At 40.8% G+C, this 1,153,433-nt stretch overlaps 3 protein-coding genes across 10 annotated transcripts; all 3 read right to left on the bottom strand.

Annotated features, from left to right (window-relative positions):
- Positions 1 to 7,143: 7,143 nt before the first annotated feature.
- Positions 7,144 to 55,837, bottom strand: sh2d5 (SH2 domain containing 5). Of its 2 annotated transcripts, XM_039755698.1 has the most exons (9): positions 55,160 to 55,833; positions 34,613 to 34,693; positions 31,584 to 31,658; positions 30,228 to 30,374; positions 28,940 to 29,152; positions 26,531 to 26,681; positions 24,217 to 24,325; positions 16,224 to 16,383; positions 7,144 to 7,681 (listed from the first exon to the last, which is right to left on the bottom strand). In XM_039755698.1, the coding sequence occupies exons 1-9, from the start codon at positions 55,202 to 55,204 to the stop codon at positions 7,388 to 7,390; spliced, it is 1,275 nt and encodes a 424-aa protein (XP_039611632.1). In that variant the 5' UTR covers positions 55,205 to 55,833; the 3' UTR covers positions 7,144 to 7,387. The 2 variants fall into 2 exon arrangements, with proteins under 2 accessions (XP_039611632.1, XP_039611633.1); XM_039755699.1 differs by lacking the exon at positions 30,228 to 30,374 and having other exon boundaries at positions 55,160 to 55,837.
- A 29,896-nt stretch (positions 55,838 to 85,733) lies between these two features.
- Positions 85,734 to 235,355, bottom strand: LOC120530910 (leucine-rich repeat-containing protein 38-like). 3 transcript variants are annotated; one of them, XM_039755702.1, is made up of 2 exons: positions 234,477 to 235,355; positions 85,734 to 86,165 (listed from the first exon to the last, which is right to left on the bottom strand). In XM_039755702.1, the coding sequence occupies exons 1-2, from the start codon at positions 235,114 to 235,116 to the stop codon at positions 86,074 to 86,076; spliced, it is 732 nt and encodes a 243-aa protein (XP_039611636.1). In that variant the 5' UTR covers positions 235,117 to 235,355; the 3' UTR covers positions 85,734 to 86,073. The 3 variants fall into 3 exon arrangements, with proteins under 3 accessions (XP_039611636.1, XP_039611634.1, XP_039611635.1); XM_039755700.1 differs by lacking the exon at positions 85,734 to 86,165 and adding an exon at positions 149,029 to 149,419; XM_039755701.1 differs by lacking the exon at positions 85,734 to 86,165 and adding an exon at positions 229,577 to 229,799.
- Positions 235,356 to 435,177: 199,822 nt separating this feature from the next.
- Positions 435,178 to 913,757, bottom strand: LOC120530911 (ephrin type-B receptor 2). 5 transcript variants are annotated; one of them, XM_039755704.1, is made up of 16 exons: positions 913,588 to 913,757; positions 682,549 to 682,613; positions 653,555 to 654,239; positions 563,232 to 563,387; positions 559,011 to 559,346; positions 482,856 to 482,980; positions 481,568 to 481,730; positions 466,619 to 466,727; positions 465,927 to 465,991; positions 456,318 to 456,440; positions 455,936 to 456,183; positions 452,084 to 452,299; positions 451,378 to 451,527; positions 436,411 to 436,604; positions 436,029 to 436,184; positions 435,178 to 435,500 (listed from the first exon to the last, which is right to left on the bottom strand). In XM_039755704.1, exons 1-16 carry the CDS (start codon positions 913,637 to 913,639, stop codon positions 435,392 to 435,394), a joined length of 2,952 nt encoding a protein of 983 aa, XP_039611638.1. In that variant the 5' UTR covers positions 913,640 to 913,757; the 3' UTR covers positions 435,178 to 435,391. The 5 variants fall into 5 exon arrangements, with proteins under 5 accessions (XP_039611638.1, XP_039611639.1, XP_039611637.1 ...); XM_039755705.1 differs by having other exon boundaries at positions 456,318 to 456,431; positions 465,927 to 465,994; XM_039755703.1 differs by having other exon boundaries at positions 465,927 to 465,994.
- Positions 913,758 to 1,153,433: the final 239,676 nt, after the last annotated feature.

Consider the following 1,153,433-nt stretch of genomic DNA (forward strand, 5'->3'; position numbering starts at 1 on the left):
ATAGATAGATAGATAGAACGAACTTGATTTCTCCTCAGAGGGGGATGTGGCTTTTTACAGAAGATAAATATATACAAAAATCTATAAATAAACACTAAAATGATTAAAAAGAAAGAAAACATCTGATTGGACTGTCCCAGTCCTGGTGAGGTTTTATGAGCCCCCTTTAGCGATTCTTGACACACTTCTGCTGAAAAATTCCTTGGCTTCAAGTCCTCAGTGTTGGTGTATCAGAGAGAGGATGTGCAGCGTTGTTCATAATGGCACTCAGTTTTGTTTTAATTCTCTCCTTTGCTAGGACCTCAAGGGGGTCCAGAGTGTATCCTATTACTGAGCCTGCTCTTTTAAACTGCTTGTTAATTTGGTGGGCTTCTCTTGAAGTGATGTTATCAGCCCAGCACACCACAGTGCAGAAAATCCCACCGGCCAACACAGAGTTGTAGAAGTTGTGACGGATGTCATTTCCCACATTAAAGGAACGCAGTCTCCTAAGGAAGAACATCCTGCTCTGCCCTTTCTTATAGTTCCTCTTCGTTCCTGGTCTCTTTGAGACCAGTCCAATCTGTCATTAATGTGGACCTCCAAGTACATGTAGGAGTGGACCACCTCTACATCTACTCCTTGAACATGACTGGATGTAGAGACTCTTTGGTGTAGAATAACCAGTTCCTTGGTCTTTCTGAAGTTAACTTGCAGACAATTCTCTTCTCTTCTCCACCTGACTCCTCTCCTATGTCTCACCCCCTTTATCAATGCATCCCATTAGTGCAACAACAAAAACATTTATTTCTATAGCACATTTTCATACAAATAATGCAGCTCAAAGTGCTTTACAAGATGAAGGAAGAGAAAAAAGACAAAATAAATAAGAATTACAGTGCAGAATCATCTGAGAATTTTTGCAAGTGACATGACCTGGTGTTAAGTTTGTAGTCTGAGGTGTAACAACCTGAAGAGAAAAGCAGATGGGCCTGTCCTTGTGGTGCTCCATTGTTGCTCACACTGTCCTTGAGCCTCACCAACAGTGGTCTGCCTAACAGGTGGTCCGTTATCCAGGACACCATCAGCTCATCCACCTGCATATCTCTGAGTTTACCCCTTAACAGGGATGGCTGGATGGTATTGAAGGTGCTGGAGACATCAAAAAACATGGTCCTCACAGTGGTGCCAGCTTTGTCCAGGTGAGAATAAGCCTTGTGGAGCAGAGAAATAATTGCATCCTCCACTCCAAACTTTGATCAACAGGCAAACTGCAGTGAATGCAAGTGGTCTACCACAAGAGGACCCATATAGTCCATGACCAGCCCCTCAAAGGTCTTCTTGATATGAGGCGTAGGTGCCACTGGTCTGTAGTCAGGAGGTAAAGGGGCACCTGCTTTCTATGAAACTGAAGCCTTAGGGGCAGACTGAACAGGTGACAGAGGACACCACAAAGTTGGTCAGCAGAGGTCTTAAGAACTTGAGGACAGACTTCCTCTGGTCTAGCAGTTGTTCCTGTGTAAAGCTTCCTCAGTTGTCTCCTCACTTGGTCTTTAGTTATGGACAGACACTAATGGTCAGAAGTGGACTTGTCTCTGGCCATTCCAGTTGAAACGGTAGGAGTTGTTGATGTAGTAGGGATGGTATTGAAAGACTGGTCATTGGGAGAAGGTAGCAGTGGGACAGAACATTTATGAAAAAAATGGTTCAGGGCATTAGCTTTGTCCATATCCCCTTCTAGCCCTGGATTGCTTAAATCCCATCATTACACCCAGTCCACTCCAGACATCCTTCATATTGTCCTGAGTGAGTTGGTTTTCTATCTAAGCTTTGTAAGTTTTTTTCTTCGCTCAGCTTTTTCTTCACCACCATTGTGTGTTCTTCAGAGCCTCTTTGCCACCGGCTCTCCTCTTCTCATTTTGGAGATTTTAGCTCCTTAGTAATTCAAGGTTTGATGTTTGGAAAGCAACACACTGTCTTGGAGGGAACCACAGTGTCAACACAGAAGTTCATACAGTACAATCTGTAACACAGTGACCGAACGTCCTCCACGTCATTTTCAGTTTGGAAGCAGTCATTCAGAGCCATGTCAGCCTTCAGGCTCTACTTCCTCACTATCCCGGTGGTAACAGGTGACCGTCTAATAGCAGCCTTATAGAGGAGAGTAAAATGAATGAGACTGTGGTGACATCTGCCCAAAGGTGCCAGAGGCTTACACTTAAAATGCCTCTTTAACATTTGAAAAGAGCAGATCAGGCTTGGTGTTTCCTCTAGTGGAACATGACACAAACACATTGAAGTTTGTCATTGTTCCTACCAAAGTCACCACATATTATCACATTTACATTTATGAATAAAAAATGTCCCTAAAATAAGCAGGGCACTCAACAAACACTGAATCGTCTCATCTTCCATCAGAATCCCAAAGCTCAATATCATTTCTGGTAAATTAGGAAAGAGTGGCAATTCGAGGATGTAACCAATCAAACAAATCATTTCTGAAATGTATCACTATAAGGTGTCAAGCATGAGTACTGTACTTAGGAGTCATCGTCAAGGCTCTGAGATGATAAGCAGTTCCATCTTGAGCCAAGAGGGTGGCACCGACATTAATGAATTGTTCTTCTTTGTCCACCAAGAATGGCGTTTGTGGGTGGCAAGTGGGGCGACCACTCCAGGCTCCGCGGCTAAGGGGGCTCCGCTTTTGAGGTCCGAGTGTCCCATTCCAGCAGATTTGTCAAGTTATATTCTCCAGTATATATATATATATATATATATATATATATATATATATATATATGGTGGCACGGTGGCATAGAGGGTAGCACTGCTGTCTTGCAGTTGGGAGACCTGGGTTTGCTTCCTGGGTCCTCCCTGCGTGGAGTTTGCATGTTCTCCCCGTGTCTGCGTTGGTTTCCTCCCACAGTCCAAAGACATGCAGGTTAGGTGCATTGGCGATTCTAAAAATTGTCCTTAGTGTGTGCTTGGTGTGTGTGTGTGTGCGCCCTGCCCGGGGTTTGTTTCCTGCCTTGTGCCCTGTGTTGGCTGGGATTGGCTCCAGCAGACCCCTGTGACCCTGTAGTTGGAATATAGCAGGTTAGATATTGGATGGATGAATGGATATATATATATATATATATATATATATATATATATATATATATATATATATATATATATATATATATATATATTGTAGAAAAGGCGCTATATAGGCACCTGACCCGACACTGAAAGACACAGAGGCACGTATAAAAAGTACAATTACTTTTATTTTTTCTTCAGCTGTGTGACACGTCTTCCCCGTGCCACATAGCCCAAACACAGTCCCAAAGCACAAAACTCACAACAAACCACAATTCTCCACCTCGCTCCACCACTGCTCCCAGACAAGCTTCGTCTCCTTCCTCCCAACTCTGGCTTCCCGAGTGGTGGTGGCTGGGTCCTTTTATAGCCCACCCGGAAGCGTTCCAGGTGATTAGCCACCTGGCCCTAATTGCACTTCTGGGTGGGGCTGCAGGCTTGTCCAGCCGGGCTGTGGGAAGTAGGCAGCTCCCCTAGCGGCCACGCCGGGCCCTAACTAAGCTGTGGAGGACTCCATCTCCCATGGAGCCCTGTGGGTGGTTGGGAAAACACCGTCGGCCAGGGAGGCTGCCACCAAGCGTCCCGGGGGAGGTACTGGACTGTCCATGGTGGCTCCCCCGGAACATAAGCAGCAGGGGTGTCCCTGCCGGGCATGGGACCCGGCTGTCCCTCACAATATATATATATATATTTGAGATGCTTCTAAGAGGAACACTTTTAAAATCCCCCTTCAAGGTTAAATTCAATACATGTAGGTCTTTGAAAACATTCCATAGTCCGAATATTAATGCGCAAAAACATGTATCGCTAATGATAACCGGCTGACATGACATCAACGCGAGTTATGACTGCGACATCCTTCATATATGCTTGCACTCTGGGTACGTTTTCTAGAAGAGGCCCTGCTAATTTCCGCATGACACCGCATCGCATTTCGCACTGTCGTGGTATTGTCATGAATTATGATTTGCACCTTTTTAATAGATTATATCGTTATATTTTGTGTTATCTTGCAAAAGTTTAGCTGAATACTGTAATGAGAAAATCCGGTGTATGTTAACATTATTTTTATTAAATTTGCACACAGAAGTTTGTACAGCCCACACATACCGGTAACGGCGTTTGATGTAACCGGCCCAGCGTGGGGTTGGTCAGCTCTAGGTCCAGCTGTCCACACTTCTATTTCCTCCTCCTGTCCGACCCCTTCAGCACTCCGACAACCAGCAGAAGGCGTTCATTATGAAGCAGCTCCAAGAAACAGGACACAAAGCCTGGCCAGCTCCTCCTGATCTCGATGGAGTGGGCATGAGGTCTTTTTTTTAACCGGTCCACCACAATCTTCTCTCCTTTTGTATTGTGGACTTATAATGTTATTCCCCATCATATCTTGTGGTTGGTGCTCCAAGAGTATGGACAGTGCTCTTCTTGTGAGAAGTTTGATTCTGAAGACACTAGTCAAGCTTAGCATGGCCGTCTAGCTCAAAGTAGCACTGGTAGCAATTTCAGGGCACATAAAGCTGGTACTTCATTGGGAGTGTAAAGAGAAGTCCTTGTATTTGTGTAGAGAACCCTGATGGTTCATTGGAGGGATTTGATTCTGCTGAAGATCTCCTCTCTTGTTCAAGATTTTTGTGGAATAGCTGAGCTTTGGAGAGTATCTAAGAATTACGTGTCTGCTGTCATCTTTGCCTCATCAGATGTTAATCTAAATGTGCCTATCAGAACAGGTCACTTCCTAGTGTGATGCATTTGAGGTGAAAATTAGCCCCTCAAAATCTGACATCCTAGTCCTCTCTTGGAAAATAATGACTTGCTCGTTGAAGTTAAGGGGTTAGCAGTCATTCCAGATGGAGCAATTCAGACGCCTTGTAGCGTAGGGTCAAAGTGACTATGAGCTTGACCAATAAATCAGCACAGTCTTATGGACATGGTACTGGACTATGGTGATGGTCAAGTCAGGTCAGGTTAGGAAGCATGCACTGGTACAGCACATTGCTGCATCCACAACACGACAAAACAACTCAGGATCCTGGGACTGCTGTGTGTAGGTGGTTTGATGTCCCAGCACCACACCAGTTCTGATCCCCAACAGGCCTGATCCTATTGGCTTTTTCGGGGATGGGGCACCCAAGGGCTTTCCCCTATCCCCTTCATAATGCGAGCAGAGCTACTCCTGCGGAGAGCAGAAAGGAGTCCTGTCTGTCATCTCAGAGCTGCGTGAAGTTTTTTCCACGGTGGCCAGAGTGCCAGTCCTGCCACCAACCTGCATGACTTCCATGCAATTTGGAGGACTGCTTGCAGGGCCAGATGCGGTTTAACATCAACTAAATCTGTGGATGAGGCAGTCAGCTTACCCATCAGTGTACACTGTGAGAATAAGCTGGCAAAATTAGGTTCAAGCAAAAGGCAAGCACAGGGTGAGGAGTTTGGAAATGCAGGAGGACCACATAGTACAACTGCTTCTTCTCTTCATTAATAAGGTTAGTTGATGAAGTTAGGATGTCCCTACAGAAGTTCTACCAGTTATGGCCTACTGGGGAAGACCAAAGGTAGACCAAGGACAGGGATAACATCTCTCGACTCTCCTGGGATCATCTTGATGTTCTTCATAGGCCGCTGAAAGAAGTTTCTGGGGATACTGAGGCCTGGTCAGCACAGCTTAGTATGTCGTTACTGCCAACCTGTCCAAGAAAGGTGAAGCAAGAATGATGATGATGATGATGAAATCAGTAGATCTTTATATAACACCCTTGAAGAGTGAAGGGAATGCTGTAAGTACAGCAGGCAGATGAAGAGGTTCTCGCCACACTCATTTGAGAGGTGTAGTGCTAAAGAGAAGGAGCATCGTGGAGATCAGAGTCCTTAACCACAGGACTAAACTACGTGCCAAACACACATTCCATGGCTTTCTCTTTTCCTGGATTTTAAAATTCTACATATTTAGAAGTGAAAGATTCATGGATCTTGACTTTGCTGACAATGCTGTGATCTTTGCATAGTCAATGGATGGTCTGGTGTGGGCACTCGAGAGACTCAGTAAGGAGTCTGAGTATCTGGGCTTGCGAGTGTCCTGATAAAAACCAGAGCAAGGCCTTTAATGACCTCTTGGGCACAGCCATCAGCAGTGTGTCTGTTTGTGGAGAGAGTCGACCTTCTCGAGAGGTTTACTTACCTCGGCAGTGACATTCATGTCTCTGGTGACTCTTCCTATGATGTCAGTAGACAGATTGGGAGAGCATGGTCATGAGGTCGCCCGAAAGGAGTGTGTGGCGCTCCTGATATCCATGCAAAAGGACGAAGGTCCAAGTCTTTAGAGTCCTGGTGTTTCCTGTCTTGCTCTATAGTTGCGTGACATGGACGCTATCCAGTGACCTGAGACGAAGACTGGACTCCTTTGGTACTGTCTCTCCCCGGAAAATGCTTGGGTATCGCCGGTTTGACTTTCTACTGAATGAGCGGCTGCTCATGGAGTCCCAAATGAGGCAGAGTTCCTGCATTGTGAAGGAGCATCAGTTATGGCACTATGGCCTTGTGGCGCCTTTCCCAGAGTGTGATCCGGCTCGTAAGATCCTCATTGTTGAGGTCCTGAACAGCTGGACCAGGCCAAGAGGACGCCGACGTAACACCTGGCTGTGGCAGATAGAGGGTCATTTCTGGAGGGTGGGACTGGACCGTGTGTCCGCCTGGGGGGCTGCCGACCAGGATCCCAAGCTGTTTTGTCAGTCATGTGGTGGATGTGGCAACATGCTGTACCAGTGCATGCTCCCCAACCTGACCTGACCAAAGGCTATGGCCGAACAACAAGAATTCGGCATCGCCGTCCATTAGGTATCATACCAAAATGTCAGCACAGTTGTTCATACTGCTATAGTACCCTCACTCGTGTGCCACGTAAGAATTGCTATGTCATTGAACCGTCAAAAAGTGCAAGTAGACTCAATGAGCTAATGGAGCTCAGAATAAAGAACAACATTCATTCAGTGTATTCATAAGGAGCAGGTCAGATGGGTGCACAGCCGCCATTTCGACGTCTTCCCCCACAGACTTATAAAGCACAATAAATCAAGTGGGCACCCTCCATACCACTGATACCCTTTATTACAGCTAATGAGAATATGACCATTTCCAGTACCAGTCTGCTAGTGTTATCAAAAAGCTTCTCTTCCATTCATATAGCGTCACTTCAGTTACAAGAATTTGATGAAAAAGTGAGGAGCGGTGGACATCTTAACGCAGGAGCGGTAAACTCTCTGGGTGAGGGAAGTTTTTAACACAGAGGTGACATTTAAGACCACAAGTTGTTACTGCCACGGTGAAATGCCACTTAGTCTATTAAACCCGAGCCCGTGCAGGGTGTGCAGCCTGGCAGCGCTCGCTCCCATTCTTTGTCCATATCCTGTGTTGAACCATCTGGAGCTGTTAAGGTTTCCTCCGATTCTCCACACTGGTCACTCTCTTCTGTGCTCAGTTGGCTGCGAGACCCCGACACGTAAATAAACTCCTCCGTCTGAAAGCAGTGATTGAGGCGGCAGGAACTGAGGGAGCACAGCAAGTCTCCTTGGGAATCCATGTAGTACAGAATGAGCTCCTCCATACTTGTGAATTCATCCTGGATGTGCTATCATTCATTAGAGAAAGAGAAGAGAAGAGAAAACAAATTAGGAGGTTCAGTTACAGTCTGACAGCATACAATACGTAAAAACCGATTCTGAAGACACCAGTCAAGCTCAGCATGGCCGTCCAGCTCAAAGAAGCACTGGTAGAGATTTCAGGGCACATAAAGCTGGCACTTCATTGGGCGTGTAAAGAGATAGTGGGGAAGAATCGGATATGGTACAATGTTTTTCATATTCCTAGCCAAGTTCCATGAAAAGGAATCCAATAATCCTGTTTGAACTTGTCATTTTTTACTTGCGGCTAGTCTGATTTTGCTCCTGAAAAATGTCTGGATGATTACATAGAATGGACTAAAATAATAAAGCAGCTGGCTGAAATCATCTCTGGGGAATTTCCAATGGAGCCCCATGAAGTCACATCCAGTAGTTAGTTTAATGGCTGCTGCTCACAGAGTAAAGTGGAGAATACAGACACGGAATCAGTCCTGACATCTGCAGGGACATGGGACAAGAGGCTAACATGTCCATTTCTCAGTGTCGTGTGTCATGCTTGTCACGTCACAGTGCTCTCCCACCCCATGGTAGCTGAAATGTAGCTAAATAATTTATCTTATTTTGAAATGTGACATCACCTACAGTATATGTGTACATAAATATAGAAAATCCAACGTCTTTCTGTCTGTCTGCTCTTCACAAGAGAACTACTTAACGGATTTAGAGCAGGTGTTTTTCTATAATTTGCTTGAACATTACAGTTCATTTTGTGACTTCTCTCATTGCGCTAAGTATCATAGTTCACTTGTGGCACCGATTTATTCATGTGAATCAAAGAGAGAGGCCGCAGGCCGAGGGGAGAGGGAGGCGGGACCTCAGGAGTAGGGAGCCAGGCGGGGCGATCCTCGCTCACATGCCAGCCTCCGTTCGAGTCGTTCTACCTCTCGCCACATGTAGGAGCGCACCATACCTCCACTTAGTTAGCGATACCTGTTTGTTCAGCAGACATTATCATCTAGAGATTGTTAAAGAGTAACGTTTGACGTTTTTATGAGAGAGATCACAGCTATGTGTGTTTTAGAGGGTACCTGCTCATTGGCAGAGATATCATAGCCATGTACTCTTTTTCCCCTCATGGGGGACACTCTCCCATCAGGGCTGAACACGATTAGATACAATGGCAATGTCTGATGTTGGAGCGTACCTACCTTCCGCTTGGCGTGAGATACCTTGCCAACTTTTTACATTTTTGGCAAGGAGATTACAGCTACATTCTCACCCCTGATAGCAAAACCAAAAATATTGCATATCAAGACCCCCTTAGATACAACAGCTATCAATATAAATTCTTCTCAGTACAAATTACATTTTTAACATTTTTTTTATTGATTTTTAAAGTTTGTCCTGTTTCACTACTACTTGGGCAGAGCCGCAGGGGACAGCTAATATATATATATATATATATATATATATATTGTAACAAAGGCGCTATATCGGCGTCTGACCCAACACAGATGGACATGGAGGCACTTCTAAAAAGCACAAAGACTTTATTAGTTTTCTTCAGCTGTGGGACACGTCTTCCCCGTGCCACACAGCCCAAACACAGTCCCAAAAGCACTTAACACCAGACACAAACAATTCTCCACCTCGCTCCACCACTCCTCCCAGACAAGCTTCGTCTCCTTCCTCCCAACTCTGGCTCCTCGAGTGGTGGTGGCTGGGCCCTTTTATAGCCCACCCGGAAGCGTTCCAGGCGATTAACAACCTGGCCCTAATTGCACTTCCAGGTGGTTCTGAAGACTCGTCCAGCCGCGCTGTGGGAAGCAGACAGCCCCTCCTAGTGGCCACCCCGGGCCCCAACCAAGCTGTGGAGGACTCCATCTCCCATGGAGCCCTGTGGGCGGTTGGGGAATCACCATCGGCCAGGGAGGCTGCCACCAAGCGTCCCGGGGGAGGTATTGGACTGTCCATGGCGGCTCCCCTGGAACATAAGCAGCAGGGGCGTTCCTGCCGGGCATGGGACCCAGCTGTCCTTCACAATATATATATATATATATATATATATATATATACACACACACAGTGGAACCTCGGTTCACAAAAATCTCGGTTCATGTACAAATCGGTTTACAACCAAAATGTTTGCCAAACTTTTGCCTCTGTTCATGACCACACACTCGGTATACAAGCAAGCCAGTTTCCCTTTCGGTTTGTTCGTGTTCAGTCCCTCCCTGTGCATTTCCTGTGCAGCGAGAGAGACACACACACACTCACAGGCGTGCGAGAGAGACACAGACACAGACAGGCACACGAGAGAAAGACAGAGAGAGAGCTGGAGGCTTAAGGTAGAGAAGGCAGTTAAAGAATGCACTGGGCTTGATTTTGTTTTCAGTTCTGTTTCCAGCGATCTGTTCGTAGTGTGCATTGTTGCAATGTTACTTTTCTTGGTGGTTTATTAAATTACGGATTTTTCAAATGTTCATTTTTTTCCCTGTGCTTAAAACTCATTAAAAAAAGTGTTTTTAGCGAGCGGTTCTTAGCACTATAGTGCAAACTATTGCAGTGTTAGTTTTCTCCGTCGTTCAAGGTTTTCTCAGTGTTATTCAATGTTTTTACATTTAGTTTACTATTACGCTGTGCATTCTATGGTATTATTTATACTAATAAAAGGCAAATCTATCACTCACTCACTCACTCACTCACTTACTCACTCATCACTAATTCTCCAACTTCCCGTGTAGGTAGAAGGCTGAAATTTGGCAGGCTCATTCCTTACAGGTTACTTACAAAAGATGGGCAGGTTTCATTTCGAAATTCTACATGTAATGGTCATAACTGGAAGGTATTTTTCCGTCCATATACTATAATAGACTTCTGCTCGATGCCCGTGGGAGGCGTAATTTAGTGCCTGCCCATATAAGGCCGTCCGTCAGCGGCAATCCAATAGAAACACTGCCGCTAAATATTCACGGGTGAAGGACTGTGCTTATGCAGACGAAGATGAGATGGTCAGGGTGGTGTTTGGCACAAACTCAGCGAAACTGCGAGAGAAACTTTTAAGTGCCGGGTCTTAGCTAACATTACATACAGCCGTGGACATCGCACGAGATGGCACCAGCACAGCTGGGAACCTTCGATGCAAGAACACCAAGTGGCTCACGTGAACTGGCGCGTGCGCAGACAAAAAGCAACAGTTCCAAAGAGTGCTGAACAAAAACCGAATTACACAATTGAGAAGGCAGCAAAAAAATATGAAGCACACGGTGGAAAAAGTCAATGTCCCGCTAAAGGAAGACAGTGTAAAAGCTGCGATCTACATATTCTCAAATAGACAAACCACACGCCGTGGTGCAATGGAAGAGACTTTGCCTCTAGCGCCGACGTCCGAGGTTCGATTCTCGAGAGGGGGTGCACTGAGTATGTACGCCTGATCACCCCAAAATTAGGGCGAAACACGTGTTGTGTACTCTTTGCATTATTTCACAGTGAAACTATTTCAATATATATATACATACATATATATATATACACACATACATATATATCAGCGCTTCCCGATTCATTTTACCCTCGCATCCCCTTGGTTTGAGACGTATGAAAAAATATGCGGTTAACGCAGAAAGACAGATCACCAATTGAAGCTTTATGAATAATGGATACTTTATTCGCCATCAATGATTGTTTTGGTAAAGCCATACTCAGTGTATTCATTAGATGAACGGTAAAAAAGTAAGAGCGAGGGAGGGTAACTTATTGAGGCACGCAGGCGAAACCACAATAGCACGCGGGCTCGATGTGATGTGCACGTCAACTCGATCTAAATTGCGCGATCACATTCGAAAAAATATATCTTTTCAAGTTCTATTTAGTCGACACAAATATCTTTGGTTGGAATGTAAGGCGAATTTACTCTTTACATTTCTATGGCGAAGAAAAATTTATGCAGTGATGCCTACATTTAACTTCCATTCCTACCAAAGACATTTCTGTCGACTAAATAAAAATTCCTTCTATTTAAAATTTAAATAGAACTTGAAAAGATACGATAGTTCACAATATCCACGCAGACTTGCACGTAAGAGCGAGAGTCATCCGTTTTAACAAACAGCGTATTGCACTGATACGAAATAGCCTGCCCATTTAATTATTTAGGAATAGATAAATAAATTAAGATTTTGTACAAATAATGTTTTTCATTTTTCTTCCTTGATGGATTCTGGCACCACCAGCAACAGTTGCTCATGTAGCAATGTGTAAAATGTTATCTATAATTTTTTTGTTATGAACTTCCCTAAAAATGTTGATCCCTGTAAATAGTTTATAGTATAACAACAATATAATCTGTTGTAGCACGAGCGTTAATTAGCGTCACCCCTCACAACCTGCGTGCACCACGTTTTTGGCTCTAACGCCAGAGGCGCGGTGGATGCTGTAGTTTCTGTGCTGTGCTGTGGTTTCAGTTTCTTTCCCGATATATATATATTTTTTTTTCATTTACTTTGTGTTAATAATTTATAATCGATTTAATTTATTATTTAATAGGCAGAGGGAAGAAGACGTGTATGTGACGCTCTATTTCTTTCTTTTTGTTTTGCAAAGGTATGTGCTATGTAAATATATATATATATATTTTTATTTTCATTTGTTAAGAATATATAATTATAAAATTAGGATTTTTTTTGTATAAAGCTATGTGTATTGTAAATAGTTTTCTTTGGAAAATTGGAGTAATTTTTTTGTAAATAGTTTTATATGTAATGTGTTTGTATAAATAACGCGAGAAGCGCGGTGGACGCTGTAGGGGCAGAGGGAAGAAGACGTGTATGTGACGCTCTGTCTATTTCTTTCCTTTTGTTTTGCAAAGGGGTTTACTGGAAGAGGAAAATAAAATCTAACCCAATGTGCCTAAGTGATAATTATTTACACAACGCAGGAAAAAGCAGAGTCAAGTCGGTTACACTCGCACCGCAAAGAGTGTGTATGCATATATATATATATATATATATATATATATATATATATATATATACAGGAGTGCAGAATTATTAGGCAAGTTGTATTTTTGAGGATTAATTTTAATATGGAACAAACACAGTGCTATCAGTCAATCCAAAATGTTAATAAACCTGAAACCTGAATGTTTCACAACGGAAATGTGAGTGTGAACATCATCAGGGGAATACATATGTGCGCACAATTATTAGGCAACTATTAGTGTGCAGATTTATTATGCAACTAAAGGAAAAATGAAAATTTTCCCATCTCACTTGTTTATTTTCATCTGTTATAGTGAGAATAATAAATAAACATCTCTGACATTTCAAAAAAAATCAATCAATCAATCAATGACCAATATAGCCACCCTTCTTTCCAATAACAGTCATAAGCCTTTCCATTCATGGAGTCTGTCAGTTTCTTGATCTGTTGACGATCAGCTTTTGTGGAGCAGTGACTACAGCCTCCCAGACACTCTTCAGAGAGGTGGATTGTTTTTCTCCCCCGTAAATCTAGCGTTTAAGAAGTGCCCACAAGTTCTCGATAGGGTTTAGGTCAGATGAGGAAGGGGCCATGTCATTATTCCTTCATCTTTAAGGCCTTTACTGGCTGGCCACGCAGTGGAGAACTTCGATGCAAGTGATGGAGCATTGGCCTGCATAAAAATCATGGTCTTCTTCCTGTATCACTGTTTGAAGAAAGTGTCTTCGAAAAACTGGCAGTAGGTTTGGGAGTTGATTTTGAGTTCATCTTCAATGCAAAAAGGTCCAACTAGCTCATCTTTAAAAATACCAGCTCATACCAGTACCCCACCTCCACGTTGGAGTGGAGCTCTATGCCATTACTGATCCACAGGTCCATCCATCTGGTCCATCAAGAGTCACTCTCATCTCATCGGTCCATAAAACCTTTGAAAAAAATCTGTCTTCAGATATTTCTTGGCCCAGTTTTGACGTTTCAACTTATGTTTCTTGTTCAGTGGTGGTTGGGTTTCAGCCCTCCTTACCTTGGCCATGTCTTTGAGCACTGAACACCTTGTACTTCTGGGCACTCCAGGTAGGTTGCAGCTCTGGAATATGAAAGTACTGGAGGATAATGGGTTCCTGGTAGCTTCACGTTTGATTCTTCTCAAATCTTTGGCAGCTAATTTGCGTCTTTTGTTCTCAACACGTTTCTTGCGACCCTGTTGACTATTTGCAACAAAATGTTTGATGGTTCTGTGATCACACACCAATATCTTAGCAATTCCAAAAGTGCTGCATCCCTCTGAAAGACTTTTACAATTTTTGACTTTTCAGAGTCAGTTAAATCTCTTTTTGGCCCATTTTGCCTGAGGAAAACTAGCTGCCTAATAATTCTGCACACCTTGATATAGGGTGTTGATCTCCTTAGGCCACACCCTCCCTCATTACACAAATACACATCACCTGACGTGCTTAAATCCAATAAGCATTCAAGTTAATACAGCTTGGAGTTGGAATATACGCATTAAAAATGATGATATGGTCAAAATACACACTTGCCTAATAATTGTGCACACAGTGTATGTGTTTATATATGTGTGTGTATGTATGTATGTATGTATGTGTGTATATGTAGATATGTATATATGTATGTATATATGTGTGTGTGTATATATATATATATATATGTATATATGTGTGTGTGTGTATATATATATATATATATATATATATATATATATATATATGACAGCACACTCATCACACAAAACAATTACATTGACAATCATGTTACGTTATTTTCAAAATGTTTCCTTTTCTTTTTCATTACTTCTTTAACACACTACTTCTCCGCTGCGAAGCGCAGGTATTTTGCTAGTTAACTAACATTTGTGCTTAAAAACTAAAAATATATATATATTTACATACAGTTTGTACAGTCTGGAACGGATTAATTGTATTTACATACAATCCTATGGGGGAATTTGATTCGGGTCACGACCAAATCGGTTTACGACCAGAGTTTTGGAACGAATTATGGTTGTGAACCGAGGTTCCACTGTATACTGTATATATAATAGAATGTCTATCTTTCTGTATGTTCCCTATGTACCGTTTGACCGTTCTGGATCAAATTTTGCATAGTTGCTCTCTATAACCATACAGACAACATAGACAACTTGACCCTGGGGGTCCCAGTGTTTTTTTTTCCCCCTTTGTGCTACAGTGCAGTTTGCACACCAGTGCCACCTGCTGGCTCAGAGCAATTGAATCCAATAATCTCCAACTGCAGAGCCACAGCGCCATACGTGAGCACAGGTCTACCCCAGCAGTTGGTAAGGTTGGGGTTAGGGTGGTTAGCATGTAATTTTAATGGGGAGATCCTCCCTCTAGTGGGTACTTTCAGAACGTTTTAGTGCTTTGAACTTGAACATTTCCTCATTGTAGCCTAGAGTTGGTGTCAGTCTGGGCCCTTCTTTTTATCCATGGCTCTTTTTAAGAGAACCAACTGGAATTCAGTTGCAGGTATTACCAAAATATTCTGGGTTGAATAAAATACAGTCACACAGTCTCTTTTTGCTTTCACATTACAAAAATTATGGATAGTGTTTGTTTGTTTGCGTCCATATTTTTAAAATTGTGTTTCTTTTAGTTTTGCAATCTAGGGCTTACAATGCAGCTAATAAATCATACAAATGGACTTGACATCATTGTTATTCACTTTCATTTAAATAAGTCCAAAAAGACCTGGAAAAAAAACGGCAGTGCTGTAAAAACAAGTGGCACTGTTTCCTACCAGTCAAATTAGTTCAATTTACAATTTTTTAGAGATATTTAGAGTTCCCCAAACTGAAGTGCAGTTCATCAGCTACACTAAACTTGGTTTGGTCAGGAATGAAAGTTTAAAGGCCCCAGGAAGACAGTTAGAAGCCGCAGGTGTTGAGCTTTTAAAGAAGTATGAATGAAATGCCAGAGGAGATGCCTCCTGGCTTTGTCGACGACTTGACGACTTCGTTATTCTTTTGGCTAGACATAATTGAAGTGTAGCTATTGAAAATATTTTCTAATTTGTGTTTTAGTTTAAGCGAGCAGCTTACCTGTCATTTAGTCTTCTTTCACGTGAGCGACTTAGCATTTCACTGAGGGGTATTGTGGTTACACGGAGCGTGTAGACAACAGAACTAGTCTGACCTGTAGATCTGCGGAATTCAGCTTTTCTTGGTAAGCCACTAACCCGCCAACCTCCTTTCTTTTGTTTTCTATGACTCTTAGTGCTATAGACACAAATCACCTTGTTGCCTTGCCGCAGAATTCTCCTAACATTTATTCCACCCAAGCGAACATGAGAAAGAAATTCAGCCAGCCAGTCGGATTACTGCATGAGCTGATAGTTACAGACGCATTACCCTCATACCACTGCGTCTTGCACACCAAGATGTGTTTCTTAACACCTGGAACTCCAACATGAAGAGTCTTTGGGTCACAAAAATGTCTGTCCTCCTGGTTTACTTCATTTGCACATAGAAGCGTACAGAATGTGGGTCAGTAAATGAGCCCTTAGTGTTGGGTATATGAAAACTGATCCTACCTTCAGCATGTATTTATTCCTGTTGTTCTTCATTATCTCATAAGCCATGAGGCCAAAGGGGGTTCGGACGGAAAGGCCCCACAGCTCTGGGATGCTGCTCTTCGTCCACAGGAAAAAGGAGCCCAAAGCGTCCTTGTGGAGGAGTGAAGTACTGTGCTCCCTGTAATACAAACAAACATGAACACAAGACCCCACAAGTCATAATGAAGCCTGGGCAGATTTACTGTACATGACAGATGATCCTCTTCTGTACACAGCAGCATAGCAGAGGAGGCAGAACTGCTTTTAATTATTAAACACTTATTACTACCATCTGGAATATACAAACAAAGACAAGAAGAACTGCATCCCCCTTGTTGTCACCTTTAGCTCACATCTTGAAGCACTATATTCCTGTAAAATATGTTCTTATAAAAGAACTTCAGCCGATACTAAATAATGATGACACCAGAGAGATGTATTCCCAGAACATCCCCTCGTAGCATACAGACAACCACCAAACCTGCAGCAACTAATCGCCCAAAGTTCCCTGAGTGAACCAACAGATAATGGTAGACCTCCCTGTCTACAGAAAAGATGTAAAACCTGTGCTCACATTTATAATACGGATTGTGTAGTTCTACATGCCAGGAAAGAGCACCACAGATGCGATGTTTGCTCTGAGGATGTTGATAGAGAAGTTTAGAGAAGGAGTTGCATTGCGTCTTTGTGGACCTGGAGAAAGCATATGACAGGGTGCCTCATGAGGAGCTGTGGTATTGTATGAGCAGTGGCAGAGAAGTACGTAGGAGTTGTATAGGATATGCACGAGGGAAGTGTGACCGTGATGAGGTCTGCGGTAGGAGTGACGGATACATTCAAGTTGGAGGTGGGATTACATCAGGGATCGGCTCTGAGCCTTTTCTTAATTGCAATGGTGATATACAGGCTGACAGACAAGATTAGACAGGAGTCCCCGTGGACTATGATGTTTGCTGATGACATTGTGATCTGTAGCGATAGTAGGGAGCAGGTCGAGGAGACCCAGGAGAGGTGGAGATATGCTCTAGAGAGGAGAGGAATGAAGGTCAGCAGGAATAAGACAGAATACATGTGTGTAAATGAGAGGGAGGTCAGAGGAATGGTGTGGATGTGTAGAGTTGACGAAGGTGGATGAGTTTAAATACTTGGGATCAACAGTACAGAGTAATGGCGATTGTGGAAGAGAGGTGACGAAGAGAGTGCAGGCAGAGTGGAGTGGGTGGAGAAGAGTGTCAGGAGTGATTTGTGACAGACGGGTATCAGCAAGAGTGAAAGGGAAGGTCTACAGGACGGTAGTGAGACCAGCTATGTTATATGGGTTGGAGACGGTGGCACTGACCAGAAAGCAGGAGACAGAGCTGGAGGTGGCAGAGTTAAAGATGCTAAGATTTGCATTTGGTGTGACGAGGATGGACAGGATTAGAAATGAGGACATTAGAGGGTCAGCTCAAGTTGGATGGTTGGGAGACAAAGTCAGAGAGGTGAGATTGTGTTGGTTTGGACATGTGAAGAGGAGAGATGTTGGGTACACAGTATTGGGAGAAGAATGCTAAGGATAGAGCTGCCAGGGAAGAAGAAAAGAGGAAGGCCTAAGCGAAGGTTTATGGATGTGGTGAGAGAGGACATGCAGGTGACAGAAAGATATGGAAGAAGATGACCTGCTGTGGCAACCCCTAACAGGAGCAGCCGAAAGAAGTAGCTCTACCACACTGCCGATAAGAACATCACATACAGGGATCATTTTCCTGCAGATCATCTGATGTAGTCTACCTCATTCTCTGTATGAAATGTCCCATCGCTGCACACTATGTGGGAGAAGCTGGACAAAAACTTTCCAAAGAATGAATTTACACAGGTTTCTCATTAAGCATGATGATAGGGGTGTTCCTGTAGGAGCTCACTTTGCCAGTGATGGACATTGTGAAAAGGACTTTAAAGTCACAGTGCTTATGGGTAACTTCAAAACACAGCAGGACAGAAAAGAATGGGAAGTTAAACTGAAGGGCGGCACGGTGGCGCAGTGGTAGCGCTGCTGCCTCGCAGTTAGGAGACCCGGGTTCGCTTTGCATGTTCTCCCCGTGTCTGCGTGGGTTTCCTCCGGGCGCTCCGGTTTCCTCCCACAGTCCAAAGACATGCCAGTTAGGTGGATTGGCTATTCTAAATGGCCCTAGTGTGTGCTTGGCGTGTGGGTGTGTTTGTGTGTGTCCTGCAGTGGGTTGGCGCCCTGCCCAGGATTGGTTCCTGCCTTGTGCCCTGTGTTGGCTGAGTTTGGCTCCAGCAGACCCCCGTGACCCTGTGTTTGGATTCAGCAGGTTGGAAAATGGATGGATGGAAGTTAAACTGATGCTAACATTTAACACAACACAACATGGTTGAAATAGAGACAAGAGTCTTATAACAAGATATGAGGACTGTTTACATCTCTCTGACTGACCCACACAACCGGACTACAGATCTACTTACCGTATATACTCGTGTTTAAGTTCTCCCGCAGATAAGTCGGGACTTGATTTTACCGTATAATTTCCGGTATTTAATAATGTCGTTGTATAAGTCGAATGCGCTATTGGTCCAAGAGATTATGACATGCTAATGCCCACCTGAGAGAGAATCATGGAGCACACAGCCTTTCTTTTCTATGTATTGTGCCTACGTGACCGCATGGTAATACCCGAACAATTCCGAAGTGACGTTTGCACTGTTTAGTGTTATTTGTATCTTACACCCTTATACACCTTTATCGTAAGATCATCCCTTATCTACAATGGAGTGTTCAACCAGAAGAAAATATGAAGCTGGTTTTAAATTAAACATTGCTGAAGTAGCGAAAGAAATTGGTAACTGTGCTGCTGTAACAAAATTCGATGTGTCTGAGAAACTGATGCGAGATTGGATGAGAAAAGAAGATGTAAAAAAAAATGTAAGTGTCGCATTTTTGAACGGGCGTATAAGTTGGGGTCTGATTTTATGATCGATTTTTCGGGTTTCAAGACCCGACTTATATGCAAGTATATACGATAAATGAAACACTCATCAAAACCTTCAAAGGACTTTGTTGGACTGCTATCTTATCCAAACATTTTGACCAATCATTGTTCTCTTCTCTTGCAAAATGAATCTTAGCCTGAAAAGGTTTTCCAATGCTGTATCTGTCCTAGTCGCCATATAAACACAGGGAACTCCACTCTCTGCATTACAACTTGCCTGAAGAAGGGGCCGGAGTTGCCTTGAAAGCCTGCATATTGTAATCTGTGTCGTAATTTTGAACGGGCGTATAAGTCAAGGTCTGATTTTATGATCGATTTTTTGGGGTTTTTTATGCCAGTATATACGGTACATGCTTCTGTTACACAAAATAACATTTTTTCTCACTGAAAAAAAAAACCTCTACATTCTTAGCTTGTTTTTATAGGAGTAAACATAACGGCCTGTGTTACTGTGTGATTTGTTTCTTAATGAAAGTGTTCCATTGACGTCTGGGAGGAATTGTGTTTGCATTCCATTGCTGACTGATGTTATCTTCTCCGGTTTAAGAGGCAGGCCTGTTTGGGGATGGAGTGGTGGCTCCGAGGCGAAGGATCTGGACTGGTATCTGGAAGGTTACCGGTTCAAATCCTGTTACTGCTAGAAAGGATCCTACTCTGCTGGGCCCTTCAACGAGCCCCTTTAACCTGAAAAATGGTCCAGGGGTGCTGTACAATGGCTGACTCTGCACTCTGACCCCCAGACGTCACATGAAAAGACAATTTACCCCTACAGTGTACCAAGAAAATAGTTGTAGTGATGTGTATGGATTGTTACTGAGTAAAGGAAGAGGAATAAATGTGTTTTGGTTGATGAATCAGTGGGTCTGTTTGTCACCAAACTTTTCTTCCATTACTGACAGCCACATACACAGGATTTGGACATGAGATAAGTGGTAGACATATTTGCTAAACCTACTGTGTGGATGGAAATCCAGAATGTCAGTAGTACTGATTCACAAAAGACTAAACTAAATTTAAAAAGTCAAAAAACAAGCAAACGTTCAGCTCCTTGAGTAGACTGCAGAGTTTTCCGTCACAAATCCAAAAGCTTGGACCCTGTTGATAGCACATCACCATCTCCATATCATCGACACGACTACTTCGACTGAGTAAAGGATCTGAATACTTGTGTCAATTTCAGTTTTTTTAGTTTGTAAAAAATTAGTAAAAATTCCTTAAGTCCTGTTCTCACTTTGTCCTTGTGGGATATTCAGTGTTGTTTGATGAGGGAAAAAAAAATGAATGAAAAGATTTTAGCACAAAACTGCAACCCCCCACTAAAGCAGCAGTGGTGTTTGGCGCCCTCTCCAGATTACTAGTGGAATAAGAGATTGAAAGGAATGCTCCACTCACAAATGAGATGTATTTTAAATGTTTCAGCACACTGGTAGCACTGCTGACCCACAGTAAGGAGACCAGGGATCACATCCCGGGTCCTCCCCACGCAGAGTTTGCATATTCTACCCGTGTCTGTGTGGGTTTCCCCCTGGAGCTCCAGTTTCCTTCCGCAGTCCAAACACGTGCAGGTTAGGTGGATTGTAGTGGTGGGTTTGTGTATGTTATAATGTGTTACTAACCCCCACCTATTCTGTTTCTCTTCTCGGTACTCAAATATGGCACTTGGTGCCACGGCCCACCTGCCAAGTTGTTTTGCCTGCCTAAGGTAAAGTCATTCCCGATGGAGAATCGCAGGAATCGTCGGGTAGAGGAGTCCTTTCATCGGATTGGCTGGCCCAGCTCTGACTCAGCTATGGAATGGCCAATAAGGGGAGGCAGCTTGATGGCCGAGGTCTCCAGGACTCTAAATAAATCCAAATTCTATCATGGGATATCATTTACTGTTGAATTCTGCTCTATACTTGTAAGATTTCTATTGCACTGTTATATTGTACTAGCTGACGGCCGCCGTAGCATACGGTGGTGTAAGAATAGGAACAGAAAATGGTGAGAAAGGAATTCAGAAATCAAGAAAAAATAAATACTTTTTGAAGGACGCAGTTGTGAATAGGTGTTTTGCTGGAGACGACAGGTAATGAGTCGAAAGATCTAATCTCGGAAAGAGCTTGAATTTCACCTTCACCACCATAAACTCCAGATGTTGCCATGTATTGATAGTACTCCTGACTTGTTGTGATAACTCGACTTGCGATGGAAAGAACAACAGGAAGAATGTCTCCAAATCTGTCCCAATGTGATGCAACAACATCTACTGCCCTATGTCGTAGTGAGAGTGCATTACCTACTGATAGGAACAGGCAGTTGCTGGATCCCGGAATACAGATGACGTTGTACAAAAACAGAGAAGATACTGTCGTTCATTTTATAACAAAGGCTTAGGAAACAACCGTCGCAGTATAATGAAAATAGCAAGGTGTATGGGAGGCCGCAGACAGCGTGGGGAAGGGTTTGGAAGAGGACGAATAGGAAGCGAGAAATGCCGTGTCGGCTGCATGTGGGGGGGAGGTCCGGTTTTGAAGTGGAAGCAGGATGAACCAGAAGAGAAATATATACTGTATAAGAGATTGTTCTGTGTATTGTATTGTATTGTATTGTATTGTATTGACTCCCTTCTTTTTGACACCCACTGCACACCCAACCTATGTGGAAAGGGGTCTTTCTTTGAACTGCCTTTCCCAAGGTTTCTACCATTTTTTTCCCTTAAAGGATTTTTTGGGATTTTTTCCTTGTCTTCTCAGAGAGTCAAGGCTGGGGGGCTGTCAAGAGGCAGGGCCTGTTAAAGCCCATTGCAGCATTCCTTGTGTGATTTTGGGCTCTACAAAAATAAATTGAATTGTATGGTATGTGTGTTTGTGTGTGTTCACGCTGCGATGGACTGGTGCCCTGTCCAGGGTTTGTTTCTGCTTTGCGCCCTATTCTAGCTGGGACAGGTTCCAGCAAACCCACACATGACCCTGATCTGAATTGTGTGGGTTTGACAATAATAATAATAATAATAATAATAATAATCCATCCTGCTATATCCTAACTACAGGGTCACAGGGGTCTGCTGGAGCCAATCCCAGCCAACACAGGGCACAAGGCAGGAAACAAACCCCGGGCATGGCGCCAACCCACCGCAGGGCACACACACACACACACTTACACACCAGGGACAATTTAGGATCGCCAATGCACCTAACTTACATGTCTTTGGACTGTGGGAGGGAACCCACGCAGACACGGAGAGAACATGCAAACTCCACGCAGGGAGGACCTGGGAAGCGAACCCAGGTCTCCTAACTGTGAGGCAGTAGCACTACCCACTGCGCCACCATGCCATCCTAATAATAATAATAATAATTCTTTACATGTACAGTATGTAGTGCTTTTCTCACTACTCTGCTTTTCATAGAAAGTGGGGAGCCACTTCAACCACCACCAATTTGCAACATCGACCTGGAAGATGTGACGGCAGCAGTACTCTCACCACACATTAGCTATTAGGTGGTGACGTGGTGAGAGAGAGCCAATAAGAGACAGGGGATGCTGATGACATAATTCATTCAAATTCAGTAGTTCCTCATTAAACATTAACAAGAAAGATGTCATTCCCACAATGCTGTGTGTTTAAATTAATGACAGGTTTCTTCACCAACAAATGAGGAGTGGAGGCGGGTCTTTAATTCTAATGCACAGCATTGTGGGAATGGCATCTTCCTTGTTGACTTTTAATGCGGAGCTTTCAGGAAGTAACTGTTAATAACCTTTTAGCAGAAAATGCACACATTATGACCATACAAGTAGTTATTGGATATGTGGATTATGCAACACGAGTTACATGAGATTTGTTTTTTCACATCGTTTGACACTGTTTGCTGTTGATCTCCTATCAATACCTCCGAGTTGAGAGATTCAAACTACATGGGGTAAGTAGCATTTGAAACAAATAGCATTTTTGGGTGAAGTATTTGTTTAAGTCAGGGGTCCTTAATCACGGTCCTGGAGGGCCGCAGTGGCTATGGGTTTTCATTCCAGCCAGTTTCCCAATTAGACCTCAGTCCTTGCTGATAATGAAACTTGGTGTTTAACTCTATGACTTGTTAGAACTTTCATTCATCAAAGACACATTTAATTACATTGTAGATCAGGGGTCCTCAATTACAGTTCTGGAGGGCCACATTGGCTGCAGGTTTCCACTTCAACAAATTTTTTAATTACAGCCCATTTATTTACTACTAAAGCAATACATTTTGGGGCTTAATTTTAGTTCTCTTGCCTGTTACCATTCAGAACCCTTAATTGCTGGTTTTAGTTTAAGCAGCTGCATTTAAATTTGAACTGTTGCCTGTTTTGTTAATCAGATCTTTAGTTAATAATAAAATGCAGATAACCAAAAAAAACAGCAGCTCTCCAGCCAATGTGCTTCCTTTTCAAGTATTAAAAGTGTCTGTGTTAAAAAAAAAAATGTTTAAGATAAATGAGAGGGGAATTGGAAGGAACGTTCTGTTCTGGTCAGGGCTGGATTTAAACTTGATAAGGCCCTAAGCTATTTGATACATGGGCCCTTTATAAGTCCAGATATTCTATGTAAGTGCCAAATATGATTTGTTTTGGGGGCCCCCAAGAAGGCGAGGGCCCTAAGCTATAGTTTGTGTAGCTTATACGTAAATCCTGCACTGGTTCTGGTCCACAAAACACCTGGATAACGTTCTCAGGTAAAGAAACTCTACAGCACAATTCCAGTTTCTCTTGGGTGAATGAAAGCGCTAACAGGGCATACAGTTAAATCCTAAGTTTCATTATTAACAAGGACTGAGTTCTAGTTAGAAAACCAGGGGGAAGGAAAACCTGCAGCCACTGCGGCCCTCCAGGATGGTGATTGAGGACCCCTGAGTGAGTGAGGGCAGACCCAGGTAAAATCGCACGACCATTTGCTTCCACAAACATCACACTCTAGCAAGCAACCTAACCAGCAAGTTTAAAACCCATAAGTCATCAGTGCGTACCTGGTGAGGCCTTTGAAAGACCATGTGCACCGGGCCAGGTTGCCTTCTGCCTCCAAGGCGTGTAGCGGTTTCTCGTTCTGCGAATCCATACTCTTCCAACTTCGACAAACTGAAGTAAATAGAAATTAAGTTTCAGGGCACCTGCAGCATACTGAAGACCAACTTGTCTGAATTTGACCCATACTCATCCATTGGGCTATGCTGGTGATACGGCCACTTGGTGGTCCACTACAGTGAGTACTTTTCAAAACAAATGTAGCATAGGCATTGTAAACCAATTCATGGTCACGGTGGGCTGGAGCCAGTCCTCAAGGCTGCACCAACCCTCGACACCAGGGGTTCCCAAACTCGGTCTTGGGGACCCACTGTGGCTGCAGGATTTTATCCCAACCAGACTTACAATTGGTGATAATAATTGATAACAACTGATCTTGTTTAATTAGCTGGTCTTTTATACTCTTCTCTTATTCTGCATTCAGAAAAATACATTTTTTACATTTATAAGACACTAGCCGTCTCCCTCAGCTTCGCCCGCATATTAGTGAAACAGGACAGCGAGGAGGGTCCTGCCTGGCTGCCCACTCCTGACGTCACTCCTCCACCTCAGATTAGTGTGAATATATCACTCCTGCAAGTGAACTATGATTCTTAGCGCAATGAGAGAAGTCGCAAAATCAACAGCAATGTCCAAGCAAATTATAGGAAAAAACCCGATCTAAATCCGTTAAGTAGTTCTGTTGTGTTTGCTAACTTAGCGGAGTTAAGGTTACGCCCCGAGGCAGACACGTGAGTGAGGAGGGCCCTGCAGCCCGATGAGTCTCTCTCGGATTCGCACTAATAATTCGGTACCGCAAGCAAACTCTTGATACTTAGCGTGATGAGAAAAAATCTCAAAAATCAACTGGAATGTTCAAGCAAATTATAGAAAAAAGCCCGATCTAAATTCGTTAAGTCGTTCTCTCGTGAAAAGCGGACAGACATACAAACGGGTCTGTGAATTAGAGGTTATATAGCGCCTGACCCAGCACAGATTCACACTGAGGCACATGTTAAAAAGACACAGGCTTTATTTTTCTTCAGCTGGAGGGTACATCTTCCCTGTAATCCCTCCAGCCACAACACAGTCCCAAGCACTAAACACTGACCAACAAACGCTCTTCCTCTGGTACCACCACTCCTCCTCCCAGGCAACCTCGTCCTCTTCCTCCCGATTCTGGCCTTGAGTGGTGGATGCCCACCCGGAAGTGCCCCAGGTGCTTGATCACCTGTTGCTAATTGGACTTCCGGGCTGGGGCTGTAGAGGTGTCCATGGTGGCTCCGGGATCCCTGCAGCAACCCCTGGCAGCCAACCCAGATCCCCACAGGGTTGTGGAGAACTCCATCTCCCATGGAACCCTGCAGGAAACTGAGGCACCATCGTCAACCAGGGAGGCTGCCACCAAGCGTCCCAGGGGAGATACTGAGAAGCCCATGGCTGTTCCCCAAGAACATAAGTAGAAGGGAGTCCCGGGCGGGCATGGGACCCGGCCGCCCGCCACAGGGTCTAAAAAACTATAAAACATTTCACACTTGGACCACAAAAGTTTTAAAATTGTTTCTTAGCGAGCACCTATGGTCCAAGGGTAGCCTACATTCCAAATTTCAAGTCTCAAGTCCTCATGGTTCGGGAGATTACGCTGAGTGAGTCAGTGGTGTTTGGCTTTTGTTTATATAGATTTCAAAATATTTCTATTTTTTTCTAAACCTATCGATGCTTAACTCTCCTTTGTTGTCTTCCTATTATTTTCCCCTTTTCCTGTGTAGTTTGCTCCCTTCATTTAACCCGAATAATGACAATTAACAACCAGCATAGCCGACACCCAGGATGATAAAGCAGCAGCGACTTCAGCGTCAGACCCGCTAGTTAGTAAATAATCAATTAAATAACCCGAACACCCGGAAAAGAAGAATGAAAATCAGGTTGAAAATGCTGTTTAATAACTTGAATAAAATGATATATTCCCCATGTAACTGCTTATTACATGTTAATAAAAATCTACCAAACTCAGTTTTTCTATTCAATTATATTCAATTTTCACATTGAGTCCAAAACACAGAAAGTGGGAAATAATGATTCACTTAATTAGGCTAGGAGTCCAATGAAAAACAGAAGTTGGTTGAAACAAAAACCTGCAGCCACAGGTGGTCCCCAGGATCGAGTCTGGGAACCACTGCTCCAAAGGAATGGTGCGCCTTCCAGCCTCGGCACCTAACGTGCAGGCCAAGAGAATGGCACGGTCAACCATTGTAATCATAATTAAATAAGAATACTGACCCTTCTCCTGCAAGGAGCGGTGTGTTTGAGAGTCGTAGGTGAAAGACCGGTAAGCGCCAGAGCGGAGCACCTTACTTCTTATCGCTTTCTTCCTCATAAAATTTGAGCAGCCGATGGCGTTGTCTTCAATGTCATTCGCCTGATCATCTTTCTACAATTTAAAAATGAGAGAAGTCAATGTGTGCCAAACAGTCTACAAGCAAAAGAAAAAAGATATTTCCAGGGAAACTGCGGTCAAGAGCGTACACTGGTGTGCGGACCACTCGAAAATTCAAGGGTTTTACTGAACGTCATGGACGTAATAGATTTATCATTCAATAAGGACCTGAACAGGAAGTAACCGTACGTCATTCAAATCTGCGTGCTTGGTCAAAATGTACCTTCACTCCAGTAAAGTGAGCTCCGTTCCTGCACACTGCCCTCTTCTGGTCATCACTGCCGTTTCCCCGATTAACTCAAATCGATTGTCTTTTTGTTTCTTTCAGTTCACACAGCGAAAAGGGAAAGGGAACCCATGATGGTGTTCTGTCCTTGAAGTGCTCTACTCATCGCCTGACACTACTAGTGACTATGAAGAGGTTGTTATGGACATCTTTCTGTTATTAATTATGCTATGATGAATATTGTTTTGCTTATTTTTTTTCATTATTTTGTGTGATTACCGTATAAGTTCACGTATAAGTTGGGTTTTGAAACCCAAAAAATCGATCATAAAATCAGACCCCGACTTATACGCCTGTTCGAAAATACGACACAACGCTTTCTCCAATTTCGCACCAGTTTCTCAGACACATCGAATTTTGATGCAGCAGCGCAGTTACCAATTTCTTTCACCACTTCAACGACTTTTAATTTAAAACCAGCTTCATATTTTCTTCTGATCAAACGCTCCATCGTAGATAAGGGATGCTCTTACGATAAAGGTGTATGAGGGTGTGAGATACAAAAAACACAAAACAGTGCAAATGTCGCTTTGGAATAGTTCGGGTATTACCGTGTGGTCATGTAGGCACAATACATAGAAAAAAAGGCCGTGTACTCCGTGGTTACTCTCTCAGGTGGGCGTTAGCATATCATAATGTCTTGGACCAATAGCATGAGTTTTCCGCATTCGACTTATATGACCGGCATTATAAAATACCGGGAAATTATACGGTAAAATCAAGCCCGACTTATCCGTGGGAGAACTTAAACGTGAGTATATACAGTATTGTGTATTCTTTCTGTTAAGCTAAGGGGGGTGGCGCCACTTGAAACTGCTTGCTATTTGAGAGCAAGTAATCCCTGCAATGGCTACTTTGGAATTATATTCATTTCCTTTTTTGGCTTTCTTTTTCACATTCTGTGATTAGGTTCTCCAGTTATTTATTGACTTCTGGCTTTCATATGATAAAAGTGCTGTTTTCTGGATTTCATTTTAAATTTGAATGAAAGGCAAACCTTTTCGGTTACCTGTATTCTAATTCATGTACATTTTGAATTCTCAGTAATTTTTTAAATATTAAAGAAACTTTGTTTTGTTTTTGTGGACCTGAGGTTTTTACAGATTTTTCTGAACTCCCATGGGGTCTCATTAACTATCAGCCCTTTGCCTTACTATTAGACCTAAGCCTGCAACTTGAGTTTGGGGCTAGGCTGCTTAGGGAGAGCCTTACATGTTTTCCTCAAACCCATGTTTCACTGCAGATCTGACTTTTTTTCTTGAGGCCTTTCACCATTTTTGAGCCGGCCAAATCATTCCACTAACTCCTTAAATAAGCAGGGCTCACACAGAGATGGAAACAACAGCAATTTATTTTTTGAATAGCCAAAAATCACACAAGGAGGGCCACAATGGGCTTCAAGGCCTTATTTTTTGACAGCATTGCCTCCCTAAGAAGACAAGAAAAAACTCATGGGAAAAAAACCTATAGGGAAAAAAATGGAAAAAATCTTGGGAAAAGCAATTCAGAGAGAGACCCCCTTTCCACGTAAGTTGGGCAGGCAATGGGCGTCATGGTAGTTAGCATCTATCCTAAAAGCATTGGGCGCGAGACAGAAACCATCCCAGGATGGAATATATGGTAGGAGAAAAACAGGGAGAATGTGCAATCTCCACGGAGACCGTGACGGGACCCGGGATCTTCTGAGGCTGTTAAGCAGCAGCACTAACCAATGTGTCATCACGCCGCCATTTTATAAATATGAGGAGCACTGTGAGCCTAGTAGCACAAAGTGTTTCAGTAATATACTGAGATGAATATGTAAAACTAAAGTGTTTAAGGCTCATTGACTTCTGCTGTATGAACACATTAAAAAAGCATCTTCGTAATTAACACAATCCAAGACAATCTTCGATTTTCCAAATAATTGATATTTTTATTCTATCTTATGTTTAATGTTACTGCTTTCCAATGTGAACCAACATACCATTTGTTCATGGAAAAGCTCTCCTTGGGTGGGTGCCCTTCGGAAGGACACTAAGGCGTTGACATTAAGGGAGACCCCCTCACTGAGGAGTGTTGAAGATGGAGGAAATCTCACGACAGCTGACGCATTTCCTGGCTGCTCAATGTGTTCAGGGTGGCTGTCTATGTAGGCCAGTTGGAACATGCGGCTCAGCAGCAGATTTAAAATAGTGGCCTGTAGGGAGACAGACAGCAGATTGAAATCCTGCTACTCAACCGGTACTGGCCATCATAAAGATAAAATCATCCTGCCACACCCAGAACAGCCAAAAGTGTGAAGTTCATGGGATCAGTGGTTAACAACCTGACACTGGTGAGCCTTTTTGAAAGACCCATGAGGACAGATAGATAGATAAAATAGTCAGGGTGAAAGGTGCTATATCATAGATAGATAGATGTGAAAGGCACTATATTAAAGATAGATAGATAGATAGATAGATAGATAGATAGATAGATAGATAGATAGATAGATGTGAAAGGCACTATATTATAGATAGATAGATGTGAAAGGCACTATATGATAGATAGATAGATAGATAGATAGATAGATAGATGTGAAAGGCACTATATGATAGATAGATCGATAGATAGATAGATAGATGTGAAAGGCACTATATGATAGATAGATAGATAGATAGATAGATAGATAGATAGATAGATAGATAGATAGAGTGACAGGTGGTCATGGCTATTACCCAGGTGGGATACCAGCTGGATGGAAGGACCGGAGAAGAGATCATCTATAAGGCACAACTTTCCCTGTGCAGCTGTGACACCATGGATTCTTGCAGGGCATGCTGGGAGTTTGAGTTTGGCTCAGCCCAGCTGGGTATCCGAGGCACCATTGCAACCCTTTAAGGAGGTGTCCAGGCTGGGTAAAGACTCCGGCCATCCCTCACATTAGATAGATAGATAGATAGATAGACATTTGCCTATGGCACATAACACTAATAGTACATTCATTTTCACAGCTTACCATGATACAGTATATTGTACTACTACATTTTTTGTTACTAAAACTGTACCGTATTATTACAGGCCCATGGCTCACTTATTCAGTCCCGCTAATAAAGTATCTATCTATCTATCTATCTAATACATGGACTCTTGCTTACTAAGAGACTTTCAGATCGGAGAATGGAGAGTTCAGATTTACAAGTTGAACTCCAAAAGGACCACCACTATTAGATGAAGGAACAGTTGTGACATGTTGCCTGCAGCAAAAAGACAAGCGACCATGTTTGTTGTACCTCTGACGGCTGGCCGCTCACAAACAGGTGACAGTAGAGCTCATTGCGCGGACAGCCTGGATTGTAGGCGACAAAGGCAAACTGACGGTCCGATGAACGGCAGGTAGTAAAGGAAATTCTCCTGAGACAATGGGCCATCAGCAAGGTCTGCAACAAGATGGTGAGAGATGACTATCAAACATTTTCAGTTTAGGGACACACTCCCACCTTAAATTTACTCCATATGTCTGTGACACTATTGATAAAAATATATTTTTTTTTTCCGTAAAGAGAACATGAATCTAACATGTGTGACACCAGTAGCGTTGATGCAGCAAAACAGACAGGCAGGCCATTTTTGCCTCCTCCTGAAAAGCCTATTTGGTCTCTTCAATGGCTGAGGTCTACCAGGTGTCCTGAAGTCAGATTTATGTTAAGGGTTTGGACTCCTTTTCATGGAGAAGGACTGACTCCGGTGGACTTTCCTCATCTTTTCTCTAATTTCTGTTGCCTATGCATACAACCTCTTTTTAATATAATGTGTGTCATGCATGTGCATAGGAGGATCACCTTCTGAGTTCATCAGAGGTATGTTAAACCACTCCTGGACAAGAGGGGGCACTGTGGCTAGCAGTATTGACCCTTTTCACATCCATAGCACTAAGAAGATGCCCAATAAGTTTCATTGACAAAGCCCCTTCCAGTCGAGGTCCTAAAAAAATAAGAGGTCCCCAGAAGGGGGAAAATGACAATAATGGAGACTGCTATCAGTTAGCATATGCATGTCTTACCAAGACAGATTGTGACATACGCTGATAAGAAGGCTGCAAGCCAAAGCACAGGCTACAGGCAGATCAGCCACTCCTCACGCGACATACATACTCAGATGGTGTGTTCAACACTATAATTAATATTTCATCATGCGGGTTGAGCTTATCGCACGCTGTGATCCAATTTGCCATCTTGCCACGGACCACCGCTGCAGTTCCAGTTAGTGAAGAGCACAAAAGGGAGAAAGCACGCCATTTCAAGCTTGAAGCAGTACTCCCCCATAACGTGAACACTGTCAGTTTCATCTAACCCTTCAGGGGAAGCAGTCCACTGATACTGATCATCGTTCTCTTAACGTTTTCTCTCCAGGCTTATCAAAGGATTCCTGCTGCCACTCAGGTTGTTAAGTGATTGCAGACCACCGCCTTCCCACCCAACTTCTGAAGTCCTGACACAATAACATTCTGGCTTTCAGTGGGAGTTCAAAGAGTTGCTTGCTGGACCCCCAAGGTGTTGCACTGCTTTACCCATCCATTTCATTTAAAATCCCACCCTATTGTCACATGTGCCACCTTGTAGGCCTACGTCTTAACCTTATACTCTCACCTGTTTGTCTTTGTCATAAATCTTCACTCCTTTGGCAGACAACATCAGAATCACAGGAGTTTTTATCTCACAGTCCTGAAAGAAACACAAGAATTGACTCAACAGAAGAAGTTCAGCTCATTGGGACTCGTCATTCTCTTTTGGATTCTCGACCGAATTCCTCCGACACGGACAATACAGAAGCCTTTGAAAGACGATGATTTGTAATTATTCTGTTCCTTGGTGAACTCAAACTACTCTCATTGTGATCCTGCTATGTCACCAAAGAAAAGAAAAGCATGGGATGAACAGCCATCTGCTCTGTGGTGGAGCTCAGCTGAATGCATATCAATGATTTATGCAACAGGTGGGCTCCATTATTCAATAGTGGACTAGCCAAGTACCCAAAAGTGAGAAATGAAAAGGCTAGAAGACGCACTGAGCGGCACGGTGGCGCAGTGGGTAGCGCTGCTGCCTCGCAGTAAGGAGACCTGGGCTCGCTTTCCAGGTCCTCCCTGCGTGGAGTTTGCATGTTCTCTGCGTGGGTTTCTTCCGGGTGCTCAGGTCTCCTCCCACAGTCCAAAGACATGCAGGTTAGGTGCATTGGCGATTCTAAATTGTCACCAGTGTGTGCCCGGCGGTGGGCTGGCGCTCTGCCAGAGGTTTGTTTACTGCCTTGCGCCCTGTGTTGGCTCCAGCAGACCCCCGTGACCCTGTAGTTAGGATATAATGGATGGATGGATGGATGGATAAAAGATGCACTTTGAAGCACAAATTAATGAGTCATGACAAACAAATGAGATCCCCATTATGTTTGATATTATAAAGGTTTCAGCTTGCAGGATAACAACTTAAAATGTATAGTTAAGCGTGAAAATTACAAGCAGCCTTTGACTGTGGGCCATGCAGGATTTTCAGACGTGAATAGTCTGGCACCCTTACTGCTTCATCATCTTCTGACGCTCCTGTCTCATCCCCTGCAGTAGTACAGTTGCACATCTCCCCAGCTATGGAGGAATTGCTTGGACAAAATCAAATAAACAAATGCACAAAGAAATAAATGCATTGGGAAATGTGCAAATAAATAAATAAATAAATAAATGATATGTGAGAATCAATAATTAAATGTATCATGAAATATGTTTTTGGTTGCTTTTTTACTTATGTATTTGCTATCCGTGCTACTTGTCTAAGTAATCTGTGCAGACCTCATTGTTAACGTTTGCACGGCACCATTCGACACACATGTCTCTGTTATATGCCATTTGGTATGGGATTCTTAAAAACAGTGTTAATGTTAGTGATGTGCCATCTGTTGGAATGATAAATGCTTTGCATATGTCTCGGTTATATGCTATTTGGTAAGAGATTTGTAAATGTTGTAGTTAATGTTTGTGTTGTGCCATCAGTTGGAATGAAAAATGCTTTGCATATGTCTCTGTTATATGCTATTTGGTATGGGATTTGTAAAAACAATAATAATGTTTGTAATGCACCATCTGTTGTAATGACAAATGCAATACATTTTATTAATACATACATTTGTGTTTTGCTGTTTTTTTCATGGAAAATTAATTTTGCAGTAATTACATTTTTTTAACATTAGTTCTACAGGAAATTGGCTAAGACCAAAATTAAAATTAGGGCTAATTAAATCGTTGATGTTGTTTAAATAATGAATGCTGTTAATAATTACACACACAGGGGAGACACGGTGGCAGAGCGGTAGTACTCCTGTCTCGCAGGGAGTCGCATCTCTTGTGTTCCCTGCCTGGAGTTTTCCTGCTGGGTTTCCACAGTGGACTCCGGTTTCCTTCCAAAGACATGAAGGTTTGGGGATTTGATGATGATAAAATGACACTAGTGTGTGTGTGTGTGTGTGTGTGTGTGTGTGTGTGCTTGTGTTCACCTTGTGATGAGCGGATGCCCCATCCAGGGATTGTTTCTATCTCATGCCCGATGCTTGCTGCAATGGGCCCATCCCTGGAATGATGGATGTAATCATTAAACATCCTCTTCAGAGATATTGTGGCAAGGTGCCCTCGGAATTTAATGGGTGTTTCAGGCAATTCACAACACAGCGAAGCCGGACATGTTCTCACTGGGATGATATCTCGCACTGCCACCTGGGGGAATCTTCCAGATTTACGTAATGCATGTGCAAGTATAAACAGTACAACGCTTGCATAGCAGTAGAGCACGTGTCATATCGCGTTAAGTATAAACCTGGCCTTACATGAACCTCTGTTAGAGCAGCTCATGTCTCCTGCTCCTTAACATCAAAGCCAGTAAGTGACACGATGTTCATGTCTGGAGAACCACAGCCACTTGGTAGACAGTAGGGCTTTAGGGACCTTCAGAACTCGACTTGATGTTATTTTAGAAGAATTAAGTGGACAGGACTGGCGAGCTTTGTTGGGCTGAATGGCCTGTTCTCGCCTAGATTGTCCTAATGTTTAATGTTCTGAAAAAGTTATTTCAAAAGTTTTTTTTTTAACTTTGTGACTAAAAAAAACATATTTTCCACATACTTTTAATAAAAAGGTAGCACTTTCCACACCAGGCGGCACGATGGCGCAGTGGGTAGAGCTGCTGCCTCGCAGTAAGGAGACCCGGATTCGTTTCCCGGGTCCTCCCTGCGTGGAGTTTGCATGTTCTCCCCGTGTTTGTGTGGGATTCCTCCCACAGTCCAAAGACATGCAGGTTAGGTGGACTGACGATTCTAAATTGTGTGGGTGTGTGTTGCTTCCTGCCTTGCGCCCTGTGTTGGTTGGGATTGGCTCCAGCAGACCCCCGTGACCCTGTAGTTAGGATATAGCAGGGTTGGATAATGGATGGATGGACCTTGGGGCTATGCAGGCCCCTGATGCCATAAAAGCTCACTGTCATATTCCCATGTTAAGTTCTTATGTATAAATATCTCCCTCAATACACCAAAATCATGCATGGTTCATAAAAAGCTTTACCTTCAATCTTTAGTAACCGATTGCCCACTTATGCGTCACAAAACTTTCACACACTGAGTTACTGTAGGCGGCACATCTCCTTACCGTCAGTGATTTCATCTGCTCATGGACCAGCCACGTCTTCTCATCCAAGCTGCAGTCTTCCACTTCAAAGGAGCCAACGTACTGCAATGGAGACATGACAGCACAAGAACATTACTGCAGTCGACTGCTCCATGAAAAGCACTTCAAAGACTTTCTCACATTGACGTGATCTGCCCAGCCAGGACTACTTCTGATTCAATGGTGCCGTCACCCTACCTCCATGTCTGCTGGTTTCCTTTTAACGCATATCGAGTGACCTTCTCCTGTAATTCATCTTGTTTCTTTGGCTAATGCTTATAAACGTTTTGTTGTGTTGTTCTTGCAAAGGGCCTCACATAAAACAAAAATGGATTCTATACAGTAATTGACATGGACATGACTGGCCTGAATTAACGCAGAACTGCTGAAGAGGACACACACTGAGTGGCCTGTTTATTAGGTACACCTATCTAGTAGCGTGTTGCACTTTATTGGACCTTCATCTGGACATGCATTCTGCAAGTCCTGGGGCCTCATGCATAAGGCCGTGCGTAGAATTCGCACTATAACATGACGTACGCACAAAAAAATCCAGATGCATAAATCTGTGCGTTCGCCAACTTCCACGTTCTTCCGCTACATAAATCACGGTCAGCGTGGAAATTAACGCACTTGCATGTGCCTGCTGTCAGAATTACGTCTCTTTGAATATGCAAATCAATATAAATAGCCCTTAAGCTCAGCATTCTGTGAAAAGGCAATGGCAAAACCTTGAGGAAAAATAGGACAATTTCAGCGAATACCAAGTGGAGGCAAAGAAAAACGTACTATTTGTTGGTTTAAACAGTGGTATGAACAAGAAAAGGAAGTTGATCGAGTGACATAGCGTGTCGGAGAAACTCGAAAGCTCAAGTTCACAAAGTCACACAGTGCCGGAATAAAAAAGATGTTGTCAGATATCAAAGACGCCGTGAAAAGGCGAATCGCAGTCCACTGTCTGAGTGTCATATGAAAGCTTATTAGGGTACAGAGAAAAAAAAATGGCACACAGTGGGAAAAAAGCACGAAATGTCAACTTTAATCTCAAAATTTCCATTTTAATCAATTAGTTTATTTTGTCATTAAAGTAGAACATCATAAACTTCATCTTAAAATTGTTTAATTTACTAGTTTCTCAAATCCCATTGTAACTAAAGTAGAACATTAAATGCTTTGTTTTGTATTTGATCTTCTATGTGCTGTATGTGTGTGAATCACTACTTGCTTCCGTGCTTTGTCTTCCTCCGTCAGGACACAGAATCCGTTACATTCGTGATATTACAGCTTTCTGAATAATTAAAATACTGAGATGTATACGTGATATCATTTTTATGATGATAGGAGTTAAAGCACGTTATTAAACTTGGGAACACGGTGGCGCAGTGATTGTGCGCAACCTTCGATGAAATAATTTATTGTAGCAGTACTGTCTCTTTCAAACGTACTAACCTCCAATTCCTGTCCTTCCTTTTCTTTCTCCAAATAGACAATCGCCACACAATCAGCTCTGTAATAGACGTTACGCCATCTGTAAGCTTAGAACGCCGATTCTTCAAAACCTTTAAGGTACATTGAAATATCTTTGTAGTATATGTTTAATTATTCTGTCCTTCACGCCAGTCCCAGTGAAGCATACAGTGCAAGGCAGGAAAAATCTGTGAATGGAGCGCCAGATCCCTGCTAGCATTGTGACACCGTGTCCTTTAATTATTAACAATATAGATTATTTAAATGAAGTTAAAGTTTTATCTGTATAATATAATAAACATATTTTGCTGCATTTGATCTTAAAAATTATATCGTGATTATATGTAAATACAGTGGGATGCAAAAGTTTAGGCAACCTTGTTAATAGTCATTATTTTCCTGTATAAATCGTTGGTTGTTACGATAAAAAACGTCAGTTAAATATATCGTATAGGAGACACACACAGTGATATCTGAGAAGTGAAATGAAGTTTATTGGATTTACAAAAAGTGTGCAGTAATTGTTCAAACAAAATCAGGCAGGTGCATAAATTTGGGCACCACAAAAAAGAAATGAAATCAATATTTAGTAGATCCGCCTTTTGCAGAAATTACAGCCTCTAAACGCTTCCTGTAGGTTCCAATGAGAGTCTGGATTGTGGTTGAAGGTATTTTGGACCATTCCTCTTTACAAAACATCTCTAGTTCATTCAGGTTTGATGGCTTCCGAGCATGGACAGCTCTCTTTAACTCACACCACAGATTTTCAATTCTATTCAGGTCTGGGGACTGAGATGGCCATTCCAGAACGTTGTACTTGTTCCTCTGCATGAATGCCTTAGTGGATTTTGAGCAGTGTTTGGGTCGTTGTCTTGTTGAAAGATCCAGCCCCAGCGCAGCTTCAGCTTTGTCACTGATTCCTGGACATTGGTCTCCAGAATCTGCTGATACTGAGTGGAATCCATGCGTCCCTCAACTTTGACAAGATTCCCAGTCCCTGCACTGGCCACACAGCATGATGGAACCACCACCATATTTTACTGTAGGTAGCAGGTGTTTTTCTTGGAATGCTGTGTTCTTTTTCCTCCATGCATAACGCCCTTGTTATGCCCAAATAACTCAATTTTAGTTTCATCAGTCCACAGCACCTTATTCCAAAATGAAGCTGGCTTGTCCAAATGTGCTTGAGCAGACCTCAAGCGGCTCTGTTTGTGCTGTGGGCGGAGAAAAGGCTTCCTCTGCATCACTCTCGCATACAGCATCTCCTTGTGTAAAGTCGGCCGAATGGTTGAACGATGCACAGTGACTCCATCTGCTGCAAGATGATGTTGTAGGTCTTTGGTGCTGGTCTGTGGGTTGACTCTGACTGTTCTCACCATTCATCGCTTCTGTCTATCCGAAATCTTTCTTGGTCTGCCACTTCAAGCCTTAACTTGAACTGAGCCTGTGGTCTTCCATTTCCTCAATATGTTCCTAACTGTGGAAACAGACAGCTTAAATCTCTGGGACAGCTTTCTGTATCCTTCCCCTAAACCATGATGGTGAACAATCTTCATCTTCAGGTCATTTGAGAGTTGTTTTGTGACCCCCATGTTGCTACTCTTCAGAGAAAATTAAAGGAGGAGGGAAACTTACAATTGACCCCCTTAAATACTCTTTCTCATTATAGGATTCACCTGTGTATGTAGGTCAGGGGTCACTGAGCTTACCAAGCCAATTTGAATTCCAATAATTAGTTCTAAAAGTTTTGGAATCAATAAAATGACAACGGTGCCCAAATTTATGCACCTGCCTGATTTTGTTTGAACAATTATTGCACACTTTCTGTAAATCCAATAAACTTCATTTCACTTCTCAAATATCACTGTGTGTGTCTCCTATATGATATATTTAACTGACATTTTTTATCGTAACAACCAACGATTTATACAGGAAAATAATGACTATTAACAAGGTTGCCCAAACTTTTGCATCCCACTGTACGTGCTTTATAAAGTGGCGCAGGTTATGCAATATTATAACTGTAGTGCAAGTTTACAAGTGAGTTGATTGTACTTATAAGTACAAGTAGTTCTACAAGGAGCACTTGATGGACTGATTCGAGTGTGTTTAGAGCTCTTGGGGTGAAACTGTTTCTGAACCGCGAGGTCCGTACAGGACAGGTTTTGAAGCGTTTGCCATGTGAGAAGCAGTTCAAATAGGAAGCATGGCTGAGGCAGCGTGTGCTTGATGCTCTCTTTCGGATCAGCTGCTGTACAGCTGTGATTCACACTCAGATACAGTGCTATAAATACTCCGAGTGGTGCAGTGAGAGTAACAACGCTGAAGCAGCTATGGTATTTAGAATAGTTTATCCATTCTGTGGACCATTATATTGTTACAGGTTAATTACAACCAGAAGCATCAAACTAATAAACAATATGCAGTTAATATCAGTGTATTTATAAAGCCGCGTCAGGGATGTGGATCTGAAAAAGAAAGATAAACCACTCAGGAACAGTAGCACTGCTTTGACGCTGGGTGCCACCAGTCTGTATAACAGAGCGCAGAACTTGCGTACGCCAGGGTATGAGCTACCGTGGAAAAGTGCGTGGCTTTACACCAAGTGTAGGTTTTATACATCGCGATTTGAACGTGGAAAAGTTCTTACGCAACATTTGTGCGTACGCACCATTTATACACGAGGCCCCTGGTCTTCAGGAATTTGACTTTGCCAAGCAGCCCTTGCAAACCGTACAGCTGCACACTCCCGCTCTGATCAGCATTTCCCACCCCGTCCTAAAGTTGTGATCCCCAGGACTATGCAGGCCCCTGAGGCATTGAAAACGTTCAGTATATTCCTATTTCCAGAACCCTTCTGTGACAATGCTTGCCTTGTGACGAACTGGAATTGTCTACATGAGTTTGGGTAATCTGTAGCCATGAAAGGACTGAAGGATGTTCAGCTACGTCTTGCCAAGCCGACATTCTTCCTTGGGCATTATTGACCCTAATATGTGCCAGGAAAACATACCTCACACCAACACACTGGCACACTAAACTAGGTGGCTCCATGGACTCATGATGTTCAAACCAAATTCTTAGCCTTCCATCAGCATAATGCCAAAGGAACCTGATTCATCTGATCAAGAAACTTTTTTCCAATCATCGTGGTCCAGTTTTAATGCTTTTGTGCCCACTTAAGACACTGTTTCTTGCTTTTCACTGTCAACATTAGTATGTTTTTTTGCTGTTGTCAAGTCAAAAACCAATAAGTACTGCAAGCTGAGATGACATCACACCACAGCACTACAAAAGTTTGTGATGCGCCATCTGTTGGACTGACAAATGCAATGCCATTTAGCATATCTCTATATTATATAAAAAAAATCTTGGGTTGAGATGTGATTTTCTCGGAGACACTTTAATGTCCCACGAGACAAGGAGGACAGCTGCTGTACAGGCACACACTAAGGACAATTTGGGATCGCCAATGCACCTAACCTGCATGCCTTTGGACTGTGGGAGGAAACCCACAAAGACACGGGGAGAACATGCAAACTCCACGCAGGGAGGACCCGGGAAGCGAACCCTGGTTTTCTAAACTGCGAGGCAGCAGCACTACCAATGTGCCACCCCTTTACGCTTGTTCTTGCTCCATATCATCGCTTTTGCCATTATCGCGCGAGTTCACATTTCGGTATATTTTTAGTAACACACAAATGTCCTGCACTTGGTACACCCGGTGTAACTTTCAGTCTCCTGCAGCCCAGTGATGGTTTAGAAAATTAATACATCAATGGATAAACATGAAAGCATGGTGATACTAGATATGTTGAATTCACTTTTAACACCTGACCGGAACATAAAAAATTGTTTTATTTTGCGTGAAGCACAATGTTGTGTCCCTTATCTGATAGAATGATGTCTGAATAACACTTCCTCCAGCTACAAAGACACGCTCTCTGGTGCCTCACACCTTCTCAGATGCTTGAGCCTTCTCCCTTTGAGATGGCACAATATGACATCATTGTCCGTCTCTGGTGTAGATAGCACAAATACAGTAGATGTTATCATTCTATTATGCTGTACAGTGCTTTGTATTCTTAGCATCAGCTCAGATATGGAGTGTACAGCTAGAGATGAGGTCAAAGTAACACAAGCACTACAAATACGTGTGCATAACTCCAAACTGGATGTCCACCTCTGTTTCATGCTGCTAGTAGAGCACTAGTCCAGAGCTGGGGAGAACTCTGCGTAGTTAGTCATTGTTCTGAATCTGGCCATGCAAAAACAGCTAAAAGGAGTGCAGGCTTCAGAATTAAACACAAATAGTCAGAGCAGATCTCTAAAGAGGTCTGGGCAACCACGTCACAAACTAAAATGGCAAGATAGTGGTCAGGCTTTTAAATATCAAAAGCTCACAACATGTAAAAAAAAAACCAAAAAAACATAGTAAACAATATTGAAAAAGATTTATTTTAAAGAATTCAAAAAGGAATCACAAAATGCAAGGAAGGAAAAGCAGCAAAAATAAGTCTTTTTAAAAATTCAAATATAAGAGCAAACAAATCCACAATCAGCAAACCAAAACCAGGGGTTCAAAAGCCAGGAAATCCACACAACAAAATAATCATGTGAGACACGGGCATCTAATAAAGAAAGCAGCCATGTCACCTGTCTTTCAGAACGGATAATCCACGGGAAGCTAAGCATGTTTGGGTCCGGCCACTACTTGGATGACACACCATCTTGTAAAAGCTTTGTGTGCAGATAGAAGAGGTGCTGGTGAGGCCAGCAGGGACGGGAGTGGGGCGGTGGGCTTACCCTGTGGTCTGAGTGCAGATCTCAATGCCCCAGTGCAGTGACAGGGACACTCTGCTGTAAAAATGGCGCCGTCCTTCAGATGAGACCTAAAACTGAGGTCTTGACTCTCTGTGGCCTTAAAAGATCTCCGAGCATCTTTCAAAAAGGTAGGTTGCTTCCCATTGGCTAACTTTCCCTCTCACACACACCTTCATCACCAATAGCTAATGTGTGGTGAGTGTACTGGTGCAACAATGGCTGCTGTTGCATCATCCCGGGGGGATGCTGCACATCAGTGGTGGTTGAAGTGGTTCTCCACTGTCTATGTAATGCAGTTTGAGTGTCTAGAAAAGTGATATATAAATGCAGCTATCTATCTATCTATCTAATCTATCTTACAGTGCCTTTCAAATCTATTTATCTATCTATCTATTATATAGTATATCTATTGTGAGGGATTGCCGGCCGTGTATCCCGGCCAACACCCCCAAACCGCTAGCTGGAGCCATCCCTGCAAAATGGAAGGGCCCTGAATTCCAGCAGGGCATCATGGAAATTGGAGTCTTTCGTCACAGCCTTGTTGGATACCATGGGGGCCACCGGAGGACGCTGCAGGGAGGGACTTATACTTTCCTTATAGCCCAGAAGTATTTCACAATTACAGAAATGGAAGAAATGATATACTTCCAGGCTGAAGAAAAGAGGGAGTTTTGATCTGACCCGAAAGTGCTAGGAATCACATGGACTGGGGAGATCAGAAGCACTTCCGGGTCAAAGACTTTAAAAGGACTCTGGGAAACCTCAGCAGTGAGCTGAGTTGGGAGGCAGGGTGGCTAAGCGTCTGGGAGTGGAGGATTGGTTAATGTTTATTTGTATTGTGGAGTAGAGGGTGCTTGGTGCACATTATTATTATAATAAATAGTCATCTTTGGACTTTTACCTGGTGTCTGACCTGGTGCCTGAGGGTTCAAGGGAGCGAGAGAGGACCTCAATCTGTCACAATATGTATCTATCTATCTATCTGTTATACAGTGCCTTTAATATCTATCTATCTATCTATCTATTATATACTGCCTTTCATACCTATCTATCTATCTATCTGTATGGATACTCTTCGTGTTTCAGTTTCCTTCTATACAACAACACCATGGTGTCACAGCACGGCAAGAAAGTGAGTACTAGTTTGTCATACAATGGCATTTTGTGGGACAGTCCCAGTTTAACACTAGAATCCCTGAAGCCTATGAAAAAACTTGTAATCCTGGGTCACCTTAAATTCCTTCGCAATTCGTCATCGGCTCCTTTGTTTTCCAAATGTGTCAACCAGCACAGGCAACAAGCAGCCTGCTATCCCATCCCTCCCACTGACGCAGCTCAAGTCGCACAGAAGATTCTAAGAGCTCAAGTCTGTTTATCTGGGTGTGAAGTGCCTGGAGTTGTAGAGGGTAAATAATATATCGTTATTTGGAATACATGAATTTCATGTGTGTCTACAACGATCTACTGTATGTAAATGTAGGAGGACAGGAAATGCAAAGCAAGAATTGTTGAACACATAACTAAAACAGAAACATTCTCATGTTTTAGTAATGTCTCTATTTGAAAACAGCAGTGTCAGATCGGTCAGAGTGTGAATATGAATGAGAGAATAAAACTGAATAAAAAAAAAAAACGCTATCTTTTACTAGTACCATAAATTTACACTGGTTGATACGGACTCACATAAATTGGACTGGACTGCCAATACTGATGCTCTGTGCAAGAGAGGACAGAGCCGACTATACTTCCTTAGAAGGCTGGCGTCCTCAACATCTGCAATAAGATGCTGCAGATATTCTATCAGACGGTTGTGGCGAGTGCCCTCTTCTACACGGTGGTGTGCTGAGGAGGCAGCATAAAGAAGAGGGACGCCTCACGCCTGGACAAACTGGTGAGGAAGGCAGGCTCTATTGTAGGCATGGAGCTGGACAGTTTGACATCTGTGGCAGAGCGACGGGCGCTGAGCAGGCTTCTATCAATCATGAAGAATCCAATGCATCCACTGAACAGGATCATCTCCAGACAGAGGAGCAGCTTCAGCAACAGACTGCTGTCACCAACCTGCTCCACTGACAGACTGAGGAGATCGTTCCTCCACCACACTATGCGACGCTTCAATTCCACCTGGGCGGTAAACGTTAACATTATACAAAATTATTGTCTGTTATACCTGCATTGTTATCACTCTTTAATTTAATTTATTTTTTTATCAGTATGCTGCTGCTGGAGTATGTGAATTTCCCCTTGGGATTAATAAAGTATGAATTTCCCCTTGTGTTTATTTATGTATCTATCTATCTATCTTGTCCTGTTCAGTGTTAACATTTGCAGTGAGTGCACCATCCATTGGAATGCAGTTTGTAATTCAAGTAGTAATATAATGCATTGCAGATGTCACTCCAGTAGATAGAGCATCTCAGATATTAGTATTGCTGCTAAGACTCCTAAAGCAAACACCACATAACATCCCGAGCTGATTCACACTTGGCTGCAAAATGCTCCAGCGTGTGTCTAAGTTCACAGGTCTAGTGAAGCCAGCAGGACCACACCATCTGTAAAAAGTTGAGATGTCATCACGAGGTCACCAAACTGGACACCCTCCACCCCTTGGCTTCCCCTAGAAATTGTTCCCATAAACATTATCAACAGAATTGATGACAAAGGGCATCCCTGGTGGACTTCCACACCCACCAAGAATGAGTCTGAATTACTGACGACAGTCTAAACCAAGCTTTTACTCCAACTGTACAAAAATCCCCTCAAATGTATTCATAATGATTGTTGCCCATCTATGATATAGCGCCTTCGCTATGTATCTGTCTATCTATCTATCTATCTAAAACAATGCCAAAGCTACTATATCATCAGCAGCCTCCTTGGGCTCCACATAAAACAGACAGGGCAGATAACAAAAACACTGTAAATGATCTAATACATAAGAGCAACATAATTAAAGACAAAACAAAAACATAATTAATAACTTATATGATTTTTTGGAAAACTACTCAAAGAACAAATAAACAAAGAACAACCCGAGGTGAAACGTAGCAGCTGTCAGCTCAGCCGTCATCCTCATCATAAAGTAAAGGCATTACATTTCAATAAGCTTACCTCCTTCCCAGGTTTTCAGTGCGCCATCGACAGGTATTGTGTGTTATCTGACTAATTTACAAGAAGCAGACACACAAAGTAACCTAAAGAATTAGACAGGAGACCAGACAGTCATAAGTATGATCTGCACATGGAGGATCATCAAGCCAAAGCACCAAAACTAAAATACACAATCGACCATAGCATGGACAGAACTTGTAGACGACACACCCTGCACGACTCAAGCGTAAGACTTGGGAGGCTGTCCAGTGGCAACAGTAATTACTTTCTGGCCTGGTCCTTGTTCTTCCAGTTTGAGTTTTTTCCTAGTCAAGGCTTACACGTCTCTACATAGATGTTTCTTTCCACACCACAGCTCTGCAGCACACTGCCAGCTTCTTTTCCACAAAATGGCAGGAGCCTACATAGGGCTTCCTTGGTGTTGTTTACATGCAAAGTGCTCAAGGATTTTTGTGAGAACAGGAAAACTGGGAGATGATTAGGAAGTACAATGATGAGGTCAGGACTAACAGGGGTCAGAATACCTGGAGAGCCAAACATAAATAAGAAATGAAAACCAAAATGGAAAATCAAATTCAGAAGAATCCGACCACAAGGGTCTACTTGGAATAACACTAACCACCACTAATAAGAAGAAGAGCATCTGCATTCACTGATGGATAAAGGCAGAGTGAACTCACAACCACAGTTATACTGTCACTCCTTGTGACACGATTAGCAAGATGGTCGCAGACTTGTAACCAGCTTTTTAATTTGAACACCAATCGTGAATCTAACTCCAAAAATGGATTTCTTAGGTACTAAAACCCCAGAACACATTTAAACAAACAGCTCCATTCATTCTGTTCAGTGTAATGTCTTGTGCTTGAAGCATTCCAGATATTAATCTGCTGTCTTTCTTTCACATTACTGTGGTCACCTTTAAGAGTCGAAATGCACCTGGACGTTTCACACGTCTTCAATGGTTTGTGCTGGAATTTTTCAACTGGAATTGAAAAAATAAAACAGATAAAGTCAGTCTTCACTTAAAGGGCAAGAATTAGGGGGCTTTAAGCCTTCAAGTCCCAGCAATAAACTAGAAAGATCAGGATGCACATACGCACACACGCCAAGGACCCTGAGAACACTGCAGGGCCAACAGAGCTGGCACCATGAGCCAAAAACAAGCTGCAGCACTCGCCATGAAGGCAATTTCATCTACTTAAAATTGGGAGTGGTCGCCCCTAGACTTTCTCGTATACTCAGCTATGGGGATAGATATTTGAGGAATAAACCGCAAGACAATAATTGTATTTTTATATACCATCAACAACAAATCAAATCAAATTAATAATGTATTGAACAATTATTATAAAAGTAAAGTTGAATAAATCGGACTCTGCAGCTGCATGAATAAAAGGTAAAGTACCACTTCCGGTTAACGGAAATAGCCGAAAAATTGAAGGAAAGAAAGAGTCTGGTGCTGTGTTAGTGCTGTGAACTGTGCAGTGCTGGTGGGAAACGGCAGAAGGTGCTTCTCATGTGGTTATAGAAAAAAAAATAAAAGTGTGTGTGCTGAACTTGTGTCCTGCGTCTATCTGTGCCGGGTTTGGGTGGCAGAAGCACCACCACAGGGTGAACACGGCACAAATGTTATCAGGTGTTACTTCACAGAGATGAGTTCAGGCACATGGAATAAGTTGCCAAGTATCACATCACATCACATTTCAGGGAACTCCAGATTACATCATTAGAAGAAAAGGAGATGATGAGCAGTTCTGAGATCAGACTGTCCCTCCTATTCCAATTCCTATCGGATGTTATCAATATCTGCGGTGGGCTGGCGCCTGGAGACCCCCATGACCCTGTAGTTAGGATATAGCGGGTTGGGTAATGGATGGATGGATGTTACCAATATGTTGGACATTATTCCATACAGAGCTACTTCAGTGCTAGAACACAAGACGTTTCACAAACAAGAGGAGACCTTTCAGTCCATCAGGCTCGTTTGTCTAGCTAATAGCTACAGCATCCCAAGATTTCATCCGGACAGTTCTTACAGGCTCTCAGGGTTTCGGCTATACGCACGATTCCCAAAGCTCTCCGGGTAAACACAAGCTTTCTGGTTTCAGTCTTCATGCCCCTGAGGGCTTTCTGTAGGTCAATGTAGGCATCTGCTACAGCATCTCAATGTGTTTTAGGACCGCATGCCACCCATTGCATTATGAAGATGTTTCTTCTCTTTTAGACATTATCTTGTATATTTCTTGAGTATTTTGAATTACCGTCTCGCTGCATGGTGTAGTTGTGGTTTTGTTTTAGCATTTGTGGAATGTTGTTGGCATGTTTAGCAAATGTGGTATATACAGGTAGTTGTTGGATTTCTTATCACACTTACTGCTAGCAAGGCTTCCATATTCTTAGGCAGCAAAGCAGGCCTCACCCATTGCTTACACTTCCCCTCCACAGCCGTACTTGAAGGCTGGTGTGAAGCTCTTATAGATAAGATTTTCAATTTTCACCTCACAGCTTCATCTTTGATTCGTCTATTTGGAGTACTATATATTTTTCAGACATTTTGAGTATCTTTCTTTAAAAAAGGAATGGAGTTTCATACTTGCTCTCCTTTCATTAAAGCTGTTCTTATCCTATATTTACTTGAACTCTGACATATACCACTTTGTGAAGAGGCCGCTAAATCTCCTGATGTAAAATCGAGTCTTTTTAAGACTTAAATGTGTTTAGTTAGACATTCATGAGACAACGTGGCTAGGACAGCTAAAGCCACATTAATTGGTCTTCAGTTTTCTTCATTTGTAGATCATTTTTCATATTATACAAAAATGGACTTAATATTTTTGGAACAGGTGTGGTAACCACTTGCAGACTGAAAAGCAGATGCATTATGTTAAGACTCCCACACCCTTAAAAGTAAAGGTGAGCAATGCCACAGAGCACGGGTGTCAAACTGCAGGCCTGGAGGGCCGCAGTGACTGCAGGTTTTCATTCTTAGGACTCGTTCACACTTCACGCTCAGAACGCGTACACACACACACGCATCATGGCTGCCATGCGTTCCCAGCATTCATTTGACGCGTTCCCTGAGCAGGTCCTCAGAAAGTAACGTTACACGTGCGCGAGTTGCAATACCAGCAAAAAGTCGGGGGGCGCAGTGTGATAAAGTCGGAATGTGACGTCAGGGTCTCTTTTTACTATCTACATGTGACAGAAAGCCACTTAGGGGATCCTCCGGAATTGATGTCCCTAATTTGATGTTTGATGAATGGCTCAATGTGGTGAAGCAAAATGCCGACATACAAGTGTATTCTGGTACTTTTATATTCAAGCGTCGCATATTCCCCAAAGTAATGACATGATACATTTTAAAAGTCTCACATGCAATCTACTGTGCCATCTTTTTTTTTGTGCACCTTCACAACAGCATCAGAAGGTACAGCAGCATATTTGAGCCACTGAGAAAAAAATTGAAGGACACAGTGAAAAGGTCTGTTTTGTGATTAAAGTGGACATTTCAGCTTTAATCTCGAAATGTCCACTTTAATCTCGTATTTTATCATTGAAGTTAGACGGTCGTAAATGTCACCTTGAAACTGACGCAGTTGTTAATCGCTACCTGCTTCTGGGGCTTTCTCCTGACCTGGCAGCAGCAATCGCCACACAGAACACGCCACATTTATGATATTCCAGCTCTCTGCACATTTACAATCCTTAGATTTCTACTTGACAACATTTTCATGATGAAATGCATTAAAGTATGTATGTTACATTTTATAGAAAAGTCGTTAACTTCATTTAAATAATGAATACTGATAAGAATTACACACAACGGGGGTGACACGGTGGTAGAGCCGCGTCCCTTGTGTTCCCTACCTGGACTTTTCCTGCTGGGTTTCCACAGTGGGCTCCGGTTTCCTTCCAAAGACATGAAGGTTTGGGGATTTGGTGACACTAAAATGACACTAGTGTGTGTGTGTGTATGTGTGTGTTTGTGTTCACCTTGTGATGAGCTGATGCCCCGTCCAGGGATTTAGTTTCTGTCTTGCGCCCGATGCTTGCTGGAATGGGCCCATCCCTGGATTGATGGATGTAATCATTAAACATCCTTTTCAGAGAAATTGTGGCAAGGTGCCCTCGGAGTTTAATGGATATTTCAGGCAGTTCACAACACAGCGAAGCCGAACCTGTTCTCACCGTGATGATATCTCGCCAATTCCCCACATTCCCAACTCCCCACAATTACAATTCCCCACATCACAATTCCCCACATTGCAATTCCCCACTTCCACAACTCCCCACATTGGGATAATATTTATTATAACCATAGACTAATGTACTATATAAGACAGTCCATATAATGATACAAAAGCGTGCCCTCCGTTTCCCCACATCGAGCATTATTTTATTTAAAAACGCTACTTGTTAATAAATATGTAAAAATACATTATCAAGCATGCATTTTATATACAATTTGCCTTTAAAAATTTGAAACAGGTAAGTTGAATTCTATTATTTTTGAATCTTTCTTAAAACATGCTAAAGCGTAACATTTTTGATTTTTATCTTTTTAAATTACCAAAATTAAAGTTCTCAAAATAATAGACTTTACTTATGGTGTAAAAATAAAACACGAAATAAATCAAATAAAATTCTTCTCGCACTTAGCGTATCTCGTGCTCCACGTCGTACGCAGACCACAGCCAAAAGGAAGAAGTATTGAGGCTGTCCAAGGGTATGCCAATCAACAGGATAAGATTAAGTATTTGAGAAAATTGGCCAACATGCAGTTTCCAAAGTAACCTTTGTGTTTAGTAGTTTCTGTGTACTTTAGTCATTCTTGTCAATTATTAATAGTTTTTGTACTGTACATTTAGTTTAATGATTTTTCTTTTATTAGATAAACCTGTACAGTGGAATTATTAGCAAATGGAATAGGACCTTATCTAATTCATTATTTTGTACCAAGCATATTTTGTATTAAACTCATTTGTTCATTTGTGTATATCAGTTACTTGTATTTTGTAATCAGTAATGCATTTCAATAAATTGTCATGAAATAAAACTTTTGGAGATTAATTACTACTATTTGCATTTTAGAATTCCTTCATTATATTATTAATTCAGTGCACTCCATATTATCCCAATGTGGGGAGTTGTGGAAGTGGGGAATTGCAATGTGGGGAATTGCAATGTGGGGAATGTGATGTGGGAATTGCGCACTGCCACCTGGTGGAATCTTCCAGATTCACATAAAGTACACGCGCAAGTATAAACAGTACAACGATTGTGTAACAGTAGCGGCCACAGGCGCACACGTCGTGTCACGTTAAGTATAAACCCGGCCTAACCCTTTTCCTATCAGTGAGCAGTTTTCATTGCTAATTAACTCCTTTTCCCTTCATTTTAATAGCTCTGTTTTTAAGGATTCAGTCCTATGAATTGATTCTTCTCTTCGTTAAATGAGACGTGAAATGAGACGTGAAATGAGCTGACAGATGAGCAGCTAATTTGGGGCTTCAAACTCCAACCAGTTTCTTAATGAGAAGCCGATTCTTGCTGTTAATTAAACCCGTTATTTAACTCCACAGCTTGTTGCTGCTCTCATTCTGCCACAGACAGACTTTTCCAGAACTGTTCATTTTCTGTTTTTTTTTTCTAAGAACTCCGTCAAAATGTTTGGGTGACCTGAGAGATCAACCTTACTGAGACCTTCTCCTTTCTATATTTTCAGATACTGTGATTAGCTGCTCATGTGGTGGCTCGTTTTGTGTCTCGTTATTGTTTGGCTGCTAATTAAGGAAAAAAGAAACCACCAAGGGGTCTAAGTGAAGTTAATTAAAACTAAATCAAAAGAAGTTAATTAGCAGCCAAAACTGATCACTAATTAAGAAGAAGGATAGAATGAAAACCAGCAGTCACTGCGGCCCTCCAGGACCAGAGTTTGACACCCCTGCCATAGAAAGAACCTTTTATCTGTCACGGGTTCCATAAATAACCATAAAGAGATGATATCAGATTTGTGAAGCATCGGTGGGTTCCTGATTTTCAAAGGACTCTTACTGTGTAGAACAACACATGATGTGTTCAGGTTTTCTTGATCTGCTGGTTCACCAACTGTATAATAAAGATTCAATAATAATATAAATAATAATTCTTTACACTTATATAGTGCTTTTTTCACTGTTCTAAGTACTGTACAATGATTTGGGAGCCACTTGAACAATCACTAATGTGCAGCACCCACCTGGATGATGCGACGGCAGCCATTTTTGTGACAGTACGTTCACCACACATTAGCTGTTAGGTGGTGAAGTGGTGAGAGAGATAGCCAATTAGAGAGTGGAGATGATTAGGGGGCCAGAATGACAAGGCCTTGGTGGGCAATTTAGCCAGGACATTGGGATTCACCCTACTCTTTACACAGGATGCCCAGGGATCTTTTCTTATCACAGCAAGTCAGGGCCTCAGTTTTACATCTCATCCAAAGGACGGCACCATATTTACAACACAGTGTCCACATCACTGCACTGGGGCATTGGGCTCCACATTTAAACCTCAGAGTAGGTGCCCCCTGCTGACCTCGCCAACACCTCTTTCTGAAACAACCCAAGCTCTTCCTGATTGATCGCCCATCCAAGTACTGGCCAGGCCTGAACATGCTTAGCTTCAGGTGGATGACCTCTTCTGATGGCTGCTCATTTCAGGGACCTTTTCAAAGCTGAAAGAACCAAATTCATATGCAAAGAACCCTCCCCAGAATGAAACAGTTCTTTGTCAAGCAATGGTTCAACCATACGGCCCAGTCAAGAGCCATTTTGGAACCATCATGTTTAAGAGTGTGCAGATTTCTTTTGATCTGGGTATGAAGTGCAATCATAAATACAAATATTTAAGTTCAAAGTCACAAATGTCCTAGTCACGTTGTCTCGTGAATGTCTGTTTGCCTAATCACACCATCATATTTTAGTGGATCCAATTTGAAATTTTCGTTTAAATAAGATTTTACCACTAAGGGCGAATGTACATTTTTACAAATAAATGCTGTGCTTATATTTTGTAGAATGCAAAAAGAGATAAAGCATATTTTTATATGCTGCCAAGTGTGACCTGTTTCCTCTATTATTAGGTCTTGTTATACAGTACAGGCCAAACGTTTGGACACAGCTCCTCATTCAATGTGTTTTCTTTATTTTCATGACCATTTACATTGGTAGATTCTCACTGAAGGCATCAAAACTATGAATGAACACATGTGAAGTTATGTACTTAACAAAAAAAGATGAAATAACTGAAAACATGTTTTATATTCTAGTTTCTTCAAAATAGCCACCCTTTGTTCTGATTACTGCTTTGCACACTCTTGGCATTCTCTCGATGAGCTTCAACAGGTAGTCACCTGAAATGGTTTTCACTTCAATGGTGTGCCTTATCAGGGTTATTTAGTGGAATTTCTTGCTTTATCAATGGGGTTGGGACCAGCAGTTGTGTTGTGCAGAAGTCAGGTTAGTTGGACGATCATTTATTTTTCAACAGGACAATGACCCCAAACACACCTCCAGGCTGTGTAAGGGCTATTTGACCAAGAAGGAGAGTGATGGAGTGCTGAATGAGGAGGTGTGTCCTCAACTTTTGGCCTGTACTGTAGATTAGTTAAAGGTCAGTATGTCTAAACTGTACAGTCATAAAGGGGTCTCCACTTTTATCTCCTCTTAACTCAGAGCAGTGCCATAGGACGACTGTATTTGGTCCCCCAAAGACCCATCCAAATGAAGGTTCCAGAAAGAACCCTTGATTTATTTAGATCAGTAACAGGCTCCATAAATAAGCATTAATGGATGATGGCAGGTTTGTGAAATGGATTGAAGACTTTAAAAGGACTCTTGCTGCCTACAATAACACAGTCGAAGTTCTGCTTTTCTTGGTCTGCCATATCCTGTGCAGTAGCCTACTATACATTAAAGATTTTAGTTTTTTCCACATATTAGGAATCATTTCAAAGCTCAAAGAGCCAATTTCAAATGCAAATAAAGTCCTTCCCGGATGTTTCCTTTAGGAGCAAAAGCACCCTTGTTGGAATAAGTTCTTTTAAATTGTGGCATGTTAAGTAACCGAAAAGATAGAGATATGATATTAAAAGGTGATATCCCTCCCATAGTGATTACGGCGGTACAACAAAGAATCACGAGAGAATTAAACTTAGCTTTCTTACATGGTATAACAGACGAAAGGAAGCCATAGCAAGACAATATCAAGGTATGATCTTGATCTATGGAGTCTGCCATTTTCGTCACTGCACTGAAAGGTTTTTCCGGACAGATGACATCATCCATCCTATAGGCTTCAAAGTGTATTGGTAGTAGGTCCATCCTTACAGTATATACTGGTTGCTCCATGTGTAGGCTCTTTCTCTGGTCTCCAAACAAGGACAGGAAAGGAAGCAACTCCACCTCCAAAAAATACAGTAATAGCACAATGCCTACATGCAGTTCTCATTCTCCCAACAAGGAAAGAAGATTTTGTGCTGACAGAAGACAGAAGTATACTATTCTGTCTTTTAGGATGACTATACAATCCTTCAGTTGTCTTTGGCTATCTAGTCCTATGCTTGGCTGGCAATTCTAAATGCTGAGCCCCTGTGTACCATACTTGGTCTGCCTGTATGAATGAATCCATAACAGTGACATTAAACTTCATATTATAAAACCGGAATAAAATGGTTCTTTGTCAAGCAATGATTCTACCACACAACTCACTAAAGGGCCATTTTAGGGCCATCATGTTTATAGACTCACTGAGCTAATTGTTAGCTGCTTATCCATACAATTATCTAAACAGCCAATCACGTGGAAGCAGCGCAGTGCACAAAATCAAGGAGATACATGTCAGGAGCTTCAGTTAATGTTTGCATCAAACACAAGAATGGAGGAAAAATGTAATCTCAGAGATTTTGACTGTGACATGATTACTGGTACCAGACAGGCCGGTTTGATTATTACTGCAGCTGCTGATTTCCTGCGGACAACAGTCTCTCGAATTGACTCAGGATGGCTTGAAAAACAAGAAACATCCAGTGAGTGGCTTGTGGATGAGAGACGTCACAAGAGAATGGCCAGACAGGCTACATTAACTCAGAATACCACCCTGTACAAATGTGGTGAGCAGAAAAGCTTCTCAGATTGCACAACTCGTTGAACCTTGAAGCAGAAGACCACATCAGATTCCATGCCTGTTAGACAAGAACAGAAATCTGAGGCTGCAGTGGGGCACAGGCTCACCAAAACTGGACAGCTGAAGACTGGAAAACCGTAGCCTGGTCTGATGAATCTCGATTTCTGCTGAAGCTAAGGTCAGAATTTGGTGCCAACAGCATAAGTCCCTGCACCCAACCTGCCTTATGCTGTAATGGTGTGCAGAATGTTTCCTTGGCACATTTTGGGCCTGTTAATACCAACCATCATCTCTTGACTGCCACAGCCTAATTGAGCTTTGTTGCTGACCATGTTCATTCAAAGCAGAAGAGTGTTGTACTGTGTTAGCCATAGATTGATACAGCAGGAAGTAGGGTAAAACGACACCTTTTATTGGCTAACTAAATACTGTAGATTACAAATGCAAGCTTTCGAGGCAGCTAATTCTCCTTCTTGCCTGATGAAGGGGCCTCAGCCACCCTTGAAAGCTAGCATTTGTAATCTATTTAGTTAGCCAATAAAAGGTGTCGTTTTACCCTACTTTCTCATGTTCATTCAATGAAGTGGAGCTGTACATGCATTTGTTTGAAGTGCATGAAAGTTTGCTAAGAAATGGTGCTGCTATTCAGAGTGTGTACTGACCCACTTTAAGCACCGTGTGAATCCATTCATGGTCACCATTGACTCTTTTTCTAATGGCTACTTCCAGCTTGATAATGCACCATGTCACAAAGCTAAAGTCGTCTCAAACTGGATTCCCAGTCATTGGATCTGAATTCAGTAGAACACTTTGTGGCAGAATGGGAGATTCACAACATGAACTTGTAGCTGACAAATCTGCAGAAATAGCGTGGTACCATCATATCAGCTTGAACAAGAATGTCAAAGGAAAGTTTCCAACATCTTGTGGATTCCATGCCAGGCCTTATCCAGTATTAGTATAGCCTTCCTAATAATTTGTTACATATATTACACCACTTTTAGTATTTTGGTGCCCATTTTAGTCTGAGCTGCTGTATTTGTATGGTCCCACAAATCACACTGACAAATTATTTTAAATACGGTAATAGCTATTAATCTGCGGTGGGCTGGCACCCTGCCCAGGATTGGTTCCTGCCTTGTGCCCTGTGTTGGCTGGGATTGGCTCCAGCAGACCCCCGAGACCCTGTGTTTGGATTCAGCGGGTTGGAAAATGGATGGATGGATGGATGGATAGCAATTAATCAAAATGTGCAGCCATTGTGAGTCTCGGGAGGAAGGATAAAGTAAAATGAATAAACAGAAATTTTCTGAATGAATAGTAATGTGAAAGATAACATTTTAAGAAAATAATAAAGATGATAGATACTGTACAATTTTTACATTTAGAAGTCACTTTTCGTGAACAAAGATGGGGGATTCCGAGGCCTGTGCAACCCTGAAGGAAGTGCCAACTTATCAAAGGGCACATGTTTAACATTTCTTAAAAATACCAAACTACAGAGAGTCGAGGCTTATCCAGAAACAAATCAGAGAAAGTGAAACTCACCTCTGGACCAAACCTGAGGTCATCGCTGAACACATTCATGCCCACATCTTAAACAGTAGCCTACTATCCATCCACCCATCCATTATCCAACCCGCTATATCCTAACTACGGAGTCACGGGGGTCTGCTGGAGCCAATCCCAGCCAACACAGGGCGCAAGCCAGGAAACAAACCCCAGGCAGGGCGCCAGCCCACCGCAGTAAACAGTACTAAAGAGTACAATTTACTAAATCAAACATGTTGTCAATGCAGCGAATGTACTAAAGTAACCAGGATACGAGGACCGTTAAAAGAATTTAAAAGGCTGTAAGAAACTTCCGTAAAGTTCCCAGAATAAAAGTCAATACACTCAAGAGACAATCAGAGGTGACGGTCGGAGTGGCCCCCGGTCGATGTTCTCCCTCGTGCAACTCACCTGGGCACTCCTGACCCGCGCCGCCGCGCCCCTCCACAAGCTCATCTCCACGGCGCCGCGGCCGCGCACGACCACTGGCGCTCCGCTCGTCCGCTCAAGTGGCTCGGTGTGTGCGCGCGTGCGTGCGTGCGTCGTCTGGGATGCCTTCGGATGTCGCTATCTGCGCTTTGTCACTTCAAAATAAACCAAACAGCGTGGGAGTGCGGCAGCGGCTAAAGTTTCTCAGATGGCTATTTTTTAACTTACAGCCAGACCACAATCAGTTCGCTATAGCGTAGCTGTCTCGCAGCGGGCTTGACAGTTTTCGTTTCGTTAAGCACGACGAGCGGTGGCGGCTGCGGCAGCGGCGATTGCTGAGGCTTGCACGCCTTTCTTGTCTTTGCCAGGGGAGCCGCTCGTGCCTGTCCAATCCAGACTCCTCCTTAGTTTACACGAAATGAAAGCAATGAGTGCACAGGAGATGAGTGCAAGTTGACACACGCAAGGAAGACGAGCACATCTGCAAACTTCCGCGGTAACAACAGCCCTGCAACAAACCAAGAGCATCCTGCGCGGGGGCTCGTCGATGTGCAGTCCATCCTCCCCGCAGGTACCTGTCGACTTTTACAGACCGGAATGTGTGACCAGACTGACGTTAAGGATAGAGCCTTACAACTGGGAGATGGCAAAGCAGCAGAAAGTCATGGTGTCACAAGGACAGAGTGAGCCTTACAGGTCGTTAAGGACTACGCTGGATTTGTAGTCGAAGGTTCAAATTCAAGCATGCTGAGATGAAGCTGACTGGAAAAATTAAACCTTAACTGAGGAGAAATCAAACACATGAAAGCTTACAGTTTTGACTTCAAGGTCAATAAGGGGTACGCCTGAATGACCTTAGAAGGACCAGTAAACCCATTACAAGGAAAGCTTTGACCCTCTACACTGGAAGCCAAAGGGGAAATTAAAAGAGTAGAGCTGTCCAGTTATCAAGGGGTAACCCCATCAGCTCTTTTTAGATGTGAGCTGCAACCCAACAACAGTGCAGTGCAGTAAGAAATGGAACCATATCTCATATCTGTAGCCCTTTGACACTGTGACCTGCATCCCTAAAAGAATATCCCTTCGTGCCAGTGTCTGCAGGAGAACAAGAGTTAAATTCTACATTGGTGATCTGCAACTCTGCTTCCTAGTATGATCCTAAGAAGCAAAATGTTTCCTTTCTAAATAATCACAGGCCAGTGGCGCTGACCTCTTTAACAGTGAAGACATTTGAACTTCTGATTGGCAGACCTGTCACAAATTCTCTCCTTGATGCACTAAAGTTGAGGATGCACTGAACATGGCTGTCCTCCAGCAAAAACACGCAGTGGCGCTAGGTGGGCAGACGACAGGCAGTGTGAGTTTGGGAAAGTCCAATTAAATACCCCACTGGCCCAATGTGTGTGTGTGTGTGTTTGTGTGTGTGTGTGTGTTTGGGGGGCCTGCTACAAGGGCCTCTTAACAAGGTTCCCTTCTGGCCCAAAATGGGTTAATGGCAGGCAGGACAAGTTCAGTAGATCCCTAATTGGCACAATGCCACCCTTTCCCCTTACTTTGTATTGCTGAGTGAGCAAAGCAGAGAATTTGCATTTTCAATGGCTTAGTGGGAGTACAAATTACAATTTGAACAACCTTAAAAAGTACACAATTGCACATTGTTTATGTTTTATTGGTAATGTTCTTCATGTTTAAGGTTGGACTAGTACTAATAAATGCAAAGGCATAGTACTCCATTGTAAATCTCCATAATTATACATAATTTAATTAATACATAAACAACTACATTTTCAAGGAAAGGGCTAGTAAAGGGTGGTCCAGTGGTAGCCCTGCTGCCTCACAGCAAGGAGACCAGGGTTCACATCCTGGGTCCTCCTTGTGTGGAGTTTGCATGTTCTCCAGTGTTCTTGATGCTTTTCCTCCCAAAGTTCAAAATCATGCAGGTTAAGGGACTGGTGGTGCTAAATTGGCCCAATACCATGTATGAGTGTGTTCACCCTGTTGTGGGCTGGTGCCCTTTCTAGGGAAGAGTCTCTGCACATTGCTGCTGGGATAGGCTCTATCTGCCCAGCAACCACACTCTGGATAAGTGGGTATACAAAATGGAAGGATAGACTGGTAAGGCAGAAACTGTTTTCAGGTTACAAATTTGGCTCCCTGTCTGTTTGCCCAGACTGGGCCAGTATTTTGGAGTCAATGTTGCCCTGATATGCTTATCCCATTGCCTACCTACATAAGGCCAATATGTTTGCCCACACTGGGCCCTGACTGGCCCATTGTCACTTTGTTTGCTGGCCCACTACATCTCACAGCATTTCAACACCTCAGCTTCTTATGCCAGAATCTTTGTGAATTTCAGTTCTGCGTTTAACACAATCATACCAGAGCTTCTCCATAGCAAACGTCTCAGTCTGAATGTGGGCTATGCCACATGTCTCTGGATCTGTGCCTTTCTGAAGAGCAGTTGTCAGACAGTGAAGATGGGTGAATACCAGTCGGAGACACTGACCTATGGCACGGCAGCCCCTCAGGGCTGTGTTCTGTCTCATCTCCTTTTCTCTCTGTACCCTTCTTGTGACCCATCTGTTAAACTTCTGAAGTCTGCTGATGACACCACCTTGATTGGCCTGATCACAGACAGGGATGAGGTGCCATATTGAAGGGAGGTGGATTAGCCGACTAGACGGTGCACCCTCAACAATCTTAACACGGATTCCTTGAAATCACTAGAAATGATTGTGTATCTTGAGAGACTCTCCTCACCTCCTACACCCCTACTTATAAATGGCGTCACTGCAGAAAGGCTGAAATCATTGCAGTATCTGGGCAGAGCACTCACTCACATTCGGAACTGGGATGAAAATAGAACTGCTCATATTCAAAAAATGCTAAGGTGCAGATGCTTTTTCTAAGAATGTAACCCGTTCCAATCAGTGCTGGTCCAGTTTTCTAAAGCTTTCTTTAAACACATCCTCACTTTCTCCATAACAGTCTGGTATGGCGATGCATCGGCTCACCCAAATGCAGCATGTTATTTGGACAGCAGACTGAAACTGGAGTCCATTGAGGTCCTGTATACATCATGGGCCAGGGAATATAAGCAAAAACTACACTCAGCTGGGCAGCCATCATTTTTAGTTATTATCATCGAGGAAATGTTACTCAGGACGAGAACCGCTGGACACAGAAACAGTTTCTATCGTACTGCAGTCACTGCCTAAACACAGTCTCTGATCCATTTCACACTTTTCCTGCTTTCTGAACTTCTCCATCCAGTCTAAATTATGTTTTATTTGTTTATTTTAGAAAGACTTACCTGATGTGTTATCTCATAGGATCATAAACTTCGGGTTGCCTGTTGTCTGATTTTGCATCATGCCAAGTGGTCATTCACAATTGTAATCTTTGGGAAAGCTTGAGGAGTGTCTGGCGATGGGTCTCTGCAGGTACAGTAGCTCTGCTATGATCTTCGTTGGCGATTCTACAAGGGGGACCCCCATTATTGCTGTTGGTGGTGATTTCTCATTAGAACACTCTAGATGAGAACAGGCCATTCAGCTCAACAAAGCTCGCCAGTGCTATCCACTTATTTTTTCCAAGAAAACATCAAGTCGAGTTTTGAAAGTCCCTAACGTCTTACTGTCTACCACACTACTTGGTCACTTATTCCAAGTGTCTATCGTACTTTGTGTAAAGAAAAGCTTCCTAATGTTTGTGCAAAATTTACTCTTAACAAGTTTCCAACTGTGTCCCCGTGTTCTTGATGAACTCATTTTAAAATACAAGTCTCGATCCACTGTATTAATTCCCTTCATAATTTTAAACACTTCAATCATGTCACCTCTTAATCTTCTTTTACTTAAACTGTTGTGGAGCTAACCTGGACACAGACAGGCGGACATGTTGTAATTCACCATCACACGTTTATTTACACAATTATTTACACAATTATTTACACAATTATGCAGCATTAGTGCACAAAACCCCAAACTCTCTCAGTCCTGGCCACAAATGCCTTTCTTCGGGCCGCCTCCACACCTCCTCTGTGCTTCATCCTTCCTCCTCCCGATTCCAGCCCTGAATGAATGGAGACAGCCCCTTTTATATGGTTCCCGGATGAGCCCCAGGTGTTTCCGGCATTCCTCCTCTGGCCACGCCCCAGTGTGGCGGAAGTGCCGGCAGTCCTCCCGGCAGCTCTCCGGGCGCCGTCCTAAATCTTCCCCCCAGCACTTCCTGGTGTGGCGGAAGTGCTGGGGTAACAGGTCCCCAAGGCATTGGGGCGCCCCCTGGCGGTGACCACGGGCCCCTACAGGGTGGAGCTTCCATGCCCTGTACTCGTGGCCCCCAAAGCAACCAGGAAGGCAGCCCCCACGTGGTCCCAGATTGGCGCACGCCCACTTCCGGTCTTCCAAGGCATCCCGGCCGGGTCATCGCCCCTGGCATCCACGACACTGTAAAGGCTCAGCTCTTTCAATCTTTCCTCATAATTCATCCCCCGTAGTCCTGGAATCAGCCTAGTCGCTCTTCTCTGGACCTTTTCTAGTGCTGCTGTGTCCTTTTTGTAGCCTGGAGACCAAAACTGCACCCAGTACTCAAGATGATGCCTCACCAGTGCATTATACATCACCCCCCTCAATTTGCTGCAATTATGCGTCTTAAAATCACAAGTAAGACAAAATTACATTACGAAAAACGGAAGTTTAAGGATCACTGCATCAGTGGGCAGGAGTGTATTTGGGATTTGTGCAGTATATTATTCACAGCATTTGTATTGTGATGGCGTCATGTATTGTATGTTGTGTTAATTAGTTGTATTTACTTTGTTATGTGTATGGATGGAACACCAAGGCGATAAAGTTCAAGTTCAAAAAAGTTTGAAAAAGTTACACTGACGCCATGGTCTGCAACCTAAAATGAGTCCTCTTTAAAGCTGTGATCTGCAGGTTCATCAAGAAGCAACCTTGGTTGATATACTGTAGAAGTGTCACAGCTGGGGTCTCAGGCCCACACCTCTCACACACAGCCCACCGCTGTGATCAGACAAGGAGCCAAGCACCTTTGATTTATTGCATCCTTAGAAGATGTGGCCGCTCTGCTATTGCGATCAGCAAGTATGCATGAAGTATTCTTGATGGTTCTAACTTTGCAATGCAAGGCAAGGAAGTCCTGAAAGTGTGATCTCCTGCAGCCCGATGACAAGAAGCCCTGGTACTTTGATCTGCAATGCAAGGGAAACTGTAAACTTTGATGTGCTATATTTAGAAAGGCCAGCAGCTCCTGTGACATACAATTCATGTTAATGTTCCTGGATGCACACTGATTAGTCCATGTAATGGCAACGTAGATCTTCCTTACTAATTGAGAATTTAGTAGGAGAACAAGACATTTTTTTATAAAATCATGGCATGACATTTCTGGTATCCTTTTTCTACTCTGAAACAGTCAGCACAGCAGAATTAACGTACCCAGGTGACTTAGATCAGCAGGAACATTTGAGCACAGTAGCTCGGTTTTAGTGTGTGCAGTACTGGTAGACGGGCAAGTGGGCGAATAAAAGGAAAGTGGCAAAGAAGAAGAACCTGGCCTCATCTCTTAAGAAGATCAAAAGACTGTCAGTTGGCATCAGAGTCACAGGCAAAAAGAGTTAAATTAAATATAGAATAAGAAAAGATGTGAATTGCAAGAGAAAAATGAACATGATTTTCAGTATGACCGAAAGAGAGTAATAAGCAGACATGGCGATGGAGTTTAGAGTGATGAGTGAGTGCATGCTGAATGTTCAGAAATGTGGCTCTGGGACATTGGGGGGGGGCTGACATAAAGGCAGCGTCCTACAGGCGGTGCAAAGGAAAAAGAAATGGCTGCATAGGACTAAGGCTTAAATACAGTAGCTCCTGAGTTAACCGTATGTTTATAAAGGTGATGGTTAAAAAGGTTCTTCCAGTATTTTAGAAGTAAAAGAACAGTCAAGGAATATGTGGAGTGTATCAGGAACATTAAGAGCAAACTAAAATGTCCTGAAAGTGAATAACCTTTTACTGAAGGTTGTATGTGCAGACGTGAAGTTGATAACCTCCAGGCAGTCACTGGGTCTGCTGAGGAGGTACTTAGAGATTTGCAACTTGTAGAAAGAGCAGTGCTCCTTGGATGAAAAAGGCTAAAATAAAACAAAGAGATAACATTTATTATTCTAGGGAGTATATTCAGTATACATATATGTATATATACTGTATATATATATATATATATATATATACTGTATATATATATATATATATATATATATATATATATATATATATATATGTCCCAGATATCCAGGGACACTGCCCGGCCGGGACGCCTGGATAGTCCCCAACTTGGACAATACTTCTCCTTGGCCACGAGAGGGCAGCCGCCCGGGTCTATTTGGGGGCCACAAGGATGGAGCTGGGACACTCGTGAGAGGACGTGGCCACCGCCAGGGGGCGCCCGGACAGTGAGGGAATCCTGGATGGCAGCACTTCCTCCACACCAGGAAGTGCTGCCGGAAATAATTCCAAGAAGACCCGGAGTGCTTCCAGGTGCTTTCCTGACTCTTCCGCCACACCAGGAAGTGACGTCAGGGAGAACACCTGGGGCTCATCCGGGTCATAATAAAGGGCCCTCCTTCCAGTAGACGAGCCAGAGTTGGGAGGAAGGAGACGAATCTTGTGAGGAGGAGGAAGGAGGTCAAGACAGAGAGAAACAAGGAAGAAGAAGAAGAAAAGAAAGGAGAGGGTTGGTTATTGAACGCGCCCTGAAGGTAGCGACGCCTCTACCCGGCATTGACGTTGTGGATGCACGGGGCGGCGGAAGAGGCCGCCCAGCAACAGCTTTTCAAGAAGACGGAATTCGGGAGGTAAGTCCCGCGTGTGATGGTGATACGCTTGGCGGGGCTTACCCTGCTGTCCCCTGGTCTTGTTTTTTAGTAGGGGACTGCCCGAATCCGATTCTATGGCTGAAACACGCCGACCCGTGGAGTGATAACGAGACGGCGACGGGAGATGAAGAGGAGCTGCCGCTGAACGCAGAATGGCTGCGGGGCGGAAGCTGCCCGGAAGACACTTCCCCAACTGAGTCCGCTCATAGGGTGGAGGGAGCGTCAGGAGACCGGAAGTTTCTCCCAAAAACAAGCACAGGATTGGATAGAGTGTGTTGTGTACCCGCCGATGAGTACTTGAAGGCGGGACCTACGAACGTCAATCCTGGGACGCTCAAAGACCCAATGGAGCATGCGCAGGAGCTCCATGGCTCCCAGCCGGCAGGTGAGTTTGAAAAAAGTATGACTTCACCGCCGGCTGGCTTAAGTGACTTCTTGTTGGTTGTACAGGAATTAGAGAAAGTCTTTCGTCCTGTACAGCCTCTCTTACAGGTACTCAGTGATTTGAAGGGTGTAATCAAGACGCTGGAGGAGACTGCGGACGCGCCCCTGAGAGCCATACTGGGGTGGTTAACGCAGCTCGACATGGGATTCTCCAGCCAGTCCGATGCTTCGGTACAGGTAAGTGATACCGTTACCGAATATAATTAACGAATCCCTAGCGAAAAGAACCCGGATGTAACGGAAGGGATCCAAGTAGCAGGGGTTCCGACAGTAGATCGGGGGACGAGTACTGAGCCCGCAGTACAAGCGGAGACGGGGGGACGGTGCCGGCTTGTATGTGTCGGCACCCAGACCGCCCCGCGCCAGGAAACTGTGGCGCTCGTAACCCGTTCGAGAGGTGGGCAAACAGCACAGGGTCCCTCTTTAATCCATAAGGGGATCCAAGCTGTTACAGCGCCCCAGAGTAACAGGAGGCCCCGGAGAAAAAAGGAGGGGTCTCCCGACAGGAGGGAAACAGTTTACGAGAGCTCGCGTGCGGTGAGAGAGGTCTCTCCGTGGCAATAGAGAGCTGCCCCAAGCCAAGCTGAACAGATACAGGCACGGGCGTTCCCGTCCTGTTTTCAGGCCCGGAGAGCACCAGAAAGGCAAGGGGTGCGCCGGTGTTACAGGTGCCATGGAGTTGGGCATTTGTGGAGACGTTGTCCATATGCCCTGAGCAAAGATGCCATTAGGCGGCGTCGGGACGACGTCTCTGCACCTGTCTCTTGTTTTGCAGGTCCAGACCATGGAAGAAAGACCCCGCCTTAGGAAACTGCTAACCCTCGCGGGACAGGCCGCTTTGCCGGGTGGGCTTCAGCTGGTGAGGGGACAGTGTCACAGATATCCGGGGACACTGCCTGGCCGGGATGCCTGGATAGTCCTCAACTTGGGCAATACTTCTCCTCGGCCATGAGAGGGCAACCACCCGGGTCTATTTGGAGGCCACAAGGACGGAGCTGGGACGCTCGTGAGAGGACATGGCCACCGCCAGAGGGTGCCCGGACAGTGAGGGAATCCAGGATGGCAGCACTTCCTCCACACCAGGAAGTGATGCCGGAAATAATTCCAAGAAGACCCGGAGTGCTTCCAGGTGCTTTCCTGACACTTCCGCCACACCAGGAAGTGACGTCAGGGAGAACACCTGGGGCTCATCCGGGTCATAATAAAAGGGGCCGCCTCCTTCCAGTAGACGAGCCAGAGTTGGGAGGAAGGAGACGAAGCTTGTGAGGAGGAGGAAGGAGGTTAAGAAAGAGAGAAAGAAGGAAGAAGGAGAAGAAAAGAAAGAAGAGGGTTGGTTATTGAAGGCATTGTGGTACAGAGAGAAAAGAAAATAAAGAAGTGTGTTTTGGACATCCTGGTGTCGGTCTGTCTGTGTCTGGGGGTACGCTTTCCACAATATGTATACTGTATATATGTACACTTTTTAATCCGAGTATAGCATCAAGTCAATGACACTTCTGGGCTATTGATCTGGTCAGCTAAGTAGCAGAGGGGCTTGTTAATCAGTTTCAGCTGCTGTGGTGTTAATGAAATTATCAACAGGTGCACTAGAGGGGCAACAATGAGATTACCCCCAAAACAGGAATGAATGGTTTAACAGGTGGAGGCCACTGACATTTTTCCCTCCTCATCTGTTTTCTTACTCGTTTTGCATTTGGCTGCGGTCAGTGTCACTACTGGTAGCATGAGGCGTTTCCTTGACCCTACAGAGGTGGCACAGGTAGTCGAACTTCTACAGGATGGCACATCAATATGTGCCATTGCCAGAAGGTTTGCTGTGTCACCCAACACAGTCTCAAGGGCACGGAGAAGATTCCAGGAGACAGGCAGTTACTCTAGCAGAGCTGGACGGGGCCGTAGAAGGTCTTTAACCCATCAGCAGGACCAGTATCTGCTCCTTTGGGCAAGGAGGAACAGGATGAACACTGCCAGAGCCTACAAAATGACCTCCAGCAGCCCACTGGTGTGAATGTCTCTGACCAAACAATCAGAAACAGACTTCATAAGGGTGACCTGAGGGCCCGACGTCCTCTAGTGGTCTCTGTGCTCACTGTCTGGCACCATGGAGCGTGATTGGCATTTGCCATAGAATACCAGAATTGGCAGGTTCACCACTGGCGCCCTGTGCTTTTCACAGATGAGAGCAGGTTCACCCTGAGCATATGTGACAGAAGTGAAAGGGTCTGGAGAAGCCGTGGAGAACATTATGCTGCCTATAACATCGTTCAGCATGACTGGTTTGGTGGTGGATCAGTGATGGTCTGGGGAGGCATATCCAAGAAGGGACGCACAGACCTCTACAGGCTAGACAATGGCACCTTGACTGTCATTAGGTATCGAGATGAAATCCTTGGACCCATTGTCAGACCCTTTGCTGGTGCAGTGGGTCCTGGATTCCTACTGGTGCATGACAATGTCCGGCCTCATGTGGCGAGAGTATGCAGGCAGTCCCTGGAGGATGAAGGAATTGATACCATTGACTGGCCTCCACGCTCACTCACCTGACCTCAATCCAATAGAACACCTCTGGGTGGGACATTATGTTTCAGTCCATAAGACACCACCAGGTTGCACCTCAGACTGTCCAGGAGCTCAGTGATGGCCTGGTCCAGATATGGGAGGAGATACCCTAGGACACCATCTATTGTCTCATTTGAGCATGCCCGTCCCGACGTTGTCAGGCATGTATACAAACATGTGGGGGCCACACAAACTACTAAGTACGATTTGGAGTTGCTGCAATGAAATTTTGGCAAAATGGACTCACCTGCCTGCTGCATCATTTTTTCACTTTGATTTTCACGGTGTCTTTGAATTCAGCTCCCTGTAGGCTGATAATTTTCATTTCCATCAAACGATGTGGCATTCTTTCGTTCCTAACACATTATATCAGCAGGTCATCTTGACAATGTCTACAGGCCTAAATGCATTGAGTTGCTGCTATATGATTGGCTGATTAGATATTGGCATTAATGAACAGTTCAACAGGCCATAAACATATTGGCAATAAAGCGGCCAGTCAGTGTGTATATACAGTATATATACAGTATATATATATATACTGCTCAAAAGAATTAAAGGCACACTTTTTAATCAGAGTATAGCATAAAGTCAATGAAACTTATGGGATATAATCTGGTCAGTTAAGTAGCAGAGGGGGTTGTTAATCAGTTTCAGCTGCTGTGGTGTTAATGAAATTAACAACAGATGCACCTGAGGGGCAACAATGAGATGACCCCCAAAACAGGAATGGTTTAACAGGTGGAGGCCACTGACATTTTTCCCTCCTCATCTTTTCTGACTGTTTCTTCACTAGTTTTGCATTTGGCTACAGTCAGTGTCACTACTGGTAGCATGAGGCGATACCTGGACCCTACAGAGGTTGCACAGGTAGTCCAACTTCTCCAGGATGGCACATCAATACGTGTCATTGCCAAACGGTTTGCTGTGTCTCCCTGCACAGTCTCAAGGGCATGGAGGAGATTCTAGGAGACAAGCAGTTACTCTAGGAGAGCTGGAGAGGGCCATAGAAGGTCCATAACCCATCAGCAGGACCAGTATCTGCTCCTTTGGGCAAGGAGGAACAGGATGAGCACTGCCAGAGCCCTACAAAATGACCTCCAGCAGGCCACTGGTGTAAATGTCTCTGACCAAACAATCAGAAACAGACTTCATGAGGGTGGCCTGTGGGCCCAAATGTCTACTGCGCCCTGTGCTCACTGCACAGCACCGGGGAGCTCAATTGGCATTTGCCATAGAATTCCAGAATTGGCAGGTCCACCACTGGCGTCCTGTGCTTTTCACAGATGAGAGCAGGTTCACCCTGAGTATATGTGAAAGATGTGCAAGGGTCAGGAGCAGCCGTGGAGAATATTATGCTGCCTGTAACATCGTTTAGCATGACTGGTTTGGTGGTGGGTCAGTGATGATCTTGGAGGCATATCCATGGAGCGACTCACAGACCTCTACAGGCTAGACAAAGACATCTTGACTGCCATTAGGTATCAGGATGAAATCCTTGGACCCATTGTCAGACCCTACGCTGGTGCAGTAGGTCCTGGTTTCCTCCTAATGCACGACAATGCCCGGCCTCATGTGGCAAGAGTATGCAGGCAGTCCCTGGAGGATGAAGGAATTGATACCATTGACTGGCCTCCACGCTCACTCACCTGACCTCAATCCAATAGAACACCTCTGGGTGGGACATTATGTTTCAGTCCATAAGACACCACCAGGTTGCACCTCAGACTGTCCAGGAGCTCAGTGATGGCCTGGTCCAGATATGGGAGGAGATACCCTAGGACACCATCTATTGTCTCATTTGAGCATGCCCCGTCCCGACGTTGTCAGGCATGTATACAAACATGTGGGGGCCACACAAACTACTAAGTACGATTTGGAGTTGCTGCAATGAAATTTTGGCAAAATGGACTCACCTGCCTGCTGCATCATTTTTTCACTTTGATTTTCACGGTGTCTTTGAATTCAGCTCCCTGTAGGCTGATAATTTTCATTTCCATCAAACGATGTGGCATTCTTTCGTTCCTAACACATTATATCAGCAGGTCATCTTGACAATGTCTACAGGCCTAAATGCATTGAGTTGCTGCTATATGATTGGCTGATTAGATATTGGCATTAATGAACAGTTCAACAGGCCATAAACATATTGGCAATAAAGCGGCCAGTCAGTGTGTATATACAGTATATATACAGTATATATATATATACTGCTCAAAAGAATTAAAGGCACACTTTTTAATCAGAGTATAGCATAAAGTCAATGAAACTTATGGGATATAATCTGGTCAGTTAAGTAGCAGAGGGGGTTGTTAATCAGTTTCAGCTGCTGTGGTGTTAATGAAATTAACAACAGATGCACCTGAGGGGCAACAATGAGATGACCCCCAAAACAGGAATGGTTTAACAGGTGGAGGCCACTGACATTTTTCCCTCCTCATCTTTTCTGACTGTTTCTTCACTAGTTTTGCATTTGGCTACAGTCAGTGTCACTACTGGTAGCATGAGGCGATACCTGGACCCTACAGAGGTTGCACAGGTAGTCCAACTTCTCCAGGATGGCACATCAATACGTGTCATTGCCAAACGGTTTGCTGTGTCTCCCTGCACAGTCTCAAGGGCATGGAGGAGATTCTAGGAGACAAGCAGTTACTCTAGGAGAGCTGGAGAGGGCCATAGAAGGTCCATAACCCATCAGCAGGACCAGTATCTGCTCCTTTGGGCAAGGAGGAACAGGATGAGCACTGCCAGAGCCCTACAAAATGACCTCCAGCAGGCCACTGGTGTAAATGTCTCTGACCAAACAATCAGAAACAGACTTCATGAGGGTGGCCTGTGGGCCCAAATGTCTACTGCGCCCTGTGCTCACTGCACAGCACCGGGGAGCTCAATTGGCATTTGCCATAGAATTCCAGAATTGGCAGGTCCACCACTGGCGTCCTGTGCTTTTCACAGATGAGAGCAGGTTCACCCTGAGTATATGTGAAAGATGTGCAAGGGTCAGGAGCAGCCGTGGAGAATATTATGCTGCCTGTAACATCGTTTAGCATGACTGGTTTGGTGGTGGGTCAGTGATGATCTTGGAGGCATATCCATGGAGCGACTCACAGACCTCTACAGGCTAGACAAAGACATCTTGACTGCCATTAGGTATCAGGATGAAATCCTTGGACCCATTGTCAGACCCTACGCTGGTGCAGTAGGTCCTGGTTTCCTCCTAATGCACGACAATGCCCGGCCTCATGTGGCAAGAGTATGCAGGCAGTACCTGGAGGATGAAGGAATTGAAACAATTGAATGGCCTTCACGATCCCCTGACTTAAACCCAATAGAACATCTGTGGGACATTATGTTTCGGTCCATTAGGCGTGGCCAGGTTGCTCCTCAGACTGTACAACAGCTCAGGGATGCCCTCATACAGATTTGGGAGGAAATGCCACAAGACACCATCCGTCGTCTCATTAGAAGCATGCCCCGACGTTGTCAAGCATGCATACAAGCTCGTGGGGGCCACACAAGATACTGAAAAGCATTTTGAGTAGCAGAAATTAAGTTTTTGAAAAAATGGACTAGCCTGCCACATCTTCATTTCATTCTGATTTTAGGGTGTCTACACAATTGAGCCCTCTGTAGGCAGAAAACTTTTATTTCCATTAAAAGACTTGGCATCCTTTTGTTCCTAAGACATTGCCCTGTTGTTATTTGTATAGATATCCAACTTCATATTGAGATCTGATGTATCTAATGTGTTTCTTTAAAGTGTTCCTTTAATTTTTGTGAGCAGTGTATATGTAAATACACACTGACTAGCCGCTTTATTAGGTACACCCGTTGAACTGTTCATTAATGCAAATATCTAATCAGCCAATCATATGGCAGCAACTCAATGCATTTAGGCTGGGGAGGCGGGGGAAGAAGAAGGAGACACTGGGCTGGAAGAAATGGAATAAACCATGATATGTACATGGGTTTAAACTGGCCTTTTTATCTTATTTATTAGATCAGACAACTGTTTTTATTGTGGATTATTTCCTTATTTATGATGAAGAGTTGCACTGTACTTTAATTATGGATGGACACTGCTGTTGTGAAAAGATAAGAGAGAGAAAAAGGTTTGGGGGTAGCTGCTCCATATATTTGAAACACATGCAAAAAAAATCAGCAATCCAAAGGTCAAGACAGAACGGGATTAATAGGAACAAGATGGTGTTTTTATAGGTGTTTCAGAGGAAGTGATGTCATTGGGGCCGTAAGTGATGTTGACAGGCGGGTTGTCTGCAGGAAAAAGAGACAAACGGTTAGTACACACTGCCATCCACTGGTTCGGCATGATATTACCATCTTTTGATCTTCTGACTTGCAGGTGTGTGGCAAACATCGGTGTGTTTTACACCTCACTTTTGCTGTTAGTGACACTTCCAGATGTCAGAGAGTGACAAGGATGCTGTCAGCTAATCTGGACTGTCATGCATGTCATACTAGGGAGAAGGTGTGCTGTCTGATCATTTGTTATCTCCACTCCCAGGAACTTTGTGCTCCTCACTCTTTTGAGTTCTGCCCCCAATAGGCGTTGGATTGGCTTACAAATGCGACTGTCAGTGAACCGTCTAATTGTTTTCACACTCTTTTAAGAAAAATTTCACCTATGATTGCCTCCAGGTGTATGTATTATAGAAGTATATCCTGCTCTGTGGGATTAGTGTTAATGTGCTGATGGACACCAGTATCAGCGACTGGTGTTAAGTGGTGCATTAGTGTTAACTCCAGTGTCAGCTAATGTTGTAAGACATATTGCTAAGTCATTTACAGTAGCCATGGTCCTCAGCAGAAGAAAAGTGGACTGTCCTCTGCAAGTGGGAGGTACGTTACTGCCTCAAGTGAAGGAGTTTAAGTACCTTGTGGTCTTGTTCACAAGAGCGGAAAAAAGTGATGCTGGGATCGACAGACGGATTGGGGCAGCAAGCACAGTTATACCGAGCCTTAGTGGTGCAGAAGGCTGAGCCTGAAGGCAAAGCTGTCGATTTACCAGTCGGTGTACGTCCCACCCTCACCTGTGGTCATGAGCTTTGGATAATTCTTGAAAGAACAAGATTGTAAGTACAAGCAACTAAAATGGACTCTCCCTTAGAGATAGGGTGCAAAGCACAGACATCTGGGAGAAGTTCAGAGTACCCTCGGCATCAAGAGGAGCCAGTTAGGTTGGTTAGGGCATCTAATATGGATGCCTTCCTGTGGAGATTTTATGGGCACCAATAGAGGCGCCCTTAAGGGTGTGCAGGGCCTAGGGCTGACCAACCCCACGCAGGGCCGGTTACGTCAATGCTGTTACTGGTATGTGTGGATTGTATAAACTTGCGTGCGAATTTAACACAAATAATGTTAACATACACCGAATTTTCTGATTACAGTATTCAGCTACATTTTTGCAAGATAACATGCCGGCTTTATCAAAATACTGTGTAAAGATATAATTTATTAAAAAAGTGTGCTACGATCTCTTCCACTCACTGCGTTGACAGCGATATGGCTAAACCAGTAATAAAACGTTGCTGCACGTTCCACTACCAAACACTTCAACTAGGCCTACTGTAGCAAACTAAACCAAAGACTCGACTAAGAAACGATGGTAGGCTCACCGGACACGAATGAGTCATAAGCAGCAAGCCATCAGTTGTTCCCAAGTCAAAGCAGAAGCCAACCCAGGGACTAATGGGCTATACCTATTTTAGGAAGGGATTATATTGGCAGGGCGGCACAGTGGCGCAGTGGTAGCGCTGCTGCCTCGCAGTTAGGAGACACGGGTTCGCTTTTGTGAGGGATGAGACAAAGAGCGGTTCAACAAACCTCCGATGAAGAGCAAAAACTTTGGACAACGTTTTCCCTTGCCCGGACGCGGGTCACCGGGCCCCCCTCTGGAGCCAGGCCTGGAGGTGGGGCTCGATGGCGCGCCTGGTGGCGGGCCTGCACCCATGGGGCTCGGCCGGGCACAGCCCAAGAGGTAACGTGGGTCCTCCTCCCCATGGGCTCACCACCTATGGGAGGGGCCAAGGAGGTTGGGTGCAGTGTGAGTTGGGTGGTGGCGGGCGGGACCTTGGCGGTCTGATCCTCGGCTACAGAAACTGGCTCTTGGGACGTGGAATGTCACCTCTCTGAAGGGGAAGGAGCCTGAGCTAGTGCGCGAGGTCGAGAGGTTCCGGCTAGATATAGTCGTACTCACCTCGGACACACAGCTTGGACTCTGGAACCAATCTCCTTGAGAGGGGCTGGACTCTCTACCACTCTGGAGTTGCCCCGGTGAGAGGCGCCGAGCAGGTGTGGGCATACTTATTGCCCCGACTTGGAGCCTGTGCATTGGGGTTTACCCCGTGGGCAGAGGGTGGCCTCCCTCCGCCGGGTGGGGAAGGGTCCTGACTGTTGTTTGTGCATATGCGCCGAACAGCAGTTTGGAGTATCCACCCTTTTTGGAGTCTCTGGAGGGGTTGCTAGAGGGCATACCTTCTGGGGATTCCCTCGTTTTGCTGGGAGACTTCAATGCTCACGTGGGCAATGACAGTGAGACCTGGAAGGGCGTGATTGGGAGGAATGGCCCCGATCTGAACCCGGCGGTGTTTTGTTATTGGACTTCTGTGCTCGTCATGGATTGTCCATAACGAACACCATGTTCAAGCATAAGGGTGTTCATATGTGCACTTGGCACCAGGACACCCTAGGCCTCAGGTCGATGATCGACTTTGTGGTGTGTCGTGGACTTGCGGCCATATGTCTTGGACACTCGGGTGAAGAGAGGGGCGAGCTGTCAACTGATCACCACCTGGTGGTGAGTTGGCTTCATGGTGGGGAAGATGCGGTCAGACCTGGTAGGCCCAAGCGTGTTGTGAGGGTCTGCTGGGAGCGGCTGGCAGAGTCCCCTGTCAGAAGTAGCTTCAACTCCCACCTCCGGCAGAACTTCAACCACGTCCCGAGGGAGGTGGGGACATTGAGTCGAATGGGCCATGTTCCGTGCCTCTATTGTTGAGGCGGCTGACGGGCTGTGGCCGCAAGGTGGTGGTGCCTGTCGTGGCGGCAATCCCGAACCCGTTGGTGGACACCGGCGTGAGGGATGCCGTCAAGCTGAAGAAGGAGTCCTATAGGACTTTTTGTCCTGTGGGTCTCTGGAGGCAGCTGATAGGTACCGGCAGGCCAAGCGGGACGCGGCCGGTTGTTGCTGAGGCAAAACTTCGGGCATGGGAGGAGTTTGGAGAGCCATGGAGAGCGACTTTGGACGGCTTCGAGGAGATTCTGGTCCACCGTCCGGCGTCTCAGGAGGGAAGCAGTGCAGTGTCAACACCGTATATGGTGGGGATGGTGCGCTGCTGACCTCACTTCGGGCGTTATGGGTCGGTGGGAGGAGTACTTGAAGACCTCCTCAATCCCACTAACATGCCTTCCAATGAGGAAGCAGAGCCTGGGGACTCTGAGGTGGGCTCTCCCATCTCTGGGACTGAAGTCACCGAGGTGGTCAAAAACTCCTTGGTGGCAGGGCCCGGGGTGGATGAGATACGCCGGAGTTCCTTAAGGCTCTGGATGTTGTAGGACTGTCTTGGTTGACACGTCTCTGCAACATCGCATGGACATCGGGACAGTGCCTCTGGATTGGCAGACCGGGGTGGTGGTCCCCTCTTTAAAAGGGGACGGAGGGTGTGTTCCAACTATAGAGGGATCACACTCCTCAGCCTCCCTGGAAAAGTCTATTCGGGGTTCTGGAGAGGAGGGTCCGTCGGATAGTGAACCTCGGATTCAGGAGGAACAGTGTGGTTTTAGTCCTGGTCGCGAACAGTGGACCAGCTCTTCACCCTTAGCAGAGTCCTGGAGGGTGCATGGGAGTTTGCCCGACCGGTCTACATGTGTTTTGTGGACTTGGAAAAGGCATTCGACCGTGTCCCTCGGGAATCCTGTGGGGGTGCTCGGGAGTATGGGGTACGGACCCCTGATAAGAGCTGTTCGGTCTCTGTACAACCGGTGTCAGAGCTTGGTCCGCATTGCCGCAGTAAGTCGAGCCCGTTTCCAGTGAGAGTTGGACTCCGCCAGGGCTGCCCTTTGTCACCGATTCTGTTCATAACTTTTATGGACAGAATTTCTAGGCGCAACCAGGGTGTTGAAGGGGTCGGTTTGGTGGACTCAGGATTGGGTCACTGCTTTTGCAGATGATGTTGTCCTGTTTGCTTCATCAGGCCGTGATCTTCAGCTCTCTCTGGATCGGTTCGCAGCTGAGTGTGAAGCGGCTGGGATGAGAATCAGCACCTCCAAATCCGAGCATGGTCCTCAGCCGGAAAAGGGTGGAGTGCCCTCTCAGGGTTGGGGGAGAGATCCTGCCCCAAGTGGAGGAGTTCAAGTATCTCGGGGTCTTGTTCACGAGTGAGGGAAGAATGGAGCGTGAGATCGACAGGCGGATCGGTGCGGCATCCGCAGTGATGCAGGCTCTGCATCGGTCTGTCGTGGTGAAAAAGGAGCTGAGCCGTAAGGCAAAGCTCTCAATTTACCAGTCGATCTACGCTCCTACCCTCATGGTCATGAGCTATGGGTAGTGACCAAAAGAACGAGATCGCGAATACAAGCGGCTGAAATGAGTTTCCTCCGCAGGGTGTCTGGGCTTTCCCTTAAAGATAGGGTGAGAAGCTCAGTCATCCGGGAGGGGCTCAGAGTAGAGCCGCTGCTCCTCCGCATCGAGAGGAGTCAGATGAGGTGGCTCGGGCATCTGATCAGGATGCCTCCTGGACGCCTCCCTGGTGAGGTGTTCGGGCACGTCCAACCGGGAGGAGGCCCCGGGGAAGACCCAGGACACGCTGGAGGGACTATGTCTCCCGGCTGGCCTGGGAACGCCTTTGGGATTCTCCCGAAGAGCTGGAAGAAGTGGCGGGAGAGGGAAGTCTGGGCCTCTCTGCTTAAGCTGCTGCCCCCGCGACCCGACCTCGGATAAGCGGAAGAGGATGGATGGATGGATGGATGGGTTCGCTTCCCGGGTCCTCCCTGCGTGGAGTTTGCATGTTCTCCCTGTGTCTGCGTGGGTTTCCTCCCACAGTCCAAAGACATGCAGTTTAGGTGGATTGGCGATTCTAAATTGACCCTAGTGTGTGCTTGGTGTTTGTGTGTGCCCTGTGGTGGGTTGGCACCCTGCCCAGGATTGGTTCCTGCCTTGTTGGCTGGGATTGGCTCCAGCAGACCCCTGTGTTTGGATTCAGCGGGTTGGAAGATGGATGGATTATAATGGCGACCCTTTTCGGGCGATGAAGGTAGACTGTTGAATGTTTTCAAAGACGTACATGTACGGAATTTGACCTTGAAGAGGGATTTTAAAAGAGCTCCTCCTAGAGGCATCTCAAATATATATACTGGAGAATATAACTTGACAAATCCGCTCGAACGGGACACACAGACCTCAAAAGCGGGGCCCCCTTAGGGAGCAGTCACCCCACTTGCCATTCCCAAACTCTGCTCTTGGGCACCACCAACTGGGAGGATTACATCTCCTGGATGGCCTTAGGATCCCACTGTATGAGCTGGCAAGTGTGGTTGGGCAAATCGACGTATGCGCCTCACAGCTATGACTGTTGCCCCCGCGTCGCGGCTGCAGATAAGCTTTTAAAAATGAATGCTTTGAACTGAAGACAGATCAATGATCCCATCAAGATGAGTCTGTCATAATATTTACAGTTCGGTAGAAGTTTACAAGTAGAGAACGTCTCAAAAGACCTCTTTGAAATTGTGAAAAGGATTACATTAAAATGAAAAGTAAAATCCACCCTCCAACCCATTCTCTAAGCTGCTTTGTTTAACTCAGTGTCAGGGTGAGCCGCAGCTTTTTCCGGTAACATTGGGTACAAGCCAAAAGCCAGCCCTGGATGGAAAAAATGACAGCATTTCACGATTTCTTTTTCACTCAGTGCCAGTTTGTGTGGGATAAAACTGTTTGTTAGATAAATGAAGTTCACTTTTCAAAAACATCTGCAGTAAAAGCACTGGGCCTGTCATTTCACTCCATCATTTTATCTGCTGGTTTATTCTTCATGAAGGTTCTCATATAGCCAGGTAGGGAGTGAGTGCTGAGTTTCATGGATTGTCCTCAGGACATCCATCCATTATCCAACCCACTAGATCCTAACTACAGGACCCTAGCAACTACTGCTGGAGCCAATCCCAGCCAACACAGGGCACAAGGCAGGAAAGAAACCCTGGGCAGGGCGCCAGTCCACCGCAGGGCACACACACACACACCAAGCACACACTAGGGACAATTTAGAACCACCAATGCTCCTAACGTGCATGTCTTTGGACTGTGGGAGGAAACCACACAGACATGGGGAGAACATGCAAACTCCACGCAGGGAGGACCCGGGTCTCCTAACTGCGAGGCAGCAGCGCCACTGTGCCGCCCCCTGAGGGCATATTATTTTTTATTGGATTGCAATTTTTTCTTTAAATACAATACAATAAGTATACACTCAGTTTGAGGTCACCCAGAAATGTTAATGTTTTTGATAGAAATAGATACCTCTTGTTATCAAGATACCCAACACAGCCAAGGCATTAGTAGTGTGTATGATGGCTATCACTGCTTTTTACATTTATTATTCAAATATGGCTGTAAAAGCCCATTGTCAGCAGCAATTCCTTTAGTGTCCTTTGGGGTAAGGTGACATTGGAGAATGGAGACTTGGTGCATGTTGATTGCCACGTGAAAGTGAGAATTTCACTGCATGTGACATACAGATCCTGTAAATCTTGTGAACCACAAGGGGGTGCCAGAGAGCCCCAAACCCGAGACACAACCACACAGACACAAGCAAGTTCTGTCTAAACAAGAATGGTTTATTTTCACAAGTACCTTCCACAAAGGTTCCAGTAGTGCAATAAACACAAATCTCTTCCCATTGTCTCTTTTCTTTTCTCCTCCACACCTCCTGGCAAGCTTTGTCTTTCTTAATCCCGGCTCTGACTTGCCTGGATGAGGTCAAGCAGTCGCTTTTATCTTGTACCCAGGACTACTTCCGGTGCTAAGGCATAGCCTGATGGAAGTACTGTAAGGTCAAACGGAAGTCCCATAAAGCAGGGATGAGGAATCCCTGCAGAACCCCCTGGTGGTCCCCATGGAACCTGACAAGGCTGTTCTACAGGACTACAATATCCAGAGTGCCTTGTGGGTATCCGCACAGATAATATCGCCCAAGGAAGCTGCTGCCTATTGTCTTGGGGGAGCCAGTAGTCCTTCTGGGTCCTTCCATTATACTGGCCTTCCAGCTGGGTATTGTTCCTGGGTCTAACTCAGCAGGGATGCCAGTGTACCCACTGTCACGTTGGCATGCTGTCTTCTCCCTTTTTCATGTGGCATCATAGGGCTGGCCTCCCATCCAGTTAAGGAGCCATGTTCCATCATTGCTGGGGTGCCCGCCTATATGAGCCATCCATCACAACCTATAAATCTTTCTCTCTGCACTGTATATATAGTCTGTGGTGGGCTGGCGCCCTGCCCAGGGTTTGTTCCTGCCTTGTGCCCTGTGTTGGCTGGGATTGGCTCCAGCAGACCCCCATGACCCTGTGTTAGGATATAGTGAGCTGGATAATGGATGGATGTGTAGCTAGTGAACTTTTCACATGCAATAACCCAACTGAACACTAGATGGGACTGTTCCCAAAGGAATATAAACCAGAAACAATGTCAGAATTCCCTGTCCTGGCCCGGCCCAGGAGGGCAGTAGGGGGACTGAAGGCTTTTGCTGCTTTTTTCTTAATTTGAAGTCAATAACCAGCTATTAAATTAACTTTTTAGATACTCTGACAACTAGCCCCATTTTCAGAACCTACAGATAAAATGCCACTTGTACTTTGAAACTCAGAAAGATGCAAACTGCTGCCTGATTCCTGAAGAAGTATCTTCAGTTTCCTTAATATCTTAATAAATGTATTTATTACATTAAAAAAAATGTAATAGTGATCATCAAGTGCTAGCTTCACTGGACAGGTTAGTGTCTTTACAGTTTCCCCAGTAAACTTTGCGTCCATTCATTGATTACTATTGTGTATTTTATTAAGTTAGCATCACTTACATGATGCCCTTAAACCTTTGCTACTTCCCCAACTTCAAAAAGTTATTGGATATGTCGTCCAATCAGTGTTTAATTAGAGCCTTAAAATAGCAGAAGATCTCTGGGTGTGATGCTGTAGGTTCCTAAGGCAATGCATTGGCATCAAAGTGAATGAAGTGGCACTGAAAAGAGCAACAGGACACAAGCCATCCATCCATCCATCCACCCATTATCCAACCTGCTATATCCTAACTATATAGTCACGAGGGTCTGCTGGAGCCAATCCCAGCCAACACCGGGTGCAAGGCAGGAAACAAACCCTGGGCAGGATGCACACACAAACCCACACACCAAGCACACACACTAGGGACAATTTAGGATCTCCAATGCACCTAACCTACATGTCTTTGGACTGTGGGAGGAAACTCACGCAGCCATATGGTCATCATATTTGTTTCTGTTTTTAACCAGCAGGCAATGAACATAACATGATATTCTTAAACCTCACAGAGAGGGCAAAACGTCCATCATGGAGTTCTGTCATACACACACTCACAAGCAGACAGTTTATATCAGGGGTCCCCAACTCCGGTCCTGGAGGGCCCCGGTAGCTGCAGGTTTTCATTCTAATCCTTTTCTTAATTAGTGACCTGTTTTTTACTGCTAATTAACTTCTCTTTATCCTTAATTATCAGTAAAACAAAATGACTGACTGGCAATAATAAGATACAAAATGAGCCAAAACGTGACCAGCAAACTGTGACTGTCATACAATATCTGAAAATTAAGAAAGATGAAGCTCTCAGGAATGTTGATCTGCTCAGGTCTACAAAACATTTGACCAGTGCTCTTAATAAAGAGAAAATGAACAATTTCAGAAATGTCTGCTCTTGCATAATACGAGGAGCAACAAGTCATGGAGTTAAAGAATAATTCTTAATTAACATCAAGAATCAGCGCATAATTAAGCAACTGGTTGGAGTGAAATTAGTTGGAGTTTGAGGCCCTGACTTAGTTGGTGTTCTGTTGGCTCCCTCACTTCACATTTCATTTCTCTGTGGGTGCCGTTTAAGGAAAGAAATGAAGCAATTCAGGGGAAGGATGAAGAAATTCAGGGGAACAAATCTTAAAAAAACAAATCAATTAAAATTAATTCAAAATAAGTTAATTAGCAGCAAAAACAAGTCTCTTTTTGTGCATACGCAGGATTTATAAATGAGGCCCCTGAAGTGCTACTGTGGCTGCAGGTTTTCATTCCATCCATTTTCTTACTTAGTGACCAGCTTTTGCTGTTAATTAACTTCTTTTGCCTTCATTTTAATTGGCTTGTTCTTTGACACGCAGTCCTCTGGGTTGCTTCATTTTTTCTTTAAAGGGCACCGAAACAGAAATGTCATATAAGCCAACAAATAGCCAGCTATGATGGGGTTTCAAACTCCAACCAATTTCCATCCAACAAGTTTCTTAATTAGAATCCAATCCTTATTGTTCTTAATTAAACCTCTGACTTACATAATTACATGACCTGTTGCTGCTCTCATTCTTCCACAGCAGAAATTCCAAACCTCTCTCTTTCTTTCTTTCTTTCTTTCTTTCTTTCTAAGAGCACAGTCCAAATGTTTTGTGGACCTGAGCAGAGTGACATTCTCGAGATCTTCACCCTTCTCTATTTCAGATGCTGTAGTATGGACACAGGTTAGTTGGTCATGCGTCCACTCATTATTGTTTGGCTGCTAATTAAGGAAAAGCAAACAATTTCTTAATTGAGTCCGAGTCTTAAAAAGACAAGTCAATCAAAATGATGTCAAAAGAAAGTAACTAGCAACAAAAACTGCTCAGTAATTTAGAAAAGGGTTACAATGAAAACCATCAGCCACAGTAGCTCTCCGGGAATGGAGACCCCTGGCCAAGGAAGATAATTTACATCATCATGTTTAAATATTTATTATACTTTGTTGCTAACACTTTAATGATGAATCATTCTGACCCCTGAATGGTAATGACTTCAAGCAGGAGAACATCAGAAGGAACAAACGTCTATCAACTCTTACTAAAATGGTAATGCACTTCCGTATAAACCTGTAGTACCACTGAGCAGACCTGAGCACACGTCTACATGTTATCGACAGCAGCAGCAGCTCACTTATTATCCAACCAGAAGTTGTGGTATGTGTTTGGAGGTTATTGTTTATTATAATACTTACATTTTTCTTGTGCTTCTGTAACTAAGCATTTCATTACAATTTGCATTGTGTGTATAATTGTATGTGACATATAACATTTGGACTTGAATTTGAATTAGAAGAAGATTGAAGATGACATGAGATCCTAAGGGTAAGTCAAGAATTATGCATAATTTTGTATTTGTATTTGTTTTTTGGTTTGGCTTTAAAGCTTTCCCCTGATATATGTTGTGACCACTAAGGGTCATTGCTGCACCCCAAACCTCACACACAGTCTCAACAGACACAAGTTCTGATATTAATAAAAGGTTTATTAATAGTAATGCCTTAGTAGAAAGGCTCCAAAAGTGGCTTAAAACAAAAACAACTTTGCTTCACCTCCACACCTGCCAGGCGAGCTTCTTCCATCCTCCACACCCAACTCCAACTTCTCTGGATGAGGCTGAGTGGCTCCTTTTATCTTGGACCTGAGAGTACTTCCGGTGCCAGGGCAGAGCCTGATGGAAGTACTTCCGAGGTCAATGGGAAGTCTCATAACTCCCTGAAGCACCCAGTGGTGGCACCCACAGATCCCAGCAAGGCTGCTCCACTGCACTACAGCGCCCAGCATTCCCTGCGGGTGTCTCAATGGGTCCTGAAGCTCAGGGATGCTGCTGCCATCTAGTGGACTGGGGAAGCATATAGCTTTGAAATGGAACCTTCTCCGATCTCTTTGTCATATGAGACCTATCCCAGCCAGGACGCCAGCCATATGTGCCGTTCTTCACAGTCAAAGTGTTAATGTCTCAGGCTGGACCAATCAGTTTCTAGGGGTAAAAATGGCTGTTCTGCTCTCTGTTTGGCCCCAAAGAAGAGCAGCAAACAGTGATCAACTTTTTATGGGCTGAAGGTGTACCAGTGGCTGAAATCCTTGTCAGTTCTTCAAAATCGTGGTATGGACCTTCTCAATGCTGTCACTGGTCGTGGAAATGGACAGGCATCCCATTCATTATTTCATGCTTAAGACTTATCTGTCCATTTTTGAACTCCACAATCCATTCATAAAGACTCTGCCATCGTAAAACATTGTCTTCTTATTGTGCAGAAAACTTTCTATGGGTTTTGGCTCCTGGCACACCTTCAGCCCATAAAGGGTGGATCATTATTCACCACTTTTATTTGCTGGAGATGGAGAGCGGAGTGGACGTGTTTACTCCTGGAGAGAAACTGACTGAGGTTGATACTGTGGCCACTGTGACCACACACATAACATATTTAGATGTGTGTGCGGAAAGCTGAGCAAAATCATCACAAAAGTGCCGTTGACGTATCCTTGTAAATGTGCCGTGTTGTTTGTGACATAACACATTTTGTATTACAAAGCCAACCTGTAAGTTTTGTTGTCAGTTTATCCATCCATTATCCAACCCGCTATATCCTAACTACAGGGTCACGGGGGTCTGCTGGAGCCAATCCCAGCCAACACACAGGGTGCAAGGCAGGAAACAAACCCTGGGCAGGGCGCCAGCCCACCACAGGCACACACACACACCCCAAGCACAATTTAGACTCGCCAATGCACCTAACCTGCATGTCTTTGGACTGTGGGAGGAAACCCACGCAGACATGAGGAGAACATGCAAACTCCACGCAGGGAGGACCCGGAAAGCGAACCCGGGTCTCCTAACTGCGAGGCAGCAGCGCTACCCACTGCGCCACCGTGCTGCCCTTTGTTGTCAGTTTAATTTTGCATTAATCATTTCACTTGTCACTTTTGGCAGTAAAACTGTAGGAAGACCAAGCAATAGTAGAACAGTGTAATAATCACAAAGAGGAGGAATGAAAGAGATACAATAAAATAAATAGATTAGAATATAAATTCTAAACTGTCATATGCAGTCGAACAAAACAAAATACCCATTAGAAGTGGAGTGTCCACTAACAGATTTGTGCAGCGTCACACATGTGCGCCTGAGGATCGCCATCCAAGCTCTCCCCATGTATGTGATACCACCCTGGGCCGAGAGGGGGCGCTGCCACTAACTGTCTTGTTGTTTATTTCCTACACCATTCTGAGAAACTTCCCACTGAGGGCAACTGACTTTGCCCCCTTCCAGTCCCCCGGCTGCAAAAGGATGACCACTCACAAGGATGTGTCATTTAATAGGAAGGTGACCCCAAGGAAGGAGCTCTGTATCTGTCAACTCCATGGCAGATCCAGATTGATAAGCAGCCTTCATCTTTACGCGGTGATTAATTTTTGTTTGATTCTTTACGCCATCTAGCATTGTTTTTGCTTTTAACTGCAAGTAAACGGGGAAGGCCGTGTTGGTACCCTAAAATTCTCCTGTTGTCATGATCTGCACAGCAGCTATTTGTCTTTTCCTGAAGTTCTAATTGCCCAGAGGAGCGCTGCTCCCCTTCATCACCGACACCCACAGTCAAGCCAAGGGGGCCAGCCATGCAGCGTCAGCACAGTCTAGGACTGAACCTCTGTTAGTCACATGCAGAAGGTGAACACTACCAATTTAGGCAGCCATAATTGGTGAGAGATTAGGAGCAGCGCTACAGAAGAACGGGCCCACGGTTTAGAGATGAGGCAAGCTGCGAAATGAATAAACACATACAATAATGAGCGATTAAAATAGTGCGACTTAGGGACAAAGACTCCGGTGCGGCCAGTCGTTTCATGCTAAGCGGTGGGCCTCAGAACCTCCCAGCTTAATTATAAAGAGAAGCCTCTTCAGCGCGAGTGTCAATAGGTTCATCTTGTTAAATCAAGACTGCACTCCCCAAACAGCCTGTCCCTTGTGTGGAATATTCACACATAAAACGTTTTACTGGTGACTCCAGCATGTTGGGAGGAATGTAGAAATTTGTAAAAAGGCAGGGATTTGAAGGCTTGCATCTCATCGGCTGTGGATCTGAATGGAAATCAGAACTGTCTTTGTTAGAGACAGCACTCCTGTTAGGTGGGCAGTTAGGTGAGGTGGGTGTCTGTTTCTGCTAATAGACAAATCTCACTTTTTGTAAACATTTCTCTTTCTCTCTCTGATGTTTCTGTAAGGATTAAAAGAATCTGTATCATCTATCAATTTGGAGATCAGCTCCTAAATCCTCAACAGTAAATGTGCTGGCATGTCTGATCCTTTTATCTCAAGAGCTCCAGATTACACTCCAGATGGCCATCCTTGTAGACTAATTGTCGTTTCCTTACTTTTTTTTTGCACCACCTTTTAGAATAGTTAGACATCCATTTGTCAAACTCTTTGTGAGATTATGTAAACTGGGGTTTCATTTTCATTCAATTTGTAATGGGGACTCGGTTGTGTATCGGAGACAGACTTGCAGGGGCAGCAGGTTCCCCTAGAAGAAGCTCTTCCCTGGTGCCTCTCACATACATTGGGTATAGAAAAGAATCCCCCCTTTGAAATATTCCCATTTTTTTGCTTTACAGCTTTAAATGAAAACACGCACAAAAAATATTTCTTCCCAGCTTTACTTACTCAACGCAACCTATAACATCCAAGTGAAAGATATCACAGCTACAGTTCAGAAAAACTATAAAAAATCAAAAACAAGACATACTGAGATTAATAAAGGATAAAATGTCATTGTCATTTGGTTGAACCACTTTTTGCTTTAGTGATAGCCTTGTCAGTTGGGATACTTCTCTATTCGATTTGCATATCTAGACTGAGCTATTAATATTTGCCCCCCACTCTTCTTTACAGAACTGTTCAAGTTCGGTCAGATTGGATGGTGAGTGATGTTGGACTGCTGTCTTCAGATCTTTCCACAGATTTTCAATGGGTTTTGGGTCTGGGCTCTGACTGGGCCACATGAAGACATTCACTTTTTTCTCCTTCAGCCGCCACTGTGTGCTTAAGGTCATTGTTGTGTTGAAAGGTGAACATTCTGCCTATCTTCAACTTTCTGGCAGAGGGTAGCAGGTTTTCCTCAAGAATTTGAAGGTATTTTGCCCCATCCGTTTCTCCTTCTACCCTAACGGGAGCCCCAGGCCCAGCGGCAGAGAAACATCCCCACAACAGGATGCTGCCACCTCCATGCTTTACTGTAAGTATGGTGTGTTGTGGATGGTGAGCTGCAATGGATTTCTGCCAGGTGTACCGTTTAGTATTGAGGCCAAATAGTTTGATTTTGGTCTCACCTGACCATAAGACCTTTTTCTACTTGGCATCATAATGTTCAACGTGTATTCTGACAAAGCTCAAATGAGCCATAATGTGGCATTTTATGAGAAGTGGCTTTTTCCTTGCGACCCTTCTGAACAAGGGGTCCACAATTGTGGAGCACTTGTGAAATTGTTGTCACATGCACACAATGACCACTCTTTGCCATCAGATCCTGTAACTCCTTCAAAATGGCCATTGGCCTCTTGGTAGCCTCTCTTACCAGTTTCCTCCTTGCTCTTCCATTCAGTTTGGAGGGACAGCCGGATCCAGGGAGGGTCCTAGTAGTACCAAACACTTGCCGCTTCTTTATTATGGTCTTTACTGTGCTCCTTGGGATTGACAAAGCCTGCCTTATGTCTGTCCACAACTCTATCCCTGAGGTCTTTTGAAAGTGGCTTGCCACCCAGAGTCAGTTGTTTGCTGTCAGTTGCTCTACCAAGCAAGGGAACGAATGCTCCAGGATCAGCTGTTTTTATGCTTCACTAATCACACGGATTACAATTGATCACAGGTGGAAGGCCGCCAGTAACCATGGCCTGCAATGGAAATGGTGGGCACTTACACCTGGTTGAGTTTACAAATATTATTTAGGAGGAAGGTGATCCTTTATTAATCTCAGTATTTCTTGTTTTTTTATTTTTTTTAGCTGTGATATCTTTCATTTGGATGTTATAGATTGCATTGAGTAAGTAAAGCTGGAAAAAATATTGGTTTGTGTGTTTTCATTTAAGGGTGTAAAGCAAAAGAAATGGAATACAGTGGTACCTCGGTATACGTCCTTAATCCATTCCAGATCCTTTGACATACCAAACAGGACGTATACCAAAAGAATTTTTTCCATAAGAAATAAAGGGAAAATGATTACTCCGTTCCCATGAAAAAAATCCTATTGTTATTGGCATATTATACATTGATGGGGTTGTATAAAAAAATTTAAACACTGCTTAATACTAAAATACATAAATACAAAAGCAATTAAATGAAATAAATGAAAATTTAACCTCAATTTACTTTTTAATAACGTCTTTGTTTTTCATAATCGTAGATACCGTCGTTCTTGGCATACGGTATGCAGCAGCCAAGTCCCAGATATTGAATCCATCTTCATACTTTTCAACAATCAATTGAAATTTACGTGAAAAAACACAGAATCATGTGAAAATTCACAGAGAGTAATAGCGCAGGTTGTTCACTGAATGCTAGCAACTGGCGTTTTGACGCTCGTGGGCAGTCGTGGCTTTGTCTCGAGAGAGTTACACAAGGGTAGTGAAGTGTTCTCAAGACTGAAGTAGTGACACACTCAGAATAACGTTTCAAATGCTGTTTATCTTGAATCATGTTTAACCAACGCTCCATACAGCGTGCCGTCTAAACCACACCCCTCCCTCCGGCAGTCATACGTCTCAAAAGACGCAGACCATAGCAATCAACACCTGAACATAAAGCAATCGACAAAAGCATCATTGAACAATCATATACATCAGGTAGCACGCGGGTTGTTCACTGAATGCTAGCAACTGGCGTACTGACGCTCATATGCAGTCGTGCTTTGTCTCGAGATAGAGGTAAACAAGGGTAGCACGCGAGTTGTATTCCAAACAAAGGTCGTATACCAAACAAAATTTTTCATGTCCAAACAGGACATATACCAAGTTGGACTTATTCAAAAGCAGACGTATACCAAGGTATCACTGTATTTCGAAGGGGGATTCTTTACTATACCCACTGTATTAGCGTTGACTATAAGTGACCCCAGAAGTGTTGCAATTCTTGCCACAAGCTCAAATAAATGGGTATCAAATAAACAGACACACCATTTCACAAGACTGAACTCCCTGAATAGGCGTCTCCCCGGGCAGTCTAACCCCAACTCAAAAGGCAGGCTTTTAGACTGCGCAGGCCGAATAAATGGGGCTCAAGCTTTTAAGTAACAAATGTTCAAAATTTACACGATAAGGATGTAAGGAAACCTTTGGCCACAAAGGACACCAAGAGAGAAGTTTCTTCATATTTAAACATTTATTTAAAGAAAAAAAAAAAAAACAAAAGGGCAAGGCTGGGTAGAAAAGGCTTTATGTACTGTAAAAAGTCAAATGTAGCAGCAAGCAAATTTAAATACTTACATGCCAGAAACCTTAATACAAATGCCAAAGGTCATCCAAGCCAGAAAATCTAAATGAAGCAAAGAATCACGAAAAAAACAAGAACCCAGACCACAAATGCAAAGCAGGGGTTTTAATAAATCTGAAGCTTCTGTTTAAATAATAGCTGGTCAAAACTCCAGCAGCATGATCAAGTGACCCCATCGCCTTTGGTTCTACATTAAGGAGACAGGGCAGTCAACTAAATAAGCTACATAAATCATTAACAGTGGATTCGGAAAGTATTCAGACTCACTTTCTGCACACTTTATTGTGTTGTAGATTTAATTTTAAATAGATTGTGATAACAGGCCAAGGTTAGAGGTCTGGGACATCTTGTGTCCAATCCTGTATAATTCTAAGTAATAAATTGAAAGAAAATGCTTGTTATGACACAAAAAAGTGAATCGTCCCGACTTCCGTCTTAGGTAGGCTGACTAAGATGGTGGCTCCTTTGAATTTAAGGCATTCTGGGAGGATGTAGCAACTCCAGAGATAACGTCAGATGGAACAGTGTCAATCATCTTTTCTGCAGAAGGAGAAGAAGAAAGGTCATTAGTACACAGTGCCACATCCTGCCCGGACAGAGAATTACCATTGCAAAAGCCTTCAAGCTGTTTCCCATGCACACAAGCATGACAAGATAAATTTGCAATTTTTTCCATCAATACACACTTAATAACTCAAAACGACACTGTGAAAACATGGTTTCAGAAAGGTTTGCAAATTTATGAAAAATCGGGAAACTGATTTCTCATTCATCTTAGTTTTCAGAACATTAATGCAGTTCTTTGTAGAAGATTGGAGTCAACTTGGGGGTGAGTATCTACAAAACTCACACCCTGGCAGCAAATGGAACAGGAGTCAACTCTGTTGAAGATTTTGTGGCCACGTATTGTACTATTAGATGAGTTTTGATCTCTAACTAACTTGAACTCTTCAGGGTATATAAGGATAAGTTTCAAATGTGGATGGGGAAGATTAGGATCTCTGTTTTCCGTAATGCACATTAGGCATTTCTAGTGTTGCTTATTTTGCGTTTCTACATATTTATTCCATTTTGGCTTTGCGCCTTCCCCCACCATAACCTATTGTCTATGGGGGAGGAGTAAAAGCTTTATATTCATCAAAAATTTTGATATTCGGTTTTTGATGGATCTCAACATTTTAGGGTCCTCTGATACCAAAAACATTGATATCTCAATGATGGATGTGTGTCTGTCTGTGTATGTGTCTGTGTGTCACAGTTTCTTAAGGGCAGTCGAGAGGTAAAATGGCTGGACGGAAAAATACCAAACTCGAAACTTAAGCCTGTTATGAGATGACGATGTGCTGTTTAGTTTTTGAGCCAAATCGTACAAGAGAAAGAGGCACTTTAGAGGAACCCTCAAATACCGTAATTCTGCAGTTCATTATGAATTCTTTTCATCAATTGCTATCGTAATGACCTATTTTATTATCAGAAAGATCAGCATTACAGTAGAGTGATAAATAATTACTGAAATGTTATGGAATAGTACAGGTAAGTTGGTTCCTATGGTATAAAGCCTACTGTCGCTCTCATTCAAATTTTTGTTATTGTTTTTGTTCTATATAATTTTGAGTTTTCTATTAATAAATTGTAAATTGTTGTACCTGGTTATCTGTCCACTATCATTAGAGTTAATATTGAAAAGTGTAGCCTTGTTCACTATTGACACACACTGGAACTCTGCCTCTGAGCTTCACAGTCTGAATATTCTTTTGGGTTAGGGTTAGGGTTTGGTGAGTATTCTTAATAAATGGGCTTTGAATTAAATGTAACACACGTTAAATTAATCTACTTAGCCTCAGAGGTTTAATTCTAAAACTCACTCTAAGGAATACCTCTGAGACTGTATACAAAATATTATTTATGTAACGCGCTAGTTACTTAGGTTTATTTATCTATCTATCTATCTATCTATCTATCTATCTATCTATCTATCTATCTATCTATCTATCTATCCTGCTTAAGCCTGTTATGAGATGACGATGTGCTGATTAGATTTTGAGCCAAATCGAACAAGAGAAAGAGGCACTCTAGAGGAACCCTCAAATACCGTAATTCTGCAATGAATTATGAATTCTTCTCATCAATTGCTATCATAATGACCTATTTTATGATCAGAAAGATCTGCATCAGAGCAGTAAATAATTACTGAAATGTTATCAAATAGTCAGGTATCTTGGTTCCTAGTGTGCAAAGCCTACTGACGCTCATGTCTGAATTGTTTCATCTTTTTTTGCTGTTAATGTGGACAACGTTCTAGAAGTCTTGCAGCTGGAAGTATCTGAACCCTGTAGAAATAGTGAACTTAAAAAGTAACCTAAAAATTAGTTGACTAAACTTCCTTTACTTGATTTCTGCAATCTGCACATTACTCAGGATTATTTTCCAAGGCTTTGCAAGCCCTGCTTTGCAGGTGGCATCATTATTTTTTAGCACATACAGCTGCAAACAGGCCTTCTCATAAATGAATATTTTTGGAAGCGAGTTAGAAGAGGACAAACAGCTGCAGATCTTTGAAATGAATGACTTAATTGTGATACCCAGCATTTCACTGGATACTAGCAGTGTGTGTAGATGCAAGCAGTTTTACCTTCTAGACTGAAACAATTGAGTTCGCTGTACTTTAAAGTGACACTCTTTATTGGTGTCTGAGCATTACTTATGATAGCTTTTAATAAAAGTTTAATAATCAAATCATTTCTGGGAGCAAGAATTTCTAAAGTCAATGTCTGTCAGCACATGTACTAGATTATCTCAGTTCACAGGCACACCTAAACTTTAAGCAGCACACTGTATGAGTCATTACTGACAATTTGGCCCACCACTAAAAACACATATGATTGGCATATTAGTTTCTTCCCAGTATTGGATTGGTTTAAAACATTGAACAACACTGCCTTCTTGTGACAGAATCACACCCTTCATAAAGGACGTCACCTTCTTGAATGTGATCATTGTGCCAACTTCAGCCCCATGGCCAGATAACCCCTGCCAAACTTCTCACCCCACTATGCAAACAAGTGGCTCTCCTTTGTTAGATTTTAAATTTCCATTTTCTATGTGCATGGTGTGAACTGCAGGGGGCACTCCTCAACAACCTTCAATGCAGAATGATACTGAGACCCTCCAAAGTTCAAACAAAAAATTTGAGTGTATATAACAAAATAGTATAACAGAACAAAAAGATATAGGGTGATATAAAAAAAAACAAAAAATCATTAAAAGTATGCCCAAAGTCCTTATTATACACAAACTCATCTCCTCGTTCCTTCACCTCACTCCAGACTGCTCCCTCTTCCCCGACTCCAAGCTCACCTAACTGAGTGATTGGAGGTCCCTCTAAATTGACCCTGGAAGATCTCCTGGATCCAATTGGATTGTACATCTGGTTTCATGAATATTTCTTAGGAGTCATGCAGCTGTCTCTTTGATTGGCCAGGTGTCCATAGCTGAGGATGGAGTAGAGCAACAGACACTGACAGGCATGGAAAACTAAGACTTGACACTGTGATCCATTGTAGAAGCCTTCAGTGTCCTGTCCAGGGTAAAGCCTCACCAACCCATACACCATCTGGTCATGGCTCAAGACCAACTCTAGGTCAGCTCCTCGTGTTTAGAACATCATAATATTAGAAAGATTTAGATGAGAGCAGGCCATTCTGCCCAACAAAGCTCACCTGTCAAAACTTCCCATCCAGGCAGAGGTCCACTCCAACCCCCAGATGGCACACAATACCCTTATGGAGCGCCTAACTGCTCTGCTGTCGTTAACAATGGATTCACTCATAACTACTCAGGTAAAGTGCCACACTGGAATATACACTCACCGACCACTTTATTAGGTACACCTGTTTGCCTGTTAGTGCAAATATCTAATGAGACAATCACATGGCATCAATTCAATGCATTTAAGCCTGTAGACATTGTCGAGACAACCTGCTGAAGTTCAAACCGAGTATCTGAAAGGGGAAGAAAAGTGATTGAAGAGACTGTGAACATGCCATGGATGTTGGTGCCAGACAGGCTGGTCTGATTGTTTCAGAATCTGCTGATCTGCTGGGATTTTCACACACAACCATCTTTAGAGTTTACAGGGAATGGTCCAGAAAGGGAAAATATCCAGTGAGCGGCAGTTCTCTGGGTAAAAATGCCTTGTTGATGCCAGAGGTCAGAGGAGAATAGCCAGACTGGTTCAAGCTGATAGCAAGGCAGTAACTCAAATAACCATTCGTTACAACCGAGGTATGCAGAAGAGCATCTCTGAACACACAACATGTTAAACCTTGAAGCAGATGGGCTACAGCAGCAGGAGACCACACCAGGTGCCACTTCGTCAACTAAGAACTGGCAACTGAGGCTATGATGCACAAGGAATCACCAAACTTGGACAATTTAAGGTTGGAAAAATATTTCCTGGTCCGATGAGTCTCGATTTCTGGTGCAACATTCATACTGTATGGTAGGGTCAGAATTTGATGTCAACCACATGAAAGCATGGATCCATCCCACCTTGTACCAACAGTTCAGGCTGCTGATGGTGGTGTAATGGCGTTGGGAGCGTTTTCTTGACACACTTTGGGCCCCTTAGTACCAGTTGAGCATTGTTTAAGTACCACAGCCTACCTGAGTATTGTTGCTGAACACATACATCCTTTTAAGACCGTAGTGTACCCATCTTCTGATGGCTACTTCCAGCAGGACAACACAACATATCACAAAGCTCAAATCATCTCAAACTGGCTTCTTGAACGTGACAATGAGTTCAGTGTACTCAAATGGCCTCCACAGTCACCAGATCTCAATCCAATAGAGCACCTTTGGGGTGTGGTGGAATGAGATATTCACATCATGGATGTGCAGAGGATAAATCTGCAGCAATTGCATGAAATGTTTCCACCTTGTTGAATCCACGAAACACTGGGGATGACCAATTTGGTTTCGTTTTGATGCCAGTCATGCCTGTATTAAAGGCAAAATGGGTTTCCATGCAGAACTAGCAAGGAGTACCTAATAAAGTGGCCAGTGAGTGTAAATTTCCAAAGGTATTCACAAAGCTTGAAGGCTTTTAGCATCTCCATCCATCCATCCATTATCCAACCCCCTATATCCCAACTACAGGGTCATGGGGGTCTGCTGGAGCTGGAGCCAATCCCAGCCAACACAGGGCGCAAGGCAGGAAACAAACCCTGGGCAGGGCACCAGCCCACCACAGGGCACACACACACTAGGGACAATTTAGGATTGCCAATCCATCTAACATGCATGTCTTTGGACTGTGGGACAGACATGGGGAAAACATGCAAACTCTACGCAGGGAGGACCCAGGAAGCGAACCCGGTCTCCTAACTGCGAGGCAGCAGCGCTACCCACTATGCCACCATCTCTATTTTTAAAAATGATATACAAATTTAAGTAACTAGATTAATTAAAAACAAATGCTTCTCCTCATGCCAGCCAGTGACTCGGCCTACTCACTATGTGCATTCCTTGCTGTTGATTTCTTAGTTGACCCCTATAGTGACATAATGTTTAATGTTACCTAGACCTCTTGTCTTCTTTTCTGTTTTATACATCTTTCACAAACATGTATTGTTTCATTTTCCTAATAGAATTATGATTCACCACATGGACAATATGCTTTAATAATAGTTCTCCTCTGACTAATTAATTTTCCAAGTCTCAGAATTAAGACTTATCTAAAGTTGTTACCCAGGCCCACACACATTGCATTTTATGGCCTTGTCCCTGGTGTGGTCTTATAAAAGGCAGATATTGAGTGGTCCTCCAAGAAGACAGCCTGCTCCTGAAGTGCCACGAAAGACACACTGCTGGTGAGTGCCGGCTGGAAATTGAGCGTATGAAAGAGGAATGAGAGGTGCTTTGTGATCTGAAATCCTGGAGATTCTTTTAGATGTACTGGAGCCGATCAAAATGAAGTTTTAATAGACAAGAGAGCTACGCTGTGGTCTTAGGACCTTAGGAGAGTTCCACAATCAGCCGTGACTGGCACTGTGTGTTACAGAGGCCATCATGGAGAATGTACCGTGAGGGAAATAAGCATTTGATCCCCTGCTGAATTTGTAAGTTTTCTCACTTACAAAGAAATGAACAGTCTGTATTTTTTTTGGTAGTTTCATTTTAATGGAGAGAGATGGAAGATCAACCAAAAATCCAGAAAAAACACATTACATAAAAGTTATAAATTGATTTGCATGTCATTGAGTGAAATGCGTATTTGATCCCATACAACCCAGCCAGAATTCTGGCACCAAGCTGGAGGCCAAGCTGCAAAAGCCTGGACAATTAAAATATCTAGCCTTAGAACTGCAGAACATAGAGAGCTACATGACTGGTAATGTTAGAGATCGAGCGGCAAGGCCCACACAGCTAATATGTGCTCAGAAATAATACAAAAGTGCAACCTGGATCATCATTGGATGGAACAACACTGTGAAACGTAATGTTGGAAATGGAGCTGTGGAGATCACAAGGTGTGGGCTGCAAGGATACAAACTCTGCACATCAGTCATCTCCATGATGCAGAAAGGTTGGAGGAAAGTATGAGGTTGTAACAAGGACTCTTCCAAGCTCTGTTCCTGTGGCCCTGATGCAAGCCAGGGAGGCTCAGCTCTCGTGTCCTGGAGATATTGTTTCTCTCCCGATCCTTCCACTCTCCAGGCGTCACGGTTCAGCAAGGGTCCCAGCCGTTTGTTACAATATATATATTGTGCATCGGGAAAGTATTCACAGCGCATCACTTTTTCCACCTTTTGCTATGTTACAGACTTATTCCAAAATGGATTAAATTCATTTTTTTCCTCAGAATTCTACGCACAACACCCCATAATGACAATGTGAAAAAGTTTACTTGAGGTTTTTGCAAATTTATTAAAAATAAAAAAACTGAGAAATCACATGTACATAAGTATTCACAGCCTTTGCTCAATACTTTGTTGATGCATCTTTAGCAGCAATTACAGCCTCAAGTCTTTTTGAATACGATGCCATAAGCTTGGCACACCTATCCTTGGCCAGTTTCGCCCATTCCTCTTTGCAGCACCTCTCAAGCTCCATCAGGTTGGATGGGAAGTGTCGTTGCACAGCCATTTTAAGATCTCTCCAGAGATGTTCAATTGGATTCAAGTCTGGGCTCTGGCTGGGCCACTCAAGGACGTTCACAGAGTTGTCCTGAAGCCACTCCTTTGATATCTTGACTGTGTGCTTAGGGTCGCTGTCCTGCTGAAAGATGAACCGTCGCCCCAGTCTGAGGTCAAGAGCGCTCTGGAGCAGGTTTTCATCCAGGATGTCTCTGTACATTGCTGCAGTCATCTTTCCTTTATCCTGACTAGTCTCCCAGTTACTGCCACTGAAAAACATCCCACAGCATGATGCTGCCACCACCATGCTTCACTGTAGGGATGGTATTGGCCTGGTGATGAGCGGTGCCTGGTTTCCTCCAAACGTGACGCCTGGCATTCACACCAAAGAGTTCAATCTTTGTCTCTTCAGACCAGAGAATTTTGTTTCTCATGGTCAGAGAGTCCTTCAGGTGCCTTTTGGCAAACTCCAGGCGGGCTGCCATGTGCCTTTTACTAAGGAGTGGCTTCTGTCTGGCCACTCTACCATACAGGCCTGATTGGTGGATTTCTGCAGAGATGGTTGTCCTGCTGGAAGGTTCTCCTCTCTCCACAGAGGACCTCTGGAGCTCTGACAGAGTGACCATCGGGTTCTTGGTCACCTCCCTGACTAAGGCCCTTCTCCCCAGATCGCTCAGTTTAGATGGCCGGCCAGCTCTAGGAAGAGTCCTGGTGATTTCGAACTTCTTCCACTTACGGATGATGGAGGCCACTGTGCTCATTGGGACCTTCAAAGCAGCAGAAAGTTTTCTGTAACCTTCCCCAGATTTGTGCCTCGAGACAATCCTGTCTCGGAGGTCTACAGACAATTCCTTTGACTTCATGCTTGGTTTGTGCTCTGACATGAACTGTCAACTGTGGGACCTTCTATAGACAGCTGTGTGCCTTTCCAAATCATGTCCAATCAACTGAATTTACCTCAGGTGGACTCCAGTTGAGCTGCAGAAACATCTCAAGGATGATCAGGGGAAACAGGATGCACCTGAGCTCAATTTGGAGCTTCATGGCAAAGGCTGTGAATACTTATGGACATGTGCTTTCTCAATTATTTTAGAGAAAGTAAACTTTTTTCACGTTGTCATTATGGGGTGTTGTGTGTAGAATTATGAGGAAAAAAATGAATTTAATCCATTTTGGAATAAGGCTGTAACATAACAAAATGTGGAAAAAGTGATGTGCTGTGAATACTTTCCGGATGGACTGTATATATATGATTGTTCAGGCCTATTCTTAAGCATCTGAGTTTGAAGCAGCATGATATCTTTGCACTAAAGAATCTTTTGTAATATTTAATTTATACCATTAACAAGAAAGTGATAACAAAGTACTTTGTATAAAATTTAAAGGCATTTTTAAAGAAGAAGTTAACAAATTCTTTTCAAGCCACTTTCATTCAATGCCTGAATAGAACCATTGCCTTGGGTGTTTGTTGAAGGAGTGTTTAGCTCACTACGTACTGCGTGGTGAGGACAGATGAGACGCTGTGGGCCTCAGTGTGTTGTCCTCAGATCTGAATCACTAACTTCTTTATAAATCTTGCACCAACTGGAATGAGGGCTTTTCCTGCGGGTTCCATGCTGGTGTCACCTTTATTTCTATTTCCCGTGAAAAATAATATTTTAGTCAAATGTGTCCCAGCAATTACCAGTCTTTCGGGTTGCAGACTCATCTAGCCATCGTCATAGACAGCAAGGACTGGCCAGATATTTCATACAGAAATCTGGAGCATTCTGGAGTGGGAACTGTATCATGAACTCTGGATAGCCACTTACTTAGAAAATACTCATTTAACAGGTGTTCCCATCTTTTTGGCCACAACTGGCACTTGCCAGCACCTTCAAACTTGTTATAATTACTCGAAGCACCTTACAGTCCCTGCCATCCTCCACCATTAGCGATGATACATGTGTGCCTTCTTCCAGGGGCTGATGATTTATTGTGAATACCAGCACTTAAAGAACAGAGCAAGTAAGCAGTGAAACAGATCACGAGCACAACAGCGAGGCAAGTCACCTCATAATGGGGCTGCTGAACAAATAACAATGCCCTGCTTCCGCCAGGGTTAGTCATGCAGAAGAAGAACTGATATCAGGGATTACTGATCACTCCGTGTACTGCGATGCAATTTGTAGACTGAGAGGTTTAAAAATAGTTGATAACGAGTGCACAGAAGGTTTTGGACGCAAAATGCCCCGCAGCGCTCACATGAGTCAGTCAGCTGGGCCGCTTGCACGCTGTACAGAGGACCCTTTGTAAAATTACTCTTTTTAATAAGTGTCCTTACAGAGGTCAATCTGTCTATATACAGTACAAGGGCAGACCTAAATACTGCAGATGTGCATTCTGAAGACACTTATTTTTTTTTTTATTATTTTATTATAAACTATTCAATATAATATAATGTACCATCTAAATATTGTATCATTACAGTACATATAACAAAACTGAAGACACTTAGTGACAAGTTTATAGGATCATTAGAGTACTGGGACTTTCTTAATTGTGTGTACTCATCATCATGCAAAACTTTGCCACTCTCCAGTGCCATGATAAATTAATAGAAACACCTTACCTAAGACTTCTGTGTTTCGTCCCTAATACTACCTAGGGGCACAAAAAGGGGTATGCAGAATTTGTGTTATATAGGGGTCCCAGATCACAAGGGGTTAGGCTTAGGATTAGGGTTAGGGCCTCCAAAAACGTCTGTTTTCATCAGATAGAAGTGTCCTTATAGACCAACAAGAGTTCCAGCGACATGCTGACTTCAAATTGTGTTCTGTAAGTGGATGTCTGCTCTTAGGTGCTCAAAGTTTTGTGATTTGCCTGGCTAAACGTGTTGCAATTAAAAAAGTTTGTGTTGCCACCTATGCAGGGTATATGATCTCAGTCCAGATTCTTTTGAGGTGTAGCTCCTAGCTGGGAGAATGAGCTGCCCACCTCCATTAAGCTTTCTGTCTCCCTTGTTTAAGTAGCTTTTGAAGATTCTCTTGGTTAGTGTATTTATGTCTAAGTGATATTTAATCGAGGGATTGTAACTAGCTGGTGTTTTGTTCTGAAATCTTCACTTATGATGATCAATTTTGTAACCTTGATCTGTAACACTTCTTTTTCAAACAGTTTCCCAAACTGATAGATAGATAGATAGATAGATAGATAGATAGATAGATAGATAGATAGATAGATAGATAGATAGATAGATATGTAATGGTTGTCACATATTATGTTTTGTGTACTTTTTAACTGTATCCGCCTCTTGCTTCTTTCAGAGGGGTCCTAGAGAATAACTTACTGGGATATCTCTTTAAGGGAGGTTGGGGACCAAACTACACCTGTGGGTCCTTACCATACAGTACGCTGGTGTGACGTAAAGGTTAACTGACTTTAAAAAGGCAAGGAGGCACGTATAAAAAAAAAGAAAAGAGAAGGAGTAGAAGGTGAATAAGAGAAAAGGAGCTGGGAAGGCGTATAACAAGGAGCTGCAAGCAGTAAAGAAATCAAGTAAGACTCTGAAATAAGGACTGTTGGGTGCATGGATAGGATTTCCTTTCAACCTAAAAGGACCTTTGGAGTTCACGTCTTGTCTTGACTGTAATGAAGCAGGCGTCGGCCATGGACAAAAGCTAGAGCGGAGACTCCCGGGTGTGACGGATTTTCATCCCTTGTGAACGCTGGCCCCGGCACAGACAGACGGACATCATATTTTCAATTCACACACTGTTTATTATGTACACTATTTACAAGTCCGTGCTCACGTGCACCCCCAGTGCCTTCTCGCACCGATTTCCCCAAAGTCCAGGCCCACAGTCTCTTGTGCCTTCCTGGCCGCCTCCAGTCCTTCCTCTTGCTCAGTCCTCTTCCTCCCAACTTCCACCCATCACTGGAGGGAGGCGGCCCCTTATATAATGCCCCCGGATGAGCCCCAGGTGTTTCCGGCATCTGCTCCTTAGCCACGCCCCAGCGTGGCGGAAGTGTCGGCTGTCTTCCTGGCAGCTCTCCGGCGCCACATAAAGTCTTCCCCCCGGCACTTCCTGGTGTGGCGGAAGTGCCGGGCTCCCGGGATAATTAGGCACTGGGGCGCCGCCTGGCGGTGGCCACGGGTCCCTACAGGCTGGGCTTCCATGCCCTGTACCCGAGGCCCCCTGCCTAACCAGGACGGACGCCCCCACTCTGTCTGGAGGAGGCACTCGCCTTCCTCTGGCCCTCCAAGGCGTCCCGGCCGGGCTCCAGCCCCAGCCGAGGACCGTACGGGATAGACCGGCATCGGGGCGCCGCCTGGCGGTGACCACGGGCCCCTACAGGGCTGGGCTTCCAAGCCCTCCACCCGTGGTCCCCAACAGAACCAGGACGGACGCCTCGCGGTCTGGAGGAGGCACAAGCCCTCCTCTCGTCCTCCTGGGCGTCCCGGCCGGGGGACCACACCCTCCTCAAAAGAACTGACACTAAGCCAGTGAGATCTCTTCTTGTTATCCATAAGTTCAGTAAAAGTCTCAGTGGCATCACCTCAGGATTGGTTGCTAGTGCTACTGCAGTTTTCCCTGGCCGAGTGAAGATACACTTTTAAACAAAGTTAATATAAAAGGGACTGGGGTACATTGCAGGGATTGTATGTATGCATCCGCTGGTTATTTATATATAAGTGTAATATAGATCTATGTAATTGTGAAGATATGTGGGTTGTTTAGAAATAGGAAGTTTCTTTTTGCAGTTTTTTTTTCTTTCTTTCCTTCTGGCCTTTTTGGTTTCTTTGCTGCTGCGCCGAATTCTGGGTAATATATTAGAGTGTTCAAGGGTTTGTATAGGTATAGTGTTTATAGGAATTGTTTAAAGGGGGTTTATTGTTGTATAAGATATAATATACAGTATATTGTTTTTGTGATTGATGAAAAGATTGATAGGGTGATTATTTCTCTAGCATAAATTCACAGGAGTACATTTCATCTGGGAACTCTAAATTGATGCTTAGGTTCTGTTGTTTGCCGATCCTAATAGAATTATTTTTTTCCTAAGAGTAGGAGATATTTTGTGTGTGTGTAGGGCTCTTCATCCAACAAAAAGGGGAGTTTGCTACAGATAGATATAAAAGGCACTATATAATAGATAGATAGATAGATAGATATGTGAGGCGTTATATAATAGATAAATATGTGAGGCATTATATGATAGATAGATAGATAGATAGATAGATAGATAGATAGATAGATAGATAGATAGATAGACAGATAGATAGATAGATATGAAAGAAACTATATAATAGATAGATAGATAGATAGATAGATAGATAGATAGATAGATAGATAGATAGGTTATATTTTATTTGTCCCCAAGAGGAAATTTAAATTTTTCAAATCTGTAAATAGAAACCTGAGAACAAAAGAGAGGCCCCCTTACTAGTAGGAACAAGATGTGGTGGGGCTTAATGCAGATAGCAGTTTGACAATATCAGAGGAGAGCATTTGATATGTCAATGTTTGACTACAAGACTGTAAGAGGTGTGTCGTTTCAGAAAACACCTGGCAATTGGGTTATATTGGCAAACTTTAATTTTTCTTCTTTTTTATTTTACTATAAAAGCATCAAATCTGTGTAGCATGAGTAAAAATAAGTTTTTTCCACCCAAAAGCATTAAAGGTGGCCTACAGTGATGGTGACAGCATAACTATAATCTTATCATGCAGCCCCATCAATCATAAAGATAGAAATTAGATTAAGGTTTCTGAAATAAACTGAGAGTCCTAATACGCTCACAACATTAAATGATTTCAGTTTTTGATTTTTAATAAATTTGCAAACCTTACTGAAGACATGTTATCCCTTTGTCATTATGGGTTATTGAGTGTAAATTAATGGACAAAAATGGCAAATGTATCCATTTAAAATTAAATCCACAACACAAATTGGGTAGAAAGTGAAAGGGTCCACATAGTTTCTGTATCTACTGTATTGAATGTACAGTTTTGGACTCCATGAATATTTTGCATTATGTAGACCGTGAAACATGTATGATGGTAAATCAACCAGTAAAGGTAATGTAAAAATGATGCAGTAACTGCAACAGACAGAAGCTGATGCAATGCAACATGTTTGCCATGGCTTATGGGTAGTTGAAGATGCACAGCACTCTGCCATTTGTCTAGCTGAAACCCAAAATCAAATGAACATAGATGCTCCACTGCAGGACTACACCCTTGTTGAACAACACACCGTAGTGAGATTTCTTTGGGCAGCAGAAGGGAAGTCTTCTGAAATTCACTGCAGGATGCTGATTTGTGCAGATCAGTAAGCTGCTCGACTATCCATCTTCCTCAGACTTTACAACACCCTAATCATGCACTCTGGCATGTGCGAATACATACAGTAGCTGATGTCCAAATGTGTAGCAACAGCGGACAATACAACCCGTCGGTCTTCTCAGATGAACTCATTCACCATGTTGATGTGGGCTTGTGAGCGCTGATGTTGATGGTTGACCAGATCATCTTCATCGGTTACACTTTAAACCTTTTTACCCTTTCATAAACGTTTTGTTGATTCATGTGGGTTTACATGTAACAGTAAACCTCACCTTTACCTTTACCTTCATCTTTAAATTAATTTAAACCCGATGTGAGGAGTAGAAATGTAGGCAGACATCGAGCAGCTTCATATATATTGTCCCATACGTGCAAATAGGAGGCAGCTGAGGTGACAGAAAGAAGGTAATTCCATGCCAGGCCAGGGGGTGGCAGGGTGCGTTAAACTCTCCTCTGTTTCCTCTGCAGACCAGATATGGGAAATCCTGCCTGATTTCTCTGCAACAACGTCAGTTCCGGTCCCGGCGCCACAAAAGACATCACTTCCAGTCCCGGCAACATCATGAAACATCACTTCCGGTTCTGGCCTCCAAGATGACATCATTTCCAGGACCTGGTCTATAAAGACGCCATTTTGACTTAAGGAGTCAGTTCAACTTGAGAACTCAACCGGCCCACTTAAGTGCTTATTTAAACCATTGCAGCCAGGTATAATATATGGGTGGCTGCCCCAAACCTTTCTTTGTCTCCAAGGCAGATTTATTTCACAATATAATGACCATATTTTTCTTTAACATCAAGGGCAGTTATTTGTGGTATAGCGGGTCCACAGCTCCCGTTAAAAGGGCCATTTTTAAAATAAATAATCACCGTACTTGCAGCTTAGCGAGGGGGCGTGGTGGTGTGTGGCTGAAGCGGTTCTTGAGGAGTTTGTGATGTGAGCATTTGTCACCGAATGGTCCGCATCTGTAATTGTTCCCAAGAGCTGCTGATTGTCACATCTGCCATGTCCTCTTCAAAAATAGAAGCACGAGGCAGCTAAAAAAAAGAAAAAATGAAAGAAAGAAACAGAGGTTGCAGGAATGTGGAGAGAAAAAGAAGATAGAAAAAAAAGATGGAGGCAGCAGCAAGCAGCAAGCAGCAAGCAGCGTGAAGAGAGAGATCGCCGGTGCAAGCGAGCAAGCGAGCGAAGGCTCACAGTCAGGCAGCTGGAAGGTGAGCCCCGAGAAGGGTGTTTGGCCAACAGTCGGTGGGGCAGAAGGAAGCGGTCGTGATCATTGACTGACCAGAGAAGAAGGGCGGCTGACCGTGTAAGGCCAAGAAGGCAGAGGAGTCGAGAGGCTTGGGTGCAGAAACCCCAACGTGAGCGTCCTGGCCGTTGGGTTTAATGCCAAGTCTCGATCAGGAGAGCAGAACCGAAGCCAGGGATTGGGGAGCCTCCAGATCAGTCATATGGAGAGAAGGCCAGCTGTAGTAGGGCGACTTTCCTGTTGCGTGGCCCAGATGGGAGAAGCAGAGGAGCTGCCAGGTAAAAAGAAGCACCAGGATTTGTGTTTTTTTTAAGAGACTGCTTCCAGCATTGTTTTAACCTCATTTTAAAGGATTATTTTTTTTCTATTTATTGGATTTTTAACCTCCACGATTTCACTCATTTTAATGGATTATTTATTTATTAATGACTTTGGAAAGCACTGCACTATTTATTTGAACACTGTTTCTTTTTGTTGTTGTTTTTTAATAAAAGCACTTGACACTTTTGGGCACCATCTCCTTGCTCCATTATTGTGCCTCACTGCAAGCTCATCGGTGACATTACCAACGGTGTTGGGTTCAAGAGCTCCCGGACAGAAGATGGGAGTATGCAGCGAACTCGCATCGTCACATTATTGCCTCTGCCTCATAAGAATGCTGTTCCAGGGCTCATGAGACTTTGTGTGTGTGTGTGTGTGTGTGTGTGTGTGTGTGTGGTTTGGGGAATTGGTGGTTGAGAAAATGTGTTTTATTCACTGTAAAACTGAAAATACCAATCCATCCATCTGTTCAGTTCAGGGTCAAGAAGAGCTTGAGGGAACTGCAATGTCAAAAGGCTTGAGTAACAAAGAGTTGCCACATTTTAAAACATGAAAAAGAAGAAATGAGGATGCAATAATGTATGTTCAACCAGCAGGTGAGCATCCGTTTTTTTTATTAAAAGCAGTTTTCTTCATTTTATTAGAGCAATGTTGCTTAACATGTAAAACCAAGAGACAGTGCAGTGCAAAGAGTGTAGGGACCTTTAAATAACACACATCTTAGGGTTAGAAGCATTGGAAAAAGGCTGCAGGTTGAATAGTTTGTCTTTTCCTTACAAGAATAACCCTTTGTTTTTGCACTGTGGAGTCCATCAATCAGTTTGTAATTCATTAAATGTCTATTACAGTGAGCGGCCTTTCAAAGGATTTGGGAAAATGAATCAGGCAGAATGCTTATTTTATGTCATACCAGCCATTGGGGATGTTATTTCAAAGTGCAATTGATAAGCTCGACAGCTCCTCACTTTTGGCAGCATTGCGTAATGAGAAGCATCACATAATGTTGCATTCGTATGCATTTCACATTAAGACATATAACCTAATGGTTTATTAAAGCACATTTCAAACAGAGACGTCTGACATTTCATTTGGAGAGAAGTGCGGTGCAGTATTTTATCATCATTAGATGATTCACATTATCCCAACCAAAAGCATTATTGTATCTATTGTAACAACAAACTATGGGTCAACAAATCCATATTGTTATTTTATTCTTATATAAAAAGAAAATGGCTTTGAGATAAAGTGATGCAAATGAGGCTGCACCAAGGGATTTAAATCTTGGAATTATAAAAAAGCGAAACTTGTGTCTAGGGATAAAATTACACAGAAATTGTCCACACATAATATGAGCTCTGCTTGGTCAGGCATTAAAACCTTAGCTGGCCAGCATCAGTCAAAAAATAAAAACCATAAGTGGGGTTCTGGTTTTAACACCAACTGATTCACATTGTCTGTAAAAAGTATTCACCCCCTTGGAAGGTTTCACATTTTATTATTCTTTAATTTAATTTGGCTTTTTTGACAGCGATCAACAGAAAAAGACTCTTTAATGTCAAAGTGAACACAGACCTCAGTAAACTGCTCTGAATTAAATCTATCTATATATACAGTATATAAAAGCCAAATACCACTGACTCACTCATCACAAAATCTCCTGAACCATGAGGACTTGGGGCTTGAAATTTAGAATGTCGGTTACCCTTGGCCCATAGGTGCTCACTAAGAAGCGGTTTTAAAAATTTCGTGCTCCAAGTGCAAAATTTCTTATACTTTTTTAGACCTGTTTGTATGTCTGTCCGCTTTTCACGAGAGAACTACTTAACAGATTGATTTTGCGACTTTCTTATCATGCTAAGTATCAGAGTTCACTTGCAGGACCGATTTATTACTGCGAATCCGAGAGAGACTCATCGGGCTGTGGGGCCCTCCTCACTCATGCCTCTGCCTCGGGGCGTAACCTTAACTCCACTCCGTTAGCGAATGAGAGAACTACTTAATGGATTTAGATCTTTTTTTTCTATAATTTGCTTGAACATTCCGGTTGATTTTGCAACTTCTCTCATCACGCTAAGAATCATAGTTTGCTTGCAGGAGCTATATATTCACGCTAATCCGAGGCAGAGGCTGCGGGCCGAGTAACGTCAGGAGTGGAGAGCTCACTGTCCTGTTTCACTAATACGTGGGCGAAGCCACGGGGCATGGCTAGTACAAATATAAAGCATAAAATAATCGATCTCTTAAGTATTCATCTCTAAATCGTCACTAACGTATTTTATAATAGAGTGGCCATGAAAAGTACTCACCCTTTAAGAAACTTTCACATTTTCTTGTTATACTACATGGACTCCCAATGGATTTAAGTGGGCTTTGTTGACTCTAAACAACAGAAAAGGAGCATTTAATATCAAAGTGAAATCAGTTTCTTGAATAGTGGTATAAACTGCTAATTATAAATATAAAACATAAAAATAATTGATCCCATAAGTATTCAACCCCTGCGGTGGGCTGGTGCCCTGCCCTGGGTTTGTTTCCTGCCTTGCACTCTGTGTTGGCTGGGATTGGCTCCAGCAGACCCCCGTGACCCTTAGGATTTAGCGGGTTGGATAATGGATGGATGAAAGTATTCACCCCTTTAGTATGACACCTCTAAATCCTCACAGGTGCCATCTTTTGGTTTTCACAGTCACAGAATTAGTTCAATGGAAGTCACCTGTCTGGGGTTTTCATTCAATTGCAGTATAAATGCTCCACATCTGGAAGGGCCAACTTGTGCTGAGTCAGTATGGTGGCCTGAACTACACAATGAAGACAAACAAACACTCCAAGTAACTCCATGAAAAGCACAAGTCAGAGGATGGAGAAACAAAAGTATCCCAAGTCACCTAGTATCCCTTGGATGATTTGCCTCTTTAACAAGAAGGGAAATGTCAATCCATCACTTCTGAACTTTCATTTCCTTTCTGATCTCCTGTTTAAAACCTTAGCTCTGTCAACCTTCAGAAAGCAGAATGCTGACGCTGGGTCTCATGTTTTTGATTTTAGTGCTGCCTTAGATGCAGTTGACCACAAAACTCTTTTAGACTGCATGAAGAGTTCCCACTGGACTGGACATTTGAGTATTAGAAAAAATGTGATGAGAACAGGCCTTTCAGCTTAGCAAGCTTATTTGTCCTATTCATCTAAACCAAGAGTTCCCAAAGTGGTCGATATCGATTCCCTGGGGTTGATTTGAGCTTTCTAGGGGTCCGTAGTTTCAATTAAAAACTTTCGGGGTCTACAACAGCAAAAATAGACCCCCTTACTACTGCTATTTTTTTGATACTTCAAAATATCTATGATTCCAATAGGTACCTAATTAAGAAGTAAAATAATTCAAAAAAACACTTTTTTGATAAAAACACATTACATACCAAAATTGTGAATGAAAAGGTAAAATGTGTCATTAAATACCTCTACACTCCTTCCTTTCTCAGGCTGTAAACTAATTCTGTATTTCCTAGACCTACAGTATCCCTCCATTTCCAGGATTTAAATGAATTAAAACAGGCTCTGTATCGCGTGTACATATTTCCCATTGCCAGGTCATAAACTAATTAGAAAAGAAACTGACTGGAATAAATACATAAATTACAAGTACAATATAAAAGGATGCTGGAAATGCCTGTAATTAAAGTCCTATAAATTCGGCTCATCCCAGTGCATTTGAGCAAAACAATTAAAATTTAATGGAAAACAGTCTGCAGTTCAAAAATTGAATATTTTCCATACCAGAACACATCCTTAACTACAATGTGACTGCAATATAAATTTTAAGCCATATATGCTGGTTGTATCCAACTTCATTCTGCTATGTACAGCACCAGAGTTACCGTTCCTTCCTCTCCTTGCCTGGTGCAGAAGTCTGACTCCGTCACCTCTTATCCTCTCAACTCTCTTCAGTGGTCTTCTCTCACCAAATATCAATAGACAGGCTCAAAGTGCACTGATTTAGAGTCCTGACTTAATCCCCAGCTCTCCGGAGTTCACTAAAAAATGTCCTTCTTTCCCCATAAAGCTTTGCCAACACTTCATTGAAAAAAATGGCTTCCCAGAAAGCCACAAATCTGAAATTGAACAGGCTTATTGAGGGTCTCTAAATCCTAACTGAATACCCACACCTGCCCACTTTGCTCCCGGCCTTCTCATTTCTGTAAAGACCAAGTCGCATTATAAGTCTTTCCAGTGATTTTCAGTCTTAGCCTTCATTTACACTAACCGGCCACTTTATTAGGTACATCTTGCCAGTGCTGGGTTGGACCCTCTTTTGCCTTCAGAACTGCCATAATTCTTCATGGTGTAGATTCGACAAGGTGCTGGAAACATTTCTCAGGGGATGTTGTCCCATATTAACATAATAGCATCACACAGTTACTGCAGATTTGTTGGCTAAATATCCATGATGCAAATCTCCTGTTACACCACATCCCAAAGGTGCTCTATTGGATTGAGATCTGGTGACTGTGGAGACCCTTTGAGTACACTGAACTCATTGTTATGTTCAAGAAACCACTTTGAGATGATCTGAGCTTTGTGACATGGCATATTATCGTGCTGGAAGGAGCCATCAGAAGATGGGTACACTGTGATCATAAAGGGATGGGCATGATCATCAACAACACTCAGGTAGGCTGTGGCATATAAACGATGCTCAACTGGTACTAAGAAGCCCAAAGTGTACCAAGAAAATATCCTCACACCATTACACCACCACCAGCAGCCGGAATTGTTGATAGAAGGCAGAATGGATCCATGCTTTCATGTTGTTGACACCAAATTCTGACCCTACCTTCATAATGTCACAGCAGAAATTGAGACTCATCAGACCAGGCAATGTTTTTCCAATCATCTATTGTCCAATTTTGGTGATTCCTTATCATAGCCTCAGTTGCCTGTTCTTAGCTGACAGGAGTGGCACCCAGTATGGTCTCCTGTTGCTGTAGTCCATCTGCTTCGAGGTTTGACGTGTTGCGCATTCAGAGATGCTCTTCTTCATACCTCAGTTGTAGCAAGTTCTTATCTGAGTTTCTGTTGCCTTTCTTAAGCTTTAACCAGTCAGGTCATTCTCTTCTGAAACAAGGCATTTTTGCAGAGAGAACTGCTGCTTATATTTTCTCTTTTTCATACCTTTCTCTGTAAACCCCAGAGATGGCTGTGAGTTTAAATCCCAGTACGTCAGCAGTTTCTGAAATCCTCAGACCATCCCATCTGGCACCAACAACCATGCCATGTTCACAGTCACTTAAATCACATTTCTTTCCCATTTTGATGCTCGGTTTGAACTTCAGCAGGTCATCTACAGGCCTAAATGCATTAAGTTGCTGCCATATTAGAGACTTGCTTTAACAAGCAGTTGAACCGGTGTACCTAATAAAGTGGCCGGTGAGTGTATGTAATCTTAGTGTGTTGGAGGCAGTTGGCAGTGCACTCCCGTGAAGGCGAGTTGTCTTAGTCTGATATATCCAACAACTAACTCCAACTTGTCTGCAACTCTCTCTGACATAATCAGACTGGTTTGATTTTGTCTGTAGTCGTAGGGGTGGGCTCTGTGGGTGTGTGCGTGTGTGTAAGCTGACAACCAACTAGTGCTTCTCTGGAAGATAAGAAATAAGGACCTCACAAACACACGAGACACTTGTCTGTTTGACTTCTTGTGTTTCATTACCAAGACGTGGCGGACTGGTGGCTCTGAGGCTAGGGATCTGCACTGGCAATCGGAAGGTTGCTGGTTTGAATCCCATAAATGCCAAAAGGGACTCTGCTCTGTTGGGCCCTTGAGCAAGGCCCTTAACCTGCAATTGCTGAGTGCTTTGAGTAGTGAGAAAAACGCTATATAAATGCAAAGAATTATTACTATTATTAAGACAAAATGGCAAATAGAATAAAATTGCAGCTGAATGCATCGTAATTGTTAACCTTACATATGGCACTGACTGGGTCAGACAACACATTATTGTCCGTCACAAAAATGGACGCGCTTGACTGTGCTGGAATGTCAACACGCAGTCACTAAATGTAACACTTGGTCTGGCGACAAGATCAGCATCTGCACTCACCAAATGATATCGGCTTAAATTTTACAAAGGGTTTACAAAACAGCTAAATATTGGTTCACCCCAGAGGTTAAAAGTCACTAACATACCCCACCTCCTGGCTAGGCCTTCCTAAATGAAAAGCTTTGACTGTACTGCAGTGCCATTCCAGGGTCACAGTGAGATTGAAGTGAGTTAATATTCCACAAACTCAGAAAGGCTCACTTGTATTTGTGAGTGCAGCCGCATACTGAAAGGGTCTCTGCGTCACTGCTGATGGATTAGGCACAAAGGAGACAGCGCTCAGCCTGGGGCAGGGTGGTGGAGGCCACTCTCCTGTGATTTACAGGCAGAGATAACAGTCATTAAAAGATCAAGCATCCTGCGTCCCTTCTGAGAGGGACATGCTGGATCAATGAATGCAAACAGAACCCCCCCCCCACCGACTTCCTCCATGACAGCTCAGCACGTGCCTTGCAAGGACAGATCCCTCTGCTTGTCGCTTGAGATTTCTGCTTCACACTTCAATGCCACCCTCAAGCCTCTCTAATGCGGCGTGGGATGGAAATGCTACATTGAACATGGCCGTGGAAAAACGAAAAAGTCAGAACATAAGAGGGCAACATGACTGGTGAATTTAGGTGAAGATCCTCTGACTAATTAACAAAGAAGCTTCTTTTATTTAATTTAGTATCGTTTTGTATTGCATGCATCCTGAGCACAGAGATATGCAGTCGTGGCCAAAGGTTTTGAGAATGGCACAGGTATTGGTTTTCACAAATGTTTGCTGCTTCAGTATTTTTAGATGTTTTTGTGAGATGTTTCTATGGTATGCTGAAGTATAATTACAAGTATTTCGTAAGTTTCAAAGGCTTTTATTGACAATTACATTAAGTTTATTCAAAGAGTCAATATTTGCAGTGCTGGTCCTTCTTGTTCAAGACCTTTACAATTTGCCCTGGCATGTTGTCAGTCAACTTCTGGGCCAAATCCTGACTGATGGCCAACCATTCATATATAATCAATGCTTAGAGTTTGTCAGAATTTGTGGGTTTTTTGTTTGTCCACCCACCTCTTGAGGATTGACCACAAGGTCTCAATGGGATTAAAGTCTGGGGAGTTTCCTGGCCATGGGTCCAAAACTGCGATGTTTGATTCCTTGAGCCACTTAATTATCATTTTTGCCTTATGGCCCGGTGCTCCATCATTGTGGGTCACCAAACTGTTCTTGGATGGTTGGGAGAAGTTGCTTCCAGAGGAGGTTTTGGTCCCATTCTTTATTCAAGCAGCAAACTTTGTGAAAACTAATGCTTGTGTCATTCTCAAAACTATTGGCCACGACTGTAGAACCGTCAAGTGACTTCTTCAGAGGTACACAACATGTCAGATGAGAAGATTGAACTCTGATCTGTGCCTGATCGATTTGATCAAGTGCCTCTCCTCATATAATACGTTGCTTTGTTTAAAATATTCATTTTTAAAATTCACAATTTTCTTGAGGGACATGTGAGTCTGTAATATAAAGCGATAAACAGAGTCAGGTGAAGAAGAGTAAATGGTGAGATTTAAAGGTAGGACTGTGTTGTAACAGGGTCTTCTGTGCTGCCTGCCTGGAAAATGTTAGTGTTAGTTTCACACCTAAGTTTATTTTTTAAAGTCTTTTCCACTATAGAAAAAAAAATTAAATAGTTCTGATGGTATTGAGCATTTTTGGACACCATACCAAGACCCTCACATGTTTTGTATTTGAGCTCTTCAGCCTCTAAATCCATTTTTTACTTGAGGTACTGTAGAAGATTTGTGAGTGATTGAATCTTTTACATTGAATTCTTCTGAAGTGGGCCATACCCAGGAACCATGGTGAGGGGGGCACACACATACATTTCTAGCTCTCTAGAGGAGAGTAATAAAAGTCCCTCCTTGTGTTTTTATTTATCCCTTGTCTGCTTGTGATTTATTTTACAGCATTAGCGTAGGGTGGTAGGCTATTATGGTTATTCTGTCCTTGATCTTTAATGCGCGGGGAGTGGGGGCTACAGAATCTTTACGACAATTGTATCTTTACAATATTAATTGTTTTATAATGTTAAAATAATGTTTAATCATACAGAGATTGAAAATTAATTGAAGGAATAACTGTGAGATACCCTGATGGAGGGCAGCTGCATGCTGTCTTCTTGTCTGGCTGCTCAAGGATGGATCCACAGACAAATGGCTTTTCGCTGACCTTGCAAGCTGCCACCCTCGTGTAATAAAACACTCCGCCTCACTTGGGATGTCTCTGTGTCCTTGGTGGTGGCAAATTATCTAACAAATTGATTGCTGGATGTCCTGTGAGATTGGTCACTGTGAATAATTTAAGGTGTTGAATCAATCTCTTCTTGAAAAGCAGTCCTCTTCACCCTTGGGTGGCAGGTACATTTGTGCATTGCTGATGCCTTGACACTGCTGATTGTGGCAGAAGGGACAAACACAGAAGTCAATCAGTCAAGGCGAGAGTTTAAACTGAGGATGGCGGTGAGGAGGCACAAAGCACTAAGAATGCAGGGTGCTGTCCATTGAACACAGAAAGGCTGGTATTTGAGAGAATCTTCAAATTCCAAATGAAATAAATATCTCGCAGTTAAGAGACCCGGGTTCGCTTCCTGGGTCCTCCCCGTGTGGAGTTTGCATGTTCTCCCTGTGACTGTGTGGGTTTTCTCTGGGTGCTCCGGTTTCCTCTCACAGTCCAAGGACATGCAGCTTAGGTGCATTGGCGATCCTAAATTGTCCCTAGTGTGTGCTTGGTGTGTGTTTGTGTGTGTGCACGCCCTGCAGTGGGCTGGCGCCCTGCCTGGGATTTGTTTCTACCTTGTGCCCTGTGTTGTCTGGGATTGGCTCCAGCAGAGCCCTGTGACCCTGTGTTAGGATATAGCAGGTTGGACGATGACTGACTGACTGATTTTTGAACAGTCATAGATGGTGAAGTGGCTATATAATTACGTGTGTGCAGGCTGCAAGGCCGTCTGGCTAAGGAGTCTCACTCATTGTGTAACTGTGAGAAAATCATTTAGCTCATCTGGGCCCCAAACGTGTTATCAGCTTTTCCAGTTAAGAGTTGTAGGGGTTTTACCTGCTGTATCGAACTTTTGTCTTCTGTGTGATTTTTCTTTTCCTCTTTGTGACCTTGGGTTTGTGAAAGGCGCTCTATAAATGCAACTTATTATTATTATTATTATTATTATTATTATTATTATCCTAGTGTCATTAGGAATTAGGAAAATTTATTAGGAATGACCCACTACCAGGCAATCTCACAAATGCCTAGCCAACTTAGAGATACCAAAACTAATCAGACATGCAGAGAATATTAAAGCTTGCTTCTATGCTGTGTGGAAAGCGTACCCCCAGACACAGACAGACCGACACCAGGATGTCCAACACACACTTCTTTTTATTTAAATCTTTCTGCACCACAATGTCCTCAAGCAACAACTCTTCTTCTTTTTCTTCTTCTTTCTCTTTCCTTGACCTCCTGTCCTCCTCACAAGCTTTGTCTCCTTCCTCCCAACTCTGGCTCGCTTACCGGAGGGAGGCTTCCCCTTTTATTATGACCCAAATGAGCCCCAGGTGCTCCCCTTGACGTCACTTCCTGGTGTGGCGGAAGTGTCAGGAAAGCACCTGGAAGCACTCCAGGTGTCCTCGGAATTACTTCTGGCAGTACTTCCTGGTGTGGTGGAAGTGCTGCCATCCAGGGTTCTCTAACTGTCCGGGCGCCCCCTGGCGGTGACCACATCCTCTCATAAAGAGCGTCCCAGCTCCGTCCCTGTGGCCCCCAAATAGCCCCGGGCGGCTGCCCTCTCGTGGTCGAGGAGTAGCATTGTCCAAGTCGGGGACTATCCAGGCGTCCCGGCTGGGCAGTGTCCCCGGTCATCTGTGACAGCTGAAAAGGAAAGAAGGCTAAAGACACCACATTTCAGCTCTATAGCCTTCCTCAGGTGTCCAACTGAAAAGGTAGAAGCAGGTTAGAAATATAGGAGAGAGAAGGAGGGAACAAAGCCAAGGGAAGAGGAAAGGAGGAAAGGGGAGAGTAGAAGTACAGCAAAGAGGCAATAGAGGAAAAGAGACTGACATACAGTGCATCCGGAAAGTATTCACAGCGCATCACTTTATCCACATTTTGTTATGTTACAGCCTTATTCCAAAATGGATTAATTTCTTTTTTTTCCTCAGAATTCTACACACAACACCCCATAATGACAATGTGAAAAAAGTTTACTTGAGGTTTTTGTAAATTTATTAAAAATAAAAACTGAGAAATCACATGTACATAAGTATTCACAGCCTTTGCTCAATACTTTGTTGATGCACCTTTGGCAGTAATTACAGCCTCAAGTCTTTTTGAATATGATGCCACAAGCTTGGCACACCTATCCTTGGCCAGTTTTGCCCATTCCTCTTTGCAGCACCTCTCAAGCTCCATCAGATTGGATGGGAAGTGTCATTGCACAGCCATTTTAAGATCTCTCCAGAGATGTTCAATCAGATTCAAGTCTGGGCTCTGGCTGGGCCACTCAAGGACATTCACAGAGTTGTCCTAAAGCCACTCCTTTGATATCTTGGCTGTGTGCTTAGGGTTGTTGTCCTGGTGAAAGGTGAACCGTCGCCCCAGTCTGAGGTCAAGAGCGCTCTGGAGCAGGTTTTCATCCAGGATGTCTCTGTACATTGCTGCAGTCATCTTTTCCTTTATCCTGACTAGTCTCCCAGTTCCTGCCACTGAAAAACATCCCCACAGCATGATGCTGCCACCACCATGCTTCACTGTAGGGATGGTATTGGCCTGGTGATGAGCGGTGCCTGGTTTCCTCCAAACATGACGCCTGGCATTCACACCAAAGTGTTCAATCTTTGTCTCTTCAGACCAGAGAATTTTGTTTTTCATGGTCTGAGAGTCCTTCAGGTGCCTTTTGGCAAACTCCAGGCGGGCTGCCATGTGCCTTTTACTAAGGAGTGGCTTCTGTCTGGCCACTCTACCATACAGGCCTGATTGGTGGATTGCTGCAGAGATGGTTGTCCTTCTGGAAGGTTCTCCTCTCTCCACAGAGGACCACCTGGAGCTCTGACAGAGCGACCATCGAGTTCTTGGTCACCTCCCTGACTAAGGCCCTTCTCCCCCGATCGCTCAGTTTAGATGGCCGGCCAGCTCTAGGAAGAATCCTGGTTGTTTCGAACTTCTTCCACTTACGGATGATGGAGGCCACTGTGCTCATTGGGACCTTCAAAGCAGCAGAAATTTTTCTGTAACCTTCCCCAGATTTGTGCCTCGAGACAATCCTGTCTCGGAGGTCTACAGACAATTCCTTTGACTTCTTGCTTGGTTTGTGCTCTGACATGAACTGTCAACTGTGGGACCTTCTATAGACAGGAGTGTGCCTTTCCAAATCATGTCCAATCAACTAAATGTACCACAGGTGGACTCCAATTGAGCTGCAGAAACATCTCAAGGATGATCAGGGGAAACAGGATGCACCTGAGCTCGATTTGGAGCTTCATGGCAAAGGCTGTGAATACTTATGGACATGTGCTTTCTCAATTTTTTTATTTTTAATAAATTTGCAAAAACCTCAAGTAAACTTTTTTCACATTATCATTATGGGATGTTGTGTGTAGAATTCTGAGGAAAAAATGAATTTAATCCATTTTGGAATAAGGCTGTAACATAACAAAATGTGGAAAAAGTGATGTGCTGTGATTACTTTCCGGATGCACTGTAGTGTCTTACAAATGGTTACGTTACCTAGTTAGCTAGTTTCTTTATCAGTTGCACATCTCAGGTTATAGATAGATAGATAGATAGATAGATAGATAGATAGATAGATAGATAGATAGATAGATAGATAGATAGATAGAACTTTTTTTGTCCTCTCATAGCCCTGGCACCCTACATTTATATCCCACCCTGGCAACTGTTTGGGCAGTGCACATGCCTTCTCTTATTCCCTACTATTCAAGTTTCCTCCTACTTTCCAAACATGCACATGTTAAGTTTACTGGTGACACTAATTTTGCCCTGAAATCAATAAGAGTGCCCTGTAATGAACTGCTGGGTCTCTTATTTTAACTCACATTTAAGGGGCACTTTCTCCATTATAATGCCACGAGGAATAGTGGCCAATTCTGGCAGCGTCAGACTGAAGGTCTACACCTGAGATCTCAAACTCCGGTCCTGGAAGGCCCCAACAGCTGCAGGTTTTCATTCTAACCCTTTTCTTAACTAGTGACCAGTTTTTGCTGCTAATTAGCTTATTATTATTAGTGCCAGCCACTACACTACTGTGCTGACAAACTCCAAATGCTGTTCTTATAACAAATAATGGCAGTAATAGTGAACTAATGAGGTCTTCGACAAGTCCCAGTTTGATTTTGCGTGATTTTAGAGGCTTGTCTTCTTATTGTTTCTCTGTTTCACAACCACACATCCTTTTATTTCAAAGACAGGTACTGTAATAGAATAATTTGAAAACATTTGCTATCAGTTGCTCAACATGTACATTTAGTGCCTTTTCTTGGTATCCACGTCTGAACCTCTCTTGACTGGTGGTCTCTGTCTCGAGTATGTTCCCATTAGGCCTTCTTCTCAGACTGTCATTATTTTTTAGGCACCTTGCTTGCCTACTGTCCACTTTTATATTTCCCATCTTTTTATTCAACTCTATCAGCGTGCCTCCTATGGCTTTTCTCCTCCTCATGTGTCTCACACTCGCATTTCCTCTTTCAATTGTGCCTCCAAAGTCAAACTGACCAATCACACCAAAGCCAGTCTGACCAATCAGATTGCACTGAGGGGCAAGACACACACCCACAGAGCTTAGTGTTTTATTATATGGTTAGCATTCCATAGACTAATGCTCAATTAATGTTGCATAGCAACAAGCACTAATCAGACAGGGCGGGAAAAATACAGGAAAAGGAGGAGCTAGGGGCGGAGCCCAATAGCGCTGCTGATACATGTAAATATCCCCACTGCGACCATCACTTTGCCTTGGCAGGCTTCTTTTGCTCTGAAGCGGTCAATCAGCCTTCCAAACAATCCATCATGCTCCTGACGCAGGCAGCCTACAGCACTATCAGTTCTCAGGAAACCCTTTACACATTATGTCATCCCCACCAGCCCCCTCTTTTATCACCTCTACTGTCTCATTCTGATGTTTGCTTTCAAAGATCATGTTCTTACATAACCATTTCTCGTGCTGAGTGCACCCCAGTGGCCCGCATGCATTACTCTATTGAGAGATTCAATACATAACTTGATTGCTTTCCAGTTGGCGTGGGCTGCAACTATCACCCAAGTCACTGGTGCTCAGATTACACAGAAACCTGACCCTCCCCTTCCAATCGTTTGAAATAATTAATTTGGGCTGCTCAGTTAAGGTGTAGCATTACTTTCCTTACACCATGTTAATGTGGGCACTTTGAACGACTGGCTTCCTGTGGAAGTTTATATAGTAAAGAAACGAAGTGGTGGAGTGGTGCAATCAGAATGGAGTATAAAGAAAAGGGACACAACTGTGAGAAGTAGAAATCAAACATCTGAATTAAAGAAAGAAAGTTTGAGAAAACCTCAGAGTCAGTAATCAGGCAAGAGGTGAGGTTGTCCATTTGCATCATTTATTACTCAGCTAATGCTTGAACAGGGAGCGTTCTTCTACAGCAGGGGTGTCAAACTCCAGGCTTTGAGGGCCGCAGTGGCTGCAGGTTTTCATTCTGACCCTTTTTCTAATCATTGACCAGTTTTCACTGCTAATTAACTCCTTTTTCCTTCATTTTAATAGCCTTGTTTTTAAGGATTCAGTACTCTGATTTGATTTGCTTCTTCATGAAATGGCAGCCAAACAGAAATGAGACGTGAAACGAGCCAACAGACGACCAGCTAAACTGGGATTTCAAACTCCAACCAATTTCACTCCAACCAATCTCTTAATGAGAAGCTGATTCTTGCTGTTAATTAATTAAACGTTATTTAATTTTGTGGTCTGTTGCTGCTCTCATTCTGCCACAGCAGACATTTCCAAAACTGTTCATTTTCTGTTCGTCAAACTGTTTTGGTGACCTGAGAGATCAACCTTACTGAGACCTTCACTTTTCTTTATTTTCAGATATTGTGTAACGGGCACAGGTGAGCTGGTCATGTGGCGGCTCGTTTTGTGTCACATTATTGTTTGGCTGCTAATTAAAAAAAGAGACAACTAAGGGGCCTGAGTCAAGTTGATTCAAACTAAAGCAAAAGAAGTTAATTAGCAGCAAAAACTGGTCACTAATGAAGAAGATGGTTAGAATGAAACCCTGCAGCCGCTGCGGCCCTTCAGGACCGGAGTTTGATACCTGTGTTCTACAGCATGATCAGAATGGTCAAATATTCTTTTTCTTCTGGGTTTTTATGGTGATTGGCAGACCAACGTAAAAGGTGCATTACTGCCACCTACTGAGCTGGAGTGTGGAGCAGAGACTCAGGAAGCACACCCTACTGCAGGTAGCATCAATACGTCCAATATTTTTTAAAAATCCAAAAAAACATTTTCAAATACTAAACTACCAATATACTCTCGATTGTAAAAACCTCCTGTCCCAAAGATTTAAGTTTTTCAAAAAGATGTGTTCTTTGCTCCCTTTATGCAGTGCACTCCAGTAATACATGCTTTACTGTTTCAGGAAAAAAACATCTCCTGTGTAACCCGGTGCCATGTCTGTTTATCCGTACATTGAGTAGTTTTAACCCTGCGTGCCCGAGACATAAGCTTCTGATTGCGACTTCCTCCCTCCTATTATCTTATTTCCTCCTTCTATTTCCTATCTCTTCTTCCTCCCAGGTTAAGAGCTTAGGTGTTATTCTCGATAGTACCTTAAAATTCGAGGCACATAATGATAATAATAATGTTACTCGGTCTGTATATTTCCATCTACATAATATGGTGGTGCAGTGGTAGCACTGCTGCCTCGCAGTTAGGAGACCTGGGTTCGCTTCCTGGGTCCTCCCTGCGTGGAGTTTGCATGTTCTCCCCATGTCTGTGTGGGTTTTCCTCTGGGTACTCCGGTTTCCTCCCACAGTCCAGAGACATGCAGGTTAGGTGCATTGGCGATTCTAAATTGGCCTTGGTGTGTGTGGCTGTGTCTGTCCTGTGGTGGGTTGGTGCCCTGCCCAGGATTGGTTCCTGCCTTGCGCCCTGTGTTCGCTGGGATTGGCTCCAGCAGACCCCTGTGACCCTTTGTTCGGATTCAACGGGTTGGAAAATGGATGGATGGATAATATCAGCCGTTTACGTTCAGCTACCAGCACTGCTATTCTTGTTCATGCTCTGGTTACATCTTGCTTTGATTATTGTAATTCTATCCTTTCTGGTCTTCCTCACAAACTGCTTTACAAACTCCAGTAGGTTCAGAATGCTGCAGCCTGTATTATTACTCAAATCCCTTCCACAGAACACATTACTCCTGTCCTGCAACAGCTTCACTGACTCCCTATTAAATATCACATTGATTTTAAGATTCTGCTTATTACTTACAAGACCCTTCATAATCTGGCACCTCCTTATCTTTCTGATCTTCTTCACATCTCCATTCCTTCTCGTATCCTTAGATCTTCTTCCTCTATCAATCTTATTATCCCTCCTGCTCGCTTGACTTCCATGGGTTCAGAGCTTTCAGTCGAGTGGCCCTTCGCCTCTGGAACTCTCTCCCACAAGACATTTGTAATAGCAACTCTCTTCCTTCCTTTAAATCTCATCTTAAAACACATCTTTTTGAGCTGGCTTATTTTGTTTGATAATTTTAGCTGATAAATTAAAATTGAATTGTATTATTGTATTTATTCTGGTTTTATTGTATTGTAATATTTTATTAATTTTGGGGTGGCACGGTGGTGCAGTGGGTAGCGCTGCTGCCTTGCAGTTAGGAGACCCAGGTTCGCTTTCCCGGTCCTCCCAGCATGGAGTTTGCATGTTCTCTCTGTGTCTGCGTGGGTTTCCACAGTCCAAAGACATGCAGGTTAGGTGCATTGGCGATCCTAAATTGTCCCTAGTGTGTGTGTGTGTGTGCCCTGCAGTGGGGTGGCGCCCTGTCTGGGGTTTGTTTCCTGCCTTGCGCCCTGTGTTGGCTGGGATTGCCTCCTGTAGTTAGGATATAGCGGGTTGGATAATATATGGATGGATGGGATATTTTATTAATTTTATGTTGTGACTGTTGTTATTAATGTGCTCTGTAAGGTGTCCTTGTGTGCCTTGAAAGGCACCTATAAATAAAATACAGTAAATTATTATCTCTCTATTATATAAAAAAAATCTTGGGACAAGACGAGAAATTTTCAGAGAGACACTTTCAGGTCCAGGAAGATGATAATTTGTGCCAAGAGATTTACCATGCCTGGGGCCAGAAATAAAAGACAAAGATTAAATAACAAAGCAGAATGTCATAAAGAATTCAAAAACGTTGACGCGATACACAAGTCTCAAAAAAGTGATAGTAAAGATCGCATTAGCGCAAACATTTGGAAATTATTACTGTTGAAATAACAGAACAGCAAAAAGAGATTGAATATATTGTTCGGATTCAAACTTCAAAGTCAGAGACTTGTAGATCGTCTAATTCGTGTTGCCATCAGGGACTAGTAGTGTTTCTTCCCAGTGAAGAGGCGTATCCACGAGAATGGAAAGATTTGTTGTTTGGTGAAAGTGAAATCCACATACGCTGTCACGCTTGGGTCACAGAGTTGCACAGATACACAGGAGATTATTCAGACACTTCAAACAAACATAAGTCTCTTTCAGGAGTGAATCGACCTCCGTGTGTTGTTAGATGGGACAGTTCCATCTCTCAGTTTAAAGAATAGAAAATCTTCCTCTTCACGGGGCGCGCCTCGAGAGTGGAACCCCCAACAGGAGCCGAGGATGTGTGGAGGAGAAGAAAGACACGGCAATGAGACAAAAGGACAGGTGCTTTACAGGCTTTTAAATGTCTGAAGCGCCGTGCAAGATGTGGATCACGCGGCACGGCAACAACGGCAAGGCAGCAGCTGATTGAGCAAAGAGGAGGTAAAAAAATAAAACTGTATTTGCTTCCCAGAGGAGTTTCAGAGGAGCAACCACGTCTCCTTGGGGAGAGACAGAGACACAAAGTGGCTGGCGCGGTTTGGCGAGCGAAGCAGTTATCATTATTTCTACCTCCTACTTTGCTTTTTCCCACCACCTTCTGAATTTCACGTAAAAAGCCGTCCTTTCTTATCTTTATCCCAGCTCCGTTGTCATATTGACTTCATGGACTTTTTTTATTAAGGCTTTTAATTCCCGTTTAGGCAGTGGCGCTGTTACATTTATACTTTTAATAATAAGTGACTGCTCAGCCAAGTTATCAGCTACCAAATTTCCCAGAACGCCTACATGCGCAGGAATCCATTGGAAATAAACAGCTATGGCCAGAATCTTCAGTTTCCACAACTGTTGCTGTATTTCTACTAATATATTCAAGCTGTAGGTCTATTTTATAAGCAACTGCATTTGCATAACAGTGTCAATCAATGCGTACATTTCACACTCTGATTGGTTAAAAGCAACCAGCCTAAATAAACGTCTTTCTCCGTTATTTCCTAGTTTAGATATTACCCTTGAAATCTCCATATATGTGACGACTTTCCAGTTTTATTGTGTACAGGACATCTGCTGATCTCTTAGCCAAACATTTGGTGTGTTACATCAACCTACTCCTGGTACATTCCTGTTCTTTGTTGTCCACTTGACCTTCATCTGGTTACCTAATATGCTTGAACTGATGCAACCAATGGGGTCTGCCATCTAGTACGCAGGGGGAGACAGTGCCCGACTGAGGGTGTCCCAGCTAGTCCAGGAGCCTTCCCATTCCTTACTGCAGTGGTTCTCAAACTGTGGGGCAGACCCCCCTAGGGGGGCACGAAGTAACAAAAAGAAGGGCGAGAAGATGTGAAAAAAAGAAAACAACAATCCAAAATATGAAAAATACATCTATTGAAACCAAAATAAATGAACTTAAACTACATTCTGATACTAGAAAAATAAATATAGAGTTAGATAAATGTCGATAAAAGTTCAGTAGGTATAATAAAATATGCATCTATGATATATCATTAATTAAAAAAGAACAAATTGGTATTAGTGAGCTCCTTTCAAAAAAATGTTAAGGGGGCGCAATTAAAACTGTTATGAAAACTCGGGTCGCAAATACGTAAAGGTTGAGAAACGCTGCCTTACTGTATCTAATTTGTATATTTTGTATTTTTTAATAATATGTAAAGGGTATTTTACAGACACGATGTGTTTATTGTGTTTTATTTTTTTAGGGTCGGTCAAACGACTTATCTGAACACCCCCCTGGCTACATCCCTGATAAAGGAAGTCCTCTATGAAAATGTCACAGTTGTTGTCCACTTTCTAAGCTTTTATTGTGTAGTGCTTTTTACCAGTATTTCTTATAATGCAAACGTCGATTATTGGAAGTAAAAGTGCAGAAGTGGAATAAATGCACTCCTTTGTTGGCAGACTAACAGGAAGTCATCGACTTACGGTCACGTTAGGTTCCAACAGATCGGTCGTAAGTCGATTTGGATGTAAGGTGGACTGATATATGTATTCAAACCTGACGGTATGTGTAGTACTCTATAACACAATGCGATGACTTCAAGTCACATTCGATCTCATTCGCTTTCTTTCCTCCCTCATTCTGCTTGATCCCCTTCACATTTTTTGTCAGGATCAATTGCCTTTTTTCCTGTTATTTTAAGACAAATGTAACTGAATGTAATTGAAACCGCTACGGGTAATAAACTGAGATTGTGATGAATGAGTACCAGCATATGGAGCTGGCATGGTGAAAACTGTCGTTTGCCCGTAAGTCGAAATGTTGTAAGTTGCACAGGCTGTAAGTCGACGACTACCTGTAGATTTACCTGTCATTGCTTCACTTCCAAACTTTGTCTGGCTCATCCAGCAGTGACACGCACAGACCTTTTGGTGGGCAAAAAAGGGAGAAGCGGCACTTTATAAGACAGCATTTGTTACACTTTAATTCCCAGTGACAAATTAATGCCTACTTTATTTCTGTGTGTTTAATTTCTCTACAAATATGCATGTAACATTAGGAACACCATACTATTCTTTTTTGTATTTAAAATATCTTGAGATGCGCCTCTGAAAATAATGGTGATGCAAAAGAGGATGACTCTGTTTAATGGTGAAGTAAGTGAAGCAACCGTCAGTTTTATCTGCTGTTAGTTAGCTGTAGATATTTACAGCGGCAGGATTCTCACAACCTCCAGTCAGTTTTCAAATTGCAAAATCTATAATTTTGTAAATTACAAATAACAGCATTACATGAATCTTACTTGAATTATTTCAACTGATGTCTTCCTTACACAATATGAATACACTAAGCTTAGGGGTTCAAAAAGCAAACAGAAAGCAGATCAATGAATAACTCACAATAACAGCCAATCGGGCACATTTAGTATGAACTATTGGTAGTTTCCATCCTTGATGTGTATATGAAGGTGTGTCGATCAATGAATGTTCATAATTTTGTTGGATTACTTAAAGTGGGAATGATTTTCCCCATAGAATTTCATTAAAGCTGGGGGGTCAGGCTTCAGTGAGTACGTCTACAGCCAATAAGCAAGCTAAAGTTTGTGGAAAAACAATAAGACTTAGGGATCATATAGTCATTTAGGGGTAATATATTACTGCACATAAAGTGTTTTGGCATGCTTTCCACATAAAAATATAGCATCTATCTTAAAAGTAGTATAAAAGGGTTAATAAATGTCAGAAACCTGTTCAAGCATATCAGGAAACCAGATAAAGGTCAAGTGGACAACAAGAAGTGACCCCAGTAAGACCTGACAGATGTCACCTACACAGGAACTCAAGAAGTATTGAAAAAAATTGCAAGGACTAAGAATGTAGTAGAAATAAGACTTTTATTTTGGGGTATGTAAGCTGGTTATACTCTCTACTAAAACACCTCATGTCTTTTGGCCAATCAGAGTGAATGCAAGCTAATGAACCAATCAGAGTAAGCATAAATTCAGCACTGTTATGTAAATTTAGTTATCAATAAATATAACTCTCGCTCTTGTGACCATTCATAGAGTGTATATCTCTTCATGAAGAGAAATAAACGACACAACGGACAAGCTTCCTCCTCTCTGGTTCTTTGTGTTGATTATTAATATCTATATATATAAAATCCAATACCTGTTCGTATGTCTGTCCGCTTTTCACGAGAGAACTACTTAACGAATTTAGATCGGGTTTTTTCTATAATTTGCTTGAACATTCCAGTTGATTTTGCGACTTCTCTCGATTTATTTGTGCGAACCCGAGAGACACAGAGGGCCGAGGGGTGGGGGTTGGTGGCCTTCCTCACTCACGTGTCAGCCTCAGGGCGTATTTTACATTCTCTTAGCTAACGAATGAGAGAACTACTTAATGGATTTAGATTGGGTTATTTTCTAGAATTTGCTTGAACATTCAGGTTGATTTTCCAACTTCTCTCATCGTGCTAAGAATCATAGTTCACTTACAGGAGCGATATATTCACACTAATCTGAGACAGGCTGTGGGCCGAGGGGAGGTTAAGCGTGATATCAGGAGTGGGGAGTTGCTCCATCTCTGCGTTTTGAAGCGTAACTTGCCTCTGCTTAGCTAGTGATACCTTTTTGTTTATTGATTTTTAAAGTTTGTCCTGTCTCACTACTACGTTGGTGAAGTTATGGGGGACGGCTAGTATAGATATATATTTAAGGTAACAATGTCTTCCACAAGCTTCGTTTCAGTCACTGTATTGTGCTTCTAAAAAAATACACGCCCCATTGTAGTGACACCCCCCTTAAAGAGCACATGTTATGTTGATGGATAGCAAAGAGTAGCCTACCTAGCTTTAACAAGGCACTTTACATATCGCTGAGGCACATTTTCCTAATGGGAGGAGATGGTCAGGGGCTTGAACCTACTTACTTGAGCTACTTTTTTGTGCACAGCCCTATCATACATTCACTTTCTATACCCATTTAAAATATTACAGGGCTGTAAAGAAACTGGGGGCTTTCTTTATAGCATCGGGCCTCAAAGCAGACCACCTGAAGGCACACTCACCCACACCAGGTCAGTTTAGAGTCCGGTTGATCTATCTTTTCAAACTGAGTGTCAACTCTTAGGAACACAAAGACAGGGACCAAGATGGAAATTGAACACAAGTCTGTTGGGTGAAGAGGTGGAGGGTCTCAATTTGTTTCTTGCATGCCCATCCATGTAACCACACCAGTACTACTGGTTGCCCAACAGCTCATCACATTCAACACTTTGGCAGCTGGGTCACTTGGGGTTTAGGAAATCTATCTGCTGTTAATGTAAATCATGGTGACACTGCATAAGTGAGCGTGTATACCTGAGAAAGCACTGTCAAATAAGAAAAGACACAACGATACTAGAATTGGGGCAGCTTAAGTGAGTGTGGCCATCTGCCTGAGTGTAATCAATTAGCCTAACACATCATGACTCTAAGTTGGCACTTTGTTAGTGAGTGTGAGCGTGGCCCTTAATTTCATGAATGAACCAAATGAACTGCGACTTGGCCCTGGACTTGTGTGTGTTAATTTGTGTCTGAGTCGGTGGTGGCGAGTGCCCTCTTCTGCGCGGTGGTGTGCTGGGGAGGCAGCATAAAGAAGAAGGACACCTCACACCTGGACAAACTGGTGAGGAAGGCAGGCTCTATTGTAGGCACGAAGCTGGACAGTTTGACATCTGTGGCAGAGTGACGGGCGCTGAGCAGGCTCCTGTCAATCATGAAGATTCCACTGCATCCACTGAACAGGATCATCTCCAGACAGAGGAGCAGCTTCAGCGACTGACTGCTGTCACCGTCCTGCTCCACTGACAGACTGAGGAGATCGGTCCTCCTCCACACTATGCGACTCTTCAATTCCACCCTGGGGGGGTAAACGTTAACATTATACAAAATAATTGTCTGTCTGTACACCTGAATTGTTATCACTCTTTAACTTAATATTGTTCTTTATCAGTATGCTGCTGCTGGAGTATGTGAATTTCCCCTTGGGATTAATAAAGTATCTATCTATCTATCTATCTATCTATCTATCTATCTATCTATCTATCTATCTATCTATCTATCTATCTAATAAATTATCCAAACACATGGTGACTGTAATTGGCCATTGTATTAGTAAATTTGAGTGTGGGCATGAATTTCATCAATAATTTTAACACATAGTGCCATTTGCCTGAATTTTAGAATGTAGGAGTGTATCCAAGTATAATCCATTAACTCCACACAAAGATCATAACTGTATGAATGTCTTTAGGTGGCACTAATAGTCCTAATACCAGTATTTGGTGACTCTGCAGTGTCCAAGTGAGTGTGATCAATCAGCCCTAACACATAGTAACCCTAAATTGACTCAGTATGTGTTAATATGAGTGTTTCCTTGAGTGCCATCAATGCTAATCCTAAAACACAATGCGTCTGAAGCCAATGTCACATTATACAGCATCTGGTCACTTAGTATGGCAGACTTGTTGACTGCAGATGTCAATTTACACAAATGAAAATCACTGGGAATGTCTGATTTACCTTCCAACAGTCGTGTTCGCACGTGTTTGTGACAGCCAATAGCACACTGCCTAACAAAAGGTTAATAGGCACGGCAAGCTCAGCCCCATCTCACCCCCTTTTCCTTTTTCCATTCTGTCATGGCATGTAAAACACGAGACATCAGACAGATGAGCTTCTCAAAATACCCTCATTCCTCATTCCTCATTGCTGCATTATACACATTGTGCTTCTGGATGAGTTTTCATTGGCTGCGAGCTGTCACGCAAACACAGAGTCCACCACTATGACTAAAGACAAAATCAAAAAATGTTTTATGACAACTTCTTTGATTTTGTCAGAGCAGGTCACTGACTAGTTGGATAGCGTCGCTGGAAATGTCTCACTAGGTGACTGTGTTCATGGGAGCACGCCGCTGACTGACTCTGACTGGCTACGAATATGTAAATGAGAGCTATGACTAATCTAATCTAATCTGACATGGCCTTATCACATGGTGACTCTTCTCAGAGTGTTATGAATTAAACTATGATGGCTCTGTGATGAATTTATCAGTTTATTGCACATTCACTTTAAATTGAGGCTGTATAGTGTGTGTGAATGTGTCCCCAGGTGTCAACAATATTCCTAACACACGGTGACTGTGCCCAGTACTAATGGGTGTAATTGTGCACCGAAGTGTGATCAGTTAGCCCTAACACATGGTGACTCCATATTGCCCCAGTATGAGTTAGTGGGTGTGTGGCCTAACACTCTGTGAGTTTAAACATATCCAAATCATATTATGTGATATCATCTACTGTTAAATTCTGCTACATACTTCTAAAATTTTTATTTTTATACTGTATTGAGGATTTGTTCTGTTCTGTGTATTGTATTGTATTGTATTGTATTGACCCCCTTCTTTTTGACACCCACTGCACGCCCAACCTACCTGGAAAGGGGTTTCTCTTTGAACTGCCTTTCCCGAGGTTTCTTCCATTTTTTCTCTATTTTTAGTTTTTCCTTCTCTTCTTAGGGAGTAAAGGCTGAGGGGCTGTCAAGAGGCCCATTGCGGCACTTCTTGTGTGATTTTGGGCGATACAAAAAATAAATTGTATTGTATTGTAAAGATCTCCAGTGTTTGTGAGTGTGTGTGTGTGTGTGTGATGGTGCGGGCCCTGCTCCATGTTCCCTCTTCTCTTCTGGGAGCCTTTTGAACCCAACACCATCAGTAACATAACTGAATGAGCTGGCAGATGAGGACAAATCATACTTGGAGCAATGGGAAGGTGTAAAGTGTACAAGGGTTTTTATTAAAAACAATCATCAAAACTAAACAGTGTCCAAATAAAGTGCAGTGTTCAAAGTTAATAACCCATAAAAGCAGGTGCAATAAGTGGATGTTAAAATCTCAATAAATAATTTCATTTAAGAAAAAATGAGGTTAAAATACTGGCTGAAAGCTGTCCTTTATAAAAACCTGGTGCCTTCTCCCTTTTAACTGGCTGCTCCCCAGCTTCTCCCATACAGGCCTTGCCACAGGGGAGTCGCCCTCTCTGCAGGAGCAGCTGACTCTCTCTTGGTCCGGTTGCCATACATCCACCGACTACGTACAGCGCTTTCACCGAGACTCCAACGGCCAGGGCGCTCATGCTGAGGCTCACCCTCAAGCCTCCTCAACTCCTGCTGCCTTCTCGGCCTTATGCGGCAAGCTATACTTAACTCCCTGTCACTCCAACTCCTCGGAGCCACTCACCTGGAGCGACTACTTCCTGCTGCCTCCACCAAGTGTCGGCCAAATGCTCCTTTCTGGAGTTTTCCTCCCAGCTGCCTGCCTTCTATCCGGTGAGCCTGCTCTCGCTTGCTCCTGCACCGGCTTTTACGGCTTCTTGCCTTCTACTTTCCTTAACCTCCGTCCATTTCTTTTTCTCTTTTCTTTATTTCTCCCCTCTGCACTTGCCTTCTCCTTTTCATAATGGGGACGTGGCACAGGTGTGGCGATTAGCAGCTCCTAGCATCAATTACGGACACAGGCGATCCCGCACCTGTACACTTCAGTGCACAAACACCCGTGCCCACATCGCACCCAGGAACTGCTCCCACCACACTATCACACCCTCTCTGAGGGCGGCGATTATTTATTTAAAAACTGGCCATCCATTTAGAGCTGTGGACCCTCTAGATCATGTTGCACAAATGGCATGAATAATGTCATTAATATTGCCAATGTACCGTGTCTCTGTCCAATATTAATGTGTAGAAGTGCGCGTCTGAATGTATTCAGTTAAAATGGTTACTCTACATCTGCCCAGAATATGTCAGTGTGAGTGCGGGTGTGAGTTTCGTAATTTAAATTTAAATTTAACACATGGTGACTATAAATTGTGACAGTATACTGTAGGTGACTCTGCCCACAATTAGTGAGTGCACAAGTGTACTCAAGTGTGACATCAAAATTCCTAACATACAGTGACACTGCAGTGTACTAGTGAGTGTACATTTCTGCTCTAGTGTGATCAATATAAGTGGGTGTATCAATAATCTTAATATACTGCAGATTCAGAAACTAATCAGACCCCTTCACTTTCTGCACAATGTGTTGTATTGTACATTTAATTTTAAATGGATAAATTTGCCATTTTTTACCTTCAAACTGTGTTCAATAACCCATAATGACAAAGTGAAAACATGTTTTCAGAAAGGTGTGCAAATTCATAAAAAATCAAAAACTGAAATCTCTCATTCATGGAACTATTCAGGGCCTTAATAAGGGTTCTTTGTAGAAGTCCCTTTTGCAGATATTAGAGCTTTATGTCTTCTTGGGTAGGTCTCTATGAACTTGGTATACCAGCATTTGGTCAGTTTCTTGAATTCTCCCTTAAAGAGCAAGGTGGGCTCCAACACGTGTTGAGAGTTAGAGCAACTCAAATGGAGACTGGCACGTGAGTGAGGAGGGCCCTGTTTGCCAGGGTCGTCTTGATGCATGGGCACACTGAACAGTTGTCCGGGAGCCCCATGCTAATCTATGTATGTTGAGACTTGCTGAGTGGTTATGTAAGTAGGGGCCCCAGTGCACTGCTTTTCCTGGGGGCCTATAATGCTGTTAAGACAGCCCTGCTGTCCGCTTCTCCCTCCCCTCGGCCTGTAGCCTCTCTCTCGATTCAATTGAACTATGATACTTAGTGTGATGATAGAAGTCGCAAAATCAACTGGAATGTTCAAGAAAATTATAGAAAAAAACCTGATGTAAATATGTTAAGACATACTACTACAAGCAGACAGACAGACAGATGTTAGATTATATATATATATATTGTCACAGACGACTGGGGTTCTGACCCGGCAGGGACGCCTAAATGGACCGGAAGGTCATAAGAATAGCTTCCGGGCCACAAAGGGGCAACCGCCCTGGAGCAGGAGAGGACCACGGGAAAGGAGAAAAAGGGTTCTGGACTGTTTGGACCCATGGCCACCGCCAGGGGGCATCTTAAGCCTCCTAGAACCTGGGAGAACGTTACTTCCGCCACACTTGGCAAGATGGCAGAGGAACCTGCCAGGGACGCCCAGAGTGCTTCCGGGGCAAAGGGCAGCACTTCCGCCACACCAGGAAGTGCTGCCGGAAGATCATCATCAGCCACCTGGAGCTCATCCGGGCGGGAATAAAAGGAGCCGCCCCCCAGCAATCTGGGAGCTAGAGTTGGGAGTGGGAGCAGGACAAAGCTCCCAGGAGGAGATTGGCGGAGAAGGATTGAGTTCATTGTGGGTGATTATTGCTGTGTGCTTTGTGTCGTGTTTGGGACTGGGTTTATTTGATGTTAAATAAACGTGTGACGTTTATAAAGATGTGGTCTCTGACTGGTGGTGTCCGGGCAAGTCTCACAATATATATATATATATTGTGGTGGACAGCCAGGTCCCATGCCCGTCAGTACCTTTCCCCAGGACGCTTGATGGCAGACTCCCTGGCGGACGGTGATCCCCCAGCCTGTCACATGGCTCCATGGGAAATGGAGTCCTCCACAGCCTGGTTGGGGGCTCGGATGGCCGATAGGGGGAGCTGCATGGAGTCAGCAGCCTGGCTGGATGATTCTTCAGCCCCACCCGGAGGTGCAATCAGGACCAGGTAGTCAAGCACCTGGAACACTTCCGGGTGGGTTATAAAAAGGGCCAGCCACCACCATTCAAGGAGCCAGAGTTGGGAGGCAGGAGACGAAGCTTGAGGAGGAGTGGCGGTAAAGGAACAATGGTTTAACTGGGCTTTGTTGTGATTTTGGACTGTGTATTGCCTGTGGGTCACGGGGGAAGACGTGCGCCCACGGTTGAAGAAAAATAAAACCCTTTAGTTATTTCATACCTGCCTCAGTGTCCATCTGTGTCGGGTTGGGCTCAATAAAGCGCCTTTGTTACAATATATATATACTGTATAGACTCGTGTATAACCTTGAAACCCAAAAAATCAATCATAAAATCAGACCCTGATTTATACTCCCATTCAAAAACACGACACTTAATTTCATTTTTTTTATTACATCTTCTTGCCTCCTCCAATCTCGCACCAGTTTCTCAGACACGTTGAATGTTGTTGCAGCAGCGCAGTTACAAATTTCTTTCGCCACCTAAACGACTAATTTAATTTAAAACCAGCTTCATATTTTCTTCTGATCGAACGCTCCATCATGGATAAGGGATGCTCTTATGATAAAGGTGTATGAGGATGTGAGATGCAAAAAACACAAAACAGTGCAAACGTCACTTCAGAACAGTTCAGGTATTACCGTGTGGTCACGTAGGCACAATACATAGAAATAAAAGGCTGTGTGCTCCATGGTTACTCTCTCAGGTGGGCCTTAGCATATCGTAATCTCTTGGACCAATAGCGTGAGTTTTCCACATTTGACTTATATGACCGACATTATAAAATACCGGAAATTATACAGTAAAATCAAGCCACGACTTATCCGGTGGAGAACTTAAACGCGAGTATATACTGTATATTGATTAGCGACTATTCATTTAAGCGTGCGTGCAAGTGTAATCAGTTAACTTTAATTTCAAATTGGTATGTTATTAGTGAGTGTGAGTGTGAGTGTGTGTGCACAGGTGTCATCAGTAATCCTAACACATTGGTGACATTGTGAGTGTGTAAATTTCCATGCACTTTAGGACTCTCCAATGGCCTTGAGCCGTACCCCCACCCCCCAATCCAGGGCTGTTTCCTGATTTTTCTCAATTTTTCTAGGACAGGCTCTTCATTACATAGCAGAGGAAGAAACGTTTACCAAAAATGAACAGATAGCTGTATAAACAAAATGTGAATGTCATGTGATCTATAAAAGACCAGTCATCCACCTGAGTCCACTGTGGCCTTAATTCGCCCTTCTGTATACTCTTCCAGTTAAGGTCACCTTTAGATTTAACTGGATATATCCTTATGGGCGTGCGTGTTGTTGTTTTTTTAAAGAATGCTGCTTCTCAGGAGGCATTGTGCTTGAGATCACGGCGTCTGCCAGTCAACTGATGATCAAATAAAGCCTCTTTTACATGCTGCCCTGTGACTCAGGCCTCTGGCAGCGTTGCTTGATCTCCCAGTCGCCACATGCCATGCCTTATTAGTGTGCTTGTACAGTAATGTGCCAACGCTGTGCTGTCGTTTTCTGCTGCACATCTTACTTTCAACCTTTCTCACTGGGCCATGCAGAGTTTCAGCCCCGTGGACCTGTTACCATAGTAATTTAAGAGGCGGCGATGTTATAAAGGACACTTAATGTAGCTTTGCGCATTTTGCTGATTTTCTCCTTGTTTATTTTTTTTTTCCAGCTTGCCCACTGTGGATGCCCCACTAATTTCTTGACAGCACACTCTTCAGTTCATAACAAGACCCTGCAGAGCTATAGTGAAGTAACAATGTCAATTGCTTCAGGGGGATGGCATGGTGGGACTCTTGTTGTGCGGCCTGTGTAGAGCGTCATCATTGTCCCAATTCTGCGCATACTACTAGTTTTATCACACAGTCCAAAGATGTGCTGTTAATGTGATCTGTGACATTAAATTAGCTTCATATAAATGTGTGTGGAGAGTCTGCATGCCATCCAGAACGTCTGGGTCAGGCTTTGACAAGTTTCATAATGGATGGCTGCATGTGGCAAAACTAAAAAATGGAAGATTTATGCATGTGTTAGCTTTATTACATGCATCCATTTATCCAAAGGAACTTCCAGATAAAAATGTATAGTCCCAGTGCCATCCTGGTGGTTCACTTGGAAGCTTGGCAGGTCTGGTGTCCCGCTCAGGTCCTTGGAGTTGGTGGCGCTTAAATTCTAATTTGTTAGCAATTAAGCCACGTTGTTTGCAAGTTCTATTTCATATAGCGCCTTTCCATAGTACACATCATTTCAGGATTACATTATTGCTTTACTTCTCCATTTTGAGCAATACGATTATGGTGCTAAACACTGTGGGTCAGTGGTGCAAACTGAGCTGACCGGCTCCTCATCAGCTTACAATGAATAAAAATAAGATCCTTTCCAATATGTTTTAAACCACCCTAGAAAAGCAGTCTGCTAGATCTGCTCTTCTTTTAAACCATCAGTTTAATAAATTGACAGGGACAAACAAATTGTTTGAACAGATTGTTGAATTCTGGGATACAAAATTGATATGCAAACTAACTGAGAACCCTATAAAATATGCAAATGTAAAGCAAACAATATAAAGAAGTGTTATTATCTATGTTTGAGCTCACATAAACTAACCAGTGTGTATATAATTGTAAGAAGATGAGAGGTAGAGGCTTGGAACTTGGCTTAAAATAAGTTCAGCTTGCCTTTGTCTTGTGCCAAGAAGCTTTAGAAGTAAAAGGAGATGTTAGGGACCACACTGGAAAGTTGAAAACTAAACAAAGATGGCAGCTCTCCTGTTACTTTAACAAGGGCAATCACAAAGATGCCATTGCACGAGACAACTCTCAGTCAGGGCCTTCGTGGATGATCCTACGATTACCACATCCTCAGTGCCAGGAACCAGGTGGATTCTTCAAGGTATAGAAAAGCTCATTGCATGGGCAAGGATGAGCTTCAAACCCAGCAATTCTAGGTCATTGGTACTGAAGATGGGGCGTGTAGTGGACAAGTTCCGCTTTTCACTAGCTGGGGACACCATTCCATCCATTACCAATGTTACCAATGAAGAGTTTGGGGAAGGTCTTTGATGTCAGCCTCAAGGATGCCAGTTCTATCAAAAAGACCACCAAAGACCTCAAAGAGTGGCTTACAAAAGCAAAGAAGTCAGGTCTACCAGGGAGATTCAGGGCCTGGATTTACCAGCATGCCATCCTGCCCAAGAGCTGGTCTACAAAGTCCCAATGACAACGGTAGAGTCAATGGAGAATAGGAGCAGCAGCTACCTTCACAGGTGGCTTGGCCTTCCACCCATCCACAGCAGCGTGGCTCTATATGGAAGTAGTAACATCTTGCAACTCCCTTTTACCAGTTTAAAGTTCATGATGTTGAGGACAAGGGAGGCACTCAAGGACTCAAGGCATCCAAAGCTGTCAGCAGCGGGAATTGAGGTCAGGTCGGACAGGAAATGGAAAGCAAGCGAGGCACTGGAGGTGGCAGAGGCCCAATTGAGGCAGATGGAGATAGTGGAGAACATGGCTAGTGGACACAATGGTCTTGGTTACTTTCCCACAACCCAACTTCACAAAGCCACGAGTTAAAAGAGGTGTCTCCTTGTCCAGGAGGAGGTATGAACAGGCGTGGAGAAAGAAAGAGTAATCAGGACGTTGGGTCAAAGACAGCTGTGAGCATAGACAAAGTGGGAATTGGTACAGCAGCGAAGGGTCACCAAGGATAACATCCTACAAACAGATTACTATAGAGTCCCGTTTATACCAAGCTTGGCAAATCTCCACGTCTTGGGTAAGACTGAAGCACCATCTTGTGCTCTGTGCTCTGGAAGAGGATCCATTGAGCAAATCCCGAGCAGCTGTCCGAAGGCACTTGCAGACAGTTGCTACTGCTACTGGCATGACTAAGTGCTCATGACAGTCACTAAGAGAGCAGCCTTGTATTTGATTTTAACCTATATAGTATTTTAATATATTGCGGTTTGCTAAATTACTGCATTAGGCGCCCTAAGTTCAGTTACGGAGAGTGGTTATGAGTAACCAGTCTTCATGCTTTTGGTCAAATTTTCTCTTGTCCACTTATTCAGGCATAATAGTAATCTTGGTAAATAAAAAGACCTTTAAGATAGCGTTGCAGGTCCAGTGCGGTCATTTCAGGTTTAATTTTAACACACCACAGTATAGAAGTCGTGTCTTGGGTGCATTGGCAAAACAATGATGGCTACACTTACAGCATTTCAAGCAAAGCCAGAACCAACCATAACTGTTCAGTTCCTAATTACTATAACGTACACATCGCAAGAAAAGTAAAATACATGGAGAAACAACCACACAGACAAAACAAAAGGCTGCAAGGTCTGCATAGGCAGTGCCTGGACCTGAATTCAGACCCAGTAGGTTGGACGTGTATGAGAGCTGTGATTACAAAGACTAACAAAAGTGCGAGTTGAAAACAATGAAAACAGCCAGTTGTGGTGTTAATTTTGGACACCAGGGTCCAAAGCCAGTGGCCTGCTCCACATGTGTCATTATTCTGGAAGAAGTGTCAGCCCAGGTCTGTGAGCAGCTGCACTAATCAGAGGTTTACAAGATGCCTGCTTAAAGAACAAGATGTCCGGAGGCTGAGGAGTGACAGGACAGACACTGCCCCTGCCTTGTCATTACCCGAGGAGCACTCATCAGGTGCTTTTTGCGCATGCCACCCTGCCTGCTGGTTGCATTCTTGGAAATGAGCCCCCATCTGGGTCTATCTTCAAAATGTTTTCTGTGTTCTAGGGAACACAAAAATAAGTGAGCAATTCACACTCATCCACTGGAGACAACACATTGAAACTTTAGCATTGCTGGGAGTTGGAGATCCTCAACAAATTTGAGATACACGGAGTGAAGATGTCAATCTGTACTTTTTGTGTGCTTAAAATACAGATGACTTTTGTATGCAAGTATTTAAGTGCAGCAGTGAACCTCAATTTAATTTTGAATTTCTTTACCATGTGAGTTTTTCTGATTGGTGGCCAGATAATGAAAAAGTAAACCAAACTGTCCTGGTTCCAAGTGTAAGTGTTTTTTTTGAGGGCCTACATACCTTTCATAGGGATGAGAAAAAAAGGAGAATGTGTTGACAATAGAAGGGACAAGGTGTCTTTAAGGCCACCATTAACTGAAAGAAGAGCTGATTACAAGACTGAATAAAACAGTGTTTATTCAGTCTTGCTCTTTGTCACCGTGGTATTATCTGATTGTCATTCTAACTGAGCTCTCAATCATACTGTTAACCCCCTGATGATCAGTGCACTGGGCTGATAACTTGTGAGGAAGGCAGGCTCCATTGTAGGCATGGAGATGGACAGTTTGACATCTGTAGCAGAGCGATGGGTGCTGAGCAGGCTCCTGTCAATCATGGAGAATCCACTCCATCCACTGAACAGGATCATCTCCAGACAGAGGAGCAGCTCCAGCGACAGACTGCTGTCACCGTCCTGCTCCACTGACAGACTGAGGAGATCGTTAGTCGTCCCCCAGTAAATGCTAACATTATACAAGATCATTAGAATTAGAATTAGAACAATCTAGACGAGAACAGGCCATTCAGCCCAACAAAGCTCGCCAGTCCTATCCACTTGTTTCCTCCAAGAAAACATCAAGTCGAGTTTTGAAAGTCCCTAACGTCTTACTGTCTACCACACTACTTGGTAGCTTATTCCAAGTGTCTATCGTTCTTTGTGTAAAGAAAAACTTCCTAATGTTTGTGCGAAATTTACCCTTAACAAGTTTCCAACTGTGTCCCCATGTTCTTGATGAGCTCATTTTAAAATACAAGTCTCGATCCACTGTACTAATTCCCTTCATAATTTTAAACACTTCAATCATGCCACCTCTTAATCTTCTTTTGCTTAAACTGTAAAGGCTCAGCTCTTTTAATCTTTCCTCATAATTCAACCCCTGTAGACCTGGAATCAGCCTAGTCGCTCTTCTCTGGACCTTTTCTAGTGCTGCTATGTCCTTTTTGTAGCCTGGAGACCAAAACTGCACACAGTACTCAAGATGAGGCCTCACCAGTGCATTATAAAGGTTGAGCATAACCTCCTTGGACTTGTACTCCACAGATCGTGCTATATAACCTAACATTCTGTTAGCCTTCTTAATGGCTTCTGAACACTGTTGGAAGTTGATAGCTTAGAGTCCACTATGACTCCTAAATCCTTCTCATAAGGTGTACTCTCGATTTTCCGACCGCCCATTGTGTATTCAAACCTAATATTTTTACTTCCTATGTGTAATACTTTACATTTACTGACATTAAATTTCATCTGCCACAAATCTGCCCAAGCCTGTATGCTATCCAAGTCCTTCTGTAATGATATAACGGATTCCAAATTATCTGCTAATCCACCTATCTTGGTATCATCTGCAAACTTAACCAGCTTGTTACTTATATTCCTATCTAAATCATTTATATATATTAAAAATAGCAGCGGCCCTAGCACTGACCCCTGTGGAACACCACTCTTAACATCGGCCAGTTCTGATGAGGTTCCTCGCACCATCACCCTCTGCTTCCTGTGTCTGAGCCAATTCTGCACCCATCTAAAAACATCACCCTGAACTCCCACTTCTTTTAACTTGATGCCCAACCTCTCATGTGGCACCTTATCAAATGCTTTCTGAAAGTCCAGATAAATAATATCATAAGCTCCACTTTGATCGTATCCTTTTGTTGCCTCCTCATAGAATTCCAACATGTTAGTAAAACACGACCTCCCCCTTCTGAACCCATGCTGACTGTTCAGAATAACTCCTGTCCTTGTCATGTGTTGCTCAATCTTATCCTTAATAATTCCTTCCATTAATTTTCCTGTGATGCTTGTTAAGCTTACTGGCCTATAGTTGCTTGGATCTGCCCTGTCACCCTTTTTATATAATGGGATGATATTTGCCATTTTCCAGTCCTTTGGAATCTCTCCAGTGCACAGTGACTTCCTAAAAATATGTGTCAAGGGTTTATATATGTACTCACTAGCCTCCTTAAGAACACGAGGATAAATATTATCTGGGCCTGGTGATTTGTTTGATTTCATCTTATTTAATCTGAGCAGCACTTCTCCCTCTACAATTTCCAAATCCCTCAGTACCTCCTTAGTAGTTGTGTTTACCTCTGGCAGGTTATCCACTTGCTCACTTGTAAACACCTCAGAAAAATGTAAGTTTAGGGCATCTGCTATTTCATTGTCTGTATCTTTTAATTCCCCTTTACTATTCCTGATGAACTTGACCTCCTCCTTAACTGTTCTTTTACTACTAAAATACTGAAAGAATCTCTTGGGGTCTTCTTTGCCTTATCTGCTATATTCCTCTCCAACTGTCTTTTAGCCTCTCTGATATCCTTCTTAATGGTTGCCCTCATTTTCTCATACTGCTACGGTTCTCTTTGCAGTCATTAGTCTTATATGCCTTATACAGCAGTTTTTTCCTTTGCAACTTCTTTTTAAATCTTTATTAATCCATCGTGGAGTTTTTTTTAGTTTCCTATTACTTCCAAATTTAGGTATGTATCTGTCCTGCATTACATGTAAAACATTTTTAAACCTGTTCCACTGCTCCTCGACTGTCTCCACATTTAAAAGCTTATCCCAGTCTATCCTACTTAGACTTTGTCGCATCTGCTCAAAATTAGCCCTACTAAAGTTCAACTTAACAATTTTAGTCTTTGCATCTGTACTCTTACAAAATACTGAGAATTGTATTACATTATGGTCACTTGACCCTAGTGGTTCAATCACCTCTACACCCTCAATTCTATCCTGATTATTACAGAATACTAAATCCAGACAGGCTTCACCCCTTGTTGGTGCTTTAACATGCTGTGTTAAAAACAGTCGCTGATTACTTCTAAAAACTCCTGCTCTTGTGCTCCTCCATCTGTAAGGTTATCCCAGTTAATATTTGGATAATTAAAGTCCCCCATGACTATAATATCCCCTGTAAACTTGCCTTTTGATATTACTAAAAGATGTGTGTTGAAATTACTGTCTGAATTGGGTGGTCTATAACACACTCCTAAAATGAGACCTTTTTCCCTAATATTTTCCAGGCGAAGCCACATGTCCTCACTAAGATGGGGCTCATCATCCAACTGAAGATGACTTACATTTAATTCCTGTTTGGCATAAACAGCAACCCCACCTCCTTTTCTGTTCTGTCTATCCTTCCTAAAAAATGTGTATCCCTCTATGTTACACTCATCCCCATCTTTGTTATTTAGCCAGGTTTCCGTTATTGCTATAATATCATAATTATGCTCTGCTACATACAACTCCAACTCACTTACCTTATTTTTGATACTTCTAGCATTAAGGCAAGCTATTTTTAATGTGTTAATCCTTCTATCTTTACGTGTTTGCTTAAAATTTACATTACTATGCATTTTAATTTCTACACCATTGTTTGTTCTTCCATGTATAGATCTAAATCTGGCCTGTCCTAAACTCCCTGCCCCCCCATCATAGACTGTTATACCTGCCTCGCACTCTACCTTGCATTTTTTTACTTGCATTGCATTTTTATCACTCTTTAATCAATATTGTTTTTATTGTTTTTATCAGTATACTACTGCTGGAGTGTGTGAATTTCCCCTTGGGGATTAATAAATTATCTATCTATCTATCTATCTATCTATCTATCTATCTATCTATCTATCTATCTATCTATCTATCTATCTATCTATCTATCTATCTATCTATCTATCTATCTATCTAAATAACAGCGGGAATGTCACAGCTTGTGCTGAGCCCTGTTACCTGCTTAAAAAAATAAAATAGTTAGCACATCATCGCTTGCCCAAATCACCACCACTTACAATAATAATAAAAGAAGGAGCCAAACTTGCTCCATTCCTCTTCATGCCTTGAGTTGAGCACTTCTCCTTTGTTTTTCTAACATTCTGTCACTGTGGATTCTCAGGGAGTTATCTGCATTTGTATTACAAGAATTAGCACATCATGACAAATTATCTATCTGTATATCTATTCTTAGCAGACTGCATTCCTTTAATGTTGGTAGTGACATATTTTACTTGTTCCTTAACTCTAATGTTCGTGATTTTCTTCGCTGTCCTGTCCTGCTCCAATCGTTTCAAGAGAGAAACACCAAATCAACAAGCTTATTAATATGGCAGGCTCAGATATGGAACACAGTCTCGGCCTAGTCGAGGTAGTGGTGGAGTAGAAAATAATGGCCATTATGAACAATGCTGCACATCCTTACTCTAACACACTAACATTGAGGACTTTCAGCCAACAATTTATTCACCGGAAGTTAGTCAAGAAATGCTACTGGGGCTCCTTTATGCTAACAGCAATACACCTGCATAATGCCTCATTGGCACTACTCTCGTACCATTGGCAAAGATAGAAGCTTTGTCTTAATTTTTTGTTTTGCAAATCCTGTGTGTTTGAGGTTTTGTTTTTTTGCTCGTTATAGTATTTCTTAATTTCTGGAGTTAAATTTTAATGCTGTTAATCTATCATATAGAACTTTTCATAGCTGTCCATTATACAATACCTTAAATGTTTATCTGCTTGGCAGTCCATTTCTAAAGCTGATTCACATAAGGTCACGGCAAGAACACCCAAACAGACATTGCCACGTTCAGTCTTCATAGTTAATTTGACAGGAAGCACAGGGTGAAATGTTTCTTTTTTGTAATCAACATAAAAGTCAAGTCAAGTTGGGGAGCATGCACTGGTACAGTACGTTGCACGACGAAACAGCTCAGGATCCCGGTTGGCAACCCCCCAGACAGACACACAGTCCAGTCCCACCCTCTGGAAATGACCCTCTATCTGCCGCAGCCAGGTGTTACGTGGCCGACCCCTTGGCCTGGTCCAGCCACTCGGGTCCCCAACAATGAGGATGGCCATAGTGACGTTCCCTCAAAATGCAGGTAATGTACCTCATTCAGGACTCCATAAGCAACTGCTCATTCAACAAAAAGTCAAACCAATGGTACCCAAGGATTTTCTGAAGAGACACAGTACCAAAAGAGTCCAGTCTTCATCTCAGGTCACTAGATAGAGTCCATGTCTTGCAACCATATAGCAAGACAGGAAGCACCAGGATTTTAAAGACTTGGATCTTCGTCCTTTTGCACAGATATTGAAAGCGCCACACACCCCTTCCCAGCGACCTCATGACCCTCCATGCTCTCCCAATCTGTCTACTGACTTCATAGGAAGAGTCACCAGAGACATGAATGTCACTGCCAAGGTAAGTAAACCTCTCGACAAGGTCGACATTCTCTCTGCAGACAGACACACTGCTGACGCCTGTGCCCAAGAGGTCATTTAAGGCCTGGCTCTTGGTTTTTATCAGGACACTCACAAGCCCAGACACTCCTCACTCAGTCTCTCGAGAGCCCCAATCAGAGCCTCCATTGAGTCCGCAAAGATCACAGCATCAGCAGCAAAGTCAAGCATCAGTATTGGCAGTCCAGTCCAATTCATGTGAGTCTGTATCAACAAGTGTAAATTTATGGTACTAGTAAAAGATAAGGTTTTAGTTTATTCAGTTTTATTCTCTCAGTCATATTCACGCTCCCCCCGATCTGACACTGCTTTTTTCAAATAGAGACGTTACTAAAACATGAGAATGTTTCTGTTTTAGTTATGTGTTCAACAATTCCTGCTTTGCATCTCCCGTCCTCCTACATTTAAATAGATCATTGTAGACACACACGAAATGCATGTATTCCAAATAACGATATACAGTAATCCCTCGCTATATCGCGCTTTGACTTTCGTGGCTTCACTCTATCGCGGATTTTAAATGTAAGCATATCTAAATACATATCACGGACTTTTCGCTGGTTCGCGGATTTCTGCGGACAATGCGTCTTTTAATTAATGGTACATGCTTCCTCAGTTTGTTTGCCCAGTTGATTTCATACAAGGGACGCTATTGGCAGATGGCTTAGAAGCTACCCAATCAGAGCATGTATAATATATTAACTAAAACTCCACCATGCTATAAGATATGCTTCCCGTGCGGTGCTTGATTGTTTGCTTGTCTCTGCCTCTCTCTCACCCTCTCTGACATTCTCTGCGCCTGGCGGAGGGAGTGTGAGCAGAGGTGCTGTTTGCACAGAGGCTGTTTGCTTAAAAGATACTGACGCTTCTCTGAAAAATGCCACTTTATTGCGGTGCTCGGCATATTTAAAAGCACACGTATTGATTTTTTGATTGTTGCTTTAATCTCTCTCTCTGTCTCTGACGTTCTCTGCGCCTGACGGAGGAGATGTGAGCAGAGGTGCTGTTGGCACAGAGGCTGTTTGCTTAGAAGATACTGACGCTCCTCTGAAAAATGCCGCTTTATTGCGGTGCTTCGGGCAAACTTAAAAGTACACGTATTGATTTTTTGATTGTTTGCTTTTCTTTGCGAGCGCTCGCTCTCTCTCTTAAATTCTCTGCTCCTGATGCAGACACTCCTTTGAAGAAAAGATATATTTGCATTCTTTTAATTGTGAGAAAGGACTGTCATCTCTGTCTTGTCATGGAAGTTTAAACTTTTGACTAAAGGGTGTTATTTCATGTCTAGAGGGCTCTAATAATGTTAACAGTGTGGGAGAGTTTCGAAGGGCTTAAAATATCTAAAAATAACTACACAAACATATGGTTTCTACTTCGCGGATTTTCATCTATCGCGGGGGGTTCTGGAATGCAACCCCGTGATCGAGGAGGGATTACTGTATTATTTACCCTCTACAACTCCAGGCACTTCACACCCAGATAAACAGACTTGAGCTCTGAGAATCTTCTGTGCGACTTGAGCTGCGTCAGTGGGAGGGATGGGATAGCAGGCTGCTTGTTGCCTGACTTGGTTGACACATTTGGAAAACAAAGGAGCCGATGACGAGTTGCGAAGGAATTTAAGGTGACCCAGGATTACAAGTTTTTTCATTGGCTTCAGGGATTCTAGTGTTAAACCGGGACTGTCCCACAAAATGCCAACCTTGTATGACAAACTAGTACTCACTTTCTTGTGCTGTGGCACCATGGTGTTGTTGTATAGAAGGAAACTGAAACATGAAGAGTATCCATCCATGATCCAGTTCTGGGTCAGTGCTTATTCTGGCAGCGCATACTGGAAGTTGGAACCAAATCTATGCATGAGGTGCTAGTCTATTTCACCCACATTGCGCCAGTTTAGAGCTGCCAAATAACCTAAAATGCATGGGTTTTGGAAAGAAAAGTGGGTCACTCAGAGAAAAACACATAGGCACAGGGAGAACAAGCAGAAGCAGCAGTGCTGGGTGCAGTGTACCACCTATACCAGGGGAAAAGCTAGGTATTAAAAAGCTTTGGAAACCACAATAAAAACACATGGCAACAAGTGTATGTTTTTAAAAAAATTATAATTATCTTACTAAACATATACACATTGCTTTTTGCAGTTTTTTTTTTTTTTTACATCATGGCTATTGGGATTTCATCGAGTAAAAAGACTTTATCTGGTATAAACAGAAGTATAAAATAATTCTAATAATACTATTACAGTGTGATTAGGATGATATTCTTTAAAATATGCGTATGTGCCAGAAAGCCTACATCTGCTGGCTAAACGAGCTTCCCCTTGAAAATAACGCTGTTTGCTTTAAACTCTAAAAAAGAGCACAGTTAAATGTTTTAATGTGCCATCCATACAAAAAGGTGTGTGCGTTGCTGTCTCGCGGGGAGAAACAGCATCTTTAAAAAAAAAACACTAAAACAGACTTCAAATCAAATTAAAAAGGAGGTGTATGCCCCTGGGTGCAGCGGGCAGGTGATCCACGTCCAGACTTACACCTTCACACAGTGATCTCCAGCCCCTTGTCACGTAGCAAGCCAGCTCGGGCAGATGATACCATATCAGCTCTTGGGCAACCTCACTTGTTGGCTCACCAAGAGGAGGGAGGTAGGTAGGTGCCATGCAACATATCAGGACGGCTCCATTTCTCTCGTCTTAATCAACTTACAGTGATCCATCATGGTGACAATTGAAAGAGGGCTGTTGTTAGTCAGACTTCATTATTACTTGATACTGTATAGCTTGTCTGGGGGAAATCCAAGATGTGTGGAGCAGAGTGAGAAGTAGAGCAAAACAGGCTGGAGCAAGCAGATGCCAGGAAGAGGCTGGGTGTGCCGGTGGTATCATCTGGAGCAGATTTATGTGCAACCAGCTGCCACAGTGTGCATTAGCTACTATTTGAATTAACCTCTGGAGGGGCTCCAGTGGCACAACATGGTGGGCAGTTCAGTCTCATTGCCAAGTTGCATACAGGCATGTGCTAAGAGATTAGAGGCTCAGGGATTTACAGGCTTGGTGGATTGTGTATTGAATGCATGCCAGTGTATGAAATAAGTGGCAATGTAGGCATGCTGATGAATGATAAAATTATTATTTACAGCAGTGGATGCAAGGCAGAAAAAAAAATAAATAAAAATACAATGTTTGGCAGTATTTCCATTAGATGCTTGATTTGATTTTCTTTCACGTCCTTCTATTAAAATTTAAAGAGGCTGCAAATCTGCATTATTGATGTTAAAGTGCATCACCCCAAAATGTGCCATTTGAAATCCTTCTTCCACTAATTAATGTTCTCCATATCTAATAAAATGTCATGGCTTCTGTGCCTAACTTATTGAGCAAGTCGGAAACCGTTGATTAAGAGTCTCCAATTAGCACTATTTTAAGCTCCCTGTTATTAAGCGCGGTGGTGGTTTAATGCATTTTGCTCACTTAACTGCACGCAGAAGGCCATGAGAAGAAGATTCTGCTCTCTAAAACCGGCAGCCCTGAACTGATCTGGTTTATGTTGCCAGTCACAGCTGCCTAAAGAGGACGCAGGTGTTGCAGCTCCACATTTGTCATGCTTGACCACTCTGTTAGTCGCACCCTCAACTTTCAGAGTCGGCTGCTGTTGCCAGGCAATGGCAATTACTCCAAAGTTACTTGAGAAGACTTAGGGATGAGATTAATCAGAGCTAACACAGTCAGCCCTCTTTGACTCTTCACTCCTACAAGATGGCAGAGCTGTTTTGTGCATTTTTATTGCCACTATCAGATATGTTTGCATAAAATGTAAAAAGCAAGTATTGTTACTGTCATGTTTATCTTGTCTCTCTGCTTGTCTGTCCGCATAAAACAACATGGACCAGTTGTTTTAGAATTTGGTACACTTTTTCGTCAAGAAAATGTGTGAGAAAAGTTAAGTTTTCCCTGAAATATCCTAAATGGAGCACGGTGTGCAAATCTGTAAATTTTAAAAGCTTCCATTTTGCAAACATCAGCAAATTTTCTAAATTGCCTATCTTAAAACAGAAAAACATTCGGTCCAAAGTCAATTATTGATGTTTACTCTGAGAAAAGCTTGTGTATTTTTACTGACGTGTCAGGTAGCCGCTCCTGTTGGCAGTAAAGATCCCCAATATAAATATTTGAAAGTCCAACAGAGTCTCAGGCTGATGGGAGTTGCCTGCACCACCTTCTACAACCCCAACTCCATTCTCTTGCAGCTTGAAGTCATACTGGTGAGTTAAATGATCTTCATAACCATAAAAGTAAAAAAACCAAAACAAATCTACCTTGAAATTGAATATTCTGTGTGACCTAAGGATCTGTGCTGGTATCCCGAAGGTTGCCAGTTCGAATCCCTGTCACTACCAAAAGAGATCCTACTCTGCTGGGCCCTTGAGCAAGGCCCTTAACCTTCAATTGCTCCAGGGGCGCTGTACAATGGCTGATCCTGCGCTCTGATCCCAAGGGGTATGCGGAAACTAACAAATTCCTAATACAAGAAATTATATAAGGTGAAATAAAGAACAAAAAAAAAAGTGACCTCAGTTAAGCCTGTGGCACATTACATGACTTCTGCTATGTAGGGGGAAGTCAACAATGACTATTACAGTTTCTTGATCTCGTCAGCTTGAGGATGTCAGATCACACAACTTGGAACTGCAGGGGATGACAAACTACATGATTTTGTGATGACTTGACAGCACAGTTTGAAATTTCCAAAGTATTGTGAATTCACTGTTTATGTAATGTGCTGCCTGAACGTGCCAATGACAGTGCAGATGTTTTACAAGTAGGGCGAGTTCCTTTTTCCTCATGGCTGCATTCTTTGCATTGTACTTCAGGTGAGTGATCATTGGCTCTCAGTTCTCGCACCCACAAAAGATGCCCCAACAACTTAAAACAAAATCAAAAGAGTTGTAGACAAGTCTACTGGGGATGTCAAGCTACATGACTTTAGCACACCTCGACTGACCACTACTCGCTAAGATTATGTAAATGAAGTCTGATCCTGAAAATGATTGGAGAAATTGTGTTGTGTGACAGGGCCTGTAATGAATAATTTGCTCTTCAAATTTAATTTAAGAAATGTTCATTTAACTTTATTTATTTAACGTTTATTTTGCGCTTTTCACATGCCCAATACACCCTGTGATGGATTGTCAAGGCTTTGTTCCTGCCCTATGCTAGCTGGGATAGACTCCAGCAGACCCCCCAGGACTAAGTTGGTTAGAAACTGTCTGTATGAAATGTCCAATAGCCATTTCAGGTGATGTCCCTGAATGTTATGCCATGTTTGCCCCTTTTATTTCATTTTACTTATCTTTTGGTATCCTGATTGTTCCATAGTGAAGATGTCACAAGGTGTACCACGAAGCGTGTGTTGGCCTTCTGTGGGCACCATTGCTACTTATATAGGTACTAATAGGTAACAGGTAAACAAAATATTTTTATTGCAACAAAATCACAGAAATGCTCCTGCCGTTAAAGGGCTGGGTGATTTTCTATTGGCTGATTGACTGTTGGATGACTGGGAGCTCCAAACTGAGATTGGCATGCTGCTAACCTCAACCTTGGAGTATGTGAATTTCCCCTTGGGATTAATAAAGTATCTATCTATCTATCTATCTATCTATCTATCTATCTATCTATCTATCTATCTATCTATCTATCTATCTATCTATCTATCTATCTACTTATCTATTATATAGTCCATCCATCCATCCATTATCCAACTCACTATATCCTAACACAGTGTCACGGGTGTCCGCTGGAGCCAATCCCAGCCAACACAGGGCGCAAGGCAGGAAACAAACCCCGGGCAGGGCGCCAGCCCACTATTATATAGTGCCTTTCATATCTAATCTATCTATAATATAGTGCCTTTCATATCTATCTATCTATCTATCTATCTATCTATCTATCTATCTATCTATCTATCTATCTATCTATCTATCTGGTTCCTATGGCATAAAGCCTACTGTCGCTCTCACTCAAACTTTTGTTATTGTTTTTGTTCTATATAATTTTGAGTTTTCTATTAATAAATTGTAAACTGTTGTACCTGGTGTCCACTATCATTAGAGTTAGTGTTGAAAGTGTAGCCTCGTTCACTATTGACACACACTGGAACTCTGCCTCTGAGCTTCACAGTCTAAATATTCCTTTGGGTTAGGGTTAGGGTTAAGGTTTGGTGAGTATTCTTAACAAATGGGCTTTGAATTAAATCTAACACACGTTAAATTAATCTACTTAGCCTCAGGGGTTTAATTCTAAAACTCACTCTAAGGAATACCTCTGAGACTGCATACAAAATATTATTTATGTAACGCACTAGCTACTTAGGTTTATCTATCTATCTATCTATCTATCTATCTATCTATCTATCTATCTATCTATCTATCTATCTATCTATCTATCTATCTATCTATCTTGAGCTCTCTTTTGGTTTAACATCCATTGGAATTTGACCCTGATTTGTATTTTTGGCTGACAAGCTTTTTTTTTTTTTTAATAAGCAGACAATCATACTGCTGCCACACAGCAATCAAGGAACCCTCAAAGAAAAATGATTATTTTTATTTTTTCCCAGTCTGCAGGGAGTCCATCCATTTTCATAACCTGTTCATCTTGTTCAGGGTTCAGAGGCTGGAGGCTTTCTCAGAAGTATTGAGTGCAGAGTAGAGTAGGAGCTAAACCTCGATGGGGTGCCAGTCCATCGCAGGGGACACTCTCATATACCAAGCCCATTTAATTTTTGATCAGCTTAATGTCTGTTGAAACCCAAAGTACCCACAGAGTGATAAAACAAACTGGAATGTGCAGCGATTTGGGTAGGACTCTGGAGGTCTGAGGCAGAAGCACCAACTACTGCATTGCTTCAATTATAGGAAAGCTTGTTAGATGAGAGCCTAGTGATCAAACTAAAAGATGTGGGAGTTCAAACCACAGGTACTGATGGGTGCAGAGTGACTCAGACACAGAAAGGGAGTTATTGTTTGATAAGCTTTATACTAAATGGACAATGTGAATATGGGATTTCTCAGGGCTGCCACTGTTTGTAATGCACAAAAGTAATCAAGCTAAGCTGTGTGGCAGCAGCATAAAGCACTAAACTGTATATTAAATTAATTATCATTATGATTCATGATGGCTCCTAAATTTGTACTAACCCCTACTCTCTCTTCTGTTCTTTTCCCAGTTTTCTGTGGTGGCAATCTGCGCCACCACCACCTAATCAAAGCACCATGACATTCCTACATTGATGGATTAAAGGCCAGAAGTCCACATGATCATCATCATCAAGTCCTTCCGTGAGAACCCTAAATACAATGAAGACTGGTCATTTATGTTAGGTAAAAGGCCTAGGGGGGCTGGGTGGTCTCGTGGCCTCGGAACCCCTGCAGATTTTATTGTTTCTCCAGCCATCTGGAGTTTTTTTTTGTTTTTTCTGTCCTCCCTGGCCATCGGACCTTACTTTTATTCTATGTTAATGAGTTTTGTCTTATTTTTTCTTATTTATTCATTTTGTCTTTTTTCTCCTTCTTCATCATGTAAAGCATTTTGAGCTACATTATTTGTATGAAAATGTGCTATGTAAATAAATGTTGTTGTTGTACACTGCCATGCCAACTTTTGCACCATCATGTACACTTTTGGACTTTTTACCATTGTTTTTATCCCATTCACACTATGCACATCACCTGTTACTCTCTCCTAGCCATTTGTGGACAGCCATGTCCCCTTGCTTTTTTTGTGCTTTCATGCCCCTTGAGATGTCCGACACTTAGTCAGCTGCCAGTGCAGGTCTGATGTGGGGTGATGTTAGCATCCGGTGGCTTGATAGCATCAGCTGCACCTGTGCAACATGAAATAAATTTGCTAAAGGTGTCTGGCCTCGACTACAGCGCTGTAATCCACTCGTTCATCCACTATCAAATGCAGTATCATAGGGATCCAGAGACTATCCAAACAACAAGGTAGGAAAAAATCCAACATGGAATACCAATCAATCACAGGACACATCTCACCATTAACCTAACCTGCATTGGAGAGGAAATTGAAAAATGTATTAGGAAAACATGCACACAGATTGAGAACTGCAGTTCTTAACGCTATGAACAGCCACTTCTAACCACTATCTAACTATGGCTGATTAGATTGACTACATCAATTTGTCTGCGAGTTGGCAGCACTGTTAAATTTAGACCCAGAACTGCCCAAATCCATTGGAGGTTTTAGTTCCAAATAGTTTCTTAATTTGAAGCCATTCTCATTGATGAAACAGGCTGCCATTATATGACAGGTTACTGCTGTTTTTATGCAGCACCACAAATAAACACTAATGTCCGTGTTAAATCCCTCTGCCAGTTCACAGCTCTGGATTCAATGGCCAGTCTAATTCTTGTTCTTTCCACACAGAATGCCTTAGTGATTTCCCCAGGTATGTTATGTATGAGAGTGTGAGTGTGATTTAAGATTCACAGGAATTCTGACTAAGACTGGGAAGGACTAGGCTTAGGAAACAGATGGATAAAATTGAGGTGTCCATGGCTGACTAACACAGGGCAGATCCCATCTCCATATTGTTTTACTTTACTCAGCTTGCTGTAATAATCCGCCAATTAACACTGAGGGTTAGATTGCAAAGTCCACATCACAGGGCCAACCCCCATCACCAACCCAAACACAGCGTGGTCTATGGCTGGCTTGTCATCCCGGCCAATACCCCCAGGCCACCAGATGGAGCTCTCCCTGCAGCAGGGAATCATGGACGATGGAGTTTTCCTTTACAGCCCTGCTGGATACCACAGGGGCCAACAGAGGACGCTGCATGGAGGCCCAGAGAGTCGTTTGTGCAGTATAACCCGGACGTGTGTCTTAGTCACAGCGACAGGGGAGATGACGTACTAATGGGATGAAGAAGAGGACTTTTTATCTGACCCGGAAGTGATAAGGGAGTCACATGGACTGAAGGATGGGAAACACTTCTGGGTCAGGGACTACAAAAGACTGGAAAAAACACCAGAGCGTTGAGCTGAGCTGGGTGGAAGGGTGTCAACGCGTCTGGGAGTGGGGGATTGGTGTATTGTTATTGATTATTGTGGAATTTATGAGTATTGTGGAGAGGATGGTGCTTTGTGCACTGTTTATTAATAATAAAGTCAACTATTGGACTTTTACCTGGTGTCTGACGTATTGTCCGAGGGTTCAAGAGGACACAACAGACACACACACTTCTTCATAGCTAATTTGACTTGGCAGGTCATTTCTAAAGGTAGCTTGAACAATCAACATAAACTGCATAAAATACATTAGAAGCAAAAAGGGACACATCCAAAAATCACTGGCCAGCCCAGGCACATAAAATTCACACTGCTCTGGCAGTCCAAATTTGGTTTGTATTAAATACTGCAGTTTCACTAAAATATCTCCACCTCTCCTCCTTCTGAGGTGGGCTAGGGAACTGCCCAGGGTTTGTTTCCGGCCTTGCGCCCTGTGCTGGCTGGGATTGGCTCCAACAGACCCCCGTGACCCTGTGTTAGGATAAAGTGGGTTGGATAATGACTGATGACCTCTCCTCCTTCACATCTGTTTGGTCTGCAGCTTTATAGCACCCACCATTTGGTTCTGTATACCTTGGGGCTCAGATATTGGACCACAGACACACCGGTCAACCCTGACTGAGTTGCCTAACCTGCCAGGGCCCACATTATAAAAATAAGAGTGCAACTGTTTGTTACTTGTGTTACAGTCTGGAACGGAGAGGCGCTATATAGAAGTATTGTTGTTGGACTGGGTGGCATAGATCCAGTGGCTCTGGTTCAACTCATGCACTTAATTGTGGTGTGCTTGGAGTTTGCACATTATCTGTGTTTCCATGGATTTTCCTTCATACTCCAGAAGTCTGTGTTGGGTTGACTGCAGATTCTAAACTGGTCCCACGTGAGGATAGATGAATGTGTTAGTGGACCCTGCGGTGGTGTGGCCTCTTATGTATTTTTGGCTCCTGTCTTTTAGCCAAAGCTGCCAGAATATGTTCCTACAACCATGAGCTGGATTAAGTGAGTCTGAGAATGTTTTTTTTTATGGAAGAATGGACTTTAGTAATATGTAAAGAATGTTAGTGCACTGGGTCACTGTTCTGAATCATAGATCCAGCTTATAGGTTCAAATCTGGTCCCTGTGTAAAGTGTGCACATTCTCCACATGTCTTTATGTGTCTTCCTCCCAAATCTCCAAAAGACGTGTTATTGATTGGTGTTTCCAAATTGGCCCAGTGTGCAGATGGGAGCTGTGCTATGGTCAGGAGCTTCCTGCCTTATGCTGTCATAGGCTCTTGCACCCTTGAATTGCAGTTAAGAAGATTTGACAACGTTAGGCTGTGTTAGAGACTGAGTGGCTTATTGATGTGATTGTTGGACTGTATTCTACCTAGCTGACAGTTCAATCCCCTGCCACTGATTTCCATTATTGACTTGTATAGCTGAGTCGTCTTTTCTTACGGCACTGAGTCTAATCTATTTTGATTGAAAAAGTCTAGTTTGTATGTGTAATGTGCTCACTGAAAAGTGTTGTACAAAATAAGACTGGCGTTGTGAAAGGGGGAATAGTAATGAGTGATAAATGGATAATCACTCTTCAGTCATGGGTTTTTGGGTGGGAGAATACTGCTACCTCACTCTCCCATCCCCACTGTGCATCCTGAAACCATGTTCACCATAAAGTGCTTTTGGGCAATGGATCACTAGGATTCATTTATCCACACAGAACACATTCAGGGACAAATAAAATATGAAACGTAAAAAAATAATATAATTGCTATGAAGTGGTAGGATGACACAAGCTGGTTTAGCACCTCTTTGGCGTTCATTTTTAAAGGGAAGCTAGCCCTGTGCGTAGCACATTATGGTAGGCATTCTAGAATACGGGGCTGGAACACAGTCACATCAGCAAATTTTTTTTCAAATTCCTCTAACCAAGTGATGATTACTGCAGATACACCCATAGGCGTATAAAAACTATACGCTGCCTAGGGAAGACTAATCAGGGTCTAACATGTACAAGTGAGGAATTGATCTTGCTTTTTATTTTCCCATGATTCCATTCTGTGGTCTGAAGCGCAATGGCTACTGACTGCAAAAGAGTTTCTATTTCAACTGCTATTGCTGCTAAAGCTTCCGATGAGAACTGAAATGATCAAGCCCCTTAGTCAGACCACTGGAGCCATCGGTGAGAAAAGCCCTCTTTAAAAAAATAACAAGTACAGAGTGCAGCTCCAGACAGTGCTTTTAGGAGGAAGGCGACCTCTGCTGGATTCAGTGCTGATGTGTATGGAACCCGTCTAAACGATGAGGCTCCAGAAGAAGAAGCCCTCTAGTCATCTCCGTCCTCTTCATCTGTCTTGTTGGCCTTGCTCCAGCGCTGGAAACAGTGGACGGTGGATGCCAGAAAGAAGCTGGTTAGGATGGCAGCCACTGACACAGAGATACCCGAGAAGATGATGATGAGATAATCTGTGAGGGTGAGAGTTAGCTGGCAGCCCCTGAAACTATCTTCTGAGAGTTGGTTCAGTGCCACCCTCCGGCCATCCAATGGCAAAGAGCACTCCATCCCATCGAATCCTGCAGGGTATTAAAGACAAAGAGAAAGAAGGAGAGCAGGAATGGAGTCATCAAGTAGTTGCTTTATGAAATCACTTACTACATTCAAAGTCATGCTGCCTTGGCCACATTTTTTACCATCCATCCATCCATCCATTTTCTAACCCGCTGAATCCGAATACAGGGTCACGGGGGTCTGCTGGAGCCAATCCCAGCCAACACAGGGCACAAGGCAGGAACCAATCCTGGGCAGGGTGCCAATCCACCACAGGACACACACAAACACACCCACACGCCAAGCACACACTAGGGCCAATACAGAATCGCCAATCCACCTAACCTGCATGTCTTTGGACTGTGGGAGGAAACCGGAGCCCCCGGAGGAAACCCACGCAGACACGGGGAGAACATGCAAACTCCACGCAGGGAGGACCATTTTTTACCATTTTGTTTTTATTTTGCCCAGTTAAGACAAATAAGGACACCTTTAGATTGGACTAGATTGGGGTCAGAGCACCTATCAGCTATATGCAAGGCCCAGATTGACCACTTAACCTTATCATAACTTTTTTATTAGGCAAGTAAAAGTAATGCATCAGATGATAGAATAGTGACTAGCACTGCTACTCAACACATCCAGAATCCTGGGTTCAAATCCAGGCTTGATGACTGTCCACGTGCCATTTGGGTGTTCTCCCTGTGTGTATGTTGGTTCCTCCCACATCCCTAAACCATGTAGGTTAGGTTGACTGGCAATGTTAAATTTTCTGTTTAGGTAGGAATGGAGGACTGGTATCGCATCCAAGGGTGGACCTAGTCTTATACCCAATACTGCCAAGGTGCCACATGAAAATAGTCCATTCAGCAATTAATAATTCGGTTTAAACAAACATTCAACCAAGACCTCCTATGGCCATTTTGGTGAAATGTGTTCTTGTTATGTTTGACTGGATCCAGGTGCTAGAAAAGATATGGCCAGCTGGGGGACACCAGAAAACAGGAGGTCAACACTTGCTTCCTTGGAGCCGTTATTGAGCATCTCACCTCTTGACCCCACCACCATCCTGCTGTTCTTCACAGTCAGCCTCATTGGCTCCACTTAACCTTTGATCTTTGATTAGTTGGTCCACCTTATCTTTGAATGAATTGCTGTTATCTAGTGTGGGATGTTCTGTGCTACTTCTTATTAATAACCATATGTATTTATATGAGTTTCTGCTGAGAGTTTTATGTCTAGAATGTGCAGAATGGCGACACTTCCATGTTCAGCCCCACAATGCCAGCTGGCACACTGTCCACCACTCTTGCAGTGGCCTAGTTCATTTGTCTTGGCCTGCGTTTTCTCTTATAGGACTGAGAGCGGTCTGAACGTATCCCAGCAGCATTCAGTTCTGGATGGGATCAGTCACAGGACGCACACCCACACCTAATGACCATCTTTATGGGATAAGATTGGAAACATGGTGGGGATATAGAGACTCTACACAGGCAATGAGAAGCTCCAGATTTGGAAATGTGAGGGTGCAGCATTAACCACGGTGTTGCCTTAAAAAAATGAAATGTTTTTAACTTTTCTTTGGACTGCTAAGCAATGGGCTGTTTGATGTGATTGTGGGAGACATTTTTGTAGCACCACTGATTTGGTAGCTTCAATTTTTAGACTCAAACAGACAAATAAACACATACAAACACACTGGTAGACAGACATGTAAACACCTGTGTACCAGCAGCTACACCCACACACAAATGGACAACAACAGTAAACTATGACCTCTTAACCAGAGTAGAAGAAATAGAATACACAGAAGACAGGCGGACAAACAGAAGCTCACAGACATGGAAGAAGGGAGAGACGGGCAGATAGACAGATGTGTAAATAAACTGGGAGGGACAGCGCCACCCTTGTGTCACACACACCCACAGACCCACGGGCACAAAGAGATGCACAAATGGATGTGTAAAAACACAGTCAGACACACGTACAGAAAGGTAGATGCACAATGACAGCTGTTTGTTGTTCATGCACAGAGACTTACACTTATGCACAGGCAGGGTGACACAATGAGGGTTGCATATAATACAGAAAAAGAGACACACCTTAACAGGCACTTTTATACTGTTCATGCACAAAGACGTGCACGCGCATAATGGCACACAGTTGCATACATGTACTGGCATGAAGGGACACACACAAGGAGACCCGCAAAGACAGTAATCTGCACACAATAATACACAGACAGGGAGACACACAATGACAGACACATGCATGTGAGCCCAGACTGGCAGTGAGTGTAATAAGTACATAAGTTTAATATGTCACTGTGCTCTGTACAAAAAATATTTTATAAATCCACTCACATGTATAGCTAACACAAGGCCAGATTTAGCACACAGGGGCTCATCGTGTAGAACTGCTAGGCAAGCATTAGAAGGCAAGAAAGGGACAACTACAAAAATGGGCATTGTACTATTTCTGTGTGACAGAGTCAGCATGACATTGGATCTTCTTTTCCTTGTTTGGAATGGCATGATTTACCTAAGTGTGGGGGGCCTGCACATGAAGAAAGGGTATAAAACCTTGGAACATTGCCCGGCACACCTTTGAAGCTGAGGGACGAATGGAAGATACTGTCATCCGATTTTGAAAATCCTCGAGCTCCCACTTTGGTGAAAAGTCTTGTCATTGGCTTCCTTGTCTGTTATGCCATGTAAATCAAAGTCATTAAAGAAAACTACATTATTTCTCCTATGTGATTTCTTACCGCCATATTACTAAGGGAGGGGTATCGCCTTTTAATATTATATCTAAACTAGGGGGCTCTGCCCCCTGCTCACTTCGCTCGCCCACCCCCGGGTTTGGTTTACCAGATATATAATGGGAATTGTTACATATGCATTATTTTCACTTTTACTTTAAAACTTTTGTAAAAACAATACTTGTCCTTTATTTCCGGGCCTGGGCGTGGTTAAATCTCTTTCTCGCAGGACGCATTGTGAAGTGTGCTGAACGCACGCTAAGGAGATGCAGTCGGATCATATTGTCTTGCTGCTGCTGCTGGCGAACTGCCTGTTATGATTGTCACGCTGTGCATCAATCATTTAAAAGCCTGTACAGCAGCTGTCCTTTTGCCACTTTGTGTCTCTGCTGCTCGCGTTGTGGGGGCTGAACGCACGCTAAGGAGATGCAGTCGGATCACCTGCTGGCTTCCAACTGCTGCTGCTGGCCTGCTGCGTATTCTACTTGTCGTTGTTTTAAGAGCTGGGAGCACATGATGTCTGACTACCAAAAGCATTCCAACAACTGCTTGGTTAGATGTCCGTGAACTTGTTTTAAATGTTGTCTCACTACCTTGTCTCGCGTGACGTTACAGTGTCTCTCATGGGACGTCAAATTGCAATCTCTTGGCACCAAGTCTCATGTTTAAGGTCCCCGCGAGACGCTCCGTGGCCAATCTCTTTCATCTTGCAGGTCTCTTAAGTGTCTTCCGAGAAGATCATGTCTCGTTTCCCTGGTCTCCCTTCCACCAAGATATTTTTTTATATTTGAGAGATAGTTTTGGGTTACTTAAGACGCCTCAACTACAAAACGAACAGATTTCCAGGGAATTAGCGACTTCTATAGGAAAACAGTGAGACACACAGTAGGAGATAGCTGTATACTGTAAACTCATGACACCAGATGACTGCATACATAGCCAGGTACTGTAGGCACAAATATGCATGACTGGGAACACACAATGAGAACTGCATAGTATAAGTACAAACATAGACACACATGTACATACCCCAGTAGACACAGAAGCATGCCAGACATACCGACATGAAAAAACTTCACTAAGATAGAGACATTGACAGACAGGCAAAGACAAAGGATACAAAGCAAAGCTTTGCAAAGATTTTTTTTCACACACAAACACTATGACACATTTGTGTAACATCTCCTGTTAATTAGCTTTCACCTCATAACATACACACACACACACACACACACACACTGCCAGACATACACACAGTTTTTTATTGTTTTTGCACAAACAAACAGAATCAAAATCGGATTGCAGAGATGAGCACATGCACACGCATACTGTATATACAGTAAGATGGGCCAATAAACACTCGGGGGCCAGAGACACCTTCTGGTTCAGTAAATGAGATGAGGAAGCACACACACACACACACACACACACACACACACAACTAGACACACAGATTGGGGTCACATGTGCTGGCATACAGAGCTGCTGCATTTGTGAGGATTTCCCTTGACTCCCACTTGTATTTTCACTTTAAACTGAAAACTACAATAAAACATAAACTTCATAGGAGACACGAAAAACAACATGCTTTGCCAATCTTTCATTTTTAAGGTCATTTTTTTTATGAATTATTTCTACAGTCTCCTCAGCTTGACTTTCACACCTAGACTCAGTTCAGACTTCACCTTCTGCATAGCAGACCAGGCAATAGCTGATCTGTGCCCTCTACTGTGTGGACTAGCCATTGCATCACTTTACTTTTCTCTGGCATCGCAGGATTAGAATACAGATGGTAGGATTAATTATTTTTATCATCAGGGTGAACTGGGAGGTCAAATGTGCCTCACAGCTCATTTGGTCAGTCATACATTATGTTATATTGCTTCTTAAATAGTGTGGATGCTAGGGATCGCTGTTGCTCCGTTGAACCCACCAGACAGATGTCCAGGACACATTTAAAAGCACCAAGAAGATTCTTTAATAATATTCTTCAATAAAGTGCACAAAGCACTGCACACTCCACAATTATCCTTAATAAAGCAATAGTCAATAATACAATACTCAATAACACAATCCTCCACTCTCAGCAGCTCCATCGCACTCCCTCCCAACTCTGGCTTGGCTTGCTGGCATTGCCAGAGTCCTTTTATAGTTTATGACACGGAAGTATTTCATCTCCGGGTCAAACGCCACATCCTCCTTCATCAAGTATCCCAGAAGTACTGCTGGCTTCTGTCCTCGTGACTCCGAAGTACTTCCGGGTTAGTGTAACAAGAATAGTCCCCAGGTTCTTGGTGAGCTCGCCTTGGTGGCACCCACGGCATTCAACAGGGCTGGGGAAACCGACTCCATGTCCCATGTTGCCCTGAGGGAATCCGGGGAACCATTTCCGTCCAGGGGAGCTGCCATCTAGCATCCCGGGGTATGTAGTGCCCTGAAAAGGCTGCCTTTCTTCGTTTTCTCTGTTGATGGATGTCCCGGCCAGGTTGAAATGCCTGCCATCCATCCCAATAGCTAATGCCTGGGTGGTGGCACAGTGATGGCACTGCTGCCTCAGTAAGGAGAATGGTGTCAGGTGTTCCCTGTATGGGGTTTCTGCTGGGTCCTCCAGTTTTCTGCTGCAGTCCAAAGACATGCATTTTTGGTTGTGTTGGTCTTTGTGTACTCGCCCTGCAATGGGCTGGTGCCTCATCCAAATGTTATTCCTGACTTTTGCTCTGTGATTATGAGGATACTGTGGTTGGCTGGCGCCCTGCCTGGGGTTTGTTTCCTTCCTTGCACCCTGTGTTAGCTGAGATTGGCTCCAGCAGACCGCCGTGACCCTGCAGTTAGGATATAGCGGGTTGGATAATGAATGGATGGATGGATGGATTATCAGGATATGCTTTTCCTCACAAAGCTTCCCTGGATAAGTGGTTTAGGAAGCTGGACAAATGCATAGTCATTCAGCATCACAAAATGAGCCAGTGATTGTGGGATCCAGACGTAGTTATGACTGCGATAGGATAACCTTTGATAATTAAACAAATTTTTTTTTTTATAATTAGGAACAAAAAGTCATCTTGCTTTGGCAGGTTTAAGAAAAGTTATATTGGCAGAAGAGATGACAACCAGTGGAAACTCCTTTCAGTTGCACCACAGGGTGGCAATGGCCTGTAAGAGTGGTCTTATTGAGCGAGTGCCACCAGGGGCCTTTTAGGCTCAACGATTTCATAAGTGGGTCATGCTGGGTAAAGTGTCTGGCCGTCCCTTACAAGAATCTAGGTGGCAAATTCTATTGCTTTTTTTATGCTAATTGGAATGGAATTTGGGAACACCTGTTTTGTAAAGTGCCTTAAGATGTTGTTAAAGGTGCTTTGTGAAGTAAAAATGATAGTTCGAATTATTGTTCCAGTATTATCTTTGCGAGCAAAAATAAGGAATTTCTCTTATTTATTTTAAAAGGCACTTTATGTAATCCATCGACTCTTTGCAGGGTTTAGGCCTTCCTCTCTTGCCAAGCGAAGTGTGCCATTCTCAGCATGACATGTCTTTAGCGCAGTTTGCAAAGTCAGAACAGATCAGCGTCTCCTCGAACTGGCGAGTTTTCAAATGAGAGACGACACCCTTCACATCGCGTTAATCCAGCTGCATGCGGGTGCTGGGAGTCTGATGGAATTCAGGTCCTTTGAGTGGAGCAGAGCACCAAAAAACAAAAAGGAACTGCGCCATCTCTGAATCTATGGGTGAAATGGGGCACAACCTTTGACAGCATGCTATCAATTTTTACTTGCAAATTCATTAAGTGTTATACCGACTAGTAAGCCACAACTTCATGGACTAATATAGTGCCTAAGCAGCCATTATCATCAATGGTGCCACAAGTTAGATATATAATTATAAAGTACTTCTACTGTACATTTCACACCTAGCATGATGAATTTCAAACATATCCAAATACTTTCACTGTTTATACTTTTATTCTTTATGAAGATGCCTTTATCTAAAGCAATTTACAAATCACAATGACACAACTCATATAGCCAGAGTGCTGGCGAGTTATACAATGAGTCTGTGGTCTTGGACAACCCCATAAATTGCAGTTTCACTCCATAGCCATCGTGGAGTGCAAACATTATTATAAAAAAAATTAAAGGACCAATTTGAAAACACATCAGCTCTCAATAGGAAAAAAATCCTGCTGGTTATTTCTACCGATATGGACTGATATGGTAATGTGTTAGGAACAAAAGGACGCCACATTGTTTGATGGAAATGAAAATGACCAGCCTACAGAGGGCTGAATTCAAAGACACCCCGAAAATCAAAGTGAAAAAAATGATGCGGCAGGCGAGTTCATTTTGCAGAAACTCAAAATTGTACTCAGTAGTTTGCATGGCCCCCATATGCTTCTAATGAGATGACGGATGGTGTCCCAGGGGATCTCCTCCCAGATCTGGACCAGGCCATCACTGAGCTCCTGGACAGTCTGAGGTACAACCTGGCAGCGTTGGATGGACCGAACTATAATGTCATACTCAGAGGTGTTCTATTGGACTGAGGTCAGGTGAGCGTGGGGGCCAGTCAATGGTATCAATTCCTTCATCCTCCAGGAACTGCCTGCATACTCTCGCCACATGAGGCCAGGCATTGTCGTGCACCAAGAGGAACCCAGGACCCATTGCACCAGCACATTGTCTGACAATGGCTCCAAGGATTTCCTCCCAATACCTAATGGCAGTTAAGGTGCTGTTGTCTAGCCTGTAGAGGTCTGTGCATCCCTCCATGGATATGCCTCCCCATCACTGAGCCACCACTAAACTGGTCATGCTGAATGATGTTACAGGCAGCATAATGTTCTCCACAGCTTCTCCAGACCCTTTTCACATCTGTCACATGTGCTCAGGGTGAACCTGTTCTCCTCTGTAAAAAGCACAGGGAGCCAGTGGTGGGCCTGCCAATTCTGGTATTCGATGGCAAATGCCAATCGAGCTCCACGGTGCCAGACATTGAGCACAGAGCCCACCAGAGGACGTCGGGCCCTCAGGCCCTCCTCATGAAGTCTGTTTCTGATTGTTTGGTCAGAGACACTCACACCAGTGGCCTGCTGGAGGTCATTTTGTAGACTCTGGCAGTGCTCATCCTGTTCCTCCTTGCCCAAAGGAGCAGATACCGGTGGGTCCTGCTAATGGGTTAAGGACCTTCTACAGCCCCGTCCAGCTCTGCTAGAGTAACTGCCTGTCTCCTGAAATCTCCTCCATGCCATTGAGACTGTGACACAGCAAACCTTCTGGCAATGGCACGTATTGACGTGCCATCCTGGAGAGGTTGGACTACCTGTACCACCTCTGTAGGGTCCAGGTATCACCTCGTGCTACCAGTAATGACGCTGACTGTAGCCAAATGCAAAACTAGTGAAAAAACAGATGAGGAGGGAAAAATGTCAGTGGCCTCCACCTGTTAAACCATTCATTCCTGTTTTGGGGGTCATCTCATTGTTGCCCCTCTAGTGCACCTGTTGATAATTTCATTAACACCAAAGCAGCTGAAACTGATTAACAAGCCCCTCTGCTACTTAGCTGACCAGATTAATACCCCACACGTGTCATTGACTTGATGCTGTACTTGGATTAAAAAGTGTTCCCTTCATTTTTTTGAGCAACATATATGGTGTCTTTCAATAGAAAATACCTACGCAAAATACACATACGTCAGTATTTTTTTAAGGCTCTGCCATGTGCTTGTGTTGAGATAGGCTTCGGCTCCTGCGACTCTGAATTGCATTAACTGGGTTTATGACTATTATGTTATTACAAAGTAGCATTTAAAAAGGTGACATCACCCAGAAATGTTCATGTTTTTTCTAAATTAATATCTTTTCTTATCAAGGTACCATGAATTGATTTTAAAATATAGCCAAAGACATTACTAATATTGCAAATGACTGATTTATAATTACTTTTCACATATGACTGCAAAGCCCCATTATTTCAGCAGTGATTATTCCAGGGCCTTAATGGTAAACTCTCTTAGTTCATCCTTAATTTATCATGTTTAAATGCTAACTGGTTATTAGAGAAACCTTTGTGATTGTGTTAGCTAAACTAAAATCTGTTACTCTGCTGAAAAGAAAACATTAAATTAGGCAAAAGAGCACAGACATTGGACAGGGTTTTTCTGAGTGATTCCAAACTTTTGCCCATTTTAACCAAATTCTTTTTTGCCAGTTTGATACGTTTTTTCTTTAAAACTCTGCCTCTTAGATCATTTGTCATTTTACTGTTACAGACGACACTGATATTTGTAATGCAATTAAGAAAGCAGCAGACTGAGGACCTGTAAGACATTTGTTTCTCACACTACGCACCCTGACGTACTTATCCTCTTAATATGGTTGGACATCTTGGCCTTCCCCTACTTTTCGTATCCTGGTTAGATCCTGTTTGCCTTCTTCTCTCAAGACAGGAACAGACACACTTATATGAAATCTTCAGTGTCATGGCACTCTGGGTCTTGGAATAATCTTCATATCCCAAAAAGAAACCAACAGTTGATGTGTTTCATTTTGTCCACTTTTGAACTTTATGAATGTCAGTACCTTGTAAACCAAGAAAAGTGTTGTGTTTCAGCCAGCATTTCTCTCCTGGTTGGGGTTCCAAACTTGTGTATTTTGTCAAAATCTGTACCATTTATTTGTGTTAATGTTTCTTTTGTTTATTGTGTATATGATTCTTTGTGTTTATTTGATTATGTAGCATGTGTTTTATAAGTTGGTTCCCCAAGGGGTGAGGCGACCTGCCAATCACCACCAGGAATCGCCTTCCACCCCATTTATTTGAGGGCCTTCCATAGTTCCTGGCGGTTCATTTTGAACACATTAGGCAGTGGAGTATCATTTATGTTTTTGCTGTGCTTTATTGCTTTTTGTGATCCCTGGATTTTTGAACCCGTGCCCTGTTTTTGACTTCACCTATGGATTCTGTATTGGGACTTTGTTTGCAGCGGACTGCCTTGCCTTCTCGAGCAATGCTTTTGTGCTCTTAGGAACGTCATGACTTTTGAGCCTTTGTTTAAAAGAAATCCTTTATAAAGATTATTCAAGGCCCTTTTTTGTATCTAGTTGGGATTTTGACGGTATTCCCCACCCTAGACGGCAACTTTGAATGTGTTTTTGGGACTCTTGTGCTTTAGGAACTCCCGAGTCCCGACAAAAAGGCTGTTTATTTGCTTTATTGAATAGAATAACAGGTTTTAGCAGTGCTGACACAATTGCAAAGGATCCTCCAATAATCAATTAGTATTTACAGTAAATGTGATTAATTAAGGATTAGCAGAGAGGTAATGGCTGCTGAAATGGGGCTTTTCAGTCATATGTGCATAATAAATGATACTGTCAATCAGTAATGTCATACAATAACAGGCATTTGCAACACTAGTAATGTCATCACTAGACTTTAATTCAATGCAATGGTCTCATGATAAAAAGTATCAATGGCTATCAAGGGAATTGCCTTTCTCAATGCAAGTGTTGCTTTAAGTTGTAGCCACTTTTGCATGAAATTAAAAACCTAAGAAGACCCTGGAACAAACTGTCCAAAAAGCCTATAGGAGAAGTGACACACAGGATTGTGCGGTGAAGTAGATGCCTGATCATAATGCTCCGGCGAACTGGCAAAGCTCTGATTTGGAAATGAGCCTGATGCTCTGGGGCTTTCAAATGACATTCCTGGAATGATTTAGATCTCAGGCTCCCATTTATTGTGTCTTTCCACAACCTGGCCACCTGGCCATTAATCCTGTGGTTTCATTTGTGAGTGTCAAAGGTTAACTGTGGTGTTAGTGGATTGAGATCATAAAGCAGAAGAACGTGCCAGAATGGCAGACTGGGCTCCTGGGACACAGAACTCAGTTTCCAGATGGAGTGCCGCTCTTGTAACCTTGTACACATGGACACAAAAATAGGATTATTGTTATTAGTTTTTTTTTTTTTCTCATCATGTCTTCGCTGCACAATCTACAAGAGCCTTCCACCTTGAATTCCTGTTTCTTTCTTTTAGAGGCAATAATTCTAATTGTAATGCAGAAATGTGTCGCTGTCTTCTTTTATTATGTGCCTTATATGATATAAGTAAACCCCTAGCTTTCATAAAATACATAAATCTTGGGGAAAAAACATGAATTAGTTCAAAAGATGGCAGGCTCATAATAAAAGAATGTCACGCCACAAAATCGAACAAATTCTAAGGCAGACTCGGACTCACGTTAAACACTGTCTCTTCCTCGTTCTTCCATCACTGACCTCCTGCTTCTGCCTGGTGATTACTTCACATTCTGGGGATCAACAAATGGCCTTTAAAGCTGCAGAGTGTCCTCCATTGACACCTTATTTCACATCACCCAAAGCCTTGGCTTACCTGCTTAGGCCAGTTACCCTCAACTGCTGCCAGTATTCCCACTCATCCATAAATAGTAAAGTTTGAACTCTAGCTGTCACTTGTCTGCCTGATCCTTTTGGAGGCGACCCACATCTCACACTTTGTGTAGGATCCTCTGCTTTAACTGTTCCTGTAGGCTTTGCCAAGCACCTTAACTCTTTCAAAGCTGATGTCGACTTTTGTCAAAAGGAGGAGTTGATGATGGTAATCAACTGTAAGCTGTGACAAAACCAACCCATCACATTTTAGTTGGAATCTCGTTGCTAGAAGGATTGACCGAGATTTTCAGCGCTCATGTGAGTAGCAAGGAGCAAACACTGTCAAAAATGCCACTGACATCTGTTGAGAGATCAAAGTGAATACTTAAAGCAAAATACTCTGTGTTACGTTTTACCTTTCATCTCTAAACTGGACGATGACTCTGATTTTGACACAAGTGATCGAAAACGAATGTGAGATTCCAGCTTCAGCTGATTGGTCCCCAGGTAATCGTGGTACTGACAATGCTCGCCAGGGAGGACTGTCACTATGTAGCGGGGCTACATAGTATAGTGTTTTCAATGTCTGTACTGAGTGCGTTTTGTTTCCATCGTCCCGTTTGCTGTCTATCATGTGTGTATCAGTGAATGTCATCCCCGTAAGTACGGAGGGGATGGATGATGGAGGGAGACCGTAGCCCCTAGATGGAAAGCACCTGTTCACAATTAATCAAGTACAACCAGCTCATCACTATATAACCAATCAGGAGGGAACAGAGAGAGAAGAAGGAGAAAGATGGAGATTACATTTTATTACCACGAACCACCAGTACCTGCTATTTTTTTTACATTGCGCTTTGGGATCCTGTTTGTTTTTCGTTCTGCCAGACTTACATCGATTTAATCATCGCCAGAGACACCCGGGGTTGAACTACATTGTCCACCACACGCCGAGGATTCACGGTGAGGCTGCTCCATTTTTGTTTCCGGGAAATTCAAACAAATCACTTATCTGTCGAACAGTCATCCGTATTCAGGACAGTTTTATACTTGGACTCAAATTCACAATCATTGGCATTTCCGTATCTTTTTATCTTTATTCATGTTTTATGTTTGTTATATGTTACTGGGAAAAGGGAGGGTTTTGGTTATTGTAGATATGGTGTTGTCACGTTAGTTTGGAGGGATATATATTGTGGAGGACTGCCGGCTTCCCATGCCGGTCCCCACCCCAAGGCCGCCAGGAGGAGCTCTCCCGACAGCAGGATCGTGCCCCGAGGTCCAGCAGGGCCTTATGGACTTTGTAGTGTTTATACACAGCCCTGCTGGATACCTTGGGGACCACCAGGAGTCGCAGTGGGGGGGCTTATAGGCTCTGTAATGCCGTATGACCCGGGAGTACGTCGAAATGTCGTGCTCCCGGGTTGAAGTGGTGGATTGATTGCCCTGACCCGGAAGGAATAAGGAACTGTGGACTGCTGGGACAGGAACACCTCCGGGTCAGGGGCTATAAAAGGACAGTGCCTCAGTCCAGACACTGAGCTGAGCTGGGAGGTAGAGGAGGAAGTGTCTGGGCAAGGAGGAGAGTTTGTTTAAAAGAGTTTATTATATGAGTAGTGTGGAAGGTGCTTGGTGCACTGTAAAAAATAATAAAAGAGTCTTGGACTTTTACCTGGTATCTGGAGTTGTGCCTGAGGGTTCAAGGGAGCACTAGCGCCCCCCTACTGCCACAATATATATATATATATATATATATATATATATATATATATATATATATATATATATATATATATATACTTTTTGTGTGTGTAATTTGTATTTTTTGTTATTATTTCATTTAATATAATTAGTCACTTAATTTTACTTATCTGCTTTTGTGTGCCTATGTTTAATCCGTTGATTGTGGGAAAAATTGTATTTGTTAGAGGTATGGCTTGATTTTAAAAGATTTGTCTTAGTAATTTATCCAGGCCATAGGTCTTGGAGGTGTAGCTGCCAGCTGGGTAAGGGGTCGGCCGTTACAACTTAACAGAGGTAGAAGCCATATTGTAATGCACTGCGACTATGATCGCTACATCTGTCCCAGCCACGTGAAGAGAGCCTAGCATCAAGCCTGCTGCTCATTCTTGGCAAACTGGCAGCCACAGCATGCAGCAACAGACGTTTTATGTTGATTTCTGTGAGAAAACATAACTTTTCAGAAACTATGTTTTTTGGAAAAAATATTCAGCCCTCAAAGAGTTAAAGAACAGTCAGGTCCTTCTTCAGCCTCATGCCCCTGCAGTCACGTGCCAGTCAAGCAAAGTAGGACAATTTAACAAGAAGAAAGGTAGCTCTCTCTATAAGGATGGATATTTTTTGGCCTAAACTCAGCTACATTTCATATAACTTTTGGTATTACATGGAGGCGTAGGCATTCTAAAACGTTTTCTGATATAGTGGCACAGTGCTTAACACTGCAGGCTGATAGTACCAGAGGCTGAGGTTCAACTCAAGGTCTACTAAAAAGGACTAAGGACTAAACTGAAAGTAAGCTTTGTACATTTTCATAGTATCCTCTTGTCTCTAGAGACTATCCATAGGTTACCCATGAGGACCCCAGTAAAAATATGTTTGCTGATATGTTTGGCCATGTTTGAGCAACCTAGAGAAACAAAGAAAGATGGGGACAATGGACGGCTGGCAAAAGGGCATCAGATCTTCTCTTTGGTGGCTAGCAGCAGAAGAATCTCAGAGGAAATTAAAAAAAAATAGTCAAAAAAGTCTAGAAGTGAGCAGGATGCACCTGGATTGCTACTAGGGAGATGGGCAACCTGACAGACAGGGGAACTACCTGTGTAGGAAGGCCCAAAGTGGACAGAGCATCCATTTATGTCTTTGCTTTTTGTGTTCTCCCTATTGATGTCCCTGTTGTGTGTTTTTTTTTAGTAACAAATGCAGCATTTTTGATGCCAGAGGCACTCTTGGATTTACATTTATTTACTTAGCAGATGCGTTTATCCAAAGTGACCTACAAATCAGGTAAACAATCAAGTAACATTAGGCTAGGGCCTGGATATTGTAAGGTTTTGAAGTTTAAGTCAGAGAATTTCAAAAACGTGGTTTACCTCACATGCATTTATTGGTTACTTTGCAAAAAAAAAAATGATTAACTGCTGGTGATGAAGATCGTTTTGTCTGTGCTGAAATTCCAAACAGAGAAACCTATCCTGAATTATGATACAAAGTCATTAAACACGTCTCACGGAGCTCATTTAAAAGATTCAGCATATTGGGACTCCAAAGATTCTAAATATTGTTCTTGCAGAAGTTCTGAAATAAAAGTGAAACTAATGAAATAGCAACAATTCAAAGAAAAAAAAATCTTAAAAGTGTGTATCTGGAAAACCAAAAACAGGGGATGGTGAGCGAAGCGAGCAGGGGGTGAAGCCCCCTAGTCTTAAATATATATAAAAAAAGGAAGTATTCACCTCTGCTAGTGGAGCACTCACTGTCTTTGGTGTCCATCTCATGCAACAAATAAGATTAAACCTGAATAAGCAAATTCAAAACATGGATGGATGGCTGGACAACCCTATCCACCCCAAATGTACTTCTTTCCTTTAATGAAGGGACCCACCTTGCAGTACCCTGCTTTTAATTCACAGAGATTGACAGTATTTATGATGAAAAATGATGATGGTCTTCCCAGGGTATTTTAATAAATGATAGCAATAACCAATGAAGATTAATGCCATAAAGCATTTCAGATAAGTGTCACCTCAGTCTGCTATATGTTCAGTATGTATTGTCTTATTATGTGACATGCTTATGCACTGTGAGCCATTTAATGGAAACTGAAAATGACATCCTGTTGTCCAGCAGGCACCAAAAGTGACCATCACCTTCTCAGCCAAGGTCTCTGGGTATATAAAGCAATGCAGTTAGAGCATGGAAGGCACTGGACAGTTGATGCCTTAAACCCTGGCTGGCACCACATGGATGGTCATCTTCTCTTTACCAAAATTCTCAATGTCACAGATTGCTTTCTATTCTGCACACTTTTCATAAGACTCAGTTTGCTTTTTATACCATTCTTAAAGAAGGATTTTACCGCACCTGTCAATAAAATTAAATGGATGTCCTTGTCTCCTTGTCGGCAGTGCTTTGTGATTCTAGAGCTGTCTGTCATTTGTGCCCTTTGGATTTTCTCCTTATTGTTTCACTATTTCTAATCTTCTAAATAATTCAACTCAACCTTACAGAGTATGGCAAGAATTTCTTCTAAATATCAGCTAAACCAACAAAAAAAAAGTGAATACCATCGACTGGTTGTCACCTTGTCTGAAATAAAATTGAAACAATTGGTAAAAGGCAAATGGGGGCAAACTTCAGTCTGTAAGAACACAGAGTGGGATCCTAATTGAAGTAATCAGAGGAAAGACAGCTGCCTGCAAAAAACCAAAGGGGACAGCCATGGAAAACAGAAACCTCAAAGCTAAGCCTAATTTGATGAGTTCTGTTCTTCCATTTACCTAGCCGTCCATCCATTTCCTAAACCCACTTATTAAAGTGCACAGAGCCAGCGGCTGGCCATGCTACCTATAATAAAGGCCAGATACTCTGGCTTGCACATGTATGAGATATAAAATGAACATTTTTTTGAGAATCTGAAGAAAATGTATGAAGACATGCAGAGAGCCAGAGGTCGGATTGACGTTCAAAGAGCACCAGCCTAGTGCCACTCATATTTCGAATTCCATCCATTTGATTACTTTTAGCTAATATAATGCAATATTTTCAGCAACATATTTCTTTCACTACCTTCAAATTAGAAACTTTGTTAAACAGAACCTGCCCGATTTTCCTCACCTCCTACCTCACTCTATGCTGGAAAAAATATTACTCAGTCTCGAGGACATAGGCAGCATTTCTGCAATATATAAAACCATTTTACAGTCCCTCCCTTTCAAAGATCCAAGAGGACAGTGGGAAAAGGATCTCTCACTCAATATCTCAGAAAAGGAGTGGAAGGCAGCAATGCAGAGAATTCACTCGAGCTCCATATGTGCAAAGCATACAATTATTCAACTCAAAATCTTTTATCGAGCACATCTCTCTCACTTAAAATTGTCCAAAATGTCTCCAGGGCAAGATCCAACCTGTGAACGTTGCAATCGAGCTCCAGCCTCACTGGGCCACATGTTTTGGGCCTGCACCAAATGAACATCATTCTGGACCAAAGTTTTTAAGTGCCTTTCAGGCAGCCTTGGTGTCACAATCCCTCCTAATCCACTAACAGCTGCGTTTGGTGGTCTCACAGAGGGGCTTAAAGTGGAGAAGGACAAACAAACTCGAATTGCCTTTACTACACTACTGGCACGTAGACTTATCTTGCAAACTGGAAGAGTCCTAACTCACCTCTTTTAAGTCAGCAGATAACTGATGTTTTATATCATTTGAAATTGGAAAAAATCAAATTCTCACTTAGAGGATCTGTGCAGAGCTTTTTCAAAACCTGGCAGGATCTGACAAATAACATTTTAGAATAAGCTCTTAAAGCATCGAGGAAGCAGATTCTCTCCACTTTTCTTTTTCTTCTCCATTTATCTTTATTCACTTATTAATTCTTATTAATCTATTTACTTATTTTTAGTAGCTTTAAGTTTTACTCTGCTGGCCATGCTCTCTTACTCAAGGGTGGGGGTTGATTTGTTTTCGCCTATTTTTGTAAAAAATTCTATTTGTATGGAATGTTGTGTGATTTTAATAAAATCAATTAAATAAAAAAATATATATATAACTAGACATTAAGTCCGTTACAATAACGGGCGCTAGAACAGTAGTGCATAAACATTAGTAGGAACAGGCAAGGGACCTTGACCTCGTTCTGTTTGTTGTCTTAATTTTTTTTTTGTCAATAATATTTTTGCAAGAAGCCTAAAGTAAAATAATAATAAAAATAAAATAGAAACGTATATGACAACACAGTAAGTATAATTAATATTGCCTTAGTGTAAAACTTTGTAACAATCTGTAAGACACCATATGTGAAGAAGATATTTAGGAAAAATGTTCTATTTTTTTACCTCATGAAATGTTTCTATAAAATTTCATTACAGACAACATTTCTTGTAAATATTCTGTCTGACTGCGGTGGGTTGGCGCCCTGCCTAGGATTGGTTCCTGCCTTGTGCCCTGTGTTGGCTGGGATTGGCTCCAGCAGACCCCCGTGACCCTGTGTTTGGATTCAGCGGGTTAGAAGATGGATGGATGGATATTCTGTCTGAGTTTGGCAACAGTTTGCCTTGATCAGGACCATCTACAACCTTGACAACAACATCTGGAAAACTTCTAACTCTTGATAATGCAACATAAAACTGACCGTGGCTGAATACTGGTTCTGGCAAGTAAATGTCAACTTTTTCTAAGGTTTGCTCTTCTGAGTCTTTCTCTTTTAGTGTTTTTCTGACGGTCATTTTCTTTTTCTTTAATTGATCTATTTGCTCGTATTTTTCTTTGTCTTTCAGCCTTTCTTTTGTTGATGTTTACTTGTTGAGCTGACCGTTTCTTCCAGGAGATGTTGCTTATATAGGATTTGATTGTCTGTGTCTTTTGTCCTACTTGACGTGTCCTTTTTTTTGGGTGGCATGTTGTTAGTCGATACATCCATAATATTTTCTCTTACAGTAATACTGGCCTGTATGTGGCTGTAATATGCGTCACTGTATTGTGTGTCTTTAATTTTCTCTCGCAGTAATACTGGTTTGTATTTCCATAAAATGCCTGTAATTTTCTCTGACAGTAATACTGGCTTTGTTGTCCGTAATATGACTTTAATTTTCTGTCACAACATTGGGCAATCAGCAGAGTGTCCCCAGCAACTGATTTTAATGTGTGGCGTGTAGCTGATAATCATGCCCGTGGCGTCTCCCCAGCAAGTACTGTTTAGTTCCCCAGCAAGTATTTTAATCTGTGCTGGCGTGCAGCTGATTATTTAATGTGTGGCAGATTTTATGAGCGCGGCCGCGACTACCCAATCAGCACTCTCCCCAGCAATGTTGTCCTTTATTTCTTATCATGCGGCGGCAGCGGCTTGGCCATTCACTGTGTGCCCAGCTTCCAGTGTGTGCGTCCACGGTGCCGTGCTCATGGGCGGGGCACAGTGCAATGCATGGCGCGGCCCGCGCATGCGCACTTCACCAGAAGACACACACACACGGACACCTGGATGCGCACAGGGCTTTTATTAAAGAGGATGCAATATAATATAGCATGGTATAATAGAGTTTACATACACTTATAGCACAATTTGTACAACTATATTTGTCAAGCCACAGACTTGGCATTTGCCACTTATGCACTCCTCGTCACAATTCAGGTTTTTGATATGTAATTTGCCCCCAGTGTCCATTATTGTGGTTGAGAGATTTGTCATAGTACCACTGCTTGAGAAAACAAACAAAAAAAAATACATTCCATTCTGGAAAGGGTTCTTTGCAAATGATTTCAGTTTTTTGGGATTTGAAAAGGTTCCTAATATGAAGACAAAACAGAAATCTTTAATTGATAGTAGGCTACCTGGCAGGATATTAGAAGATCAAGAAAACTGAACTTAGTTTGACGTATTGCATGGAGGAAGAGTTCTTTTAAAATGATGAATGTATTGGTATTTTGCTGGCAGAATTGGGCTACTGTTGGCCGAAGAAGGAAGGCCTAAGCGAAGGTTTATGGATGTGGTGAGAGGGGACATGCAGGTGATGGGTATAACAGAACAAGATGCAGGGGACAGAAAAATATTGAAGAAGATGATCCGCTGTGGCAACCCTAAACGGGAGCAGCCGAAAGAAGAAGAAGTTATCTTCTGTTTATGGCTATTTATGGGACTTGTTATGGATCTGTTTAGCTCTGAGCTCTTCATTTGTAATGATCCATTTTTTTAATCTTGTCCTGTAACACTTGTTCCCAAACAGTCTCCCAGACTGATGTTTACTCAATTATGTTATGTTGTTGATCTGCTAAGAAAATAAATGTCCTTTCTTTTCTTTCTGCAACTTTCATGTGGAAGGCCCTTTTGGGAACAAAAAGTGGTCCCCAATGTCATCTCTCTGAAGAGCCACTTTATATACTTGTGTTCTCAAAGCTTCTGCCCATTGCATTACACTTATGTTTTCAGTCACACATTTTCCTCACCTTTTTCTGAGTCATGACCCCATGCCATTTAAACCTATACTCTTCCCAGCTGTGGTTTTACAGCCATTGGTTACAACTGTGGCAGCTCGAGGGCTAAACGTGTGGTTACGATCTTAAGGGGATGTGATGCTAATTTCTCATTTTAATATCAAAGACATAGAAGGTCAAAACTTTATCACTACTGCAGGTTTTGCACCACTCATATATTATATACACCACCTTTTACAGCATTGATGTTATTAAAGGAGGGTGGCACGGTGGCGCAGTGGGTAGCGCTGCTGCCTCGCAGTTTTAAGGAGACTTGGGTTTGCTTCTGTGGACACTTTTTCTCTAGTGTCGTTTCTTGTGACTGAAGACAGAGAGATATAATTAAAGTTAGTAAAAAATCTTTTATTTAATACACACCAGGCAAAGGTAAGAATGACAGAGAAGCACAGTCCTAGGACACCTGCCCTTCATCTGCCCCGAGAAGTCGGTGTCCTAAATCTTTTATAGGACAAAGCTTTGTCTTCTGACTTTAGTTGCACAAGAATTTTGAGACATTACATCTTTACAACAATTTGCTTGGATCAACATTTTTAAAGTTCATCAGTTGGTTTTAAAGTTCATCAGTTGGTCACATGTGGTTTTTTGTCTGTTAGGAAAAAACAGGAAGTTGCACTTGCACTTGCACTATAGGCATTTTGCTTAGCACGCACTTCAGTTCTGATCATTAATTCCTATTTTCCAATCTCATACTTTGGTATCTGTATTTTTTTATTTCACACTTCCCAGGTCCTCCCTGTGTGGAGTTTGCATGTTCTCCCCGTGTCTGCGTGGGTTTCCTCCCACAGTCCAAAGACATGCAGGTTAGGTACATTGGTGATCCTAAATTGTCCCGTGTGTGTGCCCTGCCCAGGGATTTGTTCCTGCCTTACGCCCTATGTTGGCTGGGATTGGCTCAAGCAGACTCCCGTGACCTTGTGTTAGGGTATAGCGGAATGGATAATGGATGGATGGATGGATGGATGCTACTAAAGGGTGATGAAAAAGGCCACATGATGAAACAGATTGAAAAAGGTGGAGAGATACTGCCTTGTTAATTGAGCTCTCTATGAGCTAAGCTATAGAGTATTAAATTGACATTTTGAATTTCTTCACTAGTACAATATATTTGTTTTAATCTGAAGGTGTCACTAAAAAAACACCTTCTTGTTTATTAAAATGGTGACAAGTTGCATGTTGGTTGGCCATGCAACTAAGAGTTTCACTGTGCTCTGTACATGTCACACAACTACTAATGTTACTACAAATGAGACTCCATCCTGTGTCACGCACGAGCGCTTGGGGCGCAGCTTAAGGACCCAACGTGCAACGCGACAAGTCGTGCCAGGGGACAATGGCGGGGTACTAACCTCTCTCTTTCTATTTCCTCAGAAAAGACGAAGCAACGCCGCCATAATCTCGCCCGGACAACTCAAAGAACCACAACATTTCTGGGTCCCTTTCTACCCTCTTTTATGACATCATTTACCCATCCATCACCACGTTTTTCCCAGCATCCCATTATTTCATTTCCGGTCCGCCTCCATAAATTGTCCGTCTCCCCATTCTTGAATGTCTGACCTTTTTTTTTACGGTATACGGGGTTAAAAAACCCAAATCTTTAGAAGTATTCTGTGTTGTTATTACACCTGTCAAACTGCCCCGTCTTTTTCAAACAGCAGTAGTTCCCTGTTAACTCTGCGTCTTGCATTGATTAAGCTGCTTCTCTCTAAAATGATTTAATATAATAACTAGAAAAATCCAGGAAAAACAGCTAAAACTATACACAGTGAATAAAGCAGAGTTAGTATCGCTTTAGATGTGTTGTAGCATTTTTCAAAAAAGCTGCACATATTTTCATGTGTAACACCAGATGGCGCTATACCAGCGCTTAACCTGACACACAGACACTGACAACATGCCTTTAAAACACCAAGAAGCTGTTTAATTTCTTTTACCTTCTTGTACAGTGTCCAAAGCACCTCCACCACAATAAACAAATACACAAAATAATATTCAAATCTCTCCTCCACACCTCCCAGCAAGCTCTGTCCACTACCACCTAACTCCAGCTCGCTTGCTGGGTTCCCATCAGTTCTTTGACCAGAAGGTGCTTCTGTCTTTCTGACCATGTGACTGGCTGGCACTTCCGGGTCTAATGAAGAACTGAGATTTTCTTCAGCCCGGAAGTATTTTGGGGCTTCCGTCCTCATGACTACGTCCCCAGGTCCTTCAACAGCTCCTCCTGGTGGCACCCGCGGAACCCAACAGGGCTTAGAAATCAAACTCCAAGTTCCAGGATGTCCTGCGGGAATCTGGGGCACCTCTATGTTCCAGGGGAGCTGCCATCTAGTATTTTGGGGGAAGCAGTGTCAGCAAGTAGCTGCCTTTCCCCGTTCTTCCATTCCAGGGGCGTCCCGGCCAAGTTGAGTTTCTGGCTGTCCATCACACATGAAAACTGGAGTAGATCTCAATTCCGATATCATAGGATTTCAGCTGTCCACCATTAAGTCCCTCTGTTATGATACCAAAGGCAGACTTTAAAACTGATTGGGTGAAGTCAAGTGACAGTCTGACCAGGGTAACTTGAGGGCACAGCAGAGATGCCACGATCTTAAAGAGACAGGCTGAAGTACACGGCATCGTCTTGATGTCTGTATATACTAGATTAAGTTAAGAAAGCAGATATTTACGTGTTTTAAAATATTGACCCTTTTGTCATTGCTGCCTAAAATGCAGGTGTCCCATCCATCGTCTTCACTCTGCCTCGGCTCTTTTGGACTGCTGCATATTTCGCCCCGTCATTTACAACCACCCTTCCTGATGGAATTTCTGCAATGCCATATAGCCTATATTTTAAGATGGACCAACCGCAAACATTACACAAACTTTGTGAAAACCGGTTCTGCCGTATTTGTTCCACTAGCATACAAACAAACAGACAAAATGAATAAATAACATCCAATAAATCCAAAAAATTCAAAAGACAGACAGAGGGTTTTATCATTTGATTAATATAAAGGTGAACATCCCTGTCATCCTGTCACATTACTTCTTCCATTTCAAATGGCTGTAACTCTATATCTTGCAACCAGAAATTGTTAAGCTAAACTGCGTCTCTCATGGGCAATTGGATGTCATGTACTTGGACAGGTTTAAAGTAGAATTTTAATGCAACATTTTAAAATAATAACTAGTAACACAGGGGAACACAGTTATATAACATAATGTAATGAACTGATGCTTTTTTGTACCCTGAAATAATGTGATACAGGGTGACATGGTGGACCAGCGCCTCACTGATCCAGCAAGCTGGGTTTAAATAATTTGAAAGAATAACTGCAAAGACATGCAGATCAAGTTAGCTAGCAAATTACAAACTGGCCCTTTTTGAGTGAGGCCATGTGCACTAAGATGGACTGTCACCTGTCCAGAACTGACTAAAGCCTAAATAGGCTTTATCTTCCTGGGACCCTGGATTAGGGTAAGCATGTTTGAGAACAGTACAGTATAATATAATATTAGCTGTGCTCCCCCGTCTAAGAGAGATTGAAATCTAAGTAATCGACGTAGACCTCAGCATGGAGAGTCACAGCGCACCATCTATTGGAATGTATTTTATAACGCATGCAGTAATAAAATGCATTGCATTTGTCATTCTAACAGATGGCGCATCACAAACATTTGTAGTAATAAAATGAATTGCTACAAATATTTGTGATGCACCATCTGTTGGAATGACAGAGACATAGCCATCAGATGGACACACAGATACACAGACATATAGTCACTTGTCTTAGTAAGGTAAATAATATAACATAATATAATATATGGCGCTGCTGCCTCGCAGTTAGGAGACCTGGGTTTGCTTCCCGAGTCCTCCCTGTGTGTAGTTTGCATGTTCTCCCCGTGTCTGCGTCGGTTTCCTCCCATAGTCCAAAGACATGCAGGTTAGGTCCATCGGTGATCCTAAATTGTCCCCAGTGTGTGGGTGTGTGTGGGTGTGTGTGTGTGTGCCACAGCCAGCCTGTGGTTGGCTGGTGCCCTGCCCGGGCTTTGTTTCCTGCCTTGTGCCCTGTGTTGGCTGGGATTGGCTCCTGTATTTAGGATATAGTGCGTTGGATAATGGATGGATGGATAATATAATATATTATATAAGGGTGGCATGGTGGCACAGTGGTAGCATTGCTGCCTTGCAGTAAGGAGACCTGAATTTGCTTCCCGGGTCCTCCCTGCATGGAGTCTGCATGTTCTCTCCGTGTCTGCGTGGGTTTCCTCCCACAATCTATAGACATGCAGGTTAGGTACACTGCTGATCCTAAATTGTCCCTGTTGTGTGTTTGGTGTGTGTGTGTGTGTCCTGTGGTGGGCTGGGATTGGCTCCAGCAGACCCCCCTGACCCTGTGTTAGGATATAGTCTGTTGGAAGATGACTGACTGGTAATATAATCTTTATATATATAAAATCAAACATCTGTTTGTCTGTCTGGTTTTCATGAGAGAACTGCTTCACAGACTTAGATCAGGTTGTTTTCTATAATTTGCTTGAACATTCCAGATGATTTTGTAACTTCTCTCATTGCACTAAGTATCATAGTTTGCTTACGTACAAATTTATTTTACAGGGCAGGGCCCTCCTCACTCACGCGTCAGCCTCGGGGCATATCTTACATCTGCTTAGCTAGCGAATGAGAGAACTACTTAACAAAATTAGATCAGGTTTTATTCTGTAATTTGCTTGAACATTCCCGGTTGATTTTGCGACTAAAAATCATAGTTCCCTTGCAGGAACGATATAATTGTACTACTCCGAGACGGAGGCTGCGGGCTGAGGGGAGGGGGAAGCCAGACGAGGCCCTCCTCACTGTCCTGTTTCACTGCTACGCGGGCGGAGTTGTGGGAGACGTCTAGTATAACATAATATAGAGCAGACAAAGCGCCTGTGGCTATCACGGCTGCATTAGAAGCAAGGCATGGAGCAGTGCTAGACAGGGTTCTAGTCTACTGCAGGGCCCACTACCACACTTGTTCATACTCTGCCATGTTAGAGTTGCTATTAACCCTAAGCTGTATGCCTTAAGGGTGTGGTGGAACAGCACAGCATCTGGAGAAACCCACATTTGCACCCGGAGAAAACATACAGACTCCACACAGATAATGTCCAGAGACTCAGTGCTTGCTCTGAATTGGCTGCTTGTGTGTTTTTTTATCCTTTTGTTTCTTCATATGATTAAACAGAATTGAAGTGTCAGAGCTGACCTTTCAGTCTGTCAAGTGAACCATTTCATGGTGTCACTTGAACCAAATGGCCGTGAGAGCTATGCATTTCTTCTCTGGTTTTCAGCCTCCAGATGCTACAGTGCAGTGAGACAAACGTATAAGTGGCATTTATATGCAACCTGAATAATTGATATCAAAGGACTTATGATGGTTGCTCATTTCGTCCTAATAATGGTGTATATCCCGGGGCAGCCCTTAACTCCCCAATTGTGTGAATGCTTTATAACTAACATTCTGTCATGGTAGGGTGGCATGGTTGTGCAGTGGTTAGTGCTCCTGCCTCATAGACCCAGAGTTAGAGTCCTGCACACAAGCACTGTCAGTGAAGTTCTCATGTTCTTCCTGTGTCTGGGTGGGCTTTCTGCCCATGCCCCCAAAGACTTGCTGGTTAGGTTAATTGGCCCTGACATCCAGGGACATTTCACACCTTGCTTCCTGCGACACCAGGATATTCTTCAGCCCCTCTGACTGGATTAGGCATGTTTAGAAATGTATCATTAGTTTCGTTGCATAAACCAATAGTATTTGTTTAGGTAAAGAATATACCATTATTCAACCCGCTATATCCGAACTACAGGGTCACAGAGGTCTGCTGGAGCCAATCCCAGCCAACATGGGGCACAAGGCAGGAAACAAACCCCGGGCAGGGCGCACACACACACACAAACCCACACACAAACCACAAATTGGGGAAAATTTAGGATCGCCAATGCACCTAACCTGCATGTCTTTGGACTGTGGGAGGAAACCCATGCAGACACGGGGAGAACATGCAAAGTCCACGCAGGGAGGAGCTGGGAAGCGAACCCGGGACTCCTAACTGCGAGGCAGCAGTGCTACCCACTGCCCCACCATGCCGCCCATATCATATTGTGCTTCAGAAAAGTATCATTATATGGCCTTAAATCAGCCTCAAATTCTACGTTGTGTGTTGTTTTAAAGTTCTTCTATTGCTCACAACTAGTACTACTCCAAGTACCATGCAAACACAGTCTCAGTGATTTAAAGCAAATGTCACTGAGGCAGTGGTTTCCAAACGGGAGGTACATAAGGCTAAGCTTGGGAGCCACAGAAAACTCCATTCCAATTTTAAAGATTGTCTTTATATTGTCTCACATTGTTTTTAAATAAACAGAACTGAAAATGTTCTGCAGTTGTTGCATGAAAATAGCCCTATATCAGTTTCACTATAGACCCTTATACAGAAGAGTGTGAGAGTGGGCTTTAAAAAGGTCCATTAGTTATACAGCAGTCTAATGCTTACATCCATACCAGTCTAAATGGGCCCAATCTTGTCTGACCTCAGAAGCTTAGCAGGGTTCAGTTAGTATTTGGATGACAGCAGTTGTGGCGGTCGGCCGGGACCCAGGGCCGCCCCTTTGACACTGGATCTGGGGAAGCAGCCATGGGATGCACACTATGTTCCCCAGAACACTTGGTGACAGCCCCCCTGGGTTGCATCGGGGCCACAATTGTGGAACACCGGAGCTCATCCCTGTTGGGCTCCGTGGCCACCACCAGGGGAAGCTGCACGGCTTCCTGAGCCCATGCAGGCAGTAATGCAGCCACACCTGGAAGTGCAGCCATAATTAGGTCAGGAATCACCCGAAGCACTTCCGGGTGGGCTATAAAAGGAGCCTGCAGCCACTACTCATTAGGCTGGAGTCGGGAGGAGGAGGAGGAGGAGGAAGAGGACAACAACAACAACAACAATGCTTTCCGGGAGGAGTGGAGGAGAAAGAAGAGTGTTTTGTGGTTTTGTGTTGCTGTTTTTGTACTTGTGGGACAGTGCTGTGCCGGTGGGACACGGGGAAGACGTGCCCCACGGGTGAAGACAATAAAAGTTTTTTATATGTGCCGATAAAGCATCATATTTTGCACAGTCTAACGCAAGTCTACACACTCAGTTCCACTGCTTCATCTCTCAGAGCTCCTACAATGATTCTCCACTGTCTTGCTCACTCGACCTCATTCACCAATTCTGTATCCAATGCCTGTGCCAGATTATGCGTATTGGGTCCAAATTACAGCTCTATCTTGCTCCCCACTTCATTGAATCAATCAACACCAGAATGACGCTCTAATGTTCTGTTCTGTGTATTGTATTGTATCGACCCCCTACTTTTGACACCCACTGCACGCCCAACCAACCTGGAAAGGGGTCTCTCTTTGAACTGCCTTTCCGAGGTTTCTTCAATTTTTCCTACAAGGTTTTTATTGGGAGTTTTTCCTTGTCTTCTCAGAGAGTCAAGGCTGGGGGGCTGTCAAAAGGCAGGGCCTGTTAAAGCCCATTGCGGCACTTCCTGTGTGATTTTGGGCTATACAAAAATAAACTGTATTGTATTGTATTGTATTGTAATGGATATTTGCGATAGAGTGCATCATAGCAGGTTAGTGCTGTCCGAATCTCACCAACACAAGCATTCTGCAAAGCGTCCAATGCACCAGTGTTACAATATTTTTAGTTTTTGTAGACTTGTTTGCTGTATCATCGTTTTCAGAACAGCTTTAGAAGTTGGAAGACTAGTGCAGAAAATATACGATAAGAAAGAAAGTCAAATGTTAGCAATTATTAATAATAAAAAGCACATTTTAGTTGTATTAATGCAGTATTAACCAACAGTGGATAGCTTTTAGAGTCACTCATGTTGGGTAACTTTCATCCTTTCTAAAAAAAATAAATACAGAAACAGGCTGAAGGCAGCCAAGAAGACGTCTGGGGCTTTACGGTGATTTGGAGTTATTTGTCTATTTTTTTGATCATCAGTTTTATGTAACTTGTGAGTTACTTTTGTCCTGCTTTTGATCTGAATTCATATGGAACTGAACATTGCTTATGTAAATGGGAAGCATTCAAAAGATAAATCATGGCACTTTTTTACATCTTCTAATACACGGGTGTCAAACTCTGGTCCTGGAGGGCCACAGTGGCTGCAGGTGTTCATTCTAACCATCTTCTTCATTAGTGACCAGTTTTTGCTGCTAATTAACTTCATTTGTTTTCATTTTCGTTAACTTGACTCAGGCCCCTTAGTTGTTCCTTTTTCCTTAATTAGCAGCCAAACAATAATCCATCCATCCATCCATTTTCTAACCCGCTGAATCCGAACACAGGGTCACGGGGGTCTGCTGGAGCCAATCCCAGCCAACACAGGGCACAAGGCAGGAACCAATCCCAGGCAGGGTGCCAACCCTCCGCAGAGCCAAACAATAATGAGATACAAAACAAGCCGCCACATGGCCAGCTCACCTGTGCCCATCACACAATATCTGAAACTAAAGGCTGATCTCTCAGGTCACTAAAACATTTTGACGGTTTGACAGTTTTGGAAATGTCTGCTGTGGTAGAATGAGAGCAACAACAAGCCATGGAATTAAATAACGAGTTTAATTAACAGCAAGAATTAGTTTCTCATTAAGAGATTGACTGGAGTGAAATTGGTTGGAGTTTGAAATCCCAGTTTAGCTGGTCATCTGTTGGCTCCTTTCACATCTCATTTGAGTTTGGCTGTCATTTAATGAAGAAAAGAATCAATTCAGAGGACTGAATCCTTAAAAACAGGGCTATTAAAATGAAGGTCAAAGGAGTTAATTAGAAGTGAAAACTGATCAGGATGAGGGTTACAATGAAAACCTGCAGCCAAAGTGGCTCTCCAGGCCTGAAGTTCGACACCCCTGTTCTAATATAATACGCCATTTGTCTGTCCAGGATTTTAAATTACCTGACACTCACAGACCTTCTGACTTATTGACCTGAAATTTGGCACACATATACTACCTCTACTATCCACTTTCGGGGTGATGATTGACCTCCACGGTTATTCCTCTTTTTATTTTTATTTTATTGTTAGAGTCAACACTTGGCAGCAGGGTGGCGCATGTGTACAGGTGCCATTCTCATCCCTACCACTTTCGCCGTCGCTTCCCCTATCTCTTCATATCTTAAATCATTGTGCCAGCTTAAGTGAAAAATTAAGGAAAATATACTAAGTAATTGCAACACAAACACTGACTTAATCAGTTTTAACGCGAAAAGATGCTGACGAACGAAGAGAAGAAGTGGGCTGCTATGGTGGAGAAAAGAAGAAGAGCTGCTCAGGAAGCAGCAGGCGCATCAACCTCTGAGCAAACGAATGTTAAACGTACAGAGAAAGAGGATGAAAACTAGGAATGCTCAAGTCAAGTGTATTCACTGCACGTTATCATGCAGTGCGCTGTTACTGGTAAAAAAGAATTCATTAAAAAAACATTTGGCATATACATTGTAAATGTAAAAATCATAGACCAAATACAAAAAACGATCAATAATCCTTTGTTAAAATTCCAGATCAATATGATGTGTGTATGTGTGTGACAAAATATGTTCTTTAGTTGTGCCTAGTAACAATTCAATACTTAAAAAGTTAAGATAAAAATAACCCAGCCTAGAGAGATTTGATTACATATTTGTTAATAGTCTGCTGTCGTTATACATTTGCTTTAAATAATAGGTCAGCTGCTGTCAAAAATGCAGTTCTGGGGGTGCTGTTAGCAGGAACCAAAAACCAGGATCACGTCCAGCTTTGCAGAACTGGATTTATATTAAAGGGAGGCCTTGACCTGGTGGTACAACATTTCTGGGGGCCTTGGCTTCAAAAAGTTGGTCTTGTGTCTCAAATGTGTGGCGCTGCCATGCCAGTTCAGAGTCTCCTTTTGACCATCTAAGTGACTCTGAGTGAGTCACTGCCACAGACTGGATACCTGGCTAAAATGAAGTGAATAATACCTGAAAAGAGACCTGCTCTGGGTATCGGACAAATTATTGTTGCCTATTTACCTCCTGTATACGCAGTAAAGTAGCGGAGTCTGCTTAGACATTTCAATTCAGTTTCAGTTTCTTTTTCTATAGCTCTCTTCTCTGAGTGACAAGCTCACTGGCAGATATAAATGCCAACTTTACAAAGTCCTAATGATGTAATGAATACCCATAAAGACACAGAATTGTTTAAACTGACAGGAATCCAACACAGTTTGTTGTTTAAATAATATCTTCTTATGTGGCAGTCATCATAAACACTTAGTCTCTTATCTGCATTAAGTTCTTGACACCAAATCCAACAAAGTCTATAGAAATTAAGTACTTACTAATTATTGAACCAGCTCATCTTGTCCTAAAATTATTGCGCACACCAAGATGTGCAGTGAAGTTATCTTTACTGGGTGCCTGGGCAGACCTGTTTGGCAAGAAGGGCCAAAAGTGGTCCTTATTTCTAAGTCCAGAGGTCCACTACTTAGAAATTAAAAGTGAAATTACCCAAAGCAACATAATGCACATTAGGGTGAAACTGAGTGTTGAAAGGTGCTACAGTATATGAAGTTCATGTGTACAATACTTCGGGGTCGCTGTGGCCTGACTAACCACCTCGGCCACAGTTTTATGATAATCTCTTCTGATAAGAGTCAAAAGCAAGGCAGGCAGGCAGGCAGGCTTTTACGGTGCTTATGTGCAATATCCTGATGAAGACCACAATATAATACAGTTTGATTTGAAGTAACACACAATGAATTGTGAAGGAAATCAATCAAATCATTATGTTTTGAATGGAATAAAATACAATGAATTGACTGTTTGTATATAAAGTATAAATAAAGGGAATGAATGCAGTGAACCCATGCAAGCGTTATATGTGAAAAGGTCCAAGATGGCCTCAGGACAAAATAAAATCACTGGGCGATTACACAGACGAATACAAATAAGAATGCAGTAGTACATTTGAAAATATGAAGTTTCGAGACTAAAGAGAAAAGGGCAGTTTACTGCCGTAAGCTAAGGCCAATAGGCAGTGGGAGCCATCCATCCATCCATCCATCCATCCATTTCCTAACCCGCTGAATCCGAATACAGGGTCATGGGGGTCTGCTGGAGCCAATCCCAGCCAACACAGGGCACAAGGCAGGAACCAATCCTGGGCAGGGTGCCAACCCACCACAGGACACACACAAACACACCCACACACCAAGCACACACGAGGGCCAATGTAGAATCTTCAATCCACCTAACTTGCATGTCTTTGGATTGTGGGAGGAAACCGGAGCGCCCGGAGGAAACGCAGTGGGAGCCACACCACCGTAAAAATAAATCGAAGCTTTGGAATAAAGAGTAGTTTTAACGTCAGAGAAACCATGTAAATGAAGACTTGAGAGTGATTCATTTCATGCATGATCATCAAGAGGATTCTGGAGCACACAAGGATGTCTCTGCAGCTGAGACAGCCGAGGGCTTTTGGGATTGTTTGTTGTGACCATTCATTCATTGGGAAGTGTCACCTGTTGGTTGACAAGGGCATCAATATTATATGGACATTGTGATAAGACGTGTCTAATGCTGGACTAGGTGTTAAAGCAGAATGAGGATTAGGTTAACAGTCGTGTTTACTATATATACACGTATATTTATTTGCTTAGCTTTATCCAAAGTGATTTACAAATGAGGTCAACATAAGTGAGTAGACATCAGTCTGGGGGACTGTTTAAGAAAAATTGTTTCAAAATTGGTGGCGCAGTGGTAAGGCTGCTTCTGCCTCGCAGTTAGGAGACCCGGGTTCGCTTCCTGGGTCCTCCCTGCGTGGAGTTTGCATGTTCTCCCCGTGTCTGCGTGTTTCCTCCCACAGTCCGAAGTCATGCAGGTTAGGTGCATTGGCGATCCTAAATTGTCCCTAGTGTGTGCTTGGTGTGTGTGTGTGTCCTGTAGTGGGCTGGCACCCTGCCCAGGGTTTGTTTCCTGCCTTGCACCCTGTGTTGGCTGGGTTTGGCTCCAGCAGACCCCCCGTGACCCTGTAGTTAGGATATAGCAGGTTGGATAATGGATGGATGGATGGATAATCACAAGTGAAGAACTCGAACATAATGTGAGCATGTTACAATTCCTTGGTGAAGAAAACCTAACAAAGTCATTATCAACTACACAAAAATCATCCGAACAATATTGGTCATAACGAGTGCGAAAAACACACATACACACACACACACACACACCCCATCCCACTCTAGCATCAGACAAGATGGCTGCATCCAAATTCTGATCCTCTCATCAGCCTAAAGTTTTCTCTCTTCCTCATGGGTTCAGTTTTGATGATTCTATAAAAAAAAAAAAAACTAGAGACATACTGGAGATAAAATCTGATTATTGGTGTGTGCTGAGGTGACATTCTGAACATTATTGTAGAATCTGGACATTATTTCCCTATTGAGGCTTTTCTGTTCTGCTCATATGACTCTTGTCATTCTCCTTTGAACCCCCGATCCACAAGCTGTTTTTGTTCACAGGATCACCAACTACTGGTTGTTTTTTGCTTTTCACATCATATGCATGAAAAGGCCATGACAACCAGCACTCCATGTGCCAACTATTATGCCATGCTAAAAGTTATTAAGGCCACTCACTTTGCCAATTCAAGGGCTCAGTTTGAGCACTAACTGATGCTAGAAACACTGACCTGTCTGATTCACACCATGATAGTACACATGTCCCGTAGAAATTTGTGTGAACGTCTGGAGTGTACCTAATAAACTGGTGACTGTGTAGGAAAACAACTAGTTGCAGCACAAAACATGTTCCTAAGACTTTTGGAGATGTAACGAATGGCGCTTTTCCACTGCATAGTACGGCACGACACGGTTCAGTTCAGCTCACTTTTGGGGGGTTTTCCACTGGGAACAGTACCTGGTACCTGGTCCTTTTTAACCTCAGCCGAGGTTCCAAGCGCGCCGAACCGTTACCAAAACGTGACGTGTAAACTGCTGGTCACTGATTGGCCGGAGAAAATCGTCATTACTGCGTCACTGGCTATTCTTTTCTTTAAAGGTACACACACGCGGAAGTTTGTGTCCCGTCTCTCCATCGCTGGACGCAGTTTGTTGCATAAGTGGATGAATGTTTCTTCAGACATTCGAAAGTTCTCCAGCCACTGAGTGTTTGTAAAACCGGGAACAATCACATCCCACCACTCTGAAGCACGGTTAAATGTCCAAACAGATGGTCTGTTGCGGCGACTTTTTTGCAAAATGTGGAAGATCTGTAATATACAGAATCAGCATTTTAATGTTACACTGGCAGTTAAGTTCATTTTATGCTTTGCAACAGTGATAAAAGTTAGCTAGTGATGTGCTTTTTTTAGATCCTTACCCTTGCGCGTCATCGAGCTAAAGTGTTGTCGCTGTCTGCGTGTTGTTGTAAAAGTTCCACGGTGTCACGGCAGTAGAGGCGGCGCAACTATAACTACACGTGAATAATCCCGCCCACTCTAAAACGGTACTAAACTGCAGTCGAAACGCAAACCGAGCCGAACTGAGCCGAACCAAGGTGAGCTGTACTGAACCGTGCTGTGCCGTACTATGCAGTGGAAAAGCGCCATAAGTGTAACTGCCATACAGTCATGCCCATCATAGACAGGCATCATGTTCAGGATTGATTTCTGCCTTCTACCTGATTGCTGCTAGTGTGGTCTCTGGCTGAGAACTGAGTGAGACAGGTTTGATTAATCAGTAAGTCTCCATATTCAGTCCAGCATGGCTATTTTGACACCCTAATTGTGTTAACTGGCATGTACAGTAATCTGACATAATGTCTGTAAGGTGACTTTAGATGGCGTCCATTATGTAAGTTGTGTTATTTTAAATTATAAATGGTTCCATAGATTTGTCATGTTTCCCATTTGGCTTGGTAATATTAAGAAATGTACATATAGCCAAAAAATCTTCATACTGAGGGTGGTCCTAGCAAACCCAGCTGCCCCATACTTCTTAAAGATCCACCTCAGAATTTCCATAGCAGGACATTTGTATCAAAGATATTATGGTGGCACTCTCTGCTCCCCAACGTCATCATTAGGGTGCCCAATAATAAGTAAAATATTAATTGGACAATACAACATTTTCAAAAATATAAATGTTCAGTGATTTAAGCAAGTTCAGATGTCATGAATGTTACTTTTGGAATAAAGTGGTACAAAACTAGCGAATAAAAACTTTCTGAAAATTTTTACTAGGCCAGGTCATTCACTAGCTCTCTAAAGAAAGACCTCACCCCAGGCAGTCTGATTGCCAGCTCCACAGGCAAGCCTCAGCCAGTGGAGCCCCAGAAAAGGGTCTGGGTTTAAAAGTCCAAAAACGTCTCAAAACATACCCTCGAGAGAGGAACCATGAAATCTCTGTCTTGAGTGACATGTCCAATACAGAATCTTTATATATTAAGATGTTTATTTTTTTAATGAAAGAACAACAAATAATCTAAATGAAGCATTAAAGTTTGCCTATAAACCCAGAACAAGCAAATTTCAGTAATTAATCCAAAAATTTAAAACTAAGCACAGAAGTAGTAAATTAAACCATAGTACGAACACACAATACTAAGCACCCTTCATACGCCCACAAGTAAGTGAAAGTTTTAATTATAAAGGCTGAGGGCGGTCCTTCAGCAGGCATGTCAGGGTGGCCCCGCCTCTAGGGGATCCACCCACAAAACACATGGAATAGAACAGAGCAAAGGTATTTACATAAAATTTAAAAACTGAGCAATTAGTAACTAAAACAAAATATAAACAAAAATCATGTATCCTTTACAAAAAGACAAATCAAAATAACAAACAACATCCATCCATTATCCAACCCGCTATATCCGAACTACAGGGTCACGGGGGTCTGCCGGAGCCAATCCCAGCCAGCACTGGGCACAAGGCAGGAAACAAATCCTGGGCAGGGCACCAGCCTACTGCAGGGCACACACACCCGGTACAACTTAGGATCTCCAATGCACCTAACCTGCATGTCTTTGGACTGTGGGAGGAAACCCACACAGATATGGGGGAGAACATGCAAACTCCACGCAGGGAGGATCCGGTAAGCACACCCGGGTCTCCAAACTGCAAGGCAGCAGCGCTACCCACTGCACCACCGTGCCGTAACCAACAACATAAAAAGACAAATTATATTTGAAAAACAACAAAAACACTACAGAAACAATGAAGAAACTTGAGCCAGGGGAGTTCAACTCTGGCTGAACCATAACAGTCCTCTGTTAAACACGTGGGCTTAGCAAATGCCTTACAGGGTCCAGGAAGGAATTTAAGTGTAATCATGAACTCTGACCTACACTTTGAATCGCACAGGAACCAGATTACTAGGGCTACATTTTTCCATTTAAGAAACATTGCAAAAGTTAGACCTCTTCTAATAATTCTGGGAAACAAAATCACACTATTGTTTTTATTTGACTAGATACCATGTTTCCCGAAAATAAGATCTACTCTGAAAATAAACCCTAGCATGATTTTCAGGCTGCTCTGTAATATAAGCCCTACCCCAAAAATAAGCCCTAGTCAAGATCGTCAGCTGAAAAGTAAGGCGCCTAAGGCCAGTTTTATACTTCACGCGATGTGATGCGTGTGCCCAAAACATCCATTAAATTCCAAGGACGCCTTGCCACAAATATCTCTGAAAAGGATGTTTAATGATTACATCCATCAATTCAGGGATGTGCCCATTCCAGCAGCATTGGCGCAAGACAGGAACAAAATCACTGGATGGGGCATCAGCTCATCGCAAGGTGAACACAAACACTCACATACACTAACGTCAGTGTAGCTTCACCAAATCCTCAAGCCTTCATGTCTTTGGATGGAAAACTGAGCTCACTGTGGAAACTCACCTGGAAAAACTTGCAAACTCCAGGCAGGGAACACAAGGGACGCGACTCCCTGCGAGACAGCAGTGCTACCGCTCTGCCACTGTGCCACCCCATATGTGTAACTATTATAATAATAATAATAATTTATTACATTTATATAGCGCTTTTCAAGGCACTCAAAGCGCTTTACATACAAGGGGGGGGATCTCCTCAACCACCACCAGTGTGCAGCATCCACCTGGATGATGCGACGGCAGCCATAGTGCGCCAGAACGCCCACCACACACCAGCTTACTGGTGGAGAGGAGACAGAGTGATGAAGCCAATCAGTGTATGGGGATGATTAGGAGGCCATGACAGTCAGAGGCCAATGGGCAAATCTGGCCAGGATGCCGGGGTAACACCCCTACTCTTTCCGAAAGACATCCTGGGATTTTTAATGACCACAGAGAGTCAGGACCTCGGTTTAACGTCTCATCCGAAAGACGGTGCTTTTTACAGTATAGCGTCCCCATCACTATACTGGGGCATTAGGACCCACACAGACCACAGGGTGAGCACCCCTTGCTGGCCTCACTAACACCTCTTCCAGCAGCAACCTAGTTTTTCCCAGAAGGTCTCCCATTCAGGTACTGACCAGGCTCAACCCTGCTTAGCTTCCGTGGGCAACCAGTCTAGGGCTACAGGGTGATATGGCTGCTGGCAGTATTATCAGTATTCATTATTTAAACAAACTTAACGATTTATCTGTAAAATGTAACATACATATTTTAATGCATTTCATCATGAAAGTGATCCATCCATCCATTTGCTAACCCGCTGAATCCGAATACAGGGTCACGGGGGTCTGCTGGAGTCAATCCCAGCCAACACAGGGCACAAGGCAGGAACCAATCCTGGGCAGGGTGCCAACCCACCGCAGGACACACACAAACGGGCCAATTTAGAATCGCCAATCCACCTAACCTGCATGTCTTTGGATTGTGGGAGGAAACCCACGCAGACACTGGGAGAACATGCAAACTCCATGCAGGGAGGACCCGGGAAGCGAACCCGGGTCTCCTAACTGCGAGGCAGCAGCGCCACCGTGCCGCCCTCATGAAAGTGATATCAAGTATAAATCTAAGAATTCTAAATGTGCAGAGAGCTGGAATATCATAAATGTAATGTGTTCTGTGTGGCGATGCTGCTTGCTGTTACTGTCAGGTCAGAAAGAAGCCCCAGAAGCAGATAGAGATTTAACAACTGGGTCGGTTTTAAGAAGACGTTTACGACGGTCTGCTTTAATGACAAAGTAAACTACGGGATTAAAGAGGACATTTCGAGTTTAAAGTTGAAATATCCACTTTAATCACAAAATAAATATTTTAATTACGCCCTTAATGTCCTTAAAATGTATCGTGTCATTACTTTGGGGAATATGTGATGCTTGAATATCAAAGCACCACAAATGCATTTGTATTTTGGCATTTTGCTTCATCAAACATCTAGGCATGCACATCGATCCTGGAGGATCCTATTCCAGCCGGAATTTCTTGTTACTCCAGCTGCTTTTAGATAGATAGATAGATAGATAGATAGATAGATAGATAGATAGATAGATAGATAGATAGATAGATAGATACTTTATTTCCCCTTGGGATTAATAAGCGTGTGTTGGCCTTCTGTGGGCACCATTGCTACTTATATAGGTACTAATAGGTAACAGGTAAACAAAATATTTTTATTGCAACAAAATCACAGAAATGCTCCTGCCGTTAAAGGGCTGGGTGATTTTCTATTGGCTGATTGACTGTTGGATGACTGGGAGCTCCAAACTGAGATTGGCATGCTGCTAACCTCAACCTTGGAGTATGTGAATTTCCCCTTGGGATTAATAAAGTATCATTCTATCTATCTATCTATCTATCTATCTATCTATCTATCTATCTATCTATCTATCTATCTATCTATCTATCTATCTATCTATCTATCTATCTATCTAAAAGCAGCTGGAGTAGCAAGAAATTCAGGCTGAAATTCAGGGTTTGAATGTGTGGAGTTATGACGATGTTCCAGAAGAAGATGACATGACTGTATTTGGATAAATGTATATTATTGTACATGAATAAATATAAGATATCCCCTGAAAATAAGACCTAGTGCATCTTTTGGAGCAAAAATTAATGTAAGACCCTGTCTTATTTTTAGGGGAAACACAGTAACTGTAATGCACTCCTAACAGGACTACCTAAGAAAGACATCTATTGGTTGCTGTTAGTCCAGAAATTAGCAGAAAGAATTTTAACCAGAAAAAGAAAATCTGACCACATCTCACAAGTTTTAACGTTGTTGACTTAAAAATGCTACTGATCCTGCACTGAGCAGGCTCCTTTCAATCATGAAGAATCCACTGCATCCACTGAAAAGGATCATCTCCAGACAGAGGAGTAGCTTCAGCGACAGACTGCTGTCACCAACCTGCTCCACTCACAGACTGAGGAGATCGGTCCTCCTCCACACTATGCGACTCTTCAGTTCCACCTGGGCGGGTAAACGTTAATATTATACAGTTATTGTCTGCTTTTACATGCGTTTTTATTACTCTTTAATTTAATATTGTTTTTTGTATCAGTATACTGCTGCTGGATTATGTGAATTTCCCCTTAGGATTAATAAAGTATCTATCTATCTATCTATCTATCTATCTATCTATCTATCTATCTATCTATCTATCTATCTATCTATCTATCTATCTATCTATCTATCTATCTATCTATCTATCTATCTATCTATCTATCTATCTAACTATCTAATCCACCTAGCAATATGGTAAATGTCTGTGTGTCTGTGTATTTTTGTGCCCATCTGGTTGCTATGTCTCTGTCATTCCAACAGATGGTGCATCACAAACACTACTCTTTCAAACAACATACCATATTGCTTTTAACAGATACATATGTATTGCATTTGACATTCCAACAGATGGAGCATCACAGACATTTGTAGTAATTAATTTTAATACCATATACATTACAAAATACATTTGAATAGATGTTGCACTGCCAACTTTATCACTAAAGTTTAGACTTCAATCCATCTTAGATGTGTAGCCCAACTAGTGGTATGTAAAGCCTGAAATATTCTTGCTCTTTCCTATATTTTGGAGTGCCTGTCCTCTTACATTCCAAGTCATAACCTTAGATCTTCTAACGGTGGTCTGCTTATTATTCTAAGAGTCAAACATAAAAGAAATGGGGTGGTGGCCTTTATCTGTTAGGCACCAAAAAATATGGAATACATTACTAATAGAGGTTAACACTCTGGAAAAGAAAAAAAAAAGAAAAAACACCTAAAAGTCCACTTTTTTAATTTGGGTTTTCTCTTGCTGCATTTTAGTTCTGCTCCTAATAGACTAGACATGCATAGACTTAACATTTTCTTCATGGATTTGCAGTCATCATTAATCTGTACTTTCACTGCCTTCTGGTCAAAGTACTGTGCAGCTAACTGTGATGCACATATGAAAGCGAGTACCCCAACTATCCATGAGACCCACTGCATCGAATCCTCCAGGACAAAGCCTACAAAACGATAAAGAATGACTTAAGTACATTTATGTTGAGTAGGATGCCCAGCAGAGGCTGAGAGGTCTGTTGGCCCTGAAACCCCTGCAGATTTTTTTTCGCCAGTATCTCGCCCCTGCATTTTTTAAATTATTTTTCCCTTCCCCAGCCATCTGACCTTATCATCAGACTTCTTATTAAAGACTTGAAAACAAATCTATAAAGTATTACTCTACCTTACATCTGTGTTGTGTACAGTAAGTGTATATTGAATTATTTTTGGTATGTTAATCATTATTATTCTAATCTTATTTTTTCTTGCAATATTTTATTTTATGTCTTGCAAAGCACTTTGAGTTACATCTGTTTAATTGGGTTATAGAAATAAATGTTATTGTTGTAGTTTGCATGGACACAAGGTGTATGGAAAAAAAAGTTACACATCAGGTACACTAACATTACATTACAAGAGGATGTCCCACCCAAGGGACCCTGATGTCACTTCCGCTCCTTTCAGACTCCTCCCCTTCCAGTATAAAATACTTGGGCACAGGAAGTTCAGTGTCTTTGAACCAGAAGATACCCAAGGAAGCACTGCAGTTATTATTTCACGTTTGGCGAATGGCTTTGTCCAAGGCAACTTACAACATGTGAGATACAACTAGTTAAACTCCTTTTCGTTTTACCAATTGGAGAACAGGCAGGTGAAGTGTGGGATTTAATTTGAACCCTCAGCCTCAGGAGCACAGTAAGGAGACCAGGGTTCACGAGTATGAGATTGTATGTTCTCGCTGTATCTGCTTGGGTTTCTTCTGGTGCTCCAGTTTCCTTCCACTGTATGTTAGGTGAATTGGCAACGCTAAATTGGCGATAGTTTGTGTTCGGTGTGTTTGTGTGTGTTTGCCCTGCCATGGACTGGTACTCTTTCCTAGGTTTGTTCCTGCCTTATACTCTGCGCTGGCTGGGATAGGCTTCAGCTCAAACCTCCCAAACACAACCCTCGTCTGGATTGAACAGGTTTAGAAATTACATGACGTCAGGATTTGAAGTTCAAAACCTTAGCCACTACTCCACACTGCCTTTCCAGTTGCAACAAAATCTACTTATGGAAGACATTATCCTCCATTTTTCCCTCAGTATTTGATTTCTACAAAACCTAGAGCATTTAAACATGGAGGGTGGCACGGTGGCGCAGTGGGTAGTGCTGCTGCCTCACAGTTAGGAGACCCGGGTCCTCCCTGCGTGGAGTTTGCATGTTCTCCCCATGTCTGTGTGGGTTTCCTCCCACAGTCCAAAGACATGCAGGTTAGGTGCATTGGCGATCCTAAATTGTCCCTACTGTGTGCTTGGTGTGTGTCTGTGTGCCCTGCGGTGGGCTGGCACCCCACCCGGGGTTTGTTTACTGCCTTGCGCCCTGTGTTGGCTGGGATTGGCTCCAGCAGACCCCCGTGACCCTGTAGTTATGATATTGTGGGTTGGATAATGGATGGATGGATTTAAACATGGACTCCCAGCTGGAACCTGAAAAGTTTTTCACATCTGACATATCTGGTTGTGCATGTTATGAGTAGAGTTTCTTTTGAATATTTATCCAGGCTTTCCTGCGGCTATATTTAAATTTGGCGTTCTTTCTCAGGTTTATGCGTCCTTGACATTTTTTCAGATACCATTTTGTTTAGACTATGGTGTGGCCATTTTGTGGTTTCAGTCATCCTAAAGCAGGTCCTGGTTACTTGGTGCATCCCATGGCCTCGGGGGTCATGACGTTGGGGTAACTGGTGAAGGATTAAAAGGTTGCCTTGATGATCATTTTGTATTCAAGACTGGAACAAACCAAGTAACACACATGTTATTTTGATTACTGGTTATTGAAACAAAGCTCTGCTTTATTTTTGGTTTATGATTTGGCCCTGATGGTCTCTGTGACTTTTGGTTTTGACCCCGGCTTTGCCTTGACCGTGTTCTTTCTCCTGTGCCTCACTCCTGTTTTCTAAACTGACTGGCCTTTGTGAAGACAGTAAAGTGCAATACGGGTGAGTGTCCTTGAATTTTGTCCATATTTGCACTGATTGAATCAGTATATAAGAGACAATTGAGATAAGAAAATGAGATGAGCAGGAAGTTGTTTGGATAGACTGTAGCCTAAATAGAAAATCATCATGAACATCCTAAGTTCATTATTGTCACAAGCTCAGAGTACAGGGAAATTCTTACTAGACTGTGCTGATTAACAAGCTTTCTGTCCTCCGTCTCTGATGCGATGATCACTAAGTATTACTACAGTTTAACACTGCATGAGCTGCTAAGATGTCACCAGGTCTTCACTTGCAGCTTCATGGTTACTGTCAGGCCCAAAAGAGGATAAGATAATCAGCTCGATTAAAAGAGAAAGCGACTACTGGGGGCAAAGCAGAAATATAAGAAGGCTGTGTAGGTAAGAGACAGTGTGTGAGGCCCCTCAGAGCAGAGAGCAGAGGCTCAAACAAAGAAATGCAAAAGCAAAAGGGACTCACCTTTTATACTTATACAAGGAAGGACAAGAGGCTGTGACAAAAGTAACTCAAATTAAAAAATATATCCTGACTAGACATTCTGGTTCTTTTCTCTGTAGTAGCCAGGCTGGCATCACCCAGTTGCTCTCCATATTTTCTTCTTTCAGCTCCTTACATCCAGTTACATCATTCTCTTTTTTATTATAACTGCCAACTTGACATTCCATCCATCCATCCATTTTCTAACCCGCTGAATCCGAACACAGGGTCACGGGGGTCTGCTGGAGCCAATCCCAGCCAACACAGGGCACAAGGCAGGAACCGATCCTGGGCAGGGTGCCAACCCACCACAGGACACACACAAACACACCCACACACCAAGCACACACTAGGGCCAATTTAGAATCGCCAATCCACCTAACCTGCATGTCTTTGGATTGTGGGAGGAAACCGGAGCACCCGGAGGAAACCCACGCAGACATTCCAGTTCTTCATTTTCTTAAAATTTCTGAAAGATACTGGAACATGAAGCCTCTTGCTTAGCAATACAGTGATGTATATAGGAGGAAATGTTGGGATTTTCTGTATTAAATCATAGAGGAAGCCATACATCATGATGCTGTGACATACCGTGGATTCAGAAATTATTCACACCCCTTCCCCTTCTTCACTGTTTATTGTATTGTACATTTCTCTCCATTATAAAAGAAATTCTTGAGACGAAATGAGACTATTGACAAGAGATTTTTTCAATCTCCGCCATCCTCTAAACCATTTACGGTTAACGGCCCACCTCCACGGCCTTCTCTCTCCTCTCTTTTGTGTGAATGCTTTTGTCAGACACAGTTCCTATGCTCTCAGCTCTTTTTTACGTTTTCCTCACTTTAAGTTCCCTATAAAAGAAGACTTATTATGTCCAAATCTTATTGAAGAATTTCATCCCAAAAGGTTAACAACTATGGAGGAATATTTCGGACAAAATTAAATAAATAAATAAATAAAGGTACTGTGAAATGTAAGCATAAATAAATAAATGTGTCATGAAATGAGAGCCTAAATAAATAAATGTGTCACGAAATATGTTTTTTGTTGCTTATTTATTTATTTCATTTTGTCCGTAACATTCCTGCAAACCGTCTTGAAATACAACTTGAAATAAAACTGTCACTTTCACTCGTCAAAGTTGAGAGGGTGGGCTCTAACATGCCCCCTAGTTACTGATTGGTGAATCGCTAGCACAAGAATTAATTGGAAAAATGCTTACTACTGCTGATGAAATGGATTCTGCCGAAGATATTACGTATTTCAGAGAGAGAACTGAAGATTTATCGGAAGAAAGTTTAAAAGCACGACCGATTACAAGATCTATATGTGTGATCATAGGGCGAATGAGCCAGTTTGATATACGGCTGTATTATTTTAGGTACTTTGACATGGAATGTCCAAAGCAGCGCCAACTAATATTTTGAACTGAGTATTTGACCCTTGTTTTACGAGTATAAAGTCAGGTGCATATTTGCAGCGACTTTTTCAAACAACTTTACAACTCTGATAAGTGGCAAACATTGTAACAACATTGCAATTTCTTCCGATAAATCTTCAATTCTCTCTCTGAAATACGTAATATCTTCGGCAGAATCCATTTCATTGGCAGTAGTAAGCATTTTGCTAATTAATTCGTGTGCTATCGATTCACCAATCAGAAACTAGAGGGCGTGTTAGAGCCCACCCTCTCAACTTTGATGAGTGAAAGTGACAGTTTTATTTCAAGTCGTATTTCATGACGGTTTGCAGGAATGTTACGGACAAAATGAAATAAATAAATAAGCAACAAAAACATATTTCGTGACACATTTATTTATTTAGGCTCTCATTTCATGACATATTTATTTATTTAGGCACTCATTTCATGACAAATTTATTTATTTATGCTCTAATTTCACAGTACTTTTATTTATTTACGCATTTATTTGTTTATTTAATTTTGTCCGAAATATTCTTTCATAGACAACAGAAGAAATAAGTACACGGGCAATCCTAGCACTGACAGACATTGAAGTCAAATGAATTAACGCAACAATTGTCAATCGGCTACACGGCAAATTGGTTAAATGCGTATCAATAGACTATGCTGAAACAGCTGGTGGTGATGGTGTGGAAGATGAAAACATCAACTTACAATATCCTGTAGAATATCTACAACCGTTAACAGCATACGGTCTTCCGAATTACTGTTGAAAGAAGGGTGTATCGTAATGTTATTGCGTAATTTATGTCTGGGTGATGAGCTATGCAATAAGACAAGATTAGTTGTATTAAAAATTGGTCCAACTATTCTGAGATGTAAAATTTTAACAGGCGACAAGAAACGTAATGTAGTAAATCTTCAGGGGATAACATTAGACACCAAAGGAGATCCTCATATGCCATTCGTATTAAAATGTTAACAGTTTCCCATTAGAGTGGCTTTTGCTATGACAATTAACAAATCACTGGGACAAACATTCGAAAATGTCGCTTTATTTATATTGGAGAAAGAAATGATATTCACTCACGGGCAGTTATACGTTGCGTTGTCACGATGTAACTCCAAACACGGAATCAGAATTCAATGCGATATTGATCAAAAGCAATTCCAAATATTGTTTAATCTGAAGTTTTTAAAATAAAAGTGTAAGTTTAAAAAGTGTTTGCGTGTTAATTTCAAATCCAAACAGAATGAAAATGTATAACGCAACGAATACATCTAATGCAACATGAAACATAATTTACTTTCAATTTATTATGTTTTATTTTTTTTTACTATGGTTAATTACTTGCTGTAATGTAAAATAGTTAGTTCTAATATGCATATGTAACAATTTCCATGAAAATAAAAATCTCTTTAAATTGTAAATCCGCTTCCCCATACGCGAGCAGCAGAGCCGCGAAGTCGCTAGTGCGTAGCGTCTGCCTGGGGGTTAGCAAGCAAAGCAATTTTTACAATTTTTGCCCATCAAACTACACTCAACAGCCCATAATTACAAAGTGAAAACATGTTTTCAGAAAGTTAACAAATTTATTAAAAATCAGAAACTGAAGTCTCTCGTTTCTATATGTCTTCAGGCCATCCTTCAGGGTCTTAATATTTTCTGAATCCACTGTAAGCAGGAAGTATTCATCAGTATATTTTGATATCAGAAAAGTATTTGCTTAAAACACTGTGATGTAAAAAGAAAGTAACTCTGAGATATTACAGCTCAAATAGAAACCTTTTTTAAATGCTATTATTTTAGAAATATTTGACTTGTCATGATACTAGGGTGTTGTACCGTGTTAGCCATTATGAATGTAGAGAAAAGCCAAGCAAAATGACACCGTTTATTGGCTAACTAAAAAGATTACAATGTGCAAGCTTTCGAGGCAACTCAGGCCCTTGAAGAAGTGCTCTCTATTTTTTATTGCTGTTTCGTAACATATATGGATGATATTTTGTGATTAGTGATTGGTGAAACTGCTGAGAGGAAGGACCCACGATGACCGACGTCCCAGCAAGACTTGATCTGGGATCCTTACTTGACCGGGGCACCAATAGCTCGGAAAGAAAGGGAAAAACAGTATATGCAGGTTATTAGCTTCCCCCATACACTAGGTGGCCGCTTCTCTCAGCTTCGGTATCCATTCAGACAACCGCAGGGAATGCTGGGAAATATAGTCCAGTACCGCAACCCTGTGGGGGTCTGTGAGTGCCAGTAAGTGCTGTAGGGGGTTACACTCCCTATCCTTTGGGACTTACATATGGCCTGGAAGTGCTTCTGATGGGTGAAGCCCTGGCACTAGAAGTATTCATGGGTCTTCAATAAAAGAGACCACACTGCCTTGATCAGGCGAGTCAGAGCTGGCACTGTAGACATGCAACACTTGCCTCCGAGGAGTCTAGTGTGATGAAGAAAAGAGAAGAGAAGAGACAACTTGCATAAGTGTTTGTACAAAGTATTTTGTAATAAATCCCTTTGGTTTGAACCCGGGACTTGTTGTGTGTATTCGTAATTGAGGTTTGGGCCTCTGTGGTGTCTATTATCTTTAACACTGCAAATCAGCAAAAAAAAAAAAAAATCACAAAATAAGTTGTGTTTCTAATTCCAGTCTGGATGTATTTTTTATGTATTAATTCCAAATGTGCCATTCTGTCATTTAGTAGTAAATAAAGATGTCCAGTGAAGAAAGGAGTGGATTGTGTTGAAGTGTGGACTTTCCATGCACTGAGTCTCCCTGCAGAGGAATCACAGTAATGTGCATGACGACGCATTTTAGTATGAGTTTGGTGGAAACAATGCAGAATGTCACATTGTTAAAAACGGACTACACTACTGAACAGTGATGTCAACAAGAGGCATAAATTGAATTGATTTTACCAGTGTGACACACACTACACTATATGTTTGACACACCTGCAGAAAATAATACTGGTAAACAAGAAAGCGTGAAATGAGATATAGGGAGAAATAATCAATATTTTCCATTTACAGAAAAATAAAAAACCTTTAAAATCCCAGAATACTATTTAGTGAGTTTTACATTTTATAATTACAAAATAAATTTTAGTGTCAGTTTGTGAACTACACACAACACATCCTGACATGACTGGAAAGTCATCGTTAACTGCTGACATATTAAAGGGTAAGTTTGAAATTATTTAAATCAGTCAGTCATTTTCCAACCTGCTATATCCTAACAGAGGGTCACGGGGGTCTGCTGGAGCCAATCCCAGCCAACACAGAGCGCAAGGCAGGAAACAAACCCCGGGCAGGGTGCCAGCCCACCACAGGGCACACACACAGCACAATTTAGGATCACCAATGCACCTAACCTGCATGTCTTTGGACTGTGGGAGGAAACCCACGCAGACATGGGGAGAACATGCAGACTCCACACAGGGAGGACCCGGGAAGCAGACTTGGGTCTCCTAACTGCGAGGCAGCAGCGCTACTACTGCACCGCCCTATTATTTAAACCTGTTTTCGTTTTTTTTTTCACAGTAATGGCACATATTGTTTTGCCCTGAAAACTTTCACCGTTATGTGAAGCTGCATTTATAAATAACTAAAAAAATCCCTTGAGCAGATTAATAATTTATTAATGGCACGCTTGAGGGTATGCTGGAGAGAGAATGTACCCCAAGGGTGTCTATAATAAATGATCAGTCTGCGGTAGGGACTTTATTATTTATTTATAAATCAATGGACAGATCAGAGCAGCGTCCAGAGTCATGCAGATGTTGTACCAGTCAGTTGTGGTAAAGAAGAAGCTCTCGATTTTCAAGTTGATCTTTCTTCTTATTCTCACTGATGGTCATGAGCTTTGGGTAGTGACTGAAAGAAGTGTACTGCGTATACGAGCAGCGCAAATGAGTTTTCTTCGCAGGGTGTCTGGGCTCAGCCTTAGATATATAATGAGGATCTTAAAGCAGAGCTGCTGCTCCACCACATCAACAGGAGGCAGTTGAGGTGGTTCTGCTGTCTAATAAGGATGCCTCCAGGACGCCTTACTGGGGAGGTGTTCTGGGCTTGTCCAACTGGGAGGAAACCTTGGGGTAGACCCAGGACATGCTGGGGAGATTACATCTGACGGCTGGCCAAGGAACAGCTTGGTATCCTCCTGGAGGATTTAAGGAAGTGGCAAGGAAAAGAGATGTCTGGGCAGCATTGCTGAGACAGCTGCTCCTGTGACCCAGATCTGAATAAGTGTCATTAAATTGATGGATGGATGGATGGACACTTGGGGTAACTGAGTGAAACTGGATAACTTGTTTTCTTCCAAGAGCTGTTTAGTAAATCTGCATGAAAGCACTGCTGCTGACTATCATTTATTAGTGATCTCAGTGCTGGACTATTATTTTGGTTCGTTTAAGCCATTGAATGTACCATAATGATTTTTTCCATAAAGCTTCAATACAAAACTCATTATTTAGCATCCACTCTAGTTTTGCAAGCGACATAATAAATTGTGAAAAGCACTGTCCTCTTTTTCTTTTCATCCTTTGTCGACAAGCTTACTAAATGAATATTTAAGCCTGGACAATAAATGTTTGAGGTTTGTTGCCAAAAGCAAAACACCCAGGAAGAACATGGGCAGTGCTCTCCATAGCTAAAGTGGGCTTCCTGTGCCATACCACTGCAAAAGCTGCAACACATTCAGTTTATTAGGTCCTGGCTCAATCATCGAAGCACTACGAAGCAACTGGGGAAGAAGCATTTCACGTTTCACTGATGACATGCTGCGGAACACTACACGGTTTTACTCCAGGGTCGGAAATCCTGCACCTTTCTCGAGCCGTCCAGCCTAATTAGAGTCAGTGGGCCCTCTAACTGAGCTGGAGTCAATTCTAATTTACTTTTTCTCTGCAATTTTGTATTTTACAAAAGCCTTTGGGTGTTTCCACTTTGATCCTTAACAGAAGTGGACTTTTGGTTAAATTTTGCAATATAATAAAAAAAAAAGCATTTGATTGATGGCAAAGGCCCAAGACACACTAATTAGACACACATCTGCTGTTTCAGAGGCTGCACTGTGTAATTCATCTTATTTGTCTCAGGCATAAATATGCCTGCTTGACTGTCGTACGCCACCTCAGGGGAGATTCTCCTAGTTTGGATACTGACTGTAACTAGGTACCCCATACACAGCCAATATTCAAGGTGCAGCCCTGTCCTACCCAGATTATGATTTTATCATTTGAGTAGCACAGACCCAAATCAGCAGAATGCATTATACCTGCGGTATCCTATTAAAATAAAGAGGGAACCAACTGCACAAGCTCAGGAAGGCTTTATGACAAGAAGCAGATTATGATTTCAATTGTATTTGACAGTATAAGACGTCAGCCATGAGAACCAGAAAACAAATTTTAAACAGGATTTTTATTTAAAAATAGTAGAGCCTGTTTTCAGAGAGCAGACACAGATTATTGCACTACTCTCCTTCTAAATATGGATTATGATGATTAACGGAATGCGGGACTTATCAACTTTCCACCTAATACGGTTTGGATCAGACAGACATGTTACATAAGCAAGTTCAAAGCCACAAAGTGAGTTGTGCTGAAATGCTCAAGTTCTCTGTTAAAACAGCAGGTGGAGCAGTTTTGGGTTAATGTCTCAGTGCTCCCTGCCTCCTAATTCTGGTGGGTGGGTTACTTATCTGTTCTGATTATGACAGACTCAAATTCTACAAATTATAAAGCACTTTTTCACCTGAAAGGAAGTTTCTTTAGCACTTTTTATAATCCTGATTGGTTGTCTGTTTAACACAGTTTGGCTTTTCTCATATTCAGCACTCTTTTTACCTTTCTGCTTTGTAGTATCTAATTTATGTTTAGGCAGGGACCCTGACAAGTGAACAAAGTAAATTATTTTGTATTTGACTATAAGCTCTTATACAGTATGATGATATGGTGTTTCTGGGTACTGGACTGTCTGTTCGGTAGACTGCAGCCTGTGAGACTCAAGGACTGTGTTTTATATATACTGTATATATACACTATAAATATACACTAGGGGGCTTTGTCCCCTGCTAGCTTTGTGAGCCCCACCCCGGGGCGCGCCACGCACCAGCCACTCCACGTCTCTGCTGCTCGTGTTGTGAAGGGGGGGGCAGGGGGCTGAACACACGCTAAGGAGATGCGGACGGATCAGCTGCTGGCTTTTTGCTGCCGAGCTGCGTAATCTGTTTGTCGCGCTGTGCGTCAATCATTTAAAAGCCTGTACAGCAGCTGTCCCTTTGTCTCACTGCTTTGTCTTGCGAGAAGACGTCAAAGTGTCTCTCGTGGGACGTCCAGGCTGATTATTACTTTCCTTATTTTTCTGAATTTGCACATAGATTATTATTGTTCTCTTGTGCATCCTTTTTTCCCTTCTTCAAAGGAGATGCCTTCTTCTTCGCTTAGTCGCTCATGTGCCATGTGGAACATATAACATTTTTAAGAGCTGGGAGCACATGAAGTGTGTCTTTCAAAAGCATTCCAACAACTGCGAGGTTAGATGTCCGTTAACTTGTTTAAAATTGTTTGTAAGTAGGGCTTGACATGTAATAGTCTCTCACGGGTCTTACTTCCAAACGTTGTAATGTCTAGTCTCGCGTGACGTCAAAGTGTCTCTCCAAGATGATCACGTCTCAACCCAAGATTTATATATATATATATATATATATATAAAACCCACTGACTGCTTCATCACTAGACCGGCTAAACCCCAAGTCCTAGAATGTTGAAATTTGGCATAGTGGTTTGTTTTAGGGTCTAGGTGAGAGATAAGAATGGATTTCAGCCCAAAGGGGGTGAAACTATCCTACAAAGCAGAAAGGTAAATACAAACAGAGTGCTGAAAAATGAGAAAAGTCAAACTGTCTTAAACAAACAACCAATCAGTATTATAAGAAGTGCTAATAAATTACCTTGCAGGTGAAAAAGTGCAATAATATGCATAATTTGTACAGTTTGAGCCTGGCAATCTTTCATGATCAGAACAGATGAGTAACCCACCTCTGCACAGATCCCCCGATGTCCCAATACCACCAGAATTAGGAGGCAGGGAGCACTGAGCCATTAACCTATAACTGCTCCATCTGCTGTTTTAACAGAGAACGTGTGCAGTTCATGCACAACTCACTTTGTGGCTTTGAACTTGCTTATGTAATATTTCTGTCTGATCTCTCTGTCACTCTCTCTCTCTCTCTCTCTCTCTCTCTCTCTCTCTCTCTCTCGAGAGAGAGAGAGAGAGAGAGAGAGAGAGAGAGAGAGAGACAGAGACAGAGAGAAAGAGACAGACAGAGAGTGAAAGAATGTACCTATTTATTTAAGTATTTATTTAAAGAGCATCTGTAAAAAGCCAAATTTCCCCTGGAAACCAATAATATTATTTCTATCTATCTATCTATCTTGAAGCAAGGGGGGAAATTAAAACAAAATGGAGTGCCATTATGAACAATGCTACACATCCTCTCTCTGACACACCAACACTGAGGACTCTCAGCCAATTAATTATTCAGCAGATGTGTGTCAAGAAACACTACTGGGGCTTCTTCATAAAAACAGCAATATGGTTGCATAATGCCTCACTGACAATGTAACTGCCAAGTCAGAAGTTTTCTTTCTTTTTAAATTTTTCTTCCTTTTTAGCTGTCTATCTATCTATCTATCTATCTATCTATCTATCTATCTATCTATCTATCTATCTATCTATCTATCTATCTATCTATCTATCTATCTATCTATTATATAGTGACTTTCATATCTATCTATCTATCTATCTATCTATCTATCTATCTATCTATCTATCTATCTATCTATCTATCTATCTATCTATAACACAACTTAACATTTGAGTTGTCATGGACTCACACTATGAAGCATCTCTGTTTGCAGATTTCCACTGTGTAGAACTGCTGGTATTCAGTTTTAAACCCACAATGTTTAGCTCAGAAGTGGCCTCCTCGCAGTGTGAGCTAATTGGAGAACTCCTTTAGTCAGCCGCACAGAGACCGTCTCTGAACATTGCAAACAGAATGCTTCCTGGTGAGGGTCACTGTGTCGGCCCCTACCTTTTCTACACAACATCACCACTACAACATTGTAGCAGGATTTTGAACAGGTAAATGCATCGCAAGAATTCTCAAAATATCCTGAAAGGTAGCACAGCAATAGGGTGACATTATGTGCTGAACTTCTGGCTGTGATATGGCAGCAACTGGAAGTCATCAATAGCAATTATATGGCCATAACCATTATAAATTATACAAATGAAGGCATCCAGGATTAAAATCCACACACAATACCGTAGAGCAGTTACATTATGAAAAAGACAAACATACAAGCATGTTAGTGCAGAAATGGCTTCTTCACATTTCACTTCGATCATCACACACTAGACCTCTGTGTGCTTCTTCCAGCAAAGGCTGCTTGCCTTAAGGATTATTGTTGGAAAAGTAACTGTAGCCTCCTGATGTAATTCTACAGATCCCCTCTCTCCCTCTACCTCTGTAAGTCATCCATTTTTAAACTGCCCATTCTAGAACTTTCCATAGCAAGGGTCAATGGGTCATCCTACTGCTTTGTATAAAAATAATGAGAAATGGTGTGATAAGTTTGGTGCCTGGTGTACTCGGGTCACCACCACAACAATGCCTCTTAACTTCCATAAGGCTGTTGCTTCTTCTTCTTCTTAGGTAGGGGGGCTGTGGTACTCCATTTTGTCAGGCTGCTCAGGTCTTAGAGATTACTGCATACCTGGCTGGGTTTTTTTTGTATGGCGGTCAGGCGGGGATATTGTGATTTTACTATTATAGCAAAACTGGTACTGTGTTGGGGCGGCACGGTGGCGCAGTGGTAGCACTGCTGCTTCGCAGTAAGGAGACCTGGGTTTGCTTCCCGGGTCCTCCCTGCGTGGAGTTTGCATGTTTTCCCCCATGTCTGCGTGGGAGTTTCCTCCAGCAGGCCAAAGACATGCAGGTTAGGTGCATTGGTGATCCTAAGTTGTACCGGATGTGTGTGTCCTGCAGTGGGTTGGCACCCTACCCGGGGTTTGTTCCTGCCTTGCACCCTGTTTTGCCTGGGATTGGCTCCAGCAGACCCCCGTGACCCTGTGTTAGGATGTAGCAGGTTGGACGATGACTGACTGACTGGTACTGTGCCTGATTTCATTCCAGTTTCTGACGTTAAGTGTTTATAATAAGTGTTTTGCAATATAACATTCTCAAACCTGCCTAATTCAATTTAGGGTAGTAAGTATTATGATTCTGGAATTAATCTGCAGGTTATTTAAAGTTTTTTTTCTCATTCAATAATTTTTCTAATAGTTGGTTAATTTTTTTGCATAATTTTCACATCAACTTTATTTTAATATCATTTGGCTAATACTTTATGTATCAATAGCTACATTATCTGTTGAACCCAGGTAAAAGAACAAATTTCAAAAACTTGATATTTGAGATCTCTGGCCCTGTATGTACCCTTAGCATCCCTCCTATGCATTTCCTTTGTATCTTGGTATATCTCAGCCATTTCATCTCACAATCACTATTCCATAAAGCCTGCTTCACAGACTCTGTCATTTTGAAGTGACTTGCTTTGGACTCTTTACCAATTTTAGTCAGGCACTCATTTACCACATAACCTGCTGTGAAAACATCATATATGGAACTTTAATTAGATAGACAGAACTTTAATTTGTCCCCTGGGGCAAATTTGGCTTTTCACAAAAGCTCTTTACATAAATAAATACATAAAAAGGTTGATAAGTAAATAAATAAATATACAAACACACACACACTTTGGTCTGAACACGCACCAGAAGGACAATAAAGTAAGAAAATTTAAAGGAAGGAAAACATTGATTTGTCAGTCGCCTTCAGAGTATAAAAGACATATAAAAGAGCCCCCCTTAGCGTTTCTTGACACACGTCTGCTTAATAATTCATTGGCTGAGAGTCCTCAGTTTTGGCGTGTCAGAGAGAGGATGTGCAGCTTTGTTCATAATGGCACTCAGTTTTGTTTTAATTCTCTCCTTCGCTATGACCTCCAGGGGGTCCAGAGTGTGTCCTATAACTGTGGCTGCCCTTCTAATGAGCTTGTTAATTCTGTGGGCCTCTCTTGAAGTGATGTTCCCAGCCCAGCACAACGCAGTGTAGAAAATCGCACCGGCCATCACAGAATTAAAGAAGATGAGATCAATGTCACTTCATACATTAAAGGAACAAAGTCTCCTCAGAAAGAAGAACCTCCATGTTCTGAGACCAGTCCAACCTGTCATTAATGTGGACCTCACAGTACATGTAAGAGTGGGCCACCTCTACGTACATTCCTTGAATACTGACGGGACAAGGACGCTCTTTGGTGAGTCGAAAATCAATAACCTGGGTCATTCATATTCATCCAAATATTCACTGTCTTTGAAGGTGACTCAGGTTGTTCTCCTTAGTATTTAGCAACTTAAAGTCACTCGGTATGTTATTCTTGTTGTTGCTGTATTTTAACTCAGTTTTTGTAAAATAAAAATAAAGAAATGTCACAATCAGGAACTGAACTTCACACCCCTACTGTATTGTGTCATCACTCTTATCTTTGAGTCACCAAAGCAAAACTGACCAATCAGTTTGTTTAGAGTGACTGGACACACACACACACACACACACACACACACACACACAGAGTAGTGTTGTATTATATGGCAGATATCTGTAATATTTTATTCTTCATCATTTATTGTTCTGCCACCACCCCACCGATTACGCTGCCGGTCAAAATTCACGACATATATTTCATGTCAAATGGGGAAAAATATAAAGTGGAGTCGCGAAGTACAACGTTTTCCTAAAAGCGAAAGTGGAGCTTCACCACGTACTCATGTCAGCGGGGGTGCAGGTTAAGCACAAGCAGGCAAACACAGACAGTGTCTGTTTAATTTTACGTTATTTTTCCCCGAATACAAATTATAAAGCAAAAAATTTGTATGAAATAAATATTTGTAAAAATCCACTATCTGTGCTTATCCGAATACCGTATTCGGATTTGGCTCCACAGGATAAGGCAAAATGTTTAATCCTGACCTAAACCAGATCCAGAATGTCACCTAAAACTGGACTCGCTCACGTTCCAATTCTTCACTTGCAAATACGTTACGTTAAGTTCACCGTTCTTAGAAAAATGAGCCTGTACAATGAAGGCGCTCTTCTGAACTAGTTCATGTACAACACCGTCCATCCATCAGTTCATGCACTGTTGTTTGTCCAGTAGAAGGTATTAAACACAAAGCAAGAACAAGCCTTGGATGGCATGTCAGTCCTTCACTAAGTGCATTCACAACCATTGCAATACTCACTCAACCCTCCATTACATAAATCTGATTAAACCAATGGTAGAATCTCAGGGAGCTGCGGTTTGTTCAAGCAACACAATACGAAAGGTAGGAACAAGACCTGGACAGGATACCAGTTCATCACAAGACACACTCACTAATCCATCCTTGCAAAAATCAAACTGCATAACCCAAAGTTGACATCATCAGAAGTTGGATTCAATTCAGTTAGACATAGGATACTAACAAGGCACTGACAGGATGCCAAACCCACTCTTGCACTCATTCATCCACCTATTTAAGGAACCTGCTGTTATGGGTGACAGGGAGTCATTTCTTATCCCAGCAACAGTGGACAAAAAGCATGACCAAACCCTGGATGAGACACTAATCCATCACAAGGTACACTCACTAATCCATCTTTACAAATATCATTTTACTGAACCTGCTTAATTCAATGTTAAGGTTTTGAGACGATGGATTCACTTTCAGTAATGTTAGACATAAGGCACTAACAGGCCCTTGATAGGACACCAGTCCATCACAAGCCACACACCCATACACACTTGAATATCCTTTACCCGTGTTTATGAACCCACTTTCTCCAGTCTTAAGGTCTGGATCTGATCCCAGCAGCATAACACACAAGGTGGAAACCATTCCTGGACAGGACACTGGTCTGTCACCAGGCACACCCTCACAAATGCTTCAATACTTAGTCCTGCTAGGCCAGTTTAAAGCTCTAATTCAGTCTATAAGCAGTGGTGGGACAGTGTGGATTGTGCCACTAAGCCCCCAATCCCCAAACACATACACAACTACACAAGTCCCGGGTTCAACTAATGATTTACTTTACAAATACCTTCACAAAGGTTATATTTCTAAGCACTCGCACAAGCACAATTGCTTCTTCTTTCTCTTCCTTCCTCTGTCTCCACTCCTCCAGGTGAGTGTCGTCATTTGACTCCACAAAATGGAAGTGAAGTGATTCCTTTTATACAAGATGTGTGAGTACTTCTGATGTCAGGGTGCAGCCTCTAGAAAGCACTTCTGGGTCAGGCAGGAGATCCCCAAAATAGGGAGAACTTCTTTTGGTAGCATCAGGGACTCTGTCAAGGTTAACCTTGAAGACTATAGGTCCCATGATACCCAGCAGGTGTCCAGACTGCCACCTCCCATGTTGGGGATAAACTGTCCCAGTCCATTCACTACACCCCAACTGCCCAGACTGTCCATTCAGTATGGCATCCTGGCTGGGTAAGGCAGGGCTCACCCACTCATTCAGGAAAGCAGTCCTTCTTTGTCACAAGATGAACATTTTTTTGCCATTTTCCTCCCACATTCTCAAGATGTGTGTGCGTGTGTGTCTGTGTGTCTGTGTGTGCGTGGGGGTATGTGTGTGTTAGGCTGATTGGCAATCCTAAACTGCCCAGCATGAGTCAAAGAAGGACAGTGGTGGCCTGAGCTGCCGTCAACCCTGAACTGCATAAGCAAGTTCGGAAATGCAGCCTTTTATCAGTCCAGAGTTGGGAATCTGCTGGAGTGTGTGTAGTGTGTTCTTTATAATGCAGTAATGGTATGAACACACACTTTGCCTTTGTCGCAGTGAATGTGACTAATTGTCTTACGTCTTTCTGAAAAATTGAATTATATTTTTGTCTAGGTTAATATTATTTTAACATGTTTGCATGTGTTTTTTTTTGGTTGCTACTGCATGGCTTGACGTTGTTTATGATGCAGTCTTATCGTAACAATAAAACATGGCAGTGCTTGCATACAAGTATCCTATTCTGGGATCAAAGAAATGCTAAAAATTTGTAATCAAAGTCTTGCCAGGCAATCTCAACATCTGAAGCATGCCTGAGGTGCACTACGTGCCCAGATGGTGCCCGCATGTAATGAACTTGCATACTGTAAATGTACTCCAACTCGCACTTCACAACACTGCCCGGTCTGCTTTGTGCATGCTGTAATAATTTACAGTGAAACATGCATGGATGATGTGACTATTTGATTGGTACTCTGGATCCCCCTGTGTGTGTTAAAAAGGTCATGCAATAATTTCATTGGCTGACCATAATGAGAACATTATGAAAGCACCTTGTTGTTCTGTTTAGATTCACTGAATGTTGTGTCTTCACTACTGGATTAACCACGCTAGGCTCCTCACTATGTAGTGCAGATCGGGTAGTGACAATGACATCCCCCAAGTATATAACGCTGAATTCTTACACCACAGGATCTGTGGGTTTTAGTTAGTTGTAGAGATAGGAGCTCGGGAGATGCAGAGATAAAGGACTCAGAGTATTGTGGACTCAGGGAATAATGTCTTAGGGAGGCACAGTGGCGCAGTGGTTAGCACTGCTGCCTCACAGCTCTGGTTACATTTTGGTCACAGTAATTGGTCCAGCATAGTTGGCAGACCCTTCCCTAGCCCCCAGGCACACTTAGAAAACCATGGCACCATTATAACCAACTCAAAACTAGTTCAGTTCAGTTCAATGCTTTTCACCAAACTGACCTATAATTCCTGAACATTTACGCATTTTCACAGAACTCAAGGCAAAGAAAATTGAAAGATTCTCACGTATCACTCGTAACCTGTTACTGCAAGTAATTTATAATAATCCTTTGGCTTTAATTCTGATTGTCTTGCTTTTTTTTTGTTTTAACTGGTAGACAAACAATAAACAGATACAAGGCAAGCCAACAGATGAGTACCTCAGGGGTCCCAAACACTTTTTGAAGGCCACCATTTTAACTCCAAGCGATCCCTATTCAGTTGCTAATGAAGGCATTATTGAAATCTATGGCTTCTTAGTGTTCTCATTCTGCCACAACAGCCATTACCAAAACTGATTTTCTTTTTTTCTGAGATCATCGTCCAGCTGTTTAAGGGGCTGGAAAGTGATCCGTATTTTTTTTATCCCTGTCATTTTATTTTTTTTTCAAGTATTTTATTGATACAGATATTGAACGAGAAACACAATAAGAACAAAAGAAATTTGACAGACAAGAGGAGACCATCACAGTCCGTCAGGCTCATTTGTTTAGCTATTAGCTAACATGTCCCAGTATCTCATCCAGATTCTTCTTAAAGGTTCTCAGGGTTTCAGCTCCACGTCTCGGTAGTTTGGTCAAAATTCCCACAACTCTTTGTGTAAAGAAGTACTTCCTGACTTCAGTCCTAAATGCACTTCTCCTTAATTTCCACTGTTGTCCTTGAGTACATAATTCACCCTTAAAGCTGAAGTGCAAATGTGCAAAAGTTAACTTGGTCATCTGTTGACTTGTTTTTAGCCTCATTATTGTTTGGCTATTTCTTACACAATAAAAGGTAAAGTACCACTTCCAGTTAACGGAAATAGCCCACAAGTTGATAGAAATCTACATTTTGTACCTAATACATGTATGCAAAATATAAGGGTTAATACACTCAAGTTATCGTGTTTACATACACACACACACACACACACACAGACAGACAGACACACAGACATAATTCCAAAAATGGTATTTTCAGACTCAGGATGGTCTAAAATGTTGAGATTCATCAAAACCTCGAAATGGAGTTTTTGGGGGATTCCGATGCTTACCCAGTACTTTGCATATGAGAAGGTCAGGGAAGTCTAAAACATCGAGCTTCATCAAAATCTCAACATTGAATCTTTGAACGATTACAATACTTTCCCCTATATTTCATATATGAGAAGGTAAAAAAATGAAACAATTAAAATGCAAGTCATTTATAATCAAGGCAGCTTATTATGTTCTAACTTCATAAACAATTGATAACTAATGAAAAAGTGGCTGAAATGAAAACCTGCAGCCACTGTGGCCCTCCAGAAGTTGAGTTGGTCACCATTGGTTTAGATGTATTGTGCCTCTTCTCTGGAACCCTGTCCCTTGGTTTGTCCATAAGCTGTCAATATTCAATGCTCATGTGAAATCCTCATTTTCTCTCTTACACTTAAATCAGCACACCATGTATTTATTTTACACCAGCTAATACCTGCAGCATTGCTTGCGAAGATCTCTTTTAATATATTGGCTGATGTAAAAATATGGACACAATATTATTTCAGTTTTTGATTTGCTCTGTATACAAAAATCATACAAAAGGAGCAGATATGTTGAACAAGGAACAACAAATTCATACTAACCACCAATGTCACGTACCATCACAGTAAAGGAACGTCAGACTTTATTGGAAGGAATGTTTTGACGTGTTGATTGCTGTCTGGTGCTGTGACATCATAGTGTGAATTGAATTTTTGAAACCAGTACGTCTCAGTTTCTAACGTGTTATTGAATGTAAGAAATATTTTGCTAAAATCTTGCAAGAAAATACTGTCCGCTGACCCCTTATATAAGTCACCCGGAAGTTCTTCAGGTGCTCGTTGCCCCACTTCCAGCACCACTTCCGGGTGTGGTGAAAGAGCTGCCCACACGGGATCAGGAACAGCTGCAGCACCCCCTGGCGGCACCTCTGGATCCCAACAGGGCTGTAGACAACTCCATCTCCCATGAAGCCCTGCAGGAGTCCGAGGCACCACTGCAACCTCTGGGGGCTGCCATCTAGCATCCCAGGGGAGGTAACGCTCTGACAAAGTTAGCTCCCCGAATCCTTCCAGTGAAGAGGTGACCCGGCCGGGTAAGAATCCCGGCCATCTGTGACAATATATAGATTCTGTCTCCAGGGTTGGTTCCTGTCTTGAACCCAAAGTAACTGGGACAGGTTTGGTCACTTTTCAACTACTACAATCTGTGATAACAAAAGAATATAATTTCACTATTTGATTTAAAAACATAGATAAGGAAAAGCACTTTTCTATGAACAACCCTGTAAACAGCCTTTGAAGCTTCCTGTAGGACTGTAATGTAAATGAGACCCTTTGACGTCTGCTGGGATGTATCAGCCCTTTGACTTGTCACTCACAACTTTGGGGATGTGACAGCAGCACAATTCAAACTGTCTGATGCACAAATGTAGATGATTAACCACCTGTTGATCTCATCAAATTCCTACTTTGTTATATAAACTCTCGTTTAAGAAAAGGATTCCGGGTCAGGCTGGACAGTGCAACATTCCAGAAAATTCTGATTAAAATATAAACTAGGTCCAGATGTGTGTCGTACACTTGAAAGATCTACAAATCAGATGAAGTGGATCCCATAAATGTTTGGTTGGCCTCTTTTGTACAATTGTGTTAAAAAATTAATAAAGTGAAATATTTTTAAATAACTTTTATTTCCATATTTCAAACATAGTGGAAATATTACATGTTCAATTCCAAATCAAAGCATTAACAAACGTTATCAAATCTGTGTTCTTCTTTTACAGGAAGCAAAGAAAATGCATATTGTTTGAAAAAACAGCAGTGGTGATATTTTTCTCTTCAAACTCGAGTTCTCCTCAAGTTCTTGTGAATTTTGGGGTTTTGCTTCAGAAACTCCATTTTTAATGTCACCCTACAAGTTTTCAGTGGGGTTGAGGTCAGGGGATTGAGCTGGACACTCCATTGCCTCAATCCTTTTAGTCAGGAACCAAGACGTTGCTCGCTTCCTCATGTGTTTGGAGTCGTTGTCTTGTTGAAACACCTATTTCAGGGGCATTTCCTCTTCAGCATATAGCAACAACATCAAGTATTTTGAAGTATTCAAACTGATCCATGATCTCTGGTATACAATAATTTGGCTCAACATTGTAGTATGAAAAACTTCCCCATACCATGATTTTTGAGCCACCATGCTTTACTATCTTCACAGTATACCGTGGCTTGAATTCAGTACTCAGGGGTCGTCTGACGTACTGTCGATGACCGCTAAAAGATCAAGTTTATTCTCATCAGTCCACAGAATTTTACTCTATTTCTCTTTGGGCCAATCAATGTGTCCCTTGGCAAACTTGAACTGATTCTGCACATGCTGTTTTTTCAACGCTGGTGCATTACGGGGGCTTCTTTCTGATAGCGTAACTTCGATCAGACGCCTTCCGACTGTAACAATACTTACAGGTCATTTTAGATCATCTTTGATCTTTCTGGAGGTGACGTTCGGCTGAATCTCTGCCATTCTGATTTTTCTTTGAGATCATTTGCTGCACTTCTTCATACATTTTCCCCTCTCCAATCGACTTTTTAATCAACTTACTTTGTTTGTCCAAACAGTGTTTAGAATGACCCATGTTACTTACCAATTCAGAAGGAAATATATTTCATAATAATGTGTGAAACATTTTTTTCTCTTCTTCCTTAATACAGTAAATGACAATTGATAACACTTGTTTTTTAACAGAATGAATGAATTCTCTAATTACACTCCACACTCCTGTTATTTTGAACACACCCTTTCAATGAATGAGTCGATTATACAGAACAAGCAGCGTGCACGTCATGACAGTTGGGTCTGGAGTTTTTCTATTACACTACTACATCTACAAGTAAATTATTTGTCATGCAGAAATATCACAAGTACTGTACTAATAACAGTGGTTCAGCAGGTTACTGATGTTATGCTGCTATTTGTTTTAACACAATTATAGCTACCATACCGATAATGCTATACAGTATATCCACATCAGTTTCTGGGTTCTTCTTAGTGCTCACTTCCCTGTGACTTGTCATATCCAAACTGTTTGTGCTGAATTGTATTTGTATGTGCCTGAGATGATGTTTCCACTGAAAACGTGCTACACAAAATAAAGGCTGTTTGAATGATGGGTGGTCTGCAGTTGTTAGGTTAGTGCACTGTTGTTTTAGGCCAGTTCAGACATACTGGATATTTCACAATGACAAAAGAAAATTCTCAAAGCATTTGTATTAGTATGTACAGGGTTGTCAAAGGGCAGGATGTTCATTATCTTCGCAAAGCTTTAGGGTGGAGGGGAGGCTCTGAGGCTAAGGATCTGCACTGGTATCCTGAAGGCTGCCGGTTCGAATCCCCATCACTGCCAAAAGAGATCCTATTCTGCTGGGCCCTTGAGCAGGACCCTTAACCTTCAATTGCTCCAGGGGCTGACCCTGTGCTGACACCAAGGGGTATGCGAAAACTAACAAATTCCTAATATGAGAAATTGTACAAGGTGAAATACAGAACAACAAAAAAAGAAGATGTTACAAGACTGGGTGGACTTAACCTTTTCCCAGGGTGGATTGTCAAAGTAGTGTAAATAGTTGTGAGTGGTGGATTGCCATGCAGAGCTGAAGTGTAGTTGGGGGCTCCATGTCAGTTTAATTCTTCCAGTTTTATACAGTGATGTGCTCATCAGGAGTTATTGATTATGATGATCATCATCAGTAGAATAAGATGGATTACCCTGGAAAAGTTGCCTAACTGAGAGAGATGTTTCTGGGATCAGATCATCATCCATTATCTGCAGCTCAAATGGTAAAGTACACCCTGAAGTGTACAAGCTGTCTTTAGTAAACTGCACCCCAACTTAACAGAAGAAATGTTCATTTCTTTTTAAAATATGTATCAATTTTCAAACTCACTTGTCATCGGGAAGCTGGAGTCGATCCCAGCAAGCATTGCGCCCAAAGGAGGAGGCAGTGCATCACAGGGTGAGCACACCCAACCACAATGTCTTCAGACTGTGGGATGAAACTAGAGCACCAGAGGGAACCCACATGGACACAGGAGGAACATCCAGGAGGCACCCAGGATATAATCCCCTGTCTCCTTGCACCAAGGGAGTAATGCTACCACTGTGCCACCATACTGCCCTCCATCCATCATCAAACCTACTTAATTAAGTTCAAGGTTAGTTGGAGCCATCTCCACACTGGACACTTCTCCATCTTAGGGCACTCTTGAAGGGTCATCAAATAAAATAAACCTCACAAGGCGTGGGTGGAAAACCTACACAAACACAGAAAGCTTAACATGGGGTTCACTCTGAGGACTCCGTAGCTATGAGGCAGCGGTGTTACCAGTAACCTTGTTTTCCATTTTGCCTTTTTGCTTTCCCCCAGTGCCATAGCAGGCCTCTTTCCGGAGTTTGGTGTCCCAACCACACCTCTGCTCAGTAGGACCTTCCTTCTTAATGCAGTGACCTTTTAACTAATTAGTAACATGACTAATTCTTGCAGATTTGTATATGTGCCTATCGATTGCTTTCATAAATGCTACAGATTCATATTAATTAATAATACCTTCACAGCAGTTGCATACTATTTATCATTTAATCTGTAATTCTCTTTCAACTTTTCAATGCCTTAAACTTTCCTTCAGCTTATTTGCATTTTAAATGATGACTCTATTATTAATGTTCACAGCAGCAAGAGTAAATAAAGGTCAATAATGAAATATTCACAAATGGAATTGCTACTTAGGTGCTGTGGGCAGGATGGCATCGTGGTATACAGTGCTGATATGAAGTATTCAGACCCTTGGAAGTTTTCCCATTTTATTGTTACACAACATTGAATCCCAGTGGATTTAATTTGGCTTTTGTGGCATTGATCAAGAGAAAAAGACTTTTTAATGTCAAAGTAAAAAAATACAGATCACTGCAAAGTGGTATAAATTAATTAGAAGTTTAAAAAAATCTAATAATTTATCGCTTTACCCCTTTTAATAAGACACCCCTAAATCATTACTGGGGCAACCGATTGGTGTTAGGAGGCACAGAATTAGTTCAATGAAGATCACCTGTCTGGGGTTTCAATTCCTTATCATATAAATGCACCTCATCTGGAAGGGCCGAGTTGTGGTGAGTGAATCAGTATGGTGATCTAACCTGCACAATGAAGATGAAAGAATAATCCAAGCAATGCTATGTCAAGGGGATTGAAAAGCACAAGTCAGGGGATGGAGACAAGAAAATATCCGAGTCACTACATATCCCTTGGAGTTCAGTTACGTCAGTCTTTAAGTAATGGTAAGAGCATGGCAGAGCTGTGAATAGACCTGGAACATCCATCCATCCATTTCCTAACCCACTGAATCCGAATACAGGGTCACGGGGGTCTGCTGGAGCCAATCCCAGCCAACACAGGAAGCCAACCCACCGCAGGACACACACAAACACACCCACACACCAAGCACACACTAGGGCCAATTCAGAATCGCCAATCCACCTAACCTGCATGTCTTTGGATAGTGGGAGGAAACCCACGCAGACACGGGGAGAACATGCAAACTCCACGCAAGGAGGACCCGGGAAGCGAACCCAGGTCTCCTAACTGCGAGGCAGCAGCGCTACCACTGCGCCACCGTGCCGCCCTAGACCTGGAACAGCCCATCCAAAAATCTGAGAGACCATACAAGAAGAAGATGAGTGACGAAGGCCACCGAGAGACCTGTGAGAACTCTGAATGAGTTACAAGCTACAATGGATGAGCCTGGAGAGACTGGGCAGACAACAAGTGTTGCTTGGGTGTTTCACCAGTCACAGCTTTATGGGAGACTGGCAAAGAGAAAGCTACTGTTAATAAAATGCAAATGGCATCATGACTAGAGTTTGCCAGAAGGTATAAGGGAAACACTGAAGTCAGCAAGAGGAAGGTTCTGTGTTTTTTTTTTTTTTGGCCATCAGACTAAACACCATGTTTGAACACTGCACAATATCACAAACACACCATCCTCACAGTGAAGCATAGTGGTGGCAGCATCACCCTATGAGGATACAGACCCTGGAAAGCTGGTGAGGGCGGAGGGGAAAAATGAATGCAATAAAATACAGGAAAATCCTGGAAGAAAATCTGATGTAGTCTGCCAGAAAGTTGTGTCTTGGGAGAAGATTTATTTTCTGCATGACCCAAGTAGAAAGCAAAAGCTACAGAGATACAGGAGTAAATACAACAAGTTGCTGGCATTGAAAAAGGCTGATCACTCATGATCACCATGCAACCTGGCAGCTTGAGAAGTTCTGTAAAGAAGAACAATGGGGAAAGTTTGAAGTTTCCGGAAGTTCGACGTTGATTAAGACCTTTGTATGCAAAATGAAGTCTGTCGTGGCTACCAAAGGTACATCTACTAAATACTGACTTGAAGAGGATAAATTCCTGTGAGATCGGTTATTTTGTGTTTTATATTTGTTATATTTATTAACTCTTTCAGGGCGGTTGCCGACTTTTGTCGAATTTCGGGGGTAGAGGAAGGTAATCAGCTGAGACAAAACTCGCTGTTACGTTTTAGTTCAACTCTCTTTTCTAGAATGAAAGTTAGCTTTCGTTGATTTGACCTCGATTCCATGTGCGTGAGTGAGAAGTGAACAGCCAGTAACCTCTAAAGTGGCATCGAGATCGGGGGAGAGACCAAAACGAATGCGCAAAGCGGAATACTCTGTGGATAATGTTTTACATATTTATCGCTGAATCAGACTCGGATTTGTCAGACTCCGATTTCGCTGCAAGTGATCTGGAGATTGAAGACGAAAGTGAGGGACCGGCATCAACTGATCGAAGTGCTGAACACGCTTGTGTAGCTGATGCACCTGGGAGGACCGCCACTTACGATGACAAGAGGTACAAACCAGATTGTGTCACACTGCGACGGCCACCGCTGTGCAAAGACAGACAGCCAGTCTGGCCTGCCGCATATTCCTGCTGGCCATCAAGCTGCCCCATACAGCCGCTGCTGCTGACAGAGATGCCAAAACAAGTGCAGCAACAGACATTTTATGTGTGAAACCATTGCTTTTTGTGCTTTGCAGAAAACTGAGATTTTTGGAAAAAATATTCACCCCTCAAAGAGTTAATTTAGACCACTTTGTAGAGATCTTTTTTCATTTTGATATTAAAGAGCCTTTCTGCTGATCAGTGTCAAACAAGCTAAATTAAATCCATATTGTATAACAACAAAATGTAAAAACTTCAAAGAAGGTGAATTCTTTCCTGACATGGTAGAAATGACCCCAGTCACCATCTGTGTGAGTCAGCACTATTCTTTTAGGTTCACAAGTATTTTTTCCTAGCATTCTGATTCCCTCTCACATTCAAAGTCACCCAACTTAGTTTGATTTGCATCTTTAAACGGGCCCACTGTGAGTGTGTGAGTGAGTGTACTTTGTAATGCTATGGCATCCTACGAGGCTTCACTACTTGTCTTGATGTTGCCGGGATTGTTCCTCATGAGTCTGTATTTTAAAATGAACAAATGAGGAAATATGCATGAGTATGTGGGCTATTAAATCTGTAATGGGGTCCTGTGCTAATGCTGCTAGGATTGACCCAAGTACCGTCATTGCTGATAGATGGAAAATGTACAAATAAAATCATTTGTGAGGAAGTACTTGTGATTGTTCACTGTAACAGGCTGGTTGGTTTCTGCTACATCCTTGTGTTTGTAGATCAAATCATTACACAGAAACTTCTACAACTGCTTTATTAACTAACTTAATAAGTTAATGTTGATGTAAACAACATATCTATTCTTGTTCTCCAGGATTTAAGAACAGCACTTGATACCACAAATCACAGTACTCTCCCTCGTCAACGGGTGAGTCTGTTTTGTAAGGCCTTGAGCTGATTTCAGTCTTTTTTTTTATTTTTTTTTATTAATTTTATTGCAATCCATACAAAGCAATCAAGTTTTTACAAAAAGGAAAATTGAGTTAAGAACAGATCAATCCCCACCCCTGAGAGAGAGAGCAAGCTAAACAGCGTAAAATTTAAGGCTTGTAAACATACCTAAATTAATAAATTCTCTGTGCTTTATGAGCTTATTTTAAAATATTACTGATTAGATCCTGCCATGTTTTTAAAAATATCTGTACGGATCCTCTAACTGAGTATTTGATTTTTTCCAATTTCAAATAATATAACACATCGGTTTCCCACTCACTTAAAAGAGGAGAGTTTGGGTTCTTCCAGTTTATCAGAATAAGTCTGCGTGCCAAAAGTGTAGTGAATGCAATCACAGTTTGTTTGTCTTTCTCCACTTTAAGCCCATCTGGAAGACCACCAAACACAGCTGTTAGTGGGTTAGGAGGGATTGTGATTTCAGTCTATAGAACAGGTAGAAACTTTTTTGTAAGCTGTGGTAATCATGCATGAGAGATCCATCCATTATCCACCCGCTATATCCTAACTACAGGGTCACGGGGATCTGTTGGAGCCAATCCCAGCCAACACAGGGTTAGGGTTAGGGTTAGGGTTAGGCAGGAAACAAACAAGAAAAACCCTGGGCAGGGCGCCAGCCCACCGCTGGGCATGCATGAGAGATCCATAATATTATTCATGGCATGCTGCAGGCCCACTTTTATTCTCAATTTACATGCTCCTGTTATTTTGAAACACAAGGTGTTTTATGCAGATGACACACGGCTTTACTTATCTGTAGTACCAGATGACCCTCAGGCTCTAAGCCCTCTGATCCTGCGACTTACTAGCACAGGTGTATATTACCAATGATGAGTAGAAACGATGAGTATTCATTTACTTAAACTAAACACGGAAAGAATAACTTTTAGTTATTGGCAGGGACGTAAACGTGAAGATGTTAGATGTAAATACGATCATCTAGCTTTACAAATCAAGACAGAAGTAAAGCATTTGAATGAAAAAACCCTAACCCTTTGAGCCAATTTAGTTCCCACCTATCACCATCCATCCATCCATTATCTAACCTGCTATATCCTAACTACAGGGTCATGGGGGTCTGCTGGAGCCAATTACAGCCAACACAGGGCACAAGGCAGGAATCAAACCCCGGGCAGGGCGCCAGCCCACCGCACTCCCACCTATCACTGCACCCTAAATTCCCACTTCTTTTAGTTTAAGGTGAAAGGCGCTACATAAAGTAGAGATCGATAAGCAGACTAATTGTAATTGTTTAAGCTGTTGAAAGTTTGTAGAACTGAAAAGTGTGAACTTGTAGTGTGTTAATTGTGAGAAACTGAATTACCTGTGGGGTGGCACGGTGGTGCAGTGGGCAGCGCTGCTGCCTCGCAGTAAGGAGACACAGGTTCGCTTCCTGGGTCCTCCCTGCGTGGAGTTTGTATGTTCTTCCCGTGTCTCCGTGGGCTTCCTCCAGGTGCTCCGGTTTCCTCCCACAGTCCAAAGACATGCAGGTTAGGTGCAATGGCAATTCTAAATTGGCCCTAGTGTGTTCTTGGTTTGTGTTTGTGTGTCCTGTGGTGGGTTGGCACCCTGCCCAGGATTGGTTCCTGCCTTGTGCCCTGTGTTGGCTGGGATTGGCTCCAACAGACCCCCATGACCCTGTGTTTGGATTCAGCGGGTTGGAAAATGGATGGATGAATGAATTACCTGCTGCTGTAGAAGACATGTCTCAAACATGAGAGTGAGTGTTCAAATGCATAATTATTTCAGAAAGCTGTTTTAGGTGCTCTCTGCAATCTTTCTTTCTTTCTTTCTTTCTTTCTTTCTTTCTTTCTTTCTTTCTTTCTTTCTTTCTTTCTTTCTCTCTCCCCACAAGTCTTGCACCTCTCAGAGACGGCCGTGGTGTCTGTTACACAGGACAATGCTCTCAATATCCAGGCCTGAGCTGAGGAGAGACTCCCTTTTTGTGTTTCACTGAATTATAGATAGAATCCGCTCATCCTTAACCCTGGAGCGCAGTACACCAGTGTATCATATACAAGCCTGTGGGCTTGCTGCATCATTTAAGCTGCCAGTGTACGACAAGGCAGGTTACAGGAGCATTGGTAAGGGGATACACACTTACACCTCCGGCCAGAGCCTGGAAAGGATTCTGTTTGGTTTTGTTTACCCTCATTGGAAAGGCAAAACTGAAGAAGCTGCTGTTCTGATTAACAATGTTTGCTTTTGAATTGGATTCTGTTTTATTGAAACAAGTTAACATTGAAAGATTAAAAAAAAAGAAGTATTTTGTAGCAGCATAATGTAATATATATAAGCTGCTTAATACAATTCAGGGACATGGTGGCTTGAGTCGGTTCTAGAAGCATCAAGTGCAATGCAGGCACCAGCTATGAATGGGGTGCCAGACCATCCCTGGGCTCACTCAGCCCACACACAGTCCAGTCCAAGTACTGGAGCAGAAATATTAAAACTCACACTGGGAGAACAGCAAAACCCACATAGACAAAATGGCACAGAACGTGAACCTCAATAGCGTGTCCACAAGAATCAAAAAATCACATGTATTATATACTGTACTGTAAAAGATGCCCCAGACACAGACAAACACCGAGAGAGCCAGATGTCCAAAACACACACGCTTTCTTTTCTTCTCTGCACACACAGTACACTAACCAGCACAATAAACTCGGTCCTTATCTTTTCCTTCTCTGTCTTTTCTTCACTGCCTACATTCCTCTCCTGCAAGCTCCATCCACTTCCACACGACTCTGGCTCCCCGGGTGGAGTGGAGTGGCCTCCTTTATATTGCACCCGGAAGTCCTCCAGGTGCTTCCTAATTAACATCTGGCATCACTTCCGGGTGTGGTGGAAGTGCTTCATGTGAGTTCAGCTCCTCTTCAGGCAGCACTTCCGGGTGTGGCAGAAGTGCTGTATGCCAAGGCTCCGGAACTGTCCAGGCGCCCCCTGGTGGTGGCCATAGAACCCCGACAGGGTTGAGCTATCCATGGGTGCTGCCCTCTTTCCCCTCTCCTGGTCCTTGCCTTCTCCAGGCGTCTTGGTGGGGCAACATCCCTGGTTATCTGCCACAATACACTGTATATTATATGTATATATATTTTTAGGATGCATGGCAGTTTTGTGGTTAGCATCTTGGATTTAAATCCTGTGCCTGGTAATTACCTGTGTGGATTTTACACATTCTTCTTGTGCCCAGGTTTCGTTCCCATATACCCAGTGCTTGAAGTGGACCCAAATTACAGGCTGTACTCTGTTTATGTCTATTTGATTGAAGAGGTGCATGTGTGTGGCTGGGTGTATGGGCTGAACTGCTTAGAGCACCATGATGATACCATTACATTTGATCAAACTGCATTTCCTCCCACGAGAACTTCAAGCGCCACAATGATACAATTACATTCAACTGAAGACCAGAGGGAAATATTCCCCATGTCACACTCCAAGCCAGGGGGTGGCACTGTCACTTAATGCCTTTTCTCTTCCTCCCTCCCTCTGCAGAATGGATGATTGATGGACAAACCACCATTGACGTCACTTCCGTCTTCCGGCCTCCTGGACCCGCCCCATTAGCCTCATTTTCCTGAACACCAGCTCCACCACCACTTTGAAAGAGACTCAAGTCTGAGTAAGACAACTCTGTCTATGTGTTTTTGTTTAAACTTTGAAATTTCAATTACATGGGAATCGACTAGGTGACCCAATTTGTTATGATTTTGTTGTCTCCTTAAGTGGCACAATAATACAATAATATTCCATTGAAGCGCAGGGTTGGGGGATCCCTGTTAAATTTCAAATCAGTACTCACCAATACACTAAGAAACATTGCTGGTCCTCTAAGCAGAAATTGGGAGAGGTACCAGCCAACTATAACAAAAGAAATGCATAACAGATTACATGGTGACCAGTAACGGCGCATACAGCTGAATACACTTCACTTGAGCATTCTTAGTTTTCTTCCTCTTTCTCTGTATGTTTAGCATTGGTTTGCTCAGAGGTTGATGTGTAGGGCCCACAATTTACTGTGGCCCGCGGAATTTAATGCCACGCCACAGAATTTAGGATTTTGCAGCGGTTAAACGCCATGCTGCGGAATTAACCTAACTGCCGCAGAAAATACCAAATCTGAATGAAATCTCACTATTTGAGGCATATTGATATTAGTATGATTAGTTTTGATTACTTCTTTAAGTTCTTTCTTTAGCCTATTGCATCATCTCATTAATATCTCATTCGTTGTTACTGAAATCGAACACAGTGGAGCTACAGTCCAGTTAAAGAAGCTGTCGGCATAGTTAAACCCCTTCTTAAGAAACATAATCTTGACCCCTCGGCTCTTGAAAACTTTAGCCCCATCTCTAACCTGCCTTTCTTAAGTAAAGTTCTGGAGAAGGCAGTCATTATGCAGTTAAATGACCACCTCAATAAACCTGCTATTCTTGATAAATTTCAGTCGGGTTTTAGAACAAATCACAGCACAGAAACTGCACTCGTTAAAGTAGTAAATGACTTGCGGGTGAATGCAGACAGAGGCCATTTATCTGTTCTCATCCTCTTAGTTCTGAGTGCTGCATTTGACACCATTGATCATAATATTCTTAGAAATCGCCTTAGTCAATGGGTGGGCCTCTCTGGCAGTGTCTTAAATTGGTTTGAATCCTACCTGACAGGGAGAAAATTTTTGTTAGTTGTGGAAATCACAACTCGAAGACACATGATATCCGATATGGTGTTCCACAAGGCTCTATCCTGGGTCCGCTGCTCTTCTCAATCTACATGCTTCCGTTAGGTCAGATTATCTCAGGGCACAACGTGAGCTACCACAGCTATGCTGATGACACACAGCTGTACTTATCAATAGCACCTGATGACCCCGATTCTATTGATTCACTAACACAATGTCTGACTTGATATCTCAGAATGGATGAATAGCAACTTTCTCAAGTTAAATAAAGAGAAAACTGAAATCTTAGTGATTAGCAATAATGGATACAATGAGGCTATTAGAAATAAACTGGATACATTAGGATTAAAAGTCAAGACGGAGGTAAAAAGCTTAGGGGTGATTGTTGACTGTAATCTGAATTTTAAATCACATATTAATCAGATCATTAGGACAGCATTTTTTCACTTAAGAAACATAAGTAAAGTTAGACCTCTTATATCACTGAAAGATGCTGAGAAATTAGTTCACGCGTTTGTTTTCAGTCGACTAGATTACTGTAACGCACTCCTCTCAGGACCACCCAAAAAAGTTATAAATCATTTGCAACAAGTGCAGAATGCAGCTGCTAGAATCCTAACCAGGAAAAGAAAATCTGAGCACATCTCTCCAGTTTTAATGTCACTACACTGGTTACCTGTGTCATTCAGGATTGACTTTAAAATTCTGCTTATGGTTTATAAAGCCTTAAATAATCTCGCCCCATCTTATACATCGGAATGTCTGACACCTTATATTCCAAATCGTAACCTCAGATCCTCAAATGAGTGTCTCCTTAGAATTCCAAGAACAAAACTTAAAAGAAGTGGTGAGGCAGGCGGCCTTCTGCTGTTATGCACCTAAAATCTGGAATAGCCTGCCAATAGGAATTCGCCAGGCTGATACAGTGGAGCACTTTAAAACACTGCTGAAAACACATTACTTTAACATGGCCTTTTTATAACTTCATTTTAATCTTAATTTAACTTAATCCTGATACTCTATATGTTCAATTCATCATAATAACCATTCATGGTGGCTCTAAAATCCGTACTGACCCCAACTCTCTTTTCTGTTTCTTTTTCTGGTTTCTTTGTGGCGGTGGCCTGTAGCTCCGGGATCCCTGCAGCCCCCCCTGGTGGCCACTCCAGATCCCCACAGGGCTGGGGAGAACTTCAACTTCCATGAAACCCTGCGGGAAACTGAGGCACCATCATGAACCAGGGAGGCTGCCACCAAGCGTCCCGGGGGAGGTACTGAGGAGGCCCTGGCTGCTCCCCCGGAACATAAGTAGAAAGGGCATGGGATTCGGCCGCCCGCCACAATATATAAAGAGTAGATTTTGTCTTGTTGGGTCCTATGGCAAAGCTATTTTTCCCTTTATATTCCTTATTGTGCAAACATTGTGTATTGTGTAAAGGAAATGCAAGTCATTAAGCCATTAAACTAGCCCTCTCTGTCACAAGTGGGCAGCAATTCAGTCATAACAACCAGCATTCCTAAAATTGTGGAGGTAGAGGAAAAGAACTGGTTTGTCCATTTACCTTGCTCTTTAAACATTATAACAAGTAAAATGCTAATTCTACAAATGAAGACAAACAAAATATTAACCAACTTATATGCAACATATCACTACACCACAGCCACTATGCTGCCAAGTACAGTAAGTTTGGCCATCATACTCAACTATTTATGCTCTGTGTATGCATCTATGTAATCATGGCAGTAAACTTTAAATGTCCACGCCATTGATGTTCCTGCTCCACTTAAAAACTCTTTAACAAATGCTGTCTAACTGAAGACCTTCAAAAGTGAGTAGATGCCCCCGGTCTAGGGGGATGTCACAATTTCTCAATCGGCTGTTGGCAAACATCACTTTTGATTTCACTTTTTTACTTAATAATTTTGATGCTGCAAACATTCACCTGCTTTAAAGTGCTGACAGCAGACACCAAATGCCATGAAGTTGCAACACCTCAGCCGACTGCCGCTGAAGCTTCATAATCATTTTTGGGACCCTGCACTTACTTGGAAAACATGCATCCAAAGTTCCAGACTGTGTCCCTTCATAGCCCTGATGACCCCCCCCCATAACTTCATCTGTCCATTTTTGGGCTCCCACAATCCAGCTAAAGCCCCTCTCATCCACTGGGTTGCCTTCTCAAGTTTAATTCATTGACTCAACTTTCTCCTCTGAATGCCTCGAGCTCGGTGTTATACCTTGTATTTTGTAGTCTGGAACGCTCTGTCACAGTGAGTGCTATGAGAGACAGTGTGCAAAATGAAGGCTGACGGGTGTGTGGCCACGGTTGCTCAGCGATCTGCCATTTCGGTGATCTTAACAGGCGGCTCATGTGGTTTTGTAGCAAGCAGCAAGATTTTGTTTTCATTTTACCAGACACAACTTCATTGTCTTTAATAAACTCTTTTTAGAAATTATATTTAATATCTACACCCCGAGACAGTCTACCCAGTCTATCCAGTGTTAATTTCCTGCCTTTTGTACAGTGCTTTTGAGGAAGGCCTCTTAGACCCTGTACTGGATTAAGCGGGCCTGAAAATGGACAGCACATATCGCCTGTAGAGTGACCTCTATTACAAAACACTTTTCAGAAACATCGACCAATAAATATTTATTGTTATCCATTACATACAGTATGAGGTGGCAGCCACTTAATTCAGTTTAGTGTCATGGGGCCTGGGGCCGTGAAAACAGCACTGGGCTGGGCACCGGTCCATCACTGAGTCCGCTCACGCACACAGCCATGTACAGTCACATCCCAAAGTACACCCCATTGTGGCAGTGCTACTTTGAGTTAAAACTGCATCTCCCAGCAGTCCCTGCAGGGGCTGTTGGGGTCAAAGGTGGTCAGAGGGGTTTAAAAGGAGGGCAAAAAGTGTTTTTTGTGGTTGTATTTTGTGTTCCGTTTACCAGTCAGACTGCCTTCTGTTGATTAAGCCGTAATGAGTTTTGTGTCCTGGATTGTATTCGTTGTTGGGGTCTGGATCGTCTTCTGTCTACCTGTGTGCTGAGGACTGATTGTGGATTCATTGGCTTCCCCGCAAGAAAAGGAACCATCCATCCTTACAGTGTCTACCGGTAGGACTGTTTTTTTCCTTCCCTTTCAGCGTGCAGATCTCTGGATTTACTCTCGTCATCTTTCATTTCATCCGGTGGTGTTTCCATGGACTTTGCTGTGTGGAGTTGTTTGTGTTTATATGCTTAATGTAATATCGCCGTAGGGGTGCAAGGGTGGTATTATTGTTTTCATTTATATTATTTAATTTCTTTATATTCTTAATTGTCGTTAGTTCCCAGCGTGCTTTATTTTGTCTCGGTTTTTGAGCGTGTGCGGGTTGGGCCAAGGCTAGGGGTGTCCCTGGGATCTCCTCTAGAAAAATAAATAAATCACCGGTGTGAATCTTAGTGGCACCTGACCGCTACACCATGAAATGTTTTTTTCTCTTTTAAAGTATGTGGGCATATTAAGGTTTGATCGTCATACAGTATAGTGATATAAATGAGAAAAAAAAAAACAAAGAAAATTTGACTTTGCAAAGATTTGTTCAATGAGAATGAACAGATATGCCATTTTCATCTGTGTAAATGTAAGTACACCCTTGGCTCTAGTCGCTGGCATTGGCCCCTATGAGAACCATCTAGCGATCTCTGACATCAACTGGAAAACAGCTTGTACCACTCCTCCGGGTGGAATATTTTCAGCTGTGTGATGTTTGAGTGGCATCTTGTGTGCACTGCCCGTTTCAAATCCCCCCACAGTATCACAGTTGGATTCAGATGCAGGCTTTGAGGTACCCATCTCAGAATGCTCCATTTCTTTCTTTTCCGCTATTTTCATCAATGGGATTTACTGGTATGTGTAGGATCACTGCTATGTTATAACTGAGCTTCAGTTATCTGACAGATGGTATTCCGTTATCCTCAAGCACACTCTGGTACAAATCACTCTATCCTTACCTCGCCTGTCCAGAGCACATTGTTCCAGAAGTCCTGGGGCCTCATGTATAAACGGTGCGTACGCACAGAAATGTTACGTAAGAACTTTTCCACGTTCAAATCGCGATGTATAAAACCTACACTTGGCGTAAAGCCACGCACTTTTCCACGGTACCTCATACCTTGTCGTACGCAAGTTCTCCGCTCAGTTTTGCAGACTGGCGGCACCCAGCGTCAAAGCAATGCTACTGTTCCTGTGTGGTTACTCATTATTTTCCTGACGCGGCTTTATAAATACACCAAAACTAACTGCATATTGTTTATTAGTGTAACACATCTGATTGTAATTAACTTGTAACAATATAATGGTCCAGGGAACAGCCATAGTATTCCAAATACCATAACTGCTTTAGCGTTGTTACTCTCACTTCTTCTTCTTCTTCTTCTTTCAGCTCCTCTTGTTAGGAGTTGCCACAGCGGATCATCTTTTTCCATATTACTCTCACTGCACGACTCAGAGTATTTATATCACTGTATCTGAGTGTGAATCACAGCAGCAACTGATTGGAAAGAGAATTATCGGTATACAGCTTCAAGCACACGCTGTCTCAGCCACGGCAAAATGTTTCAAAGCCTTTTCTGTACAGACCTCGCGGTTCAAAACAGTTTAATCCCAAGAACTTTAAATGCATTCAATCATTTGCTCCTTGTAGAACTGTTTGTACTTATAAGTACAATCACCCCACTGTAAACCTGCACTATAGTTATAATATCGCATAACCTGAGCCACTTTATAAAGCGCGTATTTACATATGATGACGATATCATTTTTAAGGTGAAATGCAGCAAAATATGTTTATTAAATTATACAGATTAAACTTTAACTTCATTTAAATAATCTATATTCTTCACTAGGAGTGCCGTTAAGGATAGAATAATTAAACATGTACTACGAAGATATTTCAATGTTTCTTAAACGTTTTGAAGAATCGGTGCTCTAAGCTTACAGATGGCTTAACTTCTATTACAGAGCTGATTGTGTGGCTATCGGTTACTTGGGGAAAGAAAAGCAAGGACTGCAGTGGCGGCTACGCCAATATATATTGAATATAAAACAGAAAGATAAAATAACAACACAGCTAAAAACGCAGCGACAAATTTCGGCAAAAGTTAAATGCTTGTGTCATGAGCACGAGGCAGCTATGCAGTGTCCACAACGGACATGGCCATCCACCGTGATAAGCTACCTTACTGACATTGGCGGGCGAAGGAGCCACCGATTCTTCCTGTGCCCAGTGCCACCACAAGCCTAGAGCCGCCCCTGAGTACTGCTGCAATAAATTATTTCATCGAAGTGAAACCCATGTTTAATAACATACTTTAACTCCTATCATCATAAAAATGATATCACGTATACATCTCAGTATTTTAGTTATTCAGAGAGTTGTAATATCACGAATGTAATGGATTCTGTGTCCAGTTGGAGGAAGAGAGCTGGTTTAAGAAGCAAGTAGTGATTCACACACACAGAGCACATAGAAGATCAAATACAAAACAAAGCATTTAACGTGCTACTTTAATTACGATGTGATTTGAGAAACTGGTTAATTAAACGATTTTAAGATGAAGTTTATGATGTTCTACTTTAATGACAAAATAAACTACGTGATTAAAGTGGAAAATTCGAGATTGAAGTTGACATTTTGTGCTTTTTCCCCACTGTGTGCCTTTTTTCTCTGTACCCTAATAAGCTTTCATATGACACTCAGACAGTGGGCTTACAACTCGGCTTTTCACGGCAACTTTGATATGTGACTTCTTTTTTATTTCCGGCACTGTGTGATTTTGTGAACGTGAGCTTTCAAGTTTCTCCAACATGCTATGTCACTCGATCAACTTCCTTTTGTTGATTATACCACGGTTTATTTGAACAAATAGTATGTTTTTCCTTTGCCTCCACTTGGTATTCGCTGAAATTCTTATATTTCCCCCCGTGCTTTTCCCATTGTCTTTTCACAGAAGGCTGAGCTTAAGGGTGATTTATATTGATTTGCATATTCAAAGAGGCGTAATTCTGGGAGAAGTTGCGGTGTTTCATAAAGCGCGTGCACGAGCATTAGTTTTCACGCTGATCGGGATTTATGTAGCGGAAGAACTTGGAAGTTGGAGTACGCACAGATTCCAGCATCTGGATTTTTCTGTGCATAAGCACATTTCAGCTTTTGTGCTTACGCCATGTTATAGTGCGAGTTCTACGCACGGCGTTATACATGAGGCCCCTGGTCTTTGCCAAGGTATTCATAGGAAAATGTTAGTCTTGATCTTATGTTCTTTGTGGACAATACAGGTTTCCTCCTGGCACACCTGCCTTGTAGGCCTAACTTGTGTAGACTAATAGGAAGACTTTGTGAAGTCAACAGTAGCAAGAGCTACCAGTAGGCCCTGTAATGAAATGATAGAATTCTTCGAGACCTCTTTCAGTATTTTGTGTTCTGCTCTCAGACTGAACTTGCTGGGGTGACCTGGCCGAACACGTTCTCCTCCACTTGCAAATAATTTTCTTTACCATGGAATGGTCGATTTCAGATTGTTTGGAGATCTTTTTAAATCCCATCCCAGATTCAAAGACATTAATAACCTTCTATCTGAAAGCCACAAGGAGCTCTTTCGATCTCAACAACACATTTCAGCAACAAATCAAACTAAATGTCTGAGGTTTAAATAAGACGAGTTCAGAGCTGATCCTCTCGAATGATGTTCTAATAATTTACACCTGATTTTAACTCAAAGTATTTGAGGTGACGATAAATGCAGGGATGGGATTACTTTTTCAACATGCAAATTTTACATTTTTGTGTATTTAAATTATACAATGGACTACAAAATGGAAATGTAGCCTGATGTTTGTTATATTATATTAGCATTCTCTATAGATAACCTTTAAATCAAGATCAAATCTTGATATTGAATGCTAAAAGCGAAAAATACATTTCATGGAGCGTACTTACTTTTTTACGTGACTGCAATTCAAATTTAGAATAACCTGTCAATCTAATGTGTGTAGGCTTTGAGGAAAGGCAGAATACCGGGACAAAAAGCAGAGCGGATATGGGGAGAATATAAAAACACCACAGAAAGAGCAAGCAGGCATTCCCACCCAGGACCGGGGGGTCTGTAAGGCTGCAGAGCTAATCACAGGGCTACGAGAAACCTCTGCCATTAGCCACAGTCTTTATACTGAGCTCTGATGTAAAGTGAATTCAAACTTAATTGATTAATCAATGAGGATTATTACCCCAACAGCCTTAACTAAATCAATCTTTCTCCATGTTGACATTTTTATAAAATCTGTTAATCAGCCAACATAGTGAGCACAATTTCAGAATTCACAAAAACATTGATCACTGTGTATATGTCATTCCCAGTGAGCTTAGACCCAAAAAACAAGTTTAGTAAATGGACTGGCCAACATGATTCATAATGAATGAGCCCCATTTCAATCAATTGTCACTCAGTGCTTATAATGCCATTCTTATTAAGCCCTGAGTTACAAACTCTGACAAATATTCACTCCTTTTTCCATCTGCTTCAATAGTGAGAATTATCTAAAAGTGTTTCACAATATCAAAGAAAAAGAAAAGGTTAATAGCGACACCTTTCTCAAGGAACTTTTCTAAAGATTACTGAAACAAAATGTTTGTCTTGTATCTGTTACCATTACAGGTGTAGTTATTGAAACACAATTTTAACTTGTATTTGTATGCCGATGACCCCCAGTTGTATTTATCATTTAAACCAGGGCTTCCCAAGTTCAGTCCAGGGTACCACTGTGGCTTCAGCTAGGATTTCATTCTAACCAGTTTCACAAATCAATGGCTCAGGCTCACTTCAAATTGATTTAGTTGTTTAATTAGCTCGGCTGTTTTTCTTCTCTTACATTTTGCATTTAGAAAAAATCACTACTTACTAATTAACACACAAAATGAACATGACACTGAAGGAGCGGCTCCCTTTAGCATGATAGATAGATAGATAGATAGATAGATAGATAGATAGATAGATAGATAGATAGATAGATAGATAGACTCTATTTGTCCCAGGGGGAACTCTGGCTTTTTACAGAAATTTTTAAAAAAGATAAACACACAAATAGGTGTGTTTGAACACACACCACAGTGACTAAAAAGGAAGAAAACTTCTGACTTGACAGTTGCAGTGAGGCATTGTGCAGTTGTTATAAATGAGCCCCCATAGCGTTTCTAGACACACTTCTGCTATTCCGTCCATTATCCAACCCGCTATATCCTAACTACAGGGTCAATCCCAGCCAACACAGGGCGCAAGGCAGGAAACAAGCCCTGGGCAGGGCACCAGCCCACTGTAGGGCATACACACTAGGGACAATTCAGGATCGCCAATGTACCTAACCAGCATGTCTTTGGATTGTGGGAGGAAACCCATGCAGACACGGAGAGAACATGCAAACTCCATGCAGGGAGGACTCGGGAAGCGAACCCAGGTCTCCTAACTGCGAGGCAGCAGCTCTACCCACTGCGCCACGGTACCATCCCCTTCTGCTATTCATTGTCTGAAAATCCTCAGTGTTGGTGTGTCAAAGAAAGAGGATGTGCAGCGTTGTTCATAATCGCACTCAGTTTTGTTTTAATTCCTTCCTTTGTTGCGACCTCCAGAGGGTCCAGAGTGCGTCTCATAACTGAACCTGTATTTATAATTAGCCTGTTCATTTGGTGGGCCTCTTTTGAAGTGATGTTACAAAGCCAGCACACCACAGTGTAGAAAGTCACATTGACCATCCCAGAGTTGTAGAAGATGTGAAGGATGTCACTATTCACATTAATGCAGTCTTCTAAGAAAAAAAAAGCCTGCTGTGCCGTTTCTTCTATAGTTCCTCTTTGTTACAAGACCAGTCCAACCTGTCATTGATGTGGACCCCCAAGTACTTGTAGGAGTGGACCATATCTACATCCACTCTCTGAAAAGTGTATAGAAATAGGGTCTCATTGGTACGGCCAAAGTCATTTTCTATTGGGACAGCTTAGCTGTTAGCTAAACAAACTGGCTTGACAGACTGAATGGTCTCCTCTTGTTCGCCACTTTTCTTATATTCTTATTTTATAGCCATTTCCTTGGTTTTGTTAATAATAAAGTGCAGACAATTCTCTTTGCACCAAGAAATAAACTTCTCCACCTGACTCTTGTACTCTGTCTCATCCCACTTTATCAATGCACCCCATGAGCACAGAGTCCTCTGTGAATATCTGCAGGTGACGTGACCTGATGTTATATGTATTTGTAGTCTGAGGTGCACAGATTGTAATGGAGACAGGACTGTTCCTTGTGTTGCTCATATCTGCATCAGAAACACAGTCCTTGAGTCTCACAAACTGCAGACTGCCTGATAGATAGTTCATTATCCAGGACACCATCGGCTCATCCACCTGCATATCTCTGAGTTTACCCCTTAACTGGGATGCCTGGATGGTACTGAAGGTGCTGGAGACATCAAAAAACATCATCCTTACAGTTTCTGCCAGCTTTGCTTAGATAAGAATAAGCCTTGTGAAGCAGAGAGATAGTTGCATCCTCCACTCCAGTCTTTGTCTGATAGGCAAACTGCAGTGGGTCCAGGTGGTCTACCACAAGAGGACTCACATAGTTCAGGACCAGCCCATCAAAGGTCTTCATGATATGAGATGTATGGTTCTGCAGTCATGATGTGAAGAGGCGCCTGCCTTCTTTGGAACAGGAACAATGCAGAATGTTTTCCACAGAAGTGGCACTTAATGGTTCCTTAAAGAACAATGTCACTGGACGTCGGCGTTCACTTCTGAACTAACAACAGAACCGAATGGAGCTCTACAGCACAGAGCAATTCAAATCCCTCGCTGAGACTGAGAGGCACTGAAGGACGTTTCTGTCTTTTTCTTTCTCCACTCCTCTTTTTACTTATGTTCACATCAAACAGGGTCCCAGCTTGACCTTGACCCTTTGACGTCACCCTGTTGTCAGTTCCTTTCACAGTAAATATAACAGCACAATTTTCTAAATGCAAAATAGGGGGAAAAGAGGCATCAAATTAAACAATTTGAATTGATACTGTAAACATGGTTGTAATGAAAACCTGCAGCCACACTGGTACCTCAAGACTGAGCTTGAGAAATTCTAATTGTAGCCATAAAGTATTCTTCACTTAAATAATTCATTCACGACTTCACTGATGTACAGCAAAGGTGTTTCAGTTATCTGTCCAGGATGCTCGCTCTGTCAATTTTATGAAAATCCTCTCAACCCAAAGTTGAGCCTGTTTGCCTGAATCATACAGCAGGTGACATCGGTGACACAGGTTAGGCTTCAGTTGTCAAATTCCTGGACTTTGTAAAACATCCATTCTCCAGCTTACAAATAATGCATAACTAATCACTGAAGGATCTTGAAGAACTCGTGCCTTCATTTGTCTCAGGCATAATTGACTATTAGAATGTTTTATGGCTATTTGAATCACCCACTTTCTGCCCTACAAATTAAAACACGCAGAAATGACCATAAAAAGAAACAAGATATAGAGTCATACTGCAATTCTTAAATCAATTCATTGGCTACCAATTAACTTTAGAGCTAATTTGAAAATCCTCTCCCTCTCTCATAAAGTTGCAAATGGATTACCCCTCCACTTACCTTACTGAACCTATTAGAACTGTCACTCCAGGGTGCACAAACATTGTAATCTCAAGATTCAGGCCTCCATTATATTACAAATATAATCATACAAATGTATTAAACAGATCATTTAGCTGTACTCTAAATGATCTGACAACACATATTAGAGAAGTGCCACTGTTCTCAGCCTTTAGATCAAGCCTGAAGGCATGTTCTTCAGCATACTATGCATGTTAGAGCTGCCCCTGCTGCTGTCCACATCACTTTCTTGCTTTGCTTATTAATTAATGACAGTAATTGATTTGATTGGCCATAACAAAATCTTTTCCTTTTTCTCCCTCTTCCCGGTATTTCAGATGGTGCATGGTCTGCCCATTCTAGTGTCTGATATGAACATTAACTGAAGCTCCTGCCCTGTATCTGTGTGATTTTTATTATGCATTATGCTGCTGCCACATGATTGGTTGATTTGATAATTGCAGTTGTACAGGTGTTCCTAATAATGTGCTCAGTGGAGTATATGCCTTCATATACGGTATTCTGTATACTGTATATGTGACTGTAAAGAATAATTCTTTGGATGATTAATTTCCTCACTGCTTGTCACACACTACTTATTAAATAGCACAGTAAGTATCATACGTATACCCATGAAGTGCAGTTGTGGCCTTATAGCACTGGCATTGCAGTGTCATGCTGAAGTCTCCCAGCTCAGTGTCTGCCTCAGATTCACAGTGCGACTCTTTATTTGAACTCATTTTAGTGAGTTTGATTTAACAGTTTAAAGTTAAGCTGCCACAAATTCCAAACCTAACAATTAAATGGAAAACAGTATGAAAATTAGAAAACAAACACACCTCTGTTTTATGCACCCGTTTTTCCTATCTGAAGATCTTTTAGAGATAAAATAAAATGCCATACTTTGAGTTCAAGGCAGACACTGAGCTGAGAGACTTCAACATGACAGTGAAATGCCAGTGACACAAGGCCACATTTCATGTGTATAAGAATCACACTTACTGTGCTATTTAAACAGTAGTGCATGTGGCAAGTAGCGAGGAAATTAATCATCCAAACAATTATCATTTTACATAATGTTACAAACAGCATGCGTCAGTGCAGGGCATTTAGGAAAACAAATACACGGGTAGAATTAAAATTTAAAAGGAAGGACATGTGGAAGCAGGCTGTGATTGAGAGATGGAGGACTGGTGACTGTTATAACGGTAACAAACCACACCTTCATATTCATACATCAAGAGAATGATGGAGGGGCTGAGGAGGGAGAGGCACATTTGAAAACCACTTAATCAGATTGTCTCCTGTGTCAAAACATACAATCTAGATAGATAGATAGATAGATAGATAGGAAAGGCACTATATGATAGATAGATAGATAGATAGATAGATAGATAGATAGATAGATAGATATGAAAGTCACTATATGATAGATAGATAGATCTGTTTGTCTGTCTGTCTGTCTATCTATTTATCTATCTATCTAACCAGACAGTACCTTTTCAATCCGCAGTATGTGTGCATCTGTCTATGTGGCCATCATGTAAATCTGTCTGCCTGTTATATAGTGCTTTCTCTATCTGTCCATCCATCCATTATCCAACCCGCTATATCCTAACTACAGGGTCACAGGGGTCTGCTGGAGCCAATCCCAGCCAACACAGGGTGCAAGGCAGGAAACAAACCCCAGGCAGGACGCCAGCCCACTGCAGATAATAATAATAATCTATACAGTATATATAAAATTCTTTTCGCGTTTGAAACGGAAATTACGTATGACCACACGATATGGAAATTACATATTACGTAGTGTGCCCTGCGTCGTCCTCTCCCAGTCCTCTCTAGACTCCAGCGCTTAGAGACAGACAAAACTGCTACATTGTAAATTTTTAAAAATCAGGAACCCATTGGTATTTCACAAATCCGTTACCCCACAGTCATTTTTGAGTACTTATGACAAATATAAATGGGTCCTTTTGTTGAATTGTCTTTTTGGAACCAAAAATTCTTCCTATATGGCATCACCCTGAAGAACCGCTCTGGCACTTTTATTTTGAAGAGTGCGTGCTGAGGTTTCACGTTGTCTGTGTGCGTTTTATATCCCATTCCGAAGACATGCAGGTTTGGTGCTGCGTGTGCTTTGAGCGAGTGAGCCGCGCTGATTTGGCGTCCCATCCACAAATAGGAGGCAGCTTTCTGCTATCCGTCATTAGCGCACGCGTATTCGCAAAATGAATGAATGAATATTCCTTCGGCAAAGAAGCTCAGTTTCAATGCAAAGTACCTTTTATTACTTTTAAAAAAGAACACATAAAACACTTTTGCAAATAGAATAAATAAACAAAAATGAACCTAAATCAGTGAAATAGTTAAAACTTATATCCCTAAAGGAAGCGAGTTTTCTAGTACTTTGAACGAGAATGTCTGTACTTTTCCACCAGCTGGTCTTTCGTACAAAAGCGCAGATGCGTCCTCAGTCTTGGGCACCTCCTTTGAATTCTCCGGCCCCAGAAAGTCTGCAACGATATTTGCGACCTCACAGAAATGAGCTACGGCTGTTTTTTTATGATTCGAGACATTAGCTTGCGTATTTGTTTTTAACATCATAAGGTTTCCTTTGCACAAATTACACTTGATTTTCTTTGAAAAAGAAAAAAAAAAAAAGATAACTCTACTTTTTCTACGGGGTTCACACACGCGAATTTAGGAAACCCTCATCTGCTTTTGCTTTCTCGTTACAAAGCAAAAAAAAAAATCCATTGTGTGTAGACGATTAAACTAAGAGAGCAAGCACTGCTGCCTCAACATGATAACTCCAGCCGTGCGTTTACTAAAGCCTGGAAGAAACGTCGGTCTGTCACACAGAGTAACTGGACTTGAGACGGAAGAAGCCCAGCCGAACACAAAGCGCGCACGGAAACTGCGTCAAGAACTGAGCAAAATAATCGACCAATATATCCGGCATCCTTAATTGTTATGTTTTAATTTGACGTTTTTACTTTCGGCTAACTCATTAACCAAGTCTCATTTGCTAATTCTGTTTCATCAGTCACTTATAGCACGGTATCTATTAATTATTTAACGGTCATTAATTGTTTTCGCTATGCGCGGGTAATGCATTGTTTGATCGTGTCGGGCTTTACTTGGCAGAGCGCGTAGTGATAAAATAAGATTTACTCAATCGATATTTAACTGACCGTTCAGTCAGTCGCACTAGAATGCGTGTTACAAATGTGTAACACCTACACTATTTTATTTGTAATAATATTATTAAAACAGGCGAAAAGTTTGGTGCTACTTAAAATGAACTGATAGAAGGTTTTAATGAAATGAAAGCAGGAATTATTATAAAATGTGTGAGCATAGAGAATTATAAAATAAGCAAATCCCCACAACATGGCATTAACTAATAACTCATCGGCAGGCTCATGTGTACAGTCGAAACACGCGGCGGTACCAGAAGAAACGAACCTACTTTTTATGGCTATTTATTCATTTTTTCATTACGATTCCTACAGATGTTGAATGCTTTCTGTTTTACAACAAACAATATGAACGGTGGCATCACAAGGCAGCGGTAACTAGAAACGCCGGGAATGAAGGGAGTCTCGGTTTGCGTAAGTATCCGGCGCCTGCCTGTTAGACTGGGACAACTTCATTTCTTTTTCTAAAGGTGGTGGAGGTGATGAATTCTGCGTGCGCAGAGTTGTTAACTGTTATCCAGTTGTCAAGGGCTATGGAATCAATGAAAAGCAATGGAGTTAACCGTAATGGCCGTTAAATCATTAGCTACTCCAGTTTTGGCGACTGGAGCCCAGTCAGGTGCCTGAGCCTCCCAGTGCTGCTGACTAACAGACACAGTTCTGCAAATCAGTTTAAGGAACTTTGACATCAGAACCCCAGATGGGTTTTATTCCAACCACTTACTTAAATCGGAATGGTTTAAACATTCTTTTGAGTATGAATGGCACCTGCGTGCAGATTATTCAAGAGAAAAGAAGAAAACACACAAAAAAAAAAAAAACAAGACTGATGCGAACTTACCGCTTGGAAGCTTGTCTGAGTTTTTCGTTAGCCATGTAAACAGGTTGGAAAAGTTGCAGTTACACACCCAAGGATTCCCTTCAAGTCTTAACACTCTAAGAGAGGGCAGCTGACTCACTGCTGCCACCTGTAGGCCATACAGAGCGTTTCGTTCCAGCTCCAGCTCCCGTAGGGCCGTCAGTCCACTGAAGGCATCCTTACTCACCATGGACAGGTACGGGTTACTGCCCAGACGGAGTTTAATCAGGCTATGAGATCCCCCAAAGGTCCCTGCAGGGATTTCAGTTAAATTGTTGCAACCCAAGTCAAGGAACACCAGTCTGGAGGAAGTGACAAAAGTGCCCAACTCAATGGCTGACAGAGAGTTGTTCCTCAGGTCCAGGTACACCAGATCACTGTACAGTACCAAAAAATCCGCTGGGATTCGTTCAATCAAGTTGTCGGCAAGCAGGAGTCTCCGAACATCCAAAGGGATGGAGTCTGGCAAACTGGTGAGCCCCAGGCTGCTGCAGTCTACTGTGTGAGGGTCTGGACAGAGGCAGTTAGCTGGGCATGGCTCCCCTCCAGCCTGAAAGGCAACACAGAGCACAAGACCGGCTAGCAGTGGCAGAGGCTGGATCCAGCAGCAGCATGGCAACATTGTTGAGAGGGGGGACACTCGGAGAAAAGGGCTGGGGAGGGGAATGGGGTTATTAGGAAAAGGGGAAGGGAAGGGGGTGAGGGACAGCGATGGCAATCAAAGCTGAGATACAGACATCCTTCCCGGGGTTCGGCACCTAAAAACACTCGGCAGCAAGCAGCGAGAGAGCGGGCACGGCTTCCAAGAGATCATGTAGCTGCCGCACAGATCGGATTGCAGCCTGCTAGCTTTGAAAGAGTATGGAGGGGGAGGAGGGATGACAAAAGAGAGAGAGAGAGAGAGAGAGATGGAGAAGGAGAGGGAGGGGAGATTAGTAGCTGGAGGTAAATGGAAACCAGCGAACCAGAGATTAGAAAATGTACCAAGGGGCGGAAAGCAGAGGGGGAGGAGGGCTGCTGGGGGCGAGTCAGAAGAGGCAGTCGACTTGTTAGGTTAACCGCCAGTCTGTTTTACAGGATTAATTAAGCTCTGTGTCTGACACACAAGGATACCCAGGGAGCTTCCACAGTTCAGACCTGCGGCGCTGTCCTCTTTTAAATATGAGTAAGCCCAACTGGATGATGAGGTCCACCAGAATAATAGAGGGAAAAAAAAAATCTGTCAGATCCCGGCTGAGTAATTCCTTAACTGCACAGTGAAGGCAGTCTGGGATAAATAAACATTAAGCCATTCACCAAACAGTTCACTACAGAGTGAGGCTTATAGCCAGTCTAAAGAGACAACAGATAACGTTGCTTCCTCGGCTGGCCATTTGGGCACCTTTAATAGACTGAGAGGGAGCTGACTGAGAGAAGGTGGTGCTGAAATTATTTCAATTTGAGCAAGGAGTCTCTTTGAAAGAAAGCCTCACAAACTTTCCAGCCTTGGACTGTCCATCTGTCCAGAAACAGGCCATCATCCTCAGTCATTAGATTTGCAAGCTTAATGAACTGTTTCTTTGGCTCACGCTGTCAACAAAATTACCAAAAAAAGCCTGTTGTGTGCCACATTATACACATTATAGGCATCATTGACAAAAAGAATTCAAGAAAGGTATATTTCATTATTTTAAAAACTTACCAAGCTCTATCAAAATATTTATTAGTACCACTCTATTTGATCCAGCCAGAATCATTTCACTTTGTCCCTGTTAGGTGCTGCTGTTTGCCTTGTGCTCAAAGCAGACAGGATGGGCTTGGACTTGGTAAAAATGAATTAAATGGCTTGGATGGATAACCCCATTTTGGTTTTGAAAACAGATGGATGGATGCGTGGATCTCTCTCTCTTTATCAATTATGTTTATCTATTATCTATTAACTGGATATAACTGGTGAGCTTTGTTGGGCTGAGTAGCCTGTGCTCATCTAAATCTTAAATGTTCTAATGCTGTACTTTTCATATCTGCCATATAATATATGTTATGCCTGTAATATACTACATTATAAATCATATACATGGTGTTTCATGGTAATATATTACATTATACAAAATGGTGATTACTAGAATTGTCAATTCTCAATAATGTATTAACTAGCTATGAACATGAAGAATAGACTACTTTGAAAGAGCAATCTCATTTTTTTAAATAATCATACAAGATGCTCAGTATGCACCCCTTGTGTCACACGGCACACATCATTCCTGCAGTCTAATCCATCACAGACACTTTGTAGCACATCACTGCGGATGGCTGACATGACAAGTCACAATGCATTCCTTCATTTCCTCAAGTGCCAAAATCTGATAAATAATACACAGTAGCTCTAGAACTTGGTACATACAATGCTTTATGTTCACATGAAATAGTGAACTAGCAGGGGTACCCAGCACTGCCCGGAGGGGTGGCACCAGCTACATTTTGAAATGAAATATAGTCTATGATCTTAAATGATGTAGACTTACATGCCGGCCACAATCAACTTTATATTCAGCATGAATTGCCCACCTTTTCCCCAACAGACAGACACTCTGGACACAAGTTAAAAGCACCAAGAAGTAGTTTAATTGTCTTCTTCTTTTCTAACCATGCCTCCAAAGCACCACAGCCACAATAAACACAACATATAATCACAATAATCTCTCCTCCACACCTCCCAGCAAGCTCTGTCACACTCCTCGCAACTCCAGCTCGCTTGCTGGTTCTCCACCAGTCCTTTATATAATCCTTGACCCCAAAGTGATTCTGTTATTCCTCCCATGTGACTTGCCAGCACTTCCAGGTCAGCTGGAGAATTCAGGTTTTAATCAGCCCAGAAGTACTTTGGGTCTTCCATTGTCATAGTCCATTAGTAACTCCGGGCTAGGTGAGAATTTGTTCTCCCACAAACTTCCCACAGCATCCCCTGGTGGCTTGGGGGAGGCATTGTCCTTGATAAGCTGCCTACCCCCATCCTTCCATTACTGAGGTGTCCCTTACAATATATGTATATACAAATATATATATATCGTGGCAGGTGACCAGGGACCTTGCTCCACCGGGATGCCTGGAACAAGGAAAGACCGGGAGAGGGGCAATATATTCCCTTGGACGCAAGAGGGCAGCCCCCCTGGTTTCCATCAGGGCCACGGATACAGAGCTGGGAAGCTCATCCCTGTGAGGGTCCGTGGCCGCCACCAGGGGGCGCCTGGATGGTTCCTGAGCCATGGACTGCAGCACTTCCGCCACACCAGGAAGTGCTACCAGAACAGGAACCAGATACGCCCAGAGTGCTTTCAGGTGCAAGGGCAGCATTTCTGCCACACCAGGAAGTGCTGCCGGAAGATCATCAGGGAGCACTTGGAGCACATCTGGGTGTGCCATAAAAGGGGCCACCTCACTCCATTTTGGGAGCTGGAGTCAGGTGGAAGAGGACGGAGCTTGCGACGGGAGGAGTAGAGGCGGCAAAAGAAAAGGAGATCTAAAGTCTAAGTGTTTTGATCCCAGACATTTTCCAGCCATTAAATACTATACGTCTCTATGTCTTAAAGTGCTTCCTACATTGGTTCCATATTCTGAGAGAATGAAGGCCGATTGGTTTATTCATCTTAACAATGTTGATTCTCCCTGCTAACGTAAGGTTGAGGGTAGACCTTCTATTCATGTCTTGTTTCATTTCTTTCCTTGCAGTCAGTAGCATTTTGTTGAAAAAGAGCTTTATAGTTACTTGTCATATTTACCCCTAGACTTTAAAATAGGTCTACTAAGATAAATGGGAAGGTATTCAGTCCGATATTACGTACTAGAAAAAGCATGTTTTTATTCAAATCGATTTTAAGCCTAGATATCTTTTGAAAATCTGCTAATGCTTTCAGGACTGCTGGCACAGAATTTTGTGGGTCAGATATAAAGTGTTTCTCAACCTTTAAGTATTTGCGACCCAAGTTTTCATAACAGTTTTAATTGCACCCCCCTAAGGTTTTTTTAAAAGGAGCCCACTAATACCAATTTGTTCTTTTTTAATTAATGATATATCATAGATGCATATTTTATTATACCTACTTAACTTTTATCAACATTTATCTAACTCTATATTTATTTTTCTAGTATCAGAATGTAGTTTAAGTTAATTTGTTTTGGTTTCAATAGATGTATTTTTCATATTTTCGATTCTTGTTTTCTTTTTTTCACATCTTTGTGCCCCCCTTTTTGTTACTTTGTGCCCCAGGTACACCCTAGTTGAGAACTACTGATATATACAGTATCATGCCATCTGCATATGGTGATATTTTCTCTTCAAGTCCTTCTCGGACAATCCCCTTTATCTCTGATGCATTTCAAAATTATACAGCCAATGGTTCAATGGCAATTGCTGAAAGCAAAGGTAAGGAGCATCCTTGTCAAGTGCCAAATTCTAGTTTGAAGTTGTCTGAAATAATGTTGTTAATACAAACTGAGACTTCTGGACTAGCATAGAGTAGTATCCATGGACCTATGTTTGGGCCAAAACCCACATTTGTGCACTGTGGTGAATATGTAGCCCCATTCAACCATATCAAACGGTTTTTCTGCATCTGAAGATAGTAAGATCTCTGGGGTGTTATATATAATGGGTGAATATATTACAAACGTTAAAAGTTAAGTGTCTGCCTTTAATAAATCCAGTTTGGTCTTGTGATATTACAGAAGAAAGCACTTTCTCAGTCCTTCTGGCTAGAATTTTGGAGAGTATTTTAACATTGTTATTCAGAAGAGAGATTGGTCTTTATGATGCACATTGTAGTAGGTCTTTGTTTTTCTTAGGAAAGATGGTAATTAATGCTTGGTGAAAAGTATGATGTAGAATTTTTTGTCTTTATCTTCTATAAATGTTGCTAATAATAGTGGAGCTAACTTATTTGAAAATATTTTATAAAACTCCACTGGGTAGCCACCAGGGGCCTCATGTATAAATGGTGCATACGCACAGAAATGTTGCGTAAGAACTTTTCCACAAATCGCGATGTATAAAACCTACACTTGGCGAAAAACCACCAACTTTTCCACGGTACCTCATACCTTGTCGTACGCAAGTTCTCCGCTCGGTTTTGCAAACTGGCGGCACCCAGCGTCAAAGCAACGGTACTGTTCCTGTGTGGTTACACCTTATTTTCCTGATGCAGCTTTATAATTACCCTGAAACTAACCGCATATTGTTTATTATTGTAACGCATCTGATTGTAATTAACTTGTAACAATATAATGGTCCAGGGAACAGCCATAGTATTCCAAATACCATAACTGCTTTAGCGTTGTTACTCTCACTTCTCCTTCTTCTTCTTCTTCTTCTTTCAGCTCCTCCCGTTAGGAGTTGCCACAGCGGATCATCTTTTTCCATATTACTCTCACTGCACCACTCGGAGTATTTATATCACTGTATCTGAGTGTGAATCACAGCAGCAGCTGATCGGAAAGAGAATTATCGGTATACAGCTTCAAGGACACGCTGTCTCAGCCACTGCAAAACGTTTTAAAGCCTTTCCTGTATGGACCTCGCGGCTCAGAAACAGTTTCATCCCAAGAACTTTAAATGCATTCAATCAATTGTACCTTGTAGAACTGTTTGTACTTATAAATACAATCACCCCACTGTAAACTTGCACTACAGTTATAATATATATATATATATATATATAATTCACAACCTGAGCCACTTTATAAAGCGCGTATTTACATATGATGACGATATCATTTTTAAGGTGAAATGCAGCAAAATATGTTTATTAAATTATACAGAATAAACTTTAACTTCATGTAAATAATCTATATTCTTCACTGGGAGTGTCGTTAAGGATAGAATAATTAAACATGTACTATGACGATATTTTAATGTTCCTTAAACGTTTTGAAGAATCGGTGCTCTAAGCTTACAGATGGCTTAACTTCTATTACAGAGCTGATTGTGTGGTGATTGGGTATTTGGGGAAAGAAAAACAAGGACTGCAGTGGCAGCTACGCCAATATATATTGAATATAAAGCAGAAAGAGAAAATAACAACACAGCTAAAAATGCAGCAACACATTTCGGCAAAAGTTAAATGCTTGTGTCATGAGCACGAGCCGGCTATGCAGTGTCTGCAACGGATGTGGCCATCCACCGTGCATAAGCTACTTTACTGACATTGGCGGGCGAAGGAGCCACCGATTCTTCCTTTGCCCAGATGCCACCACAAGCCTAGAGCCGCCCCTGAGTACTGCTGCAATAAATTATTTCATCGAAGGTCACACACAATCACTGCACCGTGAAACTCATGTTTAATAACGTGCATTAACTCATATCATCCTAAAAATGATATCACGTATACATCTTAGTATTTTAGTTATTCAGAGAGCTGTTATCACGAATGTAATGGATTCTGTGTCCAGTTGGAGGAAGAGAGCCAGTTTAAAAAGCAAGTAGTGATTCACACACACAGAGCACATAGAAGATCAAATACAAAACAAAGCATTTAACGTGCTACTTTAATTACGATGTGATTTGAGAAACTGGTTAATTAAACGATTTTAAGATGAAGTTTATGATGTTCTACTTTAATGACAAAATAAACTACGTGATTAAAGTGGACATGTCGAGATTGAAGTTGACATTTCGTGCTTTTTCCCCACTGTGTGCCTTTTTTTCTCTGTACCCTAATAAGCTTTCATATGACACTCAGACAGTGGGCTTACAACTCGCCTTTTCATGGCGACTTTGATATGTGACTTCTTTTTTATTTCCGGCACTGTGCGATTTGTGAACGTGAGCTTTCAAGTTTCTCCAACACGCTATGTCACTCGATCAACTTCCTTTTGTTGATTATACCATGGTTTATTTGAACAAATAGTATGTTTTTCCATTGCCTCCACTTGCTATTCGCTGAAATTCTTATATTTTCCCGTGCTTTTCCCATTGTCTTTTCGCAGAAGGCTGAGCTTAAGGGCGATTTATATTCATTTGCATATTCAAAGAGGCGTAATTCTGGGAGGGGTTGGGGTGTTTCATAAAGCGCGTGCATGAGCGTTAGTTTTCACGCTGATCAGGATTTATGTAGTGGAAGAACATGGAAGTTGGAGTACGCACAGATTCCTGCATCTGGATTTTTCTGTGCATAAGCACATTTCGGCTTTTGTACTTACGCCATGTTATAGTGCGAGTTCTACGCACGCCGTTATACATGAGGCCCCAGGGCTGGTGCTTTTCCACTTTGAAGTGAGTTTATAGCATCTAGTAATTCTGAAAGTGTCAGAGGTGTATCCAGTTCCACTGCTCTAGAGTTCCTAGCTGTGGTATCTGTAATGAATCAAAGGACTCATTAGATTGTGTCTTATCTTCTTTAAACTGAGTAGAATATAAGGACTTATGGTACTCTCTACATGTATAAGTTATATTTTTATTGTCAATAATTTTATCTACGTCTGTGTTGTTAATTGCTGTCATTGCGGTGTGGGCTTCCTGCTTGTGGATTTGTTGGGCTAAGATCTTACTGGCCTTCTCTCCGTGTTCCTAGTAATGATGTCATGATTTAAAGATAAGCTGTTCCGTTTCTTTAATAGTCAAGAGGTTAAATTGTGATTACAAAACTAAGTATGTTTTTTTCTTTGAAACTCTAAGGCCAGAGTCATCAGTTCACTGTTTCATAGTATATATTTTATTGTGTTGCAAATTTAAATTTAAAATGAAATGTAAATTTATTTCATTTGTTTCTTTTTTTCAATTTTCGTCTCATCAAACCAGACAATCTTTTTCCTCATGTTCTCAAAATTCTTTTAAATGCCACTTGGCAAACTCCAAGCAGGCTGTCATTTGCCTGATATTCAAGAGTTGCTTCCTTCTAGCCACTCTACCAGAAATGCTTGTTTGATAGAGCACTGCTGAGATAGTTCTCCTTCTGACAGGTCCTTCCATCTCAGCTGAGGACTTCTGAAGCTCTGTTAGTGTGATCATTTGGTTCCTGGTCTCCTCCCTGGACAAGACTCTTCTTGACTGGTTACTCGGTTTGGCCAGGCAGTCAATTCTACCAAAAGTTCTAGTGGTTCCAAACTCCTTCCCTTTCACAATTATTGAGGCCACTGTGCTCTTGGGAACACTCAAAGCTTAAGAAATGTTTTAATCTCTTTGCCCTGATCTGTGCCTCACCACAATTTGATCATGGAGGTCTACAGAAACTTCCTTGGACTTCTTGGTTTTTGTTGTAACATGCAATGTAAATTATGGACCTTATATATACAGGTATGTGACTTTCTAAACTGTCCATCCCATTCAATTTGCCACAAGTGGACTCCGCTCAAGTTCTAGACACAAACTTAGAGGAGGATTATAGCAAACAGGATCCCCCTTGAGTAAAATTTGGAGTGCTACAGCAAACGGTCTGAATACTTAAAAAATAGCAGATTTCAGTGTTTAATTAAAACAAAATGCTAACCTTTCTGAAAACATGCTTTTACTTTGTCATTATGGGTTACTGAGTGTAGATTAATGGGCAAAAAATGCAAGTGTATCCATCTGAAGTGAAATCTACAACACAATGAAGTGTGCAGAGACTTTACACACTTCATTGTTGAACTTGAAAGAACAACACTGAAGTTTTTTTAAAGGCGGAACAGCAAATACTATAAACTTCATTCCAGTTATCTCTTCTAGGAAATTAAAAAAATTCAGCGGCATCTCCATTAGCGCTACCAAGCTCCAGGACAGTTCTAAAAGACAGATTTCTGCTAGCATGAGACATTGTGTGAGACTTACATCTTTGCACACCTGCCTGCAGTTGATTTTACATAGTCGAAGTGCCACCTGTCTGAAGGTATGCTATCTCTGAAATTGAATCAGCTCTAGAAAATAAAAGTGCATCCCAATCACTCAATATATACAGAAAATAAAAGTGCATCCCAATCACTCAATATATACATAAAATAAAAGCACATAGCAATCACTCAATATATACATAAAATAAAAGTGCATCCCAATCACTCAATATATACAGAAAATAAAAGCGCATACCAATCACTCAATATATACAGAAAATAAAAGCGCATAGCAATCACTCAATATATACAGAAAATAAAAGCGCATCTCAATCACTCAATATAAACATAAAATAAAAGCGCATACCAATCACTCAATCTATACTAATAAAAGGCAAAGCCCTCACTCACTCACTCACTCACTCACTCACTCACTCACTCACTCACTGACTCACTCACTGACTCATCACTAATTCTCCAACTTCCCGTGTGGGTGGAAGGCTGAAATTTGGCAGGTTCATTCCTTACAGCTTCCTTACAAAAGTTGGGCAGGTTTTATATCGAAATTCTACGCGTAATGGTCATAACTGGAAGCTGTTTTTCTCCATTTACTGTAATGGAGATGAGCTTGAACGCCGTGGGGGCGGAGTTTCGTGTGACATCATCACGCCTCCCACGTAATCACGCAGTACATAGAAAACCAGGAAGACCTCCAAAAGCGCTGAAGAAAACATGCATTATATAATTGAGAAGGCAGCGAAACAATAAGAAGCGAGCGAGTGACATATACAACCATATTGATGAGTTCTGCTACTTCGGAAACAAAGCACGATGTAAACCTACACTTTAAATTAAGTTCATAGACAGGCTGCCGCTGGCGTTTGTAATTTAGTGCCTGCCCATATAAGGCCGTCCGTCAGCGGCAATCCAATAGCAAACTCCACTAAATATTCACGGGTGAAGGACTGTGCTTATGGAGAGGAAGATGAGATGGTCAGGGTGGTGTTTGACACAAACTCAGCGAAACTGCGAGAGAAAGTTTTAAGTGCCAGGACTAAGGTAACATTAAATACAGCCATGGACATAGCACGAGATGGCACCAGCACAGCTGGGAACTTCGATGCATGTACACCGAGTGGCTCACGTGAACTGGCGCAGTGCACAGATAAAAGCAACAGTTCCAAAGAGCTGAACAAAACCGAATTACACAATTGAAAAGGCAGCAAAAATATGAAGCATCTGATAAGCATATTCATAAATCCAGCTACTGCGGAAACAAAGCACACGTGGAAAAAGTCAATGTCCCGCTAAAGGAAGACAGTGTAAAAAAACCCGTGCATGCAGTGTGTCAGGTCTCAGATAAAGAAGAAGACGAGCTGTTTATTGATGCAGTAAGAAACGAATCGATGAATGAAACCTGTCATCTTTACAACGATTGACAAACACGGAATGTAACTTGAACACAACACATCCTACAAATACGAACCTGATTGAAAGAAATAATGATAATCAAATCCTTGATGACAGCAACACTCAGTAACACTCACAAAACAAATACTGTATATTGACAGTCATGTTACGTTATTTTTAAAATGTTCCCTTTTCTTTTTCTAGCTTTTTTAACACACTACTTCTCCGCTGCGATACGGGTATATATATATGTATATATATATCCCGATCTACATACTGAATAATGGATACTTTATTCGCCATCAATGATTGTTTTGGTAAAGCCATACTCAGTGTATTCATTAGATGAACGGTAAAAAGTAAGAGCGAGGGAGGATGACTTATTGAGGCATGCAGGCTGTAGTGCGTCAACTCTATCTGAATTGCGATCACATTTGAAAAATATATCTTTTCAAGTTCTATTTAGTCCATATGTGTCAAACTCAAGGGCCAGGCCACATCCGCCCGTGTAATTATATCCGCCCGAGATCATTTTATATACTGTATTATTGTTATTAATGGCCCGGTATATGAAGCGCTGGTAACACAATAAACTACAGATCCCATAATGCAGCGCTTCAGCTGCCTTGCCGAACACTTATCGCGTTAATCAAGTCTAGCTTATGATGCTGCAAGTTATTGCGAAGCTAGCTCACATGATGCTGAAGAGAAAAGTTGATTCTGAAAATAGAGCCTTTAAAAACCGATGGGAGGCTGAGTATATGTTTACTGAACCCGTGTGTCTCATTTGTGGAGCTAATGTGGCTGTAATTACAGAATTTAATCTAAGACGGCACTATGAGACAAAACATCAGGGAGTTCTGTGTTGTGGAGATTCTCAGGATGGATTGCAGGTGCTCATCAGTGAGGCTGAAAGACCTGAATGCAATGCAGAAGATACAGAAAGCAGAAGAATTAAATAAGAATCTGACACCAGCGGACGTTTTAACCCGTGCACAATCACAAAGTGATTTCAAGTGAAGTTGCTTTTATGGGAGACACAAATGCACCAGTGCAACTTTCCCCTGTTGCCAAGTAATGTTAAACCAAGTCGTCACTACGGTGTTCCCAAATCGCACTTTGCTGATAAACTGAGCGCACTGAGTTTGCACGCGCTTTGGTGACTTTGAAGAACAAAAAGTCCGTCTACATGCGGCTCGAACCTTGTGCATGTTTGGTAGCACATATCTGTGTGAGAAGCTCTTCTCAGTGATAAAGACTAACAAAACAGCACACAGGAGTCGCCTCACTGATGAGCACCTGCAATCCATCCTGAGAATCTCCACAACACAGAACCTCACACCAAACAGAAACGAACCTGTTGCCAAAAAAGATGCCAGGCGTCCAGCTCTAAAATGACATATGAGCAAAGACAACTGAATGATTTGATTTGTTATTGCTGAAAGGAACACATTTTATTTATATTTCCAGGTTTTGTTATGCAGCATGTTCATATTTGAATTTGTATAATTTTGAAAGGATATATTTTTATGGAGAGCAAAATCTTTTGGGATATTTAAAATCTAAGTTTATTTTTTATATAAATTTACATAAGAGTAAAGAAATTTGAATGTTTGTTCTTTTAAGTTATTTAAGGTTTGAGTTGATTTATTCACGAATAATATTCCTGTCTGTTTTTACCATTCCTACCAAAGATATTTCTGTCGACTAAATAAAAATTCCTTCTATTTAAAATTTAAATAGAACTTGAACAAATACGATAGTTCATAATATCCACGCAGACTTGCACGTAAGAGCGGGAGTTATCCGTTTTAATAAGCAGCGTATTGCACTGATCTGAAATAGCTGTGTGTGTATATATGTAGATATATATATGTATGTATATATGTGTATGTGTATATATGTGTATATGTATAGATATGTATATATATATATGTTTATGTGTGTGTGTGTAAATATATATATATATATATTTATATATATATATATATGACAGCAACACTCATCACTCACAACAGTGACAAAACAATTACATTGACAATCATGTTACGTTATTTTCAAAATGTTTCCTTTTCTTTTTCATTGCTTCTTCAACACACTACTTCTCCGCTGCGAAGCGCGGGTATTTTGCTAGTATATACATAAAATAAAAGCGCATAGCAATCACTCAATATATACATAAAATAAAAGCGCATCCCAATCACTCAATATATACAGAAAATAAAAGCGCATACCAATCACTCAATATATACAGAAAATAAAAGCTCTTCCCAATCACTCAATATATACAGAAAATAAAAGCACATTCCAATCACACACATATACACTGCATATATATATACACAAACTCACAAACTCGACTCAGAGTCATAGAAAGGTTTGGGGCAGCAACCCATGTAATTGGTTTCCTGGCTGCAAAGTCGCAAAATTGTATACAGCACTGATGTGCACAAAACTGAGTCCAAAACAGAACTGAGGGAACAGAGAAAAGGTGGAGGCTTTTAAAGGGGAAGACAGGAAGTGAAGTCAAAGGGGTCGGGCTCATGAAGGTCTTCAGCCATAGGTTCGAGCCCGGACGTGGCATTACAGGGGCCGGAGCCGGCAAGGTCTTCTTCCATAGGCTCGGTCCCAGAAGTGACGTCAAGAGGACCAGGTGGAATCTCCCGTGAATGGTCTGCAGGCAAGGGAGAAAAAGAGTCAGTGCACTCTGCCACATCCCGGTATGACTCGGAACTGCCATTACTCAAGCCTTTTAGCTGCCTCCCATGTGCATGTGTGTGACTATATATATATTGTGTATATGTGTGATTGGAATGTGCTTTTATTTTCTGTGTATATAACCAAACATAAATCACATTTACAGCTACTGAAAGTATTTCTTCTAATTCAAAATGAATTACTAAGATGGTTCTGTGATGGAAGGTTGGATGGATTAATTGATTATTTTATTCTTCACTTAACTGGACCACTCAGTGTCTCTCAGGACAGTTTCACTACACAAAGAATAAAATGTCCAGGCAAGTGTCCAACACACATGAGGCGAGAGTGACACTCGAGAAACAAAAAAAAAAAGAACACATCTGTAAAACAGTCACAATGATATTGATAAACTAGAAAGACAAAAACATAATGTATCATAATAGTGCTTCATGCATCTCCTAATTAGTTATGACTTTTAAGTTTAAACCTGACCTTTTGAAGAGGAGGCAGCATGGTGGCGCAGTGGATAGTGCCGCTGCCTCGCAGTATGGAGGCCTAGGTTTACTTCCTGGGTCATCCCTGTGTGGAGTTTGCATGTTCTCCCCGTGTCTGTGTGGGTTTCCTCCGGGTGCTCCGGTTTCCTCCCACAGTCCAAAGACATGCAGGTTAGTTGCATTGGCGATCCTTAAATTGTCCCTAGTGTGTGCTTGGTGTGTGGGTGTGTGTGCCCTGCAGTGGGATGGCGCCCTGCCCGAGGTTTGTCCTGCCTTGCATCTTGTGTTGACTGGGATTGGCTCCAGCAGACCCCCGTGACCGTGTAGTTAGGATATAGTGGGTTGGATAATGGATGGATGGATGGATAATGACTGACTGACTTTTGAAGTGGCCGCTCTGCCCCCTACAGGCCCATTTTTGTCATGACATTGTGCTCCTTCAGTGCTCAGTATGTAAACCCTGAAGCTCATGGCAAAGTTGTTTTTTTTTTCTGCAGTTTTTAAAAATAAAAATATATGTTGAACAATGCCAGAAAAGTACAAAAACAGAGCAAACAACATTGTAAGCTCTGTTTAATTTTTTCTGGGACATTCAGCTGACACATCAGCAGATTAAGGGTTCTGCTGTTTTGCCAGCTAATAAATGAAAAGTTGGTTAAAGCAACAGGACTCTAACACCTTTAAACGGAGGAAATGTGCGCTTTTCATAAATGGCTGATGATCAGTGAGGAGCTCAGATCAAAGCTTGCTGAACGTCATACTTGATCGCTTTCTGTTTCTATAATTTTGTGTCACTGGCAGTGTGAAGATTAACAAAGAACAGGAGCCGTAGCATCTGAATGTTTCACTGCTCCGGTCTTCTGCTTGCCTGTGAAGTGGGTACTTTGAAAGTGTGGGTGTCCTGCTCCTTGTGACAGCCCTCCTGAATCATACGCTGGCTCCTGCAGCCTGTTAAAAATAGCATATCTGAAAATATCTACAAACATGCCTGTCTTCCTGTGATCTTAGATCGTTTTGTTTTTTGCTTTTTTTTCCCCAACAGTACCAAGATCTGCTTAACACTTGGTCCACCCACTCAGAAGTGGAAACCTACAAATTTAGAATAAATATTTACATCTTGAAGAGTAACAAGCTCCTCACAAAGAAACGATAATGCCAGCTGGCATTTACAGTGTCTGGCACAATGCACTCATTCTGGCAAAAGAAAGCATTTCTAATGTGACAATGAAATGGGCATTCTTAGTGCATGGCTAAATCATTTACTCCTGCATTCTAAAATGTGTGAACGGCAAGTTTCTATCATTTGTGGTGTATGCTAAATGTTTAGCCGTTTAACAAACATCAGTATGCAAGTGACAAACTGCTACATCAAGCATCACACTCTCATTGAATTTCTAACACAAGACAAGAACACATCCATGGATTCATCCCCACCTAGTGAACGTGTACCAGCTACAGTCCCTTTACAGTCAAGAGTGAGGCTATAGAAGTCCATCTTGGAAGACATCTCTCAAAGATGACGCAAGGTCTGGCCGGCTTTCAACCCTGACGACAAAAAAGAAGAAGCAAATGGTAATGAAGACTCAAGAGGGAGATGTTGCATGAGCAGATTCAACAAAGATTAGTTATGAGCCAGTTGAGCAAGATCAGTGCACAGACTCCTGAATCGAGGTGTTATTGCACGAGGATGAGGATGAACACCACGAATGCCCAAGTCAAGTGTATTCATGCAGTGTGCCGTTACTGGTTGTATATATGTGCTGATTTCCCCCACTCATGTACGTTGTATATATGTGCATATGTATAACGCAGGGTGCTAAATACACTATGGTTATTGACCAATTAAGTTCTTGTCTCTTTACTGTGTTAAATCATTGATAGGCACTTACAGGGACTGTGCTGACCCTGAAAAGATACTCCTATAAAATAAAGAGTAACTTCTTAACTAGCCGAAAATTTATTAGAACATGAGAACAATCAAGACGAGAATAGGCCCAACAAAGCTCGCCAGTCCTATCCACTTAATTCTTCCAAGAAAACATCAAGTCAAGTTTTAAAAGTCGCTAATGTCTTACTGTCCACCACACTACTTGGCAGCTTATTCCCACTGTCTATCGCTCTTTGTGTAACGAACAACTTCCTAATGTTTGTGCGAAATTTACCCTTAACAAGTTTCCAACTGTGTCCCCATGTTCTTGATAAACTCATTTAAAGTCACCATCTCGATCCACTGGACTAATTCCCTTCATAATTTTAACATTTCAATCATGTCACCTCTTAATCTTCTTTTGCTTAAACTGTATAGGCTCAGCTCTTTTAATCTTTCCTCATAATTCAACCCCTGTAGCCCTGGAATCAGCCTAGTCGCTCTTCTCTGGACCTTTTCTAATGCTGCTATGTCCTTTTTGTAGCCTGGAGACCAAAACTGCACACAGTACTCCAGATGAGGCCTCACCAGTGTGTTATAAAGCTTGAGCAGAACTGCCTGTGACTTGTACTCCACACATCAAGGCGCTATATAACCTAACATTCTGTTAGCCTTCTTAATGGCTTCTGAACACTGTCTGGAAGTCGACAGCTTAGAGTCCACTATGACTCCTAAATCCTTCTCATAAGGTGTACTCTCAATTTCTTGACTGCCCATTGTGTATTCAAACCTAACATTTTTACTTCCTATGTGTAATACTTTACATTTACTGACATTAAATTTCATCTGCCACAAATCTGCCCAAGCCTGTCTGCTGTCCAAGTCCTTCTGTAATGATATAACGGATTCCAAATTATCTTCTAATCCACCTATCTTGGTATCATCTGCAAACTTAACCATCTTGTTACTTATATTCCTATCTAAATCATTTATATATATATAAAAATAGCAGCGGCCCTAGCACTAACCCCTGTGGAACACCACTCTTAACATCGGCCAATTCTGATGAGGATCCTCGCACCATCACCCTCTGCTTCCTGTTTCTGAGCCAATTCTGCACCCATCTAAAAACATCACCCTGAACTCCTACTTCTTTTAATTTGATGCCCACCCTCTTATGTGGCACCTTAATAATCATGTGCTCCACTTTGTTCGTATCCTTTTGTTGCCTCCTCATAGAATTCCAGCATGTTAGTAAAACACGACCTCCCTCTTCTGGAACCAAGCTGACTGTTCAGAATAACTCCTGTCCTTGTCATGTGTTGCTCAATCTTATCCTTAATAATTCCTTCCATTAATTTTCCTGTGATGCATGTTAAGCTTACTGGCCTATAGTTGCTTGGATCTGCCCTGACACCCTTTTTATATAATGGGATGATATTTGCCATTTTCCAGTCCTTCGGAATCTCTCCAGTGCTCAGTGACTTCCTAAAAATATTTGTCAAGGGTTTATATCTGTACTCACTAACCTCCTGAAGAGCTTGAGGGTAAATATTATCTGGTCCTGGTGATTTGTTTGATTTCATCTTATTTAATCTGAGCAGCACTTCTCCCTCTACAATTTCCAAATCCCACAGTACCTCCTTAGTCGTCCCGTTTACCTCTGGGAGGTTATCCACTTGCTCACTTGTGAACACCTTAGAAAAATGTAAGTTTAGGGCATCCACTATTTCACTGTCTGTATCTTGTAATTCTTCTTTACTATTCCTGATGCACTTGACCTCCTCCTTAACTGTTTTTTTACTACTAAAATACTGAAAGAATCTCTTGGGGTCTTCTTTCTCCTTATCTGCTCTATTCCTCTCCAACTGTCTTTTAGCCTCTCTGATATCCTTCTTAATGGTTGCCCTCATGTTCTCATACGCTCTACGATTCTCTTTGCAGTCATTAGTCTTATATGCCTTATAAAGCAGTTTTTTCCTTTGCAACTTCCTTTTTAAATCTTTATTAATCCACCGTGGAGTTTTTTTTAGTTTCCTATTAATTCCAAATTTAATCCGTATCATGTAATTAACACGTACTGTAAGACACCTTGGTTTGGCACTCACTGCCAAAGGGGCTCCAGAAATTAAACAGACTTTGATTACTTGAGTGAATGCTCACCATACTGTATGTGGTGTTCACTGTAGACAAAAGATGGACTGCTTGATGTCCTCCACATTCAAATCTCTAAACACCAGTAATACTAGAGTGTTGTACCGTGTCAGCCATTATGAATGTAGAGAGACATCAAGCAAAATGACACCTTTTATTGGCTAACTAAAAACTTTACAATATGCAAGCTTTCGAGGCAACTCAGGCCCCTTCTTCAGGCAAGATGTAATCAATGTAATCTCCTGAAGAAGGAGCCTGAGTTGCCTCGAAAGCTTGCATATTGTAAAGTTTTTAGTTAACCAATAAAATGTGTCATTTTGTTTGACTTTTCACTATAAACACCAGTTACTAAGACATCTTTTAAGCAGTCAACTGGTGATTAATGGATGCCATGGTCAGCCTCCTGGTTGCACTTTATGGCCTGATCAGACTCGGTTTGTGAGATGAACTCTTTATATTGCCAATCGCCCTCCAAGTCTGTGACTAAAATTGTCATCCCTCTCCATCATGTCTCACATTTCCCAAAATACCAATAGTATAGGGTGAGTGTCAGGTGTAAAGTCACGGGCGTGTTTCCTTATCTTGTAAATTCAAAACCATAATAGAAATGATTTCAGAATACCAGAAAATTGCTGCTTGTTTGCAGTATTTAATACCAAGGAGAATTCTGGTTACATCACAGCATTTATAAGGGGATTCACTGAGAGCTCAGAATATTATATAATACATTGAAGGTCTGTTTTTATCCCTGGGAATGCAGTGACCTTTATTGAAAAGTCTTTTCCTGTATATCATCATGCAGCAGACGTCATCATTTTAGTCTGCTGTGTTACACAATTGTGATCCCGGGTAAGTCTCCTGGCCGTTAACAATTACTCTCCAAAGAAGAAGCATCCTAATATAATTTCAATCCCCTGATCATTTGTCTGTGTCATCTTGGAACAAATAAATCCGATAGGACTCTGCTAGAGTTGTCTTGGTTCCTGCAATTACATAAAATGCTTGCCTTTTCTTTTATATAATTAAAAATTGCCCTCTAATGAAGTTATTTTTAAAAAATTGTATTAGTAATAAGTCTCCATGTAGACTCGTCTCCTCTCATATATCGTATTGCACTGAGCTGCACGGTGGTGCAGTGGTTAGCATTGCTGCTTCAGGGGACTGCTTTTGAATCCTGGCCAGACAACAACAACAGCATTTATTTATATAGCACATTTTCATACAAACAGCAGTTCAAAGTGCTTTACATAATGAAGAATAGAAAAATAAAAGACACAGTAAGAGAATAAAATAAGTCAACATTAATTAACATAGAATAAGAGTAAGGTCCAATGGCCAGGGTGGACAGAAAAAACAAAAAAACTCCAGATGGCTGGAGAAAAAAATAAAATCTGCAGGGATTCCAGACCATGATACCGCCCAGTCCCCTCTGGGCAATCTACCTAACCTAACTGAAACAGTCCTCTTTGGATTTAGGGGTCTCACGGAAGGACTTGATGATGATGGTCACGTAGACTTCTGGCTTTTAATCCATCCATCATTGTTGGAGCATCATGATATTTTGAGTAGGTGCCGCCACCACAAAGAAACTGGAAAAAGAAACAGAAGAGAGAGTTGGGGTCGGTACGGATTTTAGAGCCACCATGAATAGTTATTATGATGAACTGAACATACAGAGTATCAGGATTAAGTTAAAGTGAAGTTATGAGAAGGCCATGTTAAAGTAATGTGTTTTCAGCAGTGTTTTAAAGTGCTCTACTGTATTATTATTAGACCACCCGTGGTCTTCCCAAAGAGTGGCACATTAGACCGTGTGGCAGATCCTCATTGTCTCTCTGGGTGTTTGTGTGTGATATGCCCTGTGATGTCCTCTGCAACCCAAACATGAAATAAGCAGTTTTAGAAATGAGAAGCACTGTCTCTAATTGCGATTAGTAAGTAATGATGACGGGGAGCAAATGGGACGATTTCTCCAGGGCCCTTGCGCAGTTTCATTATTCTAGTAATGATGCCATTAGTAACAATATCCCATGATTTGACAACTGTCAAATAAGGCCCCTGAAAAAGATGCACTGTGCCAGTTTTAAAAATGAGCTGACACCTCTTAAAATGGTGAATGCCACCCACGGAACGAAGCTCCAGAGAATTTACCCAGACGTGTACACTTTTTTTTTTGCACGTTATACCGTGTCCAGGGCAGAGCATTGTTTTAGTGAGCTGATATTAATTAAAAAATGACTTAACGCTTACTAAGAAGGACTGAACGATCTTGTGATCCTGGCCCACTGAATGGGAGCTTGACTGTCAGGTGAATTTTTATGGATGTTATTAATGACTTCACAGCTGTGAAGGCGCAGAGGTGGATTCTGTAGAAACGAGTGCACCAAGATAGCACCCTTTATTTATTTGATTCGTTTTACATAATGTGAGAAAAATATTCTCTTGCATTTGATGGGCAGTGTACAACATACTTGCTAGTACTGTTTCGGATTGAAATGCTACACAATGTACACTCACTGAGCAAATTATTAGAGGCACCTGCCCACCTGCTTATCCATGTTGTTATCTAATCATGTGGCAGCAGCACAATGTGTAACATCCTGCAGATTAGGTCAGGCGGTTCAGTTAATGTTCACATGAAATACCAGAATGGAGAAAAAAATGTGATCTCAGTGATTTTGACAGTGGCATGATTGTAGGCGTCAGACAGTAACTGTATTACTCCTGGGATTTTCCCACATAACAGTCTCTAGAGTTTGAAAACAAAAAAAAGCATCCAGCGAGTGGCTGTTCTGTGGTCAGACTGGTCTGAGTTGACAGAAGGACTACCTGTACAGCTGTGGTGAGTAGAAAAGCATCTCAGAATGCACAGCACATCAAACCTTTAGGCAGATGGGCTACATAACAGAAGACCACACTGCATTCCACCTGTGCCTGCCAAGAACAGAAAGGTAATGCTGCAGTGGGCACAGGCTCATCAAAACTGGACAGTTAAAGACTGGAAAAACATTGCCTGGTCTTGATTACTACTGAAGCACAAAAATGGTAGGATCAGAGGTTGGAATGAATCTATGTGCCCAACCTGCCTTGGTCAACAGTCAAGGCCGGTGGTAGTGGTGTAATGGTGTGGAGAGTGTTTTCTTGGCACACTTTATGCCTGTTAATACTAATGAATCATCACCTGAATGCCATGACCTATCTGAGTATTTTTGCTGACCATATGCCACAGTCTTCACTTCCAAGATGGCAATGCACCATGCCACAAAGCAAAAGTCATCACAGACTGGTCTCATGAGCGTGACAATCAGTTCAGTGTTCTTCAGTGGCCTTCTCAGTAACCAGATCTGAATCCAACAGAACACCTTTAGGATGTGGTAGAATGGGAGATGGACATACAGCTGACAAATGCCCACGAGCTGCGTAACCTAAACGTGGACCAGGGCCTCAAAGCCATGTTTCCAACATCTTATGGAATCCGTGCCATGCAGAAAGATGCTTTGAGATCAAGTGTTTCTAAGTATTTGCTTAATAAGTGTACATTTCTCATGTTCTGACAGTTGTGATAAATGGCCAATCTGTTGTTGTGAGGCAGAGGCTGAGGAGGGGCACATTAGGACAGGACTGCCCAGGCACTGATACGGTATATATAATTTTGGTACTGTATAACAGATCATGTAAATGAACTGCTTCCAAAAGTACACACTAGAACAAAACAAGCCAAAGTATGGTTGCTTCGTGGTGTTTGTGGTCCATCCCCATTCCCTGCTGCAGGGCGTCTTCTGTGGAAGCTTAGGCGTTCTCCTCACGTTAATAAAGATTTACATGTGAGACTCGGATTTCCCTCCTACAGTCTAAAGACATGCTGTTACATGGATTGGCATCGGAAAACTTCTCTGATGACAGAGGTTATATTTACTGTATGTGCTGCCAGCGGCAGACTTGCATGCCATCCAGGGCAGGTAGTGTTTTAGAGCAATTCCATGAAAAGAAAATTCACATAAAATTCTGTTAAACATAAAAAAGAAGCACTTAGGAATCTACATATGGTGTTGCAAAGCAGTCAGAATGAAATCACAAACCGTGAGATTCGGTAGGCTGGTGATCTGAGTTAATAGCACAGCAAGCTTGGACACCAGCTTACAGAGCAGGAGACTCACTGGGCCACGGCCGTGACGTGAATGTTAAGACTCCTGCCAGTTCACCGACATGTTTAGAAAGAGAAACTGCAAGAGTAAGAGCGAGAAAACCGAAGGAGTGTGCGCTGAAAGTCACGTGCTAGAGAACTGGGACAGCAAGAACCCCAGCTTCAGACCCTCTCAGGTGTCTCAGCCGTTGATATGAGGTATTCTGGGAGCAGCAAGTTAGAGCTTTGTGATTTATTAGTGGAGTTCTGAAGATGATTTGTTACCAGATGACAGTTGAGCAGTGATGTGCTCAGTGGCTTTGGGAATCTGGAAGCTGCATTTTGAATTGCCTGAAGCTTGAAGAGGGGGCATAATATTTGCTACTGCTGCTTTGCAATCACAGAGTCATGGGTCCCAATCACACCTGGGCCCTTCGTATATGCAGTGTTGCATATCAGGTTAACATCCGAATTAAATTTGATCAATGGCAATAAATGTGGCCTGCGGCTTACTGTCATCCGATCCAAGATCAGTGCACACCATGCTTAGGAGAATGTGATTTTATTATTTTAGAAGATACAGTATTTCTCTCTATTGTATAAAAAAATCCTGCGACAAGACAAGACTTTGGCCATGAGATGTTTTCAAGTCGCGCCCTACTCTTTACCATTTTCAACCACGCACACAGCACTCTCACCTCTAATTTGTGTAAATGCTTTTGTCAGACACAGTTCCTGCTCTCGCAGCTTTTGTAAATTTTAACGTTTTCACTTTAAGTTCCCAATTTAAGAAAGGCATATTACGTCCAAATCTTATTGAAGAATTTCATCACGAAGGGTTATCAACAGTGAAAATGAGTACACGGGCAACCCTAGCACTGAGAAACAATGAAGTCAAATGAATTAATGCCAAAAATGTTGATCAGTAACATGGCAAATTGGTTAAATGCGTATCAATAGACTATGCTGAAACCGTTGGTGGTGATCGTGCGGAAGATGAAAACATCAACTTACGATATTACGAAGAATATCTACAAGTGTTAACACCTTCTGGTCTTCCACCGGTCGAATTACTGTTGAAAGAAGGATGTACCCAAGAAAGGTAATGTAGTACATCTTCTGCGGATACCATTACACAACAAAGGAGATCTTGATATGCCATTCATATGAAAATGTTAACAGTTTCCTGTTAGAATAGCTTTTGCAAAGACAATTTACAAATCTCAGAGCTAAGCATTCGAAAAAGTCGTTTTATGTAATAGAGAGAAAGAAACGATATTCACTCATGGGCAGTTACACATTGCATTGTCACGATGAAAGTCCAAAAACAGAATCACAATTTATGCGATATTAATGAAAAATTAATTCAAAACATTGTTTTTACTGAAGTTTTACAGTAAAAGTGTAAGTTTAAAAAGTTTTTGCATGTTAATTTTAAAGCCAAACAGAACGAAATCGAATTACAAAACGAATACCTCTAACACAACATGAAACATAATTTACTTTCAAATTATTACGTTTTACTATTTTTTAATATGGTTAATTACTTGCTGTAATGTAAAACAGTTAGTAAATTGTACATCCACGCCATTCTCATCCCTACCACCTTCACCATCACTTCCCCTACCTCTTCATATCTTAAATCATTCTTGAGGCAGATTGAGGACTTAAGTGCCAGTTTAAGTAAAAAATTTAGGAAAGCGTACAAAGTAATTGCAACACAAACACTCACAAACACTGACTTGATCAGTTTTAATGGAAAAAATGTGAACGAAAGAAGAGAAGAAGCGGGCCGCTAGGGTGGAGAAAAGAACAGCTGCTCAGGAAGCAGCAGGCGCATCAACCTTTGAGCAAACGAATGCTAAACATACAGAGTAAGAGGATGAAAACTAGGAATGCTCAAGTCAAGTGTATTCACTGCACATTATCATGCAGTCTGCTATTACTAGTATATATATATATTGTGGAGGACTGCCGGCTTCTCATGCCGGTCCTCACCCCCAGGCCGCCGGGAGGAGCCCTCCCGACAGCAGGATAGTGCCCCGAGGTCCAGCAGGGCCTCATGGACTTTGTAGTATTTATACACAGCCCTGCTGGATACCTTGGGGGCCACCAGGAGTCGCTGTGGTGGGGGCTTATGGGCTCTTTTGTGCCTTATGACCCGGAGGTACGTCACGGTCATGTGACGGGAAGGAATGACGTGCTCCCGGGTTGAAGTAAAAGACTGATTGCCCTGACCCGGAAGGAATAAGGAACTGTGGACTGCTGGGACAGGAACACCTCTGGGTCAGGGGCTATAAAAGGACGATGCCTCAGTCCAGACACTGAGCTGTGCTGGGTGGGAGAGGAGCAAAGTGTCTGGGCGAGGAGGAGAGGTTATTGTGTTTAGTTAGTAGTTAAATATATGAGTAGTATGGAGGGTGCTTTGTGCACGTTGTGTGAAGAAAATAAAAGGTATTGGACTTTTACCTGGTGTCTGGAATTCTACCTCAGGGTTCAAGGGAGCACTAGCGCTCCCTACTGCCACAATATATATAGTGGAAAATGCACCCCCAAACACAGACAGACTGACACCAGGATGTCTAAAGCACACTCCTTTATTTTATTCTTTCAATGCACCACAATGCCTTCTCTCACCAACTCTCTTTTCCTTTCTTCTTCTTTCTTTCTCTTCTTTCTTTTCTCTCTCAAACTCCTTCCTCCTCCTCACAAGCTTCGTCTTCTTCCTCCCAACTCTGGCTCGTCTACTGGAAGGAGGTGGCCCCTTTTATCATGATCCGGATGACCCCCAGGTGCTCTCCTTGACGTCATTTCCTGGTGTGGCGGAAGTCTCAGGAAAGCACCTGGAAGCCCTCCGGGTGACCTTGGAATTACTTCCGACAGCACTTCCTGAAGTGCTGTCATCCAAGCTTCTCTCACTGTCCAGGCACCCCCTGGTGGTGACCACGTCCTCTCATAAAGAGGGCCCCAGCTGTGTCCCTGTGGCCCCCAAATAGCCCCGGGCGGCTGCCCTCTAGTGGCCGAGGAAACATATTGTCCAACTCGGGGACTATCCAGGCGTCCCGGCCGGGCAGTGTCCCCGGTCATCTGTGACAATATACTGTAATATGACATTGACATAGTTATTCAAACCTATTTCTATGAAATTTGAAATGTTGCTCTTGTTCATCCCATTCTATTGATCATCATTGAGATGTTTCTACAGCTTTTTTGGAGTCCACTTGTGCTCCATTAACTTGACTGAACATGATTAGGAAAGACATGTACTTTTCTATAGGAGGCCCCACAGTTGACAATGTGTATCAGAGAAAAAACAAGCCATGATGTTGAAAGAATTGCCTGCAGAGCCTAGGGACAGGATTGTATCGAGACACAGATCTGGGGAAGGCTACAGAAAAGTTCCTACAGCACCGAAACTTCCCCAAAGCAGAGCGACCTTTAATTCTTAAATAGAAGAAGTTTGGCTCCGCCACAATTCTTCCTAGAGCTGGCTGCCCAGACAACTAAGTAATCAGGGGAGAAGGGCTTTAGTAAGACAAGTAAGCAATAACTTGATGGTCATTCTGGCTGAGTTCCAGATAACCTGTGTGGAGATGGGAGAAACTTCCAGGAAGTCAACCATCTCTGCAACATTCCACTGAGTTGGGCTTTATGGCAGACACGTCAGACAGAGGCCAGTTCTTAGAAAAATATACGTGGGCCCATGCTTGAGTTTGCTGAAAGTCACCTAATGGTGAAAAACTAAACTCTCCGGTTAGTGTCATGTCTGCAGAAAACCTGCCACTGCTCATCACGTGTGCAGTACCATTGCACTGGTGAAGCATGGTGATGGCAGTATCATGCTGTGGGGATGTTTTTCAGTGGCAGGGACAGGAAGTCTAGATGGGATTGAGGGAAAGCAAAATGAAGCTTAATAAAAACCTGAGCTGAAGATTAATTGCACAACAGGAAAGTGACAACACAGGAGAGGCTTAGGGACAACTCCAGGGATGACCTTGAGTATCCCAGCCATAGCCCACATATGAACCCAATCTCTGGTGAGACCTGAAAAATAGGTATCCACCAAAACTCTCCTTCCAACCTGGAGTGGTCTTGAAGCAGGCTTATGGTTAAATGCTAAAGTACTGTACTAGCTTGCAAAGATATTGCCTGCTTGCCGCTGGTATCATCGTGCATGCCTGTGCATTTGTTATCTAGTGACAGCTAGTGAGAGATTCAGTGTAGTGCACAATCTAGAGCTGAATAGATATTAAGCTATACATATAGTTTTAATAAGGTTAAAGTCTAGTAAGTTTAGTATGGACGTTTGAGCATAGACATTGTGGTATCGCAGAGCTGTCATTCCTGCTTTGCTAGCTTCACCAGGGCCTACATAGAATTAACGTGTTCATCTTGTGTATTGGTCCTCCCTGCGTGGAGTTTGCATATTCTCCCCGTGTCTGCGCCGGTTTCCTCCCACAGTCCAAAGACATGCAGGTTAGGTGGACTGGTGATTCTAAATTGTCCCTAGTGTGTGCTTGGTGTGTGGGTGTGGGTGTGTGTGTGCCCTGCGGTGGGTTGGTGCTCTGCCCGGGATTGGTTCCTGCCTTGCGCCCTGTGTTGGCTGGGATTGGCTCCAGCAGACCCCCATGACCCTGTGTTCGGATTCAGCGGGTTGGAAAATGGATGGATGGATCTTGTGTATTTTTGTATTGACTGGTAACAGGGCCCAAAGATGTCACCTGCAAGCACCCAGTACCTTAGTGAAATAACCCAATTCTTTTGTGAAAAAAATACATTAATATATATACTTTTTTGAACGAGGGGTAATACGCAACCATAGAATGCAGTACATTAGTTTAAAATGATGAGGCTCAGAGTAAAATACAGAATATTAAAACACTTATGAAAAGATTATCTTTGAAAAGCATGCTATTACAATGTGAAATGTATGTTGTTATTTACAAACAAAAGCTTTTTCTACTAATCAAGCTTTATTTCATTTGACTAGAAAGATTTCACTACAGTGACTGATGAGCAGGGCTTGTGGCACTTTAAAGTAATAGGCAGCACAATCCGCGTCCCACTTTCCAGGAGTTGTCATTTCAAAATAAATTAGCTCTGCTCTGTTGCATAATAAAGATATTAAAGCTCTCATCCTCTCTGAATTCAGCATGTCCTGTAACCTCATGGAGCTGATCCCCTCCGCAAGTTTTATTCCCTGTTGGCATTTAGGCTTTGGTTAATTCCACTTGGTTGCAGCGGCTGTTTCATGATCTTATTTTTATTTACCTTCTAGATGCCTGACCACCACCATCTGTTTCACTTAATTATTGCAGTCATGCTTTTATTACATTTCACAGTCGCAAGAAGAAACTAAACCTAACCAAGGCACCCAAATATCACAGATCCCACTTAGTTCAGACAAAATTCGATTCACCATTTTACATAATCGGCCTTTGGACTGAAGGGATAGCCCTGGATTCATATTCCGCACAATTACATTTGCATGTATTTACTAAGCAGATGCCTTTATCCAAAGCGACTTACAAAAGAGGTCAACATAATCGAGTAGACAAGACAAGATTACAAAATTGAAACTCAGTGACTTATTCCTGGAACCTGGAACAGTGAGAAACATCACAGCTAACTCCTATTACACTGTGATATCATGGTAGTACCTCTCTATTATAATAAAAAATCTTGGGACGAAATGAGACTTTTTAGCCTAGGATGAGACATGGCTTTTTCAGAGAGATACTTTCAAGTCCTGCGAGATGAGACTTTGTGCCAAGAGATTTAACCACGCCTGAGGCTGGAAATAAAAGACAAAGAGTAGATGACAATGTAGAGGATAGTAAAGAATTCAAAAAATTTGGCGTGATACACATGCAGAGCAGGTTAGAAATAATGAAAGCACTAAAATTCGAAAGTCTCAAAAAAATGATAGTAAAGATCGCATTAGCGCAAACAAACAGAAATTATTACTCAGTGAAATAATGGAACAGCAAAAAGAGATTGAATATATTGTTCAGATTTTAACTTTAAGTCGGAAACTTGTAGATTGTCTAATTTGTGTTGCCATCAGGGTAAAGTAGTGTTTCTTCCCAATGAAGAGGCCTATCTGCAAGAATTAAAAGATATGTTGTTTGGTGAAAGTGAAATCCACATACGCTAGCGGCAGAGATGTGAAGTTGGGGGGCGGGCGAGCGAAGCGAGCAGGGGGCGAAGCCCCATGGTAATTAAATATATTTATTTAGTTTATTGCCTGATTCTCGTCCGATGAGGAGCACAATTAAATTCAGGGCTCGCAGACTCACTTCCTGGAGTGTCACAGTTGCAGTAACGTTATGTTAGAGACACTCATGGCCGCAGACAGTGTTGAACATGAGCACAAAGGAAAACAACGGAAATCCTCTGAACTCAGACTGGAAGGTTAAAGCAAAGTTTATACACCACGGTGAGGTAAACACTCAGACGGAGTTCCCCTGTTAAAAATTTTGCATTACTGCATCATTCTAAATTTATTTGGATTATTGCAGTCCAGTCATTTGTTAATGATGAAGCATTTTACATAGAGAAGCTCTTCATGATAGTGTGGCATGAATGTGCTCTGTGTGACCGCACTGCCCACATTAACACATCAGTGTTAATAACCTGATTTAAACTAAACGTATATATGTAACGTTGGCTCGTTTGATGACATTGACAGGAAGGCTGTCCTCTAGCGTCCCAGGAGAGGTAGTGCCTTTCAGATGCTCTCACCCCAAGTCATTCTATCCAGCTGGCATCCTGGCCAGGTAATGGCTGTGGCCACCCGTCACAACAGATATTCACAGAACAAATGAGACACTTCTTAAACACAGTGAGGGAGTCAGAATTTCAGGTGGGAGTGGGAAGCTCGTCCCACCAGAATTTCATATGGAGGTGGCTGGGATTGGCTCCTGCAGACCCCCGTGAGCCTGTAGTTAGGATATAGCGGGTTGGATAATGGATGGATGGATGGTGAGTAGCTTGTTCCACCAGCTAGGAGCTACACATGAAAAGAGTGTGGTTTGAGATTTGATGCTATGTAGAGGTGGCATCACCAAACACCATTCAGGAGCAGACTTTAGTGGGTGAGAAGGAGGTCCTCATGATAGGTGTTGACCCATGGACTACTCTGTAGACAAGTGTTAAGTGTGTGAACTTAATGCCTGCTGCTACAGGGAGCAAGTGAAGCCCCCTGAAATGAGAAGTGATATGTGTCTTTCTTGTCTGGGTGAATACAAGCCATGCTGCTGCATTTTAATTCATTGTGGCTCCTACATTGTGCCCAGGCAGTAGCCAACATCTGGCCTTGGGTGATCCTGAATGGGATTTGGAACATGTTAGGTTTTTTTCCACCTCAAACACTAATGAAACATGAGACGGAGTCAAAGGAGACACTCTGACACTCTCCCAAGGGCTGACTGAGCTCAAACTCAGTTCCTGGAGGGCTGCACACCCTGCAAGTTTTCCTTCCACAACTTTCTTAATTATTAGCCAATTACTGCTGCTAATAGAGCATACATTACTATGTTGTCTTCATTTTAAATGAATGTGTTTTCTTATGATTCTGGAACCTAAATTGCTTATTTTATTCTTAACCAGCTGGCAGTTAAGAATTGCTGCGGGTCAAAAAACACTTGGAAGATATTCTCAGAAAATGAAAACAAACAAGAATAGAAATGTCTTATGTGTCAGAGCGAATGCAATGCCAAGCTCTAAGGCAGGGTCTCAAGCTCAATTCGTGGATTGACACGATTGTTTCAGGTTTTCGCTGCAGTCAATTTCATAATTAGAGGCAAATTTTTGCTGTTAATGATACGTATTACTTAATTTAATTATATGGCTTGGCAGTGAAAGATATGTTCCATTAGAAGCAGTAACTGGATACGAATTAATAAGCAGCTGAATTGAAAACTTGCAGGGGTCACTACTTCAGACCAGTGGTATTCAGTGGCAGTGCTGGGGGACCTCCCATGGATTTATTCCAGCCAGTTTCTCAGTCAGTGTGTCATCCTTTCTTTTAACTTATCTCACTGTTCAGCTGTCTGGCCTGTAAATAATCCTAAGAAGTCAATAAATATTTGTATTCGTATGAATGCTTTTGTCAGACACAGTTCCTGCACTCTCAGCTCTTATAAATTTTTAGTTTTCCTCACTTTAAGTTCCCAATTAAAGAAGACTTATTATGTCCTTATTGAAGAATTTCATCCCAAAGGGTTATCAACAGAAGAAATGAGCACACGGGCAATTCTAGCACAGAGAAACTGTGAAGTAAAACGAATTAACACAAAAACTGCCATGTAAAATTTTAACAGGCGACAAGAAAGGTAATGTAGTACATCTTCCACAGATAACATTAGACACCAAAGGAGATCTTGATATGCCATTCGTATTAAAACGTTTACAGGTTCCTGTTAGAATAGCTTTTGCTATGACAATTAACAAATCACAGGACAAATATTCGAAAAAGCCAGTTTATTTATTAGAGAGAAAGAAATGATACTCACTCACGGGCAGTTATACGTTGCGTTGTCACGATGTACGTCCAAACACGGAATCAAAATTCAATGCGATATTGAAGAAAAGTTAATTCCAAATATTTTTTTTACTGAAGTTTTTAATTAAAAGTGTAAGTTTTAAAAGTATTTGCGTCTTAATTTCAAAGCCAAACAGAACACAAACGTATAATGCAACGACTACCTCTAATGCAACATGAAACATAATTTTCTTTCAATTTATTACGTTTTGCTATTTTTTACTATGGTTAATTACTCACTGTAATCTGAAATAGTTAGTTCTATTATGTATGTGTGACAATTTCCATGAAAATAACAATCTATTTAATTGTACATCTGCGAGCGGCAGATCCGCGAGGTGGCTAGGTGCCCTCTCAGGGGTTGGCGAGTGAAGCGAGTGGGGGGCAGAACCCCCTAGTACAGTAAAAAGATAGCCTTAGTTCACGTTTTCTTAATCTGTCAGTGTTCTGGTAGGATGTTGTTTTGTTTTGGTAGAGTTCTATATTACTCTACTTTCCCCTTTTGTATTATTAATGTGTATCCTTTGCCAGAAGGCCTCAAATCTCACAGACTTACCACTGTTTTGAAGGTATTATAGTAAATAACTTCTCCCCACATTCCCTTCTACAGTACATTTATAACTTCAGGCAATTAGGTGTAGTAAAAGACAAGCAGGAGATAAGTTACACTTTAAATAATGTATTATTGATAACATTCATACATAATAACAATATGCAAAGTACAAGTGAATACTGACAATCATACAACCTTATAAATGCAGATGTGTAGTTTCAGGCGGCACACAGACTTGTTAGTTACTTAAAATGTCTCTAGTTAAGTCTTCATTTTTGGTCAGCTTTCTTCAGAACAGGCCACATGCCTGTCTCAATATGGCTGCCGAGCTAAGCTCTCATTGTGTTGTTCTTTTCAATTCATGGTGTGTGAGATGCTCCTTCATCAGTTGGTAAGAGAGAGAGTTAGGGAGGGGTAAAGCAAGCAAATTTATAGATTCTCTGTCCAACCCCTACAGCCAATAGGGTGTCACGGTACTTAAAGGCTTCTGATACAAGCCACTTCCAAACAGCCATACTTCTGACTAATGGGGCACAGAATACCTTCACGCCTGCCCCCAAAACCATTTGTTGAGCTGATGTTTGCCAACTTGGCAGTCTGGCTTTCCTGTGGGGGTTGACTGAGAGAGTCCTGCAGAGAATCTCTTGCCAAACGTGTTTGAGGCACTCACACCAACACTGTTGTAAAATTACAAAGAGACTCAGCCCTAAAAGGGGGTGGGGTTACTTAACCATGCAAATAAAGACACACAGAATATTCATCAACTGTATGCAAAATTTCACACCACAATTGCCTACTATACATTAAAGATTTCATTTTTTCTACATATTAGGAACTTTTTCAAAGTGCAATGAACCAACTTTATATGCAAAGAACCCTTCCCACAATGAAATGGTGCTTGGTCAAGCAATTGGTCTGTGAGGAACCACACAACCCAGTAAAGAACCATAAAATGCCATTAAAGAACCATAATGTTTAAGAGTAAATAATACACAAATTGTGGAACTGGTATAAAAACCAGGGGATGTGAACCCCTCCTTAGACTATTGGCCTGTGCGCTGCCACCTTACACTCCTGGTGCCACTCATTCCTAGTCCTTATACACTCTTAACAATAATAGCTCCTCAATGACGCTTCACTGGGCTGTGTGGTAGAGCCATCGCTGGGCAAAGAAGATATCCTGAACTCAGCCTGTGTTTCTGTATGAAGCAAGAGTCCTTGTAAAATCAGGGGCTCACTGGGATGTCACAACTCTATTCATGGTTATTTATGGAACCTGTTACAAATCTAAATATAAGGGTTCTTTCTGCTAACCTTCATGTGAATGGTTGTTTTAGGAATCAAATATTGTTCCTATGCCTTAAAGTTTAGAACATGAAAATTGACAATATTCACTTCAAACAACTTCTAATCTTAAGGTGATGTCTGCTTTTAATTAAATAATTGAGTAATTGTTGTTTTTTACTTTCTTATATACATAGTATAGACAGAGTATAGGAATCATGAAAAAATTGGATCTTGAGATTTTGATGAATCTTGACATTTTAGACTTTCCTGTGTCCGAAAATGCCATTTTGTAGATTATGTCTGTCTGTCTGTATGTGTGTGTAAACACAATAACTCAAAAACGCTTTGTCCTCAGTCAATGAGATTTTGTACACCTACATACTTTATATCAAAAATAAGGAATCCCATCAACTTTTGGGCCATTTCCGGAAATCATACTGCAAGTCAGGAGTGCCCAAACTTTTTTGGCTTGCGAGCTACTTTTAAAATGACCAGGTCAAAATGATCTACCTACATTAAAAATGCCATATATATATATATATATATATATATATATATATATATATATATATGGTTGAAATAGTTTACTGTCAAATAATGCAAAGAGTACACAACACGTGTTTCACCCTAATTCTGGGCTCATCAGACGTACACATTCACGGCACCCCCTCTCAGGAATCAAACCTCAGACGTCAGCATCAGAGGCAAAGCCCCTTACGTTGCGCCATGGCGTGTGGTTCGTTTATTTGACAGTATGTAGATTGGGGTAATCACATTCATGGCATTCATAGTCTGAATCACAGTCTGATTGTATGGGTGGTTACCTTCCAGGTAACACTTGTGGTTGGTCAGCAAGTGGGCTAACATCCGCCAATTCCTGTCAATAAGGTTCGATTCCTGAGAGGGGGTACAGTGAGTGTGTACGCCTGATGAGCCCTGAATTAGGGCGAAACACGTGTCGCGTACTCTTTGCATTATCATCTCTCCGTCTTGGAAGGACTTCTTATGCTTAATGATCGACTGACTCACCTGGAACGATGTTTCGGTGTGTCTGCCTTTGCTTTTGAATTCAGCCAAATGAAAAATGACGGCTGTCTGATTAACTGCAATTTTAGTTCCCTCTCCTTTCTCTTTCTCAGATCGCTTTCCAGAAGGAAGTCAGTTTTGTAGTTTTTGTGAACAGTTCGAAAGTGCCTTTCCAAATTTTCCTTCTTTGGAATAGCAACGATAGATTGACAGATCAGACAAATGCACTTCCATTGTGACATTGTGAGAAAAAAAATCCTCTTCCAATTCCACATCCAGCCCATATCCAGCAATTTTTTTTTTAAATCCCTTCTTTAATTGATATAAATTGGAAGGCTAACTAGATCACTTAGCCAGAGTTTTGCAGTAGCTCGGCGTTTGATCGTGCATGTGGGATGACCAGTGTGTTAGAAGAAAAGAGATCTCAGACTGGCCGCCCTGTATGTCAATCAAGTGGCAAACGCCATAGGGAGGATATATGATAGACTAATATTTAAAAAAAAAAAATTTGAATGCAACACGACTTACCTGCACTCCCTTTCCGATCTACCAATCGACACATTGGACACCCCTGCTGTAAGTGGTATTTTAACACCCATGACATCTTGGAATTTGCCAGAAGGCACATGGGAGACTCTTGAGTCAGCTGAAAGAAGGTTCTATAGTCTAATGACACCAAAATTAAACTCTTAAAGCCATGTTTGAACTGTGCAGATTGTCAAAAACACACCAATCCATATCGTGAAGCCTGATAGCGGTAGCAATTCCCAGGCTGTGGTGATGGTTATCTGCAGCAGGCCCAGGAATGCGTGTGAGGGTAAAACGAAAGCAGCAAAATATGGGACATCCTGGAGGAAAATCTGATGTGTTCTGCAGGAAACCTTCAAGTGAGGAGATTTGTTTTCCACCAAGAAAACAACCCTAAGCATAAAGCCAAAGCTACCAGGAATGGCTTTAAAACAACAATGTAAATGTCCTGGAGTGGCCGAGTCAGAGTCCAGATCTCAATCCATTTGAGAATTTGTGGCAGGATGTGAAAAAGCCTAATTACTCACAGTCAACATGGCACCTGACAGAGCTGAGCAGCTTTACGAAGACGTATCTGTGTCCAGATGTGCAAAGCTTATAGAGACCTGTGTACACAGACTGAAGGCTATCATGGATGTCAAACATAAATCTACTAAATACTGACTGACTGAAGGGGGTGAATACTTCTCCAATTAATATAGATTTCTTTTAAATTTGCAATTAACTTAAACCACTTTGCATACATCTGGTTTTATGTGGCCATTAACAAGTCTTTTTTTGTTGATCAGTGTTACAAAAGCCACATTACTCCACTGAGATTCAGTGTGTAGGACATTAAAATGTGGGTAAAGACAGTAATTGTTATAGGCTCTGCAGTGTCCTCTATCAACCAAGACTGACTGTCTTTGGGATGTCAGAGGAAATCAGATGAGGAGATCTTGCAATTACCACACAAACAGGAGAAAATGAATGTCAGGAGGAACCCATGTTCCTTCTGTAAAGCATCCCTTATTCTCAAAAAATTCTAAAAAGTCAAAAAGCATGCCTGCATATTTCTGAATGTACAGAAAGTACCTCAAGAACTTTTGTTGAGTAAGGAAGTGACCTCTGATTAAACTGAAAACTGTGAAGTGCTGAGCTAAATTTGACCAAAGCAGATCACAGCATGACCGATGTGATCCTATCTCATTTGCCCTTGGAGAATGTTAGCCATATTAAATCACATATCTTATCACAAGTCTTTCAGAGGCACACATAGGTACGGACTGAGCCTGCTAGTACATTGTCACAGTGGAGTGCGAGCTCTTCTCATTTTCTTCCTTTGTGATATCACAAGATGAAACATGACACTCTTAACAATCTCAAATCACTTAGTGAAGGCGAGCCGTGGCGTGCCGCTTATTGCATTGCTATGATTCCCAATTGCATCTTCACGTCTTTAATGACCTCTGCTTTTTGAATCTGCCAGCACAAAGTGCACATCTGTTGGGCTTCTCTCCAAATGTATCTCCCTTTAAAACTTTGCCGCGGCCAGCTTGATAAAGGCCACATCAGTGCCACCCCTTGGCCCCGGCTTGATAAGTAGACCCAACTGGCCTGGTAAGAGTGTAAGTGTGCCCATGTAAGACTGATTCCTGCCTTGTGATGCCATGTTAAAATATAGTTTTAGCTATGGGTTGAATGGATTTGGTGAATATGAGAAGTCTTCGTGGAAAACTGGACAATAAACCACAAGGTCATGGCTTCAGGACCCAGCACAGCCTCCAAGTAGCTCTGAGAGTGTGTTTGTCTTTATGTGAGAAATATGGAAACAGCTGTACTGTCTCAGTAGGGTCATTATAAAATGCTTGTGACAGATGGCCAGGATCCTTGCCCTGTTGGGACACCTTTTTGAGGAGAGGATGTCAACAGCAGTACCACCCCTGGGACATGAGAGGGCAGCCCCCATGGGTTGCATTGGGGCCATGGGCTTGGAGCTTAGAAGCTAAACCCTGCTGGGGCCCGTGGCCACTGACAAGGGGCACCTGGACAGCTCCGGAACCTTGGCATGCCACACCCAGAAGTTAATGGGAGAATACCTGGAGTACTTCCGGGTGCATTCGGAGAGCTGGAGTTGGGAGGAAGAGGACAGGGCTTGCAGGAGAGGAGTGGAGGTGACAGAAGAAAAGGAAGAGAAAAGGAAAGAAAAGATCCTGAGTTTATTGGGGTTTGCGCACCGTGTGCAAGGGTGTGTTTTTGGGACTTGTGAGTGTGCGTGTCTGTCTGTAGCTGGGCTGATCTTCCACATGTTATGTAAATCAAATCTTTATTTAGTGATGGGACTCCTGTGAGACTGTATGCCAGGCCTATTCAAATGGCAGACAGCAGGCCACATGTGGCCAAAAAACCACCTTCGAGTGGCCCTGCCTGTGGTCCCTGCAACTAAAATGGTCTCAAATGCAACCAAAAATAGGCTTTGGCGATTGTAAATTCTACTTAGTTTGCCAGTTGCGAATGAAATCTTTGAAACTTTAAGCTAATTACATTGTAATAGATGCAAAAGGCAATTTTTTTATTGTTAAGCAGATTTGCTGTTAACATATGTGTCAGTACAGGCTCCCCTTGCATATCCCACAGCCGCATAAAGGCTGGTTTATAACACATGCTGGGTGCGAGGGAGTCACGGCAAAAATGATGTCAGACTTGGGGATGCGCGTGGGAAAATATTTCTAAGTACACGGCACTGCTGAAGGGACAGCCGTGAATTTCAATGAGAGGCTGGTTACGCTTGTGCCAGAATAATGAACGAAGGGCTGAATATGACGCAGCCGATCATCAAAACAAAAGGTAGGCATTCAAAAACATTTGAAATTCAGCGGCCCATCATATAGGTCTCCTGTTTTGAAGATAATCTGTGCCCTGTGGAACTCAGTTGTCCCTTCTGATTTGGTGCAGCACACTAAGGTGTGATTGTCATCGATCTCCTTGTGTTTGCGCATCCTTGTATGCCGCTTCTCTTTTGATTTAACGCGTACCTCATGCAAAATGACCGCCAGTCCGCCAGTAAGCTAGTACGAGCAGTTGCCTGCCGGCTGTTTCATCATACACAGCGATGTGATGAAGTTTGCGTTTTAAGGTTGAAAGTGTATTACAGTCGTTTTACCAGGGTGCTCTGTGATTGACAGCGGACATATAAACGGCACTTTGTTAGTTGTTGCTTCAGTCGTTTTGGTGTGCACACAATATGTTCTGTTACCAATAAATTCTTCAAAAGGAGCTCATCAACATAGAAGCATGGAAAATAAGACTTATTAAAAATAATTCATCCATCCATCCATTATCCAACCTGCTATATCCTAACTACAGGGTTGCGGGGGTCTGCTGGAGCCAATCCCAGCCAACACAGGGCACAAGGCAGGAAACAAACCCCCAGGCAGGGTACCAGCCCACCGCAGAGTAAAAATAATAATAGTAATAATTATAATTAATGATTCATTACTTGACACCCAAGAACTCTGCACAATGACATTTTAAAGAGAAATCATTAAAATAAATGTGCCAATCCACTTTCACGCCATATGTGGTGCCTTGCTCTTACAGTAAACATTTACTTGGGTATTTTTTTTTTCTGGGGTGTGGGGAAAGGCTTTGTTGTGGAACTCAAATTTAACCTCTGTCATATGAATGATTAAAACCTAGTCTAAGTCCTATAAAAAAAAAAAATCCCTTGCCTGTCATGACCACACATCTCTCTATTATATAAAAAAATCCTGGGACGAGATGTGGCTTTTTTAGAGAGACACTTTCATGTCACGCGAGACAGAGACTTTGTGCCAAGAGATTCAACCACGCCTGAGGCCAGAAGTAAAACACAAAGAGTAGATTACAAAGTAGAACATCGTAAAGAATTCAAAAACGTTGCCGCAATACACATGCAGAGAAGGTCAGAGATAATGGAAGTACTAAAATGACAATAAAGATTGCATTAGCGCAAACTAACAGAAATTATTGCTCTTTGAAATAATGGAACAGAATAAAAAGATCGAATATATTGTTCAGATTTAAACTTTAAGTTGGACACTTGTGGATCGTCTAATTTGTGTTGTCATCAGGGAAAAGTAGTGTTTCTTCCCAATGAAGAGAGATATCTGTGAGAATTTAAAAGATCTGTTGTTAGGTGAAAGTGAAATCCACATACACAAGCGGCTGAGACGCGAAGTGGCTGGCACGTAGTGCAGGCCGGGGAGATCAGTGAGAGAAGCCCCCTAGTTTGTCATAAAGAATGAATGAAGAATGGTACCAAAACATCCTCTGAGAGTGACTTCTTCCAACCATCCAAGAACCGTTTGCTGATGTACAATGCATTTCCAGCATGACGGAGCAACGTGCCATTAGGCAAAAGTGATAACTAAGTGGCTCAGGGAGCAAAACATGGCCAGGAAGCTCCTCAGACCTTAATCCCATTGAGAACTTGTGGTCAATCCTCAAGAGGCAGGTGGACAAACAATTTGGATTTGGCCCGGAAGTTGATTGACAGCATGCCAGGGCCAATTGCAGAGGTCTTGAAAAAGAAGGGCCAACACTGCAAATATTAGCCACGTGCATAAACTTAATGTAATTTTCAATAAAAGCCTTTGAAACTTATGAAATGCTTGTAATTCTACTTTAGTATTCCATAAAAACATCTGACAAGAACATTTAAAAACACTGAAGCAGCAAACGTTTGCGAAAACCAATACTTGTGTCATTCTCAAAACTTTTGGCCACGAATGAAGACAGGTTTAAATGGAAGCATGTTAGCTGGTGAGCTGACATTCCTATTTTTTATTATTTTTTGTTCCACTGGTATTATTATTATTCCTGTAATAAATATCATGCTGCTTTTAAGTTTCTATGCTTTGTCTTAACGTGTAGAGTGACTGAAGTAATAAGGTAGATTTCTTTGAGCGCCTGGTGCAGCCGGAGATTTGCCATTACTTCTGTGCTGCAAGGTTTATTAAGGCTGAGGGTGAGAGGTCCATCCAAAAGTAGGGAACAGTATATAAAGTAAGACATTCTTGGCTGATAAATGGCCTATAGTCAAGGATTCGGAGTGTTTAGATAGATAGATACTTTTTTAATCCCAAGGGGAAATTCACATAATCCTGCAATAGTATACTGATACAAAAAAACAATATTAGATTAAAGATTAATAAAAATGCATGTAAAAGCAGACAATAACTTTGTTTAATGTTAGCATTTACTCCCCGGGTGGAATTGAAGAGTCGCATAGTGTGGGTGAGGAACGATCTCCTCAGTCTGTCAGTAGAGCAGGACATTGACAAAAGTCTGTCACTGAAGCTACTCCTCTGCCTGGAGATGAGACTGTTCAGTGGATGCAGTGGATTCTCCATGATTGATAGAAGCCTGCTTAGTGCTCGTCGCTCTGCCACGGATGTCAAACTGTCCAGCTTTATTCCTACAATAGAGCCTGCCTTCCTAACAAGTTTGTCCAGGCGTGAGACGTCCTTCTTCTGTATGCTGTTTCCCCAGCACACCACCGCGTAGAAGAGAGCACTCGCCATAACCGTCTGGTAGAACAACTGCAGCATTGCAGATGTTGAAGGACGCCAACCTCCTAAGGAAGTATAGTCGGCTCTGACCTTTCTTACACAGAGCATCGTTATTGGCAGACCAGTCCAATATGTCATCCAGCTGCACTCCCAAGTATTTATAGGTCTGTATCCTATGCACACAGTCTCCTCTGATGATCATGGGGTCCATGAGGGGCCTGGGCTTCCTAAAATCCACCACCCCTTGGTCTTGCTGGTGTTCAGGTGTAAGTGGTTTGAGACGCACCATTTAACAAAGTCTTTGATTAGCTTCCTATACTCCTCCTCCTGCCCACTGCTGATGCAGCCCACAATAGCAGTGTCGTCAGCGAACTTTTGCATGTGGCAAGACTTCGAGTTGTACTGGAAGTCCAATGTATATAGGCTGAACAGGACTGGAGAAAGTACAGTTCCCTGCAGTGCTCCTGTGTTGCTGACAACAAAGTCAGACCTGCAGTTCCTGAGATGCACATACTGAGGTCTGTCTGTAAGATAGTCCACAATCCATGCCACCAGGTGTGAATCTACTCCCATCTCTGTCAGCTTGTCCCTAAGGAGCAGAGGTTGGATGGTGTTGAAGGCGCTAGAGAACTCCAAAAACATAATTCTTACAGCATCACTGCCACTGTCCAAGTGGGAGAGGGATCGGTGTAGCATGTAGATGATGGCATCTTCCGCTCTCACCTTCTCCTAGTATGCGAACTGCAGAGGGTCGAGGGCGTGGCGGACCTGTGGCATCAGGTGGTGAAGCAGCAGCCGCTCCATGGTCTTCATCACGTGACATCAGAGCAACAGGCCGGAAGTCATTCAGCTCACAAGGACGTGATACCTTTGGGACTGGGGTGATACAAGATGTTTTCCAAAGCCTCGGGACTCTCCTCTGTTCCAGGCTCAGGTTGAAGATACACTGTAGAGGACTCCCCAGTTCCTGCGCACAGGCCTTCAGCAGTCCATTTGGGCCCTATGTCATGTGTCATGTTTGTATGTTTAAATGTATTCTTGTAGACCAAAAGTATATTTAGGTCTGAGATACAGTGGAACCTCAGGTCACGACCATAATTTGTTCCAAAACTCTGGTCGCAACCTGATTTGGTCGTGACCTGAAGTAATTTCCCCCATAGGATTGTATGTAAATACAATTAATCCGTTCCAGACCGTACGAACTGTATGTAAATATATTTTTTTAAAGATTTTTAAGCACAAAAATAGTTAATTATACCACAGAATGCACAGTGTAATAGTAAACAAAATGTAAAAACATTGAATAACACTGAGAAAACCTTGAAGAGAGAAAACTAACATTACAAGAGTTCACGCTACAGCCTTACGAACCGCTCACTGTAAACACTTTTTTTAATGAGTTGTAAGCACAGGGAAACAAATGAACATTTGAAAAATCCATAATTTATACAAAAAGTAATCATAAACAACCAAGAAAACTAACCTTGCATGAGTTGAGTTCTGGCATGAAGGAAGTGAGGAGGAACTGGATGGAGAGGAGGTTACAGTTTTGAGGGAAAGTCCCTCTGCGCGATGCACGTGTGACCGAGAACAATGTACTGTACAGGGAGAGACTGAACATGTGCGGGAATAATCGGCACGTACAAACTGGAAGGGAAACTGGCTTGTTCATCACTCGAGTGTGTGGTCGTGAACAGATGCAAAAATTTGGCGAACCTTTTGGTCGTAACCCAATTTGTATGTGTTCAGAGACATTTGTGACCCGAGGTTTCACTGTATCTTTAAATCATCGTATGTTGTTTGTGCCGATAATAAGTAAATCTCTTGAAGTACTGAGGGAATGACAGGCTGTGTTATTCTTAAGGCACTTGTGTGGTTTAAAGTGCCAGAGGATAACCAGCTGTGTGTGTCATTCATAGGACACTGTTGAGTTTCTGTGTGTATGCGTATAGCTATGTATGCATGTGATAATCTTAAGATGCAACAGTAGACCAACCCGGTAATGAGTCTGATGGGTACACTTACCCCTAGCTAAAGGGTACGTAGAGGGAAATACCACGATAATACAATAACAGATATGTACAGGCCGTTATTCAGGCCAGCAGAGCAATGACAGTAGATAGGTGAGCCGTTATACTGGACTGCTGGGTTCATACCACTTTATGGTCTGCTGCATTCAAAGGTTAACCAGTCATCAGTTAACAATGAGGCATAGAAAACAAAAGAACCACCGCCTCTCCAGTTAACGTGTTTCCATTTAAACCTGTGTATTGTCAACGGCACCCGGGCACAGACAGGCAGACATCTTGTTTTACACAACCACCACACGTTTATTTACACTATTTACAAATCGTTTGGTCACAAAGACCCCAGTACTTTGGTCACACAGACCCACACAAGTGCACAAACCCCTATCCCAAAGTCCTGTCCTCACGATGCCTTTCTTTGGGCCGCCTTCATCCTCTCCTTCTGCCTTGTCCTGCTTCCACCCAACTCCAGCCTCGAATGTATGAAGGACGGCCCCTTTTATACAGTGCCCGGATGAGCAGCAGGTGTTCCCGGCATTCCTCCGTTGGCCACGCCCTCCTGTCAGCCCTCCGGGTAACACCCAAGGTCTTCCCCCCAGCACTTCCTGGTGTGGCGGAAGTGCTGGGGCAACAGGTCTCCAAGACATCGGGGCGCCTCCTGGCGGTGACCACGGGCCCCTACAGGGAAGAGCTTCCATGCCCTTGACCCGTGGCCCCCAAAGCAACCCGGAAGGCAAACCCCACATGATCCAGGCAGGGCTCTGACCCTCTTCCGGTCCCTCCTGGCATCCCGGCCGGGTCATGGCCCCTGGCATCCCCGACAGTATATACATCATCAATTATCTGTGTTAATAAAATGCTCTGAAATAAACGAGAGAGAAGGGAAACACCAAAATGTACAAATCTGCTTAAGACCACAAAACATATGGATAATGTTCTCAGAAAATGAAAAAAATTTTCAATGGGATAAAGATTTCTCTTGGGAGAATGAAATCACTAACCAGCCATATAATTAAATAACCAAGCAGCATGATCTGCTAGGCCTGATTTCTAATTATGAAACTGGTTGGAATGAAAACCTGCAGCCACTGTGGACCTCCAGAACCAGAATTGAGTACCCCTGCTATATACAGTACATCAGAAATCCAGCCTTTTAGTTTATAGAGCACAGTTCTTGCAGACAACACAGTGAATGTGTGAATTCATTGGATGCACTGGCATTCAAACCCTGAAGCGCTGAAGTTGAAGTACCAGCCACTGCTTTATTCTTTCATATTGTGTTATTTGGATTTTCACTAAGTTGTTTTTATGATCATGAAGATCTTTGAGACATTGTGGTTGACTCCTATTCGCGCAAGCTATTGTTAATGAGTTTATCTGTATATTGGCACTTTCCAGTGGATTACCCAGAAGAAACCCACAAAACTCAGGAAAATGAGTAAACTACACAAAAAATGGATGAAGTGGTGTCATAAAATGAATGTGTTTCCCAGGAGCTCTAATCACTGTGCCACTAATGCAACCATTGATAGCATTAAGATACGTGGCATATAAATGCAAAATGAAAGTATTCAACCAGGCAGGGCCCAATTCTAGCTCCATAACAAAGGTGTGTCAAACATGATTCTGCACAACTTGTACTTTTTAAGCTCTTTTCTTAATGGCTCCCTATGGCCTTTTATGGCTTATTAATAATTAAGTGGCCCTCAACAGTTCCTTTTCTTCTGCTTCTGTCGGAAACAGCAGCAGGCTATAGCTGGGATGGCACCAAATATCACGTGGCACATTGTCTGTCGTGCCAGAGGGCATCCGTCATGTCCTATTCAGTGCTGCTCAAATCCGGAACCCCCCACTGTCCACCCTTTGCTAGGCCTCTGAGCTCCCCACTGACACTCTAATGCAATTTTGAACAGTTAGCCTGGTGGAGTAGACTTCTGTTTTGAAACACATTAACAGACGTGGTGATCGTTTTTCACTTGTCTGTCAACACGGCCTGTCCTGCAGCCTCAGTTCACAGTGTGTCTTCTTAGGATGCCATTCAACACACAGTGCCGACCTGGCAGTATTAATATCAGGTCAACATGGTCCACTCTTCACCAAACACCCATATCAGCAGTCCATACGTGACAATCTCCATTACCCAGATCATGTAATTTCCTATTATCATGGTGCCACAATGGCACTGATTACTGTGGTGACTCCAGTTGTCTTGGGGTTTGCATGACTGCACCTTACCATTGGGCCAGCATCCTGTCCATGCACTCTGTGATTTTGGCTCCCTGTCAATCTGTAAAATGAACAGATAGTTGATGTCCACCCTGGTAATCCACAAGCTCCAGTTCTAAATACAAGAGGTGTCAACTAGTGTATAAAAGTGTGTGGCATCCTGGGACCCTGGATTAGTAAGCGCTGCTCTCAGCAGGTGAACTTGTGTGTACTTAGTGATGCCTAGATGCTTACTAATCTGGCCTTCTTTCCCAGCTAAAAAAAATGTAAGAGTCCCACAGGATGCATGCATGGCATGAAGTGAATTTAACCCTCTAGAGAAATATGCATAGCGAAACACCATCACTGAGCCGCCGGAATCTTGCTTGCTTTCCGGTTTAGATCAAGGATGCTACAATGACAAGCTGCCATTCTTCCCCAGACTGCAACTTGGCACCATTCCTTAGTGCAGAGGAGGCTTTGCCAGCTCCTTTGAAACTGATACATTTGACCGTCCCAGGAAGAGGTTTTATCTTGTTTCATCTTCTTCTTTCCTAAATATGAGAAGACAAAGGTGAGAATCCGATCTAAAAATGCTCCAGCAGACTTCATTCATGAGTGCCACCTTGTGATCAGGGTACCTGAAGCTGTATATTGATATAGCATGCCAGTCCTATGTAATTACCAGTAACAGAATATCATGCAGCTCCATCAGTCCAGTCTCTTAACTATCAAATGAACTTAATCCTAATTCATTAAGGCACAACTCTATCCTGGTAGCATTGGGTGCAAGGTAGGAACTGAAGAATGGGAGAGCCCATCTTATGACACTCACACACACACACTCACTTGCATACCACCAGTTTAGAAATGACGATTAACCCAAAGCATGTGGGATGAAAAGCAGTGCAGGCAGAGAAAAACCTAAGTTGACATGAGAAGTTACATCTAGGAGCTCATCCCGCATGATCCTGCTTGTTTCTCTTGGGTAATTTCACCAGTGGGCATCTGTTGCTCAAATAGCAGGAGAGTCTCTAGATGCTGTCAGAATGGGACGGCACTTATGGGAGCTTACATTAGGAGGGTCAATTCAAAACTAATAGAGGGTCGTGTTCCAGTCCTGGGCACTATTTAGATGTCTAAATATACCGGACAGCTGGAGCTGTGTCATCTTCTTTATAGTTTTGTCTTCTGTTAATCATGTGTGGACAAGAATGGTCAACTGCTGGCTTCACTGATACTTAAATGTCAAACTATATTATGTCATCCATTAAGCAAACACCACATCACAGGCCCCCAAGCTGTAAGACAAAGAGCTCAAAACCAATCTACTCTGCCACTGCATTTAAAAGAACTTCTTATAATTAGGTAAGAGATCCATGCGTTTGTTCTCAATGTTGGCGACACTTATAATATTTATTACTCAGTATCATAGTGTTAGACCAGGAGTCTCCTACCTTTATTCCCCTGAGAGCTACTTTTACAAAATGAAAATGGCCGAGAGCTACTCATGTTTTCTAACGTTTATTCTCATAGCTTATTTCAACCCAAACAAACTGAATAAGCTTGTTTTGCCAGAACATTTACAAAATGTTGGTGTCCACAACTCACATTTTGCATTAAAAGTCACAAAAAATATCTCACACTATTGAATGCTATCAAAACAAAGCAATGCAATTCCAAATACACAGATATTCCTTATTCATTTGTCATTTTGTCACATGTCACTGTTTCACTTTATTCACATGTCCAGTTGCACGTGTGATGTGTTTTTCAGTTAGTCAGATGACTCAACAAGAGAGGCAGGTGTCTGGTGGAGTGGAGCCACTGAGGTTCACTCTTATGGAGTCATTTAAATGTTCGTCTCTCCGTCTTGTTCTCAACTTTGATTTCATGACATTCATGTCAGACTCACAGAGATATGGAGACCCAAACAACGCAGACATTCCCAGAGCTGCTTGGTGAAGATTCTTCTAGTTATCTGGCTCTACTAAGCTCCAGAAATACTGAGAATGCTGTTGAGACTTGAACTGCACATTATTTTGCAGGTTTACTAATATATAATATATAAAATCCAACATCTGTCTGTGTGTCTGTCTGTCCGCTTTTCACAAGAGAACTACTTAACGGATTTAGATTGGGTTTTTTTCTATAATTTGCTTGAACATTCCGGTTAATTTTGCGACTTCTCTCATTTCGCTATGTATCACAGTTCACTTGCGGTTCCGATTTATTTGCATGAATCCGAGAAACACGCAGCGGGCCGAAGGAAGGGGCCTTCCTCACTCAAGAGCCAACTTCGGGTGTGTTCCTTAACTCCACTTAGCTAACGAACGAGAGAAAAATTTAATTCTACTTTGTTTGATATTTAAAATAAAGTGTTACTTAGGTCTTGATGAGTTTGAGTCCAGATAGTCTCTTAAGTGTATGCCACATTGAAAAGATAGATTGCAATTCAGATTGTGGATTGTGAATTTGTGTTAAAAGGATCGTGATATGATTTTTTGGAAATATTACCCACCTCTAATTTGACTAAACAAGTTTTCAAATTTATGTGGGTGTGAAGGACAGCTGGGTCCCATGCCCGGCAGGGACGCCCCTGCTGCTTATGTTCCGGGGGAGCCACCATGGGCAGTCCAGTACCTCCCCCGGGACCCTTGGTGGCAGCCTCAATGGCTGACGGTGATTCTCCAACCACCCGCAGGGCTCCATGGGAAATGGAGTCATCCTCAGCCTGGTTGGGGGCTCGGATGGCCGCTAGGGGGAGCTGCCTGGACTCAGCAGCCTGGCTGGACGAATCTTGAGCCCCACCTGGAGGTGCAATTAGGACCAGGTGGTCAAGCACCTGGAACACTTCCGGTGTGGGTTATAAAAAGGGCCAGCCACCACCACTCGAGGAGCCAGGGTCGGGAGGAGGAGGACTACGCTTGTGGAGGAGTGGTGGTAGAGGAAGAAGAGTGTGTTGTGCTTTGGGACTGTGTATTGCCTGTGGGTCACGGGGAAGACGTGCGCCCACGGGTGAAGAAAGAAATAAAGTCTTTGTGTTTTTATACGTGCCTCCGTGTCTTTCTGTGTCGGGTCAGGTGCCTATATAGCGCCTTTGTAACATGGGATTCATTAACCCTTTGGCGAGCTACTTGGAAAGGGGTGGTGAGCTACCTGTAGCTCACGAGCAATGTGTTGGAGACCCCTGCGTTACGTAATTTGGCAAATGAATGAATGACACGTGTCAGAAGAATCCCACCCAGTTAATTGAAAGAAGAGCCCCACAAACTTTGCTGAGTTTTGGGCTAACACCAGGGAAAGCACTCCAGAATTGCATGTGTCAGGCCAGGAAATGTTGCAACCTATGAAGTGTATAAAACTGTGAGTTCTCAGGTAATCTAAGGGGCACACATGTGTACCCAGTAAGTGTTAGGGTTATACAGTATACAGGTATTGAAACAGTACAGAAAAAAAAACAGATTTTTAAACATTGTGGTACTAGCGTTTCATTAATTTCAGTACTGGAAGAAAATGGTGCATTTCAAGAACCTCATGCTGTCATTCATTAGCATGATCTTCGCTCAAGATAACAAGTAGGACAACCCCAAACCCACTGTTCACACTTTAATATTTATACTAGTTGTGTAAGCCCATGCTGTAAAAAACTAGGGCACCTAAAAACTGTGGATTCTGGCACTTTAATCAACCAATCACCTTGGTTCTGTATTACAGCTAAGCGAGGTTCTCTTTCCTCTGCGGTTTCGTTTTGGCAACAGAGTCACTTTCTTTGAACTTCATGCTGTAGCCTCGCACTTCCAGGCCACCTTGCACTTCTGGACCGGACAGACAGACACACACACCTCGACGCATAGACGTTTATATATAAGACTAGCTGTGTAAATCCGTGCTGTAAAGAGCCTGGTGTCCTAGAAACTATTGAAATCGTCAGAAAAAAAAATTGAAATGTAGAGATGTCAGGTAATTGAAAGGGACTACTCTGGGCATCTCTCTCCTAAGATGGTTCATTTTGCTAATGTGCTTGCATCGCTTGTGTATTAGTGACTAAGCGACTGTCTCTTTCTTCGGAGGTTTTGTTTTGCTGATGTGCTCACCTCGCTTGTATTATTAGTGGCAGGAAGAAAAGTAAAAGGGACACCGTTTTGCCGACATTAGCGGCTTAGCGACTTTGTCTTTGTTCTGATGTTTCGTTTTACTGACTCGCTGGCCTCGCTTGTGTTATTTGCAGCTAAGTGAGTTTTCCGTTTCCTCGGAGGCCTAGCCGCTACCCCGACTCCACCTCTCACTTCTGGGCTGGACAGACAGACACACACATTTCCACAAATAGACGTTTATATATAAGACTAGGGAGCTCTGCTCCCTATTCACTTCGCTCGTCAACCCCCGGGCGGCTCTGCCGCTTGTGTATGGGGAAGCGGATGTACAATTTAAACAGATTGTTGTATTCATGGTAATTATTATATATGCATAATAGAACTGACTATTTTACAATATAGCAAGTAATTAACCATAGTAAAAAATAGTAAAATGTAATAAATTGAAAGAAAATTATGTTTCATGTTGCGTTAGAGGTATTCATTGCGTTATACGTTTTGTTCTGTTTTGCTTTGAAATTAACACGCAAATACTTTTTAAACTTTTACTGTAAAACTTCTGTAAAAACTATTTTTTTAATGAACTTTTCATCAATATCACATTGAATTTTGATTCCGTGTTTGGACTTACATCGTGAGAACGTATTACTGTCCGTGAGTGAATGTCATTTCTTTCTCTCTAATAAATAAGCTGACTTTTTTGAATGTTTGTCCCTGTGATTTGTTAATTGTCATAGCAAAAGCTATTCTAACGGGAACCTGTAAACGTTTTAATACGAATGGCATATCAAGATCTCCTTTGGTGTCTAATGTTATCCGTGGAAGATGTACTACATTACCTTTCTTGTCGCCTGTTAAAATTTTACATGTCAGAATTGTTCGACAGCATAGTCTATTGATACGCATTTAACTAATTTGCCGTGTAGCCGATCAACAATTTTTGTGTTAATTCGTTTCACTTCATTGTTTCGCGGTGCTAGGATTGCCCGTGTACTCATTTCTTCTGTTGATAACCCGTCGGGATGAAATTCTTCATTAAGATTTGGACATAATAAGTCTTCTTTCAGTGGAAACTTAAAGTTACGAAAATGTAAACAATCATAAGACCTGAGAGGGCAGGAACTGTGTCTGACAAAAGCATCCACACGAATGAGAGGTGACAGGACGTGGGCGTGGTTGAAAATGGTCGAGAGGAGGGCGGGACTTAGAAAAATCTCTTGGTAAAAGTCTTGTCTCAAGATTTTCTTTTATAATAGAGAGATGAGAGTCTCCCGGAGACTCCAAGAGGGCTAACAACCATCCTAAATCCCCTTTGCATAGTGCGGCAGAATAGCGGAATAGGGAGGTAGGTGTATGGGTGTATTTGTGTGCTGGGGAAACAAAGCGTCTGTGGGGTGGAGGAAAGGGAAGTTTTCCATTTTGTTGATTTGGTACTGGTACAATGGCTGAAAAGCTGGTATCAATACCAAAGTCAAAAGTTCTGAACTTATCCAACAGTAGTACATCCAATTTACACCCAATACACGAATCTAGCTTTCCTCCCAAGAGAGCAGAGGAGAGCAACCAGGTGCTTCCCAGGACTTCAAGACACGTCATACTGACAGACTCAGAGAATTAAATCTATTTAGTCACAACCAGAGGAGACTCCGTGGGGACCTAATCCTGGTCTTCAAGATCCTCAAAGGCATTGATAAAGTAGATCCAGCAGAATTGTTTCAACTAAACAGTGAATCACATACCCGAGAACAGTGACGGACTGAAGCCAGAGAGCATTTGTTTAAGCCAAGACATTTTGGAATTTGGAAGTTGAAGACCAGTCGTTGGAGCAGAAACCTTGACAATCTTTTAGAAAGGTTCTGGATGAGACATTGGGACAGCTTAGTTATTAGCTAAACAAACAAGCTTGATGGACTGAATGGCCTCCACTTGTTTGTCAACTTTCTTATAATAATAATAATAAAATGACACTTACATAGCGATTTTCTCACTGCTCAAAGTGCTTTACATGTACAATAGGGAGTCACTTTAACCGCCACCAATGTGTAGCACCCACCTGGGTGATGAAATGGCAGCCATTTTTGCACCAGTACATTCACCACACATTAGCAATTGGGTGATGAAGGGGTGAAAGGCATACTAACCAATTACAGAGAGGGGATGATTAGGAGGCCAGAATGGACAAGGCTGTGATGGGCAATTTAGCCAAGGCATCAGGAATTGCCCTACTTTTTTTGACAAATGCCCAGGGATCTTTTATGACCTCAGTTTACATCTCATCTGAAGGACATCACCATTTTTACAGCACGGTACCCCAGTCGCTACACTGAGTAATTGGGATCCACAATCAGAACACTGGGTAACTGCACTCTGCTAGACTCACTAACCTAAGCTTACAGCAGAAACCTAAGCTTTTTCTTAATGGCTTTGCATGCAAGTACTGGTCAGGACCAAACATGCTTAGCTTCAGGCAGATGTCGTATAGCGGCTGGCATTTGGGTACTTTGCTTTAACAAGGACACTAAGCCCAGGTAAAGCTCTTCACAGCAGTGAGTCCCCACCATAGCCCAGTGGTTAGAGATGCTTCTTCAATGCTCCAGGGAACGGGTCACTGTCAGCTGCACATCTCGCGTTCTCCTTTTTGTATCGAGCGCTCTGATTTTCCATCCAAATCCTTAAGACTCATACTGAAGGTAAGATGTAAGGTGGGTGTTCTGCAGTTGGCTGCCATTCTAGATGTGGTAATTCCTTTCTTACAGATAACACTGCTAATTCTCAAAAAAATACATATTGGGAAACCAGGTTAACAGAACCAATGGGACTGGCCAAAGGCTTTGAAAAGGCAGTACTATCTACTGCAGGGGCGCCCATCTCCAGTCCTAAAAGAATAATTAAGGGGTCTGAGTTTTAAGTAGCAAGTCAATTAAAATAATTAAACAAAAGAATTATTTAGCAGCAAAATCTGGTAACTAATTAAGAAATGGTTCAAATGAAAACCTGCAGCCACTGCGACCCTCCAGGATCAGAGCTGGACACCCTTGTTCTAGTGGCTAGGGTAGTGCTGAGGTTCACCTTACCCTTGGTGCTCTTTCACGTTAATGTCAGGTGAGAATACATAGGATTGCACAATTAGTGACAATGGCACCCTGAATGCATGGAGAAAACCATCTGGCTGGATTCAGAAATTGAATGGATGGGTAGACTTCTGGACAGACTATTCTGGATCACATGTGTTGCACATATTTATATTCAACCTTATAAAAACTTACAGAATGTGATTCATAACATGAAAGCTTCCAAACCATAATACTGTATCTACTATTAGAACTCAGTGATACAAAAGCAATCTTAAAAAGTGTGGTGTAGTATCACCCTCCAGCATCTATTCATCTATTTATAGGGAAGCAAAATCAATAGCATGGCTCCTGAGGCCCACGTTCAGCTTTCTTTTGTGCAGTATGCCAACGCAAAAGCTGGGAGGCAATATCGAAGCCATGGCAGTCATTTGAGGTGGCTCATAGATGGTACAGAACACATCACATGAATGAGTTAAAGACTTGTGTGGCAGTATCCAAGTAAAGTATACTGTATGCCAGTTTCTGTTCTTTGTTTTCTATGGCACCTTCCCTATTGAACAACACTTTATAATAAGGGGGAGCCCGTGTCCCATGAAAAGGCCATGGCTTCCTTTATCAGACAGACAGACAGGCAATCTTTTTATCATTTAACCCTTCCTTGATTGGCCTTTCTAAACAGTGTCCTGAGAAGACCAGTTACGGTGATAAAGAAACTTTATAGCCAAGCTGATTGTTATTTTCCATGATTTGCCTGAAGGTCAAAGTACTTCACAGCGTCCCTGGCACCTGCTATGTTTTATTCATAGCTCTGGCATAGGGAGCCCATGTGGCTGCCATCCGTTTTCCTTCCAGGAAGAAACTTAAGGGGAACAAATCATTTTGTTATTATAAAGCCTTTGGAATGTAAATGCAATGAGTGTATGGAATTCTTTATGCCGACGCTGCAAACCTCTGGGTCCGAGCTAGCATTTCTGACCTCTCCTTGTTCCAATATAAATCATTTCCAGCAATCTAAATTGATCTGTCAAAATCTGCTTTGATTCATTTTTGACACTGGCCCTCGAGATTAATGTCCTCTGCAAATTCTTCATGATTACGGCTGTCAAATAAATGCTGTACACTCTTTAGCATTTACCTCAGGAATGGGGCCTGTTGTACTTCTACTCAAGAAGGATTTTTAAAAAATGTTAATCTACCTTTTCAATATGTGCTACGCCATTCTGCAGCTAACACACATCCCAATAAGCTTTTAATCTCTGAGCTATAATAATTCATTTATGAATTAAGCTAATTTAAATGCTTACATTTGTTTAAAACAGGGTTATAATATAAACTAGGTGTGCTACCCATGAAAGATGGGCTGTAATCACAAAGACCTCAGCACTAACGTTTGTAGTGCACCACGTAACACATACTGTATATGTCACTTGGCATGGGATTCATAAAAGCAGTGTTCATGTTTGTGATGCGCCATCTGTTGGAATAACAAACGCAATGCAATTTATTACTACAAATGATGTGCCATCTTTTATTCTTTTATTAAGTTGGTAGATTTTAATTATTTTGAGGGGTGTCTCTTTCTTTCTCAAAAGCCTGTAGTTGACACTATATATACTGCTGAAATGTCGCCAGATCTACGGTGGGCTGGTGCCCTGCCCAGGGTTTGCTTCCTGCCTTGCGCCCTGTGTTGGCTGGGATTGGCTCCAGTAGACCTCTGTGACCCTGTAGTTAGGATATAGTGGGTTGGATAATGGATGGATGGATGTCGCCAGGTCCTGTGAGGATCAGTCCTTCAGACCGAGCTTGAATACAGGGGTATTTTATACTGACCCATACCAGTAATCATTGGAAGGATTGTTCATTGTCATCATGGTGGCAGTATAGTAACTGAGTTATTGTGAGGTTAGTGAGACTCACAACGTTTAGCACTAGATTGATCTTCATTTACACCTAAAGCTTAACACACACACAGATCCTATTCAGGCGGCTTCTTACACTGCCAATCACTTTGTATTATTCCACATAGGACCCCATCCACATGAGTAGCATATGTGTGATTCCTACCCTGTCAATCATTACCTAATACTCCACATAGGGACTCACTATCTTTGGCACTTACAATGTACAGGTCTCCCCAAGACGCATGAAGGCCTTTTGGTTATTTGCCCTTTCCCAACCAATGATGTCTTCTATCACACTGTTCTTCCTATTGGGGTAAATGCTAGCCAGAAAACCCTTCAGGTCGAAGCAAAAGGCAATCTCCCCTGCACCAGGTGCCTTAATATTTACTCATTACATCAATCACTCTAGATATAAAGTATAGAAACTTAAAAAGAATGTGGCATTTATTGAAGTATAATAATACAGGTAGAAGAATATCTCTCTGTTATATAAAAAAATCCTTTGACGCAACAAGACTTTTTGGAAAAGATTTTTTCAAGTCCCACGAGATGAGACAGGCCATGAGATGTTTTCAAGTCACGTCCTCCTTTCAACCATATTCAACCACGCGCGTGGTCCTCTCACCTCTCAGTCTTGTGAATGCTTTTTGTCAGACAAACTTCCTGCTCTCTCAGCTCTTATAAATTTTAACGTTTTCCTCACTTTAAGTTCCCAATTAAAGAAGATGTATTATGTCCAAATCCTATTGAAGAATTTCATCACGAAGGGTTATCAACAGTAAAAATGAGTACACAGGCAATCCTAACACCGAATTAACATCAAAAATGTCGATTGGTTACACGCAAATTGTTTAAATGCGTATCAATAGACTATGCTGAAACAGTTGGTGGTGATCATGCAGAAGATGAAAACATCAACTTACAATGTCTACAACCATTAACACCACCCGGTCTTCCACCACACGCACCACACAAATTACTGTAGAAAGAAGGATGTGTCCAAGAAAGGTAATGTAGTACATCTTCAGGGGATAACATTAGACAACAAAGGAGATCTTGATATGCCATTCATATTAAAACGTTAACAGTTTCCTGCTAGAATAGCTTCTGCAAAAACAACAAATCTCAGAGCCAAACATTCGGAAAAGTCCTTTTATTTAATAGAGAGAAAGAAACGAAATTGAATCACGGGCAGTTATACGTCTCATTGATGCAAATGTAACACTTCACATGAAAATTAAAATCTGTTTAAATTGCACGTCCGCATCCCCATACACGAGAGGCATATCTGCAGAGAGGCTAGCGCGTAGCACAGGCCTGGGGGTTGGCAAGCAAAGCGAGCAGGGGGTGAAGCCCCCTAGTATAATAAAAATATGAAAGGATAGCAAAATTTGGATGTGTATATAGTCTTGGAAAGCTTACTGAAAATCAGCAGTGTTGTCCTGAGCAGCTGTTATGATGCAGCAGTCGGTGCGATGGATGAGTTACTGTACATTCTCCGACATCCAGAGGAAACGGTCACTCTCTCTTTCTGACATCACTTCCTCCTGTCGCTGCTCTTCCCACATCCCTTAGACAGACTGTTGTTTTTGTCAAAAATACATGTGGGATTCCAGACCATGTGACATTATACCCATATGATTGGTTAGCTCTCCTGATGATGGATGGCTCCACCCAAAAGCATCGATCCTCATACACATCAGTGCAATCCCTCGTTGTCTTTATTCTTTTAACATTAAGTTGACTGACCGCCTGACCATTTTAAACTAAAAGCACCATAAATTGCTTGGATGAGAAGACACTTGTATTAAAGTTATAAACAACTGGTGAATCAACCACAAGAATGTACAATTATATGTCATCACAGATGTGCACTTAGGAAATAGTAAACAAGCCCGGAGTTGAGTGAAATCTCACGAGACAAGTGGTTGATATTTGCTACTAACGCCTCTCCCTCTCTCTCTCTTGCCAGACATAAAAGAAGAAATATAATGTACCTTCCATACTTCCGGATTCCCAAGATGGCTTCCAATCGTCATTTCCATCTCTGACTCCCGATCATGATATCACTTCCGGCGCCTTCAACATGACGTCACATTCTGGCTCCACCTCAATGATGTTACTTCCGGCATCACTTCACTTCTGGCTCCCAATGATGACGTCACTTCCATCTAACAGCTGTGACGTCAACTTCTGCCAACTCATTTCCGTCAGCCATTTTTTCACTGTATAAAATGCCATCTTTTCTCATATAAAATTGTCAATTGCTGTAAAAGTATTTTGATCCAAATTATTGCCTTTTTGCATTTATTGTCCATTGGACATTATATGGGGACAGTACCAACTCTTTTCCGTTGTTGTGGAGTTCTATTTATGTCACAAAGTCAAAAGAAAGAAGGAACACAGATGTAGTTAGATTACTTTTAAAGGTCTTGTGAATGCCTCTGTAAATGAGTTAAGTGAGTTGCCTTGAAGTGTCCTATAGATTTCTTTGTAAATCAGTTAAGTCCTTTATACGTCATCATAGCTCATTTGAGCAAAATAAAAACTTAATATCAGCAGCCTGCAGTTTTAAAAAGTGACAATTATATCCTTCAGGACAGTAACCATACAGAAAAATGAAGACCTTGTAATTACACAATCTCTATTTAACCCAAGGGGCTCTCTGCTACTTATCTTTATGCTTTTGTTGCATTCCCCCTTCATTCTTAACATCTGCCTCTGTAGAAGTTGGGGAGGAAGAGTGCCAGATAACCTCAGCTTCTGTCTACATGTTTGGTCTTTGGCCATAAGTAGAGTCACCAAAATCTTTACACCAAGCTCTCTCAACTTCTAAAACCCATCAAAGTTCACACACGTTTTTCAAGTATGGCATAAAGGCAATAACAATCCATCTACAAGATACATTTTTGCTTAACAGTATGAAGTATGAAAGATTTCATGTACAGTTCATAATGCAGTATAAAAAGCTTCCACAGAGGCCTTCTGACATGTAGAATAAACCAAAATCAATCCGTCACCTGGCTCCTGATTAGGAGTCACCACACAGCCCCATCTCACACGGTAGTGTCCTTCCTATAGTTGGGATGCAGAGGACAGTACTGTGACTGACACGTGCCTTCCTTCTGAGGCAGCTGTAATTCATCCTTGTCATCTCCTGTTGAATTGATTAGTTCTTTCCAGCTGGGAGAGGTGCCAGGCAGGTCAGGTAATCCTCCTGCCAGCCCGACACTTTCCAAGGTCTTTGCTAAATGCCACTAGAATCAATTAATCCTCTCCTTTCCTTCACATCATAACACAAATGGTCAAATTAGAAAAAGGTGACACTGTAATAAGGAGATGACAATGTGATTTAATTTGCGTATACAGTTACAAAGTTTAGCTTTCCAGATGGAGATGCCCCAAGGAACATTCCCTCTCAAAGAACATGAGCCTAAACACTGCAAAAAAGCTATTAAGTGTTAGATTTCAAATCAAATAACTCAAAGCAGACTTTTACCAGTGTATGCCATTCTTATATTTTAAAGAGAACGCTGATATGGTTCTTCCAAATGTCAGATGTCTGCCTCTAATGGTCTGATACCGTATAATGTGGACTGTGGCAGTTCTCAAATACAATATAAAGGATGCCATCCACTTGCAGAGCCTGCTTATTCTAATACATTGTCATGGGGAGGTAATCCTGGCTAAACTGTTCTCAAAGTGCTAACCAACCCTAAATGGGGTGCCAGTTGATCATAAAGCCATGTAACACACACATTCACACTCATTCACACCAGGCTAAGTTGCTATTTCCACCTAACCTCAGATGTCGGAGGAAAAGTCTGCAGAGAGAACAGGCGAACTCCACAATGACAGCGACCAGGCCAGGACTGAAACCCATTTATCTGGAGCAGTCAGACAGCAGCTTAAACCACTGCACTATAATGCCTTGTTAAAATGTTTTTCACAAACACTGTGTATTAATACTAAAAAAAGAAGGGTGTTATTAGCAATTTAATTCAACTTAATAAGAGGTATAAGTGGAAAAAAATACATTTCTGAGAAACCTTATGGGTGAATGAGAAGTGGCTGTCCTTTTCAGCACCATGGACAGCTATAACAATTCAACTAATTAGCAAAAGCAAAATTGGACAATAACACAACTTTGTCAAGCCCACTGAACTGAATTCAGGTTTACGGGGGGCAGAGCCTATCTGGGCATCATTAGGTGTGGGGTAGGATCCAGCCTTTGATAGAGTGCCAGCCTATGGCAGGGTCCAGTGGTGCCAAATTAGAATCTCCGGGAGGAAAACGCAGACGTGGGAAAGATTAAACCTTCATTGAGACCAGGAGCAGGATTCAAACTTAGGATGGGGCAGCTGAGTACCGCACCATTGAGTAGCCAGATTTGGGAAAATTGGAAGACCTACTTTCTAAACTTAAACTCTATAAATGATGCCATCCATTTTCAGAGCCTGCTTATTCTAATGCATTGTCATGGTGAGCTAATCCTCATTCAACATATGAATAAAAGACTCATAAAGATAGCTTTTTTTCTCTTCTACTCCACAATAGCACCATAAATCTGTAAGTGGTTAAAAAGCAAGCTAAGTGGATAAATGGACAGCACTGCTGAAAACCGTTTATCATAAGAAGAAAAGAATAAAGATCACATTAATATTTGGTGATTATGAAATAATTAGAAAATATGTATCAAATTACTTTGAAGTACTGTACATACCCCATTACTATAAAATAAAGTGGATATTATGGCAAAATATCTTAAATTATCAGAAAACTGTTTTTTTAAAATAAGATAAATATCACTATGGTAAGAAAATTATCATCTTATTATTATGAAAAACAATCATATGGAGTAAGATAAAAATGTTCATTATGAAACAAATAAAAGAAAATATTTCCACTGCTGTTACCACTCCTGGGTTTGATTCCCAGTTAGCTCACTATCAGTGGGGGGTCTACACATTTCTCTTCTGTTTGTGTGTTTGTTCGATGTCTGCCATTCCTCTTTCCAAAGATGAGCAAATCACATAAATTAACAACTGTAAATTGTCTAACATTGCAAGTGAGAAAGTGTTATCAGTGATAAACTGGTAAGGTCAGAAAAGCATGGAGAATACAAACAACAAGAATATGTGGCAGCTACATTCATGACAGATTCCAAATTACTGTCATGATATAGAAGACAGTACTGCTACTTTATAGTAACCAATATTTATTTCATAGCATCGATACATGATGAAGGTCAGTCGATAATTATCTACACTTTAGTGATCATTTCATTTGGGTTGGCTTTGCACTTTTCCCCACACCCAGTGCTAGAGTTCTAATCTTGATCAGTCAGTTTCTCTTGTTGATTTCTAGGTGTAAATATTGCTGCTCCACTCTCCATTTGCACTGAAGAATGGATACAGGGTGGACGCTGTTCCTGCCAGGGTGTATTGCTTAAGATTTACAAAGCCTTCAGTCATCTGCTCCATCCTGTATCTCAGAATGCTTGTCACCTTACACTCCAAATCATAACCTTAGATCTTCAAATGAGGGTCTGCTTAGAATTCCAAGAGCTAAACTTAAAAGAAGTGGTGAGGCAGGCGGCCTTCTAATGTTATGCACCTAAAATCTGGAATATCTGACCGATAGAAACTCAGGCTAATAAAGTGAAGCACTTTAAAAAACTGATAAAAACCCATTACTTTAACGTGGCTTTCTCAGAGCTTCATTTTAGTGTAACCCTGATATTCTGTATACACATTGAGCTATCATTTTTTTCATGGCTCCAAAATCTGTACTAACTCCTACTTCTCCGTTGTTGTTTTTTCATTTTTTCTGTGGTTGGTAATCTTCTCCACCGCCACCTGATCAAAGCACCATGGTGTCCCTACATTGGTGGATTGAAGGTCCACATGACCATCATCGTCTAATTCTTCCACGTGGAGCCTGAAAACCATGAGCACTGATTGAGATCATTGATGTTAGGTAGAATGCCTAGTGGGGCTGGGTGGTCTCATGGCCTTGGAACCCCTGGAGATTTTGTTTTTTTTTGTTCTCTTATGCCCTCTAGAGTTTTTTGTTTTTGTTTTTTCTCTCCTCCTGGCCATTGGACCATACTTTATTCTTTCATAATTAGTTTTGCCTAATTCTTATATTTTTTCTTTTTTCTTTCTTCATCTTGTAAAGCACTTTGAGCTACATCATTTGTATGAAAACGTGCTACACAAATAAATGTTGTTGTATTTAGGAATGTAAGCCAGCGCTGAAATAACAAGAAAAGGGCATGCTTAGGTCTTGGTTTAGCTGGAGCTTCATCTCTGGTCTGTCCTTTTCATTAAGTCCCTATACTGTGTTAATTGTTTAGAGCTAAATGGGGTGGGGTCTTCAATTGTTATGTGGCCATCATTTCATTGTAGCAAACAGACCTGCAGTCACCTGAATGAAGTAAAAGGATGTCTTGGCGCCTGGAGTTGACTCTTTGCTGGGATGTTGCACTTGACCCGCCATTTCTTTTCTCAGGGTGTTTCTGATTTGCATTCCATGAGCCGGGAGAGACTGCCTTTAAGCCACCTTTCAACCTCAATCCTTGATCCCTCAATCCTGGGTAAGTTTCCAGGTTTTCAACCCACAGTTGATATAATATAGTTGCTCCCTTGCATTTGTGGTTCTCAGTTCATGAGCCTAGGGTGAGCTAATAATGCAAAGTCAAAATAACTGGGCACTTCATCCTCCAAGCCCCACCACAAAGTATTGTCCATTATCTTCCATAATGTGATTACTTGCATAACTTAACTCCCGCTGTGCATCTAGAGGCCCAGTCACCTAGCACTGTCCATTGTTATCACCTTCAAACCTTGATTTTGTCCAAGTGCTTTAGAATATTAGAACACTCTAAATGAGAACAAGCCATTCAGCCCAACAAAGCTCACTAGTCCTATACACTTATTTCTTCCAAGAAAACATCAAGTCGAGTTTTGAAAGTCCCTAACGTCTTACTGTCTACCACACTACTTGGTAGCTTATTCCAAGTGTCTATCGTACTTTGTGTAAAGAAAAGCTTCCTAACATTTGTGCGAAATTTACTCTTAACAAGTTTCCAACTGTGTCCCTGTGTTCTTGATGAACTCATTTTAAAATACAAGTCTCGATCCACTTTACTAATTCCCTTCATAATTTTAAACACTTCAATCATGTCACATCTTAATCTTCTTTTGCTTAAACTGTAAAGGCTCAGCTCTTTTAATCTTTCCTTGTAATTCAATCCCTATAACCCTGGAATCAGCCTAGTCGCTCTTCTCTGGACCTTTTCTAGCGCTGCTATGTCCTTTTCATAGTCTGGAGACCAAAACTGCACACAGTACTCCAGATGAGGGCTCACCAGTGGTAAAGGTTGAGCAGAACCTCCTTGGACTTGTACTCCACAAATTGTACTATATAATCTGACATTCTGTTAGCCTTCTTAATGGCTTCTGAACACTGTCGGGAAGTCGATAGCTTAGAGTCCACTATGACTCCTAAATCCTTCTCACAAGTAGTCCTTTACCCACAAGTAGTTCCACACTCTGAACATCAGAGGCCCAATCACAAAGCACCTTCTCTTGTTCTCACTGCATGGACTACTCGGCAACAGCAAACCTCTGCCTTTGCTGTAAATCAGCCCACAAATCCGTTTCCGCCCTGCTCTTCCTCCAGTGTGCTCAGCAGGTCTGCAGTAGAGATTTGCAGGCAGACTATCCAAACAGACTACTCAGTGCTTACTTACCATGTCTTACTCAGGAATAAAATGCTGCTTCTGGCGATACCACAGCCACTCGCTCTTATTTCATCTCATCTGCTCCAGATATGCTCTGCCTGTGCGCTAGCAGTTCCACGTACTCCTCAGCAATACACATATTTCATTGGAATGAAAATTTCATTGTAATGAGATTCTGTATTTGTCGCTATAGTGCTTTCTTTAAACTTGAGTCCAGGCATTTGCCATCATTTCAATAGCTTCTTTCACGTTAATTTTAATCTCCTCCTGTCTACAAGTTATGCTGACGAGAATTTTTCTCAGTATTTCCGTGCCATAATACACATTCAGGGTGCGAATGATGCCCAAATCCAATGTTTGGAGCACTGCTGTGCAATTGGGTGGAAGGAATTCAACGCAAACATTATCTAAATGTAGAAGCATGTTGTGGGCAGCACAGTTATCAATCAGGAGCCGAATCATCCTTTTCTTGTTCTTCATATTATGAGGTTTCTGAACTCTTTTGGGATCCCCAGAATGGGGTGACACGCTGAAGTGTGTCCTGAAGCACGATTGGTGCGTTTTTGTAAGATTGTTTGTCCATTGCCGTGGCAGGGCAACAGCAGGCTCACAGTGGTACAGTGAAGTGCCACAGAAGCGAATCCTAAAAGATCAGGGTCGCCCTATAAGTCCGTCTTGCGCTCCCAAAACACGAGGTTTACTCTCAGTACTTTAGCAAAACCAGCTTTATTCAGCTTGAAACAGGAACAGCATGGTTATTTATTGTATTCGAAGAAAGAAAAAAAAATTACAATGTTTGTGTTTGGGGGATCGTTGTGCACAACTGAGCTGCGACCACAGAACTGACTGCTCTGTGGATGATTCATTCAGGCATTTCAAGGTGTTTAGGGAACTTTGTTGTAATGAAAGTATCTGCTGAATGTACTTCGTAGTAACGAGATTTCTGTAGACTCGTGTCATATGGGGAAACTGTCAGAGCCATAAAAATACTTTGTTGTAATGAAAATTTCGTTGTAAAGATATTCATTGTAACGGAATTTTACCTGTATATATCATCACTTTCACTGTTTCTTCCTCATTTTTGTGCACATTCCCACTCTCCAGAACAGAACACATCATTCATTCTGGGCCACTTTCACTCACACTGCTGGCTATCAACTCGACTGCCTGCCTGCTGAGACACACCAGCATTGGGAAGCCTAAATGTGTCCTCATGCACCACCCTGGTCTCCAGGTAAGTGCACATACTTTTAATAACTCATACATTGTTATATCTTGTTCTTCATTTTAGATACCACCAATCACACTAGCTGATGAATTAGAGAAAAACTTTATTTAACAAATTTGAAATAACAAACTGTTGTAATTTCCTATGGTGACCTTATGTTCCCCCTTTTATACTCTTTATTGTGTAGACGTTAATAGAATGTCTAAAATCCTGTGCACTTACTATTCAGATACTTTAGCACCCCGCTCCCCTTCCCTTCTGCATTTGTTACCTCAGGCAGTTAGATAGAGTAAAGAAACAGGCAGGAGTTAAGTTACACATTTAATTATGCACTATTGATAAAAATGCCCAATATTTATTAAGGAAGCAGAATACCTTGTCAATATTGGCAAACCATATAATTAAAGCCTGCATAGCAGTGCATCTTGTGTCCATAGGCGGCCCTCGGCTTACCTTCAGTCTGGCTTGCTTTGCCACTACATGGCTTTTGAATAGGGCGGCACAGTGGCGCAGTGGTAGCGCTGCTGCCTCGCAGTTAGGAGACCCGGGTTCGCTTCCCGGGTCCTCCCTGTGTGGAGTTTGCATGTTCTCCCTGACATGCAGGTTAGGTGGATTGGCGATTCTAAATTGGCATAAGTGTGTGCTTGGTGTGTGGGTGTGTTTGTGTATGTCCTGCGGTGGGTTGGCACCCTGCCCAGGTTTGGTTCCTGCCCTGTGTTGGCTGGGATTGGCTCCCGTGACCCTGTATTCGGATTCAGCGGGTTAGAAAATGGATGGATGGATGGCTTTTGAATGGAGTATTGACCAAGGCCACATGCCAGTCTCAGTATGGCTTTCGAGATGAAGTTGTCTTCATCATGGTCTTCTCTTCAGGGCCATATGGTGAGAGAGAGAAGTAAAGTCAATGTGACCAACTTTAAACCAATTTTACCGCAAAACACAAAAGAATGGGGCGTCGTAGTACAGAATGGCTTCCAATTCAAAACTAATCATAAACAGCCATACTTTAGACCAACAGAATTAATTTCCCTGTCCAGTTACTAATGAAAGCACTCAGGTATAACTCATCCCCCCAATTGCATTGTTTGGTCAGTTTATGGCCTCCTGTGGTGGATGGCTTATAGGCTCTTTAGTCCAGTCACGGTCACCCTTACCAAGGTGGTCTGATGTACCATACCCCCTCCACGAATTTCACATCCTGAGTCAGTTCTAAAGACAGGAGGTTGTAAGGTAAAAATCAAGGTACCACTGTTCTCATCAATGAAGTAAAACATAGTACATTTGTTTTGCCTAGCTTACAAATAAAAACATCTCTCTATTATAATATAAAAAATTTTGAGCGACGAGACTTTTTAGCCTGGGACAAGACGTGACTTTTTCAAAGAGACTTTCACGTCCAGCGAGATGAGACTTTGTGCCAAGAGATTTAATCACACCCAGAGCTGGAAATAAAAGACGAAGAGAAGATGACAAAGTAGAACATTGTAAAGAATTCAAAAACGTTGGCGTGATACACATGCAGAGCAGGTCAGAGATAATGAAAGTACAAAAATTTGAAAGTCTCAAAAAACTGATAGTAAAGATCACATTAGCGCAAACAAACGAAAATGATTACTGGTGAAAGAATGGAACAGCGAAAAGAGATCGAATATATTGTTCGGATTTAAACTTTAAGTTGGAGACTTGTAGATTGTCTAATTCGTGTTGCCATCAGGGAAAAGTAGTGTTTCTTCCAAATGAAGTGGCGTATCCATGAGAATTAAAATATTTGTTGTTTGGTGAAATTGAAATCCCACGAGAGAAAATTTCAAGCCTCGCGAGACAAGACTTTATGCAAAGACATTTGGAAAAGTCCTGCCCACATCTAAAACATTTACATCCACACACACGGTTCAATCATTTCTCATTTGTGTGAATGCTATTGTCAGACACATTTTGTGTAGAGAGAAAGAAATGATATTCACTCGTGGGCAGTTATACGTTAGTGTTTTAACAATGTAATTCTAAACACGGAATCAAAATTCAATGCGATATTGACAAAAAGGTAAAAGTGAAAAGAGATTGAATATATGGACATAGGTGATATGACAGAAGTATGTAGATATTGTTCGGCTTTAAACTTAAAGTTGGAGACTTGTAGATCATCTAATTCATGTTGCCATCAGGTAAACGTAGCGTTTCTTCCCAATGAAGAAGCCTATCCGTGAGAAGTAATTTGTGAGTGGCAGAGACGCGAAGTTGCTGGCGCGTAGTGCAGACAGGGGGGTTGGTGAGCAAAGTGAGCAGGGGGCGAAGCCCCTAGTTTAAAATATGTATCGATTTATCAATATTGAAATCACTCCACCACAATGTCTTCCACAGCACACTTGTTTCTTTTTCACTCATACTTTATGCTTCCCTCATAACTCCACCTGTTCTTTTTACACAAACACACATAACTTTCCCCACATAAGGAATAACATGATAGCCCTTGATATTTTACTTGACAAATACATAACACACATTATCATTGTACGATACAAAATTAAAACTACATCAACCATACCAATTTCTAATGGCACTGTCACACTGGATTTACTTTGGGTACTCCAGTCTCCCTCCCACACCCCAAAAACATTCTTGTTCATTTTACTGAGGGCTGTAAATCAGGGTCCTCTTTGTGTGTGTGTGTGCTTTATAAAGATCTGGGACCCTGTTTGAAGTTGACGTGTACGCAACACTGAACTGGATTAAGCAGGATTATGAGATCTCAGTCCCAAAATGACAAAGTGTGCATTGGATCTTGTAGAATTATCCATTTTATATTATCCATTATCTCATATGCACTGCTTTACGTTCAAATTTTATTTTATGATCTATATATGAAGCAGGGCGGCATGGTGGCACAATGGGTTGTAGCGGTCAAGAGCCGCTAAGATTCACACCGTCGATGGGTCGGTGATTTATTTTATTTTACTGGAGGATTACCAGGGACAACCCCAGCCTTGGAACGACACACACACACACTACAGAGACCAAAAAAAAGAACATGCAGGGAGTTTAAACGATAAAAAGTATAATGAAATTAAATTATGTAAATGAAAACAATAATACCACTCCTGATCCCTTCGGCAATATTACATTTAACATATAACACAATAAACACACAGCAAAGTCCGTGGAAACCCAAACCGGATGAAATGAGAAGTGGTGAAGTTAAGTCCAGCGATCTGTATGATGAAAGGGAATGGGAAACACAGTCCTGCCAGTAGTTGCTGTAAGTATGACGACAGATGGATGGTTCAGGAGCGCTCCTTTTTCTGGGAAAGCCAATGAATCCACACACAGTCCTCAGTAGACAGTAGACAGGTAGACAGACGATCCAGACTCCAACAAACAATACAATCCAGGACACAATGATGATAAATGATGCTAAATGGCAGAATTAACGGCAAGCAGTCCAGCAGATATACATAACGCACCAAACAAACAAAACAAAACAAAAACGTTTCTCTTTGACACCTGCCCTCCTTTTAAACCCCTCTGGCCACCTTTGACCCCAACAGCCCCTGCAAGGACTGCTGGGAGATGCAGTTCTAACTATTAGTAGCATTGCTACAGGGTAGTGCTGCTGCCTCGCAGTTAGGAGACCTGGGTTCGCTTCCCAGGTCCTCCCTGCGTGTGGGTTTCCTCCCTCAGTCCAAAGACATGCAGGTTAGGTGCATTGGCGATTCTAAATGGTGCTTGGTGTGTGTGCCCTGTGGTGGGCTTGGCACTCTGCCTGGGGTTTGTTTCCTGCCTTGCGCTCTGTGCTGGCTGGGATTGGCTCCAGCAGACCCTCGTGACCCTATAGTTCGGATATAGCAGGTCAGATAATGGCTGGATGGATGGAATATATGAAGCAATATGTTCACTGACTGACTGGCATGAAATGTTTAGCTATTTCAGACAACCTAAGAAAAACTGCCTTTCGCCAATGGATCAATCTCATGGCCCTAAGGCCCAGCCTCACTGAAAAGTTAAATTCATGATGAAAAAAATGAAAACTGCATTGATGTTTTGCATTAGGAGTCAGAAAGGGAGACCTTGGCAGCCACACTTGCCGAACAGCAACATGTCTGACTGCAAGTCCGGGGCATCAGGGTTCAAGTTTGGCTCATTATTCTTTTCACGATCGTGATCTTATTTACGTTTCCTTGTTCAAAAATTGTTTATTCCTATACAAATGTTCTCTTATCATAGAATAAATATTGCCCTACATTGTTTTAACAAAACTTAAACAGTGTTCATTTCAATGCATTAAATATGATATGCTATTGTCCAGAAAATAACATATTTTGGTTTTCTTTCCATTTTCTTCTGCCATCTTTAGTATTCTGTAATTTAAACTGATTACACAGACTATGGTCAGGACACTTTTTAAAAAATTAAAGACAAAGAAGAGAAAACCTCTGACTTGGCTGTCGCAGTGAGGCATTACACAGGTGTATTGCCAATAACATAAAGGAGCCTCCATAGCGTTTCTTGACGCACTTCTGCTGAATTCAGTGTTGGTATGTCACAGAGAGAGGATGTGCAGCATTGTTCATAATGGCTTTCAGTTTTTTTTTGTTCTAATTCTCTCTTTCTCTGCTACCTCCAAGGGGTCCAGAGTGTGTCCCATAGCTGAGCTTGACCTTTTAATGAGCCTGTTGATGTGGTGGGCCTCTCTTGAAGTGATGTTACCAGCCCAGCACACCACATTGTAGAAAATCACACTGGCGATCACAGAGTTATAGAAGATGTGAAGGATGTGACTTCCTACTTCCCCCTTGTAGTTCCATTGTATTCTGAGACCAGTCCAACCTGTCATTAGTGTGGACCTCCAAGTACGTGTAGGAGTGTAGAACAGTCACCGGTCATAGAGACTGTTTGGTGTGGTGAAAGTCGAGTCCAACGCAGTTCCTTGGTTTTGTTGATGTTGAGTTGCAGAACAAATTCCTTCTGCACCAAGATATAAGTTGTTCACCTGACTTCTATACTCTGCTTTATCAATACACCCCACAAGTACAGAATTTCTGCAATAGACTTGACCTGATATTATATTTACAGCGTGAGGTGTTGAGTAAAGCAGACAGGCCTGTCCTTGTGGTGCTCCAGTGTTGCTCACACAGTCCTTGAACCTCACAAACTGCAGTCTGCCTGACAGGTGGTCTGTTATCCAGGACACCATCGGCTCACCCACCTGCATATCTCTGAGTTTACCCCTTAACAGGGATGGCTGAATGGTATTGAGGGTATTGGAGAAATCAAGAAACATAATCCTCACAGTGCTGCCCGCTTCGTCCAGGTGAGAAAAGGCCTTGAGGAGCAGTGAGATAATTGCATCCTCCACTCTTTCTAACTCAGTCTTTCTTGTTAAAGTTCTTCGTCAGTATTCGATACTCTTGTCTGTTCCTCTGTACTGTCCTGATAACTGTGTTATCCATTCTACATGAAAAACAAGCAATGGTAAGTCTTAATTAATCCTAGTAACAATATAGGGACATTATTTTATGATTAAGATATTTCATGATAAAATACTGGTGGCACGGTGGTGCAGTGGTAGCGCTGCTGCCTCGCAGTTAGGAGACCTGGGTTCGCTTCCCGGGTCCTCCCTGTGTGGAGTTTGCATGTTCTCCCTGTGTCTGTGTGGGTTTCCTCCAGGTGCTCCGGTTTCCCACAATCCAAAGACATGCAGGTTAGGTGGATTGGCGAATCTAAATTGGCCCTAGTGTGTGCTTGGTGTGTTTGTGTGTGTCCTGCGGTGGGTTGGCACCCTGCTCTGGTTCCTGCCTTGTTGGCTGGGATTGGCTCCAGCAGACCCCCGTGACCCTGTATTCGGATTCAGTGGGTTAGAAACTGGATGGATGGATGATAAAATACGTATTACTAATAACCAGACAACTGTGTGACATAATACAATTTTTATAACTGTAGCACAATTGTACGAAATTATTGTAAAAAAACATTTTGTGTCAGTTTTTCTGTTTTTTGTACACATTTTTATTTACATAAATCCAACTTATGTAAAAATGTAACACAAAAGCAAGTGTCATTTATAAAGAGCTTACCTGTCTTAGGGAGGCCAGTGGTTTAGCAGACCCACTCGCACTGTTACTGCTGCATGAAGGGCTCTTTAACGCTTTGCCACTGCTGTCCTCGCACATTCCTAATTGCATCCTTGTGCCTCTAAAGCCTGGCATGGGGCACTACAACAAAGCAGCCAAGCAAACCCATCCAACTAGTCAGATTAGCACACCACCAAGTGCTTCATAGCTTCAGTCCTGCTGGACGGCAGGAGCACAACAGGGAGTCCCTGCTTCAGGTTGCTTCATTATTTGCACTTTCCTGCTCTCCTTTAGATACCTGTGGTGACTGTTTCCTGGGCAAGAAGAGCTGTTGCATTTTTAAAGGAAAATAAACCACAGGAGTCACTGCATGGAAACCACCGAGCCTGTCTCAACGGAAGGTAACTAAAACATAAATGATCGGATATACTGTAGATGTTGTTTCAAACATTCTGTGTCCAAATAAAAATAAGTCTGGTGATATTAAAGAGGTTATTGGATTCTATTTGGATTTATTTGTTAATTTGTTATTTCATAAATGATTGAAAAAAATAATAAATCATTTTTCATTTTGGTGCTGTTTTCCATATAAATCAGAACTAAATGTCATTCATTTTGTTCATTTAAACAAGTCCAGAATACAGGTGGGCTCTAGTCAGCTAGACATTCTGTGTCCTGGTCATGGGCTGTGTGAATGTAATCTCTAAACAACACATTAAGAAGAATACATTGATCCATTGCAGTCCATAAATGACACAACACTTTAATGTAAGATTCATAGAGGTAAGCATCTGACCCAAGCCTCAGCAGTTGGAAGGTACCTAATGAACAAAAAGCAAAGGCCACGTATGAATGGCAGCTTAATTTAAAATGTGACGACACTAAAGAAGATAGCACTTTCAGCTGGTGACGTGCCCTGATGCAAAAAAAAAAATTAAAAAACAGAAGACGTACAGAATGATATTCTACTGTCAGAATAAGGACTGAAGATAAAAGGTGGCTTAATGGCAGACTCTCTTGTCTCATAGATACAATTTTCTTGGCTTGATTTATGTTGGCTGTGTGGATTTTGCACATTCTCCATGTGCCCTTCTGCTTTTTTTCTGGTTTTACTCTATTATTTTTCAAGGACATACATGTTAAGTTTAATGGCAGCTGTAAACAGCTGTGTGTCTGCATGTGTACACTGCACGATGATGGACTGCCACACTGCCTAGAGTCATTTTCAGCTTTTTAGGTTCAATAGGTGTTTGCCACCATTGACCATTATTGAAACTGAGAATATGATGTTATAAACAAACACAAACTTGATACAATATGAACTCATATGGACATTTATGGAATGATTGAATGGATTTAACTAGAATGGGGCATTTCACATCAGGTGGGTGAAAAGGACCGAATGACATCTCCTTTACGCCAGAATGGGTAGTGAATTGTAAGACAGAATACATGTGTGTGAATGAGAGGGAGGTCAGAGGAATGATGAGGATGCAAGGAGTAGAGTTGGTGAAGGTGGATGAGTTTAAATACTTGGGATTAACAGTACAAAGTAACAGGGAGTTAGGAAGAGTGTCAGGAGTAATTTGTGACAAACGAATATCAGCAAGAGTGAAAGGGAAGGTCTACAGGACGGTAGTGAGACCATCTATGTTATATGGGTTGGAGACGGTGGCACTGACCAGAAGGCAGGAGACAGAGCTGGAGGTGGCAGAGTTAAAGATGTTAAGATTTGCATTGGTGATGAGGATGGACAGGATTAGAAATGAGGACATTAAAGGGTTAGCTTAGGTTGGACGGTTGGGAGACAAAGCCAGAGAGGTGAGATTGTGTTGGTTTGGACATGTGCAGAGGAGAGATGCTGGGTATATTAGGAAAAGGATGCCAAGGATAGAGCTGCCAGGCAAGAGAAAAAGAGAAAGGCCTAAGAGAAGGTTTATGGATATGGTGAGAGAGGACATGCAGGTGATGGCGGTAACAGAGCAAGATGCAGAAGACAGGGCGATATGGAATAAGATGATCCGCTGTGGCAACCCCTAATGGGAGCAGCCGAAAGAAGAAGAAGGGTAGTCAACTTTAAGACAAGTCTTCTTCCCCTTCATATTTTCCAACTTCTATTGTACGTTGAGTCATTGTGCTTGATCAATCTTCTCCATTCAGCTCAGTCCTGCACAACCTCCCAGTGTGACCCTTTTCCTTTAGATCCTCTTTTACTCTATCCATCCACATCCACTTTGGCCTTCCCTCAATTTCTCTTCTTTGTACTTCCATTCCCATCACTCTTTTGCCCACGTATTCATTGTCTTTCCTCATAGCATGTCCATACCACGTTCCTGTATTTTCTCTGAGATCTCTCCCACTTTGTGGTACCTCTGATTGTCTCATTTTTCATTCTGTCCTTTTTGCAACTCAACACATCCATCTCGATAGGCTAATTTCTGCCACATCTAACTTTTTCTCCTGTTGTGCTCTCTTTACTCAGCTCCACACATCATTGCTGGTCTTACCACTGACTTAAAAACCTTACCTTTAACCTTGCCTTAATTCTTTAATTACACAATACTCCTGATGTCTTCTTCCAATTGTTCCATTTACACAGAGGGTTATCTCTGCTTGTAGTTTACCATCTTAAGCTACCACTGATCCTAGATATTTAAATGTATCTACCCTTTTCAATGGCTCTTTCTGCAGGTTAACTTCTGAATCCTGACCATGCTGATCATTATTAAACACCATATGTTCTCTTCTGTATGTTCAGCCCTTCTTCATTCTTCCAACTTCCACTCCACTTGAACTTTTCTACTGTTACACAATACAATGTCATCATCAAAAAGCATCCACCAAGGGGATTGGTCTTTTATCCCATGTCTCAACACCTTCATAAGCAAATCAAAGACATAAGGACTTCAAAAAGATCCCTGGTGCAGACCTACTCTAACTGGGATCTTGTCTATTACCCCAATTCTGATTCTAAGATAAATCCTCACTCCCTCATAAATATCATGGACAATCTTCACATATAGTACTTCTCTAGTACTCCTTTCTGTCACAGGCATAAAACCAAACTGCTCCTTCCCTATGGTGGTCTCTTCCCTAAGCCTTCTCTCTTTAACCCTTTCCCAAATTTTCCATTTTGTGTGTGCCATCAGCTGTATTCCTCTATACTTTCCTGAATATCACCCTTCTCCTTACAGATTTGTACAATCACACTCTTCCTCCACTCCTCTGGTATTCTCTCCTGTTCATAGATCTTCCGCTTTAGACATCCCTCTTTTCATCTACTCCCACTTCCCCTGAACTCTTCCACACTTCTGCTTGTATTTCATCAGGCCCTGTTGCCTTTCTATTCTCCATTGTTTTCTGTGCCACCTTTACTTCTTGGTGCTAGCCTTTCATTTGGGACTCCATCCTCAAAAACTACCCTAGGATTTTCTTTATTTAACAACTTGTCAAAGTACCACTTCTATCTCTTCTTAATCCTATCATGCTCACTCAAGACCACTCCTTGCTCATCTTATATCTGCTTTATCAGACTACAATCCTTTCCAGCCTGGTTCCTAGCTTTTGCTATTCTTAAAATCCTTCTATGTCCCTCTTTTGTCTCTCTCCCTCTTTTGAGAAGAGCTGGTATTTTACTGATACTGGTGGCAATGGTGCATTGCTTTAACTCGGAGCACAGAATGAATTAATGTAGGCACACTCCCTCGTCTCTAAGTGACTAATTAACCCTATGGTGGTGCTGCATGGTGAAAAGGAGGAGTCATTCTTTACAGTACATTCACCAACAGACAGTGCGTGGCTGTCATTATATGAAAAACAGCACACCAGTCATGATTACCCAAAAGACAACAGAATGGTCTCCATGGCACTCAAATATTGTCAGTATTGCAGTGATGCAACTGAATAACAAGTAGTCTGCTTCAGTTATTTCCACAGCATGACCCCATTGGCTTCTGTTGAGAACCACCAGAGACTCCTGAATGGTTGAAGATCTGCTAAATTGTTTAGAACTGTTGCGGCTAAGGATAACTGGGTAAAGACCCTGACCTCCCTACTGTTCTGACGTTCTTTGGCCAGGAGTGAGCTGGTGCAGGTGTTTGTACATGAGCGTGTCCTCTGGTGATTTCTGCCTTCTCTCTGCTGTAGTCAGGAGAGGCTCCAGGCTCCAGGCTCCAACAACCCTGAATTGCCATTTACAGAACAAGCTGTATCAAATCTTAATTCTGGACAGCATTCTATGTCCAATTCTTTTATAAACTAATGAATTTACAAGTTACAGATTTGGGAGCCAGACTTGAACTCATATCGAGAGCAAATTAATGGAAGAACAGCTGATCCTCGACTCCAAGGTAACTGAATTGACCTCAGTGCTGTACACTGTTTTTTTTATGTTGTATTGTTATTTTGTTTATTGTATGTTTAAAAGTGCATTACGTGCTGTGACCACTCATACTCTCTTCCTAATTAATACGTTTTGTTACTTACAGAATTCGCTTGTAGTTGCTACAATTCAGGTGGCACAGTGGCACTGGAGTTCGTATTGTTTCCTTACAGCTCCTTGTTTCAAACACACAGTGTCTGTGAATTGTAAATTCTGTCCACATGGCTGTGTGGGTTTTCTCCAGGCTCTAGGGATTCCCTTCTTCTTTCTTAAGACATGCAGGTAAAGTAAAACTATTTATGAGGGGGCTCAGGGGTGTACACAGGGGAAGGCACAATTTCTGTGAACCGCAAAATTAAGGAATATTCATAGAGACTGATACTACTAATAAGAAAGAGAGGTAAACCTAAACGGTATACTTGCTTGATATTTAACAGAAATATTAGAAAATACATCCCAAAGAGCATCTCATTTCTTGATTCAAAAATATATTTTTTTGCAATAGGCATGTCAGATGGTGATATTATCTACTATATAATAAGTGTGTCTCCACTCCCTCTGAGAAAACTGATTGGTCAGTTTGGCTTTGGTGTGATTGGTCAGTTTGGCTTTGGTCTGATTGGTCAGTTAAGCTTTGGTCCGATTGGTCAGTTTGGCTTTGGTGTGATTGGTCAGTTTGGCTTTGGTCTGATTGGTCAGTTTATCTTTGGTCTGATTGATCAGCTAAGATTTGGTCTGATTGGTCAGTTAAGCTTTGCTCTGATTGGTCAGTTTGGCTTTGGTCTGATTGGTCAGTTTATCTTTGGTCTGATTGGTCAGCTAAGCTTTGGTCTGATTGATCAGTTTAGCTTTGGTCTGATTGATCAGTTAAGCTTTGGTTGCTCAGGGCTGTGGATGATGACATGATACTTTAGAAGTGTGAAATTCAGTTCCTAATTGTGACAAATTTTTATATTTACAAAAAAAAGGATGTAAAAAAAAGATTTCAATGAAAGTAAAGCAAATTACTTACTTAGTGATATTTGGTCACTGAATAATAATGAGGCACACCCCACCCTTAAAGATGGGAGGTATTGGTAACAATATTAATGATGTTTTCACAGCAGGCAATGTGGACCCAGTTACCATTAGTGGTAGTCAAAAATGGACAGGCAGCAAGTAAGGCACCTCGAAATGACATTCTCTGTGAAGTTGGCTTTACAGGAACATGATCGAGAGAGGAAGCACCAGGATAGAGAGGCTGAGACATGCAAGAACAGGGAGCAGAGACGTAGGAGGAACGTTGCAGGTAAATGGAGGGCAAGAGAGAGGATGAGACATGCGAAGATACCAAGGAAAGGTGCAGGTAAGCATAGCTACAGTGGCATACCAATAAATGGAATAAGCTCAGGATTGTGAGGCTGACTCGAAAAGGCTATACTATGAGAGTTCAATCACTGTTATATTTGGCACTCATTTGTCTGGACTTTGTTAATAACTCATTCCTGTGCTCAAGAACTCAAGGTCGGTGAACATTCATCTGTGGTGTAGCGGGTCCACAGCTACGAAAGATTGTCATCTTTTAAATAATCCATCCATTAAATAATCCATTCACCATGTCAGTCTCCATGGGCGCAATCGTGCAGCTGCGGGGAGTTGATGGAGTAATTGGGTCGAGTCACACTTGCATGTGAGGGTGCGATCATTCTCAATTGCTTAATCGGCTTCCTGCAGTGTGCGTTTGAGGCACTGTGCCCACGGAGCCATATAACAATGGGCCGGCACTGAAGAAAAGAAAAAGAAACTGAAAAGGAAAGGAGAGAAAGGAAAGAAGGACAGCATTTGGGGGGGGAGGGAGAGGATGAGTCAGCCAGCCAGCATAAATGAGAGAGGTCAGCGCAGTCAGGGGTCCTGTGTGGCACGAAGGATCAGCCCTCGAGGGACGGATCACACCCACTGAATGGGAGAGTAGGTACGATCGTGGAGGAGTCCACCCAAGGGACCTGAGGGACGAGTGTGAGAAAAGAAGACGAGAGGACAACCAACCCTGAGTGGCCTGGCAGACGCCGACGGAGGCAGCCAAGACGTGGGTCGGTAGTGTGAGGACTGCGGCGGCTGAAGTCTCTCCAGCTGAGTTGTGCTTGGCTGGTGTGATCCAAATGTCTGCAACAGGATTTTAGTCTCGTTTTTAGCCTTGTTTGAAACGTCTGGATTTTACCTTTTTTAAGGATTATTTATTTGACCACTTTGAATAACAGCACTGTTTTGGACACTGAGTTTTTGTTGTTAATAAAAGCACTTCTGCACTTTGCCCCTTTCCCTTTGCCTCATTGTGGTGTCCTCTTTGTATAATAACTACTCATGGTGGCTCTAAAATCCGTACTGACCCCTACTCTCTTTTCTGTTTCTTTTTCCGGTTTCTTTGTGGTGGTGGCCTGCGCCACCTCCACCTACTCAAAGCATCATGATGCTCCAACAATGATGGATGGATTAAAAGGCAGAAGTCTACGTGACCATCATCATCAAGCCCTTCTGTGAGAATCCTAAATCCAAAGAGGACTGTTTCATTTATGTTAGGTAGAATGCCCAGAAGGGACTGGGCGGTCTCATGGTCTGGAATCCCTACAGATTTTATTTTTTCTCCAGCCGTCTGGAGTTTTTTTGTTTTTTCTGTCCCCCCTGACCATTGAACCTTACTCTTACTCTATGTTAATTAATGTTGATTTATTTTATTTTCTTACTGTGTCTTTTATTTTTCTATTCTTTATTATGTAAAGCACTTTGAGCTACTTTTTGTATGAAAATGTGCTATATAAATAAATGTTGTTGTTGTTGTTGTTGTTTGTCCAGCTCATCCGGTTACATTACCGACAGTGCGGAGTTCATGAGCTCCCGAAAAGGAAGTGGGAGCATTGAGTAGAACCCGCATCGTCACATCATCATTCAGAATGCAGATAAATGTACATCTAACACACTTCCACTCTGCAAGCTGTCATATGTAATATTATAGTAATAAGAATGGCTTGTCAAACACCAAGAAAAAAATCGTCAAGTCCACAGTCGGTCATTTTCCTGTCAAAAGGTGTTCAAAAACAACTTAGGATTGAAGAGTTTTCAGTGCCCTGTGGCAAACTGGCATCACATTTATTGTTGTTTCCAGCCTAGAATCTGATTCTGCTGGCACAGGCAACTCTATATTGAACAAAAGAGAGCTCCGAAGATGGATGGAGTAATCTAATCAGTGAAACATCCTACACCTTTTTACTTTTTTTCTGATTGTTAAAGATGGTCTTGGATAGCATACAGGCTTGGGCATTTTTGTGGCAGATTGGAATTTAATGTAAGTAAGTATAAAGTATTACACAAAGGAAGTAAAAATGTTAGGTTTGAATACACCATGGGGGATCTAAGACTAGAAAACACCCTTTAAGAGAAGGACACAGGAGCCATAGTGGACTCATCACATTCAACATCTAGACAGTGTACAGAAGCTAGTAAGATGTAAGGTTATATAGCACAATGTTTGAAGTACAAGTCAAGGGAGGTCAGGCTTAAGTCTCACCTGGGGGACTTGTATACGGTTTTGGCCTCCATATTACAAAAAAGACGCAACGCCACCAGACTCTGAGAGCGAGAGGTGTGAGCTACGAGGAGAGACTAAAGGAGCCAAACAGTGAAGAAGTTAAACCTTCCTAGTTGAAGCAAACAAAGATTAAGGTAGGACGTGATTAAAGTCTTCAAAATTATGAAAGAAATTAGTACGGTGGATCCAGGCTGCTACTTTCAAATAAATTAAAGTACGTGGTTGGTCTCACAAATGTCTTAGAAAACATTTCTTCACAAACATGATATTAATTACCAAGTAGGTAGGTGGAATTTAGGACTTCAACGACTTCCAGATCTTGACTTGATGTTATTTTGGACAATCTAAGTGAAAAGAATGAACTAACTTGTTGAGCCGAATGTGCCTGCTCTCGTTAAACTTTTGTCTAATGTTCTCAAAGGTGAACGTTAGAGTTTGGATATTTGGGACAACACAACAAGTAACTGTAGTGCTTTAGTGATAAAGCTGAAAATCTCCATGGGGACAAGAAGAATTTGCTTTGTGTATTCAGTCATTAAGGTAATCTAATGACCCCACTAGGTGGCACAGCTTCAGGAGAATCTCACGAAGAATTCAAACAGTGTGCACACAAGCCAAGCCAAAGCTGCCAAAGTTAAACACTTGGGAAGGAGGCCTCACCTCAGTAGACCTCATGTACTGATTGGGTCACCATAAGAGACAGACAGTGTGGCTACAGTCTTAAAACATAAGGCTGCCAGGTCAATCCCCACTCTCTCTGCTTAGCCTCCAGTTGTAAAAAAATGAAAGTGTAGGGTTAGCAGTAGTAACATCGCCTGAGCGTCTTTTCAAATACACAATAATAATAAAACACAAATCGCTTCTGTGGGAACATTTCCATTCCTCATCATTTCATGTTCTTACACTTTTTCGACTTACTCATCCCTGCTGTCAGTAAACAACACCTTTAGCAATAAAAACAACAATGAAGAGTATTATGAAGCAGCTCCTTAGATGACCGCCATGTTACAGTAATTATGTTGCCAGTAATATCGGTCATCTGATAGCTCTTCTGGCAAGGATGATAGTAGTGCCATCTCAACACACCACAAGCTGGCTTCTCTTCTCACATCCTTGTCTTTACTGAGCCTGAATGTTTCACCCATGTACACGAACCTTTCAATTCTCAAAGACATCAATGAGGGACTTAGTATAAATGGATATGGGTATGTGCTTTGGCACCACCCGCAGTGGTCTGGACCTCCATATACAGTAGGTTGTTGCCTTTGTCCATCGCTACTAAAGGTTACAATCCTGTTTTGTTCAAAGTGAGCTTACAAAGGGATTTTTATCCATTGTCACCACTCCCTTGACTCATTTCTGCCAAATTCAATGCAAATGATAAGCACTGCCTGACGGTTAGATTCTCACTACCTGGTGTGATAGATGGCCAGGTACTTTGCCCCAGTGGGAGGCCTGGAGAAGCAGGGGACCGGGAGAGGGGCAACTCCTACCCCAGGGAGCAAGAGAGCAGCCCTCCAGGATTGCATGGGATCCACAGAGCTGGGAAGCTCAACCTTGTGGGGGACCTGTGGCCACTGCCAGGGGGCGCCTGGATGGTTTAGAAGCCAGGGTATGCAGCACTTCTGCCACACCAGGAAGTGCTGCAAGAAGGTCATCAGCGAGTACCTGGAGCACAACCGGGTGCATTATAAAAGTCGGGAGGCAGAGGACAGAGCTTGTGATAGATGAATAGAGACAGCAGAAGAAAGGACGGAAAGTAAAAGGACTGAGTTGTTGCACGGTGTGAGGTGCTGTAAAGGAAAGAACTGAAAATAAAAAGCGTGAGTTTTGTCAGAGTGCCTCTTTTGTCTGTCTGTGCGGGGTGAATGGCTGCTACACCCTCTATCATTGTCACACTGAGCATAATCTTTGATTTAAAGATTAAAGATAAAAGAATATTTAGCATTTGACAGCTAAACTTAGTGACATTGTGAAACAATCCTGAATGTTGAAAACCATCAGGCGCAAACAGGCAATGGGTGACCTGAGTGTATAAATACGTTGTGCTGATGCAGGAGAGATTTCCACTCAAAAGGTGATGACAGTTAAGAAGGATGCTGGGATGGCTGATCAGAGACCCCATCTGCGGTAATCCGCCTTGTGACTCGCGATCAGTCAAATGAGCCAATAAGAAAGATGAGCTGAAGTTCTCCTTTGAGGATTAGGCTTCACGAAAGCAAAAGCTACTTTCACAGCCAAGCTTTCTGTAGTGTGTCATGGCAGCCACCTAAGAATCCTTATCATAATGTGACTCTAAAAAGTATTCATTATTATAAAACATTGAATCACAGTGGATTTGGTTCAGCTTTTGAACACTGATGAACAGAAGCAAAAAACATCAAAATGTCAAAGTGAAAACAGACCTTTGCAAAGTGGTCCAAATTAATTACAAATATAAAATACAAAAACAATTGAGTGTTCACCCCATTAATATCAGTCAGTCAGTCAGTCATTATCCAATCCGCTATATCCTAACACAGGGTCACGGGGGTCTGCTGGAGCCAACCCTAGCCAAAACAAGAACAAATCCCCGGCAGGGTGCCAGCCCACCACAGGGCACACACACAGCACAATTTAGGATCACCAATGCACCTAACCTGCATGTCTTTGGACTGTGGGAGGAAACCCACGCAGACACGGGGAGAACATGCAAACTCCACGCAGGGAGGACCGAACCGGGTCTCCTACCTGCGAGGCAGCAGCGCTACCACTGCGCCTCCGTGCCGCCCCCATTAATATGATACACCTAAATCATCACTAGTGCATCTTTTAGAAGTCATACAATTAGTTTAATAGAGATCACCCAATTATAGTATAAATGCACTTTATCTGGAAGATCCAACTTGTGAGTCAGTATGGTGGCCTAACCGGTACCATGAAGACAAAAAAACACAACAAGCAACTCTGTGAAAAGGGGATTGAGAACCACAAGTGAGGGGACAAGAAAATATCCAAGTCACTCAATATCCCTGGGAGTTCAGTTTAATCATTCAAGGAGAAATGGAAAGAGTACGGCACATCTGTAAATCTGCTTAGGGCAGGCCGTCCACAAAAAACTGAGTGATCCTACAAGAAGACGAGTGTGGGAGACAAAAAAGAAGACCAACTCCGAAGGAGTTACTGTCTACAGAGACTGGAAAGATTGTGCAGACAGCAGCCTGAGTGCTTCACAGTTTTATGGGAGAGCAGCAAAGAGAATAAACACACGAGATATCGACTAGAGTTTGTCAGAAGGCACATGGTCAGATAGTAGAAGGTTCTGTGGCCTGATGAGACCAAAAGTGAGCTTTGTGGCCATCAGACTAAATGCCATGTTTGAATACTTAACATCATCTAAAAATGAACAACTTCACTGTGAAGTATAGTGAGGGAAGCATCATGCTGTGCAGAGGTGGTCTTAGGGGTGTGCAGGGCCTAGGACTGACCAACCCCACGCAGGGCAGGTTACGTCAAACGCTGTTACCGGTATTTGTGGACTGTATAAATGAATTTAATAAAAATAATGTTAACATACACTGGATTTTCTCATTACATTATTCACCTACATTTTTGCAAGACAACATGCAGGCTTTATCAAAATAATAATAATAAAATAATAACGATATAATCTATTAAAAAAGTGCAATTCATAATTCATGACAATACCACAACAGTGCAAAATGTGATGCGATGTCATGTGGAAATTAGCAGGGCCTCTTCTAGAAAACTTACCCAAATTCGAAGTATACTCTGAGTCTCGATATGCAGGATGTCGTAGTCATAACTCGCGTTGATGTCATGTCAGCCGGTTATCATTAGCGACACATGTTTTTTGTGCATTAATATTCGGACATTGTTTATGGCCAACAGAAAAAATGTGAGTTTCAGTGTTTCGTCAGGAAGTGTGAAGTTAACGTGGAGGTATCATCATGAAATCTCTTACCAGCTTCCAGGTTCAGAGATGAAAATCCACTTTTCTTGCCTTCCGATTGGAAAAGTCGTTGATGATATCTTCGTAGTCTAATCTGGATGCAATGACTTTTTCTATAGTTAGGATCGCCAGACCCCAAAGCCTGTCTTGAGACATGGTTGATCTATACTGGAGAAAATAACTCGACATATCCGATCAAACGGAACATACACACCTCAAAAGCGGGGCCCCGTTAGGCGCAGGGCCTGGGGCGATCGCCCTATTTGCCACCCCCCAACACCACTCTTGATATACCGCATATACTTGAATTTAAGTTCTCCCGCGTATAAGTCGGGACTTGATTTTACCGTCTCATGTAGGTCGTATAAGTCGAATACAGAAAACTCACGCTATTGGTCCAAGAGATTATGATATGCTAACACCCACCTGAGAGAGTAACAGCGGAGTACACAGCCTTTCTCTTCTATGTATTGTGACTACGTGACCACACAGTAATGCCTGAACTATTCCGAATCGACATTTGCAGTGTTTTGTATTTTTTGTATCTCACACCCTCATACACCTTTATCATAAGAGCATCCCTTATCTATGATGGAGCATTCGATCAGAAGAAAATATGAAGCTGGTTTTGAAATGGAAAAAGTAATTGTGAACTTTGCTGCTGCAACAAAATTCGATGTGTCTGAGAAAATGATGCGAGATTGGAGGAAGCAAAACAACAATCAAGTGGCGTATTTGTGAACGGGCGTATAAGTCGAGGTCTGATTTTATGATCGATTTTTCGGGTTTCAATACCCGACTTATACACGAGTATATACGATAATCCAACCCATTTCTGCGCTCACATCTTCCATTATGATGACGAGAAGCCACAGTCTTATCTGTGTACTAAGCAGTGGGCACAGCTCTGGACAAGATGCCACTTTTTCTCATAACACAACGAAGTATGCATTCTCATACTGAGTCAATTTAGAACTGTCGATCAACTTATTTATTTTAACATTTTATTAAAATCAAACAACAATCCATACAAGCGAGTTAAGTTTAACAAAACTAGGTTCGAAATGACCCTGGAGCAGCAAGACAGAAGCACTAAGCACTGCACCACCTAGTCACCCCAGCCATTTGGCTTAAACAGGCAGTCAGTGCTGATCCAGTTAATCTGAGACACTTTTTGTCTTTGCTGCTCCCTGATACTACAAGCACATTTCTGGATGATTCTGGTCAGCACCGGTCTCCAAGACAGCCCAAGGACCTTCGCTATTTCTATTTTTGCACTTGGGTTGCTTGGCTTTTAAGCTCAGGTCAGGGATGTGATGGTAATCGTCTTCATATTTAATCTCTCGTCTCTCCATGGCTACCAAATTTTGATAGCAGTGTAAAATAATTACATAGAAGTCCCCAGGGAATCTAAATTACATTTAGCTGCTTAGTGTTTTCCATGCACTCTTTCCAGATTATTTAAGATATGTGGAACTCATTACTCTTTAAAAACCTTTTGTGCCAGCACTGACCTTATTCTTGGCAGTAAAAAATGGGACCTGTCACCCCTCGCAAACTGCTGATTCTCATGACCATGGTCACAGTTATGGAAAGAAAAAGATGAACCCTTTCATGGGCTCTTTACTGCTGACATTTCATACTAGAGACCTAGTAATCCTGAAATGCTCAGGTGCCAGGTAAATATGGGATTTCCTGGGCATGGCTCATGAACCATCCGACACTGCCAACCTACTAGTGGAGACAATCCTGGCTACCCACAGTTCTCAGACTGTCTCTCCATACAGTATATGGCGGCTGAGTTAATCGCTCCTGACATTCAAGACTAAAACAACAAGCAAACCCCCCTGTGCAGTCTGAGACTAGAATGCCAGTAGTCTTCGACACCTTCAAGGGGCAGGAGAGGTTAGAAGGAATGATTAAAGATTATCGGAATATGATGGAGACACAGAGGATGTCTGCTTGCCGACTTGGAAAGAAGCAGCACTTTATATTCCAATGAGGCACTGGAGTCTGCAGAAAGAGTAAAGCAAAATAGGTAATAAAATCCCAAAGTCAACGGGTTCAAGAACACATTAATATTTAGTGTGACAAAGTAATGAAGTCTCTACTGTTATAGCAGCAAGTTCTCTCCAAGCGTCTCGGTGAAAGCTTATCTCTCCGCCTGCCTGGCCAGCCCGCGTCACTTTAGTGTCACTGAATCTGCCTCCTGTGGACTAAATGACTCATCAAGTCAGGCGTGTTCACTCAGGGGGGGCTAACAGGATAGCAGGCAGCAAAAGAAAAATAAGAAAAGGACTCCATGTCATACAGTGAAATGAAAGACAATGCTAATTGTAATAAGGAAGGGTGGCACGTGGGAGATGGTGCCCATTGGATACTGGACTTTAACTTGATGATGCTCCGGTACCAGCGTGACTGAATGTAACAGAATCAGTGACTGCTTCCATGACCTGCACCCTACTGCAGTTTGCGTCCACTTTACCATCTGGGTCACCAAAACACAAGAGGTGTCATTATGTTCTGCACTGGGTCAGTCAAGTCAGTTTAATTTGTAAAGCACATTTAAAACAACAGCAGTTGACCAAAGTGCTCTACAGTTTCCATAAACACACCAATAAACCTGCAAGACACAAAGACTGGAATTTAAAACAATACATTCATGCGGGACACAAAGACTGGAATTAAAAGTGACCAAAAATGGTGCTGACTTAATAGAAAAGGTTAGACCAGACCAAAGTTTAGGGGCAGCTACTGCAAAGACATGGCCCCCTCTAAGCTCAAGTCTAGAACTCAGCACGACTGATAACGTCAGGCCAGAGGACCTCAGTGATCGCGAGGGAGAGTGTCAGTGCAGGATTTACGTATAAGCTACACAAGCTACAGCTTAGGGCCCCCGCCTTCTTGGGGGGCCCTCAAAAAATTATATTTGGCACTTACATAGAATATCTGGACTTATAAAGGGCCCCATGTCTCAAATAGCTTAGGACCTTATCAAGTCTAAATCCGGCCCTGGAGAGTGTGGGTGTAAGAGGTCAGTAAGATATGAGGAGGCTAAACCATTCAATCCTGTAGCGAACAGAAAGCCAGTGAAGAGACACTAAGACTGGTGTGATGCGATTCTGTTTTTGTGTGCCTGTTGGAGGCTTGGCCGCCATGTTCTGGATGACCTGAAGATGAGCAAAGGATGGCTGACTAACTCCAGTGCTTAGTGAGTTACCATAGTCAAGCCGAGATGAAACAAACGCATGAATTAGTGTCTGAAAATCACTTGCAGAAAGAAAAGGCTTTACTTTAGCCAACACCCTGAGTTGACAGAAGCAGGCTTTCACAATGGAGTTCATCTGTTTATCATGTTTGAGGGCATTAGAAAAAATCACGTCAAGATTTTCAGCAAAAGGTTTGCAGTAGTTTGTCCGTGGACCAAGGTTACTTGCAGAAGAACAGCTAAGATCAGAAGGTCTAAAACTCACAATCTCTGTTTTTTCTCTTTTAGACTAAGAAAATTTAGTGACCTCCATATTTTAATGTCTTTCAGACATTCCAATAAGTGTGTAAGAGAATATTATTTTCCTTTTGCTTCAGTGGAGGATATATCTGTGTATCATCTGCGTGGCAATGAAAAGAAATATTATGGTTTTTAAAAATGTATCCTAAGGGCAATACGTATAGTGAAAACAGAATAGGCCTAAGGATAGATCATTGAGGGACCCCACAGGTGAGAGAAGCTGAGGAAGAGGAGAAATACACTTCTGCCTGGTAGATAGATATGACCTGAAGCATTCCGAAACAGTGCCTTGGGAGGCCCACATACTGCTTAAGACAAGCGATAAGGATGTTGTCCTCATTTTCACACACACACACATATACGAGGTGAGACACAAAAATAACTGAATTAGCAAAAGAAAATATTTATTGATGAATTACAGCATTCTAAACATCGTCACTTTCTATATGCTCCCCCTCCCGATCTCTACACCGCTCCATAGGTATCTTCCATTGATTGAAACAGTGCTGGAAGTCTTCTTGCTTGAGGCTCTGCGACAGACTTGCCATTTCTGTCTTCACTTCATCCATTGAAGAAAAATGTGTTCTCTTTGAGTCATTTTTGATTTTTGGGAATAAGTAAAAATCAGAGGGAGCTAAAGCGGGTGAATAGGGAGGATGAGCGAGGAAAAGAATGTTTTTGTCAGTCAAAAACTGCTTTACGGAAAAAGAGAAAATTCAAGAGAAATTTGATGTTGATTCACTGTTCGATTTTTTCACCCAACATTATCACGGCAACTCGTATAGTGATTGTTGTGCAGATACTGACTGGGCTATTCACAGGATATACCTAGTTGGTCGGCGGTTTGAGAGGGCGTGTAGGAGGGGATATCGTTCTATGATTCACATCCGGTCGACCTCCAGACGGTTTTCCAGGAAGGCCCCAAGTCCAGTAAGGTTATTTTTGTGTCTCACCTCGTATACATATACACACACACAACATAATAACACACTAAGGTCTGTGTGTCCAGTCCCTAAGAGCAATCTGATTGGTCAGTTTGGCTTTGATGATGCAATTGAAAGAGGAAGTGTGACTGTTAGACACACAAGGAGGAGTAAAATCATATAAGGAACACTAAGAACGTCACTAAGTATGAAAGTGGACAGGAGGTGAGAAAAATAGGTCTTGAAAATAATGACAGAGTCTGAGAAATTGACTTCATGGGAACGCTCTGAAGAGGTTCAGATACACGGATTAGATAAACTTCATTAATCACCTGAGTAAAATTTAGATACCAAGGAAAGGTGTTGAAGGCACACGTAGAGCAAAAATAAAACAATATTTGTAAATTAGTCTATCATCTGTCCTCAACAGGTGACATAGGTAGTATATATATGTATATATGTTACGGTCAAAACCCGAAATTGGCCAAAGTGGGAAGTGTCCGGCCAAATCGGGAAATGGCCAATGTTGCTGTAAATTGACCAGCCAATGTCCGATCTTTTCTTTGATTTCAGGATTTCGCTAGCCAGTTTGCGAAATAGCATGGGGCGATCGGCCAAAGCTGGAAGAAAAAAGGCATGAGCAGCGATTTGTTGCGCTCTTAGTAGTGCAATTGCATCGAGTGTAGCCTTGGCCGCCGGTCAGTGATTGGGAAGACGCGATGGTTCGTAGTGATTTTTCTTCTGTGCCTATGAATTCCAGTGTGAGCAGTTTCTCTTGCAGGATGGAAAACTCACTTTTGAATCTGCATCTGAATTTTTAAGCATCTTCACACCTTGAGCGGACAGCCTTACATCAGCACACCGAGTTTTGGTCAGGGATTTCTCGCCACTTTGTGAAATGGCCGGCCAAAGTAGCATATACACTGGTCATTTCTAGTAATTCGGACTTTGGCCACACCACTCGGCCAAAATGCAAAATTGCCGGCCAATTCAGGAACTGACAGAACTTTGGGTTTTGGCCGTAACATATACATAAAGTTTATGAGGGGAGGAAGATGAGCACAAAGAAGCAAAACACAAAACAAAAAATCAGGAGTGGTCTCCCTTAGACTTTCTCGTATACTCAGATATTGGGATGGATATTTGAGGACTAAACCGCAAGACAATGATTATATTTTTATATTATGTACATTAAAGAACCATCAACAACAAATCAAATCAAATTAATAATACATTGAATAATTACTATAAAAGTAAAGCTGAATAAATCGGACTGGTAAAGGGTAAAGTACCACTTCCGGTTAGCGGAAATAGCCCAAAAGTTGATAGAAATCTATGTTTTGTACCTAATACTTGTAACTAATCAAGTTATCATGTTTACGTACACACACATAGACGGACACACAGACATAATTCCAAAATGGTATTTTCGGACTCAGGGAGGTCTAAAACGTCGAGATTCATCAAAATCTCGAAACAAAAGTTTTGGATGATTACAATACTTTCCCTATACTTTGTATACGAGAAAGTAAAGAGTAAGAAACAATAATCATATTTGCCTATCTGGGACTACATGACCCTTGAACCCTTATGTACTTATTGGGACAGCTGAGTAGTTATCACCAGTCAGGAATGGATTCTATGGTCGGAATGGCCTCATGGAACCCCTTGGTCCATCCTTCTAGAGCTCCCTCTAATGGCTAACTCTCTCTTTAAAGGTGACCATAGCTCACAGCAGATACCAGGAACCATGTACCTATCAGACTGGAAGATTCTTAACTCATTAACACTTCTGATGCTTTTCTTATCTTAAAAATTAGCTCTGAAGCACTCTCTCTCACTAAATACGCCATACTGCCCCCTGGTGGTGTCCCCTCTGTCTGCCTCAGCATTACCATAAATGATGCTAGTGTTGTTGTCTACTTTTTCCTCAAAGCTAGGACCACTTAAGTTCAGTATTTTTCAAGTTGAAGCTATTTCTTCACAATCATGGTACTGTATATAATTGTTTGCCACATGAAATTGCATTCTAAAGTGCGCCATATTTTATAAATTGCAAACAATATCTAGCCAGCTCTTGTGTTTTATAATGTAGGTGAAATGTACCAGAGTCCAATCTATACATAGAAAGGAGAGTTGGGATCCGAGAGACTGTGTCTGTGTGTTTGTGGAGGGATGGAGAGTTAAAGCGGGTGGGGGAGTCACGTGATCGTCTCCCCTCCCATTCTCCTCATTTCATTCACTTCATTTTACTCCGAGCTGAGCTCCGCAGCTGACGTGGTCTTGCTGTTCTTTTTCCTTAGTGTTAAGTCCTCTCTCCTTTACTGATTTACTGTTTACTAGACGCAGTACTTACTGAATACTATTTTTTCCTTTAGTGTTTCTTAGTGTTTAGTAGACGCGGTGTGCCGGTGTTCCCGGCGGTGTTGCGTTTTACTGTTACTTTCTACTTCGTCTTTGTACTTTAGTGTTTAGTAGACTTTTACTTTATCTCAGTTACTGTTGTTTTTTTACTGTTGTTCCCGGTGCTGTCGCCCGTTTTTACTTTATCTCATTTAGTGTTTGGTAGACTTTTACTTTATCTCATTTACTGTTGTTCCCGGCGGTGTTGCCGTTTTTCCTGTTTCTATTTTTTATGTAGCATGTTCACGAATTAATCATAGAGAAAATTTATATATTTTGGCTCCAGGAGGACAAACCAAAAATGTTGTATATAAAGAAGCTCTATAAGTCTCATGTAGATACCTAATTATTCCAACTACAGCGATTGCAGCGAAGTGCACATGGTCTGTTAGTTAGAAATAAAAGCCTTAAAACTTAACAAATGTGTTTATTTTTCAAGCCAAAAATATTGGCTTGAAGTATTGATCTGCGTCTTGACTTTATGCACATATTGCAAAATAGTATGCCTGTATCATTTTAAGATGGTAAAAAAGCAAACCAATGTTATGAGATTAAGCCTTTTGAAAAGGAGGCCAGCTGTGCACTTCACTTCACCAACTAACCCGTTTGTCTTCTTGTGTAACACCTCGGAAAGTCATCACTAAACGCTGTTGTTGACATACAGTAGCCTCTGTTCTGTAGGCAATTAAACATCAATCATTGAAAAAGGCACACTTACTGTACAATCTATGACATTTGTTCACTCTATGGAAGCTTATTTCATTACTTTGCTGTTGCTAGAGTCATAAAATATGTGTGCGTTTCAGTGACAGAGTGTACATACATACTGTAGCATGCAATCAAGTGACAAGAACTGAACAGACATTCTAAACATCTATCTGTTCATCCATCTTCCTAACCCGCTGATCCAGGGCAGGATGGCGGGACAGCAATAATCATAGGGCGCAAGGCAGGGACAGTACTTGGATGGGGCACCAGTCCATTAAAAACTCACACTTGAGCTACTTTAGAATACCAATTCAAAGAAGTGTAATGAGATTGAAGATGAATAAGTTCAGTCTAGGTGTTTTAATATTGGCGGAGTGCTAGCGCAGAGCTGTCATTCCTGCCTCAGAGCGCCAGGTTCTACATGGAGTCTGAATATTCTGCATATCCCTTGACGACAAGGGGCCGTTTTTCTAATCCTCAGCTTGATGAAATGAAGCAGTATCCATGTGCAACAGAAATGACCAAGGGAGACCCCGATATCAACTTGATGAAGTGATAGAGTCTCACGATATATCAAGAGTGGGAAATACTACATTGTACTGAACGACCCGATCAACTCCCTCTTTAGGAGCTAAGTCACCCAGGGTCCTGTGAGGGACAAATGCAGCATTCCATTTATTTCAGAAGTCAGATGTCTGAGCTGGGAATGACGTCACATCCAAGCTGACCGCGTTCCTGTAAAACATTTGGAAAATCAATATGGACATGTCCAAAGGACAGTGACTGTAGAGCAGGTTTCTCAAACTCTGGTCCTGGTGCAGCTGCAGGTTTTCATTCTAACCCTTTTTTTAAATTAGTGATCTGTTTTTGCTGATAATTAAGTTATTTTTAATTAAATGTAGTTGACATGCTCTTGAAGACTCAGACCCCTTAATTGTTTCTTTTTCCATAATTAGCTGCCAAACAATAATTAGATACAAAAAGACCACTGCTGTAGAGGCTGAGAGAATGTGAGTGCCAGCAGCTGAAACTAGGGGCCTGGGCCAAGCTGCTGGGCTCACACTCCATGATGGGATGAGTTTGGAAATACGGATGAACCTCAGAGAGGAACTGCTGCTTCTCCAGATCAGGGGGCATCACCTGAAGAGGTTTGGGCATGGCAAGTAGTTAGGTGCCTCCCGTGGGATAGATACAGCGCACAGTACACTTGCAGGACACACTGGTGGGATTCTACCTCTCAGCTGTTCCCCAGTGCTGAATGAAGCTGCCCTGCTTCACTTAATTTAAGGTCATGGTGGGCCACAGTATCTCCAGGCAGCTACAGCAATTCCAAGGCAGACATCAACACTGGACAGGGCGCCAGAGTCTGAGGGATGCGTTCTTTAGAGATTTTTTTTTTGACAACAACACGGGTTTCTGAGCTTTTTGCAGAGATTCTTCAGTTAAACCAAGCCTTCCTTGTCCTCACACTTATCAAACATATGGGCTCTTAATTCTCCTTTTTTGCCCACTTAATCACTTGACATATTTAACATTTAAATTTAATTATTTTAGTATGGGGATATCTAAGATTTTAATTATAGAAAGTTAAACATGCATTAGTGAGATTCACATCACGTCTACCCTGACAAAGATCTGCAAGGATTGAAAAAAAAATGCACTTAATTAAATTTGTGAGTGTCCAATTGTCATGAAAAATACCAAAATAATTTTGGGTTTATCTTGACACAATAATGGAAAGAAGTGAGTAAAACACGAATGTATATTTAAACGCACAAACACACTCTGTTGAATATAAATGAAAGGATGATATTCTTTAAAGTGTGTTAGTGAGGCCACATCTGTGACGTTGTATGAAATTGTGCAGTAGCACAAGAGGATCAGACAATTGCCTCCCTGCAACGAGGGACACGTTTAACAGGATCTGAGAATGAAACCTCAAGAAGACATGATGACCTGATCAGGTTCTTCAAAATACTCGAGACACTGACAGAGCTGGTCCAACAGAATTTGTCCAGCTACATAGTGTGAAAGAAACACAGACCAGACATCATGAAAAGGTTTGGGGCAGCCACCCGTATAATATCCCTGGCTGCAAAAGGCTTTGAAAATAACAAAGTTGTTCACAAGACTTGAGTCCAAAACAGAACGGATTCCTTGGTGGTAAGATGGCGGCTTTAAAGGCCCATATAGGAAGTGAAATCATCGAAGGGTGTGGAACCAGAAGTGACATTGTCTGGGCCGGAATTGGCATCATCTAAGGCCCCAGAAGTGACGTCATCAAAGGGACTGGAACCGGAAATGAGGTCTTCGGGGGTGCTGAAACCTGATAGGATTTCTCGGAAAAGGTCTGCAGGGAACTGAGAAAGACAGTCAGTGCACCCTGCCGCCCCCTGGTCGAATGTGGTATTACCATTACTTAAGCCCTGTGACAATAGTCAATCAGGTTCTTGGGGTGGAAATTATGGGAGCGTGCATTTAAGACGGAATCCAGGAAGTGCTTCTTAATGCAAGGAAAGGGGAATCTGGGAAAAGATGTCAAGTCACGTAATTGAAGTAGGGACCCTGACTGCTTTTACAAAATGTCTGAATGAGGCAGAATTAGTAATTAGCTTACCAAGCAGACTGGATTTCCACTTTTACGTTATTACTAGCAGTGGGAATTGCCAGAGCTCACATGATATACAATTATTCTGAAACACAACACAATAAATAATAACAGTGATACTTTTTATGATTTTTTAATATATTACAGCACTATTATAAAATATCATTTTATAATAACTAGGGGACTCTGCCCCCTACTCACTTCGCTCGCCAAGCCCCAGGAAGGCACTACACACTAGCCACTTCGCAGATCTGCCGCTCGCGTATGGGGAAGCAGATGTACAATTTAAAGAGATTGTTATTTTCAAGGGAATTCTTACATATGCGTAATAGAACTAACTATTTTACATTATAACGAGTAATTAACTATAGTAAAAAATAGTAAAACCTAATAAATTGATAGAAAATTATGTTTCATGTTGCATTAGAGGTATTCGTTGCGTTATATGTTTGTGTTCTGTTTGGCTTTGAAATGAACATGCAAATACTTTTTAAACTTACTCTTTGTCGCAGTAGGGGGCAGTAGTGCTCCCTTGAACCCTCAGGTACCACACCAAACACCTGGTAAAATTGCCACAATAATTATATTTATTATAATAATGTGCACCAAGCACCCTCCACTCCACTATATTCATAAACAATACAATAAACCAATAAATCACAATCCTCCACTCCCAGACGCGTTGCCCTCCTACCACCCAGCTCAGCTCGTTGTCTGGGAGTTCCCAGAGTCCTTTTATTCCTCCTGACCCGGAAGTCTTTCTGCCCAACAGTTCCACAAGTCCTTATTCCTTCCGGGTCAGGGTAAACAGTATTTTTCTTTACCCCGGAAGCCCGTCGCTCTTCCTGTGACAAACTTCCGGGTCATGGTGCCCAAATGAGTCCATTGGCCTCCCGACAGCGACTCCCAGTGGCCCCCAAGGTATCCAGCAGGACTGTGTATAAAAACTACATAGTCCATGAGGCCCTGCTGGAATTCGGGGGCCCGTATATGCTCTCGGGAGAGCTCCTCCTAGCGGCCAGGGGGTGAGGGCCGGAGTAAAATGCCGGCAATCCACCACAACTTTTATTATAAAACTTCAGCAAAACCTATTTTTTGAATTAACTTTTCATCAATATCGCACTGAATTTTGACTCTGTGTTTGGACTTACATCATGACAACACAATGTATAACTGTCCGTGAGTGAGTATCGTTTCTTTCTCTCTAATAAGTAAACCGACTTTTTTGAATGCTTGTCCCTGTGATTTGTTAATTGTCATAGCAAAAACTATTCTAATGGGAAACTGTAAACGTTTTAATACGAATGGCATATCAAAATCTCCTTTGGTGTCTAATGTTATCTGCGGAACATGTACTACATTACCTTTCTTGTCGCCTTATAAAATTTTACATGTCATTGCCGTGTAACTGATCGACAGTTTTCACGTTAATTCATTTGACTTCATCGTTTCTCTGTGCTAGGATTGGTAACCCTTTGGGATGAAATTCATCAATAAGATTTGAACATAATAAGTCTTCTTCTTTTATTGGGAACTTAAAGTGAGAAACACGTAAAAATATACAAGAGCTGAAAGTGCAGGAACTGTGTTTGATAGAAGCATTCACACAAATGAGAGGTGAGAGGACCGTGGGCGTGGGCGTGGGCCGTTAACCGGAAATGGTTGAGAGGAAGGCGAGACTTGAAAAAAATCTCTTGGCAATAGTCTCGTCTCAAGATTTTCTTTTATAATGGAGATACATATTTTTGCAATATATTCTCATTTTAATAATGAATAATGCAATGCCTGTGAGGAAGTCCATCCCTCCTCAGGAAGAACAGGTACTGTGCTAAAGCCACGCAGAGCTGCTGGACCAGACAAACTAGTCAAGTGCTCACAGATATCTTTATGGGCTTCTTCAACATTTCCCTAAGACGAGCAGTCGTCCCCAAGTGCTTTAAAACCGCCACCATCATATCCATACCAAAGAAGTCCTCTGTCTCTGGCTTCAATGTCTATTGCCCTATAGCACTCACATGTGTCATCACAAAGTGCTTCGACAGGCTAGTTTTGGGCCACTTGGAGGCTCGACTTCCCACTTCGCATAACCCTCTGCAGTCTGCTTATCATTCCACTGAAGATACCATATCATCTACTCTGCATCAGGCTCTGTCCCGTCTGGACAAAAGAGACACTTATGTTAGAATGCTCTTCATTGACTTCAGTTCAGCTTTCAACACAATCGTCCTTCACAAGCTCATAGGGAAGTTGTTTTTTGCCAAAGAGGATGGTCTGAGTATTTCTGTAACTGTTGATCTCCTGGGATTTTCACACACAACAGTCTCTAGAGGTTAGTCAAAATGGTGTGAAAAACATCCAATGAGCAGAACATCGGTAGACAGAAATGCCTGGTTGATGACAGAGGAGAATGGCCAGACTGGCCTGAGCAGACAGAAAGGCTACGGTAACTCAGATAAGCACCCTGTACATCTATGGTGAGCAGAAAAGTATCTCATAATGTGCGATACGTCATACCTTGAGGTGGATGGGCTACAGCAGCAGAAGACCACTGTGAGAGCCAATCTTAGAAAGGTAATGCTTTAAGTTAAGTTAAATTCATATTAGTGTTTGCTTAGTCATAGTCGTAGACAAAGACGTATAGCCTTTAACTCCCTGTAAGTTAATAAGTGATAGAACTTTCTTGCTATAACGAAGATACAGTGTGATACTTGACTCAGTCATTGTTCAGAATAGGTGCTAGTGCACAGGGATTTTAAAGACCCATTTTCAACATAGAACTAGGATAGGCATACAGTTTTTAAATGGTTCAGAAACGCTTAGAAGTGATTTTGTAATGAAAAGAAATGAAGATTTACAGTATAAGCTTTGAACAGAAATTCTCTTTTTTGCTATATCAATTTTCTCTTTTTTGTGTGAACTGTTTTACTTTGAATTTTTTCTAAAGTTTTTAAAATGAAGATATTTTGTCTGTAGAATTATTTTGACGCAGCAGGCTTTTGCTGAATCCCATTATGTATGATAGAGCTGCTGAACTTTGGTAATTCTGGGAAAACACAGCTACAACCACACTGAATTCCACTCATGTCAGCCAAAAAGACAAAGTAGGGGGCACAGGCTCACCAGTAGTAGACAGTTGAAGACTGAAAAAACATAGCCAGGTCTGACGAATCTCGATTTCTGCCAAGACACATAGGGTCAGAATTTGGCACCAATGGCATGAATCCATGCACCCATGCCTTGTGTCAACAGCTCAGGCTGGTGGTGGTGTAATGGTGTGCGGCTTGTTTTCTTGGAACACTATGTGTCCAGTAATACCACTCACGGCCTATTTGTGTATTGTTGCATCCCATCATGACCACAATGTACCCATCTTCTAACGGCTACTTCCAGCATGATGATGTACCATGTCACAAAGAAAAAGTTGTCTCCAATTATCTTCATGAACATGATGAGGAGTTCAGCCTTCATCAGTGACCTTTCCCGTGTCAACAGATCTGGATCCAGTAGACCCCACTGGGAAGTAGCAGAGCGGGAGAATCACAGCATGAATGTGCAGCTGACCAACCTGCAGAAATTGCATCATCATGGAGGAATGTCTTGTGGATTTCTGAGCTCAAAAAGGGAGGCCTTAGCCAGTATGAGTGCACAGCAGTGTTCTTGGTAATCAGCTCAGGGGGTGTATGTTCCATCTTGATGTCAGGACATTTGCAGCCTCTCACAGAAATTCAACGTTTCTTTGCCGTTTTTCTTATATTTCAGTTATATTCTAATCTGCCTTTATAACGTATTCTTGCTTGCTTTACAAAGTCTCATGTTAAACCTCCTTTTTTGATTGATGTATTCACGGGTTGCAGAGTGATCGCTCCTGTGCTCTTCATTATATTAGTGGTCTGCTTACTTTTCTCAGAGGAGATTCCTTCAGACTGCACCCAGAAGCCCACGTTTTATTGTATTGTTAGAACAAGGTCACCACCTGCTGGTCAATACTGTGCCATTGCAAACACTGCTTTGTTGTATAATTAACTTGTCGTTTGAATTTAGTAATAGATTCTCTTTGCCTGAAGAAATGTTATTTTGTTTTACGTTGTCTTCAGGACTAATGAGGTAATGGTCTTATTCTTTAAATAATTATCTCACCTAAAATTAAAGCTAGACTTTTTTTTTTTCTAAAAAATGGGTGTTGTACCGTGTTTACGAACTAGGACACACTATATAGATAATCAGTGTGATCTAAAAGTAAAAGAATTCATGAACTTCCTGGATTCTTTTGATTTGAGACAACTCATAAATCAGCCTACACATAAAGCAGGTCATACGTTAGACTTAGTGATTACTAAAGGACTGAAAGTTGATATAAAGCAGATCATTGATATTGGTCTATCAGACCATTTTCTTTCACTGTTTAATATAGAAATAATGATAAAAAACACCCATGAGAAGCATATTGTTAAAAAAATGCTTCTTTGACTCAGCAGCAGCTTTAAAACTTACAAACATTCTAAGCAATCAGTCCGTTTATAGTGCCAGCTATAATAGCGAGGATAATGTAAATAGTAAGGTGGAAAATTTTAATTCTAAAGTAAGAGCTGCTGTTGACATAGTTGCACCTGAAAAGACAGTGAAAAAATCTTCTAGCATTGTTATACCATGGAAGACCCAAAGAGTGTCTGATTTAAAGAGAACATGCCGAGAGCTGAGCGTAAATGGAGGAAGACTAAACTAACTATCCACTATGAAATATTAAAAGTTAAAATCACAGAATACAATAACACTGTCTGTCTTGAGAGATGCTGCTATTTCTCCAAGATTATAAATAACAATGCTAGTAATCCCAGAGTCTTATTTTCTACAATTGATCGTCTGCTAAACCCAGGTAGCTTAAAGGAATGTCTCCTAAGTACTTCCAGTAAAACCTGTGAGGCTGTCGCTGTATTTTCAATCAAAAAATTAATGATATTAGAAATAGCAGTATATCCCTCCAACACTAAGGATCCTCCTAAACCCCAGCATTCTGTTATAAACAAATTAAACTCTTTCACTAGGATAGATTTACCTGATTTACAAAAAATAATATCTCAATTAAAACCCTCCACCTGTGTCCTTGACCCAATACCAACAAATTATTTCAAAGAAGTATCGGGCGTGCTAATTGATAATGTTCTTGACATAGTAAACTCGTCATTAGATACGGGGGTCTTCCCAGACTGTCTTAAGACTGCTGTAGTTAAACCCCTACTCAAGAAAAATAATCTTGATCCCTCTGCTTTTGAAAATTTTAGACTCATCTCTAACCTGCCTTTCTTAAGTAAAGTTCTGGAGAAGGCAGCCATTATGCAGCTAAATGACCACCTCAATAAACCTGCTATTCTTCATAAATTTCAGTCAGGTTTTAGAACAAATCACAGCACAGAAACCGCACTCGTTAAAGTAGTAAATGATTTGCGAGTGAATGCAGACAGAGGCCATTTATCTGTTCTCATCCTCTTAGATCTGAGTGCTGCATTTGACACCATTGATCATAATATTCTTAGAAATCGCCTTAGTCAATGGGTGGGCCTCTCTGGCAGTGTCTTAAATTGGTTTGAATCCTACCTGACAGGGAGAAAATTCTTTGTTAGTTGTGGAAATCACAACTCGAAGACACAATATCCGATATGGTGTTCCATAAGGCTCTATCCTGGGTCCGCTGCTCTTCTCAATCTACATGCTTCCGTTAGGTCAGATTATCTCAGGGCACAACGTGAGCTACCACAGCTATGCTGATGACACACAGCTGTACTTTTCAATAGCACCTGATGACCCCGATTCTCTTGATTCACTAACACAATGTCTGACTTGATATCTCAGAATAGATGAATAGTAACTTCCATCCATCCATCCATTTTCCAACCCGCTGAATCCGAACACAGGGTCACAGGGATCTGCTGGAGCCAATACCAGCCAACACAGGGCACAAGGCAGGAACCAATCCTGGGCAGGGTACCAACCCACCGCAGGACACACACGAACACACCAAGCACACACTAGGGCTAATTTAGAATCACCAATCCACTTAACCAGCATGTCTTTGGACTGTGGGAAGAAACTGGAGTGCCCGGAGGAAACCCACACAGACACAGGGAGAACATGCAAACTCCATGCAGGGAGGACCCGGGAAGCGAACCCAGGTCTTCTAACTGCGAGGCAGCAGCGCTACCCACAGTGCCGTACCTTGAATAGTAACTTTCTCAAGTTAAATAAAGAGAAAACTGAAATCTTAGTGATTGCCAATAATGGATACAATGAGGCTATTAGAAATAAACTGGATACATTAGGATTAAAAGTCAAGACGGAGGTAAAAAGCTTAGGGGTGATTGTTGACTGTAATCTGAATTTTAAATCGCATATTAATCAGATCATTAGGACAGCATTTTTTCACTTAAGAAACATAAGTAAAGTTAGACCGCTTATATCACTGAAAGATGCTGAGAAATTAGTTCACGCGTTTGTTTTCAGTCGACTAGATTACTGTAACGCACTCCTCTCAGGACTACCCAAAAAAGACATAAATCGTTTGCAATGAGTGCAGAATGTAGCTGCTAGAATCCTAACTAGGAAAAGAAAATCTGAGCACATCTCTCCAGTTTTGATGTCACTACACTGGCTACCTGCGTCATTCAGGATTGACTTTAAAATTCTTCTTATGGTTTATAAAGCCTTAAATAATCTCGCCCCATCTTATATATCGGAATGTCTGACACCTTACACTCCAAATCGTAACCTCAGATCCTAAAATGAGTGTCTTCTTAGAATTCCAAGAACAAAACTTAAAAGAAGTGGTGAGGCGGCCTTCTGCTGTTATGCACCTAAAATCTGGAATAGCCTGCCAATAGGAATTCGCCGGGCTGATACAGTAGAGCACTTTAAAACACTGCTGAAAACACATTACTTTAACATGGCCTTTTTATAACTTCATTTAACTTAATCCTGATACTCTGTATGTTCAATTCATCATAATAACTATTCATGGTGGCTCTAAAATCCGTACTGACCCCTACTCTCTCTTCTGTTTCTTTTTCCGTTTTCTTTGTGGTGGTGGCGGCGCAAAGCATCATGATGCTCCAACAATGATGGATGGATTAAAAGCCAGAAGTCTACGTGACCATCATCATCAAGTCCTTCCGTGAGAACCCTAAATCCAAAGAGGACTGTTTCAGTTATGTTAGGTAGAATGCCCAGAGGGGACTGGGTGGTCTCATGGTCTGGAATCCCTACAGATTTTAATTTTTTCTCCAGCCGTCTGGAGTTTTTTGTTTTTTCTGTCCACCCTGGCCATCGGACCTTACTTATTCTATGTTAATTAATGTTGACCTATGTTTATTTTTTATTGTGTCTTCTATTTTTCTATTCATTTTGTAAAGCACTTTGAGCTACTTTTTGTATGAAAATGTGCTATATAAATAAATGTTGTTGTTGTTGTTGTGTTAGCCATTATGAATGTAATGAGAAATCAAGCAAACTCACTCCTTTTATTGGCTCACTTAAAAGATTACAATTGAGCAAGCTCTCAAGGCAACTCAATCCCCTTCTTCAGGCAAGATGTAATCATTCCATCTTGATTAATCATTAGATTCATTAATCATTACATCATGATTACACCTACCTCAGTGGTTCTCAACCTGTGGGGGGCCCCCCTAGGGGGGCGCGAAGTAACAAAAAGGGGGGCACGAAGATGTGAAAAGAAGAAAACAAGAATCAAAAATATGAAAAAAACATCTGTTGAAACCAAAACAAATTAACTTAAACTACATTCTGATACTAGAACAGTAAATATAGAGTTAGATAAATGTCGATAAAAGTTAAGTAGGTATAATAAAATATGCATCTACATTTCAAAAAAATGTTAGGGAGGGCGCGATTAAAACTGTTATGAAAACTCGGGTTGCAAATACTTAAAGGTTGAGAAACGCTGCCTTACCTGAAGAAGGGGCCTGAGTTGCCTCGAAAGCTTGCATGTTGTAATGTTTTTAGTTAGGCAATAAAATTTGTCATTTTGTATAACTTCTTACTACTTTTCTAAAAAAAAAACAACATATCCATTGTGAAGACAAAATAATACCAGAGAGACATATAAAAGTTTGGGACTCAGTCCCGTACACTGCAGGTCTTGAGGATAGCTATCTTGTCAAAGTAACAAAGACTTCCATGAGACATTGTTTGCATGATACAGAGGATTTTTATATGTGACGGACAGAAAATGACAATGATAATTGACAGTGATGTTGAAATGGTGAGCTGGAGGTTATAAGATGGGTTGGAGACGGAAGTGAGGTCATCTAATGAAGTTGTATCTTCGGTAACTGGAAGAGGACTGTTTCTTGGATGGATTTTGAATGAAGTTTCGGAAGGTAAGTCTTCTAATCGTATGTTTTCCTGAAGGATGAGAGAGACGCATTAGTGCTAAACATCAAATCCCCCTGGTTGTTGTATTCACGCTACGTCGGGCCTGTTGGCTGCCCCCTATTCGTGTGTGTGTGTGACACCATTCATTTTATCAGAATATTGAAGGGCTGATGCCTGTTGCTGAAACAATAACTGCAAGGCATAAGGTGCCATTCTGTAATTTTGATTCTGGTTAAATTGTTTTTCAGCCTTTTCAAAACCAGCCACACAACTCTGCCAACCTAATCCAATGGACTTTAATACCAGGCTCTGAACAGATTCTCAAGTACCACTTTCAGAGCCAAGATCCCCAAAAAGAGTCATAACGGTCATCCATCCATCCCTGAATCCACTTGATCCTCTTCAGGATTGTAGGAGCTAGGGTGAGCAATTCAGAACACCGGAACGTCCATCGAGGAAGTCACAGACAAACTCAAATACACCCACGCGTGGCCAATGACATCTTTGGGATGTAGGATGAATCCAGAAGAAGGTGCCAACTCCATGGAGGCTGCAGCCAGTTCAGGCATTCATCCCTAGGACTGTGAGACAGCAGGGCTGGCAACTGTGCCACACTTCATGCCAAATAACAATACACTGGTTTAACGTTATAATCTATACTAATAAAAGGCAAAGCCCTCACTCACTCACTCACTCACTCACTGACTCACTCACTCACTGACTCATCACTAATTCTCCAACTTCCCGTGTGGGTGGAAGGCTGAAATTTGGCAGGTTCATTCCTTACAGCTTCCTTACAAAAGTTGGGCAGGTTTTATATCGAAATTCTACGCGTAATGGTCATAACTGGGAGCAGTTTTTCTCCATTTACTGTAATGGAGATGAGCTTCAACGCCGTGGGGGCGGAGTTTCGTGTGACATCATCACGCCTCCCACGTAATCACGCAGTACATAGAAAACCAGGAAGACCTAAAAAAGCGCTGAAGAAAACATGCATTATATAATTGAGAAGGCAGCGAAACAATAAGAAGCGAGCGAGTGACATATACAACCATATTCATGAGTTCTGCTACTTGAAACAAAGCACGATGTAAACCTACACTTTAAATTAAGTTCATAGACAGGCTGCGCTGGCGTTTGTAATTTAGTGCCTGCCCATATAAGGCCGTCCGTCAGCGGCAATCCAATAGCAAACTCCCACTAAATATTCACGGGTTAAGGACTGTGCTTATGCAGAGGAAGATGAGATGGTCAGGGTGGTGTTTGGTACAAACTCAGCGAAACTGCGAGAGAAAGTTTTAAGTGCCAGGACTAAGGTAACATTAAATACAGCCATGGACATAGCACGAGATGGCACCAGCACAGCTGGGAAACTTCGATGCATGTACACCGAGCGGCTCACGTGAACTGGCGAGTGCACAGATAAAAGCAACAGTTCCAAAGAGCTGAACAAAACCGAATTACACAATTGAAAAGGCAGCAAAAATATGAAGCGTCTGATACATACAAGCATATTCATAAATCCAAAACAAAGCACACGTTGGAAAAAGTCAATGTCCGCTAAAGGAAGACAGTGTAAAAAACCGTGCATGCAGTGTGTCAGGTCTCAGATAAAGAAGAAGACGAGCTGTTTATTGATGCAGTAAGAAACGAATCGATGAATGAAACCTGTCATCTTTACAACGATTGACAAACACGGAATGTAACTTGAACACAACACATCCTACAAATACGAACCTGATTGAAAGAAATAATGATAATCAAATCCTTGATGACAGCAACACTCAGTAACACTCACAAAACAAATACTGTATATTGACAGTCATGTTACGTTATTTTTAAAATGTTCCCTTTTCTTTTCTAGCTTTTTAACACACTACTTCTCGCTGCGATACGGTATATATATATATATATATATATATATATAACCCGATCTACATACTCGAATAATGGATACTTTATTCGCCATCAATGATTGTTTTGGTAAAGCCATACTCAGTGTATTCATTAGATGAGCGGTAAAAAGTAAGAGCGAGGGAGGATGACTTATTGAGGCTTGCAGGCTGTAGTGCTTGGCGTCAACTCTATCTGAATTGCGCGATCACATTTGAAAAAATATATCTTTTCAAGTTCTATTTAGTCCATATGTGTCAAACTCAAGGGCGCGGGCCACATCCGCCCGGCGTGTAATTATATCCGGCCCGAGATCATTTTATATACTGTATTATTGTTATTAAAGCCGGGTATATGAAGCGCTGGTAACACAATAAACTACAGATCCCATAATGCAGCGCTTCAGCTGCCTTTCCGAACAGTTACCGAGTTAATCAAGTTATTGCGAAGCTAGCTCACACGATGCTGAAGAGAAAAGTTGATTCTGAAAATAGAGCCTTTAAAAACCGATGGGAGGCTGAGTATATGTTTACTGAACCCGTGTGTCTCATTTGTGGAGCTAATGTGGCTGTAATTACAGAATTTAATCTAAGACGGCACTATGAGACAAAACATCAGGGTAACCTGAATGCAATGCAGAAGATACAGAAAGCAGCATAATTAAATAAGAATCTGACACTTCAGCGGACGTTTTACCCGTGCACAATCACAAAGTGATTTCAAGTGAAGCTGCTTTTATGGGAGACACAAATGCACCAGTGCACCTTGCCCCACTTTCCCTGTTGCCAAGTAATGTTAAACCAAGTCGTCACTACGGTGTTCCCAAATACGCACTTTGCTGATAAACTGAGCGCACTGAGTTTGCACGGCGCTTTGGTGACTTTGAAGAACAAAAAAAGTCCGTCTACATGCGGCTCGAACCTTGTGCATGTTTGGTAGCACATATCTGTGTGAGAAGCTCTTCTCAGTGATAAAGACTAACAAAACAGCACACAGGAGTCGCCTCACTGATGAGCACCTGCAATCCATCCTGAGAATCTCCACAACACAGAACCTCACACCAAACATAAACGAACCTGTGGCCAAAAAAAGATGCCAGGCGTCCAGCTCTAAAATGACATATGAGCAAAGACAACTGAATGATTTGATTTGTTATTGCTGAAAGGAACACATTTTATTTATATTTCTAGGTTTTGTTATGCAGCATGTTCATATTTGAATTTGTATAATTTTGACAGGATATATTTTTATGGAGAGCAAAATCTTTTGGGATATTTAAAATCTAAGTTTATTTTTATATAAAATTACATAAGAGTAAAGAAATTTGAATGTTTGTTCTTTTAACGTTTACTTTATTTCTAACTTGTATAATTTAGACAGGATATATTTTATGGAGAGCAAAATATTATAAGTTGTTTAAGGTTTGAGTTGATTTATTCACGAATAATATTCCTGTCTGTTTTTACCATTCCTACCAAAGATATTTCTGTCGACTAAATAAAAATTCCTTCTATTTAAAATTTAAATAGAACTTGAACAAATCGATAGTTCATAATATCCACGCAGACTTGCACGTAAGAGCGGGAGTTATCCGTTTTAACAAGCAGCGTATTGCACTGATACGAAATAGCTGTGTGTGTATATATGTAGATATGTATGTATATGTATATATATGTATATATATGTGTATATGTATAGATATGTATATATATATATGTTTATGTGTGTGTGTGTAAATATATATATATATATGACAACAACACTCATCACTCACAACAGTGACAAAACAATTACATTGACAATCATGTTACGTTATTTTCAAAATGTTTCCTTTTCTTTTTCATTGCTTCTTTAACACACTACTTCTCCGCTGCGAAGCGCGGGTATTTTGCTAGTATATAAATATTTCCCCTTGGGATTAATAAAGTATCTATCTATCTATCTATCTATCTATCTATCTATCTATCTATCTATCTATCTATCTATCTAAATATGTTACATGGCCTTCATCATCAAGTCCACTAAATGTGTAATGAATCGAACCAGACAGGCTGAAACAGACCGATTGCTACTGCACACTTCCCAAATGTAAGGCGACAGATGAAAGGGTAAGCTAATATCGGCCCCTTTTGGAAATGATCAACTCTAACAGATAAATGAATATACGCAGTATACGAAAAAACAGGCAACATCAGTGAGCAGTGTAGCCGCAGGAGTGTAAGGCGAGATCATGCACGGGAAAAATGCATGCCGAAAAAATCTCTCAGTCCAAAAGTTCATTTTAAAATATTTAGTGAACATTCAAAGCAAACAATCCACACAAGAATAAAGGACAAAGTTGTTACACATGCAAAATAAAATGCAAGAAAAACGAAAGAATGTATCTTTAACTTTAACTATCTTTTTAAATTTTAGTTGTTGCTATACTTAAAGATTCTTAACTTCTTCTTCTGTACGCTTTAAACGTACGGCGCAGCACATTCAATTAAGTGCTTTGTCTTACATGTTTCTTAGCACACAAAACACGCACACAAGGTACATAAGGCATGAAAGGCCTGGTTTAAAACCATGTGCCCTCTACACCTTACACATGGCAAGGCTGATCACTAACAGAGAATAATGTTTAGTCAGAGAAGTTAGAAATAGCTAGAATATACCAATTCAATTCAACTTATGGGGGTTATAGGAACCCATAGATTATGCCTATCATTTAGTAAAACATTTATGATTCTCTAGGAAATGGCTCCTATAAGCAGGGAGACACACACAAACAAAGAAAGTCAAGAAGATTAAAAAAAAAACACAATAACCCCTATATGTTCAAATAAAAATATATACAGTGGAAAGATCACACCCACAGCCCCCTTGTAGAGTTCACACACAACTCCAAAGTTCAAGCCCACTGTTAACAGCAAGTGAATGAACTGTAGAATGCTGGCCGACCTAAAAAAGTTCAAATCTTAAATGTAAAATGTTTCACAGTCAGCCTGCACCATTGTAAAAAAAACAAAAGACTTCATGCACTCACAGTTTTAACGGAATGCAAGATTCACATTCCCAGAGCGAATCGCTGACCTCCACCTATACAGACAGGCCTCTTGGAGCTGCACAACCTCTTCTGATGGCCCAGACAAATGCTGATCCATCTTGTTAGGTTTTCTTTTTTTCCTACGATGGCTGTTCTCCTTCCCCTTTTTAAAAAAGGCAGATTCCATTGGAAAAGGAAGCTGGATGTCCCGCCTTCAGGGGTGCACTGTCAATCACAGGATATACAGTATGGGCTTTCTTAGTAGCCACACAAGTAGACCAGACAGACAGCGGAAAACTCGTAACATTTTTTGTAACATGGCACAGCATTATTTCTTTTTTAATCCATAACATTGGGGTCCCTGCTTATAAAGTAAATGTTCATTTCCAAATCTAAGAAGTTTGATGAATGAAAGGAGATCATTCAGTCCAGCAGTAGAATTTGGGTAATAAATATCATCTGTAGTCTTGCTGTGAGCAGCTTTCAAGCAACAACTAATGATGACCACAATACAATCATGGTGAGCTACTGAATTCAAACAGTAGCCAGTAATTCACATTTCTAAAAAGACAAGAGATCGATACTGAGTAAGTATTAAAAAGAAAACAAGGAATGTCAACATGTCTCATTTATGAGAGCCCTTGCTGAATAAGATCTGTTATTAAAACCAAAATGGCTTAGTCCTTCAGGCAGGCATTAACAGTTCATATTACACATTGGAGTGCAACTCACAAAAGATTTTACTATGTGTTTTAAAACTGAAGTAAATGTGATCACTTTAAAAGTGAAAGTCCCTTTAGGTGTGCATGATGAAAGGCATTATATAAAGGTTGGTTACTAAACTTTACCCCTGTCATTATATGCTATTGTGCACTATTTCATTAGAGTACGGGAAAGTGTTCTCCACTAACTTTATTTTTCAAGTTGACTGAAAGCACCTTCACTCCTAAATTGAAGCAGTGGTAGTGTGTTGACAACTCTTTACTTTATCTAATACTAGTTGTGCTAAATGTCTAACACAGGCTGCAGTCAAAGTAATCAATGTAGACTTCAGCATTATCATTTGCAGTGCACCATCTTTTAGAATGTATTTTGTAATGCGTGTAGTAAAAAAATACACAGCATTTGTCATTCCAACAGATGGCGCATCACAAACATTTATAGTAATAAAATACATTACAATAAATATTTGTAATACACCATCTGTTGGAATGTCAAATGCACTGCATATGTCTTTGTTATATGCCAATTGGTACGAGATTTGTAAAAACATTGCTAATTTTTGTGATGCACGAACTGTTGGAGTGACAAATGCAATGCATATGTCTCTGTTATGCCATTTGGTATGGGTTTTGTAAAAAGCAGTGTTAATGTTTGTGATGTGTCAGCTGTTGCAGTGGTAAATGCAATGCATATTATTACTAAAAGTGTTTGTGGTGTGCCATCATTTGGAATGGCAGAGACTCAGCAACAGGACGGCCACAGAGACAGACACTTTTTACCTTTTATTAAGGTTGATAGCATTGTAAGCTCTACTGAATGAAATCTGCTTCCCAGGGGTGTCCGCATTAACTTTATTTATTTATTTATTTATTTTTCTTTGTTGTCTAATTTAAAGAGCATAAATGCAATGATGTTCTGTTGATGCCTGTGTGCATCTTGCATGTTCTCCCCCTGTCTGCATGAGTTTTTCTCCAAGTATCCCAGTTTTCCTCACAAACCCCATCAAAGATATGTGTGTTTAAACAAACTCTAAACTGACTCATTGTGATGGTGAGAGTGGATGTGATATGCGTGAGCACTGTTATGGACCGGTGCACCATATCCAGGGTTCATTCCTGCCATGTTCCTGCCAGTGATGCTTGGATAGGTCCTGAGCCATCTGAACTGAACCACATGGATCTGAGAATTGCTTATTGCAATGACAGAGGAGTCTGCTTAATTTTTTTGCCATTGTGACCACAAGGGGGTACCACTGATCCCAAAACCTCAGATACAATATCACCCTACGCAGTCTCGGGTTCAAATAAAGGATTGTACTTGCACAAATAGCTCACCAAGTGTCACAAACAACCAAACCACAGTTACAAACAAGTGAATCTTTGTCTTTTCCTGCTGCTCCTTGTGCCGAGTGTCTCCCGCTGCCTCCCCATTCTGACTCCTTCAGATGAGGCAGTGGGCCCCTTTTAAACTGGGCCTAGGAATGCTTCCAGTATCAAAGTGTGCTCTCTTGGAAGCACTTCCGGATCACATGGAAACTGGGGAGGTCCTCCTGTGACAGCACCCTCTAACAGCACTCAGGGACCCCAACAACGCTACACTTCCAGACTCCAACTCTCATGCACCCTTACAGGTGTCCAAGCTGGGATACCTCAACAGTACAACTGCCACTTGTCTTCTGGGGGATGTCGCTGCTCCCGGCCCCCAGCTTCTGCTAGTTCATTTCTATAACTGGGATGCCCGTCTGTCCTCCATGGTACTTAAACCATATCTGGTAGTTTTTGGACAAGTAATTATTTGGTTTATACGGATGTGTTTGTCTGCAGCCAGCTAATGAGCTCTCCATCACTAAATCCGGCTTTACCGCCTCATAAGCAGATGCTGTCCTGATTACGCACAATGGATACCAAAACTCTACACGGCCTTCTTGAATTTTTGTCAATATAAAGGCTGAAATCAGATCAGATAATTTTTCATATTTGCAATTGCTTACAATCAATAGCATTTAAATAAAAAGTAAAGCTGATAATTTTCATTTTCAATATTACTATGATTTTTAGATAGATAGATAGATAGATAGATAGATAGATAGATAGATAGATAGATAGATAGATAGATAGATAGATAGATAGATAGATACTTTAGTAATCCCGAGGGGAAATTCACATAATCCAGCAGCAGTATACTGATAAAACACAATATTAAATTAAAGAGTGATAACAATGAAGGTATAACAGACAATAACTTTGTATAATGTTAACGTTTATCCGCCCCCAGGTGGAACTGGAGAGTCGCTTGGTGTGGCAGAGGACCGATCTCCTCAGTCTGTCAGTGGAGCAGGACGGTGACAGCAGTCTTTCGCTGAAGCTGCTCCTCTGTCTGGAGATGATCCTGTAATAACAATACTTACCAAGATTGTAGAAATGAACCCATCCTTTATGTTGGAGGCTGTTTTGTGTTTGGATTTAGTCAGATCTTGTCCAAGGATCCAAAATCCGGGCATTTAATGACCTCCTGGGCACAAACATCAGCAATGTGTCAGTCTGAAGAGAGAGTGTCAATCTGATTGAGAGGTTTACTTACCTCTGCAGCGACATTCATGTCCTTGGTGACTCTTGCTATGAAGTTATTAGACAGATTGGGAGAACATGGGGGATTGTGAAAGGGGTGTGTGAAACTCACAATATCTGTATAAAAGGATGAAGGTCCAAGTCTTTAGAGTTCTGGTGCTTCCTGTCTTGCCATATGGTTGTGAGACATGGATGCTATCCAGTGACCTGACATGAAGACTGGACTCCTTTGTTACTGTGTCTATCCGAAGAATCCTTGGGTACTGCTGGTTTGACTTTGTGCCGAATGAGCGGTTGTTCATGGAGTCCTGAATGAGGCACATTACCTGCATTGTGAGGGAGTGTTAGGTACAACTCTACAGCCATGTGTTGTGATACCCTGAAGGTGATTGAGCTTGCAAGATCCTCATTGTTGGGGACCTGAGAGGCTGGACCAGGCCAAGGGGACACAAAAGTAACACCTGGCTGCAGCAGATAGAGGGTCATTTCTGGAGAGCGGGACTGGACCGCGTGTCTGCCTGGGGGGCTGCCAACCAGGGTCCTGAGCCGTTGAATCATGCGGTGGGTGCAGCAACATGCTGTACCAGTGCATGCTCCCCAAGCTGACCTGACCTGATCTTGTCCAAGGTAGCCTGCTGCACTCACCTGACGCCGTCTGGAGTGATTTTGATTGGCTGTCAAGAGAATGAGCTCCTCCTCTAGGATGTGCTTGCAGGTTTTTTGGTCGAATAGTGCAGAGATATTCTTGGTGCACAGGGGCTAACAGAAGATCAATTGGACTGTATTGTTGAAAAGTACAAATATGGAAAGAAAAGAATTTCAAAAGCATTACATATATCAGCCAAACAATGTGAGGACCATCATTAAGAAGAGGAAGAAATATGGCAACATCAGAACAATCCTTCAGAATTATTACTATTGTACATTTGGCTCAGTCCCTTATTGACAAAACCATAAGACCTGTTCTACAGTCAGTTATTTTCAAACCCACTTAGTCTTGAACAGGATCATGGGAGCCTATCCCAGCTAGCCAGGGTCAGGGGAGGCAGGTGAGGTGTCATCATGAAAAGTAAAAAAACTAACAATGATAACATAAAATAAATTTGTCTACTGGATTGTGCTATAAATTTGTTTTCTGTGTGATTCCAATAGTTTTGATAATTTTGATAGTCAAAATCGCTGACTTTGCACATTTCCTGTTCAAATACAGGGGAGAAACGCAATGTGCAGCAGCAATGAGATGAGCCTCACCTCACCTCGGACTGCGCTGTCCCTGACACATGGGGTTGATGCATACAATTGGTGTGTGCCTGTTGCTGTCTCTCTATATGTCACTAATATAATGTTTACAGACATATTTATTATACACCATGACTTTCCACAGTCTGGCTACTATCTTTAATGAATGTGTGTGACATATTCAGTTTTGCTGATCGGACATAAAACAGCAGTGGAAAGGCACAAGGTGAGGCAGACAGTACCGTGCCGCACCAAATGGGGCGCATGTGAGGCGCCAACAAGTTAGCGATATCAGAAAGTCAAGTGCACTGCAGCGGTCCGTTTATTTTAATTTTTTGTTCCGACTGACTGCCAAAATGGAAGATTAAGACTTTTAAAATTAAAGGAAAATAAAGAGGACTGATACAAGAAAGTGATGGAGATTTTCATGGAGAAGGATAGGCGCATGGACTTCATTTACAAACAAAGGTAAGACCATAAGCGTTTTTCAATTTTATAAAAAGTGGGGTCAGACTAAGAAAAAAACAATATTTAAAATAAAATATTCTTTTGCTGATCTTGTTATCATTTTGTTGAACAGTCTGTTTTAAAATTGACGAAAGCATCAGAATTAAAAGCTTTTTAAAACAACTAAATATTTCAATCAAGGTTGAAATTGAAATCCGTTTTTTTGTACACCACTCTATACTTTCATTTGTATTGAATGAGTATGAATTGTGAAGTTGCAAAGGTAAATTTAGAACACATGGTGGGTGCAGAGTAAATGCGCTTTCTCCGCTCTCTCTTACTGCTTATAAATGTCATTTTCTTTCTTAGCCAAATATGCGCCTCACCTATGTGTGTGTAAAGAACGCTGATGGGATATGAAACACAACCAGTAGTCAATGTGCCTGCTGGCTGACAACTGAATAGTGAATAAGCTACTCTTTGGGGTTCATATATTTGTAAATCTGACTCTGAAGGAGTCAGTGCCTCCCCAGCCATGAACCCTCACCACACATCACTGCAGCTAGCATAGGGCACAAGGCAGAAACAAACCCAGGGCAGGGCACCAGTTCATTGTGGGGTGAACATGCATGTGCCAGTTTAGGATCGGCAGTTCATCTAACCTGCATATCTTTGGACTGTAGGAGGGAACTGGAGCACACGGAGGAAACTCACACAGATGTAGGGAGAACATCCAAACTCCATGCAGGGAGGACCCACAGGTCTCCTTATTGTGAGGCAGGAGCGCTACAACTGCACCACCATGCTGCTCTTACTCTACAGTATCTTATTAAGGAGGAAACCAAGAGGCCACTGGTGACTAGGAATTAATGTATAATGCCAACATGCCATTCCTGCATATTCCAATCATTCTGCTTATTCTTAATTAGCCTGAGCTCTGAGGTAGGCTGACAAGGCAGAAACCGCTTCTCTGAAAAAGAATTTCTAAGCCCATACCAATTTTGAAGGAAGATTAAAGGAAAAGGTTTTAACGTCTAATGACGCCCCAATGAAATTAGACAGTTTTAATTCCTTATAATATTTCTGGTGCAATGTCAAGTCAGCTCGTCACCCCAAGAACACACTACCTGCTGTCAGGAAGGGCAATGGCGGCATCATGCTGTGCAACTGCTTCTGTTTAACCAGGACAAAGGCTCTAGTCAGGACAGACAATGAAATGAAAAGGTTCAAATATTAAAGTATCACTAAGCCAACACCATCTCTGCTCTGCAGGAAACCCGGAGTTAAAGAAGGCTTTAATGTATAATTCAAAACACTTAGCCAACTCACTCAAGAAATGGCTTGAGAAAAAGAATTCTTAATGTCCTAGAATGGCCCTGTCAGCGTAAGCAGCTCAGTCCTCTAGAAAATCTATAATTGTATCTGAAGAGGGCTGAGCACAGGAGACCCTTTATAATTTGGCTGAGTATGAGCTCATCTGCAATGAAGAATGGAATAAAATGGCAACAAAGAGTACACAATTGAGACCTAGTGTTGGGCTCAAAGGAAGTGGGCTTTTGCAAAGGGTGTTGTGGTTATCCGAGGGAATGACAGGCTAGAAAGAAAATAAACTTTGGGGTGCCAACCCGGCCATACCCATTTACTTAAAGGACAAAACAAAAACAAGTGCTCGATGGTGTGAAAACAAAACAGATGCCAACAATTTAATATGGCTTGACAGACTATAGACGTAATTGAGGCTCTCCTTTGCTCTGGTCACTTGGTGGCATGCACACCAGAGAGCCACCCTCCAAGTTGCTTCAAGAAGTGTAGTCCACCCCGGACTCAGAGGGGGTGCTGCCGCTAACCGTCTTGTCTTTGTTTTCCTCCAAAGTAGAGAGAAACCGCCCAGTGAGATCAACTGACTCCATTCCTTCTGGGTGATCATGCTTTTATGGTCCAGGAACCGGAAGGGGAGGAGTCCGTTGCCCTCACTGAGTGGTTTCCCTGTACTTTGGAAGAAAAGGAACATCCAGTGTAGAACTACATATCTGGCAGGAACCAACACTCTGAACTAGCAGTTTCCAAGTAGAAGATGTCAGCGCAGTGCCACCTTGTCAAAATCCCTTCCCACAACTGATAGAATTAAATGTTGTCACAAACATGAGACAGAGTCAAATAAAGGTTTGGGGCAGTCACCCGTATAATCTGGTTTCCTGGCTGCAAAGTAGCTTTTGATTGATACAGCGTGATGTGATGTGCACAAAACCGAGTCCAAAAAAGAACTGAGGGAATAGGGAAAAGGTGGAGGCTTTTAAAGGGGAAGACAGGAAGTGAAGTCAAAGGGGTCGGACTCATGTAGGTCTTCTGTCATTGGTGCGAGCCCGGACGTGACATCACAGGGGCCGTAAGACGGCAAGATCTCCTTCCATTGGCTCGGTCCCGGAAGTGACGTCAAGAGGACCAGGTGGAATCTCCCGTGAATGGTCTGCAGGCAAGGGAGAAAAAGAGTCAGTACACTCTGCCACATCCCGGTATGTCTCGGAACTGTCCTTACTCCATTCCTTTAGCTGCCTCCCATGCGCACGTGTGTGACAAAGTATAGCATTACATAAAGTGAGATGTCTCATGAGTATAAATGCACACATACCTTTTATATAGTGCCTTTAGACAGACATACAGACATGGGAGCTACTATATAATAGTGTCATGCATGTGTGTCTGTGGATCACCCTCTAGGTGCATCTAAAACAGGTAATACTACCCTGGGCCAAGAGGGGGCACTTGGCCCAACCTTCTCCATCCCAAACCCCCAAAGGGTCGCTGTTGCCCCTTTCAACCCAACAGACAGATACGCAGACACAGAGTAAAAGCATGAAGAAGTTCTTTTAATAGTTTTTTCTTCTTCAAAGTGCCTTTCAAGCACCACAGCCACCATAAACAATTAAATAAACAATAAATCAATACAATTCTCTCCCTCCAGTCCTCCCAGCAAGTTCTATCTTCTACCTTCCAACTCCAGCTCATTTGCTGGGTCTCCGGCAGTTCTTTAAATAGTCCTTGACCTGGAAGTGCTTCTGTCCTTCTGACCACGTGACTGGCTAGTACTTCCAGGTCTAATGAAGAACTGGCTTTTTCTTCACCCAGGAAGTACTTTGGGACTTCCGTCATCGTGACTACCTCGTACTTCCAGGCTATAAGGAAAGGATGAGTGCCCAGGTCCTTTGACAACTTCACCTGGCGGCACCCACGGCACCCAACAAGGCTGAGAAGCCAAACTCCAAGTCCCAGGATGCCGTGCTGGAATCCGGGGCACCGCTACACTCTAAGGAAGCTGCCATCGAGCATTTTGGGGGAAGCAGTGTCCCAAAATATCTGCCTTCCAACATCCTTCCCTTCTTTGGGCATCCCAGCTGGGTTGAGCTGCCGGCCATCCCTCACAATAGATAGATAGATAGATAGATAGATAGATAGATAGATAGATAGATAGATTTGAATGGCATTATATCAACTCTTACCTTTGTCACAGAAAAGTCTCCATTTAAGTGAGTATCCAGAATAACTAACACATTAATATTTCAAATGTTCCCTCTTCTGGGCTTTTTGTGTAAGGCAGGAGCACTGACAAGTAAAACGGTCCACTAAGGTTATAATGTTACAAATGAATGAGGGCTGACCTTACATCCATAACTTTCATAGTCTAATATTTTGCAGTAATTATTTCATTTGTGTTTTGTTTCAGTGTTGTTTTATTTTAAAATTATTTCAATAATGGCCTATGAAACTGTGTGTCCAAGACTATCACTAAAGCGTGTTTCAGAGCTCATAAACTGGCATTTCTGTAATCAAAATGTTGTGAAATGTTCTGTAATCATAATGTAACTGAAATAGCAAGCAGGTACAAATGTGCTCATTAGATCATGAATATTCATGAGGTAGTCTTCCAATATTGTTGAATTTGGAACTAGATAAAATCCTGGGGTGTATGTAAAATAGAAATAGACAGGAATTCAGGGAAAATAATAAGCATTGTTTATTAGAATGTGTGTGTTTAGGCTTGGATACACTGGTCAATGTGTGTATGCTTGTAAGAATAAGTGAAGTGGAGGTTTGGGACTTTAAAATGTACAAGTTTCAAAAACAATTTAAAAATCGCCCAGACCAGGGGAACATATCAGTTGTCCCAGTTGTGTAAGGCAGCCAGCCAACATGGGATTATAAATTCAAAAGATTTTAAAAAGAAGAATGAGAAGAACAAAGAGAGAATCAACTGCTAAAAAGAAGACATCCCAGACAGACATGCCACCTCACCTACAGACCACCCCTCCGCTTCCTGGTTTAAGAAAACAAAGACTGTAACAACCAAAGCTCCGGCACCCGATATGAAGTTCGCTGTGTGACTCTGATCTGAGTTGTTCAGGTTGAAGGTTTTCATATCTAGCATTTACAACGGGTTCCTCCTTCAGATAAACATAAGTAATGGTTGGTTTGAGTTTTGCTTTGCTGAAGCTATCCTGGTGTTTATTGACGTTTAGCAATGACCGATGATTATTAATGAAACAAACGGCATCCATTTAGGTTAAAAACTGTCAGGGGTAGTAAATAGCTCTTGTCTTCAGTTAGACTGTGTAGCCCTTTCAAAGGTAGTCATTGGGGTATAAAAACCCGACCGGAGTAGGGCTTCCTGGCTTTTGCTAGTGAGAAAGCCTTTCAGGGGAAGCACTCTGAGGACGGATTGACACATAACACTGGCAAGGACCGCTTGTGGGCGCAGTAGCTTCTAGTCCCTGCTAAGGTATCAGAGTTGATGTAGCTAGCCTTGGCCAGTGTTGAGATGTTTCTTGCTTTATTTTTGAGCTTACTGTTGCTGAGTGAATGTTGGATAGGTCAGTGTTTCAGGACGCATGTGTGAATCGAGATTAACAGTTTAGGCATTTCCAGTATTAACTTGTCCACCAATACAAAGAACATCAGAGGTTAAAGTGCATTTCGTGGACACTTAAGCACCACATAACACAATCACATCCACTACACTGAAGCAATGAAATGAAACATGCAGAGTGGCAGACTTTATTTACTATTCACATTACTGCTCCAGGCAAGCCAAGAAATGCAAAGTTATTAGATTGGCTTCACAACATTTAAGTTACAGAAACTACATTTACTATGCAGTGCTTTCTCTCTGTTACTCTCTCACTGCTCAGATCCCTTTATTTACTGCCTGCACTTTATTCAAAATGCTGTTGCAAGTTCCATCACTAGAACTGGGACATAACCTCTGTTCTCATGTCTCTGCACTGGCTTCCAGTTACGTTTAGAGCTCATTCCCTCCTGCTGTTGTGTGAGGCAGTCAATGGCTTGTGCCTCCTTGACCAATGGAACTCCCACCATAGCAGTTTGATTTTGGGAACATTTGATGAAACTTTCTGCATCAAAGATACTAGGATGGCGCACCATAACAATAAATGAGTATCTTCATCGTATTAACTAGGGGGCTTCGCTTGCCAACCCCCTAGCCTGTGCTGCGCACCAGCCGCTTCACATCTCTGCCACTCGCTTATGTGGATTTCACTTTCACCAAACAACAAATCTTTTAATTCTCACAGATAGGCCTCTTCATTGGGAAGAAACACGACTTTTCCCTGATGGTGACACGAATTAGATGATCTACAAGTCTCCGACTTCAAGTTTAAATCCGGACAATATATTCAATCTCTTTTCGCTGTTCTGTTATTTCACCAAGTAATAATTTCCATTTGTTTGCGCTAATGCGATCTCTTACTATCAGTTTTTGAGACTTTCGAATTCTAGTACTTTCATTATCTCTAACCTGCTCTGCATGTGTATCGTGGCAACGTTTTTGAATTCTTTATGGCGTTCTACATTGTCATCTACTCTTTCTCTTTTATTTCCGGCCCCGGGCGTGGTTAAATCTCCTGGCACAAAGTCTTGTCTCACAGGATGTGAACGTATCTCTCAGAAAAAGTCACGTCTCGTCCCAGGAGTTTTTTTATTATAATAGAGAGATGCATTGTAGAATGCTGAGTAATCTTCTGGCTTTGCAGCCCTTGCAGGTTTATTTTGTTTTTTCGGCATCCCACAGGCTGGAGTTTTTATTTTTCTCTCCTATCTGTCTGCCTGAACATAGCATCAGACTCTGACTTTTTACATTTGTAACTATTAGGGACATTTAGAACTGCAAAAATTAAGTCATAGCTAATTCTCTTAAAGATACTTCTACTTTTTTATCGATTTGTCTGTGTATTTGCTGTTGTCTACTTTTAATTTCAATTCTTTCTTCTATTTCTCGTGAAGCACTTTCCACAACACATGTTGAAACCCCTACCAAGAAGTTTATTTTCCACTAGAAATTGATCAACTGGAGACTTTGATGTCCACGGCTCCACAGTCAGCTAATCATGTTTTGTTGACTTAATTTTGCCTACATGGTTCGATTTTACTTTTATTTATAAAACTGATTTGTTCATAATTTCAACTTTGGGTGTTGTCAAATCAAACTGTAATTTTATTGGTTCACAAGCTGTGCTGCCTGTCTAAGACAAGTTGAAATCTAAGTATAATCAACGTATGTCTCTGTTATATGCCATTTGGTATGGGATTCATAGAAGCAGTGTTTATTTTTATGTTCCATCTGTTGGAATGACAAATGCAATGCATATGTCTCTGTTATACAGTAATCCTTCCTCGATCGTGGGGGTTGCGTTCCAGAACCCCCTGCGATAGGTGAAAATCCGCGAAGTAGAAACCATATGTTTGTATGGTTATTTTTATATATTTTAAGCCCTTATAAACTCTCCCACACTGTTTATAAATATTCCCCGCACAGTTATACAGCATAGACCCTTTGTATCCTCTTAGATATTAGGTAAGATTCGTTGAAATTATGTATGTAAACACACTGTTTATATACAGTAAAACCTAAATATTATTTTAAAGATATCGAGTGTCTCCAATATCACATATAAGTTACAGCCATTACAATAGACAGGCCACCAGCAAAAAATACGTACAAAGCAAGAAAATTGTATACAGTAAATGTGTGTACAGTGACACTAAATGTACGTACATGTACTAAGTACTGTAAGTAGAAAATTAATTATGGTTACTCACCAACAATAACACGACGACTTGTCAGATAACAATGAGTTTAGTTTTACTGCATAACAAAGGAGAGCGTTACAGCCCTTCTAAAGGAGCCTCTTCAGGCAAATGTGTAGCACCGCCATTGTTCTTCTTCCGGCAGACTTCAATCCAAATCCCTAAAGCAGATTCCATCCGGACTACTGCCTTATTACGTCCACTTACAACTCGTTTTGTGCCCTGGTTAAAAGGACACTGCGGCCGTAGACCTTATATTCTTTTCCTCCTTTTTAAATAAAAAGAATCGTGGACTCATTGATGCCGTAATGGCATCCTACAGCGGTGTAGCTTTTCCCTTCCTTCAAAATATCCAAAACATTTACCTTTTGGGCAATCTTCAGCATCTTCTGTTGGCGCTTGGGCACGGTCCCTGAAGCAGTAGCAGGAGCAGATCGTTTTGGAGCCTTAATGAAGGGCTTGACTATGCACAAAGATGAGCACAAAAGAGCACAAAAGTTAACTCTTTACACAGCGAAACACGTTGATGCTGAATGAGCAAGACGAGACTTCCTGGTTAACGCAGTGGAATCAAATCCGGCGCTCCGTCACTGAGCCAATCAGCATACATGAACTTAACTGCGTGCTCTGATTGGTTAGCTTCTCAGCCATCCGCCAATAGCGTCCCTTGTATGAAATCAACTGGGCAAACCAACTGAGGAAGCATGTACCAAAAGTAAAAAGACACATCTGCGAAGCAGCGAAAAATCCGCGTTATATATTTAGATTTGCTTACATATAAAATCCACGATAGAGTGAAGCCGCGAAAGTCGAAGCGCAATATAGTGAGGGATTACTGTATGCTACTTGGTATAGAATTTGTAAAAGCAGTGTTAACTGTTATGCACCATCTGTAGGAATGACAAATGCAATGCATTTTGTTACTAAAAATGCTTGTGATGTACCATTTTCTGGAGTGACAGAGACATAGCAACTGGACGGACGCACAGAGAGACACTCAGACACTTTTATTAAGGTGGATTACAATAGATTTAAACTGGGACAGGTGATTGTATGCATCAAACCACAGAACAGCTTTGTACTTTTCTAGCTGCATTGGCCTAGATACGTATGCAAGCTGTACACATCCAGTGTGGACTTCACACGTTGTCCCTATGCCACTATGTGCTTTTCTATTGGCTCTTCAGTTTGCTTACATGACTAGTGTAGTGGACGGCCAGGGCCCTTGCCTGGTTGGGATGCCTGTGTAGAGGATGGGCCAGGGGAGAGAGCATCTTCAGGGCTTTATCTCCCCCAGGAGAATAGACGGCAGCCCCCCTGGGTTGCTACAGCACCATGGATCCCTGCAGGACGTACTGCGAGCTGGAGTTTGCTGCAACCCTGTTGGGTTCCGTGGGTAGCGCCAGGGGGTGCTGCAATATATGCACAGCCCTACTATGCTGGGCTTCCAACACACCCAGAAGTGCTGCCGGAAGAAGATTCCCGGAGACCTGGAGCACTCCGGGTACCCTATAAAAGGAGCCAGCCGCCACTTCTCAGCCAATCAGTATAGACGCATCTCGCATAAGACCTGAGGATATTTCAGGCTGTAATAGTGCCAACTGCATTAGTGCTGAGTGTTACTCGAGCCATGGTGTACACGCAGCTTCTCCTAGCCTCATAATGGCATCTTATGGGCAGTGATGATGAAGTAAATGTGCCACAAGCAGTGAAACAGAAAGTGATACTGGGAATCCAAAAGTGACACTCGTGTTACTCACACATGTGCAATGTGCTGTTCAAATTATTATTATTCATTATTATTATACTTTCTACACTTCTGACATTGTACTTTTAGTGTTTTGCACATTTTACAGTAGAAAGATTAGATTTAATAAAGATGCAATATTTTTTACATTTTTATTAAGAAAAAATGTATCACTAAGGAAGTTAAGGGGCCTCTCCCTGCATGTAATAAGATAGGCCAAGTTTCTTAATCTGTTTAGTGCCCTGCTAGGTGGCCTACAATACATTAAAGATTTCAGCTTTCTTCTACATATTAGGAAGCTTTTCAAAGCACAAAGAATCAACTTCATATGCAAAGACCCCTTCCCACAATGGCTCTGTGAGGAAACACACAACCCAGTAAAGTACCTTATAGTGCAATTAAAGGACCAGTAGTTGTAAGAGTGTACTTTCAAAAAAACAAAGGTGCCAGAGTGGAGCCATTTTTGGTTCCCAAAAGACCCATCCACATGAAGGGTCCAGAAGGAACTTTTATTAATTTAGCAGGCTCTGTACAGTAAATAACCACAAACAGATGGTAACAGATTTATGAAATACTAATGACTCATGATTTTAAAAGGACTCTCGCTGTGTACGGACAGTTGCGCAGACTATGCCTGCAGGTTTTCTTGATCTGTTAGTGTCCTGCTAGCCTACCATACATTAAAGATTTCAGGTTTTCTGTACAAATTAGGAAGTTTTTCAAAACACAAAGAAGCCTTCCCAGAATGAAATGCTGCTTTTTCAGGCTATGGCTCTACAAGGAACCAGACAACCCAGTAAAGAACCATTAAGTGTTATTAAAGAACCAGTATTTTTAAGAGTGATTTTTTTGCACTGGTAAATCAAGAAAAAATAATAAAGTAATTTAAAAAGTGCTCAGAAATAGTTCTAATACCACCACTAGTTCCATGCGACTTGCACTTCAAGGGTGCATCTTAGTAAAATAGTCTGTCTTGTGCAAAAGCGTTGGGATTACGATAGTGATCTGTAGAAAAGGGACCATATAAAGCTTGATGGAGATATTAAAGAAAAAGGTTCATTCTAGCAAATACAATCAGACTATCCATCATACTACTAGACAAGAAGGTGTTATCTCTACAACTTTATTATAAATAGCTAACATGATATTATGTATGATTTCATTAATCAGCTTATCTTAAATAGTGTATTCACAGTACGCATCAGCTCAAGAGCGCGTATATAAATCAGGGCAGGGAGAAAGAGGCGAAGACCACGCGCACAGCCAGCAGAGGTCGCCCTCACGCACTCGATGCCTCCCCTAGACTTTCACGTATACTCAGATATGGGGATAGATATTTGAGGAAGACAATGATTATATTTTTATATTGTGTACATTAAAGAACAATCGACAACAAATCAAATATATTGAACAATTACTATAATTATGTGAAGTTAAGTAAATCGGACTCTGTAGCTGCATGGATAAAAGCTAAAGTACCACTTCCGGTTAACGGAAGCAGCCCAAAAGCGGATAGAAATCTACGTTTTGTATCTAATGCTTGTATGCAAAATTTGGTTGACCTAAGTGAAAACGTACTCAAGTTATCGTGTTCACACACACACACACACACACAGACATAATTCCAAAAATGGTATTTATTGACTCAGACGTCGAGATTCATCAAAATTTTTGGACGATTACAATACTTTGCCTATACCTCCTATACGAGAAAGTAATAAAGTTTAATAACAGAAGTGCGCCTACCAGTGGACACCATGGGAGTCAATGTGAGTAACTTGCCTAATTTGCAATTTATAATGTGCCTCGATGAACAAAGAAAGCGGATGGAACTTCACGACCCACAAGGGCCAATCAGGCTATAACAGTGAAAACATTACCTTAGCCTGGAGTGGTCGAAGACAGAAAGATAAAACCTATCCCTTAACTTTTTTTCTCAGATCTTATATTGCAAATTAATTTCTTGTTGATAAATTAAATCTATTGTTTGTATGGAATTCATATGTCGAAAACATGGGCTGGTGATGAAACACCAACGTTTTTTTCACAGTAATATTTTTTGATGTGCACTCTTAAAAATAAAATTGCCAAAGTGGTTCTTCAGAGCGATGCCATAGAGGAACCATTTTTGGATTCCCAAAAAAACCCATCCACGTGAAAGTTATAGAAAGAACCATTTATTTATTTGCATCCGTAACAGGCTTCATAAATCATCATGAACAGATAACACATTTGTGAGATGTTCTGTAAATAGGTTCCTGATATTAAAAGGACTCTCACTAAATATAATAACACAAGCTAAGTCCACAGGTTGTCTTGATCTGTTAGTGTTCTGCTAGGCAGTGTACCATCAATTTTTTTTTTTTTCTAAAAACATTTTTTTGTTAAAAAGTTTTTCAAAGTACACAGAACCAACTTCATACACAAAGAACCCTTCTCAGAATAAAATTGTGCTTTGTCAAGTAATGACTGTATGAGGAACCGCACAAACAGTAAAAACCATAACATGCCTGTATTTTTAAGAGTGTGCCCGTATATTTTGGTGTACTGCAACTTTACTGTTCACTGAAAAAAGCCACTCAATATCAGACCATGAGGTAAAAATAAAGGTGATGTGTTGTCACATAATCAGTGAGTCACGAGAGATCTGTGCAACTAGATGGGTCTCCATTCTGGCGCAGCACAAACACACGCTGCTTAGCGGTCTTCATCTTTTTTGGGATTGCGCAGTATCAATTGTTGACCACCAGATGGCACCCAAATGCCGCGTTACGTTTCGCCCCTTAATGATCAAATTAATGCGGTTTAACGAGATATTTACTTCTAAGTGTGCTAAAAAAACAAACAAAACAAACAAACAAACAAAAAAACGGTGTACTCAGTTTAAGTAAGTCTGACGGCCAATCTGCTTTTTGCCCAGCTGAATGGCAATGCTGTTTCTAAGATGAAGCTGTAACCAATCTCGGACTGCCGCAGGTTCTTCTGATTCATATTTTCTTAAAGTAATGGACTGCCGCCTTTTTTGGTCGCGGAGGGTCGTGAATCGCTGTTGTATTTAGTGAGAGGGGGACGTTTGACGGTTTGCATTGACGCGTTGGCGGCGATTCTACATGTACAAGGGGGACCACCGTCACTACCCCACTATGACTGTCGACTACAACTCCCAGGGGGACCCAAACATGACTACTAGATGCGACTCTCCAAGGGGGAAACCAGTCCCACTTCCCACCGTGTTTGGAATTTAAACATCAACCATGAGTCTCAGCGTCATGCAGAATTGACAGGTTTATTTAGTCAAGTACACAGAACATTTGTCCTCCGTGCTGCATTGAAAGAAAAAATAAAAAAGTGAAAAGTGCTTTCCAAATTCATACACTGCCCTCCATAATGTTTGGGACAAAAACACATTTTTCCTTGATTTACCACATTTTAAAATTATAAATTGAACGATTCAGACGAACGTAATTAAAGTGCACATTGCAGACTTTCATTGAAGGGTATGTGGCATACATTTCAGTCACACCATGTAGAAATGACAACACTTGGTCTACATGGCCCCCCATTTCAGGGCACCATAATGTCTGGACACAGCAATGGCGGGTCTATTAAAGCCGACATATCCCTTACCAGTCCCTTTGAGATTACTGAGCTCACCAGTTTTTTTCTTTCTTCTTAATGACATTCCTGACATTTGATTTAAGTCATTCTAAAGTGTTACCGATGTCTCTAGTTGTTGTATTCTTGCTTTTTGTCCCCATAATGGCTTCAATTGACTTTGATTGGCGCAGCTCTTGTCCTCAAGTTGAAGAATGTCAACTACAGAGTCCAAAGGGTGTAAACATGCTGGGTATCTTATGAAGCAATGAAACCCACTTGAGGAATCACAGACACTTGTGGCGCCAATTATATAGAAAAAGTGTTGCCATTGCTACATGGTGTGGCTGAAATGTAGGCAAACCCCCTTAAATGAAAGTGCACTTTAATCAGGATGTCTGAATTGTTTGATTTATAATTTAAACTGTGCAGCCGAGGGGCAGATCAATGAAGAATGTGTCTTTGTCCCAGGCACTATGGAGGGCACTGTGCCAATCCTGATGTACTTTACCTATACTTTATAGCTGCTTATTTTTACAGTTGTGCACCCTTTAGAATTTTCTATATTTCTGCATAAATATGACCTAAAACATCATCAGATTTTCACTCAAGTCCTAAAAGTAGATAAAGAGAAACCAGTTAAACAAATGAGATAAAAATATTATACATGGTCATTTATTTATTAAGGAAAATGATCGAATATTACATATTTGTGAGTGGCAAAAGTATGTGAACCTCATGGATGATGAGTTAGTTTGAAGGTGAAATTCAAGTCAGGTGATTTCAATCAATGGGATGACAATCAGGTGTGAGTGGGCACCCTGTGTCATTTAAAAAACAGGATCGATCAAAGTCTGCTCTTCACAACACATGTTTGTGGAAGTGTATCATGGCACGAACAAAGGAGATTTCTGAGGACCTCAGAAAAAGAGTTATTGATGCTCATCAGGCTGGAAAAGGTTACAAAACCATCTCTGAAGAGTTTGGACTCCACCAATCCACAGTCGGACAGATTGTGTACAAATGGAGGAAATTCAAGACCATTGTTACCCTCCCCAGGAGTGGTCAACCAACAAAGATCACTCCAAGAGCAAGGCGTGTAATAGTCAGCAAGGTCACAAAGGACCCCAGGGTAACTTCTAAGCAACTGAAGGCCTCTCTCACATTGGCTAATGTTCATGTTCATGAGTCCACCATCAGGAGAACACTGAACAACAATGGTGCGCATGGCAGGGTTGCAAGGAGAAAGCCACTGCTCTCCAAAAAAAAACATTGCTGCTCATCTGCAGTTTGCTAAAGATCACATGGACAAACCAGATAGCTATTGGAAGAATGTTTTTGTGGATGGATGAGACCAAAATAGAACTTTTTGGTTTAAATGAAAAGCGTTATGTTTGGAGAAAGGAAAACACTGCATTCCAACATAAGAACCTTACTGTATCCCATCTGTGAAACATGGTGGTGGTAGTATTATGGTTTGGGCCTGTTTTGCTGCATCTGGGCCAGGACGGCTTGCCTTCATTGATGGAACAATAAATTCTGAAGTATATCAGAGAATTCTAAAGGAAAATGTCAGGACATCTGTCCATGAACTGAATCTCAAGAGAAGGTGGGTCATGCAGCAAGACAACGACCCTAAGCACACAAGTCGTTACACCAAAGAATGGTTAAAGAAGAATAAAGTTAATGTTTTGGAATGGCCAAGTCAAAGTCCTGATCTTAATCCAATTGAAATGTTGTGGAAGGACCTGAGCGAACAGTTAATGTGAGGAAACCCACCAGCTGTTCTGTACGGAGGAATGGGCTAAAATTCCTCCAAGCCGGTGTGCAGGAATGATCAAAAGTTACCAGAAACGTTTAGTTGCAGTTATTGCTGCAAAGAGGGGTCACACCAGATACTGAAAGCAAAGGTTCACATACTTTTGCCACTCACAAATATGTAATATTCGATCATTTTCCTTAATAAATAAATGACCATGTATAATATTTTTATCTCATTTGTTTAACTGGTTTCTCTTTGTCTACTTTTAGGACTTGAGTGAAAATCTGATGATCTTTTAGGTCATATTTATGCAGAGATATAGAAAATTCTCAAGGGTTCACAAACTTGCAAGTACAACTGTAAATATACTGTAAGCCCTGATTTGCTCAGAATCACAGTAGGAAATTAGCAATTTTTTTTTTTTACATAGCACCTTTCTGTAGTAAGCTTTTCTTTAGTTGTTTCTATATTTGTATAAATGTGGATTAAAGCTGCTGTTCTGGTTTACAGCCCAAGTCTTCAGTCTCAGATAAGACATTTTGCCCCCAGTGCAATCTCTGGTTAAAAATATCCACTCTGTCAGGACGGAAAGGTCCCAGTGAAGTGAAGCAGCACATCTCTGCAGGCAGTGGCGTATTGCCTTTAGCACATACTAGAGAACTCCCTGAAACATGTATGAAAACGGCAAGCTCAGAGTATTATAAAAATGCAATTAACATCTGTGTTACATAATAAACTAAGATACTCACAAGGATTCCTTTTGCTGCTTTAAGACCCTCGCCTCCATTCCAAGACTGGTGAGGGTCTGTGTTCTCTGTCTCTGGCATTGCAGGTTTTCTCCATTATGACAGCTTCTTCCCATTCCCAAAGATTTACATTAAAAGTGAACAGTATCCTGTCCAGAGTTGGGCCAGTGTTGCCAGGACAGGCTCAGACACTCTACAGCCATGTTCTTGATGAAGCAGGCTCAGAAAATGGAGGGATGGATAAGAACAACTTCTCAAACCTGCTTAATCCAACCCTGGTTCACAACGTACCAGCCATTATCTTCTCAGAATTGGGCACAGTTCTCGAAAAAAATATGCCAGTGCATCACACAGCCCACTCTCAAATACACACACACACACACTCTGACTAATCTGGAATCCCAGTGAACTTAAACTGTATGTAGACTGGTGGGTTTCCTTGTCAGTTAACACTCAATAACTCATAATGACAGAGTGAAAACATTTTTTCAGAAAGGTGCGCAAATTTATTAAAAATCAAAAACTGAAACCTCTTATTTATATAAGTATTCAGACCCTTAATTCAGTACTTTGCACGAGCCCATTTGGCAGCAATTCCAGCTTCATATTTTCTTGGGTAAGTCACTATAAGCTTTGCACACCTGGATTGGGGCAGTTTGTCTCATTTTATTCTGGCAGATCCTCCAAGCTCTGTTCCATTGGAGTGGAGGTGTCTGTAAGCTGCCATTTTCAGGTCCCTCCACATGTCCTATGGGGTTAAAGTCTGGGCTTTTACTTGGCCTTTTAAAGCCACTCCAGCGTTATATTGGCTGTATGTTTCAGGTCTTTGCCAAGCTCTAAGGCTGTCTGAGGTGGTGTGCACTCTGGAGCAGGTGTACTTCAGGGACCTCTCTGTATTTGACTACATTCATCCTCCTCTCAGTTCTGACCAGTCTTCCTGTCCCTGCCTCTGCCATTCTTCACCATAGAGATAGTGTCGGGCAGGTGACGAGCAGTGCTTGGTTTCTGCCAGACATAATGCATGGAATCCTGCCCAAAGAGTTTATTATTTGTCTTATCAAACTAGAGTATATTTATCCTCAGGCACTCAGTCTTTTAAATGCCGTTTGGTAAACTCCAAGCAGGCTGTTGTTTGCCTTTTACCCGACTGGCTTCTGTCCAGCCACCCTACCCTACCATAAACGCCTGATTGATGGATGGCTGCTGAGATGGTCACCCTTCTACAGGTTCTCCCTCCTTAGCAGAGGACTTCTAAAGCTCTGTTAGAGTGACCACTGGGTTCTTGGTCACCTCCCTGACCAAGGCCATTCTTGCTTGGTAACTCAATTAAATAAAGTATAATAATCTACAGCAAACAGGAGGCACCAGACTACAATTTGGTGTGCCACAGCAAAGGTCTGAAAATGTCTAGATATGAGAGATTTACAAACCATTCTGAAAACACGTCTGTCATTATGGTTTAATGAGTGTAGATTGATGGGTAAATATGGCAAATGTATCCATTTAAAGTTAAATCTATAACACAGTAAAGTGTGCAGAACATAAAGAAGTCAGAATTCGTTCTGAATCCATTGTATATACACTATATAGAGCAAGTTCAGCCTGAAAGTAGAAGGCACAATGTGGAAAGACGACTCTAAGAACCCCAGAATTTCATCAGGTACTGAAGTTCTTGTCACTGTTGATGTCAAAGTGCATGAGGCTAATATTAGAATGAGGCGGCACGAATCTGATTGACAAGTGAGGTGTGCCAGGAGGAAACCTTTGCTGCCCAGAAAGAACATCAGGGCAAGACTAGAAGTTGTCCATGAACACCTGAGCAAAGATCAGGATTTGTGGAACATTTGGTCTGGACAGAAGAGGCAAAGATAGAATTCTTTGGCAATGGTACACTGAAAAAAGTATAACATTGATGTTGTTCATTCAACGTAAATTTTCTTTTTCAAGCAACTTAAGATTAGTCATTCAGTGTCGTAGCTTGAAATATTTGGTTTCAGATCTCAATCAAAGTAAAAAAATTTGTTTGTACCAAAGTAAGTTATGGTGGAGGGAATAAACGTAACAATCCTATTTCAGTTAACCTAATATTTTAGGTTGTTTGTGTGCTGTGTTTGAGGGGCCGTTTGTATATTCTTCTGGTTGAACTTTCCAGCGTGATGGCTTTCCAACTGCCAAAAAAGAACAACTTAAAAAATAGATTAACGTCAGTATAAAACAAGTGAATTGTACCTAATCACTCTAAATGTTTGCCTCAACTTAAAAATTGTGGTATCAATAAGCTAAAAAGAATTATATTGGTTCAGATTGAAAATATTAAGTGTGAATCATTACCAAACTTTTTTCAGTGTACCAGAAGACATGTTTGGTGAAAACCAAAGACTGCTTTTGACCAGAAAAACCTGATAACAACTGTTGGGCATGGTGGTGGGAATGTTTCAACATGGGTGTGCTTTTTTGCCGAGCCTGGGAAGCTCACCATCACAGCATTCATTGTGAATCCTTTATTGTCCCTGCGCGGAGTTTGCATGTTCTCCCTGTGTCTGCGTGGCTTTCCTCTGGGTGCTACAGTTTTCTCCCCCTTTCCAAAGACCTGCTGGTGGATTGGATTTGAGAATGTTATGTATATGTTGTGTGCCAATGTCCTTGATAGTGTATGTTTCTGTTTAAAATTGTCATCATGAACTGCACAGCCCACACTGAGTTTTTTAATAATTAGCGACTATACATATGGTGCAAAAGCCATTGTTTTGTAATATTTCCTTATTTTTCTCATTTCTATTTTTTCCTTCCTTTTCACTATTGAAAGTGCTTTGAATAGTGAATGAGGAGCCATTTCAACCACCACCAATGTGTAGCATCCATCTGGATGATGTGATGGCAGCCATTTTTCTGTGTCAGTATGCTCACCACACATTAGCTATTAGGAGGTGAATGGTGATAGATAGATAGATAGATAGATAGATAGATAGATAGATAGATAGATAGATAGATAGATAGATAGATAGATAAAAATTTATTTGTCCCCTGGGAGAAAATTGAACTTTTATAGAAGCTCCTTAAATAAATACATATATAAACAGATAGATAAATATACAGTATATTCAAACTATCATCTAAACACATACCAGAATGACTGAAAACAAACAGAATTCTGAATTGGCTGTCAAAGTCGCAGTGAGGCATTGTGCAGGAGTATTGTTGTTAGTATAAAGGAGCCCCTGCAGCGTTTCTTGACACACTTCTGTTGAAAGATTCGTTGGATGAAAGTCTTCAGTGTTAGTGTGTCAGAGAGAGGATGTGCAGCCTTTTCCATAATGGCACTCAGTTTTGTTTCAACTCTCTTCTTTTCTACTACCTCCAGGGGGTCCAGACTGTGTCCCCTAACTGAGCCTGTCCTTTTAATTAATTTATTGATTCGGTGGGCCTCTCTTGAAGTGATGTTACTAGCCCAGCCCAACACAGCATAGAAAATCGCACTGGCCATCATAGTTGTAGAAGGTGTGAAGAATGACATTTCCCACATTAAAGGATAAAGAACCTGTTCTGTCCTTTCTTATGTAGTTCCTCTGATAGATAGATAGATAGATAGATAGATAGATAGATAGATAGATAGATAGATAGATAGATAGATAGATAGATAGATAGCTAGATAGATAGATAGATAGATAGATAGATAGAGGGCATGATTGGGGGCCAGAATGGCTAGGCTGAGGTGGCCAATTTAACCAGAACATCGGGATACAACCAGCTCTTTATGAAGGATGCCCAAGGGTCTTTAATAACCATAGAGAGTCAGCAGCCCAGGTTTCCATCTCATCCAAAGAACAGCTCCATTTTTACAGCACAGTGTCCCCGTCACTGCACTGGGGCGCTGGGATCCATTAACAGACCACAGTGTAAGTAAGCGCCACCTGTTGGCCGCACAAACACCTCCTCCAACAGCGACCTAAGCTTTTCCTGGTTGGTCTCCCATCCAAGTACTGGCCGGGCCTGAACGGCCTCATGTGGATTACCTGTTAGTAATTATTAGTCTTCAGTCACCCAATAAATTTTGCGTCCATGCTTTTTCGGGTTCATATGAAGTGCTTAAAGCAGGAAATTAATTGAGCTTCTGCAGTATGCGCACTTCCACAGCACACCAGCAGATGGTGCTGTATACGTCTCTACACTGTTGAAGTCTGCCTTACAAGGCCTTTAATGCAGGATTTTTAGGAATGGCTCACGACTTGCCAAGTCATTGCTTTTTCACCTGGGCTGTGCACCGGACGAAATGCTAAACAGAAAAGAACACAACGGTTAACTTAGCAGACCAGACTCCATCATTTAAGGAAGTAATGTCATGAATCTGAGTTTTGTTCCATTAGGAATATTTTTTATTATTATTTACCTAAAATACTGAATTTCTATTGTTTCTTATTTATCATTTTCTCGGTGACATTTGTTTCATGGTTGCATGTTGTTTTTGGCCACAACCCTTGTGGCCATTCATGTGTTTTGACTGTGAAGCTACGGATGATGGAATGGAGGCAGTACGTTAAAATAAACGTCCTCATTTTCAATTTCAGATCAGCTCATGATGGCGCGTAAATTAGGAATAGACAATGTTTACTCTGGAGTCTTGCTTTGATTTCTCAAACTCAGAATGTTGCTCTCGTGTTCTGAGCTTGACGATTGATTTTTCTTTAATCTCCTGGTTTTGAGTGTTTCTGACTGTTCTTCTGATTTGGCAAACATCATTTCCAAGCCCATTTATTAATTTACATTTTTGGGATGAGAATTTTCTCAAACTGTTCATATGCATATTTCTATATTGTTGGAGATTAAAATAACATACCTGTAGACAGTATTTGCAGGTTGGTATTAATAGTTTTCAATATTATTTTCCTTTGTGATGGGTGTTTTACCTAAATAGATAAATACAGCCTAACCAAAGTCCAGTGTTTTTTATCAGAATTGTCTCTCTAGGGATAAGTGACAAAGGCAAGTTTCAATTCACAGTTTCACAAAACCGACATTAAAATTTGGAACACAGGCATACTTTGTAATAGGACGGGAAACTCATTAAAATAGTTTTATGGAGGTTATAAGTTTTTTTTTTTTTATTATTTTGGTTGGAAATTAACGAATACCACTCCCTGATGCCTCATTCACATCCTGTGTTAACATGTGCGCTCATCTGCACCTGCTTCATGTGTGTAATCCATCAGACACCAGTCAAATCAATTCTATTTATACCTTTCACATACACCATCACAGAGAAGTGTAGTGTCTTTTTTAAAAAGGTGACATGCTGCATGTTTTGCACACAAAACCAAACTAAAATACACCAACGTGCACATTCCTGTGTTTTCTACACTACACGACAGCCACCCCAAACCCAACGTTATGTAGCAGCCGCCCTTTCTTGTTTCTTGATCCCTGCAGAAGTGGTTGAGGATATGCACTCTCCAAGCACTGCTCAGCTTCAAGTTTCTTTTTGTGTCTCTGATGCATATTTAGGATTGTGATCGCCAAGATAGTTACATAATTGGCAAAGCTGGGAATGTAATACTAGGATAAAGCAAGTCACGCTAGGGCTTAGGCTCCTCAAACTCTAGTCCTGGAGGGCCCAGCGGCTGCAGGTTTTCATTCTAACCCTTTTCTTAATTAGTGACCTGTTTTTGCTACTAATTAACTTCTTTTGCATTAAGTTGAATTGATTTGTTTTTTTTAAGATTTGTTCCCCTGAATTTCTTCATCCTTCCTCTGAATTGCTTCATGTCTTTCCTTAAATGGCACCCAAACAGAAATGAAATGTGAAGTGAGGGAGCCAACAGAACACCAACTAAGTCAGGGCCTCAGATTCTAACCAATTTCACTCCAACCAGTTGCTCAAATAGGCGCTGATTCTTGTTGTTAATTAAACTGGTTCTTTAATTCCATGGCTTGTTGGTGCTCATATAGCAGACATTTCTGAAATTGTTGATTTTCTCTTTTTTAAGAGCACTGGTCAAATGTTTCATGGACCTGAGCAGATCAATATTCCTAAGACATCCTTTTTATTTTCAGATTTTGTATGATGGTCACAGTTTGCTGGTCATGTTTTGGCTCATTTTGTATCTCACTATTGTTTGGCAGCTAATTAAGGAAAAAAACAATTAAGGGGTATGAGTCTTCAAGAGCAAGTCAATTACATTTAATTAAAAAGAAGTTAATTAGCAGCAAAAACAGGTCACTTATTAAGGAAAGGGTTAGAATGAAAACCTGGAGTTTGAGAACCCTGCGCTAGGGAAAGAATATTTATTTAGTTAGCATTTAACAACAGAATGTCTAAATGTTATTTAAATACTAAATGACAGGCAAGCTTACACAAATTAATGCACATTAATACTTCTAATCAGGAACTAAACTTCTAGATAGATAGACAGATCGATCTTTAGATAGATAGATAGATAGATAGATAGATAGATAGATAGATAGATAGATAGATACTTTATTAATCCCAAGGGGAAATTCACATAATCCAGCAGCAGTATACTGATACAAAGAAACAATATTAAATTAAATAGTAATAAAAATGAAAAGAATTAAAATAAAATTAATGTTCACATTTACTCCCCCGGGTGGAATTGAAGAGTCGCATAGTGTGGGGGAGGAACGATCTCCTCAGTCTGTCAGACTTTTGTCACTGTCCTGTTCCACTGACAGATTATTTGTCCCCAGGAAAAAGCTTTTTACAGAAGCTCTTTAAGTAAATAAACACATAAATCGATATATATATATATATATATATATATATATATATATATATATATATATATATATATATATATATATATATATATATATATATATATATATATATATATATATATAGTATATATAAATATATATATATTAGATTAGGGCCGTATTGCTCCCTTGAACCCCTGTCCAAGACTCCAAACACCAGATCAAAGTCCAAATGATGACTTTATTAATTTGTCACAGTACACAAAGCACCCTCTCCTCCACTATACTCATACAAATCAATAATCACAAATACAATAAACCAATCCTCCGACTCCGAAGTGTTCCCAATCCCCAGTCCACGTGATTCTTTATCACTTCCGGGTCAGGTGCAAGTCCTTCTTCTCACCCCGGAAGCACGTCGCTCTTCCTATGACGTACTTCTGGGTTATAGGGCGCGAATGATTCTTTGGGTCCTTCCTGCAGCTCCCTCTACATAGTCCATCACCCCCTGCTGGTCTTCGGGGCACCTCCATACTGCAGGGAGGACTCCATCTGGCGGCCTGGGGGTATTGGCCGGGATGACAAGCTGGCCACATACCACAATATATATACAGACACACACACACTATGGTCTGAACAGACATCAGAATGACTGGCTTGGATTTCCCAGTCCCAATGAGACATTATGCAGAAGTATTAGTGTTGGCATAAAGGACCCCCGTAGTGTTTCTTGACACACTTCTGCTGAATAATTTGTTGGCTGAAAAATCCTCAGTGTTAGTGTGTCAAGGAGAGAGAATGTGTAGCATTTTAATTCTCTCCTTTACTAAGACCTCTGAGGGGTTCAGAGTGTGTCCTATAACTGAGCTTGCCCTTTTAATTAGTTTTTTGATTTGGAAGTGATGTTACCAGTTCAGCACACCACAGCATAGAAAATCGCACTGGCCAATGCAGAGGTGTGAAGGGTGTCACTTCCCACATTAAAGGAATGTAGTCTCCTAAGGAAAAGAAGCCTGCTCTACTCTTTGTTATAATAGTTCCTCTGTGTTCTGTGACCAGTCTAAAGTATCATTGATGTGGACCCCCAAGTACTGTAGTTGTAAGAGTGCACCACCTCCACATCCACTTCTTGAATAGTGAATGAAATTCTACTGTCAAATGAGGAATATCAGTGGAAGAAAAAAAACGCTATTTGTTTCTCAAAATCTGTTTTGCTGCAAATTAAATGTGGTGAGAACTGCTTTCCTCAAGACTAGTCCCTGTCATCTACAACATCAAAGGAAGCTTCTAAAAAATGCAAAATGCTTGAAACAATATATTAGGGTGGCCATATTCCAAATATGCCTCTGTTAAAGATTTATTTGAGAATATCTGCATTTGAAATGAGCAGAATGTCCTGCTTTTTTTCTCTATTGAATCTTCAGTCAAAGGTTAGACAGCCCAAAAAACGTTGAACACAGTCGGATGAGCCAGCTAACAGAGCTTTCAAGTCCCCATTGCCATTTTTTCTCTTCTTGCTATTTTAGATTAAGGCAAGTGACCAGTCTTAACCTTGGGCCACGGCCAACAACAAAAATGGAACCAATGAATGGTTACTCCACAGAACTGATGACAGGAATACTCCACTCAACAGTGATATTGTTTAATATGTTATTTACCCCATGAAGTTTGTAGAAAAACTACTACTCTAATGTTTTCAGGCAGAATGGAGATAAAGGTTCTGATAGAATGGACATCTATGGGGACCAATGCTTGACAACAGAAAATAATCTTAAAATGTATATTTAAAAAAAAAAATCACACTTTACTCGTGACGCATAATCTACAAGTCAAGTCATCCAGTCATTTGCTTACAACATGCAAAATACGTATATTTTTCAATTTTAATTCAAAAGCGAGATCCCATGTGAAGAGGTTTCCTGTTTATGGACTACTTTTATTTTCCAGGAGTTATCAATTTAACAATATTTTAGTAAATATATACACATTTTGCATGTTTTGAGCATACAGCTGAATGACTTGATGTGTGGACTATGTGATATGAGTAACTGAAGACTTTTTCGTGGATGGTTTATATTGCTTGCTATTGTCCAATGCTGGTTGCCGTTGGGTCTTGTTCTGGCGGAAACTGTATATCCTTTATTCACTAAAACATGAGAAAATTTTTTGTTGCTTACCACGACAAACTACATCGTATAATTAATCTCTTTATTATATAAAAAATCCTGCAATGAGACGAGACTTTTTTGAAGAGATTTTTTTCAAGTCACGCCCTCCTCTCAACCATTTTCAACCACACACACGGTCCTCTCACCTCTCTTTCACGTGAATGTTTTTTTTCAGACTCAGTTCCTGCTCTTGCAGCTCTTATAAATTTTAATGTTTTCCTTACTTTAAGTTCCCAATTTCAGAAAGGCGTATTATGTCCAAATCTTATTGAAGAATTTCATCACGAAGGGTTATCAACAGAAAAAATGAGTATACGGGCAATCCCAGCACAAAGAAACGATGAAGTCAAATGGACATATGAGCCCTGACAAAACCGCGATGGACAAATGAGCACCGACAAACCCGCTAACTGGTTTTCGACAAAATCGCCATGACAAAATCGCGAGAGAGGCCAAGAGAGTGGGACATGTACGTGCGCATTTTGTACACATTATGTGCTAGGTTATAGCTGTTATAACTGCTTATGGCATGCCACGAACAAATAAATCAGTCGAGGGTTGGCATAACGCGTCGTATACAAAGCGGAATTACCAGCAGTCAGGCAGCCAGCAAGTCTAAATACGCTCAACTATCAAGACGTCTTGCTGCAATTCTTCTTACATATGCAGGGCGTGATCTTAAGGACTATCTGCCTGCCGTGTTGATGGCATGCCGCGTCTCATAATATTGACTTCTAAAATAAACATTATTATATATGCTTTAAACTAGTAATTCATATTTAATGAAACTTTCGCGATTTTGTCTGAGCGATTTTGTCTGTGCGATATTGACGCCGCGTTTTAATCACCGATATTTTGTCGCCGCTCATATGTCTATCGCACAAATGTTGGGTCACACCAAAAATGTTGATCGTTACACAGCAAACTGGTTAAAAGTGTATCAATAGACTTATGGTGAAACAGTTGGTGGCGATCATGTGGAAGATGAAAACATCAACTTACAATATCCCATAGAATATCTACAACTGTTAACACCGCCTGGTCTTCCCCCACACGAATTACTGTAGAAATAAGGCTGTATCCAAAAAAGGTAAAGTAGTACATCTTCCGCGGATAACATTAGATACCACAGGAGATCTTGATATGCCATTTGTATTAAAACGTTTACAGTTTCCCGTTAGAATATCTTTTGCATAGACAATTAACAAACCTCTGAGCCAAACATTCGAAAAAGTCATTTTATTTAACAGAGAGAAAGAAACAAAATTCAATCACGGGTAGTTACAGTATACTTTGTGTTGTCATGATGAAAGTCCAAATACAGAATCAAAATTCAATGCGATATTGACAAAAATGGTAAAACGTTTTTATGAAGTTTTACTGTAAAAGTTTAAAAAAACGTATTTGCATGTTAATTTCAAAGGCAAACAAAACAAAATCATATTACTCAACAAATAACTCTAACTCAACATGAAACATAAATTACTTTCAAATTATTACGTTTTACTATTTTTTAATATAATTAATTACTTCCTGTAATGTAAAATAGTTAGTAAATTGTACATCCGCATCTCCATACGTGAGCGGCAGAACTGCAAAGAGGCTAGCATGTAATGTAGGCCTGGGGGTTGGTGAGCGAAGCAAGCAGCAAAGCCCCCTAGTATATTAAAAAATATAATTTATGGATAGAGTATTCCTTTAAATTCCATGTTCCAAACATTTTCAAACTTTCCTTTCTTTCATCATTCCCTCAGAGAAGCAGCCCTTCCAGCAGCTCTCCTCATAATCTTAGTTGCCTACAACTGTCTATGGGTTCCTAGCCTAAAGGGGACACACTGCAATGTCATTACATAGGGTGATAAAAGGATGATAACTTGTGAGAAAATCAGAAGTGGATTAGAGCGAAATGAGCCATGTTACTGTTTATGTACTGAAAAATCACAAAAGACTTCAGCTCGTTATTCTTTTCGGAATATATTCTTGGAGGCGAGCCGCCCGAAGAAGAGCTTGCTCCTATGTAGGTCACTCTGAGAAGTGGCACAGTTTAATGGCCTCTGGAGAGGATAGCTCAATTATGTATAAATTGCCTTTCCGCATGTCTCTCATCATCAGACCTGCTTTCTCCGAATATCATTCAGCCCAGTTTGTAGCGTTTCCAGCTTCCTGACTCTGAAGAATATGTCTGCTAGGAGAAAATGATAGTCTCTCGTGTCTCCAGCAATGGAATTAACTGTTCATTGCCAGCGTCTACAGGTCTCACTCGTGACAGATGTGACTCCCACTGTGCGCCAAGACAAGCTTCAGGATCAATGATCTGGTCTGTCTTGTAATGTGAGCTTTTGGCTGTATTGGTGTCTTTTTTGGTACAACATCCAGTGCAGGCATGGAAAAAGAAATCAGAGAGTCACCCACTTGCTTCATTCGTCCATATAAAAGTCAAAGTAAAAACTGTAAATGAAGCTGGAATGACAAATGGAACTAAAGTTTCTTGTAAATTCTGGATGGGATACCAGGAGGTTCCTTATGCAGTCAGGATGCACAGAATATGGAAGGGGGAAAGGGCTGATATTACATTTGAGATGAGTAGATTCATAGCCCACTAGAGGGCAGTAGCTCTGCATTAGTGAGATAATTCATAACCCCACAATGGGATCTGGGAAATGACCTTTCTGCTCTGCTCAGGGTCAGGGGATCACTCAAGAGTACTCCCTACAGATGACAAAGTCTTCATTGATTTATCAGGAAAGGCGTTACATAATCTTGTTAATCAAGAAAAGCACTATCAGTATAACAAATGCTGATTTTTGATAGTGGTTAGTTACAAAAGGTGCAATTCACTAAAAACGAGACACAATTTGTAATGTTTGAAGCAAATGTGTTACAAAATATATTCTGAAACCCACTTAATCCAGTTCTTAGCGGTGAGTGGGATGGTGGCGCTTGTCCCAGCTACAAGGAGTGCAAAATGGAAAACCACCCTGGACATGGCACTAGTATAATGGAGAAGACAAACGCACATCCAGATCTGTTTAAAATTACTGCTGGTTGTGAATCGTTTTCTTGTTAGCGAAGCTGCTGTATAAAATGGTGCTTATTAGTAAGGCCGCAATATAAGACACATCTTGATATTGAGTCAAAACTAAAAGAAGTAGGAATTTGGGGTGAGCTCTGCAGCAGGGTACACAACTGGTTTAAACACAGGAAGCCATAGTTTATGGTGATGGGAACTTTTCCAGAATCAGGTGATGTTAAAAGTGATGTCCCTCAGGGGTCAAGACTGGAGCCGCTGCTCTTTTTAATATTCGTAAAAAATCTGGACAAAAATATAATCAATTAGAAATTTAAGTTTGCAGATGATACTGGACAGAAGCATGGGAAAGGTGCTATATAAATAAAATGTATTATTATTATTATTATTATTAGAAGCGATCAAGCATTATATATCACGATGATTGGAGTACGAGTGAGGTTATGTTTAAGTTATATAACGCACAAGGGAGACCTCACATGGAGTACTGTGTGCAGCAGCAGTAGAGAACGTCCAGGGGAGAGCAACTAGGCTGATTTCAGAGCCGAGTGGTATCAGCTATGACGAGAGACTAAAGAAGCTGAACCTTTTCAGTTAGAGCAACTGAAGAATAGGAGGGCACCTGATCAAGGCGTTTCAAATTATGAAAAGAATTAGGACTGTAGATCCCAGCTGTTATTTTAAAATAAATTCTCCAACAAAAACATGGGGGCCCAGTTGAAAACTTGTTAAAGGCAGATTTCACACAAATGTTAGGAAGTTTGTCTTTACCTAAAGAACCATAGTCACGTGGAAAAAATCACCAGGCCCAGGGGTTTTGTGAGTAATAATATGAAAACTCAACCATTTGTTCATCCATTATCTTAATGACAAGGCTGGTTTCCCCACAGCACCCACTGCTACCAGAATGGACGCCAACTCCCTGTGTTCCTGTATTGGTTAAGCAGGATAGAAAATGAAAACAAAAATGTATGAATTGTCATAAAAGTTTCCCCGAGGGAATGAATAAAGCACTATGTCTATTTATCTATATGTGTTACAGTACATTGTAAACACTAGTTTGGGAGTGTGCTTATTCTGAAAGAGATTGTAAAACAGGAATACTAAATGTATGAATCAGAAATAACATTGTTGCACCTCAGAACATATCCCACTGAGCTGTTCAAGTTTTGAAACTCTGGATACAGTGCCGTATGAAAGTATTCACCCCCCTCGGTGTTTGTCCTGTTTTGACACATTCAAATCTGGAATTAAAATAGAGTTTTGAGGGATTAGCACCACTGAACTTTGAATATCCCACAGAGCAGCTTTTTCCATAAGGAATACTCTGCCCAGCACTAGGTATCATCTGCTAAACATTTCCAGGATAGTTCTGGAATGCGCCACCACCACCTACTCAAAGCATCATGATGCTCCAACATTGATGGACTAAAAGCCAGAAGTCTACATGACCATCATCATCAAGTCCTTCCGTGAGAACCCTAAATCCAAAGAGGACTGTTTCATTTATGTGAGGTAGAATGCCCAGAGGGGACTGGGTGGTCTCATGGTCTGGGACCCCTGCAGATTTTATTTTTTCTCCAACCGTCTGGAGTTTTTTTTTTTTTGCTTTGTTTGTTTTTTCTGTCCACCCTGGCCATTGGACCTTACTCTTATTCTATGTTAATTAATGTTGACTTATTTTATTCTCTTACTGTGTCTTTTATTTTTCTATTCTTCATTATGTAAAGCACTTTGAGCTACTTTTGTATGAGAATGTGCTATATAAATAAATGTTGTTGTTGTTGTTGTTCTGTGTCTTAGTGTCTTTCCCTTCAGTTTTGTTCATTGCTAAAAACCCAAAAATTGCCAGTTACGTTGGTTGGGCAGAAGGATGAAATGAGCATAATGATGTACAAGGGTGGGCAGACAACAAGTCACCTAAACTCTGAAGAGCAAGATGTATGTGAGAATAACCTCTAGTAGACATACCTATAGAGTAGTGTTTCTTATAAAGTTTGGATCACGGACATGTTTGTGATGGTCACCTCATGACCGTGTAGTAACATGTTCTATTCCAAAAGCCAGTATTGCTACCCCAAATGCTGTGCCACAGCCGTCCTCTGTCAAAACCTGCAGTTTAAGACACATAAACTAGGAGATGGCAGTGTGTGTCTGCAATTACCAGTGTACAAATGATCTCAGGTAAAGTGCTTAAAGAGGACAGAATTTTCCACTTTAGCAGCAGGAATATATTTTTGAAAAACAAAGAACAAATATTTGTCATGCATCTTGAGTCATTTTGGAGAACAGCCCTCGAAGCCCTGGGCTGTAATGCCATTCAGAATTCCAGCTGTGGCAGCAGTACTAATGCAAAAGGCACGTTCAGTGGCCATGGACAACTTGCCAGAGTCTCATTGAATGTTTACTATTATAACATACACTGAATCTAAATCTGTAACTGAGGCTCAAGGAACTTTTACGTTGTGGCAGTAGGGGGCAGTAGTGCACCCTTGAACCCTCAGGTACAACTCCAGACACCAGGTAAAAGTCCACGACCTTTTTATTTTCTTTTAACACAGTGCACCAAGCACCTTCCACACTACTCATAAATAACCAATAAACCAAGTACTCTCTCCTCCTCGCCCAGACACTTTGCTCCTCTCCCACCCAGCACAGCTCAGCGTCTGGACTGAGGCACTGTCCTTTTATAGCCCCTGACCCGGAGGTGTTCCTGTCCCAACAGTCCACAGTTCCTTATTCCTTCCGGGTCAGGGCAAACAGTCCTTTTCTTCAACCCGGGAGCACATCGTTACTTCCTATCACGTGACCGTGACGTACTCCCGGGTCATAGGGCACAAAAGAGCCCATAAGCCCCCCCACAGTGACTCCTGGTGGCCCCCAAGGTATCCAGCAGGGCTGTGTATAAACACTACAAGGTCCATAAGGCCCTGCTGGACCTCGGGGCACGATCCTGCTGTCGGGAGAGCTCCTCCTGGCGGCCTGGGGGTGGGGACCGGCATGGAAAGCCAGCAATCCTCCACAACGTTTAAACGTTAAAATGTTTAGCATACCTCAGCAAATAAAAATTTCTTCTCGTAACAATATTTTAAAGTGGTTCAATAAATGTCCATCTACTAGCAGTACGAAGGGCGTATTTGCTGGACAACTGAAAGTTGTGTGAACACCGGGATAATGCGAAAAGTTGCCGTTCAGTGCAAAAAAAAAACCTCAAAAGTGTCAGTTATAGTTTTATGTTGGTTAGGCTGGAAGCCACAGTGAGCATCACTAATGCGAATAATAATATAAAGGTGGGCAGACAACAAAGTGACATTCAAAAGGTGGACATTAAGCACGACTACGGTTAGACTACACATTTTAAACTAGACATTTCGCCAGATCATTTACCGAAATTTATTCTGTCATATAAAATACAAATAGTGTACACATGGTTTAGTAATAATTTACAGTAGTTAACGTGATTAAGCAGATTATCCATCCATCCATTTTCCAACCCGTTGAATCCGAACACAGGGTCACAGGACCTGTTGGAGCCAATCCCAGGGCACAAGGCAGGAACCAATCCCGGGCAGGGCGCCAACCCACACACCAGGGACAATTTAGAATCGCCAATCCACCTAACCTGCATGTCTTTGGACTGTGGGAGGAAACCAGAGCAGACACAGGGAGAACATGCAAACTCCTCGCAGGGAGGACCCGGGAAGTGAGCCCAGGTCTCCTTACTGTGAGGCAGCAGCGCTACCCACTGCGCCACCGTGCCGCCCCTAAGCAGCTTATTAAATTGTTAAATTAAAGCAGAGGTGTTGGAACAATTTACAAACTCATTTAGAAAAATGGAAATGATTTTAATGAAAATGTATTTAACAGTGGAGCTCATTTGAAGAAAGTTTTTTTTTTTAAAAAGTTATCTAAGATAAAATAAATAAACTACATTGATTAAATATTTTGACAGCGTTATTCCTTATCTGGTGCCATGAGTTAAGTGATTAGTTTAAATGGCTATTCATACCGTCCTTTCAAAACTGATCTTATCCACGCACTGCTCCCTTTATGGGGGATTTATTTTCACACTAAGCGTTTACTCTGACAGTGATATACCCCAGAAATCTGTTCACTGTTTTGAATTATAATTATTCTTTTATTATCCGTGTATTTGCTTCCCACTTTTTTGTTTTACTAATATCCATGTGAGAAATATGCTTTAATGGAAGCAAAAACATTCACTGTTTTTTTTATTACATTATGGCCATTGTTATCTGTCTATGTATGTCCCCCGCTGTTATCATCGTAATACTCCTCTTCTTGAGTCCCAGTATGATACTGACGTTTTTTTTATTTGGGTCCTCGAATTAAAATGTTTTAAGAAACCCAACTCAAAAGCTTTTTCTCCCATTGCCCAGTACTGGCGTTCACCTGGTGGCAAACGTTTGGCAACCTGAGGACTACCAGTGACTGCCCCCCTTATGACTTCTGGGCATTTCAGGATGCAGCAGCTGCAAATCTGTTAGGGTGCATGTTGAACAAAAGAAAACAAAACTAAATTTAATTAAGAAAAATGTCATCTCATTATGAAGGAACTTATTAAGTGGAACTAAACTATCATTTAATTTCTCTTCTGCATTTCCCCGAAGGCACTTCCAGTTTAATTAGACGTGAGCCAAGAGATCAGGGCCTGTGCACCTGCCCCCTCCCCAATCCCACTCTCCACAGAGCCCAGGCCAGGAATGGCAGCCGCAGGGAAGCTGCTTTTCAGTCCAGAGGTCATTCTCATTTGTTTGTGACGGATTCAAGGTGTTTTCACACTTTAAGTGTTGGCCCCTCGGTGGTTTCTGGTGTCGCATCTAATGCCAGGCAGGCCTCTCTCAACTGCTCAGCAGGGGGAGGCCCTCGAGGCAGTTACCACGGTAACAGAGTGGCTTATAGGGGCTCCGTCCTGCTGGATGTGTCACAATCATAAAGTAGCTGCCCCGATGTGGGCATTTGAAGCCCCATTAAGTGTGATTTGTAAAGAAAGGGAGGCCAGGATACTGACAGGCAGAAGCTTTGTTCTGTCATGTCTGCTGTGGACGGCGCTTGTCCGCCGCCCTTGTCCAAGTTTTTAAACCCCCTCCCCACCCGCGTAATTATTCAGCACTTTGCTCGCTGTCCCCAGCGGCTGGTGTGTGCTACTCGTTCAGGGTTGCCTGCTTCTTTACAATGCTACACAGCTGTGGCTAAATTGACATTTGTTACTCAATTTGGTCCCTGCTGGATGGCAGATACAATGCAGGGCTAACGGTCTTAACCCCACACTATTCACCCAGCTGACGTTACAGCCAGGCAGGCAAGCATATAGCGCCCTTAGCCAAAAGCAAATTCAAAGGCAGCGGCCCAGTGGCAGCTACGCTAATACACAGTACTTTCCATTCAGGCACATTCTGACTGCTCATGTACAAAGTGAGCTCAGCGACCCTCACACAACACTTCTCTGACCACTGCTGTAGCACAGAAATCGAATACCCCACCCAAACAGTGAAGGCGGGGACCCTCCCAGGAAAAACAAAAAAAAAAAACAAACCTTCACATTGGATCCCAGATTTAGTGATTTCACAAATGTAATATATTTTAGATGCTGCTGTTGAACATAAAACAGTCACTTCACGAAGCAGCACAAGTCTTTTAAGGCTACAGCCACACTCTGATTTGTGACTCATATCTGCTGCACAAATTAATTTTGCAGCAGATCCAAATCTTGTGTCTACCCTGAAAGTGCCCCACCTGTGGAAAATGAATAAAACAATTTTGTCAGCTGCTTGCTGCTCTACTTTACGTTGTTGCAGCGCAGAATGTGTGCAAATTTGCAAGCTCTGGATGGCGAAGGAGATAAACAGGAAATGAAACCCTAGAGCTGTTGGTTTGTGTACATTTATCACTGCCGGTGCTAAGTCCTTAGAAATAAGTGGCCCAAAGGACAGGATCGGATGAAAAACAATTGTTAGGAGAGCAGTGTAATCCTTTCTAAGGATTTTGATTGCATCTTTTTTTTTTTGCTAATCAGAGCAACACACTTCTGTCACAAGAGTGAACAAATGGCAATAAAGCTGCAGTAGAGTTTTTTGCTTTCAAAAATTAAATGCAATGTTGTATGCAGTGGTCTAACAACAGTGAAGTTGATATCAACAACAGGCTGATATTCATGACAAGGAGTAACAATCTGAAATGGCAAAAATGACAATAATCCACCCATCCATCCATTATCCAACCCGCTATATCCTAACTACAGGGTCACGGGGGTCTGCTGGAGTCAATCCCAACTAACATAGGGCGCAAGGCAGGAAACAAACCCTGGGCAGGGCGCCAGCCCACCGCAGGGCACACACACACACCCACACACCAAGCACACACGGGACAATTTAGGATCGCCAATGCACCTAACCTGCATGTCTTTGGACTGTGGGAGGAAACCCACGCAGACACGGGGAGAACATGCAAACTCCACACACGGGACAATAATACATAAATTAAAATCAGGGCAAACTTGATATTAACGATTATTCGTAACAAATACTGCAGTGAAATTATTAAAAATAAACTCTTAGCACAGCAAATCCAGTCCTGCACTAATGGGATTGTTGTTTATTTTTTTGTTGCCAATCCCTAAAAAATGCTACACGGGTGCTGTACAATACTTTAAACTTGCCTGCCTCTACAGAGATCAGTAACTATTCAAAATATATTTTTTATATCCAATGAAATTATACATTACATGGTCAGTTTCTCACAATTCAGGGGAAAACTGATATGGAGTTAATATGAAAAACTGTGAAAACCCAATGTTATATACTTATTTCCATTCAAATACAGTACTGCATATTATTATTTCTACAGAAATCTGGGGCAGTCAGGCTGTTCTGCAAATCTTTAGGCTCATGGTCATCTATAATCGGAAGAGCTGGACAAAGAGGACAAGGTGAAGAAGCCTTTTTTGTCGAGATCTCCGAGATGTTGAACTCATCTGACTTACAATAATCTCCGTTTTATGCATGTATTTATTTTTATTTATGCAATGACAATACAAAATGCAATACAATAACGGCACATATCCTTTACATAGAAAATAGAATACACAGAAGCTTCAGGCAGCAAATGAAATGTAAACATAGCCGAAATAATTTATTGTATAAAAAAGATAGAGAGAGAAATGCAAGACAAGAAGATCACACTCTTTTTAAAAAATAGCTCGAATTCATTAACCAAATTGAGCAATCGACCTTCATGAACTGCAGGGATTAACAGAATTGACACAGTTCCTTATAAAAGGCAATAAAGGATGGCTTACCTTTCATAAATCTGTCCTTATATGTAAATGATTGTAAATGTATTTTCCAAAAATAATGATTTTATTACTGACTAATTCGAATTTGTTTTCTTTCGTCATAATACCAAAAATTATATTAATCTCCGGTTATGACACTCGGTGTTAGCATTTCGCCAATTCCGTCTTCCACTGATGATTTAAACATAGACGTCATCTTATGCATAACTTCGCATTGGCTTTTTGGGACAGTTGTTTGCTTTGTGGGGCGCATTTTTAATTTCATTTTTTTATCATAGTGCAACCCTTCGTTGTCTGCTCGCTAACTTTTGCAAATGTCAATTGTCCCCACGGCCATCCACCAACCTGCCACGCGACGCGGCATAAACAGTTTATCGTTTAAACAAAAATTAATAAATATTTCTTCTGTTTTCAAAAATGAAATAGATATTTTTGCGGCGATCTAAAGTTTGGACTCTTTGGTTGTGGAGACCGCTCTGCCTCGCCGGGGCTGCTGGACATCATTTACGGGAGCGACTCCGAATAAACGCAGAGCTGCTCACCTGCACCCTGTATTAACATCACGTTTGACAGTTAAGGCGACAGCGATAATTATAACTAAAATCATCAAATAACGTTCCGGGTGCATCTATTGCACATCAGCAAGCACCCAGCACAGTATTAATGTAAAGGAAAAAACACTTAATGTCAGCACCTCGATTTGTGCACACAGTGAACTGCCGGTGGAGTCAAAAAGTCTCACCTGTGAGACAAATTCAAACAACTCGCGATCTTTATATGACGTCTGTTTGGCTGACATGCTGATAAATTAACGCGCCTCTAACATTTTAACCGATCCGATGTCTCACGTACTTCGATGTAAAATGGATGGTACAGTGAAAGTAAGAGATTTTATGTTTCTGACTGAGCAAACATTTAATCCCTAAAACCACCAAATAGCTGTTCATTGCGGCGTTTGCCACACATCTTTGAGAAGAAGACGGTTCTTATTGTGTGTTTGGTTTATTGAACCATATTTTGTGATGAGATTGAGCGAAACTGACAAACTAAAAGCCACAAACACCTTTTACAAGCAAAACAAGTGTAGACACTAGACGCACGCTCAATCTCATGCATAATTATTTATTGAATGGTAAACACTTCTGGAAAGACACGGTTGTCTAAAACAGGTTAGTGTGAGAATACAACAGTAAGTGAATGAAAAGATGGAACTCTGGAGAGAGCAAAATACAACACAATAGTGAACCCGCGGCATAACAAACGCCGCATAATTATTTATTGATGGTTGAACACTTCTGGAAAGACACAGGGACACCCCTCGCAAACTGTTCTACACGCCGCATACAGCGATTCACATCTGCGACAAACAAACTGTTTTACACACTGCATACAGCGAATCACATCCGCGACATGATTTTTCCTAGATGGTCCTGTCGCGTCCACCCTCGCACTCGAAGCACACACACTGCCTGCTCATGTGCCCAGTCGCAAGCTGCGTCCAGCCTCAATCTCGAAGCAAACACACCGCCTGGTCATGTGTCCGCTCGCAAGAGAAACTCACGGAGAGCCGCCCACCAGCTGCCTGTGTGTGTGCCTCTGTCTGTCTCTGGCGCGCTTTCTCTTGCGCTGCCTCTGTGTGAACCGGTCAGGCACAGAGAAGGTCAGCTGCTGACAGAGCATCTCGACTGTTGCAGGGCCTGCATTGGTGAAGCAGGTGAGACGGTAATGAAACAGAGGCACAGGGCTTATTGGTTTTTAAAGACTGATTCCTTCATTGTGCTTTAACCTCAGTTTTAAAGGATTGTTTTAAGGATCCCATGGAATACCCCTCGCAAACCTTTTCACACGCTGCATATGGCGATTCACCTCCGCGAGAAACCTGCCCCTATGAACAGTCAACGTAGATCGGAGGTACGTGACATTAACCTGACCTGCACTGCGTGTGGCCTCTATGACAGACGAACATAAATGACGCCATTTTTTCTGTGTCGTCGCGTCCGAGTTGGTGGGCGTGGCCCTATGAGTTGTAGTCGTATCCAATGGTCTTGGAGTTGGTGGGCGTGGCTCCTTCCTGCGTGCACCATAGGTGTCTCACTTGTCGGTGGCTTAGTGAATCCACGCCCCTTCCGGCGTGCTTTTCATGATTGTCTTGCCTTAGTGAATTATATATATAGATTTTGACTCATTGTGATCTGTTGGTCAATGTTCACACGAGGGCTCGGGTTGAGAGTGATAAAAGGTAAAACGCATGGGGTGTGAATAGTGTAATTGAAAACCATGGAATGCAATTTTTCCAGTGGTTTAGAAGCGTTCTGTTTAAACGCTAAAATACTAGGTGTGAATGGGACCTCCGATGGACCGTTATTTAGCAAGACTAGTTAGTACAGTAGGGTCCGACTTGCCTAATTTTATGGAATTTCCTGCTGCCAGCACTTAAGCTGCTGATTTGTAATGGTATCTTGTACTGCTTCTAACTCAATAATGGTCATTCCATACTGATGCAACTTCTCACACCCTTTATAGTTTTGCAGAGTCATGACAACCTTGAATGAATTCACCTTTAAGTGACTGAGTAACGATTTGACATGAGCATCACATTTCTAAACCAACCCAAAGTCTCCTGTTGGCAGTGCTCAGAGCAGGAGTGGTGATTTAAACTGCAAAGAGTGCTAGTGCACTGCTGAGTGATCAATATTAAGTTCACATTTATGTCTAAAAAGTCTCCCAACAAATAAACGTGTGTAGCGTGTGTTAAGAACAATTGCATGTTTTCAAAAATAAACAACATGTTACAAGAGAAAAATCTTTCTTTGAAACCAGATTACACTTTAGCATTCAAGCACATCACTGGACCTGTGGGAAAAATAAGCGTTGCACTGCCTTCGCTATTTGTGGTCCGTGTCATTTACAATTAAGACAGTACATTTGGAGTCAAAGAATTGGCAGCTATGTTCATGAAAAAGTATCCTGTATAGTTTCAATTCGTACTAAACGTTGAGATGTCACAGCTAGTAAATGGAGGTAAAAAGAACTTCTGTTAAGCAAGTTCCTTTTACTATTGATAATGAAGATCTACAGCAGAAGGAGATTTCAGTACATAGTATTCTGAAAATAGTAAATGTGCTGAACGGCACACTGGTATTACAACACAAGTCTACACAATAACAAAAATTAACTTTACTAATTGTAAATGTAGAACATGCCATGCTAAAATGTAGTCACAGTATTTTAACACATAGTATGTGGTGTGTATATAGACCATATTACTGCTCTGATGACTAGTTACTGTAATTCAATGAAGTGATGCTCTAGTATAAATAATGGAATGAGATATGAATTAATATTTACGTCTCAGCCAATTTGTGTTACTGAGCTCTTGAACTGACAGCAGCAATCATAGCTTTCATGGAATGGAGGAAAATGAGGCCGGGTTTTTAGGAAGAACCCCTGTGGTTGTAGCTGTTTGAGCAGCAACTTTTGCCGCTATTCACTACAAACTTTTTAACAAGTTTCCCCAGTTGTGAATTCCTGTTCTAAAATCACAGGAGACCCTGCAAGACTACTGCCATTTAAGTCATGGCTGCATTATTGCAGCCCTAGGCAAAGCCCCCATTCTATCCCATCTTGTCGAATCACATGTCAAGCACAACTCCAGCCCCCAACCCCATTGTGGAATGCTTTCTGTGTCACATGACTGTCATAAATATGGGATCATTGCAATTGTACCCTTTGACAGATGTCAGATGATGCACCACTGAAAGGTTTGTGCTAGACAGCTCGTATACTTGAAGATTTGGTAGAGCAAAGAGAAATAAAACACAAAATATCTCTTTACAGAGCCGTGTCCACAACGGAACTGATTTGAAAGAAAACAAAAAATGGCGATTTTAAAGCTGGTTAGAGGATGTTACATCATTGGGACCAGAACCGGAAGTTACATCATCAGGACCAAGACCGGAAGTGTCGTCATCGGACTCAGGCTGAATTTCCCTTAGCTGGTCTGCAGAAGAGAGAGAGAGAAAAGATCAGTGTACTCTGCCACCCACTTGTCCGACATGGCATTACCCTGTATCAAGCCCTTTAGCTGCCTCCCTTACGCATATGTATGACACGTTACCCACCCCCTTCACCCCAGACTCATCAGTTTGGGCGTTCCCAACCAAGAGGACATGAACCAGAGAAAGAGCATCAGCGTTGGCATGGAGAGAGCCCCATCGATGAATGAGAAAAAACTTGTATGGTTGCAGGTCAAGAAACCACCTTTTAAAACATGGGTTTGACTCCTTGTGTAAGGCCATCCACCATAAAGGTGCATGATACATAACCAAAGTGAACTCACGGCCCAAGAGATAATACCTCAGCTGTGTAATCACCCATTTGATCTCCATGGCTCCCCATTCCACCGCTGTGTACCTTGTTTCCTGGTACAACAGTTTCCAATAAGGAACATAACGGAGTGTCCAACACCATTGACGCTTTGGCTCAGCACGGCACCATGTCTGAAGCGTATGTCTGGAGGATGAAAGGCAAAGAGAAGTTAGGCACTTTAAAGACCGGTGCTGACATAAGGGCCTACTTAAAGTCACTGAATGCAGTTTCTGCGGGAAAATTCCACACCACATTGTTTGGGGCCCTCTTCTTTGTTAGGTCAGTCAAGTGCAGCGTTCTTTCAGAAAATCGGGGTACAAACCGGCAGTAGTAGCCTACTAAGATGAGAAAGGCTTGGATTTGCCTCTTGGTCTTCAGATGAGTCCACTTCAGTATAGTATGTGGACTCACAGTACCCCGGCCCTCCAGATAGGGTTAAACGAAGCCAAATATTTAGGCTAAGAAGCACTTCTTTGGATTAATCTGAAGACCGGCTTTCGCCTAATGCCTGTAATACTGCTTGGACCTGCTGTAGGTGTTCCTTCTATTTTCTGGAATAGATGACCTCATCATCCAGGTAGGCAGCACTATAGGAGTTATGAGAACGGAGCACTTTATCCACCAGATTTTTGGACGTTATGGGTGCCCTATGTAACCCAGATGGAAGGACAAGATACTGCCAGTGACCACTAGGAGTGCTCAACGCAGTCTTAGCCTTCGCAGAGTTCATTAAAGGAACCTGCCAGTACCCTTTTATTATATGTCAAGTGTGGTTAAGGACTCGGCCTGTCCTAACCACTCAAGGAGGTTGTCCACTTGTGGCACTGGATAGGCGCCAAAATGTGAGACTTGATTAAGCCGATGGAAGTCATTACAAAACCTCCAACTCCCATCAGGCATGGAGACCAAGACAATAGGGCTGGACCAGGGACTATGATTTTTCCTCTGGAACACCTAGTTCCAGCATATGCTTAATCTTTAATTCTTTTTGCCTCAGGAAGTCGGTACAGGTATTCTCAAACAAACACCCCGGGTTCTGTCATGGTGTCATGAGCAATCAGAGAGGTCCGTTCGGGCCTTTCGCTCACTATCTCTGGAACAGAAAGGATAACCGCTTCCAGCTCTTGTTATTGTTTTGTGGTCAAATTGGGACCGAAGTTAAGTTCTGTTTTGTGAGCAAAGAGTGAACAGGGCTAGCTGGAGGAAGGGTTGGGTTCCCTATCCTTCCACGGTTTCAACAGGTTGACATGATATACCTGTTTGCTTGGTCGATGATTGGGTTGTTTCACCAAATAGGCAACAAGCCATTTCCTCTGCTTAACTTCATAAGGGCCTTGCCAGTGGGCCAGTAATTTGGAGTGGGAAGTAGGAACAAGGACCGTGACACAATCTCCTGGGTAGAACTCTCACAGATTTGTGCCTCGGTCATAATAGCAGACTTGTGCTGCTTGAGCATTTTCCATGTGACTTTTTAGGATGGGACGACTTTTTGTGAATCTATTCCGTAACTGCAAAATATATTCTAGTATATTTCTAGAGGGTAAGGGCTCTTCCTCCCAACCTTCCTTTAGAATATTTAATATGCCTGGGCGTTGCCATCAATATCACAATTCAAACGGTGAAAACCTAGCAGAGGCTTGTTCCATTCTCTCTCACCACCTTGATTAGCATCTATTTGAGAGTCTGGTTAAACCGCTCCGATAGACCATTAATTTGAGAATGATATACCAAGGTCTTTAAATGCCTTTTCTCAAGAAAGTTGGCCACTTCCAGGACTTCCTTGGGGATGCTGACAGGCGCAAAGACCCCTACTAATTCCTGTGTGATGACTTTAGAAACAGTTGTGCACAGAGTGACAACTTCTGGATATCGGGTAGCATAATCAACTAAGACTAATGTATATTTGTGTCCTCTAGACAAGGGTTCTAGAGGACCCACTAGGTCAGTCCAAATATGTTCAAAGGGGACACCAATAAGGGGAATGGGAATTAGAGGAGCACGGCCCCTCCTTGGAATGTCAATTGCCTGAAATTCCTGACAGGGCATGTAAAAGTGACAAAGCTCCTCATTAATTCCCAGCCAATAAAATTGGAGCTTAATATACTGAATTGTTTTTTCGGTGCCTAAATGGGCTCCCAGGAGGTAGGTGTATGCTAGTTCACAGATCTGCAGCCGGAAGGACTGTGGGACTAGCAACAGTGACTGTGCCTCCCCCTTGTGCTCCACTACCGGGTAAAGTAGGTCATTATTTAAGACAAAGTGGGGGTCCTGTGGAATAGGGTCATCTTGGAGTCATTCACCAAGCCAACTAAGCCATTGTCAAATAATGCAAAGAGATTTGGGGTAGCCACCCCGTATCCTCTTTAATAAAACCCCTGTGTGTGTCCAGGTGTCCGTGTGTGTGTGTCTTTTGGTGAAGTGTGCATGCGCGAGGCTCGGTGCGACACGCACGACCGGCATCGTGGACGCACATACACTGGAAGCTGAGCACACAGTGAATGGCGTAGCCGCGGCCACGCATGATAAGCAAATAAAGGACAGCATTGCTGGGGAGCGTGCTGATTGGGTAGTCACGGCCCCGCACATAAAATCCATTGCTGGGGAGACGCCACACATACTGCCCCATGCATGTTTACTAACTAACTATCTACTAACAACATGCCACCCAAAAAAAAAGGACACGTCAAGTAGGACAAAAGACACAGACACTCAAATCATATATAAGCAACATCTCCTGGAAGAACGGTCAGCTCAGCAAGTAAACATCGACAAAAAGAAGGCTGAAGGACGAAGAAAAATACAAGCAAATAGATCAATTGTAAAAAAGGAAATGAGCGTCAGAATATTCCCCGTATTGATTTGGCTCTATCCTCTACTAATTTACCCTTTACCATAAGAAGGCAACAATTTCCAGTTACGTTAGCCTTTGCCATAACAATTAATAAAGCTCAAGGGCAAACCTTAGAAAAAGTTGCCATTTACTTGCCAGAACCATTATTCAGTTTTACAGATGTTGTTGTCAACGTTGTAGATGGTCCTGAACAAGAGTGTTTACCAAAAATGTTGTCTATAATGAAATTTTATTGAAAAATTTCCTGAGGTAAAAAAATAAACACATTTCCCTAAATATCTTCTTCAGATATTGTGTCTTACAGACTGTTACAAAGTTTTACACTAAGGCAATATTAATTATACTTACTGTATTGTCATATACGTTTCTATTTCATTTTTAATATTATTTTACTTTAGGCTTCTTGCAAATATATTTTTAACAAAAAAATTAAGACAACAAACAGAATGAGGTCAAGGTCCCTTGCCATTTAATATAGACTGTTCCTAATAATGTTTATGCAATACTGTTCTAGCGCCCGTTATTGTAATGGGCTTAATGTCTAGTACTTGAAGATTTGGTAGAGCAAAGAGAAAAAAGCCAACAGTATCTGTTTACAGAGCTGAGTTCACAACTGAACTGATTTGAAAACACAAAAAATGACGTTTTTAAAGCCAGTTAGAGGAAGCGACATCATTGGGACTGAAACCAGAAATGACATCATCGGGACTGGAACTGGAAGTGACATCATCAGGACTGGAACTGGATGTGTTGTCATCGGGACTGGAACTGGAAGTGACATCATCAGGACTGGAACTGGATGTGTTGTCATCGGGACTGGAACTGGAAGTGACATCATCAGGACTGGAACTGGATGTGTTGTCATCGGGCCCAGTCTGAATTTCTTGTAGTTGGTCTAAAGAAAAGAGGGAGAAAGGATTAGTGCACTCTTGCACCCCCTGACCACTTTAGCTGCCTTTAGAGTATCACCTATGTAACTTTACACTAAAGAAAACAAAATAAAAGTATCTTCACCTGAAAAAATTAATCAAACAACACTCTTCAACACTCTATGAATGGTAAAAAATGCACTAGAGTACATTATTGCTGTGGGTATGGATAAAATATTATGAGATGTTGAATTCACATGCTATGTGAATTTCAGACTTCCCATTTATGAGGTTTTGTCTTTGCTCTTTGAAACATTTAATAGCTGCGTGTGGTCTTCAGGATAAAAGCAACCTGAAGAGACCCTAGCAGTTTTATTACATTGGTGAACTTGTAGAGGCATCATTTAACTCTTAAAAATTACCCAGAGCAGAGGTCCTGGACCCTCCTCTGTAGCCGGGAGAGATTGTATCTTGTCCGAGACGGACGTGTAGTCTAGTGCAGCTGTGGCACAAATTGAGTGGGACAGGCTGGGAGCCATCTCAGGCAAAGGTGTGATAGCTTGTTGTGTGAATGTACAGCCTGTATGTACCACACAGCTGAGTTTGTCTGATTGTATTGAATGAGAAGTAAGGTGTGTGCAACTGCCAAAAAAATGTAAAAGTGCATACATGTGCCATCCTAACCAAGTGCAAGTCAACCCTGTATAGAAGCCACTATATCCTCCGTAGGATTTACAGCAACACCCATGGCTGTGGTTGAACATAGACTACTCCATACACACACACACATACGTCTTTCATAGTGAGAAGTGAGCTGCATGCTGCACCATCTGGTGGCTGTGGTTGAGCGTGAGCAGAGCGGACGGCTCCATACACACAGATTCACACACACGCACAGGTCTTGTTTATGTATGTCTAATGTGAATTTCCTTTTGGTGTGTTAGGAAAAACTTGTTTAATTTTCTACTTGGCATACCTTAAAAAAGAAATAAGCAAACAGACTTAGTACATACAGGTGCTGGTCATAAAATTAGAATATCATGACAAAGTTGATATATTTCAGTAATTCCATTCAAAAAGTGAAGCTTGTATATTAGATTCATTCATTACACACAAACTGATGTATTTCAAATGTTTATTTCTTTTAATTTTGATGATTATAACTGACAACTAATGAAAGTCCCAAATTCAGTATCTCGGAAAATTAGAATATTGTGAAAAGGTTCAATATTGAAGACACCTGGTGCCACACTCTAATCAGCTAATTAACTCAAAACACCTGCAAAAGCCTTTAAATGGTCTCTCAGTCTAGTTCTGTAGGCTACACAATCATGGGGAAGACTGCTGACTTGACAGTTGTCCAAAAGACGACCATTGACACCTTGCACAAGGAGGACAAGACACAAAAGGTCATTGCTAAAGAGGCTGGCTGTTCACAGAGCTCTGTGTCCAAGCACATTAATAGAGAGGCGAAGGGAAGGACAAGATGTGGTAGAAAAAGTGTACAAGCAATAGGGATAACCGCACCCTGGAGAGGATTGTGAAACAAAACCCATTCAAAACTGTGGGGGAGATTCATAAAGAGCGGACTGCAGCTGGAGTCAGTGCTTCAAGAACCACCACGCACAGACGTATGTAAGACATGTGTTTCAGCTGTCGCATTCCTTGTGTCAAGCCACTCTTGAACAAGAGACAGCGTCAGAAGCTTCTCGCCTGGGCTAAAGACAAAAAGGACTGGACTGCTGCTGAGTGGTCCAAAGTTAAGTAAATTTTGCATTTCCTTTGGAAATCAAGGTCCCAGAGTCTGGAGGAAGAGAGGAGAGGCACAGAATCCACGTTGCTTGAGGTCCAGTGTAAAGTTTCCACAGTCAGTGATGGTTTGGGGTGCCATGTCATCTGCTGGTGTTGGTCCATTGTGTTTTCTGAGGTCCAAGGTCAACGCAGCCGTCTACCAGGAAGTTTTAGAGCACTTCATGCTTCCTGCTGCTGACGAACTTTATGGAGATGCAGATTTCATTTTCCAACAGGACCTGGCACCTGCACACAGTGCCAAAGCTACCAGTACCTGGTTTAAGGACCATGGTATCCCTGTTCTTGATTGGCCAGCAAACTCGCTGACCTTAACCCCATAGAAAATCTATGGGGTATTGTGAAGAGGAAGATGCAATACGCCAGACCCAACAATTCAGAAGAGCTGAAGGCCACTATCAGAGCAACATGGGCTCTCATAACACCTGAGCAGTGCCACAGACTGATCGACTCCATGCCACGCCGCATTGCTGCAGTAATCCAGGCCAAAGGAGCCCCAACTAAATATTGAGTGCTGTACATGCTCATACTTTTAATGTTCATACCTTTCAGTTGGCCAACATTTCTAAAAAATCCTTTTTTTGCATTGGTCTTAATTGATATTCTAATTTTCCGAGATACTGAATTTGAGACTTTCATTAGTTGTCAGTTATAATCATCAAAATTAAAAGAAACATTTGAAATACATCAGTCTGTGTGTAATGAATGAATCTAATATACAAGTTTCACTTTTTGAATGGAATTACTGAAATAAATCAACTTTGTCATGATATTCTAATTTTATGACCAGCACCTGTATGTACTGCTTCACCCCAAATACAATTTGACCACAAAAAATGACATTTCTGGCCAACCTGGGGATTCGGCTCTTTACGTAGATTCAAGCATTAAAATTAAAAGAGCAACTTAAATAGTCTTTGTATACAAGGTTAAATATTTTTGTCACATCGAAGCACAGTATAATAATGGCGTAATGATATGAATTATAAGCATGAGTCGTCATTTAGCTGGTCTGGCTGTATTTCCCTAGTTGATCAATGGTGTCAGCATTTCCCTTATTTTGTGAACAGGTTGGTCAGAGATGTCGTAAATATATTCAAGTTCTCCTGTCAGCTTTTCTTTTGTAAATCACGACTTTTCATGGAAGGTTGCGTATACTAATTTCTGTCCTCTTTTAGTGCATACACAAGTTTTATAAATCTGCACCCTGATTGTTGTTGTTTGTTATCCTTATTAAAAAAGATTAGAGGTCAGCATTGTGTCACAGCTCTGCTTATTCGGGTAGCACAGCTTTTCACAAATACATCTTTAAATGTTCAGCTCTCTTTTAACGATGTTGATGTGTTATTTTATTTCACACCCAGATGTGGACCAGATGTTTATACTTATATTCATTGGATGACATCTACTCCAAATATTATTCTACTTAATACAGAAATTGAATTTTATGTTAAAACCATCAAAAGCAGTAAAAGTAATAAAGCTAAAAATAATTGGCATATTAAATTATGTTAAAGTGTTTATATAGAAAAATTTAAATATCCGTGTGTTTGTTTCTTGTGTCAAGCTGCATTAACTATTGTTTAGTGTTAATTATGTATATCTCTGTATTGGTTTTTGGTTATAAATAAATCATTATTTGGATTATAACAAAAAAAAAATAACAAAACTAAACAAAAAAAAATACTGTTTTCTATGAATTGTCCCACTGGGATCTACCGCTGTGAAAATATTAAGGGTAGATTTTCCTCGGGGAAACTTGCAATTGCCCTCCATGGGACCGAGCATATGCAGTACATTGTATTAGAAGTGCAGCGTTTGGTTACGTTTGATTATATTGGTATTGCTGTGTTGGCCTGCCCTTGTGGAATAAAGTTACAGGATGGTTACAGGATGCATGGATGAAATGAATTCTATTTGAAAAACAAAAAGTAGAATGGCATTACATTAAACAGCTCTTGAAGTAGTTCTTTCAGATTTAATATTGCTTCATTAAATGGCAAAAACCAAAAAATGGTGTTTACAACGTATTCGATGTTCACAGTGAGAAATCCTAATGAATTTACATGCATTCTTTAGTACTTTGCTTGTCATATGAACTGCAAAGCAGATCCGTGATTGGGATAAAGAAAAAGCCTAATCTGAAATGTGGCATTTATATTAAATGGCGCCTTTTAAGGAGCAGAGCCTGAGAGAGTTCTAACCAGACAGACACCCATATTCTGTCCTATGCTGAGCATGGATGTCAACTGTTTATGTCTCACTTAACAGTTGTTTTTCATAAATGATTGTCTCTTCTTATGTGAATTTAGACGTTCAGCGCTGTTGAACAAATGGCACGTCATTTTTAATACTTTTATTAACTCTTTGAGGGATGAATATTTTTTTCAAAAAGCATAGTTTCTGAAAAGCAATGGTTTAACACAGCAATCAACATTAAACGTCTGTTGCTGCAGGCTGTGGCTGCCAGTTTGCCAAGAGTGTGCGGCAGGCTTGCTGCCAGCCTGTCTTCACTGGTCGCTGTGCATTGCAATTTGGTTTCTATCTCTTATCATTATTAAGTGGCAGTCCTCCTGGCGAACATTGACGTAGGCATGTCAGCTGCATGAACCCGTTCAGCACCACAATTAACTGGGGACCAGTCAGCTGAAGCTAAAACCTCACATTCGTTTTCGATCACTTGTGTCAAAATCGGAGACCGACAAATCATAGTCCAGTTCAGAGATGATAGGCAAAACTTCGTCCACAGAATATTTTGCTTTACGCATTCGCTTTGATCTCTCGCCATTATGTCAGTGCCATTTTTGTCGGTTTGCGCCTTACTACTCACATGAGTGCAGGAAATTTCGGTCAAACCAATGAAGCTAACTTTCCTTCTAGCAACGAGAGTCCAACTAAAACATAACGGTTGGTTTTGTCAAAGTTTACAGTTGATTACCATTGTCAACTCCTCCTTTTGAGAAAAGTCGACATCAGCCCTGAAAGAGTTAATAAGTAAAACGTAACACATTATTGTAGCACAGACTGTCCGTTAATGTTTAAACATATTCATTCATTTTTATAGAGTATTTTGTAAAGCACTTATCTGAACACTTGAGTGTCTCAGTAAAATACGTATACATAATTAAAAACGTGTATCTCACATTACACAAAAGTTTACATTTATTTCCTTACTGTAATAGACTTCTAATAGTTTAAAAGGGTTAAAAATAGTCACTTTAAGGAGTACTCCTCAAATCTATGTTTCTTTTGTATGTTACTTAATCCAAATAGTTTGTAGTGATGGTTGAGAAACAACTTTAATCTCGTGTTTTAATGCAGAATGGAAAGAAAAACGTTTATGATAGAAGCCAATCCTGCCCAATTTTGTACAATGGCATATCATGTGAAAAACATCTGGCGGTGGGTGGGGGGGTCTCTCTTTACTTGTGTAGCATAATGCACGCGTCAGTTATCCAGTCATCTGCTGAAAATGTATAAAACACACGCTTTTTTGCTAAAATACTGTTAAGTAACTACTTCCAAAGAAATCTGTGAATATCATACACAGGAAACTAAAGCAACACGGAGCTGACGTTTTGAATGGAAGAAGTGCACATCTGCTTCACTCTTTTGATCAAGAGTCTTCCATTTGTTTTCTTCATCCTGTCTCATTGTTCTATCAAATGATCGGAGCTGACATTGCAATGTGCGCAGATTGAAGACTTCCTGACCCAGTCCGTGAGAACTGGATGAGAAAAGCCCAAGGCAGCATAAAACTCCTGTGTGAAGTCTAGGGGTTGTCTTTTGGTCGTTGGAGAAGTGTGACCAAGTGTGGACAGTGTAAGGTGCGTTTTGGATTGCAGCATACCTCAGAGGTATTCGCAGAAGGGAAGGTGATGGCTGGGAAGAGAGCTGGTGAGCTGTCTGCTTGTTGCGTTCAGTTCTGATTATTATTTTTTTTTGCTTTCTGGATTGGCTAACTAAAAAGATTACAATATGCAAGCTTTCGAGGCAACTCAGATCTTGCCTGAAGAAGGGGTCTGAGTTGCCTCAAAAGCTTGCATATTGTAATCTTTTTAGTTAGCCAATAAAAGGTGTCATTTTGCTTGGCTTTTCTCTACATTGGTAATGGCTAACACGGTACAACAACCTAGTACTGCTTTCTGGATTGAAATAATAATCTTTGGGAGGAAGATACTCTTTTTTTTCTTTCCATTTGCATTTAATCACAGCGTAGCTCCTCTAAAGTGCAGTTAAAAATATTGTAAATAGTCCTTATTTTTCATTTTGTGTTTTCCTATTTGTTTAATATTATTTCTGTTTGAAAATCTTTGATGTAAGTGCTGCCTGACACTTTTTTTTGATAATTGGTTTTGATGTCGCTTGCCAATAGCTGTTGTTGTTTTTGCACCTCAAATCTTGTCCGTGCCTCTCGCTTACTATTAAATTCTGGTTAGTCATAAACCTGCATGATGTCCAGGGTTTAATCCACGCAGAGGTTTGAGAGCACCAGGCATCTCACTTAGCCCATTTATTAATGTATGTGAAAAGATTCAGTCTGTTCTTTGATTATTTCTATTTCAGTACTCCATGGATCAGGAACTTATCCTGGCTTCTATATGAACTACACAGAGTGGCTCTGAGGCTGGGGATCTGCACTGGCAATCGGAAGGTTGCCGGTTTGAATCCCGTAAATGCCAATAGGGACTCTGCTCTGTTGGGCCCTTGAGCAAGGCCCTTAACCTGCAATTGCGGAGCGCTTTGAGTAGTGAGAAAAACGCTATATAAATGCAAAGAATTATTAATTATGACACTGAAATTTGTATGAATGCTATTGGTGTAGACATAGAAAGGAAGCTGTTTAGAAACAATAAAGCAGAGATAAATAAAAACCAGCATTACAGTGGAGTAGTGTATGGCCACTTCGCAGAATGCCATAGGAGCAGCTGCTGGTCATTCAGCTTATTGGAACAAAATCCTGTTAACCCTTACTGGTGTATCAAGACATCTGCCGTAGAGTTAAGTGGTTCCTACACAGAGGGGTGGAAGATTTCCACGTTGTGCGTTCTGATAGGTCTTATTTCGGCACTTGGCACTTTTTATCATAAAACTGAAGATATTCTTGTAAAGAGGGCAGTGGCATGTCTATCGATGGATCTAAGTTGCATTTCCCTAACCCTCAGGTGCTCAGTTTTCATGTAGATCAGTACCAGTTTATCTAGCATTTGTATCCAGAAGCTAATGTCATAGGAATTAGGGCTCCTCCGATCAGGTTTTTAAACGCTGCTACTGATCACCAATTTCATGTTACTTGATCGGCCAATTCTGATTCAGGAATTTTAATTTTTTTTCCTTTATCCCTTTAAAAAATGTTTTACACTGAGCCTTATGACCTGTATTAAAGTGTAACTGTTCATGTTTTATTAACAAAATGAAATTCTGTAGACTTATTGTTCAGTGACCATAAAAATAATAAAATAAACAAAATGTCTTAATAAATTACATATATGTACAAAAATGTTTATCCATAATACATATGACATAAAATAAAATAAGAGGCTTCTCATAATTACAAGCTGTCATATTGTTTAATTATTTTATATAACGTACCTATCTAAAACAAGGCTTATTATAATAAAAGGTAGTTTTCACCATTTCTCTAAGAAAAACATAAAAACTATATGCTGTGATGTATGGCCGGCTGTTCATCCCGGCCAATACCCCCACGCCGCCAGGTGGAGCCCTCCCTGCAGTATGGAGGTGCCCCGAAGACCAGCAGGGCATTATGGACATTGGAGTCTTTATTCACAGCCCTGCTGGATACCATGGGGGCCGCCAGGAGTCGCTGCAGGAAGGCCCAGAGACGCCCAGGAAGTACGTCAGAGTCAAAGAGAACGATGGGCTTCATGGGTGAAGAAAAAAAGGATTTTTTATCTGACTCGGAAGTGTTCCAGGTCACATGGACAGAGAGGGTGAAACGCTTCCGGGTCGAGGAGTATAAAGGACTGTGGGAGATCCCAGACGGACGAGCTGAGTTGGGAGGCAGGGTGGCTCAGCGTCTGGGAGATTGGAGGATTGGATTATTGTATTGTATTGTTTATTGAGTATTTGGGAGTGAAGGGTGCTTTGTGCACATTATTATTATTATAATAAATCTTATTATTGGACTTTTACCTGGTGTCTGACGAGTGGTCTGAGGGTTCAAGGGAGCCCTAAACTGTCACAATGTACACTCACACAATCAATAAATTTGTATTGGCAGTTAAATGTCATTTAAATGTAAACATACCTGCAGTTATTGCTTTTAATCATTTTTAATCATTAATTGCACTACAGCTTTTTTACAGATAAAATATATATTTACTATATTTATACAGGTGTTTTTTTTTCTTCAGTGTATCAGCTAGTCAATCATAATTCTTGAGGTGTAATTATAAATATGGATTACCATTTTAATAATGCAGTACTTGTTTTTTTACAAAAAGTTATACTTTATGACACAGCAACAAATAAACACAGTACAAATATTTAAAAAAAAGGTTGCAAATGTATCAAATCTTCATAAGCTGTTTATCAAAAAGGCACATGCTTAACAGGTTTATAAGTAAGAGACAAATCTTTCTGTTAAGCCAACAAGACTATTGTCAGTTTAGCAGCAATTTCAAATTAGTCTTTATCTGTTCCAATTGAAACTCTAAGCTGCTGCAGGAATTCATTAAAGTAGCTTTTCTTGCCGTTTATCTAATTGCACAGGACAACTTTTCTGATTCCTTTTTCTCAGTTTATTGCTCTACTTTCCTTAAAGTAATGTTCTAGTCGTCTTTTGCTCTCTTGTAAAAGAAGCTCGACTTACTTTATTTATAACTACAGGAAGTTCCTTGCAAAATAAAAGCACTAGCTCAATTACCATTAGTGATGGGTCGTTCTTGAACGATTCGTTCATTTTGAACGAATCTTTAATGTGACTCGGGAAGAACGAGTCGTCTCGTGGGAGTGATTCGTTCAGTCGCGCATGCGCATTTGCGCAACTTCCTATAGTTTCTGTATTGGAATTGATTCACCTGTTTCGAGTCTTCGGGTTTTTCGAGTCGTTCGTTCATCACGTGACAGTCCCATAAGCTTAACCAACTCAGTCTGAGCCGGAAACAGAATTGATTAGTTCATCTCTCGAGTCTTCGGGTTTGAGTCGTTCATTCATCACGTGACAGCCCCATAAGCTTAACCTATGCAGTCTGAGCCGGAAAGAGAATTGAACGAAATGACTCGAAAAATGATTCGTTCATTTTGCTGAACGAGACTCAAAGATCCGAGTCAGTAAAATGATCCGAACTTCCCATCACTAATTACCATAATACCGTAATATCGTGAGTAAAGCAGCACTACATCTAAATCACTGTAATGCCTTGAAAAGCAGGGGCTGAAATGATTGCTATTTATGAATTTTCCGTTCACCGACCGAATCTTTTTGTATGGATTCATTGAGCATCGCTAATATGGATGTCGTCCTATATCAACTTAATAGGTGGTCATCAACTCCATATGTGGTGGCAGATATTTAGCTTTCTTTCCATCTCAAAATGTTCAATTGGGTTGACATCTGTTGAGTGGGGAGACCTGGAGTTAAGAAGATGTTGCAGTCATGTTCTTAGAATGCTTCTTATACTTTTCTGGCCTTGTGCTAGAGAAAATGATCAAGTTAAAGCGAAGATGTTCCGATATTTCCTGACATCCAAACATTTCATTCTTCATATCAAAAGAACCTGGCAGTTAACCCTGACACTCGTAGCCCACATTCACAGCACACAATAGAATGAATCTGTGGACTCGAGCTCCTCACATCATCGTGATTCAGCTGGAACGTAAAACATCAATCCTCCAGTGTTTGGGTTTTTTTTTAATCACTTGGGTCCTCATCTTCTTGATTTTCCCCTCCAGTGTTACATTTCATCAGTTGTCTGTCTCTGGCCACAGGACTGTCCTTGGCTGTATGTCCTCTCTTCATGTGGCCTGTTCTCAATACATTTGTGACACAGTAGTGTCCTGCTCTTGCGATAAACTCACGCTGATAAATCTGCTGACCTCTGCCAGGTCACTTTCAGATTCATTAAATCCTGAATCGTGTCCATTTTCTCTTTGAAATGTGTGTTTTCACATAATCCAATCCTAATATATGATCTGTAAGAGCCACATTTATTGAATTCTGTGTTACTCTGTAGAATTAGATACCAGTCTGTTTTAATAACATGGATTGCCTTATAGAGACAATGTACTACCCTTTTCCCATTTTGATGTTCATAACATTGTACTCACTTTTTAATAACCTTACAGTCTTGTATAAAAATCAAAAAGGCCATTTTACATTACACAGCAGTGTCGCTCTGTATTAGCTGTTTCTTATTTTATTATAATTGCCAGCAAGACAGTTGAGTATTATCTGCGTTTTCATGTTTTTCTTTAGAGACAGCAATACTTTGTTTTTACATTTATCACCCTGTTTTCTTGTTTTTGTACTGATTATCATATTGGTAGCCATGTTGGACAAACTTTTATATCCACGTTTTTTCCTTATTGACAAAGATAACACACATTTTGTATAACTTGTTGTTATATTCAGTCAACAAGGACCTCACTTGTTGTATGTTGGTGTTAGTTTGTTTCTAAGTCTTATATATTTTTTTTTCTCCACCTTAAGAATTCTGGCCTGAAGACTCCAGTACACCTCGGGTGAGCTTGGGCTGATCTAAATGGAGCCAAAGGTAGGATATTCATGCAGGACATCTTCATAGTTTATGCTGTCACTTCAGATGTGTGCTTTTGGACTGTAATGTGTCAAGGGTCTGGACTGATCCTCTTAACTTTGTTGACCAATCATTGGATGATTTCTTATGAGGAATCATATGCCTATATACAGGTGGAATCCCGTTATAATGAAATTCATTGGGCCATAAAAATACTGTTATAACAAATTACATTATAATGAATATGGGGCAAATATGTATAGTATTGTGAACAGGTTCGGCCTGCAATTCGCCATCTCTAACAACAGTGGCACAAGGGCAGCTCCGTAGCTGCTCTGTAGTAAACCAAGGGCAAAGTAACTGGTTGTCCTCAGCAGGATCAGACGTACTGTGTCACATGCTTGTCAGGTGATGTTTAGAACATTAGTGCCAGGGTTTGACCTGCTCTTCCTCGCAATCTCCTGGTGTGCCACAGCGGTGATTCTGAGCCACTCGTGTTTTTCTAATCTGAGGATGAGAACTAAAGCAAGACCACTGTCCGTGTCGTGGCTCCTAACAGCTCCTACAGTAATAAAGTACATGTATTTTCCTTGGAAACTCTCTTTCCTGTTTCTCATGCATCTCTTGTGACCCAAGCTTGACAATACCCATATAAAGAAAAAACTGCACTGCTTAAACTGCAGAAATTTGAAAATGAGACGTTAGATGGAACTTTTTTTTTTTCTTAATAGAAATACAGGTATGAATACAGAATGAAAATGTGGAGCACTGACTTTGGCTATGTGTATGATGTCGCGCCTATACTGTCGCCAAGACTGCCGGAGACCAGAAATTTCACAACAGGCTGTCACTTTCTTTTGGTCTAACAAGAGAGACACAGCCTGTTGCAGGATTCCCAAGACTTGGTGAAAATGTTGGTTTTGTTTTGTATCACGTTGTTATCTTCAGTGGCTATTTTTAGCTGAAAACACGTTTATATATATATACTTGCGACTGCGAGCCCGATCGAATCGGGCTACAAATTCTACATTTGTGAAAATCACATGATTTTTTATGGCAAACAAATTTTCAAAACAAGCCGTATTTTACGACTCTAATCAGAGTCGGAGTAATAATTATGTTGGCGTGGTCATTTTAGATCTGAGATCGACTAAAATTTAAACAATGACCGTTGTTACAGTTTTTCTCGATTGGTTTGGCTCATTTCTTGAAACCGAGATGACATTCTCAAAATAACATGGACAGATCTCCAAACCACCTTGCAAATGTTCACAACAGAATGGCATTTCTCATTGATTTCATCAAATTGCAAATGCCTTAGTACATGTCTCAAGTGTCTCAGTGCATCTTTGCAAATGGTTAAGTACAAGTAGCCTGCAGTTAGCACAATAAGCCCACATTTAGCACATTTTCCAAATAAATAGATCTTGCTGATCTAAACTGATTAGTTGATTCTCAGTCTAATGGTTGTTCTCTCCAAAACATGTCAGCATGATTTCATCGTGTAAGTCATCATATGCACAATAGTCTGTTCAATTGTCAAAATTAGTCAAGAACATAATACCATGAACACCATATATGAATTTCTTGGAACATTTGATAAATTCATGACAGTAATTGACAATCAGGTGAAATTAGAACTTGACCAACGAAGGAGGAGTTTCCCACATCTCAGATGACCAACCAAACAGTTTGTTTAGTTACCTGACAGGTGCTGTCTATTGTTGTGAATGCTGCCAAACGTGTATATATAGAGCTTGGCTAGGGCCAGTACCATTTGAACATGGAGGTACCTCACCAAGTAAATCAAGAAGGGCAACCTCCTGCTCGAGGAAGAAGAGGAGGAGGAGGAGGAGGAAGAGGAAGAAGAAGAAGAGGCGGAGGAGGAGGAGTGAGGATGCGTGGTGGTGGAATAGGGGGAAGAGGCCGAGGAGCACGAAGACACCATGCTGTCCCGGATGAGATTCGGGCCACAATTGTAGACCATGTGGTTAACCATCGCCTGACAATGGCAGAGGCTGGGCCGAGTGCAGCCTAATGTGCCTCGCTCTACTGTCTCCTCCATCATCCAAACCTTTCGAGGGAAAACAGGTATGTACTCAGTCAATGATGGAGTCATTACAGTATACAGTACTGTGCATACTGTAAAGCAAGACATGTATAAACTCTTCATTCCGTGTGTGTGTGTGTAGGCCTACAGTACTGTAATATATTACCTCAATGTGATGTTGCAATATGATGTTACAGTACAGTAACTCATTCTGTAACAAATACGCATACATTAGAATTGTCATACAGTGTTGTCCTTTGACTTCTACGTCTAGGATTGGACGACAACCTCACATGGGTGGCAGAAGAAAACTTCTCAATGAACAACAAGAACAAGAGATCTGTAACATGGTGATTGCAAATAATGCCTCACTTTGAGACAGATCCGTGATGCAATCCTTCAAGACAATGCCATATTCCAAAATGTCAACTCTATCAGCATCTCCACAATAGACCGGGTATTGAAGAAGCATCAGATGACCATGAAGCAGATTTACAGGGTACCATTTGAGAGGAATTCTGACAGAGTGAAAGAGCTGCGTACCAGTATGTGCATGTAAGTCAGTTATTGGTTGTCTATTATAGTAACATTACAGTAAGCAGTGGTTCCCAATTTGTTTGGTTTTCAGTATCCTCTTTACCTTTAGAATCCAGCTTTATCTGACTACAGCATTTTGCCTAAAAACTGCAACAGTGTTTCTCCCTCTTTGTGTCAAATACTCCCTGCAGTGCCTCTGCATAGGCCTGTACCCCAGGTTTGGAACCACTGGAGTAGTGGCCAGTAGCAGGCTATATTGAACTTGTGGAGGAGAACATAGAACAATCCCATGTAATTTTCTATTTCTGTTGTGTATGACTCCTCTATATGACTGATTTGATTTTTTACTCTATTGTAGAGAATAATGGCATTGGAAGGGAATGAAACATCTCACATCCTTGTATTTGTCGATGAGGCTGGTTTCAACCTGGCCAAGGGCGCAGACGTGGCCGTAACATCATTGGTCAGCGGGCCACGGTGGATGTCCCAGGCCAGCGAGGGGGCAATTTAACAATGTGTGCTGCCATATCTGAGAATGGTGTGGCCACACACATCCCCAGTTTAGGCCCATATAACACTCAAAAGCTCCTCATTTTCTTGGACCGTCTTTATACACATCTGGTCCCAGAAAATGAGAGAGGTCTCGAAGGGCCTCACCTACCACACTATGTGATCGTGTGGGACAATGTAAATTTCCACCGTGGGCGCTCATCAGGGCCTGGTTCACCACCCATCCAAGGATGCTCATGGAGCTACTACCACCATACTCTCCTTTCCTTAATCCCATTGAGGAATTTTTTTCCGCTTGGAGGTGGAAAGTCTATGAACATCAGGCTCAAGACCAGAGATCCCTGCTCCATGCAATGGATGCTGCATGTGAGGACATTACAGGGGATCAGTGTAGGGGATGGTTGAGACATTGCGCCGTTTCTTCCTCGCTGCATCGCAAGGGAAAATATCCGCTGCGATGTGGATGAGAATCTATGGCCAAACAGAGAGCAGCGTGGATGGCCAGGAGGATGAGGATGGTGGCCAGGAGAGGGACGGTGACGACAACAACCAGTGAAAGTTACCTTAGTTGTGAAACTTTATTTACTGTAAGCCCTACTGTAGGCTAGATATAATTTTTCTTGTTTTTTGTTTGTGTTTATATTTCGTACATGTACAGAATACTGTATACATTTTTATGTACTCTAATGTATGGAAGTTACTTTATGTGTGTCAATAAAAATGATTACAATTTCCTTGGAAGTAGGAGTGCAGTGTGTCTGATGTCAAACTTTGGAGGCTGCTCTTACTGTAAAATCCTTTTTTTTTCAGTTTTATACATAATTGTATTCTGTTGGCTAGACCTCTGCCATAGTGACAAAACATCTAGGCATTTTGACTTGCAGTGCTTACACGATGCCAAAGGGACGATGCATTTTGGGGGCACTAACTATTTAAATGGGAAAGGAATTTAGTTTTGACACATGGGTAAACTATTTTGGGAGAGATACGAGCTTTTGCAGGTGATCCATGGTGTTGTGCTAAACCATCCAGGTTATTTTGGAAAAACGCACTAAGTGAATGCAAATGAGCCAACGCAATTGAGAAAGATCTTTGACATTTTGATGGTACTGACTCTTTATATGGGAAAGGAATCTATTTTGAAGCATGTATGAACAGTTTTGGGAAAGATATGACCTTTTGCTAGTGAGCTGTAATGTTGCGCAGAACTGTAAGACTGTTTGGCCAAATGATCTTATAGTTTTAAGAATGTAATTTCTGTTTCAAGAAATGAGCCAAACCAATCGAGAAAAACTGTAATATCCAGCTGTCATTACTCAGTTTGCCAATAGATGTCAGAAGGACGGATACCAAAACCGAACTGCCCAAAGATAGATTTCGACGTACCAAGCAAATAGCGACACGTTCTAAATTACTTACAGTTCTGGAGCTGTTGAAGGGTTTAAGTCAGTCGATGATGTTAGTCCTGGAAAGTATGCCCCACTAAACCAACGTTCAAAAAACTAAGCGAACTTAGAGTTATCTGCTCGAACCAACGCCGCCTTACTATACTCAGCCATCCAGTGGCGTCACTAATGCATTCAAACATTCTTAGCCAATCATGCAATACTGCGTCCGCGTTTGTTACGTTATGTTCTAACTACATTGCATGGTTCTAACTTGTCTTGAGTTGAGGTATTGACGGTAACACCATACATACGGGGTATCAACGCGAACACCATACATACGGGGTATGAACGCGAACATCATACATACGGGGTATCGACGCGAACATCATACATAAGGGGTATCGACGGGAACACCATACATACTGGGTATCGATGCGAACACCATACATACGGGGTATCGATAGCAACACCATACATACGGGGTATCGACGCGAATATCATACATACGGATAGTATCAAATTGTAAAACAAAATCTGTTAAATATGATGATGCATGAATGTTTGTCCTGGCCAACAAAAAGTATTTGTTATTCTGAAAATTGTGTTACTTTTTTTTTGGCCACTCCAATGTAGTATTGACTGGATGTCTCCTTTTGTGAGTGTTCATGCAAATGTAATGAATGTGAAATATTGACCAGACTCTCCACATAAAGTTTTTCCTCTTTAAACGTTGACAGTACTTTGTGTACACTGAACTGCTGAAGTTTGCCATGTGACTCCAGCCTTTAATTATTGAATTAACAACAGTTCTCTCTTTAACTGTACCTTTTAAAGGATCCTATCCATCAATTTATTTTGTTCCAGTTTCAATTACAAGATTGCTGGGAGCCACAGCTTACATTACCTGCACAGAACACAATAAGAACCAAAAACTACAGAACCTTAAGTTCATCACAGCTTATTCTCACACTTTAGAGACAATAATGAGCTTAAGTAACACATTTGAAATTTAGGAGACTGGAGGAGGAAAAAAACATGCAAAGATAAGTTGAATATAAAACTGCAGCTACTGTATAAGCCAGCAGTACTAACCTCTGACAGACATCATAATTCATGATATACGAGGAACTCTGGTGATGAAAGTTGAAATAAAACTCCCAGGAATTCATAAACTAACAGTAAAAGAGTGAATGAAGAAAGTAAATGTAAAACAAACAATGAGTGTTCGTTACATAACATCCACACATAATATTCTCTAGGGTCATTATTTCTAAAGTTTGTGTATGCACAAATAGAGACTTGAAATGTGCACATGCAACTTCCCACGCAAACACCATGAATTAAAACAGAAACCTTGACAGGGGGGCGATGCATATATTTACGGCAACCCTGACCCACGTTTATGCAACATTTTGGAGAAACTGGGAAAGGATGGCACCCTTGATCAAGAAGGGAGATGCAGCCAAATCAGAATCAGGTACATAATTGTAGCTGCATTTGACAAAGGTTTCCCAGTGGTTCGTAATACTTCAGATCAAGCTACCAGATAGACATTCTGGCAGTAGTGTGAGTCACCATAGAAAAAATACTCCACAGTCCAAATGTCTTCATTTTTAAAGATTTTAGTGAAATTCAAAGCAAACAGTTGACACAAAAATTGAGAATAAAAGTGGATAATACAGGCAAAAAGAAAGAGAAAAAAGGTTAACATGATATTCTGCTTAAATATCTAGGTTACATTTCTTAAGGTTTCTCTACATTGTTCTATGCAACGGACAATCAGAAGACTGTATGCCCGCATTATCTGTCTAACTGCCTAACATCAATCCACTTTCACAGAGTTAAGATTGTCAACATTCCACTTTCTATAACTTAATAGAGGGTTAAACTGAATCTTCCGTTATCTACAGTCGTGGCCAAAAGTTTTGAGAATGACAGAAAAATTATTTTTCACAAAGTTTGCTGCCTCAGTTTTTATGATGGCAATTTGCATCTATTCCTGAATTTTATGAAGAGTGATGAGATGGATTGCAATTAATTGCAAAGCCCCTCTTTGCCATGAAAATGAACTTAACCCCAAAACCCCATTTCCACTGCTTTTCAGCCCTGCCACAAAAGGACCTGCTGACATCATTTCAGTGATCCTCTCGTTACCACAGGTGAGTGTGTTGAGGAGGACAAGGCTGGAGATCACTCTGTCGTGCTGATTGAGTTAGAACAGAGAGGTTCAATTGTTGTGAAGATGGCTTCAGGGTGCCCAAGAAAGTCCAGCAAGTGCCAGGACCGTCTCTTAAAGTCGATTCAGCCTCGGGATCGGGGCAGCACCAGTGTAGAGCTTGCTCAGAAATGGCAGCAGGCAGGTGTGAGTACATCTGCTTGCATTGTGAGGTGAAGTCTTTTGGAGGATGGCCTGGTGACCAAGAAGGGTAGTAAAGAAGCCGCTTCTCACCAAGAAAAACATCAGGGACAGACTAATATTCTGCAAAAGGTACAGAGAGTGGACTGCTGAGGTCTGGGGTAAAGTCATTTTTACTGATGAATCCCCTTTCCGATTGTTTGGGGTATCCGGAAAAAAGATTGTCCAGAGAAGAAGAGGTGAGTGGCGATACCATCAGTCCTGTGTCATGCCAACAGTAATGCATCCTGAGACCATTCACATGTGGGGTTGCTTCTCAGCCAAGGGAGTGGGCTCACTCACAATTTTGACCAAGAACACGGCCGTGAATAAAGAATGGAACCAAAACAACCTCCGAGAGCAACTTCTCCTAGCCATCCAAGAGCAGCTTGGTGACGAACAGGGCCTTTTTCCAGCATGATAGACCACCGGGACTTGAGGCAAATGTGATAACTACGAGTAAGTGGCTCAGGGAAACAAGACATTGCAATTTTGGGTCCATGGTCAGGAAACTCCCCAGACCTTAACCCCATTGAGAGCTTGTGGTCAATCCTCAAGAGATGGATGGACAAACAAAAACCCAGAAATTCTGACAAACCAGGCATTGATTATGCAAGAATGGGCTGCCATCAGTCAGGATTTGACCCAGAAGTTGATTGACAGCATGGCAGGGCAAATTGCAGAGGTCTTGAACAAGAAGGGCTAGCACTACAAATATTGACTCTTTCCATAAACTTAATGTAATAGTCAATAAAAGCCTTTGAAACTTATGAAACGCTTGTAATTATATTTCAGTATGCCATAGACTGCTACAATGGTCGCTGTTAGCTCGAGTCTTGGAATTGTGACATGCTTCAGTGGTGTCACTTTTAATTTCCCCATTAGGAGTGAACCGTGTTTTTCATCTCTTTCATTTAACAGAAGAATATAATGATAGTGTCATAACCATCTTCTCTGGCATTTGTGAAATGGTGCATTTGTGTTGACTTTTTGGGTCCAAACCATGCATATTTCATGCATCTGTTCACATTGTAGTTTGCTAGTAACTGTAAGTCATCTATCCGTTTTTTCCATTTCAGTTCTACTTTATCATCCCAGCCACATTTCTCTTTACACAAGCTTTTAAAAGACCAGCTTTGCTGGCAGTATGACTGGTGCTAGAAATCCAAGGGGGTCATAAACTGAACTGATAACAAATAGAATACCACCACTGGATGCCCAGGGCACATTCTGTTGGGAGCTGACTATGGGTTAAGTCTAAATCCTTTTGTTCATTAGCTCTGTCCTCTTCAGATATCTATACTAATAAAAGGCAAAGCCCTCACTGACTGACTCACTGACTCACTGACTCACTGACTGACTGACTGACTGACTCACTGACTCACTGACTCATCACTAATTCTCCAACTTTCCGTGTAGGTAGAAGGTTGAAATTTGGCAGGCTCATTCCTTACAGCTTACTTACAAAAGTTGGGCAGGTTTCATTTCGAAATTCTACACGTAACGGTCATAACTGAATCCTTACTTACGTACATATATACGGCCATAGCCAGCAGCTCGGTCGCCGTGTGAGGCGGAGTTGTGTCCCTCGTCATCACGCCTCCCACGTAATTGAGTGCCTGCACATATAAGGACGTCTGTCAGCAGCAATCCAATAGACACGCTGCCGCTACAGGGCGTTTGTCATGCCTAAGACGAATACGATATTCGTGAGATACAAGTTCAATGAGAAGACGCAGGGTATAAACGAGACTTTTCATCACTTTGAGTTAAAATTGATGGTGAAGGACTGTATTTATGCAAACGAAGATGAGATGGTCAGGGATAGACTAGTGTTTGGCACAAACTCAACGAAAGTGCAACAGAAACGTTTAAGTGCCGGGTCTGAGCTAACATTAAATAAAGCCGTGGACATTGCGAGATCACATGAGATAGCACAAGCACAGCTGAGAACCTTCGATGCATGTACTCCGAGCGGCTCACGTGAACTGACTGTGAACGCAGTACGCAGACAACAAGCAAGAGCTCCAAAGAGCGCTGAACAAAAAACGCATTAAACAATTGAGAAGGCAGCAAAAGAATATGAAGCGAGTGACGCATACCAGCATATTCATAAGTGCAGCTACTACGGAAACAAAGCATGCGGTGGAAAAAGTCAAATGTCCAGCTAAAGGAAGACAGTTTAAAATTGTGGTCAATTGAACCACTTCGCTAACGTTTGCAGGACTGGGAAAGGTAAACCCGTGCATGCAGTGTGTGATGTCTCAGATAAAGAGGAATACGAGCTGCTTATTGATGCAGTAAGAAAGGAACAACCCTCTGAATCTGAACAAGCCTTTGTAGACATATCAGTAGGAAAGCAAGGTGTAAAGCTTAAGTTTAAATTAAGTTCATAGACACGCTGTCGCTAAATATTCACAGGCAAATCCACAACTTAATACCCGGAATGCCTGTCGAACATCTTAGATTCACGAGTACCGATTTGGGTAGTGAACACTTCGATGAATGAAACCTGTTATCTTTACATATATAAATATAACTTGAACACAGCACATCCTCCAAATACGAACCTGATTGAAAGAAATAATGATAATCAAATCCTTGATGACAGCAACACTCATAACAGTGACAAAACAATTACATTGACAATCATGTTACGTTTTCTTTTTCATAACTTCTTTAACACACTACTTCTCCGCTGGGAAGCGCGGGTATTTGGCTAGTTGTCAATAAGACTGCTCTGCTGTTACTCACCCACTTGGTCAGGTGTAAACGCCCTCTGAAGCACAGAGCTTGGAGATCTTTCGACAACTTTATTGCTTGTTCTTTTGTTGCCACTGACTTTAAACGGTCATCTACATAGAAATTATTCAGCACAGAGTTAACGGCTTCCTCAGGCAATTTTTTTGACATCTTCGGCTTTTCTACGCAGAGCATAAGAAGCATAACTGGGTGAAGAAGTAGCACCAAAGAGACATAGTGTCATTTTAAATTCTTCAAAGTCTGTACTTAGATTATTTCAGGGCAGGCCACAACGAAAAGTGAAGAAGATCATTGTCTTTATCTGGGACATTTACTTGGTAGAACATTGGTTGATTCAACACTAGAGTCCCTGAAGCCTAGGGAAAATATAGTAATGCCAGCCCTCCTTAAATTCCTTCGCACCTCTTCATCAGTGTCTTCGACACGAATGTGTTAATCTGCACAAGCAGCAAGCAGCCTGCTATCCTATCCCCCACCAAGGCCACAGAAGTCGAGTCAGATGCAATAGTTTCAGAGCTCAAGTCTATTTATGTGGGTGTGAGGCGTCTGGAATTGTGTAGGGTAAATAATATATCGTTATTTGGCATAGATACATTTCATTTGTGTTCTGCGTCTACAACAATCTGGGGAAATGTCTGCCATTAATGCCACTGCTTCCTCTCTAAATCTTTGAAGGACACCAATGAGTGTGTTAGTAGTTGTTCATTAAGAGAAGCCCCTGGTACTGTAGGTAGCTGTACAATCAAAGACCACTCGAATCTTATTTTTCTTTGGATGATACACACCATAATGTGGAATGTACCACACCCTGCCTTCATTACAGTTCAGGGTGTCTTTGAGTACCTTGCCAGTGTACCCATACTCCATTACAGTATGTGTAACCCTTCTGTATTATGTCAGTCATGAAAGCATTATAGTCTTCGTGGAAAACCTGAATTTTTGCTTCGTTTTCTTTTGAGTTCAATAGGACGCTGTTATGCAGTAGTGATTGTTTTGATCTTTTCCTGTAAAGACAGATTTAAGTAATAGTGGCCAACTGCCAGTCTTGCAGATTCCGACTCCATGTGTATGAAGTTGAGGTCCTCCTACAACATTTCTTCTTTCTCTTCACAGCTAACCTGTGGAAAATCTGAATTGTACTGTTAGTGCAACGTCTTCTATTTCTGTTGTTGACACACAATTGACTGAACGCTTAGGCAGCTTAGCACTGTGGGTTATAATCATAGCCTAAGGTGGGCCACCCTTGACCCCAGAGAGACTCTAGGTTGAGATGTAAAATCATCTTTGGCGAGGTGCCTGAATTTTGGTTCAATGGGGAAAGCTTGAGGCGAGGGACCACTGGCAGGAAGAAGCATATAGGAGACCAAAACCCTAAGTAAGAAGGGTGGTAGGGGCATTTTGGGGGCATGTGAGCCAGACCACCTGTTAGAGAGGAACAGTAACAGAGAAAGACCCACTGGTTTCATTTGTGTTGCCCGTTTTTTTTGTATTTTCACTAACTTGTGTGTTTAACATGAAACATGCCCATTTTGGTGTCCTTGCCCAGGATGACATCCAATCCTCCTTATTCAAAATACATTTTTATATAAAGACATTTGGTCGATTAACTCTTTCAGGGCTGATGTTGAGTTGACGATGGTAATCAACTGTTAACTGTGACAAAACCAACTTCTATGTTTTAGTTGGACTCTCGTTGCAAGGAGGAAAGGTAGCTTCATTGGTTTGATTGATTTCCTGCACTCGTGTGAGTAGTAAGGCGCAAACAACGGCAAAAATGGCACTGACATAATGGCGAGAGATCAAAGCGAGCTCGTAAAGCAAAATACTCTGCGGACGAAGTTTTGCCTATCATCTCTGAACTGGACTATGATTTGTCGGTCTCCGATTTTGACACAAGTGATCGAAAACGAATGTGAGGTTCCAGCTTCAGCTGACTGGTCCCCAGCTAATTGTGGTGCTGAACACGTTCATGCAGCTGACATGCCTACGTCAATGTTCGCCAGGAGGACTGCCACTTAATAATGATAAGAGATAGAAACCAAATTGCAATGCACAGCGACCCGTGAAGACAGGCTGGCAGCAAGCCTGCCGCACACTCTTGGCAAACTGGCAGCCACAGCCTGCAGCAACAGACATTTTATGTTGGTTTCTGTGTGAAACCATTGCTTTTCAGAAAAAATATTCAGCCCTCAAAGAGTTAATGGCATAGGATATGCCAGCACAGGAACATAACATCCACAAGAATCCATCCATTATCCAACCCGCTGAATCCGAACACAGGGTCACGGGGGTCTGCTGGAGCCAATCCCAGCCAACACAGGGCACAAGGCAGGAACTAATCCTGGGCAGGGTGCCAACCCACCGCTGGACACACGCAAACACACCCACACACCAAGCACACACCCGGGCCAATGTAGAGTCGCCAATCCACCTAACCTGCACGCCTTTGGACTGTGGGAGGAAACCCACGCAGACACGGGGAGAACATGCAAACTCCACACAGGGAGGACCTGGGAAGCGAACCCAGGTCTTCTAACTGCAAGGCAGCAGTGCCACCACTGTGCCACCGTGCTGCCCATCCACAAGAATCTCACATTTTATTCTTTCAATAATCCATCCATCCATTTTCTGAGTCGCATTATTCCATCACAGAGTTATAGGGATCTAAAGTCTATGTTGGCACCATACAGGTAGTGGCAGCAGTCAGTCAGTCATAATCCAACCCGCTATATCCTAACCCAGGGTCATGGGGGTCTGCTGAAGCCAATCCCAGCCAACACTGGGCGCAAGGCAGGAAACAAACCCCGGGCAGGGCGCCAGCCCACCACAGAGGTATAGGCATGAAGAATACAAATCAAGATGAAGTGCACACTCGTGTACAGCCATACAAGGCTGGTTCAGAGACGTCAGATGACCAAACTCAAATGTCTTAGTGATGCTAGAGTATACCCAGACACTCAGAAAATGCCAAGCAGACTACGACCAGGTCAGAATAAAAACCCAGGCATCTGGACCAGTAAGGCAGCAGCACTAACCACTGCGCCATCTTTAGTCTGAAGAAACGGAGCGAATCAAGTTGTGTAACCCCCGTGTAGTACACGATTGCATGGTTTGGAGTTCTAAATTAGAAACACATGTCCACGAGTGGAGCTTGCAACGTGCAGGTTATTCCACTTAACATATTTTGAGTACATCTGTGATGACTTATACACTGGTATAGTGACACTGCGGGCACTTGACATGGGCACTACTGACCTTTCTGCTAGCAGCCAATAAACTCCATAATGAGTCCTCTGACTGAAGGTGTTTTGTTGATCTCATACCCTCAGAGGGGTGTTAAGGTGTTGCATGCACTTTATGTTCACCTGCTTCTTTTCTTTTCTCGTTTCTTTAAATGGACTGGCTGTATGGCTTTCTTTTAAACACACTCCAGTGTACATCAGCAGAGACGATGTGGAGGGGATCAGCAGCTTTACATTTCTTGGGAGTCACTACCATTGATGTCCTAAAGTGTGTACAGCACATCTTCATTTCATCTTCTTCTTCTTCTTCTTCTTTCGGCTGCTCCCGTTAAGGGGTCGCCACAGCGGATCATCTTCTTCCATATCTTCCTGTCCTCTGTTACCCCCATCACCTGCATGTCCTCTCTCACCACATCCATAGACCTTCGCTTAAAGATAAGTGGAGTAATGTAGAATATCATATATACTATCTGCAACATTTAATCATATTAATGAACATTATATTTAGCCAACATAACTAATGTTCCAATTGTGTAAGCTTATGCATCTTCTTAAATCTCAACGCTCAACATTTTCCATAAGTATACAGAAGAGATACAGGAAATCCTCCAGGTTTGCCAAAGGATGGTCAGTACAACGATTCTTCTCCTGGAAGTCAATTAGTAAAGTTTCCGGAATGCCCAAAAGTGAATTCTTTGAAAATTGACATTAAATTGACACAATTATTTTGTCTTGTGTCCGACCCAAGTGTACAGTATTTACTTTGAAGTAAGGCTATCAAGTTAGCCAAAAAAGATTTAGATACTCATTAAAACTAAGTATACTGTATACATTGAACTATATTTGAACATACATTACTTATATTGTGTGTTTTATTTATGTTTATACTTATTAATACTTCTGCGGTGGGCTGGCGCCCTGCCCGGGGTTTGTTTCCTGCCTTGTGCCCTGTGCTGGCTGGGATTGGCTCCAGCAGACCCCCGTGACCCAGTAGTTAGGATATAGTTATATGGATATGGTGCCCTGCCCGGGGTTTGTTTCCTGCCTTGTGCCCTGTGCTGGCTGGGATTGGCTCCAGCAGACCCCGTGACCCAGTAGTTAGGATATAGCGGGTTGGATAATGGATGGATGGATTAATACTTATCCTTTTTTGCTCACAATGCATCTGTAAAATATGAAGTGCTTATTATTTGGTTAAAGGAGCAGCCTTGACATGAACATGACAACCCTTAACAAAAATTGGATTCTCTGTGCGTACAAAGTGATGTGATCAAAAAAAAAAAAACGAAAGCAAAGCGCGTCTTTGTAACTGCAACATAAGATTTATTTTGATTGCTCAAACACATTCCATGCCTTTATTAACCAGTTTTTCTGTTTTCTAGCAGCCTTTAAACAAAGAGTGGGATGTCAGTTGAGGGTTCCAGGCAGGAGCAGACTGTCAGGAAGTAACGTACTGGACTAAGCACAAGTGGTGTCCTTAAAATGTATTCTTCATTTATTTTTGTTTTTGGCAGTGTGTGTCATGTCAGCAGCCGTTTAAGAGACACGTTTGAAAGAGATGGCTGAAATGAGTATTGCTAACGCTGAGATAGTCCAAAGAGTGTTATGTTTATAGCCACTATAATAACAAAAAGAAAGAAGTTAGAAGACGGCGCAACATTCGGGTGCGTTCAGGGACTTAGTTAACTGGTTTTAAAGTTGCCCATTTTTTACTTGTTTCTTCAAAGAGACAGATATTACATTTTTTTATTAAATATTTTTGCAGCAGTGAGTCATATGCAAAACTGACAGTGATAATAGGATATAATGACATGTGTTACTAGAGTACATGGCGTACATGTTTGTTTAAATAGCACTTTATAATACTCGAGTTAAAAACTGAGCTTTCCCAGGCAGGAGATTTCAACTGAAGTGATTTCAGAATTGCATTCATTGATGTGCTTTTGTTCGTTGTTGGTTACGGAGGGACTAGGGCTGATTGTCGTTCATGTTTCGTAAGCTTAAAAGTTTTGAAAGTTTGGAGAAATCCGTGTTGAAGTCTCAAGCTAAGATTGTTGGCTGCAATGGACTTTGATGGATGGCAGCTAATTATGGCACTTGGCTGATAAATGATAGCGTCAGTGAGATATTGAATGTGTTTAATGTGCAGATAACGCAGCCATGAGGGTGTTTTTAGCGTAAAGTAAATACTGAGTACACACTCTATACTCACAGATCCATGTTCAAATAACGTCTCTTTTATTTCATTCATTTCTAGGTAGAGTAGGGTTGCCAGACGTCCCTTATACGCGGGATCATTTTCACGGACACCCAAATGTCTCGTATTTAGTTCATTTTCAAATTTTGTAATAAAAATATATTTTTCCTACCTTCTTACGGTACTTAGTTGTAACTTTAGGAGTTATTGCACTTTCTTTTCTCAGATTCTTTTGATGAAAATACCCCAAATGTCACGAGGATACTCGTGTTAGCTTCCTGTTTGCAGCTCGTTCAGTCGCTGTGGTTGGCGGAGGACGGCGACACTCTCACCGTTGAGCTCTCCAGCCGCCCGGCTCTGCACTTCTGGATCAGCTTGCAGTCTCAACATGCAGTGTGCGGTGACTACTTACCACGGCCCACTTTTTTTTTTTCTAACTTAAAAACTAATCTATCCATCCATCCCAAGATGCCGAAACGTAAGTGTAAATTTCGTGATGAATATTCCAGCAAGTGGACGTTTCTCAAATAAGGCAGAAGCTGTTTTGAAGCAAACTGTGGTGTATGGAATTGCACTTTCAGTAAATCATTTTCAGATGATTTTACTTTTGTTTTCCTCATAACCCATTCAAATCCTTGCTTTATGTTTTTAACTTATGTCTCTAGTTTTATATAATACGAGCAAAATCCCTGCGCGTCGCAGCGGCGAAGTACTGCCTTAAAATTTTTATTAAGAAGAAAATTAAACCTTTTTAAACTGAGGGAATACATACCAATAATTATTTGTTAAGGATCTCTTTGTATACCTCATTGTCAGTTCGGCCCTCCGGTTGTGTTGGTGGATTAAATAAAAAGGCTGTAGTTATCAGCAGGGAGACGTGAATCCCATGGCGAAGCAAGGAAGGGAATGTAGAGACTGGAGCGACGGATGGCCTTATATAGGCAGGCAGCCAACAACATGGGAGGCGTTGGGATGGGGGACCCAACGCCACCTCACACGGTGACCAAGCTGCAGGCTATGGACGTATATACTGTATGTATGCAAGTAGGATTCAGTTAATGTTGGGAACGCGCATACCAAATTTCTTGAAGATGGGCCCATAAGTAACAAAGACCGTTGGAAAGTTCATTATGGCAGCTGACAGTGGTGTCATACCAACGAAATAAGTATGGACATCGGTTTCCATTAAAAGTTCAATATGGCGGCCGACAGTGGCGTCATACCATCAAAATAAGTACGTACATCGGTTTCGGTTAGCGCAGGGAAGCCATCTACCAAATTTCGTTAAGATGGGGCCATGAATAAGAAAGTTCAATATGGCGGATGTTGTTGACCGTTATGACCATTACGCGTAGAATTTCGAAATGAAACCTGCCCAACTATTGTAAATAAGCTGTATGGAACGAGCCTGCCAAATTTCAGCCTTCTATCTGCACGGGAAGTTGGAAAATTAGTGACGTTGGAAAGTTCAATATGGCGGCTGACAGTGGCGTCATACCATCGAAATAAGTACGTACATCAGTTTCGGTTAGCGCAGGGAAGCTGCCTACCAAATTTCGTGAAGATGGGGCCATAAATAAGAAAGTTCAACATGGCGGACGTTGTCGACCGTTATCGACCGTTACGTGTAGAATTTCGAAATGAAACCTGCTTAACTTTTGTAAGTAAGCTGTAAGGAATGAGCCTGCCAAATTTCAGCTTTCTACCTACACGGGAAGTTGGAGAATTAGTGATGAGTCAGTGAGTGAGTCAGGAGGGCTTTGCCTTTTATTAGTATAGATATTGGTCTGGGTGTGTAGGGGACTTGTATACATTTATATATATATAGTCGTATCGAGAGAGATTTTAAGAGAGTCCCGTATTTGTAATTTTCTAATCTGGCAAATCTAAGCTAAAGGAATTTTTTTTAATTTTACTTCCATGCAAATGGAAGTATGTTGATGTAGCACAATACAATGCCACTTATTTTTGTATAGCCCAGGGGTGGGCAAAGTCATTCCTGGAGGGCCGCAGTGGCCGCGGGTTTTTGTTTCAACCCGGTTGCTTAATTAGAAAACAATCCTCGCCAATAATTACATTTCATGGCTTGTTATGCTTTAACTCTGCTATGTCACGTCATTCTCATATGCAAGATTTTTTTTTTAAGTGTAAAACGGATGGTGATTCTCAATCCTTCACTTTTTCTCTTCTCTTTCCTTCCAAATACTTAATTAAACCAAATAGTGCACGATAAATACACACAGAGGTGTAAAGGGTAACAAGCAAAATGGATAACTGCTGGTTTCTTTTGTCATTTGCATCTTATTGTTAAAAAGGAGGAATTAAAAACCGAGAATGCAGCTGTTTAAGACTGAAATAAGCAATAAGGGTTCAAAATCTTAATGAGGGAGATAACTAAAATGAAGCAGACGTGTTTCTAGAGCAATAAGTGATTCTTATTAAGCAATTGGGTTGGAACAAAAACCTGCAGCCACTGCGGCCCTCCAGGACTGACTTTGCCCACCCCTGAGTTATGGCCCAAAATCTCACAGGAAGTGCCGCAATGGGCTTTAACAGGCCCTGCCTCTTGACGGCCCCCCAGCCTCGACTCTCTAAGAAGACAAGCAAAAAAAAAAAAAGAAAGAAACCTCGGGAAAGGCGGCTCAAAGAGAGACCCCCGTCCAGGTAGTCTGGGCGTGCAGTGGGTGTCAAAGAGAAGGGGGTCGATACAACACCATCAAATACACAGAGCAGAACACAAGCAATCCTCAATACAGTAGAATAGTACAATAAAAATATCACAGAGCAGATGATATCACATAATGGAGTCCAAATTCACCGTTGAGTTAAGTGACTGTATGATGTTCAAAAGGTGAGGAAAGCGGATTTTAGTATGGAGTCTGTGGTAAAGTAAAATTGATTTCTCACACCTTAAAACAGAGGTTTTTGTTAGAAAACGATGCACTTTTTGCACTGCGTAGGGTTTCAGGATGTCTACATTTCATTTTAGGTTTCCGAGATAATCATCCTTAATTCCAAATTCTATCATGATGATTATCTTTTTTTTGCAGTCTGATCATTCGAATCACGTAATCAGGTCTATCGATTCACTAAATTTTGGCAGCTTTTGAGATAACATAATTTACTTAAATCCACATGTATACATGTTGAGGCACACACTCATGTTTTACTCGACATTTATTTATGTACATAAACATTACATATACTGGATTGTATCTTGTTTATTATTTTACAGTATCCATCCATCCATTATCCAATCCGCTGTATCCTAACTACAGGGTCACGGGGGTCTGCTGGAGCCAATCACAGGGCACAAGGCAGGAAACAAACCCCGGGCAGGGCGCCAGCCTGCCACAGGGCACACACACACACACCAAGCACACACCAGGGACAATTTAGGATCGCCAATCCACCGAACCTTCATGTCTGTGGACTGTGGGAGGAAACCCAGGCAGACACAGGGAGGACGTGCAAACTCCACACACGGAGGACCTGGGAAGTGAACCCGAGTCTCCTAACTGCGAGGCAGCAGCGCTACCCACTGCGCCCTACTTTACAGTATAATCACTTGAATTATTTTATAAAACCTTTTGTTGACTAATTTCCAATGGAACCACTAAAGTGTAACCCCTGCACATACAAACTGCTGATCTGCCAGGCCCAATTATCAGACTATTAAAGAGGACAATCTACAGCATCTACAAGCCGAGGTATCTTCTAAAGAAACAGTGCAGAATGTTTTTGTTTGACGACGTATGTGTTGGCAAACTTGGCAGCGCCTTTCAGTGAGAGTTTTTGTCATTTCAAAAGTGTGTGTAATGCACTGTAATTGAGATTTCTCAATGAAAATTGAAGTTTGAGGACTGGTTTCCTTGAAGAGTAACCGTGCCATATTTCAACAGACTTGTCCAGTTTTAAAGGTGGAAAGTGTTTCATGAGCGTGAAATCCAGCTTCTGCTTGCTGTGATAGATGCTTCACATTTCTGCTGTGCCATCAGGGTCGGCTCTAGCTATTTTACTGCCCTGGGTGAAGCCCTAAACGTTGTGCCCAAGCCTGAAGAGTTTGTAGGTATATAATATCAAATAGTGGTTGGGTGTGGATGAGGGGTAGCCGGTGCTCCCCCTCAGTGACTGGGTTGTCTTGTATTGAGTGTAATGGCAGCACACCTACTGTGTATTACGAGCCCCTTGGTATTATGTTGACTGTGGAGTCCAAGTGTTTGTAAATCAGGGGCTGTGAATGTTAGAAAAGTGCCCTCCCGACTGCCCACAGGTTATCATGGAGGTATTTCAAATGTACTCATGGTACGTACAACTTTAGGTCAAAGAGTAGAGAGTAGAGAGGTAGAAACATCTGTCGCAGAGCGTGTTGTGTTGTTTAAGAAGTTTATTAAAAGAATTCAAAATAGGAAGAGACGCGCAGGGCAGCATAGACTGATGAAGGGATGTAGAAAAGGGCTGCGTAAAATGCTGCAATACTCCATGACAGGTCAGAAACGACAAAAGAATGAAGTGAAGGACATTGGTTCACATTTCCGTGCCAGTTTCTGCCTTCAAAGAATTATTTTTAACTACATTTGCTTCAAATAGTGATATTCAACCAGCCAGCCCTAATTTGAAGTTATGTTGGTTTGCGAAAAAGTTGAAGCAAAGCTTAATAATCAAATATTTCAACAAATAACACAAATTTCTGAGGTCATTCATTATATCAGACAGGAGTAGCCGAGACAGTCAGTGGTTTTAGACAAATTAGCTCCACCATCAGGTTGACAAGGAATATTTTGAGAAATCATGCTGTGAAAGACAGCCGAACACCATCAGTTCTAGAAAACACACACGTTTATTTACACTTTGAACCCGCGCGCTCACACACACACACACACACCGTGCTCCCGCACCAGTCACCCTCACAACGTCCATGGGGCCGCCTTTCTTCTGTTCGTCTGGAGCTTCGTCCTCCTCCCCTTTTACAATCACCCGGATGTGCTCCAGGTGCTCGTTGATGTCCTGGTGTGGCGGAAGTGCCTCATGAGCACCTGGAAGCACTCCGGGTGTCCCTGGAAGGTCCTCCATCCAACCTCCCGGGTGTGGCAGAAGCGCAGATATCCCGGGCTCTACATGGCTCGGGGCGCCCCCTGGCGGTGGACGCGGGCCCCGATGGGTTTGAGCCTCCATGCTCCATCCCCGGGGTCCCCACACTATCCAGGGCGGTTGCCCCCTCGTGGCCCGGGGAACGTACAGTCTGCCTCCCAGTCCTTCCAGGCGTCCCGACTGGGTCTGACCCCCAGCCTCCTGCCACAATGCATTTTTCTTCACAATGGTATACAACTTGTAACTGGTTTGAAGACATCATAGCAGGAAATGCTGCTGCTTGTAAAATGTGCAAAGCGAAATGCACACGGGCATGAAGAGCTGTTTATTAATGTGAACTGTTGGCTTTCTGGATTATGATATGGAGATCAGCCCAGTATTTAACAACACCCCCAACTCATGTTACAGTAAATCCAATTTTATCTTATCCTTGTTCACTGTTGCAATCTTTGTGAAGATGGCTAATGTTTTTTGATTGGTGGCCCAATCCTATGGCATTACCTCGATTTCTGCATCGATTGTTAATAAAATGTATTATGATCTTCATCAATGTCACAATTATATTACAGCAGATTATACAGTGTTCCATTTCCAGTGCTAGCTGACTAATGAAAGTTGATTTTTGTTTATGCCTTACACCAGACACTTACAGTGTGATTAAAATATATTTCTGGAAAGTAGTGCTATGTTTTGTCTAATCAGTGAAATGGCAGCTTTGTTAGTTGTGACACATGATATCCTATATGGTGTTCCACAAAGCTCTATCCTGGGTCCGCTGCTCTTTTCGATTTACATGCTTCCATTAGGTCAGATTATCTCAGGGCACAACGTGAGCTACCACAGCTATGCTGATGATACACAACTATACTCAGCAAAAAAAGAAACGTCCCTTTTTCAGGACTGTGTATTTCAACAATAATGTTTTAAAAATCCAAATAACTTTACAGATCTTCATTGTAAAGGGTTTAAATAATGTTTTCCATGCATGTTCAATTAACCATAATCAATTAATTAACATGCACCTGTGGAATGGTCGTTAAGACCTTAACAGCTTACAGAAAGTAGGCATTTAAGGTCACAGTTCTAAAAACGCAGGACACTAAAGAGACTTGTCTACCGACTGTGAAAAACACCCAAAGAAAGATGCCCAGGGTCCCTGCTCATCTGCGTGAACATGCATTAGGCATGCTGCAGGGAGGCATGAGGACTGCTGATGTGGCTAGGACAATAAATTGCCATGTCCGCACTGTGAGACGCCTAAGACAGCGCTACAGGGAGACAGGAAGGACAGCTGATCATCCTCGCAGTGGAAGAGCCCGGATCTCAATCCCATTGAGCACGTCTGGGACCTGTTGGATCGCAGGGTGAGGGCTAGGGCCATTCACCCCAGAAATGTCCAGGAACTCGCAGGTGCCTTGGTGGAAGAGTGGGGTAACATCTCACAGCAAGAACTGACAAATCTGGTCCAGTCCATGAGGAGGAGATGCACTGCAGTACTTCAAGCAGCCGGTGGCCACACCAGATACTGACTGGTACTTTTGATTTTGAGCCTCCCTTCATTCAGGGACACATTGTGAAACATTTTTAGTTTCTGTCTTATGGTGTTGACTCTTTTAGTGTTCATACAAATATTTACACATTAAGTTTACTGAGAGTAAAAACAGTTGAAAGTCAGAGGACGTTACTTTTTTTGCTGAGTATATATTTATCAATAGCACCTGATGACCCCGACTCTGTTGTTTCACTCACACAATGCCTTACTTGTGTTTCTGAATGGATGAGTAGTAATTTTCTCAAGCTAAATAAAGAGACAACAGAAATTTAGTGATTGGCAATAATGGATATAATGAGGTTATTAGAAATAAACTTGATGCATTAGGATTAAAAGTCAAGACGGAGGTAAAGAATTTAGGGGTAACTATATACTCTGACCTGAATTGTAAATCACATATTAATCAGATCACTAGGACGGCATTTTTTCACTTAAGAAATATAAGTAAAGTTAGACCTCTTATAACATTGAAAGATGCTGAGAACTTAATCCATGCTTTTGTTTTTAGTCGATTAGATTACTGTAACGCACTCCTCTCAGGACTACCCAAAAAAGACATAAATCACTTGACACGAGTGCAGAATGCAGCTGCTAGAATCCTAACTGGGAAAAGAAAATCCGAACACATTTCTCCAGTTTTGATGTCACTACACTGGTTACCTGTGTCATTCAGAATTGACTTTAAAATACTGCTTATGGTTTACAAAGCCTTAAATAATCTCGCACCATCTTATATATCGGAATTTCTGACACGTTATATTCCAAATCGTAACCTCAGATCCTCAAATGAGTGTCTCCTTAGAATTCCAAGAACAAAACTTAAAAGAAGTGGTGAGGCAGGCGGCCTTCTGCTGTTATGCACCTAAAATCTGGAATAGCCTGCCAATAGGAATTCGCCAGGCTGATACGGTGGAGCACTTTAAAACACTGCTGAAAACACATTACTTTAACATGGCCTTCTCAGAGCTTCATTTTGATGCTCTGTATATTCAATTAATTATCATTACTATTCATGGTGGCCCCAAAATCCGTACTAACCTCTACTCTCTCTTCTGTTCTTTTTCAGGTTTTCTGTGTGGTGATCTGCGCCACCACCACCTGATCAAAGCACCGTGATGTCCCTACATTGATGGATTAAAGGCCAGAAATCCACGTGACTGTCATCATCAAGTCCTTCCATGAGAACCCTGAATACAATGAGGACTGACTGAGGTCATTTATGTTAGGTAGAAGGCCTTAAGGGGGCTGGGTGGTCTCGTGGCCTCAGCACCCCTGCAGATTTTATTTTTTCTTCAGCCGTCTGGAGTTTTTTTTGTCCTCCCTGGCCATCGGACCTTACTTTTATTCTATGTTAATTAGTGTTCCCTTATTTTAATTCTTATTTATTTTGTCTTTTTTTCTCTTTCTTCATCATGTAAAGCACTTTCAGCTGCATTGTTTGTATGAAAATGTGCTCTAGAAATAAAGGTTGTTGTTGTTGTCCCTTGTGCATTGACAAAGTAGTGTGTTGTTAATGTACTGATTTATATCAGGGTACTTTAGTTTAAAGTAAAATCATTACAGACAGACACCTTTTAACTAAACTAATGACACATGAAGCACACTGAGTAATCATTTATGGCACACGCTGAAAAACGCGAACCCCTGTGTTAATGATTTCTCCAAAAGCTAAACTGAAGAAAGGTGTTGCTTCACTCTTAAGTAAAGGCACTCAAATCCTGGCTAGTGGCAGATCTGTCCTTCTCAAGAAAGACTGGTTAGTATGAACTGTGCTTTGATCTAAACGCCTGTCTAAGGACCGTAAAAGAGATGTGACTGAGATGCCTGAAGCTGTTCAAGGCTACAACAGCATTGCTAAAGTCCCAGGTGTTCATTGATGGACTGTATCTTCTCCACTCTAGGAGAGCGTGACCTGTAAAGACCACTCCAAGAGCACAAAGAGGTGAAAGGGTAACAGCAAAAGACTTCCAGAAAAGTCTCTGTTCATGTGCCCCGTATCAGAAAAACCCTGTTCATGGCAGGACACCACAAAGTAAATTACTGCTGTTAGACCATTACAGCATGTCTCAGGTCTGCCCAGCACCACCTGGATATTCCAAAGTGCTTCTGGGAAAATGTTCTGCGGACAGATGAGACAAACATTCAGCTTTTTGGTGCAAATGCCCAACACTGTGTCTGAAGGAGCATCCTTGTTTGGCCCTGCTTTGCTGCCTCAGGGCATAGATGTCTTGCACTCATTGAAGGGACAGTGAACTTAATTGTGTATGAAGACATCCTTATATATAATTTGATACTATCCGTATGTATGGTGTTCACGTCAATACCCCGTATGTATGGTGTTCGCGTCAATACCCCGTATGTATGGTGTTCGCGTCAATACCTCGAACCATACAATGAGACTCTGCCTCTGTAGTTAGAACATAATGTGGCAAATGCGGACGCAGTATTGCATGATTGGGTAAGAAAGTTCAAATGCTTCAGTGACACCGCTAGACGGCCGAGTATAGTAAGGCGGTGTTGGTTCGAGCAGATAACAGTAAGTTTGGTTGGTTTTTGGAACGTTGGTTTGGTGGGGCGTACTTTTCAGGACTAACATCGTCGACTGACTTAAACCGTTCGACAGCTCCGGAACCGTAAGTAATTTAGAACGTATCGCCATTTGCTCGCTACGTTGAAATCTATCTTTGGGCAGTTCGGTTTTGGTATCTATTGGCAAACTGAGTAATGACAGCTGGGTATTAACATCGGTCATTGTTTAAATTTTAGCTGATCTCAGATCTCAAATGACCACGCCAACATAAATATTACTCCGACTCTGATTAGAGTCGTAAAATACGGTTCGTGTTGAAAATTTGTTTGCCGGAAAAAATCAAATGAGGTGCACCGATGAGCTGAGTTCACGTCTCACAGCCCCATTTAAACAGGAAGCTCTTCATTACATCGGCCGAAAAGGTCTATTTTAAGCACAAATCAGTGCCATGATAACAAAATCATTTCAAGGACTTAAAAAAACAAATAATTTTTGCAGAGAAAATATGGCTTTCACAAACGTAGAATTTGTAGCTCGATTCGATCGGGCTCCCAGTCACTAGTTTTAAATTAATGAAAGGGCAGAAGTTCACAAGTTCCAGACTAAGAGTGGTTAGGTGACACAACAACAAGTACATCAACTAAAGAAGGGCTGAAAAAGAAGACTTGTGTTTCGGAATGGTCCAAGTCCTGACCTTACCCCGACTGAGACGTATGACCAGGCATGACCTGAATAGCCCTGTGCAATCAAGACAACCGAGACATGTTGATGAGGTTAAACCCGATTTGTAGGGAGAAATGGCCCATAATTCATCCTCGACATTGTGTCAAGTCTCATAAACAGCTGCAGGAAACATTAGGTAGAGAATGTTCTTGCTAAAGGAGAATCTATAAGTTATTAAAATCAAGGGTTTGCTTACTTTTTCTTGCCTGCACTGTGAATGATTACGTGAAAGTGCTCAATAAACACGAGAGTGCAACTGTTTAGTGAAATTACTCGTCTGTAATGGTGACTTAGATGGAGCTCAGGCGTATCTTAAGTCCAATAGCACGTTGTTCTGCAACACAATGATTGTTTGGCACTTTAAGTGTTTCATCTTTACAGGGCAGATTAATGCAATAGTGTCCGTTCACTAGACTTGCAGTATCTGAGGCTATGCGCATAAATTTAATGTCTTCCTGTGACATTTCCTCCTTTTCCTCACAGTCGCGTTCTGGAAAGTCTACAGTATATTGTATTGCTTGAGTAACATTTGTTCTACTTCCTTTATTGTCACACAATTGACTGAACATCTTTCTACACTTTCGTTGTCTGACTCCTTTTTATAGCAATTTCAGGAATCAATGCAGACATCAGGAAATTCCAAAGAGTTCACCTATTTATTGTATTACGAGAGGGGACCCCAAAATAACCGGAAATATTTTCAAAACGTGTTTAATTTAATTTGCTGTACAAACTACAATTAGTCTTCTTCAAAGTCAACTCTCCACTGGTGGAAATACACTTATCTAACCGTTTGTTCCATTGTTCGAAACATTTTTTAAATTTGTCTGAAGTAATGCCCATTAATGCTCTGGTCGTTTCTTGTTTTACCTCTTCGACGTCAGCAAAACGCCTTCCTTTCAAGTCTTTTTTCATCCGAAGGAACAAAAAGAAATCACACGGAGCTAAATCTGGTGAGTAGGGTGGGTGGGTCAGGGTTGTCCTACCGTTTCAATAACAATAGTTTCTGCAACACTTTTTTCAAGAAGAAAACAAAATTTCACTGCCGCGCGTTGCTCACGATAATCGGCCATCGTAAAAAAACGACGCTTGCACAAAACTACTTTTACAAAATTCACTGAACACAAGCACAACCTTTCAGACTGATGGCACTTGGCAGACTGACTTGTGAGGAGTGTAACGAGATCGCCCTAGCGGCCCAACCGCGTGCTACAAGTACCAACCTAACAACAACAAAACTCTGGTTATTTTTGGGTCCCCCCTCGTATATGTTAAGTTTAAGGAATGAATGAATGGTTACATGTTAAGTGTCTGAATAGTTTAAATAAACATGCCACTTTAATAAATACATTATACAAATGTATAATATAATGCACAAAATATACACTCACCTAAAGGATTATTAGGAACACCTGTTCAATTTCTCATTAATGCAATTATCTAATCAACCAATCACATGGCAGTTGCTTCAATGCATTTAGGGGTGTGGTCCTGGTCAAGACAATCTCCTGAACTCCAAACTGAATGTCAGAATTGGAAAGAATGATGAATGGTGATTTAAGTAATTTTGAGCGTGGCATGGTTGTTGGTGCCAGACGGGCCGGTCTGAGTATTTCACAATCTGCTCAGTTACTGGGATTTTAACTCGCAACCATTTCTAGGGTTTACAAAGAATGGTGTGAAAAGGGAAAAACATCCAGTATGCGGCAGTCCTGTGGGCAAAAATGCCTTGTTGATGTTAGAGGTCAGAGGAGAATGGGCCGACTGATTCAAGCTGATAGAAGAGCAACTTTGACTGAAATAACCACTCGTTACAACCGAGGTATGCAGCAAAGCATTTGTGAAGCCACAACACGCACAACCTTGAGGCGGATGGGCTACAACAGCAGAAGACCCCAACGGGTACCACTCATCTCCACTACAAATAGGAAAAAGAGGCTACAATTTGCACAAGCTCACCAAACTTGGACAGTTGAAGACTGGAAAAATGTTGCCTGGTCTGATGAGTCTTGATTTCTGTTGAGACATTCAAATGGTAGTGTCAGAATTTGGCGTAAACAGAATGAGAACATGGATCCATCATGTCTTGTTACCACTGTGCAGGCTGGTGGTGGTGGTGTAATGGTGTGGGGGATATTTTCTTGGCATACTTTAGGCCCCTTAGTGCCAATTGGGCATTGTTTAAATGCCACGGGCTACCTGAGCATTGTTTCTGACCATGTCCATCCCTTCATGACCACCATGTACCCATCCTCTGATGGCTACTTCCAGCAGGATAATGCACCATGTCACAAAGCTCGAATCATTTCAAATTGGTTTCTTGAACATGACAATGAGTTCACTGTACTAAAATGGCCCCCACAGTCACCAGATCTCAACCCAATAGAGCATCTTTTGGATGTGGTGGAACGGGAGCTTCGTGCCCTGGATGTGCATCCCACAAATCTCCATCAACTGCAAGATGCTATCCTATCAATATGGGCCAACATTTCTAAAGAATGCTTTCAGCACCTTGTTGAATCAATGCCACGTAGAATTAAGGCAGTTCTGAAGGCGAAAGGGGGTCAAACACCGTATTAGTATGGTGTTCCTAATAATCCTTTAGGTGAGTGTATTGCATGTAAATAAATAATTATATTGTATGATAGTAAGTACTGCTACTGTACTGTAATGTAGAGGAGAACGTCTGCTTATACCAGTTGGTCCTTAGAGGTAATTTTGAGGAATATTAATTGATGATGTTGTCACCCACACACAAATACAGAAGAAATGCCTGCTGCTGTGAACTTTTACTAAGGGTCCCAGTTGGCGAGCCGGCCGGGACGCCCAGGAGACCAGAAGAGGGCTTACGCCTTCCTCAGACCACGTGGGGTCGACCGCCCCGGTTGCTATGGGGACCACGAGTACAGGGGGCGCCCGGATGCCTTGGGAGCCCTGGACCTCGACACTTCTGCCACTCCCGGAAGTGCCGGGGGGAAGATGAGCGGGGACACCGCGAGTGCTTCCGGGGATGCAGCTGGCACTTCCGCCACACTGGGGCGTGTCGGTGGGAGATTGGCGGGACACACCTGGAGCACATCCGGGTGCTTATAAAAGGGGACTTGAGTCGGGTGGAAGTAGGATGAGGTCTGGGAGGAGATCAGGAGGCGGCCTGAAGAAAAAGTGAAGGCATTGTGTGTGTCGGCCAGGACTTGTGAGCATTTCTCTAAATATGGACTATGTAAATAAACGTGTGTGGGGTGATTCAGACGTGTCTGCCTGTCTGTGTCCGAGCCAAGTTCCACATAAGTCATACATGTAATGTTTTTAAAGCACCTCAGGTGAACGGTGGCATATAACCAAGCGACTGAGTGACCACCCGCCAAGTGCTATTGGGTCGCTGATATCATCGATACTCTGATGGCTTGTAGGACGAAGCCTTCGTGTTCATTCTGCTCCACTCCCTGCTCACTTTCAAACATGTCATGTACTGCCAGGAAAGAAACTGAGCATGGCTTTGACAAGAAGAATGGAGGCACACACAAGGCATGAGGATCAATGAAGATCAACGACAAACGGCGAAGGAAAGAGTGCAGCAGTTCCAGTTCGTCATTGCATTTTATTGAGGAAAGTCAAGTTGGTTTGTTCATTTTAGAAAATAAACCAATAACAATATTACAAATAATTAAATTGTTACATCATTCACAGGGTTACAGTCAATGTACATTTATACAGAATACAGGACAGTCACAGTGCTCTGGGCCGGCAGTGCTGCGTGGGATTTGGTGGGGCGCGTGGGCACATGTGCATGTGTGTGTGTGTGTGTGTTTCCCAGAAGTGGTTGGCACATCTCTGGTATGCGCTTGTAACATTTCACTTGAACTCTTCTGCCTCTAATAAGGGGAGGACAGGCAAATTAAAAAATGCCAGGGATTTGTCTTAACAAGTTGCCACAGACAGCAATAGTGGGCACCATTCCCGTTTTTGCACTCAGGGCCCACATTAGTTTTGTAGAAAGCACCTTTTGACTGGGCTCACTGTGAAAGGAGCTATATCGAAATCCACCAAATTGCACTTGAAAGCATGGGTAGAGGATGGCTGTTCGCCTCTTTAAAAGAAACACCAAAAGTAAGAGCAAATTGGTAGACAGTGAGTGCCCAATTGGCGCCAGGGCACTGAGTTCACAGAGAATCATCTGGGGAAGGTGCCCAGAACACACAAAGACGTCCTACAAAAGCCACACGACGTTTATAGCATGGAAATTAGAAAAGCAGGCTGGCAGCAGCATTTCAAGCCTTTAGTTAGAAGTTTATGGTTCTGCACCGTTATGCCGAGTAGAAAGAAAAGTAAAAGATTGTGGAGCAGGTGATATTGCTTACGTTTTAGAGCAAAAAACACAAAAAAAATAAAAGCTGCTTGCAGCCGCAATGAGTTCACTTTGTCGTTAGAGGTGCCAAAGAAGGTCAAGCACAATGTGAGGTCACCCATGGCACATCCTGCAAAGCCGTTGTAGATTTGAGATGAGACAAGTCGGAAGATCGAACGCACAGCAGGGCAGCGGCCAGAAGAAGGCGGCAGTGCTGGACTGGCCGAGACGATCAGCAGAACGTCTCACAAAGCGGTCGCTAAATTCAAACTTTACAAACATCTGCTTAGCCTGTTCTGAGAGATTCTGACAAACCACCGAGTTTAAATGGCGCACAAGCACCATTACTAGCGGTGGGACTGGGGCCCATAACTTAAAATCTTAACTAGAAAACAATTCGGAATTGCACAGTTTGTTTGTGAGGTGACGTATCTGCCACATACAAAACTGTCAAGTCAGAACAGGCGAATTTAGACGCCGCTAATCTAATCCGCTGTTTTACAGGAAGAGAAAATGAACTAAAAGAGTTTGTTATGAACAGCCTGCTCAGATCTTGGGGAGCCCGCGGTATGTTCGGCTTCTTTTTAATTGTCTTTCCTGGGTTTTGGGAATCACTAACTTTGCTACGGTGGAAGTCAGTGGTTCCAGACCAGTATACTCATTACTGGACTTGCTTAATTCAGTTCAGGGCTGAGAGGGACCACAGCCTGTCCCAGCAACACCACATGCAAGTGCTGCTTCCCTCGTCACCAGTTTACCCAGCACACATGGATACCAAGAGCTTCTCCCAAAACCTTCAACACCAAGTCGTTCATCAATGAAGGTGCAGTTACTTTGAGTGAATGCAGTCAGTTAAATCAATTTGGAAGTTGGGACGGCGGGAGGTCCGGCAGCACATCCTGTAGGCCAGTTGTGAGTAGAAGCTGTGACTTCTGCCCCACGTGTACACTACAGTGGACGTGTGTTTAAAGTGCAAACATAGTCTTCAGGTTTAAAGCATATTTGTTTGGATTTAAGATGCTAGACGTGGCATTCATAACTGCTTGGCTTTGTTTTTAAGGTGCTGCGTGAAGATCTTGGACATGTGTGCCCAGCTGGGACCACCGACTTTCACTGCTTGAAAATGGAACCCCATGTGAACAAATAGTGTTTAAGAAATGTCTTCAGTTCTCCTGTTAAGTGCTATAAGTAGGAATACTGGACGTTTGTAAGATTATTTACCTGTGATTTAAGAACTTGACAGACTCTGTATACTGAGCTTTAGCATTTTCTTCAAAATAAATTAATGGCTGCTAAAAAAAACACCAACCCATAGTCCTTAATGTCACCAGGGCCCAGTACTCCCGTCGGAAGGCATTGCGAGCAACACAAAACGCAGGGCTGTTTAACAAGAGGCCTACATGGCCTCCTCACCCTGCACCACCAGGTAAAAGATGCACAACCCCAAACACCTCCATGTCTATCAAAACGCCTTGTAAAATGGAGGCTCCTGGCGCCAAATGATGTTCTCCCACAATCTGGTACCCTTAGGCTTGACCAAAATGCCAAATGAGCAACACAAATAATATGAAAAACCAAAAGTGACAAATCATGCGTATTTATATTTCCAACAAAATACAAAAGCAGCACAGAAGCACCAGTTTACTTAAGGATGACACGTGGCCCTCAAGAATGGAGTCGCCGTACGCTAAATTATTAAAGTGCTACTGAATCATTTAACAGAAGATGATAAAAGACTTGATACACCGAGTGGCAATGTTCAACTCCGTGTGCCGCAGCCAAGTGACCCCCATTGCATGCTAACAGCCTTCATTTCTTTTTAGGTACAGTTTGACGTTTGTACGGTATGCTTACAGGTTCTTCCCTACCATTAGCTGATACTTTGGGTAGACTGGACGGAAAGGAGTTGTGCGTTGAGACACACGTACTTGAAAAAAGTTATATGTGGCGTTCAAGAACTGTCCTCATCACGTGGCCAAGCTGACCAGTATTCCTAATAGACAATCTGTAGAGGAGCTAGCTGAGCAGTTCTGACCGTTTGAACATGTCTGCTTTGTACCCAAGAGACTTACGATGTGTGTCATTTAATATAAAATAATAAAAAGGAGCAGCTTAATATCGAGAGACTAACTGAAAAGAGAATCAAAATCAACCCTGTGGAGGCTGAACTCTTTTTGCAAAGAAATCCTCAGCAGTTTTAACTCACTGCAATCACAAACAAGATGGATTATCATGAAAATGTTATGTTGGAAAAATAAAACATATAGCTTATAACGTACCATGTTTTCTTTTAGCATACAATAAAATGTAAAGGTAAGTTCATTTTTGCTGATTTGAGAGCTGACTAGTGGCAGCAGAACTAAAATGCCTTCTACCTCCATCTTCTGTTTCTAATGAACACTTGTGTGTCTGAACTTTGAGTCAGATGGACACGGTGGCAAGTTGTGATTGGCTGTCACTCATCCTAATAAGCTGTTACATTTCCGGGAATAGCCAATTGGTAAATTTTAGGGGTGAAGGACTGACACGTAATTTCCACAATAAGCCGAAGCTCTTCATGTAAGTTTAGCTTTGAAAGGCTCAAACAGATTAGTTACTGCCAATACACAAGCCTCCAATTTTGAGACCTGCTTTTTCCATTGCACGTTCCTAACAGCAACTGGGTTGTATGCTCCTTAAAAAAGAGACATCATTAGGTAGTGTCAGACATTTTGTATTTACATGTTTTGGTGTCACATTCGCCTCGGCTCAATAACACAGGAGACTTGTGGTTTCCCTTCGTCCTTTCCCGTCTGACAACAACAAAGTGTAACGCTGCTCGTCATCCTTTATTACCTAACTAGAAAAACCTTTAGGCAAGGTGAGCAAAGCTATATTAAGAGCAGTCTGCCACCACTGATCCATGAGAACAGCTTCATCTCTGTTCTCTATTCAGAGTTTACCATTTAACAGCCTGTTCTCAGTCACAGAATCCCACAGCTAGTAACTGGCATCAGTTTAGGACTTAAGACTGAACACTCATGTGCTACGACCTTGGGATCAAATGGCCAATTTTTTAATAGGAAGAAAAATCCTATGGCACTGCCGCAGAGAAATGCTACTTTATTTAAAAATTTTAAGTTATTGAATGTTTAATTTTTATCTGATTGTACAGTGACCTTGAGTTTTTTGAAAGGCGCTTCAAATAAAATGTATTATTATTATTATTATTACTACAGAAGAACACATAGGTTGGCAGTGCATGCACAGAATGAACATTACTTGTCTTTCGGTTTTTCTTGAAAAACATTCCCACTTTTATTATTATTTACTGCTCACAAATATACTGTAGATTCACCTGTTTCTATAATATATTAATATTTCTTCAGTAACAGTGCTTTTAATACTAGGAACATTATGGATTTCAAGTTGTTAAACATTAGGTTCATCACTTAACTGGTAGACTGATGGTGGGCCGACAGCTCAATCCTCATCGGAGACCCTCAGAGATATTAATTAGCTTGTGGAAACAGTAAGAACCACCGTAAGCTCTGGAAAAATAAAAAGTGCAAGGAGTGACTAAAGAGAGGCTCCAGCCACTGAAGAGTGTGCCAAAGAAAAGTGAGGCAGAGGTTTAAGAAGTTTATTAGTTATTACTTTCATTTATTATTATTATTATTTTATTATGGTCAGTTGTTAAGAGTTTGTTAGGGTTGGGTTTAGGGTTTATTAAACACGTTGTTCTTCTACAAAAGTTAATTGCATGTCAAAACTAAGGTACTATACCTCATGTCCACTATTTGACAACTGGAATGCCTTTCAGGAGTAGTAAACATGATCTTGACATTTTTAAGTGCTAATTATTCAAGAATGGCCAAAAAAACAAAAAAGGAAAGGAATTGAACACTATTTATCAGTAACATCACAATAACAAACATTATTTTGGTATTAATTGAAAAACTGAACATTCTGAACTACCTCTTCTCGGAAGTGTATTGTTTTATTTTGTGCTGCACACACCTGATCCCAAAAATGAAAATGGAGCAGCCGATGAGCACAATATGGCAGTCCGTCGTAAACGGAGCCAGTAAACTGATGGCGACTCAAAAGTGAACACCAGCTTATATCGTCTTCATAAGGGACATTAAAAGAAAGGACATTTTCTCAATCAAGTCAGTTTGTGGTGCTTTTAAAAAGTGATGGACTGGAAGAGTCTCTGATCTGAAACTAGGAGAGTTTTTATTGTGATGTTAAAAGAGAAAAAAAAAATGTTGGCGCTGACAAAAAATACGGACTTTTGCAAACTCCATGAGAAAATCGCTTTAGCTATGGAAACAGTCAAGTCGTACCTATTTCACGTGATCATACCAGAAATAAAGTAGAGCTACAGACAGAGATCACCTCAAAACATGCAGAGGTACAAAATAAAACTTTGAGATTTCCTACATAATTTCATAAAAGAAAAAAAAAAAAAAAAACGTGTTAAATATTTCAAGAGAGCTTTGATAGTGAAATCTTTAAAGTTTGTTTTGATGACCCTTGCTAACAAGTCTTACAACTCATGTACTCCACATTTCTTTCTGCTCGTGCAAAGTACAAGTTGGCAGGTTAAATGACACAGAGCCAATGCCACTCACCAAATCATACCCTGTCTGGAATGGCACTCCTGGAGTTACCATGGGAAGCAAAATGGTGCTAATTTACTGTGAATTTCAAATACGTGCATGGTCACTGTGCAGCTATCAAAATCGAGTGTGAGGGTTACGTTTGCAATATGAATATCACAAGAGCTCCCACCATTAAGAAAACGAGAACAAATCTTACAACGACAAATCAGCGAGCATAACCACGTCAGATATAGACTGCGTATATGGCTTCAGACTGTTATAACTGGCTGCTTTTGTGCATTTGCAAAAATGTGGTCAAAATGTAAGTAAGCGTTTCATAACTATACAATAATTCTATACTGAAAATAATATTCTAAGAGTTGAGAAATGTAACAACTTGAGGAAAGGACTTAAAAAATGTAAATGTATCCTATCCTATTGACTTTAACCAATAGAAGTAATCACTTTGTAAAATATGAATAGAAAATGAAAATGGAAGTATTTTATAATGAGGTAATTCACTTGTTATTTTCAACCTCACCCCTCAATAAGCAAGCCAGAAAATGGATGGATAATGAACTCCATTATTTGGTCGACAGAGATTTTCAAGTGTAGTTTGGATTACGTATTTCAATACTGCACAAGGTAATGATTATGAATTCAAATGGAGGTGAAAACCACAATTAACAGGCGTACTGAGGAAACTGTTAAAAATTAAAGAAATACTGGGCGGTGAGCCAGGAAAGTGCTTAATAGATGCAAATGAATGCACCTGAAACAGCACAGTTTGTAATGAAAAAATGATATCATTAATTAGGAAAGTAGTGCCTGTTTTACAAGACAAATTATTTCATTCACAGCTTTTGGCTGACATGACTTGCCATGTTCCACATTTCAAAATATTCTGTAAACATTCCACTCGGCATTTGTTGTTTCTTCTGGCGTAATTTGCATTGCCTTCATCGTTACCATCTAGGATAAGAACAGTCACATTGACATCCACTTTGCTATAGAAAAGCCATACACGCCTGTGTTGTACAAGAAACTAGGAGGTAAAGTATTAGCAGACCTTTAATTACGGTTTCTCTGCGAGTAACATATCCAATTCAAAAGACGTAAAATATACAAGACTGAAGTACACAGTAAAGCTATTCTCCCCCATCTCAAAAGAAAACCCCACTACTGAATACTCTGGACAACACATTTGTAAACTAATTGAGTATGACTGACACACAAGGGCTTCAGGTTCAGACATTCAGGGGGCACACTGGAGACTAAAAGGCAGACTGAATAGGTGCTCGGTCTGTGAACACTGCTGAGTTTGTATTCGCCACTTACCCTTTAAGCACCTCTTTACAGATTGCTCATCTGTATATGGAAAATACGAACTGCACTGCTTATGTTAATGCAGTGGGCAAGACTCATCATTATTTAAAGCACCAATGAAACCCCTAACTGTTTTGTTACTTGGTTCATTAGTCTTTAATTTGCTTTTTCCAGTTGTTAGGCCAGGCAGGGGGCCAAAAGAGGCTTAATAGTTTAATTAGTTAAGATGGGTGCCTGGCCTAAAACACGGCAAGGAGGGGAGCTGCGTGGCTGTAACAGAAATCACAATCGTGTACAGTTTACTGTAGGCCAGGCATGCTCGAAGTGGTGACGAGACCACCAGTCCAGTTCATCTCTTTTTCACTTAAATCAATTTTGTAGCTGATCACTTCTAAAAAAAAAAAAAAAACTTTGGGTAAATCGGTCTCCAGTAGCCATTTCTACATGGGTTTGACCCCTTGGCCTGGGCATTTTTGGAATTTCTTTGTTTTCCTGCCACACCTCAGCGTTAGCTAGCAAGTCCACTTTGTCCCAGTATTAGTGCATATTGGTGTACGACTTGTGTTCTGTGGTGAAGTGGCATTCAACTCTGTAGTAGAAAACTGTTGTCAGACTCAACATACTTGTCATCTTGTAGGTAGCCATTGTTTATTGAAAATGTCTTTGTTTCCTGTCTAAATGAGTTTAAGTGTGAAAATGAATACAATATCTGCCTTTCAATTTGCCCCATGATCAGAGAGTCGCAAATGTTTTCCATCATTGTGATATACACTGCATTTTGCTAGAGGTTGGTGCTCAAGTAGCAAAAAATCACAGCCATGTTCTTAATTAGTTACTGCTGCTGCTTTGTGCAATAAAGCAATTCTGTCTGAGCTCCCTTTATCTTTAGATGCAAGTGCCGGACCGATAAACGGATTCTTTAAACAGCAGAGTCATTAAAAACAAAAATCTGCATTTCTCAGAGTGCACAATTCAAGCCCAATTAGCTGATCCATGCAAAACAGCACACTTTCACCTTTTTCACACCAGTCTCGGCTAATTGGCTCTTTGCCACATCTGATCTCTGTAGCGAGGAATGCTTTTGTAGTCTCCCGGTTCTCCCATGGCTGAGAGGCACAAAGCAATGAAAATGTAGTTGTAAAAGAACTTAACTGGCCTGTTTAGCATTGAGAAATGTTTATGGAAAAATACAGCAACACGTCCAAATGCTTCTGTCTGTGCAGAGAACCCTGAAGATTAGTAACAAGCATTTCAACATATATACAAGTTCTCGCTTTGTTTGTATTAGGATGTAAATGGCTGTCGTGATTCAGTTAAAACAGAATTTTGTTATTTTCTTTTTGATCCTATTCATTTTTTCCCTCTCGCATTTCTTTAGCTACTTGTTTTTGTCATCAGGACATGCTACCTTTGTGGGAGAGGTTGCTATGATGTCATTTGACTGCTAGGGGGGCATGGACTCAGCAGGTGTATGGTCACTGCGGCTACCTTTAACAGAGGAAATGTGGTAAGAGGGGCATCACTTCGTGAGTCGTCGTGTTTCTAGGTTTTTGTTTTGACTCCATACTGACTTCAGCTTCAAGTATTTGTCTCTTTAGTGTATAGAACCTCGCTGCATTTGACCAGTTTTTTTTGTTCTACCTTAAATGGTTCTCTACCACTAATATCAAAAGTACCATTTTGATTGTTCCTTTTGTTTAAAAGTATGAAAATCGGTGCAGCATTAAGGGGAAGAGTTGTAATGGAGTGTTCTGCTCCAGTACTTATGCGTTTGGTAGACTAAATACAAGAATGTAGTATCTCTCTTCTGATATCTGGGAAAATCCCATTTATCATCACTTCACCCACTAAAACTAAACCTTGCATTTAGGTTCTTCCTGACTTGTACTGGTAACGTGAGGTAACTGGGTTATGTGGGCCCTTAATATCATTAATGCACTGAGTATTGAACCGAGTTTTGGATCTGTAGTAAAATGTTGACTTTGGTATTAATACCAGCTTTCAGACCTCAGTAATGGCACCAAAATAATACCAAAGCAAATAACGGATCTCTCCCTCTCCTCCATCTTCTCACTGTTACTTTGTTCCCCTATCCCACAAACACGTGTTCCACTGTGCTCCATCATACTTTTACACACCTCCTGAAAATCATTACAAGAAGTGATTATGCCCCCAAGCATGTTTATATAAACGTTCGAAAAGCTTATATATTGGTGAATTGAAATAGATGTACAGTAATATGTATACTCCATCCAAGAGCCAGGGGGTTGTGGGGTTTTCCCTTGGGAATAACACAGTATTCACAGTAACAAACAACTGGTGCTTGAAAACTACCTTTTTACTTTTGGTACCAGAATTAATAAAATGCTTGTCCTGTAGAATTTTAAAAACTGGATTTTTTGGTACCTAATTGTACCCATTACTACATCTGTCACATCTGTTAAAAAGGTCCTGGTTACCGGCTCTCTTTCTTGTGCTTTTTTAATATTTAAACATGAACCTGAGCATCCAACTGTAGCTCTGCAGCTTCTTTTTGTACAAACAATGCTGCTTCATCAAGCTATGGCGACTCTCGTCTTTCTCACTGCATTGTGCTCATTCAAACCATAACTGTTGGGTGAAAACTGGCGCTGGCTGATGACAATCTTGCATATCAGGTGATCAGACAGTTATGTGAAACTTGACCTTGTTTACAGTTCATTTATTATAGTTAGCAGTGCGATTTGCATATATAATGGATATCTAATTTTGCCAACTGGGAAAACTGCTTGTAACAAGTACATGCTGATCGCTTGTGTCTAGCAGTGTTACTGCTGGAGAGCATGTGCTCCCTTTGGCATGACACCTAAGTATAGTATTAGAAATCAGAAAATAACTTAAGCAAAAACATTTATTATTGCAGCTTTTGGGCGGGCAGGGTGTGGAGGTAGGACTCCTAATTATTGCATGTTGGCTGGCTTTTTTGAACAAAGAGAGTATAGGCAATGTAGAAAAATATACAGAGAAAATGGTGTAGTGGTTAAGGAGCTGGAATTGAAACCTCACTCCTCTTTATTCAAATCCCACCGATGGCACCCTGTATGACCCTGAGCAATTTGCGTAATCCTCCTGCATTAAAAAAAAAAAAAAAAATACACACAAAATATACTTTTTAACTTGAGCTGTAAAACTCTTTGGGAGGTGCTTGCCATGGAAGGTGCTAAAGACTGATTGTGTTCCTGTCATAATACAGGAATCTTTCACTTTCAGGAAACTACGCAGCCTTCCTGTGTTCTCCGCTGACGAGGAATATCTAGTAATGTGGAGGGCTGAAATGCTGCTGAGAGCCTACTTTGATCTTAGCAGGGAGAGAATCGTAATGAACTGGAGATTGTCAAGACACTTCTTTTTTTCTGATTTCCACTAGAGGAAGCTTGGCCGCCATTCTAAGAACGAAGACTGACCCCTCCCTACCAAGTCTTGAAATTTCCATACCCATCGAGAGTTACCACAGCAAGTATATTATATAGAGAATGTCCAGACAACTCTGCTAAGCTTGATTGCCTTTCACATACTCATTCCCTAATTCCCTCTCTTGTACAGAATGGTGCATACAATTTTCGCACCCCCCCTATAACATATCATTCTAATTATAGCATATAAAAAGTTATTGTGAAAAGTATTGTGAAAAACATGGCCAGCCTGAAAACATAAAAGAAAAAATTGGTCTGCTAGGCTAATTCAGTCAGTATTAACAATTCGGTAACTGCATGTGGTATTAAAATTCTAATACTTCAGTATAAAACATCTTAAAAAATTCCAAACCAAAAACATATCCCCCACCCCCACCCTACTGCCCCATCCCAACATCAGCACATTTTTTTTTTTTTTTTAAAGTGTCAAGAAAGCAACTCCCAGTGAAGCCATTCCAAACCCGGCACAAAATGAAGAAGGAGAAAGTGAAGCCTCCACATAAGCACCACCACAGTTAAATTCATTCGTGCAACTAAACGATGGCCATATGGCTACCCTCACAGTGTCTACATGGAAACACTATGGGAGCAGAGTCTTTCTGCACACTTGTGTTTTCAGCACTTTGTTGAGGTGGATTAAGAGAGGTGAAAAAGGACATGGACGACATCTCTGCTGTACCAGCAAGGCATTTGGAAAGCAACAAAAATGTATAAAATACAAATGTAACTATAGCAGCCCTCCCCACCTTCCCATGACAAGTCCACTCCCATGTGTCTTAATCTGCTGCTCCCTTATGACACGGCTGTAGTTTGTGAGTCACAATGACCTCACACAGCGCAGAGTGCATGTTAATAGGTACAGGAGGGCAACATCACTGGCTGTGCATAACGAAGGAGATTCATTTGGCAGGTTTAGGCAAGTTCAGAAAATAAAATGTTAAAACACAGGCCTTCAGAAAGGATGATGAAGCAAGGAGCAACACAAGCAGGGCAATTCTCTGTTCTGATGCAGGGGAGGTGGGAGGAAGTTATAGAAAATATCCCCCACCACCAGGTGAGCGTTCTTTGACATTTCATATCCATAAAGTGTAAAATAGCTTCAGTTCCATTGCATCCATGTAGTGTCTTTCAAGCCAATGTACTAATAGTCTGAACCCAAAGTTCTGAGCAAGCCCAGTGGATTCAGTTTTTTTTCCGTTGGCATCAAGAAGTCCATTGTAGAGGGTCGAGATAAAATTACATTTGAACAAACTGGCTGCAGTGGCATCTTGTTCAGTTTCTATTTATTTATTTACTTATGTGTTTTTTTATCGTAGCCCTTTTAAAGGGTAGCCTTCTTCAGTTCAGTTCCTTTTATTTATATATATATATATATATATATATACAAACATATATATATACATACGTACACATATATATACATATGTACATGCGTATATATGTATATATATGTATATATAAATATATGCATATATATCTGCTCATGTTTCTTAACATTTAAAAATGACTTTTGTTAAAAAAAACACTTCTTAGCCCACCCCCCCATCCCCTGATTCCACAGAGGTTCTATGATCTCACAAAGTTCTGGAGCTTCCCGATGGTCTGTGCTGGTAGCTGAAGATACGTTTTCTTGAGGGGCGCTCAGTGATAATCTCAAAAATGTGGGAAGGTGGGAAGGTTGAAGGGGAGACGGAGTAGCCTCACACAGGAAGACTTGAGTTTAGGAGTTCAGCTCCTAACCTTCCCCACCCCAGGCATCAAACCTCCACAGACTGGATTTGGTTCATCTGAGCTCGCATCATCTGCACACTGTTGAGGATCTTCTTCTGATGCCCTGCTAGCGTTACTCCAATCCGGAGAATGTCCCTGTGAATTAAAAAAAAAAAGAGAAAACGGCTTAAAGAAAGGAGCACAGGAGCCCCATGGAGATGCAGTAGCTAGTTCAGTTGCCTCACAGTTCCACAGACCTGAGTTTAATAAAGTCTTTCTTTCTTTCTTCATGCTTTAAATATTTTTCTATCTAATTTCCAGTCCCTCCACTATTATTAGGTGGAATTCATATTTCCTCCTTATGACTGTACAGGTCTTTTCTGAGAACTCCAGTTTTTGCTCACTTCCCAGGAATACTTAAATTAGATTAACTGACCAGATGCAAATGTATAGTGGATTCAGAAAAAGTATTCAGATCCCTGACACCCTGCATGCTTTATTGTGTTGTAGATTTCATTTTAAGTGGACACATTTGCCATTTTTGCCCATCAGTCTACACTAAATAACCCACAATGACAAAGTAAAAACATGTTTTCTACAATTTACAACTGAAATCCAAGACACTTAAAGCGAGCAAGAAATGAGAAATCAAAGTTATGGACACAAATATTCAGGCACACGTACTCCATAGTCATCTGTGACACAACATCGAAGCTAGTAAACTCCGCACTGGCAAAGTTCTCCTTGTACTGTCCCATCTTAATGGCATCAAGCCACTCTTCCACAGTGTTGAAGCTGGAAAAGTCGGGAACACTACGGTCCAAAAGAGGAAGGTGAACCCTATATAAAGATCAAAAAAATAAAACAAATCCAAATGTGTATTGGGAGCATACAGTGTTAATACAAAAACAAAATGGCCACTGAGTTTGGTGAGACTTCATGTTGGAGACATTCTTGTTTCTATTACTTTGCACAAAATGAGGTAATACAGTGTCTTACACAGGACTTTATGGATTTTAGATACTAAAGCCTTATTTTGTGCCGTTATATCATATGCTCAACTTACCCTGATGACAGCGGTGTGGTGGCCTTCAGACTATTAGGATTGCGGATCATTTTATCCAGCGTGTTGACTATCTGGCCAAACTTGGGCCTGTTATTGCGCTCTTTCTGCCAGCAGTCCAGCATAAGCTGATGAAGGGCGCTTGGACAGTCCATAGGTGGGGGCAGCCTGTAGTCTTGTTCAATGGCATTGATGACCTGAGGAGAAAGAGACAGTTTACTGGATTTGTTGATATATGGCTTCATTTGTTTTTTTACATTTGCAGTTACTGAGTTATCAAAAGTACATCCAAACAAACATGATGTTAATAAGCGAAGTGCCACAGTCCAGTGATGCGGCCATTTGGAACCAAACTAAATGATAAAGAGAAGCTTGGCTGGTTTAAATACCAACACCTTTCTGATTGGCTAAATGGCAGAATGGCAATTGTTCATAACAGAAATATCATGAGATTTGAAAGACAGAGACTGATTTTTCTGATTTCAAAGCCTAGTGATAAACTAGATTAAAATAAAAATATTCAAATTATACTATTTTTCTCTCATCATGCATTTTCTCCTAAACATGCATAAATCTGTCTTCTTTAAGTTATGTACAGTTCAAAAAGAAGCATTATAAATGCACATATCTAACTCTGGGTTACTAAAGGCCACAGCTTATCCTGGCAGTATCGGGTTTAAGTCATAAATGAATCCTGGTTAGCAGCTTATAAGCCTACATGCTTAAATATATAAATTGGAGCTTGAGCCTGTGACATCCCACTCTGACAGTGGGCACACACATAGTGGCAGAAAGTATACAGTTTGTTGTTCATCCTTGATGATATGATCAGTCTACAAAATGTAAAGTATGAACAAAACAGAATATTCAGAACTCAGACAGGTGACAGATAAAAAAAATGTGCCACACACATGGAACTGGAGATGGACCCAAGAACCAATCCTGACAATATACACTAAAAACTGGTGCTGTTTAGAATTGATTCTGTATTAGTAAATCATAGAGTTACATTAGGCGTAAAAACTAAACAAGGAATTAAATTCATGAGTTTTGCCAATTAATTAGGAGATAACCAAACACTTGGGGATGGCTTTATTACCATAATGTAAATTGCTCAATGTTTTTACATTTACACTTATCTGCTTAGCATATGCGTTTATCCAAAGTGACTTACAAAAGAGGTAAACAATCGAATAACATTAGGCAAGGGCGTTTGTTCTGCAAGTGTAATAGGGCAGGTAACAAAAGCTGATTGCCACAAGTGAAAAGATGTAATAACTCATACATTTACAATCAATATAGCAATTACACTTAAATAATCAAGAATATAAAGTATTGGAAGTTTTTTTTCCCACTTCTTTTAAGTTAGACAGATATTCACAGAACAGACTTCTTTTGACATTAGTATTCCCAGGGGTAAGTTTGTATGTCCCAAGAATTTGTTGATTTTATTGTCCAATTCATTACTGATTTCCAAAAATAACTCTTATTTGTTCCCCAAGGACAGACATTATACAATCTTCGGTAGATCGCAAAGGTAGTGCAGGTCGATCGCGTTGCATTCAAAAAAAAATTTTTTTAAATGTTAGTCTATCATATATCCTCCCTATGGCATTTGCCACTTGATTGACATAAAGGGCAGCCAGTCTGAGATCTCTTCTCTTCTAACACACTGGTCATCCTGCACGTAGGATCAAACGTGCGAGCTACTGCAAAACTCCGGCTGTGATCTAGTTAGCTTTCCAATTTATATCGACTAAAGAAGGGATTTAAAAAAAAATGTTTGGGGAGGGTATTCTCACACTGTCACAATCGAAGTGCGTTTGTCTGATCTGTCCATCTATCATTGCTGTTCCAAAGAATGAAAATGTGGAAAGGGAGTTTTGAACTGATCATAAAAACTACGAAACTGACATCCTTCCAAAAAGTGATCTGAGAAAGAAAAAGAGAGGGAACCAAAATCGCAGTTAATCGGACAGCTGTCATTTTTCACTCGGCTGAATTCAAAAGCTCCTTGACTGCATTATCCGGCTCTACTTATTTATGCGAGTCAACCTTTTCCCACATGACGATTATTAAATCCAAATACTGTAGTAATCATAAATGTATTGAATTGTTGAAAGGTTTAAAGGTTATTCAGTTATGCAAGATACGACAACATACATTTTATGTATAAAGTATACTCAGTATATACTATATATATATATATATATAATTTTTAATGTAGGTAGATCATTTCGACCTGGTCATTTTGAAAGTAGCTCGCAAGCCGAAAAAGTGCGGGCACCCCTGTTCTAGCAGCATGAGGCCTGAAGGCAGCACCTAACCTAGATAGAACACAGGTCCATGACAGGGTAAGCTCACACACTCTGGATCAACTATATGCACACTCTTCAGATATAAGGAGAAATGAACCTTAATGGGATATGCAAAATGCATAGTGACAGTGCAAGGGCAAAGTCCTCTTGTACAGAAGATGTGCCATGCACACACAGTGGTTAATACTGCTGCCCTTACAGCATCAAGGAACAGAGTTCTCATCCCAGACAATGTGCACATTATACACATTCTCCCATCTTCTTTGTGGATCTTCTCCATATGCTTTCGTTCTTCCCACATCCCAAAGAAATGTTTAGATTGATTGCAAACTCTAATCAATGAGTCAATGTGTGCCTGTTTTGTGCACTGCAAAGCCATGAAATCAGTGGTTGGCTCCAGCTACCCAAAACACATTAACACTAGAATTACCAGAGCCTACGAAAAAACTTGTAAATCCGTCCCACCTTAAATCGCTTCTGAGATAACGTGGCTGAGATAAAAAAACTGACTAAAAAAACAAAACCAAAGCTAACCTTTACAAGTATCATAAATTACACCGGCTGTTACAGACTGAAATCAAATGTATGTTTTTATTCTAAAATAGTAAGACTAAGAGCAGTTTACTTCTCAAACGGAGTGGTGCAGGATCAAACTCGCGACCTTTTGATTCCCAGTCGGCAGCTGATTCTATTGCGCCACGGAGGCAGTCATAATCAACAGATGTCAATGTCGCATGTTAAGGCGGCTTTTTGTTTCTGCAGTTATATTTTTGAATAAAAGCGCAATTGTGTTAGATTTGTAGCTTTTGTGAAAGTATTTGTTTGATACTTCAGGCTTCATACATTATTTAGTTTATGCCTACATTTTGTCATCTACTAGTAGAATATAAAAAACGTTTCTGTTTTAACAATGTGTTCACACAGATTACTGTAGAAACGGAACAGACATGAAATGCATGTGTTCCAAACAACGATCTATCATTTCCACTCTAAAACTCCACTTCACTCCCAGAAAATCAATCGAGGCATGAGCTGGGAGAAGTTTGTGCTCGTTCTAAGTCGGTGGGGGGGATGGAATAGCCGGCTGCTTACAGCCTGATTTTTATCAGCACATTTAGATTACAAAAGACGCTGGTGGAGAGCTGTGAACAATTTTAAGAAGCGATTTAAGGTGGGACGGATTTACGAGTTTTTTTGTAGGCTCTGGTAATTCTAGTGTTAAATGGATTAGATTAATAAAGGATAAATACATAGATGAAATTGTATTGGTTATTTTTAAGTTTGACAGTGAAAGATGATCAAATGTAAGCCTGTATCACATAAGCATGTGTTGATTATTGAAACGGTACACCCAGTGCTTTAGTGGTTTCACTATGTGTGGAGTCTCTCTACCCCTTTCCCTGTATCAGATTCATAAGACATGCTACACTTTTGTGTTTGACTACTGTATCCCCTTTGCTGTCTGTCGTTACTCAGTTACACATTGTGAATTGTGTGTCTTTAACTGAATATGTCTTATGTCTCTGAATTCAGGGTCTTTTACTTTGATTATCTTGTGCTATGTGTCTTATACATTCCACTGTATAAACATCAGTATCGAAGAGCTGGGATGTCTGTGAAGATACTCTGACTTTGACTCCCAACACCTGCAAGCGTTTCTCCTCCTAGTTTTCAGAGAATTTTCTTACATCTCTAAAAAGTGGTGCACTGATGACTTTACAGTAGACTGGTCCCAAAAACAGTCTGTTTGTTCTACTCTTGTGCCAAATGAAGTATAGTCTTGTATCCCTTCATGAACCTGGACTAGAAAATTAAAAACGGATTGGCATATTAAAAGTAACTTTTAATCTTACTAACTTCTGCCCTAATAAATACGAGCGACTTTAACAATTGTCTTTTTTCTTTCTTTATAAAATGTGCCACCGTAGAATTTGTGGAAGTAATCTCGTTTTGGCTATGAGATCACAGAAATGGAACAATTTAGATGCAAAGAATTTACAACCTGGAGGCTTTTTTGTGTATAGAGGAAAAATGAGGGATTTGTGATCTTTGTCTTTTTGAATCAGACAAGGTGGACGCTGATGATTAAAGTACAATCACCTAATGATTCTGAAGTCGTATTGGAACCATTGGGAAATTGGACACAGGTGTAATAGGAAAAGCACAGTTCCTCTTCCTACAGCCCATTTTGTAAAACACACCCCAGGGAAATTTGCAGCTTTTGTTGTGCAACAAAATACCACAATTGCAGTATTTAAGGAAAAGGGCTTTAGAGTCAAATTTGGTGCAAAACGACCATCATTATAAAGAATGATTGCCTTTTATAGTGGATTTTGGATAATGTGAACCATATCCACTTATTCTCTAAACCATTTTCTGAAAACACTGTATTCATTACAGAGACATTGGTAACCATCACCTATTTTGACAGCATTAGAGGAAAGTAAGTACTAACCCTGGCATGCCAATCTATCACAGGGCACAGTTATGCACAAGCCCACATTCATATTGGACCAGTTCTGACAAACTAAATTAACATGGACGTCTTTTTGATATGGAAAGGATTTAGAAAGCTATGAAGAAACCCACTTAGATAAAGGGATTATTATTATCACTATGCAGACAGTGGCCAGGACAGGATTTGGATCCAGATCCTTTTAATTAGAAGGCAACAACAGTAACCACTCTACCACCAGGCCACATTGTTTACTTCATAAAACACACTGACATGAAAATTGATTACTTTTCAACCTATTCAAATAAATGTTTTATCTTTACAAGAATCTAAAAAATCATCTGCAGTGATCATCTACAGTACTCGGTGAAAATTATATGTAGACAGATGATTATTTCTGTTTCACAAATGCCTTGTGCCATTGAAGAACCACCTTTAACATTTTGTTATATCCTGATTTTTACAAAGGTAACGAAGAAGCAATCTGCCTCATGCCTTAAAACAGCTATGTCTAAACAGATACACCGCCTATTACTGAAGAGATGTTAATGTAATTTAATTGTTATGTGTATTATGGACCCTGCCATTTTGCAAAAGCTTAAATAAAGCAAGTCAGAGCCTTGTGAACAGGTTAATGTCACATCCCTCATGTTTGCCATACAGTATAATCGTTTCTACCAAAATTATTCTCGGATTTCACATTTTGTTAGTTTGAATGCCAGAGTCTGGCTTTTAGATATCAAATAGTTGTGGCACGTGTCTGGGGGTGGTACCCAGCCGGGATACCCAGGAGGACTGGAGGCCTCCTCCAGACCACGAGGGGGTGACCGACCTGGTGACTTCGGGGACCACGGGTACAGAGCTTTGAAGCTCAGCTGCGGCACTGGGTTGTGTGTGTCACTGTTGTAAATAAACGTGTGTGGTGCTGTAAGATCGTGTCTACCTGTCTGTGTCCGGGCTGTTCCTCACATAGTGAAAACTCCTTTTCTCAAAACCTAAACAAGCTAACATGAAGTCAGAATTAGATTGTAACAAAAATGTTGACTATATTCCAACCTCCCACATTTTGGCGTCTGTATTTAAATAACTGCATGCTGACCCTTTCTGATCTAACACATGTTGTTGAGTTCTTCCTGTTGTTTGACTAACATACTATATTCTAATATTAAAATACCCTGACAGGGATATTTGATCTCTCAGTACAAGAGTAAACAAGGGTATATTAATTTGGGCTTAAACCCAGCATATATCCCACTAAAATTAACCTCTAGGGGGCAACATATAAAAAAAATATCTATTGTATGACTCATTAATTATATGGACTTTTTACACATCCCAGAAAAACACTAAAATTGCCCAACTTCTGAAGAGAGAAGAAGCTAAACGTAAACAGCAATAAACAGTAATTAAAGTGCTGGAACTCTGTGCCAATGTTAATAATTTGTATTAATTTCAGTTAGAACTCAACGAAGACTAATGTTTATAATATACACACAAGAGTGCTTCATTGGCAGTTTGCCTTTGTTTGAGCTCGAAGTTTCTAGGCGCTCCCTATTTGGGATGTGTTAATCAGCACTGGCAGGTAGTCAGACAACATGGGACGGTAGAAAGCACCCGAGTCCTTGTTGACCTTGTCAATCCCCCGGTAGCCATGCATTTTTTGGTGTGATGCGGGGGAAGATCTTGGAGATGCTCATAAAATCTCAAGGGAGCTAAAGACCGCTGCAAGAATGACATTAAAGTGAGCATGCAAAGAACAGCAACATAACAGAACCTCTACAGAGAACTGCTTAATGTGCTATGAAAGGTCAAAACAGGCCACCACTACCACCCACCCACCATATGTGACACAATGGAGCTGTAACATCAACAGACAGCTACTACTAACTTTTACCACCATGCTATGGTCACAGTCAGATGAGAGTAAGATGATATACAGATATTCAGGGGAACTCATTCTGTTCTGTGGAAGTGCCTGGGATATTTCATTGTAGATTTTCTGTAATTTAAGTGGACAGAAAGCATAGTAGGCTGATATATGGAGAACAGTGCAGTATTTCTGTTGTAGTATGCAGATTCTTTTTTCAAAGGAGGTATAAAAGATATAATCTAAACATAAAACATTTTGCCAGTGATGCAAACATCAGGAAAGCCATGCCAGTGTATTTCAGTGGATGAACTGGCTTCCCCTATCTGTGTTATCAGGTTTACAAGAGGAGCAGGAGTCAATGTCAAGCAAAATTCCCCATCCATCCATCCATTTACCCTGGGACACTAAAGTCTATCCTAGCAGCTACGGACTGTAGTCAAAAACATGGGATAGGTTGCCAGCACACACCGCAACATTTTATAACAGCAAATCTACCGAACTGACATGTCCATGGGCTGAGGTAAAAGTACTGTGAGTTAAGAAACTTGTCACAGTATCTCTGTCATTCAGTCTTGCATTCATATAGTGCCTTTCATATGAAAACTCTCACAAAGATACTTAAGAACGTGATACAAGTTGAAGAACCTAACAAGGCAATATATGAACCTGAACAGGGCTTCAGCCTATTAGCAGTGTTAACATGAACACAATCATTCACACTTGGGTGTCTTAGTGCTACCAATATATTTTAGAGTGTTTTAGGTAGGGCTTTTGAATTTACTGCTGGCACCAAACTGAAGTGATATTTTGTATTGCCCATTTGTGATATGCACACACACACACTCTCAAAGCCTAGAAATGACCTAAATACTTTTTTCTTGCCTTTTCCAGTATTTGTGTCCTTTGTTATGCACCATCTATTTAGCATAAGCATGCAAGATTTGGGATTAGTCTCACAGTGAAAGACACTGTAATATACAGTGAAGAAGTGACAGTCTTGTATATGATCACAAGCAATGTCTTGAATCACTGTGAGGGTAGCCACTTCAGAACCAGAGTGGATTCCACATGCTGCATAGTTTTGAATTCCACTAAAACACAGAAATTGTTTTCAGCCAGAAGGCCTTACAATCTTAGGCTGACCTGTGGTAAGAAGTGAAGTAGACGACTGAATCTACAGAACAAAAGACTCTTAAATGAAGGGGCTGTAAAATATTAAAAAGCTGCGCCTCATCTACTTGCTGCATGAATATTAATTGGCAAAGACGTTCCAAGGGCCAATTAAGAGATCCCAACGTGGCGCCGTTGGGAGAGGAACACAAAGGTTAACTTCTAATTGGGCATCCAGAGACAGGCCGGCTGCTGTGGTGTGGCACTCTAAGCCCAAGGAGAGCCACAAGACTTCCGACCGCACAACTCGACTGCAGACATTCACCTCAGCCAGGCAAACATTCTTTTTTTCCTTTTGTTCAAATATACTAATTTAAGGAGGAGTATAGCTTATGAATAAAATAAAGGAGATTTGGGTCTTACTAAAACAGAAGAAATAGCAAATGTATAACCTCAGCTGACACAACTGCTCAGATTTGTATATGAATGTTCATGTGGTTACATACAGTACTGTACCTTGAATGGGTATGCGCAAGCAGGAGCTAAGTGAACATCTGCATGACCAGACACATAGAAATCTTATGTCCTGTATTAAAGTGTATTTTTAGAATTAAACTATAGGCTATGGCTGTTATCTGTTCATTTTTTTATCAACAAAATGTAGTTCTGTAGGCTTGTTGTTCATTGACCATAAAAAATACTAAAATAAATAAAATTTCTTTTAATTACATATAAAATATGTATACATAATACATATGGCATAAAATAAAACTAAACTTGACATAATTACAAGTTACCAGATTGTTCAATTTTTTGTGTAAAAGCTTAATTTAAGAAAGTTAGTTTTCACCATTTCGCTAACAAAAATATATACATGTATGTATGTATGTGTGTGTATGTATATACTGTATATATATATAAATATATATCATACATAAAAACACACTGTCACACAATATTGATATCGGCAATTATACTATGCTTAAATGTAAATATACCTGCACTTAAAAACTGTAATCATTTTTAATCATTTTGCACTACAGCTTTTTTGCTATTAACATATACATTTGGACTATGTATACATGTGTGTTTTTTTCTTCTGTTTATCTGCCAGAGATTCGTAATTCTTGGGGTGTAATTATAAATGTGATTTACCATTTTAATTATGTAGTACTTGTTTCTTACCAAGTCTTCCTTGACAATAACATAATAAACTGTACAAATCTTTAAAAAAGCAACAAATGTATCAAATATTCATAAGTTGTTTATCAAGAAGACACAAGACTAACATGCTTATTAACAGGTTTATAAGTAAAAGACACATTTTGCTGTTAAGCTAACATGTTTCTTTTTCCAATTGAAAAAGTAGGCTGCTGCACTTAAAACAAGCTCGCTGTCAAAACTAAAATGGTGTCCATTTTAATTAAAGAAGGAAAAAAATAAAGTTCTAGCTATCTAATATAAAAAGGTCTGAATTGATTAAAGTAGCATATCTAGCCATTTGTCTAACTGCACAAGACAACGCCTCCAACTTAATTTCTTCAGTTTATTACTGCACTTTGTTTAACGTAAAGGCCAATATTTCAATCGTATCTCACAAAACAAGCCTTGAAATCCTGTTCATTGTTTACACTGCAAGAGGTTTGCAGGGACAAAAAGAAAAAAAAGACACATGCAAGGAGCTCTTTTCAACTAAATGACCATAAAGCTTAGAAAAGCAGGGGCTGAAAAGACCAGTTTCTGGACAATTTAACGATCACCAATCAAGTCTATTTTTGTGAAAATCGGCTGAATTAGATTGGTGGCCGATCAAGTGGTGCATCTTGAGTAGATAGTCGTGTGCATTTTCAAGAGAAGGATTTGCATTACAGGTGGGTGTCGGTGCACATGAGGGTATACATATACAGTATATACAGTATATAGTACTTGATAGGTGAGCATCTGAAAGTGCATGAATGTTTGTTTTATGTGCTTGTGGATTTGTTCATGTAGGCACAGGGTCAGAGCTTTGTAGTGTTCCACCAGAATCATAAGCACTAGCACTTTAATTATTATAATTCTAATTTAATTAGATAAGTATCGGAAGCTTTATGAACGTTATATCTTCTTCTCTAGCTATTCCCATTTTGATATGGGGTTACTATTTTTTTGACTAGATTAGAGGTTCATGGAGACAGAAGCCTGTGTCAGCAGCATCAGATGCAAGGCAATTAACAGCCTTGGACAGGCCCCAGCCTAAAAGAGGGGCCGAATCGCATGGAGCTAATTCAGACTCGTGCTTTATTTATGAATAGCATCTGGTGATGGCACCTCTACATGTCATCAAATATCAGTCCAGGTTTTTTTTTATGTATTTTTTTGACACTGCTATCGTGGGCTGCATCGGGAGTGGGTAGGAGGAGGAGTATAGGAACCTAATCAAGGACTTTGTTAAATGGTGCAACTCAAACCACCTACACCTGAATACCAGCAAAACCAAAGAGCTGGTGGTGGATTTTAGGAGGCCCAGACCCCTCCCAGACCCCGTGATCATCAGAGGTGACTGTATGCAGAGGGTGGAGACCTATAAATACCTGGGAGTGCAGCTGGATGATAAATTGGACTGGACTGCCAATACTGATGCTCTGTGCAAGAGAGGACAGAGCTGATTATACTTCCTTAGAAGGCTGGCGTCCTCAACAGCTGCAATAAGATGCTGCAGATGTTCTATCAGATGGTTGTGGCGAGCGCCCTCTTCTACGTGGTGGCGTGCTGAGGAGGCAGCATAAAGAAGAAGGACGTCTCACACCTGGACAAATTGGTGAGAAAGGCAGGCTCTATTGTAGGCATGGAGCTGGACAATTTGACATTAATGGCAGAGCGATGGGCGCTGATCAGGCTCCTGTCAATCATGGAGAATCCAATGCATCCACTGAACAGGATCATCTCCAGGCAGAGGAACAGCTTCAGCAACAGACTGCTGTCACCGTCCTGCTCCACTGATAGACTGAGGAGATCAGTCCTCCCCCACACTATGCGACTCTTCAGTTCCACCCAGGGGGGTAAACATTAACATTATACAAGATTATAGACTGTTATACCCGCCTCACACTCTCCACCTTGCATTTTTTAACTTGCACTGCGCCTTTATTGCTCTTTAATTAATATTGTTTTTATCAGTACACTGCTGCTGGAGTATGTGAATTTCCCCTTATTGATTAATAAAGTATCTATCTATCTATCTATCTATCTATCTATCTATCTATCTATCTATCTATCTATCTATCTATCTATCTATCTATCTATCTATCTATCTATCTATCTATCTATCACGTCTGGCTGGTGGAGCCACCTCCATTTGAAATTATGACCTCTTCAGTGTGTTTAAGAAGTGTTTGAACACTCACTGTCTACACTTTCTGTCTAACTGATACTGGCTGGCAGTTTCTTGTAACTAAGGCAATATAATTAACTTGCATTTTGTTCTGAGCTCTTCATTAGTGACAATTTTGTAACCATGTTCTGTAACATTTTTTCCTAAATAGTTCCCTTGACTGACGTTTACTCGATTATGTTGACCTCTTTTGTGAGTTGTTTTGGATAAAAGCATCTGCTAAATAAATAAGTGTAAATGTAAATTTACAAGGTGTGGCACAGTGGTAAGCACAGATGCCTCACAGCTTTAACAGGGTGGGCTCAGATATCCTCCTGGTCACTTTTCATGTGGAATTTACATATTTCCAAACGATTCCGTAGGCTTTTCTGTGGCTACTCTATTGAGAGTGATTTAGACTTTTATCTCCATTATATACTGTATGCAAATATGTACACTACTTCAAAGTTGTACATGTTTAACTGCAATATGTAAATGTACGGTATTCATGAGGATGTGTGCATTACCTTGAATGTGCAGTGTGAGCAGTGGAATGTTTGCCAAGCCAACAGAGCTCAGTAAAATGTGTCATTGAGACACAGAATTTATTAGCCAAGTGAATCATAGTAAATGTGGCTGGAAACACAATGTTTACAGCCCCCAGGCAGCTATGTTACTCTTGGAGCAGTTCAAGTCAAATTCTAGTCAAATTCCTTCATATATTGTAAATAGCCCATGAGAACAGACATGTTCTATAAAACTCCTATTACCTGTAACCATATTAATTACCTTGTAGCAGTGTTTACTATGGAAAGTGCTAAGTAACGATCAGGGCATGCATCTAGCCTTGCCATGGCCTTTGTGGCCATAAAAAGGACACTATGTCCTTCAACAGGAAATCCCAGAATCTCACTGAACCCAAACCTCATGGCCTCATTCATCAATTTTCTGTAATTTATTAAGAGGCCATTTGCAGACAATCTGCTGGTTCAGTAATGGTTTGGGTAAAGTTAACTCTGCCAATAAGGTGAACCTTTAATTAATTATAGCCAGTAATAGGCTTTTGAAATAAAAAAAAAACAAAAACATGTTGTTCAATATTATGTTCACATTCTGTTTCAAGTTGAATTGATAAATCAATGCTATAAAGTACCTTTTGCTGAAACTGAAATGTATACTTTTATATAGTTGTTACTGTATATACTTTTATCACTTTGCTTTTTATGGTCTTTATCTTTTAACAATGCTAGGCACACTGACAGTTCTCTTTTACCGATTGTGTTGAAACTGCTTATGTGCATGAAACTGTCATCTCTAGTTCTACTAAGCTTTGAAGGCTGAAAAGAAATGCCACGTAAACTGAATTATTGGTAGGTGCAGATGGGTTGGATACATCAAGAACAAAGAAAAATAAAAACTTCTTCACTGTAAGTAGTGCATTTAAAAAATAATAATATTGAGACATAACATTTCAGAACTTCCTTTAAAGTAAACTATTCCCTTCAATTCAAAAGTTGTTTATAAAAATATACATGTAGTATATTTGAATGAGCAGAGGTCAGATTTATAAAATTTGCATACACACAAAAAAAGGCAAGAAATGTGCATATGCAACACTTTCCATGCAAAAATCAGGAGTTATAAAATAAAACTTTACAGGAGAATGTGTGTATATTTACGGCAATTCTGATCCAACCGTGCTCAACATTTCGGAGAAAGTGTTAAATGCAATCAAACACGCTATAATAATAATTCATATCTCTGTGCTGTTATTATAATGTGCTTTAAGCAAGTCCTTTGGAGCTGTGTCCTGACTTGGGCCTAGCATAAGAACAACAGACTGCCTGAAATCAGAATACACCTGTTCATACCCTAGTTTTAACAACGGCTGACTTTCATGTTACAGGCACTTAACCAGAGGGTTAGGGTTAGGGCTGACAGCTAGGCTTCGGTTCCATCATGACCACTTTGCAGTATATTCCATATGCTATGGGTGTACAGGCCAACATAAAAAAAAAACAATTTGCTGCAGTGTCTGGTTTTCCTGACATATTCGGGCCAATTGACTGCACTAATATTGTAATAAGGACACCTAGTGAGAGTGAAGCTGTGACATTCCACTAACACACAAGTCATCTGTGATGGCAAGGAGAGACTTACAAACAGCATGGCTTGCTCACGGGGGACAACCCAGGCTTCATTTACTTTGAGGCAAAGCAGTGCTGGCAGATAACTTGCTGGTGATGCTGTATGTGATGGCTGACTTGTTGGTAAGGCTCAAATACAGGTGGCAGCGTGTGGATAGTTCAGGTGGGAGGCTGCCCTGCCAGTCAATGAAGGTCTGCAGCATTGTGATTTCATATACACGACGTTGATTAGCATAGTCCATATATAGCTTTATCAGGGAGGCACTTGGGTGGAGTTTGGAACATGTTCACACACACACACACACATTTAGAAGATGATTGTGATTTTTAAAGGGTAAATGGCGTAAAAAACGTGCACATGCCAGGTTTTATAAATGAGATTTTTTCTTTTTTTTTTTTGCTGTACAAATGTTCCTGTTTTTTGGTATACACATACTTTCACACTCAAACTCACATAAAGTTTTATAAATGAGACCCTAGGTACTTTGCTTGTTGCAGTGCACTTGTGAGTGGGTGAGCCATAGAAGAGATTGCAAAGCCACACTTAAAACACTTTGTCCACCTACATTTTTGACGTGTAACACAAATGAAATGAACACTTTCTCTAAACTTCTTAAAATATTGTCCATTTAATGTACATTGCTCCAACAATTAAATTGATTGTAATTTTATTTCATCTAGGCTGACTTTTATTCTTTGTACAGCATAGTCACATTTCACCAGTAGAAATTGTTTAAATGAGAGATAAGAAGTTATTATTTCATTTTTTGGATTTAAGCAAAAGGTCAAAAGGAGAGTAAATATAAGGTTTTGTATATGTGCACTCATGATTATGACAGGTCTCTGATGTAAAGCAGAAATAGATGGTAGTATTTAAAAATGGGGAAAGGAAATGCCTTTCATAAGTAAGCAATTCAATTCATCGTGAAGGAGTAGGGATGAAAATTTGGAGGCCTGTGAGAAAGTGTCAGGAGCATGTGGTTAATACCTTTTGTGGTTAGATTGGTTTCTATGTATTATTAATGTTCATTAACATTTTTATTTGTAACACGATCAAGAATATATTTGTTTTATTCGGATGCGTTACTCTTTTATATCTCTTGCTGTTTTGATATTTCTTTGTGTTTTGATTTTTGTTTTGTCTTTCTCATGGGTGATGTCATTTCTGTGATGGTGCTTGGCTTGGCAACGTGCTAAGTTAGAAAGCAGCATATGATGTCAGCAGCATACTCAAAAAAGTGTCTAAACAAAGGAAAGTCTTTATTGAAGGCTAACTCTCAACTTTAAAGATAAAAGGCTTCATGGAGAGAACATCTGTTTTTAATTTGCGTTTCATTTTGTAATTAGTTCAGTCCTAATAAGATGAAAAAAGATAACAAGCTCTGTATACTGTCTCTGCTCTCCTTTACAATGCCCGCCACTCACAAAATACATTTGTTCTCTGGGACATCCAGCCTGTCTCACTGATCATACTATGTTGCAAACTTAAAGAGAGTTTCTGTTTATTGATTTCACCCACTGCAATTTATTGCACACTTTGCCCACATATGATTGTGATGGACCATCGCCTGAGCTGAGAGTTTCTGTGGTGACTTTGTTACATTAGAAGAAGAAAAGCACATAGTCTATTTACTTTTGTAAAGAGTCCCCAAGATAGAAATGGTTAAAGGGCTATTCTCAATGTTATTTGTACATCCTTACACAGAACAAATACATACATCCTGATTTGTCATGTCCCAGTATGGTCTCTCTCCGTAAGACATCACCTCCCACATAACAATGCCGTAACTCCAGACATCACTGGCTGAGGTGAACTTTCGGTACTGAATTGCTTCAGGTGCCGTCCATCGAATTGGAATCTTTCCGCCCTGCAAAAAACACCGAGAAAATTGACATTGATAAGGAGAAGACCAAGCAAGCTCACACAAGTAACCAAACATCAGATATCAAATATTTCCCCTTGAGAGTGATGTCTGATACTGGATTTAATTCTGCCTTCTCTCCAAGAATGAACTTTGTAGATTGTTAAAACTAGTCAATCAAACTGACCATGGAAAAATGTGTTACCTGGAGAAAGTACTATGTGGAAAAGAAAGATGGTCTGGCTAGTGACAAAATCAGAAATCCAACCACAGAGAAAGGGGTAAACTGGGCAATCAAGAAATCACTTGTACTGTGTATCTGAACACCATGCAGAGTGTGCCATAGCCTTTTCAGTCCAACAGCACAACTGTGTGATAAACAGTACTTCTCACTCCATTGTTCATGAAAGGTCTTTTCAGTAACAGGTGATTTGCAAAAGATTTACTGGGGCCTGTAAGTTAAAAGGGAGTAATTCTCTGTGTGCAGCACTAAGAACATTGTGGAGGATGAGTGCCAGGATTTCATGTACATCCATCTGAGGTTTTGTGCATGAGTACCTACCAGAGCACTTGTGTACGTGGGGTCTGAGGTGTCATCCTCCAGAAAACGGGACAGCCCAAAATCAGATACTTTGCACACCAGATTGCTGTTGACGAGGATATTACGAGCTGCCAAATCGCGATGGACGTAATTCATGTCTGCTAGGTACTTCATCCCAGCGGCAATGCCTCGCAGCATGCCCACCAGCTGGATCACAGTAAACTGTCCATCATTTTGCTGTAGAAGGAGAGAAATAGCAGAAGGTGAGAGGGGGGAGAGGCAAAGATGGACAAAGCTGCCTACTTGCTTCATATCATCTGCTTAGTACCATATCCATCCCTCACTGAACATCTTGGTTTGATCTTTAGGTCAACATTAGATAATAGCACTAGGTGCCTTCAGCTTCTTATCAGAGTTTGCTTGAATGTAACTGCATGTGAATAAAAAATGAGATGCGCTTGTTAAGAATAAGATGCCTGATCACTAAGGCTCTCATAAGATCCTGCACTTGCACACCTATTGCCACCACATGTTTAAATACAGTTCTGTTTTTTAGAATTTATTGGGTAGTCAGCCTCTACAAATGGTAACACCATAATAGAAGCTAGAGAAGCTGGTCAAGCAGTTTTCTTCTCCTCTCAGTGCAAAATGGCCTCCAGCAGCAGATACCACAGAATATTCTCATAGTGTCCTCATTTGGGTAGCACTATTACCAACTCCAATTAATTGAAGTCTATTATGTATTTTCTCAATTGTTTCCGAGGAAGTCATTTCCTGCTCCCACCTGAACCCTGAAATCAATTGGAAGTTTGACAGCTGGAGGCAGTTTTTCCAGTTGATCCTGGGATTCCTCAGGGTTGTGTTCTTGCTTCTACTCTGTTCAGTGCGTGCATGGACTGGGTGTTGGGTAAGGTCATGAGATCCAGTGGCTGTGGGGCATCTGTTGGTGAAGAAAGATTCACTGATCTTGACTTTGCTGACAATGCTGTAATCTTCGCAGAGTCAATGAAGGCTCTGATCGGGGCACTCCAGAGACTGAGTGAGGAGTCTGAGGGTCTGGACTTGGGAGTGCCCTGGATAAAAACCAAGATCCAGGCCTTTAATGACCTCTTGGGCATAGCCATCAGCAGTGTGTCTGTCTGTGGAGAGAGTGTCGACCTCATCAAGAGGTTTACTTATCTTGGCAGTGACATTCATGTCTCTGTTGACTATGAAATCAGCAGACGGATTGGAGAGAACATGGGGGGGTCTTGAGGTTGCTGGAAAGGGGTGTGTAGCGCTCTTGATATCTTTGAAAAAGGATGAAGGTCCAAGTCTTTAGAGCCCTGGTGCTTCCTGTTTTGCTATATGGTTGGGAGACATGGACGCTATCCAGTGACCTGAGACAAAGACTTTAGTACTGTGTCTTTTCAGAGAATCCCTGGGTACCACTGATTTGACTTTATGTCAAATGAGCAGTTGTTCATGGAGTCTTCTGTTCAATATTATCTCATTTAACACACTTTTCCTCTCTTTGCATAAGATTCATGCATAGATTTCCCTCCATATCTAGCTACCCTTCTTCTAGCTACATTAGAGGCAGATTCCTCAGGTAGTCTGCTTTTGTTTTCATATGTTGACTTTTATGGTGACTGTCATCTCAAAGCCTTGTGGGTACAGCCATATGCAAGTTGCACTCTCAAATCATGGAGAATCCCAATCTGTTACTTTGTGGCATCAAGACAGATGCTTCATCTGCTGTACCATTTAGTATGAGTTCATGAAGGCAGGCACCACGATCCCCTGCAAATTCAGCTCTCCTGACTTTCCAAATTATATGTAAATGTGTGTACCTTAAAACACTTAAATAGCATTGAGGCTGTGATGGTTAAAATTCTTGTATTACCAGCTTTTAAAATAAATCTTATTTGGATGTTCTGTGTTTGCCACAATACGAGCTGGAACTAGTAAGACCTCAGTGCCATTCACAGGCCTACCATGATATCCAGCAACTTTGGGGGGATCTCACAGTCTCAGGATGTCCCACAGGACAGCTTGATCAACTGAGTCGAACGCTTTACGAAAAATCATAAAGCTGTAAAGAAACTGCTGATATTCACGTTTGCACTCGATGAAACCCTCAGTGCCAACATGTGGTAGACTATTTAGGCGTAAAACAAGACTCCTCCATTTATTGGTAGGTGAGAAGTCATCATAGATCTTATTTAGGATGACCCTAGCAAGGACCTAGCCCAGCAATGAGAGCAGTGTTATCCCCCTGTAGTTACTGCAATCCAGGCAATTACCCTTCCCTTTCCAGATAGGGAAAACAAGTCCCATTTTCCAGTCAGTTGGGATGATGCCCGTCTCTCAAGTGGAAACAAAAGATTGCTTACAATGCCAGGAGGACAGCCTTACCACCAGCCTGGAGAAGTTCACTCTGCATACCACAGATCTCTGCAGCCTTCCCTAACCCCAGCTGGTTCACCACATGTGCAATCTTGGTGAGACTGGATGGCTCACAGCTAATTGGAGGATCAGCCTCAAGAACCAAGGACCCAGAGATGTCCAAAGTTCTAGCCGGAGGATCAGCTTTAAATAGCTGCTCAATGTAGCCAATAACAAATCTGTGAACAGAATGCACAAACTGGGCAAATCTGTAGACCCTGCAGTTCTGTAGGAGCCCTCAGCATCTGTCCATGAGGATGTCTTTTGCAAAGACAAGGAACATGCAGCCATTTTCGTCATAGTGACCAGACCCATGGTAGCCAACACAATCCTCATAGCCAGTCCTGTCTGTGCCAGTGCCAGTAGACCCATTGAAGTCACCCGTGACCAGAGAAGTGTCATCTTGTGGGCACCCATCAACGACCAGGCAAAGTTGTAAATAAAATTTCTCACTCACTGAGACATCACTCAACGTGGACAGAGCATACACTGAGACAACAGACAAGGAACCCAGATACGGTAGTGCCTTAATCTGAATTTAATAAAGCGCTTGTAGAAAGGAGTGACAACTGACACCATCGGGAAGGAGCCGATCTGTCACAGCAACAGCTTCTCCCCAAGTATGACAGCCATCAGAGTGACCAGACCAATAAAGGGTGTACCAATCTACAGAGATCTGGCCAGTTCCAGGTCTGTGCACCTTAGAGAGTGCCATCACTGAAATGTGGAGTTTAAAAAGCTCCTTTGACAGCAGAGGAAGATGATCATCATGCCAGAGACACAAGATGTTCCCCGCACCTACCCAGATAGGCTGCTGTGCAGCAGCGGATGCATCAGCACCACACCAGTTCTGCTTCCCAACAGGCCTGACCCCATTGACTCTCTGGCGGTTTTCGAATCTTCTGGGGATGAGGCTCCCAAGGGCTTTCCCCATCCCCTTCATAATGTCAGCAGCCTTCTGTGGGTGGCTGCAGCAGAGCTACTCCCTCGGAGAGCAGAAAGGAGTCTTGTCTGCCATTTCAATGGTTTTTATGGGGGCTGGAGTGACAAACCTGCCACTAGCCCCCAAGTGTTACCCTTCCAAGTTGGAGGACTACTTGCAGGACCAGATGCAGTTTAACTTCATATGCAGAAGTGCCATGACCCTAAAGAAAATTAATCATCTAGGGGATATCCATTCACAAATTGGTACAGACTTTCCGGTAAAGATTTTAGTCAACAAAGCTTTTCAAAGAAGAAAAACAATGGATCCACAAGGAAAAAAGACTTTCCAAAAGGAGAAATTAATACCTGGAAGAAATCAACAAAAGCACAATGAAAAGCTTCAAACTTAGAATGCAAGCCTTGGAGTGAAACTGGAGTGTAGCCAACAAAGTTTGACTTCATCACCTGCAGTGCCACCCATGGCATGTAATCTGTAACCATTTTATTCCTATTCCCACTTACCCGTAGGAAGGAGTCCAATGATCCGTTTTCCATGTACTCTGTAATGATCATGACAGGGCTGCTCTTGGTCACCACACCTTCCAGGTGGATGACGTTGGGATGGTCAAACTGGCCCATAATGCTGGCCTCGCTAAGGAAGTCCCTTCGCTGCTTCTCTGTGTAGCCCGACTTGAGGGTTTTTATGGCCACAAACATCTCTCTCTTTCCGGGTAGTTTGAGGTGGCCACTGCACACTTCCCCAAATTCACCTATTGGCGAGGAAAGAAAAGAGTATGCCAACCACCCTGAAAGGAAATGCAAACTCACAGGACAACTCACCCCAGTCTTGAAAAGTGGTCATTGTCAATAATCTGAAAAAAGAGATGGATCTTAAGAGTGGTACCTGCACCAATGACCTGCTCAATCTTCACACATGAGATATCAATTTCCTTGGCAAACTCTCGCACTGCTTCATTGGGGTCCTCATATGTAAACGGATCAATGTAGATCTTCATTCCTGGAGTCACTTGGAAACAAAAGAAAAGCATGTGATATCCAAAGGCAAAAGCAAAAAGTAGTACCTCAGTGTTGTTCTACTAGAGGGTCTAGAAATGGGCAGAGTTGAGGAAGGTGATGAGGGGGCTAGGAGCAGAGTGGGTGGAATAGAGGGGGATAGGTAGAAGGTGCAGCTGAAGTGGTGACCAAAACACATGCAAAGCGGCTTGGTGGGCTGAAGCACTGAAACTAGGGAGCAAGTGGCATGAGCCAAAGAAGATGAAGGAACAAAGGATCCAGCTCACCTCTCCCTCAAGCGTCATTCAGGAAGGAAACAAAAGCAAAGAAGGCAACATCTGAAATGCTTTTACTTAGCAAAATTTAAACTAGAGCCTCTTTCACTCAGATTTCTCTGTGGCTGCTGGTTTTCATTCCAACCAAGTTCTTAACCTCCTTGCTTATTGATGCTCGTTAGTAACAGTATACAAGCACACTTAAGAGTTTACTACAGTTGTACAGATTTCATGCCATAAATGTGTATTAGCTCTAATGCAAAATGATAAACTAAGTTGTTTCATCTTCATTCAGTCACTCATTCAAAAATTATTGATTCAAACAAAAAATGAATGTTGCCTGCACCTCTACATTTAATGTATGAGTGTACCTATGTAATACTTTAATATAGTAACTTACAGATCAACTGTATAGTTTGTTACGTTGCACCTTTTTGTGGTAAAGCCCAATCCTAAGCCCTTAAAACTGTACAACATGACTTGTAGATGCCCACAGTTGAAGCACCCTGCCTTTGACTACAGGTAAAGATAAGATCATTTTGATCTTGGCTCCTTCCTCTCATTAGTCCAGTTCCTCACCTATCCAACCACACCACTTGCTGGAGCGCAGTCGCTAGATAAGGAGCTATAATGAGCTGATCTCTAGTGGAATGAAAGGCAGCAGCCTCTGGAGCACCCTAAGCATTCATTGTGGGAACTCCTGGCTTGGAGCTCCTGTAAAAGGTATTCTTGGCCAACTTTACAAAAAAAAATTTCTTAAATCGAAAGCCAGCTTTTTGTTCCATGAGCCAAAATGCAGGGTTTGATTCCTGCCTTGCGCCCTGTGTTGGCTGGGATTGGCTCCAGCAGACCCCCGTGACCCTGTAGTTAGGATATAGCGGGTTGGATAATGGATGGATGGATGGATAATGGGGCAGTAAGCTCCAAAGCTGCAGCCAAGTCTTGGTCTTTGATGAGTTAACCCATTCCTCGTGTCTGTGTGGGTTTTCAGTGGGCACCCCAGGCTCCTCAAACCCAAAGACATGCATGTTAGGTTAACTGGTGACTCAAATTTGGACAAATACGTGTGCTTGATGTTAGACTGGTGTCTGCCTTGTATGACCAGTTACTAGAAAAATTGGAAAATGGATGGCAGGATATTGATACATGGATGCTTTACTTACTATATAGTATGTCACACATCAGAAAGCAAACAGCAGCATAAAAAGTAAACACTTTAAAACCCCCAAGTTATGCATTTTGTTAAATGTATTTATGCACAGTATTTGAGGTGAAAAGATGGCACAAAGCTGCTTCACACCTGCAGTGTTAAAAATTGGCTCATTAAAATTGTATTTTGCCTTTACTTTTTTAGGTCATAAGGCCAGGTTTATACTTCATGCGACGCGATACGTGCTCCAGCGAACGCTACTGTCACGCAAGCATTGTACTGTTTATACTTGTGCGCATACTTTACGTAAATCTGGAAGATTCCACCAGGTGGCAGTGCAAGATATCATCACGGTGAGAAAATGTTCAGCTTCCCTCTATTGTGAATTGCCTGAAACATCAATTAAATTCCGAGGGCACCTTGCCACAATATCTCTGAAAAGGATGTTTAATGATTACATCCATCATTCCAGGGATGGGCCCATTGCAGCAAGCATCGGGCGCGAGACAGAAACAAAATCCCTGGATGGGGCATCAGCTCATCACAAGGTGAACACAAGCATACACACACACACACACACTGTTATTTTATCATCATCAAATCCCCAAACCTTCATGTCTTTGGAAGGAAACTGGAGCCCACTGTGGAAACCCAGCAGGAAAACTCCAGGCAGGGAACACCAGAGTTGTGACTCCCTGCGAGGCAGCAGCGTTACCACTCTACCACCGTGTCACCACAACATGTGTAATTATTATCAGTATTCATTATTTAAATGAGTGGGTAGAGCTGCTGCCTTGCAGTTAGGAGACCCAGGTTCACTTCTAAGTGGAGTTTGCATGTTCTCCCCGTGTCTGCGTGGATTTCCTCCAGGTGCTCCGGTTTCTTCCCACAGTCCAAAGACATGCAGGTTAGGTGCATTGGTGATTCTAAATTGTCCCGAGTGTGTGCTTGGTGTGTGTGTGTGTGTGCGCTCCCTGCGGTGGACTGGCGCCCTGCCCGGGGTTTGTATCCTGCCTTGCGCCCTGTGTTGGCTGGGATCGGCTCTAGCAGACCCCCATGACCCTTTATTAGGATATAGCGGGTTGGATAATGACTTACTGACTGACTAAACTATGAGATTAAAGTGGACATTTTGAGATTAAAGACGAAATGTCCACTTTAATCACAAAACAGACCTTTTCACTGTGTCCTTAATGTTTTTTCTCAGTGGCTCAAATACGCTGCTGTACCTTCTGATGCTGTTGTGAAGGTGCACAAAAAAAAGATGGCACAGTAGATGGCATGTGAGAGTTTTAAAATGTATCATGTTGTTACTTTGGGGAATATGCAACGCTTGAATATAAAAGCACCAAAATGCATTTGTATGTCGGCATTTTGCTTCACCACATCAAACCATTCATTAAACATTGAAGAAGTGACATCAATCCTGGAGGATCCTCAAAGTGGCTTTCTGTCACATGTAGACAGTAAACAGAGACCCTGACGTCACATTCCGACTTTTATCACACTGCGCCCCCTGACTTTTTGCTGGTATTGCAACTCGCGCATGTGTAACGTTACTTTCTGAGGACCTGCTCAGAGGACGCGTCAAATGAACGCTGGAAGCCATGATGTGTGTGCGTACGCGTTCTGAGTGTGAAGTATAAACCAGCCCTTCGACTTCAGTATTTTGAAAGCTGATTTTTCAAACTTTATTTTCATACGTGTGCAAGTTTTAACTTAATTTCATTGCTGCAGAAAGATTTAGAAAGAGAGTACATCAGTGCCATTTTAAAATCTCTGGTGGTGGATAAGGGTTTGCCAACAGATCTTGCCTGGTTGCTATGGACCACCTCTGAAGAGGCCCCAAGATGCACCTCAGGATTGCTTATACATTCCAACAAAGCATCAGTTGCCTGTGTCAGAGATATAGGATTGACCTGTGAACAAGTGTGGTTTAGCGACTTGGGTTCTGGCATTCATCATCTCCATTCAATTTTCTGTCCTAGCGTGATGGTTGTGTTTGAATAATAGTGTTCAAGTTTTTAAAAAAAAAACCTTGTCATTTGTGTCTGCCTAAACACGGTTTAGCCTTCTGGTTTTCACAGCAAGCAAATCACAGTCACTTGAGAAATAATGTGTTTTGTTTTTAGTTTTGTTGTTAAAAGGAATGAATGTTCTGAGTTGTTGCTGTCTCTTTTTGTAAGCAGGCTATTTGAAGGGGCCAGCTGGACATAAAATAAAGGCGACTACTAGTTTTATTCGTCCAAACAATGCTTTTAATTTCTGTATATGGAAGGATATTGAACTGTGTAAATAGCAAGAAATTATCTATAAAAACGGAAAATGAATGCCAACTCAGGAGCCAGAAGATTTTTTCTTTTCTAAATTGACATTGAGACTCTGCTGACAGATAAATATTTTATTGGCACCCTGAGCATTGGGGTTATTGGAAAATTAAAAGACACTGCTTGACAGTCAGTGAAGCGGGCAGACACAAATTGGCCGAGATACTCCAGACCTGTTTGCAAGTTCTCGCTGAAAGGACCAAGCTGCAAGAAAACCTAAGCATCAAGAGGACCTGTACCTCCACTGCAGTTGCATGATTACATATTGTATGGCTGTTAAGGGTTTGATGCAAGTGCTGGCACTAGTCCATTAGGATGGCTCTTGGTAGCCAATAATGGCTCTTAAGTCACTCATCATCATGAGCAAAAAATATTAACCATGTTCTGGAAATGCGTTCTCTGATTAACATGCCATTGATGAAGTCCTCTAGCAGAGCAAATGCAGCCATGGCTCCTTGCTCTTCAAATATTTCTTTCCACACAGAGGGCACACTACCATAATTACTGTTTAACTACGTGATATATGAAAGAGTGTGGGTGTTTCATTATAGTCCACAGCAAAAGTGCTGTAAAGCATCTGAGTGTTTTTTATTTTAATAGAATTAGACAGCATGTCTGTTGGTTACTAATGACAGCCTTGCTGCTGGCCTCTTTCAATATGCACACTTCACTCTAATTTTAGCAATCCATTTTTGTCTGGGGATTTAAGGTTTTGACACTTGATATTAGCTGAGCCTAATATATTATTTGTTTGTTTGTTTTTTGTATACATTTCATTCTATCATAAGAAAGTCTTTTGTTATAAAAAAACGTGAGTGAGCAGTAGTCTGCTTGTGCAAGTTCATATGTATGATTTGAAATTTCTGCACTGAAGAAGTCAGTTCTGAGTTTTATAAATTCTAGTTTCTATGTCACTTTTTTAATGCAAGATCAGATGGAATAAGACATCAAATCTATTCAGAGATCCATTTTATAAATAAGGCCTCAGGATCTTATTTTTTCTTAATGAGTTACATTTCTGTAAGTTACTGTGGAGCATTACGTAAATTCCCTCAGTTATTTCATACAGTAATGTCACCTGGCAGAATTCTGAACCTAGACATCTAGGGTTCAAATTGTTGTTTGTGTGGTGTCTAAATTTTCCTTGTGTCAATATATTTGTTTCCCTCTAGCCATTTTAGTGTTCCTACCATATCCAAAATGCATTGCAGAGTAGGCTAAATGGCGATTTTAAATTGGCTCACAATAGATTGGCACCCTGTCTTACAGTCAGTGCTGCAAGGATAAACACCCTGAATTGAATTGACAAAGTTAGATTATTAAATTAAACATTCTTACAAGATGCAATGTAAGCCATCAAAGACAGGAAAAGAAAAATGAACTTTTTAGGCACTGTCAAACCAGAGCACTGATTAGACCACCCAGGCTTGTTTTTGTTTTCAGTCCCACACAATGCTGGCTGCTAGGCGTCGTGTTGTACTGTCTTTTTAGAAAGGCTGCCAGGAAGGGCAGGCCTCCATCAAATTTGCAGAAAAGTCCAGGATAACAAGATGTGTGACATGGATTAAAGACAGTTAAGTCTGTCAGTGCAACTGCTATCGGATCTGTGGTGTTTTTGTGGTGTTTGCTACCATATAATGCTACTGATTAAGCCATAAAGTGGTCTTCTAGCTAATACGCAGGAGAACAGCAATGAATGCCAAATGAATAATAATAATAATAATAATAAATTTTATTTATATAGTGCCTTTCCCATGCTCAAGGCACTTACAGAATATAAGAAAGAATGGCAGGGTATACAGTATACAGCATAGTACAAACCAAATAAATAAATAAAAGAAGATTAAGACAGTAAATTCAGAGAAAACCTAACAGACAACAGAATTGATGGTCTCGCACACACACACACAGGTTACATGAGCATCTTGACAGAGAGGTAAACTGAGAGAAGGGGAATGAAGTCAAGTAGAGCTAAAAGCCTTCCTGAACAGATGAGTTTTGAGTTGTTCTTTAAAAGAATTCATGGAGTCAGCTGACCTGATTAATTCTGGTAGATCATTCCAGAGTCTGGGCGCTATACAGCTGAAGGTCCTGTCACCCATGGAGTGAAGATTAGCGTGGGGCACAACAAGAATCAGAGGACCTTAGTGAGCGGGCAGGCACATAGTGATGGAGAAGGTCACTGATGTAGTTTGGCGCGAGGTTATTTAAGGCTTTGTAGGTTATTAGTAGGATTTTATATTCAATTCTGTAAGACACAGGGAGCCAGTGAAGACGGAGCAGGATGAGTGTGATGTGCTCACTTCTGCTTGTTTGAGTGAGGACTCTTGCAGCCGAGTTTTGAATAAGCTGGAGCTGTAATATAGGATTAGAAGGGGCACCTGCCAGCAGCGAGTTACAATAATCTATGCGGGATGTTATAAAAGCATGGACAAGTTACTCAGTATTAGAAAAGGAGAGGAAGGAGTGAACATGGGATATGTGCATGAAAATCTCTCAGAAAACATAGTTGTCTCCATTTAGGCAAGGTATTACACAGAAAAAAGTTACATCATTAAATACCTTCATGCAGATCCTGATATAATAGGAATACAGATAATAATTACACCTATGAAAATGAAATGAGCTAATGCAGCATAGGTCTACACTGACAGCACAGGCTGCGAGACAGGAGCAACCTGAAAGATGAGGCCCAGTATTTATTACATCATTCTATATATATATATATATATATATATATATATATATATATATATATATATATATATATATATATATATATATATATATATATAGTGAGAGGTGGCTGGTGTCCATACCCAGTTGGGACGCCCCTGCACGCTATATTCAGGGGAGCAGCCCTGGACACTGCAATACCTCCCCCTGGACGCTAGATGGCCGCCTCCCTGGGGTGGAGCAGTACCTTGGGTTCCCGCAGGGCATCCTGGGAATTGGAGTTGGGTGCAGCCCTGTTGGGTCCCGCAGGCACCGCCAGGTGGTGCTGTGTTTGGGACTCCTGAGGCCGTATGGGCAACATATTCATCACACCCGGAAGTGCAGCCAGAACTTCCGGGTGAACTAAAAAAGGAGCCAGCAACCACCACTCGGTGGCCAAAGTCAGGTGGGAGGAGGACAAAGCTTGGTGAGGAGGAGTGGTGGCAGAAGAAGAAGTGTGTTGTGTGTCTTTGCTTGTGCTTTTGGGACTGTGTTGGGCCTGTGGGACACGGGGAAGACGTGCCCCAAGGCTGAAGAGAAAATTAAGAAATTCTTTCATTTTATACGTGCCTCTGTGTCAGTCTGTGCCGGGTTGGACGCTATATAGCGCTTTTATCACAATATATATATATATATTGCCCAGAGGGGACTGGGCAGTCTAATGGTCTGGAATCCCTAAAGATTTTATTTTTTTCTCCAGCCGTCTGGAGTTTTTTGTTTTTTCTGTCCACCCTGGCCATTGGACCTTACTCTTATTCTATGTTAATTAATGTTGACTTATTTTATTTTCTTACTGTGTCTTTTATTTTTCTATTCTTCATTATGTAAAGCACTTTGAGCTACTTTTTGTATGAAAATGTGCTATATAAATACATGATGTTGTTGTATATATATATATATATATATATATATATATATATATATATATATATATATATATATATATATATACTGTAAGGTTTCTAAACTCTGTTGGGGTTACCCCCAAAGGGATGACATGCTGGAGAGCATCCCAAAGTGCGATCGCCGGGGCAACCATGGGCTCCCACCGCCTGTGGCTGTTCACTGCAAAAACAAATCCGAAAAGATTGCGGTGACACTATGAAAACCTGCTGTCGATGGGTGAAGCAAGGAACATTATAACTGCAGGGCACAGGATTACGTGGCCACTAACCTGGCCTGGCCAGCCTGACTGCTGTGTCTGTGTATAGGAGAGCGATAGATCCTGCTACAATAATTAACCGTGCTATTCCTGTTTCAAGCTGAATAAAGTTGGTTTTGCTAAAGTACTGAGACTCAGCCTCGTGTTTTGGGGTGCAAGACAGGAATTCACACGTCACAATACACACACACACACACACATTCATTTTATGGTGAATTCCTAGTAATATAAAGCTGAATATGTATTTGTGTTTGTCCAATATGCAGTTCTACGCCTTTGAATCTACCTTTGATAACTTTTGCAGAGTCCCTATTTGTACAGTGTAGCACCGTCACCTATGTTTCATTCCAAAATTTAGTTGGTGAACTGAACCCAGACAGCACCAAATGCAGAACTTTTTCTTACAATTTAAGCCTAGGCAGGTTTAGTGAATTTCACCAGATCACACGCTATGCAAGGTTGGGATTTGAGCCAATGGCCAGCTACTTCCCATCCCACCTCTTTGTAAAATAGTGATAACACTTATAACAATTATAAATAAATTCCTAGTAAACACTTCTACAAACTATAACTTGCGGACTTGCATGATGAATGACCTGCTAGAGGGCACATTACAGACTGTCAAACTATAAACAAATAATAAGCAGTATGTAAAGAGTAGCCGAAGGCCTGATAAACACGGTGTACACTGCATGCTTACTTCAGTGATAATAATCACTAGCAGTATTTTTATTAATGGCTCCAAAAAATGTACTCTTGACTACCAGTAAATGGCCTGTGCAGATATTTGTAAACATGCTTTTTGGCACTTTGCAGGTATTTTAATTTTGGAGCTAAATATTTACATGTTAGGTGAAGATATTTGCAGGTGTCTTTTTTTGGACTAGGTAAGAGATGGAGGATATTCCTCAAAGAACCTAGGAACTGAAGGTGACTGGAGGTTTGTCTGTACAAGAAAAAGGCATGCAAGGTGGTGTTAATCTGTCAAAGTGGAATAGAATCCATGACACATTTGAAAGATCAGGTCAATACACAGCAGACTTTACAAATCACAACCAGGAGACAATAATTTAACAAGTCAAAGCATTTGAGATACTGCCATTGGCTTACAATCTTTGTTTTTAGCTGATTCATTAAAGAAAACACTAATTCCTCAAAATCTTAAGGGTTCAGCAGTTTAAGTCTTGGTGAATGTTTAGGTTTGAGAATAGTACTTCCATTGAGACACCATCTGCATATGTTGTAAGACTGTCCAACACTGCAAGGTCAAAGTTGGTGATAACAGACCTTTAGGCCAAGGGTCATCTAGTTGTCATTGTGATCATAATGAAAGTTACAGTATAAGTAAAAAGCAGACTGATAAAGGATCAAATATCACACACCGGGGCAACTCTTGGATTGAAATGGCTCTTTCCCCTGCAAAAACATGTAATACATGAATATGTATAAGTAAGCATGTGTAATTGTAACAGTAGTGCCTGCTTCTTTGAACTTTGTTGCCAAAACATCAGTATATAGCCTTTTGTAAAATGAATTACAGTAGTAATAATGAAAATAACAATAGTAAGAATGGTGTGTCTTTTGTTTATATTGTGACTTTCACAGTGAGCACTATCCCTTTATTCAGGGAGCCCATACCCTATGAATTGCCTTTCTTAATGAGCACTAAAAAGCAATCAAAATTTTACAAGATGACTTAAAAAGTTTGTATATAATGCCATTCCTAAGGTCAGTCACTCCAGAAATCTAAACTTATACTATTTTGTTTCTTTTACAGTTGTAACAGAATAATTCAAATTACAGTCAAAGAAAACAACACAGTGGCAAGTCAGACAGACAAACATCAAGACAGAAAATGCTCGCTACTCACTGTGGCCGCTGGTGTAGTGCTGGAGTTTATCTGTGTACTCCGAGTCCGCCCTCTCAAAGCCCCTCCTCCTAGGCAAAAAGGCAAGAGCTATAATACCCCTCATCAAGAAATCATCATTACAATTAGAAAGCTACTATAAACTCAACATCCTTGAATAATTACTAGTGAGGCTACCAAATCACTAAGCATTGTCATGAAACACATAGTGTATGGCAAAGCCTGTGCCCATGTCTGCCATTCTCTATTACAAGTTGTTCATGCACCATAACTACAGCACTGTAGCAATGCTTAGTGACAATGCAAACACACTATAATATGGCACATTGATCCCGACATGCTCCCCAGTTTAAATAGTAACATTCAGAAGAGACAAAAGCAAAAGACAGTGATGAAAATACGGATGGACAACAGATACTTTAAAATGGGAGCTTAAGAGGAGCTGCACCTCTTCCAGCTAGCAAAAATTAAAGCACATTGAAACTGGATTATTGCTCCATGTCTTAGAATGTCTTAGAACTTCTTTGGTTTCCTTCACCTGTTTTATTTTGGTTTTCAGTTTATAAGGGCAATTGGTTAGGGCACAATTAAAAATGCACATTGTAGCACTAGGGCTTGAAGAGGATAAGAAAGTAAGCCTCAACTTAGAATAAAGCTAGACTAAGGCTGTCCAACCTAGAAGAAGAACAACATACCGGTTGCAGACAATGATGATGACCACAATGGCAGCAAGGAAGATGAGACCTGCGGCAGCCGAGCCAATGAAGAGTGGAAGCTTCTCCTGTAGGCTGGTCTTGTATTCATCTGGAAAATAAACAAATAATGTTCACTTTGTCAGATTCAACAAGAAGAGTGTTACACAATACAGACAAAATGCTGTCATCAGCTGCTCTGACACTTGCGTCTAGAAAGAGAAGAAGTTCCATTAGGCTAGTCCTTGCACATCTTGTAAGCACCTTATTTAAAGTGTCATGAATGTTGCTACTGGAGACCATTTTCATGGGAATTAGTTTGAAGAGAACACTAGAACGGGCTGAGTTTCTCAACATAAGCCTAATAGGTCTTTCTGTTTGCAAAGAGAAAATTGCATCTTTACAAGGCCCTCATACATGCATGTAACAGCCTGACGTCCTGCTCAATGAATTCCACAATCTCCTTTTCCAAGGCAGAGTGTTTGTGTGTGTGTGAAAGAGAGATAGAAGTGGCAAATAATAAACCTACTAGCATCATTCATGAAACCTCACAGAAATGTTTACATGTTGTTTCGTTTACAACTTATCCTTAAAACACACAATTGTAATTTAGCTGGCTCTATATCCCATTTTTTCAGGAATTCTGTGGCATTTTGTGGTCACTGCCAGTGTTAGGGGTCATCTTAAGACTCCCCTAGTGTCTCCTGAACTGAATACATGTAAAGGGCTTTAGTTAACTCTCCAGTTAAATAGTCCTGTTCTTTCATGTGAGCAGTTTCTTTCATTCTTTGTCAGTAAAATTGATACAATCCGCTGTGGTATTGTTCCAACTCCCTACTGTTAATCATGGTATTGTCTTGGAATCTTTTGATCTTGTCTCACTTTTACAGTTAAAAGAACTATTGACACCCTTAAACCAGCTCCCAGTCCTCTCGATATTGTACCACCATGCTTCGTAGTGGAAGCCTTTGATGTTTTGGGTCCACCTTTACTAGCCATTATCAATGGTTCTATTAGTGAGGGGGTTGTGCCCTCATTTTTTAAACATGCTGCGGTGCGTCCCTGTCTAAAAAAGGCAGAATAAGATCCTGGTGTTTTAGCAAGTTTTCTCCCAATTTCCCAATTGCTATTTCTGACTAAAATATTAGAAAGAATTATTTATAATCAATTGGTTGATCACCTTAACTCCAATAATTTATTTGAGATCTACCAATCTGGCTTTAGGCGTTTTCATGGTGTTGAGACTGCCCTCCTTAAAGTATTCAATGACATCTCTATTATTACTGACTCAGGTGGTGCTGCATTCCTTTTCCTCCTTGACCTGTCTGCTGCCTTTGACACTATTGACCATGAGATATTGCTGATGCAGCTTGAACATCTTGTTGGACTTAAAGGGGCTGCTCTCAACTGGTTCAGGTCATATTTAACTGGTAGACACTTTTCAGTGACTTTAAATTCCTCTTTTTCGTCTACTGTTCCTCTTGAATGTGGTGTTCCTCATGGATCCATTTTGGGTCCTATTTTATTCCCTATATACCTTCATCCTATTGGAGCTATTTTTAGGAAATTTAACATTTCTTTTCACTTTTATGCTGATGATACTCAGGTTTATATTCTGCAACTCTGCAATGAATCAACTGCACAACTGTCTGTCTGAACTAAGATCTTGAATGGCTAATAATTTTCTTGATCTGAATCAAAATAAAATGGAGTTGCTTATAGTGGGTCCGCCAGCTAAAGCACAAATTGGTCTTAGACTTCTCGGCTCTTTTTCTGTCTTCTGCAAACCTCAAGTCCGCAATCTTGGTGTTATCTTTGACAGTAACCTCTCTTTTGAGAAACAAGTTAATTCTGTAGTCAAGAGTTGCTTTTTCCAGCTTCATCTATTAGGTAAGATCAAGCCTTTTTTATCTTCTAGGAATCTTGAGAAAGCTACTCATACTTTCATTTTTTCTCGCCTCGATTACTGCAACTCACTGTATTCTGGGATTATCAAATCCCTAATACGCATGTTACAGTTGGTCCACAATGCTGCCGCCCGCTTACTGGTTGTGGCAAGAAACTCTTGACTCTGTTTCTCCAATATTAGCTTCTTTATACTGGCTGCCTGTCAGCTTTCGAATTGATTTTTAAAATCTTGTTGCTTGTTTTTAAACCTTTACATGGGTTTGCTCCTGCCTATTTATCTGAATTGTGTGTTTTACACCATCTAGAGTGCTTGGATCTTCTGGTCAGTTGTCTTTTGTTGTCCCTCGTACTAAGTGTAAAACTAAGGGGGACAGACAGGGCTTGTGCAGCTGCTGCTCCTCGCCTGTGGATCTCTTTACCTCGTCACATAAAGAAGTCGTCTACAATTGAACTGTTCAAAATGAGATTAAAGACTCATTTCTATTCACTTGCATTCTGTGACCTTCAGTAATACTGATGGTTTCCTCATTGTTATTATGTAACATTACTTCTAATTTATTTTCATTCATTTTATTTCTATTTATGTTATTGATGTTAATTGTATGTTCTTCTTTTATTCTATTATTGTAAAGCACTTTGGCCATAGCATTCCTATGTTGTTTTAAATGTGCTATATAAATAAAGTTGACATTGACATTAATTCCATACCAAAGCCTCTCAAAACCTAGCCTGGTGACTATGTGAACTGTTCCAATACTTTCTCCTGGGCAGTGAAGGATGTACCTGCTTTTTTATTTTGGACTTTCCTCTTTGCTCCTAGAAATGTAGCCCCTGGAGAACAGGAAAAGCCAGAATATTTTTAAAATATATTTTGCTGAATTTTAAGGCTTGCATCTTAATGAATCTTAATCAAAAATTAGTAATACATACAGTAATAGAACTAGTGTATGTAGTAAGAAGACTGACAGGCTTGTTTGAAAAAAAGAATTGTAACAAGACCAGGAAATGAAAGCACAGTATGAGGGGCAAACCAAAAGAGGAATCGGAGGAAATGCAACGGTCAAAAATAGGAACTAGGAAGCCGTCTGTCAGAACCAAAGTATGATAGAAAAGTAAGACTGAAAAAACAAAGCAGAAGTCCTGCCTGTCTAAGGATCCTTTCCTATTTAACAGCAACAAACGTGTTTTTCTCTGTAAGCTTGATAAATGGTGATAGAACTCTTCTACCAAGCTACAGTTAGTTAATACGATACTAGACACAAATAGAATCCATTTATATATATTTATATATCCAATAACAATATTCATCCATAAGAAAAAGATTCTAAAATAGTGCTGTGAAGATGTCACAGGAAAAACAAAATCTCCAAGTGTGCCAAAAATAGAACAAACTGAATCTAAGGACAGTGAAGCCATTTGCATCACGCCTATAAAAAACTGGAGTGGAAAACTGTTGCCCGAATCTTGGCCTTTGGGTGGCACAGATTTCAGTACTTATCTGTTCAGCTTGCTTCACCATTTCTTTATGAAGCTCTTCCCATATCTTCATATACCTGCAATCTAATGGAGGCATTTTTTCAGCTACATTAGCCCTACAGAGAAGGATGCACTGACAGAGGCTTTGAATGATTTCAGTCAAGCTGATTTGGAAGAGCTTCTTACCATTTTGAGCAGTCATAACTGTACCTCTCTACCAACAAAAGAAAACTTGCTGACATTGTTGAAAGAAATTGCACACAAGGAGATGGTCCAGGAGCCAGCATTTATAATAAAGTGCTGGCAACCAGTCCTGAAAGGTATAGGAGAGTCTTTGAGTGGGAAGACACTGGAAAAGATCCTGGATGATCTTCAACCAAAGCCAAGAAACATCACAAAATTCATCCAGTTTCCCAAGTCAGTGTCACCAATTGAGAGGACCACATCTCTTCACCTTCTAAGATTTGTCAGAGAGATTGATCAGAAGGAGATTGGACTGTTCCTTACGTTTCACACAGGGTCTGATCTTTTTCTGTCAAAGACCATTAATGTTACATTTAAGGACATGTCTGAATTTACTAGACGGCCAGTAGCTTATACTTGCAGCTGTGCCCTGGAACTAGCATGGGACTACAGCAGTTTCTGAGAATTCAGGTCAGAGTTTCTGTCTGTTTTTAAAAGTGGAATATGGGTCATGGATATGGTATAAAAAAACTTTTTGATCAATTGACGACCTCAGAATGGCCACATGATAAGATACTGCAGGGATGCTGGCCTATACATCAAATAAGGAACACAATTACACATTGCACTGTGCTACAGGTGTCTGACATACAATTAACATGCTGCTGCACATGTTTTATAGTGGATGCTGTCTTCCTGAAGCACTTTTTACACAGATCAGTTACATATGCATTCCGTTTCTTTGTCATCGCAACAAAGGCAACATAGTTCCCAAAACAAAAGCCAAACTACTAAATGTTATTCTTCATAGTTCAACAGAATGCTCTTTAATGCATTACTTTGTTACAGATTGTATTTTGGCATTTGTTGTGAGTAAATAAACAAATTCTGAGGATTGCCCACTGTAGAACATGAAATCAAAGGGTAAATCATTCGGAATCAGCGGTATTGTTGGTATGAAAACATCTTCACGTCTTGCGGAGCTTGTCATGATAGTTGGTTCAATAATATTTGGATAGAGAGTCTTGACACAAAGGCGAGTCCTATTACACAGTAAGGAGCATCTGTGTTGAACTGTGCTGCTATCTAACAGACGTTGTGGATGGTAACTACAGAGAGAAGTGACATACAACTGCTGCTGCGTGTGTGGAAAATGGTAGGGGAAGGATGCTGTCTTTTTAAGGTGAGTGTCTGTTGAAACGTGCTGCCATATAACGGACATTGGTGAATGAAATTCAGCACTATCAGTGCGTGTGGGAGTGTGACACGCACTAGGTCGTTCACGTTTTACATCTATACGGCAGTTTAGTTTCACCTGATGAAAGCAGTCAGTGTTTTGATACACGGGTAGAGAACGACGCACAGGGATCAAACATGTCGCCAGATGGCGCAGCGGTGAACGTCTTTTGCAATGTGCGGCCATCTTGTCAATGATAAGTATGGGGACGTGTGGCGAATCATCGTGTCCGTGAAAAGGTACCCTGCCCTTCACCACGAACATTTTTCCCAACCAAACATACCCCATGACCTCCTCCTGGTCACAAAGGAGCCCCATCCCGAGTTTGGTGGTGATCGGACGCCCAGTGTAGATTTGTATGGTGGACAAACAAACAAACATACATAGACTCTGCTTTATATATTAGATTATTTATTTCCATAATGACAGCAAATAAAAAATGTTTATTTGCATAATAACTAATGACAACAAATAAAAACAAGTAATACAAAGATTATACAATCTGGGTGGGTTCATGCATCTTCATTCAGTCCCAGATGCCCCAGTTCCTTAGTTATCTATATATATAATTCACTAAAGGCACGCAAGACAGTGAGCGCAAGCAAAACAGAGCCCCGCCCGCCAACTCTAAGACCATGGAATACACTCGACAGAGCCCCACCCGCCAACTCTAACCCTCCTACCGTGTCATGGGACACACACGACAGAGCCATGCACGCCAACTGTAACCGTCCACCCAAGTCCAGCATCGCTCTCGGGGCACGTAACATCTCACCAAACACAGCCTCAGTCGGTTTCGTCTGTGCAAAAGTCCACATGCACCTCTGAGCCACGTTGACTGTACACCGCACGCAAGACAGAGAGCCACGATCACCAACTCACAGAGCCACGCCCACCAACTCTAACTAAGAGCAAGCAACACAGAGAGTGCACACAAGACAGAGAGCCACACCCGCCAACTCACACAGCCCCACCCACCAACTCTAAGACCATTGGACACGCACGCATTTAGTGTATAAATGGATATAAATAATTACATGTAAACGATTCGCCAAAATCTGTTGTATGTAAACAATACTGTTTAAAACGTTATTGTTTTTTCATCAGAAAACCCGGTTTCCACGTCTACCTGTAGTAGTTTAAATGGCACTTTTACCACTCGCAATAGGGCGGACGCGCTGACTTATCGTGTCGCCTGGGCAACACAGTGAATGCGGCGTCTATCTATATATGTCTATGTTTTCCGTAGCCTGCTACAGGAAGGTACTCTCTCGACCATTGGCATAGGTTTCGCTCCTTGCTATTTTCGTTATACTGCGACGGTGGTTTCCTACGCCTTTGTAATACTGAATTCATTTCTCACAGTTTTCCATTTCTATTCTTACACCGGCGTATGCTACGGCGGGCTTTGGCTAGTTAATTATATCCTTAAGTAAAAAGTTAAAATAAAGATTTCTTGCTGGAGATTGAGATTATTCACTGGAATGTTCGTGGGTCTCCATCCAGCTGTGAACCCTTTTCCATCGTCACCACTATTCACATCAATAGGTAAGGCTCAAAAAACACAAATATTTACCCAAAAAAGGAAAGCCGCCAAGCATATACATTTAGGCCTAATCGGCATTGATGGGCTCATGGTTAAGTGTCAAAAAATGCAATTACACCAGTTCATAAAAACTCAAAAAGCGTAAAGGCTACTTGTAATAGTATAGAATTCATATGTATACTTAGCCAAAAAGTTACTATGGTGTGCATGTGTGTGTGTGTGCGCGTGTTTGTGTGAACGAGTTCTTCCTACCTGAATGATGTCAAGAAAGCAGAACTGAATGAAAAAATCTTGGGAAGAGAGACAAAATGTGACTTTCTCAGAGAGACACTTTCACGTCCCACGAGACGAGACTTTGTGCTAAGAGATTTAACCACACCTGGGGCTGGAAATAAAAGACAAAGAGTAGATGACAAAGTAAAACGTCATAAAGAATTCAAAAACGTTGGCATGATACACATGCAGAGCAGGTTAGAGATAATGAAAGTACGAAAATTCAAAAATCTCAAAAAAATAATAGTAAAGATCGCATCAGCGCAAACAAACAGAAATTATTACTCAGTGAAATAACGGAACAGCAAAAAGAGATTGAATATATTGTTCAGATTTTTCCCATCATGGAAAAGTAGTGTTTCTTCCCAATAAAAAGGCGTATCCGCTAGAATTAAAAGATTTGTTGTTTGGTGAAAGTTAAATCCACATAAGCGAGTGGCAGAGACGCGAATTGCTGGCGCATAGCACAGACAGGGGAGCTGGCGAATGAAGCGAGCAGGGGGAAAAGCCCCCTAGTAATACATAAAATTAAGCAACATGCTATCAGTGCAATTTTAATGCCACAGTACACCTTTACAGATTCATTGTTGCCTAGTCAACTACACAAGGACCAGTTGTGAGATAAGTTGTGGAATTCCATCATGGCAGGACATCTCCCAAAGATGACCCAAAGTCTTTAAGGCTTTAAAGACAACATAATAAAACATCATAATGGAGAGAATGGTAACAAAAATTTAAATAGTGATGTGTGAGATACCAGACATTATAAGGATTAGATGTTGGTCAGTGGTATCCAGCAGTTAATAATTCAACAGTAGTAAGCTATGTGCATATTGGGTGCCCAAAATGTTGACTAAAATGATGCATCACCAGATCTTCTGTTGGAAGGACAACCTTGACTAAAGCTAAGGACTATGGAGTAGGATACATTTCAGAAGCATTTTATAGCAGACACAGAGTTCAAATAATAATCTAAACAAGGAAGCACTCTTGATCTCCAACACCACAGAAGCTGAAGTTCCAAGCCACTGCAATGTCCTGTGTATTATTTTTTGGTAGCCCATACTAATTAATCATCTCAAAACATTGGCAAGGAAGGCTGTCAACAAGTGCCCACTGCTTCATGACAATGTCTGCTCACACTGCGTGGGATACACAAAATGCTCTGTGAAACTATGAATTTGATGAGATGGTACAGCCACCTTATTCTCCAGGCCTGGCCCTGGGTGTCCTGTCCTCCAATCTGAATGGCTACCTCAGTAGTACATACTATACTATACAATACAATACAGTTTATTTTTGTATAGCCCAAAATCACACAGGAAGTGCCGCAATGGGCTTTAACAGGCCCTGCCTTTTGACAGCCCCCCCAGCCTTGACTCTCTGAGAAGACAAGGAAAAACTCCCAATAGTTTTGATAATGATAAGCTACAAAAGAACGGCTCCACAAGCAATATTTTAATTAAGTGGCAAAAAAAAACTCACTACAACTCTGTGAGTTTTACTCAACACACCACAGCAGAAGAGTCACAGGTAAATACAGTATGTTTTTTAAAGAGGTGGTTGGTTCATTAGTGCTAAAACAGGTTTAGAACTCAAAAAATGACCAGCCTGTGTGTTCATAGGATGAAGATTTATCAGAGATGAAAACTGTGGATGAAAGAAAGGTTTAGAGAATGCTGGATAGTTTGTCCCAACTGCTCACAGACTGTCAGAGATGGTGTCTTAAACATGGCACAAGTCAAGATACTGAAATCAAGATGACCTCTTTTTCAGCTGGAAGTTCCATGTCCCTTATTAGGTTGTAAAATTGTGTTTTTTATGGTTCTTAAAAACATTGCTCAGATATTACTTACCATTGCACATAATGGGCTATCTAAAGGTACTGCCTGTTTTCTGAAAAGCAGACCATAGAAGAGCAATTTCCAAGTGGCATAATAAAGACAGGGGTGACACATCGATTAAGCAATTGCCCTCATCAACCTGCTGATCAGGCCATTAGCACTAAAACTACAAGGGCACACGGTGTAGCAAACTATGGAAGAGGAGAGCAGTGGAAATGACCTTTAAAAGCTAACCAAAATCTAAAATAAATATGTAATAAATGGTAAAACTCCTTGATTTCAGAGAGCAAGTTGTCAGGTGGCTTTGACTAATTTCTTCCCCAGAATCAACAGCATTCACACACTTGCATGCCTTTGTGCAGAAATGAGAGCCTTGTGGTTGAATTTAGAGACACATGTCATTATTGGCCACTTAAGGGAGCTAAATTGGTGAGCACTTGAGGGTGGATTGTGAATGGAGTCATTAAACTTGAGGTTAAATAAATAAAGAGAGGATCCGTTTTCATAGCAAATCAATCAGTCTTCATTACGCCGAGTGCATTTTGACAGTTGTCGCCAATGCAACTTGCTTTACACAACAACATCAGTGGCAGCGAGGTTAAATTGGGTAGTGTCAATTAACATGATGCAGGAAAGCCAAAAAAATCTGACAGAATAAGGGACCTTGTTCTCTGATTAATACATTCTGAAAATGGCAGAGTGGTTTATATTGTACTTTAAAGAGAACTGAATGAACAGGCTAAAAAGACTTCAAGTATTAAGTAATCACCACAATGACAGTTCCTTTATATACTGTAGTGTCTTTAAAAAAAACTTTATAAGGTACATAGAAGAATTTAAAAGACTCAAAGCCTAGTATGCATTTTTTTAAGCAATGCATACCATTTGTATTACGTTAATATTCACTAACATTCATCCTCTATGTGAATATACAATCAATGCATTTTATTAAACAAAATGCATTCCAACAGATGGTGCACAGCACATACTAGCATTGCAGCAGAGTTTCTGTATCAAATGCCCAATCGATTATTTCAATTTAATTTGGTTTTCACCAGTTTACAGTAGAAAAGAGGCCTTAATATAAAACATGACATTTGCAAGGATTATTATACTGCAACCAATAACGGGAGCAGCTGAAAGAAGAAGAAGATTAGAATGTATATACATCAAACACTCCGGCATACTACAAACTAGGACTGCCTCACCTAGTGCAGCTGAAAGGATTCCGGAACCAGGACGTTAATAACAATAAATGCACAGTTGGTTTGTTTGTATCCACAACCTCAGATAACCAGGAAGTGCACGCCATTGACCTTTCTGTTTTTGCAATGTTGATGTCACACCACTCCTGGTTACCCTTGCTTACTGACATTACAACAACGGACCCACAGAAAAACAAAGCAATGTTACAAAATCACAAGAAGTAATTTGCTATAAAAATGCAGTCAAAAGTAAAAGCAAATGAAAGAAATTAATTCTAGGACCTAAAAAGATGTTAAAAGTGGAAAAAGGTCAAAAAAGAATGCATGGAAAAATGAGAAAAATTCCAAAATAATACCCAATCACAGCAATTCTAGGTTTTGACCCTTTTTTGATCGGTTCTCAAGTTTGGAAGCCGGGTTTACGTTGTCATGCCTACCCGGACATTTTTTTAGGTCCGTCATTAAAACAAGCCCGATTTTTCAGTCTGGGGCCTTGCGATTCACCTCAGATATTGATATTATTGATTAGTTTTTTTAACCCACTTCTAAAGAGCATCAGGTACCAAGCAAGAACCAACCCTGAACGATTTCCAGTTTAACTGAAGGCACACTTTAAAACACATAAGAAAGGTTCTGCTCAGACTTGGCACATAAAACAAAGTTGCATGTTAACGTATTGAGGAGTCAAAGCACAGTCCCCAAAAAAACCTCGTGGAAACACTGGGAAAGCATGAATAATGCACACAGTCCCACGACTAGAGAGAGACAGAGGCACTCATACAGCACACGACAAACCACCTCAGGAATGGCCTCAGTAAAAATAACGATTTTTTTTTCTTTCATTTAAACAATTCAATGTGAATTCTTAGAAGTCTCAAGATTGATCTAGTGGATATCTGTCTTGTTCTGTTATCATATGTAGATTTTTGCTTATCTTTGTTTTTACCGTCCATCCCAGTAGATGTCACTAATGTATCTGTTAAAGTGTTCTACAGCTTTACTAAGTGGCATGTCCTTCTTAACTGAAATTGGCATCTTTGACACTTAAATCAGATGTGTGCACTTACTAAGGATTCAAACAGTGTGTACTGTTGGTAAAGGACAGCTGGATAAAAGCAAAGCCACATGTAAGCTGTGCAACTCAGAAGTTACGTATTGTGGTAACACAACAGATTTGAAAAATCACTTATCCCGATGTCACCCAGAAACATTGACTCGGTTGCCTTCCAAATGAGCAGAGCCTAAACAATCTACACTGGAGACAGAATTTAACTCCAGTTTGTCTTGTGACCAAAAAATAACAATCTATAGCAGTTTTTATCTGTGAAGATGTGAGACCCTACAGTATTGTTGACAACAAGGGCTTTCAACAAGTGATACAGGTTTTGGAACCTCTGTATGCTGCACCAACAGGAAAGCATATGAGTGAAGTCATTGTACCTAGGCGTTATAAAAGTCTTAAGCAAACAAAGCTTCACCCGATCTCTCATGTCAGCCGAGAGAAAAGCCCTAACTTGTGACAGTTGGACATCCAGGGCAGCAGATTCCTATGTGAAAATCACATCATTAGCATTAAAAAACATTGGGCGCATGTAGCGGATGTGTTGCAGACAAGCACCCTGCTTGCCAGTCACACCGGGAGCAACCTTGCTGCCCATACGAGTATGTAGAGCTGCAGAGATGATGGCTGCTGATCCAAAAACCTTTCTAGTATCTCCAATGGACCGTTTCTTTGCGTGGCCACATCGGTCACAAGTTTGTGTGTTGGCAAGTGCAATAAACATGGCTTCTCTTTTAACACATGGCTACAGTAGCTGTACTGATACAGTGGATGATGTTTGCAATGTGCCTTACCTGGCAGAGCAAGCGGGCAGTTGTTGGAATTTTCAGAGCAGCCTGTGATACCAAAGTGGAAGTGTGAGGACACATCTGTCAAGGCTGATTAGCGCAACAGTTACACGTGACCAGACGAGACGAGTCTTCCTGCTGCATCTTGAACTTTGACTAATTCAACATTAGTTTAAAATGTCCAATAGGGGAATAAATTTGGTTAATAGGTTACTGAATAACATATTTATTATTTATAAAGCAATATTTAATTACATTTAATTCTATCATTTGTTAGATGATATAGGTATTTTATAAAGTAGATGCCACTACATTGTATTAAAACAAGGAGCCCCCATAATATGTGTGGAGTCTGATGTGGCAGTAGATGTGTGTTCTAAGTGATGGTGAATTTTGAATGAGTGCAGTACTGTGAATAAGTTTTTTTAAAAAAGCAATGATATTTTGTTCCACATCTTGCAAATAGTGACGTGTTCATTACTCATCAAGAATCGATTCTTAAATGTCATTCTATGCTTATGCATGCGTTACGAAGACACCATGTAGACACCCTTCAAATGAATTGTTACTGAAATTTGTCACATTATATTAACGTTCTCAGTGCATGGTTAAGTACTCACGTCAAATATATCAGTGCATGCTAATTAAATAAACATAAAATCGATATCGAATCGAATTGAATTGGGACATTATGAATCAAAATCGAATTGAGTTGGGACATCAGTGCAAATATCCAGCACTACTCTAACCCAGGACTCAAGAAGTGTGAGGCAACATCATTTGTACAGAACACATGACATTCAAGAACAGATTTCCATTTATAGCTAAAAATAAATTTCAACTTCCATAGAACACTGAGGGTTCTCATGGAGCGCAAACGCGAATATTGGCAGAGTGGGACATGCTGAGGGTTCGCGGGATCCCCTCGAGGTTGCTGGACATCACGGCCGACCTATACTCTGGTACTATGAGTGTTGTGTAGTGCGGAGGCAGGACCTCTGCGTTTTTCCCAGTTGATTCCGGGGTTCGTCAGCAGTGTGTTTCTGCTCCTACTCTGTTCAGTACTTGTATGGACTGGGTGTTGGGCAGGGTCGTGTGGTCCAGCGGCTGTGGGGCATCTGTTGGTGAAGAAAGATTCACGGATCTTGACTTTGCTGACGATGCTGTGATCTTCACTGAGTCAATGGAGGCTCTGATCGGGGTGCTCGAGACTGAGTCCTGATAAAAATCATGATCCAGGCATTTAATGACCTCTTGGGCACAACCATCAGCAGTGTGTCTGTCTGCGGAGAGAGTATTGACCTTGTCGAGAGGTTTACTTACCTCAGCAGTGACATTCATGTCTCTGGTAACTCTTCCTATGAAGTCAGTAGACGGATTGGGAGAGCATGGGGGGGTCATGAGGCCGCTGGGAAAGGGGTGTGTGGCGCTCCCGATATCTTTGCAAAAGGACGAAGGTCCAAGTCTTTAAAGTCCTGGTGCTTCCTGTCTTGCTGTATGGTTGTGAGACATGGACGCTATCCAGTGACCTGAGACGAAGACTGGACTCCTTTGGTACTGTGTCTCTCCAGAACATCCTTGGGTACCGCTGGTTTGACTTTGTGTTGCTCATGGAGTCCTGAATGAGGCACATTACCTGCACTGTGAGGGAGTGTCAGTTACGGCACTATGGCCATGTGGCGTGTTTCCCTGAAGGTGATCCAGCTCGTAAGATCTTCATTGTTGGGGACCTGAGTGGCTGAACCAGGCCAAGAGGTTGCCCACGTAACACCTGGCTGCGCAGATGCAGGGTAATTTCCAGAGGGTGGGACTGGACTGCGTGTCTGCCTGGGAGTTGCAAACCGGAATCCTGAGTTTTTCGCTGTGTAGTGGGTGTACTAGTGCATGCTCCCCAACTTGACTTGACTTGATAGATAACTGCATTAGCATTTTTTGGATTTTTGCAAACTGAAGAACATGTGACATACTGTATGGAATAATCCACTGTTGTAAAATTAGAATAACACTCAACACTAAAATGGTTAGCACACTCCTGAACTGTCTGTAAAGATTGCAGTGATTTTTATAAAATAAATTGGGACACAGAAAAAAAAATCTAGAACTCTCTGTGCGGCAGAAGACTATTAGAAGAAAAGTTCGTACGGATTAATAAAAAGACATTTTTTTGTGCAGATAACTTGCTATTTATCTATACTTCTTTCAGAGTACAGCTTGGTGAACACAGTAGCCAAAATAATACAAAATAAGAGAAATGTCTGATTTCTGTAATGAGGAGCAGTGAGGCAGAGTTGTTATTCCTGCTGCCACACAGCATCACAGACTTGGGCTCAATGGGTGGACCAGTCTAGTCAGTTTTTGTGAAGTTTACACATTTCTATCTTTGTCAATAAAGGTTTAATCTGTAAAATTTAGTTTCCTTGCACATCTAAAAGATAAACAGCTTGATTCATGGCTCCGCACATAAGTGTACGTTATCCCTCGCTGGTTTGGTTTCTGCCGATGCTATAATGTAAGACCAACTTATCAAATGAGATTGGGTTCACTTTTAACACGGCTTTGCTATTGTTTCAACATATATCTATTCATGTCCAATCCACCAGAACACAGTCACGGGGAAGCTGGAGCCAATCCCAGCAAGCATCAGGCACAAGACAGGAACAATGCTTGGAGAGGGCCACAGTCCATCACAGAGCAAAGACACAGACATATACACACACACACATACACACACTGTGTCTCAAAAACATGTCGGGTAACTTCTTCTATCAGAATGCAAATATGTGAGTGATGACAGGGCTTCCAGGTGGCAAGATAATATAATTTTAAAGTAGTGAAATTCAAAAACTAAATTGCCAGTTACAGATATACAGTGTACAAAACTTAAAAAAGAAAAGCATACAGGCCAGTAAACAGCATTACTTAATTCTGGTGGAAAATGTGCCTTAAACTCGGATAATAATTTGAGTCACATATCCCAGCTTCTGAGTGGCATTGCACCATATTAGAAACTAAGCACACCATCCATCCATCCATCCATTGTCTAACCCGCTGAATCCGAATAGGGTCACGGGGGTCTGCTGGAGCCAATCCCAGCCAACACAGGGCACAAGGCAGGAACCAATCCTGGGCAGGGTGCCAACCCACCGCAGGACACACACAAACACACCCACACACCAAGCACACACTAGGGTCAATTTAGAATCACTAATCCACCTAACCTGCATGTCTTTGGAATGTGGGAGGAAACCGGAGCGCCCGGAGGAAACCGACGCAGGACACGGGGAGAACATGCAAACTTCACGCTGGGAGGACCCGGGAAGCGAACCCGGGTCTCCTAACTGCGAGGCAGCAGCGTTACCACACTAAGCACACCTTTTTCAGAAAATGCACTCATGACAGAGCAATTACTGCAGATTGTCCTTGTCTTCTTACCTTCAGTCATAGTCTGGAAGTACATTTTGCCACTGTAGCGCCCAAAACCAGCTACTGTACGTGCTCGAACTTGGAACACATAGATGCCGCCAGGCTTCAGTCCTCGAATGACTGCTGTGTTGGTTTGGCTCCTCACTGTGGACGAGTTGTACTCAATCTGGTCCTAAGGAGGGAAGGGAAGAAACTCAACAGGAGGGAATCAGAAGTGCACAAAGACAAGCTATTACTATTGTTTATACAGTATTTGTCTGCTGTACAATATTTAACAGAAACAATACACTCTCAGCGGCCTTCCATAAATTTTTGTGCTTCCATCTGTCCTCCCCTTACATTATGGATTGTAATATCCTACTGAGGGCAGTATCTCCAAGAGCAATATACCCTCAGGATGCCCAGTACGTCCAAGAAGGCAATGTTCAGTTATGGTAGTGTGCTCCAAGGACCAATATCCCAATTAGCAAGTATCCTCCCATGAGGTAATATCCCAAGAAAACAGTATTATCAGCAGTGTCCAACACCCCAGGGAAACATTTTATTTAGAAAACATTTATCAAACATTTTCAAAAACAAACAATATCCCCAAAAAGGCTATATATCCCTTTTCAAGGTAATTTCCTCCAGACAACTGTTTACCACATGACCCCACTTTGTTCTCAGCGGACAATTTATGTCCTGGAAGAACTAACACCCTTATAGTTCTCTGCACTATGTACACTTTACAATAATTACCTTTTACGCCTATAAAGGCAATAGTCCCAGTAAGGTCCAATTCTGAAAAACAATTTCCACTAAAATTGAAAAATAGTACTCCTCAAGAAGTAATGGCCAGGGCATTACACAATACTCAAAGTCAGGACAAAACATAGCCGATCTAGAGACTTAACTTTCTTGCTTTAGAGTGTTCACTTTATTGGAAACAAAGTGCAAACTTTAGCCATTCCCTGTGAATCACTCCGAAGCAATGCCCCAATGACATCATAACAACCCATTCCAAAATTGTGTTGCATGATGACATGACAAAAAATAGAATAAACTAAATTACAAATAACAACTACTTTTACTGAGTCATAAAACCTAGACGTTTCCCCAAGTACCAGAACCCTCTGAAGACAATAAAGGACCAGTAGATACCTGAAGGAAGGACCGGTATTTTAGAAAAGAGTACTTCCATTTAGTACATTCACAGCAATACAAGGACTAATGCCTTCTAAAATTAAAATGAATCTATGGTAAATAGTCTCCACTGACCTTCTCCACATCATGCCCAGGCCCCGGAGGCTTTGCTTACCTTCTCATAATACTGGAGCTCGTAGTCTAGAATGACTCCATTGGGTTGGTCAGGCTGAGACCATGACAAAGTGATGCTGTTCACTGTGCGGCTCACCTGGTGCATGATGGACACTGCTGAAGGAGCTGTTGAAAAGCATCGGGAATTGGGATAGTAAGGTGAAAATAACAGGGGAAGAGAGAGAAAAAGAAAGAAAAAGAGAAGGTTATTTTTAACTAATCATTCCAGTCCTCTATCCTCAGCTCCTGAAAAACTTCTTGTGAGGCTTTTACAGCATTTTGTTAAACACAAAATAAACAATACTAGATGTAATATAACACATCCCTCCAAAATTAATCCTGTTGAACCTCAGCATGCTCTTTTTGGCAAATTTAATCTTTTCACTCAAATAGGTTTACCTAATCTTTGTAGAATGATTTCTCAATGTGTTCTTGATCCAGTCCCAACAAGGACTCAGAACCTGAGTGCAGCATTTGACAACATAGACCACAATATTCTTATAAATTGCTTAAACTGGTCTTCTCAGTTTTATTTAAACTAAACTAAACTTTGTTAGTTTTGGTGATTGTAGTTTGAGGTTCCATGATACTGTATATAGTGTATCACAAGAATTTATTTTGGGCCCAGTGCTATTTTTAATCTAAATTATCCCTTTAGGCGGCCTGATTATATTTCAACTACCATAGCTATGCAGTTGGCAAACAGCTTTACTTCTCTATAGCACCTGATGACCCTTACTCTCTGGGCTCTCTGATCCAGTATCTTAGTTGTATTTCTCAATGGATGAGTAGTATTTTTCTAAAGCCAAATAAGGAAAAAGAAAATAAATCTTGTTTGTTAGAAGAAATGGAAATAGTCAGCATTAAGTGTCAAGGTGGAAGTAAAGAATTTATCTATAATCATGATCTCTGACCTAAACCTTAAAATGTACATTAACCATATTCCTAGGAGAGCATTGTTTAGACTCCATATTGGTTCTTAGTATAAAACATGTACTGTAGTGCTTTGTGTTCCATGTTCAGATTTGAATGGTCTTTAAAATATTAGTAACCTACAATATAGAAATTTAACATCATTGGAACAATTCTGAGTTGTTATTTGTAGAAATGTAATAGATATTAACAGTGCCTGTCATTTGTTGCCTTTGGCCTTCCTTCCATGTATCTATGTAATAATATCTTGTGGCAAATAGATTTCCCTCTGCTATAATAAAGTCTCTCTAACTAATGGTGACTTGAAGAAAATGCACCTTTAAAAAAATGTAAGGTTCATAAGAGAATAACTGCCTTTAGGATCAGTACGTTTAACAGAAGGTCCTCTTCAGGATCTTCAGCATGTCTCATCCAGCCTGCCATTTGGAAGAGTCACATCCACTGGGTCAGGTTATCCTAGTTTAGAAAAATGGCCCATAAAAAATGAACACATTTTACAGTATATTATGTGTGTACAGTCGCCAACTTCACACTGACTGCCGAGGCATGCAAAATTACAAGCCAGACTCTTGGTGTACAGTATGTATGCCGTTGAGTGTCTGCCTTACAATCTGTACATAAATAGGCATGAAAAAATATATGAATTATGAACTGACGTCTTAATTAAATGTCTTGGAATTTAAAATTTTTGATTTAGCAATAGAGGCATAACAGCAGTGATTAAATGGATGCTAGGCACAGACTCCTAAACACATCATGCCCTCCCACACCCTACACCCAATACAGGCATTCATCTAGGGGTTGTTCACATGCATCTGTCAAAATGAACAGCATGCGCCTCATATTTTCTAATAGGTTGTGTCAGTTGTTAACACCTTTACTGTTCATTTATGCCAGGCAAAGACCTAATGACTAAGGAGATGAATTCAAAGCGTCAGGATGAAAGGTTCATTTGCCAGTGCTACACCTGAAGGATTCTCAAAGAGCAATCAGCAGAACATGTTGCAGAAATAGTACATGTAGAGTTTTGGGTACTTTGCTCATTTTTGATATCACTTTAGTATTACCGTATATTATTGTGTTTGAGAGAGCACCTATAAAATGAAAGAAAAATTTCTTATGCTGTAGGAGTACCAGTTACTCGTCATGTAACAAATGGTAGTATGGTTCTTTTACTTTAATACATTGATCCTTAATTATAATACCCCTCAGCCAATCCTGCACAGCTGCTTTTATCCTCCATTCCAACTGACAACAGTAACAGGTCATTGGCACTCATGCCAGCACATTCAGCCACAAGTTGTATGGTTACTGAACAGTCGGTAATATAACAAATATTGTGTGAAATACTGCAACTTAAAAAAAACCCACTGTGGAGATATGTATGCATATAGATCTATATTGTATTTCCATTTTGTGGACTAGGGGGTGTCACAAACCCAAACCCTAGACCACAATTACACAAATGCAAGTCCTGGGATCAAACAAAAGTACATCCCCACTTTGGCACAATTATAATAATAAAGTCCTCTCTCTCTCTTCCTCTTCCTCTGCCTCCACTCCACTCCTGACTCTCCCAAGTGAGGTGGAGCGGCTTGTTCTATGTCAGACCCATGAGTACTTCTGGTGCCGCAGCACTACACCAAAGACACACTTCTTGGTCAGGTGGAAGCTCCTTAAAGTTGGAAAAGTTTTCTCCCAGCAGCTCCCACTGGAGGCATACAAGAAAAGCAGCAGGCCTGCCCATTGGAACTACAAAATGGGAAGTTTTGGACTGGCCAAGTCAATTACCAGATCTTAACCCAACTGTACATGCATTTCAGACTGAAGGAAGAATCCCTGCAAAACAGACATTAACTAAAAGATGCTGTGGTAAAAGACTGGAAAGGCATAACCTGGTGGAGTCAATGGGTCGTGGGCTTGATAAAATTATTGCACGCAAGGGATATGCAACCAACCAAATATGAAGCATTTTTGACTTTAATTTACTGTGGTTAAAAACATTCTTTTCCAATACTTTTGCTCACTTGACAAACTGGGTGGTTTGATACAAAAGGTCCTCTGTTCTACACTCACCTAAAGGATTATTAGGAACACCATACTAATACGGTGTTTGACCCCCTTTCGCCTTTAGAACTGCCTTAATTCTACGTGGCATTGATTCAACAAGGTGCTGAAAGCATTCTTTAGAAATGTTGGCCCATATTGATAGGATAGCATCTTGCAGTTGATGGAGATTTGTGGGATGCACATCCAGGGCACGAAGCTCCCGTTCCACCACATCCCAAAGATGCTCTATTGGGTTGAGATCTGGTGACTGTGGGGGCCATTTCAGTATAGTGAACTCATTGTCATGTTCAAGAAACCAATTTGAAATGATTCAAGCTTTCTAACATGGTGCATTATCCTGCTGGAAGTAGCCATCAGATGATGGGTACATGGTGGTCATGAAGGGATGGACATGGTCAGAAACAATGCTCAGGTAGCCCGTGGCATTTAAATGATGCCCAATTGGCACTAAGGGGCTTAAAGTGTGCCAAGAAAACATCCCCCACACCATTACACCACCACCACCAGTCTGCACAGTGGTAACAAGGCATGATGGATCCATGTTCTCATTCTGTTTACGCCAAATTCTGACTCTACCATTTGAATGTCTCAACAGAAATCGAGACTCATCAGACCAGGCAACATTTTTCCAGTCTTCAACTGTCCAATTTTGGTGAGCTTGTGCAAATTGTAGCCTCTTTTTCCTATTTGTAGTGGAGATGAGTGGTACCCGGTGGGGTCTTCTGCTGTTGTAGCCTATCCGCCTCAAGGTTGTGCGTGTTGTGGCTTCACAAATGCTTTGCTGCATACCTCGGGTGTAACGAGTGGTTATTTCAGTCAAAGTTGCTCTTCTATCAGCTTGTTTAACACATTGAGATGTAAACACCATGGAATAAAAGCTGATCTCTCTTCTCATATTCATCTTTTGATTCCACACACAAATGTCTTCAGTGCACAGCAAAAACAAATTAATTAGCCTTGCTGGTCCAGTACTTTTGGAGTGTCTTTTATATCTACAACACAACAAAATGTGCAGAAAGTGAAGGGGTTTGAATACTTTCTGAACCCACATATATACGTGTATGTACAGTATATATCCACATACGCGCACACATACTGTATATATATATATATATATATATATATATATATATATATATATATATATATATATATATATATATATATATATATATATATACTCAAAGATATATTGCATAAAATTGTATATATACTGCATGTTAGGTTTTTTTTTATTTTTTTATTATCGTCAACTGTCCTGAGAAGATATGCAAGTACTACGACTGAACTCATGACACTTGTGCCCATAATAATGATCAAATATGCAGCTACATAACATGTATGTCATTGTTGGGTGCACAAGTCACAAATCAACTGTACCAGGAGTCAAACAAAGGTTTTCCTCCTGTAGTGGATTTCTAAAAAGTGTCTATTTTTATATTACATTTCAGAACCATTCATCATTCATAGCTGGTTTATTCCCTTTAATATTATTTAATGCCACCTATAATTTACTTAGAGGAAGCATTTTGAGTTTTCACAACTTGAACAAAGTACACTGGTGTGACTGGAAAACACCTTCAGAATTTTTAACAAATACATATCCTGAATTGTATAGCTCTTTTGCACTGATATTGTCAGTGTTGTCCAAATGTGGTGTCTGAAACCTTAAACAACAATTTACTTACGGAGAATAACAACACTGACCAATATTATGTTTTGGGAATACTATCAAAGAGTTTTGTATACCTCAAAAATGTTCTGATACGGATTTTAATAATTTCCAGTGCGTTTCACATGGTAAGATATTTAGAGTTATCTGACATGGGACCCTGGATTCCCTTGTTAACAGATGTTACCATAGTAAATGTATCTAAATAGTATAGAGTAGCTTTTATGTGAAGGTTTCACTGAAATATCTACAACAGTTTCACATCACTTTCAATGCTTCTCTTATAGGAGGTGACATGCCATCAATCAAGATCAGCAAAATCCGATGCCAGGGCAACAACAAGGTAAACCCCTACACTCTCTTCTGTTCTTTTTCCGGTTTTCTGTGGTGGCAACCTGCGCCACCACCACCTAATCAAAGCACAGAAATGTCCCTACATTGATGGATTAAAGGCCAGAAGTCCACTTGACCGTCATCACCAAGTCCTTCCATGAGCACCCTGAACACAATGAGGACTGATTGAGGTCATTTATGTTAGGCAGAAGGCCTAGAGGGGCTGGGTGGTCTCGTGGCCTCAGCACCCCTGCAGATTTTATTTTTTTCTCCAGCCGTCTGGAGCTTTTTTTGTTTTTTTTTTTACCTCCCTGGCCTTTGGACCTTACTTTTATTCTATGTTAATTAGTGTTCTCTGATTTAAAAATTTACTTTGTCTTTTTTTCTCTTTCTTCATCATGTAAAGCACTTTGAGCTACATTATTTGTATGAAAATGTGCTATAGAAATAAATGTTGTTGTAAATCACATGGCATCAACAGACTGAGAATTAATGGGCTCATATTCAGTGAACATTAAGATACTACGTGTAAATTAGATTATTTTCAGTGACACTTAAAAATGCTTCACTGTTTTTCTAAAGGGAAAATACTCAACTTGGAGAAATGCTGGACTTAAACCTACAGCAGGATGATAGAAGTGGGTTATTGTTTCTGCTGGTTTCAATATATGCTCTACAGTATATGGCCCAAAAGTTTAATTGAAAACACAGCACTAGATTTGCTAGGGCATCTGTATCCTCTTGTATATAAGAAACAAATAAATGCAAAAAACAGTGTATATCCAGCGAATAGCACATTGGCCTTTTCATTGTAGAACATTTACTCTTCAATGTGATGTATCTGTAAATCACTGTATAACATTTGCTTCCCGGGTCCTCCCTGTGTGGAGTTTGCATGTTCTCCCTGTGACTGTGCAGGTTTTCTCCGGGTGCTCCAGTTTCCTCCCACAGTCCAAAGACATGCAGGTTAGGTGCATTAGCGATCATAAATTGTCCCTAGTGTGTGCTTGGTGTGTGTGTGCCCTGCGGTAGGCTGGCGCCCTGCCCGGGGTTTGTATCCTGCCTTGCGCCCTGTATTGGCTGGGATTGGCTTCAGCAGACCCCCATGACCCTGTAGTTAGGATATAGCGGGTTGGATAATGGATGGATGGATATATTAGTGCAGTATGCCCCAAAAGATGCTACAGAAAATTAATACTGTAGTGTGATAAGTGGTTTAATATGCTACATAAAAATGAGCAATATCTGAGTATGTTCCTCACACAGAATACGTGGGTAGCAATGGGCAATTTGTAATTCTTTATATTAGTATGAGCTGTCCTGAAAGGCACTATATAAAAATCACTTGAAACTTAAGCTTCAGAAATCTTCTTTCTTCTTTAAATCACTTGAAACTTAAGCTTCAGAAATCTTCTTTCTTCTTTAAATCACTTGAAACTTAAGCTTCAGAAATCTTCTTTCTTCTTTGTCTTTTTTCCGCTGCTCCCTTTAGGGGTTGCCACAATGGATCATCTTGTTCCATATCTTTCCAGGAAAACAGTATGTAAACAATATTTTTTTTGATTTTACTGGAAGGTCTTAGCAGTGAATAGAACAGAAAAGTAAATCAGAGCAATGCAAAGCACCATACAACCTACGTCATTTTGGTTTGGCACTCGGGTACCAGCTTAACTTTGTAGGCTGTCCATCTTGTACTACAAAAGTCAAGCTTCTAACTAGGGAGCTCAAAAGCCCAAACGGTCTACTTTCTGTACGTAAAAATTCTAAAGTTTTTCCTTCCTGACCAATTCTTTCTGCAGACTCCTTGTTGTCTGACCTCACTGCCAGGTACAGTCCACCACACTTATTTATCATCTCAAAATAACAAAGGCAGTCTCCTGAGGCTAACATTTGGATGACAGGCATATAAAAAGGTACAACGCTGCCACCTACTGTCCACAAGCCATCCACAGTGCTCCCTCTAGATGTTTCGAGTGGAGGAAAATGCTATACTCAGAAGAGCCTGACAAAATTGTTGGCAAGAACACAAAGAAGCTGTATGTAAAGAAAGCCCAATGTGCGGACATGATCATTTCTGCAATTTGCATTAATAACATTAATGCTGCATCATTTCCAATTCCGCTTTCAGCCAATGACTGCAGCATAGTGCCCCCTCCTATCCCCTCTCTCCAGCTCTCTCTTTAGGCCTCCCATAGCCACTGAGATCTGCCTGGGAGTCCATTGATTTTTTTTTCTCCCTCCTTCCTGAAGCATCTCACGGGTACAATAGGCGACTTTATTAAGCAAGCTCATCAAGCGAGACGCAGCAAGTCTTTAAAGAGCTGGCAGCACAGGGGCCTGGCATCAAACTTGGGGACCGCCAGCTTCAGGTTATCCAGCAGACATGAAGCCAGCCCTGGGGTCTGCAGTGTCATGGGGTCAGAGTGAAACAGTGAAGGGCAAATTGAGTGAAAGAAACAGGAGTCAATACAAAATCTGAAGGGGGGGCAGATGGGGAGAATGAAAAAAAAAATCACGCACACAAAATAAAAAGAGAGAAAATAAAAAAAGGCCTCTTTCACCAAAAAAAAAAAAAAAAAAAAGCTCTTTAAAAAGCGCTAGACGCTTCAGACTTGAGCAAATACACAAAGGGATCAGAGACGATTTGAAGGATAAAACCCTGGTAGCAGTGTGGCTGTTTGTATACTAACACCCCATCTCTGGAGACGGCATGTACAATAAAAATGAGAAGCAGCTGCCTTTTCAGAGCGAGCGTTATTTAAATAAGTAAAAATAAGACGCTCATAACAAATGAGATCACCGCCCTTCTGCGTTTCCTCGTCTGTGCTGCTTCAGGCATTTTGTCTATTTCTCCTTTTTTTGATGTTTTCTGCTTTTAAAAAGTAATGAGATAAAAATAACAGGAAGTGCCAAAGCTCCTCAACTAAGGAAGGCAACAAGCAGGCATAGGACAAGAAGGGAGCGTCACCCATTTTGATTTAGGCAGCCTGTCCTCGTAATGTGTTTTCTACATGGCACACCTTCCTCCAGATTTTTAATGTAATGCAGTTCATGGCTGTTGAGGGCTGGAGGCTAACTCAACAGAACTCGGCCTAAGAGACAGCCATGGACAGGGAGCTAGTCAATCTCAGGGTACGCAAACGGGCCCATTTGGAGCTAGTAATTAACCTAGCATGCACATTATTAGTCAAATGTCTGGATGCACCCAGAAATGTGTATGTTTTTGATAGAAACTAATATACTTTTCTTTTTTATCACGATAGTCTTAGTAGTAGGGTGCTGCACCGTGTTAGCCATTGTGGATGTAATGAGAAGTCAAGCAAGCAGCTTGCATATTGTAATCTGTTCAGTTAGCCAATAAAAGGTGCCATTTTGCCTAACTTAATATTTCATCACTAGCCGACGCCCACTGTAGCATCCGGTGGTGTAAGAATAGGATTGGAAAACGGTGAGAAAGGAATTCAGTAATCAAGAAGAAAGAAGTACTTCTTGAAAGACGCAGTTGTGAATAGGTGTTTTGCTGGAGACGACAGATAATGAGTCGAAAGATCTAACTCTAGAAAAAGCCATGTGCAACTGACCATGGCTGAAGACTGGTTGTTGTAGATTAACACAAATCTTTGCAAACGTTTGTCCTTGGGACTTGTTGATAGTCATGGAGAAGGCGAGTCCGAGTGGGAATTGTGTGGGTTTAAATCTAAAAGGGAGATTGGTGTCGGAAGGATGGAGAGAGATTCTGGGAAAGAAGATTGTTTCAGAATTTTGGATAGCGATTAGTTTGCACTCAATAATCTCTTATATATATATAATCTTTTTTATATATATTTCTCTTCTGGTTCGTCCTGCTTCCTCTTCAAACCCGGTCTCCCTCACACGCAGCCCACACGACATTTCTCAATTCCTATTTTTCCTCTTCCAAACCCTTCCCCACGCTGGCTGCGGCCTCCCATAAACCTCCACACCGCTTTTCTCGATTCCAATTCCTCCTTCGGACTACCACGTTCCCAGCTCCTCTCTCATGACCCCATTGGTGTTATGTCACCGCCGAAGTGAAAGGTCACGTGGTCAGGCTAGATATAGGGCGGTGACGTGACCGGGTTTGAAGAGGAAGCAGGATGAACCAGAAGAGATGATACCACTATATTGATTTAATAATATAGTCAAGATATTACTAGGGTTGCTAATGGTTTGAACTGCTTGAAATAACTGCTTTTTACTTTATTTATCACATATGATTGCAAAGCCCCAATTTCAGTACCCATTCTTCATTGTCCTAATGGTAAGCTCCCTATTTGTGTTTACATGCCAACTCTTTATTAGAGAAAACTTTCTAATTGCATTTAGCACCACTGCAACCTGTTCTTCTGTTCACTTGGGGTCCAAGGCACTGACATACCCCCAGTGTTCAGTTATGGGTTCAAAAATGGCCAAAATGAAACATTTTTTTCAAGAAACATGGGAGCCTATTGTTTATTTTTTATTGCAGAATGAAGGTTATTCCATGCAACAAATTGCCAAGAAGAGTTCACTCAAAGATGTCTATTACTGTTTTGAGTTAAGAGGGCAAACTAGATTTACCCATGATAGGAAAAGTAAGGCCCAGATGAGCAACTGCATAAATGGATATGAACTTCAGAATCTGTAACATAAGAAACAAATGAGTTAAAGGTCCTCAGTTGGTTTCTTCCTTAAATACACATCAAATCGCAGTGTTGTCTTCAACAGACAAAATGACTCTACTGTAGTATGCTGGCCTTTCCAATTAACAGCCATATCTAAAATGGGACAAGAACACAGACATTGGATGGGAGATGTCTGGAAAAGCAGTATGCCTAATAGTGTGTATGTCTTTAGGTATGTGGCAGTAAAAATCACATGCACACAGAGAGAATGTGCCAGCCTCATATGGACAACAACCTGGCATGAGATTTGAACCCAGGAGGCACGTGGCACTACCTGCTGTACTACCGTGATTCTTAAAGTGCTTTCTGGCTTTGCAGAACACGGCTGATATTTTGTTTTATGTCATGCAAATGCTTGCATTGAACTGTAGGTGTCAATGATGGAGTGAAGGGGCAAAGGTCAAGGACACATCAATCACTAGAGTGGCACTGTTTAAACCCTGAACTCACTTTGGCACATTAGTAAACACTTTCCAAGTGTCTTGAAGCTGTGGTTTATTATTTTGGGTGGTTGTTTTTCTTTTTATGTGTTGTTAATTGTTTATTCCCATCTGTTATTGTTTTCCTCATTATTAAAGTGATATCCTGACAAGGAAACAATTAGTATCCCATTTCTGGTGTTTTTTTCCCTTCATTTTAATGTGTTTTTATGTTTACGTCTTGTTTTGAATTTTCATCATTTCATGATGGGTGCCAGCATTTTTCTGTGCAGGACAAGGGGGTATTGCTGGACAACGTGATGAGAGTGAGTACGGGGCATAGCATTGGCACAGGACTACTGTTAAAAAGGGTAATAAACTGCCTGAACCTTGCCCACTCATAGGACAGACGTTTGTTAGGGACCAGAAGTGAAGCAACATCAAAAAGAAAACATTTTGGGGAAAGAAAATCTATTTTGACTAATGTTTTATTCATTTTCAGTGAGAAGACACGTATCCACGTTTTTAACACATCTTTGATTGTTCTCCTGCAGACTCTGAAATGAAGAAACCACAATATCTGAGGCTCACAAAATTCTTTTGTTTCCTAGGACTTTTAGCCTGTTTCACCAAAAACATTACCATGCTTGGCCATCTAATCTTTCAATGGAGGTAAACCAAATAACACTGTGTGTTAATAATGAATTTAAGACACGTATGAAATAACATCACTAGTAAAGTCATTCCTCCTCTGTGCCAAGCTCTTCCTTCAGTTAAGACCCACAGAGTTATTATAATTCTGTCCCGTTTTCTATCCAAGAGTCTTAAACCTGTTTGTCCAAAGCTGATGCGTACACAAGTTACTATCGACTAGCTTCTAAGAATGTCCATTATTATGGGATCACAAAAACTTCTCCCAGGGGCATTGTCCCAAAGAAGCATTCAGCCTGTGCGTGCCTTGTGTGTATTGCAATGAACAATGTCATATCTCGGGTCTGGGGTTCGGTGATACGAACTTTAAGTAAGATTTCACTTATTTTGGCCCAAAATACAATATTCAGTATTTCTTGATGTTGTAAAAGCATATTAAGGATTGAAGATCAGCACCATATAAACATGTATATACATATTTTCTATGCAGAGTCCAAACCCTGCTATATTTTTCATGATAATAATATGAAATATTAACAAAAGAAACACTTTTTTCTTTTCAAATCTTAGCAATTTCATGAATAGATGTGTCTCAAAGAAACGGATCAGAGAACATTTTTTCCAACCATTTTTGTTTTATATCTCCTTTACTTAAACATTTCATCTATCCATCCATCCATTTTCCAACCCGCTGAATCTGAACACAGGGTCACGGGGGTCTGCTGGAGCCAATCCCAGCCAACAAGGCAGGAACCAATCCCAGGTAGGGTGCCAACCCACCACAGGACACACACAAACACACAAACACACCAAGCACACACTAGGGCCAATTTAGAATCGTCAATTCACCTAACCTGCATGTCTTTGGACTGTGGGAGGAAACAGGAGCACCCGGAGGAAACCCACGCAGGGAGGACCCGGGAAGCGAACCCGGGTCTCCTAACTGCAAGGCAGCAGTGCCACCACTGTGCCACCATGCTGCCCTACTTAAACATTTTCAGTTTCCATTGTAGGTATTGTCTGCTGTGATGGCGCCGATGTCTGGCACCAAGTGAACATGGCTCTTGCTCTTTCCGTTTGACTGTTTTAGATCAGGAAAGACAAAGCTGTTGAATCATAATTGCTGATCTTAGTACATGAGCATTTTGATGTTGTACACATATTGTTTTAGGACTTACATCATTTGTAATGGTATCAAATTTAGTTTTTGCCTATACTGTACATGCTTTTTCTTGTCTCTAACAGTCTGTATGATGCGTGTGGGTATTTATTTTGTAACGTTCTCCAGCATAGGAAGTAATGTGTTTACGGGCAAACAACTGCTATTTTGCATCCAGTGTTCTTAGCAGCTTTCTGAATTCTTCTATCTCCACATGATCAGTATGGTACTGGAACTTTTTAGGGTCAGTACCAGAGTAGAGCTTTTAGAGGGGCCTTGATATTCAAGAAGACAATAATATTTTGGTGGAAGCTGAGCCATCTCAACTAGCTAATGAAGCTTTATTTTCACTTACAATCCACCACCTGTGTTGTTTTTTGCATTTAGTAAGAAATGACCCCAAAACTCAGCTCTGTCCTGGGAGTTTCAAGCTGGCTCATAAAGAACATTGTGAAATAAAGTTTATATGCATTTCAGCACTCTTAATATCCTTTAAGAGTCGCTGTCTTATTTTAATGGTACAAGTCTAAACTTTGGCTCTTCTACTGATGCTAGCTTCCAAGAAACAATAGTCAGATGAGAACCTTCAGGCTTATTTCCCTAGGCCTTCTCTTTGAGTGAGGGGCTGAGACCCGGCCAGTCTAGGTATAGCTGCCTGGCTCACAAGGCGTATAAGAAAATCCCCTTGGAGGTCCAGTTGCATATTTTTGTGGATGACCCCAAAGCATTCTCATGTTAGGAATTTCAAGCTGTACTGGTGAGAATAGTAGTATGGCCCAGCAGCCTTTCAGCTCCCATGTAGGGTCCTGATGCATTAGGCAGTAAATAATCCTAAAGCCCGGGTGTCAGTCTTACATTCCTTGAACTCCTAAGGAGCATTAATTACTCAGAGCAGTAACATTCACCTCAGAACGTCTAGAAGAAGTTTATAATTAATGGTCCCAAAGCCTGAGCCTGTCTCTGGGTTGGAGGTGTGGGAGGAGAGACACAAACAAGCCACTAAAAAGTAGCACCTGCCCCAAACTGATGCTCTGTTCAGATGTTCTTTTGTATTTTGTAATGAATAACAGTTAACACTGGAGTGTTTATTCTAAAAGTCCCTAGATGGTTCTCATAGACAGCACTGAACTCCAAAGGAGCATACAACACACACTGGAGTTTCTATAGAGAAACCTGTTATATTTTGAAATAAATAATCCTGAAATGTACTTGTTAATCCCAATTTTCCAAGCATGACTCCAAAAAAGCAGCCTTCATCTTGGTACAAGAGATTCTTGCACTGTGGAGACGATCACCATACCATACAGAACCCTGGAGCACCCATGGTAGGCCTCACTGTGGTTCATACTGAATTATCCCAGAACCCGGGTGTTCATCCTAGCAGTCTCAAGGTGGTTCCTAAAGAGTTTTGCTGAAAAATGAACCATTCAGATTAGAGAACACAGGGGCCATGTTCTGTTTGAAAATGAATGACCCCATGGTTTGGGTATCCTATATTAGGAGTGTCAAGCTAGTTCCAAAGGAGCACTTGCTACAGATACAGCATGCAGGGACTCCATTCAGTTCTCCAGCATTTTCTAATAAGCATTCTTAAAATGTTTTTATTCAGTGTTCTCAGTGTGACTCCTAAAGAATACTGCACTGCAGAGAAGACTAGCATCCTGGAGTACCCAAGTACAGTCCTGCTGCATTTCCTAGTGACTGATGCCAAGAAGGATGTTAATCATAGGAGTGTCAGGGTGGCTTCTAAAAATAATTACTCAGACATGTAACCCCACAAACAATACACAAATTTCCACCCATCCATCCATTATCCAACCCGCTATATCCTAACTACAGGGTCATGGGGGTCTGATGGAGCCTATCCCAGCCAACACGGGGCGCAAGGCAGGAAGCAAACCCCGGGTAGGGCGCCAGACCACCGCAGGGTGCACAAGCACACACACCAAGGACAATTTAGGATCGCCAATGCACCTAAACTGCATGTCTTTGGACTGTGGGAAGAAACCCACGCAGACACGGGGAGAACAAGTAAACTCAACGCAGGGAGGACCCAGGAGGCAAACCCGGGTCTCCTAACTGCGAGGCAGCAGCGCTACCCATTGCACCGCCGTGCTGCCCTAATACATCAAATTTGAACATTAATAAATATCAATATTTAGAAAGCCTAAAAATCCACCTTGTTAAGAATGTTTAACATTTGTGCAGGCATCTTCTATTTTATCCATAATTTTATTGGTCTATTAGTGGGAACAAATAGTGTGATTTTGTTTAGCATTAATAATTGATCCCATATTCTACCAGTCACCTGCTGCTGTTGATATTTCTGTAGCTCCTTTTTATATGCCCTTCACCCTCGAGTGCCGCATGTAGTGTGCCAATCTGACGCTTTAGCTGTTTGTCTTTCCCCAGCTGCCCCACCTCCACTAGTACTTATTATGCTGAAAACTTTCAGTGGGGGAGCGACTGCAGGGACTACTTTGGTTACTTACTGAATTTTCATTAGTATTCAAGTCCACAGAGAGAATCTCAAAGGTGTATTAACATAACGTTTGAACATAATCTAAATCATTAATCCGCACACAGGCTTGAGCTGCATACTCTTTTTATTGCTGTCTTTCTTTGCACACGACTTAATATTTCCCTTGACATCAATCGGGAAATTAGAAAGATATATTTGTAGGGATTTCCGACCACTTTAAACACAGATGGTTTTCTAAAAGAACAAAACAAAACCTCATAATATACATAATTTTAAATATGTCAGAGCTGTCCTTTTTAATTCCTAATTTAGTCATTTTTGGTAACTTTTACACTATATAAGCAAATAGTTTAAAAGAAGCATAACACTGACTCTCCGAGATAACCGAAGCAGCATGGTTTTACAAAGTGCCTTTCAACAACAGCACACTTTATAGTCACAGTACGCACTGGCTGTGTCTAGTGTATGTTTGCACAATTTGAGTGCTGGCAAGCAAGCATCGAGGCTGTAATTATCCATTTGAGCCCAAAGGAAACACAGGAGATGGTTCTAGAAGAATCCAGAAAAGTCACATGTCTGTCTGATTTCTGTACAAAGAACTGTGACCTCCAGCTGGCCTAGCCCACCTCTCTCTGCTTACTGCCCCTCTCAAATCTAACTAATTTGAAATATCTAACAAAGAAGGAGAATAGACATTTTTTTTATATGATAAGATTCTTCCATTTCATTCCACTTTGGCCTGCAATATTTTACTTCTAACATCATATGTTTATTATGTAGGGGAAGTCATGTGCTGGACACATCTGATGTTTTCATTGTGCACATCTGTTTCAAAGTGAACACTATCTTGCAGAGCTTCAAAGCAAGTAACAACATCTGAATGTGATACGAGTGAGGAGAAACAGGGAACATACGTGACAGGAGCTATTCCAATCAATTTTAACATTTTATAGCACCCTGTATGATGAAAATGTTCTTGTGGTGCTCACTCCCAAGTGATGACATTTCCTACCATGTACAGTACTTGTGATCAGAAGGATAGAACAAGCCGGTCAGGTGTGTGTGTAGCGTCATCCATTTTTACTTACCATTATTCCATAAGTTTTGCCTGACTCCACTCCGTCTATTATCACGTTTACTTGAGGATGTTCTCCAATGTCCATTTCCATGAAACTTATCACGTATCGACTGACCGTCTATTGTACCATACATTAACAGTTGGTTCCTGTCTTGGACTCAGTGCTGTAGAATTGCTAGCACCCCATGACATTGATAATGGTTTCAGTAGTTCTAGTAAATGCATAAAGAGACTGGGTTTGCTTTATAAAGCGCCTTGCAATGGCGTACACTGTGAGGTGTGCTATTAAAACAATAAACATCGATTCTTACAGTCTAATACCCTGTAAAATCTGCCATAAGTTTTGCAGTTGACAGTGATGTGGTTGCGATGACTGTTTAACACCTTCAAATCTGGGGTCGTGGTTCTCTCTCAGAAAAAGGAGGCTTGTGAAGTGCAGCTGCCCCAAACCGAGCAGTTCAAGTATCCCAGGATCCTGTTTATCACTGAGGGTAAAGGTGGTCATGAGATTGATGGAGGAATCAGTGCATGCTTAACATTGTACAGGACCACGGTAGTAAAGCTATCACGCTACCAGTCACCCTACATCCCTATCCTCACCTAAAGTCACAAGTGGTAGGTAGTGAGTACTTAGAGTGCAAGGGCTAAAAATGCTGTTCTTGTAGATGGTTAATTGACATACTTTATAAGTATATTTGACTTCCCACATCAGGAGGAGCCCGTTGAGATGGTTTGGACGTGACATTAGTTTGCCCCATCTAGGAGATGTAGTGTATTGGATATAGGTCTTGAGTGGCCTGGAGGTAGCTTAGAATTGAGATCGGTGTGGCCTGGAGAGGATGGCTTGGCCTGTCACCAGTGTCACCCTCACCTGGAAAAATGGGAGTGAAATTGAAGGGATTATAATGCCCATTAGATGACAGCTACATGCTGTCTAGTTATAGTCCACATGCTTTGACGTGCAGACGAAGATGGAGTTCCTGGACAGGAATCAGAAATTCTACCCTTTATTTTATCAAAAAAGTCTTAAAACAAACAATGGCAAACACTGCATTGTTCTTCTACTGACACAGAGTAAGGAGTGACGTGGTGAAGTTTACAAAGAGAATCCAGCACACTACCAACATCTGTGAAACTTCCAATTCCAACTGTATATGCAGCTTTTTCTTTTTTATATTGTGCTTTACATGAGACATTAGCCATCACAGCGCGCCTTACAGAGCACACAAGATTATGATACAAAGCCACATGCAATAATGAGATCATTTGAACCCAAGATAAATCACAGGGAAGTCAGGCGGATTTTTGCTGCCTTATGGAACAGCACAACAGCTAAAGCCAGCTCTGCAGCTTAGGTTTAAGTTGGCTTTGTATGCCGCTCAAGCTCCGCAAATGCAAAAATGAACCACAGCCGCAACACGCACCCTACTAGAAGGATTTTTCAATTCTCGCCTTTTTTTCCTTTAGTTAAATGTACATGTATCCATTTTTATGTACTGCTCTCTCTCTCAGGTTTAGGAAGAACCAGATCTCTTAAAGAAAAATGACACCAAACATGTGCCAGCTCTCGATGCCAGCATTTCTATGAACTGAAGCCACTCAAAGAAAACCACATGGGGAGAACATGACATTTCTGAACAAAGGACACGTCAGCAGGTACTACAACCAGGGTCCAAGTTCTCTGGGACAGTGTTACTTATGGCAGACAAAACATTTTTATTCAAAGTTTATATAGTGCTTCTCACTCTCTTTGTTTTCACCCAAGTGTTTTGTCCAACTCTTATACGAAACATTATCTTGGTGTAAGACGTCTCTGAAGTGCACATTACAGCATTTGGCCTTCTGCTTCAAAGTCCTTTTTCTTTTTCATGGGGGCAGAAGTAAACACCTAATGTAGCTTTAATTTCTTTTGATAAGCCTGACTTGTGCTCTCAATCAGTAAATAAATCAATAAACTACTGCAATGCCATTTAAACTGAGTATCTGAACACTGGACGTAAACAGCAGACTGAAACTCATCTACACAACCTTTGAGATGATTAGCTGACATTTTCAGTATTGCCTGTAACAGAGCCGAACATAAAAGGCCCTGGGAACACAAGAGTTGAAGCCAAGTTTAGGATGGTGTTGATATAAATCTAACAGTTATGAATTTCTTAACCACACTGCAGAAAATCTGATGTGTCCAGAACACATGACATTCCCTACAAAAAGCTGTGATGATAGCAGTGAAATATTCATATGTCGTAACATTCTCAAAACTGCCTTATTCAGAGTTGCAGTAGACAACAGCACTGGGCACAATGGAGGAGAGCGTCACTCCATTGGAGAGCTCACTCACACTCACACCCACAAGTAAAACATTGCAGGCCAATATCACATTATGTGGAATGAATGAAAGGATTCACACCTAGTTGAAAAAATGCACCGTTCCCTAATTCTGCTGCAGTTGGGGTACACTAAAACAAGACATATTTGTTATCAATGGTAGTCATTTTGAAACAATCTTTAGAAAGCTAATGACTATGGCAGGCTTCATTTGAGTTATCTTAAAAGTGTTAAAATCCTGTTCAAGAATGACTAAATGTAGAAACTGATTGAAAACTGGTTTATATATATCCACCTTAAACTGTCTGTGTGTCTACTTGTCTATCCAGTTGCTATGTCTGTCATTCCTGTCAACTGATTGTTTTTTATTATTAGTTGTTGTTATTATTTATTTACCACCTTATGCCACCTCATCTGTTAAACACAGTTACGGTTTGTGTATGTGTGGCTGCCACAGGTCCTGGCACACTTCTCTTAATTGATGATAGAATTGCAGACGGCAGTGACACAGTGAATTCTGAGGTGTAGACAAACATCTGATCTGCTCAGGTTCAAGGAAATGCCTCCAAACTCATTGGACTGTGCTTCATCCAACAACAAGATGGTGACCAAACATACTGCTGAGGTAACACAGGAGCTCTTCAAAGCTGTATGTTGGAAATTTCTTGAATCGACAAGCCAGTCACTTGGTTTAAACCCACTTAAGCAGGCCTTCCATATTCCGAAGAGAAACCTTAAGGGGACAAGCCCCCAAAACAAGCAGGAGCCTGAAGATGGCCACATTAGAGACTGAACAGAGCATCACCAGAGAAGACTCTCAGCACCTGGTGACGTCTGTGAATCGCAGATTTCAAGCATTCATTGCATGCCAGGGATACATGACAAACTCCTAAATATGATGGCTTTAATAGACCTGCCATTGCTGTGTCCCAAACATTATGGTGTCCTGAAAAGGGAGGAACATGTAGAACAAGTGTTGTCATTTCTACACAGTGAGACTGAAATGTATGCAAATACCCTTAAATGAAAGTCTGCAATGTGCACTTTAATCACGATGTCTGAATTGTTTGATTTGTCATTTTAAAATGTGAAGCAGAGGGGCAAATCAAGGAAAAATGTTTCTTTGCCCCGCACATTATGAAGGGCACTGTACCTATTACATATTTATTATTATTATATATATATATATATATATATATCTGTCTATTTATACTATAGTATAGATCTTTACCTGTCTTGCACTTGTTCTGTTATGTATATGTTACAGTGTGGTGCTGGTGAATATTACTTTGTGTCACTCTATAGTGCAATACTGTATATGAAGGAAAGACAATAAAGCTACTTGACTTAATTCCAACAGATGGCAGATCACAAACATTTGTAGTGCATTTGCCATTCCAACTGGACCATTTAGCAAATCATTTTCACACAACCGTGTGATCTGCTGACAAGGAGACTGTGTCAGACAAGATTGTGATGGTGATGTGATGGTTAGCATGCTTGCCTTTCCAACATGAAATTCACTTTACATTCTCTCTTTACAGTTATTTTTCTCTTTACTGTAGAGTTTCCCTCACTTTTATGTAATGTCCCCAAACTGTCAATAGAATTATTTATTGCAGTTTGGGGTTTTTTATTTCAAAATGAAAATCGAGAATACTTTATGCAAAGACTCTTTGTAATACTAACTGTAGTTATCTGCTAAATGCAAGGAGTTTAAGTTTGTAATAACATTTTTATCTTTTCATTTTCTTATTCTGACCATACATGTGGTATATGATGGGAAATTAAAATGCTTAATTACAACTATACTGCTTTAACAAATGTGAGAGAGGGTATTATTCAACCCACCAGCCATTCTCTAGTGGACCGTCCTCCTTATAATCCCTCTTGTATCGCTGAAAATACCTGCCTGCCATCCATCCATCCTTATTCTAATTACATTAATGCAGTGTAGGGCCATGGTGGGTGAAGCCTGTCCTGGGAACACTGAGCTAAAAGCAGGAGCCAACTCTTTAGATGGTATGCTTACACACACACACCAAGACTCAGTCGGCCTAACACTAGTGTGATTAGGAATAGGAGTAGCCCCCGAAAACCCCACAGAGACACAGAACACATGTGAACGGTACACCGAACTACTGGGCTGGGATTTGGGCTTGGCCTCCTACAGCTGTGAAGCAGCAGTGCTAATTATGGACAATGACTTGAACTGAATTCACATATTTTGAAATTCTTACAATTATACCTTATATAAATGTCTACGTGTGCGTGTGCCTGTCTGTCTGACTCGGAAGTGAGAGGAGGAGTTGGGGTAAGGGCTCCACCTCCGAGGAAACACAAGTGAGGCCAGCACGTCGGCAAAACGAAACCACCAAAGGAAGAGTCACTCGCTTAGCTGCTAATACAGAAGCGAGACAAGCACAACAGGCAAAACGAAACCTCAGAAGAAAGACAAAGTCACTTAGCCACAAACTTCGGCAAAACAGTATCCCTTTTACTTGTCCTCCCACCGCTAATAACACAAGTGAGGTGAGCACATCGGACGAACAAAATCTCCGAAGAAAGAGACACTCGCTTAGCCGGTAATACATAAGCGAGGCAAGCACTTCACCAAAACAAATCCTATTAGGAGAGAGATGCCCCGAGTAGTTCCTTTCAATTACCTGACATCTCTACATTTCAATTTTTTTCTGACGATTTCAATAGTTTCTACGACCCCTGACTTTTAACAGCACGGGCTTACACAGCTGGTACCTTATAATGATGTCCATAAGTAAAGGTTCAATATAAAATACTGTTAATGTTAATCAATTTAGATTTTAGTGCAACTGTTAGATCCCTTTGGGACCTGTCGTTGTTATTTGTGTTTGGTTTTGTTTCATCACAATTGATTATTTTTTTTAACCAATATAAAAAAAACCTAACAGATATGTCATAAAATGTTAAGAACAGGTGGGTTCAGAATCAAGGATTATAAGAGTGCAGAGATGGCAGTCTTAGCTTTACAGAATAGTACTGTATTAGGAAAAGCAGATGCAGTGATATACTAGCTTTTGACCTCCACGAAAAAATGCAACTATAAAGGTGACACAATGCAAAGGATTTTATCAAATAATTAAGAAATAATGAGAGATGGATATAGCAGGAAAAATCAGCTGAATATTTAAAATAATGGGAGAGGAGTAAAGGTTCTGCATTAGTGGCGGGTGATAGACAGAAGAGGGACCACAAAAAAAAAAAAAACGAAAGGAAAAAAATCAGCATCTGACTTGAGTTTAAAGTGCCACGCAGCCTCTTTACCGGAGACAGAGCCAGCACCTCCTTCTCAGCCATCACCCTCCTGCTGGTTCCATACGCTTGACTTGCTCCAGTAAAGCACCAACGCCAGGAGCGATTTATGTGTCATCGCAAAGAAAACACTCAGCACAGCATCAACATTTTATGGAAGATTCTCCATTATTCATGAGAGCTGCTCCCTGGCAGCTTTCAGAAGCGACAGTACTACATTCTCCTTTATCCATTCATTTAAAGAAAGAGTAAAGAGCATCTAAATATCACAACAAAATTTTTCCCCAGGGGTTACACAGTGTTGGACTGTCAAAGACTGCTAGCAGAACCATCACCACACCAGCTCTCGGGGCTCAAAATAAACTTATAAATTTACCATCAGCTTGTAGTTGGGGACAATGACTGCTCTGGTCACCTTTTGAGCAAAAATAAATAGGTATTTTTTAAATTATTTTTATAAGTCATTTACTACGAATGTAAAACATCTTAATCTTGAAAAAGGTCACATCAGGCTGAGAACTGCAGAAAGATGATACTGTACTTTTAATAACAATCTGCTGCAAACCACAAGCATTCACTCCTGGACAATTTACAGTCAGATGTCAAGCTGACTTTCATCTTACTAGAGCCTACTACTGCAAAATAAGAATAATTGATAATAATAATGATAAAATACAGATGGCAAGAATGTATTAACTTATAAAAAGACTCTTCAATTACTCTACACACCTATGTGCTCAGTAGCCACGACTTCCATGACATTATTAATTTCAGACATAATCGTTTCTCCTCCAAGAGTGCGTGTCCATACGGGACCCTCTTCATAGTGGATGGTTTAATCTCTTATCCCAAATATAATCAGAATAATTAGGATGTAACAAATGAAGTAAAAGGCTTGAAATCTTGAGCTCTCTCATTCAAATCCCAGCACTGGCTCGCCATGAAATATTCTCGTGTTTTTCTTTCACTTCATAAGTGGTTACCGTACTGGGTCCTCAAATCTATTAGCACAAAACACTGAAATATTAGGACTCTTGGGATGTTCCACACTATGAAAGGCGCCGTATAAAATAATGCTTCCAGGAGGTTTGACCTCACTGCTGCACAAGTGCACTGTATTAGAACTCTTTAATCGTGACAGATACATATGGTGCTCATTGTTCACACTTGTAAGCCTCTAGTATCCTTTTTATGTTTTAAATTTATTTTAAGGTTACACCCTTAGCTGATGACTATTTTTTACATTAGTAGAGCAAAATCACACCAGCTAATTTTCACCACAAGATTTGTTCTTTGCATCGTCTGCCATAGCACAGTCCCCACCTCGGACTGGTCCAGGTAGCTGTCAGCAGTGGGTGAGGATCCACCAGTGTATTATAACAGAAGTGCATTCTGAATGCTCTTTACAATACTGGTAATGATACTGAAGTATATCCCCACAGGGTTTTAGGAACTGGGAGCACATCTGAACAAATGTTACGGAATATGAAGCAGAAATAAGAATTTTACTGTGCTCTGTACACACAACAATATTACTGTTGTTACTAGTGTACTGCGTTTAGTCTGCCTGTTTCACATTAGATCAGGCGATTCCAGGCATCTGAACAAAGTGGGAAGGGCAGCTGTATTAGGCTACTTTCACACATTCTGATTTTTTCACTTATGTGATAGAGATCCAGACTTTTTAGATTAGTGTGAACAGCAAAAAAGCACATGGGACCAGAACTCTTCAGATTGGATTTAGACCATTTTTGGATGTGGTTCTAAATTTGATACAGATATATGAAACCAAACTTGAATGTTTGAATTGAACTTTTCTGGAAAAGTACAATTCCCCACTAATTTTATATCAGTCTTTTTGTGACCTTCTTTATATGTCTGAATTGAAAACATTCATTACAGTACTCACTCATCATGCCAATGGCAAGAAGCCAAGGTGATGGAAATAATAATAATAAATAGGAAATAAGCAATAATGGGATTAATGTCAGCAATCAATACAGCCCAACTGTGTTGGTGAAAATGGCTTGGCCTAAGTGTTGATTTTTCCGGGAGGTTTTTGTGGCCAGACATTGATATAAGTAACTGAATTTCTCCTGTAAAATGGTCAAGCAAACCTTCCACATCTCACCCTCAGCAGTTTCTCTCTTCATGGCTCCTTTTCCTGTCTACGGTAATTATACTGCGGTGATGACTAGGCTCAAAGTGGCAGCTATGATTTTTGTTTTCTATTTATCTTCCTTGTCATCATGAGCTGATGAATTCACAGAAGTCTGACACTAAAAACAATCTTAAGTAATGCAGCACACAGCATGTTGTTAGTGCTCGTGGTGGTCTAACATGTCGCATCTGTCTGACGGATTTGCTTTATTAAATTTGTGCATGTGAGGCATATTCAGGATAGATATTTGTGCACAATCATATTGGATTTGGATCGCTTGCAAAATTAATTTTAACAGCATCAACATTAATGCTGCACATTTTTTTTCATGAGGTGGAGTAACATTATCCTCGGGCTCATTCCACCGCACTGTGCTACAAAGCACTAACTTTTCCCTGTGGCTATCAAACTGTAACATCCCCTCTTCTCATCCTGCCTATATGTCAGTTATAACAATCATATTTGCATGTGGATAGTGTTGCTTGAGGGACATTATAAATTAGGTCTACACTGGGTGTAATGTGTGTATAGGTCATGGTCTTGAACTTGTGGGTTAGTGGGAAGTTTGCTTTTACTTTGAACAGGTCTTACATGCACTTAGTGTTGTATGGTGCTGATGTGAAACTACCAGTGAGGATCATTAAAAGTCAGTCTGCCTATCTATCTATCTATTATATAGCTCCTTTCATATCTATCTATCTATCTATCTATCTATCTATCTATCTATCTATCTATCTATCTATTATATAGTGCCTTTCATATCTATCTATCTATCTGATCTCATATGTGTTCACTATTTCTTCATACTTTTATTTAGAATGATGCAATTAAAAAAAGTAGAATAAAAAAATATGAACACACATTCGCCTTCCTTGTGCCCCCCACCCTCACCCCAATGTTCAAATGCGCAGGCTATAAAAATGGGCTTATGTGAGTTCAAGCACACAGGCACACACAAAGAGTGCTCTTTCTACTCAGGGCATAAATCACCAGTGGCAGTAAAACAGAACTGACCCACAATGCACTTAGTTTTACGGTTTCACATGAAACTCGGATGAGATGGATGGCAACCACCCTCAGAAGGGAGACTTGTCCAACTCCCAGGCGTGCCATTCAACAGGAACCCTTTTAGGGTGGTGGAAACTGGCGCTCATTTTTCATCTCCTTTGTGGTGAGGCTCTAGAGGCCAGGCAGCAAGCATGCTCATACAAGTACAGACAAATGGAGCCGTGGCGGAGATGGGGAGCATCCCTCTGTAATTTGGGCTGGAGAGGAATGTGGACTGATTAAGATGAATTTAATCAAGAGACAAATGAACTTCCACAAAAAGGTGTTGTGGAAATTTCTTGTTTTTCTTTGCTTCAGAATCACTTCATCTGAGCAGCAGACACTTTAAACTGAGTGATGCCGTACACGCAGAGATTCATTTTCCATTCCTTTTTATCCCAGTAGAACATGCTAGAGGCCCACAGCTTATTCTGGCAGCAGCAGATGCAGTGTAGCATCTTGCCCTGAAATGGACAGATCTAAACTAGTGTTTTGGGGCCATGCAGACTATAGAAAAAGGCAAGAGGAGAACATTCAAAGCTTAGAATAACCTCATGCCAGCTCCAAGGTTGATCCTGTGAACTGCTAGTGGTGCCTGTTACCCTCTGACTACCACCTGTAGCAATGTGCACAGTCTGGTATCTCAGAGGTCCTTCATGTCACTAACTTTCAAAAGTTCATGTATTCATTTTTCAGAACTGGTTTGTGAAGGATTGTTCATTCTAGCCCCTGCGTAAGGCTCCTGCTCCATCACACTCATACCCAATTTAGAGCCTCGAAAGTCTTTGGCATTTAGATAGATAGATAGATAGATAGATAGATAGATAGATAGATAGATAGATAGATAGATAGATAGATAGATACTTTATTAATCCCAAGAAGAAATTCACATACTCCAGCAGCAGCATACTGATAAAGAACAATATTAAGTTAAAGAGTGATAACAATTTTGTGCAATATTAATGTTTACTCCCCACCGGGTGGAATTGAAGTGTCGCATAGTGTGGGGGAGGAACAATCTCCTCAGTCTGTCAGTGGAGCAGGACGGTGACAGCAGTTTGTCGCTGAAGCTGCTCCTCTGTCTGGAGATGACACTGTTCAGTGGATGCAGGGGATTTTCCATTATTGACAGGAGCCTAATTAGCGCCTGTCGCTCTGCCACGGAAGTCAATTTGTCCAGCTCCGTGTCTACAATAGAGCCTGCCTTCCTCACCAGTTTGTCCAGGTGTGAGGCATCCCTCTTCTTTATGGTGCCTCCCCAGCACACCACCGCATAGAAGTGGGCGCTCGTCACAAATGTCTGATAAAACATCTGCAGCATCTTATTGCAGATGTTGAAGGACGGAAGAATCTGGAGTACCTTGAGAAAACTGATATGAACACAGTGTTCAGACTCCACACCAAAGGTGATGGAACCAGGATTCAAACCCGCAAATCTAAAACTATGAGGTAGCAGTGCTGCCCACTGTGACACCTTGCCATCCTTCCTCTAAATGTGTGTCTCCACGTTCCTTTTTGTTTCTTTTATGAGGCTGGGGACTTATCTGACAGGATGGTTTGTTCAACAGACAGCTTCATTCTCTACTCATGATGCCTCAGTCGACACCTCATTCCACGCTGACTCTCCTCTGTTGTGGGCTGTGCAGGTTTAGTTAAATTAACGCTGATGTCAAGTCTGAAATGGCAGATTTCTCACAACTCGTAGCCCCTCAGGGATTTACATGGCTGTTTTAATGGCACAACTTTTGACATCTTTGTTTTAACACCAGAGCACTTTTTGTAGTTGAAATGTGAGAGTTTCTGCCTTGGGATGGCCCCAAGCACTAAATATGCTAAATGATAATGAGGTCAGGCCTTTTGACAAGATGAATTCTGCTTGAATACTAATGGCAGGCTGCCCTTTCTACAGTAAATACAGGTGGGAGTTGGTGGTCTGTCAGCATTTTATGAATCAAGAAGAATAATTCTGTCCTTCTTATATGCTCATAATCACAATTCTTGATTTCTTCTTACACAAAAACATTATGGTTGGGATATAGCGGGTTGCATAATGGATGGATGTATGGCATTACATTTATTTTCTCGTATACATAGTATAGAGAAAGTATAAGAATTGTGACAAAATTCGACCTTGAGATTTTGATGAAACTTGACATTTTAGACCTTCCTGAGTCCAAAAACACCATTTTTGAAAAGATGTCTGTAGCCAAGTTTCCATCCAGTTTTTTGCGACGTTTTGTTATCGACAAACAGAATATACGTAAAAAAAATGTGTGAAATTTGCTGTCTCCAGCCTGTTTCCATCCAACTGGCTTTTTATCGATAAAATGGTGTGCGTGATGATGTCATCCCCTCCAAAACGAACTGTCGCATAAGTTTTGTTGTATCGCGAAAAAAAACCTGCCCTTGAGCCGTTTCCATACATAATTTTGTGTATGTCGCAAATTATCTACCTTTTGTTTTCCACATTACACCCCCTCCACTAAACAAAGAAACAAAGAAATGGAGAGATTATTCAGACAGTTTTTTGAAATTTGCCAGCTTACTGTTATTTCAGTTTCACAAATAATTGGAATTGTACATAATATCCGAAGACGACAGCAGAATGAAGCAGTTGCTTGTCTGATAGCCCTAGAGCTCGAAGAAAGTACCCCAGTGCGACGAAACCCACGGGTATGAGAGAGACGACGGAATAAGATCTTCTTGGAGGAGGTGGTTGGGAAACACTTCACAGAAAATCTCTGGCTGCAACATTTTAGAATGACACGGCCGACGTTTGAGATGTTGTGTGGATTCATCAGACCTGATGTTGCGCCCATCACAGGTTGCCACCGACCACCGGTTTCAACCCAAAAGCGGATTGCCATCGCCCTTTACAAGCTGGCAACCTGCGCCGAGTATAGAGTAGTTGGAGAAACTTTCGGGGTTAGTAAAACTACCGTCCATCGATGTGTATAGGCTGTGTGCACCACTATTAAAGAAAAACTAATGCGGCGTTATATCAGACTTCCGACTGTAGCGGAGGCCAGTGAAATTGCATACCGCAATTCCTTGGTGCATCTTGTGCCACAGATTTATGGTGCACTGGATGGCACGCATGTGCCTATTCTTCCCCCGACGGAAGGCTACCGCGATTACATTAATCGCAAAGGGTGGCCATCTATTGTTCTCCAGGCCCTTGTTGATGACAGGTGCATGAAACGAGACATTTGCGTTGGCACTCCTGGAAGTGCCCATGATGCAGCTGTGTTTGCAGCATCGGATCTGTACAGGTGAGCCTGCCTTTCAACATCCCTTCTCAGTGCGATAACAACTGAATTAGCCTTGTAACCTGCTTCCCTTAAGGTTTTTAATTAAAACTGAAATTTGAATTAATACAAAATAACAACATTTAATAAAAAGAAACTAAAGTTACTATTAATGAGAGAATTTCTCATATATGCTAAAACATCTGCCATTTAATAATAAGAAAAAAATGTTTAGATAATGAAACACACGGTTTATTAAATATTTTGACTGGCACAGTAAATTACCTTTGCGGTTTTTGTATTATTTAGACATCCTGAGAGACACCCCCAGGCTACAGTTGATGTGGAGGGAGTTCAGGTACCCCTTTTAGTAGCAGGAGACCCAGCCTATCCACTACTGCATTGGCTCATCACGAGAAATAACGAGTCTCTTCATCCGACCATGCGAACCGCTCCGCTATTCTCGTTTTGATTGCACGTGATGAAAATGTATCATGTGACACATTTATTTGCGTTAAAGCCCCTTTCTCCGATAATAAGTGTTTCCAATGTAGTTTTTGCGACATCTGAAGTATCGATATGGAATTTATGCGCTAAAGTTAAACGGAAAAATATGTCGACATGTACAACATTTTATCGATAAATAGCATTTCCATCAGCTAAAATTTGAAGCGCTAAATATTTTTTCGCAAAAACTCCTTGGATGGAAACCTGGTTTGTGTGTCTGTCTGTGTGTAAACATGATAACTCAAACGCTTTGTCCTCGGTCAATGAGATTTTGTACACCTGCTTTATACCAACAATAAGGAATCCTGTCAACTTTTGGGCCACTTCTGCCAACCGGCACAGGTACTTTAAACGAATACCTTTGTGAATTTTCAAGTAAACTATGGTTATAATTACAGATAGATGATTCCGTTTTAAATAGATAATATATAATGATGAAAAGCAAACAGATATGAAATTTGAGAAAAATTACTCAACTGGAAGTACGATTTTATTTAAACAACCATCCAAATTTTTTGTATCCTGGAAATATAAGTGTGTACACAACATTAAAAACTGTATTCAATATAACACATATTCTTTCAATAACTATTATTCATTTTAATCTAATTTATACATCATCAGTTTAACAATAACGTGTAAATATTGAACATGCCATGTAAATATAAAGATGTAATGAGAACAATAAGCTGCTATGTCCTGTCTTGTTCCTGGTAATATGTTTAATTTTATGAATTTGTTTTTATTTCCGCCATTATTATAAGAATTAAATGCAGTTTTACCTATAGCAATTTATTGCAACAAATATTATATAATACTAACACTTTTTCTATGTTTTAGGTGACTATAACTCTTTGTATTTTGCATGTAATCTAGATAACACATATGCAATCATGAAAAAATTCCATCACTGTTTCCGACCTCCCTAAGTGCGAAAATATCATTTTAATATGAAGTTCAATTATAAATAGAGATAAATGATTGTGTATCGATATTATCAAGTAGTTATGATAAGAAACAAAGAGATATGATATTTGAGAAATATTGCACAACTGGAAGTGATTCTGATGACCTTTTCCTCTATCTCAGTATATGAGAAAGTCAAGGTGAGCCCACTCCTGATTTTATTATTTATTATGGAAAAAATTTAGAAGTGTGTTTGTGTCACTGTAAAAACGTTTTTTTTTTTTTACAATATCAGGCATGGTAACTGCTCTGATACTGCAGCAACATGCCTTTAGCTCTATCACCTTTTTAGTTCCACTTCCTAGTACGAGTAGGACCCCCTTTTGCCTCTAGAATGGCCTGGAAATTTCGAGTTGTAGATTCAGTAAGGGGGTGATATGGTAGTGAACTAGTGCTGCTGCTGTCTCGTAACAAGGAGACTACATGGGTATGTAGTTTGCATGTTCCCACTGTGTACAGGTGGGGTTTCTTCTGGTGCTCTGATTTCCCCTGCAGTCCAAAGACATGTTCATTAGGTGGACTGGTGCTGGTAAACTGGCCCCAGATGTGTGTGTGCGTGCGTTCCCTCAGTAATAGACTGCCATCCTTTCCAGGAACTGTTCCTGCCTTTTACCTGATGCTTGCTGAGATAGGCTGCAGCTTCCTGTGATCCCTGCTTTAGATAATCTGATTTAGAAAATGGATGAAGGTGGTCCACACGGGCTGGATAACATCACTCGGAACGGAAGTACTTAACAATAAACGATACAAAAAGTACTGAACAAATGCATAGAAATAGAAGTGTTATATTGATAATTATTTAACAAATGAACAAACAGTCATTTCAGACAGCAGTTCACTGTGAATGGATGGTTTATAAACGCTGACTGATTATAACAATGAGTGACACAGCTTATGGATCCAGAATCCTGGATTCCACAATGTTGTCCATATGGAGTTTGCTCTATAGCCTGATTTCTCTCGAAAGGCATGCAAGTTAGGCTACGTGGCGACTCTAAATTGGCCCTAATATATGTGAGTTGACCTTACAAGGCACTGGTGCCCTGTGCATGGCTGGTCCCTGCCTGGCACCTGATGTTTCCTGGAGTGGTGGTGGTGGTGGTCTCCAGTGGCCCTAAACAGGATTAAGAGGGATTCAGAAGTGTTATGTTTCTAGAAGTGTTTTGCAGGTTTCTCATTTTGAAATCTGTTACATTAAAAATATCTGAATGCTGTAAGGTTTGTGAGGTTGTGCTCACCATAAAAGATGATATATAAATATTGACTTACTGAAAAAAGGCACTGTGGGAGTTTTTAAAACAGCTACATTAAGGATCACTGATGATTGTAAGAGACAGCATTTGCTGTGAAGGATCTAAAGAATGTGTGATTATTAGAAACAGTGTGTGGTGCAGATCATAATGGCATGCTCTATATTAATATTGATTAATAACTATGAAAACTTTAGGAGGTTGCTTTTGATGAAAACAATGCAATATAAAAAAAGAACTGGTAAGAAGATGCCATGTGAAGACTGACCGGTTTTCTATAAGCACTTAGCGCTAGTACTCACTATGAACGATGCTGGACAGAAAACAGTAAATTCTTATAAGCACCATTAAATAAGCAATTATAATTCCATTTAAAATTCATTTTTATGCTTGTAAAACAAAGACTAACTATTCAAAGAACTTTAAAGCAGGATCAGGACGAAAGGTGCTAACCGATTGCTAGCTTTACAAAGTCCATTGTGATAGCATGTTGTATAAAAGAAGCAATGTAAAAAAAGACAAATTCATTTGAAAATTGTTCTGAGAAAGTATAAATAGGTTCAGGAACTTATTTTCTAAATAATAATTTATCACTGAGGTGGGCTGGTGCTCTGCCCGGGGTTTGTTTCCTGCCTTGCGCCCTGTGTTGGCTGGGATTGGCTCCAGCAGACCCCCGTGACCCTGTAGTTAGGATATAGCAGGTTGGGTAACGGATGGATAATTAATCATGATAGCATATTGGGTAGCTTTCTGTCCTCACAGATTCAGCATCCAGGATTTGCAGACTGTGCTGTGTAGTTTCACATATTCCATGTCTCTGCATGAATTTACATCCATGAACTCATGGGACGTGTGTGTAATGTTTATCGGCGATTTGAAACTGACCCCGTAGTAGTGGGTGTGAGTGTTAGTGGGCCTTGGGGTGGACTGGCTCCCTGTGTCCAATGCTCTGAGATAGGCTCTGGCCCCCCATGAACTGAATTAAGTAGCTTTGTGAATGTTGTACTAAGACATAAGTATGATATCTACAAAAAGACAAATGTGACCATAAGGGAGCCCTGCACAGTATAGTGCATGAGATACTACATTTATGATTTTCCTAAAGTTACACCAGGGACTATTTCTTTAGCGATCCATGACAAGAGCACAGAGGGAAAACAAATCTCATTGTTAAATCTGACACATCTGTACCACAATACATATTCAATTTCAACAACTGTCAACGGTTCAGCCCATGTTTGCAGTGTTGTCACCAAGCCATTGGCTTTGGATGACTTCACTTAACCTTTGTGGAAGATAACGCTCTTAGACTTGTGTCCTACCCTCTTCCATTAGTTGCATGCCGCACTTTCTCTGCCTCCAGTGTCAACTCTCCAAAAAAAAAAAAAAACAGCACTAGCTCCATGGAAGTGGAAATAATGAAAGGTAAGGCAAAATTTAGTAGAAATGCCACCCTTTTATGTAGCCATCTGTGCTCATTAAAATTGGGAGGATACCGTTAACATGGGGGAGGGCAGGGGAGACGGTGTGTTTTTGATGGAAACGAAAAAAGTGCCAGGTAATAAAAGTCTTAAGAAGTGACGCAGAGGAACACAAAAAGAAGGGAAAAGAAACAATGTGTGTTCTTTGTGTGAGACGAATAAAGCCCATTAGTAAAGCCGCTGAACCTGGCAGCAGATCTATGCAGACTTACGCTGGCCTCGGCCCTCAGCGGTGCGCACCACCGGCCCAGTGCCTTGTTACCCAGGAGAAGCCTGCTGCTTTCCCTTGCTGTTCTGAGCCCAGGACTCTGAGCTAACGCACTCCAGATGTTGCCTCCGTTACTGACAGACTCTCCCAAGCTGGTCTGAAAAATCCCAGATACAATCCTCTCTCTTCTGGTCTTCAATTTAGTTCATTAGGAGACACTGTGCAAGGTCCCAGGGAATCTTTTAATTTTTTATTATTTTTTAATTTTTTTCCTCCTCTGTGTTCAAAAACAAGCCGATTCTGCCACGCTTCTAGCTTTACGGTTCTCACCACCATTGAAACACAGCGGCACTATGAATTATTTCTGATTTTTTTGTTTATTAGTGCTTGATCAACCACATGGAATCGAGAATTCCAGACAGGTGTTACAAGGACCCCCACTGGCAACACACAACAGAATACAGAGTATTGCGGTCCACCTAAAGAAGCTGCTGCCTTGCCGGATTTGTCATTTACAGAGATTCATTGAAACAATGATGGGTTAATGAGGACAGAACCCTAAGAGAGTTATCATGTGAGAACATTAGATACTATACTAGGCTCACCCGCCTTTTAAGGTGACCCGACTTTTAAGTTGACCACTTCTTAAGGCAATTCAATATGTAGATCAATTTGATATTTTATACAAACTCATTAATTTGGTTATATTGCATTTGAGCGGTATTACTTTAATACTCGTAGTTGCTGTTATTTTTGTGATGAAATTTAAACTTTTTTTCTATATTGAGGTCGCCCTTTTGAACCCCCCTGATATTTACTATGCGGTGAGGCATTTGTACTCCATCAACATTAATTATTTCCAGAGACATAATTTTGTCTATTTTTCCATCGCATCGCACACAAAAGCAAGGGAACGATGGGAGCACCAGAACTCTGCTCACATCATGTCGCTTCATACCGCAAGCTGCAAGTGGTAAGTCTGTGATAAGCGGAATACCGCTACGCTTTCCACTCACGGGACAGAAGGACAATCCCCACCGCTTTCATATAGTAAGAAAGAAAGAAGATGATATCGCACAGTCTGGAGTAGAAAATCATCTTTTACCTGGAAAAAAAAAAACTACAAATCCCATCGTGCATTGCAAAATGGACGGGGCGTGTGTGAAACTCCGTGCTACTCGCACAGTCTGGAGTAGAAAATCATCTTTTACCTGGAAAAACGAAACTACAAATCCCATCGTGCATTGCAAAATGGACGGGGCTTGTGTGAAACTCCGCGCCTGCGTAGCACTCACGGGACGGTAGGACAATCCCGACCGCTTTTATATAGAAGAATGTTAGGATATAGCGGGTTGCAAAATGACTGACTGACTGTTACTTATTGCAGAACTTATTTTAAAGTAATTGCCTGGACCCATTGTAATAATTCCTTTCATAATTTTAAGTAATCTGGTCATGCCTGCTCTTACTGTCTGTTTGCTTAAACTGAAAAGATTCAGCTTCTTCAGTCTCTCCTCATACAGTAGTTCTTAGTTCTGCCCTCATAGTCCTGGAATCGGCCCAGTCACCTGTCTCTAGACTTTCTCTAGTCCTGCTGTATCTTTTTTGTAATACGGAGTCTAAAACTGAAGAGAGTCCTCCAGGTGAGGTCTCACTAGTGCGCAATATAACTTAGCATAACCACTCTTGACTCCACTCTTCGATTCATAACATGATGTCCTGTTAGCTTTCTTCTATACAATGTCTAGGTGTTGATAGTGATGAGTACACTATAGATCTTTTAGGTCCTTCTCATAAGGGGTACTTTAACGTCTCACACTTCCCATCGTGTATTCAAATCTGACATTTGTACTTCCTGCATGCAATACTTTACATTTTCTTACATTACATCTTATCTGCCACAGATCTGCCCAACCCAGTATGCTGCCCAAGTCCCTCTTTAACAATTTAGCTGGTTCTACATTATCTGCTCCTCCACCGAGTCTGATGCCAACTTTAAACACATTTATATAATAATTTGTTTTTAGCTGCCAGTCTGGTTTGTATGGAATTTATTTCCCAATAGACATCCATCTTATCTACTGTATTAATGCTTGTGTTTAAAGGGAAACAGTGCATTACTGAGAGATTTCTGCTGGTACAGTTGTGCGTATCAAACCACCATTAACATCTTGGAAATCTCACAAGTCTCAAGCTGGCCACCATATGTGTCGTACAGCCTACTTATGAGGCTCAGAAATGGAAGTGCCGTAGTATTACAATATCCACCCTGTGCGTATGGGCAGATAATGGATTGTATAGGTAATTTTATGTAATCGTCTGTTGGTTGTGATCTTGCAAATTCATAGTGGGGATTTAATTTTGCCTACAGCACCAAAATGGCTTGCTCTGGCCCTGGAGACATAAACATAACAATAAATATTACATCACCAGAGGGTAAGCGACTTGCTCGGGACCACACACTGAGACAGAGACAGGAATTGAGGTGATAACTCTTGGGGTTTTAAGGTTCTAAATTTGTATTATTGTACGTAAATAGTTCGTTCTCAGGCATCCCTTTAAGCCTCTTCTGGGTCAGACATGATGAGGCACAAGGAGGGTGTAGTCTGTACAATCCCAGACACAGCCGGTTCAAATGAGCCTTCTTCTTTTCCTTCTTTTATACAGGCTTCTTAGCACATTAGAATAAGATAATACTTCACTCAATTCCCAACTCAGACTCACCTGACCAGAGCCAGACTGGCGTTTACAATCAGCGGGAGCTTTCCCAGTGGCCTGGCCTGGCATTCAGAGCAACCAGTGAAATAACCTAATGGTGAAATTATATACAGTAATGTTATTATTATACTGGACAATGAGCAGATGTTATTGCTCTGTAGTGGGCACAAATCCTTTCAGTTTAACTTTGGATGGTTTCTTGTTTTTGTTCAAGTCAAGTTTTGACTTTGTGTGCGTCTTGCGCTCTGCCAGCTAAACAGGAGCGCTATGATGAGAGGTGCGCACGTCTAGTGCTTCTGTGATTAAAATGATATATGAAGATTGTTACTGTGTGTTTATTTTGTTTTATTTTTGTTTCAGAATTTCATGAAGTGTAGCGTATGGTCACGTTTTTTAATGTTTTTTTCCCCTTTTCTCCCAGAGTGACTGAATAGGCTACACAAAATGTTTTATTTTATTATTTTATTAATGAAACACGTATGTGAGTGGAATGATTATGATTTGTGCTTTTAAATGTACCTGTTGCTCTTTATTTCATGATAAGTTAGTTAATGAACATGTCTTGTTTTTACTTTATTTTAATATTTTTGAAGTGCGCCTCTTGTGCTCCGACAGTTAAACCTTAGCGCTATGATGAGATTGTGACTGAATAAGCTACACGAAATGTTTCATAGCTTTTTGTTTACTGAATGCATTCTTTAAAAAATGCTTGACAGAATTCTGTGGCACTGAGACATTTTTGAATCTTTTGTCTATTGAAGAAATTCAAAGTGATCTTTTTTGACCAACACTTCAAACTTTGTGGAAGAGTATTCAGCGTTACCATACAGACACTGACGGCGGCTCGGCTGTGGAGATTCCAAACTCCCAGTTCAAACTGCAAGCATTATCTCTGCACTGGGGATTCCATTGACAACTACTTGTGTTTCCGTGCTTTTAGCACATTTGTTTTGATATAAATATTATAGAACTACACGGTTTATTTATTTATGAAGTGTTGTTCCACACTTGATCAGAGGTTGTCTTAAGACTAATATTTAAGAGTGAAATGTAAGTGTAAAAGCTGAATCTACTGTCTCCTCATTCAGAACAAATTCCAAGACCAAATGGTGTTTTTTGACTCTGTCTGTACAAGAAAACTGATGTATATTGTGTGGCCTGGGATAGAATTGGGATTCCCGGCCTGAATATGCTTCCCAGCCCGGCCCTACCTGACTGATGAGGACAGGTTTCTTTTAAGGTGGGACCCAGAAGTACTTTCAGCACATTAGCAGTATATCTCAGAAGTACTTCTAGGTCAGACAGATGTGGACAGAGAAACTGGCTGCCAAGCGCTCCCTGCTGCTGCCCCGCAGGTCCCAGACAGGACTGTATGCTACAACTATAATTCCGATGCAGCCCTTTGGCAATTCAGACTGGAGCAGCACCCAAGGAATTTTGACAACAAGCACACAGGGTGGGGGGCTATTGCAGAATACCCTGACAGACAGTCCTCCACTGCTCATGTATTTATTATATTGGCATCCTGACTGGAAAGGGTACCAACAACCACAATCCATCCAGTAGTTCCTTCACAAGGGAAACAACCCCCAGACATAGTACCACTTAAACGTGCCACATATAGTGGGAGACATAAGCACCCACTTACACTTAGCCAAATTGGAGCCACCAGTTAAACTAATCTACACATCTTTGATAGCAAAACCAGAATACCTGGAGAAAAGCCCAGCACAGTGACAGTGAAGCAGCTGTTGCATTTGACCTTCACCCCGTGCTGCTTAATTCATAAGGCTGTAGCTCTAAGCACCAGGCAGCGCTGAAAATAAATAAATAAAAGAATGAGAGGCAAGTCAAGCCTTCGATGAGTGGGTTTACCCATGATTAAAAGCCCTGAACGTTTTTAAAAAAATGATACTTGCAGGGCTGGGAAATGCACCATATAAAGTAATGATAACGTTTAAAAAGTTGTTTGTGTCAGAGAGAGTGAGAAACTTAAGAATGGAAATATGCAATAGGAAATTTGGGGGGGGGGGCTTTTCCTCAGCTCTGAAATTCAGGATGGGAGCAAGAAGGGAGCTGAGAGGTTAGGTGAAACATCAGCCACAAGAAAAAACAAAGAACAGAATCCCACAGAAGGTTTATTCAGCTGCACCCCCACAGGACTGATCTCTTTCAAACCAAAATCACTGATTCACTGAGGTGGCCTCCAAAAACTACACAGCAGACAATGATCCCACACATCCGTAAAAAACGCTTCCTGTCTTCCCCAGAGGTTCACCTTGTGAGCAAATCGGAATGCTGTGCCAACCTGGCTCAGTGAGTGATTGAGAAACTGGAACAGATGTGAAGTGGCTAGAAACGTTATTTTTTGAACCATGGCACCATCCCCTAGGCTAAGTGTCTTAAAATTGAAAAACAAACAAAATATAACCAAAGCATCAGCCGGCTTGGCTCCAGTTAAACCAGGAGTAAGGAAGCCAAAGCAGCGGGTGAGACTAGAAAACAATTTCGTACAATGTCTAAACCCTGCTCTGTGAGGCCTCTCAGCTTTCCGAACAGCTTGCCTAAGCAATTTATTAGATAATTAAGCCATAAATCATGTGCTAGCATGAGATTTGGGAGCAGGAAATTAAAGTGTCCCCAAGCCTTCTCCATTGCAACAGCCGCCAGATCCTGTCACTCACACCCGCACAGCACATCCATGAAGAATTGAGTGGAAGGAAAGTGGTATGTCTACTTGGACACATTCACAGTCGCCAACATGCTCACTGTAAGGATGGTGCTGCACAAGTGTTCACTTTTACAAATATTTTAATCGTCTGGAACACCAGGCTTTGTGGAAAAAACAAGATGGATGGGTTACACACTTAACAATTTATCAGCCCTAAATTCCAGCAGTTCTGTTGAATAAATGCGAGGCAGGAGTACAAGAGGAATCTTTTGTAGACTTAACCCCAAACTGGTCTCAGGCAGGATTAATCCCAGATAAATTAAACAGAAAGTCGTTTCCAAAGAGGCCACAAGGAGTAATAATCTTTGATAAATTACAAGGAAACCCAATCCCAAAGTGGCCACCAGAAGTAATAATTCTGGATAAATTACTAGAAAGTTTAGTACCAATGAGGGAATTGTCCTAAATTTGAGAACCTCAGTTGCAGAGGTTTTATAAGGAGGTATAATCGCAAGTAGACCCTGCGATGGACTGGTGCCTTCCCTCCTGTGCACCACTGTGCCCCTGAGACCTTAAATTGGATTACCTGCATTTGAGAATGTTATGTTATTCTCACAAGAAAACCTCTATGAAATTTAATAACACAGAGATCACAATCAATCTTGATTACATATGGACTTCATTCACATTTAATCTCAGACATATTACATGAATAGTCTATCCAAAACCAGCTGCCATACCACATGCGCTTCAGAACAGGTCATCCCCCTAAGCTAAGCATATTCCGGCCCAGACAGTACTTGGATGGGGAGGCACCATCTAGGAAAAACTTGGGTCGCTGCTGAAAGAGGCCAGAAGGGGGCGCCTAATCTGGGGTCTGTGTGTGGATCTCAATGCCTCAGTGCAGTGTCGGGGACACTCAGCTGTAGAAATTTGTACCATCCTTCAAATGAGACATAAAACTGAGGGCCTAACTCTTTGTGTTCATTAAAGATCCCTGAGCATCCAGAGTAGGGTGTATCCGGATATCCTGGCTAAATTGCCCACCATGACCTAGTCATTCTGGCCCCCTAATCATTCCCTGTCCCTAACTGGCTAACTACAGAATCTCTGTCTCACCACTTCACCACCTAATAGCTAATATGATGGCAATGTACTGGCACAAAATGGCTGCCCTTACATCATCCAGGTGCATCCTATACATGAGAGATGGTTGAATTGACTCCTCACTCTCTATTCAAATTGCTTTGAGTAGTGATTTATAAATGTAAAGTATTATTATTATTAAAACATTGTATAGGGAGATTCAATCTCAGATAACGTGCATGAAATTCAGTTTCGCACAGGTCGCATGATGTTATGGACAGCTAGGAATCAGTCTTTAGTTGAACTGGGCAGATGTTTACTCACAAATCAGTTGTAAGGAACTTTAATCTCTAAAAGAAGAAAGAAAGACTTAATTTCAGGCATGGGTGTTTAACCAGAGGGACAATGGAGGAGCACAGATTACCAACAAACTTTATATCTTGAAGAAATCACAAATAGTGAGTTAAATACCAAAAAGTATTACGATCACTAGGGAGTGAGTAGTAATCAATGGTGATTAGTAAAGGCTTAGAAATAACCAGACAAAGGAGAGATCAAAACAAAGGACAGGCAGATATCTTGTCAGAAGGAGGACAAGTCTCAGAAAAGCAAAAAACTCCAAAGTACTTAGTGTCAAAAACCAGAACTTGTACTTTAAAATATTTATAGCAAAAGATCTTTAAACTAATTAGTATTTGTTTCCCCTAGCAATCGTCAACTTTTGTGGTTTGTCTTTGTAACTTGATGCAATATTTGGTTACCATATGGGAGTGGAATGACGATTTAATACTCAAGTCACCCCATGCTTTGTGAGTAGCAATGGACACAGAAGGCATAAATTACATGACGGCCAAAAAAAGGCATCCATTATCCAAAAAGAACATAACGCAAAAGGGTGCTACAGTGATGTCACCCACCATAATGATAAAATAGAAAAACAAAATGAACCAAAGTTGTTTCTAGGACTACCCAAACAAGGATTCATTACAAATAATGATCCAACAGATTTACAGAAGGCACAGGAAGGTTTAAGACTAAGTAGAGTCTGTGAGGCATAGATGATAAATTTCAATGCCCAGATAAATTTCAGAAGAATGTCAGGTGGAGTTTGAACTATTTAGTCTCACCTAGGTCAAAGGGGGACACAACCTTAAAGTATTTACCGGTGTGTTTAACCCCAAGGATGGTTTCTAAATATAATCTCAGATAATCTGAACCACAAGAAAGGGGCAGATAAATTGAATCCTAAAAACTGCGATTAGCCTTTATTTCAAACAGGCTATGATGCAGGAAGATGCAATGGATACACGTAGAAGATACTGTGACCAGCAGGTGCTACAGAGGAAAGGTGAGGATTAGGGGGATCCCTCTGGATAATATAGCAAGTTTGTTTAGCCAGGGTTTTTTCCTTAGCTCAAGTATACGAGTGGCAGTCAAAAAGTTCCTGGAATTGTGATAGAGCGGGAGAGCGAGAGATCAGATTACACACACATTGTGGTGGAGAGGAGCGCAGCACGTCTGTAGACCACTTACAACGTATACCGAGTCCCCAATTTGCACATGAACTTGATGTTAGCACGTTGTTCAAACTGCGACATTACGCTGAATGAATATGTACACGTCTAACTCAAACGGTAATTAAAACAATACTACACTCAGAAACCAATCCAGACCTGTTGTAACTGGTCCACAGATGTGTGGCGCTCCCCTCCAAATCAATGTGTGCGTAATCTGAGCTCTCACTCTCCCACTATATCTTGATTCTGGGAACTTTTTGACTGCCCCGTATATGTTCTTTTATCTTCATACTTTTATTAATCTTTAAATATATTTGTGTGTATTATGTTATTTATTATGTTTTGGCCCTTATGTATTTTGTGCTTTGCATATTATTTTAAACAGTTGCTTAATCACGTTTATTTATGTTTTCATGCATATAGTTAAGTGTCCTATCAATTTTGCATAGAAGCTCATGGTGTTGGACACATCACTAAATCCATCTACTATATAAAAAATGCTACTGACTCTGTGTTTGTGTGTGTGTGTGTGTGTGTGTGTGTTTGTGTTTGTTCGGTCCCTCTGAGTAATCTGATTGGTCAATTCTGTCTCTCTGAGTAATCTGATTGGTCAATTTTCCTTTGTTTGTTCAAACAAACCCAATCAATAGAGACAGTGCCAAGCAAGAAAAGCCGAGACATACAAGGATACCAAGGAAAGGTGTAGGAGGAACACTGAGAGATACCTTCAAAAATAAAAAGTATTCTCATAAATGAGAATGATGTTTCCACAGTGGATAATGGGGGCTTGTCTACCATGCAGGTGCTTCAAATTGACAGAATCTAAAAAGCAGGCTTAATGGGAATGCAATCGAGAGAGGAAGACCTGGCCAAGACAGGCTGAGACGTATAGGTATACCGAAGAAAGGCATACGAGTAACACGTGAGGCAAGAGATATCAAATATTTTTAAATGTATTTCATTAATTAGTATATAAATAAACATAACACAACTATACAAAATATGAATAAGATATAACATGTAGGAGAATTAAAAACTGTGTATACAAGCAAATCAGGAGATTGGCATTGTCTAACGTAAACGAGGGTCCAAACCAGGAGATTGAGACCATGTACAAACGATGCCAATAATGCAAAGCAAAAATCAAAATAAAAAAGAAAGGCAAGATCTCATACCAGCAGACCAAACTAAGAAAGATTTTAATTATGAAGCCCAAGAGGGTTTTTGGTCTGCAAACTCAGATAGTGTTTGATGTTGATGCATAACAATGTTGGCATCACAGTTGTAACTCCTGTAACTCAACACCTAACTGTGATGGCAACATCCTACCCACAGGTACTCAATATGGTAATGCTCGTCATATACAAAAGGGTGGCGTAAACGGGTCAAATAAAATACAAACTTTAAAGAGAGAAATTTTAACAAAAACTTAATGTAAGAATTGCTTACCTTCAAAAAGGTTAAATGGTAACTCTTAGAATCACAGAATCTTACAGATAAATGGCAAAAAAAAAAAAAGGAAACTAGCACCATAACAAAAACATAATTAATAACAAAATATACAAAAAAAAAAGTCATATTACAGGTAAATATACTTGAGCAAGGGAAAAAAATGCATAACATGTGTAGGCTGCTTCTGCCTATGATCCAAGGTGCCATCTTGGATTGAACGAGATAATCTTGGACCTTTCTGGCCCTCTCAGGATTACCCACAAACCAAGTCTCTTAATCTGACCATTTTAAGAACTGATACAAAATCATCCTCTCATTCTCTGTAAATTAATTTGGCTTATTCTAACAGAACTAAATCAGTAATGATGAAAGAAACCCCCTGGTCCTTGCAAGTCACCCTTCACTTCCAGGATCATCTTCATTTACAAGATAAAATTTATTTTACAAGTGTAGCCTGATTCTATGACTGACATTACCCAATCGCAGTATCTGTTATGCTGAGTTTAAACCCTGACAGTAATATTTCTGGGGTTGGAGATATTGGCTCCATGCTATGGTCACTACCTCTTGATTTGGACCTTAGCCCTAATCTCTGTGAAGTGGCTGCCCTACTGCTGCACTAACCCTTCTACTTTAAAGTATAAACGCAGCTAATGGAATTGAAATAAGAGGAAAAAGAAAAGCAGGCTGTCACGCTGTGGCCCTCCCCCATCCTGCCTGTGGTGACCACTCACCTCCCCACCACTCTGCCAAAGCTCAAGGTAATTAATCACCAAATCTGTGTTTCGCACAAACCTCAAGTCAATTAAACATTAAGGAATGCCTCAAAGCCTTATTAACAGAGTCTAAACGGCTGCTTGGCTGAAATTAGCAGGAAAATGACCTGGCTGGCATGTAAAGGGGCTGCACTAGACAGCTTGCCACAGGATTTCACTTTTTTAGACTATGGGGCAGAATACCAGACGCCTACATAAAGCATCTATCTACTGCAGTCTTTCAACAGGTTAAAATTGTTCAGTGAGAAAGTTCCAGCATTAACAGATTGTAGGCTTGTCTGGGACTGGGGGCAAGTTTTAAGATGAACTGTCATCTTATCTTTGATTTGGTGCTGTCATTTGCAGAAGGATTTTCCTCATTGCTTCAAGGTGCCAGTACTGTCCTCTCCTCTGCTTGTTTCCAATTTCCTACTGGGTTGGTGTTGCCCTTATCTCATTCTTTATCCTACTAAAGAGCATGATTATGTTAATTTAAAAAAAACATCAATGATAGTGGTGCTGTCATCTCAATCTATTACTGGCAAACGGGGTGTGTTTTTCTGATCAAAAACAACTAACCTCTTTCTGATTTTATTAAAGGTAGAAAGTGTGGTTTTCTGACTGTCTACTGACCCTTGCACTCATTTACCAACAAAAGGGGTGTGGTTTTCTAGTCATAATGCCAAACACTTCCTCTAACTTTCGTCAGATCTTGAGGTGTGGTTTTCTAATGCCCGCCCACTATTTTAACAACAAAGAGGTGTGGTTTTATAATGAGATCACTTCTTATTCTCCCTATCTTTTTATAACAAAACGTGGGTGGTTTTTCAACATGACTGTCCAAGTCCCCTCCAACTCATTTACCAGCCAAATGAGTGTGGTTTTCTAATTATATCACCTATCATCCTCCCTATCGTTTAATAACTATAGGGGCGAGGTTTCTCAACCATCTCCTATTGCGTTTTTTTATAGATGGGGGGGGGGTGTTTTTCTGACTGACTATGGCCCTCCCATTCATTTACCAGCAGAACTCGTGTGGTTTTCAATTCAGAACACTATCCTCTCTAGGTGTTTTAAAAACCAAAAAGGTATGATTTTCTTTCTTGCTTTTATAATAGAAAGAAATGAAAAAGTTTCACCAAAATATATATATATATATATATATATATATACATACACACAACAACTTCTGTCTCAAATCTGGCACAGTCCTGGAAGCTTTTCTACTTTAATAACCAATGGCTGTTTTGTAGATATAGTACATAAACTACTCTTTTCCTAGTTACAGTTAGTAGTCCAGTGCACAGAGAAGCATCCTCAGATGGTGTCCATCCTGCATCTTGCTTACAGTTACACAATGATGGATAGATGATTGGAAAGGTGTAAGTGGAACACCCATCCCACCCACAGAGTTTCATTTTATCCAGTGTGGTAGTGGGCTAATCTGCCCTTCAGTTGTGTCGTCTACTCATGTCCTTATTCAATGCCTATAGCTCTGGATTAAATCATTTATATTCATAACTTTAAAAAACAAAACATGATGCCACCTTTCCTGACATGTTCTGGTAAAACAGGCTGCCTACACTTGATTTAGACCCAACCTGCCCCCAAACCTCCCAGACTTTTATCATTATTTAGAGCAACACAACAATATGCAGCTGGTGTTCAAACATGTTGTTTTCATGCCATAGGGCAGTTTGGGAAGAGGCTTATGTGCCTAAAGTACAGGTGGCTGAAAATGATTCCAAAAAAAGTATTTAAGGTATAAAAATACAAAACAGTAAATCAAACTAAAATAATTATAAAAGTATGATAATAAGGAAACTAAATAATGCAAACACTTCAAACAGTAAACACGAGAGATGTCCCGTTAGCCTTTAGGCTCACTTGAGTGCAGATTACTATTACTGTTAAAGCTTTCATATGGCATCATGTTTCCTGGATCGTCATTATGTGTATTAAATCTTCAGCTGTTCTTAATTCAATAACAGTTCACTTTCTTAGCCATGACCCATAGTGAATGGGAGAACATGGTTAACACTGTTGCATCACGGCTCATGCCACATTTTTGGCCATAATTATTGGTCCATCATTCTGTAGTTAAAAGACATTTTGTTAGCCATCAGAGGGATTCTTAAATAAACATTGCACCATTATAATCAACTCAAATTTAGATCAGTTTTACTTCCCCATTGACTTCACAGGCATTTTGATCAGCAATGTTCCTGAACTTTTCTGTGATTTCGCCAAACTCGAGGTGAAGCAAACTCAGCAGGGTTTGCTCATCACTAGTGCCCAACACCAAACCTCACAGCTCCAGCCCATTTACAGTCTTGTGTAATTTGAACATTCTGCATAGGCTAACACAGTAACTTTCACATCCTTGGTTAACTGATCACTCGACGTTGGCTAGTGGTGGGTGAGAAAGGGCATGAATGTAACCTACTATGGGATGACACTCCATCCTGGGTTGGCTTCTATTCTGCTCCCTAACTTTCTAAACCTAGATAAAAAGGAAATTTTTTAAGTTAGCCAATAAAAGGTGTCATTTTGCTTGACTTCTCACTATATTCATAATGGCTAACACGGTAAAACACCCTAGTACTATAATGTTAAAATTAAAACAAAGATAGTGATGATGTGTGGCCATGATAGGCTGTGGTTCCCAACAACCCTGGGTTAGATAAAGCAGGCTGTTGAAGAGTAATGAAACAAAATGAAAGAACACCATGATACAGAGGTACAAGCTGCTACCTCATAATTCCAGATTTAAAGCCTGACTTTGTTCATTTCAGGTTTTCATGTACTCCCTCACTCCCCATGACCCTGGTCTGGATTAAGTGAGTTAGAAAATGACATAACAGGACTTTTTCTCCCTTGGTCCACATGGGATTTTTGAATATAGCTGTGTCGTACCACATTCCAAAGAAGTGCGTGTTCAGGCATCTGGCAATTTATAGTTAGTGCAATGTGAGGAGATGAGATGAATGACCGTATTCTGATATGGATTAGTGGCCAATTCAAATTTGGATATTCCCTGGAGACCAACGGCACCTAATATGAATGTAAATTTCGATTAGGTGAGTTCAATGAAAGGAATGACAGATGTAACATTATGTATGTTTCTGACTTGTTACCTAACATCTCAAAGAACGTGGATTCAAATCTTGGTCACTCAGTGTGTGAAGTCTGCTTAAACACTTTGTGTCTCCATGTGTTTCCCAGTTCCTTCTGACAGTTCAGTAATGTCAGGTGGCACAGTGAGTAGAGTGGCTCATTCATGGATCATCTTGCTTTCTAACCCCATGCCCTTGGGCCATTTGACCCTTTATCTGAGTGGGGTTACTCTTGACTACTCCTGCATTCTTCCTACATCCCCACATACCATACAACTCTGTATTGACCCCCAGTACACCTAGTTTCCAGGTTGTTTCCCACCTCTTGTCCACAGCTACTGGAATAAGCACTGGAACTCTATGACCCTGAACAGGTTTTTAGATTTTCTGTCCTCAGTAATGTACAGGTTAGGCCATCTGGTGAATCTAGACTGTCCTGATATGATAAGTTGTGGGTGTATTCTTGAAGGTGGCCATTGAGATCATGAGCTCCAACACCCAGTAACTGTAACAACTGGATTACATGAATGGAGCCAATACATGGAAGGGTGGATAGACTGAATTAAAAGATGATGACAACATATTAATAATATTACTGGAATAGCAGGGTACCAAAGTACAATAATAGCAATAGCTTTGACTCTTTCGGCCAATTTTAAAAGTATAACTTTGAGGAATTCATTTCCTAAAAGAGGACATTTAATAGCTGAACATAAAACGCTTTCAACAGAACATAAATGTGCCTGCTGTAGCTTACATAATAAGTAAAAAAATCCAAATAGAAAAGTGAGATATACCATAAAATGAAACAGCAAAGGTTGTGTAAATAAAATGTGCTTAGGCTTTTTATTTAAATGGACTGGAATCCACATGAACAAAATCCAAAAATGAGTACTATTAAACAGATTTATTAATTGAATAAAGTAAAATGACACCCTTTTCCGCATCAGTCTGGCTCAATGTGAATATAAAAAGCAGATGCAGTTAGTCGAAGACAACAAGCAATAAATCTCCCACCACTCCGAGGGCCGGTTGCCGTCTTCTAATGCTTGTAGGTTCGAGTGAGCCCACGTTGGGGTACATATGTGTAGAGTGACTCGAAGCGCCTGTGGAGGCTGAACTTGCCGGTGTGGATTTGGATTGAGTCGCTTTGTAAACAAAGTGAGAAGATTGCTGGAATAATCTGAATAATTCATCATGTCGCCGTTGTAAAGCTCGAGTAATAAAAAGACTTTGTTGCTGAAGTAATCTGGACGGTTCGTTGAGGCACAGACAGGTGTTAATGATTATGTGCGTGTGTAGCTAATGAGCAGATCATTTGTAATTTGGCAGCACAAACAGAAGTGTGATCTTTGGCTTTCACTTCTGACGAGGATGAATGATTTCTTTGAAACATCTGGGATGGCCAGAGATGGGGAAGCTACAGAGGGAAGGCAAGCCCTTTTCCAACAACTATGGCAAACACAAGTTGCTAGAAAACATGGAAACCAGAAAGTCGTTCATTTTCTGGCACAGACTATAGTTCTTTTGCCTTGGGAATGTAGAAATTAACAGGATTAACAAAGGATTCTCATACAGATGGCTGTAAGAGATCATCTGATTGGCATCTGCTTCATTTGTGCTTTATATCCTTCTCAAAAAAAAAAAAGAAAACAAGTGCAAAAACTGCAGAGGATCACCTTCTTTTAAGTTTTAATATGTCTTTACTTTCTGTATATACAGTGGTGGGGATGACCATAGGGAGGTAATGCTGTAGACAAAAATACAAGAGCATGTAAATGTTGCCCTAAAAAGTCATTCCCTCAGATAACTAAACTGCAATCCACAGCTCTCCCCTCATCCATCTTCATTGTCCTCTAGCCAAGCTAAATTTGCACTTTGTTAATCAAGTATGAAACTTCTGATCCAGAATTAATTTCTTTGGCAAATGGCACCTCTTCTCCACCCACTTCCATCCACACAATAGAAAGAATTATCTCTCTTTCACACTTCTCAGTGTTTACATATTTTAGACATTGATCTTCGTCTAAATCTTAGTAACAGATAAAGGAAACCTAAGCTGGCATGCAATGATACACTCTTGATAATTATTTGATAAACAAACTCATCACAAATGTGTGAAAGTTAACACACAGACCCATTATATAGGGCATCCAATTAAAGGGATATCAGAAGCCAGCTGGTTGAATATTTCACTAAACTTGCGAGGCCTAATCTAACCTACCCTACACTAAATAAATTGTATAAATGTTGTCTGTCATCTTCACAGTGTATATTCTAGAGTATCAAGTCCCTAGGTGCTACCAGTCTGTAAAATCAGTCTGACAGTTGTGTAGAACCACAGTGAGAATGAGAGTCCTGCTAAAGACCAGGCCAAAGGCCCTTATGACTCAAGAGTGACCGAGTGTAAAGCCTCACAGCAAGTATCACATAAGTCAAGAACAATATTTGAGGATCTGCAGGATCCCTAAATGTAAGTTCAACTTCCATGACTTTGCCAAAAGAAAGATGGAAGTAGGAGAAACACATTTTAAATCACGACTCGACAAGGAGTAGTACACTGGTGCTTGTCTCACATTAGCTAAAATGATTCTTGGATGGTCCTTAAGTATTCGGCTGGGAATATTGTATAGAGAGATAAGTCAAAGGTGGCATGGTAGTGCACCGATATAGACAGATAAGTTTAGTGGGGCTGCCTACCAACAAGGAGGCCAAAGATCAAGTCCTGGGACATCCTTATGTGGGGTTTGCATTTTCTCCCCATATTTGTGTGTGTTTCCTCCCAAAGTCCAAAGACATGGATGTTAGATGTATTGGTAATACTAAATTGTCCCCTAATGTGTGTATGTTTGTGTTCATAATGTGATGGGCTGGTGCCCTGTCCAATCCTGCTTTTCCACTACCCTGCTCTGGATAAGCAGGTTTGGAACAGGACTGTCTGTATTCTGTTCAATCAACTAAGAACCTCATACCAACAATCAATTTCGTGGTAGCAGTGCCATGGTTAAATGTTGCTCCACTCTTTTAAAATCAGTAACCCTTGTCAAAACTGACAGAATCCTAAATTCTGCTTTCAGTCAGTAAACTTTATAGGAATAGATCGATCTGTGAGATCAAATAGAACAAAACTTTGGAGATAAAGAAAGTTAATGATCATCAACAGAACAACAAGAAAGAAAAAAGAATATGTTATTTCAAGTCATATCGCAAATCTACTGAATTTTTTTCTCAGGGGGAACTACGCGTTTTAGAGGAAACGGCTTCAAGTTCCTGTGTGCAGCAAACTGCCCAACTTCGTTCACAGTGATGGAAGGGACTGATAAATACCTCTATGAACACTCTGCTGACAGGCATTGCAGCTAATTTGGTGTAGCCAAATTGGGAATACATGGAGTAATGGACTTGTTCACTTAGGTGTATTGGAGTCTGGAGTACCTGAACTTTATCCACATCAGTGCTCCTTTTACACTTGCAACTTACTATAATAATATTGTTCAGTCAGTCAGTCATTCTCCAACCCGCTACATCCTAACACAAGGTCACGGGGGTCTGCTGGAGCCAATCCCAGCCAACACAGGGCGCAAGGCAGGAACAAATCCCGGGCAGGGTGCCAGCCTACCACAGTAATATTGTTCATTTCCTCATTTTTGGGGTTTGGCTAACTCAAATTTTGCCATTTTTCTGATGTAGTCAACATCCACCAAATGTTAAATTTAAGTGAAAACCGCCCCACAGTGTGATGCAATCCACAGCCATGCTTATACGCATCAAAACCAATTGCATTATGAATTACAGAAATTGTTGTGAATTCTGCAACCATTAAAAAATTTTATATCACCAGCAATTTAGCTGAGTAGTCTTCCTTAGATAAAAGAAAAATCCAACCCTTTTGTGATCTTGAAACTGTCCCCTTACTTAGAGGACTAAGGCTCGATTGAGAGAAGCAAACTGCATGCATAAGTCTGGAGTAAGAAAACTGCGCACCACACACTGTAGTGATTCTTGTTTTTTTTCTGTTATGATTTTTTTTTTATTATTTTTGCAGAAATATTTAGTTTTTCTTAGTAGTAATTTTAATTTCATCATGATAATGATGACACCATTTTAGAATGACATTTTATCATGAGTGTTGCCATTTAGAGTACAGTATATTTTTCACAGCCATCACCAAGGTGTCTATGGTCAAGATGGCAGTTGCTACTCAAGTGATTGTTGATGTCACAGCATATGCTAACATTGTGCTATTGATGTTTAAGTTGGCAAAGCCGTATTTTCAGCATCCAAGCTTTCGGATAATTATAAAACAAATCTCTCATGGTTGCATTCACATAAAATTGTTTTTAGTTCTGAATATGACCTTATCCCTGTAATTCAGTTGGCTGATTTTGTTCTGTCCATCAGTTCTCTTAATCTCTTCTTCTTTAAGATCTCTTTCCTGACTTCTGATAAAGATTTGCCTTCTCCCTATTATTCTTCATCTCTTGGTAAATTCTCTAAAGTCATACAGTATGTCATCCTTCAAAGTGTGCATAGTACTGACCACTCAGCACATACTCTGTCCATTTCAGTTGCTGGGCAAAGGAGCAAGAGGGTGGGGGGCAGGCAATGCGACATGTTCATTTCATGTGGAAAATTCCTGCCAGTACCATATGACCAGTGAGATGACCATCCCAGCACCCAGGCATTCCACTGCCATTGAGAGATGTGCTACTCTCCTGTTTGACTATCTGTGGTGGGAAGCTTGCATTTGAAGTAACATTAAATTGTTGAAGTGATATAAATACTTCATCATGTCAGACTGCAGATGTCTGTTAAAGTTTAGATTTGTGGATTTTTAAAACTTTTGAATAAATAAGGAAGAGCCATAAAGATAAGGATGGCAGCAGATCAATGATCACCATAATTAATAACAGACCTGAAGTAATTGGGTGAAATGAAAAGGTACCCTATAATGGAAGAAGCAGGAGAGGCAACTGTTAGCAAAACAGTGTGTGTGTGTTGAGCCTTCCAGGCTCAGACAAGGTATGCAATACCCTGCTGGGACAAGAGGGGGCACCAACACTAACAATGCTGTCTCTTTTCTCCACTGTAGCTCCTAGAAGCCACCCAATGAGGACACCTAAGCCACACCCCCATTCAGCTAAACCACACCTCTTCCGGGAAGGACAACATAAATTCCTGGGCTCTTGAAAGATGGCGTCTCAGTCTGAGGAATGCAGTCCCGCATGATGGAGCTCGCTAACCCTGAGCTGTTCTAGAGAGACACCACAGAGGCTAGAAGGTGTCTGTTACTCCTTTTTTCTGTTGCTCAATCACACGCTCATTTTTGTTCAGTGTTTTGGACTTTGGCAGTAAACAGGGTGGGTCAGTTGACACCCCAACTTTTCTTCTTCTTTTTCTGTTCTCCTCTCCCTCATTTGCACCTCACAATATATACTGCAAGTCTGCCATGTGAAGATTGACAACAGGAATGATAAGCAAACTTTTAAAACTTTAAATACTCTTTCAGTTTAATCACAAACTGGTTAAAAAAAAAACGGATGTTCGATTACTCAGGCTCATTGCTATTATGTGATCACATCCCTTCTCCTAGATATTTATAATCATAGGATTTATATGAGACACTTTACATCAACTACAACCCACCAGGCTTGAAACTACAGTTCAACAAATAATTCAAAATAATAAAATGCATTTAAAAAATCTGAATTGATTTTACACTGCATTTGATTCATTAATTAAATATTATATTTTCCAATTAAAGCATGCAAAATATTTTGATTAAAAAGTGTTGTACCTTTAAAAATGAATTCTTTCTTACATATCTAATTCTAGAATCATTAGATTAGGGTTTTGCCCGTCTTGTTTTGCATTTTAACTTGTCTTTTCGGTTGAATATGTAAATATACAAAGTCACTTCCAGCCTCAAGTGCAAATTAGAATCTCCGGGCAGATTCAGAACTGTGAAAGCTGCCTTAGCTTTTTCTTTACCTATTCCTAGGATTTGGATGAATAACTGATATCATTCAACATTAAACAGTGGGAAACATTACAAAATAGAGACATTTTTTTTCACTGAACTGTATGGAGGATAAGCTACCATCAATGCATTTTAAATCCATCCATGCATCCATCCAGCGATTTCTGAACCCATGTGATTGTATTTGGAGTTGCAGAGCTGTAGGCCTTTACAGGGCACATCCACATGCTTATTTAGCTACATGCTTATCCAAACTAGCTTACTTCATTGAAACAGTTTAGAGCTGCCAGTCAACCTAGTCTGCATGTCTGTAGGATGGCACAAAGAAATAAAAATCCTAATCTTTGTTCATCCATGTACACTCATTCTTCAGTGCAGTTAAAGGGATGAAGGGGCCCACTGTTTTAAAGGAATACTCCACCAAAAATTACATTTTTTAACATGTTACTTACACCCATGTAGTTTGTAGTGGTGGACGAGAAAAAAAATGTAATCTCTTGTTTTTGTGAAGGAATGACATAACGAATATTCAAATTGAATGTGACCAAGGAGGAGGCCAGCTCTGGACAACAGCATTGCCATGGAAAGAACTGAAGACAGGATTCCTAACCGATGAATGAGGGTGTGTGATGGGTCTTCAATTCAAAAGCACAGCATTGCGGGAATCTTTTACTCTTGAGGTTTCCAGAAGTATTATTAGTAATTCAGCAAAACGTGCATGTATTTTGCAAGTTCTGAATACCAGTGGCTAATAGACATTTGGATTATACAATACAAGTTATGTGAGATTTTCTTTTTTTCTTTTTTCCATGGGGTCCTGTTAAGTATGAATTCTTTGTTATGTCTTTTCTCTATGAAAACATGACATTAATTTTTTTCTCAGCCTCCACTACAAATCACATGGGGTAAGTAACATAAAAAGTATACATATTTTTGGGTGGAATATTCCTTTAAATACATAACTAGACAGGCAGGGCTGATTTTCACCAGTCTTAACTTTTATATGTTTCAAAAAATGTTGTCCCTCATCATCATGGTGTATACCCAGTGTGGTATAGTAGCAAAAGCATTGAGATCAAAAAACATAAGGTCTGCAGTTCGGTTCTTGTCTCACTGCGTATCTCTAAGACAGCTGCTTAACCTGCCTGTTTTCCAAATGTACAAATCAGAGGTAAACAACTGCAATGAAAACATAACTTGCAAATGCCTTGGATAAAGAGTCGGCCAAACATAAAAGCGTAATTCTAGAGCATGGGTGTCAAACTCAGATCCTGCTGGGTGAACTGTGGTGAACACTGCAGAAAACATTGATGGGTCCTCTCTGCACTCCATTGAAGGCATCTTTGTAAACAGTTGTATCCAAAAAACTTACAGCATTGTGAAGGGTCTCTCCCTCCCCTCCCATTGTCTCTTTATCCCACGTCCCTCTGGGAGAAGGTACCTTAGCATCCAAACCAGTTCTGGCAATTTCAGCAACAGCTTCTACCTCCCTTGGCTGTTCAGACTCTGAACCCTGTGCTGACCCCCCACCATCAGATTTGTTTCTTGCAGCGCATTTGTCACTCTTGTCGCTATTGTTGTTTTATAATACTAGTTTTTACTGTTATTATTACTATCGATTCAAGTACCTATTATTTATTCATCTGTTTATAGTACGGTGCAGTTCTTTACCTGTGTTTGCACCACAGCCCAGGAGATGGTTACTTCATGCCACTGTATGCTGCAATACGGTGTATGCATGGTATGACAATAAAGCCACTTGACTTGACTGCAGGTGTTCATTTTGGCCATTTCCTTAATTACAAACCCTTACTTGTGTTCTTCAAACTCAAGTTTTAACTGTGTGTGTGTGTGCTCGCCCTGTGGTGGGCTGGCACCCTGCCTGGGGTTTGTTTCCTGCCTTGCACCCTGTGTTGGCTGGGATTGGCTTCAGCAGACCCCCATGACCCTGTAGTTAGGATGTAGCGGGTTGGATAATGAATGGAGGGAAGGTAGCCAGACAATGATGAGACGCAATGTGAGCTGACAGATGAAAAGCTAACTCAATCCCGTCGACCAAACAGTATGTTTCAACCAAATATTTGAAAAGAAAAAAGTGAAGGTTGGAGAAATATTGATCTGTGATTTTGATAGCACTCAGGAAAAAGAGAATCAAAAGTTTAAGAAATGTTCAGCATGACATAATGGAAGCACTATTAAAGCCAAAGGGTAAAGTAACATACTTTAATAGCAAAAATTAGCTTCTCCCTAAAAACTTGGCTGGAAAGAAAATGGCAGCCCTCCAAATGGCACCCCCCCCCCTCCCTATTTTAGAGGCTGATATGCCGAATTCTGTCTTGTGGATCTGTGACATGTCAGCACTCACCACAGTGTTGTCCATCGTTCAACACGTTAAAAAAATTACATAAATGGCTGCTTGGGAAACTTTCAAATTAATGAACAGATATCCTCCAGTGTAGAGATGTTGTCATGACAAGTCTAGTTCAAGTGCCCTAACTGTATGTAAATTTATGAACTGTTGCAGAGTTGGTGTCATGGCATAAAGAGGGTATTATCAGTAAATACAGAAGCTCCCAATGGACAATCCCTGAATCAGCTGGCCGCTTGCTATGACACATTTATCTGTAGGTTTGTAGATAACATATAAAGCACTTGGAGATTTAGGGGTGAAGGTGTAAAACTGTCATGCTGCCACTGCTCTTAGAATGTAAGAAGACAATAAAATTGGGATATTAGGGTGGAGGGTTAAAACAGTTAAGTTGCCTCAAGCTTGATGACTGCTAAAGATGCAAAATTATACAAAACAAGAGCATATCTGCATGTCATCTTAATAACTTACCCCTAGTCAATTCTAACCACAGATTTGACTTTCCCAGCAGGCAACGGGATTAATGCCAGTAGATGGAACACACTGGGGAACGTCTACAAGGCATCTGTGGACAGTAGGAGCGATCCCACAGCATTCCACTAAAGAGAGCTATTTTCAAGCTTTATTTTTTCTTTAAAAATTGATGAGGAGTGTCTTCCCAAAGCAATGTACGATATCTCTCTACAAGAGATCATCCTCTTATGGTCTGACTGCAGGTGGGTTAAGTGACTCATGAAGGGTTATAGAAAGAGCAAAGCGTTTGATGTGACCCTGCACTCTTGAGCCCTCAATACCAGCAGCAGCAGGTTTAGATGCTTAGCTACACTACTGCTCTGCAATTAAGCTCACTAATTAATCCCCATGCGGGGCAACAATTTCAGTACAGATCCAAAGGTAGGGAGGTTTTTCACATGCTGCCACCCACTGCTGTGCTGCCTTTTGACACGAGAGAGAAGAGATATGAATATATCAAGACATGTAGGCTTTCTCGGCCACCACCTTCTCACTCCATCAATTAGCGAAGCATTTAAGAACTGGACAAATTTGTCATTCCAAAAAAAAAATATATTTATTTAGAGTGTTTTACTGAAATTCTTTACAGCACAAGTAGCCTTTATGTGGCACCTTTCTCCAGGGTGTGTGTCAGTGGAGATTATTAATAGATTTATAAGGTCTCTTTTGTCAAATGTGCAGAGTAAAGTGAAATTCTTACTTACATGAGCTACACAACATGCAACACGTTGTCACTCTGTGGCGCCATGATCACCGTGTATTACTACCTTACCTTAAAACCTCTGTCTGCTTTACATGAAAACGATATGTGACTGTACAATACTGAAATACTGCCTATAGTCAACAGACATTTAAATTTATGCTCACTTCTGCCTGGGGGGTTGCCAACCAGGATCCCGAGGTGTTTTGTTGTGTGGTGGGTGCGGCGACGTGCTGTACCAGTGCATGTTCCCCAACCTGACCTGACCTTTGCAGCATACTATTTTGTGCAGCCCCTTTCATGGCTAACAATTGTGGAAAGACTTTATAGCTTTTATACAATTCATCATTTTCTTAAATAGCACCTCACAGAGGTGTGAATGCCAGTGCATCATTATTGTACCTACTGGTTTATACTGAAAGTCTTTATTTCTGGTAAGGCTTTCAAGTGTAATACATGAAATTAATAGAATAAAAATATGTAAATTTAATTAACACGGCACCTATTTAGATGTATTTGCAACACAAATTGCCACTTTATTTTTCCAGTTTCACAAAGTATTTTAAACTTCGGTCATTTTAGAATTTTATACATGTTTGTGCCTTTGATCGTATTCACATCCCTAAGCCGTGGCAGGCTGACAACCCTGACTTGGATTAAGGGAGTGTGAAGTCATCCTAACCTGACACAGACAGTCAGCAGACAGGTTCTGCACACAACACACAATTTATTTACAACTGGGGAGCGTTTCACCCTGCTCCCCACAGCACGTCCCTTTTGCCGACAGTCCTTTCGCCTCCATTCCTCCTCAGGCTTTGTCCTCTTCCTACCAACTCTGGCACGTTCACGCTCGATGGCTTACGGCCGGCGGATCAGAACGAGAGAACCCCGAGTCCACTGCTAGCCAAGACAGGTAACCTGCTTTTGGCTGTATGGGATTTGGAGTTCACCCTTGTGACAGATGGCTGGAGCCCATGCCCGGCCGGGATGCCCCTGCAGCATATGTTCCAGGGGAGCAAGCATGGGAAAAACAATATCTCCCCCTGGATGCCAGATGGCAGCCTCCCTGGGTTGCAGCGGTGCCTCGGCCTCCCGCAAGGCTTCATGGGAGTTGGAGTTTGGTGCAGCCCTGTTGGATTCCACAGGTGCCACCAGGGGGTGCTACAGAAGGAGCTGCTAGCCCCTTTCTGGCACTAGTTTCACCACACTCGGAAGTGCAGCCAGATGTTGGCAATCAAGCACCTGGAGCACTTCCAGGTGCCTAATAAAAGGAGCCAGCAACCCCCACTCATTGGTCAGAGTCAGGTGGGTGAGGACGAAGCTTAGAGGAGGAGTGGTGGTGCCGGAAGAGAGAAGTGTGTGGTGTGTTTTTGAAGTGCTTGCTTGTACACTTGGGACTGTGTTGTGCCTGTGGGGATTACAATGTGCCCCACAGCTGAAGAACAATTAAAGTTTTCTTGGTTTTTATACGTGCCTCCGTGTCCACCTGTGTCAGGTCGGGTGCCTATATAGCACCTTTGTGACACCTTCCAGCCCGTACAGTCTCTTTTACAGGTAATAAGCCTGTTGAGGCAGGCAGTTGAGAGGATGGAGAGGACGGCTGAGGTGCCATTGAAGGCAGCGCACAAGTGGCTCAATGACTCTCCAGCCAACTTGATGTGGTGGTACAGGTGAGTGACACACGTATTGCACAAAAAAGATGGCCAGAGTCGGGAGGAAGAGGATAAAGCCTGAGGAGGAGTGGAGGCAAAGAAGGGACTGTGCTTTACTGTGTGTGCTGGATTTATATAAACAAACCAGGTGTTGGGTGCAAAAGTCGTCTCTCTGCCTGTCTGTGTCGGGTTGGGGTGGCTGGACACTCCCTGGGCTTCACAGAATTATGTTGCTTTTCTAAGCAATTGGAAAAAACAATTATTCTATTTGTACACAGCCCCTTTTATAATGTTCAGTTTCAGATAAGGATCATGAAAAGAAATTCCATTATTAATAGACTGATGCCTTTATACAAGGTAACTTAACAACATTTGAGAAACGATTGGGTTAGAATTCTTTTGTGTTTCATATTGAAGCACAGGCAGGTGAACTAACAAAGCACCAGTGATGTGCTGGTCAGTTTTCTCCACACACTTCAGTGACTTCCGGTCTAGGAGCTTGTAGTTACCGTCCCATACTGTGACACAGTTGGTCAGGATGCACTTGATGAATAAGTGGTAGAGGTTCATAAGAGTCTGACAAGACAGTCGGACTTTGCTCAACCTCCTCAGAAAGTAAAGACACTTCTGTGCCTTCTTGACCAGGGTAGGGTGTTGAGGAATCTTGAAAGATCCTTGCAAATGTCAGTACCCAGGAACTTAAACTACACAACACTCATCAGGACAATATCGCATTGTATGAAATGGAACAATATCCTAATTAAAATGTCAGCTTAAGCACTGGGGGGTAGGACTGTAAACACTTTGGTGGGTAACACGATGGGTGGGTGATTACTACCTCATAAGGAGGATTAGAGCAGGTTATGCTTTTATATGTTTTAGAACACAAGCGCTCTTTATTTCATATATATTTTTTGTTACACTGAGAGGAAATTGTCTTTTCACATGACCTTTGGGGGTCAGAGCACAGGGTCAGCCATTGTACAGTGTCCTGGAGTAATTTTCAGGTTAAGGGCCTTACTCAAGGGCCCAACAGAGTAGGATCCCTTTTGGCAGTAATGGGATTTAAACTGGCAACCTTCCAGTATACCACCTTTAAATTTGATCACTGCAGCCAGTAATAACTTTAGAGTGCACCACCTTATCAAGTGTTCAGTATCAGAATAAAAAAACTCTTACAGTGCCTTTCATAAAGAGCAATATAGCAAAGCACTTCAACATGCAAAATCACTGGGAGATGTTTCAAACACTCAAACAAGTATGAAGTTTGAAGAAATTTCTACAAATTGAAAAATTGCCATTTTAGGAGTTAGAATGAATTAGGCAAGTCTTCTTCACCATCACTGTCACAATCTCATGTTGCTGCCACCCTTTCACGTAAGTTGAAAAATGTAAAGGGTTAGCTGAGCAGTAAAAGTGGGTGCCCAAGCGCTCAGCAGGCAAGATACAATTCGATCTGCCAGGTCTTCACAGAGCAGAGAAGATTTGTTTTGACACAAGGAACACTGAGGAGGATCCAGCGATATGGAGACGGGAAAGCCTCCATTTTCTCCTGTGGCTGTCAAATGGCGCAGGGGAAATTGCGGCGTCACTCAGCAATCTGCACCCTAATTTCATGGCAGAGGTCAACCTTCTGTGTAATGGGCTTTGTGGAGCAGCAGAGAGTGCCAGGCCTTGCTGCATTCACTGAATGGTCCTAACCCCAACACCCCCCCACCAACCACCACTTCCTCGCACATTCCTGCACAGCCAGGCCCAATTAAAAATATGCGGGAGTCAACTAATTAGGAATGACAACGTATTTATATAACCTTCAGCTTTCACACAAAGTGCCCCCCGTGCATCAGCATCTCCAGCCCAGTGTCTGAGGTCACGCTGGAAAATGAAAGCAGGTGTGAAGGCTGCTGAATGCCACCCCCCACACCCCCCCACAGTCCCCCTGCCACTGCCGCCTGTAATCAGAACTGACAGGCCAAGGGCTGAGCCAGAACAGACTCGTCATGTTTCCAGCGGCCTGGCCTGGCCTCTGCGCTTCATTGTGCCACAGGCATTCAGGGCCCACTGGAGGAGCTCATTAGTCCGCTCTAATGGGCCTCAGGGCCCTCGTTACCAGACAAAGAAGGAGGCTTTTGAAGCTGTGCTTTGGGGAGCCGTGGCAGCACCAAGGGTGCAAAAGAATAACAGCTCAAAATGACCCCCGCTACACAAAAAGAAGAGTGGGGGGTGAAGAAAAATGTGTTTTAAAGCCAAGCAAATGGCGCTTGGTGGCTTGGGAGTAACTTTGGCCCCCTTCCTATACCAGAGCCTCAAATCTACATTCAGCAGGGAGGGCGATTAAGACAAAGAAGTCATCTGTGAAATACCAACTTGCAAGATTAAATGGTTTAGCAGCAGCCAGTGCTGCCAGGTCACCTTCATCCCATTATCCACGCCTGCTGCTCTCCTGTGCCACACCGCCCCCAAAAGGAGCTTCTCGCTGGCAGTTGAGAGACCCTGGTGGAGCAATGAGAGCAGAAGATGGCTGTCTGGATGGCATCTTAAGAGGAGGCGTGGTGTCATGTTTCCCCCTGACTCTACCATCTAACTACACCTTCTACAGCTCCTTTCTATGCTGCATACCTCCAGCAAGGAATCTGCAAATACCTTTCTGGGGTATTGATGGTCTGACTGGCTCTCTCAGGGTCATGCAGTGCATCAATGGTGGACAATGAACATGGCAAGGCCACAATGTCTATAAGAACAAATAAGCTACTTTATATAGCACCTTTCCAATACTGAATACCCCTGCAGGTACAAATAAATCTGAACTTGCCAAAGTATGTGAGCTATTGCTCAAGTGCGACCAAGTGCTGTTGAGCAGGTTTCTACAAATTCTGTTTTATTTGTTTATATAAAATGTCTTTTGTTTTTTATTTACATTTCAGATAGTAATGTATTGGGATCTGCCAGTCCTATGTGAATTTTAACTTTATCGAGTGTTTTTGTTCGAATCGCTCAGTGCTGAGTAGTCAAGATGCTACATTTTGTTGTGTTTGTTAAATATTGATAAGCAATCCTGTTTTTGAGTATTTTTTAAAGCAGCTAAAGCTCAGCTCCTGCCTAATTCTTACTGAGGTGTTTGAGGTGTGTCATGGCACTCACTTGGAATAGTTTTTTATATAAACAAATAAAAAAAAAATTACAGTTGAGGTAATATTTTAAAGGAATTTACCAATTTTACCTCTGCAAATTCTCAAAGACCTGAGCTGCTATAAGCAGGTTTGGAAAATTAATTACTGCTTTGTAACGCAGTTTGGCATAGTGCTTACCAGGAAAGACGCTACATAAAATATATGTAGTGCATATAAAAAAAAAAGCTGATTTATGAAAAGGACTGGTAGGCACGGTGACAATATGCATAACATTTATGATGGACGGCACGTGTGGGGAAAGGTCCTTTACCTAGACCGGGGGCTTGCCCTTCAGAGGCACAAGAAGGAAGGCAACGATCATCCTGCCTCAGCTGGGAGATAGGCAGAAGATGCCAGTTTGGTAATGGGTACTCTGGTATCGCAGCAGGGTTGGATTGAGGAACGGGAGGGTAGTGTGGTGGAAGGACAGGGGGAGACAACCTACATGCTCCCCCTGACATGCTAGGTTGCAGCCTCCCTGGGAAATGTTACTTGTGCAGACACACTCAAGGCATGCTGGGAACTGTAGTCCCATAGGGCAGCCTTGTTGGGTTCCGGGGGATGCTGCAGGGATCCATCCATCATACCTCCCTTCTTTGTTGACTCAGAAATGGTTCTGTCGGGCTATGACCTAGAACCAGAAGTACCTGAAGGTCTGAGATAAAAGAGGACGCTCAACCTCATCCAGGCGAGTGGAAGAAAGAAAAAGCTCACCTGGAGAAGTGGAAGGACAGAAAAACACAGGAGAAGAACACAAGTGTTTGTGACTTTCAAAGCCTTTTGTAAGGTATTTGTGAAAATAAACCTATTTATTGTAGTGGAACTTGTGTAGCGGTGGTTGTATCTGGGGTTTTGTTCGCTAGAACACCACTTACTGGTCACACATTGTACATTTTAAACACAACGAGCATAGGCATCACATTTTACAAGTAAATATGATATTATTATTACAAGTGAAACACACAGACCCATGATGTAAAATAAAATGTAAAGACAAACCAAGTTAAAAAATAAGGAACTTCTTAGTTTTTCAGGATATTTAGTTGTTTCAGTTCCTCTAGATGCCATAATGTATTGTATTACTTCTGGTGGCTCGTCTAGAGCAAGTGGAACTTTTCTATTTTGATGACGCATTCTTTTTTTTCAACACTAAAAAATATAGCCTGATGTAACTGTACTAAGTAATGGTTTTAAAAGAAACACTGATATAAGGGTGTAAAGGCAATGCTTTCAGGTTTTTGATGATCACCTTGTTTTTTGGGATACATCTCTCTTGTTCTTACATCGTATATCCTGGACTTTGTCTTGCATGCCCGTGAGCCATCATGTTTGTCTGCTGCTCATAATTAGGAGTTCAGTGACTTGCCTTCTCATTCTTTCTCATTCTTCAGCAACTAATTGCCTTGTGTGGTTTGCTTGATGCTCAGCAGATGCTCTTCTATTATTTCTGTCATTATCATGATCATCACTGAGTTTTACCATCACTTTGCCATAAGCACATGACCACAGGTCACTTTGTTGTCCTTTATTTACATTTGATAAAGTTTGCTGATCAATAAATACAATCTTTACACATGATTATGAATTCTGACCATGTATGTACCATTTCCTGGGGGATTCTCAATCGACGGGCTTGCTCTTATTACAGTAAACTTTTATGGCCACCAGTTAAGTGGTCACCAGGTTGCAATGACCTAAACATTTTTGAATTTCCAGAACAGTAAGTAATATATTTAGGATTACTTCTTGCATATTATTATTAGGCATCTTGTCTTTTTATTCTTTCTCATGTTTCACCGTTTAATACTTTACAAAGTAAAAAGTACAAAGTTCAATACCTTGAACGTGAGGTACAAGTTAACTTGTATGTCAGTGAGCCTTGTCAAGGCGTGACACACTAGATAACTTGTACCTCAGTAAGCAGCCGCTAAAGATGCAGGCAGCAATCTCTGTTCTCAGAGTCTCAGTTAGCTACTACAGTGCTGCCATCCATTGGAGAACCACAGAATTTGTTTTTTTGGTGACTTGCAGAAAACAGTGTAGTAAATAGTTTGTAGTTATGTCATCGCGAAAAGGGTATAAAGCTGCTGATGTTTGAAAACAACTAGATTTGCCGCAAGATTAATATTTTGATGATAATGACAGATAGGGACAATCAATTAGATGAGGTGGAACCTATACGTTTTGGTATTGATGTGAATTGCTGCCCCAGAGGCATTTCTTCATTACAGGGATTCTGACATGTCATGACATGGACATTCTGCTGCCCAGTCAGCTCACACAGTCACCAACTACCAAATGTGTTGTGTGCAGCAAGCCTGGACAATGCAATGAAACTTGTTCTATTAGCAAGACACTGTGTGGTGCCACACTTCTAGGACTCTCATTCAAATGTCGACTTTTACTCACATTACTAGTAAAACTAAAGTCATTTACAGATTCTTTACATTGGACTTATTTACATTTTCAGAGTTCTGACAGTCACTGTGGATAATGAAACCATTGCTTTACATTTTTTATGAGTTTTGATAGAGTTCATTATTGATCATATATGCATAGACCTACAGTATACTGCAGCATCCTGGTAATTAATGGTCAAGTAGTCAATGCATTAACTTCTGTGATGGGCTTGATGTTCATCAGATGTCACTGCTGTTCTTTTTCTTTCAACCAGTATGATGATTATCACTTGTATTTTATTGATCACTTTGGCGTAAATACACGACTACAAGCCATGGCCACCAGGTTGCCGCTATCCCATTTTTTTTAATTTCCAGAACATATCAGGTCATTAACTTTTGATTAAGACTAAGATCAAAGTTCTAGCCCCAGTGGTTAGTGAGTAATTGTGTGACAGACAGACAGACCTTAGCATTTTCTACATGCAGACTACAACTGTTCAAAGAAACCATAGTGGAGCTGCTACCCCACAGATCCAACAACCTTTGATTCAAATCCTAAACTTGATTGGCAAGTGTTTGGATTTTGGATGTTCTACTCGTGTCCATGTGGGTTTTCCTCCCACAGTCCAAAGACAGGCAGCCATGTGTCTATGTGCCTGAGTAGGCACAGCACTGAACTGTTGCTCTGCCAAGGTTTGCTCCTAACCTGTGACTGGTGCTGCCTGGACATTGTCTGGCCCCCACAACTCTGATCTGGATAAAGCGTGCTTCATAATGGATGTATGGATGGTATGTTGTATTTTTATGCATTTTACATCCTTACTGGCCCTGTTCAGGACTGCTTCCTGCCTCTGTAGCTGTGATGTAGCCAGCATAGCTGTGGACTTGATTGATCCTAAACCTGAACTAGGTTAAACAGGTTGATAATATTTTGTTATGTTTTGACATTCTGAATAATATTTTCAGGATTCTTCTCAATTTTCCATGGAATCCTCCTGAACAGATTACACTCACTGTGAAAGGAGCCATATAAAATCCCTGGACTTATTTTCTGGACCTGATCTGCAGCTTGGTTCAGTACAGCGGGCTTCTGCTTTCCACTCCACTCCACTGTTGCGCTTCCATATTTAGAGCCTCCCACCAAAATACACATGTGGTCCACCTCTTCTTTATATTTCACCTGCATTGGCAATTCCACAAATTCTGGTGACTCATTCCCCACAAAAGTAAGCCCCCTTCAGTGCTTTCATCAGTACCTAAGACAGATGAATAATAAAACAAACTAAGGACAACCCATCTCTAATTATCACAGGATGCTGCTAACCCTAACAACCTTCGGCTTCACTTCACCTTTGACACTGAATCACTGCTTCCTTCAACTAATGAACTTTGTCAGCTGGCAGCCTGACCACCTGAGAATTTATGTGACCTGCCCACCCCCACCAAAAGCCCAAAGACTACTGAATTAGTCAGGCTGCTCCACTAGCTCTGCATTGATGCCTGAGAATGCATTCATGCTGGACACTGCTGAGCTCATCCTGTTCTCATGTGTGGTGGTCTCTGTTGACCTCCCAGATGCCTTTGTCACATGTCAATGGCATTTGTGCTGCTCGTTTGGAAGTGCCGGATTTCTTAACAATTTTCTTTTGTAAGATGCCTTCCTTCACACAGCGCCACACCCTGGCTGATAATTGACAGATTTGTCATTCTGCCATGATCGACAGAGCATGCGGGGAACTGCTGCTCATTCACCTGGAGCCGCTTGCATTTAATTGCTTCCTTGGTTGAAAGCAGGTGACCCTTCGTGAATGCGGGCAGCTCCACAAAGCCAGCATTTCCTGAATTCCAGGATCCTGGCTGCTGATTTACTGCAACGTTCTTACCAGAAGTTAAAGTTTGGCTATGTACATTTTGGTTTCTTTCTGATCCCAAATGGTGACATTTCTGGGAGAGGTGGAGTTGCACATACTGTGGGGGATCCCTTTCACATCTGGCATTCACATATGTTGCTGTAGCAGAAATTCTGCCAAGGCAATGTGTCCTGTAGCGTAAACTGCAGCGTAACGCACTTGACCACAGCAGCCACTATGAAAGATCCAAGGCTGATGAGTCAGGGGACGTTGACACCTGGTAATGTAACACTCAAGAAAACAAAATATTTGACCTGTAGATGCTTTGCAGTTTATGTCTGTAGTGGGATTGACAATGGCTCCCCTGCGAGTCTATCTCACATAAAGCAAGTATGGAAGCTGCACATATGAAATGTACATCTGTCTGCATGTAATTGAATATGCATATTTAATACACTTTAACATGTCTATGGTGAATTTTACAAAGGGGACGACTGCATGTCATGGAACTTAGTTTTTTCACATTTAATTACCCAACTGTAAATATGGTAATGTATTTAAATATCTGCATGTAATAGGTAATGGCCAAAAAGGTGGAAACCGTTATTAAAAGCTGGGGCTATGTATAAAATATAGCATTCTCACACCCGCTCAAACCACTGAAGGGTTACTTGGGGACAGCTGCACGAGTCACAGGGTAGAAAGACTCCCTGGATAGGGCAACATTTCACCCCAGCCCACCCACTCACGCAGGAACCAACTATGAATTAGCCTAACCAGCACATATTTGTGGATGTGAGAGGACACACAGACAAATATAGAACATGTGGCATTATCAGCAGCCATCCCACCTGCACTTCAGAACAGGTAATCCCCCTGAAGCTAAGCATGTTTGGGCCCGGCTAGTATTCAGATTCGGAAACCATCTAAGAGAAGCTTGGGTTATTGCAAGAAGAGGTGTCGGTGAGGCCAGCAGGGCGCGCTTACCCTGTGGTCTGAATGTGAATCCCAATGGCCCAGTGCAGGGACAAGGACACTGTGCTGAAAAAACTGGCACAGTCCTTCAGGTGAGACGTAAAACCAAGGTCCTGACTCTCTGTGGTCATTAAAGATCATTGGGCATCCTTCAAAAACAGTAGGGTGTTTCCTGATGTCCTGGTTATTCTGGCTGCCCTACTCATCCCCTGTCTCTTACTGACTAACCATCTTTCTCATCCCTTCACCTCCTAACAGCCAATGTGTGTTGAGCATACTGCTTCAAGAATGGCTGCTACCGCATCATCCAGGTGGGTGCTACACATTGGTGGTGGTTGAAGTGGATCCCCACTGTACACGTACAACTCTTTGAGTAAACTGGTAAAGCATTATATAAATAGCTAATTATCATTATCACCTTTAGCTTTTGTGACATTAAGTTGTAGATAACACTTATCACACCGGCTAGCCCCAGAACCATGGCTCATTTGGTTTTCATTGAAGGGGAACAGTCACATTTTTCTATCGTTTAATAGCAAAAAGTACTCTTTTATGCGGAAAAAAATGGTTGCATGAAACACACACACAAAAACCAAGGACAATTTAGAATCGTCAATGCACCTAACCTGCATGTCTTTGGACTGTGGGAGGAAACCCTGTGGTGTTATGGGTCCACAGCTCGTTGAGAAAAGGCCATTCATTTTAAATAAATAATCACCGCACCCGAGGCGGCTTCGTGAGGAGGGCGTTGTTGTAGCGAGCCGCGGGGCAGTCGTCGATGTGGGCGTTTCTAACCGTGTGCACAGGTGAGGAACTGCCCACATTTGTGATTGCTCCCGTGGCTAATGCTGCAGCTGTGATGGCCCCTCACGTTTTAAAAAGAAGCGCGAGTCGGTGTGGGGGAGAAAAAAAAGAAATGGAGAGAGAAAAAAGGAAAGGAGAGGACGGAGGTTACCGGGAGCAGGAGAGGAAGCAGGCGGTGCGCGAGTGTGGTGAGCGCGCGATCGAGCGCTCGTGGACAGCTGCGTGGAAGCTGGGTGTTAGGCCGACACCCAGGCGTTTGAGTTGATGTCGCTCCCGCTGAGCGATCAGGTAGCGGGAGTGACCAGGGAAGGCGACTGGCCGCAGAGAGGCCATTGAAAGGCAGCGGAAGTCGGGAGACTTGGTGTTGGGAATCGAGCGTGGCGACCTGGCGTTGGTGGAAACCAAGTTCTCCGGGACTGGGATGAGTGCCATACCGGAGCCAGGGATCGGGAGGTCTCCAGTCTCGTGTGTGTGTCTAGAAGAGGGCAGCTGCAAAGAGCGTCTTGCCTGCTGCTTGGCCCATACGGGATAAGTAGGTGAGGCGCTAATAGGCGATGCACGGATTTGTTTGTTGTTTTAAGACTGCTTCCTAGAGAAGATTTTAACCTCTGGTTTTTAAAGGATTGTTTTTTGTCTAGTGTTTTAACCTCCACGTTTTCATTTTATGGATTATTTATTTAATGAACATTGAAACTGCACTATTTATGGAACACTTGTTTTGTTGGTTTTTTAATAAAAGCACTGTTGCACTTTCTACCTTCCCCTTGCTCAGTAATTTGCCTCCATTGACTAGCTCACTCGGTTACATTATCGACGGTGTTGGGTTCATGTGCTTCCAAACAGCCATGGGAGCGTGGAGCCAGAACCCACATCGTCACAAACCCACGCAGACATGGGGAGAACATGCAAACTCCACGCTGGGAGGACCCGGGAAGTGAGCCCGCTACCACTGCGCCACAGTGCCACCCAGAAAGGATTTTTAAAGACTGTAATCACTGAATAAAAGTTCATTTCCTGCTCTCCTTGCTGGACTTGTTGTTCTGTCTTGCTCTCTCGGTTAAAGAGAAAACAGGAGATGTCCTCTAATAAAAGAAGTGAAACACAGTTGTAGTCAGTCCTAAGTGAAGTCAGATCCGTAGTTCCAGTGGCAAGATGACTGTGACTGCCAGGCTATGTCTCCTTCCTCAGGCGAGGGCAAGAATAAGAGGACAAGAGTTACAATGGGTCTGTGTAACAAAGAATCTGGGAAGGGGATTCAAAGAATCTTTCGGATAGGGTCACCCCAAAATCCTTCCACCATTTTATTTGTGCCTCAAGGCTATACAGACAAATAATTTTAAGTTAGTGGCCTGCATGTGAGGGCAGTTTCGTGAAGAATGATTCATTAAAATCTCCACAAAACAGGACATTGCAGTCAGACTCCAGGGCACAAACCACTTATGACAACTGTAAATGTACATGGCAGTAATTTATGTGGCGCAAAGAGCAGAAGCTATCAGCTATCAGTGGGAACAAAAATTAGTTTTTATTAACAACTAAACAAAATGAGCATGTGTCTGCCTGCACTAACTGAAGCCTAAAGGCCCAAGTTCTTGAATTCAACAGTATAGCGTTCTGGTGTGGTTTAAATTACCCAGTTCATGAAGAAGTCAAGACTGATGCTATTTAGTCCTTTATGATCCAAAGTGATCATCCTAATTCCATGGCAGAAATTATTTGTGGCTCCCAAGCAGGTATATCGTTCAAAATTTCACTACCTATACACAGATCACATTCAAGTGTTAGGAGGAGGACAGTGAAGTTATCCATTTTCAGTGGGTGTCTCAATCAGCACATCTGATCCCAATTCTGTACTTGTACAAACTTCTGAGAAGTTTAAGCTTTTTTAACCACTTCTTTAACGCATAAGCAGACTGACTCGCGTAAGGATGGTGGTTTGGACATGCCGAGATGACTGAAGCTCGTACCAGTTGTTCTGGTGGGACGTAGTTGACCCATGCAGTAGTAACTCATATTTGTGCTTCCAGCTTTGCGGATCCTGCTTGAATCTATACACATCCTCAAACAGTATGTAAATTCACAAATGTGTAACACTCGGAAGTATTCTATAAAACCCAGACACAGCTAAAAACTACATGAACAAAAGTACAAATCCTTTTCTTTAGGAAGTGGCGAGTATTGGGGACAGATCTAAGACTTGCTGGATGCTCCCATCCCCGATGCATGATGAGACAGTAGACTTTACATCTAGTTGAAGAAATATATTGCAGCCTGCTCCAGCTCATTCTGACCCAAAGAGCCACTAGCCAGAAAGTCACCATTATTCACTGAACAGGAACAGCCGTATGCTACTCATTAGTCAGGCCAATAATGAGCACAATTAGGGGGTGTGTGTATCATTAGGGGCCTAATTATTCACACACACAGCATTTTTTAATTCTCTGTAATGTTTGCACTAAGCTATTATCTCCTGTTCACAGGTCAGATAACCAGTGAAGGCTTACAGTATGAAGCGTCTTTAATGATAACGCTCATTGTCAAATGCTTTGTGTATTCATTTATATGTACACGATATACATATCAGTTAAGTGGGGGTGTGAGAATGTTTCCATATATCGTGTGCATATGAAGCCTCATGATGGTGCAGTAGTTTAAATTCCAGTCCTGTTACACTCTATCTGGAGTTTGCATGTTCTTCTTGTGGCCCCATAGGTTTTGTCTCCTTACCCATCCCTAAGATTATCTAATTACTTCAGCACGACTGGCCTTTGCTGGGTGTATATGTGAATATGCTCCGTGTTGGACTGGTGTCCTTTCTATGGTTAGTTTGTTGAGATGTACTTCCTGAAACAAGCCTAACTGATTAATACTTTCAATGTACTCATGTGTTAAGCAATGAAGTTATGGAAGACTTTTTCAATGACTGAATTCATGCTTCAGCATTTTGGGTATTTGAGTTTGTTTCAATTAATTTACACAAGAGTGTATATATGAGACAAACAAGTTTAGTTTAACTTTGGTATGGCGAATTTTGAGCTGATGCGGCAAAGTTTAAGGAGGATGGATTGGGATAAGCTTTTAAGGTTGGTGACAGTTGAGGAGCAGTGGAATAGGTATACAATTTTTTACATTAAATGCAGCACAGGTACATACCTAAATGTGGAATTACAGTAGTAGGAAATAAAATAAAATCTTTGCAGTGGATTAATAAAGTGATGAAAAAGAAGCTACAAAGGAAAAAACAGCTGTATAACGCATATAATACGAATAACTCCAATGTGAATGGTAGGGTATATGAGAACATGACGGCAACCATTAAGAAGGATATTAGGGAGGCTAAAAGACAGAGAGAGAGAATATAGCAGATAAGGTGGAAGATGACCCAAAGAGATTCTTTATATATTTTACTAGTAAAAGGACAGTCAAAGGGGAGGTGAAGTGCATCAGGAAGAGTAAAGGAAAATTAAAAGATGCAGACAGTGAAATATCGGATGCTGTAAGCTCATATTTTTCTGAGGTCTTCACTAGTGAGGAAGTGGATAACATCCCAGTAGTAAAAGGGACGTCTAAGGAGGCACTGAGGGATTAAGAAATTGTAGAGGGAGAAGTGCTGCTCAGATTAAATATGCTGAAATCACACAAATCACCAGGACCAGATAATATTTATTCTTGAGTTCTTAAGGAGGTTAGCGAGTATAGATATAAACCCTGGACGCATATTTTTAGGAAGTCACTGTGCACTGGGGAAATTCTAAAGGAATGGAAAATACAAAATATTATCCTGTTATATAAAAAGGGTGACAGTGCCGATCCAAGCAACTACAGGCAAGTAAGCTTAATGTGCCTCACAGGAAAATGAATGGAAATAATTATTAAGGATAAAATTGAGCAACGCATGGCAAAGACAGTTTTACTGAACAGTCAGCATGGGTTCAAAAGAGGGAGGTCGTGTTTTACAAAGATGTTATTTATGCTGAATTTCAGAAAGTATTTTATAAGGTGCCACCTGAGAGGTTGGGCATCAAACTAAAAGAAGTGGGAGTTCAGGGTGTTGTGTGTAGTTGGGTGCAGAATTGGCTGAGACACTGGAAGCAGAGGGTGATGGTGTCAGGACCCTTATCAGAGTCGGCTGACATTAAGAGTCCTGTTCCAAAGCTAGGGCCACTGCTATTTTATATATAGAGGAGTCAGATGAGGTGGCTCGGGCATCTGATCAGGATGCCTCCTGGACGCCTCCCTAGTGAGGTGTTCCGGGCACGTCCAACCGGGAGGAGGCCCCGGGGAAGACCCAGGACACGCTGGAGGGACTATGTCTCCCGGCTGGCCTGGGGACGCCCTGGGATTCTCCCGGAAGAGCTGGAAGAAGTGGCGGGGAGAGGGAAGTCTGGGCCTCTCTGCTTAAGCTGCTGCCCCCGCGACCCGACCTCGGATAAGCGGAAGAGGATGGATGGATGGATGAACACTTAGTTATTGATGCCTTTATCAAAGGTGACTTACAATATTTGAGATACAACTGCTTACATTTCTTTTGTTTTTTATATTGGAGCACAAGCAGGTGAAGTGACTGGGAGTGGCAGGATTTGAACCCACAACCTCAGGGTTTGCCATCCAAAGCCTTAAGCACTATGCCACCCTGCCTGCCTAGTCAGCTGGTGGTAAGTGGCCTAATGCGTGCAAAGACAACATTCATCACACTGCTGGAGTACCAACACCAGTCTGTATCTTTCACCCGAGGCACAGTATCCCCAGGGTTTTATGTTTTGCCAGGTCTGATGGTATGTTTCTAGTTTTTTTTTTTTTTGCTGTTCAGTTTTGGTCATTATGTGCCCATTATTACCCCAATGCCCTATTCTTTGCTGACAGGAGTGGAACCCGTTTGGGTCTTATGTTGGTGCTGTAGTTTATCTGCTACATGCATTATTCAGTGATGCAGTCCACTGTTATAAGGAGCTGTTGTTTGAGTATTTGTGGCCTTTCTGTTGGCTGGAACGAGTCTGATTATTCTCCTTGAGTTCTCTCACAGAAAAAGGTGTTTTCACTGAATATTTCTTGTTTATTGTACCATTCACTGTAAACTGTAGAGACTGCAGGCAATGGAAGGCTGCTGTGTCTGAGATGCTGGATCCATCATGTCTGACACCAACAATTACACCACGGTCAAAGTCACATGTCCATTACTGTGGTTGAATAACAACTAAACCACTATGCCAATATTTTTTTTGTGACCCAATTTTTGTCTTTTTTGTGTCTTGTCGTCATCCAGGGGATCCATCTTGTAAAGTTCCGCCTGGAGAATCGCTGCCAACCGGTGTCCCGGGATCCCTCTTGTAGAATTACCACAGATTGTCGTTCTGAGTAATGGTCCCTTAGAGAATCGCAGATGCAGTTCTTAGTGATGTTTGCTTAAGATGCCTGCGGTGACCCACTGCAAGGTATTCCACAACCCGATCCCGTTCAGAACTGTTGTGGTTCACGACAAGCTGACATGGGTCGCAACTCATAATTTAAGAAACACTGCACTATGCCATGTCTGTAAATATTGATATAATGGGTTGGGCTCACACTATGAGGTGTCTGGAAGAACAGAATTTTTACATTAACAAGCAGAAAGACCTAATAAAGCGGCCGCTGAATGCATTTGCCAGACACCTTGACCAAAAGGTAACTCAATCTGGAGATATACCAAAGTTTTACATTTTTAATTTTTACAAGTGGAGCACAGGCTTCCTCTGAATCCCATATTGAGTGAGAGGCTAGGAATGAGTTGGCAACGTCGTGGTGCCCTAATCTCTAAACCATTCTACCTGACAAAACTGCCAAATTTCATAACTCACTCTTTATACATTTTTCCACTTCGTGATGGAATTTTTCTGGGTATTCTGGTTAAACAATGCTTAAAATGATTCCCAAAGAATATGCCATGGTAATTAGCTGCAGGTACTGGCATAGATGGTATACCCAAAACAACTGCCCCCTATGCGTGGCCCTGTTCTAATTTAATAGATAATAGTTTTGCAGTCTTTCTTGCGCATGTGTCTTCTGTTTTCATTTGATGGCAGGCACCACTGCTTTTGGGTAAAGTTGCCTTTTAGTTTGTATATGTGGTGCACACTGTGTATAAATATGCAGACATATGCCACTGCATGTACCTTTTTCAATTATATTGTGTTCTAATGTGAGCATAAGCTGCAGTCTCATCTAAATGTGCTAGGCAGCAGACCCAGAGCTTACGGTGAGCAGCCTTTCTTTAAGACCACCTGTTCAGGAGTTTCTGGCTGCGACTTTTTGTGCCCTCCAATATAGGCTAATAAGAAGTAGAGTGGAGTCAGCAGCACCCAAGTATCCACACCAAGCCTTGCTGCCTGCCTGTGCATACCCCCCGAACACTTCACCATTGTTAATTTTTTGTCATATTAACAGATATTTACAGTTTTCTCACAACAAAAACAAAGTGCAGAGAAGCGCGTCTAACTTGGTACATCTGAATGGCCACGTTTTTGGTTCATTTTTCTTTCTTGCAGCTGCTAAGACTAACGAGGAACATTGGGGAGCCCATCAGGCCCCATCGTGGAGGAGGCGGGGTGAAAAGAAAGAAAAGAAGAGCTGTCCAAGCTTTAATCGAGCACCAATTAGGACCTCCTCCCCTGCTGATCTAGTGAATGGGCCCGTCAGAGAGGGCATTATCAACTGTCAATGTGCACCGCTGCTGTTTAAAAACTCGCCAGCGCAAACAGAGGGGAAACAGACGTGTGAAAGAAAGCCAAGGAGGTTTGCTGGTGCTGCTTTTCACAATCCCAAGACAATGCGGTCCCAGTCTCTGTGTAAAGTGGTGCGAGAGCCAAACGCAGAGAGGATGGGGGTGGTGATGTGAGAGTGTGTGTGTGTGTGTGTGTGTCTTGCAATTGTCAACCCTCATCCACCTCCCCAACCTAACAACAATCTGTGAATGCTCAAAAGTAACAACCGGGTAGAATCCAGAATCAGACACATAACTATTGATGTGCTTACAACACGCATGGAGCAAAGATCAGAAAGAGAGCGACTCGTCAATTAAGTGGCATTTTAAAGATGAGATAAAAATGACACTGCATGGTGTCCTCCTTTTATGTGCTTTGATACTGAGAAACAAAAAGATGAAATAGGAAACATTCAATAAGTACAGCTGTGTGAGTGTTAACAAGTGGAACTGCCAGCTGCTCCCATGATACATACTGTACATCAGGAGCTTCATGTTGTGTTTCACCAGTACTGAAAAGTCACTTTGAGTTACAGACATCACCATCACTCTCTCCCAATACATTACAAGTAACTCAGTCCAGTTCTTAATTTCTAATTTGTCATCATTACATCTCTATATATATAAAATCCAATGTCTGTCTGTCTGTATGTCTGTCCGCTATTAAAGAGAGAATTACTTAATGGATTTAGATCGTTTTTTATTATATAATTTGCTTGAACATTCCGGTTGATTTTGTGGCCTCATTCATTGCGCTATGTATCATTGTTTGCTTGCGGCACCGATTTATTTGCGCAAATTAGAGAGACATGCAGCAGGCCAAGGGCAGGGGGGCGGGCCCTCCTCACTCACACGCCAGCGTATTTTACATCTGCTTAGCTAGCGAACGAGAGAACTACTTAAAGTATTTAGATCGGGTTTTGTCTATAATTTGCTTGAACACTCTGGTTGATTTTGCGACTTCTCTCATCGTGCTAAGAGTAATAGTTCGGTTGTGGCATCGATTTATTTCCACAAATCCAAGAGAGAGGCTGCGGGCCAAGGGGAGGGGGAAGTGGGACCTCAGAAGTAGGGAGCCGGGCGGGGCCCTCCTCACTTACACGCCAGCCTCCATTTGAGTCATTGTACCTCTCACCACGTGTTGGAGCGCACCTTTTAGCTAGCGATACCTGTTTGTTCAGCAGACATTATCATTGTTAAAGAGATACGTCCGATGTTTTTGAGAGAGAGATCACAGCTACGTGTGTTTTAGAGGGTACCTGCTCATTGGCAGAGATATCACGGCCACGTGCTCTTCTCCCTACGTGGGGGACGCTCTCCCATCAGAGCTGAACATGATCAGATACAGTGCCAGTATTTGACGTTGGAGCGTACCTACCTTCCACTTGGCTGGAGATACCTTGCCAACTTTTTACACTTTTAGCAAAGAGATCACAATTACATTCTCGCCACTGATAGCAAAACCAAAAATATTGTATATCAAGATACGAAAGCTATCAATATAAATTCTTCTCAATACAAATTATTACATTTTTTTAAAACTTTTTTATTGATTTTTAAAGTTTGTCCTGTTTCACTACTATGCAGACAGAGCCACAGGAGACAGCTAGTATTTCAATATAATACTCTCCTGGTGAGCCATTCAATTGCAAAAGGATTAAATTGGCACCATCAATACAGTACTTGAGGCGTCTGCAGTCTAGTGGGCATTCAAAGCAGAGCTGGAGAGTATCAATGGTAGGAGAGGTGTGGGTGAAGAACAAAGCAAGTGGACAATGACAAGGAAAAGGCTGGTAGCTCTTGTGTAAGTGGTAATGTAGATGGGTAGGAAGCATGGCGGTAGGGCATTTTCAAACCCTGAAAGCAGAGACTTTTGAAAACATTCCCCAGAGCCATAGACTTCTAAGAATGTAGCATTGAAGCATTTGATGGGCGTAAATGCAGACTCTAATCATACACTGATATGTCTGTACTCATTATGTAGCATTTCCCTGATTGGATCCTGCTCATCACAACGTCTCATTCCCTAACTGGTCATCATTCATGGAAGAGAAACATATTTAAAAATAGTGGGAATAGAAGAGATGCTTTCTTGTGTTGCCTACCTGTATGCATTATAATTGCATTTTATACAGTCTGAATACTGCATTCTTGTGCCAAAGTCAGTAAGATACCATTTGGTACAGTTTTGCAATAAATCCTTTGTTTGGTGACGTTACTGCCACCTTAAGGATTTTTCTGCTGACGCCTGCATGCTTAGTGTAGGCTGTGACGCACAAGTCACTATCCTGCACCTGAGAGAAGATGCTGAGTCCAAAACTTTCAAGAAAACCAACTTTATTCCAATCAAAACAGGAACAGTCAGGGTGTTTCTTCAGAGAAGACCACTTCAATACACACAGACACAGCAAACGAGCAGGGATGGGGCCAGGTCAGTGGTTGGGTTAGAATGTTCCCTACATCACCCATCAGGTGACAAACGTGTTATGCGGGGAGGCTGTGAACTTGCAGTTGCCTCAGTGGGGTTGCAAACCTGCGGTTACCTCGCTGACGGACATGACAATTGTGTTTCAGCATGCAGCACTGTTGGGGAGGGTCTTGAAAGAGCTCAAAAATCTCACATGGCGGCGGACATCTACGCGATATGTATTTTTGGTTATTTCAGTGAGGAATGGCGATAGTTCTTGAAAGTAAATGTGGACCAAGATCATTTTCATTTAAAAACACCATTTTACACAAAAACATAGTTGTGTGGACGTAGCCTTAATGATCGTATCGTAATGCAATGGTGAAGGCGCTCATAGGAGAAGAGTTCAGACCTCCATTCCTGAAAACCCCTTGGTAAAGTGAAATTATAACATGAATACCTACTTACAAATTATTTATATGAAAAGCATTTTAATTGTCCCTTGGAATCCAAAATGACCCACATTTTTGTTCAAATAATACTTAACTATTTGAAATCTGACAGAATTATTTTAATATTAACAGTAGTCATCAAAGCAAGCCCTAATAAGACACTACCCAATATTAAATAATGTTTGATAAAGCACTTCACCTAGACTTTAGCACTTCTAGTTTCACATTCAAAGGAATGGCCTTTTGGTTTTTCATGGGATTTTCCAACTACTGTAATTCATAACCTGCTTTGGAGTGGCGATGCCCAGAAAACAGCAGCATTAGATGTGGATGTAAGCAAGACTGGGATTGCACATCATGAAAGTCCAGCCCCGCCCCATTCGTCAGTTTGTTATGAGGACAGTGTCTGAACATGTCAACGTTACCTGTGCAAATAATTTAAGACTGGGATTGTGCATCATAAAAATCCAGCCCCACCCCATGTGACAGGCTGCAGCAAGGTGTACTTGGAATTACTGTCGATGATTCAGTTATCTCCAATGCTTTTCTAAAGTGGAGGAAACTTGTACTTTAGAAAAGTGACTGTGCAAAATATTGTGCATCTTTGTGTTGCCCTGTTGTTTTCTGGTTTAAGATTGCAGTAGTGAAGGTGTCTAGTAAATTATATAGGAGTAAAAGTAGCCATTTGCATTTGAAAATGTAGCAAAGTAAAAGTAGACAGAAAGTGTTTTACTCAAGTAAAGTCGAAATATTCCCTAAACGTGCTCAAGTACAGCATTTCTACTTTGTCACCATACAACCCCGTAGGCATGGCAGATAGATGGGGTGAGGGAAGGACTTGTTTCCCGCGTCACCGTAAGACTCACCGGCCTGATTGGTGGTAATGTTGACAGCATTAAACTGTGGCGAGTAGGGGCTCTGGTCCGATACTCCATTGACGGCCTGGATTTCAAAGGTGTACTGGGTGTGTGCCAGCAAGTCACTGATATAGACGCGAGGCTCGGTGAGGCCCAGTTGCCGTGGCACAAACTGCACGTTGTCTCCACAGCGGGTGCATGCCCCTCGCCCAGCTCCACAGCTTTTACAGATGATGTTGTAGACCACATCTTCACGTCCTCCTGCTTCCTTAGGTGGAGACCATTCCAACATCAATGAGGTCTCGTTCACGCTGGAGATGACATTTTGAGGTGCTGAAGGGATTGCTGTAAAGGAAAATAAATCAACACTGCATTAATCTCCAAGTCCAATGTTAGGTGTCACAAATCCTCAAATGTCTTTGACCCAGAGCCAGGGCTTATCGCTACAGTAATGGACAATTGTGGATGGAAAAGACAGCTTCAGAGCCTTCTCCTACACGAGGAGCCGTAAAAACAAAGACTTTAATAACAGCACGGAGGCCGACTGCCAGCGTGCATCCAGAGAACAAAGAGCACAATGGCAGAGCCCATCCCATCAGGAACGGGCACAGGGCCAGAGCCTATCCTAAGAGAAATAGCTACATCACCAGAGATTACCCAAAAAACAATGAGAACAGTGCCATGGTCTGTCCTAACAAGAAGGGAAAGAAGGGCTCTGTGCCAGAGTCCATCTTAAAACAAAAAACACACATCCAAATAGATAAAAACACATTGCTTGAGACACTTCAGATCAGGCAAGGTCACAATGCCAGAGTTTATAATCGGCACAATGGGAACAGTGCCAGGGTTTGCCCTAACAACAAAAAAGCCACCATGCCGGGGCCTATCCAGGGTAAAAAGAGCACCCATCCAAAGCCTATCTGACTATCAATCAACAGAGCCTATCATAGCCACAGTGGGAACAGAGCCAGAGTCTATCCTTTGAATAAAGGGAACAGTGCCAAAGCCTATCCTAACACCAATGGGCATATAGCCAGAATCCACCCTTGGCATTGAAGGGTAGATGCCTGAATAACTCCTAATAACAAAAGACACAATGCTAGACCCTGTCCTATCAAATACTGCCTTAAGAGCAGAAACAGTACACTGCCAGGGTCTCACCTTTCAGCAGAGTGCAGTATGCCAGAGCCTATCCTAGCAGCAGTGGACGCACTGCCAAAGACTATTCACAGCAATGCTGTGCACTGTGCCAGTGGATACTTGCTTTATGATATGAACTGACCCCATTATATATGGAGGTGTCCCTGGGCCTATCCTAATACAAAAGGGTAGGGACCCATTGTGCCATGCCAAGATGGAGTCTGTGTGCCCCTACACATTTCTCTCTCTCTTTGACCAAGCGCAAAGGGGTATTACCTAGCAACAGCATATTGTTATCATCAATTATGTAAAAGATGGTTTGAACAATAGGATTGCCTAAAAAGGCCATTTATTTTTATAAGTCTAAGTACATATGTGCAAGGTAGCTTTAATATACCCACCATTGCTATGTCCAAACGTTAACGGTGCCCTGAAATGGGGCACCATTTAGAAGGAAGTTATCTTAAATGGAAGTCTGTAATGTGCACTTTAATCTCATCTGAATCCATCCATCCATCCATAATCCATCCCGCTATATCCTAACCACAGGGTCACGGGGGTCTGCTGGAGCCAATCCCAGCCAACACAGGGCGCAAGGCAGGAAACAAACCCTGGGCAGGGCGCCAGCCCACCACAGTCCTCTGAATTGTTTGATTTGTAATTTTAAACTGTGGAGCAGAGGGCTAAATCAAGGAAAATGTGTCTTTGTCCCAAACATTAGGGAGAGCTCTGTATGTTATAGGCAATGAAATCAACAGAAAGTACAGTAAAAAACAACCATGGACAATATGGTATAAAAAGGCAATGATGGCAAAAAAAAGGCTTTGGAACCACATTTGGAATTTTAACTCCTGGCATGTTCTATGTGCTTTGTGGCTCCATACCCGATAAATGACATGTAACTTAGAAAGATGGAGGAACTCGTTTCACTTTTTAAGTATCCCAGTCGCCCATATGCCCCTGACACTTCATTGCCACTCCAGTGAAACGTGTTGCCTGTTACAAATTCTGCACACGCCAGTTTGCATTCCTGCTCAAATCGCTGCCTGGTGGGAGCCCTGTGGGTCAATGATTTCCTCACCTTGCATGACTAAACACGGTTTGAGTATTAGCTGACAAACGCAGTTTGTACTTTTGGTTTTGTGAACCCGCCCGCCTCCCTCCCCCTGCACAGTGTCTTACTGCTCTGACAGTGTGGAAGTTCTAGAGAAGGTCTGCAGCGGCAGTAAAAAGGCGCCGTATTGTACAAAGCAGATGAGCTTTAACTGTAACTGTAAGAAAAAGAATCTAGACTACTGGCATGGAGAGCCATACACAGAGGATAAACCAAACCATTTTGAGATGGTGGCATGATGCCATTCTTATTCTCCCTAAGTACTAAAAGGCTCCATAGAATCCACTGTAGAGGGCTGACAGGATTAGTGTTGGGCAGGCCATCCATGAAGAGCTTTGGGTGCCTACCCTTCAAAACAAAGATCAGGTCTTAGGGTTGTTGGAGCATCACAATGGTACTGTTCGCCTTCCCCTGACCCTGGACACGTCTCTAAGATTATGCTATTTAAGTATCCATTACAGATATCTAGGAGGTAAAGGGAGCACAAAGGCTCGGGGCAGACAACCAGGCTACCTGGAGAGTGAGCAGGAGTGGCAGACAACTGCATGACTGTCACAGGCCACACTGTCATTTTTAAACACAATGAAAGGTGAGGACTCCATTTCTTCTTCGTCATTCAGTTTGTCTCTGCCATGCTGGATTTCTGAATGAGGCTCATGAGGAGCAGGCATGGGGCTCAGGGTCACATCACTGTATTATGTGACATTTTCTTTTGGTGTTCTAGTTGGAGTTCTGGCAGGTGATGTGACTTGCTCATGGTCACACAATGTCAGAGGGAGGATTTGAACCAACCACCTCAGGGTATGAAGTCCTAGCTTCCACATGGCAGCTCAACATACAGAAGGCGCCTCAGTGCAGGACGTAAGCCAGGACCCCTGGAGTGCCTCTGTGTCGCCCGCCCTGGTGTCAGGCTGTTCAAATCTACAGTATTCTTCTTTTCCTTTCTTTTGTAATGAAAAACACTCAGAGCTGCAGTCATGCATGGCGGTCTTAATAATTTAATCACACTAATTAATTTCATCTGCTTGGTGGGTTTTTCCATACATATAATTTGTCTTTTCTTTTTTCTCTTCCACTTCTGTGGTTTTTATTTATTTTGCCTTGTTTTCAGATTAGTTACTCTCTGTGGGAATAAAAAAAGATGCATTTTGAAGATCACACCCTGCATATGGCACTGCTGTGGAGTCTTCTGGATCAGACGTGTGTTGTTCCCAAATAGATGAGCTTTTCAGGTAGGAATCAATGGTGGGGCAATACTGACAGACTGAAAATGTCGTAAACCGGGGACATCCTCTTGGGGCTCCCTGTTTCAGGCTTGCCAAACCACTTTATGGTACATGGAAGGATTTGGATGGGGAGGCTGATTCCTTGGCCAAACTAAACCTCTCAAGCCTTTAAGCACAATGCTTCTCTCTTGTTGCTTTGCCCCCCAGGGCTGCAGTCTGAAGAAGTCAGTTAAGCACAAATATGGAACAAGTTAATCAGTAACACACTGAAAAGTGGCTGGGGCATCTCACTGGGCAAAGGGAATAATGACAGATTGCTTGAGGCTAAGGGATCTCTTAAAATCCAAGGCTGGGGCCTGAATCTAGGAGCCCTCAGCACAGTGTAATTTTTCTATTATTTTATGTATGCGCCTATAACAGCTGTTCTGTGCATGGAAGTTCTCAAACACTGCACACACAATGGCATCCTCCCAGTAATGACTCTTTTATATGCCATTACTATTCTGAGAACAGCCTTGGGCTGATGATTTGTTAAGCTGGTTTCATTAGCAAAGATTCCGCTGGTTTGTGCTCATTTCTCCAGGAGGTCAAAAATAGCCAGCAGTAGGATGCACTGTGGTTTAAAGGCTTCTTCTTAATAAGGATTTATCTTAAGCCCCAAATTCTGGTGCTTCTGTCCTAATTCATGCAGCAATGGAGAACGGGGAAAAAAAAAAACAAACAAAAAAGCAAAATCTAGCAGACACTTACTTGTGCATGGCATGTCGAGTGGATCAGAATCGGTCCGATAGTACCCATTGCGGCACACACAATTTGTGGCTCCCTCTGATGTGGTCCGGCTATTGATTGGACAGTGGACACATGACTCATCTCCTTGGGTGGGCTTGAATGACCCTGATGAGCAGGCTAAGGGCAAAGAAGACACAACAAAAAAAAATCAAAGCTACATCTTTTTGTTTTTCATCTGCGTGAGCTTGCAAACAAAACAGCGAACATGATGCATAATGCAAAGCAAGGCACCTGTTAGTCAGCAGCAGCAGCAGCACTCATTTTATATTTATGACCCTGGGAAAGAGTGGCAGTTCCGCCTTACATGAGAGTCAAGAAAAAGCTGTCCCTTGGCAGCAGTCGTCGCTAAACAAGATGGCAGGAAGTGGCTTGGGGACATTTCCAACTCCGAGTCCCAGAAGCCCCTCTGGTCACTATAAAGGCTTTTACACACTTCCTTCAAAATTATTATTACATTCATGAACAAACAGATTTCTTTTTAATAATTTTAACTCTTTCATTTATAGTAAACATCTATCCTTTCATCTTTCCATTATCAAAACTCAGATTATTATAATTATAGAATAGGAGAACAGCAGGCTATCAAGGCAGGATAAAAATGCTCTGGATGAGACACCACTCCATTAAAGGACACACGTCTGTGCTTATTGTGACAAATACTGGAGCAGTTGTACCAGCAATCATGCCAACATGCATAGTATTGGATAGTGGGAGGAAACAGGAATATACTGAAGAAGAAGAAGAAGATGTGAACTCCTCACTCATAAAGTCCTAAAATAAACTGAAGAGGAGTTTACGTGTCTTCTGTGTGAAGAGGTGAGCGTCATCCTAGATATGTGTTACAGTGAGTAATTTGACAAATTTAAACCGGCCAAGAACTGAGCTAATACGTCCTGTGATGGACCAGCGACCTGACCAAGGCTGGCTCTTACTTTGGGTTGATACTACCAAGACCATGTCCTGGATACACTGGACTCAGGTTAGTACCCCTGCTTATTCCATTACAGGGTCAAAGACAGATGGAATGTATCCCTGTTGTGCTGCATACAAGGCAGGGACCAGCCTAGGCTGGAACACCAGGCCAGTGTATGGTAGACAACACCAGTTTATCTAACATGCATGTCTTTGGGAGAAGAGAAAATGCAAATCTCATCTACTAAAGACAGTGAACCCAGGTTCGTGTCAACTACTGCACCACAGTACAGCCCAGTAATAATAATAATTATAACAATATGAGTGGCACAGTAGCATACTGGTTAGTGCCCCATGTGTATGAGTATGGCGGTGTGTGTGAGTGCATGCAGTGGACTGGTCTAGTTTTACATTTTTTAAGCTCTACTGCAGTAGTTCTTAAACTTTTTATGTCGCAACCCAATTTTTTCTATTGCGTGTATTTGCGACACGTAACTCCAGCCAATCTTCGTGTTGCTTCCCCAAACATCGTCCTTCCTCCTTGGAACATTGCCACACACTGTTGTCCTTATGCCCTTTGGAGAATCACCGCTACCTAATGATGTCCTTCCCCTCCTGAAGAATCACTGACAGTCATCCAGTGATTTGGGTTGGGTTGTGTTAGAATCACCACTTATCAACGAAGTCCGGGAACTTGTTTCAGCAGTGCAAATGGCAGCCCATCGTAAGGCTTTCAGCAAACTGTTTGTAACCTTTTCATTCGTTTGAATTGTAATTCACAAGTTGGAGAGACCCAATTAGAGATAACCTGTGACCACCCATAGTTTAAAAAACACTTCTCTGCAGCACTGATATCTGCACTGTTTTTTGCTGTTTGGGTGTTTGGAGAATTGCTTTCTTTCATTAGTTTTTGTTTGCTGTAGCTTTAAACGAGCTCCCAGTGGTAATGGTACCTGACATTATTCACATGAGAGTATAAAGCCAGGCACAGTGCACTTTATGGTTGGCCAAGATTACGGATTCAATACAAACCTCATGGTGCATAGGCTCTGTGTGTTCAGTGTTTCCGGCTTAGGATCCTTTTGCTAAAGATTTTAAATTTCAGTTTCATTTATCGTTATGTGTTAACAAGAATTACTTATGAATGCTTCCAGATCACCGCAGTTTTATTTGTCTTGTGCCTCTGGAGTAACCAGTATAAGAAAACCCCCACATATGATATACTGTTCAACTTGTCTTCATGTCTAGTTATGCAAGACGTCAAGCTTTTTGGGGTTACCCCCTATTTTTGTCCACTAGGCCCCAAAACCCCTCATTTTTAAGCTATATTTTATGCAGGAAATGACACACTTACGATAAAGAGTAAACCAATAGGTATCTTCAACAGAAATGAACAGAAAGATGATGTGCAGAACATATCAACTGACCCCAAAAGTCCATCCCCTAATGTGATATAAGGGGTCAAAGTTACTCCTTTTCACCAAACTTTGAAAAAACGGGGATCGGTAATATAGGCCTGTGGAGTATTGTTTTATGTTATAGTGAGGTTACTGATCAGGAATGTGACAATATGTTTAATATTTGATTCTTTCCCAGTGGTCCAAACCATCTAAGACTCAGTTCTAGAAAGTTAAAAACTCAAACATAAGCATATGCAGAGTCGTTTTTATTTCTAGGTCAGTGATTAGAAATATGATATTTTTGATGCTTACTAGGAAACTAGCCCTCTGTGGACTTCCATCAGAGGGACAAAAATGACAAATGTCTTTTTACAATCGAGAATATTTAGATTTTAAACATTTAAATTGAAGTACACACTTCAAATATTTGACACAACTATTCTTACTTGTTATGTATGTACTTCTACCTCCTGAAGTAAATCATTACTTGTTTTATGAACATGGATTAGGGCAGCCTATGCTAATTCAGGCTTTTCTGGCTTTGCAACTTGATCATTTGTATTCCCGCCTCTGCACTTCGGCCAGTTTTCTGACTGTGCTTCATCTTTGGCCACTTTATTAAACTGACCTGTCTTTATGTCTGGCAGAATGGTTGGCAACATGTCATGCACCGAATCCTGCTTTGTGCCCAGTGCTGTTGGATTAGGCATAGGCCCTCCACACCCATGAATTTGATAAAGCAGGTTTCAAGATTATGTTAATAATAATCCATACATACAGTATAATATGTCAAGGTCAAGAAAGATAGACAGCAACATTAAGTGCAAAGCCTGAGTCAACCCTGAATGGGATGCCAGTCTGGCACAGGACACACTCATTCACTCACATCTGTCCTCATTCTTACTGGGCCCAGTGAGATGTGATGTTGGGATAGTAGAGTTAAACAGAAATGCAAACATCTGAGATAAGCGTGACCAGGGTATTGCTAATTACTTCACCGCCATGCTGCCAATAATAATATCTCTTTAATTTGTTTAAATTAATGACTAATAGTTTTAACCCTGTTCAGGACTAAATGGTGTGGTGGTGAGAAGGTTAGCTATTCATGGGGGTGCATGGTAGTTGAGAGTAGTATTGTCATTGCTAGGTTGATTCCTAACTGGGGTGTTTTCTATGTGGAATTTGAACATTGTTGTTATCTCTATGCTCAGATTCTGACTTCTGCCCACATCTCAGGTATGTACATACTAAGTTAACTGAAATCTTTCAGTTGGTCAGCCTATAGTATGTCCGGTTAAACACTATAACTCCTTTCAGGAATGGCTCCTATCTTGTGCCTGCTGCTGATGGGATCAGTTCCAGGATCCACCAAGGCTGTAATGTTAAAGTGAGATTTTAAAATGTGATGAATGGATTTTAGGCACAACAACTGAATTTGCTCCTTACTCAATGTTGTTTATTACATGGACACTATACGATATAAATGATTAACCTATGCCTCAATGGAGAACACATCATAGTCAGGCTCACAAACCTTGAAGTACCAGAACATGGACATGTTCAGCACAGGGCATCCGACTTTAAGACATCTTTCCCAGAACAGCCAATTAACGAGAAAGCAGAGAATGCTTGCAGATGGACAGGTTGAAGCAACTCATCGCACACGTCTAGCTGTCTATGTCAGTCCGTTAGTTATGACAAGTGAAGAGCAGCCTGTTCAGTTCTGACAGCTCCTACAAGATCAAGGAAAGCAGGCTGCCCACCGGAGCCTGTATGGCCCAGGGGGTCAGCGTTAGTTGTCTGCTATAGCAAGGTGAGGTGAGAGAGAATATTACTGCGCCTCTGGGGCACTTAGCACTAGGTAAGTGAAAATTGTTCTTTGCAGACAATGTTTCTGAATTGATGTCACATTTCACTGGATTTATATACGGCAGGTGAGTACACAATGGGCAAAGGGCTCATAGGAGAACAAGTGCTGTCTTCATTTTGCTGACGTGAAGCACATTTCTGCTCCATTCATTCAATATGCAGTGGATTCAAAAAGTACTCAGACCCCTTCACTTTCTTCACACATTACTGTGTTGTAGATTTAATTACAAATGGATAGGTTTGCTATTTTACCCATCAATCTAAATTCAAAAGGCCATAATGTTTGCAAATTTCTTAAAAATCAAAAATTGACATCTCTCATTCATGTCAGTATTCAGACCCTTTGCTGTATCACTCCAGATTATGGTCAGCTCCATCCTGTTTGCTTTAATTCTCCTTGAGAACTTGGTTGGAGTCCACCTCTGGCAAACTTAACTGACTGGATAGTTTAGAAAGGCACACACACCTGTGTATTGAAGGTGCCACAATTCACACACTGCACATCAGGACAAAACCCAAGCCATCAAGTCCAAGGGAAATCTCTGCGGTCTGACTGTGGTAAGGCACAGATCTGGGCAAGGCTATAAAACTATTTGAAAAGCTTAGAGTGTTCCCAGAAGCACAGTGGCCCCAATATTTCTGAAATGGAGGAAGTTTGGAAGCACCAGGATTCTTTCTAGAGTTGGGTGTCTGGCCAAACTGAGTAACCGGACAAAAAGGGCCTTAAGTCAGGGAGGTGACCAACAACTCAATGGTCATTTTATCCATTTTAACAGAGCTTCAGAAGATCTATTCTGAGAAGGGAGAACCTGTCAGAAGGAGGACCATCTTGGCAGCACCCCATCAATCAGACATTTATGGTAGAGTGGCTAGATAGAAGCCATTTTGAGTTATAAGTATATGACAATGTAAAGGACAATAAGTAGATGAGGAAAAAGATTATCTGGACTGATGAAACAAAACTTGAATTCTTTGGGCAGAACTCCAAGCACTATGTTTGGCAAAGACCTGGCACTGCTCATCACCTGCATGTGGTGAGATCATCATGCTATGGGGTGCTCCTCAAGGATGAATGCAGCCAAATATAGAGAAGCGTTTGAAAGAATCCTGCTCCAGAGTGCATGGGACCTCAGACTGGGGCAACAGTTCACCTTTGAGCACAATGACCTGAAGAATACAGCCAACACAACCCTGAAGTGGCTTTGGGACAAGTTTCTGACATTCCTTGAGTGGGCTCAGCCAATGCCCAGACATAAACCAGACAGAACATGTTGGCAGTTTACAGATGTTTTTCATTCAGTCTAAAAGAGCATGAGAGGATCTGTCAAGACGTATGAGATAAATGGCCCAAATCTAGGTGTGCAAAGTTTGTGGAGACTTACATAAGAACACTTATGTACAAAGTATTGAATTAAGTGACTTAATAATAATATGAATGAGAAATTTCAATTTTTGATTTTTAACAAATTTGGCAAAGTTTCTAAAAACACATTTTCACGTTGTCATTAAGGGCGGCACTATGGCGCAGGTGTTAGCACTGCTGCCTTGCAGTAAGGAGACCCGGGTTTGCTTCCCGGGTCCTCACAGCGTGGAGTTTGCATGTTCTCCCCGTGTCTGTGTGGGTTTTCTCCGAGTTCTCCGGTTTCCTCCCACAGCCCAAAGACATGCAGGTTAGGTGCATTCGTGATCCCAAATTGTCCCTAGTGTATGCTTGATGTGTGTGAGTGTGTGCCTTGTGGTGGGCTGGCGCCCTGCCCAGGATTTGTTCCTGCCTTGCACCCTGTGTTGGCTGGGACTGCCCTGAATCCACTGTAGGCTGGAATGGCCTCTACTACAGGGCTAGCAGAAAAAAAATGTTTACTTTCAGTCTCTAAATTGGTTTGCAAAGCACTCAGTCAGTCACTCATCAGTTAGTCAAACAACCTTAATGCCATATACTACCCTTCAGTAAAAGATAACTTAAATAACTTAAACACTTAAAACTCTTTATCAAAATGTTTTTGGGGTGCCCCCTAGATGTGCTCCACCTGGAACTCATCCTCCACTCATGGCACATTTTCTCTGCATCTTCGGCATCAAGCTGCACAAGACTGCCAACCCACCGCGGGTAGCTCCTACTAGAGGCACGGCACCACAATAGGCTTCATTGTTACCACGTATAAGTTGTAGTTTTTTATGCTGCACGTGAAAATGAATACTCTGTTGAGTCTGAGGCCCTCAAGGCAAGCAATCTGCATGTTTTTCGTTTAATCATCCCTTGGTCCAAATTTTCCCAAATAATGGAGAGTTTGTCTTTTCCTGCTTCTTTTTTTTATTATTTCACAGGTCCCATCCAGATGTTCCCAGATGTGTTCGGTGGCATGCATCTCTGGACTCTCCAACCTCCAATGCTACAGATCTTTGAAGATGGAATTTTAGGTGGCATAAGCAAGTACAACAAAAATTCAGTCCTAGCACAAGGAGGCACAATGTACATTTGTACATTTATCTGGTGAGTGACTTACAAATCACTAGAGCTTAAAGGTGACGGGATCCAAGTTTCAACACCATGGTATGATAAAATAAGCAGTCAGCAGTGGCAAATGAACTCTCAACCATGTGTACTGCCACTTATTGGCCTAGCACCAGGTCCTGATCCTTGCAAATTTTATTTCACAATATACAACACCTTTCAAAAGTGACCGTGCCAAGTCTCCCATTTTTACATAGTATAAGTACAGGACTGGCAGATTAAATGACTGTCTCAATATTAAACAGTAAGTCCGAAGTAACGGGAAATCTTGGACTTTATAGTCCAGCTCCTTAGCAACCCAGAAAAATGACCCTTCAAAGCGTGCCTATGATTCCCATGCCTACATCGGAGAGCCAAATGTGGGAAAAGCGGCGCAGAAACTCACACTGATAGGTGTAGTGATATCACCATCAGGGCCAGGAGTGGGCAGCCTTGCAAAGCCCCTTTTGCAGCATGTGATATCTCCATGTTTTGCACTAGTTGGCTTTGATCAGAGTCACATAATACTGAGGACAGAACAGGTTGCCTTGTCTTTATTGCCCGTAAATTAATTTCCTGGCAAGTTTTATTTTATATAGCACCTTTTTTATTTTTAAAACATGCCAGACTCCCACCCAAAGTTCCCTCTTTCTCCGCCTCAAGCAATGAATGTTTAGCAACACAATCAGGGTCACACAGCACTTTACAGTCCATCCCATTACCTGCTTGGTCAGATTGCCTGCACATTTTATTTTTTAATACAAATTTTCACATCTTTCAAAGTCCTCAGTCTAATATTATCCTTTATTGCAGTGCACACAGTGTTGAGAAAGAAGGAAATAGCCTTACACTCTACAATTTAACCCCATAACAGCTACAAGAAGCCGCCTATAAGATCTGCTTTGTGTAGCACCTTTCTTAGTGTTCAGCACGATATCTAATAGCCTTGTGTTTTACAATCCACCTTATTACAAACAAGCACATATACATTTTAAGCTTTATTTTATATAATCCTGAGTCCAATATTTCCACGGTTAGCAGGCTCAGTCACAGAGTAGTGAGAATGGAACAAATAGTCATGCGCTTTAAAGTCCATCTGTTTAATGGATGCTTTAACCATTTCAGCTGATAGGTTTCAGCAGACAAACACACTAGCCAGGAAGTCTGGTCAAGATGAACAGAGGTGCAGTGTATTCTGGGAAAGCTACAAGTTGAACAGGGGTCAGAGTATTTTCATAGATTGTGCAGCTTTTGCCCCTCATGGGAAAATAACCTTGAGCTTACTGATAATGATTCTGTAACCTTTTTTGTGTTTTGCAAAAACCGATATATGCCCTGGTGTGCTCAGCTAACAGAGGTGAAAACAAGCAAGTCAGATGTTTTTTATGTGTGTTCTTATTTTGGCAAGAAGTGTGTGTGTGTGTGTGTGGATTTGGTGATTGCTGCCTTTTATTATAATTTTTTTCAAAAAGAGCTTTCTCTCAGTTGCTGCTATTGACACTTGCAAGGAGCCTTTTCTTCTCTCATGCTTTTTGACCCTTTTTGGCGAAAAGCTCAGGTCATTTGATGGACAATTGTGAGGAACCATTCTCTATCTGCTGCTGTTTTTTAAAACTGAAATGGACACTTCATGGAGCTCTGCCTCCGGCTACAAAGCTTTTCATTTTTCAATTACAGATTAGGGGGCTTCATTATCTCTAACCTGCTCTGCATGTGTATCACGCCAACATTTTTGAATTCTTTACGACATTCTACTTTGTTTCTACTCTTTGTCTTTAATTTTTGGCCCCGGACGTGGTTAAATCTCTTGGCACAAAGTCTTGTTTTGCGGGACCTGAAAGTATCTCTCTGAAAAAGTCATGTCTAGTTCCAGGCTAAAAAGTCTTGTCTTGTCTGAGGTTTTTTTTTATTATAACTAGGGGGCTTTGCCCCCTGCTGACTTCGCTCGCCTACCCCCGGGTTTGGTTTACCGGATATACAATTTAAAGAGATTGCAATTTTCATTGGAATTGTTACATATGCATTATTTTCACTTTTACTTTAAAACTTTTGTTAAAACAATACTTGTCCTTTAGTTCCGGCCCCAGGCGTGGTTAAATCTTTCTCACAGGACGTACAATGCTGCTCGTTTTGTGAAGGTGGGGCGGCTGAACGCACGCTAAGGAGATGCCGTTGGATCATCTGCTTTCTTTCTGCTGCTGCTGGCAAGCTGCGTGTTCTTTTTGTCACACTGCACGTCGATCATTTAAAAGCCTGTACAGCAGCTGTCCTTTTGCCACCTCGAATCTCTGCCCTTTGCATTGTGAATGGTCGGGGGGCTGAACGCACGCTAAGGAGAAACAGTCGGATCATCTGCTGGCTTGCTGCTGCTGGCGAGCTGCGTGTTCTGCTTGTCGCTTGTTGTTTTAAGAGCTGGGAGCACATGATGTCTGTCTGCCAAAAGCATTCCAACAACTGCTAGGTTAGATGTCTGTGAACTTGTTTTAAATGTTGTCTCACTGCCTTGTCTCTTGTGACGTTAAAGTGTCTCTCGCGGAACGTCAAATTGTCTTCCGAGAAGATCACGTCTCGTCCCCATAGTCTCCCTCCCAAGATTTTTTTTATAATAGAGAGATATGTAATTTGTAACTCAGAAAATGGACCATCAGGGAAATTGCCACCAATGTTTTGCTTCTGCAAATGGACAACATGAATCCATCCAGGTTGTATCGCTTATATTTGCAGCTGTTTGATGTAAATAAATATAACTTTTAAGGGAAAACATAAAGTTAGTATCTCTGTCTGATTGTTACTAGTGGGCCGAGATGCTAGACTGCCCATTCCTTGTCAAACTGCGGTAACTTAAGGGCACAAGAGGATGCTTTTCTGAAGCTCTGTATTGGTGATAAACTGGACAGTGAAACATGAGGTTACAAGTAACGGTTGTATAGCTGGTTTTGGCAATTGTGCCTATTCCTCATTAAGAAAAGAATCTAAGAGTTTAGTTGGTACCTTCTGTGTCCAGTGCATGTCATAACTAATCTGATAACACGATAAACACTATTTCAATAGCAAACTTTCTCATCTCCTATCCAGTTTAATACTTCCTGTCTATGAAGGCATCTCTCTCAGCTTGCCTCATACGCCTTTACTCCTCCTTGTGCATCTTACATTTACATTTCCACTTTCAAGTCACCAAAGCCAAACTGACCATTCAGATTGCTCTGAGATACTGGACACAGGCCTTAGTGTTATATCGTATAGTAGACAGCATGCAATGTCCCAAGAGTCTAATATTTCAATAGTTTAAACTAGTAGATTACAGGATTCAGTTAGGGTCAGAGTCATATGCTGAGGCTGGAACAAGAGGCCTTGCACTTTACAGTTTAACTCCATAACAACTACAAGACCGTGCCTAAAAGATCTGTTTTCCTAGTGTGCAACATGTGTTTTAAAATCAATTGTCACACCTGTGCACATACAGGAGGCAGTTTAAACCAGACTATGATGATGGTAATTCTCCACTGATCCAGGGGGTGGCGCTGTGTGATAACATTCTCTCTTTAGGAAGATTGACAGCTCATCTCCCTTGATGTCACTTCCTGGGCCTGCCTCTTCCTGCCCGATTACATCATAACCAGAAGAACTGCCATCTTTGCCAGTCGTTGAAATCTAAATGCATCTAAATAGGTTGTTTTTTGCATTTTACACGTTTCTTTTAATTTAAAGATCATTCCATTATACAAGGTTCACCAAAAGGTGTCCCAAGACTCTGACCTTGTTTGTCTTTGTTCTTGCAGCAATTAGAAACTAGGACAAACATCTTCTAATCTTTATTTCTTGCGGCAGCTTTCAGAATGGTTGACTAGTCAACCACTGGACTATTCCTTTCCCAAAAGGATTTGTTGGCAAAATACAGTCATTTCAGTAAAGGCAGTTCATGCTGTCCACTATTAGAAGTCACCGGTTTGTACGTTTCTCACTGACTGACAAGGCCTAGGTGACACCAGAGATGTGCTTTGTGCTCTCTGATGCAGTATTTTATATTGCTTCCTTCACAGAGTGCCACATTTGAATGTTTGCCTGTTTGTCACTGCTAGGCCAGGTGTCTCTCACAGTACAACCGCCTCATGGTTTAGTCAAAGTCAAAAGTCAAAGTCAACTTTATTGTCATCTCTGCTATACACTGTACAGGTACATAGAGAGACGAGACGACGTGGCTCCAGGTTTTTCAGTGTAGACAAACATAGAACAGCATAACAGAGAATATAGAATAAATAGGCATATGAAATAGACAATAAATAAGTGACACATTTTAAACTAGAGAATGTGCAATATGCATTTAAACTAGACAGAGTTTTAAATAAAGTTAGAACTAGAAAAAGACGAAGAGGTAGAAATCAAGTCAGAATGCCGTATTTTTAAACAGTTGAGATTGACAGTATGTTACATTATGACAGAAACTGTACCCTGGTTATTTTCAAGTACCAAGTTCAACATGAGTGCAAATATGCAAAAACAGGTGCAAAGTGACATTATGCATTGTGTTTACTTATTTATGCAATGTTTACTGTCATTACTCCCTTTATTGTAGGCCACGCTTCATAGTGCTCAACACTTCAAGGTGCTTCAGAGAGGTACAGTATAGCTGAAGATGTGACAAAATAAAAAAGTAATAGAATTAGTGGCAGCAAATGACCTAGCTAGCCACTAGAGGGCCATGCTGCTGACATATTTTACTTTTAGAAATCCCTTTCTAAATTGACACCATGTCAGGGCTTCCATGTTTGTACGAATGGAGCACAGGAAGGATAAGTGAGTCACTTGCAGTAACACAGTGAGTCAGTCCCAGTTGGCAGCCTTACACACTCCAATGGCATATCCTGTAGGGTGCCACGCTGCCCAGATGACAGTGTAGAACCGGAAGGTGGCAGGTACCAGCCGCACTGCTGCCGCTGTTGTACTGTGGAGAAGACAAAGTGACTTGCAGCCCTCACATCCAGACATGAATGACCATCTGGACAACAAAAGGTCTCAACCCCAAAAGGAGAATTCACAAATAACTGCAGAAACTATGCACCTGAGGTATTATCCAAAAACCTGCATCTTATTAAAGGGAGTTGACGGCACTCCAGCAGTCGAAAACCGCACCGAGTAAAGAAACCATTTTATTTATTTATAAAATGTGTGATGCATTAGCCTCGAAATGAGAAAGATAAAGACCTGAGGCAGACATGTTAAAACGGTCAAGTTTCATTTTTTGGAATAGGCTGAATTGGATCTCTTAAAGAATTCTGAAATGGAAACCAGGCACGGGAGGCTATGGGAGGAATACTCTGGAAAGCTTCACAAAGTTTTAATTATAATGAAAAAAGAGCAAAGTACAGTGCGGCAAAAGTGGCAAATAATCTGTGAGAAGCAATCCTGCCTTAGAGAATAGGAGTGGCAAAAGCTGCACGTTTGTAAGATGCCTGAGCCCCTAAGAATCACTAAGCCCTTGTCAGGATCAAAACCTGTCACCCAGTGGCGACATGATGATTAATAAGCAGGAAAGACCAACAATGTGTGAAACTAATTTTTGCACATTAATTACCTTCAGGTTCTCTGAGCAGTTGCTCCATGTTCCAGAACCGCTGTCACAGAGTATTAATGATTTCTTGATACACGCATTAAAGTCACTATGAAGCAGCCCCTGCCAAGGAAAATCCCTCCACCCGCTTAGAGAAAATGAACTAAAGAAAAGTGCACACGAATTAGAGGGTGCCAGAAGGGGAGGTGCCCAGAAAAGGTGCCCTCTTCTCCATTTTAAACTTCATTCTGAGACTCGATACCATCCAGGCTGTGTCACCCCTTGTTGTTCAGGCTCCCTAGCAGTTCTGCAACGGTGGCTCATGTTCACTTAACCAACATGCACTCCAGTGATGTGACACGTATAAGTCCTGCGACTGGAAATCAGGCTGACTGTTAGTGGCTCTATATACTGTCTTTTGTGGCTCATAAATGACGATCACCAGAAGTTTAAGAAAATGAATGCTCTGCTGCCTCCTTTCCCTGTGCACCAGGTACCATTTAATTAAGAAGAAATCTGGTGGAACCCATGCAGGGGACTCTTGAAGACGGAGGTGTTGGTGTCAATTCTATCGTTTAATTAAAATGGAGTCATGTATTCATTCCATTCTTGTGGGTCATGGTGCCAGACAGTGGCCACGTGGTGCCTGTTGGTCATACATGCAGGTCAGAGTTTCATTGTACTCTTTTCTCAAGACCGTACGACTCATACAACTTCCACTAGTTCAGTGCTTCTCAAATAGTGGGGCGCGCCCCCCGTTTGACCTCGGGGAACATGCTTTTTTATTTTTCTATTTTGAATTTTTTTTACTGTTCTAGAATAAAGTGCAATACCACTCCACTACAATAAGGGGCAGTGGCACTCTCATTGGCAGAGTGTGCGCAGGGAGCATTCGCTCGGTGGTGTAGGGGTTTTGTTTGCACTGAGCATGCGCGCTTTACACACAGTACAAAGTATACATACAGTATAAATGATACTATTTATAGTCTCGCGGGGGGCGCGAGATGTTTTCTTCTTCCTAGGAGGGGCATGACAGAAAATAATTGAGAAGCACTGCACTAGTTCAAGACAGTTTCACATTTCTACCATTCCCAAGACTTAAAATATTTAGAGTATACTCAGTATTGGAACCTTCAGCGATTTGTACGCATATTTTTTGTATTTGCATCTATTTAATATGTGAGACTGAAAAAGAAACTTGCATCAAATACCATAAAAACTCAAACTGGCACACATTAAAAGGTTTAAATGGGCACAACAAAAAACATAACTCTACACGCTCATGTTAACACACTTAGACGTCCATGCACATTCACACATATCTGCACCCATAAATACATATATACGTACACTAAATCTGCATACACACATACATTCACAGATTTATATAAAACACTAATGCATATATAATAAAATAAATCTGGAGGCTCATGCTAACATGCACACACATCCATGAACAACAACAAAATCATTTATTTCTATAGCACATTTTCATACAAATGATGTAGCTCAAAGTGCTTTACATGATAAAGAAAGACAAAAAAAGACAAAATAAATAATTAAAATTAGGGAACACTAATTAACATAGAATAAAATTAAGGGTCTGATGGCTTGGGAGGACAGAAAAAACAAAAACAGGAGAAGAGGAGAAAAAAAAAAAAATCTGCAGGGGTTCCGAGGCCACAAGACCACCCAGCCCCCTTCTACCTAAGATCAATGACCTCAATCAGTCCTCATGGTATTCACACACACACACACACACACACCCCTAAATACATACAGTACGTACGCTAATATGCATACACTAATACAATATATACAAACATGAATACAAACAAAATAAATCTGCAAGCTGATGTTTACATGCACATACACACTCATATGTGCACCCATAAATACGTACTGTGGAGCCAACCCGGACACAGACAGGCGGACATGTTGTTCTTCACCACCACACGTATTTTATTTACAATATTTACAAATTACACAGGTTACACAGACCCCAGTCAATGGTCACTCAGACCTAGTCACGTGCACAAAACTCCAATACAAAGTCCTGGCCACTCAAATGCCTTTCTTCGGGCCGCCTCCACTCTCCTTTCTTGCCTCGTCCTCCTTCCACCCGACTCTAGCCCATGACTGGAGGGAGGCGGGCCCCTTAAATGGGAACCCGGATGGGCTCCAGCTGCTTCCTGGCACTCGTTTATAGCCACACCCCAGTGTGGCGGAAGTGCGGGCTGCGCACTCGGAAGCCGTCCGGGTGTCCCCTGTCGTCTTCCCCCCAGCACTTCCTGGTGTGGTGGAAGTGCTGGGCTCCCGGGATATTTAGGCACTGGGGCGCCGCCTGCCAGTGGACACGGGTCCCTACAGGGCTGGGCTTCCAAGCCCTTCACCCGAGGCCCCCAACATAACCAGGACGGACGCCCCCTCGCGGTCTGGAGGAGGCACAAGCCCTCCTCCGGTCCTCCCGGCCGGGGACCACAGTATATACACAAATTTATACTCAAACACTAATAAAAACATAATAAAATAAATCTGCACGCTGATCCTAGCAAACACCAACCCATTTTCATGCACACATCAGGCACATTAGTGTGCACAAACACAGACTAACACTCCTACACACACTATAAGATATGGATCTGTCAGCTCACACATGGACACACATACATGTCTTCATGCACTGACAGTACATCTGCATGGACACAGACGGACAAAAACGCAGACATTCACAAAGAGATCTGAAATGGCCACATCTGCAAACATATCCTGAACTTCTTCACACAAACAGAATGAAACACATACTGGCACATCTGTGTGAACACATTTCCTTGGCCATGCATATTCACCTACTGAAGGGGGCACGCTCAAACACTGACAGGCATACACATACACATACACACTTAGACGTTTCATTGTACATATCTGTACACACTGTTTTCACACTCACACACTGATGAGCTCACTTCAGCACACACATGAACATCTCCACATTGAAGTGGGAACACAGACACACAGGGTAGAGTGTGCTTACATACACACTCCCAAACTTACACACCTCAAACCCAAACACACACATTCCATGGAAAGACATCCACATGTGTACACACACACACACACACACACACACACACACACACACACACACTTTGAAGGGCACAGAGCAGCACTGAACCACAGACAGAAACACAAGGTGGTCAAACATGGAGTTGCATGCTTCTCAATACCCAGACATGGTGACTTATTGAAGGTACACACACACACACACACATACTGAAACACACTAAACCACATACTGAGTTCTGCATTGTACACAAGCACAAACTAAAATGCCTACAAGCACTCGCACATCTGCCATTTAGTCTGCACGGTTGCCTTCGGTTTGAAAATTAACTAAAGAGACGACCATAGTGAACAGCATGAATAAACACAAGTGTGCTTTCCTCCGTCTTAAGTCTTCAGAGCAAACAATCAAACATGTAGCAGAATTCAAATGTCCTGACAGTCAGACTGGCATGAGATTGGAGGGTGTAAGTGAGAGCTGGGAGCAGGGTCAAAGTTCAAGGCAGGAAAGATGGATGTCAGGCTCCCCTGGGGCTGCAGGAGGCGTTGTGCTCTGATTGCAGGCAATCTGGATAGGCTCTCTGAGCTGCAGTCTCCATTTACAAATACAGATTGTGCTTCTTTGGCAGAATTGTGGAAAGATGCAAGCCCATCTGGCACTGCAGATGCAGCACGCACAAATTACACAACCCGCCGCCAACCCCCAATATACTGCAGCTCCAGCAGCAGCTTTGCCGTCTAGGCAGCCCAGCAGTCAAATGGACATCCCAACTAAAGTTGGTTCCGGCAAACACACTTGGACTAGTCTTCTATGCTCCCTTGGCATGCTCCCAAATCACTGGCAGGTGGTTTCGTGCTTATTGTGACATCTGAAATCTAAAGTTAGAGGACCAAATTAACAAAAAAAAAAGTAGTTTATGTGTTTCAGATCTGGTCCAGAAGCACGGGCGCCTTCTTTCCTTTCATTTCCTGAGATCCACCTAACCCCATCACTCTCCACTCCTGTCTCTGCGAGCAGTGAGCTCATCCACAAACTCTCTCTGGGAGTACAGCCTGCCAGTCACATCATTCACAACAATACATCAGTCTGTCCACCTATGCCAGCAAGACTCCCTGCTGTGTCACACACTTTCAGAGACTTTTTTGCCTTTCGTCCTTAGCGGTCATCACATACATAACAACAGAGACAAGCAGTGAGGACACAGTAAGGCCTTGAGATGGACACAGACAGGCAAAATGTGACAAATATAATAAAGAGGGGCCTACCAAGGTGTGGCAAGGTGTGGCAACCTCATTCCACCTCATACAGCACTCCTCATTTCCCAAACATACAGGATCAAGCTCTTTGATAGGACCATCTGAATCCACTTCAAAGACCCATCCTACCTTATCAAGAGGTGTGTGTTCTGCTGTAACAATCTAAAGTGGCCAGTAATGCCATGTGAACCTCAAGAAAAAAAAAACAAAAGCATAATAAACTCGAGCCCAACCTGCTTCAAGTACAACCTGCGTGTTCCAAAAAGCCCACCCACCTGACAGTCCAGCATCACCAGCTTCTTCCTGACTCAGCGTCACACTTGGCAGTAAGCAGCTATAAACTGGGATGCACTGGGAAATTAAATTAGATCCCCAACACTGACAGCTAATTCAATAATGGCAGTGTGAAAGCAATTAGAGACAACTGGCATCGCGATTACCCCAGACGCTGGCGGAAATTAGATCTTCATCCCCTTGTAACCACTTCTCATTTTGTGTCATTAGTCCGTGCCAGGCTCCAGTGGCTTCTGCAGGAGGCATGCTCTCTTAATCTTGGAGTTGGGGGGTCGCTGTGGTTATTGTGCAGGGCGGTTATTTTTCTGAACGTCGCCTTAAACATTTTTGTCATATTAAAAATATTTCTGCCTCCTTTTCACTATCAAATAGTCGGCCATTCTCTGAAGCCATTTTTTCACTGTAAGGCCGCTTTTGCCCGATAGCTCTTGGACCCTGGGTTTGAATCCCTGCCCACCTGCTGGCTTATTTGTATGTGGATTGCTCTCTGGGAATGCTGGAGGTAACTGAAGGTGCCGTCTCACATCTACAGACAACGCTGAGGCCAGATATCAACCTTGTTTCGAAATCCTCAAAGCAACTCACTCTGGTTGAGCTCACTGCCTGGATGATAGAGAAGGCCCAGGACAGAGAAAGACAGCAAAATACAAGACATTGGTTGTGGGGTGTGGTGTAGGAATAGGTGCTTGCAAGTAGAGGTGAGCTTCAGGGAGTTTGATGGCCCATAGTAACACACGGAACCCTTGGCATCATCAGAGTTGGCAGTCCAAGAGCAACATGGTGGCTACAAATAGAGCCTGCAAATGGTTTTGGCTGAAGAGAGGAGAACAATGGGGGTGTAGCATACCACTTGGAAACAAGTTGAGGTTTGGTCAACCTTATTTGGAGCATCCGGAGGAGGCTGCTTGATAGTTCCAGAAGACCCCAAACACCTGATGACTCCTGGAGCGATCACTGATGAAGTGTCCAAGCTAGTGCAACAGAAGATGCCCCATAGACTTGAACTTCCTCTCATATTTCACATGTGAACTGATGGCTCTAATTTGGACCAACATGAGTGATGGTGCACACAAGTCTGTGTGATTATGCCTTGCGATGGACTGGTGTGCAGGTATATGGTAAAAAACACGAACCATAGTGCCATGTTACCACCACCAGCCAGTCAGCCATTCTCAACAGCAGCTCAATAACTAACACGTTCATCCTTAAGGAAGTCATTTTGTCAAAATGAAAGCTGATGGCAGACCACAAGGGTGTTTTATTAAAGGGCCTGGGAGAAGAAGCCTACTGAGAAAGACACAAGGTTGAAAGTCATTAATGCTGTCAAAACCTAACGGAAAATCAGAATTCTTCGTCGGGAGTACAAAGATGTCAAATTCAGATCCTAGAGGAGTGCTTTCAGTTAGTAGCCATTTACTGCTGCAAATGGACCAGACGTTTATGTCTTTACTTTAACTGGCACTCTTAATAAGATTCAGAACCCTTCATTGTCTAGCTGACAAACAAAGTGAAACAACAGATGGCCAGTTAATGACGACAAGTTTGCTTTGCGTCTTGCTTTAGGTGTCTGTTTGTTGAGCTCCAGTACTGACGTTCGTTATGTTTGTGGTTAATAATGTTGGACAGGCAGAACACTGTCTCTCAAGGAGCCCTTTTCTTAACCTTCATGTCATATATGGCCTTCCAAAGAGCATCTTTCCGTTGAGGACTACATTCTGCAGGAAGCTGCAAAACTCAGAAAATAGGCTTTGCAGTAGAACGTAGGGGGTCTTAGGACTGGAATGAGAGTCAGAAGGTGTGAATGCCCACCTTGTCTTAGTGGCTGATAATGACCATGCCAGTTTACATGCTATCAGAATATGCTATAGAATTAAATTATTTTGGGAAGAGTGGACAGCATGCAATCATAAATGCCTGCTCTTATTCGCTATTTCAAAAAAGTGGGGCGCAACACTTTATGACACGTTACGGTCCTCGGTCTCTTTTAGTGTCATTTCATGGCAGAACGTGGGCCTCCTGCTAGTACTATGAGGCAAAGCAGGCTACAGTTCGAAGTCCTGGACCACTGCAGGTTTTCAAATGTGACAGTCAGTAGACACACCACAGACCCATAACACGACACAGACGTCTGATGCCCTAGCTGCATGTGTGGCCACAGGATTGTGTAAACTGCTGGCACTGCTTGAGAACAAAAAAGGAGACCGAACTACATGCCACCTGCAAATTCAGCCAGCTGGAAGCAAACAGCTGGTGTGCTCCTTTCAGGTGGGATGAGCCGCTGAGTGTGCAAGGGTCCAGAGGCTCAGAGTGCTCTTTGGCATCTTGCTGAGGATTTTAATAAGGCCTTCTAGGGGAGGTTCAAGAGGAAGGACAGCCTACACTCCACCTATTAAACCTGGCAAAATGCTCTTTAAAATCCTTTTTAGCATTTCCTCTGGTTTCACCTCTTGTGAAAAAGGTCTAATACACTTGGCCTTGGGCCAGGTCACCTCCTCAGCCAGTGGGGTCCTGACAAACTAAAGCTAAAGCATAGAATTCTGCCTCACTCGGAGCTGTCTGAACTGCTGAAAACATCAACAGCAGACTTCGCTTTCTTCTATTTGCCACCAGTACAGCCTGAAACTGGACCATGTGCCACCAATCCCACCTAAAAACTCGGGTCATCTACATGTCTTATGAAAGGACAAATGCAATCAAATGGCCTGTTTACCTGAGCAGTCCACTTGCTGATATGCTACAAACTAAACCAACAGTGATGCCTCGCAAGTATCCAATGGCAGATGGCATGGGGAGCATTCTGTTACCAGAGCAACAAATAGGAGACAAACATTTATCTCCATCAGCAAGTCAGTGAACCTTTCTCCGTTTGGTTGACCTTTCAAATTAAAGCATCAAAAATCACATTTCTTTGAAATATATTCCTGAGGAAAAAAACTGAAATTAAAGAAGGGGTCTAAATGAACAATTGGATTGCTACACTGTTGAGAACAAAAGATTTTTATAACTACTTAAAATATTAACTCACATAATCCAACACCCATTTTTTATTGTATAGAACAAAATGCTAAGGTCTGTTCACCTGTAACCTGATTTCTCACAAACTACTGGGGCACATGACCCAAAATCTGGAAATGAAAAAAAAAATTAGATAGTGGCAACCTTGGCAAAGTGTTCTGTGGTTGTGTGCTTATGACAGGAAAACAAACACAAATCCACGTGATATGGCAGAAAGAAAATGAAGACTAGCAATGTGTGCTGAGGGTCAAGCATAGCGCAGAGGCTGTTTACATGACGAAGAGCACCATAACAGGAAGAAAGGAAAAGAAGGCCAGTGACATCTGCTGACCGTCAAGCACATCACAGAAGGTGATTAAGTGACGTAGAATGAGAAAGAATAAGCAGACAACACGCTGAGGCACAGAGACAAGCAAGAACTAATCTTGAATATAGCCTAATATGTTCTTGAAATTTTAGGTTGTGGCAGCCTGGTGACCGCTTTACCAGTGGACAGAAAATTTGATTGTAATAAAAGCATGATCCCTGAAAGTCCATCTGTTGACAATCCTCAAGGATATGGTGCATACGTATGTAGTATTCATTCTCCAGTGCAATTATTGTGTTTATTTTATTGATCAGCGAACTTCACACTTTGTTAAACATCCATAAAGGACAGTAAAGTGACCTGTGGTCGTCTCTCTTTGACAACTTAATTACAAAGCCAAGTAATAACCACCATAATGGAAGGGAAAAACAAGAACAGCAGCAACATCTGCTGAGTATCGAGCAAATCATAGAAGGTGAGAAGTAATCCTGAGTATAGAGATATCCAGCAGAAGACAGACATGATGGATCACAAGCACGCAAGACAAAGTCCAGGATACACAATGCAGGGACGCTCAAGAGACAGAAATACCTGGCGACAGTCAAAAAGATCACCATGAAGCTTTCAACCATATCAAAGCATTGCTTTTAAAACATTATATCAGTGCTTCTAACTTAGCAAGGTTACAGCAGCAATGTGATCAATGTCATGCTGAATTCTTTAATATTAAAAGCAAAAGAATGCAGTGCCAAAATAGAAAAGTTTCATCGTTAAGTACTTCAAACCTCTGACCATTTACAGGCATTGCTTTTACATCTGTCGCTTAACTACTTGGGGAAGCTGTGTCACCATTGTGATAATTGTGAAGCGGTATTTGGTAGTTGTGAAAACAAAAGAACATGTTGCCAACATGGAAGATTTCAGCATTCCTTAATATGAACTGCCTTCATTTTAGGATCAGAAGTCAGAGAGTTTTGGTAGTTTTATATATATTGCTTTTGTGAAGATCATTTTCGGCTATTGTTCAACAAGAAGAAGCAAACACAGTTAACAAAGGTGGCAAGGCCATTATGACAGTGTGTCTGGCAGTGTCCGGTGATCACATGACCTGTTCATGGAGTGGGGTATCTATACATTTTCACGCACAAAACTGTTGTGATTCTTTTATAGGCGACAATAAAAAGGTGCACAAGGGCTGTGTGGGGAGACTTGAACATGTACAGGTAGTTTCTGTTTCCTTCTCTAGAATGGAGGAACACAAGCAGGAGGAAGGCTGACATCACTTCTGCCTCACTTCAGGTCCCTCTCTTGCAGAACAAAGCTGCCACGCTCCTGGTCAGCTTGCTGGGATAGGCTCCAACTTCTCTGCAACCCTCCTATGCATAGGAAGGCTTGAAGATGGATGGATGGATGTTAAGCTGGCTATCAGGCATCATCCAGACCAATGATTAGACCCGAATCAGATTCTGTTCTTAAAACTGAGGAATGCATTGTTAAAACACTTCTTCACTATAAATGGCACAACCTCATTGATTAAAGCTGATGTAAGCAAATACGGGGTTCCAAGGAATGCAGCGATCGTGGTTTAAGTCAGCAAAATGAAGTCCCATTGTGTGAAGACTTACCATATACAAGATGTCATATACATCACACTGAATATGCCAGCAAGTGTGCCAACGATGCCCAAGATTAACATGGTACAGATGGGATATGCAACACTGAGCCATAGGAAGCAATCATTTCCTTACCACAGTTGCACTTCCAGGGAAAATCCAAAACACAATAGCCAAAGAGCACTTCGACTGAGTGACAGAAATAGTGAAGCACGTCATCCAATTTAGCAAGTCAGGAAATATTCAAAAAGGCTGTGCTGGGCTCTTGGTGGGCCCTTCCTTATACACAGTGGAAACCAAACGTCTACACACCCTAACAGAAAAAAAATACTTTTGTTAACAAATGAGGCTGTCATCAAGTCAGACCTTTAAATCTTCAATGAGATTTTGTGATCAAAAATGTTTTAGTGAAAAACAAATAGATCATTTAAAGTGCACACACACACACAGACACCCACATAATGGAGGTTCTAACAATGCTCAGGTTAAATCAGTCACATTCCAAATCTTGTCCAATGGTAATCTGCCTTCACCTGACATCACCTGAAGTGATACTCCAAGATTGGCCTAAAGATTTTGTACAGTAGATGGCACCACGGCACAAAAGGAGTTAACAGTAGACATACTGGCTCATGTTCCTGAAATGTAGAGATCATGAGAAGGACAGGAATTAGATATGTCAAGGAATACTGTGAGGATCATTATGAAGTAGGGGTGAACATACAACACGACTTGGGACATCGTAAACATCAAACATTATAACGTTACCACGATCGGAGCTGCTCTGGAACAATGAACAATCCGAGCACAGCCAAGGATTACCGTCAGTGTCAAAAATCTTTTTTTGTACTTTTTGTTTAATCTGCCATGCAATTATACAGGAACTGGTTAATTCTCAGACCTTCCCTTGTTGTCCCCTTAGCTTTTACCAGCATGCAACCTTAAATGGTACAGGGATGTGGAAATACTTGTGACGGTATACTTTGTTTTTATTAGTGAGGCTTGGGTGAAGTTCCATACGGATATGACCTGCATATAGTGTTGAGTCTCTGCAGGCTTCCAATTAAGTGTCTTCATTTTAGCCATTAAGGCTGGTCAGACATATAGAAAGAAGGTCAGATAAACACGGGAAAAACCACCAGGCACAAAAATTAGTTAACATTCATGGTCCAAATCAAAAGGTTACAAAAAGCATATATAGAATTACATTTGGGTGTGCTTAGAGTCATTGCTAACTGCTTTGAAAGTTGGAGCATTTTAAATGTTTTAGTTACTTCGTCAAAGAGTCCTTTATTACATTTTTGTTTATTAAATATTTTCATAAAACTCAGGACATATTAAAATATAGCTGGGATAATAGAATTCAATTACATGCGTTACTAGACAACTTTAAATGTGTGCTTTTTAACAGCATTTTACAATATCCCATAGTTAAAATTGTAGCCTTAATAGACTTGTGGCGGCTTTCATAGACATCAGAGTCCAATACAAGCAATGTACAAACGCATCCATCGATGTCCTGTTGTTAGCTGTTGGTTATGGATGGTCTGCGACTAATGTGGAAAAAAAATGAGACTTAGGGGTCACACGGTAATTTGGGGGTGATTTAGTTATTGCATATAAAGTGGTTTAGTATGCTTTTCACATTAAAATATAGCATCTACCACAGAAGTAGTATAAAAGGGTTAATAAATCTCTGAAACCTGTTCAAGCATATCAAGTAACCAGATAAAGGTCAAGTGGACAACAAAGTACAAGAAGGCTCTGGGTGATGGTTCAAGAAGTTGGCTGACTTTCATGACCCCAGTAAGACTTGACAGATGTCACCTACACAGGAACTCAAGAAGTATTGAAAAAAATTGTAAGGACCAAGAATATAGCAGAAATGAGACGTTTATTTTGGAGTTTGTAAGCTGGTTAATGCTCTCTGCTAAAACACTTCATATCTTTTGGCCAATAAGAGTGAATGCAAGCTAATGAACCAATCAGAGTAAGCATCAATTCAGCACTGTTATGTGAATTCATCCATCCATCCATCCATTATCCAACCCACTATATCCCAACTACAGGGTCATGGGGGTCTGCTGGAGTCCATCCCATCCAACACAGACAGGAAGGCGCAAGGCAGGGCATCAGCCCACCGCAGGGCACACACACCCACACACCAAGCACACACTAGGGACAATTTAGAATCGCCAATGCACCCGGAGAAAACCCACTCAGACACAGGGAGAACATGCAAACTCCACGCAGGGAGAACCCAGGAAGCAATCCCGGGTCTCTTAACTGCGAGGCAGCAGCGCTACCCACTGCGCCACTGTGCCACCCTATGTAAATTCAGTTATATATAAATATAACTCTCTGTCTTTACTTTATGACCATTCCATCATGTAAGTTAGCAAAAGTTAATAAATATATAGTGTGTAAAGAATCTACTTAGTAATAAAACACTAAGGTCTATGTGTTCAGCCCCTCAGAACAATCTGATAGGTCAGTTTAGCTTTGGTGATGTGATGAAAGTGAAGTGAAAGTGTGAGATTCACAAGGCCTAAAGAATAAAGTATAAAACCAGGCAGGAGGTGACAAAGTTGTATTGAAAATAAGTATCTGAGAAACAGGGAGAGCTAGTAAAGAGTTCACACTCACGCAGATATAGAGGAAAGGTGCTGAAAGGACATGTAGGTCAAGAGATAGCAAAATTTTTAAATTACTCATTTATCTGTCTTTGACAGGTATTGTGGCTGGTATATATATATATACAGTATTAACCAATCTATTATATAGGTTTGTGCATGCAAAGGATACTGGGTATGTACTTTTTGCATATCAGAGAAAAATATACGAGTGCATGGGAGTACGAAGAAAGTTCTTAAAGTACGCAAAAGCTGTGACTAAATGAAGGGTGAAATTATGACATATCTGATGTAATTTTTACCAAAAGCAACTTCTATATCGCAAGTGCAAAAAGCATTTGTCTCCATCTTGTAACAAATAAAGATCCCTCAGTCTTAGAGACACACTTAGCCTGGGGTGCCAGACCACCTTAATAATGTAGGCCTCGCAGCGCCTATGAAAGAAATTCCAGCTTTTAACCCATGGAAGTTGTGATGTATTAAGCAAAGCTTACTTGTTGTGGATATTAAACCAAACGTCTTTGCGTTACCACTATTAAAAAGTCTAAAGGGAAATCAATGATTTTAATGTTTCTGACCTTCTGAGTCAAACCCCTGTCATCCCTGGGGTCTTCCATTTCTTGCGCACATGACTATTTACAGTCAAATCCCGGGCAGCTGTTATGGCTGTCACATCACAGACCAACAGGCTATTTAAAATAAAAAATAGGGATGAAATCTAAAAATTCAAAAGGTCATCCCCAGGGTTATTGAGAATGGAGGACAAAGGCACTGAAGCAGCTGTTGACAAGACTGGCTTTCCTCTAACCCCCCACTCCACCCCCACATCCCGACCCCACCCTAGGGAGACGCGAACGATGACAGCCTAGGTATCACATTCACCAGTGCTGGCTCATGTCAGTGCCCTTTACTAGCATAAACTTATTAAAGATTCAATCAATTCCAGCCAAAAGGATTTTAATGAGACCACCGGGAATGTCTGCTTAACCCCTTCTGCTGTAAAAATACCAAAAACAAAAAAATTAAAATGTCTTTCCTGTTACCTTGTGTCACAGTGAACTCTGCATAAACTGCAGACAAAGCAGAGAAAATTGGCTTTGTGTTTGACTGCGAGGGGGAACAGTTTGAAATCCTCGATGTGTAACGCTGCATTCTGATTTTAAGCAAATGTCACTTCTTACTTGCTCTATGAAAGAAGAAATCCTCGTAACTCCCCGAAGCCTCTGTTACAAAACTCGAGTGAACTTCTGCAAATTTTAAAATCGCAGTCACACACTCCACCACTGACTATACTTTATGGACATTGTTCAGTGTCTTTTTGTGATAAAATGAGTTACAATTTTAACGGCAAGGACCAGAACAGTTTGGCAGATGTGTGCTCCCTAGTAAAGGAGTTCATATACCTTAAAGTCTAAATGTTATTTATGATTTGGTCCCTTTTAAAATTTTTCCATTTTTTTTATGTACCTTTTTGCTAGGAGGGTTTTGACATATGCTGAATCTGACTCTGAGAGATATTTAAAGCACACTTAAGGTCCTTTGTATATTTTCCCATCTTTTTTGGCATCGGGCACCAACATGTTGTTGTTCCTGCCTCTTCCGTTACCATGGTTACCGTCCGGGAGTGCGCAGGTGTGCTTGTGAGACGGTATAAAAGGTCATCACTCTGCACTCCTGGGTCACCCGAGATGGAATTGAATTCACTTTAGCGTGTGGTGCGTTGTACTTTGCTTTCATTTTTTTTTAAACTCCGGTATATTGACTTCTCAGTGTGATTTATTCAACAACAAATTTTGGTTTCTGGCTTTGGTAAAAGATAGGCCTGGCTCAAGGTTGAGACCTTTCACTCGGTAACTAACTACGCCTTATATCCTGCTACCTATTTAAAAACATCTGTGTGCCTTATCTCATTAAAGACACAACACTTAAGGTTTCTTAAGGTTGTAGGGTCGTAGCTTTAGAGTTTGTGTGTCATGAAATCATTAGCGTGACGCTTCGTCTGTGGATGTAGCAAGCAAAATTCATGCACAATCTAAATGTATGGTTTGGTATTGGTTACAAATTCTTACTGTTCCGTTTGGATAAGACTGACACTGAAACGCAAGTAAAAATAACTGGATGAACAGTAAAGGAGTCATTTATCAAACAAAGGTTCATAAACTGAAGACTAATAACGAGATTGTCTAACCTGTAACGTAACACAAAAACCGCTGTCGAAAAAGGTAATGCAAAAGCAGTATCCGACGGGTCTTTGGAAGGAGTTAATGAGAGAAAGTTTTTACTCTGAACCAATCAAACTCAGATAATTATGGCTCTACACCAACGATCTTTAATACCATCGCACCGATGATACAATTCACGTCATTTCCAGGAATGCTTTTCAAAGAAACCGCAAACGCAAACCAACTCTTGCGACTCAAAATGGCAGATACCAGTAGAAAACAAAAATAAAAATTCACTGTTTCAAAAGAATAAAGTATAAATGTAAACACATATTGGCTTAATTTTTTAGATTTTCTTTGTCTTATTAATTAACATTTTCCCTTTTTTAAAGTTGTTTAACTTTTTGGCTTCGTGTTTAATGTTTTGAAATTTATTTTGCAACATTCACATTTAGTTCATCTTTTGATGTAATTTTGTGTGATGGCGCTAGTCAGTTGTTGTGGGTTTTGGTCTTGTGGTCACAGCCTTGATGGCAATTATGAAGAGGGTTTAAAAGGGTTCATTTTTTTTGGCCATTTTCTACCCCAGTTTGTCGATATATCCTCTTCTTGTTGCTCCTTTTCAATTGCTATTTTTGCTTAACGTTGTTAGTTCTTCTGAAAGTGCCGCTTGATTTCCTGGTTATAATCCTAGTGGGTTGACTACGTTCTACGTCCTGGTCGTCTGCTTAAAAAGAGCCTCTTTATCTTCTGAGATGGTATTAGGAAAGGAATACTTTTAAGATTACAATTGAGCTTTTTGGTTTTGGCAAATGTATTTTTCGATCTCCCAGTTTTGACCTTCACGTTGTTTAATGACCATCTACCAGAACTTACAACTTCAGACTGCTCAGTCTGAGCACCGGCAGTACACCTTTTATCAAGCTGCTTTAAAAACACCATGGCTTGACTTCTGAAACATAATTATAAAATATGAAAAAGGCCTAGGGGTAGAACGTAGCAGTATTCAAATGTACTTCAAACGTACGTCGGTCTGAGATGTGTTTGTTTGGATGGTGTCAAGTTTAGAATCAGACACTGTTAGGACGTTATCAGGTGGATATGGGGGCTGGAGTTCAATGGTTCTGTCTATCTGTGCAACTCTCACCATTGTTTTTCTGTTTTTCACAGCAATATTTGATTTATTTACTAATCTGGGTGCATAAAGGACATATCCCTGTATACTTCAATCAAGTCAGTCAATCAAGTGTGTTTATAAAGCACATTTAAAACAGCAATCAGCCGCAGCAAGGTGCTTAACAAACTCAGAAAGAAATAAAAGAGCAACATAAACATAAAATCAGATGAAAATAGCCAAGACAATACAAAATAGATCTCCAGATCTGAAAGCATAGAAACATAATGAGCCCCGCCCAAACATAAACCATAGCAAAAACATTATTCTGTGTCTCTAAAAGCCTGAGGGAAAAAAAGCGAGTCTTTAAATGGGATATCAATGTCGGGACCGTGGAAGAAGTTCTGACAAATAAAGGCGTAACACTTTAGTTTAGGTACTGCAGAAATGCATCCATTACTCATTTACTCTTATGTAACAAGACTTTAACAAAAGCTTCTCTTTGGTCTTCATGGCACTTACAGAACATCAGTAAGTTGGTTATTCACGTCTGTGAAATGTGGCACATTGACATGATGGTATAGTTACTTGTTAGTTTGAAGGAGTCGCACGTCTTAACACTATAAATATGTGGTATCAGGAGAAACGTGTCTCAGTTAGGCCGCCTCGGATCACTCCAAAGTGACGTTTTGTCAGTAGGTCGCATTGCTGAGATGAAGAAACACTTTACTGCTGCCCTGTAAGTGTTATGGAGACCTTTATTAAGGTCTTGTGACATAAGAGGACATGAGATGCATCTTTGCAGCCCTAAACTGAAGTGTTACCAAGAAAGGTAAATCACTTGTTTGATTTAGTTTTGGAGCCCCACTGTAGCCTAAAGTAGGGGGCCTCTTTAAAGCTGTAACAACAAACACACACACACACAGTGAAATTTGGAAGTGGTTTTGGTGGTCATAAGACTGAATGAAACAGGAAAGTCCGAGTCCTCAGTTTTAATTTTGGGGCGTCTTTGTGGGGTCTGCACATTCCCCCCTTGCCTATGTAGGTTTTTCTCAAGGTACTCCAAACTTCATTCGACATCTCAAAAGTCATGAGTGTGTGTGCGTGAGTGGGCACTGAAATGGATTAGACCCCGGCCCGGTTGGTTCCTGTGCTGTGCAGGTTATGTTCTGTCACCTACTGCCCTGAATTAGATTAGGTGCTTTGGAGTATGGCAGGCCTGGGTTTCCGACTTTTTGGAATTGTTTCTGATGTATCCATCTTCCTGCCTGCCAAGTGAAAACATGACAGCAGAAAAAGGGTCAACTGCACTGCCCTTTCAGTGACCCATCTGAAACAAGTATCCGACTTGTGTGCTGCACGGGGGCACCACACAGGTAGAACACGTTTTGTTGTCAGCTTGGCAAGAAATAAACCTGATGGCCTCTTCTAGGTGGCGTAAGACTAAATGCCTGAAATGATCATTTCACCCCACTTTTAATTGCATGTAACTTGCAAACAGCTTTATTTGCTGAAGATTGTAATATACAGAGGTGGCCAAAAGTAGGTTTACAGTTGTACGTATGAAAAAGATATGCAGGTTATGATTATTACTTTAGCTTTATTAACTCAATAGCTTTATTAGGTCAAAAGAATGAATGGCACAGGTACAATCTCCCAAGTGCTCAAATTGCCGGCCTCAGGTACTCACAACTGTAAACCTACTTTTGCCCACCCCTGTATTATAAGGTGGTGCAAATGTAACAGGCAGGCTATTACACGTTTTCATTACCCTCCCAAATTTCAGATATCATTGTTCCTCTGTTTGTAAGGAGAGATGGCTTGCTTAAAGTTACAGGGCACTACTAAAACAGAAAGGCATCACTGCCTACAGTGCCCAGCCATGTAATCAAGCACTAGGCATTGGTACTGTGAGAACACAAAGAACAGGAAAGGACGGTCCAGAAGACCTCCTGCCCAAGATATGGAAAGAAAACAGAGGGACACCACCACTTCATAGAGCCCCGTTTAGAGGCTTTATTGTTGCCCTTCTGAAATACAATCAATTGCATAACTTCATATTAAACCACACATGTTAAACTGGGCCTAGCATTTTGATTTGGGAACGTTTTCAGTTTTGATGGTTTTCACTCAGGTGGGTGTTTAAGAGAGCGAGAGAGAGGCTGGGAGATGCACTAACAGACTGTAATAAATTTATTGGCAGACATAAAACATAATTCTCTTGAACTGGGAGAAATCTTATGGCGTCACCTTTAAAAACTTGGCTATAGTTCTGACCCGATCCGAACACTGGGATTATGAGCTCTCTCAGCTCTTTGCTGGAATACTGATGAGACTCTCCTCGGCTGCACCAAACATCTCTGCTGACCTGAGTGATGCTGCCGCAGCTTTCCATTTGCACACTGTCTGACCACGAATCTGCTATTAATTAGGGTGAGAACAGGAGGCGGTCACCTCCCTTACACAGCCTCGGCTGCCAGATCAGTGCTGACATATTCTGTCTTGCCCATGTAAATTGTTTAGAATAGCTCAGCCCTGCCCACTGGGACTCTGCTTTCTTTCAACATCATTTCCAAAACAGCCCATAAAGCCATGTGCCCAAATCCCCCAGTTTGAGGACGACTTCTAACAGCCTGCTACATCCACTGAAATGAAACTGGCGCCACTCTGATGCAGACAGGATGGTACTTACACTCGACGCAACCCGTCCATTTTGTAACCTCGTCTATTATGATCCATTTACACTGCTGTGTTACACAAAACACCTTTTTGAAGCTCTGCAGAGAGCAGTGCTGCCAAGTTAAACTGAGAAATTCAGCCTGAAGTGTCTGCGTTGTCCTCATATCAAGTTTGTTCTATAGTGTCTCGTCACTTTTTTTTTTTTTACATCTATTACCGAGGAGAGAATGTCAAACAATACGCTTGCAAGACACGGAAAACCTGCTTATGTTTGACATTTGTCTGAAAAATGGTTTCTGCTCACCTGACCTAAAGGATATAGTCTTTCATTTCTTCTTTTACTGTACAAAGTAACAGGATTTTGTTTTTGTACAAATGAGGTTATCAAAATTATAAAGTGGTCCAATAACACAAATGGGCAAGGGAAATGGAGGACAGCCAAATAGTGAATGACATTCTTCAAAAGAACAAGATGGGGTCCTACTTCAAGGACCGGGCAGCTTGGGTTCGAGTCCCACCAGGCGGGTTTAACTTTTGGGGAGTCTTTCCACTTCATTCAAATGTGTGTGTGTGTGTTTGGTTATTTGGTGATGCTGAATGGGCATGTGACGTAATGCTTCTTGATGCTGCCAGGGTTGGTTCCAGACCCTAAATTGGTTTAGGCTGATTTGAGAATGTTAGACTAAAATAACACCACATTAAGTAATACATTTTTGTAATTCACACCTACACATCTAAATTATTTGAAATCACCTATTAAAAATAGAGACAAAATGAAAACTTGATGTGTTTGATACATTAATTTCCTTACATAAAATTGGCATTTGTAAGAAAAAAAAATGTAGAGCATTATTTTATAAGGAAAATATTGCAGTATAAAATTTTATGTTGTGCTAGGAAAGAAAAAAAAATCTTCTTTTATTTGAAAAATGTACACCCTGCAAAAAATGCCCTTCTGAAAATAACAAAAAAAGAACATTTTAAGAAATAAATGCTTGAAATAAGCAACATTATCTGCCGATGCGGCAAGAATTTTTTTAATTTTGATTTAGTAAAGAAATCTTTAAATGAGTTCATTTTAAAGCTAACTAAGCAGCCTACAAAGGTTTGATTCTTAAAACAAGAAAACCCACCGTGGTCTGCTTGTCATTACAGAAGATGACAGGCTCTTCGTGAGCTCATAGTGGCACTGCTCTTCATGTCTACGTCAGATAACTAATGACCGGCTATCGTGAATTCAGAAGAAGAATGCTGCGTGCACAAGGCTAGATGATATATTTAATCTCATGTGGAAAATATGAGGCAAATTCCCTCAAAATAAGAAATATATACATGTTGAGGTATTGTTATTTTCAGTGTGTTCTCTTTCTCCAAGGGTTGCGGTTGAGTAATTTTTTCTCTAGATCAATAGGCTTCTTGCTTTTGGTAATTAGTAACTGTGAGAAAGTTTAATTTAAATGAAGTAATTTCATTTTTGAGTTAGTACCCCAAGGCTCATATTGCGACAAGCAAAACAAACAGACAGATGGACGTCACTTCACAAGTGCTCAAATTGTGCTCAGGGATACCCAAATGATTTTTAAAAGCATTTCAACAATTTTTCCAAATATACACTCGCTGAATATGTCTGCTTATCCATGCAATTCTCTAATCAGCCAATCATGTGGCAGCAGCACAATTTTAAAAATCTTGCAGACAGAGGTCAGGAGGTTCAGTTGATGTTCACATCAAACACCAGAATGGGGACCTCAGTGATCTCCACTGCAGCATGATTGTTAGTGCCAGACGTGCTGGTCTGAGTATTTGTGTAACTGCTAGGATTTTCACGCACAACAGTCCACAGAGTTTACTAAGAATGTTGTGAAAAACAAAAAAACATCCAGTGAGCATTAGTTCTGTGGATGGAAATGCCTTGTTGATGAGAGAGGTCTGAGGAGAATGGCCAGACTGGTCTGAGCCGACAGAAAGGCTACAGTAACTCAGATAAACACTCTGTGGTGAGCAGAAAAACATCTCAGAATGCAAAACAAATTAAAACTTCAGGCTACAACAGCAGGAAACCACACTGGGATCCACGCCTGTCATCCAAGGACAGAAATCTGAGGCTGCAATGGATACAGGCTCACCAAACCTGGACAGATGAAGACTGGGAAAAAATGGCTCCTTCCACCATAGCAATGCACTATGTCACAAAGCAAAAGTCATCTCAAACTAGTTTCATGAACAAGACAATGAGTTCAGTGTTCCTTTGTGACCTTCCCGGAATCCAGTAGGACACCTGTGGGATGTGTAGAACAGAAGATCCCCAGCATGAATGTTCAGCTGACAAATCTGCAGAAATTGTGTGATGCTATCACGTCAACATGGACCAGAATGTCAAAGAAATGTTCCCAACATGTTGTGGAATCCATGGCATAAGAAAATGTGCCTGTTTTGAGAGCAAAAAGTTGCACCACCCATTGTTAATAAAGTGTAATAAATATCTACGCATGTAAGTGTGTGTGTCTGTCCGGCCTAGAAGTGAGAGGTGGAGTTGGGGTCCACCTCCGAGGAAACAGAAAACTCGCTTACCCCGCTAATAACACAAGAAAGGCCAGCACGTCAGCAAAACGAAGCCTCTGAAGAAAGAGTCACTCACTTAGCTGCTAATACAAGGCGTGCAAGGTGAGCACATCGGCAAAATGGTATCCCTTTTACTTTTTCTCCTAATACACAAGCGAGGTGAGCACGTCGGCAAAAGAGACCACAGTGACAAACTGAGCTGTGAAAAATTAAAGGCAGTGAGCTGCAAATGCAGCTTTGTGCACATTTTCCTTTTCCCCTCCATATATGAATAATTTGAGGGCCTCTTGATGCTTCCCTCTGGTTATTTATACAGGTCTGGAAAGGCAATGCGCTCTACCATTACCTCAGCCAGGGTTATACATTTGGCAGTCAGGGTATTGATAAATTAGAAAAAGGGAAATGCTAAGAAACTCATGAACTGGAGAAGCCATCACTTACCATAAACACTAAACCTACTCGGTGGCTATAACAGCAAGGTCAATTCACCCACCCAAACCTGTTCCATTAATCATAACATTTCACAGGAGCTTCTCAAACTGAATTCATAATCCTTCCTTCTGTTTGTTTGACACCCCTTCTCCACTGCTGGACCATCAAGTGATAGGCACAGCTCTCACACCAGCCTCGAACCAGTCAGTCACAGACTCACCTGCCTACAGAATGTCCCTAACAGAACTGGTGGCACTTAAAGCCAGTTTTGAATGCTATTATGTATTTTAATGTTTCACTTCATTTTGCCATTTCCTTTATTATTATTTACCTTGTGACCTGCTTTTGGTAAATATGTCATCCAAGAGGTGTCAGGATTGAAGAAATGTTTTAGTATTTTGTCTTATTTTAACCAACAAAGACGTTATTGGAGGAATAAGCTCATCTCTGGCCTTAGAGACACTCCAGGTAGTTCTTTGAGGAGAATATGTTATGATGATGTTAGTAACATGAGAATGGGGGTTTCACAAATGAGAGAAGACCAGATTGTTGGTTTAGCTCACCGGGCCATTCAAATTTACACTCTGCTGTTCTGTTCTGATTCTATGACATTATGTATAACTAGCTGTGCTACCTGTCTAAGATGGGTGGAAATCTAAGTAATCAATGTAGACCTCCAGGTCAAAGCTTGAAGAGCACCATGCAGTACATACAGTATGCCATTTGGGATGGGATTTGTGAAAATGTTTGTGATGTTCCTTCGGTTGGAATGACAAATGCAATGCATTTTACTACTGAAATGTTTGTGGTGCACCATCTTTTATAATGACAGAGACATAGCAACTGGTCGGATACACAGACAGACACTGCTTCACCTCCTTTACCTTAAGTATAGCATCAAGTTATTGGCAATATAAAAGAAAAGTTCTTTTGCCCATTGCTGCTCTAGATGCCAGGCAATTTTTGAATAACTACATCAGATCTAGCACAGACGAAAGAAAATGAAATTATTGCCTGGCCAAATACAGGCCTGCAGACAGAATCAACACATGAATGAAATGGCCTCCTGATTATTCCATTCATTATGAGTGACCCTTTGCTCTCTTGCCTCCTCCCTAATATCTTTCGTACTTCACCATGCCCCTAACCCAGTTAAGGCGGTGCAATAATGTCTGTGCTTTCCTTAATTTGTCCTAATCGATGCAAATTGAATTGTGCAGCCTGTTAAAACCAAACCCTGGGGGTCAGAAAAATGAGGAACGTGGCTTTTCTGAGGAGGCACTGGCAGGCAAAGGGCGCAGGAAATGAGCTAGGCCTTGGTTACCATGGTAACCCGGCGGGGAGTTTCAGAAAACTGCAATATCCCTCTTTCTCCATCCACCCACCCCGATGCAAGACTCTTAAAAAAAAACAGAAAAGAAACCCAATATTGAAAAACAAAGCTGTTTTTGATAATGGTTGTTGCAAAAGAGGTTAGGGTGAATAATGTGCAAATGACCCAACTGTGATATAACGCAGGACACATTGTTTGGCAGTGAAGGAGCACCGTCTCTCCACCCATTTTATATTTCCATTATGGGATTGTGCAAAGCCAGCACCTATCTTGGCAGCATTTGGACATAAAGCTGAACCAGCCCTGGACAGGGCAGCTCTACAACCCAGGAAACACTCAAGTATCTACCCACGCTTCAGTGTTGTCAATTACCCAACAAGCAAGTCTTTGGTCTTTGGATCTGCTGTGGAGGAAGGCCTAATGTGGATATTGCAAGCAATTGAACAATGGAGGTGTGAGATAGCTGCACTAGCCACTGCCCCCTCATGTTCCTGAAACTGCAACTTGGCCATACAAATCACACATTGGACTCCTGCCTCACACTCTCCATGTGGGGTCTGCACATTCTCCCCGTTCTCCACATCTACCTAGGTGTACAAAGGTCTGGGAAAAGCCCTGCTGGAATGCCAGGCTCTTTCTCCATCCCAGAAATGAAATGTGCTTTTGTGAAATTTGCCAAAATATTTTTTTGCCAACACACTTTTGCCATGGGTGAGTATGAGAAGACAGATTAACAAACCAAGAACTTTGTCCCCTATCTGCACACAACCCAAGTCTGCCGGTAAAAGGACTACATTTAAAACCACTTCAACTATACCAGCTTGTGATGAGAAATGAGCAAAGGCAATTGTCAAGGAATGTCAATGGTCCCCATCTTTAAGTGTGCTAAGCTCATAAAAAGTGCCAAACTTATTTACACCTTGCATCATTACCAGGGTGTTCTGACTCATCATGTTCATGTATGCTTGTCTTGACAGCCTCGAGCATGCAACATGAGCACAGCATTATTGTACATCTGACTGGCGCCTTTGTCCAGATTCACTTACAATACACTAATGCAGAAGACATGTTTGTATGTATCATTTTACACATAAAAATCAAAGGTGAGAGCTGAAACTGAGCTTGTGATTTAGGCTCCAATGTTTTAGCCATTACTCCATAACTAAATGACATAATGAACATTCATAACCCGACATAGTCCATCTTAAGGGTTGTGAGAGGCCGGAGCCCATCCAAAAGAATCAGCAACTAACCCTGGACACAGCACCAGTCCGTGCACACAACCACATGGCAACAATTTACAGTTGCCTGTTACCTTAACATGCATGTCCTTGGGATTTAGCAGGAAAATTGAAGTACCTGGGTGAAAAAACGCACATCGGCAAAGGTAGAACCTGGAAATTCCACACAGATGGCAACCAAGTGCGAATTTCAAAACTAAGGATATAAGATCTGTACGGCAGTAACACCACTGTGCTGTCTTTGAGCAGGTGTAATAATAATGTCTTATTTGTAAGTGTCATCCTAAGGCTCACTGAGCTTAAAATGTACATTTACGTGTATATTTATTCACTTAGGAGACACTTTATCCAAAGCAACTTAAAAAGGAGATAATTGACATTTACTCTACTTGTAGACTGCCACCTGAAGAGACACAGTCCCACATAATCCTAACTAGGTGCCTGAGTCAGACATTACCGGCCCTTTGTTCTTCCCAAGTGAGCAGCAATTTGGCACTAGGTGAGTGATCTCCAGTTTCACATTATGCTGAGCTCTTGGTTCCAGAGGTAGAAGGGCGGGTTTCTGCTTTCTGTGTTGCTTCAATGCTGCAATAGGTTGTGTGATGAAGGACAGGAAATACATTTACACTTTTAGTGCAGCAGCTTTGCCTCTTTTGCACTCGACACTTGGATCCATATTTAAAAGTTTACAAGTGACTGTGCTTCTTTTGAAGCAGGTGGCCATTAACTCAGAAATACAATCCAATATGACTGGCAGCCTGAGGGACACAGCTCACTAGTGGACTAGCAAGCCATATATCACCTCAGTCTCCAACACCAAAGACACAGCTTGAAGATTCAAATGTTTTAAAGCTGGGATTTCTGCTTTGACTGATGCTGGCAATACCAGATAAAGTATGTGAAAACAGTGTAAGATAGTGCATCCAGTGTGGCAGACTGAAGCTGTAAAAAGCATTGAGCCATATGAATCCAGACCAAGGCCTAGCTCTGTTATATAGTACCTTTTATATCTATCTATCTATCTATCTATCTATCTATCTATCTATCTATCTATCTATCTATCTACCTATCTATCTAATAATATAACACCTTTCATATCTATCTATTATATAGTACCTTTCACATCTATTTATCTATCTAACATATAGATAGGTATATAGTCCCTTGCATGTAAAATCTAATTAACTATGAATTATGTAATGCTTTTCATCCATCCATCCATTTTCTAACCCGCTGAATCCGAATAGGGTCACGGGGGTCTGCTGGAGCCAATCCCAGCCAACACAGGGCACAAGGCAGGAACCAATCCTGGGCAGGGTGCCAACCCACCGCAGGACACACACAAACACACCCACACACCAAGCACACACTAGGGCCAATTTAGATATCTAGCTAATATATAGTACCTTTCATATGATATGTAAATATCAACTGATATATAGTGTCTTAAACTATCTATTTATTTAACATATTAATATGTATATAGTGCAATTCATAATTAACAATGTAATATATGCCTTTTATATCAACAAATACTCAACTAATATATAATACCCTTTTCTATCTGTCTAACATATTGATATATATATAGTACCTTTCATATAATATCTAATTAAGAATCTAATATATAATGCCTTTCAAATCATATGTAAATATCAACTAATATATAGTGCCTTTTCTATCTATCTAACATATAGTGCCTTTCACATTAAATCTAGTTATTTAGCTGTGCTACCCGGCAAAGATGGTTTGAAATCGAAGTGATCAACATAGACCTCAGTGTTGACATTTGCAGTGCACCATTTTTTGGAATGTATTTTATTATTCATGTTGTAATAACATGGATTGCATTTTTCATTCCAACAGATGCTGCATCACAATCATTTGTAATAATTTATTACTGCTTAATTAATTTCTATGTATCTATCATAAAGCTTTCATTTCAACCAGTGTGCTATATAGTATATACCATATTTCTCTATTATATAATTTCATTCACTGTTGTGAATATAACATGCTGTTAGATAGTGCCTTCCATTTCCCATCTGTTACTCAGCACATTATTTCTCTATAGATTTATCATACACAGCTTGTTTCGTTTGTATCTATCAATTATACATCCCGTTTAATTTGTATTTTATAGCCTTGTTTATATCTAGACATTCAATCAGAAAGCACAGCAGGTTCAAAATATGAATGGATGGACTATGCATAAAAAACAAAGACACACAAAAAAAGCATCCAGCAACCCTAAAAGCTAAAGCTGTGGAATGTTGTGGTTGTGGTCAGTTGAGTGAGACCAGGGAGAGGCTGGGCAGGTTGACAGGGTGCAAGTGATGGTGTGATTACATAATGGCCCTGTTTTTGGGTTGGGCAACTTCAAGTAAAGAGAGGGCATTTGGTTGAAAGCCTCCAAACTGCAGAACAAGTCATCTGTTAGCAGAGAGCCACACAAGAATGTCTGCAAGAGTGACACCTAGAATGTTGAAAATGGCTAGCTGGCTGATGATTCTTTCATAGAGGCAGAGACTTGGATCGGCAAGAGGTAGGAGTTTGGCACACACTTGTGAGGTTGGCCAAGCCTTACACAAAGGGAGACCTGGACACTGGCCAGGGTAGCATGGTTGTCATGGCAACAGGCCACAAGCCCAATCAAGCTGTCTGAAGCTACTGGGGAGCCGGGGGAGTGGTAGTAGAGGAGCAGCAGCGAATGCATCAGAAACAAATAAATAAACAGAAAGCGGCTGCTGCACAGAATCAGTCAATCTGGATATTATAAAATGAGAGAGGAAAACCATAAACAAAACAAAACAAAAAAAGATCTTGCAATCACTCCGTTACTGTCCATCATTTTATCTGCCTAGTCATGCAAATGACACTCTAAAGGTCTAGACATGATGGCAAGAAGCCCCAGTCCTACCCTATAGTGACCATGAGGCCTGGCTTGTGATTCAGATGCCTTTTGTGACCAAAGTCCAGTTTCTGGCAGTGCTAACTGAGTTAGCCATCATAGAGCCTTCTGTGAAGTCTGGTCAGACTCTGCTGCACTGCTGACAAAAAGTGACCAGTCCAGTAACAGGATGAAAGCAAAGGAACAATAAGTTAAATGAGGGTTCCAAGGTGGCACTGTGCTAACACCTCCTTAGTCCTGGGTTCAAAGACTCATAATAACAGCCTGTAGTAGGACTTGCATGTCCTCCCACTAATTATCCAGCCTTTGTTCAAGTTTCCCTGGTTAACTTCCACAACTGCAAACATGTCAGATTAGGCCGACTGGCCCAGTGTGAGTCAGGATGCCCAATGATGAACTGACATTCCTTCCAGGTTTGTTTTCTCATGCTCTCCTTCCACATCACAACTAGTGTAGGTTAGATGTTTGACAGTTCTAAAGTGTCTACATATGAGTACATGAAAGCATGGGAGTACATATGAGTACATGAAATGGGGTGTTCATTTGTGGGTTGATTCTTGCCTCTCGTCTCTGAAGCTAATATAAACTCTTCAGTTCTCTCAGACCTGCAGTGGTTCTCATTTTTCACAGGTTCCCTGAGAGTTATAATTAATCACAGGGACATCAAACACAGGGCAAGCAGTAACCTCAAAGAGGACGCCAATCCATCACAGACCGCATACACACACACACACACACACACACACACAAAGAGTCTCCTCAAACGCAGTCAGCAAGTGAAATTTAACACAGTCCTGTCACCTTTAAAAACAGTAACAGAGGCAATGAGCAAAGCTGTGTGTGTTCTTAAGATGCGACTTTCATAGCATTTCAAAGATGCTAATTCTACTGCATTGATGGGGTCCCAAGAATGTTTTAAAACTGAGACATTTTATTAAAGGGTACTGTGTTAACTTTCTTAGTATCAACATTTAAAGGAAACCAAAGAGATGGGTGAGTGATGTACATCCTACAAATATCTAGGAGTTCAGGTTGCCGATCAAGTCAAACTTTGTTTCTGGATGTGGTTAATCAATTTCAATGTACGGTTGTAATCAAAATGACTTTGGCATCAACATATGTTCCCGATGTCTGAATTGTAGTGTCTGATATGTGTGTCTGGAAACTTGTGCTCAAGGCACACTCGTAATTAAAGCCCCGAGGACAGGCACAGAGGAAGATCAAACTTTTCTGGAAGAGCAATGCGAGCTTCGCTTTAGGAAGCTAATCCAGTCATGAAAATCCATTCATAAGGTGAATTTAGTTATAAACACTGCAGTGGGCTGGCGCCCTGCCCGGGGTTTGTTTTCTGCCTTACGTCCTGTGTTGGCTGGGATTGGCTCCAACAGACCCCCGTGACCCTGTAGTTAGGATATAGTGGGTTGGATAATGGATGGATGGATAGTTAGAAACATTTCTAGCATTCCTATAATGGATGGATGGATAGTTATAAACATTTCTAGCATTCCTTGGTCCCAAAACTTAAAAATTGACAGAATTAGATTAATAATAGCATTCGTATTCAAAACAATCCCTAATAATAAACTGTCCAAGATAAAATGCTGTTTCATAAAGGTGTTTACCTAAACTTTATCTCTTCAATCTTCACATTTAAAAAAGAATGGCCTTTCAAACTTTACTGGGCCTTTCCAACTATTTCATGATCTTCTTTGGAGCCATGGTGCTTAGGATAATGCAAAAAGACATGCAAGTAACACATGCGACAAGCTGGTGGTGAAACGGGAGCTGAGTCCAAAGACAAACCTCTCGGTTTACAGATCAGTCTACAGCCTTGTCCTCATTTATGGTCATGAGCTCTGAGTAATGGCCAAACAAATGAGAGCACGAGTTCAAGCAGCAGAAATGTGGTTTCTTTGCTGGGTGGCTGGGCTGACACTCCGTGACGGGGCGAGAAGCTCAGTGATTCGGGAGAGCCTCCGATTAGAGCCATTGCTTCTCTGGATTTAGACGAGCCAGTTGAGGTGGTCTGAGCATGTCGTAAGAATTCCACGTCCCACTGGGCGGAGACCGAGAATGCACGGGAAGAGATTCTATCTCTTTGCTGGCCTGGGAAGAGCTGAGATCTGTAGCTAGGGATAGAGAAGTGTGGGCTGACCTGCATGGCGTGCTGCCCCCATGACCTTCAGAAAATGGGATGAGATGAGCGACATGTAACAAGCTCGGTAAACCACAGCACAGTTTCCCCTTTTCACAGCCTACAGATTAAGGCCTAATCTATCTTTTTTTTAATTTATTGGCCTTCCATCCACAACGTAACTGCATTTTCAACATGAAAACATGTTGAAAATGCTCTCCAAAATTTGAAAATGCAGAGTTTTTTGTAGTAGTGTGGACAGGGAAAACTGGACATTTCAGAAACACTGATGTGAAATTGTGGCATGGACTCCAGTTTGTTCTGATAATTCCCATTGTGATGTCATTCGTACTGTGGGGATACGCTTTTCCTAATGGTTTACATCAGCCATTTTTTTACTTTGACGCACTCAAACATATTCCTGTATTTACATTGGCTGGACTCCCACTTTCAACTTTACGCTTGCGTGTATCCTTTAAAAACAGTTGTGTTTCATCATCTGTCTGAACAAAGAAGTACATTTTCTTTCCTCATTTTTTCCCCGCATTTTGGTGTACTTTGCATTTTCTCTATAAACAAAACAGTGCACTTGGCACATAAAACCTGCATGCCCAGTAGGCAAGATTTTTGGCATTTCAGTATGGATAACAAACATTTAGAAAATGATTTGAAAATGCTACCGTGAACAGAAAAATTTCAAATTGGAAGAAAGGCATTTTCAAAGCGTGGAGCAGCTCTCAGCCTCGTTCTGTTTGGCAGGCTGCTGTGAGGTCTGTCTTTGAAGGCAGCATCGGTTATGAGCTGTAGGTTTTTATGTCACCAACGTCTAGCCCCGCCCCTAAACATCCAGCCACATCCACCTCTGCAGGCTGCAGCCATTAGTACTTGGAAAGACTGCAAAGATAATTGAGTGTTACTAGTGGTGCACATTTAAAAATCATTCCAGATTTAGTCTTTGTAAAAGAAAACATTAATCTTCTTTATGATTCATAAAACAGAAAAGGCTATTAAAACTTCATCATAAATGGAATTTTTTGTAAAACAGTATATGCGGACCTTGTCCTATTAAAGGTTTCACTCAATCTCGAGTAATCCTGTTTATCCAATGCATTAAAGATACCATTTTGGAAATTTGGTATGTGACAAAATAACTAAGCATAAATACAAGAGATCATGGATCATTGTCAGACTTGTGACTAGATTGTAATACGCATGACCAACTGAGATTTCCACTCAGGGATAACGAAATTCACCTTGACCTGTACTTACTCATATATATATATATATTTTTTTTCCTTCACTTATATATTGAAATGAAAGAATACAAGAAATGAAACTTAATAATATTATTTTAAACTTCAAGCTGGTTTGCAGATTTAAATTTTAAAAAGGTGTGCACTAGAAAGATTTGATATCCTCTAATCTTTTCTCTGTGGCTTTGGAAGAAGTCTAAGTCCTTGAACTGGGATGAAGTTGGCATAAATATTAATGGGTCATATCTTAATCACCTCCAGTTTGCAGATGACATAATATATCTATGAATTAAATGCAGAAGAACTTTAATTAAGGATGCAGGAATTATCTATAGAAAGCTTGATGACAGGCCTAAAAATGAATCTGAGTAATGCTAAAGTGTGATACAATCAGCATGCGGAAGGAAAAGGAAAGGACGTAAATCTGAATGGAGAGAAAATCCAAATAGTTGATGAGTATGTTTATTTGTGTCAGCTGAAATCTACAAGCAGAAAAAGAACTGATGAGATAAACTGGAGACGTAAATTGGCTTGGTGTCCATTTTGTAAAAAGAACTTTGTTTTTAAAGGTAGCTTGATTTTGTACTCCAAATGTAAAATAAATAAGCAATGTATTTTACCAGTGATGGTGTATGAATGTGAAAGACCAGACAGGTAACAGTCACTCAGACAGCATTGGAAAGAAAGGCAAATTGAGAAATGAGCGATTCAGATCTAAAATAAAGGTTGCAGATGCTGTCAGGGCTGTAAAAAAAGATGACATGGAGACGGGCTGATCATAGAGCAAAAAAAATGGACGTCAAGCATTTTACAGTAGATGTCCAACAAGAAAAAACCTAGAAGACATACAAATGGAAGTTGGTTGGACAATATAAAATTATTTACAGGCGTGACATGGATGAGGAAAAAGAGCTGACTGCAATGTCCCAAGTAGTATGGGAGAGACCTTCAGTTGTTCTACCCAGCTCCCCCCCATCAGATCTGATACTTATGACCTCCTCATTGCGACAGAAGGACGTGACTTTTTAGTTTAATTTAGGGTCTAGTGTTTCAAAGCTTACAAAGCCCTTGCAAAAGTTTACTTTGAAATTAAGTGTAAGATTTAGAGAACTAGAAGAAATTTTGCTGCCAAGAACAACTTTTAAAACAGCAATAATATAATATTATCTCAATGGTTGAGTAATACCAGAATGCACCTCAGTCGTAATGCACAACTCAATCACTGAGAGATAAATGAAGGTCAAGCGGCACACACACTTGTCCTCCTCATCCATGATTCCCACAAAGCGTTTGCACCCACTAACTCCCGTCATCTCACAAGCACTTTATGTGGCAAATTATATACTATGATTGTGAAGAAATAACATTGATCTGACAAATACCAAACTTATCCTTTAACTATTGGGCCCAAATGTCTAAAGTGGACTGCTTGTGATAATCAGTTAACCTACTTCTAACATAGTAACATACTACTGGTCCATTAATCCATCCACTTACTTCCTGGGAAGACCACCATTACCATAAAGCCCCTGGAAGCCACATCATATACAGTATGGGCAGCAATGGGCATGAGGCAGGAAACAAACCCGACACAGATGCCAGCTCATTCCTGGACATGTTTAAATACCCCATCTATATCAGTGTGGACTTTTGGACATGTTTATTCTAGTATAGGACAGTAGGCAGCCTGACCCAGCATCAGGCATTAGGTGTGAACCAAATCTAGATGGGGTGGTAGTCTGGCGCAGGTTGCAGCCAAGTTACACTCTCAAATGTTGTGAACCTGCTTATTTTACAGCAAGACTGATAGTGCAGGTGCACCCAGCATACAGTTAGGCAGAAACTAAGTCAAGATGGGACACTGTAGGGGAAGTTTTCACTGTAATTAATTTGTGAAAAACAACATATTACAGTTGGTACAGACTAAATAGTACTTGGTACACATTAAAATGTCCTATTCATACTCACTTATGCAGGGCCAATTCATGAATGTCAGTCAGCCTGACCCATCAGTCACCGTCAGGAATCTTGGCGTGACTCTGGAGTCGTCACTTTCATTCATTGAAAATATTTCTTCAATGACCCAATCCTCTTGTTTCTTTCATCATAATATTCAGACGATTGGACCCTTCCTCACTAGTTGTGCCGCCCAACTCCTTGTTCAGGCACTTATTTTGTCTTGGCTGGACTACTGCAATTCTCTCCTGGTGGGGCTTCCTTCAACTGCTACCATACCTCTCCAGCTCCTCAACTGCTCTACTGTTGTTCTCTGGTCCTCGTTCTCCTCTTACTACTCCCCTACTTCAGTCTTCCCACTGGCTGCCTGTTGCTGCTGAAAGGATCCAGTTGAAAACTTTTGTCTCGTCTTTTGGTTCTCTGAATGGTTCTGCTGCTCAGTATTTACAGTTTTCAGTTTCTCTATATGTCACTTCAAGAAGTCTCTGTTCTTCCTCTGCCTGTCTACTGACCTTCCCTGCTCTTGCCACACATGCCAGGACTGGACAATTCTTCTCTGTTACAAATGTTCTTTGGCTATTCGCACTACACCACAGTTAATCATTTTTAGGTGTCTTCTGAAAACATGCTGTGATAAACCCAGGGTGTCAGCGAGCGCCAAACCCCAACACTAACACACTTGTACAGTCCCAGGTTCAAATAATTGAAGGTTTTTATTTTAAATACCTCCAAATGTGACACAAGTACAAGCACAAACACAGGTCTTCCTCTCACAATACCTTCTTTCTCCCTACCGCACTACCCTCGTCCACTCAAGCGTTGCTCCACTACCTCCCAGCTCCAACTCGCGATCCCTTTTATTACAGACCTGGGAGTACTTCCGGTGCCAGGGTGGCTGCCTGATGAAAGCACTTCTGGGTTGCCCGGTCTCCATACAGTGCCCTCTCATGGCACCCAGTGACCCCAGCAGGGCTGCTACATATCCCAGCATGCCCTGCTGGTTTCCTACTGTGCACTGACTTCCGGGGCTGCTGCCATCTAGCGTGCTGGGGGAATAAAAACCACCATCAAAGTCTTGTCTTTTTAATGGGTTGTCCATCCACCCTTTCCGGTCCTTTCTTCCAAGTCTGCTCCCTCTCCTGGCTGGGATGCCCATCCAGCCCATGTGGCATCTACTGTGCCTTTTCAATAAATAAACTACTGCTTAGTGTTTCCTCTACAGGATAGCTGCTGTTGTAGTGACACAGAGTTTAGGATTCTGCTTTTTGTCTTAATCTAGTTGCAGGTATAATTATGCAGTAGTTCAAGTCAAAACACCAGAGTTGTGAAGCAGCAAGCACTAACCACTTTACAGCCATGCTCTTCCGATTTGGATTAATACAAATATAAAAACATGTCATGAAGTACGCTGTGAGATCCAGCTCTGAGTCCAACATTGACCTGAGTTTTAAATATCTGTGTTGTGCCAAGGTACCCATGCCTTTTGTTAGACAGCATGGCTTTGCCCTTGAACAGGAGAGTATATGAAGAACTCTATGGCAGTACTGGTTCAATGGGTAAAAAAAGAAGCTTTTGACTTATGGTTTAATAACCTACTCACAAAAGAAAGCAAAGCCTAAAAAAACGATTTGGTGCCGACTGTGGGTAATAATGTAATTATGGTAATTACTGCAATACAGCTAAGCAGGATTTCAAACACCTCGCAGAGAGCTGCAGGTGAGGGAAGCTGCCTGGGACCGCTCATAATTACCCTTTTAGAGAGCGCGTGAGAGAAAGCAGATACAAATCCGCGGTCACATGCAAAACCAGATCATTTACAGCAGAAATCACTGAGAGCGGGAAATTGTTTAACGTGCTCCTAAAATATGCCACTCATCCGAGGCTTCAAAAGACCCGGGAGGAACTGGCGAGCGCTTGCCTTTGTATGGAGGATATTTATTGGTTTGCAAAATCATTATTAGGCACGTAGCACCAATTCACCTCTTGTGGATGATCCATTGATAATCGGGAGAAAAGCGGCTCTAGGTAAAAAGGAAAGCTAACAGCTGTGAGCTCAAAGAAGATGAGTAAAGAGTAAAGGATGTGGCATTGAGACACACATCAGTGAATGTCTATTATGGTAATGGGCACATAAATTAAGAGCTATAGCATGGTGGCACTGTGATTAGCACTGCGGTGTAACTTCTTCGAGGACCTAAGTTTGATTCCTAATCACTACTTATGTTTTGTATTTCATTTTTAGTCTTCGTTTACTTAAAACCTCTTCCCATCTGTTAGGAGGCTGGCCATCTAGATCCTCTGACTCCATTCATCCTTGTCTGCACTCATTTCTCGGCCTATGCCTCTGTCTTTCTTCTCAGTTTCAATAAATGTCATTTCTGCATTCATGTGAATTTTTCTCTGGGTTACCCACCCACAGCTCAGATATACACTCACCTAAAGGATTATTAGGAACACCTGTTCAATTTCTCATTAATGCAATTATCTAATCAACCAATCACATGGCAGTTGCTTCAATGCATTTAGGGGTGTGGTCCTGGTCAAGACAATCTCCTGAACTCCAAACTGAATGTCAGAATGGGAAAGAAAGGTGATTTAAGCAATTTTGAGAGTGGCATGGTTGTTGGTGCCAGACGGGCTGGTCTGAGTATTTCACAATCTGCTCAGTTACTGGGATTTTTACGCACAACCATTTCTAGGGTTTACAAAGAATGGTGTGAAAAGGGAAAAACATCCAGTATGCAGCAGTCCTGTGGGCAAAAATGCCTTGTTGATGCTAGAGGTCAGAGGAGAATGGGCCGACTGATTCAAGCTGATAGAAGAGCAACTTTGACTGAAATAACCACTTGTTACAACCGAGGTATGCAGCAAAGCATTTGTGAAGCCACAACACGCACAACCTTGAGGCGGATGGGCTACAACAGCAGAAGACCCCACCGGGTACCACTCATCTCCACTACAAATAGGAAAAAGAGGCTACAATTTGCACGAGCTCACCAAAATTGGACAGTTGAAGACTGGAAAAATGTTGCCTGGTCTGATGAGTCTCGATTTCTGTTGAGACATTCAAATGGTAGAGTCAGAATTTGGCGTAAACAGAATGAGAACATGGATCCATCATGCCTTGTTACCACTGTGCAGGCTGGTGGTGGTGGTGTAATGGTGTGGGGGATGTTTTCTTGGCACACTTTAGGCCCTTTAGTGCCAATTGGGCATCGTTTAAATGCCACGGGCTACCTGAGCATTGTTTCTGACCATGTCCATCCCTTCATGACCACCATGTACCCATCCTCTGATGGCTACTTCCAGCAGGATAATGCACCATGTCACAAAGCTTGAATCATTTCAAATTGGTTTCTTGAACATGACAATGAGTTCACTGTACTAAAATGGCCCCCACAGTCACCAGATCTCAACCCAATAGAGCATCTTTGGGATGTGGTGGAACGGGAGCTTCGTGCCCTGGATGTGCATCCCACAAATCTCCATCAACTGCAAGATGCTATCCTATCAATATGGGCCAACATTTCTAAAGAATGCTTTCAGCACCTTGCTGAATCAATGCCACGTAGAATTAAGGCAGTTCTGAAGGTGAAAAGGGTCAGACACCGTATTAGTATGGTGTTCCTAATAATCCTTTAGGTGAGTGTACACAGCTTGGCAACTCCAGGTCAAGCAGGTGGGATTGAGTGGAGTGGTGGACTTAAGTATGCCCAGCAATGAATATGTTGTTCTGTCTTTCTATACTAGATTGGTTCCAGCCTTGCATCCAGCAGTGCTGTGAGACTGGCTTCACCTCCTAGCTTGCAAACACCTGGATTGCACGATTGCAGCGAATGAGAAGGATGAATGAATGGATGGAAGGATATGATGTGATGGGCTGGCACCTCATTCACGGTGAGTTTATAACTTTATGCCCACTATTTCACACATGGAAAAGGTGGTTTCAGAAAATGGATGGTTTCCTGATAGCATAAACAAGTGATTATTTTATAATGTTCACAAACTTATTATAAGGTGCAGAAACACATTGTCACAAGCCGTATACTAAAGCAGATGGCCTACTAGTAGTTGGGACCAACCAAGGCTGAGGAGGTAATAAGAGAGGCACAAGAGAGGCAGATGTTCAAAAAAAAAAGGTAATTATTAATCCACGATAGAGAAAAAAAATATATCTAATGCCGTGACCAAACAAATCTAATTATGAAATTGCAAAGAAGAAAAAATAGAATATGTAAAACACAGAGGCTCTTACCCTGATAGATACGCAGTCACTTTTAGTCCATGTAAGGGTATCAGCAGCCTTAAAATAAAACAAAACTGGACTTGTTTCAGCCTCTGTCATAAATGCAACTCCTCAAAATAAAATACACTTCGAGCAAAAATCAAAGTATCCAACATCAAAATACACATAATTAAACACTAAATAAGAAAACAAAAAACATTTATACCTAACCTTGAGGTTACTAAGATACAAATGGAAACATTACGGTACACCTACATTACCAATCCAAAATGGACTCCCCTAAGTCTTTCGACTTTCCCAGGCAACCGTGACTGCGTTTAGCTTTGGCATCACCTTTAAAACACTAGCCAGTAAATGTGGAATATTACACGCAAGGCTTATACCTGAAACAAATGGCGGAACATCTCAAAAAAAAAAAACGAAAGAAACAACCTGCCCAAAACCCTTGTTATTTTTTTTCTCTCGTTGTAAACTCGCTGGCATATTGCTCATTGCGGTTCATGCCTAAACCTTATTGAGAATCTTGCTGCCCAGTATCTGTCTGTACTATACTGTGATAGTGTCCCGGTGGGGTTATAGTGTCACACACATTTGGAAGAGAAAAAAATTCCAAATAAGGCCTACTTCTGTACTGAGGGGGAAAAAAGTAAACTTGCATGAGGCAAGTTTAGATGATTCGATTTCTCCTCTCTCCTTCCCTTTCTCCAAGAAGTTCATTTCTGCTGTACCTGCCATCTTCCTGTCATTTCTTTATATTCACTATTTTCTCAATCCTAAACTCATACAGCTTATAGGACCTCTGAATAAGTACCAGGAGTATCACACAGGTCACTCTGAGTTATGAAAAGTACTAATTTTTTGGGGTAAGAGAAGGCCTACCACTTTGAGGTGGTGGTCTGAGCAGTGGTCAACAAAGTTTATCAGTAGTCACAGCTTGAAAATGGGTGCTCAGAGACCGCCACTCATTTCTGTAAGAAAGACTTTAGAAAGAGGAGCTAGGATATAATGGGGGAAATACTCACTCATCCTTTGGAATGAGAACTCTTACACGGTACTAGAAGACTACTGTCCTGTCTAATTTAAAATGACATTAATAATAAACAGAACACCCAGAAACTCTTATTTAGAATCGAGCTTCTTTCTTTCCAGCAATGGACAAAAATGTTCAACATACTAATTTAGATTGGAGATTCTAGTCACTGGCAAAGAACAGAAATGCCTGGACACTGTAATGTCGGCTGAGGTTTTTGCTCACTGCCTAGGGACTGAATATCCTATATGTGGTAAACTATGTTAACATGATAAACTAATTTAGGAAAGGAACTGCTGTTCACCACTAAAGTATGGAAAAATGTGGCCTGCTAGACTAAGATGGGGATTCTCACTCATTGCTAAAGAACAAGATAAACCACACATTCTAATTCTCAGTTAATGGAAAGTGAAATACTGTCATGCTGATCTGGGCTGGAGATTATCATGTACTTCTAAAGAACAGAAAAACTTGCACCAGGATTTTCTTTCAAAGATAAAACGCAGAATATAATCAAATACTGGGAGATCTACGAGAGGATCTCAACCCTGAACACTGATAACTTAGCCTGCAAATAGTTGGTTTCTGTTAAAAGCAGAATGTCTTACACACACTAATGAATACCTCTGGATATTTCTAAAAAGTAAACTGCAAATAAAACAGAGGTCAGTCTAGTAGGCTCTGAAGCCCACCTTAAAAATATGAATTCTTCCTATTTTGTTCAGCGTGTTGCAATACAATTAGACTTTCCCCTCCTGTAGGAAACCTTGAGCCATATTGATCATCCCCTTCTATCTTCCAAGTTTAGGAAATCTCCTGCATCTGCATGCATCCGTATGAAAAGCTTTTCATCCTATCTTGGATTGGCTCTTGGAACTCTTGTGGCAGCTGTCTCTTTTAGACTGTTATGTCAGCTTCAGTTGGGGCATAGCTTTGCTCTCTAGAGTCCCTGCTCTGTTCTGTCTTTACTGGCTCCTTGCGCCTCCTTGGGTTGAGTACAGAAATTTTTGGTCAACTGCCATGATTGGGTTTTTCGGCTATTATTTAGTAAACTGTTGTACTTGTACTGCAGATTATTGAGGTTGAGGAGTCTGTTCCTTTTGTTATTTGCTTGAATTTGCAGCATCTCAGATGCCATTTTAGGTCCTTAACTGTTGCCATTTTGTAATCCAACCGTTAGGTCGGCTTCCCTGCATTTCTATGGGTGTGGCCTCTGAGGCTGTGACCGTTGCTTAATTGACGTGACAGAATAAAAGGACTGCTGGGAAGCCATTTCCTTATCAGAGCTGTGACTTCCAAAACTCTCAAAGAAACCTTGTGCAAAACTTCTCACTTGTTATTTTTGGTTTTGACCTCTTGCTTGTCCTCTCAACCTTATATCTTGTCTCTCATTTTGGTTTCGGTTTCCTTTATCTCTCGTACCCTTTTTGTATTCTTATGTACATTTTACGTCATGCTCCAAAAGTATATCTGAAAGTGCACTGACAGAAGACAACTTATAAACGTTTACCTGGCCTTGCACCGGACTACATCAGTGATCTTGTGTATCACCATACTCCAGGCCACTGGCCCTGCTCCCAACTAACTGATGTCTGTAGTATACTCATACAGTACTTTTTATGTATGAATTTTTGTTTTAGCTTGGGTTTGGACATGAGAGGAATCAAATTTTAATGTTTGTTTAAAAATTTACCCTCTTGATTGGAATGGATCATGATCGTTGCAATTGTGATCCCAAGAAAAGTGATGTGGCACTCGCGTTCTATGTTATCTCTCAATGGATGTAAAACCTCTTTCTCTTTAGTGGTAGTTATCTTTATTACCAAACAGACCCTAGCACTTTGACTTATGATTTTGTTTGTGCTTTTTGTCCCACCTTGCTTGGTCCTGTTTTCACTCACTGTTATTTCAGTCTTCACTTGTGTTTCATCATGCCATCAGATCAGTTACGACATGCACCTAACAGGAAATATACAAACTTTTTACAAATCTTTTCTTAATGGAGGAGAGGAAAAAATGTCAAAACCTGCTACCTGTTACCTTTTACCTGATTCATTGTCCATTTTATACCCCGTGTATTCAACCCTAGGGACCTCTATGGAGAGATTCTTGCTGATTGGGGCGGATTTTATTTCTAAATCTTCACTTTACCCCAGGTTACTATCAAAAGGGTTTTACAAAGGCATCCTTTTGTGCTCTTAAGAGACCACAGGTAGACAAGAAATGGGCTGTACAGCTTCTTGGCTTTCTAGTAACAATCAGAGATGTTGACCTTAAACTAAAGATGATATTTATTTTTATGAAAACGAATAGCAGCAAATATAAGCAATACAAAGAATCACACAACCTCAACAAGATGCATGGAGATGGTTCACCTCCAGTGTTACAAATAGAATATTTTCATAGCTGAAGAATTCTAAGAAAAATATAGCTAAATAGTAAGTGACAGAAAACGTCATGAAAGCACCCATATTTTTTCCGCTAACAGCAGCTGAGCTGAGCTCTTTGCAAAATGTGTCAGAAAAACAGCAATTGAACTAAAATCTACATGAAAGTGTGTCAGAAAAAAAAATTAACTGAAAGAACTCTTTTTGAAAAATTCTAACAAAAGGCAGCCACTCTCTCTCTCCCTTCTCGGGACACCTGGCTTACTTGTTTTTAATTCCATTACCAGAGCCTGCCATGGCACTTTTCAGTTTCTCAATCTACAGTATATGTTACAGAATCATTATCATTAAGCTCAAGGTTACTATCCTATGAGAATCGAAAGCTGCACTTTCTAACTCAGCAAAATACTATGAATCCTGCTTTGCCTTTCAGCTGTCCCAGAATACACTGCACTCCTGTTCAGACTTAAGGCCTGTTGTCTAAGATCTGTTAGCTGAAGTGGTTAAAGTATCTCCCAGAGAGGTTGTCTTTTGACCATAGTTTCTAATATGTATATCCAGCACTCAGCACTCTGTGTGTCATAACAATGCTCCATGGTTCAAGTTACTTTCTTATTATTTGTTACTTGACAGACGCCTTTATCCAAGGTGGCAGAACATTTGAGATGCAATTGGTTACATTTCATTAGCTTTTTCCAAGTGGAGCACAGGCAGTTGAAGTGACTCACTCATGACCACGCAGTGTCAATAGCAGAATTTGAACCAACAACTTCAGGGTTCAAAGTCCAAAGCATGAGCCACTATGTCACACTGCTTGCCTTCGTTATTGTCCCCTGACTTAATGCAAATATACAAGAGAGTGAAACACTTGTGTGCAAGATCTAAAGCAGCTTTAGTGCAAATTTACACAACAGACTATACACTTAAAAAGTACATTTAAAAAACAATTTATCAATCACACACACTGCACACAAATGAACTCATTACGTAAGTAAACTCGTAAGATGTACCAACAATTCGTATTCTATACCATGCATACTAATAACAATGAATAGCTGGTGATGCAATTGATTGTAAAGATGAAGGAACAGCAGCATGAAAGTAGGGGTGAAAAGGACTGGTACCAGTCACTAGGTGGAATTCAGCATTCTAACACCTTGGTGGAAGAAACTGTGTTGGTGCCTGCCGGTCCAGGACCTGACACTCCAGTGTCATATGTCCAAGTGTAATAATGTCAACCATTCATGACTTGGAGAACAGGGGTCATTGATAATTTTCCTGGTTTTCCTTATACACTGCATAACATGTACACATATAAGGAAGCTCATCTTCAATGATCTGTGGATAGAGCCTTTAGGTCTTCTATGCATATCCTTGTGGAATGACCGTTGTGTAGTTTTCAGGTCTGTTGACTCCATCACTTATTTAAGAAGTAACTTAAGGCCAATCTAGAGATACTTCACTTACACTAACATTCAACACTCCACTAATTGCCACTGTCTCCTAGTGGAGTATATTTCTAACATAACCTGACATACCATTCCAAAACCTGCTCAGTCCATCTTAGTGTCACGGAGTGCTAACACCTATCCTGCCATCAGTCCTTTGCAGGGTGCTGTTTATTTTTTACTAGCTGTCCCCCAGTAGTGAAACAGAACAAACTTTAAAAGTCAATAAACAAACTGGTATCGCTAGCTAAGTGGAGGCAAGGTGCGCTCCAAAATGTGGCCAGAGGTACACAGACTAGATCGGAGGCTGGCGCGTGAGTGAGGAGGGCCCTGCCCGGCTCCCTACTTCTGACATCACGCTAACCGCTACCCCCGGCCCGCAGCCTGTCTCTCAGATTAGCACGAATAAATCGCTCCTGCAAGCGAACTGTGATTAGCGTGATTAGAGAAGTCACAAAATCAACCAGAATGTTCAAGCAAACTATAGAAAAAAAAACCTGATCTAAATCATTTAAGTGGTTCTCTTGTGAAAAGTGGACAGACAGACAGACAAACAGACGTTGGATTTTATGTATATAGAGATAGAGATTATTCTTTACTGGTTTTGTTTTTAGCTTCTAACCAGTGGTATTTTATTGGGCTGTTCCTATGCTCCAATTTCTGTTGTGAACTTTCAAATATTTGTAAAGATCTTTGAGCATGGAAAAAGTATAGAATAAAAGTATAGTATAGTATAAAAGTATATGTAAATAATATTATTGTATGATTATTAATATTACTAGCTGTGCTGCCCACCTTAGATGGATTGAAATCTAAGTACTCAACATAGACTTCAGCATTAATGTTTACAATGCATCATCTACAGGAATGTATTTTGTAATACACTGAAGTACACTTGTCATTCCAACAGATGGTGCTTCACGTACACTTGTAGAAGTAAAATGCATTACTACAAATGTTTGTGATGTGCTCTTTATTGGAATTGCAAATGTAAAGCCAATGTTTTGTTTTGTACCATTTTGTATGAAATGGAAAAGCAGGGTCAATATTTGACATGTGCCATCTGTGCAAGTGCAGTGCATTTTTTACCAAAAATGTATATGATGTGTCATCTGTTGAAATGACAGAGACATAGCAACAGGATGGGCACACAGATACACAGACACCTATGCTTTTATTAAGGTGGATTATTATTATTATTCATGAAGAGCAGAAAAATTGGTAAAGTTTAATACACTGATGACATAAGAATAGGGAAGAACGTCATATACTTGACAAGTGAAGTGTATTTTATTACCACAAATGTTTGTGATGTGCCATCTGTTGAAATGACAGACGCACAGCAACTGGATGGACACACAGATACACAGACACTTATCCTTTTATTAAGGTGGATTATTATTATTATTATTATTATTATTCCTGAAGAGCAGAAAAACTGCTAAGAACCATACAGTGAAAATTTTATTATAGGACAGAATGTGTTGCTCATCAGTAAATTACAAAGATATTGGAAAAATAACCTATATAGGGGATTGCCTGCAATTTAATAATGAAAAAGGAAGTCTGCATGTACTTATTTAACCTGGAGATTTGGTTTTACTGCCTAATGAACAAATATTGTGCACATCCTGATAGAAACCAGAGTTTCTTGTTCATCATAAAAGAACAGGAAAACATGAAGTACTAGTCTAGCAAGGAATTGTCAGATGCTGTAAAAGAATGAGTGTCTGATTCCTCACTAAATGACTAAATTAACGAACACTTGGATGAATTTCTGGCTTACACAAAAGAAAACCTGAGCTACTAATCTAAGAGAGACTTATCAATTAATACTCAAGAATGGAAAATTTGCTTGTGATATTCTGACCCAGGAGGCTTACCCAGCACTAATGTACAGAATATTCCTCACTTTCAGCCAAGATTAGAGTTACATGCTGCCATAAAAACATGACATGCTGACAAACAAAGGGACTATTGTCATGGCAAGCCAAAGTTATAATGGGTATTCTGACTATGCTGAAGGACAAAATGTCTTGCACTTGATCAAGACTATGGTTCCTCACTCACCTCTTTAACCTGATTTAGGAGAGCGGTTTCTATTCAGAGTTAAATAAAGTACATTAAAGTATGTGTGGCAAGCTAAACTAAGAAGATGATTCTCCCTCACTGCTAATCTAGACAGGGCTAAAGCAATGGACATTCAGTTTCTGGACTGTACCCTCATTTCCCTCATCTGCTTGTGTAAAAATATCTGAACAGTTTCAACATATCCTGATTTTGCAAGTCACATGCAATAATAATTAATTTATTAATAAATAAGAACAAAATAACTCATACACAGTAGGCCTAAACTAAATATTCTAAGAGAGCACAGTTTTTCATTCTTTATATTATATTAAAATAAATAATAGGCCATATCACTTTCTGGTGAAGAATGAAACGTGCAAAGTAACCTAAGCTAATCATTTTTGTTCAGCACTGAAGGACAAAATAATTGAAAACAATATTGAACTAGACTAGAGCTTCTAGCTGCCCACTGAATGGTATAAAACACATCACACTAGCACAGACTGTTGGCACTGAGAAAGAACCGGAACATTTACAAACATAAATCTGGGATCAGACACTTGGAAATCTAACAGCAGTTGCTGTTTATTACTAAGGCTACAGGAAAATGCAGCTTTTCTAAACTGAGACAGAGTATCTCACTCACTGCTAAATGACTACATGAACTGCATGTTCTACTCTATGCTAGAGATTCTCTATAATTGCTAACAGGGGGGAAAATGCAGACATGCCATTCTAAGATGGAGATTCTTGTTTACGGCAACAGCAGAAAAATGTACATGCCACACAAGTCTAAGCTGGGGATGGATGTACAGTAATAAAAGCCATAACAGTCTGAATAGTCTAAGAGATAACCAATAAGTGACAGAAAGACTAGACAAGCTAAACAAGGCAGCATATATTAGTAAATAACAGGAAAGCCTGCTCACATTGATGTAGACAACATGTTCACCTTAATAAAAGGATAAGTGTCTCTGTGTCCGTCCAGTTGCTATGTCTCTGTCATTCCAAAAGATGCTGCATCTATCTGTCTATCTAACATATAGTGTCTTTCATATTATGTCTAATTATCTATATACTAGCTGTGCTACCTGTCTAAGATGGCTTGAAATCTAACTAATGAATGTAGACCTCAGTTGTTAATCTTTGCATTGTGTCATGCATTGGAATGTATTTTGTAACGCATGTAATAATAAAACTGCGGTGGGCTGGTGTCCTGCCTGGGGTTTGTTTTCTGCCTTGCGCCCTATGTTGGCTGGGATTGGCTCCAGCAGACCCCCGTGACCCCGTAGTTAGGACATAGTGGGTTGGATAATGGATGGAGTAATAAAATGCCATGTAGTTGTCATTCCAACAGATGGCACATCACAAACACAAGCACTGCTATAGTAAATAGTATATAACAAAGACATATGCACTGCATGGTGCGCTGCAAACATTAACACTGACGTCTATTTTGCTTACTTCAATTTCAACCTGTCATGGACAGGCAGTACATCTAGTAAGGTCATAAAAATACAACATGCAGTTTGGGGCCTGTCACTGATGTCAAGGAGAGGAAAAAGTCACACACAGTAATTGAGGACACATAAGAACAGAACATTTTTCACATACTAATGTGGAGATTCTGGGACATGAGACAAAATTCTAATACAGGATGGGGCTTGTTGATGATAAAGAGCAGAAAACTGTAATGATAGAGCCCACAGCAGATAATAAAGACAGAACATCTTTCACATACTGTACAATGAATTATTAAACACCACTGTGGAGACATTTGGCAAGCATGAAGAAAGTCCCAGCAGGGACTGGACTTGAAAGGACACTAAAGAAGTGCAGGGCAGAAGTTGGGCTGTAAGATGTTCTTGTAGCAAGGTGTCATCACCAGTTGTAGCAGGGTACCAATGAGAAGCTGTGCCTCAGTATTGCAAATTAGGCTTGTTGTTAGATGGTAGCGTAGAAACCCAAGATAACAGATATGAGTCCCTGCTCCTCTCCATTAAAAATGTGTAACCCGGGAAAGAACTAGCGCATTTCAATGAGATGCAGGGCTCAGGATTACAAGGAGAATGGCTCTCCAACTTCCTAGTTTTACTCTGCATCCAGGAAATGATCTCAAGTCCAGGCCCTCAAGTGGTACCCTTATAGTCACCAATCTAAAGAGTGTAGACATGTAAGGAAGGGCATTCATCTGGCAGAAAGAAGAGACACAGTGTATTCAGTGAAAGCAGACAAACCATAAAGGGTAAGGACGCTTGGCACCCTGCAGCTAAACACAATTTCTCAATCTCTTTACATTCCTTCATTCATTATCTAAACTTGCTTATCCAGAGCTAATCCCAGCAAGCATTGGACACAAGGCAGGAACATTCCCTGGACAAATATACTGTATGTAAAAGCCATGAAACGTGTATGGGTCCTTTTAAATGTGACAGTCTTAATCAAATCCTCCTTTCCAATGCTCACCTTGTGGCCAGGTATATGTGACAGGCAAGGGGGCTGATGTAGGGTTTAACTGGGTTTCAGAATACTATAGCTGCTCACAGAGGACAAAATCCCAAGCAATAAATCAAATGAAACAAAAACATCACAATCAACAGAAATAGAAAGAAACAAAAACAACTGTCCAATGCTTGGAATTAAAAAATGAAATTAGGCCGCTCAAGACTAAAAAGTGGCCTCACAGAACCCAGCTGGTCGGCAGAATCTGAAAAGACAGGCAGTGGTTCATTTGCAGAATGGCCGCTTAGCCTCACAGTATAAACTGGCATTGGCCTCTCATTCTCTCGACATTTGGAATCAGCTTTAATGGGGCAATTGCCTTGGGTGGACCACAATGCAATGCGCCAGTCACAATGTGTCAGCTGAACAAAAGCTTCAATATGCTTTCAATCGAGGCTTTTATTAGCAGCAGCGGTAGGTGGTGTACAGCCAAGACACAGCATTCTGGTGAGCATCATGGCCAGCAGCGGAGAGCATCACCACTGGTGCTTCCTCATTTTCAATGAACAACTGAGGCCCTGGCACACACAGACGAGGCCATCAATAACTGTCTGTTTGAGTGTCATTGCACTCACAAACACAAGGGACTGAGTAAGAACTGACATGCCAAACAAGATGACGGTAACTTGCTGATGATTTTTCAGTATCTTTTCATTTTATGCCTACCTTCCCGGTCCTAAGTAAGAAAACTTTTTCTTTATAATACGCTGACAAAGACAAGAACTGCAGATAACAATTACCATAAGGTGTTTTCTTTAAACTTGGTAGTTTATTCCATGTGTCTATGTTTCTCTGTATGTGAAGAAAAACTTTGTGTGATGTTTATCCTTAACAAGTTTCTGATTGTGTTCACGTTTTTTGGCTGAAATGACTTAAAAGTGACAGCCTGGTTCCACTGCACTCATTCCTTTCATCATTTTACACCATGGCACCTCTTAATCTCTAGTTGCTTACACTAAAAAGGTTGAACTTCTTCAATCTTTCCTCATAGCTCATACCTCTTCGAGGTCTCGGCAGTGAGTTATAAAGCTTAAGCATAACATCCCTTGACTTGTACTTCACACGTGGCGCTATATAATCTAACATCTTATTAGACCTCTTAATGATCTCTGTAGACAGAGGTGAGTCCACTATGGGTTCTTCTCATAAGGTGTACTTTCGATTTTGTATTCAAATCTCACATTTCTACTTCCAATGTGTAATACTTTATATTTATTTAAGCAAAATTTTATCTACCACAAATCTGCCCATACCTGTTTGCTGTCCAAATTCTTCTATAATGGCTTGGACAGATTCATGGCAGATAAATTTCTAAGTATTTTTGGGGCTCAAAAAGGCCACTCATTTAATTCATAAATAAAAAGACAGAAGAGAAAATCGGATGCGTTTTGAATGTGAGACCGTGTTCTTTCTGTTTTCTTCTTTGTGTGGCCCTGCTCAGGCAGCAACAGCTGCAGCACAGCTTATACAGTATTTATGGGTATCTGAGTAGATGGAGGCTACTTTTGAATATCTGTCCCTATAAATATCGCAGTAAAAGGAGCTATATTTATAATACATACTGAATGATCCTGTACTGCTGGACTCTCTTGCCAACTCCCTGGCATGGTTCTGTAGGAGCCCTGACTGGCACAGCTTCATCATTTTTCTGCTTCGTTTTTCTTTCAGATTTATATGGTGTTTCACTCTTTCACTGCACATTTTTTGCTGTGCTGATATTATTCAGAATTTGGCATTTTTTCCCCCCTTTTTCCTTTCCTTTGCCAGTTCTGCGGTGGTTTTTCTAGGCCATTTCTGGAAGTGTTTGCAGCTTGTCATTTTTTTCAGCGGTTTCGGCTTGGATTCTTTTCCGTTCTTCATTCCTGTCAGCGTTTTCAGCATGTTCTCATTCTGTGCATCGCTTCACATGCCTTTCTTATTCGGAGCTCTTTTCCAGTGGAATGTTTCAGGCATTCATTTGTTTTTCATTTCACTGTCAAACATTATCCTCTGATTAACAAAGCTGTCTAATTTTTTGACTGGGCCGCTTTTTTATTCCAGACTGTTATAATTTCATTAGCTGTATTTGATTTCAATGTGCAGATTTTGTGGCAGGATGGCTGTGGTGCCCACTGCGGTCAGATGCTTCAGTATGGAGCCAAGTGTCACTCTGATAATTATATGACTTCCACTGACCATCTATTCTGGGAAGCTCTGTCAGCTGGTCCTCACCAGAGGGTGAAAGGCTAAGATGGTACTAAGCTTTTGGGAAGAATCTCCCATTGCTGGTTTGATTAAGACGATTTAAAAATAAATGGCATGGACAGACCTGAAGTCATGACAAACATGGGCCACCTCCAAGTATGCAGCTTCAGCATTTCTTACTCTGCACCAACTATACATTCTATAACTGAAAACGTTTGGTGATATAATTGGCAACATATTATGGAAGTAAACCAAATACTTCTTAAGGACAAACAATTACATATGTGATTCTAGTAGCACCGCGCTTTCAGGGACAACTATATACTCTCACACAACGGGGGCAACTTTAGAAGCCATTCCACTGACAAAGCTATTTAAACAGTTAACCAGTTTATAAACAACTGGAAACAAAGAATATAGTTGTGCCAGCTGGCATGTGAGCGGTATAGTTTTGCAATAGTCAACACTATCAACTTCTTAATCCTCAGATATTGCCAGTGGATTCAGTGTACATGCCATACCATTAGAAATCCTACTGAGCTGCCCATTAAATGTCCATAAAGGTCAATAAATATTCAGGGTGCCATTATTTTGGAAAAATTGGTTAGAAACAAATGGCCACTGGCGGCACAATATACAACTTCTACTCTTGTTGCCTGAGTATGCCAGATAACACAGTTACAAATTGCCAGGGTTAAAAATAACAAGACTTCATAATGACTTTTCAGCACAGTTTCCTATTTTGAAAAAATCACAAGTTTGCTGCTTTTTCTGATCACCAGTAACGTGCTGCCTAACAGAGCTGGTGCCACACCAATGCTTTACAGGTACAGTGAGCTCAGCTGCAATATCCCAGCCCCATTATTTCTTTTTTACATTTTCTCCTGGTACGTAAAACAAATGCCATCAGATAGATGAGACTCTTCTGTTGAGAATGCCCAAAACACCCACAATTCTTATTCCTTGTGGTTGCACTGTATGCGTTGACTTTCTGGGTGAGCACTTATTGCTACTCAGCTCTTGCACACACACAGCTAACCTGTCTGACTTAAGGCAAAATACAAAGAATGATGGCAAACAGTCAGTCAGTCAGTGAGTCAGACATTTTCCAACCCACTATATTCAAACACAGGGTCACGGGGGTCTGCTGGAGCCAATCCCAGCCAGCACAGGGCGCAAGGCAGGAACAAACCCCGGGCAGCCCATTGCAGACGATGGCAAACATCGACATTCAGATCCATCAAGCATATAGTCACAGTGTCTGCATGAAGAAAGAGAACATTCTTAAAGATGGAGACTGTTAGGTTAAGTGAGTGAGGGTGTCGGAGTTCACTGGGATGGACCACACTCTGTTTCCTATAACCTGTTTTTTAATAAGACATCTTTAGTGACATTTCAAGACGGTAAAAGTGAACTTGTCTGTCCTTGCAATAGCAGCACAAGCAGGTTAAGCGATTTTGTCAGAGTCGCAGGGCATCCGCAGCTGCATCTGCACATAAAGCCTTGTCCATCTCCCTAACCACTAAGTAATGCAGCCTGTTAACATTTAGCTTTTACTAATTTCCCTTTTAAAATTGTTATTGATTGTTTTGCGATTGGACTTCAATATAATTATCAGTGTTGCTTTTACTATAGAATTTAAAATTATTAAACCAGCTTGCAAAAAAAGATATTTTGATTACTCAAAAATAAAATTCTGATATATAAAATTCTGAACATGGTGCACCAACACTGACAAGCTCCTAGAGGTAGGCTGACAGGCAGCAGGCTTGTGCGGCTGCTTTAACGTTTTTAACGTATTCTCTTTTTCTTGAAATTTTCAGCTCCTCTGCTGGCCTGTCAGTGTTTTGTCTGTCTCTCTGCTCTAGCAGGAGCTTAATTGGCACGTCTGCTCTTTGGCAAATGCTTTCTCGCTGTTCCCCTTGCCACGGCTCTCTGGTTTCTTTGTGCAGTCCCCACCGGCCCATACCCGATGCCATGAATGCGAATTACGGAAACCCTCTCAGTTCAAGCAAAGGAGTCCTATGTGTGTGAATAGTTTGCAAATTCCCCAAGTGGCCTTGCAAATACAAAGCAATTGCAGGCCTCACGGACTCTGGTTCCACTTCAGGTGTTTGAGAAAAATGGCTCTAAGCCAAATTGGCAAATGTGATTAAGGAGAAGGTGCAGTGAGCCTGAGTACCCCTGAGAGGTTGATGTGAGTACCTGAGGCACATCACGATGAACCAAATGTTGCCTAAGTTCTAATAAGAGATTTAAAACCAGCTCATGTGAAATGTGAGCAAATGCAATCCATGCTACATACGTCTCATAGCAATCAAATATCTGCACATTGTCTTGTTAGGCTCCTAACCATCAAACTGTCTTTCAGTAAGTGGCACACACGTTACTAGTAATCTATATATATTAATTATCTAAATTATATTAAATATATGTATATGTGTGGGGATGTATGTACTGTATGTTCCAGCATCACTTCCAAAAGGCTGGAGCGATTTTCATGAAACTTGGTACACGTTTCTCATTGGTTGACTAAAAATACTGTAGGGTGAAATCAGCCCTAACACACCCCCTTCTGGGTAGGGTTGGGGGTGATCTTGCGGTCTTGTATGCAATGTATCATCCAGTTGACACTCAGAACGACCACCAGAGGGCAAACTGGAGGTGACTGCCAGTATCTATATATATAATTCACTAAGGCAAGACAACCATGGAAAGCAAGCCGGAAGGGGCGTGGATTCACTGAGCCGCTGACAAGTAAGACACCTATGGCGCACGCAGGAAGGAGCCACACTCACCAACTTCTGGCACCTCCGAGCCACCTTGACTGTTCATAGAAGCATGTTTCTCGCGGAGGTGAATCACCATATGCAGCGTGTACAACGGTTTGCGAGGGGTATCCCATGGGATCCTTAAAACAATCCTTTACAACTGAGGTTAAAACACAATGAAGTAAGCAGTCTTTAAAAACCGAGTTTTCGGTTACGACGCACGACTGTTTTACACGCTACATACAGCAATTCGCATCCGCGACAAACATGCGTCTTCTTAGATGCTCCTGCAGTAACACGGAAAGTCTACGTGAGTCACAGGTGCATCTGGACTGTGCAAAGACGACAACGACTCAAGTGACGAGTTGGAGGTGGGCACATAAGCGATGGCGGTCCGCCAGTTTTCAGTCACGGACGATTGTGTGTTGGTTCGTTCTGTGCATTGTTACAAGGTTGCTTTTCTTGCTGATTTATTACATTACCGATTTTTCAAATGTTAATTTTCTCCCTGTGCTTAAAAATCCGGCCTGATTATGCGGCGTATGGTACGCCGCGGGTTGGCTAGTTCTTTATGTTTCAGCACCACCGCACCCCTGTTGCTTTTGAAATTAAATAGAGTTGGCCGGTTCCAAGTGTCAAGTGGATAATAACAGACATACAAGACCGCAAGACAAGCACATTAGTGAGTCTTCATTATTTGTTAATTTATTTTATTTTTAAAGTTTTTTTTTAATTATATTTTCCTCAAACAATTAAAAAAAAAAACAATTTATTTTCCTCCCAGGCAACGCTGGGTATTTCAGCTAATAAGGAATATTAAAAATGGGCGCATAATTAGAACTACGGAGTGGGACAGTGTGGCTCAGCAGCTATGACTAACACTATTTCTGCCAATGACGTGCAATGTGACACAGACTTAATCATTTTAACTTTACATTATTCTTTTAGGATTTTGATTTCATTAAATTACATTTACATTTATTTCCTAAACAGAAGTTTTTGTTCAAAGCAACTTACAAAAGAAGTCACCATAATCAAGTAAAGATTGGTATGGGGGACTGTTTGAGAAAATGTGCTACAGGACCAGGTTACAAAATTGATCATTAAAAGTGTGGTGCTCAGAACAATACAAGTCGTTACACATCCTTAGTTATCAAAGCCATTATCAATTAGCCAGAAATTCAAATTTCAAATGCACTATTCTATACACAATATAACTTTTATACTGGATAGTACAGAACCGATCCAAGCCATTATCAATTAGACAGGATTTCACCAAACAAGAGAGTCCTCAGATGCTTTTAAAGCACACTGAGGAAGTCATCAGTTTAAATGGAAGTGGGCAACTCGTTCCAGCAGCCAGGAGGTGCACATAAAAGAGTCTGCACTGTGATTTGATACCACGCAGAGGTGGCATCTCCAGACACCATTCATCAGCAGATCTGAGTGGGTGAGAATGAGCACAGGATCTCACAAGTGTCTCCTTTATATAGATGTTGAACCACTGACTACTCTGTAGGTAAGCATCAAGGATGTGAACTCAATATGTGCTGCTACAGGGAGCCACTGTAGTGATCTGAATTACGCATGTTGATCTGCCATTGTCCAAAAGAGGCGGCTTGTTTAGGCTCTCCTCATACTCCAGAATATTTGAGATTAAAGGGTGAAGGAAGAGGTTTGTAGATATGCCTGCTTGGGTCCCCACCCAGAGTGTGATGGCTAGCCTGTTACAATAACTTTATAGATCATTGATTATTCATTGCGCTCATGAGTAGCTACTCTCTGTGGTGCCTTTTCCTTCCACTGCTAAATAACTTGCTTTCATCAAAGGCCTCTCTCTCATACATTGAGCAGACACTAATAACTTGAATTCAGTGCTCTGAGCATCAATTAGACATTAATCACGGCTTTACTACAAAGAGAATGACTACAGCATAAACTTGCAGGATGAAGGGGCATGTAAAGAGATGGCCCCAAAGCCTAGCTCTCCTTATTTAACAGCATTTGACTGCCTTGTCTAAACAGAGTCTCGCCTCCTGCGACGCTCGAGCTTGAGGCAACTGAAGCATAAACACTGCAAGGTACAATGATGAATGTTATGCACTGCGTAAACCGTTCATTAATGTTGTTATTACTGCTATAAGAACGATGGCAAACAGCATCATTAACAAAATGAGTCTGCGCACAGAGAGCAATGAAGTCCTTTTCAACATTCAAATCCGTCAAACTTATAGTCAGGGCTATCAAATAATTCTCCCCTAGTATTATTTCCTTCCTTGCATCACATTTTAAAGGTAAATGGTGCCTTCGACATTTTTACCACAATGCACAGTTTCTCCAATGATAAGCGAAATCTCACCCATCTGAGGCCTCATGTATAAATGGTGCATACGTGCAAAAATGATTTGCACACCCATTTCCAAACTCACATTAAGGTGTATAAAAACTAAAATTGCCATAATGCTACGCAGATTTTCAAGGCAGCCTCAAACAATGCGTACATACATTTCTGCTTGGTTTTGTAAACCGGTGGCACCCAGTGTCATAGCAGTGCTACTGTTTCTTTGTGGTTTCCCTTTCTTTTTTGTATTTGCATCTATGATGTTGCCTTTATCAAATACACCAAAATTAATTACATATAGTTTACAAATGTAAGTCACTTGATTGTAATCAATCTGTAACAATACAGTATAATGTTAAACAGAAAGGCCAAACTATTTCAACTACAATGGGTGCTTCATCATTCTTACAAGACATTACAAATGGAAGAATTAGGAGAGAGGGTGTATTTAGACTTCTTGTCCCATACCACCATGGTCTCTCCAGAAAATCCTTGGGTACCGTTACTTTGACTTTGTGTCGAATGAGCGGTTGCTCATGGAGTCCCGAATGAGGCACATTACCTGCACTGTGAAGGAGCGTCATTTATGGCACTACGGCCAGTTGGGGCGTTTCCCCGAGGGTGATCCGGCTCATAAGATCCTCATTGCTGGGGACCCGAGTGGCTGGACCAGGCCAAGGGGTCGCCCATGTAACACCAGGCTGAGGCAGATAGAGGGTAATTTCCGGAGGGTAGGACTGGACCGTGCATCTGCCTGGGGGGTTGCCAATCGGGATCCCAAGTTGTTTCGTCATGTAGTGGGTGCGGCAACGAACTGTACCAGTGCATGCTCCCCAACTTGACTTGACTTGTCCCATGATGACGACTGGCTTCTAAGTCGATTTTGATTTCCAAGAGCTATCCTCTTGGAGTTGTGTGCTGAACTGGGGTCGGCTTTACAAAGGCAGACTGTGAGGAATTGTGCTCTACCTGCTCCTTCTCAATGTGAACTGGCTGTCCGGTCGGGTATTTCTCAGTCAGCCAGCAGTATGGGATGATATTATCTGCTTGTCATCCAGATATATAAGATTTCCATACACTTTGGTTGAACGGGCAGATAGCAAAGTCCAATTTGCAGCAATGCCCAGTTTTCCAAATGTAATTGGAGTGATTGACTGCACGCATATTGCTATAAAGGCACCTTCAGAGAATAAATTTGCTTATGTAAATAGAAAGCATTTTAACTCTATTAATGTGAAAATTATCTGTGATGTGAAAATGCGTCTCATTAATGTAGTTGCGAGATGGCCTGGCTCAACTCATGATTCATTCATTCTGCGAAATAGTATTATTGGGAACAAACTTGAAAATGGTGTTGTGTGTAATAGATGGCTTCTTGGTAAGATAAGACATGTAACATTTTAAGTTACCTGTATGATGTACCCATATAACACGATTACTTAGATGACAGCAGGTACCAGCTGTAGACATGGCTTCTCACCCCACTCACTAACCCACTAACTGAACAAGAGTGATGTTATAATTACCTCCACTATAAGGCTCGGGCTGTTGTAAAATGCCAGTTAGAAGTGTCTTGCCAATGACTGAAGTAGCTTATTGTTCAAATAGTGTGAGCCCTGGAATTTGACACTGAGATGGTGGACTACAACTCACCTTTTCATGTCTACTTTGATATCTGACCACTTCTTTTTTTATTTCGGGCACTGTGCGACTTTCTGAACTTGAACTTTAAGTGCCTACATCATGCTGTGCCACTCCATCAGTTTCCTTTTGTTGCTTATACCACTGCTTACGCCACCAAATAGTACATTTTTCCTTTGCCTCCACTTCACTGAGCAGGACCCCCATCTCACATTCTCTGAAGTTCTTTTTTATACAAGCTTTTCCCATTGTCTTTTAATAAAACACTGAAAAGAAGGGGCTATTTTTATTGATTTGCATATTCAAATATGCAAAATTTGGGGAGGAGTTTCGATGGGGCTGTAGGCTCATTCATGGTGATAGGGATTTATAAAGGGAAAGTGCATAGAACTTTGCTTATGCAGTTTGCATTTGAATTTTTTCGTGTGTTCGCACATTTCTAGTTTTGTTACATGAGGCCCCTTGCATAATCAACAGGATAACATTTCCTTCTCTTTCAATGCGTACAAAAGAGTAACTAATAAGAATTTTAATTTGTGTTATGGTTCCGGTTCTTTTGGGTTTGTTTGTCTTTCTTTCGTGTGTTTTCCAATAGAGAACTCATTTTTTTAATGCATTTTTTTGGACATTTTCTTAAGGTGATTAAAATGGTATTTCTTTATTGACGTCATTTTGTTTATTTATGGACGCTGTTATTTTGTCTCCTGAGAATCTGCCATGGTGGTTTGCAGAAAAAAAAAATTGCTAAAGTCACCTGCATGACTGTAGAATAAATGATAAAAATATGCACTCAATCAACTCAGCGGACTGATAAACCAGACTGTAGGTATACAATACCTAGTGGTGTATTCAAGAACTACACTCTACTCCTGTGCTACTGGGGATTTTTGGGTCCCTCCTTGTAGCAGACATCAAGCTGCTTCCTCCTTCGAGTGAATTCTGAAAATCACATTTTCTACTATTTTGGTCAAGCAGGCTATAAGCTGGCCTCATTTCATAGGACACTGGTGCACAATATATAAGGTTTCGCTGAAAAGAATCACATTGGGGATGAACAACCTTGCCTACTACTGGCATGAAAACAAGCTGAAGCTGTTATGGGCAGACACACAGTCATGTTCCTAGTTCTCTAAAGATTTGGACCATATTTTTTAACAGCTTGCCTCTAATCATTTAGTGGCTTTGAAAAAGCCGACTTTAAGGAGCAAGAGTACAAATCTGGACCCAAGTGATCTCAATTCACACAGCTTTAAAACCAGGGGAATTAGGCCGTAGTGGTTACAAGGTGCCAGGCCTAAGAAGCACAATCTGTATATCATTGTCACATAAACTCATTAGTGGCCCTGGGGATAGCATGACTGACTCTTGAACTTAATCAGCGGAAATTCAAGACCCTCTAATATGTTATTCCAACTAACAACTATCAAGGGCTGGGACCTTCTTCCTTCTGCATCCCTGTAATAACCTCCAGTTGCACTCCATCCATCTCAATTATACTGAGTGCCCTGATCAAATGGGGGCAGGGGGGAGTCTGTAAAATCAGAACCTGCTGCACGTGGCAAAGAAGCATAGCCAAATAGTTCAGGCATTGCGTCTTCCATAATGCTACTTGCCCCCATTAACCCATCTGTGGCCAAGAAGGATACGTTACATTATATTAATCTGAGAATTATGAAGGAAACTCCTGGCACTGAAACTGGAAAGCACGTCATATATCATTTCAGAGGGGGGCACACTATTGCATTATGATTATCAGATGTGTAAGGTATAAGTAAATTGGTGGACACAATGGATACAAATTCACTAATCAAGATTGCTCACTTCACAGCTCTTTCAAAAGCAATAGCTTAGATTATTGCTCAAAGAATTAATGGCGGGAAGCACAGGGGCACAGCACTCAGTGCCACAAACTTGCAGTTCAGACATGGCCTGGTCACTGTGAGTGTGGAGTATATACATTCTTTGTGCATTATTGCAGAGCTTCTCTGGGGAATTTGGTTTTCCTCCCACATCCCAGAGATTTGTGTTCTGTTGGCTGGCAATTCTAAACTGGCCTGGTATGACTGAGTGAAAGCATCAATTTTTGTGACATTGTACCCCAAGGGTTTCTCTACTGGAGTCATGCAAAATATGTGGGGTACCCCAATATGACAGAGGTTGAGCCCCCAGCTTGAAAAGAAAACAAAGTGTTGGTTTTAAACCCACCTGCAAATTTGCCAAAGTCAGAAACTATTCAAATAAACAGTTTTCAGGAGACCATATGGTGCCTGGCAAGTCTGTTGCAATTTGGGGGAAAACTGCTGTGGCTGTAGCATAATAAAAATGAAACATTTAGCGACTCCAGTGTTCAAACACTGCAAACAGTTACTTCTGCGGGGGACTAACAGGCTGCTTGGTACATCTTGTGGTCAGTGTGCAAAATATCCTATGACAATCGAGGGATGCCTGTTCGATGAACACTAAAATTTTACTCTAACTATGGAATACACAATAATTTAGATATAGAGAATGTTATTAGTTAGACTATGCAAAGCATGTAAATTGCAATATACATGAATCCATAGTCTGCAAATAAAAACCATTGCAGCATTATGCAGGAAAGACACTCTTTGTGACGTATGCAACTAAAAAGCTATCTGTCAAAGATCACTGCAGTTTCACACGGACTGTTTCATTTCCCCCCGAACTGAACTCAAACTTCTTATAAAATGACAATGATCTCGTGTTGGTCCTGGAGCATTCTTGCTAACTGCTGAGAAGGGGAGTCCTTTTGGTAGCACCGCTACAGGATGGTCTCAATAACAGGCTTGTTTACTGAACAACTAAATACAGAAAATACTGTAACTGCTGCGTGGGGTTCCAATTAATTTTTTTCCACCCTCTATCTCGAACCCTCCTCATTTAAAGGATGTGGCCTGCTGCCATGCCCAGCCCACACCCAGACACTCATTTCACCCCGCCCACAATGTGAAGCACTCTCAGACCACTGTCTTTCAGTCCTGCCTATAAAGAGCTCTCTGCAGTGTTACAATATTTTCTTGCAAACTCACAATGCATACTGAGTTTTTGTCATCTATATTACTAAACGAAGGTTGTATATATGCACGGATGCCAGAGGCCAGAAGCACCAAAAGTGCACGCACAGAGTGCTTCAGCACCCCATTGTCCAACCCAGCAGCTTCCCAGAGTCAGTAGGTGGTGCCCAAACAACACAACACAACCTGTAAACTAAACTTCAGGTCACAATACAACCGCCGCCCGAACGCGAATGCGCACACCACCGCATATACAACCTTTGTTCAGTAATGTAGATCTCCAAGACGAGATCAGAGGCCAAAAGCAAGACGTGCACAGTACAACCGCCGCCCGAACGCGAACGCGCACACCACCGCATATACAACCTATTGACGTTGACCAGATAAATAACCAAATGATTGGATTGCTTCCTGGAGAAAGCCACGTATTTGTAAGTTCTGACAGTGTTGATTCTAAACATGAAACTGAGCATCTTCATTTCCCATTAGAATATTTAAACATTATTAGCCCGGCCGGATTACCTCAACACAATCTTAACCTTAAAGTAGGGACAAAACTACCTTTTAAACTTAAACAACGCCAATTTCCCATTAAGGCTGCATGTGCCATGACGATCAACAAATCCCAAAGACAAACCATGGACAAAGTAGGGATTTACCTATCTGAGCCTGTATTTGGACATGGATACCTTTATGTTGCCTTTTCAAGAGTCCGCCGTTCGTGTGACATTAAAGTGAAGGTTTTAACTACTTCATACCAGTCAGAGCCGATTCAAGGACAGGAAACCATCTTTACCAAAAATGTTGTTTATAAGGAAATTTTTGATTAACTATTTTGAATTGACCACTTAATGAATTTTTTGTTTCCAATTTACTTCATTTAAACCTTTGTACTTCGATATTTTTTTTTTACTCATGAGTGCAGCAACTCAAAGACATTTTGGACTTAAATGATATAACAATTAAATTTCAATTTTAGTTTTAATAATTAGGTTAATTATAGTACAAATATATTTATTTAATTAAATGACAACTTTCCCAGGACGCTCCCACCCTCCATGATTTTTCATCCCTCCAAAGATCGGAGGGAACAGAAAGTGATTGCCATTCTTGGATTTCTGATTCTTTACAGAATCAGGGGTTTACTGGTTTTACATAACAAGAGGTATGATGTTATTTCCTTTGTGTATATCTTCAGGGGGCTATGCTTAAAGTCCAGGTCGCTTCAATATAGTCACTTACACCCTTGCCCATGGGGCAGGGCCGTCTTAACAGCATTATAGGCCCCCGGGCAAAGCAATGCATTGGGGCCCCTATCTACACAATCACTCAACAAGTCACAACATACATAGTTCATCATGGGGTCCCCAGGCAACTGCCCAGTGTGCCCAGGTGTTAAGCCAGCCCTGTCAAGGGGCAAACACCAGGCCTTTCCATCATAGGTCTCCCTAAATGCAGTACCAAATGAATTGTTTCTTCTCGGCCCAGGCAATCCACAATCTCAGGGATTATCAAGTGGGCAAGTTTCTTCTGCTGCTTTGTACTGATTTATAACGTCACACAACGAGAAACACCAGTTTCTCGCTGTTTTCTTTAGCCTAAAAATACCCAAAATATTTATTTCTATATTTTTCTTTGCACTGGCTTTGTGGATCTCTCATTTCTTCATTTATCTTTAACATCTACACCACAGAATTTAAGTACAACTCGGGTTTATGTCAGCTATATCTCATTTTACTCCTCCATTGGATGCTGCATTGACAACGGAGATGAGAAGGAGTATACAGTATCAAGGTGGTCAAGAACATTTGACGTGATTCAGGTGGAACCCCCTGCAAGTGAATATTACCAAAATGTGGCAGTAACCCTCGGAGTGCCCTTGAGATCAGTCATCATAATTATGAAGGAGGTGGCGGTGGTGCACATTTATAAATACCTGAGAAACCATTTGAACAGTCGACTGGAATGACTGGACAACATTTAGGAGACCCGCTGTACAAAAAGACCCACAACAGGTTCTGCTTTTTGAGGTTCTTTGACATGTGGGACAAGCTTCTGGGCATGGTCTGTCAGTCCAACACTGTGCTCTGCTGGGGAAATAACAACCAGTTCAGGATGCTTAAGGCCTTAACAAACTGATCAGGAAGGACAGGCCTGAATGTGCACTCAGAGGAGGCAGCTAAAGAAAAGAGAATGATGGTAAAGTTATCCATCTAATGATGCCCTTTCGCCGCATAAAGCATTGTACATGAGCACCTCATTCTACCATAGTGTGCTTACAGAGGATACTGAGGCTCTGTTTTGCCTGTAGTATTCAGGCAGTTTAATGCCTCCTCCTATTGGCCGCATCTTCACTTTAGGTACAGAGTTGTAACAGACACATTGACATAGGGAAAATATTCTTTATACTGTTTTTAATATGTTATTGTGCTCATAGTTCTGGATTAGCACTCCTAACCATTTATCTATCTATCTGTCTCTTATATAGTGCCTTTCCTATCTATCTATCTATCTATCTATCTATCTATCTATCTATCTATCTATCTATCTATCTATCTATCTATCTATCTATCTATCTATCTATCTATCTATCCTGATTGCTGTCCATCCAGGAGGTACAATGTGTTGGGTGTACTCAGTGTTACCATTTGCATATACCATCCATTGGAATGTATTTTGTAATGAATGTAGCAATAAAGTGAATCATATTTGTTATTCCAACAGATGGTGCATCACAAAGATTAGCATTGTTTTTGAAAATTCTACACCAAATACCATTTAACTGGGTCAACAGACAAATAAAGGAAAATTGCAATAGAAAAAAATATGTCATGTCAGTCAGTCATTATCCAACCCACTATATCCTAACACATAAAAAAATCTTCATAGAGGGAATGTTAACATCATTAAAGTCCTACATTGATGTAGCAAATTGAAAGTAAAAATAAACTGTGTCAATAGATTATAAATTCCATTATAATCTATAAAGAGTGTGAACTTGCCTCACAGTACCTGAGTTTAAGGATCCTGTGCTTTGACCATGAGCTGTTTCCCTCTGAGTGACTGTCAGCGAGTTCCAATGAGATTAGTATTTCCATTTTTTTCCTACTTAAAATGTCCTTTATTAGGTTAGATTGTTAATTGTACGAGCTATATGTTGGAATGAAAAACTCACTGCATTTTATTATTAAATGCAAACTTCTTAGAATGTGTGTCTCAGAAAGGATTACTTCAGTTAGGTGATGCTACTGCAGTTAGAGTTCTAGACTAGACCAACAGTCTAGAATTTATGGTGGACTGATTTATCACAGACTAGCTAGTCTATAATATAGTAACTTTTATGTCTATCAATCTAATCTATTTATCTACCTATACGACTGGGTTGAGTGTCACCCAGGATTGTGTTCTTCCTCATACTCAGTGCTCCTGTGATAATCTTCATTAATCAGACGAAGTGAGTTTAGACACTGGATGGATGGATGTTTTTACCTTTGCCTACCAGACAGAGAAGTAAGGAAATATCTCGATATGAACCATTCATCTTTCTAGAAAAGAGATTTAGCTGCAAGCTCAGAAAAAATAACTGACAGGGGAGACCCATAACTGTCAAGGATGAAGGCACAATCACAAGAAGTGTTAATCTTGGCGGCAGTGACCTTGTGACGTAGCAGCATGTACTGTATTTCATTTCTTCTTGTTGCTGGTACATCTCCTCACTGTTTCTGTGTGTGTCCCATTTAATGGTCTGCAATTTTATAGCCCCATATTTAAAGCTTTAAAGCAAAAGTATCCCTTACCCAAAGAAGCGCAAAAAATTGCATAAACAATTCACAGTTAAAAAGCATATAATGGCTACAGAATTTAAACACTTTCCATCAACCATCAAACTGTGTTGTACGGGTAATTTTACCTTTCAGGACGACATGACAATCACTGATTGATGGATATTAAGTTATGCTGTGCTTGCGTGCTCTCTGAGTGATCCTAAACGCCAGAGTGATACCATTCAGTTGATTTCCCAAGTTATAACTTCATGCCAGAAAATCTGCAAAGTAATTATAACCTGAGTTGTTGACTTGCTGAGCTTCATCCAGTTGCCCTGTCAACATTCTGAAGCAAAAATTGGTGGAACTAATATTCATTTTTAATATTTTTTTTCTTTGACAGTTGGCTCAAAACATTTATTATAAAACAGAAACAAAAAACGTTAATGTCTAGCCAGTCTAAGTCAGCCAGAAGCTTGTCTCCATTAGGACATCCTGCAATAATGATATTACATGTATTAGTAGCTGTAATTTTAGTATTATCATACGATGGTCTGTTGCAATGGCTACCACCATATTACAAAAGATTTTCGGCTACTGTAATGTCTCATTCCATGGCCAAATTTTAATATAAAAAATTGACACCCTGCTTCCTTGTAACTTAAAGGGAACACTGGCTTTAAAATTGGCAATTAGTTAACACTCTGCTGAATTAACTTTGTGAAAGATTAAGCAATAATGCAGATTGTCAACATTTTTACACACCACTTCCTTAAAGAAAGAAGGGCTCTTATTTATGATACGGCCAGTCAGCTGGGAGCTGAAGCTTGCTTACCCCTGCTAAAACCAGAAGGCTGCCTCCTTTCACTAACTCACTGTATGGCTGGAGCAATTCTGTTAAATTATCCCAACATCCCTTAAAAACTGATGGATGGAGGCATATTAAGTCCAACATATCAGGGAAAACCTGGGCTACTCTATACAGTTTTGATCCACCTTATTACAAGAAACAACATAGCAGCATTAGAAAAAGTTGAGAGGAGAGTCGCCAGATTGATTCCAAGACTGCAACGTGTGAGTGATGAAGAGAGACTTAACAAGTCGAACCTTTTAGATTAAGACGAGACATGACTGAAGTGTTTAAAATGGCGAAGGGAATTGGTATGGTGAATGCTAACTGCCATTTTACTGTATAATAACTTCTTCTTAAGGGCAAATTTCGTACAAATGTTATAAAGTTTTTCTTCGCCCTAAAGACATGGAATAAAACACCAAGCAGTGTGGACCTTTTGAATCTCAACTTGGTGTTATTTTAGATCAATCATCCTCCACCCATCTTGAGCACCCCTCGGGGTATACAGTATCTCTGTAGAGCTTTCCATGGCGATATTGGGTCCTCATTTTTAGCAGCTGCAGACTGGGGTGCTCCAGTTTCTGTGTCTCCTGCTGTCACTGCACTATTCGTGGTAGTCAACCAGCATATTCCTGGAAATCACTGGTAAAGCCAGACTGAAATGACACAGCACACACCTTGTGATGCAAGTTGAACACATCATCAGTGATGTTAGACAGTGTAGGTGAATAGAATGGTCAAGCTTAGCGGGCTGAAAGACCTGTTTCCATCACAATTGTTCTATTCTTGTTTTTTCTGCTTTTGTGAAACATGTGACTTAGGAGCTAGCTGATTCATTTGGCACACACGGACTGTGAGAATCACTAAACCAGACCTGTGTGTGGATGTGCTCTTTTCAAGTACGCGCCTGCTCTCTCTCATAGACACTCTAACAGCTTCTGCCCTTTTCTACTTGTACCTCTGACCACTGGTGCCCATTCCTGCCCACTGCACTTTAGAACTTTGCTACACTGATCAAATAGCCCAGCTTCTTCCCAGCTTCATGAAAATAAACTTTACTGGCAAGCAACAAAGATAAGAGGCATTTCTCTGAATGTAAAACCAGTCAAAACTTGATCCAAACATCTGAGTCCCATTTTTTACTGTTAATCTGTCCTTTTCATGTCTGCACACTCCATTTTATCAATATGTTTCTGACTATCTGGTGCTTGAAGATGGCATCATGCAAATAACGGCATCATAATGAAACTTTGTATATGTACACCAGACAGGATTTTCATATAGTAAAGACTTTTGTTCATATTCAGAGCAATAAGATAAACAATATATAAGATAACCTAACAGTTTAGAAAAATTACGGAAAAAAAGAAACCAAACCTTAACACCATGAATGTTCCCAGATACTTGCTTCCTTGCATGTTCGGTTAACCATAGGACTTTAAACTGGTCCAAGGTGAGATGAGAGAATTTAGCAATGAATTGCCATCCCATCCATCTATGTTTCTGAGAAACATAGGATGGGAAGAGTGGAGAAGGGCAGCCTTTCCAGGACACTGCCTCCCCCAGGGTGATGAGGGTGTGGCCAGGGGAGCTCATACAGGACCTGGGGACTACTACTTTTCCTACAACCCGGAAGTACTTTGGAGACACGAGGACGGAAGACCATACTACTTCCAGGATGATTAAGGACTGATGAGGTGCCGTTTGACCCGGAAGAAGAGGAGAAGCACTTCCGTGTCATAGACTATTTAAAGGACTGGTGAAGACCCAGTAAGCGGAGCTGCAGTTGGGAGGTTGGGTGACGAAGCTGCTGGGATTGGAGGATTATTGTTGTATTATTATTGATTATTTTTATTGGAGAATTGTAGCGTGTGTGGTGCTTTGTGCACTTCATTGAAGAAAATAATTAAAAATTCTACTTGGTGCTTTTTATATGCGTGTCTTGGATGTCTCCCAGGCGTCTACACCTTTTCTTCTTCCTCTGGGGTCCATGTGCCTGATCAACTTTCTTCATACAGCTTCGTCCTACACTTCCAACCCCGGTACTTCCATTTTCTTAGCTCATTTGCCCACATATTCATCATCGTTCCTCATCACATGCAACATACCACTTCAACCTACTTTCCTATACTTTTGTTAGATATCTCTCCGAATTTATTGTACATCTGACTTCATTCCCTATTCTGTCATTTTTAGTAACTCTGTATAGTCATCTCAACATTTTCATTTCTGCCACATCCAACAACTCCCCCTATACTCCCTTAAATGCCAATTTCTCTGCTCCATACAACCACTGTTTTAAAACCCTTACCTTTAACCTTCACTTTTATTCTCTGACCGCACAATACTCCTGATACCTTTTTGATCCATCCACACTGCACTCTGTGGGTCATCTCTACATCCAGTTCTCCATCATGAGCTATTACTGATATAAGGTATTTACATTTATCCACTCATTTCATTAGCTCTTCCTGCAGACAAACATCTGAAGCCTGATCAACATTAAACTTTGTATATTCTGTCTTCTGTCATAGCCCTTCTCCATTCTTCTAACTTTGTCTACACTTCCTCCTTTCTGGTCCCACACAACACAAGGTCATCAGCAAAAAGCCATCACCAGGGCATTGGTCTTTGATCCCATGACTCAACACATCCATAACCAGATCAAAGAGATGAGGACTTCAAGAAGATCCCTGGTGCAGATCTACTCTAACTGGGACCTCGTCTGTTACCCCAACACTGCTTTTAATTGGAGTCCTCACTCACTCATACATATCCTGGACAATTCTCAAACACTTCGCTGGTCCTACTTTCTCCCACATGTACTTCCAGACCTCTTGACCTGGTACTCTGTCATAGGCCTTCTCCAAATCAATAAACGCCATATGCAAGCCTTTCTGTTTTACTCGATGTTTTTCTATAAGCTGTCTCAATGCAAAGACTCCATCAGTTGTTCCTAACCAAACTGCTCCTCCCCTATGGTGGTCCCTTCCCTAAGCCTTCTCTCTATAATCCTTTCCCATATTTTCATTGCTATGTGTTACCAGCTTTATATATTACAGTTCCCACAATCTTGAATGTCGCATTCTCCTTATAAATAGGCACAACCACACTGTTCCTCCACTTCTCTGGTATTTCCCCCTGTTCATTGATCTTCTGCATTAGATCCCACATCACATCTACTCCCACTTCCCCTAAAATCTTTCAGAATTTAAAAGGCAAAATTTACTTAAAAAACTCGAAGACAATTTACATTTTTTTGCTTCAAATCCAGAGTCAAGTGTGAGCAAACTCAACGAACTGAACAAAATGAAATCATGTCTTTGGCTCACATATATTTGGACTTTGCAAGGTTTGCCTGAGACACACTGACATACTTCTTTTGTTTTTTACAGTACATTACCATCACTGAAGACAGAGTGAATAAATGAATAGAAACAGAAAACCGATCAACTTACTATGTGTGCAGAATACCAAATCATGAAAATTCAAAATAGGTGACTGAAAAATGCTATTGTGACCTTACACAAATGCCAAGTTGGGCATAAAGGGCAAGCTATGACAGTAGAGCCCCCGCATTTTTTTCTTGATGTCCGGTACCATTATTAAGAGGGTAAAAGGTGAATTCTACAATACATGAATGGTTCTGACACTTAGCAGAGAATTTGAGTAGCCAGAAAGACAAAGGGTGGACATGTCAATACACACATATCAATCATCCTTATTAGTCATTTAGAAATTCATTAGGACTGTAATGTCAAGGGAATACTTGAAGGGGGCTGGTGGTTCATGGCAGAGTTTAAATAGCAGCAAAGGTGTTTGACATGTAAGTCTTTCAAGGCCTCAGGGCTTTCTTTCTCCAGTTTTTATTTGTCAGCACAGCTTTGGATATTACAATTGCTAACCAACCCACTTCACAAAGCCTGCCTTCCTGGCACCCCTTTTCTGGGGTCCGTTTACACTTAACAGCAAGATTACGCATATTCCTTTTTTTATAAACCATGACAGAGAGAAGCCTTAAGTTCTGTGTAAGTTACGGGGTGGGCTGGCAGGCTGGCTTACTGTGCCATGCAGAGAGCTGTGACATCTAGTCTGTTACAGCAGTCCTGCCAGCAAGCAAACACTTTTTTAGTTCGCCTGGGGGGCTGGTAAGAGCAGATGCCTGAGCACAAAAGGTCAACGTCCACTTTAGAATTTCTTGCATTATTCTGGACAGCCATCTGCTACAACACATCTTATATTCTTTAGAGAACCTTGACAACAGTGCCTGCTTCACGGCAAGTGGGTACCTTATGTAAAAGGTAAATCAGAACAGACTGTTCACCCTTGCCAGGCTAACTCCCAGGAGACTTGAGAATGTAGCATTGATGCTAGGAAGCCTGTCATGGCTGCCTACCCCCTGCGTTTCCCCTGGCTGATTATCCATATAGTGAAACAGAAAAGCACTGACATGCACAAACTAAACCTGCATTTCCTTACATTACTTAAGATTAATATTCATAACTAAGCAGAAATCGAGAAGTCCATTAAGTAGCCATAAAGGGTCCTTCTCAAAATTTTCTTACTATCAGCCATATTGCATTACTGTTGTCAGTCAGTCAGTTTCTAACCCACTTTATCCTGAACAGGGTCAAGGGTGGAGCTGGAGCTTATCCCAGTAAGCAGGCAGGAACAAACCCTGGACAGATGAACACACACAAATAAACACACACACACGAGCTACAAAATAGGGACAATTTAGCATTGCCAACCCACCTGACCAGCATGTCTTTGGACAGTGGGATGAAACTGGAGCACCCGGAAGAAACCCATGCAGACACGGAAAGAATACACCATCTACATGCAAGGAGGACCAGGGACATAAACCCTGGTCTCCTAACTGTGAGGCAGCAGTGCTACCACTGTGCCACCTGCATTATAGTTGTGACTTGAAAATCTGATCTTACTTTTTTATTTTTTATTGTACTCATTTATTTAGTCATCTGTTTCCTAAGGCCACTTTTTCCAAAACAGGGTCACAGTAGTTGGAGCATGTTGTGTATGTAACGAGTAACACCATTACTGTATTATCATGTGGTCAGTGGGACTCACCAGGTTTCTTCTATCTATCTATCTATCTATCTATCTATCTATCTATCTATCTATCTATCTATCTATCTATCTATCTATCTATCTATCTATCTATCTACTCCACATGAGGACTCATTAGCTTCAGCTTGATTAACATTAAGGCCTTTACACTGAACATCAACATTCAAATAGAATTAGATTTTTTTTAAAAAGGGTCTTATTCAAAGACAAAAGCTGACATTTAATTGTTTGTTTTTCCTGAGCTAATTTTGGCATTCAGTTACTCCAGACACGCTGTGTAAAGCTGCAGTAATTCTTCGATCTGTGTTTGCACTTCACCTTCCACAAGCATGTGAAGCCATTTTCACACCTGTTTAATCCAGACCAGAGTCGTGGTGGGGGCTGGAGCCTATCCCAGTTAGCACAGGGCATAAGGCAGGACCAAACTCTGGACAGGGTGCCAGTCCATCACGAGGACTTCCACTATCAGCCTTTCTACCATTTAAATGATTAGTTTGTTATCTTTGTTAGTAAAACTTACAAACTCCCTCACAATGTACAGAATCTTTTTTTATTCTGTCCCACACAACACTGTACTTTGATCCAGAAAGCTACAATATAAATGGTACCCTGTCACTACCCACTGGACCCCCATAAAAAGTGTTCACCTCCTTGGCATTTTCATATGCTATTGTTATACAACATTCATTCACACTGGATCAAATGTGTCTTTTTTGACCATGATTAACAGAAAAAAAGACTCTTTTTTAATGTTAAAGTGAAAGCAGATCTCTACAATGTGGTCTAAATTAATTACAAATATAAAATGCACTAGTAGTACTGTACAGGTAGGAAAATTGAACAAAACTAAATAAATCCTGACTAACACCTATGCTGCTACTGTAACTGGGATGATTTTAGGAATAAGGAATTTACAATTGAAATTCTGTCTTTGTTCCCAATACACATGTTTACAAACTTAATCACAGAAAATTTTATTCAGTCGTGCTGTAGATCGTTCATCTTCATCCACCCCATCGCTGCCTTATACATCGTCTGACCTTTGAAGGTTTCGGCGCACTTATTCAAGACACTATTCTTTTTTTCTCTCATCGGTGCATTGTACTTTCTAGTGAACTCACTCCTTTTATATACGGAACAACTTGTACGCATCTGTTAAACACTGCAGCTAGGATGCCATCATTCCAAGTTTATTTTCAGATCCATTTATCCTGAAATTTGAAGTGTCAAGCACAAACAATCACCTCACAACTGCCATCTTAGGTCATTATTACTAGCACATGGTGATTTTATCAAATTTTCTCCACACAAATTGATATTTTTATGTCTGGAGATATGTGCTAGAAATCTCTAGGAAAACACTTGAGATTGCATTTGAAGTGACAAATGATTCACAAGAAAATTAAAGACTGCCACAGAGTTAATCAGCAATCCTTCCAAAATGAAGGGTGGGCTGTGTATGCAAAATTGCACAATTCAGCACTCAAAAAGTGACTAGTGTTACAAACAAAATCCAATCTGTTGACCACAAAAGAAACAACACAGCTACAGGAAACTTATGTCATGTTGCTTTTATTAATAGGCTAAGGTATGCTAGCCCTGCAAATATATAAGAAGGAAGTTTGGAATGCTTTCACAGAAATCAGCAAAAAAGCTGAAAATAAGCTATACAGCCGATTAAAAAAAAAGCAAAGAAAGATCATAAGGCACAACAGCCTTCTATGTTATGAAACTCCAAGTCCATAACATTTACTGTGAAAATAAATCAACAATCTCAGGAGCCCTGACTTTGATAAGCTGGCCTAAAAATAGATGGATGGCAGGATCAAAGCTTATTATGACAGCCTTACTGAAATTCGCATCAATACATAAAGTAATCAACAAATAAAGAGGATTAGTCAAGGTTTCAGGCAAATTAAGATACTGCTTCACACGAGGCTGCTTAATTCCCTATGCATGCCACCATTCACGCCCTCCAAGATGGAGCAGTAAGCAGGCAATGCTGCTCCCCATAAATGCACATTTGCGGCTGATGCCTTTCACTGCATTTTAAAAGTGCTGGGAGACAGCTGCGCTTTCTGACCAAAGGGTGCGTCTCACAGAGAAAGCACATAGGCTCTCCAGTCTCCCTCATTAATCAAATGCAATGCAAATATTTTTCTTCAGCTGGCACCTCTTCGCCAGCCTAATGGCCCTTTCTGTCACAATCATTTTCAGTTAGAAGCAACTGCAGACATGTGGTGCTCTGTGAACAAGCTACCTGGAGGCTTAGCTGTTACTGGGTTGTTACTGGGCCCTGTAAGTGATGCACTTCTTTCTTCATCTTGACTTACATGTTCACCCCAAGGCACAAACCAAGTGAGGTACTCGTGTCCAGATGGAAGGCATTTAACATGAAAATGTGGTTCTTATCACAAGGAAGCTAAAATGCATGACTCAGAAACTTTTACTATGAAGAGACAATGGCTATTATTAAAAACCAGTAGAAATAAGAGTGCACATTGGAAAGCAAGAAGCAGGAGAATGTTGGTTAGCACTGATTTCACTGGGCAATAAGCCACAAAGGCTGGTGTCACTCTTTATTAAAAGGTTCATGTGTCCTTTGCCTGTTCTTTATAATTAACATAAAACCACCTCATCCCTATTTTTTATTTACCAATAAAAGAACTACATTTAACTTTCGTTCATCATTTATTAATGACCATTGACTTTGCATGAGTGAATAAAGGATTTTGATGATTTGTGCTTATGGTGGAGAGGGACAACCTAGCCATAAGACAAGACAACATAATCACCAACCACCTTAGCCAGTGACATCAACATTTATTCATTATACATATGTAGAACAACTAGTCTAGGCCTATTTATTCCAGAAGCATGTGTAATAAAAATAATAATATATTTTTTACATTTTTCTTGTGCTTTTCTCACTGCTCTGAGCGCTTTATATAGTGAATGGGGAGCCACTTCAACTACTACTAATGTGCAGCATCCACCTGGATGATGTGGCAGCAGTCATTATTGCACCAGTAAACTCAACACGCATTAGCTATTAGGTGGTAAAGTGGTGAGAGACATAGCCAATTAGAGACAGGGGATGATTAAGGAGCCAGAATGACTAGGCCGTGATGGGCAGTTTAGCCTGGACATCGGGATAGACCCTACTCTTTACGAAGGATTCCCTTGGATCTTTTATGACCACAGAGAGTCAGGACCTCAGTTTTACGTCTCCTCCGAAGGACGGCACCATTTTTACAGCACAGTGTCCCCATCACTTTACTGGGGCATTGGGATCCATGTTCAGACCACAGGGTAAGCACCCCCTTGATGGTCTCACCAGCACCTCTTCCAGCAGCAACCCAAGCTTTCCCTAGATGGTCTCTCATCCAGCACTCAGCTTTAGGTGAATAACCTCTTGTGAAATGTATGTGGCATGGCTAGACATATTTATTATAGAAGCCTGCATAAAGTGCAAAGCAAACACAATGCTTGCTTGTGGTGCCAGTCTACCATGACTAGTCACCATTTAATCTGACCTGCAGGCCCATGGAAGGGAATGAGATCTCCCAAAAAATGGTGAGAACAACTGAAGCCAGCCTGTGATCTGCACCCAGGTTATTAACCAAAATGCGGTCCACCTACCAACTAAAAACCATATTTAGTATCCTGCTAACAGTTGTTACTTTGTAGGGATGCACCGAAATGAAAATTCTGGGCCGAAAACGAAACCGAAATATTTGGATGCACTTGGCCGAAAACCGATACCGAAACCGAAAATGGCTTCATTAAAAAACATGTTTAAAATATTTTCTTTTTGTTTGTATTAAAAAAACTACAAATTAATTAAGCAATCAAACTTTTATTGATAATAAATAACAGTAATAAGGCTGTTTAACAATAACAAAACTAAATAAAAAATTTCTCTCTGTAACAAACTTGTGAAAAAAAAAATGCTAGCTGCTTTTTTACTTCAATTTTAAATTACTGTACCAAACAATAGTGCACAAACAGAAGAAAAATAAATAAATCCAACCTCTTACTGTAAACAACATAACAATACACACTAAATTGGTCTGCTTTTAATTTAAGCAAAAGAAGCAGGTTTATCTTTATGAACAAAAGTTTTTCAGTTTTCTGGCTGAAGACACAGTTCCTCTTCTCATGAAGAACATACTGCACTGAATAAAATCACTCAGTCTGTGCTAGCTTTTAGTGCCTTTACGAATTGTGCAAAATATTACCTGCATTAAACGTTTTACTTCAATTTTAAATTACTGTGCAAAACAACATTGCAATAACAGAATAAATAAATCAAACCTTTAACTGTAAACAACATCAAATTAGGCTGCTTTTATTTTAGCAAAAGTGGCAGATTTCTCTTTATGAACAAAAGTTGTTCAGCTTTCTGGCTGGAGAGACGATTTCTGTTCTCATCAAGAACATGAGATGCTGCACTGAATAATCTCTCACTGTCTGTGCTGGTGCTTGGGGCAGATAAGTACTTGCGCGCAGTCCATGCAAGCAAAGGAAAGCGATCTTTGTTCGCGCCAGTAGTCAAGTGGATTGTCACTTCTGCCAATGGGTAGTTCAGCTAGATAGGTTGCTACTTCTTGTGAGGCTGCGCTTGCTCTTACACCGCTGTGGGTTGGGGCGCTTTCCTGTAAAATTTCGTCAAACATATCAGAAAGCGAAGGAATGTGCGCCTCATCACTTGTACGTGACCGTTTCTCAGGCACAGTTTGCTCTGTTCTCCCCGTCGCGGCTTGTGCTTCACCAGAGGTTTAAAGAGCCGTATGCTCTGTTTGCACCATTTCGCGTACATCCTGCCTTTTCTCATCGTCAAAGTAATGGTCTTTAAAGCGTGGATCTAATATTGTTGCAATGCCGTAAAGAGGGTTGGACTCAATGTCTTGGAAGCGTTTGTTAACAGCCTCCAGTAGAGTTTTTTTAGCTGTTTTTACGCCATGATCTGTTTCCGCCTCTTTTCCAAGCAGGCGCTTCAGTGCTGCGATCAGTGGAATAACTTCAGCAACAGACGCTTGAGCTGAGCTTATTTTGGTTAACTGTTCGAACGGGGCGAGAAGAGAGACAATGTTTTCCACCAACATCCACTGATGTGCACTCAAAGTTGCTGACAGGTCGTGATCTGTCATGTATGCAGCTAAAACCCGCTTCTGTTCAAGTAATCCTTGCAACATATAGTATGTACTGTTCCAGCGAGTGGCCACGACTGAATACGGCTGGTCATCTAAAGCAATGAATTCCATTACTTTCTCTGTTATGTCACGTGCTTTAGCACTGTCATTTGCAAATTTCTTAATTTTTTCGAAAAATGTGGCTTAGTTTTAACCAACGTTGTTTGACGGTATTCCTCAAATTCAATTGCGTGTCTTGACTTAAGGTGGTGTATTAAACCTGTAGTCGAAAATGTCTTTGCTGTTGAACCCCTCTTGAAACTTTTGCAGAGCAAATGTTTCATATTGCAACTTTGCTGTCCTCATCTGAAACTTTGAAGTGCTTCCAAACCGCCGACATACTCCGTGTTTGATGCGTAATGACAGCGCGAACGAGACGGGAGGATGGGAGAGGCGTGGCGACAATTTCGGCTTTTATTTTCGGCGCTTTCTTACGTTTCGGCCGAAACCGATAATGCTATTTCGGCCGAAAATTTTCGGCCGAAATTTCGGTGCATCCCTATTACTTTGTATTGAATTTTATAAATTAACTTGTTATGGAGCTCACTGTGGTGTGTACCAGTAAAAATGTGGAACACAGTAGCTAACTGGTAAGCATGAATCTAGAGACCCAGGTTTGAACCCCATGCAGAACTGCTGACAGTAGTTTGCACATTCTCTGTGTGGTTATACCACAACATTACCCCCATATATTTCCAACATACACGCCAGGTTAACTGCCAACTCTAAACTGACCCCCGAGTGCTCTGTGTGTCCAGCATTGGTTTTCATCTGTCCAGGCCCCACATGACCCTAAATTTCAATTCCCTTATATGTTATGACAAAGTATAAAACAGGATGTCTAGACTCCAAGGTGAAGTATAAATAATGTTATGATGGTTGGCAGCTTAAACAATATTAATAATTTCAATTGACTCAGTCAAAATGAAGCAAGCCTATGAAGCAGTGAGTCGTTTCAAAGCCCTGCCTCACTTTCCTGCCACCTCTCCAAATGTGCCGCCCGGCTCAAATTGACGAGCGCAGCAAGGGGCTGATGCCTGTCAGCTTCCATGTGAGCAGCATTCTGCTTCAGGCAGTGTGAGAGATGCTGCATCATCAAGTAGCTGCTTGATGTTTGGGCACATGGCCACATCTCAGGCAACAGAGAGTCAGAAGGCTGGCATATGGAAGGCAACTTCAGTTCAAAGATGTTTTCTTCCCTTTTTTTTCTTCTCTTTTTATGTCAAAGTCAGAATGGAGGTGATAAAAGATTAAACCAAGCAATGTGTACTTTAACTGCACATCTGAGATTCAAGAGGCGTAACGTCCTTTAGTGCTTTAGCCTGGAGCTTGACAGCCACTCTGTACCGGGGACAGTAAAAGGTTCAGGAGAAACAGGAGAAGTGTGACTGCATATTTGATAGCAGCAGTCATGACAATCCCTCCTTATTTACTATAATGTCTTTCCTTAATAATAATCACTAAAACCTGCTGATCAGTCAAGGACATGGCAGACCTCCAAACAGTTAAAGTGATAATGGGTATAGTATCTTATTGACTATGCTGCTAATGTCAGTCTCACCTGTCTATAACCCATACAAATCTCCTCATGGGCTGAATGAACAGGTCTTGTTCAGGGTAGCAACAACTGTGCAAGCAACAGTGAGAGAATTTATAAGGTCCCAACCGCAAAAAGGGGCTATTTGGAATGATGCACATCTTCCTGCCAGAGATGTGGAAGAAGGACCACTGAAAGGTTGATAAAACATGTGGGTCAAGAGTAATAACCAATAAATCTCAGTAAGGTGGTTCTTATATGCTGATAATGGCAGGCCATTTACAGAAAACTAGGGCTTAGAGCTGCAAAGGTAACTAGCAGGGGCCCTATTTGAGGACTTCCCGTTCCTAGTCCTGCTCCTGGAAATTATTCTTAGATGGATTTAAAAAAAAAAAACCCTTTTAGTCATACCTCCAGTGAGCTTTGAATTGATCATTAGAACATTAGGAACATTTTGACAAGAACAGGCCATTCAGACCAACAACGCTCATCAATCCAATCTATTTGATTTCTCAAAAATAACATCAAGTCAGGATTTGAAAGTCCCTAATGTCGTGTTGTCTACCGCACTACATGTATCTACGGCTCTCTGAGTGAAGAAAAACTTGGTAATATTTGTGCCATTTGTACCCTTAACACGTTTCCAATTGTGTCCCTGTGCTCTTGATGAATTCATTTTAAAGTAACAGTCTGGATCCACTGTACTAATTCCTATAATACTTGTACACCCATGTCACCTCTTAATCTCCACTGGTTTCTTTACTCTTCCCCCGTAAGTCATACTCTGCAATCCTAGAATCACCCTTATCTGGAGTTTTTCTAGTGCTACTATGTCCTTTTTGTTTCCCAGAGACCAAAAGAGCACTCAGTACTCCAGGTGATGCCACACCAGTGTGTCATAATGCTTAAGCATAACCTCTCTGGACTTGAACTCGAAACACTGCGCTGTCTAATTTGATATTCTGTTAGCTGCCTTAGTGGCTTATACACACTGTCTGGATGTAGATAGTGACAGGTCCGTTATGACTCTGAGGTCCTTCTCATTAGAGGGGTACTCTGAAGTTTCTGTGTAGCAGATTATAAGACCTCAACCCACAGGAGTAGAAGGGGCCAGATGTAGAAATGGGGAGAGATGGAATGTCTAAAAGTGTGCAGGTGGACATGATATCTTTCCTTACAGTTAGGCCCAAAAATACTTTGGCTTACTTTTGTCAGATTTTCAATCATCAAATTCTTTATACTTTTACATTATATACATTTTTTACTGAATGTTTTGAGTTTGGCTTGAGAGTTGCCTGAGCAGACTTGATGGTTATTATGTGAAGGAAGACAAAGGCTATAGATTTGACAGTATCAAAAGTCAAGTGCCTTGAATTTTATACAATAACCATGTTGTTAGTTAAAATAAGGAAATCTCTGCAGAAAGACACAGATGAAAAGCTGATTTCTAATACATTCAGTGTGAACTGCTAAGAAGTATACGAGGGAGGACCCAAAAATAATGAGAATTGTTTTCTGGAGGCTGAAGGGGCGTCAGTTCCTCTGCATCATTTGGCCAAGCGGCATCCTTAGGGAAAGGTCTGTAAGGTCAGTGTAAATTTTTTCTTGAGCCTTGAACGTGTTTGCATCAAGTTCTGTTTCCCTTTGGAAGTTAACACAGTGCTTCAGGAGGCTTTCAAAGAAGAAGCTTTGAGCCACGTAAGGGTTTTTACCTTAAAGTGCTCAAGCGATTGTGGGATGCGTTGCAGAGAGAACGGCCAGAATTGCGGCAAGCAGGCGAGTGGCTTTTGCATCACAACAATGATCCCGGCTACACAGCACTGAGTGTGTGGCAGTTTCTCATGATAAACGGGATGACAGTGGTCCCCTCACCGGAATCCCCCACTTCTACTCCTCGGACCTTGCACCCTGCAATTTTTTCTTATTTTTAAGAATGAATAGGGACCTTAAAGGAAAGCATCGTCAGGATGTAGAAGAGGTCAAGATGCAAATGATGGAGGCACTGAAAGCTATCACTTTGTAAGAGTTTCAGAACATTTCTGAACAATGGAAAAAGTGGTGGGACATTTGTATTGTGTCTCAGGGAGATTATTTTGAGGGTGATTAAATTCTGCAGATGTTCAGAGAAATATACAATATTTTTTTTTTACATTCTTGTTATTTTTGGGTCCCCCCTCGTATGTCTAGGAGGACCAGAGTTGTCCATTGGCCTATCGTCATCCGCATGGTCTGGCCCCTGGAAGTGAATTGTGATCCAGAAGGTATATTAATTTCAAAACTTTTTTACCACTACTTTACAGAGGGATCTGAAATATTTGTATGTCCATGTGTGCATACAACACAACCCAGTGTGCAACTAAATTAAATGTGGTTTGAGATGACACGTTGGTGCAGCTTTTCCAGCCTTCACACTGTGCTGAAAATGCAAAAAGGGACCATAAAGCTCTGCAATGTAGAAGACAGCTTTATCACACACTAACTGGGTGCCACAGAAAGAGTTAACACTTTCCCTTCAGGGAAAGCAAAGATAAAGAAGACAGACTATACCAAAGGCAAGAAATGAATTGTTCTCCTCCACATTTAAGATTCTTCACTGGAACCAGGATCGAAGACACATTGCACACTACATGGAAGGGCCTGGGTCTTGTTTTATCTGGGCCAAGATTTATCAAAACTTCTGATACCCAGTGTATAGTTAACTATCCAACTCACATCAGTAATAACTGAACAGCATAGTAATTGCATATTCTCCAGTCCCTTAAAGCAACAGGGAGTATCAACAGTCATCCATGTCTATGGATTAAGCAAAAAAGTCACAAAGCTAAAACATTCCATGAAAAAAATCCTGTAAAATCAAAAAGGAATGCTCTACATAAACATGGAGCAGTCAACTGTGAGTTGTAAGTTACCTTTAAAATGTCTGTTTTTTGTCTTTTGCATTGTAAAAACCTATAAAGCCCTGCCTGGTTTTGTTTTTTTCATGGACAGAATAAAAAAATAATCAGCAGCAGTTTAGATTGATACTCAGATAGATGTGGACGTGGACATATTTGTTGGTACTCATACAACTCATTGGGAAAGTGCTGTTGGTGTCTTGAAAAGTGATGAAATGAGAAGCGATTATCGCCTATATGCCTGCATGCCTTTGATATGTGATTGAGTGAAGCAAAGCAAGTGTGAAAGGAAATCAAGTATTGTTTCTTCCACACAGATGCCATCCGTAGCTTTTTGACTGACAGTGGGCTCAGTGGAAGAAAACCCTGGAGGACTCCACTGTTGAAAGAAAAATATATAAACTCTAGACTGGGATTTGCCAGAATAAATATTGTAATCCACAATGCCTCTGGGAGAATGTCCTCTCGACAGATGAGACAAAACTGGAGTTTTTCGACAAGTCACATCAGCTCCATGTCCACAGGGTGCCTTGAGTCTGTACAGAGAACAATGTAATCTCAAGACATTGTGGAGCGAAACATACTGCCCAGTCTCAGAAAGCTCTGTCTCCCTCTCAAATCATGGATCCTCCAACAGGATAATGAGCCGAAACACACAGGTAAAAGCAAACAAGAATGGCTAAGAGCAAAACATTGGACTGTTCTGAAGTGGCTTTCCTGCCAAATATCTGTGGAAAGAACAGTCCGGACCCCCTTAAAACCTGATATAGCAGGTTAAATTACCTGTGGACAGGTGCAGAAGTCTCATGGCGAGCTCCAGGAATCACTTGTTTGCAGCGATGACCTCTAAAGGTTGTGCAACAAAATATTAGGTTAAGAGTCCTATCATTTGTGTCCATGCCATTTTCTGTTGAATCAAAACTCTAAAGCAAAGTCTGATTTGTGTTAAATACGAAATAAAAAAATGATGGATACCAATTACTTTTGTCAGTTTCAAGCTATTTCAGACACAATTGTGGGGGGTTCTTTGTTTGTGGAGGGGTACCAACAAATTTGTTCACATGTGATCGAGCGATACATAGACAGACAGACAGACAGACAGACAGGTAGACTTACCTCTACACACTGTTCCATTTTCTACAGACTCATGCCCAGCCTTGCAAATACAGCGCCCAATGGGTACCATCCATTCCCCGTCTCCATTGCAGTACAACTTAATTGGCACATCCACTTCCTCAGCGTTCGGCACACAAACACCACGAGCAGCCACCAAGGAGGTACTCTCGGCTCCAGAGAGAGTTTCATGAAAGATGGCCCCATTCTGGATGACTCGGGGGCACTTACGGTAAAACACTCGCACGGCAATCAGAGACATACACCCTCCATAGTCCTGGAAGGCCAGATAGAAGCCGTAGCGTGACACTGGGCCAAAGCTGCGCACCTCAGTGTTGATCTTCATGACTCTGCCCCCGAGATCAACCTGGGAAAAGCTCTCATCGGCTGCAATGGTGTCCACTTTGATCCAGGGGTTCTCCATCCAGGCTGGAAAGACTTTGTTGGCTGTGTCCGAATCCGATTCATAGTAGTAAAGATTAAAAGTCTCTTTGCACGAGCCCGGCACATTGGGAATGCTGCTGCAGTCTCGCACAGAGAACTTCATTTCCACGTGAATGCGCTGGGCCCCTCGCCGCCTGATGTATTTGGTCCGCACCCAGTTATTCTGGTTGCTTTCAAAAACATTACACACCTGATAGGTTCTAATGGTGTTCATGTTCTCATCATATCCACTTACTTCTTCCCACTGTGGAAGCAACAGAATAAAAAAAAACAAATGAGAAAAGTGAAGACATAAACAATTCAGCATTGATTCTGACAGGAGGCTCCAAGGAAGCAGAAGGAAATGGTAGAGGAAGCCTCACTTGAAAGATTTCATCTAAATTCTCTGGAATTTACATTACAGTCATCTACCTTTTTCCTTTTGTTGCTGGTTAGAAGGAGTATCGCCAACCCACAATTAGAAAAATACAGCAAGGGCTCACCACCAGTTGTGGAATGACACACTCGCACACAAATTTATCATCAAGAAAATGAAAGAAATCTCAAGGAAACCCAAATGGCTCAATGTCTCAAGAGGACACCAGAGTCTTCAGTGGTGTCAGTGTCACAGCATGAACTTGGGATTTGCCTACAAATTCGAATACCAAAACAGTTGGGATGCTCCAATCAGTTTTTATTAGGGCTGGTAATGATCATGGATTTCATGTAACTTGATATTGATTCCAATTTGTTTTCTTTATCTTTTAAAATTTATTTTACATTAGGCTCCAGCATGAAGGGCTGTGTAGAAGCCTTATGTTCTAAATTAAGTTGTTAATCTTGGAATTTTTACAATTAAACTGCAGACCATATGTTTTACCTAAAAGTCTGTAGGCTTATTGTTTGGCAACCTTAAAAAAAAGAAAATACATAAAATACTCATGAAAAACATACTTTTAACTAATAAATCATGTACTCAACACATATATCAATAATACATATGGCATAAAAGAAAATAAAATGTTTGTCATAATTAGAAGACACAATTCTAATAAAAGTAGAATGAGATAGGTTGAAATCTGTATGTTTGTAAATGTTCTGGTTCTTTCTCCCTGGCTTCAATGTTAACATTTAATAATTCTTTGCATTTATATCACACTTTTCTCACTACTCAAAGCACTCAGCAATTGCAGGTTAAGGGTCTTGCTCAAGGGCACAACAGAGCAGAGTCCCTATTGGCATTTACGGGATTCAAACCGGCAACCTTCTGATTGCCAGTGCAGATCTCTTGCCTCAGAGCCAGCCACTCTGTCTTTACATTTACATTTACAGTACACCATCTATTACAATGTAATTTGAAATGCATGTAGCAATAAAATGCATTCCAGTTATCATTCTAACAAATGGAGCATCACAAACATGTGAGTAATAAAATGCATTACATTTGTCATTTCAACAGATGGTGCATCCTAAACATTAACATTGCTTTTCTGAATCCCTTACCAAATGGCACATAACAGAGACATTTGCATTGCACTTTTCATTCCAATAAAAGGTGCATCACAAACATTTGTAGTAATGCATTTTATTTATTTACCTATGGGAGGGGCCAAGGAGGTTGGGTGCAGTGTGAGTTGGGTGGTGGCCGAAGGCGGGGACCTTGGCGGTCTGATCCTCGGCTACAGAAACTGGTTCTTGGGACGTGGAATGTCACCTCTCTGAAGGGGAAGGAGCCTGAGCTAGTGCGCGAGGTCGAGAGGTTCCAGATAGATATAGTCGGACTCACCTCGACGCACAGCTTGGACTCTGGAACCAATCTCCTTGAGAGGGGCTGGACTCTCTACCACTCTGTGGAGCCCCCGGTGAGAGGCGCCGAGCAGGTGTGGGCATACTTATTGCCCCCCGACTCGGAGCCTGTGCATTGGGGTTTACCCCGGTGGACGAGAGGGTGGCCTCCCTCCGCCTTCAGGTGGGGGGAAGGGTCCTGACTGTTGTTTGTGCGTATGCGCCGAACAGCAGTTTGGAGTATCCACCCTTTTTGGAGTCACTGAAGGGGGTGCTAGAGGGCATACCTTCTGGGGATTTCCTCGTTTTGCTGGGAGACTTCAATGCTCACGTAAGCAATGACAGTGAGACCTGGAAGGGCGTGATTGGGAGGAATGGCCCCCCCGATCTGAACCCGAGCGGTGTTTTGTTATTGGACTTCTGTGCTCGTCACGGATTGTCCATAATGAACACCATGTTCAAGCATAAGGGTGTTCATATGTGCACTTGGCACCAGGACACCCTAGGCCTCAGGTCGATGATCGACTTTGTGGTCGTGTTGTTGGACTTGCGGCCATATGTCTTGGACACTTGGGTGAAGAGAGGGCGGAGCTGTCAACTGATCACCACCTGGTGGTGAGTTGGCTTCGATGGTGGGGGAAGATGCCGGTCAGACCTGGTAGGCCCAAACGTGTTGTGAGGGTCTGCTGGGAACGGCTGGCAGAGTCCCCTGTCAGAAGAAGCTTCAACTCCCACCTCCGCCAGAACTTCGACCACGTCCCGAGGGAGGTGGGGGACATTGAGTCCGAATGGGCCATGTTCCATGCCTCTATTGTTGAGGCGGCTGACCGGAGCTGTGGCCGCAAGGTGGTCGGTGCCTGTCGTGGCGGCAATCCCCGAACCCGTTGGTGGACACCGGCGGTGAGGGATGCCGTCAAGCTGAAGAAGGAGTCCTATAGGACCTTTTGTCTCTGGAGGCAGCTGATAGGTACCGGCGGGCCAAGCGGAACGCGGCTTCGGTTGTTGCTGAGGCAAAAACTCGGGCATGGGAGGAGTTTGGAGAGGCCATGGAGAACGACTTTCGGACGGCTTCGAGGAGATTCTTGTCCACCGTCCGGCGTCTCAGGAGGGGGAAGCAGTGCAGTGTCAACACCGTATATGGTGGGGATGGTGCGCTGCTGACCTCGACTTCGGGCGCTTGGGTCGGTGGGAGTACTTCGAAGACCTCCTCAATCCATGAGATACGCCCGGAGTTCCTTAAGGCTCTGGATGTTGTAGGACTGTCTTGGTTGACACGTCTCTGCAACACTGCATGGACATCGGGAACAGTGCCTCTGGATTGGCAGACCGGGGTGGTGGTCCCCCTCTTTAAAAAGGGGGACCGGAGGGTGTGTTCCAACTATAGAGGGATCACATTCCTCAGCCTCCCTGGAAAAGTCTATTCGGGGGTTCTGGAGAGGAGGGTCCGTCGGATAGTCGAACCTCGGATTCAGGAGGAACAGTGTGGTTTTCGTCCTGGTCGTGGAACAGTGGACCAGCTCTTCACCCTTAGCTGAGTCCTGGAGGGTGCATGGGAGTTTGCCCGACCGGTCTACATGTGTTTTGTGGACTTGGAAAAGGCGTTCGACCGTGTCCCTCGAGGAATCCTGTGGGGGGTGCTCGGGAGTATGGGGTACGGACCCCCTGATAAGAGCTGTTCGGTCTCTGTACAACCGGTGTCAGAGCCTGGTCCGCATTGCCGGCAGTAAGTCGAGCCCGTTTCCAGTGAGAGTTGGACTCCGCCAGGGCTGCCCTTTGTCACCGATTCTGTTCATAACTTTTATGGATAGAATTTCTAGGCGCAGCCAGGGTGTTGAAGGGGTCCGGTTTGGTGGACTCAGGATTGGGTCACTGCTTTTTGCAGATGATGTTGTCCTGTTTGCTTCATCAGGCCGTGATCTTCAGCTCTCTGGATCGGTTCGCAGCTGAGTGTGAAGCGGCTGGGATGAGAATCAGCACCTCCAAATCTGAGACCATGGTCCTCAGCTGGAAAAGGGTGGGGTGCCCTCTCAGGGTTGGGGGAGAGATCCTGCCCCAAGTGGAGGAGTTCAAGTATCTCGGGGTCTTGTTCACGAGTGAGGGAAGAATGGAGCGTGAGGTCGACAGGCGGATCGGTGCAGCGTCCGCAGTGATGCAGGCTCTGCATCAGTCTGTCGTGGTGAAAAAGGAGCTGAGCTGTAAGGCAAAGCTCTCAATTTACCAGTCGATCTACTTTCCTACCCTCACCTATGGTCATGAGCTATGGGTAGTGACCGAAAGAACGAGATCGCGAATACAAGCGGCTGAAATGAGTTTCCCCCGCAGGGTGTCTGGGCTTTCCCTTAAAGATACGGTGAGAAGCTCAGTCATCCGGGAGGGGCTCAGAGTAGAACCGCTGCTCCTCCGCATCGAGAGGAGTCAGATGAGGTGGCTCGGGCATCTGATCAGGATGCCTCCTGGACGCCTCCCTGGTGAGGTGTTCCGGGCACGTCCAACCGGAAGGAGGCCCCCGGGGAAGACCCAGGACACGCTGGAGGGACTATGTCTCCCGGCTGGCCTGGGAACGCCTTGGATTCTCCCGGAAGAGCTGGAAGAAGTGGCTGGGGAGAGGGAAGTTTGGGCCTCTCTGCTTAAGCTGCTGCCCCCGTGACCCAACCTCGGATAAGCGGAAGAGGATGGATGGATGGATGGATGGAAATGTTAGTGATGTGCCATCTTTTGGAATGACAAATGCAATGTCGCTTATTATTACAAAATACATTCCAACAGATGGTGCACTGCAAAAGTTAAGGCTGAGGCCAATGAGAAAGAACACTCATAAGACACCCATAAATCTAACCGAAGTTAAGGTTACAGGAAAATATGGCTTCTAAAGTGAGATTTAGTATCTCACTCACAGCTAAATAATAAAATGAACTTCATGTTGTACTCCAAGGTTAAATTTCTCTATTAATGCTAACAGGGGGAAATGCAAATATGCCATTCTAAGATGGAGACTGCATTCAAGTCTAAGCTGGTCATTAATGCCAAAATAGCCTGAATAGTCTAAGAGATAAGTGACAGAAAGACTAGACATGCTAAACAAGGCAGCATATATCAGTAAACAACAGGAAAGCCTTCTCACATTGATGTAGACATCACATCATCCTTAACAAAACGATAAGTATTTGTGTGTTTGTTTTTGTGTCCATTCGGTTACTGTATCTCTGCCATTCCAAAAATGGTGCATCACAAACATTTGTTATAATAAAGAGTTGATTACATTTGTCATTCTAACAGATCGCTTATCACAAATGTTTGTAGCACTAAAATGCATTACATGTGTCATTCCAACAGATGGTACATCACATACATAAGCACTGCTTTTATAAATCCCCTATCAAATGGCAAAAAACAAAGACATGGCAACTGGACACACTCGAAGATACACAGACACTTGTCCTTTTATTAAGGTGGATGCTAATAAGATGTTTATCGAGAAGATACAAGGCTAACATACACGTTTGGCTCTTATGCTAATGAGTCATTTATTAAGCAATATGTGCAAATTCTTCTTTCTTTTTTTCTAATTCTAAATATAAGCTGCTGTTCTAATTAGAAGCCTTCTAACAATCTACACTCAAACAAAAATTTGATTAAAGGACAGAATGAAAAGTTCTGAACTCATTAAATGGCTCCTCTTTTCATTTCTGTTGATGACACACCTCTTGTTTAGCTCCACAACATATACGTCTGCCATTCCACTCCACTCCATGCACAGGGCGACTCCTCAGATTCCTTTTTTTATCAGTTCCTTACTCCAAATGTCTTAGGCTGATATTCCAGTCGCCTTTCTAAAGTCTGTCTTTCTGCTCTCTGTTTACAGGAAGTTCCAGCAGCAAAACTGTGCATACACTTGCTCAAGTAATGAAGCACTGCAACTAAATTACCATAAATCTTGAGATCGGTCAGTTTATGGATCATAATAATAATAATAATTCATTACATTTATATAGCGGTTTTCTCAGTACTCAAAGCATCAATCGAGTTATTTGAAATGAAAACTGGCTGATTTAGACTGGTGGATGATCAATCTGAGCATTCCTACCAAACACCCTGAGCACACCAAATAAAACCAGTGGGTCCCTTTCGAAAATTAATTTCCAGGAGGTATTTGGTTCCACGGAGGAAACTGGAGTCTTTAAGGAAATCTTAAAAGGAATGCCAAGGAAAATAAGACCCCAACTAAAACTGAAGCACTCAAAAAAAGAAGCAGAGTTTTCATGGCCAATTGGGTCTGCAAAGGAAAGTATGTTGTCTGAGTGTCTGTAAAGCAGTCCACAAGTCTCAAGAGAGAGACCCTGAAGGAATCTGAAGAACAAGATGAAAGTACAACTTGTAAGGAAGGTCCTAATTGTAGATGATATTACGGCCGAGGTGCAAACTGGCTTGATCTGAAGACAGATTAATTAAAGAGACATGGAGTTGGAAGAGGAATTAGGAGAGTCTGTTAAAAAGAGGCAAGGTCAAATGAGAAAGACAAAAGCACTAGCATCTTAGCCAAAACAAAATCTGGAGGTCATAGTCAAAAATAAAGCGAACTGACATCTTAATGTAACTAGATACCCTTTCCCTAACCATAGTAATTTGTCATAAACATTTGCTGTAAACTTCTATTAATATCTAAAACTTGAACGGTGACTACAGCCTGCTGCCTTCTTCAATACCATCTGAATCTCATCACAAGTAGTGTCACTTATTGTCACTAGCCATAGTCAATAGTAATAGTGGCACAATTGAAAAATTAAAGAAAATTAACTTTGTGATGGCAATTTTAATCATCAAAAAACAAAATAAACAGTTTATACTTCAAAAATCATTTCTAAGAACTTTGCCCAGAACATTTATGACAGGAGAATTTTCATCCGGGAATCCACTTCAACCAAGTCAGCCTCCGTGGAGGAAATCTGAGACTCTGACCCTAAGAAAACCACAGTACTTTGAGGAAGCCTAGTCTTTTAAGAAGATAAGAAACTCCAGAGTTCTTGGTTCATCCCAGCCTCCTTAAGGGAAATAAAAGTCTCAGGTAAAATTTGGAAGAAGCCTGAGTCCCAGAATGAGGTTAGAGACACCGCAGCATGTACACCAAGCTTCACGTGGGATGCCTTTATTGGATCGACAAGATTGGGATTTCATGGTGACCCCATTTTTTGCTTTGACATGTTCCTAACTTCACAGCTATTAAGAAAGAAGCTGTGCTTAGTGGGACACACAAAGGAGGTGAGCAATTGTGTGGTGCACATGGAAGACTGGACTAAGATGAGGATTTTGTTGTTATCTGTTTTTTGTTTTGGAACCATTTTGATACATGTACTAAAGTCCGAAAGCTGCCATCAATATCAATGTTGCAGTTAAATGTTTAGTACAGACTGTGAACAACTGGGGGTGCCACAAAGCCCCAAACACAAATACAAAAACAAGTCCTTGGTTCAAAACAAAGGGATTTATTATAAAGCAATATCTTCCAATGACAATATGTAGTATTCTTCTTCTCTTTTTTTTCTGCACCGCACTACTACTACTTCTCTCCTCTGCCGGTTCCGACTCGCCTGGACAAGGCAGAGCAGCTCCTTTTATTGCAGACCCTGAAGTACCCTGAATGTCCTAAAACTGGGGCTCGAAAGCACTTCCGGGTACAGCTGAAGTTCAACAAAGAAGGGCTCTCTTCAGTGGTCCCCTGGCAGCACTCATGGATCCCAATGAACTACAAGTCCCATGATGCATCATGGGCATTCACAGGGGTACCTTCGTCCTGGGATGCTGCCACCTAATGTATAGAGAAAGACAATAACTTAAATACTGTATATTGCCTTCCCCTGTCCTTCCGTGATATTGGTGTCCTTTCCAGGTAAAGATCCCAAATCAATTCCGGCCAGAACACCAGTCCCAGTGTGTCATCCTTCACAACATCCAATACAGATAGATCGATAGATAGATCGATAGATAGATCGATAGATAGATAGATAGATAGATTAGATAGATAAGATAGATAGATAGATAGATAGATAGATAGATAGATAGATAGATAGATAGATAGATAGATAGATAGATAGATAGATAGATAGATAGATAAGATAGATAGCACTGTATTTGTCCCAAGGTACTACATAAAATAACAAAAGGATGTTGTGTACTTATAAAGGATTTAAGATTTCTTATTGAAAGTGTCCAGCCATTTACGGCAATGAAACAGGGAGACTGCTTACAGACCATTTCACAGAAAACATTCGTGCCATTAAAATAAAACACTTCACAAAGCCTTTTGTAGAGCACATCACATCCCTTTAAATGTAGCCACACTGATTTCTCTGTTTGTGTTCTTTCACACGGCTTCAGATGCACTTTTCAAAGAAATTAAAAGAAGCTCGGCTCATTCGCAGTCTGGGACAACATATCTCTCCAACTCTTAATGACTGACTAACTTTTTGATTTCTTCCTTTGTCTTCTCCAGTGGCCACTTTCTCCCACCTACTCTCTCCTTTTCTCCTTTCATCAAGACTAAGTTTGTTCCCTGCTATGTTACCTGCTCTTTCCTTTTCAGTTGCACACCTGATGAAGGCTATACAGCTGAAACATTATGTCTTTAGTTGTCTCTTCAGTGTGGAAATAACCTTTAACCTTTTTTCCCATTTTAAGATGTCAATCATCATAAAAAGGAAATATAGAAAACATTCTTCAAATGTGTGTTATAGTTTGTTTAAAGTAGTTCACTATAATGTGCACTACAAAAGTCACTATAAAAGTAAAGCTACGGACATTATATGCTACACAAGTAAATAATAGATGAGAGGCACTACAAAATAAATGTCCTTAGAGTATGAAAATTTAAGGTGCTTTTAGGAAGTCTTCAGACACCTTCACTTTTTCACATTTTGTTATATTTCAGCCTTATGCTAGAATCATCCATCTATCCATCCATCCATTATCCAACCCGCTATATCCTAACTACAGGGTCACGGGGGTCGGCTGGAGCCAATCCCAGCCAGTACAGGGCGCAAGGCAGGAGACAAACCCTGGGCATAATGCCAGCCCACCGCAGGGCACACACACACACCAAGCACACTCTAGGGGCAATTTAGGATCGCCAATGCATCTAACCTGCATGTCTTTGGACTATGGGAGGGAACCGGAGTACCCGGAGGAAACCCACGCAGACACAGGGAGAACAGCTAAAATCATTTAAATTAATTTTTTCCCTCATCAAGCAATGCTGAATAACCCAGAATGACATGATGAAACGATAACTGTAACAAATTTATTAAAAATAAAACACTGAAATATCCCATTGAAACAAACATTTAGACCCTTTGCTGTGACACTTGGTTCAAGTGCATCTATTTCTATTGATCGATGTTGAGATGTTCCTACACCTTGCTTGGCGTGCACTTGTGATCAATTGAATTGAATGGACATGATTAGAAAAGGCATCTGCTTGTCTATGCATAACTATGTGCATCCAAGCAAAAACCAAGCCATGAGTTTGAAGGAAGTACCTGCAGAGCTTAGACACACGATTGTATTGAGACACATACTGTATCTGGAGAAGGATACACAAATTTCTGCAGTACTGATGTTTCCCAAGAATACAATGGAATCCATTATTCTTAAATGAAAACGTTTTGAACAACCCCCAACTCTTTCTAGAGCTGACCACCCATAATGAGCAATCAGGGGACAAGGGCCGTTAGTGAGTCGACCAAGACACCAATGGTCACTCTGGATGAGGTCTTTGTGGAGATGGGAGAAACTTTCAGAAGGACAATCATCACTGCTACACTCCACAAGTCTGGGCTTTAAGGCAGAGTGGCCAGACATCACATGAAAGCTCACTTGGAGTTTGTAAAAAGGAACCTAAAGGACTCACAGACTGTTAGAAACAAGATTCTCTAGTTTGATGAATCCAAGTGTGTGATGCCTGTTGAATCAAACCCAAGAAGACTTTAAATCTTTAATGGCTGCCAAAGGTGATGTAACAAAGTACCAAGTAAAGGTGCTGAATATTTGTATCAATGTGATTTTCCTGTTTTTTATTTTTAATACATTTACACACAATTCTACAGTTTTGTTTTTGTGACTTGATGTGGGGAAAAAATAATTTAAATGATTTGAGTACAAGGCTACAACATAACAAAATGTGTAAAACGTGAAGGGCTCAGAATACAGGCACCGTATCAAACTGACTGGTTAGGCTGCGTTGTAAAGCATTTGCACTCTTTAAGAAGGTTGTGCCACAACAGACTTGTTAGTGCAGACTTGCACAGACTTCGTCCAGTCAAAGACCACTGAATCCCATGATCCCCTCAAAGCAGAGCTGACCTTGTATTTCATGGCCTGTGGCCCATTAGCCCTCCCAGGGTGAACTACAGCTGCCCAGGACCATCAGGATTAACCTCGACCTTAACACACTGGCAAAGTAGGATGAAAAAGTTGGTGCTGTGGCCTCGGCAGCCCCACACTTGTTCACTCCTCACTTCACAGCTGACATAATCCTTCAAATTAGTAAGCACTTAATGAGGATTTCGACAGGCGAGCGGGAAAGTCAACTTCCAATTAAAATCCAAATCACATATAACAATGTCTCTGTCTAATTACACAAAACTACTCTTTTTTTCCATGCCCTGATTAAATACCATTGAGAAAACGACAACACAAAAGAAAAAATTCAGTCTGGTGTATGGTGGGTTAGGGCAAAGGCTCAATTATGTACTTTTTTTTTTTTAATTTTTATTATTTTCTAATGGATTTAACTTTTTTAGACACTGGTTTTTTATTTTCAAAAACAAAGTGGAGGCTGGGGAGGAGAGCACAAAACAATTTTATTATGCCGCAAAATGTTGTTCAAAAATAAAAGTGCATGTAGTGTGTGTGGGGACGGAGGAGCAGGAGTGGGGGTTTGGGTATTGTGGATGTTCAACGAAAATCTCCTTCTGAGGTTCTCTTTTTTTGTCATTTGGGCTTTCATTGAAACCAGTCAAGGGAACCAATTGGGACATAATAAGAGAGGAGCAGCTGAGCAGAGTGTGTGAAGTTAGACTAAACATCTTCATCTCCATTCATGAGTGGGGGCCGCTTCTTCTGTGTCTTAGTGTGATCACGTTTTTGTACTTATTCACACCAGATTAGGCTACTGAAGCTTAACCCCAATGATGGGAGAAACTGGACCCATAGTGCACTAAACAGAAAAACAGAAACCAAGAAGGTTTAAGTTATTAAACTGCAGTGAGGCAAACCTCCGGCACTTCCTCAGTACCTATACTGCTCAAGTTGGGCCCCGCCAGTACCATGGCTACAGGAACTTGTGATGCCCCGTACCCACCATACACATCAGCGGTCTAACTTGGGGGCATCTAGTAAGTCAAAGTGGGGATAAATCAGAGAGAGTGAGACATTGACAAGATGGTGCAAAAATAGTCTGTTATTTATTTAAAGCATGATGGTACCAAAAATATCCCAAAATTAAGTATAATTTTATACTTTATAAAGTATGAAAAAATAATCATACAGGCAAGTCCATCAATTCACAGTTCTTAAGTGTATGCATAAATATGAGAAATAAAAATAAGACAAGAACACAGGGACTCTAGTCCTTTTCCCTTCTCCTTTGCCAAGGCTGCTCGAAGGGACCTAAAGACTTCTTCTAAAAGTAAAATAATTAAAATTAAACTAATGTCCTGCCTCACCACATTATCCTCATTTCTCTGTTCTCTAGGGGATGATCAAGAGTAAGTGCACCCTCTCCTAGCCTTGTTCAGGCTGCTCCAGTGTACACTAACAAAAACGAAGACCACCTTGGACATCCATCTTAGTATTTTTATACGCCCTCAGGATCACTTCCTGCAATCCCACACGGCCCCTTCCAAGGTGACTAGTGCACCTTCGTGTGGAGTGGTCTATGTGCCATAACCTAGAAGGAAGGCTTCCAAATGTGTACAGCCATATACACCACCCCAACTTCAATTACCCTCTGGTAAGAAATCTCATTTCTTTCTTTTGGGCCCTTTACTCACACTAAAAATGGCTTCATTACTTTTATTCACTCCCTTGCAGCTTGGTACCTTGTACCAGAGTATCTCCTCACATCCAGGTTTGGGTGACTCGTGTAGCGCTCCACAAGCACAGCACAGCTGCCTTACATTTTCCCTCACCAGATCTCTCATCAGCACCATCTTTAATTAATCAAGGTAAGCACCCTGTCACTATTTAAACAAAAAGGAAAGTCCATAAATAGTTCCATTAATTCACTAGTATACACGTGTGACTTAAAACAGAACTGTACTCTATACGAGGTCTGTCCAAACAGAAACCAAACTTCTTAGAATGGACATCAATGAGTCACAGAGCCATAGCAGTGCTGTGACACTGACCTTTAAAAACCCTACTTGCTCAATCCTGCCACGTGAATTAGTCATCGAGTACACGCAGTGCAGCAAACTTGTCTCCTATGCATTTTGCAATTTGAAATATGAACTTTCACATGTTTCCGTGAAATTCTGTGTGAAACTGGAAAAAACTTTTACCAAGAATTTTCGGATGCTGCAGTAAGCTTATGGTGGGGACTGTTTAAGCCACACACAATGTTATGAATATTATGCAGATGGATTGTGTTACTACAACATTTTCATTTATTTATTTTTTAATAATAGGAAACGCTTAACTTTAGAACACAATTTTGTGTAGCAAATGCACATGTAGCATTTTTGCAAAGAAATAACTTCAGCTTGAAAAATACCAAACTTACCCTTTAAGGAATAATTTCAGCACAGTGTGGAAACCCCTAGGCAGGTGTATCTAATAAGGTAGCCCACAAGTGTACATATATAGTGTAATTGATGAGAAGATACATAGAGACTGTATTCTGTGAAAGGTGCTTTATAATCCTATCTGTTAACCCATTCTTTTTGTCATGCATTAAAATTAACAACCATTAGTGAATTAGCTTCACAAACAAATTACCATTAAAGGTGTTACAATATTCATAATGACTTACTCAATATCTCTTTTTTTTTTAATGATCCCAAGAAAGGTGCTAAAGAAAACGTCATAAATATTATTTGAGCTGGTCCTATTTCTCCTTTGTGCATCAGTGAAATCAAGATGTTTAAAACATTCTCAGAGGTGGAGTGCAGTGAAATGTGCTCTGTACTCTAAGATTTCTTAACTGATTGCTTTTCCCAAGTGTTTTTATGTTTTGTTCCCTCTCAAGGGCCCTCATTAAAACTGCCAAAGTGATTACTTAGTAAAGTACTGCGAGAAAATGCTTACCATGAAAGGTGCTATACTGTATATACAGACGGATGTTAATTTACTGAATGGGTCTTCTTTCTAATAAGCTCATGAAAAACACAAACTAGAATTATTAATTGCCTCCACTGTATTATATCAATTCAGCTGCACTACCATTAGGCTAACTAGACAGTATGGGTACAGCGAGTATGGCACTGGCCTCGACACCACAAGGCTTTAAATTCAATTCTTGCTTCTGAACTTAAGCAAGTCGCTTAATCTGGATGTACTCCAGTCATGAAAATAAATCTATAAAGGGATAAATGGACTTGGATAAAGGTGCCATACAAATACAGTGGGATGCAAAAGTTTGGGCAACCTTGTTAATAGTCATTATTTTCCTGTATAAATTGTTGGTTGTTACGATAAAAAATGTCAGTTAAATATATCATATAGGAGACACACACAGTGATATTTGAGAAGTGAAATGAAGTTTATTGGATTTACAGAAAGTGTGCAATAATTGTTCAAACAAAATCAGGCAGGTGCATAAATTTGGGCACCGTTGTCATTTTATTGATTCCAAAACTTTTAGAACTAATTATTGGAACTCAAATTGGCTTGGTAAGCTCAGTGACCCCTGACCTACATACACAGGTGAATCCTATAATGAGAAAGAGTATTTAAGGGGGTCAATTGTAAGTTTCCCTCCTCCTTTAATTTTCTCTGAAGAGTAGCAACATGGGGTCACAAAACAACTCTCAAATGACCTGAAGATGAAGATTGTTCACCATCATGGTTTAGGGGAAGGATACCGAAAGCTGTCCCAGAGATTTAAGCTGTCTGTTTCCACAGTTAGGAACATATTGAGGAAATGGAAGACCACAGGCTCAGTTCAAGTTAAGGCTCGAAGTGGCAGACCAAGAAAGATTTCGGATAGACAGAAGCGATGAATGGTGAGAACAGTCAGAGTCAACCCACAGACCAGCACCAAAGACCTACAACATCATCTTGCAGCAGATGGAGTCACTGTGCATCGTTCAACCATTCGGCGCACTTTACACAAGGAGATGCTGTATGCGAGAGTGATGCAGAGGAAGCCTTTTCTCCGCCCACAGCACAAACAGAGCCGCTTGAGGTCTGCTCAAGCACATTTGGACAAGCCAGCTTCATTTTGGAATAAGGTGCTGTGGACTGATGAAACTAAAATTGAGTTATTTGGGCATAACAAGGGCGTTATGCATGGAGGAAAAAGAACACAGCATTCCAAGAAAAACACCTGCTACCTACAGTAAAATATGGTGGTGGTTCCATCATGCTGTGTGGCCAGTGCAGGGACTGGGAATCTTGTCAAAGTTGAGGGACGCATGGATTCCACTCAGTATCAGCAGATTCTGGAGACCAATGTCCAGGAATCAGTGACAAAGCTGAAGCTGCGCCGGGGCTGGATCTTTCAACAAGACAACGACCCAAACACTGCTCAAAATCCACTAAGGCATTCATGCAGAGGAACAAGTACAACGTTCTGGAATGGCCATCTCAGTCCCCAGACCTGAATATAATTGAAAATCTGTGGTGTGAGTTAAAGAGAGCTGTCCATGCTCGGAAGCCATCAAACCTGAATGAACTAGAGATGTTTTGTAAAGAGGAATGGTCCAAAATACCTTCAACCACAATCCAGACTCTCATTGGAACCTACAGGAAGCGTTTAGAGGCTGTAATTTCTGCAAAAGGCGGATCTACTAAATATTGATTTCATTTCTTTTTTGTGGTGCCCAAATTTATGCACCTGCCTGATTTTGTTTGAACAATTATTGCACACTTTCTGTAAATCCAATAAACTTCATTTCCCTTCTCAAATACCACTGTGTGTGTCTCCTATATGATATATTTAACTGACATTTTTTATCGTAACAACCAACGATTTATACAGGAAAATAATGACTATTAAAAAGGTTGCCCAAACTTTTGCATCCCACTGTATACACACATTTAAAAGGTGTAGGACAGAAGTAAAATGTAAATTAAAGGAAAAAGCAGTGATTTTATAAATGCTCTTTTGCCCATATTTAATTGAAAACAGTACAAAGACAGAATATGTAAAGATTAAGCTAATCAACTTCATTTATTTTGGTAAATATACACTAATACACTCTCCAAAATATCATGACAGGAGTATGCTTACCACTGTGTTACATTGCCTTCCCTTTTAATAACATTCAATGGTCACTTGAGAACTGAAGACTCTTTAATTGTTGAAAGTTGGATATTTTTCCCATTCTTGCTTAATACAGGACTTTAGCTGCTCAGCCCTCCTGAGTTTCTAATGGTGTATTTGGCACTTCATAATGCATCACCTGTTTTCAGTGGGAGACATGATTGGACTGCAGGCACCCACACTCTCTGATTACAAAGCCACGATATGTGCTGAATATGGCAAGGACATCTCCAAAAAAGACATCATCTAGACGACAGCATACTGTATGTTGCTACAAAGGCATATGTACCCTTCAGCATTAATGGTGTCTTCACAGATGTTCAAGTTTCCCATACCATGGGCATTAACAATATTTACATACCATTAACAGGAGCGGAGTTATGAACCTGGCATTGGTAACAATCAGGATGATCCTTTTCCCACTTTACCACAGAAAAAACAGTGTAAATGTTCTGCACAAACAAGTTGAAAGGTGGACTCATCAGCCCCATCATCAGTCCATCTCAGATCCTCCCGAAGAAGTTGGCAGCCATTCTGGATTTAGCTGATATGTGAATTCCTCTTTGGGTTTGTAAAGTTTTAGCTTACATTTGTAGATGCTGTGATGAACTGACAATAGATTTACTACCAAGCCAGTGCATTTACATTTATTACAGAAGAAGGTTGGTGTTTACATGCAGTGCCTTTTGAGGGTTCAAATTTCATGGACATCCAGTATTGTTGTTTGTGAACTTACCCTTCATGCACACCAATTCTCCAGGATTCTGTGGATCTTTCAATGAGGTTATGGACTATTGATGTAGATGATGAAACCCCTAAGTTCTTTGCAGTCGTATGTTGAGAAATGTTCAACTATTCGCTCACACAGTTTAACACAAAGTTGAGAGCAGTAACCCATGTTCACTTGTAAATGACTAGGGCCTTCAACAGATGCTCCACTGAAACCCACTTATGACAACAAGACTCAAACCACCGATTTACCTGTGAAAAGTTCCAAAACACTGTTTTGCTTACACATTTCCCAGGTAAACAGGCGCCTGTCCCAACTTTTGTGGAACACGTTGCAGGAATCAAAATCAGAATTAAGTAAATATTTACAAATTTAGGGTTTCAATATGCAAGGTTTTGAGGCAGTTCTTGCCTGAAGACGGGGCCTGAGCTGCCATGAAAGCTTACATATTGTATTCTTTTTATTCAGCCAATAAAAGGTGTCATTTTGCTTGACTTCTCACTACCTCCATAATGGCTAACACAGTACAACACCCTACTACTATAAATTTAAGGTTTGTGAAATAAGCCATTAAGTATCATCTCTGATGGACAATCACAGGAACCATCAGGTAGAGGGGCTCTTTCATCAGACTGGCTGGCCCAGCACTGACTGAGCTATGGAATGGCCAATAGGGGGAGTCAGCTTTATAGCTGAGGACGCCAGGACACTGAAAAAATCCAAATCCTATTATGCGATATCATCTATTGTAGAATTCTGCTCTGTACTTGTAATGTTTCTATTGCACTACTATATTGTATTGCGGATTACTCGTGTTCTGTTATGTGTATTGAGCGCTTTGAGTAGTGAGAAAAGTGCTATATAAATGCAAAGAATTTAAAGAATTGTTATTTATTGTATTGTATTTACCCCCTTTTTTTGAAACCCACTGCACGCCCAACCTACCTGGAAAGGGGTCTCTCTTTGAACTACCTTTCAAAAGGTTTCTTCTATTTTTTCCCTTCAAGGGTTTTTTTGGGAGTTTTGCCTTGTCTTCTTATAGAGTCAAGGCTGGGGGTCTGTCAAAAGGCAGGGCCTGTTAAAGCTCATTGTGGCACTTCTTGTGTGATTTATGGCTATACAAAAATAAATTGTATTGTATTGTATTGTATATCTTGTCTTTGTACAGTTTTCAATTTAACAAAGGTAAAAGCATTTACATACCACTGCTTTTTATTTGCATTTTACATCCTGTCCCAACTTTTTCAGAAATGGGTTTCATATAATAATGACGAGTGGTGCATTTAATGACAGAATAAATGAGCAAACAATGGAGACAATTATGCCTCTGGAGGCCGGTAATGGATGTAGGTTTGTGACTTTAATCCACACTCAATCCTTTAATCTATGTCTAATTCATGCCTGGTAATACAGTCATCTCTGACTAAAATTCCTCTTTTTTTTCTTTTTACCTGTTTTTGTGATTGAAAATTCCTGGCAGTATTAATGTAGCATTTTGAGAAATACTTATCCAGTGTTGTATTTTTCTCCAACATACTAAATCCACGGCTGTATTCAATTTCTTTAGTTTGGAACGATTACGAAGTTTTTTTTTTTGTATCCCACCATTAAAGGCAATACAAAATATAAAAAAATATACTGTAATTCATAATAAGAAAATTTTAAAAACAATGCAATTAAATAGAAGAAAATGAATGCTAATCAACTTTGTGGTAATGCTAAAGGCTTTTAGTTACATTTTCTGCCAGGCTATGAAATGCAATGTACAGACGCTGAGAGATGACAGATTATGTTTCAGATTAACCAAATGCAAGAGAGAGAAACAGAGAGAGAGAGAGGGGTTGGGAGGATGTGAGGATTACAGTGCGTTTGATCGGCATTGCAACCAAATGCAAGGCACTATAAAAATTCTTTCATATTGATCTTGTAATGTGAACTGTCCTGTAGTAGTCCAACTTTGAATTGTCCCACGCAATATAAAGTTACTCTTTTCAAATGAGTTTACGAGTGGAGCTATATAAAAAGGGACTGATTTGCAAAAGTGTTTATTTCTTGAAGTAGTTTTTTTTTTCTTTCTTTTCTTTTTATCTTCCAGACGCCTCCACATTTTATTCAGCACTCAGCCTCCAATACTCGGCACAACAACATAAGAGCGAAATTCTTGGAGGCTACACTTTAATGTGCGCAGTTCTCTGCCAATTCATGCTCCGGGGCCTGTGCCCTCTTTGTTCTGCGCTCCCCACTGCTGGAGGAGGAACGCTTCACCACACCACACAATCCGAAGTGGCACTCTGGCTTGCTTTATTCATGCTGGACCTCTGCTGCCAACTTCTTTGCTTTCACAAAAGTACTCTGCCATCTGCCAGTTTCAATGGGACTGCCCATTGGGATGTGCCCAGAGGCAGACTGGCATTTGCATCGATTTGTAATGGCCTCTCTTGCTAGTTCTGGGTTTCCATAAAGAAAAAAACGGAATGTGTTAGATCTTGAGAATGATGAAAGCTGCTCACTCTTTGTATCTGGCATTAATGTGTCTACTAGTGCTTTCAGTGGGGAGGAGTATCACCTCACACCAAGCATTCTTGCTCCAAATTCCATGCCCAATTGTTGTCTGTGTGCAGCCAGAACATTCCCCTCTACGTGAATGGATTCTCCTCGGAATACTCCAATGTTCCTCCCTCATCCACACAGATGTGCTTGTCAGGCGAAATGGTGATTCTGAACTGGCCCTGTGTGGGGGTGTGCACAGACAGGCACCCACTTCAGGACAGATTTCTATCCTTACACCTGATGCTGCCTACATAGACTCTCAACATCTACAATCCTGAGTTGGATGAAGCAGGTCTGAGAATGTAATGTTGCAACAGGCACTTTTAGGATTAAAACATTGACTGCATATTCACCCAAAATGACTTTGTCATAGATTTTTTGCATTTTCCAACGTTTAGTGAGGAACGCTCTTAATGGAGGCCACAAACTAATGGATATGTGCATTCATTCACTCCAAGGTTTCAACTGCTTATAGTAAAGGAACATACCGGTCTGCACAAGACTGAGAAATGTTTAGTGTCGCAGAGGAGCAATGCCATTGGGGAACATGCTAGAGATCACAGTATTTCAAAACACCACACAACACACAACTAAATGTGAGAATGCAGATGTTGAACAGAAAAGGAACGGGGTCCCAAGGACTCAGGTTGGGACAAAAAAAAAGATAAAAGAACAAGTCTCACAACCACATGCCTAGGCTTACCATACATCTCGTATTGCAGTCAACATATTTCTTGCCCAGTGTTGGTGTCTCAATGTATTGTTTTAAATTCCTCATTTGTTCCATATTTTAAACATGTCCCATTTCTCAGTACTTTTGTAGAGCAGTGTGCAAGCCACTGTACAAAGTGCACTTTGGAGTGTTCATCTTCCAATGCCTCACCAGTCATATCGATTCTATTGAAAGCAGATATTTTAAAACCGGCAATGTCAGACCAATCAGATATTCGCTGTTTATGAAGCAAAACTTGAACTGGGAATAATGCAGGCGCAAGATCACGATGCTTGGCCCCCTGGAGACAGCTGGCTTTAGCCACATGCTTAATCTGTCAGTAGGACTACATGTTTGTGCCCGTTTAATGAACAAATTCAGAGAGAATTTAAATTTCTGAAAAAAATACGTATTAGGTTCTGAGCACAGCAAAGTGATACGCCAAACATGTGGAGGTAGATGTTCTGCTCACTGAGGAGGTATTACTCAAAACGAAAAAACATAACAGTGCCAAAAAGAGTGTTCCAGGTGGGCCAGGACATGAAGCACAGACAATTTATGCAAGCATAGATCTGTTCACAGATCATTCAGCAGCATAAATAAAATACAGCAAATTGGGCCTTCTCATTCAATTAAGTTATCATTTGTGTAAGCACTTGGCAAAATGATGGGACATAGCAGTATAACATAGTGCATGCACCCCCAGCAAGTGCATAAGGAGTTATTTAAGTAATAACGTGACTTATTATATGTGTGCTTTTTGTTTGGTTTTATTCCTTAGACTTGTCAAATGTATAAGCTGTGTAAATGTGTTTGCACACAGTATTGTAAAACTGTGATACCCCCAGCACCTGCTCCCCAATAAGCCCCCCACTTCCCCAGAGGTGCTGCCCAGGGAGAATCTGGCCATCGTACCTATGTCTTTGTCTTCTTATCATATGCTGTCTGCTGTACATAACAGCCACTAGCAGATATTCTGGTCCTCATTCAGATTTTCCATTGTTTCCCCTTTACGATTTGAGAGGGGATTCGGGTGCAAATAGGAGTCATTTCACTATGACTGAATTTAGATGGCATAGTGCTGTTAAACCAAGAACTTGACAAAGAGAACAAGCAGGAAATCTGTGAAGTGCAATGACCACTCGCATTAAGGACTTTCAACAATAATGGCCTACTGTCAACCACTAGTCAGGTATAGGGAAGCTGGCACCACCTTTCAGCTGGGCAAACAAAGCATAGCCTTACAGCCGTCTCCTGCTAGCTCGATACAGTAGACGTATTACTGCATGCCTGCTGATAGTCCTGAAAATTACTGGTTTGTCTGAGCCATGGGAAATGTCATACAAATAACGCAGACCTTCAGTCTTTCAGTCGGCACATCACATACCGTGGAGCTCCATGTGGTAAACTGGGCCTTTACAATATGATTACTAAATCAGTGTTTAATGCATATTGTGTAAATCTTTCATATTTAGTACTGCATCCAAGAAAGCAAGCTATTAAAAGTCATATAGTGCCGTTCACAAGGCCAAATCCAAGTTTGACATCACCAAAAATTGATTCATTTCAAATCTTTCATGATGTTTAAGGGTTTTATCAGAAAGCAGTTAATCTGTCATGTTATACAGCATCCTTCACTGCGAGTTCAACAGAAAATCAAAGATAGCTGTTAACCTTCACATCACACAACTCTTAGTACACCAGAAAAAAAAGTACTTTAGAAAGTTTGTCCTTGTGTTATATAGCAAAATGAGCGCACATTATAGAAATCATTTAATATAATGGCATTTTGAGTGACCAGTGATGAGGAAACCCCACTGAATTCACATCGCCTTGACATGTTCACAAACTTCGCTGAAACTCCAGAAAATGCATTGAAGTCAACAGGAAAGGAGGAACAAAACTAGTTTTGAATGGATTATAATGGTGCAGTGGTCTTTAAGTGTCCCTCAGGGGTAGGGAAAAGTCTGCCAGCTATACTTGACTGATTACTGTGGCTAAATATGGGATCTGACCTGTGAGGCAGCAGTGCTAATCACTGCATCACTGTGCCTGAAATAACAAACAAGAAATACCATAAACAAACTGCAACAAACAGCCACAAACTAGCAATAAGTAAATAAAATCTAGATCACTGCACATATTGATCATTCAATAAAGTGGTGGAGCGGGACTGGCTTGTTCCATTGTTTGGATCCAAGCACAGCAGCAACCACTTTTCTGTTCCCCATGTATCTGTGCAGATGCTTTGAAATTTCTTTTTCCATTAAGAAAAAAGAAACACCCTGTAAATAGTAATAAATCTTTTGTTTTTACTAATTCACAACATGTCCTGTGTTTTCTGAGGATGGGGACAGACTCCTTTTAAGGCCTGTTTTGAGATCTTGCTAGGCACATGGCTAACTTGCACACATAATTAGCCATGCGGTGCTGCTGCCAACACAAGGATTAGTATTACATATCCAGCAGCAATACTCATAATACAGCAAGTGTTTTGTTTAATATTTTTATGCATTCGGGATATAAATCTGGAAGTGTTTCTCAACTTTTGTGGCTACGGGACTCATTTTTAACATTTAAAGTTTACTGATGACCTACATATTGCGATCAAAGAGCCCTGGGGGTTGAAACAACTGCAAGTTCAAGAAATGATTGTGGCTAAAGAAAGTAAAAAATATCGCACAGCATTGTCAAGTGCTTCAGTGGATGGTTTCAGAGCATCTTTGTGGCTGAAACTATTTTTTTTTTTTTTTCAAAATCTTCCTTTGAAAAGTATTGGTAAACTTACAAACTCAGCCACCTTAAAACAGATCAACTTTCTGTGTGCCTGCTGGTAACAATTAGTTTACTGTTTTTAATTGTTCTAGAGAAAGCAGACAGATAATTCCAATTTGTATATTTTGTACATTTTCTTCTTTTGTTTGTCTGGCAGGCTGTCGTGGCAGTAAAATGGATTCTTAATACAAGTTAGTCAAATGGCAGAAGAGGAATGCATGCGCAAACTGCTCTTACACCTCCTCATTCTTCCTGCTACTGCCTGAGGCACGGTAACGATAAAAGTAAAAAAGCAAACAGTGACTTATCTAGAAATGAATGAAAGAAGAAAGGAATTATGTAAGCATCATTCTGTAGGCAAAGAGCAAACGCTTGGTATTTAGGTTACACTAAAAACTGAGCTGAGCTAATGACATTATGATGTGCTCCTAACTGCATTTCAATAAGCTGTATTATGGATCTGTTTTGTTATTAGAACCGCCTATCATATATGTAAAAGAGCATAATATACAACTTGAAACAGTAAATTCATCAGTAATTGAGGTTGTAAAGAATGCTCCTCTGGTTTAGGGCAATCAATTAAGAAAATTCAGCTTTTAAGTGAAAGTTTACACATTTCAAAGATGTATGCAGCATGCTGTATTTGAGATATCTGAATGAAAATTGAACTTTCCTGGAAAGTCCTGGAAGAATGAGTGTGGCAAATCAGTTTGCTGGAAGCCAAGTTGTTTTGTGCTGACAGACACACACACACACAAAAACTCACAAGATAGCAATACAAGAGGCACATTTATGGCAGCATTTCTGTAATATATAAAAACTTTTTAAAGTCCCTCCAACTTCAAAATCCCAGAGTACAGTGGGAAAAGGATCTCTTACTCTTACTCTTATGAATTATATATTGAGCACATCTGTCTCGTTTAAAATTGTACAAAATGTTTCTAAGGCAAGATCCAACCTGCGAACATTGCAATCGAGCTTCAGCCTCATTGGGCCACATGTTTTTGGCAAGCACCAAATTAACAACGTTTTGGACAAAAAATCTTTAAATGCCTCTCAGACAGCCTTGGGGTCACAATCCCTCCTAATCCATTAACAGCTGTGTTTGGGGTACCTCCAGATGGGCTTAAAGTGGAGAAGGACAAACAAACGGGAATTGCCATTACTTCACTATTGGCACTTGGACTTATCCTGCTCAACTGGAAGAATCCTAACCCACCACTTTTAAGTCTGTGGGTAACTGATGTTGTATTTATCTGAAATTGTAAAAAATCTAATTCTCACTTACAGGATCTGTACAAAACATTTTCAAAACCTGAGAGGATCTAATCAATAACATTTTAGAATAAGCATTTAAATTGAGGGAGCAGATTATCTCTCTCTAATTCTCTAATCTGTCAGTTATATGGTATAGTGCCCTTCATAGTGGTGGCATTATGGTGCAGTGGTTAGTGCTGCAGACCCAGAGTTGTGCGCTTCATTTGAGTGGCTTGTCACTGTCTGAGTGGAGTTGCCATGTTCTCCCCCGATTACAATAGTTTTCCCCTCCAGCATAGCAAAGACACTTCCATGATTTAAATTTAAGGCTTTTAATTGGTTGAGTGTGAATGTCGTTATAAAAGTGGGCATACCAACAGACAGGCAGACCAAACAGGGTTGGTTCCCACCTTGTGCCCAATGCTTTTGGGTTTGACACTGACGCCCAACGACCCTGAACTAAATAAACACTGTAGAAAATGGATAGATCCTTCATAGCAAGCACAACGTCGAAAAATAATGCAGATCGCTCTTACTTTAACAATACGCCCACTGGCATAATGTTTTAGGAAGCAAGCTCTTAATTGTATTTATAGAATACCTTTCATCTCTTCAGGAGAGCCATAAACCAATTCCACATTATACTTTCATTTATATTGTTTTCTCACATAGCAAAGCCCTTTAGAAACAAGTATTTAAATATTTGCATCGTGGCGCCTTTCATTGTTAGCACTGTCCAGATTTGCTTTGGCAGCAGAAGCACTAAACTCTTATTTCCACACGATTTCTGGGAGGACAAAATGTCAAAAGCAATCAAGAGGTTCACTTTCATTGCACTTATGTGATCAATTATTCTGTCTTTTATAAACGTAATTACTTAGACCACTGTGCAGAGATCTGTTTTTACTTTGACAAGAAAGAGTCTCTTTCTGTTGATCAGTGTCAAAAAAGCCAAATTAAATTTACTGTGATTAAATGTTGTATAACAATAAAATGTGAAAACTTCCAAAGGGCCGAATAATTTTAATAGGCAGTGTACATATTGCCAGTAATGCTCTGAAATAACTTAAGTGACCTACAAAGAAAGCAGTTAATTTATTTAATAAATTCAAGGATGTTTAAAGAAACTTTAGATCAATTGTTATAATGCGCATATTATAGTTTGGGATGCAAACAATTACCTAAAATATGATTGTCCTTTCCAATGTACTTTGGAAAATAGTAAGGCAATATTGCATTGTATACAGCATCATTTATAATCAGCATTATGTGACGGCAAGTAATTACAATTTTGATTGTATTTGCCTTTAATAGTTCATATTGCATTACTTTTCAAACAAACCAGTTTATTTTATTTTATAGTAACTAAAGTGCCCAGCATTACCCAGGTACATTTGTAGAATCAGTTGTGGACAGAAAGCAAAGCTTTTACGTGTTTTCAAAAGGATCATGTTATTAGTACTAGCTGTTCCATCTGTCATCCACACTACCACTCCATCAATGTCTCATAAATGGAGAATTTCTTCTTTTTGGGTTCAGCTGGATTCTAGAATTATGGTTAACTCCTTACTGGGTTGTAATGTTTAATGATGTCACGTGTGACTTGTCCTCTTAGTTCAAGATGGACAGTTTGTACTGCTTAAATGATGAAGAAAAGCTGTCAAAGCAGTTAAACAACATCCCTTTGACTCTCCTTTGTATTGCTCTGCACTTCTAATCTCTTTCAAGCCTCACCCAATACCTCCCAGCAAAAGCGCTCAGATATATATATATATATATATATATATATTAGATAGAATCAGAAGGTGACGTTGTCTGGGTAAGTAATGTTAAACTCTGGTCATTATGTCTGCTAGTCTGGTTTCAGTCTGTTCAGATGGTTCGCTTGCTCTGAGCCAGCAGGTGGCAATGGTGTTCAAATTGTATGACGTTCAAATTGTAGCACACTGAACCCAAACCCCCGGTCCAAATTTTGTGTTTCAAAGTAGTCTGACTTGTTCGTATGGCCCTTGAGAGCAACCATGCAAACTATAGTCCAGACTGGTCAAAGGGTGGAGGATTGCATAGGGAACATACAGACAGACAGAAATTCTATTTTATATTTATAGTGTCTTTTATACTGCACACTGTCTCTCCAAGTGTTAACTATTCCTTAATTTATTTTAATATTGTGTTATAAGCACCACATCAAAGTTCTTTGGAATTACAAAGTGAGATTTTTACACAGTGCCTTATATGCAAAACTTTCTATTGATGAAGTTTGCCATGGAAGTCACCATTCATTTTCATTTTAGGGTAGTAAGAGCCAGTAGCCAATAACATTTGCCTTTTTTTTTATGGGACGGCTGTTATAAAACATTTTGTAACTGAACGGGACACGATACAGGAAAAGAATGCAAGCTGGAGTATATTTAAAATTTTAGTTGGAGTAAAGCTACTCTCTACTCTCAACCGCTCAACAACTCCATGAACACCATATTCTGCTTTCATGACACTAATCTAAAAATGGAGAAGGGTATCACTGCAGCCAGGAGCCGAATATCGAGTATGAGAGGCAATGTCGAGTGTGAGGAACTACAATGTTCAGTAGGAGTGACTTTATTGTCATACCATCCATACACAGTATTACAGCACACAGTGGCACAGAATGACGTTCCCCAGGACCTTGGTGAAACATTTACACAATCAAATAGAACGCATACAGTATAACATAAAAAACAGGGAAAGTGGAGGACAAGTAAGAAACTGTACTATACTAAAGCTATACCACACTATACTGTACATATTGATTAATTAATTAAATAATAAACAGATTGAATAATTTGAGATGATTAAATATAGATTAATGAAGACAACAACTGACAATAAAACACAATAATAACAGATGTCTGAGTATGGCATATCATTCGGATCAACTACTAGAAGCAGATCTAAGGGGAGGTGAATGGCACAGAGTTCATAGTCCAGACAGCCATGGGGTAGAAGCTGTGGCAGAACCTGGCAAAAGTGGTTTGGATACCACAATACTCTCTACCAGATGGAAGTAGGACAAAGACACTGTGGGAAGGGTGGGAGTAATCCTTCATAATGCCACAGGCTTGTGAATACACTTTTGATAATATTGTAATCAATGGAGGATATCGAGGTGCTGTGTACACTATCCATTGTACGACCTTACAGTCAGAGACACTGCAGTTCTGCTTTCACAAGATAAGGTTTGGATTAACTTGAACATCTTGATACTATATGCTAGGCTTAACTTTAGTGTCCGGTGAAATTGGAAATATCCAAGCTTGGCATTTGTAAAATCTAGTTGGGGGTGGGGGGGAGTTTGTTAAAGTAAAAATCTTGGCGTGGATCTTGGTCTAGGCTGGCTGTTATTGATTTAGGTCTGTGTTTTGGGAACATGGCTTAACTCTTCTCGCAGTGTATTCTTTCAATTTTGCTTAAATTATAAATTTACATTGTATCTTTTTCCTATTACATATAAATAACAGAAGCTGTGAAAGCTTACAAGTATTCACAACAACTTCATGTGTGACAAACTTTTATTTTGAAAACTTCATCCCACCCATCCAGTATGTCCTCTCCTATTCGACATTCGGCTCCTGGCTGCAGAGATACATACTTGAGAAAATGAGCCAAACTACACCATGCACTTTCTAAATCAATCACAGGCAGAGAATCCACGCTACTGGTTCAGTAAAGGGAAACATGCAAGAACTAAATCAAAGTTTGCATGACACACCAACACTGCACTAAGTGAACACACTAAGCTGCAAATGCAAGTACTACAAGTATAGCTACGAGGCAAAATTGTCTATAAGAAGTGTTGTTAACTTCTGATTATCTTCTGTTTATCTCCTTAATATCTTTTTTAGTTTGGTAAGTGAAGAAACTTATAGCTAAACGAAAACGCTCACCTGTAGGCTACCAAAGCACATGTGTGACCATGCCCTATGATGGACTGGTATCCTGTCCAGAACTGGTTCATGCCTCATACATGATTTTATCAGAATAGACGTCCCCTTGTGAACTGTAACTGGGTTGAGCTGGTTTGAGAACTGGTTTGAGAACTGAGAACTTCCTGCAGTGTATTTTATGCCACTTTTTAGCTAAAAGTGAGCACTGGAACCTGACTAACTGGTAGTTTCCCAGAGCTTCTCTGTTTCAAGCAAGGAATCCACAGAATATGATTCTTGTCAATTAACTACAGCAAATGCAAGTGACCGAAATTTGCTTCCTTACCTGTATCATAGATGTAAAGCAAACTATTGTGGTTCTAATAGTTATATTTCACATTGGATAGAATCCCCCTTTGTTAACCTTTTAAAGTTAACATTTTTGGTGCAATACATAAGTTTGCACAAAAAATTAACAAAACCAAGCAACTGAAATGAGTAGATAAAAATGGTGTGCGGTGCAGCAGAACTTTGAGTGCTGACTTCTCAACTGCATGGAGACACAAACTATAACCTATTCAACTGCCATCATGACTGAGTTGAGGTGTCCTCAGGTAGGCACGTGCTCCACATACAGAACAGACAAGTAGATGACAGCATTATGTTTGGGAGTGGAGTACTACTTGAAGGTGTCAGGGATCTGAGAGTGCCTGCTTGCACTTGGTTCATCTTGAAATATATGGAGCATATATGAAGCGAGCCACAAACTCTCAAAGAAAACTCTGCCAGGTGCTAGTTCAAAAATGGCATGAATAATTAGTAAAGCAGAAAAACTACTGTACTTTACAGTATTCTGCATTATATAGATCTACTGTATATTTAAATAATTCTTAATGTTGTAGCTATACCGCAGAGGTTCACTGCAGAACAAAGTGACACAATCTGTACCCAATGTCCTATTTGTTGCATTCATTTGTAAGAAAGCAGGATGAACAGGTGCTACAGAACTTAATGTTAGGATCACAAACAAAATGACAGTAGATAGCAAAATACGGGGAGATCATTGTGTATTAAGTAGGCAAACACCATGACAGGAGGACTAATAGTAAAGAAGCAAAAGAATAAACAATTATGTGTGCAGTGCAGATCTTACTAAATGTCTCACCCTTCTACCCTCCCAGAAACTCTGAACACTCTCTCACACTCCGCACATTTTATGTCATTCTAATTGTCTCTGGGCTACTCTTCCCTAGTTGAGGACACCATCCCTTCTCTTCTTGTCAGGTCATCTAACCTTGGTAGAGAGCAGGAAGGTTTTACAGCATATTAGACCAAGGTTCACTTCAGTTTCCAGGATCCCTCAAAAAATAATCATCTTTGACTCACCCCAGATGAAGGGTACACCGTCCATCCCAGCTCTGCCGTTGCTGTTGTAGAATCCATCAGCATTTCTGCAAGAAGAGAAAGAGAAAAAGAGAGTGGGCCAGTTAGACTTCTCTGTGAACCATCAGCAGTACTTGCTCTGATTTGGACGTGCATAAAACGTGGCACCATTACAAACTACAACCCCTAGTCCTTTCCCTCCCCAACTGGCATCATCATGTTTGTCTGTCCATCCACCTGAAACAACTTAGTTCTCATTGGCGTGAGGTGTTACACATATTCTACCAGTAAATTCATTCATTCACATATCTCACATACAGCTCACTGTCCAACTTTTTTTTTTTTTTAAATGAAAAATCACTGCTGAATTTTAAACCTGAAGAACATTCAATGTGACCTCAATTATTGATTAATTTAGTGTTTGTTTCAGCTTTGCCTTAGTTCAACTTCTGCATTTTCCCTTTGTACACATTTGATAGCCACTCCAGAATGCAAAAAACATTCCTGTTATTACTGGCTTTAATGATAAAAATAATAATAGTTATTAAAACGCTGAAAGAGCCGTACAACCATGAAGTCAGTGTCATCTACTTGTGCACTGATGGGCAGATGTCAACAAAGATTTTAACTCTCTATCAGGTAAGTCTCTTTAAAAAAAAAAAAAAATATATATATATATATATATATATATATATATATATATATATATATATATATATATATATATATATATATATATATATATATACATGCTTAAGAAATACAAATGACAATTAGCAAATGACCCTCCAGGACCAACCACTAAAATCAGCACATCAACTGATGCAATTTTTTCGTCACCTGAGTTGGAATCTGCTATCTAAAAGCTATTGAGCCATGACAAGCCTAGCTGGACTTAGTTTTAGCTGAAAAATATTACTAAAAGTATACATTTGACATACCTTACTAATACATGTGATTATTATTACTGTTATTTCTTTAACCTGATTCATTATTACAGAAAGTAGAGGAACAGTGAAACTGCCTCTTATGACTTGCAATACCCCAGAAAGACAGAGATTTGACACAGGAACCATGTCATTGATCCATCTACTTTCTGAACCTACTTCAGGCTGGAGGGGAGACACAGCCTGTCCTGGCAGCATTGGGCACAAGCTTCAGAACAACCCAGGACAGGGTGGCATTCCACCGTAAGGCACACTCACTGTAACACAGACTTAGTGACCCAAGGTAATATGAGACAATTTCTTTTTAGGGGTATTTAGATCTTTAAAATAACATTCAGATGTCCATTGATATTTAAAACCAAAACTACTTACATAAACATAAAACCTTAACAACAGTTTAATAACTGCTAAATGACCATAACAAGGTAACAAAGTGCAGCACAAAGCAGTATGATGTGGAAGAGAGTAAGACTTTGAGAAATGTTTTCTCTTTATGTCAGCCCTGTATTGCAAGCCTGCGATCAAATCTATCTTCTATATAGCGTCTTTCACAGTAAAACTCATACCCAGGTAAAGAAAGCAAAGAAGAATACAGTACAGATCATTAAATACTGCCTATTTTCAGCTAAACAATGTTGAGCTGTTAAAACCTAAAATCACCATGGTCACGTTTTCCGGTGCTCTGGTTAGTGGCCACTGGACTCTCTCTCAGTCTTTGACTTGCAATGCAGCCAAAGGAATTTAAAAAGTCATTTAATGCTGCAACCCAGATGACCCCAGAGTTTCCTACTGCTGACATATCTCGAATATTCAGCGCTTTCAGGTCTGAAGGAAAGCAAAGGCACCGCTGGGGATTTTGGTTTCAGCCTCAAGCTGCCAGTTTGCTGTCATGAGTGTGGTGCATACTAATAAGGTGCTGGAGGGAATAAAATATATGAAGATTGATTAAAGGCAGGTTCATACTACTCAAGGAACCTAAAATGTGGTGATACGGATACTGGGCCCACACAGGTACCCAGTTTTGGACTCTTGGGTGAGTCTTGTATACTATACATTCATATTTATGTGCATGTGGGTTTTAATCCCTAAACCCAAAGATGTTCATGTTAGGTTAACTGGCGATTCTAAATTATCTCCTTGTGAGTGTGTGAGAGGAGGTCCCTAGAGTAACACTGGACAACAAAGGATTTTAAAAGTTCAGATTTTATACATATTATCTGAAATTAGGAAAAATCTAATTCTCACTTAGAGGATCTATGCAAAACTTTTTCAAAACCTGGCAGGATCTAATCAATAATATTTTAGAATAAACATTTAAATTGAGGAAGTGAATTCTCTCCCCTCTTTTTCTATTCTATTTCTTCATTTATTTATTTATATATTTTTACTATTATTAAAGTTATACTCTGCTGGCCTAGCTCTCTTTCTCATGGGTGGGGGTTGATTTGTTTGAACCTAGTTTTGTTAAACTTGACTTGCTTGTATAGAATGTTATTTAATTTTAATAAAATCAATAAAAAGTTTTTGGTGATTATAATAAACAACGTCAAGCTGAACACAAATTATCATTTCTGATTGACGGTTACATGTAGGAATTTGGAGAAACCGGATATTAACCTTTCTTGAATTTAATACGTTTAATCACTTGATGATGCAGCATTCTTTTAAATCAGCTAAAAAAGCTTTACAGCTGATTTTTGTTTGTACTCAGCATCTCATGGTTCTCATTTCACTGTCTAACAGCAGCCGGCCAGTACAGATGGACTCCTCTTGCCTTGATGCAGCCTTTCCATCATTGCTGTGTCATGGTGGAACCTTTCACTTGTTTATCACTTACTGCACCAACATCAGCAGGGAAGAAGTCCAAGTGTGAATGCAGAACATGAGTCTTCAGCGACATGTTGTCCTTTTATACTGTAGTTTGAAGCTTGTTTTCAACCAGTTGAATGTAGTTTGGTGCTCTGGAGTTGTCAAACATTTCCTTGAATGCCTTCCATGTGATTTTCTCCAATCCCACCAGCACATCTTCAAACTACTCGTCATTGGTGGAGTGTCAGATTTGTGGATCAAGAGAAATGCCTTCTTTAATGTTGGTATCAGTCATTTGTGGAAACATCTCTCTTAAATATCAAAATTCTTCATCTCCCTTATCTATAGCTTTCAAGAAATTTTTAATCAGTCCATGTTTGAGGTAAAAATATCTTTGTTGGGTCAAAAAATGGTTTATGAGCCACGCTTTTCTGGCCTGGAGAGGCCTCTTCTTTTTAATGTAGTGAGACTCATTAACACATGACAAAGGTGACTTGTGTGATCAGCAGGACAAGGTCCCTAAGATACACCTACAAGTGTTCAGAAGGCAAACTCTTTGTTGTCCAGTGTTATTTAACCACACTGGCTTTGTCAATGCTACAGAACCAACTTTTAAAACTCGGTCACTGATTAGAAATCTGCAAACATCAGCCTTCCCTGACTGCATGTTTCCCCTGCTTACCCTGCCCCATTAGACATTGGTGATCTTTGATGGTGGCCTTTGCACTCCTGGTGACCACTCATTCCTCTTTGCCCTGTACCATTGCTGCTTATCTTACCCTAACCTAACCCCAAGCCTCACTCCAGGTCACCACTTGTTCTCCTTTGTCATGTGATCTCTTCACGGTCTCAAAGCCCCCTCACTCTCTCTCTGCTAATAAGCAGTGGTTCTTCCATTAGTCATTTAGGATCATAATATTCACACGTTCTCCTCATCTCCTACCTTTATTCTGTTGTGTTTTCCCTAACTTCTCTGACACTTCTTCTGCTATGTCATTCATCGACTTTTACTGTCTGTAAGACACAAATTAATATTCTATTTGTTTAATACTTGGTTGTCTAATGCTTCTCTGTCATCACCTTACTTCCATGTATTGATTGCCATACCATACAAAACTCAAATTCACTGATACACAGAATTCTATTGAATTGATAGCATAGTGAACATCCAACCTGCCTTAGAATTGTAGCCCAATCTCAAAAAGCCTTTATTTTTTTTTTGCAGGTAAATAAATGGAGGGCCCAAGCAAATAATGCCAGATCTTTTCTCAGGGGATGAACAAACATGCAAGTCATGCTTTAAAATGGAAGAAGTGTGATTAGTTGCAAAGAGTGAGACAGTGGGTGGCGAAGACCGCACATCACCTAACTCAGCGGTTCCACAGAGGAATTGCCAGAAGCAACTGCCTCCCTTCTATGGGTTTTCATTCATACAATTTTATTCTTTATTTATTTCAAACGTTACTGACATTGCCAGGATTAATCAGTTAGTCAGTTGTCTGGTAAACGCAGCCTCCTTCTTAAATTCCTTTTGGCTGAGGAATACAGGAAGTTCATGATAGCATCTTCTCCACCCACCACCATAAATTCATTCATTCACATATCTCACATACAGCTCACTGTCCAACTTTTTTTTTTTTTAAATGAAAAATCACTGCTGAATTTTAAACCTGAAGAACATTCAATGTGACCTCAATTATTGATTAATTTAGTGTTTGTTTCAGCTTTGCCTTAGTTCAACTTCTGCATTTTCCCTTTGTACACATTTGATAGCCACTCCAGAATGCAAAAACATTCCTGTTATTACTGGCTTTAATGATAAAAATAATAATAGTTATTAAAACGCTGAAAGAGCCAGTAAAACCATGAAGTCAGTGTCATCTACTTGTGCACTGATGGTCAGATGTCAACAAAGATTTTAACCTCTATCAGGTAAGTCTCTTTAAAAAAAAAAATATATATATATATATATATATATATATATACATGCTTAAGAAATACAAATGACAATTAGCAAATGACCCTCCAGGACCAACCACTAAAATCAGCACATCAACTGATGCAATTTTTTCTCACCTGAGTTGGAATCTGCTATCTAAAAGCTATTGAGCCATGACAAGCCTAGCTGGACTTAGTTTTAGCTGAAAAATATTACTAAAAGTATACATTTGACATACCTTACTAATACATGTGATTATTATTACTGTTATTTCTTTAACCTGATTCATTATTACAGAAAGTAGAGGAACAGTGAAACTGCCTCTTATGACTTGCAATACCCCAGAAAGACAGAGATTTGACACAGGAACCATGTCATTGATCCATCTACTTTCTGAACCTACTTCAGGCTGGAGGGGAGACACAGCCTGTCCTGGCAGCATTGGGCACAAGCTTCAGAACAACCCAGGACAGGGTGGCATTCCACCGTAAGGCACACTCACTGTAACACAGACTTAGTGACCCAAGGTAATATGAGACAATTTCTTTTTAGGGGTATTTAGATCTTTAAAATAACATTCAGATGTCCATTGATATTTAAAACCAAAACTACTTACATAAACATAAAACCTTAACAACAGTTTAATAACTGCTAAATGACCATAACAAGGTAACAAAGTGCAGCACAAAGCAGTATGATGTGGAAGAGAGTAAGACTTTGAGAAATGTTTTCTCTTTATGTCAGCCCTGTATTGCAAGCCTGCGATCAAATCTATCTTCTATATAGCGTCTTTCACAGTAAAACTCATACCCAGGTAAAGAAAGCAAAGAAGAATACAGTACAGATCATTAAATACTGCCTATTTTCAGCTAAACAATGTTGAGCTGTTAAAACCCTAAAATCCCCATGGTCACGTTTTCCGGTGCTCTGGTTAGTGGCCACTGGACTCTCTCTCAGTCTTTGACTTGCAATGCAGCCAAAGGAATTTAAAAAGTCATTTAATGCTGCAACCCAGATGACCCCAGAGTTTCCTACTGCTGACATATCTCGAATATTCAGCGCTTTCAGGTCTGAAGGAAAGCAAAGGCACCGCTGGGGATTTTGGTTTCAGCCTCAAGCTGCCAGTTTGCTGTCATGAGTGTGGTGCACTCTCTCTCTGCTAATAAGCAGTGGTTCTTCCATTAGTCATTTAGGATCATAATATTCACACGTTCTCCTCATCTCCTACCTTTATTCTGTTGTGTTTTCCCTAACTTCTCTGACACTTCTTCTGCTATGTCATTCATCGACTTTTACTGTCTGTAAGACACAAATTAATATTCTATTTGTTTAATACTTGGTTGTCTAATGCTTCTCTGTCATCACCTTACTTCCATGTATTGATTGCCATACCATACAAAACTCAAATTCACTGATACACAGAATTCTATTGAATTGATAGCATAGTGAACATCCAACCTGCCTTAGAATTGTAGCCCAATCTCAAAAAGCCTTTATTTTTTTTTTGCAGGTAAATAAATGGAGGGCCCAAGCAAATAATGCCAGATCTTTTCTCAGGGGATGAACAAACATGCAAGTCATGCTTTAAAATGGAAGAAGTGTGATTAGTTGCAAAGAGTGAGACAGTGGGTGGCGAAGACCGCACATCACCTAACTCAGCGGTTCCACAGAGGAATTGCCAGAAGCAACTGCCTCCCTTCTATGGGGTTTTCATTCATACAATTTTATTCTTTATTTATTTCAAACGTTACTGACATTGCCAGGATTAATCAGTTAGTCAGTTGTCTGGTAAACGCAGCCTCCTTCTTAAATTCCTTTTGGCTGAGGAATACAGGAAGTTCATGATAGCATCTTCTCCACCCACCACCATCACCACCACCACCAGCATACCCACACACACACACACACAAGAACCCTGTCACATTCCAGGCACGTTTTGTGTAATAGAATGAGCTGTTTGAAGGTCAGCCCTTTACTCATCCCTCCACTGGGCCGCAGGCTAGCAAGTCACTGGCGATGAGTTCATGGGTGCAAATTTGTCAGAGTTGAAAAAAGAATAATTACTGAAACTGACGAAAAATAATTTATACTAGTGAAACATAAAGACCTACAGTTCTAAAATACATTACAAATAAAAAATAAAGACAGAGCTGTGTAATAATAATAATGTCTTTACATTTATATAGTGCTTTTCTCACTAGTCAGTGTTTTACACAGGGAGAGGGGAGCCACTTCAACCACCACTAATATGCAGCACCCACATAGATAACTAGATGGCAGCCATTACTGCACCAGTACACTCACCACACATTAGCTGTTAGGTGGTGAAGTGGTGAGGGAGAGAGCCAAGTAGAGACAGGGGATGGCTAGTGGGCCAGAATGAACAAGCCATGGTGGGCAATTTGGCCTGGACATTGGGGTACACCCTACTCTTTATGAAGGCTGCCCGGGGATCTTTAATGACCACAGAGAGTATGGATCTTGGTTTTATGTCTTATCTGAAGGATGGTGCCATTTTTACAGCAGAGTGTCACCGTCATTGCACTGGGGCATTGAGATCCACACACAGATCACAGAATAAGCACCCCCGGCTGCCCTCACCAACACATCTTCCAGCAGCAACCGACACATTTTTCTAGATGGTCTCCCCTCCAAGTACTGGCCCAAACATGCTTAGCTTCAAGTGGATGACCTCCTCTAAAGTGCAGGTGCTATGGCTGCTGGTACTTCTTATGTTTTCTAAATAGTTATTTCTTTCAGTTCTTCTAGAAAGCATCATGTGTTTTACTACTTCTGGTGGTTCATCTAGAGGAAGCAAAACTTTTCTGTTTTGGCAACACATTTGTTTCTTTCAACATTAAAAAACATGGCCTGCCACTGATCACATTGCTGAGGTACCTTTGCTAAGTAGTGGTCTTCAAAGAAACATTGATCTGATGTAAAAACAATGTTTTCATATGCTAACATGTTTAGACAATCTGATTATCTTTTCGATTGTCTCTGTGCATTTCTATCTCTTTGGCATTCTTGCACTCTGTACCCTGGACTTTGTCTTAAATGCTTATGAGCCATCATGTTTGCCTGCTGCTCAATTAAAGCATCTTGCCTTCTTATTCTTAATTGCTCTTCACCATTTTGGAATGAAAGCACACACAGACACCGGGAGAATGTGCAAACTATGAGCCATAAGTGACCAGGTCGAGGTTTGAAACCAGTAGCTGTATGTCACCAGCGCTCACCACTGTGCCGCCTTTATTACATTTGCTCTTTTGTTCAGACTGCAAACTTGTTATGCCTTTATTTTTCCTTTAAATGTCTGTGCATATCTGCTGGGTTTCTCTGTTTATGATGGCACGTTGAGCTGTGCTGGAGAGCCGTTTGTCTGCAGGCCTGACTTTATTGGAGCTGAATGGCTGACAAAGCCAAATCGGTTAATTACTATGCTGCCTAAAAAGGTATTGCTAAAAATAAACAGCCTTTATGCTCCTCTGTCTCACTCGTGCTCTCTAATTCATAATTTTATAGGCACCAATTTGAGAGTTAGGTGTTTTCTTTCTGCTGAATGATTTCTAACCGCTGGATTTGCCGACTTTGAGGTGTAATGTCAGGATAATTAGCTTTGGATTTGCCGTTTAAACAACTGTCAAGCAGTACATCCTGCCTTACAGAATAAACGATGGCGGCCTCACTCCTAGAACCTGTCTGCCAAGGCTTCTTGGTGCGGCGCCAGAGGACTCCGTTCCATGTGGAGCAGGACGAGTGTTAACGGTGCCAGATGGACTGTCATGTGCACTCACAGGCACAGGGCACAAAGGAGCCCTCACTGGAGGCGTCTCCGTCAAAAGGATGCCCACTCTCTAAAGGGAGTGGGTTAAGCTGCTCGCCCCAGACTGTCTGTCGTCTGTCTCTTCTCTGGAATTGCACCAGCACTTTTTTCCATCATATTTAAACACTCAAAACCAGCCAAAACCAATATAAGGTGAATAGATTTGTTTTATTAACCCACAACTGATGACAAAGAGTCCTAGTGAGAAATATTGATGTGATTAGCTCTATAGCACTGCGATCACTGAGAGATGGGCTTCCAAAATCATTGAAGCTCCAGCACTTCTCATTCTAACTTATGTATAGTGGGATTTGTTTCCCAGTTTATGAGGTTTCACTAGGAAGAAAAGACTGCCAGTAATAACCTACAAGAGAAAACAAAACACAATCATACAATTACTAAGGGAAGGGCACCGCCAAAGTGTGGAGTGATAAATTCATTTAAGGGGTGCTCCATAAGTAATACATTAATAGGTAGAGATGCATGAGACATATCATGGGATACTAGTAAGATGGATGAACTCTCCATGTGTCAGCCAAGTATTACTTTGGAGGACATTTGAGTTTTTAAATAGTATTTTATGGAGGGCAAATCTTCCTTGATAATGTGGGCTCAGGGTTACCTGTGACTTACAAGATGGAGTTCTGTAGGGACTTTCAGAAGTGAGACCAAGGGCTGTCCATGAAGTAGTCTATACATCCATTGTGTGGGGAGTAGGGAGGTAAATGGGGGTAACTGATGGTGAGGAAGGCAGACTGGGGTTAGAGATACAGAAAAACAGTGAGATGGAAGGAAGTGGAGGGCATGATACAGAGTGGTACTTGAAGATGAGCAAATAGGCAAGGCATCCGTCTAGGCAGACAGAGTTCTATACCCATGCTGGTAGACCTGGAGTGGTAGCAGCTGCTGTTTTATACTTCCTTTAGTACTTTGTGATTCTCCTCATGTTCATCACTCTCATGTGCTTGTTTAATGGCAACCTCATCACGTTTGTATACTTTGGACAGCTTGGCAACATTCCGGGTGAAGCAAGAGTGCCCCTTGCAAATACAGCGGGTTCAATCCCAGTAAAGTGTACATGCTGTCACTCATGCACATCAGAGGATCTCCTCAAGGGCTTGATGAAGAGATGTAATAATGAGAGGGGGCGCTGTCGCTAACATTGTCTTCTAATTCTCTCTGTGTGGCATTGACAAAACTGACCAGAGGAGGGCACATAGCCAAGCCCCTTATGATTCCCCGACTATAAGAAACATAGCTGCTCAGAAGAAGGTTTCTTTTTGGCAAGATGGAGCTCCTGAGCCTCCACAAAATCACCTTTCAATTTTACCATCACATGCCATTTTAACTCCATCTAATATTATAAGTATACATATACAGTACAACAACTACAGCTGGAACATCTGTGGTAATTTAAAAGCCATGAAGGCACTGCTTCTGAGAATGCAGCTCAGATAGACCAAGAACTGTGAATGGTCCAGCCAAACTAAAGAGTTTCATTACATTATAAAGTATTGGCCGCTCCATAAGTATTTGGTTTAAGGGCAGAAAGGGTGGCACACAAAGCACATGTCAACTCAACAAAGATGTTTTTGCCTCCTTTTCATATAAAGCTTGGACCAATAAAAAATTTTGTGAAAGCAATGAACAAGAAAGGTGAAGAATTATTTTTAGATGGATGTTTCCATGAATAACTGATGCCAAGATTAAGGAAGGCAATTCTGTTGGTCTGCAAATCAGACACCAATGATCAGCTAATGGGGTTGCAGCAAATCACATGGAAGGCACTCAAGGATGTTGTTGAGAATTTTCTTGACAACTCCAGGGCTCCAAACTACATTCAACTGGTTGACAAGCAGCATCAAACATACAAAACCACGAACTGCATTCACCTTCTGCATTCACACTTGGGCTTCTCCACTGCTACTCTTGGTGCAGTCAGAGACAAACATGCTGAAATGCTTCACCAGGACATTGCAACAATTGAAAAGCAGCATCAGGGCAAATGGAATCCATTAATGCTGTTGGATTATTGTTGGACAGTGAAATAACAAGCATCAATTGAAACAAAATTCAGTAGCAAAACGTTTTTAGCTCCGTTGAACTAATGCAATGCATCAGCATCATTAAGCGATTAAACACATTAAATGTAGTAAAAGTTCATTTCACATTCCATCCAATTCCTACGTGATACAGTCAATCTAAAATTATATTTGTGTTCAGCTTAAAGCTCTCTATCAGAATCATGAAAATATTTTCAAGAAGCAAAACTTTAACAAAAATGTGTTGTCCAGTGTAACAACCAGCATGTTATGGAGTGCCTCCTTTTCATGGATCAGTTCCTAAATTACATACTGTTCATGTAGGATAGGCCTTGATCCCTTGTGATGTTAGATACAATTAAACACATTCTGAAAACAGAGCTACATTCAATATTGCTACTTCAGTCTTCCAAGGAATACATAGGTTTTGAATTTCAGCTAAGTCTTGTCTATGAGGAGTCTCCACATTCATCATGCTCCTGCATGCGTTTTCTCCATGTACTTCAGTTTTCCTACTTTATCCAAAAGACACGCAGTTCAGAGTGACTGGCAACCTGTGCAGGAATGTGAGTGAGAGTGCCATGCCATGGACTGACAACATTTCCAGAGCTGGCACCTCTGCCAGGGTAAGATTTGATCCCTTAGGAGTTTAGACAAAGCAGATTCTGAGAATGAACGATGGATTACTGGTGTCATAGACTATTAAAGGCACTATACGCTTTAAAGGTCAATTAAGCATTTTAAGATACTGTTAATTTTGGATCTTATGACGCCAGTAGATGCAGTACTCAAAATCTAATCTAGCTCAGCGTTTACAGAAATGGAATACAAGGATATGGAGGAATGGCACCACTTAGTGCCCCCTCTCTATATGTTGCTAAACCTCCATCCCCTACCCCCCACTGCTGACTGAGGCACCGCGGCTTAACGGACGTCTGAGTTAGTGCTCACATCGAGTGTCTGATTGATACAGTCACATTAGATCAAGGGCTTTGGCTGGCCTTTTGCATTTATTTATCTTTGCAGAGATGTCCTCGGCCACCAGCAGCTGAAGTGAAACAATTCGTCATCTGTCATCACATCCCGGTACCTCATTACATAAGGCAGAGCCGCACGCGGAGGTCAGGAAGCCAAACGCGCCGAACTCCATGTAGCAGCACTAGCACTCTGTAAAAAGACTCTTGAACGATCCTTTTATTATTTCAGTGTCTCTTGCCAAAGGCTTTATCGCAAGACAAGCAGGCAGAGGCTTAAATAACACAAAGTGTGCTTTTATCTTGAAGCGTGTACCAATAGAGCACTTCAGATGCATCGTGACAGCAACTGAAAGTCACTTCTCCTGCGCCTAAAATAGAGGCTGACGTTGTAGTGTGGCATTTTCACACCGAGAGTCAAGCTGAAGACGCACCACCTCCTTGGCCTTTGAACAAATGATACATCTTAAGCCTGTGGATTTGGTGAACTTTAATTTTCTTGTATCTGCTTTGCTTTTTTCCTGTTGTGGATGTCAAATTAGTCTTTTCTATGTTCCTTGACTGTGGGAGATATGCAAGTAAGAATTTCATTATACTACTTGGCAATGCATTTGAACGTGAGCTGATCTACTGCACCTCCTGTGTTCTGCTTTATTCTTTTACTGCTAATTAATTCTACCTTCACCTGCTTCACTGCTATACATCTCTATCTGTGAATGCCAAGTTATTTTTATCAACATATGAACTTGTATTGTATGTACGGTGAATTCAGAAAGCATTCAAAAACCTTCACTTTCTGCACTTTATTGTGCTGTAGATTTACTTTTAAATTGATCAATGTTCCATTTTTGCCCATCACGCTACACTCAATAGCTCATAATAATAAAGTGAAAACATATTTTTCAGAAAGGTTTGCAAACTTATTAAAAATCAAAAACTGAAATCTCTCATTCATATAAGTATTCAGACCCTTAATTCAGCACTTTGTAAAAGCCCCTTGGCAGCAATCACCTCTTCGAGGCTTCTTAGGAAAGTTAGTACAAGCTTTGCACACCTAGACGTGGGCAGTTTATCCCATTCCAGCAGAAGCTCTGTTAGATTGGATGGCAAACATCTGTAAACTGCCATCTACAGCTGTCCTCACAGATGTTCTTTCGAGTTTAGGTCTGGGCTTATGGCTGGGCCACTCAAGGACAGTCAGAGACTTGCACCAAAGCCACGCCAATTTTGTCATGACTGTGTGCTTCATTGTCCTGCTAAAAGGTGAACCGTCGCCCCAGCCTGAGATCATATGCACTCTGGAGCAGGTCTTCTTCAAGGCCTTCTCTGCATTTGGCTGCATTCGTCCTTCCCACAGTTCTGATCTCTCTTCCTGTCACTGCCGCCGAGAAGCTCCCCCATAGCTTGATGCAGCTACCTCTGTGCTTCATCACAGGGATGATATCAGGCAGGTGATGAGCAATGCCTGGTCTTCACCGGATATACAGTAGTGCTTGGAGTTCTGGCCAAACAGTTTGATTTTTGTCTCATCAGACCAGAAAGCCTTTTTCCTCATGTTGATGGAGTGCTGTTGAGATGTTCATCCTTTTCCCAGGTTCTCCCATCTCAACAGAAGACTTCTGACACTCTGTCATGGTGACCATCAGGTTCTTAATCATCTATCTGGCTAATATCCTTCTTGCCCAGATGATCATCTTGGCTGAATGGAGAAATCTTGGAAGAGTCCTGGTGGTTCCAAACATCTTCAATTTCACAATTATTGAGACCACTGCGCTCCTGGGAACACTTAAAGCTTTGGAAAAAGTTGTATCTTTCTGCCCCAATCTGTAGCACACTACAATGTGACTGCAGAGATCTATAGAGACTTCCTTGGACTTCATGGCTTGGTGTTTGTCCAGTCATTCAGTGTGAATTGGTGGACCTTCTACACACAGGTGTGTGTGCCTTTCTAAATGATGCCCAGACAATTCAGTTTGCTACAGGTTGACTCCAATGAAGTTCTAAGACACATCTCAAGGAGAATTAAAGCAACAGGACGCACCTCAGTACAATTTGTGTTGCTATAGCAAAGGTGGCTCTGAATACTTATATGAATGGGAGATTTCAGTTTTTGATTTTTAATAAATTAGCAAACCTTTCTGAAAACATATTTTCACTTGATGATTATGGGTTTTTGAGCATAGACTGATGTGAAAAAATAGCAAATGTATCCATACAAAATGAAATCTACAACAAAATAAAGTATGCAGACAGTGAAGTGGTCTAAACACTTTCTGAATCCACTACATGTACTTGGATGAGATGTTGAGTCTACAAAGAATTCTTCTCAATTTCTCCTGCTCCTGGTACTCTGGTTTAGCTCCCAATGGTATGATAGATGAGCCACTTGACAATTTAAATTGCCCCAATGTTATTAAGTGACTAGTGGTATTTGTATGAAGAGTGGGTCCTGATTAGTAGATCTAAGAGCAGCTCCTATATTATGCCCAGAGCTGCTGGGATTCCTTCCAACTCCCTATTGTCCTCATTAGGATTACGTAGGTTTAAAATCAGATAGGTGGATGGAGTATTTTTTGCATTGACTAAACTTAACACAGATGGCATTGACTAAAATGTGACTACAACTGTAAACAGTGTTTGGCAAAAAGGCTAAAAATAAATCAAAAATATCGTAGGTGGTAACAACAAAAGCCAACTTTTAGTTTTTCAGTGGAATATTGCAAATCATTGAAAAATCCTTAAGGCATTTAAAAAGTCTCAAAGTCTGCCCAAAAAAAATTCCTCAAGGGTTAAACACAAAAAAAACCCACTTCAACTTAAAATTCTCAGCCAACTCAAAAGTTCCTCAAGAACCAAACATAATCCCTTTAGGCCGACAAGAATTCTTTGGGAATCAACTAGAAAAACCTCAAAAGTGAACTAAAAAAGTCCACAAGTGTCAATAGAAATGGCTGAAATTCCAAAGTGGAACAGTCTAATAACCGAGAAAAAAATCCAGTTTGTCTTAAAATTCATTTATTTTTTTTTAACTCACTTAGTATATTATTGACTCAGGGGAAGTCAAAGCCTATTGTAGCAGCATCGGATGCAAGGCAACCATGACCCATCACATGACAGAAGCACTATAACCTGCACAGGGCCATTTCACAGCCAGAACCACAAGTTAACTAACATACACAGGATGCGGACAGAACTAGTGGAGTAAAACACACAGACACAGGAAAAGCACAGACCCTCCATAATTCTAAAACATAATCTTGGACTGGAACAAGGAGAAAATGCTATTAATAAAATTTTGCTTCATCCTGGGTATGACATTAATCTGAATCCAGCTCTGCAAGCAAGACCTCCAATTTACAGGGAAAACTTGGAGGATATTGGACAGAATTAGCACTCCAGGCTCCAGCCACCATCAAACACTTCACGCTGTTGCAGCATGGTACTGGTGTCACCCACTGCACTCGGGTCCCAATCCAGGTGGTTTGTCATTTGGTGGGTGTGGCAACAGCAACGTGCTATCAGAACAACGTCTCTCTCTCTTAGTCATAACCAGACTAACTTTGTATCCATTGTTATACACCAGGAGAAAAGACACAGTGACACACGGGAACATTCAAACCTCACAGAGTAACCAGGTTGGGATTCAAACTCAGGTCCTTAGAGTTGAGGGGCAGTAGTGCTAAAGGCTGCGACACCCATTTAAAATTTATCAAGTAATAGCGTTGGTTGAACAAACTGGAAGCTACTTACGTTGAAGTGAAAATTTCTCCACAAAGCTTCCAGAAATCTGCTTTGGGTTTAACCAAAAAAGACTATTCTACTGTGTGAATGTAAAAAAAAAATCATTGCATGGATTAAAGAGCCTATCAAAAAAATCAAATGAAGATTTATCCAATACTTCACAGAGCTAATTAATAAGGTAAGTTATTGTAACACTAGGCTCCAGCTTGCTTAATGTAATTTATGGTGGTATTGGCCAAAGTCTATCACGCCAGTTCATGGCACAAAGTAGGAACCAATGCATGAAATACCACCCTTCTGAGAACTGGTGTCCCTAAAGGCTGCATCTTGAGTCTTCTACTCTTCACCTTGATGACCCATGACCACATCATTAAGTTTGTGGAAAACATGACAATGATAGGCCTCATCAGTGTTGATGATGAGATGGCTTACAGAGAGGAGGTCAGACCACTCATAGACTGGTGTAAGAACAATAACCTGATCCTAAATGTCAATAAATCTTAGAAAATCACTGTTGCCTTCAGGAAGAACCACATCATCCACCCTCCCTTCTCAATGAAGGACTCCACTATGGAGGCAGTATGGCGTAGATGGCATATAATTGAATTTATAATTTCATATAATTGAAGAAGAACCATCAAAAGTTACATTTTTTCCCAATAGTCCTTACCAAACAAATATTGCAATTTAATTTACTGACTTTCCTTAGCTTGCCAGATAGTTTCATACTCAACATCAGTAGCACATAAATATAAAAATGTTAGACAAAAATGTTTCGCTAATATATGTACATAGTTCTGATGATGACTTCAGTCACAACCTTTCCTGGGTGAAAAATAGGAACTCATTACAGATGGGGCAGCAGGTTCTCAGAGAATTCACACTCATTTGAAGACCATTAGCATGTCTTTGGGATGACACCAGAGTGTCTGGACAAACTCCATATTGACAGTGACTGGTGTGGGAACTGCACCCTGGTTCCTGTGGATAATCAGGAGTGCACCACAAGTTGTGCTGCTTCAGACAAAATGTCTCAAGGGCCAAGTGAGGACATAGTAAGTTGAGATGAAAATTCCTCAAGTGTAATCACAATCCACTGAAATTTACTCCAGTACTGATAAATGAATTCAGCTAAAGCAACCACAAACATGTTTAAGTGCTAAACATAAAAAAAGATTGAAGGTTTAGTCAAAAATGACTACCTGTTACCTCCTTAAAGGCACTGACATTTCTTCAAGGATCAAACAAAAACTGTTCAAGGCTGACAGACATCTCCTCGAGGCTGGCCTACAATTACTTAATGGCCAACTGATTTTTCTGTCTTCTCCAAATGAGAGGACACGAACAGCAGAGAACGCTAGGACCATGCGGCCTTCGGCACACTCTGGCGCCTGTGGCAGGCTTTTAGATTTATTATTTTCTCTTTACTTATTTGCTTCAGCTCAGAGACACTTCTAACATTTTCAAGTCGATGCTCGTTTTGTTCTTCTAACTAAGAACACTGGCTTTTCAAAAGAGAAAATGCAAGCCATATGACGCAAGTCTTCACAGAGCGGCTTGAGCTCAGCACATGCAAACAAGTTCAGGCCTTCTGCTTAATGAATAACAGCGCCTTGACTGCTCTGTCATGCAAAGTCAAGCCTTCATGTAGCAGATCTGCAATTCCCCAGAGTGACACCACAGAAATCCAATGTAAAAAAGGAATTTGCAGTGAGCATCTTCTCTCTTAATGAAACACAGACCCACAACGTGTTGGCAGTGATATCTCATAGAGTTAAGAGGGGTTATCAGATCTTCAGTATGAACAGGAATTCTACAGATATGATTTTGTAAGGATGCACTAAAATATGTACATTACAAGTTCCTAGTGTTTGCGTTTTAAAGCGCATGTTTCTCGTTTCAGAACTACATCAACATCGATGCCACCAGCACCAAATTAGAGTTATCATGGTATTACTAACATTTCACTACTAGAGATCCTTTGGCGATTCATACTTGTCCCTTTCATATGCCACAGTCCAGGGATGGGCTGCAGAGTTCCTTTGTAGTAGATCATCTCTCAAAAGGTAACCCACAGTCTGTCTGGCCTTCAGCATTGATGACAGAATAAAATGTCACCAATGTGGAGTGAATAGCAATGAAGATCTGAAGATTGATGGTAAGTGAGATAGCAGACACTATAGGGCTTAGTTATGGGTCAGCTTAATCCTCCCAAATCTCTTATTAAGGTTTTTAATATGAGGATTTCTAATCTCCCATCATTTTTTTTTTTTAAGAATTATTTGTGGATCGTTTTTGTCACCATTCTATTTACAATGGGTACCACCATTTTGTGCAGTGGTTCATTTCATGTTGCAAGGTAATCAATCCAAAAATGCAGAGTCAGTGACATCACCAGTCTATAGGTGTTCTTGCGTTCAAGTGCTATCAGAGTTTTTGGAGCTCTAATTTTTGATATTTTGCTTTCCTGCTTCGGTGTGTTCATGTGAATTTCCAGTTGGACTTTTTAGAGAAGTACAAGGTCACTGTTGATAAGTTACTTGGTCTGCAGAAAAGATAAACTGTGAAATTAAACAGCCAACTAATGCATTAAATGTGTATCACTTCACTCCAAATGCAATTCAATTACAAAAATTGCACCACCGGTTGGTGGCAATTTTTTTTAATACCATTGACTAAGGTGAAAGATCACAAGTTAGAGAATTTGGCTAGCTTTGTTCTCTCTGAATTGTCAGACTTGTACTTCTGACTTTGCAGGACGTTTATGTGAAATTTCCAACTATTTATCATCGCTCCAATAGCACATGAACACAGAATATAAAGGTCGCAACATGCACATCCTATTCGTCCGAGTTCATGTAGAAAATAAAAAAAAGACTAGTGTTTTATTTAAATATTGTTCCTAGCAAAACGACTTTAGTACTTCAGCTTTTTGCCTTGATGATAATCTTTATCTGACTTCCCAGCTGCACATCTTTGCCGTTTCCCTGAGTCACGTAACTTCCTCTAGCCCCATATTTAAAAAAGATTTCTGTCCACCCTGTATGTCACAGAACAGGAACATACAACATCTATATGAACCTGGCACCTGCAATAATAGATTGTGATTGTCAAATATATAGAGTACACTGAAATGATCGTGCTAAACTACACACAGCATGACAATGCTCTCAGGCACTGTGTTCAATGAAAAAAGCTTCCTTACCTCAAAACCTAGTGGCCTGACTGGGTTTATTAGGTCATGTTTCTTCTCTTATCCTTCTTTTCTTGGTCCATTTTAGTTAAAAACACTGCCCCATTTCACATTTCAATTTATTTCTGAGTAAATAATAGTTTTGAGAGTTGAGGGCTATGCCATCCCTGTGACACTGTAGTTTCTCAATAAATATCATCCCTGAGGCATATAGAGAGAGCTGGGAGTGTGAGATCAAATCTGCCTTCTTTCCGTTTCAAAACTATTGATTGAGTGGCTGCCTTCATTGTCGGCAAGCGGACATTCCTTTTGTTCCAAGTGGCATGACTGAGCATGCATATGTGCTTAGGCCAGAAGTTAATCCATCGATAGTGTATAAAAAACAAAGACAGATGAAACATATCCTAAAAGATAAGATTCCAATAATGGCACCGTGCATAAGAATCTGCTTAAGGTGTTGTAGTCAGTCCAGCCGTTAAAAAAGATCCGCCAAGCAGTAAACAAGACTTACGCTTTCCTATAAACTGGCTGTCCTCACTGGCAGTGCTCATAGTGACCTGTTAACACTCTATAGATGGCAAGTCCACCTTCCAGAGTGCATCAGATAAGACTAACACACAAGAGAGTTAAACGACAAATGGAACATGTCCACAATTTCTAGGTTGCATCACAATGCAGTCAGGAAAGAGCACTGGGTTTGAAGATACAGATTTACCTGTCTGGTATATGAAACTCCCAGCAAAGTAGGCTCAGACACATTAATGACGAATCTGTCCGGTTTAACTACACAAATGGAGTGATCCGGGTATCTGATTGGTTACTCCACACATGATATGTATGGTGTAAGTGACTACTGATCATATCTGAGTGTTTTTGGAGATTAACAGAAAACCAGCATTAGAAATTAGGATTAAATGTAACAGCTGTTCATATTCTAGAAATAGACATTCTTATCAAACATTTAAAACATTTCACACGCGTTCGGCTTCATCGGAAGGCTGCCTGTAATCTGGTGCTGCTGATTCTCTACTACCTGCCAGAGGACTCGACTTTAAAAATGTCTTTCCATTTTATCATCTGGGTATACTCTGATCCGGAAAAGCATGGCAGCCAAGTGACCAGTCACTCATTTAACGGGTGGGATATTTGACGGCTGCTGGTTTTCATTGTAATCATTTTTTTTACATTTTTAACTAACTAACACATTCCTATAAAGTAGTTACTGTTATGAACTAGAGAGATTCTAAGCACAGAAGTCCTGAAAAAGATACCACTAGAGAAGGGAAAACCCAGTGGAAAAACCATCAAACCCCAGGTAGTCACAAAGGGTAAAGAAAATTCTTTACAAATAAAAGATTAATTTGCACAAAAAGCTCAATTAAACAAAAATAAGCTCTGAGGGGCACAAATGCACAGAAGGCAACACCCTCAAAACAGGCAAATCTGAGGCAAACAAAGTACCAACACAGTACATAGACAATGGTAATCACAAAAGCACAAAATAATTGCAAAGGAACTCACCGCCCACCCAGCGCATTCAATGAACTGCAAGGGAATGTGGGTTTTCCTCAGCATTTACTGGGCCAAGGTCAGTCCCTTGTGGTGACGGGCATGTGGCCCTATTTCTTATCAGACCACCCACAAAACACATGGCACATAACAGAAGCTACATAAGACACACAGAAACGTAATTATCCACACTGTTAACATAAAAAATGAACAAAATAGGCATAAGCAGTATTTGAACCCCAGCCAGGTTGGGGGGACCCTGCCTGGAATACAGTGTACAATATTTATGGCCATCACAGTTTTTCATTTACTGAGCTCTGTCCCTTTTATTTAGTTTATGTCTATGTTAAAATGCTGAGCCCTTAATTTTTGTGTTGTTGTTTTTTTCATATGTATCTGCAAATTAACAGCAAATCACAAATACAAATGAAGCCAATAGCTAAAAGAAACCAAAAAAGAGACGGAATCCCACAAAACATTTTTGACTTGACAATATATACATAGTATGGACTCCACATCTTACTTGAATGTCAGTCACGAGAGCTGAGCAACTCACATGTCTGTAAAAATAAAAGCAATTTAACTTATGTAAGAATTGGCTGAAAGATGGCTCAATGACACTTTGCGCTGTAGTGACTAAATGTGTACGCCGTATTTTCGTTACAGTAAAAGGCTGCATTATCCACAGATTATAATGATTATTTCTCTGACACTATAATTTATCAGCAAAGTGCTACAATGATCTGCTATCTATCATGTTCACATGCAGCCTGCACTTTTAGAACAGATTTTAAATCTCCATTGGGTTTTTTTTTTTTTAAAGTACGACTTAGAAAAGTATTTCTGGGTTTAGTATTATCCAGATAAACAGATTTACATTGAAATACTAAATTGTTTTCCTAAACAAGGACCCAGGTATTTCTTTATATGACAACCGCATTTTTACTTTTTAAGGCTAGTGAGTGACGTCTCATGAGATAAGACACCAACATTTAAGGCTCTCCACAACCATATCTGTCCGACCTCCTCCATGTTGCCATTCCCTCCTGTACACTTAGATCCTCTTCCTCCATCCACTTGACTGTCCCCTTCGTCCGTCTTACCACCATGGAAAGCAGAGTGTTCAGTTGCTCTGCTCCCCAGCTCTGGAACTCACTACCATCTGAGCTTAGAAATATTGAATCCTTCTCAATTTTCAAATCTAAACTTAAAACTCATTTGCTTAAGACTTCTTTTTCTCTTTGATTACAATTGCTCTGTCTGATTTTAATTTTTATATTATATTGGGCAGTTTTGTTTATAATGTGTGTCTTATCTATTGTTCGGTGTCCTTGAGTGTTTAGAAAGGCTCCTATGAATAAATAAAATGTACAGGTATTATTATTAAGGAGGAGGAACCATTAAACTGATTGAGAGGCCGGTGTGAAATCCTAACCCCCTCACTCATTCTCTCAAAAGCCTACCGTTTTATAGGGTTTTTGTCCCTGACCATTAACCAGTCACTATAAAGGTTGCCTCTGATATCATAAAGGGGTGACTTTAACTAGTTTAGGGCTATGAATCTTGATGCTTTCACAGTCTCCTGGATCATGGGTGGAGTGACCAACAGACAGCGGTCTGTGAGGCTCGGGCACTGTGTGTCAGAAATGGTGGTGTGAAATACTTGGGGGCTTCTCAGTGAACCATTCTGTCTGTCTTCCTGTTTACCACTACACCAGGGGTGCCCACATTTTTTCAGCTTGCGAGCTACTTTTAAAATGATCAGGTTGAAATGATCTACCTACATTAAAAATTATATATATATCATATATATATATATTGTGGCATATTGGTATATTGTACCTCCTCCAGACCGCGAGGGGGCGTTCGCCCTGGTTATGTTGGGGGCCATGTGGCGCCCCGGTGCCTGAATATCCCTGGAGCCCAGCACTTCCGCCACACCAGGAAGTGCTGGGGAAGACGACAGGGGACTCCAGGACGGCTTCCGGGTGCGCAGCCGGCACTTCCGCCACACTGGGGCGTGGCTACGGAGGAGTGCCGGGAAGCAGCTGGAGCCCATCCTATTCCTATTTAAGGGGCCGTCGACTGAAGTCGGATGGAAGAGGATGGAGGTAGAGAGAGGACTGGAGGCGGCCAGGAGAGAGGCACAAAGAACTGTGAGGCCTGGACTTTGGGGGAACGGTGCAAGAGGCACTGGGACGTGCACTGAACTGTGTAAATATAATTATAGTGTAAATAAACGTGTGTTGGGTGAACAATGATGTCCGTTTGTGTGTGACCGGGTCCGAGTCCACAATATATATATATATATATATATATATACACACACACACAGTATATATACACACACACACACACACACATAGCATACGAAGTCTGAATCACAATCTGATTGTTTGGGTGGTTACCTACCAGGTTGGTCTGCAAGTCGGCAAACATCCGCCATAAGCGCCCTCTCAGTTGCGAGAAGCAGATCATAGAATGTTACATAATTAACTGTCAAATAATGCAAAGAGTACGCGACACGTGTTTTGTCCTATTTTGGGCTCATCAGGCGTACACACGCCACTGCACCCCTTATCGAGGATCGAACCTCGGACGTTAGACAAACGCACTTTGATTGTGACATTGTGAAAAATAAAACCCTCTTCCAATTCCACATTCAGTCCATACCCTCCCCAAACAAATTTTTTTTTTTAAATCCCTTCTTTAGTCTAGATATAAATTGGAAGGCTAACTAGATCACAGCCAGAGTTTTGCAGTGGCTCGCACGTTTGATCGTGCATGTGGGATAACCAGTGTGTTAGAAGAAAAGAGATCTCAGACTGGCCGCCCTGTATATCAATCAAGTGGCAAATGCCATAGGGAAGATATGATAGACTAATGCTTAAAATTTTTTTTTTTCAATACAACCTGATCTACCTGCACTGCCTTTGCGATCTACCGGTCAATCATGATCGACGCATTCGGCACCCCTGCCCTACACAATGAACTTCCAGCATAACAGCAGCTCATACAGGAGTTCCTAGACGACTCCTAAATGATATGTTTTATTAATAAGTTGCCATGTTACCTGTCAATGACAGGTAATAGAATACATTAAAATCCATCCATACATCCATTATCCAACCTGCTGTATCCTAACTACAGGGTCACGGGGATCTGCTGGAGCCAATCCCAGCCAACACAGGGCGCAAGACAGGAAACAAACCCCGGGCAGGGTGCCAGCCCATCGCAGGGCATACATTAAAATATATTTGATATTTCTTGCCCTACATGTTCCTTAAGCACCTTTCCTTTATATCCTCGTGTGTCTGAATATCTCTCGACCGAGTTCCTCTGAAGCCTGCTTCTCAGACTCCACCATTTTGAGGCACCTTGCTTGTCTCTGGTGTCCTTTAATACTTCTCATCTTTGAATAATGCCTCCTATAGCCTTCATTCCTCCTCATATGTCTCACACTCGCGGTTCCTCTTTCAATCATGTCACCAAAGCCAAACTGACCAATCAGAAAGCTTAGAGGGCCCAGACACACAAACAGACCTCAGAGAGAGAGAGAGAGAGGTTGGGAGCATGCGCTGATAGCATGTTGCCACACCGACCACATGACAAAAATAACTGGATTGGCACCAGAGAGCAGCAGGTAACACCTCAGCACCACACTGGAACAGTCTGAGTTTTTTACAGTGATTGGAGTGCCAATCCTGCCACCAACCTCCAATTTTTCCCTGTAAGTTGGAGGACCTGCTTGCAGGGCTGGATACAGATTAACATCATACCCAGGACGAAGCAATTGCAGGTTAAGGGCCTTGCTCAAGGTCACTTCTGGCATTTACGGGATTTGAACTGGCAAAGAGGCCTAAGCATTTTATGATATAGCCAATGGAGATGAGTAGCAGTACGGGAGGCTGGTGACTTTATCAAGACTTTATCTTGTGGTGCAGGGAGAGCCACCAATAACAACATCAACATTGCAAAAGAGTTAATGGTGGACATCTGGCATGTTAAGGAGCACCTGAGACCACTCACCATACAGGGGGAGGAAGTTCATTTGGTGCAGTACCTGGGGGTTCCACATGAACAGCAAATTGGACTTGTCTGACAACACAATGGCGCTGTATGAGAATGACTAGGGCAGACTGAACTTCCTGAGGCGACTCAGATGTTTGCTGTAAATGTTTTACCAGTCCCTTAGACGCAGTGGTCTCCTGAGGAAGCAATCTGTGTTTTAGGCGAGACAAAACACCTGAACAACCGCATCAGTACAGGCAGCTCCATCACAAGACTGCCCCTGGACACTCTGGAGGCTACTGTGCAAAACAGGATGGTAGAAAAATTGAATGCCATCACAAACAATTCTGCCCATCCCCTCTAGGCGTTCTTGGACTGCTACTCATCACAGGCTCGCATCTCCACGGTTTAATAAGAAGCGCCTCTGGGAATCTTTTCTGCCTGAGGACATCGGCCATTTCAATGCTTCCTCCCAACTTCCCTTGCTTCACTCCAGCCATAAGCCATAGGAAAATAGTAAAAACTTCAATTTACTACATTTATTTTTTAGAATCTTCATTTATTATAAGTTTTACTGTGTTGTCTTATATTGTACTTTGAATCAACATCTGTGTACTTTATGTTTTTACTAGCCATGTTGCCTGTCAAAGAATAAATGTAAAAATCTTTGATATCTTTCACCCTACGTGTAAATTCTGCATGTGCCTGAACCTCTCTTGATTGGTGCTTCCTCTCAAAAGTACGTTCCAGTAAAGTCTGCTTCTCAGACCCTCATTTTGAGGCGCCTTGCTCACAATCTGTTCACTTTTACACTTATTGTATTTAAAAGCAACTCTCAGTGTGCCTCCTACACTTTAACGCCTTCTCACGTGGCCTCCATTTCACACTTCCTCACTTTCTCCTCACACCAAAGCCAAACTGACCAATTAGATTATTCAGTGGGACTGGACACACACACAGACCCTAGCGTTTTAATATATAGTCTATTTCTTATTTTCTGCAGTATTTATTTGAATTTCCCCTTAGGGGTTATTTAAGCATGTCGTGTCATATTCTAACCTGCTTAACTTAGATCAGGGTTGCAGGGGGTACTGGAGCCTATCCCAGCTAGAACAGAGCGTAAGGCAGGAACAAACCTTAGATGTGGCACCTGAGCAAACACACACACTCACACTCGCCAGTTCATATACTTGGACAGTGGTAGGAAACCACAGCACCCGAAGAAAACCCAGGGATGTAAACTCTGGTCTCCTAAGTGTGAGTCAGCAGCGCTGCTACTGCGCCACCATGCCACTCAATTATTAAAGAAAAAACTGATGTACAGTTTTTTAAATTTCAATTTTTTGTGAATGTGAACAATTTTATTTCTATTTTTCTTAAAAGAAAGTCTTGTATGATATTTTGCACTTTTGCTTTATGATGCCAGAGGCTATGCTTAAAGCTGATTGGGTGAAAGTGGATGACTGTCCTGGAGCAACAACTCTGATGTTATTCCTGGAACACCAGCACTGACATATCAGATTGGCTTGGAAATATATGGGAGGGTGGAGTTGGTAATCTTAATGACACTTTGGGTCATTTTATTCCTTAATTCTGCTTAAGTTGGATCCTTTAAAACTTTAAAACCCTCATGACCAACTGGAAGGGGTGAAATTCAGTTTTGCTGCCCACACCCCATTTTCCTCTATTGCATCCAACAAGCAGATGCCCCACGTCCTCCACTATTATTCCTTCTGTCATGACAGTCTGGATATTTTGTCACCCTATTGGAATGTAAGTGTCTGAATCCACATTCAACAGACAAAATAATACAGAATGGCCGGAAAATGAGACCAACTGAGTGGAGGCCAAGTAAGCACGATGAGCCTGTGTGACAAAAGGCTCAGTTTATAATTCCCCCCACCTAAAAAAAAATATTATTGCAATCGGTAAAAATCTTTTTGAAAGTTATCCAAGGTTGAATCCCATCCAGAAAAGACCGGGTAAGTAAGGATCCGCTGATCAGGTTTCGGAGGCTCAAAGCATCTGTGCAAGCTGAGCCGAGAGCTCAGGGGATGGGACACGGCAATTGAGCTATGGTGCCACAAGTGCCGCTAGATACATGCTTTAATCTGATGGGAAGTAAAAAGAAAAAAGAAAAAAAAACTTTGGCACTCTCCTACACAGAAACCTTAAGCGCTCCAAGAAAAGCAGATCATTCCTGTAACCGGTCAACATCAGGAATGCAGTCAAAGCGTGAAATGATCCATCTCTATTACAAAGTGCAGTACGAGACACAAAGTGGCTTTAGTGTGCCAGTGTGCAAAAGTAAAGGATATCCCAGCGTAGGCACAATAAATAAAAAGTGGACCACCAGCCTCTTCCTGCAGTTAGGCTAGTAAAAACATAAAAACTATTGGACATGTTAAATAGATATGACTAAATGACTAGAGAACTAGATGACTAAAAAGTTGCTGAATTAAGTTGTAAATTCTGGAGATTGTGCCACTTTCTGGTATTACCGCAGCTTAAATGTGTAAACCAACAACATAAATGACTAGGAGCAGCGTAAAAGTTAGGACTGCTGCCTCAATGATTTAGGGTACGGGGTTCAAATTCTGCATCTGATTCTTTGTGTGGATTTTACACATCGTCTCTGTGTCCCTTTGGAATTTCCAAATCGGCTTTTTAGTTGGTGTGCACGAGCAGACCATGCAAAAGACTTGACACCCTGTTTAGGACAGCCTCCTGCCTCACAGCGAGTGCCGCTGGGATAGACTCCAACACCCTGCAAACCTGATTTGGCTTAAGTGGATTGAAGGATGTTATGCTGTAAATGATTGGTGGGGGTGACTTCATTGAACTGTAACAGACACCAAATACTTTCACAGACAGTGTGGCATTTGTGAAACCGAGACATTGCCAATACTTTGTTGGTGCGTAAAGCATTTGGAAACAATCATGGAACCTGCTTACCTTCAGCGGAGTTTATTTGTGCCATGTAAGGTCAGAGTAAAGAAATCACATGCCGTAACATTCTGTTTCAAAGCCAACTTCTATCGTAAAGAAGAAAAAAAGCAAGCAATGGGATATTTCTTTTTCTATTTGCCTCAGTCTGGCAGCTACTGAAAGAATTAGTCAAGGAAATGAGATTTACAGACACAGTGGACACAGAGGCAGCCGCGCGCCTGTGCAATGTGATCGTCATTTCATGGTAATGCATTGTCCATGTACAAATACAGTAACCGGCATCTCAAATCATAAGACAATTCCGGGGTCTCCCTTTTAATAACCCTTAGTTTGGTCTCAGTGATGTCACTGGTGAAAAAGCTACAATAACCCATACGCTAATTACAAGTCAACTGAAACATCCTTATAATCAGCAGAAGACAAAAGCCAGGTCTGTCTGCCTGTAATATATCCAGGAAATTCTTGCTTAGTTGTTTGCACTCCAAACTAATCCTAAAGAAGCTGCTAATGCACCACATTCCCAAAGTCTCATAAAAAGTGCCTACCACAATTACTCACCCCCTAGCCAGGTTTCACATTTTATTGTTAACGCAACACGGTATATTTAATTTGGCTTTTTTAAAATTGAACAAAAGAAAAAGACTCTTTAATGTCACAATGAAAACAGATCTCTGTAAAGTGGTCTGAATTAATTACAAATATAAAAACACAAAATAATTTATCTCATTAAGCGTTCTCCTCCTTTAATATGTCACCCCTAAATCTATGGTATGGTATAGTATGGTGGGCATTCTTAAACCCTTATAATAATTAGGCTGAGTCTTAGCAGTTGATGAATGTAAGGGAGTGGGTCATTAGTCACGTGTAGACAGTAAGACTTTAGGTAGACAGTAAGACTTTAGGGACTTTCAAAACTCGACTTGATGTTTTCTTGGAGGAAACAAGTGTATAGGACTGGCGAGCTTTGTTGGGCTGAATGGCCTGTTCTCGTCTAGAGTGTTCTAATGTTCTAATGTTCTAAATCACCACTGGGGCAGCCAACTGACTGTTAAATGGAAGTCGCCTGTCTGGGGTTTCAATTCATTGTCGAAGGAAGGGCCGACTAGTGGTGAGTCAGTATGGTGGCCAGACCCACACAATGAAGACAAATGAAGAACCAAGCAACTCCATGAAAAGGGGACTGAAAAGCACAAGTCAAGGGATGGAGACAAGAAAATATCCAAGTCACAGCAATATCTCTTGGAGTCCAGCTAAACCAATCATTAAAAAATTGAAAGAGTATGGCAGGACAGTAGACCTGCATAGAGCAGGCCATCCACAAAAACTGAGTGATCATGCAAGATGAAGCCCAGTGAGAGAGCCCACCAAGAGTTCAGTAAGAACTCTGAAAAAGTAATGAGCTACAGTGGATGACACTGGAAGGACTTCCTCTTTGCTTAATCAGGTGCAACTTTAGGGGAGAGAGTAACAAAAAGAAAAAATGGTTGAAATATCTCAGCTAGAGTTTACCAGAAGGCACACAAGGGACTCTGATGTCAACTGGAAGAAGGTTCTAAGGTCTAAGGAGACCAAAATTGAGGCTTTCAGCCATCAGACTAAACGCTTTGTTTAAGCACCACACATTATCAAAAACACACCATCCCTGCCATGAAGCATGAGGTCGTAGCATCACAATGTTGGGACACTTCTCTGCAGTAGGCCCAAGAAGGCTTGTGGGGATAAAGATTTTTTTCTGCTAAACAAAAGCCCCAGCCATTAAACCAAATCTGCACAGGAATGGCTTCAAAACAACAATGTCAATGTCCTGAAGTGGCCGAGTCAGAGTCCAGACCTCAATACAATTGAGAAATTGTGGCTGGACTTGATAAAGGCTGTTCATTCACGATCAACATTCAACCGGTCAGAGCTCGAGTAGTTTTACAAAGAATGGGGACAAATGGCAGTGTGCAGGTATTCAAAGCTAATAGAGAGCTGTGCACCCAGACTCAAGACTGCCAAAGGTGTGCATCGACTAAATACTGACTTGAAGGGAGGGAAAACTTACGTGAGCAAGTGTTTAGCATTTTATATTTACAATGATTTTAGGCCACTCTGCAAAGATCTTTTTTGACATTAAAGAGTCTTTTTCTGTTGTTAAGTGTCCACAACAGCAAATGAATTCCCTTGAGATTCACTGTTGTATAATAATAAAATGTGAAAACTTCCAAGGGGGTGAATACTTTTTACAGGTACTATAGATGAGACTTTGGACATGCAGTGGATTAGCACCTTATTAAAATATTATTTATTTTTTATTTTTTCTCCAGCCGTCTGGAGTTTTTTTGTTTTTTCTGTCCCCCCTGGCCATTGAACCTTACTCTTATTCGATGTTAATGTTGATTTATTTTGTTTTATAATTGTGTCTTTCATTTTTCTATTCTTTAATATGTAAAGCACTTTGAGCTACTGTTTGTATGAAAATGTGCTATATAAATAAATGTTGTTGTTGTTGTTGTTGTTCATGGTTGGTTCCTGTCCTGTGCCCAATGCTGCCAGGATAGACTTCAGTTCCCTGCAGTGGGTTACATGGTTTTAAGAGTGCTACGTTATGACACTGTGAGACGTGGCCGGCTTGTCATCCCGGCCAATACCCCCAGGCGGCCAGTTGGAGCCCTCCCTGCAGTATGGAGGTGCCCCGAAGACCAGCAGGGAGTAATGGCACATGTAGTTTTTATACAAGACCCTGCAGGATACTACAGGGGCCGCAAGAGGGAGCTGCAGGGAAGACCGAAGACTTCTTTGTACCCTTTAACCTGGACGTTCATCAAAGGAAGAGTGACGGGCTTCCGGGGTGAAAAGAAAGGACTTGTACCTGACCCGGAAGGGATTGAGAGTCACATGGACTGGGGATTGGAACACTACTGGGTCAGGGAATATAAAAAGACTATGGGAGCTCCCAGACGGCGAGCTGAGCTGGGTGGAAGCGTGGCAACGCGTCTGGGAGTTGGAGGATTGTATTATTGTGTTTATCAGTGATTTATATGAGTATAGTGGAGGAGAGGGTGCTTTGTGCACTGTGGCGATTTAATAAAGTCAAGTATTGGACTTTTACCTGGTGTCTGGAGTCGTGGACAGGGGTTCAAGGGAGCGAGAGCGCCCCGTATCTGTCACAGACACACTGGGCTAAAACATATTTTGACAAAGCTGAAAAATTTTTGAACTTGGCATTTTTAAAGAGCTGGCAGGCTAGTATATATTTATCCATGGATCCATTGTCTAATCTGTGTGTCCAGTTCAGGGATGCAAGGGGAATTGGACACAACGTGGGGACCATCTCTGAAAAAGAAGGTGCTGACCTATCAAATTATACTCACTCCATTTAGAGAGAGACCATTTAGCCAAATATTCACATTTTCTGGCAGTAGGGTGAGAAGTGGATACTCGGAGTAAAACCCACAAGGACCAAGGCAACCCACTTACACTCCGCTCACACAGTGCCCAGGCTGGCACCTAAACCAAGGACCAAGTGAGACAGCAACACCGAGCACTGCACCACCAGGCCACCTGTAGTCTCTTCTGTTTAAGGTCATTTTGCTTCTCTTTAAGGCATAACTAATTAAAAAGTAATGGAAATGTAATTAGCCATGTTAAGTAAAAGTGATCTAATAATTATAATTGTTGTAATGAAATATCAGCTAATGAAAATGTTCTTGGGTTGTGTCATCCGATTGTAATCACAATGCAATTGCACAGGGATTTTTCTTGTAATTATACTTTTATACATTTATAATGCAATTGTCATGTAACAGCAGTGGTGACCATAATTTAAAAGTAATTACAGTGCTATATATTTGTATTGCAATATGTTGCTCTATGGTTTTGATGTACTTACTATTATAATTTAAACGTGACCGTTAACTGTAATGTGATACATTATGTGAAAATAACTACAAAGATGTTTGTCTTCGCATAATAGAATTATGATGGAACTGCTCTTAAAATTAAACTGAAAAACACATTTTCAAAACTCACTCAGTCCACAGTTGTGTCTTGGAGTAGGTCTATATAGAATATAAGATGAAAGTAAAGCTTGCCAAACCCACATATTAAGAGCCTAGTACACTGATATTTAAAACCCACTCGGAAGGGCTCTGAGGCCTGAATGAGGTTCATACATTTGCTCCCCTTCAGGAGCCATAGGCTCCAAAGTCTAATAATTATATAATTATAAAATGTGTGACAGTGATATTCCATAGGACAGGAAGGGACTCTTAAATGCAAATTCACTCCATATCCAAATAATAATTTCATTACAGTGGAGCTATTCTACTAATTAAAAAATAGTTATAATGCAATAATGAAATAAGTGTAATATTCCCAAAATTATGTCATTATGTAATTACAGTATACAATGGAACTGTTCATTTAACTGTAATATTACCCAATGAAGGAAACTCGAGTGTTAATGTAATGGGCTCTTACTTACTCAAACCTAACTGCATTAAGCTCCAGAATAAAAGAATAACTTAGCTACAATTAAACTATTCCACTAACTGAAATATGCTTCTACAGCCAGGCTGTAACATAAGAGAACTATGCTCAAACGTAATTACAGCAGTCTGCTTAAAAGTAATTTGATCTTATAATGGAATTATGATACTGTATTAGTATCTCTGGTCCATAGGCAACTAAAAATAATATAATTACAGCAAACAGCATCTAATTAGACTCTGCTCTTATAATGTAATCGTGATGTAAGGCAACATAATGTACCACCCTTAAATCAGCTCACTCACTCCGGTCCCGTTCTCTGAAGACCAGAGGTGGTCCACTACAAGGCCCCTTCATCTCACTCTCAATCACAGCAGGCTGATAAGTCATCATAAGTTAAACAAATACTTCACCCAAATAGGACTTTTTTAATATGTTATGTACCCCAAGTAATTTATAATGAAGGCTGAGAATTAATTTTAATATCAGGTTTTCATGCAGAATCAGGGAAAAAAAGTTATGATATAGTAGACGTTAATGGTGACCAACACCGTACAATTCAAAACAATGTGAAAAACATCCATTACTTGTGTTGCATAATCCACTTGCCCGTTATCCACTTGTATGCTCAAAACGTGCAAAAAGCATTTATTTTTTGCTAAAATATTATTAGGAGTTACTTCCTGAAATATCAGTATACAACATAAACAGGAAATGCATTCCCACAACACTGTCTTTCGAAAAAAAGATCTGCCTCTCCCTGTCATGAGTCCTGTCTTCAGTTCAAAAGCACAGTCACCATTGGGGTCTATCTTGTATATAAACATCTACGCATGGAAATGTGTGTGTCTCTCCGGCCTGGAGTTGGGGTAAGGGCTGTAACCTCCGAGGATACACAAGCGAGGCGAGCACATCGGCAAAACGAAACCTCTGAAGAAAGACAAAGTCACTTAGCCGCTAATGCATAAGCGAGGCAAGCACGTCGGCAAAACGAAACCTCCTAGGAGAGAGTAGTTCCTTTCAATTACCTGAAGTCTCTACATTTCAATTTTTCTCTGACGATTTCAATAGTTTCTAGGACCTCAGGCTTTTTACAGCATGGGCTTACACAACTAGTTATATCATAAAGTTTTTTTTGTCATTCTGCATGAAAACACGAGATTAAATATTTTTCTCTGACATCACTACAAAATATATGCAGTAAATAATATATAAAAAATACTTCTGGGTGGAGTATTATTTTAAATTAAATGGCATATGTTTGGACAAAGACAGGGATTGAATGTGTAAATTTGACATGGGCAATGCCTCAACTCCAGGACACTGGAACAATGAGGCTGCAGGGCTAGCTGTGCCGCCATGCTGCACCGATATGTGCGTAGTAGACTCTAAAATGTAAAAATATCATTAATTTAATTGTGTTACAATTCATTCATTCATTCATTGTCTGAGCTTTAATCCCAAACTTGGTGATATTGTTCCACAGCTTATCTTATCACTGAACACAAGGCAGGAACCAACCCTGGACAGAACAGAAGGGTACAATTTACAGCCATCCAACCACTAACTAGGGCAGCACATCACCACTGAGTGCCCTTCTTAACTTCACATATCATCTTTTCATAATACAGTGCAACCAGAAAAAAAAATCTCAATTTTTTTATTTTTAATAAATTTGCAAAAATCTCAAGTAAACTTTTTTCACGTTGTCATTATGGGGTGTTGTGTGTAGAATTCTGAGGAAAAAAATGAATTTAATCCATTTTGGAATAAGGCTGTAACATAACAAAATGTGGAAAAAGTGATGCACTGCGAATACTTTCCGGATGCACTGCATAATTGTGATTGGAATGGTAACGTAATTGAGCCTTCATTGTCAGCGTTTCCTATCACAAGTGTTTACATTGTTGACTGCTAAGTGGGAATGTGAGCTGGACTTAGACAGTCTTGAGAGAGGTCAGATCTACCCTGCTGATGATGTGTTGTCACAACTGGAATCCTGGAATGTAGAAGAAGAACAGAGAGTCAGCCATTTGGCCGAAAGGCTTTGGAGCCAGAGCTGCAAAGCTACCATCTGCAAGATTATAACTGAATACCTCCAAGTCAGAATCCCCCCTAAGCATGACGATATTCTAGCACCTAGAGCTTTGGTGAGCCAGGGAGAGCCAACATGGGTAAACTGGCACTGAGTGACATATGAGATGGGAGCCAACAAGTGACTCAGATGAGCAGCCATTCCCTCTTTCTTTTCTATGCCACATTTTATTGGAAAACCCAGTAGTAAATTCTTTATAGAATTGTAAAATATGCTCCAAAAATAATAATAATTAGCAATAAAACTGTTCCTTTAACTGTAATGTGCCTCTATAATGCATTTTGATCTAAAGCCTGACACCTTTTGCTGCATTCCATTTGAAGTGGGAAGTTGGAATTTTCAGCTGGAATACCCCCCTTAAGTCATCTTTCCAACTTGGAAACTCAGGGGTGGTCTGTCAAATCTGAGTTTGTCCGACTTTAGATTATGACATCAATCCAAAACGGCGACATACACCACAAACTTTAGTGAAAGCTGTAGTATTACACCATTTATTAGCACTTCTCTTTACTTGTCTCATTAAATCAGTTGTACACACAGTACTCCCTAACTTCTATCCATGGACATGTTGCTGTGCTGTATGGATACCCTAAACACCTCTTAGTGCGTTGTTATTAATTATTGTTTATTCAGATGGAATGAGCATAACAAAGGTTTTCCTGGACGCATCCATATTGGTTTTCGGGATGTTTTACTGGAACGTGATCAACTCGAGGGGGACGTCATTTTCAGTTCCGACATCCAAATGCAGCCTTGATCCAGGATGACTTCCCATATTTGAGATACAATTGATTACATATCTTGTGTTTTTCCAGTTGGAGCATGGGCGGGTCAAGTGACTTGCTTGGGGTCATACAGTGTCAGTAGTGGGATCCGAAGCCATGACTTCAGGGTTTAATGTCCAAAGCCTTAACCACTATACCATATGCTAATGTAATCATGATATGACAGCAGTATACTACCACAGGGTGATACTAACCATGTAACTACAATGAAACGATTCTTTTATTGGTAACATGCACTTACAATGTTGTTATTACAAAGTCTAAGTGACTTTACATGGCCTATTGTGATGGTTTCTGCCTTGCACCTTGGATTAGGAGGGTCTGAGAATGACGTTACATTACAACATGCTCCAACAGCGTAATGGCGATGTAACTGCAATACACTGCTAAATGTAATAATAATGTAATTAGAATTTCTGGTGCAAAATGACATTGTTACTAGAACAAGCTGTAACAATGTCATTATAATGTAAGTACAATAAGCTTCACACAAGAGTAACCATGTTATTAAAACAGATTTTTTCTTCTCATTGTAATGTGCTCTTATAATGTCATTAGGATGGAAATGTTAGGCACCCCATTTAATAATAATCATATCATTACCATTAAATTATATTGTGCTCAACAAATGTAATTATGATGTAAATGTATTAGTAATATAATGGTAATGTAATCTTGATGTAAGAGTAATGATTTAATTACTATGGAGCCATTCTTTTAATTGTAATGTGCCCATATAATATAATTATGATGTAAATGTAAAGTAATTGTGATGTAGCTGTAATGTAATAATAGTGTAATTGCAGCTTGCCCTGCTTATGTGCAGTCATTGTAATTTAATAAGTTCACGTAGTGTGTGATTTCCTCTGTTTTTAGGTGATCAAAGTGAGCAGTGCTGGCAAAATATTCAAGTTGTGATAAAAGCAATTTATTTATTCTTTTTGGTAGAGTCATTTGGTAACCATTGTTTGAATCCTTCCTGCAAGTTCTAGTATTTTTCCACAAGAAAAAGGTAATTAGTGTGAATGCGATTTACACATCTAGGCGTGTGGGATTCAAAAGATTGTGCGTGCCAGCAATCTACCATGATTCATGGCTGCTCTGTAGATTCGTTTTCTGCCTCGAGTGACCATAAATACTGTGCCAGACAGGCATCCCATTCAGGGCACAGGGACCAGAAGTGAGTAAGGAAGATGAACGAGCCAATATACGCACATTAGGTTCATTAGGTGTTAAAACTCTTCTGCTTGGCATAAGGGCAGGATCCCATTGCTCTGCTTTTAAATTATTATTATAATTAAATTTTTGGGCCTGCTTGTGGTAACATTACCCAGAAATTAATAAGTAAAATACAAGCTGGCAAATAGATGCCTACTCCAAATGCTGAAAATACAAAACAAAGAGGGCGGGCATGCTGGCGTAATTAAGCATGCGGTAAGCATTCAAGAGACTGTTTAGGACGTCAAATGGCTCTGCTATGCCACTTTCACCTACTGTGGAGCGAGGATTCTTCTTTTTGTTTTTCTGGCCCAGTGTTTCTTCATGGGAGGCCAGGCACAGTAAGACTTTGTGAAACCCAGCGTCGAGTTTACTGGAGTTTAGTCAAAACACCAGCAGCTGGGATTGTGAACTGACTGAAGTTTACACAAAGGATTTTTATTTTCTGGCAGATCTAATTCACAAAGCGCACATAAATCCTCAAATGGCTACAAACGCAATGAGTCACACCGCATCATCAGGGTCTCATAGCTTCTTGGCACAGGCTCAGAATCTATATTTCTGAAAAAGAAAAGTGTCAACAGGGCCCACACTGTGTCACCTCTTCTTCTGGAGAGGACGGTGGCCCAGAGAAGCCCGTCTTTTTTGTGGTGAGAAAGAATTCAATAAGATAACAAAGGAAGATAAAAGCAAAAGCACGCAAGAATCTGACAGCAGATACAGAGAGTAGGGTAAAGAAGACAAAGAAGGACACCATAGAGTCAAGGGTAAAATGTCACAGACTGAGCAAATGGGAGTTTTAAGACAAAAAGGGAGAAAAAGGTCTAGTTAGGACCAAAGGAGCTGGGGGCTATGGAGCTGAATAAACACTCAGGGTGAGCTAAGGTTGCTTGAAGATGTCACACGTCTCAAAGGTTTGTGTGCTTGGAGGAGCAGAAAAAAAAAAAAACACATCTTGGGATGCAAGATCAAAGCTTTACAGGTGAGATCTGAATACGAATTTAAAATAGAAATAAATCCATCAAAGCAGACTGCACTTTGAATGCCAGCCTCTTCGATAAACAGCCAGCACGGATCACACTTCAAAACAATCAGCAATACTCAAGAGGCTTCACGTTTTACTTTTGTCTTTTCCTTACATATTTTCTTGTTTTTCTACAATGTTACCCAGAAAACAGAAAATAAATAGCTTGGGAATTTTTAGTGAAGGGACTAAACAGAGTTGTTCCCACATTTTACTTTCTTGTACTCCTGTGACAGAAAATCTGTTGCTACAAAATATTCCTTACCTTATGTGACTTTATATTTTAAGAGCATGGCTAGTGGTCCGGTGTGGACCACTTACTATCTTGGTCAGACACTTGGTCTGTGTTCTTACATCACTCCAGTAATTTTCTGTCTCAGTCAGCCATCTTTGGTCCAATTTCTTTGACTAAGCCCTTGCTATCCAATCACAGTGACTTCAGTGACCCGATGACTTGCCATGCCATGCCACGTCATACCATGCCTACTACCTACTGTCTGGAACCCATGACGACTTATCTTGTTTCTACAACATGGTCCACAATTTTCTGTCTTGTGAGTTCATCTTAATAAGTCACTTCAATAGTTTTCAATTTTAATTACTTTTTTTTGCATAATTGACTTATTATCTCATTCTAATTCATATTTTCAAGCTTTAGTCTTGATCCCAAACTTATTATAGTCCCCAAACTACATGCCTTATTCCAATAAAATTTAATTCCTGAGACATGTATCATTCCTGCAGCTGATTACCTCTTACTCTCTCAATCACAAAATTCACAGCTCATTATCTCATCTGTGCAAATCTACCATATCCAAACCCCGATCATACTCTTTGTCATACCTTTCACTAGTTGCCTGTAAACAGTAATTATTTCATTGTCACCGGAGGCAGGTTTCATTTCAAGTATGAAAATTAAACAGGCTTTCTTTATTTTGTCTGATTCCACATAAACACTGGATTCAGAATGTTTTCTGATCCCTTCACTTTCTACACACTTAATGGTGTTGTAGTTTTAATTTTAAAAGGATATGTTGCCATTTTTGCACATTAACCTACAGTCAATGACTTATAATGTCAAAGTGAAGACATGTTTTCAAAAATGTGTACAAATTTATTAAGAATCAAAAACTGAAACCTCTCATTCATATACAGTAAGTACTCAAACCCTTAATTCAGTGCTTTATAGAAGCCCCCTTGGCAACAATTACATTCTTGGGTAAGTTTCTACAAACTTTGCACACCCGGATTTGGGAAGCTTAATTACTTTCACCCAAGTTCTGTTAGACTGGATGGGAAGTACTGTATCTGTAAACTGCCATTTTCAGGCATCTCCACACACATTTTATGATGATGTCCAGGATTTGGCTGGGCCGCTTAGGGTCCTGAAGCCACTGCAGCATTGTCTTGGCTGTATGCTTTAGGTCATTATCATGCTGAAAGGTGAACCATCGCCCCAATCTGAGACTGCATGCGCCCTGGAGCGGGTTTACTTTAAGAACCATTCTGTATTTGACTGCACTCATCCACTGAGAAACACCCCAACATGTGATCCTGCCACCACCATGCTTTTACCATATTAATTAGGTAGGTGATTAGCAGTGCCTGAAGTGCTTGAAGGTCTGCACAAAGAGCTCACTTTTTGTCTCATCACACTAGATAATGTTTTCTTACATTTTCTCAGACTCTTAAGAAGGCTGTCATATGCCTTTTACTTAGGATTGGCTTCCATCTAGCCACACTACCGTGAATGCCCGAATGATGGAGTTTTTATGACAGGTTCCCCCATATCAGCAGACAACTTTTGAAGTTTTTGTTACAGTGACCATTGAGTTCTTGGTCAACCCCTAACTAAGGCCTGACTTGTCTGGTTACTAATTTTGGACTGATGGCCAACTCTAGGAAGAGTCCCGGTGGTTCCAAATTTTTTCCCAGTTAACAAATATTGAAGCCACTGTGCTCCTGGGAACACTCAAAGCTTTAGAAATTATTATAGCTCCTTACTCTGATCTATATCTCACCATAATCTGATCACAGAGGTCTACAGAACGTTCCTTGGACCTCATAGCCTGTTTTATTGCCCTGACATTCACTGAGAATTGTGACACCTTCAATACACAAGTACACGTGTGACTGTGTGCAACCAATTCAGTTTGTCACAAGTGAACTCCAGTCAAGGTCTAGACACACCTCAAGGAGAATTGAAGCAAACATGATGGACCTGACCACCATTTGGAGTGCCACAGCAAAGGGTCTGGAGACATAGAGAAATGAAAATTTCAGTTTTGGGTTTTTCATAAATTGGCAAACCTTTCTAAACATCTTTTCACTTTGTTTTTATGGGTTATTGAAGTGTAGATTGATTGACAAATTGATCCATTTAAAATTAAATCTACAGCACAAAAAATGTGCTGAAGGTGAAGGGGTCTTGCTCTATTCAACCTCAGAAATAGTACGTCTCACTTTTAAAACAGAGTATCCCTCACATGACCCTAAAACTTCATCAGTCCCACCTAGCCACACATTACTGTAATCTGGCTTAAGGAAGTTGAGATAAACAAGCATAAGCTTGGCAACACTGTCGTCCCATGGTGCCTAAAGCGACAGACTGTGCATCCACCTGCACTCCACAAGTTCTGGCACCAGCAAGTGCAGATCCAAGGAAAGTCCAGAAAATTTTGCAACACTGCAGGATCCACGACATCGCCACATCCAGAGCAGTATTATCCCATCATACAAGACCACTTCACTCTCCTTCAAACCACAGCAATCAACAGCAAACTGCGTATGGCTTCCCACTGGCACCGTAGGTTAGTAAAGGTCTATTTTATTATTTGATTTTAACACCAAAATGCAATCATTTTTAATCATCTGCATGCTGTTTTATCTGATTGGATGGGATGTGGTGCATAGCACCACTGGATTCTAGTGTTTATGTGTAAAGATCAGCTATAGTCTCTTACCCACAATTTACTAAAGCATTAGTTTGCTATGGTAGAGTCTTTGTGTCTTGAGTTGTCCATAACAAACACATGGATTTAGCCTGAAATCATCTCAACATCTCATTAGATAGATAGATAGATAGATAGATAGATAGATAGATAGATAGATAGATAGATAGATAGATAGATAGATAGATAGATAGATAGATAGATAGATAGATCATTACCATGGCTTGTCACCTTGTGTGGACAACATCTTACCTTGACCTTGTTTACCTACAATTTCCTTTCTACCACTTATCATCATCATCATGATACCATTATCTTCAACCTCACTGGTATATATCTTGTATGGTTATTCCATTTCACAGCGTCTTTAACTAATCATCTAATTCCTAAAATTCATTGCTTTGTTCACATAATCTCATACCTTAGACTTAGTGTCTTATTTCATGATTCACTACATCTAATTCATGATTATCTATTATCATAAAATTATTACTCATTATCTTGTGAACACAACTGACTCACTTCAGGCTCACTCTCAGGATTTGATGTCCAATATCTCTGTTAACAGTACTGGCTTGCGTGCAAAATTTCACTTGAGGCTGAAAACTTGTTGTTAGCTTTATAACTGTCTTTCCATCTGAAAAGCTACTAACTAGAACTTATTTGTTGATTATGACCCCTGAAAGGCACTCTGACCATCCACCCAGCCATCCATTTACTGAATGCAACCAAATCTACTATCAGGGAATCAAACACAGAAGTAGACACCTGGAACAACACCAAAATTCCACTGAGTTTGTAGAGTTTCTTTAAATTTGCATGCATTCAGTAAAATCAATTATTAAAACTGAGAGCATAGAAAGAAAGAAAGAAAGAAAGAAAGAAAGAAAGAAAGAAAGAAAGAAAGAAAGAAATTATTGTTTGCATATATGTAGTACTTAGTTTCCATGAAAATTAAATGATGTTTCACAGTCAAGCGATTTCTTCCATATTCCATTAAAAAGTCTGAAGTTGTTGAGCTATCCTCTAATTTTCCATTTCAGAGCCTGTGCCACCCATTTCTGAACAACTGTAAATTTAAGCAGCTAATGAGAATGGAGCTGCCGTGAATGGGGGCCATATATAATTTCATAGGCGCTGAGCCATTACTAATGTGAACCTGGCTGTTACTTTCTACCGTCTCGCGTGTGCCTACAGCTGCTGCACGATCAGCTCAGACACTGATGGCCATCAGCGGTCAACCTTGTAAAATGAGACTTTACTTTTAAAGACGAGACAAATATCCCAACGTATCTAGATTCACAGGAATGCTACCCATAAGCTTGGCACGTCAGATTGAAAGTGATCGTCACAATGGAGAAAACCAACTGTACTTGGCCAGAGCAGGAAGAGGTGTGCAGAAATGACAGAAGACAATCCCAGTATTCAACAGGAAATGATGCCCCTGGCAATCACCAATGTCTTTTAATGTAATGGTAGTCAATTAAACAGAAGTCACGTGACAACACATATCAACACACTCATGTTTCAAAATTGGTTCCATATGCTGCAACATATGGTTTTATAAATTCAGCAATAAACTGGGTCTCTGCTCTCATCAACGACTTTTTTGGAGCAAGGCAACCCATGGGAACAGATATTTTAGACAACATTTGGTATTGCTATAATTTCTCTCCCAGGCTAGGCGCAAGTGTACCGTTAAGATGTAAATTGGGTAATGATTTTTTTTTTCTCTTCTGTAAGTGCCAGCAGTAGGCGGAGGGATGGATGAAATGTGAGTGTTGGGGGGGTGTTTCCTTATTCTGGAAGCCAATGCTTTTTGTCTGTCACAGTAACATTAATTGGGGAGTGGGGACATAAAATCCAAGAAAATTGTAAGGAAAAATAACAGAAGACATGTGAAGTGGAAGCAGGGTCACACTTGATCTGTGCATCTATCCTGTCCGTTTCTGTCTTTTATGCTGCAGCCACCATCTTGTGATGTTGGTGCCTGGCTTTCTTAGGGTGTGGCCTACCTATGGTTGATTCACTAACATTTTGCTCTGTTTGAATGATTCTTGTCAGTGAATCATGGGAAACAATTCAGTAGAGCTCAACATTGTGCTGAAGCACATGCGGAGTTCCATCAGTCTCTTTCATTTAGAAATTTAAAATTCATGTGCAAGTACCACCCGCCTGATTCATAATCCTCATTTTCATCACTTATGATTCTTTCTAGTTAGAACAAAATCATTATTGGCGAATGAGAACTCTGTCATTGTTCACTGTCTTGCTTATCATACAATACTGTAACAACACATTTATATTAGAATGAGTAAATGTTTTGTAAAATTTCGTTTTTGGAAAAGTTTTAAACACAATATATAAACATAATAGTAAACAAATACATTTATATCCCTTTGTACATTCAACAAATTAGTCACACAAAACTGAACCTTATAAAAATATTATTCTGATTTCTAGCAATTATTTTGCTTTCACTTTTAATGCACACTTTTTATAGCTCACTGAAAATAATGAGAATGTATCATTCAGTAATTCTTTTGAGTCTAAACTGAATCATTACCCGAGAATGAATCACGCGATACTCGTTCATCTGACTCATGGACGAGTCACACAATTCTAATTCTCATTCACTTGATTCACGAACTGAATCATTACCTGAGCACGAGTAACATAATTCTCATTCATTTGATTTGTGAACTGAATAGTTACCCATGAATGACTCAAACGATTCTCGTTCATTTGATTCGTGGACGAGTCACACAATTTTCATTCATTTGATTCAACAACGACTCACATAATTCTCACTTATTTCATTTGATTTGTGAACTGAATCATTACCTGAGAACAATTCACACAGTTCTCATTCATTTGATTTTCAAAAGAGTCACACAATTTTCATTATTTATTAATCATTACTCAAAAAACATGTCACTCAATTTTCGTTCATTTTACTCATGACCGAGTCACACAATTCCCGTCCACTTGTTACACAAACTGAATCATTACCCGCGAACAAGTAACACAATTCATAGTCATTTCCTTTGTAGACAAGTTGCACAATTCTTGCTCATTTGATTTGCAAACTGAATCATCACCCAAAAACGAATCTCATAATTTGCGTTCATTTGATTTAGGAACAAGTCACACGATTCTCGTTCAAAGTGAAGTGAATCACTGAATTATTACTCAAGAATAAGTTGCACAATTCTTGTTAACTTATGTTTCTTAAACTTAGTGTCTCATTTTAATTATGCATTTCACTATATTGTCATGATTCACCCCTGAAAGGTTTTCTTGATTTTTATGGATGACTCAAAGGAATTGATTTATTTAATCTTGCAGTTCAAAAGGATCAAATCAGTAAATTGAGTTGAAGTGCCCATCACTAGTGTGATCACCTCTTCCTCATGATCTCCTACTCTATGGAGTGCTGCTGGTTTCTCTGCCTCAGTTCTTTATTGCTGATCGCAGGATACAGGGTAGGCAATAATTGATGAAAGTCTGGGATTTTGTCAGAGTGGTCTTTGCTGTTCTCCATATATCTGCTCCATATAACAACAACAATAATATAATACTGTTGGTTTACATTTATTTTTAATCAGTTTTTACCTTGTTCTATGTGTGTTTTAACAAATTTGTATTCAAATATGTACCAGTTCTGTATTTAGTAGTTAGCATAATCTATACTCAGTGAAGAGCGCTATACAAAAATAAGTTGGACTGTGTCGTATAACAGCAGCGACTTGACATTAAGATTACCACTTGGAGTAATTCACTCTGGTGAGGTGTGAGGAAACAATAAGTAGTCCTGTCGTCTCACAGCTTCAGAGACATGTTTCATATCCCTGCCTAGACAGTCTGTGTGGATCCTTGTGTCGGGGGAGTTTTTTTCCCAGGTCTGGAAGTTTTCCTTCCACGTTCCAAAGAAATTGATATTAGGTGACTTCAAACTGTCTATAAATGAGCACGTACTGGTTTATGAGTGACTGGTACTTTATCCAGATTTGGTTCTTCATTTGTGCCCTATGCTATCAGAATACACTTTAATCATGAAATAGCTTAAATGTGTTAAATAATGAATGGATATATTTGGCCAAACTATTACAATATTGGCGTAAGAAAGGCAACAAACTTGTGTTGGAAATTATAATGGAATTCTTACATGGAAAAAGTAATGCCATTGTGCGCTTTTGATGTTTTCATTGTGTCGTGTTTTTTACAGTACTTTTTCCATTACTAAAATTGATTTTTAGAAGTGAAAGGTGACAGCTCACATAAGCACGATCTATCACTGGCTAACTAACATGAAACACAGTCAGTTTCCCAGCCGATGCGTCACTTACGAATTTTGTGAAAAGGGGTAATTAATCAAACACCTACTGTATACCTTTAGAACAAAAAGGCACTATGCAAAATATAGACTGGCTCTCATGGGCAGAATTAAGATCAGTGTTCCCTGGCATGTACTGTATAAGCTTCGCCAGAAGCCATACCACCAGCACTTCAGAAAAAGTAATCCACCTGAGGTTAAGTATGTTTGGGCCCAACTAGTACTTGGATTGGGAGACCATATAAGAAAACACTTGGGTTGGATCTCAATGCCCCAGTGCAGAGATGGTGAAACTGTGCTGTGAAAACTGGCACCGTCCTTTGGATGAGATGTAAATCCAAGGTCTTGACTCTCTGAAGTTATAAAAAGACCTCTGGGCATCTTTTGAAAAGAGTAAGGTGATTCCTGATGTTCACACGACCTGGTCATTATGGCCCCCTAATCATCCCCAGGCCCTTATTGGCTAACTTTCTCTCTCACACCTTCACCACCTAAATGCTAATACTGTATGTGGTAAATATACTGGCATAGAAATGGTAGCTGCCATCTCATCCAGGTGGGAAGTGGCTGAAGTGGTCTACACTGTCAACATGAAGTGCTTTGAGTAGGTTAGAAAAGTGCTAAGTAAATGTAATTAATATTAATTATTATTATTACTGTAATTTTCATTGTACCAAACATATAATATGAGTCCCTATGAAAGGAACTATACAGAGTAAAAACAAACTGTTGCTCACTGCTAAGGAGACCATTCATCACACACTTCTGCATCTCCACTGAACAAAGCGTTGCTAAGTTTTTTCAAAACTATTCCGGCCATTCTTCAACCCTCAAACCACTCAATTATTACAACTTTGAAAGAACAGAGACACAATTTGGTACACACATGTTTCCACTCCTGTCATCTTTAGTACGTGTGGTTGATCTTAAAAGCAGCTCTGAGAGCTGCAGTTCACTTCTGGAGAGAGTCCAATAAGACTTTCCATACTGGCATTGCAAACGGTGCAGCTAAAAAACGGCCAGCGGGTGGCCCTGGGCTAGGGCAGGAAAAATAAAAAATCTGAAATGAGCAACCAGCAAGCCCTGCTGAGGCGGAATTACTGAGCATCATGGCATACCGGAACAGACCTGTTTGACGCCGATTTTTTTTTTATTAGTTTTGATTAGCACTTTCAGGCCCGTTTGTCAAAACTCTGCAACCCTTTAATTGGAACTCTGCGTTTTCATTCCTCCTCAGCCATCCTTCTCCACCTCCTTCTTTTGAGAGGTTTAATGGGCTCGTATATCCTGACTGAAAAGTGTAATTATTTATTCAAACAAGCCCCACAGGGAAGCTCGCTGAGGTAATTACAACCTTTCTCCACCCAACGGGCTTTCGTTCCCAACACTTGGCACCCTGACAGACCATCGGCAAGCCGAGTGCAGATGTGTGTGACTATAGGGCCTCGCTGCTCTCGATCGGCCCAGGCCATGGTGTGCATGGGAATTCCTCTTCTTCTTAAAACTGTACTGACTTGTCAGGAAGGATCTGCCTGTGCTACACATGGGGCATAAAATGTGCTTCAGAAATACGGAATGATGATGTGGCCTATTGGCTAATGTAAGGGCTGTAATCTAAAAGCTGCCTGTTCAATCCTTACCAGTGTGCGACTCTGCATGGGTCATTTAACCTGACTGAGCCCTAGTCCTGTAAAACAACCACTGGAAGGTGTTTGCTGTGGAGTGGCACTGTACAGTCATGTGAAAAAATAAGTACACTCCATGGATATTGTTGACTGATTCAACATATTTGAACAGGCAACCGTGAGATCTTCATGCATACAGTGCCTGCACATAAAGGTGATATACAGTACTTGAACATATGTCATATGAAATTGATATGGCGAGTTCATTCTCATTGTCTAAAGAAACAAAAATGCAGATTTGACAAGTGGGAAAAGTAAGTACACTCCTACATTTATTGTCACTTCAAATCCATAAAATTAAGAGTCAGGTGTTCCAGATCAGGTCCAATAATTTAGAAACTCCTTAAGGATTATGCAGATCTAATTTAAACTGCAGATATCAAGTGGCCTGGTGTTCTCTTTGCTATTGACATGCATGGTGTCATCATGCCAAGATCAAAAGATCTCTCCAAAGACCTCAGAAAGAAAGTTGTGAATGCTTAAGAAAATGTCAATGGATTTAAAAAAGATTGCCAAGTTATTTGAAATCAATCATTTCACTGTGAGGAAAATCGTCTACAAGTGGCGTAGATTTCAAAAGACTGCTAATCTATCCAGTACTGGCAGCCCTACAGCTGACAGTTTGATACTAAGCAAAGTCTCCAAGATTCTCAAAAATTCAGGACAGAATCTGCAGGTAACTCTTGCAAAATGTTGGTATCAAAGTAGGGAATCCATTCCTGGACATTTTCATTCCCGGGAATGAAACTGCTGTAATTCCCGGGAAACCGGGAACAGCCAAGCTGGTATATATAGCGTGTAAAAGTGTAAAAATCGATCAAGAAATAACAGAGTTATAGTTGAAAATAATTAAGTGGCACGGTTTTTTGGCCCACGGTGTAGTGTTTTGCAGATTTTGCAGTCAACCAGCAGCAGTCAGTCTCCCGGCTCCGACTAAGACTGAGTATAGTGGACTGGGAGGAGTCTGCACACTCCAGCTCACGAATGCCGGGACGGGGCAGATTTCATTGACATCTGTCAGACAACAGCTTTGAACAGCAACTTGAAATTGCAATGCGTCAGTCTGTTGCATCCGCATTATCTGTGCCAAGAAACTTGCCATCACAGAATGATGACAAGAAACTGTATGCATCAGCAGTAAAAACTGAAATGGCGGTGTTTCAGAGCAACGGCAAGCGCGGGCGTTGTTTAGAACAAGTGTATCAGTATCTGATCAGGTAGATCGTGTTGCGTTAAAAAAAATTTTTTTAAACGTTAGTCTAGCATAAATCCTCCCTATGGCATTTGCCACTTGATTGACATACAGGGCGGCCAGTCTGAGAGCTCTTTCCTTCTAACACGCTGGTCATCCCACATGCACCCATACAATCAGACTGTGATTCAGACTACGAACGCCATAACTGTAATTACCCTGATCTACATGCTGTCAAATAAACGAACCACACGCCGTGGCTTCGCCTCTGACGCTGACGTCAGAGGTTCAATTCCCAAGAGAGGGTGCAGTGAGTGTGTACGCCTGATGAGCCCAGAATTAGGGCAAAACATGTGTTGCGTACTCTTTGCATTATTTGACAGTAAAACTTTGCAACATTCTATGATCTGCTTCTCGCAACTGAAGAGGGCACTTTGGCGGATGTTTGCCGATACAAGCGTTACCTAGTAGGTAACCACCCATACAATCAGATTGTGATTCTAAATGCGAATGCCATGAATGTAATTACCCCAATCTACATGCTGTCAAATAAACGAACCACATGCTGTGGCACAACGTAAAGGGCAAAACATGTGTAGTGTACTCTTTGCATTATTTGACTGTAAAACTATGCAATATATAGCATTTTTAATATAGGTAGATCATTTCAACCTGGTCATTTTAAAAGTAGCTCGCAAGCCGAAAAAGTGTGGGCACCCCTGAACTAGATACATGTACTTATATGACAGCATGAACTGCTTGTAGATAAGTTTAGTCTTTTATTGGTGTCAACATATTGCAGTAGTTTTATTAAAAATAAGTGTTGGTTGTTCTAAAACCGTTCACATGTGAGATGCCCGTGCAGTGTGTCATCCCCGGGAGCCCGGGATTACCAGGAATGACATGCAGGATTCCCGAATTCACGGGAATGGATTCCCTACATCAAAGTGCATGCATCTACAATCAGAAAAAGATTGCACAAACTTGACCTGTGTGCCAGGAAAATGCTTTCTTTGTCCAAAAAGAAACATTAGAGTAAGATTACAGTTTGCCATTTAAAATCTAGGCAAAGACCAGACCTTCTGGAACAATGTGCTCTGGACAGATGAATCAAAGATTGACTTGTTTGGCTGCAATAACAGTAGACATGTTTGGTGCAAACCAGAAGAACCTCATACCAACTGTAAAGCATGGTGGTGGAAATGTTATGGTTTGGGGTTGCTTGGCTTTGCTTGCAGTCATGGACTCAATTAAGAATTCTACATGATATTAAAGTGTGCTTGAGGAGAATGTGAGGCCACTAGTCTTAAAGTTGACATTGATCTGGAAATGAACCTGTCAGCATGATAATGATCTGAAGCACACTAGCAAATACACCAAGGAATGGTACAAAAAGAAGAAATGGAGGATTATGGACTGGACTGGTCAAAGCCCTGATTTGAACTCCACTCAGATATTGTGGGGGGGATACTAAAGGTATTTTGCATGCAGGGGGATACTAAAGGTATTTTGCATGCAGGAATAGTGAAAAATGTAACCACGTAGATGACAGAGACTGTTGGGCAGTTATGCAAACAGCCTATAAGAACTCATTACTTCCAAAACAGGCAATACCAGCTTTTGAGACCAAGAGTGGACTTTCATTTTCCCCAGCAGACTATCAGATCTATTGATATTCTGTTGAGTGAATGACTGAAAGGCTAATTTACATGTGTTTTTACTCACATACATCATCCATATCTATAGGCACTGATAGCATGAAGAGCTAGTATTTGAAATATGTTCAAATACGTTCAAATAACCAACAATTTCCATAAGATGTACTTAATTTTTCACATGACTGTATACAACAGACTCTGCAGGTAGTGTGAAATAGTGACCATGAGCCTGGCAGTTTTATTCTGAGTAGCCCATTTTGGATTTCAGTGTAAAAGGCACTATATAATAAAACCTGCAGTGTAACCTAATGCATAGTTAGTTACATAGTAAGGTTCATGTTTTCTAGTTCAATTGAACTGTGCTGGCTCCATGACCTTGAGCATCTCAGACATCTGTACTGAAGAGCATCATATAAAGCAGCTTAGGATGGCATTCACTGCTGTCAGGTGCTATCTATATATTGCATAAAAACAATCTGATGGCAGTACTTCCTAGTGGCAAAGTTATTACACCATGAAAAAGGCAAATGACTAGAATACTGTGGTGGCAGGGTAGCACATTGGTTAAGAATAATAATCCTTTACATTTACATAGCACTTTTCTCACTACTCAAAGTGCTTTCCATAGTGAGTGGGGAGTCACTTCAGCCACCAATAATGTGTAGCATCCACCTGGATGATGTGATGACAGCCATTTTGCGCCAGCACACTCACCACACACTTGCTGTTAGATGGTGAAGGAGTGAAACAGATAGCCAATTAGAGACAGGGGGCCAGAATGACCAGGTCATGGTGGGCAATTTAGCCAGGACATCAGGATACACCCTACTCTTTATGCCCAGGGTTCTTTTATGACCACAGAGAGTCAGGACCTTGGTTTTAAGTCTCATCCAAGTGATGGTGCCATTTCTACAGCACAGAGTCCCCATCACTGCACTGGGGCATTGTGATCCATGTTCAGACCACAGGGTAAGCGCCACCTGCTGGCCTCATCAACACCTCTTTTCAGCAGCAACCCACGCTTTCCTAGATGGTCTCCCATCCAAGTACTGGCAAGACCCCAACATGCTCAGCTTCAGCTGGATGATGTCTTCTGAAGTGCATGCGGTATGGCTGATGCTCAGTCATTGTCTTTATGGAATGTGCATGTTCTCCCTGTGTTTACACAGATTTTCTTCCTTTCCTCCTACACCAGTTTAATTGTTGATTTTATATTGGGCGCATTTGTTATTCTGTAGATTTTATGTGAGAATGGGCCCTGTAATTTAATGACACCCTGGACTGTGCACCAAAACAAACCAAAGCGAGGCCAAGATAGGCTCTGGTTCCCTTTAACCCTGACAATAATAAATGATAATTATAAAATGTTATTTATAAGATCACCTTTCTCGTGTTCAGTGTACAATATATAGTTTACTGAATGCATAAAACAGCTCCAGATGTTTAAGGTTTGCAGTCAGTGTGGCCTAGTGATGAAGATGTCTGAATGTAAACCATCCTACCCACTGAAACACAACATGAACCTGAGTAGAAGAACGAGAAAACCCTGGAAACACACCACAGAGAAAAAGGTGAAGAACCTGGAGAAATGCTCTGGCCCAAAAACAGAGAGCAATGGTATTATCACGTGCAAAGCCATATTGACTACATTTTGAGATATCTTGAAGTATAAACCAGATAGACCATTTCTAATGTGTGAAATGCATTTCCGGATATCTTCAAGTAACTTCGGATGCATTTCAAAATTCTTGAGCAATTCACGAAATTATAGATGCATTTAAAGATACTTTAAAAATAACAGAAAATCCCTGTGTAAACGTAGAAAACTTTATAGCAACTTATTCAGAGATATCTCACATTGCTTTTCAGAAAAAAAAAACTTTCTCAAAATGCACACCAGGTTATTTTAAACATTTCAAAATATATTTAAGGTACTCTGAAATGCAAATCACAGGATGCCTAACAGTACCCTCAATGACCTTAAAATGTACTTTATATATTTGAAAGTGGCCAGCATGTCATTTTAAGATAGCCATCCATCTGTTCATTAATCTATTTACCTGTACTGGACAGGATAATTAATATATCCTGAAATTAATTTCAAATATTTGAAACACTTACAACTTGTAATACATGAAATCGACGTATTTTCAGATAAGTATACTCTATTTTAGAATGTCTTCAAATGTCCATTCGCTACGCCGATACCTACACGCACTGGCCGCGCACACGCACGTGCACGCCTAAAAGCGCGTCCCCGTGGCGCTACAACGGGTCTCACACATGAGTGCGCCGGTCCGCAGCCATTCCGCTCCGATGGCTTCTTACGGATAGCAGAAGAAAGGCGTCATTAGCACCTCATAAGTCAGCCAGCCTTCAGAGGGCATCAAATTAAACCTACATCCGCCAGCGCAGTCAAGAAGCCTTTAACTCTCAAACAAGCCGCAAGATTTATTGCGCAGCCGCGGCTTTTTCCACGTTTTCTTCAAAGCTCCCGCTTTTGTTTAACGCCTTGCTCATTTGAAGCAGCCGAGCCTCCTTGTAATAATCGCCGTTCTTCGCCAGTGTTGTTAATGTGCCAAAACAACTTGACAGCAGTCCTGAAAATCGGGGCACGCTGTCAAGAAAAATCGTAAATCTCGCTTTAATAAACGTTTGCCTGATGGGGCTGCATTGTGGACCCTCCTGCTGGGTTATCTTTGAGGGTGGCATCTGCAGCCCTTCAAAGCGCAGAGATGCGAACCGAGTGTTGCAGCGGAAGGCCACCAGGGCTGCTGGATCCTGCTGTTTGCTTGCTTTCTCCGATGTCACCTCGCTTTGCCCGACGGTCTTGGTGCCACCTGCTGATTTATATTGCGGCAGTAAAATTCACTCGGATGCTCTTTAAAGGGCGTGTAAAGAGCTTTGTGATGGTGATGACACGACAGACGCGCTGATGGGAAGTGGAAGCAGAAGCCGTTTTTATTGGAATATTATGGGGATCATTTAATATATTGAAAATGTACAGTATTACTGTATACCCTAATCTACACCCATACATTTGCTATCGAACCAGTCTTATTAGGGGCTCAAGGGTCATTTTAGGATGTCTTTGTGATGGTGGCAGGAAGGAATAACTTAACAAAAACTCATGCAGACATAACAAAAACTCATGCAGACACCTCTGCAACAGGCCCTGTATTAGAACCCACTCTTCATTTATTTGTTTTGGATCGTGGACCACTCTGTCAAAGTCAAAGATCTGGAGGACCACCTTTGGCCAAAAGCCACTCATTTTCTAAATTTTGAGCGTTACAATTATCACTTTTTTTTTTTTTTTTGCGTGTACTTGTGAAAACTACTGTATCAACCTGGGATGCAAAGAAATAAAAAAACAGAAGTTGGCTCACAAACTCAAATACGTAGCAAGCCTAAAGAATGCTGTTTATTGGAAAGCACCTCATTAATTTACTTCAAGTGCCTGAGTTACTCCTGGGGCCTCATGTATAAACGGTGCGTACGCACTAAAATGTTGCATAAGAACGTTTCCACATTCAAATCGCGATGTATAAAACCTAAACTTGGCGTAAAGTCACGCACATTTCCACGGTAGCTCATACCCTGGTGTACGCAAGTTCTGCGCTCGGTTTTGCAGACTGGCGGCACCCAGCGTCAAAGCAGTGCTACTGTTCATGTGTGGTTACTCTTTCTTTTTTAGATCCACAATCCTGATGCAGCTTTGTAAATACACTGAAATTAACTGCATATTGTTTATTAGTTTAATGCACCTGACTGTAATTAACCTGTAAAATATAATGGTCCACAGGATGGTCAAACTATTCTAAATACCATAACTGCTTTAGCGTTGTTACTCTCACTACACCTTCTTCTTCTTCTTTCAGCTGCTCCTGTTAGGGGTTGCCACATCGGATCATCTTTTTCCATATTACTCTCACTGCACTCAAGAGTATTTATATCACTGTATCTGAGTGTGAATCAAAGCTATACAGGAGGTGATTGGAAAGAGAATTATCGGTATACAGCATCAAGTACACACTGCCTCAGCCATGCTGTCTATTGAATTGCTCTCGCGGTTCAGAAACAGTTTCATCCAAAGAACTATAAACGCACTCCATCAGTCCATCAAGTGCTCCTTGTAGAACTGTTTGTACTTATAACTAGAATCTCCCACTGTAAACTTGCAATACAGTTATAATATTGCACAACCTGAGCCACTTTATAAAACGCGTATTTACATATGATGACGATATCATTTTTAAGATGAAATGCAGAAAAATATGTTTATTATATTATACAGTGTGGTCCCCGGCCAGGACGCCCAGGAGGACCAGAGGAGGGCTTGTGCCTCCTCCAGACCACAAGGGGGCGTCCGTCCTGGTTATGTTAGGAGCCTCAGGTAAAGGGCTTGGAAGCCCAGCCCTGTAGGGACCCGTGGCCACCGCCAGGCGGCGCCCCGATGCCGCTATATCCCTTGTGGTCCCCGGTTGGGGCTGGAGCCCGGCGGGACGCCCAGGAGGACCAGAGGAGGGCTTGTGCCTCCTCCAGACCGAGAGGGGGCGTCCGTCCTGGTTATGCTGGGGGCCTCGGGTAGAGGGCTTGAAAGCCTAGCCCTGTAGGGACCCGTGGCCACCGCCAGGCGGCGCCCCAGTGCCTGATTCTCCCGGGAGCCCGGCACTTCCACCACACGGGGGTGTGTCCGCGGGAGATTGCCGGGAAGCAGCTGGAGCCCATCCGGGTTCCTATAAAAGGTGCTGCCTCCCTCCAGTCATTGGTGGATGTCGGGTGGAAGTGGACAGAGCTGAAGAGAGGACGGGAGGCGGTCAAAGAAAAGGCACAGAGACTGTAAGGCCTGGACTGTGGGGAATCGGTGCAAGAGGCACTGGGGTTTTGTGCATGTGACTTTTGTTTGTATATATTGTAAATAAACGGTGTGTTGGGGGAAACAAAGATGTCCGTCTGTCTGTGTCTGGGCCAGCGTTTACAACAGATAAACCTTTAACTTCACTTAAATAATTTACACTGTTAATAATTAAACATGTGAGGACACGGTGCCGTAGCGCTAGCGAGCCACTGGTGCTCCGTTCACAGATTGTTCCTGCTTCACGCTATATTCTTGCTGGTGCTGACGCGACACTGGAAGGATAGATGGATAGAATAATTAAACTTGACTATGATAAGATATTTTAATGTTCCTTAAAAGTTTTGAAGAATCGGCATTCTAAGGTTACAGATGACTTAACGTCTATTACAGAGCTGACTGTATGGCGATTGTCTATTTGGAGAAAGAAAAGTAAGGATAGGAATTGGAGGTTAGTATGTTTGAAAGAGACAGTACTGCTACAATAAAGTATTTCATCGAAGGTCGCGCATGGCACAGCAAGCATCATGCGTGAGACATGAACAATCACTGCGCCACCGTGTTCCCATGTTTAATAATCATCCTGAAAATTATATCACATATACATCTTAGTATTTTAATATTCAGAGAGCTGCAATATCATGAATATAATGGATTCTGTGTCCTGTTGGAGGAAGACAAAGCATGGAAGCAAGTAGTGATTCACACACATACAGCACATAGAAGATCAAATACAAAACAAAGCATTTAATGTTCTACTTTAGTTACGATGGGATTTGAGAAACTAGTAAATTCAACAATTTTAAGATGAAGTTTATGATGTTCTACTTTAATGACAAAATAAACTACGTAATTAAAGTGGAAATTTCGAGATTGAAGTTGACATTTCGTGCTTTTTTCCCACAGTGTGCCATTTTTTTTTCTCTGTACCCTAATAAGCTTTCATATGACACTCAGACGGTGGACTGCGATTCGCCTTTTCACGGCGACTTTGATATCTGACAACATCTTTTTTATTTCGGGCACTGTGTGACTTTGTGAACTTGAGCTTTCGAGTTTCTCTGACACGCTATGTCACTCGATCAACTTCCTTTTGTTGTTTATACCACTGTTTAAACCAACAAATAGTACGTTTTTCCTTGCCTCCACTTGGTATTCGCTAAAATTCTATTTTCTCTCGTGCTTCTGCCATTGCCTTTTCACAGAACACTGAGCTTAAGGGCTATTTATATTGATTTGCATATTCAAAGAAGCGTAATTCTGGGAGGGGTTGGGGTGGGGCAGCAGGCACAGATTTATGCATCTGGATTTGTTTGTGCGTAAGCACATTTCTGCTTTTGTGCTTATGTCATGTTATAGTGTGAATTCTACACCCAGCGTTATGCATGAGGCCCCTAGTGTTTACCCTTGGAAGATGACCCAAGAATGACAAAAGAAACCCAGCCCTGACAGAACTTGGCCAAACTTGCACTGCTGCTCCATCATTCTTTGTTACAGATGAATTCAGAGAGAAGGATATAATGCATGTTCTGTGAAGTAGTAGTAACACAGAGTACAGCATGAGCAGTCAGTGCTCTTCAGCTGTAGGACAGCAGAAGATCAAATGGCAGATCCAATCTAAAATAAACTTTATGTCAAGTCAGATTTAGCTGCAAGTTTAAGTCAACTGCCGTATAGTTAGGTAAAGACCAAATTTAAGCAATGACTCTCTGATAAGACAAAGAAAAAACTTGGATGGATATCACTTTCTCACCAACAGAAAAGGCAGCTGAGCTTTTGGTGACCTCAAAAATGACAAACCATCCAGCCAGAGGACAGGAAGATCTAATGGTGAAGGTACTGTTTAAAGGCATTAGCTAAATAAATAAATTAAAAACAATCTACAGAACACCATCATGCTGCAATAGACAAGAACAGAGGTGGACTAAGCAGGCTGTAAAATAGAAGGATTGATCCTGTTAAGATTTCTCATTTGTATACCAGGGTTACCACAGTCTTCATAGCATTGAAAACATATAGAAAACAACTAAGCAAAAATAATTCAATTAGCCCAGGTAAAGCAGAGGCAGACAGCAACAATGGCATTCTCAAAACCTGCTGGAGAAAGCGACACAAACCTACCTGCCTCCACTATCTATCAACTTTACAGTGCCTTTCTCACTGACTATTTTTTATCTATCCATCTACACTCACTGATCTGTTTATTACAAACACCTATACACCATGCAATTATATTATCAGCAGTGCAATGCATAAAATCCTGCAGATACAAGTCAGGAGCTTCAGTTAAAGTTCCCGCCAGAGTAAGGGAAAAAATGTGCTCTCAGTAAATTCCACTGCAGCATGACTGTTGGTGCCAGACAGGCTGGTTTGTTCATTTCTGTAACTGCTGACTCCAGTCTCTAGAGTTTACTCAGAATAGAGCAAAAAACAAAAACATCCAGTGAGCGGCATTTGTTTGGATGGAAATGCCATGTTGAATAGAGAGGTCAGAAGATAATGGCCAGTCTGGTCTGAGTTGACAGAAAGGCTACAGTAAATCAGATAAGCACTTTGTACAACTGTAGTGAGCAGAAAAGCATCTCAGAATGCACCACACACCAGACTTTGAGGATACAACTGCAGGAAGCCATGTCATGTTCCACACCTGTCTGCCAAGATCAGAAAACTGGGGCAGCAGTGGGCACAGGTTAATCAAAACTGGACAGCTGAAGATTGGGGAAAAAAACACAGCCTGTTCTGGTGGATCTCGATTTCTTCCGATGGCAGGATCAGAATTTGCCACCAAGAGTGTGAATCCAAGCCAAGCTGTCTTGCATCAAGAGTCTAGGCTGGTATCACGTAGGAAATGTTTTCATGGCACACCTTGTGCCCATTAATACCTAATCAATGATCACATGCATGACACAGGATATTTGAGTATTGTTGCTGACCATGTGCATCCCTTCATGGCCGCAATTTACCTATCTTATAATAGCTACTTCCAGCATGATAATATACCATGTCATGAAGCGAAGGTCATCTCAAACTGGTTTCTGTCACCAGATCTGAATCTGATAGAACACCTATTGATGTGGTAGAACGGGAGATTCAAAGCATGAATGTGCACCTGAAAAATCTGAAAAAATTGTGGAACACAGTCATGTCAACATGGACCAGAATCTCGAAGGAATGTTTCCCTCATCTTATTGAATCCAAGACATGAAGAATTGAGGTTGTTTTGAGAGCAGAAGGAAGACCTACCCAGTATTAGAAAAGTAGCCCTAAGAATGTGCTCAGTGAGTCTTATCTCTTTATCTAACTATCTACGTATGTTGTGTAGTGCCATTAACTATCTATCTGACTATCTATCATACAGCTCCTTACATATACAGTATATCTTTCACAGTTCCTGTCCTGTGCCTAAAGCTGCTGGTTCCCCACCATTTTAAATCTGATTAAGCAGGCTTGAAAATGGTTGGCTGGAAGGCCTGATGACTAGAATGACGTGTGGCAGACATCCTAAGAATCTGTACAGCTTTAAACACATTCTGTAACATGACACATTTACCACAGCTTGGAACAATGTGCTGTGTAATTTCTGGAATTAGTGACTTGAGATTTGAATAAGAAAGTAGCTGTCATCTCCATTTCTCAAGGGTTGTTGATTTTCATTTCAGAAAGGGCTCTCAAGTATTACATAAACCTCCCACTACACAGTCTATAAAATTAGACCATCTATGAAAAAAAATAGATTAACATTACCCACATGAACAACAGTATGCTAGTGTGGGAGCCCTTAAATGGACTGGTGAGCTGTCCTGGGTGCAGGCCTGTATGGTACCTGCTCATAAATGGGCTCTGCTCTCCAACCAAAGAATAAAAATGTAGGGATGAGTAGCTAATTTACACATTTAAGTTAATTATAAGATTAAAGGAAAAGGAAAAGTGGATTAGAAGCAGAGTTAAGTGCTGCTGAATTAAGTTTCAGAACCCATTTCCCTAAATGAAGCAAACGCTGAGCGCCACTACTTATTTTGTACAGTGTAGCGGCTCCTTCAACTGCGGTCAGTTCTTCATTATTCTTCTGCACGTCTTTCAAGACCATCCAAAGCTCTTTACTCACGCTAATAAATGCCATGTGAATGATTTTTACTAGATGAATATAAATCACTGGATAGCACAAGGAAAGTCTAGTGAGGCACATGGACATTGGAGAAAGCTGCACATGAAAAAGAAGAAATGTCTAAGCATGTGTCAAAAGCAAAACTGGAGATTTCACATTACGCCATTCTCATGAGAGCTAACAGGGAGCACAGTTAGAAATGAAGATTAAGAGCTACTTCCAGACTAAAGGTGCAAGAGAACAAAGCACAATACAGGTGACACCCAGTCTCAAAGGTAAAACTGAGGCACAGTAGCTGCTGTTTTTTATTTTTCCTGTTAATTCTTTAGTACAGAATGGTATCTTTTTAGACCTTTAGACCATTTGCTAAGCCCATCCAGTTTAAGGTTATGGGGAGTCAAAGCCTATCAAGGTAGCATGGAACAAAAGCCAAGATTTAAAATCTTCATTATAGTGATAATACAACATAAAACTACAATGGGTAACAGTGTAACAAAAATACAATTTTTCTTTGTTAGTTCCCCCGTTCAAGTGTCCACCATACCCTCTGGCAGCTTCTCCTCCATTCACTCCACTACAGGACTTCTTCTCAGACTGTCTACTTGCACACTTTCAACACTTTATATCAGCTACTCAGTGCCATCCTTCTCAGATATTTCACTTCCAAACCCAATTATTGCATCCACTGAGGTACTTGCAGCTGAAATCACACCTTCTGTTCGATATTGGAGTGTTTAAAACTGACCCATGAACTTGTATATCAAGGCTAAAATGAGGGGCACATACAGCATATGAGTGAGGGGAGTCAACCTTAGACGAAGAAAATGTGCCCATCGACGTTCAGGTCAGTCATTCATGGTCCTGCACCACAGCTCAGTCATTTTTACTTCGGATTTCTTGATTCTTTTACTAAGAGCTCCACAACTTAACTCTATTATAAATAATGTCATTGTGCACAGTCTGAAGACAAAACTCTGAGTAAAACCATTCTTCTTGAAATTTTTTTTTGCACTATTCTAAAGTGATTACGGTCCTCTGGGTGTTTTATCTGGGGTTTTCTGACTCAATGAATCCACTTCTGTGTTTTTTACCTGAAGGCTTTATGAATAAAATACATCATTTGTTATGTTATCTTTTAAAGCCACTTTGTTTGGACAACATGTGCTGCTATTTTGTAGATTGCGCTTCGTTTGTTATCTAGGTAAGGTTTCTCAAAATGCACTGGGATGACACAATAACAACATGACTGACGTGACCATTTAAGGCTCACCCTTTTTAGTTACAAATGTACCTGAGAATGGATTAAAACCCGTGAACTCCTTGTCAATCATTTCTTTGTATTCTGTTTTGTAAAAAGGTAGGATTAATGAAAATTGTGAATCTCTGACTACGTTTTCTTTTCCGGTCCTTTTCAAAACATCTTTCTGTCATGCTTAGGCAGAACAGTAATTATCTTGTACAAGAGCAGTTTTGAAAAATTACAGTTACGTTAGAGATGCAATTGGCATGAACTTTAGGAAAATCCTTCGAGTTAGGATTTCGATTAGCATTTTGGTTTACATGCTTTGTTCTTTGATGATAGTGAAACAACCCTGTCTGAATTCTGACTACTCTTCTGCTTCATCTAAACTGGTTATTTCATTCGTCTCTCGCTATTAAGGCTCCTGTCAAGTTTGCTTGGACAAACTATCTTTGAAAACAATCACTAAAGTGTGCTTTGTTCACCTGTCCTTGCAGTAACAGATATGAGTGCCTGTCTAAAACAAAATATCTCCTAGAGGCTGAGAAAAAAAAAACATGCACAAAAAAGGCACATGGAGAAAAATAACATGTGAGTAACAAGCAGAGACACGCATGAATGAAGTGTTTAAAATGCTGTGCACAGTGGGCTAGCTAATACAAAAAGCTCATAACAGTTCATGATCTCAGGAGGCCTTCTTTCTTGGGGGAGAGGAATAGCAGCAGTCATGTCACACCCACCTCCCATTACCTTGCCCTCCAAAATATCACTGTTATGATTAAGATGAAAAACAGCATGAGCCCCATAACACCTAAATATGTAACAAAAACAACACATTTTTAGAAAATTATATATAAAGACTTGAAATTTAAGTTAGAAAATGTATGCATAGCATAGCATTCAGGTACATTCAGTGACTAAGTTAACTGATATGACAGTTGGAACATTTCACATATTTTTATTTACTTAATCCAAGTCACTTATTACATTTTTGTTTATTGAATGTTTTTTGTGACAATGAATCGTATTCATAATTAACAACGATAATAATGTGTTAGTGGACTAGATTAAATATATGCTTTTTAAACAGTTCATTAAGAAAGACCAAATGGGCTTTCACAGACAGCAGATTCCAATTCAAGTGACATAAAAATGGCATTGACTGACGTGTATTACTGGTAACTATCTGCTACCATCAAATTTTCTCTGTGAGAAAACCCCAACTGGAAGTCTGCCTTTAACAAAATGGCGCTAGAATAATTGTTGGATGAAAGAAACCACCAGATCACAATGGGAATGTCCCATTAACCTCTTCTTACTACGTTTGCTGCTGCTAAAACCGGAGCAGGGCTACTTTTTCATGCACTACCCTGTAGTACAGCATGTAAGAACTAATTGGGGTCACTCCTCTGCATTCTGGCCAGCCACCAGCCCCCTTTCCATCTCGGTCTCGTACCAGTTTCCATAGATCATTATTCATTCTTTGGAGTACACATGAAGAGCGAGCTGTAGCTGAGTTTCAGACAGACAGACAGACAGATTGACCAATGCATTTCAGCACATAACTCTTTTCCTTCTCCACTTAGCAGTACAGAATTCTAGTTCCCTCGTCTAGACAATCATCTGGGGTGCTTTTAAATATAAAGTCAAAACCGCAATGTGCTGAATAAAAAATGACCATGGGTATGTTTTCATTTTAAACCTTGGCTCACCATAATTTATCTTTAATAGTAAGGAATGCTGAGGTTTCTGAGCAGTAAATAAAGGACTGGCAAACGACATCTAATTTGTAAGCCATTAGCAGGAATCATTACCTTAGCCAAGCACTTGGGTTCAAAATACTGTAAAAACAATCCCAGCACGTCAACCTTTCACCTGAATTCGGGAGCCAGCGATAATGGATCATTTCCCATGACTGCTGGCAGAGCAGCTGAAATCACTGCACTGGAGATCTGGTCCAAAAGGTGCCACGTTTTCTGGGTGGCTGGCTATGTACAATCCCAGAAAGGTCACCTCTACAGTTATAGAGGAATGCCCAGAGGTTAAAAATGTGAATTTTATTTTGACTGTACATCTGACTGTTTTAGCACCTTTTCATTTTCTGCCTATTTTTGTACTTTTTAGTGAAAAAAGCATAAAGACCTTATAAATAAAGCCGGCTTGATTATAGTAAATGAGTTGGATTGAGTGAATAAGGGTAATTCATCAAAGGTGGCACAGTTGCAGCCTCACTGACTGATCTCACTCCACCTTAAAATTCGATACAGCACGTTCTCATTCCACCACACTTCAAAGCTATCATCGCAGCTTCATCAGCCAGTACCACCAGACCTAAAAACGTGCGTCAAAATGCCAAATTGCACCCACATTCTTCCACACTTCCGAAGCTGATACAGATAAAGCATACCAACTTGGTCATGCCAGCTTCAAGTATGATCAAAGATATTAAAATGTACATAAATATACAAGATCTTTACCAGGCTAAAAAATGTCAACAGCTGAAAACATTTACATTGTGAATTACTCTCATCTTTCTTTTCTGAAAATTATACTTGTTAAGACTAACATAGAACTTCTCCCACCTCAAAGATGGCACTGCTGCAGTATTACACACTCAACAAGAATATGGTGACCTGATCCTAAAGCCGGGACAACAAGAACTTCACATCTCACTTTCCACATCTCAAAGGGGGCAAAGCTGCAGCTTCACACTTTTGTTCCTTAAAGATGGCACACTTTCAATATCTCAAATTTGATTTGCTGTTCCTGCCATCACTCAAATCAGGCAGAGTTGCAAATTTATGCACACATCTCATCACACATCATACATGGAGCACTGACAGCTTCCTGACCCTCCTCAAAATTTCAAAATGAGCACAGATGTGCCACTATAGCCAGATTATGTATACCCTCTGCACTAACATGATCTTCAGCATTACAGGGTGGTACTGACAGGCTGCAAACTGGGCACACTCATTCTGTCATGCCTGAAAGCTGGCACAATGCAAGTCTCATGACCCGCATTAAGTCACACCACAAAGCTGACACACTTGTGGTGTTATGGCCTAGTCCTGCTGCATCAGAGAAGAAGCATCAAACCCTTCTAGAAGAAAGGCAGGCCATATCACAGTTGTAAGATCATCAGCTGGTGTCACCAGACCCCAAGCATCTTAAAAGGGTCTAAGATTCCACTTTGTTTGTTCATTCTTCCACAGTTTGCAGTTGCAACATACCAACTTGATCCTGTGAGAGCTACATGTGTACATCATCGATGTCTCTCACCTCAAAGCTGGCACTTCTGCAGTGCTGAACACTTAACAAGAAAATGGCAGCCTGGTCATGAAGCCTGGACATCAAGGGCTTCAAGTTTAAAACCTCATCCTGCCACATGTCAAAGCAGGAAAAAACTGCTGTTTTATACTCTTGTTTGCGCTCAATAGATGGCACAGTTTCAATAACTCAAATCTGGTGTACTGCTCTTGCCAGCCTTCAAATCAAGCACATTTGCAGGTTAATGGCAGCATCTCATCATGCACCAAACATGAAGAATTGACACTTGTCCACCCTCATTCCTTAAAACCTCAAAATTAGTGCAGATGATCCACTATGGCCTGGTTATGTACTCCCTCTACACTAGCAAGGCTTCCTGTGTTATCAGCTGGTACTGACAGAACACAAACTGTTCAAAATCATTCTATCATGCCTGAAAGCTGGCATAATGCAAGTCTCACACCCTCATTAATTCAAACCACAAAGCTGGCACAGTTGTGGTTTTATGTCCTAGTCCTGCAGCATCACAGCTGTAGCTTCAAGCCCTCACTTCACCACGCCTCAAAGCTGGCACAGTGGCAGCTTCACACACATATTGCTTTGCGCCTCAAGGCTAACATGTTAGCAGCATTATAACCCCATCCTGTCACTTTTTAAATACGGGATAGTTATGGGTTCATGTCCTCATCTTATCACGCTTCAAAGCTGGCACGGCATTAGCACAACATCACACCCTCATTCTTTTAACCTTCCAAGTTGGCACAGTTGCAGCATCATAGCTTGCTCCCGCTCCACCCCAAAGCTTGCACAGAACAACCTGGTTATGCCAAACCTCAAACCAAGCATGGTTTTAGGTTCCATGCCTTCATCTTGTCATGCTCTAGGCTGGCAGAGTGTCATTTTCACACCCTCATTCCTTTAAGCCTCAAAGCTGGCACAATTTGAGGCATCATAGCCTGGTTCTATCCCAACTCAAAGCTGGAAGAGCTCAGTTAATCAGCCAAGTTTTATTTCCTGCAGCTTTACACCCTCTTCCTGTCAGACCTAAAAGCTGGCATATTTGGGTTTATTCTACATTATTTTGCCAGACCTCAAAAGCTGGTAAAAAGGCAAGGAGAAGTGCCATAAAGCTTTTTCTGCAGTATTTTTTTCTTTTTCTTTAAGATTCTCTTTCAAGCAGCAATGTATGAACATAAAAGCACAGTTCAAAGTCACTCTGCAAGCTGTAAAGCCACAGTGACTAATTGCAACATCATCGCTGAAAGGTATCTGGAAATTTATAGGCGCAATCCTGCCAATTTTCAGCATGTGCTGCAACTCAGAAACCCTAAAAATGGGTAAATGTGTCCCATAGCTGGGAGCGGAGGTTTGAGGAAGAGCGTGGCACTCCACTTAGGGCTTGAGAGCGGGCGTGATGCCTCTTTAATTAACTCAGAGCACTCTGGAGATGGTAGTACAAAGAAGGGAGGAAAGCCAGCTGGATTACCCAGCCACCACTTCTGAAGTTTGTAAGACAAACATACAAGTCTCTGTCCACTGGTTACAGCTGGGCAGTAAACAGGGCAAAGTTCAGGCAGACAGATGTACACGAGTCCTCAAAACGACACATTCTACAGCAGCCACTTAAATAGGTGCCCCAATCCCTCAGTGTTGTCCCCCAAATTGGAAATCCTTAAACTGTCCATTTATTGTACACTGCTGAAGAAACCCAACTTTTGCAACGCAGACTGTACTGCATTAGGATGGAGAACTTGTAATAAGGCTTGTCAGACAGAGTCTGACATAAGAACATAAATCTGACAAACGAGAGAACGCCATTCAGTTCATCAGACTATTGTTTAGCTAATAGCTAAATAGTTTCAATATCTCATCAAGATTCTTCTTGGAGGTTGTCAAAGTTTCTTCTTCAACTGCGTGTTTATTTGGTAATTCCCATTCATAGACAGTGGAGTCACCCATAGCAGCCAAAATCCCAAAAATGACCCACACAAAAAGGGACATCCTGGTGAATTTTTTACACCTGAGGGCCACAGACAGGCAGTCAAACTGGCCCATGACGTGGATGGAAGCCTGAACTGATGGGGTGATCGTGTAAACCCCACACAGGCAGTGAACCAACCAGATTTATGATTTGAATTCCAAATCGGCAAAGTAGCGGTGCCACTCACTGCTTTACTCTACACACGATAAACCATAACACATTTTTTAAGATATTTGTTTATCTTTACAGAATCTTCAATGGTTATCTGGGAAAGATACGTCTGCTTGCCTGTTATTACAGATATTCACCATGATATGTCTGTTGTGCCAAGGTGACACGCTCTTGTAGGATCATTCCACGCAGCTTGTAGGCAGGTGGAAATTCCTGCTCCTTGAGTTTGAAGCTAGGATTACAAGAAATAACCCCCTCACAGAATGCACCATGTTGTTCTAAAAGTGGTGGTATTTGGTGATGTCCCATCCTCATCCTTCCTCTCGCTTTTCATTCAGCCCTTCTATCTAACAATCATTCCACCACTCTGTGTTTATTTCACTCAGCACTTCTCTCGGTATTAAAGGCACCAAGCTCCATACCCCCTTTGTCAAAGTTTAAACAATCCTGATCTAATAGAGTGCCTTTCATACTTTGTTCTTCACAACAGGTTTTTACAAGATGAGTGTACTGTGCATGCAGTAAACATAAATGGCGGCCATGCATCACAAAGGCACACAAAAAGCACACATATGGAAACAGAGGAAATGTGCCCCGAAATATTAAAACGTGTCATGAAACACATCAAAAATTAACACATTTTATATACGCACGTTTTCCCTAAGCAGATTGCACTCTGTGGCATACACGCTTTTAAAAAAATGGCCGAGTACTTGAAGTGTTCCAGCGTGTTTGGCTTAAAATCACCGTTTTAATAATTAAAAGTGACATTGTAAGAATGAGCATACGTGGAGGCTTGAAGTAAACCGCACGGCAGTCAAAACATGAAGTGTCAGTGATGGAACGAACAGGCGAGTCGATATGAAGGCACTCAGGTAATCAGCAGTGAAAATGGCTTTAAGCGCAGCGCAAATGTGTTTTTGGAAAGTGTTGGCTTTTTTATAGTGTAGTTACCTTGGCGGGGGGGTCACACATGCAGCCATAAATTACATTTCCTTATGGTTGTGGTGTCACATTTCCGTTTCAACCAATAAATGAGGTGAATTTAAATACCGCATAGCGTTAAAATAGTTGACTAAGTGGCTGCTGGTGACAAAGTTCCCAACTTTATATGGAAACTGAAACTTGTACGTGTTCAGACGTGAAGTGATGAAAAGGACGATGAATACACGTCTGTAGAAAATGTAAATTCATCAGATTTATGAACTCCTTATATTACTGGGACGAGATGTTTGGGAAATGAAGAAATAAGTGCTTTCTGGGTCTATTTTACTTATGTTTAAAAAGATGACTAGCAGCAGTCAGTGGGACCCATGGTTCAACTCCTGGCCTGGTCATGATACTTGTGCTGCCCTCTCTGGGTATTCTACAGACATGTGTGCCCTGGTAGGAGTGAGTGTGCCCTGTAATGGACTGACATCCCCTTTGTGAAAATTTAACCAATGAACTATGAATGCAGCCATCTGTACAACCCTTGTGCTCACATTGGTCACGCGGCAGGTTGCCTGTGGCATGGGTAGCAGGCTGCCCAGAGCACTGCCATCTGGTCATTTAGATGAAGAAACTTTGCCAAGCAACCTTCATTTTATAGAGTGCCTTTCCCGCTGAGCTTTTATAAATAATTGTCACAGTAATTCCTCTGACATCTGTCTGTCACTTCTGAGAGCTCTGCTTAGAGGTGTTTCCAAACGCTCTGCAGGCCGGATCGGTATCAAACGCTTTGTGCTCCCGTCTCGTCTCATTCAGAGCCCAAGTCATAACAAATACACAGCAGGCTGAAACTTTAGAAAGTGATCAGAGCTTTTAACTGCTGCGAGAGGAAAAAGATCGACATCTTGGAGAATGAAAACAAATGGTGGTAATGGATTCACTTCAGTCTGCCAGTCCTTATGCCTAAATTACACCCCGAGTGCCCCCTAGGCTCAGAAATGTTTACAGGAATAAGGAATATGTCAGGCAAGTATGAAAATTAGTGTAAGTGCTGAGATGGGGTAGTTGACTCAAATTTGATTAAATAATACCTAGTGATGTGAACCACACCCCAGAATTTATAGCATCTTCTAATCACCTACACGATCCTTGGGAGCTGAAGTCTATTTCATCTGTCCTACATGGGCTGCACATGCATCACAAGGCATGTTGGTCCACACAAGGCCTGTTTAGAGCTGCCAGCTATCATAAGAGTATGGAGAAAATCCACGTGTATATGGGGAGAATGTACAAGGATGATAACAGGAACTGAACCTTGCTTCCCAGATTTTGGACACTTCTTACTGGACAACCAAAGAATGACAAAAGATAAAAGGTGAAAACTGGCAGCAGTTTTGCTACATTGTTTCCATTACAACAAGCTCCATCTATCTGATCCCAAAGCAAAAAAGCTGGAAGAAATGGACACTTCAACCTGGTACTGTAATGACTCCACAGGTTGACAGCAATCATATATTTTTAATTTAGAATCAGAGACAGAAAGTAACCAGAGAAGTCGCCAAAATCATTATCAAAACGTTACAAAAGCCAAGGAACGTGAAACAGAAATTACAGGAAAAAGGGGCAGAGCTGAAACCAAAGATAACAGAAGGAATTTGTAACCTTGTAATCTTTGACCGATAAAAAGTCTGAATTAACATAAGCCTAATTCGGGATGTTCATAAGATATGTAATGATTTACTTCATGAATTTGGACTAGATAATAAACAAGAACAGTTGGATTAAATATGCGAAATATTAAAATGTGTGCTTCAATTTAAGTCAAAATATTCTCAATTGTAATAGAAATTGATCATTTTTCACCCTCCAATAGAGGTCCATTAAGGGGCTAGATCCCTAGTAAAGGATTGAAAATCAAAAATAACATCATATTCGTAATCACTGACCATAAAATAGTCTAAAACCATAATCCACATTCTTATATGTGTAAAACTTCTCATTTTTAACCTTCTGGCAGTGGGTCTTAGTAGTCCAGGACCACCAATGTTTTAAATATCAAAAATATTATTATATTCATGATCAGCAACCTTGAAATAGCATAGAACAACACTCCATATGCCTATTTTACTGATCTCCATGAAAAGGGTGAATCCCTGGGGTCGGTTGATGCGGCATGAGCATCTTCAAGTCCTTCTGATCATTTTTGTTGAAGAAACCTATTGCTTTAAATGTATCATAAGAGTGTCACCTCCTGCACAAAATATAATCCAAATATTCAGATGTGAGCGTGAGTAGGCTTTGCACCCTAGGAACCAAGTTACCCGCACTATTCTATAACATTTCAGTAATTATTTATCGCTCTGATGCTGATCTTTCTGAGCATAACATAGGTCATTATGAGAGCAATTGATGAGAAGAATTCAAAATGAATTGCAGAATTACGATGTTTGAGGGTTACTCTAGATTGTCTCTTTCTCTTACACAATTTGGCTCAAAAACTAATCAGCACATTGTCATCTCATAACAAGCTTAAGCTTTGAGTTCGGTATTTTTCTGTCTGGCCGTTTAAAATTGCAAAAAATTAGTTTTTCGTGTCTAGAACCCCAAAAAGCTAGACATCTTGTATAAATAGGCATGAAGACACGTCAAATGGTATATGTGGGGATTTTCTCATACTGGCAAATCAGGAGGTGCCAGCCAAAGAAAAAAAAAGTGATTTTAAAACTATTCATTTTCTTTTGAACAAAAAAATCAAACTGAAAGCTAAGTTTAGAAAGAGAATCCAGAAACTTGGATGGCCAGTACAGCTTCGACAAGTGAAAAGTTTAATTTCAAAATTTATTTCATATTGCATGTGATGTCAATGAAATATAAGAAGAATTGAGCAACAAAAAACATTTGACGAAACATTTCATTATTTATACTCTCATACCACTGTTTTTATTTATCAGTTGTCACATTTCACAATACACTTGTTTATTCTCTTATTTATTTAATTTTGTCCATACTCCTCAATATATTACTTCTAATGTAACTTTTACTGTAATTTTCTGTTACTTTTGTTTGCACCACTTCCATCTATTCACCCCTTTAGTAAATTTGTATCATCTCATGTGAGGGTTGCAGGACTACAAAGTCTACCCTGGTAGGACTGGGCACAAGGTAGGAACTTCAAACATTTTAATAACACTTTAAATTTTGCGTAGACAGTAAAAACAGGCTAAAACAAGTACAGCTTTAACTATGAAAAAAGAAATGTGCCTTCATCTTTTTATGGCATCCAGGAAGGCGTGGGGTGGGGGAAGGGCACACGAATAAAAGCAGAAGCCGGGGTGTAATTGTGAATATTCCCGCGTCTCACGGCAGTGTGAGAATAAAACTCGGGAGTGCCGTATTTCCCACTTGTATGCCAATGCCATTGAACAGCCAGTTCCCACTGCATATTTAAGCACGGGAGCCTTCCCGACCCCCCCCCCTTCTTTCTTTCATTCATTCAGTCTTTTATCGCTTTGTTCACATAAAGCCAGGAGCTGGCCAGCCTGCAGACTTTACACAGTGGCTGTGAAGACAGAGGTAATATTAATCGTCCCGTGTATACAGGACCTTTGACTTGCGTGGTGATTAAGCATAGGGAGCTGCAGACAGACTCTGTCACCAACAAGGCGTGTAAGTCGTCTACCTGAGGAGCCCACGCATGGGCGGCGGAAGTCCTCCTCTAATAGTCAGCTGTGCCAGCATCCAGCCAGAGCACAATCAAGAGAGACATCAGGGAAATTACACAGCACACATTGTTATGACCACCTGCAAGGCCTTCAGCAACAAGGAAACAACACATTTGTGAAAGCTCCAGGTTTTATTACTTCAGCCTTGGTTGGTGCTTTTTAGTTTTGGAGGATTGCTAGCATTTGTGGCCTAAAGGCTTATGCTCTTGTCTTTAAGGTTGGTCAGCCTCTGGTGCTCTGTGTGCTACACTGTACAAACCACCTAACATTGCTCTAACTGCTAAAGTTTTATGTATGCAATGAGAGTAATTCTTGAGACTTGTTAAGTGTCTTTTCATGATAGAATTTTGCTATACAATATAAAAGTTGTTTGCTTTGGTCTCCTCTTAGCTTCTTAACAACACTGATCATGCGCAGCTGCATATCTGGGTTTTAGCAAGGGCTTACAGGGGCCATAGTCATAAATTCAGGTGGTAAATGATCTTTCTCCAATCTCAGGCTAGTGAAGGATAGGCTCAGATCCACAATGAGACAGGACGCAGTGAATCATTCTCTGACGTCAACTGAAAGTGACCTGGTTCAGAAACTGGATTTTACTGATCTGATCAAAGACTTTGCATCCACATGCATTATTGGATATTCCTGATTTTGTAGGCATTGGCAGTAGGGCCCAGCAGTTGACATTTCAAACCTTGATTTGTGATGGTTACTTGTCATCTGTGCAGCAATGGTCAATTGACCTCCTTAGAATAATATTTTTTCTCAAAAAAACATGTAAAAAGTGTTGAATTGTCTGGATTGAAAAAAGACATTTTTATTAAATCTCATCTTTCAACTGTAAAATATGCAAACCACTAAAAGTACAAAGTCAGAAATGTAAAATGTATAACAATGATACTATTACTAATAATAATCTGAAATGAATAATAATAATAATAATAATAATAATACCATAGATACTTTCAAAATATGTCTTTTGTGTGATATAACTTTGAACAGGAAAACTGCTTAGGTGTACAGTCATTTACCTGACACTGTTCAGCATAACAGTTTTTCTCAACAACAGTTCTTTCAAGCATGTCATCATCAAGAAATAACTTCAGTTAAGTAAGTCGATCTTGGCTGTCAAAGTTCACTTTTATTTCTGGCTGCCCCACACAATCAAAATGAGGTGCTGCTGGTTTATTTGAAGCAGTGTGACCAAATGTCACTTTCGGATTCATCAGAATCACTTTCGGTTTCACTGTCCATTTTAGAAGACAGATTCCCTTCATCATCACTGCTGATGAGAGGCTCCCCAACATCACCACTCGTATCACAGTCAAGGGTGTACAACACCTTGACTGCTGAAAAACTTTTCTAATGAGATGTCATCATGAGGTAGGAGAAGACGCATCTACACTGCTGCACAGGTAACGCTCAGGCCTACGTGTCTACTTCATAAGACACGCCCATACCATTGCCTGAGTAAAACTCGGGACTAACACCTTTAGCACTGTAATGAGTGGGTCTAATACTAGGGAGGCTAAAGATGAAGGCTCTGATTCCTCATACCTTGTCTCTCATAATTTCCAACAGTAAGCCCATATTTGTTCTGTTCTATAGGTTTATGCCACTCATTTAAAAGCTAACATTCTTAGTCATTTATTGTACTCTCTGTGACTCTTAGACCTTGAAGTTAATGTGTATAGTAACACTCATAGTATTTTGTGTAGGTAGCGCCCCAAAAATGTCAACCTCCTTAATCCAGCCCTGCACTGCTAAAGGTTTCCAATTGCACTTCTCCGAGATGCTGGCCTCTGAACCCTCTAGCCCCTAGAAGTTTTGTTTTGGCACTGTACCTAAGAGCAGAAAAACGGAGTGTGTGAGGTCTATTATGGATTATACTAAATCCTACTTCTACAAAACAAGTCAGTTCAATAACACAGACCTACAAAAGGCACACAAAATCCTGTAGGCCTTTATGCCATTTCTAATATTCTACTACTGATCAATTAACCTGTTCTGTACTCAGTGGCTATTGTATTAGGGTCACCTGTTTGTTAGCATAATAGTCCTTTCCTTTAAACAGCTAACAATGTGACTGCAATTCAATATATACACATTGTTCAGAGGTTTGGTTAATTTTTGATCAAACATTAAAATGGGCAAGACATGTGGTTTAAGCAACTTGAGCATACATATATTGTTGATTCCAGACATGGTAGACATAGCACCTCAGAAAAAGAAGTTCTTCTGTGATTTTCATGCACCACAGTTTTTAGAGTTTATAGATAATGGGGGCAATAAAAAAAAAGAATGTCCACTGAGTGGCAGTCCAGTTGATAAAGACACTATATTAACAAGAAAGGTCAGACGAAAATGGCCAGAGTTGTTTGAGATATCAGAAAGGGCAGGAGCCTACAAACAGCAGCTCCCTGCAACAACAGTGTGCAGAAGGTCACCTATAAATGTACAACACATTAGACCTTGAAGCAGGTGGGATAAAGCAGCAAAAGACCACTCAGGGATCAACTTCTGTTTGCTAAAAACTTGAAGAACGAATGTAGAGTGGAAAAATGTCTTCTGGCCTGGCCAGCCTTAATTTCTGCTGCAAAATGCAAATTGCAATTTCAGTTTTGCATAAATAACATAAAGCCATGCACCCATCCTGCTTACGTCAACACTATGGGCTGATGGTTGTAGTGTAATGTGCGAAGAATGTTTTCTTGGCACACATTAGGTCTATTAATACCAACCGAGTGTCATTTGAATGACACAGCGTACCAAAGCATCATTGCTGACAGAGTGCATTTGTTTATGGCCTATTTTTTTTTTTTTCTTGAAATGACTATTTCCAGGAGGATACTAGACCATGTCACAAAGCTGTCATCATCACAAACTGGTTCTATGAACATGACATGACTTCCATTTACTCCAATAGACTGCTTAGTCCCCAGATCTCAAACCAATAGATCACCTCAGTGATGAGGTGGAACAGCGGGCTTACAGCAATGCAGGCTGAAATTGTATGAAGCCTCTAAGTCAGCATGGACCAGAATATTTAAGGAATGTTTCTTGCACCTTCTTAAGTTCATACAGAGGAATTCACACTCATGTGGAAGAAAAAGCAGGTGCTACCCAGCACTAGATAAGCTGGGAGTGCATATACAGTAGCATCCTGAACTTTTTGACATTGCTTCAGCTAATTTTACTACATAAAGAGACACATATTCATTGAAATGGGGCAGCTATGACTGCTGTGCCACCCTTTGCTTACAATAACCACATTGATATCATTATTTTTGTAGAAAATGGTAACATTTCTTTATCACTTCTTAATGTATTTTACTTCTTCATACTGACAACTGCCAATCACAGCTATTGGATCATGGCAGGCATCGGCCGCTGCATCAGTTAACAGTGGAATGAAGTCTGGATAGCAAAATCATTCTAGCTCAAAATATCCTGTTAACAATTATGAGATTTGTGGTTAATTCCGACAACTTGAAACAGACAAGGACCTCCACCCATACCATCACACTATCATCAACAGCAGAAACAATGACCGTATTCCCGGAGACATTAGCAAGGAATTAAAGAAAATGAAAAGGCCTTTGACATATCTGCATCTACTTAACCATTACTGCTGGGGGTTTTGAGGATGCCACTCAACTGAACTTAAAATTTATAATCTGATCGGACTGTACTGTAAGCTTTAGATAGTTCTTCTAACAAGCAGCCAAGCTATATTCCAGGGGCAAATTACAAAATGACTCATCTTTATCACATTACAGTATCTCTGGCACAGCTCAAGACCTGATTATCAACCATACAGTTAACTCCCATTGGGTGTTGGGGGCATTCACAAACAGGAGAGTTTAGTTGGAGCATGAAAAGAGACTAGAGCTTGCAACACTTTTTGGGCAATAGAAAGGCAGACATATTAGGTTCTAGTCCACACTAACTCAGATAAATTTGAAAATGCATCTTTCTCAAATGTTTTGGCCTTCTGTCTATACTGAAACAGCATGTTTGACCGACGAACATGTATCTTTTCAAAAACGCTCTGAAAAAGTGTCTCCAGGGTTTATACAGCGGTATGGATGGAAAAAACAGAGCTTTTGAAAGCGCTGCTGCATAATTGTCAAATGATTAGACCCTGACTTCTGTTTATCCTGCTAAGTCCCTTTGCGGTTTGGTAAATAGTCACCCCCTAACTTCTTTGCATCAGTCATTTGGTACTATGCATTGAAATACTCAAACATTTTGCTACATTTGTTTTGGCAGGGCCCCAGTTTATATCTTCTAAGGCTTTGGCAACCTTATATTCACTTGTAAACTTAGAAAGCAGTTGTATTTCATTGTCTGTCCAGAAACAGAAATCCATTTGGTTTTTTCAGCATTTCGATTTACTTCAGCATACTTTGCTGATAAACTGTGTACACCCAGGAAGCAAGATTTCCATGTTTTTCTGTGAGAATGACAACCCTTTATAAAACAATCTGAAAGTGCTAGGGTGGATAGAAAACTTTAAAACTAAAATGGCTCTTTCATATTTATCTGTGTTACTGTGGACTAAGTAATAATAGATGTTAAGAATAATAAAATCAGTAAGACACACATATAAAGATCTAAAAGGTAGAGCTAGCTAGCAATGGCAGTGGTTGAATTCCACTTATCCATCCATTTTCTTAAATTGCATGACTCAGAGTTGCAGCCAGCCGGATCCTAACCAGGTACCAAATGGTGTAATCCAAAAAGCTAGTTCCTGCACTCAGTCACATCTGACAGATTTGGAGTCACCAGAGAAAAATGCAAAAACATGAAAAATGATACGTTCAAGCGCAAGAAACAAATGTCAAGCGCTGTTAAAAAGGTGATCACCAGGTAACTGAATTTGCAGGAAGACGGGGTAAGAAATGAACATTTTATTAGCTCCTTTCATACACGAAAGGATATCTAAAATATCCATGATTCTTAAGTCTTATCACTTGAGCTTATGTATGAGCAAGAATGTAAACTTATGGCATCAAGCTCACAAAATGTCGTAACAACCTTATGTCAAATTTGTTATTACTAATTCCAGCAAACCAATGAGACTGAACGTGGGGTTAGGGTTAGAGTTAGACATACAAGTCAAAAAGTATCCAGAGTATATTTAGAAAAATAAAATTGAGACTTTACCAGACCATAAGTTTCGACATAGTCTACTAGACAATTAACAATCCTAGTCCAACAGTCACAAGTTTATTTTTCTAAGCCACACCACAGATATACTCACACTATTAGCAATAGCGGACTTGGATTGAACACCTGATTGCTCTTCTTCTCTGACACACAAGACCATTCTTTACCTTTTAATCCATTTGCAGACACTTCGTTGAGGGAAAACATTGTTTTTATAGTCAACCATAGATGTGTGCTGCTGATACACCTTAAGGTAAAAAAAATATAATGGCATGATATTCTTCATTAATGTATAAGAAAAGGGTACAATAAACCAACAATTGACCAAACCAGTTTGAACTGTTGTCACAGAAGCAAAGCTCACATATGCATTGAACTATTAGCACAGCCAGCAAGTATAAAGAAGAAGTTACAAGTTATTGTGGACAGTTTTAAGGTATCCTTATGACATGAGTAAACCACCTCAACTGGCTCCTCTCAGTCCAGAGGAGCAGCAAATCCACTCTAACACTCCCCTAAATCGCCAAGTTTCTCACTCTGTTATGGAATGTCAGCCTAGCCAACCTGCAAAGAAACCTCATTTCTGCTGTTGTACTTGCCATGTCATTCTTTTGTTCATTACCCACAGCTCATGAGCACAGGTGAGGAGAGGCATGTAGACCAACTGGTAAATGAAGAGTTTGGTCTTTAGATTCAAATCCCATTTCACCAACCACAGCATCCACGGAACAGCTTGTCAACACTCCACTCTACTTGTCGTTCTTGCACTCCCTTTTCCCATCACTTGATGGATCCTGCTGGATACGAGCGTGAAAATATGCTTACACCAAAATAAAAGAAAACACATAAGTCAAAAAACTCAGATTCATAAAACCTGGTGTACACGCATTCATACACAATTTACCTTTATAAATCAAAATCATGTAGTAAATATGCATATATGAACACGCTTCCAACTCCAAATAATTGTCACCAGGAAACAAGTATAAATGGACTCTGCTAATCAATTCCATACATATGTAAACACAATGCTACAAAGTTTTGGCTGGCAGAGCAGCCTCCTTTCTGAAGCATCGTACTGTGCTTTGCAATTGAGTGCGCCATGTGCGCATTGCAGTGCCTCACCTCTTTCCTCTGGGAGCCAGCAACTGAGAGGGTGGCCATTTTCACCTGACATATGTAATGGCATGATAGCTGTTACAGTGACTAGTATAGGTCATATCAAAAACAGAGGGTTCTGCCAATTAACTTACCTGACGATGTACTATACATTATCATATTTAAGAGTCTGAAATGTTTTCAACGAATATTGTAGATGGTGAAAAGTGAGGTTATTGTTGGTTTTTAAGGTTTCTTTATACTGTTTCCTTTATATTGTGGTGAATATCATCCTTAAAGCAGTAGATTATAGGTTCATGTGAAGAAGGGGTTTGTATGTCAGTTACCACCATTTGTCACATTTCATACTTTCAGTTTTAATATCATTTAGAATAGATGGCATGCTGAACCAGGGTCAATGCACCACTAGATAACTATGATATGTGCTGGTCTTGTTTTGTGCAGTGAGCATAGTAAATGTGCTCTATAAATAAAAAAATATATATTTATGTGCAGTCATTTAAAACAATTTGTATCAGTTGGCTACTGCCTACATTTAAAACTATACGAATGCAGACAATAGAGACAGTATTGTATTGGGAAGGGTCAGGAGAATGAGCCATATCCAAAAAAACATGCAGGGTTTGAAGCCAAAATGCTATAAAGCACTTTTACCAAGACCAAAAGAGCAACACCCCACCCCAGAAAAAAAAAAAGAAGAGAAATAGAGTCGCACATAAGTCTTTTAGGGAATTGTCTGCAGATTTGTTAGAGATGTGGGTGCCAGTGATGACCTTCTAAACCGTCAGATATTTGGAGTCCACATATTCCAAAACCTCAACAAGAATAGGAAATTGCTACATAAGATGTAAATAAGGCCTATGAAAAATGAAAAACAAAATGGATCTTAATAAAAAATATCTTGATTCTATCTTAAGTTAATGAACTGCTCAGGGTCAGTGACATTTCAATGCACATTTTCGTTGTTTAAGTCCAGTGCCTTAGATGGCTGAAAGAGATCGGGGGAATGTCTTCATGCCTAAGGTTGTAACCCTGATACTATGGCACTTAGAGGTGCCCAATGCTTTAGCATCCCTCCTTGGGATTTTCTATTCTTTTTATAGTGGGACGAGGGCAGGGGGTTGTTACACAACTTCCATTCAGTAAGCAGGAGACGCAGCAACAGGGTGACACAACTAGGAGTGGAGGGCCATCTGTCAACGTTCACTGTCTTCTGTTGGTGTGAAGTGAAGTGGAAGCAGGCTGATCCCAGCCATCTCATTCCTAATACAATAAATGCAAGGCCCTCCAGCCACGCGTGCAAGAGCAGGAGAAAAGGCGAGTTTCTATTTTCACAGTCTTCTCTCAGACCAGGCGGATCCACATCAAGGCAGACCACCCTGCTGCGGTGGATTCAGTGCAACTCTTGCTTGGTTTCCCACATTTGCAACTAAAAATGGGCAAGAACACATTAAAAGAGAACTTGGGAATCCAGATGGGGGAAAGAATGTGCCTGAGGAGTGGCAAGAACATGGAGGAGAAGTCAAATTTACTGTAACAAGGTAAGGGACAGGATTGTAGGATCAGTTTTGGTGAAGAGAGACATGAACACAAATTTGCCACCCAGCTGCCTCTACCCTGTCATCACTACTGCTCTGTTACTGCTCTCCACGTTCCAGTTAATGTCAGGGACGGCGAGATAATAAAGCAATTAGCGAGACTAACATCTGATACACCAGGCCCTTGGTTTTACTGAACTAAAAATGATGTTTTTAAATGCCACTTTAATCTCCTTTGAAGCACAGCTCCAGGAGACTTCTACATACTAGGAGTACATGAGAAAAGGGACTTTCAGGGCAATCACAGACATATTTATGGAATGTACGCAGACTGCATGGAACTCATATGCTATAATTTATATAGGGTGGCAGATAGGATGGGTGTTGCCACAACATATTACTTGGAGTGGCTAGGATGCCTTCTGTGTATAATGTACATGTCGTTCCTGTGTTCGCCTGGGTTCAAAGACTCACTTCGTCCCACAATAGACTAGTGTTCATTACTGCCAAGACAGACACCAGCACTCAATGACCCTGCGGAAAGTTCCAAATATTAATGGGTTTACACGAACGTACACACTCCTCTCTATAAGAAACACTGAAGGACCATGAACATTCCACATAGTGGGCACTCCAAGAAGGCAAATCCTGGGGCAGCTGCTGCGACTCCTTTGCCTCATGACATAAAAACATTTTTTAAGAAAACAACATTGCCAAAAATGTTACATGGTAATGTTTTCTCGTTGAATCTTGTCCAGAACTCATTTCAAACTGAAACTGAAAGAGAAAAGACAGTAGGACTTGAAAGTTAGTTATAGCTTAAAATTTCAAGGTGAGTTAAGAGCTGTAAGAGAAGAAGAGCAAAATGGCAAAGAGGATAGTATCCTGGGTCCATATCCTGCACCTGCTACAATTCCCATCAGGCAGAATGAGCATGCTATGACTGGTGGAGGACTTTGTTGTCAGCATGCAAGTTGTTTTACCAGCCAAGGTGCAATCTTAAAGAATCTGGATACATACAGCATTTTCTTCTCCACAGTTTCATGGTCTTGTTGGATATCAGCTATTGTCCAAGAGTATATTTATTTGTCTCATTATGGGTTGTGTTTATCCATGTTGAATTTCTAAAATAAAGTTCTTCCCCTTGTCATATATATATAAATGTAGATGTTTGAACAAATCCTACTTATATTCTTAATAGCACCTCTGCTTTAATATCTTCCTTTACACTGCAATTTCCAATCCATTTTTAGAGCCCCCTTTTTCCATCACAGGAAAAATAATAAAAATAACAATAATTCTTTACATTTACAGTATATAGCACTTTTCTTACTACTCAAAGCAATCATGAAAACAGCATCAGAATGCCAGGCAAAAGGAAGGTACATGGCTAACAAGCTACTCTTGCTACACATACTCAAGTGTGGATGGGATAGTGTGCAAACATTCAGTGCTGACTTGCTGTGTTAGGTAGTTAGTTCACATCATTTCAGGCTGCGGGGTGTACACAAGAATCTTGAGTACATTTGCAGACTGTGTCAGGTGTAATATTAAAACATAATCGTCTTCTGCCCATAACACAGAGAAAATATAAGGTAATTAAAAAGTCATCACCAAAGTTTGCTTTATAGAGAGCACAATTCTATAGGGAAGACTGTCCTTTAAAAAAACAGAATTATGTGTAATGTTCACATTAACACCACAGCTTCTGTTCTTTAACATAATGCAAGAAAGCAAAAAATTAAACATGCCTGGTCATTTTGATGCGGACAGAAAATTCTTATTAAATTCTGAGTAATAAAAAAATAATCTCTGCAATTAACCACATATTAGACAATGTAAAGATATATATGGGTTTGATTATACCATCATGATAAAGTAAGAGTCAAACAAAGTTGCACAAAGAAAGTCTAACCTTCAGACCAGGGCTCTCCAACTCCAGTCCTAGAGTACTACTGTGGCTGCAGGTTTCCATTCTAAGCCTTTCCTTAAAAAGTGACTAGTTTCTGCTGCTAATTACCTACTTTTCCCTTCATTTTTTCCTTAAGTGGCACCCAAACAGACATGAGATGTGAAATCAGCCGACAGATGACCAGCTAAGCCAGGGCCTCAATCTCCAACTAATTTCACTCCAACCACTTCCTTAATTAGAAGCCAATTCCTGTTGTTAATTAACCACATTATTTAATTCCATGGCTTGTTGGGGCTCTCATTCTAAAATTATTAATATTATTTTCTCTAAGACCACGATCAAGCTGTTTTATGGAGCCGAGTAGATCAACATTACTGAGGCATAAACCTTTATTTATTTTCAGATACTGTATGACAGACACAGACAAAATTAAGTCCAATGATGTTAATTAGAAAAAAACTGGTCAAGAATTACTAAAAGGGTTAGAATGTAAACCTGCAGCCACAGTAGCACTCCAGGATCAGAGTTGGACACCCCTGCTTTAGACTAACTGGTGGTCATTCCTAAATAACCTGTGGGGAAATGTGTTGGAATTCTTTTGAAACTGGGTTATTAATCACTAAAATGACTGTACAGACACTAAAGAAGTTCATGTTTATTACTATGTGTATAAAATTCAGTAAGATATTACTTGCATGTCAATCACAGACTATTGACAATAATATAACAGAAACTGCAGACAATACATACAACAACAACCACAAAAAAAAAACACAGAGACAGATATGCTCATTATGCTTGTCTATATGAGTGGCACTGAGTGGTCTTATAACTGTAAACACTGTCCCTGATTCTAGTGACAGAAATGCTGCTTGCTATCATTATGACATTTGTAGTCATCTAATCCCCACTAATTTCACTTTACTTTTCAACATTAGTGGCTATCAAAGTAACAATGTAAAAGTTGTGGCTACCCGACCATGGCTTCTACCAGAGACATAGTAACCTTAGACGTTGTTTCAGACAGTGGATGGCATGCAGTAATACTGTGGGTAAAGATCTTGCTTTTTTCCCTTTCTTGAGGTGGCCATCAGCAAGGCTCTTCTGATCATTCATCCAGGCTTATTAGACAAATTTGCCTTGCATGTCATCAGCAGGTGGTCCTCTCAGAGCCCCTGCCACTGGATCAGAGAACATCAAAAGCTTTCACATAAAGACAAGCATACCTGTAAGGCCTCACACTTTCATTCCATGCTCCTAACAGTGTTAATGAAGTTACTGTACATAAAACTGATTTTCTAATTTTATCGTGGGTGATACTACATTATTTGACACCGTAATATGATGACAGCAGCTCCAGTGCTCCCAAATGACCAATCACTTGCAAGCTTCAAATCAAGCCAATCTATCCCAGCAGCTAACAGGCAGGCACCTTACATGGCATATACAGGTAGGTGTAGATGTACAGCAGAGAATGAGCTCATTAGAGGCAGACTTTTTCAGAATTATTCCAGCTGTGGCTAATTAGGCAATTCATACACACTTCTAATCATTAGCAAACTTTTTATAATCTTGCTAAGTAGAGCAGTGCATCCCCTGCTGCATACAAGCTCTCAGGATGATAGTGTCATTTGCCAAAGATAATGGAGTGAGCCTTTGTGAGCAGATTTTGTTTTTCACTAATGGAATGGAACCTATGTTGGGATAACGATAACAATAATAATGGGATGGCAGGATAGCAAAGTAGTTACGGCTGCCTGGCTCGTCTTTTCTCCTAGTGGAGTGCTCATGTTAGTTTTTCCCTGTCTCCTCCTGTTTTCCTCCTATATCCCAAAGATGTGTACGTTAGGTCAGTAAGTGAATCTATATTAACCACTTATGACTGAGAGTGCCTTGTACTGGACTGTCGACCTCTGCTGGGCTCATTCAGACTTTGTGCAGAAATGATGGACAGGCTTCAGATTAAAACTAAAAAGTTGGCAAATAACGGTATAATAAAAACAATAATAATAATAACCTAGGCCAGGCAGATGCCTATAAATACCTGGGCTTTGAGGAAAGGGATGATATTAAGCAAAATAAGATGAAGGAGAAGACAGCAAAGGAATACTGAGCTCAAAGAACAAATTCTCAGTGATCAACAGCATCCAGTCTCCATGTACAGCTTTGAGATTATTCATTGAATACCCAGACCAGAAAACTCCTCAACATGCAACTCCTCACCATCCAAAAGCGTCTGTATGTCAAGAGACAGAATACTGTAGTGTCTGCGGACTCATCAATCTTATCCTTGCATACCCTTTATTAGATTCATCAATTACACTGAGTTTGGAAGAAATAAGTTCACCAAACTCATGAAGGCCCATGAGGCCAGCAAAGCAAAATACTCTCACGCCAATGGCAAAGGAAACCAAGAGCAAGGACTTGCCACCGTGGCCCATCTACCAATCTGAAAAAAAGCTGAAACGGTGAAGATCAAAAAAGTGTGGCATGGCTGAACAGTTCCAGGCTCAGGGAGGAGACTGAAAGCGTAGTCATTGCAACTTAGGACCAGGCACTAAACACATGGTACCACTATTCGAACATATTGACGCAGCAGATTAATAGTAAGTGCAGAATGTGCAGCAAGACTGAGGAGACAATCAGTCATATTAGTACAATCCTGGCTTCAACCAAATATTTAAACTGGAACAACAAGGTTCCTACTATCTGGTCTGGTCAATCTATGGTGTACTAGGTGGACAAATGCCTGAGAAATGGTGCCAGCACATGCTGGACGCTGTTGTCAACATTTGAAACTCTACATTTACGTGGAACATTTCAGTGCAAACTAATTGCACCATTTCATCTAACCATCCTGGTATGGAGGTCCACAACATGAAGAAGAAGCAATGCCTGCCGGTCGATGTAGCAGTCCCAGATGACAACAACATTTTAATCAAAGAAGCTGAAAAGCAAATCAAACATAGAGATCAGGAGATCATGATCAGTAGGATGTGGGGCATCAAGACCAGAGTTGTGCCTGAGGTAGTTGATGATCCAGGTACCATCAAGAAAGACTTTTGAAAAGAATTTGCAGGAATTGCCAGGACACCACACAGCCCAAGAATTACAGAAGATTCCACTAATGAGAACTGCTCATATTCTGCTTAAATTGTCAGGTTAAACCTTTGGTCCTTGGTAGGGACACAGACACTACAGCAGCTGCCAGCAATTTGCTGTGATAAACAAATTAAATACTACAAATAAAAATAATGATGTATCAACTTTTCATAACTTTTTTGTACAGAATTAGGAGTAGTCAAAGCCTGTTCTGGCAGGACTAAGTGCAATGACAGGAACTTAAGAAATTTCAGCCATTACAGGGCACACTTCCTTGCCAAAAGTCAATTGGCCCACAAAACAATAGGGGAAGAATTAAAAATTCATGGTGACACAAACACACTACAGAAACGACTATAGAACAATCTACATCATTTGTTCATTCATTTTCGGAAGCAGCTGAGTGTAGGTCAGATTTGTGGGGACACAACCTACACTGGGAGAATCAGGAACCAATGCTGTACAGGAGACCCGCTCACATACACTGGAACAGACTGACTCACCAGACATCCTTGAGGTATGGAAGGACAACTGAAGCAACTAGAAAAGATCCACACAGACATCTAGAATATGTAAAACTCACACTGGCAGTGACCAGGCTGGGATTTGAGCTCTTATCTCTGGAGCCTATAAGGCAAACCATATTGACCTATATGCCACTGGGCCACCTCAGCTGCTTTTTTTCTATAACAACAATATTCTCCTGCTCTTCCCTTGAATGCTACCTAACAGCAATGATGAGCAATCACTCCTCAAGGCAGCATCCTGTATCTTGTATAAATTACATTTTTTCCTCATCACCTGTGAAAGTGAAGACACCAGACCTGCTGTGCCACATGTGTAATTGCTGACACAGCAACGAGCAGCTCACACACAGGGATCCCCAAGGGGGATGTGATGGCCAAGTGTCGCACGTAACACCTGCCTGTGCCACCTGCATAGGCTCATTTGTTATGCATTCCCATGGTGTCAACTGCAAATGTGAAAAAAATGTGGATTTTTTGTTTTCTTTTCTACAGAATTATTCAAGGATTTCATGCATTGTATTAAATTGCTAAATTTATTCATAACTCACGCCCATGTGGTTTACAGCTTAGACCTTCTTTTTGAAACTGAGGTCTCACTCATGCCTTACTATGACGATCTGATCAACTCCAGTATTTTTCTTTACATTGTCTAATGCTATGCTCTTAACTCTATCCCTAACCCTTAACCCTAATTCATCTTTGGTATGGACAGCTCGTAGCTAAGGTACTGGACAAACAAAAAGAGGTCCAAGTTCAATCTCAGCAGTCAACATTAAAAAAAACAAATAAGTATTTGCTTTATTACCTGCACGCTATAAGACTACCTTCAAGATCTCTGGTGAGGTAAGGTATGCCATCCCATTGCAGGAGTGGGCTACAATTGCTAACCTCCCCTCCCCTTTTCATGGCAAGCCCAGGAAAACAACTGAACTCACTACACTTTTGGACATGGAAATTCTGCTTCTTCTGGTTGGGTCCTCTTTATATATTGTACTAGCAAAATACCCGCGCTTCGCAGCGGAGAAGTAGTGTGTTAAAGAAGTTATGAAAATGAAAAGCAAACATTTTAAAAATAACGTAAGATGATTGTTAATGTAATTGTTTTGTCATTGATATTGAGTGTTGTTGTCATATCTATCTATTTATATATATATATATATATATTTATATATATCTGTATATATCTGTATATATATATATTTATATATCTGTATATATATATATATATATATATATATATATATATATATAGCAAAATACCTGCGATTGGCAGCGAGAAGTAAAAGAAAAGGAAACATTTTAATAATAACGTAACATGATTGACAATGTAATTGTTTTGTCATGAGTGTTGCTGGCATATATATATAATATATATATATATATATATATATATATACATCTATACACATATATATACACAGTTATATATATATATACATATACACACATACTGCATGCCTGCGCCACCACCACCTACTCAAAGCATCATGATGCTCCAACAATGATGGACTGAAAGCCAGAAGTCTACGTGACCATCATCATCAGGTCCTTCCATGAAAATATGATGATTTATGTTAGGTAGAATGCCCAGAGGGGACTGGGCGGTCTCTTGGTCTGGAACCCCTACAGATTTTATTTTTTTCTCCAGCTTTTGGAGTTTTTTGTTTTTCTGTCCACCCTGGCCATCGGACCTTACTCTTATTCTATGTTAATTAATGTTGACTTATGTTTATCTTTTATTGTGTCTTCTATTACTCTATTCATTTTGTAAAGCACTTTGAGCTACATTTTTTTTGTATGAATATGTGCTATATAAATAAATGTTGATTGATTGATTGATTGACATACATATATATACATACTGTATATATACATACTGTATATACACATATACATATCTACATATATACTGTATATACACATTTATATATACAAATCTACATATATATATCCACATATATATATATATTAGGTGGGACTCGATTAAAAAATTAATCCAATTAATTAGAGGCTGTGTAAGAATTAATCTTGATTAATCGTATGTAATCGACACGTAAATTTGCCCCAAATCGCAAATGGTTTTTTTTAATTTAAAAGTGTTTTAGTGGGCGACAGAATCAAATAATAGACATGGACATGAATATTGTAAACTGAAGCTGTTTAATTTCTGAAAAAAAAAAGCCTTTAAACTGCATTTGAATTCAAAACAGAAACAAAAATATCATCCCTGGTTAAAATTGGGCAGACTTAAAAATAAAGTGGTAGTTTAAGTACTTTAAGTAGATTTTCAGAATAGTATTGTCTTTAAATAATAATAACCAAAATTTCAACATAAAGTGCAGTTTTTCTTCTGAAAAAAATAAGTCAGAAACATAAAAGGTAATTTGACCAACTTAATCTTTAAACTCTGAGTAACCTTAGCCAAAATTATTTTGTACATTAGGCTAAAACAGTGTGATCATTGAACATTTTGTAATTAGATGTAATTAGAATTACTAACGGTCACGGAAGTCCAATGATCCCCAGTAAGAGCCACAAAGTCCGCTTTCTGTAATGCATCTAATTTTGCTTGCTTTTCAGTGTGCACAAAACCATGCTTTTATCAAGGCTTCGCGGGAAGTCGAAATGATCAGTCGTAGGAACGCGCTTTATTCCGACTCTAACATTTTTGTAGCTGTGATGTGTGCATCAGTGTAATGGATGTACCAGGAAATGATGCATTGACAAAAGTTCCCGTTTGCTTGGAATTGAAAGTGTGATTAAATGCATTATTTTTTTAACGCGTTATGGAGTACATGCATCGAAGCTTCTCAGCTGTGCTTGTGCTAATAAAGGGAAACATTTTAAAAATAACGTAACATGATTCTGCGTTAACCGAATATTTTTCATACGTCCCAAACCAAGGAGATCGAAGGTAAAATGAATCAGTAGCGCGTACATACTCAGTGCATCCCTCTCAGGAATCGAACCTCGAATGTCAGCATTAGAGGCTAAGACTCTACAATTGAGCCACAGCATGTGGCTTGTCTATCTGAGTATGTACTGTAGATAGGGGTATATATATACATTTAAATATATACCAGCGTATCGCAGTGGAGAAGTAGAAGTTATGAAAAGAAAAGGGAACATTTTAAAAATAACGTAACATGATTGTCAATATACAGTAATTGTTTTGTGAGTGTTATTGAATGTTGCTGTCATCAAGGATTTGATTATCATTATTTCTTTCAATCAGGGTCGTATTTGTACGATGTGTTGTGTTCAAGTTACATTCCGTGTTTGTCAATCGTTGTAAAGATGACAGGTTTCATTCATCGATTCGTTTCTTACTGCATCAATAAACAGCTCGTCTTCTTCTTTATCTGAGACCTGACACACTGCATGCACGGGTTTTTACACTGTCTTCCTTTAGCGGGACATTGACTTTTCCACCGTATGCTTTGTTTCCACAGTAGCTGCATTTATGAATATGCTTATCAGGCGCTTCATATTTTTGCTGCCTTTTCAACTGTGTAATTCGGTTTTGTTCAGCTCTTTGGAACTGTTGCTTTTATCTGTGCACTGCGTCAGTTCACGTGAGCCACTCGGTGTACTTGCATCGAAGGTTCCCAGCTGTGCTGGTGCCATCTCGTGCTATGTCCATAGCTTTATTTAATGTTACCTTAGTCCTGGCACTTAAAACTTTCTCTCGCAGTTTCGCTGAGTTTGTGTCAAACACCACCCTGACCATCTCATCTTCCTCTCCATAAGCACAGTCCTTCACCCGTGAATATTTACCCGTGGCAGTTTGCTATTGGATTGCGCTGACGGACGGCCTTCTATGGGCAGGCACTAAATTACAAGCGCCAGCGCAGCCTGTCTATGAACTTAATTTAAAGTGTAGGTTTACATCGTGCTTTGTTTCCGAAGTAGCAGAACTCGCTTCTTATTGTTTCGCTGCCTTCTCAATTATATAATGCATGTTTTCTTGAGCGCATTTTTGAGGTCTTCCTGGTTTTCTATGTACTGCGTGATTACGTGGGAGGCGTGATGATGTCACACGAAACTCCGCCCCCACGGCGTTGAAGCTCATCTCCATTACAGTAAGTGGAGAAAAACTGCTTCCAGTTATGACCATTACGCGTAGAATTTCAATATAAAACTTGCCCAACTTTTGTAAGGAAGCTGTAAGGAATGAACCTGCCAAATTTCAGCCTTCCACCCACACGGGAAGTTGGAGAATTAGTGATGAGTCAGTGAGTGAGTGAGTGAGTCAGTGAGTGAGTGAGTGAGTGAGTGAGTGAGGGCTTTTCCTTTTATTAGTATAGATTGGATGACTGTCGGACAAGGTTGTTTATTCAGGGACTGGAATTTGAGAGACTCAAAGCTCCTGCTCAGTAGCTGCACCTAAGCTTTTATAACTATGTCTGACGCTGTTATCCTATGCTTTCTGTTCATTAACACGGTGGTACCCCAATACTTTACATGTCCTCTTTGTATCCTTTACATCACATACACTTGGGCAATGCCAAGTACTGGTATAGCTAATACAGCTAGCATTACAGAACAATATTCATATTAGCACACATAATAAATATAGAGTTCTGTTAGTCCCTTTAATTTGATTGTACAGCACATTTTCAATGTGCAATTCCCCAAAGCACATTACAAAACAATGTGTTCAGTGCTCTGAACTATAAGAATAAATTAAACTGACTTAAATATAGCTGCATCTATATTGGGCCTACATATGTCTTTTTCAATAAGCACTTTACAAATCACATGAAACTTCTGCTCTGTTTCTCTTCATGGTATCCAGCTATGGCATTTGGTGCCACAGTTATAGTGCCAGGCTACTACTACTGTTCATGGAAACGGACCCAAGAGATCCCGCAAGCCATGTGATTTAGCAGGATTCAGTCCTTTTCTTATTTCACTGTCCAGCATGTGCATACAGTATGGATAATGAGAAGTGTGGGCCAGTTGGCCAAGGTAATTAAAACTGCAACTGTTAACCATTCACTTTATTTTTTTACTGGAATGATGTTATCTGGAGTTGTCAACTGGCCATATTTCAAATATAATGTTAAAGGACTTTATATTGTCATGACTTTTTGTATTAATAATTGAAACTGCTCAGTTTTAATGCGTGTTTAACATGTTTATGGATATAAATGTTGTATGCTTTTTCATTTACTGTTAATACATTATAGATGGAAATATATGAAAGCCCTTTGGGTCTGTGCTCAGTGAAGAGTGTTATGCAAAAAGTGAAATAAATTGAACTAAAAAAACTGAAATTCTTTCTGCATTCTTCTTAGATCTCTGTTCTGTTTTGTGTGACGGGTTGGGGGACCTGGGTTTCGAATCACACTATAAAACTGGATGGATGAGCAAGATTGTCCCAAAGACCTTCTCACATTCAGCAGTTTTATATTATAATGTCCATCGCTGATATCCATCAATCAGTCACAAGTGAGTTCACAAGAGAGTTCCTGCTGGAGGATGATTACACTTATTCTTACAAACTTTGTGTACTTTGTATGATAACAAGTACCTTCAAGAAGTTTGTGTGTAGCCCTTCGGATAGTGCTGCTGCTTGATAGCTCCAGAGACTCACATTTGACCAACCTGGTCAAAATCACTTATCATTCTCACCATGTCTATGTTACCTTTACATACTTCAGTTTTCTGCCCACATCTCAAGGACTCTCCCTACAATTTCATGGTTGACTTTGAATTATCCCACTATGAGTGAATGTGAGAATGCCTTGAGATGAACTAGTGTGCCATCCATGGCTGACTTTGGCCTGGCACTCAGTAGTCTCCAGATATGCTTCAGCTCCCTACAAATCTACAGTGGACTTAGTGGATTCCAAAAATGGTAGGAAAGATGGGTATGCATCCCATGGAGTTAATATGAAAGAATATCTTTGGGTGATGTAAAAGGAATTAAAGTGCATCACGTGACTTCTTTCTCTCATCACTCTCCTGGGTATTAGATCAGTCTTTAGACAAGTGAGCCACGTGAGCCATAGCCCACAAGATGACCTGCATTAACTTACACTGGCTACAACATCAGACCAACAATAGGCTGACGGCAGTTCTGAAGACCCCACCAAGACACCCAGGGAGTCAGTGGCCCTTATTTTTTTTTACATGATATTCTTCTCCCAGATGGTCATTCTACATTAAGCAGATAATATATACACTATGAATATTATTAATTATTATTTGGTTGACAACCATTATCCAAGGCAACTCACAACTCCTGCGACACAACTGGTTACATATCTTTTTGTTTTTCCAGTTGGTACACAGGCAGGTGAGTTGCTGATGGTCACACAGTGCCAGTAGTAGGATTTGAACCAACAGCCTCAGTGTTTGAAGTCCAAACACTACACCAAACTGCTTGCCATTTTGATTCATGCCTGACTACATTTTCATTCATATTTTATCTTGTAGCTCTGCTGTTTTTCTTTTCATTGATGGTAATGTGACAAAGGACTCTGTCATGGGCCTTAAGTGTCACAAAATCATAAATCTGTTTCTCAACCGACAGTGCAGGTCCCCATACACAGTAAATAGGACTGAATAAGCACTTTAAATTTCTGCTCAGTGTAAGAATGTGTTAATATTGTAGACATCAGGGTGGATCTACTATGAAACTAATGAAGCTTAAGCTTTAGGGCCCCAGGAGCGACTTTAGTCCACATTGCCTAAAAATGTTGGGTGTCTACTATAGGAGAAGGGGATTTAAAAAATAATTATATCAATAATACAGTGTAATTCAATACAAAATAATAGTTAAAATAAAAATGAAAAGGTTATTAATGTAGCAAAAAAAATTGTGGTGATGTGTCACTGAAGAAGATAACAGTGGTTTCCCAGATCTTGTTCATGGTGGCAAAGGGGCTCCCATAACATTCAAGCGTCAGGGCCCCAAAAATGTAGGTCTATTACTGCTAATCATCATTTGAAGAACATAATAAAACTGTTAGGTGAGATGCTTTAGACTTCAAAGTCTTCATCATTTTTACTGTGCCTGGACTGCTGGTATCATTAAATGACTGATAATAAATCTCCCAAGGGGTAACTACTGGCCAGTTAATATGAGACAGACAAGAGTTAGAAGTGAACCGGAAATACAGGCTGGAACACGAGTCACACATTACACTTCCTAAAATTCATAAAAAGGCCTGGGCATCCAGGGGAGACCCACAAAAGCTGTAATAACAAGAGTTCTCTACAAATGCTATGCTGTTCAGTATTGTTGACTCAGCTCCACTCCGTCACTATCTGTACTTCCTTGGTACGGACATGGATGTTATCTCAGAGTTTAGCCAGTGAGCAGATGCAAACAACAAGAGAAAGAGACCAGGCATCCCTGTGTAAATTCTATCCTCAGCTCAAGTTAAAATGATGAACACCATTTTTCCATCATTCAAACAGGCAAAAGGAGAAAGCATTGTTTGCATTGGCTAGATCAGGCTAGCTCAGCATAAAATGTAAACAATTACATTTTTATTTTTAATTTCCTGCATACTTTTACATTCAACATTTATCATCCTAATAATGAAGCGGAACAAATGGAAGTGATGGAAGCAGTCGGTGAAGTGTTCAGTTTCCATTACTTCATTATTTCAATGTAGAAAAGTTAAAAGCAAAAAAGTATAGATTGGCCAGACCAGTGAAAAGAAGACCGCTTCTCTGGTGTGATTTTCATTTTTTTTTTTCTGATCACTGTGTGCACGTACTTTTCTAGCTGCTCTCTCTGTATGCTTCAAAGACTAAGAGATCTCCCAATCTCTCTCTCTCTCTGAGGCTCCTAATTGCCTGCAGCTCATTTACAATTAATAGACATGTTAAAAAATGATACCCTGGGAATCAGCCATCCAGGTGCTGGAAGTGTGCTCAGACACAAAAGGAGTGAAGCAGAAAGCCACAGGAAATTCCACACCATCATTAAAACATCTAAAACTGACACCATGTCAAAGTCAGATCAGAAGTCAAACAGAGAAGGCCACCACTGACAACAAGAGATTGAGCAAAAGATAATACAAACATATATACTGTATATATATCATCTGCAGCTCACTTCACAAAGGACAGCCACATTACCCATCTAGCACTTTGAGCTGTAATAGGAGTCGTTGTGTCATTTGCAAATATGGCACCAACAGTATCTGATCCCTTTGGTAAATAAATGCAAGTCCAAAAATGTTCTTTATTGCATTTTTAGAGGATGTATCCAGCCACCTACACAGCTGAATCAGGGAGATGGCAGACTAATTCAGGGAGCACATTTGAGCACTTTAAAATCAAAGACTTCACCATGCTGATCATATCCCTATATTGTAGCCATACTGATTTCTCTGTTTGTGTTCTTTCACAGGGCTTCAAAGATACTTTCAAAGAAAATTAGAAGAAACTCAGCTCATTCTCAGCCTGGGATCACATTCTTCTCCAGGTTTTAATGACCAATTAACTTCTTAATCTCTCCCTTCAACTATTCCAGTGGCAGCTCTTTCTCAACTATTCTCTTTTTCTCTTTTCATCTGCCCTGGCTTTGTTCCCTCCTTCCTCTTCTATATATGTTACCTGCTCTTCCCCTTTCATTTGCACATTTGGAAAAGTCTTGGAATTAACCTTTTACCCTTTTTTCATAAATATATATGTAAAAGACAGAATATAGATATTAAAGACATTATAGATAAGATAGGCACCTGAGATAGATAGATAGATAGATAGATAGATAGATAGATAGATAGATAGATAGAGAGATAGATAGATAGATAGATAGATAGACAAAAACTTTCTATTTATGTGTCAGATATTATAAACTGCCACAAAAATTAATTTTTCTAAGAAAGATGTTATACATTTTGTTATGGGTTAGTAAGGAGAATCAGGGTGTTATAGGGATGTAAAACAGGCAGCTAAACTTGCCCATTCTCTTTGCACATGACACACTGGAATCCATCTCCATTAGATGTGGAGGAACTTAAAGATTTCAAAATATATTTTCTTTTTTTGTTTTCTGCTTTTATTTAACAAAGTTGAAAAACAGGACAATATTTCAAAATATGTCACAATCAGTATGTGATATAGACCCACAGTGAAAATATATTTTCTTACGAATGACGTATTTTCTTTTTCTAAAACTGGGCAATGAGAATTAGGATTTTATGGGTCCGCAAACTTCAAAAAGGCAGAGCTCTGGGAGACAAGAATTGCTCTTTGTATGTGGTTTATTAGAATATATTGGTTTGGCAAAACATAAATGATGTGGAGTTTAGGGGCCACAGAATTAATTTTCTTCAGAAAGCCATTTAACATTTTGTCACAGCTGTGTGGAAAGAATCATACTGTAGCTTTATGACCATGCTAAATTCAAATAGGCAAAGGGTTAGTATCAAATTCATTTTGCACATAACATCTGATCTGGTGTTGATTTTGCAAAATGAAATGAATTCAAGTTTAGGTGGCCCAAAATGTGTTTTCTTATGAGTGACATTTACATTTTTATTGATAATTTAGAATAACAAATTAAGGTTTTCAGGTGTTCAAAATTCAAAATTGAAGAATCCTGGTACCTGAACATCTCCATTCTTTATGTGAAAAATTAAAATAGGACATTAGTTTGGCAAAATGTAAATGAAGAAACCATGGAGCTCCAGAGTTTCTTTTATTTTGACAAATTATTTCAAATGTTCTATAAATAGGAGGTTGGGAATCATGCGCTTTAGTAAAATCTAATGGTATTGAAGTCTCTGATCCCACTGATTTTTTTTTTCATGAGATACTAAAGCTTGATGTTAATTTTAAAATAGATGAGACCAAAGACTTAACTTCTTTGGTAAAACATTTACAATCTCATTCAGAGACTTAGAATTTGGTACACTTATGTTTCATGGTAACTCACACCTTTCAAGACTAGAGTTTGTGATGAGTAAACTATTAAAGAAATGCATTTAGCCTTGAAAATACATTTTCCGAATAATAAAAAACAGACCAGAAAAATCATTTCACCATAAAACAAAAAGATCTCACATTCCTTAAATTACAACACAAAATACAAAATTGTGGGCACATGTATAACCAAAGTGACCAGAAAATCCTTTCAACATCTGTCAAATGCACTGGTGTGACAGCAGTGACAATGATGGGACAGAAGAAAATCAAGCCATAAGCACAAAGGAAACTTCATTTCTCGCATTTCACATGCACATGACATTTACTGCCTTAGATTTATAATTATTCCTAGACTTAATGGAAATAAAAGATTCTGAAGCAAACAAGCCAGACAGAAACTGGATCGAAATGGATGTTTTGGGGACAGAGGGGTGCATGATGGGGACTAGGAGTGGTCCTCTTTACATAAAGAGTAAAGACGCTCTTTCATGGTTGAAATCGTTTCACAGACGCAGAACACTTGAATAGCTCCATGGTCAGACTGCTGGCCCACTTTGCAAGCTCCATAAGGGAAAAGGGCAAGGAGGAGCTGGGAAGCTCAGCGCATTGTTAGTGTGGAAATTCTGGGATGTTTTGTGCTTTTGTCCAGATTGGGAGGCCACCTTAGTGACATTTTGTCTGACACAGCCTGTCTTTGATTGTCATATTCCTATTTAGTTGTTCTTAAGTTTATGTTACTTTCAAAAGCTCTGAATGTCGACTGAAATGTACGTCACATACAGCAGGGCAGACAATTTTAAATTCTCAATTAACAATGTGGCATGTAGTTTCTTTGACCCTCGATTCAAAACCCAGTGTAAAATTGCAAATATTAGTGTAGCACCCCTGACTCTTTTTAGACTTCAAAATCTAATCAAATCAAATCTAAAGGTAAGGCAAAATTCTAAACAACTGCCCCATCCATACATCCATACACCATTTTTCAAACTTAGTCAAATTTAGGGATATCTTACACATCTTGGACCCAACCATGTCTTTTGAATTTGTCTACAGTGCTCAGAACCAACTTAGATTCCCAGTTTGCTTATTCTCCCTTTCACAGGAGGTGATGAAGGATCTCTTGTGGTATAAGACCAAAGTGATGCAGAAAGTGAGCCCACAAGAACCCTACAGTATACCCAACTTGTCAGTGCCCCCTCAACATTCTGCTGTACATGCTGTGGCAAGGCCTGCAACTCATGTGTTAGACTCCATGGCCATGGAGGATGCTGCAACAACCAGCCCACTAGGGTCACAAATGCATGATCCCTCGAGATCGAAGCCTGCCTGCTACTACTATTCTGCCTGTATGTTCAAAACTGACAGCCTTTCAAGTTCAATTTTACTTCCAGCTGGACTGCCACTTGCACATTCTTCTCTTGTGCCTCCCAGTGCTTACATCCAGGTTTGATTCCAAGGTGACCATTTGTTAGTAGTGCATGCTCTTCCTAGGTTTGCACCTCACAGTTCAGCCTTTGACCTGATTTCCAGCTGGTTTGAATTCCTGTGTGGAATATGTATCTAGTGCATGTGCCTTCAGACCTTATTGCGCTTAAAGCATGACTGGGGTAGCCTCCTGTATGGATTTTGTACATTTATCCTATATCAGATAAAGGAGCACTGGAATCATCTATCGAGTGGAAGGGTCTTTTCATCTGTTTGGCTGGCCCAGTATTGACTCAGCTGTAGAATGACCAGTGGTGAAGAGGTGGTTTGTTGGCCCAGGTCTCCAGGACTCTGACTATGTCTGACTCCTCTTCTACAATCTGACCGTGGTTCTACAATTAGCTGATGGACAGATATTGTTTTTTTTATTAGGGTTAATTAGTTTCTACTTTATTTTTGATGTCTTTGAACAGATCTGTATCCTCATATGTGATACTTCTGCATTTAATGAGTGGTATAATCTATTCTTGCATTTTGCGCTGAAGTTTGTATATTACATTCCTGTGGTGGCAATCTAGCTCTGTGAAGAGGATTACTTGTATTCTGTTTTGTGTGTTGTGTTTACCTTGTTTTTTGGCACCCATTGAGCAATCAACCTACCTGGAAGGAGGACACTCTCTGAATTGCCCTTCTCAAATTTCTTCCATTATTTATTTTACTGCAAGTTGTTTGTGGAAGTTCATTTCTTGTCTTCTTAGAGAGTCAAGGCCTGGTGGACTGTCAAAAAATAGGGCCTGTTAGAGCCCACTGAAGCAATCCCTGTGTGATATTGGGCTATACAAAACAATGACTTGTGATTGTTGTTGGTGTTGTATTAGTTCACACTTCACTACTTCAGTACTTGGACCCTAGCCTGATTCCTGTCTGCGGCGACCCATTGTGCGGTTTGCATATTTTCCCTGTGTTCATGTCCATTCATCTATAAGAATTATAGTTACTATGTCCACACCAAGGACATTCTGATGCATGGATTGATGACGATAAATTGATTTGTGAGGAAAGGTGTCTGTTAACTGGAGGATGTGCTCCGAGATCACGTGACTGAGAGAACGTGGGTGCAGAAAACGGCTGGATGGTTGAATGCCATACACAATCCCCATGGAAAGATTCAAACAGCTCAGCCTCTAGTATTAAACCTGGCAGACCCTCTCCTCATCTGCCTACATTTTCTGCCTCCCAACTATAATCTTCAACACCGCCTACTCCCTTGGATACAAAACAGGGGTTGAGGGAAGGCAGACAGCTTCGTCCTGTTCCATCAGAAACAAAATTCAGGCACCATTCATCCATTCATCACTGCTCTCATTCATTCCCACTTCTCAATCAATATTGCAGCTGTCCAAAACTACTGAATGGACGTTTAACTTTTTAATTCCACTTACTTCCATTCACTGTTTCCATGGGAACTACTGGAGAAATTAACATTCAAATTTCTTATACCTAAAGGCCCATGTGAAATGTTGCTAAAATATATTTTTTTATTGGCTTACATCCTACAAGTTCAAGGGAATCATTTCAGAGACGATGATCTTCATTTACTTACGAGTATTTATATCACGTGGGCTGCTTATGAAACACAGATGTCAATTTCTTGTATCTCACAGCTCATATGAAATGTTCCTAAAATGTAATTTCATTTACTTACATCCAATACATCTAGACGGACAGCTACAGAAATTAGGATTTCAATTTTTTTATCGAACACTTTTTTTTCCTTAAACCCTTCCATATCCATTTCACTAATCTCAGAACCAAAGTGAAATGTTTCTGAAATGTCATCTGAAATACCATTTGCATCTATCCTACGGCTCCATGGGAGCTGCTTTTGAAATTCTAATTTCATTTTCCTAAATCGTACAGCTAATGCAAAAGGTTTCCAAAATGTCACTTTCATTTGAAAACTGTTTATGAAATTGTATTTTTTAAACCATCCATTCAGAAAGCTAATTGGCAGTGGAACCCGAGTCTCTGGTGCTGTGCTGCAGCAACGCTGTCTACCGCGCGATAATTCCACTCTCGTTCTGAAAGTACTTTTTCCACTACAGGGTTGTAAGGAGCTGGGGAAACATGAGGTTCAACAGTCAACCATTGAAAAGACATCAGTCCATCATCATAGAGCATACTCACATGGCCACCTCAAAGTAGAAACAAGGCAACATAATCTACAGACAGTGTGCTAGCTGTGAATTGCTCTTGGAACTAACTGCAGCAAAGCAAACTCCTGTTTGAATGTGTCACCCATTATTTGGAACTCACTTTTTTCTATTATTGAGTCACAAGGAACTAAAAGCTTTCCTGACAGCATCAGGTACAAGGCAAGAACAAACCCAAGACTTGACCAAGTCCAGCACAAGACATGCCAATGCAAACAACTACATTCAGGCCAGTTGCAGTGATTTAATGGCTTTGGATGTGGGAGAGAAAACTAGAGAAAACCATACAGGCAAAAGAAGAACATGCAAAATCGACACAAGCAATGACCATAGCTGACAGCCAAACCCAGGTCTCTGGAACTGTGAGGATGGATTGCTAACCACCATGCCACCACATTACCTGATTACATAACTCTTAACTGTAGGTTTTATTTCAGTTTCGACGCATGTTATATAAAATAAAAGTTAGAGGTTTGACCTGATAGTAGTATAATCCAAGTATTGTCAAGTAATTCTCATTATGGTTCTTGAGCCTCTGTTTCCTGTTACTACTCCTTTATCTCAGGTGCATCAATGACAAAGAGTTCCATTGATATCAAGAACTGAGGTGTTATTTATGACACAGGTCTATGAATTTTTAACAAAAGTCTGGCATTAATGTTGTAAAGTCTTTCTATGTTGTAATAGAGATCCTAAAAATTTAATGTTAAATTCATGTAAGTAAGTACTTGTTTAACTAGAACAGAATGTTAAAGTTATGTAGCTAGATAATGGTAGGTTCTAATGTATCCCCTACAAGATAACAAGAAAATGGAACATTTCTAACAATGGGTTGTAACTCTGATATAACCGAAGAATAAGCTCAGTTAGAAAGATAGATTCTGCACATGGAAATACTGAGACCGATATACAGTTTTCTGACCATATAGAATACACATACAGTAATGCAGTCATCAAAGTACTTAGCAACATAAATTGTAATGAATACAGCAACTTAAAAAATACAGATAAGATACGTAAGCCTGAAACTGCTGCATGGTACATTAGAAGTCATTTTTGTGGGTACTATCAATTTTTCTCTTCATTTTTGTTTAAAATGCTTTTGCTTTCATATTAAAGACAACTTTAAAAACAAAGATACTTGGGCTGTGTAATTGTTGTGTATGTGTCATGATCCATAGAGGACACTGTTACATAGTAAGACATTTGCAAAATTCCCGACAGCTGCAACATTTTACAAACGTCTTACTATGTAACAGTGTCCTCTATTTTCAAAGTACAATACAGTATTGAATTCACAATTTTGATTTCATTTGGTTTGAAATGTTCTCACAATGTCCAGAAATACTACATTCCTGACATATGGCAGGCAAGTAAAATTCCCCTCACTACATATCCTAAATAGGCATGAGCTGATATACAATACATATTGCAATGCAGATTTCACAATATAATACTCCCAAAATACAATACATTCTTGAAATGATGAACAAAATAATAAATATGTATTGTTTTCAGAAGAAATTAAAAATAAGAGATAATAAAACACATAAAATATGCATTAAAAAACAAAAAAAAAAGTTCTTATTGATCAACCCTAACCAAAAAATTATTTTATTGAATTTTGCGATTGTGAATCCAATTGTGAAACAAGGCCTGTCTGTCTCTCTCATCCTGCACACTTCTGTAAAATACTGTGGCACATTTAATCTGTGCCGTGTAAGCTTAAGAGGTATTTAGCAGACATTGTGCATGTGACTAACACTTTAATAACATTTTGGAAATTAACAAAATACTACAGTGTGAAATAATCAATGTACACAGAATACAATACCTGAAAATCAGGAAATTGGTTGTCAGTATTGTGCACTGACGTGTGGGTTTAAAGTACAATTTGGCTCTCAGACGTTTGTGGTGGGGAAAAGCAGTGCGATCTGTATTATACACAATTTGAAACTTTTTAAATAAAAATATTTCTCACAGCTTTTAAAGGCAGCATATAAATAAATAATTGAATGTGCATGTAATTCTTAAGGCTCATAATTGACTCCATTTTCTGTGTTATTATTTTGAATGTTAAAATACTGTTGTGTGGAAATGTTGGCCATGACAGTGAATACAATTAAATGCAGTTAAGACAACATCCACACTACTAGGTTTTTAGCTTGAAAAAAAAAAACATTTTTAAACTAAAATGATCTCCATCTATACTTGTATTTTCATATCATTTACAAAAGTACCTCTGTCCACACTAAAGCAAACAAAATGCTTATGATGTAGATATCCATCTATCCTGGGCATAAGCACATCAGCGGAAAAATCCTGGAAGGGTTAGTAACACACCGGACCAGAGGATTTATTATCAAACTGTAGTGACTAGTAAATTTGACCTTTGTGCATATATGCAGCATTCAGACTGTACAAAATGCAATTTAGATGTATACAGGTAAGCAACAAATCAAGTGCCATGGAAAGCAACCTTTCTATGCCTGCTCCATTAGAATATGGTTTTCTTCCGTGAAGGGTGACCAATCAGGAAATGAGACCATGTAATGAGCAAGATCCAATGAGGGAAGGGCTACTTAATTAACACAAGCAAATCATAGAGCAATTAGAGCCCGCATTTTTAAATGTCTTCGTTTTTCACCAGTCCACATTAAAACCCTGACATGCATATTCAGAGGTATACGGCATTGGAGAGAGTTTTTAAAAGCCACCATGGGGTAGTGTGAAAGAATGGTGAAAAGTGAGTCTAATGTCAGCGCTTTTAAACAAAAACATAGTAGTGTAGGCAGAGTTTAAGAATGAGTGAAACCTGGCACTGTTGCTTTACTGCTTCAGGCCCCTTCCTTACTATGCGACGTTTGCATGTTCTCTCTGTGTTCACATGGCTCTTTTTTCTGCAGTTTTAAACAGGTCATTATTTTCCTTATTACTGTATACAATTTTTGTTGATCAGTTATTCAGAAATGAACTGTATTCATTATTTTGCTTTCATTTTATACTTGAGTTGCTAATTCCTAATAATGTCACACTTTTTTGTGTTGTTGCTTGGGACATCAGCTTCACAATCTGACCATATACAGAGGGCACAAAATTGGCTGTAGATAGATAGTACAAATGCATAAAATTTCCTGTCGGCAGTATAAGGGGAAATTTCACCGACATTGATGATGGTCAGGCAGGAAAACAAAAAGCATACTGTATAACAAAAAATTCCAAAGAAAAGACATAAAGAGCGCATACAAAGTAAAAAAGTATGAGACTGCATCATAACTGCAGTCACCTGCAAGCTTAATTAAAGAGTGAAGACAAGGGCAGAAAACTCATTACTACTGGAATACACTCCAGCTCCCTCTCCTGGATAAAGTGGCCTTAGGTACAAGGAAGGATTGATGGATGGATAGATGGATGGATGGTCAAAGCTCCTACTTACCAGAATTTTGTAAATTTAGAAAAAGTATTCAAACTTTGAAATGGAATCAAAACAGACTTTTATGCTTACCTGAAGGCTGTGAACAACCCTAAAAGATTGTACACACTCCAAGGTACCATAAAATGGCAGGCACTGCTTCCATTCCATTATGATTTCAGGGACCTGTGGGTTTGTGTTTATTTGAAAAACTGCTTTCATTGTTGAGCTTACTGCTTTGAACATTTTTTGGTTTGTGTGCATATCTTTAACTGCTTATTTTACTTCTTACCACATATTTAGCACTGATGACATTTACACCCCTTTTCTCCTGCAGTTTTTCTCTAGCAATGCTAAATTTTAAGATTTCTTTATTTAAGTTGACACTTAACTTGAAACATACACTCCACGGATGCAACGAGTTGCTTTAAACGGGTCAGTTCACATCAGACGCTGTTGACTTTGGAATTAAGTTTTGCTTTGATTTGAGATTACATAAATCATCGGAATTCCTAAAATATTTATTTAGTCAAATACTTCACTTATTTCCATCTGATTTATAACGGCTATTTTGCAGTTTATTACAGAAAATTACATTAACATCAACAGAAAAGAGCATATGCATTTCCCATCAAGACTCCTCAGTGGCCAGAAGGTATACATGTCATCAAAAGAATGCGAAGGGAGAAAATATAAAGTGGTAGTAGAAGAGAGAAAAAAAAAAAAACTCTCATTTAAGAAGACTTGCAGTTCCTCAGGGATATCATCATGTACAGAGGCCCATTTTGGACAAGGATCTGCAGGCTGTGGCCTGGTGGCTAAGGTGTGAGACTACAAAGCAAGAGGATCCCAGTTCAACCGAGGGAGACACCGCACCCATCAGGTCTTCAAACACAGAAGTATGAAGGAAGCTTCAATATGTGCTGGTGATTTGTAAGTTAAGTGTGAGGTATTGTATGGTTGTAAGTAACATGCTGCATCAATACCAAGATCATTCACTTTTATACCATCTTAAGCCAAAAATACGGTTTGAAGGGAAGCAGCAGAAAGAAGCTACAGAAAATTGTCAGTAGCATAAATTCTGCTAAGAACTGTCTAAGACAGACCAATGTATCTGTGCTAAACAGCAACTAACCAAATGTGCATAAAGACAATCCTACTATTAATACAAAATACTGACCCCCACTGAAGTCAAGTTCCTATCATCATGTTGGAGCCATTATAACTTTGCATCTGCAACTTGAAAAATCAAATCTGAGTCCAAATTGGAAATAGTTGGAAAGCTAAGAGATTTTTATAGAACTCCAACATCACCAGGTAGCTGTACTTACTTTTGTTTTTAATGTACAGTCAAGTTATATTTGTGTAACATGGCTTAACGTCTTCAATTAATTAATGATATAAAAGATGAAATTCCTCTGAAAATGCCCACTGCCCTTGAAGACACCACAGGACACACAGGGTGATCAATTCAAGTTACATGAAGGCATCAGTCCTAACTGGCCAATTGCTCCGCCCTGATGGGAATGCCAAGACATAACAAGCCTTCTCTACGTAGTTTATAACAAAACTGGCATAAAGCAACTGTCTCAATTTTGGATTATAGATAGATAATCCCAAGGGGAAATTCACATAATTCACATAATCCAGCAGCAGTATACTGATACAAAAAAAAATATATTAAATTAAAGAGTAATAAAAATGCATGTAAAAACAGACAATAACTTTGAATAATGTTAGCATTTACCCCTCCGGGTGGAATTGAAGAGTCGCATTGTGTGGGGGAGGAACCAACTCCTCACTCTGTCAGTGGAGCAGGATGGTGACAGCAGTCTGTCACTGAAGTTACTCCTCTGCCTGGAGATGACACTGTTTAGTGGATGCAGTGGATTCTCCATGATAACCACAATTCAAAAGCAAAATGACCTTTACATTTCTGCTGTGATAACATCGTTAGCATTTGCTTGAATGCGCTACGTGAGCAGCTGCTAAATTACATTCACAGCAGGCCCTTTGGTGAAAGGCAGGTGTATCAAAATGAGGTACAAGAGCTCGGCCTGAACACAGAAAGGCAACGTGCATGTCCCTGTTACAACTGAGCCAGTGGTGAATGTTTCTCAGCCAGCAGTTTGATGCACCCGACATCTCCCAAGGCAGCCATAATGTTCATTTTCTTGAAGAAGAACAGAGGTCTTTTGTCATGTGTACATTGTCCACTTGATTATAATAAGGTCATTTTTGGATGTGCATATGTTTAAATTTGTAAACCAGTCCCATGGCGTTGTTGTATTTTCCACCTATCCAGCCTGCTTAACGGATTTCTGGAGGCCAGAGGAAACCATAGAATGAAAAGCCAGCCACCCAACACTGTTTGCACGCAAGCTACATGCTTTGTGTTAATTTTGAAAAAACTCTTTATAAAACGTTCTTTAAGAGTAAAATTCTTCAATTGTTAGATTATAATAAAAGCATTTGGGCAGTTTATATCATTTCTGTGAAGTACTTTAATAGTAAGGCAAACATATTTTAATTTAAAAGAAAATCTTTTAAGCTTGTTAACCTGCATTTATGGAAGGAAGGTCACATAGTAGTTGCTGCCTCGCGGATAAAATATCCTCATTCAGTGAGAAGTTTCTATGTTTTCTCTGTGTCTGTGTTTTTTTCTGGTTTGCAAAATGCATGCCAAACAATGAATGGGGCCTGTGATTATGGGCCACTATCAGAGACAAATTTAGTACCTCTACCGCTATGCATTCACTAAATCTTTACATGAAATCAAGAGGGTATGCAAAAACTGCCCTCTTCAAACATTTAAAAGTGGTCTAATATGAGACTGAATGCATCCAGCTTTAATCTAGATTGCCATGACAAGTTTCCATAAAAAGTCAGAACAGACAGAATTGAGTGGCAGGTTTTTGGGATGTTACAGAAGGTAAGCCAGAACTTAGAAACCAAAGTCAGTACACAAATGGTTAATTTTTTAGGTACAGCTAAACTAAAGGTTTTAAAGAAAAATTTATAACTATTTATAACTAAAAAATTTGAAATAGGACAGTGATAGAAAAATATAAGCGCCTTTAAAAGGCTGGTATTTACTGCATGATTACTAAACCAACAAGAGAAGGCAAATTCGTCATCCAATAAACAGGAAGCATCAAGATAGGTAAAGGACAAAATTTGCATGACAAAAAAATATACAGCAAAAAGGTCAGAATCAGACTCTGAAGGTAAACTGCGTTAACCAAGATTTTCCACCGGCAAAATAACTGAATATCCAAAAGCTTGGATGTAGCTGATACAGAGCCACCATCCACCACAAAATAACACAACATGCCACATGACTTGTGTGTCATGTGACTGGCAATGGTCATAGTAATAACAAACAACATGGATGTAACCATGAAAAAGAAGCTCAAAATAGCAACATCCATAAAACTAAATTATGTCATGGTAAAGTGACTAAACCTAACGTTAAAACTTGCTAATAAGAAAAATAAATGTATATAGCCGCTTAAAAATGATAACCAAATACAACAAAATAAGACTGCCAATGTATAACAATTGCTAAAAAATGGCAGTTAGTGACATCACCTAGAAACTGGTAATTTTAAGAACAACTAATAAACCAAAAATTGATTTAAGTTGCACAGTACTAACACACATGCCAACACCCTAATATCTCATGAAAAGCACCTGCACTCTTTTCATTACATTTCTAATTAATAAATAGATTCAAGGAATATTTTAAAATATATTAAATTTTTTAATGTAAAAATATCAGTACTTTCACATGAATCTATTTATTTAAAGCACATTTAGTAATTATTACATGGAATGTATGTTAAAATGCATACATTCCAAATTATAGGGGATCTGTGCTCCAAAACTGGAAACCACTGATCTAGCAGGGCTGCTGGTTCAATCCCCATCACTGCTTATTATGTGGTCTCTACCCCTGGAAGAACTGCAGCTGTAGGAATATGGAAATGATGTTGCTCTGCAGATAATATGTACAAGTTGCTCTTTATGTAAGCACCTAGTAAATAAATTGTCTGAGCTTGATGTTGATGATATGGCTAAAATGAAACAGGTTTCATGGGATTGAAAACCAAAACCACTTTAGTTTGCTCAGACAACCAAATCATACGGACAGTTTCCAACCCTGCATAATATTCTGCAAGATTAGTGACTTGAGATAACAAAGCTGAGACCAGTGGCAACACATCTGTGCTTTATCATTTCTTTGAAAAAAAACAGAGACTTCTATGGCTGGAGCTGATCACTTCACCACCTCTGTAATAGAGGAGGAAACTCATATTAGCAAACTTTGGTAACTGTTAAATGGAAGTGCCACTAGAACAACAGCCGACTAAGAACGGCCCTGCACAAAATAAATGGAACTAAAGCAACTGCACACAAAACAAAAGGCACAAAAAAAATCAGGAAAACAATAAACATTTTAGGTTGGTGACAGACCTGAGGACTTTACAAAATGCTTCTTAGATACTGCATTGGCATTAATAAAGTAAAGTCCACTTTTAATATATGTTTGGTCACTGATAAAAAGGAAAGGGCAACCAGAAAACAGCTGCAAATGAAACACCAAAATTGCTCCTCTTTGTCCAAAAACAGCTAAATGTTCCAGGTGTAGCAAGGAGCCTGAAGGGAAGAACACTGAATTATTAAAATCTCTACAATCTCTCGAGGCTCAGCCAAGAAATAATGTGAGAAGCTGCACATTAGGGTAAAACTGTTATTCCGATGTAAAAAATGTCTCATTTATAAGTAAAGCATCTAATATTTCTGCAGCTACACCACTTTGCACGTTTTGACCATACAAACGGTTACAACACATGTGGATTATGCAATATGAGTTATATGACAATTATTAGTCTTCATTTCATGGACTTTTTTCACAAAAACAACAATTTATTTTTTGTACAGCCCAAAATCACACAAGGGATGTCTCAATAGGCTTGAATAGGCCCTGTTTTTTGGACAGCCGATCAGCCTTGACAAAAAGAAAGAAAAAACTATCAACCACATTGAGTAGGAATATTCAGTATTTAATATCTCCAGGAAAACATGAGATTACAATTTTTTCTCGGCCACCACTATAAATTACATGGGGTAAGTGACATTTTAAAAAATATATCATTATTGGGTGGAGTATTTCTTTAATCCTTGTGGGAATGACTCCTTGAATAAAAGACCCGCCTGTCCACCTCGTTGGTTAGTCAGGAGTCCTGTCTTCAATTAAAAAAGTGACTCCCATGAGACTTTAGTTTACTGTTTAGGATTTGTGTATAGTTTTCCAGAAGTATATATTTAACATTGTTTTTTTTTTTTAAAAAAAGCAAGCCTTTTCCATGTTCCGAATTGAATAACTAACATGTGGATTATGCAACATGAGTAACGTGAGATTTTCTTTTTTTTTTTCATTGACATTTCACGTTGTTTGCCATTGTAGAGTATTGGGTCACTATTGGCTTCTATTACATCACAAAACCTTTTCTCTTCATTCTGCATCAAAACATGAGATTAAACATTTTTACCAGCCACTATTTAAAACTATATAGGTTTAGTAAAACATAAAAAATATTATTTTGGGTGTAACATTCCTTTAAACAAATCAGAGAATGTTATGCTAGGTTACAGTATGTTATATTATGTTATGTATTCAACAGATTCATGTACCAATTTCCAAAATAATGTGACAAAATCACATCAAAACTATGGCAACAGACTAAGTGAAAAATCATTGTCAAAAAGCACAAGGCAAAGGTTCAAATACATAAAACTGACCGAGTGCCACCTGACTGAGAAGGAAGCTACTGGTAGTTAAAAACAAGATTAATTACACCTGGAACCGGCAGAACACTTTTTCTGAATAGCTGCGATGCCAGAGCTGTTCATAGGCAACAGAAGCTATCTCCTTCCCCGGGTTTATATATCTCAAATACTGAATTTGTACAGAAATCGGAAAGATATCAAACAGAGGTCAACAATGGTTAGAAATTCCAATAGAAGTTCTTCCTTGCCAGGTAATTTCTCTGACCTTTCAAACAAGAAGCAGGGCTATTTCACTTTACTCCAACATTAAAAAAAAAAAAGCCACAGAGCCCAGGGGCCATTAAGATGTAAAAGCAGTGAACATATCATGATTAAGCGTAGGAATTTCTTAGTCACTGTGTGATACAGCAGATCTGTCAGCACAACAAAGTTTATGAGCAGGCTGACGGCAAGGTAATCTGCTGGTCTTGCTGTTATTGGTTTCTACATTACACTTACATTATGTTTCTTCTTCCACATTTCATTTCTCCAAGTTCCCCGACAGCCTAAGAAAACACTTTTACCATGCCGTTTATTTGTATTTAGTTGTATATGTTTCATGCAATTCAATCGTTTTTTTCCAGGAAATGTGTCACAGCGCCATATGTGGTTCATCCTCATCAACAAAGAATTTTTACATAAATTTATTATAACTCCAAGTTAATCCTAGGCTTTAGTATAAAAACAACAAAAAAAAAATAACAATAGCCTCATGCTATTAACATTATCTGAAAATATGAATTTTCTAGACATAGAACTGAGCTGCATACTGAGCTAACAACCGCTGGCAATTTAATTTTTTCCAGCACTCTCTAAAGACTATGCTTTTAACACCCATATGAAAAATCAACAGGAAACGCTCTTACTAGATTGATCATGACAATCAGTAATTTTACATTTTAGCTTTCAGGATTGCCAATCCTATCCGCAACATTTCACTTGTCATATGGCATTGAAATACAATTTATGATGAACAGGGAGAATGATCAAAAAGATATAAACATCTGGAGTACAAAATAAGTGAAGAAAACACAGAGATGTGATGTTGAGTCATTAATAAAATTCCCTAAAATTGTGAGTAGCATGACCCGAGGAAGAGACCATTATGACTATCAGTGAGAGGGAAGTTCTTGGGGCTCATATGGCATAATATCCAGTCAAATGATTCCAGCATTTGAGTGAAATAGTCTCTGAACTCAGAGTGAGAAGGACATTGTCAGTAAAAGGGCAAATTCTGCTGGAGGCACATGTATCATCATGTCTGTACATTAGTTAGAGGTGTAAGACTAAATGGTGTCAAATTGAGCTGACTGCAAATTTCAGTTTAAGGCATGGGCAACTAGTTTCACAGTCTGGTGAAGACTCAACAGAGCAGGGTACCATAGGAGGTCTTTGGGATTTGATTGGAAAAGCCACATAAAATGCCTTCTGGACATGACAACCTTGAACATATACAGTACTTTCTGGATTTGTTCTTATGAAAACCTTATATCCTCAGCTTGTGAAGTCATGGTTAAACCATACATGTCTTGTGGAAATGAATTACATGGATAGGTTTACTTCACTTCCCATATCCCACCACACAGTCTACTCTCACAGTGTCTGAAAATACAGCATTGACTGCAGGCTGCAAATCAACTACAACAGAGTGAAAACACAGATACCCCAAACCTAATTTTATCAAAGTATACGTTCACATCATTGTGTGTTTGTTTACTGTATGAAGAAAGATCACATTTACGCTTCTTAAAAAGTACACATTATGGTAAAATGTGCTTTAGGGTGCAAAGTGAAATGAACTATGTGGGAGGCTGCCACAGATTTCAGCAAAACAAGTTTGATATTTGACAAAAAAATCTTGCAAAGACATGAAGGAATGCTGCTCTGTTTGGGATGTCGCTCCGCAATACATTCTGGCACCCTGCCACCCTGATCAAGGAAAATGGAAATGGCTTAGTAGCGGGCAGAAGCAGGGAGCCAAACAGCAAGCAGCCTGAGATTTTCCTGATTGTGCCTTTCAGACGGATGGCGGGGATGTAAACATTTGCTTCATTCTGTACATATGTTTATGCTCTGGCAAACACTTTCTTACCTAGAAGTAAGTGACACTTACAATGGACACAGATGACATTTATTAGAAAACTTATGAACCAACACTTTTTTGATGGTCCACATGTACTGTAACTACACATATCACCACATTACTATCCTGTTTATTTTGAAGTATTTAGATGATTCGACACCAGAGGTTCTCATGGTGATCACAATGTGCTCTGAAGATGCTGGTCTGTCTGGCACTTTCTTGAGTTCATTTTGTCTGTGGTAGAAAAGAGGCAGCTGGTCTCACACACAAACTAGTGGGAGTTGTTTCTGATTCCCAGTGCTGGAGATCCATCTGGTGCTTTTACAATGAGGCACAACTTTAAATTATGTACACGTGAGGAAGTTTCTCAGAACAGCTGGCATATTCCATTTCTTACTTTTCTAGCGGGATTTGCAAAATTGAGGTCACTATCCTTGGCAAGCCACATCACATGTATTGGAGTTCACTGTATAAGGAGTTATAAAGAAAAAGAACAGTGAAAAAACACTGTTCGGGAAATCTAGATGCAATATACACGTAGCTGTAACAGAACCAGAAGGTTCTGTACCTATTAAGTCACCTGTAAAGGACATCCAAGTCTCTTAATGCTAGCAGCTAGCAATAACTATTTGATAGTTCTAAAATGCTTTTCACAGTTGTTCATAAAGCTAGTTGCCTTTAAATGTTGTGTACACCTTGGATGGAAAATGTCTACTCTTCAAAAAAAAAAGAGAAACAGGAGATGAACTGAGTATGAAGGAGCAGGAAAAATTATGCTTAAAAGTCAGGCTGGGCTCAAAAACAGAAGGGCATTCGGAAGGGCATTCTACCTAGCTACCAAAGTAATGATAAAGCGACCCATCCAAGAGACAAAAGGCAAAGGAAGAAGTTAAGAATTATAACTAACAAGAAGTAATCTCTGACCAAAGAACAAGCTTTGAAGCACAAGAATAGGATTCTTTGAATTTATCTGAAAGACTGGATATCTGAAGTTGTATGTGGCTCTCTTAAATAGGCAGGGGGTGATGACATAAAGTGTCACATGACCGGCGCATTGCCACACCCACCACAAAATGTAACAGCTTGGGATTCTGGTTGGTATCTCCCCAGGCAGACACAGTGTAGTCCCACCCTCCAGAAATACGTGGGTGTCCCCTTGGCCTGGTCCAGCCACAATGAGGATCATGCGAGCCGGATCACCCTTGGGGGATCGTGCCACATGGCCATAGTGTTGTAACTGATGCTCTCTCACAGTGCAGGTAATGTGCCTCATTCAGGACTCCATGAGCAACAGCTCGTTTGACACAAAGTCAAACCAGCAGTACACATGGATTCTCAGAAGAGACACAGTACCAACATGGCTGCGGCCAAGAAAATTATGATGTACTGACATCATTGTCATAAAGGCAAAAATAAATAACAGAAAAAAACAATTATTAGTAGGTGAAAATAATCAAAAATGGCACCTAGCAGGGAGATATTAAGAATTGTAACAATAAATCGAAAACTGTATGGGGAATTGGTTAAATGGAAAAAAATGAGAGTGGGGATATCATCAGCCATTGATATTCTGAGGGAGAACAGCTGCTCCCCTGCTAATTCTCACGATAAAGACTGAAACATAGTGAGATATAATATAGTACAATAAACCTGTGATATGTCAGAAGACAACAAAAAGCAGACATAAGAAATTCTAATGATAAATCAAAAACAGTTCAAAAAGACTTGCATGAAAATGACACTTAATAAAAATCTGTGAAACGGAATATAATCAAGTAACAAGGACATCATTTATTAATGCAAAACTGGAGATGCTGAGGTACAAGAAGCAAATTATGAAAAGGATTTAAGGATTTACTGTTGATGCAACTTTCTCATCTCACTCTCAACCTTCAGGCAATATGCAGAAGCAATTAAAGAAGAGCTAATAAAATGTTACATTGTACAAAAAAACAACAGAATATAAATCAAGAGATGTTATTAAATTTGCCCTCCTCCTACAATACTCAAGTAAGGTTTTACAAAGTTACTTAATAAAAAACAGAGTTATGCTGGGTATTTTCTAGACCATAAATTCAGAATGTGGCTCATTGCTTAGGTCAAATGGGAAATCCTAAAATGTTATTTACTCTAGGATTCCAAGATGGGTACAGTATTCATATTTGACTGTTAAGAAGGTTTGCCAACTTTGTTACTGAATCATACCACACAGACTACAAAATAAACTTAGCATGCAGGACATTATCTAAACTGAAAACGAGAACCTAAATGTGTAATTAGGTTAAGCACCTGGGCTGGCTGGCATGTAGTACCTTGCTGTCTCCTCAGGACTCATCAAATGTGCTTTTTACACCATAACTCAAATTGATCCACACTGCTACATGAGTTGACTCCAGACCATGTGTTGTCTGACCATCATTCCCCTTGGTAGACATTTTCATATGTTGATAGTTAAAAATCAGGTTAAAAATAGTGTGCTATTTAAATATGTAGGATCCATGGTAGACCAAGATGGAAAATCAGATGCAGAGATAACCAACAGAGTTCATTTTGGATGGATGATTGGAAGAAGGTGTCAAGAGTATTGTGTAATCGAAGAATTAAGGCAAAGGTTAAAGGCAAGGTTTTTAAGACAGTGGTAAGACCAGCAATGATGTATGGAACTGAGACATGCACAGTAAAGGGAGTGCAGGAGAATTTAGATGTGGCAGAAATTAGAATGCTGAGATGGATGTGTGGAGTTACAAAAAAAGGGCAGAATAATAAATGAGACAATCAGAGGTACAACAAAAGTAGGAGAGATATCAAAGAATGTTACAGGAAAGGAGGCTGAAGCAATGAATATGTGGGCAAAAGAGTGATGGGAATGGAAGTACATGGGAAGAGATAACAAGGGAGACCAAAGTAGATGTGGATGGATAGAGAAAAATGACCCCTGAAGGAATACAGCTTGACTAATGAGAAGGTGCAGGACCAGGCTGGTTGAAGAAGGTTGATCTAGTACATTGACCCCACGTAGAAGTGGGAAAAAAAGAACAAGAAGAAGAAGGTGGAAACAAACCATTCAGCAACTCCCGGTAGGATAGTTAGTTTTCTAATTCAAGCAGGTCCTAGTGCTAGGTTTTGTGTTTATGGTTTCAACTTCATTTTGCTCTTGACTTACCATTAACATTTTAATTTTGTTGGCCATTTCCAAGTTCAATCTCATGGCTTTAACTGTTGCTTTCATTAACCATAACATTCACCATTTACTTAAATCATCTCTTGATGGATATAATTTAACACAATCTTTGAACATGTTTCACATTCCAACACCCTTATGTCCTCTTCCAGAGCAGATGTTGCAATCAAGTTGATCAGCACATTCAAGTAAAAATTTCATTGCACTCTGTACTTGTGAATATACTAACCCTTTGAACCCATGAACCTATATTTTTAAGGACACCTGGTGGAAAATATGTAAAAGGACATTCAACACAAAAAGATAAAAGCATTCCTTTACACAAAAGATAGTGAGAGTCTCAATCAAATTAACCACTAAAATAGCTGAACCAGTTATCCTGCCATCATTTAAGAAACAATTCCGATGTGAAACTGCAGTGGTTTAGTACTTACTTAACCAAATATGCTATATAGACTGGAAAGTCTGCTATTTGTAAATTTTATGTTCTTCCCAAACTCTGCCGCTGTCATAAAGGCATCCAAACTTCATCCCACAAGCCACATGGTTTGCGTAGTCTTCTATTTTAATCAAAGGCAACAATGAACCTCTACACAACCATGAAACTATTAGAACCTTTCTCTCATGCAGCCCTTAAAGTAACAAGCCAGCAAGCTAGTCAAGCAACCATAGTATCTGGCAAGAACATTTTTGTTTTCTTATGGCTCCTAGGGAGCTGCTCCAACAGCAAAATGAGAGAGGCAACTCCAACCACAAGAAACGGAACACTGCTTTGGCCCAAACTTCAGCAAGCATAAATTTTCAAAGTGGAGTAATATTAAACAAATGCTTCCCATAAATAATGCAGAGTGTTTTGTACAGGGATCTTACCTTCACTGGTTTATATTTAGATGGCTCACAGGCACAGAAGCTAGGGAGGATACACCTCAGCTCCAGGAAACTGGGTTCAATTTCCAGGCTAGTGGAATTTTCTTGTCTATATGATTTTTTTTTTTTTTTGCTAGCACTCCAATTTTCCTCTGAAAATTTTTTTTAGGCTTATATAAATATCGGTGTGTGATTCGGCCATGCAATAGTCACATTCCATCCATTCTGAGTTCCTGCTTAGTGCACAAGTTGATCAGTAAAGTTTTCAGAGCCATGAAATTGTAAAAGGAAAAAAAACACATTCGAAACAAGAATAGATGTATATTTTTTCATTGTGGTTCATTTTTTTCAGGGATGGGCAAAAGTAGGTTTACACTTGCGAGCATGAAAACACAGAGTATATTTATTTATTAATAATTGTATTATTTATTTGTATTGTCTTCTTCTAAATTGATTAGTTAATAAAACTATTATAATAATCAAAACTTGCATGTAGTTTTCCACACAACAAATGTAAACCTACTTTTGCACAGCCAATACCTAAAAAAAATATATATATATATACAGTGTATATATATATACAGTATATATACAGTATATATATATATATATATACATACACACATTGTATATACATATATACAATGTTGTACATATATGTGTGTATATACAGTAGACCCCCACAAAGACACGGTTCAGGGTTCACGGACTCAAGTCATTCGCAGATTTTTCCTTTGAAACTAACTATTAATTGTTAGCAGAAAGCGCAAATATCCTCCACAATTATCTATACTTTTTTTGTGGCAATACAGTGCTGTAGAGAGAACAGGGAGCAACCGCTGAGGGAAACGCGGTTTGGGATGGTGAAGGTAGCCAATACGACAACGTTATTCATTTAAAACATTCCAGGAGAAGGTTGAATTACTGGATTTCCTCCAGGAACTAAAAAGTTATGCTGCAGTAGCGCACCACTATGGCATTAATGAAAGCACCATACGCTACATAAAGAAGAACGAGGCAGTGATCCGTAGTACCATATCTCTAAGTTTTTGTGATAATGTCAAAAAGATAACGACCGTAAGGAATAAAAATATCGTTAGAATGGAATCTGCCTTGGCATTGTGGATCACCAACTGCAGGAAGAAGAACACCAGAAGAAGACCTGTCCAAAGATACAACTACTCCTGAAGCACCTGAACAAGAGGCGCCACCCAAGCAGTGGTAAATCCTCTGTATTGTACTGCACAGCTACTTCATCATCATCATCAATATCATTCATCATTGGCGAGTACCCATACATTTTACTGTATTTTAATTAAATTTAATTATTATGTATTTACTCTACTTGTAACAAAGAAAATGACAGTGCATACCAAAGAAAACGCGCTTGCATGAATTACAGTACATATAGCAGTAACATCGGTATTTTACATTCTACCACCGCGGGATACATAGCAGTACTGTACTGTACAGTATACGGGTTTACCTTTACATTCTGTTTTTAGGTAATGTTTTAAGGTAATTTTTAGGTAATGTATTAATGTATTAAGCTGAGTTTGCAACAAAATTAAAGTGCTTTGGGGCATACTGTATTTAGGGATTAAACTATTAAAAGAGGCATTTAAAAGGCATTTTTTAACCACATCCAAAAGTCATGGTTTTTCACAATTCGCAGGTGCTCTAGGAATTTTGGGAGTGTACTGTATATATATATATATATATATATATATATATATATATATATATATATATATATATAAATATAAATATATATATATATATATATATATATATATATATCATTGCCATATAGGATGTAAGGGAATCCATACTGGAGTGAAGGGTTATATGTTGCCCAGCTGGGAGGCCATAACAGAATGACTGCATAGTTGGAAACATATCCTGGCAACGGCGCCTTGTAACCTTCATCTCCCATGTACGACAGGTGGCAGTGTTCCTCTCACGTTGTCACGCAAGTTTGGACACTGTATGGGATTTGGAGTGTGGAAACGCAGCTCTGTCAGGGTCCTTGGGTGTTGATAGAGGGAGCAGCTGAAGGAGGGCTTTCCTGGTTTTTACATGACCTGGAAGTGTTCCCAACAGGTCATGCCATGATTCTGGAAACATTCGCGGGTCTAGCTTAAAAGGAGTCCACCACCTCACCTCATGGAGTCAGGAGGCAGTGGGTAACACTCTCCAGGAGGAATGGAAGAAGAAAAAGGCATTTGCTTGCTATAGATGTGTTAATATTGACTATACACACTTGAAAAGGTGTTAGTGACAAAAATAAAATCCTTCATTTGAACCTGCGACTGTCTTGGGTGAAGCTGTATCTAAGGTTTATGGCTTGGTATATATATATATATACTAGCAAAATACCCGCGCTTCGCAGTGGCGAAGTACTGCATTCAAATTTTTATTAAGAAGAAAATTAAACCTTTTTAAACTGAGGGAAAATATGCCAATAATTATTTGTTAAGGATTTGTTTGTATACCATGTTGTCATTTCTGCCCTCCGGTTGTAACATGACCAAGCTGTGCGCTGAGCTTACTCTTGAGCATGCAACTTACAGTTGGCCATGTGAACAGTAATCTTGTCTCAAATCTCACAACTTGGATTGCTGCTGTCATAATCGGTTTGAGTTTCATGGTTTGTTTCAATTACGACAGTATTTGCAGGATTTGTTGTGTTGAAGTGACATTCGGCATCTGTCAAGCGTTGTAAGCACACAACCGGTTTCATCGAGAAAATCACATCCAGCTCTTGAGAGTTTAAACATTCATAAACATCAAAGTGTCTACTACTGAAATCGTCACCTGTGAATCTAAGATGTTTAAGAGGCATTGGCGGTTGTCGAAAGGTGTAAAATATTTGGCCATTTCGGTACACTTGAAAGCGACAACCAAACAATTCAGCGGCAGCTATCAACTCACATGCAGAACCATAGGTGAAGGGCTTAAGCATTTCACTCTTATAGTGTTCCTGTGTAGTATAATTATCTCCTGTACCGTCATCAGTCCACACCTTGAACCTGTCCCAGTCACTCAATACATAAGACACAATGTTCCTCCGGATATCAAGAGTGAGCCAGATATGGCCGTGCAATATGTAACAAAGAGAATGGAAAAGGTAGGTGCCATCTCTGGGCATGGAAACCACTCAGTAAGTGACAGTTCTTTGATCGATGGAGATCACCTCGAAAGACATGGTAATGGGGGTTGGAATGATAAAGGAAATGGGTACCTGAGCAATGTAAAGTAAGTCTAAAATACCTATACAATAACTATAATTGTAATAAACAAACAATAAAACAGGGGAGAAGCCGTGGATTAAACAAAAAGGCTGTAGTTATCAGTAGGGAGATGTGAATCCTGTGGCGAAGCAAGGAAGAGAATGTAGAGACTGGAGCGACAGACGGTCTTATATAGGCAGGCAGCCAACAACATGGGAGGCGTTGGGATGGGGGACCCAACGCCACCTCACACGGTGACCGAGCTGCAGGCTATGGACGTATATATGTACGTAAGTAGGATTCAGTTAGTGTTGGGAACCCGTGTACCAAATTTCTTGAAGATGGGCCCATAAGTAACAAAGACTGATGAAAAGTTCAATATGGCGGCCAACAGTGGTGTCATACCAACGGAATAAGTACGTACATTGGTTTCGGTTAGTGCAGGGAAGCCGCCTACCAAATTTTGAGAAGATCGGGCCATAAATAAGAAAGTTCAACATGGCGGACGTTGTTGACCGTTATGACCATTACACGTAAAATTTCGAAATGAAACCTGCTTAACTTTTGTAAGTAAGCTGTAAGGAATGGGCCTGCCAAATTTCAGCCTTCTACCTACACGGGAAGTTGTAGAATTAGTGACGTTTGGAAAATTAAATATGGCGGCCGACAGTGGCGTCATACCACCGAAATAAGTATGTACATCGGTTTTGGTTAGTGCAGGGAAGCCACCTACCAAATTTCGTGAAGATGGGGTCAGCCTTCTACCTACGCGGGAAGTTGGAAAATTGGTGACATTGGAAAGTTCAATATGGCGGCCGACAGTGGCGTCATACCATCGAAATAAGTAAGTACATTGGTTTCAGTTAGCGCAGGGAAGCCGCCTACCAAATTTCGTGAAGATGGGGCCACAAATAAGAAAGTTCAACATGGCGGACGTTGTCGACCGTTATCGACCGTTACGTGTAGAATTTCGAAATGAAACCTGCTTAACTTTTGTAAGTAAGCTGTAAGGAATAAGCCTGCCAAATTTCAGCTTTCTACCTACATGGGAAGTTGGAGAATTAGTGATGAGTCAGTCAGTAAGGGCTTTGCCTTTTATTAGTATAGATAGATATATATATATTATATATATATATATACACACACACAAGAGCTTTTGGGAGGCAGCTTATGTACTCTAAACTGATAAGACATCTTCTTTAAATATTTTTGCCTTCTGATGTATTGTAGGGGGTCATAGACATGCCCCAAACCTTTTACCTCTACTTCTTGTTTTTCCTGTATACATGTTTCAAATCAGTTCTGTTTTTTCTTGCAAAGTATGTTTCTACTATATATATATAAAACCTTGAAGCAGCAATTAAAACCTTGGAATCAATCAATCTTCTCAGTTTCCAGGCTTCAAATTATTGTGTGTGTCCCCTAAACCCATTGTAAGGGAATTCTTTCATTTTTTTTCTTTCAGCTTTTTGATAAGGTACCTTTTCTCCTTCTCACTGTAAACAGAGAGACAGAGAACCTGAACATGTCTTCCTAAGCAGTGACTTATTGTGATTAATGAAGAAATGATAGCCAGAGCTCTCAACTAGTTTGACAGTCTGCTTGTTAGAAGACAAACTAAGCTCATTATTTTATAAAGTTACAGATTTCCTTTTTCCTTCTGTGACACTTTTTTGAATCTGTTTACTTTTTTGATGGATTGTTTCATGACAAATTGTTAATTGATAAACCATTTTTAGGGCATTCCAAAACTCTATTAAAGGTAACCTCTTTTAAATTTATTTCAAAACTCAATACAGGGTTTTAACCATCTTGGTTTCTAACCTACCACACTCAAATTTGATATTATTTATTTTCAGATATCTGAGATTGTAAGCTGGTATTATTTTTAAAAAAGTATTTTTGGATCTATCCCTTTGATTTTGATTTCTTATTCAGCAGAAGTTTGTGAAGCACTACTAGGGCTCCTTCATACCTACGGTAATACGCCTTTATAACGCCTCACTGTGACTACTGCCTTGTCATTAGCTAAGACAGAACTATTTTTTTTCTTTTTTTTTGTAATTTCGTGTGTATATTTGGAGGAGGGGATGTTCTGTTGTTTGTTATAATATTCCTTGAGTTTTTATAAAACCTAATAAATCCCTTGAGGCAAGTAAAGTACTCTCTATCTATCACCTCTGTTTAGATTTGCTGTCATTTTATCTTTAATGATTCTCTTTCAAAAAACAGCTGCTAGGGCCCTGACTCGTATTAAACAAAGTGATCACATGTCGCATCAATTACACCGATGATCCATCAAAGACACAATCACCTACAACAAGACACTATTAACTAAGTTGTCAACAACAACCAACTCTACAGAATGTCACTCGATGCTATGTTAGACAGCTTCATAAAATCTTCTGTCCCAAAACCTCATGGTAGGTGTCCCTTTAGTTTTGTGTAGTTTTAGTCTTTTCTCAGGAATGCAACATCTAGATCTGCTTCATCGGATGTCACAATTAAATTCTGGCTTAATGTTAACCCCAACCCTACATCCTCTTCCTAAAATGGTTCTTCCTGCATTAGCTCTCAGAAATTGTTTTTTTGTTATAGTTTTGCTTTAACAAAGATTTTCAATAGGAAGAAACTTGCATAGTGCTCATATTTTATTGTTTAGTAAAGGCTGCATTTCTTTCTTCTTATTTTATCTTCTGCCACCTTCAAAATTTACCTACAACAATCATCTTCAAATTCTAAAATTATTTCATTTGTAAAAGAAATGTCTTTAGAGAGCAGCAGTAGATTCATTATGCATTGGTTTTGTTTAATGATTGTTTTTAAATAAAATACATAAAACAAATAAGATGTATTTAAGGCATAATCAATATTATGGAAAGGAAACTGAAAAACAGAAATGTCAATATGAAGCAACAAGAATGCAACTTCATTTCTACCGTTCAGCTAACAGATAAATGCTTCCCCTTACTGGTAAAACACAATGTCTGCAAAAAATATGGTGCTTTGCCACATCTCACTGGTAACTGGACTCATCAACTTCCTCCATGGCTTGGATGGAGTTTCATTCTTTTAATCTAGAATCCATACAGTTTATGATTCAAAATGTATCACTGCCAATCAAATGAAGTCTGCTGGATAAAATTTTACAGGATTTCTGGGTTAAACGTTAGTTTAAAAGAGAGTGTAACTTTTCCAGCCAACTCTCTTATATGTTATACTACATTCATTAATTGTTTTAGAACAGCTCAAAAATCTGGGAGTCACAGTCACCAGGAAATTAAAAAATCTTTTTTCAGTTTAATTTATGCAGTATGATGAAAAGCATTAAACAAGAAGTTGACAGGTGGATATTATTTAAGCACTCATTAGCTACTGAATTAATATTGTTAATAGTCATATTCTTCCAAAACATTAATTTTTCTTTCAAGGGTTCACTACGTGTATTAGAAATTCCTTTTTTCAAAATGTTTGATTAGTTGTAATGCTGTAAATCTGGAATGCAAAAAGGGCATGAAGGAAGGCTTGGTGTAACCCAACTTACCAGCAACGCATTATTTATTTTAAATGTACGAGTTCCAAACTTTGTTTAGAATAATCTGCCTGATTTCATACCTTCTATCAATATCTTCTCTTGATCATATTATAGCTGGTAATGAAGAAATACTAATTTCACAGAATGAACCTTCCAGAGAGACTTAAGTCGATATCACATTATCCAACTTCTAGTCATGCGGCCTGTCAGACTTGTCAACTGCAGTTGCTGATCTTCTTCCTTCGCCATGTCAATTTAAACAGCTAAAAGTCGGTGCCCATTTTTTGTTGGAGGGAGCGCTCCCAATCTCATCACTGTCTCAACAAATCCAGATTAACAGTAGGACCATTTTACATTACTTACAGCGAGCAGTTCTTCATTACTTACAGCGAGCAGTTCTTTGGATTGTCTCTTCTGCGTCACTTTCACATCATCAGTTGCCGTTTCATATGGACTGTGCATTGGACTTTGTGTTTATTGTGTGTGTTGTTGTTGTTTACGGTTTTCGTTATAGGTGTGACCACTGGCAGGGAACTGAGGGAGGGATTGTTTTTCCTCTTGGTTTAGTTAATTATTCTTGCTATTATTCATTTAATGTATTCAATTTAATTATTGTTTAATTCAATAGTCACCGTGTCTCTGTGTGTGAGTGTTGTTGTGTGAGTGTTGGGCCAGGGCTGTGTGTATTCCTGGGTTCCCCACCAAAAAATAAACAAATCACCATCTTAGTAGTTTTGTGAATCTTAGCAGCACTGCAATTACTAAAATGTGCTGACAAAGGCATTGCTGTATGGAGAGTTAACAGGTACAGAGAGTTTAGCCACAACCTTGGCCCATTTTTTCTTCTTTGTTGTGGTATGTAAAACAAGAGACATCAGACAGACAAGATTTGCTTGTGACATGAGGCACAAAACACTTGTGTTCCTTTTTCTTTGTCACTGTATTCTAAGCATTGTACTTCAAATGAGCATTCATTGGTTGTTAGCTCTAATGCACACAGAGCCCAACGCTATAATATATATATATATATCTGTTTGATTTTGTCAGAGCAAGTAATGGACTAGTTGGACTCAGTCACTGGGCATGTCACGCTAGGTAATCATCTTCACGAGAGCACACTGATGACTACTTCCAACTCGCCAAGATGATGTAAAAGAAGGTTATGACTGAAAATTGTACAAAATGTTACGTTTAGGCAACAGCAGGAAAGGGACCTCCCAATGAAAATCTCAGACGGACAATGCAAATCAATTATTCATAACATACACTTATGTGCAAAATGTGACTAACTCAGCCAAAAAATGTACATTGCATACATTTTTGAAGATTAAACATTTATCCAAACCTTATCATGATTTTGGGCCCTTGCTGTGCCTGATATTGTTGAGCACTGACATTAAGTTATTATGTCTTGGGATTGTCCTACACTAAGACCATTTTGAGGGGAAATGTTTTCTAATGCGTTAGACATTATAGGATTCAAAATTATTCTTAATCCTTTAATGACACTGGAGTAACACCAGATTGCACAAGTTTACGTATCTGCAGTATAAATTTACACTTCTCATGCGTCAGATTATCTTGTTCAGTTGGAAGAATCATAACCCACCCTCTATAACTCAAAGGGAAAGCAATGTATTACATTATCTAAATCTAGAAAAAAATTCCTTTGCAAGGAACAGACTTTGGCAAGAATTCATTAATGTTGTTCTAAAATAAGCCAGCCGGGTCTCTGCCTCTGTTCTGTTTATCTTTAGATGTTTTAATAAATGTAAGGAACTGTTTTACAATGGGGCTTTTGTTCACATAGTTCTCTCAGGAGTGAGTTCAGTTTTTACTTTAAGTGTTAATTTTTTTTTTTTTTTGTGATGAAATATTTATTAGTAGAATGAAAAAGGGACAGATTAGATATGAGTGTAACAATAAATGATTTTGTTTATAATGATTCAATTCGACTCAATTCTTATTTTTTGGAATTTTTACAAGCTGCAATGTGGTTTTTAAGTTCACTAAAAATTTATTCAAAATATGCTCAATTTCTGGACATTATCCAAACAAATAAATTTTGTGAAACGACGGAACCACTCATAAAGTTTCATTCATCTTTGCCCAAGTCTTTTATGACAGTTCTGGGCTTAAACAAAGTCAGGATTTTTTGGAAATGTAATGTTAACATTTAAAATACTGTTAATTAAGTCATACATTGATGAGACTCTGGCATATGCTAGCTAGAAAATAAGAATTAATTCAAAATAAGAAGAATTCAAGCAAAACTGGAACCAACAATAAAGAAAATATAACTTTTCCAATCCAATATGGCCACTATGGCTAGTAATGTTCCCATCATTCAAGTGTGTCACTCATCATCGAAGGCTATGTCCACACTACTAATTTTTTGTTTAAAAGCTAGTGTTTTCACATTTTTTATGAAAGCATCTGAATCAACACTAAAAAGACCAAAACCACATATGTCATAGTCCAAGGGTAGGCAGTCCTGGAGGGCCACAGTGGCTGCAGGTTTTCTTTCCAGCCCAGTTGGTAAATTAGAAACTAATCCTTGTCAATCTCAGACCTGATTTAGTTTTATGGCTTGTTAGTCTTAATGTTAGGTTCTTACATCATAGATGTTTTTTTCCTTTCTAAAGATATCATCCAAATGAGTTGAAACCTAAAACAGATCATTTTCAATCTGTCACATTTTTCTATTAAGTGTTTTATTAAATGAAATATGAACCATGATGAATCCAAACAGGTGTAAATGGAAACAAGTAAGATGGAGATCTACTGGCTCCTTTCTTAGCATCTTATTGCTAATAAGGAGACATTAAAATTAGTGAATACGGCTGTTTAAGACTGAAATGAGCAATTAACAGAGGGGAAATTTAAGTGAGCCCACTAAAATGAAGCATTAAAATGCCACTTGAGCAATAAGTGCTTCATCAGCAATAATTGACTTCTGGAAACTGGGTTGGAACAAAAACCTGCAGCCACTGCAGGTCTCCAGGACCCCTGACATAGACAGTCGACTACACTGGGCATGCATGCATCACAGAAAAAATCCATGAAGGGACAGTAATACTGCAAGACAAGGAATTTATCACAAAACAGAAACAACTGGTAAATTGTTTGCTTTTAGTTCAAGAAGCCAGCATTCAAAGTGTAGAAAACGAAATTTTGATGCATTCAGGTAAGCAACACAACAAGCCCCATGGAAATTAACTCTTCTGTGTCCGCTGTGTTAGAACAGGTTTTCCTTCTGTTAAGGGTGACCAATCAGGCAATTAGACGTAAAGGGACTGAATCCAATCAGGGAAGTGTTACATAATAATCTTGAAAACCTCAGAGCACAATTAGAGTTTACTAGCCGAAGCCCGCCGTAGCATATGGCAGTGTAAGAATAGGAACGGAAAACGGTGAGAAAGGAATTCAGAAATCAAGAAGAAATAAATACTTCTTGAAAGACGCAGTTGTAAATAGGTGTTTTGGTGGTGACGACAGATGAGTCGAAAGTTCTAACCCTAGAAAAAGCCACGTACAATTGACCGTGGCTGAAGACTGGTTGTTAGAATTATTTTATAGAGTAAACAGCATGTGGGTATGAGGAAGGCCGCGTTTCTGAAATTCGATTACGTAAATATAATCAATAACAACCTCAAAAAGATGTTGTTGTAGAATGTTTAAGTAATTCCTGCAGTTTAATCCAAAAGACTCGTACTACAATATCAGGTCTGTGCTCCGGTCTTTAGGTATCCAACAGTGCATGTAGAATTTCCAGCCAAGCAGGATTACATGTGAATGTGATACATAAATGAGGCTGTCTGAATTTACGTACTATGGCCATGGCATCCTGCTAGTTTTGTTGCATGTATCTTGGACTTCCTGGAAATGTGGACAGTAATATGATCATTTTGCCTACACGTACGTTGTTATTTTCAGCGTTTGCTTGCAGTGCGCCTGACAGTCCTTTGTATTGTTCCACGCGCAAATCTTGTTGATCTAATCTGAAATAGTTGAGACGCGTGCCCTCTGTTTTAACATACGCATCTACGACGTACTGTTGGAATAGTTCACCGCTGGAGTGCAAAATACTAAATGTATTCCTCATTGCTAATCTGTACACGTAAAATTGGCCTTATTCGCTTGGCGGTTCTTTTATCGGGAACATGTTGTAAATCATTGTGCCAGCCAATGTCTCCATAAGGGAATAAAAGTGGATAAACCATAGGATCGCAATTCATACTGAGCGTGGAAATCTGTTTACAGGAGTTGCCTATGGGACAGATGCAAATGTCCCTTTCAGCAGGCGGTTCGCCATCTTCTCCGACGAAAATTGCTGCAACATCGGTGTGACATGTCGGGGCATTGTATCGTTGTGAATCCTGCCTAGGGTTTTCCTCGAAAAGCATTCGTACAGATGCTGTTGGATTGGACTGAGCGATTTCATGCATGTTTGTATGATTTAGCAAAGGGTTTGATGTTTCTGAGCATGGAATCTAGCTGGAGAAGTAAAATTTTGCTACATGTAGAGTTTGCTTTATTTTGTAAGCGTACTTCAGAAGCTTGGCGGGAAATGCCGTATCGGCTGCGTGTGGGCGGGACCGGTTTTGAAGAGGAGCTGCTGGCAGAATGGGTAGGGGTTTGGAAGAGGATGAATAGGAATCGAGAAATGCCGTGTCGGCTGCATGTGGACGGGAACGGTTTTGAGGTGGAAGCAGGACGAACCAGAAAAGAAATATATATAAGAGATGTTTTCAGAAGTCGGTGTTTTAACTCATCCACATGTTTTTAGAAGTGTACAACTCTGGATAGTGTTTTCCAAAGTCTCCATTTTCAGGAGGTTAAAAATCCCATGGTAGGGTGGATGAGTGGTGAAAACAGAGATGAATGTCTACATAGCCTAACATACAACACTGAGATCATAGGTGAGTGTAAGTTGTATGTTTTTTTTCATTGCAAATGTAGTCATCCTGTGTTAGCCATTTGACTAAGTCAGTTGATGTTATTTTTCATTGTAGTGTGAGAAGGTATATAAAAGTACTAGTTATGATACTGTGCATTTCATCATCGGTTCATTATTTTTGGTATCACCTACATCATCTCAATCCCAATTAAATCCTATAATAAACAGATGTATCAAAATAGGTGAGCTTTTCATATAGGTAGAAAAGTAAAAATGCAGAGTAAGGTGCTGTCTCTTTAAAACAAGCAGGTATGCGATGGGGGTGGCATTGAATATATATTCATTTGTCTAATGACCTCTCTTAAAACTTATTTATAGCTAAACACTCATGCCTGTACAAAGTATACATCACACCGATTCAAAAGAAAGTAGGTGGCACGTAGGCTCATTGAGCAATTAAAAATGTGGTCCAGCTCTTCGTTCAAGAACTCCCAGCCTAACAACATATGCTTGTTTCAGATTTCAGCTAAATACATTCATTCTGGATTTTGATTGGCCAGAGAGATACCAACTATGCCCTTCTTTTCTACCAGAGATCTTCATGCCCCCTTTCAATTTTATGAAACTATGCTTGGTGGCATCTGTCATTTTAATTTAACTTACATTTTTATTCACCAGAAGGCAGCATCCCAAGCTAGGCTTACCTAACCTATTAAATAACTTCTCTTTTACATGGTTGACACCACTTAGCTACAAAGTGGAATATATATAATGCAGCACCTAAACTGAAGGTCCATGGGATGTACCCAGTGAAGTGCATGAAAAAGTTTGAGTTATTTAAATAAATAAATGCAAAACAATCCTGCACTGTATGACATACAACCATAGTGCACCATATAAAGGTCTGTATAAAGTGTTTTATTAATTTCACTTCTAGATTAATTTGTAAAATGACAACAGTGAAAGGCTATATAAAAATATGATGCTTCAAGGAAAGATTTGAGACCCTAGTTAGGTTGTAAATGCAGTTGAAATTCTACAAGAAAACCTCAACTCCAGTTCTTCACAGTAGCCCCACAAACTCCTGGGACAGCATAGATAAAGGTAGTATGCTGCAGTTCTTCAGTGGGGTTTCATATGGTGTGAACCTTCCCTGGCAGATAAAGGTAATGACGATTCCCCACACGTCTCGACAGGCTCCTCTGTTTATTTTTTTGGAAAGGGAAGTCGGTAATTGGATTGGTGCTACTCAAGTCAGTTCATTAAGCAGGCAGGGGTCTTGCTGTGTGAGGCTTTGAAGGGTGTTAGTGGAGCTATGCTCTAATTTGGGAGGGAATTCAAAACACATGATGAAGGAAGGTAAGCACACTGAGGCTTTGCACTTTGTGTTATGCCTGCTGTCATGCTCACACTCATTAAGCAGCTGCCTTTAATGGACACCCTCCATCCCAAAATCCAAAATGACCCTACTGGTGGCTTAGAGGTCACCCATGCTGACAGGACTTTTATTGCTGCAGAGTTTTTTGTGCATCACCTGTAGAAAAGGAAAAATGATGACTTTAGATAGTGAAGCCCTGGAACAGCCGATGAACACCTTGGGCAACGCTAGCCCCTTCTACATACAGTGGGTATGGCTGTGGGTAAGCGGAGGCTAAAAACTGCTGAATGATGTTTGAGGACAGAAGGGCAAATAAAGAGCAACAAACAAAACATAAACTTGTTAGCTCGGCTCGCAATTCATAAGAGGGTTTGAGTTTGGAGTCCATGGAGAGTTCAAGTTCAAGTTCAAGCACTTTAATGTCATTGTGTAACACAACAAAATTACTTTTTGTGACAGCCCCAAGGTGCATTTAAAGAAAAGTCAAATAATTCCAAATATGTCATATACTGTACAGTGTTTAATGATCAAGTAACCAGATCAAATTATTATTGCTCAAAGTACAGCAGCATAAATTGTTATTGCACCTGTTAATGAATAGTACATTACATATTATATATTGTATTACATTATTATATTGCACATTACCAATATAGCTTATTGCACATGTTCAATTAAAAATGATCTCAGACTGGGGAGATTCAGAGTTCAGAAAGTTTATGGCAAATGGGAAAAAGCTCTTTTTTAGTCTGTTTGTGTGCGCAAGGATTGACCTAAAGCGTCTGCCTGACGGGAGGAGCTCAAACAATGAATTTCCAGGATGAGTTTTGTCCTTGAGAATGTTTTTGGCCCTTCTCACACAGCAAGTCTTATACGAGAGCTCGAGTGATGGCAGTTCAGTAATAGTAATCAGTAATAAAAGCAGTAATGTAACAAAATCTTAACACATACTTGATTTGGAAGGTTTAGTGTCCACCCTGTCCGGGACTGGCTGCCATGTTGTTGGAACAGCTACTGGCTCCCTGCAACCTTGGACTGGTCAGAAAATGGATGGCTGAATGATTGGGTTTACTACTTGTATTAAGGTCTTATCAGAAACATTATTAATAACAAAAAGGATACTTATTTAGCCTAAAACTGATATACTGCTTTTCCCCAACTATTTGATTAAAATATATCTTACTAATGTTACTAAACCTTTAATTTTATTTGCTGCAACTTCATTGATCTCATAATTAACAATGATAAATAGACAAAAAAAAACTATATAAGTGAGTGATAGATAGATAGATAGATGCTCCAATTACATAAAGAAGCACAAGAGTCTTTGTACTCCACATGCATAAAATTTCAGTTTCGAGTTCTTAGTATTTGCTGAGTTTTTCTGTCTCTCTGACTGAGACGTTCACGTCAACTGGAATGGCCACATTTATAAGTATACATCACCTCCAATGGCACAATCAGTTTTCACAGCCATCTTGATAACCTTTTCAAGCTATTATTAAAATTATTAGTATTATTTAAGTCAGAGACAATGACTATAGCATGAGTTTATGACAATATTGATAAGAGGAGAATGAAGAAAGGCATTAATTACCCCAGTCATCAATATAAATAAAATTTTACAGTAACCCGTTTGGATGATCTTTTGTTTGTTTGTTTGCTTGTTCACCAATCATGCAAAAATGGCTGAACCGATTTTCACAAAATTTTGCATGTAACCTGCCAATGGTCCAACTTGAAACATAGGCTACATGTCATATGAGGACAAAAAGTTAGACCGGGTAAGACACGGGGGCAACTCAAAAAACAGTGCTGTTCCAGGGGTTATAATTCCATCAGTCGGCACTGGGGCAAGGATATCTTCATTTTTTTCTAAGGAAGACAGGTATGTACAGCATTTGCTTCTCAATTAATCTGAATAACAATTTAACAGGTTCATTGCTTGTGTCTAAGAGTGTGCTTTTTTCTCTAATCGTAGGTTTTGTGTTTAGCCATGGTCAATTTCCAAACAAGTTTTTTCCCCTATTTATTTTTACCCAAGCATCACTGGATACTTTGCTAGTTAAAAATAATCCAACCTGCCATCTGTTTTCTAAAATCACTTTAGGGTTGGAAGAAGACCGAGGTGAATCTGGTAGTGTTGGATATAAAGCAAAACCAATCCTGGGTGGGATATCATTCAGTCACAGGATGCTGACAACATTATTATTATAATTATTATTATTATTATAGGCACGGTTAAAATGTCTTTGTACGAATTGGGCTCTAGCCCTTGTAACCCAGAACTGGATTAAACTGTTATAAAAATGGATTTATAGCCACTGATTTGATCCTTATAAAAAAAAAATTGATTTAATATTTATAATTACATTATGAAAACAAAAAAGACATTGCTTTTATCTTATTCAATACCAAGTATTACCAACATAACATAACACAACATTCTCAGATCTACTTAATTAAATTTAGGTTACTGGTAACATTATAATTATCATTATTAATATTATAAAGCCATAAATTAATTCTCCAGTTTTTTTTATTCAAAACATTGTGTCGGAGGTGCTCAGAGTCAGTCCAATAAGTACTTGGCACAAGACAGGATTCAACTTTGAGTGGGAAGCCAGTCCATCAGAAGGGCCACACACTGCCTCACCTTGGGCTCATTTGGACACGCCACTTAACCTAACATGTACCCGTCTGAGATGTGGGAGTAAATTGAAAATGCAAACTCCACAGTGACCACACTGGGACCTAACCACCACGTGCCTGAAGCTGGAAGACAGCAGTGCTAACTAATCTGCTGCTGCACCTCCCATTTTCTGAGCTCACTCTATCCAGCATGTATGTAGTGGTGAGCAGCCATAGCCTATGTGTTTTAGTTCATTGCACACTCAACATTACAGCACATCAGTATCTAATACATCTGCATGTGATTTTTTCCACTTATAAACACTTATTATTATTAGTTTAACTATTATTTAAAATATATTGATAAACAGTGAATGTTTGAGTGACATGATGCCTGATGACATCATGCTAATCCAAGGCACTGGGCTGCATCTTTTATAAGGTTACTATCTACCTTATTTATTTATTTATTTATCTATCTATCTATTTATTTATTTATTTATTTGTGTTGTAAACAAAAGGTTTGCCCATAAAAACCCCTCTATGTCTTTAATTTTTTAGTCTCCCGGGATGAAAACCCCATGTCTATTATGCAGCCACTAGGCTTTTCTTTTCTTTTGGTTGATGAAGCTGGGGCTTAGAAAGGAGAGCCTCCGCTTTGCAGCTCATTTGCCTAATCCTGGGAACCAGAGTGCCAGCTCAGCCCATAATGAGGTGTGAAGCTTGGCAGGGGGAGGGGCGGGAGGGGGGCTAGGCTTCTGTAAGGCGTGGAGGTATTAACTAAACAAAGAGGCAACTGAGAGAAATAAAGGCGAGAATTCAAGAAGGAATGCCTTTAGAATTTCCAAACTTTTCACATTTAAAACCTTTTTTGTCCTGGAAAAAAGGGGGTTGTGTGTGTGTGTGGGAGGGGGATTCTGGTGGTGCTCACCGTTTAGAGAAAGGCAGACCGTAGCCGTTTGTTCAAACGGGAGGAATGCAGGATGACGTCGTAGTCGGCAGAATCAATGCATTAAACTCGCCCTTTGAATTTGATTCACTCTGTCGACCAATGGCTTATATGCCATTTTAAATATTAGTTTGGTGAATTTTTCAACAGTGAATTCACCAGCACAGGAAGCAATACAAAAGAGCGTATAAACACACTACTCCCGAGGCCCCCACCTCACCCAGTCTCCTGTCCCTAAGACTTCCATAATGGCACTCTTAATTAAGAGGCACATCCACGGGAAAACACGCTGCCCACTTTGCATTTTTAGTAGAGCTGCCTACTTGAAATTAACAGCCATTTCCCAGTCCCATCCAATTACGGGCACAAGAGTTATCATCTCGTCTTTGTTGAGCGGCTTGAACGTCTGTCTCTTCAGCTTCTCCAGTGAGGTTTTAGCTTTTCAGCATCTCACACACGTTTGGTAACAGACTACTGCCTTCTCCAGTTTTGCAAAACTCAACCATTTTTTTATAAATAGACTAAATCTTGCTAGGGACAGCAAAGCAGTTTATAATGATGCCTCATAGCCTAGGGTTCAAGTTCCGGACCATCTTCAGGTGACCCACTTTGCTCGCATAACTCAAGGATTTGCAAGTTCTGTCAACTGTTTGATATCAACTTGGTCCACTCAGGCAGCATGTATGAGGGGGCCATGTGAAGGACTGGATCCAGACACCGGGTACTACCAAGCTCTTGATAAAGACATTATTAAAACCACATCATGCCACACGTACATAGAAATGACAAGGACTAGCACTTTTAGAAAAACTAAAGCATTTTAATTATAAATTTAAGCAAACCCACAAGTGCATAAAGAAAATGACTTTTTTTGCTCTTTATCAAAAGAAGCATAATGAGGTTAAGTGACGTTTACTCACAGTTGCACACTAAGGCTGCATCCACACTACTACATTTTTATCTATAAACCGCGTCTTTAAACCAAAACAATCTCTATCCATATTAGCATTTCCACAATGTTTACAAAAGTATCTCCATCCACACTAAAACAATCGAAAACACATATGACATAGATATTTGCCTAAACTGTGTACACAAGCATTGGTGGAAACATCCTTGAAGGGAGGATAACACTGCCAGCTACGGGATTTATCACAAGCAACACAAAAAGTGTCATGGAAAGCAACTCTTCTATGATATTTTGGAATATGGTGTTCCTCTGTGAAAGGTGACCAATCAGGGAATGAGACGTTGTAATTTGTAGGATCCAATCAAGGAGAGGCAACATAAAAAGCACAAACAAATCAGACAGTGATTTGAGTCCATGTTTTCAAAAGTTAATATTTTCACCCATCCACACTACAATGCCAAGCTAGCATTTTCACAAATATATGATTCTGAAAGGCATTTTCAGAAGTCTGTGTTTTCAGGGGTTGAATGTGCCGAGGTACAGTGTGGATGAAAGGTAAGAGAGGAGACTAATACAGTGTGGATGGAGCTTAAGGCAGCTTTGTCAACTGAACTTGTGATTTTTTTCTCACTTGATAGGCTAACCTAGCAATAACGTTTACTGTGTAGTAGTACCTTTCTGTCATGACAAATAAGCCAAGGGGCCTTAACAGGAACAGGAAAAACTCCCAGCTGGGGTAGTGCCAGGTAAAACGACTTACTCAGTCAAACAGTGGTGGAGCTGAATCGACATCCTTACAGTTATCAGGCCAGCTTCTCAGTCACTAGGTCACACTGCTTACATCTTCATTTCCTATAGTGTCTTTTCCACCGTGAACATGTTATCTAGGTGATTCTGAGAATGACTTAGAAAATTTGGCTCTGTTCGACAGGTTAATTGGCTCACGCAGAATCATGTCGGCTTTATAGTGAAGGTTATACTTGTACAGTTAGTGATCAACGTAAATAACCGAGGGAAGAAGACTTGTGGTGTGATGTCAGAGCAATACAAAAAATGTGCAAAACAGCTAGGTGTGTTTTCACAAAATTTTGCACAAACATTATTGTTGTTCATGCAATTTAAAATAAAGGCTTCATGAAGTTTTAAAAATTTTGCTAGACAACACCACATAAACTGAGTGGATGTTCATGAAATCTTTCATGTACACTACACAGTTAAACCAACTTTCAAAAGTTTCAAAAATGTCACCTTGAGAGACAGCACACAACCTGGTAGTTCTGTCCCACTTACATCAAGCCTTCCATTTTATTAGTGTGGGAATAAATGTCTATTCATGAAAGCACAGAAAACCAGAAAATACAAAAATGTAGCATTCGTGGTTCCAGCCCAGCAAAGGGATAGCAAAATTGTGGAATTCAATCACACTCAAAATGAACAAATTCTCGTCTCAAGACAGCAGGGATAACGATAGAGAGAGAATGCAGTTGAAGGGTGGGATAGCTAGCAATGACAAAAGGGTCAACATTTAAAACACACAAAGATATTTGCTTTCTTACCTTACCCCACGACACAAGCTTTCCCAGGCAACACTGAGTACTTTGGCTAGTCTAGAGTTTAAGCTTTTATGGGTTTAACATCCTGATAATCTGAGGCTCCCCTAGCCCATTTTAGTATAAAGCGGGAATGAAAAATGGATGGATGGCAGCTCTGAGGTCAACACAAAGCAGAGCTGCCATTTCGAGCTTCTGGAAAAAATAAGCAGCAGATTAAAAAAAAAAAAAAAAGCACTTGTGTGATATTAGAAAGGAAGTTGCAGTGCATTTCTTCAGCCAGGGGTTTACGGCACCTGTCCCAGCTTTGCATTTGCTTTTTTGTGGGATCTGAAGCACATATCACTTCTATTCATCTTAAAACAGTCCCAGCTGTAGGAGCTCAATCATAGCCACCAGGCGCGCTCTGGTGGGGCCCCAGAAAGCCGGCTCGAGTTAAACCTTACCACGACGCCTCTGCTCCCCTCCTCATATGGAGAAATTTGATAGGCAAACTTATAACAACAACAGACCAGGCGAGATAAATCAAAGAGGTGAAGACAAGCAGGCCATGTGTCAGGCGAGGAGCCAAGCTCTCACTTTCAGAAAGCAAAAGGCGCTATACAAAGGGTGGGGTGGGGGTTTAGGTGAATGGGAACATAAGTGTGATGGATGAGGCATGAGGTGGACATGCAGATGAATAGACAGATGTTGACCCAAGCACAGTGTTTCAAAAATGCTGCTCATAGTGAACACTTGTTCATCTTTGATACGCCGCCTTCATGGTAATGCCTCCCCAGCTTTCTCTAAGGAGCTCCTTCAGTCATAATTTTCAAAATATGTCCAGAAGAGCAGTTCTCTGACTTTGCAGATCTGGTCTTCCTAAATAAAGGGGTGGCATGGTGATACATTGGTTGCCGCAACTGTGTTAAAGATCTTTATTTCTAGGTTCAAATCATGTGTCTGGTCATTTTCTGTGGATGGTCTGTATGTTCTCCCCATGTTTATATGGCTCTTTCTACAGTTTTCCTCCCACACCCTAAGGGCATGCTGGTTAGTTTGACTGAAAGTGGCCCATTGCCCCACTCCCCTTCACCAGGACTGACAATGCTATGTTGTTCCTCTAGCCTTTCTTTTATTATTGCCACTCTGACGCTCACTGCACAGTGCTAATCAGCTCCAAATGACTCTCGACTAGTGTGTTCATTCACTTCATTCCTTTATGCAATTTTAACGACAGGACATTAGCAGGCTCTACCCAGTGACCCAACATTTCCCTGTTATTTCTTATGTCAGAGTCATTTTATATTGAGCCTTATCTTGTGTCACTCTGCCATGGTGCTTGCAAAACAGACAGTATTCACCTTAATAAAAGGACAAGTGTCTGAACGTCTGTGTATCTGTGTTTCCGTTCAGTTTCTATGTCTCTGTCATTCCACTAGATACTGCATCACAAACATTTGTAATAACAAAATAATGAATTTTTCACTTCAAAAGATACACATTAACACTGCTTTTATAGATCCTCTGCCAACTAGCATATAACAGAGCTATAAGCATTGAATTTGTCATTCCAAAAAATAGCACATCACAAACCTTTGTGGTAATGCTTTTTATTACTACAAATGTTTGTGATGCACCATCTGTTGGAATGACAAAAGCAATGTATTTTATTACTACATGCATTAAAAATATATTCCAATAGATGGTGAATTGTAGTCTTTGTTGATTACTTAGATTTCAGTCCATCTTAGACGGGTAGCACAACTAGTTTAAAATAAAGATTAATTCAGGAACTCATTGATATGTAATATTCTCAAGAATGAATGAATGGTGTTGCAAAAGTAATTCTCTTATTATTGGTATTAACTACATAAAAGATGCTGTATACTACAGCATACACCCAATGATGTAATACAATAAACTACATTGGTAAAAGGCCACATATAAAATAAAACTGACTGTTCAGTCTAAGACCCTCTTGAGCAGTAATAAATGTCTCTGTTGTATATACATTTCAGTTTCGGTTGCTGTTTTTCATGTAAAAGGTACTACATAAAGTTGGTTTACAGGCAGGTTACTAGGATAGAAGGTAACAGGTAATCCATGTGAAGCTATTAGTGTTTGGGCCTGACCAGTATTTGGATGGAATTTCACCTATGGAAAGTTTGGGTCTCTGCTGGAAGAGGTGTTAATGAGACCATCAGGGGATCCATACCCTGCGGACTATGTGTGGATCTCAAAGCCCCAATGCAGTGACGAGGACACTGTGATGTAAAAATTAGTGGCCTCCTTTCAGATGAAGTTATCTTTTGAAAAGAGTAGGGTGTACCTGAGTGTGCCAGCTAAATTGCCCACCATGGTGTGGTCATTCTGGCCCCCTAATCATACCCTGTCTCAAACTGGCTAAATATATCTCTCTGCCCTTCACCACCTAATAGATAAAGCTTGCTGATCATACTAGTGCAAGAATGACTGCCATAATATAATCCAGTGGATCCTATACATTGGTGATGGAGTTAGACGTGGCTCCCCACTGTTTACATAAAGCACTTTGAGGGGTAATAAAATCTATCTATCTATCTATTGTGGTCTAGTTTTCACCATGAAATGCCTTATATAAAATAAAAGTGATTGGTTCATTAGCTGAATGATTGACCTGAGATCATTTGTGTTGCATATACATTTAAATTTTCTGCAGGCACTAGGAAAGGCACTATATAAAAATGGGATGCTGTTGTAAATGTAGGCTCTATATAAATTAAATAGAACTAAGAGCATTACCTAATAGTTGTTTTTGATATCTAATTCTGCTTGGGTTCAGAGTTTACCATGTAAAAGTTGCTGTATAAAATAGCATTATGCTGCTGTACTTGTAATCTTGCTTGTTCACAAATTCAGCATAAAATGTAACCTATAAAATAAAGAAGAATTTATAAATGATACTGCCTGTCATTTTCAGTGTTCACGGTTTCTGGCTGTTAACTGATTGACAGGTACACCCACCATCATCCTCATGTGATCCTCGCGCTTAACTCTCATTTTTCAGCCTGCATGAATGGTGTCAGTCTGACTGTTTCAGTAATGCATTCTACAAAACAAAGTATTTGCTTCACAGGCAAAAATAAATCAAAAGACAGAAAACATGAAACCAATGATTTAAAGAGAAAAATGGCATTGTTTTCCAAGTCCAGCAGATAATAAATAAAGAGGCCAAGCTTACATATGAGACAACACAAATATGAATGGAAGCAGGTGCTAAATTCAACATACTCCCCCCAAATCAATCAAATGTACAACAGAACCCATCACGATAGACACTGTGTATCCACGTCTACTGCACTCCACTGCAGATACCGTGTGGTTAGCTAGTTAATGGTACTCAGTCAGTCAGTCTTCATAGTGTATAATGCCAAATCAAAGGTAAAAGCTCAACCAAGGCAGAGCAATGACACCACTCCAGGACCTGTCAGTGTCTGCGTGGTCCTTTTACGTTGGTTGGCCAATCTAAATCAGTCCGATATGAGCTTCTGTGTCATTCAGTGTAGTCGAGTCCCAAACGGGGCTTACCACTGCCAGGATAATCTCCATCTCCCTGTTGCTTTGTTCACAAAAATACTGGCTCAGAAAATCAATGATTAAATGTCTTCCAGTATTGTTGGCTGGTCTACTCTGTGACAGGTGGATGGCCAATTGCAAGCTGGGGAAAGCAGCAGGTGTAGTTTCTTCTGCTTTTTTGCATTTCTGTAAATTTATCAGTAGGCTTGCTGTCCCTGGCTGGGATATAAAGTAGTGGGAAGCTTGGCTTAATGGGCAAGGTGTTAAGACTGTAAATCTTAGTTCCAACATCTGACTTTCTCAGATATTCCTGAACATCGGGATTCCACACTTGTGATTTACATGTTGTTTAGGGTAAATGTGTTAGCTAGGTTAATTGATATATTAGAAATAAAATTCACCTAACATAAAAATAACAGAAGAAAGTTGAGTCATTTTAAAACATAAGAGAAGATAAAGTATGAAGTGCAAATAATCGACAAGATGTGGGCACTTATGTGGCTGCCATGGGCTCATGACTGTCCTCCCCCTCAGCCCCAGTCTGTTTACAGTATCAATATGTTTAAAGGTAATTAGTGCAGGGAAATTGTGCACTGGCTTAAATACACTCCTCCACCCCAGTAAACAATGGCCAAGTACTATATAGATCAGGAAAAGCAATAATTAGCACTGATTAAATGGCCTTTGGTGTTATGCAGGCTCGGGAGGACTCACTGACGTGCTTGGTCTGTGTCCAATGGGCTCAGAGATAACAGATGTGCCAATGCCAAACATGTCTCTCTCTTCGGTGGTCATAATCCCAGTCGTACACATGACAGATTCTGTATTTACACCTTGTGACATGGTCATTTATCCCTCTGACACCATTTCCTTGAGGTGCTTTAATTCCTCACACTCTTAACACCTCTTTTCTACTTTTATTTTTTACATGGTGTTTTGATGTAAGTTTTAAGCACCATCAGGTTAATGGGCTCACCTAAGGCCACATAGTGATATGTGCTATTACTGAACCAGTAGTCTGTGTAGATTGCAATCCAGTATCCCAGCCACTATGGAGGAGTGTGCTGCCTGTTTAAACATTCATACATCTTTTAAACCACTTCATCAATTCGAAGTAATGTTGAACCAGTGACTACTTCAACAGCTTTAGGCAGAAGACTGGAACTTAATTTAAACAAGAGACCAGTTCAAAGTGGGGTTCACATAGGTCAAATATTGAGCTGCCTATCAACATATGGAGTATGTGTCTCTGCTGTAGAAATGAAGTGATATAAGTGATTTGCAACCGTGATACAGTGAGGCATTACATAAAATATAAATGTGCTTGAAAAAGTGCAATGTAAAATAAATATTGAGTTGAGGTAGCGGTAAACATGAAAAAGTGCAAGATTACTAGGATAGTTGTTACATATACGCACCTGGGGCCTCATGCATTACGCCGTGTGATGAATTCACCCTATAACATGGCATATGAACAAAAGCAGAAATGTTCATACGCACAAAAAATACAAATGCAAAAATCTCTGCGTTTGCCAACTTCCATGTTCTTCCGCTACATAATTCCAGTCAGCGTGAAAAGTAACGCACATGCACGCGTCCGCTGCCCCTCCCAAACTCCTCCTAGAATTGCTCCTCTTTGCATATACAAATCAATATAAACAGCCCTTAAGCTCAGCCTTCTGTGAAAAGACAAAGGCAAAAGCATGGGGGGAAATAGGAGAATTTCAGCAAATACCAAGTGGAGGCAAGGAAAAGCGTACTATTTTTTGGTTTAAACAGTGGTATAAACAAAAAAAGGAAGCTGATCAAGTGACATAGAGTGTTGGAGAAACTCGAAAGCTCAAGTTCACAAACTTGCACAGAGCCCGAAATAAAAAAGAAGTTGTCAGATATCAAAATCGCCGTGAAAAGGCGAGTCGTAGCCCACCGTCTGAGTGTCATATAAAAGCTTATTAGGGTACAGAGAAAAAAAACAGGCACACAGTGGGAAAAAAGCACGAAATGTCAACTTTAATCTCGAAATTTCCACTTTAATCACTTAGTTTATTTTGTCATTAAAGTAGAACATCATAAACTTTATCTTAAAATCATTTAATTCACTAGTTTCTCAAATCCCATCGTAACTAAAATAGCATGTTAAATGCTTTGCTTCGTATTTGATCTTCTATGTGCTCTATGTGTGCGAATCACTACGTGTTTCTTAAACGGCCTTTCTCTCACAGAATCCATTACATTCGTGATATTACAGTATTAAAATACTGAGATGTAAACTTGATATCATTTTCATGATGATATGAGTTAAAGCATGTTATTAAACATGGAAACACGATTGTTCATGCCTGCAGCAAGATGCCTGCTGTGCCATGTGCGACCTTCGATGAAATTGAAATTACAGCAGTACTGTCTCTATCAAACATCCTGTCCTTACTTTTCGTTCTCCAAATACCCAATCGCCACACAATCAGCTCTGTAATAGACGTTAAGCCATCTGTAAGCTTAGAACGCAGATTCTTCAAAACCTTTAAGGAACACTGAAATATCTTCGTAGTACATGTTTAATTATTCTATCCATCCAGTGCCACGCCAGTCCCAGCAAGAATACAGCGTGAGGCAGGTACAATCTGTGAACAGAGCGCCAGCTCCTTGCTAGCGCTGAAGCACAGTGTCCTCACATGTTTATTTATTAACAATACAGATTATTTAAATGAAGTTAAAGTTTTATCTGTATAATATAATAAACATATTTTGCTGCATTTGATCTTAAAAATGACATTGTCACCATATGTAAATACGCGCTTTATAAAGTGGCTCAGGTTGTGCAGTATTATAACTGTATTGCAAGTTTACATTGAGGTAATTGTACTTATAAGTACAAGCAGTTCTACAAGGAGCAGTTGATGGACTGATTGACTGCATTTATAGTTCTTGGGATGAAACTGTTTCTGAACCGCAAGGTCTGTACAGTAATGGTTTTGAAGCATGTGCTTTGTGAGAAGCTGTTCAATAGACAGCATGGCTGAGGCAGCGTGTGCTTGATGCTGTATACCGATAATTCTCTTTCTGATCAGCTGCTGTACAGCTGTGATTCCACACTCAGATACAGCGATATAAATACTGCGAGTTGTGCAGTGAGAGTAATATGGAGAAAGATGATCCACTGTGGAAGTAGCTGAAAGAAGAAGAAGAAGATAAAGGTGCAGTAAGAGTAACAACGCTAAAGCAGCTATGGTATTTAGAATAGTTTGACGATTCTGTGGACCATTATATTGTTACAGGTTAATTACAATCAGATGCATTGAACTAATAAACAATATGCGGTTAATTTCAGTGTATTTATAAAGTCACGTCAGGGATATGGATCTAAAAAAGAAAGGGAAACCACACTGGAACAGTAGCACTGCTTTGACGCTGCGTGCCTCCAGTCTGCAAAACCGAGCGCAGAACTTGCGTACGCCAGGGTATGAGCTACCGTGGTAATGTATGTGGCTTTACACCAAGTTTAGGTTTTATACATCGCTATTTGAACGTGAACATTTTTGTGCGTACACACAGTTTATACATGAGGCCTCTGGGGACCACCTCACAGGTTCTGAGAAAGTACACAATTCTACCTTAGGATGAGAGGGGGCACTTCTTGTCTCTCCACTGCAGTTCCAAAGTGATATTCAAAGTTGATGACTAGTCCCACCCACAATGCCCAGAGAAGACTCCACCACTTCCACCCGGGATGTCATAAAAGCAGGCAGTTCCTGGAGTTCTTGGCAGTTCAGAGCTTCTTTCGACTACTGAAGGCCCTATAATTGAAGTACTGAGATCAATAGTTTTTTATTCCTTCCTTTTCTTTAATTAATCTGGGGCACCAAGTTGGCGCCCCAACTTCTGTTCTTCTGACATCCTTGATCTGTGTACCTGGTCACACCATGTTGTGGCTATTCTGTGGCAGAGTGTATTTTAAACTATGAATCTGAACTGTGATATTTTTCACTGTGAAAGTCTCTACATATTCTTAGTGTCCATGACAACTGTCAGATGGTCCTCCTTGGAGAATCTACTCCAAAAGTGAAAGGTGGGTCCCCCTTGGAGTACTGTCACTGACAGTCATAGCAAAGCAATGCCGATTGCTTCAACTGATCATGGCGAGACAATCCGAGTCTTGAAAATGCGCAATCCAAACTGCATTTTAAAAGGCTATGGTTTGCACTACAGCAGACCACCATATTGAGCAACTTTAACATGTTTCATCTACTATCAGTGGGAGTAACATGCAAAAATTTTGTAAAGATGTGTTGAAAAAATAAACTGCACAAACTGTATTTTGTATAACTCCGTCTGTTGAGAGCAAGAGCCTAAAGCTTTCAGAATGAAAAGTTCATCACACCTGATAAATGCTAAAAAGGATATCATTAAAATGCGTGGTATACTTGATGAACCTCTGCCTTTAACCAATTACTCTATAACAAAAGGCCGCAAAGTCAGTCATTTTACAGTATATTGTTCCATTCATAATGAACACTGGCACAAACAGCCTGACATGAAAAGTGGAAAATGATGCCCAAGCACACCGGCAAGATGCAATTTAAAACTTTGATTGTAACTAACATAAACATGATATAAATACTGTCTTTTGCGAAGGACTGAATTACATAGAGTAAATCCACAAAATCATCTATGGGTTCCTTACAAAAATGGATACAAGTCAGGAATGATACTTAAACAGGATGCCATGTCAATGAGAAAGGATGTCATTAATAAATTTAATTAACATCCATTTTTTCAACCTTCCTATCTAGTTCAGGGCAACAGAGCTGGTTCCTATCATGGTGGGAAAAGCATATGGTGTAAGTCAACCCTGGATAAAGCAATAGTTCATATCAGGACTCACTTATACTTGAGCTAACTAATTAACCTAACCTACATGTTGGTGGGATGTAGAAGAAACCTGGGGTACCCAGAGGAAAAGCCACCCAAACAGGTGGAGAACTGAAAATTGCACATGGGTAGGGCCCAGGCTGAGGGCAGTAGAGTCAACCACTGTGCCACCATGCTTCCCAAAATCAACTGAACTGAAGACTTTGTTGACTAAGACCCTAAAACAAGTCTTTATAGTATTAGTGCCTTTCATGGGGAATGGTCACCCAAATCAACCGATGTGAAAATTAGTGGACTGCAAATACTTTAGTATAGTATACTTTAGCACCTTTTTACAAACTAATCAGTTACAAATTACTACAAGAAAGAATCAATCTCTCACCTTAAGCATTAAGCCACAGCAAATGGCATAATGCAACTTACAGGATATAATTAAAAACTTATCATTTCAAAACAGCCTTGCTTTATATAGTGCACTTTATTGAGACTGTTGACACAAAAGTGTGTAAAATTTACTGATATTTATTTTAATTGGCTGTGTCACAGCCAATCAAATCATTAAGTTTGAAAAGTGCAATATGGCTGACAGGTGGTGGCAGGTTAGAAATTATTTGGTCTTTATCAGCTCATCTTAGTTGTGTACAGTGTCTTTCATTTAAAACTTTCAACAGCTTGGAATGCTGGGTGCCCAAGTTGGTATCTGTGCCTGGCAAATTTCCCATTTCACATAGAGCATGAGCAGTGGGAGTAAGATGTTGAGCGTCATGTGTGATGGTTAATGAATATCACAGCAGTGAGATACACCTTCACAGTGGAGTTAATGAGCTTCTAACTATTAAATTAATGAGTGTATTTTAGCAAAATTTTTTTTTTCCTTTGTAAAGACTGAAGTGTCTTTTGTTTGTTTGTTTTTCTTTAATACCAAAGCAGACTTCTGTTTTGGACAAAGCAGAAGCCCAAAGTGTGTGAACATCAAGTCAGATATGGCAATTTCATTACTTAGCCCATCAAAGACTTCTCTAAATGGGGCAACCACATCTGCCCTGAAGCCGCTTTTTATGTCACCTTGGGATTAGTAATGATGTCAAAATGGATTTTAACTTCCACCAGTTCTTTTTGCATGCTATTGTGCAAACTGGTGGCTAAGACCATGGAAAACAAGGTTAGAAAAGTTATAAATAATAGCGGCAAAACCAAATAAGCTCCAGGCACGACACCTACATTATTAAACTGACTAGCCACTTGACCTCTATATGTCAGCAATTGGATCTTCAACTGTGGTGCACAGCAGAACAGACCCTGTAATCAGCTAAAATGTAGCAGAAAGTTGAGTCTCAAGGTTTGGCCTGCCAAATCAGAAGGCAAAGTCTTCAAATTCAACATTCACTTTTAGTTCTGTTCACATATAACGTGGAAATGTCTGTCTGTCCGAAGACAAGTCCAGTGCCAGTGGACCAATTTTATTAAACTTTGACATACTTATTGATCCAGGAATTTTGTCAAAACAGTCATAATTCCATTGAAAACCTCAAATACAGCATGCTGTACACATTTTTGAACTTTCACAATCTTCCTCTGAAAACTTGCGTACCTTAAAATTTCTGTTTAAACTATCCTTTAGTTTACTCTTTACTTTTAATATTGTTAACTGTGGAAGCCGATGGACCAGCAGTCCAGCTTTGATTAAGGTTAATATTCTACCTGGCTGGGAGGCTGTAATGGAAGGACAACAAGAAGGGAGGATCACCAATTTCAATCCCAGTTGGGGAGAACTAATAATGGATAGATGAGGGATGACGGGATTTTATGGGCAGTTCGTCCCACAATGCAAGAGGTGGCAGTGCTCCTCTGAAAGAGACCCTGTTAGGACACCTGTAGAGTTGCCTGGGACTTTTAGTGAGGAAGAGCAAACTTGTTAGGGTCTCTGGATTAAGGGGTGCACTGTGAAGACTGGATATCCCTATAATGGGGGTGACCATATTACCCAGAAGTGCTTCATTTAGGCAATGTCACAGCACCAGAAGAACTCCCTGGTCCAGCATAAAAGAGGGAACCTCAGCTACCTCAGGATTAGAATCAGTGAACGTGCATGAGCCTCACAGAGGATGTAGTTGAAGGAGACAGAGGTGAGCTTCATTTGATTATAATGTGTTTGACTGTCTTTTACTGTGTTAAGGTCCAATTATAAAATAAACATTATTTTTTATTTTACCCTGGAAATTGTGTTCAGCGGAGTTGTGTCTGGTGGTAGGAGGTCTGGGGCACCCCCTACAGTCCACAATGCTTTATCTTTTACTTTCTTCATAGCCACTCGTAATGGCAAAATTGTAAAATGCCAGAAGTTTTGTGTACTGAAAAAAGTACACCTTGTGAGTAGACAGGGTCAGAGGTGGATGGGGTGGCAAGACCATATATTACCCTATAAGAAAGGAGCAACCTTAGATTTGCATTTATTTAGATAGACAGACAGACAGACAGGCAGAGAGAGAGAGAGAGAGAGAGAGAGAGAGAGAGAGAGAGAGAGAGAGAGAGAGAGAGAGATAGATAGATAGATAGATAGATAGATAGATAGATAGATAGATAGATAAAGTTCTATCTATCTATTTGTCCCCAAGGGGAAATTTGCTATTTACAGAAGCTCTTTAAATAAATAAAAACATAAGTAGTGGTGGCTCTGAGGCTAAGTAACTGTGCTGGTATCCCAAAGGTTACCAGTTCAAATCCCCATCACTGCCAAAAGAGATCCAACTCTGCTGGGCCCTTGAGTAAGGCCCTTAATCTTCGATTGCTCCAGGGGCACTGTACAATGGCTGACCCTGCACTCTGGCCCCAAGGGGTATGCGAAAACTAACAAATTCCTAATACGAGAATACATATATACACAGACTGTGGTCTGAACACACACAAGAAAAAAACTAAAAAGGAAGAAAATTTGAAAAACTTCTGACTTGGCAGTTACACTGTCAGTGAGGCATTATGCAGGTGTATTGTTGTTTTTATGAAAGAACCCCAGTAGTGTTTCTTGACACACTTCTGCTGAATAATTCATTGGTTCATTGTTCATAATGGCACTGTTTTAATTTTCCCCTTTGCTTTAACCTCACGGGGGTCCACAGTGTGCCCCATAACTGAGCCTGCCCTTTTGATTAGCATGATGATTCAGTGGGCCTTTCTTGAAGTGATGTTACCAGCCCAGTACACCACAGCATAGAAAATGCCACTGGCAATCACAGAGTTATAGAAAATGTGAAGGATGTCACTTTCCCACATTAAAGGAATGCAGTCTCCTAAGGAAGAAGTGCCTGCTCCACTGCTTCTTCTATAGTTCCTGTTTGTTACAAGACCAGTCCAACCTGTCATTGATGTGGACCCCCAAGTGCTTGTAGCAGTGCGCCACCTCTACATTCACTCCTTGAACAGTGACCGGACATAGAGGCTCTTTGGTGTGGTGAAAATCAAAAACCACGTCCTTGGCTTTGCTACTGTCATGGTGCAGACAATTCTCTTTGCACCAAGAAACAAAGTTCTCCACCTGGCTCATCCCCCTTATCAATACACCCCATAAGTGCAGAATCATCTGAGAATTTCTGCAGGTGATATGACCTGGTGTTATATTTATAGTCTGAGGTGTACAGAGTGAAGAGAAAAGGAAACAGGGCTGTTCCTTGTGGTGCTCCAGTGATGTCCATATCAGAAACATAGTCCTTGAATCTCACAAACTGCAGTCTGCCTGACACATACTCCATTATCCAAGACAACACAGGCTCATCCACCAGCAAAACTCTGAGTCTGCCTCTTGACAGGGATGACTGGGTGGTATTGAAGGCACTGGAGAAATCAAAAAACATCATCCTCACAGTGTTGCCATTTTTGTCCAGATGAGATTAAGCATTTTGGAGTAGACAGATAATTGCATCCTCCACTCCTTGATCAACAGGCAAACTGCAGGTGGCCTACCACGATAGGACTCATATGGTCCATCCATCCATCCAGTATCCAACTCGTTATATCCGAACTACAGGATCACAGGGTTCTGATGGAGCCAATCCCAGCCAACACAGGGCGCAAGGCAGGAAACAAACCCCAGGCAGGGTGCCAGCCCACCGCAGTCATATAGTCCATTCATTTTCAATTTTCTAATAATAATATGATTTATTTATTCAATACAGTAGTAATGATATTGTTTATTTGTTTAATATGGTAGTAATGATAATTGTTTATTTATTCATCATCATCAGCTACTGTACCAGAATGCAGCAGTAGTCTCATTATATGCTAAGTCTACTTCTGCCTCCATGTACTCACTCATTCATTTCTGCGCCTGCACAGCATCTTGCATGAACCTCAGTCACAGCAGCTGACTTCTCTTGCTCCCAGAAACTAAAACGAGTAACTGACATGATGTTCATGTCTTTAAAAGTAAATTACAAAATCAACTTAAGTACAAATGTATGAAAGATAGCTCGGTGACTCTTTATGCTATAGTGACTTTACGTGTAATCAGTATTTCTGTTACTCTAAAAACAACCTCTCGGTTGCATAAAGGTTGTTAACAGTTCAATATTTCTCTGACACTACAGTGTACTAGCAAAGCTTCACAATGATCTGCTATCTATCATTTTCGGATACAGCCAACAATTTTACTTGGAGACTTCAGCAGTTTTTAAACCTCCATCAGGAGTTTCTTAGAAAAATGTTTGTTGAAGACATTGGAACTACAGTTTGTCACAGATCCACCATACTCATCAGCTAACAATAGCACAGGATTCTCTTTATCACTTGACTTGGAATCTGCTCTCTATGAAACCAATGATATAATATAGTAAAAAGTGATTAGAAGCAAATTGCATTCACACTACTAGTAAATGTAATTACATTCTATTAGCACTGTTATTTTTAACTTTGACTCACCATTACAAACTATGCACTAAACAAAATCGTGACAAGAAATTAATTTAAACACTCCAACTTTCAAACCAGCTCACCAAGTCTCCAAATGCACCTAAACTTTAAGCCATATGTACATTTTCTTTCTTGTTTTGAATATGAAGAAAGACTTCTAAGTAGCCATTTACAAAAGCGCTTTAGGTTGAGAGGGCACTAATGCTGATTGATGTATGTTATCTTGTCTGTTAAAACTGTAATATACTGTACGTGTGTGGGTGTTAGTAAAATAGATAGAGTACGTTTGAATATGCTGTATGTTTGTGTGCTTTTGTGCCAGTGTGTGAATGTTTGCGTGCTGTGCGTTTGTGTCTGTGCGCAGGTGTCATGTTGCTCAGTATTTAGATATGCATGTAAGTACGTCTTAACATTAATGTGTAAGATGTGCGTGCCTGCGAGTATGTCCATTTCATTTATTTTTGCATGAACATTAAAATAGCCATATGAGTGTAGGTGTGTCTAAATTTGGATACATTGGTGGGTTTACTGTGCATGTAGGAATACTCACAAATGTATGTAGTTTTAAAAAGGTGCGTGCATATGGAAATGTGAATGCACATGTTGTGTGTGTGCTTTGGCATATTTAAGTCTCTAGCAGCACATATGGGCTTACTTGGCTGAGGTGAACATGGGGAAAGGTTCACAGCTTGTGTTATTACCAAGCTTCTACAAAATAATTTTACATTATCCCTTTCGTCTACATCCATGGCTTATTGTTATAGGCAGACAGCAGGTGGGCTTTCAGTTGGCACACTGAATGTCTACTGGTGCATGCAGACAATTTTTTAGGAAAAGTGTTCTCTTGTGGGCTGTACATCAGACTGCAACATTAGAAATATGCCTTCTGGTGGATTCCAACCTACATGACTGAAAATGAAAATAACAAGCCACGGTGGAGCCAACATGCCTACGTTGAAATGTGGCTGGCACACCCACAATTCAACACAGACCCACATGTTCTGAGCGGAGATGCGCAATTACACAGAAAACCTCAGTCTTTTCATGGTGCACACCCTGCATGCATCTATCTTTATGGCCGCTTCCGGCCTTTCCGTCTGACCAAATACCATGACGAAAACTCCCCTGTTAGTCACGCAGCGATGTAGATGCCAGTAGCTAACATCACTTTTATGCTCTCATGACCTTGGAGACACTCTAGTCCACTTTTGAAAAAGCTTCATTTGCCACTATTCCCTTGCACATTTCCCTCCATTTTTCCAATTACTCTGATTTCAGTTGGTTTAAAAGGAAAGACATGAAAGATACTAATAGCCTGGCACATGTGTAGGACAAATAATCTCTGCAAGCAGTGCAACACTAGGCATATCAGAAGACATTTTTCCAGAAAGTCTGTCTCATATCCGTCACCCTAAAAACCATCCAATTTGAACTAATAAAAATTAAAAACAGTAATAGTGTAGGAGTCTATGAGATGCAACACCTAAATCAGAGTCCTAGGTGGTGATATCTCTGAAATATTCATCCAAGTGTGTACATTTACCCAAAGATTCTTGTTTTGAAAGAAAATGGTTTATTATTAACAATTATTCATTTAAAAGGAAAATCTAGCAAAATGCTAAATACCACTTGTCCTCACTTCTACATAAAGCCAAGAGGGGGCATAGTTTTTCACATACACACACAAACAAGCTGCTCTTTGGAACTGTGGAAGTGGACATTTTTGGCAAGGCAAGAGTTAAACTGTAGTAAAGGTAACTGGTGTGTTGCTATAGCAACCTACCTCCAATCTGATCAGGCACTGACAGGAATAAAACTGGAGGACATTTAGGAGAATGATGGACGCGGCACATCTAGGAAAGACTGAGCCTTGCCCCACTAAATAAGCGTGAGCCAACTAGCTGGCTTTTAGCATCTTTAGACATTAAGGCAATATGGGGCAAAATTAATAAAAAAACATGTGGCACACAAGGACTATCTGTACATCCAGTGTGTGCCTTGACTGAAGGTCCAAATGCACTGGCAGTGACAAACAGTCCCACCAAAAAAACACACAGCACCATGCCAGCATAAGGATTTGTGGCCAGCCAACCAAAGAATGAAATTCAACTCAGATGGTAAACTGTTTTTGCCAAATACATCATTTTTCTTCTTAATTCCAATATATATGTAATGTTGAAGGTGGAAAAAAACAAACCTTATGACTACTGGAGCTATCAGAAGAAGCCATTTTTATTACTTTATTTAATTAGTGATTATGCTTGCAAAAGCCCTCTAACATTACTGAAATATATTTATGGTATAAATGGACTCTGTTAAGTCTGGAGCAGAGGTGCTATTTTGAATTAAGGCATACAAACAGGCGAAAGGGGGTTTAGGCCTGAAAACATCCAAAGCTGGACCAGTCACCACCCTTGTCTGGAATCTAAAAACAGGCTTCACCCCAAGCAGCCTCACCCCAAACTCTACTGGCAGACTTCAGCTTGTCCAGGCTCCAAAAATGGGAAGCAGGCATTTTAAATGCCTAAAGTTCTTCAACTGACCCAAAATCTACCAAAAACATCTCTCAAGAGAAAGAAAAAACATTGGCATGTGGTCCACAAAGATACTTTGAAAAAGGGATTTATTTGAATTTAATTAATAAAAAGTAAAATAAATTATCACTAAGGCAAATAATGAAGAAAAAAGGATCTGCTTACCAAAGCAACCCACAGCAATAAATCATAATCTATAATCCAACAATCGTAAATCAAAGCCAGAAGCAAAAACAGAAAAACTAGAAAGCACTCTTGGAAAGACAAACAACCACAATGAACCACTGACGGACCTACTTCCCAGCATCAAATATATAGGCCGTGGATGGTCCTTTAACAGTGGTTCCACCCTTAAAACACAAGGAATATAAGAGAACACATAATAAATTATTAATAAATAAATAGAACAATATTAACAAAACTTACATAGTCAAAGAAAAATAATACATCTGAAAAAACAAAGATGACAAAATGGTGGTAGTAGTGGGATCAAGACCTGTAGAATTGCCACTAGCCCTTACAGATTATAAATAACCTAAGAAGGTGTGTAGTTTAAAATATATTGTCATTGTCTTATTGCTAGTCTATAGTGCATGGATTTATACTCTATACTGACTGTAGCTGAAATTTGTATATTCTTCAGGTGGCACTATTGTCACAGTGTTTAGAACTCAGTTGAATCCCTGGCTGGACTTTGTGCGGAGTTAGTTTTCACCATCTCAAAAATGCGTACAAGATAAACTGGTGACTCTATGTTGGCCCTATTTGAGTGAGTATGCTCTGTCTTAAACAAACATTTTGTCTAGAGCTGATTCCTAATCCTGCCAGGATAGACTCTGTAATTGAAACAGGGAGTAAAAATCTGCAGGTTTTACCTTAGCAACCTGAAGGCAGTTCCATGAATTTTAAATTCTGTAAAGCACATGATGGCTATTGCACACCCAAGATGTCTATGCGTCTGAAGGTGTGTGGGATAAGGAGGCAGGCCCATTTTTGTCTAATAAAAGAGCTCGGCTGGGAGTGTGTCATTAAGAAAGGGTCAGGAAGTGAGCCAACACAAGACTCATAAAACCAAGGAACCCCAAGTATCGATCCCCTCACTATTCTTATTGCTAGTATTGCACTATTATGACACTATCACTCAAGTGAATCACTTCAGAAAGTAGCTGTGAGTAGCATCTTCAATCATCTTATCTGCTGTGTGCTATGATAGTGGAGCTTTCAACAGCAAAATAAACAGAGACAGCCCTTGAAGACACAGCCAATAAAGTGTACTTAACTGATTGTGGAGACCGAGGATAACAGCTACATGGGAGTGTAAATCTTGGACGATAATGGCTACATGGAGTGTAAAGCTTGCATGGTGAAGTCACAAGGAGTTTCACTTGTAATGTCTGAGGAGGGCTATAAAAATACACATATGATTCCACTGTTAAACGTGCTTTTCTTAATTCAGTTGCAATAACCCCTCCCAGGCCTCACTGGCTGCATATGAAACACAGCAAATAGCCTCCAAAAAAAAAAAAAGCCCCACAAATTAGTCGGCTGATTAAAGTGTAGACACAGGCTTATTAATTTCTTGTGCACCCATGACTGGTTTAATAACGTGAGAGCGCTTCCTCGGAAACTCTCATTTCTGCCTGAGACAAAGAAAGCTTTCATTGAAGCTGGTGGCTTCTGCTACCAGCTGAGAACCCCCTCAAGCCCCTAAATGCTGCAGTGCGGCATGTGTTGAAGGAGCCTGTAAATTGAACCTTAGGTAAATCATGGATTAAAAGGACACCACCTCCTCCTCAAATTATTTTGTGTATGTTGCCAGAGATAGGTTACTATGCTCTGAAGTAACTTGGTGCATTGAAACATAAAAGTACAGCACAGATAGCAGCCCCACTGAAGTAGACAATAATTTAAACTAATATATCATTTGAGGTATTTAATGTTGAAAATATTTAGTAAAAAAAACAGTCTTATCCAGAGACTTTGTTTTAGGTAGTGTATAGCACAAAAACCTTTAATAGACCTTTAATATAGTCACTTAATCCCAGCAGGGTTAGGTGGGTGTTGATGGAGAATGCACACAATACACCAAATTATTGTGAATAACGTAGCCCCCTCATCCAGATTCAGTTGAAACTTTTATCATTCCTTTGTTAACACAGTAACAATAAAAATGAAACACCGCACTACTATAAACAAAACAGATATCTGCCCGGTGCATTAGGCCCACTGTTTCTAATGGAGGGTAGATGGGCATATTTTTCATCTTCTCCAACAGGAGCTCCTTTAATTTTTGCCTAACATCAAGCCTCCTTAACAGTAATGATCTTCTCACGTGTAGCCACCTAGGTATCAGGTGTGGATTGACTGGCAATAAATGTCATTTTCCATGCTGTAAATATGACTGTATCTCAACAACCTGGCCACTTACTGAGGATGTTTTACAGACATGAGCAATACACCAGCTCAGGCTCTCCTTCCTGTCTATCTATTTCTTATAATTTATGTGCTCAAAAATGACAAAACAGCATAATACTCACTTTGAATCACAAATGATTCAAAATGCAGCAGCATGTCTGATGTTCGACCAGCTGAGGCGGACACATGCTACTCTTCTTTTTAGATCACTACATTAGCTCCCTGTAGCTGCACATATTAAGTTCAAATCCTTGATGCTTACCTACAGAGTAGTCAATGGGTCAGCACTTATGAATATAGAGACACTTGTGAGGTCCTATGCTCCTTATCGCTCACTTAGGCCAGCTGATGAAGGATATCTGTTGAGGCCACCACTGTGTGGTATCAAATCTCAATCCTGGCTCTTTTGATGAGTAGCTCTTAGCTGGTGGAACAAGCTGCCCACTTCCACTTCAAACTCTGACTCTCAAAACATGTTTAAAAAGATCCTGCAGGTTCTCTTGTTTGGTGAATTTCTGTCTGACTGCTGCTAGATTTTTGTAACCTTTGTTCTGAACTCTTCACATGTGGTGATCAATTTTGTAACCCTTTTCTGCAATACTTGTTCCTAAACAATCCCCCAAACTGATGTGTATGCAATTATGTTGACCTCTTTTGTAAGTCACTTTGGATAAAAACATCTGCTAAACAACAAATGTAAATGAAAAGGCATGAGTGCTCTAAAAGACCCATAAACCAGGCCAAGGCCTTGCCTGGCCTACATTGAGATAGGTCTCACCACCAGGAAGCCCTACCCAAACTCTACTGGCAGACTTTCACCTGTCCAGAGTCCACAAATAGGGAAACGGCTTTTAAAGTGGAAAATGGAAAGGAAAAATAAAAAAAATAAAAAAATAAATCTTTGGCTTGAGAAATGAGTCCACAAAGCCTCATTTAAAAAAGGAATTCATTTGGAAGTAATTAAAAAGAGCCACAATGGCCAAAAAGCAGAAAAAAAGCAAAAGGTATGTCTAAAGAGGAGAAAGTAACAAACAAATCATATCCATAATCCAGTAATCAAAAATCCTAGACTGAAGCAAGAAATCCAAAAAGGAGAAAATTATTATTTAGAAAAATGCACATTTCAAATGACAATCAATGAACCATATAAGTATCTGCAGCTCAGTCCTTCAATATACAGGCTGAGGGCGGTCCTTCATTGGTCACCTCAAGTTGGCCCCACCCCTTGTGGTTCCACGCACAAAACACAGGAGATAGTGAATAAAAATCACATGCATTAATGGTTACAAAAAAAAAAAAATAAAGAAACACATGAAAAATATCTCTCTATTATAAAAGAAAATGCTGAGATGAGACTATTGCCAAGAGATTTTTTCAAGTCCTGCCCTCCTCTCAACTATTTTCAACCATGCCCACGGTCCTCTCACCTCTCATTCGTGTGAATGCTTTTGTCAGACACAGTTCCTCAGCTCTTATAAACTTTCATGTTTTCCTTATTTTACGTTCCCAATAAAAGAAGACGTATTATGTTCAAATCTTATTGAACAGTTTCATCCCAAAGGGTTATCAACCGAAGAAATGAGTACATGGGCAATCCTAGCACCGAAAAAAGATGAAGTCAAATGAATTAATTTGAAAATAACAATCTGTTTAAATTGTACATCCGCTTCCTCATATGCAAGCAGCAGATCCACAAAGTGGCTACCGCGTAGCACCCGCCCGGGGGTTGGCAAGTGAAGTGAGCAGGGGGCAGAGCTCCCTAGTTACTCTAAAAACAAAGAAATCTCAGAAAAGGAAAACATAAATAAGCCAAGGAACACACCCTGCCAGAAACATGACACTATTCAGCTATAATAGACTCTAGCCTGTCAAACTTTGCTAGAGTTCTTTGTATCTGTCTGTCTGTCTATTTGCAAGACACTCGTGTCTGTTTATCACGTATTCATTAAGCTATGCAAAATACTGTATGTGTCTGCTCTTTATCTGATGCCTGAGACTCTTGTTTGTCTGTCCACTGAGCAATACTAAACTCCTGTCTGTTTGTCTTCCAGTGGAGATAGCCATTAGAGAATCTTCTGTTGGTCAGCCACTCATGCCTCTCTGTCATTCCATTTACTAGGTTAATTAAGATTGCAGTCTTTCTGTCCAACTGAAACCCGTGTCTCTCATATGCTACTTCATTCATTCAGTTATCTATGACTTGTGTCTGTCTGTCTGCCTGAGACTTCTCTGTCGATTCACTCAGTTTTGTGTCTCTTTGTCTGCACTGCTTTATGAGACTTAGTCTATCTGTCTCCTTATTCAAGCACATAAGACCACTGTCTGTCAGTTTCCTGCCTGAGACTTGTGTCTCTCAGTTACTTCATTCATTTCATTATTCAGGACCCTTGTCAATCTGAGACTTTTCTGTCCATTCACTCAGGTATTTAGACCCCGTGTCTCTCTGGCTGCACTGCTATATGAGACTCTTGTCTGCCTGGAAGTAAATTAGACTATTGTCTGTCAGCTACCTGAAACTCATGTCTCTCTGTCTGTCTTTCCACCCTGCTACATCAGTCACCTGATTGTTTTGTCTGTGGCTCTATATAACAACACAAGACGTAGCCTGTCTTTTAGTCTGCTCAATGTATGGGAGTCCTGCCAATCTGTATTGCTGCCCAACTCCAACAGATTCATGTGTTTTTGCCAGGCCAGTTATTAAAAACTCCCTTTCCTTCTTGGATGTCTGTCTGTCCAGTTTCTACCTGGGATATACACTGCAATGAAGCAGCTGCTGTTCTTCTTCTGATCTTTAATTATGCCTGTCTTACTGTGACTTCCCCACACCACATAAAGCCATAGTGGCTATTGACCAAATGAAGGCTTATGATCAAGACAGAGAGTCTTCAGTGTCATCCTGAGCAGCCATGAAAGTACTTCTGAAAAAAAAGCTAACTGGACAAAAAATTAGTCACTGTCTGTGTAAGAGGTGATACATACAATATGTCAGACTTCAACACAGGACACCACAGTATGAATTTTGTCCTGTATATAGGATGTTGTGTGCTATAGGGTGTATAAAGTGACAAGGAGTAGGTGGTATGAATGACTGGCAAGAAGAGGTTAACGCATTTAGCCATTGAGGAAGTTGCTGACTTTGGAGGTCTGCCAAAGTGTATTGTCCAACAAGTCTTCCAGTAGTGGTGTACATTGCAGTTAACTGCTAAGTGCTGCTGGAACTTACGGTTGAAAGATGGTGTTCACATATAGGGACCGTTGCTGTGTGCTGCGTATTGTGACAACAAACAATTCCTACAGGTATCCCAAATTTTTTTGATTACTTAAAAACCCACTGCTTGTATAAAAGAAGTGTTCCCATTTGTGCTTCATCTTCAGAGTAAAACACAGTGGCTACCCCAATCTTTCAAGACAACAATGGTCATGAGCACAGGGCTGGAAGTGTATGAGATTGGCACTAAGAACATTCTAAAGCTTTCTTCCGTCTCCACTGTCTCCAAAAATTCCCAGAATTTAATCTCATAGAAAATCTGTGGGAAATGAGTGAAACATTGGCGACCAACCTGGTCGAACTGTTGGATTTGATGACGGTAGAGTGGATGAAAATTGATGTTGCCTACATTCGAAAATTGGTGATGTCCACATCAGACAGAATTGCAGCTGCACTTCGGTCTCACAGAAGAGTTACACGCCATTAGATGAAATTTAGCCAGGCATATCTAATTAAATTTTTTTTACATTTTTTAATTTTAATATAATTCCAGTTGCACCCCCAGCCTATTCTGGTTAAAGACAGAAGCCACAGGCGTGAAAAGAACTCCTGCAAGTGATATCCAAATTTTCCGCCAGACTAGTGCCCAGTCAAAATCCAAACGTCTTTCGTTTTCAGCCTACACTTTTGCAAAGCTTTATTTTGCTGTGCCTGCACTGAGTCACTGTCTCTCAGCTAGGGGGCTTTTTCAGCTCTCGCTTTCAGAAAGGAGACAGGGAGCTGCTGTGGGTCATGACAGCTGTGGCGACGGGAACAAACAGCTCTTAGAGTAGACTTTCCCAAAGGCACAAAGGTAACTGCATCTCACATGTCCAAGACACTTACTTAAACACTCGGCCTCCCGGGCAGAGCAGTTTATCGTCACTCTAAATTAGCACTTTGTGTTTCTAAAGAAAGAAGGTTGAGCCTGCATTTTTTTTTGGAAAATTGTGGTGCCCTCAAGTATTTGGAGACTGCTCAATTAGTATGGGTTAAGGGTCATCCCATAAAGCTGGGTGTGTCTGGGCAGCAGAGGGCAGGTAATGGTGCTGATGGAGAGACTGAGAACTTCACAGACCTCATTAAAGGCAATTAAGCGAGTCAAATGGTGGCCTCTGACTGATACTCTTTACACCACCAAATCTTTTAGGGTTAATCTCTAAACTTTGTTTTTTAAGTCTTAACTGTCTATTTTCATTAGAGTAAAGAGTATATAGTGCCTTTCAGGGAAGATACTAATCCAAAGCACTTTACATGTCCTGATATATCCTTCCTTTTGCAGCACAGACAGCTTATATAAAGAGGCCTGCTAGGGATTAGAAGTGACGACTTTATCATAGCCTTAGCTGCCCTGTCGGCTGGAGTGTTGATACACAAAAGCTGCACGGCGTCAGCTGAGCAAACAGCAAATAAAAATGGAGCTGGCCGAATCCCGGCTAAGAAAGAATCTAAACAATCAGGAAAAGGCAGTGTTAAATAACAGACAATAAAAGGCCATTCATGTTCTGCAAATGGCAGCAGGCTCAGTTGCCATTTTCCACATGAAGCTGCCTAAATTACAGATATATAGTTAAAAAATAAACTCCCCAAGTCCCAATGTACACATGCAATATTTAGCCACCCATTTAACTACCTGCTGGGCTCAAGTCAGGATAACATCCTTTAATAATCTGTGTATATAAACACACAACTTTTAAAAATGTTGCTCAGTTATTAAAAATGATCCATAATTTATAAATAATTCATCAATTTTATTTGTCGGTCTATTCTACTTCAGGGGTTTGGGGGTCAGGGATTATCAAATCAAATTGTATTTGTCACATACAAGTTATACATATACAGTAGTACAATATGCAGTGAGATGCCTATGACTGTGCCTTAAGATGAATATAAAGGGGCAATACCAATACATCTATTATATAATATAACACTGAGGTCTGCGTGTCTAATCCCTCATAGCAATCTAATTGGTTACTTTGGCTTTAGTGTGATTGGTCAGTTTGGTTTTGGTGATGGAACTGAAAAAGGAAATGTAAGTGTGAGACACATGATGAGGAGTTAAACGCATCATAACAACGCTGTTAGAGAGTCACCTTCAAAGATTGCAATTATGAAACTGGACAGGAGGCATGAAAGGAGCCTCAAAAATAATGACAGTGTCTGAGAAGAGGACTAGAGCTACGGAGAACACCGGTGAAGTTGTTCAAACATACGTGAAATATAGAGGAAGGGTGTTGAAGGTACATGCTGGGCAGGAGATTGCAAATATTTTAAAAATTATTGTTACCTCTCATTGACAGGTAATGTAGCTAGTAGCTTTATAAACTCAAAAATCATTAATAGAATTATTAAAATGTAATAAATAATAATAACAAATAATAATTAATACACTAATAACTAAATAGATGGGCGGCACGGTGGCGCAGTGGTACCGCTGCTGCCTCACAGAAAGGAGACCTGGGTTCACTTCCCAGATCCTCCCTGCATGGAGTTTGCATGTTCTCCCTGTGTCTGCGTGGGTTTCCTCCAAACACATGCATGTTAGGTGCATTGGCGATGTTAAATTATCCCTGGTGTGTGTGTGTGTGTGTGCTCTGCGGTGGGCTGGCACCCTGCCCGGGGTTTGTTTCCTGCCTTGCGCCCTGTGCTGGCTGGTATTGGTGCCAGCAGATCCCTGTGACCCTGTGTTAGGATATAGCGGGTTGAACAATGACTGACTGACTGACTAACTAAATAGATGACTTACAGTAAATAACAATGTGAGAGAGCTAACAATAGGGCATCATAAAGTTGATCTATCTGTCTATCTATCTATCTATCTATCTATCTATCTATCATGTATTTCTGGACATTTTCCTTATTTAATGTACAGATGGACTGTGGGAAAAAGCTCCTCATAACTTTCTCTGATGATCTCAGCAGCCTCAGGTGAAAGACAGGAACCATGACTGAATGGGACTCCAATACACTGAAGAATGTAGATCTGGGGAAAATTATGCAAACATTATTATTAATACATGTGGCAGATGTCAGGATGTGTTATAATTGTTTATCGTTCACGGTTAAGTTCCTCATGAAGGAACAGATCTAACAACCTTGCAATAATGCCCTAGCCAATACGCCCCAGCGTCTGCAAGTAAATAAGTAAACCATGCCAGTGCACACAAGCAGTGACCAGGTCGACGTTTAAGCCAACTTTCTTGGGGCTTTGAGACGGCAGTCCTAACTGATGAAGTATAATGGAAAAAGCAGGCTCAGAAACTGAACGGGCAGTCTATGAAAAATGCTTAAACATTTTGAAGCCAATTAAATGTACTTAAGGCAAAACCATACACTAATGTTAATTTAACAATTAGCAAAAAACAGAACAGCTTTAATGATGTGATTTTAAAAATGTATTATTATAGGCACCCTGCCCAAGGCTGGTTCCTGTTGAGGCTGGGATAGGGAACTGGATTAAGCTAAAGAGGTCTGAGAATAAATGAGTGCATAACTTGCTGTTACAAAAAAAATAAAATATTTGTTTAAGTACTAAAAATCATAACATAAGTGAAAGACCTATGGGTGTATCAAGTGACCATCTGCTAAAATGGCTCCTATTTACGTTTTTTAAAACTGAAAATCACATTATCTTGAGTGTTTTGAATACTGTAGCCATTAAAACAATAGTGCATACTACTCGGTCACTATGCCACCCTGGAAACATCATGTAATACAACACTGTCCAACCTGCTGAATCCAGTTTAGGGTAGTGTGGAACTGAAGCCTATCCTGGCAGCATCAGGTGGAAGGCAGAAACAAGTAATACACAGATTACCAGTCCCAACAAAACCAAGATGGGTCAATATAAAATCTTGAATTAACTAAAGTTAAAGTTACAGTATATTGAGAATCAAAATGTATAAATACCTACTATTAATTGAGGTTGGATAATGTTTACATATTCTAAAAGTCAGTCCTTGAACAACACCAATTCCACTCACTCAAATACCCACACTTACATTAGATAATATAAAATCAATGGTAGTTTACTTCAAGTGCATTAGTAATTTAGGGTGGGTAAAGTTTATAGGTTCTTAAAGCCAGTCCTGGACAGAACACCATCCATATTCACACAAACACCCATACTTAGATGAGCCATCTACAATCTTGAATTAAACTAAAGTTAAACATTTATTGAAAATCAATGGTGAGTTACTTTAAACTGTACAGATGATGTACCATTAATTTAGGATGAGTAAAGTTTGCATATTTTCAAAGCCAGTCCTGGACAGGACAATTTCTATTCATTCAGACACCCAAGCTTACATAAGAAAATTTACAATCTTGATTAAACAAAAGTTAACAAAGTACCTAAAATCAGTGGTAGGTTATTTTAAAAATCTACAATAATAATTTAGGGTGTGTAAAATTTACAGATTCTCCAAGCCAGTACTGGACAGAATACCAGCCACATTCACACAAACATCCACAATTACATGAGACAATTTACAAATGTGATTAACCTAAAGTTAACAATGTATTTAATAATCAGAGGTAAGTTACTTTAAAATGTACTAATCAGTCATTATGAGTGACTGTAGTAAATCAATAAGGTGTTTATTGCATGGAAGTGGGAAAGCATTTAACTATAGGGCATTTATTTCGCTGCATTAAGTAACATCTTTTGATATGAAACATGCTGTTAAGCTATGACTCGTACACTTTTGTCATTGCAGCAACCAAACATTATTCCTGCCACTTGCCTATGTCCTTGTCCATACTATATGTCATACCCATTTTGATTTGAAGAAAAATATCACATTAAAAAGGGAAAAATAAACAGTATTTTGAGTGAAAGTTTTAGAAAAAATATGAAGTTATCTGGATGAAGATGAAGTTAAAACACTGGAAGACAAAAAGTTGGGTAAATAAATTATTGGAATATGCTATTGGGATTTGTTTTGAAGCTCCTTTCCACTTCAGCGCATACAGGTGAATTTCCAGTAAGACTATTCTTTGAAACAAGAGGTCAATGTTGATTTGTTACTTGGTGTGCAAAAAACGCAATTAAGCAGTATTTTTTTCTCTTAAAATAAGGAGCAAAATAAAAACATTACATATGAATCACTTTACACCAAAAGCAATTCAACCACAAAAATTGCTGTTCTGGCAGACTACGTAATATTTATTAATTTACACAATCAACTAAGGAGAAAGGTCAGCAATATGATACAACTTGGAGAATCCGGGAGTCTTTGTTTTCACTGAATTGGTCGACTCGTAGCCCAGAGTCTGTAGAGTGGTCACATGGAATTTCCAACCTGGAAACTTGTATTTACCGTCTATCCAATACCATTTGAACACAGCAATAGACCGGCTCGAAAGCAGGAGAAAAACAAAAGTTTAACATTCTTGAAAACATATTTCCAGACAAAATAACTTTCTTTTCCAAAGAAATGACCTCTCTACTACACAACTGAATGCAATTAATGAGCATTCAGCTGACCTGTAAATAAGATTGTTGCCAAAATCATGCGATCGTGCACGTGAACATAAGTAACGCCAAGTGATCTCACAGTAGCAAGGCAATGACGTCCTTAACATGTGGCCCTAAAACAGTAAAAAAATAATAATTGTACTACTTCCAAATGGTCAAGTGGCTGGGTGTGCAGTGGTGCCTCTTCATTCTTACAGTTCTTCACTAACTTTTGTAGCTCTGCTTTGCAACAAAAAAAACGCCTGCGTTGAAAACAGTATGATCTTCACTCAAGTCACAGATCCACTAGTCGCACGAGTGGCATGGCTCTTATATATCCCTACAGAGAGTCAGATGTCACTTTAACTTCTCTGCTTTTGAAGCAAAATAAACACATTTCTCTTGGCAGCACTAGATCTTTACAGCCACGGTTATAGACTGTTTAAAAACAAGGTTAAAGCAAGCAGGAAAGCAACCTGGAAAAATCCGGCCAGAGTTCAGATTCAGAGTAAGATTCACAGACCAAAAACATACTGTAAGTTTGAAGTAAAGCGAATAACAGACAAATGAAATAAATTCCAAAAACACAAGGTAAAGAAAGGCAGAGATAAGAGCTCAGATTAAATGATTAAACTAGGAGTAATGAGCTCAGATTAAATGATTAAACTAGCAGCCTGCTTAAATAAACAAGGAACATTCTGAAAAAGCCTCAGGTGAAATTGAACATGGAAGGCTTGACCAGAGACAACCTGCAACTGGGAGAACAGGCCATGGATAAGCCACACATGGAAAGTGCACTCTTCAAATTAAAGATGCCAGAATGGTTCTTCGGACAATAGGGAAACATTTTTTTGGTTCTCAAATGAACTATCCACATGAAGGTTCCACAAAGGATCCTTTATTTTGATCCATAACTGGATCCATAAATAGCCATGAATAGCTGATAATTAGAGTTGTGAAATTCCAGTGCATCCTTGATTTTTAAAGGACTCTGCACTATATACAAAAACACAGCCTAGGTTCAACTTTTCTTGATCTCTCAGTATCCTGCTAGGTCATCTACAAGACATTAAAGATTTTTGTTTGACACATTAAGAACCCTTTCAAAGCCCACAGAACTAATTGCATATGCAGAGGAACCTTCACAGAATAAAATTGTTCTTTGTCAAGCTGTGGAGCTACAAGAAACCACACAACCCAGTAAAGTGCCATTAAAGAACTGTTATTTTTACAAGTGTGTGGCCAAAAACCGACTGCATGTGGAGGGCAGGATTATGGAAAAAATACAAATGATAGGTGAGGAGACAGCCAGATTGCACAAGGGTCAATTTCACAACAAGGTGCTTCTCTGCTGACTGCCTACAGCTGTTGTAGGAGGTCATGAGTGAAATGCAGTTGTCTTAACTTCCACCTTAGTATTGTTCCAAAAAGCCAATAAAGAAATGAGCAAATCTATATTCAGCCACATGCACATGAGGGAAGTAATGGCTCCTACAGTGGAATACAAGACCCACATGCTAAACAGCACAGGAACAAATTTTTTAAAAGGCACTTTTGACCATGTGGTTTCTGGAACGACAACAACCACAAACCACGTCTTTTAAAATGACGAGGCATTCAAATGCTAGAGTCAGCAGTTACAGCAAAAAAGCAATACAGTACATTGAGAAAAATAAGAAAAAAGACTAATTTGCAGGGTCTAAGAACCAAGTGTGCCCAAAAGAGATTGTGGCTTTTTTTTTTTCTTCCAGACAGATTTCGTCATCACACTGAATTAATTCCAGGGAGTTGGAGGACCCCCAGCGTGGTGCAGCAAGGGTGGGGTGATTTAAACATATGGCCAAAGCCACTGAAGCCTGACCCTGTCAGACCTCAGACTCTGAAACTGCAACTTAACGTAAGAAAGTCAAGGAGTGACAAAACCACTAGAAAAGAAGTTTAAGCCTGTTTCTGCCCACTCCAGGAGAATCACGCTTGATGGTTCTAGCAAGCTAAGCCTGTTAGATCACAGCCATGGCAATGTCAAAGAGATCCAAGGCAGATGCCATTACATGATCAGAGTGACAGAAACTGGAACGCAACAGCTGCAAGTGTACAATGTGTCTGCCATTTTCAAGGGCTGTCTTCACTATGGAAAGGAGAGAGTTAACAGGCCTGTGCCATGAGCAGTTGTGCCTGTGTCAGTTACCCACTAATCCCACTGCCTCAGTCGGCTTGCTTTTAATTTCCATGGTAATTTTTGAATCAGGAGCAAAAGATAAGGCTGTGCCATGGGGCAGTAAAATAAAATGCTCTCAGCCTTGTACTGTAGCTTATTGGCGACATCTCCTTTTACAGAAGTGGACCTGAGGCAGTACCACATCTTAGGAATTTTAAAAGGGTGCAAGGCAGAACAGAAAAGTTCCACTACAAAGTGTACTGAAGAGTTTTAAGAATGAGGGGGTGACACTGCCCACCCAGTCACCTGGAGGTTTGGAATTACAAGCAACTACCCCACGCCCTCTTACTTTACCAAATACAACTACCAGTTTAGCCCTTGATGTGGGTTGTGGTCTAAAGGGGGAACTCTTGTAATCCCCAAACCCCAAAAATGCCAAAGAAACTAAGCATATAAAAAAGAAAAGACCTTATTTCAACTAATGGCAATATCAAATAAGGTTACAGGGGGGCAAAATACAACACATGAGGCAATAAGGCAAAATAAAAAGACCTTTCACACCTGCCCCTAACTACACCTTCTACCATTTTTGCATCTTCCTCTGCTCATCTTCCTTCTACTGCCAGGTTTGCTCTCATACACTCTTCATCCAATGTTAAATTCTTCAGGATAATGGCCATATGTCTTTTTAAGTCTGATCCCTGGAATATTTCCGAGGTGACTTCTAGCCTATAGAAGATATAGCACTATAAAACCCTTGGGGTTAATAATACAAATAATTAACTACCGCTATGTAGCACTTTTATAAACATAACGTAAGTACTTGAGGTTGTACCTCTCTCATTTCTTATTCTGTCTTGTTGGTAACTCCACACATCCACCTCAACATTCTCATTTCTTCCAAGTCTTAACTTTCTCCTGCATTCACTTTACTGCTCATGTCTCAGGTCCATACATCATTGCAGGTCTTACCATTGCCTTAAAAACCTTACCTTTAACTTTCAGCTTAATTTTTTGATCACAGAACACTCCTGATACCTTCTTCCAGTTGTTCCATTCACACTTCACTCTAAGGGTTCCCTGCATCTATTTTTCTATCTTGAGCTACCACTGATCCCAGATATTTAAATGTACCCAATCTTTTCAATAGCTCTCCCTACAGCCTAACATCTGAACCCTCATCATCATTAAACCATATATATTCTGTCTTCTTCCTATTTATGTTTTAATCATCTATCTTCCAAAGCCCTTCTCCATTCTTCCAACTTCCTCTCCCCTTCTGATGCTACACAACGTAATGTCATCTGCACAGAAACAGTCCATCAAACACCAAGGGACACAAAAGAAAATGATCCTGTAGTCTGGTTACTTAGAACTTGTGAAGTTCCTTCCGATGATACATTCTGTTAAAGGTTCTATGTAGAATTAAGATTGCTTGGCTGACATTTCAAAGACATTCAAATTATATTATGTGGTGACTTGCCATTGACAGTGTTGCAGCAAGTATTTGTGTGTGTGTGTGTGTGTGTGTGAGAAAGAGAGATTTCTCATCCTAAGTTAGTATCTGATGTTTCCAGGTTATGTTCCAGCTACCTGTGTCCCTGTATATAAAAAACTGGGGTCAGAAAGTGGATGAATAAACAGATTTATATTAGCCTAAATTACCACTTCCCTTCATTTAACTGTAAGTGACTAATATTCCTAAATTTACAATATAATTTGCATTCTTTGTGATAAAGCCAAAAAAATGTCCTGCAGAGGTTCCTTTTGCTTCAAAAGCTCCTATAATTCCCATTTTTTAAAAAGTAGGTCTGAATCCACAGAAATACTTAAGCCACGGAAAATTTGTGTCACAGTGTTCACCCAACCTGCATGATGTTTTATTATCTTGTCAAAACAACCACAAGTTCCATTAATGGCACACCAGAGTTTCTGAAAATTCCAGATATTTATTAGATGAACTGAAATCATGTTACTGAAATTAGGCAATAGGTTTGGCATGGTCAGGGCATGGTGCCAGGGGATTTGAATTTAAAGCGGGAGAGAGTGCAAAATGCATATAAAATTCAGGTTCTCAGCTCCTGTGAGTTTGGAATTGTCCATGGATGCTTGCACTGCCAGTGATTCTTTAATGACAACTGTACTGCACATAGCAGCTATTCTCTTGCTTCTGAAAGCCACCGTTGTGGAAAATCGCAGAATATTTCAAGGGAGCAGCTGCCTTGTGAGTCTGGCATTACAAAACTACACATGCACGCTGCACACTAAGCGCTTAAATTACACAACATTAACATTCTCAAACCTGTTTGTTTAATCCAGTTCAGTGGGGCCACAACCTATACTGTTGGCCCAAGGCACAGAACAGTACCAGTCCATCACAGGGCTAAGTGCTTAACTAATGAACTGAAATAGCTTTTGGCCCATTTTTTCATCACCTTATACACATTTTGTGCTCTACAGTGTGTGCTGAGCTAAAGGTCCTGGATAAGAAGATCTTCAGCTGTGACTTTTACATTCAGATATAAAAAGGTAAGCGATATTTTAGGGACTCCTTCCAAATAAATTAAAAGGTAAAACTTTACTTCACCAACATCAGCTCTTTAAAACAACATTTGAATATTGTATGAACTGTTCTTTACATTCAGACATACCTGTAACATTAAACACTCTGTTTCCAAATGTACACAACACAAGCCCTATCCTCAGCCTTGCTCATTACCTCAGGCTGGTAACAAATAGAGGGTGCAAATCACATGTTGCTGTGCACCTCCAATGGTCTGTCAAATTCTCTGTTTTCCTTTAATATGCAACTACCCCTTTACTAAGATGGCTGTCGATTGAAGACCCACCTCTGTGCCTCATTCAAGTATCCTGTATTCAACTCAAAAGCATGATACCATGTTACTTCTTGTTTTTTTTTAAGAATTTTTTGCCAAAAGCATACGACTGGATGACCTGACATATAGATTATGCGACATAAATAACGTGAAAATTCCATGGATGTTTTGACATTATTTGTTGTTGTCCAACGCCAGCCACTGTAGGCTCCCATTCTATGAGAAACTCTATGAGACTTACTCTGTTCTCCACTACTACAAACTACATGGGGTAAGTAACTTATTAAAAAACATAATTTTGGAATGAAATATTCCTTTAATGCTGGGGTTGGGAGCATACTGGTAGTGCATTGCAGCACCCAACACACGACGGACCACCTGGATTGGGACCCAAGTGCAACGCGTGATACCTCAGCACCACAATGGAACAGTGTAAGGTTTTTTACAGTGGCTGGGGTGCCAATCCTGCAGAGGACAGATGAAATTTAATGTAAGAAAATGTAAAGCATCACACGTAGGAAGTAAAATTGTTAGGTATGAATATACAATGGGAGGCAGTACACCTTATGAGAAGGATTTAGAAGTCATAGTGGACTTAACATTATTAGCTACCAGAATGAACAGAATGTGAGGTTATATAGCCCCTGATGTGTGGAGTACAAGTCCAAAGAGGTGCTGCTCAAACTTTATAACACACTGGTGAGGACTCATCTGGAGTACTGGGTATAGTTTTGGTCTCCAAGCTACGTAAAGGACATAGGAGTGATGGAAAAAGTCCAAAGAAGATCGACTAGGCTGATTGCAGGGCTACAGGGAATGAATTATGAGGAAAGATTAAGAGAGGTGAGCATTTTCAGTTTAAGCAAAAAAAGATTAAGAGGAGACATCACTGAAGTGTTTAAAATGGTGAAGGAAATTACAGTACAGTGGATCGAGACAGTTATTTTAAAATGAGTTCATCAAGGACACGGGGATACAGTTGGAAACTTGTTAAGGGTAAATTTCACACAAGCATTAGGAAGTTTTTCTTTACACAGAGATCCATAGACACATAGAATAAGTGACCAAGTAGTGTGGTAGACAGTAGGACATTAGGGACTTTCAAAACTGGGCTTGATGTTATTATAGAAGAATTAAGTAGAAGGGAACGACAAACTTTGTTGGGCTGAATGGTCTGTTCTTTTCTAGATTGTTCTAATTTTCTAAAAAAAAAGGCAGCAACCAGTCTTTCACTAGCACAGCATTCTTAACACAGTCTCATAATCACCTGGAAAAAACATCTTTCACATTTCTAACATAAACGTTTGCTTAGATATGAGATGTCTGGCATGTGCCTCAAAAACAAGGGTTATGTAGTTTTCAAAATGCATCTTTAGAAATTTCAAATCCCAGGAAATGTGCAGCAAGGGTGTCAGTATGCTGCTCGTCTTTGATATCTTAGCCATTACTTTCATTTTTATAGTTTTTGCAAATTCAGACGGGCTGGAGGATCCTCTACTAAGATGCTGCAGACAGAAGAGGTTAAAACCCCCCCATCCACCCCCTCTCAGAGAAGACACCGTTATTTATTAGCGTGAAGGGGATTTAAAGGTGTGCCGCTAGATTATAGCCAAGACAAGCAACAGAGCTGGGGAAACATCAATAAATCACTTTTGTTCAGCCCTCCAAAGAGGCCATTTACATGCAGTAATCCGTGACCTCTCCTGGAAGCGGTCTCTGGTGGTGTAATGCAGATTTATTTCTTAGGGAGTTGCAGCTGGTTTCTTATGTCAGGGTCTGTGGGGGAACAGGGTTACCAAAAAACAATAAAAAAATCACTCTGTGCCCTTATCAAACACCATTACTTTTTTTTACTATCAAGGTTTACTTCCAAACTCCACTTTCAGAAAGCTCACAAAAGTGCATGGGATGAACTGTAGATGAATTTATGGAATTATGGAATTATACAGTAAAAATGAAATCAAGTAGTCAACTAATTGTACATACAGTATATATAGGATAGATAGATAGATAGATAGATAGATAGTGTCTTCTGTAGTTCAACTGTATAAATGAGTAATATATCAGATTCATAAAGACACACTTCAAGTTTATGAAATGAGTAAAGGCAATGCAATTAGTCAAAAGCTCTTTTAAATATGGTCTTTGCAGTGGGGTGTTAGGTCAGGAATTGAATTACAGGACAAGGAAGGGCCCTTACAAGACCCTGACAATAGCAGGAATATAAATTATACTAAGTACAAGGCAGGTACTTGAGCTAGCAAAATAAAAAGAATGCCACTCAGGGGAAAATGGCACATTTACAGAGGGGGCCTCAGAAAGAATTCCTCCAGAGGCAAAGAGCTGATGAAATTATGCCTACACAACTTTAGAAGACCACCAGTCCAACAAGGAACTGACTATTTATCTGGGACTTAAAAGCCCTTTCTGGTCAAAGTTCAAGTGAACTTGGAGTCGAGAGATGATCTAGACTACATATCAACTCGGAAGAGGAAAGCGGTGCAGGAGGTGAGAAAAAAATACATCGGAATTGATCTTCCTAGAGCAGCACTATAATTTCTTGTTATCTGTTTCTTTGCAGGAATTAGTCACTCCTAATGTTTTCACTCTGCCAAGTGTTCTTTACTTTTAATAAAAACACAATTTTTATAATCTTTGGCCTCTTTGTCATTCATTTTCAGTTCAGGAAAGATTTCAGAATGACCCTATTCCTCACAGACTGTTCACAGTTCAAACTATCTCAAAGTACTTTACATGGACATCAGACTGTTAATAATGATGTGCACCCAAAAAGGTGAAGTGTAGGTGACTCAATCATTTGGTCGGTAGCTATATCATATATTGTGCCCTTTAGTCAGGGCTATCTCAATGTATTTTACATGTACATGTAAAAGCATTTGGAACTGCAGGTGAAATGTTGACACAGTGGTTAGTAGTGTTGCCTACAAGCTCCAGGGACCTGGATTTCCATATTGGCCCTTCGTTGTCTGCATGGAGTTTGAAAATTCTACCCATACATGAATGAGTTTTATCTAAGTACAATGGTTTTCTTTCCACATCCCTAAGGCATATGGTTAGGTAAATTGGCCATCCATCACTAAATGTGGGTGTGCTCCTCAGCAGTGGACTGGTGGTCTGCTCAGGGTTGGCTCCTGCCTTGCACCCAATACTGCCTAGCTGAACTCCGGTTTCCTTGTACCTAAACTAGACACAAGAGACAAAAATGGAGGAATGGCGGCAATATCACTGAATAAAGGGCTTTTTTACAACATCTTTCATAGCCAGCGTCTTCTTAAAGTTACTGAATATGAACAAGATAATTCAGTCACGGAGACCTGGATAGCATTCATACCTGGGCAGATGGAATTTAAGTAAATAAAAGGTATCACATAAAGGAAATAGAAATGCTATATTTGCAAACACAACAGGAAGTTTCAAACTTGAAAGCAGCCCGCATGAGAATGACCTGGGAGTCACATTGAACTTTTCACTAATTACATCAAACCTTATATCAAAATAGTGTTCAGAAGCCATTAAGAAGGCTAACAGGATGTTGCGTTATATAGCAAGATGTGTAGAGTACAAGTTCAAGTAGGTTATATTTAAGTTATACTCATATAACGCTCTTGCGAGGCCTCACCTGGAGTGTGGTGTACAGTTTTTGTCTTCATATTACAAAAAAACAACATAGCAGCTCTAGAGAAAGTCCAGAGAAAAGCATCTTGGCTGATTCTGGGACTGAGAGGTATCGGTTATGAGAAATAATTGAAGAGATTAAGTTTTTCAGTTTAAGCAAACCTAACTTAAGATACGACATGACTGGAATGTTTAAAATTATGAAGGGAATGAGTATAGTGAGACCATGTTGTTAAATTCTTCAACAAGAACACAAGGACATGGTTGAAAACTTGTTAAGGGTAAATTTCGCACAAATGTAAGTTTTTCTTCACACAAAGAACCATAAACAAATGGAATAAATTATTAAGCAGAGTGGTAGACAGCTTAACTTTATAGAGATTTTCAAAACTCAGCTTAATATTAGTTTCCAGAATCTAAGGTGAATAGCATTGTTGAGCTTAACTGGGCCATATGGACTATTCTTGTCAAAACTGGTCTAATGTACTAATGTTCTGGTGCAATTAGGGCTTGTCATGTCGCCAAACAATAAGGTGTTTTGCAAATTAAATGTTTCATACGGGTGGCACGGTGGCGCAGTGGTAGCGCTGCTGCCTCGCAGTTAGGAGACCCGGGTTCACTTCCCGGGTCCTCCCTGCGTGGAGTTTGCATGTTCTCCCCGTGTCTGCGTGGGTTTCCTCCGGGCGCTCTGGTTTCCTCCCACAATCCAAAGACATGCAGGTTAGGTGGATTGGCGATTCTAAATTGGGCTGGGTGTGTTTGTGTGTGTCCTGCGGTGGGTTGGCACCCTGCCCAGGATTGGTTCCTGCCTTGTGCCCTGTGTTGGCTGGGATTGGCTCCAGCAGACCCCCGTGACCCTGTATTTGGATTCAGCGGGTTAGAAAATGGATGGATGGATGTTTCATACTTATAATTTTTGCATTCAGTCAAACCATCTTATTCAAAAGCCAATTAGTCCCATGCAGCATTGCAAAAAGCCAAAATGCATCCTTACTGTGAAAGGGGCAACTAAGAACAAAAGACAGATAACAGTAAACAGATCCATCCATCCATTTTCAGAGCCCATAAAAAACACTGCAAATCCTGGCTCATACTCCAGTTTCTCCTGAGAAACTCGTTCCTAACATTCCATTTCTAACCCCCTAATCAAAAATTCTGTAAATCAAATCTCATTTGGTGGTACCTAAAAGGTGGGGGTCTCTAATGTAACAGATCCCATCAAGTGACTAAAGAAAATCTTCTTGTGCCCTTGTGCCAATATTCTAAATCCTGGTTTGTAGAGATGCCAAGTGTCTAGCCTACTCTGTGACACTAGTCAAAAGGCATCTTGGAGTTACAATTTAATTTGGCCCCTATCCTGGTGATCATACTTCTGCTTTTCCAAGCTAATCATCCCATGATGAGAATTCCTGAAGTGGTGGAGGGAAGCTGGAGTTAGCAAATTTGGTCAGAGTACCTCAAACAGTAGGCTATAGACATTGAGTATAATCCCATCACAATGAATCAAATCCTAATTCCAGAGAACACAGAAAAAAGTGTGTCTTATGTGCATTTGTATTGAACATGGAGGTGTATCACAGATTTATCAGTAAAGTTCCAGTATTTTGCCAGTTCCATATGTTCTTGGACTGCAGGGTAGTTTTGCTTCAACTCAGGTCACAGAGAAGATTCCTCCTTTCATTGAGGCATTTATTTCATAAGCAGTTTCCATTGACAGGCTGAGCTGAGTGTGTGAAAACTGCAGCTTTGTAAGCTTAGAGGGAAGTCATATAATTTCTAGATGGCTGGAATGTTGAGTCTAAACAAATGGCGAAATACAGTATTTATGTTTTGTTATCTGTTTGAGCATAAATTATGATAAAAAAGATTATTATTTAGCAGAAGTTTTATCCACGGTGACTTAGAAATCAAGTTAAAATACACACAAACATACTTTTACAACATCAAAAGCAACAGAGACCATGTTAAAAACAAGCAAGATGCAGTAGAACTACTATATTATTAGATATGCAATTAGACTAAGACAAAGGTTAGTGTCCTAAACTTGTTTCCAGTACAACAGCAGCTCTACAATATTTCAACACAAATATATATTGTATGAAGACTTAGATAATCCATTTATATTACTGAGCTGTTGGAAGCTAAATCCTTACCTGGCAGAACTGGATAAAAAACAAGAACTAATACTATACAAGGGTATAAGTCCATTATAGAGTCTGTTCATACACACACCCACAAGGGGACACATTATATTAAAACACAACATTATAGATATCCATCTGTCACTTGGACCACTCATACATACATGCACTGGGACCAATTTAGAATCATCAGTTAACCTAATTTGTATGTGTTTTGGGATGCATGAAGAAAATCAAGAGTTCCTCGAAGAAAACCCACACAGACACGTAAGAAACATAAGAAATTTGATAAACGAGGAGACCATTCAGTTCATCAAGGTTGTTTATTTGGTTAACAGCTCAGCTGTCCCAATATCTCATCCAGATTCTTCTTAAAAGCGATTAAGGTTTCTGCTTCAACTGCATGTCTCAATAGTTTGTTCCAGAGTCTCATAACTCTCTCTGCGTAAAGAAGTGTTTCCTGGCTTCAGTTCTAAATGCTCTTCTCCTTAATTTCAGCTACTGTCGTTGAGTACATGATTCACCTTTAAACTGAAAGAATGTGCAATAGCTAGATATCCTTTATCAGTGCCTTTAAGGATCTTAAATACCTGGATTAGGTCCCCATGCAGTCTCCTCTGCTCCAGACTAAACAGGTTTAATTCTCAGAGTCTACCAGAATATGACATGTCCTTAAGACACAGAGAGAATGTGCAAATTCCATAAGGACAATGTCAGGTTCTGAGATTCAAACCCAGGACACTCGATATATGAGGTGGCAGTGCTGCCCTCTGAAATACCATATATTATATTATATTACATTATATTATATTATATTATATTTCACCTTGTCTAGGGTTACATTCTGCTGTGCACCCAGCTCTGCCACCCATGAACCAGAAATTGATAAAGCAGTTTTAACACAGTATGTATACATGCATATTATATGGTATTATATACTGTACGAAAGAAAGAACAATTATATTTATTTCCGACTTATTTTATGTATTCTATTCTGTTCATTATTATTCTTATCTATATTTAATGTTGCATGTAACTACTTCTTTGACATCTCATAAAGCACTCTGAGCTACATCCTTTGTTCAAAAATGTGCTATAGAAATAAATGTTGTTGTTATTGTTTTTATATAGTGCCTTTCTATAGTGAACAATATCCTAAGACTTTTCACAAACAACAAGCTACTGAGCATGGCAAAAGTGCTAAATAAATAAAATTATTATTATTATTATTATTCATACCTAAAATGCACATTAAATTACATTTTGAACAAAGATGGGTATTGTACCTTATGCTTTGAAGTACAACACCTTAGCCTTCAGGCAGACTACAAATATAGAAATTAATGAACGTGGCATTCTGCAGTGAGCAGAGAGTAGGACAAATTGCATTGGAGCCACTTGGGGGTCATTATGGGAAGATGTTTGTCTGTAATCCAGCTTTTGCTCTTTTTCTATTTATCTGACTCCATAGAAACACATTTAGATTGCTGTAATCTTGCCATGGTGCACATTAGAGGGATTTATTTTCACTAATCCAAGCCCTCATCTTAAAGAAAATCTCCTCCCAATCACTTTTTCTCCTGTATTTAACATATTCAGTCAGCAAACAATGTATTAATGTGCTAGCTCAACCTACAAGATTTCAAAGGAGAAGCGAATGCAGCTGGGCCCTCCTACCCATGCTTAAAATTCCTCCAACCTGTTTCTTTTCCCTTCCTCATTGTACAAGTTTGTTAACACTTGTAATGCTATCCTCCACCTTCCTATGGTCTTATCAATGGGCCTCTTGAGAGTTGTAGTCAAATGTTTCTGGGAGCATCTTTGGGGCCTGTGACTTTGGCCTTATGTGGATACCATCTGAGTTAAGAAAACCTACAATAGGAAGCTGCTTGACCTGCTTGACTTCTACCTTGTGCCACACATTCTATACACTCTCACTCTAAGGACTCTGGCCACATTCCCATTGATCTTCATGTCATACCTTTTTACTGCAGGGCTTACTGAATTCATCAGTCTTTGTAGTTCCTACATAGTGTCTATCACTGTAATGTCTGTAGATGATCAATTTCTAGCACTTAAAATAAGTGTGTGGTGAAGCAGTGAGTGTAAAGTCACTACCTTTTAAAATATACCAGCTACCTAGCAGTGAGCAAAAAAGGCAATGCATTACATCAGACACATACATACATCCAAAAAGTATTTGTGAGTAAGCTGTAACATTTTGTATTGAAAAGAATCATAGGTGTACACATACTTCCAAAAGATGCAATCTGCTTGGTAGGATGATTAAATAAACAAGTTTCAAAAGACACATGCGCAGATTGTCTGATTCAGCATATGGGACTTGAAGTGGGCACAATTGATCTGTTTGTTGATACTTATAATAAGTTTTATTTATGTAGCTCCTTTCATACACTCAAGGACACTTCAAACTCATCTCTATCAACAACTAAGTCTTGGTCATCTGTAAATTATACGTCTGTAAGGCGTTCACCTTCACTGTATTTTTTCATCTTATGTCATCTCATCTTCTGATTTATTATCACCTCATTTCTGGTCATGGTGGCAGGGATCCAAGGTCTATTCATGGCAGAAAAAGTTGCAAGCAAAGAATCAGCTCTGTGCAGGATATGATGTCAGTCTATCTTAGATGATCACCTTAGTTATTTTTGAATACAAAAGGACATTTTTAGTATAATGTAAGTGCAATATAAGTGGGATTTTTCAAGACCAAGCCTTGTCCCTTTAAAGTGACCACACTCCCACCAACTGACCTTGACTTTGCGGATAAACTAGCATCACACTCAGGCTCAAGATTTGCCCTATTGGTCAATGAAATATCCCCTGCATTCCCAACAGCAAGCACACACTTCTTTTCCAGCAATATAGCCATCTTGGTCACATCTAATGATATACAGCAGATCCCTAAAATCAAGAGGCTGAGACTTGAAGAGACTAGCTTATTCTATTTTTTCTGAATTCAAGGATTTGTCAAAGCAGCTACCGGCTCTTTTAAGATGGTCTGGACTTCTTCATAATCAGGCACTGCTTTTCCGACCTGCAGGAAGAGTAAGTAGAGCTGCCAGCCTGGGATTCAAAAGAAATTAACTATCCAGCTGAGACACACACATGGAAACTTTTCCTGCAATATTCACTTACCCAGGGGACCTGGGAAAAGTTACTTAATGATTCCACTTTCATTTTTACACGTGATGGCTGTAATCCAGGCTCAATTCTCAGAATTAATAGCTGCAACTCTTCAAACTAGCGGGCGGAATGAGCAATGCATGACCCAGGGAATATGAATGTTTCTAATTACAAGGCTCCCCAAGTTGGGTCTCCTTATTCTTTCCACTAATAATATCACCTCACATTAAATGCTACCGTAAGTGCCTACAAAAATCCCAGGCCTCAAGACAACTGAAATGGTTTGATCATAAATAAAAAAAAACACTGGCTGATAAATATTGTAAAAGGTGGCTTGATGGTGCTGCAGTTCTGCAGTCTTAACTTCAGAAGAATGGATCCAAGCCTCTTCTGTGTGGAGTTTGCATGTACTTCTTATATCCGTGGAGTGTTTGTGTGAGAAGTACAGTCTTGACAAAAACAAGTTCAAGTTAATGTAACAGGCACCTATAATTAGCCATGGATGAGGGAATGCAGTTGTATGGATGAGTGGGATGGATTGGTGCCTGAGACACTGGATTTTGATTAAATAGGATCCAATAAATACATTTTTCAAGGGTGCACATGATAAAAGGGTGGAGTAATGAATACTTTTACAAACTGCATTCAAACTGGAAAGATTTGCCTTAGAACAGCTCAAAAAAATCAAAATAATGAATTTATTAAAAAATTCAAAAGAGGGATAAACAAAGGGAGCATTGGTCTTGACTACTGCCAATTTTTACTGGCAGAGAAATTTTCATGCACTACCAAACCACTGCAAGCAATTCAAAATACATGGACACATCTTGTGTTCAGCCAGTAGAGAGGGGTGCATATCACTCCTCTTTTGAAGAAACTAAACTGGCTCCCTGTAGCAGATTGCATGAATTTCATATCCTTAAGGCTTGCCTACAGAGTACTCAGTAGGCCCTGTGCACCTTCTCTCCCACTCAGGCCTGTTAATTGGCTATGTGGTATCAAAGCTCAATCAATGCCAGTCCAGTTACTGTTGGTTCTCTTCCCAAATCTCCACATTGTGTAACAACTGCAAGAGCAGTCCACACATTTTTGTCCAGGCATTGGTCTTGTCACATCTTCATTACTGCAACTCTTTACTGGCAGGGGAACCTGCATGCGCTACCAAACCAATGCAGATTATTCAAAATGCAGGGGCACATGTGTTCATCCAGCTGAGTGGGGTACACATCACTCCTCTTTTCAGGTCACTACGCTGGCTCACTCTACAACTTTTTGATGCTTACCTACAGAGTAGTCAGTGGATCAGCACCTATGTATATGGAGACATAAATAAGATCCTTTGCTCCATATCACCCACTCAGGTCTGCTAATATGGCTACATGGCATCAAATTTCAAGCCAGACTCTTTTCATGTTTAGGTTCCAGTTGGTGGAACATCTGAACACAATAAGCAAATGCATTCCGAACTTCCGACATAGTGATGATTGCCCCTTCTTGTGACAATCAATGATGTGCTGCTTGATGGAACTGGCACTGCACAAAGGTTTAACAGCTATAGTGACTTCAACCAAAATCTTGACCCTTTTTTTTTTCTTGCTGGGCATGAATGACACATTATGTGACAGGCTTCATGGAAGTGTGCTACTCACTGCATCTTACTCACTGAGATTAGCTAACTGAGGGCTAATTGTTGAAAAAGTTGTCTAATGTAACATGGCTTTAAGAAGTGTTTGAAGACTCCTTTGTTCTGATAATATCTGAAAATGGCTTTCAGGTGATGTTCCCAGTAGCTAAAATAACAGTAACTGGTCTTGTGTTATTCTGTTTGTTTTAGGGCTATTCACTTATGATGGTCAGTTTTGTAACTTTATCCTGTAACACTTTAGTTTCTAAACAGCCTCCAAACTAATGATTACTCAATTATGTTGACCTCTTTTGTAAGTCGCTTTGGATAAAAGCACCTGTTAAGTGAATAAATGTAAATTTAAATGATAATTGGTGACTGCAAATTGTTCAGATGCCATAAAATATGGACCAGGAATAAATTAGCACCCTGTCTACGTTCAGTTCCTGCCTTCTGTCTGATTCTACAGGGCTAGGTACTTCTACAAACCTGATTTAGATGAAGCAAGTTTGAAAATGCATTGATGGATGGTACTTTACATAGTGTTGCCAGGACTATTTTACCAAAGGCCTCTAAGATGACTCACCAGTTGCCAAACAACTAAAAAACTGGAAGGAAAATTCCAGCCAGTGTCCTACAGTCTCTCTTAAACGGGTTGGTTCCCTTCCAAAGTTACGCCAACAGCAGCAGTGAAGGCAAACTGTGTTGACTTTTTTAAGTTATCAGTCCTCTCATTTCTAAAATTTCCCTTTCCTTTCCTTGAAAAAAAAAAATAACAAATGTGATAAATGTGAATAGATGCACATGCCTCAAGGCTGGGCATGTTAGCCTACAATACAATACGGTGCAGTGGCATAGCTGTTTCTTTGCCCTGTCAGTGGTGCAATTTACAAAAGAAGCCATCCCTTTCGCTTGGTTAAAAAGATATGCAGGTTAAGTGAGCTGCAGATGCAAACACATTGGTAATGGGCTCACTTGCCACGGACCTGACTAAAATCACTTTCGAGGCGCCATCTTAGCCCAAGTCTGCCCTTTTCTTAAACACAGTGATAAGACAGACGCCATCTGGCCGCACACTTTCAAGTTAACCTTTTAACATTGCATGTGGATTTCTTTGGAACGCGAGTGTCATTTGAAACTCCATCTTTAAATGCTCCTAAAGCAGTCAGCAATTTTTATGATTAGCAGATGAGACTGAATAATTGAATATTTAAATGGCTAGAAGCTGGTATTAACCTTTGAATGATCTGCTAAGCACCTTGACGTTGAGTTCAAAAGGCTCCTAATAAATGTAATTGATTTACCTGACTGCCTTTAAATGGATTGAACATACATCTCTGGATTAACTGTTTATGTAAAACGCCTTGAAATGACAATTAACATGAAAGGCACTATATATAATTAAAACCCATAATGAGTAATAACTCCTGTATTCTGCCATAAAGGAGAGAAGTAGCAGATGTCTTTCTCCCGCTCAAATCACCAAGTCCCCAGCAAGTAAAATTCAAACAGATAGAGTCCACCATGAAGACGACAGCATGAAGGTGTTTTCTGGTTGAGTAGTGGTGAATAAAACTCAGACTCATTTGAGAGTTGCAAAAAGTGCACAACACATGGCCGTACAGACTTAACTTCAAATGCAGTATATTTTAAGTTGCCAGTATTGATGAGTTCAATGTGCAGTTTCACCACATTTCAATTATATGGAAGCATTATTTTCATCAAAATCGATTTTAGCTTTCCTGGTTTTCATATCTCTAAAGCATTTTTAAGAAAATAATCTGTCTCTATATGGTTGTGCCTTTGTGATAAAAATTTGTGGAGACTCTAAATGAATGGACTGACATTTATGAAATTTTGTGGACAACTTGCACTCATTTGTCTTAAAAGCTGATTAGGTCTTGGGTTAATTCCAACTATTCAGCTTCGAGCTATTAAAGTTCAAAGGTTTGATTCCAACAACTGCCAAACTACTGCTCAAAAGTTCTCAAAATTTGGCATACGCATTTAGGACTTTAAAAGCAGTATATTATGAGTTCAACCCAAAGTTTAAGCTCTGAGCTTTTAAAGTTCAAAAATTTTCAAATGCAATTGTGGTGTTGTATTTTGCATAGATTTTTATATACTGTACTTGAGTTTTAAATATGGAGAAAATTATGTGCTGGCTACATTTGATTTTTTAAATTTTGCATTTAATATTTTGTGAACATCATGCATCAAGCAGTCTTTGTGGTGTACTGGTTAAGGCCTTGGACTTAGATCATGAGCTACACTCTTAGAGATACTGGTTCTTTAATGGTCTTTTTTAGTTCTTTACTGGGTTGTGTGGTTCCTCATCAGGCCATTGTTTAATAAAGCACCATTTCATACTGGGAAGGGTTCTTTGCTCAGGAACTTTGTTCTTTATGCTTTAAAAAATGTCTTAATATGAAGGTAGAATCTTAAACCTTTAATGTATGGAAGGCTACTTAGCAGGACACTAACAGATTAAGAAAACCTGCCAACTTAGCCTGAGTAATTGTAGGGAGCAAGAGTCCTTTTAAACTCATAACTTACTGATATTTCACAACTCTGCTTCATTCAGTTTATGGTTATTTACTGTGTGAAGCGTGTTATAGATCCAAATAAATAAATGGTTTCTTTCTGGAACCTTCATGTGCATGGGGCTTTTGGGAACCAAAAATATTTCCTCTATTGCATCGATCTGAGAAGGATCTGGCACCTTTACTTTTAAGAGTATAGTCAATTCACCTTTCTTTGTTCCACATAGAAGAAAAAAAAGAAATGTAATCAAGTGCATCTCTCAAAGGTGGTAAGTCACCTTGGACAAAGGGTCAGCCAAATAATAAGCAATATTCAGCAGTTCGGCCTCATCTTAAATACAGTACAGCTTATTTTTATGTGTCATTGAATTTTCACTCACTGTGCCCAAGGCACCACTTTACTCCTGTTTCTCAATTATTTCCTTTCCTCTCCCTGTTTTCCAAATCTTCACATTCAGTAGCTGTACTGCAATATTAGAGCTGACTCATACCTCCATGGCCTCAGGTTCAAATCCTGAACTGCTTTGTGAGCTCTCGCAGCATGGAGATATCACCAGGTACTCTGGTTATTCTCACATATGCCAAAGAGGCACAGATTAGGTTGACTGGTTATGTGTGTTTGTGTGTGCCCTCCAGTGTCTCCAGCTTCATGTAATCCATCTCTCCAATGTAGGGATGCTGAGGATCAGAACCTATCTTGCCATTTTAGGGCATAAGGCAGAAACCTACTGGTCCATAAAAAAACATGAAAAATAATTAATTTCTGATTGCTAGTCTTAATTAATTGTAAAAATGAATGTTCATACTAAATGATAATCACATTCATTTCTGAATAACTACACACTCAAAATTAGTTATGGACAGCCTTGTCACTGTTTAAGGCTCCACCACATTTTTCAGTGGCATTAGGCAAGTTACAAAGTGGGTGGATGCTTAAAAGGGAACTGCTGCAGATATGTATTAATAATCACATATAAATTTAAATAAACATTGATTTATGAGTGAATTTTGATTTAATGAAATGTGGAGAATTAACAGATTAAAGAGGGTAGCAAAACAAACAGATGAGTGTAAAGTAAACAGCTTCTGTGAATTTTCTTTTTCCACGACAGGACTGCATTCATGTTTAGATAGATAGATAGATAGATAGATAGATAGATAGATAGATAGATAGATAGATAGATAGATAGATAGATAGATAGATAGATAGATAGATAGAAATTTAGTTGTCCCCTGGGAGAAAATTGAACTTTTATAGAAGCTCCTTAAATAAATACATATATAAACAGATAGATAAATATACAGTATATACAAACTATCATCTAAACACATACCAGAATGACTGAAAACAAACAGAATTCTGACTTGGCTGTCAAAGTCGCAGTGAGGCATTGTGCAGGAGTATTGTTGTTAGTATAAAGGAGCCCCTGCAGCGTTTCTTGACACACTTCTGTTGAAAGATTCGTTGGATGAAAGTCTTCAGCGTTAGTGTGTCAGAGAGAGGACGTGCAGCCTTTTCCATAATGGCACTCAGTTTTGTTTTAACTCTCTTCTTTTCTACTACCTCCAGGGGTTCCAGACTGTGTCCCCTAACTGAGCCTGTCCTTTTAATTAATTTATTGATTCGGTGGGCCTCTCTTGAAGTGATGTTACCAGCCCAGCCCAACACAGCATAGAAAATCGCACTGGCCATCATAGTTGTAGAAGGTGTGAAGAATGACATTTCCCACATTAAAGGATAAAGAACCTGTTCTGTCCTTTCTTATGTAGTTCCTCTGTCTATAACCAGTTTCTTGGTTTTGCTAATGTTAAGTGCAACAAGATACAAAGCTCTCCACCTGACTTCTATATTCTGTCTCATCTTCCTTCTCAATACACCCCATAAGTGCAGAATTCTCTGAGAAACATTCAAGAAGCATCAGCACAAGGCAAGGACCCACCCTAGATAGGATGCCAGTCTAGTTCTGGGCACATTAAAACACACACAGGTCAAATTTAAAGTTGCCAGTTAACCAAATGTGAATATCTTTGAAGTGAACATGCAGAGAATATGTGAACTGCACTGACTGGAAACTGAGAAGGTGAGAAAGACAAATGCTAACCACTGAGGTATCTTCCACCTATTACTTTATACAACCACATTTTATTGTCTTGTCAATTTATTTTTATATTAATTACTAATTTATTAAATTAATGTATAATACTATAGGTCTGACACAAAATAAGGTGGTCTTATCATGATCCTCCCATGACCCTACACAGAATAAGTCAGTTACAAAATTTCAGAATAAGAAAATGCTTCACAACAAATCACCTGATGTGCCCGAGCGGTTAAGATACAACTAAACAAATCTCTGTGGAGCATCCATGATGCTAAACAACTTTCGATTTGATATACAAAGTGCACTGTGGAGGGACGGGCTACAAATACAACCCCTAAAGCTCTGCATGGTTTTGTTACAACCAGCCTCCCTGGTTTCTAATCTAAATCCCCAAAACAAAGTTGAGTAAACTAAGGCATTGGCATCCACAGAAAACTGACAAATGTCTGCTTTTTCAATGACTACTAATGCCCCACTAAAATGATGCCGCACCCCAAAAACTGCCATGACTAATTAGACAAACAGGTCAAGCCTGACAAGAGCTTTCTCTCAGCTGCTTGGTCTCTTTTTTCCTTAATCCTACCCAGCCAACCTCTGACCTTGCCCTTGGCCTGCCTGCGTTCCCTTCATGCACCTGCATGACTCTTCCTAAATCCCTGGAATGGCACAAAAAGTCTTTTTTCTCATTTTCTAGTACCTTGCATTTCTGGGATTTGCCAGATAGGAATGGTATGTAAAGATAACCAGAAAACAAAAGCTAAAATAACACAGACCTATTTAAGTAAAGCTTAGGGAATTTAACCAGATGCCTATAATCGTTGTTCAGTGCATTTTATGAAAAACATTGCTACAGACATTCAATCAATTGCTCTGAAAAGCTCTATAATTAACAAGGTGGACACATCACAAAGTATTCACTAATGTGCTTCCCTGCAAATTGACTCCAAGAGGAAGATGAATTTATACTTCTGTTTGCTATTTTCTTATTCCTCAGTGTGCTACAATTCTATGAGAATTATGCTGGTGATCCTTGTGACAACAAAAAACATCCTAAAGGAATTCAAGCATAACTTCATGATGCTGATGTGCTGTATAAGAGCAATGCATGCTGCACAACAGAACAAAGCCATACAATAAAATGCAAAACTCTGGAGGAAGTTGTCCCTTCAGAGTAAGAGGGATTTGTGCAGCTCCTGATTCCTCGGAAGAATGATTTAAAAAAAAATGAACCTAAGAACATAAGAAATTTGACAAATGGCAGGAGACCATTCAGTCCATCACATTTGTTTGTTTAGCTGAAAACTAAGCTGTGTCAATATTTCATCCAGATTCTTCTTAAAGGTTGCCGAGGTTTCTTCTTCAACTACATGTCTCAGATTCCTAAAACTTTTCGAGTAAAGAAGTGCTTCCTGGTTTCAGTTCTAAATGCATTTCCTCTTAATTTCCACTTATTGATATCTTTGTGAATTTTGAAGACCTGGATTAGATCTCCACACAGTCTCCTCTGTTCAAGACTAAAGAGGTTTAATTCTCCGGGCCTGTCACAGTAGGACACATCCTTAAGTTCTGAGATGCACCAGGTTGTTCTCCTCTACACAGTTTCAAGTGCTGCTTTGTCTTTCTTGTGACCAGAACTGCTTACAACTACGTATTAGGAGCACAATATCCCTTGATCTTTATTCAACAGTTTGTATGATATAACCTAACATTTTTATTTGCCTTTTTAGCAGCGTCTTCACATTGCTTAGATGATGAAAATATGAGAGTCATCTGGGTAAACCTCAAGTTAGAAATGTATTCACTAGGATGACACTTAAGTTATAAATTTAATTCCACTGCTTACTTTAAAATAGTCTCAATTTATCATGCAGTGCCTTTCAAATCTATTGCATAGTGTCTTTCATGTCTACCAAAGTTTTATACATGGCCTGTCATATACATCTGTCTATCAATCATATAGTACCTTGCATGCAAATCCATCTATCCTTGATAACATTCTGAAACCTGCTTAATCAAGTTCAGGGATATGGAGTACACTAATCTGTCTATCTGTTCTATTATATGGTGTCTTTCACACCTGTGTACATAGTTTAGAGCACCTTTCATATTAATTCATTTATTAATTACATAGCATCTCTCATATCATTCCATCTATATATGGCACCTTTCATATCCATTTATGTATTATATGATATCTTATCTATCTATCTATCTATGCTGTAAAGTGCTATTCATATTCATGTCTCTACCTTTATAGAGGATACTTTAGTCCAAAGTGACTTACATGTCGCAATTGGAGAATAAATTGTTTTCATATGTTAACAAATGCAGCAATGACTTGGTGAGTCATGATAATCTGTAGCCAAGCTCTTTCCAATTCAGTGCTGAAACACTTCTGGATTACAAAGGACAATGATGCCTGATCAAACAAGCAGTCAAAGGATGCTATGCCATGATGCATGCTATATATACAGGAAAAATTTAGCTGACCTCCTGGATGGTTTTACTTAGCTCCAAATGTATGGCTTATTCCAATGTGTTTTTGCTTCCAGTCCAGCTTTATGGAATCTTCACTGCACCAGTAAATTACACAGAGCAACTGCACTAAAAGTCGTCCTCTACATAAACGGCGTGGCTAATGTCTTAAAGTCCAGCGGGCAAGGAAAACACAGAAAGAAATGAAAGATTCCAGACAGACCAAGAGGCTCCGGATCTCATTTCTCTTATATGTCCCTTCCCAGCCAAGTGTCAGCATTCTCAAATTGGAGGTGACGCTTTGCAATTACCCAGAGGCCTTTGCCAAAGGCTGTAATTCTCTATTACCTTAGCCAAGCAAATCAGCAACACCTGTATCAACATGCCTGGAGAAATCCAAGTGATTGGAAGAGCAAAACCTCCCTGCCAAAGTTGGGGAAACAGCATGCTTGGCTGTCTCTAACGGAAGGAAGCAAAATTAAGTAAGGTATTTTAGCTCCTCTCCTCTACTGTTTAGCAACTGATTCTACTGTGCCATCCTTCATTCAAAAGAAAAAGCTATACCTCAGCCAATGTCTAACCAAGAAAAGCAGTAAGAGACCAATAAGAACAACAAAATTTCATCAGCTGAACTGAATCAAAATTGTCCTAACCAGGGAAACTAAGAAATATTTAAATTGTGGGTTGAGATAAGTCACAAGATTTAGAAAAACTGGGGACAAGGTGTTAAAGTGACATTGCCTGGTGGCATCAGCAACTAATCACATGACACTTTTTGGAAGGATTCCAGCTTAGAATCAGTAGAACCTGAAAACCATGCCAAGCAGGACGATCCATTCTAAAAATTTTCTCATGGATCCAACATATGAATCTCATGCTCTAATGCTGCAGTTTGCACATTACCTCAGTGTATTTCCTTCTGGGTAATTTAGTTTTTCTCCCACTTTCCAATGACTGGCAGGATGGCTAACTGGCAATTTCAAACTGGCCCTATGTGGGTGTGTGCATGAGTGTACCATGATGGACTGGCTCCCTGTCCAGATTTATTTCTTTCCTTGCACCAGTGGTGCTGGGATGAGCTCCAGTTCCCCGCAATCTTGAATTGATTAAGCAGGTTAGAGAATGTGATCAGCAGTGCCTGGAGCTGAAATGTAATTTATTCTATTAGTGGGAAAAATAAAATTCACTTGAGTTTAATAAATCTGGATGTTTAAATGTGTTAACTGATTTATTTCTGCTTAGATCTTCCGTATATGGAGCACAAAGGTAACCATGTTTGATCACCGGAGTGGGGCTAATCAGTCTTTTTTCCATTGTGGTTAAAACATGCAGCCAACATAAAAACCTATATTTTTATTTTGCTTTAAAAATGCACAAGGTGCCAGCACACACATGTCATCACCAGTCACACTAGTAGCGCTGCCTTTTGTTGTACATTTAAAGTCAAAAAACCTCCATCCATTTTGAAACCTGCTTAATACAAAAACAAAAGAGTGTAAGGCAGAGACCAAACATGGTTTAACCTAATGGCAGCTTAAACTCACAGACACACCGGCACACTCTTTTACTGGACCAATTCAGAGTCACCAGTTAACCTAAAAGTCTTTAAGATGAAAGCTGGCATACTTAAAGAAAAAAAGCATAAATGCAAATACAGGGAGGCTCTATGAGAAACTGGGCCAGGATTTAAACGGTGTAGCCTTGGAGCTTTGTTAAAAACTGTGCCACTGTGCCACTGAGTTTAATGAGACATTCATTTTAATCATTATAAATAGCTGCCAAGATGACGCCAGGAAGCACATGTTTGCACAAAGAGTTTGAGGACTCTGAAAAAGACTACCGAGTCATGTAGTTGCAGCAGAAACCAGGACAGCTTTTGAAAAGTATCTGGAAGAGATATTAGGACAAGTTAGCTATTAGCTAACCACACAAGCTTGGTGGACTGAATGGTCTCCTCTCATTTATCAGACTTTTCATGTAGTGGTGGTTGGGAGCATACAATGATACATGTTGCCGCACCCAGCACATGACAAACCACCTCAAGATCCTTATGAAAAAAAATCAGCAATCCAACCCAAAACAACAAGCTCTATTTCTGAAATAAATTACTATACAGACATGTCACCTTCAACTTTTAAATGACTTTGCAGATCACTTCCTTCCCATCCTCCCACAAGGTAAAGCTTTTGTTTCTTTAGTATTTGTCTAAAATTTTCTTAGGTCAACAAGATTTTTGGCAACCCTGATAGCAAGACATTATATATAATGCATACTGTATAGTAAGGAGGCCTCCTATTGGCTCTAAAAATGGTACAAAATATAACTATTCAAAAACAGTCAATTTGTAGTTCATTTTCAGCTTTCTCCATTGTAGTATGAAGGAGTGTATTGAGTGCAAGAAAGGAACCAGCCCTAAACTGGATAAAAGTCCATTACTGGACATTCTCACACACAGACTATTCACCAGGGAGTAAAAGTGCCCATCCATATAGGCAGAGGGAAAAGATGTAAACTCTACACATGCAGTGCCTGGGCTGATAACAGAACCCTGGTCCAAAAATGTATGGTTAATATAGGAAGAATTAAAATCAAATAAGCAAAGGTTTGCCCACTTGCTGACATGGAATACAGTAATCCCTCCTCGATCGCGGGGATTGCGTTCCAGAACTCCCCGCGATAGGTGAAATCCGCGAAGTAGAAACCATATATTTGTATGGTTATTTTTATATATTTTAAGCCCTTAGAAACTCTCCCACACTGTTTATTAATATTCTCCACACAGTTATACAGTAAACCCTCGTTTATCACAGTTAATCTGCTCCAGACAGATAAATGAATTTCCACGAAGTAGGATTCTTTATTTATAAATCTAATATTTTTGCAGTTAGAGCATAGAAAACCTGTTTACGACCTTCTAAATACGTTTTTTAACATTATTAGAGCCCTCTAGACATGAAATAACACCTTTTAATCAAAAGTTTAAACTGTGCTCCATGACAAGACAAATATGACAGTTCTTTCTCACTATTAAAAGAATGCAAACATATCTTCCTCTTCAAAGGAGTGCAGTCAGGAGCGGAGAATGTAAGAGAGAGAGAGAAAAGTAAACAAAAATCAATAGGGCTGTTGGGCTTTTAAGTAAACGAAGCACCACGATAAAGCCGCCGCAATGAAGGGATCAATGTGAAGGTAGTCTTTTCAGCATTTTTTACAGGAGCGTCCATATCTTCTAAGCAAACAGCCCCTCTGCTCACACCCCCTCCTTCAGGAGCAGAGAATGTCAGAGAGAGTGAGAGAGACAGAGAAAAGCAAACAATCAAAAATCAATACGGGCTGTTAGAGCTTTGAAGTGTGTGAAGCACCGCGCAGGAAGCATATCATATATCATTGAGGAATTTTATTTAATACATAATACGTGCTCTGATTGGGTAGCTTCTCAGCCATCTGCCAATAGCGTCCCTTGTATGAAATCAACTGGGCAAACAAACTGAGAAGCATGTACCATAAATTAAAAGACCCATTGTCCGCAGAAATCCGCGAACCAGCGAAAAATCTGTGATATATATTTAGATATACTTACATTTAAAATCCGCAATGGAGTGAAGCTACGAAACTAGAATCGCAATATAGCGAGGGATCACTGTAATACCACACCAAGTTCCAACAACACATCATCTCATTTGATGCACTCTTCTCGGTTAACTCTTTAGTACATAACAGCCTAAGAAATCTGACAAATGAGGGGAGACCATTCAGTCCATCAAGCTCATTTGCTTAGATAACAGCTAAGCTGTCCAACTACACTCACCTAAAGGATTATTAGGACCACCATACTAATACGGTGTTTGACCCCCTTTCGCCTTCAGAACTGCCTTAATTCTACGTGGCATTGATTCAACAAGGTGCTGAAAGCATTCTTTACAAATGTTGGCCCATATTGATAGGATGGCATCTTGCAGTTGATGGACATTTGTGGGATTCACATCCAGGGCACGAAGCTCCCGTTCCACCACATCCCAAAGATGCTCTATTGGGTTGAGATCTGGTGACTGTGGGGGCCATTTTAGTACAGTGAACTCATTGTCATGTTCAAGAAACCAATTTGAAATGATTCGAGCTTTGTGACATGGTGCATTATCCTGCTGGAAGTAGCCATCAGAGGATGGGTACATGGTGGTCATGAAGGGATGGACATGGTCAGAAACAATGCTCAGGTAGCCCGTGGCATTTAAACGATGCCCAATTGGCACTAAGGGGCCTAAAGTGTGCCAAGAAAACATCCCCCACACCATTACACCACCACCACCAGCCTGCACAGTGGTAACAAGGCATGATGGATCCATGTTCTCATTCTGTTTACGCCAAATTCTGACTCCACCATTTGAATGTCTCAACAGAAATTGAGACTCATCAGACCAGGCAACATTTTTCCAGTCTTCAACTGTCCAATTTTGGTGAGCTCGTGCAAATTGTAGCCTCTTTTTCTTATTTGTAGTGGAGATGAGTGGTACCCGGTGGGGTCTTCTGCTGTTGTAGCCCATCCGCCTCAAGGTTGTGCGTGTTGTGGCTTCACAAATGCTTTGCTGCATACCTCGGTTGTAACGAGTGGTTATTTCACTCAAAGTTGCTCTTCTATCAGCTTGAATCAGTCGGCCCATTCTCCTCTGACCTCTAGCATCAACAAGGCATTTTCGCCCACAGGACTGCCACATACTGGATGTTTTTCCCTTTTCACACCATTCTTTGTAAATCCTAGAAATGGTTGTGCGTGAAAATCCCAGTAACTGAGCAGATTGCGAAATACTCAGATCGGCCCGTCTGGCACCAACAACCATGCCACGCTCAGAATTGTTTAAATCACCTTTCTTTGCCATTCTGACATTCAGTTTGGAGTTCAGGAGGTTGTCTTGACCAGGACCACACCCCTAAATGCATTGAAGCAACTGCCATGTGATTGGTTGATTAGATAATTGCATTAATGAGAAATTGAACAGGTGTTCCTAATAATCCTTTAGGTGAGTGTATTTAAACCAGATACGTTTTTCTAGAAGGCTATCAAGGTTTCTGCTTTAACTACATGTCTGAGCAGTTTGTTCCAAATTCCCACAACTCTTTGCATAAAGATGTATTTTCTGGCTTCAGTCCTAAATGCACTTCCCTTTAAGTTTCACTTTAAGTTTCTACTTTATCGTTGCCTTTGAGAATTTTGAAGGCCTGGATTAGGTCCCCCTACTGTCTCCTTTTCTCTGGTCTAAACAGGTTTAATTCTCTGAGTGTGTCAACATAGGAGATGTCCTTAAGTCCTGGGATGCACCTGGCTGCTTTCCTCTGCCCAGCTTCAAGTGCTGCTATGTCTTTTTGTAGTGGGGTGACCAGAACCTCACATAGTACTCCATTTACGATCTCACTGGTACATTATACAGACTGAGCATAATGTCCCTTGATATATATTCAATATTTTTACAATATAACCTAACATTTTATTTTCATTTTTTATTGTTTTGGCTCATTGCTTAAACAATGAAAACATTGTGTCAACATAAACCTCAAAATCCTTTTCAGAGGTAGCTTCCAATAGGATAGTGTCATCCATCATGTATTAATAATTGACGTTTCTGTTGCCCATGTGTAGCACTTTGCACTTTTCTACATTAAACTTCATTTTCCAAGTGTTTGTCCAGCTCTGAGCTTGCCCAGTTTTTGGCACTATTTTCTTAGTCAGTTCATACAGAGTCGCTACCGGGCTATACTTTGTGCCCCACAATCCAAATCCAAGTCTTTAGTACTGGCACCAATCTAAACAACCATGAACTGTCTGTACTCCTATGGACATGTCACTGAACCATTTCATTTTCCCTTAGAGCTCCTGAGTGCCATCTAGCAGTGTGGGGTAATACAACCAGTGATGTGCCAGTGCTCCATAATGCCTGCTTTAATTAGGCAATCAACCACATTAAATCATCTCTCTGTCCTACTGCCCCCTCAACGGTATGGTGGAATGGATTGGTTCATTCATTTTGCATGCCATTCTATTGTTCCCTTTCTTCTCACTACATACATTGTCTATATTTCAGTATACATTTAATTTCCTTACAGATACATGAAATGGTTTGTGTACAGAGATGAAGTGTAAAAACCTCACACGACACAATCTGCATACTAGAAATCTCTTAATCAGGTTTTATAAAATACAGTACCTTTTATTTTTAGTACCATCACAAAATAAATAAGAATACCTTATCAGAAAAGAGACACAAACAAGTTTTGATTTAAAGACCATTCGCATTCTGCAGTCATTATTGGCTTCCGTGGAATGGGCTGAATAGCCTTTGCCACTTGGCCACAGCGCCCGTCTTAAGCCTGCAAGTCTGGACAGGCTAAATGACCAAATAGTTTAAAGCATGAGGGCAGACCTAAATGGTAAATACATCACAAAGCAGCCTCTGCAAGTCAGCATAACAAAAAGCCATTTCACTCCTGACTCGCCAGAGCTAATCGACCTGCTTTTAGGAAATAAGCGGGAGCTGACGGATAATCATTCCCAGTTGACTTTGATGCTGAGGGAAGAGCGAAAACGTAGTTTGTATAGCAGACTCAAAAAAAAAAAAAAAAAGATGCCTGATGCTTCCTGAAAAGCCGTCATCATCCAGCCTGAGCAGGCTTGTCTATGCAGCGACTCTTAAAGTTGCAATAAATCGGTCAGTCCTGCCCGCCTTACATAAGTCCCATGTGACACACTATTAATGCCTCATTGCTAACGTTGAGCTTGAAGCCGCCAGCAGTGCAAGATGCCCACGCTAGCACACACAGGGCTCTGGCAAGAGCAGCTTATTTTATTGCTGCGTTGCTTCACTCAAATGTAGTTTCTGTGAAGCATGACATCCCAGCAATGCACACCCACTTCGGCTCCATTTATTGTGTCTTGTCGTCTTTTTTCAAAGCTAAACACTCATATTTATAACACAGAAACTGGTGCAGCCTTAGGGTTTGTCTTTCTGCATGATGATATTCCTTTAAGAAACCTGACTGGCACTTTATTGTCTGCTCAGGGATCCCAGATGAACGTCTGAGCTGAACATCCAATTGGGCTATTGGGCAGTCACCAACCACTAAATAATCCCACCAGCTTGGTGCCCTGAGGCTCTCGGCTCAGCAACAAAAGCTACAAGTAAGTCAGAACTACAAAGGATACGATAAGACCCTGTCTGTAAAATACAAGTGCCTCACAATTCTGGATATTCTGCTATTAAACTTGCAACCAAAGCCAACCATGTGTTGCAGTGAAAAAGCAAAGAAATCATTCCCGAAAAGGAAGTGCTTAAATTATTGAAATTACAATGTTAATAAAAGTCTATTGTTTATAATGATAGTCATTAAAATAATTATAATCATCTGCAATAGGCTGCATTACACCCATTCGTGCGAGGAAAGGTACCTTCCTTGACCCCAGAAGATGTATGTTCATTAAAGAATCATAATAAAGATTTTTTTTTTTTTATCCCACTTTTTCACAATGGAGTTATAAGGAGTGGGAACTTAACTTGACAGCATCGACTTCAACACAGGAACCAATACCAGTCTGACAGCACATACAGTACTCATGTGTCAGACATGTATATACATATCATATACAGTATGTGGGAGAAAATCAATGTTGCCATGGGGCAAATATACTTTAAAAACTCAATGCCAGGCCAGGAGCAGCAGTGTTAGTAAAAATGTCACTTCTTAATAATTATTAATAGTCGTAAAGTAAAAGTGAGTGATACATCCGCATCCCACTGCCAGTGACAATATGCGCTGAGTTTCCATATTCTCCCTGTATACATGTGGAGATTTTCATAGGATTTTCCGGTTTTCTTCCATACACCAACAACACCATTCAATATTCATCCTGTGGCTAAAAGTGCTCCAAGAGAGCACCTCCTGGAGAGGATGGAGAGGATTTTTCCATCATCCTCTATTCCATAACAGCTTCCAGTGTGCCTAAGGTTCACTCTGTGATGGAGCAGGCTTTTCTGACAAGTTTGTTGAGGCATTGTGCTTCTTTAGAGCTCAAGGAGACTGCAGTGTAGAACACCACCATTTTCTAAGCCTAATTAATCCTGAGCAATATCGGAACTTATACCAGCAAGCAAAGGGTGCATGGCGTGAATAATCTCCGAGACGGGGTGCCAGTTCGTTACGGGGTGAACAAACATACACCCACCCACTAGATTCTATTTAGCATCTCTAGTCCACCTAAACTGCATGTCTTTGGACTGCAGGGGGAATCCAGAGCACCCACAGGAAGCCCATGCAGAAACAGACATAACATGCAAACTCCATTTAAAGAAGACCCCTTATGAGAGCCCCAGACTCCTTACTATGATGCAGCAGTACTACTACTACTCCAGTGTGCCTCACCCCTTCCAAAAATGTGCATGTTAACTGGTGACTCAAAATCAGCCTGTTGTGTGCATGGGTGTGTGTGCGTGGGTGTGCCCTGCTATGTCCACAGCTAGTCCCTGCCGTGTGCCCAGTGCAGCTGGGAGAGGCTCCAAACCTTGTAACCCTAAATTGGATAGGTGGGTAGGGAAGATGAAGGGATGAATTAAACATATGTAATTGTATTGAAATGTTCTGTGACGGACTGGAGAATGATTCAGGGTGGGAATCCTTCCCATCTCCACTGCTTCCCTAAAATAGATGGGCCACTGTGTTATCATTACTGCCTATAATTATAGTGATGGACTGCCATCTGAGTTCGTTGTGGACTGCTGCATGTCACAAGACAAAGAGCCTTGGAAAATGGACAGCAAAATACAAAGAAACTATTATTAAATAGTTTTCATTAATAATAATTACTGATTATGAATGATGTGAATATAATTACACATAAATAATCAGTCACTGACTGCCTTGCACCCACTGAGGCTGACATCTGCTCTGCTGTCATTTTAAATGAAAACTGGATGGATGGTTATAAAGTAACCATTATGGCAAATTATAGATAATTAGGAATAAATAATTGAAAATTATTACTGAATTCTAATTTGATGCAGACTGCAGTCCAACTCAGGATGGTATCTTGGTTTGTCTGAATAAGAGAGTCTAAGGGCTATAAGTTACCATGATAAATTACTATTTATTCATTAACAAGTTATCATTCTTCAAAATAATTACACATTCATAATTAATCTAGGATTGCAGCCATTGCTTCCACTAGCATTGCTTCACCCAATGACTACCAAAACCACAACGCAGGTTACAAAGTGCATAAATGTTTAAAGAGTAGCCATTACAGAAAAGTATTGATATCCACCATAGTTGAGTATATCCATATTCACTCATATCAGCCAATCACTCATTAAATTGACCTACATTGCCAACAGGGGGAAGATGTAGAAACTCCAAACAGGCAGGACTCCAGTGTAGCTGTCTGGAGCGGTGTTACAGCAATGCTAACAAATGTGCCATTCCCTTAAATATTTATTATAATTAAGCAATGACACACTCATAATCTGGTTGGTGTCTGACTTTGCAAACAACCCTGCTTTCATGAAATTTAAAACCCTTAGTAGGGTAAACTGGATTTTTAAATAGGTGAAGGAGTACAAAGTATCCATCCATCTTAAAGCTGACACTGCTTTTTATAATGCTCTTTTGACATATCCAGGAAGTATTTACACATGCCAAGAACCCATAAAAATAATGATAATTAATTAAATTTACGTAGCACTTTTCTAATCTACTCAAAGTGCTCTACATAGACGGTTGGCAACCGTTTCAACCACCAGCAAATGTGTAGCATCCCATCTTGATGATGGAAGACATTCTTGCACAAGTATGCTCTCAACACATTAGCGATTAGATGATGGAGGAGTGCAAGAGGTAGTTAGCTTGGGACAGAAGACAATTAGGGGGGCAGAATGGACAAGACTGTGGTGGGCTATTTAGCCAGGGCATGGCATTTCACCTGAAGGAATTTTTTACAGGACAGTGTCCCCGTTGTTACACTGGGGAATAGGGAACCACACACAGACCACAGGTTAGCCATCTCCTGATGGCTTCACCAACACTTCTTCCAGCAGCAAACCAAGATTTTTTAGAGTCTACTAACCAAGAAATGGTTGGACCCAACCACTTCTGAATGGGATGCCTGTCCACTGCAGAAAGTCACCAATCAACCTAGCTTGCTCACTTGTGGGATGTGGCCTATTAGTAGGACTTCTATATGGACATAGGGACAGCATACAAACTCCAAACGGATAGTGACCAGGCCAAAAATCTAACCTAAATACCTTTTCCAGACAGAAGTGCTAATCCCTGTACCGCAGTGCCATGGAGGAAAGGTACAAAAGCAATCACCTTCTCTTCGTCCCGGTAAGAAAGCACTATTATAATACTATGGTTTGAAGCATCTATATCAAGTATGGATTGGCCTGCCGATACAATTGGCAATGTTAAACTTTGTTTTAATTGTTCAAAAGCATAGTGTTGTTCTTCACCCCAAACAAAATTACTTCTAAAGAAGAGTAAGTAGAATTGTAAAATCACCAAAGTGAGGCACAAACGTTCTTTAGTAGTAGATATGCAGGCCAAGAAATGCTTGCAATTCAGGAAATGAAGAATGGACTGCCAATTTCTTGCATCCTAGAGGAGGACTGGGTTGGTCTTAACTCCCACTCCGCTCACTACATGTCCTAAGAAATAAATTTCATTCTTCAGCAGATGGCATTTAGCTGGCTTACGTTTCAAACCATATTCTTGGAGTCTCTGCAGAAATTCAGCCAAATGCTTGAGACTTTGATCCATATTCTTACCCCAAATGATTATATCATCAAGATAAATGAGAAGGGTTTCCCACTGCAAACCCTGGAACACCAAACCAGTCTCAGAACATTTGTTCATATGCCTTCTCAGTAGGGAGCAAGAGCGCATCTAACCATTTTTAAGAACAGGGATGAGCTGCCAGGTCACTCATAAGTCAGTCAATCTGACAAGAGGATGTGTGAAATCTGAGAGTAAACCCGGAGAAAACCCACTTGGACACGAGTACGACCTGCAAGTGCCAAACCAACGGTGACAAATCCAAGAATCGAACCCAGGTCTCTGGCTCTGATTTAACCACACTGTCACCATGCTCAGTGATTATGATAAATAATTGCTCATTAATAACTGTTATAAATTATGAATGAATGCTTTTAAATAATTACACATCAGTCTTCTGTGATAGATGATGTTTCTCTGAGAGCTAATTAGAGGATTATTACACAACTATGTGGCATTAAACCAGCATCCGAGGCTTGCTCATCTGGGTTCTTGTTCCATTGCGATGTTCACCACGCCCTTGTTGGCCACTTCAGGAGCACTGATGGTGTGTGCTTCATTCGTCAAGAAGGGCACGGTGCAAGGGCATGCATAAGCCTCCCTGCTTAACAGCAGAGTGCCGTTCAGCTATATCCTTCATCACCATTAAGCACACTGCTCGTTAAAGAAGTTGGCAGCATTTAGCAGTAAACTCCAGGGCGCAAGTGGCACTCATCCATCGAAAACTGCTGGCTCCAAAGCTGACAAATTCACTATGCAAAAGCAGATTCATTTTTCTGTACTGGAATGACCTCCTCTCTCACCCTCTTTTCTATTTCTTTCTCTCTCACTCACTCAGTTTCTCCCACTCACTCTGTAAATCCATCCACCCCTTCACCCCTGAGGTATCACAAATTCATTTCTTTATGTTGTCAAGCTGAAGCAAGAATAAATGTTCACAAATCTGTTTCGAGTTGACTGATATAAACACTCTGCTGCACCACCAGAGTGGCAGAATTTCAAAGCTGACTAAGAAACCGAATCAGAATATACCTGTATATGTAAATAAATAAAATGTTTCAATGCCTCCTAGGCTGGCATCAGCAGGACGGTCCTAGTCTATGCAGGAGATAAAATGAGGCTCGCAGAACTGCAGGAATATCCTCAAGGTGTAGGTGTGTGTGTGCAGCGCATGCAGCATACTGTTTAAGACTTCATGTCTGGTCTTCTAACGCAGAGAAAACCTGCTCTTATGTAGGGGGTCACAGCTGAGGGGATATTAGAGCAGCATTGGCCTTGAATTTAACTTACGCTGTCAATGGCTACTGTAACATGAGGCTACCAATAAGGTGCAAAGACAGAGAAAAAAACGTAACACAAATTGAGAATTTTTACATTTTAATTTTTAACCTCCTTAGTGTTATGTTTACACCCGAAAAAAATGATGTTTTTTCAACAAGAAAAAAATGTTATTAAGCGTAAATGAAACATTTAAATACCAAGACCTCAACATACATACAGTACAAAAACTATGTCTAGTGTGCACTGCTGTACTGATGCAGATTGAGAACATGTCCCTCATTTGATATGTTTTGAAACAGCCACCAACACACAGCCCGATGTTGTAGTCAGCACAGTAGAAGTATGTTTCATTGTGTACTTTTCTTATATTTTTTGCCTGTTACATTCACATGAGATGGTAGAATGTCAGTGTCTGATCTGCATGACAGATGCACCCCTTGTGTTATTGTGGGCTACCACAGCATAAGCCTTAGTGACTTCCATATTTCACTTGACATAAACATTGACATATCCTGCATTGTGAGCAGCACTTAGGGGACTAATGTTTTTCTTGTCCTTCCACATGATCATGATCATTTTGCCTTTTTGCCATACAGATATTTACACCATGGCAAAGCTTCATGCGATTGAATTCACCAGGCCTATCATAGTGGTTCGGTCGTACAGAGCAGTAGTTTGACTACTTGTATCAACATCTGATGGCCAGTTCACATTGTCATCACTAACACCTGATTCAACTGGGGGTTACTTCTAAATGCTGCCAACCTCTTTAACGAGCAGTGCACTTAATAATGATGAAGGATGTAGCCAAACGGCACTCTGACTGAGCTTCAGTTTGTTCTGAAACCAGCTTTACAGCTTTTCATTTACACTCCATTGGTTTTTTGATTGAAGGCTCCATCCCACTCATAAATACTTATGAGTTACCACAGAATGACAGAAGGCATAAAAAATCATGATTTTTTTTGCAGTATCTTATTTCATACATAAAATTGCATCAGAATATTGCCCCGAGTGTTATTCAAGGCTCAATGCTGTATGTCACATCAAAACAGATTACCTCATATGGTACTCGGAGTTAACTATTTTTACATAGAATTCTGAGACAAAGATACACTTAGGGTCAACACCAAGGAGGTTAAATAAAACTCACACATATTTAAACTTGGTAATTGAGGGAAATTGTTCTTAACACAGACTAGAAGACACGATGTAGTCTGTTTACTGAGCACTAGCCAATCAATAAAAATTAAACATAAATCAAAACAAGAAGTTGAAAGTACAAGGCAATGGGTCAAACATATAAATCATTCACTAAGCTCTCTGAAGTTTTTATTGTACGTATCCACTGTCTTGGATATCATACAGACTGCAAAGCCAACCTTTAAAGCTTTGTGTAGTACATGTTACGATCCATTAAAGACACCCTTAGCAAGTGTCTACTGCATCCTAACATACAACACATAATGGTAGGAAATAAACTATTCTTAGAATGATAAAATAAAACAAAAATATAATTAGACTTGCCATAAAACCATTTCCTCATGTTTGTGGAAGGAAGGCTGTAATATTGGACAGGCGCAGATCGCTTATGGGTGTAGGCTCAAAAGAAGAATAAAAAAAATGGATTAACAACTTGTATGCTTACATGCTTCTATGTAAACATTGTGGCCTGAAGGGGGCACTCCAGCTCGCCAAACCCAAGTTTGACAGACACAGGCAGAGATTCTGCAACACACATAGGCTTTTATTATGGGAAATGCTTCCCAGAATTGTTTCCCACAGTACAGTATCTATATATATAATTCATTAAGGCAAGACAACTATGGAAAGCACGCTGGAAGGAGCGTGGATTCACAGAGCCGCCAACAAGTAAGACACCTATGGCGCACGCAGGAAGGAGCTACGCCCACCAACTCCTGGCACCTCTGAGCCACGTTGACTGTTCATAGAGGCATGTTTCTCGCGGAAGTGAATTGCCAAATGCAGCGTGTAAAACGGTTTGAGAGGGGTATCTCATGGGATCCTTAAAACAATCCTTTACAACTGAGGTTAAAACTCAATGAAGTAAGCAGTCTTTAAAAACTGAGTTTTCGGTTACAACGCTGTGTGTTGGTTCGTTCCGTGCATTGTTACAATGTTGCTTTTCTTGCTGATTTATTACATTACCGATTTTTCAAATGTTAATTTTCTCCCTGTGCTTAAAAATCATTAAAAAAACGGTCTGATTATGCGGCGTATGGTACGCCGCGGGTTGGCTAGTAAAGTATAAAAAAGCATCAGCTCTTTCTTTGACTTTTCTTTATTCTCCCTCAGCCTCCTCTTTCCTCCAGTAGTCTTCGTTCCTCTTCCTCCCAACTCTGGATCCTGGAATGAAGATAGCAGCCTTCTTTTATGCTGTAACTGGGAGCACTTTCAGTGGCCTGTTAGCATGGTCCAGAAGCCTTCAAAGTATTGCTCCACAATACCTGCAGCATCCCCTGGCGGCATCCACAGAGCCTAACAGGGCTGAGTTGCAGAACTCAATATCCCCTGGTGTCCTTCGCAAATCTGAGACACCGCTGCAACCCAGGGGGGCTGCCTTCTAGAAATCTGGAAGGAGATAGTGCCCTACATACGCTCTCTGCGCTGGTCCCTCCACTAAAAAGGTGTCCCAGCTGGGTAAGGACACCAGCCATATGTTAAAACATGTAATATGTATCCTTAAATGCTTGTTGTATATATTCTTGCATGCTTGCACAATTCTTAACTGAGTTAAATATCATATAATTAAGAAATACTTCTCTACAGACAACATTTCGAACAAACACGGTCTTCATTGGGAATTAGCTTTCCTTTCTTTCTGTATCAAGAACTTTTACGTCATCGTTGCGGTCAATGTTGCACTAGACAAAGTATCACATGCTTGGCCACATGTAAAAACTACCGACGATAAATAAATTCCACAAATATCTAAAGTTCACCAAGCAATGGAGGAAATGACACATGTGCTTGCACACCGAAATGTAGTACAAAAATGACTGCAGTATTATGGTTACAAACACATGCATCTGCATCAGCCATTAAATATGCAATTCTGTGTGTCGGTTGTCCAAAGAGGAGTTTCTGGTGTGTTCTTTTTACTATCTACATAGTCGCTGCATTAATTTCCAGATTTTGTATGCTATGCTCTGTTTGGGTATATATAGTATGTGCAAGAATACAATTCATAAAATCAAAGGGGTTATACATAGGTAAAAGGATTTTCCATATTTCAAACCTTCAGAAACACTCTGAGTGCTGAGAAAAATGTAACCAAGTTACAGAAAATTCCTAAATGTATCATACCATAACAGGTAGGGGAGGGAAATTTTGTGTAGTTTTATTTTTTTTTTTTTAAGTCTGATGGAATTTTTTTCCCCCTTGGAACACAATGACAGTACTGTTGTATTGTTTATGTGGGTGTATCTTTGATTGAAATGTGTGTTATTATATTATTTCATTCTCTTAAATTAAAATAAATGTTTTGAGCATGAAATGAAATGTGTTCTCTCTGGTGTTGATCTTAAAAGTAGCTAAAGATGAAGTGTCTGTTTACTAAAATAGGCGAATTACAAGTTTCTGCCAATTGTTGTTTATACTGTTTGCTTCTTGTTTCAGAGCCAAGTAAATATGGATGCTGAAAACTGCAAAATCAAGCATGGTGGTGTAATTACATTTCTGACTTTACAGAACAATGTGCCTTTGATGATTGATATGCACATATTCAATGTGTATAAGGGCCTGTCCCCATTTATCAGTCACAGGGAATCAGAGATACAACAAAAGCAGGAGATATATCTAAAGCACAGGAAAGTAGGCAGAAGTGATATGGACATGTGATGAGGAGGGACAATGAACATGTGGGCAAAAGTGGGATGAGAATGGAAGTACAGAGGAAGAGAAAGCCAGGGTAGCCAAAGCAAAGGTGGATAGACAGAGTAAGAGAAGATCTGAAGGAAAAAGATTTGACTAAGGAGGATGTGCAGGGCTGAGCTGTATGGAGAAGGCTTATCAGGCACATAGAAGTGGGAAAAGATAAACAGAAAGACATCAGAAGATGATGTGCAGATATCTGTTGTGGTAGAATGTCTCTCAAAGGTGATTCTAGGTCATGGATCAAAATCACAATGAAGAACTACAGAGAGATTTCAAGCGAGGCGGCAGACACTATAAGAACTATTTATTGGTCAGTGGACCATCATTAACAATTAAACATGAATAAGGTCTGTGCATGCTGAGTGCAGAATGAAGATTCCTGAAATAAAGAATCACCTCACTGAATGTTCCAAAAAGAATCTCGAACTAATGAATTCAGACAGGGAGAAATTTAAGAAGTGTTTCATAAGTGGGATGAAACTTGAATACATCACAGTGACTCAGAGTCCAAACAACGATCAAAACAATGAAGAATGGTGATTGTCCTGCACTAAAGAATTTCAAGGTCCAATCCAGGCCCAAAAAAATTATCTGCAGAGTTTTTAATGAGGTTGAATGTGTAGTCCACACATATACATACCTCAAAAGACACTCATAACCAGGCGATATTATGTTGAGATCATTTGGTGCAGTCGATCAGGGAAATGGAGCAAAGAAAGCTTTCAACCATTCCTTTCATGCTTCATAACAATGCTACAATTCATCACATGGGTGGAAATGCTACTCTACAAAGCTATGAATTTGAAGAGACTCACCTTATTTCTCTACTCCCCATACTAAAGGCTTACCTTTGTGGGATGTGGTATACCAATGATGATGAAGCATGATCAAGCCAGCTATTTAAGAATGGTGGTACAAGCGAGAAGTAAGACAAAACATTTTATTTCCATGGCAGTGAAAAGCTTTGGGGAATGTTATAATTAGTGTTCACAAGGATTATGTGGAAAAATAAAACATGTCTGGCTTTTCTCTTAATGGGTTAGGCTTAAAACATTTTCATTACCCCTCATAGATTTCAGCGACTTTTCTGTTAAGACAAAAATATTTGTATAGATAACTAAAACCAAATCCTTTTTGTGGGTGCTATAAATTACAGGTCTTGTAATACGATTTTTTATTGCTAGTAATTTATTACTGAATCGTTTAAACATGCTCAAATACTAACTATATACATTTCTTACAATCCATATTTTAATTCTTGATTTTATGAGCCTTGCCTCTTATAGTGAAACTAAAACTTGTATCCACTTCTTCTACCAGTCTGAATCCTACACTTGCTGCCACCTTTTCAATAACCCCGTTTCTGGTTTTAAACATTTTCCCACTGATGGCATCTTTGAGTTAGTCAAAGAGTTGGAAACACAACGTGGATTTTTGTTACTGATTCCTTCCTTGCCACAAGAAATTTAATAATGTGCTAGGATAATGGGCTGCTTAGTGGTGCTGCACTTCAAATTAACATCATTTAAGTTAGGGACAGTTCTTTTTAATTATCATTAAGTTAACATAAGCATTAATGGACTTTTTGGAAAGAATTGGACAACCCACACAAGTTACTAATTCTTTATTTACTCAAACGTATTGAAGCTGTACACTTAAATGGCCTGTAAAAAAGCATGAAAATTCCAGTCCCTTTGTCCCAGACCACAAGCCCAGGATTACGGGGCAAGAGCATTTCTTCAGATTTGCCTCACAATGCACATTCTGCCTTAATCAGGGAAACATAAAACTCAGTTTCTTGCAGGGCATTTTCAGATGAACTGACCCTCCGTTCTCGTGTTTAGTCTCCCTGCTCCTTTACAGAACATGTCTGCCGACTCCACAATAACCATTGCATTTAAGAATTAACAGGAATGGCACTTTAGTGGAGGAGTCTAAGAGGAAATAAACATGGATCACAAGAGAAGGGAAAGGTCCTGCTAGGACATGGACTTAAGTTTTCCCCAGTGTTGGGTGTGTGGAGCTACTTGACCCAGTGCCTGTGTCGTCGTGGCTCCTTACACTCTCATCCAGTAGTTCTCTAGTTGGCTTCTCCCCATATGTTTTCGATCCACAGCACTCTGTTTATAAAGGCTGTTGCTAGCAATTCAAGATGTGATTTTTCTACCGCTATGCGGCCTCTGTGACATATCGAAACACTGATTCAAAATAAATAAGCTAATCCATAATAACACAGGCAGTGTGGCCTAGTGGCTGAGAAGCTGGACTGTAAACCACAAGGTTGCTGGTTCAGTCACTACTACTGTCTCACTGTGCAAAGTCCCTAGGTCTACCAGAAGTACTATGTATGTAAAACGTCTTGCGATGGTGTTCTGTACCCAGTAAAGAGTGTCATGCAAAAATGCATTGAATTGAAATTGAAACAACTGAACTGCAGCAATTATCACAAGAAAAGCATTGTCAACATGCAAAAGACCTAGGACACCCACAGCCTAAATCCTCCAAGCAATGTAGAAAAGAGACCAAAAGAGTTTAATTTTTTAAACACTAATCTGAGATTTCATTCATTTCAAAACCCAGTATTCCAGTTCTTTATTGAAAGCTGGTGTCTACCATGGAAATACTGAGTACAAGGCAGGCAGCAACTCTGAATGGGGTGCCAGACCATCACAAGACAACTACACACATCCCTTACACAGAGTCAGTTAATGTGATGAATTAAGATAAAACGAACATCTTTAGGATGAGGGAAGAAAGATGAAGAATTTGTATTTGAAAATTAAAAGTGTTCATTCAAAAAAAGCTCTTGTTCTATTTTTCCGCATTCCATACCCCTGTGCTATGTTTGCTATACAAAAATGTATTGCCAAGGTATTGTTTTAAAATACTCTAATATTCTGGAAACTTCATAGCTTGCCCTTTGAGTTGAGCCCTTAGTCATGATTAATGGTATGATGCAGCCAACTTTTTATTCTCGCCTCATCCTCTAACAGACGGTGGAAAAACAAGAGTTCACATTTTTGCAGTTGGAAATATTAAGTGTTTGCAGAATTGCCTTATGAATGCCAAACTATGACAGGAATAACTTTATACTGGAGAGAAACAAAGTGAGTATTGCTTTTTTCTAACTTGTTGAGATACTGCAGATTTTTAATATATGAAAAAGAAAAACACATATAAAAATTAGATAGATAGATAGATAGATAGATAGATAGATAGATAGATAGATAGATAGATAGATAGATAGATAGATAGATAGATATGAAACCTTTCATTTCTTTTAATGTTTTCCTTGCATAACTTTAAGACATTAGGCACACCATATATTTAAGAGACCAGCTTTTGTCGATGCATGTAAGTGAAGTTACAGACTGCAATGAAAATTCCATAAAGCAAGAATTGGTAGCACATAAACACTGAAATATGTGGTACACTCTGAGCTAAGCAAAATAATCCAAGTGGTCATCTATATTTTAACCATATATATTATATTTGTCATGGTGAACAGCATCCTGAAACATCTTAGTCTTAGGCTGCTCCTTTTATCAGAAATTGCAAAAAGTGTTTCAGCACTGAATTGGAAAGAGCTAGGTTGCACATTATTACCACTCACCAAGTGTGTGACACTTCCCATGCCTCAGATGCATTTGTTGAAATATAGAAACATGTATGCTCTACTTGTGATGTGTAAGTCACTTTGCACAAAAATAGCTAGTAGACAGATATAGTATGAACTGAACTTTGCAACACAGACAGATACAGGTGTGATAGGTGTGAAAAACTATTTGCCCCCTTCCTGATTTCTTATTCTTTTGCATGTTTGTCACACAAAATGTTTCTGATCATCAAACACATTTAACCATTAGTCAAATATAACACAAGTAAACACAAAATGCAGTTTTTAAATGATGGTTTTTATTATTTAGGGAGAAAAAATCCAAACCTACATGGCCCTGTGTGAAAAGTAATTGCCCCCTGAACCTAATAACTGGTTGGGCCACCCTTAGCAGCAATAACTGCAATCAAGCGTTTGCGATAACTTGCAATGAGTCTTTTACAGCGCTCTGGAGGAATTTTGGCCCACTCATCTTTGCAGAATTGTTGTAATTCAGCTTTATTTGAGGGTTTTCTAGCATAAACCGCCTTTTTAAGGTCATGCTATAGCATCTCAATTGGATTCAGGTCAGGACTTTGACTAGGCCACTCCAAAGTCTTCATTTTGTTTTTCTTCAGCCATTCAGAGGTGGATTTGCTGGTGTGTTTTGGGTCATTGTCCTGTTGCAGCACCCAAGATCGCTTCAGCTTGAGTTGACGAACAGATGGCCGGACATTCTCCTTCAGGATTTTTTGGTAGAATTCAAGGTTCCATCTATCACAGCAAGCCTTCCAGGTCCTGAATCAGCAAAACAACCCCAGACCATCACACTACCACCACCATATTTTACTGTTGGTATGATGTTCTTTTTCTGAAATGCTGTGTTCCTTTTACACCACATGTAACGGGACATTTGCCTTCCAAAAAGTTCAACTTTTGTCTCATCAGTCCACAAGGTATTTTCCCAAAAGTCTTGGCAATCATTGAGATGTTTCTTAGCAAAATTAAGACGAACCCTAATGTTCTTTTTGCTTAACAATGGTTTGCGTCTTGGAAATCTGCCATGCATGCCGTTTTTGCCCAGTCTCTTTCTTATGGTGGAGTCGTGAACACTGACCTTAATTGAGGCAAGTGAGGCCTGCAGTTCTTTAGACGTTGTCCTGGGGTCTTTTGTGACCTCTCGGATGAGTCGTCTCTGCGCTCTTGGGGTAATTTTGGTCGGCCGGCCACTCCTGGGAAGGTTCACCACTGTTCCATGTTTTTGCCATTTGTGGATAATGGCTCTCACTATGGTTCGCTGGAGTCCCAAAGCTTTAGAAATGGCTTTATAACCTTTACCAGACTGATAAATCTCTATTACTTCTGTTCTCATTTGTTCCTGAATTTCTTTGGATCTTGGCATGATGTCTAGCTTTTGAGGTGCTTTTGGTCTACTTCTCTGTGTCAGGCAGCTCCTATTGAAGTGATTTCTTGATTGAAACAGGTGTGGCAGTAATCAGGCCTGGGGGTGGCTACGGAAATTGAACTCAGGTGTGATACACCACAGTTAGGTTATTTTTAAACAAGGGGGCAATTACTTTTTCACACAGGGCCATGTAGGTTTGGATTTTTTTTCTCCCTAAATAATAAAAACCATCATTTAAAAACTGCATTTTGTGTTTACTTGTGTTATATTTGACTAATGGGTAAATGTGTTTGATGACCAGAAACATTTTGTGTGACAAACATGCAAAAGAATAAGAAATCAGGAAGGGGGCAAATAGTTTTTCACACCACTGTAGACAGATGGATAGATAGATAGATAGATAGATAGATAGATAGATAGATAGATAGATAGATAGATAGATAATAGGCACTATTTAATAGTCATAGTCAGATAGTGTTATAGTGTAAAATTTCAGGTATAAAAAGTGCTCACTTTCAATGAAGCGTCTTGAAACGTGTTAGCTATATAAATAATTGGCCCAACTTTCAATCCAACTGTTAACTTCTGTAGCTTTAGGTGACACCCTAAAACACTGCTCAGTGCTGCTGCCTCGACGGTCCAGCGTCCTGTGTTAATTTGTTCTTGGTGTAGAGTTTACATGCGTTCCTCATGTCTGCACAGTTATTCCTCTGAGTTTTCCTTCCCATATTTCCAAAGCCATTGGTCTTACACTGCATGGCGATTCTGAAGTGTCCATGAGTATGATGTGTGATAGCTTGGCATTCCATTCAGGGTTGGGCTTTGCCTTGTGCCTGAAGCTGCCAACACATAGGCCAACCCCCAGCCGTGAACTGGATTGATCAGGTTTGTGAATGTTATATGATCTAGTTGGTTTTTGTGGTTCAGCTTGCCTAACCCCCTTCCCAACCAATATTAGGGGTAGTTAATCTCTCAGAAGTTACTGGATATCATATCAACACTAAATCTGACACAGAAATTCTGTCCTATAATATTTTGAGTAGTAGTAACTCCGTGATACCAATCCATATTCCCAATTGATTAAGGCTTATGTGGATATTTAATTAGCCTAGTTTTTTAAATATATTTTGTTGTATTTAACACATTGGCATGGAGTTCAATGACCAACTACCTGAGACAGGTAGCAGAAGACAGCAGGCGGTGCATTTTGAGTCCAAAAAATTTCAGCTACATCACACTTGAGTTAAGTCTGAAATTTGCGTCTGCATGCAGCACCCTTGACTTCCATTCAGATAAGCTCACTTAAAGTCATACTGAATTTATTGTATATTAGGTTCTCAAAAAACACATGAGTAATCTTTAATGTATATAGCACCTTTCATAACAAGTGCCCTGCATGAACACCAGAACATGTTAAGGGACACAGAGATAACTCAATAAATCAATACCATGCCACATTAAATGTAAAAGGCAGACTGGAAATAAAACTGGCACCTTTCTCCAAGTGTTCATGCAACGAGTGTGCCAGTGATGCCTCTCCAAGAGACGGCGGTCACAGGTGGTCAAGCTAGGGCCAAACCAAGGGCAAACGTCACACGCATCAGTCAAACGATACACTCAGCTTGAGGACGCTCTGTGCTTCACATGGTTCCACTTAATTCATTAGCTGAAACCTAATGCACAAGTAACAATAAAAAAGCCGACGAGCGCCAGGGAGCGATAGCCTCAGACATGAAAGGAGCGCACTCGCAGTCTGGCTAACGTCTCCGTTACATTCCAGCTGAAGACAAATTGAAAACAAGCACCCAGGGTTCTGCTAGACTGGAAAAGCAGCCGCTAATATATGAGCAGGTAATAAAAACATTTTCACAAAGTTCACAAATGAAACCTAACCCTCCTCTGCAGCCTCAGAGGCTGCTGCAGAAAAGCCATTCTAAGTGTCTCCAGGAATATGCGGCTCCTGCCGCTGTGTCATCTTCCCATACTGAAGCACTCCCATTTTAGACGGACACATTTATCTTCAGCTTTGCCCAAAGCTGTCTTTGCCATTTCTTATTGACTGCACGAATATACAGACAGACATTTAATTCACTTCTTAAACTTGATGCGCATTGCAAAAGCCACTAAGTAAGTTTCTGAAATAATGTATTTGAGGGATGGAAAGAGCCTTTTGTCTGCATTGCTTTCCTAGCAATGCATTGTTTCAGCCATGTATCTCTAGAAATCTTTGTGCTGGCCTTCCTTGATGAGTGTTTCAGTTGACTATCTTAAATTTTCTGGTTGTATTTAAATATAAAGGTAGACAACTGGCTAGCTTTATAAAAAATGTTCAGGCGGTAGCTGGAATGAAACACTTTGCAATAAATTTATTAAAGGATCAATTAAGAATACATGTAAGTATGCCAGATATTTGAGCGAGCACTGTCTGTGTGTCTGCCTGTCAATCTATATTTAATATTCAGCTTTTCACTGGAAGTGCTACCACAAAGCAATAAGCCGTGATCAATACATTTTGTGTACAACAGGCATCAACCGAGTTAACACAACTTGTAAGTTTGCCCAGGGATTTGTTGCCATGTGATTGGAAATTTAACAGCACTTGCTAAATAAATAAATGGTAATGTTGTGCTTGTAATAGACATAAATTACGCCAATATAACAGGCTTATTTCCAAATGTGTCATCTGCATTTAAGTTAAAATAAGACCTAGTACAATCTGTAACGCTTTAGTTTAGGCATTCATTCTAAACAGCTATTAAGAGCCAGAATGTTTTAAAACATCCAAGCTGTTTTATCATGATGTGAGACAATGAAAAATGACAGTAACATATTTCAAGATTCTTGTAATTTTTGTGGTAGTTTATTATTGTTAATACCATACATAATAAAGTGTTCACAGAGCTGGTTGGTAAAGAATATGTAACATAAGTGTGACTGTACCATTAAGGCTGATATCATGTAATCAAATTTTTGTTACATATAACACCAATAACAATGCAGAATCACACAATGAAATGAGATTACATCATAATCATGAACAATAGCATACCATTGTCTATTCCCGCTTTATCCTGAGATTGTTTCGGGGTGGGTGCTGGAGCCAATCCCAACAAGGAAAGGGCACTGGGCGGGAACAACCCCCTGGACAGGGCGACAGACCATCACAGGGGAACACACTGACACACTAACACAGGGGCAATATGCAGACTCCATGCAGGGAGGACTTGGACGGTGGTCCCCTTACTGCGAGGCAGCATCACTAACACTACATCACCTAATTATAAAAATTATTTTATATATTGTGCCAAGAACAACTTTTTTTCAATTTCAGCTGAGGAATATGTCATAATATTAAATAAGTAGCTTCATCCACACTTTGTAACATAATCGTTCTTTAATAACACTTGGGTTGTATGGTTACTTTGCTTGACAAAGAATCATGTCATTCTGGGAAGGACTCTTTGCATGTGAAATCGGGTCCTTGAGCTCTAAAAAGGTTTCTAATATGTGAACAAAACATAAATCTTTAATGTATAGCAGGCTACCGAGCAGGATATTAGCAGATGAAGAAAACTTGAACTCAGCCTGTGTTATTTTGTATGTGGCAAGAGTCCATTTAAAATTAGGAATCAATTGGTATGGTACAAATTTGTTGACGTCTATTCATGGCTACTTATGGAACTTGTCTTTCTAGAACCTACATGTGGATGGTTCTTTTGTGACCAAAAAGGGTTCCAATATGGCAACGCTCTGAAGAACCACTCTGGCACCTTTATTTTTAAGAGTGTATGTACCAATAACTTAAATCAGCTTTTTCCAGGATGTGACCACAGACAGTAGGAGCCTATCCTGGCTGTTCTATTAGACACCAAAGCACAACAGGAGACACACACTCACATCCACCATTAGAGTTACTCATAAAAGGCCAGTTTAAGATTTCCAGCTGATTTAGCATATATCACTATTGATTCACAGAAAAAAGGGGCTTCTACATGACAGACAGGATTGCACCGAGATCCCTCAAACCATAAAACAGGCTCAATAACAATTTACACCAACACAAAATAATTTAAAGACTTTACCCTACTCTCTGTAAATATTTTTTATGGGTCTCTTCCTGATCCACTTTGTCACCTCTGTTTCCCTGCTCTCTTTTGTCACTTGTGTTCCCTTGGTTTACCTGAAACCTTTTTCCAAAAATTCTGGTACAATCTGCTAATGTTCTCTTTCTGGTTACAGATAAGACATTTTCGCTCTTTACTTCTGTCTATATACATCAGTCCTGTCTCTCAAACTCATCTTCTGCTGGACCTTTCAAAGGTTTTGCTCACCTCTTGCCAATGTGAACTGCTCAATCACGGGAGTGTAGTGGCTAACTACGTCTTGCCTCTGGATGGAGATCTCCCGAGCTTCTTATTTTGACAACCAGCAACCTTCATTTTTTAGTTTAATTTACTTGGAAGTGTCCATATCTCAAATACATAGGGTATCATCAGAATCCAATGAGAATGAAAATCCTATCATTTGGGTGGTTCCACTGACACACCCAGATTCATTTAGCAGCCTGTTTTGAAGCTTTTCTTTTTTCCCCCTCATCCATTGTCATGAATATATGCCTGGAGATCACCTTTCTGGCTCTGCCAATGGATAGATTAATACTTTAGTGGCATTGGAAGGTTCTGGAACTAAACAGTACAGCTCAGTGAATAAGCAATAAGGCTGCAAACTAAGGAAATGCCACACCATTCGCCCATTGTATGACCTTAGAAACTCACTTCACCTGCTTCAAATATGAAAAACAACTGAGGTATGCACTTCACATTTTCAAGTCAATCTGAATAAAAGCATCACCCATAAAAATGTGACGTGAATGATGTTCAGGGATAACTCAACTCCGCCACATCTGGACTAGAAAGGGGGAGCTCTGAAGTCTGTAAACTAATACCTGCTGCCGCCATTCTACTAACACGAAGACACAGTAAGTGGTTTCCTATCTCCTGTGTTTTTTGCATTAACTACAAGAAAGCTGAACTCCGTGGTAAAGTTTGCAGTAAAGACTTTTTGACCCTGTAGAAAGCACATCATTCAGTATGAATACGGGCTCTACTCAAGACTGATTAATATGCTCTAAATGTCGCTGTGTCTCGATTGATTAATACGGGTACAAGGTTGGCCACACAAGTGGCTCCTCTGCTCACACAGGGGAAATTGTTTTCTTTCAGTCCTCCTCTGTGCTGAAGTCAATGTAAATAAAATGTTATAAATCCTGGGTTGCTGCAGCTCTAAACTGAGGCTTGTCATCTGGCTCCAGTTTACCAGGACTGCTGACGCTCTTTTGGGTTTCCTCACTCACCACCGGATTAATTCTTTGTTTCACGTTAGTGCTACGCAGTCATGAAGTGAGTCATATACAATGTTGACCACCACTGAAGCTGTTTACAAGGACTCTACATTTCTGCTACTTATATCATTTTAAGTAATCCCATATTTATTTATTTTTTGTTAATTATTCATTATTATTCTGATCTAATTTTTTTTTCTTGCAACTATTTGTTTCTAAGGCACTTTGAGCTACACTCTGTATTGGAAAATGTGCTATAGCAGTGCTTCTTAAACTGTGGGTCGATTGATGTCTAAACTTGGGTCGTGCTGAGTCGTGAATTACAATACTACGGAACGAGAAAGGACTGCAAATGGTTTATGGAACACCTTGCAATGGGTCACCACTTTCAAAGGGAAAAGACTCCCTCAACCCAGACAATGTCAGCGATTGTCCAAGGCAGAAAGATTACAATCAGTGGCAGTTTTCCAAGAAAGATCCCCACTCCAACGATGAGAAGCAGCAGCTCCACAAGAGGGATGGATCCCCTGGATGACGGTCTGCAGTAACTGTGGGTCATAAAGACATGCAAAAAGGCAAAATTGCATGATCAGAGAAAAAAGTTTAAAAACCACTGTGATATAGTAGTAAATGTTGCTGTTGGAGCATTCTGACACTTCCTAACAGTTTGTCAATGTATGACAAAGTTGCTTATCTTGCATTGGGTTATGGTACTGCAGATTTAAATGTCACTCTGAATAATAGGAACACATGCAGTGGAATGGTTAACACTGCTTCAGGGATCCAAATTCCACTCCCGGTTTAGCCATTGTCTCTGGAGTCTGCATATTCTCCTTGCGGCCGTGCAGGTTTCCCCTTTTGTCCTAAACACATGCAACTCAGGTAGAGTGGAAAGTTTAAATTGACACAACACAAGTCAGTGAGCCCCAACTAGTACCCACAAACCTAACGGAATAAACCCTCCCATCCATTTTCAAACTTGTTAATTCAAAATCAAAATTGGAAATTAATATGACATGTGCTAAATAACTGCAAGCTAATGAATTGAATTTAGTACTGGAAAAGCTCAATAAATAACACAGGTGAAAAACTAGAATATTAAATACCAAATAAAAGATAAAAACAAGAGACTCAAAATTCTGCATTAGCACATATTTTCAAAGAAAAAGCCGTATCTGAAACTGGCAAATAAATAGAAAAAGTTACAATGGGCAAAAGAATACAGACATCAGACAGTGGATGAATGGAAAAGGGTATTATGGGTAGCCTCCTGGAGCCGTCTTTTCTATGTTACAACTGAAGTTGCTATTTGGAGTGCATTTAAGTAAGCAGCCAACTGAGGACCTGTAAGGCGTCTGTTTCTCAAACTACACACTCTGATGTCCTTCTGCTCTTATGCAGTTGTGTATCTGGGTCTTCCCCCTCTTTTTCTATCCTGGTTAGTTCCAGTTTGCCATTTCTCTCAAGACAGTAGAATACACCTTTGTATGAAATCTTCACTATCGTGTCAGTTTGTCACATACAATAACATTCATTTTACCAAACAACAAAAGACATGTGTTTGTTGAAAAAAAACTGTTTTGTTTTGGCAATCTTTGAACCCAAAACCCAAGTTTAGAAATGTCTGTACCTTGCATCCCAAGAAAAGACTACTTACTTGCTTTATTCAACAGAACAACAGGCTTTCATTGGGCTAACGCAGTCACAAGGGTTTCTCTAAAAATAAATTATCATTTACTCCTGATTAATTAAGGATGAGCTAAGAGAGTTTACCATTCTTCTTCTTTCGGTTGCTCCTATTAGGGGTTGCCACAGTGGATAATCTTCTTCCATATTTTTCTGTCCTCTGTATCTTGTTCTGTTACCCCCATCACCTGCATGCCCTCTCTAACCACATCCATAAACCTTCTCTTAGGCCCTCTTTTTCTCTTCCCTGGCAGCTCTATCTTTAACATCCTTTTCCCAATATATCCAGCAACTCTCCTCTGCACATGTCCAAACCAACACAATGTTACCTCTCTGACTTTGTCTCCAGACCGTCTAACCTGAGCTGACCCTCTAATGTCCTCGTTTCTTACCCTGTCCATCCTCGTCACACCCAATGCAAATCTTAACATCTTTAACTCTGACACCTCCAGCTCTGTCTCCTGTTGTTTTGCCAATACCACCGTCTCCAACCCATATAAAATGGCTGGTCTCACTATCATCCTGTAGACCTTCCCTTTCACTCTTGCTGATACCCGCCTGTCACAAATTACTCCTGACACTCTTCTCCACCCATTCCACCCTGCCTGCACTCTCTTTTTCACCTCTCTTCCACAATCCCCTTTACTTTGTACTGTTGATTCCAAGTATTTCAACTCATCCACCTTCACCAACTCTACTCTCTGCATCCTCACCATTCCACTGACCTCCCTCTTTTTTACAAACATGTATTCTGTCTTGTTCATACTGACCTTCATTCCTCTAAGTAAGTTTCCACCAACACCCTGAATTAATAACTGCTGAAAATGAGGCGTTGCAATCATATGTCAATAATAAATTATAAATCAGTCATTTCTTGCAGTAACATCTATTTGCAACATAGGTGAATGGCCATTATTAGTAATGGGCCCTTAGTATATATAAAACCCCAATTCCAATAAAGTTGGGACGTTGTGTAAAATAAAAACAGAATACAATGATTTGCAAATCCTTTTCAACCTATACTCAGTTGAATACACTACGAAGACAAGATATCTAATGTTCAAACTGATAAACTTTATTGTTGTTTAGCAAATCTTCACTCATTTTGAACTTGATGCCGTTCCAAAAAAGCTGGTACAGGGGCAGCAAGACTGGGAAAGTTGAGAAAGGTTCAAAAAACACCTCTTTTGAACATTCCACAGGTGAACAGGTTAATTGGAAACAGGTGTTTGTCATGATTGGGTACAAAAGGAGCATCCCCAAAAGGCTCAGTCGTTCACAAGCAAGGATGGGGCGAGGTTCACCACTTTGTGAAGAACTGCGTGGGCAAATAGTCCAGCAGTTTAAGAACAACGTTTCTCAACGTACAATTGCAAGGAATCTAGGGATTCCATCATCTACTGTCCATAATATCATCAAAAGATTCAGAGAATCTGGAGAAATCTCTGCACGTAAGCGGCAAGGCCGAATACCAACACTGGATGCCCGTGACCTTCTATCCCTCAGGCGGCACTGCATTAAAAACCGACATCATTCTGTAAAGGATATTACCACGTGGGCTCAGGAATACTTCAGAAAACCATTGTCAGTTAACACAGTTCGTCGCTACATCTACAAGTGCAAGTTAAAACTCTACCATGCAAAGCGAAAGCCATACTGTATATCAACTACACCCAGAAACATCGCCGGCTTCTCTGAGCAAAGTGGAAAAGTGTGCTGTGGTCTGACGAGTCCACATTTCAAATTCTTTTGGAAATCATGGACATCGTGTCCTCCAGGCCAAAGAGGAAAAGGACCATCCGGATTGTTATCAGTGCAAAGTTCAAAAGCCAGCATCTGTGATGGTATGGGGGTGTGTTAGTGCCCATGGCATGGGTAACTTGCACATCTGTGAAGGCACCATTAATGCTGAAAGGTACATACAGGTTTTGGAGCAACATATGCTGCCATCCAAGCGACGTCTTTTTCAGGGACGTCCCTGCTTATTTCAGCAGGAAAATGCAAAGCCACATTCTGCTTGTGTTACAACAGCGTGGCTTCGTAGTAAAAGAGTGCGGGTACTAGACTGACCTGCCTGCCGTGCAGACCTGTCTCCCATTGAAAATGTGTGGCGCATTATGAAGCGCAAAATACGACAATCATGCAATACTGCGTCTGCGTTTGTTACGTTATGTTCTAACTACAGAGGCAGAGTCCCATTGCATGGTTCTAACTTGTACTGAGTCGAAGTATTGAAGCGAACACCATACATACGGATAGTATCAAATTATATATAAGGATAGTAAATGAAGAATAAATTAGCTGGCAACCTGGCCGGTATGGACTATGCTGGATAAGCATCCTGACCAGATTGGTAACCCTTCCACTTCCTTCCCTGTAGTGATTTTAGTATAATACAAGGACAGAGGGAGACCACCTATGAGTACTTTTAGCCATGGGGTCCCCCCTGTACACTGGTTGGTAGTATCCTCCTGGCATGAAGCCCATTTGGGCATTCGCAGGTCTGCGTGGTAGTTCTGGAGAGCACCATTGTTGGGGTACACAGGTTCTGCTGGGGAAGGACCTACTCTCAGCAAAAGGTTCCCCCAAGCCCATAAGTGCTTCCTGGGTATGGCACTATTATGCCAGCTTAAAAGGGAGTCCTCCACCTTACCCAGGTAATTCAAATTTAGGAGTGGAAAAGGATGATGGTCACCTAGGATGGAGCCACTGGAGAAAATGAAAACAGCAGAGCAGAGAAGGAAGAAAGGAATGAAGGAAAAAAGAAAAAATCGAAAATACTGTACTTGTTGCCTTGTTAAAAGACTTGTGGTTAATAAAAAATTCTTGAACTCATGACTTGCATTTGGTGCACTTGTGTCTAGTTTGAGATGCCTCTAGAGACCATTAACACAAATGCACACACACACACACACACATATCGGCTGGAAATGATTGGTATTTACATGTGATCTTTCAATTTTTCAAATTAAAATATGAACAAGTCTGAATTGCTAGTATAGGTGCTTAAAAATTGGAAAGGAAGCCATACTCATCCCTACCGGACTCCACTCCATATGGAAAAGAACTGGTTGGAAAGGCTCCCCGGCCAACTGGTCAATAAGTAACTAAGTAAGCATAAGTAAAGTATGCCCATTTTAACAGTGGGGTCACTGGGGTGCCCATCTGAAGGAAGGTGTTGCTATCAAGCATCAGTCCAAGATCCCACATCTGACTTAATTATGGGAGCCCCCTTCTACAGTAGTTCATAGTTCTAATTTCTTTAAACACATACCTGTATATACTATGTGTGACCAAGACTGTCTCCTGCTTGCAACTGTTCAGTAGCTGCAGAACAGGATTTGTAAACGCGTGAATTAAACCTCAATAGAAAATTCATGAAAACTCTAGCTTGCTTGCCATATTACAAGTTAGCAGTAAAGACAACTTTAACTTTCAATACTACATTAAAAAAGCACTACATGTGCATCCTGTCTTTTAACAGACTAAAGTCGTTTGTATGTTAAGATGAGTTATTTTGCAAAGCATCCCACTGATGCTGGAACTGCTTGATGGTCTACCTCCAGTTATATTTTTTCCATCTAACACTTGTCGCTGGAGATGTTAGCACTTCTCTTTCTTATGTTTATTGCTAATTGATGTGCTCTGTTCTCATCACATACGTCTCCTGACACAGGTAAGCTCACTGTCACAACACTGTTCTCTCACTGCTGTTATATCACTAACGCTTTGATACTTGTTGCTTTCTTTCCCAACAATGCAAAATAATTAAAAAAAGAAATCATTATTTTGGAGAGTCCCAGGAGGAGTTTGTACAATTTCGATACAATTTTAAGCCATGATTTGCATTCGCTGAGAGATTTTTCTGAGTCAGCCCAAATTTGAAAACTCCTTAGAGACAAAGACTGACCCACAACATGAAGCCATCTGTGTAGAAATGTGGGGAACCAGCACTAACATCCGTCTCACCATGCTGAATGAGCTGGAAATGAAATAAGGTATTTTGAATTTTGAAATTCTTGACATACACCAAATGCTGCCCCCGTTCACACCCTTCTGTTGGAAGAAGTGGGTTGGAGAATGATACATTACCTAAGAACAGTTCTAAACACGCTAATACTTCCATATACATACATATAGACCTACAGTATACACATTACTGTTAAAATAGTGATCTCACTTTAAAAGGCAGCATAATATCTTCACCAAGGCAGGGTGTGCAATTAAAAGGAATGTTTCCCCAGTTTGTTCAGTGTGATTATGTGGTTCACTCTGATAATTTGTTTGGTAGACCTAAAGGTACATTTAGAGAACACAGTATGGAATTTGAATTTCAACAGGTTTAAGAATGGCAGAGAAAACAGGAGAAGGTGTTAAGGAACAAAATGACTGACATGCTCTTAGTAATAGGTGGTGGTGAAGAGCATCCTTGGTACTATCCAAAACTTGAATATTTTAAAATAGTGCTTGCTGTTTTTCCATTACTATAAGTAGTTAATATATTTATTATTGCCAAAAAAGACATGTTATCTGCAAGACTCAAAACAGAATCCTTAACTTCACTTCAAAAGAGGCCTATTAAATTAATAAACTAATTAACAAGGCCGGATCAGTTTTTGGATATACTCTGGACCCCATGGAGGTACCAGTGGCAGAGAGAATGACGACACAACTGATGACCATTAGGAACAATGCTACACATCCTCTCTCTGACACACTAGCATTTAGGACTTTAAGCCAATGGATGAGGGCTCCTTCATATCAATGCCTTTATAATGTCTTACTGCAACTTCTCTCTTATCACTAACCAAGACAGACGTTTATCATCCTTTTTTGCAATTCTTGCGTTTGGTTAAGGAGGTTTGTTGTTGACAATTGTTATACAGCATTTCAATATTTCTTGAGCTTCCATAAATGGGACAAATAAAACATGTAGTATGTCACATATCTATCTATCTATCTATCTATCTCTCTATCTACCTATCTATCTATTGTCATGCATGCACACCTGAGGATCATCCTCAGGGTTCCTCTAAGGTATGTGAAAATACCCCAGGCCAAGAAGGGGCACTGCCACTAATCATGTCCTCTCCTATTCCTTCCACAACACCAAGGGCACTAGACTCCTACCCTTTCAGTCTCCCCTCTATAAGTCACAGGGTTGATGGAAGGAGGGATCATTCAGTGAGCAGAACACAGCAGAGGACTGAAAAGAATAAGAAAGCTGAAGCCCGATTTTGGCTACTTTTCCTTTGCATTTCCTTTACTGCCCCCAAACTTGAGTCCTGGTACTTTTGATTTACTTTGTTTGAAGTAAACATGGATGACAAGGTCAGCAGTCAACATTTACCAATTGAGACTTGTGATTCCTCAGTTCACCACACTATCTATCTAAAATTATTCCAGTACTAGGTAATATTAAAATATTATTTCTTGTGAAGGGGTGAAATAGTGCTGCCTGTTATATTCAGCTCACCTGGTTTAAACCCCATGCCCCAGCTTTTGTATGTCCATGCTTCTTCTCTGCATATGTGTTTTTGTTTTTCTCCAGAAATCTCAGTTTCTTATTTTTGCATGACAAGCAATCTCAAAAAATCACCCCAGCCATAAGGCAGAGCCCTGTGTTTTTTTGCTCACCGAAGTCATCATGGCAGACAACATGGAGATCTCTTCTTCTAAAGTGCACTACCATTCTTTTTTTGGCATTCCTAAGGTGTCAAGTTCATGCTGCTTTGCTGGAACACCCATTTCTTTGGAAAATTAATCAGCCACATTGCTCACTTTTTCAATCAGCCTTGTAAAGCGCTCTGAGGATTGATGATCTCAATCAAAGGTGTCATGTAAAGGCTAAGTCCAAAACCACTTGTGATAACATTTCTATGAAAGGCATCTCATGATTGAGAAACTCATCCAGGCTACCAGCCAGTAGTTTAACATGAAGTGCCAAGAAAGTCAAACAGGAGACATGTCAAATCAAATGCCTCCAGTCACTGCTGCATTGTTTAGGCCTGGAACTAGAAATGTTTGCGCAAACATTTTTAAAGTAATCAGAAATGCCAAAGCTTAAGCGAATTCAAACTCTTTGACACAATTACACACCACAAGCATTTTTGGGAAAAACAAAAGCTGCTGCTGTTGCTATCGATTGCAGGTCAATAGATAAAAACTATTGAAAAAATGCTTTTTTCATGTTGTTGTTTCAATTTAAAATAACCTGCATAACTCAGAGCTGGTTACTGATTTGGTTTGCTGTAAGAGATCTTGGGTTAAAACCAAATTCCTCTTAAAATAAACTGTATTATTCAGTGCTGTTTGGTGTTGCGGTATGCTGTAAAAGATCTCTGGTTAGAGCCAAATCCTTTCCAGAACCTGTGTGGGATTTCTCTGGGGACTCCTTTTCTTGCTCACTGTCTACAAAAACATGCCAAGAATTGCTGGTGGCACTAAATTGCACCTGTGTACGTTCTAAACCACGAATGACATTCCATCTTGGCATATCGAGTCACCCATTTTCTTGTCATCCCATATTGAATAACTGCTTGTATTATGGAGTTAAATTGGTTCTCAAGAAAGAAAACAAAAATATCTAAGGCCGCGCAGCAGAAAAGCAGTAATTGGCTAATTATAGCCATGCTGGCACTTTGCAAAGCTGAAATGTGAGAGGACTTTTACTTTAAAATGTTCAACGCATTGTTTTATTCCTTTGCTATGCACTAATGCTATTGCCTGTTTGATGGAAGCATGCACCAACTGTATACATATATATGGATAGCGGACTCAGGACAGGTTTATATCAGGTGTGATGGGCGGCTGGGTCCCATGCCCGGCCAGGACGCCCCTACTGTATATGTTCCGGGGGAGCAAATATGGACAGCTCAATACCTCCCCCGGGATGCTTGGTGGCAGCCTCCTGGACCAACAGTGATTTTCCAGCCTCCCGCCTGGCTCCATGGAAGATGGAGTCTTCCACAGCCTGGCTGGGAGCTGGGATTGCCGCTAGGGGGAGCTAAATGGAGTCAACAGCCCAGCTGGACGAGTCTTCAGCCCCACCCGGAAGTACAATTAGGACTTGATGGTCAAGCACCTGGAACGTTTCCGAGTGGGATATAAAAGGGGCCAGCCACCACCACTGGAGAGCCAGAGTGGGGAGGAGGAGGAGAAGAACTAAGCTCGGTGAGGAGGAGTGGTAGACAAGAAGAGTGTTTTTGGCGTTTTCCTTTTTGTGATTTGTGCTTTGAGACTGTGTTGGGCTGTGCGACACGGGGAAGACGTATCCCACGGCTGAAGAATATAATAAAGCCTCTGTTAATTTGGTAAGTGCCTCTGTGTCAGTCTGTGCCGGGTCAGGCGCTATATAGCGTCCAGATTACGCAGGGCACTGCTCTATGAGGAAAAAGTACGACACTGAAAAAACTGAGAATGGAGTAGCATGTGACAAATATCTAACATGATTTTAACCTTTATGGATACTGGATATGGAAGGAAAACTGCACTACCAAGAAGAAAACCTGCACAAGACCTGCTTTATATAGGAAGGTATTTGATGTGTTTTTTAACTTAGTAGTTTGTGCTAGGTGAATGACATGCTATCAGCTAGCTGCACTTTGTATCTTTGTTGATCAGCTGCATTATTACACTTAGATATTATAACAATATCAGTCTCTACAACTGCAGTGATACCCGGGACATAACAGGGAGAATTTATAAACTCTACACTGACAAAGACCAGGAACCAGATTTGAAACCACAATCCATGAGGCAATAGCACTATGCTGAGCAGAATATAATAAAACATAAAATAGTGTCAGTGGCACAATGGTGCACCTTCTAATGTAGTCACTGTCTGTAGCTTCTCTTCAAGAAAAGGTGCTGAGTTGCTTTTTTGAATAACTCCCTTTGGTTGGTTAATTCTTCCATTCATTTTCAAGCATACCTGTAGCACTGAGCACAAGGCTGGAAGCAAAACTTATCAGGTGCCAGTCCATCATAGGGCCCACAACCACATTGACTTGTACTGGGTCAATTTCAATTCAACATGTGTTTGGGATCTGCGGTGGGCTGGCGCCCTGCCCGGGGTTTGTTTCCTTCCTTGCGCCCTGTGCTGGCTGGGATTGGCTCCAGCAGACCCCTGTGACCCGGTAGTTAGGATATAGTGGCTTGGATAATGGATGGATGGATATGTTTGAGATATTAGAGAAAAACACACACGCACACGCACACACATACACACAGGGAGAACTTGCAAACTCCAGAAAAAAGTGCTGTTACAAATCAGTCATTTATACTTATGAATTCCTCCAAGCATCTCTCAGTACTGCATATTTGTCTGGATTTGCTATGTTGTTTATATTGCACAGTTTATTTGCTTGTTTATTGTAATGTTGTTTTCCTTAGAACTAAGCTTGTGATGATACAACTTCATAATTTTCTCTAGCCCACCTAATCCGATTCAAGGTTGGAGGTGGCTCCAGACAATCCGAAAAGTATAAAAAGAAGAATGAACAGGGTGCCAGTCCATCACAGTGTAAACAAGTTCACATTGCGGATAATCGGTAACCGTCAAATAAATTCAGCCACATGTGTTTGGGGTTGTGGAAGCAAACCTCGATTAGCCAGAGAAAAAAAAACAAGATAATACAGGAAAAACATGCAAACTCCACATGGATAACATTTGAGCACAAGATTCAAGCCCAGGATGCTGAATCCATGAGGCCTCACCAATACTGCACTATCAAGGGATGATGCCATACAAAATAAAGAATATAACTAAATAAAGCTGCTCCATTGAACAACACAGCACTACAACTAAACTGTAATGAACTCTAGGAACAAATACAATACTGCCATGTTATGCCAATTTGTGAAACGCTCAACCATAACTTTTTATCCCGGCAACAGTAATTCATGTCTATTTGCTATTTACTTTTACTTTTAGACATAACATCCAATTACATACAGACTTGGATCTATGTGGAACAAGAGCAGCAGAAGGAGCATGGCAGTCCATTAACTTGCCCTTTCATAAGCAATGGGCTCTCACGCTTGTGAGCTTAAGGATCACCTTTAGTACTCTATTAAGGTAAGCGAGACCACTCCAGGCAGAAATGGGGAGCTGTTGCTTACACATTCTTGTCATTTACCCACAGCATGGGGGACACCTAGGACTTTCAAAACAAGCCCTGTCCCTTTCAAACCTGGTGCTATAAAAAAGGTAGGCCAACCAGAAGGAGGCGTCTATTTGGAACCTGAAGTCTAAAGACAATGCAGTTTCCTGCAACACGCTTTGATAGAGGCGAGCACTATTTTTGATATATGGCAACTGACTTTCATGTTGTGCTGTTGTGCACCACTTATTTTATGGTTGTGCATTAAAAAGGGTTTTACCCAGCTGGGGCCCAAATATTCAGCAAGGTGGTCAATGCAGTTTGTCACCAGTCACAAAGCCAATTTACAGTTGTCACTTGACCTAAGCATATTTGACAAGAGTCAGAATTCTCAGGGGAAAACCCACATAAACATGCAGAGAATGTGCACACTTCACACAGCTAGCAGTTGAACCCACGTCTCTGTGCTGGACACAACAGCAATATACTATAACTGTGCAAAATTGGCTGTGTGCATAAGGAGGACTTCATACAAGAAAAAAAAAAAAACAGAGCAAAGGAGAAATCTGCACAGGTATGAGAATAGAGGCATGGGGGCACATCTGTATTTGTGTTTGTGTGTGTGTGTGTGTGTGTGTGTGTGTGTGTGTGTGTGTGCTGCTTTGTGTATTTAAACACAGCTGGACTCTGAAAAGAAAAGAAAACTGACCTTCAGATTTAATCTGTAACTAATGGATTACTGCCTGTAGCAAATCACTTTCAACCTCATGGTTATACTTCATCCAAAGACGCACTCACTCTACATATAAAGAGCTTTACATATTTGATTTTTCCTCTAATAAATATAAAAGTCTGTATAATTATGAGGAAAAAAGTATACCTCACCAACTGTATATTAGGGAACAGGGAGGTTTAATCTCTTTTCATGAAATCCCCAATTAAGAACCTGGATGCAGTGTAGCTGGTGCATGTAAGAAGACCACCACTGTTTCGTTCTTACAGGGAGGAAGTGCCAGCTTTTTAATAAATGAAAATTCATATGTACCTAATAAAAAATAAATCAATAAACACAAAGAGTTGTGCTCATGTCCACTGGTCTCGTTTAACTCCCAAAACTAGATTCCTGTACGTCATGGCCCACCTCCACTGCCAACAGCAAGGTCGAAAAACATCTGGACTTTGAGTCAGGTCTACTAGGACTTGTAAAGAGAAATAAGGAAAATGCCAATTCCAGATTTGTGTTTTTTTTTAATCTTTATATTTCTGATCGTTCTTCAAGTAACACGGGACAAAACTGCTTTGAAAGTAAACATTCTGCCTTGTTCACTTTATTTTGCTTCTGTAGCTATCAAGCTAATATTTAAACTAAACGGAAAAACTGAAGTGCTACCTCTTACCATATTCACGTTTTGGAATGGTTCACCATGTTTTCAGGGTTTAAGGCTCAGCACTGATTAAATCTAAGAACAGATGTCACTGTGGTATGCTATGGGCAGTACGGTGGTGCATTGGTTAGGGCTGGTGCCTCCTCTGAGTTGGAATGCCAGCCTGGCCATTGTCTGTGAAGACTTTGTACATTTCTCCCATAGCTGCTTTTATTTCTTCACGGTACTCAGTTTTTTTCAATCAATTCCTCAAGATGAATAGACTCAGTGAGTTGTCAATTCAAAAGTACTCCAGCAATGGACTGCCACCCATCCAGGATTCATTTCCTGTCTTGTTGAGAAATGCACAACACTGAACAGGACTAACTGGCGTCTCTAAAGGATGGATGGACATGATACGGTACACATTAAACATTAATTACTGCTTATCACTCTATCTCATAACCTAAACATCCAGTTTAAGATCACAAGTATCTGGACACTATCCAGATGGCAACTGGTGTAGCGACAAGAAGAAGAGCACACACTTGCACAATGGGCAAAAGAAAGCTGCTGCTTGACTCTGCAACCTGTCTTTAAGGTGGTGAAGGAAACAAAGGGTTGTATCTGAAGGGCATACAAGTGCCTAAAAGAAAGATGCACTAGTGAAAGATCTGTAACTGTATGTGCATTTGTCACATCATCAGCAATTTGTAAAGTCTGTAATTGTATTTTGCCTGTGAACTTGCAACAACACTCTGAGCCTGCACTAAATGAAGAGCGCTATACAAAAATTATTGAAAAGTATACATTGTGAGGCATAAAAGCTGTCTGCTGCAGCGATGTGTCGCTCTTGTTCAGCTGCTTGGAAATTTCAAATAGTTATTTACAAAATACTAGCTTATGGCTGGTTCTTCAGCAGGTTCCTGACGTTGTCGACACTGACTCTGCAACTGGTAAATGGGTTTGAGATTACTGCATTTTTAACTTCTGTAGTATAAATCTTCATTGGGATAACACTATGACTACATTTTTCAAAAGTATTCATTTTATTTATTCCTTTATTTCTTTCCAGGGCCACAGAGGACTGCAGACCATCATAGCAGCATCCAAAACAAGGCACGAACCAACCCTGAATGGGATGCCAATACACTGTAGGGCAATCTCATACATTTAACCCCTATGCCCTCAAATCAAACTATTTTACAGTCACCAGATTGTTTAAAATGGAAGTCTTTCAGATTTGAGTGGAAATCTGAATTTCCCCATGGGATTAATAAAGTGTATCTAATCTGATTTAATCCAAATTTCAATGAACCCAGGTCCTTAAAGTTATGTGCCACCCGTGCTAAAATAACCATTTCCAAACAACTGATGACAAGACACACCACTCATCTCACGGCGCCGATTACAATTATAGTAAAATTAAGTTAAGTATTATTATATTAGAAAAATGTTAAAAGTGTGAAAGCCTACAAAGAATACAACAGAATTGCTGAGTGGATACAAATTCAGAGATCGGGCATGCAATGAAACACCCCAACACATCCTGCCACTCCCACTTATACTAACCCAGAACCTTGCACTGCTTTGGTGGAAAGGACAGTGACAGTAAAAAGGCTCCACAGACTCCACCAGGCTGGAATGTTCCATGTCTTAAGATGTCAGGGTTGGTGGTTGCTCCAATCAGCCAGCAGCTACAATGAATCCATCCAATCATCAGCTCCAAATATGGAATCTGCTGGGTTTTATTATTACTTTTTTTTTTTTTTTTGCACATCTCTTGTGGCATAGCTGAGCACCTCTGGGTACTTACTTCTGAGGTTTCCAAATACAAAGGACAGCGTACTGACTGACATACAGACAGTCTTTTTTAAGCCACGAGCACATACTGAGCCTTACCGCTGGGGAGCTGCTGACAACGCTTCTGTGTCATAGCTCCAGCAGAGAGCTCTGAGAGAAAGATGTTTAAGACTGGCATTTATACTTTCATCTGTCCAGCAGGCAAACCTCTGCACAGGCTGGGGGGAGAAACAACCTGAAATGGTTGGTTCTTGCTACCTCTTTAGAGAAAAATACATTTTCCAAATGACTAGTTGGTTAATTTAACTGAGGGTTCTGTAGTATTGAACAAGCTGTAACTTAGTGTACAATGGAAGGCGTTATATGCAAAAAAACACATCTTGCTGCACTTTGCTTCTCTAATTAAGTACTGATTTGGCCAAGCACGCAGCAACTCCAGGATTCGAGTAATTTTACTTTTTTGGAAAGCCTATCCCTTGGCATCAAAGCACTCAGTGGAAATCCTAAAGGCTCCTTGTCAATGCTGCTCTCTTGGGGACTGTGGCAGAGCTCTGCTGTTGCTGAGAGGAGTCACGCAAGATCTGATGCCAGCCTTACTGCAGGGTGTGTTAGAATGGCAGGGCTCACAAAGAGAAAGTATACAACAGGGCACCTCCATTGATCTCTTCTACACCCGTCAAAGGCTCAAGGCTTGGTAAACACTGACCTCAGCTGACCAATCCAAATGTGAGCAATGGGAGCTAAGGTCGTCCTCAGGCCTATCAGCTAAAAAAGGCAACCGAAAAGAGTAAAAGTACACAAACTGTAGATACAATTTAACTGAAAACAGACAAAGGTGCACTGAGGAAATCAGCCTCTGTCTGCCAACTATTTGGATTTGGTCAGGAAAGCTAAAGCTTGAACGTGGCCCGATAGCAAGGCAATGAGAAACAGACTCTTCTGCTGGACGCAAGTCCACATATCCTGGCAGCTAAGCACACATACAGCCGGCAGGGCCGCTCCTCTCGCTATGAATAGAAGGGTTCTTTCGCCGGCGGAGAGAAAACAGCTCGGCTTCCACCTGCCAAGAGTGTGTCTCCAAGGGCAGAAAGGAGCTCAATCAGTGCAGTGTTCTCCAGGTGGTGGAGCTGACCCTTGAGAAGGCCTGAAGTGACCCCCTCAAAAAACACATAAAGAAGGACTTTACAGGGAAAGGAGAATCGCAGACGGCTTGAATTTCTGCTGAACAGTCGGAAAAGCAGGAACAAATAAACAAAATAACTCCAACTATGTAGACCTATCTCAGGCTCTACCCTACAGGCTCATCCAGTAGCACTAGGATCCCCGAACATGGCGGGAAAACAATTGGTGGAGGTGGGGTGGCATACAAAACCATTTCATTCATGTTTTCATATTTAACTAAGTAAAAACTCATATTTTACATTATACTACTAAGAACATTGTTAAATAATTTCACTATTATGGAAAGCAATGCTAAAAAACTCCACCAATTACATTTTACTTTGTAAAGTGTCTTCTAGAACAATGTGAAAGCACCTTACATAATTAGTCAACCAGTCAGCTATTTGCTAACCTGCATAGTCCTGAAAAGGGTCGCATGGGATGCCTGTTGGCATATGGCATAAGGCAGGAACAAACTTTGGACAGGGCGCCAGTCCAAGTGGGGCAAAATTAGTCTATTTGTTAATCTTTTTCTTAGGTAGTACCTTTCACATAACAGTACCTGAATAAAGTTACTGGCATAATACCATCATGAAGAATATATAGTGCTTTATATAACCCTATCAAAGCAAATTAGTGCATTGGTTAATATTTTCTTTATTTAGTGCTTTTCACATAATATGTAAATAAATTCACTGACTTTTCTGTTTATAAATGACTGGAATAATTTCCCCACAACGCTGAGCAACTTCTGGAGATCAGAATTTGGTTATATATAGTTCTGCAATATCCTCAGGCTTTAATAATTAAAATGCAAATTCAAGAATGCCTCAGATGCTCCACGTAAGGGGTTACGCCACCTGGCATGAGAGTGCACAGCCTTATAACCATCAGATGGCTGATGAATGGAGTCCAACAGGAGCAAAGAAAGTGGGTCAAATTATTCAATGGTGTCCTACTGACAATGGCCTCTCCAAAAACAAAAAAACAAAAGTCCCCAAACAGGCACTTCATTGTCCACTGATATCTTAGGAGATCATTCCAAGCATGCCACTCTCCAAAATACAAAGATCTTTTGATAACATTTTCACACCTGCACCTGTGGCTTTAGTCTCTGAGGGGACAGGAAACAAGATGTTCACTGAGTCTTCAAGTCCATAGAGTAGGATTGCCATGAAACACACTAAGAATCACACCAAGGTGCTGCCACCTGGTGGCTCCAACTAGTAATGCAAAGCAGGAATGGGTAAAAGCAAAGAAGTCCTTTTTTAATGAAATAAGAGTCAAGTTTGTCTACCTACACATCTAGACTTTTTGTTTGTCTGTTATTCTGATCCACTGCTTCAAAAGCAAGCAAATTTCTCAAATGGACTGAAGATTTATTGACCGATTGGTTGACTGACTATTATTTATCCTGACAGTCTGTATTCTTGTTTTTTAGGTTTCTGTTGTTGTATGAATTTAAATTTCACTTTGGGATTAATAAAGTTTATCTAATCTAATGTAATCTAATTTAACCTATAACCGACTCTTATTTGATATGATTAAAATCTCCGCAAAAAAAAAAATGTACTACTATTAACTACTGTTGTTACAGCAGAATTGATGGATTCCTTCCACATCCCAAAGATGTCTGGTTAGACTGACTGACGCCTCAAAATTCTCCTTCCATGAAAGAGGACTTCAGTGGACTGGCATCCCTTTCAAGCTGCCAAACTACACTCCTTCCCATGCCAGGCTCTACTGGTTCAGAAAATGAATGATTATTTTGGAAGAGTGTAAAGCTGCTCTATTAAATAAACACACAGAGTTGCCTAAGCAATACTCTGCATGCAAACCACTTTTTGCTGTTGTGTGAATCTTTGTACTAAATTTATTATTTAGGCTATGACTTCACAAACTGAACTTCATAAATTTCATTTACCCGAGTAATTTTCTTATGTTCTCACATTTGTTGTACTTGTTTTTAGGGATAGCTATATTTAATTTTTGTATAGCTTACTACATGCTTTCTCCCATTTTGCATTTCAGAATAATGATTAAAAAGCATATATGCACGATCTGTTAATTTGTTTAAAAATAAAAGATTTTGGGAAGAAATGGACTGGACCAATATGTTTCTCACATTGTTAGCTCATTATGACATCCAGCAATGAAATTAGACAGAAAGAAACCAGGAACAACACACCTGGGAAATCTGGTGGCACAGTCAGCTGTATTGCTAAAAAGTAACAGCTTCTAACAGTAACAGCCTCTTTATTTGAGTCAGAAAAAAAAAACAGAAAGAGAGAAAGAGAGAGACAGAGAAATCACTTCAAAAACTCCTGACTTCATCTGGAAGATTGGTATGAAAACCCAAACCAGTGGAGAAGCCAACGTGGCATTTGAATTTCCATCCCAACATTCAACTTCACTTCCACCGAGCGAGTCGCTGATGTCTCAGCAAGTCAGCCGTGGCCACAGACATCAAAATCAAATGGCAACCAATTCAAACCTACTCATTATTTCTCTTTTAATTTATTACTCCTCACTGCCTACAGCATTCTGCCTAAAACATTTACACAGATACAACTGAAACACACTTTCAGTTTTTTTTTATTTTTAAGGAAACATCAAACACAACACAGCGGACTCTCAACATGACAAAACACATAAATCAGTGGTAATTCAACTGAAAATGTGTAATAAACATCTTCTGTTGTCTGTCTTCAAGAAGCAATAAAACACCTTGGGTATCAAACGTGTTACTCCATACGAATATGATCAGACTGTGTTACAAAGAGGCAGCTTTGTAAAATTAAAGCAGGATCTTCAGAATGTATTAAACCAAATGTCCCAACAGAAACAGAAAGCCATTTTGAATGTCCTTTTTTTCTCATATAATTCAAAATGATGTACTATAGTTTACCACAGAAATGGCAAATTCTGGGGAGTAAGTAACCCAATCATGAGGAATTTTACATGAAATCAGAAGGAAAACAAAAGGTGAAAAAAAAAGTGAATGGCCCCGCCGTCCTTGCATTTGTATTTCTTTAAAAGCGCAATAGAAAGCATCTGCTTGAATCAATAAGCAAGCGGCTTGGCCGTTATCTGTCAAAATATGCATAACATACACACAGATGTAGAGAGATGAAAAGATAAAAGGATTTGTGCTGTGTGGCATAGAAGAAAAATCGGTATATATTACCATACATTAAATATTTCCATTCACGAATAAAGTGTCCATTATTACTTTATGATATTACAGCACATATTTCAAAGTAGTTACTGTAGAAACACATTTTATTAGTCATATATTATAATAAATACATCTGATATGCACGCAAATACACCCAGCTTTCCTCACACATACAATACAATGTGTGTGCCTGCATATGTATACACAGCAGGACAAGAATCTCAGCAGAAACCTAATCTTGTTTATTTTGAAAAAAAAAAAAAATCAGATGACTGTGAATGTCTAACACAAAAAGTCACCAATATTTAAGGAAGTTTTACAAAATGACATAAGTTTAAAAAGTTAAAAAAATTTGATAAAAAAATAAGTCTTGTGTGGCATTAGGGGACTGTGAATGTCTAACATAAATTCACCAACATTTAAGGAAGCTCTAAAAAATTAAATAAGTTTCAGAAAATTAAAATTTTTTTTAAAATGAGACCAAATAATAATAAAAATAATAAAAAATAATAATAATAGTACATCCATTCATTTTCAAATCCAATTCAGGGTTGTAAGGAACTGGAGCACATTATTATTGTATTTATATTATTATTTGCTTTTACTGTTATCTTTTTTCTAAGTTTGTGTTGGTACTATTAATACAATTACTATTATTATTATTATATGTTCCGTGAATTATACTGCTGCTACAGGTTTCCTCTCCAGTGGGACTAGTAACAAATACCTTCATTATACCGTAAGATGTAATGGCAGTAAAGTTAACTGAATGTATCGGCCCCATGTGGATGTGACTGTGGGAGTATGCTCTGGGGAGATTTCCAGACTTGGTTCTTATCTAGTGTCCAAAGCAGCTAAATTTAGAAAATGAATGGATTGATTATTATTCATATAAATAAATGAAGCAGTGCAAAAGATGGATATGAAGGACACCGTATGATAGATAGATAGATAGATAGATAGATAGATAGATAGATAGATAGATAGATAGATAGATAGGTAATTTAAATTTATTGTCAATACTGTGTAAAGAAAAAAAAAACATTAAAAAGAAGAAAAAATACAAAGATGAAATTTTTTTAGACTCTGAATCTTTCCCTATCACTTCAATAATTATGTTTCTTCTACACATATTTGTTGAAAAAAAATTAAAAACAGGTGAACAAGCCAAATGTTTTTATTTTCCTTCGCGAGGACTACAGGAAATGTTAAAGTGTCTTTCTGTGGGTCAGGGCATGAATCAGTAATAGGGACTAAACAGGCAATCATGTCTCTTATTGACTTATGTGCAAGTCTTTAGGCTACACTCTGTCTCAGATTCAAACTCCTCAGACATTTCTCATACCCCAAAACTGTTAAAAGTTTTCTTGCAATCAAATAATTTGCATTTATGTATGTATATATGGGAGTCATGTAATTATCCATTTATGCCTATTGTGGGGTAAGTATGTACATATTTTTTTTTGCATTGCACTTTTCTATAGTGAAACACAATCCTAAAATGCTTTTATAGTTACAATGATACAGGATAATTGTTTTTAAATAATTTTTCCAGATGGAACACAGGGAAGATGAGTGACTTGTTCAGGATTACACAGTGAGCCAAAGATGTGACCTGGACCACCAACCTCAGGATTCATATTCCACTGCCATGGCCACCAGATCACACTACCTAAAGAATGCCTTGTGTAACTTGTTATTTAATAATTATTAAATATTAATTGAAATTACACTTTTTTACATCAACTGGGAAATATGAGGTGAACTAAAAGTGTTCACAGAGGAATATCAGCTCACACAAAGACATTTATGTGATTACAAATTAATGGTACTCGTTGACAAGTTTACACTTTATTGGATGAAACAAAGACAGAACAGAAATGGTGTCTGTCGATCTTAGATTGCACTTCTAATTTTAGGTCTTAATGTCAGTTATAGTAATGAAATGAGTTCCTAAGAAACAGTATTTTTTTTGTCTCTGATGATGATAAATACTTTAACTCATGCATGTGGCCAACTCTAAATATATAATTGCTATTAATATAAGGAAATTTCTAGAAATCATACTTGTCATGACACATCATGTCTTGTTTGAGGAGAGATAAACTACATTCACTCTGGCTAAATTTATATATTTACACATACATGTGTAAATATTTACTTTGCTTTTACAAACAACACGCATCACTATTTCTGAATATTAACAATGCGCTTGTAAAAGTTTTCAATACACACTCGAGCAAAAATAAACATTTTTATCTAAATGGTGTCTGAGAACGCTTCCTGAAATTTTTTGTTCAAGTATTCTTTGAATTATTAAAATGGGTTAACAAAAATAATCTGAAGAGCATTTTGTAATCCATATTATATGCATAATAAAAAGACGGAGCTGTGAAATTTATAAAATAAAAAAAAAAATGTAATCAACCCAAATTAGAAGCATTTCTTTTTCAGACAGCACACAAAACACATGTAAATATCCATGTTTCGATACAGCTGTCCTTGAAGAGAAAATATTAGGGGACTTGAGAAAAATCAGAAAATACTAAATGTTCCAAATTTAAAACACATACATATTTTGACATCAAATCACAAAAGATAAGACCTTCTACAAATAAACCAAAAGTTCCGATCCAAATACAGCCACAGGATTCCTTTAATATTTCTGTAATGTTTACGATCTGATGCAAGTTTATGCATAAATTATCTGACAAGCTATGAAGGTGTTAACTCATAAATTCTCTAAATTAAATGATTCCATCAGTCCCGGCGCTGAAAATAACACATTTCGCACCCAAATCAAACCACGAAATACAAATTGATTTTAAAATCCGCCAAAAAAAAAGGAATATGACGCCATCAAGTAAATGTAAGGCGGCTTACTGGCCAAGTAAAGGCGCACTAGATGACATGGACCCAAAATGTCTGCCACCCCCGCCCCCACTGATTTCTGTACTTGTTTTTTTAGGTTACAGCGGCACTGACCTCTTTTTCAACTCTACATTTTTATACGTAGTGCAGTACCGGGAATTTATTGGTTGAGCTACTGGGGTGATACAAGAAAGAAAATGGCAAGACCATCACATCAAGACAGCAGAATTTTGCTAAAGGCTGTTGTTCAAAACTATCTTTTATTTTTTTTTTTAAATAAAACAAGTACAAATCGGCTTTACTGGGCATTGAAGCATCATGAAAAATATAAATTGGCTTTAGGTTTACAGATCCTGAACGTTCCCAGCATATGGAAAGGAAACGCCTTGAAGAATCTCGACCACAGCAGTCAATGTCTTATAATCATACGAATGTGCACTTAATGCACTATAACTTTGAATTTTAAATTCATTATTATAGCCATAAAATTCCATTACATTTTCAAAGTGAAAATTAGCACAGAATTTAGTCTCGATATAAATATATTTTGTGAAATACATTCAGCTCTAATGACATTTAATGGCGAATATTTGGATCCTTAAGAGGGCTGCTGCTTTTCAGTTAAAACTGGTGGTCAGAAACCAGTGGGCAGACGGGAGAATGGATTTAGTTAGTTCTGCTTCAGAATATTTATATATAATTCACATCACACTGATGTCTGGCGTTTGGCAGCTCAGACTGAGAATAAATCAGGAGTTCCCTTAGTTTATTAAATAGTGTACATCTCACATAAATGCATCTCATGAATAGCACAAATGTAAACAAGGAAAGAACTATTCTAGACAACAGAAAGATTATATACCCAGGCTCTACCCGGAAAAGCCAAGTCTCTCACACAACCAATCTGTATCAGTTTCAAGTTTTTCCTTTATTTGCATGAACCATTGTGCAAACGAAAAAATTCCGCATTATTAAATTTCTATCCTAGTATTGTCTATCAATCCGATAAAAAAAAAAAAATTCAAACTACAAAAACTATGGAGTTGTTACCTCAGAATGTATCATTCTAGGCTTGCATGTGTGTTCTGTAATGAATAAAAAAAAACAAAAAGAACACATTTTGGAACTGGTGCCCACTCCAGGAGTGCCACGTCCATGGAATTTGTTCAGATACATGGAGCCTGGCGCAACCAGCAAATGGACAAACTGCAGAGTACAAAGGGGATTGAACCTACAGGGCTGGGCCTTCACGTTAAATGGGCCACCTCTGGGAGTGAAAACATTTGAACTGAATTTGCAAAAGAATGTCCTTTGTTACTTGACTAACTCCAAATTTCAATTAGGATCCAATTTTACTTTTATTGTTTTATTTTTCCTTTTTTTTGTTTTGAGCTATTAAGCTACCAGGTTTAACTCATCGTTTATGAATGGGCCATATGATAAATTTACTACTTTCACACCAAGTGTCAAATCTTTATACTTCAAAGAGAAACCTGCGTGTTGGCTACTGAGCAGAGGCAAATGCCTTGATTTATGACCTTCACACCTTTAAGGGACTGTGACCTTTAACACAATAAATGGGCAGACCTTTTTTGTTGTTTTTTTCTTTTTTTACCTATGTAATGAAAGCGATTTCTATTGGTATAATAATGTGTTCCACGAAAATAAGTTTCACAAAATTCAGCACCAAATAAAAAATAAAACAGAGTCAGCCTTATAAGAGGTAATAGTGGGTACTGAAGTAAAAAAATGCTTCACCTTATTTCTACTGTTTTATCTGAACTTTCCTTTTCGTAGGTAAAATGTCCTCCATCCTGTCAAAGGGACAGCCTTCAGTGCACATACAAAGAAACTCCTCGGCTGACAAAGAATCCCTCTTACTCTCCCTCTCTCTTTCTCTAAATTTACAGACTGCTTACAATGGATTTGGACTGCATTGTATTCATCTTATGAGCTGACATCAAGTGATTAGAATATTCCAGCCAAAGACAAGCAAGGTAAATAAATGGCTCAGCTCTCATAAAAAGATTCATTACCATAGGTTTTGACAGAGCAAAAAAAATGAAAAGGTGAATGGAATCACTTCTTAATTAGGTTGTTTTGAAAATATTAATTAAATCGCAGATAATCAGTCACATGCTTATGGAAGTGACACGCAATCCAAACACCTCCTCTCACGATAACATGTCTCAGTGGTAAAGCTTTGGTAAATGCTATATTTCTCTGTCCCATCTTCACCTCCAAAGATTTTACAAAAACAAAAATGCCTGGCAAACAACAAAACCATAACCAAGTCCCCAGACATGCTATGCTTTGTAACGTACTCACACACACCAAATGGCAAGAATTAACACACAGTATTGAGAAGGGTTCAGAAACTGGCACTTTGGCCTAGTCAGTTGTCCAAAGGCAGGATTTTGAGGTGCAGCAGTCAGCTCCGCCACAGACAACAGAAAGGAGCACAAACGTGGAATTGAAAAGTGCAACTAGCTAGTTACAAATTTAATTTCTGTTCACACTTACTAATATCAAGAGCCAAAAGGCTGGCATAAGAAATGTAAGTCTGCTGAAAATAAATGGTTACCCAACCCAAATATATAAAATTAATTGAACCTGTTGCCGTTTTTATTATTAGTATTATTATTATTTTTTATATCTGTAATTATAATAATAATGAGTGCTAATGGAATTGCTTATTATTATTATTATTATTAAGACCCTCGTCAGTAATCACACCACTTATCAGAATACTGAAGCGACCTGTCAGATGATGCCTCCGTACTCTTTGTCTTTCTCATCTTTAGTTCAATGTTCAAAAAATCACGCTTTAAATATGGATTTCAAAACCACACTAGTTGATATTTGGGTAGCTCGGCCTAAACTGTTTCACGTGTGATTAATTCCACGCGTTCAAGGTTGTTTTCTGGCATAAGGATTTCGTCGTAAACTCAACCTGACAGACAAAGACTTTAACTTGGAAAATTATTGTTGGCAATTACGGTACGACACACCGCCCATGAACGATCCACTGCAAATGGTAAAGCGCAACACCGTACAACTAGCGAAGAGCGCAAACGACCCCCAAAAAATACAGTCGGACTTTGCACAATCTATCCCTGCATAAATGAAATTTATGCATTCGTTTTCCACGCGCTTGCCTAAGCACTCGGCTTCACTCAAATCTCTCTCGTGGAAACCTAGAGCCACCATCGAGAGCCTGTGATTATCAATTGGGCATCCACGCGCCTACAAATAAAAAGCGAAAAGACAGGTTTTGCTTTTTTCAATACCAATACGATTAAAGACACATCATTCTTGGACAATCTAACGTAATCTCATATATATATATATATATATATATATATATATATATATATATATATATATATAAATATATTGATCTATATATTACAGCATATGGAGTCACACGTGTGGGTTTAGCTGCAGAACAGAGGCTGATAAAAACAAGGTTTATTCAGTGTGATAATAAAAATGGGCATGTTTCATTCAGCGAAAATAGCTGGAAAAGTAAATGCTGTACAATATCACCATGAAAGTGACAATTAATTACCATATCGAAAGAACGTCTTTCTTACTGGATAATAATTATTTTATAAAATGTGTGCGTTTTTGCGACAAATCACAAAAGGTGTAGAAACCCTGCAGCAAGCACACTATGAGCATATAATTGACATAAAGAGCTAGGCGCGATTTTCCAGCACACAATACAGACGAATCCCCAGCGTCGCAACTAGGAATGGACAGGGCACGCTGGAGGGATGCTCTGCGTCGGCGAACACCTTTCCTAGCACCGACATTCCAAGCTCTACACGCTGCGCGCGGTTAAATGCGTCTGTCACACACACGTACAAAGCTCACACACCGCACATTTTTGAGTGGCTTTACGGAGACAATGAATCTCACTTACCTTCTACTGCCCATACCGTCGGTACTATCCAAAAAATCCACAAGATATCCATTATTGCGATGGATTTTTCAGCAGAAAAAATATATTCAAAAGCCCAGGCATTCAATGATAATACGTCCGAAAAGCCATTGAAAGCAGTAGCTGAGCTGCAAACACACAATCCTTTACTGAGAACAGAATGAACCAGATCCCATGAAACAGAACAAAAATCTAAGCGAAGTTTGGAAGATACCAAAAGGTAAAACTCTCGGGGGGCGTCGCCGCTCCTGTCAAGCTTATTTCTTTTTAACAAAGTTCATAATGCATGCACCCTATTAAGAATGCATCTCTAACAAGAAAAAAAATATACATTAATGTTAGAAAACATTTCAAAGATCGCTTTTTATATTCGCTCACGCTACACTTCGGCGTCAACCCCCTAGTTCAGAATTTTTTATTCTTCTATCAATCAAGCACATAAAGCCGTGAATTTTTTTCTTTCGTTCTCTTTTTTCTAAACTAATCCTTGCTTTTACTCAGAAGACGGTTATATTGTCGTTATTTATATTTATTTATTTTATAAAGCATCCTAAATAGCGCTATTAACGTATAGCGACTGTGTTTAATATTCTTATCTATGTGACAAAGATTGAAATTATCCAACAAATCACTTCTAAAACAAGTGTGCCAAAAAAAAAAACAAACTTGAAAAAATATAACACTCAGGATTTTCCATATTAACAATAAATTATTTGATTCTGCTTTTTCTAATGAACGTCCTAAATAGCAAACCGCCTAAAAGTATAATCTGGAACATTTTTGTGTTCGATTAGTTCAGAAATTTAAAAATGTTTTGCTAACATAGACAGATAAATACTACATTGTGTTTTTGCAATACATTTTATTTTGATAGATAGATAGATAGATAGATAGATAGATAGATAGATAGATAGATAGATAGATAGATAGATAGATAGGTGTGTTTTATAAGCGTGGCGTTTTAATGTCTGTAATGTTAATTTTCCTGGTCTCTACATATGTTCAATAGTCACACCAGACGACCCTGAATAAAAACATGCGTTAAGCTATGTATACAGGATATGTATTTAAATATACTATATATATATAATATGAGTGTGCGTGTGTATATATATCATGTATGTATGTATGTATATATATATATATATATATATATATATATATATACACACACACTGATTTAGATATGTATGTTTACATGCATCTAAATCGGTATATATATAGAGAGAGAGAGAACTAATACATTTTATATGTATGTATTATTTGCATATATACATATTGTTTTTTAAAGTGTGTATTTTTACTTTTCATCTCTGATATTATGGCTTTGCTTTAATCAGAATGCGTTAAAATTATTTTGTATTTGTATATATTGGTGCTCAGACAGATTAAGTGATCGAGGTGAGAGCTCGACCTCTGCACTTAAAGCAGGGGTTCTTAACCTGAGGTCCGTGGACCCCTGGATGGGTTTCAGGGTGTCCGTGAAGGTCAGATAAAAATTAACATTTATTTTCACTATACAGCCCGATACTGTTGATTTAGAGTAGATGTAGTAGTAGTAGTAGTAGTAGTAGTAATGGTAGTAGAAAACATATAGATCTCTTTTAATTTGCACAAGAGGATTTCAATTCATAATTATAATGAGTGGCCATTACTTTTTGCATAAAAAGGAGTGCTATTTTTAGATTGTTTACTTTAAAGTTTAATATATACTTTGTGTATGTCATATATGTGTGAGACAATCAAATCTCGATAAATAAAGTACATTATATTCATTACATGCAAAGTTGTGCTTATGTGAATACTCCTGGGGAAGGTGGTCCGTAGTTTTCATCGGATGATTAAAGGGGTCTGTGACTCAAAAAAGGTTAAGAATCACTGACAAAGTCTCCACTTCAGTTTGCTGGCCACTGCACTATAGTGCAAATATGTCTGTATGTCTGTGTGAATAAATAGCAATGTATTTATTGCTGACACACATTGCGTTTGTTTGAAAATGATCGTGTAAGTGCTTTGTTATTATTTCGTTCTATTGCACGTCCTTATCTTGCCATTATTTAATTATAGAGTACTTTTTATTCACTTTTCATGGAGTGCACGATATGCAGACAGCTGAAGAGAGCACATCATTCTTTTGAAAACCACTGGCGCTTTTTCCTAGTACCACCAATCGCATGATTTAGATATGTTTCGGAGTACGAATTAGAGAAAAGCCCAGCAAAATGACGTATGAATTAAGAATGCAATAAACCTAAAGCATTATAATAAAATCGTCATTGGCAACTGCTTAATTTTAACACTATGGGGACATTAGGTCTCAGTTTTCTTTGCCCTCCGCGTTAGAAATCGAGGGAACATTTAAAGTAAAAAGTGAAATTAAGTACAGCACAATGGACAAAAGGCAGGGTTTCTCTATTTTTGTCCGTGCAGATGGATTTTTGGGACCACTATACAGATAGCACAGATTTTTCTCACAAGGGCCTGATAAATATTTATTTTCAATTCATGCACGTATTTATTTCTTGTCGCATTCCAGCTTAAATGTTTATCAACGCAAGAGACTTCGGTTAAAATTAAATATGAATACATGATTCAGTTTTCAGGAAAAGAGAAAAACAAAATATACAATAAAACAAACACATGAATTAATAATAAAATAAAAGGGGAGCTTCGTCCATATTCACTGGTACTGCTTCCCGTTTGGTGTCGCAGGCTGTACATGATAAAATAATGACATATCTGTTAGGATTTCACATGTACGGTATTATGTTTTATGGACTGCTCGTTGTTTTCTCATTGGCGTTTGGGATTTTATGACTGATCTTTCACCACAAAGCGTTTCCATCTGTTATTTACTGTTCCTCCAACTCTTGTTGCTTTATACAGCTCGACACATGGAAATTGGAAGTGAAATGGGGTGCATGTAATAAAGTTATACTTTTAATCACATTTCCTGCACGCTTCTGATTTAATCCAAAACACACGTGTGCACGTCTGCCATATCTGAATTTATAATAAGTAGGATTCGATATCACAGAGAAAACGTTTTGAAACTGAAATTTCCATAATCAGATCCTGCGAGGTCTTAGCTCACATCGTTCTACGTGTACTGAGCTTGGATTGCACGCCAAGGGTTTTTATGTTTGCCTATAGTTCAAGTTACACTGACCGTGTCGCAATTGTAAGAAACCTTTGCTTTAGGTGTACCCCTCACTTAAAATATCCTGCGCCCGTTCACTGAGCTCTGTATGACACAGAACATTTGTCACCGATAAATAACTAGTCCTGGTTTAACTGAATACAGACTTAAGAGAAACATTAATGGGCAAATGGAAAATATTAATCAAAGACATAATAATATATAACCCTATAAGAAAATCTTCCAGGAATCTATAACGGGCTTTTATGAGTATTATAAACATGAAGATAAAACTCATACGACTCCCAAAGGAACAGACGTAACCACTAAATATTCCATTTTTATTACATCAATAGCGGGCTATTGATGTTTTCTGAATTACATCCAGTTTTCATTAACGCTTAAAACCACCAATAACGGTCTTAATAAGACTGTTATTAGTCGCGAGAGGAGCGCTTCTTCTCTTTAAAAAGACCTCGACAGCATTTGCAGCAGCGCTCTTCTTACTCTGACTTTTGTTAATGTACACCGATTTTAAAGCATATATTAGCGAGTCCACATTTAACGCCTATTAAATGCGCGATCACCAGGCTTGTCTGCTGAAAGGAAAGATGGGGAAATATTCTGCTGAAGCGAGCCCGTGAGCTCCCTGGACGAGCGAATGAACAGCAAATGTTTACGGTGCAGCGCGTTAAAATTCACGGTGGCGTTTCACCCGCACCAGATCCGAAACTCCAAGAGTCAATCAGAATACTTCTATTATTACAACATAATATAAATAATAATAGTACTTGAAAGTAATAATAATAGGGATACCATACTGATGCTGCTGTCAGTGTACTTTTCAAAACGTTATCGGCAAATAATCTCTGATAATTTAATGTAACGTTTAATAATCTCTAATGATTTCCATCGAACTTGAAGGCGACTATTCTGCACTTGTCATCTCATTGTCACTTAATTGGGCTGAGTTTTGTTTCTAAACCAATAAAAAAAAACAAAAAAACAAAAAAAACATTATTTCTATTTTGCATTAAGATTGTTAAAAGTGTTCCTCTTCATACCAAAAGAATTACCAAAGGAAAAAAAGCACTGTAGGAGTTACTCTGATTAAATTGAGGGTTAAATTACAAGTTGCTGTTGCCGTGGTGTATTCTTTCAGCCGTCATACCTGTCAATGCCGTCGAAGCCTAAAAGGTAAATTAATAACAAATGTTTGCCAGCCAGGCATCGAGAATCCTTCCGGACGCAGCCTGAAAGCGTGGTGGGTCTCACTGGTGTGTTACCAAATAAACTAAAGCAATACAACGCCTTCCGTACTCGTTTACTATTAACTCGAAAAAGTATCCTGTTTTTCACCTCGGCAGTTACGTAATACACACGAGAAGAAGAAGAAGAAGAATATCGTTTCCATATTTTAAAGATGACCTCGCATCTCATTAAAAGTCTACGAGGTCAGGACATTCTCTTCGATTCTCTTTTAAAGAAACATTTATTGGACCTTAAGCAGTTTGTGAAACTCGAATCGGTAAGACTGCCGTGACAAAATAATAATAATAATAATAATAATAATAATAATAATAATAATAATAATAATAATAATAATAATAACCAGAAAATACAAAGCGTCAATAGTGTCATAAAATGTTGGAATTTTTCATACAAATGTAACATGATTTTACTTGCATTTTGAAAAACAAACCTGTTAGTTGTTTTTGTCCTAAACAATACACTTATAAAAACAATACTGTGCGCATTCATATTGATATACATTATTTAATTTCTACAACTTTGTGAAAAATACAGTATGTATAGTAATGTTTATATACAATAAAAAGAAAACAATTTTAAATTATAAAACTATAACTTTTCAAAAAAAGTAGCCTAATCAAAAATTTTAACTGATTTAGAAATTATCTGGACTCATGGTGAAACATAAAAGGCAACAATACAGTAAATATGTTGTACACTAAGATTTGATATGTTTTTTAATTTTTGCATTTTCAAAATTTTCTTCCTGCAGTTTTTAAAATGAATATATGGAAAATATATTTAGAGTATATATTTCAAAGCTATAATTGGATAAACTAATACTGTTCAGTATGCTACGATTACATACGAATTATTTCGAATCATTTAACTGATACATTAAATTTAAACATGTCTTGGTGTAATTATAGTTTCATGCACTTTCACGGTTTACAGTTGTTGCTTTTAAAATTCCATTGTACTGCTACAATGACAATAAAGGGTGCCTTCCTTCCTAACTGTAAAATATTTTCGATGAAATAAAAAATCATTTATGATTTATAAAATGTCTTTATTACATTTCTTGCAGCTCAGGTATCAAACGGCAACTCATTTCGCCCCCACACTGCTCGCTCGGCCGTCCAAAATGACTTTTCCATTCAAAGTTTGCCTTTACATATCTTCTGTTTCCCAGCGGCGGTGAGATTTAAATATATCATTTATCTGAAAATCGGTGTTTGTTTTGGACTGAGTGTTTCACTGAGAGCCCCAGTATGTTCGTTACTACAGAATTTGAATATTGTAATTGCTTTAAGACGGTCAAAGAGGGAGCCATCAGGACTAACAAACTTGTGCTTTCCACCCTTGCGCTTAGGCTACAATGCCTGCCCATTTCATATAGTGCCATTCCAAACTACACAATAAATCAGTCAGAATCAGATCCATACCGTTAAAATGAAGCGCAGACTAATGAGCAGGCGAAACTAAGCAGACTACCACAGAAATCCACAGATGTCATTTTAACTGTGACACAATTAGTGTGAAGGACACAAATCCTAACTGTGCTAAACTGCCTTATTCTGACACGACCGACGCCACAGCCATCAAGTTTTTTGAAATAATCATAAGAATAAATGCAACAGTACCTCTCTAAATTATGCCATGCAAAAGAAAATTATACAATCATTGATCAAAAATCTAAACAAACGACTTTCTTTTGCAGTTGTTTGTTTTAATGCTCTTTCAAACAGTGTCTAAGTTAACTATCGACAGTTAAGATATGGAGGTGTAGTTGTTTCCTGCAGCCACCAGATGTCAGAGTTTTCAGTTCATAGTATAACATTGTCAAACTCGATTAATGCAAATAATGGAAGATGCGCCTGCGATCTCAACTCTATTTAAAATACGTATTTGGTATACAGTATGTGTGTGTGTGTGTGTGTGTGTGTGTATGTGTGTATGTGTGTATTTGAATCGAACGTATTGTACTAGAGAGATATTATTACTAGGCTTACGCCGTTATCCAAGGCGACGTACAAAATGTCAGATTTAATTTAAATTTCCCTTTTTATCTGTTGGAGCCCATGTAGGTAAAGTAAGTTGCTCATGGTCGCACAGTAGCAGGATATGAATCCACAACCTCAAAGTCTGAAGTACAAATTGTCAACCACTGCACCACATTACCTAGATAGACAGATAGATATATAGATATATAGAGAGAAAAGCCAAGCAAAATGACACCTTTTATTGGCTAACTAAAAAGATTACAATTTGCAAGCTTTCGAGGCAACTCAGCCCCCTTCTTCAGGCAAGATGTAATCATCTGACGAAGGGGCCTGAGTTGCCTCAAAAGCTTGCATATTGTAATCTTTTTTAGTTAACCAATAAAAGGTGTCATTTTGCTTGGCTTTTCTCTACATTCACAATGGCTAACACGGTACAACACCCTAGTACTATAGATATATATGAAATGCTCTATATAATAGATAGATAGATAGATAGATAGATAGATAGATAGATAGATAGATAGATAGACCAACCAGTAGGGCACATTGCAGCAGCCCAAACCCCTGTCACAGCCACTATGACACAAGTCCCAGTATAATAAAAAGGTTTATTTACACCTAACACCTGACATAGACTTTGGAAACCACAACAATATTTGCTTTCTTCTCCTTCCACTTTTCCAGGCAAGCTTTGTCTTCTTACTACCTGACTCTGACTAGTCTGACTGAGATTGAACAGCTTCTTTTATCTATGACTCGGGAATACTAGCATGTTGAAAGCACTCCTGGGTTGAATGGAAGTTCCTGGAAGTAAGGACTGTGAATCCCGGGAGCTCTCCTTGATCGCCCCCACAGAACCCTATATGTCCCAGCTAATGCTTTGGTTGTCCGAGTGTTAATCCAACCCAGAGATGCTTCCATCTAGCATATTGAGGAACAAAATATTTAGGAGTGCTCATTTTACCCAGATCTTCCATAACACAGGCCTCCCAGCCAGTTAAAAATCTTTGTTCAGTGTTGGCTGGGATGCCAGTCCACGTATGCTGTCCATTACAATAAATAGATAGATATAGAAACCCATAACAGGCAGGCAGATGTGACAGGCAACACATAATAGAAAAGAGCATTCGCCTGTCAGGAATATTTTATTTCTTTTATTGTTTACTTGTTAGATGGACTTTAAGATATTAACTTCACCGTTTATTTCAGAGAAAAACATTTGTTACTGTCACTATATGCAGTGCAGTTGATATATGTAAATTACAGGCAGCCATGAAGATTCTCGTTTTCTCAACTATGTATTTAAAATACTTTTTTTAGTCTAAGTATATACACTCACCTAAAGGATTATTAGGAACACCATACTAATATGGTGTTTGACCCCCTTTCGCCTTCAGAACTGCCTTAATTCTACGTGGCATTGATTCAACAAGGTGCTGAAAGCATTCTTTAGAAATGTTGGCCCATATTGATAGGATAGCATCTTACAGTTGATGGAGATTTGTGGGATGCACATCCAGGGCACAAAGCTCCCGTTCCACCACATCCCAAAGATGCTCTATTGGGTTGAGATCTGGTGACTGTGGGGACCATTTTAGTACAGTGAACTCATTGTCATGTTCAAGAAACCAATTTGAAATGATTCGAGTTTTGTGACATGGTGCATTATTCTGCTGGAAGTAGCCAGCAGAGGATGGGTACATGGTGGTCATGAAGGGATGGACATGGTCAGAAACAATGCTCAGGTAGCCCATGGCATTTAAACGATGCCCGATTGGCACTAAGGGGCCTAAAGTGTGCCAAGAAAACATCCCCCACACCATTACACCACCACCACCAGCCTGCACAGTGGTAACAAGGCATGATGGATCCATGTTCTCATTCTGTTTACGCCAAATTCTGACTCTACCATTTGAATGTCTCAACAGAAATCAAGACTCATCAGACCAGACAACATTTTTCCAGTCTTCAACTGTCCAATTCTGGTGAGCTCGTGCAAATTGTAGCCTCTTTTTCCTATTTGTAGTGGAGATGAGTGGTACCCGGTGGGGTCTTCTGCTGTTGTAGCCCATCCGCCTCAAGGTTGTGCGTGTTGTGGCTTCACAAATGCTTTGCTGCATACCTCGGTTGTAACGAGTGGTTATTTCAGTCAAAGTTGCTCTTCTATCAGCTTGAATCAGTTGGCCCATTCTCCTCTGACCTCTAGCATCAACAAGGCATTTTCGCCCACAGGACTGCCGCATACTGGATGGTTTTCCCTTTTCACACCATTCTTTGTAAACCCTAGAAATGGTTGTGCGTGAAAATCCCAGTAACTGAGCAGATTGTGAAATACTCAGACCGGCCCATCTGGCACCAACAACCATGCCACGCTCAAAATTACTTAAATCACCATTCATCATTCTTTCCAATTCTGACATTCAGTTTGGAGTTCAGGAGATTGTCTTGACCAGGACCACATCCCTAAATGCATTGAAGCAACTGCCATGTGATTGGTTGATTAGATAATTGCATTAATGAGAAATTGAACAGGTGTTCCTAATAATCCTTTAGGTGAGTGTATGTGTGTATTTAACTTAAAGTGGGTTTATTATATTAGATAGATAGATAGATAGATAGATAGATAGATAGATAGATAGATAGATAGATATGAAAGTGCTTTATTTGTCCCAAGGGGAAATTTATCTTTCACAGTGGCTCATGAAACATAGAATTGTATAACAATCAGCAACACCACTTGAGAATTTGTCAATGGTAAAATAGAAGTCTAGATTTGAATGAAGAGTATATTCAGTTTATCTTAATCTCACAGTGATAATAAGACATTGGCAATCTGGATACAATAGTAAGATGGAGCAGAAGGCAGTTGAGCAGGTGGCTTGATGTTCAAATATTTATATTTTTATAATTTATTTCTGTGCTGCAGTGCTTAAAATGCTGCTTCACAGTTCTAGGGACATGAATTTGACTTCTCACTCAGTCTATGTGCAGAATTGTCACTTTGTCTGTCACAGCACTCCATTTCTTCCCAGGATCCACATTTCTACTTCTTTCAATGAAATGCCCATTAGACTGACTGATATCTCTAAACTGCAAGTGTGAGCATGTGTATTAAATTGAATAGATGGTAACCCATCTGGGTTTAGTTCAGTTATTGCACTTGGTGCTGGGATAGCAGTTCTGGTTCTCAGCTATGTTGTAATGTTCAAGTTGGTTTCAGAAAATGTATGGATGAACTTTTTTTAACGGATTTCTTCATTAAACAAGTAAAGAGGATAAAATAACCTTTGGAGGAAATGGCATTTTTGAAATACTAAGCTAACATTGTTATGTACGGAGATTAGGCTATGCCTAATCCATCCATCCATCCATTTATTTGTTAACCCACCAGTGCAGACTGTACACATTATCCACATAGAAAAATAATTCATCAGTCCAGACTACCTTGTTCCATTGCTCCATAGTTCAGTTTTGATGCTCACATGCCCATTGTAAGGCGGTCTTAGTCATGGACAGGGGTCAGTATGATCACTCTGACTGATCTGTGGCTACACAGTCCCATATGCAGCATGGTGTGAGACACTATATGGTCTGAGCTCTTTCTCTCATGGCCAGCATAAGGTTTTTAATTAATTTGTGCTACAGTAGCTCTACTCTGGAATCAGACCACACAGGCTATCCTTAACTCCACACACTCATAAATGAGCTTTGGGTACCATGATCCTGTCACCGGTTTACCGGTTGTCCTTCTTTGGACCACTTTTGGTAGGTACTAACCACTACATACTGGGAACACCCAACAAGACCTGCTATTTTGAAGATGCTCTGTCCTAGTCGTCTAGCCATCACATTCACTAACTCTTAACATGTGTATCTTTCCCTCAATGTCTAATGCTGATCATCTATATGGCTGTAGCCTTATTTGAGAATGATATCTTGGGGACCATGAATTTCAATGGTTACATCATACTGTTTGGTGCACTTGGGCAATTCATCAGTGATGTAACCTAGGGTCATTGGGTTTTTTGGGATTTTCAACATCAGACACTCTCGCCCAGGTGATCCACCCAGAATTGATCAGTTTCTGGCTAGTGGCCAACTAGCAAGTGACCACAGTCCACTTCTCCTCATCCACAGCCTTTCTGGAGGCTTTTTCTGCTAACCATATGATTGTTCTGATGGCTTTATTCTTGCGTGCGGCTGTAATGCCCTTACATAATGACAAGGCTGTAAAGCCTCTGCAGCCCACCTCCAATGTTATACACCATTCCATCCACTCTTATCTGTAGCGCTCTTCCTTTAGCCCTAAATACTTCCTCCATCCTCTCTTCCAAAGCACATCCACCTGCTTGGATGTTTTCCGAGAATAAGATGATGCCAGGCCTCAGGTGGTTTCTGCGATATTATATGTGAATCAAAGCTGCTGCCCCAGGTTTTTCCCTTCAACTGCTAGTCAGGAGCTGCTCCCAAGAGCCCACTTCTGCTTCTGACTAAGATTTGGGATTCTTTCCAGTTCTGACAAAGGCGACCCTTCTCGTCACTGGTGTGAGGAACTTGGTCTGTTTTTTAGCACTATAGATATCTTCTGCATATACCTGACACCTCATGCAAGGATTTTGGGCAGCTGTTTAAGATGTGCTTGAGTGTTCCTGTTCTCTGGCATAAGGGACATGCTGGATAGTGAACCTTACCTCAGCAGAAGAAGTTAGATGGGTTGAAGAGGATGTCATAGACAGACTGTATCAGGAACTTGATAGAGATGGGCTTGGACCAGGAAATTTTATGGCCCATAGTCTATTCCTATTTTGTCAACATGCCTGGCTGCTACATTGCCACCATTTGACTTTCTCACAGGTCCTCCACCATTGCTCTCACCTCCCCTACTCTCAGTTATTGTAGAATGTATACTAAACTTTCTGTGGACAATTGCATTCTTCCATAATAAGATACAGGAGACAAATCATGGATAGGGAAGATCCATTGTAAAGTTCAAAATAGTACTGCACATTTTTCATTACTTTTTAATTTCTGCGTCTTGTAATCTTTGAATTGTGATGATAATACACTGTTCTATTTCCTCCTGGTATACAACCTCTGTTTAAGGTTACTTTATTACTTGTGTTACTGCCTCTAAGAACATTAACAGAAATGTGCAAATAGTCTTAATCTACCCAAGGAAATTAGATTTAAAGCTCATAATCTAGGTACTAAGTGGCTATTTGCTCGCAAAAACAGTACCAAACGTTAGAGTAAATGCAAATAAACATCGACACAGTAAGACGTGAAAGTCATGTCTTGTATGTTTAAAACAAGTCAGTATTGTGCATCCTTTGGTAAACTCTTTCAAGCTTCTTGCATGACTTGCCATCGCTCTTTTTTGACTGGGGCTGTTTTCTTTTCCTTTTCTTTTCTTCATTTTTCTGTCCCAGTAATCCCACACAGCTTCAGATACTGTATATTGATGTCAGGTATTTAGGTGGTCAGTCTTACCCTGTTAGACCGCTGCCTTTCCCTCCAATTTGTGTTTGTAGTGTTTTTGGGTGTTACAGTTTTGAGCATCCTTCCAAATGAACAGCACAATCAATCAAAATCAGTTTATATTTATCCTATATTTAGTTTATATATATCCAAGGCATGGCTGGCTGCAACACACCCCCTCGACAATGGCAGAGCTGCCACTTTGTTTCTCAGAACTCTTCTTGTGTCATGTGTTTTTGTAAACCACAAATTTTTAACTTCTGCTCTTAGTTCCAAAAGAACAGCTGTTTGATTTATCCATAAACAACAGTCAGAATGTTCCTCTTTTCAACTTGAACAATGATGTCACCCTGTTGTCCATCATGCAAAACTCCAATTGTAAATCCCTCAGCTGGGGGTCTGTGAGTATCCCCACATCCATACAGCATATTTCTCACATTAGAACTCCAAAGTAGGAGAGAAACCCACCTGATTAAAAAGTTTAGTCCCAGTACCCAAGCTATGTGTATAGATGATACCAACTGCTTTATTTCTCTGTGTACTTTTCTACCTGCTGCCTCAGCTCAGGCCCCTTCAGTGTTAGAGAGGTAATGTTCCAAATTTCCAAAGTGAGTCTTCATATCCAGGTTCTAGACCAGGGGTCACCAACCTTTATTTCCCTGAGAGCTATTTTTACAAAATGAAAACAGCTGAGAGCTACTGTTTTTTTTTTTGTTCTTTATTTCACCTTATACAATTTCTTGTATCAGGAATTTGTTCATTTTCACATACTCCTTAGGGTCAGAGCACAGGGTCAGCCATTGTACAGTGCCCCTGGAGCAATTACAGGTTAAGGGTCTTGCTCAATGGCCCAGCAGAGTAGGATCTCTTTTGGCAGTGAAGGGGATTCGAACCGGCAACCTTCTGGATACCAGCACAGATCCTTAGCCTCAGAGCCACCACTCCACCTAAACAGTTACAAAATGTTGGTGTCCACAACTTACATTTTGCATTAAAACATCACAAAAAATATTTAGTTCACCTGAGGTGCATTTTGCATGTCTGAATGCATTTTTTGATGTATCTCACACTATTGAATTAAAACATGAATGCTGTCAAAACAAAGCAATGCAATTCCAAATACACAGATATTCCTTATTCATTTGTCATTTTGTCACATGTCACTGTTTCACTTTATTCACATGTCCAGTTCCAAGTGTGATGTGCTTTTTAGTTAGTCAGATGACTGGCACTGCATGGAATCAACAAGAGAGGCAGGTGTCTGGTGGAGTGGAACCACTTAGGTTAACTCTTATGGAGTCATTTAACTGTTCATCTCTCAGTCTTGTTCTGAACTTTGATTTCATGACATTCATGTCAAACTCACAGAGGTATGGAGACAAAACAAAGCAGACATTTTCTGAGCTGCTTGGTGAAGATTCTTATAGTTATCTGCCTCTACTAAGCTCCAGAAATGCTGCTGAGACTTTAGCTGCACATTATTTTGAAGGTTTGCTAATATATAATATATAGAATCCAATGTCTGTCTGTCCACTTTCCACGAGAGAACTACTTAATGGATTTAGATCATTTTTTTCTATAATTTTCTATTTTGCTGGTTGATTTTGTGATTTCTCTCATTTTGCTATGTATCATACTTTGCTTGCAGTTCGGGTTTATTTGTGCGAATCCAAGACATGCAGCGGGCCGAGGGGAGGGCTTTCCTCACTCACTCGCCAGCTTTGGCCTGTGTTCCTTAACTCCGCTTAGCTTGCGAATGAGAGAACAATTGAATTCAACTTTGTTTGATATTTAAAATAAAGTGTTACTTAGGTCTTGATGAGTTTGAGTCCAGATATTTTCTTAAGTGTATGCCACATTGAAAAGATAGATTGCAATTCAGATTGTGGATTGCGATTTTGTGTTAAAAGGACTGTGATGAGATTTTTCGGAAAGATTGCCCGCCTCTAATTTAACTCTAATCAAGTGTTCAAATTTATATACGATTCATTAACCATTCTGTAAGCTACTTTGAAAGGGATTGCGAGCTACCGGTAGCTCGCAAGTGTCGTATTGGAGACCCCTGTTCTAGACCATCTAAGTTTTTCCTACTGTGAATCACCAGGGGGTGCACAGGTCCCCAAACAACTGACATGACAGATACAGACACAAGTGCTGCAGCACACACATCTTTTCAGCTGTGGGAAACGCTTTTGTCTTGATTCCCACTTATACAGCACAGTACAAAAGCATAATGTAGAATGTGGCACTTTTGTCTCTTCTCTGTCTGTATTTACACCTCCCTTCCTCTACAGGCAAGCTTTGTTCCTCTTTTGCCCGATTCTGGCTCCCAGAGTACTGGCAGCTGGTTCCTTTTATAGGGCACCCGGAAGTGCTCCAGGTGTCTGACGTCCTTCTTTCGGCAGCACTTCTGGTTGTGTCGGAAGTGCTACCACACAAGGCTCAACAGTACCTGCAGAAACCCCCTGGTGGCGCCCACGGAACCCAACAGGACTGCACCAAACTCTAACTCCCATGGAGCCCTGTGGGAGTCTGAGGCACTGCTGCAACCCAGGGGGGTTGCCATCTATCACTCCAAGGGTGGTATGGCTCTGGAAGTGTTCTCTTCCCCAGTTCTTCCAGAATAGAGCTGTCCTGGCTGGATAAGGGCACCAGCTGTTCCTCACATTACCTATGCCTGCCACCGCACCCGACCCTCACCATTCGTCTTAGAGGTGGTGAGCCTACAAGGCAACTCCATATTGCTATTTCAGGATCAGCCCCCTCACCTATGGTCCTAAGTTATGGGTTGTCACACACGTGTGAGTAGGAGACAACTAAAGGACCTGAATAATGGTAATTGCACTAACTGTCTTTCTTAATCCATTGCAGACCATTCTCTGGAAATCCTGCCGGGTTCTGGCACCTCCGATGATGTAACTTCTGGTTCTGGGACCTCTAATGACATTACTTCCAGTTCCAGCTCCTCCGATGATGTCATTTCCAGTGCTGGCAAATAAAGATGCCATCTAAAGTGTCAAGTTCATTTAAGTTGTGGACTCAGATCTGTAAAAATCTGTGAAACATTGTAACCTTTTGCAGCCAAGACATAATATACAGGTGGCTGCCCCAAACCTTCTTGATGTCTTTGTGTGCTCTTTGTGACAGGGTAATGACTTAAAGAATGAGATCATGAGAACAAGTGCCAGAAATGAAGTTTCCACACATATAGGAAAATTCTGGTGTGGTCCCACCAGACGTTTTATCCCCCAAACAGCACTTTTTATATTAGAGCCTACAATTTAATTTAAAACACAAAATAGATGCTATTGTGGTACAATTAAATTCCTGACTTGTAGCTATTTAACATATTATCTATTTGTAGATAGAAAAGAAAATATCAAGGTATTTATCATTTGTTCAAGTCAAGAATATTTTGAAATTGGTTGATAATTATTTAGAAACCATTGTTATGGTTTCTAATGTGTTTTTTTGTCTTTTGATGAGTTAAATTTATATGGATCTTGATTGGTATTCATGTTGTTGGTAATGTCCAGTAGAATATTTGGGGTTGGGATTTTAAAGAGGACAAAGGAAGTTCTTCTAAGGGGGCTTTTTCTATTATAATTAGAGAATGCAACAAGAAATTGGCACGCCTTTTACAGTTATTATGAAGTAGTAAAGCATCAATTCTTAACGTCTTTGTGTTTTCAATTTTATAGTTTGTTTGTAAGGTGAGGCAGGAGTGAACAAGAATGGAGATTGCAAGCACAGTAAACGGAGGCCTAATGGTTAAGGCTTTGGACTTCAGATCTTGAGGTTGTGGATTCCAATCCTGCTACTGACACTTTGTGACCATGAGGTAGTCGTTTGTCCTCCAATTGGAAAACCAAAAGAAATGGAGCCAAATGAATCATAAATAATGTAAGTTGCCTTGGATAAAGGAGCCAGCTGAATAAGTAAATGTAAAATATATGGTAAAAGATGATCTGCTGTGGCAACCCATAACAGGAGCAGCCGAAAAGAAGAAGAAAATTGAGACAGTTCAAGCCAGCAAACTAGCCCATCACATTCTCTTATTAAAATTACTGCTAGTAAAGTTACTCTCTTTCAGCAGGCTGAGTGAAATTCAACATATAAATGAACAGAGATCAAGGAATTGTTATGAATTATGGAAATAAAAACTGCCCCTGTTTTAGTTAGACACACTATCCACATGTCAATAATTCTAAAGTGTTGCACACAGCAGTTCCAAATGGCATTCACTAAATGACATCTGATCCAGAAGTGAGAACCTACAACCTGAAGGTTTGAAGAGCAGACACAGGGTGAGTTGGATCTGCTTCTAACTCTTGTGTCTGCAGCAGATATGTAATTGGTTAGCTGTTCACAAAGCATATCTCACTGCATACACTTCAGTGCAATTATCATTACATCTCACAATAATCCACATTCTGACATCCTGCTGCAGCTGAACATGTTTTACTTGGGAAAAGAAATCAGAGAATGAAGGAGCACATTTGAATGTTGTGACGTTGTGCGGATATTGCTTATTCTGCAAACTCACTGTACTTTTCATCTGACAGCATCTCTCTCTCTCTCTCTCTCTCAGTCCCTCGATGTATTTTTGGGGTGAAGATCAGGCCAACTTACACTGAAAACATCTGCTTCCTTTTTTGTTTGTAGAGCCGTCCTTTGCCATGTCAAAGGCGGAGGGAGAAATTCCATTTCTTCATTCCGCTTCCTGTCTTTTACCATATGAAACAAATCTCAAAAATGTTTTTCAGGTTTCCCTCTTTGTCTCTTAATCACTTACTGTGCCTGCAATTCCAACCACTGATAAACGTCCACTGAAATCATCTCATAAGTGGCTCGCAGGAAAGCGTGACTACCCTTCATTTAATCATGGACAGCCCACTTTTTCCATTGGTGTCAAGAGAAAAGTGCCTTTTGGAGAATGTATTTGCCATGACAAATGGGGATAAGTGCTCCGGCTTGGTTCTTTCATTTAATTAATGTACCAAGTAAAATGCAGACAAAATGAACAACTTCCAGCTGGTGGTTTTACAGACAAAGAGAGAAAATTACATGGGCATTATCATCTTATCCATTTCCTGTTAGTATGTGTACATACATGTGTGTCATATTGTCTACATTGCACCTCTGGTACCCAGGTGTTCATGCTTGGTAGTGACCCACCATTTTGCTAACTGATGGTAGTTTTTAAGCTAGTACTTAATCCAGTATACTTGAAGATTATTCTGTTTCTTCCCTGATAATTAGTCCAATACTGACAGTGTTACGCATCCACATTCGAGAAACAACATGACGGCTCATTTAATAACTGTTATACTCCAAGCCAGAGTGTGGCACTGTTATCTAATTTCTTTCCACTTTTTTCTTCTGCAGAAAGGATGATCAACAGCTCCTCCATCTTTGATGTCACTTCCGGCTTCCACCCACCTGAACCCACTCCTTCTGGCTTACAGACATCATAATGAGCTGTAACGCCATCTTGGGGCAGTCTGAGGAAGGCTCGATCTGAACAAGATGATTTTTGATCATTCCAAATATTTTTCTGTTTTTTTGTTTGGCCATACAATATAAGGGGATCACCATGGTGCCCCAAATCTTTATGACATTTCCTGTGTCTGCTTACAACATGTCACACATGTGCACATGGGAGGCAGCTAAAGCACTTGAATGAGAGTAATTCCGAACCAGATTGGGAGATGGCAGAGTGAACTGACTCTTTTCCTCAGTTTTCTGCAGACTGTTCTTGGGAAATTCTGCCTGGTCCTGATGACATCAATTCTGGTTCCGACCTCTTTGATGTCACTTCCAAGTCCAAGCCTATGGATGAAGACCCTTCTGTTCTGGCCCCTTTGAGGTCACTTCCTATGTTAGCCTTCAAAAGCCTCCACCTGTCCTCTGTACTCTCAGTTCTGTTCGGGAATCTGATCTGCAGCCAGGAAATAATACACGGGTGGCTGCCCCAAACCTTCCTATGGCTCTTTGTCAAGTTTGTGACAAACAGTAAACTGATGATTCTGAGATGACTTTCAGTGACAAGTTTGAAGAATGTTGAGACCCATGTGAAGTTACAGATGGATGCAAAATCTTAAAAGAAATTATTGCATACAAGGTTTACTTCCTTTTTGCTATCTTGATGTCCATTGTCACATCTAACAACACTTTGTCACAGGGTGTGACTGTGCATTTGTTATTTGATGATGCATGAGTTGAAACCACTATTCAAAGAATTAAAAAGAAAGGCTTTGTGCTTAAAAATTCTCCGTTTCCTTCAGACCAATCCAAACTACGATCCTTGTTGGCATCTTGTATTGAATTTTTACTCAATCAGTTCACACTCTCGTAGTATTGAGCAAAACAATTTGTGTAAGTTGAATTTGCAGCAAAAGTCAATGTTGTGCTTCACTAAAAATGTAGTTCTTGTCTAGCAAGTGCTTTCCTTTAATTCTCCATGCATTTTCATATTTGAACAAAGATCTCTTGTAAAATAATTAGCATGCATATCCTCAACCTGGATAATTTTGATGTGACACTCCTGAGGAGAAAACAAAATAATGTGCACAGTGGTGTTTCGTGTTTTTATGTGGAAAGCAACACCATGTCAAAAATTTAAAACACACACTGCACTCCTTCACGGTGATGTGAATGAGAAGCACAAAACCAGAATTGATTTTACCAGTGTGGTACAGATTGTATAATTTAGGCAGCTTCCAAAAGGAGAACAGGTGCACACAGATGTGTAAGCAAGGCTTTAAAGAGCAGCAGTCCTTGTTTTCCACCCCATTTTATTGTGTAAAACCCTATGGCAACCCTATTTTCACCATTTTATATTCTTTGTTAATAAAATGTCTAAAATCCCATACACTACATATGCTTCAGCAGTTCTACATTTGTTACCTCAGGCAATTAGAGTAAAAAAAAACAGGCAAGAGTTAAGTTACACTTTTAATAATGTATTATTGATAAAAATGTCCAAAAATATTAAGAAAGAAAAATACCATGTGAATATTGCCAAACCGCACCCTTACACTCTGCATAGCAGTGCATCTTGGTGGCTCATGGCTTACCTTCAGTCTGGCTTGCTTTGCCACCATATGGCCTCTGAATGGAGTATTGAAACAGGCCACAGGCCAGTCTCAGTATGGCTGCCAAGATGAAGTTGTCTTCATCATGGTCTTCTCTTCATGGCGAGATAGTGAGAGAGACAGAGGTAATGGCATGGTGACCAACCTTATACCAATCTTACCACAAAATACAAAAGAATGGGGTGTCGTAGTACAGAATGGCCTCCTTTTCAAAACCAATCATAAACAGCCATACTTTAGACAAATAGAATTAATTTCCCTGTCCAGTCACTAAAGAAAGAGCTCAGGTATAACTCATCCCCCAATTGCTTTGTTTGGTCAGTTTATGGCCTCCTGCAGTGAATGGCTTATAGGCTCAAAGTCCAGACACCATCACCCTTACCAAGCTGGTCTGATGCTCCATACCATCTCCATGAATTTCACATCCTGAAAGACTTCAAAGCATTGTTGTTCTCATCAATGAAGTAAAACATGCCTCCTGAAACACTAATATTACATTTGCTTTGTCTAGCTTACAAATAAAGACATATAAAAAATGTATCAACTAGAAATCAGTCCACCCAAAAAAAAAACAAAACATTAAAATCCAAAAACACTTTTTAGTGAGTTGTACACTTTGCAATTGTGAAACTGCCTGTGAAATGAATTTTGGAGTCAGTTTCGTGAAACTGCATGCAAATCCAACATGCCTGTTTTGCTCATCACCACTCGCTAATCCCATGACTACAATGGCTGTTTTCAAATCTCTGCCACCCATAGACCAAATAGCTAGTGATTAGTCTTTTTCCTAATGCTGGTCACCAAAGGTAATCTGATTAATATACCATACAGTGACATGAACACTTGAGAGCAATCTCAACACTGCATTGAAGCACCTCCAGTGAGGGCTTCCCAAAGGCTCATAAAATGAAATGTGATTTTCTCTGCCTTTGCTTCATGGAAAACTGGTAATAGTAGTGGACTTGTCATAACAGAAGCCTTCAAACTATCTTCTGTGAAAGATCTTTGCAAAACAATGAACCCTCAGTTACTACCTTTCTGTCCTCCCTGGCCATTGGTCCTTACTTTATACTTTTTTAATTAGTATTGCCAGATTTTTTTTTCTTGTTTCTTTCTTCATCTTTTAAAGCACTTTGATCATTTATATGAGAACTTGCTATAGAAATAAATGTTGTTGTTGTTGTTACCCTTCTCTCTCACCTAGACTGTTTCCCTCACTTCCCCCATTATAGTACCAGAAGGACTGCCTGATGGCTGTGCTTTGGATTTAAGTACTTGGTAGTGAGTGGAAGGTTTTGCAATTGCATTTATGTTAATTGTATGGCTATTCACTGTATTTTTATATTCAGTTGGAGCGGATAATTAACTGAATGACCATTATGAGAGGAAATTGAAGAGCCTGAAAAATGCACTTCAAGAGCTCCATTGCTTCACATAAAATCAGATGAGTCTGATCTGTGCTGAGCCTTATGAATAAAATCAGCCTGGAGGTTAGATTGAATTCACTCTCATTTGGTGAGAAGATGGGGAAACGAGGTGTCAAAATCTGGGAGTGTTTAAGTTTTGCTTTGAATTTAAATTGTCATTTTTGACAGGTTTATGTTATATATAGTTATTTATTGTATTTATTTATTTACATTATGCATGCCAAGTGTTGGTTTATAGGGTCATTATTGTGACATGTGCAGAGTACAGTGAAATTATTAATGTCACCAATATCATGCGCCAAACTGCCACAGATGATACCAATTTCCAAAATAAAATTATATGAATATGTGACTAAGCTTAGATGGAATTCTATAAAGAAAATAGCAGAAAATAGAAAATTTAAATTAAACTAAAGAAAAAAGATTACAAAAGATCAGAAATCATAACAGTAACAGTCTGGAAGAGACTCTAATCAATTTTAGTTTTAGTAGCATATTTTGCAGTAACACAAAAGGTCTCCTCTGTTTTTGGAGAAGTTGGTCTTATTTTTTTTTTTTTTGATTTTTCACAAAGGCTTTGCTTTTAGATCACTTCAAGGCACTGCTGGCACGATGCTTGCTTATTGCATATCTCATTCCTAACTGTAACGCCGACCTTACCACCTTTAGATCCCTTTTGATCTAATTTCAGTTTAATATCTAAAATTCTCTTCTTGGTTTATCTTTGAGATTTTAAAACTAACTTTCCTCAACCTCTACTCATAACCCCAAATTCACTTCCCAGTTTTACTAGGGAATTGGCACAGACCTCCCTTACCTAAATTCACCCAGGTACATAACCATAAGTCCACTTCCAGGGTGTAGAGCTGGCTTCTTGGTACTGAACTATATTGGGACAGCTTTTATTTTAAACAGATAGTTTGTGCTGAAAACACCATTTGCAGTTCCATCAGGCTGAGGACTAGTGCACCCCATTACTATGTACCCATTTCCGTTCACTCTTCTAATCATGACTGTATGGTTGCACACAACTCTAACACCATCATTAAGTTTTGTGGATGACACAATGGTGGTGGGTCTCATCAGCGATGGAGATGAATCAGCTTATAGAATGGACATAAGGCGATTGACAGACTGGTGCAAGTGCAAAAATCTGTCTCTTAATGTGGACAAAATGAAAGAGATGATTGTTGACTTCCATACTGTTTACACCTCATAGTGCATTGAGGGCTCAGCGGTGGAATTGATCAAGAGCACCAGATTCCTTGCTGACCTTACTTGGCCAATTAACACCACCTCTATAGCCATGAAGGAGAAACAGCATCCCTACTTCCTTCAGTGGCTGAAGAAGGCAAGCCTACTTCTTTGCTTTATCACCACATTATACAGGAGCACCATCTGACCAGCTGCATCACTGTCTGGTTTGGGAAGTGTAGTGTCTTTGACTGCAAAGTCCTACAATGGATAGTGCACACAGCAGAAGAGATTATTGGGACAAAACCTACAGCATCACGAAGGACCTCCCACTGTCTTTTTGTCCCAGTTGTATCTGGCAGAAGGTTCAGCAACAGCTTCTATACCTAGCCTGTCCAGACTTTGAACTCTGCCCTCCTGTCCTCAGATCTGCTCCCAGTAACTGATCTATATGCAGTACATTTGGAACACTTGTTACTACTGATGATTTTCATTAGTTTTTGCTATTATTTGTTTATTATTATCTTATTCAAATTATCACCATCTCTCTGCTTACGCTTTATTTATTGATTACAGTATGCATTTACTCATCTATTTATGTGTAGTATACTTCTTTACCTGTCTTGCACTTGTCCTGCGTTTATGTATATGTTGCACTGTGGTCGTAGTATGTATACGTTGCACCATGTGCACTGTTATTTCGCAATACCGTGTATGGATAGTATAACCGCTTTATTTGACTTGAAATGCTCTGTGTCTGAGTCATAATGTTTTCTTTCTGGCTGTTGTACTTAGATGTGTGTCTGTTAGTTCACTAATTACTTCTGTTCTTCAAGTAGCACAATAAACATGGACCTGCTTGCACCATCTGTGTCAGTTGTGTTATTTAGCAGCTGTGTAACATCACCATTCTCTTTTAAATATTATGACACTGGGACATAACAAGTGCTGCCCTCTATCACATCAACAGCTCCTACATGGAGTAAGTCATTAACACATAAAGGTGGTTAGCTTAACTGGTACTTTAAAATGTACGTATGTAAATCCACAAGGACAAATCAAAGCAGGAAACATTAATCATACCTTAAAATAGCACAACTCAAGTTTGAAACTTGGGTTTAATATTTAATTCAATTCCTACTTAGAAGGCGAGAGCTTGTCACGCATGGCATATCGCAGATTGACTGGCTGTTCCTGTAAGTTGACTCGCCATGTTTGCTTTATGTTCAAGTCAGGTTTAGTCAGCTTGCTCACTTAAGTAACGGCAAATCCAAAGCTGCATGTCAGCAGGAAGTTAATCATCAATCCTGAAAAAGACTGGAGCCTCCAGGAACTTGGCTTTAAAAAAAAAATACAAACTTTTAGTTTTGCAGTTCCCAACCCTCTGGAAGCCTACATAAGCTTTCAGGTGAGTAGGTAGAGTAAGTGGCTCATGGTTAGTAATTTCTCCCAAACAAAAAAGAAAAGCAAGAAAAATCAATTGATATTTTTAACTTATAGTAGTAATATTATCATGTACGCAGAGTATAGTGAAACTCTTACTTGCATGTCTGATGAACATGCAACATGTTGCTATTTTCTGGGACTTGTGAATGGGACCCGGAGACAGACAGACGGACATCATTTCTTCCACCACACACACGTTTATTTACAATTATGTACAAAAGTCAGGGCACAAACCCCCAGTGCCTCCAGCACCGATCCCCCAAAGTCCAGGCCTCACAGTCACCAAATGCCTTTCTGGCCATCTCCAGTCCTCTCTCCAGCTCTGTCCTTCTTCCACCCGACTTCCGCTCTCGAATGAAGGGAGGCGGCCCCTTTTATCACGCCCTGGATGGGCTCCAGCTGCTTCCCGGCATTCCTCCGCGGACACACCCCAGTGTGGCGGAAGTGCCGGCTGCACACCCGGAAGCCCTCCGGGTGTCCCCTGTCTTCTTCTCCCCAGCACTTCCTGGTGTGGCGGAAGTGCTGGGCTCCAGGTTTCTTCAGGCACCAGGGCGTCGCCTGGCGGTGGCCACGGGCCCCTACAGGGTTGGGCTTCCAAGCCCCTTACCCGAGGCCACCAACAAAACCAAGGCGGTCGCCCCCTCATGGTCGGGAGGAGGCACCAGCCCTCCTCCGGTCCCCTCGGGCGTCCCGGCTGAGCTCCACCCCCAGCCGCCTGTGACAGACTATGATAACTAAAAATGTAATTTATCTGATACAGATAGGAAAAGTTGAGAGATTCGATTAAAAATTAGTATAACCATGGTCAATGTGTTAAATAAAGCTGCTTGAGGCAAGGCACATTTTTGCTGCTCACATTTTAAAAATATATATCATGATCAGGCACAGGTCGATACATTCGATTCACGGAGAATTTGCCTGTCCTTTCTAACTAAATATTCACATTGCAAACTTACAAGACGCTTAATAGATATTGTTCCTGTGACTGACATCTTAATAGTATTCCAGAAATTGATACAATTTTACAAAACGACAAACAAAATTTACACGAGATATCTGAAAGATAAGGGAAATGAATGCTAATCACATCTAATTGTCACATAGTTACTGAACTCCAAGACTGTGCATTAAGAGAATGTAGAAAGATGATAAATAATAAATACTCAGCTCTATAAATATCAATATGTATAATGACTGCATTATATTAATATTATAAAAATGTCTATGTCACAGGAGGCTGGGGGCCAGACCCAGCCGGGATGCTTGGAAGGACAGGGAGACAGTCAGTACATCCCCCAAGCCGTGAGGGGGCAACTGCCCAGAATAACCAGGGGACTACGGGGATGGAGCAAGGAGGCACAAACCCGTGGGGGACCGTGGCTTCTACCAGGGGACGCCCCAAGTCTCCTAAAGCCCGGGAGCTCTGCACTTCTGCCACACCTGGGAAGGTGGGGGAAGATCCTTCCAGCGACACCCGAGGTGCTTCCGGGTGCAAGGGCAGCACTTCCGCCACACCAGGAAGAGCTGCCGGAAGGGCATCATCAGGCACCTGGAGCACATTCGGGTGAATATAAAAGGAGCCGCCTTCCTACAGTTGGAGAGCTAAAGTGGGGAGCTGGAGCAGGACGAAGCTCCAGGGACGAGAGGAAGAAAGGCGGCCAACGGACAGTGAAAGGCCCGAGGAAGGGTGTTGTGGTGCTGGAGCACTGTGTGTGTACAGGTCTGGTGTTTGGGGACATTAGTTAAATAAAAGCGTGTGTTTTTCTAAACTGTCAGTGTCCGTTTGGTTGTATCCGGGCTGAACATCTCACACTAATAATCTATCCATCCATTATCCAACCCGCTATATCCGAACTACAGGGTCACGGGGGTCTGCTGTTGCCAATCCCAGCCAACACAGGGCACAAGGCAGGAAACAAACCCTGGGCAGGGTGCCAGCCCATGGCAGGGCATGCACATGGGACAATTTAAGATTGCTACTGCACCAAACCTGCATGTCTTTGAACTGTGGGAGGAAACTGGAGCACCTGGAGGAAACCCACACAGACACAGGGAGAACATGCAAACTCCACGCAGGGAGGACCTGGAAAGTGAACCCGGGTCTCCTTACTGCGAGGCGGTAGCGCTATCCACTGCGCCACCGTGTCGTCCCACACTAATAATATATAAATAAATAATACAGGAGAGTGAACAATAGGGCATCATGTAGCTCTAGGCACTGTCCTCATTTAGGATCTGGGTGGACTGTGGACAGAAGCTGTTTCTCGGTCTCTCCTCACTTGACTTCAGGTGGGCATAGCGTCTTCATGACAAAAAAGACATTGTTCTTGGTATCTGGTATTACTAATAATTTTCTTTGTTGTAGTCTGACATCACTTGGTGTGGATGTCCTGGAGGTTAGTGAGTGCACACTCACTGATGTGTTCAGCTGACTGCACCACTCTCTGCAGAGCTTTGTGATCGTGCTGCATGCTGCTTCCTAACCAGGCGGTGATTCTTCTTGTCAGGATACTTTTGATGGTGGATGTATACTGTGTTTTTTAGTGTACAGGAAAGCAGCAAAAACTTTTCTGAAGCATCTTATATGGTAAAGACATTGTCATGCCTTTTTCAACAAGGTGTCAATAACCTGTTGTATAACCTGGGGTCTGCTTGTCGAAACGTTCAAAACCCAATGAAGTGTGCATATGTAGGTCCTTGAGTTTGGTAATAAGCTTAGAAGGGATGCTGAACTATAATCTATAAAAATAGCATTCACTCATAATCCCCTCTCTTGTTGTTGGGGTGAGCCAGTACTGTATGTATGATCAAGGTGATGGCATCATCTGTGGATCTACTGCAACAATATGTGAACTGTAACGGATCTAGCTCTGAGTGCGGTGAAGAGCATATGTAATTCTTGACTAACCTCTTCAAACAATTATAGGTGTTTAATGGGATGACAGACATTCTGGCAGATTGGATGTGACTTCTCAGACAATGGTGGGTCTTTTAAAGTATGTTGGTACAACAGATGGGGTTAAAGAGAGACTAAATGTAACCATGAACACTGGTGCAAGCTGCTCAGCAGAGATCTGAAAAACACATCCTGGAATGGTGTATGGGCCTTCTGCCCTCATGGTGTTCACTTTCCTGAAGGCTCTCATGTCATGTTCTGACAAAGTGAGTGCTGTTTCGTCACTGGGTGTTGCTCCCGTCGCAGATGTGTTGTACCGCTGGGCAGCATTCACAATATCAGTTACTAACATGTACTGTAGCCTCGAAATTGCACATGATGCTCAGATACTTGCTATGCAGCAAATCGATGCAAATTGCAGTTGTGGGACATTTGAAACTTTTTAAAGGAAGTCTATCAATTAGGCACTTGAAATATATGTAACTTTTATAGTTCATACTTTTTGTACTATTACCTCATCATTTTACAGTATACTATGAAAATGTACCAAAAAGGCACTCTGACCAAAGTGCCACCTGAGGCTATCACCTCATTACCTCACCTCACACCGTTCCTGAGTCTAATCTCTCCTTTTATCAATTTCTCTTCAGCAAAACTGCCATTAACCCAATGCAGAGCTTACAGAACATCTTTGCACATGTCTACGAGGCAAAAGATTCCCAAGGCAATCAAAGCGCACACTCAAAGTTTTGGCTGCATGTTTCTGTGGTGGACACGAGTGCTAGAAAACACTGGCCTCAATTATTGTACAAACTAGCTACTGTTATTCTACAAGCCCTGAATTCATCATCACCTCAGGAGTCTGCTATTATGAATGTTAGAAATTCTATATTTTTTGTACAGCTCCTAATGGAAATTCTAGTTATTATTTATGGAATATGGGGGTTTGACACATGGAAAATCTGATTTTAAAATCTGTATTGTTGTATCGTACTTTATTTAAACGTTCGTAATTTGTTTAAATTTTATTTTATACTTTAGGATATTGTTATGACTGCATCCATGTAAATCCTCTTAAGAATTTGTTGGAGAGCACTCCTTTGTGATGTCATATGGGTGATGGGTTAAAGGTCATCCTTGGCAATTCTGGGGTGTCCACAATTGTCAGATTTCTCCAGGACTGAGACTGAAAACAATTATAATCTTGAATTTCTGGCTAAATAATCATTTGTTTTTGTTTTTTGACTCCAAAATTTTCATTTTGTTATTGGCTTTGATGAAAAATCTATTTGTCTTCTGTTTCTTGACTTTGGATCATTTCTCATTTGTAATTGGAGTTTTTTTATTTTATTAAATAAGAGTTATAATATCTAATCTAAGTGTTTTAGCGTATTTAGCTAAGATGTAGTTTTTAAGTGAATAAATTGTGTGACCAAAACCATAGCTGTATTATAGAGCTCATAAGGGAAATTAGCATTACTTTTAATTATGCATACTTAACCAAGACTTTAACAAAAAGGTTTAGGGAAAAAGCAGACAGACAGGCAATGACATCATGCTGCCAGGGGATTGGGAGAAGCTGAATGAAGTCAAGTATTTGAAGGGCTAGCAAGAGAACAGCAACAATAGCAGCAATAACGTTTATTTCTATAGCACATTTTCATTAACAAACTATAGCTCAAAGTGCTTTACAAGATAAAATGTCAAAGAAATAGTTTCAAGATAAGAAAAACAAGTTCAATTAGAGAAGAATAATAATGAATAAGTAACAAAAAGCAATAAGAGCTTACATAACATAGATATATAATTAGTGGAAAAGTAAAGTCGAATATACAATACTGTGTTGAAAGTCTCTAAAGATGAGTCAGATGATAAACTCAGATGGCTGGGAGGACAGAAGAAACAAAAAAGATGCAGGAAAGCTGCAGAATAAAAGTAACAAAATCTGCAGGGGATTTAAGGCCAATAGACCACCCAGCCCCTACTAAGCATTCTACCTAACATAGGTGTCCTTAAGTCATTCCTTGTTGCTTCCAGGCTTTGTCCCAGAGGATTTGCTCTGTCGGGCTTGTGGACAGCTGGGGCCCTCATCTTCATTCCAGAATCATAAACCGGAAAAGAGAGAGCAGAATAAAGGAGAGATTAGTGATGACTGCAAATCAGTAAAGAATATGAAAATGCTATTGATGTATCTTCTCTTATTAGTACTAAAATGTACCTACAAAAAAGTTAAACTAAAAAAGTAGGTTTAAAGGAGTTTTTTAAAATGTTCCATCCATCGTGTTGTTAGCCTGGTGTATCTTTATCAATAAAGTATTCCAGAATTTTGATGCACAACTGCAAAAGGCTGCCTCACAACTTCCTTTATGCTTTGCTCTAAGATCTAAGGTTATGATTTGGAATGTAGGGACCCATGGACTTAAAATATAGGAAAGAGCAAGATTATTTAAAGCTTTATTTACCATTAGAAGTACTTTAAAGTCAAATCTGACACGGTTAACCAATGTAATGATTCTAAAAATGGTGAGATGTGCTCAGATTTTCTTTTTTCTGGTTAAGATTCTTCCTGCTGCATTCTGAACTGCTGCCTTAGATAGATACAGTTTTAGGTAGTTCTGTTAGGAGAGCATTAAAGTAATCTAGTCAACTAAAACCAAAAACGGGAAATAATTTCCCAGCAGCTTGTAGTGTTGTAAAAGGTCTAACTTTTGGAATGCTCCTTATAGGAAAAAATGTAGTCCCAGTAATCTGGTTAATGACAGAAGTAAAAGGTAAAAGATAATCTTTAGAGTCTTCAGAAAAGAGGTCCATTAGATGTATTCTTTTTACACCACTTATTTCAGACAGTATTTTAATGGTAGTTTCATCAGACAGATTGGAGAAAGAAGAAGGGAGACTAGAGATTTATGTGAATGTACAATGGTGAAAAAGGGAGCACAAAACAATTAAAACTAAATCTCTGTTCCAGACATTGACATGCAGACAGAATTTGTCCATGTTATTGCCCAGGGAGATAAGTTACATCGTCAGTTAGCAGCAAAAATCATTCACTGTGTTACTGACATCTTAATCATTCTGAATGCTGGTGACTTCTAACAATGACACAAACATCTATCAGCATGTTCCATTCGTGGACTACAAGCTGGACCTGCTCTATCCAAATGTTAATGATTTTAAATAGAAACCTGCGGTACAGTCTGAGCAGGCCTGACCTCATCTTACTGCCACCTACAACCATGTTATGGACTGCAGCAGATCTTTTATTATGCAAGACAGAAGTTCTTTTGTGTGTTTGGCGGGGAGGTTGTTGTTGGTTTTATTATGGAGAATCCATTTTGTGGGGTTTAAAGTTGTTTTTTTATTTAATTGGACAAAGTGTTATTGTGTCATTATCGTCTTTAATTTATGCAGCATGCAGTTACATGTCACCTGACCTCGAGCGGCACTTCGATTGCATATGTGAAGTTTCTCTGTAAGCACGACAGCTCTACAACATAACTTAAAATTCTATCAAAAAACCTTTAGAGTTTATTTATCAAGTAGGCCTAACTCTAGGATTTGTTTCGGTTTTGTTAATTCCTTCTGTTCTTGATTTATTTTGCGATTTGCCCTCATGTTTTATTTGCTGCTTATTATTATCCAGCTACTGACACTGTGTGACCATATGGAAGTCACTTGACCTGCCTGTGCTCCAGTTGGAAATCCAAAAAGAAATGTAACCAGCTGTATCATAAATATTGTAAGTCTCTTTGGATAAAGGCATCAACCAAATAAGTAAATGTAAGTACATGTGTTATCTTTTAGGTTCTGACCTTTGCTTGTTCTTGATTATGAGTCTGAATGACATGACGTCTTCTGCTCTCCTTGCATCCCAAAATAATTTCTGGAGGTGCTGTCTGAACACCAGTAAATAATGGCATATCATGGCTACATGGCAAATGCACATAATGTTTTTTTTTTCCTAAAAGGAAATCCAGCATTAAAGTTGTTATAAGAATTTCATTTGCATTTTTTATTGATTAGCAATACACAAATAAGAATTTTGAAAATTATAGAAATTCACCAAGGAAACTTATTTTTTCAATGTATTTATTTACCTGTCACTTTTACACAAAGCAATTAATAATCAAGTTAATAAATCAGTTTATTTTCTCATTTCTATAGTTAGAGGATACACTCAAAGTCACAACATCCGCCAGTTATATGGGCAGCTATCCATCCATCCATTATCCAACCTGCTATATCCTAACTACAGGGTCACAGGGGTCTGCTAGAGCCAATCCCAGCCAACACAGGGTGCAAAGCAGGAAACAAACCCTGGGCAGGGCACTCACACACACACCAAGCACACACTAGGGACAATTTAGGATTGCCAATGCACCTAATCTGCATGTCCATGGACTGTGGGAGAAAACTGGAGTACCCAGAGGAGACTCACGCAAACACGGGGAGAACATGCAAACTCCACACAGGGAAGACCTGGGAAGCGAATCTGGGTCTCCTAACTGCGAGGCAGCAGCGCTACCCACTGCGCCACTGTGCCACCTATGTGTTCTGCAATTCACTCATTCCATTGACTGAAGCTGATAATTGCAGATGAAATCCTGGCAACACTGAATGAAAGGCAACTGCCAACCCTGTATAAGATGCCAGGGCAGTACAGAGCACAATTGATCTCCCAACTACACTTATTTCAACTGCACCAATAAATGAAACCTACACATCCAAAAATGAAACATATAGTGACTAGGTTACAAATTAAATACAGTCCTTGTAACTCGGAGGCAGCGCTACCAACTACTGTGCCTCCCATGGTTGAAAATACAACTGCTACTTGTAAGCTTAGCATGTTAGTTTGTAAATTAACTGTCTCATCTTTACCTTTACACAAACTTGATGATGTGTTCCAGAGTAGGTGAACAAGTTGAATTTCCTTTATTCATAAAAAATGTTTCCCCTTTCCTTATTTCACAGGAACCTTTTTCTGATTTGTTACTCTTGCACACACACCTTCTTTCTCTTGAACTCTCCATCCTAAAGTAGACTACCCTAAAATTGGTTCATCCACTTCTGTGTTGACAAACTCTTTCTTTGTTTTTCCATTTTAAGTTTTCAGGCAGTCCTGTCCTCAGGCTCTCCCGGTTTTCTATCTATCTATCTATCTATCTATCTATCTATCTATCTATCTATCTATCTATCTATCTATCTATCTATCTATCTATCTATCTATCTATACATCTCACGTTTGGTGTCCTTCTATGAATGTACCACTATATGGCCAAATACTTATACACATTCTAGTGATGATTCACCAATCAAAACCCAGCACTCACTACAGCGCAACCCCTCAGCCTTGATTGGTCAGAATGACAGTTTTCATTTCAAGCTTTATAGCAGGTTGCCTGAGGTGCCACTTAAATATGTAAATGAAGAAATAGTTAAATAAATACAGAAGGAAATATGCAAGAAAAAAAACATATTCCATGATTTAATTAGTATATGCTCACATATCATTGTGTTGTACTGTATGTATTTATTTATTTAAGAATACATCTATTTATTTGTGCAGTTATTTATTTACATATTTATTTCTGTCTGAAATATTCTTCCGCATCACTCCTCTCTCCATCTTGATGCCTCAGTTTGTCATTGTGAGGTTGTGCTGCACATGGTGCTGTCAGGGTGTGGAGATACAGTGAGACCCCACCTGATCAGCCGCCATGAACAGAAGGTATGTGCTTGGCTGACCACACAGTCACCAATGTTGTCCCCCTGTGTGACATACAGGGTTCATGTTTCACTGATCATGGCTGAGGAATTCTGTGAAGTGGTGGCTGTTGTCCAGTCCAAGTCAGTTGGTGACTATCTCTGTAAAGGGACAGCTGACCTAGCTGTGTGGCAGTGGGTCACTGACTGTAAAAACTATACTTAAAAATGAGAGCAAGACAATCATCAGTATAGCTGAAACCACAAGTCTTACTTTAGGAAATTGGACTTGAGAAATGGTATCTGATGAGGTCAAAGTAGTGCTGTGACTGTAACAGAAATGTTCTTAATGCTTGCTGTACTTGTAGTGCCTTGTGACTCACTGCAGTTCCTATTATTTCTGCATGGCTTTTCACAACCTGCTCCCTATTCAGCACTGCTTTTCACCCTTATGGGGTCACCTGACTACAATACCCAGTAATGGAAACTGTAGTATTTAAAAATAAAGTCATTTGAATGGTAAATTTTAGCCACAATACTTACCAGTGTACATGTTACACATCAAATGCATTGTAATGTTCTTCTAATGCCTATGCTATGCCTTTCCTCAGTCTAGTACTCCCCAATGCCATTTTCTCTTCTGTGTCCTTCTATGGCCTCTTTGAACAATTGTCCCTCATTTCTTGACCAGCATTCTGCTTTGTTGGAAGTTTTATGCCTTCAATTTCTGACCCCGCTTGAAAACAAAAGCAAGCCAGCAAGATCTAACCTCCGGCGAGACACAGAGAAGATCCAAGCCCAGAAACAGGCCAATGTTATGTCTGGGTTGCTGGCCTGGTAAATGGTAGCCTGGGCTGTGGTTTGGGTGCTTAAATTAAAGATCAAGGAGCCAATACACACAACTGGAAAAATCTTAGTGAATGAGAATGATGCAAAAACTGATGCATATCTGACAGATTTAGAAATAAAGTCGACAGTTTTAATGTATTAAGATACAAAACTTACAAAACAATATTTTACATTTAGGAGGGTGCACCAGCTTAGAGTCCTTGGACCAACATTTGTCTTCTTCATGGACTATGCTTATTCTCTCCATATCTACAGTATTTCTCTGTAGTTCAAAGATATTTGGTGAAATTGATGGTGGCCTCTCTTTTTTTTTTTTAACATTCATTCCATTTTTGGCTGCTTGGGACAGGATCTGACAACTGAAACCAAAACAGAGACACCATAGAAAATGACCTGACATTCTGTTAACAAACTCTAACCATTTTGCCTTTGCAAAATGCAGAGTTCAGGTAGCCAATCTATAAAACATCAGTATGTTTTCGTAGTTATAATAAAATCCAACCAGCTCCTCGCATCATTTGATGACATAATTAGCTGACCAGTTTCTTATTAATGATAGAGCGAGCTCTCAGGTCTTATGAGTCTCATGTAAAGGGACTGGTTGGTAACTCGCTGAGGTCTTTAGGTTTAAGAGGTCTATTAGCAACAATTGTTAATGTTCATGTACATTATAGTGAAGGATAATACTCTTAGTTTGATTATCCACTTCAAATGTACTGTTATGTGCCCATAATACAATGCAATTCTTACTTGAATTTCTCCCACAGACCAGTGACAGTATAACTAAAAACAGGCAATGATTACGTCAACAGATTTGTATAAAGAACACTAAGTCAGTTAGCGATGGAGGATAGATGGTCATTAATTTTACAAATGAACATGTTAATGCTTTTTTTATCCATTTTTGTGGTTTACAGCTTAGCGCTTCTACCTTTCATCTCCATGGTCCTTGGTATGGGCACACGTTAAGCACTCTCTCTCTGTGAATTTTGCACATTGCCTTTTCCTCCAACTGCTCTGATTTCTAACCATGTTCATGTTAAATTAGCTCTGTATGAGTAAGTTCATCAGTGTACCTACTGAATATAAGTCTTTGTGCCCTATGAGGGGTCCAGCAGTCCATACATTTTTGTATGTAATATACTACTTTGCATGTTCACACTATTGGTTTATACATACTTTATGACGAGTTGAATTGCATCTTGGTACGGAAATTGCAGTGTTTATAAAGGGAAGACTCTGCAACGTGTGCTGAGGATGGCTGAGACAGTTATTGGGGTCTCTCTCTGCTCCATTGAAGACATTTTTAAGGACAGATGCAAGAAGAAAGCCCTCTGCATTGTGAGATACTCCTCACACCCCTCTCATGGACTGTTCGCTCTCTTGCCATATGGTAGGAGATATCGCTCCATAAAATCAGGAGGAGCCAGAATGTACAATAGCTTCTTATCCACAGGCAATAAGACCGTTAAACTCCCTGTAACATGCACATAACAAGTCAGTTTATATACACAGAATTATTTATTTAACATCAGGTATTTGGTTTGACTTTGTGAATTTAGCACTGTCTTTGTATTGTTTTTATTTACTTTTTCGAGTTGGATTTTTTTGCGGTTTTTCCCACTTTATGCAGTTTTGTCCCACTGCATTTTAAATATAGATGGAATGACAAATAAACTGAGCTTGACGTACAAGACTAATTTCATTCATATGAAGTCTGCTGATTTGTGTACTGTTCACATATATTCATTATTGGTGTGTGAGTGAACTGCATTAGTCTGTGACAGTACGCTATTAGTTTGAGTATGAACTATACTGACTTCTGTTCATAAACTTTATGATTGTTCTGCTTACATATAGCAATGGTCTTGTGTATGCGCTATACTGGCTTCATGTGCGTCTTCTTACTTTTTTCACATGATTAATGCATTGGTATTGTGTATGAACTCCATTGGTTTTATACATGCACTAGACTGATTTAATGTGAATCTTATACTCGTTTTAAGTGTGTGCCATATTGGTTTCACAGTGGTACCATACTGGTTTATCGCATACACTCCATCAGTTTCGAGGGTAAGCATGCTGTTTCCATGCATACACTCTGTCACAACTATGTGTGAGCTTTATTGGATTTGTGATCTTGAGGTGTAATGGCCAGAAGAGGAAAAAAAGTAATGTTAGACCTGGCACTGCTGTTTTAAAGTGTGATAAAGAATGGGTAAGAGTGATACTGTATGTTTAAAAAATTGAACACTGCAGTTTGCCTATCGGATAAAGTTTGTAGTAGATGATGCAATTATCTCTCTGCTCCACAAGGCTTATTCTCACCTGGATGAAGCTAGCAGCACTGTGAGGATTATGTTTTTTGATGTCTCCAGCACCTTCAGTACCATCCAGCCATCCCTGTTAAGGGGTAAACTCAGAGATATGCAGGTGGATGAGCCGAAGGTGTCCTGTCAGGCAGACCACTGTTTGTGAGGCTCAAGGACTATGTTTTGTGGGAATAATCACCTCTATAAAGCTTGCAACATTCATGTTGCCTCAATTAAAATTTTCATTCCAGGTTTAAGAGCAAATGTCCTTATCCAATAAACACTACTACTGTACATACTCTTCAGTATATCACTCTGACCTACTCCTATTGATGCTCAGCCCTACCGTTATCTTTTTTTGCCTCACCCATTACCCCTCAGGATCACATGAACAACTGAAATGGTTTGCACACAAAACCAATATAGTTCACACATGCAATAGCTGTGACAGAGTGTGTAAATAAAACCAGCATGTCTCTTAAACTAGTCTAATTTAGAGTACACATAGAAAAAATATGATTTAATTCTTTACAATTATATAGCGCTTTTCTCACTACTCAAAGCGCTCAGCAATTGCAGGTTAAGGGCCTTGCTGAAGGACCCAACACAGCAGAGTCCCTTTTGGCATTTTACGGGATTCAAACCGGCAACTTTCTGATTGCCAGTGCAGATCCCTAGCCTCAGTATGCATGCAAAACTGGCATAGTACACACACAAAATGACACAAGACTACACAAAAGCAATACATCACTCATACGAAGCCAGTACAAGATGTTTAGGAATCTGGTAGAGTTCATAAACAAAACCATTACTATATCCAGTATAAGCATACCAGTCATATAGGAACACAACCAACATAGTTCATCTGCAAACTGACAGCATACTTAAGTGCAAACCAGTGCAATCCACTCACAAACTAATAATAAATGCAAATAAACCAGTGATACACATGCAAGTCACTGAAATTCATCTGCAAGCCAGTAATATACTCATGTAGTTCACACACAAACCAATAACACACACACACCTGATTCTACAGTTCACATGAATAAAATCTGCATTTTACACATGCAGGCCAAACCAAACTGATAGTAAATATTCAAAAACCATTAGAATGAACATGCAAGCTAATTAAATACAGAAATAAATGATTTATGGTCTGATTGGCACCTCCCAGGGCCCGATACTTCCAGATTAGGCTTAATAACTAATAAAAGGATAAAGATTATCATGAACTCACAGTTGAGAGGTGACTTACTCGTACATGACATTGTATTATAAACACTAATTACTGCTATTTACAAAAACACACCCACTCACTGTTTATCGTCCACAGATCATAATACTCTAAACCCTTGATGTTAATGCACAGAAGCATTGTTATTACTTACTTATAATAAACTTCCTAGTGAGCGCTGCTGGTATGTAGTGGTCTACTGGTATTTGACTGATGCACACCGATAAACCCCTTTCAGCTAAGCGATAACAATCAGATTGAGTTTCCTTCGTGTAAATTCTGAGAAAACACACAAAGAATGCTATCTCGAAAACTTGTAACAGAAAACATCAGCGCCTTGTAGACAGATATTGCAACACATTCAGCACCTTTTTCCACGAGTGAGTAAGATGCCTGGTCAGGGGATACGTGTTTTCCAATTCCAAGACAGAAACACAGGCCACAGTTATGGTAAAATGCCTTAGTCCAAGTACTGCTCCCTCATTTCTCAGAAAACAAGATGCTAGAATTTTAAACGGCATTTCCTGCATGTGGGCCTTCTCTAATGTTTCAGTTTGCTTTTACATCTCCAAAACCTGAGTGTTACATTAACTCATGTCTCTAAATCAGTCTGCTATGAGTGACAGTGGGTGTGTGATTTGCAAAACATGATCTGGTGTCCCATCAGGTTCTGGTACATGGAGAGAGCCTGATGCTATCAAGATAGTCTCCCTCTTCCTAGACTATATAATGGAAAAAGGCCTCAAAAAAAATGAATCTGGTAAGAACCACCATAAAACATAATCCATACTCTTAAAAATGACAGTTCTGTAATAGTATTTTATTGGGTTGTGTGGTTCCTCACAGAACTTCACAAAGAACCACTCCTTTCTTAGAAAGGTTCGTTGTATATGATACTGCTTCTTGGGGCTTTGAAAAGGTTTTTAATACGTGGACAAAACAGAAATCTTTAATGTATAAAGCCCTGCCTAAAAGGATAATAAGAGATCAAGAACGTCTGAACTTACCCTGTGGTATTGTATGCAGCAAGAGTCCTTTTAAAATGAGGAATCCATTGGTATAACAAATCTGTTACCATCTATCCAAGGCCATTTAAGGAACTTGTTAAGGGTCTAAACAGATTAAGGTTCTTTCAAGGACCCTTCACGTGGAAGGTTCTTTTGGGATCCAAAAGATTGCTCTATAGAACCACTATGACACCTTTATTTTTAAGAGTCTACTTAATGGTTCTTTAATGCCATTTTATTGGGTTATTTGGTTCCTTGTTGAACTTTCATTGACAATGAACCAGTTTATTTTGAGGTGGGCTCTTTGTCTACAAAATATTTTTAGGGGAGCTTGAAAAGGTTCCTAATTTGTGGACAAACATATCTTCTCTTCGTGATTAATTATGGACTCTGTAATGGGTCTTTTTGGAACCTTTCTGTGGAAGGTTCTTTTAGGAACCAAAAATGGTTTCCCTACTTTATCAGTCTGAAGATCCACTTGGCAGTTTTCATTTTAAGAGTTTAGTTATCAACCTTTGGTCCTGAAAGAAATGAGCCACAAATGCCACAAGAAGTGGCAACAACTTTATAACATATCCTGTCTCTCCAAAATCCTAAACCTCACCCCGTTCAATAGGCTAAAAGTTATGTGAGGAGTGCGTGTCCAGATATCGGTTAGAGAACATCACTCCTGGTTAAAAGTGATATGAGCTTTAATCCAGAGGGATGGGGCAGACATAACTTTGTTTCTCTTTCACTCAGATAAACAAATTGGCATCACTACTGCAAACATCACGAAAGATTTGCTACTCACACTGTTTTAAACGAACAATATAGAAGCGTTCCTTCTTCTTCTTGCTCTCTTTTGCCAATACTTATTTTCTTGGTGAATGAGGATGTATAAAGGTGGAAAGTGATAGACAATCTGATAACGGATTGGCGCCGTTACCAAGGTTACAGTGTTATAACAAATGTGTTTGGTGGAGTCTAATTAGTTGCACCTGAGCCTAATGAGAAGACCCTGGAGGTCGCCGCCGCAGGTGTGATTTTATTAAGTTCCTGAAAATAATCCTTAGTGACATCAATAGCTGAGTAATTGAAGTCTTAATAATATGCCCATAGCAAGGGGATGTGTGTGAGAGTTCACTTCGATTTGTGAGCATGCCATGTTACATAGAGTAGGCAGATCAAATGAGTTTTAGTTTTGTGGGTCAGGCTTCAGCTGTCTCAGTTCAATTTATTCTTGCAAGATACAGAGAGAAAAAAAAATGAAATTCAATAACAGAAGCTATCAAAGGAGATCTGCAGCCGAAATCGTGAGTGGTAGCACAGAATGGTGCAAGTACAGGACTATGAGAGACAACCTTAACTACCTGCTTCACCTGAAGGAAATGGGCCTCAGAGTGCTGTTGGTTAACTGGACATATCACAAATATTATTTAAATGAGAACTTTTATGTATACAAGATTTGTATTTTTTTCTTATCAGTGGCTGATACTATTAGTTCACTGGAGCTAATCGTTCTTGAACACGTTAAAAAAAAAATTGGACAAGAGTAAAACATTTCTTGCTTTTCCTAGTGATTGGCCATGGGTTTTGTTGTTGGTCATTGCACAACACAATTTTACAGCAAATTGTATTGTTTAAAATTGAAACAGGTAATCAGTAGGAATAATGGGAATTTTGGGCATAAATATGATTTCTCCTGTAGGACATACTATTAGAAATCTAAGTTTCAGACAGACTTGAATGGAACACTTTGGTCTGTAATCTTGTATTGTTCCAAAGTTTTGGAGGATTTCAGTGAAAAGCAACATACAAATTATAACATGTGTCAGACACATGAAAAATATGGGGCATCCACAGGTAAGCAATACCCACCTGGGTCGAGAGGAGACACCCTTGTTAATGCAACATCTCTTTTCCACAGTTCAGGGGAATGTCATCTGGAAGGCGAGTAACAGCATTTCTGAGTTCATGTTATTAGGACACGCACCTTCTGGGAATCAGCATTGTAGAACCACCTGGGACCAGACGGAGGCAGTCAGTTTGATGAGACAGGCCGCTCAGAAGCATACCTTTCATTTTGTTATTTTAGCACCCTCATTTGTTTATGTCATTCACTCAAACATTTCTTTTCATGCTTTTTTATCAGTTATATGTTTACACTTCAATTTATTTAGTAATTTTTTTTTTTTAACTCATCTAAGATGGATCGAAATGTAAATAATCAATGTAGACCTTAGTATAAACATTTGCAGTGTATCATGCAATGCTCACGTCTTTGTTATATGCCATTTAATAAGGGATTTGTAACAGTAGTGCTAATGTTTGTGATGCTCCATCTGTTGAAATGACAAACGTTTCATTACTAAAAATGTTTGTTATATGCCGTCTTTTGGAATGACAGAGACAAAGAGAGTCTTTAATTAAGATAGATTGTATCAGTATGGGTTGTCAGTAAAACAACCAAAAGACATCAAAAAGGTTTGGGGCAGCCACCTGTTTAATATGCCCTGGCTGCAAATGTAATAGGTGAGAGATATTCACAAGTCAGATACCAAAACAGAACTAAATTAGGTTGTTAAAGATGGTGGCTTTTTATCACCGGAAGTGATGTCATGAGTGGCACCGGAACTGGAAGTGACATAATCAATGGTGGCAGGGCCGGAAGTGACATCATCAGTGGCATCACTGGGATTTCCCATGGATGTTCTGCAAGGGGTTGAGAAAGAAAGTCAGTGCACTTCGCCTCCCCCTGGTCTGCCGTGGAATTATTATCATTCAGGCCTTTATGTGTTTCCCAATCGCACGTGTGTGACAGGGATTACCCTGAAAGCCATAGCCAGACAATAAAGTTCTGACACTGAATTGTAATTGGTTTCAGTTATTTCAAATTGCAATAACTTTTACAGACTGCATATTTAAGCGGCCTGTGCAATCATTTTAACATTTTTAATTTTGGGGTTGTAAATATATTGTAGTGGGAGAGTAGAGGAAAGAAGACATGTGAGTGGCTTATGCAAACAACCAATGGAGGACTTTTAATGAAGGAGTGAGACTCAAAACAGGAGAGAAGTAAGGACTGTACAGAAAAGAACAGGTTAAAGAAATCATATCATGAACTATGCACACCGTCTGTGTTCTTGCTGTAGGGGATCCCTTAAATGAGCTGGCTTAGCATTTAAACTGACCAAGGGACGCTGTCACACCTGGCTTTCCTTGGACCCGAGGACGCCACTCCCTACTCTACTTCTTTCTTCTTTTGAAAAACTGGGAAGCCCCTAACAGCCGAAGTGGCATTGCTTATCTTTTAGTTTCAGTGCTGCACTGTCCATATATGTAGTGCATTAACATAGCCCATTCTTTACAGTATTATTATTGACAAACAAAAATTCACATGTCAGATAATCTTTTTTACATAAAATCAACAAATTTCAATCCAATCAGTCAAAGCATTTTTAAAATTTTGGATATTTAGTTGTTCTGTTGTAGCAGCTGGGATGGATGGCACACATGGGTGGGCCCCCATGCAAAAAAAGGAAGGCGAAGATCATCCTGCCTTGGCCAGGTGACAGGCATGAGATGCCAACATAGAAATGGGTACACTGGCATCCCAGCAGAGCTGGACCAAAGAACAGCACCTATGTGGGAAGCAAGTGTGATGAAACGATAGAGGGAGACAACCTGTCAGGACTACATGCTTCCCTGATATGCAAGGTGGCACCTGAATGGACACTTGCAAGGCATGCTGGGAACTTTAGTCCTATGGGTCAGCCTTGTGGGTGCTGCAAGAGGTGGCTTCAGGGACCAATGATCTCTAATTTTTGGGTCTTCCATTTGACCAGGAAGTGTTTCCAACAGGCTTTACCCTAGCAGCAGAAGTACTCCTGGGTCCAAGATAAAGGGAAGCCGCTCAACCTCATCCAGGCAAGGTGGAGTCGAGTGAAGGACAAAGCTCATCTGGAGGAAGAGAGAAAGAGAGAAGAAGAGAAGAATTGCATTGTGCTTTCAAAGCCTTTTTTGTAAGGTATTTATACAACTAAACGTTTCTATTGTAATGGAACTTGTGTCTCTTGTTTGGGGTGCTGCAATGTTCCCTAGTGGTCACAAACCCTAAACAATGATATATTGAAATGTCTTTTCTTAGCAGGTAACTACTGCCCTAAACACACAATCTGCCAAATTTCAGCTCTTTAACTAAACAGGAAATTATGTTTTGGTTAAAGAATGAATGAGTGAATCAACTTGGCATCTTAGATAGATAGATAGATAGATAGATAGATAGATAGATAGATAGATAGATAGATAGATAGATAGATAGATAGATAGATAACCAGGGGAGTCTGAGGACAGGACTGCCTGAGAAATTAGAATGAATGGAGTAGAAACAAAGAAATGTTGTCATCACAGAAGTGGAAGGACCAATTTAAGGATAGGCTGCTTTAGGATGGAGAGTTCATGAAAAAGAAGGCGCTTAGGGTCCACAGTTTGCTGGAGCTGTGGTTAGCCCTGCTACTTCACAGATCCAGCATCCTTGGTTGCAACGTCATACCCAGACACTGTCCATAGGAATTCTCTGCATGTGAGGTTTGGCAAATTTGTCCTTGTGTCCACCTTCTGGTGGGTATGATCCTGAACTGGATTAAGTGAGTTTGAGCATGTTATGTTGTTTTTTATTTTATGAAGCAGTGGTGCTTTTCTCTTTTGTCCTTAAAAGAAGTTTTTTTTTTTTTTTGCTTTTCATATGCTAATTTCATTTCTAACAGGTTAGAGGTTAGGTTTAGTATTAGGGCCGTGGTTAGCGTGTACATTCACAGCAGGGAAGATCTCCACCAGCACAAGATTATTCTCTTATTGGAGAGTCTGCTTATTCCAGTGTTGACATTTATATCTTTATACCATAGTTAAGTAGGTACATACACAGGGTAAGAAAATAAATGTGTCAATAACACATGCAATTGGAAATGTGCCCCTTACAGATGATTACAGGTAAATTAAAATGGTGTTATAATCAGGATCTTTTATACATTTTTTCTACATGTTTGTTATTCCTATTACATCTTATATCGGGGGTTTGAAACATGCAGAACTCATATCTACTGAATAAGTATTTTTTGGATACATTTTTTAAGAAGATAATATTTTTTCACTCATTTCACAACTCCATTTGTTTTCATTTGTTGTGCTGATCGCTATGGTAACTAGATCAAGCAACGTGACATTTTGTCTTTGACATGACCGCATAAAAGGTCAATTTTGAGGATCTCTGTTATGTTATCTGTGATTGGATTGAAAACAAAGGACTCTGTTCATTTGGTGTGTGCTTTGTAGTAAATTCAGAATCTTTTGAACCACTGCAATGATGATTCTGGGTTGTGATTTGTGTTTAAATAAAGATAGGATCAGGGGCATTTCTAGGATTTGCAGGTATCATGGTCAGGGTCTTAGTATCCTGTTGAGGTAGGTGTGGAGGGGGGTGGTCCCCCTTGTGGTTTTGTGCATGTTTGTACAAATATATAAAGTCAAAGACAAAACTTTGAAGTGTTAGCCCCAATAGATCATATGTAAAATAGACAAAAGACCCCCGATAGAATGGATTTTTTGGTATTTGAATTAGGACCAGCTCTTGATTATGTTTTGTCTTCCACTCCCTCAAAAAAAAATCTATCTTCCCTCTAGTGAAGGCAGAATCGATAGAAGGGTGTGTCTCCTACAATCCTACACTCCTGGGCTTGCAGTCATACATAGATGATTATAGAACTTTATTTGTCCCCTTGTAGTAGTAGTATTTCTAGGATCAGAAAAGTGTGAACACCAAGTGCAGGCCAGATGTGTCACATGTCAGAGGAGGTGTGGTCTGATTTGCTGATGAGCTCTAGTCAACTGCCGCGATCACCATTTGGGGATCATGTACTTTAACCCGCCTGTTAACACCATCTGACAGTCATGTAGAAAAATAGGATGTTCACGTGCTCCAGAGGGACGTTGCCTGTAAGAGGGAACCTAAAGTAGTGGTCGCCAACACGTCGATCGCGATCGACTGGTAGATCTTTCTCACTGTCCCGTTAGCTCCCGAAAATAAAAACGTTTTCAGTTTTGCAAGCATCTCTTAATCCAACTGCTTTATTTTCAATGAAGTGACCAATCAGATAAAAGAAGAGCACCCGTAAATTAACTGTCGCAAACGTCAATATGGATCTCCATGGTGATAGCCCGCGCGAGGTAACATACTACAAACTAGAATGGCGGAGGCTCCACGAAAGAAGGCAAAAACATACAATTTTCATCCAGAATGGGAACAGGAATTTCTGTTTACCTTGGTAAAAGAGAAGTGTGTATGTATGTTGTGCCACCAAAAACAAGCATTATGTAAAAGAGGGAATCTAGAGCGGCATCATAATACCAACCACCCGAAATTTAAAGACCGCTACCCGCAAAGAGCGCGATTCGTGCACGGAAAGTTGACGAGCTGAGATCTGAGTTGAAGGCCCAGCAATCACTTTTTACAAAATCTGCTGATCAAAATAAGGCTGCTACTGAAGCATCGTTTCGTGTAAGTTACTTTCTGGCTAAAAACAAAAAGCCTTTTACGGATGGCGAATTATTCAAGGAAGCCATGGCCATTACTGCAGAGACTATTTTCAAGGATTTCAAAAACAAAGACGACATAAAAGCCTCACTCCGTGCTGTGCCTCTCTCGGCCCTGCATCAGTGGCAAGGAGGGTCGAGTCACTGTCAGAGGACGTGGATCGACAGGTGTTAAAGGACTTGTCACTCTGTGAATATTTTTCACTGCAGTTCGACGAATCTCTGGATGCAGTGGACACAGCTCAGCTTGTTGTTTTTGTCAGAATGGCTTTCCAGGATTCTACAAAAGAGGACTTCCTCACTCTTTTGCACTTAAAGGAGAGAACGCGAGGTGAGGATATTTACACTGAGTTTAAAAATATGTAAGCGAAAATGATATCCCCATTCATAAACTGGTAGCAATTACCACCGACGGAGCACTGGCGATGCGTGGCGTGCGCCTGGGTTTTATAGCACTGTGCCGTAATGACCCTGATTTTCCCGAGTTCAAAATTATCATTGTGTCATTCATCAGCAGGCCTTATCAGGGAAAGTCGTAGATTTTTCACACGTAATGTCATTGGTGGTCAAACTGATAAACTCGATACGAGCAAAAGCACTTCAGCGTCGCTTATTCAAGGCGTTACTGGATGAGCTCGATGCCGCGTATGGAGACCTACTACTTCATGCTGATGTGCGGTGGTTGAGCCGCGGGAAAGTGCTCCAGCGGTTTGTTGACTTACTGCCTGAGATAAAGACATTTCTATCTGCAAGATACGAGGAGTACAAGGAACTGTCTGATGATGCGTGGATGTGTGACCTGGGGTTTCTGACAGACTTGACCGCAAACCTGAATACACTCAATAACGAGCTCCAGGGAAAAGACCGACACCTGCCACACATGATCAGCGCAGTGAATGCTTTTAAGTCTAAGCTTGGTTTTTGGATCACACATCTTAAAAACGGGTGGCTAACACACTTTCCCAACCTGGAAAAAATGTCACAGAGCATTAAAGACAAGGACGTTTTCACCCTGAGAAATACTGTGCTCACCTGGACAAAGTTGCAACAGAGTTCAATATGCGTTTTGGTGAGTTAAACGAAATGGAATGCATTGCTGCATTTGCCTCAAACCCATTTATGCTCATTGATATAGAACAGGTTGCAGCCAAATTCCAGCAAGTATTTTCTTTGTCAAGTGGAGTTGACATGGAGATAGTTGATTTGCAAAATGACATTGAGCTGAAAGCCAGATCAAGGGACAGTGACTTTTGGGGACTTGTCAACAGAGAAAAGTTTCCGCTCCTCACTGCATGTGCACTAAAAGTGAGTGCCTATTTTGGATCAACTTACCTCTGTGAAATGGCATTTTCACAGATGAAAATAATCAAATCAAAATACAGGAGCCGCCTTACTGACAGACACCTCACAGACTGCCTCAAACTGGCTATCTCTAGCTATGAGCCAGACTTCAGAGGACTCACAGAGAGTATTCAGTCACAGCCATCACACTGACTTGAGTGAGTAACATTACTTCAGCAGTTTTGCCTTCTGGTGGCATTGAGAAAAGTGATGTTGCATATGATGGGACATAACTGCACTTAGCTTAATTTGAGATTGTTGGTAATTTTGTTGATAAAACAGTTCATTTATAAAATGTTAAGGGTAGGTAGTACCGTCAGAAACTTCAGTGAATAAGCACTTTACTGCTGACAATGGCATTTTTCTTGAGTTCAGTGCCACTTCATATGATCTGATTATATGATGGTTGCTTCCGAGTTAAGTAAAAAAAGAAAAAGAAAAGAACATTTAATGTATATTAAATTCAAATACTAAATAAAAGGCCTGAAGTTGGAAGTACAATCTGGGCTGTCTTTTTCTATCTATTCTTCGATAGGTAGATCTTGCCTTTCATTAAGGCCGAGGTCAGGGATCTTCGGCTTGAAAAGGTTGGTGACCACTGACCTAAATTGTCCACGTGCATGCAGTGTGTTGAGCACACAAGCTCATTTTTCTGGTCCAGTCACTGCTTTTTGTCAGAAAAGTGAAACATGCTTTTTGAAAGCAGAAAAGACTTTACCCACCGGTGCTAATTTTGGTGACAGTGAATTTATCTTGATTCCTGATGAATGTTGAATGCGATAATAGCACTTTTTTCACGTCACTTTAATTTGGATGGGTACAATGGACCCAAATACCTTGAGCCTCATTTGGGGCTCATAGCTGATACTGCCTAGAATTTCAGCAAATATTTTGTGACTAGCAAAATACCCGCACTTTGCAGAGGAGAAGTAGTGTGTTAAAGAAGTAATGAAAAAGAAAAAAAAACATTTTAATAATAACGTAACATGATTGACAATGTAATTGTTTTGTCATTGTCATGAGTGTTGCTGGCATATAAACTGCTCAAAAAAATTAAAGGAACACTTTGAAAACACATCAGATCTCAATGGGAAAAAGAAATCCTCCTGGATATCTATACTGATATAGACTGGGTAATGTGTTAGGAACGAAAGGATGCCACATCGTTTGATGGAAATGAAAATGATCAACCTACAGAGCCCTGAATTCAAAGACGCCCCAAAAATCAGAGTGAAAAATTATGTGGCAGGCTAGTCCATTTTGCCAAAATTTAATTGCAGCAACTCAAAATTGTACGCAGCACTTTGTATGGCCCCTGTGTTCTTGTATACATGCCTGACAACATCGGTGCATGCTTCTAATGAGATGACAGATGGTGTTGTGGGGGATCTCCTCCCAGATCTGGACCAGGGCATCACTGAGCTCCTGGACAGTCTGAGGTGCAACCTGGTGGCATTGGATGGACCAAAACATAATGTCCCAGAGGTGTTCTATTGGATTTAGGTCAGGAAAGTGTGGTGGCCAGTCATCCTCCAGGAACTGCCTGCATACTCTCACCACATGAGGCCAGGAATTGTCGTGCACCAGGAGGCACTGTACCAGCATAGGGTCTGACAATGGGTCCAAGGATTTCATCCTGATACCTAATGGCAGCCAAGGTGCCTTTGTCAAGCCTGTAGCGGTCTGTGTGACCCTCCATGGATATGCCTCCCCAGACAATCATTAACCCACCACCAAACTGCTCATGCTGAATGATGTTACAGGCAGCATAATGTTCTCCATGGCATCTCCAGACCCTTTCACTTCTGTCACGTGCTCAGGGTGAACCTGCTCTCATCTGTAAAAAGCACAGGGCACCAGTGGTGCATCTGCCAATTCTGGTATTCTATGGCGAATGCCAATCGAGCTGCATGCTGCTGGGCAGTGAGCTCAGGGTCCATTAGAGGACATGGGGCCCTTGGGTCACCCTCATGAAGTCTTTCTGGTTGTTTGGTCAGAGACATTCACACCAGTGGCCTGCTGGAGGTCATTTTGTAGGCTCTGGCAGTGCTCATCCTGTTCCTCCTTGCCCAAAGGAGCAGATATTGGTCCTGCTGATGGGTTATGGACCTTCTATGGCCCTCTCCAGCTCTCCTAGAGTAATTGCTTGTCTCCTAGAATCTCCTCCATGCCCTTGAGACTGTGCAGGGAGACACAGCAAACCTTATGGCAATGACACGTATTGATGTGCCATCCTGGAGAAGTTGGACTACCTGTGCAACCTCTGTAGGGTCCAGGTATCGCCTCATGCTACCAGTAGTGACACTGACTGTAGCCAAATGCAAAACTAGTGAAGAAACAGTCAGAAAAGATGAGGAGGGAAAAATGTCAGTGGCCTCCACCTGTTAAACCATTCCTGTTTTGGGGGTCGTCTCAGTGTTGCCCTCTAGTGCATCTGTTGTTAATTTCATTAACACCACAGCAGCTGAAACTGATTAACAACTCCCTCTGCTACTTAACTGACCAGATTAATATCCCATAAGTTTCTTTGACTTTATGCTATACTCTGATTAAAAAGTCTTCCTTTAATTCTTTTGAGCAGTATATATATATACACACACATATAAACATATATATACACATATATATATATTATATTAGGGGTGGGACTCGATTAAAAAAATTTATCTAATTAATTAGAGGCTGTGTAATTAATTAATCTTGATTAATCGTATGTAATCGCACAAGAACATTTGCCCCAAATGGCAAATGTTTTTTTTTTAATTTAAAAGGGTTTTACTGGGCGACAGAATTAAATAATAGACATGGACATGAATATTGTAAACTCAAGCTGTTTTAATTTCTGAAAAAAAAAAAGCATTTAAACTGCATTTCAATTCAAAACAGAAAGAAAAACAAAAATTTCATCCCTGGCTAAAATCGGGCAGACTTAAAAATAAAGTGGTAGTTTAAGTACTTTAAGTACATTTTCAGAATGGTATTGTCTTTAAATAATAATAACAAAAATTTCAACATAAAGTGCAGTTTTTCTTATTAAAAAAATAAGGCAGAAACATAAAAGGTAATTTGACCAGCTTCACCTTTAAACTCTGAGTAACATTAGCCAAAATTATTTTGTACATTAGGCTAAAACAGTGTGATCATTGAACATTTTGTAATTAGATGTAATTAGAACTACTAACGGTCACGGAAGTCCAATGATCCCCAGTAAGAGCCACAAAGTCCGCTTTCTGTAATCCATCTAATTTTGCTTGCTTTTCAGTGTCATAAAGCTGTTGAATTTTACCTCAAATAGTCTTTCGGCATGGCAGTTGGAAAGTTGGATGACCTGACGCTAACTGTAGCACTTTTTCTAATCCCCTATCTTCCACCACTGTTAGTGGTCTACAGTCCAAAGCAATCCATTTTGCGAGAGAATTTGTAAGTCTGACCTACGTATGTTGACTTACTAATTTTGGTCCTGAAGCCAGTCATTTCATGAGGTTTGGGCTGCCGAAACCTTTTGTTGGTACTCGAACTTGTACTGCTAGTGCTAACAGCATACACAGTTTCTGTGCTCGCTGTAACATGTTTTGCATTTAGATGGTACCGTAAGGTTGAAGTGCCTCGGTGGTATGCAAACTCATTTTTGCACAGTTTGCACAAAACCACGCTTTTATCAAGGCTTCCGTCGGGTAGTCTTTTGAAATGAAATTTGCCTCCGATCAGTCCTAGCAACGCGCTTTCTTCCGACTCTTACATTTTTGTAGCTCTGATGTGAAAGGAAACATTTTAAAAATAACGTAACATGATTCTCAATGTAATTGTTTTGTCGCTGTTATGAGTGTTGCTGTCATCAAGGATTTGATTATCATTATTTCTTTCAATCAGCTTCGTATTTGGAGGATGTGTTGTGTTCAAGTTATATTCTGTGTTTGTCAACCATTGTAAAGTTAACAGGTTTCATTCATCGAAGTGTTCACCACCCAAATTGGTACTCGTGAATGTAAGATGTTCAACAGGCATTCCCGGTATTAAGTTGTGGAAATTGCCTGCGAATATTTAGCGGTAGCGTGTGTATGAACTTAATTTAATCTTTTCCAGGCCTGCAAAGTCAGTTGACGTGAGCTGCTCGGAGTACATGCATCGAAGCTTTTCAGCTGTGCTCGTGCGATCTTGCAATGTCCACGGCTTTATTTAATGTTAGCTAAGACCCGGCACTTAAAAGTTTCTTGCTACAGCAATTTTAACTCCATTACAAAGTGATCCAAAGTCTTGTTTATACCTCGTGTCTTCTCATTAAACTTGTATCTCGCGAATACCGTATTCGTCGTAGGCATGAGAAATGGCAGTGGGAGCGTGTCTATAAACTTAATTTAAAATTACGGTTCACATTGTGCTTTGTTTCCGCAGTAGCTACACTTATGAATATGCTTGTATGCATCACTCACTTCATAATCTTTTGCTGCCTTCTCAATTGTGAAATGGCGTTTTTTGTTCAGCGCTCTTTGGAGCTCTTCCTTGTTCTCTACGTACTTACGTAGGAGGCGTGATGACCCGACACGCAATTCCGCCTCCCACGGCCATCGAGCTGCAGTCCATTACAGTATATGGACAAAAATACGTTCAAGTTACGTGTAGAATTTTGAAATTAAACCTGCCCAACTTTTGTAAGTAAGCTGTAAGGAATGAGCCAGCCAAATTTCAGCCTTCTACCTACACAGGAAGTTGGAGAATTAGTGATGAGTCAGTGAGTCAGTGAGTGAGTCAGTCAGTCAGTGAGGGCTTTGCCTTTTATTAGTATAGATTGTGTTTTCCAGGAAAGGGCTTGACATAGGCTTGATTCTTTGAATGAAATCGATGATATTATAAATGCAGATGACTTTTTTAATTCAAACAATGAAGACGATGACAATGATTCTATAGATATTGTGGAAATTCCTCCAGAACCCGGTCAATGAAGTTTCTGAAAATAAAGATATCGACGACAATGTTCCTGGACTTGTTTAAATTCATCGTGCAACAGGAAATGATGAACCTGCTATAGTGGACCTGGCTGCGCCATCAACAAGTATAGCTACATAAGATATGGCCGCACCACCTGCTAAAAACAGAGCACTGCCTTTAAATTCAAACTGGAAGAAAAAACAACACAGTTATTTGAAAGTGCACTCAAATTCTGATGCTGTGGCAATAAGGAGGAATGATCTCATTAGTGAACTCAAGGGGAAAAGCCCGGTAGAGCATTTTGAGGAGCTGTTTGATGCCAAAATTGTCCAGCAGACTGTGACATATGCCACACAGAAAAGCCTCCATCACTGTCAGCTTTCAAATGAGTGCATCAGGAAATTTATTGGAGTTCTTCTTTTCACTGGCTATCATTCTCTTCCTCAAGAACAATTAGATTGGTGTGAAGATGAGGACAAAGATGTCCAATGCATGAGAAAATGCATGAGTTGAAACAGGTATCTGGAAATCTCAATCTCATTCCAGCAGAAGAATGGAATAAGCTCTTCAAGATTCACCCATTGATTGACAAACTAAACGGAAACGTTCTGCAATTTGGTGTGTTCTCTGAAAATTTGAGCGTCGATGAACAAATAGTTCGATACTATGGGTATCTCAAGCAGTTTATGCATGGTAAGCCCGTAAGGTTTGGATTCAAACAATGAGTGATCTGCTGCTCACAAACAGGCTATTTTTACCAGATGCCAGTGTATGAAGGCAAGTCAAAAGACACCGGAGATGACTCAAGTGTGACCGGACTTGGGGCATCTTTTGTCCTGAAAATGATTTGTCCTGAAAATCCACCACCACGATTTCTTCCCAGCATCCCATCTGTTCACTTCATAAAGTGTCCACCTGTCAACCCTCATTTGTCTGTTATGCACCTGTACAGGGTGGTCCAGATCTAATTGTGCAATGATGAAAAGGCAAACACATTGCACCCGCTGCTCGACTGCCCCCCCGCTGTTCGCTGTTCCCCGCCATTTTGGCATGCAGGGCAGGTGCTGCTATCTATTGGAAACAAAAAGAATTTTTTGTGAATTCTCTATTTAATAAACTTAATAAGTTATAGCGTAATGATAATTGCATAATTAGATCTGGACCACCCTATACTTACCTGACAGTATACGGTGACAGAACCCCAAACCTTTATCATTGTTTGTTGTCTTTTTAAATAAATAAATAAATAAATATATATATATATATATATATATATATATATATATATATATATATATATGTATATATGCCATCTGCATGTGGTTTTTGGAACAAAAAACAACCTGAAGACTCCCTGGCAGTTTTACTCTAATCATGAACTTGGAGGGGCATCAACTAACTCTTAAGAATTACACCAGTGTAAAGGACATGGACCCACCTGTACTTGCTGCCCCACTAGCATTCGTAAGAAGACCCTTTTGATACAGTATCTTAGCTGTATCTCTGGCATATGAGTCCTATTAATCTTTTTTTCAAGAAAATACCACCAGAATGCCAACGTTTTTAGTGAAAATTTCAAGCCTTCCCCAGAGTTGCTGAGGTGTTTCACGTGCACATTATTGAGCCGCAGCATTTGCTTCGTTTTGATGTTGTGTCTTTTCAGCTGTGTGATTAGCATGATATTGTTGTTGCGCGGCGGTGTTTGCTGAAAACACGTCTTTCGTAGTGAGAAGTAAAGTGCATGCAAGTGCCGAAAAAAATGTTAAAGGTTATGCATGAGCCATCTAGTGGCTGTGTTTGAGTGTGAGCAGAGCAGACTGCTCCATACACACACAAGTCTTTCGTTCATGTTTGTCTAATATACATTGACATGCATGTACGTCTGAGGTTCACCTTCTGGGCTCATCCGTGGTAAGCAATACCAGTTCAGGACACAAGGGGGGCACTCTCACTGGCAATATCATTTCCTTTTTTTCCCTCAACACTGAGAAACTACCCAAGGATGGAAACTGAGGGAACACAGAGGGAACCAGCATGGCATGACATTCTGGAGACAGCCTACTGCTGAAAGAATCTCTGCTCAAGACACTGAATTTACTTTGCTTTGCTGCCATTTGTGTATTTATTTATATATATATATATATATATATATATATATATATATATATATATATATTGTCACACACGTGCACATAGCAGACAGCATGGAGGTCTAACTAGTGCTAAAGCATGGGTACAGGGGGTGACCAAGTGTGCTAATGCCTTTTCTCCAATTGTTTCAAGAGCAGTAAAAACTAATTTCCTTCCTCTTCCAGCTTTAGACCACATCCCCTGATGACCTCACATCTGTCTTCCCTCCAGATGACCCATCTCTTCCTGTCCTTCCACTATAAAAACCCTTCACCTTTGCTCTGCAGTTGGTCCTTGTTGGTGACTCAGTCTTGACAGATTACTCAGCGAAGTTTCACCAAGTCTTTTTTTGTCCCGAGAAACCTACAATATTTGGGGTGGATCCTCAAAATCTTTTTCCTGTGTCTGTCTCTCTTTAAAATATATACATATATATTTTTTTCCTAGATTTTTGTCTTGTATTAGTGCCAAGTAGGGCACTACACTTCCCATCAGGCAGCAGGAGTGCACTGTGTCTGATAATAGACCACCTGAACAGTGTGCCTCACTCAAAGATTGAATGGCAAATCTACAGCTTTTTCCTCAACTACGATGTGTAACAGTTTCATTGCCTTGCTGAATTACACCTTTTCCCTACAACTGTGTCTTTTAATTTTATTATGAATTGTATGTAGCCATATTGCATTTCCAAAAAAAATACAGTTTCCACCATTATTTTCATCTTGACCCTTTCCTGAGAAACTGACCAATCCAAAAGGGGTGTACAGCACTGTTAGACCTCTAAGGAGCAATGTTTCCTTCTTTCCATTGCAACAAACCAATATAAACTAAAAAAAATAATTAAATTATTATTTTAATTTTCACCTCCTAGTATATTTGGTGATGTTATATTTTAGCACATAGCCTACAGATTGAGATTCAGGTAGATAGATAGATAGATAGATACTTTATTAATCCCAAGGGGAAATTCACATACTCCAGCAGCAGCATACTGATAAAAAAAAATATTAAATTAAAGAGTGATAAAAATGCAGGTATAACAGATGTAAAGGATTGCCGGCTTTCCATGCCGGTCCGCACCCCCAGGCCGCCAGGAGGAGCTCTCCCGACAGCAGGATCATGCCCCGAGGTCCAGCAGGGCATTATGGACCTTGTAGTATTTTTACACAACCCTGCTGGATACCTTGGGGCCATCAGGAGTCGCTGTGGGGGCTTATGGGCTCTTTCATGCCCTATGACCCGGGAGTACGTCATGGTCACGTGACAGGAACTAACAACGTGCTCCCGGGTTAAAGTAAAAGACTGATTGCCCTGACCCGGAAGGAGTAAGGAACTATGGACTGTCGGGACAGGAATACCTCCGGGTCAGGGGCTATAAAAGGACGGTGCCTCAGTCCAGACACTGAGCTGAGCTGGGAGGTAGAGGAGCAAGTGTCTGGGCGAGGAGGAGAGTTTATTGTGTGTTACTTAGAGTATTGGTTTATGAGTAGTGTGGAGGGTGCTTGGTGCACATTGTTATTAAACAATAAAGGGTCGTGGACTTTTACCTGGTGTCTGGAGTCATCCCTGAGGGTTCAAGGGTGCACTACTGCCCCCTACTGCCACACTGGCGTAGCCGGCAGGATTCTCTGGCCGTCTGTTGGCAGAGGACCTGCATTAAAAACAAATTTTGTGTGGGCAGACAACCCTCGGGGGATTCCCCATCTTTTCACGGAGGTGCAAACACCACCCGCTACCGAGAAAGCTGCAACTGTGCGCGCCATCCCGTTCTGCAGGACCATGGGCAAGAAGACCGGGAAAAAGAAGGTCAGTCCCAGCTGGCTGCAGGGCCTGACGGACGCCGAGAGGTCCTGGACCTACCTGACCGGAAGCGAAGAGGACCGAGAGCTAATTCAGGCCGAGTTAGCCCGGGTAGCGCGTCAGTCGGGACACGGACCGCTGTCGAGCGCCTCGGACTCCCTAGATAGTCCGGGGGTTCCGCCATACACTATGGAGGGAGCTGCAGGTAAAACGTCCGACGTGTCGGATTTATTTTTATCATGTTTTACAGACGCCACCAAGAGAATCGCAGCGGCGTCTCGGATGACTGCCTCATGCTCCGGCAAAATGGCCACGGACGGCTAGCGAAGGCTGCCCACGAGGACAACAGACTGGTCACCCGCGGTGCATGTCGGGAAGGTGAAGGACACTCGAGTCCTCCGACGAGGTCGCTCGCTCCCTGACGAGTCCGAGCCTCCTGGAAGGGGAGGGGAAGGCGTGCAAAGCAGCGCCGAAACAAACGGCAATCGACAAGGAGGGACGGGTTGTGGCTGAAGGGTCTGCAATTGGGAAAGAAAAGGCAGATCGCAGCCGGCTTGTAGAAGCCAGCCGTCCCTCTAAGAACTCCAAAGCCCAGGAGCCTTTGCGCGACCCAGCTGAACACGTGCCAGGAGGGGACGTGCTCATTGGTTCCCGGTCGGAGGGTAAGCGAAATGCGGAAGCGCAAACAACTCCGGCCGTAAACATTAACTCTGTGGACTTATGGAGGCTCGAGGAATACCTCGCGCCCCTTCGCCGTTTCTTACAGGATTTACAACAGCTGAAGGAACGTGTGGAGGACTTGGGAGCGACGGCCGCAACCCCGTTAAAGGCTCTGCAGGACTACGTGCAGCGGCTGAGTTGGGAAGCTCGGAGATGATCGATGCGGAGTACAGGTGAGTTCGCCCGCGTCGTAGAGTGTAAGGGAACACAGTGCAATCGGGCACCGCAGATGATGAGTAGCGGTTGTCAAAGCACCGTGTGCCCGACAAGAGACGGGAGCACGATAACTGAGTGGTTGGGGAACGGCAAACAGCCCGGGGCATGCGCTTGACGGGCTTTCCGGGCTGTGCAACTCTCCAGGACCCGATCGTTCTGGCGTGCAGGGTAGCGCCGGTGATAGGAGCGCCGGCGGAAGCGCCGCTCGTGCCGGTGCAGCTGGATGGTGCTGTACATCGGGACGAGTCGGTACTAATGACGCCGAACCCTAATATGCGTAGGGACAACGGGTGTGCAGACAGCAAAGAGGCTCTCTCTTTCCATAGAGAGCCTCAAGCTGAGCACAAGCCCCAGATGAAACGGGAGGTCCCCAAACCAAAGCGTGGGTCTCCTGACATATCGGAGAGAGGGCTAAAGGGCAGCAAAGCGGCCATAAACCCTTCCTTGGCGGAGAAAGGGGCGGAGGTGACGCTGACGGAATTCCCGAGGTGTTTCTGGTCTCGCAGAGGGAGACACCCAGGGGGACATCGTCGGTGTTACAACTGCCGCCGGCTGGGACACGAGTGGCGAGACTGTGCCCGAAGGACGGGGGAGCGGGCGCATAAAGGATACACCGTTCCCCCAAGGTTCGCCGGGAGACATGGACATCGCAGCCAGGGTCCGCTGACGCGGCCTCTTGGAGGAGGACGCCCTCTGGCCAGACGCTCCGCCCCAGTTGTCGTCGCTGAGGGGGGGGAAATGTAAAGGATTGCCGGCTTTCCATGCCGGTCCGCACCTCCAGGCCGCCAGGAGGAGCTCTCCCGACAGCAGGATCATGCCCCGAGGTCCAGCAGGGCATTATGGACCTTGTAGTATTTTTACACAACCCTGCTGGATACCTTGGGGGCCATCAGGAGTCGCTGTGGGGGGGCTTATGGGCTCTTTCATGCCCTATGACCCGGGAGTACGTCATGGTCACGTGACAGGAACTAACAACGTGCTCCCGGGTTAAAGTAAAAGACTGATTGCCCTGACCCGGAAGGAGTAAGGAACTATGGACTGTCGGGACAGGAATACCTCCGGGTCAGGGGCTATAAAAGGACGGTGCCTCAGTCCAGACACTGAGCTGAGCTGGGAGGTAGAGGAGCAAGTGTCTGGGCGAGGAGGAGAGTTTATTGTGTGTTACTTAGAGTATTGGTTTATGAGTAGTGTGGAGGGTGCTTGGTGCACATTGTTATTAAACAATAAAGGGTCGTGGACTTTTACCTGGTGTCTGGAGTCATCCCTGAGGGTTCAAGGGTGCACTACTGCCCCCTACTGCCACACAGACCATAACTTTGTATAATGTGAACGTTAACCACCGGGTGGAATTGAACAATCGCATAGTGCGGGGGAGGACCGATCTCATCAGTCTGTCACTGAAGCTGCTCCTCTGCCTGGAGATGATCCTGTTCAGTGGATGCAGTGGATTCTCCATGATAAACAGGAGCCTGCTCAGCGCCCATCACTCTGCCACGGATGTCAAACTGTCCAGCTCCGTGCCTACAATAGAGCCTGTCTTCTTCACCAGTTTGTCCATGCATGAGACATCCTTCTTCTTTATGCTGTCTCTCGAGCACACCACCGCTTAGAAGAGGGCGCTCGCCACAACCGTCTGATAGAACATCTGCAGCATCTTATTGCAGATGTTGAAAGATGCCAGCCTTCTTTTTTTTTAAAGTTTTTTTTGAGATTTTATTAATTTTATTGCAATCATTCCATACAAATTAATAATTTTTTACAAAAAGTAGAATTAAAAACAAGTCAACCCCCACCCTTGAGAGAGAGAGCAAGGCCAGTGGAGTAAAATTTAAGTCTTGTAAACACACCTAAATTGAAAGTTTGATAAGCCAATAGAGATGAATGGAGAAGAAAAAGAAATACAGAAATAATTCCTTCCTCTGTGCTTTAAGAGCTTATTTTAAAATATTACTGATTAGATCCTGCCATGTTTTTAAAAATATCTGTGCAGATCCTCTAACTGAGTATTTGATTTTTCCAATTTCAAATAGTATAACACATCGGTTTCCCACTGACTTAAAAGAGGAGAGTTTGGGTTCTTCCAGTTTAGCAGAATAAGTCTGCGTGCCAAAGTGTAGTGAATGCAATCACAATTTGTTTGTCTTTCTCCACTTTAAACCCATCTGGAAGAACCCCAAACACAGCTGTTAATGGGTTAGGAGGGATTGTGAGACCAAGGCTGTCTGAAAGGTAATTAAAATTTTTGTCCAGAATAATGTTAATTTGGTGCAGGCCCAGAACATGTGACCCAGTGAGGCTGGGACTTGATTGCAGCGTTCGCAGGTTGGATCATGCCCTGGAAACATTTTGGAGAGAGACAGATGTGCTCGATATATAATTTTGAGTTGAATAATGGTATGCTTTGCGCACATGGAGCTCGAGTGAATTCTCTGCATTGCTACTTTCCACTCCTTTTCTGATATATTAATTGAGAGATCTTTTCCCAGTGTCCTCTTGGATCTTTGAAAGGGAGGAATGTAAAATGATTTTATATATTGCAGAGATGGAGTCCTTGAGATTGAGCAATATTTTTTCCAGCATGGATGAGGGTGCAAGATGAGGAAAATCTGGAAGGTTCTGTTTAACAAAGTTCCTGATTTGAAGATAGTGAAAGAAATGTGTAGCTGGAATGTTAAATTTGGAATGTAATTGTTCATAGGATGCAAAGACGTTGTCTATATAAAGATCTCTAAGCAAGTTAATCCCAAATTTTTCCAGATATTAAAACTGCATATGTTTGTGAAGGTTGAAAGAGGTGGTTCTCTTGCAGAGGTGCCACAGATAAAAGCTTCTCCGTCTTAAAATGCTTTCTACATTGGTTCCATATTCTAAGTGAGTGAAGCACAATTGGGTTATTAGTATATTGCCGATAACTTGTGTTTATTGGGCACAGAGCAGGAATATAAAGAAGTACTGCAGGATTTTACTTCTATTGCGGACCAGCCTGTGTATGTTCTTCTATTTGTGTCCAGGTTTTTATAGCTTGTATGTTTGCTGCCCAGTAATAAAACTGGAAGTTAGGTAGAGCCATGCCACCTTCTGCCTTTTGTCTTTGTAGGGTCGCTCTTTGATGCGTGGATGTTTTGAGTTCCAAATAAATGAGGTTATTGTTGAATCTAATTGCTTAAAAATGATTTATTAATGTATATTGGAATGTTTTGAAATAAAAAAAGGAGCTTAGGAAGAATATTCATCTTAACAGTGTTAATTCTTCCAGCTAGTGTGAGATGAAGGGTTGACCATCTATGCAAGTCTTGTTTAATTTTTTCCATGCAGACGGCAATTTTGTTGATAAAGAGCTTTATGTTTACTTGTGATGTTTACCCCTAGGTATTTAAACTGTTCTGCAATGATAAAAGGTAGGGTGTCTAATCTAATATTATATGCTTGAGAATTCACTGGAAAGAGTACACTTTTATTCAGATTAATTCTGAGACCAGAGATCTTTTGAAATTCTGTGAGTGCTGTTAAGACTGCAGGCACAGAATTTTCATATATACAGTACCATATCATCTGCATATAAAGAAATTTTCTGTTCCAGTCCTTCTCTGATAATCCCCTTTATCTGATCAGTATTTCGACAATGTATTTTTGCCAGTGGTTCAATGGCAATTGCAAACAGTAGCGTGACAAGGCATCCTTGTCTGGTACCACGCTCTAGTTTAAAGTAGTCTGAACAAATGTTGTTGATACAAACTGAAGCTTCTGGATTGGTATACAGTAATTTGATCCATGCACAAATGTTCGGGCCAAACCCAAATTTCTCCAATGTAGTAAAAAGGTATTTCCATTCAATCATGTCAAATGCTTTTTCTGCATCCAATGATAATAATATTTCTGGGGTGTTTGATTTAGTTGGTGAGTATATTACATTAAACAGGCGTGAAGATTTGAAGATAAGTGTCGCCCTAATAAATCCAGTTTGATCTTGTGATATTACCGAGGGGAGCACTTTCTCCATCCTTCTAGCTATGATTTTAGAGAGTATTTTAACGTCATTATTCAAAGTGAAATTGGTCTGTATGATGCACATTGTAATAAGTCCTTATTTTGTTTTGGAAAAGGTGATTAATGCTTGGCGAAAAGTTTGAGGAAGAGTTTGATTGTCTCTGGCTTCTGTAAATGTTGCTAATAGGAGGGGAGCTAGCTGAGCGGAGAATTTCTTATAAAATTCTGCAGGGTAGCCATCAGGGCCTGCTGCTTTCCCGCCTTGAAGTGACTTTATAGCATCTAGTAATTCTGATAATGCCAGAGGTTTATCAAGTTCCTCCACACTAAAAGTGTCTATTTGTGGTATCTGTAATGTATCCAGAAATGCATTAGATTGTGTATTGTCTTCTTTAAACTCAGTAGTATATAGGATTTATAGTAGTCTCTGAAAGTGTGCATTATATTTTTGTGTCGATGATTTTATCTCCGTTCGTGTTGGTGATTACTGGATTGCGTTGCACTTCTTGCTTGTGAATTTGTTGAGCTAAAAGCTTATTAGCTTTCTCTCCATGTTCATAGTAATGATGTCTGGATTTATAAATTAGTTGTTCAGTTTCTTTAGTTGTCAAGAGGTTTAGTTCTGAATGCAGAGCCTGCCTTTTCCTATGTAGAGCCTCGCTTGGTAGTCTGGCATGTTCTTCATCTATTCTAGTAATTTTGCTTTTTATCTCTGCTACTTTCTTGGTTTCTAATTTATTTCTGTGGGAAAGATATGAGATAATCTGTCCTCTTAAGAAGGCCTTAAGAGTTTCCCAGAGTATTTCTGCAGAAATCTCTGAGGATGTATTTGTCTCTAGAAGAAACTGATTTGTTTGGATATAAATTCTGTACAATTCTGTCAGCTAATAGAAGCAGGTTGAGACGCCATCTGCGAGGTGAGTGTGTGGGGCTTAGTAACTTTAGCTCCAAGATCAGAGGTGCATGGTCAGAAATAACAATAGCATCGTATTTGCAAGATTTAATCAGGCAAGAAGTTATTATCTAAAAAAATAAAATCAATCCTTGAGTAGCAATGATGTACTGGTGAGTAGAAAGAATATGTTCTTGAGTTTGGGTTTAAAAACCTCCAGGGGTCTGATAAGTTGTGATCCGTTATAAACTTTGTAATTGTCTTTGCAGTGTTAGATGTCCTATCTATGAGTGGATTTAAAACACAAAAAGTTCCCAACCATTATAATTTTATGAGTGTTCAGATTGGGAATGGATGCAAATAAATTTTGTATAAATTCCTTATCATCAACATTAGGTGCATAAACATTTATCAAAATCATTTTACAGTTAGATAAGTCTCCCATGACCATCACATATCTCCCTTCAGGATCCAATACTACATCTGATGCTACAAATGGACTGTTCTATGTATGAGAATTCCCACACCTCTAGTTTTCTTTGTAAAACTAGAATGGAACATTTGGCCAGTCCAGTCTTTTTGCAGCCGGAACTGATCCTTGCTTAGTAAGTGGGTCTCCTGTAAAAATACTATTTTAGCATTTAGACCTGTTAGGTGAGAGAGTACTTTCTTTCTCTTTAATTCGTGATTCAGGCCTTTAACATTCCAGCTCACAAAGTTAACTGTCCCATCATGGAGACATTGATTCTGAATTTTTGATGTCATTTTATAGTCTTAACTGGAAGTGAGACAGCTTTAGCCTTAATTTCCTATTTCCCCAAGAGTTATTGCCATGCAGCTATTATTACATTGGTAGTTATAATTATAACGATTAAAGGATAGATTAGGTATAGATATAGCCTGCTCTCTTTCTCTCCCCTCCTTAACCCCCCACCCTCCCATTTTGCCTCCCCACGTGAGGCTGGACCCCACTTCACACAGTCCCAGTCCTCTGACATACCCAGAGACAGAGCAGGCCAAAGCAAAAGAAGCCCCCACGCAGCGGCGTTTTAGGATTAAAAATAGAGATATCTATTACCAATATAGTCTAAATACAATATGCCTAAAATTTAATCATTAACAAACTATGAACTTAAAATATATATAATCTTCAGCAATCTTAATGTATTAAGATAATACACCCAGATAATAAACCCGGGGAATGGTGTTAGAAAGTGCCAGCCTTCTAAGGAAGTATAGTTGGCTATGTCCTCTCTTGCAGAGAGCATCAGTATTGGCAGTCCAGTCCAATTTATCATCCAGCTGCACTCCCAGGTATTTATAGGTCTGCTCCCTGTACACAGTCACTTCTGATGATCACGGGGTCCATGAGAGGCCTGGTCCTCCTAAAATCCACCACCAGCTCCTTGGTTTTGCTGGTGTTCAGTTGTAGGTGGTTTGAGTCGCACCATTTACTAAAGTCCTTGATTAGGTTCCTATACTCCTCCTCAGGTGGCAGACAAGGACCATATTGGCATGTTGCTTGTTGTTCTTGATGGCAAATTGGAATGTCATTGCACTGTGGACATGAGATACGTCATCTGAAACTAACTTTTGACACTACATTGTTTTTAGCCTTACAATTAAAGCAATATACGTATAATTATAACGACAGTGCCATTGCATATTATTAAGTTTACAGTACTAATCAACATTCAGCTTTAGATGCATTTTGTGGTAAGCCAATTGCACATGTAAGAAAAATAGAAAAAATTGCAATATAGCCAAGCCACGATGAAACAGAATGAAGTATGATTTTTTCTGTAATGCATGCCAAGTTGCTTTTGTTTAAAAGATGGTAGAAAACAAAAGACTGAGGAGGTAACTTTGACCATTTCTTGTAAGTAGATATTTATTCATATCCATTTTAATTACAATGCAGGTGTAATTTTAGAGTTTGATGCCAATACAGCATTGTGATTTATAACAATTTGAAATCAGCTTTGAATAAATCGCCTTTGAATAATCTTAGCATTCGTCACACTCCTGTGCTTGGGGAACAATTTACTGGCTTAGATGATCACAATATTACCCCAGACCAACCGAGGGCGCTACGCACTAATGGTATCTCATCTTCATTCCCCTCTGCAGAACGGAAAATTGATGTGCCACAACCCATGATGCCTCTTCCGGGGTAAGCCCATCTGTATTCGCCTCTTCTGCTCAGAAACCATCATAAATGGAACCACAGCCATCTTGGAGCAGACTCAAACAAAACAACAGGACTAGTCTTGACTTAGCATTAACATGCATTTTCTTTAATGTCTTTTGCGCTCTTTTTATTATAAGGGGTTTGCCTTATGGTGCCCCAGACCCTTTATGAGCTTCTTTGTGTTTTCTTACACATTACTGTATTGTGCAGCAGTCTCTGTGAGACACTCACCAACACCACACTTCTCCTTCCCCCTGAAATTCATCCCCTCAGGGTCCTGTACTGTAGATACTGACAATAACCCATAAATCTGATATCTTCAAGGCAATAAAATCCAACAATTTAGGGTGATATGATCTTATGGTCAAAGTTTTGTACAGTGATGGTAGACTTAATAGGAAGATGTTTGGGAGGAAAGCTGCAACTAAACTCCTCTTTAATCTAACAAAACATTAGCCAATTTTCAGTTTTCACATTATTATGGGGTTTCTGAAGTCTAATAGATATTCTGGGGTTACCTAGATGGTTGGATTTGCACACCAACACTTACAAACAATCAGCAACTACCTTCTTACTTGTTCTTTAAACTTTGACCTGGTGTCAGAAGGGGCTAAGAACCCCACTGGTGCTTATTAAAAATACTGGCAATAAACTGGAGAAAGCTTGTGAAGTGGTGCAGTGCTGTTGAGGTTTGCCTAATGAGTAAAAAAGTCACTCTTGTATGCAACTCAGTATGCTGCATTCCCCATGTTGCTGGCAAACTGAAGACATTTTCTACTTAATCAATAAAAGACAGACATGTGTTTCACATACCAGGTCAGAAACTTGGTGGTGCTAAGATTAACGCTGTTGACTTTCTTTCTCTGGAAAAGAAGATATTCAGGTCGAAAAATGAGGACTTTTGAGGACTCCTTTCCCTGTGATGCCATAATACGCCTTTATGCTGTCTTATGGTTTTTTAAAATGATATAAACCTTTAGTAACAGTTTATCACTATAATTATGATATGATGGCCACAATCACAGTCACTGGCAAACTAATAACCCATTAAATCTGTTGAATATGTCAAGCCTCTTAAATTAACAAACTTCATTCCTTCCATTCTTATTTGAATAGTTTAACTGTTGTAAACCTATAAAAAATGATACCAGGGGCATGTGGTCAGGGGAGGCAGGCGAGATCATGAAAAGTAAAAAAACTAATAATGATAACATAAAATAAACGTGTCCACTGGTCTGTACTATACATTTCTTTTCTGTATGATTCCAATAATTTTGATCACTTTTATAGTCAAAATTGCTGAATCGGTGCATTTCCTGTTCAAATAGAGGGGAGGAATGCAAGGTGCGGTAGTGACGAGATTCACCTCACCTCGGACTGCGCTTTCGCTCACACTTGGGGTTGATGCATGCAATTGGTGTGTACCCGTTGCTGTCTCTCTGTACGTCGCTAATATAATGTTTGCAGACATGTTTATTATACACCCTGACTTTCCACAGTCTGGCTAATATCTTTAATGAATGTGTGTGACATATTTAGTCTCACTGATCGGACATAAAACCACAGTGGAAAGGCACAAGGTGAGGCAGACAGTACTGTGCTGCACCAAAGGGGGCGCATGTGAGTCAAACAGGTGCTTGTTGCTGCTGCTGTTCTTCAAAAGGTTAAAATTGGAATCCATTTTTTTGTACATCATTCTATACTTTCATTTGTTTTGTATGAGTATGAATTGTGAAATTGCAACGGCAAATTTAGAACACATGGAGGGTTCAGAACAAATGCGGTCTCTCCGCTCTCTTGCCACTATAAAAGTAACGTTCTTTCTTAGCCAAATATGTACTTTACCTATGTGTGTGTAAAGAATGCTGATGAGATATGAAACATGCAATATTCGATCATTTTCCTCAATAAATAAATGACCAAGTATAATATTTTTGTCTCATTTGTTTAACTGGTTTCTCTTTATCTACTTTTAGGACTTGAGTGAAAATCTGATGATGTTTTAGGTCATATTTATACAGAAATATAGAAAATTCTAAAGGGTTCACAAACTTTCAAGCACAACTGTAAACGGTAGTCAGTGTGCATACTGCCAATTGAATAATGAATAAGCTACCCTTTTGGGTTCATATATTTGTAAATCTGGCTCTGAAGCAGTCAGTGTCTCACCAGCCATGAACCTCACCACACGTCACTGAATGATACACATGGCAAATTCTCTTCTAGTAAAATAAAAATAATTGTACAATTTAGTTTATATGCATTTATTTTCATTCTTTTATATTTTTTCACTGAAGCTATTTTTCTCAGTAAATCTGGGCTCTTTGATAACTATGAATAGAAATCTTTACATAGCATGCTACTGAAATTGAATCTTGTGAGCATTAGCCCCATAATTGAATCTGTTCTGCCCTTTCGAAAACAAGAGATTTGTTTTTCAATTAGTCAGTGAACTTGCACTTCCTTTTCGGCATAATAGGTATTCCTGAATTTATGTAAATGAAAGAATTATGAAAATATTACTAAACTACTTGAAGAAGTGACTTATTACTTGATCAACTGATAACTAAAAAGATGTTGCATTTATATGACAGAATTAACTGAAACTTTAATAGTTGACTCATTCATTTACAATTATAAATCCATTTTGGAACAATGGGTGGTAATAACAATATTTTCCATTAAAATATCACAAAGCAACTTACTGGCACTTGAATACGATAGACTGCACCTGGAGGAATGAAATTTCTTGTTTAACCAAGCTGCTGAAAGAAGAATTGAAAATAAGATCTCACATAGAAAACGTGAAATGGAAATTTGGAATTTGAATAAATTAACAGTTACGGTGAATTAGGATAGCAAATAATTAAGGAAAGAAACAACATTTATAATGAACTGCCTACTCGCCAAAAAGATAAAGCTGAACTCAAAAGATGAAGTGAAAAAGCCAAGTAGGATAGACATTGAGTATTCTCATCAATATCTGTGTTGTTTACTGCCAGAATGGAATAAATGTGGGGATTCTGGAAAAAAAGTGTGCACACTACTTTCGCAAATGCTGATTGGTGTACAGCTTTCAATTTTTACCAATGATAAGGATATGGAGATTTTCAAATTTTAGGAGCCAAAATTCCGGACATTTTGAAAATTTTATAAATTCCTCCCGGACAGTCCACGGCACAATAAAAATGAGGACGGTTGGCAGCTCTAGCTAAGATCTGTGACACATGTGTGCATGGGAGGCAGCTAAAGGGCCTGAATGAGGGTAATTCCACAACAGACCAGGGGGTGGTGGAATGTAATGACCCTTTCTCTCTTTCCACTGCAAACCGATTAAATGAAATTCCACTTGGGCCCAATGACATCTCTTCTGGTCTCATTAATGTTGATCTGCTCAGGTCCACAAAACACTTTGATTGTGCTCTGAGAAAAAAAATCAGCAGTTTTGGAAATGTCAGCTATGGTAGAATGAGAGCAGCAACAGGCTGTGAAATTAAATAACGGGCAGTAATTAACAACAAGAATTGGCTTGTAATTAAGAAACTTGTTGGTGTAAAACTGATTTTAGTTTGAGATCCCAACTTAACTGGTCATCTGTTGTCTCACTTCACACCTCATTTCTGTTTGGGTGCCAGTCAGTCAACCTTTGTCCAACCCGCTATATCCTAACACAGGGTCACAGGGGTCTACCAGAGCCAATCCCAGCCAACACAGGACGCAAGGCAGGAACAAATCCCAGGCAGGGCGCCAGCCCACCACAGGGCAAACACACACACACACACACACACACACACAAGGGACAATTTAGGATCACCAATGCACCTAACCTGCATGTCTTTGGGCTGTGGGAGGAAAAAAACGTAGACACAGGGAGAACATGCAAACTCCACGCAGGGAGGACCCGGGAAGCGAACCCAGATCTCCCTACTGCGAGGCAGCAGCGCTACCACTGCATCACCGTAATGCCCATTGTTTGGGTGCCATTTAAAGAAAAAATGAAGAATGAATTCTAAAATGCAAGTCAATTTAAATGAAGGGAAAAGATGTTAATCTAAAAACAAAATCTGGTCACGAATTAAGAAAAGGGTTAGAATAAAAATGTGCAGCCACAGAAGTACTTCATGACCGGAGTTGGAGACCCCGATCTACCTGAAAGTCACATTTAAGCGCTTTGTTGCCAGAGCATGAGTCCTGTGTCATTAGCTAAATTCTGATCAACTGTTCTTCAGGTCTCATTTCAGGTGGGCACTGTGGTGTAGTGTTAAGGTTTTAGTCTTTAAACCATGAAGTTGAGAGTTCAAATCCTGCATCTGAGACTGTGTGACTTCACTTGCCTCTGCTTTTGGCTTAGTAGCCTTAGTGTTGTCTTTTCTTGGATTGATTTTGTTCTTTTTTGAACTATGTTTTTCTTTTTTGTTTTATTTCTTTAAATTTAATTCTTTTGAAGTTTTGGTTTACTTGGAATTTTATAGGAGTTCACTTCTATAAATTCAGTATAAATATTCAATGGCTTCGGTATTTGGGCAAGGTGTATTTTGACAGTTCTGGCATTCCCCATTAAGATAATTCATAACAAAATTCCTTAGCCAGATAGAAATCAGAATTATTGCAGACAGAAGCTGGCCAAAGAATCTGCTGGATAAAAATTAGAAATAATAAATTTAATGTTAGATGGTAGTAGAAAAAGTCTGTTGAGTCTAAGAAAAAAAAAGTTTTGGATGATGTGCTAGCCAATGATGAGGAATATTAAAAGTAGATAATGTGCTTAATACATTAACACGTCACTTATGTGACATACTAATAAATTATCATGAAATGAAGTGGACAGCACAGTTGGAAGAAACCAAAAAATGACTTTATGTTTTAATTCAAAGTGCAAATATTATGATCACCTGGATACAGTCTTTATGACTTTAGAATAGAGTGGAGCTCATGATTGGTTTCTTTCTAATGCCACGAAAAGCCAAGACTCAAAAGGGAGCTCTAAAGTTCTGGCCAAGGCCCCATCCATATGTGAGTCTGTGCACCCAAAGTCCTGAACCTGCACCACCAGTCTTCAAAGCTCATCCTCAGTTCCAGCCAAGCTGGGGGCTTTTCCAGTGTTACATCCAGAGGCTCAATCAATCGGGGAGCCATCCACATTTGTTCCAAGAGCCCCCTCCAACAGGGAGTCCAGTGCCATCAATCTGGGCTTGAGTCTTTTGCACTGCAGCTGGAAGGAGGTCTGGTTGTCCATTAATGTTATCTGAGAGGTGGTCCAGTTGTACAGTCACCCAAAACAGGACAGATCAGTCCAGTCTTTTTATTTGGAAGGGTGAGATGTTTCTGTTTTGCTTACTGAAATTCTCAGTGTGGGGGGGCTATTTCTGTTCCTGTCCTGCTGCTCAAGGTGCTGGGTGGACTGTTTTAGTGCACTTATATGTGACCCCGTGAGGGTCTGCCTCAGAATTGTTTCCTGAATCTTCTGCCAATGACTCTTCAAAGTGGGTGTCTGTGTTCAAATGTGTGTTTCAAAGACACTACCTGCACCATCTCTGAAAAGGGGCATCCTAGTGCTGGGTGTCATGCCCTGGAATGAAGAATCCTAAGTGGTGACTCCAAAGGGTATGTTTATGTTCAAGCAAGAGGCACCTCAGAGGGTATTATGTTAATACTGTAATTTTGTTGTTAGTCTTTTGTTTGTTTTTATTTTTATAATTTATTTATCTCCATAATTTTCCCTAGTGCTGTTTGTTGTGAACTGGGAGTCCCAAGCGCTAAACAGTTCCAAAGCACATAGTCCCAATAAAGCTCCTAGGTGGGGAATATCAATGTCGAACCCTGGCTAGTAATAAAGTCAAATCGCAAGTCTGTGTAAAATAAAAATGTTTATTTCGTAAAAAGCTCTGTCAGTACATTAAGCTCTGTAGTGCATATTTGGCAAGGAGGACTGTCAAGTTGTCAAAGGACATCTAAAGAGAACAAGTTCAAAAATGAGATTCAACAGGAGCTCAGCAACACCAGAGCAATGAACCTCCAGGAACTGTGGAAGACCGTCCAGATTTATAGGGTGGAGGGCAGTTACCACCTGTCAGTTATTGATGGTGATTGGCAGGTGGCCACGCCTCTTGGGGGACAACCCATAAAACATGCAGAACATAGCCAAGGTAATCAATATCCACAGACAAACCCAAAAATAAAGCAAGATGAACATAATTGGTTTGATTTGCTATGATTTTGTGTCCTCCGACACAATCCCATTTGTTAGATCCACTTCCAGCATTGCTAGGGGAGGGGCCTCTGAGGTCGTGACCCATACAAAAGGAATAAAAGGACAGCTAGGAGTTCAAATCCTTATCCTGATTGTGAACTGCAGATACTACAACTATAAAGAACTGAAAGTTTAACATTGTGCTCTTTTTTCACGTGTACTTTTGGTTTTGACCCTCTTGTTTTTACAACCATGACCATTATATTGGGCTTCGGTTTTGTTTAGATTTTACCTTTTTTATTTTTTACGCACGTCTCCTGGCTTTTCTTAAAAAAGTTTTTTCTGCCCAGTTTGCGGACAGAACAATAATCAACATATATAAAAGAATGAAAAATGAACAAAAGAGACATAAAACATTGAAAGGAAAGGAACCCTGGCTGAGACATGAAAATCTTCCTGATAATTGCTTATTTAGGGCTTTCAGGTGTTGAATGAGACACCAGTTTAAGGTGCCATAGCTTGAGTGCCGTGGCATTGGCTAGGCACATTCATAGCCTGTGTTCTTTTTGCTCGCTTTTTGTTAAAGTCTGTTGGTCTTTCCGTTTTTTTTAATTTGGCTCTGTTTTGTGGTTTCTGCTTCCTTGAATTCTCTTTTATCATTTTGTTGTCTTTAGGCCTGTCGACACCTGCGGATTTTGTTTTTTCTCCTCCAGCTTATCTGCAGGATTTTTTTTTGTTTGTTTTTTTCCCTCCTCTGAGCCACCTGACCTTATCATTTTACTCATCTTTAGAGACTTACAATACGATATTACACATAACACTTCTACTTTCTATAAATTATATATCTATGTTATTCAAGTCTATATTGATTTTTGTTACATATTAATAATTATTTTTAATTTGTTTTACATTTCTTATAACTATTTGTTTGACATTTTGTGAACAAACTATGTATGTCCTGTGTATGAAAATGTGTCACAGAAATAAATGTTGCTGTTGTTTTGTATTTTGTTTCATTATTTAGTTTTGATTCTTCAAATTTAGTCCTTTTGACATTTTGAGTTTTGTATTATTTTGAATTTTTAACTTGTATTTGAATTTTCTAAAAGAAATTAATTTGAAATTCAAAGATCTGGGGCCTCATGCATAACACCGTGTGTAGAATTCGCACTATAACATGACGTTAGAACAAAAGCCGAAATGTGCTTACGCACAGAAAAATCCAGATGCAGGAATCTGTGTGTACTCCAACTTTCACGTTCTTCCGCTCCATAAATCCCGGTCAGCATGAAAAGTAACGCACATGCACGCGTCTGCTGTCCCGCCCCAATTCCTCCCAGAATTACACCTCTTTGAATATGCAAATTAATATAAATATCCTTTAAGCTCAGCGTTCTGTGAAAAGACAATGGGAAAAGCACGGGAGAAAATATAAGAATTTCAGCGAATACCAAGTGAAGGCAAAGAAAAAACATACTATTTGTTTAATTAAACCGTGGTATAATCAACGAAAGGAAGTTGATCGAGTGACATAGCGTGTAGGAGAAACTCGAAAGCTCAAGTTCACAAAATCGCACAGTGCTGGAAATAAAAAAGAAGTCACATATCAAAATCAAAGAGTTGTAGCCCACCGTCTGAGCATATATGAAAACTTATTAGGGTACAGAGGAAAAAAAAAGGCACACAGTAGGAAAAAAGCACGAAATATCAACTTCAATCTTGAAATTTCCACTTTAATTACATAGTTTATTTTGTCATTAAAGTAGAACATCATAAACTTCATCTTAAAATCGTTTAATTAACCAGTTTCTCAAATCTCATCGTAATTAAAGTAGCACGTTAAATGCTTTGTTTTGTATTTGATCTTTTGCTTTATGTGTGTGAATCACTACGTGCTTCTGTTTTCTCTTTCTCCAACAGGACACAGAATCCATCACATTCGTGATATTACAGCTCTCTGAATAATTAAAATACTGAGATGTATATGTGATATCTTTTTCATGATGATAGGAGTTAAAGCATTTTATTAAACAGGGGAACACGGTGCGTGATTGTGCGCGACCGTCGATGAAATTATTGTAGCAGTACTGTCTCTTTCAAAACGTACTAACCTCCAATTCCTGTGCTTACTTTTCTTTCTCCAAATACCCAATCAACACACACTCAGCTCTGTAATAGATGTTAAGCCATCTGTAAGCTTACAACGACGATTCTTCAAAACTTTTAAGGAACATTGAAATATCTTTGTAGTACATGTTTAATTATTCTATCCATCTATCCATCCAGTGTCGCCTCAGCCCCAGTAAATATACAGCGTGAGGCAGGCACAATCCCTGAACTAGCTAGCGCTGTGGAACCGTGTCCTCACATATTTAATTATTAACAATACAGATTATTTAAATGAAGTTAAAGTTTTATCAATATAATATAATCAACATATTTTGCTGCATTTCATCTTAAAAATGATAATGTCATCATATTATGTTGATTATCATATTATATGTAATATTATAACTGTAGTGTAAGTTTACAGTGAGGTGATTATACTAATAAGTACAAACAGTTCTACAAGGAGCACTTGATTGAGTGCGTTTTAAAGTTCTTGGGATTAAACTGTTTCTGAACCACGAGGTCCGTACAGGAAAGGCTTTGAAACGTTTTGCCATGGCTGAGGCAGCGTGTACTTGATGCTGTATACCGATAATTCTCTTTCCGATCAGCTGCTGCTGTGAATCACACTCAGATACAGTGATATAAATACTCCGAGTCGTGCAGTGAGAGTAATATGGAAAAAGATGATCCGCTGTGGCAACTCCTAACGGGAGGAGCTGAAAGAAGAAAAAAAAGGTGCAGTGAGAGTAACAACGCTAAAGAAGTTATGGTATTTGGAATACTATGGCTATTTCCTGGACCATTATATTGTTACGAGTTAATTACAATCAGATGCATTACACTAATAAACAATATGCGGTTAGTGTCTGTGTATTTATAAAGCCGCGTCATGAAAATAATGAGTAATCACACAAGAACAGTACCATTGCTTTGACGCTGGGTCCCACCAGTCTGCAAAACCGAGCGGAGAACTTGGGTACGACAAGGTATGAGGTACCATGGAAAAGTGCGTGGCTTTACGTCAAGTGTAGGTTTTATACATCGCGATTTGAACGTGGAAAAGTTCTTATGCAACATTTCTGTGCATACGCACCGTTTATACATGAGGCCCCTGGTGTCTGGACAAAGTGCTTTTTTGATGGCTTTGACTTTCCTCATTGGGGTAATTCATAGCAAACTCAGTGGTGCAGCTAGAGGCGGGCTGAGGGGGTGGTCTGCCCTGGGCAGCACATTTTTAGGGGTGGCATTATTGGCCACAAGGCTCAGTACAATTTGTTTGTAAGCAGCAGGGACTGGTAAAATATCACTCATGAATGAAAAGAGTAACATTCTCTGATTTTTATTCACAAATGCTTCAAAAATAATTTTCAGACTGTCTTTCTGTGACAGCATCAGATGCAGCAGTTGAAATGAGGCAATAACAAAAATAAACAAACATTACACTGATAATAATTTCTAGGAAGATAAACAACTAATTTACAATTTATAATTTTGTTTTGTTATCAATCCGAATGCGTTCTTGCTCTGCCCAGAAAACATCCCCACCTCTCACTTGTACACTACACTACACTACAATTATATTAAACTAATAATAAGAACACGGCTTATACTATATTCTTGTCTGGTTGATGCTTATATATAATTATATGTGAAAAATTATTGTTGTTTCTCTTTATATGAATAAATCTATGCAAAATTTATCTTAATTTTTCTCTATGTGTCATTTTAATTTTCTATTTAAATAGGTTCACATATTCAGATATATTGGAGGGCCGCAAATTGAAGCCCCGCCCTGCTCTGAGCTGCACGAACTCCAGCTATGCTACTGTACAAACTGCAAAATTGAACTTAACTCACCAGTCCCTGCATTAACCAAACTGATAATTAGCTCCTAAAAAAACAAAAAGGAGAAAACTGGAATAAACAATCAAGTAGTTTGATGCAAACTACCACTTGATGTACAGTAGATTCATGAAGTTTTCAAATCCTTTCACTTTCTGCATACTTAATTGTGTCGCAGGTTTAATTTTAAATGGTTACATTTGCCATTATTGATCAACAATCTGTACTCAATAACCCATAATGATGAAGTGAAAGTGGGTTTTCAGAAAGATTCAAAAATCTTAAATCTCTCATTCATAGAAATATTGAGACTCTTAATTCAGTACTTTGCAGAAGCCCCTTTGTTAGCAATTACAGGTTCAAGTCTTTTTTTAATAAAAACAACAACAATATTTATTTATAGAGCACATACAACAGTGTAGCTCAAAGTGCTTTACAGGATGATAATAGAAAGTTACAACATGAAAAAAAAAATAAGATTAAGCAATATACATTAAAGAAGAAGTAACAACAAAACAAGCAAAGGATGGATGGTTGGGAGGACAGAAAATATAAAAACAAAAAGACTCCACTTAGACTAGACCAGTGTTTCCCAACCTCGGTCCTGGGGACCCCCTGTGGCTGCAGGTTTTTGTTCCAACCAGATTCCTAATCAGTGACAACACCTGATAGCACTCTGCACATTTAATTAGCTGGTATTATTTTTCTTTTATTCTACATTCAGAAAAGCACAGCAGCATGATTTTTACATTTATAGGACATTTAGAAATATTTCTGTTTTTGCTATATATTTAAATGCTTAACTATCTTTTGTTGATTTCATTATATTTTGCCCTTTTCTGTGCTGTTTTTCCCCTTCGTTGTTTCTTATTAAAGAAAATTAAAAAAGAGCAGAGCAGACACCCTGGCAAACAACATGGAATCATGAAAGGCTTCAAGTACTTTAGCATGAGACCCACTAATTAGTAAATAACGGATTAATTAAACAATTAGAACACCTAGAAAAGTAGAGCGAAAATCAAGATGAAAATATTGTTAAAAAGAAAAAATACATTATTCCCAAATAACTGCATGGTACATTTTAATATATCTATTGTATCTATTGTCACGCACGCACGGGCGCGCGCGCATGGGAGGCAGCTAAAGGGCTCGAGTGAAGGCAGTTCTGAGGCATGCCGGGATGTGGCAGAGTGCACTAACTCTTTTTCTCACTTTCCTGTAGACCAAACCCGGGAGGCTCCACCTGGCTCTCTTGACATCACTTCTGGGACCGAACCAATGGAAACAAACCTTACCAGCTCCAGCCCCCCTGATGTCACATCCGGGCCTGATCCAATGAATAATGAACACGTGCCCGATCCTTATGACCTCACTTCCTGTCTTTCCCTTTAAAAGCCTACCCTTTTCCCTTCTCCCGCAGTCTGGTTTTAGACTCCGTTGTATGCACTTCAGTGCCAGTGCTTTGAAAACGACTTTTGCAGCCAGGATACCAAATTATATGGGTGGCTGCCCCAAACCTTTATCTGTCTTTGTCTCGTTTTATTACACTATATATATATATATATATATATATATATATAGTGACACGAGGGGTCGCTGTTGCCCCGTGAAACCCCACAGACAAATGTCCAGACACCAGGTAAAAGTATCAGAAATAATTTTAATTTCTTCTTTCTGATATTGTGCCACAGTAGACACCACGATCACTACCATAAACAATAAATCAATAATAATAACAATAATGATCCTCCTCCTCTCCTCCCACCAGCTCCGTCACTCTACCACCCAACTCCGGCTCAGCTCGCTGGGTTTCCCATAGTCTTTTAAATAGTTCATGACCCGGAAGTGCTCCTGTCCTTCAGTCCATATGATTCACTAGTACTTCTGGGTCAGTTGAAGATTCATATTTTTCTTCAGCCTGGAAGTACTTCTGTTCTTCTGTCCCCGTGACTTGGGAGTACTTCTGGGCTATAGGGATAATAGAAATCCCTGTTTCTCCCTGCAGTGTCACCCGATGGTACCCACGGCACCAAGCAGGGCTGTGATGTCGAACTCCATCTTCCACAATGCCCTGCAGGAATCCAGAGCACCTCCATGCTGCAGGGAGGTCTCCATCTAGTGGCCTGGGTGGGTTGGCTGGGACAAGCTGCTGCCCATTTCTCACAATATATATATATATATATACAGTGGAACCTCGGTTTGCGAGCATAATTCGTTCCGGAAACGTGCTCGCAATCCAACGCACTCATATATCAAAGTGAATTTCCCCATAAGAAATAATGGAAACTCAGATGATTCGTTCCACAACCCAAAACTATTCATATAAAAATGATTAATACAAAATATAAAGTAAAATACATAATACAAATTAACCTGCACTTTACCTTTAAAAAGAATCATGGCTGGTGTGAGTTTTTAAACTCATGTGGGATTCCACCCAATGGGACAACACGTGGAAGAACGTTCCAAAGCAATCGCAGTCTCCCAGCGCTGTAGCAGTTCGCCTTATAAGCGCATCCAAAAAGATCGCAGACATGCTATAAGTGCCTGTCGTCAATGGATCATACAGGAACATTATAAAGATCCCGGTACAATATATAACAGCGCTGTTTCAAGCTGAATAAAGCTGGTGTTAAAGTACTGAGACTCAGCTTCGTGTTTTGGGGAGCAAGATGGGGACTCACTTTTCACAGCGCACACACAAACAGTCACAATGCTGTAGTAAACAGATGTTGACTATATGAGTGAGGCACACAGACTCAGATGGAGAATAGGAGACGATTGCAAGAGAGAGAGAGAGAGAGAGATGCGCTGGGCGAGCGAGCGAGCGAAATAAGGAGAGATAGAGAGACGCACTGGGCAAGCAAGATAAGGAGAGAGAGAGAAGAACCATTAGCTCAGTTGTGATCACATGACGCTCAGCAGACAAAGTGTATCCATACTACTCGTATTGCAAGACATCGCTCGTTTATCAAGTCAAAATTTATTAAAAATTTTTGCTCGTCTTGCAAAACATTCGTAAACCAAGTTACTCGTAAACCAAGGTTCCACTATATATATATATATATATATATATATATATATATATATATATATATATATATATATATATATATATTTTACCAAACTTAGTTTTGTAATTTCTATATTGTCCCCAAAACACAGAACTTGGGAAATAACACATCACTTAATTAGCCCAGGAGTCCAATTTAAAACAGAAGCTGGTTGGAACAAAAACCTGCAGCCACAGGACTGACATTGGGAAACACTGGACTAGAGAGAAAAAAAATAAAATCTGCAGGGGATGCAATGCCAAAAGTCTACCCAGGCCCACTTTGCCTTCTACCAACATAAAGATGTGTAAATCAAATCTCTTGGTTTTCATGCTTCACATGATAGAATTTGATGAGTATGGTCTCATGGACAGCTGAGACACCCACCTTCATTCCATCATATCAGGAGGCTGCATGGTACCTTGATCAGGTGGTAGTGGTGCAGATCACTGCCACAGAAGAACCTGAAAGAAACAGCAGAGAACATTGGAGATTAGTAGACTGCAGATCCCTGAAGAATATGATAATCCTGTATCCATATAGTCTATTAAGAATACAGCTGAAAAGTACCCACAAAAGAGAGAAACTAAAAAAATAAGTTTTTAACAGTTCTTTAAAATGTTACTCAGTATTAGCCTGATGAATTTCTCTTGGCAAAGTACTCCAGATTTTAGGTGTATAACAGCAAAAGGCCGCCTCGCCACTTCTTTTAAACTTGGCTTTTGGAATTACAAGCAGACCTCCATTTGAAAATCCAAGGTTACGGCTTGGAGTGTAGGGTGACAGGCATTCCAAAATATAGGACGGGGTGAGATTATTTTAGACTTTATAATCCATTAATTGTATTTTAAAGTCAATTCTGAACAACACAGGTGACCAATGTAATGATGCTAATGATGTGAAAACTGGTGAGATGTATTCAGATTTTCTTTTTCTAGCTAAGATTCTGGCTGCTGAATTCTGCGCTAATTAAATGTCTCTACAAGCTTTGCACACATGGATTTGGGCAGTTTATCTTATTCTTCCTGACAGATCCTTTCAAGCTCTATAGACTGCATGGCACGCATTCCTAAACTGCCATCTTCAGGTCTCTCCACAGATGTTCAATGGGGTTTAAGTCTGGGCCACTCTCCAGCGTTATCTTGGCAATATGCTTTGGGTCATTGTCATGCTGAAAGATGCACCATCATTGCTGTCTGAAGACATTTGCACTCTGGAGTAGGTTTTCTTCAAGGACCTCTCTCTATTTGGCTGCATTCATTCTTTCCTAAACTGTGAGCAGTCACCCTGTCTCTACCACCGAGAGGCACCTCATAACACGGTGCTGCCACTGCCATGCTTCACTGTAGAGATGGTATTAGGCAGGTGATGAGCAATGCCTGATCAGTTTTTGATTTTTAATAAACTTGCAAACCTTCCTGAAAATATGTTTTCACTTTATCATCATGGGTTACTATTGGTTACCATGTGCACATTTATCTATTTAAAATTAAATCTACAACACAATAAATTGTGCAGAAAGTGAAGGGGTCTGAATACTTTCTGAATCCACTGTAACTAGAAAACAATTGTAATAATTTTATTAACCCATTATGGGCACCTGAAGACAAAGCGGATAGGCTGGGTAAGCCTGGGTCAACTGACTGACATAGAATCGCACAATTTAAAGTTAAGACAGCAGTTTTTTGGCCAGTGGCAAGCACCCAACAAAAATGTTCTGCTGAATATGAAAATATAAGCAATACTAGCCCCTTTATTCATGTAAAATTAACTCTACAACACAATAAAGTGTGCAGAATGTTAAAGAGTCTTTCGCAGTGCTCTGTATGTCCTGTGAACTGATGATCCTGACAAAATCGAATGTTTTCTACACATTTGTACTTTTAAATTTGAATGCCTAAAAAAAACAAAGCCCGGATAAGACTGCAAGAGACAAAATTGCTTCACTTGCATAAAATTAAGCTTTATAGGAGACACAACACTTGTGCATATAAAGCTGTAGATAGAAACTGGTAGACATTTTCAGATGTTGAATGTAATACCAGGTAAAGAATTGCTGAAAATGTCTGTTTTAGTCACACTTATAGGTAATCTAACCCTAAACATGGTTAAAATATCTGACTACACCACTGAATTATATTAAGAGTCTGGCAACTCTTGAAATTTAAAGATAATAGCACACAGGTTTCTCTAAATTTGGCGGTGAGCAAATGCATAATGAAAGACATGGCAGCAATTTCAAGAAAAACAATGGTAACTACAAATTAGGAAGATAAAGGTAGATGAGAATCTAAAAACAGCAGGAGCGAAAACCTTTTAAAAAGAGAGCGCACAGTCCAACTCTAAAAGTCTGTTAAAATAGCAGTGGAGGATACAACCTTTGGTGGTGCAAAGTCCAAGTTGCACGCTGTGTTAACATAACGATTAATCTTCCAACTATCCCACTGAGACCACTGTTTGCCGCATGCTTGTTTCCCAACAGATGTCTTGCTAACTTGTCGAATCCCTGTTGGAGTGAGCGTTCATTTTCACTTCTGGGTTCCTCATATTTCTACGATGACCTAGGCATGCCTCACTTCTTCTCCACCGGTTTTACTCAGTCCTCTCGTGAGTCTTCCCTCTCTTGCTGGAGGTAGATGTCATCTTCTGTGTGCCTCGGGTCTTGTCAGCCACGTACCCTCATCTGCCTGTGAGTCCCTGCATGTCGTGCAAGTGATCTTGAAAGTGTTCTCGGTGGACTGTCTCTCTCCACACCACCACCGCCCAGAAGTATATAACTGCTTCAGTCTCTGTCTAGATCAAATGGCAATTAATTAAACAATGGTGCATACATACCAATTTACTTGGCTTAACAATAGTGCAAACACATTTTTGTTGGTTAAACAATAGTATTGTTGTCAGCTATCAAGAAGTACACATACCTTTGTATGCTGACTAGAAACCAGTGTCCCCCGAACACACTAATTTATAAAGAAAGCAGGGAGTTTTGTATGACAATATTGCATGTTGATGAGATAACAATCAAAGCAGACTGATTTTCAAAGAGACAGGTAAATATCTAGGGCCTGTAGACAGCCGTCAACAATAACCTGTAACAGAACTATTCAGCAAGTTTGCCTTTTCACTTATCACCCTGGTCTCAGTAACGGATGCTTATTGCTACTTTATCTATTGCCTAAGAGTAAAAGAAAACCACAAATTGTACAGAAAATGTTCCCCCCGACATATGCAGCTTTTAAACGACAGACGCTTACCAGAAAATGAGAAACTTCTAGGTTACAGAGCAGAATGGAGATTTTTAGGGCCCATTCACACCTTAAGTCAGTCATTTTCAAAGACGCTTAGTCCTGAACAGGGTAGCAGGGATCTCCTGATGCCTATCCTAGCTAGCATAGGGGACAAGGCAGAAGCAAACCCTAGACAGAACATGCCTCAGCATTACAGAAGCTCCTAAACCACTTAAAACGTTGCTTGCTATTGTTTTCAATGAGATTATTCACACCCAAGCGTTTTAGCATCCGGTGGTTTAAAAACCTCAGGTTCAGCTTTTTCGAATAATTTCATCCAAATGCTTATTCCACTGATATCAATAGTAAGGCTCATAAAATGGTGGTAAAAGGAAATAGAGGAGCATTTTGGAAGCGTTTTTAAAGGACATCAATGCCTCTTTCTGGATGAAGCATGTTATTGAAACTAGAAAAAACAATGCCGGTGTTCCCTGTGAACAAAATGTGGATCGTTCTTCAAGTGTCAGCTAATGAGGGACAGATTAAGGTATGTAGCTTGCAATCATGTGAGAAGAATTCAACAAAACTTGAACGGGTATACATATAGTTTATATCAGATTAAGGTTTTACAGATATTTTAACAAACAGGCAGAGTGGTAGTACAGAAGCTTTCCTCATAGCTCCAAATGGGATTTGCGTTTCCAACGTGTTTTTATGGATTGATCGGTATTACTGAGCATGTGGAATTGAGTATCATTGAGTGTTTTAACACTAAATACTTAAAATGTGTCGGGGTGCTTCTCAATTAATAAAATATGTTTTGTCCTTTGTGAAGTAAATAACATCCATTTCCAATCTGAACCCCTGGGTGAACACTGAACACTGTGCACCCAGATCACACTATTTCAAAATGTCTTTAGTAAATAGTGCATTAGTAAATACTTTACTAATACGTTTCTGTTACCAGATTGCACGTGGGACACTTTTCCGCTTGGCTGTACCATTGAGCCCTGGGTCGATTAAATTTACCCTTCATCACAAGCAAGATTTTATATACGAGATGACACACAAAAATAACCGGACTGGGCTTGGGGCTTTCCTGGAAAACCATCTGGAGATCGGCCAAATGTGAATCATAGAACGATATCCCCTCCTACACGCCCTCTCAAACCGCCGACTGGCTAGGTATATCCTGTGAATAGCCTAGTCAGTATCTGCACAACAATCACTACACGAGTTGTCGTGACAATGTGGGTGAAAAAATTGAACAGTGAATCAACATCAAATTTCTCGCGAAATTGAACAAAACGGCCACAGAAACTTATGAAATGATAAAATCAGTGTATGGTGATAACAGTTTTGTCTCACAAACAAGTTTTTGAGTAGCGCAAATGTTTCAAGAAAGGACAAGAAAATGTGGAAGACGTTCAACGCCCAGGTCGAAAGAGGGGTGGGTGCTTCACCAATACAACACCCCTGTGCACAATGCTTTATCCGTAAAGCAGCTTTTTACTGACAAAAACATTCCTGTCCTCGATCATCCTCCCTATTTGCCCGATTTAGCTCCCTGTGATTTTTACTTGTTCCCGAAAATCAAAAATGACCAGGAGGGAGCACGTTTTTCTTCAATGGATGAAGTGAAAACAGAAACGGCAAGCCTGCTGAAAAGCCACAAGCAAGAAGACTTCCAGCACTGTTTCAATCAATGGAAGATACGTATGGAGCAGTGTACAGATCAGCAGGGGGGGAGTATATAGGAGGGGGAGCATATAGAAGGTGACAATGTTTAGAATGCTGTAATTCATCAATAAATATTTTTTTTTGATCAATTCAGTTATTTTTGTGTCTCACCTCATATTGTAAACAGTAACACAAGTTTGGGGATCCACTCCCTATACTTGAAAAAATAAGGATCAAGTTACAAACCAACTGTTCACAAAGTGAGTTGTCTCACAACACTGAGTCCAATGCAGGACTAAATGGGATACAGAGGGTAGGGGTTTTTATAGGGGACAGACAGGAAGAGGCGTGTCATTTGGGCTGAATCCTGAAGTGAAGTCAGGCGGGGCACTGGCTGGGAGGTCAGTGCAGGAACAGGAAGTGGGGGGTTAGGTAGTCTTTTCTTCTGTGGATGTTTAGAGGAAGGAATAAAGGTGTTAGAGTGCACTGTCCACCCTTAATCCGGTGTGACCACACATTTAGTCATGCCCATTGACTGCCTCCATTGCACGCGTGTGTCACAATATGTGTATATATATATATATATATATATGTATATATTGTGGCCTGCAGAGGGTGCTTCTGCCGCCCAAATCCAACACAGGCAGACGCAGGACACAAGTTAAGGACACACAATTTTTAATTTCTTTGCTTTTCCCGTGGGAAACGCCTTCCCCCATTCCCCACCGGTACAGCACAGTCCACAGCACAATAGAAATCTCCTCTTTCTCTCCTGCTTTTTCCTCCACTCCTCTGTGCAAGTTTCGTCTACCTCCTCTCGACTATGGCACCTGGAGTAGAAGCTGCTGGCTCCTTTTATAAGGTCCCAGAACTACTCCGAGTATGGCGGAACAGCTGCCCATAAGAGCTCATCAGCGGCTGCAACACCCCCTGGCGGTGCCCACGGATCCCACCAGGGCTGTATCAAACTCCAGCTCCCACGGAGCCCTGTGGGAGTCCAAGGCACTGCTGCAACCCAGCGCTCTGGGGGAGCTTATTGCTTTGGATATGCTCCCTCCTCTGACCCTTCCAGCGTGGAGGTGGCCAGGCAAGGGCCCGGCCGTACACCACAATATATGTAAATCGTATGTTCAGTTTTTTTGAGTTGATTATCGCTGTGCATGATAAGCCCTTTCCTCACTAGCTGTTACTAGACGATCGGCTCATGCACACTTGCATGAAGTCGTGCTGACAGCAGAAGGCAATTTTTTTTGTGAAATAATGCAATTTTTTTCCCCCACATATTATTACTTATGTGCTTGCGTGTTTATTATCACCCGTTTATAATCCTAGAATTTTTCAGGAGATACCTGCTTAATAGATAATCTAGAATTGTCCTCTGGGCTGCCAGTGCTGCAGAAGATGGGTTGCATTTACTCACAAGACCTGCTCTTCAGAACTGTGATCTGCAGGATTAAAAGCAATACAAGACATTCTGGAAAAAACAACCACCAAACAACATGACAAAACCTCACAGCCTGCATAATGGAAATGATTTCAATCATATTTTCCCTGCTAAACGCTTCTTTGAAAACAGTGGAAAGATGCTTGAAAAACACTGGGAAAGCATCTGAGAAACACCAGAAAAAGATTAAAAGATGGTTGCAAAAAGCCTTTTAAAAGCAAAGCTAAACAAATGTTAGAAATGTACAACACTCAAGTGTGAGTTGGACCTTTGAGTCTGATGGAAGGGAACTGAATTGGCCTCCTTGAAGCCCCTTGATTGGTATTTCAGACACTAATCCACATAGCCTGTTATATGTTTTTGAACAGCTCTACTAAATGTTCTTTTTGTTGCGTTTTGCATTTTTAATACAAATTCAACGACTTGAGCCAACCAAAGAATACCATATAAAAATAAACTGATCTCCTAATTTGCTGAATGTGATATCTGAAGTGTGATATATTTTTTACTCCATGTGAGGGATCTTTTCAACCAGCCCTTTCAGTGACAGTTTGTTATTCTTTCAATATATTTTCTTTATCCTCTATGGTTATGCAAAGGGGAATGGTGGTTGTTTTAGAATGAGTGTTAGTAAACTGCTGGTAAAGTTTGCAAGTGCGTTTGTAGTCACTTAGGCAACGATGTGGGATGAAAAGAAAATAGTAACACACTCCATGAAATCATAACCACTTTCATCTGTTTTGTGAATATAGCATTATACTCTTTGCATTTTTGCGATTTGTACAATATGCTAAAAATGCGACTGTTGTCTTTTTATACCTCTTTTATGTGGCGTCTTTTTCCTATCTATGATAACCTAGCAGACAAAACAAATTTCCCTCTGTGCACAATAAAAATCTGAATTACTGGCCCAGTAGGGGAAGACAGATGACCAGGCACAGAACATCTCTTGACTGCCCTCGGAGCATCTGAGAATTCCACGGGAGGAGATGGTGGAGCTTTCTGTGGAAAAGGGTGGACTGAACAGTTCATCACAGCATGTGCTGACTGTAATGATCCCCAGGAAAAGCTTAACGTTAATGATGGTGAAATTCGCCAACTGACAAGCTTACAAAAGGAACTGCTTTGTACTACTACATTCACAGTGCGATTATGTAGTATCTGATCTTTAAGTTCGGGGGACTTAAATCGGTGTCACATTGCAAACATTTATCAGTGATTTTCAGTTGAAGACTTCATTTACAAATTAGAGACTTGAAAGCAGTTGTGGCAGGGATGCCCAGTCAGGGGAGGCGTAACATGAAAAGTAAAAAAAAAACTAATAATGATAACATAAAATAAATTTGTCCACTGGTCTGTGCTATGAATTGTTTTCTTTATGATTCCAGTAATTTTGATCATTTTCATAGACAAAATCGCTGAATTTGTGCATTTCCTGTTCAAATACAGATGAGAAACGTGAGGTGCGGCAGCGATGAGCCTCACCTCCCCTTGGACTGCACTCTCCCTCACACACGGGGTTGATGCATGCAATTGCCATGTGCCTGTTGCTGTCTCTCTGTATGTCGGTAATATAATGTTTACAGGCATGTTTGTTATACACCCTGACTTTCCACAATCTGGCTACTATCTTTAATGAATGTGTGTGACATATTCAGTCTTGCTGATCATACATAAAACTGCAGTGGAAAGGCACAAGGTGAGGCAGACAGTACTGTGCCGCTCTGAAGGGGGCGCATGTGAGCCCAACAGGTGCTTGTTGCTGCTGTTCTTCTACTCAGTGGCGCCAATAAGTTAACAATATCAGAAAGTCAAGTGCACTGCAGTGGTCCATGTATTTTTAATTTTTTGTTCCGACTGTCTGTCAAAATGGAAGATTAAAATTTTTAAAAATAAAGGAAAATAAGGATGACTTTTACAAGAAAGTGATTTTCGTGGAGAATGGATAGGCACATGGACTTAATTTACAAATAAAGGTAAGACCATAAACGGTTTTCAATTTTATAAAAAATGGGATCAAACTAAGAAAAAAACAATCCAATGTTTAAAAACTAAATTTTGACCTTAAATAAAATATTCTTTTGTTTTTCTTGTTATCCTTTTGTTGAACAGTCTGTATTAAAATTGATTAAAGCATCAGAATTAAAAGCTTTTTAAAACATCCATCCATTATCCAACCTGCTATATCCTAACTTAGTGGTTCTCAAACTCTGGGGCAGGCCCCCTCGGGGGGCGCGAAGTAACAAAAAGGGGGTGTGAAAATGTGAAAAAGAAAAAAACAAGAATCAAAAATATGAAAAATACATCTATTGAAAACAAAACAAATTAACTTAAACTACATTCTGATACTAGAAAAATAAATATAGATTTAGATAAATGTCGATTAAAGTTAAGTAGGTATAATAAAATATGCATCTATAATATATCATTAATTAAAAAAGAATACATTGGTATTAGTGGGCTCCTTTCAAAAAATGTTAGGGGGGCACAATTGAAACTGTTATGAAAACTCAGGTCGCAAATACTTAAAGGTTGTGAAAGGTCATCTGTTGTCTCACTTCACACCTCATTTCTGTTTGGGTGCCAGTCAGTCAACCTTTGTCCAACCCGCTATATCCTAACTACAGGGTCACGGCGGTCTGCTGGAGCCAATCCCAGCCAACACAGGGCGCATGGCAGGAAACAAACCCCGGGCAAGGCGCCAACCCACCGCAGCGTTTAAAAACAACTAAATATTTTAATCAAGGTCAAAACTGAAATCTGTTTTTTTTGTACACCACTCTATACTTTGTATTAAATTTGTACTAAATGAATATGAATTGTGAAATTGTGAAAATTTAGAACACATGGAGGGTGCAGAGCAAATGTGCTCTCTCTCGTTGCTATAAATGTAACGTTCTTTCTTAGCCAAATATTTACCTTACTTATGTGTGTGTAAAGAATGCTGATGAGATATGAAACATAAACGGTAGCCAATATGCATGCTGCCAACTGAATAGTGAATAAGCTACTCTTTGAGTTTCAGATATTTGTAACTCTGACTCTGAAGGAGTCAGTGCCTCACCAGCCATGAACCTCACTGCACGTCACTGAGTTTTGGGGGGCTCCAGCCGTTACAGTTATATGGTCTGACATACCCAGTGACTCAGTTGAACCAGTCACTATAACAAAATTGTCATCAGTTGTAGGAATTCTTATTTGTGCAATGAATACACAGCCTGAAGAAAAAGGCATAGAATGCAATTACAAGGAAGAAGGAACGTGGGTGTTTAAGAACTGTCAAACAGAAGAGGACCTACTCTGTCTGTTTGCTTATACTGTACTTCACCTAGACCTTCGACGTCAGCCCCAGTGTAGTTACTGCTGCAACGTCGTTCCACATCTTCATCCTGACACAAAAGGGGAATATCGCAGCTACCTCAGAAACCTTCCTTTATAATGGCTTCCTGCCAAGGAAAGGGAGCAGGGTCCATCCTGGCTGGCATGTTGGTTCATCCTTCACAGAAGTGACCAATAAACTGTACATATTGTTCAGCAGAGAAATTGCCAACTCAGTAATTGCATTAGCTTTGTATTACTTCATAGTCAAAGAATATTTCCAAAGCAAAAGTGATTTGTCAACAGCAACATTCTGTTCAGGTATGTGGAAGTTCTCATTATCAGCACATCAAAGAATGGCTTTATTTTCAAAAAGGATTTCAGACTACTCTGTGAAGTGACAAATAAGTTGTTGTCAACAAAGTGCAACCACCCGAGAAAAAGGCTGAAATGTTTTTGATGTACATAAAGCATTTCAAGTAAACATTTTGTTGACTAGAACATTTCAACTTCATGCTTTTAAATTATATGCAAGAAGTGTAAAGAAACCAGCATATTTGACATCGGACCACACGTGCAACCTGGAATTGGGTGTCAGAGTGTGGTCGTGGATCAGTTGCTACGCACATCAGATAGTCTCGGTCACAATGATTTCTCTTGTAAACATCCATCCATTATCCAACCCGCTATATCCTAACTACACGGGGGTCTGCTGGAGCCAATCCCAGCCAGCACAGGCAGGAAACAAACCCCAGACAGGGCGCCAGCCCATCGTAGGACGTACACACACAGAACCACACACCAAGCACAATTTTGAATCGCCAATGCACCTAACCTGTATATCTATGGAGGAAACTGCAGTACCCGGAGGAAACCCACGCAGACATGGGGACAACATGCAAACTCCACGCAGGGAGGACCAGGGAAGTGAACCTGGGTCTCCTAACTGCGATGCAGCAGCGCTACCCACTGCACCACCATGCCGCCCTCTCTTGTAAACAGATTGACATAATCTACAGAATCCTTTACATCTGACACATCTGCCTTGTGGACTGGAGATCCAGAGAACAGCTGCTTTGAAAGTTGCTCAACACACTTGTCACACCACACACATCGTTAGTTGGTGTCCTAGTTTACCGGTTAAGCAAACTCATCACCTTCTAATGCTTTACTATCACTAGAACTCCAATCAGTCAAGCTGTCTCTGTTCATTTCACGTGATAAATCTGTTTATTCTTCATGCAGCTCAAAGCCTTTATATTCTGATCGCCTTCAGCTTATCCTCCTGCTACAAATTCTGTTTAAACAGCAAAATAGCTGTTGTTCATGGGAGATGTGTAAACTTGGCAAACTAGTGGTTGATGAAATATTTAAGGGGATATCAATAAAGGGGTTAACAACAACAGTCTAGTGCAGGAATATTTCTTTGAAAAACAAAGAACAAATGCCTATTCATACATTTTGATTCATTTTGGTGTCACTGTATGCTGAGCTAATGCCGGGGTTAGCCTGTGACAATAATATGGCAATAAGAAATTTGACAAATGAGAGGAGACCATTCAGTCCATCAAGACCATTTGTTCAGCTAATAATTAAACAGAGTGGTGCCTCTGAGGCTTGGAATCTGCGTGGCCAATCGGAAGGCTGCCGGTTCGAATCCCATAAATGCCAGAAGTGATTCCACTCTGTTGGGCCCTTGAGAAAAGCAAAGCCCTTAGCCTACAATTGCTCTGTTCTGGGTATGACATTAACCTGCATGCAGCCCTGCAAGTAGCCCCTCCAACTTACAGGGAGAACCTGGGGCTTGGTGGCAGGATTGGCATTCCAGCCACTGTGAAAACAACTCCATTCGAATTAGTGTGATGCTGCTGAGGTGTCCTAATTGGGATCCTGCGATGGTTTGTCATGTGGTGGGAGTGGCAATGCACCGTTTATCTTATTTTTATTAGTTAAGATTTTATTAAGGGGAAAATGGGAATGCAACCCACTTTGCTACAGAGCATCCAAAAAAGTATGAATTATTTATTGCTCTTCCCCATGAAGATAACATTGTTTACAAAAATAGTGATTATTTCCAACAATATTCCATTAAAATTACATCTTTATATATATAAAATCTAGCATCTGTCTGTCTGTCCGCTTTTCACGAGACAATTGCTTAACGGATTTAGATTGTGTTTTTTTCTATAATTTGCTTGAACATTCCGGTTGACTTTGCGACTTCTGTCATTGCGCTATGTATCATAGTTCGCTTGTGGTACCAATTTATTTGCACAAATCCAAGACAGAGGCTACGGGTTGAGGCCTTACTTGCTCATGTGTCAGCCTCGGGGTGTTTCTTACCTCCGCTTAGCTAGCGAACGAGAGAACTACTTAGCGGATTTAGATCGTGTTTTTTCTATAATTTGCTTGAAACATTCCGGTTGACTTTGTGACTTCTGTCATTGCGCTATGTATCATAGTTCGCTTGTGGTACCAATTTATTTGCACAAATCCAAGACAGAGGCTACGGGTTAAGGCCCTACTCGCTCACGCATCATCCTCGGGGTGTTTCTTACCTCTGCTTAACTAGCGAATGACAGAACTACTTAATGGATTTAGATTGGGTTTTTTTCTATAATTTGCTTGAACATTCCATCAATAGTAATATCATAGTTCGGTTGTGGTACCGATTTATTTGCACGAGTCCGAGAGAGATGCAGCTGGTCGAAGGGAAGGGGGCGGGGACCTCCTCACTCACATGCCAGCATCGAGGCATAACTTACTCAGCTTAGCTAATGAACGAGAGAACTACGGATTTAGATTGGGTTTTTTTCTATAATTTGCTTGAACATTCCAGTTGATTTTGTGACTTCTGTCATCACGCTAAGTATCATAGTTCCCTTGCAGGAGTGACATATTTGCGCTTATCTGAGACAGAGGCTGCGGGACGAGGGGAGAAGGAAGCATGATGTCAGGAGTAGGGGGCCGGGCGGAACCCTCTTCACTGTCCTATTTCACTATTACATGGGCGGAGCCTCGGGGGCATCTACTGTAGTATTAAATAAAACTATCCCTGTATGATACATTCTTTGATAAAAAGGGCACTGAACAGCTCATTAGAATATTATATTTTTAATAGTATTGTTATCATTTTGTAAAAATATATTCAATAGTGAAACTGAACATTGTATAGCATGTATATAATAACCTATCCTTTTCTTTTGTATTATGTAACATGTGGATGATGTCAGATTACTTTATTGTCTGGGAGCATTATAACATAAATTGATATCTTTTGATTTTTGTAAATTGTATTCTGTAACTTAAACTGATTACATTACCAATTTCCCTTATGAAATCAGAACCGTCTGCGTTCTTTTTATTAGCTGGGAATTTAAAATCTTCACTCCAGTGCATCATTAGTATTCTCTAAATTTCTCTTTTCCCTTATGTATTATCATGATAACTGTAACTGTGTTATCCATTCCAAACAAAATGGCTTGCAGAGCCTTAATTATGACTAGTACAGTAATGAAATTGCTCTGAGTTCCAAGTCTGGAGGCTTCACCACCATCAGCATAACTGGAGGGATGACATCGGTGGTGGATTTCAGATCTGAACCTAATGAGGCAGATTATATGAGAAGGCCAACTGATTGATCATAGACAGTATTATGATTCATGGAGTTTATCATTCTCCCCCTGAAATTAATTTCTGGTTACACCCCTGTTTACAACATCAGGGCCTCAATCTTTTGATTTGATTTTTTTTCCTCTAGTCAGCAAATCAAAATGTCTCAGAAAAAGAATGGTTCTGTCTTTTGATTGAAACAACATAGATTTTTATAATTGCTCCGGTTTCCTCCCACAGTCCAAAGACATGCAGGTTAGGTGCATTGGTGATTCTAAATTGTCCTTAGTGTGTGCTTGGTGTGTGTGTGTGTGTGTGTGCGTGGGTGCCCTGCGGTGGGCTGGCGCCCTGCCCGGGGTTTGTTTCCTGCCTTGCGCCCTGTGTTGGCTGGGATTGGCTCCAGCAGACCCCCGTGACCCTGTAGTTAGGATATAGCGGGTTGGATAATGGATGGATAGCTAAATCCAGGTATGTTATGATTTTAACATCAGGATGCACTTTCCAGATATGCACACGTCCATTGCTTCATTGTGCATTTGTCTTCTTTCTAAGGGGAAACTGAATGGATAAAGTGACTAATCTTAGGCCTGCTGTTGTTTGTCTCAATCCAACGCACGTCAAACATTTTCATCCTTGTAGCTGAGCCAATGGACTTCAAGGAGTGTTGTTAATCAATTTTTGGATGAGCTCACAATCAAGCAAAACCTCAAGTCTTAAAACTGCAGCGACATAAGAGCTTGAGCCACATCAGATATGACAGGGCGAACGTCAGTGAGGGCATATAGAAGGGCAGTGACAGACTACTTGGAAAAAGAGAGGAAGAGAGACAGGGATAGCGAAAAAGAATAGCACAAGATGAAGACTAGGGTGGGGCTACTGAAGAGACATCTCTCTGCTTTTGACCCCATGTTTCCTCAAGTTCTTTATGCTCTGATCCTTTTTTTATAATTGTATTTTTAAGGACACTGTAAAAGATCAAACTAAGCTAACACAGATGTGTTTTTGTGCTGTTTGGTTTTGTCTTATATTTGTATGTGCTTGCATATATCCATCATCTACTGTTCTCATGCTACATTTTGTTTCTCGCAGTAGGATTTTCTGGGTTACTTACTGAAACATTGTCTATCACCTCATGCAAACAGCAAACTGAGGAGGTGAAAGTTCATTTGTGTAGCCAATAAATTGACCAGATCTCCTCATAGTTATAGTGTCTCAAATGGAGGTTAAAATGGAGATCTCAGAGAAGCCACATTGTAGGAGGAACAGGCTGTAGCAGAAGTATAATTTGGCTTTAGAGAGGAGAAATAAAATTAAACATTGGAAGAGGCAGTTCAGTGCCAAGGTTTACAAGATAAGGAAATCACTTACCAATAGAATGAATGAGACCTATCTGATATGGCAGAAGTCATGGCTAAGATGAAAGTAACATTTGCTTTAAAAATGTTCATCTCACCTGGTAAAGAATAAAATATGCCCTTATACTTACTTGTTACAGTATTTTGACAGCATTAATGTACCATGTCTCACGAGCCAAAAAATCTGAACTCTTCAGGCAGAACTACAAGCTCCCTGTCTGGCGAAGACCCAATAGTACGGTGGTGGCAGCATCACGCTGCATTGGTGCTTCTCAGAGGTGGGGATAGGGAAACTGGTCAGAATTGAGGGAAATCATAATAACAATAATTCATTACATTTATATAATGCTTTTCTCATTAGTCAAAGTGCTTCCACACAGGGAGGACCCAGGACGCAAACCCACAATCTCTTTACTTCAAGGTAGTAGTGCTACTGCTGTGCCAGCTGTGAGGTAGGAGGGCTAAATGTGGTCAGATACAGAGAGATCCTTGAAGAAAACCTGCTCCAGAGTGGTCACCACCTCAGACTGGGGTGATGGTTCTTCTTTCAGCATGACAATGGCCTAAATAATACAGCGAAGACAATGCTGGAGTGGCTTTGGGACAAGTCTCTGACTGTCCTTAAGTGTCCCAGCCAAAACCCTGACTTAAACCCCAGAGAACATTGGTGGAAAGACCTGAAAATGGCAGTTTACAGACGCTTCCCATTCTTTCTAACAGAGCTTGAGAGGATCAGCCAGGATGAGTAAGAAAAACTGCCCAAATCCAGGTGTGCAAAAGCTTGTAGAAACTCACCTAAGAAGACTTGAAGCTCTATTTGCTGCCAAAGGAGCTTCCATAAAGTACTGAATTAAGGGTCCGAATACTTAAATGAACTAGGAAATTCAGTTTTTGATTTTTTATTAAATTTGCAAACCTTTCACATTGTCATAATGGGTTATTGAGTGCAGATCAATGGGCACAAATGTCAAATTTATCCATTTAGAATTAAATTTACAACACAATAAAGTGTGCATAAATCAAAGAGCTCTGAATACTTTCTAAATCCAATGTATAAATGTTTTTTCTAATTATGTATAAAAGTTAGATGTAATTTGCTTTTCACAATAACTATTGTCAGAGATGGCTGGGGTGACGACCCGACTGGGACGCCCAGGAGGACTGGAGGAGGGCTTGCGTCTTCCCCAGACCATGTGGGGACGACCACCCTGGTACCTTTGGGGGCCACGGGTACAAAGCTTTGAAGCTCCACCCTGTAGGGGCCCATGGTCACCGCCTGGGGGCGCAACAATGCCTTTGGAGCCCTGGACCTCAGCATTTCCACCACACCCGGAAGTGCTTGGGGGAAGAGGAGCAGGAACACCCGGAGTGCTTCCGGGGATGCAGCCGGCACTTCCGCCACACTGGGGCGTGTCGGTTTGAAGATTGCCGGGACACACCTGGAGCACATCCGGAGGCAGCATAAAAGGGGCCGCCTCCCTCCATTTGATGGCTAGAGTCAGGAGAGAAGAGAGCTTGGTGGAGAGGAGTGGAGGCGGCATGAAGAAGTGACAGAGGCATTGTGTTGTGGCCAGGACTTTGGGGACTAAATATGATAATAAATGTGTGTTGGGTGAAGCCAACATGTCTGCCTGTCGGTGTCCGGGTTGGCTACCACACTATTTTAATTTAAATCAGCTTTGCAGAACAATAAAATATACATGAATGAGGTTACTTAAAAGTACAAAAGGAAGCACAATAATCATGTAACTGCTAATGTCCTAAACAGCTGTTTGGATTTCATAAACCCCCTCCATCCCCACTCCATCAAATTCAGTCCTGGTCCCATATGGAGCAATATTTTTGTTGAAAGTCTCGAAACGAAACTGATTACAAATCTCCAACTGTGATTTCTTGTATGAAAAGCACAAAAAAAAAATAACAATGCCTGCAATGAGCACTTATGGTAGTTGGCTGTCGCATAAAGGTCCTCAGATATGAACGAAAATGATAAAAAAACTCTGACAACTGTGCAGTGTTGTGTGCCCCTTGCTGTTCAAAAAGGCCTTAAAGCTCATAATGCGTATCATGTTTACATTTAAATTGATTTGGTCTTAAGGAAATCAGGATCAAAATTCCTTTAGAATCCCCAGGGAGTAACGCGATGAGTAAAGATCAAAGAGGTGGATGAATGAGGCCGGTTCTTTGTGTAACTGTCCAAGGCACTGCAAACCTATTATGCTACAATTACATTTCCATGTGTTATTTAGTGCATCCTGAATGGCTAAGCAATTGCACTACTATCCTCTTGTTTCTAAATTGCCAACTAATGTGCTGCTATTTCAAGAATAAAACAGGTGGTATGAAAAAGCAATGGAATATATCCAGGATGTTCTGGCTGGTTTCATTATCACGAAAATGTGTTTTTTGACTCTCACATATTTTAACACATATTGCCTAGTTCAGTCAACTATTCCTTTTCAGACGTAGCACTCCAAGGTACTTTTTCAAAGCAATAACGTGCTGGTGAATGAGTTCCGCTTTTGAGAAGAGCCTCAGCTTGGCAATGAGCAGGTTAAAGCCCTATGAGTGTCCAAAGACCAGCAAAGTAAAAATTCAGATCCTGGAAGCCTGGAAACTTTTATTCTAGATTAGGCAATATAGCAATTAGTAATTAGTTACTTCTGCTTTATCTTCATCTTCTTCCTCCTCATCTTTTTCCTCTTCTATGTCAGGGTGATCTGCCTGGTCGATCTTCTTCATACAGCTTGGTCCCGCACATCCTCCACAGTCAGACCCATTTCATTGAGATCTTCTTTTACTTTATCCATTCACCTCCACTTTGGCCTCCCATGCTTTCTGTTATCCTGTACTTCCATTCCCATCACTCTTTTGCCCAAATAGTCATTGTCTCTTCTTATTCCATGCCCATACCATTTTAACCTACTTTCCTGTACTTTCTTAGACATCTCTCCTACTTTTGTTGTACCTCTGACTGCTTATTTTTGCAACTCAATAGTCTAATTTCTGCCACATCTAACTTCTTCTCCTGTGATCCCTTTACTGTCCATGTCTCAGCTTCATACATCATTGCTTGTCTTACGACTGTCTAAAAAACCTTATGTTTAACCTTTGCTTTTATTCTTTGATCAGAAAGTACTCCTAATACCTTCTTCCAATTGTTTCATCCATACTGCAATCTGTGGCTTATCTCTGCATCTAACTCTCCATCTTGGGCTTTCACTGATCCTAGATATTTAAAGTTATCCACTCTTTTCATTGGATCTCCCTACAGGCTAACTTCTGAATCCTGATCATCATTAAACCTCATATATACTCTGTCTTCTTCCTATTTATCTTCCATTCTAAATATTCCAAAGTTCTTCTCCATTGTTCTAACTTCTTCTCCACTTTCTTCTATCTGGGGCTACACAACACAATGTTATCAGAAAAAAGTTTGCATCAGAGGGATTGGTCATTTATATCATAATTCAACACAACCATAACCAGATCAAAGAGGTAAGGACTTGAACCCTGCACCAAGATCCCTGGTGCACACCTACTCTAACTGTCCTTAGTGAAGAAAACCCCTTCAGAACATTTAGCCAATCCAAGAACACTCTCCAGGAGGTAGGCCTATCATTGCCAAAATCTACAATCAAGTGAAGTAAATGCAAGTAAAGACAGAGGGTTCACCACAAGGTGCAAACCACTGGTTAGCCTCAAGCATAGGAAGGACAGATTAGAATTTGCTAGAAAACAAAAGCCTGTCCAGTTCTGGAACAATTTTCTTTGGACAAAGGAAGCTAAAATCAATGATGGAAAGAGAAGAGTAAGGAGGAGAGAAGAAATGGCTCATGAGCTAATGAGTACCACATCATCTTTGAAACATGGCGGAGGTAGCGTTATGGCACAATCATTCATGGCTGCACTAGTGTTTATTGATGATATGAGTGGTGGCAGAAGTTGCAGGATGATTTCTGAAGTGTACAGGGCTATACTATCTGCTCAGATTCAGCCGAATGCTACAACACAGACGGGACGATGCTTCACAGTACAGATGAACAATGAGCCAAAACATTTTAATCGCAAAGTAATGGACGACTCTTCAATGGCCAAGATCAACCAATTGACCTCAACCCAACTGGACATGCATTTCACTTGCTGAAGACAAAACTGAAGACAGAAAATCCGACAATCAGGCAGCAACTGATGACAGCTGCAGTTAAGGCCTGGCGAAGCCTCACTAGGGTGGAAACCCAGCACTTGGAGATGGCTATGGGTTTGAGACTTCAGGCAGTCATTGGATGTAAAGTACTTTCAACCAAATATTGAGAACAATCATTATATTTACTGTATGATTATGTTACTTTGTCCAAATATGGTTGAGCCCGTGAAAATGGAGGAACCATATATAAAAATGGCTGTCTTTTCTAAATCGCAAATACAATATTTTTGTTAAAGCCCTTGAATTAAAGCTTAAAGTCTACACTTCAATCTGATCTTGATTGCTTTGCTTCCAATCCATTGTGGTGACGCACAAAGCCAAAATGATGAAAATTGTATCGCTGTCCAAATATGTAATGGACCTAACTGTAATTGTGGGAGGATTAGCAAATAATTAATAAGTGTCAGCTGGGGTTACCACAATTTAAAAAGAGAAAAGGGTAGAGGCAGAAGAGGAAACATAAAAATGAGAAACAAAAAAGTGATTGAGTGCATGGGGTGTACTCAGTGAGGAAAGGTCTGGACAGGCAGCATCTACATGCAGCAACAAGAGAAAGTACGACCAATGAAAGTTCTGCCATGTGGTGGAATTCCAGTCTACTAATTTTAAGGAGAGAGCAGAAGAGAGCTGATAGTCACCACAGAAAGGAGAAACAGGCCATCCAGAGTGTAATGGCATTGGTAGAGATCAAATAGCCGGTTTGGCATGATTTTGGGTCCTCATATGCCTCTATTGTCTATTGCCATTGTGAGGTCCGTTTCCAGCGTTGTTATGGGTGTGATCTCTGAAGTCGGGGTCTAAGCATGATTGATAAAAGGATGGCTATGACTGCAAATCCTTATGTGACCTCCAGATACTAAATCTCTCAAGTATTCAAAGTTTATCATTGTGCTCTTTTCTTGCATGTACTTTCAGTTTTGACCCTCTTTTTCCCTTGACCGAAATTGCAAATGTATGAACCCATATCGTATTCACTGTTCAGTTGGCAGCTTGTACATTTGACTACTGTTTATGTTTCATAACTCATCACCATTCTCTATTCACACATAAGTAAGGTACATATTTGGTTGAGAGAACGTTACATTTATATTGGCGAGAGAGAGCGGAGAGAGCGCATTTGCTCTGCACCCTCCATGTGTTCTAAATTTGCTGTTGCAATTCCACAATTCATACTCATACAATACAAATGAAAGTATAGAGTGGTGTACAAAACGAATTTCAATTTTGACCTTAATTGACATATTTAGTTGTTTTTAAAAGCTTTTAATTCTGATGCTTTAATCAATTTTAATACAGACTGTTCAACATAAGGATAACAAGAAAAACAAAAGAATATTTTATTTAAGGTCAAAATTTAGTTTTCAAACATTGGATTGGTTTTTTTTTTGTCTGATCATACATTTTATAAAATTGACAGCCATTTATGGTCTTTTTTTTATTTGTTAATGAAGTCCATGCGCCTATCCTTAAAACGACAATCTCCGTCACTTTCTTGTAAAAGTCCTCCTTATTTTCCTTTAGTTTTAAAAGTCTCTCTGCCTCAATGGAGATTATCACCAAGACGAGCAGCAGCAACAAGCACCTGTTGGGCTTGCATGCGCCCCCTTTGGTGCAGCACGGTACTGTTTGCCTCACCTTGTGCCTTTTCAGTGCAGTCTTATGTTCGATCAGCGGACTAAATATGTCGAACACATTTATTAAAAATATTAGCCAGATTGTGGAAAGTCAGGGTGTATAATAAATGTGTCTGCAAACATTATATTAGCGACATACAGAGAGACAGCAACAGGCATGCATCAACCCTGAGGGACAGAGGCTTGTCGCTACCATACCTCATGTTTCTCCCCTGCATTTGAACAGGAAATGTGCAAATTCGATGATTTTGGCTATCATATAAAAATGATCACAGTTATTGGAATCATATAGAAAACAAATTTAAAGCACAGACCAGTGGACAAATTTATTGTATGTCATCATTATTAGTCTCATAGCTGACAATGCAATTCAGAATAAAAACATAAGCCATGAGAAGACAGGATTGTGTTAAGACACAGAGACAGAAAGGATGCAAAAAATTCTTGCAGCATTGAAGGTTCCCAAGAACCTCCATAATTCATAAATGGAATAGGTTTGGAACATGCACAAATCTTCCCAGGCAAACTGAGCATTCATGGAAGAAGGGCCTTGGAATAATAGGTAACCAAGAACCCACTGGACAGTGTGGCTGAATGACAGAGAAACTGTGAGGAGATGGGAAAAATTTCCACAAGGACAGCCATTACTGCAAAACTCCATCGATGTGGTCTTTCTAACAGAGTGGCCAATAGAATCCTCTCCTCAATAAAAGACACATGGAAGCTCAGTTGGGGTTTGGAGAAAGACACCTAAAGGACTATCAGACTGTAATAAATGAGACTCCCTGATAGCATGATTTCTGAAGGTAACCAGTTACTGCTCAACACTAGTACATTGCCATTCCAACAGTGAAACATGGTGGTGGCATCATCATGCTGTGGGGCTGTTTTGCAGCTGTCTGATAGACTAGACAGGGTTGTGGGAAAGCTGAACAGAGCAAAGTAGAGATATCCTTAATGAAAACCTTCTCCAGAGTGCTCCAGACCTCAAACTGGGCTGAAGGTTCACCTTTCAACAGAACAATGACTCAAAGCACAAAGCAAAACAACACAAGAGTGGCTTAAGGACAACTCTGTGAATTCCCTTCAGTGGCCCAGCCAGAGCCCAACCTTGAACCCAATCAGACATGAAAATGGCTGCCCACCAATGGTCTTCACTCAGTCTGACAGAGCCTGATATGTTCTGCAGAGAAGAATGGCAGAAACACCTCCAAGTCCAGGTGTGCGAAGCTTGTAGTATCAATCCCAAGGAGACTCCAGACTGGAATTCCTGCAAAAGGGGTTTCAACTAACTACTGAGTAAAGGGTCTGAATACCTGAGTCAATGTGATATTTGAGTTTTTTTCAAATAAATTTCCAAAAATGTCTAAAATCCTCTTTTCACTTTGTCATTCCAGGGTATTGAGTTTTGCTTGATGTGGCGGAAAAAATGAATTTAAATGATGTGAAAAAAAGTGAAGGGGTTGGACTACTTTCGGAATCCATTGTATTCTCCAAGTGGCTGAAGTCTTGAGTGGAATTTTCCAGAATATTTACTTTTTTGTTTTCAAGTGTCTCCAGTGAAGCTTTACCTGTCATTGTCCCGCTAGAAGACTAGCTCTCCTAAAGACTACAAAAGAGTTTTTGTGTGCTTTGCTTTGTGACTTCTCCCTTCACAAATCGTCCATGGCACATGAAAGCATTACCATAACATCGTGCTGCCACCACCATGATTCACAGTACACATCATGCCCTCCGAAAAAAGTGTTGTATTTGTACAATTAGCACCGAGCACAAAAATGTCAGTATTCATCTTATCAAACTGCTTAGTCTCAGAGTCTTCTTTATGTATTCTGGCAAACTGTAGTCCAACAGATTTTTTTAATATTGGCTTACATTCTGTCATTCTTCGTTAAAGTTCACATATAAGGAGCATCCAATTAACTGTCAATTGCACAATTTCTTCCAGCTTAGTCAGAGTTGCATTTCTTTGGAGACGCTATGGCTGCCCTGACTTGTGCCAGTCTCTTCACACGCTCACTTTAGAAGATCCAGGTTCATAGTTCTCTTGGAGCCCCTCCGTTATTTACTGATGCAGGCTTTTAAAAGTTTTATCCATTTTCTTCTATTGTTCCCCTGATTTTCAGCTGCCTGATCTTGATTTTGCCTTGAATGTTCCCTTGCCTTTATCATGTGCTCTTTAAGAAATGTACTGTACTAACCAAATGTGGCACTTTCCATCTGTATTAAGTCTGAACTCATGGAAATGATCGTCAGAGCTCACACAGGTGGACTCCATTCAGCTGATTATGTGACATCTAGAGACAATTGGCTGCACCAGAGACTAATTAAGTGCGTCCCAACAAAGGGAATACATACATATGGAATTAATAATTTCATGTTTATTTTAATTTATGAAAATATCTCCATAATTGGGCTGCATGAATTTCCACTGATCAAGTGCAAAATACACCAGTGCCAGTGTAATAGAGGCTCTGTCTCTTACAGGGCTTATATCCCTTAAAGGAATATTCCATGCAGAAATGATGTTTTTATATGTTATTTACTCAACGTAGCTTGTAGTTATGGTTGTGAAAAATTTGCAATCTCATGTTTTCATGGAGAAGAGAGAAAACAAACTTTCTGACATTATAGGTGTCTATTTAGACCAACGTTGGACCTGTTGTAGAAGAATCCTGAGAGCATCAGCAGAATAAAGCATATTAGAAGAATTAGAAGATATCCAAAATAGAAAGAATATTTGATTCTGAAGGCTGGTTGGGGGGCCAGTCCCTCACATAGCTAATATAATTACAGCAAGTATGGGTGAATGGCAGTTGCCTTAGGAAGGGCCGTCTTAACAGCATCAAAGGCCCCCGGGCAAAGTAGTACACTGGGGCCCCTGTTTTGATAGTAAAACAGAAATATACATTGGCATCAGAAACATCGTGGGCCCCCATGCCCATTGTGCCCATACGTTAGGACAGCCCTGGCCTTAGGATACATCCACACTGCTATGTTTTCATTTAAAAACGAAGCTTTCACCCTAGCATTTTCACATTGCTTACAAAAGTATCTCGAACACTAACATGACTGAAAATGCATATGGTGTACACATTTGCCATACTGGGCATTGCATCCTTGAAGGGACAGTAAAGCCACCAGCCATGGGATTCGTCACAAAACTGTAGCGACTGGTAAAGTACTTGCCTTTTGAGCATACATGAATCATTCAAATTGCACAAAACATTAGCTATGTCCACTATCTTGGAATATGGTTTTCTTCTGCGAAGGGTGACCAATGATATGTTGTTTTGAGCAGGATTCAATCGCGAATCCTGGCAGAGTGCAACTCTTGAAGTGGCCGTGGGCCTTTGCTAAGGTATTCTGAACTGGTAGACCTTTCAGGGGAAGTGACTTATCTGTAGCTTGGCAGTGTTAGTGATAGGCCCTAAACCTGGCCTTTGTTGAGGTATTGTTGCTTTATAGTTGGTCTGCAGGGACAGTAGGGACAGCAGGGACTGTGACAGACACTTGGCCACTGTTGTGTTTTAGACATGAGTGGCGAGTAAAGGTTAAAAGAGAGAATTGTGGCGTGTACACATAAAACAAGGCCTATAATTTAGGCATTTCCAGCATTAACTTGTACACCAATATAGATAGATAGATAGAGAGAATGAACTTTATTTGTCCCTGTGGGAAATTTGGCTTTTTACAGAAGCTCTTTAAATAAGTAAATAAATAAATACATAAACAGATAGCAACCAGATAATAGACAGATATGCAATATAAATACACACTGTGGACTGTGCCCGGCAGTTTATCCCGGCCAAGTCCCCCAAGCCGCCAGATGGAGCCCTCCTGCAGTATGGAGGTGCCCCGAAGACCAGCAGGGAGTCATGGACTTTGTAGTTTTTATCCTCAGCCCTGCTGGATACCACAGGGACCCCAAGAGGGAGCTGCGGGGAGGACCAAAGACTTCTTTTTGCCCTATGCCTTTTACTTTTAAAAGGACTTTTATCTGACCCGGAAGTGATAGGGAATTATAGACTGAAGGATGAGAAACACTTCCAGGTCAGGAACTATAAAAGGATTGTGGGAGCTCCCAGACGGCGAGCTGAGGTGGGTGGTAGGAGGGCAACGCGTCTGGGAGTGGAGGATTGATTTATTGTGATTTGTTATTGGTTTATTCATGGATAGTGTGGAGTGGAGGGTGCTTGGTGCACATTATTATTATAATAAAAGGAATAATTGTGGCACTTTCACCAGGTGTTTGGCGTGATACCTGAGGGTTCAAGGGAGCACTAGCGCCCCCTACTGCTACAACACACACATGCTATAGTCTGAACACACACCTGAATGACTAAAAGAGAAGAAAGTTTAAAAAGAGAAAACTTCTGACTTGGCAGTTAGAGGTTAAAGTGCCTTTCATAACCACTTTCTCATGATGAAGTAAGCCCTAGGAGGCGGCTCCACCCTAATACCACTGCTGCTGGTCCTCTTTCTGGCTTTATATTTTTGGTTAGAAGTGAGACTCAGCAGTGGAGCATTGAGTTAATATTAGAGTAATTTTGTAAGGCTTAATATTCCTTGTTTTGCATATTTAGGATTTTCTTACCTGTTTATTGGATTTGGGATTTGTTTCCCTTTTGTGCTCTTTTGAGCATTTTGCCTTTTCTTTTCTGTTTAATTCCTTTTGTAAAATTCAACATTATCCTTTTGTTCACAAGTCACAGTTTCTCCCTCCTTTGTCAAATTTGTCAAATTGAAGACTTTTTTTTTATATTCCTGAACTTTTGAAATCAGTTCTCTAATCTGGGCCTGAGCAGGCCAGAATCTTCAGACATTAGATGGGGACTGAACGACTTGGGACAGGCTTCTCCTGGGCTGGCTAGTGAAGTTTTTGGCCTGCTGTGAGGGTTTTTGCAGGCCTCACACATCCCTCTAACCATGCTTTTTCCTATGTATTACAACAATATTCTGTTACCTCAGAAACCCCAAAACTGCATCTCAGATATTCTTTAGAGGCCAATGAATGAGTATAAAAAGGGCAGATTATGACAGGTGTTATATACTTCATTTCCTCATTGCTCCTATCTGTTTCTCTTTCTGGTGACCTTATTCTTAACACCCAGATGTAGAGTTGGAGGAACGACAGATAGCAATAGCGGGAGAGGTTCTTCAGTGTGATAAAGGGCATTCATTATCAATGCAGGGGTTCTTTCTGTCTATTTTATTTGACTGAACTCCACAGGGCTACCTGGTCCTTTAACACATTGATTGCTAAATACGAGTTAACTCATAGTAAGTGGTCTATAGATAGAAGCACCTTATCTCATAAGCTGTAGTGCCAAATATGACCAAAATCTTGGGGAACTTATGTAAAAAGAGGATAGTGGGTATCTGAAAAATGAATGAAAAATCAATATTGTGTCATAGAACAGAATATTTCACTTCAGTTAGGATTTTTTTATTAACCATATTTTAGATAACCTTTATTTTGCATAACAATAATTTGCATATGTACAACCACAACCATCTGAATATTCCTCAATGCTTAGTGTCTCGCCACTTTGAAGTTCAATGGAAACTGCAACATGAACTGTGCAAGATCTGACTTGTAGACTCTGCCATGTTATTACTTACCTGGTGTGTATGAAGTAACTCAAATAATATTTTTATGAAATACATGTTTATTTATTTAACATCAAATTTAATTTAATTGTGACCAGAAGAAAAGACCACAAATAGTTGCCAAAGAGTTTTGTGGCACCAACCAGGTGACCCCATTTAATGTAAAAAGAAAAGAATAAGGAGTGTGTGCTTGTATAATAAAAGTCAGCAGGTAATGGCCAAAGGCCGAAAGTCTCTGGCAGGAGTAAGCTCTGTCCTCTGTGAAGGTCTGGTCAGAGTGAGACCGACACCTTCTGAGTGCCATCTGCTTTTTGTGGCATCCAAAAGTAAGGGGAGGGGTCTGCTATAGTCCTCATGGGTGGGGTTAATAGACCTTCCTGGATGACTTCTCAGAAGTGTGAACAAAATAAAAGATACAGTTAGCGACAGCAGCCCCTCTCATTGTTTCATGGTATCACCTACCTTAACAGATCCAGGAAGATGATTCCCTGGTGACAGTATATTTAACTAACATCCTGATTTTAAAATTTTCACCATGGTAGTCAATATGTCAAGGGTTAACTGGTGAAACTGCATAGATCTGTACAAGTAAGAGATCTAAGAGGATGACCCCAGTAGTTGCAGAGGGCATTCCTTGTGATAAAAGTGGTCCAGGAGATTAGGCGCAGAGGTAGTTTGCAATTGTGGCCTAAGGATTCTTTTTCCTCGAGGATCTTAAAATCACGAGTTGCCAACTGGTGGGAAAAAGAGAAGCCAGAGGTGATGAAAAACAGTACAGGAGATGGTCTAAGGGGTCAGGGCATAACCTTCCTAGCTTGGCTTATAGGGGCATCAAGTTATTTGTTTTTCTTTGTTGACTTTATATTGTTTCCTGCATATTTGAAACAGCCCCTTGTGTACTTCATTTCTATAATACAAAGACCCTTTTGTGTATTTTTTAATCTCATTTCGTGAGCAGTGTCTCAAGAGCACGAATTGTCCAATTTATATATAACCATTTGATGTAAAGCGGCTTGCATGATGACAGTTAAATCAGATAATTAAGGCTACTTCCCATCTCCCATTGACTCAAAGACTGGGTTTGAAATTCAGCCCAGTCACGCTGTGTGTGGGTGTGGGCCTTTTCTGGGTACTCTGGTTTTCATCACAAAGATATGGCGCTGCATGAGTACGTGTGCCCTGTAATAGATTGGAACTGATGCAGGGTTGGCTCCTGACTTCTGTTGGACTCTGCCTGGATGGAATTCAGGTCCATGCTGCTTTAAAATTGGAATGAAACAGATTTAAGAAATGCAGAAACAACATTTTGTCTGAAACTACACATATTCTGATAAATGCTCTTTCTCAAGCAGTTTACTAAGTAATTTCATTAAAAGTAAAACTTTATTGAAATTTATTAGATAATTGGTACGAATGGCATTAAACTAGATGCAGGAATGGCATTTAATCTAAACCTACACATGCTCTGAACCAGGTTTAAGCAGTTTAACTTAGTATTCTCATAAAAAATATTTTTCATTAAATTTATTAGATACTAGCTGATTACCCCGTGGCTTCGCTCACTGAGTGCAAAGGAAAAAAATAAAATGTAGCATATAAATTATTAAACAGTAAAACATTAACATTTAAGAAGTAAAGATACATTGAGCACTATTGGAGTGCTTTCGGGTAAAGTACATTTTAAAGGCGCTATAACACAACAGGTAAGTAGCACTAACAGCAGCTTAAATGTATTTGGATCATCTCCCGGTAGCAGATCCCTTGTGAAAGGCGCTACACGACCGCTGTGGTACAGAAATTACATTTTCTATGCGATTCTGCAAATTTCTGCCTGACATCGTTGCACTACGTGCCTGTGATTTAAGAGAAAAATTATTCTGAGAAATGTGGACGCTGCCCTTCCGTGCTTAACGGGCAGAAGGTCCAAACAATTCCCAAGTCCAAAACTTAACATGAAGAAGTTGGTACATCTTCTTAGATGTAAGCCCTCCATCTTTTTAAAATAATTCATCACAAAAGCAACCTTGAATGTTGCAGGGTTTTAGTGACCTGAACTCACTTTAAGGAACAGTAAGTAGTCATGAAGTGCAGTTTACAAAGAGACTTTTGCTTCGATGGCGCCAATCACACTCATTCACAAGGATTTTCACTCTCCCAGGAGTCAACGGGGCACTCAAAGCGTCACAAACAGTGTGGGAAGAGAGGATGTCGCCCAAAACTGCGAAGCTCTCGATCCGGCAGAGCAGCTCGACATTCTGCGCCACCGAGCGTCCACTTTGTTCTCACAACCTCTCGCCGCTGAAGACGGTGTCGTCTTCACATTGTTTACAGCTCGCCACAGTTAAAAAGTAGAAAGACGGAAAGCTGTTTTCCTCATCTCTTCTACTATCAAGTACTGCCAATTAAAAAAAAGTTATAATGTGGCAGTTTCCGCGACAATCACGCGGATGAATAAATAAAACTTCTCTGTCAGAACGCGCCTGGCAGCGGACGGCTCAGCGCTGGAGTCCAGAGGAGAGGGCGACGCGGGGTGCACTTCTATGGGGTAGATCGCGTGTTTGTGTTTACTTCTTTTCAATATCAGTAACATAATTCTCACACAAATAATAACAATTTGTAAAGACGATATAAAAATGACGTGCACAAATGAAGTGATTAGTTCCTGTATTATAATATGTTCTGTGGTCATATGTAATTTCCGTTTCGCGTGGTCATACGTAATTTCCCTTTCAAACGCGAAAAGAATTTTATATATATAGACTAGAATAAGAATCATACATAGTATTGTGGACCCAGGAGGACAGGGGGGTAGAGGCAGTGCATAGGGCATTATCTCCCCTGGATCGCTAGATGGCAGCCCCCCCCAACCACAAGGCACCATGGGATATGGAGTCCTGCAACTCAGCCCTGTTAGGTGACACCAGGGTGTGCTGTGGGGATTGCAGAGCCCTATGTTGTTGGGCTTCCTCCTCACCCAGAAGTGCTTCTTGAACACACTAACGAGCCACCGGAAGTGCTCCCGGGTGCAACGTGAAAGAAGCCTGCTGCCTTCATTCTAGGAGCCAGAGTTGGGAGGATGGGGATGAAGCTTGTGGGGTGGTGGCAGACAGAGGCAGAGAGAGAGAAAGAGACAGAAGGAAGAGAGAAGAAAAGACAAAGATCTGTGTGCTTATGTGTAGTTGAATTGTGGGAAACGCTTAAGGAAGAGTTTCCCATGAAACAATAAAAAACCTGTGTTGTGCCTGGTGTCTGTCTGTGTCAGGTTTGGGGAGCTGGAGCGTCCCCTGCAGGCCACAATTGTTAATGGTAAAAAACTCCCATTAAATCTCAAGGAATCATCTATTGATTATTGAAGTCAAAATTTAAAAATTTGAATCTAATCAGCTTACTGTCTCATATAGGCTCCTTATAACTAATAATTTAGTGCAGTTTCAAACTTGCAAAAAAATACTTTGACACAGAGCTTTTGAAAAGTAATAGAAAGAATGGAAATGTGACAAGGAGGGGTATGATTACAAAAGAAATCAAAAGAGGGCTGTGTGATGATTACTTCCACATTAGGACTGGCATTTCCTTTTGAAAACATTTTAATAATTAGATTGGACAATGAAGATGTTCTTACTTTTAGGAGTATCTTGTGAACTTTGGCTTGCTGATCACAAAAATCCCCTTTAAATGTTTTTATCACATACCATTTCATCATAGTCTCCTATTTGAGTGATTTCCTCTTATATCATAACTGGAATGTCTGTGGTGAATTTAAAAGGAGAGGCTCTGCTACTAGGAATACAAATTCTGTGAATGGTAAAGCCATACTAAAGAGTCTTATTGCATTAAAAACAACTGGCCACTCCACAGCAGAAAAGTGAGACTCATAAATCGCTTGTCAACCAAACAAAGATATTTTTTGCCTCATCTTCATATAAAACTTGAACCGATGAAACACTTCATAAAAGTGATGAACATGGAAGGTGAAGGATTCCGATATTTGAGACGGATGTTTCCACCAATAACTGGTGCCAAAATTAAGGAAGCCATTTTTGTTGGCCCATAAAACAAACACATCCTCAATGACAAGTAGTTTGAAGATCTGCTAGTGGGGCTGGAGGAAATCATATGGAAGGCATTCAAGGACGTTGTTGAAAAATTTCATGGTAGACTACAGAGCATCAAACTACATCCAGCTGGCTGAGAACGAGCTTCAAGCATTCAAAGCCATGAAGTGTGACGGGTGCCCAAAGATTCATTTTCTGTATTCACACTTGGGCTTCTTGGTACAGTCAGAGACAAACATGGTGAAAGAGTTCATCAGAACATTTACAACGATGGAAATGTGGCATCAGGGCAAGTGGAATCCATCATGATTGTTGCACACTGAAACGACAACTAGCAGCAAAACATTTTCAGCTCATTTGAATTAATGCAATGTGTCAGCATCATTAAGCGATTAAAAATGTACAATTCAATTAAAGTTAATTTTGTGTTTGTCCAACGTCCTTTTTGTGACATGTTAGTCTGAAACACTTTGGTCATCCTGAAGCTGTCTGTCATAATCACCAAACATTTTGAAGGAAGCAGTCCAAAAAACATTTTCCTCCATTTGTTCTTTTGCTTGACATGTTGAATTCCCTTCAGGATTGTGGGTATCATGTTTCAGGTACCCCTGCGGTGGGCTGGCACCCTGCCTGGGGTTTGTTTCCTGCCTTGCACCCTTTGTTGGCTGGGATTGGCTCTGGCAGACCCCCGTGACCCTGTAGTTAGGATATAGCGGGTTGGATAATGGATGGATGGATGGATGTTTCAGGTAGAGTGTGCCCCCAGCTAATATTTCATTTTCTTTACCTTTGTGTCGTTTTTGCTCTTTATAAAGTACATATTTTGTTATTTGTTTTTGTTTTTGTTGTTGGTTGTTTACTGTTTATTATCTACTGTATGTACTTAGTAGTGTTCTCCTGCATTCCTTGTATTTTGTGGGTGGCTCCCAAGAGGCGGGTCCACGCTTGTATCCTGCTAAGGGACCGACCCCTTCCTATAAAGGCAGGCTGGGAAGGGGGTCTCATTATGGTTCAGTGAATGCTTTCCTGTGTTTGGGAGTGTTGAGAGTATCTGCTGTTTTGCTAATTTCTGAATTTTGCTTCTGTCCTTGTGAAGTTTGGTTATTGGATTGTACTTTGTGACTTGATGGCACCGTGTGGCCTTTTAGGCCAATGCTTTTTGCCTTTGTGGCGAGCGGCTGGGGGCGGTACCCAGCCAGGGCGCCTGGAAGGACCGGAGGAGGGATTACGCCTCCTGGAGACCACGAGGGGGTGACCACCCTGGTGGCTTTGGGGACCACGGGAACAGAGTTTAGAAGCTCAACTCTATAGGGGCCTGTGGTCACCGCCAGGGGGCGCCCAGAGTCCAGGATAGACCTGGTCCTCAGCACTTCTGCCACACCCGGAAGTGCTGGGGGGGACAAAGACCAGTGACACCCGGATGGCTTCCGGGTGCACGGCCAGCACTTCCGCCACACCAGGGAGTGCTGGCAGAAGATCATTGGGAGGTACCTGGAGCATGTCCAGGTGGGTTTAAAAGGGGCCACCTTCCTCCATTCGATGGCTGGACCCGGGAGGAAGAAGGACAGAGCTTGGGAGGAGAGGAGTGGAGGCAGACCTGAAGAGAGAAAGGCATAGTGTGAGGCCTGGACTTTGGGGGAGTTTTAGGTTGTGTGTGCGTCACTGTAAATAATAGTGTGTAAATAAACGTGTTGTGGTGATTTAAACAATGTCTACCTGTCTATGTCTGGGCCATATCACACACCCTGTTAGGCATTTTTGTGCTTTTTTGCAGTTTTTGGTTGATGAACTTCATTATGTATAAAGATTTTGCTTGGCTGTGTTCTTCATAGCCATTGCCACTGTATTTAAACAGAGCACTTTGACCACATGTCCCCACCACTAAAGCCCATTGGCCTGGGTGCGTTGCAGAATAGTGTGGCAGACAGGTTGCCACTGACTCCAGGTGAAGTGAGGGAAGCAGAGCCAGTTGGCATGTAGGGCAAAGGGACAAAGCAGCTGGGAGCACATGCCACTACTTAAGACATGAGTGGCATGGCTGGGCTATTGCTAAAGAAGACACATGGTGCTTTTTAGGGCCACATACCACCAGACTGGAGTAAAATGGATAATTTCCATTCCTCTTTTCTTTGCACTGCCCAGATTGTTACATTAATGGCAGCAATGGCATAAGAACCCAAAAATGACCCTGAGATGGATGACTGGTCTAACACAATGCTCAAACGGACTGCTTCAGGCTGGGGACAACTTTGCCTTTCACTACATTCCCAAGAGGGAGTGCTAGTTTGCCTTTTGTCATTTTCCCATGAAAGGATTGTGATCATTTCATGACCTGAGTGCCAGACACTGCTGTCAGAATTGTGCCAGGAGGTTACTTGCAACGGGCGCAGTGGTAGCGCTGCTGCCTCGCAGTTAGGAGACCTGGGTTCGCTTCCCGGGTCCTCCCTGCGTGGAGTTTGTATGTTCTCCCCATGTCTGCGTGGGTTTCCTCCGGGCGCTCCGGTTTCCTCCCACAATCCAAAGACATGCAGGTTAGGTGGATTGGCGATTCTAAATGGGCCCTAGTGTGTGCTTGGTGTGTGGGTGTGTTTGTGTGTGTCCTGTGGTGGGTTGGCACCCTGCCCAGGATTGGTTCCTGCTTTGTGCCCTGTGTTGGCTGGGATTGGCTCCAGCAGACCCCGTGACCCTGTATTCGGATTCAGCGGGTTGGAAAATGGATGGATGGATGGTTACTTGCAACCTGCTCCTGCCAAAGTGTCCCCAGGGGGTCACTTCTGAGTTGTCCTCATCACCAGTGGACCTTAAGAGTATTGAGGTTGTTATATCATTAAAGCATCACCTTTCAGCTTGACTTTCTTAGAGAAGTTGTCCCTGCCAGGGGATGGTCTTCACGTCCAGTCTTTACTGTTGGGAAGTGGTCTTCTCATATTGTTGGACCTGATGGGAAATAGTCTTCTTGTTCAGTCACCCCTTCCAGAAAGTGGTCTTCTCGTCTCATTCTCCCTGCATAGCCAAAGTCTTCTCAACACATCATCCCTGTTGGGTCATGATCGTTCTTTCATCCTGTCGTCCCTGTTCAGAAGTGGTCTTCTAATCACATCACCCCTGCTTAGCCTTAGTCTCCAGCCAAGCATTCATCTTGTTTTTTGTGGATTTGATTTTTTAATTTTTGAGATGTCTGGAGCCACCCCTTAAGGAGAGGGCTATGTCACGTTCCACCCTTGCTTATATTCGTTTTCTTGTCTTCTTCGCTCATTGTAAAATATTATTTTTTAAGTATACAGTATATGGTATTTGGATTCTAAACACCAGGGGGAGATGCAGCACTGTCTAGCAGTACTGGCATCCAGCAATATTCTAGGGCACATGGGCACTTTGTCATTGGTGCAATTTTAAGACATCTGTCAAGTGATTATATGTCTTTGGACTGCAGGAAAAACTGGAAGAAAAGGCAAATGTCTCACAGTGGGCACCAAAGCATGGAAGTAAACCGGTGGCCAGAGATTTTGCCCTGCTGTATTAGCCTTCCATCTTTTAACAGATTTTATGTTTTACACAGCATATGTAATTTATTAATTTGAAACTTGTCTTTGGCTCCATAGTAAATTTTTGGGCAGTTTTTTTTTTTTTTTTTACTTTTAAAATCAGGCCACATCTTGTTAGGGCTTGTGTGGGGCTGCATGTTTTGAAATAGGAGAGAGGTTATTACATATGGAGACCTGGCAGCTCGAAGCATGTTTTTCCCTGAAGGGACAAAGATTGCAAGAGCCGAATGTTAAATGAATTTTCTCACAGGAGTTAACATTGGCACTGGAAGTCCATTATAGCATGACATTACATTGAGCTAATGTCTACAGTGTGACATGCTGTAAATTTACATTTCTGTCCAGAGAAAAAAATAAAGATGGGCATATTTAGTAGTAAAAGGATTGTGTGGAGGAGCCAGGTTGGCAAAAAGCTGCCAGGGTAAAAACAATACAGATGGCACAGAGTAGAAGAAAGTCCCAGAAGAAACCAGCATGGGGGACAGAGCGTTTGTAGATAGAATAGCACTGCTGTTACCTTAAAGCAAAATCCCTTTGATTGGGGATTCTGCACTAGTTGGTGCCGAGGATTATAACCTTCTGTAAACACAGTTGTAGTTTCTTTATTATGAAAAAAACACCACTAAAAAACTTTAGAAATAATACTAATACTATACTATAATTTGTCAAACATGCAAACCACGGGCGCCGGCAGGGGGGTGCAAGTAGGTGCACGTGCACCCCCCTAGCTTTTGAAAAAAAAGGAAATGGAGAAAAAAAATAAATCTTTCAATAATAAGAAAAAACGCGAAAAAATAGTTTTTATTTTAAATTTTTAAATTACAATTAGACGTTTACATTTTACAACTATACATAAACAATCATTCACTTTGTTTCTAAAAGAGCATCTCAAGCCTTCTTTTTGTTGTCCAAACTTGTCTACAACTTTGTCGATAAATTTTGGACAATTATTTATTCTTTTTTTGTGTACACTAAGCATACATAATCCACTTAATCTATCGTCACTCATTGTAGATCGGTTCCAAGTTTTGACGCGCCGTAATGTGCTAAAGGATCTTTCAATACTGCAGGTTGTTGCAGGAAGTGTCATGCCAATCTTGAGTGCCTCGGAAACAGCCGGATAAAACTTCGTAGCCTCTTCAATTAAACTCATGCAATCGGTAATTTCGTTTGCAATGTTTTTATTTTTCCACATCTCATACCATGTGGTAGCATCAGATATAAAGTTTGGAAGAATATCACCATACAGACTGTTAATGTCTTCCAGAACTATTAAAAACGATGATTTATCCAATTTACTCATTTCTTTTGGGTGAAGTTGTAAAAGTGAAGATGCTTTCTCTTGTGTAAAAGAATACCGAATTTGTAGAGAAGATATTATAGAATCCAAATAAGGGATGAAAATGGACCTCCTAAAATATTCTTCTGCGTTTTCAGAAAGTAAATTCGATCTGTGAACTTGCCTTTTATTTAACCGTGGCTGTTTTAATTCAATGTCTAATTCTTCACAAATCGATTGTGCTTTTTTGAAAATCAATGAAAACTCTTCAGAAACATTGTCTCGATGGGATTGCAGCACATCTATTAATTGAATTATATGAGCAGTTACATCTTTAATGTTCATATTTACTTGCTGCAACTGATTGCACACAGGCTCGAGTTTAGCCGAATAAGTAGCAATTACTAAAAGCGTCAAAATGTAAGTTGGAGTTGTAATAGCAGTGAACAGCAAATGAGCCTTAACCTTTGTGTTTTGTTCGCACTGTCCTCTGTAAGCTTTTCTAGCGCTTGGACAATTACCAAAAGTTCTCAGAAAATATTCTGATACTTTTATACTTTGCCGACCAACGTGTTTCACAAAACAGAGGAATATAAGGAATCAAAGATCGTCGTAAAGTGCTCTCTCTAAAAAAGTTGATTACTTCTTTAGTTGTGCCACTGGCATTTTGAACTTCTTTGACATTGTTCAAGTCATTAATGACGAGATTCAATATATGACTGGCACAATGAAAATACAAAGCCTTAGGGTGCTTGTCTCTGATAAGCTTCTGAACACCACCTTCTTTACCTGCCATCGTAGAACAACCGTCATAACCTTGACCGACAAGTCGCGACAAATCTAAATTACAATCATTCAGAAACTGAAGGATTGCTTCTGAGATTGATACTGCATCCAATTTGGTCAACAGAGTATAACCCAGAAATTCTTCGCACACTGTCAACTGCCCCGTGCCTTCATCGCAACGCAAAAATCGCACACCAATGGATAGTTGTTTTGTTCCACTAATATCTGCAGTCTCATCAGCCAACACAGAAAAAACGGATGCTTTTTTAACCTCGCAGATTATCTGTTCTTTGAGAATATCTGCACAGGTTTGGATCAGCTCATTTTGAATCTGATGGGATATGTATAACGCATTTTTTGGTCCAGATTCCAAATGATTTTTTAAAACTTGATCACCTGATTGAATTCGGAAATGCAACATATCTGAGAGGTCTAGCTGTATGTAAGTGCTTACAAAATTACATTAAAAACTTAAGGAAAAAAGCACTACCTATGCCACTGAATACATCAATAACATTTTTAACTATATTCCAGTGATCATATGATAACAAAAAAAAGTCGATGATTTTTGTCAGAAAATAAAAATTAGGTCATGCCTTAAGTGGTTAATCTATCTATGCAAAAACTGACTGCTCTGTACTGTTCAGAGATAGCGACTGTATTGGCAGGGATTTAATGGGCACATACATATACAAAAAGTTTTGTTGCGGGGGGAGCGTAGAAAGAAAAAAATCTCTTTATGCACCCCCCTGAATTAAATCCTGGCGGCGGTAATGCAAACATCTGTGGTGTTTCACAGGTTCTGGTGATGGAAAACATTGGGGTTTTGCATAGTCACTAACTGCATTGCCGTTTTTACACCTAGAAACACAGTGATGTCACTTCCCATTACAATTGCAAGTCCCGCCTCTTCCAGCCACAACTACATAAAATTCGCCTGACAACAGAAAGTTGGCATTCACTCTCAGACCTGCTTCTGAACAGGCCGGACCTCTGTGATGACGGAAAGCCTTTGGAAGAGTCGACATACTTGCATGCAGTTCTTGTTCTTGTTTATCCGAAAATATACTTGAACATTAAAAAAGAGCAATCCTTGGGACTCCAACCCTTCATATAAGGTATTAGTGCTTGTATATATTGTAAGTAAGAGACCAGAGAGTGAGTCAGGGTTTTCGGCCACCAAGATGGAAGCGTTCTTCCAATACATAAATCCCAATCAGCGTGAAAAGTAACGCACGTGCACGCGCCTGCTGTCCCACCCCAGCTCCTCCCAGAATCTTTGAATATGCAAATTAATATAAATAGCCCTTAAGCTCAGCATTCTGTGAAAAGGCAATGGCAAAACCATGAGGAAAAATAGAACAATTTCAGCGAATACCAAGTGGAGGCAAGGAAAAACGTGCTATTTGTTGGTTTAAACAGTGGTATGAACAAGAAAAGGAAGCTGATCGAGTGACATAGCGTGTCAGAGAAACTCAAAAGCTCAAGTTCACAAAGTCGCACAGTGCCCGAAATAAAAAAGAAGTTGTCAGATATCAAAGTCGCCGTGAAAAGGCGAATCGCAGTCCACTGTCTGAGTGTCATATGAAAGTTTATTAGGGTACAGAGAAAAAAAAAAGGCACACAGTGGGGAAAAAAGCACAAAATGTCAAATTTAATCTCAAAATTTCCCCTTTAATCAATTAGTTTATTTTGTCATTAAAGTAGAACATCATAACCTTAATCTTAAAATCATTTAATTTACTGGTTTCTCAAATCCTATCGTAACTAAAGTTGTACATTAAATTCTTTCTTTTGTATTTGATCTTCTATGTGCTCTATGTGTGTGAATCACTACGTGCTTCTTAAACAGCCTTTCTCTACCTCCGACAGGACACAGAATCCATTACATTCATAATATTGCAGCTCTCTGAATAAATAAAATACTGATATGTATACGTGATATCATTTTCAGGATGATAGGAGTTAAAGCATGTTATTAAACAGGGGAACACGGTGGCGCAGTGATTGTGCGTGACCTTCGATGAAATAATTTATTGCAGCAGTACTGTCTCTTTCAAACATACTAACCTCCAATTCCTGTCCTTCCTTTTTTTTCTCCAAATACCCAATCGCCACACAATCAGCTCTGTAATAGGCGTTAAGCCATCTGTAAGCTTATAACGCAGATTCTTCAAAACATTTAAGAAACATTGAAATATCTTCATAGTACATGTTTAATTATTCTGTCCTTCATGCCAGTCCCAGTGAAGCATACAGTGCGAGGCAGAAACAATCTGTGAATGGAGCGCCAGATCCTTGCTAGCATCGCGATACTGTGTCCTTTAATTATTAACAATATAGATTATTTAAGTAAACTTAAAGTTTTATCTGTATAATATAACAAACATATTTTGCTGCATTTCATCTTAATAATGATATTGTCATCATATGTAAATACGCGCTTTATAAAGTGGCGCAGGTTATGCAATATTATAACTGAAGCGCAAGTTTACAAGTGAGTTGATTGTACTTATAAGTACAAACAGTTCTACAAGGAGCACTTGATGGACTGATTGAGTGCGTTTAGAGCTTTTGGGATGAAACTCTTTCTGAACTGCGAGGTCCGTACGACACGCCGTGTGAGAAGCAGTTCAAATAGGAAGCATGGCTGAGGCAGCATGTGCTTGATAGTGTATACCGATAATTCTCTTTCCGATCAGCTGCTGTACAGCTGTGATTCACACTCAGATACAGTGATATAAATACTCTGAGTGGTGCAGTGAGAGTAATATGGAAAAAGATGATTTGCTGTGGCAACCCCTAATGGTAGAAGCTAAAAGAGGAAGAAGAAGGTGCAGTGAGAGCAACAACGCTAAAGCAGCTATGGTATTTAGAAAAGTTTGACCATTCTGTGGACCATTATATTGTTATAGGTTAATTACAATCAGATGCATTAAACTAATAAACAATATGCGGTTAATTTTATTGTATTTATAAAGCCACGTCAGGGATGTGGATCTGAAAAAGAAACATTAACCACACGGGAACAGTAGCACTGCTTTGACGCTGGGTGCCACCAGTCTGCAAATGAGAGCGGAGAACTTGCGCACGACAGGGTATGAGGAACCATGTAAATGTGCGTGGCTTTACGCCAAGTTTAGGTTTTATACATTGCGATTTGAACGTGGAAATGTTCGTACGCAACATTTCTGTGCGTACGCACCGTTTATACATGAGGTTCCAGGAGAACAACAAAATCAGAAAGGATCAAGGAAAGTCAAAAGCACAGGTACTAAAATAAAATCATAAATGGGGGAGAAGGTCAAAAAGTCAAGCAAGAGCTCAGAAATCCAAGAAATCAATTGCAAAAACTAGAGTGAGTGTTACTGTGAAATTATCCAAAATCTAGGAAATGTTTTGTCAGTAAAATGGCAGATAAACACAACACAAAAAAAAATTAAACAAAGTAAAACAAAACTGAAGCCCAATACAAGAGACAATAATCATGGTCAATAGAACAAAAGAGCCAAAACTGAAGGCACACACGAGAAAAGAGCACAATAATAAACTCTGAATTCTTCAGAGTTTTGGCATCCACAAATCGGATAAGTATTTGAACTCATAGCTGTCCTTTAATCTTGTTGTGTCAATTACGCATGGGTCATGACCTCAGAGACCACGGTTCTAGCAACACTGGAATCGGACCTTGTAGCGGACTAAAAAAACCCAGCTAACATTCATAGTGTCTATATGACGGTGATTTATTTATTTTTTTGGTAGGCATCCAAAGGACGCACCCAGCCTTGGCCCGACTCACACACACTCCCTCACAGAGACAAAAAAGCAACCAGTAATAAAACAGAAATTAGGGTGCTGGCAGAAATTGGCCGAAGAAGAAGAAGGAGAAGAAGAGGGGGGAGATGTGTCCGGTGGCAGGAGGAGAGGAGGAAAGTAAAGAGAGTGGAACTGAGTGTAGGAACTTTGAATGTGGGCAGTATGACTGGTAAGGGAAGAGAGTTAGCAGATATGATGGAGAGAAGAAGGTTGATATATTGTGCATGCAAGAGACTAAATGGAAGAGGAGTAAGGCCAAATGGATCGGAGGTGGATTCAAATTGCTCTATCATGGTGTGGATAGGAGGAGAAATGGAGTAGGTGTTATTCTGAAGGAACTGTATGTCAAGTGTGTTTTGGAGGTGAAAAGACTGTCAGACAGTAATGATTGGAGAAAGAAAGAAAAAGGCGTATGATGAATTGTATGAGAGGTTGGACTCTAAGGAGGAAGAAAAGGACCTGTACCGATTGGCTAGACAGAGAGACCGAGCTGGGAAAGATGTGCAGCAGGTTGGGGTGATAAAGGATAAAGATGATATATGACATGACATATTCACAAGCGAGGAGAGTGTGTTGAGCAGATAGAAAGAGTACTTTGAGAGGCTGATGAATGAAAAGAACGAGAGAGGATGATGTGGAGATAGTGAATCAGGAAGTGCAACGGATTAGCAAGGAGGAAGTAAGGACAGCTATGAAGAGGATGAAAAATGGAAAGGCAGTTGGTCCTGATGACATACCTATGGAAGCATGGAGGTGTTTAGGAGAGATGGCAGTGGCGTTTTTAACCAGATTATTTAATGGAATCTTGGAAAGTGAGAGGATGCCTGAGGAGTGAAGAAGAAGTGTACTGGTGCCGATATTTAAGAATAAGGGGGATGTGCAGGACTGCAGTAACTACAGGGGGATAAAATTGATGAGCCACAGCATGAAGTTATGGGAAAGAGTAGTGGAAGCTAGATTAAGAAGTGATGTGATGATTACTGAGCAGCAGTATGGTTTCATGCCAAGAAAGAGCACCAGAGATGCAGTGTTTGCTCTGAGGATGTTGATGGAGAAGATTAAAGAAGACCAGAAGGAGTTGCATTGCGTCTTTGTGGCCCTGGAGAAAGCATATGAGAGGGTGCCTCGAGAGGAGCTGTGTTATTGTGTATGAGGAAGTCAGGAGTAGCAGAGAAGTACGTAAGAGTTGTGGAGGGAAGTGTGACAGTGGTGAGGTCTGTGGTAGGAGTGATGGATACATTCAAGTTGGAGGTGGGATTACATAAGGGATCAGCTCTGAGCTTTTTCTTATTTGCAATGGTGATGGACAGGTTGACAGACGAGATTAGACAGGAGACCCCATGGAGTATGATGTTTGCTGATGACATTGTGATCTGTAGCGATAGTAGGGAGCAGGTTGAGGAGACCCTGGAGAGGTGGTGATATGCTCTAGAGAGAAGAGGAATGAAGGTCAGTAGGAACAAGACAGAATACATGTGTGTAAATGAGAGGGAGGTCAATGGAATGGTGAGGACGCAGGAAGTAAAGTTGGTGAAGGTGGATGAGTTTAAATACTTGGCATCAACAGTACAGAGTAATGGGAATTGTGGAAGAGAAGTGAAAAAGAGAGTGCAGGCAGGGTGGAATGGGTGGAGAAGAGTGTCAGGAGTAATTTGTGACAGACGGGTATCAGCAAGAGTGAAAGGGAAGGTCTACAGGATGGTAGTGAGACCAGCTATGTTATATGGGTTGGAAACAGTGGCGCTGACCAGAAAGCAGGAGACAGAGCTGGAGGTGGTAGAGTTAAAGATGCTAAGATTTGCATTAAGTGTGACAATGATGGACAGGATTAGAAATGAGGACATTAGAGGGTCAGCTCAAGTTGGATGGTTGGGAGACAAAGTCAGAGAGGTGAGATTGTGTTGGTTTGGACATGTGAAGAGGAGAGATGTTGGGTACACAGTATTGGGAGAAGAATGCTAAGGATAGAGCTGCCAGGGAAGAAGAAAAGAGGAAGGCCTAAGCGAAGGTTTATGGATGTGGTGAGAGAGGACATGCAGGTGATAGGTGTAACAGAACAAGATGCAGAGGACAGAAAGATATGGAAGAAGATGATCCGCTTTGGCGACCCCTAACGGGAGCAGCAGAAAGAAGAAGAAGATTAAACAATAATAAATGAAATATATGAAAGTACAAGGATCCCACCCACCCCAGTTCCCCTTACGGCGATAAACACGAACTCAACAATAACAAACCTCTAACAAACTCCACACACTATGAAGTCCATGAAAAACGGCAACCTATGGATGAAATAGAGATAGATAGTCCAGAGATCAGAGGACAGAAAGATTTGCAAGAAGATAATCTGCTGTGGCAAACCCTAATGGGAGCAGCCGAAAGAAGAAGAAGAAGAAGAAGATAGTCCAGAGATTAGCACGCTGTATATGAATGTAAAGGTCAGTCCTACTGGAATTTCCTAATGAGATGATGGCATGTGAATGGAATTAGGGGTGTTACATTCTTCTCAGGAGAACAACAAATCCTCAGACAGTCCTCATGCAGCAGGAAGACACCAGACAGTACATACACCCAAAACAGCAGATGATCCAGGACAAAACAAGAATGCACAGGTAGAAAAATGGAAAGGCAAGCAGACAGGCAACTCCAGATATGAAACACGAAAGACATTTTTTTTTGTAGAACTGGCCGCACTTTTAAATGTTATGCTGCCTGTTTGTCCCCAGCAGCCCCTGCACCCTCAGCAGACGATCAATCAGAGCCACTGCAGAGACTGCTGGGAGTTGAAGTTTCTTTACTCAGTAGCACCGCTACAACCTAATGATGAAATTAAACAGTTATTTGGACTTAACCCTTGTAAAAGCCACACGGGATGGACTGGCATCCCAACCAGGAGAAGGCAGGACTCCTTACCCAGACAGCAGGCTCAAAGCGAACAGACAAGTATCCCAGCCAAGGGAGAGAAAGGTGCCATACCTGAACGAGACTAATCAGGGAGATGGACGGACATCTAGGCCAAGAGAAAAGATTCCAAGAGAGAAGATGGAATTAAGATGGCGCCAGTGTACCTGTCGGCTTGCTGTCTGCTGTTGTTTCTTTTTGCTGTGCTCATTCTATCTGTGATGACCTGTACTTGTTTTTCCATGTCTGTAATATGTTATGACCATCAATCCCTTAAGGATATATGTTCCGTTGTCATTAGATTGTGTGCTGGATTTAAGGGCAGTGAGTACTCTCGTCTTTTTCCATGATGCCCCATTTTACTCATGATCTTGTTATCAGGTGTATGTTGCTTGTCTTGCATCCAGCAGCACCGGAGGAAGCACCGTAAGAAGTGTGGGGTAAACGGATTTGGCTGTTCTTATTTTTCCATATTCATCAGCCAGGCAGCTGAGGTCTTCAGATCAGCTATTGCTCACTGTCCCACGCATGTGCTTGAAGCTGAGGGACGATCGCGCTTTTGTGGTGGCTGGTGGAACAGTCTGCCATACTTCATAGTTTGCTTGCTTTTTAGCTTGTGAGTTTCGCTGGTTAAATCTTTCTTTTTATTTTTTTTTACTATGGAGTTCATCTTATGCATGTATTTTTATTTTGCATAATTTTATATTGCTATTTATGTTTGTGTGTTGGTACATGTGTGTTCATGTATGTATAATGTTTCCTTTTGTTTTTCTTGTTAATAATTCCTTATCTGGCTTACTGTTACCTTTTATTCTAAGTTTATTCTATATTTAACATCTGCTTGTTTTAAATTTGCTATATAAATAAATAAAACCTAAAACCATTCCTTACCTTGATGGGAAGCCCCAGGCAGATGGACAGGCTTCCTGACCAGATATATTTGTAGTACCTTCCCTGACCAGGATGAAAGAGAAAGACAGAAAAGGACTGTCTCTGAGGAATGCTCATTCCCCCTGGACACTAGATGGGCCCTGGATATCGATGCCCGGTCAGAAACCAGCAGGGAATACTGGGAATTGTAGTCTGGAAGCGCAGCACTGCTGGGGCCCGCAGTGAGCCCTAGCACCGGAATTCCCAGGTCCTTAATAAAAGGGACTCCACTGCCTTGTCCAGGCGAGTCAAAGTGGGGAGGAAGGTAGACTACACTCGACTGGAGGAGAGAAATGCAGTAGACAGAGGAGAGCAGGAAAAAGAGGAGCAGAGACAACTTGTTTTGGCTTTGTACAAGGTACTTTAGGTCTTTATTTGAATGTGGAACTTTCTTGTGTGTTCATGTTTAGAGTTTGGGACTTGCTGGCACCCCCTAGCCTTCACTCACTGTAAAGCAGATCAATTTGGGGCCCAAGTCATACTTGGGATTAACATCAAGAGGGTTAAGAGATGGCCTTATCTGATCTGCTGCATCCTAGCTTTGGATTAAAAAAACTAAAATTCAAATTTTGCTTTGCTTTATGAACTTGAACATTTAGTTAACATTTTTAATTTCTGATGTACTGTTTATTCATTATTTTATTGGTTCTGAACTTGACCTGGTTTTTCTGTTGACAGTCTCACGCAGTTCACCAACATGGCATCTCTCTGTCATTAGCTTCTTTTAGCCTTACTTTTACCAGAAAAATCTTGTTGTCACAACCCAGTGAAACAACTGAAAATGTTAATTTCTTCATGCTACTAAATAAATCTGGACTGTAAATTATACCCACTGAACAAAAAAAATGAATAAATTGACGGGGTACCTATTGTTTCAGGGTTCACAGAGTGGTTTATCATGCCAGTTAAAATTATAGCAGGTGTAGTAGCTATGTTGTAACCTTTTCAGTGCTTTTCAACTGGAGATCTTATTAAATTAGGGTAAATCAACTTTTAAAATTGTCTAGTAGATATTGAATATCTACTCTCTCCCAATTTACCTTTTTTCTTCTTTACTTACGGAGTAGTTTAATTTCTAAGAAGTAAGGGGAAGACCCAAAACTTTCCTCCATGTACAGCACCCGTTATTATGGTGCATCAGTGCTACAATACTCCTGGGATCTCAGCTACCTAATGGCCAATTACACACTTTCTATGAGCCTGGGAAATAAATCTACAGAAATATATAAAAGGGAAAAAGAAATACAAATGGGTTAAATGGAGAATCTAGCACTCCAGGAGGTGCAGGTTTCTTTTTCGTTGAGGCAAAAGACCTTCATTCCTGCTTTCACTACAGGGATTAAAAAAAAATCACAGCTAAGAATAACTGACCTCTTCCCTCTCATTTTCTCAGCAGTAAATCAATTTAAATTATTATGAAAATTAGACTCTCTCTTTAAATTACAAAAGTTGATAAACAGAAGAACTTGCATCAACTCCAAGTTTGGATACCATCCTGTGCCCAATGCTTCCAGAATAGGCCTGCACTGGAACTGAACAATGTGAGTAAAAAATGACATAGAAGGACTGGTGGTCAATAGTTCTTATTCAGTCCAGGGTAGCACAAAGCAGCCAAGATGTGGCATCAGCCTTAATGTGACTTATAATCCACATGCCAGTTATCCAGTCATATACTCAAACATGCTAAAAAACTACTTTTGGAATAATCTGAAAAAGTCATATATATGAAACTTGGGCCTTGTATGATGGACTTTTTGAACTGAAGACCCTCCTGTCCTCCTCAGTCCTGTCTTCAGTTCAGTTGAAGTTAGAATGGGTTTTATGGCAGTGAGTCACTAATGTCATTACGTCTTCAGTAGATCATTTTGTTTCTGTACCCAGGGTGGTGTCACCTTTTATGCTCATTAATGATGTCTCTGTGGCCTGTTGATCTGGTATGGATGTAAACAGGGACACCACATCAAAAGAAACTATGACCTTGTCATCTCTGATGGACTTCTTGTGTAAATGTTTTAATGGCTTGTGACGATGTGGGTTCTGGCACTCATCCCAGTCCCGGAGAACTTGGTTTCCCACAACGGCCAGGTCGCTCACGTTGGGGATTCCCACCACCAAGTCTCCCGACTTCCGCTGCCTTTCAATGGCCTCTCTGCGGCCAGTCGCCTTCCCTGGTCACTCCCGCTACCTGATCGCTCAGCGGGAGCGACATCAAAACAAACGCCTGGGTGTCGGCCTAACACCCAGCTTCCACGCAGCTGTCCATGAGCGCTCGATCGCGCGCTCACCACACTCACGCACCGCCTGCTTCCTCTCCTGCTCCCGGTAACCTCCGTCCTCTCCTTTCCTTTTTTCTCTCTCCATTTCTTTTCCCCCTTTAAAACCAACTCGCGCTTCTTTTTAAAATGACGAGGGCCACAGCAGCTGCAGCATTAGCCACGGGACAATCATGAATGTGGGCAGTTCCTCACCTGTGCACTAGGTGAGAAACGCCCACACCCTACGGATCGTCCCGCGGCCCACTATGGCCCAACGTCCCCTCACTAAGCCGCGAGCACATCGATTACTTATTTAAAAATTGCCTTTACTCAACGAGCTGTGGACCCATAACACCACATGGCTCCTCAGAATTGTGTATGTAATAGTCCCATATTATTTGTTATGTGCTTAGCATGTGCAATAAATATTTATATAAATTGTATTTAGGAACGCCTCATGATGATTGGTCACTGCCACAAATGTCTAAAAAAGTGGGCACATGTGGCATGACTGTCAAAATGATATGAATATAAAATATCCAAATTACCAACTCGTCCAAGAATAACTTTACTGTAGATTGATACAGGAAAAAGTAGGGTGAAATTACACCTTCTATTGGCTAACTAAATAGATTACAGCTAAGGCCCCTTCATCAGGCAAGCTTTCGAGCTGCCTCGAAAGCTTGCATTTGTCATCTATTTAGTTAGCCAATAAAAGATGTCATTTCACCCTACTTCCTCCTATAAGAATAACTTTAATCAGAATGCTGTTCAAGTTAGGACAAGAGGAAACTAAAAAAGTACATGAGAGTTTGGTGAGGCGTTGTTGACCTATGAGAATCTGGTTAAAATATGCATTGAACTGAATTAGAGCTCAGAGATAAAGCCACTGCTCCACCAACGCCTCCTTCTCCTTAGGTCTAATCATTTATCCAGTGATAAGGCTTCCTGACAGAAGTTGAAAGCACATGAATAAAAAATACTTTCATACGTGCTTCAAGTATAGCTGCAAAAACTTAATATAAGAGATGTTCAAAAAATATCCAGACTTTTATATTTTTGTTGGAAACGGTGAAGGCGGGCTGAGTAGTCATTGGTCGTCTCCGAGAGTGTCATGTGACTAGTTCGGCCCAGGGACTCACCTCACTTCCGGTCCCGTCCTGTTGACTTCAGTTCCGTCCCTCCGCTTCTGTCATCATCTGCAGCTCCATCCCTCTTCGTCACTTTTGTTAATTTCATTTGTCCCTCTATAAAAAGTCTCCTGACCTCTGAGTTTTTGTCAAATGTGTCAAACTTTTTGTTGTAACCTTGGCCTTGTTGCTGATTACTGGAACCAACAACCAGTATACGGGGAGGCGCCCCAACCCTTAATCTGTCTCATTGCTTTATTTATCTCAATATACAAACTCAAGATGGAAGAAGGAAATGCATCAGAATCACTTTGGGTTAAGCTAGCCAGGAAGAAATCCAGATTACGATATTTATGATATGATATTTTGGGCGAATTAATGTTATTTCATCAAATGAGATATATGTGCAATAAAGAGGATGTAATGATCATTTAATTTTCCAAACATTAATTGAGAAGCCCCCATGTGGAAATACAAAAAAGGAAACTGTTTCCTCACCCAGTTTATTTCAAGCCCAACATGTGGTGATGCCTTTATGAATCTTATGCTTATGAACAATAAAGACAGAGTAGAAAAACAGAAGATACTTCAAGCAACAGAGATCAGAGCATGGTAAAACTTCAGATCATCTTTGAAAATACACAAATGTTTACAAAAACGAGGATTTATAATTTGAGAAAAGAAGATTTTTGGGAGATAAGAAAGTATCTAGTAAACATGGAATGGGAAAGTAAAAACTCTGCAACTATAAATGATAAGCTGTTGTCACTTGAGAGACTCTCTGATCCAAGATCAAAAAAAGTATATTCGTAACATGAACAAAACAAAAAGATTAAAAAAAAAGTCAGCCAAAAATCGGTAAACAAGGTAATTAAAAAAAGAAGTAAAACTGAAAAGATCTTTGCACAACAAAATGAAAGAACAGACAAATAATTCTGACTCAAAGGAATATGGACACTACAGCAAGAGATCAAAAAATGCATTTAAAAAGGATGAAAACATAAGCTGAGACAAAAATGGCTAGTAAAGCCAAAACAAACATCAAGCAATTTTTGAGTTCTTCTCAGTGCTGAAGTGTGCTGGTACTGATCAATATGTAGTACCGGCACCTCGTTCAGTTTGAACACAGAGTATCGCCTCCTCTCCTTAGCGTACCAGTGGGTACCTGCGCCTCTTTGAGAATCATCAAGGGATTGCTCCCCTTAGATCAAGTGATGACGTATTCTGGTGTTAGAATGGCGCTGTATCACAATTATAAAGTGTATCACCAGTAATTTGCTTCCACTTCTAGCACTGGTACTGCTCCAATAAAAAGACAATAAAAGGGAATTTAAGAAATGTCAGGGACACAAAAACAGAAATCATTGTAAATGAGAAGGAAAAAGCAAATGAATTGAATGAATAGATAATGTCCCATGCAGAAAGGAAAACAAACTCTGACTTCCAAGACTTTAAAATAGAAGAATCAGATGTGCTTCAATCCCTTGATCCATAGAAGATTGGACCTGGTGGGATTTTACCAATTGTACTGAAAGAAAAAAAAACATCATCTACAAACCCTTACTAGGCATATTTGAGAAGTCACCTGAGATAGGAGAAGCACCCGAGGACTAGAAAGTTGCAAATGTGAATACAATCTCCATGGAGGGAGACAAAATGGATCCTGGTAATTATGGACCATCCATTATCCAACCCGCTATATCCTAAATACAGGGTCACGGGGGTCTGCTGGAGCCAATCCCAGCCAACACAGGGTGCAAGGCAGGAAACAAACCCCGGGCAGGGCGCCAGCCCACCACAGGGCACGTACACACACACACCCACACACACTAATAACAATTTAGAATCGCCAGTGCACCTAACCTGCATGTCTTTGGACTGTGGGAGGAAACCTAGAGTACCTAGAGGAAAGACAGGGAGAACATGCAAACTCCACGTAGGGAGGACCTGGGAAGCGAACCCAGGTCTCCTTACTGCGAGGCAGCCGCGCTGCCCACTGTGCCGCCCAATTATGGACCAGTAAGTCTTAATTCTGTACAATGCAAAATTATAGAAACGGTAATAACAAATAAATTAGAAAAAGTACCTGTATGCAACTAACTTACTAAATAACAGTCATCATGGGTTTATGCCAAACCAGATATTTTTGAGCAAGCAACTGAAATAGTTGACAAAAGCAAAGCATACAACATAATTTACTTAAACTTTCAAAAAGTCTTTAACTCAGTTCAACACCAAAGCTTCATTCTGAAATGAAGGGCAAAAGAGGTATACTGCAAAACTGGTCCTCGAGTTGGTTAACTGGCAGGAGGCAAAGAGCACAGATAAGAGTTGTGAGATCATCCATGGAGGTCTGTCCTTGGATTGTGATTTTCTTTGATTTATATGAATGACACTGATTACGTGTAGTTAGTATACTTGTGAAATTTGCTGATGATTCTAAAATTAGAGGAATTGGCAGACATTGAGGAGGAAGGACACGCTTCAGAACTGGGTGAACAACAGAAAAATGCATTTTATTGGAGAAAGGTGCAAAGCAAAAAGGAGCATCAATTAAAAATACAAGATGGGAGACACCATCCTATAGGATTTAGGAGTTTATGTTGCCACAGCATTTTCTTTTTCTAAGCACTGTGCAGAAGAAATTAAAAAGGCAGTTAAAATGTTAGTTATATCATAAACACTGATGAATATAAATTGAGGCAAGTTCTGCTCAGACTCTACAATGCACTAGTGAGCCCACATCTGGAGTATAATGTGCAGTCACCACGGTAGAAGAGACCTATAGCAGCACTTGAAGCTGTGCAGAGGAAAGAGCATCTCAGAACTTAAGGACATGCTCTACTCTGACAGACTCAGAGAATTCAACCTGTTTAGTCTCAAGCAGAGGAGACTGCATGGGGACCATACTCGAGGACATTAGTGGATATTAAGAGGAAAGAACTTCTGAGACTGAAGCCTGGAAGCACATCTTTACTCATAGAGTTTTGGGAATCTGGAATGAACCACCAAGACATGTAGCTGAAGCAGAAACCTTGACATCCTTTTACAAGAATCTGGATGAGATACTGGGACAGCTTAGCAATTAGCTAAAGAAATGAGCTTGATGGACTGAGTGGTCTCCTCTGGTCTGTCAAATTTCTTATGTTGTTATGTTTTAATTGAAACCCCAGACAGGTGATCTCCATTGAACTAATTCTGTGACTTTTAAAACCAATGGGCTGCATCAATGAGGATTTGGTGTTTCATATTAAAGGAGGTGAATACTTACGTGATCAATTATTTTGAGTTTTATGTGTGTAATTAATTTACTCCACTTTGTCTTGATCTGTTTTCACATTAAAGAGTGTTTTTCTGATGATTCTGTTGAAAAAAAATTCAAATTCAACTGTGAATCAATGCAGTATAACAATTAAACATCCAAGGAGGTGAATGCTTCCAACAAGCGCTGTACCTACGGCATATGCTCTGCATCCATCCACTTACTGAACATGCTAAGGCTCGTTGGGCCTGAAGAGTGCTTTACAAAACATGGAAATGTAATCTCAGTTTAATTCATGTTTTTAAATTTTAAACTGTCTTTTATAGTCTAGTCATGTGCCATTCTAAATAATGTAGGTATAAGTACAGCGGGGAAAATAAGTATTGAACCTGTCACTGTTTTTCTAAGGAAATATATTTCTAATGGGGCTATTAACATGACATTTTCACCAGATGTCAGTAACAACCCAAGTAATCCACACATACAAAGAAATCAAAACAAATTAGTCCATAAATTAAGTTATGTGGAATAAAGTGGAATGACACAGGGAATAACTATTGAACACGCTTACTGAAATTTATTTAATACTTAGTAGAAAAGCCTTTGCTGGTAATGACAGCTTCAAGACGCCTCCTGTGTGGAGAAACGAGTCACATTCATTGCTCAGGTGTAATTTTGGCCCATTAATCCACACAAACTGTCTTCAAATCTTGAAAGTTCTGAGGCCTCTTCTATGAACTCTGGTCTTCAGTTCATTCCATAGATCTTCAATTGGGGTGATTGACTGGGACATTCTAGCAGCTTTATTTTCTTTCTCTGCAACCAATTGAGAGTTTCCTTGGCTTTGTGTTTGGGATCAGTGTCTTGCAGATTCTTATCAAGAATGTCCCGATACATTTCTCCATTCATCCTTCCTTCAATTATATGAAGTCTGCCACTACCATAAGCTGAAAAACAGCCCCACACCATGATATTCCCAACTCCAAACTTCACTGTTGGGATGGTGTCTTTGGGGTGATGGGCAGTGCCATTTCTTCTCCAAACATGGTGTCTGCAATGACATCCAGAGAGTTCAATGTTGGTCTCACCTGACCAGACTCTATTCTCCCCTTCCAGTATTTCATTGGCTTTCATGCTGTGCAGCAAACTTTCAACTAGCTTTTTCTTCAGCAGTGGAGTCTTGCGCGGTGAGCGTGCTTAGAGGTCCTGGAGGTTGAGTGCATTACTTATTGTTTTCTTTGAAACAACTGGACCTGCTAATTCCAGGTCTTTCTGAAGCTCTCCGTGAGGTGGTCCTTGGCTCTTGGACGACTCTTCTGATTATTCTTTTGACTTCTCTGTCAGAAATCTTGCGAGGAGCACCTGGTCATGGCCGATTTATGGTGAAATGATGTTCTTTCTACTTCCGGATTATGGCCCCATCGTGCTCACTGGAACATTCAGAAGTTTAGAAATACTCACCAATACCGTCAGTGTGTTTGCAACAGTAAGATTGTGAAGGTCTTGAGCAAGCTCTTTGGTTTTACCCATCACGAGATGCTTCCCTTGGTAATGAGAAACCTTTTTATAGGCCATCATTTAGGACTAAACCAGCTGATATTCATTTGCACCGATAGGCGGCTATCAGGATTGCTTTCTAAATACTGGCACATTTCAGCTGCTTTCTTTGCTTTCCATGCCTTTTTGCACCTCCTTTTCTTCATGTGTTCAATACTTTTCCCTTGTCATTCCACATAATTTATGGACTTATTTGTTTTTATTTCTTTGTATGTGTGGATTACTTGGGTTGTTGCCGACATCTGGTGAAAATTTTATGTCAATAGCCCCATTAGAAATATATTTCCTGAGAAAAACGTTGACGTGTTCAATACTTTATTTCCCCCCTCCGTATTTAAAGGGACAAAACAACAACCGTAAGATACTTCTAAAATGAAGATTCATACTTCAGATCATGTTTACGAGTATTAAACTCTATTTTGAGTAAGTTATAATTGTCTGTGCTCGGTTGCTGCATTGTGCCCGAAGCTCAGTCCACCGAGAATTCAAAATTGGATTACGCCGCTTCTGAAAATGTATAGATGGATTCTTCTAATCTTGTTAGATGTACCGTAATGATAATAAATTATTCATTTTTCTTCGAGCTGTATGCTCTTAAACGTGCGTGTTAACATTCTAGTTTAGTTCTGCATTTATTTATAAAAAAAGGCAACGCAATGCTGTGATCCGAGAGTTCACGTCTTTGCATCCGCCTGTCCCTTGAGGAAGACAAATGAGTAACACAATGCGCTATAAACTAAGTCTGTTTAAACATCGGGGTACTCATTTGTTTTGCCTTCGATTAGATTTTTTTAAACTTTGACTAAACTTTTTAGTCAAAGTTTAGTAAAAAAAAAAAAAAGTCACAGAATTAATTAATCATAGTGACCTTTATCCTGATCTGTTGGCCATATTCGCTAAATACTTCTGAAGCGTCGTCAGTATGAATGATAATGCGTCGAAGCTATCGTTTTTACCTCGATAATTGTAGCTTTTCGTGTCCAAATACCAGCTAAAATACGTAGACCTCGCGGTGTGTGACTGTTTGATCTCTAGGGGTGCGGTTATATAAATCTCCTTTCGAGCTGCCAGTACACTATAAGCGCGCATAGCATGCAATTACCTTCCATCTGCAGCCCGTCATTCAAAAGCGTACCGGATAATCCTAAAATTGTTCTCCATTCCCCCGAATTATACAGGGTCAATCCAAGTTGAAAACAAAGGAGGGGGCAGTTGTTTTCATGAAGAGCACTTACATTTTTGAACATAATCAATAATGATTTGAAATGATGTGTTTTCACTCATATGAAATAATAGCCAGGGGGGCTGAAGTGTAATTTTTACTATATGAAAGTGCAATTTTAAATAAATGTAAGTGTTTTGAATTTAGGAGCAAAAGTTTACGGTAGCTATAAACCTGCCATTTAAGGACCTTGGGTGCAGACTCTGCATAAATTACATTTAACTGCACATACTTCGAAGCAGTGTAGATGTTTCTTGATCTGAATTACTTTAAGATTAAAATGAGATCAAAAGAGGAGCAATTCCAACAATTGATCACCTATAAAATACACCAGCTCTTCAATGCCTATTATTTTGTACAGCAACACTTACCTTTTCTAATAAACGATCATATTTGGATAGGGGCGTCGGTAGCTTCAGCGCTTATTAGGGGGTAGCACCCCCCAAAAAAGGCAGAAGCTCTGGAGCTACTTTGAATAACTTGTGATATCTCTGTTAAATTGAGAATGAGTTACGGTTGTTTATTGTTTGAACTTTTCTATGATTACTCTCGTTTGTTTTATTTCCTTTTTGAATTAGATTTTTCTAAACACCGAGTTAGTTGTACTGCATATTTTAAGTGGTATTTTCATTTAATTGGTAAATTGATGGGTTAATTTTTTTTATTTCTCCCAGGTGAAGTTCGTTTAGTGCAATACATAACAGCTGCGCAGGAGGGACGGGGACCAGAAGACAAGGTTGGAGACAGACGGACGTTTTTTTGAGATTGTATTATAATATTGATTATATAATAACAATATTGATCAGTTTAATAAAGATTTTATGTTTGTTCTAGTTGAAAACTACACAATCTTGGGGACCTACATTGATTTTTTTCTTTCTTTCTTTAACTGAGAAAAGGCTGACAATATGAACTGTAAGGGGTAGACCCTGGTATAGCAGGAATTCAAGAGGTGTGGTGTCTTTGTGCTAGGCCAAGGAGAAATGGCGAGAACTGAAGTGAAGCCTGCCTGGAAGGAAATTGGAATGAAACCTGCCTGGCAGTTTTTGCCTTAAACTAAGCGCCTTGTGAAGTAGGAACCTGACCACGGATAGGGGTGGAGCGTTTTCATTTCGCAGGGTGGGCTCTTTCCAGTTCCTAAACGAGACGCGTTGAAGAAGCGGGGGCTACTGTACCGATTCTGGCCTCAAATTTTGTTGGACATTTCTGCCAGTTTATTTTTTTTCATTGTTCATAATATTGTCCATCTTTTTATGGACATACATGGGAATCCATAGTTTCATTGTGTGGAACCTGAGAATTAACCTGGTTTAAAAAAAACAAACCTAAAAACCGAAGTAGTAGAGTCCTATTGCTCAATGTATTCTCACTAGGTGACATAGTTGGACTATTTGGCCCAAACGTTAGGGGGTGCACTATAAGCTGTGTCGACGATCATTGGGGGTGTGGTACTGGAGTTTCCAAAAAATGGCAGAACGCCGAACAGGAGGGAGATGGCCGGAGGTCGCCCAAATAAGGGGCTAGAAGCCTAACTTGGTTGGGCTGGTGGGTTCCAGTTTCTCAGGGGCTAAATTCACCCCCTTAACAACGTCACTATATACGGATTGGAGGTCTAGTTAATGTGAACATTGCTGTTGAACATTGCCGTGACTACTGTTCATTAACTAAACCTTAATGTTTTGCTTTTGAGTGCGACAAGTGTATAATGTAAAATTAGGTTAATAGGTTACTACAGAAAATTCAGAATATAAGACATTACATTCTCATGCCTGTTTAAAGGTGCGTTGGGGCCTGGAGCCCATTCGGGAATCATTGAGTGGAAGGCAGGAAGTAACTTTAATGTCACTATTGTTATCCATCCATTATCCAACCCACTATATCCTAACTACAGGGTCACGGGGTCTGCTGGAGCCAATCCCAGCCAATACAAGGCGCAAGGCAAGAAACAAATCCCGGGCAGGGCGCCAGCCCACAGCAGCGGACGGTGTTCACACAATGTTAAGTAAGCTGCTGCGAAGAGTGCCGATTTCTTTCTTAATGGGGTTCACCGGACACACCACAATCTTAAATATAATGATTCTGTCACTGTAAAAATGGCCGTTAATTTTACAGTGTAAAACTGTTAAATAGCGAAGGAAACTATAAAATGTCAAACGGTAAAGCGTTGTTTAAGCACTGAAATGAAACGTGCAGACCAACAGAACTGCTTTTACGTTATTAACCTGTCAAAAAGATATTCTTTTTTTGTGGGGGGGAAATGGTAATCACGGCACCGAAAAACGAAATAATATCATCAGAAAGAAAATCGTATTCTAAACCTTCACTGTATTGCCTCGAGTTGTTTAAAGAGAAGCTGCGGTTTGCTGACCGTGTGTGGTTCGCTTTAATTCACTGCCACATGGTTAATACCAAGAGCAGATATTCTTTAACTTTAAACGGCGACCTTACATATTTCCTTTATGTAGTTGTTTGTTCAATAAACACTTTTAATCAATGGGCACCCGAGGCAAAATACTGTTAGTATGTGTGGATGCCATACAGAGCATGATGCGATTTTTCAGAACTTAAAACTTTTTTTTCCTCAGGGCACCGATTTCCAAATTTGCATACAGTTACGATATTTGCATAAGGAGACGCCCCCTGTTTACCATATTGTTCCTTAGCACAGTCGGGTAAAAAAAACTTAAACGGAGTTAGCAAACTTCTTTTTTCCCGAGTGCTGAAAGTTGTTTGAGGTTATGGAAGCTGTGCGTCACCATACACCACAAAAGCAAACTTTACATCTCCACATCTCCAAATGAAAATAACTTCATTTAACACTGAATTCATTGCAATGTGTAAAATTCAATGGCTTAACAAGTTTGCTGTTGATTGTTGTTCTTTAACTTATGCATATTGGTCGGTGCTTCTGACAGCATTTTTTGATGGTTTAGGCATATTTATTACTTTGCATGGATTTCTGCTTATGGTTAAAAGTTCGCTACTGCTGCCAAGAAAAAAAGTATTCTATATAAAGTTATACTGTAGACCTATAAATATTGTCAATGCATTTTTCACGTTAACGTATACGTTAAAATTCTGTCAGCTTTTTACTGTAAATTTAACATTTGTTTTACGTTGTGGTATTTTACTGGTTGTGTGGTTCCTCGTAAAACTAATTAGGTGTTAAAGAACCGTTTTATTCTGAGAAGGGTTCTTTGCCTATGAAATGGGTTCTTTGTGCCTTCAAAAGGTTCCTGATGCGTGGATAAAATATAAATCTTTAATGTGCAAAAGGCAAGATACCAACAGACTAAGCCATCCTAAACTTAGCTTGTGTAACTGTATGGAGTTTTGCTCTTTTAAAATGATAAACCCATTGGCATTTTGCAAGTCTGTTGCCTTCCATTCATTATGGACCTTTTTAGGGAGCGAAATAGCCTAAATGAAGTGTTCCGTCTGGAACCTTACATGTTATTTTGTTCGGAACCACAACTCTTCCGCATATGGCATCACTCTGAAAAGCCACTTTGACACCTTTATTTATAAGTGTGTAGATAAAATGAAGTTCCTGGGTGAGTATAGTAATCGGGCACATTCTAGTTTAATGTTATATAAGGCCGACCTCTTTGAGGCAACTACAGGTGTTCATTTCTAACATGACGCAAGTGGCGCTTATTCTTCTTGTCGATGTCGTGTTTTAAAGTTTTTGAAAGAGGAGTCCTTTAACAACTGATATGAATCAATATTTATTTCTGATAGGAACAACTTTTTCAAATTAACCGAGAGGCAGTCTCCGTCCACCACATAAATATTTTTCCTTTATGAGACGGTTGGTTAGTGGATAAAGAGAACAGTCTGATAAGTCACCACTGAATTCCAGTCCATTACTGGGCACCTTCTGATCCACTTTACCTAGTTAATCTACCAAAAACGCATTTTTATAGCATCATCAGAATCTCGGGGATAATACTGCACGGAGCCATTGCTAGAATGTGGCAGGAGCTGTGAGTTAACAGCGCTAAGCACTGTGCTACCTGGCTGCCCGTGGAATATTGTATAATTCGGCATCAGAAATGAGCGGGCGTAGCATAACGTCATATTCAGTCTTACGAGACAAGTGCGCGAAAAGCATAACAAGACACTCTACAACCCGCAAAATGCAGGATCGTGGTGGGGCAGGGGTCCATCACGTCAGTATGACGCACAACGTATAGGAAACTGACCTGTGCAGATCTACACTCCTGCACTTATTTACACAGGACCGTTTTGGACCGTCCAGTTGGTCAAAGTGGCCGCTTCTTGAGGATACGGGAGGAGACCCACGTGGCGACCATACAAAGAGAAAACAAACGGGTGCGGAATGCCGAGGAGTAGCAGCGCCTCTCTCTCTCTCTCTCTTATATATATATATATATATATATATATATATATATATATATATATATATATATATATATATATATATATGCACTGTATATGTTGTGTTTTGTTCCCCGTAAAACTTCATTAACCCTGCCTCTATTACGCATTATGTTTAAACTGGAATGGCAAAATAATTCATACTAACGTTTATCTTGTCATAAATGTACTTATTCAGAAGTGCCACATAGCCAAAATAAGATAAAATTAAATAGGACCATAATAAAATAATAGGGGTATAAATTTGCATTTCCTCACCAGATTCTTATTTTAAATAATTGTGGGGATTGTATTTTGTGCATTGACAAAGAGAAACTGGTTTGATCTGTATTCGAAAAATCGGCAAAATATAATTTGATTTACGTCTCGCCTGCTTTCCCGTGATAGTCATGCGACTGAGACCAGTTTATAAAAAGCAATGCAAAATAAAATTGAAGCAGTTATATTTTAGACTCTTGGAATAACTTGGGATTTTTTTTTTTTCTAGCAGTCGCTTTATTCGTGATTCAATTGTGATGGTCTAAAATTGCAGGAGACTGCAGTGATTTCCTAAAAGCTTTACATTCACCAATAATAATTCCATCAGTCCTATATAGAACGCACGAGAACTTCACAGGACTTAATAAAAATGTAAATTACATTCTCTTTCCTGTAGCAGAAAAGCTGCTCTCATTCAGATGCAAATACTGTACATTAGCTTACAATTTCAACCTCTACGCGATGTCATTTTGTGACGACAGCGCCATCTAGAGCCGTAAATTGTAAAAACGAATTGTAAGAAATGCGCTTCCCAAGAATGGTTTGCAAACAGGTTTGGGAGTGAACCCAGGTCTCTAAGGCTGGGGAGGCAGTGATGACACCCTCTGTGCCTGGTGCTACACCCTTTTTTTCTTGTTACAAATCGTGTCCTTCTGCAGCGTAACATTGTTTTACCATGTTATTAAATGGTGTTATCCTGGGGAGATTTAATTAACCAAGTAAGGTTGATAGACTCAGTGGTATCCTCTTGTTTGGCAAACATCCTATTATATTATGAAATACAAAGATGAAGTTTTGTGTATGAAAATAAAAATCCATAATGGAGAATTTGCCAATTTATTTTTTTTATTACTAATACACACTGAAAATGTGACTTATGTGAATGTTAATCTCAAATTTAATGCAGAACTATTTAAAAATTGTTCTGAATTCAAAGATAACCAGTGGGAACTGAACATTGAGGCTGGCAACCATACCAGCAGCACAGGTAACCAATCTGAAGTTAAGCTGTTTGGGGCCTGCTAGTACTTCGTGGGGTGACTGTCTATGGGGTATGGATAGCTACTAAGGAGTTAGTGTTGCCATCAAGGGGCGCTTACCCTGTGGTCTGAGTGTGGATTCTAATGCCCCCAGTGCAATGACGGGGACAATGTGCCATAAAAATGGTGCCATCTTTCAAATGAGACATAAAAGCCAGGTCCTGAGTCTCTGTGGAAATCCTGCGAAAAAGAGTAGGGTGTACCCCAATGTTCTGGCTAAATTGCCCATCACGGCCTAGTCCATTCTGACCCCTTCCCTTATTGGCTAACAATCTCTCTGACTTCTTCACTGCCCAATTGCTAATGTGTGGTGTACAGTACTGGCACAAGAATGGCTGCCATCATTGATGCTGCTTTTGAAGTTGCTCCCCACTGTCTATGTAAAGTGCTTTGGATACCTAGTGAAGCACTATATATATGGAATTTATAATTAATATTATTAACAAAAACATAGGGTGGTGCAGTGGTAGCGCTGCTGCCTTGCAGTAAGGAGACCCGGGTTCACTTCCCGGGTCCTCCCTGTGTGGAGTCTGCATGTTCTCCCTGTGTCTGCATGGGTTTCCTCCCAAAGTCCAAAGACATGCAGGGTTAGGTGCATTGGCGATTCTAAATTGTGATTGGTGAGTGTGTGTGTGTGGGCTGGCGCCCTGCCTGGGGTTTGTTTCCTGCCTTGCGCCCTGTGTTTACTGGGATTGGCTCCAGCAGACCCCCGTGACCCTGTGTTAGGATATAGCGGGTTGGAAAATGACTGACTGACTGACTGACAAAAACATATCAACCACCCAGCCAGCCATCCATCCATTCTGTTGACTTTGCACAGAACTGGAACCCGTCCTGAAAAATGCTGCTTATCCAACGCAAGAATAATATCAGATCAAATTTAGATATTAAATGACATGAAGTATAAAATTGATGGTGAACATTTCAGGTCCAGGGCAAGTTCTTTCGCAGAACACACAAACGTGTTTGTTTTCTTATCCTTTCATAGACGTTTGAAGCTCTCCTTCTAATGCGTGACCAGAACTGTTTCCAGTCCACCCAGTGACAGCCCATAAGCACTTTATGCAATAATTGGCTCCTTGGTGACCAAAATAATCAGGTAGGTATGAGAAATTTGTAGGATTTTTTATGAGTCTTTCTACCAGCTCAAATGAATTTGGTATTTAGTTCAGGGAATTTATCTCTGAAACCAGATGGATGAGAGGAGGCTGAATTGTGGTTAAAAAAAAAAAAAAAAAAAAATTATATATATATATATATATAAATACATATGGAGGAGGATATTTGTTTTGATCAAATCCCATTTTGCCTGTCAGGTTGGCATAGAAAGTTGGCAGGCTTTAAAAATTGATTTTGGTTTCTTTGGGGGATTTGGCGCGATTTGATCTTTGCAGTTTTGTTAGGAGACAACACTCATTATTTATAGTGCAGTTGTTCAGCCTAGAGGCAAGTTTACTGTAATAGACAACTTAAAATGTTTCTCAGGTTATGAGGAATGCTACTGATGTAAGTAAGAGGCATTGTAGACTGAGGTGAGAGCCGCAGATGTAAGAAAGTCGAATATCGAGTGACACGTTTTTAAAAAAAAAAAAAACGAGGGTCTGCGCTGATGGGACAGTAATGTTGCTTTGTATTTTTTTATAGGACAGAAAAACTCAGTGGTTAGTGCCGATGTCTCACTGCTCCAGTGATTTGGTCTTCGTGCAAAATTTACAAGATGTTCTTAAGGATTTCTAAATGTTCTTCTTGTAGATTTCTGCAACTCTGCACATGTCTACATGAATCTTTTCTGGATGCCTTGCTTTTTCTTCCAAAATTCAGAGACATGCGTTAGGTAAAGCTGGAAACTCTGCCTTAGCCTGTGCATTAGCTTTCCAGCCGGGACACCTGGAAGGACTGGGAAAGGGACAATACCTCCCCGGGGCCACGAGAGGGCAGCCACCCTGGTCTTTGCACTGGGGCCATGGTTCAACCTGGTTGGTGCCCAAGACCTCCGTCAGGGGGCGCCTGGAGGATTGTGGATCCCTAGATTGCAGCACTTCCATGTGTGGCAGAAGAGATTCCAGGCAGTCCCGGAGTGTTTCCGGGTGCTCATGTGGAAACCAGGCACCAGGAAGCGCCGCCGAAAAAATCGCGAAGCACCTGGAGCACATCCGGGACGTTATAAAAAGGACCACCTCACTCCATTAGTCGAGCCGGAGTTGGGAGGAAGAGGACGGAGCTTCTGTGTGAAGGAGTAGAGGCGACAGAAGAGTTGGAAGGAAAGAATGGACTGAGTAATCTGTGGCTGATTTATGCATTGTGTGGTGCTGTACAGAAGGAAAGGAATATTAAATGTATGTGTTTTGGACATTTGGTGTCTGTGTGTCTGTGTTAGGGGGCTGAACTTCCACACCTGGTATGGGTACGTGTGAGTGTGTAAATGATGATGGAATGGTATGGTGGTAAGCTGACCCCTCTTCTGCATCCAACAGTGCTGACCCTGACCCACATTCTTTCTGACCCTGCAATGTAAAAAGTAGAAAAACGGAAGGAAGTATAAAACATATTCTTAAAATTTTAACATTTGCAACACTCTCCAGTGCTGACCAATTAAAACTCTATTTAGTAATGGCAGTAGTCGTAGCTGTAGTCGTATTGTTGTGTAAGCAGAATACAGAGCATTGCTTAAGTGCCTTTCTGACCAGCATACAACTCTCTATTCTCCAGCACCACAATAAACCCATCTCCATACAGACTATAAAGGAAGTGCCCAAATGTTTACAGTTTTGGACATAAAATATAGTGACAGATGCAACCCAGCCACAGGGGATGCACAAACCAGTGTGTTTCTTTGTGCCAGTCTCAAGTCCAGATAAATGGGGAGGGTTACATCAGGAAGGGCATCCGGTGTAAAATTTTGCCAAATCAATATGCGGACAACAATACAAATTTCCATATTGGATCGGTCAAGCCCCGGGTACTGTTAGCCAACAGGGTGCTGGCGGAAATTGGGCTACTGTTGGCCGAAGAAGTGCTTCTACTCGGGAGTGCTGCCCAAGTTAGTGAGTCTACTCCCATCGTATTCATCAGATGTTGCACTGACACCAACCTTGGTGTCCTTTGTTGTCCTAAGTTCAGGTGGAGCTTCACTGCCAGAGAAGATGGCACGGCTTGTTGAAGGTTCCTAGAATCTACGGTAATATCCTCATGGATCTCTCAAAGGCTAGGACACTATCAGCAGGGCTGGTTCTTGCTTATTTCTGCTGCTCTAGGTGAAGCAGGTAATGGCGCCCCTGCCACTGCCTTTGCTTTGAGTGGAATCATCACTGCCAGACCTGTACTTTGAAACCTGGAGACATAAGAGAGGAACCCGGACTCGGCGGGGAATGAAATATGAAGGTTTTGGATAGAAAACAGTGAATTTCCAATTTGGGAATATGAAGGGGATAATTGATTGCTTATAGCAATGTGTGTTTACTGGAGGGCCACAGAACAAAACCTGATTGAGGGCGATGGATTTTCAGAAAACATGTATGGTGGGGAATACCAGGAGTGTACAGCTCTCCAAACCTGGACACAGACAGGCACAGAGACACAAGTCCAAGTCAACACATGTTTATTGCTCATGAGGCAGCCCTTTTCCCCGCTCCCCACAACAGAGCACAGTACAAAAGCGCCAGCCGTCATGCTCAGTCCCTTCTTCTTTCTCTGTCTCCTTCACTCCTCTCCCACCAAGCTTTGTCCTTCACCTCCCGACACTGGCTCCCAATGTGAAGTGAAGCGGCTCCTTTTATTCTGCAACTGAGAGTGCTCCAGGTGCTTCATCAGGATTATCTGGAATCCCTCCCAGGTGTGGTGGAAATCCATTGAAGGTCTCTGCAGCCCCCCCAAACTCCAGCTCCTAGCGTGCCCTTCAGGAATCCGTGGTGCCACAGCTGCCCAGGAGGGCTGCCCTCTAGTGTCCCAGGGGAGGTATTGCCTCAGCGATGCTCTCTACCCTGGTCGTTCCATTCTGTTGGCATCCCAACCAGGTAATGGTCGTAGCCGTCCGTCATAAGGAATTAGGCTGCATTAGTGGGGTTTTCATCTTTATTTTTTTTTAAAGTTCCTTTATAGAATAGGAGAACACCTTTTTTTTTGCATCACATAATCAAATTACCACTTAAACTATGCATATATTTTATAGCTCTGTCAACCTAACAGGTAGCTAACAATGATGATGACAGTTTCACTATAATCTTATTGAGGTATCTCCGTAAACATATATATTTAATTTAGGTTGCTGTCATTAACTGACAAGCCTGGTATCATCACACAATTCAGTGAAACTGGAGTATCTTGATTATCTTTAAACATTTACCCATGATTCCTATTTACTGCTTTATCTTTTCTCTACATTTCAGCTGTTGCCATTGTGACCCGCATGGGCCACACATGCATCCCAAACACCCACAAACAAACAAACCACACAGTCACGGGTTCAAGGAAAAAAATTTTTACTCAAAGCAAAATACCCTCTACAGGCTTTTAGCATTGGATAGTTCAGTTGCAATTTCATTTTATTTCTTTCCTTTCCTTTTCCACCTCAACTCTCCTCTGAGCAAGCCTTGTCCACCTCTTCCCGATACTGTTTTCTGGATGATGTGGAAAGGCTGCTTTTCAACATGAACCATGGAGTACTTGTAGTGCCACCTGAGAGCACTTCTAGGTCTGGTGGAACCCTCTGTAACAGTGGATCTGCTCCCAGCAGCGCCCCCTAGTGGAACCCAAGAGCCCCAACAGGACTGCCCAGAAAAACTACAACTATCATGCATCTCTATGGGTGTCCAAACGGGAGCCATCTGGCAAACTGTGGGAACATAAAGCCCAGGAAGGCAGTCACCCCCTCTTCCTTCCCTCATGATGGCCTCCTGAGCAGGTTACGTACCACTAACGAACCCGGTTGAAATGTCCATTTCTTTCTTTATCATGGCTTCCCAACTAGGTAAGGAAACATCCACCATGTCCAGGATGCCAGTCTTCTATGACATCATCATGACGAAGATTTAGGTTTTTGAGGGCAAAGAGCAACAGAGTTATGAACTCCTCTATTCCAAGAGCTATAAGCATTTTGAATTCTGTTACTTGTAGGGATGTTGCTAAATACTATTATAAATTTTGAATTATTATTATTGTGTGCTATTATTAATGATTCATCTTTGTATTAATCTTGAGTGTGTGTATATATAGTAACACCGTTTTTGTGTCTTTGCTTATTTTATTGTAACTATTGTTAGAAAAACACCACTAGAGCATAAAGAGTTAGGGTACCTTATAATTTTAGCAACAAAGTGACGAGTTTAAAAGAAAAGTGACAATGTCTTGCCAGAGACAAGTCCAGGGCTTGACGGACTTAAAATGGTGATGGAGGTGGTTATTATGGAGGAAGGCAGAAGTAGTGGGCTCAAGTGACCACTTTCTAAATCTCAGGCGAAGGTTCTAAAAGAATGATGTAAAACATACATGGCTCACGTCAGAAAAGATACAGAATTTAAAATCAAGCTGTAGCAGTCGTTTAAACCAAGCCAAAGGGTCCAGGTTTTCTAATTGATGCCTGTTTACTCAGATGTCCTTATTGTTGGCAGGTGTTCACATTATAACTTGTATTTGCAGTCCAAAATTTTATTTTATATATTTTTTAAATCACAGTTTAGTATTGTGAGTTTTGAAATGTTCATATGGCTTATTTTTATAGCAATGCAGTGCCATTTTGGTGGTTATCACTTGATTTTGCACATTTGCCATGAAACACGACTACAGATCACTCTGCTGATCTTTTATTTATATTCTACTAGCCATCCCCTGCGGCTTTGCCCGCGTACTAGTGAAACAGGACAGTGAGGAGAGCCTGGCCCAGCTCCCCACTCCTGACATCACGCTTCCTCCTCCACTTGGCCCGCAGCCTCTGTCTTGGATTAGTGGCAATATATCGGTCCTGCAAGCGAACTATGATTCTTAGCGTGAAAGAGAAGTCGCAAAATCAGTTGGAATGTTCAAGCAAAAAAATAGAAAAAAGCCAATCTAAATCCATTAAGTAGTTCTGTTGTTCGCTAGCTAAGTGGATATAAGATACGCCCCAGGGCTGACGCGTGAGTGAGGAGAGCCACACCCCCTCCCCTCGGCCCACTGAGTGTCTCTCAGATTTGTGCAAATAAATCGGTACTACAAGAAAACTGATACATAGAACAATGAGAGAAGTCAAAAAATCAACCAGAATGTTCTCTCATGAAAAGTTGACAGACAGACATACAGACAGATATATGTATATATATATATGTATATATGTATATATATATATATATACACTCACCTAAAGGATTATTAGGAACACCTGTTCAATTTCTCATTAATGCAATTATCTAATCAACCAATCACATGGCAGTTGCTTCAGTGCATTTAGGGGTGTGGTCCTGGTCAAGACAATCTCCTGAACTCCAAACTGAATGTCAGAATGGGAAAGAAAGGTGATTTAAGCAATTTTGAGCGTGGCATGGTTGTTGGTGCCAGACAGGCGGTCTGAGTATTTCACAATCTGCTCAGTTACTGGGATTTTCACGCACAACCATTTCTAGGGTTTACAAAGAATGGTGTGAAAAGGGAAAAACATCCAGTATGTGGCAGTCCTGTGGCGAAAATGCCTTGTTGATGCTAGAGGTCAGAGGAGAATGGGCCGACTGATTCAAGCTGATAGAAGAGCAACTTTGACTGAAATAACCACTCGTTACAACCGAGGTATGCAGCAAAGCATTTGTGAAGCCACAACACGCACAACCTTGAGGCGGATGGGCTACAACAGCAAAAGACCCCACCGGGAACCACTCATCTCGACTACAAATAGGAAAAAGAGGCTACAATTTGCACAAGCTCACCAAAATTGGACAGTTGAAGACTGGAAAAATGTTGCCTGGTCTGATGAGTCTCGATTTCTGTTGAGACATTCAAATGGTAGAGTCAGAATTTGGTGTAAACAGAATGAGAACATGGATCTATCATGCCTTGTTACCACTGTGCAGGCTGGTGGTGGTGGTGTAATGGTGTGGGGGATGTTTTCTTGGCACACTTTAGGCCCCTTAGTGCCAATTGGGCATCGTTTAAATGCCACAGGCTACCTGAGCATTGTTTCTGACCATGTCCATCCCTTCATGACCACCATGTACCCATCCTCTGATGGCTACTTCCAGCAGGATAATGCACCATGTCACAAAGCTCGAATCATTTCAAATTGGTTTCTTGAACATGACAATGAGTTCACTTTACTAAAATGGCCCCCACAGTCACCAGATCTCAACTCAATAGAGCATCTTTGGGATGTGGTGGAACGGGAGCTTCGTGCCCTGGATGTGCATCCCACAAATCTCCATCAACTGCAAGATGCTATCCTATCAATATGGGCCAACATTTCTAAAGAATGCTTTCAGCACCTTGTTGAATCAATGCCACGTAGAATTAAGGCAGTTCTGAAGGCGAAAGGGGGTCAAACACCGTATTAGTATGGTGTTCCTAATAATCCTTTAGGTGAGTGTATTGTGACGGACAGCCGGGTCCCATGCCCGGCCGGGACGCCTCTGATGCATACGTCCCGGGGGAGCCATCATGGACTTTGCAATACCTCCCGGGGCGCTTGGGGCAGTCTCCTGGCACTGGATTCCTCCTCAATCTCCCCCGTGGCTCCATGGGACATGGAGTCCACCACAGCAGCCCGGTTGGGAGATGGGGTGGCCGCTAGGGGGTGCTGCAGAGTTCCAGCCACCACACTGGACGGTTTATCAGCCCCACCCGGAGGTGCAATTAAGACCAGCTGGTCAGGCACCTGGATCACTTCCGGGTGGGGCATAAAAGGGCCTGCCTCCCAGCAATCGAGGCCAGAATCGGGAGGAAGAGGACGAGGTTGCCTGGGAGGAGTGGTGGAGCAGGAAAGTGTGGGTTTGTGTTTGGCTTCTTTGTGTTTGTGCTTTGGACTGTGTTTGGGCTGTGTGGCACGGGAAGACGTGTCACACAGCTGAAGAAAAATAAATATTTGTGAGTGTGAACACGTGCCTCTGCCTATTCTATGCCGGGTCGGGCGCTATAAAGCGCTTGTTTACACTGGCGTAGTCGTGCGGATCCCGGCCCGTCCATTTGGGTCGGAACCTGCGTTTTTTACTCTTGCTGACCCGGCATAGCGAAGCGCAACAGCGCGGGGCACGGTTCTCGGCTCAGCGGCGTCGGAGAGCGCGCTCCCGACGCAGCTACAGGCAAGCAGTCGGGCAGGACTGCACAGCACAGCGCACTGAAGCGCGCACAGCGGCAGGAGCCGCAAGCCAGCACACGCGGTACAGCGCGAAGCGCGCACACGCGGCAGGGGCCGCAAGCAGGCACACGCAAGTCAGCGGGGACTACCCAACCGAAGCCGCCGAGGAGCTGCTGCAGGCGCCTTTGTCATGGGGAAGAAAAAAGCCGGGCGGACACAGAGGCCAACTGGCAGACGCCGCCACGCTAGTCCGCCGCACGGGTTGCAACCGGAGGTAGGTGACGAGTTGCGGGTATGTTTTTCCGCCTGCGGGTCATCCTACCTCCTGGACGCCGAGGGGCGAAGCACCCGGTGCGGGCAGGGGGACGAGTGTCCATGGCATGGCGACGGAGCCAGCTCGGGGTGGCGAGGCAGAGCTGTGTCTTCCTCGGCTTGAGCCAGCGGCTGGCGGAGGAGAGCCCGGACGAGCTTCCCAGCGGCGCCTGCAAGTGGGGCAGGAGCGGCTCCAGAAACAGGTAAACGGGGGGGGGACGTGTGTCAATCACCCGCCGAGGAGGATCGGCAGGCGGGGATGACGGACGCCCTTCCCTCTCCTCCAGACTACCCGAAGGGGCCTGTGGGGGATCCACAGGGTCTTCTTGGCACGCGGTCGGCGGAGGGCGACACGGAGAGCCCAAATCCACCGCCGGCCGCCACTATTAATGTTTCTTGGGCTGTAGGGGAGGTGAAGTCCGTTGTCCTCGCCCTACAGTCCCTTTTACAAGTTTTCAGGTCCTGTCGGAGGCGAAGGTGGGGCTGGAGAAGAAGCTCGGTATCCCGTGCGGGGCCCTGGCTGAATGGCCGTGGCGGGTGGCCAGCCCCCACCGGCAGGACAGAGCGGTGCAGGTAAGTGAAGCCGGCACCGCAGAAAAGGGGCGGACGCGACGGCAGCAGTGTTGCTTAGTACTGCCTGTCAGGCGGACCCGCCCACCACACGAGAGGCTGCTGTGATGACTGACAGCAAGGCGGACGAGCGTGCGGGGAGGCAGCAGGTGGAAACCGGCTGCCAAACAACCCGCCCGACCGCTAGCGCCAGTCTTGCGGCAGTCCAAAGGGACGCAGGCGGTGCGGGGTCCCTCCTTTTCTCATAGGGGGACTCAGACCGCCAGTGCGACCCAAAGGAAAAGGGGGAACCGGAAGAGGAAACCGGAAACCCGTACATAGAGCAGTGTATGCCTGACGGCTTGGAGCGAAGGAGGGCTGCACTGCAGAGGGCGGAACCGTCACAAGCCCTCCTCGGAGGGGGCGAAGGGGCAGATGTTCCCTGCCTGCTTCCGCATGCAGAGGGGCCGTACTGGAGGGAGTCGGCGGTGTTATGACTGTGGCCGCGGTGGCCATGTCTGGCGGGCTTGTCCCGAGGGACATCGGGGCAACGCCCCCAGACCTGTTTATTCTGTTTTTACAGGGCGCAGCCGCGGAACCAGGAATGCCGACTCCCCATCCTGGAGAAGACCGGCCCTCGCGGGGCAGGCCGATGAGCCCCACAAGCCTCATCTGAGGGAGGGGCCATGTGACGGACAGCCGGGTCCCATGCCCGGCCGGGACGCCTCTGATGCATACGTCCCGGGGGAGCCATCATGGACTTTGCAATACCTCCCCCGGGGCGCTTGGGGCAGTCTCCTGGCACTGGATTCCTCCTCAATCTCCCCGTGGCTCCATGGGACATGGAGTCCACCACAGCAGCCCGGTTGGGAGATGGGGTGGCCGCTAGGGGGTGCTGCAGAGTTCCAGCCACCACACTGGGCGGTTTATCAGCCCCACCCGGAGGTGCAATTAAGACCAGCTGGTCAGGCACCTGGATCACTTCCGGGTGGGGCATAAAAGGGCCTGCCTCCCAGCAATCGAGGCCAGAATCGGGAGGAAGAGGACGAGGTTGCCTGGGAGGAGTGGTGGAGCAGGAAAGTGTGGGTTTGTGTTTGGCTTCTTTGTGTTTGTGCTTTGGACTGTGTTTGGGCTGTGTGGCACGGGGAAGGCGTGTCACACAGCTGAAGAAAATAAATATTTGTGAGTGTGAACACGTGCCTCTGCCTATTCTATGCCGGGTCGGGCGCTATAAAGCGCTTGTTTACAGTATATATAGAGAGATATAGATAGATAGATAGATTGATCTCTCTATTATGAAAAACAAAATCCTGGAAAGCAAAAGCAAGGTGACAATACGTGACCTTCTCGGAAGTTCTTGGAAGACATTTAAAAGACCCGCGAGACAAAAGAGACTAGCCACGGAGCGTCTTGCGGGGACCGTAAACATGAGACTTGGTGCCAAGAGATTGTCCCAGGGCTGTCTCGCGGGTACGTGGAAATGAGATTCTTGCAAGACACACCTAACTTACAAAAGATATCATATAAGAGCACATCCATCAAAAACACTCAGTCGTGTAAATACACGTAGTACACGCAGATCCTATGCTCTCAGCACATATAAAGCGTATAAGGACAATACGGAGAATAAAGACCCAAAGGCGTTGGGGAGAAAAAAAGGCAGATAAGAGATTATGAAAGCAGTGGAATTCGAAAGGCTCAAACAAACGATGGCGCGATACACATGCAGAGAAAGGCACAGAATATGAAAGCAGAAAAATTTGAAAGTATTGTAGCGTCCCAGCCAGGTTGAGGCCTTTTTGGTTTTAAGTGACTGTTCGGTCCGATTGAGGGAGGGCGGAGTTCAGCACAGAAGACTGATAGCGGGGTATTGATTGATGTGGTAAGGGGGGGATCGAGACGCGGGGAAGGAGGGGTTGGAGAGGGTGCTAGAAAGTTGTGCTTGGGGTTAGGAAGTTAGTGATTGTTCAAGTAAAACTTTTATGACACTTTATCACGTCAGTCACTACAGTATCAAAGAAAAGTTAGAAAAGATTGCATTAGCGCAAACAAAAGGAAATTTAATCATCAGAACCAGGGATAATTGAAAAAATAGCAGGACAAGTCAAGCTCAGAAATAAAAGACAAAGAGTAGACAACAAAGTCTTTTCACATTCGCATCATTCAATGCACAAAACGTGGATTTACACAATAACGGACCATACACTATGATAATCTGTGGTCCCGGAACAGTTAAAGCAATGACAAGTTGAATTTCAAAAAATACACAATTTGGTCAGGTGTATATTTATGACCACGGAGAAGCAATGCAAATTTTAACAGGCGAAAAGAAAGGTAATGTATATATTCCGAAAATATCATTACACACCAAAGGAGATCGTGATATGCCTTTCGTATTAAAATGTTTACAGTTTACCGTGAGAATAGCTTTTGCTATGACAATCAATAAATCACAGGGACAAACATTAGAAAAAGTCAGATTATTTATTACAGAAATAGAAACAATAGTCACTCACGGGCAGTTATACATTGGGTTGTCACAACGTGTCTCCAAAAAATATTGTTTTAATGAAGCTTTAAAGTAAAAGTGCAAATAATGAAATTGAAACAATTCCAAAGAAAAAAAAAACTTTAAATAATATATCCGATTAACCAAACACGGGTTGGCAAGCGAAGCGAGCCTCCTAGTATATAGATAAGAAAGGTACTCTATGATAGATAGATATACAAACACAATATAAAAATGAAGGAAATTAAAAAGAAAGAAAAGTTCAGCCTTGGCTCTCACAGTCATAATGGAGCATTGTGCAGGCATATTCCTGTTGTAATTAAGGAGCCCCCAGTAGTGTACCTTGACACTCTTCTGCTGAATAATGTGTTGGCTGAAAGTCCTCAGTGTTAGTGTGTCACACAGAGAGGATGTGCAGCATTGTTCATAATGCCACTCAGTTTTGTTTTCATTCTCTCCTTTGCTATGACCACTAGGGTGTCCAGAGTGTGTCCCATAGCTGAGCCTGCCCTTTTGATTAGCTTGTTGATTTGATGGGCCTCTCCTGAAGTGATGTTATCACCCCAGCACACCACAGCGTAGAAAATCGCTTTGACCATCATAGAGTTGTAGAAGATGTGAAAGATGCCACAACCCATATTAAAGGAACACAGTCTCCAAGTCAAAAAGAGCCTGCTGTACTCTTTCTTACAAACTGTAGTTCCTCAGTGTTATGAGACCAATCTGTACTATCATTGATATGGACCTCCAAGTACTTTTAGGAGTGCACCACCTCTACATCCACTCCCTGAATGGTGACCTGCAAATTTGTGTGGCAAAAGCCAAAAACCAGTTCTTTGGCTTTGCTGCTGTTTAGCTGCAGACAATTCTTTCAAAGTTCTCCATTTGACCTGATCTTACATGAGAATTCCAGTCCTCAAAGCCATAAATCCTAGGATGATTTGGGACAGAGATACCATATGGGAACAGCTTATGCCAATGTGGCTTCTTCTTCTTCATCTCCTTCCATTGGCATATTTTGCCTTCAGAGAGTAGGTCAATGTCAAAGTGATATGCTGCTTGATACACTGCTGCATTATAGAAAACATTACAAGGCAAGGTGCTTAAGGTAGGCCTTAAGGTTGTCTGTGGACAGCCCACCACTCACTGGCCTCAGTGCAAGTGGGAGTAGAGGGCTTCGCTGGGGAGTTAGGAGTCAGTCATTCTGATGGTTCTTCAGGAGTATAGTTTTAATGCTGATTGTCTTTGCCTTACTGAGGATGCTGAAATTAGCGTGGTGACCCTCCAAGATAATATGGAGGATCTTCTGCAAGCAGTGCTGATGGAATCTCTTCACATGTAACAATAGTGGGCAACCTTGCTACTGTACTGGAGAATTATGGTTTCCTTTTGAGGCCTGTGTTCTTGAAGATCTGATGGTGAAGTTCCCTGAAGGTGATGTTTGCACAGACATTAGGTTACTAACATATAGAAAACTCTAAAATTCCCACAGAGACATGTTATTAGAGGGTCTTACTTTTCTCGATGTTGTGGGCAGTCTTTGACCTTTGAAGAGCTGAGCAAAATGTTCCAGAGCAGCATGTATTTCTTGAGAAAGCAATGACACAGTCATCTGCATACTGGACATAATGGATTGTCCTCTGGGAAATAAATAGACCTTAACAGCAAAAAAGGTTTGGGTCAGCCACTCGTATACTTGATTCAGGCTGCAAAATGAGATTTTGGTTGCACAGAAGTGTACAGTCCACAACACAACTGATTGCAAAGAGGTGGTGGGGTTTCTTTTATGGCTGGTTGGCGGAAGTGATGTCATCTGGAGCAGGAACCAGAAGTTACATAATCAGGGCGGGGCCGGTAGTGACATCATCCCGTGTCTGATCAGCAGAGATAAAATGGAAAGGTTTACTGCACCCCGCCACCCCCTGGCCTGGCGTGGAATTACCTTCTTTTGGTCCTTTTATCTGCCTCCCATGTGCACATGTGTGACACCTCTCAGTTAAGTCCAGGATGAGTTACATAACACAACATATTATCCTGATACAATATTGTAGCAACTGGCAGACTGCCCTTCAGATAGGTGGGGTAAATGCTTCAGAAACATGAACACCTTCGGGATTCAGAACCCATGGAACATGGAGCACATGCATTCCACAAGCCTTGAGAAGAACATTCAAGAAGACAGACAAAGACTTTCAGAAAGAAAATAAACAGAAGTCCTATGCATGACTTTTGGTTCTTGAAGGATTGTGGAGAGGGAAAAAGAGAGAGCTACCCTGAGAGAAGGTCAATGGAGGTACTAGCTGTGTGGCATTGCTGAGGAGGAACAGGGTGGTCTTGGCTATGTCTTGTCCATGGTGCATGTTTGTTGTTCTACAAGGCGTTTTCCTGTGGACTGCAACAGTGGAAAAGCATGACTAGAATATTAGGATGTTAAAATATAGAAATTATAGTTTATTATTGTTTAATAAACACATCCAATATTGGGCTACTCTGTTATTTTTTGAGTGACTCAGGCTTTCCATCTGGGTACACATTGCAGTGTGAACAATGGTGCCTACTGTAAATTTCAGACTATTTGTAAATGTGAATTTGTAAATGAGTTGCCAGATGGAATAACCTGAGACCTTTTCCTGTGGTCTCTTTTGTCGGCATTGATACAAAGTGAGTATTCCAAGCGTGGCAAAATGGAGATCTCTTCGTCAGAGCTCCACAGTTTGGCAGGCCTTTCCTCCACTCAAGCTGTGCTCTTGTGCGGCCAGCTTAGTGGAGTCCTCAGATCAACACATGACTAAGCACTGATGCAGTGGGAAACCTTTCACGTCCATAGTACACCACAAGATGTGTCATTTATCTCTGAAAGGTCAGATGTGGGATACTAGTGGCAATTTGAAAATAACTGTAAGTGACAGAAGATGCCCACCTTTACGTCACTTTCACACCAGATTTCAGAGTCTCATGCAGCCTTCAAATATTTATAGAAAAACATGCAGAGGACCCCTAACTGGAAGTCAAAAGCTTGCATTCTTCACTATCTGAACACACAATATAGATAGTAAAGAAACAGGAGGTAACAGCTACAACAAATTTATTTTTAAATCTCATTGTACCATTTCCAGTTTGATTTGCCCATCTAAAGCAGATGTTTCAGGGTCTGATTAAGGTTCAGTAGATGGATTTGGGGTCTGAATTCTGTGCCCATGTGGAAACTGTAAGTTCTCTTTGTGTCTGCCTGTTCTGCAGGTGCTCTTGCCAATTAAATGGGCACATGTGTGAGTGACCCTGTGATGGACTCATATCCAGGGCTGTTTCCTGCCTTATGTTGCCAAGATAAGCTCTGGTCCCCTAAAGCCCTGAACTGGTTTAAGCATGGCTGAGAACATTACATTAACTTATTTATTTATTTTTAGTAAATATCAGTCCAAGATATAACATTTTACATCTGGTTAATTAAACTAGAGGCCATTCTGTTTTTAGTTTTAAGTCAAGTCAATTTATTCTTATATATACTGTATATGCTAGGGCGGTGTACACCCTGCTCGCTTCACTTGCCAACCACCCTTGTCTGCACTATGCACCAGCCACTTCACGTCTCTGCTGCTCTTGTTGTAAAGAGGGGGGCTGAACGCATCCCAAGTAGGTGCGGGAAACAAATACAGTTTTTTTCAACCTCCTCTTTGCTCGATCAGCTGCTGGATTGCCGCTGCTGCCATGCCATGTGATCTGCATCTCGCTTGCCTCTTCGAACATTTAAAAGCCTGTACAACAGCTGTCTTAATCATCTACTCCAGTGTTTTTCAACCTTTTCGCTGGAGTGGAACCCTGCATGAATGGTTACCTTGCTCATGGATCCCTATGCATTTATCGACCAGTATGTCCTATATCATGGGACTTTTTCGGCGGAACCCTTGGCTAACACTCTTCCGTGGAATCCCTGTTGAAAAATATCAATCTACTTTGTCTTTTATTTCCAGTCCCAGGTGTGGTAAAATCTCTTGGCACAAAGTCTTGTCTTGATGTGAGTTCTTGATATTTTTTAGTTTATAATTTAAAAATGGAATAGAAATCTGAAAATCTAACATCATCACATTAAAGTTTGCTAAAATCTTAAAAGAATGATACCAAACATATATATATGTAGGTTTTAAAAAAAGCCAGATTTAAAGCGTGACACAAAAACGTCAGGCCAGGGGGTGGTGGGGTGCTCTAAGCCTTTCACTGTTATTTCTGCAGATCAAATACGGGAAAACCTACCTGACCTGACGTCACTTCCTGTCCCGGCACCCAGACTGACGTCACTTCCGGGTTACAAGACATAAAAGCCTCCATCTTGGCTAACTCAAACAGTTCAAGGTGGAACTCGAATAAATAGCATCGCTTTAACCAAAATAATCCTTTGCAGCTAAGAACAATATATGGGTGGCTGCCCCAAACCTTTTGAAAGTGTTGAGACTCGTTCTTTTACAGTTGCGTAGTTGGCAGGATGGCCTCCAGGGTGGAATAGGAAGCCGAACAAACAAAATGTCTTAACACATCATCGTAATGGACCACCAAAGACCTATCAGGTAGGAGAGTACTGTTCTTGTGTTGCCGAGCTGGGGTCTGACGGTGTGTGCCGGGGGGATCTGGAGTATGTTCCGACCCAGTTCTCCTTAAAAAGAACATGGGAGCGTAGGCAGAAGACCTACAGACAAGGGCCAGGTTCTGAAAGGAACACTGTGGAGACCTATTATGGGCTTTCAAGGATGGGGACCGACCCAAAGAAACCCACGCAGGAAAATGTCTGTGGAAAAGTTGGGGGTGCCCTAGGTCGGCAGGTGAGGGATATAATGAACTGGGAGTACAACCCAGAGGATTCTCTCAGAGAACAGGCCATGAATCTATGGGCAAAAATCGAGTGTTGGCTACGGCCATACAATAAAAATGCCCGTAATATTGTAGAAAATGTGGCCTGTGCAATTATAATAAATGGCCTACCCACTAAACTTGCCCAGCTGACCTGGGGACAATCATATAATAATATGATCACCCTCCTGGGGATCATTAACACCACGAGGGAGGAAACCTACTTGGGAGAACCAGAACGGAATCCCTGTGAACCGAGAGGGACTTGTGCCACTAAATTAGGGTCTTTTTCTGACATTGCGGAGCATGCTATGGAAAACTCTGATGCATGGTGGAGGGCTTCGCGAGGTGACACGAGGGTCTGCGGAGAGGCACAGAATGAGGTACAGAGTGCTTCTGCTAATCCTTTGGCCTTTGCTCATACGGGAGAAGTGTTAGTCAATGGCGTTAAAGTACCATCTTTATTTGACTCTGGCAGTAACGTTACCATTATTGCTCGCCATTTGGTTTTGCCGCAACAAAAGTTAAAAGTAAAGACACGTCTAACCTGTATTCATGGGGACATCCGATCATACGAGTCTGCCCGCTGCTACATTTGCCAAAACGGAGTGGTTAAACAAATAATAGTGGTGGTGCACGATAATCCTCCATTCCCCTTGATACTAGGTAGAGATTGGTCTGATAAAAACTGCGGCAAAACAATCGCTATCCCTACAAAAACACTAGGTCTTGTTATGGATGCTGATTCTGCGTCCTCAGCTACCTCCACGCCGTGTACGCAGCCGGTAGGGTAGCAGAATGCGGCCTTACAGAATGATGTGGAAATGGCTTGACCGTCGCAGAGTGATACGTCATCTCCAAGCGCTGCGCCGGCTCGGTCTGAAACCACGCCCCTTGAGGTCGAGTCTGATCCCCTCAGTTGTCTACAATTTCAGTTTAGACAGACACCGGCTTCATTTAAAAGGGAGCAATGGAATGATGACTCCCTTAAATTTGCAAAAAATGCAGTTGTCTTAGTAGATGGCCAGCGCACAATCCATCCCATGCCACAAGGTCCCCTCTTTGTAATAAATAATGACCTTTTATATCGGGTGGCAGATCATGAAGGAGAGGTAAGGTCACTGCTCTTAGTTCCACGGACTTACCGGCGACAAGTCTGTGAACTAGCTCATACCCACCTCCTGGGAGCCCATCTGTGCCCTGAGAAAACTTTAGAGCGAATTAAGATCAGATTTTTTTGGCCTGGGATTAATGAGGAGATCCGCTGTTTTTGCATGTCCTGCCCGGAATGTCAATTACGGCAGATTCCTAGGAAGGACCGTGCTCCTTTAATCCCTTTACCCCTAATTGATGTCCCATTTGAACATATCGGGATTGACCTGGTGGGACCCCTAGAACCTTCAGCCAGAGGACATAAATATATAATGGTCCTGGTGGATTATGCTACTCGATATCCTGAAGCTGTTCCATTACGTTCAGCCACTTCCAAAAATATCGCACGGAGTTAGTAGGAGTATTTGCGTGAGTCGGAATCCCTAAAGAAATCCTGACGGATCAAGGGACTCCATTTACCTCAAAAACGTTCAGGGAGACAGCTAAGTTACTAAAAATAAAACATTTAAAGACCTCTGTATATCATCCTCAAACAGATGGTCTAGTTGAGAGGTTTAATCAAACTCTCAAACAGATGTTACACAAAGTAGTCAATGAGGACGGAAGGAACTGGGATCAGCTCCTCCCCCTCGTCCTTTTTGCATATCGGGAAGTCCAACAAGCCTCCACGGGGTTCTCACCCTTTCAATTATTGTATGGACGACAACTCCGGGGTTTATTGGATATATTAAAAGAAGGATGGGAAGAGGAGGCCCTTCCCTCTGTAAATATACTTGAATATATCGCACAATTACGCGTTAAATTTGCAAAAATTAGACCTATCCTACATTCTCACATGGAGAAGGCGCAAGCAGCCCAGGCTCATTGTTACAACCATGGCACATCGCTTTGGGAGTTCCACCGGGGGATCGTGTCATGGTATTGGTTCCTACTTCACACTCCAAATTATTGGCTCATTGGCAAGGTCCATATGAAGTTAAGGAGAGGAAGGGTCGGGTCGATTATTTAGTTATCCAACCTAATCGTTGACCTAAAGAGCGGATTTATCATGTCAAGTTGCTGAAACCGTGGAAGGAAAGGGATCCCGATCCCTCCTCCGGACAGCCCTGCTCACTCTTCGCTCATAAATTACACCTTAACTTCGGTGATAATTTGACTCACCAACAACAATAGGAGCTCGAAGCATTTATCCTGTCTGTCGCAGAGGTAGTGAGCGAAATTCCTGGACGAACCTCCCTGATTGCGCATGACATAGTGACGAAACCAGGGGTTATAGTCAGGGAACGCCCATATCGGATTCCCGAAGCAAAAAAGTCAGAAGTGGAGTTGGAGATCAAATGAATGCTGGATCTAGGTGTGATAGAGGAAAGTTTTAGTCCCTGGTCCAGTCCAATCGTGTTGGTCAAAAAGCCGGACGGAAGTTGAAGGTATTGCAATGACTTCCGTCGGCTTAACCAAGTCTCCCAATTCAACGCCTATCTGATGCCACGAGTGGATGACCTCCTCGAGCGGCTAGGACATGCCAAATTTTTGACTACTCTTGATATGACAAAGGGGTACTGGCAGGTTCCCTTAACGGACTCCGCAAAGGAAAAGACTGCATTTAGCACTCCTACCGGACATTGGCAGTATCGTGTACTTTCATTCGGATTACATGGGGCGCCCGCTACCTTCCAATGTCTGGTGGACAAAGTGCTCCGACCCCATAATTCGTACAGTGCTGCCTACTTGGATGATGTTGTCATCTATTCCAGCACATAGAAGGAACATTTACTGCAGGTTGAGGCTGTATTACGGACACTAGCGAATGCCGGACTTAGTATTAATCCAAAGAAATGCTGTTTTGGATTGGTCAAAGCCAAATATTTAGGTTATCTAGTGGGCCGGGGTACGGTCAAACCACAATGCTCCAAAATAGATGCCATAATGAATTGTCCCCGTCCAATAACCAAGCGGCAGGTACAAGCATTTCTCGGCTTAGCAGGCTACTATAGCCGGTTTGTACCCCGGTTTTCCGAGAGAGCAACGTCCTTGACAAACCTGACAAAGAAGGGGAAACCTAATCACGTGGTTTGGGATGATAATACTGACGCTGCATTTAGTGACCTTAAGCAGGCCCTTACGTTAGATCCTATTTTGAAGTCACCTGACTTTACATTGCCTTTCATTCTCCAGAAGGATGCTTCGGACACAGGTCTTGGTGCCGTACTGAGCCAAAGTGTTGATGGAGTGGAACATCCCGTAATGTACCTGAGTCGGAAACTGTTGGATCGAGAGACCAAGTATGCAGCAGTGCAGAAGGAGGCCTTGGCAATTAAATGGGCGATTACGCAGCTGAGGTACTACCTCCTGGGTCGGGAATTCACCCTGGTGACTGACCATGCACCATTACAGTGGATGGCGTTACACCGGGACTGGAATCCACGAGTCACGAGGTGGTTTTTGGACCTACAGCCTTATAAGTTTTTGGTCATTTATTGTTGAGGTCTGCTGCAGGCCAATGCTGATGCTCTTTCCCGGTGCAACGACCTCACAAGCAGGTACGCCCGAACCGATGGGTCTGAGCTGAAGCGGGGCCATGTCACACAGGTGCGACTAGGAGTGAACTGAAGGGACCAAGTGAAGGTAATTACCCACCAGGCCAGGGGGTGGCGGGGTGCTCTAAACCTTTCTCTGTTATTTCTGCAGATCAAATACGAGAAAACCTACCTGACCTGACGTCACTTCCTGTCCCGGCACCCAGACTGACGTCACTTCCAGGTTACAAGACATAAAAGCCTCCATCTTGGCTAACTCAAACAGTTCAAGGTAGAACTCGAATAAACAGCATTGCTGTAACCAAAATAATCCTTTGCAGCTAGGAACAATATACGGGTGGCTGCCCCAAACCTTTTGAAAGTGTTGAGACTCGTTCTTTTACTATATATATATATATATATATATATATATATATATTGTCACACAAGTGTACATGAGAGGCATCTAAAGGGCTCAAAAGAGAGTAATTCCATGCAGGACCAGGAGGTGGTTGAGTGCTCTGATACTTTCTCTTTTTTCTCTGCAGATCTACCATGGGAAATTCCACCTGGACCTGATGACACAATACAAAACAATATAATTTATTTTTCTATAGCCCAAAATCACACAAGAAGTGCCGCAATTGGCTTTAACAGGCCCTGCCTCTTGACACCCCCCCAGCCTCGACTCTGTAAGAAGACAAGGAAAAACTCCCAAAAAAACCCTCGTAGGGAGAAAATAGTAGAAACCTTGGGAAAGGCAATTCAAATAGAGACCCCTTTCCAGGTAGGTTGAGCATGCAATGGGTGTCAAAAAGAAGGGGGGCAATACAATACAATACACAGAACAGAACAAATCCTCAACACAGTATAAAAATAAAAAATTTACAAGTACGGAGCAGAATTTAACAGTAGATGGTATCACATAATATGATTTGGATTTGTTTAGAGTCCTGGAGACCTCAGCCATCAAACTGCCTCCCCCATTTGACCATTCAACAGCTGAAACAGTGCTGGGCCAGCCAATCTGATGATAGGACCCCTCTACCCCACGATTCCTGCGATCCTCCATCAGGGATGACTTTACCTTAGGCAGGCAAAATAACTTGGCAGGTGGGCTGTGGCACCAAGTGCCACATTTGAGTACCGAGAAGAGAAACACAATATGTGAGGGTTAGTAACAAATTATAACTATCATGTTACTTATGTTTTAGTGCTAATGACTAAAAACAGAGATGCAGTCTGTACAGTTCATCAGCAGCTCTAGTTAGGGTATGCTAAACTGAAGTAGTGAGTCTTCAGCCGGGATTAAAAAGTTGAGACCGAAGGGGCATCTCTTATAGTAACAGGCAGACTTTTTCACAGTTTAGGGGCCCTGTAACTAAAATCTCGACCTCCCACTGTTATTTTATTAATCCTTGGAATCCTAAGCAGACCAGCATCTTGAGATCTTAATGTGCGCTCAGGTTTGTAAGTCATGATAAGTTCATACAAGTAAGCCGGACCTTGGCCATTCAGTGCTTTATATGTTAAAAGAAGGATTTTGAAATCTCCTTTAAACTTAACTGGGAGCCAGTATAAGGATTTAAGAACTGGAGTTATGTGTTCGTATTTTCTTGTTCTTGTAATAATTCTTGCAGCCGCATTTTGGATTTACTGGAGGCTGTATAGAGAACAGTTTGAACAGCCAATGAACACTGCATTGCAGCAGTCAATCCTACTAGAAATAAATGCATGAATGAATTTCTCAGAATCCTGTTTATTTAGAAAGCGCCTTAATTTCCCAACATTTTTAAGATGGAAGAAACATGATTTGGACAACTTTGTAATATGCGCTTTAAATGACATGCTAGAGTCAAAGATAACTCCGAGATTGAGGGCTGATTCAGTAAAATTACTGACACCACTTCTGATTCCAGGCCCAATGACATCACTTCCAGTTCCTGTCCAGATGACGCCATTTCCCCTGTCTGGATTTAAAACCTCCATGTTTTTCTGTTAACTAAGTTTTGTTTTAGACTCATGTCTGTAAAGACAGATTGCTCATATTTTTGCCTTTTTTTAAAATCGATTTTCAAGTAGTGGCTGCCCCAAACCTTTTTGTGGTGTAAGATTACCAAGGCTGGTCAAAGCTGACTTTGTTTGTGCTAAGAGCAGTAGCTCTTTTGTTATTTATTATGTATTTATATTTATTTGATAGTTGTTATCCAATGGGGTGGCCTAGCTGTTGCCCCAGCATTCTTTCTGACCTCCCTTGGTCTGTTCACTTGGTCACACCATATGGTTTCAGTTCACTGTTAGGCCACACACTGCAAACAGTATGATAAACCTCTATTCGTCCATTTTTTTCACCCATATTCCACTTGCATTTTTTTGGTTATCCTAATCACTCCTTTTTGTTAATTTTTTGTCACCAGGACATTCAGATTTTTTCTTGGTATTTTAAAGATCTTGTTTGTGACCATCAGCTTCATTTTTATGGATATTTACACTTCAATTGGTCCTTTCTTGCACTCCATGCAGCTTCTGATTTTTGTGTTCAGTTTAGCAGTAACAGCTGTGTGAGCAAGTCCTTGTTTGTAAAGAGAACCATAAAATGAGCCATGAAAAAGGAGCTTAAATCCTTATGAGCCATGCATGCTGGCACTTTGCTACATTATTATTAATAATTTGACTTTTTTATATTTTCTTTGAGTGTGCAAAGCATGGCAGCCAGCCGTTGTGGACAGGTGCAGGAATTACAGAGTGAGTTATGAACACCATCGTGGTGCCAGTTGAACAAAACAAGTGCACGATGATGCAAAGCACAAACAAACAGAACAAAAAGCAGCTTCAAAATCTATGGGCTCATAAGAGCAGATCTAGATCGTGGAGCTCTGTCCTCTATTACGTCTGTGTCCAACTGAGAAGTCGCCATTCAGGGGACATCAGGGTTTTATTGGTTTCCGACCTGAAGGGGTGGAGTCAGTTGCCCTTAAGGGGCGTGTTCTCTGTGCTGTGGGAGTGACAAGAGATGATACAGTTAGCGACAGTATGGCAGTATGACAGTATGCCCTGATGGGGTATTGCTGACCTCAGACTAACCTGGAAGGTGCTCCTCTGGTGGCATGTGTGACATGATCAAGGAAAAAAGGGTGAGATTAAAATAAGTGGAGTTTTGTTTTTTAGGTGGTGTTCTTTTTTTCTTTAAAGATGTGGTAAAATGTAATAAAATGTCCTTCAATTTTCTTAATTATGCCTTAGTGTTGGAGATGAATTGTACGACACCATGTTTATGCTGTGAAATTAAAAGTGTCAGGTCAGGTCAGGTTGAGGAGCATGCACTGGCACAGCGGGTTGCCACACTCAACACTCAATGAAACAGCTTGCGTTCGTGGTTGGCATCCCCCGAGGCAGACATGCGGTTTCCAGTCCCACCCTCTGGAAATGACCATTTATCAGCCGCAGCCAGATGTTATGTGAGCCTGGTCCAGAAAAATCTGAATTTTAAGTTAATTTTCTATTTGCAAAAATGAGAGTATCAGCATAAAACACTAGTCAAGTTTCTTAGATATAAGAGTGAATCAGAACAGGATCAGACGCAGAACGATACCCTTATTGTATCAGAGAGGGTTTTAAAAATCTGTTATGATGGTAACTTTAGATTTAAAAAAACAGAGCAGTAAGGTTGAAAAACTGCCTCCAGCTACGTTGTGAAGAGATTAAGACGTAAGTTTTACTAATTAAGATAACAGATAACCATTCTGTAAAGGCTCATCGTGAAAGTGAAGTGTAAAAATAGATCAGTAAAATATGGCAGAATTGCGTAGCATGTCTGGAGTAACTCGATGCCAAAATTAGTGTGAGGTTAAATAAACAACCAATCAACCAATGTCAGCTTTTACATTTGAATAGGAGCTTTTACAAACAGATTTAGATTATATTAGAATAGTAATATTCAACCTTACAACCCTAATGTATGAATATGTAAATATAATCCAGAAATCACAGTTTAATAACAGTTTAATGATTTTTAATAACCATCCAAAGTATAAAGCAGAGGTAATTTAATTATTTGTTATGTTTACTACACACTACAAGCCGCGTGAACACAGTAAGCTGACCCTCCAATCATGCATTTGATTACCTCTTAATCCATTTCAATCTTTTGTTTTGATTGTTATTATTTTATACAATTATTATTCATGCACATCAAACTGACCACCAGATAGGTAATGAAGTGGCAGTCATTCCCAATGCAAGCCTAGAGACGGGTGTGGAAGAGCAGGCACGCTCAATCCTACAGTGGCCCCAGGTCAGAATCCAAGAGCTGAAATGCTGTAAGGCTCCCTGCCATGCCACAATGGGGCCTGTTAGTCAAGCCACAACTGAATATTCTTAAAATCCTTGCAGTTTTATCAGCCTGGAGCCAAGTGAAAGTGTCTCCCAAAGGCACTCTTCACAAAGCAAACACCATATTGTCATTCAGTACGAAAGCATGCACCACGCAGCATGAGCGATCTACAAATGTAATGGCTTACCCGGCATGGACTGCTACATTTTAAATGAAACTCATGCCTGGGGGTGCACATAAAGTATAATTTATTCCAATAACTGAGAGAGATGGATAAGGTATACCGAAGGCCTCCAATGTTAAATTTCATGAAATTATAGCCAGCCAGAGCAGAGCTGTTTAATGTATGGGCAGTCAGACAGAACTGGTGAGGCTCGCTCAAAAAGAGCTTGTTTTCTGAAACCCCCTTGATGCTCCTTTATCTCTAATTCCACAAAAACACCACAGTACAACAGATTCTGTATATGAAGCCGTGGCTGTGCACTGACCAGTGACTGTAGCTGCCTTGTACAAGAGATGTAAAATTCAATTGAGGCAGTATATGACCTTTTCATTAGTTAACAGTCGTCTGAGTCTGCTGCTTTAATTCAAGCCAGGACTTCTGTTTCAATCTCTCATCCCTGGTGGTACAGATGGACATTGATCAAAACCAGGATTTGGCACCCTAAGGGGATTTGTACTGCTGCAGCTCTTTTAATAGACTCTTGTTTCCTGATTTTCCACTTTCACTCCAGGAATGCGCCTCCCTATCAAAACATTGCGTGCCATGAAATCTCTTTAGCTCTCATTTACAAGATGCTAATGTGATGTATGGTATCAACGTGCCGTGAAAACTGGACCATCCACTTCGCATTATTATAAGAAACAGTGCAGGGAGAATATTATTAATAAATGACATAGAAATTAACACTATTACCAGTGACATAATTAAGCACCTACTTAGTTAATGAATTTAATTAAAAATGTTAATTTGGCATTTGTTACTGAAATTTGTGTAGGGGCTGAGAATGACATCTAGGTTGCAAACTGCCAAAATGAAGTTTCTACAATTGGTGAATGCACTCCCCTCAATTACCTGGTATTCTAGCGGGGTTCAGGTTGGGTTATATGGGAAGCAGACGAGGATAACTTCTAGGTGTCTGCCATACCAAGTGCACTTATACAAGGCCCACTTGGATGAAATACCTGAGATAAGCCCAGAATGCACTGTCAATGCTAATCTGCGAATCCCTGGGAGTCGCCTAAAAGTCGCTCTGGGAACTCTTACTGGATAGTCTGGAAGTCTGATCTGAAATGTTCAGCTGGTTAACACCACCAGCCTCACTCAGAAAACAAAAGAGATTGGATGAGTAAACAAATCTATTTTCTTTTCCAAATTAAATTCAATTCAGCCATACTACACGTACGGCGGCATGGTGGCGCAGTGGTAGCGCTGCTGCCTCGCAGTAAGGAGACCTGGGTTCGCTTCCCAGCCGTATCTGTGTGGGTTTCCTCCCAGAGTCCAAAGACATGCAGGTTAGTTGCATTGGTGATCCTAAATTGTCCCCAATGTGTGCTTGGTGTGTGGGTGTGCCATGCGGTGGGCTGGCGCCCTGCCTGCGGATTTGTTCCTGCTTTGTGCCCTGCGCAGGCTGGGATTGGCTCCAGCAGATATAGCAGGTTGGATGATGACTGACTGACATACTACATGTACTTCAGAAGATGCATAAGCATGTTTGTGTCCAGCCAGTACTTGGATGGGTGACCATCTAGGAAAAGGCTTGCAGGGGGCACTTATCGTGTGGTCTGAATGGGGTTACCAATGCCCCCGTGCAGTGATGGGGACACTGTGCTGTTAAATAACACCATCCTTTGGATGAAATATAAAACTGAGGTCCTGACTCTCTGTGGTCATAAAAGATCCCTGGGCATCCTTCATAAAGACTAGGGTGTATCCTGATGTCCTGGCTAAGTTGCCATCCATGGCATAATCATATCGACCCTCTAGTCACCCCATGTATCTAACTATAAGCTAACTGTCTCTCTAACCTGTTAACAGCTAATGTGTGGTGAGTGTACTGGTACAAAAATGGCTGCTGTCGCTTCTTCCAGGTGGGTGCTGCACATTTGTGGGGCACTATGAAAGGAAAAGCTGTGAGTAGTAAGAAAAGTGCTGCATAAATGTAAAGATTATTATTATTATTATTATTATTAATGGGGATAACAAATTGAGTTTTATAGGTAAATACAACTTAAAATATTTAATTTGTGTCAATTTTATTTTAGGATTATAAGGGGGCTTTGCCTCCTGCTCGCTTCACTCGCCAACCCCCCCCAGCCTACGCTACGCGCCAGCAACTTCACATCTCTGCTGCTCGCGTACGTGGATTTCACTTTCACCAAACAACAAATCTTTTAATTCTCGCGGATAAGCCTCTTCATTGGGAAGAAGCATTACTTTTCCCTGATGGCAACACGAATTAGATGATCTACAAGTCTCCGACTTAAAGTTAAAATTTGAACAATATATTCAATCTGTTTTTGCTGCTCCATTATTTCACTGAGTAATAATTTCCATTTGCTTGCACTAATGTGATCTTTACTATCAGTTTTTTGAGACTTTCGAATGTTAGTACTTTCATAATCTCTAGTCTGCTCTGCATGTGTATTGTGCCAACGTTTTTGAATTCTGTATGATGTTTTACTTTGTCATCTACTCTTTCTCTTTTATTTCTGGCCCTGGGCGTAGTTAAATCTCTTGCCACAAAGTCTCGTCTTGCGGGATGTGAAAGTATCTCTCTGAAAAGTCACGTCTCGTCCCAGGCTAATATGTCTCATCTCATCCCAGGATTTTTTTATTATTAAAGGGAGACTATTATAAAATGCATCATTTAAGTGAATTATTTAAGTAAGCTATTATGTGTTCCTTAACTGGAACTGTAGGCAGCTGCAGCAAGTCATTGATCATAAGGGGGACACAATAATAATAATAATTGGAGGTGGAAGGGCCAGGTGTAGGGGCCCCGGAACCAGAAGTGATGTCAAGTGCTGGTGATATGTTGGGTTCTGGATACAGAAGGAGAAGAGAAACCTTACAAGTCAACACTAACCCTTGGACTGGTGTGGAATTATAAGTTGACAAGCCCTAAAGTTGTTTGCTAGGCACACGTGTGTGACTATATATTTTAGATACTGTATATGAAGAATAATACTCTACCTGGCTGGGATAACCAAAGGAAGGCATGGATGGAGGTACAACCCAGCCAGTATGATGTCAAATTCTAATCCCAGTCGGGGACAAAGACTAATGGAAGGACTAGGGGAGTCTGTCTATCAAAGACAATTCATTGCCCTGTGCGACTGGTGGCAGTGCTTCTCTGGCATGGTCCCCAGGTTGGACACTGTGCAATGTTGTGGCTCCACAAGTACTTCCACGTGATGTGGAAACTCCCCAAAATATGGAGGTGTTTTGCTGACAGTGTCCAAGGAGCCCAATAGAGCTGCTCCTCAGAGCTATAAGTCCTGTGCAACCATGCGACTGTCCTCAATAATACATATTTTAGTAAGATTATTATTCTCCCCTCACCTCATTCTTCAGCTAGACAGATAGATAACTCTTTCCAAATATGCACAAATGAATGATGATGTATTGAATCACATCTTCAGCATACAATATGGCTGAAACAAAGTAAAAGTGACGTAAAAATATAAGATGTCTAAGTCATTTGTGCTATTAAACCCTTGAAATAATATAGCTTATGCATTAAAAAGCAAGACATGTGTCATACAATCTAATATTCTTGCAATGGCTACTCTAACTAAAGAGTGCTATAACAATGAGGTCTGTGCTGTTTCAGAATAAACTACATATTTTTATCAATTAATAGTAGGAAACTTGCAGACTTCCAGTCCTCAGATAAAGTTGATTCATAAAGTGCAGCAGTATTTCAGTGTTTTATATTCTCCAATAAAAATACAGCTTCCCAGTGATCACATAATTGATCTAATTTTCCAAAGTGGTGCTTGTTTGTCTCTTGTTCTGTGTCTTGTTCTCATGTGAGGCACGTGATGCTCAGCAGATGTTGCTGCTCTTCTTTTTTTTCCCTTCTTCCTATCAAAGGGCGAAGACCCTAATTTCATTACAATAAAATTTTCTATCCACCAATAAAGTAGCACCGAAAAAAAAGGTTTTGAGGACCTGAGCGGATCAACATTACTGAGACCTTCACCTTCCTTTATTTTCAGATATTGTATGATGGACACAGGCTGTCTCGTTTCGTATCTTATTATTGTTTGGCTGCTAATTAAAGAAAAAAGAAACAGTTAAGGGGTCTGAGTCTTAAATAGCAAGTCAATTAAAATGAAGGCAAAGTACTATAATTAGCAGCAAAAATGAGTCAATATGTAAGAAAACCTGAGCCACAGTTGCTCAGAAGACCAGAGTTGGACCCCACTGGTTTAAGGAAAAAGAAGGAATTCAGAGGACTGAGTCTTGAAAATAAGGCAATGAAAAGGAAACTGGTCACTGGTTAAGAAAGTGGTTAGAAAGAAAACCTGCAGCCAAAGTGGTCCTCCAGGATCAGAGCTGGACAACCCTTAGCTAAGGTATAGAATACAGTATTTTAAAATATTCTCAAAAGATACTCATTTGACTTTTAGCAGTTAGGCATCTTGCTAATAGAATGAAATGTGCAGCCACAGAAAATGTGTCTACTATTAGTGAAATAATACAGTGACTGTGAGTTAAATAACTTATAAAGTTGAGGGCCAGATGAGTCCACTAAAGTTGTAAAACTGGTAATAGCCATACAAGTTTAAGCAAAAGAAGATTAAGAGGTGACATGATTGAAGTGTTTAAAATTATGAAGGGAATTATTAGTCCAGTGGATCAAGATGGTGACTTTAAAATGAGTTCATCAAGAACACGGGGACACAGTTGGAAACTTGTTAAGGGTAAATTTCGCACAAACATTAGGAAGTTTTTCTTTACATAAAGAACGATAGACACTTGGAATAAATGACCAAGTAGTGTGGAAGACGGTAGGACTTTAGGGGCTTTCAAAACTCGACTTGATGTTTTTTTGGAAGAAATAAGTCGATAGGACTGGTGAGCTTTGTTGAGCTGAATGGCCTGTTCTCGTCTAGATTGTTCTAATGACTTCAAAAGATCTGAAGGATTTTATTTAATGATTATGAATGTGTTCTTCATGTACATTACAGCACCTGTTATTAACCTTCAGCAACTTATAAAGAAATTAAACACATTTTCCTGTATTTCTGGATTCCAGGCTATTAAAGAGCTCACAATCCTATAAAGCAGTGTCACACAATAAGATTTTCGGATATGAAACAATATTTCATATTTTATTTAATAACATAACAAGGTAGCATAACATATTTAAATCAAATTCATTCTAATTGAAGAAAGTGGAGGGGTTGTTGTCTGTCCCAGAACCACCGGGAAGCCAGCCAGAAGGACCCTGGAAATGGTACCAGTTTATCACAGAGCAAAGGGAATTAATAAAGCTATGAAGCCTTTCATCTTAATAAAATGTTCCTTTTTTCAATATTTTTAATATTATGAACTAGAAAGAATATCATCTCTGACATTCTGTTTACAAGGCCTGCCAAAACTTAAATTGACCAATTTTGTTTGCCATAGGTTTTATCATTCTCAGAAAAATTTTCATAATTTGTAAAAAATGATCAAAAGTATGGCTAGATCCATTAAACCCGTCTCTCCATTTTTCTTGGGCTATTTTACTCTGAAGATAACTTCTCTTGGCATCATTTAATTTTGTTAAGTAAAATGCATTAACGTGAATTGTGGTAGTCTTAAGAAAGGTTTGTTTAGAGATAATTCTGTTTTGATTTTCCCCGAAGGAGAAAGGCCAACACTGCCAGACAGCATGTAAATAAATAAAGCAATTAAATAAAGATAACACAAGCACAAAAATGAAAGAACACAAAAATGTTTTCCAAAAACACAAAATGAATTACTAAATAAATAAGAATCACCAACAATACAAAAGTAAGCAGCAAAGAAAAAAGAGACCAAAGTAAAGACAAAAAGCCGGGAGTGGTCTCCCCTAGACTTTCTCGTATACTCAGAGATGGAGATGAATATTTGAGGAGTAAACCGCAAGATAATGATTATATTTTTATATAATGAACATTAAAGAACCATCAACAACAAATCAAATCAAAGTAACAATATATCGAACAATTATTATAAAAGAAAAGTTGAATAAATTGGAAATAGCCCAAAAGTTGGTAGAAATTTGGTTGACCTAACTGAAAGCGTACTTAAGTTATCGTGTTTACACACACACACACACACACACACAGACAGACATAATTTCAAAAATGGTATTTTCAAACTCAGGGAGGTTTAAGAGTTGAAATTCATGAAAATCTTGAAATCAAATTTTTGGACGATTACTGTATTTTCCCTAAGAGAAAGTAATTTTGACCCTGGGAGGTCTAAAATGTCAAGATTCATCAAAATCTCAAAGTTGAATTTTTGGCCGAATACAATACTTTCCCTATATTTTGTATATGAGAAAATAAAAATAAAAACTACAGCAAAGTCGAAAAACAGAGAATCTGAACTTTAAAAGACCAACAAAAGGGAGCTGAAAAACACTTAGCAACAAGTAGACAATGCCACAGCAAAGAATTATGGCAACTGGGGTTGTAAATAGGCCGTATTGTTCTGCCACTTGAGGATCCCAAAGCACACAAGTCCCAAACAATTCCAAAAATGTCGATGGGTTGGGACACCATCAATAACAATGGCTACTAACACAGAGGACAACGTAGAATCTTTATAAATGAAAGATTTATTCATACAAAAATGCTATGCAATATAATGAAGCTCCGTGGAGCACAAAAAGGTAAAAGGCGTTCCCAGTAAAGTCAATCCAAGGCAAGCAAAGTCCCAATACGAAATCCAAGGCGAAGTCCAAGAATGGAGCAGAAGGTCATAAATCCAATGATCACAATAAGCAAAGCAAAGACACAATACACACTCACTGACTCTCTATCACAGGGTTGTCATATTTCAGTCCTGGAGGGCCGTAGTGGCTGCAGGTTTTCATTCTGACTTTTTTCCTAATCAGTGACCAGTTTTCACTGCTAATTCACTTCTTTTCCCTTCATTTTAATAGCTCTGTTTTTAAGAATTCAGTCCTCTAAATGTATTCCTTTCTTCATTAAATGAGAGCCAAACAGAAATGAGATGTGAAATGAGCTGACAGATGACCAGCTAAATTGGGATTTCAAACTCCAACCAATCCCTTAATGAGAAGACGATTCTTGTTGTTAATTGGCTTGTTGTTGCTCTCATTCTGCCACAGCAGACATTTTTGAAACTGTTGATTTTTCTGTTTTTTCTAAGAACACCGTAAAAATATTTTGGTGACCTGAGAGATCAACCTTACCAAGACCATCACCCTTCTTTATTTTCAGATATTGTATGATGTGGTGGCTTGTTTTGTATCTCATTATTGTTTGGCTGCTGATTAAGGAAAAAGAGACAACTAAGGGGGCGGAGTCAAGTTAATTAAAATTAAGGCAAAAGAAGTTAATTAGCAGCAAAAACTGGTCACTAATAAAGAAGATGGTTAGGGTGAAAACCTGCAGCCACTGCAGCCCTCCAGGACTGGAGTTTGACACCTGTGCTCTATCACATTCAAATGAACCCCAAGGAATTATGGGAAATTCTTGTCTTTATAGGGCTGAGTGCAGTCCCAGGCAGTGATAGGCAGGTGGTCCCACCTCTTGGGGGACCACCCACAACACACAAGGCACGTAAAAAAAAGGTTTAGAGACAAAATCCCAAACAAGGACGCTGCAAAAAATGAAATCTAGGCAAGTGAAAAGTATTTATATCATGACATTAAGTCTTGTTTTCCTCATCCTAAGAATTACTGACTTATCAACAAAGTTGTATTTATGATTATTTAGCTTACTTTAAGAAATCTTGTCAAGTCAATTTTGCTAACCCCATTGTCAGATTGTTTTTTTGCTAAATAACAGCGAAACAAATCCCATTTAAAGTTTTTGTATATGCATTTTTTTGTGGTGGAATTATGCAAATAATGAAAAGTAACATTGACATAAATAAAATAAAGAAAACTGAACAAAACAGACATAAAACGAGACGTTCAGCTCCAGCCAGGGTGGGAATCGTGGCAGAAGCCTAACACACAGGACATCTGAAGGCCCTAACTGAGTCACTGAGTGCATTTAAACACACGCACAAAACCAGGATAAGGTGAAGGACTCCATTAAGGCTGAAACGCGGTTTCTTAAAATGCGTCAGTCCATTTATGAAATTCTCCTTTGGAAAAGAGTCTGTTGTCATGCACCAAAAAAAAAAAAATAAATGAAAGAAAGCAGGAAAGAAAGAAGATTAAAACTCATCAATGACCACCATGACTATGAAAACAAGCATGTCTCCCAAGTAGTGTGGGGAATGTTACTTTAAAAAGTAACTTGGTTACATTACTCATTACTTTCAAATAAAATACATTTGCTATGTAATTACTTATTATAAAATATACATTACAAAGAGTGCATTCATTTTGCATTATTTTTTTTCTTTTACACATTTGACTGTTATTCAATCCTAAGGCCATACATGAACGTGCTCATTTTCTTATCTTTTATAAATACGTTTAGTCAGTAATGTGCTGTGAGATAAAAAATATTCATCTCCATTTTACATTTGCGAACTGATCCACCGATGATTTGCAGTATGAACACCGACCGCTGTGCCACCACATCACACTGTATCAACATATCTATACAGTAAAAAGGTGGATTAAAACTAAACTGACACTTTCTTAATATTTTTTTGTTATTAGAGCGCATGCCGTACTCTCTTCTGCTTGGCTGTGTGATTGAGCCCAGCAAAGGAGAGACATACCAGTACGTGTGCTTCATGCCTTACACCCAGTGCTGCTGGGATAATAATAACACAGCTATTTTTACTTCCTAAAATATATTTTGCATTAAGTTACTCATTACTTTTAAAAGTAATTGGACTGTGTAATGCATGTTACTTTTAACATGTTACCCTGCTGCTGAGTTAAGCACTGTATGTTCAGCTTATTAACATAAATGTAGCATTTTCTGAAATAGTGAGGTAAATTATTTCAATCAGGAGAAGGTATAAGGTGATCACCTGGCATTTACCCTACAAAAAGTATCTTTGTGGCTATTGGATGTGCGTGCAAAGCAAAGGCCGGTGGTCACAGACATGTGCAGACTACAAAATCCTCCACTGTATCCCACGGTTTATATGGCCGCATAACCAGGTCACTCACAAAGAAATCTGCGTGTATTAAACTGGTGTCTCGCAGACCAATATGTCACTTTCTGTAACCAGAAAAAAGGTTTACATGGCATTTTAGAAATGGAGTTTCTGTGAATAACTGGGTTATTAAAGCACACATAAACACACGGATTATGAGGAAAAGGACTGGGACAAAATAGTGTACATCATAATAAAGGAAGAAAAGGAAATACAGTTCAACAAGAACAAAAAAAAATAAATAAATAACTCGTATGCTATAGAGAGGGTTTTATCCCAGGCTCAAGATTCTTTTCTTTTCTTTTTATTTGTTGTATTTTGGAAATTCTATTTGTGTTTTCTTTTCTGTAGTACTAGGGTGTTGTACCGTGTTAGCCATTATGAATGTAGAGTGTGTCACACACGTGCGCATGGGAGGCAGCTAAAGGGCTCGGGTAAGGACAGTTCTGAGACATACCAGGATGTGGCGGGGTGCACTGACTCTTTTTCTTCCTTGCCTGCAGGCCATTCCCGGGGGATTCCGTCTGGCTCTCCTGACATCACTTCCGGGAGCGAGCCTATCGAAGGAGACCTTGCCGGCTCCGGCCCCTGTGATGTCACATCCAGGCTCGAACCAATGGCTGAAGACCTCAATGAGCCCGACCCCAATGATCTCACTTCCTGTCTTCCCCTTTAAAAACCTCCTCCTTTTCCCCCATGCCCTCAGTTCTATATTGGACTCGGTTTTGTGCACAGCAGTGCTATCATTTGAAAAGAACACTTTGCAGCCAGGAAAACAAATTATACAGGTGGCTGCCCCAAACCTTGCTTTGTCTCATTGTGGCTTTTGTGACAAGTGTCACACACGTGTGTTTAGGAGACAGCTAAAGGGCTTGAATACATAGAATTCCATGCCAGACCAGGGGGTGGCGAAGTGAACTAATTTTCCCTCTCAATCTTTTGCAGACCATTCTAGGGAAATCCCACCGGGCTCTGGGGCAGCCAATGACGTCACTTCCGGTATTGATGACATCACTTCCTGTACTGGCCTTGAAAGCCACCATCTTGTCTCCAGAGAATCAGTTCTGTTTTGGACTCAGTTGAATGAACATGTCTTTGTTATTTAATCAGTTTTGCAGCCGGGAACAATTATACGGGAGGCTGCCCCAATCCTTCTCAATGCTTGATGGTCGTTTTTGTGACAAGAGAAAATTCAAGCAAATGACACCTTTTATTGGCTAACTAAAAAGATTACAATATGCAATCTCTGTTTTCTTTTCAGTAATATTTTATTATTTTTTCTATGAGTATTGTTTTGTTGTTTTTTTTTCCCTTTCATTAGTGTTTTATGCTACTTATGTATGTATCAATTCGTTGTTTTACTTAGCCTGTCTGATGTATGATGATCTTATAGGGGTTTCTCCTCAGACTGCTGCTGTTGATGACCCTCAGGCCTACATAAGCCTGTAAGTCCAGCGCTGTGACACCGGCTTATTCTTCTGTATATCAGCTCTACTTCAGATTTTGGCCTCAGCACTGTAAGGGCTTCTTTCTCTGATTTTCTGTTTTATTTTTGTTTTTGACTTGAGCTTAGTTTAAAGGCTAAGATTTTGGGATCATGGACTGTTTTGTGTGCCTCTAGATTTACATTTTAGGCCTCCCCATTTTAATATTTTTTGTCTCTCTTATTGTTCTTGATTTAAAATTTAATGTAATAAAAATTTTAATAATATCAAAGAAAATAATGGTAGTTATTGTGAGCCAGTGGCTTTACATTAGAATATTAGAACAATCGAGATGAGGACAGGCCATTCAGCCCAACAAAGCTTGCCAGTCCTATCCACGTAATTCTTCTAAAATAACATCAAGTCAAGTTTTGAAAGCCCCTAAAGTCCTATTGTCTACCTCACTACTTGGTCACTGATTCCAAATGTCTGTGGTTCTCTTTGTGAAGAAAAACTTCCCAATGTTTGTGCAAAATTTACCCTTCACAAGTTTCCAACTATGTCCCCATGTTCTTGATGAACTCATTTTAAAGTCACAGTCTCGATCCACTGTACTAATTACCTTCATAATTTTAAACACTTCAATCAGGTCTCCTCTTCATCTCCTTTTGCTTAAACTGAAAAAGCTCAGCTCTTTCAATCTTTCTCACATTTTGTCTTATGTAGTCCTGGAATCACCCTAGTTTCTCTTCTCTGGACCTTTTCTAGCACTGCTATGACCTTTTTGTAGCCTGGAGACCAAAACTGTACCCAGCACTCCAGATGAGGCCTCACCAGTGTGTTATAAAGCTTGAGCAGAACCTCCTTGGACTTGTACTCCACACATCATGGCGCTATATAACCTGACATTCTGATAGCCTTCTTACTGGCTTCTGATCACTGCCTGGCAGGTGATAGTGTTGTGTCCACCACAACTTCTAACTCCTTCTCATAAGGTGGACTTTCGATTTTCAGACCGCCCATTGTGTATTCAAACCTAACATTTTTACATCCTATGTGTAATATTTTACATTTATTGACATTAAATTGAATCAGTTCTTCTCTTCCTTTAAGCTTTGGCTTCTTATTGGTGTGTAGGCCTCAAGCTTACTTCTTGAGTTTGGGGGCAAAGTTTACTTTGGGTTTTATAAGCTTGACAATTTTATATACTCGAGTGTAAGTCGGGTCTTGAAATCCGAAAAATTGATCATAAAATCAGACCCCAACTTATACGCCCTTTCAAAAATGCGACACTTACATTTTTTGTTAAATCTTCTTGCTTCCTCCAATCTCTCATCAGTTTCTCAGACACATGGAATTTTGTTGCAGGAGCGCAGTTGCCAATTTCTTTCGCCACTTCAATGACTTTTAATTTAAAACCTTCTTCATATTTTGTTCTGATCGAGCGCTCCATCGTAGATAAGGGATGCTCTTATATAAAGGTGTATGAGGGTGTGGGATACAAAAAACACAAAACAGTGCAAACGTCGCCGCAGAATAGTCCGGGTATTACCATGTGGTCACGTAGGCACAATACAAGACAGAGGGCTCTGTGGTTACTCTCGCAGGTGGGCGTTAGCATATCATAATCTTCTGGACCAATAACGTGAGTTTTACGCATTCAGCTTATACGACCGACATTATAAAATACCAGAAATTATATCAAATTCTTATAAAATCAAGCCCTGACTTATATGCGGGTGAACTTAAACGCGAGTATATGCGGTAATCATTTTTTGAGTTTTGTGAAAGTGGCAGATTATAACAAAGAAAAGCACAGCATCATAACAGACCTTTTTCATTCTGTAATAATCATGATAATAGTAATAATAATAATAGAATCATAAACAGGAAGTGCTTTCCCATAATATGCACTTTTGCATTAAAGATCTGCCTCTCGCTCTGATTTACTGGATTGGTCAAATGTCCTGTCTTCAATTCAGCACGGTATTATGGGATGGCATTTCCTGTTTTAGCTGTACGATGGTTATTCTGGAAGTATCTATTTTACAGGATTTCTTATGACTGGATTAGGGATGTGTGGATTACGCGACATTAGTCAAGTGAGTTTTTTTTCTTTTTATCTGTAATGTTTTTCACATTGTTTGCCAGTATTAATCACCTTTGTGTCCCATTCTATCATAAACTTTTTTCTCTCTGTTATGCATGAAAACATCAGATTAAAAATGTTTCTCGTCCATCACTACAAACTACATATGGTAAGTAATATGCAAAAAAAATATTATTTTTGGGTGAGCATTGCCTTTAAGAATGATGCATTTCAAGTTTATGGCACCCCAATCTCGTTCCATGAAAGTGGCACTTTTTTATACTGTATGTGCTTGTAATGGCAAAACCAAATCTCGTTCACAAAGACAAAGAGCAGGCCTATAAATATTCCCAAGCATTGTGTGATTCCCGATAGTGGTTTAAACTTGGCACATTTGCACTAAAAGACTGGGATGGTAGATGAGTAAAAGTCTGTTTGAAAGTCTCCATACGGAGAGGAGATTAGAAAGCAGATTTATTGACTCATGGCCGACTCCTTTATGCAGTTTATTACATCTCTATTAATTACATTTACAGCAATGAATTTCGCGGCCTCTTGAGCAGAGTGCAGACAAAACTCCGCATTTGCATTGGGAAAGGGTTTGGCGGTGAATATCAATGCAGTCTGTCACATTTCCTCTTGTCAGCGCTGATAAAACATGTTTCCTCTTTCATCGCCCCTGCTAATAATTTCACTAACAAGTAATTCAGGCCTCCTCTGACTTTGAGGTATTTCAAAGTCTTCATCTGGCCCCTGTTTTGTATTCTTCTGCTTTTTAAATTACTGGAACATTAAAAAAGGAGGAAGTCGTGTAACATACAAAAAGAATAAAGATCAAGACTTGCTCTACACCTCTCATAACTGCGCTCCTGTCAGCCATCATTTCATTAGCTGTAAATATCCTATGGGCATGAAGCTGTGCCCCATGTGTACTCCCTAGCAGTGCCACAACTGCCATGTTGTGTGCACAGCAGCTCTTCTTCCTCCATTAATGCCTCACCTGCCTTTTCCCTTTTGGCACACACTAATAGGTTACTTTTGAGAGCCCATTTGTATTAATTATGTATTGTACACTCCTTCATATATCACTTGAACTTGCCACTCAAATTACAGCCTTGAGCTCCCAAGACAAGCTGCTGCTCATCCTCACATTAAGCCATGTCTCTGAATGATGCTGCTAGGCAAACCTCAAAATATGACTGACAGTGTTCACCCATGATTCTGCTTCCGTTGGCCTGGCAAGGAATGGATATGACAGGGCAACGCTGAAGAAGAGCAAACTCCAGCAACAAGCGTGAGTCAGACTCCGGTGTCTTGTTAGGGCAGGTGATTCAATGAAGCAAAACAAACAAAAAAAAAAAATACGAAACTGTATCGCATTCCAGAATTTAAACTCTTGAATGTATTGGTGAAAATCTAAAAAATGTAAATAAACATTAATAGTCTCAGCAGCGGATTGCACAAACATCTGAAAATTATTAGTCAGGATGATGATGATGACGATAATATACTTTATTAATCCCCCAGGGGAAATTGTCTTTTCACACAACATGTGAAGGTTAGAGTGAGGGGTCAACTATTGTGCAAGATGAAAGGAGCAAAAAACAGAGATTTAAACATTTTCTCCTTGAAGTCATCATTCTTAACATGCAGTAATTGTGGGGCCCGGGTATTTTAATAAAATGCTGAACTGCAGTAAGTATCCACCTTAATAAAATGACAGCTGGCACACCACAAACATTTGTAGTAATAAAATGCATTGCATTATTTCCTTCCAACAGATGGTGCATCACAAACATTAGCACTGATTTTACAAATCCCATACCAAATAGCATATAATAGAGACATACAGTTAGGTCCATAAATATTTGGACAGAGACAACTTTTTTCTAATTTTGGTTCTGTACGTTACCACAATGAATTTTAAATGAAACAACTCAGATGCAGTTGAAGTGCAGACTTTCAACTTTAATTCAGTGGGTTGAACAAAACGATTGCATAAAATGTGAGGCAACTAAAGCGTTGTTTTAACACAATCCCTTCATTTCAGGGGCTCAAAAGTAATTGGACAAATTAAATAACTGGAAATAAAATGTTCATTTTTAATACTTGGTTGAAAACCCTTTGCTGGCAATGACAGCCTGAAGTCTTAAACTCACGGACATCACCAGATGCTGGGTTTCCTCCTTTTTAATGCTCTGCCAGGCCTTTACTGCAGTTTCTGTTTGTTTGTGGGCCTTTCTGTCCAAAGATTAGTCCTCATCAATTGAAATGCATACTCAATTGGGTTAAGATCAGGTGACTGACTTGGCCATTCAAGAATTTTCCACTTCTTGCTTTAATAAACTCCTGGGTTGCTTTGGCTGTATGTTTTGGGTCATTGTCCATCTGTATCATGAAACGCCACCCAATCAATTTGACTGCATTTAGCTGGATTTGAGCAGACAGTATGTCTCTGAACACCTCAGAATTCATTCGGCTGCTTCTGTCCTGTGTCACATCATCAATAAACACTAGTGTCCCAGTGCCACTGGCAGCCATGCATGCCCAAGCCATCACACTGCCTTACTCCACCGTATTTTACAGATGATGTGCTATGCTTTGGATAATGAGCTGTTCCACGCCTTCTCCATACTTTTTTCTTGCCATCATTCTGGTAGAGGTTGATCTTGGTTTCATCTGTCCAAAGAATGTTTTTCCAGAACTGTGCTGGCTTTTTTAGATGTTCTTTAGCAAAGTCCAATCTAGCCTTTCTATTCTTGAGGCTTATGAGTGGCTGGCACCTTGCAGTGCACCCTCTGTATTTACTTTCATGCAGTCTTCTCTTTATGGTAGACTTGGATATCGATACACCGACCCCCTGGAGAGTGTTGTTCACTTGGTTGGCTGTTGTGAAGGGGTTTCTCTTCACCATGGAAATGATTCTGCGATCATCCACCACTGTTGTCTTCCATGGACGTCCAGGTCTTTTTGCGTTGCTGAGTTCACCAGTGCTTGCTTTCTTTCTCAGGATGTACCAAACTGTAGATTTTGCCACTCGTAATATTGTAGCAATTTCTCGGATGGGTTTTTTCTGTTTTCGCAGCTTAAGGATGGCTTCTTTCACCTGCATGGAGAGCTCCTTTGACCGCATGTTGTCTGTTCACAATAAAATCTTCCACATGCAAGCACCACACCTCAAATCGACTGCAGGCCTTTTATCTGCTTAATTGATAAGACATAACGACGGACTTGAACACACCTGCCCATGAAATAGCCTTTGAGTCAATTGTCCAATTACTTTTGAGCCCCTGAAATGAAGGGATTGTGTTAAAATAACGCTTTAGTTGCCTCACATTTTTATGCAATCGTTTTGTTCAACCCACTGAATTAAAGCTGAAAGTCTGCACTTCAACTGCATCTGAGTTGTTTCATTTAAAATTCATTGTGGTAATGTACAGAACCAAAATTAGAAAAAAGTTGTCTCTGTCCAAATACTTATGGACCTAACTGTAGCCATAGCGTTTGTCATTATTATAAGAGAATGGTGTATCACAAACATTTGTAGCAATGCATTTTATTACTATAAATGCTTGTGTTGTGCCATCTGTTAGAATAACAAGTATAATACATTTAATTACTACATGCATTAGAAAATACACTCCAAGAGATGATGGACTGCAAACGTTAACATTGAATTTGCTGTGGTCTGCGTCAATTACATAAATTTTGATTACTTAGATAATTTTATAAAATGATATAAAAGGCGTATTACTAAATTCATATTAACAACTAGCCAACGTACCCAGCTTTACCTGGGTATACATTTGTATGATGGGTTAAAGTGTATGAGCAAATATTTATGTGTTTTTGTCATTGCTGACTGTCCCATTTGTCATCTACACTACCACTTCATCCATTTCTCTGCTCTCAGGAGCCCAGCATTTGTTCTTTTCATGTTTAGTTGGATTCTGTAATTACTGTAACTTCTTGCTGGGTCTGAACCATGAGTGCTGCTTCTAGTTATGGTTTACTTTGGTGTCATGAATCGAAATTTACTCCCACATTAATAAACTGGATGGCTCGTTGAATAATTGAATTATTGATATGGCATGTAAGCTGGGCAAAGCTAACGACTTTCATGTTGTTTCCTCTCTTGAACCTTTGTTCATGAAGTAACTTTAAAACGTCGCCTTTTCTTCTTAGTTGTGTTAACTTTGGTATACATGGAAAATGTATTAATGAACATCCTCTCAGCTATCCTGGAGCAATGTGGTTTTTGTGGTGTTGGGTTTTTGTGCCCTCCAGTTATAACTCCCCAGTCTGTGACATCTGTATTTTAAGCTGCATAAAGAACAATAACTTTGTGAAAGAAGATATTGCCATTTTTGAATGATGTCTGATTTTACTGTTGTCTCCCATCACACTATAACCATCCCTGCTGTCACTTCCATTGCAGATTTAGTCTTCACTATAAGTAGGTCCAAACCGAAATAAAATGGCAAATTTATTACCATTGGCTGAACCATTTTAGCATGATAATAGGGTTTTGGCTTTGCATTCCCTATTTCTTGATTGAACTTTAGAAAGCCTTTAAGTTTAGATATGGAGCTGTATCAACAATAATAGGCTGGCAAAATTTCATGAAATTTCAATCAGTTATTTCGGAGTGATGTATCTTTTGTGTTCTTACCACTCACTGACATTTTAAAATATGACTTTTAAAGTATTGTGTAGCCTAAATTTTAAGTTGCTTCAGCTTTATTTTACATGCAAAATGTAATGTAGATATTTTAAATTAGACCAACAGCAACCAAGCTGCAAAATTTAGTTAGAATTCCCTCCACATTTTTACATTATTAACGAACAACCATAAAGAATAAATAAGATGTAAGAGTTTATTCAATGTCTTTAGTGTGCAAATAATATCAAACTAACCTGAAAAATGCAATAACAGGCAGAGGGTATTATGATTTTAGTTATCTACTTGTAGCAGCGCAGCAGATTAATGAACTCCATTTCCCAGCTGTCCCAAGGGTATTGCCCTGATTGGACTTCTGCAACAGGCACAGGGGCTGCTGGAGACAAGAAGGGCCTGCGGGAACTTTTTCTGTCTCGTCTCCAATACCACCCTATGGTTTCTATCGTGGATCATTGAACCTGTAAGGATGTATGGACTGTCTCGTGCCTGTCTGTCATGTAAGTAGTGTTGGATTGGTCATCGTGCTTCATTGGAGGGAGCGCTCCCCAAATCTCATCACCCCTCACCACATCAGGACTACTGGTAGGAATGTTTATTACATTACTTATGGAAAGCTGCTGCCTGGATCGTCTTCTTTTTCTCCATACCACTTTTTCCGTTACTGCTGCATTTGGACTGAGTTAAGGATTTTGTTGTATTTATTGTTATGTTTTTATTGTTGTGTGTTAGTATTTGTTATCACCATAGGGGAAGGGGTGGGTTTTCTGCTTATTACCATATATACTCACATATAAGTTTCGTCTTGAAACCCGAAAAAACGATCATAAAATCAGACCATGACTTATACGCAAATTCAAAAATGCGACACTTACATTTTTTTTTTACATCTTCTTGCCTCCTCCAATCTCTCATCAGTTTCTCAGACACATGGAATTTTGTTGCAGCAGGACAGTTACCAATTTCTTTCGCTACTTCAACAATGTTTCATTTAAAACCTTCTTCATATTTTGTTCTGATCGAGCGCTCCATCGTAGATGAGGGATGCTCTTACAATAAAGATGTATGAGGGTGTGAGATACAAAAAACCCAAAACAGTGCAAACGTCGCTTCAGAATAGTTCCGGTATTACCGTGTGGTCACGGTCAGTGTGCTCCATGGTTACTCACTCAGGTGGGCGTTAGCATATTATAATCTCTTGGACCAATAGCATGAGTTTTCCGCATTCGACTTATACAATCAACATTATAAAATACCGGACATTATACAGTAAAATCAAGTCTCAACTTATTCGCGGGAGAACTTATCCGCAAGTATATACATCGGTTGTTTAAATTTCCTTTTCATTTAATATATCATTGTTATTTATTTTTTCAATTTGCTGTTAATTTGTGTCTCTGTGTGTGAGTGGTGCGAGTCGGGCCAAAGCTGTTCCTCGGATCCCAACAAAAAAAAATAAATAAATCACCATCCCATCGATGGTGTGAATCTGAGTGGCACTGGACTGCTACATGCTATATAATAAAACACTAAGGTCTGCGTGTGTCCTGACCCTTAGAGCAATAAAATTGCTCATTTTAGCTTTAGTGAGGCAATTGAAAGAGGAAGTGCGAAGGTTAGAAAGTTGTGGAAGAGACATGCTGAGAGAATCGTCTTCAAAGATAGGAAGTGTAAAGGTAGAGTTGAGAAAGGTGCCTCGAAATAATGACAGAGTCTGAGAAGCAGGCTTTATGGGAACGCACTTAGGAGAGGATGCGCTGATGAAGAGGTTCAGACACACGCAAATACTGAGAAAAGGTGCAGAAGGTATATGAAGGGCAAGAGATAGCAGCCATTTTTAAATTATGCTATTGCCTGTCTTCGACAGGTAGTGTGGTTAGTATGGATTAAACCATAACAGCTTAATTTATGTTTTCTTTTGGTATGAAATGGTTTCTGTATCAGACCCATCACTGTACTCAAGTAAATTCCAAGTTCCCTTTCCTTTTCCCACGTAAGAGTGTATAAGTGATGCCCCTGGGCCCCAAGTAGCACTGCACAACAATTGTCGAGTGGGTGTGGAAAATATGAGTCTTCTATCTGATGTATGTCTTCTTTCAGAAACATGTTTCATTAATGGTTCATTTCTGTTGATTTTATTTCTGTTCCAGTTCTTGTAATTATTAATTTAATCCTTTTAGCCTTTTTCATTTTAATTAATTGTTTCCTAATAAGTATAATTACATATAAAATTAGTGGTTGGTGTACTGGATGTGTTTTTCATGGTTTAGACATTTCCTGTAGTGTAAAAATGCATAATGCTAATAAATCCTAGATTGAGATTTTCTTTAATGTTTACCAAGTCATTTAAAAATTTTAAGTGTCAGGCTCACACTGAGTGACTGTGTCTACAGAAGCAGTCACTCACTCAGCATGGCTTCCCTACTTTGACATCCAAAGTGGAGCGCTTGGCTGGCAGACCAAGCTAAATTGGAAAAAACATGTCAGGATGAGCAGAAGTTATAATAATCCTGTTAAAAAGTAAACATATTTTTTCAGCATGTAAACCAAAAACAGGCTGGAGGTGAAAACACAGGAAAGTAAAAACAAACAGCCAGGGTGTCGACAATGCTGCACAAAAAGTACAAAGCATCTGGCAGGAGTCGACAGCTCTGGTACAGCAACACTAGCATGGGTGGCTTTTACAAGGGCCTATATTGGAATAACATTAGAGGGCTGAAGATAGATAGATAGATAGATAGATAGATAGATAGATAGATAGATAGATAGATAGATAGATAGATAGATAGATAGATAGATAGAAAGTACTCCATTTGTCCCATGGAAGAAATTTGGCTCTTAACAAAAGCTCAATAAGTAAACGAATCTACTCCCTATATATAAAATCCTAAGCCTAAAAGTACAACGATTTTGTGCAACGATTTTATGTGATGTTTTTATGTCACGCTTTAAATTGGGCTTAACTTTAAACCTACAGTACATATATATGTTTAGTATCATTCTTTTCAGAATTTGTTGAACTTTAATGTGATGTTGTTAGATTTTCAGATTCTTATTCTGTTTTTAAATTATAAACTAAAATATCAAGAATGTCATGGTTTTTAATATCAAGAAAGTCATGGTTTTTAGTTTTGATCAAGTAAACCTTCTTTCACGGTACACAAACTATTACAAAAATTATCTATTCATAACACTAATGTTTGTGTTTAGGTGATTTAGTTAGCTGAAGGTCGAGTTATGCCGCAACTGGGGGTTGGGCACCGAAGGCCCAGGGGCGCTTGCCCACAGAGTGTATATAGAGTATATATATATGCAGCTGGAGATCCACAAAGGGAGAAAAATGAATCACGTATCATAAAGTAGTTTTTATTCCTGAGCTTTCAGCCCCTACCAGGGGCCTTCAGCAGAGGATAATGTTTAGACTTACAAGAATCAAAGGCAAAATATAGAAAAAATTACGTGGGGAGGGGGTGATGGGGAGGTGGCTTGGTCGTGTGATTGGGGGTATTGGTTGTAAAGTTGAATTTATTATGAACATGTTCTTCTTAAGTTTGCATATGCTGGACTTACGTATGTCCAAATGTCTGTTGATGGCGTTCTCGTTTGATAGCCAAGTCTGGCACTTTTAGCACTGGCCTTAAATCATGCTTGTACATTGTCCCAGTTAAATGTATGTCCAGTTGATTTAGTATGCGTATAGATCAATGATCGTGAGTCCTTCCTTCTAACGGTGTTGCGATGTTCTTGTATCCGTGTTGTGATCCTTTTTGATGTTTGTCCTATGTATACCGCTGGGCAAGAAATGCATGGGATGCTATAAACTGCATTTCGTGTTTCTGCTGTCGATTTCTTGTTTTTAGCATTAAAGAGGACAGTGTGCAGATTGTTCGTGGGTTTGTGTGCTGTTCTGACACCTGACTTGGCCAGGATGCGTGCTGCGCCTTCAGACACCTTATGGTGATAAGTAAGTGAGTGCCAGGTGGGGTGGGGGTTCTGATTGAAGTCGATTGTTTGCTGGGTTTTCTGGCATCTTCTGTGTAAGCTTCGATTAATGAATGTTTTTGAGTATCCGTTTGAAGTGAAAAGACAGAAGAGATTGCATCTTTCAATCATTTTTGTCTCCTTCGTATTACAATGGGTGTGGACTCTTCTGAATAGAGTTTTAACACAACTTCGTTTATGAGATTCTGGGTGGTTGCTGGCGAAGTGTAATATCTTGTCTGCGTAGAGTTTCTTACGGTAAACACTTGTGGTCAGGGTGGCGTCATTATTTCTTTCAATGTAGATGTCCAGGAAGCTGATGTGTCGGTTTATTTCTTTTTCCATGGTGAATTGGATTTCAGGGAATATTGCGTTGATGTGGTTGTAGAACTCATTCAGCTGGTCATTTTTTAGTATGACGAAGGTGTTGTCTACGTAGCGTATCCAAATTTTGGGTGTGAACTGGGATAGAGCCACATTTTCATATATGTATATATACTGTATATATATATATATATATATATATATATATATATATACATATATATATATATATATATACATATATATATATGTATATATGGTAAAAACACATTTCTATTCTTATTATCATATTTATTCATTAATTACATTTCATTCTTTATTTTAATTATGCTTATAATTTACATGTCACAATTTTTCATTTTAGTTTACATTAATTGTGCAGCAATATGGGTGCTACTTAATACTGATCTAAATTGAGTCTTTACATACAAAATATTCTTTAGAAAGAACTTACAAGTTAGATAAGGAAAGAGCTATTTTTTCTACTATGTGTTTGCCTCTAATTTTGCATTTCTTTCATACAGTACTTTTTATTATTTTTACTGCTTCTGGTGTTAGGCTTGGCCTGGTTAAAATCACTGGGTGTGACCGCCACTCTGAAAGACCTTTTTATTTTTTCTTCACATTATTCTTAGCCATTAAGTATTCTACATTAGGGAATCTTAAAACTGTGTCTATTAAATATCTGCCCAGAAGGCAATAACACAGTCCTGACTAATGATATTATTTTATATTCAATAACACATATCTGTTTTCTTATTAAATCTTAACATTAGACATAGGGAAATTCCTTTAGTTGAGGCCTTGCCTGGTGGTTGTACTTTTTTTCTATAAATTACAGACTGCGGGCCATGAAGAAGGGCTTTCAGAGATTTTTAAAGCTGTATTTTAAATACTGCCAAAATTTCTATTTAATCTATTATGCTTTTAGGATCTAATATTAGATGTTAAATGAAAATTGAATGTAGCTGCAACCAAATTTTTTGGGTTTTCAAGTAGTTCCTAAATGCAGCTGCTGGAAATGCTGGAGCATTACGTTTCATCAAATCCTTTTTTGCTTTACTATGTATAGAATAGACAGAAATTTTACACTTAGTTGTTCTTTTTATACTTCAGTACATTTAATGTTAGATACTTTAAAACCTCTACTTGAGTACTTTTCTCATGGGAAAATTCTACGTTTGACATTTAGTCAAATTCCATAAATATAGCTCTATCTCTACTCAAGTAAAATATAGCTGTTGGGTACTTTATACTACACTACAGTGGAACCTCGGTTCACGACCATAATTTGTTCCAAAACCGAAGTTATTTCCCTCATAGGATTATATGTAAATACAATTAATCTGTTCCAGACCGTATGAACTGTATGTAAATATATTTTTTTAAAGATTTTTAAGCACAAATATAGTTAATAACACCATAGAATGCACAGCGTAATAATAAACTAAAAGTAAAAATATTGAATAACACTGAGAAAACCTTGAACAACATAGAAAACTAACACTACAAGAGTTTGTGCTATAGCGTTTACGAACTGCTTGCTATAAACACCTTTTTTAATGAATTTTAAGCACAGGGAAAAAAATTATTGTTTGAAAAATCCATAATTTAATAAACCACCAAGAAAAGTAACATTGCAACAATGCACGCTACGAACCGATCGCTGTAAACAGAAGTGAAGTGGAGGTTAAAATCCAATCGAAAAAAGTCTTCATTAAATACAACGAGGTTAAAACAATGCTCGGATCTGTCTCTTTAAAAACAAGCCCGGTGCATTCTTCAACTGCCTTCTCTGCCTTATTCGTCCAGCCGTCCCTCTCGCTCGCTCACGCTTGTGTGTGTGTGTCTCTCTCTCTCGTGTGTGTGTGTGTGTGTCTCTCTCTCTTGCACGTGTATGTGTCTCTCTCGTGCGTGCGTGCGTGCGCGTGTCTCTCTCACGTGTGTGTCTGTATGTGTCGCTGTCACTCTCTCTCTCTCGCTGCACATGTGCGCAAATCATCGGTGCACACATACCTAAAGGGAAACTGGCTTTTTCATATACCGAGTGTGTGGTCGTGAACAGATGCAAAAGTTTGGAGAACTTTTTGGTCGTAAACCGATTTGTACGTGTTATGAGACGTTTGTGAACCGAGGTTCCACTGTACTTCATTTAGAAAGCTTGCATATGCACAAAAAGAGGCTTGAAAGGTGTGTATACAACTTCCCACACAAACGCTGGGTTTTATAAAAGAAAACTTGATGGTGGAGAAGGCGTATAGATATGGCAATGCTGACCCAGGTGTACAAACATTTTAGAGACACTGGGGAATGGGGTCACCCTTAATCAAGCAAGGAAATGCAGCCAAATCAGATAAATGACAACTCTTACGAATAATAATTCCTATCACCAAGCTGCTTTTATAATGTGTGCTGTCATCACAAACATATTATACCTCAAAAGTTAAGACTTTGATATACATACTGTATTTTAGTCAGTCAGTCATCGTCCAACCCGCTATATCCAAACACAGGGTCACAGGGGTCTGCTGGAGCCAATCCCAGCCAACACAGGGCGCAAGGCAGGAACAAACCCTGGGCAGGGCACCAGCCCACCACAGTACTGTGTTTTAGTTCCATTTTAAGAGGGCCAATGCTGCGGTCTGGGAAAGGTGTAAGTCTCTGGCGTCTGAGCAGGCAGCCACAATCACCGGGCACATGTAATGACTGGATTGCTGTTCCAATAAATAGTACGGAACATATGAAAAACTCAGGATCCATCCAGTTACCTTACCATCAAGCCATTCACCCAGTACAGTACTATCACATATGCTAACACTATTTTGCCTCAAAATAAATTACTTACGTGTTGACTCAGACGACTGAGACATGATATTTACCGGCCACATCATGGAATCACAGATGGCTTGTGTGTTAATGGAATGTATGTATGGAATCTATGGTTAACAAAAGCAGCTTCATTCTCACTAGACTGGTTGCCCTTGTTGCAATATGAGTGCAGTAAAGTGCTCTGATTATGTTAGGAGAACTGCAGAGCGCAGAGGAGATGTGTTATAATGTTATGTATGATCTTGTGCTCTCAGTTGCAGAGCACAGCCAGATACTATGGAGTGCAGGTGGTGGGGTCTTGATGCATCAGGAAGGGGGCTGATCTGCCAGCCAATGAACATCTGCAGCATCATGACTGCTTATGCATGAGGGTCATTAATATGATCCATATATGGAAGTTTCAGGGTGGAGATGAGGCGCTTTCGTTGACTTGTGTTTACAAGATGATTTTAATTTATAAACAGTAAATTGTGAAGAAATATACATATGCCAGGCTTTTTAAATCAGCTTTTTTTTGGCATAGGTATTTATCTGTTTTTTTTTGCTGTGCGTGTATTTTCATACTCAAATCCATGTAAAGTTTTGTAAATGAAACCCTAAGTGTGGGATTTGAATGCAGGATAGTGGAACTGTGCTGTCTAGGATAACCACCGTGTCACCCTGTCACTCATTCCAATTTCCGAGACTTTCCAACGTGAAAACGTGTTTCTCATTATCGAGTAAATCAAGTGGCCAGTAATTATAAGGAAGTCACAGGGAAATCTTTATGAATGGAGCTTTTCTTTGTTTGTGGAGACAAAAGGTACTGAAATGAATTTTAATTACTTTTCCTATTTCAATTTAATTTCAATTCAATTACTATTCAATTTCTTAACGCACCACATCCAAAAAAAAACAAAAAAACAGAGAGAAGCTGGGGTGACAACAGGCTCAAAGCAGGAGCTAATTCTTTATAAGGGGTGTCTGTCTTAGAGGGCACTCAGATACATGCCTTAAATGATATATATTGTTTTAACATTGTAATATGTTTGAAAAGCTGCTTTGTCACCATTGTGTTTGCTCATCCTGAACATATTTTCTGTTAATTTTATATGTCACTTCTTCATAACAATAGTCTTTGTTTCTTTTACAGGGTTTTTAATGCCACAATGAGAATTAAATAGATTCAGCAATTCCTAAGATGTGTATGTTTCCATGAGAGGTAGCATCATTGTAATTTTACATAACGCCAGTGAAACTTACACAACCTATTTTAATTGGTATGATTCCTTTTGGGGCGGCACGGTGGCGCAGTGGGTAGTGCTACTGCCTTGCAGTTAGGAGACTCAGGTTCACTTCCCGGGTCCTCCCTGCGTGGAGTTTGCATGTTCTCCCTGTGTCTGCGTGGGTTTCCTCCCGCAGTCCAAAGACATGCAGGTTAGTTGCATTGGTGATTCTAAGTTGTCCCTAGTGTGTGTGTGTGTGTGCCCTGCAGTGGGCTGGCACCCTGCCCGGGGTTTGTTTCCTGCCTTGCACCCTGTGTTGGCTGGGATTGGCTCCAACAGACCCTATGACCCTGTAGTTAGGATGGATGATTCCTAGTCCCTTACTGTAATTTATTATAGAAACCCACCTTTTACCTGCTCTAGTTCTTCCTAGCAAATGAGCACCTAAAAAATAATACATTGATATTCAGTCCTAACTTAGCAACAAGTCAGTTCTGTAACAGATGGTAAACAAAGTGACACTTCTGATAAAAGTGCAAAGAAAATCATTGTGTCTTAATAATTCAACACAATCATATATAATAAAATTGCAACATTATTGGATGACAATGAAATTGCATGTATTATAATATCTGTGGACGGATAATAGTAAACGGTACAAGAAAATCCTCTTGGTAGGGTTATGCCAATAACGCTCTTTTTATTTAATTATCTATTTTTTGAATTATGTGTTATTGTGCTGCTTCCTATTTGGCAGGTTATTTTTTTCATTATGGATTTCTTCATTATGGATGCCATCATTTTGAAGTTCTGGGTTGCTGTGATGCTCTGTTTTACTAGGTATGTGGCCTATGCCCATGAAGACTCCTTATCACAGGCTGCTGTTTCGGTCTGCCTGGCCCTTTAAGGGACAGCTGTGTTCAGGTAATGCATTGACATCTAGAGCCACTAGAGGGAGTGCCAAGCGTTCGAAAACCCAGTCGTAACTCTTAACTTGATGACTGATCTCTTGACTATTGTAGGCTCATCTTGGTTACCTCTGAGTTCTCTTCTGTCTCTTAAAGCTCTGTTTCTTAAATTAATTAAGTGGTAACTCAGGACTTTTATGGAAAAATTGGAATGTTTACAAGGTTTACTCCAATTACAATCTCAATCTCGTTATAGCCAGAAATATGAATAACTCTTAAGAGAATAAAAGCTAACCTGACAAATATGAAATCATAACTGTGTGACATTAATGCCACCTAACATTCACTTCACGCTTACTTGATCGTGTTCAGTTTTCAGCACTCTCTCATCCCTCTGAGTAGTTAGATGTAATTCATTCTTCTTCTGCTCTACTTTTTTAAGCTCATTGATTTTAAACAACATAGTACATTTCAAATCAGTAAGATATCCAACACATGCCCAATGAAGGCCTCTAAACTTTTCCATTTTTACTTTCTCGCTTATGAAGTATAGGGAAAGCATTATAATCGTCCAAAAATTCAACCTTGAGATTTTCATGAATCTCGATGTTTTAGACCTCCTTGAATCTAATTTACTTTCTCGTAGGGAAAGTAATGTAATCGTCCAAAAATTCCATTTCGAGATTTTGATGAATCTCGATGTTTTAACCAACCCCGTCCCCCCCCGCGTCTGACAATGCCATTTTTGGAATTATAAATGTGTGTGCGTGTGTGTGTATGTGAGATAACTTGAGTACACTTTCAGTTAAGTTAACACAATTTTGCATACAAGTATTAGGTACAAAATGTAGATTTCTATCAACTTTTAAGCTATTCCCACTACTGGAAGTGGTACTTTTTTATTCATGCAGCTGGAGAGTCCGGTTTATTCAACTTTACTTTTATGATAATTATTCAATATATTATTAATTTAATTTGTTTTTGATGGTTCTTTAATTTCTCCCCATGTCTGCGTGGGTTTCCTCCGGGCAGTCCGGTTTCCTCCCACAGTCCAAAGACATGCAGGTTAGGTGGATTGGCGATTTTAAATTGGCCCTAGTGTGTGCTGGGTTTATGGGTCTGTTTGTGTGTGTCCTGCGGTGGGTTGGCACCCTGCCTGGGATTGGTTTCTGCCTTGTGCCCTGTGTTGGCTGGGATTGGCTCCAGCAGACCCCCGTGACCCTGTGTTTGGATTCAGCGGATTGGGAAATGGATGGGTGGATGGTCCTTTAATGTACAGAATATAAAAATATAATCACTGTCTTGCAATTTACTCCTCAAATAGCCATCCCCATACACTGTGTGCACAATTATTAGGCAAGTTGTATTTTTGAGGATTAATTTTAATATGGAACAAACACAGTGCTATCAGTCAATCCAAAATGTTAATAAACCTGAAACCTGAATGTTTCACAACGGAAATGTGAGTGTGAACATCATCAGGGGAATACATATGTGCGCACAATTATTAGGCAACTATTAGTGTGCAGATTTATTATGCAACTAAAGGAAAAATGAAAATTTTCCCATCTCACTTGTTTATTTTCATCTGTTATAGTGAGAATAATAAACAAACACCTCAAAATTTACAAATAAACATCTCTGACATTTCAAAAAAATAAATCAATCAATGAATGACCAATATAGCCACCCTTCTTTCCAATAACAGTCATAAGCCTTTCCATTCATGGAGTCTGTCAGTTTCTTGATCTGTTGACGATCAGCTTTTGTGGAGCAGTGACTACAGCCTCCCAGACACTCTTCAGAGAGGTGTATTGTTTTTCTCCCCCGTAAATCTAGCGTTTAAGAAGTGCCCACAAGTTCTCGATAGGGTTTAGGTCAGATGAGGAAGGGGGCCATGTCATTATTCCTTCATCTTTAAGGCCTTTACTGGCTGGCCACGCAGTGGAGAACTTCGATGCAAGTGATGGAGCATTGGCCTGCATAAAAATCATGGTCTTCTTCCTGTATCACTGTTTGAAGAAAGTGTCTTGAAAAACTGGCAGTAGGTTTGGGAGTTGATTTTGAGTTCATCTTCAATGCAAAAGGTCCAACTAGCTCATCTTTAAAAATACCAGCTCATACCAGTACCCCACCTCCACGTTGGAGTGGAGCTCTGTGCCATTACTGATCCACAGGTCCATCCATCTGGTCCATCAAGAGTCACTCTCATCTCATCGGTCCATAAAACCTTTGAAAAAAATCTGTCTTCAGATATTTCTTGGCCCAGTTTTGACGTTTCAACTTATGTTTCTTGTTCAGTGGTGGTTGGGTTTCAGCCCTCCTTACCTTGGCCATGTCTTTGAGCACTGAACACCTTGTACTTCTGGGCACTCCAGGTAGGTTGCAGCTCTGGAATATGAAAGTACTGGAGGATAATGGGTTCCTGGTAGCTTCACGTTTGATTCTTCTCAAATCTTTGGCAGCTAATTTGCGTCTTTTGTTCTCAACACGTTTCTTGCGACCCTGTTGACTATTTGCAACAAAATGTTTGATGGTTCTGTGATCACACACCAATATCTTAGCAATTCCAAAAGTGCTGCATCCCTCTGAAAGACTTTTTACAATTTTTGACTTTTCAGAGTCAGTTAAATCTCTTTTTTGGCCCATTTTGCCTGAGGAAAACTAGCTGCCTAATAATTCTGCACACCTTGATATAGGGTGTTGATCTCCTTAGGCCACACCCTCCCTCATTACACAAATACACATCACCTGACGTGCTTAAATCCAATAAGCATTCAAGTTAATACAGCTTGGAGTTGGAATATACGCATTAAAAATGATGATATGGTCAAAATACTCACTTGCCTAATAATTGTGCACACAGTGTATGTGAGTATATGAGAATGTCATGAGAAGACCACTCCTGATTTTTTAAACATGGAAACACTCCTTTTTCTGATTTATGCTGAATCCACCCCTTCACTAACTCAGGACTACATTGAATTCAAATCAGATCAGATAACCCCTTCATACCTGGGGAACAAGGAAAACCACAGTGTTTAATACTGAAATATCCAAAGAGTTTGAAATGGTTCAACATGCTTATTTATTGACTACAGCATCAATACATTTACATTAGCGGATGCCTTTTTTTCAAATTGACTTATGAAAGAAGTCTGCATAATCAAGTAGACATCAGTCTGGGGGACTGTTTTGGAACAAGTGTTGCAAGTGACACGATTAATCATCACAAGTGAGGAGTTCAGAACAAAATGCAAGCGAGTTACAATTCCGGGGTTACCAAATTTTAACAACTAATACCAGATACCAGACAGAAATTCACTAAACAAGAGAGACTTTAAACACATTGAGGGAGTCTGAATTTTGAATGGTGAATGGAAGCTCATTTCACGAACAAGGAGCGACACATGAGAAGAGTCTGGCATCAGTAGACGGTGTTCATCAGTAGACCTGAGTGGCATGTGCAGTGTTTGGCGGAGTCGTGGCCCTGAGGCTAGGGATCTGTACTGGCAATCGGAAGGTTGCCGCTTCAAATCTCATAAATGCTAATAGGGACTCTGCTCTGTTAGGCCCTTGAGCAAGGCCCTTAACCTGCAATTGCTGAGCGCTTTGAGTAGTGAGAAAAGCGCTATATAAATGCAAAGAATTATTATTAAGAAGGAGCATAGGACCTCACAAGTGTCTCTATATACATAGGTGCAGACCCACTGACTACTCTGTAGGCAAGAATCAAGGATTTGAACTTAACGTGTATAGCTACAGGGAGTCAATGTAGTGATCTGTAAAGAGAGTGAAATGTCTGCCTCGGCTGGTTGAATAGCAGACATGCTGCTGCATTTTGAATCATCTGCAGTGGCCTGGTGACACATGGCAGTACTCCTACCAGCAGAGAGTTGCGGTAATCCTGTCTGGACTGTGCTGCATATGCTGTCAATATAGTTTGATCTTGCAGAAGTGGCATAGAGTGAATCTACAAGGCATAGAGACCACTGTAACATGGTCAGTGAAGGATAGCTTGTCATTGATCACCACACCAATGTTGCATACAGTATTGGCGGGTTTAATGTATCTCTCTAATTCCAAGTGAAACTGGACATTATTTTTTCTGTTATTCTATGGTATGTGACTTGAGCAAGTTGGCATACTAGCAGTATACAGGTGCCGGTCATAAAATTAGAATATCATGACAAAGTTGATTTATTTCAGTAATTCCATTCAAAAAGTGAAACTTGTATATTAGATTCATTCATTACACACAGACTGATGTATTTCAAATGTTTATTTCTTTTAATTTTGATGATTATAACTGACAACTAATGAAAGTCCCAAATTCAGTATCTCGGAAAATTAGAATACCAAGACCAATGCAAAAAAAGGATTTTTAAAAATATTGGCCAACTGAAAGGTATGAACATTAAAAGTCTGAGCTTGTACAGCACTCAATATTTAGTTGGGGCTCCTTTGGCCTGGATTACTGCAGCAATGCGGCGTGGCATGGAGTCGATCAGTCTGTGGCACTGCTCAGGTGTTATGAGAGCCCATGTTGCTCTGATAGTGGCCTTCAGCTCTTCTGAATTGTTGGGTCTGGCGTATTGCATCTTCCTCTTCACAATACCCCATAGATTTTCTATGGGGTTAAGGTCAGGTGAGTTTGCTGGCCAATCAAGAACAGGGATACCATGGTCCTTAAACCAGGTACTGGTAGCTTTGGCACTGTGTGCAGGTGCCAGGTCCTGTTGGAAAATGAAATCTGCATCTCCATAAAGTTCTTCGACAGCAGGAAGCATGAAGTGCTCTAAAACTTCCTGGTAGACGGCTGCGTTGACCTTGGACCTCAGAAACACAATGGACCAACACCAGCAGATGACATGGCACCCCAAACCATCACTGACTGTGGAAACTTTACACTGGACCTCAAGCAACGTGGATTCTGTGCCTCTCCTCTCTTCCTCCAGACTCTGGGACCTTGATTTCCAAAGGAAATGCAAAATTTACTTTCATCAGAGAACATAACTTTGGACCACACAGCAGCAGTCTAGTCGAGACGCTTCTGACGCTGTCTCTTGTTCAAGAGTGGCTTGACACAAGGAATGCGACAGCTGAAACCCATGTCTTGCATACGTCTGTGCGGTGGTTCTTGAAGCACTGACTCCAGCTGCAGTCCACTCTTTGTGAATCTCCCCCACAGTTTTGAATGGGTTTTGTTTCACAATCCTCTCCAGGGTGCGGTTATCCCTATTGCTTGTACACTTTTTTTCTACCACATCTTGTCCTTCCCTTCGCCTCTCTATTAATGTGCTTGGACACAGAGCTCTGTGAACAGCCAGCCTCTTTAGCAATGACCTTTTGTGTCTTGCCCTCCTTGTGCAAGGTGTCAATGGTCGTCTTTTGGACAACTGTCAAGTCAGCAGTCTTCCCCATGATTGTGTAGCCTACAGAACTAGACTGAGAGACCATTTAAAGGCTTTTGCAGGTGTTTTGAGTTAATTAGCTGATTAGAGTGTGGCACCAGGTGTCTTCAATATTGAACCTTTTCACAATATTCTAATTTTCCGAGATACTGAATTTGGGACTTTCATTAGTTGTCAGTTATAATCATCAAAATTAAAAGAAATAAACATTTGAAATACATCAGTCTGTGTGTAATGAATGAATCTAATATACAAGTTTCACTTTTTGAATGGAATTACTGAAATAAATCAACTTTGTCATGATATTCTAATTTTATGACCGGCACCTGTAAGCATAAGATATCACAACTTATTATTTAATTCTCAAACAGGTCTATTAGAGGAACAGGAATTTGGGAAGCTGAGGACAAAGCAAAGGAGATGTAAAACGAATGAAAGAGAAGCCTTTAAAAAGATGAAGGAAGAGATTAAAATAAACTTGATGGTTTCTGGCTTTCTATGAAAGATGTCTTTGAAACCCTGGGAAAAAAAAGCCAGCTGAGAGATCATTGATGTTGCGATCAAGAAATGTGAAATACTGTACAGCAGACTTTATGGCTCAAATGTACTCCTTGAAATTGGAATATTAAAACAAGACCATTCTATTCAGGCCAACAAGCTTGCCAATCCTACTGACCTAATTTCTCCAAACTAACATCAAGCTAAGTTTTATAGCACCCTAAAGTCCTACTCTCCACCATTCTACTTTGATAAATATTCCACATTTCTGGTTCTTCGTGTGAAAAAATATTTCCTAACTCTTTTACAAAATTTATCCTTAACAAGTTCCCATTTCTGTTCCTGGTTTCTTTTTAAAGATTTCATCATTTTAAAAAAATCAATCATGTCACCTCTCAGTCTTTGTTTGTTTAAACTAAAAACTCTTTTAATCTTTCCTTACATTTCATACCTTTTTGTCTCAGAATCAGCCTAATTGCTCTTCTCTGAACTTTTTTGACCACTGCTAAGTCTTTTTTTTTTGTAGCCCAGAGACTAAAACTGTACACAGTACTCCAGATGACGTCTCACCAGTGCATTATATAAGTAGTGGAGTCAAGCTATGACCAATACCACTAAATTTAATTTTGTTTACAGTTTCACAGTACAAATGCTACATGCAATTTATCATTTTTGTTAAAGATTTTAGGGTGCCAAACAAGAAACATTGCTCCTTAAATCCTCATTCAAACTTCTGTGCTTATCTGTTTTGTGTAATACCGATAATCTGCCTAATATTTGTGTTAATTATTGAGATTTCTTCAAAGGAAAACTCACTAAATGAGAGTGAGAACAGAAATGTGCTGACAGTACTCTGGCATTCAACTCAGAAGTTAAATATGGTGTCCCACCAGGCTCAGTACACGGACCTTTATGGCTTACAATTTACATGCTTCCATTAGGGACTATCGTTAGAAAACATAACATCAATTTTCAGTCATATGCAGACAATACCCAGCTACAGTATATCTTTGTTTTACATTAAATGGTGTTTCTCTGAAGGTGTTGCAAGCACAAGGGGGCATCACTGAGCCACGAATCTCAGACACAATATCACCCAACACGACTTCAGGTTTAAAACAATAGATTTTTATTTTCACCAACCTCTTTTCCAGTGCACATAGCGTCAAATACCACAGTATAACTAAATAAATGCCTTCCTTTCTTTTTACTCTTGCGTGTAACATGAAAACCACTTTTGACCATCCCCTGACAATGCCCTCCGGTGGCACTCAAGGACCCTGACAGGGCTGCACTTCCATACTCAGTATTTTAGTTATTCAGAGAGCTGTAATATCACAAATGTAATGGACTCTGTGTCCAGTTGGAGGAAGAGAGCCAGTTTAAGAAGCAAGTAGTGATTCACACACATAGATCACATAGAAGATCAAATACAAAACAAAGCATTTCACGTGCTACTTTAATTACGTTGTGATTTTAGAAACTGATTAATTAAACGATTTTAAGATGAAGTTTATAATGTTCTACTAAATGACAAAATAAACTACGTGATTAAAGTGGAAATGTCGAGATTGAAGTTGACATTTCGTGCTTTTTCCCCACCGTGTGCCCTTTTTCTCTGTACCCTAATAAGCTTTCATATGACACTCAGACAGTGGGCTACAACTCTTCTTTTCACGGCAACTTTGATATGTGACTTCTTTTTTATTTCAGGCACTGTGCGATTTTGTGAATGTGAGCTTTCAAGTTTCTCCAACACGCTATGTCACTCGATCAGCTTCATTTTGTTGATTATACTACGGTTTATTTGAACAAATAGTATGCTTTTCCTTTGCCTCCACTTGGTATTCGCTGAAATTCTTATATTTTCTCCCGTGCTTTTCCCATTGTCTTTTCACAGAAGGCTGCGCTTAAGGGCGATTTATATTGATTTGCATATTCAAATAGGCGTAATTCTGGGAGGATTTGGGGCGTTACAAAATGCGCGTGCACGAGCGTTAGTTTTCACGCTGATCGGGACAACGAGGAAGTTGGAGTACGCACAGATTCCTGCATCTGGATTTTTCTGTGCGTAAACACATTTCGGCTTTTGTACTTACGCCATGTTATAGTGCGAGTTCTACGCACGGCGTTATACATGAGGCCCCAGGCCTGGAGGGCAGCAGTGGCTGCAGGTTTTCATTCTGACCCTTTTCCTAATTATTGACAGTTGAGTTGAGTTTTCACTGCTAATTAACTCCTTTTCCCTTCATTTTAATAGCCCTGTTTTTAAGGATTCAGTCCTCTGAATCGATTTGTTTCTTCATGAAACAGAAACAGAAACAGAAACAGAAATGAGACGTGAAACGAGCCAACAGATGAGCAGCTAAACTGGCATTTTAAACTCCAACCAATTTATTAAATGAGATGCTGATTCTTGCTGTTAATTAATTAAGCCCATTATTTAATTTTGTGGTCTGTTGCTGCTCTCATTCTACCACAGCAGACATTTCCAAAAATGCTGACTTTCTTTTCGTCAAAATGTTTTGGTGACCTGAGAGATCAACCTTATTGAGACCTTCACCTTTCTTTATTTTCAGATATTGTGTGACGGGCACAGGTGAGGTGGTCATGTGGCGGCTCGTTTTGTGTCCCATTATTGTTTGGCTGCTAATTAAAAAAGAGACAACTAAAGGGCCTGAGTCAAGTTAATTAAAATGAAAGGAAAAGAAGTTAATTAGCAGCAAAAACTGGTCACTAATGAAGAAGATGGTTGGAATGAAAACCTGCAGCTACAGGCCTGGAGTTCGCCACCTGTGGCCTAGAGGAACACTGCAACCTTCCATGTGAGGGAATGAACTGGTCCCTGTATCCACCTACAACCAGTTCATCTATTATTTCTTAATCCTTGCCAGGACGAAGATCACAATGCATTCCAACCAGGTTGTGCCTCCACTCTTGCAATCTTTCCATTATGGCCCCATGGCCAGATAAGACATTAGTCTCCATCCCACAAAGGATGCCTGTCTGTCTTCCATGGCACTTACATTGTCCTTATTTAATTGTGTCAGTGACTTAAATGGAGTGGATGGAGGAAAACTATTTTCACTAAATACAGAAAAAACAGAAATACAATTTCTGGAAGAAAGGATGCAAACTGCAATAACGTTCTGTGACTTTTTAACTCAAATGGACTAATCATCAGTTTTACTGAAACAGCATGCAACTTGGTATCATCTTTGACACCAGTATATCTTTTAAAACCCACCTTACACAACTATTTAAAATCTGTTTTTTCATCGTAAAATATTGCAAAATGAAAAAGGTTTCTAAATATAAAGGATGCAGAGAAATTAATTTATGCCTTTATATCATGTAGGATTGTCTAGATAGATAGATAGACAGATAGATAGATAGATACTTTATTAATCCCCAAGGGGAGATTCACACACTCCAGCAGTAGCATACTGATGAAAACAATAAAAACAATATTAATTAAAGAGTGATAAAAATGTAGTGCAAATTAAAAAAATGCAAGGTGGAGAGTGCGAGGCAGGTATAACAGTCTATAACTTTGTATAATGTTAACGTTTACCCCCCCGGGTGGAACTGAAGAGTCGCATAGTGTGGGGGAGGAACGATCTCCTCAGTCTATCAGTGGAGCAGGACGGTGACAGCAGTCTGTCACTGAAGCTGCTCCTCTGTCTGGAGATGATCCTGTTCAGTGGATGCAGTGGATTCTTCATGATTGACAGGAGCCTGCTCAGCGCCTGTCGCTCTGCTACAGATGTTAAACTGTCCAGCTCTGTGCCTACAATAGAGCTACTGCAATGCATTACTCCCAGGCTGTTTAAATCATCCTTTATGTAGGTTTCAGTTAATTCAACATGCTGCTGCAAGAGTCATTACAAGAACTAGAAAGTTCAAACACATAACTCCAGTTCTTAAGTCTTTACAACGGCTTCCAGGTAAGCTTAGAGCTGATTTCACAATATGCGCCTCATAAATCTTAAATGGCCAAGACCCTGCTTACTTATCCAAACTTATCATCAGTTACAAACTAGCGCATGCATGAGGATCTCAAGATGCCGGCCTACTAAAGATTTCAAGAATTAATAAAATAACAGCAGGAGGTCAAGCTTTTAGCTACAAGAAGTTGTGGAATGATCTGTCTGCTTATGTAAGAGATGGCCCTTCAGTGTCAGCTTTTAAATCAGGATGAAGACTCTCTGCTGTAGTCTAGCATACCCTGACTAGAGGTGCTCATTATCCGTGCATACAACATCTCTGTTTGTTAGTCATTTCTCCAAAAATATAAGTAATACAATAATTACGAACCATTACTAACACTTCCCAGTTCTGTTTCTCTTCTCAGTATCTGGTGTGGCGCTTGCTGCTGCTGCTGCTCTACTGCCAAGTTGCTTTCCTGTCCAGGGGAAAGATACCTGGGATACTAGGAGCCCAGGAATCAATGGATTGAAAGATTCTGTTGTCCTATGTGATGGCCCAGCACAGACTCTACTGTAGGATCTTCAAGAGGGTTGGGTGGCTAGTTGGCCGAGGTTTCCGGGACTGTGTCTTTGTCTGAATTTGCCTTTTGGAATTATGTTATAACTGACCATAGGCCTTCAAGAGGTTTGTTTTTGCTACAAATGCTGCCTATTGGAGTTTTTTCTTTTCTTCTCTTTCATTGTCAACTGGCCAAAGTTCAACAATTAATTAATAGACAGAGCGTGATGGACACCATTTACGTTAGTCAGTTTTGAACCACTTTGTCTGCTTAAACAAATTTGTGTGTTCAAGTGTAATCTTTAAATAATTCATAATTTTAATGTTTGGACTTGTATCTACTCATCGCTGTGTTCTGTATCTGCACTAAGTGAAGAGTGCTAATAGAAAAATGAGCTGAATTGAATTGAATGCAGTGGGAAAATAAGTGGCAAGATGTTTTTATTGCAAACTGAAGGCAAATTGAGAATCAATGTCTCTTTGGCTGAAAACTTCACGTTTTAAAAAGTCAGCAGAGTAGCCGGGGGTGACTTCTGTTCATATAGACCTGGAAGACAGAGCTTTCTTTTTTGTTCGTTAGAGCTGACAGCTCTATTTGCAATCTCACTCCTTGCAAATTCTTTTTTAAGCTTCTCACTTTTAATTAATAATCAATTATTTCTCTGCTCTTTATGCTAACATTTTACTTCTAATGATCTAACATGATGTTAAGAGAAAACAATGTCTGTTCATACTCCTTACTAAAGTCCTCAGAGAATCTGGTTTTAAGGTAAATGGGAGTAACTGGATCAACAAAGAAATGGCTCTTTCCTCCTTTGTGTTGATTTTTGGAAACCCGGGATTCAGGCTTTGGAAACTTGAAATCATCTGATGCACAACTTCAGGATTTTGGAATACCTTGATGGTAAAGAGTTGAAGAAAATTCACCCACATTCACCTGATTACTACATAATTATTGCAAGGTGGAGCACTTTTACATGAATCATGCAAAACATTAGACCTGTGTAGGTAGACACAGCCAGAGGGACAGGAGGAGGCAGTCAAACTGGCCGCTTTTACCGTAAGGTATTTCTTTTGTACGTGATACTCAAGGATAGGTGCTCAGCATCATCATTACGCAGGCAGCATATATATTTTACTCTATGTTTCTTTTGAAACATCTCTGTTTCCTAATCATTTTAATTATATGCCATTAGCCAAACTGGCAGAGTGGCTGCCAATGCTGGCGTACAGCCCTGGGTTTATATTTTGTCCTTGTCCTGTATGAAGTTTACACATTCTCCTCCAGGTTGCTTGAGTTCCTACCTTGTACTGAATGCTACAGGGACAGGATCCTGTAAACTTGGAGGCTGTGGTGGAAAAGGTGGGTTTGGGAAAGGATGAATGAATGAATGGAAAGATAGATGGGTAACAGTTTGGAGCAGCTTATTTGAGATTACTGTATGTGTGAAATGTGCATATTCATAATATACCCATGTTTCTTTTCTCCCAGTGCTTTTATTTTTCATCCCCTTGTGGACACCAGGAGTGCAAACAACAACATTTACTGTACTTCGATAGCACATTTTCAGACACAGGATGTTACGTGAAGTGGTTTTAATAACAAAAGAAGGAATAAGCAATACAGGGGAATGACAAACTATGAATGCTAAGTCTAGATAAACAGTGTCACCCCCGGCTACTCTGTTGCTCACCTTCCAACAATCTGGCACTCCTTCCTCCCTCTGGCCAGCTGAGGGCTTTATACTAGCTGCCTTCAGGCTCGGAGCTCACTGGTCCAAGGGAAGGAAGAGCCCCATACTAGGGCAGCAGTAGCTCAGTCGGTAGAGCGGGTGGTCCAGCAATCGGAGGGTCGCAGGTTCGATCCTGGCTCCCGGCATGAGAATGCAGCTGTTGTGTCCTTGGGCAAGACACTTAACCTACCTTGCCTGCTGGTGGTGGTCGGAAGGATTGGTGGCGCCAGTGTTCGGCAGCCTCACTTCTGTCAGTGTGCCCCAGGGCAGCTGTGGCTACATAGTAGCTTATCATCACCAGTGTAAAGCGCCTAGGGGGGTTCTTGAACTCTAGTTAGGCGCTATATCAAATACAGGCCATTTACTTCGTGTTACCCCACTGTAAGGACTTCCAAAGTCCCAGACAAAATTATCAATTCCCGATGCCATATGGGAAGAACTTCCTCTATCGGCACCAGATGTTCCTGCAAGTTTCTCTGACTGCAGAGTTGTAGTGGAAATGATCAGATTGGTTGTCCCCTCTAGTATCCTTATGAGGCTTTAACACATTGCTCCCTGTGGTCTAGAGAACATCAAACACTGCAATAGGGTTTATTCTACAACTCCAGGGTCTTGAGTAATCCCCTACTGTGATGGTAGTGCCCCCTTTTAATCAATAAGGAGGTTTCTACCCAGATTAACTTTACACTACATTCGAAAACCTTGCAGTTTTTAGTATCTGTTAGTAAATGAGGCTGGGCCGGGTTGATTTCTACCTTGTGTGGAACGCTCACTCCCAGGATACACTGGACCTTCAAATCACTAAAATGGAATAAACAAGTTCAGAAAAATCAATTAAAAAAATAAAACTGGAAATTATCATATGACATAAAAGACCCTTTAATGCAATACAGAGTTACTCTCCTGATTCAGTGACCAATGCTGATTAAGCCCTAACTTGGTCCTCCAGTTCATCTGCTTTGTTCCTGTCAGCATTATCTAGTTTCAAAGAATGCACAAATGTAGTTTCAGACAAACAAGAAAAGTTGTGAAAAACTGGCACACTCTGGTCAGTTCTTCCCCTCCCCTTCCCAGATAGTGTTCTTCTTATCAAAGACCAAATTCCTAAAACTCTGCTGGGAGGAAATAATTACTCTCTTACTTTTACCAATGAATTCTTTAAATGACATTATAATAAGCGATTATAAAAATATTAATATTATAGTATTAGAAATTTGAAATAAAGTCAATAACTCGACCCCATGGCACCTTCCTACTACCAACACCAATGCCAACAGCACCAACCAGGCCCTGCACAAGAGTACAGGTCAGAGAGATTGAAAATGCCCAAGAACAATTAAAGGCAGAGGGAGAAGTGCCTATGTCAGAACCTGATGAAAAGTGATTGGTAAAAACTATAAAAGCATCCAAAGTACATTTGAGGTTATGAAAGGATTGCAGCCCTGACCAATATCCATTTGGCCCTGTATCAGCCAGACCAAGGCTTGAAACTTCTCAATATGAGGTTCAACAACAACAACAACAACAACATTTATTTATATAGCACATTTTCATACAAACAGTAGCTCAAAGTGCTTTACATATTAAAGAATAGAAAAATGAAAGACATAATTATAAAAATAAATCAACATTAACATCGAATAAGAGTAAGGTTCAATGGCCAGGGGGGACAGAAAAAACAAAAAACTCCAGACGGCTGGAGAAAAAATAAAATCTGTAGGGATTCCAGACCATGAGACCGCCCAGTCCCCTCTGGGCATTCTACCTAACATAAATGAAACAGTCCTCTTTGGATTTAGGATTCTCACGGAAGGGCTTGATGATGATGATGGTCACGTAGACTTCTTCCTTTTAATCCGTCCATCATTGTTGGAGCATCATGAAGCTTTGAGTAGGTGGAGGTGGCGCAGGCCACCACCACAAAGAAACCGGAAAAAACCAGAAAAGAGAGTAGGGGTCAGTACCGATTTTAGAGCCACCATGAATCGTTGTTATGATGAATTGAACATACAGAGTATCAGGATTAAGTTAAATTACGATTAAAATGAAGTTATAAAAAGGCCATGTTAAAGTAATGTGTTTTCAGCAGTGTTTTAAAGTGCTCTACTGTATCAGCCTGGCGAATTCCTATTGGCAGGCTATTCCAGATTTTAGGTGCATAACAGCAGAAGGCCGCCTCACCACTTCTTTTAAGTTTTGTTCTTGGAATTCTAAGGAGACACTCATTTGAGGATCTGAGGTTACGATTTGGAATATAAGGTGTCAGACATTCCGATATATACGATGGGGCGAGATTATTTAAGGCTTTATAAACCATAAGCAGAATTTTAAAGTCAATCCTGAATGACACAGGTAACCAGTGTAGTGACATCAAAACTGGAGTAGTATGTTCTGATTTTCTTTTCCTAGTTAGGATTCTAGCAGCTGCATTCTGCACTAGTTGCAAACGATTTATATCTTTTTTGGGTAGTCCTGAGAGGAGTGCGTTACAGTAATCTAGTCGACTGAAAACAAGCGCGTGAACTAATTTCTCAGCATCTTTCAGTGATAAAAGAGGTCTAACTTTACTTATGTTTCTTAAGTGAAAAATGCTGTCCTAATGATCTGATTAATATGTGATTTAAAATTCAGATTACAGTCAACAATCACCCCTAAGCTTTTTACCTCCGTCTTGACTTTTAATCCTAATGTATCCAGTTTATTTCTAATAGCCTCATTGTATCCATTATTGCTGATCACTAAAATTTCAGTTTTCTCTTTATTTAACTTGAGAAAATTACTATTCATCCATTCTGAGATACTAGTCAGACATTGTGTTAGTGAATCAATAGAATCGGGGTCATCAGGTGCTATTGATAAGTACAGCTGTGTGTCATCAGCATAGCTGTGGTAGCTCACGTTGTGCCCTGAGATAATCTGACCTAACGGAAGCATGTAGATTGAGAATAACAGCGGACCCAGGATAGAGCCTTGTGGAACACCATATTGGATATCATGTGTCTTCGAGTTGTAATTCCCACAACTAACAAAATATGTTAGGTTCAGATGTCAAAGTTCCAACAAAGTAACAATAGAAAAGGAACCAGTTAAGAAGAGAATCGCCTTTATTGAATGCAATACAATACAATACAGTTTATTTTCGTATAGCCCAAAATCACACAAGAAGGGCCGCAATGGGCTTTAACAGGCCCTGCCTTTTGACCGACCCCCAGCCTTGACTCTCTAAGATGGCAAGAAGAAACTCCCAAAAAACATATTAGGGAAAAAAATGTAAGAAACCTTGGGAAAGGCAGTTCAAAGAGAGACCCCTTTTTTAAGTAGGTTGGACGTCCAGTGTGGGTGTCAAAAAAGGGGATGAATACAATACAATACACAGAACAGAACACAAGTAATCCTCAATACAATATAATAGTGCAATAGAAATATTACAAGTAAAGAGCAGAACAGTTGATGATATCACATCTAGAAAGAGGAAGAGTGGAGGGTTGATGAGGGAACAAATTCTGCTGTTTTAAATGGAATCCTAGTGGACAGAAATGATCTCAAGAACACAGAAGTATCAAACCAGTAGGCGGGCAAATGGCAGGTATTCCCAGAATGCATGTTGAAAGGTGCCTAGGGTGTTCTTGGAACAGATATGGCAGAGATGATCCAGAGACTAAACTCGTTGCCATGGGTTGTCACAGGGTAGGGAAAGGGTAGCAATAATCTGTATTGCAATGGATTTATCACGATGAAGCCACTATTTATACATCTACTGCATTGCTGGTTTTTACTACTTAGATCTGTTAGGCTGGTATCCTGAGAGATCTCACTTACTTGTCTATGTTCAGCACCAACTAGTGGTGTTTAATAATTTACCTGCCTGACTATGAAAATATAACCTGATGGAGTAACTCAACTCATTACTTTTCAATGTACTCTCCCTTGACTTTGCCTCCAGCGATTTAATCCCTTCAGAACAGAAAGATGCATCTTGGTCCTCCAGCCAACCTGTTACCACTTCCTTGAGGTCGTTATCACCAGGAAATTGCTGTCCATGTAGGAATTTCATCAGGTTTCAAAAGTGAAAATAAACACTGGGGACCAGGTCTGGACTGTACCGTGGGTGATTAAGCTCTGTGAAGCCATATCCCCTGATAGCAGCCTTCAATTATATGATTTCTAGAACTGTCACTCCTGCTAACAGTTTCCTAAAATGTTTCTGTTTGATGGCTTCATGTAACGATTTTATTATGTAAGTGCAGGTTTCTCCAGTGATGGTTGATTTATGTGGCATGAATTCCAAAAACATAACATGACTTTTCGGAATGACTGATGCAAACAAAATGTCTTGGGGGTCATGGACCCCTAATCTTTTCATTGCATGGATTCTGGTTTGGTTTTAGGGTTATGGTGGTGAACTCAGATTTCATCCTCAGTAACAATCCATGATAAAAGGTCAGTGACATTTTCTCTAAGAAGGTCTAGTGACTGAATTCCAGCTGACATTCTTTCTGATCTGTTATCAGCATTCAGTGAACCCATTGGGAACTGACCTTTGACATCTTTAAATGAGAATAGATGATTGTGGAAACTGTGCCAACTACTTCATGGGCGTTAGCATTAACCTTAATGTGATAATCTTCCATTATCACAGCCTCCACTTTTTGGAACATTTCCTGTGAAGATACCTCCAAAGGACAGCCTGTTGGTGGGTCATCTTCATTCGACTTCCGACCCCATTTAAATTGCTTGGCCCAAAACATCACCTTATAGTATGAAGGTGCATCATCACCATACACACAGCATTCAACAACTCATGTATTTCTTTTGGCAGGAATTTAATGATGGAACAATGTTCCCAATCTTTCAGTTTCTTTGTAGACTCAAAGGTAGATGAGTTTGCCATCCACTCTCTCCCTGAGTACTTGCTATGAAATGACCTCAAACTGCAAGTGTGGCATACCAAGACATGTCCTGATCTCCAGTGATAAGTTCAGATTTGTAACACAAATATATAATACTTAGGTCAATAAATTATTGAATGGCCCATGTATGGTCATACAGTTTGTAAATTTCATTTATTGTTTTGTTATGTTCATCCTGATGATAACAAGCTGTATTTCATGTGACAGGTCATATCCAATGACGCTTTCTTGTGGAAGGGTTTTGTTGTGATGCTGTGTCAGATGCCTTTGCTATATCTGTATTACTCAAACAATAAATAAAAAGACTCTTTACAAAAAGATTTAAAATAAAGGCTTTTGTTGAGAGCTTACCAAGTATGCATTCTAGAGAGTGATATCTCCTTCACTCTTTAAACACAAGTTTGTTTGATCATTTTTTTTTTTATTGTGATTTGTGGTTGGGGCCCAAGGAGGTGAGGCCACCCTGATTTCACTGCTATTAGGCCTGCTTTCTAGCGTTATATCGGAGTCAGAAAGGGATACCCAGAGCTGGGCCACTGAGTCTTGTTACAAGTCATTTGTAGATATAGCTTTTTGTCTGATTTTTCTGGTTTATTGTATTGCTTGCTTCCCTTTGAATTTGCTTTTGGATTTTTGTTTTGGGAATTTCAGGTTGCTTTTTAGGCAATGCAGTTTTTTTTTTTACTCTTTTGAGCAATTTTGCTGTATTTTTTTCGCTTTTCCATTAATTAGTCTTTATTTGTTAAGTCTCATCCTTGCCCATGTGTTTCACCCCAGAGGTTTATGGTCACCCTCTCCCTTTTCATATATTTTGGAATTTCTACTGTATTTTTGAACTTTGGAAATCTTTTCCCATTTTGAGAGCCAGTGTAGGCCGCAGCCTGCAGGTTGTAGTTGGAGGCTGGCTGACTTGGAATGAGCTTTCTCTGGGCTTGCCAGTTTTAAAGAACATTTCGGAGGCCACACATTCCCTTCTTGCTATGGTTGTGACACCAAGTTACAACATACAAGCAACCAGTAAGGTTTGGGCAGGTGGAGGCTGTAGTGGCTTGCTTACAGGAATATGTGTAGCTGTAAAAGTAAGTGGGGTGCTGCAGTGGAGTGGACTGAAGTGTAGATATCATAGGGTGACTCCATGAGCATAGACTTCAGTGTGTGCTTACATCTTTCCACTGCCTGGATCTGTGCACACATAAACACTCTCTAACACAACACATAGCGGAAACAAATTCAGTGATTTGTGGCATTTGTACCAGAGCTTTAGGAGGAAGCCAAAATGAGCGAGTATATAGAGAACAATGAGGAGGAGGAGGAGGAGGAAGAAGAAGAGGCAGATGAAAAGTGTGCAAAGAAATCAAGTGGAATGTGATGAGGATGACATTAAGGAATCCAGGATTATTAAGCCTCAAGATGAACACGGCCCACAGAGCAGCAGACTGGAGGATTGAGAGGTCGTTCCCATGGCAACCTTTGCCCGGGGAGATCAGCAAGCCTCCTGCCTGCCAGTTGAAGCAGAGTGCAAATTGTAGGTCACATATGGCACTGACAATCCAGGCAGGTCTAATCTGTCTTGACTTGCAGGTCAGAAATTAAACTAGAGAACACATTGGCACTCCGGTTTCTTTCACCACAAAGACTAAGCTCTTCATTAAAACGAAGAAATACATAGGAAAAGAGAAAGGGATGCAAGACCACATAGAGGTGCTCCTTCCTGCAGAGCAAAGACAGTCCTTTCTGACAAGGAACGTGGGGAGGGAGATGCTTTACAAGAGAGAAATGCCTAATGCAGAAGAGGCATCTCTGGAGCACATGGACAGGCTGAAATGCTTTACACTGAGGACACAATTCGGAGTCAAGCGATTTTATACAGAAGAGTGCAGACCTGCTAACTGGCCAAAAACATCATATTGTAACCATTTGTGGTGCACTTCATTTGGTTCAGCAGCTGCAACACCATGTAAAGCACTCATCGCATGTTACTACGAATCTCTAAAGTCAGTGCCACTCACCTGTTGTCCTGTTTTTTCTTGTCCTGTCCAGTCTGCCTCTGCTGCTGAGCATCTCTCATACTGTCGAGTCCTCTCAAAGAAGACACCTATGGGTTCCTTTAAACTTGAGATGCTGTAATAGAGTCAACTAGGAAGTTCTCTGCTTTGTAATGCATTTGAATTTAGACTCTAATGCTGAATAAAGTATGAGAGCTGTTTATTCAAGAGCTGAAATAAAAGTTCTGTTTGCTCAGTCCTCTCCTACCTGTCTTTTGTGCAACTCAGTAGCTCAGACGCTACAAGATCTATACTGTACATATAAAGGGCAAAGTCCTCACTGACTCATCACTAATTCTCCCACTTTCCATATATGTGGTATGCTGAAATTTCACAAGCTCATTCCTTGCAGTGTACTTACAAAAGTTAGGCAGGTTTCATGTCCTACTGCAACACCCAAGCGGGGGAAGCAGGTGTACCCCCTAAACTATATAGATAGGGGAAACCTGTCCTCACTATTTCTGTGACTTCCAATATAGTAGGGAGGCCAAATTTCCAATGCTCATCCTTTACACTGTACTTACAAACATTAAGTATGTTTCATTTCACGCCATGCCCTGTAACAAACTTTTGAAAATAATATCTTCTTTTTGGCGGTGCTCACCTTTATGCCGTAATGAACTTTCGGAACTGTTTTATCTTGGTAGAGTAATATGTATATTGCTCTACTTTCCCCTATTGTATTATTAATATGTAGCCTTAGAATGCCTAATCTCACAGACTTACCATTGTTTATAACTTATCCGCACCTTCCCTTCTATATCTATAACCTCAGGCAATTAGATGTAGTAAAAAGACAAGCAGGAGTTAAGTCACACATAAAATAATGTATTACTGATAATATTCATAAATAATAACAAAATGCAAAGTACATTTGAATATTGGCAATCATACAACCTGATAAAATGGTGATGTGTAATTCAGGTGGCACACAGACTTGTAGTTACTTAATGTCTTTAGTTAAGGCATCGTTGGTGCTCAGCTTTCAGCCACATGTCTGTTCAATATGGCTGCTGAGCTGTGCTCTTCATTGTGTTGTCTTCATCATCACAGGTTAGCAAGAGAGATGCTTCTTCATATGTGGGTCAGAGAGAGAGAATGTGGTTGAGCAAGCAAATTTATAGGCTTTCTGTCCAACTCCCTACAGCAAATAGGATATCATGGTACTTGAAGGCCTCTGAGACAAGCCAATTCCAAACAGCCATACCTCAGACCAATGGGTGAAATAGAACATCTTATCTCCTGCCCCCCCCAAGACCATCTATTACACTAACCTGGCTTTGTGCGGGGGATGGGGGAAAAGACTTTAGCAAAGAAATGCTCATCAAACTGGTTTAAGACACATCCCCCAAATCCTGTCGTAAAATTACAAAGAAAAGTCGTAAACATGGGGGGGATAAACAAGAATGCCTCTCACCAAGGTACCACTAAATTACATTGGTTTGCCTAAATTATAAATAAAGACATACAAAACATTTATCAAGTTATATGTAAAATCTCACATCACAACAGGAACTGACCTCTCCTTTTAGCGGTTTTCATTCCTTATTTCCATTAACAGACGATTTATTTCACGGCAGAGATGCAGAAGGGCCGCTCCCGGTCCCCATTCCTTTTTCTGCATGGCCACTGTCCGTGCACCTACCACATGGTTATTTCTCAAACACAACATTTACAATCATAGATTAAAGTCTTTACAATCATCATATACACTCTGAATACTAAAATAAGCCTACGACAATTACATTGACAATCATGTTACGTTATTTTTAAAATGTTTCCTGCTGCGAAGCGTGGGTATTTTGCTAGTATATAATAATATATAAGCTTTATTTTAAAGTATCTCCATATGCTGTATTGGATACGTCATTGGTAGTGTTGATGGTGGAACATACTTTATTATACGTATTAGAATTGGATTTCCTCCAACATCCAAGGACACGGATGTTTGGTTGATTTGTGTCTATACATTGGCCCATGTAAGTGAATGCAGATGTGTGTTTAGGGTGTACCCTGCACTCTAAAGCCGCTTTTCCACTGCATAGTACGGCACGACACGGTTCAGTACAGCTCACCTTGGTTCGGCTCAGTTCGGCTCGGTTTGCGTTTCGACTGCAGTTTAGTACCGCTTTAGAGTGGGTGGGATTATTCACGTGTCGCTAGAGTTGCGCCGCCTCTACTGCCGTGACACCGTGGAACTTTTACAACAACACGCAGACAACGACAACACTTTAGCTCGACGACGCGCAAGGTTAAGCATCTAAAAAAAGCACATCACTAGCTAACTTTTATCACTGTTGCAAAGCATAAAATGAACTTAACTGCCAGTATAACATTAAAATGCTGATTCTGTATATTACAGATCTTCCACATTTTGCAAAAAAGTCGCCGCAACAGACCATCTGTTTGGACATTTAACCGTGCTTCAGAGTGGTGGGATGTGATTGTTCCCGGTTTTACAAACACTCAGTGGCTGGAGAACTTTCGAAACTTCCGCATGTGTGTACCTTTAAAGAAAAGAATAGCCAGTGACGCAGTAATGATGATTTTCTCCGGCCAATCAGTGACCAGCAGAGTTTACACGTCACATTTTGGTAACGGTTCGGCACGCTCGGAACCTCGGCTGAGGTGGTACTAAAAAAAGGACCAGGTACCAGGTACTGTTCCCAGTGGAAAGCCCCGCAAAAGTGAGCTGTACTGAACTGTGTCGTGCCGTACTATGCAGTGGAAAAGCGGCTAAAAGGTGTCTGAACCAGAACAAGTTCCTCTCTTGCACCCCATGCTGTCAGGACAGGGCCCTGGCCTCTAAGATCTTGAAACGGGTTAAGTGGGTTTTGTAATGGATGGCATGTATGGGCCTCAAAGTCCAGTAAATATTTAGGAGATTTCAGAATGACTTTGGACCCCTAAAATATTTACCCAACAATCGATGGCATAAGAAATTAGGTAACATTAATGCAAGTGTATGTTTTCCACCAATCATAGTTCAGGCTGGCTGCTGTAATACAGTCATGTGAAAAAGTAAGTACGCCCTGTAAAATGTTTTTTTCTTTTCTGAATGTATATAGAAATGTCAAGATTTGATCTTTAGTCTTCACCTTCATCTTTAAACAAAGGAGATGTCATTGAAAAACAACAATGAAAATTAGACTCTGCAATAATTTTGTAACGGCCGACACCTTACCCAGCCAGCAGCTACACTACCAGGACCAGTAGCCTGGATGAATTACTGAGAAAACCTACCTATACCAAGCCGTACCTCTGACAAATAATATTTTCCCTCCTCCCTAATTGACGGTTCAAAGACTAGCAAATCAAAGCAGATATGTAAAATAAGTGTAGGAATATATTAAATGAAACACAATGACAGATACAATAATACAAATCCACAACATAAAATATATCTCTATATATCTTTCCACCAAAGCAGCAAAGTGAAAACAGCACATATACAATAACAAAACCTCCCTTGCCCCTGCAAACGTACAGTATAACAAACACAAATAATATCAATGAATGAGTACTGAATGACATTGAACGTGAAATTGAGTCCGGGTAAATCACTGTCCAGAATATGGATGACTGATCAAAAATGGATTTGTTTGAATCTCCCGAATAAAACACAACAACCTCACCGTGCTTCCTCGGCGAATGGTGGATAATAATGTCCAACCCCAGGGTTTTCTGCCGATGATGGTGCTGTCGTGATTCCAGCAGAATGAGAAGCAAACTGGAACAAGGAGCGATGTCAATAATGGCAGAAAAATGATGTCCGGTTGTCGATACTTGAAATCTCCGTCTCTCTCCTTCCTCTTCCTTCCTCTTTCCCTCATGATCGTTTAAATAATGATGAGCCGGATGTAATTGGCAAAACTCCGGTACTGATGTGTCCAGGGGTCGCTGCCTCCTCGCAACATCCTTCCCCGTTTCTCATTCCCCTACCCAGTAATTACCTTCTTTTGAGCCCTTTAACTGCCTCCCATGTGCACATGTGTGACACTATTCAACTCTTTATTTAATAAGTTCAATTCTAACAGATACAATACTGAGAGCACATGGCGTAAACTTCCAGCTACTGATGCAATCTCTCCGTCATATCTACATACATACATATGCACTTTGTCATATGAAAAGCATGTAAAGCCCATGTGCCACAACTATTACTGGGTAGGTCTCATTTTGCTCTCAAAACAGCCTCAGTTCTTCAAGATATTCATTCCACAAGATGTTAGAAACATTTCTCTGAAATTCTGTGATTACATCATCCGTGTTCTGCATTCATGCTGTGAATTTCCCATTCTACCACATACAAGGTTTTCTACTGGATTCAGATACGGTGACTAAGAAGGCTGCTGAAGAGCACTGAACTCATTATCTTGTTCATGAAACCAGTTTGAGATGACCTTTGCTTTGTGACATTGCGCATGGACTGTTGATACAAGGCAGGGTGGGTGCTTGGATTCATGTAAATGACACCTAATTCTGACTCTACTATCTCTGCGCCTCAATAAAAATCAAAATTCATCTGACCAGGCTATGCCCTTCCAGCCTTCAGCTGTCCAGTTTATGGTTAGCCTGTGCTCTTTGCAACCTCAGCTTTCTGTTCTTGGCTAACAGGATTGGAAACCAATGTGATCTTCGGCTCTTGTAGCCCATCTGCTTCAAGGGTCTATGTGCTGAGTATTCTGAGATGCTTTCTGTTCACCACAATTGTACAAAGTGGTTATCTGAGTTACCGTAGCCTTTCTGTCAGCTCAAACCATCAAAAATGGGTAATACCACCTTCTCCTCCCCAGAAGGACTAGGAGTGTGGAATTGGGAGTAGAGAAGACAAGAATTCAGCTGGTGAGAGGAAGCCAATGGAGTCTTGACAAAAAAATAGTTAAAAGAAAGAAGAGTGAAGTGGTACCTGGAGAGAGGAACACGTTTGGGAGGTGGTCAGGTCATGTCATGGCCTAGAGAGGCATGAGGCTATCAGAAGGCCTACAAAAGAAGAGCATATTGGTTATATTGGTTTACCCAGTTCAGTTTTGTACTTGGTGGATAGTGTTGTTGTAAGTGTATTTAATAAAATGTATTTTTTAATAAAGGCTCTTTAGATTGGAACTGCTGGTCTACTTGCCATTATTCTGGTTCATTGAGGCTATGGGAGCAAATCATACCTGGCATTGGGATGTAGCAAGTACAGGTAATGGTGCTGAACATATAAAGGATTATGATTACTGTAAGCAGAAATAAAAAGTGAAGATTAATTTACTACATTCAGGTTATTTGAATTAGACTGCATACTGTTCTGGATTTCTTTAAACTCCATTTTGTAACATTACTTAGCATGAAAGGTGCCTTTTAAAATATAAATATATCATGCACATATACCCGGTTTTATATTATTTATTTAAACCACCCAAAACTACTTGGAAAAAAATGTTTCTAATTACCCTCTTGTTGAACAAACTTTGCTTGATTGAAATAATTTGGTCTTCTGAACTACGGGGTGGGTTTTTTTTATTGTTTAGTTGGTGTAATTTGTGCACCATTTCTAAACCCAGAATAATACCCAGGAGACTGAACTATTAAAATCAAATTTTATTACAAATTTTACTACCAGAAAGTGATAAATAAAATGGAACATGTTAAAAGCTGGCAGAATAACTAGAAAAGTCCAAAAATAAAGCAAAAAATCCCACAATTGACCATAAACCCTTGGCTTGTTCACAAAATGGTAAATAAAAAATCTTTAATAATAAAGGGTTTCTTCACAGAAATACAAAAAATACAAGGTAAAGTTTAAAAGAGCTTGCCTAACAGGCATTCCAAGTGTAAACAAGTCTAAATCCACAATTCATAAGCAAAATCCAAATGACAGATGGAAAATAAATCCAGAAAAACCAAAGCAAAGCAATACTCATAAAATCCTTTATAACCACAATGTTCTCCTTAAATAGCCAGAATGAGGTTTCAGGACTGCTGAAGTCAGGGTGGCCCCACCTCCTGGGGCTTCACCCACAAAGCACAAAGAATATCAGAATAGTTAAAGAGTCAATACATAATTACAAACATATCACAAATATGAATAATAATAATCCAAAAATGACAATTCAACACATAAACTCAATTTGATGTATAACACCACCTGCTTCTCCATCCTTCTTCACTCTGGCCACTGCAAATTTACTAGGTGACCACTAGCCCTAGAACAGCAGAGTAAGTAGGGGTTAGTACAGATTGTGGAGTCATGATAAAAATGATAATTCAATGCATATACAGAATATCAGGGTTACACTAAAATAAGACTATGAGAAAGTCATGGGTTTTTAGCATTATACTCATTATCTCATGTGATAACCTGACCTAGTTTGAGGCAGTAGTGGGATTTAACTCTCAAATCTCCCACTTTGATATAATGTTAAACCTGTAAAATGCACAGATAGCATTTCAAAAGTTGAATATTTTCATGAAGATCACGTATCTGGATGTGACTCAGTGTAAATTATGCATTTACTTCAACCAGACCAACCATTAAGATCCTCATGCCTCGCACTTGAAATCCATAAAAGCTGCTATACTTAGGGGAGTAGCAGTCCCATTAGGACAGGCGACTAACAAAGTAGAAAAGCAATCCATCCACTTCTAATATGGAGAGGCCAACACAAAGGGAACTCACCGTCTGCCTCATGAAGAGCCAGTGTTCTGCATTTCAGATTTCACAGAAATGTGCTAAGAGTGCCACTTTTGACCATTCTCATTTCAGGGGTGTTTTTTGCTTTTGCTTTATTTTTATGGTAACTATTAAGGAAAATTACTTTAGTGTTTCTCTACGGCACAACATTGAAAATGCAAGGTCAGAACTCATGTAAAATGCATGGCAGCAAGATAGTCCGATGACCAGCTGTCAGGAGAGCTGGAATATTAGTTCAGAGGTGCGACAGGTAGCTAGACAATGTCAGTCAGTTGTGGTCTCCCAAGTGGAATTTCGACTGAGGATTAAAGGCTATGACTTGAACTCTAACCCCCGGTTATGTTATGTTCCCACAAGTTCAACCCAGTAAGCTGAAGAGAAAAGTCATTAAAGGGAAGAAGCAGTAAAACCTATCAGAGATAGGTGTGTCTCATGTGGGTGTCCTGGCATGGAGTTGTAGAAAGAGACTCTGGCCTTTGTTATGGACAGCCTGGGCTGGCATCCCTATGAGGATGAGGAGGATGAGAGGTCAGGAGAAAGAAAAGGCTGAAGACTTACTGTCTTTGATATTGGGGCTGGCATGAGAAGCCAACAATTTGAAGAGCAGAGGTGGATAAAGGACCTGTACCTGGCCATGAGGACTACATAATGAACCATTGGGGAAGGTCTCAATAAGCTAGATGGCAGCATCCCTGGGCCTCGGTACCCAAATGGACACCCACATTGCATGATGGGAACTGTAGTGCCACAGAGCAACCCTTTTGGGTTCCACAGGTGCTTTTAGAGTGTGCTCTAGAGATTTATGATCCCTGTTTTTGGGGTCTTCTGCTTGACTTGGAAATGGTTCCAATGGGCTATGGCCTAGCACCACAAGTACCTTGGGGTCTAAGATAATAGAAGCCACTCAGCCTTATCTAGTGGAGAAAGAGTTGGGTGAGGAGTGTGGCCAAAGCTCATTGGGAGGGAGAGGAAAAGAAGAAGAAGAGTGTATTATATTGTGCAGTTGTTGAAGGGAAGACTGTGTAAGTGTTTTATTGTGTTAAAACCTGCATTTGAACCTGCTGTTGTGTCTGAGGTTTGGGGTGCTGCAGCACCTCCTACAGGTCACATCTTCTAAACATGCTAGCACATGTGATTTTGAGAAGCATGGAGGCAAATTTCAGTTATCACAAGATAAACTCAGACAATGTCACATCATTTTTTTACACATATAGAGGGTAGCTGTTAGCGTGTAAAATATCTTTTTAAAATTGATGGACTGCATAAGTAATGTGTGTTTTTAGTTCAGCTGTAATGTGCAGCATCACCAGTCTAAGTAATGGACAACCATGTTGTTCACTGTTGCTACGCCTGTGGCTAGTCACTGATCCCATCCTATTTAAAATGGTGGCAACCAGCAGTTTGTTAACTAGGTATTGAATTGAAAAGAAAAGTTATAGAGATTAGTGTGAGTTATAGGTCAATTATCCAAGGTAGTGTTTAGACTTTTACTAGAGTTAGTATAGGGAAAAATAACCAAACCAAAAAAGGTTAAAGCTTACTTCCACACTGAAAAGGAAAGAAGGTTAAACACAACATTTCAGCTGTGTTGCCTTCATCAGGTGTGCAACTGAAAAGGAAAAAAGAGATAACATATGTAGAAGGGGAAGGTGAGTACAAATCCAGGGCATATGAAAGCAGAAAAGGTGAGAGTATTTGAGAAAAGCTTGCCATTAGAAAAAATAAAGGGGGAGATTGAAAAGTTAGTCAGTGTTTAAGTCTTGGAGAAATATGTGATCATAAGCTAGGAATGAGCTTCTTCAGTATTGTCTTTGAAAAGTGACTTTGAAGCCCTGTGAAAGAACACGACCAGAAAGATCAGTGTGGCTGTGATGAAAGGATGTGAATTGTTTAACAAAAGGCTTGATGATGTCTTTGATCTTAACGGCTTAAACTTGTTCCCTGAAATGGTTTGCTGGCCATCTTTCTGTTTTACATACTGTACTGTAGATGGCTGGACAATAAATAAGATTTTTAGATTGGCAAGAGATCCACGGTTTAATATTAAATTTACCAGAGGGACTGGATACAAGGGTATTGTTAGTGACATACACTCACCTAAAGGATTATTAGGAACACCTGTTCAATTTCTCATTAATGCAATTATCTAATCAACCAATCACATGGCAGTTGCTTCAATGCATTTAGGGGTGTGGTCCTGGTCAAGACAATCTCCTGAACTCCAAACTGAATGTCAGAATGGGAAAGAAAGGTGATTTAAGCAATTTTGAGCGTGGCATGGTTGGTGGTGCCAGACGGGCCGGTCTGAGTATTTCACAATCTGCTCAGTTACTGGGATTTTCACGCACAACCATTTCTAGGGTTTACAAAGAATGGTGTGAAAAGGGAAAAACATCCAGTATGCGGCAGTCCTGTGGGCGAAAATGCCTTGTTGATGCTAGAGGTCAGAGGAGAATGGGCCGACTGATTCAAGCTGATAGAAGAGCAACTTTGACTGAAATAACCACTCGTTACAACCGAGGTATGCAGCAAAGCATTTGTGAAGCCACAACACGCACAACCTTGAGGCGGATGGGCTACAACAGCAGAAGACCCCACCGGGTACCACTCATCTCCACTACGAATAGGAAAGAGAGGCTACAATTTGCACGAGCTCACCAAAATTGGACAGTTGAAGACTGGAAAAATGTTGCCTGGTCTGATGAGTCTCGATTTCTGTTGAGACATTCAAATGGTAGAGTCAGAATTTGGCGTAAACAGAATGAGAACATGGATCCATCATGCCTTGTTACCACTGTGCAGGCTGGTGGTGGTGGTGTAATGGTGTGGGGGATGTTTTCTTGGCACACTTTAGGCCCCTTAGTGCCAATCGGGCATCGTTTAAATGTGCCACGGGCTACCTGAGCATTGTTTCTGACCATGTCCATCCCTTCATGACCACCATGTACCCATCCTCTGATGGCTACTTCCAGCAGGATAATGCACCGTGTCACAAAGCTCGAATCATTTCAAATTGGTTTCTTGAACATGACAACGAGTTCACTGTACTAAAATGGCCCCCACAGTCACCAGATCTCAACCCAATAGAGCATCTTTGGGATGTGGTGGAACGGGAGCTTCGTGCCCTGGATGAGCATCCCACAAATTTCCATCAACTGCAAGATGCTGTCCTATCAATATGGGCCAACATTTCTAAAGAATGCTTTCAGCACCTTGTTGAATCAATGCCACGTAGAATTAAGGCAGTTCTGAAGGCGAAAGGGGGTCAAACACCGTATTAGTATGGTGTTCCTAATAATCCTTTAGGTGAGTGTATTTGCAAGTGTCACAGTGAATGTGACTGTCCGCTGGGATGTAAGATGTGTAGGTTAGATGGTCAATAGAAGGAAATCAAGATGGAGTTTAGGAAAAGGGCTCCTGTTGAAGGATCAGTCTACAAAGTTAGGAAATTTTATCCTGTGGGAGAGATAAAGAGTTAGGGTGGAATAGATAGACCAGTGAGATGTGGGTTTTTTGTTGGTGTTCTTCAACCAGTTCTTCTAATCCAAATAGAGTGTTCATGGGAAGATCGTAGACTAGACGTCTATTGAGTACCTGTCTAGGGGTTATGATTTTGTACACTTTAAAATTTTCTCTCGTTCTTCAATATACATTTAAGTAGTTTTTCTTCCCAATATGGACTTTGAATTGTGAAAAATCTGTTTTCTTTTATTATTTTTCTTTATTTAAAATAATTTCTGATAATTTCATATGTTATTTCACACCTGTCATCTTGTGTTTTCTTTGGCACTGAAGTTTTGGTTGGAGTTTGTGCACCGTTGCTTGCTATATTGCTATTATGTGACAAATGAAAGACACAAGACATAAAGCCACCTTTACAACAGTATAAAGGTCAGCGTCACGCACTTCTGGTTCTCCAAGATTCCGGATTACAAAGAAAAGACTTTTCATAGTGGGAATAACATGTTTTTGACACAGGGCTTAAAAGCTTTTTACGTGGTTGTTTTTTTTTTTCGATTCAATTTTTGGTGTTGCATATCCAGCTTTTTTTCCTTGGGTAGGTTTGACTTTGCCTGCTATTTTGACTATGATTTTTGAAAAAATTTGTTTCATTCATTTGGCTTTTGCTAGCTCTCTATCCATAACTCTGTTAATTCTGTTAAGCTCCTGATTCTTCTATCACCCAAAATAAATAAATAAAATAAAGGAGATACAGCTCTCTCTGAGGACCTCATTTTACCAACAGCCCACTCTACACATGGTTATGTTATCAAAAACCCAATCATTTCTGAGGCTGTTTCTGTTTTTTTTTCTCCAATATTTATAATTATATTTACTGTTAACTGTGTGCTTCATAATATTTATTGTTGGTTTTGTAACCTCAAAGCGCTTGTTTTTCTTCTGTTGGAGTTTCGTTTTTGTGACTTGTTTCCATAGGTGCTGCCATGTTGTTTGTAGCAAATAAGGTACAGCAAGTGCTTTTGAGAGGAGGATGAAAGATTTGGTTGTCAGCCCCAAACCTACTGTATATGCATTTCATGAAGCAAACTAATCATAGGAGTCAAACGTCACATGTACAGATGGTCTTGAGGCCCCCTAGGGGTCAGGACCCCAAATGCAATTCATTCTCTGCATATCCCCTAGCTGTGTAGTAACAATCCAATTGTTAGTCATGTAGTTTGTGACCTGTGATGTGATCTCTCCAACCTATACCTTAACTTGTTTGAAGTTAAAATTGTAAAAGAAACAGTGTCATAAATGAGAATCTACAATGTTTTAAATGAATTTAAGACTTTAAAAGCATTCTTTTGCTTTTTGACTTTGATTTATGTTATTTGTTTTGGCTTAGACATTTTGCTAATCTTGGCTGACCATTGCTTGTTTGTCTATTCTTTTGGAAAATCCCCTCAAACTTGATTGCATCTCTGGTTCTCTCAAAATGTACGTCTAAACAGAATATAATTAAGTGGTAGGTCAGTGTGGAAGGTCTGTATAGTGTTATTGATATATGATTCCAGATTAATGATGTCTAGGATGAGAAATGCATAACTGCAAGTCATGTAATGAATTATTAGCCTTCAATATAATTGTGGGCGGCACGGTGGCGCAGTGGGTAGCGCTGCTGCCTCGCAGTTAGGAGACCCGGGTTCGCTTCCCGGGTCCTCCCTGCGTGGAGTTTGCATGTTCTCCCCGTGTCTGCGTGGGTTTCCTCCCACAATCCAAAGACATGCAGATTAGGTGGATTGGCGATTCTAAATTGGCCCTAGTGTGTGCTTGGTGTGTGGGTGTGTTTGTGTGTGTCCTGCGGTGGGTTGGCACCCTGCCCAGGATTGGTTCCTGCCTTGTGCCCTGTGTTGGCTGGGATTGGCTCCAGCAGACCCCCGTGACCCTGTATTCGGATTCTGCGGGTTAGAAAATGGATGGATGGATATAATTGTATATGGTGATGGGTCAGAGGGCAGACTCTGTACAGTGCCCTTCATAATGTTTTGGACAAAGACACATTTTTCCTTGATTTACCCCTCTGCTCCACAGTTTAAAATTACAATTCAAACAATTCAGACATCCTGATTAAAGTGCAAATTGCAGACTTTCATTTAAGGGGCTTTGTATACACTTCTGTCACATCGTGTACAAATGAGAACACTTTTTGTACATGGTCTCCCATTTTCAGGGCACCATAATGTTTGGAACAGTTGGTGTCACAGGTGTCTGTGATTCCTCAGGTGGGTTTCAGGCATATGTTGCGCATATCTAATCTTTTTTAAGTTTTACAATTTGTAGCTCTGTGAGCTTCCATCAAGAATATAGTATAAGGTATCACCGATGCCTGCTATTACTAATAAGCAAGACAGAGAAGTTTTGATACACATACAGTTTCACAAACCTGACACTAAAAGTGTTTTACTGGCAACTCCAAAGGAGTTTTGGTGAGGTTTTAAAGGATTTCTGTGGCAGAAAAAAGGAATATTGCTGCTTAAAGTCTCACTCACACTTCTTTGTTTTTCTCAAAAGCTGCTTAATGCAGGTAATTCCCTGAAGACCTGTACAATGAATTCTGTATCTGCCTTTCCTTCACACCACTGTGGAAATGCTGTATATTTTCCACAGAAAGAAACACCACGTAAACTTACTTTTAACGTTGATTGGTGAAATTTTCCAAAAGATCCCCAGAGCAAATTTTCCCCCAGAAAATTTGCCACGTGAAAAGCTTAGGCAAACTTTTTTCCCCAGTGCCCCATGATGCTTTGCAAGGCCAGGATAACATCACAGTACTGTATCAGCCAGTGTTGGATGGGGATGTCACAGTGCCACTTGCATGATTTGCATTGTGTATACACCACTCTTTCATGCATGCTTACTGGAAGAGTAATCCACCTCACACTTTATGGCACTGCCATATCTGCTTTGTGATAATTTACGGCATATACATGCATGTGTGATGTCACTCCCTGACCGGTACTCCATCCTGACTTGCATTCTTCACATGCATTTATTTAAATATAAAAAAATTGTAGCATTTTTATTGAGGGGTAAATTAGCATAATGATGATTTTATGAAAATGCTTTATTTGTATGCCTAGTGTCATTATACATTGAGTCTTCACTGTTGGATTAAATATGTTATGCGTCTTACTATGTAGTGCAGATTGGGCAGTGACATCAACAGCCCCCTGAGTAATATTACTCTGCTCACTTTCATTACAGGCTCTGTGGATGTTAGCCAGTTGTAGTGGTAAGAGCTCAGGAAACACACAGTGAAATAAAGAACTTGGAGTGCTGTAGACTGGAAGTATAATTTTATTTCAGGTAGGTATGATAGTGTAGTGGTTAGCACTGCTGACTCACAGCTCAGGTCATATTTCTGGACACAATAATTGGTCTTGCATAGATGGAAGACACTTCCCTAGCCCTCTTAAAAGAGCATTGCACTAACTACTCAAAACTTGTTCATTTTTTTCCTCCCTACCGAATTTAAAGCATTTCTTGGAGTTTACAGAAATTCCCAAACATTTCTGTGTTTTCATGGATTTCAAGCCGAACCGAATTCAGTGGGGTTCTCTCATTACTACTTACTATACAGAAATCACATTGCATCCCCTTTCCCACCATTACCTGGGAACCTCAATATTGTGCACACATGTGGAATGGGGTTTTAGGTTTCACTTCTGTCTCTGATGTATCTTTAGGATTGTAATCACCAAGACTCTTATCATAATTGGCAAAATGGGCTCTATCTTACCCAGTACAAGTTAAACATATACTTTATACCTCAATAAAACGTCTACACAAGAGAAGAAGTGGGTCTGGTAGGTTGGTTTGTTGAACCACTGAACCTGAAGCAAAGTTTTCCAAGTCCCCTCAGAAGCAGTAGCTGATTTTGACACAAAGGAGGCAGTAGCAGGTACACATCCTTTCCATTGATGAACATAAAAAGGCAGTATGGCCCAATAAGCATATTAATGAAAACCAGACAAGACAGACCACTAACTGACATGTCAACTACTCATTTTCCTAGAAATAGACCAATGAAGTAGAAGGAAACAACACTTCAATCATCAAATTGTAAAGTGAAGGAAGAAAAAGAGTTTAAAGGCATGCTGAACAAAGGTGTGGATGTGTGGCCTGTCTATGCATGCTGCTGAATGGGTGGCAGTCTTCTACTTTAGCACATCACTATCAGAATGCTGATTTGAGGGTGATTGCACATGGATATCAGTCCTTTTATGTGCATGTATGTGCACACTGATGGGAAAGAATATGGGTTAGTCTATTACAGAGCTGTTTGCGAACTTGAGTGTGCAAGTATGTGGGTCTATGAGCCAGAGTTTTCAAGTAAGAGCACATTTCTCATTGTGTTAATCTCAGTTTTTAATTATCACTTCCCAGGCCATTTGTGTGTTTGTGTGAACTTTTAAGCTGATCTATAGACAGATAGATATGAAAGACACTATATAAAAGACAGATAGATAGATAGATAGATAGATAGATAGATAGATTTTTCAAGTCAGCTTGTTTAGAAGGTCACTTCTGAGGGTGCTCTTGTAGCTCTATCGATCATGGCCCATGAATGAAAACTTAGTTCTGTTTTCCATTATGTTTAAAAAACTATCAGGGCAGAAAGAGTGAGATTTCTGGTTAGCTCAGACCCGGCACTTAAAAGTTTCTCTCGCACTTTTGCTGATTTTGTGCCAAACACTATTCTATCTCTGACCATCTTATCTTCGTTTGCATAAGCACAGTCCTTCACCAGCAATTTTAACTCCGCTACAAAGTGATGGAAAGTCTCGTTTATACCCTGCATCCTCTCATTTAACTTGTATCGTTAGGCATGACAAACGCCAGCGGCAGCGTGTCTATCAACCTAATTTGAAGTTAAGCTTTACACCCTGCTTTCCTATTCCTTTGCATAAGCACAGTCCTTCACCAGCAATTTTAACTCCGTTACAGCAATTTTAACTCAATTACAAAGTGATCAAAAGTCTTGTTTATACCCTGCGTCTTCTCATTAAACTTTTATCTCGCAAATATCGTATTCGTCGTAGACATGACAGAGCCCAGCGGCCTCCTGTCTATGAACTTAATTTAAACTTTAGGTTTACACCGTGCTTTGTTTCCGCAGTAGCTGCACTTATGAATATGCTTGTATGCGCCACTCGCTTCATATTCTTCTGCTGCCTTCTCAAAAGTGATCACTACCCAAATCGGTACTCGTGAATCTAAGATGTTTAACAGGCATTCCCGGTATTAAGTTGTGGATTTGCCTGCAAATATTTAGCAGCAGCGTGTCTAACAACGTAATTTAAACTTAAGCTTTACACCTTGCTTTCCTATTGATATGTGTACAAAGGCTTGTTCAGCGTCAGAGGGTTTCCGCAGTAGCTACACTTATGAATATGCTAAGCACAGTCCTTCACCCACGAATATTTAGCGGCAGCGTGTCTCCCTGACCATTTCAACTTTGTTTGAATAAGCACAATCCTTCACCCGCAAATATTTACCTTATATGGGCAGGCACTCAATTACGTGGGAGGCGTGATGATGCAGGACGCAACTCCGCCTCAAACGGCGACCGAGGTGCAGGCTATGGCCGTATATATATGGACGTAAGTAGGTTCCAGTTACGACCGTTACGCATAGAATTTCGAAATGAAACCTGCCTAACTTTTGTAAGTAAGCTGTAAGGAATGAGCCTGCCACATTTCAGCCTTCCACCTACACGGAAAGTTGGAGAATTAGTGATGAGTGAGTGAGTGAGTCAGTCAGTCAGTCAGTGAGGGCTTTGCCTTATATTAGTATAGATATAGTGTGAGAGATGGCCGGCAGTTTATCTCAACCAGCACGCCAGGCCGCTAGATGGAGTCCTCCCTTTAACATGGAGGTGCCCCGAATTCCCGCAGAGCATTATGGACAATTGAGTTAGGCTTCATAGCTCTGCTGGATACCGTGCGGGCCACCAGGGGATGCTACTGGGAGGCACCATTGTTTCTATTATAGCCCAGAAGTACTCCCTAGTCACGGGAACGGACGAAATGAAGTACTTCCGGGCTGAAGAAAAAGAAGAAGATTTCATCTGACCCAGAAGTGCTATGGATACACATGGACTGAAGGACACAGCTGGCTGAGCTGGAGTTGGGAGTGAGTGTGACAGAGCTGCTGGGTCGAGAGGAGGATTTATTGTATTATTGATAATTGTTGGGATTATTGTTATTGTGTATAGTGCAGGTGGAGGTGCTTTGTGCACAGTATTGAAGAAATTAAATAATTTCTGATACTTTTATTTGGTGTCTGAACGTGTTGTCTGCAGGTTTCATGGGGTAACATCAACTCCTACTGTTGCAATATATATATATATATATATATATATATATACCTGTATATACAGTATATTATATTGTCACAAAAAACAAATGCAAAAGTCATAAAAAGGTTTGGGGCAGCCACCCATATAATATTTCCTGGTTGCAAAAGGATAAATTGTTCACAGTGATGTGCTTAGTACGGAGTCCAAAACAGAATTGACAAGTTAGGGTAAATATGACGGCTTTAAAGGCCAACAAGGGAAGTGAGGTCATTCAGGGTGGAAGCGGAAGGGTCCTCTTCCATAAGCTCAGACCCGGATGTGACATCATCAATAGGGCCAGAACCGCAAGGCTCTTCGTTCATAGGTTCCATACCAGATGTGACGTCATCAGAATTGCCTAGAACCGGCACTGATGTCATCAGGGCCAAGCAGGATTTCCCGTGAATGGTCTTCAGAAAAGTGAGAAAAAAGGCCAGCGCACTCCACCACCCCCTGGTCTGGCATGGAATTACTTTCATTTAGACCCTCCCATGCGCACATGTGACTATATATATATATATATATATTGTCAGGGATGCCAGGGGCAACAACCTGGCCGGGACGCCATGAGGGACCGGATGTGGGTCTGCGCCCACCCTGGATCACGTGGGAGCCACCATCCTGGTTGCTTTGGGGGCCACGGGTTGAGGGCATGGAAGCCCCATTCTGTAGGGGCCCGTGGTCACCGCCAGGAGGTGCCCCAATGCCTTGGGGACCTGTTACCTCACCAGGAAGTGCTGGGGGAAGACTTATAAGGACACCCGGAGAGCTGCCGGGAGAACAGCCGGCACTTCCGCCACGCTGGGGCGTGGCCAAGAGGGGAATGCCGGGAATCACCTGGAGCTCATCTGGGAGACTATAAAAGGGGCCGTCTCCCTTCATTCAGAGTGGAAGTCGGGTGGAAGAGACACGGAGCTGGAGAGAGGACTGGAGGCGGCCAGAAAGAGAGGCACGAAGGACTGTGTGGCCTGGACTTTGGGGGATCGGTGCTGGAGGCACTGGGGGTGCACGTGAAGTATTTATTGTAAATAGTGTAAATAAATGAGTGTGTTGGGTGAACTAACGATGTCCATCTGTTTGTGTCCGGGCCAGCTTCCACAATATATATATATGTATGTGTGTGTGTCTGTTTGTGTGTGTCAGTGTGTCTGTATGTACGTATAGCATATTAATAGTATATTTTACTAGCATCCATTTTCATATTTATCATGACTTTTTTCAAGTAATTTATTGTAATTTTAGCAAAGGTCTTGGAGCTATATTCACATTTTGAAATATGTTATCTATGTGAATGCATTATTAATTATTAATGTGTGTATGTGTGCATGTGAAAGTATTTATAAAGAGGTGCACCCATGCTGAGTAGCTGCTTATGCAAATGTGTGATTGATGGTGCACAGATCTGTTAGTGCTTATAAAACACACAAGCACAAAGCACTTATAAACATGGCACAATTCAAAACACAAAGTTTAAAGACAACATTATTCAATTTTTCAGTTTTCAAATTATAAGGAAGCAAACTATGAAGTGTCTGAAAAATTAAAGATGAACTGATGGGACCCAAGCATGGCAGATGACAGAGCTGTGGAGTCTACAGGAGCATAGAAGGCTGCGTGAGCCGGGCCTCCCTCAGGTGCCGTCTGTCTTTCTTGGAGAGCATGAGTCCACCTGCAGGCTGCGTCATTGCCATGGCCTGTGCTGTGATATTTACACCTTCACCAAGTGATTCCCGGAAAGCTAGCATTCTCTTTGGAGGTGGTAGTGGGGGAGTGGGGGGTGGTGGTGGATGATGAATAGATTTCATGATTCATTTGAATGAGTGACTCCGACACTCCCTCTGGAATGAGAGGCACCAACAGATGGCGAATTAGCGATGATGAACGCCGAGGCAACCTGCCGCCCTGCTGACCTCTGCTCTGCTTCCGCCCTCAAGCTTTGCAGCAAATGGCTCATGAGAAGACGATGAAAATACACCAGAAAAAAAAACACAAAGATTTGCTCAGGGAGCTGCTTCTTGGAAGACACTTCTTCTCCTATCAGCTTTCTGCCAAATTCAAAAGTTGAAGCAAACCGAAAAATAAATAAATAAATTAGAGGAACGCAAAGAAAAGCAGAGAGCACTGACATTAACGTAGCTTGAAATCTGGCTTGCCGTGTAATGCTGCTGCTCTAAATTGGAAAAATTGACCTTGTGTGGAGAGGTGAGAGCGGGCTGCTCCACGAGACGTTTCCAGGACAGAGAGGAGCACAGCCCGAGGCCAGGCGAATATTTCATGAGTAATTTAATATCTAGAACAGGGACACTTCCCTTTGGTAAAAGGCCTCACGCAGGCAGAGGACGCTGCTTTCCAAGGTCCTGCTTATCCTCTGCTTTATATTAGCCAGGGGAGGTCCACGCTTCCGGCAAACATGTGTTTTCAATTTGCCATATCCTGCATGGAACTCACAAAGCCACTGTTGGTTGAAATCCAAAGAAGGCCAGCTTCGTTTTGACACCATTTTATGCCAAAATGGAGCCTCCAGCACAGTTGCTCGGGCAAACATGACCACTAGGGTGGGGAAGATGAGTGGTGCCTTCCTTAGGGATTCTGGGAGGATTGGCTAGCTACACCTGAAGTTTCCTTATTTTCTGAGGTTTGCTTTTCGCACCCTTTCTGATGATGAGACACCTGCTAGAAACGACTGGGATACATCCAGGAAGAAGGCTTTAATGGTGCTTAACATCTTGTGGTTCATTTATTATATAGTTGTGTTTTGCAGTCATTTAATTTAATATAGATGTGGACAAATTCTTTGGTACGCCTCCATGAAAGAAAAGAACCCACAATTGTTTCTGTAATAACTTGAAACTGACAAAAGTAATTGGCACCCATCATTGTTTATTCTGTATTTAACAAAAATCAGACAATAGTTTAGAGTTTTGATTCAACAGAATATTTAAATTAATAACACAAATGAAAATGACATGAACAATAATGATGGGACCCTTAACCTAATATTTTGTTGCTCAACCTTTAGAGGCCATCACTGCAAACAAGCGATTCCTGGAGCTCTCCATGAGACTTCTGGACATATCCAAACGTAGTTTGGCCCCCTCCTCCTGAGCAAACAGGTTTGAAGGGGGGTTTCTCCAAACTGCATGTTTCAATTCTTTCCACAATTCTTGCATGACAAGATTCAATTCAGGGCTCATGGAAGGCCACTTCAGAATAGTCCAATGTTTTGTACATAGGTAGTCTTGGGTACTTTTAGCTGTGTGTTTTGGGTCATTATTCTGTTAGAGGACCCCTAACCTGTGACTAAGACAGAGCTTTTTGACAACAGGCAGTATGTTTTGCTCCAAAATGCCTTGAAAGTTTTAAAATATTATCATTCACCATGCAGACTAAAGGTACCCCGTGCCAGAAGCAGCAAAGCAGCCCCAAAACAGAAAGAAGCTCCTTCATGTTTCACAGCAGGTATGGTGTTCTTTTCCTTGAATTCTTCATTTTTTCACCTGTGGACATAGAAGTGATGTGACTTTCCCAAGATGTTCTAGTTTTGTTTCATCTCTCCAAACAGCATTCTCCCAGATGCATTGTGGCTGACCAGTATGGATTTTAGCAAATTCCAGTAGGGCTTTTTTTCTTTTTACTTCAACAGTGGTGTTCTCCAGGGTCTTCTTACATTGAGCCCACTGTCACTCAAAAAGCGGTAGAGGGTGCGATCAGACACTGATGGACCTTGACCTTGGAGTTTAGCTTGTATAACTTTTGAAATTGTCCTTGGCTTTTTGTCTATCATTCTCACTATCTGTCTGGCCATTCTGTGGTCGATTTTCTTCTTGCATCTTCATCCAGGGAGGTTGGCTACAGTCCCATGGACCTTAAAGTTCTTAATAATATTTACAACTGTTGTCAAAGGAACATCAAGCTGCTTGGTGATGGTCTTGTAGCCTTTACATTGAACATGTTCATCTAAAATTTTCTTTCTGATCTTCACAGACGACTTTCTCCTTTGCTTTCTCTGGTCCATTTTCATTGTGGGACACACAATGATAACAGCAGAGTGGTGACTTTTTTCTGTTTAAATCGGCTGAATGACTGATTGCACTATTTTGTATACTTTCCTGTTTTATTCATCTTACTGCTGATCCTGATGGGAAAATGGATTCCCAATACAAGTTAGTAAAAGTGCGGAGAGGCACATACATACATGTTGCTGCTTCACCAGCTCTCTTATTCATCTGCTAGAGACAAGTAAACCGTAAAAGGGCAAAAAGTAAAAAGTCAAATATGTAGAAATTAATTTATAAAGAAAAACAATGTATATGGTGCAGTACACCCTCAGTATTTACATTACACTAAAAACAACCTCACAATTGCATTATAAACACATTATAATGATTTCATTTTTCTCTGCCACTCAAATTTATTGGTAAAGCTTCAGTCTTGCTCTCCATGTGGGACTAAGCGAGTAGCACTTAAGCTACATCCTCACTACTACATTATCACTTAAAAACACAGACATTTGCCACCATTTTTGCCTTTTGTTCATACAGCCCTGGGGCCTCATGTATAAACGGTGCGTACGCACAGAAACGTTGCGTAAGAACTTTTCCACATTCAAATCGCGATGTATAAAACCTACACTTGGCGTAAAGCCACGCACTTTTCCACGGTACCTCATACCTTGTCGTACGCAAGTTCTCCGCTCAGTTTTGCAGACTGGCGGCACCCAGCGTCAAAGCAGTGCTACTGTTCCTGTGTGGTTACACCTTATTTTCCTGACGCGGCTTTATAAATACACCGAAACTAACCGCATATTGTTTATTAGTGTAATGCATCTGATTGTAATTAACTCGTAACAATATAATGGTCCAGGGAAGAGCCATAGTATTCCAAATACCATAACTGCTTTAGCGTTGTTACTCTCACTTCTTCTTCTTCTTCTTCTTCTTTCAGCTCCTCTTGTTAGGAGTTGCCACAGCGGATCATCTTTTTCCATATTTCTCTCACTGCACCACTCGGAGTATTTATATCACTGTATCTGAGTGTGAATCACAGCAGCAGCTGATCGGAAAGAGAATTATCGGTATACAGCTTTAATGACACGCTGTCTCAGCCACGGCAAAACGTTTCAAAGCCTTTCCTGTACGGACCTCGCGGTTCAGAAACAGAAACGATATCATTTATAAGGTGAAATTCAGCAAAATATGTTTATTAAATTATACAGATAAAACTTTAACTTCATTTAAATAATCTATACTCTTCACTGGGAGTGTTGTTAAGGATAGAATAATTAAACATGTACTACGAAGATATTTCAATGTTCTTTAAACGTTTTGAAGAATCGGCGCTAAGCTTACAGATGGCTTAACGTCTATTACAGAGCTGATTGTGTGGCGATCGGTTACTTGGGGAAAGAAAAGCAAGGACTGCAGTGACGGCTACGCCAATATATATTGAATATAAAACAGAAAGAGAAAATAACAACACAGCTAAAAACACAGCGACAAATTTCGGCAAAAGTTAAATGCTTGTGTCATGAGCACGAGGTGGCTATGCAGTGTCCACAACGGACGAGGCCATCCAATGTGCATAAGCTACCTTACTGACGGGCGGGCGAAGGAGCCACCGATTCTTCCTCTGCCCAGTGCCACCACATGTTTAATAACGTGCTTTAACTCCTATCATCATGAAAATGATATCACGTATACATCTCAGTATTTTAGTTATTCAGAGAGCTGTAATATCACGAATGTAATGGATTCTGTGTCCAGTTGGAGGAAGAGAGCCAGTTTAAGAAGCAAGTAGTGATTCACACACATAGATCACATACGAGTAGAAGATCAAATACAAAACAAAGCATTTAACGTGCTACTTTAATTACGATGTGATTTGAGAAACTGGTTAATTTAACGATTATAAGATGAAGTTTATGATGTTCTACTTTAATGACAAAATAAACTACGTGATTAAAGTGGACATGTCAAGATTGAAGTTGACATTTCGTGCTTTTTCCCCACTGTGTGCCTTTTTTTCTCTGTACCCTAATAAGCTTTCATATGACACTCAGACAGTGGGCTTACAACTCGGCTTTTCACGGCGACTTTGATATTTGACTTCTTTTTTATTTCCGGCACTGTGCGATTTGTGAACGTGAGCTTTCAAGTTTCTCCAACACGCTATGTCACTCGATCAACTTCCTTTTGTTGATTATACCACAGCTTATTTGAACAATTAGTATGTTTTTCATTTGCCTCCACTTGGTATTCGCTGAAATTCTTATATTTTCCCCCGTGCTTTTCCCATTGTCTTTTCACAGAAGGCTGCGCTTAAGGGCGATTTATATTGATTTGCATATTCAAAGAGGCGTAATTCTGGGAGGATTTAGGGCGTTACATAATGCGCGTGCACGAGCGTTAGTTTTCACGCTGATCGGGATTTATGTAGTAGAAGAACTTGGAAGTTGGAGTACGCACAGATTCCTGCATCTGGATTTTCTGTGCGTAAACACATTTCGGCTTTTGTGCTTACGCCATGTTATAGTGTGAGTTCTACGCACGGCGTTATACATGAGGCCCCTGGCCTTTTTTGCCCCAGGAAACATAGACTTTTGAAAAAGGTCTCCAGAGCTGTATAAGAACTTAAGCACATAAGAAATCTCACAAACGAGAGGAGACCATTCAGTCCATCAAGCCTGTTTGTTTAGCTAATAACTACTGTAAGTTGTGCCAATATCTCATCCTGACTCTTCTTAAAGGTGGTCAAGATTTCTGCTTCCTCTTGATGTCTCAGTAGTTTGTTCCAGAGTCCCAGAACTCGTTGCGTAAGGAAGTGTTTCGGAGCTTCTGAAAATACCATCTGAGCATTGAGGAGTGGATGGGTGAAAAGGAAGAGTTTTGAAAATGCAGACTTTATTCACACTCTGATTGGTTTGTGCTTTTTTGGTTGTCCTTTGTTAATTGGATCCTGCTCATTATATTTTCTCAGCTGTTTTGTTTGCCTTATCTCTTGTGCTGTTCTCAGTAACAGTTCCATATCATCGCCAATCCAAACAAAACAATCTGTTTTTTTGTTTTCCATATTTACCATTGCTGTTGTGTAGATGCAGGCTCCAAATGAATATCTAGTGTGGAGGACACTTCCTCTTCTTGTTTCCACTGATGCAAGCATGTCCAGTATAGGCAAACAGCTACATCATGTTATAGTGTGGGCAGAGATACTTTCATAATGATGTGAAACACTAGTGTGGACGAAGATCAATTTCTTTTAAAGATGCTGTTTTTATATGAAAACACAATTGTGTGGATGTAGCCTTTGTGATGATGTGGATTTGACAGTAAACTCTCTAGAATTACCCTGATGTTTGCACAGTTGTCTAAGGAGTGCTGTCCAGAAGCTGGACATCCCTTGATATTTAAACATGGAGTCTATGAAGGTTGAGAGATCTGATGGTTGAAATGACAGAAGGTGGCAGTGAAGTGCAGTCTTTGTGGAGGACTTACAGGTGGATAACAGGAACCGGACAGAGTAATTGAAGTACTGGTGTGCATATGGCAGAGCAGACAAGGAGGCAGGAGTCAGGAGACCTGATTATTAAAGTGTAGGGAAAAAGGATTGCAGAGAGATGGCCAAACGTTGACAAGTTCAAGACTGAAGAATGGCATGATGATCATGGCATCCTGGTAGTCAGTGCAATCACCTGCCCAGGTGTTCGGTAGTGTATTTGTTGCTTTAAGGGCCATTTTTCTGTGGCCACCATTTGGTATGGAAGCTTCCATTGGGATATTAGTGTGTAGTGACGTATTGTGATGGCAAACAATAAATACGTCCTGCTGTCTGAGGGTCTCAAACTGCACAACCTAGTATCTTTACTTTTCTCATTACAGTACTGGAAACAACAATGTTAATTCTGTTATTGCTGTTATTTTTTAATATGAATCATTTTTACAAAAGTATTTAATAAAACATCAGATGTGAGCGTCCATAGGCATTGTGCCCTAGGAACCAAGTTACCCGAACTATTCTATAACATTTCAGTAATTATTTACCACTCTGATGCTGATCCTTATGATCATAAAATAGGTCATTGCGATAGCAATTGACGAGAAGAATTCATAATTAATTGTAGAATTATGGTATTTGAGGGATCCTCTAGAGTGCCTCTTTCTCTAGCATGATTTAGCTCAAAAACTAATTAACACATCGTCATCTCATAACAGGCTTAAGGTTCGAGTTTGGTATTTTTCTGTCCAGCTGTTTTAGCTCTAGACCATCCTCAAGAAACTGTGACACGTACAGACAGACACACATCCATCACTGAGATATCGATATTTTCGTTATCAGGGAATCCAAAAATGTGGGGATCCAGTGAAAACTGGAGATCAAAATTTTTGACGAGTTTAAAGCTTTTGCTCCTTCCCTATAGATGACAGGTTATGGTGAAGGAAGGCGCAAAGCAATAATATGTGATAAATGACCCTTTGTTGAAGTAACTACGACAACAACAACTTTCAAATATGTTAAACAACTACCCGAAACAAATCTGAATGTCATAACATGTGTGCATTCCCTAAAGTGGGTTCTGTTCTCCTTCTAGAGATACTTTTTACAAATGAGCATAAACACAACCACATTTTTGAGCTTATTTATCTTTAATTGACATATGACATGTTCCCATTATCAAACCTTCCATATTCAGTTCAGGGCTGTGGGCAGCCAGAGTCTATCAGGTGCAAAGTAGGAACCCATTCTGAATGCTGTGCCAGCTGCCAATCAACACTGGGTACACTCACGTTCACTCATACTCAATCGTTTTAAAGTTACTGATTAACCTAACATGTCTGCTTTTGAGGTGCACAGTAAAAGCAAAACTGTAGAACTTTGCAGGAAATGAAAATACGAATAAGCAGTCAGTGTCTGGGGTGAGTTTCAAACCCACTGAAGCACTAGTACTGTGAGATGCTGTAGGATTCATTCACTCGTATGCACACTGGCATGTTCACGAAGTGAAGATATGGAGAGCATTCACTTGCTTAGAGTTTCATATTAGGGAGCATCTCAACATCTAGTAGCCATGAGCTCCTAGGAATTGGCCTGGTAAAACTTGTTCTGCATATAAAATGGATGACCAGCTATAAAGGTAGTCTTTTCACCATCTGGCATTTATGTTTGGAGCTGTAGAGCAATTTGGAGCAGTGACTAGCTGGTACTGTTCGTATGGAACCCGATTAGTTGTTTGTGTAGGTGATTAGAAATTAGTGGTGTACAGTGAACCCTCGTTTATCGCGGTTAATCCGTTCCAGACTCTGACGCGATAAATTAATTTTCGCGAAGTAGGATTCTTTATTTATAAATCAAATATTTTCGCAGTTAGCATATAGAAAACCTGTTTACGACCTTCTAAATACATTTTTTAACATTATTAGAGCCCTCTAGACATGAAACAACACTCTTTAGTCACCATTACACTCGTATTACTCAATATATTAGACAAAATAAGAGAAAATAAGACATATTAGACGTTACAAATATTATATTACTAGGCGCACTCGCCTTTTAAGGCGATCGACTTTTATCTTCAATTATTGTGCGCTCCATGTGTACATCAGGCATGTAAGTGTAGAGAATGAGAACATCAAAGCGTCCATTCATAACATCTTTTTTTTTTTATCACCTCAAGTGCCTGTCCAAAGTCGTACAATGTCAGCCCGAATCTGTACCGCTAAAGACGGAGTTTCATGCACTAAATAAGCTATAGATGAGAATAAGCAAGCACCATCTCCCCTGATATTTACTACGCGGTGAGGCATTTGTACTCCATCAACATTAATTATTTCCAGAGACATAATTTTTTCTATTTTTCCAGCGCATCGCGCACAAAAGCAAGGGAACAATGAGAGCACCAGAACTCTGCTCACATCGCGTCACTTCGTACCTCAAGCCGAAAGTAGTAAGTCTGTAATAAGCGGAATACCACTACGCTTTGCACTCATGGGACGGAAGGACAATCCCAAACGCTTTTCTATAGTAGATTATTGTACTGTACATTTAATTGCACACAACCACTAACCTATGAAGGCACGACCTTAGTAGGCGATATCATCATTTTCAATCATTTTAATCGTAATTTAACTTAATCCTGATACTCTATGTTCAATTCATCATAACAACTATTCATGGTGGCTCTAAAATCGGTACTGACCCCTACTCTCTTTTCTGTTTCTTTTTCCGGTTTCTTTGTGGTGGTGGCCTGCGCCACCTCCACCTACTCAAAGCTTCATGATGCTCCAACAATGATGGACGGATTAAAAGGAAGAAGTCTACGTGACCATCATCATCATCAAGCCCTTCCGTGAGAACCCTAAATCCAAAGAGGACTGTTTCATTTATGTTAGGTAGAATGCCCAGAGGGGACTGGGCGGTCTCATGGTCTGGAATCCCTACAGATTTTATTTTTTCTCCAGCCGTCTGGAGTTTTTTGTTTTTCTGTCCCCTGGCCATTGAACCTTACTCTTATTCGATGTTAATGTTGATTTATTTTTTTATAATTATGTCTTTCATTTTTCTATTCTTTAATATGTAAAGCACTTTGAGCTACTGTTTGTATGAAAATGTGCTATATAAATAAATGTTGTTGTTGTTGTTGTTGTGCAGTATCTTCAGCAGGTGCGTTGTTGTCTTCTTCCGCTAAAGAAGTACTAGGAGTAGGCAGTGGTTGTCTGGGTGTGCGGCTGAAGAACATCTTGATAGGCAGTTGCTGGCGCTGTCTTTTCACATGCGTGTGGAGGCTTTTGTAAGGTATTGCCATCTTTAATCATATACAAGAGTTTCACCTTCTTCTGAATAGTAAGCATCTTCTTCCGGCGCTTAGTTTTATTGTCAGAAGGCTTAGAAAAAGCAGCACGTTTAGGAGCCATCGTAGGGCTTAGATAAAAATTCTCAGAAAGCGCATGCGTAGTGACGTAAGCGTGTATGAGAAAAAAATTGCGATAGAGTGAAGCCGCGAAAGTTGAAGCGCGATATAGCGAGGGATTACTGTACTTAATTTTGTGTTTGTTTTCACTTCTATTATTTTTGTTGAACTGTTTTTCATTTTTTGGGTGAAAGATCCCATAGGAAAATTTTACTTCTCAAAGGTGGATCTTTGATGGCTCATGAGACTTGATAGAGATTCTTGTTTATGTTTCATTCAAAAATCAACTTTGCCAAAGATGTTTCTCCTAAAATTCTTTATGGGTTTTAAATAAAAAGGAGACATGAGATACAACCAATGTAAAAGAAGTCAAATTGAGAATTTGGTTTCAAAAGCTTGGTATATTTTGTGAGATTTCTTTCTAGTCGTTTTTATCTCTTTCCAAACTTTGTAGTTTTTACTTGACTGATGCCATTACCCAAGGTGACTTATAACATTTGGCATACGATCAGTTACATTTACTTTGTTTTTCCATTTGAAGCACAGGCAGATTAAGTGATTTTTTTTTGATGATCACACAATGTCAGAGGTGTGATTTGCACCCACAACCTCAGGGTTTGAAGTCCAAAGGCTTAACCACTATGCTAGTATAATCTAAATGGAGCATAGCAATATAAATAAGAGTAACTAACAGCATTATGCAGAAGCAAAGACTACAATTTTATAATCATAGTAAAATGTTTTATTACCTCAAACAACAGTCCATTACAGTGGCCGTGACGTACAGTGCACAGAAATAAATGAAATCATGCAAAAGCAAATCAAAAAACACAAAAGCAAATTGAAAGCACAAGATCAAATCAGAAAATTCAAAAGCAAACTGAATAAGTAAAAACTTAGTGAATGCACAAAAACACATCAGAAAACACAGAAACAAATTGGACATGCAAAAATGAATCAGAAAACACAAAATTGAATTGAATATGCGAAAACAAATCAGAAGAAACAAATGCAAACAAAATGACAGCTGCACCAACAAATTGGGAAAGATGAAAACAAAAGAGTATCGCGTAACCCAAATCGAATTGGAAAAAACAATGGGAGCTAAAAGTACATCTTGATTCAATCCCAGCTTTTCAACGAGAGATGTGATGGAAGCAAGAACACTGGAAGGTAAATAAATCTTTTATCTTTTTAGTAGGGGGTTTGCCCCCTGCTCGCTTTGCTTGCCAAGCCCCCTGGCCTGCACTCCACGTCGAGTCTCTGCCACGAGGCTGAATGCACCTGAAGGAGACACGGTCACTCCTCTGAAACCCCCTCTTAAACGGTGATACATTGGGAAATAAATAAAGTTTTTTTTTTAACTCCTCTTTGCTCGATCAGCTCCTGGCTTGCTGCTGCTGCTGCAATGCCACGTGATCTGCATCTCATGCGGCACTTCGAACATTTAAAAGCCTGTACAGCAGCTGTCCTACTCTTTGTCTTTTATTTCCGGCCCCTGGTGTGGTTAAATCTTTTGGCACTAAGTCTCATCTTGTGGGATGTGAGTTCTTGATATTTTTTAGTTTATAATTTAAAAACAGAATAGAAATCTGAAAATCTAGCAACATCACATTAAAGTTCGATAAATTCCAAAAAGAATGATACCAAACATTTAAATGTAAGTTTTAAAATAAGCCAGATTTAAAACATGATGAAAAACGTGACATAAAAACGTTGCTCAAAATCGTTGCACTTTTAGGCTTAGGATTTTATATAGAGATAGATTTTAGGTAATATTAAATGCTTTGGCAGAAGAAAAGCATTTGTTTAATATGTTAACGTTTTCTGATTTTCTTTGGCATAATCAATTTGTTTTTGCGTTTTCTGATTTGATTTTGCTTATTCAATTTGTTTTTTTTTTTGCGTTTTCCGATTTGATTTTGCATTTTTTGATTTGATTTTATATATTCAAATTTTGTGTTTTCAGATGCATTTCCAATTTGTTGTTGCACCCTCGGTCCCACTTTCTGATTTGTTTTTATATATTCAATTTATTTGTGTGTTTTCTGGTTTGTTTTTGCATTTTCTGATTTGATTTTGCATATTCAATTTATTTTTTGTGTATTCAATTTGTTTTTGTGTTTTCTTATTTCTTTATGTGTATTCTATTTGTTTTTGCACGTTCAGATTTGCTTTTGCATTTCCAATTTGTTTTGGTTCATAAGAAGAAGTCAGTGGCCCTCTAGACAGACATCCCACAGTCCTGCTGATGAACAAACATCAACAGAATAGATCTTTTACTCAAAAGCCACACCAGAGTTAACCGAAGAAGAGTACACATTTACACACAATAAATGCATTAAGCAGGAGTATTCTGAGTGCTGTAGGAGTATTCTAAAATGTATTAATCTAGCATTATATTTATTAATTACATTTCATACGCTATAATAATTACGCACTCAACACCAGAGCAGAACAAACACACATGTACAGTACAAACAGGACACACACACAGATGCAGCAAAGCAGAGAGAGAAGTAAATGACACCCCACCACCTGTGAAGTGCCCTCAGTATGTGTAGAATTGCCACCAAATGTCAACCACAGTGAAGAAGCTTGGTCCTTGTGATATAGCCTAACCCTGATTGGCGCTGCTTCACAACAAATACGGGCACAAGCCTTGTTCCTACCATTGGTTAGCTGCAGTCTGTCTCTAATCGTCATCTATGTGGGGATCTTCTGCTATAATAAAGGATTATGAGGCAGAGTCCTTTCCACCTTTGTCTGTAAGAAATGTTGTAGGAGTGATTTTATGCACTTTCTAAAATCCATATTGTAATTTTGGAAAGATGATGCTCTCTGCTGGGTAATTATCAACAATCTTTGCACAGACACACACGGATCTAGTGTCATACCTCTCATGACCTCTGCATTCTCTTTCTCCTATTTCTAGAAACCAAAGTGATAAGCACCAAACCAAAGTAAGATAGCAACATGGGAACAATGTCTAATGTGCAGACCATCAGAAATGAATTCAAATCCCGACACATCCCATAAGCCCACTTTCACTAGTAAAGATAGCCTAGGGTTATCACACTCTTGTGTGCCTGGCTTACTCTAATCAAAGACATGGTCTTGCCCTGATCAAGCAGCCTGCACAGGAAGTCCAAATAAAACGTCTGACACTTCATGTTATTTGTGACAATAAACTGACCTAGTGTGATAGAGTATAACTGTTGTGGACATGTTGGACCCGGACACCAACAGGCTGACACAGAAAGTCTTCAATAACAAACATTTATTACAACCCACACCCCCCAAGTCAACATACAGTGCACAATCACCTAAACACACTCTTAGGACTCCTCTCTGCTTCTTCGGCAGTCACCAACTCCTCACTGGAAAGCTCCGTTCTTCTCCCACCCAACTCCGGCTCCCTGATTGGAGTGTGGCGGCCCCTTTTAATAAGTCCCCAGATGTGTCACAGGTGGCCCCTGATTAACATCCGGCAGCACTTCCGGGTGTATCGGAAGTGCTGCAAGGGAATTCATTCCTCCTTCCGGCAGCACTCCCAAGTGTGGCGGAAATGCTGTATATTCAAGTTCAGGGGCTATCCAGGTGCCACCTGGCGGTGGCAATGGTGGTCCATAGGGTTGGATCCCCCATCTCAGTGGCCCCCGTAAAACCCAGGAGCACTGCGCCCTTGTGGCCCAGGGCAAACACTGCCTTCCTTCCGGTATTTCCGTACGTCCAACATACCGGTGGGGCAAGGTCCCTGGACATTTGTCACACTGTGTACTTTGTACGTATTTGGTACCCTGTACAGAGCTGATTCTTGTTTGTTTTTCTTTATTTTCCCTATCAGCCTGCATTAAGAAAAATGTCTTCATTAAATGACTGGATGGATGTTTGTGTGGCGAGCAATGCATTACATGCTCTTTATGACTCTTCTTTGGTTCTTACCAAGCCTATGGCCCTACAGATGTTGGCACCTAACAATGAAAACAGAATCACTTAATAGAAAATGGTGAGCAGAGGCATGCAAAGCATCATCAGGTTTGTATGGTGACTAAGACTAAACTTGCTTTTTTGGATGCTATTAAGGAAAAGGTTAAAAAAACTGAGCTGGGAAACATATAAAATCAAACAACTAATCTCTGTCCTGGTGGAAAAACTTGTAAAGTGCAAAGTGCCCCTTTGATAAAATTATTACAAATATTTTTTCCGGTCATTTCAGATGTAAGAAATATCAAAGACCGTGACCTCTCTGAAACCTCAAAGTGCTGTCATCTTGCTGCACGGTTTTAAAAGTAACAGTATTAAGTCTTTGGCATGTGAATTAACAGAAAGAAGTGTCTCGGCATAGTGACTGCTCATCATTATTCTTTCAAAACTGGAGAAGCAGATGGAGGAAAGATAAACTGCATAAATATTACAATATTTTCATGACTAATATTGCATCAGGGAGACTAAATGGGCTCCCTCTGTATTCTAAATGTTTTAAATAAATATGGAGTTTCAGTGTTCTGCCTCAGATTTCCATATTCTTATATTGGCATTCTGTGTGGCGTTTTCAGGTTCTTTTCTTTCTTTTAAGGCTCCGCGGGTATGAACTTTCTGTGTCTTCCCTTTCTCACCTTTCTCAATTTTTGTGTAGAGTTTCCATATTCTCTACATTTACTGTCCTCTAGAGTTTCTGTGTCCACACATATTTAGGTTGCGAGGTATGACACTGGATGCTGATAAATGCTGGGGCGCTCCTGTGAACAACTTGAATATATAGTCCTCCACCTGGAAGGGGCAGAGTCAGTTGCCCTCATTGGGAGTCTTCTATGCACTGTGGGAACAGAAAGAGATGATACTGCTAGCAACAGCGCCCTCAAAGGATGAGCCGGGAGGGTAACCTTCAGTCACGCATATGTGACCAAGGTGTATGTGTGACAAAGTACATTTGCATATAATGTGATAGCTGTGTCTGTCTGTCTGCAAGAAACAACTTGACTCATAATGGACAGGTCTTGTTGAAACCCTGTACACTTCTTCATCAAGGAACAGTTCAATATTCATTTAGATAATTTACAAAAATATGTAATGATCAAAACTGTGTTGACTGTTTGATGAAGTGACTAGAAAATTTAAAAAATGCTTAAACCAGCTAATCAAGTCTCTGAATGCACCTGAATGCTACTTCATACATAGATTTTCATTTTAAGTGTGTTTGCATACGAATAGCACTTGCTGTAATATCCATGTCTGTCTGTCTGTCTGTCTGTCTGTCTGAAACAAATCAGCTTCCAGTGGACCAATTTTGCTGAAATGTGGCTCACTTACAGTATTTTATAATGTAGTGACAAGTCAAGTAAAATGACATTGACATTGACATTACAAATGACTTGTCACTACATTCATAATGGCTAACACAGTACAACACCCTAGTACTACAGGATTATTCAAGGAACTTTGTCAGGGCAGTTCAATTCTCTTTGCGATGTCTCAAATACAGTGCGCCACACATATTTTTGAAACTTCAAAATCTCTTACTGAACAGCATTGGTGAATTTGCAAACACATCTGCCTTAAAACGCAGAAACATTCTAAACAACAACAAGCTATGAATTAGTTAACTTTTTCAGTTTTACCTTGAGAGCGGTTATTTCAATTTGTATAGTTTTACTAGTTTTTTTTTTTTACTCATTCGGCAGCTTCTCCTGAGAGCGAATACTTGATGTAGGCAGGGTTTGATGAAGTGTAATCACATAACATAGAATTGTTGGAGAGGCTAGCAGGGTGCACTTACCCTGTGGTCTGAATATGGATCCCAATGCCACAGTGGAGTGAGTGACAGGGACACTGTGCTCTAAACATGGCACCGTCCTTCAGATTACACAGAAAACCTATTTGTGGTCATTAAAAATCCATGGGCATCCTTTATAAAGGGTAGGGTGTATCCTGATGTCCTGGCTAAATTGCTTTCCATGGCCTAGTCATTCTGGCTTCCTGATCATCTCCTGTCTCTAGCTGGCTATTTCTCTCACCACTTCACAACCTAATCTCTCTCTATATATAAAATCCAACGTCTATCTGTCTGTCTGCTTTTCACAAGAGAACTACTTAACAGATTTAGATCGTTTTTTTTTCTATAATTCTTTATAATAACTTCTCTCATTGCGCTAAGTATCAGAGTTCGCTTGCGGTATTATTGCGGTACTTATTTGTGTGAATCCAGTAGACATGCAGCGGGCCAAGGGGAGGGGGCGGGCCCCTCCTCACTCACTTGCCACTCTTTGGGTATTCTTTACCTCCGCTTAGCTAGCGAATGAGAGAACTACTTAACGGATTTAGATCAGGTTTTTTTCTATAATTTACTTGAACATTCCTCATAGTTCGCTTTCAGTACCGATTTATTCACGCAAATCCAAGAGACATGCAGCAGGCCACAACCCTTTGAGCATTCCTTACCTCCGCTTAGCTAGTGTAGAAGGAAAATTTTTTGTATTAGCATAAAAAATAGCAAATTAACATAAAGAGCCATACAAAGTAATTAAAAAGCTTCTAAAACATTAGATTAAGCATAAATTAGAATGTTAAAAAAATAAGATAGGTCAAGGAAATAGTTAACTAAAAAATCAGTCATATTGCATTATTCTTTAAGCTTACAGCAGAATTTCTAGTGTGAGAAAAGAACAGAATTGACGTACAGAAACCAGCTTAGAACAGGATAAGAGTTTGAGAACACCTGTGTCCAAGGCTGGGAAGCTAAGGAAACGATACCTCAGACAAAAGATGGCTCTGGGATGCACGAAAAGAAACCAGCTGGATTGGGGAATCAGCAGAAAGGAAACAAAAGGCTTTTGCTGTAAGCAAGGTCACACTGATGTAATGCATGAAAGAAAACCTTAGTAAATTCAGGCATTAGCAAAAACATTAGAACAATATATTAGAAATTAACTTTAGTGTAGAAATTAAGACAAATCAAGCATGCCAAGCAATGATTAAATGAAAGCATATACTGTATTTCTTTTTAATTTAATCTTAGCTTTAGGCCACCATTATAGCATAGCTTGAAAGGCTAGAGAAGTGACACCATGAAAGACCAAATATGGAATAAAGAACATCTGCCCAGTTGAAGAACCAATCAAGAATAGGCAAACAGAAACTAGAGTAAACAATAGACAGTATAGCCAGGTGCAGAATGAGCTAATGGAATGAGGCCAAAATGATAAGAAATTGTTATATAAACTTCGATTGCTGCAATGTTCAGGGCTCGATCTCATTCGGCCGAATTGGGTTGAGTCCGTGTTGTTGATGTATTGCAATAAAGCCTTAAAACTCTGTCTGTCTATCCCATGTCCTAATAGCCTTTATTTTCAGGTAAAAAGCCTTCTGATGATGAATTTTTCGCCACGACACTAGTGAATGAGAAAAGTACTTAATGGATATACAGTGGTGTGAAAAACTATTTGCCCCCTTCCTGATTTCTTATTCTTTTGCATGTTTGTCACACAAAATGTTTCTGATCATCAAACACATTTAACCATTAGTCAAATATAACACAAGTAAACACAAAATGCAGTTTTTAAATGATGGTTTTTATTATTTAGGGAGAAAAAAAAATCCAAACCTACATGGCCCTGTGTGAAAAAGTAATTGCCCCCTTGTTAAAAAATAGCCTAAATGTGGTGTATCACACCTGAGTTCAATTTCCGTAGCCACCCCCAGGCCTGATTACTGCCACACCTGTTTCAATCAAGAAATCACTTCAATAGGAGCTGCCTGACACAGAGAAGTAGACCAAAAGCACCTCAAAAGCTAGACATCATGCCAAGATCCAAAAAAATTCAGGAACAAATGAGAACAGAAGTAATTGAGATCTATCAGTCTGGTAAAGGTTATAAAGCCATTTCTAAAGCTTTGGGACTCCAGCGAACCACAGTGAGAGCCATTATCCACAAATGGCAAAAACATGGAACAGTGGTGAACCTTCCCAGGAGTGGCCGGCCGACCAAAATTACCCCAAGAGCGCAGAGACGACTCATCCGAGGGTCACAAAGACCCCAGGACAACGTCTAAAGAACTGCAGGCCTCACTTGCCTCAATTAAGGTCAGTGTTCATGACTCCACCATAAGAAAGAGACTGGGCAAAACGGCCTGCATGGCAGATTTCCAAGCCGTAAACCACTGTTAAGCAAAAGAACATTAGGGCTTGTCTCAATTTTGCTAAGAAACATCTCAATGATTGCCAAGACTTTTGGGAAAATACCTTGTGGACTGATGAGACAAAAGTTGAACTTTTGGAAGGCAAATGTCCCGTTACATCTGGCGTAAAAGGAACACAGCATTTCAGAAAAAGAACATCATACCAACAGTAAAATATGGTGGTGGTAGTGTGATGGTCTGGGGTTGTTTTACTGCTTCAGGACCTGGAAGGCTTGCTGTGATAGATGGAACCATGAATTCTACTGTCTACCAAAAAATCCTGAAGGAGAATGTCCAGCCATCTGTTCGTCAACTCAAGCTGAAGCGATCTTGGGTGCTGCAACAGGACAATGACCCAAAACACACCAGCAAATCCACCTCTGAATGGCTGAAGAAAAACAAAATGAAGACTTTGCAGTGGCCTAGTCAAAGTCCTGACCTG

This window comes from Polypterus senegalus, chromosome 6 (assembly GCF_016835505.1).
Source record: "Polypterus senegalus isolate Bchr_013 chromosome 6, ASM1683550v1, whole genome shotgun sequence".
Taxonomy (NCBI): domain Eukaryota; kingdom Metazoa; phylum Chordata; class Cladistia; order Polypteriformes; family Polypteridae; genus Polypterus; species Polypterus senegalus.

Coding starts and splice junctions, on each gene's coding strand:
- sh2d5 (XM_039755698.1), bottom strand. CDS start 55,204: ATGAGCTTGTGGAGGGGCGCGGCGGCGCGGGTCAGGAGTGCCCAG. Junction 31,659..34,612: donor AGCAGATGAAATCACTGACG/GTAAGGAGATGT, acceptor TGTTTCTTTCAG/GACTGTGAGATAAAAACTCC. Junction 29,153..30,227: donor TGAGCGGCCAGCCGTCAGAG/GTACAACAAACA, acceptor GTCTCCCTACAG/GCCACTATTTTAAATCTGCT.
- LOC120530911 (XM_039755703.1), bottom strand. CDS start 913,639: ATGGATATCTTGTGGATTTTTTGGATAGTACCGACGGTATGGGCAGTA. Junction 654,240..682,548: donor CGGTGTACCCTTCATCTGGG/GTGAGTCAAAGA, acceptor TTGCTTCCACAG/TGGGAAGAAGTAAGTGGATA. Junction 436,605..451,377: donor GGGACATGACAAATCAGGAT/GTATGTATTTGT, acceptor CTTTCTCCTCAG/GTCATCAATGCCATTGAACA.
- LOC120530910 (XM_039755700.1), bottom strand. CDS start 235,116: ATGTTGCCATGCTGCTGCTGGATCCAGCCTCTGCCACTGCTAGCCGGT. Junction 149,420..234,476: donor CTCAGACAAGCTTCCAAGCG/GTAAGTTCGCAT, acceptor AATACCCTGCAG/GATTCGATGGGATGGAGTGC.